This window comes from Ovis canadensis, chromosome 19, assembly GCF_042477335.2.
Source record: "Ovis canadensis isolate MfBH-ARS-UI-01 breed Bighorn chromosome 19, ARS-UI_OviCan_v2, whole genome shotgun sequence".
NCBI classification, from domain to species: Eukaryota; Metazoa; Chordata; class Mammalia; order Artiodactyla; family Bovidae; genus Ovis; species Ovis canadensis.
The window spans coordinates 35,526,912-36,640,816 of NC_091263.1; the positions used below are offsets into that span (position 1 = coordinate 35,526,912).

The following is a 1,113,905-nucleotide window of genomic DNA, read 5'->3' on the forward strand; positions in this document are numbered from 1 at the left end:
GAGTCTACACAGATTCTGAGATGAAACACACACCTTCTGACTCCGGAAATTTGGGTAGGAATCTTCATTTCTAACATAAATGTTCATAAGGCATGCTGGTTTAGAGATCACACTTGAAGAAGCGTTAACTACAACTTTGCAGTAAAAAGCAGGAACTCTATGATGCAGGGAGAGGGGAGAAGTTGAACTTCACCTTTCCCCTCTTTTCTTGTTCTACCATTGCTATCTTTGTTGTTCAGTCACTAAGTCTTATTCAGCTCTCTGTGGCTCCATGGACTGCAGCACACCAGGCTTCCCTGTCTTTCCCCATCTCCAGGAGCTTTCTCAAACTCATGTCCATTAAGTCAGTGATACCATCCAACCATCTCATCCTCTGTCGTCCCCTTCTCCTCCTGCTTTCAATCTTTCCCAGCATCAGGATCTTTTCCAATAAGTAGGCTCTTAGCATCAAGTAGCCAACGTATTGGAGCTTCAGCTTCAGCATCAGTCCTTCCAATGAATATTCAGGACTGATTTCCTTTAGGATTGACTGGTTCAATTTCCTGGCAGTCCAAAGGACTCTCAAGAGTCTTCTCCAACACCACAGTTCAAAAGCATCCATTCTTTGGTGCTCAGCCTTCTTTATGGTCCAACTCTCATATCCATACATGACTACTGGAAAAACTATACCTTTGGCTAGATGGACCTTTGTCGGCAAAGTGACGTCTCTGCTTTTTAATACAGTACCTAGATTTTTATTCCAAGGAGCAAGCATCTTTTAATTTCGTGACTACTGTTACTGTCTACAGTGATTTTGAAGCCCAAGAAAATAAATCTGCCACTGTTTCCACTTTTTCTCTATCTATTTACCATGAAGTGATGGGACAGGATGTAATGACCTTAGTTTTTTGAATGTTGAGTTTGAAGCCAGCTTTTTCACTCTCCTCTTTCACCTTTATCCAGAGGCTTCTTTAGTTCTTCTTTGCTTTCTGCCATTAGTGTGGGATCATCTGCATATCTGAGGTTATTGGTATTTCTCCTGGCAATCTGGATTCCAGCTTGTGCTTCATCCAGTCCAACATTTTGCATGATGTACTCTGCATAGAAGTTAAATGAGCAGGGTGACAATATATAGCCTTGACGTACTCCTTTCCCAATTTTGAACCAGTCTGTTGTTCCATGTCTGGTTCTAACATTGCCACACTTTGAGAAGTGTTAACTAAAACTTCATAATACAAAGAAGAACACTATGATACAGGGAAGGGGGAGAAGTGGAACTTAACTTTCACCTCCATTCTCAGTCTACCATATATACCTCAAATCCAATATATGCCACTTGCTGGATACCTAATTCACATCCTAAAGTGAAGAGAGCAGAGAGTCCCAGTGTAATCTCCTTAAAGGCTGCTTTCTGTAGTCACATTCTCTCCTCTCAAAGAAAGCCTCCCCAGTGGACAGGGAGGGCAGCCCAAAACCACCCAAAGGATCTGACTTTTGGCGGACCTTTATTCAAAATAATAATAATGAAACCATTTGTTGAACATGATGACATGCTGAGCCTTGTATTTGATACCTTAGTTCACACATACCTTCTACAACCTGGACATACATAGAATCCAGCTTTATTTTGCACAGATTTCACTTGCATGAATTCACCTACTTGCTAAAATTTACCTGGAGCTCTAGAATAAATACTCGTGGCACTTTTGTAGTTATTTGCATATATGCACAAAGTGGTAAAAATCTTCAGTTGTTGACACATGTTCCCAGCAGAAGTTAAACAAGGTGAATCTCTGCCTTCTTTCAGCTCTCATGTGTCAACAACTATCCTGTTCACAGTCTATTTAGTACCACATTTCTCACATTTTGTTGGTAACGTCACTGCTTAAAATGGCCCAAGTATAGTGCTGACACGCTATGTAGTGTTCACAAGTGCAAAAGGCTGTAATACACCTTACAGAAACACACGTGTGTTAGACAAGCTTTGTTCCAGCATGAGTTAATGGTGCTGTTGGCCACGAGTTCAATGTCAATGAGTCAACAATATATATTAAATAAGCTGGCCTTAAATAAAAACAGACATAAAACAAGGCTACATACTGATTGGTTGACAATGTTGTGACCAAAAGCTCATAGGAACCTAACCCGGTATTTCCCCCTGGGAGCCATACATTCAGTATTCACTATTTCAGTGTTTGCAGCAACTTTATAGATCATAACTACTGTGAATGGTCCCTGAGTCAGGAAGATACCTGGGTCTGGAAGATCCCCGGGAGAAGGAAATGGCAACCTGCTTCAGTATTCTTGCTGGTGAAAATCCCATGGACAGAGGAGCCTGGCCAGCTATAGTCCATGAGGTTGCAAGAGGTGGACACAGCTGAGCATGCACACACACAGTGAAAGGCAGTAGTGGTTTAGTTACTAAGTCGTGTCCAATTCCTTGTGATCTTGTAGACTGTAGCCTGCCGGTCTCCTCTGTCCATGAGATTCCCCAGGCAAGAATACTGGCTTGGGTTGCCATTTTCTTCTCCAAGGGGTCTTCCTGACCCAGGGATTGAACCGGAACCTCCTGCATTGCAGGTGGATTCTTTATCAACTGAGCCACCAGGGAAGTTGTAATAGTGAATAGTGAGGACGGACTGTCCTGATATCCACACTGGAGGTATGTTTTTTGTTTCTATTTTACAAATGAGATTATAGCTTAAAGATGTTAGAATACATGACAAGGAAGTATCAGACCCTAGAGTCTAACCAACTTCAAAGCCCATGTTCAGCCATGGTAGACCACCACATGCTGGCACAGAAGGAATGCACATCAAGAAGAGACTCTGGGTTCAAATCTGCACTGAGCCCTGACTTGACACTGGGAAGTTATCTCCCTATTCCTGAGTCTCTTTGTCCATAAAGTGGAAATATTCATAATGCATGAATGAGTTAATATGTGCAAGGTACTTAGAGCATAGTCTAAGTTAATTTCAAAACTAATGGTCCATTGGATCGAGATCAGACTTTATCCTATGTTCAGATCTGAGGAAATCAGCCAGGTAGATGAGGAAATATCAGCCCAGCTAACAAACAGGCTGAATGCAGGAGATTTATGCTCTCTGGGTATCGTTTCCCCACACAGACGGAGACCACGATGGAAAGCATATATTTCTTTGCACACAGCAATGTATCATCTCTCAGGCAGTTGCATGGCAGGAAGCACTCCATGCATGGATTAACAAGCTCATTCTCTGTATAATAACCAACCAGACTAGAAATAATGCTATTTGCCAAGTCTTTTAAATATACAGCTTTGTAATGTCCCCAAGAAAATTCAGTTTCCCAATCCCTTCCTAGGTACCAAATAAGGTCTATTTCCATCTTCTGGAAAACCAACCATGTGATAAGGGACTAAGTGCCATGTTATTTGACTCTAAATAATACTGAGAGGAATCCACATAAAAGCAGAAGTTTTCATATTTCTGAAATATAGTAATAGTGTCTTCAGTCTGGTAGGGTTATTTGGCAAATTGAATAAAATGACACATTTAAAGCACTAAGCATAACCGCCTAGCCTGTCTAGACCAAGACATAGTGACATCCTATACAGTCTAGACATTTAGTGTTCCCTTCAAGTAATTTCTGTACATATTTAACAACTATTTAGAAGAGAAGCTGCTTTGAGAGAAGGATAGTGAAGAGGACTCTGCTGACAAATCCCTCCTTTTACAATGAATTCAACTTCAGGCTCAGACTCACTCTAGAGCTGAGTCATCAACAGCAGCACTCATGACACATGGGGTAGGATCCTTATGGCGGGAGACGGCAGTGGGTGTCCTATCCCTTACAGCATGTACAGATGCTCCTGTACCATTAGAGGGCAGTTCCCATGCTAACGGGAACTAGCTTTCCCCCACCAGTTGGAACAACCAATAATGTCGCTAGACATTGCCACAAAGGCCCTGGGTAGATTGGGCACGGGGGGGTTGCAAAACCACCCTCCTGATTGAGAATCACTGCTCTAGAGAATCAAGGAAGGCATTTCTCGAATAAGCACTAAAGGGACCATGCTGATAGTCACTGATAGCTGAATTGTTGAGTTTGTATCCATGCCATACCATCTGTTCAGTATTTCTAGTACCAGCCTTATGAAGCTGAATAAAGCCCTTGGGGTACTAGCTCCCATTATGGGCAAATTATGCATATAATAGAATATATATACATCTATGACCCAACTGATGCAATATATATAACACTCATGGTGGGGGTAGGGGAGGGGAGGAGTAATGTCTGATAAACACGGACTTTCCTGTCATCTCATTTAGAGGGATGTTGCCAAGCCCCTCATGGGCTGACATCTGTGCACAATATATCCCTAAAGCTACTGTGCCCAGCACAGAGCAAGTGTACATGACAGTTCTTATTTTACTATTAACATAAAAATTTATCCTGTAGCTATATATTTTCCAACCTGGTACTTTCAATTCTTGGTGTATTTTTTTTTTAAGTGAAATCCATCCTAATAAAGAGAAGCCAGGGGCTTCCCTAAGGGCTCAGCAGGTAAAGAATACACCTTCAATGAAGGAGACACTGGAGATGCAGGTTTGATCCCTGGGTCAGGAAGATCCCCTGGAGGAGGAAGATGGCAACCCACTCCAGTATTCTTGCCTGAAAAATCCCATGGAGAGAGGAGCCTGGTAGGCTATAGTCCATAGGGTCTGAAAGAGTTGGACACAACTGAGTAACTACACATGCAAAGAGAAGCCAAGAAAATATGATTTTCATTTTCTTTTTAACATATAAGTTCTGGTTGATACCCCTGCAGTCTCTTGAAAACTTGGTAATAATGCTTTGTTTCTAGGTGAGGACTTAAATTTCTTTCCTACTCAGGTGATGCATCTTGATTCAAACGCTGTCCCTGGTGCTGATTCCCCTCATACTATTCACAGACTGGACCTAAGAATATTGGATTAGGACACAAAACTAGAACACGTAGCTTCTCAAAGCACTTTGAAGCATCATTTCAGATGTAGCTGGGTGCTTTGGGGTACTAAAAGCATAAATGCCTTCACCATAAATAACAACAAGCAAGTGCCATATGGCTTAACAGTTGCAGAGTGGTTACATATCACATCATTAGCCCCTGCATTAAACACCCTGATTAACAAGGAAGGGAGCTGTCTCCACTGTGGAACTGTAGCTGAGAGCATCAGCAACTCAGCCTGGAGTTGGGGGCAACACCAGAAATCAAACAAGCCCAACAGTGGCCCCCCATGAAAACAGTTTGATCCTTCAGCACACAAAACTATCATCAGTACTGCTTCCAGCTTCAGCAAATATCCTAAAGAAACTACTGCAATATTACCAACTCATGGTCATTTAGGGCTTCCCTGGCAGCTCAGTGGTAAAGAATCTACCTGCCAGTGCAGGAGATGAGAGTTTAATCTGTGAATCAGGAAGATTCTCTGGAGAAGGAAATGGCAACCCACTCCAGGATTCTTGCCTGGAGAATCCCATGTACAGAGGAGTCTGGCAGGCTAAAGTCCATGGGATTGCAGAGTCAGACACGATTTAGTGACTAAAACAACAACAACAGTACTTATTTATCTCTCGGAAAAAATAAATAAGCCTTCTCAGAAGGGAGGTAACAGCTGTGCTTATTCTTTCCTGAATGAACTTTCTTTTGTTACATTTAGATAGAGTCTTAAATAAAATCACCTTTTCTGGAGAAGGAGAAATAAATCAACTCAAAGATTAAGGTTCAGTCACATGAAAAGAGACAGTTGGCAGAGTGGAAAGCAAAGCCCTGTCTTTATGATAGCTAGCCTTCATAGAGACACTGCTGGCCATAAGCTGGCATATTCTAAGTGTGGTGCATAAACTGATGATTTACTCATCACTTCAATCCAGTAACAGAAGAATCTTGTTAGTATCCTCATTTCACAAACAACAAAACAGAGGCTAGGACAGGTTGAGGAACCTGGTCAGTCACGTGGCAGAACTTGAATTTGAACCAAGGAAATGTGTTCAGTTCAGTCAGTGGGCTTAACTAGTGCCATACACTCCTCTGTGTTTGAGTCCCACCTCAGACACTCAGGGTCAGATGGTAACGAATCTGCCTGCAATGCAAGAGATCCAGGTTTGATCTCTGGATCAGGAAGATCCCCTGGAGAAGGAAATGGCAACCACTCCAGTATTCTTGCCTGGAGAATCCCATGGACACAGGAGCCTGGAGGGCTACAGTCCATGGGGTTACCAAGAGTCAGACATGACTGAGCAACAAACACTTTCACTTCCACTTTCAGACACTCAAGGTTTTTTCATAGTGGACCTTGTCAGTAGCAAGGTTACTGGTTATTTGACCTGGAGAAAGCCTGAAATTTGTTAAATTTCAGTCTCTCAATATTTCAAATGGGTATAATAATAATCCTTACATCCAGGGAAATACATATAAAAATTCTAGAAAAATATAAAAAATTATTAAGTACGCAATTAACACACAGATGTCACAAAACTTGAGCAGGGAAGGCTCACTTTTCTGAACATCAGAGCACATACTAAAGGAGTATTATGTGACGTGAGAGAATGGATATCAACTACTTCAAATAAAAAGAAAACCAAGCACAAAGAAATGCACATACCTTGAAATATGAAAATAGGTACACAGTACATATTTACAATACAATGTACACACAACAGCATATATATACACAAACGTTATATTATGGAACTTTATAAAAATTATATAAAAGTTATATCTTATGTAAATATACAAATATCCAGATGTATATGCACACAAACATATGTGTATTTATGTGCGTAAATATATACCTACTAAATCTATGCTTTTAAAGACTAAGTCATTAAAGACTAGATAAAGAAAAATTAACAATAATTTTCTTGCAAAAGTGCCTTTCCCTTTTACAAGCTTTCTGCAATGAAAAGAGGTTACTTTATAATTAGAAACAAAACCGGAAAGCATTCCTTTGTAATATACAATATATGCAGGCAATGTGAAATGTAAAATCATCTTTTCTTACATCAGAAATTCAAAGTCATACTGAAATCACAGAAACCCTCATTTTAACACAGGTCATGAAAAGTCAGTTTCATGTTCATTTTGTGCTACCTTCTTTCTCAGATTTCCAAGGTGTTATCAAAAACAATGCAGTCTTCCTGGGAGGCGAGGAGAGGGGAATGCACTGAACTAGCAATGCAGTGCAGTGGTCTGCCCTGGGATCCTACTACATCCGAATTGGCCCAGCCCTTGTGAGAACTTGTTCTGTTGCAAGAACCATTTCTGGATCACTATCAGAAAGCAGTCTGCCCCGCACCCCTTTGCAGATGTAGGTCTGAAGTCCCTAAGCATTCTTGCCCATTCATTTTTCTGTGGCTTAAAATAACCAGAATATGATGAAAACCATAACGCGCATTTGCAGCATCCTGTCTTCCCCTACTGCCATCAGCTTCATGTTCCCAGAGTACTGCACAAGTCAGATGACATCCTGCCTCAGCTGCCTTTAATGGCCGCCCTTACCTGCAAATCAGGGCTCTGCCTCCCTCAAGAGCTTCTGCAATCTGGTTTGGGCATCCCCTTCCAGGCTCGTCTCCTACTGCAGCCACATCAATATCCTGTGTGAATTTCTCCCGCTGCTCGCCATGCTCCATCAGCTCTCCACTCCCTGGTCATATTTACTGGAAGTCCGTCCTGCTCAATGTCTTCTTCCTCCACATTTCAGCCCATAAAAATCCTACCCAGCCTCAAAAATCTGGCCACCCTGCGGCCTCATCAATGAAGCATTTTAACTCCTTCCAAAAAGGTCTTTCCCTTCCTTTGATCTTCTTATCGTTATTCATCAGAGGGAAGACAGAATGAAAACCACAATCACAGAAAACTAACCAAACTATTCACATGGATCACAGCTTTGTCTAACTCAATGAAACTATGAGCCATGCCTTGTAGGGCCACCCAAGATGGATGGGTCATGGTGGAGAGTTCTGACAAAATGTGGTCCACTGGAGAAGGGAATGGCAAACCACTTCAGTATTCTTCCCTTGAGAACCCCATGGACAGTACGAAAAGGCAAAAAGGTATGACACTGAAAGATGAACTCCCCAGGTCGGTAGGTGCCCACTATGCTATGGGAAAACAGTGGAGAAATATCTCCAGAAAGAATGAAGAGGCTGAGCCAAAGCAAAAACAACGCCCAGTTGTGGATGCGACTGGTGAAGGAAGTAAATTCTGATGCTGTAAAGAACCATATTGCTAGGTACCTGGATTTTAGGTCCATGAATCAAGGCAAATTGGAAGTGGTCAAACAGGAGATGGCAAGAGTGAACACTGACATTTTAGGGATCAGTGAACTAAAATGAATCGGAATGGGTGAATTTAACAGATGACCATTATATCTACTACTGTGAGAAAGAATCCCTTAGAAGAAATGGAGTAGCCCTCATAGTCAACAAAAGAGTCTGAAATGCAGCACTTGAGTGCAATCTTAAAAAGGACAGAATGATCACTCTTTGTTTCCAAGGCAAACCATTCAACATCAGAGTAATCCAAGTCTATGCCCCAACCACTAATGACAAAGAAGTTGAAGTTGAATGGTTCTATTAGGACCAACAAGACACTCGAGAACTAACACCAAAAAAAAAGATCTCCTTTTCATCACAGGGGAATGGAATGCAACAGTAGGAACTCAAGAGATATGTGGAGTAACAGGCAAGTTTGGCCTTGGGGTACAGAATGAAGCAGGCCAAAGGCTAACAGAGTTTTGGCAAGACAAAGCACTGGCCATAGCAAACACCCTCTTCCAACAATGCAAGAGACAACTCTACAAATGGACATCACCAGATGGTCAGTACTGAAATCAGATTGATTGTAGTCTTTGCAGCTGAAGATGGAGAAGCTCTATACAGTCAGCAAAAACAATACCGGAAGCTGACTGTCACTCAAATCATGAACTCCTTTTTACAAAATTCAGACTTAAATTGAAGAAAGTAGGGAAAACAACTAGACCATTCAGGTATGACCTAAATCAAATCCCTTAAGATTATACAGTGGAAGTGACAAATAGATTCAAGGAATTAGATATGATACAGTGCCTGAAGAACTATGGACAGAGGTTCATGACACTGTACAGGAGACAGTGATCAAGACTATCCCCAAGAAAAAGAAATGCAAAAGGCAAAATGGTTGTCTGAGAAGGCCTTACAAATAGCTGAGAAAAGAAGAGAAGCAAAAGGCAAAGGAGAAAAGGAAAGATATACCCATCTGAATGCAGAGTTCCAAAGAACAGCAAGGAGAGATAAGAAAGCCTTCCTCAATGATCAATGCAAAGAAGTTTAGGAAAACAATAGAATGGGAAAGACTAGAGATCTCCTCAAGAAAATTAGAGATTCCAAGGGAACATTTCATGAAAAGATGGCACAATAAAGGACAGAAAGGTATGGACCTAGCAGAAGCAGAAGATATTAAGAAGAGGTGGCAAGAAAACACAGAGGAACTATACAAAAAAGATCTTAATGACCCAGATAACCATGATGGTGTGATCATTCACCTAGAGCCAGACATCCTGGAGTACAAAGTCAAGTGGGCCTTAGGAAGCATCACTATAAACAAAGCCAGTGGAGGTGACGGAATTTCAGCTGAGCTATTTCAAATCCTAAAAGATGATGCTGAGAAAGTGCTGCCCTCAATATGCCAGCAAATTTGGAAAACTCAGCAGTAACCACAGGACTGGAAAGGATCAGTTTTCATTCCAATACCAAAGAAAGGTAGTGCCAAAGAATGTTCACTACACATGAACTACCACACAATTGCACTCATCTCACATGCTAGCAAAGTAATGCTGAAAATTCTCCAAGCTAGGCTTCAATAGTATGTGAACCGAGAACTTCCAGATGTTCAAACTGGATTTAGAGAAAGCATAGGAACCAGAGATTAATTGCCAACATCCATCAGATCATAGAAAAAGCAAGAGAATTCCAGAAAAACATCTACTTCTGCTTCACTGACTATACTAAAGCCCTTGACTGTGTGGATCACAACAAACTGCCGGAAATTCTTAAAGAAAGGGAAATACCAAACCTCCTTACCTGCCTCCTGAAAAATGTGTATGCAGCTCAAGAAGCAACAGTTAGAACTGGACATGGAACAATGAACTGGTTCCAAATTGGGAAAGGAGTACGACAAGGCTGCATATTGTCACTCTGCTTATTTAACTTATATGCAGAGTAAAAGTGAAGTTGCTCAGTCGTGTCCGACTCTTTGCGACCCTGTGGATGGTAGCCCACCAGGTACATCATGTGAAATGCCAGGCTGGATGAAGCACAAGCTGGAATCAAGATTGGGAGAAATATCAACAACCTCAGATATGCACATGACACTACCCTTATGGCAGAAAGCGAACAGGAATTAAAGGGTCTCTTGATGAAAATGAAAGAAAGGTGTGAAAAAGTTGGCTTAAAATTCAACATTCAGAAAACGAAGATCATGGCATTTGGTCCCATCACTTCATGGCAAATAGATGGGAAAACAATGCAAGCAGTGTCAGACTTTATTTTCCTGGGCTTGAAAATCACTGCAGATGGTGACTCCAGCCATTAAACTAAGCCAACAAATGCCCTTCTAGTCAAAGCTATGATTTTTCCAGTTGTCATGTATGGATGTGAGAGCTGGACCATAAAGAAACTTAAGCACCAAAGAATTGATGCTTTTGAACTGTGGTATTAGAGAAGACTTCTGAGAGTCGCTTGGACAGCAAGGAAATCCAACCAGTCCATCCTAAAGAAAATCAGTCCTGAATATTCATTGGAAGGACTGATGCTGAAGCTGAAACTCCAATACTTTGGGCACCTGATGTGAATAACTGACTCACTGGAAAAGACCTTGATGCTGGGAGAGATCGAGGATGGGAGGAGAAGGCAGTGACAGAGGATGAAATGGTTGGATGGCATCACCAACTCGATGGACATGAGCTTGAGCAAGCTCCGAGAGTTGGTGCTGGACAGGGAAGCTTGGCATGCTGTAGTCCATGGGGTCACAAAGAAAAGTCGGACACAACTGAACAGTTGAACTGATACTGAAATGATATGTCCTTTGATCCACCGACAGCTTCTCTGGTTCTTTTCTTAAAGCAATTATGTCTCTACTTTATTCTGTTGTTTATTCTTTAGTTGCAAAGTCTTGTCTGATTCTTCGAGACCCCATGGACTGTAGCCTCTGTCTGTGACATTCTCCAGGCAAGAATACTAGAGTGGGTTGCCCTTTCCTTCACCAGGGGATCTTCCCCAATCATAGATCAACCCCACGTCTCCTGCATTGGCAGGTTGATTTTGTACAACTGAGCCACCAGGGAAGCCTTTCTTAATACTGTAGAGAGTCATTAGATACCTGGACATACAACTTTTTCTCTTGCACACTTCCTACCATCAGTCCTTCCTTGAAATGAACCAAAGGCAGCCACAAAGTAAACAGGATGAGCTAGCATTTATACCAGATGTTAATAAATGAAGTGTTTTCACCTTCATTATCACAACTCCATGTGACTGACATCATCAACACTATTCTCTCCATTTTGTAAGTGGAGACCCACATTTGGCTTGTTGGGTGACCCAAGAGTTTCCCAAGCACCTCTGCTAACATTTAACTCCAAATTATTCCCTTGTTACTGCTCCTTGGCTGGCTAACCAATCTTAACTGACCTGCTTCTTGGAGAGGCTGGGGCTGTGTTGGTAGAGACAGCAGCTTCCCTTCCTAATGAGTCCCCAAAGTGAGGCCAAATTGACAGAAAAGCCACAGGTCCATAAAGCTGACACCTATTAGAGTGACTCTGAAGCCCCTTGAGCTGGTCTTTCTCTCATTCACACCACACCCCCTTCTCACTTTCAAGCCCCCCTTTCTATGTCCCAGGGGACCCCAGGGGACATCTGTCCAGGAGACTGCCCACAGGGAAAAGGGCTGGTTCAGAGTGCTGAGTGAGCAGGTTGGCTTTAAGGAGACAGAGCTGGCCTGACTGCTCACAGTTGCCCTTGTCTTTTTTCTTAAATACTAGGGAATTTTATTCTTTTTCATTTTTACATTTATTTTTTAACTAATTTTTATTGGAGTATATTTGAGCTACAATGTTGTGTTAGTTTCTGCTGTATATCAAAGTGAGTCAGTTATACATATATCCACTCATTTTATTTTCCCACACAGGTCATTACAAAGTAATGAGTAGAGTTCCCTTGTGCTTTTTAATAGGTTCTTATTAGTTATCTAGTTTACATACAGTTGTGTCCATATGTCCAATCTCCCAATTTACCCCTCCCCTACCTTCTTTCCCCCTGGTAACTGTAAGTTTGTTTTCTATCTGTGACTCTATTTTTGTTTTGTAAGTTCATTTGTACCATTTTTTAAGACTCTACACATAAGAAATATCATATGATATTTGCTTCTCTCTGTGTGATTTACTTTACTCAGTATGACAGTATGACGGTTTCTTTAAAACCCTAAAAAGAAAGCTACCATATGATCCAGCATTCCCACTCCTGGGCATATATCTGGAGAAAAGCATAACTCAAAAAAGGCACATGCACCCCCAATAATCACTGCAGCATTATTTACAATAGCCAGCACATGAAAGCAACCTAAATCCATCAACAGATGATGCATAAAGACGTGGAGCATATGCACAATGGAATAATACTCAACCATTAAAAAGAACAAAATCATGTCATTTCCATCTACATGAATGGACCTAAAGATTGCCTCGTCTTTCTCGTGATCTAGAAATCATCACAATTGCAGTTGTTCCTCTGGATATTCCATCATTCAATAAACATTTATTTAGCCCCTGGTATAAGACAAGGATTATTCTGGACTCAGAAGATTCAGTAAGGAAGCAGACAAGATCAAAACCCTGGAAGAAATCCTCCCTTACACAGGATGACATGTCATTTCAGGCTCCCATAATAAAATATCAGATCATGTGACTTAGGCATAGATATGTATATGTATTTCTAATGGCTCTGGAGGTTTGAAGTTCAAGATCAAGGTGCTGGCAGATTTGATTTTTTATGAGGGCTCTCTTTCTGGTTTCCAAATAGATGACTTCTTGTTATATCTTCACATGGCAGAGAGAGAGACCATCTCTCTCCTACATCTTCTTATAAAGGCACTAATCCCATAATGGGTTCTCATCCCCCTGACTTCATCTAAACCAAATTACATCTCAAAGACCCCCGTCTCCAAATCCACTGACTGGAGTTTAAGGATTCAACACAAGAATTTGGGGGTGATACAAACATCAGTCCTAAGAAAGTGCTAAAACCTTAACATCCTCTCATGAACCTCAATGAACTACTCCTTTATTTACTTATTTATTTATTCAGCAAATATTTACTAAAGATCTACTATGTGCCAGACACTGTCATTTCACCTAATTGTCCTGAAAGAAAAATTGGATAGCCCCGCTCACATGTCATGCTTTCAAATCTCAACTGCCTTTCCTAAAGAGTCTTGGTTTTGCTGTCCTTTTCTAGGCTATAGTGCTGTTTAAAAGCAAAGAAATATAATCTCAGTAGATCATGTTCCAAGGTCAGTGACAGAACCAAATGATCCAGAAATCCACTCATGCATTCCTTCAGTCAACAACATCATTAGCCCTGTATGATGCACTGCAAATTTAAACAGAAATAGGGCCTCATCCTAATGTGGGCCAGGCTGCAGTGAAAGAGATGAAGAGAACTCAGTGGAAGGAAGATCAACTTCAGCATGTATACTTGCTCCCAGTATACATGGGAGACTCTCAACCTTCCTTCCATGGAGATTCCAACTTAGAGAGTCTGAGTCAGGGCTCCAGAATCAGCACAGTTCACATGGTTATAAGGTGATGCTAAACTGGTGGCAGAGGGCTGACAACTTAAGCCAAGGTTAAAAGGAGGAGTGACTTATCAGAAAGAGCACTCCTGGATAAGGAATTAGATATTAAAAAATACAGAGATATTGATATATATGTTGTGTGTGTGTGCATGCTAAGTTGTGTCCAACTCTTCATGACCCCATGGATTGTAGCCCACCAGGCTCCTATGTCCATGGGATACTCCAGGCAAGAATGCTGGAGTGAGTTGTCATGCCCTCCACCAGGGGATCTCTTCGACCCAAGGATCGAACCTGCATCTCCTGTTCTTCTGCACTGGCAGCAGATTCTTTACCACTGCGAGACAGATATACAGACGCAGATGTAAAGATACAAAGATGTGGGTACAGACACGCAGATAGATACATGGGTCTCATCCCTTCTGCCCCTTCGCACTAACTCTATTTGCAAATGGTTTCCTATCACACTGTACGATGCTAAAAGGAATGTATCGTAAAAGTGAAAAGACTTTTGTCAGGAGAAGAGATACTCACTTCAAAAGGTTTATCTTATCTGTCACTGTGTCTTAACTTTACAGCAAATGGGACTCGGGGTGGGGGTCAAAGGCCAGTCTAATTTCACCTCTTCAGTTCCAGCCTCTAAACCTTGAGGCAGAAAAGAGGTGGTCAGAGCAGGTGGGGGGATACACAGCTTGTTGGCAGGCTAATGGTCTGACATCATACGACAGTTCACAGAGGCAACTCAGAGCCCTTAGATAGCAGAACCCAGATACTCTCAGACTGAACTAAATTTAAAATAGTAGCTGGGGGACAAGTCTATACGAGGTCAATAATTCACACTGGACCTCAGAAGTCTGCTGCTAGAATCAGTTATCTGCACAGAAGATGCAAGTTAGAGAGCCAATGCCTGGCCTCAGGCCTGTGTTGACTCAGGCACCAGATCCCTGCACTGGCACTTTGATCCTCAACAGAGATTAATTTGTGCCAGCGAGAACTACCATATCTCACTTTTAAATCATCTGCATTCATAGTTAGTTTTATCTTCTACAAATCTTGAATGATGTGAATTTGTCATTACAAACTACAGAGGTAGCCAATCTTTTAAAAATTTCTACACTGGGTACCCATGAAACAGGAAAATAAATATATTTCAAAATTTCCCCCAGAGAACAAATTTACCATGATCATTTCTAGGATATACCATCTCCCTTCTAATTTATCATTGGATAGTAAGCAATGTAGTCTTCTTTTCAATAGACATTCCCTAAAATAAATTCATTGTTAGAAATAATTAGGAACATCACAGCCTCTTTTAAAATGGCAACCCACTCCAGTATTCTTGCCTGGAGAATCCCAGGGATGGGGGAGCCTGGAGGGCTGCCATCTATGGGGTCGCATAGAGTCGGACACGACTGAAGCGACTTAGCAGCAGCAGCAGCAGGTAGAACTTACAAATACTCTATTGAAATATACTTCTGCAAAGAACACCTGTGTTGTGGATCCAAAAATAATACTAAGAGAAAAGGGACTTTGGGACTTTGCAGCTGTCATTCATATTCTAATGAGAAAGTAACAAAATAGCAAACAACCTATCTTTAACTCTGATCAATTAACCACACTGTATATATGTACAAATTCTTAGGTGAAGGAAGGCAACAAAGCAGGAATTAGAATTCTCTCCACTTAAAAACAAAATCCTAGCCTGCTTCTTTATACATGTGTGCTAATTTCGTTCATTACACACAAAAATCCTGAGTTAACAGACACTCAACAAGTGTTTATATAAAGGAAACTTACACATCCAAATGGCAACCCATTCCAGTATTCTTGTCTAGAAAATCCCATGGACAGGGAAGGCTGGTGGGCTACAGTTCATGGGGTCTCAAAGAGTCAGACACAAAACTGAGCATACACACATCCAAAAAGTGCTGACTGGTTAAAAAAATACTTAATTATAAAATCAGAAGGAGAAGTGTTTTTAAAATGGAGATGCCAGCTGGCTGACCACGGACCAAATCCAGCTACTGACTTTGTTTCTGATGTGGACACCTTGTAGTGGGTATATGAGTCCCTCCTCCTGATGTGGCCCTCAGTGTTTACACTGTGAACACAAACCCCTTATGGCAAAGTAAACGCTCATTCACAAGGGATCCATTCATTCATTCAAATAAGTATTCGAGGTACACCTGTCAAAACACAGACATCATTTTTGAGAGTGAGGATATGTGCTGCGCTATGCTTAGTCACTCAGTCATGTCCAACTCTTTGTGAAGAATATAGTAGGACACAAGTGAAAATTGCCCATTGGAAATGAATTTACTTAAACAAATAACTTCAGGATAATTATAGCAACTTGGTCTGAGCCATGAAGCATACGCCATGGGAGAGAACAGGGCCAACAGAGAGACAAACAGCCTCTCTAAGAAAGGGACAGCTAGGTAGATATGTGAGTGATAAGGAGAAGCCATCCATTAATATTTCGTGGAAGAACATATGCAAAGATCCAGTGGTAGGAACTCGGTAGGTACTTGTGAGAACAGGAAGAAACCAGAGGTTCTCCCTATGAGCAAGTGGGAGTGTGAAGGGGGGGTGACATCAGAGAAGAGGACAGGGGCAGATAGTCTAGGGTCAGCAGGCCATGGCAAGGTGTTCTGATTCTGTTCCAGGTGCAACAGGAAGCCGGTTGGAAGATGCTAAATTGGGTGGGGTGTGGGGAGCTTGACTGATTTCCTACCACGAGAATCCACTGCGGCTGTGTAGACTGTAGGAGCAAAAGTGGCTGCAAGGAAGGCCAGTGTGCTGTGATAACCTAGAAGGGTGGGAGTAGGGGTGGGAGGGAGGTTCAAGAGGGAAAGAATATATGTATACTCATAGCTCATTCACGCTGCTGTATCGCAGAAATCAACACAACACTGTAAAGCAATTATACCCCAACTAGAAATAAATTTTTAAAAAAATAATGGAAAAAATATATTTTTAAATGCATATACATCTATTGCTATAATACATTAATGCATGATATATATTACTGTAATATAATACAATAAAGAAATTAAAACTGAAAGATTTAAAAATGAAAAAAAAGGTCAGTGTGGAGACTCTCACAATGGTAAATACAAATGAGGAATGTCAAGGCCAAGAACTAGGGGGAGTAATGGAACTTGCAGAAGTGGTTGATTCTAGACATATTTGATGGTAGCATCAGCAAGACAAGTGGCTGCATACCATTCAACTTTATCTCCCCCCATCCAGGAACACTGTTAGGTTGACAGAATGGTGATTCCGGGGTCTAGCCAAGGGCACACTCCCTGGGACATACTATTCAGTGTTCTCATGGCTGAACTAGAGCCTGTATGTTGATGTTTAATTACTAACCCATGTCTGACTTTGTGCAACCCCATAGACTGTAGCCCACCAGGCCCTTCTGTCCATGGAACTGTCCAGTCACTGGAGTGGGTTACTATTTCCTCTTCCAAGGAATCTTCCTGACCCAGGGATGGAACCCGAGTCTCTTGCATCTACTGCACTGGCAGGTGGATAGCCAGCAGTTCTATTTTAAAACCTTAGATATATTTGAAGAGCTGGGTGACAGTGTTGGATTTGCAGGTATCTCTCTGTATAAAATCTCAAGACAGAACAATCTTCTCTCTGAGGTTCACATATCTCTTCTGGAAATTGAAGCTATTTAATCTGATAACCCACAGTTTCTGCTAACAACGCTGGCACACCAGGAGTCTTCATCCATCGCAGGCATCTCTTCTTTCCTACTATGAATCCACAACTATCAGTAACAATGAGAGTTTACATTTCTAGGGTACTTGCTATTCTCTGGGAGAAGGAAATGGCAATCCACTCAAGTATTCTTGCCCGGGAAATCCCATGGACAGAGGAGGCCAGTGGGCTACAGTACACAGGGTCACAAAGAGCCGGACACGACTGAGGAACTAAACAACAATACTACGTGTAGGCCCTACTATGTGTAGGGCTTTCATGCATCATCTCCTCTAATTCCCTTTCAGTGCTGTGAAGGAACTAGGACTGTCCCCATTTAAGAGATAAGACAAAAGAGGCAGAGGTAAAATAAGTTGCCCAAGGACAGGAGCTAATAAGGTAAGCTAGGATATCAACCTAGGAAATTTAAATGTAGGACTTGAGTTTATAATCACCTTGATATACCACCTTCAATAAATAGCAAGTCTGTTCCTTCCTCTTCTGACTCTATTTCAGATTCTATCTCTGCACCTCACCTATGTTTTTCCTTCTACAAACAAGCATCTCTTTTTTTCAATCCATTCAAATAAAGAGCTCCTGAACCCCTCTTCCCTCTCTTTGATTTGGCATTTCCTCTCAGAATGTGCCTCCAATGCACTAATGCAGTTCTCTCCATGTGACTAAGATTAATCCCTGAGATTAATCCTTTCCATTGTATAGACATTAATTTCTTAAGACTGTATCAGTAATTCCTTCTACTTGGGTATAAGACAGCACATAGGGAATTTCTGGAGAAAGAACACAGCGTTTCAGATCAGCAGACAGACACCAGAACAAGGAAGTCTGTGTTCAAGTTCCAACTATACTATTTATCAGCAAAGTGGCTATAAGTCCCTTAACCTACCTGAATCTCCTCTCTCCATCTGTGCAAGGAGAATTATAAAATCTACTGTGTGAATTTATTTTGAGAACCAAATAAGATAATTTAGGTACAGGACTTGATACAGTTCCTGAAAGCTAAAAATGTCTAAGTCTTAGCAATTACTATTTTTATGAGGGGAAAAGAAGAAATTGGATGGCATGTGACCCTAAATGCCAGAATATTGCACAGAAAACAATATCACTTAACTTCAGAGATTAGACTGTGAACCTAGACCTACCCTTCACAAACAGCATCCTGATTAAAAATTCAAGCTCATGAAATTAAGAGACGCTTACTCCTTGGAAGGAAAGTAATGACCAACCTAGATGGCATATTCAAAAGCAGAGACATTACTTTGCCAACAAAGGTCTGTCTAGTCAAGGCTATGGTTTTTCCAGTGGTCATGTATGGATGTGAGAGTTAGACTAGAAAGAAAGCTGAGCGCCAAAGAATTGATGCTTTTTAACTGTGGTGTTGGAGAAGACTCTCAAGAGTCCCTTGGACTGCAAGGAGATCCAACAAGTCCATTTTAAAGGAGATCAGTCCTGAGTGTTCATTGAAGGGACTGATGTTGAAGCTGAAACTCCAGTACTTTGGCCACCTGATGCAAAGAGCTGACTCATTGGAAAAGACCCTGATGCTGGGAAAGATTGAGGGCACCAGGAAAGGGGGACAACAGAGGATGAGATGGTTGGATGGCATCACCAACTCAATACACATGGGTTTGGTGAACTCCATGAGTTGGTGATAGACAGGGAGGCCTGGTGTGCTGCGATTCATGGGGTCACAAAAAATCAGACATGACTGAGCAACTGAACTGAACTGAACCGAGTGACCATCTGTGAAACCTCAGGCAACTTACTAGATCTCTCTAAGCTTCACTTCCCTCCAGGGTAAGTGGAAATGGCACAATACTCTACTGGTTGCATGGTCTGAGGAAGATGCAAAGTAATGTAGCACAAATATTTACCACCTTGCCTGGGACAGTATGTGGTGAGGGCTCTATGAGAAGTAGTAATAAGTACAATCTTCCATTTAATCAGCATAGATTTATTAAGCACCTACTGTGTGCTCACAATGCAGGGGGCACAGGTTCGATCTGTGGTTAGGGAAGTTCCACATGCCGAGCAGTGCAGCCAAAAAACAAAACAAAACAAAACAAAATCAGGCAGAGTAAAAGAAGAGGGATAGAACAGTACTTTATACGGGGTAACCAGGGAGATAATCTGTGATTACAGGCAAGAGTCTCTAAACATGTTTTACTCCAGTCCCGTTTTGAAGTCAGGAAGGGAGAAATAAATAGCTCAATTCCTGCACCTTGGCTTGGGTTTTGTTTTTTTTTAATATCCAGAAGTTTGCTTTAGTACAGATTGTTAACAGCCAAAGATATAATTTTCATTTGGCTACACTCTAATGAATAAAACATCACCAGGAAGGGCAAGCAGGATGTGATCTGCTGGAGGCTACACACAGAGCATCAGAAATCAAAGCCTCTGACCCCAGGTAGCCACCACAACGAGATGCAAAGAGTGCCCATGATCCCAGGCACTTAGGAAGAGACAGACGTTAATGGAAGTGAATAACACATCCCTGATCTACTGTTCCATTTCAGAAGCAACTCTGCTTTTATCCAACCAGCCAAAAGTAAAATAAGAGGAAAAGGGACTCCACTGGAACATCTTGAATCAGAAACCTCTTCATACTGAGGTCTTTCATGCCTCTGGCATCAGAAGACTGCGAAAGTGGAGCTATTCTCAATTTGTTTTTTCACTATTTACTCAGACTTAGAAGAGTCTTCTGGGACACCTGGGACATTGGCTTTCAAATCAATCCAGCAGGCATTGATTGATCTCCCAGTGCCCCGCGGAGTACCACAATAGAAGACAATGCATGTCCCGACGAAGCTCACAGGCAAGTGGCAAAGACAGCTAAATAAATGTAAAAGAACCATCAAGCAGGATCAGAGAAATCACGGAAGAACATTTAACGTGGAGGAAGGAAAGAAGGAAGAGCGTCATGGAGTCATGCCTCTCAGGAATGACAAGTGAAAACGGTAAGTAAGCAGATGGGGTGAGAAGATCATTCCAGAGAGATGCAACGGCATGAATGGAAACAGCATTCTGAAACAGGATGGCACCTTCAAAGGAACTGTCAACAGAACTGAGGATCTCAGGGATATAGCATAGAAGGGGACTAAATTCAGAGGACAAGTTCAAAAGTCAGGTAAAGGTCCAAGCTTGAAGAATCAGGTGGTCCTGCTTTTCTTAGTTGACACATGTGAAGAGGGTACTCATGGGCTGTCCATTTAAAAATAGTCATTTTAAAAATTTCATGAGTTAATTCTGTTCCTCTCAGTTATTCACACATTCATCTCCAACTTTAATAACTTGTTATTTGTGGCCTGAGATCTACCCTATCCCCTCGGGAGTCACATGTTAATGTATGAAATTGAATTTATGGCTGCTGAAGGGTGACAGATTAATAGCGTGATAAATTAATCTATTCACCCATATGCTAAGAATAGAAAACCTACGAAGAGGCAGTTCAATCTAATACCATTTATTATTAAGCCTTAAAACGTAAGCCCAGAGAAATGAGATGAAAATTTATAAGCCAAGACCAAAGAGCAGGGGGCCTGCGATGGCTGTGACCACAGGGAATACCATGCAGTATGTTTTCTAAAACCCTCTGAGGAAGACCTTTCCAAACAAGAATTTCCTACATCTACAAAAACTATATTGCATTTATATTGGAGCAAATAACAATGTTCAATTGTTTCATTGATATATAAAAGAAGCCATATGAAAATATGAGTTTTTCGAGTCTATTATCAATAAATAATCAGACAACGGTGGTAGTAAATCAATAAATAATAAGGAACATGAAGTCACTGAGATTTTCTTTCTCCTTTTTGGAAAGAAAAGGAAACAGCTGGGGTGGCAGGGGTACTTTGATAATTCCTCATTGGCATAGCTTGAAAGTATCATGGAATACATAGCCTGTATGCCATGACTCTCCATCCTAAATCAGATGATTGTTGGTGTTGTTTAGTTGGTAAGTCATGTTTAACTCTTTTGCATAGTTGGTTAGTCTGTTGTGATGCCATGGACTAGAGTCCAGAAGACTCCTCTGTCCATGGGATTTCCCAGGTAAGAATACTGGAATTGGGTTGCCATTTCCTTCTGGGGGGGGCGGGGATCTTCCCGACCCAGGGAGTTGAACCCAACTCTGCTGCACCGGCAGGCAGATTCTTTACCACTGAGCTACCTGCTGCTGCCGCTGCTGCTGCTGCGTCGCTTCAGTCGTGTCCGACTCTGTGTGACCCCATAGATGGCAGCCCACCAGGCTCCCCCTGGGAGAATCGGGATTCTCCAGGAAAGAACACTGAAGTGGGTCGCCATTTCCTTCTCCAATGCATGCAAGTGAAAAGTGAAAGTGAAGTCACTGAGTCGTGTCCAACTCTCAGTGACCCCATGGACTACAGCCTACCAGGCTCCTCCGTCCATGGGAGTTTCCAGGCAAGAGTACTGGAGTGGGGTGCCAGTGCCTTCTCTACTGAGCCACCTGAGAAGCCCTCAAATCAGATGTTGTGTGTTGCTAATCCATTGGCATTTTTTCTCACAATCCTCAGCCCAGGAGCCCTGACCCACCACTTTGCAGCTGGCAATCCTCAGACAACCCATCTTTCTGACAAAACCAGGTTCTCTCCATTCATAGCCATCTTCTTTTCTCTCACCAGAGCTGTCTTCCTAACAATCAAAGCTAACCTAGAAGGACTAACCTAGAAGGATAAATACCAATTTCTTGGTCTAGTCAAAACAGTCTTTCACAATCTGGACTCCTATGCCGGCTGTTTCTAGCCTCACCCAAATCCCCTTTCTCTTTTGCACACCCTAATTCAGCCATCTACATCACGCCCCTGACACTCAAAGCTTTTTAGCTGGTAAAAATTCATCCTGCCAAGTGCAAGCCAAGTGTCACCTCCAGGGTGAGTCCTTCGTGTAGGAGACAGCGGCCAGTGTCCACTCCTTCCAGTTCAGGGTGACTCCTTTCCCTACTCTCAGCGCGTACAATTCAAAGGAGGTTATAGGAGAGATTCCATTGAGACAGGCTGGGACCTGAGACCTGGGACTGTTGGCTGCAGTGCTGCCGTGCCTGCTCCGGGACCCGTCTCTCCTCCAGCTAAACGTACAAAGAAACGGTATGCGACTGAAAATAATTGTGTGCATGCGCAGTTGGGGCAAATCCTGGACCCAAAAGATACAGAGACCAAAAAACCCATCCGCCACTTTCTAAGGGCCTGGAGCAGAAGCAAGGTATCAGGAGCCATAGCAGGGTACTGCGCATGGCCCTTGCACTCAACACCACCAAAGTTCAGTTCAGTTGCTCAGTCGTGTCCGACTTTTTGCGACCCCATGAATTGCAGCACGCCAGGCCTCCCTGTCCATCACCATCTTCCAGAGTTCACTCAAACTCAACGTCCATCGAGTCGGTGATGCCATCCAGCCATCTCATCCTCTGTCGTGTCTGACTCTTTGCGACCCCATGAATTGCAGCACGCCAGGCCTCCCTGTCCATCACCATCTCTCAGAGTTCACTCAAACTCAACGTCCATTGAGTCAGTGATGCCATCCAGCCATCTCATCCTCTGTCGTCCCCTTTTCCTCCTGCCCTCAAGCCCTCCCAGCATCAGAGTCTTTTCCTATGAGTCAACTCTTCACATAAGGTGGCCAAAGTACTGGAGTTTCAGCTTTAGCATCATTCCTTCCAAAGAACACCCAGGGCGGATCTCCTTTGAGCCAAACACCTAAGCCACGCCTTCAGCCTGACCCCTAGCTCACCCCACCCCCACCTCCACCCCATATAAGGAACAAGCTTACCCACCTGTCAGAAAGTAAGCAAGCCAGCAAGGGAATCTGTTGTTTGTTCTTGCCCCTCCCTGCTGATGCAGGGGTCCCTGTAAAGCCTTGCCTGAATCCCTTGTCTGGCCTCTAGCTAGTTTCTATTGATTGGGGAAGGCCAATAACCCTGGTCTGTAACAACATGATCTAAGCCTGGCCAGTGAGAATGGCATCGCCCTAGACACAGGAATTGATTCAAACATCAACATGCAACAGCAGCTGGGCCAGTGTACTCCTCCACACTCCAGAATAGAGGCATGAGTGAAGAGTCTCATAAAAATCATCCAACAACTGGAGACGACCACTTTTGCCATATTATGGAGAGAGCTTCTGGAAGAGTTAAACCTTCACCAAGGAAGAAATAGTCAAGGAGAATAAGAGGCATACTTATAATAATAAGTAATAATAATAATAAATAATAAGTAATAAATAAGAGTGACTGTATTTGAGAGCTTGGATTGTTTTTGTTTTGTTCCTAAGGTTATGTTGAATTTTCATTTGTTAAAGAAAAGGATTTAAGTAGTTAGGCTTTCCAGGTGGCCTTAGTGGTAAAGAACTCAAACTTGCCTGCCAATGCTGGAAGCTAAGAGGTGTGGGTGCAATCCCTGGGTCTGGAAGATGCCCTGGAGAAGGGCAGGACAATCCACTCCAGTATTCTTGCCTGGAGAATCCCATGGACAGAGGAGCCTGGCGGGCAATAGTCCATGGAGTCACGAAGAGCTGGACACAACTGAAGCAACTTAGCACGTAGGGACGCATATTACTCTAGTTCCTCCCAGAAAGATAGCGACTACATCCTTTGTGGTCCCACAGATCTCTGTTTAAAATCCCCTTATAAGGGACTTCCCTGGCGGTCCAGTTAAGACTTTGCCTTCCAACACAGGGGGTACAGGTTCAATCCCTGGTCAATGAGCTAAGATCCCCCATGCCTCACAGCCAAAAAACCAAAACAGAAAACAGAAGCAGTGCTGCAAGAAATTCAATAAAGACTTTAAAAATAGTCCACACCAAAAAACAATATATAGGTGTGTATGTGTATGTATATATATCTTTAAAATAATAACGGTAAAACTCCTATAAGAGTAATTACCAAGCGCTACTATTATTTATTTGTTTCCATCCTGTGTCTACTACTAGGATGCGAGTAGTGGCTCTGTCTTACTCTTCTCTGGAACATCAGAACCTGATACATTGTCAGTGGAATGTGTGTTGAGTGAATGAGCCAAAAACTAAAAACCCATCACGCATTTCCAGCTTCCGCCAGCAACGTTAAGGAGCCAAAGGACCCCACATTTTCCCACCTCTTCAATCCACCCCCGTAACTTCCAGTGGAAACAGGTAGTCATAGCTCCATACTAGTGTGCAGGTCTCTCAGATCCAGTAGTTAGGACTCTGTGCTTCCACTGTATGGGGCGAGGGTTTGAGCCATGGTCAGGGGAACTAAGATTCCCACATGCCACACAGTATAGGCAAAAGCAAAAACAAAACTCTACAAACAGAACAATGACAAATAAGTCCAAAAATATTTGCCTCTTTAAAAAAAAATAAAAAGACCACATCAGCCTCCATGAGGCTGGTGTTCCATGAAACATAATATTAAAATGCTATTTATTGTATGTAGGAACTGCAGGAAATTTAATGTTTATAAATATCAACAGTGGAAACTAAAATTCAATCCAATCTTTTGGACAGGTAGGACCAAGAATGTATTGAAAATCTGGGCAGATAAATATGGAAATGTTTAAAGAGTTATCTCAAAATGATAGGACATCAGGTGATTTATATTTTTACTTTCTTCATTTCTCGTGCTTCCCAGGTGGCTCAGCAGTAAAGAATCTGCCTGCCAGTGCAGGAGACACAAGAGACATGGGTTCGATCCCTGGGTCAGGAATATCCCCTGCAATCCACTCCACTATTCTTTCCTGGAAAATTCCATGGACAAAGGAGTCTGGTGGGCTATAGTCCATGGAGTCTGCAAAGAGTTAGACATACCTGAACAGGCACAAAAAGTTTATTTCTTGTTGTATTGCCTTTTTATTTCAGGAGAAGTATAAATTTACATCATAATACGGAAATTAAAAGTAGCTTTCATGTTAACAAATATATCAAAATGTCTCCTTTGGCCCAGAATAGGAGAGAATAGAGAAGTCCCGTATCTTTAAATAAAACAGAGACTCAGCTGCCACTTCAACCTCATGCACCAACCTGTCCTCCTCAGACCCTGACATTTGGGGCAGAATCACCAGTAATTGCTCCTATCTCTTAGCACTTGGTTCTGCAGACACAGTCCTTGATCTCTACACATTAAGAAAACATCCGCCATCCCATCCAGCGACCTCAACAACAGCACCACTAACTGTATCTGTCATCCTAGGATATTCACACCCAGTGGTTCAGAAAGAGTAAATATACATCATGATATAGCCATATGGCAATCAAAAGAAATCATGTTTGCAATTAAAATTTCATGCAGTCACTCAGGGCCTGTCTTGAGGTTTCAGCTAAAAATTAAGACAATAAAAGTCAATCTTTCTCAGTGAACATTCTATTGCAGATACCATCAGCTTCTGGAATTAACTTAGAGACTAAATATCAAGTGTCAGACCCTGAAGAGCAGGTTTGAAAACATGCCAGGTCCCATACATTGCTCACTGCAAGAATATATTGCAGGACTTCCCTGGTGGTCCAGTGGGTAAGAATCCACCTGCTGATGCAGGGCGCAAGGGTCTGATCCCTAATCAGGGAAGACTGCACATGCCACAGGACACCTAAGCCTGAACACCATGAGTACTGAAGTCTGCGTGCCCTAGAGCCTGCACTCTGTAATGAGAGAAGCCACCGCAATGAGAAGCCTGCGCCCTGAAGCAAAGAGTAGCCCCTGCTCACCAAAACTAAAGAAAGCGCCAGCGGAGCCAAAACTAAACGAATAAAGTCTTTTTTCAAAGACATAGAGAAGAGAATTTTGGACACAGTGAGAGAGGGAGAAGGTGAGATGATTTGAGAGAGTCGCACAAAAACATATATATTACCATATGCAAAACAGATAGCAAGTGGGAATTTGCTGCATGACACAGGGAACCCAAAGCCAGTACTCTGTGACAACCTAGAGGGGTGGGATGGGGAGGGAGGAAGATTTAAGAGGGAGGGGACATATGTAAACCTATGGCTGATTCACGCTGAGGTATGGCAGAAATCATCACAATATTGTAAAGTAATTATCCTCAGATTAAAAATACAATTAAAACAAAACTTAAAGGATATGTTTTTTTTTTTTAAAGAATCTATTGTAGGTAAAGTGAGAATAGTTATTTAAGTGGTTGACCATGTGCTCATCCCCCTAGTTGTAATCCTTAACAATCCCAGATCCAATCTCCTTCTGGGCTTCCACAGCCGCCCACCTCATGCTCAGCCTAAATGAAATTTTCCAAAATTCCTATTCCTTTACTTTAGCTGAAATTCATCAAGCGCTATTTTTGTGGCAGGTACAGAAACGACGTGCTTATGAAATGTTCAACAATCTGTTCCAGTTGAGATGGAGCCCTGGTTTGTAGTATTTGGCAGTGTCCATAGGAAATTCCTGTAACTGTGGCCAGTTTCAATCGGCCAGCATGACATCATTAAACATGGAGCTGGCAACGGATGCTCAGTGCTCATCCCTTTATAGTAGGTCGTCGCTATGGACAATGGAGATGTACATAACTTCAACAGCATGACCAACAGCAAAAGGCAGAAAAAGGACTGGGAAGAGGTGAGTCCGTAGTATTTCTTTGTCTTCTGATACAATGTATTTAAAGACAGTTTTATGTCATTCTGTGTCTAGTAATGGCTATCACATACAACCCACTCACAATCTTCCTGAAAATTTAAACTTTGGCACACAAATCATGAGAAACACTGGGCTGGAGAAAGTACAATCTGGAATCACGATTGCCAGGAGAAATATCAATACTTTAGATATGCAGATGACACCACCCTTATGGCAGAAAGTGAAGAGGAACTAAAAAGCCTCTTGATGAAAGTGAAAGAGGAGAGTGAGAAAGTTGGCTTAAAGCTCAACATTCAGAAAATGAAGATCATGGCATCTTAGTCCCATGGGCATCATGGTCCCATCACTTCGTGTCAAACAGATGGGGAAACAGTGGAAACTGGCCGACTTTATTTTGGGGGGCTCCAAAATCACTGCAGATGGTGACTGCAGCCATGAAATTAAAAGACGCTTACTCCTTGGAAGGAAAGTTATGACCAACCTAGATAGCATGTTAAAAAGGAGAGACGTTACTTTGCCAACAAAGGTCCATCTAGTCAAGGCTATGGTTTTTCCAGTGGTCATGTATGGATGTGAGAGTTGGATTATAAAGAAAGCTGAGCACCGAAGAATTGATGCTTTTGAACTGTGGTGTTGAAGAAGACTCTTGAGAGTCCCTTGGACTGAAATGAGGTCCAATCAGTCCATCCTAAAGGAGATCAGTCCTGAGTATTCATTGGAGGGACTGACACTGAAGCTGAAAACTCCAATACTTTGGCCACCTGATGAGAAGATCTGACTCATTGGAAAAGACCCTGATGCTGGGAAGGATTGAGAGCATGAGGAGAAGGGGATGACAGAGGATGAGATGGTTGGATGGCATCACCGACTCATTGGACATGAGTTTGGGTAAACTCTGAGAGTTGGTGATGGACAGAGAAGCCTGGCGTGCTGTGGACCATGGGATCACAAAGAGTCAGACATAACTGATTGTCTGAACTGAACCGAAATGAAATGTAGGGGGAAAAAGCCAGGTATTGTACGTAGATTTCAAGGCATTTGAAGCACAGAGCATGTGGGAAGGAGGAATAAGAAATGGATGCTCAAGTGCTTCTCTGGTGACTCAGGACTAAAGATGCAGGAGATAGGGGTTTGATCCCTCATCAAGGAAGATCCCACAGGCCAAGGAGCAACTAAGCCCAGGCGTCACAACTACTGAGCCTGAGCTCTAGAGCCTGGGAGCCACAACTACTGAGCCCTCTCGCCCTACAGCCTGTGTTCTTCAGTAAGGAAGGTCACCACGATGAGAAGCCCACACACTCCGCAACTAGAGAAAAGCCTGCACGGCAATGAAGACCCAGGACAGCCAAAATTTTTTAAAAAATAAATATTTTGAAAAATTTAGAACAGAATACTCAAGTTCTTCTTCCTTTATGTCAAAAACTCGTGCACATGAGAGTGGTCTTCAGGTACTTGAATCACATGGTTCTTAAATAGATTATTCTATCAACCTCCACCCAGCCTTTTTAGTACATGTGTGTCATTTCCCATTCCATGGGAAACAGGGTGAGCTTCTTAAAAGTTTGCATGAATGAGATACCATACTCCCCACTCCAAACTGCTCACTGGAGCCACAGAAAGCAATAGTAAGAGAAAGACCATCCCTCATTGACTCTTGTACCAAGAGCATAAACATACTGAAGGTCACAGGGGTGTACTGTGTGATATACCTCCCAAAGCACCTTTTAGTTATTAACCCAGATGTTGGAATACCACCTGAATATAGCCCTCAACATTGGTCCTCTTTGAAAATGGCCTCATCTATCATCGCACCCCTAACCAGGGAAGCCTGCATCCAACAGATGGTCCATGAGGGCTACTTGCCTCAACTCAGTACAACTCTGAAGGAAGTTCCCTGATGGAATGGATGGGAATTTCTTGAGAATGAATCCTTTTATCCAGTCTTTCTTTCTTCTCCTACATTCCACAGGAGTTTATCCCATTAGACTTTCTGCATTTTTTTCTCTTTCTCAGAGTCTTTTTCCCAGGAAATCCAACTTGCCACAAAAACTAACCAATGAAGTCTCCATTCCTTCCATCAGTCACTAAATTTTGTAAAGTTCTGACCATGTGCCAGGCTTTCTGCAGGGCACTAAAATTTCAAACATAAACAAAATAAATTAAACCTAAGTACATAATCCTGGTTTCAGTAAGTCTAGTGGAGAAGAATATATACCAAATACTCATACTAATGAAAGTACAGAAGGTACAAATATAAAAATAACTGCTCAGAAGGAAAAGAATAATTTCCAAGATAGCATGTCATAAAGGAGCAAACTGTGCTGGATACTGAGATGAGGGAAAGCAGTGTCAAGAATCAAGAATGGTCTCAACAATCCCACTACTGGGCATATACCTTGAGAAAACCATAACTTCAAAAGACACACATACCCCAGTGTTCATTGCAGCACTATTTACAATAACTAGAAGCAACCTAGATGTTCATCTGCAGATGAATGGATAAAGAAGTTGTGGTACATATATACAATGGAATATTACTCAGCCATAAAAAGGAAAGCATTTGAGTCAGTTCTAATGAGGTAGATGAACCTAGAGCCTATTATACAAAGTGAAGTAAGTTAGAAAGAGGAAAACAAATATCATATATTTACACATATATATATATATAATCTAGAAAGATGGTATTGATGAACCTGTTTATAGGACAGCAATGGAGACACAGACTTAGAGAACAGACTGTAGACACAGTTGGGAAAGGAGAGGGTGGGATGAATTTAGAGGGTGGCATTGAAACGTATATGTTACCATATGTAAAAGAGATAGCCAGTGGGAATTTGCTGTATGACTTGGGGAGCTCCAATACAGAGCTCTGTGACAACCTAGAGGGGTGGGATGGGAAGGGAGGTGGAAGGCAGTTTCCAAAGCCAGGAGGACATACATGTACCTATGGCTGATTTATATTAATGTACAACACATCACTGTAAAGCAATTATCCAATTAAAAATAAATTTTAAAAAATTATGAATGCTCTGTTATTTTTCCCCAGATCTAAATTAACAAAGTCAACCTGCCCCAGTTTTGTGGATGCTGAACGGAAGACACAGGACTCCAAAGTCATGGGCAAAGGACAGCTGATTACTCACAGAAAGAGCAATGGCCAAAGTGTTAGCATTCTTTTTGCACCATTTCCCAAAGCTGCAATGCCAACAGGGTGATGTGAAGAGGGTCTGGTGACACCTGCCGAGGCAGTAGGTTGCACTTTAGGAAAAGAGTACTGAGCTTAGGGAAGCCAGATCTTTTATAGTATGGATAGCAGTGTATGGAGCAGTATGGGTACCTAACCTTTGTTCAAGAGTGGCGGTGGGGAGGGGGTGCATCTAGCTCTATCTTCCAGAGCTGTTCACCATACAAACATCCTTGAAATGTTTATCTGAAACAGTTAAGTTCAAAGGATAGCCCTAGAGAAACATGCAGACACAAGAGAGGCCCATGCAGAATATATCTTAAATGCCCTACATAGGAACCTTCAAGTTGCAAATTTTTCAGGCTCGAATGTGCCCCTCTATGCCAGCTGTTGGACTGTACTCTACTGTACTTCTCAAGGTACTGTACTACTATAAGATTAAAAATATTTTCTTTATATTTTGTCTTTATTTTTTTATCTGCACATTGTTTGTGTTATTATATCTGGAAAATCCCATGGATGGAGAAGCCTGGTAAGCTGCAGTCCATGGGGTCACTAACAGTCTGACACAACTGAGCAATTTCCCTTTCACTTTTCACTTTCATGCATTGGAGAAAGCAATGGCAACTCACTCCAGTGTTCTTGCCTGGAGAATCCCAGGGACGGGGAAGCCTGGTGGGCTGTTGTCTATGGGGTCGTACAGAGTTGGACACAACTGAAGTGACTTAGCAGCAGTAGCAGCAGCATTACATATTATAAAAGCATTATATACCTATTACAGTACAGTACTACATAGCTGATTGTGTTAATTGGGAACCTAGACTAACTTTGTTGGACTTACAGATTGGACTTATGAACAAATTGGACTTATGAACATGCTCTTAGAATGGAACTTGTTCGTGTTTAGGGGACTTACTGTATGAATCTGCCTCTTCATTAGAAGCCTTCACTCTAGGCTCTGTGTTTCTCGAACTCAGGCTTATTAGAGGCATGTTTATGATAGATAGTTGCCTTCTCTAAAATAGGATCTGGAGGTTTTGGAGGTACTGTGTATTTCCTTTCAGTAGTACATTGCTTTGTAGGCTCTTAGGACTTCAAATGTAGGGTATAAGGATTCCCTTTTTTTTCTCTCTTAAAGGAGATGTGTAACTTAGAATTCGACTGGGCAAATGCTGCATATTATGTGATATACAGTATTGTAAAGGTATACTGGACATCTGGAAATTGAAAGCATTCAGTTGCAACAGAAATGTTTACAACTTAATTTCTGGTACTCTCGGTGTAGAAGCCAAGGACCAGAAAATAGACTTATTCACCAAGGGTTATAAGTCTATGTGGGATATGATAGGAGGAGATTGAAAAAGGTCCTCTCATATGGACCCATTGTTACACTGACGTCATTTTCTAAAAGCATTTGTCCTTTGAATTAGGCATTTCAGAGAATATTCCCACTATGTGCATGGACGTGGTGTGGTCATAAAAGCCTCACAAATCACTGAGACAGATAAACCTCTGCTTTCTGTGTATCTACTCTGGGGCCCCATCACTACACATGGAATCAGGGTAGTATCAAATTTGTAGAGGAAACATTTTTAAATTATTCTAGCATATTTCTACTTCCTGTGATGAAACACACTCATGGGTAATCCTTATAAATTTTACCACTTTCCCCTCAGATATTTCCTACAGAATAAAGTACTATGAAATTTAATACAAAATGCTTTAGCACAGTGCTTTTCAAAGTATGTCACCCACCCTTCCACCCCCCAGCTCCACCAGCCATAGAGCAGCCATATCACCTGGGACCTTGTTAGACACCAAGTCTCAGGTCCCACCTTCCACCTGCTCAATCAGAAACTCTGGAGCCCAGTGATCTGTGTTTTAACAAACCCACCAGGGGATTCTAAATATGTTCAGTAGACTACCACCGCTAAAGAATTAACTGAGACTGTTTCAGAAATGAACAGAACTGTTGAATCCAGGGTAAAGAAATACAGCCTGTCAACATTCAGCCTCTTCAACGTTAACTTTAATCTGAACCTTTCTTCCAACAGCCATAAACGAAAATGGTTGACAACTTTTATTTTATTTTGCAATTTAACAGCCTGGGCAATAAACCCAACCGTCTGAATTATCTTTCTTATCCAAACAGAGCAGATTCTGGTCGGCTGTGATATACAGTGGCAACCTCAAGATTCACAGGAAATCAATATGCAAATCAATACATTTAACTTCAAGTCTCGTCTGTCGAGTCTTTCATATAAAAAGTTTCATTAGGAACTGAGTGAAACGCAACAAGAGACTGAACTCCCTATCCCATGCCAAAGCTTTGTCAATAATAGACTTTTCCCAAAAGACGACACAGGGATCAATAGCAAAATCTACTCTGCCTTAGAAAGCCAAAAACTTCATTTGGAGACAATTGGGTAACCCAGCTTAGCACATGTAGGGGCTCACAGATGGATGAAAAATATTACTTCTACTTAGGAAGAATCTTTGTTATCAAAAGCTTGACTAATCCTTAAAAGCTGGTAACTCTTACAATTATGCCATCCAGAGAGAACCACGGCAATGGTTCTCAACACAGGCTGCACAGGAGAACCTTTTTTTTTTCTTTTTTTTGCTTTGGCTCAGTTGCTAAGTTGTGTCTGACTCTTTGTGACCTCATGGTCTGTAGCCCACCAGGGTCCTCTGTCCACAAGATTCTCCAGGCAAGAATACTGGAATGAATTGCCATGCCCTCTCCAGGAAATCTTCCCAATCCAGGGATCGAACACATGACTCTTGTATCTCCTGCACCAGCAGGCAGGTTCTTTACCACTAGGGCCACCTGGGAAGCCCAACTGAAAAGTGTTAAACGGCCCCAGGATCAAGGCATTGACTCAAGTTAAGCAGTTGTTAAATTTTAGCATGCATTGGAATCCATTAGAAGGCATGTTAAAAAAACAAACAAACAAACAAAAAACTGCAGGGTCTTTTCCAATGGGTTGGTTCTTCGCATCAGGTGGCCAAAACATTGGAGTTTCAGCTTCAGCATCAGTTAAATCACCATATTTGGAATTGAGAACCCAACAACGATGTTTTCTAAGTTTCTCAAGATAATTCCAATGTGTGGCCGAGGTGAGAAGCACCAGTCCATGGGCCAAGTCAACCTGCCGATGTGTCCAAGGACGATTCTCCAGCACAGAATATATATGCCAGCAGAACAGAAGCAAAAATAAACAGAAACACCTAGAAAATGTGTTCAGAAGCATGAGATAAGCGAGAGTTTCCCCCAAGTATCCAAAGTTCATTAACTTAAATGACAATGTTATTTAAAATGTTCCCAGCCTCTGGAAACTGGAGAATTGGGGGAGGGGGCAAAAGGTGTGGTGAGGAAGCATCAGCTGACCCTGTTAGTTGCACCATTCAGAAGAGATTATCTCAGCAGGTCTAACTGCATATTGAGTGAGGCCACAGATGGCCCATAAGAGAGGTCATTGCATGGGTGTTGAGCCAGGGTAGCTGAGCAAAATTTTGAGTGTCTGGTGGAGCACTTACTGTGTTAGGAAAAAGAAAGGGGAGACTGTTGTAGCCCAAAGGTAAGAGACAGTGAAGATGCTAAGAAAGCAAAGAAAAGACAAAAATCAGATCTCCTGGGAAGTTTGAGAGCAAAGCTATTGGGTGAATCAGATGAATGTGCATAGCTGGAAAACTGAGTAAGAAAAGTCAAAAATCCATAATTTAATTGGATCAAGGTCTGGGAGCAGTTCTCAGATACAGCAAATAATAGTAATAGTTATTAATATCATCTAAAATTTACTGTACAGATGTGAGAGTTGAACCACAAAGAAGGCTGAGCACTGAAGAACTGATGCTTTTGGATTGGGAAGTGGGAGAAGACTCTTGAGAGTCCCTGGAACTGCAAGGAGATCAAACCAGTCAAGTGTAAAGGAAATCAATCCTGAATATTCATTGGAAGGGCTGATGCTGAAGCTCCAATACTTTGGCCACTTAATGCGAAGAGCTGACTCGTTGGAAAAGACCCTGATGCCAGGAAAGAGTGAAGGCAAAAGGAGAAGAGGGAGACAGAGGATGAGATGGTTGGATGGCATCACCGACTCAGTGGACATGAGTTTGAGCAAACTCTGGGAAATAGCGGAGGACAGAGGATCCTGGCATACTGTAGTGCATGGAGTCACAGAGTAGGACAGGACTTAGCGACTAAACAATACCAACAAAATTTATTGAGCTCTTTTATGGACCAGACACAGTTCTAAACACTTTACATTTACTGACTCACTTAATCTTCCGAATCTGTAGAATGGAGAGTCTGAGCCCAGGGAAATGAAGTAACTTGCCCAAGGCCACAGAGCTATTTAGTCTGGGGCAGGCTGCACAGTGTACTCCTGAACACACCAGCCTCTCTGCCCTGCACAAGAGCACCTGCAGAATCTACCTTCACATCCTTAACACAGCAGGAGTATCCCTCAGTACTATCAAGTTCAAGAGAAGATCTTTTAATTCTAACACCATGATAAATACATACTCTGAAGACATGAGAGCTTCCCTGGTGGCTCAGATGGTAAAGAATCCTTCTGTCAATGCAGGAGACCTGGGCTTGACTCCTGAGTTGGAAAGATCCCCTGGAGAAGGGAATGGCAACTCACTCCAGTATTCTTGCCTGGAGAATCCAGTGGACAGAGGAGCCTGGTGGGTTACAGTCTGTAGGATCACAAAGAGTTGAACACAACTGAGTGACTAACACACACAAGACATGAAGCCCCCAGTGTTTTCAGAAATCTCATTTTCCTTTTCTAACCACATGATGACAAAACTAACGGTGGCAGGAAGGTACTACTGCTCCTTTTCTATTTCTTAGCTTCTTGGAAAGAAATAACAAGGAAGAAAAAGGCACCAAAACACTCAAGAAACATGCCCCTCCCATACAGCATCTATTTGTTTCCCTGAAAACAAAAACATGTGTGGTATATAAATTATGACAGTTACTGAAATGGTAAAAGAATGAAAATACCTCACTAATGTGGATACCTAAGATAAAGGTGCAAATTCTGAAGGGGTTATGCAGAAGAAAAAAAACAATAAACTAGTGAACAAATATACGTAGCCGCAAAATAGAATAAAGTGGCCCAAATTTAGAGTACAGCCAGCCCAGGGCCTTGGGGCTACATGGTGATAGATTTCACCAGGGGCCCCCACCACACTTTCTGCCAAGGTGCACTCCAGGAGCAGCTTAGCAACAGTCCTCTTAGCCTGTTAGATTACGGGGGTCAATTTACATTCGTTTATTGTCAGTCTTCACTGCAGCATTCTCGCCTGGAGAATTCCATGTTCAGAGGAGCCTGGCGGTCTACCGTCCATGGGGTCGCAAAGAGTTGGACGCGACTGAGCAACTAACACTTTCACTTTCCCTCCTAGAATATAAATTCCAGGAAATCAGCTTTGCCTTATTCCTACCTACCCACCTTTTTCAGAATAGGCCGTGGAACATAATAGGTGCTTAGTAAATATTTCTTAAATGAATGGATCAAATTGCAAAAAAAAAAAAAAAAAAAAACTAAGTAATGCTAACATGCACTGCTAAGGCAGATGCAGTTATATTAACCATTCACACTACAGATGGGAGGATACATTGGCAAGAAGTTGGACACTGAATGTGAAGAGCTTTAGGTATTCCCTTCTACTCTTTGCTCCACAACATACTTCTACAACTCTGCTGCTGCTGCTGCTGCTGCGAAGTCGCTTCAGTCGTGTCCGACTCTGTGCAACCCCAGAGACCACAGCCCAGCAGGCTCCCCCGTCCCTGGGATTCTCCAGGCAAGAACACTGGAGTGGGTTGCCATTTCCTTCTCCAACTCTACCTGGGAGAAAATATGAGATGCTATTAAATATTTATTTACAAATAGGTACCCTGCATTATTTACAGGAGCAAAAAATTTAAAACAACCTACATGTCCAAAAAGAACACAGTAGTAAAATAAATTATGGTACATTCACACCATGGAGCTTTTAATGACAGGGAAAAGGCTCAAAATATAAAGTAAAATTTTTTTTTAAGAAGGAACAGAAAATAAAACATCACATACACTACAATGCCAGATACTTAATCACATGCCTAAGTATAGAGAAAAGAGATTGGAAGGAAATATACCATAATGTTCATGGCAGTTTTCTCTAGCTCTGAGATTGTGAATAAATTCTTTCCATCTTTATGCATACTGGCATTGTCCAAGCTTTCTATAATTTATTTTAAGATATTAATTAAGAACAAGGAAAACATAACTATAATTGTATCTTAATTCACTGGCAGCAAATAAATGATTGTAACTAAGGCAAAAGACTAATTCATAAAATTTTCCCTTTCCTTTTCATGGAAAAAAATTCCTATTTCAAATTTATTAATTTTGAGCACACAGAAATAAACACTTGAACCAATGGTTAAACACTCCAATGCTAGCACACTGATGGGTATGATAAGCAGTAGTTTCCAAAGTTGTACTTCTCTGCAGCAGATCTCCTTTCAAATGAAACATTTAATGAAATACCAATATGCCAAAGGGAAACTTAACTGATCTATTCAAAGTTGGGGGTAGCCCCCAGAGTACAGAGACCACCAATCTTCCCTGTCCCCTACAAGCACATCCTCAGGGACCTCTGAGTTCTTGGAAAACAACTCAGCCACTGTACTGAAAGCTCTGAAAAAAAAAAAAAAAACTTTCCACATAGATTCTCAGAAGCTCAAACAAGGCTACTCTCCCTGTCCCACGGCAATGAGTTCTGTATCAGCTCTTTCTGACTGACTGGGTTTGCGCTCATGCATAACAGCTACACAATTTCCTGCTGGGTCTGTGATCATAAGCCTCTTCGAATCTGTCCACTCCAACATTAAAGTTTCATGGCACCTAACCAGCACAAAGATACTCTTCTTCCATAAAGGATACTTTGGCGTTGGTTTAATATTTTGATTTAATACCCTAACTGTTGTGACCACAGCATACGTGAGGGAAGACAGCCCAGGCTGGTTGGATTTTCATTACACAGATGGCTGGTCTTAGGTTAATTGTTCCATGACCCAACTCCTGGGCTTGCTCTCTTCCACCCCAGGGTGTTGGCATTTAAACTGTGTTCCCTAGAATCCACTGTTTCCAGGAGGTGCCTGCAAAAAACTGCAGTGAAATGGAGGAAGGGGGCAAGTAAAAAGATCTCATTGAAATGGAGGAGAGACAGAGCGGACCAGTTCCACTCTTATCTTTCTTACCCATTGGCATTTCACACACTATTTGATTTGAAGAAAGGGCACCACTGATAGAAACTGGAATTTGAAAGTCACTGCCTTAAAATTGTCTGCCTCTAAACACCACAGCCCACCCGATCTTGCCCCTGGAGAGAAACAGAGGTAATTCTACAAGCTGGCAATGACCCCTGCCGACATTTGGGTGTAAAATAGTCAAGATTATTTCCTTTGTATCCTTCTCAAAATATATAAATAGACCTTAAAGACATTATGTTAAGTGAAACGTACCAGACAGAGAAAGACAAATTCGGTATCATCTCGCTTAAACATAGAATTTTCTAACATCAGACTCATCAAAGCAGAGAATAGACTGGGGAATGCCAGGGGGAGGGGGAGGGAAATTGGGAGTTCCTGATCAAAGGGTACAAACTTACAGTTATAAAATGAATAAGTTACAGGTATCTAACGTACACCATGGTGACTGGAGTTAACAATACTGTACTGAATATTGTAAGCTGCTGTGACAGCAGACCTTTCGTATTCGCACCATAACAACAACAAAATGGAAATTATGTGAGAGGAAGGATGTATGAACTGACCTTAATACATATATCAAAATTACATTTTACACCTTAAACATAGGTCTCCTCTCAACTATATCCTAGTAAAGCTGAAAAATAGATGTTTATCTATAATTGTTATAAAAAAATTTTATAAAACTATATTTCAGCTTTGTTTTTTGCTTAATTTATCTTAGGTGTATGTTCATGCCATTGAATATTTATTCTCAATGTACAGAATTTCATTGAAAGAGTCTATCATAAATCTGCCTTCTCTTAAAATAATTTTCTAAACCACTGAACAGGCAGGCAAGCTATTTTGCTGGATCAGGAAGAGAAAGCCCTTCCCAATACGTGGAACCACGGTTTAGAGTTAGTTAGCAGGTCTGATTCCACACCAACCTAGTCTGAGAGCTGAGAGAATGACCAATTCAATACATAGCTTCTGCAGTCCTCATGAACAGCCATTTTTGATCCACAGTCAGTGACAAAGCAACTTAATAATCCCAGTTAAATAGTCAAGTCTTCCACTGTTGCCTGAGGTACAGCTTGTTGGGACTATTCCTGTCAAATCATGTGTTTCATAAAACTGAATGAGCTGCTGGATGGGAATGACTCTAAATGCGCATCAATAGTGTGATGCCTCAACACTCACCTCCTTGAGAATCCGCAGATCTCCCTCCTTGCTGGCAAGTGCTGAAATGTTGCTGCTTCTGCCTGGAGGGGCATCTTGCTACAATGCAGGTACTGAACAGCCCTGGGTAAGGACTGTCTCACCAGTGGCATGTTTTCTGAGTCACAGTTTTTGAAGATCCATTCAAGGTGACAAGGAGCCAAGCCTACTCAAACAGCCACCAGAAAGTCCTTGATTGGAACCTTTTAAGTTCAATGTTTCTGGGAACATGAGACTCAAGTACCTTTGAATGAACTGATTTAACAAATAGTGACTTTTGGTTATTTTAAGTGAAAAGGTACCATAACACAAGGGCTGGAAGGGCTAAACCTCTTCCAGTCCTACAAGTCACTGCAAATTCATTCATCCATTTGTCAAGCAAGTCATGGCCCTCCCTTGCTTACAACCTTCCAATGAAGCCCCAGTGACACACCGACAAAACAGCAAGTGTAGGAGCTATAACACAATAAGCTTTTGGTTCATGAAACAGAAGGAAGACTAGTTTCTCTGACAGAGAGAAAAGGAAAAGGTTTGAGATGAGACTGGGCAACTAGGCAGGAGCCAGATCATATAGGTTACAGAATATGGTCAGGGCATTTTCATTTCATTTCAAGTGATCTGGAAAACCACTGGGGTGTTAAATACAGTGAGGGGCATGATCCAACATTCTCAAAGTCTGACTTTAGCTTCTCTGTAAAGAATGGCTTGGGAGAATGTACCTGTTTCTCATCTTTGGCTCTGCTGATAGACCACAGAACTGAAGGAACACGGGTGGACTTGCCAACCGGGTGGCTTTGTCCCTCTCTTTGCCCTAGAGAAATTCTCTGTTAAATATCCACCATTCATTAGCAAATGAGATGAGTTCCAAAGTGGGATGACATCAGCACAAAATCAGTGCCCATTTCAGAGCACCCATGAATGTTAACAAACCCCAAGAAAAAAAGAACAGCAGATTTCACCACTCATGATCCAAATTATACTTATGAAGCAACTGCTAGGAACCAGGTATTATTATTTAGATGATAAGTAACAGTCGTGCATTTTGATTTGATGTCTTATAGATCTTAGTAAGGACATACCATCTGTTAAAGCCAATATATGATGGTTTCTACTGATGTTCTAGCTCAATGGGTGGAATGAAAGAGATTCTGTATCCTCTCAACTGATCAGCAACACAGCTTTCTCTTCATGCCATCCTCAATTCAGCAAGCTGCAGAGAGGGGATTATACTAGGATGAGTCAGATGGGAAACTGGGAAGAGTCTGGGCAGAAAGGAGTATCACTCCTGCATAGATAAATGCAGCCTGCTCACTGGTGATCAGGGGTTCTCAAGGAGGAAGACAGCTCCAGGTATCCACACTTCCCTGCAGTTTTCTGGTATTAAATTGAGAACATCCGGACTCAGTGGGGTGGGGAGAAGGGCTCTCCACCATAGTCCCATCCTCTTGTTACTTCCTCTTCCCATGTATCTTCTCCAGGAATAGAAAATTTTGCCCCACGAATGGTTCGAACTGAAATGTTTCTGTCTCACCACCTTGTCGGAAGTCTGCTGCAGAAGGCGATTCAGTCCTATGAGTGAGCACACAGACTGCTAGGACATTCTGCGGGTCAAAAGGAAGGAATCGAGTGAGAATGGGGTTATCAAAGAACTCCCTGAATATCTCTCCTCCCACAGTAACATCAAAACCAAGGACAGTGACAAGGAAGAAGGGCCTCTGTAGGCCTCAACTGTTGGTGTTTTTGTATCACAGAAGATCCAGTAGATAGGGATAAGAAAGGACTCTTTCACTGCTTTCCTTGGATGTAATTCAATCCTTATTCTTGACACCTTAAGCTCCTTGACTAAGGCACCAGCCTCCACAGTGCCCTGTGCTGAATACCAGTTTTCACAGTCCACCTTTCAGATACCCACAGTCACCACTCAGAGCACAACATTGCTCTCAGGTCGAAGGAAGGTGTCCGGCCATTTGATCAGAGGGCTGGGGTGCACGGCAGTGCCAAATGAGCATAAATCACATGCTTCAATACTTTTCACTCACCAGCCGGTATGGCAAAGGTGTTTGCAGGACAATACAGAAAGACAGACAAAGCCCCTGCTTTCCACTGGGGAAAACAAACAAAAATTAAATGAAGAGGCCAATGGCCACACATGAAATGAACACAGGGACCTGTGGTTGACAGGAGCATTTCACAGACTTCTGTGAAGACAATAAAACAGAGTAAAGGGATGCCAATACCTGGGAGAGGGGCTTGTGGACGTCACTCCAGGAAGAAGGGTGTTTCCTAGGGTTGCAGTAGTAAAGTGCCCCAAACTGGGGAGTCTAAAACAACACTAATTAGGTATTTCCTAGGTGTTTCCAAAGATTTGTGTCCTAGGGCTGAGGTAGCAAAGTGCCAAAAACTGGGGAGTCTAAAACAACACAAATTAATTCTCTCGCAGTTTTGGAGGAGAGAAACTGAGGTGACTGTAGGGCCACAATCCTTCTACAGCTGCTAGGAGAGGGTCTTTCCTTGCTTCCTCCAACTTCTGGAAGCCAAAGGTGTTACTTTTTTTTTTTTTTTCTCCTGATTGATTGATTTGACTGCACCAAGTCTTAGCTGCAACATGTGGGATCTAGTTCCCTGCTTGTGCTCATGCGCCATTGCTTCAGTCACGTCAGACTCTTTGAGACCCTGTGGACTGTAATCCACCAGGCTCCTTTGGCTATGGGATTTTCCCTGATCAAGGACCAAACCCTAGCCCCTTATTTTGGGAGCATGGACTCTTAGCCAGTGGATCACCAGGGTGGTCTCCAAAGGTGTTCCTGAGCTTGGGCTCTCTACAACAAAGTAACCCCAACCTTTGCCTCCATCTACACGTGGCCATCTTCCCTCTGTGTGTCTCTGTGCCCGATTTTCCCTTATGAGGACACGAGTCACTGGATTAAAACCAGTCCTAAAGGGCTCATCTGAACTTGATTACATCTGCACGGACTACATAGGCATTCCTTGTTTTACTCTGCTTCTTCATATCATGCTTTGCAAACACTGCCTTTTTCATTTTTAACAATTGGAAGTTTTGTGGCAACCCAGAAGATGGCTTGCACTTCTCAGCAATAAAAAATTTAACTCAGAAATGTATATTTTTTCAGTCATAGCACTATTGCCCACTAGACTACAGTATACTGTGAACATAACTTTTATATGCACTGGAAAACCAAAATAATTGTTTGACTTCCTTTACTGTTAAGTTAGCTTTATTTTGATGGTCTGGAACCAAGCCTGCTATATTGCTGAGGTTTCGCCAATATTTTCAAATGAAGTCACAATCAAAGGTACTAGAGGTGAGGACTTCTATCTTCCATTGCAGGGAGGGATCAGGGAGCAGGGACACAATTCAACCCATAAGAAGCAGTGACATCTGAGCCCAGCTTCTCAGTAATGGGCAGCCGCTGGCCAGGTGACAGTTTAGGTGAGGAAGTTGCTTAGATAAGTTCTCCAGAATGAAAAACACATGTGATGATGTCACAAGCCATCTGAAGCAAGACGCCAAACTGATAAAAAATAATCGCGAACACGAGGAAAGCTGTCTTCACAACCCCCTGTGGTAGCATTACTTGTAGTGACGAAATAGAAATTCACATGAGTAACAACCAAGAAAGGGTACAGGGATCTGACACTTCAATTCTGCAATCAGCCAAGCTGACATTTGTGAAAAAAAAAATACTCAGAATAATGAGAAAATACATATAATATGTTAAAAACTGGGACACATTTTATGTATTTTAATTAAATGATGCCAATATGCACATACATATCAGACTATCAGAATTACCATCACCTGACATCATCATGGTTGTAAAGTTGTTGAGAGTAGGAATTTCATTCTTTAATTTCTGGATATTTGGGTTAGCTTTTTTTTATGATGAAAATTTCATAGGAAAAAAATGTGCAATTTCAAACAAACTGTTATGACATATTTAAAAATAACAGTCATGTGTGTGCTATAAAATCTACCTAATCCCAGCATCTTGTTACATGTGCTTCAGATTTATTTTCCAAGAAACAAAGCATTACAGTTATCACTGAAGCCCCCTGTGGAAAGATGATGTTTTCAAATCAAGCATTCAAGGCAAAGAAAAATTTCTCACAATATTCTTAAAGCAACGTGGCTTTGTGAAATGAATGCAGTTGTCATCAGCTTTATGAAACAGAGAAGGGAAGCTTCCACTGTAGTTGAAATTATTTCTTGAACAGAAAAACTATTGTTTCCCAGAACAAAATGGCTTTTACTCTACCGTAAGAAAACTTATATACTATTCAATTTCCTACATTTTAGGAGAAATATTTTGAGGCCATACCATGCAGCAGGATTTTAATAATAGTTGCCCGACCAGGGGTCAAACCTGTGCCCACTGCATCAGGAGCATGGAGTCTTAACCACTGAACCACCAGGGAAGTCCCATCTCCTACATTTTAAAATGCAGTGCTTGTCCACATAATGACTGGATTGTGTCCATGTTTTTAGAAAAAAGAGTAGAGGTTAATGAAAAGGGGTGGGGTGAGGCTGAAAAGATTTCCAAGCTCACAATCACTTGTTGATCAATGTTCTCACCAACTGAAACATACAATTTGTGTCCAGGGGTAATTTTCTTTGTATTTGGACAAAACTGTGTGTCAAATAAATATCATTTTAAAATATCTCATTCTCTAAATAGATCCATCAAACATTTCAATAAAAAAATAAATAAATTACTCTCATCTGATGATACAATGAAATGTATCTAACCTAGAGAGGAAGTGAATTTAAGAATCAATTCTAAAGACTATGCATGCTCAATTTAAAATGAGAAAGGTGAAGTGGGTACTCTTTCTGTGTTATCAGACCCAAGTACTTGTATTCTGATGAAGTTAGCCCTCAAGCAAAGCAAACACACCCATTGCTTTTACCTACGTATTTCTCTAAATATGGTCCAGGTAAGATTTTATGTTATTTTGTGTCTTTTAAAGCCAGTTTTATAAAACCAGTAAATCAAAACAGTCAGATGTTTCAAAATATATTAGAGAAGTACATTGCAAACTTCTTTTAGTGACCCTGGTTGGTTGGTATGCAGTGCTCCAGGTGAATAAGTATTTAGTTGACTGACCTTTAGCGAGTCACAGGCTCTTTCTACCTCAGTTTATTTCATCTGAAAATTAGAGATCAACACACCTACCGAGGGTGTGGGGAGGATCAAGTAGTGTAGAGAACACGAAATGTCTTTGTAAACTGCTCAGTGTTGCAGGAATACAAGTAATTTCTAAAGGTGGCGATGAGTATCAGGCAATGGAAAAACCCTACCTAGCAATCTCCAAGATTTTAAACTTTATTATAAGCCATCATACCCTGAAAATGATATTGCTGCTCACTCCTTAAGTTTTTGTTTCCAAGAAAATAATGGTCTTACCATCACTTTATTATGTAGAATTAAACATCAAATAGTAGGAATTTAAATATCTGTTCTTGACAGTCTCACGTGGCAGTATTCTAATTTTCTCATTTAACCTTCTGGAAACCAGAAATTACTGATAAAGACATTCTCTATTCAGCTGTCAACAGAGTTTCCCTACAGGCATTTTTAGCCCAAAAACCAGAGAGTTTTACTTTGAGAGGCAAACTGTATGAAAGTTGAACCAAGAAACATATCTTTAAAATTGAATGTTTTTCCACCAACCTCATGCATGATTTAAAACTGTGAAGATATACATTCAAAAGAAGCCTTCTTCCAAAACAGCCACCTTGTGTGGCTTCCCATTTGTTCCAATGTGATTTCTTCTGCTTGGTGCAATTTTGGAGTTTTCTCATTCTGAACTCAGTCATTTTTAAATTTATGGAACCTTAGGCTCTTTAGTGTCCCATCAAGTAAACTCATTCTTTATACTCAACAACTTGGTCAGGAGTGACTTGTGACTATGTCCAATAATCTAACTCACCTGCAAAGGATGACAATTTGCCACACTTGACAGTGTGCAAAAGCATATGCTGCAAGATCTAGACATAATGCCCTAAGGGAAACTGCAGAAATATATTGCTCAACATCAGCATCTTTAGAAAAAGTGATTACCTGCTGCCAACATTGAAGAGAAGCCCACAATTGGATATATAAGATCTAAATGTGTTTATTAAATATTGATCAGAGCAACCATTCTAAAATCACCTTTGCAAATAATGTATAAGAAAATGCTTACGATACAATAGTACCTGAAAAGAAAAACAGAATAGAAGCTGTGTATTTGTTCTTTCAGATAACCATTATTTATTGAACCCTTGTGTGAAAGACCTCCCTGGTGGCTCAGACAGTAAAGAATCTGCTACCGTGCAGAAGACCTGAGCTTGATCCCTGGGTCGGGAAGATCCCCTGGAGAAGGGAGTGGCTACCCACTCCAATATTCTTGCCTGTGAAATCCAATGGACAGAGAAGCCTGGCGGGCTACAGTCCATGGGATCACAAAGAGTCAGACGTAACTGAGTGACTAACACTTTCACTACCACTGTGTGCCAGGCACTGCTGTAGGTGCTGAGGACCCATGCCAACATGTTTAGGGTCATATACCAATTTTGCTTAAAAGTAGACTGATAAACAGTTCACGCTTGACACAATATTCCAGGCTCTGTGTTAATAAGCATGGAAGTAATTTATCATTCAATCTGTGTTACAACAATACAAGAAAGTACTATTACACCAATTTTACAGATAAGTAAATTGAGGCACAGATCAATTAAGTAACTAGACCAACATAAAGAGACACAAGGGTAGAGCCAGTCCTGGAATCTAGGTCTTTTCCCTGTTACCTAACTCTCTGTTTCATTCGTTGTACCCGCATGACACTATTTCCCTATATCAAGTATAATCTCCTTCACCCATTTTCCACAAATGTAAAACAACCCAGAAGATTTTTCTACCTGAGCAAAACTGTGACACATTTGAGAACAGCAAGCTCCAAACTCAATTCCTATAAACCACATCAGTGTTTAATCCTTTATGCCTTTCTTTGATAAAACTTTACCAGATCATCCCAGTAACTCTGGCACCTAGTCAAAATTTTATCTTGTTTAATTTCTTACACTGTACTTTTCTTTGCCTACCAATTTCCCAATACAGCCCCAAAGCCCCAGTGATCTAAGATTCACTCAGGTATCCCTCATTAGCATGTTAAGTAAGGATCAGATTTTCTCTAACTTCAGATAAATCATCATGCAGAGAACAGGAGATTAAAACCTGGGATTAAAGATGCAGATCTGGTAACATTTTGTATTAACTGAGGTAATGTGAGCTGCCATAGCAGATAAACCCTGAAATCTCAATGATGGACTAGAACAGAAATTTATTTCCTTCTGATGGATAGCCCGTTGTTGGTGTATCTGATAGCCTTCAATATGGTCCTCCATGCAGCAGGACCACTTCATTTTTATTTGTGGCCCCATCTTCCTCTAGTCTTTCAAGGCTTTCATATTGAGATAGCAAGGAAAGACCATGGAGAAAGCAAGCTTGCTTCTTAATCTCTTTAGAAAAGATACACACCACTTCTACTCATATTTCATTGACTAGAACTAGTCTTACAGTCCCGCCTGATGCACAGGATGCTGGGAAATGTAATCCTGGCTAGAAAACGTGAATCTTTTGAGGTCAAGTTATATGTTTGCCACACATCCTAATCAGATGGTACAGAAAATTACAGCAGAAAGATATACAAATAAAATCAACATGTAAGAGAGAGTAAAAATGAACTATCAAATAAAGGCTGGAAAAACTAGGATCTGTAAGTAATATAAGTTATTGGAATGGGCAAGAAAGAACATCTGGGCCTCCTAGAAAGGTAACATTAAAAGAAAGTGAAAATAGAACTATCATATGATTCACCCTTGGGCTTATACTTGGAGAATATCATAATTCCAAAAGATACATGCACCTCAGGGTTCACTGCAGCACTATTTATAACAGCCAGGACATGGAAGCAACCTACATGTTCATCAGCAGAAGAATGGAGAAACAAGATGTGGTGCTTCAGACATTAAAAGGAAAGGAATGAAATTGTGCCATTTGCAGAGACACGGATGGACCTAGAGACTGTTTTACAGAGTGAAGTAAGTCAGAAAAACAAATATATATTAATGCATATATGTGGAATCTAGAGAAATAGTACTGAAGAACCTATTTGCAAAGCATAGAGACACAGATGTACAGAACAAACATACATACACCAAGGGGGGAAAAGGAGGGTGGGATGAATGGGGAGGTTGGGACTAACATGTATACACTACTGTATATAAAATAGACAACTAATGAGAACCTACTGTATACCACAGGGAACTTTACTCAGTCCTCTGTGGTGGCTAAATGGGAAGGAAATCCAAAAAGAAGGGATATATGTGTGTGCACACACACAAATACAGATAGCTCATTCACTTTTCTGTACAGCAGAAAATAATACAACACTGTAAAGCAACTATACGCCAATAAAAAATTTTGTAAATAAATAAAACTAAGACCTACATTCAGTTCACCTTTAAAAAAAAAACAAAGTGAAAAAAAAGATTCTTAAGTGAAACTGTTTGAAAAGAGGGAAGAGCTGAGATCATAACTGATTCAATCAATAATATGACAAAGGAGACTAAGTCCATTTAAAGCAACATCCTGTTTCCAGAAACTGCTCACCACTTTACATGCTGAGATGTGGAATACATTTAATTGCTGGTTTGTCAGAAGCACTAATTCTCTTGATTGTGTTGTGAAAACAAAACTACTGAAGAAAATCTTTTTGAAAAGCCCTCAAAGAAAAATTAATATTCATACACAGCTGTCCATCTGAAAGCACGCAAGGTTGAAGTCAATAATTAGCATGGCCAGAAGAGTTCCAGTAAGTGGCCTTATTTTGAGAATTATTTTCATACAAGGCTTTCTCTCTTGAATAAACCTACTGGGCACATAGAAGATAAAAACAGTGAAGTAACTTAGCAAATCCTATTCTCATGTAAGGAGTTAATCACTCTGGGGACACCAACCATCTGAACTTGGGTTTTACCCAATTAAATAAGCAGAAAGTGAAAGTGTTAGTAGCTCAGTCTTGTCCGACTATTTGCAACCCTATGGACAATAGCCTGTAAGGCTCCTCTGTCTGTGAAATTCTCCAGGCAAGAATACTGGAGTGGGCAGCCATTCCCTTCTCCAGAAATAAGCAGAAGTTAAGCTATTAAGCTGTCCTTTATTGAGCCCATCTTTGCATGAAATGTTTCCTTGGTATCTCTAATTTTCTTGAAGAGATCTCTAGTCTTTCCCATTCTGTTCTTTTCCTCTATTTCTTTGCATTGATCGCTGAAGAAGGCTTTCTTATCTCTTCTTGCTATTCTTTGGAACTCTGCATTCAGATGCTTATATCTTTCCTTTTCTCCTTTTTTGCCTCTCTTCTTTTCACAGCTATTTGTAAGGCCTCCCCAGACAGCCATTTTGCTTTTTTGATGCTTTTGAACTGTGGTGTTGGAGAAGACTCTCGAGAGTCCCTTGGACTGCAAGGAGATCCAATCAATCCATTCTGAAGGAGATCAGCCCTGCGATTTCTTTGGAAGGAATGATGCTGAAGCTGAAACTCTAACACTTTGGCCACCTCACGTGAAGAGTTGACTCATTGGAAAAGACTCTGATGCTGGGAGGGATTGGGGGTAGGAGGAGAAGGGGACGACGAGGATGAGATGGCTGGATGACATCATGGACTCGATGGACATGAGTTTGAGTGAACTCCGGGAGTTGGTGATGGACAGGGAGGCCTGGCGTGCTGTGATTCATGGGGTCGCAAAGAGTCGGACACGACTGAGCAACTGAACTGAACTGAACCTATTAAGCTATTTTTAAACTTCCTATTACTTAGAGCCAAACTGGGTACGGTTCTGTGAGTCACAAATCTCAGACTTTTAGGGATGAAGAAAAAGATGAAGGACGACTTGGCCTAATTTCGCCTGATTCTCTATTTTCCAGATGAGGAATGGAGGCTTCGAGATAATACATGACTTGATCAAAGTACAAAAATAATTATTGGTGAAACTAGGTCTGCAACTTAGGTCTGTTGACCAAGGACTGTCCATTAAATCACCACCTATACTACTTGTGTGTGTGCTGAGTCATGCCCAACTCTGTGACCCCATGGACTGTAGCCAGCTGGACTCCTCTGTCCATGGGATTTCCCCAGCAAGGATACTGGAGTGAGTTGCCACTTCCTGTTCCAGGGGATCTTTCCAACCCAGAGATCGAACCTGCATCTCCTACATCAGCAGGCAGATTCTCTTCCACTGAGTCACTTGGGAAGCCCACGCGTACGTGTTAGCCTTGACCTAAGACCACTCCAACAAAAAGCTCCATGCCTAGCAACATCAGCTATTCCTAAAATGATGGGAAAACCAGATTGAATACAGGTCCTTAGTACAACCTCGAGATACACGGATTTCAACAATCAACAGGCCAATGAAAATGGTGACAAATATCAGACAACGGGCCAGAATGTGGACGAGAAGCCTAGGAGGCAGCTTATGCCAGAGAAAATGGGGGACTTTAGGAGAACACACAGACCTAGAGATGGCAAGCCTCAGGTAACTTGCGATGTGCACTGATTATAGTGTCTGGTCTAACTTTGTTCCTGCACTAAATGCACACAGATTCTGCTCTACAGCCTGGGATTCCTCCAGTTATTACTGTTTGGGGAAGCTACCTCACTGTTTATAATCTGTGGTGTTCCTGTATTCAACCATCTGTTCCACAGAGCTTTTCTGAATGTCCACTGGGAGCCAGTGGTCAGGTATAAAAAAAGCAAATAATGAACACAAACTCTGATTCTAAGATGCTCACAGTAGACTAGGGATAGGCAGTACAGAAAAATAACTTCATATTATCTGATTTTCCTATGTGCTCTTAAGTAGTATAGGGCTTGACCAAAGTGCTCAAGAGAAAGGCAATATTCAACATCCAGGATTCCCTGGGCAAACTACTCATCTACTAAGAACTTAAGACTTCAAGACAGGAAACTGCATGGTTTCTAAAGTTACCCACTCAAAGAGTGGTCTGCACCCCAGCAGCACATGCAACATCTCAAAGCTTGTTTAAAAGGTCAGAATCTCCAGCCCAGCTCCAGATATAATGAATCAGCATCTACATTCTAACATGATCTCCAAGGGATGTGCATATGTGTTCAAGTGTGATATGCTCCATGCTATATTGGAGGACTGTACTGGAGTACTATTGTTGCAAATGACTATGTCTAAGAGGTGATTTGTCAGCCAGGATTTTTTTAAGCTATGTTTATGGAGGAATTTTCAGAGAGTAAAATCCATCCTTTTCAGATATGTAAGTAGATGATTTCTACAAACATACACAGTCATATAACCTCTGAAGTGAAGTGAAGTTGCTCAGTTGTGTCTGACTCTTTGTGACCCCATGGACTGTAGCCTACTGGGCTTCTGCTTCCATGGGATTTTCCAGGCAAGAATACTGGAGTGGGTTGCCATTTCCTTCTCCAGAGAAACTTCCCAACCCAACTTCCCGCATTGTAGGCAGACGCTTTACCATCTGAGCCACAAGGGAAGCCCTGTCATATAACCTTTACCACCATCAAAATATAAGATAACTGTCCTCTTGAAATGCGTCTTTGTGCCTTTTTGCTGTCTATTCCTTCCCCCTAACCCCAGTCACTAAAAATCACTAATCTGGGTTCCACGTCTCGAGTTTTGCCTTTTTAGGAATGTCATATATACGGAGTAAGAGAATATATAGTCTTTTGTGTCTAGTTTCTGTGACATTACATAGTGCCTCTGAAATCCATCCATTTTGTTAGAAACATCAGTAGTTTGTTCTTCTAATTGCCAAAGAAATAAAGACAGTGCTATGTCATGTCTGATTCTTGCGATCCCATGAACTGTAGCCTGCCTGGCTCCTCTGTCCATGGGATTCTCCAGGCAAGAATACTGGAGTGGGTTGCCATTTCCTTCTCCATAGGAATTTCTCGACCCAGGAATGGAACCCAGGTCCCCCACATTGTGGGCAGATGCTCTATGGACTGAGCTACATGAGAAGCCCATCTAATTGCCAAGTGGTATTCAATTGTAGGAATGTAAACCATTTGTTTAGCCATGCCCCAGATGATGAACTGAGAAGGCAATGGCACCCACTCCAGTACTCTCGCCTGGAAAATCCCATGGACAGAGAAGCCTGGTAGGCTGCAGTCCATGGGGTCTCTAAGAGTCGGACACGACTGAGCAACTTCACTTTCACTTTTCCTTTCATGCATTGGAGAAGGAAATGGCAGCCCACTCCAGTGTCCTTGCCTGGAGGATCCCAGGGACAGGGAGCCTGGTGGGCTGCGGTCTCTGGGGTCACACAGGGTCGGACACGACTGAAGCAACTCAGCAGCAGCAGCAGCTGATGCTGAACATCTGGAATGCCTCCAGTTGAGGGCATCATGAGTGGGAGTACAGGTCTTTGTGTGGTGCATGTCTTTATCTTAGGTAAATAACTAGGAGTGGAATTCCCGAGACATTTGGAAAGTGTAAGCTTAACTTTATGAGAAATTGCCACAAGAGTTCAAGAGGTGGCAGAGAAAGATCCTGAATTCAAGACCTCCCGGAGACACAACAAAGCTACAACTACCTTACATAAGAATTACCTCTGGATGAAAACTGGATGAACACAGCCTCTACAAAAAGGGTGAAGAGACAGAATCAAGATGGGTAGGAGACGCAGAAAATGGTCTCATCAAAGGGAAAACCACACCCCAATAGTACTGATCCACAATCGAAAGTGATCACATAGATATGACTCTTTGCTGAGAAGCCAGGTCTGGGAGCTACACATCAGGAATGCTGACTCCTAGATGCTGCAGAGGAGGGATGAGCCCCCAGAATACTTGGAACTGAACATCAATTTGGCTTTTAAAATCAATGGGTAATATGCTCAGGGAAACTAAAAAACTGCAGGGAACAACAACAGAACACCTCTCAAAGGGTCTGCATGCAGATGCATTTGACCTGAAAATCAGTGTAAAAATACCCCATTTAAAAGTGCACAAATCAGGGACTCCCCTGGTGATCCAGTGGTTAAGAATCTGCACTTCCATTACAGGAGACATGGGTTCAATCCCTGGTCAGGGAATTAAGAATCCACAGGCTGTGTGACCCAGCCAAAATAAATAAATAAAACTCTTAATGCTAACTTTAAAAAAAAGCACACGGACCATAGGTGAAGGGGGCCCACTACTAATCTATTCTTCACAAATTCTTTCAAAAAATTGATGATGAAGGAAGCCTTCCAAACACATTTTAGGAAGCCAGCATTACCCAGATAACACAGCCAGGCAAAGACATTACACACAAAAAATTATCAGCTAGTATCTTTAATGAACATAGATATAAAAGTCCCCCCAAAATACAATTGACTCTTGAACAATACAGGTTTCAACTTCATGAGTCCTCTTATACACAGATTTTTCAAAAGTAAGTACTACAGGACTACAAAATTCAAAGTTGGTTGAATTCATGCATACATAATTATAGTTATGGAAGGCTACCTGTAATTTATACACAAAGTTTTGACTGTGCTGAGGGTCAGTACTTCTAATTCTGCATTATTCAAGAGACAACTATATCAGCAAACTAAATTCAACAATAAAATTCAGTATTAAAATGATCATCCCACAGACAAGTGTGATTTATTCCCAGGATGCAAACATGTTTCAACATTTATACATCAATGTGATATACCATGCTAACAAAAGGAAAGATAAAAATTGCAAAATCTTCTCAATAGGTGTAGGGAAAAAAGCACCCAGCCTTTTGAAGTCAAAGCCACAACAATCAGGCAAGAGAAAAGACATCAAAAATGTGAAAGAAGAAATAAAACCGGCAGTATAGCAGAGCACATGATACTACACAGAGAGAATCCTAAAGACCACACACACACACACAAACACACACACATACACACTCACACACAAACACACACACACAGGGAACTAATAAATAAATTCTTCTAAAAATTAAGACTAGACCTACCGTATGACCCAGCCAATCCACTTCTGGGTATTTTCCAAAGAAAACAAAAACAATAATTTGAAAAGGTATATGCAGGAAGTCAAGAATCACCTGAGTAACAGGCAGATTTGGCCTTGGAATGCAGAATGAAGCAGGGCAAAGGCTAATAGAGTTTTCCCAAGAGAATGCACTGGTCATAGCAAACACCCTCTTCCAACAACACAAGAGAAGACTCTACACGTGGACATCACCAGATGGCCAACACCAAAATCAGACTGATTATATTCTTTGCAGCCAAAGATGGAGAGGCTCTATACAGTCAGCAAAAACAAGACCAAGAGCTGACTGTGGCTCAGATCATGAACTCCTTATTGCCAAATTCAGACTTAAATTGAAGAAAATGGGGAAAACCGCTAGACCATTCGGGTATGACCTAAATCAAATCCCTTACAAGTATACAGTGAAAGTGACGAATAGATTCAAGGGATTAGATCTGATAGGCAGAGTTTGAAGAACTATGGGCAGAGTTTCATGACATTGTACAGGAGGCAGGGATCAAGACCATACGCAATAAAAAGAAATGCAAAAAGGCAAAATGGCTGTCTGAAGAGGCCTTGCAAATAGCTGAGAAAAGGAGAGAAGCTAAAGGCAAAGGAGAAAAGGAAGGATATATCTATTTGAATGAAGAATTCCAAAGAATAGCAAGGAAAGATAAGAAAGCCTTCCTCAGTGATTGATGTGAAGAAATAGAGGAAAGCAATAGAATGGGAAAGACTAGAGATTTCTTCAAGAAAATTAGAGATGCCACGGGAACATTTCATGCAAAGATGGGCTCGATAAAGGACAGAAATGGTATGGACCTAACAGAGGCAGAAGATATTAAGAAGAGGTGGCAAGAATACACAGAAGAATGATCCAAAAAGTTCTTCATGACCCAGATCATTACAATGGTGTGATCTTTCACCTAGAGCCAGACATCCTGGAATGCAAAGTCAAGTGGGCCTTAGGAAGCAGCACTATGAACAAAGGTAGTGGAGGTGATGGAATTCCAGTTGAACTATTTCAAATCCTAAAAGATGCTTTTCAAGTGCTGTACTCAATTTGCCAGCAAATTGGGAAAACTCAGCAGTGGCCACAGGACTGGAAAAGGTCAGTTTTCATTCCAATCCCAAAGAGAAGCAATGCCAAAAAATGCTCACACTACTGCACAATTGCACTCATCTCACATGCTAGCAAAGTAATGCTCAAGATTCTCCAAGCCAGGCTTCAACAGTAGATGAACCGTGAATTTACAGATGTTCAAGCTGAATTTAGAAAAGGCAGAGGAACCAGAGATCAAATTGCCAACATCTACTAGATCATCGAAAAAGCAAGAGAATTCCAGAAAAACATCTACTTCTGCTTCATTGACTATGCCAAAGCCTTTGACTGTGTGGATCACAACAATCTGTGAAAAACTGTAAAAGAGATGGGAATACCAGATCACCTGACCTGCCTCCTGAGAAATCTGTACGCAGGTCAATCAAGAAGCAACAGTCAGAACTGGACACAGAACAACAGACTGGTTCAAAATTGGGAAAGGAGTACTTCAAGGCTGTATATTGTCACCCTGCTTATTTAACTTATATGCAGAGTACATCATGAGAAATGCCAGACTGGATGAAGCACAAGCTGGAATCACGAATGCAGGGAGAAATATCAATAACCTCAGATATGCAGATGACACAACCCTTATGGCAGAAAGCGAAGAACTAAAGAGTCTCTTGATGAAAGTGAAAGAGGAGAATGAAACGGTTGGCTTAAAACTCAACATTCAGAAAACTAAGATCATGGCGTCTGGTCCCATCACTTCATGGCAAATAGAAGGGGAAATAATGGAAACAGTGGCAGACTTTATTTTGGGGGGCTCCAAAATCACTGCAGATGGTGACTGCAGCCATGAAATTAAAAGAGGCTTGCTCCTTGGAAGAAAAACTATGACCAACGTAGATAGCATATTCAAAAGCAGAGACATTACTTTGCCAACAAAGTTCCATCTAGTCAAAGTTATGGTTTTACTAGTTGTCATGTATGGATATGAGAGTTGGACTATAAAGAAAGCTGAGTGTTGACGAATTGATGCTTTTGAACTGGAGAAACTCGTGAGAAAACTCTTGAGAGTTTCTTGGACAGCAAGGAGATCAAACCAGTCAATCCTAAAGGCAATCAGTCCTGAATGTTCTTTGGAAGGACTGATGCTGAAGCTGAAACTTCAATACTTTGGCCACCTGATGTGAAGAACTGACTCATTTGAAAAGACCCTGATGCTGGGAAAGATTGAAGGTGGGAGGAGAAATGGTCAACAGAGGATGAGATGGTTGGATGGCATCATCAACTCAATGAAAATGAGTTTGAGTAAACTCTGGGAGTTGGTGATGGACAGAGAGGCCTGGTTTGCTGCAAATCATGGGGTTGAAAAGAATCAGACATGACTGAGTGACTGAACTGAACTGATATGTACCTCTAAGTTCACTACAGCATTATTTATAATAGCTAAGAAATGAAAACAGCCTAGTGATTGTTGTATCAAGTATTCAGTGATTGATGAATGAATAAAGAAGATGCGGTATTGTATTCACAAGGGAATAGTACTCAGCCACACAGGAGAATGAGATCCTGACATCTGCAACAACATGGATGGGCCTTGAGAGTACTACGTTAAAAGAAGTCAGATGGAAAGATAGAAATGCCATATGATTTCACTGATACCTGAAATCTAAAAAACAACAAATAAATAAGTAAACAACCAAAATCAAACAAAAACGAACTCATTGATGAAGAGGTGAGATTAGTGATTACCAGAGGGGAATAGAATTGGGGGATGAGCAAAATGGGTGCAGAAGGTCAACATGATGGTGATGGATGGTAATTAGACTACAGTGCAATCACTCCAAAATGTACAGATGTCAAATTACAACACTATACATTTGACATTTTTTAAAAAGCAATTTTCTCCAATTAAAGAATAAATTTTAAAAATAAAACAACAAAAATAGCAGAAGAAAGAAAACAAATTGCCACAGTCTTCCAAATTAGCTGTAGAAGGGTTGCAGTTGATGAGGTAGGATTTTAAAGGATGAAAATTTTATCAGCTAAACATGGAGATGTGAAAGAACATGATAGACCCAAGGAATGAGAACTATTTCAGCAGGGAAAAACTGCAGCCTGGCTGTGGAGGAATAGCTGGAAATAACACAAGCAAAACACATTGTATGGACATCTCTAAACTGCTCTCAACTCCACGTCATCAAGAGTTCAGGATGCTCAGTTTTGTGGATTATAAAGATCACCTGATTGTTTTTTTTTTTTAATCTTCCATATTTTTCCCATCACATAAACAGGTAAACACCAATTCTCCAGAAGTGAGGCAAAGGGTTTACTACACACTCTAAAACCAGGCTGCTTAGCTAAAATAATGAAGCATGGACATGCACGTTGTTTATAAGGCGGCCCTCTACCCTCAAAGGTTTAGCCAGGAGGAGCAGGGACCCATCGTGACCCACCTACTGATAAGCTCAAAACTGCTCCCTATTCTGGCTCATCTGCCTTGCCTCTGGGAATATGGTTTAAAAATAGAAAAAAGTCAAAATCTTTCTCTTCCTCAGAAAGTATTTCCTAGGGCTCCTCAGCCTATATAAGCTCAGCTTCTAGAAAATCAAATGTTCTCAAGCAGCAAAGGAAACACTGGTCTCCAAGTAGGCTGCAGTCCATGGGGTCGCTAAGAGCTGGACACGACTGAGTGACTTCACTTTCACTTTCACGCATTGGAGAAGGAAATGGCAACCCACTCCAGTGTTCTTGCCTGGAGAATCCCAGGGATGGGGGAGCCTGGTGGGCTGCCGTCTATGGGGTCGCACAGAGCCGGACAGGACTGAAGCGACTTAGCAGCAGCAGCAGTAGCAGCAGCAAGCTGTTTAGTAGGCTGGGCTCATGCTGCTATATGTTAGCCTCTTTTTTCATTCTTTTCTTGGTTGAGCATCTTTTAGACTGTGTTGACTCAAGCAGGACAGCAATGCTCCACAGGATCTGATAGAACCTCCACCTTTCTCTCTAGATTCTTTCTTATAAATATCAACACCACATGCTGAGTTCCGGACTTTCATCCAGAGTTTGCTCCCTGTACTTTATCTTATAGGCAGGGATGTCAGACAGTTGTGGAGCCTTGGCATTCATCACGCAGCCACTTCTACTGGAGCTCGTCTGTGATGGGACTGAACCTAAAATAATGAATTCAGGAAGATTCTTATTGGAGACCCAGTATCTCACTAGGGACAGGTGAGAACCAACCCCACCTAGAGCTTCCCAGGTCACACTAGTGGTAAAGAATCCGCCTGACAATGCAGGAGACATAAGAGACTCAGGTTCGATTCCTGGGTCATGAACATCCCTTGGGCATGCCATCCCACTCTGATATACTTACATGGAGAATCCCATGGACAGAGGAGCCTGGCAGGCTACAGCCCATAGGATTGCAAAGAGTTAGACAGGACTGAAGCGACTTAGCACAGCGCAGCACAAACCTGTCCATCTTCAGATACCCTCTAAGGAGTTCTCAGTTCCTAAGAATGAGCTGCTTCCTTCAGTGCTCATGAAATGGCAAACCCAATCATGTTCTGGTTATATCCTGTGGTTTTCCTACAGGCTCTCAAGCAGTACAGATCTTGATCAAGTTCATCAAGATAAAGGCAACAGTTAACATCTGGGGACTATATGGGATCCCCAAATGCTTTCCAAGACATAGGGCTTCCCTGGTGGCTCAGACAGTAAAGAATCTGCCTGCAATGCGGGAGACCTGGGTTCGATCCCTGGGTTGGGAAGATCCCCTGGAGAAGGGCATGGCAACACACTCCAGTATTCTTGCCTGGAGAATCTCCATGGACAGAGGAGCCTGGCGGGCTACAGTCCACGGGGTCACAAAGAGTCGGACACGACTGAAGAGCCATCACTGTCACTGCCAATGTCTTCCAAGACGTAAGTTTCCAAACTAAGTAAACGCATGATGTGGTATGAGGCTGTTTGCTCAATGGCTGCAGCTCAAGCATTACACGGAAACTTGTTGAAAGAACAAAATGTCCATTTCTATTCCAGATTTCTCTCTCCATTGTAACAAGATCTCTCTCCATTGTAACAAGTTTCTAAGTGGTGTATGTGGAGATTCAAGTTTGGTACATCACCTCAAGTCTAACAGCCATCTCAGATGCTGACAAATTTCACAGTTATATACCCCAACTTGGCAACTATAGGACTGCTCTTCTAACCTGTCAAATGGGAATAATTATCCCTATATCAGGACTCTTGTGGAAATTAAATGAGATGTCTAAAGTGAATGTGTAGCCTACGTGACCAGGGGCATGAAATTATTGAATAGGAATGATGCTCTGGGTCTATGTGGATTTGTGCTAAGTGCATGCTAAGTTGCTTCAGTCACATCCAACTATTTGCCACCCTATGGACTGTAACCTACCAGGCTCCTCTGTCCATGGGATTCTCCAGGCAATACTGGAGTGGGCTGTCATGCCCTCCTCCAGGGATCTTCCCAACCCACAGATTGAACCCGCGTCTCTTATATCTCCTGCATCGGCAGGCAGGTTCTTTACCACCAGCGCCACCTGGCATGTGGCTTTCAGGGGATATTAACGGCCTTACACAGGAAGTGTCATGGCACTTTGCCATGAGATCCATTTTTCAGTCCCACCTCCAAACAGGAAGTGACTCTTCCTGCCCAGAAGAGAGTCTGAAAAGAAATGGGAATTCTGAACAGAAATGAGAAGTGGAATAACAAGGCAAACAAAAGAAAGGACAGGAGGGTAATAAGAGACAAGACTGAGGAGAAAAGAAGAATATAGAAAGAAAGGGGAAGCAGGAATAAATAAATCTTGGCCCTCTACGTCCCAGGATTGTACTTTCTCACTCTTTTCCGATGACTTTTGATTCATTGACTGAATTGATTTTTTTTCCCTAGATGTTGAGAGGACCTACTGACCCCTAACATTCTCTTTAGACCATTTCTCTCTTGCTAGTGATAGTCATACAGATTTCCAGCAAAGATATTGTCCTTATTAGTTCTGTTCAAGGAGGTCTTCAGCATAGTCCATTCACAAGAACACTTTGGAAATTGTCCAGAATGATAAGGGTATTTTATCATGAACACTGGTTCCAAGACCACTGGCAGAAAATTCTAGAAGTATGTTGGGAGACACACCAGAGTCACTGGAAAAAAATTCCAGAAGCACATTAGGCAAAAACAGTTCAGCCTGAAACACTATTTTCTCTGTTATAGACTGGTGTGAACACTGGAGACTGGGGTGACCTCTCCAAATCCTAGCCTCCCAGTCTGTGAAACGAGCCGAGTGAGCTACGTGTTGTCTTCTGCTCTTTCCTTGCTTCAGGATTATATAATTTTAACTGTGACACACACCTGGCGATTTCCTAAGACTGTGTAGAGACTAGCATGCTGCTATCCAAACAGAAAGGACCTCTGGAAAAAAATAAAGAAACAAGCATCGTTGAGAATAGGTGGGGGGGCGGAGGTGGGGGGCGGTGCCGTGGAAGGGAAGAGGTCAGAGAGAGGTACAGGAGGATGGAGCTGACTGGTGTCCAGGAGGGTACTGAGTTATCCAAACAGATGGGCATGAATATTACCAGCTAGGAACAATTCCTATCGCATCCCACGTGATGAGCGAGGGTTGGTGCCCCAGCTGTGCCGGCAGCTGTCTGCCATGAGGCTATACACCCAGCTAAATGGGAAATCTTTCCTGAAATTGATGAGCCATCCTCAGGCAGCAGCCAGAGCTCTGAAGCTCCCCATCAATCACTTGGCCTCTACCACATTTCTTTTCCTGAATTAAACAAACAAATGCAAAAGGATCTGAACTTCACCAAGTCCTTTCCCCTCCAATTTGTGTGCCAGCCACACTACCTCTCAATCAAAATACTTTTCCTCTCTGTGAGATATGCAATTTCCAGTTGACATGTGTGGTATCTGAAATGAGGCAGTGTAGTAAACACAGTTAAATCAGATTTCATGGAATGACCTTAATCTCCGAGTAAGAAAAGCACACCAGCAAACTAGTAATCTAGATTCAGAGAATTTCAACATGGGAAGACCCCTGTGGATGCTCAGCTTCAAGCCTCATCACTTTACAAATGAAGAAAGAGGGATCAAGGTCACGCCATGTTCTGGCCGAAGGACTGACCTTGGAATTCAAGCGACATTACCAACACTTTAGGTCTGCTTCTACCACTCTCTTATTAAAGGGCATGATGTTAACAGGCTGCGTGTAAATTTTGGAGACTAATCCCCTGCTGGTCACATCATTTGCAAATATTTCCTCCCATTCTGTGGGCTGTCTTTGTCATGCTTAGTGAAGTAAGTCAGACAGAGAAAGAAGAATATCGAATATGCAGAATCTAAAAGAAAATGACACACAAAACTTATTTACAAAACAGACTCACAGACAGAGAATGAACTTATGGTTACCAGGGGAGGAAGGGATATGTGGGAGAGACGTGTACACACTGCTATATTTAAAATGGATAATCAATAAAGACATACTGTATAGCACGGGGAACGCTGCTCAATAATATGCAACAACCTAAATGGGAAAAGAATTTGAAAAAGAGTAGATACATGTGTATGTGTGTATATGTGTGTGTGTGTGTGTGTGTATCACTCTGTTGTACACTTAAAAGTATCACAACATTGTGAATCAACTATACTCCAATATAAAATAGAAGTTTTAAACAGTGCATTTCACCTTCTCTTTGAAGCCTATGTTGGTATATTCATGGTGCTATGCGGCCTTTTGTGTCCTCATCTAAGCAGATTTATGATATTTCATTGAGTGGCTTACACTATAATTGGAAGCACTTTTACCCTTCTGTTAGATGGTTTACCATTTTTTGCCTTTGGAATTTACCTACAACAAACTTTTTATGTACCCTTGTATCAACTGATTTTGTGCACATTTTGAGTCGGTTCCTCACTCTAAATTTCCAAAACTAACCACTTTTTTTTATTATAAAGAACTCTCTGAAATTATATTTATTGTAAGGACTGCTTACGTTATTGCAGTCATATACACAGAGCTGGGTTTATCAGACTCAGAATTCTTCCACACAAACACAAAAATACATATATGTGCTCAAAAGAAATAAAATGCAAAATTGTCTCTTTTGGAGACCATAACTGAACATATTTTGATCAAAACTCTTTTCAGAGGCATATTTGAGCACAAGGGAAGAAGAGGGCCTGTAAGGAATTTGATAGCTTTGGGTTAAAGGAAAGAATGGTGCAGACAAATGCAATATGGCTCAGAAAAGGAACAAAATGTCTGAGGATCAGATTTACAGGGAAAGATCTAAAAGTGATACATATGTATAGCTTGACTTCGTTACGAAAAGGAAACTCAAACAGCCTCTAAGCTTGAAGTAAACAACAGAGCAGCAAAGAGACACTCTATTTTGCATTTCATCCACTTGCTTAAAAATTAAAAGAAGTTTCTAGAACACATTTCCCTCTACTCCCCTGAGCTCGCTCCTTTAATAGTAAACTTAATTATTTGGCTTAAATAAGAAAGGAGGATGAGCAAGAGTCATTTTCTCACTCATGAATGAATCATATTAATATCTGCTCTTTTCAGTCTCTTTCCCTTTTCCCCTGCCCAGCTATCACCTGAGAGAACAACACACAGTTATCACTTCACTACAGAGTTTCACAGTCTAACAAATATGGGATTCCTATTTCTTCCTTTTCTTTCCAATTCTCCTTATGGCCCATGTGCAGATGGTGGGACAGGCTGGCCTGCTTCATATTCAGCAGAAGAGGCAAGGTGAATGCGCTTGCCTCCTGGATTATATGACATCTGAGAAGCCTATCGATAGACATGTCATCATTCCATTCTAATCAGCTACATAATCGGTGTGTAGGGATTCATGACACCAGTCAGTGACAATTTTTAAAAAGTGAGATTCAACAATGCCGTTTGACTTGTGTAATTCAGAGAAAGATTATAAAAGAGCGACCCAAAACATTTCCATAGAAAGCACATCGAGTAGCACCATTTGTAAGCAAAATCATAAAAGAAAGAAACAGTTTAAGAGAGCAACCATGAAAAATAAAAAAAAAAATAGAGACACAAATGTATTTGAAAAGGGCCCTACTCAAATCTGTTTCATTATTTATGAAGTAGTTAAAGAAATGAGAAATGAAGTATGACTTAGTACCCTGAGGCCATAATATTAAACTTTCTGTAACCCCAGAATCATTTTTCCAAACAAAATCTTACTTAGATGCTGAATATATAAAGAGAGTCAGAAAGGCAGAGTGAAAGTCAGCGTATGTCTCATTTGTCAACCTTAAAAAAAAAAAAAAATCCTCTGAAATAAATGCACTGCTCCTTCCAAACTCCAAGTTCAAGGCAAGGCCTTCCAAACAATGAGACAAACATACCCTGGGATCCATTAAGGATCTAATGTTGAAACTGTTAGCCCTACATACCAGAAGCACCTGGAACCACTAGTGATAACACTCAGCAGTACACGCAGGGCCCTTCACAATCAGCTCCACAGGGTAGGAGTTTTGAAAAGCCCCACATCCCACCTGGGCTTCCCAGATGGCTCGGTGGTAAAGAATCTGCCTGCCAGGGCAGCAGACACAGGTTTGATCCCTGGGTTGGGAGATCCCCTGGAGGAAGACATGGCAACCCACTCCAGTATCCTTGCTGGGAAATCCCATGGACAGAGGAGCCTGACAGGCTACAGTTCATGGGATCACCAAGAGTCAGACATGACTGAGCATGCACGCATCCCACCTGCTCAGTCTCATGGCCCACATGCCTGTGAGCCAGCCACATCCAACATTTGAGAGCTCTAATTCTCTTTGCCTAAAACATCCGCCCCACACCTTTTATTCCATTTGATATACAATCAAATTTCAAAAATCAAATCCTCAGAGATGACAGCACATTTTGTCCCATTTGTCTCTACTACAGGGATTAGCATAATATTAGATAATCATTTAGGGAGTTTTCCCTCTTGTCATTAGACTGGAAATTCTACAAATACAGAGACTGTATTTTATTCTTGATATCGACACAGTGTCTGGCACGTGTGTATAAGTGTGTGGGTGTGTGGGTGTGTGGGTGTGTGTGTGTCTGTGCTCAGTCATGTCTGACTCTTTGAGACCCCATGGACTGTAGCCTCCCAGGCTCCTCTGTCTGTGGGATTTCCCAAGAAAGAATACTGGAGTGGGTTGCCATTCCTTTCTTCAGGGGATCTTCCCGAGCCAGGGATCGAACCTGCATCTCCTTGCATTGGCAGGTGGATTCTTTACCACTGAGCCATCTAGGAAGCCCCAGCTGGTGATGATAGCGGTCATGAAAACTCTTGAAGAGTAATAAAAAACCAGCGTCTACTTAGAGTTCATTATGTGTCAGTCTCTGTGCTTAAGTACTTTACATCCATTATCTCATTTTATCCTCACAACAAAAGATTTCTTCTTTTCATTGCCATTTTGCAGATATGCAAACTTTAACACAGAATTATTAAATGTCTTGACCAGTTACATGGATTCACCATGCTGGGACTCAGTTCACCAGAGTCTGAGCAGGTAACCACTAAGATGAATGAACAAGAAGCCAGAAAGCAAATCAATATAAGACAAGACAAGACAATGCTGGGCAATTTTAAGTACACATTAAACCCATACATTCTAAGTTCAGCACAATGTTAAAAGTCTCCCTTTAAATCTTACAGCACTTCTGTTCTTTCTCTTCCTGTCTAACCATCCTTTCTACCACTGACTGGACTTATTTTGATGCCTTAAGAAATTTTGAAACAAACCTAATGCCTCTTCTCAACTCAAGAGTTTCAGTATGTAAGCCCTGTAGGTTACTCTGCATCTATTTAACCCATGGATGGATGGATAGATAGGTATGTGGACAGACAGTGGATCAGTAGATGAATGGATGGATGGATAGATGGACAGAGAGATAGATGAGTGATCCCATCTCTGCCACTCCTCAAAATAAAAGGCCCAAGTTTTGGTAGAGCAAATGATGTAAAAAAGAACAAATACTGGCCTTTGATTCCCAGACCCAAAAAGCAATAACCTCTCTAAATATTATTTTCACTCTAGCCATTCTGAGTTCAAAGCCCCAAACTGTGTATATTCATAGGTAAGTTATTGAGTTCACAATCTGATGTGAGTCACACTGTCTTAAGTGAAATGCTTGCTCTGGTCCCTTCTGAAATTATGGCGAAAGGTAAGACTTACTTGCAAGGATATCTATCTATTCAGCAACTCTGTGGAACCTGCCCAAATGTTTACAATCAACATAAACATAAATTTCCTCTTTTCTGATTCAAAAAAAAAAAGAAAAGGATGATTGTATGGTAACAAAAGCACAGAATAATGGATATCACATGCCCTTTAGGAAAGGCACTCTTATATGGAACAAGTGTCAATTTTCAAGTACTAATGTTCTTGGCTGTCCTTGTCAATAGCTTCTAAGGATCTTACTTTCTGGGCATTTAAAAGAAAGAAAGCAGCATACACACAAAAAATAATTATTGAGCTTCTATTATCTGCTGTGCTCTGGGCTTTTGACGATATTGCGTTCTATGAGGGAAGCACAGTGTCCGCTGTTATGGATCTGTATATGCTGTCATGGAGACTGTACAGGAAGTCCCCTACATACGAACCCTCATGTTGCAGACTTTCAAAGATGAGAACACATGCCTGTGTGCTAGCTGTACTGTACCCCTGTGTATAGTACTTTTCAAGGTATTATACTGTCAGAGTAAAAACATTTTCTTTACTTCTGTGTGTGTGTGTTTATGTATGTATTATTTGCATGAAAAGTATTAGAAACTTATTACAGAATGGACATGAATTTGAGCAAACTCTGGGAGGTAGTGAAGGACAGAGAAGTCGAGCGTGCTGTAGTCCATGGGGTCGAAGAGAGTCAGACACGACTGAGCCACTGAACAACAGTCATAGAACAGTACTACATAGCCCACTGTGTTAGTTGAGTAGCTAAGCTAACTTTGTTGGGCTTACTGACAAATTGGACTGAAGAACACACTCTCAGAATAGAACTTGTTTGCACATAGTTGCATGAGAGATCAGCTCTAAACAGTCAGCATCATGATGGTGCTCTAGTGAAGACTTACACTAGCGGTTGATGTAACATTATGTAACAAAAGATCCCACAATAGGGCTGGGAAAGTCCCCCACTGGGGAAGTGACCCTTGGGTCCAGGATAAATAGGTATCTCCTGGGCAGAGAATGGAAGAGAACAGGATTCCAGGGAAAGGTTACAGAATGGGCAAAAGTGCTGAAGCTGGAATAAACAGGGAGTGTCTAGGACTCTGAAGGCATTTCCGTGAGGTGGAAGCACAGAGAAAGTGGAAGAGAGGCAGGGAATTAGGTATCAGAGAAGGTTCATTATTTATCAGCTCATCAGTGTGAATGCATTCAGCTCCTCCCATGTACAAATTCCTGTGCTGAATCTTGGCAGAGAGTTAGCAAAACTTGAAGCAATGTGTTCATTCAGTGTGGCTTTGGGCTTTCTTCCTTCCTTCCTTATCTCCATGATCAATCTTCCATTGACTCTGACTCAGTGTATTTGGGGCTTATGTATGAACACTGTTCCTTTCCCCAAAAGCTTTGATATCCTGGGATAAAAGGGGTCAATTCTTGGGGCTTTCCGGGTGTTCAGTGCTAAAGAATCCACCTGCCCATGCAGGAGACAGGGGTTTGACCCCTGATCCGGGAAGATCCCACATGCCTCAGACCAGCTAAGCCTGGGTTCCACAAGTATTGAGCCTGTGATCTAGAGGCCGGGAGTTGCAACTTCTGAGCCCACATGCCACGACTACTGAAGCCTGCCTGCCCTAGAGCCCGTGCTCCACAACCAGAGAAGCCACAGCAATGAGGAGCCCACGCCCCACAGCTAGAGGGGAGGCCCCGCTCGCCGCAATCTGAGAAAAGTCCATGCAGCAGCAAGGACCCAGCACAGCCAGAAATAAATGAATAAAAACAGTTTTTAAAAACGAATCAGTTCTCTATGGAAATCAGACTTCTCTGTGCTGTCACAATTTTTATAGAAGCAGTATGATTTCATAAAAGCAAACAACAAAAGAAAAACCTTGAGGCATATCACCTACATATATGGTATGATTATTAATACCATATTTTTCTCTATTTACCCTCATTGTTAGTCTTGAGGTGATAAAAACATCTTATGTATAGAGTGGTTTATGTCGCATTTTGTACAATATTTTTTTGACTTGAACCAGACAGTCAACTTGGGGAGGCATTATTATAGGTGGGGAAACAAATTTAACAAGCTCATATATTTTCCCCAAAGACGGTGTTAGTATGAAAAAAAGAAAAAAAAAAGAAAAACAAGATTAGAATCTTCTTTCAGCCCCCTAGTCTTTCTTTTTATAAAAGCGTTAACTCAAAAAGGTGACCCACACAGCATCTGGTTAAAATACAGATTCCAGAGTCTTGTCCCAGAGCTGCTACTTCAAAAATCTCCAGAGCCCTTTAGGTTACCAAAGTGGAAATACGGAGGGGAAGGGAATAAATTAGGGGCTTGGGATTAACATAGAGCTTCCCTGATAGCTCAGTTGGTAAAGAACTGCCTGCAGTGTGGCTCAGACAGTAAAGCATCTGCCTACAATGCGGGAGACCCGGGGCCAATCCCTGGGTCAGGAAGATCCCCTGGAGAAGGAAATGGCTACCCTCTCCAGTACTCTTGCCTGGAAAATCCCATGGACGGAGGAGCCTGGTAGGCAACAGTCCATGGGGTCACAGAGTCAGACACGACTGAGCGACTTCACTTTCTTTGCAGTGCAGGAAGATACCAGTTCAATTCTTGGGTCCGGAAGATCTGCTGGACAAGGGATAAGCTACCCACTTCCATATACTTGGGCTTCCCTTGTGGCTCAGCTGGTAAGGAATTTGCCTGCAATTCAGGAGACCTGGGTTCGATCCCTGGGTTGGGACAATCCCCTGAAGAACGGATTAATATACTCACGGTACTATATACAAAATAGATAACCAACAAGGACCTACTGTAGAGCACAGGGAACTCTACACAGTATTCTGTAATAACCTACCTGGGCAAAGAATCTCAAAAAGAATGAATATATGTTTAACTGAAATGCTATGCTGTCCACCTAAAACTAATGCAATATTATCCAGTCTAAATATTTTTTTTTTAGTTTTTTATTTTTAAAATTTTAAAATCTTTAATTCTTACCTGCGTTCCCAAACATTAACCCCCGTCCCCCCTCCCTCCCCATAACATCTCTCTGGGTCATCCCCATGCACCAGCCCCAAGCAAGCTGTATCCTGCGTCAGACATAGACTGGCGATTCAATTCTTACATGATAGTATCCATGTTAGAATGCCATTCTCCCAAATCATCCCACCCTCTCCCTCTCCCTCTGAGTCCAAAAGTCCGTTATACACATCTGTGTCTTTTTTCCTGTCTTGCATACAGGGTTGTCATTGCCATCTTCCTAAATTCCATATATATGTGTTAGTATACTGTATTGGTGTTTTTCTTTCTGGCTTACTTCACTCTGTATAATCGGCTCCAGTTTCATCCATCTCATCAGAACTGATTCAAATGTATTCTTTTTAACGGCTGAGTAATACTCCATTGTGTATATGTACCACAGCTTTCTTATCCATTCATCTGCTGATGGACATCTAGTTTGTTTCCATGTCCTGGTTATTATAAACAGTGCTGTGATGAACATTGGGGTACATGTGTCTCTTTCAATTCTGGTTTCCTTGGTGTGTATGCCCAGCGTGGGATTGCTGGGTCATAAGGTAGTTCTATTTGCAATTTTTTAAGGAATCTCCACACTGTTCTCCATAGTGGCTGTACTAGTTTGCATTCCCACCAACAGTGTAGGAGGGTTCCCTTTTCTCCACACCCTCTCCAGCATTTATTGCTTGCAGATTTTTGGATTGCAGACATTCTGACTGGTGTGAAGTGGTACCTCATTGTGGTTTTGATTTGCATTTCTCTAATAATGAGTGATGTTGAGTCTAAATATTTTTTAATGTAATAAATACTATTCTTAACTTTGAAGACAAAAACTAGAAATAAGTTTACAACAGGAAGTGAGCTTGCCTCCTTCAAGATGATCCCCACCTATAAGCCCAGCACCACTGGTCCAGAATATGCCAAACATCCATCCTCCTGACAGGGCTGTCTCTGTTCATTACAGGACAAGTCTCACCCTCTTCTTAGCAATCGTCTCTTTATACTGTATTTTATGTATTGGGTTTTCTGGTTATAAGAGTAAAATCTGGTCACTGAAAAACACATGTAGAAATTACAGCCAAGCATCAAGAGCTGAAGTGCTATACAAACAGCGCTGCTGCTGCTGCTGCTGCTGCTGCTGCTGCTGCTGCTGCTGCTGCTGCTGCTAAGCCGATTCAGTCGTGTCCGACTGTGTGCGACCCCATAGATGGCAGCCCACCAGGCTTCCCTGTCCCTGGGATTCTCCAGGCAAGAACACTGGAGTGGGTTGCCATTTCCTTCTCCAATGGATGAAAGTGAAAATAGAAAGTGAAGTCACTCGGTCGTGCCCGACTCTTAGCGGCCCCTTGGACTGCAGCCTACCAGGCTCCTCCGTCCATGGGATTTTCCAGGCAAAAGTACTGGAGTGGGGTGCCATTGCCTTCTCCGACAAACAGCTCTACCACTCCCAAAATAATAATTGTACCTGGTGTTGGTTTATTTTCTTTCACACTCTTTCATCCTGTGCATACAAATGCATTTTTACACCATTAGGATGGACTTACTGATCACTTGATATCCTAATTTTTTCACTCATTATGATATTGTGAGTATTTTCCAACTCATCACACATACTTAAAATTATTATTTGGAGGGCTCATTATTTACCAACTCATACAAAGAGTCTACTGAACTCCCATCATGTGTAAACCCTTGAGAGTTAAAGACATAGGAAATTCAGATCATAATTTATAAAAATTTTTAAAGGATTAGGTTAAAAAAAATCCCTTAATCTCCCAGAACCTATTTCCTAATATCTATAAAATAATACCATCTCAACAGGGTGTGAGAGAATTGAGACAATTCTCTCATACATGTGAAATGCTTAGCATTTAGTATGTAAAAAGTAAGTAGTAGTTTTCTTAAAGTAGTACACATGTGGAAAAATCATGAATACTAGGAAATAGACATTAAAATGGACATTTACCAGGACAGGAGAGAATGTGAGAAGGGAGAGTTTACTACAGACTGGAAGCTTGCTACTCCAAGTGTGGTTCATGGTCTGGCAGCATCCTCATCACCTGGAAGCTTGTTAGACATGCAGGACTTCCACCCCTGCCTCAGACTAAGTCAGAATTTATATTTTAACAATATTGCTGGGTGATATGTATGCTGATTAACATTTGAGGGGCACTGAAGCTAGACAGATTCTTGGTGATTGGCAGAAATGAGACACGCTGGGAGAAGATCAGGGCAAAGGGCATTCCATGGTCTCTGCTCTTGGGAAGAGCAGAGAAAAGGAGGCTCAAAGCCTCCTTTACTCCTTTACTCCTCAAAATACTGAAGTGTTCTTAGCAGGTACTTTACTTAAAGCAATGGGTTGTTCAGGAGTGCAGTGAAAGATGAAGCTGAACTACTTATAAACCAGGGTCATATTACCCATGGTCTCAGATTCTAGAGGTTTTGCCCTTCTCTCTCCTCTGGTCTCATACCTTCACAACTCTCCCTCACAAGTTCCTTTTTTCAGTATAGCTACGATCCTATAAACATACAAATTTTAAAGTGTGAGAAGCTGACCAGCTGGAACGGAAACGGAAAATGTATATTCCAGGCTCCACTCCCCAACCTCTTTAAGGATAAATGAGTGAGTGAAAGTCGCTCAGTTGTGTCAGACTCTTTGTGACCCTATGGGCTATATCCCAACAGGCTCCTCTGTCTACAGAATTCTTCAGGCAACAATACTGGAGTGGGTTGCCATTTCCTCCTCCAGAAGATCTTTCTGACCCAGGGATCAAACCCAGGTCTCCTGCATTATAGGCAAGCTCTTTACCATCTCCAAGGATGGGGACCTAAAACTGAAAGTTTGAGGACCACTATTATTATCCACCATCTATCATAAGGACATTCTTTACATGGTAGCCACAATTGAAAAAAGCCTGTTACACAAAGTGAAGTCAGAAAGAGATAAACAAACATCATATATTAACACATATATATGGAATCTAGAAAAATGGTATTGATGAACCTATTTTCAGGGCAGGAATAGAGATGCAAACATAGAAAGAGACTTTGAACACAGCAGGGGAAGGAGAGGGTAGGATGAATTGAGAGAGTACCACTGAAACATATACATCACCGCATGCAAAATAGATAGCTAATGGGAACTTGCTGTTTCACACAGGGAGTTCAGTGAGGTACTCTGCGACAACCTAGAGGGATGGGATAGGGTAAGGGGTAGGTTCAAGAGGGAGGGGATATATGTATGCTTATGGCTGATTCACACTGTTGTATGGCAGAAGCCAACAAAATATTGTAAAGCAATTATCCTCCAATTAAAAATAAGTTTAAAAACACAAAGAATCTCTTTGGAATTCCATTCCCTAACTTTAAAAGAAGCACTAGGAATTCCATCCCTATGCATTCCTTAAAAATAAAGATCATTATCTATTTTCTCTGTATCCCTAATACCAAAGGCAGAGACTGGGTGTTCAACAAGCTTTTGTCGAATGGATAAATACATGAATGAACCAATGACTAAGGTGATAATTTCAGAGAGAACTGAAGAAAACAATGATGCATGTAAATTGCAGTTACATCTTCATAATAAAAGTAACGAGCAATAAAGTTAACTGTACTCATGTTCACAAAGAATAAAACTCAAAATTACCTACCACTAACTTCTCTTGAAAAAAAAAGACTGACTTAAAACTGACAAATATCCAACCAATAAAGGCTTCTTAGAAAATGAAACCTTTCCACTATGGATGAAAAAAATATTGTTTTGTAAACAGTAGTTTACAAAAGATTCATAGCTTGCGGAATGCTGGAAATTCCTCTGTAAAGTATGGCATGCATCTAAATGAGATATTAACCAAGTTTAGAGTTGGGGCTCAGTGCAGAACTGTCGGAGTTCATCAACATGCTGTTCTGCCTACCATTCAAGGAAAAAGAAAAGGATTACTGATGTTATTGGGAGCTTTCTCAAATAATCATCTCAGAAATTAACAAATATGCAGCAGGTGAAAATTCAAAGAAGTTTGTATGTGTTAGAGTAATGAGCAGGCTTCCCTAGTGGCTCAGACAGTAAAGAATCAGCCTGCAATGTGGGAGACCCGGGTTCGGTTCCTGAGTTGGGAAGATCCCCTGGAGGAGGGCATGGCAACCCACTCCAGGATTCTTGCCCGGAGAATCCCCATGGACAGAGGAGCCTGACAGGCTATATAGTCCATGGGGTCACAAAGAGTCAGACACAAGTGAGCAGCTAAGCACAGCAGAGTGCAGAGTAATGGACAAGATAAGGGAGGAAATATTTCTTTACATTAGCAATGATGAATCGTATAGAACAAAAGGGAACTCAAGTCACCATGTTGAAGTAGCTGACTTCAAGTGTTGATGATGGTGATTAAGCAGTGTCAACACCCCATTTAAGCAAATGGGAGCCTACGTGAGACCAGGCTCTGGCCATAGGTGTCAGGATGCTTAGCTTTGCCAAGTCAAGAAAGATGCAGCTCAAGCAAAACCCAAAATGAAACCAGGAAAATAACTGACATTTCTGAAAATTGCAGGTTTTTCCTCTTTATGCAAACCTTTTTTTTTTTTTTCAAGTAATGGTAAAACATTTCTTTTTTCCTTTGACTGTGCTGGGTCTTAGTTGCGGCATGTGGGATCTAGTTCCCCTACCAGACATCAAGCCTGGGCCCCCCTGCATTGAAAGCATGGAGTCCCAGCCACTAGACCACAAGGGAAGTCCCTTCTGGCTCTATACAAACCTTGGCTCAAGCACCAGACAATGTCCTCAAACCACGGTTCCAGTTCCTGTCCCATGACTGCTCTCCATCTTGGCTTAACTCTCAGGCTCCACGTGCTACTGAGATGACTGCCAATAGCTGAAACTTGCCAAAGTGTTCAAGGTTCAAATCCAGCAAGAAATGAGCTTTTCTGTCCAGTAACACCTGAATTAGACAACATTGCCCATCATGAACTATTACCTGGGTGAGAGTAGGGTGAAACGGCACTGTGTCCTGTGCTCACATCCTGGATGAAGCACTGTCGCCACAGAGATTCAGTCCTCTCAGACAGCAGGCTCACAGCTTCTACCTCTGGCATCCGGAGTAGAGCCCACCTGAAAGTCAAGGACCAAACACAGGGATGAAAAGAGCTTCCCAAAGAAAACTCTAGGCTTCATCATCAAGGAGGAGGAAATGGATTCTGGGCAGCTGAAGAGAGCAAATTGCAAACTGCTGCTGCTCCATTGCAAAGTCATGCCTGACGCTTTGGGACCCCGTGGACTGTAGCCCGCCAGGCTCCTCTGTCCATGGAATTTCCCAGGCGAGAATACCGAAGTGGGTTGCCAGTTACTCCTTCAGGGGTGTCTTCCCAAACCAGGAATCAAACCCTTGACTCCTGCATCGGCAAGCAGATTCTTTATCACTGAGCCATGTGGGAAGCCTGAGCAACTACAAACTAAAATGGTATTCAGGTGACAGCTTTATAGGCCATATTTGACAAGAGTTACCCCAAGGCTTTATATTTGGTGTTGGTGTTTGGAGGATGAGACAAAAAGTGGTTGTCGTTTGTGGAATTATAGAGCATCATTCTCTACTGAGAAATCTGTATGCAGGTCAAGAAGCAACAGAACTGTGTATGTAACAACAGACTGGTTCCAAATTAAGAAAGGACTACATCAAGGCTGTATATTGTCACCCTGCTCATTTAATCTATACGCAGAGTACATCATGTGAAATTTTGAGCTGGATGAAGCACAAGTTGGAATCAAGATTGCCAGGAGAAATATCAATAACCTCAGATACACAGATGATACCACCCTTATGGCAGAAAGTGAAGAGGAACTAAAAGTCTTTTGATGAAAGTGAAAGAGGAGAGTGAAAAAGTTGGCTTAAAACTCAACATTAAGAAAACTAAGATCATGACATTCAGTCCCATCAATTCATGGCAAATAGACGGGGAAACATTGTAAACAGTGACAGAGTTTATTTGGGGGGCTCCAAAATCACTGCAGATGATGACTGCAGTCATGAAATTAAGAGACGCTTGCTCCTTGGAAGAAAAGCTATGACCAACCTAGACAGCATATTCAAAAGCAGAAACATTACTTTGCCAACAAAGGTCCATCTAGTCAAAGATACAGTTTTTCCAGTAGTCATGTATGGATATGAGAGTTGGACTAGAAAGAAATCTGAGCACTGAATAATTGATGCTTTTGAACTGTGGTGTTGGAGAAGACTCTTGAGAGTCCCTTGGACTGCAAGGAGATCCAACCAGTCCATCCTAAAGGAAATCAGTCCTGAATATTCATTGGAAGGACTGATGCTGAATCTGAAATTTCAATACTTTGGGCCCTGATGCAAAGAACTGACTCATTTGAAAAGACCCTGATGCTGGGTAAGATTGAAGGCAGGAGGAGAAAGGGATGACAGAGGATGAGATGGTTGAATGGCATCACTGACTTGATGGACATGAGTTTGAGTAAGCTCCAGGAGTTGGTGATAAACAGGGAAGCCTGGCATGCTGCAGTCCATGGGGTTGCAAAGAGCTGGACACAACTGACGGACTGAACTGAACTGAAGTGAACTGATTCTGTACTGCTTAAAATTCCTGAATAGTCAGGAATAGTCATCTCACAAACTTCAAGACTTGGCCTCAGTTTCTCTCATTGTTCTCCAAATTCCTACTCTACAGTCTGCAACATTCAACTTGCTCTTCCTTGAAAGCATTCCCATCTCTCCTGTTCTTGTGCAAATACTGATTTTTGCCTGACTTGCCTCGCTCAGCTGGTCTGCCTGCTCCAAACCCCTCATACACTCCACCCATCTGCTGGGATAAATCTCAACCATCACTCGGCCCTCCCTACTCAAGAAAGCCTAAACTGAAGGGTGAATGGGATGGATTGGGAGATTGGGACTGATACATATACACTCTCGACACCTTGTATAAGATAGATAACTAATGAGAGCATATGGTGTAGCACAGGAAACTCGGTGCTTGGTGGCGATCTGCATGGGAAGGAAATCCAAAAAAACAAGGGGATATACGTATATGGATAGCTGATGCACTTTGCTTACAGCAGAAACTAACAACACTGTATGTAAAGCAACTATAGTCCAATCACAATTAACTTTTAAAAAAGGAAGCCTAAGTTTATGATCACCTCTGCTATTTTCTCCCATAATGTCTAGTGCTTCACATTTAATACCTCTGATCCGAAAGTAAAATAAAGCTCCAAGGGAAAGAATTAAGTGGTCAGGAAATATTCATAGATGGATGGATGGGTAGATGGATAGATGCAGGGATCAAAGTTTTAAAAAAAAAAAAGGAAATATTCTAGCTCTACTAACTTATACATGCATCTATAATATTTATATGTAAGTTATATGTTTTCTGCATTCAGTATTTATTCAAGGTCAATTCTGCACCTGCTATGGTCTGAGGCACTGGAGATACATCAGGGAAAGCAGATAAAAACAGTGTAAGAACAGAATAGTCATAAATAAGCAAAGGATCTAACGTGTTGGAAGGTAGTAAGTTCTTTAGGAAACATCCAGCAACTTAAAGAAGTTGAGAAATGCTAGGATGGCAGAATAGTTTTTAACAGAATGGGCACAGCAGATGTTCACTGAGGAGGTGACATCTGGGCAAAGATACCAGGGAGGGGAGAGCAGAGCTGTGCAAATATCTATCAGGAGGGCTGCAGGCAGAGGCACAGCCAGAGCAAGGGCCCTGAGGTGAGCACAAGCCTGGCTCAACACAGGCTGGCGTTGACCTGAATCACAACCATTTTACCACTATGAAGAGCAAAAACTACTTTCACCTAATTGCCAAAAGATCATTTTTTTCAGTGTTTTTTTTTTAAGATTTCTTTGATGTGGACCATTTTTAGTCTTTACTGAATTTGCAACAATATTGCTTCTGCTTTATATATTTGGTTTCTTGGTTTCAAGCCATGTGGGATCTTAGCTCCCCAACCAGGGATCGAACGGACGGACACCCCCTGCATTGGAAGGCAAAGTCTTAACCACTGGACCACCAGGAATTATTCATTTTTACCTATTTTTAATTATTTAATTTGGAAATATCACGGGTATTTTTTACCACAGTAGGCAGACTTTATAACTCAAGAACTTTTTTTGATCAGCCAAAAACTTAAGAAAACAGGAAAAAGAAAAAAAAGAAAAACATTTTTACCCAGTGTGTACTGACCTAAAAATGTTCACTTGCATTAACTTTATTCATGTGATAATTTAAAGGGCAGCCCTTCATCATTCAAAGAGGAAAATGCCTACTGCAATGTAGGAAAATCATGTAACAGCTATGAAAGTTTCTTTCTATTACTGTTTTAATAACTGTAAACTTCAACAGGTACCAACAATTATATTAATATTACTATTAATGCCTATTTTTTTCATTAGGAGTTGAGAAACAGCTAAACAGCTACCTTGAATATTTTGTTTTATCCCTGGTAATGATAAGCTTTCATATTTGCCTTCTTACCATCTGGTTTGCTTCAAAAGAATTAAAAAGAAAAGAGTATAACAAATTTAATTAAATGAGCCATGTTTCTAAGACTGATACCCTGTTAATGGGAATGCATTCAGGCTCCTCATATTCCCAAACTTGCTTAACAGTTGTTTACAAAATAAGCCTCTTCCTGTGTTCTAAACTTCCTGCAATGGGTCCACTGATTCTGAGCAAAGCCATCCCTTGGGCTTCCCTGATGTCTCAGCACTAAAGAATCCACCTGAAATGCAGGAGATGTAGGTTCCATCCCTGGGTTGGGAAGATTCCCTGGAGGAGGGCATGGCAATGCACTCCAGTATTCTTGACTGGAGAATTCCACGGAGAGAGGAGACTGGCAGGCTACAGTACATGGGGTTGCAGAGTGGGACACGACTGAAGCGACTTAGCACATGTGCACAAAACCATCTTATAAAGACTGAAAGAACATGTCGAACAGCAACAACAGTAATAATAAGCTTGCATGTAGTGATGCTTACCCTGTGCTAGGCACTGTCAGTTATTTCATCTAATCATCACAACATTCCTGATAAAGGATGTACCGTTTTTATTCTCACTAGACAGATACATAATCCCCAGAAGTTACTCTCTAGATGGCAGGAGCCCTGTGGCACCAAGGGATCTCACTCTCTTGACCATTATGGATTAAATTTGGCTAAGTATGCAATCAAAGCAGGATTGGCCAGACTGTCCCTCCTAGGAGAGATGATGGAATTAGTGTCTGCATTTGCCTGGAACCTCCTATAACCTGGAGACAGAGAAGGAGGGGAGGACTCTTGCTAAGAGAATAAAATGAAGCAGAGATGGGAGAGCATGCAAGAGAAAGGGGCTTCCCTGGTGGTGCTAGTGGTAAAGAATCCATCCAACAATGCAGGAGACTTAAGAGATGCCAGTTCGATCCTTGGGTTGGGAAGATCCCCTGGAGGAGGGCATGGCAACACACTCCAGTATTCTTGCCTGGAGAATCCCATGGACAGAGGAGCCTGGAGGGCTACAGTCCATAGGATTGCAAAGAGTCAGACATGACTGAAGTGACCATCAATCAAGTATGCAGAGAGAAAAGAGAAATACTTGCTTCGGTTGTTGATGCCTTTCTGGTACCTGTTTCCATTCTCTCCTGAGGCCTGACCACCACTCCTGGGCTCAGGATCTGTACACATGGATTGAGCCAGTGGTCCCCAAAGTTTTGGGCACCAGGGACTGGTTTCAAGAAGACAATTTTTCCAAGGACCAGGGTTGGGGAAGGGATGGTTTCAGGATGATTCAGAGGCATTGTGTTTATTGTGCACTTTATTTCTATTATTATTATGTCAGCTCTGCCTCAGATCATCAGGCATTAGATCCTGGACATGATCTCTCATATCCAAGTCATTACTCAGCATGAACTCTGCACCCAATAGGGTACATCAACACAGCGCTCTAAGTAATAATAATCCCCTTCAAATCTGATTGTTCTTGTTCAGTTGCTAAGTTGTATCTGACCGCAACCCCATTGGCCTGGCTTCCCTATCCTCCACCATCTCCCAGAGTTTTCTCAAACTCGTATCCACTGAAACAGCGGTGCCATCCAACCATCTCATTCTCTGTCACCCTCTCCTGCCCTCAGTCTTTCTCAGCATAGGGGTCTTTTCCAGTGAGTTGACTCTTCCCATCAGGTGGCCAGTTTTAGAACTTCAGCTTCAGCATCAGTCCTTCCAATGAATATCCAGGGTTGATTTCCTTTAGGCTTGACTGATTTGATCTCCTTGCTGTCCAAGGGACTATCAAGAGTCTGCTCTAACACCACAAGTCAAAAGCATCAATTCTTCAGCACTCAGCCTTCTTTACGGTCCACTCTCACATCTGTACATGACTACTGGAAAAACCATAGCTCTGACTATATTGAACTTTGTCTGCAAAGTGATGTCGCTGCTTTTTAGTACGATGTCTAGGTTTGTCAAATCTGACACTCAAGGCATTATGTTCTTTCAACACCTTTTCCAAAATCTAATACCAAAAACAGTTTTCTCACCTTCCATACATAAATGCTTCTTTAGTCCTTACCATCCACAGACACATTTCATTACTTTTGCTTTCACTGCCTGCTGTAGCTTCCTCGGTAACATGTATCACAACTATAATAAAGTAATTGTATACAATTCATTTATTTCTCATCTGTCTCCCCTGCTAGACTATTAATTCCATGAGGGTAGATTGAGTATGTCTAAAGCAATAACTGGCATAGAAATTTTTAATCAGATAATTAATCCTCTTTCCCTTCCCTTTATCCCCATTTACAGGAGCTCAGAGAGAGCAAGAAAGCTGCAAGTGCTCACGCAACTAGGACAGAGCAAAACAATGTAGAAATCCAGCTCTTTCTGAAGTGTTTTATTTTTCCATCGCTTTCAGTATCCCCCCAGAAATGTCCACGTGGCTGTTAAATTACGTAAACTTCCCCTTGCCAACAGCTGTAATATTTCAGTAGCCATTTAAGGATGTTAAACTTAACATAATATTTTTGGCAATAAAAGCAGCATTGCAAAATAATTACATTTATTTTCACATCCAAAATAAAATCCCACTATGTTAATATCTAAAGATACAGAGCAAGAATTAGGTATTTTACGAACCACCTCCAGGGCACAGGTTATCCTGAAGCATCTTTGAAAATCTTCTCTTAAAATTGGAATAGTTAAGGACATATTCAAACTAGTTTCTAAATATGCCTGAAAGAAAGACCAACAGGTGGCCTCCCTGTGGCTCAGTCTAAAGAATCTGCCCGCAATGTGGGAGACCTGGGTTTAATCCCTGATTGGGAAGATACCCAGGAGAAGGACATGGCAACCCACTCTTCTTGCATGGAGAATTCTGTAACAGAGGAGCCTGATGGGTTATAGTCCATGGAGTTGCAAAGAGTCAGGTACAACTGAGCAACTAACATTCACTGATTCAAGGCCAACAGGGTATTTTCCTTAAAATCCCATGTTGTTAAGACATTCAACCTCTTCTCTCAACTTCTAGTATTTTAGGTTGTTTTTGGAGCCCAAGGTGTTAAATAAAGGAAATGAGGGAAATTGAAAGGACTTGGATGGAGTAAATGGTAGGAATTTTTTAAATAAAGAAAACATCCTAAAAGATCTTGCCTGACCTGCCAGTGTTCCAAAACTGGCAACCTATGAGACAGACAGAAACAGGATTTGGGCTAGTACCTTGTCTTAAAAATAAAATATATACCTAATATTTACACAGAGTGGATTTGAAATAAAAGTTTTGATTTCTTGCTCCATTTGAAAGAAGTCTGAGTTCTCTTTAGATGGGACTCTTGCCCTCAAACTTGCTTGATTCTTTTCCAGACTTCACTCACTTATAAAATCAGCTGGATGACATATAATTTGATTTTGATCCCTCCAGTCTGAACTGACAACTCTCTTCCCATATTCACAAACTCCAGGCACACTGGCTTCCTTTCATTTCCATTAACTCATGAAGCTTCTTCAAATATGTATCCACCGACGTTTTGTGAGAAAACAGAAGTCGTTCTAAATATGCAAAGCATAAAAGTATTTAACACAAGGAATTAGAATCAAACTTTGAAAAGGCTTGAGAGCAAAGATTAGGGAAATGGCTACCAACATTTAAGAAATCAGGAAGTGAAAGAATCATTATGAAACCATCCACCATGGTATCAGTCAAAAAACCAGTGATTCTCGGGACAGGATTTGAAATCTGCTGGTCCAGCTCTCATCTGTAGTCTGATGAGACTTACAGGCAATACACAGTGACTGCCAGGGAATAAGGGCTTCTCCTTCTCGTCTGTATTTCAGATCTCTCACAGCACCTCTCGTTGTTGAAACCTATATATAATATATATTTGGCTGTACCAGGTCTTATTTGTGGTACACAGGATCTTTCAGTTTCCCATGTAAACTCTTAGTTGTGGCAGGTGGGATCTAGTTCCCCAGCCAGGGATTGAGCCCAGGGCCCCTGCTCTGGGAGCGTGGAGTCTTAGCCACCAGACCACCAGGGAAGTCCCTCATTGTTGAAATCTACCTGGGAATCCTGCTGGCAAAGAAGTCTGGGGGGAAAAGTGTCCAGACTTCTGGTCTTTGTTCTTCAAAAGAACACCAAGTCCAGCAGGGACAAAATGGAATATGAAAAAGAATTCCCAGCACACTGTCACCAGTCCTTTGCTGGTAGAATGCTCTCCCCACCTCATCTTCAAATCAGGTCAATCAACTTCATAAGAAAGAATTGGGATGGCTGAGGAAGGACCTCAAAAACTCTACTCCTCGGTAAAATCAATGACAACAGTTGGGAAAATGATCAAAACCAATAGTTTCAGACTCTAGAAATTAACCAAAGTCTGTTAAAAATCCAAGGTAAATTTATACTCCCCAAAAGTAGCTGAATCTCAGTTTTTTAAAAAATGTGAACTTTGAGGTTTCATAATTTGCTCTTCGCCCATGCCCTACATTTTCATCTCAGCATTGAAAACTAACAGCATCACAGTTATGGCCACCATGAAAACCAGCAGCCAAGTAGTCACTGAAAGAGGAAAAAACAGGTTTGAAGTTTCCTTAAAAGTCTGATTCCTGGAAAACTGTCATTATTTGACTTACCTACCAACTCCTTGTAAATCCTCACTAACAGCACTTGTTTTAATTGACCAAAAACTCAGAGCTTGCCCCAGTACAAATAGCCTCATCTCTATATTTGACAAAAAAAAAAAACCAGCAATTATTTAACATAGCATCTGCCTGATGAGGTAATAATAGTTGGGGAAGGGAAATAAGATTGACTGAAAAGTGTAAAAGAGAAACATAGGCAACTGGATGTCCATGAAAGGCTTTGAAAAGCTCTACGAAGACCAATGGACAGAGATTTGTGATATTGTACAAGAGGCAGTGATCAAGACCATCCCCAAGAAAAAGAAATGCAAAAAGACAAAACAGTTGTCTGAGGAGGACTACAAATAGCTGAGAAAAGGTGAGAAGCAAAAGGCAAAGGAGAAAAGGAAGGATAAACCCATTTGAACGCAGAGGTCCAAAGAATAGCAAGGAGAGATAAGAAAGCCTTCCTCAGTGATCAGTGCAAAGAAACAGAGGAAAATTAGAGATACCAAGGGAACATTTCCTGCAAAGATGGACTATCAATAAAGGACAGAAATGGTATGGACCTAACAGAAGCAGAAGATATTAAGAAGAGGTGGCAAGAATACACAGAAGAACCATACAGAATAGGTCTTCATGATCCAGATAACCATGATGGTGTGATCACTCACCTAGAGCCAGACATCCTGGAATGCAGAGTCAAGTGGGCCTTAGGAGGCATCACTACGAACAAAGCTAGTGGAGGTGATAGAATTGCAGTTGAGCTATTTCAAATCCTAAAAGATGATGCTTTTTAAGTGCTGCACTCAATATGCCAGCAAATTGGGAAAACTCAGCAGTAGCCACAGGACCAGAAAAGGTCAGTTTTTCATTCCAATCCCAAAGAAAGGCAATGCCAAAGAATGCTCAAATTACCACACAATTGTACCCATCTCACATGCTAGCAAAGTAATGCTCAATAGTCTCCAAGCCAGGCTTCAACGGCACATGAACTGTGAACCTCCAGATGTTTAAACTTGATTTAGAAAATGCAGAAGAACCAGAGATCAAATTGCCAACATCCACTGGATCATCGATAAAGCAAGAGAATACCATAAAAACATCTACTTCTGTTTTACTAACTATGCTAAATCCTTTAACTATGTAGATCACAACAAACAGTGGAAAATTCTTCAAGAGATGGGAATACCAGACAACCTTACCTGTCTCCTGAGAAATCTGTATGCAGGTCAAGAAGTAAGAGTCAGAACCAGACTTGGAACAACAGATTGGTTCCAAATTGGGAAAGGAGTACGTCAAGGCTGTATATTGTCACGCTGTTCATTTAACTTACGTACGGAGTACATCATGCGAAATGCTGGGCTGGATGAAGCACAAGCTGGAATCAAGATTGCAGGGAGAAATATCAATAACCTCAGATACACAGATGACACCACCCTTATGGCAGAAAGTGAAGAAGAACTAAAGAACCTCTTAATAAAAGTGAAAGAGGAGAATAAAAAAGCTGGCTTAAAACTCAACATTCAAAAAATGAAGATCATGGCATCCAGTCCTATCAATTCATGGCAAATAGACAGGGAAACAATGGAAACAGTGACAGACTTTTTTTGGGGGGGTGGGGGGGGTGGTTCCCAAATCACTGCAGATGGTGACTACAGCCGTGAAATTAAAAGATGCTTGCTCCTTGGAAGAAAAGCTATGACAAACCTAGACAGCATCAAAAGCAGAGACATCACTTTGCCAACAAAGGTCTGCCTAGTCAAAGCTATGGTTTTACCAGTAGTCATGTATGGATGTGAGAGTCGGACTAAAAAGAAATCTGAGCACCAAAGAACTGATGCTTTTGAACTGGTGTTGGAGAAATGCTTGAGAGTCCCTTGGACTTCAGGGAGATCAAACCAGTCCATCCTAAATGAAATCAACTCCGAATATTCATTGGAAGGATTGATACTGAAGCTCCAAAACTTTGGCCACCTGATGCAAAGAACCAACTCATTGGAAAAACCTGATACTGGGAAAGATGGAAAGCGAGACAAGAAGAGAACAGCAGAGGATGAAATTGTTAGATAGTATCACTGACTCAAAGGACATGAGTTTGAACAAACTGTAGGAGATAGTGAAGAACAGGGAAGTCAGGCGCTGTAATTCATGGGCTCACAAAGAGTGGAACACTATTTACTGACTCAACAACAAGAACAACAAGCACGATGAGAAAGTTCTAGAGTTCTGCTGTAGAAAATCATACTTGTAATCCAGACTCTAATGTATACTTAAACATTTATTGAGGGTAGATCTCATGTTAAGAGTTCTTACCACACATGCAAAAAAAAATTAACTTACATGAATAGATAACCAACCTGATCAATTTTGCCCTTCTTTTGATGGACCAAGAAGAAAAACATTACTAGGTAAATCTCAAGGAAGTCTTCAGTTGGAGGATAAAAGGAGAAAGTAACATGACCTGGGGGATTAACAGAAGTGACCAGGACCAAAATATGCTTAATAAGTAGTCCAAGTCTTAAAGAAATTATTTAAGCCTACTCACATGAGCTCTCAGTTTTTAAAATATCTAATGATTACAAATAGGCAATTCACTAAACGTCACATTGAGAGGTAGAAAAATATTCATCATACAACAGTCTCGTTACTCATATAAAGGTTTAGTAACTCAAATTTCACAGACTTCTGCAGCTCTCACCAAGCTCTAGCTTGCTGCAGGAAGTCTGTACTTTGTCCTTTTTGCTGCCAGTCAATCCTAAAGGAAATCAACCCTGAATATTCATCGGAAGGATGGATGCTGAAGCTCCAATTCTTTGGCCACCTGATGCGAAGAGTCAACTCACTGGAAAAGACCTTGATGCTGGGAAAGATTGAAAGCAGGAGGAGAAGGGGACAACAGAGGATTAGATGGTTGGATGGCATCACTGACTCGATGGACATGAGTTTGAGCAAGCCCCAGGTGTTGGTGAAGTAGGACAGGGAAGCCTGGCATGCTGCAGTCCCTGGGGTCACAAAGAGTCAGACAAAACTTAATGACTGAACAGCAACAATCATATTAGAATAGATCTGTTAAGTAAACAAACATGTGGAGTTTTAGGCTCACTTACAGTCCTGGGAAGCAGGAGCTCTGGCGCATGTTGTGTTAAGGTATAAGCCACAGAATTAACAGCTGAAGGCAAAGTCTATGCATCCTCCGGTATGCCACAGCATACAAAAGCCAGGCATTTCAGGCTTTGCGGTGCGCAGTGTGTGATGCTGAGGAATCTGTCAGGGGCCATTTGCAGTAACAAAGAACAGAACTGTGTGGACAAGCTCCCTGAAAGAGCTGATCCAGGAACTTTTCCTCCTGTCCCTTTTGTTCTTGTCAATTACCGTGATGGTGGAGAAACCAAGCACTGGAGAGGAACCAGAGAAAGTTTTCTTAGAACATCCTTAAGGATGCTTCTCTTTCTGCATCAGGAATGGACCAGAGCATTAATTCCTTGATTTCTATGGTGTCTCCTTATCAATAAAATCTAAGAGACTCTGTCTCATAGGCTCTCTGTCATATTTTAAGTTGCCCTCGGGACCCTAAATCTTTCAAAGGTCATCACTACTGCAGCAATGGTCTGAGTATGAAGCTATATAACACTGGATGCCGTAATTATCTTCCTGAAGATCTTGGTGGCATCATGAGCTGAAGGGATTACTTGCTACTCAAGACAATCTTACTATAAACTCACAGAATTTTATTGTGATACTAAAAAATACATATATGGGTCTTGATATCCAGAAATTATTAAAGCATGTATACTTTCTTGCCAATTTTTTGTTTTTTAAACAGGAGAAAAAGGTTTCCCAGCTACACTGTTCCTGGTTTGGAATTTCACAGCTCAGAATGCAAGCTTTTTCCTAAGGATTTCTGCATACCACTGGAAGTATTGTTGTCAGCTCAGCAGGCACACGTGCGCACACACATACAAATTCACACACAAATTCACATCGGGAGAGAGAAAAGTAATCAAAATGATTTACTTTTATTTTACTTTGAATTGCTGTAATTACATTTACCCTGGTTGTTGTTGTTGTTCAGTTACTAAGTCACGTCCAAATCTTCACGACCTCATGGGCTGCAGCATTCCAGGCTTCCCTGTCCTTCACTATCTCCTGGTGTTTGCTCAAACTCATGTCCAATGAGTCAATGATGTCATCCAACCATCTCATCCTCTATCATTTCCTTCTCCTCCTGCCTTCAATCTTTCCTAGCATCAGAGTCTTTTCCAGCAAGTTGGCTCTTCACATCAGGTGGCCAAAGTATTGGAGCTTCAGCTTCAGCATCAGTCCTTCCAATAAATATTCAGGGTTGATTCCCTTTAGGATTTTAGGTTTCATCTCCTTGCAGTCCAAGGGACTCTCAAGAGTCTTCTCCAGCATCATAATACCAGAAGTCAAAGATAATGTAAATCCCAGATCCATTATACACAAATCAGCATCACATGATCTCTAATAAGGTATAAAACATTTAACAGCTCAATGTTTACTAATATATTCTGAGCATCTGTTTAAAAACAGTAGAGTGTTACTCCCTGTAGGGCAACAACACTGAACTACTGGCGTCTCATCACTCTAGGGGCTCCCCAATGGCAGCTGAGTGGGGGACAAAAGGGGGTTGTCACACCTGCCAAAGTACATTTGATGCAAAGCATGATATGACAGTTCTCATATTTGAAGAATCACACTGCCATGTGATTCTGTTGAGAGTTCATTCACATCAAAGTTAGCAATGTTCATTTGAGACAAAACAAACCATACCACGTTAAACAAATCTGGACTTGAATTTAGAAGTAAAGGACCTGCCCCTCCCCTTGAATGTTCACCATCTCAAGAAATGACACCTATCACCCAGTTGCCGAACCTCCCAAAACAAGAATCATTCTTATTTTCTCTTTTTCTTCAACTCTCACATCTGGTCCGTCATCAAACCCTCATCACTCCCCTCCAAACTACACCCAGGTCTACTATCATAGTTTCCTTACGAGTCTCATACTTCCATCCTTTTCTCCCGCTAATCTCCCCACAGGAGCCAACTTGGCCCTTTAACACCTGAGCCAGCCACCTGGTTCTATAAACAATTTGGAACATAGCCATTTGTTTAAGTATTGTTCATGGCTATTTCCATGGCACAGCAGCAGAACTGACTAGTTATAACCAAGACAGTACAGCCTACACAGAGATTAAAACACTAACTATCCAATACTTAAGAGTTTACTAATATGTTTTTTAAAAAATAAATCAGATCAGGCCATCTCCCTTTCTGAAAAAGCTCAAGAGTTCCTCTTTACACTTGGAAGAAAATCCAAATGTCTTACTTTAGTCCATGAGGCAGAAAGCGAAGAACTAAAGAACCTCTAGATGAAAGTGAAAGAGGAGAGTGAAAAATCTGGCTTAGAACTCAACATTCAAAAAACAAAGATCATGGCATCTGGTCCCAACACTTCATGGCAAACAGATGACGAAACAATGAAAACAGTGGCAGACTTTATTTTGGGGGGCTCCAAAATCACTGCAAGATGGTGACTGCAGCCATGAAATTAAAAGACACTTGCTTCTTGGAAGAAAAGTTATGACCAAACTAGACAGCATATTCGAAAGAAGAGACATTACTTTGCCAACAAAGGTCCTTCTAGTCAAAGTTATGATTTTTCCAGTTGTCATGTATGGATGTGAGAGTTGGACTATAAAAAAAGCTGAGCACTGAAGAATAGATGCTTTTGAACTGTGGTGTTGGAGAAGACTCTTGAGAGTCCCTTGGACTGCAAGGAGATCCAACCAGTCAATCGTAAAGGAACTCAGTCCTGAATATTCATTGAAGGACTGATGCTGAAGCTGAAACTCCAGTATTTTTGCCACTTAATGCAAAGAACTGACTCCTTGGAAAAGACCTTGATGAAGATTGAAGGCAGGAGGAGAAGGGGACGACAGAGGATGAGATGGTTGGATGGCATCAGCGACTGGTTAGACTGAGTTTGAGCAAGCTCTGGAAGTTGGTGATGGACAGGGAAGTCTGGCGTCCTGCAGTCCATGGGGTCACTAAGAGTCAGACATGACTGAGCAACTGAACTGAAAGTTGCACTCGTTCGTTCATCCACCTTGGTCTCTTTGCTATGCCAAGCGTGCCACATTCAAACAGTGAGGATGATGTATCTAAAAACTCATTATTCACATTTTAGAATAACTGCTCAGGGCTTCCCTGGTGGCTTGGTGGTAAAGATTCCACCTGCCAATGCAGGAGACATGCATTCAACCCTGATCTGGGAAGATCCCACATGCTGCTGAGCAACTAAGCCCCTGCATCACAACTACTGAGCCTGCGCTTTAGATCCCAGGAACTGCAACCACTGAGCCTATGTGCCACAACTACTGAAACCTGCATGCCCTGGGGCCCATCCATGCTCTGCAGCAAGAGACGCCACTGCCGTGAGAAGCCTACCTGCCCTGGGGCCCATGCTCTGCAACAAGAGATGCCACAGCAATGAGAAGCCCGTTCACCGCCACTAGAGAGTATCTCCTGCTCGCCACAACGAGAGAATAGCCAGAGGAGCAACGAAGACCCAGCACAGCCAAAGTAAATAAATAAACAAATAAAATTATGTATAAAAAAAAGAAAACTGTTTAGATGAGGCAGACATACCACAGACCTCAGAATCAGGATCACACAGACTAGGGTCTCTTGTTAGGCTTCAAAACTTGCTCTCTCTGGGTTCCTTTTCCTATTTGACAAATCGGAAGATTGCTATTTATCTGAGGGAGTGTTAAAGGGAATTAAAGGAGAATATGTAAACTCTAGTATGTAAACACTAAGGATTTTACAAGGCTTAGTCATATCCTTTCCCAGACCAAAATCAACACTCTTCATGTTTTAACCTCTCCTCATTTGGGCCCTGGATATTAAAAATCTACATCCTGAAGCAAGAAAAATACATAAAAAATAAACTGCCTTAAAATTCTTTATGTCTTAGATGTGAATTTTATTTTTTAATCTTTTTTTAAGCTGAACCACTTTCTTCTTCTGGAACTTACATCCTTTATGGAAATCAAATACACGTTCCTCTTTGCCAACCAGCCAAGATGTAGTTACACATGAATATTTTCACTTCTGGAATCTTTTTTATAATCAAAGAAAGCTTGGAAAACACAGTAATAAAGCCAACAGAGGCTCTACTATTGCTTCAAATCCAAGCAAATACCTTTTGATGACATCTGTGTGACCTTATGAGGCATGGAAACAGGATTGTTCTTGCAATACTCCATCTAGGGATGCATACTAGTTTAGCTCAGGCTGAGCCATTAGAAAAGGAATCTGGAAGGAAATATTTCAAGACTGTGAACTTGGTGCTGGTTCAGGTTATTTTAAGACACAATTTCAGAAAGACCAGTCAGTCCTCTCTGGCTTAGCCACTGAATCACAAAGTGCCGCCTCTTCGTAAGACCTTGTGATGGGGTTTAGGTTCAAGGAGCTTATTTGGGACAGAATCCTAGCAAACACCAGTCAGGGGGAGAGACACCAGGACAGGTAAACAAAAACAGAGGATGAAGGGCATGTGACTGTGTAGAGTAATTGGAATTTAATGTCTCCAGGAACCTCTGGAGCCAGAATATCTCCGAGTTATACATATGAGGGGTGAAGGAGCCAAGATACTCACAGACTAACTCCAGTAAGTCACTGGTTGAAGGCTGCACTCGGGGCCAAGGGCAAAGTGCACTCCAACTATCCAAGAAGCCTGCAGGCAAATACAAGCAGAGGCTGCCAACTGGTCCATATGAATGACAGTGGAGGCTCAATGAGGCTGAAGTACGGTGCTGACAGCATTTGCCATGCAGGCAATCTGAGTCTCCAGACCTGGCTGGGTCCTGCAACCCTACTCCAATTTAATACTGAGGCCAAGATGCAGAAGGAGATAAGAGACAATGTCAGGCCTAGGAATATTGATTCACTAATCAAATGTTTATCGGCAGCCTACTGCAAGACAGAGGAGCTAGTCGTGGGCCAAACGCTGGCTTTTCTTTCCCACCCCACGCCCTCTGCACAGCCTAACCTCAGCAAGTCACACCTCTTCATGGGCCTGTGCACCCTCACTGGTTCTGGGGTTGACTTCCTCTCTGAATGATCCGCTTTCCTTCTAGTCTCAGCTCAGCACTGGGCAGTCTCAGCTCCTGTAACGTTATGTATCCTTCTCTAGTAGACTTTCTCAGGGTGTATCATCTTCAGTTCTTTCATGTCTGTCCACCCCTACCAGGCTCTGGGCACCAGCGCAGAACAGATGCTCAAGGAATGTTTCGTTGAATTGAACAAAAGCAAAGTGCAAGCAACAGAAGAAACCAAATCTGGATGCTGACATTTTCAACAGGGTAGAACATATTTAGAAACATGGAAATATGCTCATACAACAGTATCTTAAATATACACATATACACAGAAGAAGCCTGGACAGATAATACACATATTTTATATTTTAATAGTGAACTGTATCTTTGGTTTACCTATATTTTCTAATTTTACTACCATGAAGGCATAGTAACTGTATCTTTGAAAAGTTAAATTGACCTTTAAAACAACGAAAGGCTTATTGATGGAAACTCAGGGTCAGGCCAGTTGTAGGTCACAGATTTTAAGGCCAGTCAGGGAAGCCAATGAGTAACTAAACAGGCAGGATCCAGGCAGAGGAAGACTTTGAAATTGAAGCAGCTTCTCCCTCTGAAGGGAACCTTCACCCAGAACATGTCCTCATAGTAGGACCACTTGGGTCTGAATGGGGGCTGGCATATCAGGTTACGGATGTTGTGCAAGGACCAAGCCAGAGGGGCTGGGGGGACTGGAGGTAAAAGCATAGATCCTCACTCCTGACCTCATGGACTATTCATCTTCCTTCTTGTAAGCAGCCTCGGCTTTACCAACTGAGTGATTATCTGCAGAGCATCAAACAAAGCATGGGAGCCAAACTCATCCAACCTCTGATGATACATTCCTCTGTTTCTTTAAATACCAAGTTATCAAATTAGAAAGCCTTGAAAGTGATCGCCCTTCAGACTCATTTTCCAGATGGGAATATCAAACATCGAAGAGGAAGAAGATTTTAAACCAGAAGCCATTATATCATTGAACATGCTGACGCACAGAGATTGGAGGTAGGTGCTAGGAAGGCTGTTTGAGGACTCTGAGGTCAGGCTTGATGACAGAGCTATGTGTGGTTGATTAGTAATGTCTGCATGGCAATGGCTAGGGAAACAGTGACCCACATCCCACTCTCTCCTTAGCCCTGAGCAGCAGCGGGATAACGAGCATTTATGAGAGAAGCCCCATGGAGAGAAGATGATATGGCACCAAAGACATTTCTAATTTTATAATACAAGGAAACACACTTAGACAAAGTCATTATATCTTTCAACGTAACTGAAAAAAAAAAAAGTACATAATAGAATGAGGATTCAGATTCCTATCTGTCCAACCCCAAAACCCATGCTCTTGACAGCTATCCTTCAGGGTCTTCCTGGGTGGCTGCCTCTTTTCCATAATCCCCCAGTACCACCCCCCTCACTCAGCTCTGACAGCTCAGCTCCTAAAGTAGCCTCAGGATTCACCCGCTTCTAATTTCAATAGCTCGCGCCCTTTGCCTTGGACACAAAGACACAATGTCCCAGGTCCTCTTTTTCAGGTCCCAAGTTGTCACTCTCTGCACTTTACCACTGAATGTGTCATGTGGCTTCAGCCCTTCCTTTCAACCTGCTTAATTTATTCAAGTGCGTGAAAATGACTCACAAGTTACACGAAGACAAACCCAGCTGTGTGCCAGAGATAATTATTTCCAAGTAATTAAAATGAGCTATGGGCTGCCAAATTAAACACCAAAACATGATTCTGCACTTTTTCTCTTATCTGCCTCGTCCGGTCTCCGGCAGTCAAAGGAAACTGCTTGCTAAGGCAGGGGCTCCCCAGCTCTAATACATTAAGCATCGCTGTTCAGCAGCTTTTTTAAAGGATCATCTCTGCATGAAAGACTTTCTGCAGCTCAAGAGAAAACCTCTGGTCTGCAGGGAGAGGGCTCCAAGGCGACCACTTATGCCACTTGCCGTTCGTAAGCTCCCCCCAAAATCTGTCCGACACATCTAGAATCAACATAGATGTCACATAACAATAGGGACAGTGAGGAAGGAGGCAGCAGAGATGGAGGGAAGGGAGAAGCCGCGCACCCCACCCCACCCCCCAATTGTATCTATCACATTCACTCTGAACCTTCTGGAGAGCTGTGTCAAATTCCTCTCTAACTCAGGTCCCAAACGTGAACAGACTTAGATGCTCGGGGACTTCCCAGGTGGCGTTAGTGGCAAATAACCTGCCTGCCAATGAGGAGACATGAGAGACTCTGGTTCGATCCCTGGGTCAGGAAGATCCCTGAAGAAGGAAATGGTACCCACTCCAATATTCTTGCCTGGAGAATCCCAGGGACAGAGGAAGCTGGAGACGGAAGTGACTTAGCACACAAACACGAACAAACTCAGATGCAGGGACTCTCATTCAAGTTCTTTACTGAGAGAACACTCTCAGGAGAGACCCATAAGGGTGTGAGGGAGGTGGGCAGGGCAGGGGCCAAAGCTAGGCAAAAAATGTGCTTCCATAAAAAGTCTTGGTCTGATCCCATGAGGAGCTCCGAAGCATAACCTGTATCACAGTGTCTAAACCATCCAGAGGCAAGGCAACTAGGATATTCTATGCCTCCATCATTCAGTCATCGCGGAGGGCTACCCTTTGCGGCAATGACTTGGGGGTATGGAGCATGCAACTCAAGGACAATCGCAGATGAGAAGTGCATGGATAAGCCATCAGCAGCCTGTACCCACAGCAGCTGGGAGAGGGGTGCCCCAGTGAGGTAACAAAGACCTAGATGGGGTGCTGACAGCACCTGCTCCCCTCTTATACATGGTCTCATGGTGTTTAGACAGAGAATATCCAACCTGGAAGTGATCTCAAAGTGGGGTCCTAAGCCTGAGGTTTATGTCCTCCACAAGACACATGCTTGACCTTGGGGATTATGTGATCCCACTGAAAACTGTCTGCAAAATGTTCACGTGTGAAACTGACAGAGAACAAAGACCATAGGTCTCATCTGGATCTCTGTAGCAGGAATCCCCAGCCCCCAGGCCGCATATGGGTACCGATCCCTGGCCTGATGGGAACAGGAGCACTTAGCAGGAGGTGAGCAGTGGGCTGGCAAGCAAAGCTTCATCTGTGTTTACGGCCGCTCCCCATCACTTCATTATTGCCTGAGCTCTGCTTCCTGTGAGAGGCGGCATAACAAATATAATACATTTGAATCATCCCATAACCATTTCCCACCCCTAGTCTGTGGAAAACCTGTCTTCCACAAAATTGGTCCTTGGTGCCAAAAAGATTGGGGACCGCTACTGTAGAGTCCATGACCCTCTTGGGTTCAGAAGTTCACCTCCAAACTTTCTCAGGGCACAGGCAGCTGTAATTCAGCCTTTTCCATGAGGCTTTCCTAAACTCATCCCTATTTGCTGCCTACTTCAGGGGCATAGTTGGGGGCCTGGGGAGGGGCCAAGATGTCATCATACCTCTTCTAAACATGGTAAGTGTGTTAATGATTTTGAAGATGGCGATGAGGACAATGAAAGCTACAGTTTATCTGAAAGCTAAAGCTTAGCATATGCTTAATACCTGCCAGTTGTTGTCCTAAACTTGGGTTAGCTCACTTAGTTTTCAAAACTATTCTTTGAAAGGGGACCTATTAATACATCCCACTTTATCCTGTTTAAAAAAAAAAAAAAACTAAAATACTGAGAAATTAAATAACTTACCCAACTTCTGATAGTTAAGAAGTAGGAGAGTCAGGATTTGAACCTAGGCAGTCAGACTCCAGAACTGCAAGAATGCTGAAGGAAGCCACGTAAAATATGTGGTTGAAGCATCAGGATTCAGACCATAAAGCCACAAAGATACACAAAGGCAGCGACTTTTCAATTCTCTAGTCTCTCCATTACCAAGGCCATGGGGCCATGCCCTCCCCACCCCTCTAGGATATAGCAAGGGCTCCAGAAACACTAGTTATACACGTGACTAAATTAAATGGTTAAATAAGATAAAGTGAGCGTAAAAGTGCCTAACTCAGTCCCTAGACTTAATGGGTACACAAGCAATGATAATTTCCTCTTGATGAAAAGAAGGTTATTTGTCCATTCCATTCCCCCAGATACCCCACCATGCCTCAGAAAATAGTGACAAGTACAAAATTTACTGAACTGAACTGAATGGGTAACAGGAAGGGTACTCATTTGGAAAGACCCTGATGCTGGGAAAGATTGAAGGCAGGAGGAGAAGGGGAAGACAGAGGATGAGATGGTTGGATGGCATCACGGACTCAATGGACATGTTCCGTGAGCAAGCTCCAGGAGTTGGTGATAAACAGGGAAGCCTGGTGTGCTGCAGTCCATGAGGTCGCAAAGTCAGACATGACTGAGACTGAACGACTGAACTGAAGACTGAAACAGTGGTGTGAGGGACATCCCTGCTGGTGCAGTGGATAGGATCTGTGCTCCCATGCAGGGGATCTGGGTTCGATCTCTGGTCAGGGAACTAAAATCCCACATACCACAACTCAGCCCTCTCAAAGCCAGGAGGAGCCCATGCGCCACAATGAAGACCCAGAACAGCTAAAAAAATAATAAAATTTAAAACAAAAAAGCAAAATGAGAAAGTAGGAGAGTAGTAAGGAGGGGAAAAAAAAAAAACCAAGAGAGGGAAATGAAGCAGCCCACCTTCTACTGCTAGACAGATACCCAGCACACACAGTCAGTAGGCTGCTGCCTGGCATGTGTGCGATTTGATTTGCAAGAGCCCAACATAGTCTGGGTCTGTAATCGCATATGCCTGTGCAACCCCCAGCTCTGCAATGGAAAAAGGCTCACCTGCATTGGAGAGAGACTGAATGAGGATACAAATTCATCTGACCCTTCTTTCAGCCAGTCCACTCCAACCAACGCCCCCCTCCTCCAGTTTCTCCATCACATTTTTTCTTCCTCCATAACACTTTTTCTTCCTCTCCTTTAATCATCTTTTAACACCACAGCACCACCTACTGTCTCTGGACGCCGAGAGGTGAGGAGCACTCGGCTTGGATCTGAAGGAGATTTTAACATCACTGGCAAGCGTGCTACCAAGGACCATTCATCAGCTCTGTGACAAGCCTGGCCGAGGTGAAATTGCCACTCAGCATTTCAGAGTGCAGGCTCTCCCCTCGCCCCTGTTCACTGCCAGGCTCTTCCTCCCCACTGAAGCATTTGCTCACAAAACTAAATGGATAATTTAAAGAGAAGGAAAGTCTCCCAGGAAATGAGGCACAGTGCGGGGCCAGCCATGGAGTTTCTTCCACTTATACCAGGATGACTACCTGTAGCTAACAGGAAAAATGGCTCAATAGAGCTAATTAGTCTGGGAAGTGACCCAGCACGCTGATGTGCCTCTTGGTTTAAGACCACATAGAGCCTCCAGCGCAGAAAGAACACACTTGACGGAAAGCTCTAAAATCAGACCAACTGTAACAAAAGTGGAGGCACAGAGCAGAGGAAGAAAAGTCAATCTGTCCTCGGCTTCCCCAGTTGGGTTCATTCTCCTCATGGGCAGCTGCCTGTGTCCACCAACACGGCACACGTGCACCCCCGTGTCCCCCTGGACCTCCACGCTGGCCAGAGAAATAGCACTTGTGCCTGTCATTGGCCCATTTCTCTCAGCCCGGGCCCACCCTCTCTATCCTGCTATGCCATGGCCTTTGTGCTGAGTCACTCAGTTGTGTCCCACTCTTTGTGACCCCATGGACTGTAGCCCTCCAGGCTCCTCTGTCCATGAGATTCTCCAGGCAAGAATACAGGAGTGGGTTGCCGTGCCCTCCTCCAGAGGATCTTCCGGACCCAGGGATCGAACCCAGGTCTCCCACACTGCAGGCAGATTCTTTACCATCTGAGCCACCAGGGAAGCCGTGGGTGTCTGCAAACTGGCTCCAGGGTGTCCCTGCTCCTTAGCTTCCACTTAGGGTCTGCAGTGAGGCTATGGAGCAGGAAAGCCACTCCTGTCTGTGTTCAGTTCACGTTGGTCTTATTCCAACAGCATCAGATAGCTTCTGTGCTTCTCAGGATTCAGGGCACCAGCCCCACGGCGTCCCCTCTGAATAAGCCGAATATCGGACATCAGCAAGCCCCGAGTGTGGGCACCCAGCGCTGCGGGACCCTCTCCCCTACAAGTCCCTAGAGCTCCGTAGCAGCATTTGTTCCTTAGTGATGACTGTTTCCTGTAGTTAATGCTTCCACACTACGTCAGTGTCTGTTTTTGCTTTCAGCCTTCCCTACCATGTAACCAGTCCCCTGAGTTACATCCCCTTAATCTGAAATACCTGAGGTGATTCTGGTTTCTTGTCTAATACAGTCAATGCCATGCCAGGGGGATGAAAAGGTAAAACGGTTTTTGCGAGATTTAAGCCTTCACAGGGGGCTAAGCGGAAAAGAACATGCCTGCTAAGCAACAGACGTGGGTTTGATCCCTGAGTCAAGAAGATCCCCTAGAGAAGGGGATGGCAACCTGCTCTGATATTCTTGCCTAGAGAATTCCATGGACAGAGGAGTCTGGCAGGCTACAGTCCATGGGGTCTCAAAGAATCAGATATGACTTAGCAACTGACAGACAAGAACTGGTTTATAAGTCCTGCCCACTTTTTCAGGAATAGTATCAACAGCAGTCAACAGACACTGGGGAGTCAGACAGACAGGTTTACGTTCTGGCTCTGCCACTATCTGTAGAACATGAGACAAGGTACTTTAAACACTCTGGCCTTGGTTTTCTCACTTATATGAATGGAAGTCATGACACCTCATTCACAGAGTCTTAGAGAGATTAAAGAATGTCTGAGTCACACTCAAAGTGCTTCATGAAGAGTCTGGCACATAATTAGCCTTCTCTAAAGTTTTTTTTTTTTTTCTTTTTTTACTATCATCATTAGGTTCCCTAATCAGGAAGCATTTGCAAAAGGAATTTCCAAGTTCTGGTTTGATTCAGGAAAAGCTACTATTCCAAACACTCTATGAACCCCTGAGCTGACAGCAGAGAGATGAAATTTTGGCCAAAGGATGTCCTGGCCAGGAGAGCTGTAAGGGATATGATCAGTAGTAACAGCTACGTTTAGTCACTGGCTGATCTGTGCTACATGCTGTGCCTGCATTTTCTCAGTTGATCCAGAAAACCATCACGTAAGGTGGAGATTATCATCTTCATTACACAGATAAGAAAAGTCCGTTTCAGGGGGCTTCCCTGGTGGCTCAGCGGCAAAGAATCTGCCTGCCAAGCAGGAGATGCACGTTCGATCCCTAGTCAAGAAAGATCCCACATGCCACAGGGCAACTAAGCCTGAGCCCACAGCTACTGAGCCTGTGCTCTAGAGTCGGGAGCCACAGCTACAGAGCCCAGAAGCTGCAACTGCTGAAGCCTGCACGCCCTAGAGCCATGCTCTATAACAAGAGAAACCACTGCAATGAGAATGAAGGCCTCGCACTTCAACTAGAGAGTAGTCTCCACTCACTGCAACTAGAAAAAAGCCCGCACAGCAATAAAGACCCAGCACAACCAAAAACAGATTTTGCTTTCATTTTTTAAAAAAAGAAAACTCAGTTTCAGGTTTTTAAAAAAGAAAACCTTGCCCCAAAATATGCCACAGCAGTGGGGCTGAGCCTTGACTCTCTGAGTAGTTCTAGAAACCAAGCTCTTAACTGTTAAGCTGCCTGGTAGACGGGCAAAGAAAGTCACAAACTAGGAGAGATCACAGATAAAGCAGAAAGGGGAGACTTACCTGGTAGTCCAAAGATTAAGAATCCACCTTGCAATATAAGGGACACAGATTCAATCCCTGGTCAGGGAGCTAAGATCCCACGTGCCACAGGTGCAACTAAGCCCATGCAGCCAAATAAATATTATTTTAAAAAAGCAGAAAGGAATGCACAGAAGCACCATTCAGGAAAAAATGACAGCAACATGGAACACACTTGGTAACTCTGTTTTTGTACATGTCAGGACAGAGGTGGCACACTGGTGAAGAATTTGCATACCAAGGTCAGAGACACAAAAGACCCGGGTTTGATCCCTGGGTCAGAACAATCCCCTGGAGAAGATCCAGTATTCTTGCCAGGGAAAGCCCATGAACAGTGTCACAAAGAGTCTGCCATGATTTAACGACTAAACAACAGGACAGAGGAGGTAGGGTGACTGCATCATATGAGGCCTCGCAGCAGTGATGTCTCTGCCAGTAACAAAGGGCTTACCTGTTATACACTCAAAAGACCTTCACTCCCCAGGGTACCCTGAGACTCAAACTTTAACGAATTCAATTCAAGGAAGCCCACTGAGACTGTCAGCTCCCAGGAGACACTCCCCCAGGCACCCAATAGTCAATTCCACATAGACTCCCAACCACCAACTGCAGCACTCTAAGCAGGTGCTGGGTTCCTTGCCCAGAGAAAACTGCAGCCTCCTGCCATCTGCATGAGGCAATATGTCAATCCCTGGGCTAAGTGCATGCACACTGGATACACGCTTAGTCTATAACTAAAGAAAATCACTGATCACCACTAATAAAATAAGTAAGTACTTTCCATGTCATAGGGGACTCAGCCAAGGCTCAGTTCAGGGGGGCCCATCAGCAGCTTTGTAATGAGAATGACTAGTCAGAGAGGCCTTTGGAACAAAAGAGCAGCTGGGAAGAGGTCCCACCAAACTTGGGCTATGCCAGAAATCCTGGCACAGTGACATGGGGAAGTAGAGGGGAGGGGGGTTCAAAGATAATCTAAAAAATGATTGATTATTTGCATTTGCTGGAAGGGATGGTTTTACAAAAATACTCAGTGTGAAATCAGTATGAAAGAAGTTTTCCACTCTCGATCTCCCACCAGCTGGAAGAACTTCAAGGCCTCAGGGTATAACAGGACAATGATGGGGAAGCAGCCCAATCTCTGAATTCAGGCGCAAAAGCTGGCCCCCACCAGAAGCACCTGAAAGGGCTTTCATATTATAGAAATTAGCATGACTAACTGTAACTACCAGGCTTCCCAGCGGTGCTAGTGATAAAGAACCCACCTGCCAATGCATGAGACATAAGAGACGTGGGTTCAATTCCTAGGTCAGGACAATCCCCTGGAGGCGGGCATGGAAACCCATTCTAGTATTCTTGCCTAGAGAATCCCCATGGACAGAGGAGCCTGGCGGGCTACAGTCCTGCTACTGCTGCTGCTGCTGCTGCTAAGTTGCTTCAGTCGTGTCCGACTCTGTGCGACCCCAGAGACGGCAGCCCACTAGGCTCCTCTGTCCCTGGGATTCTCCAGGCAAGAATACTGGAGTGGGTTGCCATTTCCTTCTCCAATGCATGAAAGTGAAAAGTGAAGGTGAAGTCGCTCAGTCGTGCCTGACTCTTCGCGACCCCATGGACTGCAGCCTACCAGGCTCCTCCGTCCATGGGATTTTCCAGGCAAGAGTACTGGAGTGGGTTGCCATTGCCTTCTCTGAGGCTACAGTCCACGGGGTGGCAAAGAGTTGGACACCACTGAAGTGACTTAGCATGCACCCATGCACAACCTAACTACTAAGTCACAGATTTCACATGGAGAAATTCCCTTCCCTTAATTCTTTCCCAAAGGTACTTTTCTGAAAGTCACAAAAAGGACAGAAAAGAAACAGCAGGGCAGGTCTAGAAGCCTCCTTGTAGAGGTTCCCCTGGGTGAGCGTGTTGGATCGTAAAGTGATGACCCCAGCCTGGCAAAGGACGACACAAGCGTTTTGGAATGAGAGAGAGCTGGACCCTTTCAATTAAATAGCTGGCCACTCTGAAAGCACGCCAAGCAGTAACATGCCTCGCTTGACCTGTCAGTCACTCCCTTTTATTAATAATAGAGTGTTCATGCTTTGACTGCTGTCCTCCCGAGAATCAGATGGAACGCTGACATGATTTGGTAGCATTTCAAGGTCAGCGATGTCTCAACAGCAGGTGACAAACATTAAAACTGAAAAAAAAAAAAGAATATTCCAGTCGACTGGCAGTGAGAGCCTCAGAACAAGAAAGGAAATATTGCTCACATGACATTTTATCTGTCTACCCAAGCACCATAAGAATATTTCTCGACTCCCTTATCAGGGGTGGCACCCAAGACAGAAGCGGGTATAAAAGTGATTTTCTTTTCTTTAATAAGTATTGATTTTTGTAGCTACCTTACTGTAAGCCTGCTACATTGGTGATGCTAGCTGCTGTTACAAATGAGCTTCAAGCTGCCAGTAGCCTGCATACAACTGAAGTTCACAGCTGGCTTCAGTAACAGCGTGTGGAGGAGGCTCCTGTTAGTCAGTGACCTGCTTCTGTATACCTGGTGGATAGGACAGCTTACTTCTGTCTGTGGCCTTGTCATCCCCTAAGTTTTGGGGGTTTCTTCAAGCCCAACTAGAAAAAGAGTAAGAAGGTATATAATATACACATAGTTGTTATAATTCTGCGGGCTCAGAAGTGACACCTCACTTCCACTCACACATCGTTGGTGTGATCCAGTCACTGGGCCACATCTGGAAAGAAAGGAGGCTGGGATATATGGTCCCCGCTTGAGGAATTCCCTCAAAACAATTCTACACCATAGGAAAACAGACCTAAACATCAGGGGACAGCTAGCTGTCTCCAGGACAAAGAGTGGGCCTGGATTTCCGCTTTTGTAACTATAAAATAAATTTACATTTAGGCAAAATATAAATTGTTAATCAGTGCAAAGGAATAGGTTATATAAATAACAGTACAGATGGGCTGTGACCGGCCACAATTTTGAGTGAAAGAAATTCAGAAAACAATACGCAGACTTATTACAAACATGAACCTTCTTGTGTTGGTGGCACAGTTTGCCTTCAAGTCTTCTACCCCTTTAATAACAATGCTATATTAAGGAGAACAGCATTTCATAAGTTAATGGATGAGCAGTTAGCACTGGTCCCTCTTAGCAACAGATAGAGGTGATATTCCCTCCCAAGCACAGTATTTCCTTGGCTATTCAGGCTGGTGAAGAGAAAACATTGGCACAGATAACCTTACAATATGCCAAGCCCAGACCCAGGGACACACGTTTAAAAAGTCTTACTTATGACTTCCAACTTTCTAACAAATGCTCATTTATCCAGTGAGAAACTATTATTGGTTTCCTCTTTCTCAAGTACATTCTCTATCATTTTTGTTGACAGGCTTCAGTTCCTGCTTTCTTTCTATTCCTGTGAAAATTGGCAGTTTCTTTCAGGGCTCTTTCTTTTACTTTTACTCTCAATATCTTGCAGAGAAACTGACTTTTCTGGACAACTGTACGTACTCAGTGTATCTGTCAGGTTTGTTGCAATGTAGCTGGGTAATAAAAAAGACCTTAAGTGTACCAGCTCTCAAAAATAAGCATTTATTTCTCACTTACGGGTCTGCAGGCAGGCTGTGACTCAACTGACCTTGCCTGGGCTTGGCTCCAGGCTGCAGAATACATTCTAATCAGTTCCACGTGTCCCTTTATTCTCTTTGAACCAGCCTCCTGGAACATGTTTGTCTAATGCAAGAGGTCAAACTAAACCACACAAGCACCTAAAAGGCTGTGCTTATGTCACATTCTGCTGACCAAACCAAGTCACATGGCCAGACTCAGTGGGGAAGTATTTTTCACTAAGGAAGCACCAAACTCAAATGGCAAACAATGTAGAAAGAGCTCTCATTCTCTTACTGGGAGCCAGTAAAAAGCTGGGGAGAAAAATAACCCCATCTATCTCTCAGATAAACTTGTATTACCTAAGTGCCCTGAGAAAACCCTGCATACAGGCAGCCACCTTAACTCAGGGCACAATGGAGTGGGAAGAAATGAAGACTTTTAAGAATTTGCTACAAAGCCAACATGTGACCTCACCTGGAAACAGCCCAGATATATTTAACTTTTCATCGAATATCTCCTTTTATATTTCATAAAGCTCTTGATATCAGATCTTTAAACTGAAGATGACAGAAATGTTCATTTATCCCCATCCACTCATATTTTATGGATGAGATCTCGCCACTTGGCTGTGTTGAGAAGGGAGCTTGGAAAGAGGGCTCCTTGAGGCACTGTAATAAAGAGGATCCTGAGGTTACATCTGGGTCCATCCTCTGAGCTTCCACAATGAATAAATACCTGAGGTTGTGAGGAGTAATAGCAACATATGAATGTATTACTCAACTTAAAGAAAATATCTTTATGTAAGTTATAGTATAGGTAGGTGGCTCATGACTGTAGCTAAAATCTAAAGGATAACTAAAATTTAGAAAACTCTAAAGCAGAATGCTTCAAATATTGGAACCAATCCTTCTGTTAAAGCATGAGATTTTGTATACATGAAAATATTTAGGGCTTTCCTTGTGGTCCAGTGTTAAAGAATCTGCCTGCGAAAGCATGGGACACAGGTTCAATCCCTGGTCCGGGAAGATCCGGGAAGATACCACGGAGCAGTTAGGCCCATGCGCCTCAACTACTGAGCCTAAGCACGACACTGAAGTCTGCGTGCCTAGAGCCCATGGTCTGCAGTAAGAGAGGCCACGGCAAGGAGAAGCCTGCACACTGCAATTAGAGAAAGTCCACAGACAACAACAAAGACCCAGAAAAGCCGAAAAGAAATAAATCTTACAAAAGAAAAACAAGAAAGAAAATGCTTAGACCCCAAGCCTAGTTGCTAAATCTCAGGAAGCTAACCCAATGATAACAACCCAAAGGAGATGCTTTATAGTAAAGATACAAAGTACAGCTAAGGAAGGAATCCAAAATTCACACTGTATTCATAGAACTCTAGACTTGAGGCTATCATAGGCAAGTGTTCCACTAATAAGGATGTATCTGGAAAATTAAGTCTAACTGGAACGCAACATTTTAAAAGTTCATGAGTGATAAGTACAGGGGTCTAAACACTAAGAATTCTACTATTCTAATCAATAACCTCTTTTAATTATAGTTTTTATATTCTTATCTAGGTTTATATTTAGAGGACGTAAGAGATTCAGGTTCAATCCCTGGGTCAGGAAGATCTCCTGGAGGGCATGGCAACCCACTCCAGTATTCTTGCCTGGAGAATCCCATGGACAGAGGAGCCTGGTGGGCTATAGTCCATAGGGTCACTAAAAGTTGGACACTACTAAAGTGACTTAGCAGCAAGTTTGTATTTAACAGTTACATCAACAGAATCAATCTAATTTTATCTTCGGCTTATTCATTTGGTAAGACTTTCACATATTTTCCCCATGTCGTTACATTTTTCCCACATTATAAATTTTTGCATTTGCTTAATAACCAATCAAGGTATTCTTTGATATGCCATAATAGCACTTCCATGTGTTAAATATTTAAATCAGTCCCATTTCTTCACATTATTTAAAAATGGTTCAATTCATTGATTAAATTTTTGTTACAAATTAAACTGAGATCTAGGTTTTTTCCAATCAACCAATCCAGACTTCCATGCCTAAGATGTGCTATTAATATTTGCCCTTTCCTTAGAGTCCTGATTCACAAAAGATAAACATTTAGGTTGGAGTGCTTTGGGCACTTGATTGCATCAATGTGGTCAAAGCATTCCTCTTTAGAGAAATGAAAATAAATTCTGAAATGGAATAGATATTGATATCATATACACTTGAACCCGTGACACTATCTGGCTTCCCTGGTGGCTCAGTGGTAAAGAGTCCACTTGCCAATGCAGGAGATATGGGTTTGATCCCTGGGTTGGGAAGATCCCCTAGAGGAGGAAATGGTAACCCAGTTCTAGTATTCTTGCCTGGGAAATCCCATGGACAGAGGAGCCTAGTAGGTTACAGTCCACAGGGTCTAAAGGAGTAGGACATGACTTCATGACTAAACACCAACATGACGTTATCTTCCACCAGAAAATTATCTGGCTGGTGACCACAGTAGGACCGCTTGAGTGTCCTGATGACATGGCAGTGGGCTTCCCTTAGAGGGAGTCATCCAACAGAGAACAAGGACATCACACTACCTTTTACGACCTAAACTCCCACGCTGCACGCTCTCCTTGTGCCTCCTTTTCCCTATTCACCAGAAGCACATCACTAAGCCCAACCCACTCTTCCAGCATCCATGTCATATCTCAGGGAACATTCTAGTTAACCCTCCTTCATCACTGCTGTATTCAAAACTCTCCATGCTTTACCTTCACAGTTCCAATCAATGTCTTCTCCATAGACTGTCAAGTGAAAGTGAAAGTCGCTCAGTTGTGTCCAACTCTTTGCAACCCCATGGACTGTGTCCATGGAATTCTCCAGGCCAGAATACTGGAGCGGGTAGCCTTTCCCTTCTCCAGGGGATCTTCCCAATAGACTATCAGCTTCTGTATAATTTGCCCCCTGCCTACCTCTCTTCCTCATTCCCTATCACTTCGCCCACTTATTTGCCCTCCGTACTACAGCCTCAAGGCTTTTGCACCCACAGTTCCCTCTACACCAAAAACACTTTTCTCTAAGATATTGATATGACTTATTCTGTCACTTCATTCAGAGCAAATATCACTTCAACCTAAAGGTCTTCCACGAACCCCATTTCTAAAATTGCTATTCACCATCCCTACCTTCAGTCACTCTTCAATCCTCTCACACATTTTTAAGTAAAACCACTGTGTGTTCTGTGCGCTCAATACTGTCCAACTCTTTGTGACCCCTGGCTCTAGCCCACGAGGCTCCTCTGTCCATGGAATCTCCTAGGCAAGAATCCTGGAGTGGGTTGTCATGCCCTCCTCTAGGAGATCTTCCTGACCCAGGGATCAAACCCACGTCTCCTGCATCTCCTGCATTGCAGCTGGATTATTTACTGTTGAGCCACCTGGGAAGCCATTACCTGAAATCATTACCTAAAACCATTCAGTTCAGTTCAGTTCAGTCGCTCAGTCATGTCCGACTCTTTGCAACCCCATGAATCGCAGCACGCCAGGCCTCCCTGTCCATCACCGTTACCTGACATTTCATTTTATTTCTGTTTACAGGTTTGTTTGATGCCTTCCTCACCTAGAATGTTAATTCTCTAAGCTCAAAGTCCCTATTTTGCTTACTGTTTTATCCACAACAAAATCCAGCATTTAACACACAGAAGGTGGTCAGTCGATACTGTTGCATGAATGAATGAAAATGCTTATCCACAAACCAAATCACTATGACTGGAGAAGGGGGTATTCTGATGAAAAAGAATGACATGTCCTTCCCAGGGGGATCAAGACTGAGACTACAACCACAACACCATGGGGTTGTCAGTGGTTTTCCAAAAGAAAAGCAGGGTACAATTTACCAAAAGCAACCAGAAGGAATGCATGGCAGGCAGAAACCCTAGCTATCACCAGATGAGATTTATCCCAATCCCACATGAAACCCTGCAAATAAATGTGAAAGGAGAGGTCACAGAAAGATAGAGTAGATGTTAAAGCTATTACATACATACTATCCAAGGCACACTGCCAAAAGCCACTGTGAAGTTCATGCCAATTTCATAGACAAACACACATAACCCAGAAAAACCCAAGTACAAAATTTATCACAATGCCTGATAAAAACTCCAAGAAGCCCAACCACTCTGAATTAATGATCATCAATGAGGGACCCCGCATTAGAAAAGTGAAAGGTGTTTTGTGCAAAAGCAGGCAATGAGAGAGAGGCATTAAATCAAACCGCAGTACCATGAAAAGGCAAAGTCTAGGTGGAAAGGATCATTTCTCATAAAGTAACTTTCTGACTCTGAGAATGGATTGATAGTACTATCCGTTCTTTATAGGAAAGTTCCCAACAATGAATTTCCCTGTCATCATGATCTAATATTGGTTACCAGCTATTACACTCATTCATCATGTTCTACATCCGCGCCGTAGTATAAACAATATCAGGGATTTCTTCCCTCGTATTTCACAGCATCTCTTGGAAGAAAGGGGTGGATTTTGTATTCAAGTGCAAACCAAAGTGTTCCAAATCTATCTCGGCTCATAAAAACTATAAATGACCTGGTTTGTGGCACACAGATGCCCAGCAGAGCTGTAAAATGTAAGGCTGGTTTGCTCTATGCCTCCCTTGCTTTTGAAAATTTACTTCTCCTTACAATCAGATTTAAATTAGGCTGCTCCACATAAAATCAGATTGCTTCTACTCGCAGACTAGGCTGTTCATTCACGCTCCAAGACAACTTGGCTCTCATTTCTCTCCTTCTTTGATTTCTATAAATTGTAGCTACCTTTTATGGATGGCCTGATATTTCCTGCTAAACTTCACACAATGTCTCAAACCATCAGGACAGCCCCTCAAGACAGACAATATCATCTCCATTTGAGAGACAAATCATGGTTCACTGCTGCTGAGTTGCAGCCAGATATACTACAAACAGTATGTGGCAGAATCAATCTTTCAATGATGATCTGATTCAAAAGCCCGCACTCTCAGTGTTCTCACGTGCCATCCACTGCCAGTTTCTGCAGTTACACATTTCTTGGATGGACTATTCCGACTTCCCTGTTCTAATTCCAACCTTCTTCATCTCTTTATGCTTGTGCTGTGCTTGGTCGCTCAGTTGTGTCCAACTCTTTTGTTACCCCATGGACTGTGGCCCACCAGCCTCCTCTGTCCATGGGTTTCTCCAGGCAAGAATACTGGATGGGTTCCCATGCCCTCCTCCAGGGGATCTTCCCAACCCAGGGATTTATGCCAAGTCTCCCACATTGCAGGCAGATTCTTTACCATGTGAGCCACGAGGGAAGCCTAAGAATACTGGGGTGAGTAGCCTATTCCTTCTCCAGGAGAACTTCCCAACCCAGGAATCGAACCAGAGTATCCTGCATTGCATGCATATTCTTTACAAGCTGAGCTACCAGGGCAAGCCCACCTTGTGTTTAGATCACTACAGTCACATCCTGATTCACCCCCATAATCCCAATCTCTTTCAACTCAAAGACCTCCCAAAATAGTATTAACGTCCTATCAAGAAACGTGTTATGTCCCCAGTGATGTCAGATGGAGTGTAGACATTTCTGCCGCAGTCTACTGTTGAGACTGTGTCCCTCCTCCACTGCCCTGCAGGCCAAGGTCTCTGTGACCTGCCCCAGTCCACTCCAAACTGTCTCTACCACATTGGAGTCCCGTCCCACATCCTCAGAGCCAGAGAAAGAGACACAGTGAGGGAGAGAGAAATGGACACAGAGAGGCAGAGGAACACGGACACACAAACAGACAGAAAGAGGGACTTTGAGACAAAGAGACATGGATGCGAAGAGAAACACAGAAAGACTGGACCTGACGCAAGCTGGATTCCAGAATCTGGGAGCTTTCTAGGTAGAACCTCCTTACCCATAGGGGGGTGTCCACAGATAGTACTGAACCTTCTTTAGAATAGGGTTTTTTCTTTACATACATACCTGTGATAAAGTTTACCTTGTAAATTTGGCACAGCAAGAGATTAACAGCTATAATTAATAAAAGATACCATTCATTGACAATATACTATAGTAAAAGTTGTGCAAATGTGGTCTCTCCCCAAAAAAAGACAGAGACTTTGCAATAACATAAAAACAGATGCAGACAGAGAGAGACACAGAGAAACAATGAGATAGACAGGGAGGATAGAGACAGAGAAACATAGAAACCAAGAGGACACATACAGACTCAGAGATAAGCAGAGCTTTAGATCAAGACCCATTCACTCTCCACCTGGCTGCTGTGGATTACTGAGCTCTCACTATTTTCAGAAGTCTTACATATTCTCAGTGTAACCTTCTCCATCATCTTAGGAGACATGTACTACTATTTTCCCCATCTTATAAATGAGACAGGGACTTTACTGGGTTAGGAATCCCCACTTCCACCACAGGGGTCAGGGCTTCAATCCCTGGTCAAGGAGCTAAGATCTCCCACGCTGCACAGCAGCGCAACAACAGCAACAACAAAATAAAATAAAATGAAACACATTTTTTTTTAAATGGGACACTAAGGGTCTTAAATGTTGACTTACCTCATACATGACAGAAAAATATTTTCACCCAGGTGTGCACAACTCTCAAGGCCAAGATGGCAGACATCAGTTCTCAACTGGTGATGATTTTTCTCCCCAGAAACACCTGGCAATGTTTGGAGATGGTTTTGATTATCACATGAGGAGGGGAGGATGCTACAGGAAACCAGTGAGTAGAGGCCAAGGATGCTGCTAAACATTCTGCAATGCACAGGCCAGGCCCCACAGCAAAGACATTGCTGGACCAAAATGGCCAAAGTGCAGAAGTTGAGAAACCTCAGTATAAACACATAACCTGATTCTAATGCTCAGTTTTCCCTCATCTAACCTGCACCATTCCTCTCCCCTAGACATCTGAATCACCTAATGTATTTATTCATTAATCCAGCAAACAATGCTGAGAGCCTAATTAACAGGCATTGAGAGAGGAAAAAATGATGAGGACTTCGTTGCTTACAGTCTATGATAAAAAGAGACAAGCAGTATGTGAGCATAGAGACCGAAGTCAATGGGTCAAGGGCCATGATAAAGATGTGTGTGAATGACCATGGGAACACAAACAAGAGGCATTTAACTCAAGAAACACGGGGTCAAAATTCTTAATTCTCAGTCCTGAAAACTGAAAAGATTTCTGCCTAGCAGAGCAAACATCCCACAAAATACAATGACAGTATATGAACTGGAGGAAGATATTTGCAAACTATAAATCTGGTAAGAGTAACACTCAAATAGACAAAGAACTCATAAAGAACTCAATAGTAAACAATAACCTGGGTCTTTAAATGGGCCAAGAACCTGAATAGAAATTCCGCCCCCCCAAAAAAATACAAATATCCAACAGGTATATGAAAAGATACTCAATGTCAGGATCACAGAAATGTAAATTGAAGTACAATGAGGCATCACCTCACACATGCTCAAATGGCTATTATCCAAAAGACAAGAGATAAGCAGTGCTGACGGTATTAAGGGAATCCTTTGTGCACTCTTGATGGGAATATAAGTTGGTGCAGCCACTATGAAAAACAGTATGCAGTTTCCTCCAAAAATTTTAAATAGAACTACCATATGATCCAGCAATTCCACCTCTCTGTATCTGCTGCTGCTGCTGCTGCTAAGTTGCTTCAGTCATGTCCGACTCTGTGCGACCCCATAGATGGCAGCCCACCAGACTCCCCCATCCATGGAATTCTCCAAGCAAGAATACTGGAATGGGTTGCCATGTCCTTCTCCAGTGCATGAAAGTGAAAAGTGAAAGTGAAGTTGCTCAGTCGTGTCTGACTCTTCGAGACCCCATGGACTGCAGCCTACCAGGCTCCTCCATCCATGGGATTTTCCAGGCAAGAGTACTGGAGTGGGGTGCCATTGCCTTCTCCGTCTCTGTATCTACCCAACAGAAATAAAGTCAATATCTCAAAGAGACATCTATACTGCCATGTTCAGTGCACTATGAATAACCAAGACATGGGAATAGCCTAAGTGTTAACAGACAAATTTTTAACTGTGATGTGATACCGGTCTTTTATTGTACTATATGTGTGATATATATGATAGAATATTATTCAGCCATGAAAAAGGATTTCCTGCCAATTACGCTAAGTAAAATAAGCCAGACACAGAAAAACCAATATGACACGATGATTTCATATGCGGGATCTAAAACAGCTGAACTCATTGAACCAGGAAGTAGCAGCAAGTTGCCAAGGGCTGGGGGTTGAGGAAAATGGGGAGATGATGGTCAAAGGGTACAAACTGTCAGCTACGAGTGAGTCTGGGGGCTCTAATGTACAGTGTGGTAACTAGTTAATATACCATCTGGTATGCTCAAGACCTGCTGTTAGCATTTCAAGTGCTCTCACTGCAGACACGCACAAAATCAGTAGCCATGTGAGGTAAAGGATGTGCTCATTTAACTTGATTCTGGTAGTTGCACAGTGTGCACTTCATGGTAATACATAATATATATCAAATTGTTACTTTGTATACCTCAAGTGTAATATAATTTTTATTTGTCAGAAATGGCAACCCACTCCAGTGTTCTTGCCTGGAGAATCCCAGGGACGGGGGAACCTGGTGGGCTGCCGTCTGTGGGGTCGCACAGAGTCAAACACGACTGAAGTGACTTAGCAGCAGCAGCAGCATACCTCAGGGAAGCTAGGTGATGGTTTCATCACTAAGTCACATCTGACTCTTTGCAACCCCATGGGCTGTAGCCCACCAGGCTCCTCTGTCCACTGGGGATTCTCCAGGCAAGAATACTGGAGGGGATTGCCATTTCCTTCTCCAGGGGATTTTCCCAACGCAGGAAGCAAAGCCACGTCTCTTGCATTGCAGGCAGACTTCTGCACTGCAGATGGATTCTTTACCAATTGAGTTATGAGGGAAATACCAGTAAAGCTAGAGAAAGCTGAAATTAAATGCTTTCAAAGCTCAAAGATTTTTTGACCTTAAATTTAGCGCCAAAATCTTCCATGGCAAAATCCACCTCCACCTAAATTTCAGTTCTGTACCAGGGACCCTGCCAGTCCTTTGCTGTCTGTGCCATTTTGTAATTTTTGGCATAGCTACATCTTGAAATTCTCAAAAAGAACTAAATATATGCCAGTGAAGAGCAATGGCAAGAACAGCAAATACCATAACCAATACCACACAAAGCAGAGTCATTGCAAAAGGATGGACCTAGAGATTATCAAACTAAGTGAAGTAAATCAAAGACAAGTATCATATGTTATCCCTTATATGTGGAATCTGAAAACCTGATACAAATGAACTTATTTACAAGACAGAAATAGACTCACAGACATAGTAAACAAACTTACAACTGTGTGTGAAAGTGCACCCTTCCATAGCTCAGTTGGTAGAGAGGAGGACTGTAAACATACAATTACCAAAGGGCAACAGGGGTGAGGAGGGATAAATTAGGAATTTGGAGTTAGTAGATACACACTAATATATCTATGTAATTGATAAATGACAAGAACCTACCGTATAGCACAAGGAGCCGTATTCAACAACTTATAATAACTATAATGGAAAAGAATCTGAAAAGGAATATATATAACTGAATCACTTTTTGTACAGTTGAAACTAGCACAATGCTGTGAATCAACTATACCTCAATAAACAAAAGGGAAAAGAGAAAAAAAAAGGTTTAATTAAGGTCTATCTGTGAGACATCTACTGAAAATGTGGTGAAAAATCTATAGGACTAAAAAAAAAAAGACTACGTGACTTTAGCAGTGATGATGACAACTAAGCACTAACGGCAACTGGGAAAGCATCGCAGACCTGAAAAGAACGAAGATCTGGACAATGCATTGAATGGCTTTCTGTTGACCAAAGAATGGGTTATATGCCATCAACTACTCATTTGGTTTTGCAGCATGCTAGGATATACTGTGAAGAACTGAACATCAACAGTAAGTGTGAATATTCTAAGCATCAGCTGCAGAAAAAGGACGTGTGCCTAGCATTAAAATATAGTAATCAGAGGGATATATGTTCTGCTGATTGTGAGAGTTACACTGACAAATTTGCAAAGATAATATCTGATGAAAACCTTAGCCCTGAACAAATTTACAAAACTAGTAGATCAGCTCCGAACCAGCACTGCTTTCCCAGAAAAACATTAACAACGGAGAGCATGAAGAGGTCTTAACAAGGTCAACAAACACACTGACTTTCCTTATACATGCCAGTGCCTCAGACAGCTGTAAGGAAAAAATGGCAATAAATGAAAAAGTCACCAATCATGACACGATAGCCTGCATATCATGAGAAAATGTTTTGCTAAGTTGAGATTGTTTTTTAGTTACTATGTCATGTCTGACTCTTGTGAGCCACGCACTGAAGCCCACCAGGCTGCTCTGTCTGTGGGATTTTCCAGGCAAGACAAGAATTCTGCCACTGTGCCATGGAGCAGGCAGCCACCTCCTCCTTCAGCCGAGTAAAGAAGCCAGTCATAAAATGACACGTATCACGTGATGGCATTTATATAACATATCCAGAATAGGCCAATCTAGAGATACTGAAAGTAGAGTTGTGGTTGCCAGGGACTAGAGGAGATGGAGTCAGGAGTGACTCCTATTGGGTACATGGTTTCATTCTGGGATAATGAAAATGTTCTGAAATTAAATACCACTAATGGTTGCACGACTCCATCAATACACTAAAAACCACTGAACAATTTCAACTGGTTTTGTATTGTATATGGATTATCTCTCATTAAAGTTGTTAAGAGACAAAAACATGGAGTAATCATAAATTCTTTTTCTGACAGGTTAAATAGTTATACACCAAAGGCATAAGGTAGACTGGAAAAAAATTTTTGTTTGCAGGTCTCTGTCCCAAACTTCCTATGAAAAATAAAGCCATTGATGCTTACTTCCCCACACTGTGACATCTATAATAAATTCCATGACCAAGGAATCTTATGGTCTTTAAAGACTCAGGTACAAATACTCTTTTAAAAATTCTATGCTTGCTATACTGAACAAGGAATTAAGAAAGTCAAGATTTCCTTAAATAGTTCAGTCTTTTTTTTTTAATTGAATATAAGAATTTTATTCCATTTACTCATTTCTGCTTCTTCTGCTACTATTGTCAGTGTGTTGTTGTTTACTGTGGTGAACTACACTTAACACAAAATTTGCCATTTTAATTATCTTAAATATACATTTCAGTGGCATCAACTAATTTCACATTGTTATACCATCATCGCCATCCATCTCCACGTGGATCTTACATCCATCATCTTTTTCATCCTACAAAACTGAAACTCTGTATCCATCAAACAATACTCCCAATCCCCTGGCAGTCACATTCTACTTTCTAAGTTTCACTATATTAGATACTCCATATAAATGCAATTATCCAGTGTTCATCCTTTTGTGACTAATTTCACTTAGCATCCTGTCCTCAAAGTTCATCCACGTTGTAGAATGTGCCAGCATTTCTCTCATTTTTAATGCTAAATAATATCCCATAGTATGCACTTATGGTATTTTGTTTATCCATTCATCCACTGATGGACATTTAGATTACATCTACCTTTTGGCTATTGCAAATAATATTGCAGTGGACATAGGTATACAAATGTCCATTCAAGACCCTGCCTTCAATTCTTTTGGATATATACATCCAGTTCAGTTCAGTTCAATCACTCAGTCATGTGTGAAATTATTAAATTGGATGGTAATTCTGTGTTTAAATCTTTCAGGAACTGTCATGTGGTTTTCCACAGAGGCCATGCTGGTTCACGCTCCCACCAAGAGTGTCCTGGGGTTCTAATCTCTCCACATCCTTACCTACACTTGTCATTTTGTTTTTGTTAGTAGCCATCGTTTTGAGTGTGAAGTCTTATTTCATTATGGTTTTTATTTGCATTTCCCTAATGATTAGTGGTATTGAGCACCTTTTCATGTGCTTATTGGCCATTTGCATATCTTCTTTGGAAAAGTTCGAGTCCTTTCGTCCACATTTTAATCAGCTGTTTTTTAGTTACTGTGTTGTAGGAGGGTTTTTTCATACATCCTGAATACGACCTCTTAGCAGGTATACAATTTCCCATTCCATAAGCAGCCTTTTCACTGTGTCGATTCTTTCCTTTGATGCACAGAATTTTTAATTTTATGTATTCCAATTTATTTTTTCTTTTGCCTCCGATAGCTTTTTTTTTTTAAAGGCTTAAAATGTATTTTAATAAGTTCATGTTGTATTATTTCATTTCTCAGAAAAACTTCAAAGGTATTAGGGACAAATCAAACACGGTACACCAATAAAAAATGCACAGCATAACTACCTAAGATAGGCAAAGCTAAGAGCTACCGTCTGACATTCAGCATGCAGCAACCCTGTTCTCAAGATTGTACCAGGCCTATCAAGAAAAGCTGTGAATGGCAACATCACAGACACAAAAGGGCCATTTCTGGGTTGTCCTTACCCAAGAAAAAGATGGAGGCAAGTTTAACACAAGATTTTTTAAAGATACACTAAATGAAAATCTCTAAGAGAAAATGTCTTCCTTGGGACATGAAAGGGTAATATATGGGACATAACAGAACCGTATGTATGTTGTCTGTGACCTCTGTGGACATGTGCCTGAATTCCCGCCTGGGAGTGATTGGAACAGTGGGGCCAAGGTCACTGGAGGATGTTTGGTTTTTGTGGTATATGTGGCAGGATCTCTGGGGTGAGACAGTGCACTAAGTCATGTCCAACTCTTGTGACCCCATGGACTGTAGCCTGCCAGGCTCCTCTGTCTACGGGATTCTGCAGGCAAGAATACTGGAGTGGGTTGCCATTTCCTTCTCCTAATAGTTCAGTCTTGAAAATACAATTTACATGCTTGTTAATGTCAGAAAAATGTTGATCAAAGCATTAATAAATGCTTGACATGGATATTGAAATGAAGTTTTGAAAATGAGCTTGCATATGAAGATCTGAAGAAGGACTCAATGCACATAATGAAAAAGATAAACAACATTGCTTATCAGAAAAACGAAAACAGAAAGGAGTTTGTCAACGAAGAAATGTTGAGCTTTAACCATAACACACCAGATATACTTTTCTTCGGTGACAGGGAAATGGTGGAGTTAAATATAAGTAACAATAAGAACACGAGAAATGACGATTATGATTATGAATCTAGGTGAAAAAAATCCATAGAGGTGAATATGATAAACAAGTATCATGATACAACAGTTAGCCTTGAACAATGTGTATTTGTCAGTAAACAAGAGATATAGGCACTTCACTTAATTAACAAGCTACTTTCTGGACAAAAGCTTCTAATGAAACTGACGATTCTGGGAATCAGTATTATAACCGATACTGGGAAAAATGACTGTTTTAAGACCATCGATTATAGCCAGAATTTATCACATAAGAGTCCTGTTTGTATTACCAGAGGTCCAACCAAGGCAAAATGTATCTTCCTCAAAGAAGTAGATTTAAGAATATTTACTCAACACATAGGGCTTCCCAGGTGGCTCAGTGGGTAAAGAATCCACCTGCAATGCAGGAGATCCTAGAGACAGGGGTTCGATCCCTGGATCAGGAAGATTCCCTGGAGGAAGGCACGGCAATCCACTTCAGGATGCTCTCCTGGAGAATCCCATGGACAGAGAAGCCTGGCGGGCTATAGTCCATAGGGACGCAAAGAGACGGACACAACTGTAGTGACTTAGCACGCATGCACCCCATATATAATAAATATGGGTAATTTTTTGCTTAGTTTGAACCCATACAAATGTGAAGTTTAACTGAAAAGTTCTCTTTAAAACATGGTCCATATTTATCAAAGTGCTGATTTTTTTCCATTTTTTCACCCCTTTCTAATTGGCAAGCCTTACTGTTTATTTCCATGCCACTAATAGTTTCCTTCCTGAAGGGGAGGCAGAGAGATGCAGATGTCGAGAAGGGACTTGTGGACATGGGGGGAAAGGAGAGGGTGTGATGAAGTGAGGGGTGAGCTTTGACATATATACACTATCATGTGTAAAATCGATAGCTAATGGGAAGCTGCTGTATATCACGGAGAGCTCAGCTTGCTGATCTGTGATGACCCCAAGGGGTGAGATGGACCGGAGGCAGGGAGGTTCAAGAGGGAGGGGATATCTGTATACACAGAGCTGATTCACTTAGTTCTACAGCAGAAACGGACACAACACTGCAAAGCAATTATACTCCAATTAAAAACAGAACAACACACACACACACAAAATTGTTCCCTTCTCTAGCATAAATACATTTCAAAAGCATGGCAGAATTCTAGGAAGAGGAAATATTTAATGTATTTTCAAGTTGATTTTTAAGTTAGTAAAGGTTGATTATTGCTGTAAAAATACAATTCACCTCTACCATATCCTGAAAACCAGCAGTAAAAATGGTGACAATTCATTTTATATATTCTTGATCTCTCTCAACTGGCTATATTCCAGCCTCCACTGTTCCATGATTTAATGGGAAACTTGAGAAAGTTACTTGAATTTGATGTATCTAAATTTCCCCCAATGTAATGGTTGTGTTAATACCTAATGTACCTTGTGCCAAGGTTATGAGAATTAAATGACACAGTGGCTATAAAAACTTGTTACTAAAGATAAAGCTCTACATATAATGAAACCTAACTTCTACTTAACCCAAGACACATTCCTCAGAACAGTAGTCTCACAAGATAACTTGAGGCGAAAAAAATGGTTTCTGAAAATATGCTTGGAAAATCGTGTCTAAGATACCTTTCCTTTAGAGATTCCAACGGTGTGCGTGTATGTTAGATGCTCACTCATGTCTGACTCTTTGCGACCCCATGAACTGTAGCTTACCAGGCTCCTCTGTCCGTGGGATTCTCCATGCAAGAATACGGGAGAGGGTAGCCATTCCCTTCTCCAGGGGATCTTTCCAACCCAGGGATTGAACCTGGGTCTCCTGCATGCAGGCAGATGCTTTACCATCTGAGCTATCAGGGAAGCCCCTTATAATTATATATAAAAGTATAAAAACCTTTAGGGTTTGAAGGTATAAGAAAAGAGTCTTGTGATCAGAGCTTGGTACTGGGCTCAAACAGACGTCAGCGCAATTCTGAGCTCTCCTATTTACTGACTGAACTTTGAGAAGGTTGTTTAACCTCTCTGAGCCTCAATTTTCACACCTACAAAAGTGTATACATGTATAAGCATGGCTTAGTCCTTTGCTCTGCACCTGAAACTAACACAGGTGATAGTTAATTGGCTATATATCCAATACAAAATAAAAACATTGTAAAAATGGAAATGAAATAATTCCTCCCCTATAAAACTGTGGAGAAAATTCAAAGAAGTGATATGTATAAAGCCCTTCACAGAATGCCTAGCACCTGGCATTGGCTATCCGACTGACGGCAGCCACAATTCACTTTACCTCATTCTTATGAAATTTTGCCTGACTCAGCTTTTTCCATAGGTTTTGGCCACAGAATTTTGTTTTTCCTTGTTCTATAGGAATGTAGATACTTTGGCACATCTTTGGGAAGGCCTTGTCGTAGGAAACTAAGGTAACACATTCTCTATTTCTCCTTTCTTCACTTTGTAAAAATTTCTTTTAATTGGAGGGTAATTGCTTTACCAGGTTATGTTGATTTCTGCCATATAATATGAATCAACCATAATTATACATATATATCCCCTTTATAAATTTTTGCCATTGTTGGTCATAAGCCAACTGTGAGAGCTCTCAGAACGCAATTGCTCCTTTGTCTCAGGAAATGAGAGGGTTCTTCATGGAAATAATAAACATTCTGTACACCAAGACAGTATGTGATTAAATGCAGACAAGCGTTATTCTCATAACAACACTGTAAGAGTTTAGAGGTGGGAATGATGTCAGAAAGATGAATATCCCAGGTGTCCTGGGGCATGGGAGATTTGGGAGAGTCTTGAGGTGGAGTAGGGCTTGGGAATTTGAGAAAGATATGTGGCTAAGTATAGGAAATTAAATTTTAGGACTGTATATAAGGCATTTCAATACATATTTTTGCCTCATAACACTAGAAAACTTAAAGCTTAAAATGTTTTCCATATGTTAGTTACTTGACTTGGTTGACTGTCCCTAATATTTGTTTCCCTTCCCTTAAATCAACAGGAGTTATTTCCTTTGTCATCTCTGTGTGGGTTTCCCTCCCCAAAAAAGCTCTGGGGACACCCACCCAATGGACCTATTCCTGCAATAGGCTTCTCTCCTAAGCCCATCTGCTTTCCCATCTTCAGCAACTGGGGAGGGGGAGGAAGGAGGTGGAAGTCTCATAATTTAGAATCCCATAAGTACAGTCCATATTCAACCTTTTTTTTTTCTTTTCCAGAATTCTAGGACAAGAAAAGTAAAAAATCATTTTCAGACAAGTGCCAATTCATGATCAATTTTTAGTGGCTACTCAAAGCTTTGTGTTGAGAAGGACACCAAGGCTGCACCTGAGCCCACAGGAAGAATTTTGTGGTCAATTTAGTGCTGAGAACACAGGAGTGGTGACAGTCAAGAATGCCACATGGCTGTTACTCACATAGGAACAAGCAAGCCCTCATTTTCCTTTCCTCTGAGCAGTACCGTGGATGCCCAGAGCCAAGGACCCAGATAGCCTGAGAGTGTACATCTTCCTCCTCCCCTGTGACAGCTATATGAATTCTGCCTGATGTTCAGTCATACTCATTATCCCAGAAAACATTAAAATATTGGTGGGGTTATATGTTTTCATCTCATCTCTCCGTGAATGGTGCTCTCCAGGGCAAGAACTGTTTCATTTCTGATTCCTCCTGAGCTTAAACCTTGAGTCTGGCACAAGATAGAGCTCAATATATGTATATAAAGGGATTGAGTGAAACCAACAAAAAGTCAACTCATGATAGTCAAGAGCAGGAACAGAAAACTCCTCCTAGTGGAAAAGTCTTCTGTACTCTATTTTTGAGTAGAGGAATCTTTTGGTTCTTGAATTTATGAGAATCTACCATTTTATTCTTGTTGAGTGATGGAGAAGTGGATGAAAGATACATGGGAAAATAAGAAGGTGCCCAGAAAAGGGATACAGAACTAAAGAAAAAAAGCATGGTAATACTTTCCTGAGTCACACTGCCAAGGCATGATGCAGTTCTCATGATGCTGAGAAATATAAATGATCTAATAACAAAGGCCTAGACTAAAAAGTGGTCTGCATATTTAGAAATGCATGTTATGGCTTAGGAATTGTTAATTTAACCCATAAACCTGCCGTTGTTTTATCTAAAATCATAAATCCTTAGAGATGTTTTGGCATCGCCATTTGTTGTAAAATTTAGAAGACACAAAAGGCTTTTATAAAAATGATATATGCCATTTGTAAAAGACCATGCAGATGGCTTCAGATGGGGTAGTGGAACAACCAAATGGAACAGCAACTTATTTGAAATGGAAATTCATTTACCGGATATTGTCTCTAGTATAAGAAACATCCATGTCTTCCAAAGTTATGAATATTTGAACATCCTGTAAACATCCATCTCATGCTTATTGTTTTCAGATTTCTGCGAAATCTGTTTTTGAGAAGTTAGTTTTCTGCTAGTATAGTTATGACATACAATCAATTCAATAACATAGCACTGAATTTTAAAGTAAAGTTAATGTGCTTGGATATTCAAAGCGTCAACCTGATTCTTTTTCTTATCCTGAACACTCGCCTTTCAGATGAGATTTATTTTTCCTGTGCCAAGTATGGATTTTAAAATCAAAGTAATTGAAGCCATTCCATGAAGAAAAATACTTCAGGGACCCTTATAACATTTTTGTAAATGCATTCTGAAGTATGAAGCCCAAGTTCAGTATAATCTTGAATGTGAATGCCTCCAATGAACTTGTATGGATTTCTGCAGGATTAGAATGGCCATTGGCCAGTCTCCTTTTACAGAGGGAGTAGTTCAAGAAAAAATGGCTCAAGGAAGTTAAGAAATAGTGAAGTTAAAAAATAGTCAAGAAATAGAGCCAAACTTCCCTCTTAGTCCAGACCTTTGGCTCTATAGTGTACTGGTTACACTTTACCAACAAGGAACCCTCTCAATATTTCTAGCCAGCTATTAAAAGGAGGTTTACATGAGCTGTTACTTGTTGTTTTTGCTAATGATAACCAACTGCAACATACTCTATGACAGCAAAAACATGCATCTGGTTTGCTCACTAGTAACTCCAGCCACAAAATAGTGCCTGGCAGATGGCAGGTACTCAGTAAACTGAGGGTGTTTTGGCACTAAGCACTTGCTATGTGTTAGACACTTCACATATAGTTCCTCCTTCATTTAATCCTGAAAATACACTTATGGGTTCAACTGTGCCCTCAAAATTCATATGTTAATATTCTAACCTCCAACATTACTCTGTGTGGAGATGGGGCCTTTCAGGAGATAATTATGGTTAAATGAGATTATAAGGGTGGGGCCCTAATCTAATAGGACTGGTGTCCTTACAGGGAGAGCAGAGACAACAGGAAGGCATGCATACAGGAAAAGGTCATCAGCAAGCAGGAAGTCTACAACCCAAGGAAACAGGTCTCAGGAGAAATAAATCCTGCAAGTACCTTGATCTTAGATTTCTAACCTCTAGAATTATTAGAAAATAAGTTCTATTGTTTAAACCACCCAGTCTGCAATATTCTCTTATAGCACCCCTAATACATACTCCCTCAGAGCAATAAGATTCGTTCCACTTTTTAGATATAAAGAATCTGAGAGATTAAGCAGTTTCACAAATACTATCATTGTTGGGCTCAGGTTTTCCAGACTGTTGGTGGTTAAGACAATGGGCATCAAAAGCAAAGAAAGGTAGACTTGTCAATAGATTGCAGTGTACAGTAAACTCTTGTAAGTCTTACTTAATAAGTACAAAAAAGGGGGAGGACTACTCCTGTTAAGAATAAAGCAGTTGTTCTAACATATCCACCAGCAATCCACCCCTGGGCACAAATCCAGAGAAAAACATGCCTCAAAAGGAAACAGCCACCCCAGTGTTCACTGCAGCACTGTTCACAACAGCAAAGATGTAGAAGCTAAATAAAAGTCCATCGACAGATGAATGGATAAAGAAGATGTGGTATATCCATACAACGGAGTATTACCCAGCCAAGAAAAAGGATGAAATAATATTTGCAGCAACATGAATGGACCTAGAAATTATCATACTAAAGGAAATAAGTCAAAGAAATAAAAACATATGATACAGCTTATATGCAGAATCTAAAAAAAAACAGCATGAACTAATTTACAAAATGGAAACAGATTCACTGACTTATAGAATATACTTATGGTTACCAGAGGGGAAGGGATAGATTGGAAGTTTGGGATTGACATGTACATACTGTTGTATTTAAAATAGATAACCAACAAGGACATATTGCATAGCACAGGGAAGTCCGCTTGATACTCTGTAATAACCTAAATGGGGGAAAAATTGGAAAAAAAAAATAGAAACATGTATATGTGTATATATATGTATATATACGTGTGTGTGCTTTGTGTGCTTAGTTGCTCTGTCATGCCTGACTCTTTACAACCCCATGGAATATATAGCCCACCAGGCTACTCTCTCCATGGGGATTCTCCAGGCAAGAATACAGAAGTGGGTTGCCATCCTCTCCTCCAGGGGATTTTCCCAACCCAGGGATCAAACCCAGGTTATTACAGGCAGATTCGTTACTATCTGAGCCACCAGAGAAACCCGTGTGTGTGTATGTGTGTATATATATATATGTGTGTGTGTGTGTATATACATATGTGTGTATATATATATGCTTATATATGAATCATTTAGCTGTACACCTGAAATTAACATTGTTAATCAACTATACTCCAATATAAAATTTTTAAAAGAAGACTTTTTAATATAAATTTATTTTAATTGAAGTCTTTACTTGACAATATTGTATTGGTTTTGTCATACATCAACATGAATTCTCCATGGGTGTACACATGTTCCCCATCCTGAACCCCCCTCCCACCTCCCTTCCCATCCCATCCCTCTAGGTCATCCCAGTGCACCAGCCCCGAGCACCCTGTATCATGCATTGAACCTGGACTGGCGATTTGTTTCACATATGATATTATATATGGTTCAATGCCATTCTCCCAAATCATCCCACCCTCGCCCTCTCCCACAGAGTCCAAAAGACTGGTCTATACATCTGTGTCTCTTTTGCTGTCTCGCATACAGGGTTATCGTTACCATCTTCCTAAATTCCATATATATGTGTTAGTATACTGTATTGGTGTTTGTCTTTCTGGCTTACTTCACTCTGTATAATCGGCTCCAGTTTCATTCACCTCATTAGAACTGATTCAAATGTATTCTTTTTAATGGCTGAGTAATACTCCATTGTGTATATGTACCACAGCTTTCTTATCCATTCGTCTGCTGATGGACATCTAGGTTGCTTCCATGTCCTGGCTATTATAAAGAGTGCTGCGATGAACATTGGGGTACACGTGTCTCTTTCAATTCTGGTTTCCTAGGTGTGTATGCCCAGAAGTGGGATTGCTGGGTCATAAGGCAGTTCTATTTCCAGTTTTTTAAGGAATCTCCACACTGTTCTCCATAGTGGCTGTACTAGTTTGCATTCCCACCAACAGTTTAAGAGGGTTCCCTTTTCTCCACACCCTCTCCAGCATTTATTGCTTGTAGACTTTTGGATCGCAGCCATTCTGACTGGCGTGAAATGGTACCTCATTGTGGTTTTGATTTGCATTTCTCTGATAATGAGTGATGTTGAGCATCTTTTCATGTGTTTGTTAGCCATCTGTATGTCTTCTTTGGAGAAATGTCTGTTTAGTTCTTTGGCCCATTGTTTGATTGGGTCGTTTATTTTTCTGGAATTGAGCTGCAGGGGTTGCTTGTATATTTTTGAGATTAGTTCTTTGTCAGTTTGTTCATTTGCTATTATTTTCTCCCATTCTGAAGGCTGTCTTTTCACCTTGCTTATAGTTTCTAAAAGAAGACACTTAAGAAAAAAAAGAATAAAGTAGCTCTTGGTTTCCCAATTTTACTATTGTCGCCAAATTTTAGGTTCAACACTACCATGAACTCTTTTCCGAAATGGCAATGCTATGTTTAGGAATAGCACTCTCTGTGTGGCCTTCTGACTGAAGACAGGATTAACGTGGACAGCCCAGAAGGGTCCTACATAATTAGCACTACTCAGAGAACAGCAGACTGTTTTCTGGGCCTCCCCTTTGGATCAGCAGTCAGGAAAGAACACTATTCTCCACCTGAATCTACCAAAACTAAAGCAAACTGCTTCAGGTCAAGTAAGGCTCTTTTCTCCTTGAAGTTCCCTAGTACAAAACATTGGAAATTCTTTTTTACCCTGGAAATTCTTATTTACCCTGAAAAACCTTACATATTCATGTAAGTCAAGTTAACTGGAAACAAAGCATCCATTGCAAGATTTCTGAATAATGCCTTACTACCAATAAAAAAAAAAAAAACTCTAGTTTTAGGCACTGAACAAAATGAAAATGCTTCATACCTTCATTCATTCAGATGAGTCTGCATATTCAGAGGAATCTCCCACGTTCGGGAGGGAGATGCACAAAGTGGACAAACCCAGAGGCAAAAAACAGCCATGTTACCCGAGCACAGTTCACTTCAGTCAACAAGCTGATGCTTCCCATTAGTGATGGTCCAGGAAACAAACAAAAATGTAGGCTACAAAGTGACTGTAATCTTTCTTGGAAAAAGAGAAAGATGATTTCTCAGGAAGTATTTTTGAAGCTTCCCAAGGGTAGGAAGCCAGCATACTGCACCCACAAATTGGCTCCACTGTAACTCTGCTATAAAGCAACACCAAAACCATCATACACCCCAACTGCATAGTCTGAAGAGCTTGGGAATGGGGAAAGCTGGAGGAGGAACCAAAACTTAGAGAAACCAGTCCTGCACTCTCCATGTTTCTCAAGTCCAATATTCTGCATGATAACCTTGTGATATTTAGGAGAACGCAGACCTCTCACATTACTATAGGCTTAAAATTCTTACGCATGCAGAGGGCACAGCTTAATATCACCTTGCAAAACAACTCACAAACAGCCTTTTTAATGGCCCTCCCAGCCTCTCTCTTCAAGAAAAAGCTTCTGCCTCCCAGAGACCTAATATTATGAGTCAATAATTCATTTTAGCTAACTGCCTCTTTAAGGAAATGCAAGATCACTATCCTCATAGCCGAAGAATTATACGCCAGCTCCCTCTAATAGCAATGAGATTCTCTATTTTCATCTGAAATCAGGAAATAAATATCTTTCCAGTTTAACATTATCCCAGATCCTGTATCACAAAGCAATGTAATTGGCATCCTGGCTTCAGCAATACCGTGCTCAGGGAAAGAAGACATCCATCTTTTCAGTGTATTTTGTAGCCCATTTGAAAGTGGAGAACTGAGCTGAAGAGGCACTTAAGGAGAAATCTGAGAAGGGATGGAACTTGTTGCCATGATTATGCTGTCTTTCCAAGCTGCAGACTTGTCAAATGGAATCTTCAAAGGAGAACTGAGGCCCCAACGGACACACACATTGTAATCTAAATCTCTCAGGATACTGAGGCATACTGGTACCAAGTAGAGGTATAGAGTCCTGAATTTATACTGGCTTATTTTCCCCTGCTAAAATTTAAGCTAACCTAACAAAGAACTTAAAATATTAGGCTTGTATTAAATTTCGTTAACAAATGTATTTATTAAAAAGAAATCAAAATGTTACATGAGTCCTGTATCTCTCCTCTTTAAGCTAGCTATTCCACTAGAAACCATAGCAATTTTTTGTTAATGGCAGATGGCAGAGTAGTTGGCTTAAGAACATGGGCTCTGGGACTTCCCTGGTGGTCCAGCGGTTAAGACTTTGTCTTCTAGCGCAGGGAGTGTGGGTTCAATCCCTGGTCGAGGAGTTAAGATCCCACTTGTCTCATGGCCAAAAAACCAGAACATGAAGAACAGAAGCAATACTGTAACAAATTCAATAAAGACTTTAAACCACATCAAAAAAATTTTTTAATAATAAAATAAAGACCATGGGCTCAGGAGTTATAATGTGTAGGTTCAAATCTGCCCAACAAAACTTTATGGAATAATAGAAGGGTTCTATATCTGCATTATCAAAGACAGTGGCCACCAGCCTGATGCAAGTATTGGGCAGGTTTAAATCTGCCCAACAAAATTTTATGGAATAAAAGAAATGTTCTGTATCTGTGTTATCAAAGATGATAGCCACCAGCCCGATGTTGGTATCAGGCTTTTGAAATGTGGTGCAGGCATCTGAAAAGCTGATTTTTAAATATTTAATTCTAACTAAATTAACACAGGCTCAGGGGTCTAGTGGCTACCACACTGAACAGCATCATCCTATACCCTCTACTCACTGGTTTCTGGTCATGCAACGTTTATGTTAGTTTCCTCACCCTTAAAAATAATACCTCACAGAGCAGTTAAGGGGATGCTGCTGCTAAGTCGCTTCAGTCATGTCTGACTCTGTGCGACCCCATATATGGCAGCCCACCAGGCTCCCCTGTCCCTGGGATTCCCCAGGCAAGAACACTGGAGTAGGTTGCCATTTCCTTCTCCAACGCATGAAAGTGAAAAATGAAAGTTGACGCTCAGTCGTGTCCAACTCTTAGCAACACCATGGACTGCAGCCTATGAGGCTCCTCCGTTCATGGGATTTTCCAGGCAAGAGTACTGGAGTGGGGTGCCATTGCCTTCTCTGGTTAAGGGGATAGAACAAGGTAAACCACAGAAAGGTCTTGGCTCAGTACCAGAGACTTGGGATATTCTTCTGCAGTATCTTTTCACTCCTTCATCTCCTATGTTCCCACAACAGTCACCTTTGTCAGATTCTTAATATGATCACAGTATCCAAAAAAAAAAAAAAACTCTCTTAGCATCTTACTCCTTCTAGTGAGCTCAATCCCCAACCCTCCCAAGAAAATAAATCAATCTCTCTAAAATACAACTCTTTGCAGATTATTCTTCTGTTATCAAAATCTTATATAGATTCCTATGATCTTCAACAGAGTATACAGTCTGGCTTTTAAGCATCTTTCTAATCTGACCCCAAGCTGATGTTTCATACCACCTGCCCCTGCTCCTTAGACACAGCCTCCAGGGTCGATCAGATGTCCCTTCTCAGACTGAAACTGAGCAAGACGCCCTTCTTCTCTCATCTCCAATCATGTCCTCCACCTGCCTTTTGTCAAAGGAAAGGAAAACGGTCAAACAGGATGAAACAGTAATACTTTAGCCATCAAGCAAATCAAGGACCTTTAGTTCCTCCTCAACGAGTACAGATAATATTCTGAGCCATATCCTTTCAGCTGTCTTATAATTACTGAAAGCCCCACCAGGTAGAGAAGTTAACTATATGACGACCAGACTGTAGCCGTGACACAAACTGCCGCAACTCCAAGAACTGGCCTCAAAGAAATGGGAACAAACTCACCCTGGAACTGAAGATTAACTGTACTTCAAATAATCAAGATGACTGATCAGACCACCCATGACCAATTTCAAGATGACTCTCAGAGATGACTGTGCTTTTTCTACATGTAGCCCCCTTCCTCCACCTGGGATAGCTCTTGCCCACTCATTATCAGGGGGGGAGTTGACCTTTGGACAGGAGTCCACCTTCCCTATCCCCAACCCCCTCATATCCCCACCCCCAGTTGCCAGTCCCAGAAATAAAACAAACTTTCCCTTCCATCAACCTTGCCTCTTTATTGGCTTTAGAGCAGAAAACATCTGGGTGGCAGTTTCTAAACACAATCATGGACCTTTTTACCCAACACCCGGTTGACAATATGCCCATCTAAAATGCTGGTTTTCTTCTCCCTTATTTCATGATATTCATCCTTTGAGCTCTATCCCAAGACACATCATTCAAGAAGCCAAAACCTGTGAGCTCCTTATGAGAAAAATGAGACATGAACAATCACGTACTTTATCAGAACTTCATTTCTCATGTCTACTTTGCTCTTTTCTGGTCTCTCCATTTTTCTTAATACTGAACAGTATTCTTTATAAAGTTGTAACATGACTTCAAGAGCAGAAGTAAGGAACATTATTGATAAACTTCAGGGTGTGAAAATATCACTTTTAAGGATGGCTAGTGCAGGCTGTTTTAAACACAAGTATTTTTTTAAAGCTTAAGCTTCCAGTGTCATCAATTTTGTTCCATGTCAGGATTACAGTAAAGGCCATGAAGCTTTTTGATTTTCCAAGGGTGGTTTACTGTAGCCTGAATTCCACCATCCAGGAGCCATGCTTCCTGAACTTGAGTGGGCTTCCCCGCTGGAGAGCATGTTACACAGCCCACTGGCCCCAACCCAGCCTGTGAGTCAGGGGTCTGGGGTAGGGCCTGTCATGAGTACCTTTCTTGATAGCTCTCCAATGATGCAAGCTCCTCAAAGATAAGGAGTTATGCCTCTGTGTCCCCTTAACAGTGCCAACCACAGTATGTGTATCAGTTAAGAGGTTAATCACATACATGATCAAGAAATATGGTTAAGCATGGACACAGATGCTATTCAACTAGAAATCACTGTCATTTAAACCACTAAAGGTATTTGAAATGCCTTCCTCAAAATAACTTCCCAGTTTGAACAAACAACTGTGGAAAGAAAATTGGGGCAAATATTTATCCATGATTAAACCAACGTATGAGGCACAGTGGTAAAGAATCTGCCTGCCAATTCAGGAGACACAAGAGACACAGGTTCAGTCCCTGGGTAAGGAAGATCCCCTGGAGTGGGAAATAGTAATCCACTCTAGTATTCTTGCCTGGAAAATACCATGGACAGAAGATCCTTGCAGGCTTACAGTCCATGGGGTCCCAAAGTGTCGGACACGACTGAGCACACACGTATAAGCCAATGTATGCTTGAAATAAAGTCCTCAGTAAGCCCCTGCTGTCCTTCTGAATCCTCTTGGAGAAACATCCCAAGGATGATTTCAACTTGTCCTTCCGTTGCTTTCAGCACTGTTTTGTTTACAGACTAAACTGCCTTTTCATCTGTCCCTGAACTACACCTTCCCTTCCACTCATGACTTTCCTAAGCCTAACTTCCCTACCCTGGATTCCCCCACTGTTCTCAAAGTCAGCCCCACCACTAGAGAACTTCCTCAAACTTTTTCAGTCATCTCATGAAGATGAGATGCAAAGCATCTGTAAAACCCCATCCCCATATATTTTCTCCCTGTTCAATGAGCAGACCCTGTCAAACCTCCCTTAGGTAACAGATGGTTGAAAAAAGGCACAGATGAACATAATCAGAGAGAAAATGTCTTGAAACCTCTCTAGGGTCAGAGCTTTACTCTTGTTTTCTGGCACAGAAGAAAGATCTTTGATCTCTAGGAAAGTACTCTACAAAATAACACTCCAGAAAGCTTTCTGCAATTTGTCTTCTCTTTATAGTCAATCTTAAAAGAAATCAACCCTGAGTATTCACTGGAAGGACTGATGCTGAAGCTGAAGCTCCAGTACTTTGGCCACCTGATACAAAGAGCCAACTCACTGGAAAAGACTCTGACGCTGGGAAAGATTGAAGGCAGGAGAAGCGGGTGACAGGGATGAGATGGTTAGATAGCATCACTGACTCAGTGGACAAGAATCTGAGCAAACTCCCGGAGACAGTGAAGAACAGGGAAGCCTGGCATGCTGCATGCAGTTCATGGGGTTGCAAAGAGTCGGACACTACTTAGCAACTGAACACCACCACCACCCCTCTCATTAATGCTCCAGTGTTGTGGTTCTCGAACTCTGGTGTGCATTAGAATCATCAGGAGTACTTGATGGAAGGCTGATTCCTGGGTTTGCTGCTAAGGGATCAAAGTCCATGTGTCTCAGGCTAACCCAGGAACCTGCATTTTAATAAATACCCAATTCCTTCTCTTACAAGGTCCAGATCACACTGACCCACACTGCAGATGCCTCTACTTTCTAAGTTGGTCTTCTGTGCCCTCCCTGTATACCAAGAGAACCAGAAAAATTCACCACAAAAAAGACTTACATATCCTGGAAAAAATAAACTCTTCCCAATGAGGGTAATTTGATGGACAAGTTGGGGCAGAACAAGGTCATCAGGCAAAAAAAGATAAAGATTAAAAGGCTTACAGTAACCAGAGGTCAAAGAGCAAATTACAAGTCCCAAGAGACACCCTGGGCAATTCAGTGCAGGCAGAAGGGCAAACACTTTTCAACTGCTATCATAAAATCTTACCACATGTAGGGAGCGTCCCAAGGTGGCTCAGTGGTAAAGAATCCACCTGCCAACATGGATTTGATCCCTGCATCGGAAGATCCCCTGGAGGAGGAAAGGGCAACCCCCTCCAGTATTCTTGCCTGGGAAATCCCATGGACAGAGGAGCCTGGGGTCTACAGTCCATGGGGTCGCAAAGAGTCAGACACAACTGAGCGACTAAACAACAGTGGGGGTATATCAGAGGCGCATAGAAATCAACTGCAAGAGCTTCCAGTGGTCAAAGCCCAAGCAATCTGAGTAACAAAATAAATACTGGATTATAACCCCAAGTATAAAATAAATACCTAGGAGTCCATAGTGATATCAATGTTTGATTGATTGAGTAAATAAATAGGGGAGGGAGAAGAGAAAACTCATGTGCAGAAGTTCAAATGACTTGTGGAAATATTCCAATCTAAGGGAAGAAGAGCCTAACTTCCCATTCCTTAAGTGTGGGCCACCAATGGGGACTTCCTCCCAAAGGAACTGGGCAAGAGGTGGGGGGATTAACTTTACAGTGAAGTTACCTGACAAACACAACCTCAACCAGGTAGATGGTACACACCCTTGATTTGGTGTGATGAGAGCTGGGCTTTACCTCTATTATACCTCCCCAAGACCCGCAAGACCAGTCTAATCATAAGAAAAATATCAGGCAAATCTCAGTTGAGGAGCATTCTACAAAATTCCTGACCAGTACTTCCCAAAACATCGAAGAAAGTCTAGCGAACTGTCACAGCCAAGAGGAGCCTATGGAGATATAACAACTAAGTGTAAGGTGGGATCCTGGGACAGCAAAAAAAAAGAAAAAAGAAAGAAAAGAAAAACATTATACAAATAAAAAAAGGAGTTTAGTTAAGAATACTTACAAAATGTGCTTGATTGTGACACCATATTAATTTAAGAGGTTAAAACTTGTATGGGGTGGTGGGGCGGTGGGAGCGTCCCTGGTGGTCCAGTGTTTAAGACTTTGCCTTCCAACACAAGGGTTGCAGCTTTGATCCCTAGTTGGGGAGTTATGATCCCACACAACTCATGGACCAAACAAAAACAAAATATAAAGCAGAAGCAATATTGTAACAAATTCAATAAAGACTTTAAAAATAGTCCACATCCCAGAAACATTCTTTTAAAAAACCCACAAAAACTGGTTTAGGGTATATGGAAAGTGTTTCTACTTCCTGCATGGTTTATCTGTAAATCTAAATCTATGCTAAAATTAAGTTTATCTTAAAAAAAAATTAAGGACAAAAAATATAGCACCACTTTTCCAAATTTAAACTTGCAGGAGGATCTGATTTGGGAGAGATTTCCTTTCCCTGCATGTATTACACACTGTAATTCTCATTTTGTCTGAAAGGTGCAAAAGACAGATTTTTAAATTAGCCTCACATAAATAACTCAGGTTGTGATTAGTGCCAAAATAGAATAAAGTTGGTGTAGATTACCAAATTACTCCGAGAAAAATTCTGAGTAAGAAAAACTACACTTGGGATCAAGGAAACACTGCTTGATCAAATCCTAGATGCAACTCAGGCATCAACAGCATAACTGACCATGTCTACTTGGCTTGACTTTTGTACAAACACAAATAGTGGTAGTACCCCCCCTTGTTTGAAAATTGATCCTCCTCCTCAGAGAGGAAGATTCTCGGGAAAGAATACATCCAGCTTCAAACCTCCACAGCCTACTCTCTTCTCGGTGCTCCCTTGTCTATAGATTTCTCTGCAGATCTCTGGCCAGGAGTGGATAACACACTACACTAAGGAAATCCTTGTTGTTGTTTAGTTGCTAAGTCATGTCCAGCTCTTTTGCAACCCCATGGACTGTACCCCACCAGGCTTCTTTGTCCATTGGATTTCCCAGACAAGAATACTGGAGAGAGTTGCCATGCCCTCCTGCAGGGGCTCTTGCCTACCCAAGGATCAAAATGCATTTTCTGCACTGCCGGTAGATTCTTTACCACTGAGCCACCAGGAAATCTGTGACCTAGCCCATCTCCTCCAACCACACTGAATTTCCCTCTGTGGCATAATTAGGCTAAATTATCATAACATACTCTTCTGATCTTTGCTATATCACTTAATAAAATCGTAACAAACTATTTGTGTACTTCCTCATTGAATATTCACCTGCCACATTAAACTGAGAGCCTTGTGAGGACGACTTCTATTTAGTTTGCTGCTATATGCCTAGGATTCTATGTATCCAAGTCCTGGTAAATAGGAAGGACTCAATAAATATTTGTGGAATGAATGAAGGGATTTATTAATCACAGGTTAGCAGAGTTTAGCTCGTCTGCAGATGACCCCAAATAACTTCAAAGCCATGCACAGTTCATTTATAGATCCGCCTTGAGAAACATCACAATCCTGCTTTTGGCTCATTAGCTGTATTTGTGTTAAGTCAGTGTTTTAGGCTCAAACAACTCAGTCATGGAAGATAAGGGTGATTAGCATCATGTTCATGTGCAAAGTGTCAGAGAAAAAATATAGAAAGCAGAAAGCTGTCTATGAGCTTCCAATTGTGTGATCGATTTCTACTTAACAACCTTACTTGTTCAGAGGCTAATTTCTCCTGGGTCCAGGCTCACTTTTTTCAGACTATGTTGCTGCAAGTTTAAGCGAATTCACATAGCTGTTTAAACTATGATCTTATGCTTTAAATATCTACCCTCCCAAGTAACACTCCATCAAGCCTAGAATATTTAGAATTTGTAGAAAACTTAGATTCAGCATGTTGTCATGGAAAGAGTACACACAACCTTATCTCTGAAGGCCTAATTCTACTCTTGATTCATCCACTAGCCATTCATACAATGTTCACTGTATACCTTTTTAAAAATATATATATTTATTTGGTTGCACCAGGTCTTAGTTGCCAATATGGGGGATCCAATTCCTTTACCAGGGATAAAATCTGGGCCCCATGTATTGGGAGCACAGTCTTATCCACTGGACCACCAGGGACATCCCCACTGAATGCCTTTAAAAGACACAATGCAATTAAAGCCAAAATCACTGAAGCAATCTCAACCTCATCTCTCAATTTAGATGGAAAGATTAGATCAAGTGCAGAATGAAGACTTGCTTGGTTGTCCAGTGGTTAAGGCTCAGCACTTCCATTGCAGGGGACTCAGGCTTGATCCACGGTCGGGGAACGAAGTTATCTCACGTATCAAAACACAGTCAAAAAAAAAAAAAAAAGTAGAATAAGCTTATGCAATCACCATTCTGCCTGCTTGAAATTCCATGAAATAACCTAAAAGTTTCTGAAAAATGAAATAAACCTGCATTATTGTTTGTTGTTTGGGTACTATTTGCCAGATGAAAAATTATGCATTTTAAGTGTTGGTGGGCCAGAAACACTAGGACTTCTTAAACATAGAAAGCATACTGGTACAAATCGAAGGAGATATAAAGCCAGAGAGGGGAGAAATAGACAACAATGTGTCGTGAAGACAACTGACAAGGAAATACATGTGGTTCAGAAGTCTAAATCCAAGGGTAATTAATATACAGAACATGGGTGAGAAATGAATCAGAGTGGTAAACAGATACGGTCATATTTTACTCTGCATACTTAGATAGTTCTTAACTTGATTACATGGAGAATATATTTGAGTTATTTTTGCCTGTAAACAACACTGAAATGAACATATTAATAGAATTGAAGGATGGCTCATCCCAACTCTTTCTTTTCTACTAAAGGTGGAGTCATAAGAAAAGCAGGAGTGAATTTCCCAGCACTCTTCAACTCATCACCTAGAAAAGAGGCAGCAGATGTAGTGCCAGGATGCAGGAAGGTTATACATTACCACATTTTATAATCAGAATAAGAGACTCCGTGTCTCAAATTCAACACACATCTCTGTTGCTGCTTCTTTGAAAGAGCCCCTTTACAATCTGGGCAGACTATGTAGACTTGTCTCTCTTGCTCTGAGTTTAATTAACATCAGCAACGAAAGACTCTCGAGAGTCCCTTGGACAGCAAGGAGATCAAACTGGTCCATCTGAAAGGAAACTAACCCTGAGATGATGGCACCCCACTCCAGTACTCTTGCCTGGAAAACCCCATGGACGGAGGAGCCTGGTAGGCTGCAGTCCATGGGGTCGCGAAGAGTCGGACACGACAGAGTGACTTCACTTTCACTTTTCACTTTCATGCATTGGAGAAGGAAATGGCAACCCACTCCAGTGTTCTTGCTTGGAGAATCCCAGGGACGGGGGACCCACCTGGTGAGCTGCCGTCTATGGGGTTGCACAGAGTCGGACACAACGGAAGTTACTTAGCAGCAGCAGCAGCATTCATTGGAAGGACTAATGGTGAAGCTGAAGCTCCAATACTTTGGCCACCTGATGCAAGAGAGCCAACTCATTGGAAAAGACCCTGATGCTGGGGAAGATTGAGGGCAGGAGGAGGGGGAGACAGAGGATGAGATGGTTGAATGGCATCATCGACTCAATGGACTTGAGTCTGAGCAACCTCCAGGAGATAGAGAAGGACAGGGAAGCCTGGTGTGTTGCAGTCCCTAGGGTCACAAACAGTTGGACACAACTTAGCAACTTAACTTCAACAACAGGGGTCATGGGACTTTTCCCTAGGAGAGAGTTGGTATGAGGCAAAGCAATAAAACATTTCTTGGTCTTCCTCCACTTGAGAACATGGCTTTCCAAAGGCTGGCTACCCTTAGCTCAGGCAAGCCTCATTTCAATTAACCTCTCTGATTATAGGTCATTCTTCTCTGTGGCTCCCACATAGCCTAAAAGAGGCACACCAGAGCAAGAAAGCTCGTATGCATAGGGTTAGAAATATGAACATCACAGAGAGGGCAGGTGGCAGAGTAGACCCCACAGTATGGATTTATTTGCTGAATAACAAAACGTCACTTTTCCTAATCTAAGTGCCCCAGAGTGTCCCATCCACTACCGAGCCATTTCAAATTCACCCCCTAAAATAAACCAGAACAAGGCTGAACTTAAACTGCAACCTGAATGCCTTTAGTCTTTTATTAAAGAGTAAGAAAATCAAGAGTTAAGGCTGGGGACATTGGTATCTTGTCCCTTTTACTGAATACCTTCCACATCATGGCTGTGGCTGTATTTCAACAATGTGGTGAGTCTCCTGGGAAATCAAAAATAAAACAGAGGGTTTCAAATATAAAATATGTCTCCATGCTAGAGTGATCGACCAGGGAGGCAGGCAGGAAATGATGTTGGGACATTTGTGTCCCAAAGGCAGGATGGTGAAAGTTGAAAATCAAGGAAGGTAAAGAAAAGGGCTGGAAAGGGGCAGAGAGAAAGGAGCTTATTGCAACTTCACCAGCTTGCTATTGGGGAAGGGGAGACACAAAGTCCCCCCACCCCCAAAAAAAAACCCTCTTTAATGATGCTGCACACTCAGAGCAGCAGAGGCAGTTAACAAAAAGATGAGGTCTCTGACTCGTCCCTCCTGAGTAAGACAGTCCCTTTACCAGTAAGACTTAGGATCTATTTTATCCTACCTTAAATTGACCATATACATGTGCTTCTCCATAGAAGTATCTCCTCTGTGCTCACTTTCTCCAAATAAATCCAGAATTCTAAGCCCAGGAATCCTGTTTCCCACAAAGCAACTACCAAAGACTTTGGCGCACAATATGTATATGTATATTGCGTAGACATAGTTGCGTATATATGCCTATGCAACAAAATTATGATTATTGGTCCCCTGTTCTTTTCCTCTCAGTATGCCCATCCTTCCTGGGCAAAGGTAAGGGGAAAAGCACTATAGAGCAATCTTTTGAGATTGCTCTGAACCCCACTAACCTCCCCAAAGCACCAGAAGAAACCTTTTCTCACTCTGCATTTCCTTAATAGCAACAACGGTCAATAAGTAGAAGAGGAAGACACAGACAGTTTCGTGATTTATTACCTGCGCTGGCTCTAGTAGAGTTAGCAAGTCAAGGAAAAAGTTAGTTGTATCAAGCGGTTTAAACACACAATGTTTTTGTTTATAACTCCAAAGACTTCCTGCAAGAGCTCATTCATGGTTTAGCCTTACATCAGCCCTCCATAACAGCAAATCTGGAACCTGCAAATACCAAGAGCCAACCCAAAGATGCCATCATATAAGGGATGTGAGCATCCTTAGAATATGGTATCCACTGGGGTCTTAGAACCAATTCCTTGTGGATACCAAGGGAAAATTGCACTTATTCCACCCCAGACGATTCCCACAAGGTGGAGCCAATTCAGCCACGCTTAGTTCCTTCTGTCATTTTGATTTCCTCTATCAGTCATCTTTTTTTTTTTTTTTTTTTTTTGAGTGAGTGAGTGAAGTTACTCAGTCATGTCTGACTCTTTGCGGCTCCATAGGCTGTAGCCCACCAGGCTCCCCAGTCCATGGAATTTTCCAGGCAAGAGTACTGGAGTGGGCTGCCATTTCCTTCTCCAATTTTTTTTTTTTATTAGAAGGAAAATGACAATATTGTGTTGGTTTCTGCCGCACATCAAAACACGGATCAGCCATAGGTATACATGTGTCCGCTTCCTCTTGATCCTCCCCACTACCCCATTCCACCGCTCTAGGTCATCGTTTTACTTATTGTAACATCATCATCATAAGTTGGGGCTCCTGCTGACAGGGCAGCCAGCAGTTAAACACTGTCCCAGGGCACCCATGACAAAAACCTCTGACTCTGCTTTGTCGCATTCCTGCTATACCCTTATTCCTCTCATACTCCAACCTTGTGGTTGGTTCTGTGGTTGAGTATGATCTCTCCTTGCCTTGCCCCTGGTTCTCTGCTCAGTGTGGCTGGTCCATAAATGGCTCTTGAACTTACTAATTCATGTTCATTTTTACTTCTACCATGTCACTTTGATTCTTTCCCTCCCAGGCATACATGATTCCCCCTCTAAGCAACATTTTCCATTAAGTCATAATAATATGTATTAAAATTACTGTACCTTTAGAATAACTAAAGTTTATTAAGCAATTCCTTTGTGCCTGGCTCAATGCTAAATGGTTTATATTCCTTCCTGATGCTATTTAACCTTCATAGTCAAATAAGAACAGTCCCATTATTGTTGCCATTTGACACAAGAGAAAACTGAAGCTCAGAACAATCAGTTTCCCGCCATTTGTCTGACTCCAAGAGCAGAAATATTAACCAACACTGAACAATCCATAGCAACCATAAGCTGAGAATTTTATTGCTTTGTTTTTTTTGTTTCAACAAAAGCATTTCATCAAATATTTGTTATGAACTGCATATTTGAGTTCCCCCCAAATTCTTATATTGAAACTCTAACCCTCAGTGACACACTATTTAGAGATGGACCCTAGAAGATAAGTCAGTCATGAGGGTGGGGCTCTCATGATGGGATTGCTGCTGCTAAGTCGCTTCAGTTGTGTCTGACTCTGTGCGACCCCATAGACGGCAGCCCACCAGCTTCCCCCGTCCCTGGGATTCTCCAGGCAAAAACACTGGAGTGGGCTGCCATTTCCTTCTCCAATGCATGAAAGTGAAAGTGAAGTCGCTCACTCGTGTCCGACTCTTAGCGACCCCATGGACTGCAGCCTACCAGGCTCCTCCATCCATAGGATTTTCCAGGCAAGGGTACTGGAGTGGGGTGTCATTGCCTTCTCCCATGATGGGATTAGTGCCCCTTTAAGAAGAGACCAGAGACTGCTTCCTTCCTCTGTCTGCTCCTCCAAGTGAAGGCACAGCTAAAGGTGGCCATCTTCCGACTAGGAAGAAGGTTCTCACCAGGAATCTAACATCAGAACCTGACCTTCACGTTCTCAGCCTCCAAAACTTGAAAATGAATGTCTGCTGGTTAAGCACCCAGTTTATGTTATTTTTGTTAAAGTAGTAAGAACTAAGGCAATATATACAGAAGGTGATTAAACTTTAATGTCCTTGGGACATAAATGTCCTTGTTCATATAAACATACACAAATCTGAAAATAATTTTTAAAAAACATATCCTGACTTAGTTTTAAAATTTCAGTCACCATAGACTAAGATGTGCAGGAAAATTGTGGTATTTAAGAGGACCTCAAGAATTATTTATTCATTTATGTATAACTTCAACCTGCAGTGGCTCATGTTCTACAATTTCTAGGATTTGAACTATATTTTTTTTCTTACCAATAGGCTTTATTTATGGGCACATACTACTTACTAGTTGGAGAAGGAAATGGCAACCCACTCCACTATTCTTGCCTGGAAAATCCCATGGATAGAGGAGCCCGGCAGGCTACAGTCCATGGGGTCGCACAGAGTCAGACATGACAGAAGCAATTTAGCACCACTTACTAGTATTCAGAGAATAGGTACAGGAAGGCTTCCAACCTACAAACACCAAAATCCTCCCCATTTTAACACCTAAAATGTTACCACTGGCAGTTAATTTTTGGGGGCTAAGCTACATCATTTTTCTAGATAGTCTTTTAAAATATAAATTTATTCACTGGAAAAAGTAGCACTAAGACATTGACAGCTCAATGTGAGTAAATGTCCCAAATGTTTCCTGACAAAAGGAACCAGCAAAGGTAATTCTTTGGAAGGAGAGCGAGAGCCCTGAAATGGAAGAGGTTTCCCAGGGAGGATGCCTGATCAGCCAAGACAAACTTTTCCCCAATATGCTGGGCTGGATCAGTCCTTCATTCCTGCATCAAAAAGCTCAGTCATGCTGTGTAAGAAGAGTTTCATTTACTGCAAGAAAACTGGTCATAATCCTAGCCACTGGGAACTATTTGGCCACACTGTAATAAATCCAAAAACTAAGCTGAAAGATTGTATGGAAAAATGCTGTGTGAGAGCACTTTCAGCTGGCCAAGTGAGGGCCCCAACTCTAATAAACTCAATTTAAAAGGAAGAAGCATCCAAGTATCACTTGGGTTGAATCAAAGGGATGAGCTTTTTTTTCTTAATTGAAATTATACATCCTTTTTTATTCATGAAACTTCAGTAATAATTTAAATTGCCCAAGTCTTTAATCATGAAATTCTTTGCCTTTCAGAATGGACAAGTAGACAGTTCTATTTAAAATGCCACCTCTTTCAACCATCTAAGTTGAGTGCTACTCATTTAACCTAAATCTTCTACTGCCACATTTTACTAAATTACTTCTGACTGCAATGTTCAAAATATTGGATACCCAAAGGGCTCAGAAAATGAAATGTGTTCTTTCCTGTTCTAAAGCTAAAAATTCACCCACACCAATGGCAGATTCAGCTCCTGGAGAAGCCCAGTTCCTGGTCCGTAAGACAACCATCCTCTCACTGTGTCCTCTCATGACTGAAGTGGCATGGGGGGGCCTCTGGGATCTTTTATAAGGACATTAATCCCATTTGTTATGGCTGTGCCTTCATGACATAAAGACCTCCTGAAGGCCCACCTCCTAATACCTCCTAATCATATACTCAAGATAATGTTTGTAGAATAGACTGGAATAGAAGTGGAATGCAATGTAGAGCAAGGCATGGAAGTCATGGAGTAGAGAGGACTATAGTCCCAAAGATACTTCTTGTAGCAATATTACTCCCCAGATCTGAATATCTTTACCTATGAAGTCATACTTGCGCAAATAAGGAGTTGTATCAGAATCAGCAAACAAAAGTTAAGAAGTCTGATTGCATTAGACTTGGAGAGATGATGTGACCAACAATGCAATATGGAAAATAAACAAGAACAATATTGCTCTTGCCAGAGATAGTAGGCTGTGGGCATGAGTACGATAGCAAGCAATAGAGTAGTTCCTTTGCCTTACTCAAGTAATCAGGCATTCAGTCCCTTCACATTGAAAGCACTTCTCTGGGACTTCCCTGGCAGTCCAGCAGTTAAGACCCTGAGCTTCCAATGCAGGGAGCATGACTTCGATCCCCAGTCAGGGAACTAAGATCCCACATGTTTCAGGACACAGACCAAAAAAAACAAAAACAAAACCAGAAAGCAAGCATTCCTCATGGACCCTCTTACTGTCTACACATATTTTCCAAGTACATACCACATAGCCCCCTCATGCATTCACCACCTTCCCCAAAGTCTATCAGCCAGTCACACCACCTATACAGAGAATCACTCATGCATTCTACAGTTATTGAGTTTGTAGGATGTTAAAGGTCCCTTGCTATTGGGAGACAACACTACTTAGAACAAAGACTTGAATGACAGAGAAATGGATCTGAATTCTGGCTCCAGCCCTAACTAGCTCAGTGTCCCTAAGGCAATTTTGAATCTTTTTGTATCTCAGTTTTCCCATCTATCAAGTGAGATTGAAAACCACCTACCTCATGGACAAGCCACAGTATGTATTATCGGGCATATTACACAGCCCTCTTCATAGAGGTATAGGGAGGAACACATGAAAGATCAGGTTCCTGACTCCAGGTTAGCTATGCCAACTGTTAAATGATGGCATCATTCCAAGATGAGTCAGCTGTGGACCTGCCCTCCAGGAGCTTACAGTCAAGAAAGGGAAATGGTACATCAGTAGACAGAAAATAAACCACATATGACAATTGTCAGCGTAGATAAATGATTACTGAACCTGGGAAGGAGGGAATTCTTCTAGCTCAGAAGACCATGTTGCAGCTTCTTATTTACCATTGAAACATTTCTGAGGCATGAGGGATTCAGAGCAGCTACATACCAGCCTGGGGGCTGCCAAAATCCAAGGGGAAAAATTTAAGAGGCTGAAATCAATCATTGCGGATCTCTACATTCAGCACAAAGTTGCTCACAACGCAGATGCGTGAGCACTCCGTCATGTTCTGATGCCCATCACACGGGGACACATGCAGCAACCTGGTCTGAACACACTTTGGTTACAACTTAATTTATTCCTAGAGACTCACAGATACAGAAAGCAAGTTTATGGTTACCAAAAAGGGAAGGGGGATTAGGAGAGGGGTAAGGTAGGAGGTTTGGATTAACATATACACATTACTATATACCAAATAGATAACCAACAAGGACCTACTACATAGCATGGGGAACACTACTGGTATTTTTTAATAACCTATAAGGGGAAAGAATCTGAAAAATAGATATAGATACATGTGTAAACAAATTGCTGTGCTGTATATGTAAAACTAATATGATATTATCAATCAACTGTTTCAACTGAAGAAAAAAAGTCTAAGAGAAAAAAAACTTAAAAACAAAACTTACTTTATTCTTATTAAGGACCCATCACATGCCTGACTTTGTATGTAAACTCTCTGCCCATCAGAATGAGGACTCTCCTAATGAAACTTTTCCTCAGTAGAGGGACCAGATAGGTCAGGATGGTCAACTTAGAAACGTAGTTGCCTAATCCCGCTTCGGGGTGACAATCTCAGCCCTCCTTGAAGGAAGAGTTCTGAGGAATGACAACAGGACACACGGGAAAACTCAGAGACAAAGCATGGCTTTAAACTCTAGTCCATGGAATTAGGCTCCTTTGACTCTTAATAGACTGGCTTAAGATTTATTTCAGCAGAATATGGAAGGATATTGCTCTATTTTCATTCTCCTCAATATGGAACTTCTTATGCATTACTAAAATACAAGTAAGAAATCTAATTGCATGACAAAAATATTTCACACAGCAACTGCCCTTAATAATAATATGCTTACAGTAAGCCATTTCATTACCTGATAATTACCAGATCATTAGAGCAAATAATATATCCTTGTGGGATAAACTTATGGCAATAATTTCACAGAAAAGAATTTTAAAAGCTCCCTGAAAGTTACCAGTAGGCCAGGTGTAAAATTAGCTCTCAGAGGAAATGAATATAAATGTACTTTCAAAATGTAAACATGAATGCAGTGACATGTATAACTAAATCTGGATCATGAAATCAGAAAGAAAAGGGCTGGAAGGATCTGGTGCAACCTCCTCATTTTACAAGTAAGGACAATGAGACCTGGATAGGCCCTACAGCTCAACAGAGAGAATTAATTAATTTACAAAGGATTTTTCATCCCTTATCACAAAGCTCTTCCTTTTTACTATTGAATCTTCTCAGTGCAACATAAGAGTTGATTTTCAAAAACTTTATTAACTGAACTATTGAGGAAATGCAGAGAACTGGTTAATTAGACTCTCGAACTCACGCTGGATTTGGACCAAAAACTAATTTTTCTTTGGTGGCCACACCACCCAGCACGTGGAGCTTCTCCAACCAGGGATTGAGCCCGTGCTCTCCGTGCAGTGGAAGTGCAAGATCATAGCCTCTGGACCCCCGGGAAAGTCTCTGAAACTAATTTTCCTGACTCACAATTTTATATCCTGTCTGGTCTGTGTTCACCTGATTCTAAGCACTGCGTCAGCCCAGAACACATTGCCAGCAGCTCCACGGGGTCTCTCATCTTTCTGATGGCAATTTAAACATTCCTTCCTGCGGGACTTCCCCTGTGTCCACTGTGTCCAGCAACACTGGACTCTGTGGGTCCAGTGGCTAAGCTTCCCCACTCCCAATGCAGGTGGCCCAGGTTTGATCCCTGGTCAGGGAATTAGATCCCACAGCTAAAGATCTTATAGGCTGCAATGAAGATCAAAGACCCAGCACAGCCAAATAAACAAATTTTTTAAAAATTAAAAACACCCCTTCCTCAAACAGGCCTTTCCTACACTCCAAGTCATGCAAGCTTCCCTAACTTCCTGGAGCTCTGACTCCCTGGTGAAATACCATGTCTGTAATTATTCATTTAGTATTTGTTTTTTCCCCACTAGACACTGGTCTTCAAACTCAACCATCCCTCCAAATACCCTGGAGAGCTAGCTCAAATACGTGTTGCTGGACTCCACCTCCTCTAAGTTCTGAATCCAATATGGGCTGGGGCCTGAAAAACGAGGTCCCACATGATGCTGATGGTCTGAAGACCCCTTTAAAAACCATGAAGCTATAATTCGTTATCCCTTTCATGTTAAGCTTGTATACAGTGTTTGTTGGCATTTGCAGATTTTTTCCAAAGTACTTGTTTTTATAGCTCTAGCCAACTGCTTCACTTTCACTTTCCACCTTCATGCATTGGAGGAGGAAATGGCAACCCACTCCAGTGTTCTTGCCTGGAGAATCCCATAGACAGCAGCCCTGGTCTATGGGGTCGCACAGAGTCAGACACGACTGAAGCGACTTAGCAGCAGCAGCCAACTACTTTGTCTCCCATTTTGTATAAAGCCTTCGCTATACATACATACATACATACCATTAAGCTAGACTTTCAGACCCCATGGAGGGGCCAGGGCTGTCTCATTCATTGTTGTATTCCTAGTGCCTGACACATAGCAGATTCACAGAAAAGAAGTGATAAGCAAACAATTTTCCTCTTTGGGGCAAAAATGTTATGACTCCATAAGTCTAGATTATAGTATGAGCGGTAGCTTAGTCAGGTCTATAGGAGCTTTAATATCACTGCAATTTTTCTGTAGGTCTAAAATTATCCCAGAATAAAACATTGTGTTTATACACACATTCACCAAGGATCAACAATAATTCTAGGGTGAATCAGGCAGGATCTTAAGACATAAGCTGGATATATCTCTTTTCATTCAGTTTCCGATAGAAATTGATTAGAAACTGATGGCTTCTCCCAGGTTCTCTTCTTGCTGGAGAAAACAGGCTGCAGTCAAGTGCTGAATAATTATACATTCAGGGTTGGCTGGCTTTGGGTAAATAGCTGTGTCATCATTTACCTGTAAATGTGGCCGACTCCTCTGATTTCCACTCCCCAGGACCACATAAAGAATGGATATGCACCTAGATGCAGCTTTCTGTTTTTTAATGGAAGTATTCTAATCACCAGCAAATGACTTCCCCAGTGCCCTTTGAGAGCATGCAGGGCCTGGCAAATGCAGAAGCTGAGACAGCAACCACCTGTTAGATGATGTATAGCAGCAGTGCCCAACATCTGGGATTTAATGGTTGATGATCTGAGGTGGAGCTGATGTGGTAATAATAAAAATAAAGTGCACAATAAATGTAATGTGCTTGAATCATCCTGAAAGCATCCCAGTCCATAGTAAAATTGTCTTCCGCGAAACCAGTCCCTGGTGCCAAAAAGGTTGAAGACCACTGATTTAAAGGCTCTAGGAAGGCCCCTTGGCTTCCAAATATCTCAACCCTAACCTGCCACAAAGGTGGGATTTCCTCCAGGAAAGAAATGATCCTTGGCTTTTCAGCCTTGCCTCTCCCCAAGACCTCTGGGAAAAAGCCATCATTGCAGCACTTCCAAACATGATTTATCATCCTGGCCCCAATTAGAATTTATAGACTCCTTTCTAGCATGACAGCCAGCGTTAGGAGCCATGACAAAGCTGTGTTTGGAAACGGGGACTGCAACCGGCAGCCTCAGGGCAGGGGATACCTATGGGAACTGGGTTGCTGGGGAAGAGGCCTGTATAAGGTCCTGCAAAGGAGGAACCAGCTACATGATGCATATCTGATTTTGAGGCAGCCTGGGGACCCACCATGTACTTTCAGTGGATCTCCTCTACAGAAAAGATATGAGCCTTGCTCTCTTGGGCTTTGCTGGTGGCCCAGATGGTGACAAATCTGCCTGCAATTCAGGAGACACAGGTTCAGTCCCTAGGTCAGGAAGATCCTCTGGAGGAGGGCATGGCAACCCACTCCAGTATCCTCGCCTGGAGAATCCCACGGACAGAGGAGCCTGATGGGCTACAGTCCATAGGATCGCAAAGAGTTGGACACGACCGAGTGACAAACACACTTTTCTTTTCACTTGCTCTCTTGGTCCTTTTCAGACTACTTTAACAAAATACCAGAGATTGGGTAATTCAGAAGTAACAGAAACTAGTTTCTCACAGTTCTGGAGGCTTGAAGTCTGAGGTCAGGTTGCTAGCATGGTCAGGTTCTCTGTATTTTGAGGGTCTGCTTCCCCATTCACAAATAACCTCTCTCTGTGTCTTCACCTGGAAGAAAATGCTCCCCCATTTTTATAAATGCACTAATCCCATTCATGAGGGTTCTACCTACTTGCGTGACCTAATTGTCTCCCAAAGGCTCCATCTCCAAATATTATCACCTTGAGGGTTAAGTTTCAATATATGAATTGTGGGTAGACAGACATTTAGACAATAGCATTAGCCTTCAACTCAGACAGAAGGCGAAGCACAGAAATATTCTTAATTATAGTCAAAGAGGGCCTGACGCTATGCTAGGCATAGTATTAACACATCCATGCCTTTACCACTGTGCATATGGTCATGCGATCATCTTAACACCCCTATGAGGCAGCAGTTACAAGGGAGCTGAGAAACCAGGGCTTAATGAAGTGATTTGGTCAAGCTCCTCCATGTGGTAGGAGGTGTAACTGGAATCTAAGCCTGGGGCAATAACCATGCACTGTGTTTTTTCCTTTGCTACTCTAGCCTCAAGGAGGGGAAGCCAGAAAAGGAAAATGAGGAGGAATGTCTCAAAATATGTGGCGTAGCAGAGGCTGAGAAAAGAATGATTCGAGAGGAGAGATAAACAATGCGGAGAAGTCACCAAACAAGACAGAAAAGGGCCACTAGGCCTGGCCCCGTTGAGGCTGTGGAAGGCAAGTCCAGTTTTCTTGGCTGTGTTAACACTGAAGCCCAGCTGGAGGTGTTAAAAGAAAAGGTGGAGGTAAATCCAGGGTGTATGACTCTCAAGATGTTTGCAATCAAGTGAGTAAGATGCATAAGGCGGTGGCTGAGGCCGCCTTGGCATCAGAAGAAGGCTGTTTATTTTTTAAATGTGTGATAGCTAGAGTTCATTCATAAGCTGCAGTCAACAAGCCAGTAACAGAGGAAAACGATGCAGAAGATGGAAGAGAGATGCAGGAGAAAGTACCCCAATGGTGAAAGGGGCTGGACCCTAAAGCATCCAGGGAGAGGTCAGCCTTTCATAGAAGCAGGGACACTCCTTCCAGGGGAGCACAGTAAGACAAGGCGGGTGGGTAGGAACGCAGGTAGGTTTGAGGGCTGGGTAATAAATGGGACCATCAAGCCTTCGATGACTTTTTTAAAGTCATCTTTGTTCTGGTGTCCCGAGATGTGATGACTGTATAAACAGTGAAGTGAAGTCACAGTCGTGTCCGACTCTTTGTGACCCCATAGAATGCAGCCTGCCAGGCTCCTCTGTCCATGGGATTTTCCAGGCAATAGTACTGGAGTGGATTGCCATTTCCTTCTCCAGGGTATCTTTGAGCCCAACCCAGGGCTCAAACCTGGATCTCCCGCATTGTAGACAGACGGTTTACCGTCTGAGCTACCAGGGAACTTATATAAACAGTAGAACCAAAAAACACAGAAAGGATTATTTTTCTATCTAGAAAACACATTAAATCTCAAATGGTCCAAAGCGCTCCTTTCACAGAAGAGGTCTAAAGGAGCCGATTTGCTCACAGCACAAAGAGTAACGGTGACGACGTTAGAAATCAGGGTATCAGGATATTAATCTTTTTGTAAAACAACAAGCTGTTCCACTCCCTGCCTTCGATTTTCATAGCTGAAAAGTTCTCTTAGTACATTTTAAACAGATAACATATCAACTTATAGTCCTCAATTCTTATCCCCACATTCTCGCTGTAGATCAAGTAATGGGGAATTAACCTCTGTACATAAGTGCACCAAACTACGCAGCTATGATGGGAGAAGGCGGAGACACAAAAGAAGGCAATCTGAAGAATATCTCAATTAAAGCTCACAACAAAGGGTAACTAGGTGTTGGTGGAGCTGTCTGAATGAAAATATTGCCAACACAGATTTTTTTCGCACTCTCCCCACAGACTCCTTAATAGCGATGCTGTGAATATTTGACTTAAGAAACAATACGGGCCTGAAATACAAGCCAATATAAAAAAAAAAAAAGGCAAAATTGGCCACCAGAGAAATGATCCCTCGATTTTTCTGAAAGCTGAAGCTATCTGCCCCCCAGTAACACAGCAGCCAGCGACTTCACTAGCTGAAGCTAAAGTGAGGGGTTTGACCTATCCATACCCACTGCTTCTGGCAGGGCACCTGGCATATAGACGTGCTCAGAAAGTGTTCGCTATTGTGCTGAGTGAAAAAGAAAAGGGAAAAACAGTTTCAAAAGGTTCTGCACAGCACGGTTCCATTTATATAACATTCTCAAAATTATAGAGATGGAGAAGAGATTAGTGGTATCCAGGGCTTAGGGATGGGGGTGGGATGTATTATGAAAGTGCAGCCTGAGGGAGTTACCGGGTCAGGAGGGGAGCGCTCTGTACCTTGATTGGGGTGGTTGTCCAAATCTCAACAGATGATAAACTTGCATACATACACACACACACCAAGGCATGTAAAACCTGATGAAATGTGAATAAATCCTGAAGATTCTACCCAGGTCACTTCCTTGGTTTGGATGTTCTGCTGCTGCTGGGGCTGCTAAGTGACTTCAATCCTGTCTGACTCTGTGCAAGCCCATAGAGGGCAGCGCATCAGGCTCCCCTGTCCCTGGGATTCTCCAGGCAAGAACACTGGAGTGGGTTGCCATTTCCTTCTCCATATCTTACAGTTATGTAATTTGTTCTCACTGGAGCTGAAGGTACACAGGTCCTCAATGTACTTTTTTTTTTTTCAACTTCCTGTGGGTCTGTAACTAGTTAGTGATGAAGAGTTGTAAAGAATAACTGATTTTCATTCTCTACATGTGTTGCCTGAATTCTTTTAACTGCAATGCTCATAAAAATTCCGTGACAGGTATTTTAAGCCAGCTCACTCAACACTTAAGGAAACTGAGAAATATTTCATAGTGGTTAAGAGAAGAATCTCTGGAATCTAACAACCTGGATTCTCTCTAGCTCCACAACCACTTATTAGCTATTTAACTCTGGGCAAGTGACTTACTCCTTCTGAGCCTTGGTTTCCTTGTCTAGAAAACAATGACAATTACATATTCAGCTCAAGGTGCAAAGCCAAGGATATGATAGTTCATCAACAAATGTTAGAGGCTATCATTCACTTTGCTGCACTGCAGAAACACAACATTGTAAATCAGCTATACTCCAACAAAATTTTTTTAAGTCACCTGCATGGATGTAGTAGAGTTGAAAATCAAGTGTAGCTCTGATTCCTAAGCCTGGATCTTAATTACCATGCAGTACTGCCTCCTGCTTAAATGGCAAATGAAGAAATGAATGAATGTGGTGGTTATCCAATATTTCAAACCCTCTTCCCCCGATACGCATGCATCTATTTGCTCTCTGTGAGTCACAAACACCTCTGTATTCATTTCCTGGGGTTGTCACAACAAAGTACGGCAGACTTGGTGGCTTCAAACGTAAGTTGATTCTCTCCCAACTCTGGAGGCTAGAAGTCTGAAATCAAGGTGTTGGCAGGGTCATCCACCCTCCAAGACCCATGGGAGAATCCTTCCTTGATTGTTCTAGCTCTGGTGGCGGCCATCCATCATTGGGCCTCCTTAGCTGTCAGCTGCACCGCTCCAGCCTCTGCCTCGCTCACCTTCCATGGCCATCTTCCCTCCATTCCTCTTCTGCTTTTCCCATAAGGACACAGTCAGACTGGATTAAGGGCCCACTCGACTCAAATTAAGCTACATCGTAGTTACATCAGTGAAGACCCTACTTCCAGGGACTTCCCTGGTGCTCCAGTGGCTAAGACTCTGCACTCCCAATGCAACAGGCCCAGGCTTGATCCCTGGTCAGGAAACTAACATACATGTTGCCGCAACTAATAGTTTGCATGCCGCAACTTAAGATCTTGCATGCTACAACAAAAATCAAAGATCCCACATGCCACAAGTAAGACCCAGTGCAGCAAAATAAATAAATAATTTTTAAAAAGATTATATTCCCAACTAAGATCACAGATACCAAGAGTTAGGACTCCATCATATCTTTCAGGAGGGGAAACCATTCAATCCACAAAAGCCTCCAAGATGGTTTCAAAGCAATTTCAGACTCCAACTGCCCCCTTCTCCATCCAGCATTTGAAACTTCAGCACCCTACTCTGATCAAGCCAAGCTTTCTGCAGTCCACTGCTTATTAAAACATTGAGAGTGTTCATGAAAGTTTTCAGCACAGATGGGCACTTCTCTTCTAGAGCAGGTTCAGCTTTCTAGCACAAATCCCACAGGCATGAGGCAGGGGGAGTGAGGGGAGGGCATTGTGACCCGTTGTCATTTCAAACCACTTAAGTGATTATTTATGGCAGGACATAAAAATTATCACTGTTTTGAAAGACACTAAGCTGGTATTCCAGGTAATGATACCTCCAGGCTAACTCATTCTTTTTCAGGAGTTTTAATTATCAGGATGGGCACACCGGTGTTTATTCAATTCTCTGTATACTAGAGATGGGGTCTGGGAAAGATGAATGCCACCTCCTTTTCAGCTATGTTCAGCTGAATGGATTGTTCTCATTTTCCCTCTTCCTTCATCAGTTGATAAAATCAAGAGCAGGATCCAAAACAATATGTACAGGACAATGTATTCTGGTGCCTGTGAGCAGGAACAGGGGCCCCAGTTTCAGAACCCAGGTTCCAAGCCAGCCTCCATCCCATTCAGCACATTGTGCCACTACTTCTGGGATTCTGGTGTCCCACGGAGGTGACAATAATAACTGTCTCCTTGGGGATTGTCTGCAGGTGATGTGGCATAAGGACTGATGTTAAGATCTCAAGTTCAAAGACATTTAAAGAGAAAAAGGGGATGTAGCCTCAGAGAGCTGATTCGTTTCTCCCAACACTTGTAGACAAGCCATTCCCAGTCTACTTCTGTTCAGAAACAAAAGCAAACTCCTCATGTCAAGGTGGCCGGATCACTGCCCTAGGGAGAAAAAAAATGGTATTTCTATAACCTACTTCAACTTAGCAAACACTTTCATGTCTTTGGAGGGGCCCAACCACCTGGGAAGCAAGTATTACTGTTCCTCCCTCAGGGACTTAAGAGTTCAGTCTCATGTTCAAGACTGATCTTGCTTTCCCTCATCCATTCTCAGTATCTAGCACCATGCCTAGCATCCAACAGATGGTTTACAAACGGTAGCTCAGTTGGTAAAGAATGTGCCTGCAGTGGAGACCTGGGTTCGATCCCTGGGTCAGGAAGATCCCCTGGAAAAGGAAATGGCAATCCACTCCAGTAATCTTGCCTGGAGAATATTATGGACAGAGGAGCCTGACAGGTTACAGTCCATGGGGTCACAAGAGTCGGACATAACTTAGCGACTAAACCACCACCACCCAAATAATTGTGCAAAAAATACATGAAAACCGGAAGCCCTATTTTACACAGCAAGACATAAACTACAATGGCTACCATCATTAAGCACTTGCCACATGTCAGACACCACACCAAGTGCTTTTCTTGTGAAGTCTTGTAATCTTCATGTCAAATCTCAGATCCAGGCATGATTATCCTATTTTGGACAGGAGAAAACTGAAGTTGAAAAGTTAGAAGATTCCACCAAGTGACATAAGTGACATGTAATAAATCGCTTAAGTTCAATCCTTGGTTTGCTTACGCAAATCCTCCATGCATACTTACTCTCTACTCAGGAGTTAAACATTTTCAAAAAGACAGACGCTTCTATGTTTCCCTGTGATTATGTGCTTCAAGGGGCTTCCCTGGTGGCCCAGATGGCAAAAAACCTGCATTCTGCATTCATTTTACTCTTGTGTCCCCTGATAAAAGAACCTAGGCTCAACTGTTGCATGAAAATCCGTTCAGTTTACCTCAAAGCTCCAGGTTTGCCTGGATCCACACTCTGCGAACCTTGCAATTAGCAAAGTAAAACAAACAAAACAGTCTCATCACCATTCGTCTTTTCAAATGACCAGATGCAGAGTGACAACTGTCTGGTTTGCCTTTTGCTGCAGTGAGTCAGGTACCAGTAGAGGGATTGACTAACTACCCACACTAGCTGGCCTATTCTTGGATAGATTTTTTTATAATAGTTATTGACTTAGGGCAACCTAACAGTGGATATCTGGCATTTTCGAAATCAAATTGGGCATTTATTCTGATCATTAATATGAGGTCTCTTTTATTTTTTTGCACATGGATTTAACACAAATCTTTCCTGTAGATGGATGGGTCTATTGTATGTTTCTTCTAGGATTTTCTCATCCCCACCTACTCCTCCAACCTCAGCCCCTTGCTCACTGGAACTCTGCCTGCTGCTACCTCCACCTCATTTTGTCCACTGCCTCCTATTTCAGTGTCCCCCAGATGGAAAAAGACCAAAGTCTTGAGTCACTCTTAGAAGAACTTCCCCAAGGAGAACTATGTACCTACTATTAAACTATAATGTGGTTACCTTGTTTTTGCAGCATAACACACAGTCGCTTAAGTCCACGATCACTTCGCTTTCCTAAGAGCCAGAGAAAGGCAGTCTCTATGATGTCAGCTATCCTCTGAAATAAACTGGAATATGCTGTATCACACTGAGTAATCATCCCCTGAGGTAACAGTATCTTGCATGCAAACAGTTGCACTATCTCCTGGAAATATTAACCTGTCCTCTTAATGGCAACATCACCCCTTCAATTAGCCTGAGTTTTTAGCCTCTTTCCAACCAGTGTGGGGTTTTTTCCCTCAAAACAGGACATGTTGCCTCCTACTATTTTAAATGACCTCAACAACTCAGATTCTACATCACAAAGACAAAACGCTGTGGAAGGGGACCCAGTTCCCATCGTTAGTAGTGCTCACCTCAGGTCTCAGCCTGTAGCATTCTTGGTGGACAGGAACGTCCAGTCTCCTGGCCATTCAGGAAATGCCTTATAACAGAATTCTTTGAGAGCACATTTTCTGATATTATGTGGCCTTCAGCAGGGCAGCAGCACCCTGAGGAGAAGCTATTCCTCAGAAGCAGCAGGTGCATAATCAACAGCACTTCATTTTCTGTTTTGAGGGTTTTCTCAACAAGTCTCCATTTCCGTAATGAACTGCCTGATCCTGACCATTTTCCCCACAGAGCAGTGATTAAGTCTGTCCCCCTTATTATTGTAGGAGGGGTGTCTTGTTCCCATTAAAATGACCTCATTGCTGCGCCTCACAGGCCACTGCAATTACATGCTGAGTCTTTGTGAGTTGAAAAGCCAAGTGAAGATAACTTCAGCTTTCTTTTCTACTTGTGAGTAAATGCAGAAGTTTCCGGAGAAGGCAATGGCACCCCACTCCAGTACTCTTACCTGGAAAATCCCATGGATGGAGGAGCCTGGTAGGCTGCGGTCCATGGGGTTGCTAAGAGTCGGACACGACTGAAGTGCCTTAGCAGCAGCAGCAGCAGTTTCTGGCCAAGTTCAAGAGTCATTGGTCTTTCTGGAGCTCAGCACTGATGTGTTGGTGTGGGAGGAGGTGAGAGTGTATGGAATTATCAGCACCAACTCTAGTTTTAATGAGAAAACTCTTTGCACGCCTGTAACTTCTCAAGCTCAGCCAACCAGCTACAGAGAGCACAGGAGGGTCATTATATTTTTCTAATGTGAGTATTCAAGGTGACCCTGAGATGGCTTCTATAGTTCTAACTAGATAATTAAAACAAAAACATTGATTAATTTGCAAGTATAGGGACATGCCTGACCAGTACCATCTGAGTAACACTGAGAATTACCATCAATTCATGGCTGCTGGGCCAGCCCATATTGGAGAGCCATATGGATGACATTACAAGCACTAGCACTCATAGACAGTTTAACTTTTGATAAAACTATCCTCTTAAAAAAATTGGGGAGGGGTGTTTAATGATCTTATTATCTGGAAATACTTCAGCTAACTTAATCCTGCCACATACAGAATGGAGGGTTCAGAGGGAAAAGACCAACAGGATGAGCATGATCCTACCAGCCAGAAGAGACAGCCGAGAACCCAAGTCACATGAGCTACACCTCCTTGACAGCTTTGGATTATTAAGAAAACAATTGCCAAGACAGAAACTAGTAGGCCAGACAATGCACTGTCTTTCCAGTGGTTACAGTGTCCCATGAAAAGCCCTCTTGACAGGCCACTCTCTTCCAGTGCTGATTTACAGAGCACCATTCCCAGAGGGAAAAGCAGTTAAGTTTAATTTATAGTAACTGAGGGCTAACCAAGGAACAGGAGTCAGCAGCTAGCTGGCACCACAGTGAAAGATGCACTCAGCTATTCATGTAAATCTTTCCATTTTATTAACCACCAAACATCAAAGACAACCAGCTGCCCAGCAGATTATTACTACTTTGCCATCCTATCAAAATGACATAGCCATTCAAATCCCCCATGATCAAATGTCTCCTGTCCTTGCTGAAAGTGACTCAGAAGTCACCTAGCTCCTTCCTGTGGGTTCACACATAGGAAAAATGATGTTCCCAATTATCCAAGATCAACAGGCTAGTTTGCAGTGAAGTACTATTAGAACTTGGGGCCCTAGCTTTAGCTTAGGTCTCTTTTCCACCACTTTCAAAGGCCAAGAACTCTGAATTTGAGGAGGTTACTACTGACCACACCAGCCAGAATTTATGCCTGCAAATTGTGGTGCTGGAGTAGACTCTTGAGAGCCCTTTGTACTTTAAGGAGATCAAACCAGTCAATCCTAAAGGAAATCAACCTGAATATCATTGGAAGGACTGATCCTGAAGCTGAAACTCCAATACTTTGGCCACCTGATGGGAAGAATTGACTCATTGGAAGAGACCCTGATGCTGGGAAAGATTGAAGGCAGGAGGAGAAGGGGATGACAGAGGATGAGATGCTTGGATGGCATCACTGACTCAAAGGACACGAGTTTGAGTGGATTCGGGGAAATGATGAAGGACAGGGAAGCCTGGCATGCTGCAGTCCATGGGGTTGCAAAGAGTTGGACATGACTGAGCAACTGAACACCACCACCACCACCACCCAGGGTCATCAGTAACATCTAATGAGCCAGATCTCAAGCCACATCTTGTGGATAAATTAGGAACATCCAGAGGCTTCATTAATAACACTCAGATCAGGGTGCTCCTGGGTACACTGAAGAAGTAACTTAATAAGCAAAGTCACTGTGAAATAAACATCCATTGATCTTTTTCTCATCATTGTGGTAATATACAAGGCTACTGAGGGAGACTCTGGCTGCCTTCCAGGAGAAAATAAGTCTTGGACTTTACCTGTTTGTGAACAGAGGCAGGGCCCAAGTGATCTCCAGACATCTCTCCTGGTTCTAAAGTTCTCTAAATAGAATTTATATATTTCAAGGCTGAATCAGAGTAGCATTCTTGTAATATAACTTCATAAAAATTTTACCTTCTATCTCTCTAGCTTTTCACTGGTTACAAAATATGTTCACTTATATAAAGTCTTTACGTTCTAGTAACTCTTTGAGGGTACAAAGGCAGGAATAAAATATTTTGAACAACCCTAGGAGGGAGAAATCAGAGAAGGCAATGGCACCCCACTCCAGTACTCTTGCCTGGAAAATCCCATGGATGGAGGAGCCTGGTAGGCTGCAGTCCATGGGGTTGCTAAGTCGGACACGACTGAGCACTTCACTTTTCACTTTCATGCATTGGAGAAGGAAATAGCACCCACTCCAGTGTTCTTGCCTGGAGAATCCCAGGGACAGGGGAGCCTGGTGGGCTGCCGTCTATGGGGTCGCACACAGTCGGACACGACTGAAGCGACTTAGCAGCAGCAGCAGCAGGAGGGAGAAATATACACAGGTGAAGAATGCCAACTCAGCCAAAGGTTTACTTTTCAAATGCAAACTAGCCGGGTCAGCACCCATACCCCCAACCACCATAAGGGCGTGTGGGACTCTCACTTCAGGTCACTAGCCGACTTCTCTGATCACCCCCGGCTCAGGTACCAGGGAACAGAAGACAGCCCTGATGCCCCAGAGCCCCTGAAAATTATTGAAATTGGCCGCCTCTAAGCCTGCCTACCCTGCCTCACCTGTTCCTTTTCCCAGAAACCACAGTCAAAGTGTCAAAGTTTTCACAATAGTCCCTTCCTTTCCTTCTGCCCCGACTGACCCTGGTGCTTCCCTGTGTTCCCCACACACACACCATGGCAGGACCGGCCCCTCCTCTTAGGGGTAATATCACTAATAAACTATTTTTTCAGTGGCAATCCTCTCTCGGTCTGTTGGCTTCACTCTACCTCAAAATTTTCTATTCCTAATTCATAATTTAGGGCACCTCCACCACCTTTTACCCACCCCAGCACCAGCAAAGGTGAGGTCACACAGCAGATGCTCAGTAAGCAGCTATCATAGTATAGACTATGTGTCAACCTGGTTAGACCACAGTGCTCAGATATTTGATCAAGTGTTATTCCAGATGCTTCTATAGAGGTTTTGATTACCATTTAAATCAACCAACTTGGAGTCAAAGCAGATTTCTCTCCATAATAGGGGCGGGCCTTGTCCAGTCAGTTGAAAGCCTTAGGAAAATAAAGACTGACCTTTCCAAAGGAAAAATAAACTCTACCATCAGACCATTTTTGGTTTCAAACCCCCAACTCTTCCACTGGTCTCCAGCCTGCTGAACTCCCCTGCAGATTTTGGACTTGCCAGCCTCCACAAGCACAGAAGCCAATTCTTCAAAAGAAATACACACATACCTTTTTTTTTTTTTTTCCCCAAATTTCAAGACAGGCCAACTTTACTGATTATAAGCTTACAATTAGTATTACATAGAAGCACTTTGGGGCTTCCCCTCGTGTCTCAGATGGTAAAGAATCCACCTGCAATGCAGAGGACCTGGGTTCAATCCCTGGGTTGGGAAGATCCCCTGGAAGAGGGCATGGCAACCCACTCCAGGATTCTTGCCTGGAGAATTACCATGGATGGAGGAGCCTGGCGAGCTGCAGTCATGAGGTCACAAAGTGTCAGACATAACTGAGCAGCTAAGCACAACACAGCACAGAATCACTTTTATATTGGTGTTTTTAAACTTTTTATTTTGTATTAGAGTATAGCCTATTAACAATGTTGTTATAGTTTCAGGTGGACAGCAAAGGGACTCAGCCGTACCCCACATATCCTTCTGATTCTCTGGACAACTCTTAATACAATAATGGTGAGATTTAATGAACAAGATGATGTCTGCTGTGAATAAGAATGCTCATAGCAGCACTTCTTATGATCAGTAACAAAGACCCAAATGGTCATTCATGGTGGTTTAGATAAATAAATACTGCAGCTCTCATCACATGGAATATCAGATAGTGAAGAAAATAAATGAGCCACTGCTACAATCAACATAAACACATCTTTTTTTTTTTTTTTACTTTATTTTACTTTACAATACTGTATTGGTTTTGCCATACATTGACATGAATCCACCATGGGTGTACATGTGTTCTCAAACATGAACCCCCCTCCCACCTCCCTCCCCATAACATCTCTCTGGGTCATCCCCGTGCACCAGCCCCAAGCATGCTGTATCCTGCGTCGGACATAGACTGGCAATTCGATTCTTACATGATAGTATACATGTTACAATGCCATTCTCCCAAATCATCCCACCCTCTCCCTCTCCCTCTGAGTCCAAAAGTCCGTTACACAAATCTGTCTTTTTTGCTGTCTTGCATACAGGGTCGTCATTGCCATCTTTCTAAATTCCATATATATGTGTTAGTATACTGTAAAAAAAAAAATGGACGTCTTGGTACTCCATGACAACCCAGTGGGGTGGGATGGGGTGGGAGGGAGGTTTAAGAGGGAGGGAACATATGTATACCTATGGCTGATCCATGTTAATGTATGGCAGAAAGCAACACAATATTGTAATTATCCTCCAATTAAAAATAATTTTTAAAAAAATTAAATCACAAGCAAAAAATAATGGACATCTTGCAAGTATATTACTGACCAAGTCAATACGAATCTACAGTGCTACAAGTCAGGACCTGATCACTCTAGGACGCTGTCTAGGAAGAGTTGGGGGCCCCGGGTTCTTTTGGAGTGCTCCCTGCAATATTGTTTCTTGATCTGGGGGTTGGGAGTCAGCGACACTTGAGAACCAACCAGTGAAAATTTTTATTGAGCTGCGTATTGACGATGTGTGCCCTTTCCTGTATATACACGACCTTCACAAAAGGTTGCAAAGAAAGAATAATAAATTAAAATGATTTTTTAACATTATTCCACTCTGCGACCGAGATCCAAGATACAGTAGGCATTTGTATATTAGAAACTCAGCAGTGTAGACAATAAATGTTAAGCATGAAAATAACCTTATATAACTGAATATGTTAGATGTTTTGTAAATCAAATTTTGGAAAATATGTAGTAGCATCTAGCTCATGTCTCTGGAAGTACTGAGAGAGCTCAGACTCTTGAGCCTCTAGAATCATCCCACCAGGTAAATGACATGCTCTCCCCACCCACCCACCCGCAGGGCACAGAGTCCCACAGACAACTGGCAGAATCACCCTCTTAGCATTTAGGTTTTCTCAGGAAATGGAATTCCCCACTGTAATTATCTCAAGTGTCTCTGGGTGAGTTGAATAAATTAGACATGCAATCTGTACCTCACACTTCAAGAGCTGTGAGTTATTCCACAAATTTAAAAAAAAAGAAAGAAAAAAAATAATGCAAAGAAAAGAAAACTAGAAAATCACTGTGTTGCCCAAGACAGTGGCAGCAAACCTGCTTGGATTTGGGGCTTGGAGGCAGCGGAAGTGGTTTGTGTGTTCTCTTTTTTAGCAGCTGCATGTTGAGAGTGGGTTCACTCAAGGGGGGCGTTGTTACTGTTCAGTCACTCAGTGGTGTCTGACTCTTTGCAACCCCATGGACTGCAGCACACCAGGCTTCCCTGTCCTTCACCATCTACCTGCATTTGCTCAAAACTTATGTCCACTGAGTCAGTGATGTTATCCAATCATCTCATCCTTGTCACCCCTTTCTCCTCCTGGTGGTTGGGTTGAAAATGCATCCTTCAGTTATCCCGTGGAAAAAAGGAACTGTGAGCCAGATGTGTGAGTACCAGTGAGCCCTTTCTTCAGACCCTGGGCTCTGTGGGGTGTGGGGATGCCTAGCACCTAGACCTGGAAACGCTAGCACGTGGCTGGCCAAGTCTCTTAGGATCAAGTCTACCTGGCTTCAGCTGCCCCTGCTCAGCCTGGTCCAGCTCCCTCTTCTCCTCTGGGAGACATGGTGTGCACCTCAGGGAGCTATAGGGAGAACCGGGAGTCCTGACCTTCCCACGTAGGGGCACCCTGTCTTCACCTGGAAGGCTGCTGCTGCTGCTGCTGCTAAGTCGCTTCAGTCGTGTCCGACTCTGTGCAGCCTCATAGACAGCAGCCCACCAGGCTCCCCCATCCCTGGGATTCTCCAGGCAAGAACACTGGAGTGGGTTGCCATTTCCTTCTCCAATGCATGAAAGTGAAAATTGAAAGTTAAGTCGTTCAGTCAGTCTGACTCTTCGAGGCCCTATGGACTGCAGCCCACCAGGCTCCTTCGTCCATGGGATTTTCCAGGCAAGAGTACTGGAGTGGGTTGCCATTGCCTTCTCTGACCTGGAAGGCTAGAACATGGCAAACTCCTGCTCAAGACTCAGTTCTCCAGGAGGTGTTTCCAACCCTCCCCAGCCTCCACCACCCCAACTCCCTGCTCCGAGACTTCCAGATCTGGATCCCCCATCCCCTTTGTCTGCCTCTCTCTTGCGGGGGGGGGGGGGAGGTGTGGGGTGTGTGGGGGGTGTGGGGTGTGTGTGTGTACATGACCCCCATCGGTGTGTGTTTCCTCCCCTTCCTGGTTCCCTCTAACTTTGCCTCCCCGTCCCCCTCCCTCTGCCCTTCTCTGTCTCTCTCCTTCCCTCTTTCTGTCCCTAGGTCTCTCCCTCCCACTCAGTACCCCGGCCCATTAGATTCTCTCTCTCCCTTCCCTCATGTGTCCCTCTCTCTGTCCCTGCCTCCCTGCCCCCATCCCTCCTCTGACCTTGGATGTGTCAGAGTCGTGGCTGCCCCTTCCTCAGTTTCCACATTTATTCATTGAACATTCTGTTCCCATAACAGCTGCAAGCCATGGAACAATTTCCACCTAAGAATGCTCTGTTAAGTCCTATGAGCTCCCCGGCTGAAACACAATCACTCAAATTGTACCTCCCTCCCATACCTGCATCTCCACCTACACCCTCCATCTGCCTCTCCGTCACCCCACATCTGTCTGTCTCCCCAGCCCATCTCCCTCGCCCCCTTCTACTCTTCTCCCGTATCTCTCTCCTCTTCTCCTAGGCTCCTCTTTCCCTGCTCATGTCAACTCCCCGCCATGTACCCCCACTCTGCCTGCCCCCTCCAAGGCTATGATCACCTCCTTCTGTCCTTCTCCATTTGTCAGCTTCGATCTCTCAGAATTCACTCTTCCTACAGCAAGAAACACAGATCTGTAGTCGGCCTTATAACCTTTACCAGCCAGGAGAGTCTCCCTCTCTTGAATTCAGTAAGAAAAAAACCTAGCAGAGAATTAGGACTGCTTCAACCAACCCAAAGTCCTTTCCTTTAGGCCAGTTACTGTGGCTGGAGAGGGGAGATTCCCCATACCCCTATTTAAATTTTAAAATGTGTTCAGATTAAATACAAATAATCTCAAGATGACTTGGCATTGTTATTAAATTTCAGAGCTACCTTATATAGAACAAGCTCCAGATGGAGTTTATTTACCCTCATCTGTGTGTCTTGCAAAGACGCGGTTCAGAAACCTATCCATCTATTGGACTGTAGAGCCCATAATACAGGGCTGTGCCTATCCGCTTCCCTGCTGTATCACCAGCACACAGCCCAGGGATGCTTACGACACACATCTGAATAAAGAAATAAATACATGACAAATGATGGAGTAGATAGATGATCAATGATAATTTCTTAAGACAATTGAGAATGCCTCTTCACTAAAAACAGACTTCCTTCTCTCCTCAGAGGTACATCCCCATACTTCACCCAACCCAAGGGAATTGGAACTTAGCACTTCTCCATTTTTCTGTCAACCACCACTCCCAGACTCAGCGCATTCTGGGGACCTCCCATGGCATGCTAAGCCACAGGGAACCTTGCCCTCCCTCCCATACCTGCAGCCCTTTCTTCTGATTCTTTTTAGGACCCGTTTCTACAAGAAATCCCAAGGGTCGGACCTAGAAGCTCCATGAATGAAGGAACCAGCCCTGGTTTCCACCTACCCACCCTGACCCAGCTGAAGAAGGCTGAAGCTCACAACAAATGAAGCATCTCCCATCTGATGGCTTCCTCACTGCCTGTCTGACCCAGGCTCAGGAAGCAGATGAAAGTGAGGACAGGATCATTAGGAATCAAATCTGTACAAATGAGGTTGCTTACAGCAGATTAAAAAAAGCAACTCAGGGTCCTTTTTCTGGGTATTGCATCATTTCTCACAAGGCGCCTTTGCAAACAGCCCCTAATGATAGAGCGGGCCTCAGAAGGACCACATGAAACTGAATAAAACATCAGTGCTGGGCCAACAGGGTTGATCATGCATTTTAAAAACCCCAGTGTGCAGAGAACAGAGAATTGGCTCTGATCAGCCAGACACATACAGCCCCCCCACTTTTTTTTTTAAGCTAGATGAGACCTTCATCTTTCAACTCACCTCGGGGATTTTGTATTTAAAAACCAGGCAGGAACACAACGAAAATACAATTTGTGCTCCAACACCACATCTTTTTGATGCCCCAGCCAGTCCTGACCTTGGACGTGTCAGAGTCGTGGCTACCCCTTCCTCAATTTCTACATTTATTCACTGGAACATTCTGTTCCCATAACACCCACGAGCCATGGAACAATTTCCACCCAAGAATGATCTGTTAAGTACTATGAGCTCCTCGGTTAAAACACAGTCACTCAAATCATGCTCTTGAACGAGTCATCAAACATTGCGAAGCCTCAGTCTTCCTGTCTATGAAATGGGAATAATACCTCCTACATCGCATGGTGGCTCATTTTCATTCAATGAAAACAAATGGGTGAACCACCTCACCCAGGGCAGTGCATCGCTAATGCCATGTATTTAAATAATATTAGTTCCCTGTGTATCCTAATCAAAACAGAGAGAACCAGAACTCCCTATTTTGTGACTGCCTTTCAACACAAATGCACACACTGCAAGCCCTAGGAGACAGCCCCCCTAGCTGGAGAGATGGACCTGCAATACAAACCCTGTACATGGGATTTCATTCCCCACACCAGCTGCATAGTGATTATAGCCAGAACGCATGTACCAGGAACTCCATTATTCAAAGTTATGGGGCATATTGATAAGGTGGTCAAAGTAGAGTGAAGAAGTAACAGAAAATGGCAACCAAGACAATGGATGAAAGAGCCAGGTCATTTTTTTATTTTGAAAAAAAAAAAAATGTCCAAACAGGCAAAGAAAACAGGAGGAAGAAAAAGGACAGGGTACAGGGACATAATTCTCCGTGTGTTAGTCCAGGTCCTCAGAAAGGCAGCGCCAGGATGGGAATAAGCACCAAGATTTCTACGAGGGGACAGGACTTATGTGAGAAAACAGGGAGAGGGGCTAGAGAAGATGGAGGAATTGCCAGACTGCATCACAGAGAAGGAGACAGGGCAGGAGGGTTGGTGCACCACGTCTTAGCCTCTCAGGGAGATTCAGCAAGGTCAGAGGTCACTCTACAAGAAGTGGGGGAAACATCCTCACTTCCATCAGTCAGCATTTTGGACCAATAATAGATAACAGCGTCTCCCTCCCTTGCACACTGGCCTGTCTCTACAGTGCAGGTCACACTCTGAACAAAAAGACACGAAATAGAAATGTACCACAAAGGGACTGGGAAAGCTTGTAAGCCAGGTTAGAAACCCATGATGCTGGTTCCAAAGGAATGGTGCGGGGAGGTCCAGGGATACTAGAGAGGCCTGGGGAAAGAGGCAAAGGGGCCAGGGTGTGCTTCTGTCTTGATCTGGGCCTCTCGGAGCCCGAGACAAGGATTGGTTGGCAGTTGATTTATTTGGAAGATGAACCAAGGAAGTTGGCAGGAAGGTGGGAGGGGATGAAGATAGGAAAATAGGAAAGGAGACACGAATGTAAGGGTGCGCTATTGAGGTTGCTAGAGGCAATGGAATCTCAACTCCCCCAGGACCTGAGTACCCCAAAAGTGTCTCCTAAAGAACCAGAGTCTAACGCATCTACCCACGGGCTCTCTTCTCACTGTTTGAGAGCTGTCTTGCGGAGTTACTCCTCCAGTCTTCCAGGCTGGAAAAAACCCTAGACAGAAAGCCGACTCTTAAGCAAAGACAGTGCCAGGGGTTTGCAAGCCTGAGAGTGCCTGAGACCGCACATCACAGCTTCAGGGCAAACCAGAGATGGGCCCAGAGGTGAAACCCAAAGGCTACAGCTCCCAAGGCTGTCCCACCAGTGTCAATCCTACAATGTCACATTTAACCCTTTAATTATCTGTGCCCTCCCACCCTGATGCCCCAAAGCATTTCGATTCTGCCCAATTTCAAGGCCCATCAACCCAGAACTCAGAGTAGGGTGAAGGAAGTAGAACAAAGCCAGGCCTTTCCATCTCCCAAATTCTCCCGCTCCCAGTAATGCCCTCCAGAAGCAAACTTACGCTGCTCCAGGAAGGATGACTCTCAGAGACGTGGACCTTCAGGTGAAACAGGCTCACAAGTCCTGGCTGACACCACAGGGACCTCTCTGCTGCAGGTAGGGTCAGCTGTTGTCGCAACTCAGCAGCTCAGGTCACTGGCCAAAAAACCTACATCCACGTTCCAGCTTCACGCCTGTCTCGCAGCCATAACTTTCAGACTAGTAGAGTCTGCCTCCATCTGATGCAAATATCTAGTAATTAAGCCAGCAGTCTTCAGCCCAAGGTGTGTATCAGAATCACCTGGCGGGCCTAGAAAGCATCCAGAGACCTCTGCTTGCTGAAATAGGAAAAGGAGGACCTGAGTCCTGATTGGTCCCCTCAGGAGATTCTGAGGCCCATTGAAGTGTAAGAACCACTGATTTCAGCCTGGACCACAGGGTCTCAGCTGTTTCTGTGCATTCGACTCCCCTGGGGATCCTGTTCAACTGCTTCAGCAGCCTTGCTGTGAAGGGCGGCTCTTCACCAGGTAGGTCTGTGGCTCCGATGGGCGTCCAGGTGAAACCAATACAACCGGTCCACGGGACAGCTTTGAGGAGTCACAGCTGCGATGCAGAACTTGCTGATCTCAAGATGGCTTCACAGAGGATCTGCAGGAGCGGTTCTCCTGGGTCCTGTTTTTCCCAGTCTCATGGTTCCCCACAGAAACCAATCCATGCAAGCATCAGTGACTTTTTGGCTATCGGTAGAAAAAAGAAAAACATCTTGCTGTGCTGCTGCCATTTTTGGAAATTGAATAAGCTACAGTATTTAAGCTAACATATCCCAAATATTATTGTTTTAGCAACTAATCAATATAAAAACTATTATTGATATATTAAATTCCTTCTTGTTTGGTTTTCATATTCATGCTCAGTCGCTAAATTGTGTCTGACTCTTTGCCACCCTATGAAAATAATAGCCTGCCAGACTCCTCTGTCCATGGGATTTTCCAGGCAAGAATACTGGAGTGGGTTGCCATGCTCTCCTCCAGGGGGTCTTCCCAACCCAGGGATCAAACCGGGGTCTCCTGCATTGGCAGGTGGATTCTTTACCACTGAGCCACCTGGGAAGCCCTTTTTGGTATTATTAGTACATCTTAGAAATCCAGGGTATAGTTTGTAATTACAACCTGTCACATTCCAAGTAATAGGCACATGTGGCTGGTGGCCACGATATTGTATAAGGCAGTACCCTCTTACTCTCTGGCTTATATCACAATCGAGAAGTTCCTGTTCAATCAACCTATGTGCTTCTTTTCAAGCATCACACAGTCCTGGTCCTTAAGCCAAATCTCAGCTAAAGAGAGAACAAGAGCTCCAGATCTCTGAAGACATGTTCTTTTTCTGCATCTGGCTTTTCAGTGGCTACCAAGGAATTCCAGGGTGACCAACCAGCCCAGTTTGCCTGGGACTGCCCCGATCTTTATGCTCAAACAGCTAAATCCCAGAAATACCCTTAGTTCAGATAAACCAGAAGAACGGGTAATCCTTAAATTCTGTTTCTGCACAGATCACCCTCTAACCTTAGAGGACTTTTTTCTGTAGGAACTGCCTGGTTCAGCTGTTAAGAGCTTAACATGTACATATAAGATCTGCAGTCTCTGCTGCTGCTGCTAAGTCGTTTCAGTCGTGTCCGACTCTGTGCGACCCCATAGGCAGCAGCTCACCAGGCTCCCCTGTCCCTGGGATTCTCCAGGCAAGAACACTGGAGTGGGTTGCCATTTCCTTTTCCAATGCATGAAAGTGAAAAGTGAGAGTGAAGTTGCTCAGTCATGTCCGACTCTTTGCAACCCCATGGACACAACCTTCCAGGCTCCTCTGTCCATGGGATTTTTCAGGCAAGAGTACTGGAGTGGGGTGCCATCACCTTCTCTGCTGCAGTCTCTGAGTCCCTGACAACTAACAGTTTCTTTCCATTCCCATCTCTCTGATTCTAATATTGACTCTGAACCTCGATGTATCTCACCATGTTTCAGGGATATTGTAAGAATGAGAAAGCACCTTGAAAAGTGAGAAATTAAGTACATGTGTCTACTATAATGCTTTTTGAGCAAGGATTATATGCCAAGCCCTGAGCTAGAGCTTTACCTTCATTGTGGGCTTTACAATAACCCCATGGAGGTAGGCAGGTACCATTATTGTCTTCATCACACCTCTGAGCCAGCTGAAGCTCCAAGAGGCTAAGCAACTCGCCTACAGTCACATCATTCATTAAATCTCAGAGGTGTGCCTTGATCCTAGGGCTTGAGGCCAAAGTTCACTAAAATAACAAAATAGAAGAGAAATAACTGAGAGAGGGGAGATCCCAAATGGCAAAACTGATCTCCATGCTACAAGAAAAATGCTCGAAACCATAGGCCCTTGACAAAAAACAACAACAAAAATTTCCAGGGATATTTGAGATAAGATCATACGATATATCTTCAAACACATTTAAAGAAAGGATTTATGGAAACTTGTGAGTCCTGGTCACCCCTCTACATCCAGCTCTTAGGAGGAACACTTGCTATTCCCTTGACCTGGGACACCATGGCCCCTGCTGGAGCTCTGATCACCCAGGTCTCAGCAGCTTCCTCCACAAGGGCTCCACTTACTAACTTATCTAAACTTCCACCTCTCGTCTCACTCACATGTCACCTTAGCCCATAACCCTGGCTTTATTTGGACTGTAACACTCCCTGGGGATCTGCCATTAGCAATACCTTATGTTTGTATGTATCAGCTTTGTGTGTTAATTTCTCCCTTCCCATATAAGCTCCATGGGCCAGGGACCTCATTAACCTTGTTTATCCCCAAGTCACTGGGCCTTGAGAGCAGAGTCCAGTACATGGCAGGCCCTCAAATTTCTGTGATTATTAAACAAATACAAGACCTGAAAAGTTATGGAATATATTGCCATATGGGGAAAATAAACTATGTGATTGTTTTTTAAATGGTCTGCAATCAACAAGCAAAACAAGACTTGGTCAAAGGACTTGTCTTCTTAGGATTGACTCATCGCCATTGGCAAAGTGACCAAACCACAAAAGCTATATTGAAATCTTCTCTTGCTGCAATGAGTTCTCACTCTCTGCTTAAAGACTGCAATCTACTGATTACAATTACCCAAAGTGTCACCACAAGTGACACCCACTCAAATTCCCTGACTCTGGCAAAGTCAAACCCAAGTTGGCCAAGCCAGAAACACCTTCACCAATCTGGTTGTGTTCTGAATCATTTCTGTAGAAACTGGACGAATTCCCAGCAGACACTTCCAAACTTCCAGCAATTATCCTAAGGTCTGATTAGCATTTTAAATGTCACCTGTATAAATTAAAACTGTTTACAGCTCACAATGTCATTATTTTGTGATTCACGATTTCGCCGCCGCTAGCCAAAGTGCACTTTTTTGAAAATCACATCCTAAATGTTACCGGCTGGATTAGGCCTGGCAAAACAAAACAAAAACAAAAACAAAAAAAAAATCTTTCTGTTGGTTCAAGTACCTAGCTTCTCTTTTTCTTCTTCACTTTGGTAATCTCAGCTTCCTTCCTTGGAACATTTCAAGGATTGAGAGTGTCAAATTTGCCAGAGAGACTATTTGAAAACAGTTCTTTTGGTGATGTAAGTTATTCAACACCACTGACTGCTGACTTGAAGAATACAAATGAGGATTTCTGAATATATCCCACATCAATCAAGCATCATTCATCATCATCTATCTTGTTGGTGTTCACATTACTTTCCCATAGATTGGAGGATGGGATAATGATGTTTGGAGGTCATCTCTACTCCTGGCAAAATTCTTTTAACCAAACGTAATATTTTTTAAAATTCCCTTTTGTATACACTTTCTGTATGCCACCAGCATTTCACTGATTTACTGCATTTTGTTCGAGAATTATAGAGGACAGTGGCATTTTGTTTCTATGATCATAGGCAGCTGGGCTATGAAATCAGTTGGATGGAAATTCCAAGCTCTTCCTTCAAGCCTAGGACCTGAAACAAGTCCCGTAGCCTCTGTTTGCCTGAGTTTTCTTCTGGCCCAGCCCTGCATGGGGAACAGAATAGAGCACAGGTCTTCAGTCTAGCTGGACACTCAGACCAACACAGGGGACAGCTAGAGGGTCAGCCACAAATACTCCACCTGGGGCCATGGTGACCTTCCTAAACTTCTACTCCCCTGCTTTCAAACTTCTAAGCAAAGGTCAGAAAACTTTTTTGTAAAGGGCCATATAACAAACAATTTTGATTTGCCAGGCTATATTGGGTTGGCCAAAAAGTTCATTGGGGTTTTCCTTGTTCAGGTTTTTCTATAACACAGAAAACCCAAATGAGCTTTTTGGCCAACCCAATATGTTACTCAGCTTAGCCCTAGTATCATCCACGTAACTATAGACAATATGAAAACACATGGCCAGAGCTGCATTCTGGAATGACCGCTCACCTCTCCAGCCCCACTGCCTACTAATATGCCCCTCCCCCATCACACTTCAGCCACACAGACCCCTTCTTTCAGTTTCTGGAGAATTCCAAGATTATTCCCTTAGGGCCTTTGCACTAGCTATACTTTTCTGGGATCAGTTCTGCTCCTGTTATTAGCACATGCTTGGTTTCTCCCTGACATGTATCTGTCCACTTATTGTCATCAATTTGGAGAGGTTTCTAAGACCACCACCTCTTCTTATTAATATCTTCTGCTTCTGTTAGGTCCATACCATTTCTATCCTTTATTGTGCCCATCTTTGCACGAAATGCTCCCTTGGTATCTCTAATTTTCTTGAAGAGATATCTAGTCTTTCCTATTTTATTATTTTCATCTATTTCTTTGCACTGATCACTGAGGAAGGCTTTCTTATCTCACCTTGCTATTCTTTGGAACTCTGCATTCAAATGGGTATATCTTTCCTTTTCTCCTTTACCTTTCCCTTTTCTTCTTTTCTCAACTATTTGTAAGGGCTCCTCAGACAATCATTTTCCTTTTTGCACTTCTTTTTCTTGGGGATGGTCTTGATCACTGCCTCCAGTACAATGTCACAAACCTCTGTCCATAGTTCTTTGGGCACACTATCAGAGCCAATTATTAAGAACAGGTGGCAAGAATACACAGAAGAACTATACGAAAAAGATATTCATAACCCAAGTATCCATGATGGTGTGATTACTCACCTAGAGCCAGACATCCGGGAATGCAAAGTCAAGTGGACTTTAGGAAGCCTTACTATGAACAAAGCTAGTGGAGGTGATGGAATTCCAGTTGAGCTATTTCAAATCCTACAAGATGATGCTATGAAAGTGCTGCACGCAATCTGCCTGCAAATTTGGAAAACTCAGCAGTGGCCACAGGACTAGAAAAGGTCAGTTTTCATTCCAATCTCAAAGAAGGGCAATGCCAAAAAATGTTCAAACTACTGCACAATTGCACTCATTTCACATGCTAGCAAAGTAATGCTCAAAATCCTCCAATCCAGGCTTCAAAAGTACGTGAACTGTGAAATTCCAGATGTTCAAGCTGGTTTTAGAAAAGGCAGAGGAACCAGAGATCAAATTGCCAACATGTGTTGAATCATTGAAAAAGCAAGAGGGTTCCAGAAAAACATCTATTTTTGCTTTATTGACTATGCCAAATCCTTTGACTGTGTGGGACACAACAGACTGTGGAAAATTCTTCAAAAGACGGGAATACCAGACCACCTGACCTACCTCCTGAGAAATCTGTATGCAGGTCAGGAAGCAACAGTTAGAACTGGACAGGGGAAAACAGACTGGTTCCAAATAGGGAAAGGAATTCATCAAGGCTGTATACTGTCACCCTGCTTATTTAACTTACATGCAGAGTACATCATGAGAAATGCCAGGCTGGATGAAACACAAGCTGGAATCAAGATTGCCAGGAGAAATATCAATAACCTCAGATATGCAGATGACACCACCCTTATGGCAGAAAGAGAAGAACTAAAGAGCCTCTTGATGAAAGTGAAAGAGGAGAGTGAAAAGATTGGCTTAAAACTCAACATTCAGAAAAGTAAGATCATGGCATCTGGTCCCACCATTTCATGGCAAATAGAAGGGGAAACAATGGAAACAGTGAAAGACTGTATATTCTTGGACTCCAAAATCACTGCAGATGGTAACTGCAACCATGAAATTGAAAGACACTCGCTCCTTGGAAGAAAAGCTATGACCAACCTAGACAGCATATTAAAAAGGAAAGACATTCCTTTGCCAACAAAAGTCTGTCTAGTCAAAGCTGTGGTTTTTCCAGTAGCCATGTATAGATGTGAGAGTTGGACTATAAAGAAAGTTGAGCACTGAATAACTAATGCTTTTGAACTGTGGTATTGGAGAAAACTCTTGTGAGTACCTTGGACTGCAAGGAGATCCAACCAGTCCATCCTAAAGGAAATCAACCTTGAATATTCATTGGAAGGACTGATGCTAAAGCTGAAAACTCCAATACTCTGGCCACCTGATGTGAAGAACTGACTCATTGGCAAAGATCCTGATGCTGGGAAATATTGATGGCAGGAGGAGAAGTGGACGACAGAGGATGAGATGGTTGGATGGCATCACCGACTTGATGGACATAAGTTTGAGTAAGCTCCGAGAGTTGGTGATGGACAGGGAAGCCTGTTGTGCTGCAGTCCATGAGGTCACAAAGAATCAGACATGACTGAGCAACTGAACTGAACAAGGACCACCAGTCAGTGCATCTCTTTTTAGCAGATGCCCCTGCTTTATTTTTGCAAGGCACACAGCACTCTCTGATAAGTGATACAAAGACATCAGTTTCCCCAGTAATGGTTTTGGAAATAGACTACTGATATTTTCTCAATCTTATATGGAATGTTTTGCAAACATTTTCTCTTATCCATTTATTTGTTTTTTAAGTATTATTTTTAACTGTGGTAAAATTCACATAAGGTTTACCATCTTAACCACTTCTAAATTTTTTTAATTGCAGTATAGTTTACTTACAATGCTGTGTTAATTTCTGCCATACAGCAAAGTGATTCAGACTTTATATATATTCAGACTTGATATATATATATATATTCTTTCTCATATTCATTTCCATTATGGTTTATCACAGCATATTGAATACAGTTCTCTGTGCTATACAGTAGAACCGTGTTGTTTATCCATGGCTTCTGATCTTAGCCATTTCTAAGTATACACTTCAGCGGCAGGAAGTATATTCACATGGTTGTACAACCATCACCACCCTCCATCTCCACATTAATCTTGCAAAACTAATACTCTGGACTCCTGATTCCTCCCTCTCCCCAGGTCCTGGCAACATCTTATCATTTTTTAACATTAAACCTGACCAGGTGAAATCAAATTAAGGAAATGTCAATGCCTTATAAACAATTTTACCATCAAATTTCCACCACTGAGCCCTTAGATGTAGAGATTCTGGAACCATCTTTGAGATCTGATGTTTTCTAGTCTACTTTTTATTTGTTCTTCTCTCCCCTACTACAGTGTAAGTTCAATGAGAACAGGAACCTCATCCTTGTCCTCAGTGAATGGCAAACACCTAACACATACAGGTGCTCAGCAAAGCTTAATTAAATAAAGGACCAAAGATGTGAACAATTGCTTCCATGGTTGGGTTAAACCAGTGGTCCCCAACCTTTTTGGCATCAGGGACTTGTTTTATGGAAGACAGTTCTTCCATGGACTGGGGCAGGGGGATGGTTTCAGGATGATTTCATCCCATTACATTTATTATGCACTTTATTTCTATTATTATTACATCAGCTTCACCTCAGATCATCAGGCCTCAGATCCTGAAGGTTGGACCTTGAGCTGGATTCTCCAAAGGCTTTGGATGTGTACAGAAGAGAGGGGATGTCAGCTCAGGGTAACAGTGGGAAAGCTTAGCTCCTGGAGGCCTGGGTAGTATCTAGGTTGCATCACCAGGGCCACGTAACAGCAGGCAAAGGGAAAAAAGGAGAGAGGACAGGAGGAGGGAGGCAGATATGTATGCAGGAAAAAAAGGAGAATGAGAAAGCTCTAGAATTACTGCAGAGAGTATGCATTTAAGAGCCTTGCAAAAAGGAGGCTGAGGAATCACAGAATTAGACCATTCAGGAAATGCGGTCCAGTGAGCCTCTGGTCCTTGATCAGGAAATGTCATGATGCCAGCTGATGTATAAGGAAAATGTCCCCTGCAGCCTGATGAATATCAAGGTGAGGGGTTGTGTCCAATTGTCATGTCCCAGGCAAAACCTTTATTTCCAAAACATCAGCAACATCTGGAGGCAAATGTTAACATTTCCAGGGCAGAAGCCTCATCAAAACTAATCTCAGAAAGGGGAGGGAGGCAAAGGGTAGACCTGCCAGAAATACAGAGTGACTGATCTTTCCTACTACCCAAGAAGAAGGGAAGAAGAGCTTGTCCATGGGGCCAGCAACTGGTCAATACCATTCTGACCTCTGTTCTGACCTCCAGACACACAATCCCTGTGACCCATGGTCTTGATGAGACAGTTGAGATGCTGATCAACAGTGCGTGGGCTGAGGGCTGTATTATTTCCCTGCCTGTGAGTGATCATTCACAAAGGATGTGATTCAGCAAGCATCTCTGATCGTGATTTCGTGCATCAGCCCTCCGGGAACCCTGACTCATTCACGAGCCAGGAAGACAGTGTTTCAAAGTGGTTGAAATCACACAACAAATTTATACAAACAGAAGCGGATTGGGCGTGGGATGTACTGATGTAAATTGGACTTACTCATGGATTCAGATAGTGTATGCCATAATTGCCCCAAACATGTAATATCTACCTGGAGGCACTGTTCCTGCTGGGGTTAATGATAACCTTGGTGGAAACTTACTATGTGTATCTGATCCTACAAGGCAGCTGTGTTGGATGACTATTCATCTAAGCTGAAAGTTCTTGAGGAATTCACAAGGTCAGAGGGGAAATTTTAGCTCTATTCAACTGGAATTTATCAGAATGGTGTTGGCAAAGAATGTAGACTTGGATCCCAACTATTTATTTTTGCAAACAAGGAAACTGACTGGCTGAGATCAGTTAAAGGAAACTGGCACACAATTGTATTATTTGATTCACGGGACTGGTGTCTTTGAACACTGGTTATTATTGAATTGTATTCTAGAGAAGGAGGGATTGGATGAAACAGAGGTCCCTGCCTTCACTGAGGTTAAAGAACTTTCAAAGAGGTTGGACAGACACACAAGATTGTTAGCACAAGAAGTGAGTGATGTGGGTGGTAAGTGGAGAGTATGGAAAAAAGGGTACCAGAGGAGGGTCGGAATATTCAGGGAGGACTTCCTGGAGGAGGTGATGTTTGGTCTGGGTCTTGAAGGAAAGGCAAGATTTGAGAGAAAGGAATGAAATATGACAGCAGAAAAATGGCAGAGAGCTGCATAGAAGAAATCTGAAGCCAGAGAGCAAGAGCTAAGAGCTAACCAAAGCATACCCACTTCAAAAGAGTATGATCCATTTAGACCACCAGCTTTGAGCAACCCTGGGCACCTTGCTGTGCTGATAAATGGTTAACAAGCAGCTCTTGGTGACAGGAGCCCTGGACTGTAGCCTCTGCCAACTGTCATGATATAAATACTCCCTCCACAGCTAATTTCAAAGATGGCTATGTTTAACAACAGGTTTATGAATGTTCTGAGAGTTTAACTCTCAGTTACTGTGGGCAACTCCAGCACACCTCTGTTTGGGACTGTCTTTGTTTACAAGGATTCTTCTCTTCTAGGCATTTCACAATGGCTGCCCCCTTACTGAGCACTTACTAACATAACTAACATGCATTATCACTTTAATTCCTTACAAGAATTCTATGGGGTCATTTTTAACAATTAATATTGCCATTGAATCAATGAGGGAAAATGATATTTAGGAATATTAGTAAGCTTGTCAAACTAAAACTTATACTTTTTCTGGCTGCACAGTGAGACATGCAGGATATTAGTTCCCTGACCAGGCATTGAACCTACATGCCTAGCAGTATAAACAGGGAGTCTTAACCACTGGACCACGAGGGAAGTCCCTACAACTTATACTCTTGACTTTTATACCATACTCTTCACCTTCCTCTGGCCACAACTAATATTAACATTCTCTTTATCATCACTCTTGGATTGTTCCTTTAATTCCTTTAATTCAGAATTCATTCTTCCAGGAAAACAGAACTCTGCTGGGAAAACAAACCAGAAAAATGATTGGTCACTGGAACCATGGGCCACTTTCAGATACAAAAAACTATGAAGAAAGTTGCCTAACTTTGTGAGTACATTTTACTGCTTAGATATTCAAAGTTATATTTTAATAAAAGGGTTAATGAAGCAAAACCATTCCTCATCAAGAAAACATCAACATGTGACTAGATAAAATAGAAAAAAGAAAACTTTGACTTTACTTAAATTTTACATTTCATAAAGTTTTCAGTGACAAGTTAGTTGACATACTTGACTGCTGAATTTTTTTTCCTCTCAACTCTCAAAGTTATTCTAAGACAATGTCTTTGGCAAGGTTCCTTGGAAACGAGCCTAAAATGGGGATTCTTGCACAAATGATTTTTTTTTTGACAGAAAAACCTGTAAGGAAGTGAGGGAATGGGGAGACAGGGCAGAACAAAGAAGTGGTTTCAGATGCAGTTTAGCCCCAGCCTGATCCCACAGGGAGCTCTGGAGTGTGTACAGCATCGTAGCCCTGTCTTTCCTTAAGGCAGAAACACCAGGCTTTGTATCATATCATTGGCTGTGGGACCATAACCTCCCAAGGATTTCCCACTGAAGTGACCCTTGTGGACCAAAGCAAATTCTTTAGAGCCATTTACAGCCAACATTCACAACGGGTGATTTTACTATACCAGCCTGTAAATGGAAACCAAGTAAGGCATTGATAATGTCTATTTCATACAGGTAACCACACTATACTTCTTAATCAAAACAACTTCATTTCTTAAGTCATACAGCAGAAAGCAAATATCACTTATATGTGGAATCTTAAAGAAAATGATACAAATGAACTTACTTACAAAATAGACACAGAATTGCAGACAGAGAAAACAAATTTATGGTTACCAAAGGGGACAGGGGAAGATAAATTAGGAGGTTGGGATTAACATATACACACTATTATATATATATATATATATATATATATATATATATATATATAAAATAGATAAACAACAAGGACATAATATATAGCACAGGGAACTATACTCAGCATCTTATAATAACCTATGAAAGGGAAAGTGTCCATTGTTCAGTCATGTCCAGCTCTTCCAACACTATGGACTATAGCCCACCAGGCTCCTCTGTCCATGGAATTCTCCAGGCAAGAATACTGGAGTAGGTTGCCCTTTCCTCCTCCAGGGCATCTTCCAGACCCAGGGATCAAACCTGCATCTCTCACCTCTCCTGCACTGACAGACAGTTTCTTCACCACTAGCAGCAACTGGGAAGCACTATAATAACTTATAGTGGAAAATAATTTGAAAAAGAGTATATGTGTATAATTGAATCACTTTGCTGTACACTGGAAACTAATACAACATTGTAAATTATGCTTCAATTTTAAAAAAGGAAAAAATACTCTTAAAAAAAAAGACTTTATTTCTGCCTAATCAACCAATCACAGTAGTTGTTCAGCATCCCTAGATCCATGAGAAACCTTACAACCCCATTTCCTGCTTTGAGATTTCACATCAGCCAAAACTCAAATGTTTTGAGTGAAACTGCTCATAGAGCCACAGAACTTCTTATGAGGGATTGAATTTCTCTTCATGACTCTAGGATCTTCGTGGGAAAAGACAACATCTTAGTCATTTATGGAGACTTAGTCTTCGAGTCTTGGAGAAGGCAATGGCACCCCACTCCAGCACTCTTGCCTGGAAAATCCTATGGACGGAGGAGCCTGGTAGGCTGCGGTCCATGGGGTCGCTAAGAGTCGGACACGACTGAGAGACTTCGCTTTCACTTTTCACTTTCATGCATTGGAGAAGGAAATGGCAACCCACTCCAGTGTTCTTGCCTGGAGAATCCCAGGGACAGGAGAGCCTGGTGGGCTGCCATCTATGGGGTCGCACAGCGTCGGACACGACTGAAGTGACTTAGCAGCAGCAGCAGTCTTAGAGTCTAAGACAATACTGGGCATATAGTAGGTTCTTGATCAATGCATTGATATACTGGACACTTAATACCTCAAGTAAGATGAACAATTCCTCCCAGTCTGCCTAGAACCATGCAGCTGTATCTGTCTGTTTGTTCAGTTCTGGCTAAGCTGGGTCTTCAATGCATCCCGCGGGCTTCTCTAGCTGCAGCACTTGGGCCTCATTGCCCCAAGGCATGTGGGATCTTACTTCCCAGACCAGGGATTGAACTCACATATCCTGCATTGCAGAGTAGATTCTTAACCACCGGACCACCAGCGAAGTCCCCCAGAACTGTCCAGTTTTAAAACTAAAAGTCACACATCCTGGGTACCCTCTCAGTGCCAGCCTAAATGGGACAACTGGCCACCCTATCCTTAACATCTTTCTCTTTCTGCATTATGGGTACATTCAAGTCAATCCAGTCTCTTCATTTTTCCTAAACGTCTCCCAACAGAGAAACTTTTGAAATTCCATGGGTAATACATTCATAGAAGCTTCTTTGAAATATCTAATGTAAATGTTCCTGCTGTATCATTTTCACTTTTCTTGTTTCCAATAGAAACATTACCACAACTACTTACAAAACTTTGACATAGGAAATATTAGCTTATACAGTCCTGCCATTCCACTTTCCACCTCAACCACTAGGGTAGTCAATATTCTTGGGTTGAACTCTGGGTACTTAAAGCTTGAAAAAGGCTGACTACACCTACAGCTCTAGAATATTTTCTTCTACATCCTCTGTATCAAAACTTACCTGTCCTGTGTCATAGGGCCCTATTTAGATGGTGATGATTTGGTCCTCAAACTCACAAAATCATTATCTTAAGTATAACAGTAGAAGTGTAAGCAGTGGGGCAGTTTTTGTCCCCATTTGACCCTGAAACTCTGCCCAACTCACAGGGACTCTTGGCGTGTATAACAATACTTTGTTGTTGTTCAATTGATAAACCATCTCTGATTCTTTGCAACCCCATGGACTATAGCATACCAGGCACCTCTGTCCTCTACTCTCCTGGAGTTTGCTCAAATTCACATCCATTGAGTCAGTAATTCTATCTAACCACCTCATCCTCTGCTGTCCCCTTCTCTTTTTTCCTTCAATCTTTCTCAGCACCAGGATCTTTTCTAATGAGTTGACTTTTTGCATCAGGTTGCCAAAGTAACAATATTAACGCAGTACAAACAATGTTAAGGAAAAAATGAATTGATATGGTGATGAGGTGGGGATTCTTGGTTCAGATAACCCAAGAAATTGGGCTTTCCTCTGCTTTGCCATCTTTTAGTTCCAAATAAACACTCTTTTGGGAAGTGGAAATACACAACAGGTGGGTCATCATCCTTGCTGCCCACAGACACAAGAATAGAGACTCCTTCATCCCAGAATCCATACATCAAACGTCTCACAAGGACTTGGGGTATCCCCCCTGGGTGTGTGCTGCCCTGAACCAGTCATTCTGATTGAAGATAGCACAATCGTCTAATAGTCACTTGCCCTCCCAGGTGTGAGAAAGAGGAAAGGAGAGAAAGAGGGAAGGATTAGGTATGGCGCTGGTAAAGACTAAAGCTGTGAAAACCACAGCCATCCAGTTCCGCACTTGACGCACCAACAGGGCTTGGCCTGGTCATCATCCTTATTCCATCATAAAATAATCTGGGCTAAGGTGCTGGAGCCCAATTTAGAATCTACTGGGGGATGGGATAAAATGTGCTATTAAAAATCATAGTAACTATCTGTGAAGAATTTTGAAAGTCAAATAAATACAACTGTTCAGGTAATATGCCCTGAACAGGGGCAACGTTTCACTTAAAAGTGGGAGGTTTTGCTGAAGCAGCCCAGGGAAGTTTACAGGTGGTTTGGCACAGCTTTCCCCGGTTGATGCCAGAAAGACCTGCGTCCACCCAGCTGCGTTCCCCGTTTATTCAGAGCCCTCAGTAGCAACTCACTCTCTAACTGCCTGTAGTTAGTCATTACGTCTCAGCTGCAAGACTGGGGGATGCCAAGAAGCTAGCTCTCCCAGAGGCCTTTTGTGTTTTTAACGTTTGGACCAAAAAAAGAAATTTGCTAAGGAAAGTTACCACTTCAACTTATACTGGCTAAGGGGCTCTGATTGGAAACATTTCCAGGCAATCCAACTTTGAAATCCCTGAGGTTCAGAGAAGAAACGTAGAGCGGCAGTGTGCACAGAAATGAGAGGTAACCATCCTTTGCACTATGCTTGTGCATGGCACAGACCACAGAGTAAGTTGGTCAGCCAGTTAGGGGGATTCGATCCTATGAACGATAATTGAGCTCTGTTGCGGTTTTCTAACAGCTGAAAGAGCCAAGTAAAACTGGCTTTAAATAATAGGAATTAATCACCTCACATAACAAGAAGTTTGAGAGATGCAGGTCCAGAAGTTGGTTAATCTAGCAGTTAAACAATGCCAGAAATATGGGTTAGATTTTTTTGAGACTCACATAGAAATATAGGCATGATTTCAAGATGGCTACCACAGCTTCAAACAACATCCTCATATAACAGCATCCAAAGGCAGGAAAGAAGGTGGGATTTCTCCAAGAGCATCTCTTCGTCTCTTTCTAGAATAGGAAATACGTTCCACAATTCCTCACAACACTTTGTCTTACAAATCTCTGGGGGAGAATTGGATCATATGACCATTCCTAATTCAGTAAACCAGGAAAAAGGGATATGAGGGCCACTGATGCTTTAGATAAATCATGATCTGTTTCCTACTTTTAAGCCTTGCCTCCTAAACAAACTGAGGGATTTGTTGGTAAGGAGAAAAGGGTGAAACAGTGGCTGTTAAAAAGGCAACAGTGTTTGCACCCAAGAATCTACCTCTAGGGCTCTGCACTGGTTGTACAAAGATGAATAAATCTTAATTCATCTTCTCAAGGCGCCCACAGGTACATAAGAATCCATTCAACAAATTTTATATCACCCTGCTTGATTCTAAAATGGATTTGCAGTGATAACTTGCCATATCAAATGTTTTCTCAAAATTTCCACAACAATATATCCCATCCCATATGTTTTCCTTACAGTGTGGCTTTAACATGGCTCCTTCAAGAGGCGGGGTCTATATTCTCTCCATTTGAATCGAGGTAAACTTGTGACTTGAGCCAGAGTGACACCACTGGACTTGTATGGCTAAATCTTGACTCAATATTGGCTGGGGATTTTGCAGAAACTAACATCTGTGGCCAGTGATTTTCATTTTGGCTAACCAAAAATTAATTCTGTTATTTCCCTAATACTTTACTGCTTGTTACATTCAGTAGGTATACCTGACACACCTCTAAAGTCTTCCAATTTTCATGAAATGTTGTCTGCAATCCACTCTTTTGTGGAAGCAAACGAGCATCCTCCAGCACTGTGAGTTTCCTTTTTACTTTCCATGTCAGAATCAGTCACCAAGGTATTTTGTCTTTTAGTTGGTCTATTACTCACACTGTCTGAATCAGAACTACACTCTGCAGAACTATCATCTTCTGAGACACTAGTATGTCTGTGACTCGGACAATTAGAGAAACTATCTGCATGATATTCACTGGAAAACTCTTCTTCACTTAAACTATTATGATGCATCAATTTTTAAAAAATTAATGTTTGTAATATCCACAATGGAATAAAAACCTAATGGAACACAATGTGAATGATAATGACAATTATAAGTTGTATGATGAATCCTTGATCAGTTATAAACTCAAACAACTCTGAATGGTGATGTTAATTGTAACACTGTCTAAAAATGTGTTGATAACATCTCTGGTCAGTAACATTCAGGTAATAAAAGGTCTATCAATAGGTCTGCAGTCAATAATGAGTTAAAAATCAACATGACTGTCACCTGACTCTGTCTGGATGCTCCCTTCTTTAACCCAGCCACCATGCTGTGAAGAAGCCAAAACTGCCCTGGGGAGAAGCCCAGCTCTCACCTGCTAGCACGTGAGTGAACCATTAGATCCATCTGGACCCCACTGACCCACTGGAGCTGATATCTCATGGAAGAGACACAGCCTGCCCCCTTGACCCCTGGCCACATCACAAACATAGGGGAGCAGGATAAATGATTACAAATATATATGTGAGTAATATAAATGATCATTGTTTTCATAGGTCACTGGGCTTGGGGGTTGGTTCACTGAGCACAATAGATAACTAGCGCTGTGCTAACTTCAGAACCAGAAATACATTTTTAAGCTGCCATAAATCACCTGCTGTTGGAACACAGAGGAAGGAAAAATAAGTATTTGCTGGGAAGATGAGAAAGGGCAATTACAGAGGAATCAGATATAGAGGAAAGGTCTTTGGGGCAAGGTCTCAGAGGATGAGTAGATTACCGAAGATGAATGACTGGAGTATAAGAAAAGTAAACAGATGATGTGATGTTGGAAAACACGGCATATACGGTGGATATCTGTTCGGTTTGACTCCTGGGGTAGACTGTACAAATGCTCACCAGGATTTCTGGTTCTCCTCTCCCTCCAGACACACAACTTCTTCAACATAGTTGGGACCAGCTAACATCATAGGAAGTATCATGGGTCTCTTTTGATGAAGCATTTAAGAGCCAGTACAGCATTCTCTTGACAATAACCAGCCCTGAGGCACCACGTTGAAATGGTAGAATTTCTGGCAGCCTGACTCTCTGACTATAATATCATTTGTTTGCTTGGATGACCCAGGCCCTAGCCAAAGGCCAGTCAATTCCCCTTCTGGAACAGCCTACTAGGTCCACACCCCTAATGACCTCCCTTATTGGGCCCTCACACTCCAAGCCACCACGGACCCACCCCAATGCATCTGGGGCCCAGTCCCAGACAATGAAGGAGAGCCCTGTGCTGCAGAACCCACCTAAAGTATTCCAATTAGCCAGTCCTGAAACCCCTCAGCGTGCCTCCTCCTGTCCGGCACACAGAAACCACAAGGAGGGTTTGTCCTCTGTCCCCTCCCCTCTCTCTACCCATGACCCACCCCGGTGCTTCTGGAGTCTAGCCCTGCATGGGGCTCTCTGTTCTCCCTCAAGGAGCAGTGAGGATAACAAGACAGAAAAGTCTTTCCCCTCCCTCTCTCCTGGCCTCCACATGTCTAAGGTCCAGGTAGTATGGGTAACATGCCAAATTGCTATCACAAGCACAGAGTCCCTAGTAACCTGCACTGGACATGCAGCTGGCGCAAAAAGTACAACTCCATGGCATTAAACTACTCAGGTTTTGAGGCTGATTTTTACTATAACAGAATCTGGTCTGTCCATCTTGACTGAGAAGTGCCCGATCACTATTCCCTTCCTCTTGTGGGAGTACCTCAAGTTTTCATTAAGAAAACATTTCTCTGACTTCCATGCTGCTGAGATATATTGACTCCACTTTCCTGGCTCCAGAAGAAAACAGACAAACAAACAAACATGCCTTCCAAAGAATGGATACATTTATAATATGTATGGCCTGGTAGCTCAGATGGTAAAGAATCTGCCTGCAATGCAGGAGAGCTGGGTTTGATCCTTGAGATGGGAAGATGCCCTGGAGAAGGGAATGGCAACCCACTCCAGTATTCTTGGACTTCCCTGGTGGCTCAGATGGTAAAGAATCTGCCTGCAATTCAGGAAAGCTGGGTTTGATCCTTGAGTCAGGAAGATGCCCCGGAGAAGGGAATGGCAACCCACTCCAGTATTCTTGCCTGGAGAATCCCCAGTGGACAGAGGAGCCTGGTGGGCTACAGTCTATGGTGTCGCAAAGAGTCGGACATGACTGAGGGACTAACTTTTCCACATATCTGGCCGACTCCCTTCGCTGTTCACCTGAAACTATCACAACATTATTAGTGGGCTATACCCCAATACAAAATCAAAAGCAAAAACAAAAAGTTTCTCAAGAGTGGTTAATCAGTATAACTCATTTTGTCTTCAAAAGATACCTAAAATCTGGCCACTTCTCTTTCCGCCTTCGCCATCCTGATCTGGGTCAACATCATTTCATCACTGGGTGAATATATTTGCCTTTCCCGTAACTTTCCTAGTCTCCTCTGTCATCTATTCTCAAGAGGAGTCAGAGGAATAACTTTGAAACCTAATTCACATCATGTCATTCCTTTGCTCAAAACCCTCCCCAAACTACCCATCTCATGTGTAAAAGCCAAAGTCCTCTCAATGGCCAGTGAAGTTCTACCTGACATGCCTTCTCCTAAGCCTTTGACCTCTCCTCCTATTTCTTTCCCCCCAGCTCACTCTTTTTCAGTCACACTGGCCTCCTCGCTTTTCCACAGAAATGCCAGGCTTGCTCCTGCCTGGAAGCTTTGTACTGGTCATTCACTCTTTCTAGAGCACTTTCCCCCATATCTGCATGGCTCGCTCCTTCATCTTCAAATCTTTGTTCAGACGGCAACTTCACAGCAAAGCCTTCTGTAACAGTCAAAAATTCCAAGACTTCCCTGGCCGTCCAATGGTTAAGAATCTGCACTCCCACCACAGAGGGTTTTGGTTCAATCCCTGGTCGGGGAACTAAGATCCCCAGATGTCACATGGTATGGTAAAAAAAAAAAAAAAGCAACTCCCCAGTATTCTCTACCCTCCTTCTTACTTTACTGTTTATCATAGCACCATCTAAAATGTTTCAGGAGTTGAGGATGGACAGGAAAGCCTGGCGTGCTGCAGTCCACGGGGTCACAAAGAGTCAGACACGACTGAGCGACTAAACTTTTAAATTGTTTATCTGGCATCACTAGAAAATATATGGACTGTGATCTGTTTTCCCAGAGTTGAGAATCATGTTTGGCACATAATAGCTGTCATAACTATTTATTGAATGAAAGACAGAATGGATGAATGAATTTCATCTCCTTAGACATTGTTATTAATTCAAGATAAGGATATGACCCAAACCCATCTAAGACTTAATTTCAGAGAATTTGGAAGTTCCTGAAAAATTAAAAACAGAAGTGCCATATGATCCTGCCATTCTACCTCTGGGTATATATCCAAAGGAAATGAAATCAGGATCTGGAAAAGGTATCTCTACTCCCATGCTTATTGCAGCAGTATTCACAACAGTCAAAATGTAAAAACAACCTAAATGTCTGCTGACAGAGGAATAGATGAAAATGTGATATATATATATGTATATGTTCTTCATCCAGTCATCTATCAGAAAATGTGATATATATACATATATATATATGTATATATATAGGAGAAGGCAATGGCACCCCACTCCAGTACTCTTGCCTGGAAAATCCCACGGATGGAGGAGCCTGGTGGGCTGCAGTCCACGGGGTTGCACAGAGTCGGACACGACTGAAGCGACTTAGCAGCATATATGTATATATTATATATATGAACATTATTCAGTCATTAAAAAATAAAATTCTGTTTGCAGATGAGTGGAACTGAATGACATCATGCTAAGCTAACTCAGACACGGAAAGACAAAGTACTGTTTGATCTTACTTATATGTGGAATCTAAGAAAGCTAAACTCACAGATGTAGAAAGTAGAATGGAATGGGGAATAGGGAGCTCTTGGTCAAAGGGTAAAGACTTCCAGTTATAAGATGAGTAAGTCCTGAGGATCTAATGCACAGTATGATAACTATAGTCAGTAACACTGTATCGTTTATTTGAAACTTGCAAAGAGTGAATCTCAAGTGTTCTCACCAAAGGGAAAAGCAAAGACACTGTGAGGTGATAGATACATTAGTTAAGTTCACAAGGTATACAAATGTTAAATCATCAAGCGGTACACTTTAAGAAATCACATCATACCACCTTTCTACTATGTGGAACTGATTCTAGGAAGCAGTTAGTCAGTGACTATATTTTTCATCTTTTTTGTGCCCACATTTAGTCATGGGGCCAATTCTTGCTGCAAGAAGGTGAGAAGATGCAGAGTACACATTCTTTAAGTATTAATGAGGTTTCTCCACATTTTCTTTACCCTCTTGCTGGCTAAATGAAGAGGACTGTGAGCCCTAAAGGATGGTGAAGAAACCCCTCACTCCATGGAGAAAAGCCACTCACCCATTAGGAACACCAGCATCAGACTGTCATGTGAGAGAAAAATAAATTCTTACATGCAAGACAACTAATTGTTGGGGGTTGTTTGTTATAGCAGCTTACGTGATGCTAGCTAATCCAAATGCAACAGCTTTGACTGTGTTTGCTGAGAGGTTGGGTTGCAAGGCGAGATGCCGGGAGCCAGCGTGAGGAACTCCGCCCATGGCAAGGGTCATGAGGAAGGAGGCTTGGCATACGCAAAGGCGTGATCAAGCCTCAGGAAACCCCTGTTCCCCAGCATCTAACCCCAAAACCAGAGTCTGTTTTATGCTCTCACCTACACCTCTGACTTTACGGGGGGCTCTCCCCCATAACCGTTTCTCTTGGAGAAGGAGTAAACGTGCAGCTCCAAGGCAATAAAAATTCCTGGGCGTGACAAGAGTGTTTCAGCTTACGGACTGCTCTGAAGGTTATCTAGCCCGCCTGTATAGGTTCATCCGGCCACATGTGATTGTTTACAGCCTCCCAATCTGAGAGGCACAAGATGTTTTAGACTTACTAAAGGCAAATTCTTTTGGGGAGTTAGAAATTATTAGTATAGTGGGTTGGTTAGGAATTATATTGGTGAAGGGTTTTTCATTTGTTGTGTCAATAATTGCTGCTAATTCCCTGCTCTGGGTGGGACAAGGATGTTTCAGGTCAAACCTCTCTGCTGACAGACTAGCTTGTGTGACAGGATTATACATATTCCTGCCACATGATTGTTTACTACCTCTCAACCATAAACAGCACAGAGAGTTTTGGAGTATTTTGAGAGTCTTAATTAGCATAGGGCTTTTTCTTCTGGTGGAGTCAATGATTGCCGCCAGGCCTGCATATCCTTAGGCACCTGGGAATATATTAATCAATGTATTTGGACTATAGAAAAGGAAATACAGTAGTTTTTAAGGTTAGCAATACTAGACTTTTTGAGTTAATGGATTTTCTCTTTTGTAATAGATCACTGTACTTTGTTATAAATCACTGTGTCCTTGTTATGTAAAAATGTAACTTTATCGCTATCTTAAGACTAAATAGATCTTAAGGGGAGCATTGATGAAAGGATTTTCATTTGTTGGGCTGATGTTTGCTGCTAAATCTCCATGTTCCCTACCCTTATAATGAATATAACTAGCATATAGGAAGAAATAAGTATTAACCTTTAAGCATATAGGAGAAATAAGTATTAACCTTTAAGATTTATCCTGTTAACCTTGGGTTAAATAAATTCTTTTCTTGATTGTAACTCACTACACCCTCACCCTATAGGAATGTAACTTTACTTGGAGGGTGGTGCCTGGTTTAAGAAAAAACACCCTTGGAAGAAATAAGTTTTCTGGTTATCAGAAAGAAAGGATCATAAAATGTCAGCAGGTCTCACTCATGGCCAGAAGATGATGTACCTTTTTTATACATTTATGTGAAGCACCTGATTTTGATAAAGGTCAGGACTGCTGACTCCCGCGTGACTCTATAGTCATCCCTATGTGTAACAAAAGGTATATAAGCAAACCCAAAAATAAAGAAATCGGATCAGTTTCCGGAAAGACTGATTCCCCCATGTCACTTCTTTCTTGCTCCCGTTTTTCTGGCTGAATTCCCATCTGGAGCATGGATGCTATTCCACGTAATCCAAGTTATTCAGACTCTTTTTCTCCACTAATCTTCCTACTACACTATCCATTTCTAATCTCTCTATATCTGTGATTAAATATGTATTTTTCCAAAGACGCTGACTCTGTCCCCACCTTCGAATCACCCTGGATCCACTGGGGCTGGACCCTGGCAGCTAGAGGCAGTCAGGGCTACTGCATGGGAGGGGCCTGCCTGAACTAACTGCTTACTGAGAAAACCAGATCTGGAGAAGCACCAGATTCACGACATCACTGGAGCCCCTGGGCAAAGTCCATCCTCCCAGTGAACTTTTCCCACCATTGCCACCAACACTTTCTCTTTTGTTCAAGCAGGTTTGACTTGGTTTTACTGTTACTCAGAAAATTCCAGAGCCAGAACATCCTGAGTGATAACAGATGAGTGGAGGAATATGGGGAAAGGAGGAATCAAAAGGAGTATGAGGGAGTTCCCTGGTGGTCCAGTGGTTAAGATTTCACCTTCCAGTGCATGGGGTGTGTGTTCGATTCCTGGTCAGGGAGCTGAGATCCCACATGCCACACAGCGCCCCCCCCCCAAAAAAAAAAACCAAACAAACAAAAAAGGAAATGTCAAACAGAAACAATATTGCAACAAATTCAATAAAGACTTTAAAAATGGTCCACATCCAAATACAAATCTTAAAAAAAAAAAAAGGAGTTTGAGATAAGATGACAAGATGACAAGATGGTGCCAGCCTCCACCACCCAGGGACCTTGGTACTTAGAACTACTCACATTGGTCAAGAGGGCACCAGATCAGGGTCTGAGACTCTGCAACATCATGTTACATCACCAACCAAAGCTCTCTTCCAACAGGGTAATCCACACCACAGTCCCCACTGCTTTCTCACCTACTAGAAAGAATGTTTTCTCTCTTCATGTACCTTTCTGGACATATCCTGCAAATCTATGACAGTATACCTCTACAGCTTTCCTTTGTGACTGGAAATCTCTAAACTTTGAAGGATGAAGAGAATACTGACCTCTAATTTTCTTCACACAGTAGGGATCCTGTGTATTTTTACTGTGTCATTGAAGAGAACGTACTCTCCCATCAGCCCCAAGTCAGTTACCTTCCTGACATCTGTGAGTCACTATGTTGTGTACCTGTAACTTATGTAATACTGTATATCAACTCTACTTCCATTTAAAAAATGGGGGGGAAAGTTTTTAGTGTTGTTTTTACTTTGACTCAAACATAGCAATTAAAGTAGGGATAGGCATAATGTTTTTCAGATCTTAAGAGCTTCAACAGTCTTAAAGACCCAACACAGCAGAGAGAGGGAGAGAATCTACTTTTAATAAGAGATAGTCCAGATTATTTTACTGTCATAAAAAAAAAATGCTTGAAAAAAAAAGAGAAAGAATTGTTTGAAATAACTGGTTACCTAATGGATGTTTGGAAATTTTAATAAACATGGGTTTCTAGTCTAGTGGTACATTCATCTGGAAGCTGCCTACCTTCTTCAGCAGACAAGAAAAAAGCTAAGGGGCACTTCATAGGACCTGTTTGTGTCTTTAAGGCTCTACATACACAAGAACATCACCACCTTAGTGGACATGAGTTTGAGCAAACTCCAGGAGATGGTAAAGGAGAGGGAAGCCTGCTGTGCTGCACTCAATGGGGTCACAAAGAGTCAGACACAACTGAACAACAGCAACAACAAATACAGGAGTGAGTGTTTATTCTTTGGTAAATTTGATGCACATTACTTAACAGGAAAGATTATGAAAGCAGACTAGATGAGGGGACTAAGGGAAAAAACACTTCCCCCAAAATTGCTTCACATTTTATATCATTAGACTGAAGGAAAGCAACACTGATATTTTCAGTTTCATAGGGGACAATCCAATTCATCTAATTATCATTAAGGTTTAACTGGAAATTCAATGCATTGTGCAAATGAGCTCCTTTACACACTGTCCTATCAAGCAGGTACCGAAGCATAGCTGTTGTTATATGGAGTAGATGATATCCTGGTTCTCTTCCAGAGACATTTCAAAAGTGATCCACAAATCTCGCCAGTCTAAGCACAAGTGAATAAATCTCACTAGAGCTATCATATCGTTACCATGATGGCTTTCTCTTGGGGATAAAGTGGTGCAGAAGAGAGAATCTCAGCCCTCCTCAATCTAAGAAAATTGAGCAATGGATTACTGGCTGCTTCCAAAGAGTAACATGGAACTTCGCTGGTGGTCCACTGGCTAAGACTCCATGCTCCCAATGCAGGGGGCCCAGGTTCAATCCCTGGTCAGGGAACTAGACCCCATATGCCACAATTAAGAGTTTGCATGCCAGAACTACAGATACCACATGCTGCAACTAAGACCCGGTGCAGCCAAATACATAAATAAATAAATATTTTTAAAAAAGAAGAAGAAAGAGTACTTATACACAATGGAATATTACTAAGTCAGGGAAAAGAATGACTTAGCAATTCTTTTTATTAAGGGGTGGGAGGGAGGCTTAAGAGGGATAGGATGTATGTATACTTACGGCTAATTCACATTGTTCTATAAACCAACACAATTTTGTACAGTAATTATACTTTGCTGCTGTTTAGTTGCTGAGTCAGGTCTGATTCTTTTGCAACCCCATGGCTGTAACCTGCCAGGCTCCTCTGTCCATGAATTTCCCAGGCAAGAATATTGGAGTGGGTTGCCATTTCTTTCTTCAGGGGATCTTCCTGACCCAGGGATTGAACCCATGTCTCCTGCTTGGCAGGCAGATATTTTACTGCTGAGCCACCTGGGAAACCAATAAAACACACAAACAGCAACATGCCTTTTTGTGTCGCTTGTCCGGAACAAGTGAGTAAGGAGCACTTTCCACTCTCACTGCAGGATAAAGAAACAAGAACTTGCCAGAGAGGACTGAGGCCAGGGTACAGCTAAGGACTCTAGACATAAGACAGACTTTAGAGACAGACTGTAAAACAGATGATATCCACGTATCCCACTCCTGTAATGGCCCCCCTCCCCCCACACACTCACACACAACCCAGACTGCAGGAGCTCTGCACCCAACAGGCCAGGCTGTTCCCACCACTTGCAATGAACTTCCGTTTTCTCTCCTTGCAAACTCCAAACTCCTCACTGTGGGAACCTGGGGGAGTCATTTAACCCCCAGTAAGAGTGGTATAATTACTACTTGACTGGCTTAAATGTTGTATTTATGTGTCTAGTACATTGGCCAGAGCACAACCATAAACAATAAATGTTTATATTAATAACAGCAAAAATTAATTAAAACTTAGAGAGCTTGGACCTCCCAATAACTCAGCAGGTAAAGAACCCATCTGTGAGTACAGCAGACACAAGAGACGTGGGTTTGGTCCCTGAATCAGTACAATGCCCTGGAAAGGGCAACCCACTCCAGTATTCTTGCCTGAAAGATCCCATGGACAGAGGAGCCTGATGGGCTACAGTCCAAAGGGTTGCAAAGAGTCAGACACAACTGAGCAACTATGCAGAGAGCTTCCTATATGCCAGGTACTGTTCAAAAGGCTTTACATTACTAATTTATTTAATTTCAAATCATTAATCATCAAGGAAATGTAAATCAAAACTACCGCATACCTGTCGGGATGTCTATTATCAATCAAAAAGAAATAGGGAAACTTTCTAAGCAGAGAGAAGTCCTGTGCAAATGGCCTGTGGTAGGCCAAGTCAGCTTGTGTACAAAGAACCGAAAAGGGCTGGTAGGGCTGGAATGTAGAGACATGGAAGAGTCTGCAGAACATGGGTCCTGGAGAGTAAAAGTAGGGACCGCACATGTAGAGCTCTGCAAGCTGTGGCGAGGAGCTCTATTTAGTCTTGGTTTCCAGTGGCTGGTCATTTACACTCAGCCCACTTTATTTTTGTTAGAAAATTCTCCTGCACATTGGATTGGAATCACTTTTCCTTGAGCTTCCAGTTCTAGACTCCATTCCCTGGAGCCCTGCAGAGAAAACCTATTGCTTATTCTACTTGTGGAGCCCTATACCAAGGTCACAGGTGCAGAGCGCCACACCAAGGTCACTTCCAGAGCTGACTGAGCCCCAGAGCAACTGTTGCCCTGAGCACCCCTGCTCTAAAGCGACCAGCTCCCCGACCCCACAGTAGGTAGAGATACACACCCTAACCAGTTACCTAACGCCACCCTTCCAGCAGGAAATGTCTCTGTCTTGAGGCTGTAACAGTCGGTTACTAACCCGCAGAAGGGCTCAGCTCTCCCTTTCTGCCAGGAGATTGGCCCGCTGCACTTTCAGTGCCCTCATAATCTCTGCTCTTTCTTCCTAGTAAACTCACTCCTTTCTGAAATACTCTGTATTTGGAAATTCTTTTTGAATTCACACTCAGACCACAACTCTACTGTCTCTCCTGATCAGTAGTAAGAAACTTTTCTGGGATTTCCCTAGCAGTCCAGTGGTCAGAACTCCTCGCTTCCACGGCAGGGAGCATCTGTTTGATCCCTTAGTTCTTGGTTGGAACTAGGATCCTGCATGCTGAGGGGCCTTCCCCCCCAAAAAAATTCCATCACTATTGCCTTCTTTGAGATACATATTACTTTGTCAGTCAGTCAGTTCAGTCACTCACTCGTGTCTGACTCTTTCAACCACATGGACTGCAGCACGCCAAGCTTCCCTGTTCAGCACCAACTCCCAGAGCTTGCTCAAACTCATGTCCATCAAGTCGGTGATGCCATCCAACTATATCTCATCCACTGTCGTCCCCTTCTCTTCCTGCCTTCAATCTTTCCCAGCATCAGGGTCTTTTCCAATGAGCCAGTTCTTCGAATCTGGTGGCCAAAATATTGGAGTTTCAGCTTCAGTGTTAGTCCCCCCAATGAATATTCAGGGTTGATTTCCTTTAGGATTGATTGGTTGGACCTGCTTGCAGTCCAAAGGACTCTCAAGAGTCTTCTCCAACACCACAGTTCAAAACCATCAAATTTTCGGCACTCATCTTTCTTTATAGTCCAACTCTCACATCCATATGGGACTACTGGAAAAACCATAGCTTTGGCTAGATGGACCCTTGTTGCCAAAGTCTCTGCTTTTTAATATTGTATCAGTACCTTTCCTCAAATGCAATGCTCAGAACCAAACACTGAGGGTGGACCAAGTAGACTTTTACCTCCCTTGTTTAGGACACTTAGCTTCTACTGATGCGGCTTTAAGATGAAGTCCTTTTTTGAAAGCCACCTCACACTGCTGATTCATAATAAGCTTGCAGTCAACTAAAACCTTTAAATCTGTTTCTTATAAGCTGCTATTAAACCAGGTGTTTCTCATCCAATATGTATGCAGGCATTTATTTTTAATTTATACCTTGTTTACTTCTAAAAATGACTCAGCCTAGAAACAGAACACAAGCATACATCTACACAGTTAAAAGAAAGCTCTAAGGGAGAGCAAAATTTTACATTTTTCACAGTAACAGTGAAAAATGAGTTTAAGTGCAGGTATCTATATACAGTCAGCCATCCTCACAGTCAAAAATCTGCATATAATCTATAGTCCCTTCTTATCTGAGGTTCAGTATCTGCAAATTCAACCAACCACAATTCTGATCACAGAGGATCAGAGTATTTACTATTGAAAGAAAAACAATCCATGGGTAAGTGTATCCAAGAAGCTCAAACTCATGTTGTGCAACAGTCCGATGTATAACCTTATTTAATTTTCTCCTCTTGATTGGGGATGTTGGGCACTATTTTTTCAAATCTCTTTCTCTTCTAGGCAATGTAAGCCACTCTCAGCCACAGATAATCCACCCATTTGCTGTTGTTCTCCATTCCACATGGTTCCCTCTTTCATCTCTGTTCCATCACTTGCTAGCTGTGTGACCTTGGCCTGGTTCATTAACCTCTCTGTTACCCCACTTTCCTCATTTGCATAATAGTACCCCCTTCACAGAGGTGTGGTGAGGGTTAAAGAAAGAAACTGATGGGGTTTCTCCATACTTTTCCCACTTGCTGGCTACCTGACAAGCTCGCTGAGTTCCAAGGGTAGGTGGCGTTGAACCACTTTCTGGAGAAAACCACTCTCCAATCAGCAATACCCACATCAGACTGCCATGTGAGACACAAGGCACCATTGTCTTATTACACCAAGACAATTAACTGTAGGGAGGGGTTGCTTTCGCCCACTGTCTATTCTCCCCCAACCCTAAACGGCACTCCCTGCTTTCTAAATTCAGAAGAAGGCACCGCTAGGGCCCATCCTGAATCTGTTGGCCCCCAGGTCTACCCCTCCCCATCCCTTGCTCTGCTCTACAACACAGCAAAGTCTACAAAGTGGGGGGCACTTTGGCTTGATTCTTGTGACTTCACTGGCAAGAGACTAAAAGGCAGGAAGAGATAGCAAGCAGCAGGGGTTTCTCCCAAGCATCTCTGGCAATGCATTCAAGCCTTTCATTCATTCCAGAGAAGCCCACCATGCATCCAAGCTTCCTCAGGGGTCCACACCATGGGCTCCAGCTAAGCCACCTCCTCCCTTGGTCCCCCCAGCCTGGGAGCACTAGGGGCTTCCTAGACTCTAGTTTCTGGTTGCCTGACTGCCCCTGCTTCACATGCTGCCACTACCTACGTATCCAGCTGCATCAATGAAAAACCTTCTGTATTAATTATTCAAGCAATTTCTGTTTCCTGGCTAAATGGATACCTAGGAAAAGGAATCATCACTCTTCACATCCCAATTAAGGAGACATTTGCTAATAATGAGCTTGATAGCTTATGTTTCATCTCGGATTCAGTACATGGAATATGCATCTCCAACAGCCAACACCCTAGGTTGCTATGACTTCCAGATGGAGTTGGGGGGGGGGGTGTTTGGGGCTTGAATTTAGGCAGACACCAAGAGGCAATGTTTTACATTTCCTTTGCCTCCCTGATCCAAATATAACTTTTTTAATATTTATTTTTATTGATTTATTTGGCTGTATGGTCTTAGTTGGGGCACATCAGATCCTTGTTTTGGTTTGCAAATCTTTTAGCTGCAGCATGTGGTATCTAGTTTCCTGACCAAGAATCGAACGCCAGCCCCCCGCTTTGGGAGCATGGAGTCTTAACTGCTGGACCACCAGGGAAGTCCCCAAATGTAATTTTGAGCCACTTTTAGGAGCCTCGTAACTCATCTCACAGGTCCTACTTTGGACTCCCTAATGATCTATTTTTGAGAAACAGCCAAAACGGTGCCTTTTGAGATGGAAATTTGATCACCTCACCCCATTTTTATGCCTGCTAATGGCTGCCCCCTGTGCTCAGAATGAAATCCAAACATCTCAGGACAGACTACACGGCCCTGTGTCATTTGCTGCTCGCCAGTCTCTCCATCCAAACTTGCCACCTCCACCCCACCCTGACCCCTCTGCTTTAGTCACACTGCTTCTTCCTGCTCATCACAGTCCCAGCTTCCTCGTGTTCGCAGGTTCCTGCTGCCCCTGGGAATTTAGCCTGGCTCTCTCCTATTATTCAAATCCAATCTAAATTACATCCCTATCCTTTCAGTCATTTTCTGTATTTTCAACTTGTTTTGTTTTTTTCCTGGTACCACTAGTTACCAAAATCAGCTGGTTCATTCATTTGCTTGCTTAAATGAGCACATGACCACACTGTCTTACTCCCCTAATAAGACATTTAGGCATACCTCAAGCATTTAGAAATTCAAGGCACAGAGACATTTGTTGAATAAACAGCCCAATCTTCATTTCTCAGATGAGGACTGAAGCCCATTAATGTTAAGTGACATGTGTACAAACACCCAGTCCAAGATCTGATGCCGTATCTTCTCGGCCCTTCTGCCATGCTGGCCCAGATACACCCACCTTCTCTTCCAGAACTTCCATGTCTGTACAGCCAAGAATTTAGAGATTGGACGAGAGCTTGCCCCACACTCAGATGCTCCTTGGTTTAATAACACATAGCCTCTTGGCATTGTACAGCTCAGGGAGTTTGGCCTTTATGAAAACCACATAAACAAGCACTACTGATTCCGCATCGGTTTTCCTTATGAATATATTCATTGCTGAGATATGTCTTTTCCTGCTTTTAGATCCTCATATAATGAACGCATGTTTCTATCTATAAATGTTTAAATAATACCTCCTTCTCCCACTCTCTTCCACTTGTCCTTGGAAACTGGCTCTTGAACTTTTACCTGGCTCAAAGGTTCACCCCAGTCCTCTATTCTGTTCAAAAATATTTCCCTAGAGGCGCTGTGGAGGTTCTTGTTATAATTCGACATTAATAATAAATAGCAAAGCATCCCTCAGCCAGCCCCAGGATCCTACCCACCTCAGCTGGGCTCTAAGCTCACACCAAGAATCTAAAACGTCTGAAAGAGCTCTCAGCCTATTTTTTTAGGGAGCGGGGGGAAAAACTAAAGGAAGTATATCCTACACATGCCGGCAGCCAGACTAACAGAGAGCGGGGCTGTCGCATTTCATCTGCCAAAGGCGGAGAGAAAGACCTGAGCGTGAACTTCAAGATCAAGTGCGACTTGTGGGACTGAACTCTGAAGACATTCCTGGAGGCACCTGTGGGGAAAATGTCTAAGGGAATCATATTTTTCCAGGCTGAAAATTAGGACACACAAGCATGTGACAGAATTTTTCTCTCTTCATTGTCATTGTTTTGCTTGTTTCGGTGAGTCCATAGGGGTGTGTGTGCGTGTGTGTGTGTGTGTGTGTGTGTGCGCTGATTCTGTATGTACACAAAAGTCAATAAAATTTAGAATTAGCCTCCAAATATTGGATTTTCCAGGATCCTGAGATGAACTGGTTTAAGGATGATAACTAGCAAACATTTTACAGCAGGAGTATTTTTTTAAAATGCTACATATATACTGATGTATCTACCTTTATTCAGTCAGTTCCTAAAAGGGACAAATTTAAAAGTTCATGTTTCTTCTTACAAAAATAAAATATATATCTAAAGCTCTCTGTGGTTCATCTTGCCTACAAACTACATTGGAAAATCCTTAGGCCAAAACTCAGACTTCTCTTTTCCATATATCTAATTTTATCTCCTTTTATAAACTGTAAAGTTTATATAGCCTAGCCTATGCTGAGGTAAGAAATAGCCCCCAAATCACAGCTTCTTAACTTGGCAGAGGGATCCTTCTTGTTAAGGTACATATCCTTCATGATCTCCAGGAGACTCTGCTCCACAAAGTGGCTCAGGGTCTCAGGCCAACAAAGGCTCCATGATCTTGCAAGAGTATACCTAGAACATAAACCTGCCATCTGTATCACCGCTGAAGTGAGGGGAGAGACTGGAGGACTGGAGATTTTCAATGTCTAAGTCCACTCCACTGCACAGAGGGGAATAGCCAGAGCAAATGCCATGTTGCGTGAGCACAACTGGCTCGGCCACCCAATTCCTCCAGCCCTCAAGAGAAATTGACCGCTTACTTAAAAGCCACTTAGAGGGACTTCCCTGGTAGTCCGGTGGCTAAGAATCCACACCCCCAATGCAGGGGGCCCAGGTTCAGTTCCTGGTCAGGGAACTAGATAATGCATGCTCCAACTAAGATTCGGTGCAGCCAAATACACGAATAAATAAAAAGTATATATACAAAAAACAGCCACTTAGAATCTCAGACAGAACTAGGTTCATGTCCTTTACTTGCATGACGTGTACAAGATCTGTTTTACCTCTCTAAGTCACAGTTTCTTCTTGCATAAAATGGGAAGAATACATATGTCATCAGCTTTTTGCTGGAATTAAGTGAGCAGATTCACATCAACTACTTATAACAGTGTCTAACACATAAGTCCTCAAACACATTAAGGTATTTATGATGAGGGTGAACATGATTCTTCATTCTTCAAGTGCCTTTAAGAATTCATTGCTCTAGGTCTTTCTCGTCTCCGTATCCCCAGGGCTAATATAGTTACTCTGACCTACACTGGATGGATCAGAAATTCTAAAAAATGTTGACTTAGGCAGCTGCCATCTCAAAACTTTTTTATTAGCTGTCACTATTGCTGTCTCTTCAACCAGAATGCCCTGCTTACACCCATCTGCCTTTTCATCCTTCAGGTCCACCTCGGTCAGGTCCCTCCTGTCCTATATGCATCCATTTCTCTTATCTCAAAATTTCTTTTACTTATTGAAAAAAAAAAAAAAACCCACCACAGTGATTATTTGGCTATTTCACATTCAACACCTTGATTTTCCAACAAGACGGTCCATCTCATGAGTAGGGACCGGGTATTTTGTATTCCCGGCAACAATTCATAGCAATAGTTATAACAATAATTGTTAGAACAATTCATAACAGCAATATAACAAAAACAAAAGTGCTTTTACTTTGAGCATCAATAAGCTAATAATTGGGCTTCCCTGGTGGCTCAGTGGTAAAGAATCCTCCTGCCAAGGCAGGAGACTCGGATTCAATCCCTGGGTCGGGAAGAGCTCCTGGAGAAGAAAAAGGTGAATCACTCCAGTATTCTTGCCTTTTAAATCCCATGGACAGAGTAACCTGGTGGGCTACAGTCCATGGGGTCTCAAAGAGTCGAACTTGACTTGGCAAATTAACAACAAAGTGAATTATTATACCATAGTACTTCTCAAACTTTAGCATGCCTCAGGGCCACCTGGAGGGCCTGTTAAAAGACAGATCACTGGGTCCCACTCCCAGAGTCTCTGATTCAGTGTTTCTGGAATTGGACCTGAGAATTTGCGTTTCTATCAGGTTACCAGGTGATGCAGACGTTGCTGACATAGGGACCTCACTTTGACAGCCATTGTTACATAAGATGTTTTACGTTTGTCCTTATACTCAGTCCTTACAACAGTCCTTTAAGATAGGTATTGCTGCTTCATGTTTATATAAATATACCAACGACACTGAGGCACACACGGCTGAAATGACTTGCCCAAGTTTACCTACTGGTAAGTAGCAGAGGCAAGAAAAGTGTCTCAGCACCAGTAAACCTTTTCTCTCCACCACATGGATAACTGAGGCTATGTTACATCCTGATAGACAACAGTGCATTACTTGTTGAAATAAAAAGGCCCACTTTCCATTTCCATTCAACTTTGAATCACTCTAAAACTCAGAGTCCAGGCAAGTAGAGTGTTTGTTGCATAAGGAAGTTGGCTCCAGCTCAGTATGAGTCTTTACTAGTAAGTAAAGCCCTAAATCAGAAGCATTATATTGCAACAGCAAGGGGTACAAAGCAACAACGATGGCACAGGCGCTGCAGCCACCACCCAGGGCAGCTGACGCCAGCCCTTCTCTTCTTTGAGGCACTGCTGAGTCTTTCTTCTGGGAGCTGCACCTTTCCTCAGGGCTTGCCTTTATGCTCCAGCTGACATTTTGACTATTTCCTAAGGCACTCAGTGAAGAAAATTAAAATAAACTAAAAGAGTACAGCACTTCCCCAGAGCAGCAGCTGGGTAGGCCTCATGCCCAAGAAGTCCTGAGAAATCAGACTGAAGTCTTTCCCTGTGACCACGATGCCCTCTAGAGGCCACTGGATTCCAGGCAGAGGGACAGCACCATACTTTCCCTACGTTTTGAGGTCCAAACACCAGACCACCCCAAGGATCAAGGTGGGATTTTAAAAGATCTGTACCTTGAGGGACCTCCCTGATGGTCCAGGAGTTAAGACTTCACCTTCCAGTGCAGGGGTGAGGGTTTGACCCCTAGTTGGGGAGCTAAGATCCCTCCTGTCTCTCAGCCAGAAAAAAAATGTACAAACAGAAACAATATTATAACTAATTCAATAAAGACTTTAAAAATGGCCCACATCAATAAAATCTGTAAAAAGTAAAATAAAAAGATTTGTACATTGAAAATGTGGAGAGAGAGACTGGTCATGACCTATGTGACCCTCCCCAGTTCCATACTCCTCTTTCCACAAAAAAACCTAGAGTTCCGGTGTGGCTACTATCCTAGTATAGTCTATCAGGCCACACCCAGAACTGTGTGCTCAAGTACAAATGAGACAAAAGCAAATATAAATGCATGGGACATGTGAAAAAAAAATGATCGTGATGGTGTAAGAGGCTCAAAACCATGCAACATAGTTAAAGGAATGACATTTCAATGGAAAAAGACTCATGACACTGCAAAGCCTCACCTAATATGTCAAAGGCTGGCAGAATTTCCAAAACAGTGCCCTGCAAGATGGAAAAGGGTTTTCCCTGGAAATTCCCTGGTGGTCTAGTGTCTGAGACTCCATGCTCTCACTGCCGAGGGCCTGAGTTCAATCCCTGGTCAGGGAACTAAGATCCCACAACCTGTATGCATGGCAAAAAAAAAAACAAAGGACAGGCAAAGAAGGTTGCCTTCCCCAAAGAAGGTTCTGGGGGCAAACACACATGAGGAACTTGGGTAAAACAAAGTTCAGCAGATTTCTTTAAGTCAGGACTTCTCAGAACCTTTAACATAGTGTAGGCCTTGTGAATGGGCTTTCCAGGTGGCATTAGTGGTAAGGAACCCACCTCCCAGTGCACGAGACTTAAGAGACATGGGTTCAATCCCTAGGTCAAGAAGATCCCCTGGAGGAGGGCATGGCAACTGTCTGCAGTATTCTTGCCTGAAGAATGCCATGGAGAGAGGAGCCTGGCAGGCTACAGTCCATAGCATCACAAAGAGATGGACACAAATGAAGCAACTTAGCACACACGCAGGCCTTGTAGATGGCTAAGAGGACAGTGTGTTTGCCAAACTTATTTAGTGAGAAGATGTTTTCCCCTTGCAATACCTTTCACCTCTTCACAGGATATTGCATGTACCTAGAACACACATTAGGACTCACAGATAATTACAGGATACGAGTTTTCCTATGCCCAGATTTGGACAAACTGGAGGATAACTGTGTTGGAGGGCTAAGGTTTGCTCTGCATAGCCCATGGGTCAATAAAAATAAGATAAATTACAAGAGAATTTTACAGTTTACCAAGCACCTCTTACCACTCTTTCATTAAATCCTCATAGCAATCCTGTGAAGTGTGCCAATCAGCAAGCCTGTTATTAACAATTAACAGACCTGAGGCTGGAAGGAAAGTCATCTCGCTCCCAGCTTACTGGTGTTTTTCTGAACTGAAGGGAGGATGAAGCTAGCAAAGTCTCCACCCCTTCCAAATAGTCAGGCAAAATCTGAAGTCTACCTAATAGTCATAACTGCTGGTTTCTATTACATCGTAACTTCCCAAGCTAAGCTCATCTCATCAACTCTCACAAAAGGGCATCCTATGAGGGGTAAATTAGCATTTATGCTTTGATCCCTGGGTTGGGAATATCCCCTGGAGGAGGGCATGGCAACCCATTCTAGGCAACCAGTCTTGCCTAGAGAATCCCATAGACAGAGGAGGCTGGCAGGCTACAATCCACAGAGCCACACAGAGTCGGACAGGACTGAAGCAGCTTAGCACACATACTTGCCTCTTCCAAATGAGGAAACCGATGCTTAGAAAGGTTAAGTGACCCACCCTGGGTCATCCAGTAAGATTTGCTTGGATCCAGACCCATGTGTCTAAGCACGTGAACTGTTCAAGGAAGCTGTAAGTATTAAAAGGGGACAGGTGTCATATAAGATGGGACACTGTCTGAGAGTCTACAGGTTTTCCTTGCCTGGACCCCTGCCTATTCCCTTCCCTCCTTCTTTCCCCCTCTTCCAGTCTTAAAAGCAAGCTCATTCGTTCCAGCAAAAGAACTCTCAGAAACAAGAAAGTCTCTATCTATCCTGAGGTGGTTTGCAAAGAGTGTGGTCCGCTGTCTAAGTCCTCATGTTTTGTGTAACTGATGATAAGCAAGTTAAATTTCCTTTGGGGGGCTGAATATAGAATGAAGCATCTGCTTCTTCTAGGGACACACACAAAAAATTTTTAAACCCTTCCTAGTCACAGGGTTTTTTTCAAAGAGACATTCTGTCAATCCCTTCTAATTATAATCTGAGTGAAACTCTTTGCGACCCCATGGACTGTAGCCTACCAGGCTCCTCCCTCCATGGGATTCTCCAGGCAAGAGTACTGGAGTGGGTTGCCATTTCCTTCTCCAGGGTATCTTCCCGACCCAGGGGTCGAACCCGGGTCTCCTGCATTCCAGGCAGACGCTTTAACCTCTGAGCCACCAGGGAAGTTCATTAATTTTATAGTTTTGTTGTTACCTGTACTTCTGTCTTGTTCATCTGCTTTGTGACGAGCCAGAAACCGCAACTTCAATCAGCGGTTCTGCTTTACCTGCCTCGTAGACTGCACTTCTCTGTACATTCTCTGAGGTTTCTACACCTAAAAAGCTTTGAAAACCAACTCATGACTCAAAGGCTGATTCCACCGTTAGTACCCATGTTTGATGACTCTCTCCGGATACCAGGAGTCCCGGTAGATGGTGTCATTCCCCACAGCCTCTCCGGGTTCAAGGTCAGAGATGGTGCTTCCCACCCGCTAGGCTGCACTTTCTCAACGATGGTTGACCTGAGCATACGTAGGGAGTAAGAAAGCATGTCATGTGGCCCAGGGACTTGGGTGAGGAGGGAATGTCACTCGCCTGTCTAAGAAAATTACATTCCATTTGTTCTCTTAGGCTTTTCAAGCAGCCTAGAATCCCCTCTGCATTAAACCTTCTAAATTTATCTCTCTTCTTCCCCATTCAGAGCTGCCTGACACTTGGCGCTGTCACAGCCTCTCTGAATTGAGGAATCCCACATTGCTCTGTATTTTTAGCCTTCCTTGCTTACGTTTTCATTTCAGACTCAAGCTGGGAGTTTCTCTCCTTCACAGTCTTAAATTGGTAAGAAGATCTGGATCTTCAGGCATGAGGTTTTAAGCCTGACAGTCTCTCTGAGTGAGACCTCTGCAGGGGAGCATGATAACCCTGCCATGTAGCTCAGGAAGCATGTGTTAGGCACCTACTGTTTACTCTGTGCAAGTCTCTGTTCTGGAACTCCAGAGGTCTCAAGAATGAATCTGAGGGACTTCCCTGGTGATCCAGTGGTTAAAAATCTGCCTTGCAGTGCAGGGGGCTCAGGTTTGAATCCCTGGTGGAGGAAACTAAGATCTCACATGCCTCGGAATAGCTAAGCCCATGTGCCCCAACTACTAAAGCCTGAGCACCAAAACCAGAGAGTCCAGGCACCTTAACGAAGGTCCCACATGATGCAACTAAGACCTGATGCAGCCAAACAAGTGATAAATACAAATTTTAAAAGATAATGAGTCTGATATGAATCTTAAGTCTTTTCTAAAAACCTAAGGGCAAAGACAGAGGTGGAAGGAGTGATGAGGTAACCCAAGGACTTCACAACAATGAAGTTGGAAATTTCCCCCTACAGCCAACAGGAATGTAATTAGTGAGAGACAAGCTTCCTAGAGGATCATCAGTGACATTAAACGCAAAACCATGGCATTTGGTTCTGACCTCACCAGGAGGCACAACACAGAAATTATCTCAAGGCATTTTTTGCAGACTCTTCACCTCTGCAAAACTCTCCCTCATGCTCAGAGGAGCAGGGAGGGCATTCATTCAAGTTTCTGATAGAATTATGCCTTACGTCACTTTGCAGAAGAGAGTTGAACACAGTGGGCCTGGGACTGCTATCCTCAGAAAGACCTGCTGGCCAAGGTGGCCCTCAGTTAGCATCTGGGAACATGGATTTCATCCCTACCTGATGGGAGTGGCTCACTGCATCTCAAGAATTCGTACAGACAATGTGATTTATGCCAAATGCTTGCTTCCGTTCTGGGAGCCTGGGATTTTGGCACGTTCAGGCCATACCACGTGACCAGCCCTAGTGAAAACCCTGGGCACTGAGTGTCTAATGAGTATCTCTGGTCGACAACATCCACGCACCGGTAGCAACTCGATGCTGGAGAAATTAAGCCTGTCCTGGGTGACTTCACAAGGAGAGCACTCTGAGAAGCCTATGCTTGGTTTCCTCCAGACTCTCTGCCACGTGCCTCTTGCTTTGGTGGATTTTCCTTTGTCTCCTTTCCCTGTACTGAATCTTACCTGTAAATACGACTTTACACTGAGTCCTGAGAAGTCTAAGAGTGAATCAGTGAAACCTGGGGACCCATAACAGTGACCCTATCTAGAACCCCAAAACTTACTGACTGCTCTGAACATCTGTCCTGAAATATTGCCTGGAAATGCACGCCACCCGCCATGCACACGCATTTGCACACATTCTCTTTGGCAGCAGAGTCAGGGCCTGTCTGTATCGCACACTTTCCCATGGCTGGGGCCGCTTGTGCACCACCAGAAGGCTCAGGCTGCTCCCAGATCTAAAACCACTTCTTTCCCTGTCCAGGGCAATTGTTAAGTCTCTGGCCCAACCAGTCACAAGATTCAGCTGGAAGCTCTACTTGCCAATAATCATACTCTGACTTTACACGCCGGTCTACTCCAAAGACCAAAGCTCTACCCTGTCACTTTGACTTGTCACTGAAACTCTGCTTGATATAATAACATCCCCAGTCCATCTGGGATGCCGCTTTGATTGTTCTACTGAACAGCACCATGTCGCTCTAACTGTGCCTCTTACAACTCCACACTGTTTAAGCATTCCAACAGATTTGGAAGCCAAAAAACAGAAAAACAACCAAACAGAAATACATGAAAACAAACCAAAGAGTTATGTCCACACTGGCCTTAAATTATTGATTTGCTTCAATTACTACTCATACGTTTTAGCTTCAGTGGTTGCAATGTTGTCACTGACTTCTGTGGAACAGAAGAGCCCTGTGGATTTAAAGCACTCTGCCCTGCAATACCACAGTCTTTAAAATGACTACTTAGAGGTTAGCAAGCAATAACCTGATCATCTGGAATTATCGGGATGTGAGATGCAGAAAAGAACATAGCCTTTGGTCTTCTGTACTCCCTTTATTCTGTATGATATCGGAACTGTCCATCATCCATGAACAAAAGAAACCACCCAGATTTAGCTAGGACTGAACCAAAAATTGCTAAAATTATATTTTCTTTATGCACTGTGATAGATGAGGTAGTGAATCAAGGGTGAAAGGAATGAGCAAAGATAGAAGAAAGGGATAGAAGTGGTGACATTGGCCAGATTGTGACCATCACTAAGTACACATGTACTGAAAGATCTCGAGAATGACAATAATAGATGATAAATGGCAAGAAAACAGAGATCATTTCCTTTGTGGATTATCACTACCTGGATTTCTATATCCTTACTATGATTATTCAATCCTAGTAATTAAGTTAGTTTTTTTTTCTTCTAAATAATCCTAACTTTTAAATATTCTGCTAGGCCATTTATTAGAAACAGGCAATAGTTCTCAGTTCTTATTTAGAATATGGGATTACAGTCATGGTGCTTTGTTAAGTCCACCTATTTTGACAATGAAATTAAATATGTATATATGTATTCATATATATATATATATATATATCTATATGTATATATATATACATACATATATTCCCAGATAGTTTAGTTGGTAAAGAATCCACCTGCAAAGCAGGAGACCCCAGTTCAATTTCTGGGTCAAGAAGATCCCCTGGATAAGGGAAAGTCCAGCCTTTGACTGTGTATATCACAATAAATTGTGGAAAATTCTGAAAGAGATGGGAATACCAGACCACCTAACCTGCCTCTTGAGAAATCTGTATGCAGGTCAGGAAGCAACAGTTAGAACTGGACATGGAACAACAGACTGGTTCCAAATAGGAAAAGGAGTACATCAAGGCTGTATATTGTCACCCTGCTTTTTTAACTTATATGCAGAGTACATCATGATAAATGCTGGGCTGGAGGAACAGGCTGGAATCAAGATTGCCAGGAGAAATATCAATACCTTCAGATATGCAGATGACACTACCCTTAAGGCAGAAAGTGAAGAAGAACTAAAGAGCTGCTTGATGAAAGTGAAAGAGGAGAATGAAAAAGTTGGCTAAAAGCTCAATATTCAGAAAACTAAGATCATGGCATCTGGTCCCATCACTTCATGGGAAATAGATGGGGAAACAGTGGAAACAATGGCTGACTTTATTTTCTGGGCTCCAAAATCTCTGCAGATTGTGACTGCAGCCATGAGATTAAAAGACACTTACTCCTTGGAAGAAAAGTTATGACCAACCTAGACAGCATATTCAAAAGCAGAGACATTACTTTGCCAATAAAGTTCTATCTAGTCAAGGCTATGGTTTTTCCAGTAGTCATGTATGGATGTGAGAGTTGGACTATAAAGAAAACTGAGCACTGAAGAATTGATGCTTTTGAACTGTGGTGTTAGAGAAGACTCTTGAGGGTCCCTTGGACTGCAAGGAGGTCCAACCAGTCCATCCTAAAGGAGATCAGTCCTGGGTGTTCTTTGGAAGGACTGATGTTGAAGCTGAAACTCCAATACTTTGGCAACCTGATGCAAAGAGCTGACTCATTTGAAAAGACCCTAATGCTGGGAAAGATCAAGGGCAGGAGGAAAAGGGGATAACAGAGGATGAAATGGTTGGATGGCGTCACTGACTCGATGGACATGGATTTGCGTAAACTCCAAGAGTTGGTGATGGACAGGGAGGCCTGGTGTGCTGCAGTTCATGGGGTCACAAGGAGTCGGACATGACTGAGTGACTGAACTGACTGACTGACTGACCCACTCCAGTATTCTGGCCTGGAGAATTCCATGGACTGTATAGACCATGGGGTCACAAAGAGCTGGACACAACTGAGCAACTTTCACTTCACTTCACATATATTATATAAATCAATGTATATTCAAATATATATCCAAAAAGTTTTTCACAAATCAAATCTTGATTAAGCACATATTAAATCACTATTTCAGAAGCAACTCTAAAGTTGGCAGACTCTAAAATAAAAATTAGTAACTTTCTTTCGTGCACTTATTCTGACTAAAATATTTCTTTTTAACTTATTCTTACCCAAAGCTCAAAGTTATAACTGCAGACCCTACACATCACTTAGGGATTAAAGGTAACTTAGTTTCAAGAACTCCAGAGTGCCTTCTCTTTGCTGCTGGCCAGGTCTCATTTATGGATGAACGCTCTACCTTTCTAAACAGTCTGAGTTCATCAAAGGAGCATCCTTGCATTGTGATTCCAGCACATATTCGATCAGCAGCCTTAAAGTTTTTCCCTTTCCCTCCAGCTCACTCCTAGAATCCACTACCTAGTTTTTCTCTTTGGAGCAGAAAAATAAACAAAATCTCTCTCTCATTAGGTCAGGCCTTCTTTATCCATATCAGGAGGCGGTACTTCCCCTTCTTATTATTTGCTTAGGAGCTCACTCTAATTTCAATCCTAGCATCTTCCCCAATTCCTGTCTTTAAAAAATGATTAAATCTGAACATAACTCTGGGGTGGTACATTAGCTCATGACCTCAGGTCTTACTTAAAATCGGTTTCAAATATAAAATATTTCAATTAGGGATGAAGAATTCCTTTTATAAGAATAGGCTATTTTTCATGAAAATACTTTTAATGAATCAAATTTTGGTTGAACTTGTACTTCAGATTCTATAGAGTTAGACTGGACTATAAATATTCCTCACTAGCTCTGGGACCTTATCATTAAAATTAAACTCACCTCTCTTAGCGTTTGCCTCAATTATCTACAAAATAAGAAGGATAATATTGACCTTAAAGTGTTTTAAGAAGACATGAAACAAGTATTTAGCGCAAGACTGAACACACAGTGAGCACAGAAAAACTGATAGCTGCAAATAACATAGTTCTACACTGTCTAAGGCATCTGAACTTTGGGTAAAAGGAAACGGCTCTGTTTAAGAACATTCAGGTTCCAATTTTGCCCCTACACCAAGCACCAAATACCGGTCTTCCAAGTAAAGCTAGGGGGATCATTCATCTCCATTTGCTAGAAAGAGCCTGTCTGATACCTGTTGTCTGGGAGTAATTAATATTTTAATATTTATTTATTTGGCTATGCTGGGTCTTAGCTGCTGTATGCAAGATCTTTAGTTGCAGAACATGAGATGTAGTTCCCTGACCAAGGTCAAACCTGGGCCCCTTATATTGGGAGTGCAGAGTCTTAGCCACTGGATCACCAGGGAAGTCCCCAGGTGCAATCATTAACAGTACCATCTTTCACTCTCAAAAGATCCAGTTTTGGAGAATAAACTATATAGGCATACTAGTTAAATACATCTAAGTTGTTAATTGGGCAATTATTTATGGCTTTGTGCTTCAATTTTCTGTAAAACTGAGGAAATATTTGTCTAACACAGCTCATTGATTTATGATCCTACAGATCTTAGAAGTATTTTTATCATGAGGGCTACCAAGGAAAATTCATATTTTATGATAACAAATGAGGATTTGCTCTGTCACATAAAAGGATATAAGATTCTTATTTTCCAATCACTTCTTATAAATTTCTCCTCCTCCTAGCCAGAGCCTTCACACATTTTATGATGAACACAAGTGAAAGCCAAAACCAGCAAAATACTGTGGTCCTTCTCTTGAAAACCAGCTATGAAGGATGACAGAATCTTCACACTCTTTTAGCTCATAGCATACTCACCAACACCTCCTGTCTGTGCCTAAGGCAGACATCATTAATCAATCACAGAATTTAGTGCACAGCTCAAAGCTGAATGCAAGCTGTGGGCAATTAAAGAAACTGCTATCACAGAACTAGTGTTGGTGTGTAAAACAAATGTTCTCCCTCCTGTTTTACCTCAATACCTTAATTTTATGGTGAAGGACACTAAAACACTAAGAGAAATGACTCAGTTGGGGGTGAATCTAAGAATTGTACCCAGGCATTTGGCCACCGATGTGAAGAATTGACTCATTGGAAAAGACCCTGATGCTGGGAGAGATTGAAGGTAGGAGGAGAAGGGAACGACAGAGGATGAGATGGTTGGATGGCATCACCAACTCAATGGACATGAGTTTGAGTAAGCTCCGGGAGTTAGTGATGGACAGGGAAGCCTGGCCTGCTGCAGTCCATGTAGTCACAAAGAGTCAGACACAATTGAGCAACTGAACTAACTGATACTGACAGATGACTGGCCTTAACACGGAGGTCCTTACAGATGGAATTAAAGCAGACAAAAGTAAATTTTGAGGCAAACAGCCTACTAAGAGTTTTGGTATCACCCCTAAATATGCTCATAAAACAAATGAGTCTCCTTTCCATATTTATTATTCAATGTTAAAACTAAGGTATCAGAGGGAGGAGATATAGGTATACATATAGCTGATTCACTTTGTACAGGAGAAAACAACATTCTACGGCAATTATACTCAAATTAAAAAATGCATGGGCATGTTGGGAGTATTTAGTGGTTATATCTGGATAGAAATATCTGGGTATCCACTGATACTTGGGCATATATTCTATTTCTCTTATTTTTTTCTCAAGAGAGAAACAGTGCTTAAAATTATTACTATAGCAATTATAAACACTGTTAAATTGACCAAAAAAATTTAAACAAACAAAAAACCCACTAGGACATTTACAGTCCAGCCACTCTGGCCTCCTTAAGGTCTTCCTCACATGTGCACAGCACACCCTCACCTCAGGGCCTTTGCACTAGCTGTTCCCGCTGTCCAGAATGTTCTTCCCCAGATATCCATGTGTGTGTCCCAGCGTGTGTTCTCTATTACATTCGCAGCATCTAAGTGGTACTGGGCATACTGCTGGCTCTCAATACACGTTGAATTTCATATTTACAAGACAGCAAGAGGGACCCGTAGAGACATGGAAGATACATATGTTTGTGATGGTTTAGTAACACAAACCATTAAACAACTGTCTAGTGTATCTGTCTGAGGAAGGTCCAGAATTCTACAGCACTGGCTCTAAAGACGGTCAGTCCTGCATCAGCAGAAAGGAAGTCTGAATGTCTTTGCCTAAGAAATGAAGGCTTTTCATGTAGTAATTAGGAACAAGCTGAAAGATACACACGTCTTTGCAGTCTCACAAAGTCAACGGTAAAAACTATCCTACCAACAGAAGCTCTAAGTACTCTATACTCTGTGAATTTAAGAAAGACAAAAAACTGACTGGTTGGCTGCTTGGAGGGAAATTATGTCAAGAATGCAGTTGCATCTACATTGGGTTTTCTTAAAGGTGATTGTAGTCACTTCAGAAAATACATTGTCATCCTTCAGATCAGTTCAGTTCAGTTCAGTCGCTCAGTCATGTCCGACTCTTTGCCACCCCATGAATCACAGCACGCCAGGCCTCCCTGTCCATCACCATCTCTCGGAGTTCACTCAGACTCACGTCCATCGAGTCCGTGATGCCATTCAGCCATCTCATCCTCTGTCGTCCCCTTCTCCTCCTGCCCCCAACCCCTCCCAGCATCAGAGTCTTTTCCAGTGAGTCAACTCTTCCCATGAGGTGGCCAAAGTACTGGCGCTTCAGCTTTAGCATCATTCCTTCCAAAGAAATCCCAGGGCTGATCTCCTTCAGAATGGACTGGTTGGATCTCCTTGCAGTCCAAGGGACTCTCAAGAGTCTTCTCTAACACCACAGTTCAAAAGCCTCAATTCTTCGGTGCTCAGCCTTCTTCACAGTCCAACTCTCACATCCACACATGACCACAGGAAAAACCATAGCCTCGACTAGACAGACCTTAGTCGGCAAAGTAATGTCTCTGATTTTTAATATGCTGTCTGAGTTGGTCATAACTTTTCTTCCAAGGAGTAAGCGTCTTTTAATTTCATGGCTACAGTCACCATCTGCAGTGATTTTGGAGCCCAAGAAAATAAAGTCTGACACTGTTTCCACTGTTTCCCCATCTATTTCCCATAAAGTGATGGGACTGGATGCCATGATCTTCGTTTTCTGAATGTTGAGCTTTAAGCCAACTTTTTTACTCTCTACTTTCTCTTTCATCAAGAGGCTTTTTAGTTCCTCTTCACTTTCTGCCATAAGGGTGGTGTCATCTGCATATCTGAGGTTATTGATATTTCTCCCAGCAATCTTGATTCCAGCTTGTGTTTCTTCCAGTCCAGCGTTTCTCATGATGTACTCTGCATAGAAGTTAAATAAGCAGGGTGACAATATACAGCCTTGACGTACTCCTTTTCCTATTTGGAACCAGTCTGTTGTTCCATGTCCAGTTCTAACTGCTGCTTCCTGACCTGCATACAGATTTCTCAAAAGGCAGGTTAGGTGGTCTGGTATTCCCATCTCTTTCAGAATTTTCCACAGTTTATTGTGATCCACACAGTCAAAGGCTTTGGCATAGTCAATAAAGCAGAAATAGACATTTTTCTGGAACTCTCTTGCTTTTTCCACCATCCAGCGGATGTTGGTAATTTGATCTCTAGTAACTGTATTCAAGTACTCCGAATGCCTGAAGAACTAGCTTGCAAGCATCCATACAGTCTAGCACTTGACTTTAATATTGGTTTATAGAGAGCAACTTGGGGCTTCCCTTGTAGCTCAGCTGATAAAAGAATCCACCCACAACACGGGAGAACTGGGTTCGACTCCTAGGTTGGGAAGATCCCCAGGAGAAGGAAAATGCTACCCACTCCAGTATTCTGGCCTGGAGAATTCCATGGACTGTATAGTCCATGGGGTCACAAATTGTCAGACACAATTGAGCAATTATAGTCACTTCAGAAAATCCACTGTCATCCTTAACTGTCTTCAACTCTAAATATCTGAAGAACTAGCTTTCATGTATCCATGTATCCACACAACTTAGCACTTGACCTTAATCTTGTTTTATAGATAGCAACTTATTTTTATGTGTAGATTGCCACTTTTCAACTAAATTCTAAGGAACTTAAGGGTAGGAACTGCATCTGTTCTTTGCTTTGTGTCCTCCTGGTTGGTCTCAGCCCCACATTCAGTTCAGTTCAGTCTCTCAGTCGTGTCCAACTCTTTGCCACCCCATGAATCGCAGCACGCCAGGCCTCCCTGTCCATCACCATCTCCCGGAGTTCACTCAAACTCATGTCCATCGAGTCAGTGATGCCATCCAGCCATCTCATCCTCTGTCGTCCCCTTCTCCTCCTGCCCTCAATCCCTCCCAGTATCAGAGTCTTTTCCAATGAGTCAACTCTTCTCATGAGGTGGCCAAAGTACTGGAGTTTTAGCTTCAGCATCATTCCTTCCAAAGAAATCCCAGGGCTGATCTCCTTTAGAATGGACTGGTTGGATCTCCTTGCAGTTCAAGGGACTCTCAAGAGTCTCCTTCAACAGCACAGTTCAAAAGCATCAATTCTTCAGTGTTCAGCCTTCTTCACAGTCCAATTCTCATATCCATACGTGACTACTGGAAAAACCATAGCCTTGACTAGATGGACCTTAGTCAGCAAAGTAATGTCTCTGTTTTGAATATGCTATCTAGGTTGGTCATAACTTTTCTTCCCAGGAGTAAGCGTCTTTTAATTTCATGGCTGCAGTCACCATCTGCAGTGATTTTGGAGCCCAAGAAAATAAAGTCTGACACTGTTTCCACTGCTTCCCCATCTATTTCCCATGAAGTGATGGGACCAGTTTAGATGCCCCCAAATCTTTAACACTCCATTTGTGGAAGGGTTGTTTCTTCCTTGATCATGTACCTAAGAATGGCAAATATCTCTGAAGGACATTCTTTCTCAGCCAGCATGGATAAAGGGGTGTGGTAAGGAAGACACAAAAGAAAAAGATAAGATCCATCCCAGAGAAGGTCAGGATGAAGCTGGAAAGACAGATGTGAGAGCACATAAATATTCTAGAGCATGACAGTAGAGAAATAATCTAGAGGAAACTTAACTGGCCTAGGAATTGGGTTACAGATGTTAAGACTAAACTGGGTAACATTCTTCTCTGGATTTTTTTTTTTCATTTTTAAAAATTTTATTTTTTGGCAAAATAGCACAGCTTTCAGGGTCTTAGTTGCCCAACCAGGTATCGAACCCTTGCCCCTGGCAGTGGAAGCATAGAGCCCTAACCACTGGAACCCCCAAGGAAGTGCCCAGATTATTTCTCACTTCTGATCCATCATATGTGTTTAAGTGTATAAGCGTTAGTCCCTCAGCCATGTCCAGCTCTTTGTGACCCATGGATTGTAGCCCAGCAGGCTTCTCTGTCCATGGAATTCTCCAGGTGGAAATACTGGAATGGGTTGCCATTTCCATCTCCAGGGCATCTTCCTGACCCAGGGATCAAACCCAGGTCTCCTGCATCACAGGCAGATTCTTTACCATGTGAGCCACCAGGGAAGCACCCAGCTTATGCTTGGCCATTTCCAACTGGATCATGGAGAAAATGAACAGACTGAACTTCACCACAAAAGAACCTCGCTGTACAGGTTGACACCTCCCCTCAGAAAAAATGAGAACTTTCTGGGCCACCAGAGCCCAGGAATTTCACCAGGAATTCTCAGCAGCCATAACAGACAGGAACTGATGGGTCCAAATGAAAATAAGAAGACACCAAGTCCTCCTTTTTTCTCCTACATGTATCATACTCAGTCATTTACCCCATTATTAAGCTAACAAATAATTAAGCAGCTACTATGTGCCAACAGGAGAAGACGGGTCAATAGACCAACAGGATCCTTGAGTTCACAGAGCTTTCACAGAGCAGTCACTTCTACAATGCCAGAAATTAGCCGGGAACTGGTTCTTACAGCCTGTAAAAAGACTTGTATTATTAAGAGATGGGAATGTACTGCCTGGAAAATTCCATCCACCTAAGTAGATGGATTTGAAGCTCACCACTCCATTCACCCAGGCCTTCAAGTGTCACAAACAGTAAGAGAATGTTCCACATACACTGGACAGAGGATATCCCACCTGACACCTAGTACAAAGCCACCTTGGTAACGTCAAAAATCAGCCCCTATCTTCTCCTCTCAGTTTAAACATGTGTCCGATGCAATAGGCACTGTTTTAGATGACCACCAGACAGGGCACCTAACTATCCACGGCCCTAGAAAGAAACAGGCAGGAAGGAGTTCAGAAATCATCCAGCCCATGCCTTCATTTCCCAGATGAGAGCTGACCTGAACAAAGAAACTGGGTAAGAAACAGCTTAGACTGAACCTCAGCTCTCCCCACTCCATCCTCACTACCACTTTGCCCTCCCTGGGGCTCCAATCTAACCTCAATCCTATTTTTAAAGTTGTCTAACAACCTGGAGCTACAGTCGATATTCCTACTGAAGTCTGAGACAGAATAATTATTTCTAGCTTTGGAGGATGGTTTGCTATCCTCTCTGCAGCAGAGGAAATTGCATTTTACCAGGCAAACCTTCTGCAGCAGCCCCCCAAAAGGTGAGGGTCAGCAACCTGCAGCCAGCCAGTGCCCGCAACAAGTCCCCCTGGCAAAGCCTCACATGCGCATCATGCCTTTGGAGAGAGCAAATTCAGAATCAAGGTAGCAAACTGAGCCTGCTGCTGACGTCGACTCAACATCCTTGCGCTTTATCACCTTGTAATTGCATCTCAGGCGGCTTTTCCTCAGCACTGCTGGTTTCAAAATAAAAATTTTAATTTCAAGGTAGCACTGTAATTTATCACGCCTGTTCCTTTTGTAGAGTAAAAAGCAGTGTAATCTCTCTTCAGGCAAACAAGCTCTTGTTGCTGTGATCAGCAGTGCCCTCCATCCTGGGGACATGCTCTACCTTAATCAGGTTATAATTAGAAGGTGACGAGAATGGTGGTGTTTACAAATAGGATTTGAAATGGAGGATGAGGCAGCCACCGTGAGATCTGTCTGGAACTTGCAGCATCTGGCTTCATTCATCCTTCAGAAACAGAAAGGCACTATGTTACCCATGCCTGTGGCACAGAAGACCCTTCCCTTTAGATCATGACGTGGGGAGGTTGGATGCTAGATGCTGCTAGGTGTGCAGTGTAAGGTGTGTAGCGATAACTAATCACAGAGGCTGAAGGAGGTGAAGAGTGCTGCTAATACAATCACTCTTTCAGGGGAGAAAGGTCCCAGAGAGGTGATGGATAGAGGTGGGTTAGTGCCATGAATTTTCAAGCTCTGTTCCAGTCCTGCCCCCATCAGGTAAACTCCTAGATAAGGCAGAAGTTCCTGCTGCACACAACACAAGCAAGATTATTTACTGGGGGACTTTCGCAGTGGCCCGGTGCCTAAGATTCTGAACTCCCAATGCAGGAGGCCTGGGTTCCATCTGTGGTCAGGGAACTAGATCCCACACACTGCAACTAAAGATCCTACATGCCACAGTGGAGATCGAAGATCCAGTGTGCCACAACTAAGACCTGGAGCAGCCAAATACATAAATATTTTTTTAAGATTATTTATTGGACCTCTTCATATATTTGGAACTGTGCTAGGCAGTGTAATATTACAAGTAAAGACAATAGACAAAACCCCTGCCCTCATTAAGTCAGCATTCTGTGAGGCTTAATGAACAAGAAGGCAAGTCAATCAAATGAGAATTACAGATTGTGGTTAGGGCTCCCTGGGAAAGACTGAAGATGATGCAGTAGAGAATAACTGGGCAGAGAGTGAAGGGAAGCCATCCTCAATCACGGACGACTTCTTGGAGGAGATGACATCTGAACTGAGACCTGAATGGTGAGGTCAAGCCATGTGAGAAGAGCCACCAGCACCATTCCTGTGTTAAAGGGGGCAATGTGCTTATTAAGTGCCTAGGACTATACCCAGTTTCAGCTATGCCACAGTCCCCAAAAACTCTCCACCAGAGACTCTCTGATTCATGTTTTCTCTCTTTTAATTCTGATGATAACTCCAAGAGGAAGGTATAGGTCAGCACCCCCACTTTATAGAAGAGTAACTGAGGCACCAAGAGTCTAACTGACTTTCCCATAACCAAACAGCTGGTAAATGGGGAAGCTGGAACTTGATGGACTCACTGCTGAAATCTGCATTCCTATCTGGCATGATGCTACCTCTCAGGGATGGGTCTCAATACAATATAAAAGCCACAAGATTCAGGGTTAGACAGATACTTCTTAAAAGTGAGCAGTGAAATCTTAGTCATTCAGTCCATCTCAAACTTAGATTTCTCAACTGTGAAGTAACCATAGCAGAAACCAGGTCCTGGTGTCTCTCACAGAGTGTGCAAGCTCCTTGAGAGAAAGGAATCTCTTCAATTGTAAGGTGGTACCACTGTGAAGAGTCAGAGGAAGATAGCAATCCTCCAGAAGAGCCACTGCTTCATTTGCCATCGCTACTGGTGGGCTACAGTCCATGGGGTCGCAAACAGTTGGACGCAACTGAGCGCGTGTACACACACACACACACACACACACACACACACAGTTAATATACTTATTTTGATGCCCGAGATGTATGTAGAAACAGATGGAATACCATCCGCTTGGGTTTTCTCAGTTGGCCTTTCAAACTTTTGATTAGAAGGAGACCTCAAAAATCTGCCCATCTTTAAGCCTTGTCTACCCTATGGAACCAGGAACCCCAGACTTGCTCACTTCTGACCCCACCCAGGTCTTTATGTCCAGGTAGCTCCTTGCAAATTACTGAACTGTAGCCAATTATATGAAAACTGTGAAAAGATGAGGGGTTTGGGGTTTGTTGTTGTTGTTGTTTTTTATCTTTCCTTCTTCCTGTCAGTACCCATGTGTTTTCTCCTTTGTTTCCTGTCTGTTTCTCCTTCCTTAACATCCTGTATGCTGTCTGCCCTGTAACAAAGATTTCATGCATTTGTCCCCTCTCCATCAAAACTCATTTTTAGGGACTTTCCTGGTGGTCCAGTGGATAAGACTCTGTGTTCTCAATGCAGGGGGCCTGGGTCTGGTCCCTGGTCAAGGAACTAGATCCCACAGGCCACAACTAAGAGGTTGCATGCTGCAAAAGACTGGATGCAGCCAAATATTTAATTAATTTAAAACAAAACAAACTCGTTTTTCCTGCGTCCAGTGATTCAAGCAAGCTCTACCCAAGTCAGGGGTCGTTAACCTCCAGGATCTAATGCCTGATGATCTGAGATAGAACTGACATAATAATAGAAATAAAGTACACAATATAAGTAATGTGCTTAAATCGTCCCCAAGCCATCCCCCTCTCTCTGGTTAGTGGAAAGACTGTCTTCCATGAAACCTGTTCTTGGTACCAGAAAGGTTGGGGGCTGCTGGCCTAAGTGACTGTCAGGTTTCTCTAATGAGAAGATACCATCATCTTCCATCCATCCGCACAGCCCTTTAAAGTCTACACAGTTCTGTACACGAGCAATCTAAGACAGCACAGCAGTCTTCTGTGTTAGCTAGTCATCCCATTGCACAGCTGCAGAAATCGAGGTTATGTATTTCAAACCATTTGCTCAACATGACTCAGCTAGTTTGAGACAGTCTTGAAGTTGAACCAGATCTTGGGATTCCAAGAACAGAGTTCTTTCCACTCTATCATACCGCCCACCAACCAAGTATCAATAAATGAGCTTTCCCCTACACAGGAATTTTCAAGATGGCATTCACAAATGTCTCAAATCATAGCAAAATGTTAAGTGTATGATTTTTAAACAGACCTTTGGGGACAGAAAGTGTCCTTCACTTTAATGTTCATCTGATTATGAAAGACATCAAGACTCAAAATTGTTTAAAAAAAACTGCTGTGAATCTAAGTGATGAGGTATTTGCTCCTATTTGTCCAGCCCAGGAAGGTAATGAGTCTTATTAATATTCCAGGGAGGTTGACATCCTCTGTTCACCCTTAGCTGGGCTCTGTTATACAATTGCATCCTTAGATTAAAATTGAAAGCTAGGAATAAAATTACTTCTACTCCTATTTAAAAAACTAATTTCCACTTTTTAATCATCACTCTTTAATGTATTTTAAGGCTAGGAAAAGGGAAGGGATCAGAGAGCACAGATCTAAGAGGGGTACTAGAGCCTCATATACAAGTCCAGTGAATCGTCCTTCCTTCCTTTCCCCAATGCTCTCTCAAGGACTTAACAGTTTTCAGAGTTAGCTCTAAGGAATATAAGGATGGTACCCACTGTTGGAGTATAGTGGCGTGAGCAGGGTGGGGAAGGAATAAAGGATGCTTTAGTCTGGGTTCTCCCAGAGACAGAACCAATAGAACTGACACACAAATACATACACACATACCCCCACACACATATACATACACACACACATTATAGTGTATGCACACACAATAAGATATATATAGAGAGAGGAATTTTAAGAAATTTGCTCACACAATAATTATGGAGGCTGATAAGTCCAAACCCCGCAGGGTGGGCTATCAGGCTGGAGACTCAGAAGAGCTGATGCTGCAGTTCCTATATGAAGGCTCTCTGCTACAGAACTCCTCCTTGCTTGAGGGAAGTCAGTCTTTTTGTTCCTTTAGAGCCTTCAGCTGACCAGATGGAGCCCACCACATCATGGAGGGCAGTCTGCTTTACTCAAAGTCCACTTAATTAAAAGTTAATCCCTCCCAGAAATACCCAGAATAATGTCTGACTATCTGGGCACTCTAACTTAGCATATAAAATTAACCATCATAGTCAGACTTTGTCTACCATCTTCCCATCCCCACCTGAGCAAGGGCACGTCAATATTGTTTTCTTTTGAAGCTTAATATTTCGTTTGAAAGTTGATTTTGCTACACAATAGTAAGAATAGTCATTTTTAAAGGTTTGATCTAGTGTTTGAAAGGTTGTTGCTGAATCACAAAAGATGCTAGGATTTTTGGCCTCCAGAGAAGAATTCAATCTGGGGCCAGAGACGAGGCTTGATCACTCAGAGCATTTGTGTAATAAAGTTTTATTAAAGTATAAGAGAGATAGAGAAAGCTTCTGACATAGACATCAGAATGGGGATGGAGAGTGCCCCCTTGCTAGTGTTACCAACGGAGTTACATACCTTTTAATTAATTATTACAGTGAATCAAAAGAATGTCTGGAGGTTGTAAAGATCTTACTAGACCCACTCCCATAATTTACATTTTAAAATAACAGGATTAGCCAGAGGTTTTCAGGAAGGAGAAACTGTCCTCAAGCAGGATACATTGTTGTATAATCCCTAGTACAGAGTTTAAACTGAGTTGTGCAATTGACTAAGACTAAGGAACGTAGACCAAAAAAGTTTGTCCTTTCCTTCTCCTTGAGAATTGCAGACCCCTCTCTCCTTGGGGACTCCCGGACTTCTTATCAGCCTTCCTAGGAACTGACTCTTTCATGTTTTAATCCAAAGTAGCAGTGAACATAGAAGTCTGGCTCTGCACATGAGCGTTACTGGGATCCTGACACCTTCAGGTATGAAGTAGCCTTTCTAACTAGCTGGCCCACACATGCTCTTAACTCCCTCCAATCAGATCTCCAGAGAAGAAATGGGAAATCTTTCTAAACACAAATCTGATAGTGTCAGTCCTCCATGATTTTCTCATTGATCTAAGGGTAGCATTTAAAAATCATGCCTCTCACCGAAAAAGCACGAATGACTTCTACCTGTTCCCAAAACCATATATCGTGCTTCTTATCCTGCTACTGTTTTCATCCCCACCACATCGGGTTTCTCTCCATACCTTGTTTGCCCCTAGCTCCCTGACACCACAGAAACTTTGAACATGCTATTTCCTCTGCTGTGAGTATTTCCCTTCCCTTCGTCAAGTGCTTGACTCCTACTCAAATACCTTAAGCACCACCTGCTCAGGAAAGCCCTTCTTGATCTCCCTGGCTAGATCAAATTCCCCTATTAGACGCTTTTATAGTACCATGTGGCTCAGCTTTTATAGTACTGGTGGCTCAGAGGGTAAAGCGTCTGCCTACAATGCGGGAGACTGGGGTTCAGTCCGTGGGTCAGGAAGATCCCCTGGAGAAGGAAATAGCAACCCACTCCAGTACTCTTGCCTGGAAAATTCCATGGACTTAGAAGCCTGGTAGGCTGCAGTCCATGGGGTCGCAAAGAGTCGGACAGGACTGAGCAACTTCACTTCACTATAGTACAATGCATCTCTTATCTATAGTACTTAGAATACTAGCAAATCCACATTTGTTGCCATAATACATTTACAATGGCAAACACATTCTGCACTCTATTACAGGTGACTGCCATAGTATTTATACTCAACAAATATTTGCTGGGTAAATAAAGCACACTGCTTCATGATCAATATGCTGCTAAGTCGCTTCAGTCGTGTCCAACTCTGTGCGACCCCATAGATGGCAGCCCACTAGGCTCCTCTGTCCCTGGGATTCTCCAGGCAAGAATACTAGAGTGGGTTGCCATTTCCTTCTCCAATGCATGAAAGTGAAAAGTGAAAGTGAAGTCGCTCAGTCGTGCCCGACTCTTAGGGACCCCATGGACTGCAGCCTACCAGGCTCCTCCATCCATGGGATTTTCCAGGCAGGAGTACTGGAGTGGGGTGCCATTGCCTTATAGTTGCAGGTAATTCTGCAGAAGAATACTTCCAAAAAATTTCCCTTCTCAGTTTGATCATTCTAAGTCCAGATTGTCCTAAAAGAAAGACCTTGTTAAGGAATTCCTCATCTGTTCTTTTCTGCCACTTACAAAGCAAAGCTTAGGAAGCAATGCCCCATTGCAAACCATCTTCAGATGCCATGTCCTGACTTCCAGAGGTGCTTTGCTCTACTAACATGTGGAGCAGATTCCAGATTGTGACAGAAGCAAAAGAAATCTTTTGTTCTCACTCTAGGAAATGATCTCATTAATGAAATCTGTAGGCCTGAATTATGCACAAGCATCTGATTTCAATGCATACAGCATACTGGCTCTCAGGTTTAAAACACTTCCACTTTAGTAGTAATGTTTTTTGCTCTTTTCAAAAGGGGAAAGATTTGTCTCTAAAATTCAGTCCAAGCACTGACTCAACTGAAGGCTTTCTTTGTGATCGTGCCCCGACATGGCACCCATCTCCTTGTCAAACAAAAGCCAAACCACTAAGCTCAGAAGTCAAGGCCCTAGGATTAGGCACCAACCTGCGTTGACATCCTCCCTTCCTTGCTGTTACCCTGGTGGCTCAGATGGCAAAGAATCTACCTGCAATGTAGACCCGGGTTCTATCCCTGGGTTGAAAAGAGCCCCTGGAGAAGGAAATGGCATAGACAGAGGAGCCTGGTGGGCTGCAGTCCATAGGGTTGCAAAGGGTTGGACACAACTGAGCAACCATTTGCGCTTCCCAGATGACACTAGTGGAAAAGAACCCACTAGTCAATGCAACAGATTTAGAGATGCAAGTTCAATCCCTGGGTCAGGAAGATCCCCTGGAGAAGGCCATAGCAACCCAATCCAGTATTCTGGCCTGGAGAATCCCAAGGACAGAGGAGCCTGGCAGGCTACAGTCCATGGGGTTGCAAAGAGTCAGACACGACTGGAGGGACTTAGTGCAAGCATGCTCTTCCTTGGTAGGATGTGCCCAGTGGGCAACAATACAGAGAAAGCGGTCCCTTGACATTCTCTCAACAAGTCCTCTGCTTTTCCACATTCTCTGAAGTACTAAATTGATTTTTGGAAATAATTTTTATAAAATGTATACAATTTTTTTTCAATAGATTTCGACTAGTAAACCTCATCAAGTTCTCCCCAGCACATTATTAACTTATTAACTCTACAAACATTATTAACTCTGCTCAGTTACATAAGGATTCTGTTTTCCTAGACCATTTTATTCCATGCAGGAGGTAAGCAAGACCTCTTGCCTTGGTGAAGCTGCTCATTATGGTGAGCCCCGTTTTCCCAAGGGCTCATCAAGCAATGATGATGGGCTTTGGCCACTGCCCCTTTTGATTTCAGGGAGAAAATATTCTGGACAGTATGAGGGCTTCTCTAGATCCTTGGTAATTACCATGCTATCCTGTATCTATTTCAGCATTTTAGTACCTGTAAAATCAGGTAACTTTTCTGATCTCTAGTGACCCAAGCCACCATCATGTAAGCCTGTCCCTTAGGAAAACATCAAAACTTGCAGAAGTGAATGGAGACATGGAAGAAATCCCGGAAACAACAGTTGAGAGCTCTTTTAATCACACCCTCCCAAACCAAATATTTGGGAATTTAGCAACATTCCTAAAGCTGAAGTTCACAGTCACCTTTGTAACTGGAGATCTGACTTAAAAGTCCATCACTAAAGGCTTGGATTTCTTTTATGGATACTTTCATGAAATGCTTTATCGTGCACACACTTCAAGGCACAGAGAACAATGCTGGATGGAAAAACACAGACAATGAGACTTCTCTGGTGGTTCAGTGGTAAGACTTATGATCCCAATGCAGAAGGCCTGAGTTCAATTTCTGGCCAGGAAACTAGATCCTACATGCCTCAAAGAAGATCAAAGATCCTGGGTTCCACAACTAAGACCCACACAGCCAAATAAATAAATAAAAATAAAAAGCTGTATTAAAAAAAAAAAAACCACACTGACAACCATGACTCGGGGTCAAAACTTTATTCTAAACGTTCAGACTCTGAGTGAGAAGTTCAAAGAAAACCTAAAGTATTTCATTTCACCTTTCCTTTTATATATGCACAAGATCAATTTTTTAGAAAAGTCTACATCTAATTATAAATGAAATCTTTCAATAAGCAAAAAATAGAAACTCCATGAGATTTCTTTTTAAACCATGAAGTACTAGTTTAACTGGCAGTCATGATATTGTGATCTATAATAAGAAATATATATTTGCTCTCCATCCACTGTTCCCAGCTCAGAGCTCCAAAAACCCTTGGAATTTCCCAAGTGAGGAGAGAGATAAAGGTGTCTTTTGTTATGTTAATGAGGTGGCTTTTGGAAAGCACCTAAGGGTGAGGGCTGGTTGCCAGGAGAGCCAACCTGGCGATTATTGCTCTTATGTAGTCACTCAGTCCTGTCCTACTCTTGAGGCCCCATGGACTCTAACCCATCAGGCTCCTCTGTCCACGGGATTCTAAAGGCAACAGTACTGGAGTGGGTTGCCATTTCCCCCTCCAGGGATCAAATCCACATCTGCTGCATTGGCAGGCAGAATCTTTACCATCTGAGACACTGGGGAAGCCCCAACCAGGTAATGAGAGGATTGGAAATTTCATTTCCATCCCCCTGACCTCAGAAGAGAAAAGAGAGCCTGGAAGTTGAATCAATCACCAATAGCCAATGGTGTAATCAGTCATGCCTATGTAATGAAGTCTCCATAAAAACCCAAAATTATGAGTTTCCCAAAGCTTCTGGGTTGCTGGTTGAACAAGTGGAGATTTGGGGAGAGGGCACACTTTGAGAGGACATGGAAGCTCTACGCCCTTATTCCATACCTTGCCTTAGGAATCTCTTTCAACTGGCTGTTTATGAGTTATATATTCTTTTAGAATAAACCAATGCTCTAGTAAGTAAAATGTCTCCCTACGTTTTGTGAGTGGTTCTAGCGAATGAATCAAGCTGAAGGAGGTTATCACTGGAACCTCCAATCTATAGCCAGTGGATCAGAAGCACAGATGACAACTTGTACTTGTGATTGGACTGAGGTAGGGGAGAGGGCCAGCCATGGGGTCGCACAGAGTCGGACACGACTGAAGCGACGCAGCAGCAGCAGCAGCAGAGGAGAGGGCCAGCCATGTAGAACTGAGCCCTTAACCTGCAGGATCCGAAGCTGTCTCCAGGTAGACAGTGTCAAACTGAATTGAATTCTAGGACATCCAGCTGATGTCAGAGAATTGCTTGGTGTTGTGGAGAACTTCCACAACACACACACATACACACACACACACACACACACACACTGCAATTGGTATGTACTACCTATTCAGTACTACCTATACTAACTATATACTAACTATACTAACTATAGGGTAGTATGTAAAATAATAGTACTCCTTCATGGTGGATTTTTTTTTTAGATGTGATGAAATGTAACTTGTTTCTCATTTCAAAGTACTGCAATGATTTTCCAAGTTAACTATTATCTGGGTTTACTGAGTTGGTTAACCAGTGCAGGCCCCCTGACTCAGTCCAAGCATAAAAAGAAAATAGATAGTATAGAGTTTCGGGAAGTGCGAACATTAGGACTCACTTTCGGGGTGTGTCAACTAATTGGAGGGTTCACATCTTGTGAGAATCTCTCTCTAAATGAGACTCGTCTCACTTTGGCTGATGTCTAAGCTGTGTCCAGGGACTCCTTGAAATTGAACGCTCTTGTATATTCATTTATCTCTCTCTCAAAATGCCTAACACAAAGCTCTACACACCTTGCACGTTCAATCAATGAGTGTGTACTGAGTTGATGATGCCCTCCATCGAAACTTCTTTTCCCCTCAGTCCATTCATCAAGCCCTGCTCAAAGCATAAGATGCCTAATCTTCCTTAAATTCTCAAGCCTCTGTTCAGATATCTGCCTGGGGTTCCTGTTAGCACCACACGTCTGCTGTTGCTGGTCTCTTTCTCTCACAACTGAGAAAACCTACACTGGTTCTACCAAGTGAACGGGATTTATCTTTCCTGCACAGTATCAGTTTAATCATAGCCAGGATCTCTAAGGAGACCACATGTGTGTCACCTCTGGTCAGTGGATAGTAGCTCTCTAGAAAGCCACAAGGATTCTGCAACTGGCTCAACAGGGAAAAGAGCTGTGATTGATTATTGATGTCTGCCATGGGACATGCAGGGACCACCCTGCGTTTGCCACACTTAAGCAATAAAGTCACGCCGTGACATGAGTTTCCCTCACAGTCTCCCACAATGTAAGCCTTAAAATAACTTCTGTAAATATGCCTTGGTGTTTAAAAGTTGTTTTTCATAGATGTCTACACTGTTTTCTCCGTACAAAAATGTGTGTGGTTGTATGTGTATGTGTTTGCCTTTGTTACATAATAAACTATGAATTTTTCTTTACTGTTTCTGACATATTCATTTTCATCATAAAAATTAACCTATTCCAGTATTACAGAAGTTTACATCCATCATTTTAAGGAGTATTTTTAAGGTTATTTTTATATTAAAATTGGAGATCTACCTGGGATTTATTTTGGTGTAAAAAGTGAAATAGGGAAACACTTTATTTTTTTCCCATGTAAAAAAGCATCTTTGCATAAATTATCAATTCATTTAGGTGGCCTTTTAAATCGAATATCGAATTCCATTACATCTCACTGTTTACCCTGCCTGTTTCTATACTATTAGCATAATAGTTCAATTACCGCATTTTTATAATACATTTTAATGACTTATAGAACATGTTTTCTCTGTATTCCTCTCATTTTCAGCAATTAAGGATGATCTTACATGTTTATTCTTTCCAAGAGACTTTGGAACCATTTGTTAAAACTGGAGTCTTAGGGGAAAGATTTCATATGTTTATAAATTACATTAAGGATAATTTAGTTCTTTATAAAATTAAATCTTCTTACCCCCACCCGAATAATTATCTTTTACTATTCCAAGGTGTCTTTTGTTATCACTCAGCAAAGTTTTATTCTTATTTTTATTAATACTCAGAGCATTTCTTCTGAAGTTTATACCTACATAACTTATGCTTTCAACATGACTGGGGAAAAATAATCTCTTATCCAATACCTTCTCTAGCTGATTTCTGTTGATGTTTAAAAGAAAGTTATTTTTTGGACATTATTTTGGTCATTGTACACATTGCTAAATTTACCGTGTCTGGAGTTGTTAGCAGATTTTCATTATTGTTGTTTTATATTAAAAGATCATATGATCATATAATTTCCCTTTATTTTCCAAAACCAATTCCTCTTACTTATTTCTCTTTTGTAAACACATGGGCTATCACTGTCAGAATAATGTTCAAAAGCAGGGGAAAGAGTGAACATCTGGTCTCACTTCTGAGATAAAGGAAACTTTCTAGTGTTTAAAAGAAAAACCTAGACTCATTGTCTGTTATCTACAAGAAATCTACTATAAACACAAAGACTTTAAAAGTTTAACCATAAAAGGATGGAGAAAGATATGCCATGCTAATTCTAATCAAAAGAAAGCTGGAGTAACTATATTAACTTTAAGCAAAGTAGACTTTAGATTAAGAAAAATTATATACAGGATAAAAAATAACATTATACATGATGTAAAAGGTCAATTTCCCAAAAAGACATAAAAATCCTCGATACACCTAACAACAGACCATTAAAATACATGAGAAAAAAAAATTTAGAACTGAAAGAAACAAATCTAATAATATACTTGAAGATTTCAACATCCTTCTTTCAGTAATTAAGAGATCCAGCAGGCAGTAAAGTCAGTAAAGATATAGTAACATACAGTAAACATACTCAAAAATAGACCACATTCTAGGCCATAATACACATCTTACCATATTTAAGAGAATAGAAATCATACAAAGTATGTTCCCAGACCCTGTGGAATTAAACTAGAAATCAATAATACATAGCTGAAAAATCTCCAAATACTTGGAGATTAAACAAAACACCTCTCTCTCTCTTTTTTTTTTTTTTTGAACCACAAAACACTTCTGAGTGACAAACGAATCAAAGAATTCAAGAGAAATTAACAATTATTTGAACTGAATGAAAATGAAACTGCAACTTACCAAAATCTGAGATGTAGTGAAAGCAATACTTAGAAGGAAATTTATAGCATTAAAAGCATATGTTACAAAAGGAGAAAACTGTAAAATCAATTATTTAAGCTTTTGCTGTAGGAAACTAGAGAAAATTTAAGCCTAAAGCAAGTAGAATAAACAGTAAAAATTAGAATGGAAATCAATGAATTTGAAAATAGAAATATAATAAAGAAAATCAACAAAACTAGAAGTTAGTCTTTTTAAAAGATCAGTAACATTTATAAATCCCAGCCAGGCTAACCAAGAAAAATGAGACAAAAAATGTATAAATATCAGAAATCAAAGAGGAGTTATCCTTAATGAGCTTATGGAAATTTAAAGGGAAAAAAAGGAGTATTACAAAAATCCTATGCCCAAAAGTTGATAATTTAGATGAAATGGACAAATGCCTTGAAAGGCACATGGTACCAAATTTCACACAAAGCGAAATACATAGTTGAAATAGGCCTACATCTACTAAAGGAATTGAATAATCAATAGCTTTCTAGACAACAAAGTACCAGGCCCAGAACAAATCACTTGTGAATACCAAATATTTAAGGAAGAAAGAATACCAGTTTTCTTTAGTCACTCCCAAAAAAGAAGAACACAAAATACTTCCAAACTCATTCTATGAGGCCAGAATTACCCTGATACTGAAACTGGGTAAAAACATTTTAAGAAAGGAAAACCACAGGTCAATCTCTCTCATGAACATAGACACAAAAATCCTCAAAAAAATTTTTTGGCAAATTCAACTCAGCAATGCGTAAAAAAGATTATGTATGCAGGATGGTCTGATATTGGAAAAAAAAGAAAAAAAAAGTAAGCCACTTTATCAACAAGTAAAGAAAAAACTATTTAATTCTATCTATTGACATGCAAAAAAAAAAAAAGACAAAATCTAATACCCATTCATGTTTAAAAGAAAAATAAAATAGAAACTCTCAGGAAACTAGGAGTAAAGAGGAACTTCCCCAGCCTAATGATGAATATCTACAAAAAGCTATACCTAATGGTGTAAGGGGGCTTCCCAGGTGGTGCTAGTGATAAAGAATCCACCTACCAATGCAGGAGGCAAGGGTTTGATCCCGGTCGGGAAGATCTCCTAGAGGAGGGCATAGCAACCCGCTCCAGTATGCTTGCCTGGAGAATCCCATGGACAGAGGAGTCTGTTGGGCTACCATCCATAGTGTTGCAAAGAGTCAGACATGACTGAAGTGACTTTGCACACATGCATGAATATTGTAAAACTGAATGCTTTCTTCCCCCAAATCAGAAACAAAGCAAGGCTCTCCTCTTTCACAAATCCTATCGATTATCATACTGTAAGTTCTAGCTAATATAATAAGACTAGAAAAAAAATAAAGTGTACACAAATTGAGAAAGAATAAACACTATGTTCATAGATGACATAATGGTATATGTAGAAAATCTCAAGGAATCAATAAAATATTCTCCAAACTAGTAAGCAAGTACAAAAAAGTCACAGAATACAAGGTTAATATAGAAGTCAGTTGCTGTCCTATATATCAAGAATGAACAAGCAGAATTCAAAAAAAAAATGTTAAATATCACTCACAATGGCACTCCAAAAGATGAAATAGTTAGGTCTAAATCTAATTGAATATGTATGGGATCTATAAAATGAAAACTACAAAGTTCTGATGGAAGATGTCAAGGAAGATCTAAGGAAATAGAGAAATATTTCATGTGCATAGAATGGAAGATTCAATATTGTTAAAATATCAGTTCTTCCCAACTTGGCCTATATATACAGCACAACAAACTAATTCTAAAGCCATCAACAAACTGATACTATAGTGTACACAAAAAGGAGAAAGATCTAGAATAGCCAACATAGTACTGAACAAAGTTGGAGGCCTGATACTATATGATTTCAAGATGTGCTAATACAGCTAAGGTAATCAAGACAGCATGTTACTGAGGAAAGAATAGACATATAAATCAGTGTAATAAAACAGAAAGCCCAGAAAACATGTGTAGTCAATTGATGTTTGATAAATGAGCAAATGCAAATAGAGAAAGAATAGTCTTTCCAACAAACACTGCTGAAACAATTGGATATCCATAAGCAAAAAGGAATGAACCTACACTTAGACCATATATCTGCCACAAAAATTAACTCTGACACAAAACTATACAACTGCTAGAACATAGGAAGCAATCTAGTTAACCTCTAGTTTGGTAGAGAGTTTTTAAATAGAATGGACTTCCCTAATGGCTCAAACATAAATGAAAAAGTTGACTTAAAGCTCAACATTCAGAAAACTAAGATCATGGCATCTGATCCCATCACTTCATAAAAAATAGATGGGGAAACAGTGGAAACAGTGTCAGACTTTATTTTGGGGGGCTCCAAAATCACTGCAGATGGTGATTACAGCCATGAAATTAAAAGACACTTACTCCGTGGAAAGAAAGTTATGACCAACCTAGATAGCATATTCAAAAGCAGAGACATTACTTTGCCAACAAAGATCCATCTAGTCGAGGCTATGGTCTTTCCTGTGGTCATGTATGTATGTGAGAGTTGGACTGTGAAGAAGCCTGAGCACTGAAGAACTGATGCTTTTGAACTGTGGTGTTGGAGAAGACTCTTGAGAGTCCCTTGGACTCCAAGGAGATCCAACCAGTCCATTCTAAAGGAGATAAGTCCTGGGTGTTCATTGGAAGGACTGATGCTGAAGCTGAAACGCCAATACTTTGGCCACCTCATGGGAAGAGCTGAGTCATTGGAAAAGACTCTGATGCTGGGAGGGATTGGGGGCAGGAGGAGAAGGGGGCGACAGAGGATGAGATGGCTGGATGGCATCATCAACTCAATGGACATGAGTTTGAGTAAACCCTGGGAGTTGGTGATGGACAGGGAGGCCTGGCGTGCTACGATTCATGGGGTCGCAAAAAGTTGGACACGACTGAGCGAGAGAACTGAATGGCTCAAACAGTAAAGCTTCTGCCTACAATGTGGAAGACCTGGGTTCAATCCTTGGGTCAGAAAGATCTCCTGGAAAAGGAAATGGCAATTCACTGCAATATTCTTGCCTGGAAAATCCCATGGACAGAGGCACCCGGTAGGTTACGGTCCATGGGGTCGCAGAGTCGGACATGACTGAGCAACTTCACATCACTTCCCTTTTAGATAGAATACAAAAGCATGATACACCAAAGCATGATACAGCAAAGAAAAAAATTGATAAATTGGACTTGATTAAAACTTTAAAACTTCTCTACAAAAGAAACTCTTGAGAGCATCAAAAGATAAGCATCAATCTAGGAAAGCATAATGGCAAAGCAAAAGCATGGTGAAGGTATAGCATTCAAAATGTACAAAGCAATCTTACAACTCTACAATATGAAAACAAATGATCCAGTCAACAAATCAGCAGAAGATCCGGGCAATTTTCAAAAGAATATATGTGCTACTAACAAATAAGCATATAAAGGATGTTCAATGTCATTTCATTAGCAAATTGAAAATTAAAATAATGATATACCACTGTATGCCTACTGTTGCTGTTGTTGAGTTGCTAAGTCATGTATAACTCTTTGGGATCCCTTGGACTGTAGACCTGCAGGCTTCTCTGTCCATGGGATTCTCCGGGCAAGAATACTGCGGTAGGTTGCCATTTCCTTCTCCAGGGGATCATCCCAACATAGGGATCAAACCTTTGTCTCCTGCATTGGCAGGTGGATCCTTTACAACTGAGACACCAGGGAAGCCCACATGCCTTTTAGAATGGTTTAAATCCAGAACACTGATAGCACCAAAAGCTGATAAGGATGCCAAGCCATAGGAGTTCTCTTTCATTGTTAGTGGAAAAGCAAAAATAGAGTGTCTATCTTGGAAGAAAATTTGGCAGATTCTTAACAAAGCTAAACCTGGTCTAATCATACAACCTGAGAATCAACCCCTTAAGTATTTGAAAATGTACATCCACACAAAAGCCTGTACATTAATGCCTAGAGCATCTTTAGTCATAACCACCCAAAACTGGAGGCAACCAACATGTCCTTCAATAGATGAATAGGTTAACAAACTATGGTACATTCAACCAGTGGAATACTACTAATCTCCAAAAAGGAATGAGCTAACAAGTCAAGGAAAGATATGGACAAGTCTTAAAAGCATATTGCTGAGTGAAGAAGTCAGTCTTAAAAGGTCACACCTTATGTGATTCCAGTTATACAATATTATGGGAAAGACTACAGGGATGATAAGAAAAAAAATGGTGGTAGCGGGGGCTCCAGGGAAGCTGTAGAAAGCAAAAAAAAAAAAAAAAAAAAAAACACCAACACAAAACTGTATAGTGGGGGGATTTTTTAGGGTGGTGAAAGTATTCCCAGTGATATGGTAAAGGTGGACACATGACATTATGCATTTGTCAAAACCACGCATTTGGGGTTTTATAGCAAAAGGAGCCTGATTGTATGAAAATTCTTTTAAAAAAATAATTTAGGAAGTCAGGGGATCCCAGGATGGACTGCAGAATGTCACAAAAGAATCTAACTATATTGCAAATGTATGAAACAATTTCACTGAAAGCAATAAGTTAGGCGCTGACCTAAGTAGTGTTGGAAAAAACTTGTCTGTAACACTAAAGGTGAAAAGAACTTTATAGAAACACTGTACTTAATTTTCTAATGAAGGTATGGGCTAATAATTCTGATACTGCTATATGCATATGCTGGAGATGATCTGTTAAACAAATGAATGTCAAATGGTGAAAAACAAATTTTTCACTCTTAGAGTAAGAGGTTACAGGTGAGCAAGCAACAGAATCCACATGTATTATCTTAAACAAAGAAAGCTTATTAGAATTGTATACTAGTTTACAGAATCAAAAGAAAAATCTGAAAATTAAAGGTTCAGAAACATAGCAATAGGGAAACTATAGGGATCTAGGCAGCAGAAACTAAGGGTTAGTCTCTTTAGACCCAGGCCACCCAAACAAGAGAGCACTTTCATTTCTTCCTCTTATATCACTAAATTCTAAATTCAAAGTCCCTCAAGAAAGATCACAACTAGTTTGGTTTAGGTCAATGTTTCCTCCAATGCTAGGATCAGAGAACCAGAATAAGGGGGAAAATGTATTTCTGGACTAAATTCTGTCTGATCATGGTATATTATTATCTTAATATCCTGCAGAAATCTATTATTAGCTAGTATTTTATTTAGAACTGTTTATATACTTTAATATCCTGAGGAACTCTATTAGCTATTATTTTATTCGGAACTGTTTATGCACACATACAGGGCTTTCCGGGAGGCTCTAGTGGTAAAGAATCCACCTGCCAATGCAGGAGACAACAGAGATGCTGGTTGGATCCCTGGGTCAGGAAGACTACCTGGAGAATGGAATGGCAACCCACTCCAGTATTCTTGCCTGGAGAATTCCATGGACAGAGGAGCCTGGCAGGTTACAGTCCATGGAATCGCCTACACTTTTCACTTTCAATTAAAAACAGTTGGGAGGCCAGAAGAGGGAGCTTTCATGCCCCCGTGTTAATAGCAGAGCCCAACGAGGATTCTTTCATGAACTCAGTCAATGAAAACCATGCACTCTGCAGTCACCCTCCCAACTTCCTCTCCTTTGCTGTGAAAGTGTCCTTCCCTTGCCCTAACATGGCTCTCCATGATTGCAAACTCTGAACTCTGAATCCAGCAATTCTCTGATGATCTGGAATAAACCCATCTTTGCTGGAGAAATATATGTGGCTGTCTGTTTATTTCAGGTCAACAGGAGTAAGAAGTTTCAGACATATCCTGCAGAAATCTATTATTAGCTATTATTTTATTGAGAACTGTTTATATACTTTAATATCCTGAAGAACTGGATATTATGATATCTGGATCCAAACTCCCACTTCTACCACAAGCCAGCTGTGTGATCTTGGGTAAGCCTCTCTGAACTCCAGCTTCTTCACCTCTCCTTAAAGAGACTGAAGCACTTGTCTTCACAAATCTAGGTCTCTTAACTAAACCTAGAGTTTTCAAAGGACTTCAGGAAGCAGAAGGTCCAACCCTATTGTGCCAAATGACATGTTACAAGTACACGATCCATGGCGTCCTAACTAACTGTAAAATTTCACAATTGGAACAAATCAGTTACCCATGGCCCTTGCTTTTTAACTGCCTGAACAACTGTGCTAGATTAAAAGGAATCCACATAGTACAAAATAGAGGATAAAGAATTAGATTCAAGTTCTAGCACTATATTAACCAGCTCTATCGCCATAGATATTTCTATTAAATGTTCAACTACTCTGACCCTCACTCACCTCATCTATAAAATAGTCATAACATCACAGATCTCACCAAGCTTAGATAAAATAATAAGTAAAAAGTGCTTTATAAATTGTGAAGTGCTATAAAGCATTAGTTCCTATTATTAAATACTCATGCAGCATTGATGCAGCCAATGTCTTGTGTGTTTTATAAGGTGTTAAATTTAATGGAATTGTTAAACTTACTGCCTTTCATTAAACAGGCAGTTACAGGCAGGTCTAAATAGAGAAAGCAAGAGAATAGGTATTTTGCCTGAATCACCTAGGTAATTTCAGCTAAATGACTTTGATGAGTTAAGAAGAGTAAAAATTAAGAGTTTCTCGCAGCTGGGGAAGGACTTAATAACCTGACTACATCTCCTTCCGAACCATTATTTCATAAAATTGAGGCTGAGAGCTACATTACACTTCACACTGAAAAGGAAATAAAGCCATGGATTGACACCTGACTAGCACATTAGCACGAGACAAAGTCATTCCTGACAACTAGTGTGTCCAGTGAGTTTTCACATACGGTGCTAATCATCCATTTTTAAAGGAAGACGGTAATAAAGCAACATTCTGCTGTTTTCTCCCAATCCTAAGACTGTATAAGGAGCCATTATGTAATTCCCAGCCCACTGACACTAGTGGATACAACTAGTCTATAATCCTATTTCCCCAGACATAGGCTCGAGAAGATAGATTTGAAAGATTTCTTCCTCCAGCAAAGAATGGTCTACTGATTATCTGAGCAAGCCTGTGAGCTTACTGTCCTCTTCACCTCCTGGGGAAAACATTCATGATCAACAGTGATAGCAGTTATAAACTGACTGTCCTACCGACACCTGAGATGTTCAAAGTCATGCTTCCTGGAGCCGGCCTCTTTAAACAAAATCCAACCAACTTTCCTAGAGAGGCCAACTGGACTGCCATTCACTCACTCACATGTTAACCCAGGTGAATTGCTGTCATGGTATATTCCAAGGGGAAACAGAAGTCTTCCTTATACAGTCCATTTTTTTTTCTTTTTTTTTATGTTTTCCACTAGCCACATTTTTTAAAAATTGGAGGACAAGTGTTTTATAATATTGTATTACTTTGTGCTGTACAACAATGTGAATCAGCTATGACTATGTGTGTGTGTATATATATATATATATATATATATATATCCTCCCTCTTGAGCCTCCTTCCCACCCCCTCAATCCCATGCCTTTAGGTCGCCACAGAGCCCCAGGCTGAGCTCCCTGTTCTATGTGGCAGCTTCCCACTAGCTAGCTATTTCACACATGGTAGTGTATATATGTCAGTACTACTCTGTTTGTCCCATGTTCTTCCTGCGCACTGTCCAGAAGTCCATTCTCTAATCTTTGTCTCTGTTCCTGCCCTGAAAATAGGTTCATCAGTCTCATTCTTCTAGATTTCATATATGTGTTAATATACAATATTTGCTTCTCTCTGACTTACTTCACTCTGTATGCCAACTGAAGTTTCATTCACATCACTACAAATGACCCAATTTCATTCCTTTTTGGCTGAATAATATTCTATTGTAAATATGCTCTGCAAGACTATCCATTCATCTGTTGGGCATCTAGTTTGCTTCCATGTCCTGGCTATTGTAAACAGTGCTGCAGTGAACATTGGTGTTTTACAAAGAGCAAAAGATGATGCTAAAGAGCCAATATCGTGATTCAATCTGTGTCCAGGCCATTTAGTTTTATCTTGGTCCAAAAGAATGATCTGTTTACCTGTATCCTTGGTTACAAAAGCATGTATCTGTGAAATGGGGGTAGTATAATATACTGGCCACCTGCTTGTGGGTTGAATGGTGACATCCCCCCCACCAAAGAAATGTCTACATCTTAACCCCTATAACCTAGGAATATGACTTTAATTGAGAATAAAGTCTTTGCAGATGTCATTAATGATCTCAAGATGAAGTCATCCTTGATTGGCTGAGTAAACCCTAAACCCAATGACAAATGTCCTTATATTAATCGTAAGAGAAGACAGATATAGGGAGGAGAAGGCCCTCTAAAGACAAAGAGGAGATTGTAGATACCCAGTGGCAAACCAAGGAAAGCCTAGCTCCTGCTGAAGCTGAAGAGAGGAGGGGTTTTCCCCTGGAAACCTCACAGCGAGCCTGACTCTGCCCACAGGATGAGTTTGGACTTCTGGCCTCTTGGACTGTAAGAGGATAAATGTTCTTTGTTTTAAACCACCAAGTTTATTTTTTTTAATTTTAATACTTGCTTTTAAAAAACTTTTTATTTTGTTTTGGAGTGCAGACAATTAACAATGTTCTGATAGTTTAAAGTGAACAGCAAAGGGACTCAGCCATACATATACATGTATCCATTCTCCCCCAAACCCCCCTCCCATCCAGGCTGCCACATTACACTGAGCAGAGTTCCCTGTGCTGTACAGTCGGTGCTTGCTGGTTGTCCATTTTAAGTATAACAGTGTGTGCATGTCCATCCCAAACTCCCTAGCTATCCCTTTCCCCATTCTTCCCCCTCCCCCAGCACCAGTAAGCTCTCAGCTACCAAGCTTGTGGTCATTTGTTATGGTATCAACAGGGAACTAACACACTGCCTTAATAGGTTTGTTGCTAGCTGTGGATGAAGAGTTTGTGTCAGTTCTGAACTGAGGTAAACTGCCTGGGGAAATCAATCCAAGTTTGAGTTCCTTGGAAACTATTTAGAGTTGAGATAAATGTGAAATAAATATATAGCGGGCTTCTTTGCTCTGAAAGCCTGGTCTGCAGAGCTGTGGGATGGCAGGCAGACCACTGGCTTGTGCAGCTGGAAATGCATAAAAGGCTGGTGGCAAACAGAGGGAGCAACTGCTCTTGGTCAATGACCCACACAAACAAGGTTCTTGAGGGGCGGTCCTAAAATGGCAGAGGAATAGTATGGGGAGACCACTTTCTCTCCAACAAATTCATCGAAAGAACATTTGAATGCTGAGCAAAATCCACAAAACGACTTCTGAATGCTGGCAGAGGACATCAGGCACCCAGAAAGCAGCCCATTGTCTTCAAAAGGAGGTAGGAAAAAATAGAAAAGATAAAGAGAGACAGAAGAGAGAGGGACGGAGATGCATCCTAGGAAGGGAGTCTTAAAAAAAGAGAGAAGTTTCCAAACACCAGGAAACATTTTTACCGGCGAATTGGTGGTGAACCTTGGAACCTCAGAGGGCAACATAACTGGGAGGGAAAATAAATAAGTAATTAAAACCCACAGATTACATGCCTAAGGCAACTCCTAGCAGAGAAGCAGTGCAGACACTTGCATCCGCCGCTAGCAAGTGGGGACTGGACAGGGAGACGTGGGCTGCATTGCTTAGTGTAAGGACCGGGCCTGAATGCCCCGAGGGCAATCTGAGGGAACTAACTAGAGATAGCAACCCAGACTGTGGGATAGCTATCCCAGGGAAAGTCCTAACCTAAAACTCTGCCAGGCCCGCTCACAGAACAAAGGACTGAGCAGAGCTAGCCAGCTGCAGACAGGCCCATCCCCCGCTAGAGACAGGCAGGGATGGGCAGCCAGAGCCGGAAGGAGGCAATCGCAGCCCCAGAGAGGCATCATCTACCAAACTACAAGCAGGCTTGTTTGCTAACCAAGACTCCTCGGGATTTTGGCCAGTCAACACCACCAGGAGGGTCGCAGCCAGAGATCAGCTCCCCAGAGGAGACACATGGCACACCTTAGAAGGTGCGCCCATTGTTCACCCAGAAAACCGAGCAGCTGGGACGGGAGAGGCGATAAGTCACAGCTCGCCAAGCACCTGGTCACCTGAGCTGCTCGGACCGGGGAAGGGCACAAAACACAGGCCCAATCAAGTCTGCGGCTTTGTGGAGTACCCAAGAACCTGAACCTGAGCGGTTAGACCTGGGAAGTGCACTCAACCCAGGGCTGGCCTCAGACAGCTCCTGGCAGAGCAACCTAGAGCCTGAGCCATGTAGACTGGGAAACCACACACGCCATGAGCGGGGGCAAACCCAGTGTGGCTGAGACACCGGGAGCACTCCCCACAGACGCCTGTGATATTTGTTTGCAGTGTTCATCCCTCCCCACAGCACCACTGAACAGGTGAGCCTAAAAAAAGTGACCACCACCGCCCCCTTGTGTCAGGGTGGAAATTAGACACTGAAGAGGCCAGCAGAGGCTAAAATAAACAGAGGGAACTGCTTTGGAAGTGACAGTTGCAATAGATTAAAACCCTGCAGTTAGCACCGACTACATAGGAATGGACCTATAGATCTTGAGAAGTGTAAGCCAGATCAAGGAACTATCTGAAAATGAGCTGACCCTACACTGTCCACAACAACACCAGAGAAAGTCCTAGATATATTTTTACTATTAATATTTTTTTTAATTTTTTAAGTCCTCTATTACTCCTTTAATTTTCATTTTTATAACCTACTATTACTTTGCAAAAAAAAGACCCTATTTTTTAAGCAAACTTCATATGTATATATATTTTATAATTTTTGTTACTTTGTTTTTTTCTTTAATATTGTATTTTTGAGAGTCTAACCTCTACTCTAGATTTTTAATCTTTGCTTTTTGGTATTTGTTATCAATTTTAGTACCTTTAAGAACCCAATCGTCAGTACCCATTTTTACTTGGGAGCGAGGTTACTGGCTGGATTGCTCTCTCCCCCTTTGGACTCTCCTTTTTCTCCACCAGGTCGCCTCTATCCCCTCCTCCCCCTTCTCTTCTCTGCTCAACTCTGTGAATATCTTTGTGTGTTCTGGGCTGTGGAGAACACTTAGAGAACTGATTACTGGCTGGATCTGTCTCTCTCCTTTTGACTCCCTCCCCCCTCTTTATCCTCCTGGCCACCTCTGTCTCCTTCCTCCCTCTTCTCTTCTCTGTATAACTCTGTGAACATCTCTGAGGGGTCCAGACTGTGGAGAGCACATAGGGAAGTGATTACTGGCTAGCTTGCTCTCGCCTCTCTTGATTCCCCCTCTTCTCCTCCTCCTGGTCACCTCTATCTCCCTCCTCCCTCTTCTCTTCTCCATGTAACTCTGTGTACCTCTCCAGGTGTCCCTCACTGTGGAGAAATTTTACATCATTAACCTAGATGTTTTATCATCTGTGCTGTATAGATGGAGAAATCTTGAGGCTACTGTAAGAATATGACTGAAAACCAGAGGCAGGAGGCTTAAGTCCAAACCCTGAGAACACCAGAAACCTCCTGACTCCAGGGAACATTAATCGACAGGAGCTCATCAAACGCCTCCATGCCTATACCAAAACCAAGCACCCCCAAGGGCCAACAAGTTCAAGAGAAAGATATACCACACAAATTCTCCAGCAACACAGGAACATAGCCCTGAGCTTCAATATACAGACTGCCCAAAGTCACACCAAACCCACTGACATCTCATAACCCATTACTGGACACTTCAGTACACTCCACAGAGAAGAAATCCAGCTCCACCCACCAGAACACTGACACAAGCTTCCCTAGCCAGGAAACCTTGACAAGCCACCCATACAACCCTACCCACAGTGAGGAAACTCCACAATAAAGAGAACTCCACAAACTGCCAGAATACAGAAAGGCCACCCCAAACACAGAAATATAAACAAGATGAAGACACAGAGGAATAGCCAGCAGGTAAAGGAACAGGATAAATGCCCACCAAACCAAACAAAAGAGGAGAGATAGGGAATCTACCTGATAAAGAATTCCAAATAATGATGGTGAAAATGATCCAAAATCTTGAAAACAAAATGGAGTTACAGATAAATAGCCTGGAGACAAAGATCAAGAAGATGCAAGAAATGTTTAACAAGGACCTAGAAAATAAAAAAGAGTCAATATATAATGAATAATGTAATAAATGAGGTCAAAAAGACTCTGGAGGGAACCAACAATAGAATAATGGAGGCAGAAGACAGGATTAGTGAGGTAGAAGATAGAATGGTAGAAATAAATGAATCAGAGAGGGAAAAAGAAAAACTAATTAAAGGAAATGAGGACAACCTCAGAGATCTCTGGGACAATGTTAAAAACCCCAACATTCAAATCATAGGAGTCCCAGAAGACAAAAAGAAAGGCCATGAGAAAATCCTTGAGGAGATAATAGTCGAAAATTTCCCTAAAATTGGGGAAGGAAATAATCACCCAAGTCCAAGAAACCCAGAGAAACAGGATAAACCCAAGGCGAAATACACCAAGACACATATTAATCAAATTAACAAAGATCAAACACAAAGAACAAATATTAAAAGCAGCAAGGGAAAAACAACAAATAACACACAAGGGGATTCCCATAAGGATAACAGCTGATCTTTCAATAGAAACTCTTCAGGCCAGAAGGGAATGGCAAGACATACTTAAAGTGAGGAAAGAAAATAACCTACAGCCCATGTTACTGTACCCAGCAAGGATCTCATTCAAATATGAAGGAGAAATCAAAAGCTTTACAGACAAGCAAAAGCTGAGAGAATTCAGCACCACCAAACTAGCTCTCCAACAAATGCTAAAGCATCTTCTCTAGACAGGAAACACAGAAAGCGTGTATAAACTCAAACCCAAAACAACAAAGTAAATGGCAACAGGATCATATTTATCAATAATTACCTTAAACGTAAATGGGTTGAATGCCTCAACCAAAAGACAAAGACTGGCTGAATGGATACAAAAACAAGACCCCTATATATGTTGTCTACAAGAGACCCACCTCAAAACAAGGGACATATACAGACTGAAAGTGAAGACCTGGAAAAAGATAGTTCACACAAATAGAGACCAAAAGAAAGCAGGAGTAGCAATACTCATATCCGATAAAAATAGACTTTAAAACAAAGGCTGTGAAAAAAGACAAACAAGGCCACTACATAATGATCAAAGGATCAATCCAAGAAGAAGATATAACAGTTATAAATATATATGCACCCAACATAGGAGTACCACAATATGTAAGACAAATGCTAACAAGTATGAAAGGGGAAATTAATAATAACACAATAATAGTGGGAGACTTTAATACCCCTCTCCCTGGATAGATCAACTAAACAGAATTAACAAGGAAACACAAACTTTAAATGATACAATGGACCAGTTACACCTAATTGATATCTTTAGGACATTTCACCCCAAAACAATGAATTTCACCTTTTTCTCTAGTGCACATGGAACCTTCTCCAGGACAGATCACATCCTGGGCCATAAATCCAGCCTTGATAAGTTCAAAAACATTGAAATCATTCCAAGCATCTTTTCTGACCACAATGCAGTAAGATTAGATATCAATTACAGGAGAAAAACTATTAAAAATTCCAACATATGGAGGCTGAAAAACACGCTGCTGAATAACCAACAAATCACAGAAGAAATAAAAATATGCATAGAAACGAATGAAAATGAAAACACAGCAACCCAAAACCTATGGGACACTGTAAAAGCAGTGCTAAGGAGAAGGTTCATAGCAATACAGGCTTACCTCAAGAAACAAGAAAAAAAAGTCAAATAAATAACCTAACTCTACACCTAAAGCAACTAGAAAAGAAGAAATGAAGAAGCCCAGGGTTAGTAGAAGGAAAGAAATTTTAAAAATTAGGGCAGAAATAAATGCAAAAGAAACAAAAGAGACCATAGCAAAAATCAACAAAGCCAAAAGCAGGCTCTTTGAGAAGTTAACTAAAATTGCAAACCATTAACCAGACTCATCAAGAAACAAAGGGAGAAAAATCAAATCAACAAAATTAGAAATGAAAATGGAAAAATCACAACAGACAACACAGAAATACAAAGGATCATAAGAAATTATTATCAGCAACCATATGCCAATAAAATGGACAACTTGGAAAAAATGGATGAATTCTTAGAAAAGTACAATTTTCCAAAACTGAACCAGGAAGAAATGGAAAATCTTAACAGACCCATCACAAGCATGGAAATTGAAACTGTAATCAGAAATTTTCAGCAAACAAAAGCCCAGGACCAGATGGCTTCACAGCTGAATTCTACCAAAAATTTAGAGAAGAGCTAACACCTATCCTACTCAAACTCTTCCAGAAAATTTTAGAGGAAGGTAAACTTCCAAACTCATTCTATGAGGCCACCATCACCTTAATACCACAACCAGACAAAGATGCCACAAAAAAAGAAAACTATAGGCCAATATCACTGATGAATATAGATGCAAAAATCCTTAACAAAATTCTAGCAAACAGAATCCAACAACATATTTAAAAGATCATACATCATGACCAAGTGGGCTTTATCCCAGGGATGCAAGGATTCTTCAATATCCGCAAATCAATCAATGTAATACACCATATTAACAAATTGAAAAATAAAAACCGTATGATTATCTCAATAGATGCTGAGAAAGCCTTTGAGGAAATTCAACATCCATTTATGATAATAAAAAAAAAACCTCCAGAAAGCAGGAATAGAAGAAACGTACCTCAACATAATAAAATCTATATATGACAAACCCACAGCAAACATTATCCTCAATGGAGAAAAATTGAAAGCATTTCCCCTAAAATCAAGAACAAGATAAGGGTGCCCACTCTCACCACTACTATTCAAAACAGTTTTGGAAGTTCTGGCCACAGCAATCAGAGCAGAAAAAGAAATAAAATGAATCCAAATTGGAAAAGAAGAAGTAAAACTCTCTGTTTGCAGATGACATGATCTTCTACATAGAAAACCCTAAAGACTCCACCAGAAAATTACTAGAGCTAATCAATGAATATAGTAAAGTTGCAGGATATAAAATTAACACACAGAAATCCCTTGCACTCCTATACACTAATAATTAGAAAATAGAAAGAGAAATTAAGGAAACAATTCCATTCACCATTGCAATGAAAAGAATAAAATACTTAGGAATATATCTACCTAAAGAAACTAAAGACCTATATATAGAAAACTATAAAACACTGATGAAAGAAATCAAAGAGGACACAAATAGATGGAGAAATACACCATGTTCATGGATCGTAAGAATCAATATAGTGAAAATGAGTATACTACACCAAAGCAATCTATAGATTCAATGCAATCCCTATCAAACTACCAACAGTATTTTTCGCAAAACTAGAACAAATAATTCCACAATTTGTATGGAAATATAAAAAACCTCGAATAGCCAAAGCAATCTTGATAAAAAAGAATGGAACTGGAGAAATCAACCTGCCTGACTTCAGGCTCTACTACAAAGCCACCGTCATCAAGACAGTATGGTACTGGCACAAAGACAGAAATATAGATCAATGGAACAAAATAGAAAGCCCAGAGATAAATCCATGCACCTATGGATACCTTATCTTTGACAAAGGAGGCAAGAATATACAATGGAGAAAAGACAATCTCTTTAACAAGTGGTGCTGGGAAAACTGGTCAACCACTTATAAAAGAAAAACTAGAACACTTTCTAACACTATACACAAAAATAAACTCAATATGGATTAAAGATCTAAACATAAGACCAGAAATTATAAAACTTCTAGAGGAGAACATAGGCAAAACACTCTCCAACATACATCACAGCAGGATCCTCTATGACCCACCCCCCATAATATTGGAAATAAAAGCAGAAATAAGCAAATGGGACCTAATTAAAATTAAAAAGCTTCTGTACAACAAAGGAAACTATAAGTAGGGTGAAAAGACAGCCTTCAGAATGGGAGAAAATAATAGCAAATGATGCAACCAACAAAGAATTAATCTCAAAAATATACAAGCAACTTATGCAGCTCAATTCCAGAAAAATAAACGACCCAATCAAAAAATGGGCCAAAGAACTAAACAGACATTTCTTCAAAGAAGACATACAGATGGCTAACAAACACATGAAAAGATGCTCAATATCACTCATTATTAGAGAAATGCAAATCAAAACCACAATGAGGTACCACTTCACACCAGTCAGAATGGCTGTGATCCAAAAGTCTACAAGCAATAAATGCTGGAGAGGGTGTGGAGAAAAGGGAACCCTCTTACACTGTTAGTGGGATTGCAAACTAGTACAGCCACTATGGAGAACAGTATGGAGATTCCTTAAAAAACTGGAAATAGAACTGCCTTATGACCCAGCAATCCCACTTCTGGGCATACACACTGAGGAAACCAGAATTGAAAGAGACACGTGTACCCCAATGTTCATGGCAGCACTCTTTATAATAGCCAGGACACGGAAGTAACCTAGATGTCCATCAGCAGACAAATGGATAAGAAAGCTGTGGTACATACACACAATGGAATATTACTCAGGCATTAAAATGAATACATTTAAATCAGTTCTAATGAGGTGGATGAATCTGGAGCTTATTATACAGAGTGAAGTAAGCCAGAAAGAAAAACACCAATACAGTATACTAACACATATATATGGAATTTAGAAAGATGGTAACAGTAACCCTGTATGTGAAACAGCAAAAGAGACACAGATGTATAGACCAGTATTTTGGACTCTGTGGGAGAGGGAGAGGGTGGGATGATTTGGGATAATGGCATTGAAACATGTATATTATCATATGTGAGACAGATTTCCAGTCCAGGTTCAATGCATGATACAGGATGCTCAGGGCTGGTGCACTGGGATGACCCAGAGGGATGGGATGAGGAGGGAGGTGGAGGGGGGTTCAGGATGGAGAACAAATGTACACCCATGATGGATTCATGTCATTTCAGTCACTCAGTCGTGTCCAACTCTTTGCGACCCCATGAATCGCAGCACACCAGGCCTCCCTGTCCAACACTAACTCCCGGAGTTCACTCAGACCCACATCCATTGACTCAGTGATGCCATCCAGCCATCTCATCCTCTGTCATCCCCTTTTCCTCCTGCCCCCAATCCCTCCCAGCATCAGAGTCTTCCATTGAGTCAACTCTGCATAAATTGACCAAAGCACTGGAGTTTCAGCTTCAGCATCATTCCCTCCAAAGAAATCCCAGGGCTGATCTCCTTCAGAATGGACTGGTTGGATCTCCTTGCAGTCCAAGGGACTCTCAAGAGTCTTCTCCAACACTACAGTTCAAAAACATCAATTCTTCAGCGCTCAGCTTTCTTCACAGTCCAGTCCAACTCTCATATCCATACATGACCACTAGAAAAACCATAGCCTTGACTAGACGGATATTTGCGAACAAAGTAATGTCCCTGCTTTTTAATATGCTATCTAGGTTGGTCATAACTTTTCTTCCAAGGAGTAAGCGTCTTTTAATTTCATGGCTACAGTCACCATCTGCAGTGACTCAAGCCCAAAAAAATAAAGTCTGACACTGTTTCCACTGTTTCCCCATCTATTTCCCATAAAGTGATGGGACCAGATGTCACGATATTCGTTTTCTGAATGTTGAGCTTTAAGCCAACTTTTTCACTCTCCTCTTTCACTTTCATCAAGAGGCTCTTTAGTTCCTCTTCACTTTCTGCCATAAGGGTGATGTCCTCTGCAGATCTGAGGTTATTGATATTTCTCCCGGCAATCTTGATTCCAGCTTGTGTTTCTTCCAGTCTAGCGTTTCTCATGATGTTCTCTGCATAGAAGTTAAATAAGCAGGGTGACAATATACAGCCTTGACGTACTCCTTTTCCTATTTGGAACCAGTCTGTTGTTCCATGTCCAGTTCTAACTGTTGCTTCCTGACCTGCATATAGGTTTCTCAAGAGGCAGGTTAGGTGGTCTGGTATTCCCATCTTTTTCAGAATTTTCCACAGTTTAGTGTGATCCACACAGTCAAAGGCTTTGGCATAGTCAATAAAGCAGAAATAGATGTTTTTCTGGAACTCTCTTGCTTTTTCCATGATCCAGCAAATGTTGGCAATTTGATCTCTGGTTCCTCTGCCTTTTCTAAAACCAGCTTGAACATCTGGGAGTTCACGGTTCACATATTGCTGAAGCCTGGCTTGGAGAATTATGAGCATTACTATACTAGCATGTGAGATGAGTGCAATTGTGCTGTAGTTTGAGCATTCAAGGGGCTTCTCTGGTGGCTCAGAGGTTAAAGTGTCTGCCTGCAATGTGGGAGACCTGGGTTCAATCCCTGGGTTGGGAAGATCCCCTGGAGAAGGAAATGGCAACCCACTCCAGTATTCTTGCCTGAAAAATCCCATGGACAGAGGAGCCTGGTAGGCTACAGTCCATGGGGTCATAAAGATTCGGACACAACTAAGCGACTTCACTTTCACTTTGAGCATTCTTTGGCATTGCCTTTCTTTGGAATTGGAATGACAACTGACCTTCTCCAGTCATGTGGCCACTGCTGAGTTTTCCAAATTTGCTGGCATATTGAGTGTAGCACTTTCATAGCATCATCTTTCAGGATTTGAAATAGCTCAACTGGAATTCCATCACCCCACTAGCATTGTTCGCAGTGATGCTTTCTAAGGCCCACTTGACTGCACATTCCAGGATGTCTGGCTCTAGATGAGTGATCACACCATCATGATTATCTGGGTCATGAAGATATTTTTTGTACAGTTCTTCTGTGTATTCTTGCCACCTCTTCTTAATATCTTCTGCTTCTGTTAGGTCCATACCATTTCTGTCCTTTATCGAGCCCATCTTGGCATGAAATGTTCCCTTGGTGTCTCTAATTTTCTTGACGAGATCTCTAGTCTTTTCCATTCTGTTCTTTTCCTCTATTTCTTTGCATTGATTGCTGAGGAAGGCTTTCTTATCTCTTCTTGCTATTCTTTGGAACTCTGTATTCACATGCTTATATCTTTCCTTTTCTCCTTTGCTTTTCGCTTCTCTTCATTTCACAGCTATTTGTAATGCCTCCTCACACAGCCATTTTGCTGTTTTGCATTTCTTTTCCATGGGGATGGTCTTGACCCCTGTCTCCTGTACAATGTCATGAACCTCCGTCCATAGTTCATCAGGCACTCTATCTATCAGATCTAGTCCCTTAAATCTATTTCTCACTTCCACTGTATAATCATAAGGGATTTGATTTACATCACACCTAGATGGTCTAGTGGTTTTCCCTACTTTCTTCAATTTAAGTCTGAATTTGGCAATAAGGAGTTCATGATCTGAGCCACAGTCAGCTCCTGGTCTTGTTTTTGTTGACTGTATAGAGCTTCTCCATCTTTGGCTGCAAAGAATATAATCAGAATATAATCTGATATTGATGTTGACCATCTGGTGATCTGCATGTGTAGAGTCTTCTCTTGTGTTGTTGGAAGAGGGTGTCTGCTATGACTAATGCATTTTTTTGGCAAAACTATTAGTCTTTGCCATGCTTCATTCTGCATTCCAAGGCCAAATTTGCCTGTTACTCCAGGTGTTTCTTGACTTCCTACTTTTGCATTCCAGTCCCCTATAATGAAAAGGACATCTTTTTTGGGTGTTAGTTCTAAAAGGTCTTGTAGGTCTTTTAGAAGAACCATTCAACTTCAGCTTCTTCAGCGTTACTGATTAGGGCATAGACTTGGATTACTGTGATATTGAATGGTTTGCCTTGGAGACGAACAGAGATCATTCTGTCGTTTTTGAGATTGCATCCAAGTACTGCATTTCAGACTCTTTTGTTGGCCATGATGGCTACTCCATTTCTTCTGAGGGATTCTTACCCACAGTAGTAGATATAATGGTCATCTGAGTTAAATTCACCCATTCCAGTCCATTTTAGTTTGCTGATTCCTAGGATGTCGACATTCACCCTTGCCATCTCTTGTCTGACCACTTCCAATTTACCTTGGTTCATGGACCTGACATTCCAGGTTCCTATGCAGTATTGCTCTTTACAGCATTGGACCTTGCTTCTATCACTAGTCACATCCACAGCTGGGTATTGTTTTTGCTTTGGCTCCATCCCTTCATTCTTTCTGGAGTTATCTCTCCACTGATCTCCAGTAGCATATTGGGCACCTACTGACCTGGGGAGTTCCTCTTTCAGTATCCTATCATTTTGCTTTTTCATTCTGTTCATGGGGTTCTCAAGGCAAGAATACTGAAGTGGCTTGCCATTCCCTTCTCCAGTGGACCACATTGTGTCAGACCTCTCCATGGATTCATGTCAATGTATGGCAAAACCAATACAATATTGTAAAGTAATTAGCCTCCAAAAAATAAATTAATTAATTAATTTTTTTAAAAGTTCTTGTTATGCATAAGCTTACATGGTCTTGCAGGTGAGAAGCACAAGATGCTGTGTTCTTGGGTAGTTTCTGGGCCTCCTGATGAGATAAAGATGTGGGGCCTCTACTTCCTATCCTATGTCTCTCTGTACAGTTGAATATAATAGTATTTACTGCATTTTGTAAATGTGACAGTGAATTCAGACCTGTACTCAGCACTGTACTGTACTGCTAAAATTAAAAACAGTTATAATATGTAAAATAAACAAGAACTGACTGTATAGTCCAGGAAACTATATGTAATATTTTCTAATAACCTAGATGGGAAAAGAATCTTAAAAACAATAAATATGTATATTCAATTAATCCTCACATTGTTGTGAAATTGGAATGACTAGCCCTATTTTAGAGATGAAATTTAACACTTAATAGTCATCCAGTAGTAATTACAAACTGGCTTTTTAATTATAAACCTTATGCCATGTTTCTCCCTAATGACAAGGTTTAGTAAGTTTAGGTTATCTTATTTTTTTAAAAAAAATCACAAACTAATATCTGTCAGTTTAATGTATGTTTCCCAGATCTGTTCTGTTTGTATTTATAAACTGCATTAGCTGTCAATTGTCTAAAATTGGGGAATTCCACTTTAAAAATATGAATTTCTAGCTCATAGTGAATAATCACATCTTGCAACCCAGAGCTCAACATCTTAGAATGCACTGGACCTGAGTAGCAATCGTTTCTTTTAGACAAAACCCTTAAATACACCACAGCCCTCATCATTTGAAAGTAGCAATTACCACCCATCATTTTATACCTAGCCCAAGTAAGACTCAGGTACCCATCATATTTCTTCTTGGCCACTGTAGACTATGAACTGATACGATAACCCTGAGATATTATTTTTTGGGTTTCTGCTATAACAGATTACCATAATTTCAGTGGCTTAAAACAATATCTGTTATTTATCTCACAGTTAGAAATCTGGATACAGCATGGCTTATCCTGGTTCTCTGCTCCAGGTTTGCTGCTGCTGCTCCAGGTTCAACAAGGACAAAATCATCATGTAGCAGGGCTGAGTGACTCTTTGGAGGCTCTGGAGATAGATCTGCATCCAGCTCAAATTGTTGGCAGAATTCAGTTCCCTATGGTTTTAGCACTGAGATCCTTATTTCCTTGCTAGCTGTAAGTTACAGGCATTTCTCAGCTCCTAGAGGTACTCACATGGCCTGACTCATGGCTCTCCACCTGTGCCTGAAAACTAACAGTGGCCGGTCCAGTTCTTCTCAAACCTAACATGTCTCTGACCTCCCTTTCTGCCTCATCTCTCTTCTGCCTTCCTCTTTTTATTTTAAGGGATCCTGTGGAAGTGACTGAAGTGACCTAGCATGCACACATGATTACACTGGGTCCATAGATAATCCAAGAAAACCTTTGTATTTTAAACTCAACTGATTAGTAACTTTGATCTACAAAGTCCATTCACAGCAGTATGTGGATTCATATTTGATTTAATAGCCAGGGGATAGGAATCTTGGGGAAATATCTTTAGAGGTCTACCTACCACACCTGATCTAGTCTAACTTTTTCATTTTAAATGAGAAAGCTAAGACCCAGAAAGGTGAAGCCAACAGATTCAAGGTTGCATGGGTGAGCACTGAAGAACCAAAACTCCAGGGCAGCTCCTGAATTCCTAATCTAGATATGTCATTCAGATAGCTTGTCAGAGTTTATAAACAACAACAACAAAAAACATCCAAACAAACCTCGATAACATTACTTTACTTGTATAAATGAAAAATAAAGTATGTAGTATTGTCAAGTACCAGTACTCTGAGACCAGCTTTAATGAACAGAACAGCTTATATTGGACCCAATAATTACTTACATGCAAATAATTCTTAGCAGAACAGCTTTAAAAAATCTTAGGCAAAGTTTTTAAATGTTTAAAAATGTGTCTATAATAGTAAAATGGAAATATTATATACTTCATATGGATACAGGAAGGATTAATTGAGATAATGCAAAAAGTATTAGCAAAGCAACTGGTCATAGATACTTGTTGTGTTTGCCTCCCAAGAACATACTCCCTATTCTCAGGGTAACAGAGACCCTGTTGTACCCCATGAATCTTGTACCCTTCAGCCCCTTCTACATAGTCTTACAAAGATTGTCAGTCAAGATCCTTGGCCCATTTGTAAAGAATGAGTGGGCATATTACCAAACCCATGAATCAGAAATCCTCCAAGGAATCTGAATCATGAGTAGAATAACCCAAAGATTACACTGGAGACTAAACATATTGCCAAAAATGACACAAACAGTGTGACACACACAAAATAAATTTTTAAAAATATGCTCAAGACCTCTATAATGAAAATCAAAAATATCTGCTGGGAGAAATTAAAGGAGACCCAAATTAATGGATAAACATATTATATTCATGGATTAGAAAACTCAATATTTATAGGATTCCAAATCTCTTCAAATCTACTGAAGACTCATTGACATCTTACAAAAATTCCAACAGCCTTTGTATAAATTTACAAGCCAAGTCGCAAACGGATTCAAAAGGAACTAGAATACCCAAAGCAACCTTGAAAGAGTGTTGGAGGATCAATTTCAAGGAAAACTTGATCTACAAAATTATAGTACACTTCGAGATAAATAAATGTATGGTGACAGATAGTCACTAGATTTGTGGTAATCACTCTCAGTGCATACAGGTGTTGAACCATAATGTTATATACCTGAAACTTACACAATAGTTTTAAAAATATAGAAATAGACTAATGGAACATAATGTAGAAGTCATAAATGGAGTTACACTTAATCAATTGATTTCAGTAAGACTGAATCTATGAAGTCAGAATAAATCAAGTGTGTTCTGCAGATGCCATTTATATAAAATTCAAGAACAGGAAAAACTAATCTCTGATGATAAAAATCAGCAGGTGGTTGCATCTGGGTAGGGAGATTGCTTGGAAGGAAGCAAGAGCCAATATTCTGCAGTGTCGAAAATATTTTCTTTCTTGATTGGAGCCATGGTTACCTGAGCAAACTGATTTTCAAAACTCCTCAAACTGTATACTTAAGATCTGTACATTTTACTGTATGTAAATCAAGTTATGATAAATAACCATATATTTCTTTTTTAAAGGATGCAAAGAAGAAACCAATGTCATTTAAAAATTATAATAATTTCTATCACAGTGTTCCTTTATAGCAAACATTTTTAAACTTAAGGCTTAATGACTCTTTCTTAAACACCATTTTTAGCTTTACATTACTCCCCCACTTCATTGATGCCATTTGATTTTTTTTCCTTTTCGTGCTAAACAGCTCTCTAGCTCAGCATCGTCTTCTATGACATGCATTATTCAGGCACTGCACCAAATTAGAGAAAGTGGATATTCCTAAACCTGATTACACGGTGTAAAAATAAAGGCCTTACTATTGACTCTGGGAACTATGTGAACAAATTAAACATGGATTAGTAGAGCAGGGGGGAATGGTAGCCACAGTTAGGGCTTAATAAGGTGATGCATGGAGTTCATTAGCATGGAATGGAATTTATCAGAAGAAGTTCTCAGAACATTATTAATTAAACCCCCATCAAATAGATGCATTCGATTAATAGTATCCCATTCTGAGTTTAAACATCAACATTAATTAACCCCATAATTGATACATTTCCCAGCCATGTGAGAACATTAGTCACATTAATCAAAAAAGATCACAATATTAATAAAAATAAATTGAGTAGCAAATGGGAAAGAGACAATGTCATCCTTCAGCCCATCCTATTTTAATTCATTTTTGTAAATGGCATTGGGAAAAAATGCTGGGTAATACTATATTACAGAGGAAACCTTTTTTCAATTGATAAATACATGTGTTGTTTTTTTTTTCTGTTTTGCCACTAGTATAATGCATTTCAGCAAGGTACTATAGCTCTCTGCACCTGTTTCTATATCTCTAAAATAATCATACTTGAAAGATCATTGCTAGTTTCTCTTACATCTCTGAATTCTAACTAAGCACTACCCCGCTCATGTTTCACTTATATATACATACCTATGCATATGTATTTTTGCATATGTATGTGATGGTTTTGTAGATTTATACAGGAGTCAGCCAACTTTTCCTGTAAAGGACCAGATAGTAAATATCTGAGACTTTTTAGGTCATATAATCTCTGTTGCAAGTACAGAGGTACTGTAGCATGAAAGTAGCCAAAGATAACATGTAAATGAAGGAGCTTACCTATGTTCAAAGAAAACTTAATTTATGCACACAGAAATCTGAATTTTATATAATTTTCATGTGTTATAAAATATTCTTCTGTTTTTCAACCATTTGAAAGTGTATATATCTTCTATTAATGCATATATATGGAATCTAGAAAGATTGTATAGATGATCTTATTTGCAAAACAGAAATAGAGAGATGTAGAAAATAAATACATGGACATCAATGAAGGAAAGGAGGGTGGGAGGAACTGGGAGATTGGGTTTGATATATATATATATATACTATTGATACTATATATACAATAGATAACTAATGAGAAATTGCTGTTTACTGACATAAAGAGGTTCACAAATCTAGCCTACCATGTGCTTTTGTAGAATTTGCAAACTAAGAGTGGTTCGTACATTTTTTTTAAACTTTTAATTAAACATCTTTTATTGGCATATAGTTGCTTTACAGTGTTGTAAGCTTCTACTATACAGCAAAGTGAATCAGCTATACATATACATATATTCCCTCTTTTCGTATTTCCTTCCCATTTAGATCACCACAGAGCACTGAGTAGGGTTCCCTTCCCTGGTGGCTCACACAGTAAAGAATCTGCCTGCAGTGCAGGAGACCTGGGGTCGATCCCTGGGTCGGGAAGATCCCCTGGAGAAGGAAATGGCAATCCACTCCAGTATTCTTGCTTGGGAAATCCTGTGGACAGAGGAGCCTGGCAGACTACAGTCCATGGGATAGCAAAGAGCCAAACACAGCTGAGTGATTAACATTTTCATTTCACTTTATGCCAGCAGTATAAGCAGCACATACACATGAACACACTTATCTGTTCAAGTAGATAATTCTGTATCAAGTAATTCATGCAGCCGCAACAAGGTCACTTGCAATGTGTAGATGAGACACAAGACCACTTCCACAAAAATAATAACTAACTCTTTGTGTTTTCACACTGTTGTAAATTGAATGGCTGGATCCAATTCTTCACCCTCCACATAGACTCACGCTGTGTGTTTCTATCCCTATAGCCGGGGTGTATTTTTCTTACCCTTTGACTTTCGGCTCAGCCCTGTGTCTTGCTTTAGGCGACAAGACATCTGTAAATGTGATGGAAATAGAGACTTGAAATGCACATGTGTAGTTCAGCTTGATCTCTTATGCTAGCATGTTCTCTTCCCATCAGTATGGAAAGAAAATTCCCCAGCTGGCCCACATTCCCCAAAGAGGATGACACGCAGGAACAGATCAAATCCTGCAGCCTTCTATGTGAAGCAAAGCATCCAACCCCACCCAACCACAGATCTGTGAAAACAAGTTACTTGTGGAGGACAGACTCTAAAAATGAGCTTCAATATAAGGAAGGAGGGAAGGGAAAATGACCAATGTTACCTCTTTCTTGGATAATCAGCATTCTCTCCTCAGGCAATTAACTTCTGTACTAGAGATCATCTGACTGCTCAATGTATCTCAAGAAGACAGAACTCACACACTGTGGGGCCATGTCTCCTTCAACCTCAGGAGTGGAAAAGAGGAGCTGGAAAATTAAGTGTGTGTGGCAAATAGGCCTGACTGTGTAGAGGAAACCAGAGAGGAGAACCCAGAACTCCCAGGTAAGTGACATCTTGTCCCAGAAAGATGTCTCAGAAGCTGGCTTAGACCAATAAACCCACCATAGTTTCCATCTCCATCAATGCCTGTCAACTCAAACCTCAGATATGTCCACAGTTGGACTTAAAAACCCTCAAAGCTGACATCTGCAGTACCCAACGTGGACAGGTCTTTAATAAATACACAATCTTACCTATGAATTTGCCTATGAATTTGGTCCTGGCTTTTAGACTTTTTAAGAGAGAGAGAAAGGGAAAGAGAGAAAGAGCAAGAGGAAGAAATGAGGAGGGAGGGAGGGGGAAAAAGAGAGACAGGGAGAAAGAGGAAAGGTGGGAGGGAGGGAGAAGGAGACTAGTCAACAGATCAGATGTATGTTCTGCAAAGCCTGAAATACGTATTATCTGGTGCTTTACACAGTCTTCTGACCACTGGCCTAGTCCATGAACAGTCCACACCTTTGTAGACCTAGATAATCCCTAAAGGATTTGCTAGACAATGTTTGTGAAAGAAAGCCATTTTCCTTGTGGTGGATTTTCAAGTTTTGGATAATTTTCTTGACACTATCGTCCATGCTGTCCTACCGGAACAGCTGTGAGTGTCAGTTTGGCCAATAATGCAGTTAGTAACCTCTAGAAGCCCATGCATGTATAAAGTGGTGTCGTGCCTTCAGTGAAAGGTTGATGGTTTTCAGAAGTAATACTTCAGGGTCTGACAAGGTTGCCCAAGATTGACTCTTCAAAGATAACTAGAATCTGGAAGCAAGATGTGTTCGCCTCCACGTGAAGTTTCAATCCCATTCTCATAAATGAAAAAAACTACACTTCCGTCCTTCAGGACTGGCTCATAAATCATTAAGAATACTGGATCTTTGACTGAATTTTAACTTTTTTTGCAACTATTCAACTGCTTTCAACACAACAGCACTGTCTTCCCTCCCCCACAGCCCAATTACGATGCATCATAACCACCCTGGTATATTAAACTTTTTTCATGCAGACCAAGACTTCCTGAAGCTATTAATATGTTTTCTAAAAAATGAGGGTGATTAATAAAATTAAGCAACTCTTTCTGGTTGCCCGCTCCAAAAGAAAACTCCTACTGATAATATATGAAAATCCATTCCAGCTTTCTGAAATACACTATTTATCTCCATTAGTTCATTTACTGGTATCTATTGACCTCCCACTGGGTATGAAACATCCTGCCACATATTTTAGCAGATGGAAAAGTAAAAAGATTTCATCCGTGTCCCTGAGAAGATTAAAATCTGTTTAGAGAAATGCAGAGCATATAGCCACAAGGGCAAACCCAAGAAATGCAAAATCCAAAGGATGGTAGCATCCACGGCGACATGTCCTCGTGTTTGGACTCAGAATAGCGTAAGTGTAAAATTTCAGGAAGTAGTCAGAGAGGTTGCCCATTTCATAAGTATCTTCACGAACATTTGGTACTATTATGATACATCCAAATGTTTCACATAAAAGAGAGATGGCATGGGTTTTCTTGGAAAGGTCTGATGCATTGGCAGACCTCAATCCTCATTGTCATGTGGCAACAATCAACGTGATAGATTCTTCCTTTTCAGAGGGTGAATGAGAAGAACAGAAACATGGGAGCTTGTTAGAAACAGGAAATCTCAGCCCTCTACCCCCATCCCAAAACTACAGCCCCAGAGACAACTATACCCCCAAGCACAGGAAAGTGTTAAGAAACACTGAGCTATAGCAGCATTATTTACAACAGCCAGGACAAGGAAGCAATGTAAATATCCCTTAACAGAGGAATGGATAAAGAAGATGTGATACATATATACAATGGGATAAATAAATATATACTCAGCTATAAAAAAAAAAGAATGAAATAATGGCATCTGCAGCAAGATGAAGGGGCCTAGAGATTGTCATACCCAGTAAAGTCAGTCAGTAAGAGAAAGATAAATACCATATGACATTGTTTATTTGTGGACTCAAAAAAAGAGGTATAAACTTATCTACAAAATAGAAGTAGAGTCACAAATGTAGAAAACAAACTTATGGTTACCAGGGGGAAAGAGTGGAAGGGATAAATTGGGATATTGGGATTAATATATATACTACTATGTATAAAATAGATAACTAATAAGAAGCTGCTGTATAGCACAGGGAACTCTACTCAATACTCTAATAGCCTATGTGAGAAAAGAATCTAAAAAAGAGTGGGTATGTGAATATGTATAATTGACTCACTTTGCTATACAGCAGAAATTACAACATTGTAAATCAACTCTACTCCAATAATAATTTTTAAAAAAAAAAGTGGAAGCACTGAGCTAGACCTGGGCAAGGTCAGTAGATAGATGTGCTTTCTAGCTGCTATGGTCTTCACCCCTCTATTTTCCCTCACATCTGGTCTTCACTTATTTACATTACCTGCTTAGCCCAGATAAATATTCCAGTTTTCATCCCTAATCCATACCCCTTGGTCTATCAAGCAAAGTCATCCAGAACTGTATTTCAAAACCTGCCCTCACGGCTTCCTAGCCCAAAACCTTCTTTTCCACTCACTCTCTGATACATCTGTCTTCCTGTCGCTTTGCCCATCATTTCTTTCACCTGGAACACCCTCCTCTGAGGGCACCAGGCCTGACACAGAGCAGGAATTTGGTAAGTGGTTGTTTTGTTCATCCATTTACTTATTCACATTTGAAGGCATATTCATAGACACAGTTCTCATTCCTAATTCATGAGATTCTTCTAATGTCAATTTTGCTCACATCTGTGGGCTTCCCTGTGGCTCAGATGGTAAAGAATCTGCCTGCAATGCAGGAGACCGGGCTTTGATCCCTGGGTTGGGAAGATACCCTCGAGAAGGGAATGGCAACCCACACTAGCATTTGTACCCCTAGCCCCCAGAACAGAGCCACGCATATAGTAGGCATTCAGTGATGAAATTACAAATGTAGAAACAAATACACCAGTAAGCGGAGGAATGTCCTATTAAAGGCAGAACTTTGGGCCACAAATATTTATTATCCATCAGGTACTGTGCTAGATCCTGAGGGTGCGAGGTAAATAAGATACTGTCCCTATTCTCGGTGAGTTCTCAGTACATCTGAAGAGCCTAACAAATAAAACATAATTGCAACCACAAGGGAATCTGAGCAGTAAGAGAAGAGTAGCTCTAATCTATTGCTTTAATAATGCTGGATAACAAACAACCACAAAAGCTCAGTGGCATGTTACAATTATTACCTATTGTTCATGAATCCAAGGTGGTCAGCTAGGCAGCTTTTTTATTCTTGGCTGGGCTTGATTATAGACTGAATTGACTGGAGGTCAGATGCTTTTGGCTAAAACGACTGGCTCATAAAACCATTCTCCCAGGAAAAGAATCTAGTGTTGCACCAAAGAAACTACATCTGTCTTGGGTCATGACCTTGTTTCACAATACATGAACTATCACCCCTGCCATGTATGTTCACCTGGCAATACTTCTTGGGGATGCCCTTGGCTTTGAACCCTAAAACAAGCTGCAGAGATGGTTCAAAAGATGTGGTTCAGTGCTGTGGGAGCTGACCTTCGAAGGAATCCTAGTAGGAATGTGGTGAATACTTTTCATTTCTTTGTGGAATGACTCGAAACTAACAGAAACACTCAATAGCTTTATCAAGTCTTTCTTTGTACTATGTCTGCTAATAGATCACTGGCCAAAGAAAGTCACATGATAAATCCAGAAGCAAAGGATAAGCAAATAGAGCTCCTTTGTGATGAGAGTGATAGAGGTAGAGTAGGATAATTAAATAGTTTAAAAATCCCACTAGGGGATTAAAGAGAGAAGGGGGATTTTAAGGGAGTTTGAGAGACTGTTGTAAGCTAAAGACCACTCAAGGAAAGAATCTAGTAACCTAGCAACAACTTACAACACCTTGAAGGAAGACCAGGTGCATTCAAGTGCCAGGCACACTGAACCATATGCCTTGATAGTTAAAACGCAAGACAACAGATAAGAATCTTGTTACATGAGGTTAATGGTCCTTGAAGAGTAGCAATTTTGCATGTAGCCAAGACAGCAATATAGGTGAAAGGGGAAAGGAACTAGGGGAAAGGGGAAAGGAATAGGTAAAAGGGGGCATTATACCGAAACCTGAGACGAATTACCATATTTCAGTATATGTTACTATCATTTTCCTAATGTACATATGATTCAAATAGCACCATGACAGTCCCATTAGACCATATAACGTAAAAGGAGGCACTAATGATGGAAGCCTTGACATCTGTCCAAAAGTGAGGAAGAAGGTGGTTTACCCTCCTCACTTTTTCTTGGATTATAAAAAAGTAGCCCTCGTTGTTCTCAGGGCTGTGTTCCCTTGCCTGCCTGCTTGGGTCTCTCATAAGCCTCCTATGCTAACTCACTCTTGGTCTATCACTTTGTCTCACTCTGAGTTATTTCTGCATAAAGGAAAAAGAACCTGAGCTTCAGTAAGTCCTGATGCCCAAGAGAGTGGGTTGGAGTCTCCTATTAAGTCAGGGTTTGTGGATTCAAGACCCTACCACAGTCCCATCCAAGGAGGATGGTGACTTCAGGAGGAGCTTTGAAGTCGCATGGCAAAGGCCATGAATACCAAGGGGAGGAAGAATTGGTCCGTTTTTGTTACTGACTACAGGGAGCGTGAAAAAGTGCTATAGGCAGGAGCTTAAAATCTAAACACAGGAGAGTGATTTTGGAAGCTTTTCCATGCCACAATCCCAAGATCATTTTTTTTTCCTAAATACTGTCTAAACCAGAAAGAACACTGCCATTCAAAGGCATAAAAAATAAAAAAATCATTGTGCCTTTTCAGTGTCACAGGGTCTGTGCTGGGCATGCCCTCACTCAGCTCTCCTTCTAACAACTCTAATCTGAGTATGACTACTCCAGTTATAGAAGAAGAAACTGAGGGTCAGAGAAGTTCCATAGCCTGCTCAAGCTTGCACAGCCAAGACTCAAGCCAGGATTCCAGCACTCTAGAGCCTTTGCTCCCCTCAGCTACATCACAGAGGAGATTATGGAAGAGACTGTATCATGGCTTTCACCTATAGAACATTTCTGGCCAAACGTAGAGTGCCAAAAATTAAAATTTCAGTGAAGGAACCACCAGGGGTAAATTACAGCACAGGCCAGCCATGAAATTGCAGTTGTATATTTCTAGCGCCATTGTATACTAACAGACAAGGCCTATTGGTTTTCCTTTCCCTGCATTATTGAATTTTGAAGTTGCTTCCTTGGTTCAAAAAGTTCTGATGCCTTTTGTGTTGTGTCAGTCACAAAACAAATTCAAGTAATCCCAAAGATGCTAATAATCAAACATCAACCAAAGAAAAGGGCTGTGTGTTTTCATTCTGCGAGGAACGCATTTTTAATGAAACCGTTTCACGTCTCAAGTATGAAATCTACAGCCTGAGTATTCCTTTCTATCACTCTGTTCTGGTGGTTCATTGTCAGCCTTTGCTCAAGATACAGAAAAGGAAGAAACCAAGTACATCAACTGGAGCTTTTAAGGTGCCTTGATGCTTACTTGTCATCAGAGAAAACATTCTTCCCCTAAAAGACTGAATTCTCACATGGTACAATCCATTTACTCTCTCTCTTGAAATATGCAATTTTCCATCTGTTCCAGGAATTGGCACCCATCCATGTCTGGCATGGAGTAAAAAGCTCAAACCATCAAATAAAGACTTGCCTCAGCAATTCTTTCAAATTCCCCAGTGGAACTTCTAAAACAGCCCACTTTTCAAAGTGGCACAACAAGCAATGAGCCATTTAGTGATTCAGCTGGAAATACAAAGCCCGGGCTATTTATCCTCAAGAATTTCCAGAAGGTTAAAAACAAAAACAAACAAAAAATCCCAGTAAGGAGGGAAGAAAAAGATAATCTTTTCTAATGATCTACACAAGGATGGCAAAAGGCTTCACCTCACGTGACAACTCCAGTCAAATAGGAGTTCTGCCTGAACTGCTGGATTGAGAGAAATGTTAAAATCAGACCTGGCCATAATGGGCAATGTGCCATGATCAGTTAGTAATGTTTGCACAAATAATGGTGAGTGGAAGCCTATATGACATCCTGCATTCCTCCTTCCAAAAATCAGAGTTGTTCAGAAGTTCATTCATCTGGAGTTATCTAGTATGTTTTATTGTATGTGGACAATTGAAAAGTGTCTTTTAATGCCCAGCATAACTGGGGCTTCTCTGCTGGCTCAGTGGTAAAGAGTTCGCCTGCAATGCAGGAGACATGGGTTTGATCCCTGGGTCAGGAAGATCCCCTGGAGAAGGAAACAGCAACCCACTGCAGTATTCTTGCCTGGGAAATCCCATAGAGAGAGGAGCCTGGTGGGCTACAGTCCATAGGGTCACAAGAGTCAGACACGACTTAGCAACTACCCCACCACCACAGCTGATGGCATTAAAGAAATTACAGTATGTATCAGCAGTTTTCCACAATGGGCCCTACTCAGCAAAGTGATTGAGGATTTTCTCTAGACAGCTATGTAAGAAACCTATAACATGCTCACATCCTTATTGCTCACATCCAAGCTCCATAAAATTGGCTTCACCCAATTGGATTTCTCTTTAAAAACAAATAGTTCTTTCCTATTCGCACCCCACAGTTTAGAAATTGAGTGCCATAAAATGACTGTGTAATCATGTCTTTCTGAAGCCCCAGAATCCAATCAGTGGCTTTTTGCTAGACACGTGGTCAGACAATACTGACAGCCTTGTTCAATAAAAAGAATACACCACAGCTTATGTCTCTAAGAACAGCATCAGATCATTAGGTAGAAATTAACTGCCTTTCTTGTCTGGTACCTCATTAAAGCTCAAAAATAATAGTTGTTCTGACTAGTTAGCACTATTGTACATCTCTGAGTATCACCTGGAGTGGCTTCATAAGAGAAACAACCTTAATGATTGATACCAGCAGACCTGGGAACAAATGATGCTTTGTTCATTAAAGAAATGTTGGAGTGCATGGTGACATGCCTGCTGTTGGTGGAACCAGACAGTTCTTGCCTTAATCGACATCTACGTAAGATGTGCTGAGAAGCCTCTAAAGTCTCTCTTCTCTCCTTTCTTCCTTTCCGTGTTCTTTCCTTCCCTTTTTACTTTACTCAACTTTTTTTTTTCACCCTTCGTCTTTTCCTTCCTTTTTTAAAAAAAACTTTTTTGCTTTATTTCCTTCCTCTCATCTTTCTACACCAATTAACCTATTTCCAACCACTGAGACTATGAGTTTTGAGTTCAACATGTATCAGGAGTGCCCCTTGGAACTTCTCTGATGATCCAGTGGTTAAAATTCTACACTTCCACTGGAGGGGGTGTGGGTTTGATCGCTGGTCAGGGAAGTAAGATCCCACATGCTGTGCGGCATGACCGAAAAATAAAAATTTGCTGCATGACACAGGGAACTCAAACCTGGGCTCTGTAACAACCTGGAGGGGCGGGATGGGGAGGGAGATGGGAGGGAGGTTCAAGAGAGAGGGGATATATGTATACCTATGGCTGATTCATGTTGATGTTTGGCAGAAACCAACACAATATAGTAAAGCAATTATCCTTCAATTAAAAATAAATTAATTAAAAAATTTTTATAACAGTGAAGCTGATCAACAAGACAGCTCTCAGATCCTTTTCAGAGAAGGGCTCTGCCACTGGCTGGGGAGAGATATGGAGCAAGAGGAGCCAGAGTGGGCCATCCAGGCTCCTCCTAGCTGGTGGTGCTTCCATTGCTGAAACAGAATATGAGAAAATTCTGGCTTCCACAGTCTTAAAGCTTCACCCCAAATTAAGTGATAAACTGTGGCTCAAGGAAGATTCAGAAGGAAAGTAACTTTCATCCACATTCTATTTCTTTTTTAAAAAAAATTATTTTAATAGGATGTGGAGGAAATCTCATGCCACCCCTTGGTTGCACTCATATCAGCCTCTTGCCAGCTTGCAGAGTGCCATGGGCTGCCCACTCAGTAAACAAACCCATACAGAGGGGGCTAAGGGTCTCCTTCAACCTGCAGTTTAGACCAGTAGGTGAGGAATATCCTAAGTGGTCTAGTGGTTAAGACTCTGTGCCTCCAGTGCAGGGGGTGTGGGTTCAATCCCTACTCATGGAACTAGAATTTCACACACTAAGCGGCATGGCCAAAATATTTTTTTAATTAAAATAAAAACACAATAAACTGGCGGTAGGTCATGGCTGAGTCTCACAGCAGAAGAGTCACTGGAGTCCACAAAGCATGTCAGCCCCTCCCTCTGACGGAGCCCCTGTCTTGTGTTCTCGCTGGATTCTAGTCCCTGTAAGCCTGGCCGGACTTCCCGAGAGAAAGATTCAGGCTCGAAACCTGGATCTGTGCCTAAGTTATTCTTAAAAGATCACCTTTATCAAGGACTTATACACACCAACATTGTTGCAAAAATGAATCCTTTTTAATTTTTCACAGCAAACTTCTAAGGTGAGAACTGTTGCTGTTGCAGTGTAACAGGTGTGGAAACTGTGGCCTCTATGTATGTTTGTTTGCCTGAGGTCACACAACCAGAAGTGAGGTCACACAACTTCAAGCAAAGCATCCAGCTCCATTGCCCTTGTTCTTGGTCCATATACGTCACTGACTTCCTTAAAAAGCTTACAAAACGAGTCTGAACAAAGACTAACCAGTACCCATCCTCCCAGGCACAGCTCAAGCTTCCTTTTCTCTGTGATGTCTTTTCTTTTTTTTTTTTTTTTAATTTTTATTTTTGCTTTATTTTACTTTACAATACTGTATGGGTTTTGCCATATGTTGACATGAATCCACCACGGGTGTACATGCGTTCCCAAACATGAACCCCTCTCCCACCTCCCTCCCCATAACATCTCTCTATTGACCCACCTGTGTGACTCCCCACAGAATATGGATTAGCAGGGATTTCTACTTGTACTGAATTTTCACTTTCTAACCATCTTCTCTGTCTCCCAACTAAACTGTGAACCTTTTGACATTGAGGCTCAAAACATTTCCCTGCACTTCATATATTTGTCCAAAAAGCATAGAATTTCTCCAGCCTGGCATCTCAGAGTCACACAGGGGCCTCGTTCAAATACAGACAGCTGACCCCTGTCCCTGGACTGCTGCAACGTTCTCTCCAGGAAGGGTCCCAGCATCTATGCAAGTTCTTCTGAGGCAAAGCCAGGCATGGAAACCACTTAACTACAGTATCTGAAACAGGTTTGCAGATTACAGTTTTCTCAGGGTATATGCCCAGGAGTGGGATGGCTGGGTCATATGGTAGCTCTATTTTTAGTTTTTTAAGGAATCTCCATATTGCCATACTGTTCTCCATAGTGGCTGTGTCAATTTACATTCCCAACAGTGTGTATGTGGAATGTAAAGAAAATAAAAGCACAGATGAACCTATTTGCAGGGCAGAAATAGAGAACTGACATAGAGAATGGACTTGTGAGCACAGGAGGGGAAGGAGAGGGTGGGATGAACTGGGAGACTGGGATTGACATATATACCCTGCCATGTGCCAAACAGATGGCTAGTGAGAGCCTGCTGTGTAGCACTTGGGGCTCAGCCTGATGCTCTGTGATGACCTAGAGGAGTGGGACGGGGGTGGGAGGGGGGCCCAGGAGGGGAGGGATATATGTCTACACATAGCTGATTCACTTCCTTGTGCAGTAGAAACAAAACATTGTAAAGCAAATATCCTCCAATAAAGTAAATAAATAAGAAAATTAAAACAAAAGGGGTTTAAGGAACTCTCTTCTTAAACTGGCAAAGGAATCTAGCCAAAGACATTTTTCATGACCATGCTACCAATTCTTCCTACCTCCCAGATCCCCTGCTTAGAGGAGAGGTCTGAGTGGCCCCTTTGTGCCCTCAAGTGACCCAGACCCAGGACAGTACTAGCCCTTGAGCTAAGAGGCAGAGCTTGGCCTGATAGAAGGTCAGACTCACACACACATCTCAGGCAAAGTTAAACTGTGCTGAGTGCTGTCACAGAACTGTGTGCACGATGCTTCTCTAAAGAAGAGGAAATTGGGAAGGCTGCTCCAAGGAGGTTACCCTGGTGGAAGGATGAATACCTGTTAAATGAATGGGAATGGGGATGGGTTTGAGAAAAAAAACCCAAGAATATGTATGAAAACAAGAAGAGGCAGTCAGAAATATCTGGGATTAAAAAAAAAAAACAAATAACCTTTAAATACCATTCACAGGGAACTAGTTATAAATGATAAAATAAGCTACACAGTGGAATACTACACAGATACAAGAAATGAATGCAATAGAATTAGATATGCTAATATAAGATAATCTCCAAGATACAGTATTTAAAAAAAAAAAAGCAAAGTACAGAGCCCTGTGAATTGTATAATCCCACTAGTGCTAAAGAAAAATACAGGGCATGGGAGGTGAGAAGACTGTGCCTACACACACATTCATAAAACCTTCGCCTAAGTAAGAATACTTCTGGAAATAAAAATGAAATACACTGGAAAGAGTGATTGAGGATACGAGGCAAGAGAAAGAATATCTTACAACGTGTTTTTCATATTGAGATGCTAATGCGTGCATATTGATTCTTTGTTTAAAAATGGATTAAGTATTTTTAATTAATTTTTATTGGAGTATAGTTGATTTACAATGTTGTGTTAGTTTCTGTTGTACAACAAAGTAAATCAGCTGTACATACACACACGCCCACTCTTTTTTAGATTCTTTCCCCATATAGCTCATTACAGAGTACTGAGTAGAGTCCCCTGTGCTATACAGTACGATCTTATTAATTATCTATTTTATATATAGCAGTGAGTATATATCAATCCCAAGCTGCCAATTTATCCCTCCTGTCTTCTTCCCTCTTGGCAACCATAAATTTGTTTTCTACATCTGTGACTCGATTTCAAAGTATTTTAAATGTATGCTGTTAGAGATCAAATAAAGGGAAAATAAATGCCATGTAACAAATTGTTCCTCCCTCTTAGAAACTGTCCCATCACTAGGGGGCCCAAATAGAACCTTGACTACTGCCAGGCCAGATGATGCAGACAGGGAATGAGGTGGATTCAAGCATTGATATTAGCTGGATGAGATGCCCTTCTTGGTACCAAAGCGCCAGGAGGCTCTCAGACTCTACATGTGAACATCTATAGGCAGAGCTTGCATCACCGAATTCAATGAAAGGAGCCCATCATCAGTACTCCATGAAGTCACTGAGTCCATAACTTATTAGAATGTCACCTTCTGAAAGTCTGCAAATAAATAATAAAGCCACACTTAACCAAGATTTAAATAAATTTGTGTCAACAAACACACTATGGGTCAGAATCACTACTTTCAACACTGTCAGGCAGCATCTACTATAAATATTTTTTCTCGCGTAGGCTACTCCGTTCTGTTGAAAATGGCTTGCCCATTGCCCCTGACCACCTCCCTCCAGCCCAGGGAGCAGGCATCTTCTCCTTATGCTCACCAGGGCGGCACAGCCTTTGTGATATGATCATTTAGCTTTCTCGGGAAATTTCCTTCGAGCTCCTCATTGTTGGAAAAGAAATTTTCTCCACTGCCTGAAACCCACTGGTGGGTGTAATTCAAGGCATTATGCCTCAGGGAAGAACATTAATAAAATTTGGAAACAATGAAGAAACTGTGGGTTCTGAGTGAATCAGTATGTGATTAGCAGCCCACATTGAAGTGAAGTCGCTCAGTCGTGTCCGACTCTTTGGGACCCCATGGACTATATATAGCCTACCAGGCTCCTCCGTCCATGGGATTTTCCAGGCAAGAGTACTGGAGTGGGGTGCCATTTCCTTCTCCAGGGGATCTTCCCAACCCAGGGATCGAACGCGGGTCTCCTGAATTGTAGGCAGACTCTTTACCATCAGAGACACCAGGGAAGCCCCAGCAGCCCACATTATCAGATTTAAAATATGAACACGAGAGCGCCCTGTGGCTAACCTGCAAGGTTAAAGTACCAATCCCAGCACCCCGTCCCCTGCCCTGGGCTGTGGCAGCAAATACTATCTCCAAAGGCCTTATGTCAGTGTCATTAATTTACTGGTTGTATTTCCTGTCTATCGGGAACTTCAGTTTTTCAGAAAACTATAAATTGATGAATGTGAGATCACTGACTCAATGGACATGAATTTGAGCAAACTCCAGGAGATAGTGAAGGACAGGGAAGCCTGGTGTGCTACAGTTCATGGAGTCACAAAAAGTCAGAAGCGATTTAGCAGCTGAACAGCAACGATGTGGTAAAGTCCCTAAAGCGACACCAAAGGCATGGGGGTTTCATGAGTACATTTCATGATCGATGAAATGTTTCTTGAGCAACTACCATATACAGCAGACATTCAGGGACACGTAGTTGATGTTTCATCAAAATAAGTCATTGTTCTATGCGATATTTCTCCAACTATGGGCTTCTCACACTTTCTACCCTAGTGGAAATAGTCTCCTATCTTTCAAGATTCTACTCCTCCTTCAAGGAATCCTGCCTCTTTCAACAGTATCCCTGATTCCCTGATATCTTTCTCCTTTGAGACCCCATAGTGCTTTGTATGCTCTTGAGAGTATATTCCATGAATGTCACGATATAATAGTTCCCTGTATTTATTCCTTATTCTCCTTCCCAGAGGGGAGGATCCTGATTGCTTGATCAGGATCTCTGCCCATGCAGTGCCCAGCACAGAGCCTTAGAAACAGCAAGCTCTCAAAATTTTTCAAGTAAAGAAGAGAAATTATCGGACTTCCTTTGTAGTCCAGTGGTTAAGAATCCATCCATCAACGTGGGGGACAAAGGTTTGACCCCTGGCCCAGGAAGATCCCACATGCTGCGGGGCAACTAAGCCCATGTGTTACAACTCCTGAGCCTGAGCTCTACAGCCCGTGCTCTGCAACAATGGAAGCCACTCCTGTGAGACGCCCACGCACCACAATAACGAGTAGCCCCTGCTCACCTCCCCACTAGACAAAGCCCTTCCACAGCAACAAAAATAAATAGATAAATACAAAAAAAAAAAATTAACTGTCAGAAAACTAAAAAAAAAAGAAAGAAATTACCATGAGATGTTTGTAGAGAACTGAATAGTGGCCCCCAAAATATATGTCTGCCTAGAACCTGGGAATATGCTTATTTGGGAGAAGGGTCTTTGCAAGTAAGTGAAGGGTCTCAAGACAAAATCACCCTGCATTAACCACATGAGCCCTAATCCAGCGACACAAATTCTTCTAACAAACAGAAATGAAGGCTGAGATGCAGAAGAGGAGGAGGCCCTGCGGAGGCCCCATGAGCACACAGGCAGGAGCCAGAGTGACACTCAGACAAACCAAAGAATGCTTGGAGCCACCAAAGCTGAACCAGAACTGTTTGGAGAGAATGTGACCCTGCCAACACCTTGATCTCTAACTTCTATCTTAAAAAACTGAGAGAACCCATTTCTTTTGTTTTAAGACTCCAAGTTTCTGGTAATTCGCTACAACAGTAATAGGAAGTGAATAGAGATAGAGTTTCTGGCTTTAAAGCAAATAGTTGGAGGGAAAACACTGGCAGACTTTATAGAAGGATATCCACACATAAAAAGACAACAGTAAAATCCAAGGTTACTAGGTGCTACATAAATTACACAGATTTCAGATACAGGTATTCATTCATTCTGTAAAAATCAGTTAATCACCTGTTAGGCTCCAGGATCTGAGAACACAGCAGTGAGCAAGGCGGGACTGCTCCCAGCCTCAGAGAGACTGGGAAGAAACTGCAAAACCCAACAGCCCCACCAAGCCCAGGTGGGTGATAGAAGGCAATAACATAGTGTGACTGGATCTCTCATTCAGTTTACCACTTATGATAAAACAGGGGAAAAAAAAATAGCAGCACAACCGTGATGATAAATTATAGCAACACTCGGGTTTCATTTGGTGATACAGCAGGGGGAAATGGGGACAGTGGCAAACTAGAGACACACCCCCGCTAAAGGACAACTTCCTCTCCAGTCCCAACTACTGTCATACAGAAATGGCAGCTCAGTGTTAGGATGCCTATTTTTAAGAGAAATCAGAAATCTAGGTTTTTGACTGCCTTGTCCTTTGAATGAAGGCTCAAACATTTAAAAACTGACAAACTGGAAAAGAGACTAGTGCACAGAATCAAGCCATTATGCCTCTAGCACCTTTGGCTCAGATATTAAATGAGTTCAAAAGAAGACTAGCTCTCTCTGAATTGTACCAATCAAAGAATGCACAGAACCTGGAAGACCTGAGATGAACCCTGAGAAGTAGGAATGTTCTTCACAAACAGGGAAAATACTCCAGTCTAGGGGAGTTTCTCATTGAATGTGAAGCTATAATCAAAGATCATCAAGGTATTTCCAACCCCCAGCTGGGTCATAAAGATGGGGATGCATGGGAATGTTGCCAGATAAAGAAGACACAGATGTATAAAAGGTTTTTTAAAAAAAGCTAATAAAGAGAAATAAAAGAGCCTTCCTTTTAAACTCTATGCTTATGTAGATCACGTGGAAGAGAAGAGGTTCCTGAATCTTTTCAAGCTCACACATATTCAGAGGGAAAAAAAAAAACTCCTGATGATCATTTTATAGGAATTCTAAAATTCAGAGACATCTTGGAGAGAGAAGGAAAAAGAGGAGAGTGGTTGACAAAGCTAAAGATCATGTGTACATTCATTTATTTATAGTGTGGAGCATCCGCTAAGAGCCAGGAGTTATTTTAGGAGCTGAGGATGGAGCCCTGAATAAAGTAGGCAAACCCACATCTTAAGGGAGACTCTGTCCCAGTGAAGGAAGACAGGTATCAAATAAACATGTAAATACATAATGTGTCACTTGTGCCAGCCATGGGACTCTCTGGGGAAGAGTTTCAGACAGAGGGAACAGTGAGTGCAAAGGTCCTGGGGCGAGATTGACAGCCGCATGTTTGAGGAATCATGTAGGAGGCAGAATTCTCCTCCCTTCCCTGATTACTCCCATGACTATGCATTGGGTTGGCCGAAAAGTTCATTTGGGTTTCTCCATAACATCTTACTAAAAAAGCCAAATTAATTTATGGCCAGCCCAGTATGTTAAAGTAATTCTGCCACTGACATTAAGATTACTGATCAAAAACATTACTAATCATTTGGCCTTCACTGAGGATTATCCAAGTGGACCTAACCTAATCTTATGAATATTCCAGAAGCAGAGAGTTTTCTCTGGCTGGATGCAGGAGGGGGAGTCAGACAGATTCAACGCATGACAAGAATCCAAGGTACCCTTGCTGGCTTGGAGATGGAGGAAATCATGGGGCAAGGAATCTGGGTGGCCTCCAGGAGCTAAGAGCGCCTCTTCCTTGACAGCCAGCAAGGAAGCTGGGACCTCAGTCCTACAACCACAAGGAATGGAATTCTGCCAGTAAGTGGAATGAATTGTGGAGTAAACTTTTCCCCAGAGCCCCCAGACAGAAATCCAGCACACAAGCTGATTTTAGCCTAAGCTGCAAATGTGGTTGAGCCCACTTGTACTTCTAATCTACAAAAATGTTAACAATGCATGGCATGGGTGTTGGGGGTTTGAGGTGCTACCATTGTAGTAACTGATGATGCTGCAACAGAAATCCAACAGAAACAACAAGGGCAGGAGCAGAGTTAGCAAACAGTACTGCTGAGAAGATGAAATCTGAGAGCCAGAGGCTAGAAAATCCAAAGCTTTGTGCGCGTTGGTTAGTCCACTACATTTCAGGCAAAGAAGAGGCACAGGTTGGAGGGTTTAAAGAGAGGAAACGTGACCTTGACTTGATCCTGAGAGTTCAGTACTGCTTGATGAACTGATACCCAGAGAAAGAACTCCACTGATAGAGTTCCCGAGGAGCTCCAGAGGCACTGGTACATCCTGGATTATAAAATATTCAGAAGAAGCCAGCGAAACAAATGGAGAACAAGCAGAGAGTTTGGGAGATGGAGCATATCAAAAACAGCATTTAAGATATGCCAGCAACTGAGAAGAGTGAATCCATCAAGAGAGATATATGAGGCAGCCTGAAACGCAACCACGCTTCCCACTTTGCTCAGTTCCCACGTGCACTGGAGAAAATGCTTTTGGTCCACACATTTCTCGAACAGACATATCTGTGCTGTATAGATTCAGCCTCAGGAATATCTCAAGCTTTCCCCTATGCCACTCTGGTAAAACATTAATGTATGATTAAACCTGATGATTAGCCATGGCCAGGAATTTGATAGCTAATAGTCAGAGCTTTGGGGGAGGGCACCTTTTATTAGCAGTCGAGTGCCTTGCAGCAACTGCCTGCCAGAGGGAACTGGGGGATTGGAAAGATGACTAAGGAGCCCCATGGTGGGAAAAATTAAACCATAGACCCATGAGATAATAACAGCAATAGAGAGACAGGCAAAGCTTCCCACGCACACTCACCAAGTCAGAAATACCTCAGGTATAATTAAACCCTTCTCCAGAATTTAGCACCTTTTTGTTAGAAGAATCTTTACTTGCAGTTTTCAGCATTCTGTTGCCTTGGCAGAAACCCTATCTCTTGACATTTGAGAGGTTTCTGTACCCTTTTTCAAAGAACAGCACTGGCGAGGATGCTTTTGAAATTATGGTTTGTAGCCATGGATGACTTTACCATTGAGTGTGTATACTCCCATCCCACCTGACCCCAGGCACAATCTGTTCATTCCCTCTATCTGCCTTCTCTGCTTTTGCACCCGCATTTCACCACAATCCTGGACTGACCAGGCCTTCGGGACCTGATTGTAGCAGGGTGCCGTGAGATCTTCATGTCTCATGGAGCTTGGGATGAATGCCTTTGTGCGTCCACTGTCAGGACTGGCGACTTGTCCTTAACCCTGACTCCTGGGAGGCGTGGTTTCCTAAAGCAGGCTGAGCTTCCTCAATCTGGGGATGGCGACTTATGCTGTCTTGACTCGTGTCTGATCAGTTTTACTCCCACTGCCAATTTACCCTGCATTTCTATTCTTGGCTATATTTGCTTTCTCCTGGCTACCTGCTCTCCCTGTTTAAGATCCATGTGTCAGCTACAAACTGGCTCTTGCCAAGAGCATTTGCCAGCAACTGAGCAACAACAATGGCATTTGCCATCTGCCTCTGAGGAAACTGAACCCTGGGCTGCTGCAGCTGCTGACCTTCAACCCCACTGAGGGGAATTCAGGGTAGAGAGTGAGGCAACTCTGCTCCAGGGAAACTGGTGGAAGAGGTCTAGACAGACTTATATGTTTCCAGGAACTGATTTCATGGTCCCAATCCTTGCATCTCTTCATAACTAGAAAAGCACTAAATCCCTTTCTGGTAACATCAGCTCCCCATGACTAGCAGAAAAACTTTTGTAAAGTAAACGCTTGATTGCATTGAACACCACCCTCACCAAATTCTATTTTTCTTTTAATTGAAGGATAATTGCTTTATAGTATCTTATGGTTGTCTGTCAGACATCAACAAGAATCAGCCATAGGTGAATCCATGTCCCCTCCCTCTTGAACCTCCCTCCCATCTCCCACCCCATCCCACCCTTCTAGATAGTCACAGAGCCCCTGTTTGAGTTCCCTGAGTCATACAGTAAATTCCCATATACTGACCTTTGCCACTACCTCTTTGGGGCAGTTTATCGGAGCTATCTGAGGTGCTGTCTCCCTGGCTGCAGTGTTCATTTAGCCCTAAATAAAACTGAACTCGCAACTCTTACACTGTGCATCTTTTTAGTTGACATACATTGGGTCAGAGCCTAATGCTATTGAAATCAACTGTAACTGGGAATTCTCTAAATTATGAAAACTCACCTTTCAATCACAAAGGGGGGTTGTGATGATTTGGAAGATAACACCTATAAAGCATCATGCAGGCGGTTGGCACATGATATTAGCTGAACAAACCTGAGTTGTGTTTAGCAGGAAGGCTGGTAAAAGGGTGAGAAACATAAGGATGAAACTCAGAGACAGTGTTCCGGGAGGAGAGGAACCTTAAGCTGTGCAAACAGAATCTCAGAATCCTGCTTACATGCATGGGGCTGTCCTGGTGGCTCATTGGTAAAGAATCTGCCTGCAGTGCAGAAAATGCAGGTTCAGTCCCTGGGTTGGGATGATCCCCTGGAGGAGGACGTGGCAACCCACTCCAGTATTCTTGCCTGGAAAATCCCATGGACAGAGGAGTCTGGTGGGCTACCGTCCATTGGGTCACTAAAGAGTTGGACAAGACTTAATGACTAAACAATTTACATGCAGAAGGCCATGTGTAGTAGACCCAGTCTCGTGAGCATGGGTTCAGTCCTATAGCCACAGAAACAGAGATTGTGGCCCTTGGGAGTTTACTTAGAGCCGTACGAGGGTGAGCACTCTGTGTTTGAAAATTCTAGGGATGGAAAACTCACTTGAACCCTGTTTTAGCGTTCTGTGTGACAGTGATGACAATTACAACGTCTTTATTCAGTGACTGTGTATTGAGTGTGCCCATGTGATAGATGCAGAAGGCAATAGGGAGATAAGCAGTCACTATGCACCCACCATAAAGAAGCCACTACAGCCAAAAGGGTGGTGTGAGTAGCCGGAAGGTGTCTTTCAGATACAGTGATCCCAGGAGGTCTTCTTGAGAAGGCAACATGTGAATGGAGATTTGAGGCAGATGAGAATTTATCAAGCAACAACACGACTTCCCTGGTGGTCCAGCGGCTAAGACTCCGCACTGCCAATGAAGGGGAGTCAGGTTTGATCCCTGGTCAGGAAACTAGACCCCATATGCCACGAGTAAAGATCCCACATGCTGCCACAAAGATTGAAGGTCCCACATGGCACAATTAAGACCCAGTACAGTCAAATAAATATTTGTTTAAAAAAAAAAAAAGCAAAGGATGGGAGTAAGGGAGAAGGAGGATCTCAGATGGGAAAATGGCAGTAATCTTTTACTGGGTTCTGAGTTGCTATACGCCAGCCCCAGACATGTCACTGCGTGTGACCCCGAAACTCTGAAAGAAAGGCGCATTTTTCTCTCAAGGAGATAACTGAGGCTCCAAGAGCGCAAGTCCATCACCCAAGGCAAGTGGCAGCACTGACTGCTACTGCATCACGTCAGCATCTAGCTCTGATGCACAGCCTGGTTTTGGAAACCCTGGTCCAGAGCAAGGCATGGACCAGACTACTAAGAACAGAAAGATGAGGCTTCTGGGCCAGGGGAAAGGCCAGAGGCCACCATGATTGATTTCAAATAATTTTCTTAGAGAGAAGTAATGATAGACATCATGTTCCAAGTGATGCCTTTGTGCCAGATACCACGCTAAGCCTTCCACAAACACCATTCATGGTCTCCTCCCAACACCCCCTAAAAGGAAGCCCTGTACTCTCTGCTATGTGGATGAACAAAGGGAGGTGACACCCCCCTCCCTAACTTCTCCCCTTCTCCCTCTGCACCATGTCCCACACAGACCCAAGCAGAAGCCAAGATTTCAACCTGGAAATAGGGACTGCCGAGGTGAGGGATATGGTGGAACTTTCAATCATGTCATATGAACACTGAATTAAAACTAGGTTAACCTGGAGAAGTTGTTTTTCTGAAATTCTCTCACTTTTTTAATGATCTAACAGATGTTGGCAATTTGATCTGTGGTTCTTCTGCCTTTTCTAAATCCAGCTTGAACATCTGGAAGTTCATGGTTACGTACTATTGAAGCCTGGCTTAGAGAATTTTGAACATTACTTTGCTAGCATGTGAGGTGAGTGCAATCGTGTGGTAGTTTGAACATTCTTTGGCATTGCCTTTCTTTGGAATTGGAATGAAAACTGACCTTCTCCAGTCCTGTGGCCACTTCTGAGTTTTCCAAACTTGCTGGAATATTGAATGCAGCACTTTTAACAGCATCCTCTTTTAGGATTTGAAAGAGCTCAACTGGAATTCCACCACTTCCACTATCTTTGTTTATAGTGATGCTTCCTAAAGCCCATTTGACTTCACATTCCAGGATGTCTGGCTCTAGTTAAGTGATCACACCACTGTGGTTATCTAGGTCATGAAGATCTTTTTTGTATAGTTCTTCTGTGTATTCTTGCCACCTCTTCTTAATGTCTTCTGCCAAAGCCTTTGACTGTGTGGATCACAACAAACTGTGGAAAATTCTGAAAGAGATGGGAATATAGACCACATGACCTGCCTCCTGAGAAATCTGTATGCAGGTCAAGAAGCAACAGTTAGAACTGGACATGGAACAACAGACTGATTCCAAATCGGAAAAGGGGTACATGAAGGCTGCATATTGTCACCCTGCTTATTTAACTTCTATGCAGAGTACATCATGAGAAATGCTGGGCTAGAAGAAGCACAAGCTGGAATCAAGATTGCCAGGAGAAATATCAATGACCTCAGATAGGCAGATGACACCACCCTTATGGCAGAAAGCAAAGAAGTACTAAAGAGCCTCTTGATGAAAGTGAAAGAGGGGAGCGAAAAAGTTGGCTTAAAGCTCAACATTCAGAAAACTAAGATCATGGCATCCAGTCCCATCACTTCATGGGAAATAGATGGGGAAACAGTGGAAACAGTGTCAGACTTTATTTTTCTGGGCTCCAAAATCACTGCAGATGGTGACTGCAGCCATGAAATTAAAAGACTCTTACTCCTTGGAAGGAAAGTTATGATCAACTTAGATAGCATATTCGAAAGCAGAGACATTACTTTGCCGACTAAAGTCCGTCTAGTCAAGGCTATGGTTTTTCCTGTGGTCATGTATGGATGTGAGAGTTGAACTGTGAAGAAGGCTAAGCACCGAAGAATTGATGCTTTTAAAGTGCGGTGTTGGAGAAGACTCTTGAGAGTCCCTTGGACTGCAAGGAGATCCAACCAGTCCATTCTGAAGGAGATCAACCCTGGGATTTCTTTGGAAGGAATGATGCTAAAGTTGAAGCTCCAGTACTTTGGCCACCTCATGCAAAGAGCTGACTCATTGGAAAAGACTCTGATGCTGGGAGGGATTGGGGGCAGGAGGAGAAGGGGATGACTGAGGATGAGATGGCTGGATGGTATCACTGACTCAATGGACGTGAACCTGAGCGAACTCCGGGAGATGGTGATGGACAGGGAGGCCTGGCGTGCTGCGATTCATGGGGTCGCAAAGAGTCGGACACGACTGAGCGACTGAACTGAACTGAACTGACTGAACAGTGTAAAAGACTGCAACTTAGAGATGAACAGATGCCCTAATATCCTGATTTTCTCCAGCAGATAGACACAAAACCCAAAAAAAGGACACACCAAACAGCACCTGGGAAATAAAGGATCTGGAGTTTCTCCCTGTTGGTAATATTTTTACATCCCTGAGGCTTTCCTTCACTTGGATAATTTACAGGTCAATGGTTTCCTTTCTCTTCACACACCTCATGTTTGACTCCTCACTTTAATCAGGGAAAGATGGAGGCAAAAGCAAAGATGTCTGGCTACAGCAAAAAGCAGTGGTGAAAAGCACTAGACCAAGATCAAATATTTATGGTGTGGCAAACTAACTAACTGATTGTGATATCAAAGGATAATAAATCATTTTTTAAAAAGGAGAAAAATCAATCAATTGAACAGTATAATTTGCCTTTCATCAGGTGCTGATTTCTTTTTTCTGGTGTTCATCTAACAATGATCGTTTCTGACTTTCTTTTGTCTCGTTTAAAAATACATTTCATGTCCCTCCCCCAAGGCAGTCAGATGTGCAGTGTTTTAAACGAGGTTTTGTGAAGGCGACATCGAATTTTATATTTTGTACCCCTGTGAAAAGGAACACATGTAGTTCTCTGTAGCCCCTGTCTCTTTTTCAGTGGTTCCTGCTGCTGTTACATGATTGAGAAATTGATTGAACTTGGAGACCAGAGCACTTCAAAGAACAGCCATGTTCAAATTACAGATTTCAGCAAATGAGACTTATGCAAAATTAACAGTAGTCAAATAGCCAGTATTTCTCATCTGTAGCTCCCACTACCCCCTCTACCAAGCCCAAGTGGGCAGCAGGTAATAAATGTAGGTAACAAAAGAAATGTAGAGAATAGGTAATATAGATAACAAAAGAAAAATGATAATGAATAATCTGACATCTCTGCCATCAATGTTTTCTAAAAATCTGCTCTTTCAGTATTTTAAACAGTACCACCACCTCGTTACATTTTTTAAAAATTTTATCACTTCAATTATAAATTCTTCAACAAGGTCATACTTAGAAAATAAATTGCCTGAAGGGTTATCATAAGACTGTTAATTTCCAGTGAAAATAACCTGATTCTTACAGAAAGCTTAGTACATGTGGAATTTGTTTTTCTGATTTTTAAAAATGTATTTATAAAAGCTGTGCTGCTGCTCCTAAGTCACTTCAGTCATGTCCGACTCTGTGCGACCCCATAGACAGCAGCCCACCAGGCTCTGCTGTCCCTGGGATTCTCCAGGCAAGAACACTGAAGTGGGTCGCCATTTCCCTCTCCAATGCATGAAAGTGAAAAGTGAAAGTGAAGTCACTCAGTCATGTCTGACTCTTTGCGACCCCATGGACGGCAGCCCACCAGACTCCTCCATCCATGGGATTTTCCAGGCAAGAGTACTGGACTGGGGTGCCATTGCCTTCTCCATATAAAAGCTTTATCAAGATTTAATTCACATACCACACAATTCATCCATTTTAAGTATACGATTCAATGATTTTTATTAATATCAGAGTTGATTTTTTTTTAAGTAACCTGTCTTGAGTATTTCTGTTGTTTTTTAATTGATCTTTTTAGAGAGACTACCCTAAAGAATTTTTAACCTCATGAACTCTGAACTCAAAGAATCTACTGTTTTTCTCCCACCTTGTGGCTTCTTTGTAAATTTTTCTTATTACTTTTGGGAGAATTCTGAAGCCCTCTATGCCTAATGTCAGTACAGAAGTAGTTTAATTAGATTATGAAGAAAAGAAGTCATCTTCACTCTGAAAAGCATAGCTGGGCTTTGCTACCAGAAAATAAAATTTTTGTTTCCCTCAGTTTCCCTTACAGACATTTCTGAGCTCAGCTCATTGCAGGCTGATCTCTGTGACTTCGCATTTGCTCAAGGCAGGTGATTTACTAGCAGTAGCACCAACATAAATTAATAAAGGAAAAATCTTTATAAAATATCAATGAACCAAGGTTCACTTTACACACAGTGCTGCCTATTATGTGTGTGTGTGTGTGTGATTTACATACACGTATCACACACACGTTCAGTCATTCAGAGCGTGGCTCATAAGTCTGATTGTGTTATGGTTTCCTTTTATAAGAGAGAATTAAACATGAACACTCACTGTTCATTCAATTCCTATACATCATTCCTTCTCACTCTAGGCTTCATGCACCTCTTAGAGGGGTGGTATCTATGAACCTGTGTTTTAAACAAACTTTCCAGGTGACTCTGATGGCCCAGCATTGGGAAATCAAGGATCCTCTGCCACATACTGAAGACAAGATAGTCATAGCAAGCAGTGAATGGCTTCATGGCTGATACTCAGGGAGATTGATACACTGGAGTTGAATCCCAAACTGCTATTGTCTGAAAGTTTGTTTCCTACCAAAACTCATATGTTGAAATCCTAACTCTGAAGGCAATGGTATTAGGAGGTGGAGTCTTTGGTTGTCAGTTAGGACATGAGGGTGGAGCCCTCGTGAATGGGATTAGTGCCCTTATAAGAGAACCCAGAGAGGCCCCTCACTGCTTCCACCATGTGTGAATGCAGTGAGAAGACACCACCTATGGACCAGGAAGAGAACTCCCACCAGAACCCAACCACGCTGGTACCTGATCTCAGATTTCCAGCTGCCAGACCTGTGAGAAATAAGTTTCTGTTGTTTATGTGCCATCCAACTGTGGTAGTTTGTGACAGCCACCCCCAAAGACTAAGACACCAACACAACTTCAGGAAATTGAGAGCACCAACAGGTAACATGGACACCTGTCCAATTCACACTGGAAGCTGTCACCCCTCTTTTAGCCTGGCCCTCTGCCACTGGACTTCTAAGAAAGATGAAGAAGTGAATTTGTCAAAGAAAACCTGTGACTCTCCAACCTGGAAACCAGGCAGGCTTCCAGGTTCTTCAACCACAGAGCGGAATTGATGCTGATGGCTCTGGAGGCTGGGTCATCACAGGTGAGGGTGCCCCTGCCCCAGGTCTACCTACCCTGAGGCTCCCATGCTCTGAGGAAGCCACACCAGTTCCAGGCACCACACATGTGCAGGAATAAGCATTCAGCAGAGTCCAGGCCCTGCAGTTCCATCACCACCAAACTTTGATTTTTCCCAACTGAGATTCCAACATCCTGGAACACCAATGTGCCATAGAAACGGGACTATACCTTGTCTGCTTTCCTGACACACAGAATCCATGGGTATAAATCACTATGTGTAACAGCAATTTATTACACATCAGAGGGCCTGGAGCAAGGGAACAGAATACCAAGTGACCTATGAACATGATGAGAGCCAACAAATTCTATCAAAGCCTGGAGAACAGGGTGTTGTCAGCCAGGTCAAGCACATTGTCCTAAAATCACCAGATTTGGGCTGCTTTCCTCTCTGGTCTAAACAGTACTTCAAGCCCATGAGATCACTCCCAGACAGAACTGCAGGACAAAAAGAATCGGCAAGCAGCAATAATGGCTTTGCTCTCTCGTGTTGGCTGCCAGAAGCCCTGTGAAGGTATATCTGGATATGCCCTGCTGCCGGGAGCCAGCGTGAGGAACTCCACCCATGGCAAAGGTCATGAGGAAGGAGGCTTGGCATACGCAAAGGTGTGATCAAGCCTCAGGAAACCCCCTGTTCCCCAGCATCTAACCCCAAAACCAGAGTCTGTTTTATGCTCTCACCTACACCTCTGACTTTACGGGGGGCTCTCCCCCATAACCGTTTCTCTTGGAGAAGGAGTAAACGTGCAGCTCCAAGGCAATAAAAATTCTTGGGCGTGACAAGAGTGTTTCAGCTTACGGACTCCTCTGAAGGTTATCTAGCCCACCTGTATAGGTTCGTCCGGCCACATGTGATTGTTTACAGCCTCCCAACCTGAGAGGCATGAGATGTTTTAGACTTACTAAAGGCAAATTCTTTTGGGGAGTTAGAAATTATTAGTATAGTGAGTTGGTTAGGAATTATATTGGTGAAGGGTTTTTCATTTGTTGTGTCAATAATTGCTACTAATACCCTGCTCTGGGTGGGACAAGGATGTCTCAGGTCAAACCTCTCTGCTGACAGACTAGCTTGTGTGACAGGATTATCCATACTCCTGCCACATGATCATTTACTACCTCTCAACCATAAACAGCACAGAGAGTTTTGGAGTATTTTGAGAGTCTTAATTAGCATAGGGCTTTTTCTTCTTGTTGAGTCAATGATTGCCGCCAGGCCTCCATATCCTTAGGCACCTGGGAATATATTAATCAATGTATTTGGAATATAGCAAAGGAAATATAGTAGTTTTTGATGTTAGCAATACTAGACTTTTTGAGTTAATGGATTTTCTCTTTTGTAATAAATCACTGTACTTTGTTATAAATCACTGTGTCTTTGCTATGTAAAAATGTAACTTTATCGCTATCTTAAGACTAAATAGATCTTAAGGGGAGCATTGATGAAAGGATTTTCATTTGTTGGGCTGATGTTTGCTGCTAAATCTCCACGTTCCCTACCCTTATAATGAATATAACTAACATATAGGAAAAATAAGTATTAAACTTAAAGCATATAGGAGAAATAAGTATTAACCTTTAAGACTAATCATGTTAACCTTGGGTTAAATAAATTCTTTTCTTGATTGTAACTCACTACACCCTCACCCTATAGGAATGTAACTTTATTTGGAGGGTGGTGCCTTGTTTAAGAAAAAACACCCTTGGAAGAAATAAGTTTTTTGGTTATCAGAAAGAAAGGATCATAAAATGTCAGCAGGTCTCACTCACGGCCAGAAGATGATGTACCTTTTTTATACCTTTATGTGAAGCACCTGATTTTGATAAAGGTCAGGACTGCTGACTCCCGCGTGACTCTATATTCATCCCTATGTGTAACAAAAGGTATATAAGCAAACCCAAAAATAAAGAAATCGGATCAGTTTCCGGAAAGACTGATTCCCCCATGTCACTTCTTTCTTGCTACCGTTTTTCTGGCTGAATTCCCATCTGGAGCATGGATGCTATTCCACGTAATCCAAGTTATTCAGCCTCTTTTTCTCCTCTAATCTTCCTACTACACTATCCATTTCTAATCTCTCTATATCTGTGATTAAATATGTATTTTTCCAAAGACGCCGACTCCGTCCCCACCTTCAAATCACCCTGGATCCACCGGGGCTGGACCCCGGCACCCTGCTCCATGGGGAGAGTATGGTTTCCTCAATGGTCTGAACATCAACAGACCTCAGGGCTTGCTGACCCAGCACAGCAAGGAGTGGGACAGGAATTCTTGCAGGCACAAAGGGTAACCTGATGCCTTTTACTGTTTTCTCCTGGGAAGAAATTGTGAGGCTGTGGAGCTACCCAGGCACTGCTCTCTGGGGCCTTTTTTGAGGATATAAAGCACAAGCTTTATATGTATAGTAACACACTACCAATAGTCCTACCAATGAATATTCAAGGTTGCCATCATTTAACCCCTGCCAGATGGACTGGGATAAACCATTCCTCCTTAACAGCCCCCAAAGTAGCAAGACTGTTCCCCACTTTCACAGAAGTAAACAGCTCTAAACAATTTTCTACCACTGTTCTGAGAACTGAATATTGATCTTCCTCCCTCTCAGATAAAATACCTGTCCCGAATCTTCCCTGGTGGCTCAGTGCTAAAGAATCAGCCTGCTGATGCAAGAGACTCAAGTTTGATCCCTGGGTTGGGAAGATCTCCAGAAGGAAATGGCAACCCACTCCAGTATTCTTCCCAGGAAGACCCCATGGACATAGGAGCCCGGTGAGCTGTCGTCCATAGGGTTGCAAAGGGGTCGGACACAATTTAGCGACTAACCAACAGCAACAATCTAAGGACAGCAATTACGTTTTTTGAGTTTCTGATCTATTCTCTCCCCTGCTCGTTCTGTTGAAATCACAGGGAAAGAATTCTGGGGTAGATTAATGATGTCTGAAAGGGATGGGAGAACAAAGACATAGACCATTGATTTGCTATCCTGCATCTATTTTAAAACAGGATTACTACAAAAATCACCACAAAAGTCAGTCATAAATGAGAAGGGAAAATGTAACAAATGCTTAATTGTTTTAAAATATTGTTCTTTTTACATCACCAACACTCAAGGAAAGAAAAAAATGTGCAAACTGAGTCCATTTTAGTACACTCCCAGATCCTGCTACTGATTCTAATGGGATTAGAGTTAATAAACCTGAGATGGAAGATTGAGTTGAAGTTGCTGGCAATCCCACTTCATTTCATTACAGATAATATGTACTCACCAAAAGTAACTTTATTATTCTTCTGACATCTTTTGTCTAATTCAGAAATGGGCAGTTCTAGCCATGAGACATGTATGCTGCATGCCAATATATTCAGAAGCCGGGCAAACCCCTCAGTGCTGGTTGTGCATGAAATAGGATGTGTGCTTGGCTCTGCTCTGTTTTAGGGGCACCTGCAGGTCAAGAACAGCCTAGAATTGCGGACCTCAGCCCCTGAGCACTCGGTCTCCAGAATGAGCAACAGACTGGCCGTGCTCTAGGCAAGGAACTTCAGGAGCCCTGGATGCTGTGCCTGTGTGCTTCCTCACTCGTGCGTGTGTGCAGTTGTGTCCAACTCTTTGTGACCCACGGACTGTAGCCCACCAGGTCCCTCTGTACATGGGATTCTCCAGGCAAGAGTACTGGAGTGGGTTGCCATTTCCCCCTCCAAGAGATCTTCCTGACCCAGGGATCGAACCTGGGTCTCTTGCACTGCCAGCAGATTCTTTACCACCTGAGCTACCAGGGAAGCTCTTGACCTGGATGCTAGATGAGTGCTTTCCAGCAACACTTTCTGTGGCAATGATGTTCTATAATCTGCCTATCAAATAAGATACCCCCATGTGCTTATGGAGCACTCATTGTGTGGCTAACGCCACTAAGAAATATTAATACATTAAAATTTTTAATATAAATTTAAGTAGCCACAGTGTGAGTTTGATCTAGTCATTTAATTTCTCCAGCCCTCAGTTTTACAGATCTCCCAAATCCATCTACTTCTCTCCATCTCTCTGCCAGCCCTCTCCTCCTCTAATGCAAACTATTCTGGCTGTTCCTACCCAGGATAGACACTACGGCCTTTTTACCAAGTTCAAGCTCGCTCTGCTTGCTGTACAACAGGCCAGTGACTCTTAGAGAAGAGGTGTTGAGGCAAGGAAAGTGACTTTATTCGGAAAGCCAGCTGACCAAGATGACAGGCTGGTGTCTGAAAATAATCATTGGAATCTGGATGCCAGATTCTTTTACAGATCAGAGGTGGGGGAGGGATGGGGGATGGAGAGAAAGCTGGGTAAAAAGGCCATCAGTCCGGTAAACATCTCCTAGAATGGCAAGCCTCAGGCAGGAGATGTGTTAATTTCTTCCTTCCAGCCAACCGCAGGTGGACAGAATTCTGAACAAAGGCATTTGAGTTTAACAGTCAGGCGAAGGGGCAGGATTCTCTAAGGCAAACCATTCTGTATGATTATAATAACAAAAGCAATGAAAAGCAAGTCAAAGAAACTGTTCAGAATTGGTTTCCCAGCAGCGTAATTAATCTCCTTGCTGACTGCGGATGGTGAGCACTAATAAAAATAAAAATTGAAATAAAAAATATCTGTCAATGGCTTCTCAATGTTTTCCAAATGAGGTACAATCATCAAATTGGCCAGCTGATAAAGTCCTGTGTGGTTTGCTCTGTCCTGCTTTCCCAGCCAAAATCTCACGTTGAGGCCCTTTTCACCTGGGTTTCAGCCAATCTGACCTGTCTTTGTCCCTTAAAACTCTATGCTCCTGCCTGCCCCAGAGCTTTTGTGCATTCTTCCTTTCCCATTCCTTGCCCTCCCTCACCTTCCCCCTCGCTCTCTGCCATATTCACCCTTGTGCATCCTTTAAAACTCAATTCAAGCAGTACTTCTCCAGGAAAGCCTCCAAGACTTTGGTTTCAGCCATGCCCAGACGTCTGGGACCTTAGTTCCTCTACGAGGGATCGAAGCCAGGCTCTTGGCAGCGACAGTGCAGTCCCAACCACTAGACCACCAGGAAGATCCCCAGGAAGGACTTTTTTAAACTTCTGAAAAGGACCCAAGCAACACAGACTCAGCAAGGTGATAGCAAGAGGCACTGCGGCATCCGCCCAGCCCAGCTCTCCCCTCCCTGGGAGGGGCCCCCTTCCCTGCCGCCCTGCCCCTCCCCACCACCTCACCCCTGAGAGTGTTGGCTGCTAGAGGCGCACAGCTGCCCTTTTTCCGATAATTGCCCTCAGGTGGTAGGAATTAGCTAATAGAAGGAGGCCCTCAGAAAAGAGGCTGCTATCTACATAATAAGCACTAGATATCATGAATACTTCATGGAAACAAAACCACCAACAGGGCAAAATGGTTCCTGGAGGCAAAAAAAAAAAAATCTTATTTTTATGCATAAAACACAACTATATCTACAGTACATAAACAGGTATCTAGTCTATCTGTGGCATTAAAATTTCATTGTGAGGGGTTGGAGAGGATTAGGGGAAAATGTCTAAGAAGCACCTTGTGTGCATGCTCAGTCCTGTCTTACTCTTTGTGACCCTATGGACTGTAGCCGGGCCAGGCTTCTCTGTCCATGGGATTCTCCTTGGAGGGTAGGGGGTGGTGTGGGAGGAAGAGGCGGGGGGGGGGGGGGGGGGGGGGGAGGAAGAGGCGAGGGGGGCGGGGGCAATAATGCAAAAAAAAAAAAGTTGAAGAATGCTGCCCTAGATGGATGCTAACTATGGTGGTGATGATGTTTACTTGCTAATTCATGTCTGACTGCAACCCCATGGACTGCAGACCTCTAGGCTTCTGTCCATGGGATTTCCCAGGCAAGAATACTGGAGTGGGTTGCCATTTCCTTTTCCAGGGGATCTTCCTGACCCAGGGATTGAACCTGCATTTTCTACATTGCAGGTGGATTCTTTACCACTGAGCTACCTGGGAAGCCAGCTATGGTACCTGTGGGTTCCAAATGGCCTCTTCTGTAGCTCTGGCAGATTCCAGTCTAAGGACTGGTCAGTCCAGACTGCTCTTCCAGCACCCCCACAGCGGAAGGCAATGCTTCCAGCCTCCTCTTGTTAGCAGCTCATTTACACTTGGACAAGTCTGGTGATTCTTCTCCCCTACCTCCCTCACCCATGCTTTGCATATTATTAAAATCAAATCATCTTGATGTCTGGGCTGAGAGACTTTTACTTCTTTCCTCATTGAAATCTATTTTGAAACTGATGGATGTGTGAAGAACATATGCAATGTAGATTAGCCTCAGAATGACTGATTTTTTCATAATTCTGAGAAAAAGAGAAATTATTGCCCTTAGAAGGTGTCATCTATCTGCATACAATTTGGGTTAGAAAGAAAACGTCCGTCCTTATCAGGACGTTATTATATAGCTCTCAACCCAGCACCAGGAAACAGTGTAATTTGAGACAATGAATATCATCAATGCCATGAATTCCACGTAATTGTATTTCATTGAGAAAAAGAAGAATGTGTCTCCTTGCGCGTCTTCGGGTGGGGAGAGGCGGGGAAGAGAGAAGGACCGCACTGTACCATCTGGACTGTCAGAATAGAGATGAAAAATAGCATAGCCACTCACCCGGCCACGGGGAATGCAGTCACATGTTCAGAAATGCAAAATATGAACACAATTAAGCTAAGGTAAGAAGAAATCAGCCTGACAGCTAATTATTCTCTGCAACCCAGCCTGCCCTGACTGAGCTCCTACTATGGGCCAAGGGCTGTGGCAGCTGCCGGGTAATTTCACTGCCCTGGTTGAATTCCTTCCAGTCCTTGTAAACAGAAGAAGTCGAGACTCAACCAGCCTGCAAGTAAGTGACAGAGCCAGGATTTGAACCCTGTCTCCCAAGTTTGATATTATGGCTCAAGGGACTGGAAGAGGCTCTAGCTAAATAAGTAAAGAACTGGCTCGTCAAGCTGAAAAGTCTAGGGGTAAATGCTTCGGGCATGGCGGGATCTAACCACAGTGATCAGGCTCAAACGACACGATCAGGATACTCGCTGCCTCTCAGCTCCACTTTCTCTGTGTGGGCTTTTTTTCTCAGGACAGTTCATCCTGTGTGGCAGCCTCTATAAACCCCAAGCCTAGAATCCTCACAGCTCAGTAATTTCAGTCGTTATTAAAAGTGGTTTTTACATTTCTTTCTCTCTGCGCTAGTTTCTAGGAAAAGCCTCAAGACCCAGTCTCCTTAGGGCCTCTTGGAACCCGCTGCTGAAGCCATCACTGTGGGTGGGGGCAGGACAGCAAGATGAATGCTCTGACTGGCCAGACTTTGGTCACGTGCCCACCCAACCCCCAAACTGTTATGCCCGAAGTCCGAGTCCCCAAAACTGAGAGAACTAAGACGTCCACGGCAATGCAAAAGCATAAAGGGGTTTATTGCTAGCTCGAGCTAGGGCTCCCACCGACGCAGCGGCTATAGGGAGGGAGCCCCGAGTCTTGGGCTGCACTGCTTTTATAGGGAATTTATTCAGGTAAAAGGGTACAAAAGGGGGTGTTAAGGCAAGAGGACAACTGATTGGCCACTTTAGGGGGTGTTTAAGTTGACAGATAACTGGTTGGTCACTTCCATCCACAGGACTTGTGCGTAGATTCTTGATTGGTTTTTACTTCCAAGGTAAATCACAAGCTCCTGAACGTAAAGTCAGAAGGTTTAGCCTAGCGGCCAATTGGCTTGTGTACAGTGGGGCTAGGTTAGGTAATCTGAGGGTTGATTGGCTATGGGTAGTGGGCTCAGGTTGGGTAACGTCCAAAGTTCTTTTGCCCGGGACCTTGCGGGATGGAATTCTTTTACAAGATGGAGGAGCTCAGGCCCTTCATCTTAGGGTGAGTGGGACCCTCCTAGGGGGTAGTCTCCCGGAATCATGACCCAGGTTTACAGGAACTCAAAAGCTAGGCCTAGTGCAACCTGTTGAGCCTGCCATGGCTCCGGTCTGGTTCCCCAACACAAACTGTGGGTGAATCTTTTAAAAAGTGTAACAATGAAGATCAAGGTGTCCTTCCTAGAACAAGGATTAAGAGGGCAGCAACGCACAGTCCTCACCCCCCCCCCCACTCAAAATTCTATCCTCTTAGCCTATCCTTAAAACTCCTGCCATGTGCTAACACTATAGTGTAAATTGGCTTATTTCTGCAAAGGCACATTCTTATCAGCATACCCTGGGTACCCAGAAGAGCACCTGGTACATAAGAGCTGTGGAATATTTGCTCAGGAAAAGCATGAATCAATCAAAAACACCAAATCTGCCTCTCAACTAAAGGGTTTATGTGATGGGGCCTCTTCAACGGGAGACTAAATGATCAGCACCCCCACCAAGTGCTTAACAAATGCTCAGCACCTGTGCATCCAGGCAAGCAGAGAACAAGCCCCCACTCCCATGCCTCCAGCAGCCAGCAGAGGGATGGGAACACCTGCCCCAGAGGGTTGGGTGGAAGCCCCACTGGCCACCCCATCCCCCCCTGGAGGGGGACCTGCCACTCACTAAACAATCCCTGAGGCTTCATCATTGACCGGAGACATATTGTTACTTGAACATTTTTGACCAGAGATGGATCAATATGTTCTTAGAGAATGATATAATTAACATCACTCTGCAAAGTTGTTAGACCTTAAAACTGATCAAGCCTTTATTATATGAAACTTTCCATTGTCACTATCATTCACATTTTGCTCTGTTATGCTTTTGTTACAACCTTGTATATATTATACACGTTTATTACCACAGAATTTTCAAAAATGACACATCACAAAATTTCTCATTTCTAAAGGAGCCCCTCCCCCCAACACGAAGATCCATCCACTTTGTCAACTGCCAGGTAAAATAAATGAAAATATTCTAGAGGAAATAATAAATACCCACAGAACTTTAGAAAAAAGTGCTGCCCGTAAGTGTAGCCTGCTCTTCCACAGACTGGGAAAGCACAGTGAAACATGGTTTATTTGTAATAGCCTGCTCTGCAGACAGTTGCCTGCTATACAGCCTGCTGCTACGTCACTTCAGTCGTGTCCGACTCTGTGCAACCCCATAGACGGCAGCCCACCAGGCTCCCTTGTCCCTGGGATTCTCCAGGCAAGAATACTGGAGTGGGCTGCCATTTCCCTCTCCAATGCATGGAAGTGAAAAGTGAAAGCGAAGTCGCCCAGTCGTGTCTGACTCTCAGTGACCCCATGGACTGCAACCTACCAGGCTCCTCCATCCATGGGATTCTCCAGGCAAGAGTACTGGAGTGGGGTGCCATTTACAGCCTATCACCCTCTAACAAAACACTGGATGCTTTAGTAAGACATACAGCGACTGAAACGCATTAGGTGCAAAAAAGTTGTTGATATTTATTCAAACGTGATATCTCCATATCCACTGACATAACAAACCGCCAGCCACAGGCATGGTGGTGCCTGTGTTAGTTTTGATAAAAAATAAAAAATCCCCTGGTCAGCAATATGTAAAAGCACAGACTGCAGAATCCACCCCCAGGAGATCCTATTCCGTAAATCCTCGGGGAGGCCCAAGAATTGGCACTCTGTGTAAGTTCCCAGGTGCTGCTGCTTCTTCAGGAACCAGTTCGAGAACCGAGCTTTTCTGCAGTGAAATTTTAATGCTAATAGTATTTCCAGTGTTTGGTCAGCAGCTACTGAGTGCCCCAGGGGTTTATGGGGCGGTACAGCAGGGAGTTGGCTAGAAAAAACAAATTTGCTCATTTTAATCAGTCCCTAAAAGGAAGCCTAAGATGCAGGAGAAGCTCGCTCTCCTGCAGAGATGCCCACCCCCCCCAGCTGACTTCTAGACTCATTCTCAAACTGTGGTCCTCTGACCACTGACCTCATGACCCCCTGAAGATGACTGTCTAAAAGTAGCTTCCGAGTCAGGAATATGTTTAGGAATCATACCAGGAGATATTTTTTAAGGTGCACAGAAAGAGATTTACTGTGAGGGATTGGCCTCACCTGGTTATGGAAGCTGAAACATCACAGGACCTGTCAGCCACAAGACAGGGGTGCGGGAGGCCGGTGGGGTAGCTCCAGTCCAAGTTCTAAGGCCCGAGAACCAGGGCAGCCAGTGGTGTACGTCCCTGAAGATGACTTATAAAACCCAAGAAACAGCAGCACTAAGGCCCAAGGCAGAGAAAGATGGATGACTTTACCCTGCAGACAGCGAATTTTGTTTCTCTGCCCTTTTATGCTAATCGGGCCTGCTGTGGACTGGATGACACCTGCCCATATTCGTGAGGGTGACCTGGATGGCTCAGCCAGGTACCAGGGCTGGAGGTGACAAGAGGACCCATGGTCCAGCCATGCTTTCCTGAGGGCCATCTCCACCGAGGCCTGGCCCAGCATCTCCAAATTCAACAGGTTCTTATTTAAATAGGAGACCCACTGCATCAAGGACTGCTGGGTGGTACTTGAATGTAACTAGTCAGTAATAAGAATTCCCTGAGTTCTCTTAGAATCAGGCCCTACAACCACAGAAACAGCTGATACACGAAAGAGCGGAAGAAAGGAAAGGACTTGTTAAGCAGAGGCATCCACAGCATGCCAGGCCCTTTACACACACAATTGCTTGAATCCCTGCCAGACCCTATGAGATGGGTATAATTAGCCCCCTTTTACAGATCTGAAGATACTAAGGGTCAGAGACGTTTGCTAACAATAGCTAGCCCAGATAAGAAGCAGCCAGAATCAAACCCACTGTATTGATTCCAATACTGCCCTCTGTCTGCCAAGTAGGATAATGGAAACAAGGCAGGCAGTAACAAGCAGGAGGCTCAAGGACTCAGAAGCTTCTAGCATCCAGAGTGAAGACTGTTGAGAGACTGTGAAGGGAGACAGACGGAGGAAGTGGCAGTCTGGGAAACTCCCTAGACACTGAGACCCACCCCCATCCCAAGCTTCCCGCAGAACATACCTGCCCAATTTCATATCAAGCTGAAAGCAACTTCCCGAGATGAAAGTCAAACCACCCATCTGAACCCTGAGGAAGGCCTGGGGTGGAAGTTTCCACAGTTCCGCGGTTCTTACTTCCCCTTGTTCTGAAGTGTCATCCCCTGACTCTGACTCATGGTGTTTCCCCAGTTTCACTGTCTGGAAAACAGCAACCCCAAGACACGTAGTCCTGTGAGTCTTAACTGAATGATATATATGAAAAAGCTTGATCCTGAGAGGAAGTCCTACAGAGATGCCCAGTGTCATCATTGTCATTCATATGTCAATGAGCAGCGCATGCCAAGAATTTGATATAAGCTTCTCAAGGACCATGAAATTACATTTTTGCACACTGTGTTTAAAACATGCCACTTTTTTTTTTTTCCTGTACCACTGGTGGCTAAGACTGTATATTTTTAAGACACCATAAGGAAAAGTGAAGCAAGAGTGGTCTCTTGTGGAAGTAAACAGTATGTACAACAATTTATAGAATGTGAATCACAGGGGGTGGTGTTTCAGAAGCGAATTGGTGGGAAATGGCCAATTTTCAGAGCGGGTGGTTTTTGAAGGTGTAGACCTGAAATCTGAGCCTACTTGGGATTCTTTCCTTGAGGCCATGAAAATTTGGCTCCTCCTGTTGGCCGCCAGCCTTCCCCCTCCACACCCCTCCATCAGCCAGGTGAGTCTGAAGCAGGTATTCCAGAGATATGCTCTGAGATTCAGCCTTCCAGTGAGTTTCACTGGCTTTGCGTGGGGCATGCAACTGCATTTTCTTCAAACATTACTGTCGAGGTGGGGCCACGCTACTAAAGGCTTTCCTTCCTGGATACCCACTCAAAACGGGGCTGCACAACAAGGATGGACCTAGAAATCGTCTTACTGAGTGACGTAAGTCAGACAGAGGAAGTGAAATATTATATGATACCACTTGTATACAGAATCTGAAAAAAAAATGATACAAATGAACTTATAAAAGACAGGCAAAAAATAAACCTATGATTACTAGGGAGAAGGGTGGAGCCGGGAGAGAGACTTTGGGATTGTCATGTACACACTAGTGTTTTTTACATGGACAGGAACCTGCTGCACAGCGCAGGGAGCTCGGCTCCCTGCTCTGTGACGACCTAGATGTATGGGATGTGGGGAGAGAGGTTCAAGAGGGAGGGAATATGTGTATATGGAAAGCTGATTCATTTCATTGTACTGCAGAAACTAACAACATTGTAAAGCAACTAGCTCCAATTAAAAAAAAAAGAAAACATACATACCTCATAGTTTGTTTTTGTTTTTTTTAAGGACCTACTGTATAGCACAGGGAACTTTGTTCAATGTTATGTACAACCTAACTGGGAAAAGAATTTGAAAAAGAATGGCTACCCGTATAACTGAATTACTTTGCTGTACACCTGAAACGGACACAACATTGTAAATCAGCTATATTCTAATATAAAATCAAAAGATTTTTTTTTAAAAACCTGGGCTGCAAGCCATCGGCAGCCCCTCGTCTTGTGTCCAGGAAAGACAAGGAAGGACTAAGGCTGGCGCAGGAGGAACAAAAGTCAGAGGCTGGGAGGAGCCTCCAAACGCTTGGGAGATTTCTCAACAAAGGATGCACGTTGTTTTATGGCCCCCTATTTTGATGAACATTTTGCCACTTTTTTTAGGCTGTGCCAGAACTGGATGATGACTTGTGTTTCAAGATTTGGGAAGCCAATTTCACATACAATGAATTTATCTATTATGAAATTCAACATAAACAGAGATCATTTAAATATGCCAACCATACAAAGAATAAAAGGTAGGCATTCGTGCAGCTTAAGAACGAGCCCAAACATTGCCAGGATGCCCATGTGCCTCTCCAAGCACACCCACTCCAGGGATGAGCCCCAGGCTAACTTTTATGACAATCATCTTACTTTTCTTTGTAGCTCTCACATGTGTTTGTATTTCTAAGCCTACATTTATCTTGAGTTGCCCTTGAACTGCATATAAATGGACCTGTTGTGACTCGCTTCTCTGCTCTGTAATATTCCATTGTACAAATCGACTCCTTTTGATGAACATTTGGGTTGTTTTCCATGTTTTCCATTTTAGCACACAAAACTGCTGAGAACAGTCTCACTGTTGTTGTTTAGTCACCAAGTCTTATCTGACTCTTTTATGACCCCATGGACTATAGCCCACCAGGCTCCTCTGTCCATGGGGTTTCCCAGGAAAGATACTGGAGTGGGTTGCCATTTCTTTCTCTGGGGATCTTCCCAACCCAGTGATGGAACTCGCATCTCCTGCACTGGCAGGCAGGTTCTTTACCACTGAGCCAGCAGGGAAGCCCCCAAGAGTGTCATACCATTGCCTGATTCCCTCCAGACTGGAAGTTGGGCGCACATTTTCTGTAAATGGGAAGATAGTAAATATATGGAATTTTACAAGCCAGACAGTCCCTGTCTCTCCCAGCTGTCCAACTCTGCCATTGTATCATAAAAGCAACCATGACCAGATGTCAACAAATAACATGACTGTGCTGTAAAACTTGAAACAGCAGCAGATGGCAGGCTGGATTTGGGCTATAGTCCCATAGTTTGCTGACTTCTGCTAAAGATGGCCTGCTGAGGAGTGGAAACGCTGGGGCCGCCCCATTGCACAGCTCCATGGCAACCAGAGTGCGCACTGCACATCCTGCTGCAGCCCAGGCTGCTGAGCCAAGGGCATGTGCACCCGACAGCCGCGTGAGGCCAAACTCTTCCCCGAAGTGGTTTTGCAAGTTTGCATTCCCACCAGTGGAGAAAGATGCCCCCTTCACTCACATTCCCACCATCCTTGGTATCAGTCATTTTTGGTGAATTACAGGTAATACAGTAGCTTGGGTTTGCATTTCACTAGTAAGTGGCTGAGTCCTAATTTCATGCATTTCTCACAGCCACCTTACCCTTCTGTAAACTGAAGATGAGTCCTTTTTCCTTGGGCACTTGAGTGGCAGAAGTCCTGAGCTGCTGTATCTCCCTCTCGTCCCTGTGCCCAAACCAGGCTTACACACTGCAGAGGCAATGATGTTGATACTTCAAATGATGTCTTAGATGTTTAAAGCTTTCCTACTGAGGAGAGACAGGTGACCAAGACTGGAGGTTGAGGAACTTCCCTGGTGGTTCAGCGGCTAAGACTCTCGGCTCCCAGTGCAGGGGGCTTGGCTTTGCTTTCTGGTCAGAGAACCAGATCCTGCATGCTGCAACTAAGACCTGGCACAGCCAAAAAAACAAACAAACAAAAATACTGGTGGTTGAGGCTGAGGCCATTTGGTGGGGGAAAGGGACCAAGATAGATCATATTAGAACCCTGAGCCCTATGAAGAAGACAGCATAAGCAGCTGTCTAGTGGTTTCCAGGGGACCCTGGATCTTATAAAACTGGCTTGGCTGTAGGATGTGGAAAGTTACGATGTATGTGCAAGTGGAGAGTCCCTATTACCACGCCTCCTTCACCAAAGCTTCAAGTTCTGGGTTGTCTGTCTTTATGCAGGTTCATCTATATCACATACTATTTTAAAAGAATTCATAAGCTCATGTAAAAGACTTTAGACCATTATTCAATATTCGTCAACTTACAGAAAGCCAATCTGAGAAACATCCCCCCAATGGATACACAGTCATCCCTTGGTATCTGCAGATTGGTTATGCAAAACCGAAGGATGCTCAAGTCCCTTCTGTAACTATTCATATTGAAGTTGTCCCTCCGTATCTGTGGATGCAGAACACCAACTGGTATGATATAGCTAGGGTTTGAGATCTGGGTGCCGAGACCACCTGCTGGCTGGGTGACCTTGGGCTGATGTTCCACTTCTCTGGAACTATTTCCTAATGTGAAGAATGGGAGTAACGATGGGCCTTCTCTCATTGGCTTAGTATCGGTGTTAAATGAGATAATACATGGGAAAAGCCAGCTACGTTTCAGGGAAACAGCAAAAGCAGTAAAGGCAGGTTGGTGCTGTCTTAGTATTTTCTTTTTTTAATGCAATCAGAAATATAGTGGACTATCCCTTAAATAAATCCATGCAAACTCTTCTGCTTCAGGACCACTTGTCTTCTATTGAAGAAGTAGACTTGGTTTGACTAGGTAAGGAGAGGCCAAGAGCCCAGCGACTTTCCCTTGGCTCTGGCTGCCAGGAAGCTGAGAGTCCATGACCAGAGGGTAGAGGGGATGTGTTAGGAAAGGGGTACGTGAATGTGAGCCACAAAATGTGCACACTAAAGTGAAAGTCATTCAGTCACGTCCGACTCTTTGAGACCCTATGGACTATACAGTCCATGGAATTCTCCAGGTCAGAATACTGGAGTGGGTAGCCATTCCCTTCTCTAGCAGATCTTCCCGACCTAGGAATCGAACTGGGGTCTTCTACGTTGCAGGTGGATTCTTTAACAGCTGAGCTACAAGGAAGCCCCATGCACATACATATTAATGTAAGTGTAAATACAGACAGCAGTCAAAGAATATATAACCAAAATATGTATGAATGAAAGAGATCAATCAGGTGACTTTAATTAAAACATACTTTATGAATTTTATTTATTCGTTTTTAATAGTTGTGATTTGCTGTGATGTCTTTTCTCATCCTAAATACATGCTCACTTTTAGATTCACTTTTATAATTTTATGTTTTTCTTCTTAAAGGGGTGCCTCTAGAACTCGGGTCAACCCCGGCAAGACAAGGAAAAGTTGAGTGTCCTTCCTACTAGAAGATTTTCCAAGGGATAAGGCTGCAGGGAAAGCTCTCAAGCTGTGGTCCTTACATTGGCAGCATCAGTCTTACCTGGAAACTTGTCAGCAATGCAGATTCTCAGGTCTCACCCCAGGCCTACTGAATTCTACACTGTGAGGTGCAGCCCAGTGACCTGTGTTTTCATACACTCCAGGTGAACTGGAGGCACTCTGAAGCCTGCAACCCATTGACTCCAAGGGAATCAATTTCCAGATCCTCAAGGTAAAAACACACATTTGTACTTTTACCTAAAATGGACCAGCTTGAGACCTGATATATGATCTACCATCTCTCAACACCCACAGTTCCGTCTTCTACCTTATCAGAGGGCAGGCCTCTCACAAACCCAGAATCCACTACTCTGGGTGCACAGCCATGGTGTGTTTTTATTCTGGGGCAACAAAGCGTCCCTTTCTGTTGGGCTTCCCTGATAGCTCAGTTGGTAAAGAATCTGCCTGCAATGCAGGAGATCCCGGTTTGATTCCTGGGTCAGGAAGCTCTGCTGGTGAAGGGACAGACTACCCACTCCAGTATTCCTGGGCTTCCCTGATGGCTCACCTGGGAAAGAATCTGCCTGCCATGCAGGAGACCTGGGTTCGATCCCTGGGTTGGGAAGATCCCCTGGAGAAAGGAACGGCTACCCAACCCACTTCCCGAATTCCATGGACTGTATAGCCCATGGGGTCGCAAAGAGTCGGACATGACTGAGTGACTTTCACTTCAAAGGGTCCAGGTAAAATATTTTTCATGTAGCAACCTGACTTTTCCCTTCCTCCTTGTTGGCAAACAATGCCTTGCTCCAGAGGTTGTCTCCATACATTTCATTCCTGCAGCAAACTAGAGCACAATCTCCTGCCAGCATCTCTCCACCTTAGGACCCGGAGGGCAGATGACTATTACTGGACATGCATTACCACATCTATTAGGACTGAAAAATAAAGCCAGACTTTTCTGGTGAGCAAATAAGCCACAGTGCCAATTAGCTTGAAAACAAGGATCAACTTAGCCAACTAGATTAAATGATGCATATATTTTTCTAAATTGGATGTGTTAAGCCTGCAGCTTCAAGGTTCTGATGAAAACATATTTAAGGGAGGTCATAAGATAAAGGCACTTATTCTTAAAAATGTATTACCAGATATATGTTGCATTGAATATTATTTCTAAATTTCCCAGCACTCTTGAGTATTTCAGGTTATACAGAGTACCTCTAAATTGAAAAATAACAGATACAAAGAATAATCATTTGATAAATTTTAGAAGGCCTTTCTGAAATACATACCACAAAGTGCAAAAATAAATGACTCTTAATAACTGAACAAAGCTTTTTGCAAGTCAGTGGTTTCCAATTCTCTGCTTGCAACAAAACTGAAAGAAAGCCCAATTAATTTGTCCACAAATGAATTCTTAAAGATAAGTCCTCATCATAAAGTATTGGGTAATTTTTTGGCAATATTGCTAAGTTCAAATAATTAAGATATCTATATCCACAGATATTTATATGTAATAGCTATAAAAATTATTTGTATTCCTATCTACTTATTTCTGTGAAGGAAGTTACATCTATGAAAATAAGAAAAAAGATGATAATTGATACTGAAATTCATCTCATTCTGTGGTGATGTTCCAATGGTGTTCATCCAGATACATGCAATTCAACTAGAAAAGGGAAAAAAAAAAACCTGTTATGTAGTCAAAGGAAATTTTTTTCAACGAAATACTACCTTTTCAATAATTTTCAAAATACATATTTATCCCATTCATATAGTAATTGTAATGTTAGCTCAATCCTGAAAAAAATGTTTTTAATACTTAGAGCTTTATGATCATAGATGTTTTAAACTTCCTATTTAGCAAACTATAATATATTTTGTGGCACACTTTGTGTGCACAGCAAAACTTTTAAAGGATTGAAATATGTTCAATCAGTATAAAATTCTGTGGTGGAAAAGGAATAAAGAAGAACGTGTTTGAATGTACTTTTATTTTTATTTATTTTCAAATATCTTGGCCACGCAGGACAGTATGTGGGATCTTTGTTCTCTGACCAGGGATTGAACCTGCATCCCCTGTAGTAGAATGGTAGGTAACAAACTTCAATGGTTTTTAGATTTAAATAAATATATTTACAAGAGTAACTTTCAGTGTTGTTTTAAAACATCCCTAAAAAATCACTTTACGGTGGCTCAGATAGGCTTTCCAAGGACAGAAGCCAGATCTTGGCTTCCATTCGGTCTTCTCGCTAAACAGGTGTCAAGCTTTGCAAACAAGCGGGAAATTTCCTTCAAGAATTTGACCAGCCTGCCATGGAAGCTGCCCTTGGCCCTGCTCCACTCAGAGCAGGGTTTCCTCAGTGTTTCCCATGATGCAAGAAACCCTGGCCTTGGAAAAGTGGACACTTAAGGAAGACCAAGCTCTTCCAGGAGGGCATTTCTGTCATGTGGAGGCAGTACAGACCCCAAAGCGGCCACATCGCCTCCTCACACATCCCCTGCTCAGGCACAGAGGTTATTCTGAGCTGTGGGGCAAGACTCTGGGCCAGGCCTCTCCAGAGGAAAATGAGGAAAACATATTCCTCCCTGGGATCCCTATTTAAAGGCTGTAGGACTGGTCCTTGGTACCAAATCTGATTTGGTCATGATTATACTAAACATGCACACAGAGCCTGTCACGTGCTAACCCACTCAGTCCACCCTATGCATATGGATTATTATCATCATCCGTGTCATGGATGGGAAAACTGAAAACAAGATGATGTAACTTGCATAACTTGGCACAAAGCTCATCGTGGTAGAGCTAGGATTTACCTCAAATGGTGTGGATCTGAGGTCCAAACCTCACCTTGATGCTCTGCAGTGGCATCCACACAGGACGCTCTAGTCCACTCGCTCCATGGCAGGCCGAGGACTCAGGCTCCCAGGGCTCAGCCTCTTGGAGAGGGAAGGCAGGGCCGAGGTGGGATCCATGGTTCTTCGGCTGTCCGCAGGTGCACTGCGCCGGCCTCAGCTTGTTAGGCAGACTAACCCATGGGACTTCATAAACATCTACCCTTCCTTACAGGGGCATGCGTTCTGGTATCAGCAGGCACTTTCCATCTCGAGACTACCCTTTACCCTGTAGCAATTCATGATTTTTACAAAGGCCCATCAAAATTGCCACGACACAGAACTGGCATGGCAGGATCTCACAGGGGCCAAATAAGCAACCTCTTCTAGACACTGTCATGACTCAGGCAGCAGTAGGCACAGGGGCCACCCCTCCAAAACCCTCCTGGCTCGTGCTTCCTCTGGACCGTGAATCCCATCTTAACCTGTAAGAAGTTGGGAGAAAGGAACTGTCGTGCTTAAGGTAACAGAGAGAACTGCTTCCAGGCTCTAGAAAGACTTGGATGAATGACAGCAAGAACTGCAAGTGAGTCAGTGCCTGGGAGAAAGAGGCCAAGTAAAGAGGGTAGAGACAGAACAAAGGTCACCAAAAGTGGCTCTGACCCACATGTGAAGGACGGTTAAATCATGGCGTGGCAGACAAACTGGAGTGGTGTTAGTCAGGGCTGAGCTGTAAAAAAACAAAATAAAGTTTTTATTCATCCAGTTTTATGTTTCCTTTAAAGACTTAGCTCCCCATGTTAGCCTTCTATATAATGTGCATATGTAAGTACATAAAAGAGAAACGAAATGACAACTCAAAAAAAAAAAAAAGAATTCTTTTAATAAAAATTACTCATAAAAATCCTAATAAATTTCCAAGAGCAAGATATTTCTTAGTACATTTATAAAAGAACATTTGGTCCTTTTACAAAAAGCTCCCTTTTAATTTAAATACATTTCTTATTTACAGATTACACATAAAATATCATCTTTAGTTGCAAAGCATATTGCACATTACAGACAGAAGCATTTGTGAATTTCAATAGGTTTTCCCAGAGATTCCAACTCTATATTTTTGTCCTTTTGTAAAAACAGATTTACCTTTCTTGGGCATAATAAATAAAATATACAGCTTGTGTTTTGCTATTTAAAACTAAAAATACCTTTCAAAATATTATTTCTCTGCCTCTCAGAAAGAAGGAAGGGGGTAATGAATCGGGAAGGTCCACAGGTACTTGACATTCTCGCCAGATTCACATCCAGATTCAAGTTGGGAACACAACCCTGAGCCCTGTAAAACCTGGAGACACAGCCCAGACACCCCCCTCTTCTCACTTTCACAAGAGTCCCTGCCCTGCAGGAACAGGCACTAGAGAAGGAGCTGGATGTCTGGGAATGCAAAAGGAAAGAAAGATAAAGATTTTTTTTTCCCTAAAGTTCCTGCTCAGCCACTGTAGGGCTAGGGCAATCATCCAGCCCGACCTGTTAACCAGCATTAAATTTGAAATCAGCAAAAGAGAAAGACCTCTGGAAAAAGGAATGTCTGATATTGCGTCTGTGAAACCCAAAGCAAAGGATGACAGTTTGCAATCATTCAATCAAGTGAACTAAGAAAATGGCTGAGGGGTGTTTTTCTTTGGTGGGGGACATGGCAAGGAGGTAAGAGAGGAATTCAGCTGAGACCCTCAGATTGCACCCTGGCACTTATCCAGCCAGAGAGCTAGAGACTAACTTCCACCTGAACAGACACCATCCTGGAGCATAACTACCTAGAAAACTACTGAAGTGTGTGTTCTTGCCCTGTGACCCAGGACAGCCTCAGAACCTGGGGATGCAGAAGCTCTGAAGGACAGACTTGAACATGGAAGCTGATTTTCACCCTGGCCAGAACAATCAGAGAGCTAGCAAACACTTCCCTCATCACCTCCTCCTCCTCCAGGAAACAGAATCCCTCAGTTATACCATCTCAACCCACGAAGCCTGCCCTGGAATGATTTAGAACTCTGGGAGGATAGATTTCAACTCAACCCACAAAGGTAGCTGTAAGGTAGCTTCTCACAAAGGTTTGGCAAAACCATTTTCACTGAGTCAACTAAAGCGGAGTCTTTAGACACTAGCTGCACATGGGAATACAAGGATGGTGCGGGCTGTTCCAAAGTATGGAACGCTTGGGATCAGGGTGTTCCCGGGGCAAGTCACAGAGCAAGGGACTTCCCCTGACACTCCTCTCCTCAGCCCTCCCCTCCCTGATCTCTTCCAACACAGAATAGAAGGAACAGCAAAAACCCTGCAGGACACATCACAGTTGTCGACATCCTGATCTTCAAAAAGAAAGCAAGATTTGAATGTGGCTCAGAGAACCTTCTCTTGTAACTAGCAAGAAATGGCATTCTGGCATCTATTCACTGAGGGCAACCTGAAAGCTTGGCAACCAGGGTGAGAATGAGCCCCTCACCCTCGGACTCACAACTGGTACAAGTCCAGGGCCTGGAAACTGAGAGGGAACATGTCTTCTGTCAACCTGTGGCCCTGAGATGCTTCTGAAACACTCAGGCCCTGGCCCCCGGTCCAGAGTGGGAGGGGCGATGGGATGCCTGAGCCCACAGGAGGGGGTTGTGGGTGTGTGATCACATCACCACGTGATCACAGAGGGCCCACTTTCTCCTCTGAGGTGTCCCATTCTCCCAAGAGGCTCACTGATAGTCCCACCTTGGCTTACCTGGAGAAAAGGCACAGGGCCCCTTGTGCATGTGTGTGTATTTAAATGGATATTGCGGTTTCAATGAAGCAATGAAAACATTGAAAATATATAGGATATTCTCAAAGAAAATTTTCTATTCAGTAGGTGAGACACTGTGATAAACAGAATGCTTCTAAAATGAACAAAAAATGTAGAATAAGAAGCATTTGATGTGGGTTTTTTTTTCCTTTAAACAATTTGCACAGTAAATGTTAAAAAGACAGGCATTGATGACTGTGACATTACTGAAAATCCCTTTTCTAGAAATCTCAAAGAATTGAATTATATATCCATTTTAAAAACAGTAAAACAAGTTTTCAAGAAGAATAAAACTCTTCTCTTTTGAAAGGAAATGCAATGGCTTACACAGCCCTCTCTTCTAGCTTTAAAAAGACTAAAATAAAATCATTTGAAGTGTGCCAGCAGTAACGAGGGCACCACACAGGACAGGTGAAGTTGGAGGTTTTGAAGAGACTTCCTACCCTCTCTGCGAAGATTCGTTTCAACCTCTGACGCTACAGGGAAGCCAAGTTCAGGGTTCAAGCCCACCTCTGCTTTCTCTGAGCACTCTGCACAAGTTCAAAGAGACATAGTCCATTCTCGCTAAGGAAATAATGACAACAAAGAAAAGAGGTGCTTTAGCACGACTTCCTTCGTATATATGCTTGCTTAAAATAGCAGGCTGAAAGGTAAGAATGGGCCAAGAAGTTTTCAGAATTTACCTACCTGATACCCTGTCCCATCCCCCTTTCACTGTGGTCTCACCATGGCAATACGAAACAAGCCTGCTAAAACCATAGCAGCAGCTGTGACATCCAGTGGCCCAAACAAAAATATAAGGCACTAATCGAAAGCCTATATTACACAGAGAAACGGCTCAAAGACACCAGGAAGTCATCTGGTCGTTTCTTTCTCCCTGACTTGGCTAATTGGCACTAGACACAGGAAACAAAAACAAAACAATCCCAACCCAAACACAGTCAAAACTGAGAATCCTTGGTTGGCAGATATAAGACTCAGATGATCACAGGTATTTTTCTCTCCCTAAAAGGCACCTGGTTCTGAAACCGTGGGAGATTCTCAGGTAAGCTCATGGGAAACAGAGACCACTACCTGGAAGACCTACTTGTCAGGCTCTTGAACGGTGATGTGACAACCTAAGAGACTGCCTGTTAGAATTCGGCTCCCTTTGTGAGCAGATAATCTTGTCACTGTGACAATCACACGGGGCACAGACGTATAACTGGATTTTTCCCCAAGTGACTGACAGTCACAGGGAGGAGACCTGGGAAGGAGCCCAGTGATCCGGAGAGAGGATAACTAAACAGAATAAACAGAGCGGTCAGGGGAGCCGCAGGGCCTGTTGCACAGAAATTCATTCACAGTCCTCCGGTGGAGAGGTAGTCAGGCTGCAGTCACACGAGCGCGGGCAGAGGAGACTCGACTTGACAGACCCCGAAGCAGGAAGCTCTGAGGATCCAGCCAAAGACACCCTGTCCATGGTGCACATCGTGAGAGGCCAACTTCTACGTACCTTTCCACTTCAAAGTATATCCTTAAGACAAACAGGGCACTTTACTGAACAGAAGAGAAACACTAAAGTGTGCAAGGATCTACCAGATGTGCGCGGGGAGCTGGAAAGAAATTCCTACACCATCGTGGATGGCCAGACTTCCATCCTCCTCCACTTCAGGGTGGGTCTCGGCCTGGCCCGGGGTTCAGCTGTTTGGGGTCCAGTTTCAGATGGAGACCACACGGGGGAGGGCAGATCAAATCAAGCCCACCATCTGGTCAATCTGCCGCATGTAGATGCTCTTTAGGGGCAGGGCGTATCGCCTCTCATCAGGGACCCGATTGCACTGGAAAGAAAATCAATGCAGTACCATTTGAATGAGTTAGAACCCTGTGTGTTAATCCCTCAGAAGGGGTGACCAGATGACCTCCCCTGGGGTTTCTCATCCTGGCACTGTGGACTCTTTGGGCTTATCCTGGGCACTGCAGGATGGTTAACAGCATCCCTGGGCCTCTGCGCCTATATGCCCCTCACTCCTAACCCCCAGGTGTGACAACCAATGTCCCCCGACACTGCCCGATGTCCTTTGAGGAGCACAGGTACCTCCAGTTTAGGACCACTGATGTAATTTACAGATGAAGATGCGGAGACCAGGGAAACTAAAGACATGCACCCAGGGACTTCCCTGGAGGTTAGGACTCCATGCTTCCACTGTAGGGGGCAAAGGTTCGATCCCTGCTCGGGAAACTAAGATCCCACATGCGGCAAGGTGTGGTCAAAAAAATAAAGACATACACGCGTGCAAGCACAGATGGTTCGGACTAAAAGCTGCATCCCTTGGGTGTTCAATCGATCCAGAATTGCAAAAAGACAAAAAACTTTGGCTATTTGAAACCTGTTGCTTTTCTGAGTTTACATGATTAAGAGTGCCAAGCTTTCTTCTTCCTCTCTCTCAGAGGGGACCTAAGTTTGCGAGCCAAATGTGCTGTGTGGAAGCAGTTTCCACATACATTCATGCCCCTCCTCAGAAAAACACTTCCCTGCTGCTCTTACTGGAACTCGCTTGCCCAGGGCCTCATCTCTGCAAGATCCAGACTGACAGGTCCTTCAGGTGGTCCCCACGCTCCCTCCCAGCTCCTGCTTTTTGTAGGAGCTGTGCCTTCTGCCTGTCCCTCTGAAACCTCCCCCTCATCATTCCAGTAGCGACTGAGAATCAAGCTCCCGAGTGAAGCCCTCCTTGGCTTGCCAGCAGGCTAATTCCTCCGTCTTCCATGTCCCAACAGCACTTCACACAGCCTCCTACTGACGAGCACTCGGCGGGGGCAGATCTCCGTCTGCACCAGACCCTGAGCCCAACCGGCACTAGGACCACAATGACTGGCCCACATCCCCGGCGCCTGGCACAACGGGATCTGGTCTGTGAAGCGAGCATCTCCTTCAGTCCAAGTCTGGGTTCCACCATGTGCTCTGCCGTGTGACCTGAACCTTTCAGTGCCTCGCTGCTTCCATCAGCAGACACATTGACTACCTACCCCTCCCAGGGCTGCTATGAGAATTTCTCATACTTAATTTCAGCACTTTGATTGGTGCTCAGCACATGCGAACTCTATAAATGCTAACTCTGATGGTTACTTTTCTTTCTGCCCTTCCCTTTCCTTCTCAGTTATATTTTATTCATTTAACCTACACTCCATGGCCTAATGGAAATTTCAAGGACTTTGCTCTGCTCCGGCCTGTTGATTTAGTTCAGAGACTGATAATAAAGACTTTCAATGAGTCACGAAAGGAAAAAGTACAGTCTGGGATGAGAGGGCATGCCCTAACCCAGGTAGCCTGGGGGGAGGTGGCAGGACTCTTGGCAACTGAGGCTCTTCCTGTGGAGGAAGCTGGCATACAATGCATTGTGAGATCATGAGGTTTGTTCTATCACCGGATGCAGCGCCCACATCCAGACCATCCTGCTGGGCTCAAATCAACACAACTACCTTTGGCTAAAAGGAAAGACTTGAGGATTTGTTTCCAAACCTTCCTCACTGCTCTCGGGGATAGTCCAAGCGTGCCCAGTTGAGCAGTGCCCCCCAACCTTTAAGTGAGGCCAGATACGTCTTGCACTTTAAGAATTTTTTGGCTCCACCACATGGCATGTGGGATCTTAGTTCCCTGACAGCTGGTCAACCATGCACCCTGCATTGGGGGAGCAGAGTCATAACCACTGGACCTCCAGGGACGTCCTGACCCAAGGGACGCTGTGCACAGGCTCCCTGGCCCTCAGGCTCCTGGTGGGGCTGGCCCACAAGAAGCTCCAGCGGATCAGAAGCGCTGTGTTCACTTTGCCAGCCCCCTCCCCACGCAGTCACAGAAGCCCCCCCAGAGCAGTGGCTCCTGCCCAGAGGCCGCCCTGGGCACAGGCTTCTCTGCATCAGGGTTCCCATGACCACCCTGTCTGCCAGCACCTCAGCCCGGGGCACTGGCGGGCGGCTGCCCCCACGGTGTCCTTACACCCTGACGGCACCTACAGAAACGGCCCCCTGCTGAAACTTCTCAAATTACCCAAGCTGCGGGTGCCAGGAATATTCTGTCAGGACCCCTGAATGACAACATGATGAGGAGTGTTTTCTCTTCCTCCACAGACAAATCACCCCCGGAGACAGCAACTTACATTGGAGCTGGAGTTGATGACGTTCAGCTCCTGAGGTTTAGGCCTGTGCCCAGACTTTCCCACTTGGTCCGGCCCTCCCTCTTCAGAGAAGAACTCCTTCCACGGTGACTCCCGGAGATGTTCATCAACAGATATAATGTGTCCCTCAGTGGTAAACATGTATCTGGTTCCAGATTTGTGTACTGGGTTCTCCTCATCAAAGAGCTAGTGGGGGGGGGGGGGCGGAAAAACAGATACAATCGTAGCATGTTTGGAATTAATTCATAGGGGTGAGTCCAGACTACTTAGAGATAAGAATTTGCTAAGCTCTCAGACCAACCCAGGCTGTGAAGTGTGCATGCTAAGTGGCTTCAGTCAGTGTGACTCTTTGTGACCCTATGACTGGAAGCCAGCCCCGCTCCTCTGTCCATGGAATTTTCCAGCCAAGAATACTGGAGTAGATTGCCATGCCCTCCTCCAGGAGATCTTCCTGACTCAGGGATCAAACCCGCGTCTTATGTCTCCTGCACTGGCAGGCAGATTGTTTACCACTAGCAGCACCTGGGAAGCCCGTGGGGCAGAATCACCAGTTATGTTTAAGTTCAGATGCCTGAACTTCCCTGACCCCATCTAGGCCTAAAGGTTAGAAAGCCCAGGGCTAAGGCCCCAGTGACACTAGTCTATATAGGCCCCAGATAATGCTCCTCACCCTGCTCCCCTGAGAGTTCAAGTGCTGGGACTCAGGAACTGGCCCCCACCTCAGCCCTAACCTGTAAAAACTCCATAGAGAAGGAGGTACATGGCTGATTCTTCACTGGATCCCCAGGGTCTGGCCCTGACACCCATTCCTACATGGGCTCTGTGGGAACAGGGCACCCAAGGCAGCCCCTTCCTTCAGCAATGGGCATGGGGGTGAAGAAGGGTGCAGCAAGGGCATCTAGAAAGAAGACCTAGCCTAGTAGGGACAGGTCAGAGTGGGAAAACGCAGGTGTGCAAAAAATGACAAACGAGACAAAATGTAGGACAGATCTCTTCAAGATGGGAAAAAACCTTACAGGCATCTCAAGTATTGTACAAATGAGAAAAAAGCACTCAGCAGGAGCGAAGGAGAAGAACAGGGCCAGCCCAGGTTCTCCCCCTCCCCCCATGACCAGACCGAGTTCTTTCCCTTCAAACGCCCTGGGGGTCTCCTTCATTCATTCACTCCAGGATTTGCCCCGTGAACATCCTAGACGCTAAGGGTGCAGGACGGGATGTCTGGAAGAACCATCTGAGCCACTTGGCAGAATGACAGACTCCTGGGCCTGCTTCTGAAGCTTCCAACTCAACATAGCTCTAATCTTAACAGGGTGACTCCAACCCAGCTGCCCCTGGGCTTGGAAACCACTGAACTAGATATGGGAAACCTATCACCACTGATGGCTATCCCCATGCTGTTTCCCCACCAGGACGTCCCGACCTTTGGAGCCTGGAGAGCAAGAAAGCAGCCTCACGCCCTGGTGCAAATGCCTCACACGTCCACGGCTGAGTAGCCAAGTGGAAAAGAGCACTGGACAAGGACTCAGGATTGGTTGTTCAAGCCTCGGCTCTGCCACGTCACCACCCCCAGAACCTAAGCAAGACCCCTGACCTCCCTCCGGAGATGGCAGATCCCAAGGGGAAGAATGAACACCGACCAGATGATCCCAAAGGTTTCTTCCAGATCCAGAAGTTCAGTTCTACCCAGACAGGTGAGCATGTGTGTCTGGACAGAGAGCTGGCTGGGCTGTGGGTCTCACGGGAACACACATGTCAGGGAAAATGAGATCTGAGACCCTGCTCTTTTCCTCAGAGGAGCCTTCCAACCCCCAGGCTCACAAGGGTCCTCTAAGAACTGCTGTCTGCACTCCACATGCTGCGTGATGCTAGGTCTCCGTGTGTGTGTGTGTGTGTTCTGGGCAGTACTTCCTCCATGAGGCCAGGAACCACAGAGGACACATCAATGTGCTTTTTTTCTGACAGGGTGGCACCCCTGGGCCAGCGAGATGCCCAGCACGGAGCAGTGCCTGCTCATGTATGTTAGATGGAAGGCAAACGGCATGCCTGTTTGCTGTATAGCACAGGGATATTCTCTGTGATGACCTACAGGGTGGGATCGGGGTGGGGAGGTGGTAGATTCCAGAGGGAGGGGACATACGTATACTTATGGCTGATTCATGTTGTTGTACAGCAGAAACCAACACAACATTGTAAAGCAATTATCCTCCCATTAAAAAAAAAAAGAAGGCATGCCTGCTTTCAGCAGAATGAAACACTCTGGGTCAATCTCACAGCACACGTACCAGATACAAGTATTTACAGGTCTCGCTGAGGAAGAAGCTCTCCATCCGGTCCTCCTTGGACTTGTCGATGACATGATGCAGCGTAGCGTAGCCACACCTACGAAACAATCGTCCCGTCAGTCCCACAGTGCTCCCTCCCACCTGCTTGTTCATTTAAGAGGCAGAAGCCATCTATTAACAGAATAACCAAATGATCAACTGCCACAGGGGAAAATAAAATACGGTGGGTTTAAAGGCTACCTTTTTTGTAGCCTCAACTGACTGAAAATTCGTTAAAAAATGGTCTGGCAGCCAAATCATCAGGTGAATGGTGGGGAAAGGGGTACAAGGGTGGTGGAGAGTGTTTGACAAAAGCATGACAAGACACCAAGAAAACTGATTGGCAACAAATTCCAAAGGACTGATTTACATTTCCTGTCCCAAGATTTATAGACTGACTTCTCATTCGGATGGTTTAAAACAGTATTTTCTAAGAAAATATTTATTTTCTAGGTTTATTTATTTATTACTAGGTTAAGAAAAGCAGGTCACAAAATTTAGTTTTCATACACATATACACACATTACAGACATATATAAATGTATAAAAAAGAGTGTAGGACTCTATACTTAAATGCTAATAGTAGTTATCTCTGCACATGGAGATCACAGTGATAATCTACTTCTATATTTTCTATACTCCCTTAACTTTTTAGTATATGTATTTTTTGTATAACAAGGAAATAAGTTTCTTAAAAAGAGCCCATAGAGTCCTCTGGAACTCTACAGGAACAAAGGCGAAAAACAATTTTTTGTGAATTAAAAGAATTTTTTAAATTCACACTATAATGGGCAGGTTCTACTACACAAAAAGTAAGGAATCTCCCTGCAAAATTAACATTAAAGGTCTGTTCTAAAAAGCGAAAACACAAAATAGAATATTATTACCCCAGAACGACTCAAAATAAAAGTGGTCAACAGGAAGAGGAAGGAACTTAGGAAACTAACTTGACTTTTGTGTACTTTTCCAGACTCTGCAGAATGTCCATTCCTACATGGAGGTAGAAGGGATTCTTGGTTGCCTAGAGAGAACATGAGAGAATGTGATCCAGCGGGGCCTGGGACACGCCATCCACACACACGGTGCTGCCTGCAGGGCTTCCCCGAGGAGGCGGGGTCACTTTATCCTGCAGGGTCTCGCACGTTTAAAGGACTAAGGTATACTGTGAATTCTGGTCAAAGTGCACCTCCAACCTGCTTAACTTGAATGTCAGACTGGAGATGGCAAGAAGGCCTGCTTCCAGGGCAGATCAACCCCCTGCCTTCGGCTCTCCTGATCCCCACCATGACAGTCCTGCATCTAAGGACAAATCCAGTTTCTGTGTTGTCTCAGAACTCTTCAGAAACATCAGCCGCGAGCACAGGAAAACAGGACTTTGCCTCCATTCCACACGCAGCGCTGGGAAGAACTGCTGGACAAGACTTTTGAAGCATCTGCAGGGGCCTCCACGCTCTCTGTTCTCTAATCGCCCCCAGGACGCAGACCCGGGGCGGCTGCCTCTTCTGTCACAGGCTCACAGATGGTTTTGTGAGGGGAAGAAGAACTCTCTGGGAGGACTAGACCTTCCTCCCGAAACTACTTTAAAAGTTGGGGGAAACCTACAGTCCATTCCCAGTGCCAACCCCGCAGCAGCAGCAGAAGCAAATGACCACAAAGTCCCTGTCTCTGGATTAGGAGAGTGCAGGGAGAGGGCAAGGCGGTAAAGCCGAAGATTTCTTTGGCTTCTAAGAAAATAGGCAATGTGAGGAAGAAGCTGCAAGAGGAAAGAAACAGTGACAGAAGCCAAGAGCCTAAACCCAAGGGCAACAGACCTCAACTTACGGGGAGGCCTCAGACAGTGCCGAGTCACCCCTGCAGCGTGAGTGGCCTGACTCGGCCCTGAGTCCAGGGAGGCTGAGTCATAGGCTGGCTCCTCCTCTGACAGGTTACCTACAACTCACGAGGTCTCTCTATCCCCATGAGGTCAATTACCAGCTGCACAGGATTTCTCCCTCTTGTAGAAGCAAATGGCAAGGATTTGGTGTTTTAAAAAAAAAAAAAATTATTGAATAAATCTAAACTACAACACTGGGAATTCTTCAGTGGTCCAGTGGTTAAGAATCCACCTTCCAATGCAGGGACATGGGTCTGATCCTGGGTCAGGGAACTAAGATCCCACATGCCACGGGGTAACTAAGTCCATGTGCCACAAGCACTGAGCCTGCACACTCTGGAGTCCATGCTCTGCAACGAGAGAAGCCCACGCAGCACAAGGAAGACCCAGTGCAGTCAAAATGAAAAAATAAAAATAAACTACAACACTAATCCTGCTAGCAGAGCTCGTAAGATCTCCTTGCAAGGGCCTGCCCACTACGCACATCATTATACGGCTGCTGAACACACGGAGGGCCAGCCTCTCAGAAAGTGAGCAGCTCTGGGGCTATATTTGCAAATGGCTGACAGCTCTCAGTGTATACATATGCACTGCGTGCACAGAGGTATAAATATCTGCCTTAAACTGTGGGGGAGAAGATTCTTCAGTTAAAGTGACATTTCCTCTGGCATTCAAGTAATTTCACAAAAGAGAAAGACTGTTTTTTGTTTTTTTTTTTTTTTAAGGATTAAACAAAAATAGGTATTCAGATGAATCCCAGGTGATTCCCTTTCCAGCTAAGAAACAGACTTCGTTCATCTGAATAATTTACACAGCCCAGGGTTCCACAGTACATGAGGACAAAAATGCATCACCCCAGAAGAGTTCTTTGGTCCAATATATTTGGAAAACAGTGAGTACTAAATCTGCCTCTTGGCTGTTTTAAGGATGGGAGAAACAAGTCCTGGAGTGAAGACAGGAGCCAGCTTTGCAGAATGTGGGTCACACGTGTATGTGACCATGGATGCCTTCCCTGTCCTGTGGAACCACAGTTTACACTCCGCGCTCACAGGCTCTGGGCTGGCGGTCACCCCAACAGTCACTGTGAAGTAACTTGGTTCTCCACCTGCCAGCAAGCACTCCCTGTGAACCAACTGCTCCAGGTCTTCCCAGCAGTACCTGGTAGAGGAGATACGTGGACTCCACCAGTTCGGGCCTCAGCGGGTAGAAGAGCACGTCGGGGGCCTGAAGCTGCCAGTTGTACCTCTCGGGGAGGGCCCCGTAGCGCTTCCAGATGGCGTAGTAGAAGGCATGCAGGCAGATGGCGTCTTCCACATCTCCTATCAGAACCTGCGGGAGAGACGCAGGGCCCCAGGCTAGGGTGGGGCTCTCACAGTGGCAGGATGTGACACATGGGCCCTGGGCTCCCCCTTCACCCACTGGCTATCTGATCCACAAACACAGCTGGAGACAAACCCGACCCAAAAGCTGCCTGTGGGGCAGACGCCACCCCCCATCTGGCCATCAGCACACATCCCTGAGGCCTGCAGAGGACAAGAGGCCAACTCCTCATGAGCAAAGCATCGACAACTGAGAGATGGACCGTCCAGAAATTTTACACCCTTTACTCTTCAGGCATGGCTTTGTGCTGGTTCAGTGTGGAGTAATTTTCAAAGAGAATAATGGACACATACTGTGCCATGAACTGCCCAAATCTGAAGGAGCCAGAGAACATTCTGGAACCATAAAAAGAAAAGAGGGGGCGGAACCCTTTCCAATGACTTCTTTCACTGAGCAAATAGAATTGTGAAATACCTGCAGTCCAGGGAAGAAGGCCTGCAGAGAGTCGATCCACGTGTTCATGAGCTGCCCACTGAACATGTTCACGTTGACATAGAGGGGCGGGTCCCCTTCTCCCTCGTTACAGGCTTCCCGACTGAGGAGCCAAGCAGAATGGTCAGAGAAAAGGAAGAGACACAGCTCTAGCCCTGTTCCTCCATTAGCCCCCAGCAGCTTCACTTCAGCGGAATCAACATCAACCTTTGCTCCCAATACATTCTTTAAACCTTTGGAGATGGAACCCCTCTCCCTGTCAATACAGTCCTCTAGCACGAGATGACACCTACTATAAGACAAAAGTTCTGAACTTGGCCATCGTAACACACTGACTTGTCACTGCACTTAGCAGAAAGCACTTTGACATGCAGGTTTGACTAATATTTCCATGTAATTTGGCATATTTTCCAGCCAATGCAAAAGCATTTCTGTACAGGGCTTCCCTCATAGTTCAGATGGTAATGAATCTGCCTACAATGCAGGAGACCCCTGTTCGATTCCTCGGGTGTGAAGATCCACTGGAGAAAGGATTAGGCTACCCACTCCAGTATTCTTGGGCTTCCCTTGTGGCTCAACTGGTAAAGAATCCGCCTGCAATGTGGGAGACCTGGGTTCAGTCCCTGGGTTGGGAAGATCCCCTGAAGAAGGGAAAGGCTACCCACTCCAGTATTGTGGCCTGGAGAACTCCCTGGATTGTATAGTCCATGGGAACGAAAGTCGGACATGACTGAGCAACTTTCACTTTCACTTTCCATTTGGTATATACAGTGAGTCAGTTTTGACCTGAGTGGGGAAGCCTAGTTCTTTCTGCACAAGAGTCTCGTCTCTAATAGAATCCTACACCATGGGGCCTGGGCCTGGAGGAGCACATCAGAGCAAGGAGCTGAGGGACTACCACTCGATTTAGTAAATGCAGGGGCTTTAAAAAGCGAAAAGGACTGAACTCTGGCCAAACAGCCTCTTACCTAAACACAGCACTCACATGTTCGTACAACAGCTAGGGTGGAAATGTGTCTGAGAAAATCCTACCAAGCAGGCAACTCAGTAGCTGTCACTTGCACTGGCCACTTCATAGATGCCAAGTGCACAGGGGAAGACCCAGGAAGAGAGAGGAGGCAAAGGGCAGAAGCTGCTGCAGCTTCAAATGGCACTTCTCTGCCATCCTGAATGCACAACCGACAAGCAGCAAGCAGTATTGTTTTCAACAAACACGCCATTTCGCTGTATACAGCGAAATAAAAACTAATGCCACACTGTAAACCAACTATACCCCAATAAAAATTAATTTAAAAAGATAAAAAATAATTACTAAGAAAACAAACATAGAGGAGAAAAAAAAATGTGGTACCTGTCCTCCCTCTCATCAAGTATAAAGACGGAACCTAACTTCTCTGGAGAGTGAACCAAAACAACTGTGCTACAAGACAGCTCTACGTACAGTTAAAGCCTGAGAAACCCAGGGAAGTGTCACTCCTTGCGGCAGCCCCCAGTGACCCCTGCCTCTGGGCTGTCACACCTTTGTGCCGTCCCTCACACACTGCATCAGCCTTGGTCTGTGTGACCAACAGTCCAGCAGAAGTGCTGGTTGTCATTCCCAGGTTAGGGCGTGAAAGCACAGGGCGGTTTCTGGAGGGTCTCTTTCTGTCTCTCTCAGACCTCTCGTTCTGGGGCAGCCAGCTGCCATGAGCCGCCTATGGAGAGGTCCATGTGGCAAGGAACTGAGACCTCCGGCCACAGCCAGGGAGCAACCGAAGCTTGGCAGGGAGCCCTCCAGCCTGGCCTGAGCCATGACATGGCTGCAGCCCCTGCCCAGAGCTTGTGGGCGACCTCGTGAGAATCGGCGAGAGAACATTCGCTGTTTAAGCCACTAGGCTTCAGGGTAATTTGTTACACAGCCGTAAAGAGCCAATACACCACTTCATCCCCAAATGACCAGCTAACAAGTAGGAGGCAGTAAAATGAGGCCAGAGACCAGAGCCCGTGAACTGAATACCTCAAGACACATTCTACTTGCTCAACGGAACAAGGAGACAGGCGGTGAGGAGACATACCCTCTTCTTAAGTAGTTCTGAATACTCTGATATGCAGCATTAAACATTTCTAGGTCTTCTTTTTCTCCAAAGAGAATGTAAGATTTCAAGAGGTATTCATAGAAGGAGTCCAGTCCGGCACCCAAGCCACTCTGCTTGCCGACCCAGTGGCCTGTCTGAATATTTACAACATTGCCTGTGAAAATAAGTGGAGCTCATCAGAACCCAGGGCTGAGGGGCAGGAGGCCTCCTACTTCAGCCCCATGGCTCCTCAGTACCTTCACCCCGCACAGGGAAGAGGAGGCAAGGGTACAAGGCCTCTTGCATGATTTGACACATGGAAGGAAGACTGAAAATATCTATATTAGGATTTAAAAGTGCTGTATACAAAAGTTTCATGTGACAGGCTGCAAGGGCTTATGGAAAATTTTAAAGTTGACAGTTTGGGGTGACACTGGGTGACAAATGGGGCGACTATTTCATTTTTCGTGTTGTTAAAAAATTTGTGAGAAACGAAGGAATAATCGAAAATCACTTTTAAATGGCGGTACTTTTGCAATGACACTCTAGGCTCCAGGACCCCCAATCCAGTTCCCTCCCAGTGACAAGAAAATATTTCTCAAAATAAGACGGTTATAAGAGGCAACAACCTATTTTAAGATAACATCTTGAGCTAGTAAAATACTAATAATTATTGAAGATAAATAATGAGTACATAGGGGCTCTTTATTCATGACCCTTTTTCCTACTTCAGTAGGAAATTGAATTTTTCAGTATGTTTGAAATAATTTTTTAATAATGTCTTGACCAAAATTCTGGAGGAAAAACAGAAAAATCTAATACTGGTTTAATCTGGCTTTCAACATACTATCACACAGTGAGATTTCTGTAAAGGAGAAAGTCACTTTACCAGTTAACTCTAAATTCCTATATTTGGAACCTCATACTGAAGCAACATCATTTGCCTCTGAGGCAGCTCTTTTTATAGCATTCCCATTAACAATTATTTTCAAGTGGAATATGCCAAGGGATTCAAATCGGAAGGGAGCCCTCAGATAGGAAAAGCATGATTCCACGCCATCAAACCTTCCAGCCTCCCTCTAAGAGAAAAGTTACATGGAGAAACACTGAGGGGACCCCACTCTGAGCTGCCAATTTTCAGGTTCCATGGCACAAGGAAAAAGGAGTGGAGAGGAGGAAGGGCCCCAGAGAAGAGGAAAGGAAAGGGGGCGATGCTCTCGGCACCAGGACCTGACAGCGTCCCCGCACCTAACAATCCCGTGTCGCTGCTCCGCAAGCTCCAAAGGGCTTTCACTGCACGCCTGGCCACCCACTCAAACGTGGAATCCCCCAGCAGTCGGCTTAGAATCCCAAATTCCACCAGGAGGGAGCCGGCACCGGCCGTGCACGTCTCATTATTGCTATCGGGAGGAACGCCTGTCTTTAGATTCACCTGGGGACAGAAAGAGACAAAGGATTTGTGGCAACAGTCAAGGAACTCACGTGGCTAGGAGGCCAAGTCACAGTGACCACACTCCACTAAGGAACCAAGCTTACTGCAGGCTGAGTCAGCCCCTGCCTCCTGCTCTACACCCGGGACAAACATGGGAACGAGTTTAAGACACACAAACAAGATGATACGAACACCAGAGCCCCGTGTTATTCATAAGAGCCAGTCTTGGGGGAATCACATAACACTATTCACTAATATGCCTCTTATCAGCAGATTTCCAGGTTCTCTTCATGGTTATGCAGCACCAGGCTTTGGCATGGGGGACAAAGGCAATCTGTGGAATCATGTAGAAATTGTAAGTGAGCTGCTATGAAGCCAGTCCTGCTCAGCAAACATGAACAAATCTCAGGCTGGCAGAGAAAGGGCACCCAGCGAGAGCGAGACAGCCTGTTCCATCATGGAGGCTCCTGAGGTCTGGCAGTTCTCCACTGGTTACCCAGAGCCTGACTCAATTCCCAGAGGAGCTCTGGGCTCAGCAAATCAGACACCACAAAGATAGAATCTTCTTCCAGATCTTGCATTTAAATCAGCAGCTAACTTACTGGTCTGTACAGGCTTTATTTGAAAGGTCCCGGTGAAACAACATACACTGAACTCCTATGGTATAGGTGTGAGGGTGTCTGGGGAAATGGACCCAGGTCAGAAATGAAGCCAAATTCCCCTCACTGTTTTGTTGTAGCACAGGATACAAACCCCACCTGTAAAGGGGGCTAAGAAGACTGAGCAGAAGAACATACCTTCCTTAAGAGCAAGGATAAGTCAGATATGTCCTATGCCCAGCACACAATAGGTGTTCCGTAAAGGCTGAATGAGTTAAAACCGATGTATATCGTATTTAGGGCTAAATTCTCTCAAGGACATGGATTTCCTCTCCCACATCAGCCCCACTCCTTCCCACAAATAAATTCATCAACAAAGAGTGTTCATTCAGTCAGGGGGTGAGTTATGGAAACCGTCCACCTACCCGAGGGTAGGGGATGCCAGTCTTGGTGTTTTCAAAGGCAGGGAGGAGCCTCACGGCCAGGTCATGAGCCATGTGCAACAGCTCGTTGTCATAATCCTTAATCGTCATGTCGCCAAAGGGCTGCTTGGAGTCGGTTATTATTCTGTGGGCAGAAAGAAGGCTCCCCAGGACCCTAATGACAGGAAGAACAAAAGAATAATAATCATGTTGGCTGTCCAATCTGGTTCAGAATGACGGCAGCAGGCTCGAATCCCCTATGGACTTAGCACTGCCTGAATCAGAGGGCCTGAACTTACTGACCCCCCGACATTCTTTCTGGCCCTTTACAGGGGACAATCAATTGCTAGCAAAGCACACTACTGAAAGGGAGAAGGTGATCCGTTCATCTGAGTCTACTGAGAATATCCACTTCTAGTGATAATCTTGGTTGGTCATCGTCATGATCTCATCACAAGGGAGCGGCCTCATCAGTCCCAGCATAAATATCACTTTTTAGTACTAATAAACTACTCTTGGTTTCTCTCACTTGGGGGAGAAAACTCAGCCAAACAAGAAAAGAGAAAAGAGCAAGATAACAAATACCAAGTAACTCTTGTAGCTCTGGCTGCCAAACAACATGAAATTCTCCAACTTCTGGTGCAGAGGCAAGGAGAGGAAGAGGAAGAGAAGAGGAGAGAATGGCCCACTGAGAGGTGGAGGCCACCAGCTTACATCCCCAGCCCTCAGGGGCCATGAGTTCATGTCCCCTCCAATGAGCTGAAGTAGACTGTGACATTTTTCAGAACTTTAAATAAACGCTACATCTGGAATGTTATGCAGTGATACAATTTTCAAAGTTTCAGTGGAAGAGGAAAGCCGTCACAGTCTATCAAACTAAAAAGGTGAGATATAAAGGATGAGTCAATACATTAGAGGGAGAGATGGAGGAAGTTAGGGGGGTAGGGGGGGGAAGGAAGGAGAGAGAAAGACACACAGGGAGCAAAGTGACCCACATGGTCAGCAGTGGTTTTCTGCAGGTGGTAGGTGAGATGAGAAACTGATTTCTTCAGAAATACACAGGGGTTTTCCTAGGACACAGTGAAGGAAATGAGACCACACGTAAAGTGAAATCATGAAAAACTCTTTTAAAGGGACACCTATCTTAAATACACATTAAAGTGTCTTTCTATTCAGCCCCAAATGGAATTACTTTGAAATGGCCAATTGTTTCAATTTTGATCCATCCAAAAGAGATGAGAAGGGGACACTGAGCCCATGAGGTCTACATGGACTCCCCAGCTGGACCCTGTGGCCCATGAACCCTCACAGGGATATTCCCCTCACTCACACACACGAGACCGGCTTTCAGTCTGTTTGACAATCCTTTTACCTTATGGTGGCCTCGAAGACCTGGACGGTGGAATCTTTGTCAAAGGAAACTGTGTTGATCACTAACTTGACTGCTTTCTGGAACTCGGATGAATTTCCCATTATCTTTAAAAAGAGGAACACAAGCCATTATGAAATGACACTGAGGTTACATGATCGCAGGAGCTGGGCCACATCATCTGAATATGTGTACGTGCTGTGGTTTTGCCACTCATGGGAGAGAAACACAAAAAAGGCCCGTTATCTCTTAGAATACATTCTGGGACAGATGGCAAGCCCATTTCCACCAAACTGAAGAACTATATCTGCAGACGGCAAAACTTTGACAATAACGCCTCATAAAATCATTAGCAGCCGTCACCACCCCTCCTCATCCTCCCTCAGCTTCACTCTGATTATTTAGCAAAGCAGGCATTACAGTTCCTGAAGTTCCTGAAATGAGTTAAAACCAATCCCCAAATAAAAGAAACAAAAAACACGATATTCCCTCTGTTCCTCAAAGAATTCAACAGCTTGGGCGCTTGGCTCCCAGGAGACTAAAACATCTGGGAAACTGACTCTTTGCTTGTTACCCAGATGTCTGAACACATTGAGAAATAGTGGTATTATCTTTGGGAGGACAGCATAAGGCCAATGCCATTCAAAACCAACACAACACGCAAGTAACCAGCCTTATGTCCTCTGTGAAAAATATTCTAGAATTATGATTCCTATTTTTGGGTGTGTGGATATGGTATCATTCCAAGCTTCTCTCTCTTATGTGAAGTGCAAATTGAGCATAAAATTTGATAAATTAACCAGAACTGAAATGTTTTCATGCTGTTCAAAATTTTATGACCACCCTGGGACTATAATGACAGCATAAGGACACATCCAAAAAAAAGAAAGAAAAAACAAATGATGCCATTCAGATACTACTTTTTCAAGTGTTTCTTATCTCCTAGTATTTATTGATCTAGTGCATCTTTTTGTCTTTTTCTCCCCCTCTTATTTTGCTGTTCCATGCAGAGAAAGTACAGTTTCTCTTCTGGCTTTTAATTTTGTTTTTTAACAAGATTATGCAATCCTGCTGCAAGTTGCATAAAGTAGTCAAGGGACTGCTATTGTCTGAGTGTTTCCCAAATACACCTGTTACAGTTTGTTTAAAATGTCAGCAAAAGCAAAGGGAAACCTCAACAGAAGTAACATCTGAAAAAGAAGGCTGCAGTGTACATCAAAGACCAGATATTTCTACTGTGAAAACCACAGAAATGGGTCTGTTTCCCTACAGATGTTCACCAGCAGCAGAATCTGTTAGCAGCTGCAGATGCTGATATGAGCTCAGAGCACATGCAAGACAGAGGAGGAAGGTTTCAGGGACACCTTGTAATTTACCGTTTTAGAAGCTACAGAACAGAGTAATGATGCTCTGAAATCATTTACTCAGGCTTAAGAAGAGCTGGGTTGGACAGAAGCATTACTTCTTTACTGCAGAACTTCTCACAGCCTTGAAAAGGCTGGTGTCCACAGTGGCTTTCTAAGAGTGGGCAGACTGGGAGGATTTCTCAAGTTCATTTGAGAACAGAATTCTCCTTTGCAGGAGCACACCCTTGGAATCTGTGTTGGGAAATGTCAGATGCGTCAAAATTCATTTTCTTAACACCTATTTGTACTCCCACCATGTATCGGACACCATGAGGTGTGGACAGAGTGCAGTGATGAACAGGGGCAAGGTCTCTGTACTTCACAAGCACGGCAGAGAGATATAAAGATACAATGGGACCAAATGAGAGGGCTCAGGGAGGAAAGGTGGCCTTTCATAAGCTAGATATATATATATGTCTTAGGATTTTTTTTTTTTTAAGCAACATTTGTAGGCTGAGTTAGCCTCTGGTATCTTCAACGAGTTAATTCTAATTAGGATGAACATGCTAGTCCGGGTGGCTTTCCTGGTAGGTTTAGCAGGAAAGAATCTGCTTGCCAATGCAGGAGACACCTGGTTTGATCCCTGGGTTGGGAACATCCCCTGGAGAAGGAAATGGTAACCCACTCCAGTATTCTGGCCTGGAGAACCCAAGGACAGAGGAGCCTGGCGCGCTATAGTCCACAGGGCCGCAAAGAGCTGGATACAACTGCGTGACCAAACAACAACACTAGTCTGGGCCCATTCTGATTGATGACGGTGGATACTGACAGGCAGCAGCCATCTCTTGAGAAGGAGAAATTAAACAGAAGGGAAACTAAACTGCTGTGCAACTACAGCCTGGCAGCATGCAACCCTGGACTTCCTGCAGACCGTGAGCCCAGGAGAACACACAAAGACCACCCAAGCTCTCCCCAGGTTCTGGTAATTTTGCTGCTGGCCAAAATCTAGGACAGCCGTCATGCAAACTTAGCTGGAATTACCCAATTCTAACTCCTGACAGTTTTAAACTCTTTTAAGGACAGTTAAAATGCAGGATTGGGAATTGGCTAGAGTAAAAATTTTCTAATGGTGAAAGTGTGCTGAAACAATGAAGAAGAGCCAAGAGGCAGTAAAATTAGGTTTATAAGGAAACTTTAACATTCCACTGGAACTACAAGCCCTGGCCATGATGCAGAGCACGTGCACAGGGCAGCCTGGTAATAAGAACCGTGCAGGGGCCGGCCTGTTTTCCACGTGCAAATGTGTCCCGAGGTCTCCAGCTGAGGGAAACCGATAAGGCCTGAGGAGGTAAAGGCAGTCTCCGAGTTGGCAGCCCAAGTCTGGAGTGGGCAGTGTCCACATGAAACTCAGAAAGCAAAGAACACAAGAGTGTTCACACAGAGGGTCTCTTGCAGAGGCTGGGACCAGGGCTTGGACCTGCTCTCAGGGAGTCAGGAGCTGTGGGACCTTTCAGGGGATCTTCTCTCCTGGAGATCTTGACTTTCACTTTGAAATCTTAACTCCAGTAACTGTAAACTGGTTCCTTTAAGGAATAAAATAGTGGGAAACTGGGACAAAAATAGGTTTCCCCAAAATAATCACACTGCCTTCTCCACATTTTTAGGGGGATCACATTTCCCCTCATTTCACCTTCAGTGTTTATCTTGCTCTCCGTGTTAAGCTCATTAAACAACAGCTATGAATACATTCTGAGTATCACATTTCCTGGAATTCTCATCCCTGGGGGGAAGCAACGGTATTAACTCCAAAATATCTTAATTAACTTCAAAAAATAAATAAATAAATAAGGCCGAACACTTACTGCAAGGGTATCCAACGCATCAACCAGAGTAAGGGAATAATTCCCTAGCACATCATTGATGTTCAGATTTGAGCTGAAAAAGAAATGAAAATTACACAAAGGTACTTTAAAAGAGGGGGGAAAAAAGACAATAAAACTAAACACTCATTAGAAACTAAAATTGCTGGAAGCCTTTATTTATTCAGGGACTCCTGTGGACGGATCAGTTGGGCAATGGTCCTTCTGCCACACAAGGGACAGCCTCTACGGAGTCGCAGGAGAGCAGAGACGCATGCATTTATACTATGGTATAAAAAAAGAGCATGGAACAGGAAGCAAGGAGATGGAAAGCAAGAGTCGTTGCTCTGTCTGAGACCCAGTTGTATCGCCATAGATGATCTCTCTGTCTAGCTTCAAAAAGCTCTGATTTCGAAATCATTAGGAATGAAAAAGGAGAGGCCCTGTCACATGACCTGTCTGTAACTAAAACTTGAATACAGAAATCAGACACTGTGTCAGATTACACACACAAAGCAGCAAATAAATACCTCAACTACCGTCCCCATCTCACTTATCTGCCCTTTGGGCGGGGGTGGGGGGGGTGGGGGGGGGAATAAATTAACTGCTTTCTACATTGTTTCACTAACATCTCACCCAAAGAATCCCCCCAACCCCCACTCCCACCCCAACCCCACAGCTCCATGAATCTTGAGGAGTTTTAACAGGATGGAATTTTAACAGAAACAAAGGCAGGGCTTCTCTTATCGAGAGCTGTCTTAATGCTTCTGCCACACACCTCCTGCCCCACAATCAACACCCATCGCCCATTCTGAAATCATCTTCAGACGCCAACTTCAGGACCGCAGCGAGGTTAACTGACAAGTTGTTTGTAACACTAAAAAAAAAACCCACCAAGACGACAATAACATATCTGGGAAAGGTGGGGATGGAGAAAGACTGAAAGTCATCAAGTCGGTTTGACAAATTCTAGGGGGCTCAGTTATTCCCATCCCATTCCTGCAGACCCAGGAAGTACTAATACCTGCAGAAGCTTGAAATGATTTGAAACTGAGGAGAGAAATGAAAAAGACGTACGTAAGGAGGGAAACAGGATGACTGTTTAAAGGTTATGCATATCAAAGACCGAAGTGAAAAAGCCCTCGTTTTATTTTCAGCAACTGATGCTCCGATATTATGATATCTTCCACCCAATCCCCAGACCACGTTACCTACTCCTTGGGTGTCTCTAAAGGGTCCTGTCCCACACTCCTGGGGACAGCAAGCATCTCTGTGCTCCTAACGCGTTCTCTGCTCTCTCAGAGGCCTCTTATCTGCCTTAGCTGGGGCCCACATGGCGTAGGCGCAAACAGCTCCAACACTTCACATCTTCTCTTGCCTGAACCTTAGTTTTATGTTGCTTATGCCACTTAGTCTAGGGCAAAGAAGGTATAGCAAAACTTTACCTACATTTTGTGCAGCAGGCTATCTAGAAGGGGCTGTCTAGGAACCAGAGCAAACCAGTGTCTCACAGCCATGAAGCCAGCACACAGCACGGCTGAAGAACTGCACCTGCTGCTTCTAGCTGTTGATTCTTTCTAAACACACGTACACGATTGTAAAAGGTCCTCTCAAGACAAGAGATGCGGGTTCAAATCTGCACTTCAAGGACGGTGCCAGCCAGAAAGGGTATAGGAAGTGTCAAAAGCTGGAGAAGGGCAAACAGACAGAGAGATCCTCAGTTCAACCAACTCCAGATCATTCTCCTGGACTTAAATATTTACCTCCCTTGCTCTGCTGTTCAGAAACAAAGAGCTGGCTCCAACCACCCATCTCAGCAGAAAACGGGGCCCCTCATCACTCAGCCTCCAGGTTAGATGTTGGGTGAAGCGCGTGTGACCACCTTCCCGAGCAATACCCTCTTCTGCGGCATCTGTCACCCTCTCCACCTGCCCCAGCCCCTGGAAGGAGTGACTGGACTGGAGCCCTGTACTCCGTCCCATGTTTTACTGTGCTTTTCCTTTTAGGACATAGCTAAAAGGGACTCAGGTTTAAAATACTTCTCAATAGAACACCCTTGCAGTTGCTGACAAAGAACCAGTACAAGAGCTGTCACAGGAAAAACTGTATTTGTGATAACTGGCACTTCCTTCTCTCCATTCAGTCAGACAAATCCACTCAAAAGATCTAAGGCATTCATTAAAACACCTTTAAATTATTTTCTACCATATCAGGGCTTCCCTGGTGGCTCAGCAGGTAAAGAATCCCCCTGCAATGCGGGAGACCTGGGTTCGATCCCTGGGTTGGGAAGATCCCCTGGAGAAGGGAAAGGCTACCCACTCCAGTATTCTGGCCTGGAGAATTCCATGGACTGTACAGCCTATGGGTTCGCAAAGAGCAACTGGGCAACTTTCACTTTCACTTTCTTTTCACCAGATCACTGATACACACTCTTTTCAAATGTGCCAAGAGAGAAGAAAAGAAAAATGGAGAGAGGAAGGAAGGAAAAAATAAACATCACAAAAGCCTCTTGGCCTAACACCACCAAACGATCAAGATTCCATTCAGGTTCTGTAGAGACCTTCTTGATCACCATTCAGCCTGGAACTCAAACTTCTGGTACAGGGAAGGGTATTTAAGAATCGGTAACAGGTTGGGCTCAGAAGTGCTCATCTTTCCACATAAGCGGCTGCCAAATCACAACGGCACTCCACTTAATTCATCATGTATGGCTATATTCATGACCCTCATCCCACTTTGAACTTTTAAGGTTCTTCTCAACCCAGAACAGAGAAGATGGAGAGAACTTTGGCCTTTTATAAAAAAACTTCTGGTGATGCTGCTAACAATGCTCACATAGTGTGTTCAAAATTAAAGGTATGTGTTAAAAAAAAAAAAAATCCCCCCACATATACTTAACCTGCTCAGAAATCTACCTGGTGCTGGGTAGGCACACAGGTAATATAACAAATAGTCCCTGTGTTCCAGGGATTTGATAATCTGGGGAGACAAGACACAGGGAAAGGAAGGTGAACTCACAACACTATTCAACTGTCATGCGATATTAAAACGTGGAACAGCAGCTTCAAGGAAAGGACCCAAAAGGAGAACTGAGTAGATCAAGGACAGTCATCTTCAAACAGTTCAATGACGTCATGGAAAAAAAGACTTGAGCCTGATTCTGGACAGGCCAGGATTTCAGGAAGGAAGAGGAATGTGGAGGAGCCATCCTAAACGAGAGGTGCCTAGGAACCAGTCCATGTGGGAGCCAGTATAGGTTTGGTTTGATTTGCTTTCTTGTTTGAACTGCAATAGCGTTGGGCAGAAAGCAAAGAAGGGTCACATACCCAAGGTCTGAAATAACATTGTTGGTTCATGAGACTGCAAATTTTTAATGTCCAGATTTACTTGAAGGGACCTGAATTTGGATCCTCCAGCCCAAACTGGGGATGTGAGAGGAATTGAGTTTGCATAGTGATCTGTAGCTGGACAGAAACAGTTGCTATTTTTAAACAGTGTTCCGGTTTTATTTATTTCATGTCAATACTTCTCACCCTATCTCCAGTCAAACAAGACAGGCAAGTTAAGCCTTAAGTAAATGTGACTAAAAAGAAAAGACACGTATGTTTAGCACTCGCATTTCATTTCTGTACTTTTTACACATTATTCAAATTGTTATTTTATTTTTTACATGAATCATGAGAATTCACTTGACAACAATTATAAGAATACATCTGCTTAAAATAATTATCTGGAATATATTTATTACGGGCTATTTATTTCAGAGATGTAAATGTGGCCTACTGTTCCCTCAAATATACTAAAGTGTGAGAGCAGCTATGTTAAAGGAAAAGGAGGAAGAAAAATCAACTTTTCACTTTACAAATAGCCAGGGTCTACTCAAGGCCGCCATAATCCCAGAGCTCTTTCATCTCCTCAAAGACACCAAGGCTGACTAACCAAAACGTTTATTATTAACCTATGGGCACAACTTCTCATACAGTATCCCTTCGATATTTCTAACTCCGTCTTTCCAATAGCAACGTATCTATCTGTCTCAAAGCGACCTGACTCCAACTTATCCAGACTGTCACTGAACAGTCAAACCAAATCAATCATCAGCATATGTCATCAGGAAGCAAAGAAAGTCAGTTAAGCAAAACAACTCAATTTCCTCCAATCTGGAAGAGTCCAGTAATATTTTTTAAATTTTTGAATTAAAAATTTTCTCCCCAAAAAAATTGAGATAGAAAATACACTTCTGTGTATAAAGCCTGATACAGTGAAACATGAAAAAATAACTTATCAGTTTCCTACAATTCTAGAAAGGCCCAGTCCTTCTAAGTTAACCCGGGATGTGCCCATGGCTTCATGAAAAATCATTCTCTCCAAATGCAATTTAAAACAAGAATTTGTAGATAATCAAACCATTTTTAAAACTCTTCAATCCCCTTTAGCGTATGGGTTCCTTTTTAGGACCTAAGGACTGAACTTGGCTGCTTCTCATCAGGTGAAGGAAATCACAAGCCTCAAATGTCCAAAGAGCCCAGCAGGCCAACTCCTCCAGTCCCACCCGAGGGGAGCGACCCACAGAAACACAGTCACCTATCCAGTCTAACAGGGTCAGTGTCTGTCAAGGCACACTGGTTCCCTCCAGCTAAGAGGTCCTCAGCTGGGAGTACTGTTCTCTTGGACTCTGAGGTCAACAGCGGTGACCCTTGAGCTCAGCCTCTGCAAACACGGTTGACAGAACGGGAGGACTGGCAGACCTTTCCTCACAGCTCTGCCACGAGAGTGAGGGGGATTATGGGACAGACCCTACAGGGCAAGGAAGGTCACGCTGAGTATCAGGACCCTAAATCTGGACCACTCAGTCTCTCTCTCCCCCTCCCACCTAACCATCCTCAGCCTAAGGAGCAGTCCCTGTAATAAAGGAGAAAGACTGTAGCCCTGTTCTGCCTACAACTCACTGCATGGCTTTAAAAGTCTCTTCTCAGGATCAACTCCTGAATTTTTATATTTTTATACAGTTAAGTGGAAGTTGGCTAGAAGTGGGGAGATAAGAGCTCGTCTTGAAGGTGCATTTCAGTTTGATTTGACGTTCACCTGGAGAAAGGGTTGGAGATGGATGTCTAAGCGTCCCCCTCCATCCCCGGCCCCAAGCCCAAGCCAGTCCTCGGTAAGTGCCACTGTCCCTTCAGATCTCTGGGCCTCAGTTTCCCCATCTGTAAAAGGGCTCAGGTGTCCAGTAACTCAGAGATTCCAGGGGAATCAAGACAGAAGACAGCCACCGGCCCATCCACGCAGCCCCCTGGCCCAGGGCGACCTCAAAGTAGGTGAGCCGAGACGCCAGGTGCTGCCCCCGGTAAACTAAACACCCGGGCAGCGCCGGAGGAACCCGGAGGACCCAAGGCGGCACCCGCCCGGACGACGGAAGGAAGCGCGTGCGGCGCGCGCTCCGGGGCGTCTCGCCGGCGCGGGCTACTCACGGGTCCCCGCGGTCGGGTCCTCGCCCGCGGCAGTGGATGGGGTTGAGCTCGTCCTGAGGAAAGGCGTGCGCCATGTAGTTGTCGTAGCCGAACACGAACATGCCCCGCGCCAGGTCGCGCATCTGGGCGCGCAGCTGCGGTGGGAAGGCGCTGCTGTAGCGCTTCTCATACTCGTCCCGGCCGCGGCCCCGGCCGCCCAGCACGTAGCCCCAGTGGGCCGGGCCGCACACGCCCTGCCCGGGCCGCCGCGGAGCCCGCCGCCGCCTCCCCTCTGCCGCCCCGGGGGCCGGTGGCTGCAGCCACGACGGCCCCGACAGCCCCCCGGGCCGGTCCGCCGGCCCCGAGGCGGGAGATGCGGGGCCGTCGGGACCCCTCAGGCGCTGGAAGCCGAAGCTGAGCGGGAAGCGCTGGTAGAAGCCCATGCTGGGCCCCAGCCCGAAGACGAGCCACAGCACTCCGTGGAGGCCAAGCCGAAGGAGTACCAGCCCCAGGACGAGCGCTCGCCATTGCATGGTCGCGAGGGCGCCGCGGGCATTATTTTGAAACGCGGGGGGCCTTCCCCGCCGACCACCGCACCCCACGCCCGCCCCGCAGCTCCGCTCACTTCCCCTTTAAGGAACTCCCTCGTGACGCACCAGGAACTGGCCCATTGTCCCCCCACCCCTAGCACCTCGAGCCCGGCAGGCCAGTCCCCGCATTCGCCCGCCCAGTCGCCCGGATTGGCCCGGCCCCGACCCGGCCTCGCAGGGAGCGGCCCGGGACTCCCCACCGCGCCATAGGCCGCCCGGACGTCCTCAGAGCCGCGAGGCCCCGCCCCTCCCTTCCGCCCCGCCCCCGGCCCGGCGTCCGGCCCCGCCCCCTGGGCTGTCGGAGTCGGACCGGCTGGCGTGGCGAGTAGGGGCCGCTCCGGCTCGGGACAAGGCAACTTCCAGCCAATGGGAGCGCGGCACGGGAGCAGCCAGCTGCCGGACAAGGACGTGGCCACGGGCCCGCCCGGTTCCGTGTAGAGCCTGTTTCCCGCGGACCTGGGGAGGAAGAAAACCACTCCAGCTCTATGTTAGGGATGGTGACAGATAAAAGACGTAAGGAACGAGGAGGAACAAGGACATTTCTGTAGGGCAGGGTTTTTCATTTGTCTGTTACCTGGTGGGGGTGATGATCCTACCGTTTAGCTTAAGACTGCACAAAACCGTGTCCTGATTTCTTTTTGTTAATACATCCTATTTTGTACCTTTAACACTTTATTAAAACACCCTAACTTGTAAGAATCTCTCACAGAGATTGTTATTCCCAGCTCCTGTCCACCGAGGTCCAAAGGAACGTCCCGAGAATGTATGTATAACGAGCGCTCTTGAGCAATTTTTAGCAACCGTCAATCTCAGGAAATACTGAGGTAGGTTATATTGCCTTTGTCAAGGAAAGAATCTTTTTTAAAAGGATCAGGATTTGGGGGGAGGAGTCAAAACTGCCGCTGCCACTACCGAAGTATTTTTACCGTATCTATTTGTGGCTCAGCTTGTAAAGAATAGGCCTGAAATGCAGGAGACCTAGGTTCGATCCCTGGGTTGGGAAGATCTCCTGGAGAAGGGAAAGACTACCCACTCCAGTATTCTGGCCTGGAGAATCCCATGGACTGTATAGAGGGGTCGCAAACAGTCGGACACGACTGAACGACTTTCACTTTTCACTTTTTCATTTAACCATGTCGCTTCTTGCCCCTCCCACTGCTACCATCTCTCCTGTACACTGTGGTCATGACCTAACCTTTGGGGTGTGGGAAAGATTCCTGGTCAAATCTTTTACCCCTCTGAATCTGCTTCCCATGGGCTTCTGCGGTGGATCAGCGTTAAAAAAGACTGCAATGCAGGAGATACAGGTTTGATCCCTGGGTGGGGAAGTTACCCTGGAGAATAAAATGGCAACCCTCTGCAGTATTCTTGCATTGGAGAATCCCATAGACAGAGAAGCCTGGTGGACTACAGTCCATGTGATCACAGAGTTGGACATGACTGAGCAACTAAACCACCACCACCATCTTTCCATAATTAGTAAGGTGGCAAATGTCAGCTCCAAAGGATTATTGCTTTCATGGGATGACAACAGTATGAGGGTTTTATTTTCTTTTGTTTGCTGAATTGGAAATGTCTGCTAAGTTTTGCCCTCCATAAGTTTAAACCATATGCCTGTTATACTGAGGTTCCTGAAAAGCTTGAGAAGCAAGGCCTGATGGTTAGCTCAAATCAGACTGGCTGAGGGACCAGGGGAGTGATTAAGAGGATGATGAAGCTGTCATGTGGCCTACTCATCACATCCTCAGGGTCAGGGGATTTTTAGGAACACAGAGGAGGTATAATGGGGACTAAGAAGGAACGCAAAGAAACATCTGATTATAATACAAGGTAGCTGGCACATAGTAAGGCCCTTTTTGTTGACTGAGTCTTATTCTTGTCCAAAATCCTGCCTGCCCAAGCGTTGAAAAGAATGTAAAAAGAGTTGTAGCCTGGATCTTTTGCCTACAGATTCCTCTCTGGGAAAGGCACCTAGGGACTCTGCTGAAAGTCCAACTTCAGGTCTTGATCCTTAGCTTTCAGGTCTGCCTCCTCCAGAACTTGCAAAGTAAATAAGAATATTAAGGACCATGTCGTATGTTTCCTAACTTATATTGCAAATTTGAACTCATCACAGTCACCTGCAGACCACATTGGTAATAACTCCTATCTTCACATTAGTTACAAGCTCTAACAAAAGACCAGGACCCCCCTGGTGGCACAGACAGTAAAGAATCTGCCTGCAATGCAGGAGACCCAGGTTCGATCTCTGGGCCAGGGAAGGTTCCCTGCAGAAGCAAATGACTACCTACTCTAGTATTCTTGCCCAGAGAACTCCATTCTTGCCTGGAAAATTCTGATGGGTTCATGGGGTCACAAAGAGTCAGACACAACTGAGCAACTAACAAAAACAAATCTTTTTTCATAACCAGAGAAAAACCATTTGACTTTTGAGAGGTGCTTTTCATGGTCAAACTGACAACAGTTGCCAGTTGTATATGTTGAGCGAGTTTCAAAATAATTTCACGTGTTCTCATTTAATCTTTGCAGAAAAGCTTGTAAGCTCTGTTCCATAAGCCATAAAGGGAAGAAGTCAGGTTGAGGGGGGCTCAAGTTCTCCAAGCTAGTTGGCTCCAGGCAGAAAGAATTATTGCCCTGGTTTCTCACACTTTAGTCCCAGAAACTCACTGTAACTAGCTGGCCCTCAAAGGAAAAAAAAATTGGTGCTTCCCTACTCTTCCCAAACCAACAATGCTGACGCTAGTGTCCTGCACAGCCTAAGATTTAGGGGTCAGACTCACAGTGTTTCCTTTTCCAATTAAACTGAACAGTAACAACAAAAATCTCATGCTAGCCCTTTTGACTAGGTTCCCCTCAAGGTAAATGTAGCTAAGATTGGAACAACACCCAGCTCACACAAGAAAACCCAATCTTAAAAATCATCTCCTTAAGTAACTGTCTTGTGATAGATGTTCCCATACATAATCTCACAAAAGCATCAGGGGACTAATTAAAGGGAACACTGAAATGCACTATGGGAAAAATGGGTAACACCAGAGATAACAGCTAAGAACCTAGACTCAGAAGTCGAACTGCCAGGTCTTCAGGGCAGATTATAGCACTGCCCTCTGAGTAACCTTGGGAAGTTGTATTTCAGGACCTGTTCTCTCATCTGTAAAATGAGGGTGATAAGATAGTACTTACACATACGGTTTTGAGAATTAAGTTTATTTGTATATAGTATACCTACAATAGTGCTGCATACGTGGTGAGCCCTATCTAGTTACTAAGTCATGTCAGAATCTTTTGTGACCCCATGGACTGTAGGCAGGCTCCTCTGTCCGTGGAATTTCCCAGGCAAGAATACTGGAGTGGGTAGCCATTTCTTTCTCTAGATCGTCCCAACCCAGGGATCAGACCTGCATGTCCTGAGTGCAGGCGGATTCTTTACCAATGATCCACCTAGGAAGCTTGAGCTGTATTATTATGACACATGAACTCTGGGTTAAGACCTGCATCTAATATAAGTACCCAGAACATAAACAGCTGAGTTCTGTTGGATGAATAACTAAGCCCCTATTATCAAAGCAGTATTTTAGGAGGAAACCAAGTATAAAATAGGACAAGGGCTAAAACTCACCATAGTCTAAGAACAGTTGAAAAAGCTTTGAATCAAGTCTAATTCCAGCTCTATTTAACTCAACCTGTTCAGCTTCCACACATCAGGGTCCATTCAATCTCTGTCTGACTTTGATAGTTGAAGATGACTGCTTACATCTATTTCAGTTCCTTCAAAGATATCCTCCATTGTAAACACACATTACAGTTTTGAGGATCAGTTTGGTAAGGCTGCATGGGTGAATCAATACACTAGCCTCCTGAAACTGCAAAGCCAGAAAAAACTCTGGCCTTTTGATGACCCTAAAGAGCAGTCTCAGAGCTTGCTATGTGAAATATCAGGACTAGAATAGTCTATTAAAAGAAGGATTTAAAAAAATAATAATAATAATAAAAGGAAGGATTTTTCCCCTCTAAGAAGTTATAAGTGATTACCCCAAACAATAATGTAAAAAAAAAGATGATTTTCACAATTCTGACTACTGCTTCTTTCTGAAGCAATATATACTTGCTTTATAAAGGTGGAGTAAGGGAGAATAAACAAACAATAAAGAGTGGGGGGAATAACTGTAACCCCATGATTGATTTGGTAAAGATCCAACTCCATAATTCAGTAATATTGTTTCCTTAGCTAGGTAAGAAAAGCTAAATTTTACATTTGTTTTAAAACTGGACAGTAGAGAATTATCATCTGTACCTCTTGTAAGGGCATTAGTCTCAAAGTCTGTCAACAGACTAGGTTGGCAAGACACAGGGACAGAGACTAGTGGAAATAAAAACTAGTCCATCCCCTGAGGGGGCCAAAGTGGCAATTCCCAGAGAAAGTGCAAAGGCATTTACCCTTTGACCCAGTCATGTTTCTGTGCATTGCTGCACATGGACATAATGATCCATTGGAGTAATGTTTATAAAAGCAAAAAGTTTATCTTTTTTCAATAAGAAAACACCATAAAAGATAAATTGATATTAAGAGGGATGGTAGTGGAAGAGCGGTAACTCAGTCATAGGTGAATAATGGGGCTTACATATGAAAAAAATCAAATTATTGGGAAAATAAAGAACTTAGAAAAAACATGGTGAGCTTCCTTGCCCACATGTTCTAACTGCTAAATCAAACACAGCATGTTTCCAACAAGAAATGATTTTCATCACCACCATTCATATGCCACATCCCAGCCCTTTTATTGATGCATCCAGAAGAAGTAGCAATGATACAAATTTGTAACTCTTAAGGGTGAAGAGAGCTAGCAATTTCACAAAGTGGCTACTGGTTAAGATGATTTCTTTTTCCTTAGGGGATTATACAAGTAGAAAAAGAAGTCATCTAACTCATGTATTGGGTAATAGTAGAAAAGATGGACTCTCTTAATGTAGAAACAAGATAGTACATTATGTAATACAGACTGTACAAAACAGAAGGCTGTAGATTATGTAAGAGCTGGTTGGAGACATACTATAATTAGCAATCTGTTGATGTTCTACTCCCCCAGCTCAAAGGGAGCATAATTTTTGTTGGGGGATTTCCCCCTCCCTTACTATTTTAAAGGAAGTATTTTCTAACTGCCCCAGGTTTCTCCAAGCTTTAGAAAAATTGCAGCAGAACCCTAGTAACATAGCAGTTATAAAGTATTAAACATTCACTCTAAATATGTGCCCCCAAATTGGTAGTATATATGTGGTTTATATTTTTCCACATTGTATACCAGAATATATTTTTTTGCAGTCTGGGAGAAATGATTTAACATTTTTAATGGCTTTCAAAGCCCATGTGGCTACAACATTTCCTTCAGACAAAATGTAAGTTGTTATGTCATTCTGTAAAATGTCTGTGATCTCTAGCCCTTAACTACGTTAAAGTTATGAAATTTAAGCCTTTCTGTGGTTTCAGGACTGTTTTAGGAGGAACACACAACACTAACAATCACTGGGATACCAGGACCAGTGGGCATTTTCATCTCTTCCGTGCCTTCTGTTTCACCACCATCCAGATCCCTAGGCTGCTAGAACCAGAGCTCGTTAGTGGAAGAAAGGATAGTAGAAACCCTCTACTATTCATAAGGGAAAACTGCAGAGCCAAAAGGGGTTCAGCAATTCACCAGTCACACAATCATTAACAGCAAAGAAAAGAACTCATTCTCTTAAACACCCATCCAGCACATGGAACCAAGCTAAGGAAGCATTTTAAGGTGACAATTTTTTCACACCACAATCCTTTGATGAATACAAGACCTCCAAGTCCCAGTAAAATGAGGTTAAGGTATCCCCTCCTTCTTAATTTCTGCCAGGAAATCTACATTACCTACATCACCGGCTACCTTGGGATTTTAAAATAGAATTACCTTACCGGAGAGAGCTTGTTAATGAAATGGAATAATGAATGACTTTGGCTGTTGTTCAGATTAAGGAACTTTCCATTGAGTCTGTCTGGGACGTCAGTGACTCGTTTTCCTAAGAACATTCAAGAGGCAGCCATTACAAAAGTACCTATTTTTATTAATAGCTGAATTTTAAACAGAAATTGTGTGGAAAATATTTACTAATCAACAGGAAGCACCTGCCATGGGTTGCATTATTTGTAAAACTGCAAACTGAAGGGAAATCAGGCAAGCCTAGTGTTTGCTTTTGGAGAAGGAAATGGCACCCCACTCCAGTGTTCTTGCCTGGAGAATCCCAGGGACGGGGGAGCCTGGTGGGCTGCCATCTATGGGGTCGCAGAGTCGGACATAACTGAAGCAACTTAGCAGCAGCAGCAGCGTTTGCTTTGTCTTCAAGTATGTTCACTGATGTACATGTTGCTGACAGTACCACCTTTAAAGTTTGGAACAAAATGAAAATATTTCACATACTGATATAGTGGTTCGCCCAATGACACATTTCTAGAGAAAAGCATTCAGCCAATTGGGCTTCCCAGGTAGCACTGGTGGTAAAGAACCCACCTGCCAATGCAGGTAGACCCCACAGATGTGGATCTTCTGGATCCGGAAGATCCCCTGGAGGAGGGCAAGACAACCCACTGCAGTATTCTTGCGTGGAGAATCCCAGGGACAGAGGAGCCTGGTGGGCTACAGTATAGGATAACACAGAGTCGGACACAACTGAAGCGACTTAGCACACATGCACACACATTCAGCCAACTGGATGTTACAGCTATGGTTCCAGCTACAGTAGAATTAATGCTCCAGTTCTCAATCCTCCAGTCCCTGAAAAGGCTGAATTATACCAAAGCAACATTTCAGTGTAACTGGATCCTACAGGAGAATACACAAGGCAATTAGTTCCTTAGTCAAAAACAATAAACACAAAAGCAGACACAGTCCAATTCATCCCATTTACTTGACAAAATCAAAGGGACTAATTTTAGAAGTCTCAACTTTTGAAAGTAAATATAGACTTAGAACTGAGGGCAAAGTAAGCTAAATTTATACCCTCTCCCCACCCTGCTCCTAAAACACTCCTCCTTTAAAATACCACTTTAGTAGGAAGCTGCTGAGGACCAAATTGATAGCTTGACTATATGGCTCCACCAATTCAATAAAAAACTTAAACCTGATACCCAGTTACTTCTATCCTAGAAATGTAAAAACACACACGTCACTGACCAACACTGTATGGTTGTACAGAGTGACAATGTGGATATGGAAGAAAAGCCACGTGGAACTCCTCTGAAAAAATACAGAAAATGATTTCCCCAATAGCTTTGATGGAATAAATGTTCATGTTCACAGTGTGAAACATACTAAACAAAACAGATCAAATGTTTTACTTTAGAAGTGTGCGTCTTTGGGAAAACCACCATGTTTGATACTTTAAATCTTTTCACTCTAGAACTGAAGTCAGTAAGGAGACATGTCTTGCAATTTCAGTTTATTAATAGTTTTGTTATGATTTTAAAAACTGGATTACAAAATGCTTAACTAGCTCTTGCCACTTATTTTCAAAAAGTCCTAAATTTGGTGTATTATGACAGTTTACAAGATCTTCTTGACTTAGGGATTAAACCTAAGTCTCCACATTGGGAGTGGATTCTTTACCACTGAGCCACGAGGGAAGCCCATTACAGGTAATATCATTGCCTCCATCCCACCCCACAAATCGCAGTGTCAGTCCTATGAATATTCAAGTGCTTATTTCAATTTTAACTGGCCCACAGACCCACTTCTTTGAAAGCTGAGCTTATTTCCTTCTAGCACATGGTCTATAGACTGTGTTCATGGTATCTTTCCAACTCCTTTCCAATGTGTCAGCACCTTCCATGATGATGCATATTTTAAGTTCAAACTGTCAATACAACCCTCAAAATGCAAGTTTATTGAATAAAGCTGAGAAGAGCAGTAAACAGACAAAAAAATGCATCCACCTAAATTAAAAAAATTCACGTATTTACAAAGTTCGATAACTGTTAGGTTTCACATGCAGAAGTTAATGCACAGGAAAATGTTGGTAGTAGTGTCTGGCTGTCTTGAAATGCTGGAAGCAATGAAGAGACACACAAACACATTACGGTTTAGCTGTAGGTCAATTAAACGAACCTATGCGGTCCCCGCAAAGTCACACATTCTAGTTCTGGTTCCTCCTTTTAGGCACAAGCAAGTTGCCACATTCTTTGTAATGGTTCACAGTGACCATTAATGGCGTTGATATACAGTAGCAAGTTTACATATCCCTTTGTTTACAGAACCATCTGTCCCATCAGGGAAGTATGCAACATGCATCAAAGAGTAAGAACAGAATTTTAAAAGCTGAGGTTCTACTCATAAAAATGTGAGTGGAGGAAAGCAAGTAGTGTCTGTGCAACACGGTGCAGAATATTTTTGTACAGAATATTTTTAAGGCCATGGCAGTCTATAAATTAAAACTGGTATCATTAAAAGAACTTACAGTTGACTGCACTTTGAGTGCTCAACACGTTTGGAAATGCACTGTCTACATGAGTGCTGCTTAACAAAAGAAACAGAATCACACACAGTGTGAGGCAACACATAAGCAGGTGTACCACAGACTTTGAGCTACTACAGTGGGCTATGTAAGTAACGATTCACAAGTGATCCAGTTTTCATATGTCCCTTTATGTGTATGGAGATCACTAAGCTACAAAACATGTTCATGGAAGTCTGTACACATCTCCGTAGCACAGAAGCGAACAACAGACAGCATTGGTTCCTCCGCTCTCTGTGTGATTATTCAACAACCTGCAGACACTGGGCATGATTACATCAGAGAAAGCAGGCAGGTCTAGAGTTGTCACAATCATCAGGATGTCCAATGGCACCAGACAAAACAGTGCCAAAACTTGTATCAGTAAGAGAGAAAAATAAGACTTTTTGTCTCTAAGTATCTATTGTGCTGAAAGTCAACTTTACGACTGGATATAAAAAGTCAAGAATTAAGAGTGTCATGCAGCAACACTGGTTTAATAACTGGACAGAGAAAGAACAAACAGGTGTGTGAACAGTCTGACATTCTTAACACGTTTTATTATATTGGCTGGAATGCTCTAAATTCATGAAAGCTTTTGAGAAAATCTTCAATTCCCAACCCCTTAAAAAAGTGTGTTGAACCAGGAGAGAAAAAAGGAGAAAAAATATAGAAGTAATGATCTGGACAGATACAAAACAGTATGCCTCAGTTCCTCCTGTACCCCCAACTGCTTTCTGGAGATGAAGAATTCTCACAGAGCAGAATGTGTTTAAAATTCATTGCCTAAGATCTTCCCAGTGTAAAGAACCAATAACAACATTGATCTGGTGCCTCTGCTCACTCTTTGCAGACCATTTTTTAAAATTCCTAAGGTGTAATTATACATTTCACATGCATGTGTGAGATATATAAACATTATGTTTCTATCCCACATGAGTCAGGCTAAAGGTTTGCTAAATACTGTGTGTGGCACTAGAAACTTCATGCTGTATCAAGTCAGTATCAGTATTAAGCTACTGGACTCTATAATGAAATATCATAGATAGACATTTACCGAAAACCAATAGAAAAACCTGGCCCAGAAAGACCAGAACAGAAGTATGCAATTTTTCTTGATTTAAGATGGTCAAAGTGTGTTTTGTTTTGTTTAAAAAAAAAAAGCTCTACACACTGTTAAAGACAAGTATGTATAAGAAGTCTTTTTGTGTGTGTTGACTTTATCATGACAACTCTAGCTGATTCTTTATGAAGGATTAGGGATATACATCTTCAGCAATGCACATGAGAAATAAACTCTGAAAAAGGCAATTTCTTGGGTTTAGGAAGGACCGTATTCTGGGAAGTACTTCAGAGGAACGGACAATAATTCTAGGATTAGAGCCAGGAAGGACTGGAAGACTTCAGGAGATGCTTCAGCTTCTTCTAGATTTTGAATGTTGAATAAGCCACTGAAGTGTGATATCTAAAGATGGAAGGAAAAAAAGTGAAGATGTTAAGACATCAAAGTGAAGAAACGAGATATCAGAGATAATATTTAAAACGCGGCTATTTCAAAGCATACGTCAGGCCTGCCCTCTTCTTTTCTGCCTCTTTACTACTGTAATACATAGGTATCTGTATCTGTACTACTCTTCTTCATGACCTGACCTTTGAGAGGTTAATCTGGAAACACGAGGAACTGAACAGTCTCCAATTTAAAAGTTAAATTGTGTACAGAACAGCATGTGCCTTTCTTTATTCATTCAAAAGTTTAATGATTGCCTGTGAGATCAGGTATTGTATGTGAAGTCCCAGGAAGGCAAAGAGATGGGGGAACCCCTCTCTACTTTCCAAGTATCATTTGGGTTTAGAGGATGGCCCTCACAGAATTCCAGGCACAAGAAAGCGCAAAAGAATAAACAAAGGCAGGAAACTGTGTTGAGCTCTGTATGGATTACAAGTGATAAGAGGTGGCTAAAGTACAGGGATGGGGAAGGGATGCCGCTCACTGCTGAGGCTAGAGCAGGGGTTCTCAAGCTCACCCTGACATTGGGGGCTGGATATTCTTTGGTAGGAAGGTGGAGGGGAGAGTCTTTCCTATGTATAGTAGAATATTTTGCAACATCTATAACCCTGACCACAGGATGCCATTATTACCACTCCCACCCTCAGCTGTGAAAACAAGTCATGTCTCCAGGGAACTCCAAACAGCCCCTGTGGAGCACAGCTGTCTTCAGTTGAGCACCACAGGCCTAGAGAGAGCCAGATACCCTTATGTGCCATTCTAAGAGGCTCGGAAGTTGGGATTTTATTCTCAAATCAATAGGAAGTCATTGGAGAATTTTAAGCAGGGAAGCTATACTGTTTATTGTAAACTGTAAGTTCACTGTAGCAAGTTCAACGATGGCAATGGAGGAGGGCACCTGGGAGGGCTGCCGGTATAGAGACTGATCATTCACAACACAAACAGCAGAGGGACGAAGGCCTGAACCAAATCGGGTGTTTTAAGAACAGAGGAATAAAATGGGAAGCATATTTAAAATACAGAACTAATAGGACTGACCAAATGCAGTGGGTGAGAAAGAATCTCTTCACCTGAATAAGTGTGTGTTTATCACGCAGCTGCTGACTAACCCAGTGGCTAAAGGAAGAAGAGATGTGGAAAAGAAAAAAACTAAGAATTCGGCAGTGAGCACATCAGGTTTGAGGTACAGAAGGTTAACACATGGAGACGTTCAGCAGGTAGTTTCAGCTATACAGATCTGAGGAAGAAATGGAGATACCACTGTGGAGGTGGCAACTGAAGCTACAGTGGCTGAGAATAGCCAGGAAAAGCACTTTTGACAGAAGAAGGCAGCTAAATCAAAACACTGAATTACTATCCCTTGAGTTCTTTAAAATGTGTTACCCGAATAAAGGATACGTGAGCACCTACTAAAAGCAGCACTCTCTTCTCCAAGCCTGGAGAATGTTCAACCTCCCAATTTTCCAGCTAACATTCATTACAGAAACTGTAAGCCAAACACTGTATATAAAGAAGAGCCTAGAGCTGAGATGTGAACAGACACAACCTGTTCAGAGCTGGGGAAACAATGTTGAAGCAGGTCATTTGCACTTCAAAAGGAGGACAGCAGTGTGTAATATGAGCAAAGCCACAATCACTAGGACTGAAAGGAGGCAAAGGGAAATTTGAAAGTGAAATGACTAAGTTTAAGTATTTAAGAAACACACGGTAAAAGCAAACCAACCAACCTATGGACACTGGACTTAAGTAATACCCTAAAGACAGATGAATCCTTAAGACCAGACTAAAAGGCAGGAAGTAAGATATTCAGATGAAACAGTAGTTACCCCTATGATAAAAAAGGCCACAAGTATCAACCATCTTCAAAAAGACCATCTTCCCTGAAATAATCTACCCTATGCGTAGGGCTTCCCTGGTGGCTCAGAGGTTAAAGCATCTGCCTGCAATGCGGGAGACCTGGGTTCAATCCCTGGTTGCGGAAGATCCCCTGGAGAAGGAAATGGCAACCCACTCCAGTACTCTTGCCTGGAGAATCCCATGGAGGGAGGAGCCTGGTAGGCTACAGTCCATGGGGTCACAAAGAATCAGACACGACTGAGCGACTTCACTTCATGCATAGTTTGAGGACATATTACTAATTAAACTAAGGGACCTCATGCTCCCATTAGAAACCTGCAAATATAACATACAACCCAACCCATGTGCAATGAATACTTTAGGGAGCAATTTAGAAAATTCGTAAATTTGGTACTAAAATATATTACAAAAGCTGAAATTAAAGAGAGTATTCTGAGATTTTTTACTCAAGAAGCTTGACTTGACTGTTGCACTTCTCGCTCCAAATAAACAGGCTTTACAAACTAATTTTGAATCTAGTTAAACAGTGGATCCATTTCCTTGAGCTTGATAATAATATGAAGTGAACCAGGAGTTCTACGATCACAAACCTGGTGACCATGGAGCTCTGAAGTAAACTGTGAAGATTGGGCTTAAAGAGCATTAAGAAGGTCTCACCAGTTCTCCTGCATTTCCTTCATAAATGAGCAAAGTATCTGACTAGTTTGTCACAGCAGAAAATAAGGGTTTTAAGGGAGTAACGGATTTACAGAAGCGCACAATGTACCAAAAAGCATGGTTAGTATAGAACAGGGTCTCTCAATCTTGCCACTACTGACATTTTAGGCCGAACCATTCTCAGCTCTGGAGGCGATAGGATGTTTAAGACCACTATGGTCTCCACCCACTAGATGCCAGCATCATTCTCCTCATAAGACAACTGAAAGAGTTTCCAGGGGGAAAAAATGCCAAATGTCTCTGGGAGAAAAATAATCCCTCTGTGAAAACCTCTGCTGTGTAAGTAAATGGTCTCTTGGGGGCACAGCTTAAAACTTAACAAGAGTTCCCCTCAACATAGGAAAAACATTTTAAATAAACTTGAAGTAACCCTAAGTACTGGAATAGTCTGTTCTCAAATGAGCTAGATGATCCCAAAATAACAAGTCACTTATTCTATCTAATTAACAGAGGAGAGTTTGTGTCCATCAGCAATGTAGTGGGCTCAGACTGCTCTGGGTGGTCTTTAAAGGAAACTCAGAATCAGTGAGAAACACCATCAGTACTATAAGCAAATTAGAGCAGGTCTGAGGGGAAAAGGGCAGGAGCTGAGATACAGACTGGAAATGACTGGGAAAAAAAGTTAAGTACAGTAAGAAACAATACATATTGCACAAAGGCTAAAGAAAAAGTGTCAAAAAACCTTTTAAACACACTGTTTTGGCACTACTGATTTATTACATTGTATTCTGGTATACTTTTTTAATTGATGAATTGTCTATGGAAGAATGGTGAGCGAGAGAGAATTTGAAGATGGGGAAGGAGCCATGAGCCAAGAGAGCAGGCACTCTCTAGAGGCGGAAAAGGGCCAAGAAACAGATTCTCCCCTCTACAGCCTCCAGAAGGAGCGCGCCTGTAATGTTAGTCCTAGACTTTAGCTCAGTGAGGTCAGTGACAGGCTTCTGACTGACAGCATCAAGAGAAAACAAATATACTCCTGTGAGGTCCCCCACAAGCTAAACACTGCAATTCATTTTTTTACTTACTCTTGTAAGAGAGTTTTGAAGTTGCTGCCACCATCCCCATTTTACAGATGAGTACAACGCAAAAATCTAGGAGTTTAAGTGCTCTGTCCAAGGCCAATGAGAAAGTAACTTAGGACCAGGTGTTCCACGCTGAGGCTGCCTTACGCCAAAGCCCACGCTATTTCTAGCCACTACGCAGCCCTGATGGAGAGCCTCTTTTTTCTATAGTGACCCACTGAGAGAAAATTTTTCACCAGTGACCACCAACTGGGAGAAGTGAAGGAGCCATGAAAATCCCTAGGTTCCTACCCATCTGCTTCAAGGCACACGCATCAAACTCTCCTTTCAGACTTCAGTGGAGTCTGTCATGTCAGATAAGACGGCTTCAGAAGCTTTTGTCACAAAGTTATCTTTTACTAGGGAGTATTTTTTATTGCACTGTTACTGGTCTTTTCACTTGAGCAGCCAACACTGAAAAGCCTTTCATCTTGTCAAACATTTCTCTTTCTTTTCTTTTTCTAACTTTCTAATCGTCTCCATGCCAATATACTTGAATTAAATAATCCCTCACCAAATTAACAGACTGAAGTTGAGTCAGACATATTTATTCTTTACGGATACTGTACTGGATCGAATGGTGACCACTAAAAATTCACATCCACCTGGAACCTCAGAATTTATTTGGAAATTGGGTCTTTGCAGACATAGGATGAGGTAATTCTGGATTAGGGCTGGCCCTAGTCCAGTAACGTGTCCTTGTAAGAAGAGAAAATAGACCCTCAGACATACACGCAGAGGAGAAAGCCATGTTGAAGCCAGAGGAAGAGGGTGGAGATACAAAGCTACAATCAAGGAGAGCCAAAGACTGCTGGCAGCCCCACGCCAGGAAAAGGCAGGGAAAGATCCTCCCCTAGAGCCATCAGAGAGAGCACAGCCCTGCTGACAGTGATACCAAACTTCTACCCTCCTCAACCTGAGAGAATGAATTTCTGCTGTTTCTAAGCCACCCCGTTTGTGGTACTTTGCAGTCCTAGGAAATTAATACAGAACATTAAGTAGGTAAAGGGTTATTTTTGGCTTATATGTGAGTGCTAACATACTGCAGTAATATACTGGTTTGATAAATGAAAAATCCTTATAGTGCCTGTAAACCAACTTCTGTTAAGTCTTATTTCAAGAACATCATTCTGTTATAAAGCACAGTTAGACAATTAATCTCATGTCTTTATTGCATTTACTTCTTTAAATAGCACAGAGCAGATTCAGGATACTGTATTTGTTGCTGAAAGGTATAATGTCTACTCTTTTTCCTGAGGCAAAAGCAATAGTACTTTATAGGAGAAATCAAGTAAACAGAAATAAAGGTAATGAACAGTAAAAAGAATGAGACATCCCTTCTATTGATATCAACTTCTCCACAAATATCAGTCATTTCTTACCTATATTATCCTTTTCTTTGCAAGAAATTGAATAGCAGCAAATTTCTCTATCCTGAATAGCAGACAGATTCCTGTAAGAAGCAGAATTAGGAAAGTAAGTCTGGGCTTTTAAAACAATTGTCATCTTATCACTCTATGCTTAATATTACTTGTTCTTTTAAATTCTTATACTGAAGAAATTGTTATTACTAATAAAATTTTACAGGTTACTTCTCTAGTATGTCAAGTTTATCTACCCCAAAACAGGGCTATGATCATTACTAAATAATGGAGCAAAGCTAAACAAAACCAAAAAACAGTATATTTTGTGGGCAAAATAGAACCAGTTTTTTTAAAAAAACCCATCATTCATTCTTAAGACATACATTTTTTCAATTAGCTGTTTCTCATCCAAGGCATTAGGAAGATCTCTCTTGTTTCCAAGTACTAGCACCTTTAAAAAGAAAAGTCACTGAGTAAATTTTATGTAAGAAAATGTCACAGAAGCATATTCACATGTGTTCACAGTAAAATTAGGAGGTTACCATAGTATTAAAAGCATATTTACATGACCAGTGGCCTATCTCATTCACTTCATAATTCAAATAAGCATTTACTCTAACTTCTATTAATGCCACGCAGATGTCTAATTCAATATGTGGCTACCAACTTCTATTTAACATATTCTAAGTCTATGGTATGCATCCTGTTATTTCTTAACAAATCTTTACCAAAATATGAATATGATCTTAACTGCCAAGGGTGGAGGCATGATTTTCAACCACTGTTACCTGTTAGGCATTAATCTAACAGGTAACATGTAAATAAGACTTTAAAATTCTATATCCATCCTATAAAATATCATGTATACATATTAAGACAGTGGGTAAGTTTGGGAATCAGGATTAATACAGCAGCCATCAACTCTGAGAACAAACGTGTCCTGTGATTTCTAGATGTGCTTTGCAAAAAGAGCAAAGTGGAGAGGGGCATCCCAAAACCATTCTGTCTTTCCCAGGTATCTCCTTTCTGCCTTACAAAAAGCAAAAACTACAAGTACACATAATGTATTTGATAACATCCTTACTCTGAGTCAATGTTCTCCGAGAACTTGTATCTTTGACCAAGCCTAAGAAAGTGCACACCATGTCTACCTGTCACCTCGTCAAATACGTGTCAAACCTATGTCTTTCACTTGAATACAAGTCCCACCCCCACCCTCAACTCCAGACACTGTGACTGATTCTACTCACAGGCCCTAGACTCTTATTCTCACAAAGAAGAAAGAGCCAAGAAAAGATGCAGAGTGCAAGGAGCACCAAGAGCTCTCGAAAGAATGCTGAAATCATAGGGGTCAGAGAGCCAAAAGCCAAATCTCAGCACCCTTGGGCAGCCTGTCCTCTATTCTCCCATTCTTACCCCTTTCCAAACTCTGGCAGCTCAGAAGGTAAAGAATCCATCTGCAATGCAAGTACCAGGTTTTGATCCCTGTGGTGGGAAGATCCACTGGAGAAGGGAATGGCAACCCACTCCAGTATTCTGGTCTGGAGAATCCTGGGGACAGAGGAGCCTCACGGCTACAGTTCATGTGGTCACAAAGAATCAGATAGGACTGAGTGACTAACCCTTTCACTAGTCTTACTAAGTCACCCCAGGTTCTCAACTTGGATCTATGTGAGTTTAAAAAAAAATACATCCCGGTCACTTGTGATCAGTTCTCAGTTTTGGGATTGCCTGGCATCTTAGTCCTCTTCCTACATTTAAGAAGTCTTTCAAAAAAAAAAAAAAAACCAAAGAAATCTTCCACCTTATGACTCTGCCTCCCAATAAAGCTACTTGCTTCTGTAGATAATTTCTTTTCCAGCCTTCTTTTCTGCTAGAGAATGGACATATAATTTACGAACCAAAACTCTGAATGCAGAGCCAGTTTTACAAGAAAGCAGGAATATTGAACCCATTCTGCTACAGAAGGAGCATCAACTAAATGACCTTCCAACTGGAGCAATTGTGTCTGGTGTTCACAAACTGCGTGGGGTCACCAGACTTATTGTATGATGTCAATCTGGATGTGGTCCTAGCAGCTGCTCAGCTGTCCCAGTATATTTTCTCAACACCGGTTATGGGAAGCCTTCTCAAGACTCTGTAAACTACCCAATATTGTTTCAATGAATTCCTCTCTACTTAAACAGCTTTCTACTGTTTGCTACTAAGAACTCTCAGAGGGAACAAGATTTTTTTCTTTTTTAACTTATGGTATGCAATATTTTGGTCATCTGATGCTAACAGCTGACTCACTGGAAAAGTCCCTGATGCTGGGAAAGATTGAGGGCAGGAGGAGAAGGGGACAGCGGAGGGTGTCAGAGGATGAGATGGCTGGATGGCATCACCAATGCAAAGAACATGAATTTGAGCAAACTTCAGGAGCTGGTGAGGGACAGAGAGGCCTGGCATGCTGCAGTCCATGGGGTCACAAAGAGTCGGACATGACTAGGCAACTGAACAACGACATGCAGAACTACTTAATATAGAAGAAAAAGGATAGGCCTTGAAGTCAGAAATAAACAGATTCAAAACCTGGCTGTGTAATACACTGGTCGCCATGTGATCCTGTGCAAATAACAACTGTTACCAGGAGGAATCACACCATCAACCTCAGTACACTGTGATTAACTGAGATAACATACTTCAGAGATCTGACCCTCATGGCCTTGTCATGAGGGTAAAGCCTGGGCCTTTTCCAGCATTCTTTCACTCAACAAATGGCACCACCTTCCATCTAACCATATTAGCCAGGAACTAGGAATTACCCTGTTTATCTTCCCTGCTAAGTCTGGTGGACTATCTTCCTAAATAGCCTCCACATCTATTTCCTTCTCACAACCTTGTCTATGACCACCCCAATCCATGGTACTCTATTTTGCCAAGACAAGCTCAAAACTGTCTTGAACTTGAAAACTGTTTCAATAGCTTCCTAAAACTGTCCTCCTTATGCTAAGCTGCTTCAGTTGTCTCTGACTCTTTTCCACTCCATGGACTGTAGTCCGCCAAGCTCCTCTGTCCAAGGGATTCTCCAGGCAAGAATACTGGAGTGGGTAGCCATGCCCTTCTCCAGGGGATCTTCTCAACCCAAGGATCGAACCCACGTGTCTCCTACGTCTTCTGCACTGGCAGGTGGGTTCTTTACCACTAGCGCCCCCTGGGAATAGTCCCCGTACAATCCATTTTTAAACTGAAACAAGAATGATTTAGATAAGCCTGAGCATTTAAAACAGCCAGTCCCACCCAGCACAGCCTCCTGAAGTACCCTTGCTATCACAGGCTCACAATGCTCTACCTGCCCACTCTGCTCAGTGCTCTAGGGACACCAGCCTCCTCGCAAATCCCACTTCCTCCTGCCTAAGAGCCTCTGCCTGCAACTCTCTTTTCCTCCAATTTTCACATCCCTCACATGCCTACACATCCCTCACATCTCAGCTCAAGTAGCACTTCTTGGGGAATCTTTCCTTCTTCTCTCAAACTATATCAAATCTCTCCTTCATAGCACTTATCAGAGCTGCATTATTCAAGCCATTTTCGTATCATCTACCTAGCTTCCTATTAAACCATAAACCCCATGATGGCAGGAAGCATGTTTCTATCTACTTCTGTTCACTACTATTTCCCCAGGACTAAGCACTGCTTCTACTACATACAGTTCACTAAACAGCTTAAGAAATGACTAAATAGCACACTGCCCAGCATATGATGGATACTCAGTAAATATAAGCTGTCCAGACTTTAAAACAAGACACTCTACTAATTTCAAACATAATTAACTAAAATGCATAAACTTTTAATAATATAACTACAAATATTATAATCATATAATGTGAAATTAACCATACTTACTGGAATTCCTTGTAATTGCGGTTTATCTAGAAGATTATGTAGTTCATTTCGAGAGGCTTCTATCTTTTCACGATCTGCAGCATCTATCATGTAACTTAAAAAAAAAAGTGATCTCAAAATGCCTCCACCATATTCTTTGATGATCACAATGAACAAACTTTTAATTTTCTTAATTTATACTACTAAAACTGTTGATCAAAATTAAGTCCTAGATTTTGAAAGGCTGTCACCCGAAAATACTTTTTAACAGACTGTCCTACAGATACAAACTACTATATACAGAATTAGATAAGCTTCAAGGATATATTATATAGTACAGGAAATTATACCCATTATCTTTCAATAACCCATAATGAAATATAACCTGCAAAAATACTTAATCACTATGCTGTACACCTGAAACTAATACTGTTAAGCAACTATACATCAATAAAATAAGCAGAGAAATAGACTGTTCTTTAGGGGGCTAAGACATGACAGTAAAACATGTATATCCATCCATTAGCTCTTAGCAACATAGAGAAAAAAAAACACTCATTTGATGATTTCTTTTTTTAAAGTCTGATGTTAATGGGAAATTATACTAAGAAAATACCTAAAAATGACTTTACTGCCAGAAATAAAACTTAAGCCTTTAAAAGTCTGAAAAATGACTTATTCCCTTGAAACCTAAACTGACTATAAGGGGGGATGGGGGACAGGGCGTGGGGGTGGAAGGGAGGCAGCTTACACAATAGCATTGACTCCTCTGCAGTACCGTTCCCACATGCTCCGGAAGCGGGGTTGTCCTCCTATGTCCCAAATCTTCAAATCAAGATAGACACATCTTAATAACAATGTTTCAAATAACACAGTGACGAAAAAAGTGGCAGACAGAAGGGGAAAAATGAAGCAGATATGCTCAGCTCCACAATGTTAGAGCCAAACTGCTTTGGAAAAATTTGAGCTCAAACAAGCTCTTGACCTGGAAGTTCCTGGGGACATTTCTGAACTTGAAGTTCGTATTTAATATGTTTACATTAGATCTAATAGGTGCTGCCTGAGCAAAGATTTCATTTTGGGGCAATACTTTCTTTGCCTGTTAACCAATAGATTTCCAATACTGAAAACCAATTTTTAAAAAAATAGTACTCTTAGAATCTGCATGATCACACATCATCCACATTTGAAGTCCAAGAGAAAAAAAAAAAAAACCTCTTCATTCAGAATCTATTAAAGTTTAATTGTCTGATGGGGTATATATGTTAGAATGTAATCATTTTAAATTATTCTGTATGTAACAGAAAATATTCCTACCTAGGTGCTTTTCTTATATAAAATTATTTTATCCATATGAAAACCACCAACTACAGTCATTTCACTATTATGGCTACTCTGTAGGGCTATGTAAAGGTCTTAAGTCATGATGTTTATCTTCAAAAGGCTTCCAATTTAGCTACAGACACTGGATGCATCCATAGGGTTCAGGCTATAGAAGCAAAACTCCCCACATGAACAAAGGAGTCAAAAATAATAAAAATAAATTAAAAACCGGTCCAACAGTCCACAACACAAACCTATCACACTTATTCTAGAAACAAAATGATGTTAAACTAATTAACTTTTTACTGTTTTAAAGTTTCAATTTTGGGGCTTAGTAGTAAAGAAAGGAAAACTAGGTTACCTTATTTGCTACCATAAATACAATACTAAATTACCAATATTATAAACAGTTCCTCTCTTTCAACATCAATTATTCATGAAATATATGCAATATTACATTCCAAACACTCTGAAGATGGGATTTTTCTTTCCTAGGAACATCTAAATCCCAAATATTACTTTTGCCAACCCATATGCAAAGTTTTTCATGAGACTGAACATTTCAACACTTAAACATCAGAAAAAGAAGGAAAAAAATTAATTTACACTCTTTTGGAACATGCCCAATTAAGAATTGCCAATACTCATGTAAAAACCAAAGAAACAGAAAAACTCCTAATTTGTATGTGCTATTAACAATTTACATCAAGTACAGCAAGCAGCTGACTTACCTTTATTGTGACGTTACCTTTAGTTACTTTTCTCATGTTGAAGCCCACTGTAGGTATCATATCTTCACTGAACTGACCTGACTGAATGAAAGAAAACATTTGAAGTTAGACTAATTGTTACTTATTAAAACTGCAACACTGTATAACCTTTCACATCAACTTTACTTCTGTACCCATATTCAGTTCAGTTGCTCAGTCGTGTCCAACTCCTTGTGACCCCATGAATCGCAGCACACCGGGCCTCCCTGTCCACCATCATCTCCCGAAGTTCACTCAGACCCACGTCCATTGAGTCGGTGATGCCATCCAGCCATCCCATCCTCTGTCATCCCCTTCTCCTCCTGGCCCCAATCCCTCCCAGCATCAGAGTCTTTTCCAATGAGTCAACTCTTCGCATGAGGTGGCCAAAGTACTGGAGTTTCAGCTGTAGCATCATTCCTTCCAAAGAACACCCAGGGCTGATCTCCTTTAGAATGGACTGGATGGATCTCCTTGCAGTCCAAGGGACTCTCAAGAGTCTTCTCAACACCAGAGTTCAAAAGCATCAGTTCTTCAGTGCTAAGCAAGTAACTATTTTTCAGTGATGGTAACCTTAAGAAGATATTCCTGATAGCCATAGATTCTGAAGAGATGCATTTTTTTTTCATTCACATTCTCCTTTTAAAGATATTTTTGAAACTCATGCAAATTTTACATATTTTTAAGTTTAAGAAAAATACTGTACAACTACTTAAGAAATCTGTTGTGTAAATTTCCTCCACCTATACATACATTTTTTTATATAAGGTAGAAGTAAATCAGAAGCAAACAGTCAAAGTTTTCTATCTGTAGCACTGAAATTATACTGACAATACTGTTAAAATTCACTGTTGCTCTTCTGAGTCAGCTTTTTAATAATGCTTACAAAATGTTTTTTCATAAAGATGATCCTCCTTTTATGTAGGATTCTATTCAATTCCATTCTCTTTTTGGTTTATGACCTTCTTGTCAGAGACCAAAATTAAGTCTCTTCTAATACTATTTATATTTTTAAATGTTTATCCATCTGGAATTTGATTACACAGTGTAACAAAGGTCCATTTTACAAGTGGATCTATAAATCCACACTTTCCTGACTAGATTGATGTGAAATGGCAAATTTCATATAGTGGCAGTTCTATAACTGAGTCCTCAATTCTTTTCCATTAGTCTTTTTTTTTCCAATTGGAAATAAATTAGGATTACACAAATTACTGTAGCTTATCTATATATTATTCTAAATAGCAGATCAAGAATTCGGAATGTTTAGAAATGTGGTTCATTGCTCACATTTGAAATAGACTTTAGAAAGTAATTATTTCTGTTACAATACTGGCTGCCTTTTATCAACTCTTGATATTGAACCAAGTCTCTCCACCCAAGCACATATGTCTTTCCACTCAAACCATTCTTTATACCCTCCAGTGAAGTATACCTAATGAGTCACATTAATACTGATTTTATATATTATGTATTTTGCGAAATATTTCTCAAATGATCTGACTTGGGAATATAAACTGTATCAACACAGGGCTTGTTAAACAAATGGGACTATTTGAAAGTCCCTAACGTCGGCCAATTGTTAGCCACACATTCATTTCAAAATGTCTACAAGTACTGAGCACAATGAATTCCAATTTCACAAGCTAATTTCTTCTACATAACCCCCAAAATGTTCTACTTCTTTTTCTTTTCCCCTACTGTTCAGTGGCATTTGGGCTAATTTCAGAAAAAATGTTAACACAACCATAATCACTATTTTATTTACACCTGTGAAGCAGTATAATTTTCAGAACTTTCACATATATGATTTATATGTGAAGATTTAGTTGTGATATCAAAACCACAAATATCAAAACTAGCCATGACAAAACCTGATTAAAACATGGGCAAGTGAAGTGAAGTCACTCAGTTGTGTCCAACTCTTTGCGACCCCGTGGATGGTAGCCCACCAGGCTCTTCTGTCCATGGGATTCTCCAGGCAAGAATACTGGAGCGGGTTGCCATTTCCTTCTCCAGGGGATCTTCCCAACCCAGGGATCGAACCCAGGTCTCCCACATTGCAGGCAGACGCTTTAACCTCTGAGCCACCAGGGAAAACATGGGCAAAGCTAACATCAAAGGCATGCTCTATAAAGGAAATAAGCTAATAACTTCATTAACACTTCTGTTCTGCAAGACACAATGTCAAAGAGACTCAAAACAAGCCACAGAGCAGAGGAGAAATATTTGCAAAAGACATCTGATAAAGATTATTACTGGAAATATACAATAGAACTGTTAAAACTCAACAATATGAAAACAATCCAACTAAAATATGAGCCAAAGATCTCACCAAAGGAGATACACAGATGGCAAAGAAGCACACGAAAAGGCGTGCCACATCATACGTCACCAAGAAAATGCAATTCAGAATAACGGGATACCACTGCAAACCATTTAGAGTGGCCCAAATCTGGTATTTCTTGATAACACCAAACGCAGATGAGGATGTGGAGCAAGAGGAACTCTCAGTCACTGCTGATAGGTTTGCAGAATGGTGTGGCCACTTTAGCAGACAGCTGACAGTATTTTACAAAACCAAACATACTCTTACCATACAACCCAGCAATCACACTCCTTGGTATTTACCAAAAGGGCTTGAATACTTAAGTCCACACAAAAATCCACACATTAAATGATTACAGCATCATTGTTTATAATTGCTAAAACCTAAAACAACCAAAATGCCCTTCAGTAAGTGAACAGATAAGACCAGCACATCCAGACAATATAGTATTATTCAATACTAAAAAGAAATGAGCAACTAAGTCACAAAGAACATGGAGGAACCTTAAATGCATATTTAATGAAAGACCCAATGTGGCAAGACTACATACTGCATGATTCCAACAATACGATATTATGAAAAAGAGAAAACAGTAAATAAAAATATCAGTAGTTGTCAGGGGTGGGAGAATGAAAACAATATGGCAGTTCCTCAAAAAACTAAAAACAGAATTGCCACATGATCCAACAATTCCAGTTCTGAGTATACACCCAAAACAACTGAAAGTAGGAATTTGAGATATTTATACAACCATGCTCACAGCATTATTCACAACAGCCAAAATGCGGAAGCTACCTGAGAGTCCATCTGATGATGCACAGAGAAACAAAGTGTGGTCTACTCCTACAATGTAACACTGTTCAGCCTTAAAACCTTATTCATCCTACACCATGGAGGAACCTTGAGGACACTGTGCCAAGTGAAGCAAGCCAGGCACAAAAAAGACAAAAACTTCATGATTCTCTTTCTATGAGAAACCTACAGTAGTTAAATTCATAAAGACAGAAAGTAGAATGGTAGTTGCCAAAGGCTAGAGCGGTGGAAACGGAGTTAATGCTTAGCGGGTATGGGATTTCAGGTTGGGTAGATAAAAAGTCCTACAGATGGAGAGTGGTGATGGCTACACAGAAATGTGAATGTACTTATTAGTACTGAATTATACACTTAATAGTTAAGATGGTAAATCTTATATCTTGTGGATTTTACAATTATAAAAAGATTGTGTGATGCAAATGAAGGCAATCATTATCATTTTATGGAACAGGAAATAAATTACCAAGGTCACACTGCTCAACAGTGGTTGATTACTTTTCTTAAAGTTCCCCATTGTGAATTATAATAGGCCTTAATTAATGAATATCTGAGGAGAGGTCTGAGATAATGCCTCATTTATTAGGTATCATTAAGAAAAGAAGCTATACCTAATGAGGCAGGCAGAAATCGGTGCTGAAGTTTTTAGGTACCAAAACTTCTAAAACAGCTTGCACACAAAGCTTTCTAAAGTGCAGTACATACTTGGCTAACTTTTCACAATCCTTGGAATATGACTGAATGTGTTCTTGGTGTTTCAGGGTAATTTTACCAATTGTAAAACAAGAAAACTAAACTCCATAATCCTCAAGGGCCCTTCTGGCAGTAAAACTGTACGATTAACGATCATGATGTAGGGGCTGCAGTGTACTGAGCTGACCCTGAGCTGTCTTAGTTGCTCATCTCTTTCTTCACCATTACTTCTCACTGCTGGCAGATGTTAACCATAGTTTCCCTTACTCACCTGCCACTGATAACCTGCAAAGGCTGAAAATTAGGTAATCACATCTTTGGGTTTTTAATTCCAAATGTCCTGAGTACAGCACAATGTTCAAAAAACATTTGTTGGCTTTGATGAATGGATTTTGTGGAATAACAACTTATAGATTTGGAAGCATTTTCTACTTCTTTCTTAGTGTCAAATCTTAATTGTCACTTTTCAAAGCTTGTGTTGAATGACTAAGCCACTCAGTCGGCAGCTGTGCTCTAAATAACAGAATTTATTTCTATGCTGTCAAAACACCACTAAACTGAGACTAGCAATGTAGGAAACAAGTAGATGTTTTAAAAATACTACTTAATTGTGTATCATGCTCTTTATTTCAAAAAATACTTAAATAGCATGAAGCACTGTTCTAAATACTCAGTAAATATTAATCAATATTAACTTACTTAATCCTTATAACAATCCTATGAAATATTTAGCAATATCCTCATTTTTCAGATGAGAAAACCAAGGCAATGACAGGTTAAGCCATTTGCTCAAAGTCACATTATTTTTAAGATCTGTAAAGAGAAATAAAAAGATGCTTTCATACCTGTCGTCTTAAATAGCATATCAAATATAAACTGATCTTCACTTAACACAAATTCAAGATCATGAATGGCACTCACAGTGATTCTGGGACAATGGATGAAACTGCAGCTACTATGCACACCTAGAGTCACAAGGTTGTATCTCTGGAATTTGTTTGGCTGGGACGAAATAAATTTGAAGCAAAATAAGATGGTAAAATACCAGTTACACTAATTACTAACCACATACAAGTCATCTTACCTGAAGGATTAAGCTATCTTACCAGAAGAAAAGGAAATTGGAAGACTATCTCCAAAATCACTTACAGCTCTAGCATTTATGGTTTTATGTTTATTCATCAGTTCAATTCAGTTCAGTTGCTCAGTTGTGTCTAACTCTTCAAGACCCCACGGCCTGCAGCACGCCAGGCTGCCCTGACCATCACCAACTCCCAGAGCTTGCTCAAACTCATATCCATCGAGTCGGTGACGTCATCCAACCATGTGATCCTCTGTCATCCCTTTCTCCTTCCGCTTTCAGTCTTTCCCAGCATCAGTCTTTTTCATGAATCAGTTATTTGTATCACGTGGCCAAAGTACTGGAGCTTCAGCTTAAGCATCAGTCCCTCCAATTAATATATAGGGTTGATGACCTTGAGGATTGACTGGTTTGATCTCCTTTCAGTCTAAGGGACTCTCAAGAGTCTTCTCCAACACCACAGTTCTAAAGTATCAGTTCTTTGGCGCTCAGCCTTCTTTATGGTCCAACTCTCACATCAATACATGACTACTGGAAAAACCATAGCCTTGACTAGACGGACCTTTGTTGGCAAAGTAATGTCTTTGCTTTTTATTTTATGCTTCTTCACAGGCCTCTCATTTAAAATATACTGCTATATTTAAAATGGATAGCCAACAAAGACCTAATGTATAGCACAAGGATCTCTCCTCAGTGTTATGTAACTGAGGATTGGAGGGGTTTTGGAGGAGAATGGATACATGTACATGGATAGTTAAGTCCCTTCGCTGTTCAAGTGAAACTACCTCAACACTGTGAACCAGCTATAACCCAATATAAAATGTTCTTGGTGTTAAAAAAATTAAAATTGAATAAAATATAGTTAAGTGATGAATGCCTTCAAGAGTAGGAAAAATGTGACTTTTTCTCCCCACAAAACCATTAGTATACCAAAGGCTAAAAGCAGACATTGTCCCATAAAGTTCATTCGTGTCAACTCCAGTACACAGAGCTTACCTCAATTTATTACTGTGCATCGCAGGAGTAAGGCAAAAAGAAAAGGAAAGAGAGGAACCAAGGTAATAGTTAACTCCAGGAAGGCAGAAACATGAGGCAGAGGACCTGTACTAGTGAAAGGACACTTCACTGACAGTAAGAATGGGGAAGATGTTTATTCTCTGTATCCAGATTAAGGTAGAAATGCACCATGCAAGCACTGGCTGCTCATATACCACGGTATCTGACACTTGTGAGAACACAGTGAAATACCCAGACTTCAGTGCTTTAAAATAGAGATTCCCAATGCAACAGATTCGGTTTTACAGTTGCTCTCAGAAATGGACAAATGCAGAAATCAAGCTGGGAACAACATGGGAGAAGTTTCGCTCCACTTGATCTGTTTCTCTGTAGTAGCAGTCTGATCCAATTCAATAAACTTTAAACACAAGTGGAAAAATATCTGCTTTGACAAATCTCTCACAGGTTTTTCTCTAAGAATCTTCTTATTTTTTAAGGCTTTAGTTATCAAGATACTTTGTAGAGACAGAGTGAAATAAGGAGCAAAAACAAGAGACCCAGACTACATTTCTCCTCTCAGCGAGAAGAAATTACTTTCACATGCTAAGCAGAGCAGTCTTCTCTCTTTTTAAACATTAACTATGACGCAAATCGTTTAAATTGCCAAAATTTACACATTTGACAAATGAGAAGATAAAGCAAATAAATATACAAGTAATTCACTTTTCTTTCCAAGAACGTTTAATTGGAAAATTCTTATTATTAATACCCATTTTCCTAGTTTGTATCATTATTATGGTTCTTATATTTCACTAATTAGTGAAATTACTGCTAATAATATTACTCTTACATTTCAAACTACAATAGTTAAAAAAAAAGAATGGCAACCCACTTCTGCCGGAATTATTTAAAATGAAAGGTAGATCTAGGAGAACATTTTGATGAGGAATAAGGTATTTCCATTCCTTAAATGGTCTTAAAGTATACCTCACAAACCACTTATCAGCTGCAGAGGGAAAAACAAGAAATTATACAATGAAGAAATCAAGACAAAATCTTGACTTCACATGGACTTCTCAAATGGGCTTCATGTGCCCACAGAAGTATTACCATGAAGACACAACATCCCTCCATGTATTTCAACTGAGAAGGCACAAACTAAATCTAATCATGAAGAAACATCAGACTGACCCCAAACAGAGGAACATTCTATTTAAAAGGCAGGGGGAGAGGAGGAGTTTCAAAGATGCCAATGTCATAAAAGATCAAAACTCTAAAATGTTTCAGGCTAGACAGAAGGTGCTAAAGAGACATGATGTCTAAATGCAGTACCTGACCCTAGCCGGGATCCTCTACTGGGGAGCAAAAAACACTATCAACAACATTACTGGCTCAACTGACAAAATAGTGATAGATAACATCTATGAGACATCAATTTTTTTAAAACATAATAAAGTTGGCAACTAAATTAGTCATGTAAGAGAATATTCCTAAACTCAGAAAATACAAATGTCAACATTTCAGAACAACGGGCATGGCATACAGGTCTTACTCCTATAGGGTGACATGCACAGCACGCGAATGCTACAACGAATGAGGGGGATGTCTGGCCTCAACAAAGGGCATATAAATGCTTCTTGGAGTACTTTGATTCCCGCAAATTTTCTGTATATTTGAAATTGTTTCCAAAGAAAGATTTCTTAAACAGGATAATCAAATATCACCTTCTTGTGTATCATATCTAGGACACATCTAGAATTAAAAAAATAAATTTCCTACTATTATATTAGTGAAACTCATGAACAGATTCAACCTTAAGAAATTATGACAACTAGTTCAGGAACAAATCATTGCTTATCTAGTTCTGTCCTTCAATGTTCTAAAAGGATACTGACTTACAAATGTCTTCTAATAGAAAAATCCATATTTAATCATTTCTATATAAAGGAAAAGCCTCTAGGCTTTGAAATTGGCATTTTAAAATCTACTCTGATTTTCTATATTTTAATATTTATGTATAAGCTGGGAAATGAATTAAACACAATGTGCTCTCCCAAGTCTAAGTTCCTCTTAGTCTGGGTGAAAACTATCTCACTTTATACATACCCTTCTTCTCTTCTTTCTCAGCACTTCATAGATTCTACTGTGAGCACATATGTCATATCTGAGGCTATCTTTTTTTAAGGGGCTAGAAAAAGTAACAATCATTCACTATAGCTGTATTTCAAGGATCATATCATGTTCATTTTCTTTTTAGAAATCTTTGGACAATTTTCCTTAATTTCCAAAAAACTGTAATTTGTTTTCAGTTTTAACTGCAAACCCAGAATTACTTCCAACTACAGACATAATTCCTTCCCACAGGACATCAGTTTAAAAGGACATATTTAAGCTTCATTTGAGAGTTAAATCTTACTGACCAAAGAATAATATCTCTCAAAATCCCAGTTGGTTCTGACTTCAGTTTGTTTTAAGATGGAGGGATTCCCTTCAGTCCTTACCAAACAAAATTAAGTAGCACGCAAAATTTTCAGATTTCAGGTTTCTTAGGGGCCTGGTCAATTAAGGCCTCTCATCTTCAAATGGCACAAATTCTGAAAAAGAGCTATCACTCCAAATAAACTAAACTCCTAAGTTATTTTTCTGAAGCAAATCAAGTAATAAAAACCTTCAGCAAAGTCATAAATTTATAATGTCATCCTTCAAAAAAGAACAAAATTTTCAACAATAGTCAAAAAAGCTTCTCACTCTTCAAAAACACTAGCCAAAAAGATAAAAGCATCCTTAGGATCTGGCATCGGCAAGCCCCCTGTGTAGACTCTGCTCTAGATGTCAATATTTTCCATCTGCTCTGCCAACTCCAACTGACTGGCAGCGGCTTCCACCTGGGCACAGTGAGTGTTGTGCTCTTCTTCCTTCATCTGTCTTATCCACATAAATGAGGTATTTATGAACTCTGGTCTGGATGTTCTGATGGAGGCAAGCCAGTTCCAAAACTCTGCTGCATAGATGATCCAATCAGCAGCAGTGGACACAGATAATGGATCTGGGCTCTCCTGATTCACAAACACCTATGACTGTTCACTCCCTTCTTTATGGTCCAAACGAGCCGCTGCTGTTGTTTAGCTGCTCAGTCATGACCAATTCTTTGTGACCTTATGGACTGTAACCCACCAGGATTTTCTGTCCAGGGGATTTCCCAGGCAAGAATACTGGAGTGGGTTGCCATGCCCTCCTGCAGGGGATCTTCCCAACTCATGGATTAAACCCATGTCTCATTATGATTCCTGCATCGGCAGGCGGGTCCTTTACCACTAGCACTGCTAATACCAAGACAGTACTCTGCAGCAATCTCCTTTACAAAGACAATTCCTGAGGATTAAAATGTCCTCAAACTCACAACTTCTATTAGGAGCCTGAAAACCTTCATTCCTGAAAACCGCTATTCCTGAAGAAAATTCACTTCAAAAAGTCTCTAACTACTATTTCGTATATCCATCATAATTTTCATCATAACTTGCATTAACAGCACATTAGTAATGGTTTTACACATCTACTGCGTTGGTCAAAAAGTTCGTTCAGGGTCTTGTACTATTACCATCTTACGGAAAAACTTACAAGAACTTTTGTGCCAACCCAGTATCTCCAAAGAACTGCTGAAGAAAACTCAACTTGTTTGTAGAACAATTTGACAGTGAGCATCCTAGTCAACCACTGGGCAACCCCACGTCACAGTGCAGCATTTTTCACTCAGTCAGAAATTCTGCTGATATAACAACAATGTGAAAAAAGGGCTCCCAAAGAAATCTGTGCTGGAGAGCTTAAGCATATACACAATTTGCTAACTTGTCAAGTCATTAATGTCTGGATGTATTTCTCCCATGAACATCAAGAGTCCACTATACATACATCTGTAAAATACACCTGTATCTTTACATAAAAAAAAAGATTATCCTACATAATCTACACATGTGGGATCAAGCAGATTCTAAAGTCAGAAGCGTGAGGGTCGGGGGTTGGGGGGGGGGATTAGCATCAGTTCGGTTCACTTCAGTCACATCCATCTCTTTGTGACCCCATGGACTGCACCACACCAGGGCTCCCTGTCCATCAACCAATTCCGGAGCTGGCTCAAATTCATGTCCATCAAGTCAGTGATGCCATCCAACCTTCTCATCCTCTGTCGTCCCGTTCTCCTTCTGCCTTCAATCCTCCCCAGCATCAGGGTCTTTGCCAATGCATCAGCTCTCAGAATCAGGCGGCCAAAGTACTGGAGCTTCAGTTTCAGGATCAGTCCTTCCAATGAATATTCTGGACTGATTTCCTTTAGGATGGACTGGTTGGATCTCCTTGCAGTCCAAGGGACTCTCAAGCATCTTCTCCAACAGTACAGCTCAAAAGCATCAGTTCTCTGGTGCTCAGCTTTCTTTATGGTCCAACTCTCACATCCATACATGACTACTGAAAAAACTATAGCTTTGACTAGACGAACCTTTGTTGGCAAAGTAATGTCTCTGTTTTTTAATATGCTGTTTAGGTTGGTCATAGCTTTTCTTCCAAGGAGCAAGTGTCTTTTAACTTCATGGCTGCAGTCACTATCTGAGGTAATTTTGTAACCCAAGAAACTAAAGTCCGTCACTGTTTCCATTGTTTCCCCATCTATCTGCTGTGAAGTGATGGGACCAGATGCCATGATCGTCATTTTTTTTGAAGCCAGCTTTTTCACTCTCCTGTTTCATTTTCAATAGGCTCTTCAGTTCCTCTTCACTTTCTGCCATAAGGGTGGTGTCATCTGCATACCTGAGGCTATTGATATTTCTCCCTGCAATCTTGATTCTAGCCTGTGCTTCATCCAACCCAGCATTTCACATGATGTACTCTGTATGTAAGTTAAATAAGCAGGGTGACAATACACAGCCTTTATGTACTCCTTTCCCAATTTGGAAGCAGTCTGTCGTTCCATGTTCAGTTCTAACTGTTGCTCCTTGACCTGCATAAGGACTTCTCAGAGACAGGTAAGGTGGTCTGGTATTCCCATCTCTTGAAGAATTTTCCAAAGTTTGTTGTGTTCCACACAGTCAAAGGCTTTGGCGTAGTCAGTGAAGCAGAAGTAGATGTTTTTTTTGGAACTCTCTTGCTTTTTCTATGATCCAACGGATGTTGGCAATTTGATCTCTGGTTCCTCTGCCTTTTCTAAATCCAGCTTGAACGTTTGGAAGTTCTCAGTTCACATACTATTGAAACCTAGCTTGGAGAATTAGTTTGCTAGCGTGTGAGATGAGTGTAACTGTGTGGCAGTTTGAGCATTCTTTGGCATTGCCTTTCTTTTTAGATTGGAATGAAAACTGACCTTTTCCAGTCCTGTGGCCACTGCTGAGTTTTCCATATTTGCTGGCATATTGAGTGCAGCATTTTCACTGAATCATCTTTCAGGATTTGAAATAGATCAGCTGCAATTCCACATTTCAGGCCTTCATACTATCATACTGGTTAAGTCTCTAGACAATTCACCTACTTTTTTCATTTTTACTTTCCTTTTTAACAAATACCTTTTCATTAAGAAAGTGACAAGAAAAAAGAAATAGAAGGAATCCAAATTGGAAAGTAAAATTGTCATTGTTTCATACAACATGGTACTATATATAAAACAATCCTCAGTTCAGTTGCTCAGTCGTGTCTGACTCTTTGCGACCCCATGAATCGCAGCACGCCAGGCCTCCCTGTCCAGCACCAACTCCCGGAGTTCACTCAAACTCATGTCCATCAAGTCAGTGATGCCATCCAGCCATCCAGCCATCTCATCCTCTGTCATCCCCTTCTCCTCCTGCCCCCAATCCCTCCCAGCATCAGAGTCTTTTCCAATGAGTCAGCTCTTCGCATGAGGTGGCCAAAGTAGACACCACCAAAAAACTCATCAAGAATTCAGTAAAGGTGAAGGATACAAAGTTAATATACGTACATCTTTAGTGTTTTTACACACTAACAATGAACTATAAGAAAGAAAGCAAGGAAAAAGAAAATCCCATTTACAACTGCATCAAAAAGAACAAACTATCTAGGAATAAGTCTGCCTAAGGAGGTAAAAGACCTTTACTCATAAAACTATTAGACACTGATTAAAGAAATGGAATATTTGCTGTCCACCTAAAACTATCACAACAGTGTTAACTGTCTACACCCCAATACAAAATTAAAAACTTAAAGAAAAAAATTGAAGATGACACAAGATGAAGAGGACATATCGTGGTTGTGGATTGGAAGAGTAAATGTTAAAATAACTATACTACCCAAGATTATCTACATATTCAATGCAATCTCTATCAAAATATCAATGACATTTTTCACAGAATTAGAACAAATAATTCTAACATCTATATGAAAACACAAAAGACCCCAAGTAGCCAAAACAATCTTGAAATGAAGAACAAACTTGAGATGTCACACTATCTGATTTCAAGCTACTCTACAAAGCTACAGTAACCAAAACACCATGGTGCTGGCAGAAACATAGGCACATATATCAATGGACAGAACAGAGCGCCCAGAAATGAACCCACACTTGCAACCAAGTCTCCCTAAAACCAAGTTCCCTTACCAAGCTTATCATTACTCTCTCTATCCAAAACCTTATTCCCTTTCATGTAATCTCTGGCCTCAATTCTGTGCTAACTGAACACTAATCAACCAGAGTTGGATGACTAAAACTGCTATTGTTATCATTAATGTCCTAAAACTACTATCACACATATCATCACTAACATACAAACTCAGGTTGTTCTCCAGGGCAAGATGAGCTAACAGGCCCCCAAGCCATGGACCATTTGGCCAGATAACCATAAACCAGACTCCCAAATCTACAATTAAGGAATGCCACAGAAATGTCACATGACAATGATTAATCTCAGCCTCTTTGTTCTTCCTTCCTTTAGAAATCAAAAAATAAAACCTAACTCAATACTGAGTAGAGTGGCTCTGAGGCCTGCCTCCTACTCCCTTGCTTGGCATCCTGTAACATATCCTGACTTTGCTGCAAACTACCACTGTCAAGAGTCTGACTTTCTGCACCACGGGTACATGTGCCCTAGGCAAGTAAGTAATTTCCTGTATTTAAAAGTTTCTTTCCGTCTTTTGGTGAAGAATTGGGTATTTAGGCAACTAAAATGAGAGACTTATTTTCCACTGTATGCCCTTCTGTGTGCACACATAGAGCCTATTTCAAAAAAAAAAAAAAGGTATAAAAACAAAAGTTTTTCCTTCAAATCCTGAAATAGACGTCCATGATTAAACTTAAAAGAAAGATTTCTAGAACCAACCAAAAGCTACAAAATCAATGAGTTATGTAGGTAACAAGAGTCCCTAATCTTAAGGAAAACACTGGTGGAAATCACAACAAATATGCAATCCACAAATGGTAAAATGAATTTTGAACTCTTTAAAACAAAATAAGAAAGTCAAGTCTTTACTGATCTACCGAAGATCTATTAGAGTAAGCCAGAATCAAAATAATTTAAAAAAAGAATACTTTGAATGTAATTAAAAAGGCCCATCATAGAAAAGTAAAGCCAGATAACTGATTAATAATCGTTTGAGTATAGTTTAAATTATCCCAGTGGCTGTAGATTTACTATAAGAAGTCTTGCTCATTTCCTCAGGTAATGGATGTTTATGTCAGTCTTCTGGTTATGCCTGTGACTCTGGAGAGAATCATACTGGGTTATTACCCAGGTCCTACCACTTGCCTAGCTGTAGGTCCTTCTTAAATGTTCCTTACCTTTGCAATGTCCCTCTTTCTCCAAATGTAAAATGAAGATAACAAGTCTCGATCTCAAGTTAAATAAATTAAAATATATACACCATTTAGAACGCCTGCTTCAGGCACTGGTTACAGGTACAGTGGAAGCATTGAATATTTGTTACCATCAGCAAACATCACACAAGGTCCATGAAATGTGATGTTAGAAAGTAGTTCACAGTGTTCTGGTTAGGTTTAGGTAAACACACTCCACCCTAGCTCTTTCTGTGAATGTAACTGAAAACCATGGACTGAACACATGCAGCAGCTAACTGAGAACTCTGAAAGGAGGTGTAGCAGATAGATCAGACAAGGAAATCAGAACTCAAAACACAAGCAATCTGATGCTATTTCCTAGCTGCTTTTTCCTTCCCTCTCAATCTCCCAGAGCCTGGATCAAAGGCAGCCCAATTGTCAGAAATGTGTACCAAGCATGGACAGAGAAAGCTCAAGGAGGAGGCTTCTGATTTTGGTGTGAGGACTGTATGGGCACTTGTGCATGCGTGTGCGTGTTTCTGGGTGGGGGAGGGGGGAGAGGGTGGATAACAGGACAGACAAAGTGGAAATCCTCTGGGTTTTTTTCTGTCTCCTGCCATAGTCCCCAAACAAATCAAGTCTGGAAGCCATGAGCACCTAACAACAGCTATGCCCAGGCAAGTACCTTGAGAGAAGGGAATCTTCTCTAACCAAAGGAACTGTGGTCCAAATAGTACTTGGGAGTGGGATGGACAGGGAGGTGGTAGGAGAAACAGAAGGAGAAATCCCTGTTGAGGTTTTCAGGCAGGGTCTTCATTCTCTCTTCTACCACTTAGTCCTTGAGACAGATTCAGTTGAGGGAAGGACATAACAAAGCAGGGAGACTGAACCCATCTACCCATCCATCCCCCCAACTTTCTGGCAGCGGCGGGTGGGGAGGGGGAGGGGTGAGGGGGGTGGGGATGCGGGTGGAGTCAGGACAGTATCAGAGATTCATAAAGGAAAGGACTAGGTAAATGGACCCCACAAAGTTGTATACGAACTCCTGAGCTCATCCTCACACTGTGATATGTGACTCTGACCCTGAACAACTTATCAAAAGCCTTGAGAGCTAAACTATGATGTAGACCACTAGCCAGATTTCCAGTTAATCCCCTCAGCAGTGTAAGGCAGGAATGATCCCAAAAGTACTACTGCAAACTGGACTGACATTAGAACCAAAGCCCACAGAAAAAGGCAAATTGGAGCCTGTGGCCTGAGTCTGGGTCAACTGCCTGCTAAAACAAAATAACAAAAAACATTCTCCAAAGAATTTTAAAAAATCCCAGAGTCTCATTTCTAAGTACCTAGAATAAGTAAGTATGTGAAGAATCAAGAAAAATTTCAACAAGCAAGGGAAAAAGACAATGAATAGATGCAAACATCAAGATGACCAATATATTGGAAATAACAGTAGCTATCACACCCATACTCCAAGAAGGGTACATACTCTTGAAATGAATGGAACAGAAAGCTCCAGGAGGTAAACAAAAGCCATAATATAGAACCAAATGGAAATCTTAGAAATGAAAAATACAATGACCAAAATTTTTAAAAAAACTACCTCACTGGATGCGCCAATAAAAGAATAGAGGTAAAAAAGAAAACTCAATGAAGTTGAATATAGATTAAGAGAAATTAGCTGAACTAAGAAAAGATGGGGGGGTAGGAGTCAACAGAGTCTCAAGGATCTTTAAGATAATATAAAAATGTCTAACATTCATGTCACTGAAATCCCAGGATAAGAGAAAAAGAATGGTACCACACGAGACTTCAAATAGCCAAAATCATCTTGAGAAAAAAGAACAAACCATCATGCTTCCTGATTTCTAACTCTATTACAAACCTGCAGTAATCAAAACAGAATGGTATGCACATAAAAAGCCACAAAGATCAATGGAACAGAATAGACAACTATGAGATAAACCCATGCATATACACTCAACAACTATTTACAACAAAGGAGCTAAGGATATACAATAAGAAAGACAGTCACTCCAATCAATGGCACTGGGAAAACTGGACAACCATAAAACTGGACAGTGGTCCCGTCTCACTGACCAAAGAATGAAAGTGGACCACCATCTTACATCATACTGAAAACATTAATTCAAAGTGGATTAAGGACTTTAACGTAAGACCTAAAACTGCAGCACTCCTGGAAGACACAGGCAGTAAACTCACTGAAAGGTCTTGCTGACAATTTTTTAAAATTTAACCTGAAAAGCAACAAATGCAAAAATAAACAAGTGTGAACTATATCAAACTAAAAAGCTTTTGCAAAGCGAAAGAAACCATCAACAAAATGAAAAAGCAATGTAGCAAATAGGAGAAAATATGTACATATCATGTAACTGGTAAGGGGTTAATACTCAAAATATAAGAACTCATACAACTCAACAGCTAGCAAAAAAGCAACTGGTTAAAAAATGGACGGAAGATCTGAAGACATTTTTCCAAAGACATACAGACAGCCAATGGGCAGATGAAAAAGTGCTCAGTATCAGTAATCACCAAGGAAATGCAAATCAAAACTACACTAAGAAATCACCTCACACTTGTTAGAATGGCTCTTATCGAAAAGACAACAAACAGCAAGTGTTGGCAAGGATCTGGAGAAAAGGAAACTCTGCTTTTGGTGGTAATATAAATCCGCACTATTGGCCACTTTGAAAAATGATATGGCGTTCCCTCAAAAAATTAAAAACAGAACTACCATATGACCCAGCAATTCCACTTCTGGGTACTTATCTGAAGAAAATGAAGACTTTAACTCAAGAAGATATATGCATCCCCATGTTCAGTGCAACATTATTTATAAAAGCCACGATATGGAAACAACCTTAAGTATCCAGCGACAAATGAGAAGATTTTTAAAATGTGAGACAGTTATATGCACATGTGTTGTGCGCGCACACACACACACACACACACACACACACGCACACAATGGAACATTACTCACTCTTTAAAAAGAATGAGATCCTGCCATTTGGAACAGCACAGGTGGACCGCAAGAGTAACGCTAATTGAAAAAAGCCAGACAGAGACAAATGCTACATGATCTCACTTATACGTGGACTCTAAAAACAAAACAGCAAAAAACATAAGCTTACAGATACAGAAGACAGACAAGTGGTGGCCAGAAATGGGTGAAAGGGTCAAAAGTCACAGAATTCCAATTATAAAATAAGTCATAGGGATATAATGTACAGCATGGTGACAAAAGTTAATAGTACTGTATTAAATACTTGAAAGTTGCCCAGAGTACACCTTCAAGGTTCTCATCACAAGAAAAAAAGTTTCTTGGCAACTATGAAAGGTGACAGAGGTTAACTACACTTATTATGGTTATCATTTTGCAAGGCATATGGATATTTAATCATTTTGCTTCAGATCATACAACTAACCATTGTATGCCAACTACAAAATAAAGAAAAAAGAGAAGAATGGCTGAAAATGTTCAAAATTTGGTGAAAGACAAACAGAGATTCAAGAAGTGCAACCAACCCAAAACAGGGTAAGCTCGAAGAAATCCATACCCAGGGACATCATAACCGAACTGCTGAAATCAGCCAAAAAAATCTTGAAAGCAGCCCCAGAGAGAAATGATACATGAAAATAGCAATTAGAATGTCTATGAGTAACAATTTGAATGATTATGAATTTCTCATCACAAGTAATAAAAGTCTATTCAAAAGCCCTGGGGAGGGGGGGGAACTGTCAACCTAGAACTCTATATTCAGGGAAAATGCCCTTCAGGAATGAAGATAATAAGGACATTCTCAAAGGAAGGGAAACAAAAAGAATTTGCACCTGGCACACATGCTCTAAAAGAAATACTAAAGGAAATTCTTCAGCTATAATAGAAACTAACAGAGGAAACCTAGAGTTTAGTAATTAAAAGAAAGCAACAGAAATGGTAATATTTGGATAAATGTAATAAACTATTCACTTTCTCTTTACTATAAAATATTTGATAGCTGAAAGAAAAAACTGAAACTTTGGTATGGTTCTCAATGCATACAGATACAATATGACACATATAACACACAGGGAAGAAAGTAAACAGATCTATATGGTGGTAAGTTTCTACTTTCCACATGAAATGATAATTTTTAGTAAATTAGGTGTATTTTAATCCCAAGGATACCACTAAAGGAGCTATACAAAGAGAACAGTCAAAACCTCAAGAAATTAAAATTCTAAAAAAGTCCAAACGAACAGAAAACAGGGAAGAGGAAAAAAGAACAAAAAACGGAGACAAACAAAACAAACAAAATGGTAGAAGTAAACTCAAGCATACCAAAAATGAGAGTAAAAGTAGTTTAACACACCAACCAAACAACAGATTGTCAGAATATATGTATTTTTAAGAAGATTCAACCATATGCTATCTTCAAGAAATCCACTTCAAATAAAATGACAGAGGTAGGTTAAAAGAAAAAGGACAGAAAGAGTATCACCATGCAACCATGAACCAGAAGAAAGCTGGAGTAAATATATTAATATCAAAATAGACTTCAGACTAAGAAAAATTATCAAAGATAAAGAAGAACACTAAGTAATGATAAAAGAATCAATTCACCAAGAGCATGTAAGTCCTCCATGTGTAAGCACCTAACAAAGCTTCAAAATACATAAATTTAAAACTAATGAAACGAAAAGGAGAAATAAACCCACAATTACAGTGACTTTGGAATTACTCTCATGCTAATTGAAAGAACAAATAGCAAGAAAACCAGCAAGGATGCAGTTAAATAACCATCAACAAACGAGGTGTAACTGACATTTATAGAACACTCAAGAAGAGCAGAATACACATTCTTTTTAAGTAAACATAGAGCATTCAAGATAAACCAAATACTGGCCATCAAACAATACTGGAGAAATGTTAAAAGGTTCAAGTCACAGAAACTATGTTCTCTGACTACAATAGAATTAAACTAGAAATAATCAATACAAAAGTATCAGGAATAACCAAATATAGTCTATCGGGCAAGGAGGAAGTCTCAAGGAAAATTACAAAATATTTTAAACTAAATAAAAAACTTATCCAAAGTTGTGGGATGCAGCTAAAGCAATGCTTAGAAGGAAGACTCAAATGTTTATATTATTCTCTAATAAGAAGAGCCTCAAATTAACAAGGTGAGAAATTTTTAAAAAAAGAACAAATATGTACAACACGGTGACTATAGTTAACACTGCTGTATGGTATATTTGAAAGCTGTTAAGAAAGTAAAATCCTAAGAGTTAATCACCACAAGAAAAAAAATTTTTTCCCTCTTTTTTTTGTATCTAACTGAGATGATGGGTCTTAACTAAAGTTGTGATAATCATTTCACAATATATGAAAGTTAAGCCATTATGCTGTATACCTGAAATGTACCCAGTGCTTATGTCAATTATACCTCAATAAAACTAGGAAGGCAGAGTGGAAGAGGAAAAAAATATCCAAAACAGGAGAAGGAAACAATAAGAGCAGTAGTTAATAACACTGATCGGAAAATCCTCTGATGTAAGTCAAAGGAACCAAGGGCTGATTCTCTGAAGATAAATAAAATTGATGAACAACTGACCAATAAAAAAAGAGGGGATAAAAATTACAAACAGCAACAATGGAGATATTACTAAACTCAACAGGTAGTAAAGGGATAATAAGGAAACACTATGAACTCTATGCACACAAATGTAACAACTCCAGTGAAATGGACCAACTCCTTAAAAGTCACAATCTACCAAAACTTACCCAGGAAGAAAAACTTTTTAACAGTCCTCTACTTACTAAAGAGGGCTTCCCTGGTGGCTCAGTGGTAAAGAACTCACCTGCAAATGCAGGAGACATGGGGTTCGACCTCTGGGTAGGGACGATCCCCTGGAGAAGGAAATGGCAACCCACTCCAGTACTCTTGCCTGGAGAATTCTATGGACAGAAGAGCCTGGCGGGCTACAGCCCACAGGGTCGCAAAACAGTCGGACACGACTTAGCGACTAAACAACAGCGACAATTTATTAAAGAAATGGAATTAGTAATTTTAAATCTTCTTAAAAAGAAATCTCTGAACCCAGATATTTTCACTGGGGAACACTACCAAAACAATACCAACTCTACAAACTCTTGCCTAAAAACAAAAGAGGGAGGAATATTTCCCAGCTCATTTTATAAGTTCAGCATTACCCTGATATCAAAAAATAGTTTACAACATAAATAAAAGTTGATACTCTGTCCGAAAATAAATATAAATTCTAATTTTCAAAATACAGCAAATCACAGTTCCACATATAGAGCTGTTTCTCTGAGAGTGTGTTTTCTCTTTTGACTGTACCCATGCTTCAGTTTTAGGCAGTGTTAAAATCTGTTCCAACATTCACTACATAGAGAATTAAAGACAAGATTACTCTGTGTTGGAACTTATCCGTGAGGCTTAGTTCCTGAAGCACCATGAGAGCATTATTTTTAAAACTGCCACACATGTCCCCAAAGTGAAGAAAACAACTAATCACATCCCATATTGGAAGATGATGCCATGACCCCCTCCACCTCTGAAAGAACATGACTAGGAAGGTCACTGGGAGCCCCACGAGCTCTGTGTCGCAAACTCCCCTAATTTCTCTTAGACAAAACACCCATGAAGAATTGAACTGACTCATTCAGAACTCCCAGGTCCAATAATATCCATTAACTACTTTTGCTTCCTGTTCATCTCCATTTCTTGAAGGGAAGTTATACGGGGGTTTTTCTGGGCCATGTAACTGTTGACAACATTTAACACAATTTTCTGAGTCTGCCTCATTCTATTTCCAGGGAAACAAATTTCACTGTTCACTGAAACTGTTAATATCTATCAGCGGCTTTTTAGATCTACAATTAAACAAATGCCAATTACTGAGAAATTACCAAGAAACTGTCTCCTAGTTTAGAATTTAACGCGTGACTCTTACTGCTACTTGGAACCCTTAAATGTTAGAATGAAAAGTTCTCTAAATATAACCAAGGATTACAGCATATCATGCCAGATGACAGCACATGCATGATCTCTTATCAGTTTCCTTTTCCATCTGGAAGGTATAAATGAAGCTACTGAAACCCTGCTCCACAGGTTTTTATTTCATAAAACGGGCAAGCCTCCCTTATCTTTTAAGGACTAGCCAAGGCATTCTTGACAGCAGTAGTGGAGGCAAGAAAATGTCTCTAAACATAATTGTGATGTCAGACTCTGAGAAAACAAACTGTGAGACCTATCCTTAGGATACATTAAAACATGAATTTTAATTTACCAGCCCTTTATTATTGCCTACTTATAAAATCTTCCAGCCTTGTGGATTTACAACCTTATCTCACCCACTAATAACATCATGTGGCTTGCTTTGTCTTCCCCCACTGTAAAATGTTTTGCAGCACTGTTTACCTTTTAAAAACTTAAAGTCAGTAATTCTGCCTCAACATTTTAAACTAGAGTATATCAATTCTTTTAGCTATCTGTTTATCTGCGTATCAGTAGAGACATCTCTGATTCAATATTTATCAGTTTGGCAGTATATATGGCTGCACAAAATGCCATGGTCTGAATACATTCTCTCTCAGTGGTTATTTTTTACCCTCTGGCTCGCTGGGTGTCCCCAAAGAAACATTACGCACTGTGAAGTTATTCCATTAGCCCAGTCAGTATTATCAGGATTGCTTCATACTAAAATGCAGCTCTTAAATGGTGGCCAGGCATGAACACTACATCACTGCACACTGCTCAGTTCCAAACCGCAGTGCCTTCTAAGAGGCTAACATCGTATTTATTCAGTATCTGTCTGCAGCCCCGCTTACTACCATCTGGGTGGGGAGTTTGGCAGGGAATGGAAAGTGCAAAAAGAGACTGAAGTAACAAGAATATTCTCCAGCGATATGTGTTTACTGCATCAAGAACATATTACTTATTAGCTAGGATAAGTAGCTAATGCTACCTGCTGTTGGCTTACCTGATTAATAACAAAAAAGATAACAATAGTGGCAGATCTTTCATTTTACTGGCCTCATTTTACAGAAAAGGAAATCAGAAGTCAAGGTCTCAAGATCACATACTCAGCTAAATAGTGGCAAAATTGGAATCTGAACCCAGATCTAAATTTCAAAGCCATAATGTTACTCTCTACCCAAATATAATACTTTGAGTGCAGCAATTCCACTCCAGCTAAAAAAAAAATACTTCAGGCATTTGAGGGTTATTTGACAGGCAAGGGTCATTATTTGTACAGAAGCTTGAACCAATGTTAGGATGTTCAACAACAGCAACAACAAAAAACACACTTAATGATCAACTGAGAGTTTGTAAATAGCAATGGATACTATGTTAGTAATCTACTAGCACTTGCAATAAAATAGCAACTTAGAGCTATCAGAATCTCTTCCACCAAGCCAAAACTAGTGACCACAGAGTTACAAACAGGAAGACAAGCCAAACAGACTAGCAAATTTTTCAAAGGGTTACTCCAAACACCTTAGTACATCTATAGTGGATTATGGCAACGGATAGTCTAGTATTTTAGTTTCTCTCTCACAATAATGGAAAACACATCAACATTCAGAAACTGGTCCTCTGAGCCCACAACACCTCTACCCTAAAACTCAGAAGTCACTGAAACAGGATCCCTGCTCAGTGCTCACTAAGGAGTGAGGGCTTTCCATTTCACCTACCATTTAGCTGGAGCACACGCCCCTGTCTGAATCCCCAAATGTAATCCCCAAATGTCACATCAACCACAATGATAATTACCAACCCTGGAGCACTCTACCCCAGGGACTGTGCTGATTATCTTACCTCATACCGTGAGTGCATGGGATACCTAGGGTCACTCCCAAATTGCCAATGAGCAAACTGAAGCTTTGAGGGGGTCACAGAACTTGGGCAGATCAAGAATTCAAATTGAGGCAGGTCTGATCCAACACACTTAAACATGACCCAACACTGCCTCACTCTGTTAAGTCAATAATTAGGAAGCAGCTACTGAGTCAGGCCCAGAGCTACACAATAATAAGGAAGCTTACAGTCTGGAAGCAGACATAGAAGAACAGATAAGGCACAAATACAATTCTGAACAAAGTACTGTGAAAACAGAGCAATTAACTTTCCCTGGGAGAAGAGCTGGGGCAAGGGTTCACAGATGTTAGCCCTAAACAATATATAAGACAGAGTCATCTAAGGGAAAAGGAACACTGGGAGCTAGAAACTATAATGTAGGCCAATAAAGAGAGGTGTAGGCCAAAAAAGAATGGATGTCTCATTCTCCTTCATTACCAGAGTCTAACATGTACTCCAAAGGCCTGATGCCTCCATCCTTCTCCCCATGTCCACATTGCTGATTTTCACTGGCAAATTTAAGACCTCCTCCGAAGTGTCACAAAAGCACAACACTAAGATTTAGAAATGCTCTAAGGAACAACAAAATAGGGACTAGTAAAGCAGACAGGTTAAAGCGTCTGCCTCCAATGCGGGAGACCCAGGTTCGATCCCTGGGTCGGGAAGATCCCCTGGAGAAGGAAATGGCAACCCACTCCAGTATTGTTGCCTGGAGAATCCCATGGACTGAGGTGCCTGGTGGGCTGCAGTCCACGGGGTCACAAAGAGTCGGACACGACTGAGTGACTTTACTTACTTACTTAAAGCAGACTTAAAGCATACAGCGCCAAACAGCCAAAGAAAGCTGAAACTACAAATGGACCACCGCAAGACCCCAGGTAATTTCCAAACTAGTCTCAGTCGCAGGACTTGGAAGAGCAGTACTCACCAGGTGGCAAAGCAAGCCTCAAGGATTTGTCTGTAAACATGGACTCATCGCACCTCACCATTCTTATGGAACAGAACAGTCAACCTAAGAGTTGAAGTTGAATTCCAGCTTTATCTAAAACCTGTGTTATTACACCTTTCTTTACCTTATATAATTAATATACACTCAACAAATGAGCCAATAAAAAAGTACAGCGCTTTGTGTATGAAAGCACTTCTTAAAACAGTTTAACTAAATAAATGAAATGAAAAGATTTCTATTGAATGTCCTCTGTAATGGAAATAAAGGAAAAGGATGATAAAGAAATAGTAGGATGTTTAGGAACACTCTTCATGTTAACCACCGTTGAGAACGACATGGTGTTGTTGGCACAGCCACCTCCTGTCTTGTTTTACGGTAATGTCCAAATGTTCCAAAATGAACTGGTGTCTGTGAGCACTGCGAGCACCATAAATCCACGACAGACCACACACACCAAGTGAGTTTCTAGGCAGACATCAAACAGCCTGACATATGAGAGAAAAAATGATATTCTGAGCCTAATGTTATCCACAAGCTTACCCAACACATAAGAAAAATCCCAACTTAAATCCCAAAAGAGCAGATACCCATGTTTGTTGTTGTCGTCCAGTTGCTCGGTCACGTCCAACTCGTGCAACCCCACGGACTGCAGCACCCCAGGCTTCGCTCTCCTTCACCATCACCCGGAGCTTGCTCACACTCATGTCCGCCGAATTAGAGAAGCCATCCAACCACTATATCCTCTGCCATCCCCTTCTCCTTCTGCCTTCAACCTTTCCCAGCATCAGGGTCTTTCCCAGTGAGTTGGCTTTCCACATCAGCTGGCCAAAGTACTGGAGCTTCAGTTTCAGCATCAGTCCTTCTAATATATATTTGGGCTTCCCTGGTGGCTGAGGGTAAAGCATCTGCCCACAACGCGGGAGTCCTGGGTTTGATCCCTGGGTCGGGAAGATTCCCTGGAGAAGGACATGGCAACCCGCTCCAGTATTCCTGCCTGGAGAATCCCATGGATGGAGGAGCCTGGTGGGCTACATATATAGTCCATGGGGTCACAGAGAGTCAGACATGATATATTCAGAGTTGATCTCCTTTAGGATGGACTGGGTGGATCTCCTTGCAGTCCAAAGGGCTCTCAAGAGTCTTCTCCAACACCACAGTTCAAAAACAACAATTCTTCAACATTCAGCCCTCTTTATGGTCCAACTCTCACATCCATTTCTCTGGTGGCTCAGACGGTGAAAGCATCTGCCTGCAATGTGGGAGACCCGGGTTCGATCCCTGGGTCGGGCAGATCTCCTGACAAAGGAAATGGCAACCCACTCCAGTACTCTTGCCTGGAAAATTCCATAGATGGAGGAACCTGGTAGTCCATGGGGCCACAAAGAGTCGGAAACAACTGAGTGACTTCACCTTCACTTCTCCCTTTCTCACATCCACACATGACTACTGGAAAAAGCATAGCTTTGACTAGACAAAGCTTTGCCAGCAAAGTAATGTCTCTGCTTTTTAATATGCTGTCTAGGTTGGTCACAGCTTTTCTTCCAAGGAGTAAGCGTCTTTTAATTTCATGGCTGCAGTCACCGTCTGCAGTGATTTTGGAGCCCCCCAAAATAAAGTCTGTCACCGTTTCCATTGTTTCCCTATCTAGTTGCCATGAAGTGATGGGACCAGAGGCCATGATCTTTGTTTTCTGAATGTTGAGTTTTAAACCAGCTTCATCACTCTCCTCTTTCACTTTCATCAAGAGTCTCTTTAGTTCCTCTTTGCTTTCTGCCGTAAGAGTGGTGTTATCTGAATGTCTGAGGTTATTGCTATTTCTCCTGGCAATCTTGATTCTAGCTTGTGCTTCCATCCAGCCCTGCATGTTGAAAGCACACAAAAAACACATACCAACTTTTCTCTCCAGAAGAAAGACACTAAACCAGGTATGTTCCAGGGACAGAAATATCCCCTTCAAATTAAGCAGCAAAAGCTTCGAAGACTGTAAGAGTCTGAGTCACTGAATGCAGCTATCTAAAGGACCTGTTATGGACGGCCTGCATTCTGGGCACAGATTAACGTCCCTAAACGCCAAAAATAAGTCAAGATAGTCCAACTGCAATTCAAAGTAGTGGAGATACCCTGCTTGGCCCTTGTGTACAAAAGACTGGCAAGACATGGAATGAAATTTCAAAACTCAGTTTTAGTTCCACTGTACTTAAACATAGCACTAATTTCCAAACATCGTTCCCTTTATATCATTAATTATATAATACATTTTATAGTCAATGCATCCCCTTCTCTTCACCATACCCTCTCTTCTCTTTGTATATACAAATGTATATAACCCCATATGGGCTACTTGTTCATCACACAAGCACATTTCCCACCATTCACTTAAATCCTTAAAAAGGTCTCTGACTACGAATTTGCCTTGGCTTGACCCATCTGATTCAACTGCTCAACTGTACTCACTCCACTTTCATAATAATGCTTACTACGTTCCCTGACTCCCTATCCCCACTTCATTCTCTCTCAACTAGATCCTCGTAATAAGCTGGTAACTTTTTGATGGTCTCTACACTGCTACTAAGTTAATCCTTGGGAAACACAGTTCTTCATTCCCTTGAACAAGAATCTTGAATGCCTCCCCATGCCTACAGATTCAAACTTAGTCAAGGCTTTTTGTGAACTAGATCAGCCTATTTTTCCAGTCTTCTGTTTCTTTCCTTCATGCAGGCAGACTACAGTCCTATGTGGTCGCCAAGAATTAGACACAACTGAGCATGCACTCACACGGGTTATAATTAACCTGACAAAAGTTTTTGCCCTCAAACCTGTCTCTGCTTCTCCTTTGCTTCTCCTACTGTTCCTTCACGGCACTGGACGCTCCAGGAAGGGAAGGAAACATGTCTGTTTTGTTCTTCGTTATACATATGCTGCCTAGAACAATGCCTCAAATAACTACTGAACGAATGAAAACTACTCTAATCAAAGCTTAGCTTGACAGCCATTCTCAGCATGGTCCCACCAAAAGCCAGCAAACTGCCTTTCTAGAACTCCTCTGATGTCTTCCGTGAGGGTAGGGAGATTTCCAGAGCGTTATGAGAAAATTCTAAGACAGTTAATATTTGTAACCTATACATGACTACGATAAGGCACATATTCTACTCTAAATAACCTTGCCCCGTACATTTATAAATCATCTCCTACCACAATGCCCTGCACACAGTTTAAGTGTGACAGAACAGACTCACCAGTTTACTGTTGAATTCATTCATTCATTTACTCAGCATTTAGAGAGCTTGTTATGTGCCAGGACTGTTCTTTGCATTGGGATGCAGCATTGGAAAAAGCAAAAAGCCCCTATGGAACTTATATACAGAAAACAGATGAAGACAAAAAGCAAGATAACTTTTGATGGTGGTATAAGTGTGGTGAAAATTATGATGGAGGTAATATGAGCAATCCTGACTGGGGAAGATATCCATCCTTGGTTTCAGAGAGGAAGAGATCAAGAGTTCTGCCTTAACCTGACTGAACCTGAATCAGCTATCACCACGACAGAAGGTAAATCAAACAGCCTAGACTACACGAGGTCACTCAGTCTGCACAGCATGATCCATCACTGTCATCAGGAAAGCATGTGCTGGACGTCATGCTAAGTGAAATAAGTCTCCCAGAGGAAGACGCATATAGGCATCTAAAACAAAGAGCAAAACAAGCCAGACTTGCAGGCACAAAACAGATGGGATTAGGAACAGACGAAAGGAGGTCAAAAGATACAAACTTCCAATGACAAAATACGTAAATCATGAGGTGCCATGTACAGAAAGGTGACTATAGTTAAGAACACTGTACTGTATATTTGCAGTTGCTGAGTTAATCATCATAAGAAAAAAAAACTGTAACGATGTAAGGCTAGTGATGTTAGTGATGTGAACTGGATTTGCTGTGGTGATTATTACACAATATGTATAAACACAGAATCACTGTTACACACCCAAAGTTCATGTTACACATGAACAACATCAATTTTTAAAAGTATACATTTGTATATACAAAGGGATGGGGAAAATGTGATGGATATCCAGCTTAATATTAACACTAATTAAACCTTAATGGTGTTATTATTATTATTTCCTATTTGTATCAGCACTAAACAATATGGATTTAGGGTATTTTTAAAAAAAAAAAAAAACATTCTAAGGTTTCTTGGTTTTTCAAATTTTTGACTGGAGATTAACTGTTTTACAATGTTGAATTGGTTTCTGTTGTATAACAATGTGAATCAGCTGTAAGTACACATAAATCCCCTCCTCCTTGAGTCTCCCTCCCACTCTTCCCCATTGTTTTAACGTTTTTAATTCAGCCATTGAATAAAGAAATAAAATCAAAATAAGGAAACCAACAGCTAGTGGAGTGAAACAGGTAGATTTTGGAAGGGGAAAAAAAGTGAATTTCCTCCCCTCAATTTCCTTCTATTCAGAAATGACCAAATCTATACATTTGCTAAACCATTCTCCTGACAAAATGACCTTTCATGAAAAAAGTAAAGAAAAAGTAGGCCTAGTGATGAGTGTCTAGCCCAGACCTTAAGGCACCTTCAGAGAGGAAACACTGCCCAAAGCCCTTTCTGGCCCAGTCTGCATGCAGTCTACACAGCCCACTTCTCATCTAGGGGAACAGACACTGTCTGTTGGGACTTGCAAATTTACAGCGGTCAACGGTGATTTAAACCCACTTGACCCTTAAATCCCGGCTTAAAAATTACACATGCAAGAAACAATACTATGGTCTTGTCCAAAATTAAAATTGTTTTCTGTGCATACACTTGGTACAGAATACCTATATCCTAGAGGGCAGGTATGACTCAAAAGGGCCATTCTTTTCTCCCTATTAGGTTCAATCTACCTTTCCACCTTTTACATCTCAATTTTTCTTCTGGGAAGAGGCTGAGATCTTACAACTAGCTTATATTGGAGCCTTTTACTTTCATTTTATCCTCTGGTCTCTGAGTAAAAGGTCCAATTCTGGGTATAAGAAAACACCACTACACTCTCAAATAGTAAGGTTCTCAGTGCTTATTCGCTCTTTAGAAGCCTCACAACTGAAGAACAGAGAAGTTAAATGAGTTGGCCACAGTCCTGCTATTAGTCAGGGTAGGATAAACAAAAGAACAACTCATATTTCCAATTCCCAGTTCAAACTGTTTTCACAACAAAAACTGCAATTACCTACACACACACACACACACACACACACACACACACAGAATTATACAAGTAGATCCATCAAAAATTACTAGCCTATCCAGGAGGCTAAAACATTTTCCTACCAGCCCACTTCAGCTATCAAAAAAATTCAACATGATAAAATATAACATGTTCAAGATTTTTCGAACAATTAAACAAAACAAAAGCTTACTTCCTAAACAAAAGCTACAGTTAAATATAATCAACAGAAATATAAACAGTAACTCAACATAAAGCTGATGATTATACCCAACATTACTCCCAACACACAGCAGTCACCGTTTTTTTTTTAGTTACCATTTCCTGAGTGCTCTCTATGTACAAGGCACAGTGCTAAGCACAAGGCTAAGCACTTCACAAACATTCATTTAATTCTGAAAGCCACTCCAGGAGGCAGGTCTTTGACTACTGCTTTTTACAGAGGAGGGAAAATGAACCACAGGTGCTAACAAAAGTGATGTATAGCTAAGTCAGTATTCAAACCCAAATCTGTCAGACTCCAGCACTCATTTCTAACTACACTACACTTCGCACACTGAAATATGAATATGGGTTCATAAAGACATTTGTTCTTAATTTTGTATTTTAAATGCAATGTTTGTCTACTGATAAATACATCTGAGTACCGAGCATGTGCCAGGCAGTGTTTAAGGCACTTTTATACTTGAGAGAACAAATAAAGAGAATTTCCAGGGAGATCACATTATATAAACAGAAACCTAGCAGCTAACACATGCCTTATTCTGATCACTGTTTAAAGTGTTTTCCAAGTACTGAAAGTGAAAGTGAAGTCGCTCAGTCGTGTCTCTTTGCGACCCCATGGACTGTAGCCTATTAGGCTCCTCCATCCATGGGATTTTCCAGGCAAGAATGCTGGAGTGGATTGCCATTTCCTTCTCCAGGGGATCTTCCTGACCCAGGAATCGAACCCGGGCCTCCCGCATTGCAGGCAGACGCTTTACCGTCTGAGCCACCAGGGAAGTATTAACCCACAAGTATTAACCCACAGTAACCCTAAGAAATGACTATTACTCCCATTTTACAAATAAGGAAGCAGATACTGAGTTGAATAACTTACCAAAAATAACACAAGAGTCAGGATGTGAACCTAGATCATCTGGCTTTCAACTCCTAACCTCCCTGCCATTTTAACTCAAGTAGCCACTTAAACATATTCTAAATAAACTCAACTATACCACATTCATATGCCAAAAAATTTAGGCTCAAAATATATTCTTACAGTAATACTATTCTGGAGGATGCTTAAGTAATTCCTATCAAGTAAATTGGTACAAAGGACATTTTTAGAATCAGTTTGCCAATCATCATTCAATTTTTCCTTCTTAACAACAATTACTTTTCTAACCCCAGTCTAGAAGAAAAGGCCTCAATTTTCAAGATAGGTGTCACTACTTAAGATACCTGAATCCTAAAATTATTTTGCCAGCATTACAATTTTTTAAAATTACAGTATTCTTGGACATCATTTCTAAGTGAACCCTAAAGCTTTACTACTATTTTAAATTTTTTAAAGTTCCTGTCAGGATATGAAATAAGAATGTTCCTCTATTAGATAAAACTGGGCAAACTATGAAATCAGATCCAATGTCTAATTTAAGAAACAGTGTAACCTTAAAAAAAAAAGGCACAATAGAATATAAGACCTGTGGTTTTGACTTTGAAGAAAGAAATGAACTGAAATTACTCCATTACAGATTTTGTCCCCTCTCAGAAAACTAAAATCCTTAAATTATCATTTGATTTTGACCTATTCAGCAAACAGGTTAATAGTTTTTCCTTTTTTTTTTTCATACAAGAGCTCAGAAGACATGAATCAACTTTTACAAGTATAAATGATACTCAAGCTATAAGTTTAAAAATTTAATATGCTTTTGTTTCAAAAAGTGATCTACCTAGCAAACTTCTTTAGACTCTGGTTTAGAAAAAAAATATTTCTAACACCTCTCCCTTCAAAAAGCAGCATCCCACTATAGCAGGGCAAGATTAGTTAAGGACTCCATGGAAATACATCATAATTCTGGAATACTAACTCCTAATGCAATCCACCAGTAAGTTTAAAACTAAACTGTAATAGCTAAAGGGAATGAGCTGTATTTTTATGGGTTGTCTAAAAGTTCAATTAAAAAAAGAAAATTGAAGAAGGAATTATGTTTTCTACAGTCTTAGTCTTAGCAGTTGCTGAAGCATAAATGGTACTTCTTAAAACATGAAAACAGAGCAATTATCTGATAGGATAGTTTAAAAATACTGCTGGTTAACTTTATAACAAAACTAAGTATGCCCTAAAAATACCATAGGACAGAGTGCTTAAATGAAGCCCAAGTTTACGTAGTATATAAAATCTGTTCAGAAGACCTTCTAAGTAGCAGTACATACTTTCTGGAAAACAATTTTGGCCATTTGACATGAAATATGTTCATGCCCTTGATTCAGTGATGCCAACTCTGGAATCCATCCCCAGGAAAGGCAGATCAAATTGATGTACAACAGCAAAACCCTGGAAACTACTCAAATGTCCAATAATGAGGAAATGATCGAATACATTATGGTATATCCACAAGATATGCTATAACAATAAATTATGAAGGCATTAAAGATGGTTTCAGAACAGAAGAATGCGCACACGATAATTAAAACAAACCAGGATACAAACATTATAAATAGTATATCAAAACTTAAAAAAAATTAGTGTTTGGATATACACATTATTTTTTAAAAAAAGATGAAAAGGAAATACTTTGATATGCTGACAGTAGTTAACCCTGGATGGTGGGGATAACAAGTGGTTTCTATGTTATAGTATTCTGTCCAAATTTCTACTAATGACTTTGTGATAGTTTGATAATTAGGAAAAAATCTTCTAAAAATAGTAACTATTTTTTATAGTACAATGAATTTTGTATGCATGTTCAGTGACATTCTTTATCTTAAAAGCAACTTAATATTTGAGGAACTTAGTAAGTGCTTTAAGTTGTGAAATATCCTCTAAGGTAGTAATTTAAAATGCCTTAATGCACTCTTAACAGCTTCTTAACAAGAACATTTTGCTCTGGGATTCTAAGCCTGCACTGGAAAAAATAATGACTGAGGGGAAGAGGATAAAGAAGTTTGAAGAAACGCTCCTTAGCAAGTTGCTTCCTGTTCCACAATTCCGAATCTCTATCTGAAGGCAACCCAGAAGGCCAGCTCCGACAGTCACAGTTCAGATTTGCTACTTTACTGACCTCTCTCCCCTTCCCTCTCTCCTTCCTCTCCTTGACCCTTCCTATCCTTCCCTGTTTTTCTAGTCCCCCGGTCCTGAACGCAGGAATCTGGTCGATGGGCCCTCAGCCTGAGCTGAGGATTGGAGACTGACCCGAATTCTGGTTCTGATTTCTGGCAGGGCCGAGTTCCAGTCCTCCCTTCTCTGGAGGCCCAGCGAAAAGTCTCATAACGCCTGGGCATCTGTAGGTGGCAGGAGACATCTGTAAGGCCACCCCTTTCGCCCCCCTTCTCCCGCCTCCTCCCCCTTCTTCTTTCAATCTGGCTTCCTTTCCTCCCTTGAAATCTTTGATGTTAGTACTTGGATCTGATTTAAGGGCTTCCCCGGTGGTGCAGAGGTTAAAGCGTCTGCCTGCAACGTGGGAGACCTGGGTTCGATCCCTGGGTCGGGAAGACCCCCCTGTAGAAGGAAATGGCAACCCACTCCAGTATTTTTGCCTGGAAAATCCCATGGACTGAGGAGCCTGGTGGGCTACAGTCCATGGAGTTAGAGAGTCTGAGAGGACTTGGCAACTAAACAATAACAACAAACATAGTTCAATAACCAGTTATTTAAATGTTCGAATGTTATTTAGTTCAAACGCCTGTTAGCCAGTTATTTAAATGTTCGAACGTAATAATCTTCCACTGTGCTGTGTGCCTCAGTTCAGTTCAGTCGCTCAGTCGTGTCTGATTCTGCAACCCCATGAATCGCAGCACGCCAGGCCTCCCTGTCCAGCACCAACTCCCGGAGTTCACTCAAACCCACGTCCATTGCGTTGGTGTTGCCATCCAGCCATCTCATCCTCTGTCGTCCCCTTCTCCTCCTGCCCCCAATCCCTCCCAGCATCAGAGTCTTTTCCAATGAGTCAACTCTTCGCATGAGGTGGCCAAAGTATTGGAGTTTCAGCCTCAGTATCAGTCCTTCCAATGAACTCCCAGGACTGATCTCCTTTAGGATGGACTGGTTGGACCTTCTTGCAGTCCAAGGGACTCTCAAGAGTCTTCTCCAACACCACAGTTCAAAAGCATCAGTTCTTCAGCGCTCAGCTTTCTTCACAGTCCAACTCTCACATCCATACATGACCACTGGAAAATCCAAAGCCTCGACTAGACAGACCTTTGTTCGCAAGGTAATATCTCTGCTTTTGAATATGCTATCTAGGTTGGTCATAACCTTCCTTCCAAGGAGTAAGCGTCTTTTAATTTCATGGTTGCAATCACCATCTGCAGTGATTTTGGAGCCCAAAAAAATAAAGCCTGACACTGTTTCCACTGTTTCCCCATCTACTGCCATGAAGTGATGGGACCAGATGCCATGATCTTCGTTTTCTGAATGTTGAGCTTCAGGCCAACTTTTTCACTCTCCTCTTTCACCTTCATCAAGAGGCTTTTTAGTTCCTCTTCACTTTCTGCCATAAGGGTGGTGTCATCTGCATATCCGAGGTTATTGATCTTTCTCCCGGCAATCTTGATTCCAGCTTGTGCTTCTTCCAGCCCAGCATTTCTCATGATGTACTCTGCACAGAAGTTAAATAAGCAGGGTGACAATATGCAGCCTTGACATACTCCTTTTGTTGTTCCATGTCCAGTTCTAACTGTTGCTTCCTGACCTGCATATAGGTTTCTCAAGAGGCAGGTCAGGTACTCTGGTATTCCCATCTCTCAGAATTTTCCACAGCTGATTGTGATCCACACAGTCAAAGGCTTTGGCATAGTCAATAAAGCAGAAATAGATGTTTTTCTGGAACTCTTCCTTTTTCCATGATCCAGCGGATTGGCAATTTGCTCTCTGGTTCATTTGCCTTTTCTAAAACCAGCTGGAACATCTGGAAGTTCACGGTTCACGTACTGCTGAAGCCTGGCTTTGAGAATTTTGAGCATTCCTTTACTAGCGTGTGAGATGAGTGCAATCGTGCAGTAGTTTGAGCATTCTCTGGCATTGCCTTTCTTTGGTATTGCAATGAAAACTGACCTTTTCCAGTCCTGTTGTTACTGCTGAATTGCTGTGTGCCTAATTCATGGGCAGATCATTCTTTCCCCTAATTCATGTCTCAAATACACACATACACACACACAGACTGTATATGTGTGTGTGCGTGCATGTGTAGTCCCCAAATGGTAGTCAATACGCTTGACACTGGATTTAAAATGCTGTTCATAGTCACAAGAGGAGTATGCTTAGATTCAAAATAAATATTTAAGGAATTAAGATCTCCTGATTCACAGCTCTATGATTCTAATCTCAGGTAGATCTACAGAGGTAGGTAAGGAGAAAATGCACTAGCCCTGGGTTCTAATTTTATCTCTGCTACTAATTAGCCTTAAGAATTTCACTAAACATTTCTGGATCTCCTGGCTACATCTATAAAACGAGGATAAAAGTAGACCACTTAATTTTTTTTTAACAAACTTAAAAAAATTATTCTAGGTCCAAACTTCTACAATCTTTCCAAGTATCTCCTTTTCGTAATTCTCAGAAGTAATAAACTTTTCCTTTGATTAACCTTTGAGCTATCAACACTTCACTAAAATGTAGAGAAATTTTTACAATAGTACTACTTTCAAAAATACACAATGTCTATAAAACTTATCTTATCCATTTTGGTAAATCCTACCAAACATTTCTTCATAACTATCCTATAACCCATCTAAGAGTCTCAGTTAAGAGTAGAGGTTACTTAACATAAATTACACATACAAGACACATGATTTATTATGCAATAACTGCCATAACATTTAGCAATGAGCAGTATTTCATTTTCTAACATTAATCAAAAAATTAAAGACTTGGAGGTGTTTTTTTTTTAAGGTTCAAAACAAAGATAACACAATATATACTAAATGTCTCTATATAAAATCAGATTACATGAAGTATCACTTGGAGTTTGAAACCATAAGAAGATGAATTTGAGGACTAAGACTCTCTGTAAGCAAACTGCCTCATTTCAAAGTAGACCAAATCCTACATGTAAGTTATTCAGCTTCACAAACCTCTACAATAAGTTAAATAACATCTCTCAGTCTTCTTAACTTTTAAGGCAGTAAATACAGCCACATTTTAATGTGATGTTTACAAAAAGTTGATGTTTATCTAAGAAAACCAGTTTCACCTGAAGCTTTTCATACCTGGAAAATTACTTTGAATTTGAGAAGTAAATGGCCATCTTTCTAAAGTGACACATAGTGTTCAACACGTCTGAATCTCTGAGTCTATAAATCAAACATTTCATACATAGAATAATGCAGTTGATTTTTTTTTAAATAAAGCTAAATTTACTATTTTAGACATGCTGTTTCTATCTAAAACTCTGTAAATTCACTATAGATTACTAACTTTTTCCTCACCCTCAATATATACGAACCACAAATTAGGTTAAAGCCTGAGGTTTAAAGAAAAATTTACTGAGGTCTCTTTTTTCCAGGCTTCCCTGGTGGCTCAGCAGTAAGGAACCCACATGCGAACACAGGAGACGGGAGTTTGATCTCTGGGTCAGGAAGATCCCCTGGGGAAGGAGACAGCAACCCACTCCAGTATTCTTGCCTGGGAAACCCCACTGAGAGAGGAGCCTGGTGGGCGTCCATGGGGTCGCAAAAGAGTCGGACAGGACTTAGTAACTGACAACTTTTTTGCAGCATCTTAAAGGCCACAGGCAATCACAGTCATGATTTTTTTCTAACAGAACCCAGTCACGTTATGGTCTTTTCCTGGTGGCTCAGATGGTAAAGAATCAGTCTGCAGTGTGGGAGACCAGGGTTTGATCCCTGGGTTGGGAAGATCCCCTGGAGAAGGGAATGGCTACCACTCCAGTATTCTTGCCTGGAGAATTCCATGGAAAGAGGAACCTGGCAGGCTACAGCCCATGGGATCGCAGAGAGTCAGACACGACTGAGTGACTAAGACTGCATCTGCAACCCACATTGTATCATTCAGAAAGAAGAGTCTAGGTAATTCCCAGGCAGTCCAGTGGTTAGGATGCAGAGCTCTCACTGCCAAGGGTCAGGGTTCAATCCCTGGTCAGGGAACTAAGATCCTCCAAGCTGCACAGCTTGCCCAGAACGAAACAAAAATAGGAGTCTAACGTTAAAATAATAGTTCACTTTGAATTCAACAGCTTTCCAGATGTTAACAGATGGGGGGAGAGGGAGGACATGCTGTGATTACTTGTCATGATCTATGAATCCACTACAGCAGTCCATATTTGAATACCTACACAAATGCAAAGGAATGACCCCAGCTAATTCCCTTCTAAATATTTTTCAAAATACCATTTCTGCATTAAATGACTGTACCCACTACAAATAATACAACACTTACCATTTATCTAGCCCCTTCTATGGGCAGGCATGATGCTAATCACTTAACATCTGTCATTTCATGCACTCGCAGCAACTCTGTAAGAAACCTATTATTAACTCCTCTTAATAGATGGGAAAGCAAGGACTGAAAGAGGATACAAGGCTGCTAAGTGGCAGAGCCAGATTGCAAATCCAGGGCTGTTTGACTTCAAAGTTCATGTTCATTATGTCAAGCTAAACTGTCTACTAAACACACAAGCATGAAAATCGAGCTTATGGTTCCAGGAGTTCCTCAAGATTTACTAAAATCTTTTTAGGTTTCCCAACCATAACTACTTCTCTGTAACAAATACAATTGATTGTAGTAATAGACCTACAAAACACTATAATTAAGTCTTCTCAAAAAGAGAGGATTTAGGAAGAGACACCAATTCTTATCCCAAAACAGTATCAGAAAATTTACAATTAAATGATCTCAGCTTATCTTTTCCACATCATACAAGGAGTTCAAATATGAATACTCAGCCAAAGCCTGAAGTTTTTTCTTACTAATTTTAGTGGTATTAGATATCCATTCCATCCTTTTAGGCCTGTTGAAAAGTCATCTCAAGCCTCCGGCCCAATAACATTACAAGAGCCAAACAAGCAGGCAAGTTTTCCTTATGCTTATATGCAATATTCCTCAAAGGAAGTTTGGATGTCTGCTCATCTCTACTTCTCCTTCCTGTTGCTCTATCACTGCAAGGACTAACAGTCACAAGTTACACAAGTTGTGTTCTCCAACAAGACAGGCGTGTTTGAATCATTCCAGTAACCAAACCAGTTGGACAGCGAGTCGCCAATAAAATAGGATTTCACCCATCATCTAAACGGTGGAGAAACTGCTGCCATCTCTCTCAAATAGCTCAAAAGTTCATCCCTGACAAGCTCAAGACTGAGTCACAGCAACTCCTGGGCTCTAAATGAAGACTGACGAGAATCGTTCACTCTTATTCCCTCCCCTGCCAACCAAACGAGCAAAATTTAATTATCCTCCTTCCCTCAATCACCGATGAATAAACACCACACTCTATATAGGTTCCCAGGGCAATTTCTTTCCCTCCCAGAAACTCATTCCTTGGGCGTGGAATGAGCTACGTTTCTACCCAGTCCCTTCCTTTCTCTGTCTGTAAGAAAAACCATTACATTAGACCAACACCTCTTTTCCAACTTTATGCTCACTGCAAATCTTATCCCCTAGACGAGGGCTCTAGAAATTGAGACCCCACCCACCCAACTTCTTGGCTTAGTAAAAGCTGTGCACTTGTAAATCAACTATACTTCAAATAAACAAATTAATTTAAAAAATAAAAGCCGTGCACTATTATGGACTGGCAGGAAATGCCTGTCTTTAGCTTTACCGGCGATCGCAGCACCGTCTATTCGGCCCCTCGGGGAACGGGTGAGAAAACCGATTAACTGGATTACACGGGACAAGCTGCCCACAGAATTGAGGGATGAGCCCACACTGGCCCCTGCTTTCCTCACAACGGTGCTCTCCATCCCGAGTGGCCAGTTGAGACAATCTCAATTATTTTAGGCTTTCTCACGGGACACACGGACTCGCCAAATTCCACCCCTCGGGAAACTGACAAGCTAAAGTTAACCCCTGCGCGGCCAGCAAAGATCAAACCCGAAGGAAATCCCAGACCCCCACCACCACCACCACCACCAAGAGCCTTAAAAATGTGACAAGGCCAATTACACCCTTTCCAAACCCCGGCTGCGACGAGGACACGGGGACACGGCGCTTGGAAGAAGACGACTAAATGGAAATAACCCTTCAACTACCGACCGCGCCGATACACCAGCCACCAACACGAGGGAAACTCCAGGTCCTGACGCCCGGGTAGGCGACCAGCACGGCTGCCCCCTCCCCCGACACGCACACTCCCAAGAGCCCCGCCGCGCCGAGGGGACCCCCCACCCCCACCCCGCCACCACCAGCCTGGCCTTCGAGCAGAGGCCGGGCCGGACTCGCGGGCTGCGGCGCCCCGGGAGGGTAATCGGGAGGGCACTCACCGCGATGACATTGACGAAGGTGGTCTTGCCCGAGTACTGCAGCCCCACGAGCGTCAGCTCCATCTCCTCCTTCCAGAAGAGCGAGCGGAACCAGTCCAGCAGGCGGGAGATGAGCGCCAGCATGATGGCGGCCGGGAGGGAGGACGGACGGACGGGCGAGCGAGCGGGCAGCGGCGGCGGCGACGACCTCCACACGAGCGGGCCTCGGCCCGGACCCCCCCAACGGCTCCTCGGGGCCCCGGCGCGACACAGGCGGACACAGGCGGGCGACGGCGGCCGGAGCCAGGAAGCCGAGCGGGTCATATGACTCGCCCTACCCCCCACGCTCGTCCCCGCGCCGCCGCCGGCGCCCACGGCAAGAGCGGCAAGGCCTGTCCGGCCAGGCGCGCCCGCCGCCTGCAGCGCCACCTGGTGGAGCCTCCGTGCAGCACCGTGCACCGGCGTGCCGCCCTTGGGCTCCTTTCCTACTATAGTCCTTGGCTCATTCCTGTTGATCCATTCATCATTCATTTTCTCTACAATTGTTTACTGACTGTCGGCTCAGTGCAGAAAGACTTCAAAACTCTGGGGGTTTCATCATGAAAATCCCTGTCCTACGTAACAAAAGATGGAAGCCACACGGGCTTATCAGTAGGGGAGTGATTAAACTTTAGCAGATTCCCAAAACTGAATACTGTTTTTCAAAAGATGAGAAAGTTTTCTGTAAACTGATATGTAATGATGTCCAGGAAGTATTTTCAAGGTACATAAACTAAGGCACCAACTATGCATTATATGATATTTTCGGTATAATATGGGAAAACAAGAATACATATGTACATATATAAAACACATATTATGGTTGCATAAAGAAATACTGGAAGACTAATAAAAACAGTTTTCTATTGGGATGAGGTAAACTGGACGGTCAAAGGCAGAAATGGGAATGAGACTTCACTGAATATCTTTTTATATCATTTTCACTTAAATCATCCAAGTGAGTCGCCCGTTGAAAAGTTTAATTTAATTAAAAGGTACGGTTTTCCGATTTTAGAAAACCCTCCCTCTGAGGAGCTTACCTTCCACAGAGGGAGAAGAACAGGGAGTGGCGCCTGTTCTAGTCAGACTAGACCTCTCGGAGGAGGCGGCCCTGGCTGTGATGACCTAGAGGCCATGAGAAGGAGGGCCAGGCACTCGTCCGGAGGAAGCGCGTTCCAGACAGAAGGAACAGCAGACTCTGCAGCGGAAAGGTGTTCAGAATGCTCTAGGAACAGAATTCAGCGCTGTCACCTCAGATTAATAAGACAGGGAGTGGGAAGAGAGATGGATGGAGGCAGAGGCTGGGATCAGACGAAGGAAGGCATGGGGGCTCTAGTTCGATCTCGGTGTAATAGGGAACTGGGAAGGTGAACCAATTTATATTTTTAAAAGTTTGCTCTGGCAGTTCCAGGCAGCAATGATGGTAGGAAGGCGTTACGGATTGAATTGTGCCCCTGCAGAAGATATGTTGGAGTCCTGACCTTCCAGTACCTCAGAATGTGACCTTTGCAAACGGGGACCAAGGCCGATATAATCAGTTAAGACGGTCTTAGTGGAGTACTGCTGCTGCTGCTGCTAAGTCACTTCAGTCGTGTCCGACTCCGTGCGACCCCATAGACGGCAGCCCACGAGGCTCCCCCGTCCCTGGGATTCTCCAGTAGGCGCTTAATCGAAAACGACTGGTGTCCTTATAAAAAGAGAAGACACACGGGCACAGAAGGGGAGAAAACCACGGGATGACAGCGGCAGAGACAGCAGTGTCGCAGCTGCAAGCCAGGGAACACGAGAAATGGCCAAGAGACCACCACCTTTCCACTTAATAGAAAAGTCACTTCTTACTTCCTGATTCTAGTTTCATATTAAAAGGAAGAAAAAGCTTTATATCGGGACTTCCCTGGGTGTCCTGTGGTTAGGACTTGGCGTTTCCACTGCTGCGACCCAGGTTCAGTCCCTGGTGGGGAACTGAGATCCCGCAAGCTGTGTGGTGGGAGCAAAACCAAAAGAAAACCAAAAAACTAAAACTAAAAACTTTATAATGTTTTGTCATAAAAGCACAGTATGCTGGTTGTACAACAATCAGCAAGTACAGAGGCATAATAAGAAAAAGGTAATCTATTAGTCTCTGGGCATCCTCACTTCCCCATCTCTGATGTAACCCATTTGAAGAGTTTACTTTTTTATTGATCAAATAAACATTTATGGGCTTCCCTGGTGACTCAGACAGTAAAGAATCCACCTGCAATGCAGGAGACCTGGGTTCAATCCTTGGGTTGGGAAGATCCCTTGGAGGAGGGCATAGCAACCCACTCCAGTATTCTGGCCTGGAGAATCCCATGGACAGAAGATCCTGGTGGGCTGCAGTCCATGAGGTTGCAAGAGTCGGACACGACTGAGTAACTAAGCACCCAGCACCAGCAAACGTTTATACACATATATGGGGTAGAGAATTTTCTCTTAAGCACAAAAATGGCAACATGTTGTAGGTATTATTCTGAGCTTCCTTTGTTCACCTGCAGTTAAATACATTTCATTAAAAATAAAACCATAAATATTCAAATATTCAAAACATCATTTCCTAATTATTTTAATACTGTTTACTATTAGCTATAATTCTTGAAGCTATGTACATATCCACAGAATGGAAATACCATATAATGGAGAACATTTCTTTTCAAAAGTCTGGGTTCATCGATGTCTCATTAGTAGCTTGAGATTAACCACTGGGGATATTTGCACCACTGAAATTGGCAAACACTACAAATTAGACTCCTCCCTTCCCCAGTGAGCCAGTTATTAGACATTTATTAGCGCACCACTGAAAGTAAGTACATAATTCATAGTATTCAAATGAGAATGAAATAAAATAATTGCAAATTAGATGCAGTAAGGTAATGAATGGCAAGCTGATATATTTACAGCGTTTACAGAAGAAGGAACCTTGTGGTATGACCCCATCCACCTATCAGCGGTGTGAACTGTGCAAGTCGCTTAACCTCTCTGTGCCTCTGTTCACTGTAAAGTGAGAGAATTGTTACCAGCCTCAAAAGGTTATTGTGAGGAGCAAGTGAATGAGTCCACATGAAGCTCTTCATATAGTGCCTGGCACAGCATTCACATTCACAAAATGCTAGTTATTATTTCTGGAACATAGTGACTCCGGACATTTAGTTAACAATATAGGGGCTCATTTTCTCATTTGAAAAACAGGGGTAAAGATACCACCTTTGTCTGCTTTTTTAACCAATATCGTGTACAAAGTCCTATATGTGTACTCCTCCCTTTGAACTTTATTTAGAATTAACTTTTAAAAATGGGAATGCCAGATCATGTGCTCATATACATTCCCAGGTCACATGTAAAGGTCAGGAATCCCAGTGTCCTAAGAATGTGGATGAAGAGAACAAAGCAAGTCAGAATAACGCATGTGCTTGCTATATGACTGTTGTATAAGAAAAGGAAAATTCTATGGCATCAGAGCTAGAGGCATCCTTGAAAACCACTCTAGTTTTAGATATCAGAAAAAGAATTTGAAAAAGAAGATACATGTATATGTACAAGTAAATCACTTTACTATACCCCTGAAACTAACACAACATTGTTAATCCACTCTACTCCAATATAAAATAAAAAGTTAAAAGTAAAAACAGAATGACTCGTTCTTACCAGGTGTGTGAGAAGTTGATCTGGTCCAGCTTCTCCATTCTTTGGCCACTGAACAAAGCTTGCACTGTGTCGATCTCAAAAATAAATAATCAATAAGAAAAGAAAAAGGCAAAAAAAGAAAAAGAAAACAAAACAAAACGGAGACACAGAGGAGGAAATATCACAGCTAGGGACATGATTTTAAGTTGTAATCCCCTTAAGAACAAGGACCATTTTGATCTAAACCAATAAAGTCATTCTGAGAAAATGAGTGGTTAGTGCCTCATCTCTTAGCTGTCTGTTTCACGAGCCTCACATGTGTCTAATGGGATAATAGTTTTGGACAAAGAAGAAGATGGGTGTGACACATTCCATATGTTCCCACTGGCCTGACTATCAGCCTCACAGTGTCTTAAAATGACAGCACCTGAGCCTTCTCCGCAGGACACGGTTGCATCTTGGCCAAGTCAGTCAAGGAGCCAGAATCTTTTCTTAGCCATGGACGTCAGCCCAGGTTATAGAGAGAGTCCTTCGAAATTGACAAGGGGAAGAATGTCAGCTTTGTCTTTTAAAAGGAGGGTAGGCCTCAGAAACAGGGAAGCAAGAAACAATTAGGGTGTTCTATTTATTTATTTTTCTTTATTTGGCTGCATCAGGTCTTAGATGGATCACACAGGATCTCTCATCACAGCATATGGACTTTCTAGTGGCGGCACAAGGGTTTCGTTGCTTCCTAGCATGTGGGATCTTAGGTTCCCCACTAGGGTCTGAACCTGCGTGCCCTGCATTGGCAGGCAGATTCTTAACCACTGAAGCACCAGGGAAGTCCCAGGAAGTTCTTTCTCTTTAGATGGAACACTCATCATTACTCTAAAACGCAGCTAGTTAACCCCATTGTAAGAAAAGTCAATCATTAGAGAATTCCAAGGCTACTCAACACTGGGTGATGAAAAGAGCATTCTGCTGACAGGAAAAAGCCTTAAATTAAAAGTTCTTCTTCTGGCTGAAACTAAATAATGACCTTGGACAAATCATGTCCCCTCTCTGGGCTTTAGTTTCCAGTATCTCTGAAAGGTACAAAGGGAGGTAAGGAAATGAAATAAAATGCAACAAAGTAGAATAAAATAGAAAAAGAAAAGAACACAGGTACAAAATAGAAGCATTAACTTTTTTGAAATGGATCTATCCTTCATCCAGGTCATCACTGCTTTTTGGTGGAGTTGATTACCAGTCAGTGTTATGGTTTGGGGGATAAAAGTCTAACCAGATAAGAAAGGGGAGGGGTCCTGGAGAAAGAGAACCAGTAAGGCTTTCTTGATGTTCAGTTCAGTTCAGTTGCTCAGTCATGTCTGACACTTTCAACCCCATGGACTGCAGCATGCCAAGCTTCCCTGTCCATTACCAACTCCTGGAGCTTGCTCAAACTCATGTCCATCAAGTCAGTGATGCCATCTCATCCTCTGTCATCCCCTTCTTCTCCTGCCTTCAGTCTTTCCCAGCATCAGGATCTTTGCCACTGGGTCAGTTCTTTCATCAGGTGGCCAAAGTAATGGAGCTTCAGCTTTAGCATCAGTCCTCCCAATGAATATTCAGGATTGATTTCCTTTAGGATGGACTGGTTGGATCTCCTTGCAGTCCAAGGGACTCTCAAGAGTCTTCTCCAACACCACAGCTCAAAAGCATCAATTCTTTGCCGCTCAGCTTTCTTTATGGTCCAACTCTCACATCCATACATGACTACTGGAAAAACCATAGCCTTGACTAGACCAACTTTGTGAGCAAAGTAATGTCTCTGCTTTTTAATATGCCATCTAGGTCTGTCATAGCTTTTCTTTGAAGGAGAAAGCTTCTTTTAATTTCATGGCTGCAGTCACCATCAGCAGTGATTTTGGAGCCCCAAAAATAAAGTCTTTGCTGTTTCCATTGTTTCCCCATTTATTGTCATGAAGTGGTGGGACTAGATGCCATGATCTTCGTGTTTTGAATGCTGAGTTTAAACCAGCTTTTTCATTCTCCTCCTTCACTTTCATCGAGAGGCTCTTTAGTTCCTCTTTGCTTTCTGCCATAAGGGTGGTGTCATCTGCATATCTGAGGTTGGTGATATTTCTCCTGGCAATCTTGATTCAAACTTGTGCTTCATCCCGGCATTTCACATGATGTACACTTCCTGTAAGTTAAATAAGCAGGGTGACAATATACAGCCTTGACGTACTCCTTTCCCAATTTTGAAATAGTCTATTCTCTTTCTTGTGCAAGAGAAGCCATTCTTTGGCGTAAGTCATTTTGTGATCTAAGCCTGGCCACAATGTTTGTTTTTGAGCAAGTCTCAGTAATTAATGATCTTAAGGAAACAAGGGAAAAGCAGTCAAGAAACAACAGTTCAGGAACAAAACAGAGTCCAGTTTCTCTTCCAGAGCTATACATAACAATCTGACACAAATCTCTGAGTTCTGCAGGAATTAAGGTCCCCACATGCTGAGACCCCAGACTGGGGGGAACCTAAAGAATGATGATGTTGACCTCTTCTGACTCTCGTGACTTTAATCAACCAAAACGTGGATCCTGGCAAACCTTTGCCCCAATTCTAGGCTGAATTCTCTTCTGCTCAAGCCCTTTAATGAATATGCACACACTGTCCAAGCCCCTTGATGAATATGCATGTCCTCAACTAAAGTTTTGCTGTTCAAGGAGGCACCGCTTTGGGAAAGATCCCAGTGTTCTCCTTACGTGCTGCAAGTAATAAAACCTCTTTTCTCCGGCTCTTTGGCTTAGTTGTATCTTTGGGCTCAATGCTCACCAAGCGGCAAATCCATTTGTAAGGTAAGAAAACACACATTCTGGAGTCAAGGAGTGGGTTTGCATTCCAGTTTTCTCCCTTCTGACTTTTGGCAAATTACTACACCTCTCTGAGCCTAAATGGAAATAATATCTACCTGTCAGGGCTTTGGACTTCCTTGGTGGCTCAGCAGAAACGAATCCCCTGCCAATGCAGGAGACAAAATTTCGATCCCTGGGTTGGGAAGATCCCTTGGAGGGGGAAATGGCAACCCACTCCAGTATACTTGCCTGGGGAATTCCACGGGCAGAGCAGCCTGGCAGGCTACAGTGCATAGGGTTGCAAAAGAGTTGGACACAACTTAGAGACTAAACAACAACTTAGGGTTGTCACAAGAGTCAAATGAAACAATGCAACATTGCCTCTCAGCACAGAGCTCTGTGCACAGAAGGCGCTCCTTAAATGCCACTACTGATGCTTCTCACATCCGAGATCCCAATGCCTCACATGGAAGTTCCGTGTTGTGTGTTCCTGTGACAGGCACACTACCCAGCGAGTGACCAACACAGTCCCCTCCTAAGGCTTCCCATTCTACAGTCACATGCCCTGGGGGTCCTGTCTGTTTCCAGGGGCACTTTGGAAGCACTTAGGATACATCCTGTGGTTTCAGTGAAGCCAGAGCTTCTCAACCTCAGCACTATGGGCGTTTGGGGTCACAGAATTCCAACTGTGGGCAGCTGTTCTGTGTGCTATAGAATCTCTAAAAGTATCCCTGGCCTCCATCTACTAGGCCCTGGTAGCACACCTTTTCCCCAGTTAGGACAATCAAAAGTAGCTCCAGACATCCCTTAGGGGCAAGGCTGCCCCCAGCTGAAAAACTGCTGGAGTCAACGTTACTCTTTTGTGTTTGTTTTTTCCTATTTGCTTGCCACCGTCCTGTCTTTCAAATCCAACCTGGGCCAATGATGTACCAGAGGTGGGAGCAGCGGCAGTGGCACCCAGGTAGGAGGCCTATTTTATCATGAACCTCGCTCAATACTGCAGCGCAGAAATACTAACTAACAAACAGCTTATTGCTTACAGGTTTGCTATTGGGTTTATCTTCTCTAGACAGCTAGCTCCTTTCTGGGGACACCCAGCAGCCCTTGCTGCTGTGCCATTGCTCTGGTGCAGTTAAGGTTAGGCTTCTCCCCCTGCACCCATATTCTTACACCATCAAAGATAACCTGCACATACTTCAGGTTCAGTAACAAATATATGGAGTGTGAAGAAAACTGAAAACAACAAATTATTTTAGGCAAATTTCTCCTGCTGCCTAGGTTGAGCTGCAGATTGGACCTTTGGGAAGGGGACAGAGGATAAGACTGGCAGCTTATGTTTCCTAGTGTTTTCATCTCCCAAGGCTGCTATAAAGAAGGACAGCAGATTGGGAGTTTAGACTCCAGAGATGCTTTGTTTTACAGTCTGATGGGTAGAAGTCTCAGACCGAGCTGTCGCAGGATTGTTCCTTCTGAGAGATGTAAGGGAGCATGGTCCAGGCCTCTCCCGCAGGAGAGGTAGATTGCTGGTAGATTCTGGTAGATTCCTGGCACCGCCTGGCATTCCTTGGCTTGTACAGGCACCACTCCCCCTCTGCCTTCATCCTCATATGGCGTCTTCCCTGGTGCAGGCCTGACTCTGTGTCCAAATTCCCTCCTTTTATAAGGACACCAGTCATAGAGGGCCACCTTAATAACCTTATCTTAACTTGATTACCTCATTTCCAAATAAGGTTACAGTCTGAGGCACTGGAGGTTAGTCCTGCCTAAGGGGCTACCTCCCATCAGTAGGACGAACATGAAATTTCTCATCCAAAGGGGACCCTTTTGAGAGTGAAAGGGGGTGCTGTTAATAATTATGCCAGAACTTTGAAAGTCAATCAGAACCACCCTGGTCAAACTGGGGTCTATGGTCACCCTACCCATGAAGCACAGACGCAGTGGAGGCAGGGAGCCAGGCGTGGGGACCAGAAAGTGCCGGCTGGACTGGCACGGCCGTGGAAGAGACTGGCCTTCTCCGGGCGAGGCAGGTCTTTCAGGCTGGTGGTGTCCCTCGTGGTACCCTGGAAGTACCTTACTTGTAGTTCACTGGATTCAGGCAAATGCATCTCTGTGTTAGCAGGTGCCTTAAGGGTTCTTTCCTTTAGAATCAGAGCACTTAGGAGTCTTATCTTTTTCGTTTTTGCTGAGATCTCCTCACTCCACCAGGAGGTCCCAACGGACAAGACCTAAGGCAGCTCCACCTCAGTTCTCTCCCCTGGAGACCCACATCCTCTCCCTTGGGAACACTCACTGTACTTTGTCTTCACAAATTTTGGGGGTAAGCTCACCCCCAGCGTGGTAACACCTTTTCCTCTTCAATCAGAACAACTAGTCACCCCAGGGCCACATGTTTTAGATTTCCCAGGTGGCCTCTCTAAATGGTCCCTTTAAAGCCCGTTCCCCTCAGTTTTAAGTTAAGAGAGCTAGCCTCACATGCCCCCTCCCTGGCTGTAAGGTTGGGGGGAGACTTAACTCATCAACAGCTCTCTTCAAATACTTTTTCCTTCAATTTCCCTCTCTAGGTCCCTTTCCTACCCTCAGTGGGGGTGAAGTGTTCAGCGCCTCCAAGCCATCTCTCTTTGCAGTTCTGCAAGGCAATCTCACGTATCTCACTGATACGTGACATGAATTTTGTTTTTGGTGCTTCAGCCAAAAGCCGAACCAAACGGTTTCATCCAAACCGTTTTTTACCCTATTATTATTAACCGGACTGAGGCCCTCTGTCTGGGAAAGCGGGTTGGCCTTACTTGGCATTCCCAGCCCCTGGCTGCAGGTCAGACACCTGGTGGGTGGTTTAGTGGCAAAGTCGTGCCTGACTCTTTGTGACTGCATGGACTGTAGCCTGCCAGGCTCCCCTGTCCATGGGATTTTCCAGGCAAGAATACTGGAGTGGTTTGCCATTTCCTCTGTCCAGCGGACCTTCCCAACCCAGGGATCGAACCGGGGTTTCTGGCACTGAGGCAGATTCTTTGCCGATTGAGCTCCCAGGGAAGATCCAATCTTCCCTGAGACCTAGCAGGGGAAGCTGTAAATGTTTGCCAGTAAATGGAGTAATGGCCAGTTTCCAGTCCTCTCCACATTCGGATCTCTCTCCTTTGACATCGTTTCAGTTTGGTCGTATTAAACCCCTAAGGCAACCTGTGATAATGCAATAGACAGACGTAGAACAGGGAGATGTAAGTGAACTTCCGTCCAGCTTTGGAAAGGATGCCCTTGGTTCCCGCAGGCGGGGTGCGCGCAGGAAGCTGGGCGGCGGGAGCGGAGGCGCCCCCACCGCGAGGCTCCCTGCGGTCTCCGAGCCGCGCCGCTGCCTTTGAGCTCCAGCTGGCGGCTGCCGGGCGCACTGCAGGGCTCCTTCTGGCAGCTAGAGAGAGGAACACGGTTCCCAAGCGCCGCGGGATCGTCTGGGATGCTCCGGGAGAGTTTCATGGGCTGTCAAGCCAACTTCAAAGGCGGCCTGGAAGCTTTCAGAATAGATGCGTCAGCCCAAAACACCCCCGGCGTTGACCAGACTCAGGCAGGTGGCCTGCCCTGCGGATGTACTGGGGGAAGACTGATTCTAGGCAGCCAAAGAAAACTTTGTTAATGACATGGGGTTCCACATACTGCTCTGCGCCAAAAATATGCTGTGGAACAGAAACACTTAAATAGACCTTTCAGAGTTTATTTTTTAAGAGTTCATTATTATTGTACTGGATGTTTGTGAGGGACGATAAAAGCGCTTGGGGAAATAAATTTTGACATGAGCGGTACTTTTTAGAAAATAATTTACATTATATATACTGTAAATTATACAGGACTTGCCTGGTAGCTCAGTTGGTAAAGAATCCTCCTACAATGCAGGAGACCCCGGTTCCATTCCTGAGTTGGGAAGGCCCCCTGGAAAAGGAATAGGCTACCCACTCCAGTACTCTGACCTGGAGAATTCCATGGACAGAGGAGCCTGGCCGGGTTGCCATCCATGGGGTCGCAAAGAGTTGGACACAACTGAGCGGCTAACACACACACACACACACATGCATATAATAGAAGTAGCCTCTGATAGGTATGTGAATCACCTTCACCTCCTTGGACCCTCAGGTTCACTCCCTCTCAACAGTGGTAATCACTATTGACAGTTCGTTGAGTTTCACTGGCTCCATGGACATGAGTCTGAGTAAACTCCAGGAGTTGGCGATAGACAGGGAGGCCAGGAGTGCTGCAGTCCGTGAGTCGCAAAGAGTCGGACATGACTGAGCGACTGAACTGACCTGAGTTTTCTTTAGTAATAGTAGTGATAGTAAAAATAATAATGGCAAAAACAGATCAAGGACTCACTTATGTGTCAGGCACTGTGTTAAATGCTTTATATAGACTGCTTCATTTAATCAGTATGTCCTTTCCATGTGATGGATACTTTTACTACACCTGCTTTACAGATGTAAAAACCAAGACATAGAGAAGATGGGTAATTTGTGTTAAGTTTGGGCAACTTTCTGCTGATTTTTCTCATGCGTTTATGAAGATATGTGAGTGCATGTGTATGTGTTTACGTACAATTTCTATTAATGAAATTAAGTATAATATGCTTCTGTGAAATCTGCCTTTTTTCACTAAACACGTTAGTGTAAGTGTTAGTCGCTCAGTCGTGCCCGACTCTTTGCGACCCCATGGACTGCAGTCCACCAGGCTCCTCTGTCCATGAGATTTTCCAGGCAAGGATACTGGAGTGGGTTGCCATTTCCTTCTCCAGGGGATCTTCCCAACCCAGGGTCTCCTGCACTGCAGGCAGATTCTTTACTGACTGAGCTACAAGGGAAGCCCCAAACACATTAGAGGCACCTTTAAACCAGAAGTAGCCTTCTAATTTGGCTACTTTCACAAAAGCATATTACACTCAAAGCCTATAAGTAGCCTTCTAATTTGGCTTCATTTCACTGAACAAGATAATCTCCCTAAACCTCAGTTTCCATGTTTTCACCAACATGACAGTTCGCTTATGAATGTGAAATACCTGCCTGGTACATAGTAAGTACTCAAGAAATCACAACTGTTAATATCCTGATTAGCATTCCTAGTTAATGGTCAGGTGTACCACTGTTAGAGAAGCGTGTGTGTATGTGTGTGTTTATTTGTTTCCATTTAATGCAATCATCCTAATGCAATTAAAATCTATTGAATTTAAATGGCTTGCCAGTTCTCTCTGGGTATTTTGCTTTGAGGGTTTGATTTTGTGGGCTCAATAAGAGGAGGGAAATAATAGATAGCTGCTAATTAATGTTTAAGCTACTTTCTAATGAGGCTCAGAGAAGCAAACAGAAAATGCAAAACCGGTGAAATGCCAAGAAGAAATCCAACAACAGGAGATCAAGTCCAAAGCCTTTCACCTCAGGGACTTCCTTCATGGTTCAGTGGCTAAGATTCCACGTTTACAATGCAGAGGGCCCAGGTTTGATTCCTGGTCAGGGAACTATATTCCACATGCCTCAACTAAAAGATCTCATGTGGTGAAACTCAGATCCAGAGAAGTCAAGTAATAAAATTAATAAAATTAAGAAAAAAAAAACCTGTCACCTCATCCCCAAACAGAAACAGACCTATAGACATAGAAAACAAACTTGTGGTTACCAAAGAGGGGAGGGGAGAGGGATGAATTAGGAGGATGGGCTTAACCCACACACTACTGTATATAAAACAGACAACCAACAGAGACCTGTTGTAGAGCGTGGGGAACTATACTCAGTATTTTGTGATAAACTATAAAAGAAAAGATGGAGAAGGCAATGGCACCCCACTCCACCACTCTTGCCTGGAAAATCCCATGGATGGAGGAGCCTGGTAGGCTGCAGTCCATGGGGTCGCTAAGAGTCGGACACAACTGAGCAACTTCACTTTCACTTTTCACTTTCATGCATTGGAGAAGGAAATGGCAGCCCACTCCAGTGTTCTTGCCTGGAGAATCCCAGGGACGGGGGAGCCTGATGGGCTGCCATCTATGGGGTCGCGCAGAGTCGGACACAACTGAAACGACTTAGCAGCAGCAGCAGCAGCATAAGGGAAAAGAATCTGAAAAAGGATATATATGTGTGTGCGTGTGTGCATGTCTGTGTGTATAAAACTTTGCTGTATACCTGAAACTAACAACATTGTCAATCAACTATAGTTTAAAAAATAATTTAAAATAAATAAAAAATTTAAAGTCTATGTACCTATAGCTGACTCATGTTGATGTTTGACAGAAAACAACTAAATCCTGTAAAGCAATTATCCTTCAATTAAAAAATAAATTAATTTAAAAAATAATCTTTCATCTCATCCATCAATCCCTCTGGCCTCTCGAACTCGGTTCCTGAGTCTAGATCTGCCCAGAGCCTGTCACTGAATGAGCCTTTACTGAGAGCCTCTTTCACAGAGCTCAAGTGCAAATCTGGATTAATGAGGACATCCCTATTTGGTTTTTGTTTTTGCCAAATCTTTAGAGTACTACAGGATTTCCCAGGTGGCCAGGTGGTAAAGAATCCACCTGCCAATGCAGGAGACACAAGAGAAACGGGTTTGATCCCTGGATTGGGAAGATTCCCCTGGAGAAGGAAATGGCAACCCACTCCAGTATTCTTGCCGGGGAAATCCCATGGACAGAGAAGCATGGTGGGCTACAGTCCATGGGGTCACAAAGAGTCTGACACGCCTGAGCAATTGAGCATGCATATAGAGTACCACCCTACATAGTAAATTGCAATTGGCCTCAAAAGCAGAGGTTGCCAGTTGAAGCCATGGATATTTAAGTTCTAATAGAGGATCCCACAGTTGCGGTGGTAGGGATTCTAAATTCTCAAGTTTCCAAGTAGAAAATGGATTTGTTATCTCCTGCTTATTTCTTCTTACCTTTGCTGAAGCAAAACAACAAACTGAGTATCCTTTGAAATTGTGATATCATTCAAAAAACATTTGATGGGCGCCTATTATGTGTCAGGCACTGTCCTAGTCCCTAGGCAACGGGATCTCAGTGAACAAAACAGAAAAAAGAAAAACCCCTTGGAATTTTTGTTCTGCCGGCCTGAACTTCCAATGCGCCATGAAAACCACAGGCCGTGATGATCTATTTTCAGTAACCTTTCTGTGACACACATGGTAATGTAATAAAAATAATAATTCCTTATGCTTATTTAACCTGTATGAATTGCTTCCTGACCCCGGGGTTTGCAGTGACTCTATGTCCTTATTTTTAAAATAGAATTAGGAGCTGTTCACAGGCCTATATATCAAGTCTAGAAGGGAGTCTGGTATCTGTCTGTTGGGGGTGTTCTCTTGGCCTTGGCATAGAAAATTATAGAGGGGACCTTAGAATCCAAGAAGGGGGTCTGCTCAACAGGAGGCATCCTCACTTCAGAGTTGACCAGAGGTACTAATGTTCCAAGCTATCACTTGATGTCATTGTCAGAAATGAATCACCCACTACAACTGTGACCCAAAATAATGAACTATCTGTGTTGCAAGGCACCAACCCATCAGAAGATAAGCAAGCTGCAGTGCCAGGGAGGGTGCTGGGACCCCCATCATTCCTGAATTTAACCTTTGTTCATTAGATCATAGATACTGGAGATGAGGGGGCAAGCAAGGGTAGAGTTGTCAGGAGAGAACACTGGAGGGGACAGGGGATTGAGGCAGTGGCTACGGGAACCACCATTACGAAAGTACTTCAATATGTCAACCACCTATGCAGTCACTGGCCCCACTGATGGCCTGTCTGTCAAGTGGGGCTGGAGACTGTGGGAGTGGATTCTTGCTTGCCCCACTTCATGCCCTAGAGAGCACTTCCCTTGAAGAAACGTAGATTATGTTTGTTCCTTTCCTTGACCCAAGGAGCCCTTCACTGCACTCTACAATATTTGAACACAGTTCTTACAGACATCCTCCCATGAGATCACCTTTCCCCAAAGGGGCTGCCTCTGTGAGGGCTCTGCAGTCTGGTGGAAATGACATCGCTTGCTTCCTTCTTATTCCCGAAGGGAACTTCTCAGAGAGTCATTTGAACTTTTGGTCAACCCAATAAAATGCTAATTTCACCCTCTTTTCTAGGCAAGGACATTGGTCCCACCTTTTCTAAGAATGGCCACCACAAAACCCTTGACACACAGGTTGTGCATATACCCTCCCCCCCCCGACACACACACACCCTTGAAGAAAGCTACCTGTATTTTGTGCTTAGTCGCTCAGCATGTCTGACTCTGCGAATCCATGGACTATATCTCACCAGCCTCCTGTGTCATGGAATTTTCAGGCAAGAATACTGGAGTGGTTGCCATTTCCTATCCCAGGGGATCTTTCTGACCCAGGGACTGAACCCATGAATAGAAGGAATATCCCAGGAAGCTGAAAATGCAGATTTCCTGGGCTCCATCCTTCTTCCCACACCTCCCAGAGTCTAGTTAATCAGGCATCCACTGATACACAGATTTTTGTATTTTAAACAAAATACTTCCCCGTAAATAGCTCTGAGGAAGATGATCACATGGAAACAAAACCCCGATTGGTCCTCAGCAAGGACGTCGGCTCCACTTTGTGTTTCGGAAAGCAACGTCAGGTGTGTTGCCCTCTCCCAAGCCCTAAGGCTGAACCTAGAAGTAAATGCTAAGCTCTAGCTTTGGTTGTCACACTCACCCTATTAGTCTATTTCCTGTAACTTGTCCTTGGCAAACATGCCCAGAGATTCCTTTGGAGATTGGAGGGTTTGGTGTTTCTTTTTTTTTTTGGCTGTGCCCTGCAGCATGTAGGGTCTTAGTTCCCTGACTAGAAATGAAATCCATGCCCCTTGCATTGAAAGCACAGAGTTTTAACCACTGGACCACCAGAGAAGTCCCAAGATGGGATGTTATTATTGCGCTAGCATGGTCCCTTTCTCCAGCCAAGCAATCTCTATAGCTCCAACTGCTTCTTCGATCAATGAGGCACAGGAGTCAGCCCAAGTCAAGTATCCATCTTTATGTTTGTTCATTTAGAATACATATTTCCCACAGAGATTGGACAGCTCTTCACCATGCAGAGTGGAATGAAGAATTTCATGCCCCACACAGCCTTAGAGGGTGGAGTTTCTCATGTTCAGAGAGTTTTGGTGCCATTTCTGATCCAGTGAGCCACGGCCTGAGATGTGAGTTCATTTTTCAGATTGTATGACAAGTCTTGGAAGAAAGCCCCTCATAGGAATATTTTCCTCAGAGGAGATAAAGGCAAGCAGGCTCTTGAAGTTTTGTGGAAAACTCTCAACTTCTCCATGTGTTCTGGCCCTGGGGTTCTCCGTGGGTTCTGACTGGGGTCGTATGGTACACACACACAATGGAAAATTATTCAGCCTTTAAAAAGAAAAAAATTATGCTGTGTGTGCCAACACAGCGGGCCTGGAGGATATTATACCAAGTGAAAGAGCCCGTCACAGAAGGACAAGTATCGCATGATTACACTTCTGTGAGGCTTCTAAAAGAGTCAGCTTCTTAAAATCCATGACTGAAACAGCAGTTACCAAGGGCCAGGAGGAGGGAGACATGGGGAGGCATAAAGTTTCAGTTAGGTAAGAAGGATCAGTTAAGTAAGAAGAGATCTGTACTGCAACATTGTTCCGACAGTCAAGAGTAATGTACTGCACACTTAGAATTTGTTAAGAGGATAGATCATGTGCTGTGTTCTTACCAAAATAAAGGAGGTTTTTCATACCATAACTTTGCTTTCCATCATGTTGAACGTTCACTTCTCCAGAACTTAAAAATTCATTGTGTGACTGACCAAATGTTTTTCTTTGTCAAATTATTTCTGCTCAGAATTTTTGTTCCATTTTGAAAATGTGTCTGTGTGTGTATGTGTGTGTGTGTGCGCGCATTACTTTTTCAAGGCTTCTGGTCAGCTGAGGACAGAATTTAGCCTCCCAAGGCCTGCTGAGAAGATAAAGGAGTTATTTTTATACATGCTACTGAAACCATAACTATGAAGAAAAACAAAGTAGAAGAACCAGGACCAGAGCTAAAACTGGGGGAGGGAGGCATTCTAAAAGGTAGAAGCAAATGGAATTTGGTAAAGGGAGAAAAGGGAAGAGAGAAAGCACTCAGATAAAGAGCAATCCTTCCCAAGGACAAGAGAAGCTTGAAGATGGGAATCCACAGGGTAGGGCAGCTGGGAGGCCATCACGGGGTTAAGAGCAGCGTTGCAGTCATCTATCGTCGGGCTGCAAGTGGCGAAAAACTTAAAACAATAACAACAATCATTTTGCTTACAAATCTGCAATTGAGGCAGACAATTCAGTGGGGACAGCTGTGTCTGCTCCTCACTGCACTGGAGCAGTTCAAATGCTGGACCTGGACCACAGGGGCTGCTTGCTACCTCTGTGTGGTGTCTACAGATGTGACTTCTGGGCAGCTCAGCTTCTTACATGGCAGCTCAGGGCTCCAAAGGGACATGTCTTAAGAAAGAGCCAGGCAGATACTGAAGTGACCCTGTGGCTTAGCTCTGGAAGTCATATAGCATCACATCCACTGCAGACAGACCATCTCCAACTCAAAGGAAAGAATGCACACTTCGCTTCTTGGTGGAACAGTGTCAGCATCACATTTTAAGAAGTATATATGAGATGGAATATTTTTGCATACTTATCTTTGAAAAATATAAGCTGCCACAAATTGTGTTTAGACTACACCAAATGATTAAGGAAAACAAAAAATAGTGAAGAGAAGGATTAAGAGGTACAAAGATAACTGACCCAAGAGGGAAGAAAAAAAAATTCAGCGAAAAAAGATTTAATTTTTAAATAAGAACTAATTAAGACCATCAAAATTATTCGAGAATATTTTACATCCATAAAATAATATAGGCTGATATGAGAAAGACAGAAGCAGAATAAAAGGATCTGATCAAAATTAATTATTGAATGGACTGACTGAATAATAGAACAGATAAAGTGAGGCCTAAGACAGCAACCTAGAGGATAATCTTGAAAAAAATCCCCTACAATGTAGAGCAAAAGCAAAGAGGTGGAAAATCTTTTTTAAAAAAGATTGTATCTACTCAAAGGAGTTGAAAACTTGTGTCTACACAATAGCTTCCATACAGATGTATATAGGAGCTTTATTCACAATTGCCAAAATTTAGAAGCAACCAAGATGTCCTTCAGTAAGTGAATGGATAAATAGACAGTGATATATCAAAACAATGGATTATTATTCAGCACTAAAAACAAATGAGCTGTCAAGCCATGAAAAGACATGGAGAAAACTTAAATGCATATTCCTAAATGAAAAAAAGGCAATCTGAAAAGGTTACATACTGTGTGATTTCAACCATATGACATTCTGCAGAGAGCGACACTGTGGAGACAGTAAAAAGATCAGTGGTCACCAGGGGCTGAGGGAAGGGAGGGAAGGATGAATAAACAGAGCACAGAGGATTTTTAGAGCAATGAAAATAACTCTGCATGATGTTGTAATGATGGACACATATCTTCATCCGTTTGTTCAAGCCCACAGAATATGTAACACCAGGAGTGAACAATGATGTAAACTAGGAACTGTGGGTGACTACGATGCGTAAGTGCATGGTCTGATTTTTTTTTTAATTATCATTCTGGTTAGTGATGTTGATAATGGAGGAGGTTATGTAAAAGATTAAAATGTTGAAGAACATAGAAGATAAGTCCGGTAGGTCACAACTGTTATGTACTAGGACTATCAGAAAGAGATGCAGCCACAACAAAGAGGAGAAAGTAATCTCCCTAAATAGAGGAAAATGTCACGATAAAAAAAGATGGGGCCATCTGGGAATCTAAAAGGTCCCTGAGTGCTAAATGGATTAAATAAAAAGTTCATGAATAGAAACACACAATTGAAACTTCAGATTTCTAAGATAAAAGGAAAAAAATCCTTCAAGAAATACTCATATTCTTTGCACCAGTACTGTTTATCTGCAAAGCAGAGACCCATCACTGTCACTGAACTTCTCCTCAGCAAACATGATTCGAAAAGTCAGTGACATCATGTTTTCTAGTTTTAAATGGATTTTTTTTGATCCTAGATTTCTATACACAGCCAACACGAATCACATGGAAACATATTCATACATGCTAGGATACATATACTCTCAATTGAAAAATAAAATTCTAAAATAAATATTTAACTACTATGAGATACTACTATACATACACCAGAGAGGCTAAAATTAAAAAAAAAAAAAACTGTCAAGTATTGGTGCAGATGTGGAGCAACTAGGAACACATACACTGTTGGTGAGAGTATAAAATGCTGCCACCACTATGGGAGAACAATATGGCACCTTTCTGTAAAGCTCACATGTATTTATTTACTCTATAACCTAGCAAAAGGCATTCCTAGGTGTGTAAATGAGAGAAATAAAAGCATAAGCACACGTCAAGACTTATATACCACTGCTCATAGTAGCTTTTTTCCAAAGGAAAAAACTAAGGAAAAATCAACAGAAGAATGGAAAAAAAATATTTTTGGTATATTCATAAAATGAAATTCATCTGTAGAAAAGAACCAACTACAGATACCCACAACAACATGGATAAATCTCAAAAACATTATGTTGAGCAAAAGAAATCAAACACAAAGGACTCCAAAGGTCTAGTTGCATTTAAGTTCATTCTAGAAGAGGTCAAAATAAACGATGGTGCTAGAAGTCAGAATAGGGGTTACCTCGGAGGAGAGGGAATAACTATCTAAAGAAGAGCGTAAGAGAACTTTCCAGAGTAATAGGAATGTTGTTTGTCCTGAGATTTGTACACTTAAGATTTGGGCATTTTCCTCTACATAAACTATGCCTCCATAAAGGTATCTACAAGGGAAAAAAAATATCAAGAGATAAAATTCACCAGTTTTAATGATCGGGTGTAAAAAGAGGAAGAGATGGGAGGGCTGACACACAAATATGATTCTCAGGAATCTTCAATGCTATCAGCCGAGCCTGAGAATAAAAGGGTCATGAACAAAAGTGTCAAAGCTGGAGTTCTCAGCCAATAGTACATGATGACAGGATGGACTTTGTTGTAAGTAACTCCGTACCATCAGTAGCTACCAAAGTTGCCAATTGTCTGTTTTAATATTTTTAAATCAATAAGTGAGGTTTTCGATGATAGCCATAAGGAGGGCATTCTAACAAACTCATATTCCAATCTGCAGTCTCTGATGGACAATTACAAGGTAAAAATTCAGCCACCAAAATAGGAATGTGCATCACCTACAGTTTACCCAAGCCATAGTGACCTCCTGGAGAAATGAAAGCACTCATCTGCTTACAGGACACGTCTATGATTATCCTGCAATAACATAAACAGAAGTCCAGAACAAGATAGAAATTAAAAAGGAGACAGTTTAGCAAAATGAGAAAAAAAAAATTCAAGCAAGAACGTAGAGTAAGACAAAAAAAAGCAGCAGTGTGGTTAAGTATGATCCAGAAGAAGAGAGGAAAATACAAAAGCAAAGAAGGGAGGTACCCTTGAACACTGAGGGTCAAGGCATTTCCTGCCAGGTAGCTGAAGTTTAAGGGCACAAGATTATGTTCTCTTCTCTATGGATTCAATTAGATTAATTTAGCTCTTCGGGCTTCCGTGGTGGCTGAGATGGTAAAGAATCTGCCTGCAGTGCAGGAGACCTGGGTTCTATCCCTGGCTTAGGAAGATCCCCTGGAAGAGGGCATGATAACCCACTCCAGTATTCTTGCCTGGAGAATCCCCATGGACAAGAGACGCCTGGCAGGCTACAGGCCATGGGGTCACAAAGAGTCGGACTTGACTGAGCAACTAAGCACAGCACAACTAGTGATTACTTAATGAAAATATTATAATAGTTGTATTAAATTTGAAATTTAGACTCAGTCTTGAAATGGATAAGAAAAGAATTATCGTCTTGCCAGTAGAAAAGAAGAAAAATAAAAATTTGAAAGTGTGCGGAGGTGAGAGCTCGATGGAGATGTTCATGAGTTGATTTCCATTTCCATCACTGGGGAGTGTCAATAGACAAATGTCTACATTTCAAAAATAAACTGAGGTTTGATAATATTATTTTAGGTCATGAAGATCACCATTATAAAAATTAAAGATAACACCTAGGGGGGGAGGAAGAGTTGTGGGTACAAAGGTAGTAGAGAAAATGCGCTGTGTTCTTCATAACTCATGGCCTGAAAGCAACAGATACCATCTACAGTCAATAAGATATGAATATGCAATAGTGTTTGAAATAAATATTAACTGCCTGTGAAAAAAAAGTGAAAATGAAAGTGCTAGTCACTCAGTCACGTCCAACTCTTTGCCACCCTTTAGACTGTAGCCCACCAGGCCCCTCAGTCCATGGGATTTTCCAGGTAAGCATATTGGAGTGGGTTGCCATGCCCTCCTCCAGGGGGGTCTTTCTGACCTAGGGGTCAAACCCACATCTCCTATGTCTCCTGCTTTGGCAGGGGGGTTTTTTCACCCACTGAGCCATCAGGTAAGACTCTACCTGTAGAACTTAAAAATAATGAAAAATTGTCATCTCTGAGAGTGAGTGATGGATTCAAGACAAGGATGGAAGTTTTAAAATGTTAACTTTTTAGTTCCTTTAGATGGCTAAAATAGGGACCATGGTGGAGCAGATATTAAATTTACTTATTAGTTTTTTCTTTGAACCAATTTGCAGGGCAGCAATGAAGATGCAGACGTAGAGAACAGACTGATGGACCAGGGAGGAAGGAGTGGGTGAAATGAATGGATAGAGCAGCATGGAAGCATATACTCTACCATATGTAAAGCAGATAGCCAATAGAAATTTGCTGTCTGGTTCAGGGGACGTACTTGCTTTTATTTTTTGTTTGTTTAGGGTGGCTCTGGCGGGAGAGGCAAAAGCCTCCCCATTCCTCCCCAAGCTTTCCCTTGGTATCTTCCATGCTTGCCCTCTTCTTCTGCTTTAGCTTTGTAGGATTTTTTGGTCAGAAGTCAAGCCACCAAGGTATCCCATATGACGATTCCTGAGATCACATGTGGAAACTACCAACTGGAGGGGTGAGAAGCCACTGAAGCAAATCTGAAGGCTGGCTGCCTCACTGTGCTGCGTTGAACATTTCTTGGGGACCCCAGGTAAGGCCAGAATGACACCAACTTGCTCACTATCATTCTAAGGGATTAGTTTAAAAATTTATAGCTGATATAAAGTAAATGACAACAAAGGCATTAACATAAACAAGAAGCCTGACCCCTCTCACTCACTCCCCTTCACGGTCATACATAGGCCTCCTGGGTCCATGGAGGAACTTCCTCTCAAGCAAGGTTCTCAACTCTGTGAGGTAAAGAGGTGCATCTAGAAATACGTGGGCAGCATTTTGACTGTTAAATAGTTGAATAACAAGTCAAGGATGCTAAGGATGGTACAACGTGTAGGACCTTTCAACCAGAAACTGCCCTACCCAACACAGCGATGGTAACCATTCAGTAACACCCCACTAGGGTAATACTCGGGCCTCTCTGCCCACCTCCTTCCCTGCGCCGGGGGAGCAGTGACCTCTCTTAACTGGTGGCTCTGGGAGCAGGAATGAGGAGGGTAGCTCAGGCCATGGTGGAATCAGGCCTTGGGATCTGCCAGCCTGAAAATGTTGTATGGGGGCAGCCTACACTTCACTGGGCAGTGGATTGCGCAGCAGGCTCTGTTCTTATGGGAAGACCTGGAGTCCTTCTATATCACAGCCTAGGTGGGAAAATCTGTTAATTCCAGTGGAGTGTTAGCAAGCCCTTTGGGACACCGATCTGAAGCCATGGTCTACAATCACTTTTGTCAATAATAGAGATAATATCTTTATCTCCATTTGTCTCTCTGCTGTGTCTTATTTTCCAACTGTTTTGAACTGGGAAAGGAATCAAGGAATGTTATTTATTGGCATCAAGGTTAAAAAAAATGTTTGAGAGATTTAGAATAGTGCAGGATATAAGTGTTCATAATCTAGTTTTTTTTAGTGATCTTAAATGTTAAAATACCCATCATTTGGAATGATTTATTTACATCATATGAATCTCAGGATATTGAAATGGTGTTTTTACTTTTTAAATTGCACCTAGCCTGGGCCTGCCTGGTGACCCAGAGGTAAAGAATCCGCCTGTCAGTGCAGGAGATTCGGGCTCAGTCCCTGGTCTGGGAAGATCCCAAATGCTGCAGAGCAACTAAGCTCTGCACCACAACTATTGAGCCTCTGCTCTGCAGCCTAGGACCCGCAGCTATTGAGCCCACGTGCCACAACTACTGAAGCGCATGCGCCCTGGAGCCCACGCTCTGCAACAAGAGAAGACACTGCAATAAGACGGCACACCACAGCTACAGAGTAGCCCTGCTTGCCACAACTAGAGAAAGCCCATGCTTAGCAACCAAGGCTCAGCACAGTCAAAAATAAATAAATAAATAAATAATTTTAAAAATAGAATTGCACCTAGTGTAACTCTAAACATACTTGAGGCTGCTTTGGAAAAAAAAAATGCATACAATTGTGCAAGATTTTCTTTCTTGCTTTAAGAAACAATATTAAAAATGAAGGCCCAAGAACAAGATAAAGCATGCTCTATGGTCTTGTCCAATTTTTAAAAGTAGGCAGCAAATTAAATACTAAACTTTCAGGTGGCCAAAGCAGAAAGAAAACAGTTTCAATACTGATTTTGATCACTGAATATAAGATTTAAATAAATTTTGATTGATTTTATACACAAACACACACCCTAGTCAGTGTACCCGTTGTTCTGGAAAAACTAGCATTGATGCCTGAGCATCGATTTCTTCAGAAGTCTTCATAAAGGGCATATTGGCTGATGTAACGGCTATTCCTCCAACATTACCTCTAGAGCAAGTATAGAGTGAATTACTTTCAGCTGTTTCATATGATATTCTTCAACACAAGCCATGAGTATGATGCCAAAGCATAAATTTAATAAAATATCTCCTTCAAAGACCAAGGCAATTCAAGAAAGTCACCCTCTAATAGTCTGGCTCAATGCCCAAACTTACAAGGATAGATCGTCTCACCACTTATAAACATCTTCGAATAGCAGCTATTATCTTGTATATACGATAAAGGTTCAAATTCTATACTGTCAATACTCTGTCATCCACTCTAGGACATAAATTATTCCAAATCTTGGACATTTTTTAATTAAAAAGGACTGGGATGTAATGCATGTAAGAATTAAAGATTTTAAAATTAAAAAAAAATAAAATAAAATAAAGATTAAAAATTAAAAAAAAAAGGACTGGGAAATCTAAATGCTTTTTGGCTTTGGATTGTACTGCTTGGATATTTTTTTCAATAGTAACAAATTTACTTCCTCTAGTCTCTTTTTCTTGGTTGTCTATATCCTCTGATCAACATGTGAACTCACTCACAGAGTATAGGATGGAAGAATTTTTGTACACTAAGGTAAGACAATAAGTCATTACAACTTTCACTTATATTCAGGTTTAAAAAAAGAAAGAAAAGGAAGGAAGGGGGAGGGAGGGAAGGGAGAAAAGAGATGGAGGGAGGGAGGGAGGGAGGGAAGAAGGAAGGAAGAAATAAAGCTTTTCCTTCACTCAGCATCCAAATGACCATTTGGCAGTACAGTATTGGAGGCACTTCGAGAGAGTTCCACAATGATTGCTGATTATAAATGCACTCTTTTTGGGTTTTTCTGCTGCATGGGAGACCTCTTCTGTATCACTTCAAAAGCTTCTGACATGGCCAACACTGTGGCTCTCTCTCCCAACTCCTTGGGATCCTCCTCTGCATAATCCAGAAAAAAAAAGGGGGGTCTGTGCCCAGAAAGCCACCTTTCATCAGTTCAGGAGAGGAGGTGATGGCTAAAGGCTTCTGGTTTTAAATGAAGTCCATAATGCTCCCCACAAGGTTGCAATGAGTTGAAGCACCAACCTGCCTTACTCAGGGCAGTCGGAGAGAGAGCTTGACAAGACATTCTTGTGCCGGTTTCCCTACTGTTTCGCTCCCTTTTCCTGCAACACTGTTCTCTGGGACTACATTCCCAAGTAAACCAGCTGCAAATAAGACTTTGTACCAGGCTCTACTTTGGGGAGAACCTGGCTAAGACATCTGTCTCTAGCATATTTTACTATGTTCCCACTTATATGGATTTACAGATTTTTCTCCTTCAATTTTAATAAAATTAACCTTCACATAAAAATATTTTTAATAGATTCATGCAGCAAATCTACTGATTGAAGACAAACTGAAAATATAAGCACAAGATGATAAGAAACAGAGAAGGTGATTCTTTTCTTATACTCCAGATGAATACATCAGCTACAGAGGAGAAGAAATAGTTTTTGTTAATAATAAATTAAATAAAATACTTTTATCCTTGTTTAATTCTTTTAAAATTCCATTTTAGATATGTTTTATGAGGTATTTGTATGAGTAGAGTAGCCTATATATAATTTATAAATAAATATATGTACATACATATATTGGGAGCATGCACTCAAAGTTTTCTGCTGATAAAGTAGGAGATGAAAAAAAGTTTGGAGAGTGCTGGTCTAAATAAATTCAAATGAGTTGGCCCTTCTATTTCCCTTATCAACCTTGGCTGAGGATGAGAAGATATAAACAGAACTGAGTTGTCTAGAAAAGTTGCCCTCATAATCCACACTGCTGATCAGAACAAATTCACTGATGGACAAATAATTTCTTTTTTTAAAAATTTCTCTTTTTTCAAAATAAAATTTTTACTTTTCAAGAGTAGTTTTAAGTCCACAGCAAAACTAAGAGAAAGGCACAGAGGTTCCCCAGATGCCCTCTGTCCCCACACTTGCATGATCTCCCGATTTATCAGCATCTCCCTGCTCCAGAGTGGCACACTTGTTCCAAAAGATGAACTGACACAGACACATAATCACCCAAATAGACTTTAGGTTCACTTTTCATGTCACACATTTTATGGGTTGGGACAAATGTACAATGATAGACGCCCATCATGATGGCTTCAGTATTCACTGCTCTAAAAACCTTCTGTGATATGATTTTCTCTTTTTACATCTTGGAAAAGTTTTTTCTTTTAATTTAAACTCAAACACATGCAACATTCCTCTATCTTAATCCCTTTTTTAAAAAAAAAAAAAGCAAAAAATATACTATCCTTGAAATTTCTTCATTGATTTTATTCAGAATAAGTACTATGCTCCAAATAAGATCAGTTAGTCAGTTCATTCGCTCAGTCGTGTCAGACTCTTTGCGACCCCGTGAACCGCACCACGCCACACCTCCACGTCCATCACCAACTCCCGGAGTTTACCCAAACTCATGTCCACTGAGTTGGTGATACCACCCAACCATCTCATCCTCTGTCGTCCCCTTCTCCACCCACCCTCAATCTTTCCCAGCATCTTTTCAAATGAGTCATCTCTTCACATCAGGTGGCCAAAGTATTGGAGTTTCAACTTCAACATCAGTCCTTCCAAAGAACACCCAGGACTGATCTCCTTTAGGAGGGACTGGTTGGATCTCCTTGCAGTCCAAGGGACTCTCAAGAGTCTTCTCCAAACCACAGTTCAAAAGCATTGATTCTTCAGCACTCAGCTTTCTTTATAGTCCAACTCTCATATCCATACATGACTACTGGAAAAACCATAGCCTTGACTAGACAGACCTTTGTTGACAAAGTAATGTCTCTGCGTTAATATGTTGTCTAGGTTGGTCATAACTTTCCTTCCAAGGAGCAAGAGTCTTTTAATTTCATGGCTGCAATCACTATCTGCAGTGATTTTGGAGCCCAAAAAATAAAGTCAGCCACTGTTTCCACTGTTTCCCCATCTATTTCCCATGAAGTGATAGTACTGGATGCCATGATCTTAGTTTTCTGAATGTTGAGCTTTAAGCCAACGTTTTCACTCTCCTCTTTCACTTTCATCAAGAGGCTCTTTAGTTCTTTGCTTTCTGCCATAAGGGTGGTGTCATCTGCATATCTGAGGTTATTGATATTTCTCCCAGTAATCTTAATTCCAGCTTGTGCCTCATCCAGCCTGGCATTTCTCATGATGTACTCTGCATAGAAGTTAAATAAGCAGGGTGACAATATACGGCCTTGATGTACTCCTTTTCCTATTTGGAACCAGTCTGTTTTTCCATGTTGCTTCCTGACCTGCATATAGGTTTCTCAAGAGGCAGGTCAGGTGGTCTGGTATTCCCATCTCTTTCAGAATTTTCCACAATTTATTGTGATCCACACAGCCGAAGGCTTTGGCATGACAATAAAGCAGAAATAAATGTTTCTCTGGAACTCTCTTGCTTTTTAATGATCTAGCAGATGTTGGCAATTTGATCTCTGGTTCCTCTGCCCTTTCTAAAACCAGCTTGAACATCTGGAAATTCACGGTTCATGTATTGCTGAAGCCTGGCTTGGAGAATTTTGAGCATTACTTTACTAGAGTGTGAGATGACTGTAGTCGTGTGGTAGTTTGAGCATTCTTTGGCATTGCCTTTCTTTGGGATTGGAATGAAAACTGACCTTTTCCAGTCCCATGGCCACTGCTGAGTTTTCCAAATTTGCTGGCATTTTGAGTGCAGCACTTTCACAGCATCATCTTTTAGGATCTGAAATAGCTCGACTGGAATTCCATCACCTCCACTAGCTTTATTCATAGGGGATGCTTTCTAAGGCCCACTTGACTTCACATTCCAGGATGCCTGGCTCTAAGTGAGTGATCACACCATCATGATTATCTGGGTCGTGAAGATCTTTTTTGTACAGTTCTCCTGTGTATTCTTGCTACCTCTTCTTAATATATTCTGCTTCTGTTAGGTCCATACCATTTCTGTCCTTTATTGAGCTCATCTTTGCATGAAATGTTCCCTTGGCATCTCTAATTTTCTTGAAGAGATCTCTAGTCTTTCCCATTGTAATGTTTTCTTCTATTTCTTTGCATTGATCACTGATGAAGGCTTTCTTATCTCTCCTTGCTATTCTTTGGAACTCTGCATTCAGATGGGTATATCTTTCCTTTTATCCTTTTCCTTTTGCTTCTCTTCTATTCACAGCTATTTGTAAGCCCTCCTCAGACAGCCATTTTGCTTTTTTGCATTTCTTTTTCTTGGGGATGATCTTGATCCCTGTCTCCTATACAATGTCATGAACCTCTTTCCATAGTTCATCAGGCACTCTGTCTATCAGATCTAGTCCCTTGAATCTATTTTTCACTTTCACTGTATAGCCATAAGGGATTTGATTTAGGTCAAATCCTGAATGGTGTAGTGGTTTTCCCCACTTTCTTCAATTTAAGTGTGAATTCGGCAATAAGTTCAGGATCTGAGCCACAGTCATCTCCCAGTCTTGTTTTTGCTGACTGTATAGAGCTTCTCCATCGTTGGCTGCAAAGCATATAATCAATCTGATTTTGGTGTTGACCATCTGGTGATGTCCATGTGTAGAGTCTTTTGTGTGGTTGGAAGAGGGTGTTTGCTATGACCAGTGCATTCTCTTGGCAAAACTCTCTTAGCCTTTGCCCTGCTTCATTCTGTACTCCAAGGCCAAATAAAGATGATTGGCATCAAACATTGATTTTAAAATATAGTCACTGTTTTTTTAGTCCTCTCTGCTTTTCTTTTCACCAATGTTCTGCATAATTGGAAGTTGTTAATCATTGGAAATGGTATTGGCCTGGACTAGATCTGAGCCAAAATTAAATATAATGGAAATCATGCCGAAACTTAATGCTAAGATTAATGGAGACGTGATTTTCAGCTGTCAATAAGAAACTAAATCAATTGTCTTCTGGACTCAACAAAAGCTAAAGCTTGTTGCTTTACACAGTAATTCAACATCTTCCAAATTCAAGTATCATCTTCATGATTTTTGTCAGCTATCGTCTGTTCCACTAATATTTTCATTCTCACTTTTTTGACTTTAATAAGTTTATTTGAAAAAGAAACTTGTGGAAAGTCCCTGGCGTTCCTAAGGTCCAGTGGTTAGTATACCACACTTTCACTGCTGAGGGCCCAGTTTCAATCCCTGGTTGGGGAACTAAGATCCCACGACCTGCAGGGTATGGACCATAAGAGAGAGAAAAAAAGAAAGAAACCTGTATGTTGACTCTAAATGGAAAACAAGTATAAGTTGTCATAAAATGAAAACCATAAAAAAAAATTTAAAGCAGTACAACTAAATTTTTAAAATATTTGTCCATGTACCTTTAACATGACCTGTGATAAATCAAAGATAAAATCATAAAGCTTTTAGTGGAAAATACAGTTAGGGATACCTTTAGGACTTGAGGATAGGCAAAGGTTTCTTAGGCCACAGAAAGTGAAATCACAAAAGAAAATTTGATAAAGTTGGATTCCCTTAGAATCTCAAACTTCTTATCAAAGACATAAGCAAGCTACAGATTAGGAGAAAATATTGGCAGAACATCTAACTGACAACAGATTTCCATCTAGGGTATGCAAAGGAACCCTACAATTCAGTAACAGAAAACAACTACATCAGTTTTTTTTTTTAAGTAATACTTCATAAAAGAAGATATCAGTCAGTTCAGTTCAGTTGTTCACTTGTGTCCGACTCTTTGTGACCCCATGGACCACAGCACACCAGGCCTCCCTGTCCATCACCAACTCCCAGAGCTTACCCAAACTCATGTCTATTGAGTCAGTGATGCCATCCAACCATCTCATCCTCTGTTGTCCCCTTCTCCTTCTGCCTTCAGTCTTTCCCAGCATCAGGGTCTTTTCAGATGAGTCAGCTCTTCTCATCAGGTGGCCAAAGTATTGGAGTTTCAGCTTGACATCATTCCTTCCAATGAACACCCAGGACTGATCTCCTTCAGGATGGACTGGTTGGATCTCCTTGCAGTCCAAGGGACTCTCAAGAGTCTTCTCCAATACCACAGTTCAAAAGCATCAATTCTTCTGCATCCCTAATAAATACTTTGCTGCTCAAACTCCATCTCAATGTCTGCTCCAAGAGAACCTGACCAACAAGCAACAGATGTTTGTAGAATGAATGAATGATCAAAAAAAAAAAAGAATTTATAAATAGATTAGGCCTTCCTTGGTGGCTCAGCAATAAAGAATATGCCTGCAATGCAGGAGAGACGTGTATATTTATTTATTTATTATATATGTTTATTATTTATTTTATTATTATTTATTATAATGAATATTTATAAAGCTTTTTTGTGCCACTAGAAGTAAGAGCCCTTCATGCCTGCCATAAGCATGTATTCAGCATTTCCTGAGCACATTATCTAAATGCAAAATAACTATGCTCTAAGTCAAGTAAGGAAATTAAATATTCATATATTTATGATTGCATTTGTATGGCATTCAAGAACAGCAAAAACCTATGGATTAGAAATAAGAATAGTTGTCATTTTTGGCATAATTTTGACTGGGATAGGGCTCAGGGGAAAATTTTTTCATGCTGAAATTTTTTCTAAAATATCTTGATTTAGGCGATTGTTTTTGTTTAGTTGCTAAATGGTGTCCCATTCTACAACACCATGGACTGTAGCCCACCAGGCTCCTCTGTCCATGGGATTCTCCAGGCAAGAACACAGGAGTGGGGTGCCATTTCCTTCTCCAGGGGATCTTCCCGACCCAGGGGTTGAACCCATGTCTCCTGCACTGGCAGGTGGATGCTTTGCCATGGAGCCATCAGGGAAGCCCAGTATCCTGGCCTGGAGAATTCCGTGGACTGTATGGGTCATAAAGAGTTGAACACGACTGAGTGACTTTCACTTCAGTTTACTTCTACTTGGTAGTAAGGTTCTGTTGAACCCTTGTTCTGCTACATGGCAGGAAATAAAACCTCAGCTCCTGGTTTTCTTAGTAATTTCAGGTTTAGGCTTAGTTCTGCTTCCCAGATGGGGAGGTGGGTTAGGTGGTACAGTGAGGAAGTGACCAGGCCGAGCGCATCCAGGGGATCTACCTTGTCTCACCAGCATTCCATCCTGAAGGGCCTGGTGATGTCATCCCTCATACTGGCATTCACTGCTCAACCCCCAGCTCCAGTATCCACCACACTGAAAGAGGCAGACATGTTTTAGCTTGGCAGGAGCTAAATGCTCTTCTCATTTAAAATAGACAATAGATTTTTTTAAAAATTTTAATTGGAGGCTACTTACTTTACAATATTGTGGTGGTTTTTGCCATACATTCACATGAATCAGCCATGGGTGTACATGTGTTCCCCATCCTGACCCTCCCTCCTACCTCCCTCCCCATCCCATCCCTCAGGGTCATCCCAGTGCACCAGCCCTGAGCACCCTGCCTCCTGCATCGAAACTGGACTGGTGATCTATAAAATAGACAATAGATATTTTAAAATAACTTTAGGGAAATGCTAGGTCCTGCAAAACTGCTAACCAAGTGTTCACCAATGTGGGACACTTGCCAGATCTAAGTCCTCAATTGCTATTTGACCATCTTCCTTCTGCCACTAATCTTCCTTTGGTTGCCCAAAGATTCTCTTCCTCCAAAACTAACTACCAAGAGAGTTGGAATACAATAAAATCAAAAGCTAGATTAGCACATCATAAAGGACTTCATTTCCCACATAACAGAATCAAAAGAAGGAGTGGGGCAAGGCAGATGTGGGGAAATATGACAGAGGTTGACAATGACAATAGCAATAAAAGCTACGTTTATTATACACTAGCTGCTCTCTGGAGAATCCCCACGGACAGAGAAGCCTGGCAGCCTACAATCCATAGGATCGCAAAGAGCTGGACATGACTGAAGCGACTTAGCACAGCACTGTGCCAAGACTATTTTTAATCATGGGAAAGTTTTTTACTTTTGGTACTGTTTCATATAATTGTTTTTTCTTTAATGGGAAACAACAGCAAATGGGGAAGGAAATATTCTACTTCTCTTACTAGCAATCAACCCTGTGCTGCTCAGTTCAAAGCAGGACTTCCCCCTTGGTCATGAAGTTCATGAAGTTCATACATTAGCTCCACGAATCCTCATAACAACTCAGGGAGGCAGCCCACCATCACCTCCATTCAAACCTCCATTTGAAAGACGAGTGCATAGAGTTTTACGTGAGACATATACACGGCTCTTGTTGAAGCCACCATTGTTTGGGGTCTCCGCACTGCACTCAAATCTCCTACAGTCTGGGACAGTCATTGGCTGTCTTGTTTTTGCTGCCCAGGTCTCTCTCCTCCTCTACGGCCATCATTCTTATGATGCCACTGTTACTCAGTGTAGACACAAAAAGCCATACAATAGTCATGGGAAGGGTATGTACAGCTAGGAATTTAATTAATTGATTTTTTCTTTACAACACAGCAAAATTGAGGAGAAGGTACAAATTTCGCATATACCCACTGTCCCCATTCTTACAACCTCCCCCATGAACATCCCCCCAACCAGACTGTTACATTTGATGAACCTACATTAATTATGACATACCCAAAGTCCATAGTTTATGTTAGGGTTCACTGTGTGTATTGTTCATTCTATAGGTTTGAACAAATGTATAGGGACACATGGGCTTCCCTAGTGGCTCAGTGGTAACAGATCTGCCTGCCAATGCAGGAGATGCAGTTTCGATCCCTGGGTGGGGAAGATTCCCTGGAGAAGGAAATGGCAACCCACTCCAGAATTCTTGCCTGGAAAATACCATGGACAGAGGAGACTGGTGGGATGCAGCCCATAGGGTCACAAAGAGTTGGACGTGACTTAGCAACTAAACAGCAACAACGTGGTAACACATACCCATTATTATAATATCATGCACAGTATAGTCACTGCCCTGAAAATCCTCTGTGCTCTTGCTTTTTCAACCATCTCTCTGCCCCTAACCCCTGCCCATCACCGATCTTTTTACTGTCTCCATAGATTTGCTCTTTCTAAAATGTCATATAGCTGGAATAACCAGCTGGTATTTTTAAAAAGACTTTGAGCAACTACTTACAGAGGTGGCCAGGGTTCAAGGAAGTAACAGGGATGTCAAGGTACCCAGGGACTAGCAACTTGAGAAGCCATTACCACCTGCAGGCTTGAAGATGTTACCAGGACTTCCCTGGTGGTCCACTGGTTAAGAACCTGCCTGCCAGTGCAGGGGACATGGGTTCACTCCCGGGTCTGGAAGACCCCATATGCCACAGGGCAACTAAACCTGTTCACCACATCAACTGAAGCCCAGGCACACTCCAGAGCCTGTGCTCTGCAACAGGAGAAGCCATTGCAAAGAGAAGACCTCACACGGCAACTAGAGTAGCACCTACTCGCTGCAACTAGAGAAAGCCTGCATGTAGCAACGAAGACCCAACACAGTCACAAACGAAAAATGATGTTACCAGATGGTTCAGAGTTAGCACCATGCAGAGGGGCTGTTTGAGGGAGGTTGGAGTCACAAAGGGATACAGATGCAGCCCTAATCAGGCCAAGTCATGAAAAAGCAGGAGGAATAAATATCCAGACCTTTCTCTCTCTTCCACACTCAAATCTCCAGCTGGCGCCTCCTACTGGACAACTAGAAGTCAGGGGGCAAGAGGACTTGGGTGACAAACTTGGTTCATAGGGATCAGCTTTCCAGGGTTCAGAGCGGAGTCTAGAAATGTGGAGAAAAGATCTAGGGGCAAATGGAGAATTACCCACCCAATGAACATCCTGAATTCACTATCTGTTAAGCTTTAAACAATCTGTTCACCACGAAAATTTTAATTCACTTTGTGAGTACAACTGGCAAAGAGGGGGCGCATTTCTATAAAGAAACCATGTCCATTTTTAGATATTTTCTAACATGTAGATGCTTTATACTCAATTTTTATTTTTCAACTGGACAATTTTTACGTTGAAAGCACAAGCTGGTGAACCCTTTCTCTCCCTCAGTGAATCAAGAGCTAAGTGTGCCTTGGTTTGAAGACAAACTGCAGTCCTTCAGACTCTTCTGCCAGTTCTCATATCTTCTTCTAAATGAACCAAATGAAATTAGCAAAAAACAAGGATTGAGGAACTATACAACAAACGCCTTTTTTTTTTTTTGCTTGCTTTTTTTCCTCTTTTTGACCAGAAGTGACAACTGAGGAGTAAAAAGGGGGAAATTTTCTGTCACAGGACATATCTGTTATATTGTTGGACCACAGACTCTTAACCACGAAAAAAACCTTAAACATCATCTAGTCTTGTGTCTTTAAGCCCTTTTACTTGGGAGGCCCCTTGTTCACACACCTATGTGAAAAACCATTCTGTGAAAGAATTTTAATAATAGTTCATAGGGCCTATTACCATGCTTTGCACTTTGCCAGAATTATCTCATTTCATCCTGTCTAAAACCTTAAAAGTGACGTTTGTTTTTTTCCCCTTATCTTCCAATTGGAAAAGGGAAATACCAAGGGTCAGAGAGATGGCCGAGGTCATGTTGCCAGCGGTTGCAGCAAGTGATATTCAAAGTCAGGGCTCCTGACTCCACGGCCTGTGTCTCTACTTTCAGGCAGAAGCAGAGTGTTTTAGTTAAAGCAGAGTGTGGATTTCATTGGCTCATTCTCCCCTTAACCCTGCCTTTACCCTTGGCTACCTGGAGCATTGTTTAAAAAACACCCATCCAAGCGTAACACTTGATAACTTAATCTGTTAGACTATCATTGACATCACTCTATGGAAAAACAGTCCTATGCTTCTCAAATACGACCTCACTCATTTTCTCTCCTCTGCAAAGTACTTAGATGTAATTCCCCTGTCATCAATATGCACATGCAATTTCATCTTTGGCTTCTTTTAACCTAAATATATTTTCTATAAAAATTCTCACATATAAATTCAGACATTGGACTAACCAAGTTTAACAGCTGTTTACCATTTTTATAGAATATTTCTTAACAGAACTTCCTATTCTGTATTCCATGGAAGCCTGGTTCCTGGTGATATTAATAGGTATCTGCAATAAAAAGACCAGTTTTCATATTTATATTACATGTAAAATAAGACAGTGATGGACATGATAAGGCTTAGCAACCTGATTTAACCATAGAATCCTTTTGTATTCTACTGATCCCTTATGTATTGTCCCCTTTGGAGCAGATCCACTGCTCTACAGACCCAGCAGATAGAACCCCACTCTAAACCAGGTAAGCTTGGTCCTTTATCAGTGAGTGTGGGGCCCTTTCTTCAAAGATGAGGAAGCGAACATTCGAGTCACACGGTTGGCTGGCAACACCAGTTAGGATCATAGCTCAGGTCCCCTGATAACTTTTATAGAAATCCTTGTGATAAAATTGGCTGTTATATACAGGTACATATTCTGATATTTCCCAGATGATGAAGAGCATGTCAGCACAATGCCCATCCTTATGGTCACCTGGTAGCCTGATGGCCCCAAGCTTCTTTAAAAGCAACTGAATGAGCTGCAGCGGATGGAGCAAATTTGCCTTCAAATCCTAAGGTGCTCTGCTAGGAAGCACCTGTAGGAGGCGCACCAGTGGCTCAGAACAGCATCCCTCTGCCAAGCAGGCATGCAAGCACCACCCAGTCAGCAGCCTGATTCTACCATAGTCTTCTGGTGTTCTAGGCCCTGAAGAAAACTGATGGCTTTTGGGGTTTCACAGTCAGAGGGTTACAAGTCAAGGTGACACAGACCTTTGGCCAATGCTTGCTAAGGGCAAAGGGAATGTGTGGTGGGTGAAGGAATATGGCGGTTATAAATATCAGCTAAGATCACAGACCGGCCACAGAAACCAGGACTGTAATTAATAGTTGTGAGCCTTCTTCCTTTTTTGACATGAATATATGGGCTTATATACCAACCAGTTTTCCCCCTCTTTCGTTGCTTTAGCCTTTAACATATGATGAATTAATAGTGAAAGTTAGTCACTCAATTGTGTCCAACTCTTTGGGACTCCATGCACTGGAGTCCCCCAGGCTCCTCTGTCTGCGGAATTCTCCAGGCAAGGAGAATACTGGAATGGGTGGCCTTCCCTTCTCCAGGGACTCTTCCTGACCCAGGGATTGAACCTGGGTCTCCTGCATTGCAGGCAGATTCTTTACCATCTGACTATAGGAGTTAATCTCATATTTCATTATTTAAATTACAGGATATCCAAGGGACATTGACTCACCTAGAAAAGAAACCACCCAAAAATGGACTGTGGAGGATTTGGCATCTTTCTAGATGTATGAGACAAATTGTATTATGTTTCTCATTGTTTAAGCTGCCGCCTATCGAAGAAACACTAGGTATGAGATGGGAAAGAGATGAAAAAGAGTTTGATTCAGCAAGCATTCATATGAGCTTAGAAATAATACTGCCTTTGTCCATGCAACATGATTCAGCATCCATGAAAAGTAAGTGTGCCAATAAGTTTCAAGGAAATTGATGCCTGCGCCCTGGAGGATTAATAACCAAGTGTCACCTGGTGGGGATGGGGGGTGGGGGACTCATATTTTTTCAGGCTTCTTAGAACTTACAAGCAGCAGAGACTTGTTGTTGATACCAGGAGATGGTGGGGGAGGTTCTGAGCAGAATGATTTCTGGTGCCAGGTGACTCATTTTTAAGCAACTTCCACATTTTGGCAGATGGTGATAATGCCAGCGCTTAACGATAGAGCTGAGCAAATCAGGACGGCATGTTTCCACACTTCTCAGATGCTTATTTCTAAACAGTATGTTAAAACCACGTCTCTGGGTACCTCTCTCTGCAGTGAGTCATGGAGCCTAAATGAGGCTGCTGCCTCTGGAGTCCATGCTGGCAATGGAGTCCTACAGTGAACCACACTGAACAGACTACAGAAAAGATCCAGACACTCATTTTTCAGATGCTGAAAACCTCAGGCCATAGAGAACATTTACTACAGACACTTTCTGTCTTGGCCATTTCTCACATGAATACTGCCCTATTGAAAGGACCTTTACCCTCATCAAATTCTCATGTATTTCAGACAAATAACATCATGTAACCATAGAACCTATGGGATAGAAGGAATTTATGGTCATTGAGATCAGGGCAGAAATAACTTTTTGCTGACTATTTTGTGCTCCCTGTCCCATGCTGCAGAGCTGATGCTGGAACATGTCTGCCCAGAGAGTCAACATATTTCCTAAGGCCTCTTCATTTGTGCAAAGATATGTGACTAGTGTTGGCCAATAGAAAGTGAGCAGAAGTAACATGTGTCATTTCCGGCCAAAGCAGTTAAGAACAGGCTATGTTATTTCTTCTCCTCTCCACTTCGTCCTGGATACAGAGGTGGTTAATCCTTTAAGGGATGGCAAAGCCAGGAGATAAGACATGCCTGGGTCACTTAGAGACTGTCATACTGAGTGAAGTAAGGCTCAGACAGAGAAGAAGTATCACATATGTGGAATCTAAAAAGAAATGATACAAATGAACTTACTTACAAAACAGAAAGAGACTCGCAGACTTATAAAATGAACTTATGGTTTTTGGGGGGAAGGGATAGTTAGAGAGTTTGGGATGGTCATGTATACACTGCTGTATTTAAGATGGATAACCAAGAAGGACCTATTATGCAGCATATGGAACTCTGCTCAGTGCTATGCGGCAGTCTGGATGGGAGGAGGGGGGTCTGGAGGAAAATGGATACATATACGTGTATGGCTGAGTCCTTTCACTGTTCACCTGAAACTACCACAACATTGTTAATCGGCTATACCCCAATACAAAATAAAAAGTTAAAAAGAAAAAAAAAGAAAAAACAGAGAGAGAGAGACAGGCTTGGGTCCCTGAATCAACACATAGATGAAAGCCACTAGAAACAATCTTCATCAGATTGTTACATAAGTAGCAAATACATTTTTACTGTGTTAAGCCACTGAAATTGGTGGTTTAATAACTACTGTAGTTAGCACTTCCCTAATCAACACAGAGACCAACTTCCATCTTCCTCTCTCCATTTAGTTTTAATTCTCTTTAAAACTCCTCTCAGGGATATTAGTAGGAATAACCAGGAGCAGTTGGTATGATGGCTGAGAATATGGACACTGGTGTCAGGCAGAGTAGGCCTTGAATTTAATTTTGTTAATATTTTTGTTGTTGTTCTCAGGTATGCAACAATGTTTATTCATTTTTCTACATACTTCATGGTTTCATTTATTTTAAAATCTAGAACAAGCAAAAATAGACTATGATCAAACCCAGAAATATATAGCTGCAAACCTACTTTTTTTAAAATTCCATTTTCAATACTAAACTAGCTATGTGTTCTTGGCCGAGCCAATTAATTTATCTGAGCCTTTGTTTCTTCATCTGTAAAATGGACATAACAGTAGTACTTAGGTCATAATGTTGTTGAGAGAAGTCAAGGACCTCATTCACATAGTTCAATTCAGTTCAGTTCAGTTGCTCAGCTGTGTCTGAATCTTTGCAACCCTATGGACTGCAGCACGCCAGGCCTCCCTATCCATCACCAACTCCTGGATTTTGCTAAAACTTATGTCCACTGAGTCAGTGATGCCATTCAACAATCTCATCCTCTGTCATCCCCTTCTCCTTCAGCCTTCAATCTTTTCCAGCATCAGGGTCTTTTCAAATGAGTCAGTAATTCACATCAGGTAGCCAAAGTATTGGAATTTCAGCTTCAGTGTCACTCCTTCCAATGAATATTCAGGACTGATGTCCTTTAGGATGGACTGGTCGGATCTCCTTGCTGTCCAAGGGACTCTCAAGAGTCTTCTCCAACACCACAGTTCAAAAGCATCAATTCTTCGGTGCTCAGCTTTCTTTATAGTCCAACTCTCACATCCATACATGACTACTAGGAAAACCAAAGCTTTGACTAGACGGACCTTTGTTGGCAAAGTAACGTCTCTGCCTTTTAATATGCTGTCTAGGTTGGTCATAACTTTTCTTCCAAGGAACAAGCATCTTTTAACTTCATGGCTGCATTCACTATCTGCAGTGATTTTGGAGCCCCCCAAAATAAAGTCTCTCGCTGTTTCCTCATCTATTTGCTATGAAGTAATGGGACCAGATGCCATGATCTTAGTTTTCTGAATGTTGAGTTTTAAGCCAACCTTTTCACTCTCCTCTTTCACTTTCATCAAGAGGCTCTTTAGTTCTTTACTTTCTGCCATAATTGTGGTGTCATGTGCTGGTCTGAAGTTATTGATATTTCTCCTGGCAATCTTGATTTCAGCTTGTGCTTCATCCAGTCCAGCATCTCTCATGATGTACTCTGCATATAAGTTAAATAAGCAGGGTGACAATATACAGCCTTGATGTACTCCTTTCCTGATGTGGAACCAGTCAGTTGTTCCATGTCCAGTTCTAACTGTTGCTTCTTGACCTGCATACAGATTTGACCTGCATACAAAAGGCACTAAGTATTTAAGAAATGAAGGATTTTGTTCTTACTGGCATTATACTGGTGATCATATAACACACTCTGGTGATAATACTAAATAGATTGATAGGCAGGTTTTTGTTGTATTGTCACTTTCCAGAGGGTCAGAGGAACGGAGGCATAGACGCAGCTTCCCTGTTTAGATGTCAGGACTTAGAAAACTGAGTAGGGTGGTTGGAATAGCAGCATAGGTCCTAGGAGACTGGGATACCAGGAACCCAGAAGGAATTAGCATCAAAATCTCTGGGCACAAACACATCTTACCAACACTCAGGGGCCCTCAGCAGAGATGAGATAGGAGCTATCATTTCCACAATGCACGGATGAGGTCACGTGAGACATTAGAGGATGGAGCGCTCCCAGGGTAGGTCCATCTCTGACGGAGCCTCAGGAAATGGAGCCCTCCCCCATGGTCTCTAAGACAATCCCAGAGATGCTCTCAGGTAACTCAGAGAAGCGAAGGCTTGGGAGGAATGCAGCTGGGAACTTGGGAGGGAGATGGAGCAGAGCAAGGGATGACAGGGCAGTTGAGAAGCCTGTGCTCCCCAGGAGAGTCAGCAGTTTCTTCCGTTGGTTCCTACACCTGCTCCACTGACTGCACTCGGGGCCAGGGGACCCTCTCCCATTGTCTTTCTAGCAGAAGCACAGCGTCCACACAGACTTCCTGCTGACCCCTCTGTCACCCTCTGCCCCAGGGCAGTCCTCCTTTGGCCTCAGGAGTCTGAAAGGAGACTCGCCCTTTCCTTCCTTTGCCCAGACTCTAAGGGCTGGAAAACAAATGCAGACGTTTGGCCCCAAACCACGCCAGAGAGAGATGAGAACAGCCTGATCCGTGCCAGTGCAGGATGCCTCCAGCCAAGCTACTGAAGAGCCTTCACGACACTGGATCCACCAGCTACTTCTGACGCCCTCTCTGAGAGAATCGGGGACAGAAAAGGAAAAGCAGAAACAGAGGCTCCTGTCTAGCACCCTGGTGTCTGTCCAAGTGACACCACTTTTTTGCCTGGCTGTCCTTTGGTCGTGCATTTGTATTGCTGCTGCAGTTTTCAAGTATTCTGGATCTGAACAGATGAGGGAAGGGTTTCCACCATGGGAGGGAAAATCAAGAAAATTTCAAATATAAGGCATTTTCCAGATTCTTCTCTTTATGCCAAAATAAAGTATCAATATTCACCACGGCAAGCAAAAAAGGAGGGAGGGGGGAAGGGAGTTGGAAGGAGGGAAGGAAAGAGAAGGAGCTTTTCAGAGTAAAGAGTAAATCATCTTGTGCTTACCCCAAACTCTGGTTTTCAGCACTTTCCAGACTCATGACCTGGAAGAAAATGACTTCATGCATTAGTGCATAGTTGACCTGTCCCCCAACTCAAACACACACCTGAAGGAACCCATTCCAGCTTTGGATGATGAGATTGAACGTTTTCTTTTATACTGAGACAAAATCCAGCTGCCTCTATTTCTCATCTTTGGCTCTCTTTCCTGTCTTGGGTCCATGTGGAGCACGTCTCATCTTTCACGTGTGAAAGTCCACAGTGAAAGTCTGTCCATGAGAGAGCAGAGGAGAGGGTAAACCTCATAAGGATTATTTCTCCATGGGCAGCTTTCTCCTTTGCAGCAATAACAGGCAATGTCTGTCATGGCTGGTGTTCTGTTTTGCGGGATGCTAAAGAACTCTAAATCCCGAATCTTCCTTCCAAACTCTAGTCTTGACCTAACACTTTACTGTTACCTCTTCTGCCTCAGGGTCCCCTAATGTGGAGCAGAGGCTACAGGCAACATGACTCAGGATAGGTAAGTCTGGTGATCAGAGCATGAGGTGTGATCCAGTTTGTCTTGGGAAGCAGAAAGAGAGCCCCCAAATGCTGAAGATGTTATATCCAGTCCACACAGGCCACAGCTACCCTTTTTCCATCATCATCAAGGCCTCATGGGTCAAACAGGAACAGGAAACCAGCCATACCTCCCTCCACCAATCCTGTCGCAACACGTGACACTCAACCCAGCCTTCCCTAACCTCTTCACCTCTACTGAATTCTTCTTAGAGAAAACTTACTTTTCTCATTTTCTAGGCCTTCCACCCCAATCTTCCCAAGATGACAGATGTTGCTTGCCCACATGAAATCCTTTTACCTTTTCCTTGGTAAAAGCTTCTGAGTTTCCTCTGATGAGCTACCCTCCTTGTTCCAGATGGTTCACTGAACACTGACCACATTCGACTCCTCATCACAGAGATGAATGGAAGATTAAGACCTGAACCAGCAGAGTCATGGGGATTGGCCCAGGGATGAAAATGGAAAGAGGGTCTACACTGCGGATTTTGCTAGAACTACTGGAATGGATATGCTATGGTTGCTAAGCTAATAGGACCTAAACCTGTAGCAGCAGACAATCATTATTACCTGCTTTTAGAGGAAAGCCTGCCCAACATGAAGCCAATAATAGGGGGTAAGGGACCAAGAGGTGGAGACAGGCTTTGGCTTATGGCTGTTTGAGTTGAGTCTGTCTCTTGCATACAAAATTACTCAGAGTTCTTTTTTTTTTTTTTTTGACACTGCTATCTTTTTCTCTTTCTTTTTTTAATTTTTAAATTATGAAAGCATGATAACACATTTACAGGAGAATTGGAAAATGCCGAACAAGGTTACATATAGTTCTGCTATATATTATAGCTATTTTTTAAGTAGATAAATTAAGATTTTTAGTTGGAGTTTCAAAATCAAGCTCTCAAAAATTAATAGAATGACTATACAGAGAAGTAGAAGGCTATAGGAGACCTGAAAAGCAGTATGAACCAATTCAAGTGTATCCATAATAATGATGTATACAATTTTCACACAACAGTAGGATAAAAATTCTATTCAAATTCCCATAGATTATAAACTAGAAGACACTGAAACATACCCAGGGACATAAAACAAGATGCAAAAGTTTCATGGTCTAAAGGTATTGAAGTCATACAAAGTCCTGTTCTCTTATCACTATACGTTATGTTAGAAATTATGTTAGAAATCAATATCAAAATATATTTGAAAATAACCTATGTATTTTCAAGTGCTATGTGACATCTACCAAGAGAGATCTTTGACTTAGCCACTGAAAGCCTCAATAAAGTTAAAAGACTGAAAAAACACTGAGGGTGATAACAGAAAAGAAAGCATTTAAATGAGAAATTAGTATCCAATGAGAAATTAGTATTAAAGATACTTTTAAAAATCCCATGTATCTGGAAATTGAATGTCCGCTTTTAAATGATGGGTGTTTCTAAGAAGCCATAACAATTAGAAAATATTAGATTAGAATAGAAGATTAGAAAATATTTGTAGCAGAATAAAAATGGAAAGAGAATTTACCAGAATTTGTTGCAAGCAGCTGAATCTGCTCAATGCACTTGAATACAATCTGAAGTCTTGAATAAGGTATGAAAATAAATACTGGACACTAGCATAAAATTTTGTGAAATTTGAAAATCTGTACTTTAGTTAATAATATTGTATCACATATTAATTTCCCCTTGTTTTTAAAGCAACATAGTGTTTCTTTATATTCTCAGAATTGGATTAGAAGTTTCAAACCTCATTCAATTTTTAAAAGTCATTTTAAGATAATAAATTTTCTAGACTTTTAGCAGTAATACTAGATGCCAAAATACATGGAACTATATCAAAGTTTTGAAAAATTACTCAGAATTCTGGGTAATACTTGACCCCCATAATTCTCAAACTTTTTGGTCTCATGACATCTTTGCACTTCAAAGAGCTTTTGTTCGTGTGAATTATTTTTATAGATATTTACATATTAGAAATTAAAATTAAAAAATGTTGTAGTGTCACTTAACAAAACTAACAACAAATTCATTAGGTGTTAATACAAATAACATTTTTATGAAAAATAACTTTATTTTTCCAAAACAATATATTTAGTGAGAAGTATTCCTCTGTGTTATGTTTTTTCAATGTTCTTGCAATGTCTGGCTTAATAGAACATAGCTGAATTCTCATGTATGTTTTTTCATCATGACATTGCCATATGTTGTTTTGGTTCAAGTATATGAAGAAAACCTGGCCTCACAGAGATATGTATTGTTTAAAAAGACAGGGAGATTTTAGTAGACTTTTTAGAGAGTTGCGGGTTTTCTTTTTTGGCATTTTTCCCAAAACTTGACAAGTGGTAGTTTCTTAAAGATTTGTTACAATGTGGAATGTGAAACTATAAAAGGAACTTTACATATTCTATGCAATATATATTCATGAGAGAATGAGCGTGATAAAAGGGAAAGTAATATCTTAGATTTAAGAGGAAAATAGTTTTGACCTTGTAGACCTCCTGAAAGGTGGTCTTTATAAAGGGGAGGAAGGGGTCCCTGGACCACTCTTTGAGAACTATTGATCCACCCCAAACCTCATCAACTCTGTGTGTGTTTTTCTTTTCTTTTTTCTTACTGGAGTATAGTTGCTTTACAATGTTGTATCGGTTTCTGCTTTTACAGAAGTGAAACAGCTATATGTATACATCTATCTCCTCTTTTTTGAACTTCCTTCCCATTTAGGTCACACAGAGCACTGCGTAGAGTTCCCTGGGCTATATAGCTGAGTCTCATTATTCCTGTGCTATTTAATAGATTCTCATATCTATTTTGGAGAAGGCAATGGCAACCCACTCCAGTGTTCTTGCCTGGAGAAACCCAGGGCCAGAGGAGCCTGTTGGGCTGCCATCTGTGGGGTCGCACAGAGTCGGACACGACTGATGTGACTTAGCGGCAGCAGCAGCATATCTATTTCATACATAGTAGTGTATATAACTCAGTTTCAATTGCCCAATCAATCCCACCTTATTTTTCTGATTTAAACTTTTCTTTAAGATGGATTATGCCTCATGGATTGCAGGATCTCAGTTCCCTGTTCAATTCAGTTCAGTTGCTCAGTTGTGTCCGACCCTTTGCGACTCCATGGACTGCAACACACCAGGCTTCCCTGTCCATCACCAACTCTCAGAGTTTACTCAGACTCATGTCCACTGAGTCGATGATGCCATCCAACCATCTTATCGTCCCCTTCTTTTCCCGCCTTCAATCTTTCCCAGCATCAGGGTCTTTTCAAATGAGTCAGTTCTTCACATCAGGTGGCCAAAGTATTGGAGTTTCAGCTTCAGCATCAGTCCTTGCAAAGAATATTCAGGACTGATGTCCTTTAGGATGGACTGGTTGGATCTCCTTGCAGTCCAAGGGACTCTCAAGAGTCTTCTCCAACACCACAGTTCAAAAGCATTGATTCTTCAGCGTTCAGCTTTCTTTATAATTCAATTCTCACATCTATACATGACTGCTGGAAAAACCATACCTTTGACTAGATGGACCTTTGTTGGCAAAGTAATGTCTCTGCATTTGAATATGTTGTCTAGGTTGGTCATAACTTTTCTTCCAAGGAGCAATCGTCTTTTAATTTCATGGCTGCTGTCATCATCTGCAGTGATTTTGGAGCCCCCAAAAATAAAGTCTGACACTGTTTCCACTGTTTCCCCATCTATTTTCCATGAAGTGATGGGACCAGATGCCGTGATCTTAGTTTTCTGAATGTTGAGTTTTAAGCCAGCTTTTTCACTCTCCTCTTTCACTTTCATCAAGAGACCCTTTAGTTCTTCTTTGCTTTCTGCCATAAGGGTGGTGTTATCTGCATATCTGAGGTTATTGATATTTCTCCCGGCAATGTTGATTCCAGCTTGTGTTTCTTCCAGCCCAGCGTTTCTCATGATGTACTCTGCGGTACAAATTAAATAAGCAGGGTGACAATATACAGCCTAGACATATTCCTTTCCCAGTTTTTAACCAATCTGTTGTTCCATGGCCGTTCTAACTGTTGCTTCTTGACCTGCATACAGATTTCTCAAGAGGCATATAAGGTGGTCTGATGTTCCCATCTCTCGAAGAATTTTCCACAGTTGGTTGTGGTCCCCATAGTCAAAGGTTTTAGCATAGTCAATGAAACAGAAGTAGATGTTTTTCTGGAACTCTCTTGCTTTTTCAATGATCCAGTGGATGTTGGCAATTTGATCCCTGGTTCCTCTGTCTTTTCCAAATCCAGCTTGAACATCTGGAAGTTTACGGTTCACGTACTGTTGAAGCCTGGCTTGGAGAATGTTGAACATTACTTTACTAGCGTGTGAGATGAGGGCAACTGTGCGGTAGTTTGAGCATTCTTTGGCATTGCCTTTCTTTGGGATTGGAATAAAAACTGACCTTTTCCAGTCCTGTGGCCACTGCTGAGGTTTCCAAACTTGCTGGCATACTGAGTGGAGCACTTTGAACAACATCCTCTTCTAGGATTTGAAATAGCTCAACTGGAGCTCCATCACCTCTACTAACTTTATTCTTAGGGATGCTTCCTAAGGCCCAATTGACTTCACATTCTAGGATGTCTGTCTCTAGGTGAGTGATCACACCATCGTGATTATCTGGGTCATGAAGATCTTTTTTGTATAGTTCTTTTGTATATTCTGTGTATTCTTGCCACTTCTTCTTAATATCTTCTGCTTCTGTTAGGTCCATACCATTTTTGGCCTTTATTGTGCCCACCTTTGCATGAAAATTTCCCTTGGTATCTCTAATTTTCTTGAAGAGATCTCTAGTCTTTCCCATTCTGTTGTTTTCCTCTATTTCTTCGCATTGATCACTGACAAAGGCCTTCATATCTCTCCTTGCTATTCTTTGGAACTCTATATTCAAATAAGTATATCTTTCCTTTTCTCCTTTGCCTTTTGCTTCCCTTCTTTTCACAGCTATTTGTAAGGACTCCTCAGACAGCCCTTTGGCCTTTTTGCATTTCTTTTCCTTGGGAATGGCCTTGATCCCTGCCTCCTGTACAGTGTCATGAACCTCTGTCCATAGTTCTTCAGGCACTCTGTCTATCAGATCTAGTCCCTTGAATCTATTTGTCACTTCCACTGTATAATCTTAAGGGATTTGATTTAGTTCATACCTGAGTGGCCTAGTGGTTTTCCCTACTTTCTTCAATTTAAGTCTGAATTTGGCAATAAGGAGTTCATGAGCTGAGCCACAGTCAGCTCCCAGTACTGTTTTTCTCCATCATTGGCTGCAAAGAATATAGTCAATCTGATTTCAGTATTGACCATCTGGTGATGTCCATGGTCAGTTCCCTGACGAGGGATTAAACCCAGGCCTTAACAGTGAGAGCACCAAGTCCTACCCACTGGAGCACCAGGGAAGTATCTAAATTAACTTGTGATCTGCAGAAGAGGGAACTGATTTGGCTCATTCAGTCACCCTTCAAGAAGAAAACTCACATGTACCCCATTGTTCATTGCAGCACTGTTTACAATAGCCAGGACATGGAAGTAACCTAGATGTACATCAACAGACAAATGGATAAGAAAGCTATGGTACATATACACGATGGAGTATTGCTCAGCCATTAAAAAGAATACATTTGAATCAGTTCTAATGAGGTGGGTGAAACTGGAGCCTATTATACAGAGTGAAGTAAGCCAGAAAGAAAAACACCAATACAGTATACTAACACATAGATATGGAATTTAGAAAGATGGTAATGATAACCCTGTATGTGAGACAGCAAAAGAGACACAGATGTATAGAACAGTCTTTTGGACTCTGTGAGAGAGGGAAAGAGTGGGATGATTTGGGATAATGGCATTGAAACATTTATAATATCATATATGAAACAGATCACCAGTCCTGGTTCGATGCATGATACAGGATGCTTGGGGCTGGTGCTCTGGGATGACCCAGATGGATGGTATGGGGAGGGAGGTGGGAAAGGGGTTCAGGATGGGAAACACGTGTACACCCGTGGCAGATTCATGTTGATGTATGGCAAAACCAATACAGTATTGTAAAATAATTAGCCTCCAATTAAAATAAATAAATTTATATTAAAAAATAAATTTAAAACAGAAGAAGAAAATTCACATTAGTTATTCAGATAATAGTGCTGGGTCTCCTTGTGTTCTGGGCACCATGGTGGAGCTGGGAGTACAGTAGTGAGCAGCGGACTCTACCCTCAAGTTGCTGGCAGCCAAGTGCGGCTTACAGACATTCATTAATCCTAATATCAGTTTACAAACTGAGGTCCTTATGTGAAGGAAACAACAAAAAGTTCGGAAGTGGTAAGGGACTGGTTCCTTAAAGAAGCAACTTTTAGGCAATAACGGGATAAGGAGTCATTCTATGAAAGCATGTAGAGGAGGGAAAGCCTCATGCTCTAGGCAGAGGCCATGGCATGTGAGATGTCTTAGCCAAGGAGAAGAGGCAGGAAGTCAGCCTCCACAGAAAGCGAAGGTAGAGACCATGGTGTGGAACAGTCTGGAGAGGTAGATGGGAGTCATCTGTTAGACCCGATGCTTGCAAAGCGCCATCTCATTGGCTGCTGGCCCACCTACAAAAGACTGCCTTTGGGTCTGACACCTAGTCCAAGCAGCTGGATCCAGGTGCAAAGTCATGAGGTGGCCTACACATAAAGGACTCCTGGGAAGGGACTGGGAGTACTGCAAGCACTTCTGGAGGAGCTATGATCTCCTCTAAATACAAATTCTGGGGACTTCCCTGGTGGGCCAGTGGTTAAGAATCCTCGCTACTACTTCAGGGGGCATAGTGTCAATCCCTGGTAGAGAAACTAAGATCCCATATGCCAAAAGGCCAAAAATATAAATAAATAAATATAATATTTTTCCCTTTTCTTTGCAGGAAAGCTATGACAAACATAGACAGTGTGTTAAAAAGTAAAGATGTCATTTTGTCGGCAAAGGTCCGTATAGTCTTTCCAATAGTCATGTACAGTTGTGAGAGCTGGACCATAAAGAAGAAAGCCTTGAATATCTGCACTTGGTGGTCATCTATGCTTGATTTTCAATAGGAACACTGTCACAGATGAGACTCCCAAGAGGCAGATTCTGGGATGAAGACTGGTAGCCGCATGACTATTAGGTCTTGGAGACAAGACTTGTGAAAGGGAAGGGACAGAAGCAGGGTTGGACAGAGGGAAAAGCTGACCCATGAAGTGGGCTTAGAGGTCTCAGTTAATCTCATGGGCAGCTCTGAAGCTGTGCTGGCCCTCCAGAATTGTCTTGATTTGCATCAAGAGGGTCAGCTTTAAACCCTCACACTTCCTAGTCACTGGATGTGCATTGCCTCCCCGTGACCTTGAAAGGAAGGGAGACCAGGCAAGGCAGTTTTCTTCAATTAATATGATCCCCAAAGCGGGATGACAACAGATGGCTGTCTTTCAGCATCATTCCCATCTCCTGGAGCATGAGGAGGATCTGAGTAGTGCATCCCAGCACACTCAACCCTCAACAAGAATCACAGTGGTGTTTGTAAGAACAGCAGTGGCTGGACTGAGTTCCAGTGCTGGCTTTTTATAAACAAAGCACACATAAAAACTTGCAGTTGATGAGCTGGGTGCACACTTCCTGTCAACACATGTAAAAACTTGTAGTTGATGAACTGGGCGCATACTTCCTGTCCCCTCAACCTTATTTCATAGCTGTTCTCCCTCACCCACCTAACTCCTTAACGCAGGTCTGATTAATGAATGATCTCATCTGTGTGCTCGACTAGAAGATCTGTTTCGTGAGCATAGAAACTGTATTGTTCATCTTTGTATATTCAGAGCCTAAACACAATAGGCCTAAAAATATTTGCTGGAAACAGTGAATGCTTAAGGACCAGGGAGAGAGCATACCCTGGTTTGCCAAGGCTGTTGTAACTACCTACCACAAACAGGGTGGCTTAAACTAGGGAAATATATTTTCTCACAGTTCTAAAGGCTACAAGTCTGTCAGCAGGGTTGGTTTCTCCTAAAACATCTCTTCTCGGTTTGCAGATGGCTGTCTTCTCCCTGTCTTCACGTGGTCTTTCCTCGGTGCACGTGTGTGTCCAAATTTCTTCATCTTAAAAGGACACCAGTCTTACTGGATGAAGGCCCACCCTAATGACCTCGTTTTACCTTCATCACCTCTTTAAAGAGCCTGTCTCCAAATAGAGTCACATTCTGAATTGCTGGGGGTTAGGACTTCAGCAATTTTGACAAATTTGGAGGGAAATGATGCAACCCATACAAACATAACAGCCCATAACAATGCGGAAACACAGAAAGGCTACACTGTGAGTTTCTTCTCAGAAGCATCACTGTATCACCCTAAAGAAGAGGTAACCTAAAACCAACCAGCATGCTTTTAGTCTCTACCACATACCAGGCATTATGCTGATGCTTCACATGCAACATCTTATTTCTCTTTGTCTGTTGAGGCAAGTGGCATTATGCCCATTTTACTGACAAGAAGACAGAGGCTCTGAGACCTTAATGAGTTACTCAAGGTCACCCAGTGACCAAGGGGAGAAGCTAGTAGTTGAATCCAGATCTCCTGACTCTAAGTCCACACAGGTAACCATTTCTAGAAAGTGTCACTTGTTTATCTTCACAGCTTCCTCACTCCATGACTTAAAATGCGAACATCCTGCCTCGACAGAGCCATAATTAGTTTAATTACATGGTATTCCGTGAAGTTCTCTCTAAGTCACCTGTAGCCCTCTCCAAGGAGAAGGGAACCATCTGGGGAAATAACAGAAACCCAGATGTTGCTCACATCCAGGGTAAAGAAGCCTGAACAAACACTTATTTTTGCTCTCAGCACTGTTACGTCCAATGCCATAGTCCCCTCCCTGAAACTTAAAACCAGAATCAGAACTTACTTCATTCTCTGTTTCATTAGCTTGGCATAAGTCCAGCTTAAGGTTAACCAGTTGAAGACTCTGAGAAAACTGCAACCAATTACCCTGAAAAATATGCTAAGCCTGAGCAGATTTATTCAACGTTGCTTAGTGGGTGGCTTCACAGGATGGAGGCCAAGATTTATCATCTGCTTGGCTTTGCCTCTGATTATTCATTGACTGGGATGACTCTTTTACCATAAGCTGATATAGTCTCCCATCTCAGAGAGAGGGTGAAAAAAATACAAAACACCACATTGACTGATTCATTCCAAACAGATTTTTTTAAGAGAGACAGACCTGTGGTGCTAATGAATATTCCCTGTTTTTCCTTTTGAATTCACAGCAGGAGATTAATGAAAAATTTAGCAATGGGTGTGCAGGTGGAATGTTCCACAGATTCCAGTGGGTGTATATCCAAACACACATTATAACTGCCTGTTATAAGCCATGCATCTTACTAGAAGTTCTCTCAAATAATTTCCTTTAACTTGCATAAGATCCCATGGATATGTGTTATCATCCCCCTTGCACAGGTGAAGAAATTAAGCCTTTAAAATTGTTATTCAAGAGACTTCTCTGGTGATCAGCTGGTTAACACTCTGTGTCCAATGCAGGGGTCATCAGTTTGATCCCTGGTCAGGGGACTAAGATCCCACATCCCTTGTGGTATAGCCAAAAAAATCCAAACAAAGAACTCTGCTTTTCAATGCAGCAGTCACTAACTACAGGTGGATATTCAAACTTATAAGAACTATAGTATGATATCCCTTATATGTGGAATCTTAAAAAAAATGATACAAATGAACTTACTTACAAAACAGAAAGAGACTCACAGACATAAAATGAGCTTGTGGTTTCTGGGGGTAAGGGATAGTTGGGGAGTCTGGGAAGGTCATGTACACACTGGTGTATTTAAAATGGATAACCAACAAGGACCTATTGTATAGCATATGGAACTCTGCTCGGTGTTATGTGCCAGCCTGGATGGGAAGGGGGTTTGGAGGAGAATGGATACATGTATATGGATGGCTGAGTCCATTCTCTGTTCACCTGAAACTACCACAACATTGTTAATTGGCTATGCCCCAATACAAAATTGGTAAAGAATCTGCCTATGATGCAGAAGAACAGGGTTTGATCCCTGGGTTGGGAGGATCCTCTGGAGAAGGGAATGGCAGTCCAGTCCAGTATTCTTGCCTGGAGAATCCCATGAGCATAGAAGTCTGGCAGACTACAGTCCATGGGATCGCAAAGAGTTGGACATGACTGAACAACTAACACACAATACAAAATTAAAAGTTTCTAAAGTTTGAAAAAAATAAAGTCATTAGAATTTTAAAAGTCAGATTCTCAGTTCCACCAGCCACCTTTCAAGGGCTCGATTGTCAGGGGTGGCTAGTGGCACCACACTGAACAGAAGAGACAGAACATTTCCAGCAACACAGGAAGTTTTTTTGGACGTGCTACTCTAGACTCTAGGGGCAAGAGCCTTGCCATCTACTTAAGCAAAGGTGAGATTCCAAACCAGCTCTCTCTGCTCCAAACCCACTATGCCACCACACCCGTGGCATCTGTGGTCTCCTGCTTAGCTATGGAGGGCAGCAACCTTGACCTGATTTCTTCTGTACTCTCCTGCCAGCTTACACTAGAAACAACTTATTCTGGCCTGAAGGGTGTGTTGGAAAATGCCCAGAAATGACCAGCAGGTGGTGTACATGTCCCATGTGTCATAAGAGTGTGCCATCCTCAGAGGCATTTGCATTAGCCAAATGCTTGTTCTGTGGCAAGACATGGGCTATAGATGAAATTGGAATTGTTCTCTCTCTTCCCCTTGATTTAATTTCTTTTTCTTATTACTCAGAAACTTTGTGATAAAGATGTTTAGAAAGTGGAAAATACAGCCACCTTCCAATGTCAGCTCCCTTGGCTTTAAATAATATCTAAATGTGGATACCCACCATCCCTGAATCTCTTAATGTGTTTATCCAACTGCCTACTTGGCACCTCAAGTGGGTGTCAAAAATGCATTTTGAAATGAAATTTGACCAAAAAGGAACTCTCACTTCCCTGACCCCTCTGTGTCCCAAACTTGCTCTTCTCTCATCTTCCCTATTTCTAGAAATAGTACCGCCATGCCCAAAGTTGCTCAAAGCTGTCCAAATCTTAGCCAGTGTGCAAAAGAGCACACACACACACACACACACATACACACACACTACATCATCTCATAAGCAAACCCTGGTGGCTCCACCTTAGGAGATCTTGAATCCATTTACTTCTCTCTGTGTTCACAACATCTTCCTCCACCAAGCTGTCATCCTCTCTTGCCCAAATAACTACACGGCTCCTAACTGGTCCCCATGCTTTGACCATTGTCCTTCTCCAAAGACATCATTCATTCAACAAAGAAGATATCCTTTAAAACCACATCGGAGCATGTCACCCCCTTTAGAATAAAATCCAAGCTCTTATCAGGAAGTTTAAGACCTTTCAAGGCCAGGCTCCTGCCTCCCAGGGCTTTTTTGGTTGGTCACTAGTCTCTCACACTTCCTGTGGCTCCTCAAGCACACCAAAGCTCTCTTTGACCTCAGGCCATTGCATGATTGCTCATCTCCTTTTAGGGGAGATGAGGGTCTCCAAGAAGCCTTTCCTGATTACTCTATCTAAAGTGGTCTCTTCTCGTGTCTAGACCATCACACTATTTTATCCTTCAGAATGCTGACCCTGATTGTAAATCAGGTGATGGTGTTTCCTTATTTGTTCATGCTAGAATATAAATTTTTGTTCTCCTCTGTAACTTGAACTCAAAGCTAGCAACTTCAAAGTTTCAATGTGTTTCAAAAGAGGCAAGATGGCATTCATAAGAACTCATATACCAGAAGGCGTGAAAGAAAGTATTAGTCGCTCAGTTATGTCCAACTCTTTGCAACACCAAGGACTGTAGCCGGCCAGGCTCCTCTGTCCATGGAATTCTCCAGGCAAGAATACTGGAATGGGTTACCATTCCCTTCTCCAGGGGATCTTCCTGACCCAGGGATAGAAACAGCGTCTCCTGCATTGCAGGCGGATTCTTTACCATCTGAGCCAGTAGCTGAAGTCATATTTTCCATTAAAATCGTCCTCCTGTCTTCCTTCCTTCAGAACATCTCTGGCATTCCTGCACTGGAATTTCCTTCAGAGCCAGGCTAGCGAAAACATTTGACTGCAACAGGGTTCTGTAACATCCGCAGGGCAGGCTTGAGCTCTGCGATCCTCGCTCAGCTATTGATCAGGCCACCGTGGGCCCCTCCCCCAAGCAAGCAACCTTTAGCAAAAGCAACTGCCAACCAGCGACCGTTAGCGGCCCCACTCAGTCATTGGTCAGCGCCACAGCGGGCCCCTCCCCCTTCCGTGTATAAAAGGAGCCCCGAATTAGGGCTGAGAGGGGATATTTTTTGGGGACCCTAGTCTGCCATCTTCTGGGTCTGCTAGCTTTTCAATTACAATCGTTATTCCTTGTTCAAATATCGTCTCCCAATTTCCTGACCTGTCGTGAGGTGACTGGAACAAGCTTGGGCTCAATAACAATTCTAAGTGGACTGTGATACAAAAAGCAGAGTGCATTTTAGAACAGTATTGTGATATCATCTCATTTTTCAAGCTGAAGAAACACATGAAACTTTCCGTTTCCCTGAGCCTACCTCCCTCACACACATCTTCTATGGAAACGTGGTTGTCCCTTGGTATCCATGGGGTATTGATTCCAGGACCTGGACAGCGAGGTCCATGGATTCTCATGTCCCTTCTATAAAAGGAGACAGTTGGCTCCATATCCACGGACTCCTCACACACCGTTAGACTTGCTCTCTGGTTGGCTGAACGCCCGAATGTGCCTGGAGGATGTGGAGTTGTTGTTGCTTAGTTGCTCAGTCCTGACTCTTTGAGACCCCATGCCTACCAGGCTCCTCTGTCCATGGGATTTCACAGGCAAGAATACTGGAGTGGGTTGTCGTTTCCTTCTCCAGGGAATCTTCCCAGCTCAGGAATCAAACTTGCTTCTCCTGCATTGGCAGATGGATCTTTACCACTGAGGGACTAGGGAACCCGTATGTATTTTGAGTACGGAAGGAGACTCACTAAATTGTTATCAGTGTTTACTGTAAGGAGATAAGAACTTTCAAAATCTGCCATTACTCCTCTGAAAGTAGGATTCCCAAGGGAATGGATAGAGTGCAGAAGGACTAATTTTTAATTGAAATGCATCATCCTGGGCTGATCCACTAGTCACAGCCCCCAGTCCCCTCTTATTGGAGTGGGTGGTGGCATAGCATCTTTTAAATGTGTTCACTGACATCCAGAGGAGCAAGTTCCATTTTCTGGTCCAGTACACACTGGTATATTATTTAAATACAGTATGATAACGTGGATTGATCTAGTTCATATCACATGTTTGCCAAATTCGGTTCATCTTAATACTGACCATCTACTATTGTTGTGTACTAAGTGCTGGAGTGAAGAGGCAAAGATAGGTCAAACACAATCTCTGCCCCCAAATCTTACAGCCCGTGACCAAGAATATCATCCCCTAGCTTGATCACCCAGCTTGGCTATGACAATTTGGCCTGAAAAACCATTGGCTCTTTTCAAATAACAAAATCGTCCTTAATAAGCAAAGCCCTAGAAACTTCTCAAGGTGGGGTGGGGGGCAGGGCATGGGCAGAGTGCAAATAAAATCCTGCCTTGTTTCTGAAGATACTTCCAAGAGAAGAATAGGAAAGTCTTCAGAGAAAAAATATCCAATAAAGTAAATCCTTGATTACTGAGGAAGCATGGATGGGACAATTATTTATTTTCTCTATAAATTCTTGTGCCAAAATTAGGAAATAGATCTCATTTTCTTAAAACTATAGTTCAAAATTCCATCATAACCCCTTTTTCTTAAAACAATGTTTTTGTAACATTATCCTTACTTTCCTGAATTGCAACTCACAGCTGGTATAATCTACCTACAAACAATTTCTAAAAATCAACGTACTGTTTTGTCACATAAGGGAGATACAAAAAATATAGTTTACAGTATAATAAGTATTTTATAACATGAAAATGCTCAGATGATTCAAGAATAGGTGAGTAATCAATGTTTGGACCTATTTTTAAGGATTACATCTGGATTTCAGAGGAATTAGACCACATTTGACTGAATGTTGTTGACCCTTTTGCTTTATATTGCTATTTCCAAATAAGGGCTAGAGAGGCATACACAGACTCTCCATGAATGAAATAACTATAAATGAAAACTGATGTAACTATGTGGCCCTAGTGACTCAGATTCCGAACGTGATACTGCCGTTCACGTCATTTTCAAAATGGCTCTTGGTAAAGTGCTAGAGCCTTTCTTCCATTTATACAGAAGTAGCATTCCTAGGTGGAGAAAGAAATGGCAACCCACTCCAATGTTCTTGCCTAGAGAATCCCGTGGACAGAGGAGCCTGATGGTCTGCTGTCCATAGGGTCGCACAGAGTCGGACACAACTGAAGTGACTTAGCAGCAGCATTAGCAGCATTCCTAGGAAGCATGCTGCTAAGTCACTTCAGTCGTGTCCGACTCTATGCAGCCCCATAGACGGCAGCCACCAGGATCCCCCGTCCCTGGGATTCTCCAAGCAAGAACACTGGAGTGGGTTGCCATTTCCTTCTCCAATGCGTGAAAGTAAAAAGTGAAAGTGAAGTCTCTCAGTCGTGTCCAACTCTTTGCGACCCCATGGACTGCAGCCTTCCAGGCTCCTCCATCCATGGGATTGTCCAGGCAAGAGTACTAGAGTGGGGTGCCATTGCCTTCTCCTCCTAGGAAGCATGGTACCTATTAAAACCCATGCTGGTGTTTGTGTTTATATGAAAAAAAAAGAAAAAGTTAAGATCTGTGCTCAAATAATAAAAAAAATAAGTTCTTAAACTATATCATTGTTGGGACGTTTCAAATCTTGAGGGGACACAAGACAGCTCTTTGCCCTACAGTTCTGTCTCATACTGGTCCTCAAAGCCAGGAGGATGTGAGACTTCCTCATCTCCATCCCCACAGCACTGCAATCCTTGTGAAAACTAAAAGCACTGTCACCAGGAAACACCCTCTGAGGATGATGCCATCCGCTTTGAGAAACACTTCCTTGAAGTCACAACTCTTAGGAGAACTTCAGGCCTTCAGGTCATTCTTTGGGTTCCTACAGTGCCTACTGTGTCCCCTGTCACCCAGTTGGGAGTCAGTGTCAGCAGCAGGCCAGTGGAGGGAACTGGGCCAGCAGATGGCAGGGACCGAGAGAAGCCCTGCCTGTGAGAACAGGAAGGTGAGCTGCAGCCACAGGAAAGCATGGAGTGTGGAGGACCCACAAGACATCCATAAGACAGGGCCCCAGCTGTAGAAGAATCACAGTCTGAGGACACTTCCAAAACTTCAGAGAGAAAGAGGAATGGAAGGCGCTGGTTAGAAACCTGGGCCTTGGGATCAGACAGATTCAAATCCCAGCCTTGCTACCACTGCCAAGTGTTACTTTGGGCCCGTTGCTTAGCTCCTCTTTGACTCAGTCTTCTCATCTCTAAAATGGGCACCAATGGCAGTCCCTACGGCACGGGGCTCTTCTGGGGATGAGATAGGATCAGAGCGACGAGGCTGAGCATAGTGCCTGATGGCCTGCAAGCTGCTCCAGAGCAGGACTCTGTCTAGGTCTGCTCCCCTTTGTATCCAGAGAACTTGACCCAGAGAAACCACAGTTCAGCCCCGGTCCAGTGAACCAGCTCTGAACCAGCCGTGTGAAAGGTAACCATTCCCACTGTTCTGAAGGGACCAGTACTGGGGGCTGGGGTAGGAAGTGGGGACTTGGTTCTTTACTGGGACATCAGATCACAGGCAATGCAAGAGGAAGGCAGATCACCTGGGTAACACTACACCAGGGCTCCCAAAATCTCTGAGTGAGGACCGCTGTGGTCTCAGTGCTCAGGGGGCCACTGAGCTCCCAGGAAAATGGCGGGCAAACCTACCACAGGCAAAGGAGGGCAGCAGGGCCAGACAGCCACAGGGAGGAGGCCTGAGCCAGAGCCAGAGGAGCGCACTGGCCTGCAGACCCGCAACCCCATGACTGTTCCCCTCTGGGAACTGTACATGTCAGAGCTAAAAGGGGCCATGCAAAGTGAGAGGAAAGCAGGCCAGCCTTGTCTCCTCTCTGCTCCACCCCCACCACCCCGCCCCGCACCAGCTCCAGGCCACGTCACCCTTCCCTCTGCGTGCTGGCCTCCAGCCATGCTGGTCATTTCCTCGTTTCTTGAAAACGCTAAGCTCCTCTACCCACATCCCCGCCAGACACTCTTTGCTTGACTGACTTCTGCTCACCCTCCATTTCTCAGTTCAAACATCACTTCCTGGGAGAGGCTTTCCCTGAACTCCCCGACAAGGTGCAATGGCCCTCTTCCTCACTCTTATCCTTACTGCCTCTAGCCTTTTCCTTCCTAGTATCTATTGCAATGACAATTTTGGTGGTAAAAAAAAATCTGCTCAATGTCTATCTCTCCAACTAGATTGGGCACTTCTGAGAGCAAACACTCCATCAAGTCCATGACCCCATATCCTGTGGTATGTAACTTGGCCCCGGTACATGGTTAGTGCTCAGTAGATATTAGGGGAAAGGAGAGAGGACCTTGAAACTCAGAGCAGGGTCACTGGGTTTCTCCTGAAAAATAATCAGATCCACAGACACACTCAACTACTGACATTCCCCAATTGAATATTCATTTGCAGCAATTTCTCACTCTATTTCAAAGCTTACCCCACAGCAAAAATGAATAGCATCCTCTCCCCTCAAACACAAGTGACTGTGGTAGCAAGTACTTGGATCTGTGTCCCCTCCTCCCTGCTGTCTGGCAAGATGCCATGAGTGATGTTAGGTGAACCCTCCCTTTGATCTTGCTAGTGAGAAAATACGTTCAGGACTACATCCCAGGCAGAAATGAAAGTTGGAGGTATATTCCATATCCTGTGATAAATCATAATGGAAAAGAATATGAAAACAAATGTATTAATATATAATGTGTAACTGAGTCATTTTGTTGTACAACAGTAATTAACATTTCCTTCAATAAAAAAGAAAAAAAGCTGGAAAAACAGACTTTTTTCTTGTGCACTCCACCATCCTGCCACCTGCTGAAATCTGACGAGCAAGACACCTGAGCAGCTTTTCTGACCCGTGGTCAAGAAATCGTAGTTTGTTTCTAGAGGTCACTTCGTTCTTCGCTCTTTGTTTTTCTTTCTGTATCATCACTCATGGGAAGCTCGGATCCTTTTAGGGGCTTACGGAGTTCAGGCAGAGAACAGCTGGCCCTAGAAGGCCAGCTCATTCTGAAGGAAGAAAAATGGCAATTTCCCAGCATTTCACTTCTAATAGTTCATTAGTGAAATGAAGTCGCTCAGTTGTGTCCGACTCTTTGCGACCCCATGGACTATAGCCCACCAGGGTCTTCCATCCATGGAATTTTCTAGGCACGAGTACTGAAGTGAGTTGCCGTTTCCTTCTCCAGGGGATCTTCCCAACCCAGGGATCAAACCCTGGTCTCCAGCATCGCAGGCAGAGGCTTTACTGTCTCCTCCCAAATCTCTGAATCCTCATTCTGAACCAACAAGTATGTTGTTAATTGCTTTACATAAATGATTCTATTTAATCCTCCCAGCCCCTCCAGGGAATGCTAATATCCTCTTCATTTTACAGATGAGGAAAACTGATGCCTAGAAATTTGAAGTGACTTTCAGACTCACCCAACCTGCAAGAGGTGGCTGTGGCATCAAACCTCCATGTCTTTGCCCTCACAGCCTGAACTCTTAAGTGCTGCACTTTGTTGCAAGAATAATTGCAGCTTACAAGGTACTTTGATTGTTCAGTCAATTAATGAAGTAATAACACTAGTGAGAATAATCATAGCTAAGTGTTCAATGCAGGTTCCCTGCTATTGTTGTTGCTGTCATTATAATATGACTCATGATTTAGAAATAATGTTTTGAAGGGAGGTATAGGCCATCCCTCTGAAGATTCTTTCCTTTGTGTCCTCTGCCCGGGGGCTGGCCACAGAGGCAGCTGTGTGTGTAGGACCTGAGCATTCATCAGCTGAGGTGGCCGTTGCCCAATTGCTCAGTTCCCCTTGGGTCAAGGGTGCAGCATCATATGGGCCCCAGACAAGCACCCAAGTGGGATTGGAGATGCACCCGTGAAGGTGACAAACCCCGGCTTCTATTACTAGTTCCTAGAACTAGGCTGTTTCCCCACAAACAGTTCTGTTATGATTCATGCAAAGTGAGAGCTGAGCGACAAATTCAAGTCTTTCTTTCTTTAAATATGCCAAACTGAAGGGGCCTTGGGAAAATGGACGGGGCATTTTTACCAGCAGAAGACCCTTTAGAAAACTTGCAGCTATTTCCAAGAGGGGGAAATTTATACACACATATATCTCAAAAGCAGCTTGTGATGTCAAGCAGAATCCTTTTTCTCATGATTTTAAAAATATGGCAATGCTCTGTTATGAGAAGAGGTGGAAGGTCACTCAGAAGTGGGCGAAGCTGGAATCAGCAGCTCATATACCAAGGGAGGCGGTTCATGGATGGAAGGACCCCTGGGTGTGGGGCCGTTTGACCCTGGATTCAAATTCTGGCTCCACCATTCAACTAACTGTGCAACCTGGGGCAAGTTTTGTGTAACTTCTCCAAACCAATATGAGAGTCATATCCATATCTACCTGGTCAACTTTTCAAGGGGATTTTAAAATAAAATCCAGCTCTTCAGTGAGCAGAAGTAGGGTACAGTTGTTCAGAGCATTAAGGCTGCAACCCAGACCTGAGACAGAAGTCCAGCTTGGCCACTACTTTGTGACTTTGGAACAGCCACTAAGCTTCCTTGAGCTTCTGTTTACTCATCCCTGGGGAAGCCACCCACCTCAGAGGGTTTGGAGTAGGAATTATGTGTGTTGATACAAGATGTGTGCTTACCTCAGCGCCTGGGGCTTAGGAGAGTGTCCGTCAAGGGTGGTGGTGGTGGTTTATTCACTCAGTTGTATCTGACTCTTTGTGAGCCCGTGGACTGTAGCCTGCCAGGATCCTTTGTCCTTGGGATTTAGAAAGCAAGAATACTGGGGTAGGTTGCCATTTCCTTCTCCAGAGGATCTTCCCGACCCAGGGATCAAACCCGGGTCTCCCACACTGCAGGAAGATCCTTTACTGACTGAGCTGCCAGGGAAGCCCCCGTGAAGGGTAGTGCTGTCTATCAGCCATAGGCAGGACTAGAGCCTGGACTTCTCTATGATCTGGCCAGAAGTGTGAAGTCAAGTGTCCAGGCTGAAGTTGGGCAGCAAGCAATTCAGCGTGGGCTGTGGGGTCCCTGGCCTGTTCTTTCCGTGCTAAGAGCTGCCTGCCCTGCTTTTCCGCTCATTCAGCTGGATTCTTAAGTTTGGGCCCTTGGAACATTCACCACTTAGTCATAGCTAAGGCTGAGGGCAGAGCTGAATTTTAAATTGATGTCTTTTTTTTTTTTTTTTAATGGCCAGGAAGCTAATACAAATTTTGCTGAGGAGAGAGACATAAAACATTTTGCCTCAACCCTGGAATAATGGAGAGTCGCTTCAAAGATAACTTGGCCACATTCCTCTTCTAAATTTAGCCCTGGATAAAGTTGCAGATTAACACACCTGCTCTTTTTTCCTTGCCATGAAGTAAGCACTGTCCCTGGTTAAAAAAGGGATCTTGGGTTGACATCTTTAGTAAGAGTTCACCAGTAGCCAGTTTGATCATGGATATCCTCTTTGTACCGGGGCTCATCTTTGATTAACTGAAAGCAGGGATTCACTTCATCCTCCTCTGCTTTCCTCAAAGGACTTAAAAAAAAAAAATTAATTTGACCTTCTGCTCTGTAATCGTACTTGGTGGATAAATGGCCAGGCCAAGGGGAATAAGTAGGACTTTGGAGTCAGATAAACCCATGTGTCTCTAATGCTGCATTTCTTATCTGTGAGATGGGGTGAGAAAATCTGCGATATAAATTTAGTGGGAAGATTCAGTGAGATCAGACACAGAAGGGTTTGCCCTCTCACCTCTCGCTTCCTGGAGCCTGTGGCAGCAGACACTGTTAGTTTTCTATCCAGGGGTAATTCCATACCCCTTTTGTCTTAGAAACAGGATCCCAGCTGAATCTATTCCTGTTTGAGTGGCCGTGTCCTTTATTTTGGGGAGTAGGAGTACTGGCTTCCCCAGGCAGCCGTAGGAAATAAATCTTGTTTCATTTAAGCCAGCCCTGGCGGTCTCAGGCCTCCTGCCAAAGTGGGTGGTTTAAACAAGAACATATGATACACCTTTGGCCAAAGAGATAGGGAAAATCTGCCGGGGAGTCTCTGGAGAGGTTTGAGCTGTTTTGAAAAAAAGGAGACGAGACAGATGCATTCCCTTTTCTGCCTCTGGGTGCTGTCATCTGTGTGCTATAGCTGAGAGAAGGCAGCCATCTTTGGACCATGAAGAGAGCAAGCCTGTGACGTTAGGGCAGCAGACTGAGAATGACAGGGCAGAGACCAGAGGAGTCTGGGTGCTGGGTGATGGCACTGGCCAGCGGATGAACCAAGCCAGGGACTCTCTGGTATAAGGGCCCTTTGCCATAAAGAAGTCTCTCGCTTCGGAATTGTAATCAAGCAGGACCCTGTGGGGCCTTCCTCAGGACAGGTTTCCTCTGTATCCTCTGCTTTAGCTCCTTTCTGAAGTTCCCAGATAGTGTTATTTGATGCAAATTTCTGGAGTTGTTTTGCAGATGTGAACCACCCCTCCCTCTCCCCACCAATGGAAAAACTAATCTCTGACCTGAGCACATAGCCCCAGGTCTCTTGGAGTTTCAGTTCAGTTCAGTTCAGTTCATTTCAGTCGCTCAGTCGTGTCCGACTCTTTGCGACCCCATGAATCGCAGCACGCCAGGCCTCCCTGTCCATCACCATCTCCCGGAGTTCACTCAGACTCATGTCCATCGAGTTAGTGATGCCATCCAGCCATCTCATCCTCTGTCGTCCCCGTCTCCTCCTGCCCCCAATCCCTCCCAGCATCAGAGTCTTTCCCAGTGACTCAACTCTTCTCATGAGGTGGTCAAAGTACTGGAGTTTCAGCTTTAGCATCATTCCTTCCAAAGAAATCTCAGGGCTGATCTTCAGAATGGACTGGTTGGATCTCCTTGCAGTCCAAGGGACTCTCAAGAGTCTTCTCCAACACGACAGTTGAAAAGCATCAGTTCTTCGGCGCTCAGCTTTCTTCACAGACCAACTCTCACATCCATACATGACCACAGGAAAGACCATAGCCTTGACTAGACGGACCTTTGCTGGCAAAGTAATGTCTCTGCTTTTGAATATGCTATCTAGGTTGGTCATAACTTTCCTTCCAAGGAGTAAGCATCTTTTGATTTCGTGGCTACAATCATCATCTGCAGTGATTTTGGAGCCAAAAAAATAAAGTCTGACACTGTTTCCACTGTTTCCCCATCTATTTCCTATGAAGTGATGGGACCAGATGCCATGATCTTCGTTTTCTGAATGTTGAGCTATAAGCCAACTTTTTCACTCTCCTCTTTCACTTTCATCAAGAGGCTTTTCAGTTCCTCTTCACTTTCTGCCATAAGGGAGGTGTCATCTGCGTATCTGAGGTTATTGATATTTCTCCCAGCAATCTTGATTCCAGCTTGTGCTTCTTCCAGCCCAGCGTTTCTCATGATGTACTCTGCAAATAAGTTAAATAAGCCAAAGAATGCTCAAACTACCACACAATTGTACTCATCTCACATGCTAGTAAAGTAATGCTCAAAATTCTCCAAGCCAGGCTCCAGCAATACATGAACCCTGAACTTCCAGATATTCAAGCTGGTTTTAGAAAAGGCAGAGGATCGAATCAGAGATCAAATTGCCAATATCTGCTGGATCATTGAAAAAGCAAGAGAGTTCCAGAAAAACATCTATTTCTGCTTTATTGGCTATGCCAAAGCCTTTGACTGTGTGGATCGCAATAAACTGTGGAAAATTCTGAAAGAGATGGGAATACCAGACCACCTGACCTGCCTCTTGAGAAACCTATATGCAGGTCAGGAAGCAACAGTTAGAACTGGACATTAAACAGACTGGTTCCAAATAGGAAAAGGAGTACGTCAAGTGTGTATATTTAACTCCTAGAGTTTAGGGGCTGATAATATTAACCTCTGTGATACCACCCTGCTGCCTCACCATCAGCCAGTCTGAGAACTGTACAACTGATTCTGCACTCTGCAGACCACTCCCACCCTCCAAAACTGCCCTTTAAAAATGCTTTGCCAAAACCCTTCAGGAAGCTCAGGGTTTTTCAAGGCATAAGCCTACTTGTCCCTAGTCGCCTCACAATAAACCTTTCTCTGCTTCAAAATCCAAATAAATAAATCTCCCCCTGGTTTTAGCCACTTCTGGCAGGTGTCTTGTTACACACAGTCAAAAGTATGCCCATGTGGACCCCCTGATAACTCAAGGTGGTTATCAAGGCTGTTTGCAATTGTTTGTATTCTCTCTCTCTCTGGGCACATGATAAAGTCACATTTCTCTACCTCCTTTGACATAGGGAGTAAATATTTTGCTTGCTTCATCCAATGATATGTGAGCGGAAGTACTGTGTGTCATTTCCAAGTAAAGGTTTGTATGTGCCAGGATGATTCTCCACATCCTCTTTCTCTGCCTGAGCCATCAAGGAAATAGAGCCTCCATCAGCTTGAAATCCCCAGTGACTATGATAAACAGTGTACATGTGACATGAGTAAGAAATAAACTTGGTTGTGTTAAACCAGTGAGATTGGGTTGGGTGTTGGTTACTGCAGCACAACCTAGCCTTTCCTAATTTAAGCGCATCCAATTGATGCATTTAGATAATAGGACAGGAACTCTGGCAGGGGGAGGTATAAGGGATTTCCTAATGGATGTGATATTCCCAGGTGGTGCTAGTAGTAAAGAATCCACCTGCCAATGCAGGAGACATAAGAGATGCGAGTTCCTTCCCTGGGTAGGAAGATCCCCCGGAGGCGGGCATGGCAAACCACTCCAGTATTCTTGCCTGGGGAAACCCATGGACAGAGGAGCTGGCAGGCTATGGCCTACAGGGTCACAGTCAGACATTACTGAAGTGATTCAGCATGCATGTGATGTGAAAAATCTGCTTCCTTTTTAGATAACTCACTCTAAGGCCAGACTACTGTAAAGAATTCTTATCCCCTGCCCACATTGCCTTTAAGATTCACGCTCCATTCATCAGTAGAACTAGACAGAGAAGCCACACTAGAGATTCAGTGAAAGAAAAGACCAGACTTTCAATGGAAGGAAGGGACTAAAGAGACTGAATGAACCCAGGGAGCCTGGAAGAGGCAGAGGGGTAAAGAGAAGCTCAGGTGACAGGAACGGAAGTCACACTGCCCTCCTGGAGTGTTGAGACTCAGGTCTTGCACCTGCTCAAGTAGCTGGAAGTGGATTGGCTAGAGGAGAGAGGTTGTTCCTGGGTTCCTCTGTCCTGATTTAGAACTAGGCCCTCAAATCTGGAGTAAAACAAGTCTTCTAGTTATGAGGTATGTAGTTTGGGTAAGAGGAGATCCATGTACTTATGAGTGGTGTGTCAATTTCCTAGGGCTGGTGGCTGAAAGACAAAAAACCCAGCATTTTCATTTCTCTGAGTCCTGGAGGTTGGAAGTCCAAGATCAACCTGTCCAGCAGGGTTGGCTTCTTCTGAGGCCTCTCTGCTTGGCTTGCAGGCAGCCACTTTCTCTCTTCAGGGCTTTGGTCTGCCCTCTGTGTGTGAGTCTGGGTGCTAATCCCCTCTTCTTCTAAGGACATCAGTCATTTTGCATTGGGCCCCACCCAAATGACCTCATTTTACCTTACTCACCTCTTTCAAGGTCACTGTCCAAATGCTGACACATTCTAAGGTACTGGGGTTTGGGACTTCACCTTATGAATTTGGGAAGTGGGGGCAGGGAAGGTGGGACACAATTTAGCCCATAAGAGATGGTAACATCCTTCCTGTTCACAATGGGGGTGGCAGTGCCAAGAGTACACAGGTAAAGTGCCTGGCTTTCAGTTGTTCCAGCGAAAGGTAATTATTCATTCTGTCGGGTTGTTTGACCTTTTGCAGGTTCATAAATTCTCCAAGGTTAAGCACTATGTTCTTGTGCTTCTTTGTACCCTGCACAGCCCAAAGCTGCATCATATACACAGCAGTCAGAGATTATCATGGTGGTTAAGAGCATGGGATTCAAAGCCAAATACACTTGAGCTCAAATTCTGACTCTGCCATTTAGTGGCTGGGTAGCCTTGGGCAAGTCACTGAAATATTCTTTGACTGTGTCCTCCTCAGTTTATTAGGTTTGTTTGCACCTACCTGTGGGCTTCCCTGGTGGCTCAGAGGTTAAAGCGTCTGCCTCCAATGTGGGAGACCCGGGTTCGATCCCTGGGTCGGGAAGATCCCCTGGAGAAGGAAATGGCAACTCACTCCAGTATTCTTGCCTGGAGAATCCCATGGACTGAGGAGCCTGGTGGGCTGCAGTCCACGGTGTCACAAAGAGTCGGACATGACTGAGTGACTTTACTTACGCACCTACTTGTATTCATCTCCCAGGGCTGCTGCAACAGATTACCACAAGTGAGGGGTTTAAAACAACACAAATGATATTACCTTATAGTGGTAAAGGTCAGATGTCCAAAATCAGTCTCGCTGGGCTAAAATCTGGGTGTCTGCAGGGCTGTGCTCCCTCTGGGGGTTTGTGGAGAGAATCCATTTCTTGTCTAGAGGCTACCTGCATTCCTTGGTTTATGACCCTGTTATGTCTTTCAGTCCAGCGATTGTGTCACTCCAATCTTTGCTTCTGTTATCACATCTTCTCCTCTGATTCTGACTCTTCCATCTCACTCATTGACGTATAAAGGCCTTTGTGATTACTGTGGGATAACTCAAGATAAATTCTGAAGATCAGCTGATTAGCAATCTTAATTCCACTTGCAACCTGAATACGTCTTCACTGTGTAACCTAACATATACAGAGGTTCCAGGGAGTAGGAAGTGGACAACATTGGGAGGCCATTATTTTGCCTACCTCTAAGAATTATTGTGAAAGCCAAATGAAGTAATCTACGGAAAGGGTTTGGTACAGTGGGTAATCAATAAACAATATTCAGGACTTCTCTGGAGGTCCAGTGGTTAAGACTCTGTGCTTCCACTGCGGGGTACACGGGTTCGATCCCTGGTCAGGAAACTGAGATACCATAATGACGTACAATGCAGTCAAAACAAGCAAACAAAATCTTGGCCCACTTAACATATACCTGTATAACTCAGAAGGAAAAAAAACAAAAATAGAAAAATAAAATACTTTAAAAGATAAACAATGTTCTTTGTTTCCTAAGAACTCATTCTATAAAACTCTTCACTGAAGATCAATATTTTGGAAACTATGGGCCTGTGCAAATGAAAGTTACTTTGAAATTCTGGCAGAATTTGTTTAGGTGTAGAGGTGTCCAAGATCATAGCATCTTTGAGCAGAAAGAGATGCTATAAGTCATCAAAGCCAGTTCTCTAATTTTACCAAAAAGTTAACTGGGGCCTGAAAATTATAAGTGGCAGAACGAGAAGTCACAGCTAGACTTACTGTATGATGCACAAATTTAATGTCTTATCACTAGGCAATATTTCAATAGTCATCTTCTGCTTCTTTTCTCTTCATAATCCAGGAAGACTGAAACCTGGATGGCAGTTTAGATCTGTCAGCAAAATTGTAATTTCTTGCATTTATGTAGCATTATTCTCCCAGTGAAGTCAAAGAATTTTATATAGAACCTTCCTCTATGAAGGGCTTCCCTGGTGGATCAGACAGTAAAGAATCTGTCCACAATGCAGGAGACCCAGGTTCAATCCCCGGGTTGGGAAGGTCCCCTGGAGAAGGAAATGGCTATCCACTTCAGTATTCTTTCCTGGAGAATCCCATTGACAGAGGATCCTGGTGGGCTACAGTCCATGGGGTTGCAAAGAGTCAGACCTGACTGAATGACTAATACTTTCCTCTATGAATAAGGGACCTGGCTGTTCATGAATAATGACTATTTGTTGTTTTTGGTCTGATTAGACGTTTTTGCTTTGGGTTCCATTCTTCATTCTATTCCATGATAAACGCACTCAGTTCATTGCCTTCAACCTCCTCCCAAGGGTGCCCCCATGACCAGACCTAACCAGTCAGAAGCTTGCTTGGGATTCTTGCCAGAGCCATTGGGAAAAGATCTCTTTCTTTCAGATTGCAAGCTTGGGGCCATTGGCAGTCATCGCATTTACCATGTATAAAGAGAGCATGATGAAATCATCTGGGCCCCTCAAAAACCCAAAAGACTCTTATTTATGAGTTAAAACAAATCTTATTTTTCTTAAACCAGTTTCACTTGAATATCTGCACCTTGGTTCTAAACGAGTCCTCACCAATACAACTGGTAACAATATAAAACCTTATCATTTTCTTTGAATCATTAATAGAAATGGCTTATAAATTTGAGAGTTTCAGTTCTTAGTCAGTGATTTATGAAACAATACCAAAAGAATTGAGGGAAAACCATTTATTTTTAAAACTTGAAGTGTGATAATCCTTGGTAAATCCAAGAACTATATTTTTTTCTCTAATTTTCATTATGAGAAATTTCAAATATACACAAAAATATAATTGTATCATGAAAACTCATGTTCCCCACACTCAGTGAGCCTCAGCATCTGGCCAATCTTGTCGCATCTATGTCCTACATTTTTTCCCCACCTTGTTGAAGTATTTGAAGAGTAAGGAACTGTATTTTGATGTGAATAAAGTCTCTGAAACTGTATAACCTGGGCATATAAATGTCCACTCAATTATTCTAAAAATATTTACTATGCACTTACATTTTGCACAGGGTCACCATAAAGGCCCATTTCCTTTCTTGTTTGTAATTTATGTTCACTGTGGCAATTTAGAATATACAGGAAGGCAGAAAGTAAACTAAAATCATTTATAATTCAATCACCTAGAGAGAGTTATTATTACTATTTTGATGTATACAAATCCAGACTCTTTTCTCTGCACATAAAATAATAATAGCTATTATTTATTGAGAGCCTCATCCATGCTAAGAAATAGGCTCAATACTTTATGTGGGTTATTATTTCTTTTATCCTCACAATAATTCAATTCAATATCCTGATTTTATAGTTTGGGAAACTGAGACACAGCTCAGTTTAGGTTAGGAAACTTGTACAAGATTACCCAGCTGATAAATGGTGGGGCTAGAATTGAATGAAAGTAGTCTTTTTTATTATTTGAATACAAAAAAATTGGATCATACTTGTTTTGTATCTTGCTTTCTTTGCTCAAAGATATATCTTGAAGATCTTTCCACATAATAAAACTATCACTTCATTTTAAAGCACTGCAGTGCATTCTAAGACATGAGTGAACTCCCAGTCATTCGACCAATTTTAAGTCTCTCATTATTCAAATTCCAGAAATTCTCAATCCTCAAATGTCACCTGACCCTTTTCCTGATTCCTTGCTGGGTGGCTTGCCACTTAGGGCACCAACAATGTATGAGAGAGGCCATATCACTGCTACGCCTGGCACATTCGTTACCTGTGTTTCTAAGACACAAAGCATTTATTTTCTGTTTTTGGCCTTGTCATGTGACTTATGGGATTTTAGTTTCCAGGCCAGGGATCAAACCCTGGCCCTTTGAAGTGAAGCATGGAGTCCTAACCGCTGGACTGCCAGGGAATTTTCATTTCTTATTTATCTTGGAAACCCCAGTACCCAGCCCTGTGCCTAGTACCTGGCTCAGCAATTGTAAGCTGAATTAAAGAAAATTGAAGTATTAATAACAACAGCAATAGTGATAGCTACTTTCTGTTCAGCATCTGCTCTATTCCAGGTACTGCGGCTAACTGCCTTATGTATATGTTAGCTAAGACACATCTGTGTAAGACAGTACTATTACTGTCTCCTTTTCTGGATGAGGAAACTGGACCTCTGAGAGGTCAATTAACTCACCTAAGGTTGGCCAACTGATAGAGAAAAGAACTAGGATTTGAGTTTAGTCTGGCTAGAAAACCCAAGCCCTGGTCACATTGTAATCTTTTCACAACACTATGAGCTGTATCCATTCTTCGAACAAATATTTACTGAGTACCAGTTGAGTTAGTCCTGGATATAAAGCAACACACACACAAGCATCAGACTCACCTGGTGGGCATGTTGAAAATGCTGATTTCCTGGCTCTGGAAATTCTGATTCAACCTGTCTGGAGTTGGGCCCAGAATCTGCATTTTCATACGACCCCAGGCAGGGCTGACATTCCGCCAGTAGGCACTGATGTGGCCCCACTGGTTGTTAAAACACTGATGTATTTCTAAACTAGTTGGTCAACAGACATTGCCCCCAAAGGACCTGAGTGTAGGTGACCAACTGTCCTAGGTTTTCATGGGAATGTCCTAGTTTCAACAAGGAAAATGCCACATCCTGGGAAAAGCAGGAGGGTCATCAACCACATCGATGGAGTAGAGTGTCCCCTGCCACCCCAGTTACCCTGATCTTTCCCAAATCGGCATGAGTCAGTGGGTCCAAGATGCCTGACATAGGATGGGCCTCTCTGATCATAACTACTCTCAGTTCTGACCTGTAGAGGTCCTCACCTTTTCTATGGTTAAACATTTTGAACATCACCTCTGGCTCCAGTGTGGGCCTCTGATGCAGGTGGCCCACAGGCCATTCTTTGAGAAACACTAGCCCAGTGGTCTGACACCACATGAAGCATTGGGAAGATTTTCAAAACATAATATGAGAAACATTTATGGGCTAGGAGAATTTTATGCAAATGAACTTGTTTAATCCTCAAGATAATACTAATGGGGATGCTATCACTACCCCCATTTCACAGATGAGGAAACTTAGGCCCAAAGAGGTTGAACAACTTGTCCATGATTGCATAGCTAGTGAGGGGGTAGGGGGTGGGATTTGAACTTAGCTTAGCTCCAGAGTCTGTGCACCTGGGAAGCCAAGACAAATGTTTCCATGCAGCAGACCCCGACTATTTGTAAAGGCCAAAGCCTCAGAAGACCCCATTCCTCTGCACAGAACAGGCCCCACTGTCTTGCTCTGAGCCCCCAGGGTCCAGAGTTGAACCACTGCCACACTATGCAAAGGGGTCGGGCCTGAAGGCGACACGAAGTCCTTCCTTCCACTAATTGTCCTCCCAGAAGCCATTTTCACTTCTCACAGCAGCTCTCCTCACATGGCAGCAAACTCTGAATACCGACCACAATTTAGGAGTGAGGGCTTGAAGCATATGTCAAAGCAGAGAGAGAAACCAAGCGACAGCCTTTCTTCCGGGAAGGAGTGTGAGGTTTTTTTTTACAGGCAGAGCTGCTTCCTCAGTGAACTTCTCCTCTTCATTTCTGAGTCCACCTGTTACCAAGGCAGATGGCCCCAGCTAGCCTTTTCTCTCATAGGCTTCAAATAAACTGCAGCACCCTGTGAGATGTAAGTGAATTCCACCCACTGACACGAGCTCCCTCTCTGCCCAGGTGCGCTGGAAGTCTTGGAATTTGACACCTACACAATCTGACATTTACGACTTGGAAGAGGAGGCCTGGAGTGGGTGCTCTGACTTCCAATGAGCCTTTCAATAAATCTTGAGTGGGCTCTTACCATGTACCAAGCATCGTGCTAGGTTTGCGGATACACATGGACGAGACGGCAGTGGCAGCCACCCCTCCATGGAGCTTGCAGTCCAGGGACCAGCCAGAGGAGGATCATTCATTGCCATTGAGAGAGGTGCCCTCAGTGTAAGTGTTCAGGAGTTAAGTGTAAGCAAGCAAATAGCGATGATCATACTAAGTGAAGTAAGTCAGGAAGAAAAAGACAAATACCATATGATATCACTTGTGAAAGTGAAAGTCGCTCAGTTGTGTCTGACTCTTTGTGACCCCATAGACTATGCAGTCCATGGAATTCTCCAGGCCAGAATACTGGAGTGGATAGCCCTTTCCTTCTCCAGGGGATCTTCCCAACGCACGGATCGAACCCAGGTCTCTCGCGTCGCAGGCAGATTCTTACCTGCTGAGCCACAAGGGAAGCGCCTAAGAATACTGGAGAGGCTAGCCAACCCTTCTCTAGTGGATCTTCCCGACCCAGGAATAGAACCAGGGTCTCCTGCATTGCAGGCAGATTCTTTACTAACTTCAAGGGAAGCCCTGTTATCACTTGTATGTGGAATCTAAAATATGACACAAATGAATCTATCTATGAAACAGAAACAGAATCACAGGCATAGAGAACAGACCTGTGGTTGCCAAGGGGTGGGGGATGAGAGAGGGGTGGAGTTGGAGATTGGGGTTAGCAGGTGTGGGTTTTTATATGTGGATTGGATAAGGAGCAAGGCCTTACTGTATGGCACAGAGAACCATATTCAGTATGCTATGATAAAGCATAATGGAAAATTATTAAAAAATAATGTATATAAACATGAATAACTGAATCACTCTGCTATTTAGCAGTAAATAAACTGTGGTGTTGGAGAAGACTCTTGAGAGTCCCTTGGACTACAAGGAGATCCAACCAGTCCATCCTAAAGGACATCAGTCCTGGGTGTTCATTGGAAGGGCTGATGTTAAAGCTGAAACTCCAATATTTTGGCCACCTGATGCGAAGAGCTGACTCATTTGGAAAGACCTTGATGCTGGGAAAGATTGACGGCAGGCGGAGAAGGGAATGACAGAGGATGAGATGGTTGGATGGCATCACCGACTCGATGCACCTGGGTTTGGGTGGACTCTGGGAGTTGGTGTGGACAGGGAGGCCTGGCATGCTGCAGTTCATGGGGTCGCAAAGAGGCGGACACGACTGAGTGACTGAACTGACTGAACTGAAGCCCAACATTGTAAAGCAACTATCCTTCAATTTAAGAAATTTTTAAATACATTAAAAAAAAATAAAGAGGGATTTCCCTAGTGGTCCAGTGGTTAAAACTCTGTGCTCCTAATGCAGGGGGCACAGGTTCTATCTTTGGTCTGGGAACTAAGATCCCACATTCCTTCCAGTGTGACCAGAAAGAAAGAAAGAAAAGAAGTATAAGCAGTAAGCTGGGTGTTTATCAGAGGACTGTGACCTACTGGCAAGCAGGGAGGCCTCTATCCAAGAGGTGATGTGTGAAACCTGCAACCAGAAGAAAAAAACCGGTGCTGCTTCAGAATGCAGGCAGGGAAGAGATATTACAAGCACAGGGGATGCATTTACAACAACAACACAAAAAAAAACCCGTCAGACCTGTAAGAAACTGTCAGAGTCATGAGGGCGCAGAGGTGCAGAGCTGCTCCAGGGGGAGGCAGACACGCCGGAGCTTGTCGGCCTTAGTGAAAGATTCGGGTGTTCTCTGGAGAACAGGGAAGCATTTTAAGCAGCAGAATGACACAGTTGGAACTGCCTTTTGAAAGGATTCTTCCAGCTCCAGCTAATCAGGAGCAGAGTCAGAGTTGGGCCTCGATTTCAGGTCGCTTGTCTTTTTTTTTCTTTGTCTGTTTCTTCTTCGTCAGTCTCAGCACGTGAGCCCTGCTCTCAGCATTTGTGTTTAAGGAATCCTGTTCCATGTGTGTCCAAACCCAGTTACCCAATTCCTCATCTTCCGAATCATTTGAGGTGAAAAAGAGCTCAAAATGCAGGCCCACGGGATAGCCTGAGCCAGTCCCCAGCTCCTACTTCTAGCTTCTTACTTCTTACTTTCTCTTCTGAAAGCTGATAAACATCTCTGGGCATCAGTTTTTCATCAGTAAAACGATAATAAAAGTCTACCTCAAGACGAATGGAGAGAGCGGCATGGAAGCATAAACATTACCATATGTAAAACAGATAACCAATGGAAATTTGCTGTATGACTCAGGGAACTCAAACTGGGGCTCTGCAACAACCTAGAGGGGTGGGAAGGAGTGGGAGGTGGGAGGGAGGTTCAAGAGGAAGGGAACCTATGGCTGATTCATGTTGATGTATGGCAGAAACCAACACAATATTGTAAAGCAGTTATCCTTCTATTAAAAATAAGTAAATGGCAAGAACTAATACATAAAAAAGTCCATCTCAGATCAAGGTTGTCACAGATTTAAAAGATAATGTATGTAATGCATTATATTGCCTGCAATGCATTGTGTATGACCTATGACCTAAAACCAATACCCAGTAAATAGGAACTCTTTTCATTGGAATTCTCCTCTCCAAGGGGTTGCCAAAGAGTTTTGCTGAAGTCTTCCATACATGGTTTTTTGTGGGGTTTTTTTTTTTTTTTTTTGGTACACATTTTCTTAAGGTTTTCCAAGATGGAAGGAGCCACTGCTTTCTGTACTTTCAGTCTGGTAAGGCTGGTCCTTGCCCTGGCTATAGAAAGGGCCAGGTGACCCAGGCCTGGCCAATCCTAGCTCTCCATCCCCATCAAGGGGTGGGCTATTGATTTTAAGGGACGATTCATAATCCTTGCCTGAGATCAATACAAAGATGCTGTGAGCAAGGCGTTTTCTCTCTCTCCCATGGCTCACGCTACTGCCAGCCATGCTCACGGAGGAGGCTGGCACTCAGGAAGCAATGAGACCTGAGAGTCAGATGAACTTGCCAGCATTTGGGCAGCAAAGAGTGGCAGGTCCCGGTCCCTGAGGCCATGGTTGTCCACAGTTGCCTTTATTTTTTACAATTCTGCGAAATACCTCCACTGCCCTGCAACAAATTTCTCTAGTCACTCATTCCCCAACTCGCTTTAGCCAAGTTGAGAGGAGTTTTGACACTTGCAACCAAGAGTTCTGACAAATTATATAGCTGTCAGTGTTACAGGCAGTTCTGAATCAACATCTTAGAGCCCTGAAATTCAAAGAGGCCTCAAAGGTCATCCAAGACAGTGGCTTAAAAAAAAGGCAACAATAAGAAATTTTGAAGAAGCCAAAGCATTCTTTTCACATCTTCAGAAACCCAAACATATAACACAGACAAAAGAGGAAGTGCCCTTGTTGCTGTGAAAGTGTGGGAGACCTTCCACCCTGCCCACCCCCTCCTGATTCTATCTACCTCCCCGGCATCCATCCCAAAGTCAGTGTCTGGTCCAGCTTCCTACATCAGAAATCACCTTGATCACATCTCTGATACTTGATCATCGAGCCTCAGACACATTTACAACAGGCAGCTGATGGAGACACGAGGCAGTCCACTTCCTTTTGCAGACTCTTCTGATACCAACATAGTTCCTCATGGTAACACCCACACCCACCCACGAGTCCGAGTCCCCAGGGGTGAAACAGAGCTAAATAAATACACCTTTCTGATGGGCAGCCCTTCCTGAAGACAATTTTCCTGTCCCACTTAACTTCCCTTCTAAAGCATCCTCAGTTTCTTCCTCGTGGGACCTCATGTCCAGCTGATGAGATGCCTAAAGTAGGCAGACTTCTGTACAAGGTGTGATTTAAGCTGGGACAGAAAGACAGAAGGCTTACAGTTAAAGAAGGTATTTATTTTATTCTTTAAAAAAAATGAGGAGAAGAAAAGGAAAGAAAAACAAACACACAGAGGTTTCTGACAGCCCCATTACTTCCCATTGGTACCATTTTTCCCCAGGTCAGGGCATTGTGCTTGGGCCTATACACACCCCTTCTTCTTTCCCCTTTGGCCCTTACAACCCACACATGAATTTAGGGATAATTTGTACCCCCATTTAAAAGATGAAGACCAGAGGAATTAAAATAACTGGCTCAAACTCAAGAGCTAATATTTGGTAGGACTGGGATTTGAACTCAGCTCTCAACTTGACTCTAAAGTTGGGCCTTTTAGGTATATTTCTAGTAGGATACATAGCCCTCTTTGCTACTGACCAGCAAGTTCTGGAAGATGATATGATGTAGCACTGGAAGGAATACATCAGTGTATTTTTTTTTTCTTTTCTTTTTTTCTTTGGCCATGCAACAGGTGGGATCTGTTTCCTGATCAGGGGTGGAACCTGCACCCTCTGTGTGGAAGGGTGGAGTCTTAACCACTGGACCACCAGGCAAATCCTGATGTAGATAATTTTTTGCAGACTTTATATCACTGTGGTCAGGACACATGGCAGACACTTCTTTGGAGGCAAGCCTTAGAGAAACCTCTTTTTAAGTATAACACTCTCATTGTGAGTTGGAGATGATTTAATCTGTTTTTTAGAGCAAGCCACCAAGGAGGACGTGGGTCTCTGGGGCTGGGATGATGAAGCATAACTGTCTGTGTGACCAAATTGATGACAGTTAACCCAGCTTCCCTTTTCTCTTGCCCATCGAGTCCCTTTAAGCTCTTTCCCATTTTGGGTCACTGTGGACTCAAGGGAGAGGGTCCGGGGAGCAAAGAGGTGCAGGCATGGGCTTGGTCCGCCCTGGAGCGTGTGGTGTCACCACAGAGGGCACTTGGCCTCCGTTTCCTGCTTCTAGCTTCAGTGTCGGTGTTCCACAGCTGCACCTGATGCTTTCTTAAACTGTGCCAGCTGTGAGCTTAACAGTGGTAACATCCCTGACAACTTTCATGGAGCAATTGCTAGACACAGGCACACAGAGCATCTCCTTCAACACCCACAGCGTGCCTACCAAGCAGCCACTACAGTGATCTCAGTTTACAGATGTGGTCACTGGGGTCTGAGGGGTACCATACTGAGGTTTATTTGTAAATGGCACGGTTGATATTTGAACTCTGGCAATCTGACCTAGAGCCAGCTGTCCTAATATATTAAGTGATAAAGGCAGATCTGAAAACAGTATAGGATACTATTTAGCAATGAAAAGGAACCAAGTTATGTGGATGAATCTTGTGATAATAATGTGAGTAAACTAAATCAGATAAAAGTATATATGCTGTATGATTTCATTGATGTGATACCTGGAGTTGATTAAATTCTAGAAAATACAAACTGACAGTAACAGAAAGCAGGTCAGCGGTCGTGAGTGGCAGGAGGGAGGGATTATAAGGGCATGAGGACCCGGGAGGATGATAGAATTCAGTCTCTTGATTCTGGTGATGGTTTTCTAGGTGTATATGAATGTGAAAAACTCATCAAGCTATATACTTTAAATGTGTGTAGTCTATTGTGCATCAGTTATATCTTAATAAAGCCTAAAAGCAGGATTGGGCATGATTCTGGTCTGGTTTCTAAGGAAAACATTTTAAACACACACACACATATATACGTAATCAGATACATGGGGCTTCCCTCGTGGCTCAGACAGTAAATTGCTCTCCTGCGGGAGAGCTGGGTTTGATTACTTTGTCAGGAAGATCCTCTGGAAAAGGGAATGGCTACTCTCACTTCAGTATTCTTGCTTTGAGAATCCATGGACAGAGGAGCCTGGCAGGCTACAGTCTGTGGGGTCGCAAAGAGTCAGACATGATTGAGCAACTAACACTTTAGCAAACAGATATATGCATGACAACGTGACTCACAAGGTCCTGTGTGATCTGATCCATGACCTTCTGCCCAGCATCATTTCTCACCACCCACCCTTTATCCTCCCGGTTGGGCACAGAGTGTCACTACTCTCGTTTCCTCCCTGGCCTCATGCGTCTCTCACCCCTTGGCTTTCTCACTTGCTGTGTTTCCTCCACCTGGAGGAAAGCTGTCTCGCCCTTCACCTTCTCTTCCGGTCTGACTCCTCTTGATTCTTTTGGCTAAGATGTCCCCTCCTTCCTCAAACCAAGGGGTTTCCCGTTGGCACCCGGTATTGTAATTGTTTAATACGTTTTCTCTACTCTTACCTTGTAAATTTCATGAAGGCAAGAGGCCCTATGTCTTCTACAGCTGATGGTAGTCCTAATCTGGAGTCCCAAGTCTGGCACATGGTAGGTATTCACTAGATATGAGTTTGAATGAAGGACCAAAATGATATTTTAAAAGCTACTGAACAAGCACTACTTCTATACTAATACTTTATTAAGGAAAAAACTCCACACATAGTTAATATTTTCCAATATACAGGCAACAATAATGTTAAGAGTGATTATTAAAATAGCATGTCACATAAGCGGTTAAGGATATAATATTTACAGCCATTCTGACCTGGTTCTACCAGTTGCCAGCTAAGTAACCTAGGGCAGGTTATGTTATCTCTCTGAACCTCCGTTTTCTTCTCCCTATAATGGAGGTGATGGTATTGGGTCATTGTTATGAAGTGTCAATCAGATAAAGCATGGGGTGTGCTCAGTATGGAACCAGCGCACAGCAGGTGTGTCACTATTATTATCAGCTTTATTATTATTATTAGACTGGCATTGTCATTCAGATTGGTTGAATATCAACTATCAGCCAAAACCTCACATTTATCTGGTTCTCCTCTTCTTGCCAAGCATCGCTCATATAATAAGTACCTTAGCGGCTCTTTGCAGGAACCATGCGGGAAGTGAAACGGATATTATTATTACCCGTTTTAAAAGGAAGCTGAGGTCCAGAGAAGCTAAATGATCTCACCCAAATTGCAGAGAAGGCGAACAGTGGCACCAGGGGTCAAACCTGAAACGGTTCAGCACCCTACAAAGGGTACTTGCTAGGGTCTTGCCTGCTCCTTGGACATGAAAGTGACTGAAGGCTCCTGCCAGGTGGAACCCAGCCTCCTCTCAGGTTCCCATCCCTGGCACCCCCAGTCAAATCTCCTGCACCTAACAGAGGTACGATCCTCCCCTCTCCCCTCACCCCTGCATGTGCACACACCCACACACACAACTGCACCCTTTTTCTCTCCCTCACACTTTCTGCTCCTCTATTTCCCAAGATGCCCCTCCCTCTGAGCTGATCCTTTCCCACAAAAATACTGAAATATCATTTGATTAAGCAAAGTACTTGACCCTCCACCACCTCCACCCTGCTCAATAGGACCTAGAGACCGGTGCTCAAGATAAAGACCCCCCTAACCTGTCTCTCGCCTCATTTATCTCAGAGCTGGGAAGATTTGCTGTGTTTGCCCAGCACAAAAATGGGTTCAGTGGTGTGCTTAATTTTATTTTCTTCCTTAAATTCAAATAAAAAATAAATTTCACTAAAACCCTGGTTTCTGGGTTCTCTCAGAAAAAAAAAAAATGGGGAAGATAGGGCAACAAAGGCTCCTGGGTCAAACACAGCAGCAAGAAGCCCAAGTAGAGACACGGCTGCCCGGTAGCCAGCTCAGACTGTTACTCTGCGCCAGAATCCACCAGGCTCCCAAGTTTGCGTGACTTGTCTGCCCTCTGGAAGGATTTGAGGTTGTAATCCCTGCTCTGGCCATGTAACCCAACTGGCAGAGGTTTTACGTCAGTCTTCTTTCTTCCCTTCTCTAAGTGGAAAGACCCAGTTTTAGAGATTCATTTTCCACTGATGTAAATTATACAACCACCCCAAATTAGATAGCAGAAGCAGTTACATGCAGTTTGGTTTTCAACATATTTTCCACCCCAATGCAAAAATGTTATATGGCATATTTAGAATCTTTCCCCATCTCACAGTAAAGGTCTTTTCTCATGACAACTGAAATTCCCATTATTCGACTACCTACCATGTGCTTAAAGATTTGGAGGTGATTCTAGCTGATTCCAGAACTGGAACTGAAGAAGCCTAACTTTCAGCAATGTAGCTCCTGGTGTCATCGGATTTAATGCTCATTAGTTGAATTGCTCTTTAGTTTATTGTTTGAAGTTCAATGCATACTTTCAAAGGCAGTTAAGTTCCTCTTAAACTCTTTCTGCCTCCCCCACTTTGCAAATTAGATGACCCTCACTTTCTTCCAAGGGCCCCAGCACCAAGCAAACAGCGGGTGGTCCTCACTGTGTAAACTTTCTCTCTCACTGCGCAGGGACCAGCCACCTGATCTGTTTTCACTTAAGGAGTCCCCAACAAGCACCATCTGAAAGAACAGAGCAAACCCTAGTGAAGTGTGGCTCAAAGTGTGGTCCCTGGGCCAGTAGCATCAGCTAGCATCACACATGTGGGAGCTTGTTAGAAATGCATACTCTGGACCCCAGCCTAGACCTATGGAATCCCAATCTGCATTTGAATAAAATCTCCAGTTGACTCACTGATAAATATTGGGTTGGCCAAAAAAATTTTTTTGGTTGTTCCATAAGGTAGAATATTTTGGCCAACCCAATAAAACCAGGCAAAAAGGACTTGGTTCTTTAGTGAAAAGGACCTTGAAGAGAGAGTGATATGAGAGTGACTGGGAATAGACTACAAAGATCAGTTCTCAAATCTTTTGGTATCAGGATTCACCTACACTCTTAAAGAGTGCTGAGTTTTTTTGTTTTGTTTTGTTTTATGTGGGTTATGTGCATGTGTGCTCAGATACCAAGGCATGTCCGACTCTTCGCGACACCACGGACTGTAGCCTGCTAGGCTCCACTGTCCATGGGATTTCCCAGGCAAGAATACTGGAGTGGGTTGCCATTTCCTCCTCCAGGAGATCTTCTCAACCCAGGGATGGAGCCCACGTCTCTTGCATTGCAGGTGGATTCTCTACCATTGAGCCACCAGGGAAGTCTTAATGTGGGTTATATCTGTTAGTATTTGCCATATTAGACACTAAAACTAAAACTATTTTTAAATATTGTAATTGATTTTAAAACAGTAGACATTACCTATTAACATGTATTTTATTAAAGTAGCTATATTTCCTAAAACCAAATGAATTAATGAGTGGCATAGTTTCACATGTTTGCTGATCTCTTTAAATATTTGCCTTAAGAGAAGATGTCTGGATTTCATATCTGCTTCTACATTCAGTCTTTTGCAACATCACATGTCATGTGGACTTTGGAAAACTCCACCGCATATATGGGAAAGAAATAGTGAAAAAGACAAATACCCCCCACCTATTAACATAGTTTTGACTTTGCCTATCGCCAGCCCCGCCCCACCCCCAACACACACAGAGGGTCCGACGCAGACCACACTTAGAACTGGAGATGCAAAGTGATCTAGCAGTGGAGAAAGGTCTCCCAGTGGGGTGGCGTTTAAAAGGGTGCTCTGAATGAAAGAATCCTTATGGGAAGACTTCTCACTTTCAACAGCATAGAAATCGTGCAGTGAGATCTCTATGCTGGTCTATCTCTATTCTGGTCCTGACCTGGTCCTAGAGTAGCTGCAAAAGTAATGACAGTTCCCTTATCCTCTCTGAGCCTCAGTTTCCTGGTCTGTTGTATGAGGAGGGTGATCTCATACAACTGTATGGGATCTGAGGGACTGTATGTTACAGTCCCCACCCCACCCTCCAAGCATCTAGGAGGTCCCAGCGGGAACATTAGAGCATGGCTCAGGCGGTAAAGCATCTGCCTACAGTGCAGGAGACCTGGGTTCGATCCCTGCGTCAGGAAGATCCTCTGGAGAAGGAAATGGCAACTCACTCCAGTACTCTTGCCTGGAAAATCCCATGGACGGAGGAGCGTAGTAGGCTATAGTCCATGGGGTCCCAAAGAGTCGGACACGACTGAGCGACTTCACTTCACTCATTTGCCCAGCAGAGGGCGATGGAGACCATCCCTGGCTGGATCACCTCCACCCCGGAGGCCCTTCACTGCCTTCACCACCCAGACAGAAGGTTCCCTCGTGATCCGGGCGATTTCCTTGGCACCAGCTGGCACCAGGTATCTCGGGCAACCTGGGCTGTCCCCGGGGGATGACTGCGAGCCGCTAGAGCCCTTCACATTGCTCCAAACGTGGCCAGGTTGGGATGCTCGGATTCTCCCTAGAAGTATGTCTGGGAAGAGCAGAGGGAAAGAGCTGGTTTGGGCAAAGACACATTCCCCACCCCACCCCCCTACTGGGCTGGTCGATGAGGAACCACCCAGGAGCTGTTGACTCCTCGCTGGGAAAACCGGGCGGGGTGGCCGGAAGGGAACAAGACGGAGCACCGAGCCAGCTCTCCCCCGGGGCTGCCTGCCTGCAGGCGCGGGGCGCGCTTGCATCAGCGCTGCCAGGACCCGGGCAGGGGCCGCCCGCGATGTCAGCCGCCTTCCCAGAAGAATTCCACCGCCTGTGGCCAGGGGCCAGGCCTCTGTGGGGGCGGGGGCTTTTGGTTTCAGAGGATGACACCACTCTCTCGCTGCGTCTCCTCGCCCGCACTTTGTTGTCATGGAGATGACGGCATCCTGGTAGCCTTGGCAAGGCCAACCCGACCTCGAGAAGTGACCCGGAGCTCGGCCCACTCAGGAAACCACTGGCTCGAGGATGCCCGCCCTAGGACATGGGGCTGCGCGTCCCGGATTCTCCCCTGGGGGTGCCCTGTTGGGCCACCTTCCTAATTCCACAGGATTATCAAGATCTCAAAGCACTCTCGCCAAGGGTCTTAGAAACAACCCTAAAAAAAAAAAAAAAAAAAAAAAAAATCGAAGCCCAAAGAAGAGCCCTAAAACAGCACATACCAGACAGACCTTAGAATGAATCCTCTAAGATTTTGCTTTTTCCTTACCTTTCTTTCCAGAGAGCATTTTCTTATGATTCTCTTCAAAAGATTCTCTGGCTACAGCTTCACTTTGAGTGAAGCAATGTTTGTTTTAATTCGTTTTGGCAAGCTTGTGCCACTTAGAATGTGCCAGGCAGAGAGAATAGGGGGTGATTCTCCAAATAGTACTAGCCAGCATGCCTTTAACGCTTTCAACCACGCAGAGAGGTAAACTCACTTAACCTTCCCTACAAGCATAGGAGGTAGGTCTTGTCCAGTTCTAGAAAAGGGAACTCAGATTATCCAATGAATCGGAGGCTAGCTTGGAAGCCAAATCAGATCTGAATCCTAAACCAAGGATCTTAACCATTACCAAGCAGCCTCTCAAAGCATCAGTTAAAATGGTGGCTGTGACCTTTAATCTCTGGAATTAATGCATTTTTACTGCACTGAGACCATGCATTTAATTTTTGTGTGTAAATATATAACAACTGGGAAGGTCAGGACAAAAATAAACCTAAAGAATGAATAAGAATTCTATAATCATAATATAAATGCAGTTGCTACTGCTGCTAAGTCGCTTCAGGCGTGTCCGACTCTGTGCAACCCCATAGACGGCAGCCCACCAGGCTCCTCCGTCCCTGGGATTCTCCAGGCAAGAACACTGGAGTGGGTTGCCATTTCCTTCTCCAATAAATGCAGCTAACACTGGCTGAATACCCATTATGCCAGGAACTCTCTACAGTCATTACCACATTTGATAGAACTCTTTAAAGTCAGTTCTGTTACTTGGGTCCCCACTTTGCAGACAAGGAAACTGAGTCACAAAGGAACAAAGTGACTTGTCCTTGTACATCTGGTAGATTAATATTAATTAACAGAATCGTGTGCTGATCTAAGGTAGGCATTCGGTAAAATCACACTCTGCTTAGGAGAGAATGGAGGACAGAAAACACAAACACCTCAAGGAAACCTCATTCATTCAGACCATTTCCATCTAAGATATATTAAATTTGAAAGCAGGCCAGGGTAGGGGTCCTTTTATTCCCCTGGGGGGAAAAAGCATTGCTAAGCAAGTAATATAAACATGCTGAGAATATTTCTGTGGGACATTTTAGAATTTAGAATGCACTTTGTACCCAGGATCTAACTTCATCTTTACCACACTCCTGAGAAGTAGTCAGAACCAGTCACTTTAGTCCCAGGTTACAGGTGAACTGCAAGAGGCTTTGCAGAGAAAACTTTTTAACTGTTAAAGAAAACAAGTAATCTTTAAGGTTGCAAAAGTAAACCACCCACAAGAGATAAAAAGTGGAAGCAATCCAAATGTCCATTAACAAATAGATGGATAGATAAGATGTAGTGTATACATACGATGGACTTATTTAATCTTAAATAGGAATGAATGTCTGACAGGCTGTATTATGGGTGAACCCTGAGGACATTATGCTAAGTGATATAAACCAATCACAAAGGACAAATTGTGTGTGATTCCACTTAAATGATGTATGGTAGACAAACTAATAGAGATACAAAGATATAGAGGTTATCAGGGGCTGAGTGGAGGAGGAAAAAGGGAGTTACTATTTCATGGGTACAGAGCTTTTGTTTGAAAGAGTGAACAAGCTCTAGAAATGGATGATGATGATAATGGTACATCACTGTGAATATACTTACTGCCCTTGAACTGTATGCTTAAAAATGATAAAAATGGTCAACTTTGTATGTTTTATCACAATGAAAAAATGTTTAAAAAGAGGAAACTGCCTTAGCACTCCCCATTCTTATGTGACCTTTTCTTTTCAGAAGGGAATTCTCACGTGCTTATTAAAGCAGAAGTGGCTTAAACCCAGACCCGTGTCTTAGCTTCACAGGGACTGTTGCCACCGCTTGAAAGTAAGAAAACATCACACCTTTAAAAATAGCTCACAATCGTGCGTTTTTGCTAACTACAGGAGCCCGGTATTCCCCTCAGGTATTCCACATGAGCAAGATCTGTCCGGGAGGGGGCTGAAGCGGCAGTGAGTCACTGGTTTGGCAGGTGAGGTCATCGTGGGGTGACCGTCTGCGTCAGGCGGGCTCCTCACCTCCCACTTCTCCCATCTTCTCCCCTCAGGGGCGGCCAGGTCACCAGCCAGCTTAGCTGGAAGTCGAGCTGCTCCAGTGTGATGTGCACCGGGAGACATTCCTCTTTATGACTCAGTGATTCAACTCCCCGGCAGATGGGCTCATAAAGCCTCCGGTAACCAAAGCCAGCTCCGAGGTCAAGACCCCAGACTGCCAAGTCACACTCTATAAGTAAAAGAGGCCAGACGTACATCCTTGGGAAGGGAGAGGAAAGAGCTTATTTTCTGTTTGGTGGAATGCTAACTATCTAAGAAATGTTGGAATGGTTCTACTTATCTTGATTATCCTGATTAAGACAACTTAGGAAAGTGGCGCAGGGAAAGGGACAGTAAATATTTGCTGAATGATTCTTACTTTGGAGGAGTTCAACTGCAAAGACAATCCCAAACTACAAGTAGAAAAATAGATATTCTTTTAATACTTACTTTCCACCAACCTTGATTTTCTCACAGGGGGACCCAGAATGGAGGCTTGATATATTTTCCTGCCAGTGACAGAGGTTTCATGCAGACAACTATGGTATTAAGACAAAAAATCATAATATTTAGGCAGGTAACTAGGTTAAGAGGTGGTAATAAGAAGGGACTTTCTTGGACATATTTGTACACTCATCTAGCAACCATTAGCAGAGGTGCCATGTATGTATTTAAGGTGAAAGAGAGTGAGAAAGAGAAAGTTTTTGATTTATTTATTTTGCCTTTTTTCTCTTTCGTCTGTGTGCTGTTGAGTCAATCCAGGATGGTTGAAGGCACATGGGTGTTAGCATCAGACAAGCCCCGTATTAGTCAGTCAGAGACTCTTGGTTGAACTAGGTTCAAATCAGCTGGAAGGGGAGAAATTCAGGGGGTGACTCCGGCACAGCTGTATCCCAGAGCCCAGATGGTAATGTTAGGGATCTGTTATTCCATCTCTCTCAGCTCTGCCTTCATGGGCCTGTGAGGTACCCAAGAATCTTCCCAGGAGCTCTGGGCTTATATTTGCCTAGTATATCTTCTCTCCTATCATAAATGTCTCACAGGCTGAGAACCTTACAGTCTGAGAAAAAGGTGGAAGCTGTTTCCATAATCAAAGGGAACGGTTGCTGGGCAGGCAAAAACAATAGGTGTGCACTCCCTATGTGTAAATGCCTGCCTGTGGGAGAGAGGGGTTGCAGTGCAGGTGCTGCTTTCCTGGGCTTGCCCGTGAGTCAGCCCTGGGTGGCGAAATGTGTGTGCTCTGGACTCAGCGGACCGGAGTCGAAACTGGCTCTTCACTCGCTGTGTGGTCTCCAGCAACTCACTTTGCAGTAATCATGCTAATAACTACCATGTTTTAAAGGTGAGACATATGCTAGGCATTCGGTCTATTAGCTCAGCGACTCCGCAGAGGAGTTAACATTGCCCCATCTTACAGATGAGGAAGCTGAGGGCCAGAGGCAAGACGTGGTCTACCTGTGGTCACTAAGCTGGTAGTGGGCACTACAACCAAGGGCACTCTGATTCCACATGGTCTTTCTGGGCTTGAGATGGAGGAAGAGAAGGAGGTGGAAGAAAAAGAGGAGTCAGAATAATAAAATGCCAACAACATTTTACATATGCAGTGAATCTAGTTCTCTGCAGCTGTCCCCCACCGCCTCTATCTTTTCCTTACTTCCTTTCTCTTTTTCTTTTTTTTGATCCCGTATTAGGGTCCTGGATTTCCCCTGCCACAAACACATTTTTCCTTCCTTCTTTGACTCTCTCCCTTCCTTCCATCCATTTTTCTTGTTAACTTTAAAGTCTTCACCTGGTCCACGGTGGCATTTCTGCATCACCAGGGGGTGCAGGATAGACACTGGGGCCTTCTTCATTTTTGCAGCACTCACCAGCCTACCTGTGTCCCCACCCCTAGCAGAACCCACACCCATCAACTCCAGTGTAGCACCGGGGCCTGGCCAAGATCATGTTCTAATTTCACTCAGGACGCAGAAATCAAGGCAAATGGGATTCTTTCAATCCCCCACCTCAAGCCCGCGTGCTCACATGCTCACTGATCTCTGCTTGAAAGCCCTACTGATTTGTTTAAGCTGAATCTCCCCTCTGGCCAAGGTGGCACAGGTGCAGGGCATCTTCTCTCCCCAGGACCCTTGCCTGACCTCCTCGTCACCCCCTCCTGCTTGCCTGGGGAGCCTGCTCAGAGGCTTGATGAAAGAGAAAGGAAGTGAGCACCAGGCAAGACAGCCTTAGGGTTTTGCGATAAGCTCCTTTAATTTGGACTTGTCGTAACTAGAAATCAGGAGGAGTTGACACTCAGAACGGGGAGCTGGGCTCTACTCTGATCCCAGGCTGGGGAGGGGGTGGGGCTGCCCCCCACGCCCCACCCTCCTGGGCAGACTCAGGGTTGAGATCTGGAAGACTGCTTTCTTGAGGAAGGGGGCTTGGAAAACACTGAACCTTTAGGTCCTGTAATGTTCTGACCTCAGAGATAGGAAGTCTGCATAGGCGACCGAGCTGAGAGGGTTTTGTCCCCCTCTTTGCAAGCCCCACACTCCCTCCTGAAGGCTCACTGGATGTGTCTGAGAGCGTCTGAGTCATTCTGCATGCGCCCGTGTGTGCTGTTTGAGGGCCTCACCCCCGCCCGAGCAGGGGGGTTCCGCCCTGTGGGCCCGCAGTAGGACTGAGGGCCTCTGTTTAGGTGCAGCATTCTGGCAGCACTAGCTCACCTAGAAGGGAGGCTCTGAAGAGCAGAGGAGTGACGTGGGCAGCAAAGGGGCAAGCGTGGCAAAGCTCCTGCTCACTGAGTACCAGCCTGACCCCTAGAGACAGAGTACTCATCAACCCCCGTTTTGTAGATTGGGAAACTGGGAGTCCGGGAAGGAACCCGCTCCCTTAGTGGTTTCATTTCATGGGCTTCAGTCACCCTGACAGGACCAGGCACCTGGGCACCCTGAGTTCCTCACTCTGGGCTTCTCACCCTTGAATGTGCTTACGCGTCACCTGGGGGAGCTTGTTAAGATGCAGATTCTGATCCAGCATCTGAGAGCTTCATTTCTAACCTGCTCGCAGGTTTAGGGCCACGTGAAGAGCGAGGCCTCAGTTTCAGGCAGTCTTTCCGCGGAGCTCCCAGCAGGGTGAGCTTCAACTCACAGCTCCAGCGGCATGGAGAGGAGGCCAGCTTGAGATATGCTGCGAGTATAAAATAGCCACCCGGTTTTGCAGACGTAGAGTAAAATGATGTGCAACATCTCTTGAATAAAAAGAGATCTCTTCATTGCATGTCAAAATGATACAATGCTAGCTATCCTGGGTAAAAGGAAAGCTATTTTAAAATTTATTTCACCTGCACCTCTTTACTTTTTTAGTATGAGTACTAGAAAATTTTACATTATGCACAGGGATTGTGTTATATTTTCACCAAAGAGCTCCTCTCTAGATCTCTCAACCAGGCAGGGGTGATTTTGCCTGCCTTCTCAGCAAATGCTCCCTCCCCAGGGAATATTTGGCAATGTCTGGAGATAGGTTTGGTTGTCATACCTGGAGGGTGGAAGGGATGGGGAGGCAGGGGTGGCTGCTAGCATCCGATGAGCAGAGGCCAGGGATGTTGCTGCATATCCCGCAGTGCACAGTTCAGCCCCTTACAACCAAGACTTGTCCAGCCCCAAATGTCCATAGTGCCAAGACTGGGAAATCTGGTTTCAAGTCCTCCCTGGTATCTCCGAAATGATTTATTTTATGACTTATGCATCGCTTTTTTCCCCTCTACCAGTGTATGAGTCTCATGAAATTAGGGACGTTGCCTGCCTGAGTCTCTGGGACCAGCGCCTGGCATGAGGTACGAATGGTATCCTGTAATCCTCGTTCATATTAATACAGTGTATTAATAACACAGCGTCTCTCTAAGCACCTGAGCCAAACAAGTGGTTTGAATTCATCCATGGAAGTGAACACAGGCCCACAAGCCAGGGATGGGCCTCAGAGGGCAGTGAGACCACTCTGCCCTGAAATCACGCTAGGAAGTGCACATTCTAAATGTCTCGGCTGGTTGGCACTGTTACTTGACTGTGTGCATAGTCATCAATCGATCGGTGGCAGGTACTAACCCTGGGAGCAGAGGTAGGAATTGTCTGTGCAAGGCTGCCGCCCCACCCTGACAGGCCTTTCACAGCACAGGCTGCTTTGGTTTCCAGTGACTTTATTTACTACCCAGTGGTTTCAAAGGCCTGACTCAGGCCATCTGATTGGTTGCCTTTTCTTAGTTGCCAAGGCTGTGGAAGCCCAGACCCAGGATTTTTGAGGAAGAGTCATCTCCCAGCTGTCTCCCTTCGCAAGAGGCTGGCGGGTGGGGAGGGTGAGGCAAAAAAAAGCAACTCGGGTCCACCCAGGGCGTGCAAGGGAACAGAATCGGGACAGATTAATTTCTCTTGTTCAGATAACTCTTTAATCTTTGATGTAAAGTCTTGCAAGCTGGTTCTGGGCCTTCTCCCTTTCTCACTTGTCACTCCCTAGGGTGGGGCCCAGTCCTGGTAGAAGCCTGGAGTCCAGGCTTGGCCCCAGAGGTAGGCTGTGTGATCCTGGGGAAGTGAGGCCAGTGTCCTGGGCCTCTCTTTTCTCCCCTCTAAGAGGGCGGAGGGGAGAGAGGAGAGAGGAGTGTGAGTCGTGTGGTCTTTAGATCTTTTGATGCTTCCCCATAGTCTGCAAGAAAAAGCCCCAGCTCCTAAGCATAGCCTGGCTTTACTGTCACCTTCCTGCCTCTTGACCTGCAGTCCAATTTCTTGCCTCATGTGGTGGGAAATAACATCCCAAGCTTCGGCCTAGGTGACCTGCCTTTGGCTTTGTTAGTGCTCCTTGCTATTTCTTGTTTTCTGGTCTCGGCACATGTCGTCCTGCCCTTCTGTGGAGTATTCTAGTGTAGAGCTTAAAAGCATGCTTGGTGGATCCCATGGCACAGGCTGTGTGCCCTTGGAGAAGTTTGTCACCCTCTCTGTGCCTCTTTCTCCTCTTGGCCAGTGACGATAACACTGGCACCTGATTTCTAAGGTCATTGTGCCCGTTAAATGAGCTAATGCTTGTTAACAACACTGCCCCAGACCTAGAAAGCAACAAAGAAAACAGTTCCTGCTGCCATTTGTATCATGTCTAGAACCCGTTCTCACTCATGTCTCTGGAATCAGCTCATTTGTCACCCTCTTCAGGGAGCCTTCCTTGATTGCCCACCTGTCAGCTGAGGCAGCTGCCCTTCCTAGGTGTTGTGACTCACCCTGACCTCAGCAGTGCCACCACCCTATCACCTGGGTGGTAACTCCTATTTGTTTGGCTTGCTCCCCTCCACACACTGTTACTTCCTCGCATTGAGAGGTTGGAAACAGATCACCTGCTGCTCTAAAACACAGGTGTGCATGAGCTGGTGTAGAGGGGACTCTGGAAACATTGTCACACGATGCTAAACTCTGAAAAGAGGGATGATTCTCTAAAAAATTACATCTAGGAGCATCTAAGAAAGCTTTAAAAAAATAAAAACGATTTTCTCAGAAAAACCTGGATTGCCTTTGGACAGTCAGAAGCGCTGCTGACGCAGTCACCGGCATTGCCTCCACCTGCAGGAATGTCATTTTCAGGCAGGCACCTGCAGGCCTGACCCACCCTGATCAGCTCACACACTCTGCCCCAGAAATAAGGTGGTGATACAGGCCTATCGTCTAAATTAGGAAACTTTGGGGAGTGAACGGGGGTGCTATTTTTAACCACAAATGAGGTAGACAGCCCAGGGGCAATAAGCGGCACACACCCCTTCACTGTAAGGGAGGGGTCCTGGCACCTTCGCCTCTCACATCACACATTTCCTGCCATAGAAATGCCCAATAAGTGACGGTACACACAACTAGCATTTCTGGAGGGGTTGTTTCACATGTTCACTCACGCAGGCCTCCTAAGAACCATCTGAGGTGGGGACGCTGAGGCAGGATGTATTAGCCTGTCTCCCCTACACAGGTGGGAAGCGGAACCCAGGCAGTCTGAGTCTAGAAACCTACGTGTTGGCTAAATCAACAGTCTCCTCTCAAGAGTCGTCCCAGCTCCGAAAATCTGTGGTTCTTTTCTATTCTTTTTAATTATCTTGATGGATTTGTTTGGCTGTGACAGATTCAGTTGCAGATCTTTGGTCTTGGCTGTGGCAGGCGGCATCTTTAGTGGTCTCATGTGGGATCCCCGACCAGGGATCAAACCTGGGCCCCCAGCATTGGGAATGCTTATTTAAAAAAATCGGCGGTTCTTTTCCTTTCCTTTCCCCTCCCTTTGTCTTCTCCTTCCTCTCCCAAGTCTCTCCCTCCTCTTCTCTTGTTCTTCTTTCTCTGACTAGTGTTTCCTTCTCTCTCTCTCCCTTCTGACTCCCACCCACCCCTCACTGCCTGTCGCACTACCTCTTGCTGGTTCTCCATCTTTGTGTATCTCCATGGCTTGCTTTTGAACTGTCTCTGTCTTTTTCTCAGTCTTGCTAGACTCTCTCATTGTGGACAGAGGTACAGAGGCACCCACCATGAGATCAGAATCCAGCGGTTGGGCCGCCCCCTTCACACCCCAGCTGCAGCCTCTGTTGTGGTACAGACAACCGGCTGGACCATTTGATGGTTTTCAGTGGACATGCCTGTAATAGGGAAGCTGGGCTGGGCTCACCCTTCCATTACAGGAGATGGACAATAGGGAAGGTTAATGGTACATCTTTGTGTTTGGCCAGAGGATGGTAACGAGCACAGTGGTCACAATAAGTCATGCCTCTAATTGGGTGATGATCACCCCACATGAAATGAGTGTCTTCTGAATGGAGAAGGCAGTCTGGGAATATTGTTTTGAAGGCAAGGAAGAGGGCAACTGTTTCTTAAGAGGATGGGAGAGAGTGATGTTCCTCTCAAGCAAAGTGGGTGAACTGTGGGAAAAGCACAGCAGAAGGGGAGGGAGAGGAGAAGGGAAACTGAACAGGGGCCTTGGCAGCCGCAGGAGGATGTGCTGAGAAAGGGACCAAGAAGCCAAGGGGTGACAGATTTTTCAAAATTCCCAGTGAGACTTCAGCAGCGTCAGGCTTAGGCAGCCACCTGGTTGGCTGTGCTCAAAGGATTGTGCCTTTATTGAGGAGAGCAGGAGGGGGCGACCTGGAGAGAATTGCAGATGCCAGGCTCAAATCCCAGCCTGGGCCGCACCCTCTTTTCACCTTGGTTTCCAAGTGGGTGTTCGGCCACTGGAGGGGAAGTGTTCAGACAGAGTTGGCTGGTGGCGGTGAGTCAGGGCCCCACCCAGGGCCCGGGCAGCCCCAGGGGGGGCCTCTCGCCTACAGGCCTGGCAGCAGCTGCTGGGTGTTATCAGGAGCAACGGGGCAGCAGGAGCCTGACAGGCCATTCAGATTCCCTCCAGATGACCTGTGGCCGTGGAGTCTAGCTCCAGAGCCCTGTGGTTCTGCTGGCTCCATTTGATCTGAGCATCTGCTAAGTGTTTGCAATTTCAAGGTCAACAGTGCAAGGGAGAAAGCCTTGTAGGGTGATCGGCCTAGCTGGAAAGGACTGTCACCTAACAGTTTATTACCGAGCTCCCTTCAGTTGTAAGCCCTGAGAGGGCGGGAGTCCTGTTGTGGACCCCACTGCATCTGCAGCACTTGACACGAAGTCTGGGATCCAGTAGATGCTCCATAATGGAATGAATCAGCTGTGCCTTCAGATCTCCCAGCTGCCCCTGACTGACTGTGTGACCCTGCCCAAGTCCCTTAACCTGTCTGAGCTGCCCTTCCATCAGTACAATGGGAGAAAGCCAGTAAAAGTATAAACTCCGGACACCATCGCCCTCCTGCCATGAACTAGGATAGCTGTCTGAGGGTGGAGGTGGGGGGCATCCAGTCTGTAGCTGTCACTCAAATATGGGGGGAAGTGCACACGGAGGAGATGCTTTCATGTTCGGAAAGTCTGCAGCTTCTGTGGCGGGTAGTTCCAGGTGCGTCGTACAGATGTTACTTTTTAGGAAGACGGTGTGGTTATGTGGTTAAGGGTGCTTGTTCTGGAGGCGCCATACCTGGGTTCAAATCCTGCCTCCACCCCTTACTTCCTGTGTGGTTCTGGGCAAGTTACTTGGCCTCTCTGAGCCTGTTTTTCTGTGTGTAAAATAGAGTGATATCATGAGGTTCCAAGGAGACCCATCCCAGGCTGACCCTGGCACAGAGGAAACCCTCAATGTATGTAAACTGTGATCACTAGTTTCCATCCCTCAACCCCTTGAAGCAGACAGGACTCTCCCCAGGGTGCAAAAGAGGAAACCAGAGCCGGCCAGGTGGGGAGGCGCGCCTGTCGGCAGAACCCTAACTAGATACCCCCCTGCTCCCGAGGCCCACCACAGTTGCCAGAAATAAGGTGAAGTATGGCCACCCCTGCCTCCACCCGCTGCCCTGGGGGAGAAGTGAAACACGAACCCACCAGGGTAAGAAAGAGGAGAAGGAACCAGCTGAGGTGAGGACTGGCCAGTGGCCCCGAATCCTGTCAGAAGGACAGTCTGGGGCAAGGTCAGGTCCAGGTCGGTGAGAGGGTGGAGGCAGTGGGAGGATTGTGTGACAAGAGGGGTCTGGTGGCTGAGCTGGCCGTCAGCGAGGGGTGAAGTGCTGGTCCCAAGAATGCGGAAGGAAGCCCTTTTATCAGCATTCACAAGAACAGAGAGGGAAGTTGTTTGCATCTGGCCAGATACCTCAGCTGTGACCTCCTGTCTTTAAAGAGAGGGTCCCTGCAAGCTCCGCTTTCAAAACTCTCTTGGGAGAAAACTCATGGCCCCGATTCTTAGAAATTGCCCTCATCCCAACGCAATAAACAACTTAGCAGCTTTCTGACCAGCACCCAGGGCTTGACCTTCCGCCTGGTAGACCTTCAGCCTCTGAGAGTTGGCATGCCTATGCTTTCACTTTACCCATTTTACAGACAAGAAAACTAAGGTTTAAACCTGGCCTCAGGTCCTAGCACTGCCATTACTATCTTTTGGGTCCCAGTGGCTCACAGCCGGACCTGGTTTCCCATTCGTAAAAGGCAGAGGTGTTTAGGCCTTATCTTCCTTTCTGTCCTTCCATCCCTCCTGAGCAAAGGGTGTGGAATTCTAAGGAGAAAAGTCACCTAACCAAGTGGTGTGGATTAGCCAACAACCCAGCCCTGAGGTCAGCCTCTGGAAGCAATTTAAGATGGCCCAGGGATCTGAGACTCCACACCCCCACAAGCAAGCAGAAGTATTCCCTCCCACACGAGGCTGCCTCCCTTCCTGAGCAATTCTGCTCTGATTTCGTGGGTGAAGCAGCTGTGCTTTCTGCAGTGCTCCAATGCCAAGCTCATAGCACGTCTTAGACCAGGCAGGATCCTCCGTCAGGGATTACTGTCCCAGCCTGTAATAAGTACCTTCCATGGGCCAGGCTGCACTCAACAGTAACCACCTCTCCCCCCATGCAACAGCCCTCAACGAGGCAAACAGTTCTTATACCCATACTACACCCATGGAAAGCTGGGGCTCAGAGAGTCACCTTGTCCAGGGTCATTCAAAAGCAGAGATCCCAACCCACTCTAAATGACTCCTCTGGATAGAGCTGCTCCATTTAAATCAACACCCGAGTAAATGGATTAAGTGTCATTTTCTTTCTTTTTTAATTAAAAACATTTTTCCCCTGTAATGAATATGGATTGCTTGGCGTTTTGAAAGGGAGTAGCCAATGGAAGCATTTACAGATAATTTGCTGTGTCATCTAGAATTTGATTTAAACTAATCCAGTTTGGGGAGGGCTATAAATAAAATTGTCTATGAACTGATTGTTCTAGAAGCTGAGTTGAGGTTCTCTAGACTTTCTCTCCCATTGTGAACGTGTTTGAAAATGTCCGTGATCAGGTAAAAATCTAGTTTAAATTTAATGCTTGCAAAGTAGTGAATTCAGGATAAATGAACTGGCCTGGGACAGGCTGTGTGCTCAGAGGCACAGGGGCACGTTGCCTGCCCCACAGCTGAAAGCATTTTAAGGTCACTTGGAGAAGGCATTCATTACAGCCTCCTGGGTCTGCTCTCCCTGGACCACAAGGTCCCTGTTTGCATCCAAGAGAACAGTCTGCCCCCAAATGGGCAGCCAAGTGAAGATGGCATGTCGGGGTTCCCGCAGCCACACTGCGGTTTTATGATGAAATCTGGCACTGAATATGGTTCACGTTCAGCCAGTCAGGAGATTTGAGGAATCTTTTATAAATGTTACCAGCAAAGGCACAGTGGCTGCCTGTGTCCGGGGCCACCCAGAAAATTGGAAAAGATGAGACCTCTGACATTCACTTGATGGCCACATGTTTGGAAGTAGCCCCTCTCCGCATGTCCCTGGGGGCCCAGTGCTCCCACCTTTGTCCAGTGTGCCCTGGGAGCTCCACTTTCCTACTAGATTCCCCCTGAAACAAGGAGACCTTCTCTGTTGACACCCTTTTGTGTTTGTAACTGTTCCTTTCTCAGACAAGTGGCACCAGCTCTCCATTGGCCTTCATTATATTGAGCAAATGTCACTTATTTATTCAATAGTGATTTATTGAACACCAACTGTATGTACTGGGGTTACAGCATAGAGCAAACAGATAGCGTGACGGGCATGTGCTGCCTATAACACCCATGGTACCCATGCTCCAAGAGCTTCTAGTTTCGCAGGGGGAAAAAGGCAGTCATTTGCTGTTAATACTACTAATCATTTAATTGCAATTCTGACAAGTGTTGTGGAGAAGCTTTGGGGCTTTGAGGGCAGATGAGAAAGAACATGATTTGATGAAGTGGGAGCACTCAGGATTCAAAGAAGGCTGTTTGGAGAGAATCATGTCTAAACTGAGATCTAGAGATTGGAGGTATTTGAGGTCCAAACAGGGAAAGGGAATTATTCCAGACAGAGGGAACAGTGTGTTCAAAGGCCAGGCAGGCATGACTTGTTGAAGGAAATGGAGGGACAGTGTTCTGTCTGTGGAGTATGTGAGTATGAGGGGGAAGGAGATGGTGGTAGATTATGAAGGGTAAGTCAAGGATGATGAAGAACTCATAAGAATGTGTCTCTGAGCAGGGGAGGTGATGTTGTCCTTTTGAACCTAAAATGATCACTCTGGTTACTGTGGGGCGCTGAGTAGATCAGAGCAGGGGAAATGCAAAAGCTGCAGGCCTGGGCCAGCTCATGTGTCACATTTGTGAGAATTAGGAGAAAATATCCACCCCCACCCCCACAAGAAAGACACAGGTCTACAGATACATGCTTACAGAATGGAACCTGGTCTGAATTTTGGTGCCCACTAACTCTGAGTCAGAACCCTTGTGCAGTGAACCACTTGTACACATGTATACAATGGCCATGGATAGACTCTGAGAACAGAGAAATCAGAAGACGGTAGAACATTTGCTGACAAATCTGCCTCGTCCTCTTCAAGCACCTGGAATTCTGAGTTCTTGAGCTCAGAATTCATGTTTGTAACCCCAGTGCACGTAGGAGATGCTCCAAATGTTTGCTAAATGAATTCTTCTTTGGCCTTCTTTTTTTTTTTTTTTCCTTTAGACTTTCTGTCGTCTTGTTCTCTTCTTCTAAATTCATAGTGGCTTCCTGTTCACACACACCTGCTGGGTGTTAGGAGGCACTGTTAGGCACTTGACCTTTTTAGTCCTTTAAACATCTTATCCTCTGTCCATTTGACAGAGACCAGGCCAGGGTCACATGGCTAGGGAAGGTGAACAGGGGTATTTCTAAGTCCTTGACAGGCTCGTTGTGCTGTGTATGCATCTATCAAGTCTTGGGGGCAGGTGGGAACAGGGCGTGGTGGCATGCCTTCTGATAAGGAGTCTACGGTTGAATCTCTAAACCTTGAATCTTAGAATGTCAGAGTTGAAAGGGAGCCCTTGGGGCCTCGTGTTACAGATGGGCCCCTGATCCCCCAGAGAAGGGCTGGAAATTGTTCAAATGTCATTGAGTTAAGTCAGAGCCAGAGCAGAACTAGGAACCAGGTCCCTTAACAGGTTTGGAAGAAAAAGATAGATATCAGAAGCGGAGATTAGAAGAGAGAGACCAAGGGAGTGATCACTCTCTAGGGATGGTATCTGACTGCGATGGGTATCAGTGAGGCGGCCCAGGGTTAGCTCAGGACAACAGAGTCGTAGGTGACTGTGTGAAAGGGAAGAGCAGGCAGAGGAAACGGAACTTCTTCAAGGACTTAAGCAGGTCTCTAAACTGGAATTCATTTGGATCCAGCCTGGCCATAGACTTTCTTTTAAAGTTTTTTTCTTTGAATTTTTTCTAAATTGAAGAATAATTGCTTTAATGTTGTGTTTGTTTCTGCTGTACGGCAATGTGAATCAGCCGTAAGTATACATATATCCAGTGTTCTTGCCTAGAGAATCCCAGGGACAGAGGAGCCTGGTGGGCTGCCGTCTATGGGGTCGCACAGAGTCAGACACGACTGAAGGGACTTAGCAGCAGCGTACATATATCTCCTCCCTCTACAGCCTCCCTCCCACCCCCCACATCCCACCCCTCTAGGTCATCACAGAGGACCGAGCTGAAATGTTTTATTGTAGTATATAGTTGCTTTATGATGTTGTGCACAGCAAAGTGAATCATTTATGGGGGGGGGGGGTAGTAGGAATTGGGTGACTGGGGTTGACATATATACACTACTAAACACAAAACAGATAACTAGTGAGAACCTACTGGCCATAGACTTTTCAGACGCGAAGTCGACTTTCTTGTTCCAGGCCGATGGCCAGGACAGTGTTCACTGTCACCAAGCCGCTGTGAATGGCCACCAGGCAAGGTCAGAGAGAAGGCCTGGTTCCTCTCCCTGGGGCTTTCGGCCCAGGTGCCCTCTGAGGGCCCCACTCCAGTTCCCAGTTGGTGCCGGCTTGGGTTTTTCCTGCCTCTGGGTCTGCCTCGCAACGCCTCTTAGGTCACGTTGCTTCAGGTCCCACTAAGCATTGTTCTGAGCTGGAAAATCCCTTGGAGCCCGCCTGGCAGCCCATGATCGTAGCAGCAGGAAACTGGTAGCCAGGCTCCCAGGGTATGAGGTTTCTTCTTGGTGGGTGTTTGGGAGGGTGGGGCGGTGTCGGGGTGGAGTGGCAAGGAATGGTCAGGAGAGAGCAGCGGAATTCCAAAAGAAGGAACCCCTCAGACGGTTTCCGGCCAGTTTTCTTTTCTGAAGTGGCCTTTGCTTCCAGCCCCAGGTCTGTTTCCCTGCATTGGGTCTTCATGGAGCCTCTTGGGGAACATCTCAGGATTCAGAGTCCAGCCCCTCAGTTCAGGGACTGCAACTTCTGTGGTTGAGTAGTAGTAGCAATGGTAAGAATGTAAGTAAGAGTTGTCATTAATCAAGTCTTTTGTAGATGGCAAATTCTGTATGCAGTAGAGGACCCAGCACACAGTAAGCCCTCAATTGATCGCAACTTTATTTTTTGTTTTTACAATTTTTATTTCATGTTGGAGTATAGCTGGCAACCCTCTCCAGTATTCTTGCCTGGAGAATCCACACAGACAAAGGAGCCTGGCAGGCTATAGCCCATGGGGTTGCAAAGAGTCAGACATGACTGAGCGACTAAGCACACACACATAGCTGATGAACTGTATTGGAATATAGTTGATTAACAATATGTTAGTTTCAGGTGTACACCAAAGTGATTCAGCTATACATATACCTGTATCTGTTCTTTTTCAAATTCTTTTCCCGCTTAGGTTATTACAGAAAATTGAGTAGAGTTCCCTGCACTATACAGTAGATCCTTCTTGGTTATCTATTTTAAACATAGCAGTGTGTATACATTCATCCCAAACTCCCAATCTATCCCTTCCCACAAGTGGCAGCTTTATTCTAACACATCCACCTGAAGAAGCAGGTATTAGTCTCATTTTACAGATGGGAAAACTGAGGCTCGAGACCACGAGTCACTTTCCCAGAGTCGCTGAGTTACTTGTTCATCCACTTACTCAACAGTTATTTACTGGGTCCCCGCTGTGTAGCTGCCACTGTCCTGGATGGGGCAGAGGGAGCTCAGAGCGCAGTCCCTGCCTCCCATTCACAGGTAGACCTTCTTGTGGAGGAGTCCCGCTGTGAGCACATAAGTGCGTCAGCAAGGACTGTGCCTGCAGGTTGGGGTTGGGAGCACACAGGCAAGGAGATGCAGCGTCGGGGGGGGAACAGTGGTGTTTCCTGGCTGTGCCACATGGCTTCAGTGTATTAGTTCCCTCATCAGGGATGGGACACAGGGCCCCACAGTGAAAGCGCTGAGTCCTAATCGTTAGAAAGCCAAGGAAGGGGTGTTTTAGAAAAGATGCTGAGGGGATGCTTTTCTTCACGATGATGTTTGAGCTGGGGTTGAATGGGTGAGAAGGAGCCAGACCAAAGGCCCTGGGGTGGGAAAGGCCTGGTGAGTTGACCAGAGCTCCGAGGACGGGGAGAAGTGAGCAGTGAGGAGCGTGGGAGGGGGTGCGCTGGGAAAGCAGGCGGGCCTGGGTCACAGCAGGTTTCTAGACCCCAGGGAAGAAATGGAGGCATGAGGGTCTCAGTGGAAAAGGCAGGATTTAAATCTGTAAATTCAGCCTGGGCTCTCCCCTCTTCGCCTCAGCCTTGATTCTGAGCTAGACTTGGCGGGAAGAGAGGCTGGCCGGGACCCCTCTATGCTCAGGGTGTGTCGTAGGATAGGCAGAGCTCATTTTCCAGCTCCACAGCCTATCGGCCTGTGGGTTCCCCAGTGAACCTGGGGGATCAGACAATCAGCCCTGAGGAAGGAGCCCCATTTTAGCCCAGGACTCAAACCTGTCTGCTCGCCTCAGGCTGTGAGTGAACATTAAACCTGATGGGATGCTGTTAATGAACTCGGCCTGCTCTGGGCCGAGGGTGCACTCAGGGCTTTCTGTGCAGGAGTTGACCTTACTGTCATGTGAACGATATGGAGCAGTGATGGTTATCAGGCCAGCTTTGAGAGCACATGGCCCATGAAGTCATGCAGAGCCACCACGCGCTTCCAAGGGCCCCACACTTGGTTTTATACTCAGTCATTGCTGTCTGGAAATTCCTGATACTTTTTCAGCATGGGGCCCTGCATTTTCGTTTTGCTGGGGCTCTACAAATGATGCAACTGGTCTTGATTATTATATATTCATTCATACATTCAAGATAGATTTATGGAGCCAGGCATGGCATATGGTCCTAGAGAGAGAAGAGTGACCAAAGCAGAATTCCTCACCTCCATGGAATTCACTTTGCATTACTTGGTTCAAAGAGGGTAAATTATTTGCTCAATGTCACACAGTGAATAAAGGGATGCCCAAGATCCAAATCAGAGCTCTTAACCACGGTACCATCTCCTTTTCAGCCTAAAGCTGGAAAGTGTTTAACAGGACACCAACCCCAGAAATAGCCATATGGTTCTAAGTGCTTTAGGTGTGTTAATGCATTACAGCAGCTTGTTTTAGGGTCAAGAAAATGGAGATCAGAGAGGTTAGGTAACTGGCTTAGTCACACCGCTGGTAAGGCGCAGAGCCAAGACAAGGAGCCCAAACAGACTGGCTGAGAGCCGTCCTCTGAGCCACTCTAGCATACTGCTTTTTGAAGTCATCACTCAGGAAACGGTGGCTTGTTATAATTATTTTAATCACCACCATTTTCGTTTTCATCTTCAGAGACCCCATGCAAGTGTGAGGCCTGACCCACATCACTTTGTGCGAAATGAGAGGATTAACAAATGAGTGAGCAGATTGCTTTTACCCATGGGGAAACATCGACTGCTGCCCACCTCCATTCACGCAGCTCCCACATGGCTTCTCACCAGGACCCTGACATCCAGCCTTCGGGGCCTTGCCTTCAGCCAGTGATGAAAGCTCTCCATGTCCAGGATGTAGAAAATAGGGTCGCGCCTTCCAGTAAACAGGCTGGGCTGAAGGGAGGGGATGCTGTGGGGAGCAGTGGTTCACAGTGATGGTTATCGCTGAGTACAAGCTTTCCTTTTCCTTCCTACGTGAAAATAGGGCTCATCCTAGGGGTTCCCTCCCCTCAAGACTGCCACTGTTTAGAGGGTCTCATCCCGCACCAGGATTTGAGGAATTGATCCATCTGGCAGGCCTTGAGCACGGGGTGGTTTCTGAGACTCTGTGCAGACTTGCCACTGTTCCTCACTGACGTGTGACGGGCACAGTCATTCATTCATTACTCAACAAGTACTTACTGAGTACCTACTATGTGTCAGGTACTCTTGTAAGAACTGGGGATACAGCAGAGAATAAAGCAGACAAAAACCCCTGCCCTAAGGGAGCTTACATTCTAGTCCAAGATATTTCTAGCTGGGACTTCTTTGGATTGTATGGCAGACATCAGGAATTTTTCCTTCTTGGGCACTGGAATTTTTTCAATCTCATGAATATTATCAGATTTTACCTAAGGACACAGTTAGTGTGCTTTTAATTTCAGGTGGGAGAGGAAATCTGGCACCTCTTACTCCCTTTGGGCCAGAATCAGTTTTTCTTTACAAGAAAACCTATAGGCCTGGGAGGAGCAAGACTTTAAAAGTTCATTTGTTATTTATACCTTCATGTGAATGAGTTTATGGGATCCTTTCTGAAGCATTATGGTTACGGGAAGTGAAGAACTGAAAGACTGAAGTAGAATATAGGACTTAGAAGATAAATCCAGAAGTGCTCGTAGAGTCATTATTTCATTTGAATTCATCACATCTTACAAATCTGCCAGCAAGTCAGGAGCTTCTGTTTTCACTTTACAATGAGGAAGGTGGAGCTGGGAAAGCTGAAATGACTAGCTCAGTCACACAGCTAGTTAAGACTCAGAGCTATTGACTTCTGCCCTCAAGCTCCTCTTAACACCTTGTGGGTCAGGGGTCACTGTGTGTTGTGGAGGAGAGGGCAGAGGACATCTATGATCCCTTAAACTTGTGCTGATTTGGTTGGTTCTCACAACTTCAGCCTCAGCTTCCCTGGGGCTCAAGTCAGCACCGCTTATGTTCCTTGAGCAGTAGCTACAGCTTAGAAAGAACAGTGGAACAGAATGTCAATTCCAAGAGGGCAGGGGCCGCATCTGTTTGGGTTACCCCTGAGGTCCCTGTGCCTGGAACAGCACCTGACCCCTAGTATGTTTTCAACAACTATTTGTCCAATAACAGAACATGGAGGAGTGGATCTGCGGAGTAAACAGACAGTAATATCTCAACTGCATTACCAGTGATAATGAAGACTAATTTCTGCCTTTTGATGCTGTTTTGATTTTGTGATGCATTGTACACTTCCTGAGAGCAGGGTTTGTTTTTTTTTTCCTATTTCACTTATGCACTATGATGTCCCCAGCATCTATTAAAACAGTGCCTGTCTGAGAGTAGGGGCTTAAGAAATATTTGCTGGGTGAACAGATGAGAGTCAAACATCTAGTTTTCTGTGAATGTGTAGCATCGGGGTGAAAAGCAAGGGATTTGAAGCCAGAGCTGAGTTGGACATCTGGCTCTGCCACTTCTATGACCTGGAGGATGTCACTGAGCCTCAGTTTCCCCAGTACTTACACTAAGGGATGTCGTTGTTTCTGCATCCAGATGTCCTGAGGATTAAGTGAGGTTGTGCAAACAAAGTTCTTGGAATAGCTCCAGGAACAAAGAAAAGGCTCCAGAGTTTTAAAAGTTCTTGTGTTTCTAAGAGTGTGAAGTGAAGTGTTACTTGCTCAATTGTGTCTGATTCTTTGTGACCCCATGAACTGTAGCCCATCAGGCTCCTCTATCCATGGGGATTCTCCAGACAAGAATACTGGAGTGTTGCCATTCCCTTCTCCAGGAGATCTTTCCAACCCAGGGGTCTAACCCAGGTCTCCAGCACTGCAGGCAGATTCTTTAGTCTGATTCTTTACTGTCTGAGCCACCAGGGAAACCTAAGAGTGATGGTGCATTAAAAAAAAAAATACTTTAAAATTCTTCAAAATCGAAATATTGTTGACATATAATCATTTGCTAGTTTCATGTGTTTTATATAAAGATTTGACATTCACATTCTTTCTGAAATGATCGTGATGAGTCTAGTAACTGTCTGTCCTCATGCAAAGTTATTACAACATCATTGACCATATTTCTTATGTTGCATATTAAATCTCTATGATTTATTTTAAACTTTATTTTATATTGGAATATAACCAGTTAACAATGTTGTAACCATTTCAGGTGGACAGCAAAGGGACTTAGCCATACATATACACGTGTCCACTCTCCCCCAAAACTCCCCTCCCACCCAGACTGCTTCGTAACATTCAGCAGAGTTCCCTGTGCTATATAGTAGGTCCTTGTTGGTTATCCATTTAAAATATAGCAGTGTGTACATGTCCATCCCAAACTTCCCAACTATCCCTTCCTTCCATCCTTCCCCTCTGGCAATCATAAGTTCATTTTCTAAGTCTGTGAGTCTGTTTCTGTTTTGTGGACAAGTTCACTTGTATTGTTTCTTTTTAGATTCCACCTATAAGGACTGCACATGACTTACTTATTGTGTAACTGGAGGTTTGTAGCTCTGTAATCCCCTTCACCTATTTCCCCTACCCCCACCCCTCCCTCCAGGCAACCACTTGTTTGTTCTCTGTATCTATGGGTCTATTTTTGGGGGGTGCAGTTTTTTAAGGCCGTTTTTCTCCAAAGGACTTTTATTCCTGGTGGTTTAGTCACTAAGTTGTGTCCGACTCTTGTGATCCCATGAACTGTACCCTGACAGGCTCCTCTGTCCATGGGATTTTCCCAGCAAGAATACTGGAGTAGGTTGCCATTTCCTTCTCCAGGGGATCTTCCCAAACCAGGAATCGAACCCGGGTCTCCTGTACTGCAGGCAGATTCTTTACCAACTGAACTACAAGGGAAGCCCTTGTTTAGCCCTGGGAATCCCCCAAAAGAACCTCGAAGTTGTTCTCCTGAAAGGTGAGGCTGCGTGGAAAATAAATTCCTATCAAATCTCCATGGACAATGCCAGGACTCCTGAAGCCTTCAGGGCAACTCCCTGTCACCGGCTGTCCTGTGCTGGCTGGATCCTGATGCAGCTGGATCCACTGCAGGGTCACTGGGCTCTGCTGGGCCGCCCTAGTCATCTGCAGCCCTTTGAAGTTAGGCTGTGTCTTTTCTTGTCTCATGGTTGATGGGGCCTCAGAGTGCACAGCAGGCCATTCTGCACCAGGGCGCAGTGGGTGCTTGCGAGATCTCCAGCAGAGATAGGGAGTGAAATCTAGTTCTCCAGAAAAGGCAGCTGCAGATAAAGTGCACCCTGGGCTCTGCCATCGTCACTGAGGCCCTTTCACCCTCATCAGTGGATCTAGTCCACATTTGGGTCTTGACCCACACAGAGTCTTTCTGGCCTTAACTCTTCGGGCCTGTAGATGCTGTAAGTGTAGGTCAGTTGTTGCTTTAGCAACAAGTGGTCATCATCAACTTTGGTTTTGAAAAGAATGACCAATAAGACTGATCTTTCTTTGAACTGCAAGGGTGAGGGAGCAGTACAGAAGGGTGATGAGGGAGGCTTCTGACATAAAGGGGCTGGGAAGATACAGAAGATGAAGTAGGTAGGGTGCAGGGCACAGAGAAAGCTCTCAACTCATTAAGGCAATTATTACGTGGACTGGAAAATAAGGAGATTCCAGACCTAAGTGTCCATATCTTTCTTTTGACATTCAAGTCCTACCCATGGTTTTTTTTGAATTTTTATTCTTAAAATTTTATTTATTTACTTTTTAATATTTATTTTAAACTTTTAATTGGAGGCTAATTACTTTACAATATTGTGGTGGTTTTGCCATACATTCACATGAATCAGCCATGGGTGTTCATGTGTTCCCCATCCTGATCCTCCCTCCCCATCCCATCCCTCTGGGTCATCCCAGTGCACCAGCCCTGCCTCATACATCGAACCTGGACTGGCAATCTATATCACATATGATAATATACATGTTTCAATACTGTTCTCTCAAATCATCCCACCCTTGCCTTCTGCCACAGAGTCCAATAGTCTGTTCTTTACATCTGTGTCTCTTTTGCTGTCTCGCATACAGGGTCATCGTTACCATCTTTCTAGATTCCATATATATGTGTTAATATACTGTATTGGTGTTTTTCTTTCTGACTTACTTCACTCTATATAATAGGCTCCAGTTTCATCCACCTCATTAGAACTGATTCAAATGCATTCTTTTTAATGGCTGAGTAATATTCCATTGTGTATATGTACCACAACTTTCTTATCCATTCATCTGCCAATGGACATCTAGGTTGCTTCCATGTCCTGGCTATTGTAAACAGTGCTGCAGTGAACATTGGGGTGCACGTTTCTCTTTCGTTTCTGGTTTCCTCAGTGTGTATGCCCAGCAGTGGGGTTTCTGGGTCATATGGCAGTTCCCTAACCCTAACCCTACCCATGTTTAAGGTTCCTTCACAGTCCACTTATTTGGAGACTTTTCTGGAGTTTAAGTTTCTCCCAGCTTCACTACTGCATGGCTCTCCTCCCTATCTGCTCTGTTCCACTGCAAGCTCTCCTTAAACACATGTGTATGTGTGTGTCTGAAAGTAGCTTGTGTGCTTCCATTCATTCATTCAGGAATAGGCAGGATATCCCAGTGGTTAAGAGTGCATATGGCAGCCAGGTAGCTGGAGGTCACTCTGACAATCACCACCTGTGCGAGTTCAGTAAGTGACCCACTTTTTCTCTTTACCTCAGCCTTCTCATCTAGAAAATGGGCACAATAATGCCAACCTCATCAGGCTTGGTGATGGTTAGCTGAATGACTACCCATAAGCACTCAGAACAGTGCCTAGCATACAGTACGTGCTCAATAAATAATATATCATTCTTTTTTCAGCAAACATATATTAAACATCTCACAATGCTATGTGTAGAACTGTTACTAAGCTCATGGAGATAAAAGATACCACTTGCCTTCCTGAACTCACACTTTATACCCCACACCAACCTTTGGTCATTTCCCTTCTTTATCTGCAGGAAAATGTTTACTGATAAATTCATCAAAGGAGGACAATTATTCCTTCCCTGATGAGAGCTTGAACTGCCCAGGGTTACTTTTGTTTCGTGTGCATTGTATTAAGCACTAGAGGGCTTACAAAGGGCTCTACCACTTACATACAAAGTTATTTCTCTTCCCTTGTGCCTCAGTTTCCTCAACAGTAAAAGGGAAGGCAGGTGGCCACTTCTGCCTTTTAGAGTTTGCAGAGCAAAACAAATGAGGCAAGGCTCATGGAGGCATTGTGGAGCCCCTAATGCCTTGCATAGGATAAAGGTGAGGGTGGCCTCTCTCTATCCCACTGAGAGTTTCCTTGGAAGGCAGGGCAAGCAGCTTGGTCTCTGACAGGATAGCACACACTGGGGCCATGTGCAGGGTCTCTGTTACTTCCTTAACAAACACTCCACACAGTACTCAGTGAGACTCAGAACTTCCAAACTGCAGAAACTCCTCTCCAACAGCCTACACGAAAATAGAAATGTGAGATGATGACTCTGGGGGTAACTGGTGCACACAGGAAAAGCCTAAGTGTGGCCAAGGCCTCAGGACAGCTAAGGGACTCACTAATGCACTCTCTTGCTCTGTTTCTATTGTCTTATCTCCTTTTTTGCCTGTCAGCTCCATTCCCTCAAACCAGCTCCCTCTTGGTGGCAGGAAACATGGCCACCAACAGCATCCTGTTTCCTTAGAGAGGAGACTGAATTTTCTTCCCCAGATCAAAAAAAAAAAATCTCAGGGAAAGATTCTGATTGGCTTAGCTTGGGTCATATGTTAATTCCCAGGATCAATCAGCTATGGGGGGGTGGAGGGCAGCAGGGGGAGATGGAGTTCCAGAGCACAGACACAGCCACTAGGGGGCCTATGCAGCCACCAAGGCCCTGGAGGGGAGTGTCCACTTCAGCCTGCGAGAATGTCTGAGGCTGCCCTCTTACCACACTTGATATTTTTCCTGTGCCCTGGCTCGAATGTTTGTCATTTCTCCATGTAGATGATAAGCTCCAAAGAACAAAAAAGGGACACTGGATACTCCTTTCATTTTCTCTTCTCCTTCACCCTGCCCATCACACACAGGATGGCAAACTTGAGCACACTGCTAGTTACGTGGTCATGGAACTAAGGCACAGAGATGGAAAGCAATTGCCCAAGGTCACTCAGCTCACACCAGATACCAGGTCACCTGCCCTGCAATTTCTCTTAGGGTTAAAGGCTACAATCCTCATTCTCACAAGGAAGCCTCTGTGTAGCCCAGTCACTTCCTGCCTCCCCAGGCTTATCTTATGCACTCTATACATCTTCAAGGTGGTTATTATATTTATTGCTATTCCTATCGTCGCTGGAGGCACCCGCACTGATCCACTTCCCTCTCATTAGAGATAAAGGAGTTTTTGACTCTGCATTCTGACCAGGGTGCACTTCTTTCTCAAATCTGGCCCCTACCCCTATCTTCAAGGCTTCTGCACTTGGAATTTCCTCTGCCTGGAACATAGTATTACTTTCCCATGGCTGTTGTAACAAAGGACCACAAACTGGGTGACTGAAACAACAGAAATTTATGGTCTCAATTTCTGGAGGCTGGAAGTCTGAGATCAAGGTGTCTCAGGGTTGGTTCTGTCCGTCCCAGGCCTCTCCCCGATTTGGGTGGTTTGCCAGCGATTTCTGATTCCTTGGCGTGTGGCTGCACCCCTCCAGTCTCTGCCATTACCCTCACGTGGCATCCTCCCTGTGCCATGTCTGTCTCCTTGTCCAAATGTCCCCTTTTTATAAGGACACCAGGCACAAGGGCTCACCCTCATGACCTCATATTAACTTGATTACTTCTGTGAAGACCCCCTGATTGCAAATAAGGTCACAAGATCTCTTTGTGGAGGACACAATTCAGCTCATGTGCTCCGTCGCTCAGTCATGTGTTTGACTCTTTACGACCTCATAGACTGTAGACTGCCAGGCTCCTCTGTCCATGGGATTTTCCAGGCAAGAGTACTGGAGTGGATTGCCATTTCCTTCTCCAAATTCCACCCAAACACCATTTCTCACCCCCTGCTGCACCCTAAGAGACATCCTCCTTATCCATCCCAGCTCAGGTGAGCCTTCTCTGAACATCCCAAACCACACCCAGCCCTGCTGTCTGCCCTCGAGTGCTCTTCCCTCATATCTGTTGTGGATAGCTGGTATCTGCTGTGTCAGGATCTGGTCAGTGCCTGTGTCCCCTTCAGAGACTCCCCTTCATAAGGGCAGAAGCGTGACTGTTCTCTCTGCAACCCCAAAGCCCCAAACCCTGGACTATTGACAAAGAGTATCATGCCTGTGGCCTGAATGAATGAAGGATTGAGAGGTTAATCTTCATGTGCGAGAAATACGTGCTCAGTCATGTCTGACTCTTTGTAACCCCATGGACTATAGCCCACCAGGCTCCTCTGTCCATGGGATTTCCCAGGCAAGAATACTGGAGTGGGTTGCCATTTCCTTCTCTGGGGGATCGTCAAGACCCAAGGATCAAACGCGCATCTCCTGCACTGGCAGATGGGTTCTTTTACCACTGAGCCACCTGGAAAGGACAGATTAATCTTCATTAATCGCAAAAGTGAAGAGACAATTCTAAGCAAGGGTCTCAGAGGCAGAAAGATTAGTATTCCTTCTGGAGAGAAAGGATTTGCTCCAGCATCCACCAAGGGCCCAACCCCTGCCCTCACACACCCCTGACTCCTTGACTAATGGTCACGGCTTTCCCTTCCACCCTGTCACACAGGGAGAATCTGCTCAGTGTAGCTTTGTAGGGAAGGCCTCAGGAACCTTGGGGAAGCTGGAGGTGCGTCAGAAAGGCCGGTGAGTTGACCAGCTCTGAAACCTGACACTTGGCATTGAGCTGAGGGGTGGCGGGTTTGCAGAAGGTAACAGTGTTTGCTTTAAAATTCAGGGGGCCCAAGGGAGCATCATCTTGCAGAAAACTGCTCTGGTTGGTGAGGAGCCAAGTGTGGTCCAGGCTCCAGGTACCTGGGTTTGCTGTCCCACCTCGGCCTGTGAAGGTGACAGCATGGACATCGTCAGGTCTACCCTTCCCCCATAGCCGTCCTGCACTCACCTGTGTAGGAAATGCAGCTTTACCCTTTGTAGCCTCTATTCTGTGTGTGGGTAGGGAGACCAGGTAGCTACATCGAGAGACCTTCATCTGTCTCAGTTGGACCACTCAACCTACCCACCCACAAAGCAATTCCAGCCCCCAGGGTTCCCAGGACCCCTGGGGAACACCTCATAGCCAGTAGAATCCCAAAGGGAAAAAGGAAGGCATCCCCAGACCCAGCCCAGGACAAGGGCCAAGTTGGAAAAAGTGACTTGCAGGCCAGTCACCATGTTTTTCCCCAGTGAAAGGCTGACTCATTGCAACAGGCCTGGGCTGGCTGGGACTCGAGTCAGTGGCTTGGAACATGCCTGGACAGTCAGTGCCTTGTCTGAAAGGCTGGTCTGTGAGAAGCCACGGGTCAGGGGAGCTGAGGCCACAGCTCTGGGGAGCACTCACGTACAACCCCGGGAGCCAGAGGGAAGTAGAGGGTGGGGGTCCCTATCTTTCCTTCCTCCTTGGGGGCTTGGCCTAGCACGAGCTGGGTAAGGTCTGCAGGGGCCCTACCACCCAGGGGAAATTAAGTCCTAATGTCCTGAGACATACGTATTATGGTTCGTCCTCCTCACAGGACATGCAAACAAAAGAACAACATGTTCACCAAACAAATCAGGTCTTATTTTCTTCATGAGGTTATCTCAATACTTCCCTTTGAAATATCAAAGTCGAATTGTTTTCCAGTCTGGGGCAAGAGGGAGGGGAGTTGGGACCACTTTCCTAGTGTGCCGAGAATGTGTCTGTGGATGGGGTAATTCCGAACCATGCAGAGTGCAAAGTCTGGCTGTGAAGGATCCCCACTCCCCATCCCCAGACTGTCTTCCCTACTCATGCCTTTGTCCATGTTGACATTCAGGGCTCCTTGGCAAGGACTTTTGGAATCATATTTGGCTTAAATCCTGGCTATGCTACCTGCTTGCTGTGTGACCTTAGGTAAGTCACTTGATCTCAAGTGACTAAATTTCTGTATGTGTCACATGAAAAGTACACAAGATAAATGCACGCAAAGTGCCTAGAGCAGCACTCAGCACCTAGTCTGGCTGACATACTAGATCTCTTCTGGCTTCTCCCTTCATTGCCCTACAAAGCTGCTTTTTAGGAAAGAATACTGTCAGTCATTTACACTTTCGTGTGAATAAGCTCCTGTACCTACTCTGTACAGATTTTTCTTTCTCACCTCATAACAGTTTCTGCAAGATCATTAATATCCTCATTTGGTGATAGAGGAAACTGAGACTCAGGGAGGTGAAAGAACTCTCCCAAGGTCACATAGCAGAACCTCGTTCATTCAGGAAACACTGATCAAACTTCTGCCCTGCCTCAGGATGGGGACTAGGAGCGCAGTAATCAGTGAGTCAGACCCCTCATCTTAAGACCCTCATGGGTAACTGGCTGTATTTGAATGTTTCTGTCATCATTCTAATTGTTCAGGTCCCTGTAAACCTTGTGCATATAGGCAGGGAGAGCCTTCACCTTCCCTCCAATTGCCTGTTCCAAAGAGTCATTTTCTTCCTAGTGTGCAGGATCGGCCCTGCCTGAGGCTGATCTACCAGATCAAAAAAGCCTCCTGCCTTTTCTTTCCACATCACCTCCTGGGGCTCTGCTGAGTACAGATTTCCAAGTCTACATCAGAATTCCATTCTTGTCCCTTCTTTTGTGCTTCATGATATAACATATATTACAGAAACACATGTCTCATTGTAAAAGAGAGACAGAAGACAAGAGAGAAGAGCAAAATTTTCGGAGTAACAGTAACTCCAGGTCTTGCTAAGATGGTTAAAATTTTGTTGTATTGTCTGCCAGAACTTTCTCTTATGCAATTAGAATATAATTGTGATAATAATAATACTACTCTACCACTTATTTTAACTACCCCTGACTTGGAGCTTCCTCTGTACCAGATACTGTTCTAAGCACGTTAGATAATTTTACTCATTTATTCCTCACGGCAGCTCAGTGAGCTGATTATTACTGCCCTCATTTTACAGGTGTGGAAACTGAGGCAGAGAGAGAGAGTATTTAAAAGTATACGCATTATGCTTTAAAAATGGGATCATTCTGTTTTGTGACCTACTTTCTCCCCCTTAACAATAACAATTTTCAGTGTCCTTTTTCATGACTCTTTGGCATTCCAAACTTTATACATACCATAAATTACTCAACCAGTATCCTGTAGCCCATTTTTCTGACTTTCAAGTGTGTTTTTTTTAACTATGAATGACTTGAAGATGTCCATCCTTGTAGCATAATCTTTGAAAATCGGACAAAGTACTCCCTTGTGATAACTCTTTGAAGTGGACTCAAGATGTACATGCACCAAAGCTTCTGGCATCACTTGCAAATTGCCTCCCAGAGGGACAACCTTCATGGGATGCTAAAGGAATGTGAACTACCACAGTCCCACGGAGGACAATATGGTAATATCCATCAGAATGACAGAGACTCATGGTGCGATCCAGTTCTGGGGTGGGGGCAGCGGCTATCCCATAAATAATGTTATACACATGCAAAATGATGTATGATTAGTAATTGCAGCCCTGTTGGTAATAGTGAAAGGTCAGCAATAACCCCAGTGTCCATAATAAGGAACTGATCAAATAACGGTATATCTGTACAGTGAAATAATATACAGTTGTGAAAAGAATTAAAAGCTTTTCTATGTATTCATGGGACTAGCTTTCCAAGATACAGCAAGTTAAGAACATTGTGAAGTTGAAACTATGACAACGTTGTTAATTGGCTATACTTCAGTATAAAATTAAAAATAAAGGCTTCTCTGTCTTTATCACCAAAAAAAATAAGTGCAAAAAATAAGTGCAGGGAGGGACAAATTACAGGTACAGGATTATCAGGCGCAAACTACTATGTATAAAATAGATAAGCAACAAGGATATATTGAATAGCACAGGGCATTACAGTTATTACCTTGTAATAAATATGGAGTATAATCTGCAAAAATACTGAATCATTGTGCCGTACACATGAAACTAATAGAATATTATAAATCAACTATACTTCAATAAAAAATATGTGCAGAATTATGTAAGTAGCTATTTTTATATGAAAAAGGGAGGCAAATGGTAACCCTCATTTGTAGTTGCACACATAAACACAGATAAGCTCTAAGAAAAGTTCTAACAGTACCTACCTGCCTGCTTACAGGAGATTTTGCCTGGACCAAAGGGATCAGGATTAAAGAGTATGAATTAAGACGAAGTAATTTTTTTCACTGATCACTTTTTGTGCTTTTAGATTCTGAAACGATGCTGTGCTTCTATTCAGAAAATTAACCTTTAAACATTCTTCCGGTGTTCAATTTTTTTAGGTGTGATAATGCTATTAATTTTTTTATAGAATACTTATTTTTGAGAGAGAGTGAAATATTTACAAATGAAATTGTATAATGTCCAAATTCGCTTCAGAGTAATATATAAATAGCAGAAACAGAATGGTATATAAATTACAGATGAAAGTGATTAGATATGAATTGATGACTGTTAAAGCTGGAAAGCTGATAGTTAGAGGATTCATGATGCCCTTCTGTCAACTTGAATAATTTACGGAGGTGAAATTCACATAAAATCAAGCACTTTAAAGTGAACAATTCAGTGGCTTTTAGTATATTTATAGCGTTGTACCACCACCACCTCTAATTCTAAAACATTTCCATCACTTCAAATTAAAACCCTGTACCTATTAAGCAATTTTCCTTCATTTCCTCCTCCTTCAAGCCCTGGCAACCATCCATCTGTGTTCTGTCACTATGGGTTTATCTATTCTTTATACTCCATATCAGTAGAATCATACTATTTGTGACTTCCTGTGTCTGGCTTCTTTTACTGAGCATAATGTTTTGGAGGCTCATCCATGTTATTGCATGTATTATTCTACGTACACATACTGTAGCATAGAGCATGCACTGCATTTTTCTTTTTAGTCCATTGTGTTTATATACCATATTATGTTTATCCATTCATCTGTTGACATACATTTGGTCTGTTTCCACTTTTGGCTATTGTAAATAGTGCTGATAGGAGCGTGCTTGTACGTGTCCTTGTTGGAGTACCTGTTCTCAGTATTTTGGAGGTATATTCCTAGGAGTGCAATGGCAGAGTTAGATGGTAGTTCTATGTTTAACTTTTTGAGACATCACTAAACTGTCTTCACAGCAGCTGAACTGTTTTACATTCCCACTAGCAATGTAGGAAGGTTCCAATTTCTCCACATCCTCGACAACACTTGTTATTTTCTGTTTTGTTTTTTCTTTATTGCAGCCATCCTAGTGGGTGTGAAGTGGCATCTCATTGTGGTTTTGATTTGCATTTCCCTGATGACTAATGATGTTGAGTATCTTTTCATGTGCTTCTTGGCCATCTGTACATCTTCTTGGAGAAATGGCTGTTCAAGTCCTCTGCCCATTTAAAAAATTGGGTCATTTTTCTTTTTGTTTCTACTTTCATAGATGTTTCAAATTCTCCTTAGTAAAAACAAAAGGTACCCAAATATTAGATATTTTATTAAAAACTTTGAGAAACACACATTTTTTTTCCCCTGGAAGGGGAGTGGTATTCTCTCATTTTTAAGGAAATGGCAATCCACTCCAGTATATTGCCTGGAAAATCCCATGGACAGAGGAGCCTGGAAGGCTACAGTCCATGGGGTCGCAAAGAGTCGGACACAACTGAGCGACTTCACTTCACTTAATTCCTCAAAGATCTCTGCATAATCTCAACCTTCATCTACTATCCATAATGGGGTTTCCAAGAAAACCATATTAGCTCTTCAAACAAATAAATAAACACAAGTTTCTTCCTTTTCACTCTTACAGGTGGGTGTAGGGCGGGACAGCAGGGCTCCTAGGATTAACCAAGGCCGGCTGTCCCTAACACTCAGGCCACAGCCTGAGGCCATCTGCCACCCCCCACCGCCCCCCCCCATCGCCCCCCCCACCCCCCCGCCACCCCCTACCTAGCAGCCTGGTGACTCATTCCCTGCTGCCCTACCTCAGTGTCTTTGCTAAGATTCCTCCAGGAAGGGAGGGCCCCGACTATAGCGGAAGAAACCTTCCGGGCCCCAGTCCAGGCACATCACAAGACTGGATGGCCCAGTGTGTCGGTGGCTGCCATAGCCAATGGGAGAGGCTTCACCCAGCTCATGTTCTGCTGTGTTAGTCGGGCCAAACAGATGGCCTGGGATAAACAGGGGGTGTTGGCCTGTTGGTGGGGGTGGGCTTTGAGTGGCCCCAGCCTCCTCCTGGATCCTGGAGCAGGAAGTGGGTGCAGTGAAGGCCATGCCGAGAAAGGGGCTGTAGTTGGGTACCTTCCAAACAGTCTGTGATATTTTTTTTAGCAGTGGAATTCTCGTTCGAACAAACCTTTACGGTATTTAGGACAGAGAAAAAGGAAGCTGCTCCAGCTAAAGACGGGGTGAGAAGGCCAGAGGTTTCCCTCCCTCCATGCCACGTGGCCCTTGGGGAGTTCTGGGTCTCTGGGGAACACACCAATCCCGTTAACAGAGAGTCTTTACATGAAACCACTTGGAAGCTCTGCTCAGTCCGTCTCATGGCGCCTCCAAGGGTCTCCAAGGCCTGAGGAGAAACCTGGCAGCATGGGAAGCTGAGATGCTGGCCCCCTTCTACAGAGACAGGTGGCCTCTTGCTTACCCCTCCTTAGCCCAGCCACACACTGGGGAGCTGACCACGGGCCACAGAGATCAGCCAGGGGGTGGGGGCACAGCTGTCCTTCCAGCAAGAGAGCTGGGAACACGGCCTCCCTCCCTCCTTCCAGTCTCACCCCAAGTGGTCTGCAGGTAGCTACTGCCCCAGGCCCTTCAATCTGGCCCTCTCCTAACCTTAAAAGAGATGTGAAAAAAAGAATGCCCCCTCCTCCCACTCCAGAAAACTTAACATAGAATTTCCTCAAACCCAAATTCTAGTTCTCAGCACAGTTAACTGATAAGTGCCCCCACCCATCCACCCTACCTGTCTCACCATGCCCCAGTTTGCCTGTGGGGCTAGTTATTTTTTTAAAAATATATTTATTTATTTGGCTGCATGCAGTCTTAGTTGCGGTGTACAGGATCTTTGGTTGCAGCATATGGGATCTAATTCCCTGACTAGGGATCCAACCCAGGCCCCCTGCATTGGGAGAATAGCGTCTTAGCCACTGGAGCACCAGGGAAGTATCAGAGATGGTACGTGGGCACATTTGTAATGATGCAAATAAAAAGTCAGGTGAATAACTTCACCCTGAGCCTGTTATCTCCTCCACGCACTAAGGATCCTAGTACCTATTCCCTGGGACTATTCTGAAGATTAAATGGGATATTGCATGTCCAAGCCCATGTCACAGAGCTCAGTTTAGAAGTAGTTCTATACCAGAGAAAGGGCATTGCTCTGTCCTTTACACATTGTGTCACCTCTGAGGAGGCTCAAATTTCTCCTCTCTTAGCTCCAGTTTTTCACTTCTTCTTAATACCTACCCCTCATAGTTGTTATAGGAAGTAGAGATAATTCACATAAAGTGCTTAATATATTGCCTGGCATAGGCGCAGTACTCAAAATCTGGTAAGAACTGTGACAGTTATCACTACTTCTACTATTATTATTATGGCTGGTATTGCTATTATTTAAAGGGAAGAGCAATGGGGTTGAGTAGTTAAGCACACAGACTTTGGAGACAAATTGCCTAGCTTTAAATTTCAGTTCACCTCTGGAGCTGTGTGACTTTATGCAAGTTACTCAGCCTCTCTGTTTTTCTCTACCATATAAGGAAGATAGTAATTAAACCTACCTCATGGAGTTGCCCTGATAATCAAGTTTTTCTGTAGGGAGTGATTTGAAGAGTGGGAGATAATAAGTGCTACAAAGTGTTTGCTGTTAGTAATAGCAGTATTGGTATTATTACTAGTGTTTACAACCAGACTCTGAAAGCCTTTCCTTTGGCTCCGATTAAGAGCCACAAACCAACACAGTCACCATTCCAATAATGGTTTAGTGACTCGGAAGCTGTGTGACTGTCGGCAAGTTAACTCCCCTCTCTGATCCCGTTTCTACTTCTCTCTAAAATGTAAAGTATAATAGCACCCATAATGGTACTTCTCGGTTGTTAGGCTTCATTAATGAGCGATGACCCGTGGGAAGCTTCGAGCTTCCAGATAATTAGGCTCCTGTTCCAACGCCCTGCTTAAATCCAGCTCCGTACCCCACCCAGCCCTCCCTTCCCCCCGCGGAGAGCGCTCGGATTCCCTCCCGCGGGGCCTGAGGGGGTTGCTGCCCAGCGCCCGCTGCCAGGCCCTATTCTGGGGGCCGAGCGAGCCCGCGGCCGTGCCAAGCTTCCCCGGGGATCAGGTTTCTGCTGACGCGGTGCCAGGCACGTCTGCTTCCAGGAACCGGCAGCCGCATTTAGCCGCGGGCCGCACATGAAAGGGCTGCAGTCGGAAACGTGACGTTGTGTCAACAGGCGAGGCAGGTCAGCGCTGGGTGAGACCATCCCGGCAGCCCGGAGGAGGCTCACGCCCTGTCTGAAGGCGGCCAGATCCCCAGTGTCCGCTCCCCGGCCCCAGAGACCGAGCTGCACCCCCTCACCCGCGTGCACACCCCTGTTTCACAGAGGTCCTCTTTGTCCTGAAGGGGCCAGAGACGGAGTGCGAACCCCTCCTTCCGCATCGCTCTCCGAACCGCTTGGAACCTGCTGGCACCGGCCTAGAAAGAAGGTCAAGGGCAAGCTAGAAGCAGAGAAGAAGGCAGAGGGAGGGCTGCCCCTCTGAGGGGTGTTTGATAGACTCCAGTCCGGGGATTCTGGGTTGATGCTGTGTGGAACTCTCAAACCCTTTTTAATTCAGGGTGCCGCAACCACTTCCCTCTGCCCCCACAGCTATTCCCTTGAGTCACCAACTGGGGAGGAGAGGGGGACAAGCAAAAAGAGTCTGGCCTTGATTTCAAGCCCCTGCTCCATTCCCAAGATAAACTTCTTTTGTTTAGGTTTTTACCCCAAACGTCTAGCCAGAAGAGCTTAGCAACTCACGCGGCAATTCAGAGCTTAATAAGCAGGAGAATGGGAGGGCCAGTCCCTAAGTTGCTGGGAGAAATAGGCCGGTACAGAATTTGCTGTTTCCTTGCTATAGGATGTGTCAGACAGGGCTCAGAGTCCTTTTTTAGTGAATCAAAGACAGAAGTGAGGTGGGGGAGATGCCAGAAATGCCAGTTCATTGATCAGACCACCAGCTCATCTCCTGACTCCTCCCAAGACACATGCTGCCTGGGGACATCTCAAGCCAGGCAATGCTCACTCTCCCCTGCTGGCTCATCAGCAGACAGGGAAGGTGACTTTTGAAGCAAACAGACACCAAGGGCAGGTGGCGTCTCTGCCTGGTTGAGAACTCCCGGGGGCAGGTTCCCTGCATGGGCTCCAGACAGCCAGAGGGTTCTGGAAGATGCTTGGGGATCTGAAGTGTGGTGAGCTAGGCACTGGCCATCAGGAAACATCAGGACACCTCTGAGAGGGAGAAAGCAGCAGGCAGAAACAACCTGGTCATTTCCCACTTCTTTTCCCATGGAATTTTTTCTTTTTTTCTTTTTCATAAGAGCACTTGACTAAGGAACACCAATATTCATTCACACACAAACACACCCAGTGAGAGGAAGTCCAGGAAGGATGTAGAGAATAATCATGGAATGTTGCCTTCAGCAGCAATAGGACAGGATATGGCAAATCCATTAGACCTTGCTAAACTTGAAAAAGTGAGACCTCCTTGGCAGAGGTGCTATCCCTAGCAGTAATTATTATTGCATAATAATCCATTAAATCTTCTTTCAAAGCGCCTGCCTACCCTCCAGCAAGCTCCCCAGACATTGAGGCCCATGATTTCAGAAGTTTATTTTCTGTCAAGTTCCAAGGACCACGACAAAAGCAGACTGGGGGAAACACAGGCTTTTTGCTGAACTTTGGAAAGAGGTGTAGGGTGATTGTGAACATCTGGCAGAGGTTAGTTTAAGAAAACAATGAAACAAATATTTACCTACTAAATCGACTAAGCTTATTCTGTCTGAGTTACAGGAAAAGCTGAAATTACACCAAGATTAACTAGTTGCTGCCTTCAGTCAAGAGGGGAGAGCAAGAGATAGCCATATCACACCCTTAAGAGTTATTTTAAACATGCAGGAGACCATTTTTCTCTTCCACAGGAAAAGGATTATTTTATTAAGTATTTTAAAACAACTACTTAACATTGACTCATAGATAAAAATATTTACAATTTCACACCTTCAGGAAGGCTCCAAAATATAAACACTGTACCTCTCCCTGGAGAAAAAAAAAAATTTATTCTTCTCTTCAAAAACAGGAATACATTCATTTTTTCTCACTTTTGTAGATCAAGTAATTATACAAATAAACATCTGAAACATTTTCCTTTTTAATATATTTATATAATATATATTTATAACAGTTTTACAAATAAAGGCAATGACCTTATACCAAAATAAAAACAGGAAAAGAAAAAGTTAAAACACAATCAGCGATTAAGCATAGTGCATTTCGAAAAGCTGGTGCAGGGCTAGCTGGACAAGTCAGAAAAGTACTCTAGACCAAAAATAAAACATCTTTTCAAGGAGACAGAATCCTTTTATCAGGAAGGACACTCCATGTGCTATTGGGCGAGGGGAATTAGCCTGCAGAAAGGGTCTTGCTGTGCCAAGGGCTGGTTAGGTTTTTAAGAAGCTAAGCTTGGTTAAAAGGAGTTTTAGGTTAGAGCTGATAACCGAGTCTGGCTTTGCTTGCTGAAATGCATTAGTGCACTTCAGGGTGCTTGGCAAGCAGGTGCCTGCATCTCTCAGACCCTGGTTTGGTTCCCTGGACAGCGAGGCTTGTTTCCAGGTGAGACTAGAAGCAGGTGCCAGAGTCCCAGGGGATTCCTCCCTCCTCCCCTGGCAGCTAGACTTGTACCAGGGGGCCCTTTTCAGTTCCTTAGGAAGCAAATCACTAGGAAAGCCTGAGTAGGGAACTACATTCTCTTTATTCATCTGAGGCAGGGGTGGGGAGCAGACCTGAGGAAACCTCCCCAGACCACTACCGTGCTATGCCAGTGTCTGCTACCTCACCACTTTGGAGAAAGTTCAGTCTGGCTGCCCTCTGCCCATACAGTGAGTCACGGCGACAACAGAAGGGAGAAGGGTGGGGTCATCAGAGCTGGCTGGGAACTGCACTCTGGAAAGCCCTCTTTTGAAAGTACCTTTTTCTCAAAGCCACAGACCCAGCTCCCAAAGTGGAGACTGACTCACAGACCAAGACTTTGCAGCTTTTGGAAATTCAGCTGCTTTATATCAGAAGGGGCTACTCTCTGGGAGGGAAAGGCCCAGAGGTCTGAGACAATCCCCCCTAAGTCTCCTGATGTCAGGCAATCCTTCACAAGTTCCCTACGCCCAAAGGAGCTTTAACGTCCCATACCAACACACAATGCATAGTCAGGCACGCGCGCGCACACGCGCACGCACACACACACACACATACACACACACACCTGAATCTTCTCTCCCTGCCTCAGATGATCTTGGCATACACACTGAAACAATCTCGCTGCACTCACAAACACATTTTTTGTTTTTTGTTTTTGGAAGTAGGGAGGAAGGAAAGTGAAGCAGCAGGATCCCCTAAATAGTTTAGTCTTTGGTTTCTAAGTTTAAAGGGGGGATCTGCTTCAGAGCTTGGAGCAGGGCAGAAGAGTCGATGGCAGGATGGGAGGGCAGGGGAGAAGGGAGTCTCTGGGGCATAAGCAAGGGGGCCGAGATCTTGTCTGGGTTCATGAAGCTGCTGAGGGCTGCGGCAGAGGCGTTGAGGCCCGGGTATAACACTGGGACAGACGTGGGGTACCAGCACTTCTCCAGCATGGGCAAGTAGGCAGTTGCTGATGGTGGGATCAGGTAGAAGGGCAGGCAGAACGGAGGCTGGTGCGGGTGTGGGCCCAGGAACGGGGAGCTGATCAGGTCAGTGCTAGTGAAAGGGCCTTCATCATCAGAGAGCTGCATTCTGCTCTTTTTCATGGGGGGTTCTTCGGATTCTTGCTTAATAGCACTGATCCTTTCTCCCATGGTGAATCTGCGTCCATGATCGCTTTTGAAGTACGGCTGCTCAACACGCAGCTCACTCTTCTCCGATTCTCCTCCGTAGCCGCTGTCTGTGTCCGTATCACTGCCACTCTGCTCGCCGCTCGAGTGGGCGAAAGTTCGCTGGATGACTGGCACACAGTTTTTGCCTGGGCCTTCGGAGCCTTTGGCCAGGGAGCTGGGTTTCTCCTTGAAGTCCATTGCTTTGGGGGCTGGGTCTGACGGCTTCCTGGAAGTACCGCCCTGTAGAAGCTCGGAGACCACACGGTGGAGGTGGGTGACAAGCTGTGAAGATTTCAGGTCCCGAGTATTCTCATGCTTGGCCAGGTACTGAAGCACCTCCCGGGCACATGTCTGGAAACCTGAGCAGAACATCTCTTGGCCTGCCTCCACATTTCTTCCCGACAGATCACCTGGATCAACACAGATGCAAAGAGAGACATTTCAGAAGGTGCTGTGGTTCACATGGATACCTAGGTTCCAAAGACCCCGGGGCTTTCCTTTTTGTTAATAGCATTTGCTGATTGTATTTCTAACTCCAAGAGTAATATGATCAGGGGAAATCTGAATTACACTGAAAAGTATAAAGATTAAACTAAAAATCATCCATAATTCTACCTCTCAGAGATAAAATATGATTTGTAATGGCTGTGTAATATCATAGGCATAGACCACATTTGACAGAGACAGACGGTTTCCCCTCTTGTTGCATTTCTAAGGAATTCTTGAGTTTTCGTTATAAGTAACACAGCCATAATCATCCTAGTGTGCTCATAACCAGAGTCAATTTACAGAACATCATCTTACCATAGTGAGATGGACAGTGACCAGTCAAAAAATGAGAATGAAGGAACCACGTCACCTAAAGTACGCTTATTTTCAATGGCTTATACAAGTTGCAGTCATGCTGCTATATTTAAAGGCTATTTCTAGGTTTTTCTCATATAGTGTATCCATGATCCCCAGGAAGTTAGGTATGACCATCTTTCTGTTTTCAATGAGGCAACTGGCAGAACGACTTCCTCATTGTCCTGGTTTGGAGAGGAGAGGAGAGAAGAACGAGGGAGTGGGTAGAGGAATTTCTCCCTCGTTTGTACAGTATTATTTGGAATGGGTGAGACCAGACAGTTAGATGACTGTGATTCTCTGGAAGTCCGTAGAAATGGGTGATGAAACTTCAGTGGTTTCGTTAGATTGTGTAATTCACCGAGATACCTAGTGGCTATTCAGGGAACCACATGAAATGCAGGAAAAACTACTGCTGTCATCTTGCCAGGCTCATACCACACACCGAGGGATAAGGAAGTGGAGAAACATTAAAACACTGGGGCATACCCATGATTTATTCTCCAATGAAACAGGGCTAAGGAAAACAACTGTAAAACACCCACGATGCAAATTATAGGTGCCTTGGCATTTTCAAAGTGGGGGGGACTCCCAGAACCCCAGAAACTCTTAAGCCAAAATGCCACAGAAATATTTTACCATTTGACTAATATGTATTCATGCCAGGTGGCACACAGCAGCATTCCAAATGAAAAGTCTGACCTTTTAGGAAAGATAAAACAGCATCTCCCCCAACTAACATGCATAAGCAATTTGTTGCGGGAATGTTTCTTACACCAGATGTTGAGCTTACAGGCTCTCTATTTGTGCTAGAACTCTAAGGAGATGATAGCCAAACATGGTACTCACCAGCTTGCAGACCGCTCTGCAGGGCAATGATTTTCTGCTGTTGTTGATCAATTAGGTTTGTTAATGCTTTCACATGCTTCAAGGTAAGTTCAAGAACCACTGCTTTTTCCAAGTGACCCAAAGTCTGGAATAAAAAGAGCCTCCGTCAGCAGTGAGCTCAGAGAAGTCCCACCTCTGGGATACTAATTAGCCATGAGATTCATCAGTCGCCTGGGCTACACTCCATGGGGTCGCAAGAGTCGGACACCACTAAGCGACTAAACCACCACCACCGAATGTCTCTAAAGGGGGATAAAAAGGTCTGTTCCTGGTTGGCTAAATTAAGTTTTAAGTTTATAGATGATGTTTAAAAATATGTATATATGCATATATTTTTGATTAGAGGACAGCAAACAAGTGTACCCCATCTTTGGAGGCATTTTGGAAGCAGCAGCTAGCTCAGGAGAAAGCTTTGACAGATAAATTTTTCCAGCAGCCGTTGCTGACCTTAACTCAGGGGAATCCAGAGATAACATTTCTCTGCAGTGGTGTCAACCCTAGTAGAGACTTCTACTGTGTCTGGCAGCCAAGAGGCTTTCCCTAGTTTCTTTCCTGACACCCTGTCATAACTTCTAGCTCATCTACGCTTTTTTGTTCCTTCCTAAATACTATTTTCTCCTAAATACTATTTTTTTCTTCTTTCCCCAACCAAAGGTTGCCAATCTAGTAAGCTATTGACAATCGCCAAGAAAGGACAGGACGTAAAAAAAAAAAAATGACACATCAAAACAAGTCCTCTTATTTTAAAAAGGGATGTGGGGAAGGGGGTAAAAAAAAAAAGTGGGTTGCTGGATTTGCTCAATGTGAGAAAAGGAGAACCCGGAGAATCACCTTAAACTCTAGCAAAGGAAGGCCGGCTGGTGTTGGTGCCAAGCTGGACAAGTACAAATGATTCTTATCTTATTTGCACGAGGTTGCCAGAAAATTCTGAGACTGGAGAAGGGTACCCCCAAACAGAGCCAGCCACTAGCTAGGATCCAGCCATCTGGTCCGCAGTTCCTGGCGGAGCCTGCAGGCGGCGGGTGACCCTCGCCCGCCCTCTGGGCAGAGGAGCTGGTTTGGAGAGGGGCCAGCTTCTCACTTACTGTAAGTTTGAGATGTTCGGGGAGGAGATCCTTCAGCTGGGCGATGCACTCGTTAATCCGGTCACGTCTCTTTTTCTCGATGAGCCGGTGCGGCAGTTTGTAGGTTTCCTGCAAAGCGCACGGAGAGATGGTGGGCGCGGGAGGAAGGAGGTGAGAAGCGCTTCTCCTTTCCCACCCCGCGGCAGAAGAGTCTCGGCAGTGGAGCAGAGTCACACCCAGAACCCTATCTGCCCCTTCTTCTCCAAGCCACTCAGTAGAGGCACAGGGCCCACACCTTGCATACCTCCCTCCAACGTTAAAGTGAGAAAACTTTTATTGGAAACTCAGCGCGTGCGAGGGCCTGGGGTCCACAGGGGCGCGGTGCTCTTACCTTGCTGTCCTCGCTCCGCTTTATTCCCCGCCTCGACTTGTACACTTGGTACATATGGGCAAAATCCATCCTGCAGGGAGAGGGACGAGGAAGGGTCATGACTTGCGCATCGGTTGCAGGAGCCCTGACTGGCAAGAACCCCCGGATGCACCCAGAACTACTTGGAGTTGAAAGCCGCGCAGAAGGCAGGACTGGAGTTGAGGCTTGAAGGGGCCAGGGGTGCCAACTTACCCTGGTAGGTCTCCGGGCTCCAGTCCTGGCGCTTTGGGCAGGCAAGTGGGGGGCGGTTGCGCGCTGGGGATCCGCTCCATTGCGCTGCGAGCCGGGGCCACTCTGCGCTCCTGTCTGCAGTGGCGGAGCGTCGGGTGAGGACTGTCGTGGAGGAGGTTTCGGGGGTCTCTCCGCAGGGCTTCCACTGAGTCAGAGCTCTCTGAAATCCGCTGGGCTGCGAAGAGCTGCGGCTTTGAGGTGCTGCTTCAGTTGGGGGCGTGCATGGTGTACCCGCGGCCTCTGGCTCCGGCTCTGCGCACAGACTGGCGGTGTGTGCTCCCAGTGCCGTCTGCACGGTGCGAGCCAAGTGAATGAGAAGTGGGGCGGGCGGGGAGGCGGGAGGGAGGGGGGGTGCGGTTAGGGCGGAGTGGGGGGGGGATGGTGGGGGAGAGCCGAGGAGTAATGGAGAGGCTGCGGGCTGGGTTAAATGGGAGCGAGTGGGTGGGTTGGAGCTACGTGTTCTACCCTGTGACTCCAGGCACGTCTGGCCGCTGCCGGGGAGGGAAGGAGCGACCTGCCCGCCCTCCCCCGGCTTCATCACATGAGTCTCACGTGTTGGACAACGCTCCCGCGGCTGCGAGGGAGCCCCCACCCCCCAGCCCCGGCCCCCAGGTGTCTGCGGCTGCCTTTCCCCGAAGAGGGGGTTGGCAGGGCAGTCTGGGTCCTGCCTAGCTGGGCGAGGGGCGCGGAAGCTGGAAGGGGCTAGGGAGCCGGGGAGGTGGTGGGGGGAGGTTGGTAACGTGGGCGAACCTGCCCCAGGGAAATGAAGTAAGTTCCCGTCTCCTGGGAGGGAACGGGGGAGGACGGATCCGCCCGCGTCTGACTCAAGCCGGGAGAGGAATATCCCCTCGCTCGCTCCAGCCCAACCCTCTTCCTCCTCCTCCCCCCGCGCGCCCGCTCGGAGGAACCAGCGCGCAGCAGAGGGAGTCGCCCGGCCCCCCTGCCTTCCCCAGAGGCTGGGGTTTCTTTCCGCGCCGGCTTCCCTGCCCCCACCCCTCGGCCCGGAGTCCAGGAATCGCCCGCCGTGGGGAGGGGCCGAGGAGGGCGGGGCGGATGTCACCCCATGGGAAGCGGGCTGGCAGCCAAGCGCAGGGGCAGGCGAGGCCGCCGCGGAGCACGCTGCGCGCACCTGACCCGCTAGGCTGTGCGCCGCGGTCCCTGGCTCCTTTGGAGCTGTGCTCCCGGGGCGCAGTCTGCGTGCCGGCGGACACTCACTTGCGCACCCCCCAGGGTGCCCCAGTGCCCCCACCCCCCTCCCTGGCCCACACTTAGGCTGATCAAGCACAGAAAGAGACCGGGCGCGGTGCCCTGCGTTTCCTCCCTCCTCTGCCCCCACTGGAGCAGAGGCGCCCGGGTCCCCTCCCCTTGGGCTGCAACGTTACACAACCGCGGCAGCGGCGCTTGCCCTGCGGCAGCGCGGGGCGTGACGCTTCACCTGGCCTGGGCTTGGGCCGCAGAGCTCCTGACAGAGCGCCCTTCTGCCCTGGCCGGGGACCAAGACCCCCCGAGCACAGGAGCTCCCGGGGGTCGGGGTCGTCCATCTCCCCCTGCCGGGGACTTCTGCGGCGCAGTGTGCGGTCTGCAGCCGGGGCAGGATGGAAAAAAGAGACTTGGAAAAACTGCCCATCACGCTGACGTCTTAGCGTTCATTCACTCGACAAGTGTTGGTTGAGCCCCCTACCCTGTGCCCGGCGTTGTGCTTAGATACGCTGCCAGATACACTGTAGGTGAATGGAACACAGATGCTGCTCTTGAATTCACAGGAACCTCTGAGGAGGGCTTACCCTGGGAAATGAGGGGAAGGCAGTACTGGGAAAATTGTATCGGTGCTGCTGGTGAAGAGAAGGGAGAAGATAAGATAGAAAGTGTGGGCTTAAAAAAATTTTTTTGGTATTAAAAAAATTATTTTTAAAAATTTAATGTGAACCACAATATCTGGGCAGAGGAGGAGAGGGGAGACATTAACCCATCGCCCGGAGCCTGGGGCAGAAGGGCCTCCTCCAAGCGGCTCCAGATCTCTGCAATCTCTCTGAGGCCGCCCGAGGCCCCCACCCACTCCCCCGGAAAAGTCCGGCCTCTGTGACCTTCTAACTCTGCCTGGAGCAGGGAAAACAGCTGAAACTCCAAGCCCGCTCTGTGAGCAGCGCTGATGCTGTCAGAGGAGGGAGCCAGTGGAAATTCATGACTAAAATAAGGCCTGGCTGGGGATTTCACTGACCTCTGTGCTGCCCTGCCCTGTAAGTTCGGGGAGTTGAGAGATGACTGTGAGCCTTTCCCACCGCGCCTCGGGTCAGTCACCCCGCTGCCGAGTGACCTGGCTGTGGGAAGGATTGAAAAAAACTACAACAACAAAACGGGGTCAGTGCTGAAACCTGGTGAAGATCAGCCTGGGTGCAGTTGAGGGGGCGGGTAGGGGTGGGCTCAGTCTTAATTGGCAGTGTCCTTGACAACCTAGAGATCTGGGATTCACACGTTGACCAAACTGGGAGTGGATTTCCTTCAGGTCGCTTTGGAGAGCTCCCACTTCCTGTTTATGTTTCACAAGCGTCAAACTCATTAGCAAGTGTGAGAAGTGCCTCCTTTTCTAAGTGCCGACTAGCCTGGCCTCGCCTGGGGGCTCAGCATCGCTCGGTCCTGGAATGTACTTTTGCTGGCTTGTGTTACCAGCCTTCTCTCTGGAGGTGCTACGGCTTCCTGCCAGAAGGGGGGCAAGCAGGACCACAGGCAGGAGGGGACAGGAGTCAGTGCTGGGTTTGTGCTTTCAGTCAAGGGTGACCTGCTCCATTGTGAGAATTTAATAGGGATGAATGAAGAGTTGTCATGACTGCGTCTGAGCCACAGTTGCACCAGGAAATAAGTACTGGGGAAGGATGGAACACATGTCCCTCCATGGGTCACTCTCCCCCAGCATAGACACCCCCCCCCCCCCCCCCCCCCCGCCGCCACCAGGAGTGAACCCAAACAGTTCAGATTCCATGGCTCAGAGCTCAGTATCATTCCTAGAATGCTTTGAAGTTATCTATACTTTTTGCCCTTACCTGACCTACAATGGGAAATACCAAAATGGATTGTTTCCTACATTTTGTTTGTTCCAAATGTACTTTCAAGCATCAAGGATTATCCCCACCTTACCAAAGTGTTACTGTACCAGGTTATATTACTTTTAATGTTTCTCTTCTCTCAAAGCTTATGATTATTTTTTATTGAACTAAACAAAATAGTTCCTTCTCCTCATGCATCTTTTCATCCTGAAGAATCTTAATGTTTCAGTTTGTCATCTTTTGTAGATAGTTGGTTTAGTGCTTACTGTGTGCTAGTTTTTAGACTGAATGCAAACACGTTGTACACGTTCATTTACCTCTCACCACCACCTTACTGGGCAGTCATTAGCTCATTTTTATGTTTATTTAACACATTTAATGAGAACAACAATGTGCTGGGCACTGAACAATGCCCAGGAATATATCATGTGCCCCTTGGAAATTGAGGCTCAGGGAGGTTAAATTACCTGCCTCGGTTTGTATAGCCTGAGATTAGATCTGGAATTGAACCCCAGGTTTGTTGGACTCCAAAGCTTGAGCTCTTAATCACCATACTTGAGGCTGCCTGGTAGGGCTCTTTGGGTAGTGCGCTGCTCAACTCCAGGGGGAGCCATTCACATTGCAGTCTGTGTGAAAGCATCCTCTAAAGTGTTGCAAGGCAGCACCGGGCAGCTGCCCTGGGTAATCCTGATAGTTTGTAGCCCTCGCCTCTGTTTTGTTTCTTCTCAGTGTGCAGAGACCATATTTTTGGACAAGTAAGGAGAAGATTTTCCTTTACTAGTGAGGCTCAGCATTTTGGTGGTCTGATGCTGTGTGTTGGAAATAGTTAGGCAGGCCCCTCCTAGCAGGAAACTAGAACCCACAGACCCCTGCATATATCCACATGTACATATATCATCACTTTTTGCAAGTTGATGAAGTCTCACAATTTTTTTCTACCACAGTTCACAGTAAGAAATACATTTTACATCATGACTCAACATGTACAAACACACTCCCAGAAGTATATTGAAACACAGGGCAGTCAAGGCTTGGTTGGGATCACTGCCAATATTTGTGGCCACTATTCTCTTTCCCCTACTCTGAGCAGCCATTGCTTGCTGAAAGAAAAATTTAAACCATTTAGGAAAAAGCCAGCCTAATGGATTTCAGACAAAAAATTTCCAAAATAATTTCTCTTTGATATATTCATTCTAACATTTTCTAGTCTTGTCTAGTATATTTTAAAGAATATTTTGGTCTTTACTTACTAAATTGAGTTTTTGATCCATCAGTACTTCCTGATCAACAATTTGGAAACATGCTCTGCAGTAGAGAGAGTGCTGACATGTTGGCTTGTCCCCACCAGAAAGACATCAATGGCATCTACACACTTGCAGATCTTCCAGATCACTTATAGAAATGTTAAATAAAGCTGCTGGTCCTGGATGAGTTCAGTGGTGTTTTCAAATGAATGAGTTCAAATGGTGTCTCCTTTCAGGACATCCCTGCTTTATGTTCAGTTGTAGGAGTAAAATATTCAGAGTTTTGTTGATATGCATCATGTTATGTGTTGGTGAGCTGTAGTTCCTTCATCCAGTTGAGGAAGTTTTCTGCTATTGTTAGTTTGCTCACAGAGTTTATCATAAAAGGATGTGGAATTTGTCAGATACGTTTTCTGCATCCAACAAAACAGTCATGTGGCTTTTGTCTTTCATTCTGTTAATATCATGAATTACAATTTTAGTGTTCAGTCAACCTTGAATTCCTGAGGTAAGCCTATCGTGATCAATGTGTTATCCTTATTTTTATTGTTAGATTTAATTAGCTAATAATATATATTAAGGATTTTCATGTCTATGATTGTGAAGGGTGAAAAACTTATCAATTAATTATATTAATTTTTGCAATTATCCAATTTTGAATTTATTGATTTACTCTGCTGTCTATCTTGTATTTTATCAATTTCCTCTTATTTTTATTATTCCTTTTCTTTTGGTTATTTTATATTTAACTTGTTCTACTTTTTCTCGTTTCTTTAGATGTAAAATATTATCATTGATCTTAAACCTGTCTTTTTATAAATATCCAAAGCTAGAAAAACCTGTAGTTTTTCTTTTTTTTTTGTAATCTTTGTCAGGTTTTAGCATCAAAATAATGCTAGCCTCATAAAACAATTTGGGAAATATCCTATCTCTTCTGAAAGATGTTAAGTGGGATTGGTACTATTTCTTTCTTAAATAGTAGGAGAAGCTCATTGGGCCTAGAGGTTTGTTGTGGGGGGAATGCTTTTACCATGAATACATTTTAATAGATTCCAGGCTATTTAACATTTTTATTTCTTCTTTTATCAGCTTTGGTAATTTTTTTTCATGAAATTTGTCTATTATCTTTAAAGTTGTCAGTATATTGGATAGTGTTATCCTTTTAATGTTTATGTAATCTGCAAGGAGATCCAACCAGTCCATTCTGAAGGAGATCAGCCCTGGGTGTTCTGTGGAGGGAATGATGCTAAAGCTGAAGCTCCAGTACTTTGGCCACCTCGTGCGAAGAATTGACTCATTGGAAAAGACTGATGCTGGGAGGGATTGGGAGCAGAAAGAAAAGGGGACGACAGAGGATGAGATGGCTGGATGGCATCACCAACTCGATGGACGTGAGTTTGAGTGAACTCTGGGAGTTGGTGATGGACAGGGAGGCCTGGCGTGCTGCAATTCATGGGGTCTCAAAGAGTCAGATACGACTGAGCAACTGAACTGAACTGAATCTATAGTGACAAATCTTTTTTACTTCTTTTAAAATGTTTGTTTTTCTTTTTTTATTTATCATCTTACCAAGAGACTTGTTAATTAATTATATTAATTTTTGCAATTATCCAATTTTGAATTTATTGATTTACTCTGCTGTCTAATATTTTATCAATTTCCTCTTATTTTTATTATTCCTTTTCTTTTGGTTGTTTTATATTTAACTTGTTCTACTTTTTCTAGTTTCTTTAGATGTAAAATATTATCATTGATCTTAAACCTGTCTTCTTATTATAAATATCCAAAGCTAGAAAATTTCCTCTAAGCCCTGCTTTCCCAGCATTCCACAGTATTTAGTATTTGTATTTGCCTTATCATTCAGGTCAAAATATGTTGTATTAGTCTTTGTGACTTTTATTTGATTCACAGGTTATTTAGAAGGGTATTGTTTAATTCCCAAATATTTGTAAATTTTCCAGATAACTTTTTCCTTTTTCTTTTAAAATAATTAGAGAGCCACAGGAAGTTATGAAAATAATATAGAGAAGTTGCATGTCTCCTTCACCCAGTTTCCCCCAGTGGTAACATCTTACATGACTATAACACAATATTCAAACAAGGAAATTAGCATACATAAAACTACAGAGAGTTTTCAGTTTTTACCCGTTTTCCATGCATTCACTTTTGTGTGTGTGTATAGAGTTCTATGCAATTTTATCACACGCATCGATTACTATATAACCACCTCATCAAGATGCAAAACTGTCATATCACTACAAAGTCCCCAGCTGTTGCCTCTTTGTTATCAGACCTGTTCCCTTCTCTTCTCCCATTCCTAATGTCTGGCAACCACTAGAGTGTTCTCTATTTGTAATATCATGTTAAGAATGTTATAAAAATGGAATCCTGTGGTATGTAACTGTTTGAGGCTGAATTTTTTTCTGCTCACTGTAAGCCTCTTGAGATCCATCCAAGAGGTAGTGTGTATCAATATTAAGTCTCTCTTTTTTTTTTAAATATTTTTTTGTCATTTCCTTTTTTGGCTTTGCCAAGTCTTAGTTGTGGCATGTGGGATCTTTTTGTTACAGCACATGGACTCTAGTTCCTTGACCAGGAATGGAACACGGGAATTGGGAGCCCAGAGTCTTAGGTACTGGACCACCAAGAAAGTCCCACTAGTAAGTTCCCTTGTTATTGATGAGTGATATTCCATGCTGTAGATGTGACACAATTTATTTAATTATTCATCCGTTCAAGGACATTTGAGCTCCATTTCTTTCTGCTATTAGAAATAAACCTGCTGTGAACCTTTTTCTACATGCTTTTGGGTAGGCACAAAAAGCTTTCTTCTCTGGGATAAATGCCCAGGGGTATAATTCCTCATATAGTAATGTGCATTTGGTTTTCAAGAAAATGACAAACTACTAGCCAGAGTAGCTGTACCATTTTACATTCCCAGTTGCAATGTTTGAGAGATCTAGTTTCTCTGTGTCCCAACTAGTATTTGGTCTAGTCACAATTGTGTTTTTTTAAACTTGTTCAGTCACCCAGTCATCTCCAACTCTTTGCGACCCCATGAACTGCCGCGCGCCAAGCTTCTGGGTCCTTCACTATCTCCCAGAGTTTGCTCAAACTCAAATGTCCATTGAGTTGATGATGCCATCCAACCATCTCATCCTCCATTGCCCCCTTCTCCTCCTGCCCTCAGTTTTTCCCACCATCAGGGTCTTTTCCTGTGAGCTGGCTCTTCATTTCAGCTTCAAAATCAGTCCTTCCAATGGTAAAGAATCTGCCTGCAATGTAGGAGACCAGGTTCCATCCCTGGGTTGGTAAGATCCCCTGGAGAAGGGAATGGCAACCCACTCCAGGATCCTTGCCTGGAGAATCCCATGGACAGTAAAGCCTGGTGGGCTACAGTCCATGAGGTTGCAGAGTCAGACACAACTGAGCAACTAACGTTTTAAACCTTAGCTTGTCCAAATAGGTGTGTAATGCCAGGTATCTCTCTATATTGGTTTCTAATTTATTAGTTTTGAGTCAGAAGGTATACTCAATCTGATTTTAATTCTTTGACATTTATTAAACCATCTTTCATTGCTGAGCATATAGTCTAGCTTGATGAATGTTTCCTATGGGTTTGGAAAAAATATGTATGCTGTAGTTCTGTTGGGGGCAATATTTTATCAAGTCCTTTGGGTCAAGTTGGTTGATAGTGCTGTTCAAATAAGGGTTTCCCTGGTGGCTCAGATGGTAAAGAGTCAGCCTGCAATGCAGGAGACCTGGGTTTGATCGCTGGGGTGGGAAGATCCCCTGGAAAAGGAAATGGCAACCCACTCCAGTATTCTTGCCTGGAAAATCCCATGGACTGAGGAGCCTGGCGGGCTACAGTCCATGAAGTTGCAAAGATATCTCTATGCTGATTTTTTTTTGTCCAAAATAGAAGTGTTAAAATCTCTCCAACTATAATTGTAGATTTGTCCATTTCTGTCAACTTCCGCTTTATACATCTTGGAACTTTCTTCATAGTTGCCTGCACATTTTGGATTGATAGGTCTTCTTGATAATTTTATTCTCTCATTAAAAGTTTCCCTCTTTCTCTTCAGTAATACTCTTTTAAAAATATTTATTCATGGCCACCTTGGGTCTTAGTTGCAGCATATGAGATTTTTAAATTGTGGTGCGTGGCCTTCTCTCTAATTGTGGTACTTGGGTTCAGTAGTTGCAGCTCTCAAGCTTAGTTGCTCTCTAGCATGTGGGATCTTAGTTCTTAGTCAAGGATGAAACTCACATCCGCTGCTTTCCAAGGTGGATTCTTAACTGTTGGACCACCAGGGAAGTCCCTTCAGTAATATCCTTGTCCTGAAGTATGCTTTTTCTGATATTAATATAGCTTTACATGTTTTTTATATTTAGTGTTGGCATAATGTATGTTCTTTATCCCCTTACACTTTCAACTGGTGTCTTTTAAAAAAAAAAAAAACCACCACATCATTTAATTTTGGCTGCTTCGGGTCTTTGTTGCTGCGTGCTCGGTTTCTCTCATTGCAGGGAAAGGGGCTACTCTTTTTTTGCTTGTGCACAGGCTTCTCACTGTGGTGGCTTCTCATGTTGTGGAGCACCGGTTGCAGGCACGTGGGCTTCAGTAGTTGCAGCACGGGGGCTCAGTAGTTGTGGTGTTTGGGCTTTAGTTCCCCACAGCATGTGAAATCTTCCTGGACCAGGGTTCGAACCCATGTCCCCTGCATTGGCAGGCAGAGTCTTCTCCACTGCACCACCAGGGAAGTTCAACCTATGTCTTAAATTCTATGTTTGTAAATAGCCTGTTGTTGGATTTTGCTTTTATATTGATTTAACAATCTGCCTTTTGATTGGAATGTTTAATATATATTTATATTTGAGATAATTATTAATATGGTTGGGTTTAAATCCCCCATCTTGGTACTTGTTTTCTGCTTATCTCGTTTATGCTTTGTTTCTATTCTGATTTTCCTGCCTCCTTTGGATATGTTGAATTTTTTTAATCATTCCATCTTGTCTCCTGTGTTTAAGTACACTTCCTTATGGTATATTCTAGTGGCTATTGTTGAGTAGTAGTTCTTAAATTTTACCTGTGTTAGAAACAGCTGGAGGTCTTATTAAAACACAGATTTCTGGGCCATACCCACAGTTTCTTATTCAGTAGGTCTGTGATTGAGCTCAAAAGTTTGCATGTCTGATAAGTTTTCAGATGCTGAAGATAGAAATTTCAGCTCTAAAGGTTATGCTCTGTATCTTTAAGTTATCACAGCCTACCTTCAAATAATACACTACAAAGTGCTTCTATACAACTTGATGGTTGTGTAAAAACCTTACAACAGTTCAATTCTTTTTATTCTTCCTTTTGACCCTTATGCTATTGTTATTTTACATTTTACCTGTAATATGCTATAAATTTAAAAATGTTGGTGTTTGTTTGATTTTTGGCCATGCTTGTGGTATGTGGGCTCTTAGTTCTCCGACCAGGGATCGAACCTGTGCCCCCAACAATAGAGGCACAGTCTTAACCACTGAATCGCCAGGGAAGTCCCTACTGTTACTTGCTTTAAACAGTCAGTCAGTCGTGTCCAACTGTTTTTGACCTCATGGACTGTAGCCCACCAGGCTCTTTAGGCAAGAATATTGGAGTGGGTAGCTGTTCCCTTCTCCAGAGGATCTTCCTGACCCAGGGATCAAACTTGGGTCTCCCTCACTGCAGGCAGGTTCTTTTACCATCAGAGCCACCAGGGAAGCCCCAAACAGTCAGTAGTGGTCTAAAATATTCTTCATACACAGATAGATAGACAAAGATGAAAACATAGTACTTTGAAAAGGTCTTTGACATTAACCCATATACTTATCCTTTTTGATACTCTTCACTTCTTCCTGCAGATATGTTTCCTTCTGGTTTCCTTTCTGTTCATTCTGAAAAACAAATGTTAGCTTTTCTTGTAGTGTTGGTCTGCTGGAGATGAATTCTCCCAAATTTTCTGTCTGATAATGACTTTATTTCATTTTTGAAGTGTATTTGAAATATATTTTCACTGGATGTGGAATTTGACAGTGTTATTCTTTTAGCACTTTAAAGAGGTTCTATTTTCTTCTGGCTGCGATTGATTCTACTCAAGAGTCACCTGTTATTTATATCTTTAGCCTAAAATTTATGTCTTCTGTTCCCCTCTGGCTGCTTTTCAGGTTTCACTTGCTGTTGCTTTTCAACAGTCTGGCTAGATTTATTTAGGTGTGGTTTTCTCTATATTTGTTCTACTTGGGGTGTGCTGAGTTTCTTGGTTCTGTCACTTGATATTTTTCACCAGTTTGGGTGAGTGTTAGCCAATAAAGTTTCAATGATTTCTTCTGCCATGTTGTCCTTCTTCTCTTATTTCTTTTCACTATTTACATGTATGTTGAATTGTTGGAAAGTAGCCCAAACGTTATCAGATGCTCAGTTTCCTCTGCTGTTGAGTCAGCAACTAAGCTTATATAATGAATTTATTTGTGATACTATGTCTCTTTCATTTCTAGCATTTCCATATGGTTGTTTTTTTTCTGGTTTCCATTACTCTGATGACATTCGCCATCTCTTCATGCACGTTGCCTTCCTTTCCATGGAACTTTTGATAGTTTTATATCATAGGAATTTTGTGCTATAATACTAGTTTGATCATTTCAACCTCTGAGCTGTCTCTGGTTCTGTTTCTATTGTTTCTCTTCTATATTAACCATGAGACGCATTTTCTTATTTTCCCATAGATCTTGAATTTCTTATTGCATGTTGAATATTTATAGAAAAAAAAAAGTACAGAGTAGGTAAAGTGAGTGTGTGTGCATGCGTGCTGAATCGTGTTCAACTCTGTGACCCCATGGATTGTCACCCACCAGGCTCCTCTGTCCATGTAATTCTCCAGGCAAGAATACTGGAGCAAGTTGCCATTTCTTTCTCCAGGGGATCTTCCTGACCCAGGGATTGAACCTGCATCTCTGGGATCTCTTTCATTGGCAGGCAGATTCTGCACCACCTGGGAAACCTCAAAGTAAGTAATAGTAACCTCCCAAAACAATTCTTTTCTAATATGAGAGGCTGAGTCAGTGTGACTTATACTTGATCAGGATCTGGGCTTAATTGTAGCTTTACTTTGATTCACTTCACTACCACTTTCAAGTGTTTTGAGGGTGAGATAGGACTTTCCCTTCATCAGGGCCTGGGATCTGAGCACTGACAAGATTCTGGAGACCTGCCTATTCTTCAAAACCAAGCTGGGAGATTTCAGACTTGTGGGAAGCCGCTCCTTGCTTTACTGCCCAACTGCTAGCTTTTTTATTTCTCTTTGACTTTTGCCTCCTGCTTTCTGCACCCCCAAAGTCTTCCAGAGTTTTTGTTCCCTGTAGGTCTTAGCAGCTCCCTAGTCTCTGTGAAAGCCCCAAATGCCTCAGGGATTCCTTCTCAGCCCTTCTTCCCTGCCACCAGCTTCAGTGAACTACTTCTATCCCCGTGTGATGTCTCCTGGGACAGGTTAGATAGGTAGGTGTAGATTAGCTTTGTGGCTACAGCTTCTCAGTCCATGGGCAGCTGTGACCAGTTTGGTGAAACTTCCGCTGAATTCTCCTTATCTCCACCAATCACAAACTCTTTTTCCTTCTGCCATTTCACCAGAGGCGAAAATGGCTCTGGGTCTCTTCTCTCCAGTGTAGAGCTTGTCATTTTGAGTTTAGTTCATTTAGGTTAATTGGTGGCCTCAATTTCTCTGATGGGTTTTAAAAATTGATGATTATTTTGGGCTTTCCTGGTTTGTTTTGATTGTTAGGATGAGAACGAGAGTCTCTTGTAACCCTTTACATCGGATCTGTAAGCAGAAATCCCCCAGATAACTGCCTCTTTTTTTCCCCCTCAACATGAGAGGGTTTTTTATTTTATTTGTGTAGTTATTTCCCTGCACGGAGTCTCAGCTGTGACATGCAGGATCTCCACTGTGTCCTGCGGAATCTTTTCTTGCAGCACACAGCCTCTCTCTGTGTGGCGCACAAGCTCAGTAGTTGTGGTGCTCGTGCTTAGTTGCTCTGTGCGTGTGGGATCTTAGTTCCCCAGCCAGGGATTGAATCCACATCCCCTGCATAGCAAGGCAGATTCTTAACCACTGGACTACCAAGGAAATCCTGATAACTGCCTCTTACTAGAGGTGAAAAGGTGTGTAGGGATCAGAAGGAAGAAACCAACTGGTAGTAACCAAAGATTTGAAAGACGAAGCCAGTACCGGGAATTGACAAAATAAAGGACAGTAAAGGTTTGGACTCTAGTCTCAAATAGGTGCTAGTGTGCTAATCACACACACACAGAGAAAGAGAGTCGAAGAAGAGGTGCTTTGGGCACCCAGCAAGTAACATTTATTTTGGAGAAAGGACTTGCACCAAAGTGTGCTGCTTTCTTCTTTTAGAGAATATCCCCCTCCCTCATATATCACGTAGGGCAGTGATTTTCACGTTTTACTCTACATACAGATCTCCTGGACATCTTGTTACAATTGAGATTCTCTCTTACTGGGTCAGGGGTTAGGCTTGAGATTCTGCATTTCTAATGAAGCTCCTAGATCATACTCATGATATGTGAGTAGCAAGGTCTTCCTGGTAGTTCAGGAGTAAGGATCTGCCTGCTAATGCTGGAGATGTGGGTTTGATCCCTGAGTTGGGAAGGTCCTCTGGAAAAGGGAATGACAACCCACATCAGCATTCTTGCCTGGGAAATCCCATGGACAGAGAAGCCTGGTGAGCCGCAGTCCATGGGGTCGCAAAAGAGTCGGACACGACTTCGTGACTAAACGAGAAGAGAACGTGCACCTTCATTTTTGGTTTGGTGATAAAAATGGAATGTAGAGTCATGCAAGGTATAGAGAAAACTGTTATTTTAGTATTCAGGAAATGTGTGAGAGGCAGCTTGTAATTCATCAAAGTGGCTTCTTTGGTGGAGGTTTAAGTTTTCCTTGAAGTGGGCAGCTGCCATGCTGGAAGCTAGGGTCAGAGGCAGTTCATTGCCATTAGGAACCACACTTTTTACAGCCCTGCTCTCAGACCTGCTTAAGTCCCTGGAGCACCCGCTCCACAGCAAGGGAAGGATGGGGAAAGTATGTGGGGAGAGGGTTTGGGTAGCATTAGGGAGCCCAGCCAAGTTTGGCTATCTGAGTAGTTCCAGCAATGACAGTTGCAGACAGTGGTTATAAATTAGCATCTGAATCCCACCACCCTTTCCAAAGACCAGGTTTGTTTGTTTCCACCAGAGGAGACTTACCAACTGAAATTTTATAGCTCTGATTTTAGCTATCCATCCTACATTATATACAGAGCACATTCATGCATCAACAGGAGAGAGACATTTTCCTCTCATTTTCTGTGTTTAGCAGTACAGCACTGATATCAAACAAAGATGATTAGGGTCTAGACCATCTTGTTAGTAAGAAAACATGGAGAAATCTAGAAAATAATTGCAAACCAGCTGAAGAAAAAGATTTAATTAATAAAACTTCACCTCTCATAGACATACATAGAGGGAGGTAATTTGAGGGGTGTGTGTGTGTGTGTGTGTTAGTTGCTTAGTCATGTCTGACTCTTTGTGACCCCATGAACTCCTCTGTCCATGGGATTTCCCAGGCAAGAATACTGGAGTGGGTAGACATTCCCTCCTCCAGGCGATCTTCCTGACCCAGGGATCAAGCCTAGGTCTCCTGCATGGCAGGGAGATGCTTTACCACCTAAGACACCAGGTAAGCCACTGCTTAAAGGACATTTAAGGGACTGCAGTATTTATTTAACAAAAACATTTGCAGTCAGCTCTGTATCTGTGGGTTCCACATCTGCAGGTTCAACACATCCCTCAAAATTCCAGAAAGTTCCAAAAAGCAAAACTTGAATCTCCCTCTAACTGGCAACTATTTACGTAGCATTCACATTGTGTTTGGTGTCGTAAGTAATCTGCAGATGATTTAAAATTGACAAGACGAGGTGCTTAGGTTATATGCAAATTGTGGCTCAGCTGGTAAAGAATCCACCTGCAATGCAGGAGACCTGGGTTCTATCCCTGGGTTGTGAAGATACCATCGAGAAGGGAAGGGCTACCCACTCCAGTATTCTGGCCTGGGGAACTCCTTGGGGTTGCAGAGTTGGACACGACTGAACGACTTTTACTTTCACTCCCACTATTTTGTATAAGGGACTTGAAGTTGCTCAGATTTTGGTATTCGTGTGGGTGGGAGGTGTCCTAGAGCAAGTCCCTTGTGGATTTTGAAGGAAGATTGTACTGAGAGTTTTCCATGTACCAGACACATGTGAACAAAACCATCATGACTGGATTCAAGAAGCTTACAGTTCTCATGGTTGATTTTATTCCTTTGAAGGATATAAGAAACTTGAACTAGGTCAGGTGAATATTGCATGCATTTCCTTTGGACAACTGTTCAGTGAGTAGACGGAATTATTTGAAATGATCATTTTTTTTTTTCCCTACAAACAAGTGCATTTGAAGTGGAAAATAATTTGTTGTCTTAAGTACTTAAACCAAGTTTCTTCAGACCTCATTCATACTGTTTGTTTTCTTGAGTAGTACCCTTTCTTTTCTACCACGACAGGGACAGGTTTGTGACTGACCAGTGCTCTCAAAGAGTAAGGCTTTCATTAAACAGGAGTTGATAAATAACGTTATGAGGGCCAAGAAAACTGGGTAGTATTGTTAGAGGTTAGCCAGTCCTTTGGTGCAATGGGACTGACATGGATGTGAGAGACTTGTGCGACTTACTTAAGTTTCAGTTTGCTCATCTGTAAAGTGGAGTCATGATAATAGCTACCTCAGAGTCATTCCGAGGATCAGACTAGATAATGTGTTTAAAATACTGATGACAGTGCCTGGCACATGGTAATGATTCTATTAATATTTGCTGATACTGTGTATTTTTCTTGGTAGAGTGCCAGTAGGTGGTTCAGTGGTAAAGAATCTGCCTGCCAGTTCAGGGGACACAGGAGATGTGGATTTGATTCCTGGGTTGGTAAGATCTCTAGAGGAGGAACTCTAATCCCATTCCTGGGTATTCCCCAAGGAATACCCCAAGGTATTCCTGCCTGGAGAATTCCATGGACAGGGGAGCCTGGTGGGCTACAGTCCATGGGGTTGCGAAGAGTTGGACGTGATTGAGCACACATGCACGATTGCATAGCATATCTAAGCGTTTTGTCACATAGATGTAGTTTGGACATTAGTAGTACAGTCATTTTCTCTGAAAAATGTACTGAAGGTGACCTCAGATTCTAAGATTGGGTGGATGTTCTATATAGACTTTTGGTTGTTCTTTGGACCAGCAAGCAGGGAAGCAATTTTAGAGCCCTTAGTTTTCACCCAGAAAATAGTTAATGTTGACCTATGTCACCCTTCCCCAGTATGGTGATGTTGTCTAGAATAACCCAACAGATGTTTTTTGTTTTTTAGAATAAGTAGATAAAATCTTAAGTTTTAGCTTTTAAAGTATATTAAAAGATAAGTAGATTCTGAGGAATATGAATTCATGTTTATAAGAATTGTGATGACTAGAAAAAAAGGAGACTCATTTTAAATTACCTTCCTTTAGAATCTAAGAAAAGTTATAGAAGTTTTTAGAATTAACCTGCATAAATTCATCACACAAAGAATCATGCAGTTCTGTGGAGGTGTTCAGAGTTTTGTGGTTTTTGTCTACATGGTGCTGAAACTTTTGAACAATTCAAACAATTGGCCAGTATTTTTTTTCAATAAAATAGAAGTTTTTAGATAAGCCTGGTTAGTTTAGACATCTGATCTGGTGGCCAGCTGTGCAAATGGACTTTGCCTGAAAATATCTTTCAATAAAATTTAGCAGTAATAGGAACTTGTGATAACAGGGACAAAGAAAAGTAGACAAGCATGTTTAACAAAGTTCCACATCAAAATGGCCTAAAAAATAAGAGTATGAAACCCTAGCCAACTGACACTTTAAAAATCATCCCAGAACTATTCAGATTATAAAATGTAGTTATCTCTTGATTACATACAGGAGATCATATATTCATTCATTCAACAAAGATTTATTGAATGCTGTATTGGTCTGCTTGGGCTGCCATGATATAATGCTATAGATTGGGTGACTTATACAAGAGAAATTTATTTTGGAGGTTGGAAGTCCAAGATCAGGGACCCCTCATGAATTCCCTTCCTGGCTTTGGGCTAGGTGCCTTCTTAATGTGTCCTCACAGGGCAGAGAGAGAAGGAGAAAGAGTCTGTCAGTTCTCTGATATCTCTTTTTATAAGGGCACTAATCCCATCATGAGGGCCCCACCCTCATGACATCATCTGAACACTACCTTCCGAAGTCCCATCTCTAAATACTGGCTGCTGCTGCTGCTGCTAAGTCACTTCAGTCGTGTCCGACTCTATGTGACCCCATAGACAGAAGCCCACCAGGCTCCCCTGTCCCTAGGATTCTCCAGGCGAGAACACTGGAGTGGGTTGCCATTTCCTTCTCCAATGCATGAAAGTGAAAAGTGAAAGTGAAGTCGCTCAGTTGATGGACTACAGCCCACCAGGCCCCTCTATCCATGGGATTTTCCAGGCAAGAGTACTGGAGTGGGGTGCCATTGCCCTCTCCAAAATAGTATCTAAATACTACCTAAATACCTTGAGGGTGCAGCATCAACATATGAATTTGGGAGAGACACAGTTTAGCCCATAGCAAGTGCTTTCCTGTGTTTTGTACTAGAAATATAAATATAATCTCTATCCTTCTGGAGGGAGGATATAGACTATAAATGAGTAAACAGAGTCAATTAATTTCTGAATGTGGTGACTGCCATGAAGGAATTGGACAAGGTACCTAGAAAAATAATGAGGCAAGAGATGAGGAGGCCACCTGGCTCTTCTCAAGATGGAATGTTCTGGCTGACACCTGAGGAGTGAGAGGGAGCCACCATCAGCGACAAGCCAGGAGAAGGCCAGACAGAAGGGGCTGCAAGGACCTGAGATGAGAAGGGGCTTGCCATGTTCTAGGGCCAGTTACACAACCACTGTGATTTGACGGTCATGATAGAAGGGTGAGCGACATAGGAAGAGGTTGAACTGGCAGCCAAGGGCTGGATTTTCTGCACTTTATTTAATGTTAGTACCTAGGTGTTTTTGGTACCTTGGCACTTGTTATGAGTTAAACTCAACAGTATACAGTTTTGTAGAATATTTGTTGATAAATCAGCTCACTTCATTCACTTTACCTAGAAGGATACCCTTTGAAATCAAACCAAACACTAGTTCCTGAAAAACATGCAAAGATAAAATGCAAAAACAGCATATAAAGTTGATAGCTTCTGATCTCTATTGTTTGAAGTGTGGAGGGTTAGATGTAGTGGGTTGGGTATGTTGCCTTTTTCCTCAACAATTCAACCAGGTGATTATGAAAGTATTGAATGTGTTACTAGCATCTTAAGTGCTAGTTGAAAAGTTTAGTCACCAAGGGAAAATGTGTATTATTAATTGAAAGAATCTGGTCTCATAAAAGGCAAATACTGAAAAGAGAAGGAATGTATGAGGGGCATGATCATTTCATGAGGCAACACAGGCCTAGCACCCGTTAACACCAATGAGTCAGATTAAGTCATTAGAAACACAGTGATTCTTTCCATTTACTAGACCTGGAGTGTGAAACTCCTAAAGGGACTTTCAGCAAACCTGAATTCTTGCCCAGGGAATACAGAGATATTTAATGAATACACTGTTCTAATTTTGCAAATATGCCCTTTCTGATTTTTAATTTTTCTATGAACTGGACTATAATGTACAACTATTCAATGTCAATTGCTTGTTCAGTTCAGTTGCTCAGTCGTGTCTGACTCTTTGCGACCCCGTGAATTGCAGCACACCTGTCCATCACCAACTCCCAGAGTTGACCCGAGCTCATGTCCATCGAGTCGGTGATGCCATCCAGCCATCTCATCCTCTGTTGTCCCCTTCTCCTCCTGCCCCCAATCCCTCCCAGCATCAGAGTCTTTTCCAATGAGTCAACTCTTCGCATGAATTGGCCAAAGTACTGGAGTTTCAGCTTCAGCATCATTCCCTCCAAAGAAATCCCAGGGCTGATCTCCTTCAGAATGGACTGGTTGGATCTCCTTGCAGTCCAAGGGACTCTCAAGAGTCTTCTCCAACACCACAATTCAGAAGCATCAATTCTTCTTTGCTCAGCTTTCTTCACAGTCCAACTCTCACATCCATACATGACCACTGGAAAAACCATAGCCTTGACTAGATGGACCTTTGCTGGCAAAGTAATGTCTCTGCTTTTGAATATGCTGTCTACGTTGGTCATAACTTTCCTTCCAAGGAGTAAGCGTCTTTTAATTTCATGGCTGCAGTCACCATCTGCAGTGATTTTGGAGCCCCCCAAAGTAAATTCTGACACTGTTTCCACTGTTTCCCCATCTATTTCCCATGAAGTGATGGGACCAGATGCCATGATCTTCGTTTTCTGAACGTTGAGCTTTAAGCCAACTTTTTCACTCTCCTCTTTCACTTTCATCAAGAGGCTTTTTAGTTCCTCTTCACTTTCTGCCATAAGGGTGGTGTCATCTGCATATCTGAGATTACTGATATTTCTCCTGGCAATCCTGATTCCAGCTTGTGCTTCTTCCAGCCCAGCGTTTCTCAAGATTAGATTGATAAGTAAGCAAAGCTTTGTTTATTATCTGATACTTCAGAATGCCATCTTAAAAGTCATATATTTTACTACATTTATTTGGATTGAGTTTACCCCAGAGTCTTTTTTTTTTTTCTTAAATCAAGAAAAGGAGTAAGAGTTACAGTAACATGAGTATATTAAGTGTATCTGAATGTACGTCACTATGAACCTTTAAAGATGATTGTTTTCATGGATTTAAAGGAAAAGGAAGAGGGACTTCCTGGCAGTCCAGTGGTTAAGACTCTGCATTTCCACTGCAGGGGACACAGGTTCAATCTCTGGTTGGGGAACTAAGATCCGCATGCTGGGTGGTGTGTCAAAAAAAAAAAAAAAAAAAAAAAAAAAAGCCAGGAAGAAAATGGGAAAGAAGTTTGTAGAATGTACATGCTTTCTTGAAGAGACAATTTGTTCTTAGGCTCTCTGCCCCACCCAGATTTAGACATTAGCTCTAATATCAAACAGGGCTTTACATTGAGAAGGAAATTGAAGAAAGTGTACAAATGGAGAACAGCAAAAGATCTAAGCAGAACATCTGGCTCAGATGAGAGACTAAAGAGAAGGCAGGGACCTTTGTCTGACTCATAAGTTCATTCATTCACTGTTCATTCATTCATTCCATTTATGAGTGCCAGACATTGGCCTAGTCATTAGATAATCTTTTATTGACTTTCGCTTCATCTCTGCTGTTTTTAAGAATGAAAGAAACAGAGCAATCAGTGACTTCTGGTGTGTCGAACAGACCAGTTCCACTTGGACTTCCTCTCCCTGGACCAGTTCAAAGGGGCAGCCTGGCTCTGCTCAGAACACCAGCTGGGTTCTGGTGCCCTTGGCCTGACCTCTGTGGAAGTCTCTGCCTCCAGGGAAGGGCTGGGAAAAGAGTCCACAACCCCTAAGCTGAGCCAGAATTGCTATAAAATGTGTCGAAGAAGGTGTAGAAATGTTTATGTCATTTTCAAAATGATCATGATGATCCCTGACTAGACACTGCAGATGAGGGATAGACAGAGAACATTTCTCTAACTGTGTTTATGGCAGAGTTCTTTCAGTGGTTGTATCAGGCATCTTTCTGATTAGGGCTTGGGTGATGCAGTAAGGCACCTAGGACATGAAACTGAAGGAGGAGCTCACTCTCAGGTTGTGGAAGTGCTTTTGTGTAGGTGGGGGCTTTCTTTCTTTTTTAAAATTTATTTATTTTTTTATTGGAGGATAATTGCTTTACAGTATTGTATTGGTTTCTGTCATATATCCACATGAGTCACACACTCAGTATACATCTGTCTCCTCCCTCTTTCTTTCTTTTTAAATTAGAGTATAGTTGATGTACCATGTTGTACCAATCTCTGCTGTACAGCAAAGTGACTCAGTTATACACATCTACACATTCTTTTCTTTTAAATATTCTTTCCTATTATGGGTTATCCCAGGATATTGGATTTAGTTCCCTGTGCTATACAGTAGGATCATGTTGTTTATCCATTCTAAATATAATAGTTTTCATCTACCAACCCCCAATTCCCAGTCCATCCCTCTCCCTCCTCCCTCTTGGCAACTACAAATCTGTTCTTGATATCTGTGAGTCTGTATCTGTTTTCTAGATAGGTTCTTTTGTGCCATATTTTAGATTTTACATGTAAGTGACATCATATGATGCTTGTATTTATTTTTCTGGCCTGCTTGGCTTAGTATGATAATCTCGGATCGCATCTATATTGCTGCAAATGTCATTATTTCATTCTTTTGTGTGGCTGAGTAATATTCCATTGTATATATGTATCACATCTTCTTTATTCATTCTTCTTTTGATGAATATTCAGATTGTTTCCATGTCTTGGCACTGTGAATAGTGCTGCTATGAACATAGGGGACACATGAACATAGTGATCCTTTCCAAATTACTGTTTCGTCCAGGTATATACCCAGGAGTGGGATTGCTGAATAATATAGGAGTTCTAGTTTTCTAAGGAACTTCCACATTGTTTCCCACTGGGGATGCACCAACTTACATTCCAGGTGAGGGCTTTTTAAAATGTCGTGCCCTAGGTATCTCACTCACTTATCTTAGTTCCAGCCCTGCAGTTAATTCTCTCTTTTTTTTAAAATCTCTCCTCACTCTGCTGTCAATGAAATTTGGAAAATATTGCTGATCATACACCGTATATTATTCAATATCCCATCTACATCTTTTGGTTTATACACAGTGTGCAGTAGTCTGTTACGGGCTCTGATTATTCCTGTAGAAAAGAAATCCTATAATCCTATTTAGCTCTGCATTTCCCAAAAGTATTTGACTGTGGAATTATTTTTTCTTTTTAAAGAAAAACTTATTAGCATCTCATGGGACATTTAGGCAAGTTGGTTAAAAACTACCTCAGAATGGTTGCATATGGAATATGCTCATTATTTTGAAAACTTTTTTTTGCTGAATAATAGCTGTGTTCTATTCTGAGTCTGGGTTAATTTGCAAGTTGCATGAAACCCTTGAGCCTCTGAATAAGGAAAGGATTAGAATGTTTATTCATGCCTTCCAACCCCCAGATTAACAGTTTATTGATTCAGCCAACACGATTAGGTACCTACTATGTGCTAGGAATACCAAAGTGAGTGAAGTGGTGTTCCTTATGCCTGGAGGCTAAGGAGAAGTGACTTACACAAATACAGTCTAAGTATAATCTCTGTAAAAGTGCAACACAAATAAGGAAAACAGCTCATATTTTTTATCCTTTTATGATTTTACCTCCAGACCAGATGAACTGCTTGTTAAGGAAAAGAGCTATTTATGATATTTTTCAGTCTTTCCTATAATATCTAGCAGGGACTATGTACATAAGGGGTATTCAATATGTATGTATAATAAATAATAGTTGAGGAAAAATCTTGCAACTTAATTGGGCATGTTGTTTATTGTTAGATTATAGTATCTATTAAGGATCACTTTCCCTGGAGGAAGGCATGACAGCCCATTCCAGTATTCTTGCCTGGAGAATGCCATGGATAAAGGAGCCTGGCGGGCTACAGTCCATAGGGCCGCAAAGAGTTGGACACAACTGAAGCAACTTAATACACACAAGGAGCACTTACAAACATACTTCTTTATAACTTCGAAAGGTTGTACTAACCCTCCTAAGCTTCATTTCTTCATCTATCAAGTAAGGGTAATAGTACTAATTTCAAGGGGTTCTTGAGAGGATTAAATGAGAATTACAAAAAAACAGCTCTTATGTTCCCTGGCATGTAATGATTGGCCAATAAACTACAGTTATTTTGACTACAATATGCTGTGATTTTTATCCAGAAAGTTACCATAAATGGCACACTTTGATTTGGCAAAAAGCTCACTTAGAGCTTTATACGGCCACATCACCATTGTCCCCTTGCTGAGGACTTGTTTTTGAAAGGTTGTTGTGAACACATGTAGGTCAAGAGCCCCAAGTAAGGCTGTACACACACACACACACACAACAACAACAACAACAACAACAACACATTCACCACACACACACTCCTATCCCCCACCCACCCACCTCCACCGAAAGGTGCCAGCAGCCGCTCCCTAAATGGCCTGATTTCTCCAGTCTCTAGAGTGAAGTTGTGAGATAGTTTGGCTGAGTCCTTCCTCCAAAGACATTGCTTTGAGACAAAACAGACAAGATAACTAGAAGAGAAAACCCATGAGCACCTATCAGCAAGACCCGGTGGCACCTTCCTTCCATTTAGCTTTAGATTCCTCAGCTGACTCTACAGTGTTCACTTTGGACACCTCACTGATGACTGCTGCAACAGAAAGCTAGCTGAATTGCCTTTGTCCCCACTTATCTAGTTGCTCCCCGAGAAAAAGCGCTGAGCCATTTTCAGCTGGATGTCCCTGTCTCCCCTGCCTGCCCCCACTGCAGTGTTTTCTACATGGGAATAGGGATTCTAATTACTTGGATGACTTGTTAAGTACACAGAGTCTCTTCAAAATCTCTAGGCATGGGACCCACCGAGCTATGCTGATTAGCCTTTTTGGGGGGTTTTAGGCAATCAAGATGGTGTTTGGAAGGCACCATCCCGTAGCGCTATGCTCCATGTCCGCTCATGGTTAATCTTCCACGTTTATTGAATGAGCGAATGACCTTTAAGAGGGTAAAGTAGTGAAAGTGTTAGTCTCTTAGTCGTGCCTGACTCTTCGTGACCCTATGGGCTAGACTGCCAGGCTCCTCTGTCCATGGAATTGTCAAGACAGGAATACTGGAGTGGGTTGTCATTTCCTCCAGGGGATTTTCCCAACCCAGGGATCAAACTTGAATCTCCTGCGTCTTCTGCATTGACAGGCGGATTCTTTACCATTTGAGCCACCAGGAAAGCCCTATGAGAGGATAGGGACTCAGCAAATAAGAAGGCATTTTCCGGAAAAGTGTGTGTGCACATAAGCACCCACATGCTTATGAGCCATGTGATCTACACAGTGGTCCCTGATCTCTTTGGCACAGGGACCAGTTTCATGGAAGACCATTTTTCCATGGACTGGGGTGGAGGCAAGATGGTTTCAGGATGATTCAAGTGTATTACATTCATTGTGCATTTTGTTTCTCTTATTGTTATATCAGCCCCACCTCAGATAATAAAATATGAGACCCTGGAGTTTGGGGACACCTTATCTACGAAGTAGAGCTCAATCTGTGGCATAAGATGCTGCCTGTATAGTAATCTCCCCTTGTCCTTAGGGGATATATCCCATGACTCCCAATGGAGATCAGAAACTACACATATATTGGTACCAAACCCTATGTAAATGTTTTTTCCCTGGACATGCATACCTGTGACAAGGTTTAATTTATAAATTGAACACAGTAAGTGGTTGATAACAATAACTAAAAACAAAACAAAATTATAACAATATGTTGTAATAAACATGATGTGACGGTGGTTTCTTCTCTCTCTCACAATATCTTATTAGAAAATTTTAAAGCCTTTTCCATCTTAACTAAACAGTTAGCACACACTGTGGCTGTAACTTTTATAGTTTGAGGTTTGACAGCCACACTAGGCACGAATTTCTTTTTGCTTCTTCACAGTTTCACCCATGGAAGTCATTCTAAGCGTAGATCTTAGCAACATCAGCAGATGATTTCTGTTCTTTTCCTTATTAAGTGGGGGAACTTCCACCTTTTCACTTAAAGAAAGAACTTTGTGGCTTCTCTCTGGCTTTATCTGAATTGCCAACATCATTAGTCCTGTGCTTTGCAGCCATTATTAAGTAAGATAAGGGTCAATTGAACATGAGTACTATCAACAGTAGATTTGATAACCAACATGCCTACTCAGTGGCTGACGGGTGAGATACCCTAGACAAAGAGATGGTTCACATTCTGGGAGAGACATCACGAGATGGTACAAGATGGCGTGAGATTTCATCATACTACCAAGAACAGCATGTGACCGAAAACTTACAATTTTATTTTTTTCTGGAATTTTCCACTTAGTATTTTCAGGTCACAGTTGACTGTGGGTAACTAAGGTGGTGGAAGGCCAGATGACTATAATTCAAGACTGCATGATGCAGGAGCCACAAGGTCCGTGAGGGAACTGTAATCACAGAGCTACAGTGACTTGAAGGACCCCAAAGCAAAGCTGACTATTTGCAGTTTGCCAGCAGCTTATCCAATAGATGGTAAAAGCTCTGCCAGTAATACGGCAGATTCCTTCCCTGGGGCAGGAAGATCCTCTGGAGAAGGAAATGGCAACCCATTCCATATTCTTGCCTGGGGAATCCCATGGATGGAGAAGCCTAGTGGGCTACAGTCCATGGGGTCGCAAAGAGTCAGACACAACTGAGCAACTAACACACTGTCCTAACAACACAGCTACTAAGTGTCATAGTCTGGATTTCTTTTTTTTAATTTTTATTCTTTTTGTTACTGGCTACAGATAACTCCAGATTTATAATATGTCCAAAGAACCCAGAGTAAGATGAGCATCCATTAATAAAACATCAGGATAAGAGCCGGTGGACCCTTCTTTGGGGTCCACATACCCTTCCTTGGGCTAGGCTGGGTCCACAAGGCTGTTATCCTGATGTTGGGGTCTGGATTGGCTGTTCCTGGATTATTTATTCATCCTTTGCCCCGGGAACAAGGGCCTGTGATTGAGATCTGCAATAGAAGCATGTAGTTTGGGAATTGGCAGTTCCTCAAAGGGATGGTAGCTACTGCCAGGAGAACTGGAAGGGATGCCATAGAGAGGAAACTCAGGTCCACTCCCAGCCATGACCTTGACCTTGACCAGTTCTAATGAACTGAGGCATCCAAACAGCCCCAAAGGGATGCATCCTATCCCCTTGACCAAGATCCTTAAAGCCCTGCCCCCACCATTGAAGGACCTTTCACCTTGAAGTGACCTTGAAGATAGTTTTTATTTTCTGGGTGCCTAGAGTTATACCTCAAAGCAAGCATGGTCAGTCTAAACATCTTTTGGAAGTCTCCTGTTTAAAATGAAAAAAATTTCGTGAATTGTATCTAATCCATTTGTTTTCCCAAATTTTTGTTTTGAACCTACAGGAAAGTTGGAAAAAAAAAGTACAGTCAACACCTATTTTCTTTCAGATTTATTGTTAACAATTTACCACATCCATTTTACTTCTCTTTTCTTCACAGATATGTATGGAAAGATATACATGAAGAAAAAAAAACTTAGGTATTTCCTTCCCCTCCACCCTGCACCCAAACCAGTTAAGAGTTAGTTGCAAGTATGATGACAATTCATCCCCAAGTACTTAAGGTTGTACCTCCAAAGAACAAAAAATTTCTCCTACATAACCACAATTTAATTATTATAGTCAAGAAATTTGACACTGATGCTATGATATAAGCTAACATATAGCCCATATTCAGAGTTCCCCAAGTATCTCAATACCGCTGTTCTTTAAAGTGTTTGTGTCTTTCCTCCCCTGCTCTGGGATCCAGTGAATGATGACACATTACATTTGGTTGTCTCATTTCTTTAGTCTCCTCTTTTTCTCTTTCATGCCACTGATATTTTTGGAGCCCAAGCTCCAGTTGCCAAACATCCCTTAATTTGGAACTCTCTAATTCCTTCCTTATGATGAGATTCAAGATTTTTGGATGGAATTCTATGTACTTCTCAGTGCATTCCTCAGAGACAAATGATATCAGTGTGCGCAATTATGGGCAGTGTTTACTTTCATCACTTGGTTAATATGGTGCTGCTGAGTCCACCATTATAACTGTCCATTTCCCTTGTGTAATTAATAAGGAATTCACGTGAGTTCATGTGAATGTCCTGCCTTCCAGCAGTGTTTACACCATGGTGACTTTTGCCCAAATCAGTTATTCCCCAAGTGATTATAAAATGGTGATTTTTCTATTTCCATCATTTGTTCTTATATATATTTATTTGATTGTGTTATGTCTTGGTTGCAGCATACAGGGCCTTCTAAGTGCAGCATAGAAACCCATTAGTTGCAGCCTGTGGGATCTAGTTCCCTTACAAGGGATCTAACACAGGCCCCCTGCATTGGGAGTGTGGAATCTTAGCCATCAGACCACCAGGGAAGTCCCTCTTCTTACATTTTTGAGTTGATATTATTCTCTCTTTTAAAAAATCTTTTCCTCTACCCAACATTAGTTTTTCTTTTTTTTAATTTTTAGTAACAATAGGGACTTGTGGATTTTTAAAAATGTGTTATAATCCTTTCTCATATTTATGCATTTTGATGCTCATATTATCTAAAATTGGCCAGTGAAAGTTCCTTCACACCACCTCCTCTGTCCTTTTGAGACAGTAACATTGGTTTTGAGAGTATTCTTACTATCTGGCAGAATATGTTCCAGACTAACATTATACTTCTCTGTCTCAACCCTGGAATCAGCCACTTCTAAAGAGTGCTGATTCTTTTTCAGAAAGGATGATATTTAGAAACCAAGGTATAGAGGGTGGGTGTACTCATTACTTTTGGAAAGACACTGTTCCCGTGCTGTCAAAGCCAGGGAATACATGTATATGTGCACACACACACGTATATCTACACATTTATTGTTGTTGTTCAGTCACTAAGTCACGTCTGACTCTTTGTGACCCTATGGACTGCAGCTCACCAGGCTTCTCTGTCCTTCACTATCTCCTGGGGTTTTTCAAATTTATGTGCATTGAGTCAGTGATGCTATCTAACAATCTCACCCTCTGCTGCCCACTTCTCCTTTGCCTTCAGTCTTTCCCAGCATCAGGGTCTTTTCCAGTGAGTTGGTGCTTCACCTCAAGTGGCCAAAGTTTTGGAGCTTCAGCTTCAGCATCAGTTCTTCCAATGAATATTCAGGGTTGATTTTCTTTACGTTTGACTGATTTGATCTCCTTGCAGTCCAAAGGACTCTCAAGTCTTTTCCAGCACCAAAATTCAAAAACATCAATTCACATTAAATATGACCACCGGGAAAACCATAACTTTAACTATACATATGGACCTTTATCAGCAAAGTGATGTCTTTACTTTTTATTTTTTTTAATTTTTATTATTTATTTACTTATTTTTGTCTTTACTTTTTAATATACTATCTAGGTTTATCCTAGCTTTCCTTCCAAGGAGCAAGTGTCTTTTAATTTCATGGCTACAGTCACAGTGATTTTGGAGCCCAAGAAAATAAAATCTGTCACTGCTCCCACTTTTTCCCTTTCTATTTGCCATGAAGTGATGGGACCAGATGCCATAATCTTAGTTTTTAAATGTTGAGTTTTAAGCCAGCTTTTTCACTCTCCTCTTTCATCCTCATCAAGACGTGCTTCAGTTCCTCTTCACTTTTTTGCCATTAGAGTGGTATCACTTGCAGATCTGAAGCTCTTGATATTTCTCCTGTCAGTCTTGATTCCAGCTTGTGAGTCATCCAGCTCAGCATTCAGCACTGCCTTCTGTACAATGTTATGAACCTCTGTCCATAGTTCTTCAGGTACTCTGTCTATCAGATCTAATACCTTGGATCTGTTCATTACCTCTACTGTATAAACATAAGGAGTTTTATTTAGATCATACCTGAATGACCTAGTAGTTTTTCCTACTTTCTTCAATTTCAGCCTGAATTTTGCAATAAGGAGTTCATGGTCTGAGCCACAGTCAGATCCTGATCTTGTTTTTGCTGACTGTTTAGAGCTTCTCCATCTTTGGTTTCAAAGAACACAATCAGTCTGATTTCTGGTGATGTCCATGTGTAGAGTTGTCTCCTGTGTTTTTGGAAGAGGGTGTTTGCTATGACCAGTGTGTTCTCCTGGGAAACTCTGTTAGTCTTTGCCCTGCTTCATTTTATACTCCAAAGCCAAACTTGCCCATTACTCTAGGTACCTCTAGATTTCTCATTTTTGCATTCCATGCAAATCTATTCCATTCAACAATCTATGATGAAAAGGACATCTCTTTTTGGTGCTAGTTCTAGTAGGTGTTATATATGTTTTCGTAGAACCTGTCAACTTCAGCTTCTTCAGCATCAGTGGTTGGGGCATAGACTTGTCTTACTGTGATGCTGAATCATTTGCCTTGGAAAGGAACCAAGATTATTCTGTCTTTTTTGATGTTGCACCCAAGTACTGCATTTCAGACTCCTTTGACTATGAAGGTTACTCCATTTCTGCTAAGGGATTCTTTCCCACAGTAGTAGATATAATACTCATCTGAATTAAATTCATCCATTTTACTTAATTGATTCCTAAGATGTCAGTGTTCAATCTCACCATCTCCTCCTTGACCATGTCCAATATAGCTTGAATAATGGAGCTAACATCCCAGGTTCCTACATAATATTGTTCTTCACAGCATCAAACTTTACTTTCACTATCAGACACATCCACAACTGAGGGTCCTTTCTGCTTTGGCCCAGCCACTTGATTCTTTCTGGAGCTATTAGTAATTGCCCTCTCAACTTCCCCAGGAGCTTATTGGACACCTTCTGACCTGGGGCGGGGTGGGGGTGGGTGGTGGCAGCGCTCCTCTTCCAGTGCCATATCTTTTTGCATGAATATGAATCCTAGGGTGGGTTGCCATTTCCTCCTCCGGTGGACCTCTTTTTTGTCAGAACTCTTCCCTGTGACCTGTCTATCTTGGGTGGCTCTACATGGCATGACTTGTAGCTTTATTGGGTTATGCAGGCCCCTTTACCACAAAAAGGATCGCCCCTTCACCACAAAAAGGATCACCCCTTCACTGTGATCCATGAAGGGGACACCTACACACACCTGAAGTCATTTCTACATCTAGCTGTACATATTAAGAGCTGTAGGTTCATACCAATAGCTCCAATTCCAATCAAATATGGCAGGATTCATTCTGATCTTCCCCCTTTCCATATTTGCAACTCTGTTCTTCAACAGTGAGAAACAATATGGAAGACAAAATTTAATTTTTCAAATGTTGTATTATATCCATAGAATGGAATCCTACTCAATAATAACTGGAAATGAACTAATGCTCAACATGAATTAATGGATGGATTAAAAAATGAAAAATGAAGTTGAGCACAATACTTAAGAGACACACACTTAGTAGATGTATATATTGTATGTTCCATTTATACAAAGGCAAAGAACAAACAAAACTAATCTATGGTGAGAAAGCAGAGAGTGGTTGCTTCTGGAGGGAGTAGGAGGACTGACTGGAAAGTAACTCAAGGGGACTTTCTGGGGTGACGGAAATGTTCTAGATCTTGCTCTGAGTGATGGCTACAGAGGTATATTCAATTGTCAAAATTCATTGAACTGAACACTTTAGATCTGTACATTTTGTTGTATATAAATTGCACCTTCATAAAAAGGGTGATATAAAAATATACAAAATACTCTTGAATAAATGAAAAGATATTAAATTTCACTCATAATAAGAGAGAAAAAATTAAAACTGCACTGAGATGCCACTTTCATTTCATGTCAATGGCAAAAATTCAAAAGTTTGACAAGACTCACTGCTGGTGAACCTGTGAGGAAAAAGGGCAATAATAATCTAAAAATAGTTATGTTTCCCCTTTGCCTCATCAGTATCACTTCTGGGTATTTATCCTGAATATATAGTCTAACACTAAATTTCCATATATTCTTGGGTCTATTTCTGGACTTCCTATTTTTCTGCTAGTCTATTTTATGCTCCAGTACCACACAGTTTTAATTATAGAGATTTTATGGTATGTTTTAATATCTATTGAAGTTAGTCTTCCTTCCTCCTTTTTTGAGTTTTTCTACCTATTCTGGTGAACTCTAGTTTTAAAAATACATATGAAGTTTAGAATCAACTTGCCTAGCTCCAGAAACAATAACTTATTGGTATTTCTATTATAATGTTTATAATTTAGGGATAGGTGACATCTTTATGATGGAGTATGCTTTCCAAGAATAAGGACTATTTTTCCATGAAGTATACTTATACATATTTCAGGAATGCTTATATGACATTTCCTCATATGACTTACACATTTCTTGTTAATTATTACCTAAATCTGGTCCCGTCACTTCATGGCAAATAGATGGGGAAACAATAGAAACAGTGGTTGATTTTGTTTTGGGGGGCTCCACTGCAGATGGTGACTGCAGCCATGAAATTAAAAGGTGCTTACTCCTTGGAAGGAAAGTTATAACCAACCTAGAAAACATATTAAAAAGCAGAGACATTACTTTGCCAACAAAGGTCTGTCTAGTCAAGGCTATGGTTTTTCCAGTAGTCATGTATGGATGTGAGAGTTGGACTATAAAGAAAGCTGAGTGCCGAAGAATTGATGCTTTTGAACTGTGGTGTTGGAGAAGACTCTTGAGAGTCCCTTGGACTGCAAGGAGATCCAACCAGTCCATCCTAAAGGAGATCAGTCCTAAGTGTTCATTGGAAGGACTGATGTTGAAGCTGAAACTCCAGTACTTTGGCCACCTGATGTGAAGAGCTAACTCCTTTGAAAAGACCCTGATGCTGGGAGGGATTGGGGGCAGGAGGAGAAGGGGACAACAGGATGAGATGGCTGAATGGCATCACCAATTCAATGGACATGAGTTTGGGTAAACTCTGGGAGTTGGTGATTGACGGGGAGGCCTGGTGTGCTGTGGTCCATGGGGCTGTAAAGAGTTGGGCATGACTGAGCAACTGAACTGAATACCTAAATATTTTATCTTTTGTTGTTGTGGCTGTTGTAAATGGCTTTTTGTTTTTATTGTGCCTTTTAACTGGTCATTGTTTGTATATATGAGCCTATTGATTTCTGTAAACTACTTTTATATCCTGCTATATTATTGAATTATTTTATTGTTTAAATTAGTTTTATTGTTGAATCAGTTGGCTTTTGCAGGTATACCATTATATCATCTGCAAGTATAGTTTTACTTCTTGTTTTCCAGTTCTTATGACTCAAATTGCTTCCTCCTGTCTGATTGCATTGGCTGATACCCCCAACAAGGTGTTCAATATGTAGTAGTAGAGACAGTGGGCATCCTTGCTGTATACTTCACTTTAGCAGGAATGTCTTTAATGTTTCCCAGTTAAATAAAAAGCTGGCTTTGGGACTTAAGTATTTTTTACTGTGTTAAGTTTAATTGGTTATGGTGCCTCATAGCTTAAGTACAGTATGTTGGAAATTGCATTTTCAAGGGTGGGTGTCAGAAGGCCTAGAGATTCTGAGGCTAATGGGAAGGAAGTAATTTTTCAAACTGTCTTTTTAAAATTTATTTTTGGCTGCAGTAGATCTTCATTGCTGCACACAGCCTTTCTGTGATTGTGTGGATTGGGAGCTACTTTCTGTGGAGGTACTTGGGCTCCTCGCTGAGGTGGCTTTTCTTGTTGTGGAGCACAGGTCCTAGGCACTCGGGCCTCAGTAGTCGTAGCACGCAGGCTCAGTAGTTGTGGTTGTGAGCTTTAGATCACTGACTCCGTAGTTGTGCTGCATGGGCTTAGTCGGTCTGCGGCATGTGGGATCTTCCCAGCTCGGAGATCAAACACGTTTCTTGCATTAGTAGGCAAATGCTTGACCACTAGACCGCCAGAGAAGGCCCTGTGAAGCTGACTTAAAATAATAAGTCATACATACTTTCAATTGATACGTAAAAGAAAAGCCCTTGGAAGAATTGATGCTGGAAAAGATGGCTTCATAAGTCACTGTCTTTTCCTTTGATGAGGGTCTCTGGACAGAATGTGGAAGGGAGCACCACTGTAATAAAGAAAACTCTGAGAGTTGTGTGGTTGTCTGTTACATGTGGTAGCCTCCAGGGAACCATGCCTCCCGAGTTACACCTTGGAAGCGTTGTCAACATCTGCTTTTTCTTTTTAACTGACTTTGCTGTGCTGGGTCTTACTAGCAGCATGTGAGATCTTCCATCTCTGTGCAGAACCTTTAGTTGTGACATGTGAGATCTTTTTAGTTGCTGCATCCCAACTCTCAGTTGCAGCATGTGAGAGTTAGTTCCCTGACTGGGCATTGAACCTGGGCCTCCTGCATTGGGAGTGCAGAATCTTAGTCACTGGACTACCAGGGAAGTCCCTTTCCACTGAAGTTTTAGTAAACTCTTTTGAAATTCTTCTGATGTGTCTTAGCCACATGTGACTGAAACGTCTCTCTCCAAGGTCCATGCACTCTTTGTTACTAATTCCACTTAGATGTCTTTTAGTCATCATCTCATTTGGCCCTTGGGCAACATTAGACACACTTGACCACTTCATTTTTGAAAGTTTTTCTCCTTTTTATTCATTTAAATCATAATCTCCAAATTTTCTTTTGTCTTTCAGAAAGCTTTTTATCAATTTCTTTAGGAGTAATCTGATCTTCTGCCTATCATTTAATGTTCAAATTCCATAGGATTCTCTCTAGATTTCATTTGACATTTAATTAATGTATATTGAGCTTACTATATGCCTGTCACTGTTCTAAGTACCTGGGATACATTACCAAACAAAGCAAATAAAACTTCTTCTCTTAGAGACATTTTTAAGTGTCCACACAATAAAACAAATCATTATGAAACTAGATGTTAATAAGTGCTTTAGAAAAGAAAGTAAGCTGAGCCGGGAGGGTAGGGAGTATGGGGAAGGGGTGGTGGGAATTTAAAGGAAGAACAGGTCAGTGTAGGCCTTTCTGAGATATTTGAGCAAAGCCTTAAAAAAAGGTAGAGAAAGTGACATGTGGGTTCCTAGCAAAGCATCTCTGACAAAGGCCCAAAGGCAAGGAGCCAGCCTGGGGTGTTTGAGGACAGGAGAATGCCCCCTGTGGTGGTTTGCAGTGTACCCTGGGATATGAGGTCAGAAAAACAACGGGCCCCAGGTCCTGCGGTCCTCGAAAGCCATTGCCGTGACTTGGCCTTTTCTCAGGGAGATGGGTGTAGTCTCCGCGGAGTTTTGAGGAGAAGAATCGGTCATCAAAAGGACCGCTCCAGCAGTCAGAAAGGTTGGAGGTGGCAGGAATGGCAGCAGGCTCTGAGAGCAAGGCTGGCCAAAGGGTGCCGGTAGAGACCAAGGGGAGCTCTTCTCAGTCGAGACACTTGGACGATGTGAGGTGCTCCTGCTGCCGTGGTCCTGGAGATCATTCACGGGCTGATGCTCTCAAGTCTAGTTTTCCCAGCCCAGATCCACCTCTTGGGTCTCAGTCTCACATATCCGAAGATCTACTGGTCATCTCCTCTTTCAGTGTGCTGAGGGTGCCTCAGGCTGCCCTTTATCATCTAAGATGTGCGTCTCCTCCTGCACTTCATGTATTTCACTACTGAAGTCATGAGGCCACACCTCTTATTAAAGGCCACTGCTAACTTGTGTTAGTGGACAATCTGTGCTGGCCCTCAAAATGCTTTGGGTTCCATAAATACATCGTTACGGTTTTGTTGATCAGATTCTCTGCCTGTAATGCTGGCTTGAAGGATTGAACAGAGCATAGGTGGGTTTAGCTGGGACAGGATGATGGGGTGATGCTTTAGAAGACAGTTCAGGACAGGCTGCCATAGAGGTCAGGTTTTGAATACTCAGAGGACAGAGTTTCAGAATTAGAGTGGATTCTTTATATTTTGCAGTTTGGACCGATAGGGGCTTTGACATTGGATAGATAATTCTGACTTTGTCACTTTTGTTACAAATAGTAAAATTACCATGTAGCCAGTACACAGGAGTTAAGGCTCCATAAACATTACAGAATTTTAAAATGTGAATTCAGTTTTCCTTCATCTCTCTCGGGAATTTTATTTGTCCACTCCCTATTATAATTTTAGAATTTAGCATTCATTCTTTTGACTTTAAGCAAAGGAGTTAATTTTGCTCTGGAAAATATTCAGTTAGAAGGGTGTAAGATTCCCTTGTCTGTGATCTTTTTCAAAAATATGTAATTTGTGTGTAAAGGAACTTAAGAAATATCTCCATCTTTTTTTTTTTTTTGTCTCTTATAAATGGTTTTTAAAAAGTGATCATTGAGGGACTCCCCTCATGGCCCAGTGACTAAGATTCCACACTCCAATGCAGGGGCCCAGGTTTGATCCCTGGCCAGGGAACTAGATCCCACATGCTGCAACTAAGCAACCAAATGAATAAAATAAGAAACGTTTAAAAGACAAAACAAAAAAGTGATCTTTGATGTGAGGGAAACAAGTCTTCCCAGATTATTTTTTTCCATATCACACTTCCATGTGGGAAAGAGTCTTGTAAAAATCATTAGTATGAAACTAGGCCAATGAGGGCTATTATTTTTTATTAGAAAACCAACTGCAAAATGAATGTTTAAATGCAAGCTTAATGTAGTCAAAATTGCAATTAAGGCTCACTCCTTGACACTTGAGAGAGCTCTATTTATTTATTATATTCAATAAATATTTTTCAAAGGCTTGCTCTGTACCAGGTAGCATACCTGTGTTTAGGCATAGAGGGGAAACGAAACAGAGAAGGAGCTCGCCACCTTGGAGCTTACTTCTACTGGGGGAGGCAGGCAGTAAAAGAGTAAAAGAGGATTACTGCTTGTAGTAAGCACTGGGAAGGAAATAAACAGAGCGTGGAGGAAGGAGACATAGACAGACTTGGGGAGGCTACTTAAGGAGTGTTTCCCTGAGAAGAAGGGTTTCCCTGGTGTCTCAGCAGTAAGGAATGTGCCTGCCAAGCAAGGGACATGGGTTCAAACCCTGGGTCGGGAAGATCCCCTGGAGAAGGGAATGGCTACCCACTTCAGTATTCTTGCCTGGGAAACCCCATGGGCAGAGGAGCCTGGCAGTCTATAGTCCATGGGGTTGCAAAGAGTCAGACATGACTGAGCAACCAAACAGCAACAACTCTGAGAAGATAAATTTGAGTTGAGGCTTGGAGGACGAGATTGGGTCCAGCAGGAGAACTGGGGAAAGCCTCTTAGCTCAAGGTTTAAGAAGGAAAAAGGAGGCCAAAGTGACAAAGAGTGGCAGAGGCACAAGACAGGGGGAAGAGGGGTGAGAGCTCGATTGTGCAGCGTGTTATAAGCCTTGGTAAGAAATTTACATTTTATTCTGAGTGATGGGAGGACAGTGAGTAGTTTATGCACAGGAATGATGTGACCCAATGCTTTTCTTAGCTTGTTTTTAAAAAATGTGATCCAATAGATGTAACATAAAAGTTAACCTGTAGCTGTTAGAAAAAGAATGATTTCACTTATTTATTTATTTTTGGCTGTGCTGAGCCTCCACTGCCACGTGAGCTCTTTTCCAGTTGCAAGTGAGCAGCGGCTACTCTCTAGCTGTGACGCGCGGGCTTCCCATTACGCTGGCTCCTCTTGCTGTGAACCGCGGGATGTCGGGCATGCAGGCTTCAGTGGTTGCAGCACTTGGGCTCAGTAGCTGTGGCTCCTGGGCTCTAGAGCACAGGCTCAGTAGTTGTGGTGCACGGGCTTAGTTGTTCTAAAGCATGTGGGATCTTCCTGGATCAGGGATCAGACTCATCGTCTCCTGTGTTTGTTTATCACTGAGCCACAGAGGGAGCCCCATTGTATCCATTGGTAAGTGTACAGTTCAGCAGCGTTAAGTATTTAAGTATATTTGTGATGTTGTGCAACCATCACCATTATCCATTTCCAGAGCTTTTGCATCATCCCAGACAAAAGCTCTGTATCCAGTAAATAGTTACTGCAGGCTGTTTTATATGAGAATCATTTTCTGTTCCTTTAGATTTTGCATACCCATTATGACTTTTCTTAGAAAGTCTCCCTAGAGAGGTCTTTCTACCCAGAGAAATCTACCATGCTGATTCTAGCAGTTCTGTCCCTAAACCTTATCCTCACATGTGTGAGTTAGAGAGCAGCTCACTGAAGAACAGCCTTGCGAATTTGATTGGGGTCGAGTAGAGATAGCAGTTGGGTTTTACACCAGTTCTGAGCAAATGGTCTTTCTCATCTCACAACTCAGTCATACCTCTTTGGAAAATAGAAATTTTTTCAAAAAAGTCAAACATTAAACTACTCTGTGATCAGCAATTCTATTCCTAGGTTTCTGCCCAAGAGAAATGGAAGCATGTGTCCACACATAGAATCCCACCCTAGTGCTCAGAGAACCTGTACTCATAATAGTCCCAAACTAGAAACGACCTAATTGTCCATCAACTGATGAATGGACAGGCACAGTGTGGCAGGTACATGCAATGGAATACTTTACAGCTCCAGAAAGGAGCAAACTACGGATACGTGTTATGTCAGAACCTCAGAAACATGATGCTAAGTGAAAGAAGCCACACACAAGCAGCCATATATTGTATGTACATGAAATAGTCAGAAAAGGCAAATTTACAGACAGAAACTAGGTGAGCTGTCTGAAGTTACGACCAAGAACAGCGATCACTTGCAAGAGAGATCTCCTTGGGGGAGATAAAACTATATTTAAACTGATTTATGATGATAATTGTACCAATTGGTAAAGTTACTAAAGTGAAAGTGAAGTGAAAGTCGCTCAGTTGTGTCCGACTCTTTGCGACCCCATGGATTATACAGTCCATGGAATTCTCCAGGCCAGAATACTGGAGTGGGTAGACTTGCCCTTCTCCAGGGGATTGTCCCAACACAGGATTTGAACCAGGGTCTCCTGCATTGCAGGCAGATTCTTTACCAACTGAGCTATGAGGGAAGCCCAAGTCATTGAATTATACACTTGATACAAATGAGCTTTATACTGTGTGAAACACGTGATCAGCAGCTTGGATAGAGGCTTTGATACTTAATGCTCACTGGAAGAAAGAAGTTTCAGGTGGATCAATATTAAAACCTTTTAATGGAGCAGAATGAGAAGGAAAATCTGTTCTAATATTGCTGATATGTCTTGCTTAATATGTGACAATTACATTTTGAAAGGCTCTCAGTCCTTCTATTTTAAAGGGAATTAAAGTCTCTAAAGTCATTTTTTAAACAACCATAATTACCTAAGTTTTTCCTAGTAACTGTACAATTCATATTTCCTTTAGCTTTTCCTCCTAGGACTTAAGATGTGAAGTAATTTCTCTTCCCTTGAGTGTTATGTCTGTCCCCACATAAACTGGTTATCTCAGAGTACTGCTGAATATTTCATCTTTGGTGGCATAAAGTGTTTGGCGAACTTGGTTTTTAAACTCTCAGAGAAGCTTAAAAGTTTCTGATTCATATGATGAGAACGAAATCTCCTTAAGACAGCTTGGCTGGTGTTTGCTAAAATCCTGTGGTTGGTCATTTCTGAAAGTATCTTCAAATTAATTTGAGTTTATAGGGTATGTAACTATGTTACAAAAGTCCTTTTGAAACGTAACAGTTTAGGAAAACCTAGGAATTAAGACCCTGAGTGATTCTAACTACCTCTATTTTCCCTCTTATCTATACCCTGGGGACAGTATTTACCTTAAAAACAGCAACATATTATATAAAAGCACCCAGTAACAGCCTACTAGGCAGTTCTCCATAGGTGTTTTCATTATTCTCATGGAAAATGCCTGTTGGTAGCAGTTTGGAAGTGTTGATTTCTGTCTTTCTCTTTCTTTTTTTCTTTCTCTCTCTTTTATTTCTCTGTCTTTTTTGGTAAGGATTTTATGTTTTGCCTTGACAAATGTTCAGATAATATATCTTTTGTTATCATTGCTAAGTGGCTCAGTCATGTCTGACTCTTTTGTGACTCCTTGGCCTACAGCCCGTCCAGGGGATCTTCTCAATCCAGAGATCAGACCTGAGCTTCCTGCATTGGCAGGTGGAGTCTTTACCACTGAGCCACCAGGGAAGCCCTTAATATATTCTTACTGTTCAACAAATACGTTTTTGGTTGTGCTAGGTCTTCGTTGACGTGCAAGGGCTTTCTCTAGTTGTGGAGCGTGGGGCCTCCTTTCTAGTACAATGTGCAGGCTTCTCGATGCAGTGGCTTCTCTTGTGGCAGAGCACAGATTCATGCGCCCGGGCTTTAGTAGCTGCAGCTCTGGGGCTCAGAAGTTGGGCACACAGGCTTAGCTGCTCAGTGGCATCCTCCCCGACCAGGGATTGAACCCATGTTCGCTGCATTGGCAGATGGATTCTTAACCACTTAACCACAAGGGGAGTCCAACAAATACTTTTCTTGACCACGTGGTATGCAGGATCTTAGTTCTCCAACCAAGGATTAAACCCAGGGAGTATTGATTTCTTTGGCTATTTTTTCTCTTTCCATAGTCATTTCTTTTTAAGAAGCAAAATAAAAACCATTTTATATCTTGGTGTTTGAAATAACAAAGCCATGGCTACCATCCTTGTTATCATCAACAACAAACACCTCTAAATGCAGAGGGGGTGGTGTAATGGTTAAAGGAGTGGAAGCTGGGTCAGCCTCCCTGGGTGTGAATGCTGGCTTTGCCTTTACTGGCTCAAGTGACCTTGAACAACTCTCTTAGCTTCCCTCAGCCTTGTTCTCACTGATAAATTGAGACCCATCATGGTACCTTTGTCATAGGGCAGAGGTTAAAAGATAGAATCTGTGAAAAGCAAAACACTGTAAAAAATGGAGCCAAAATGATGACTAGGAAGTGCAGGTGCTTAGACTATATGAGAGACCATCACCATTCTTAACCAATTAGCAATCTCTCTTGGCACTTGAATTCTAAATGGTATATGACTTAATCAGTTAGCAGTTGATAGAAATTCAAATTTCCTTATTAGTAACTGGAAACTGCTTTTGTAAATTTAATGAAAGGCGGAATGTGTTGTCTGTCTCTTCCCTCCTATGCATTTAAGGAGGTTTGTCCAGTTGGCCAGTCCAAGGAAAACGATTGAATTAGGCAGTATTCACCTTCATGTCTTTGAACCTCTTTGTAATCTTTTCTTGCTTCCCTTTTCATCTTTGAAATCTCTTCTCTGGATGTCTAGGGTCTTCATGCTGCCTTCTATTGTGGATTGAAAAGCATGGCAGAGATATTTGACAGCTACCCTTCAAAAGGTCTGGTTTCCCTGGTGGCTCAGACGGTAAAGAATCTGCCTGCAACGTGGGAGACCCAGGTTTGATTCCCAGAATGGGAAGATTCCCTGGAGAAGGGAATGGCAACCCATTCCAGTATTCTTGCCTGGAGAATCCCATGGACAGAGGAGCCTGGCAAGTTACAGTCCATGGAGTTGCAAAGAGTCGGACACAACTGAGCGATTAACACACACACACATCAAAAGGTAGAGACCGTTTGCCCACTCCTGGAGACTGGGCTCATCTAGGCACTTTTACTGACCAACAGAAGGTACCAGAAGTGATGTAAGTATGTAAGTTCAGGAGCCTCAAGTGCTTTTTCAGCTTCTAGTTTTGTCTCTTGGAACAATGCCCTACAACCACCAGACTAGGAAGAATCCCAGAGTGAAAGGCTTAGTGACACCAGCATGACACACAGACTTGAGAGAAATGCTAAACCATTGTTCTAGGCCACCAGTTCAGGGTGGCTTGTTACACACAGAGTGTATAAGTAATATTCCTTCAGACTCCCAAGATGGCACCTCTATCCCATTCCACACATCACATGCACACTCTTAGGCATCTCTCTGGCTTTTGGGGCTGGATCAGTGATGCTGCGACTTCCCTAGCAGTCCAGTGTTTAAGACTCTGCCTTCCAGTGCAGGGGATGCAGGTTTGACCCCTGGTCAGGCAGCTAAGGTCCCACATGCCACAGGGTGCAGCCAAATATTTAAAAAACAAAAACAAAAAAAAACAGAAAACAGTGCTGCTCTGCTGATCTCATCACTGTCTTAACCTCACATTAAAACTTACCTCTATTGTGGCCTGGCCTTTATGAGCGTTACAGTCAGTTAATGGATATGGAAAGCAAACTCATACTTTAATTCATACCGAGACCTTGTTGTTGATGTTGTTCAGTCATATCAGACTCTTTGTGACCCCATGGACTGCAGCACACCAGGCTTTCCTGTCCTTCACCATCTGCCAGAGCTTACTCAAACTCACATCCATTGAGTTGGTGATGCCATCTGACCATCTCTTCCTCGGTCGTCCCCTTCTCCTCTTGCCTTCGGTCTTTCCCAGCATCAGAGTCTTTTCTAATGATTCAGCTCTTCACATCAGGTGGCCAAAGTATTGGAGCTTCAACTTCAGCATCAATCCTTCCAGTGAATATTTAGTACTGACTTCCTTGACTGGTTTGATTTCCTTGCAGTCCAAGGGATTCTCAAGAGTCTTCTCCACCAGCACAGTTCAGTCACTTGGCACTCAGCCTTCTTTGTGGTCCAACTCTCACATCCATACATTACTACTGGAAAAACCATAGCTTTGACTATATGGACCTTTGTTAGCAAAGTAATATCTCTGCTTTTTAACATGCTCTCTAGGTTTGTCATAGCTTTTCTTCCAAGGAGCAAGTATATTTTAATTTCATGGCTGCAGTTCCCATCTGCAGTGATTTTAGAGCCCTAGAAAATAAAGTCTGTCACTGTTTTCCAGTTGTGATCCACAGAGTCAAAGACTTTAGTGTAGTCAATGAAGCAGAGATGTTTTTCTGCATTTCTCTTGCTTTTTCTATGATCCAGTGGATGTTGACAATCTGATCTCTGGTTCCTCTGCCTTTTCTAAATATAGCTTGTACATCTGGAAGTTCTTGGTCCATGTGCTATTGAAGCCTAGCTTGGAGAATTTTAAGCACTACCTTCCTACAGTGTGAAGTGAAGTGAAGTGAAAGTCGCTCATGTCTGACTCTTTGCAACCCCAAAGACGCATGGACTGTAGATTATACACTCCATGAAATTCTCCAGGCCAGAATACTGGAGTGGATAGCCTTTCCCTTCTCCAGGAGATCTTTCCAACCCAGGGACTGAACCCAGGTTTCCTGCATTGCAGGCAGATTCTTTACCAGCTGAGCCACAAGGGAAGTCCTACTAGTATATGAAATGAGTGCAATTGTGCAGTAGTTTGAGCATTCTTTGGCATTGCCCTTCTTTGGGATTGAAATGAAAATTGACCTTTTCCAGTCCAGACCTTTTCCTGGGATTAGAAAACTCCACTTCTGAGTTTTCCAAATTTGCTGACATATTGAGTGAAGCACATTCACAGCATCATCTTTTAGGGTTTGAAATAGCTCAGCTGGAATTCCATCACCTCCACCAGCTTTGTTCGTAGTGATGCTTCCTATGGCCCACTTGACTTCACACTCTAGGATGTCTGGCTCTAGGTGAGTGATCACACCATCGTGGTTATCTGGGTCATGAAGATTTTTTTTGTATAGTTCTTCTGTGTATTCTTGCCACCTCTTCTTAATATCTTCTGCTTGTTAGGTCCATACCAATTCTGTCCTTTATTATGCCATCTTTGCATGAAATGTTCCCTTGGTATCTCTAATTTTCTTGAAGAGAGCTCTAGTCTTTCCCATTCTATTGTTTTCCTCTATTTCTTTGCACTGATCACTTAGGAAGGCTTTCTTATCTCTCTCTTTGGACCTCTGCATTCAGATGGGTATATCTTTCCTTTTCTCCTTTGCCTTTTGCTTCTGTTCTTTTCTCAGCTATTTGTAAGTCCTCCTCAGACAACCAGTTTGCTTTTTTTGGATTTCTTTTTCTTGGGGATGGTTTTGATCACTGCTTCCTGTACAATGTTACGAACCTCCATCCATAGTTCTTCAGGCACTCTGTCTATCAATTCTAACCCCTGGAATCTATTTGTCATTTCCACTGTATAATCATAAGGGATTTGATTTAGGTTATACCTGAATGGCCTAGTGGTTTTCCCTACGTTCTTCAATTTAAGTCTGAATTTGGCAGTAAAGAGTTCATGATCTGATCGACAGTCAGCTCCTGGTCTGAGACCTTAGTAACTGATATTTTCTTAATGGTTTACTTTGCTTTAACTCAAAGGAGTAGCGCCCTCCAATGAAAAAATTTAAGCCCCAAGGCAGATATGGTTCTGGGAAAGACCCCCTGGTAAATGGCTGACTCCTTGTCCTAGAGGAAGAAACCTAACGTCTATAGATACTAAGTAAGGCACTTCCCAACTCTGAACCCCTTTCACCTGCTTATAATATTGCACCTCTTTTGACTACAGCAGTGGTTTAAAATACCCATTCTTGGGTCCTGCCCTCATGGATCCTGAGATTCTGATTCAGTGGGTTTAGGGGTGGTCTAGGGCTCCGTATTTTCATCAAAAGTCTTAGTGACTTTGAAAATCTTTCTCTCTCACACACGCACACACACCCATACCCACCCACCCCATATACGCAATCCAGTCCAGTTAAGCTGAGGAATGAATGGGTGCTGGTGGAAGCAGCCTGGTATTTACATCACATAGCAACATAGCACAGATAAATGGGTTTAACTTTATAATGTGTAACTATCTTTTGTTGTCAATTGAGGAAGGGAATTATACCACCAATCTCATCACTCAGAAGTATTGATTTTCTAGAATCTAGAATGGAAGGAGGCTTTAAGAGATGATCTGACCCACAGGCAAAGACAATCATGTCTGCCTAAACATAGGAGAAGCTATCCTACTTCTTCCTTTTTTAAAAAAATTCATTTTTATTTATTTGACTGTGCTGGGTCTTAGCTGTGGCATGTAGAATCTTGAGTTGTAACATGTGAACTCTTAGTTGCAGCAAGTGGGATCTAGTTCCCTGGCTAGGGATTGAACCTGGGCCTCCTGCATTAGGAACATGGGGTTGTAGCCACTGAACCACAGGGAAGTCTCTGTCCTATTTCTAAAGGCTCTAAAAGCTGGCAATTTAAAAATCTGGTTTAACCATCCATTAATCTCCAAATTTGGAATTTACTACCTTTGTGAGTAAAAATCGAAGCCCAGCAATTTATGTTCCTGATTTTCACATTTTTTGTGTGTTTTACAAATTCACATCATCTAAAATTAAAAAGGGACAGAAAGTACAAAGTGAATATTTCCCTCCTTTTCCTGCCTTAATTTAGTTCACTTCCCTGGGGCCCAATGTTTTAAAAAAATTTTTTTAAATTGAAGTAAAGCATATTTACATAAAACAGAAAATTCATTGTTTTAACCATTTTTAAGTGTATAATTCAGTGATTTTTAGTATATTCAGTGTTTTGTAAACATCAATCCTAATTTCAGAATGTCCCATCATGTCAAAATGAAACTTCATACACCTCCCAGTTCCCACTCCCCTAACTCCCTGGCAACCATTGCAGTGGACATTTAATATAAGTAGGATTATATAAGATGCTCTCATTTAGCATAATGTTTCTAAGATTCATCCATGTTGTAGGGCATATCAGACCTTGATTCCTTTTTATGACACAATAGTATTCCATTGCATAGATACACCACATTTTGTTTATCCGTTCATCAATTGCTGAATGTTTCAGTTGTTTCCTTCTTTCCACTATTATAAATACTGCTGCTGTGAATACTCATGTGCAAGTTTGTGTGTGGATGAATAGAATTGCTGGGTCAATGAAATGTCTATGTTTAACTTTTTGAGGAACTGCTGATGTATTCCACAGTGACTGTATCATTTCCTATGATACTAGCGGTGTTTGAAGGTTCTAATTTCTCTGTATCCTCACCAACACGCATTACTTTCTGTTTTTGTTTTTTGATTGCTTTGCTAACGGGTGTTCATTGCTAGTATATGGAAGAACAACTGATTTTTATATTAATATATTGATCTTGTATTCTGTAACTTTGCTGAATTTTTTTATGTCTCATAGGTTTTTGGTGGATTTTTCTTAGTGGTTTCAATATATAAAATCATGTTTTCTGTGAATGGATATAGTTTTATTTCTTGTTTTCTAGTCTGAATGTCTTTTATTTCTTTTTTGTACCTAATTGCAAGTAGTTAGAATTTCCAGCATAGTGTTGAATAGAAATGGTGACCCTTTTCTTTTTCCTGATCTTAGGGGGAAATCTTTCATTGAATATGGTGTTAGCTGTGGGTTTTTCATAGATACAGCAGAAACACTTGTGTGTATTCTTTTAGGGATAGTATATTCGTATATGAGAAAATATATTAACATAACTATTAACCTATATACACTGGCCTGTACTTTGCATTATTTAGCTAACAATATACCTTGGAGATCTTTCCAAATTAGTACTTAAAGAATTTCTTAATTAAAAAAAAAAAGATGGTTGCTTGACCATTTGCAATAGCCAAACATGGAAGTAACCTAAATACCTATTGACAGAAGATTGGATAAAGAAGGTGTGGTACATATTTACAGAGGAAAATTATGCAGCCATTATAAAGAATGAAATCATGCCATTTGCAGCAACATGAATGGGCCTAGAGATCGTCAGCAACATGAATGGGGCTCAGGGATGAGAGTGCCTGTGTGTACACATATGTGTGCCCAGGGCTGCAAAGGGTGACAGAAGTAAGTCAGAGGAGGAGAAATATCACATGACATCCTTTAGAAGTGAAATGTAAAAAGAAATGATGCAAATGAGCTTACTTACAAAACAGAAAGAGACTCACAAACTTAGGAAAGATGGGGAAAAGCGATAGTTAGGGAGTTTGGGATGGAAATGTTCACACTGCTCTATTTAAAATGGATAACCAACAAGGACCTACTGTATAGCACAGAGAACTCTGCTGAATATTATGTGGCAGCCTGGATGGGAGAGGGGTTTGGGGTAGAATCAATACATGTATATGTATGGCTGAGTCCCTTCATTGTTCACTTGCAACTATCATAACATTGTTAATTGGCTATGCTCCAATACAAAATAAAGGGTTTAATCATGTTTGTTTAGTTTTTTCATTGTAAGGATATATCATTATTTATTTAATCAGCCCTCTGCTGAAGGATAATCCAACTCTCAGCAGTATTGGTCATACAGAATTCGAAATCAGCAATCCTTTATTTAACCCCTTCTATTGTGTGAAAGTGAAGTGAAAGTGAAAGTCATTCAGTCGTGTCCAACTCTTTGAGACTGTAAGGACTATACAGTCTGTGGAATTCTCTAGGTCAGAATACTGGAGTGAGTAGCCTTTCCCTTCTCCAGGGGATCTTCCCAACCCAGGGATCGAACCCAGGTCTCCCACATTGTGGGAAGATTCTTTACCAGCTGAGCCACAAGGGAAGCCCAAGAATACTGGAGTGGGTAGCCTTTCCCTTCTCCTGTGGGTCTTCCCTACCCAGGAATCTAACCAGGCTCTCCTGCATTGCAGGAGGATTCTTTACCAACTGAGCTATCAGGGAAATTCTAGTTGCCCAGTTGTGTCCGACTCTGCACCTCATGGACTATACAGACTATGGAATTCTCCAGGCAGAATGCTGGAGTGGGTAGCCATTCCCTTCTGCAGGGGATCTTGCCAACCCAGGGTTCAAACCCCGGTCTCCCGCATTGCGGGTGGATTCTTTACCAGCTGAGCCACATTGTGTAGGGCATGACAAAAATTATTGAAGAAAATAGGATCTTTCATTCACCTCATTTTCTTACCTCTGTTGTATAAATACTTGAGCAAAAGAAAAAAAGTATACAAAAAACTCCTGACTCTATTTCTTCCAACTTTTTAAATTTCAAACACATGCAAGAATTGAAAGAATTGTACAAGGTAACCTAAATAATAATTGCCTAGATTAACCACTTGTTAACATTTTGCCATCTTTATCTATGATCATATGTTTGTTTGCTCTGTTTGCTGAATCATGTGAAAGCAAATTGTGGATTTCCAGACATTTCAGCCCTAAAAATAAGAATGTTCTCCTACTTAACCACAATATTATATCACATAGAAACTTAACTGTTTATTCCTAAATATCATCAAACAGTTGATCCATATGCAGGTTTTAAAATTTGTCCCCAGAACGTCTTTTCACATTTTTTTCATTTTTCCCTTAGCTAAGATTCAATCAGAGTCTACGTATTGCATTTTGGTTGTTGTCTCTCTCCAGTCCCTGTTATTTAGAATAGTTCCTGCATCTTTTTTTTTTTTTTTAAATAATGACTTTTTGAAGAGGCTACACTAGTTGACGAATGTCCCACATTCTGACTTTGTCTGATTTTTTGTCATGGTATCATTTACTCTGTTCGTTTATTCCCAATATTTTCTATAAATTTAGAGGCTAATCCTGAAGATACAAGTTATCTTTGGACAGCGTTTAATGAGTGAATCTATATACTGTGTCATCCTATCAGGAGGCATATGACATCATTATTCTGCTATTAATGATGCTTAGTTTTATCACTTTTTAAAAGTAATGTCCTTTAGAATTCTCCGTTGAAAAGGTACAATTTCCCCCTTTAAACTCTGAAAGTTACTCCTTTAATCATTAGAGGATGTCAAAGACATGGGTTTGGAGGAGAGGGGGTGGAAATCTATTTGCTTCTTTTCTTTTTTATATATCTCAGTTCTAAACAGTGGTTTAGATAGCTTTTAGTTACGAATAGAAATCTAGAGGCAAGCATGCAATAGATCAGGTAACATTCTATAATCTGGACTAGTAGGGCATGATTAGCCCCTTACTCTGGGATCAGTGGAAAGTTCATTGCATTTGAAATCAAAACTAGGGGTCAAAAGTTAAATAAAGTAAAAAAAAAAAATTAAAAACTAGGGGTCACAGCTTGAGTTTCTAATCTGCCACGAACTAACCACATGACCTTAAATCATTTATATTCTCTGGGCTCGAGTTCATTCATCCCTGGCTCCAGATGGTTTCTAGAGTTCCCTGTGGCTCTGATGATTCTATGGTTTTACTCCATTTCACTTAGTGAAAAATAGTAGATCACATTCACTAGATGAGGGAACTTTTATTTCTCCCCAAAATTGAAAAACTTGGGAATTTCAATTGATCCCACGATGAGGGAATAACTATTCCATGTAGCTATTCAGTAAGTGATCTTGTGAATCAGGATAGTAGTTTTGATGTGTGGAGTTTTGTTTTTATTATAATATTTGATTTTTGTTTGCATTTCTTCTCCATAACCCAAGAAAACTGTTGAGCAGTTACATTACTTTTTCTTTGTCCTATTGGTTGAATTGTGACCCTCCAGTTCCTCAGAATGTGAACTTATTTGAAAACAGCGTTGTTGTAGATGTTATTAGTCAAGTTAAAATGAGGATAGTAGAGTGGGCTTTAATCCAGTGTGACTGGTGTTCTCATAAAAAGGGAAAATATGGACAGCACACACACACAGGAAGAATGCCACGTGAAACTGAAGGCAGAGATTGAGCGATCAGTCTATAAGCCAAGCACTACCACAGATTGCAGGAAGAGCCCCAGAAGCCGAAAGAGACCTGGAACAAACTCTCCTTCACAGTTTTCAGAGGGACCAGTCCCTGCTGACACCTTAATCTTGGGTTTGTAGCCTCCAAATTATAAGAGTAAATGTCTGTGCTTTAAACAAATGGATACATGTGGTATCCCTGATCTGGCAATCAATTCCTTGAGGAATTATAGCCTATAGGAAAAGTAAGGAAATCACAAACTTTTCTCTTTTTAAAAAAAATTATTGAAAAAAATTGAAGTATAGGGCTTCCATGGTGGCTCAGTGATGGAGCCCCTGCCAGTGCTGGAGACACAGGTTCAAGCCCTGATCTGGGGGACCCCGGCATGCTGCAGGGTGACTAAGCTCATGCACCACGGCTGTTGAGCCTCTGTGCCATGACTACTGAAGTCTGTGCACCCTAGAGCCCGTACTCCGCATCAAGAGAAGCCTCCACAAGGAGAAACCCATGCACTGCACCCAAAGAGTAGCCTCTGCTTGCCACAACTAGAGAAGCACCTGTACAGCAACAAGACCCAGAACAGCCAGAAGTAAATAAATAAAATAAAAAATCTCTTTAAAAAGTTGAAGTATAGTTAATTTACAATGTGTTAGTTTTAACTATGCAGCAAGGCGATTCATACATATATGAATGTTCTTTTTCAGATTATTTTGCATTATAGATTAGAATAAGATATGGACTATAGTTCTCTGTGCCATACAGTAGGTCGTTGTTTAAGTATTTTATTGATTGTAGTGTGTATATGTTAATCCTAAACTCCTAAGTTATCTCTCGCCCTCTCCCGCCTCCCGCAGGCTTTTCTCTTGTGCAAATGTCAGAACTCTTAACCAGGCTGGAAAGATATGTATGTATTCATGCAAATTCTGTCTCAGACCAGATAACATTTTCTGAACCATTCATGGGGTACTTCACTGCTATTGAGTCTCTAGTAGATTTTGTGCGTCTGTACATATGCACGTGTGTGTACTCTCAGGCATGTGTATAGAAATGTCAGCTTTATCCTTTCAATAGATTCTGACTCTTGATACCAAGGAGACAGACTGGAACTCATTATTCTCTAACTGAATTTAAATATCCTAGTTGTTTCAGGCTACATATGGTCACGTCCCAATAAAAAAATTATAATCAGACTTTTGAGTAAAAATCTTAATAATTGCTCACACTTCCCATATATAGCAAGATACCAGCCATGGAAAGATACAGGATAAAGGAACCTGGTTAAGTAGAAAATTTGTATGCAGAATACAGATGATCTCCTAAAATTTTCCATTCATCTTCGAGTTTTGCCATAATCTTAGAATGTGCAGCTCTTGAGACATGTTATACTTCAATGGATAGTTTTAAAAGCTCACAAAAGTAGAAAATGCTTTTGTTTGGTTCAGATGAGTGGCTTCAGAAAACTTTATGGGTCTAGTGGTTTTATGATCATTTCTTCATCTATTCCAACAATATGATGTGTTTGTTCTGCTTTGGAGGAATTTCCTTACCTATGCCCTGATATCACTCTGGTTCTTCTGTTTATAAAATGCTATCAATCTAACATAAATAATAGCAGGAGTACTTAGTGCTAGCATGAATTTTTCAAACATGACCTTTCAAGGTTGACAATCTGACATAAGCCTTCACCAGTGATTGCTATTTAATAACAAAATCATCTTGCAAATGAAACAAATCTGACTTTTGTTATAAAAAAATATTTAACTGTCCATGTCTTAGATTATATACTGTGATAAGAACAGAAGACTTAACCAGAGAGTTGATGGATATGAATTAAAAAGGGGCAATAATGGGATTTTTAATTTCACTGATGAGTAGAAGTTCAAGTATATCTGCATGTCTACAATTAATGCCCTTGTATATGTAAGCAGGATGCACTTATCTACCTGAAAAGAAGCCCATCATGCAAAAATAAAGCTTTGGAGATAGTTCTGTTTTATAAAAAAAAAATAAAGTGACTAGTAATAAATGAGGAACGTGTGTTCATCCTAAAAACCATTGGTGTCAGTCAAGTCCAGCAGCCGAAGGGTCACTACCAAACTCTTACGCTCATGGTTAGAGTGGTTTACTTAGGCACACAGTTGGAACTGAAAAATCATCATGCAGATATTATACACATGTCTCAGCTTCTGTGGTGGTGTAGCAAGAACAGAGATTTCAGAATCTCACCCTCAGACTCACAGTGTTAAAAAGACAAACTAATGGAAACCAAAATGAAATTCTACGAGCCCAAAGAACATAACATTGACATTATCAACCTAAAATACTGCCTTTACCCAGTCTCATGGAAGCTCTAATACACGCTGGAGGAAGCGCTCATCCAGGGGTAAAATGTATTCTATAAGAACGGTCCTTTCTTTCGAGATGCTTCTGGTGTGATCAGTTCTTATCTCACAAAAGTTTCCAAAAATGACTCCATAGTCCAGGATTTGTATTTTCAAGTATGCATCCTAAGAGCCCAACTCTGCAGCTCCATGTTCAAACCCCACGGAGATAGAAGTAGGACTGTGAATGTTACCAACCTGATAATAACCAGTAATCAAATTTAATCTATTTCTAAATTTCCGAGTAATGATACAATATTACAATGTTTTGCTTCAAAAATGACATAAATAACACATTTTTAAAATGCCAGTTTTTTTATGATCTCTTTTCATATATGTCAGTTCAGATTATTCAAGACATCTATCAGTGTATATCAGACATTGTCCCACTTACTTGATTTTGCTTAGAGCCAAGTGCTCCTATGAAAACCTATGCTGAGTTGGGTTCTTAAATTGTGATAGTGAGTTTCTCAAGTTCATATGTCTGGGAAGCAACTATTTTGGTATTTATTAATCCATCTCTTTTTAAAAAAAATATTTGTTGGAGTATAGTTGTTTTACAATACTGTGTTGGTTTCTACTGTACAGCAAATTGAATCAGTTATATGTATTATCTCCTTTTTTGGATTTCCTTCCCATTTAGGTCACCACAGAGTACTGGGTAGAGTTCCCTGTGTTGTACAGTAGGTTCTTGTTAGTTTCTATTTTATGCACAGTAGTGTGTATATGTCAGTTCCAATATCCCAATTCATCCCACCCCCTTCCCCCCTCGGTATCCATACATTTGTTCTCTACATCTGTGTCTCTATTTCTGCTTTGTAAATAAGACTGTATATACCATTTTTTTTCAGATTCCACATATATAAATTAATATACAATATTTGTTTATCTCTTTCTGACTTACTCTGTATAACAGTCTCTAGGACTAATCCATTTCTTTCATTATTTTATGACTAGTGTGGGCTGCCAAATACAAACTCAATGAAACTTTATGAAGATGGGGAAAGATTGACTATTTAACATAATGAATTATTCCTGCTTTGTTCACAGTGGCAATCTGTGTTAAGACACCCTAAGACGTACCCTGGGTTTAGACTTTTTCCCTCTAAACTCTAGCGTTAGCAGATGTGCAGAGACTCAAGAAGACAATGTCGGTGAAGTATCAGCTAGTTACCCAAAGACCCCAGACTTGTATGCATTCCAGCAACCCAGAACCACATCCTTCTGACCCAGCAATAGGAGAGGCCAAAGGTGGGAGGGTTCCTTTTCCATCTACTTACTGGAAGATGTGTGTTCCCATATCTCTTTAAGGGTTAGGTGGATGTTTACAGTATGTGTAAGCATGCACCCTGCTGAAACTGGTGTGAGCGACTCGTCCAGATAATCTCCCATTCCTTCCTTCAAACTTCAGCTTGAATATCCCTTCTGGAAAGCCTTTTCTATCAGCCTAAGATGGGATGTGGGCCCAGGCTTCCATATTGCATAACTGCATTCTTTTCCCTTTCAGGTTATTACAAAATCTTGAGTATAGTTCCCTGCGCTATACAGCAGATCCTTGTTTATCTATTTTATAGATAGTAGTGTATGTATATTACTCACCAATTCCTAGTTTATTTCTCCCCTCACCTTTCCCTTTTGGTAGCCACAAGTTTGTTTTTTATATCTGAGTCTTTTTCTGTGTTGTAAATAAGTTCATTTGTTTCATTTTTTTTTTCAGATTCCACATATAAGTGATACATGTGGTATTTGTCTTTCTCTGACTTATTTCACTTGCTATGATAATCTTTAGGTCAATCTATGTTTCTACAAATGGCATAATTTCATTTCATTGTATGGCTGAGTAATATTCCATTGTGTGTGTGTGTGTGTGTGTGTGTGTGTGTGTGTGTAAAGATCACATCTTCTTTACCCATTCCACTGTTGATGGACATTCAGGTTGCTTCCCTGTCTTGGCTATTGTAAATAGTGCTGCAACGAACATGGAGGCAAATGTATTTTTTCAAATTATGGTTTTCTTTGGATGTATGACCAGGAGTTGGATTGCAGGACACACATGCCCTTATGTGTTAGAGCTTTCACTGATTCTGCCCTGCTGAACTGTAACTGTTTTCTTGTCTACCTTCCCTCCTCAAGAACAGGGACCTACTGTTTATAACAGCCAGGACGTGGAAGCAACCTAGGTGTCCATCAGCAGATGAATGGATAAGAAAGCTGCGGTACATATACACAATGGAGTATTACTCAGCCACTAAAAAGAATACATTTGAATCAGTTCTAATGAGGTGGATAAAACTGGAGCCTATTATACAGAGTGAAGCCAGAAAGAAAAACACCAATACAGTATACTAACACATATATATGGAATTTAGAAAGATGGTAATGATAACCCTGTATGCGAGATAGAAAAAGAGACACAGATGTATAGAACAGTCTTTTGGACTCTGTGAGAGAGGGAGAGGATGGGATGATTTGGGAGAATGGCATTGAAACATGTATAATATCATGTAAGAAATGAATTGCCAGTCTAGGTTCGATGCGTGATACAGGATGCTTGGGGCTGGTGCACTGGGATGACCCAGAGAGATGGTATGGGGAGGGAGGACGGAGGGGGGTTCAGGATTGGGAACATGTGTACACCCATGGCAGATTCATGTTGATGTATGGCAAAAACCAATACAGTATTGTAAAGTAAAAAAAAGTGAAAAAAAAACAGGGACCTGTGATGTTGAACCTGATAGAGTATGTGCTTAGCAAAGGATAAACAGAGTTGTGTTCCATACCTCTAGATGGAGTATCCCCTGATTTACAGACCTGAGCAAGCAGTTGTTATAGTCTTATTTTGGGAGAGGGGCACTACCTGCATTAGGGGTCTCCCTATTCCTTGTCATTTTGAGTGACAGACCTTGTCATTTTGAGTGACAGGGGTCTACCTCCTGCCAGACCCCTGTACCCTGTGAGTCTTTTGAGAGAATTGGGCTTCCAGAGGGACTGGAATGGGAGAGAGGGGCTGAATAAACCCCAGTTCTCCAGCCTTGGTTGGATGCCTAGATTTTTATAAAAGCATGTCCAGTCCCTTCCACACCCTTTCTCTTTTCTGAAGAGTCAGTCCTGAAGTTCAGTTATTAACGGCAGAGGATTATGTAATCAGTAAGGTCTGATTTGTTATTTATTTGTTTAATATTTTCTGAGTACACACACACACATACATGTATCAAAATCAGTGAAATAAAAAAGCTGGTTCTGCTTTGTGGAAAACCAGTCTTTCTGATGTAGTACATTTTTCTATTAAAAAGAAAGAAAAAAACTGATTTTCAGAGTCCTGCCAACAACACTCTAAACACTCTAAATCTAAGTGCTAGATTTGCAAATAGGCTTATATTCATATTTAGAGAATATGCATATTCAGAGACATTATTCAGGAAATATTTGGTTATCTTCAGACTTAGTAAAACTTATGGCTAAAAATAAGAGGGGTAACATATAAATAGTGGGGAAAGTTAGGGAAGATGAAGCAGTCATTACAAAAATAGAAAAGAGAGGAAGAGGTAAGGGGAACTGTGTGTTATTTTCTGTTTTGGTTCATGTCTTCACCAATACTTGAAATTAAATTCAGTGTAACAGATATTAACTGGATGCCCAGCACCCAAGGGTCAAAAGATATATCAGCCTCCACATTTTTGGAGTTGAATAGACCAGATACAATGACAGATTGCCCAGCATTCTTCCCTCCAGGATATTAAGTCATGATGTCGTCTAGGGTTTGGACTTAGTTCCAGGGGTGGCTTCTGATTGGTCTAAGCCTGTCATGGTAGCTCCGCCTCCTCCCAAGGAATTCCTCAGGCCACAGTGGCTGATTCAGGAATGATTTTGTGACCCAGTTTAGTCCAAGAGACACAAAAACCAGTGTTCTGAAGGCCCTGGGGAGAGTTTCCTGATTCCTCAGACAGAGAATAGACTGTAGGGTGTTCTTCCTAGGGCCCCAGCTGAGTACGGGTAGGAGACCCACAAGCCCTGCAGCTGCTTGCTGTTTTTCTTAGAATGAAAGTGATGAGCAAAGATCAGCAGAGTCAATAAAAATCTCTGAGAAATGGAAAGAGAACTCTGATCAGGCCTTGCCTCAATTTACACTCATACTTAATTTTATTTTATGAATCAACAGATCTTTTTTTATTGTCTAGGGTAGCTTGCAGAGAAGGCAATGGGAACCCACTCCACTCTTGTCTGGAAAATCCCGTGGACGGAGGAGCCTGGTAGGCTGCGATCCATGGGGTCACGAAGAGTCGGACACCACTGAAGCGATTTAGCAGACTTAGCAGGGTAGCTTGAATTGACTTTTTTTTTTTCCTTCTAACAGATGCAGTTGTTAAGGACACTGATACTTACAACACTTATCAGAATATGATAAATAATATAAAGTTTATGCTGAAGAACAAAACAGAATCTGTCAGGGAGGGGATCCTGTTACTTGCAATTGTGGAGTGCAATTTTAGGGATATTATGAATTTGAGATTAAACTAGGCTTATAAGAAGGAATTAATACCCGATGGAACAAATAGCAAAAATTAAATAAGAAAAACCTAGGTTAAAAATGAATCATAGAATTCGAGAGTTAGAAGAGATCTCAAAGCTTAGATAGGAAACCCCCTAGATTTCCTGAGCCCAAATAGGTCCGGAGAGGCTGAGTGACTTGCCTCAGGTCATAGAACTGAGTTGAGCAAGTTGGGAACCCAGTTTTCTTGAATTCCAAATGGGGTTCTTTCTGATGCATTACACATAATTTCCTCTCTAAAGATAGGAAAAGAAATAGGAAAATGGTATTTTGAAATGTCAGCCTAGGAAGAAGAGTGAGGAAAAGGCTGCATTTTCATTGAACAGGGCTTTAAAAAGCTCATAATAGACATTTTGGATGTTTTGTTTTTAAATAAGACTGTGGCCTTTACCAAAAGGTTGAGCATATGCTGCAGTGTAGAACCACCTGGATGTAGCATCTTTGCGGAGTGTTCTACCTAAAGTAAAGCAGTGTTGGTTGAGTGCTTTCTCGCCCCAAACCTGTGACAGTCCCCGCCACTCCCAGCTGTCAATCATCTGGCTCTCACTAGAGTTAGAGTATGCATTCTTCAAAAACGAGTCCAAAGAGGTCAGAGCAATAGTGTGTTTAGCCTGGTGTCTGCAGTGAGTTACTTTTTTCTCTCTTCTTCCCACGTATTAAGGTAGGTAGGAGATTGTAATAGAACTGGAAATGCTGAAACTACAATACAGTGAATCTCTGGAGTTAGAACTGTGTTCTGGTCTCAGGTGTTCTATTTTAATTGCTAGAAGATCTTAAACACTTTGTTTAATCTCTGAGTTTCTATTTCCTTGTCTGTTAAACTAACAACTGCCTTGCCTACCTTTCGGGGTTGTTATGAAGATCAAAAGAGCTCATGATTGTGAAACGCAGAGGGTGATTTCTACAGCCCTTCATGCTCCTCAATTTAAAGATTAGGGAGCTGGGTATATTCCCAGGTAGACCAGCCCCTGTCTGAGAATGGTGAGGTTTGACCTCCAGGATAGACACTCAGAATTACACTCAAAACAGCCACCAGATTTGCTAGATTTATTCAACAACTACTTAATGAAGCGTAATGAATATTGGATTCTAGCATCCCTCTTAAACATTATATAAAATGCCAAGAGAGATCAGTATGAACAATCTAAAAGACTGAAGCCCATTTTAAAATCGGTTTCCAAGCACTGTTTGGCTTTTTAGCTAAAGGAAAGAGAAACACTCAAAGAATGACTAGGAAGTTCAGTGAAGGAAATGAAAATGATTTCTTGTGGACTTGCATTAATAGTACAGAACCTCAACACATCATCCTCTTCTTCAGACCTCTCCCCAGTTCTCCTTTTCCGAGTGTGTGAACCTTGCAACTTGAACACTTGAGGTTTTCACTCACACTTAGCTGGTCTCCTGGGTTAATGATTTAAACGATGTGTTTCCTCAGCCAGAAGGACTATGGTACCTTGTGATCCACCATATTGACATTCTATCTATGTGTTTGTCTGTTTGCCACTTTCACAGAAGGATTTGAAGCAATTTATACAAATATATGCTCTGTCCAAGAATAAAACAAAGTGGAGTGAGTTAGGGGAAAGGAAAAAAAAATGGATAAGGAAATGTGATAAACTGCCATATATATATATATATACACCCAATAGCCCAACTCAGTTGCTAGCAGTGAGGGAAAAAAGGAAATAAATAAATAAAGACTCTAAGCTTTCTAGAAGCCAGAGCAAAGACAAGTCTTCACTACCTGGTGATTGCCATTCGATTTATACTGAGCAGCCTGTGCTGGGCCGAAGCGAAGAGGCAGAAGGCAAGCTTGGCTTACAGCCAGTGGAGCATACTCTTAGGGAGCCGTACTAGTGAAAGCATTAAATTGCACCCTGAACTCTAAATATTCACTTTTAAAAACATCCATCTGTCTACCACCCACGAGCCCAGTGGAATGATTGCTTAACTTCTCCAGTGAATACCCGATCCACACCCTCTCCTACCCCAAGCAAAGTGGGTTACATCCAAATTCAAAGGCTGCCTTTGCTCCCACGGAAGCCACTTGAACGTCTGCTGCCCTTGGTAATTCACTACCCTAGGCAACTGCTTGTTCCATCTTTGTTCTTTTCCCAGCCAGAGGCATTGTTCCAACTTATTTCTGTGAGTTAAATCTTCTCAGATACACAGGAGCCTATTCCCAGAGTTCACTCATTAGTCAAGTCTGTTTTTTCACTAACAAATGACATTCTTTTGTAAACTAGCTAAAGAAGTGTGAGCTTAGCTAATTTGAAAAAATAAGTCTTGAAATCATAGTAATAGTATGTTTTCATAGAAAGTGCTTCTCTAGAGTTGAGGGTTGGGGTGTATATATGTGAATAATGCAAATGGCGATGGAGTTTTAGGAATGTGTATTTATCCTTGTGTCCATCTCCCTAGGTTTTCTCTTCTCTTCCAGTATATCATTAAAAATTTTTTTAAAATTAATTTTTATTGGAATTTAGTTACTTTACAATGTTGTGTTAGTTTCTGCTGTACAGCAAAGTGAATCAGCCATATGTGCACATAAATCCCCTCTTTTATAGATTTCCTTCCAATTTAGGTCACCACAGAGCCCTGAGTAAACTTTCCTGTGCTATATGGTAGGTTCTCATTAGTTACCTATTTTATAGATAGTACCCCAATCTCAACCCCAATGTCAACCCCAATCTCCCAGTTCACGTCCCCACCTGGTGTCCATACATTTGTTCTCTATGTCTTGTCTCTATCTTATGCAAATAAAATCATCTATATCATTTTTCTAGATTCCACATATATGCATTAATATACAGTGTATCTTTAAAAAGTGTTTTTATATTGGAGTATAGCTGATTAATCAGCAAAACAATGTTGTTTTAGTTTCAGGTGTACAGCAAAGGGATTCAGTTGTACACATACATGTATCTAGTATTTTTCAAATTCTTTTCCCATTTAGGTTATTACAGAATATTGAGCCGAGTTCCTATACTATAAGGCAGGTCCTTATTGGTTACCTAGTTTAAATACAGCAGTGTATACATGCCAATCCCAAACTCCCAATATTTCCCTCCCTGCCACCCTTTCCCCCTGATAACCTTAAATTTCCAGTGCACCTGTTTGTCAGCTGAGCTATATCAACAACCTTGTTCCTAGCTGAAAGATCTGTGAAATGTCAGGGCCATGGGTGGCCATGGGAGGTAAGACTGAGACATGGGAAGTAGACCAAGAGTGGGTGACACCATTTGGGCAGCTAGACTTAGCTGTGTCTGTAATCATTACTTTGTGATCATTTTTTATCACCATCTGCCTTATTAATAGTGTTTTTAAAACTTGGGTCTTAACTCAGCCCCTACAGAGTGTTTGTTTTAAACTATTTGGTCTATCTAACACGGGTGAGAAATTATCAGAACCTTGCAGAGAAAATTCTGTAATTCATTTACATAGACTTGAATGTTTCCTTTGCATGAACATATTATCACTTTTATTTTAGTCACAGTTTTCTTCTCTTGTTTTGATCTGCTGTTTGACTTTTTGCCTTGCCAACCCAGATTCAACTGTCTTCAGAGATATCTTTAGCGATCATTTAAAAAAATCAGCTCTCTTTTCTTTGGATAATTCTGCAGCCTGGAGAATTAAAACAGCATTGTCTTGTTGGGCTGTTGACTCTTGTGCAGTCTTCAGAAAGGTAAATCATTTTCCCTTGGCTGATTAGGGTTTATAGCAAGGTTTCCATGAACATATCCTCTTGGAAGAGTAGCAGTAATACCGTCTCTTTTTCTTTCCTATTCTCTGTAGTCCAGAATGTGGAGGATGTATAGGGGCTTTAAATGACTGAAATGCTCTATACCTTTAAAAATGCATTTCTGATTCAAAAGACTTTTTGTTATTTTTGATAAACAGCACGGTTTAAGAAAAACTATTTTTTAAATCTATGAAACGGATATGTTTTATAGATTTTGTTTTTTCTGGAGTCAAATGTTTTTCTTGTCCATCTGTTGTCACAAACTTACAAATGAGAAATAACAATTATTATCAAAGCAGAATAACCAGAATAATAATCTCTAGTTTTGGAATAGGTTGTGCTACTTTGCATTTGTCTTCATCTGAGAATGTCAGATATCAGTGGAAATCTTAATGCTTCTCTGAGGCCTTATGTTGTTTTATAGATTTTATGTTAAAATCTATAAGGTTATAGATAAGGTTAATGATGTCCTAAGCAATTGATTAAGTCCTGGTGTCATATTTTCATACCACAAAGGAAGATTTTAAAGCTCAAATTTAAGGATCAGAAGCATGATTTGTTACCAGACCACATCGGAAAAAGTTCCCTGATTTTGACACTAAGGCTGTGTTTATTTAACATAAGAATATGCTGGTTGACTGGTTAGCTTTTTCTCCACCTCTCAGGTCCTTTCTCCACATAATCAAATACTATGTAGGCTGGAAAACAAGAGCTGTGATGTTCTCCCCAAAGTTTTATCTTTAAAAAACAGGGATTATAATATTAATACTTATCGAGTTGTTTTGAGGAGGACATGAGAAAATGTATAGGCTTTATGATAGACACTGGCACTTAGAAGATATTCAATAAATGTTAGTAACTGTTATCATTATGATCTGCTCATAGAGGAAAGAAAAGGAGGACTTCAAAATCCCTGACTTGGAGCAGGTTAAAAGAATGCTTGTAATAGGAGGTTTACTTTGAAAAAGAGGAAGTTCCTATTGTTTCTTCCAGGTGACTGGAAGAGCCAAAACACTCTTCTGCAGATACACAATGCTTAGAACCAGAAACTCTGTCATATATTATTTCCTACCTATTATCAATTCTTGTCATTTATCTATATATCTACTTTCTATCCTTATCTATTTTCTGTTGGTTACCTTTTATCTGTTATCATCTTTCATACTATCTATTACACAATAATAAATTTTTATTCTATAATTCTCCCTTTTGACAAGGGTCAAAAAAAATCTCCCAATTTTCAAGGGTCAAAGACAGTATCACAGGGATAATAAAAGAGAAATATTGGGTTGGCCAGAAAGTTTGTTTGGGTTTTTCTGTAACATCTTACAGAACTTACGAACTTTTTGGCCAACCCAATAGCAAACTGGTAGCCAGCAACCTCTTATGAAATTACCAATACTTGATGATTTATTTTTACCTAAGTGGCAATTTCATATGATTCAACCTCAAAGACTATGAATCCAGACACATCCAGGCCAGGAATGGAAACCAAAGAGACTATATTTTCTATTGCTTCTTCCGACCTACTTCCAAAACATATGAAACATATAGCAAAAAATTAGAGTAGAATAGAAATAGTGATTCACCAGGCTTGTTCAAAGTTTAGAGAGTACAATGAATCAAGCAGAATTTTGGTTTGTTGCATTTTCCATCTTCAAAAGCCTAAATTATAAAACACAAGTAAACATTTTTAAAAAGTATGGCTTTTTAAGGCAATGGCACCCCACTCCAGTACTCTTCCCTGGAAAGTCCCATGGATGGAGGAGTCTGGTAGGCTGCAGTCCATGGGGTCGCTAAGAGTCTGACTGAGCGACTTCACTTTCACTTTCATACATTGGAGAAGGGAATGGCAACCCACTCCAGTGTTCTTGTCCCTGGAGAATCCCAGGGACAGCGAAGCCTGGTGGGCTACCGTCTATGGGGTCGCACAGAGTCGGACACGACTTAAGCGACTTAGCAGCAGCAGCCGCTAGCGTGAAAGCCCACTGTCTTTTTAATGAGACACAGATAACTTAAGTTTACCAAAGGTCAGCTTCACTTTTACAGGACAGCGTTATTTTTAAAATTCTCTACTACCTTAGACCATATATTCTTATTATGTGTTAAGTAGCTCTAATATCGAAAAGTATTTTTACAAGATAATTTTATAACTTTCTTCTTGCTATTTCCTGCTTCCTTAATTGATAACCTAGCTAACGGAATTCTTTCTTTGAAGCATTACGGCTTCCCTGTCAAAAGGGAGAGGTCAACAGGCTATAATTAATGCTGTCTTCATGGCCGGGATTATTATGCTTCCGTCCATCTTTCTTTCCTATAAGCAGAGCAACCCTCTATTATAGGGCATACATGCCCTCCCAGGACAGACTGACCTTCAGCATGCTAATGAAATCAAGACATGCCCTTCAACACACAATTAAATTTCAGTGAAGTTCAGAGGTTTTTCAGAAGTGACATCTTGAAGACAATTTCATCTGCAGAAGTTTCACAAATCACACACTGGCAAATTATCAGCCATACAGAGTCAACACTGTTCTCAGCTGGATCTTCTCAGGAAAACAAGCTGAAGTATTAACAGGAGGCTTTCCAAAAGGCTCCCTATGGCACCTTTGTTGAAAAGATATTAAACCAAACAGCTGCTGATATGGAAACCGGCTGTTTGAACTCTAACTCAGTTAGATATGTTAATAGGGGAACCGATGATGTCTGACAAACGTGATGCAGGAAATGACTAAACATTTAATGCTTATTATTCTGCAGTATTCCTGGGGCCAGTGAGGTGGCGGGGATGGTGTTGTGTGGGCACTAAACTGGGACCCAGGTCAGTGAGACTTGAAAGGGACCATTCCTTTGTCCTCTTTTCTAGAGTTTAAGGCATTATAAATATTAACTTGTCCAAGATTCTGCTTCAGAGCAATCATTGACAGGACAAATGAAACATTTTGCAACACCATAAAAAAAAAAATCCTTTCAGCGCGGCAGAGCTAGTTTTATTATCCCACTTCCTAAAAAAGCCAAGAGGCCCCAGTAGCTCTGGCAGAACCTTTGTGAAGGTGATGGAATTTGGCCCTTTAATGTCACAAAAAGATGCACACATGGATTTTGTAGGTTTATACTTCCACATAGATAAATGCAGAGCTTCACCCATATTTGAACTGTTTGACTTTTAAAATAAATACAGATACTACTGTATGGAATTTCTTTTAAAAGTACAAAAAGTTAAGAATATAAAAGTGTATTTGGGTTATGTGGTACAGTTAATCTTTCACAATATTAGAAAAATGAAAGAAAACATTCGCATTACAAATACTATCATTTTAAACCAGTACGAAAGCCATCAGTTGTGTTAAAATTTCAATAAATACAAAATAAGTGCATTCCAACATAATTCAGGACCATGGATGACTATCCAAGACATACTGCCCTTACTAAGCCCGGGGTCAGGCAGACCATGGCCAGAGTGTCAAATCCAGACCCCTAGCTGATCTGGGAGCTAAGGATGATTTTTATACTTTTTAAGAGTTAAAGGAAATAAAAAATATAAAATTTTTAAACAAAGAATTGTAACAAAGAAAACAAAGTAGAATCAATAACGACTCTTCATGGCTGGCAAAGCATAACATATTTAACCAAACTTCAGCAGAAATACTTTGCCCACCCCTGGAGTAAGCAGTTTACTGTGCTGTGAGCAGAGCTGTGTTTTCCAGCAGACCACGCAAGGATGAGTAAAAATCTCCCTGCCCCTCAGTACTTTATAATCTACTCTCAAGGGGCATAAGGCCAGTAAGCTTGATTTTAAAGAAGATGGCATCAGATAAGGGCTTCAAAGGAAGAGACACCAGGTTTGGTGGGAGTGGCTTCTTGGGAGGTGATTCAGATGAATCTTGATAAGAGATTTTGGGTGGGTGAAGTGAAGAGGGGGTCAGACAGACCGAAATGCAAGGGGTGTTCTGGAAGTAGTGGGTGACTTACTTTAAGAGGCACCCAAGTGGCTGGAGGGTGGTCTCTCAGATGGGAAACTGAGGCAAGGGTGTAGCATAGTCCAGGGTAAGGAGTTGGTAGAAATCTAGAGATTCATTCTCTTAGAAGCCTGAAGGACAACAATTCATGCTTTTCTGTGGGTGTCTGATGTAACTGCATTCTCCTGTCTTTCCAGGGAAGTATTGGATTGTAATCAGTGACAAATGAGGGAACTAGCTCTCTTAGTCTGAGGATCCAGTAAATGAATGGCTTTTGGCTGGAAGTCAATGAATAATGTTAATATATGCAGTCACCAAGTCACCATTAACAAAGCACTGCAGTTTCAATCTTCTCATCAGAATTCCTGAAAGTCTTATTTTTAAGGCAGTTCAAACAGAGGCGAGGCAGCTAGGCTGCCAGGGACACAGAGTCCTGCCTCTGAGGGCGCCCCTGACTCGGTGCGTGACCTTTGGCAAAGCGCTGCTCTCTATCTCAGCTGCCTTGGTAATAAAATGGGGATAACAGACCTTCGCCACCTCACAGGAGTGGGACGGAGCACAATAAATGTCCGCCAAAAGCTTTCAAGATAAGTGCTCCTGGAAAATGAGTTGGGAAGAGTTCTCTTTCAAGTGTTCAAGAGGGGGAAAAAAAGATTTGAAAGTCAAAATAGGTCACTGTTTACAGCTTCTAAGAGTCAAAAGTTTTTCAACACAGAAAGAATCACTGACGGATGAAACAGAGGCTGCAGATGGCTAGGGATGCCCCTAAACCAGCAGGAGGGTTCTGTGATAGTTTCTCTCACTTAATATGAGGGCAGAAATTGTTTGGGTTTAGGGTGGGACAGGATACTAAAAAGCAGACAGCACCGCCCTACATGAGAGGGCTGCACGTGGCTACAGTATCTACTTTCAGAGCTCGGAATATTCAGCCCAGTTCTCCTGTGCCTTATTCAATTGTGAAGGTACATTTTCTTTTCTCTTCAGACGTTCATAATCTGTCCTAGAGAGAGACTGTGGTCGGGTCTAGGGGCATAAGAGCTGCCTCAGAGCTGGCATCCTATCACCCTGCACATGGAGGGAGATGCTATCAAGTTGAAAATACTGAAGTTTCTAAAGACAGTGGAAGGACCCACCCCAAGGTACGCCCGTGCCACACCTGGAGCAGACCGCTGGGGACAGAAGACTAGAGCTGCTCTTTTCTGGGAAGTTCGTGGCAAAACATTTCTAGGAGTCTGCAGAGAATGCTCACCCTTTTTGTCCTCTCATCCTTTTCCTTCGCTCCCTCATCCTTCTCCTTCCCCTCACTGTCTGCCCCCACCCCTCCTCTCATTTCCTTTGTTGCTTAAAGAAATCGGTACCTTAGAGTTGGCAAAACAGGACAAAGAGGCCAAGAGAGTTCAACTTGCACTTTGCTGTCTTGTTGAGAGGACATCAGCTCAAAACCACAAAGCCCTGAGTTTGACCCTAGTACTCTGTGGCTACAGATGACTCATCTAGATAATTATCAGATTGAATCTTCTCTATTGGTTTGATAACACCTAATGAGTGGAAAAAACTTCAATCAAATGAGTACCCCTAATAATCACTCTCCTTATTGCCTTTTTAGACTCTTTCTTGGTTCTCTTAATTTTCCTGGTATATGTAAGACAGTAAGCTATCCATCACTTCATGGCAAATAGATGGGGAAACAGTGAAAACAGTGGCTGACTTTATTTTTTGGGGCTCCAAAATCACTCCAGATGGTGATTGTAGCCATGAAATTAAAAGATGCATACTCCTTGGAAGGAAAGTTATGACCAACCTAGATAGTGGGCTGCCGTCTATGGGGTTGCACAGAGTCGGACATGACTAAAGTGACTTAGCAGAAGCAGACAGCATATTAAAAAGCAGAGACTCTACTTTGTCAACAAAGTTCCATCTAGTCAGGCTATGGTTTTTCCAGTGGTCATGTATGCATGTGAGAGTTGGGCTATAAAGAAAGCTGAGCACCAAAGAATCGATGCTTTTGAACTGTGGTGTTGGAGAAGACTCTTGAGAATCTGTAGGACTGCAAGGAGATCCAACCAGTCCATCCTAAAGGAGATCAGTCCTGGGTGTTCATTGGAAGGACTGATGTTAAAGCTGAAACTCCAATACTTTGGCTACCTTATGGGAGGAGTTGCCTCATTGGAAAAGACCCTGATGCAGGGAGGGATTGGGGGCAGGAAGAGAAGGGGATGACAGAGGATGAGATGAGATGGTTGGATGGCGTCATCGACTCAATGGGCATGAGTTTGGGTAAACTCCAGGAGTTGGTGATGGACAAGGAGGCCTGGTGTGCTGCAGTTCATGGGGTTGCAAAGAGTTGGACACAGAGACTGAACTGAACTGAACTGAAACTATCCATGCAATTCTTGGGTGCTGCTTAAAAAAAAAAAAAAAGATACACTGTTTTCAAACCGCTGGAGAATATTGCCTGAGTGAGGAAGGGAACAGCGAGGCAGAAGTGCCAGTCAGGGGTGGCTGGAATAGGAGGAAGCACCCTTTAATGAAACCTTGATTTTCTGTGGCTTTTTCCTAAGTAGGAAAATCACTGGAAATTGTAGCAATTTTGCCCCCTCTTTTTTTTGGAGCTCTCAGTCTACTGAGGCTCCTTGCCACCTCATCCATCTATAACTTTTCATCACTTTTTCCTCAAAGTAAGGAATATGTCCCAGAAAACGCACCTCTGTGACTTAGCGAAGTGCCAAAGTCATCTGAGCCTTCCCAGTGTTCCAAAGGAAGCAATGATTTGAATTCAGCTGCTCAAACAATTAACCTCTAAGCAGGCAGCTTGAAACATCCTTAAAGTAACAGAACAGTGCAGGTTTTGGAGGGGAAATCAGCTTGTTGGTAATAGTTTTAATTTTTCAGTTAATTGATTATACATCTGGTTGTATATGGTCTTTTGAACCTGATACTCTGCTAAATTAACCTTGATGTTATAGTGAAATTGAAGCAGAATCAATTTCTGTTCAATGAAACTGTGTGTTTTTGACATTGGATCTTATTTGCAGATACATGGTAATAACCATGTTTGTATGACCCCCAGTTTTACTCTAACAGGGTGTCTGTTATACACACACATATGTGTGTGACATATACATATATAATTTATAGATTTAGCATAGACATGTGTGTGGCAATGGCACCCCACTCCAGCACTCTTGCTTGGAAAATCCCACGGATGGAGGAGCCTGGAAGGCTGCTGTCCATGGGGTCGCTGAGGGTCGGACACGACTGAGCGACTTCACTTTCACTTTTCACTTTCATGCATTGGAGAAGGAAATGGCAACCCACTCCAGTGTTCTTGCCTGGAGAATCCCAGGGACAGGGGAGCCTGGTGGGCTGCCGTCTATGGGGTTGCACAGAGTCGGACACGACTGAAGCAACTTAGCAGCAGCAGCAACATATTTAGGTGAGTATATATGCACTCCACAATTACAATATCCACAATAGTACTATTCATTATTGTTATAAGTTGGAAACAACTCAAATGTCCATCAACTGTGGAATGAAGAAATAAGTTGTGACATACCATGGAGTACTACATAACAATGAGAATGGCTGAACTACTGCTGCAAGAACATAGATGAATTTCACAAACAAAACCCTGAGCAAAAGAAGTCAGACACAAAAGGACACGTACTATAAATGCATTTATATGCAGCTTATAAACAGTCAAAGCTAGTCTCTGGAAATCTATTCTGATAGAAATCTGAACAAGAGGTGTCTTTGAGTGGAGACGAGAGATTCTGGGGTTTGGTAATGGTTGAAAGTCACTCAGTTGTGCCTGACTCTTTGTGAACCCATGGACCATACAGTCCATGGAATTTTCCAGGCCAGGATATTGGAGTGGGTGGCTGTTCCCTTCTCCAGCAGATCTCACAACCCAGGAATTGAACTCAGGTCTCCTGCATTGCAGGTGGATTCTTTACTAGCTAAGCTACCAGGGTAGCTCCTGGTAATGGTTATGTAAATATATTTGCTTTGTGAAACTCATTAAGTGGTACAATAATGATTTGTAAACTTGTATGTATGCATGTTCTTTTTTTTTTAATTTTCATTTTTACTTTATTTTACTTTACAATACTGTATTGGTTTTGCCATACGTTGACATGAATCCACCACGGGTGTACATGCGATCCCAAACATGAACATGTATGCATGTTCTATGTCCATAGAAATTTACTTAAAAACCTGCATAGTCATTATTATCCATTATAGTTTAGTGTTATTTCACTTTTCATCAGAATGAAAGAAACCAAAATTGTGAATGCTTTCAGGCTGCAAATAATAGGCACCTCAACTCTAAATGGTTTAAACAGGGATTGGCAAACTTTTTCTGTATAATAAAGGGACAAATAGTAAAGGTTGCAGGTTTTTTCACACTATGTGGCTTTTTGTCAAGACTACTCAACTCTACGGCTAGCCACAGACAGTATGTGACCACATAGGCATGACTATGGTCTAACAAAACTTTTGTGAATGTGGGGCCATCTCAGCATTCTGTCTGCCAACAGCTCTAACATGAAAAATTAAGTCAGGTAATAGAAATAGAATCAGGTAGTAGAAAGTTACACATTCAGAAAAAATGGGCTTTCTTTGGCACTCTCCTCACTTGAAGAACTATTTAAAACCTAACTCCATAAAAATAAAGATAACATAAAAGTCCTAAAAGATCTTTAGCTATTTACTGTAGCAAGATTGTCAAAATACCAAAGGAAACACTGAAATGTTGACTTAAAAGCAATCAAAATGGCAAAGGTTTTTGTTTAAAATTTTATCTATTTATTTCTGAACTAAGTTTTATGTGCACAGGGTTTGTATTTCCAAAGATAAAGGGATGTGTGGTGAAAATCTTTCCTACCTGTATCTTTTCTGGGGATAATTGATGACTTCAGGTCCTTGTTTAGTTTTTGTGATTTACTTATTTGGCTGTGCCAGGTCTTAGTTGGGGCATTCAGACTCTTAGTTGTGGCATGTGGGATCTAATTCCCTGACCAGGAATCGAAACTGGGTCCCCTGTGTTGGGAGTTTGGAGTGTTAGTCTTAGCTGCTGGACCACTAAGGAAGATACCCTCATTTACTTTTTACTGTGTAATAGACCATGGAAGTAATTTTACATCGGTACATGAAATACCTCCCCATCCCTTTTAACAGCTGTATAATATTCCGTTATATAGATGTAGCAACGATTTACTTAACAATTTCTTACTGGTATGCATTTAGATTGTTCCTCATTTTTTACAATTACAGAAAAGTATGAGTTAAATAACTTAGTATCCAGATTATTTCACACATACTTGAGCAATGGCAAGATAAATCTTTGCAAGTGAAATTGCTTGATCAAAGTATATGTCCACTTATGATTTATATATATATTGCCAAATCACCCATGATAGTGCTGCAGCAGTTTAAACTTTGAGCAGTAAAACTGAAGCACCTGTTTAACCATGCTATGCTGCTGCTGCTGCTAACCATGCTATATCCAACAGCAAATCACCCTCAATCTTTCCCAATCTGTTATGTGAAAAAGATACATTATTATAAGTGAACTGGAGATTTCCCCCATTTATTTCTTTTTCTGAAAACTGTCTTTTTTGATGGAAGCATTCATCTTTTTCTTATTAATTTGTAGGAATCCTTAATCTGTTATAAGAAATGCAGTTTTCTGAGGTTTGCTGTCTTTCAACTATGCCATGTTTCTTGGTGTTTTGCCATAGAGAAGTGTTTGACTGTAGTGTATAAATCAATTTTTTATGGCTGCTGGCTTTTATTCTGTATTTCAAAGGGCCTATGGTATTCCAAGATTATGTGGAAAAGTATCTAACAATTTATTCTGCATGCTCAGGATTTTATTTCTAAAAATGTTAATCCGTCTGGAATATCATGGTGTAAGATTTGGATCCAACTTTAATACCCCCTCCACCCCCAAGGACTGCTTTAGTTCCTTACACACCATTCATTATGGATCATCTTTCTCCACTGATAAGAGGTGTCATTTTATCTCATACTAAATATCTTTTTGTATCTGAGTCCATTTCTGTTCCATTGAGCTGTCTGTCTGTTCAGGTACCATGCCTTTTTAATTACGATAGCTTCACATTTTAGTATCTAACACAGCTAGACAACTCTTACTTTCCTTTTTTAGAATTTTCATTCATACACTTGATTATTTTTCCATGTTAATATTTTAGTCAATTTGTGATACTTAAAAAAACCTTTTTTAAATGAAGTTTTTTACATATATAGGTAATTTAGGGAGAGTCTCATTTTTATAAAGCCTTTTTATCTAATATCATAGATATCTTTCCATTTGTTCAAGTCTTTTTTATTTTTAACCTCAGCGGCTTTAAAAGTCTTTTTCATATAACTCTTCACTTCTTGCATGAAGAACAAACTTCCTCGGAATTTAATCTTTTAGTTGCTAATACAAATGGGGTCCTTTCTGCCATTATATTGTCTAACTGTTGTTTCAAGGACTTTTAAAAGCCAAAGAGAAACTTATTCTTATCTCAATAAGTAGAATTTTCTAAACCATAATAAGTAACCATAGCACTTATAATTCAATCCTGTTCAAAATAGTTCAAAAGAGAAAAAAAAATTCCCAAATTCATACAAGTCAAAGGATATTAGGAACAGACTAAAATATTTCTTCAAAACTGTTTATTGCTTCACATATAAAATGAATAAATAGAATCCACATAATTTTCTTATTCTCACAGATCACTCCCTGTTCATCTTTTGCCTAGGAGGATACACAGATTGTTTTTCTCAGTGATGCTCAGGGAGCTCTGCTAATTACTTACCTCTCCCCAGGGGTGGCCTGGCAGCTCAGCTATTCTGGTTCTTTCTCACCTCGATCTTAAGAGACAAACACTGCTGGAGACAAGTGCTCAAAACTCAAGCAGTGGAGATGGAGGATGGCTCCCTGCTTTCCCCACCTGCCAGTGTGCCTCAGCATGCCCTGGGGAAGTAATACGTATCCAGGAAATCATAGCTTTACCCAAATCTGAGAACATTTTCAAGATTAGCTGGAAAGAAGACAGAGGGGAGTCCTTTTAGGGGACCTCCAGATTGGTACCCTGGAAGATGCAGGATGGGGGAGCAAGTTGTTCTGGCAGGGGAGCCTGGAGCTTAAGGGTTTCTAGGTTGTGTGGCCTTTGTTCAGTTGCTAAGTCATGTCTGACTCTTTGCAACCCCATGGACTACAGCACACCAGGCTTCCCAGTCCTTCACCATCCCCCAGAGTTTGCTCAAATTCATATCCATTGAATCAGTGATGCCATCCAACCATCTCATCCTGTGTCACCCCCTTCTCCTCCTGCCTTTCCCAGTGTCAGGGTCTTTTCCAGTGAGTCATCTCTTCAGGTGATCAGAGTACTGGAGCTTCAGCTTCAGCATCAGTCCTTCCAATGAACATTCAGGACTGATTTCCTTTAGGATGGACTGGTTTGATTTCCTTGAAGTCCATGGGATTCTCAAGAGTCTTCAGCAGCACTGCAGTTCAAAAGCATCAATTCTTTGCTGTTCAGCCTTCTTTATGGTCCAACTCTCGAATCCATACATAACTACTGGAAGAACCATAGCTTTGACTATTTGACTTTTACTGGCCTTAGGATGGAGTTTTTCTTTAGTGAGTGACTGCATTTGAATCTTGAGTCTCATTCTTAGAACTGAGTTGGTTGGCTCTCTGGCTTTGGAATGATCACTAATTGGGCCTTGAAAGAAAAGAGGAGGGTGACTTCTCATCTCTCCTTCCAGGCAGGAGAGGAAGTAGAAGCCACAATCTCTTCTTCCTGACACCTGAACAACATCCTGTCAGGCAGAAATCCTACTGATACCATTGCTTGGGTTAACTCTCTGTCTCTACACTTATTGAAAGGTGATCAAGAGCCTTTTGCATAATAACACTAATAAGGAGCAGAAAAGTTATGAAGTGCTTACCCCTGTCTCTGTCCTTTACGTGGATTCCTATATTTTATTTTATTTGTTTTTTAAATTAATTTTTATTGGAATATAGTTGATTTACAGTGTTGTATTTGTTTCTGCTGTACAATAAAATGAATTAGTTTTACATATACATATATCCCCTCTTTTTTAGATTCTTTTTCCAGAGTATTGAGTAGAGTTCCCTGTGTTATACAGTAGGTCCTTATTAGTTTTCTGTCAATCCCAATCATCTAATTTATCACTGCCCCCCCGATTCCCTTATTGTAATTCTCATAGCAGCCCTATAAGGTAAATCTTGCTGTTATTTTCAACTCATAGATGAGGAAAGTCAGGTCCAGGGGGATTAAATAAAATGGCAGAAGACAGAGCCAGGATTTGAAATCAAGTGTCTGCCTTTGATGATCATGCTTTGTACCGCTACACCCGGCTCTTATGAAAATGAAGGGCACACCTCATTATTTTGAAACAAGGATGAGCAAAGAAGTTAAAGTTGTTTCTGTATATTGAATACTTCTTCCTGTAATTTTACATATTAACATGTTTAAAATGTGAAGTTTACTTTTATTGACAGGGCTCACTTCAGTGAGGGTCATTGTAAACTCCACTCACAGGCATACAATAGTTTTTCCTTTAAGTGATAGATATGCTCACAAAGACATTTAAGCGTAAGTAATGGATCACCTGGACTTCCCTGGTGTCTCAGATTGTAAAGAATTCACCTGCATTGTGGGAGACCGGGGTTCAAACCCTGGGTTGGGAAAATCCCCTGGAGGAGGGCGTGCCAACCCACTCGAGTATTCTTGCCTGGAGAATCCCCATGGACAGAGGAGCCTGGTGGGCTACAGTCCATGCGGTGGCAGAGTCAGACTGAGTGACTAAGCACGCAGTCACCTAGCATGTTTACCTTACAATGCTCTGAAGACTGTTCTAATTGTGACTGTAATTCTGTTCTTATAGTTTATAACATTCTTCAGAGCCATCAGATACATGTGTATGTATGAGTATGTGTGTTTATGAATAATATGATTTCCTTGTGGGTGTAAATCTCACCCTTTCTGTGATTCCTATGCCCTCACCATATTGCTAGGCAACACCAAGCAACACACAGCCCACATTCTCCTAATTCCTTTTGATGTTCTGCAAATGGACTTTTGCTTTTCTGGGCAAGCAGAGTCACACCAGTGGGTTTCACAATTTTAGATTTTTAAGTTATGAGGTGTCCCCTCAGATCTAGGTCAAGTGACCATAACTATCAGAAACTGGCACAAGAGAGGAAGAGCTAGCATAAGGGAAATGCACATATTTAGGTCTTTGGCTGAAATGCATTAGGGAAATGAAATGTGGTTCCTGTAGGTGACATCAAGGAAAGAGAGGGCACTGGCTTCCTTTCCAAATGCTCCTGGGTCTTGAAGGATCATTGTGTGTGGAATATGCTTTCTGATGACTGGTGATGTCACACGTACACGGTTCACCAGATGAGAATCGGGTTGTCCAGCTCTTGCTCAACACAGAGATCAATATTTTCAGGTCTGGCTTTAGGGTTTAGCAGAGCACAGTGGGCGGATCCTGCGTCACAAGCTAAAGTCACATATAACCCTCCTGCCTTCTGTTTCTAGGGAAGATCAGAGAGAGGTTTCATTAGGCTGGAAAATGCCAGCACTGGGCCTACCGTGGACAAATGCATAGGTCTTCATTAGCACAAAACAGATCCCCAACATTCTGATTAAATCACAGATGATACCCAGATTGGGGAACTACTAGATTAGATGATCTCCAAGGTCAAGTGCAACCTTAATCCTGTTCCCCAAACTTTCCTCAACATTTACTTGGTGTTTCCTGGGAAGTTTGTTCAAAATACAGATTTCCAGGCTCCTCTTCTATCTCTATGAAATAGATCCCTCTCCTGCGAGGGACCTGAAAAACCTGTATTTCTGCTTAACTTTGAAAATTTTTGACCAGGTCACATACTGAACATGATTAGAAATTCCAAAATATGAGAAAGAATATCATCAAGAAATCTCTTTTCCAACCTCGTCCTCCCAACATCCCAATTCACCTTCCTGGAGGAGGTGATCAATGTTACTGTTTTTTTTGTGTTTTTTTAGTATGTGTATATTCTTCCAGGAATATGTGAATATGTAAAACATATAAGATAAATATATTTACTTTATGTGTGTGTGTGTTTTAAAGAAAAATCCAAAGGGTATACAGTGAAAATCCAGTTCATTCGTGGTCCTGATCTCCACTTCTCTTCTTCAGATTCAGTCAGATTCCAGCACTTTTACCAGTTTCTTGTGTGTCTCTTTCAGAGATAGGTCTCTGTCCTTTTAACAAGTGACTCAGGTCATTCTTGAGTGTGTTTGGGACACCCAGGTCTATCATAGTTGAAACAGCTAGAGAACTTCACTTGGTTAACTTGAGTTGTATGAAATGCATTTAGTTGGATTCTATCCTGGATGTTACACTTGAAAAGTATTAATTGCCTAGTCGTGTCCTACTCTCTGCGACCCCATAGACTGTAGCCTGCCAGACTCCTCTGTCCATGGGATTCTCCAGGCAAGAATATTGGAGTGGGTTGCCACTCCCTTCTGCAGGGGATCTCCCCAACCCAGGGATCAAACACAGGTCTCCTGCATTGCAAGGAGATTCTTTACTGTCTAGTGTGTTCATTTAGCCATTATTTTAAGAGGCCTACTATGTGTGGAGCCTAGACGGTGGTGAACAATGAAGGTATTCACAGGTATCACAATCTGATGGAGGAGACAGCCTGAAGGTGTGCATAGGGGTCACAGCAACTTCCTGGCTCTGGAGGTGAGAGTGAGGGGGCCTTCCTGAAGGAAGGGCTTTCCATCCTGAGGCAGAGGGCATGATGAGGTGGTACTGACCAGGCAAATGGAGATGGAAAGTATTCCTGGCAGAGAGAAAAGGAAAAATGCAAAGGTTTTAAGTTTTGATCTAGCATGCTGCTCTTGGTAACCAAAAAGTAAAGTGTTTTAGTGTTTGTATGCAGCGAAAGCTCAAGATAAAATGAGGGAGGTATACTAGGGTTAAAATAAGATGGAAAAGTATGACAGCGCTTAAGTCAGATATTCAGCTTGGGAATGATGAAACCAGTGGGTTTTTTTTTTTTTCTTTTAATGAGTCTAGCTTGGTGCTCTGTGATGACCTAGATGGGTGGAATGAGGGAGTCCAAGAAGGGGATGTATATACGTATATGTACAGCTGATTCATGTTGGTATACAGCAGAAACTAACACAACATTGTAAAGCATTTATACTGCAATAAAAAATAAGACAACATATATTTAAACAGGGAATCAAAAGAGGGTGCGAGTAGAGGCAAGGAGACAGTTTTGGAGGCTGTCAAAAGAAATGGGAATGGCCTGAATTAGATGGCCATGGTAGGGAGGGAAAAAAGAAACAGGAGATATTTTGAAGTTAGTTAGTGATTAAAATTCCCTGGTTTGGGCTTCCCTAGTGGCTCAGAAGGTAAAGAATCTGCCTGCAATGTGGGAGACCTGAGTTTGATCCCTGGGTTGCAAAGATCCTCTGACGGAGAGCATGGCACCCCACTCCAGTGTTCTTGCCTGGAGTATCCCCATGGACAGAGGAGCCTGGTGGGCTGTACTCCATGGAGTTACAAAGAGTCAGACATGACTGAGCAACTAGGCACACACAGCAGAGACTGAACAGGGGCTTCCCTGGTGGCTCAGATGGTAAAGAATCCACCTGCAATGCAGGAGAGCAGGGTTCCATCCCTGGGTTGGAAAGATCCCCTGGAGAAGGGAATGGCTGTCCACTGCAGTATTCTTGCCTGGGAAATTCTATAGACAGAGGAGCCTGATGGGCTACAGTCTATGGGATCACAAATAGTTGGACACAGCCTAGCGACTAAGCACACACACATGGAGTACATAGAGTGACTGGCTAAACGACAGCAAAAGGACTGATGATTGACGGAAAGGGGCGGCATCTGGGACACGCCCAGATTTCTAGAATGGGTAATTAGCTGTTTTCACTTCCATCAGGGACACAGGTGGGGAAGCGCTCTGAGAAAAGAGATTTGGGAGAAAGAAGGAAAGAGTTTGACATTTTGAGTTTGAGGAAGTCCAAGAAGAGCTAAATTAAAGTCTAGAGTCCAGCGGAGAAGCAAGTCGTTTGGTGGTCAGTGGCCGGCCAGGCATTTCCTAATTTCTCTGTAAACCTTACTTAGTTTGCATGTCAGCCTCTACCCCTGCTTTTTCCCTGCCTGCCACAGTCCCTCCACCCCTCCTAAAGCACGCTAATCATCAATCTTTTCCTCCTTTCTGCATCCTTCAGAGTAGAGGGGTTGGAAGGATGGTCCTGTTTTATAAGCTGCTATGTTTTCAAAATTCCCAAGCTGGTAGGTTAGGTTCTGTAAAAAGACAATCCTCTTAAGGTGGTTATAAACCATTCCCTAATGACCCTATGTTTACCAGAAGAGTATACGAAACAGATTCTGACTCTCTGTGGCTTTTCATTTACTCTGGGTACTAATGATACCTCTTTAGTATTGCACTGACAACTGGTTGCGTTGTGGACCTATCTGTAATAAGGCAACCCTGCAGCCCTAGCATCCTTTGCCATTTGCAGTTTTTAATTCCTTTTGCTGGACTTAACAGAGCTGAAGCAAGTTAGATATTTGGAAACATGCACCTTTGTTTTGTGCTGTGAACAACCAGCCACAGGCATTTTAAATTGTGAGGGTGACTAGGAAAATAAGATTTTTGCTGTTGTGCCAAGAAATCTGAAGAATTTTATGCATCCTTCAGTTGTTTCTAAATAGTTCATTGTCTCCTATCTGTATGGTACGGCTCTCGGACAGATTTCTCTCTGAACTTCACAGCATGGGTGGAAGAGAGTAATTTGGCCTTTAGTTTTTCCTGGCAGTCGGTGCCAGTCCATTTATATGGTATGTTCACAGGAGAGCTGACAAGTGTTGAAAGGTTTTATTCGATATGCACTTTTTTTTAAAGTAGAGAAAATCCGCAAAAATAGGTACTTTTTAGTTAGTTCTCCTAGTTATTCTCAAGATCATAACTAGTTCTGTTTCATTAAGGATTTCCACTTCAAATAGACTAACTGGCTATGTTAACCAGTCTGGGCTGTGTTTAATATTCACGATAAGTCATATACTGTATGGACAGTTTTTTAATGATACAAATGCAAAAATCACATTATTTTTCTGTGTAACTTGTAAAAGCCATTCCTTCTAAAATGGGGCTGCTTATGCTAATTTGTTATAGTTAGTGAGTTGCAGGCAGCTCTGTGAATTTACTTTTCTTGGCAGTTCTAGAATATCCTGCCATAACACATACTGAAAAACTGTTTGATGGGTTATGAAAATCTGGATGTACTAAAGGTACATCTTGTGCAAACCATAAAATAAATACATGATTACATTTAAAAAATCTGTTATCAGGTTAAGGAAATTGTCATTATAACAACCCAGGGAAAATTAAACCATTTTCAATGGAAGATATGCTTTCCATTTGTACACAATGTAAATATATTTTTAACATTTATTTTTATTTATTTGGTTATACTGGGTTTTAGTTACAGTATGTGGGATCTAGTTCCCTGACCAGGGATCGAACCCTGCACCCCTTTCATTGTGAATGCAGAGTCTTAGCCACTGGACCAACAGAGACATTCCATTCTGTAAATATTTTTAATGTCCAGTGCTGGCTCAATGTTGCTGGTCTTTCTGGGAAAAAAGAAAGAACCTGCCTGCTGGAGGTAAAGTGGATTCCATCTAGAACCTACCTTGAAGTCACACCTCATGGCTTGAGTTAATATTCTGAGTAAAGTGTAAGCAATACAGTTGTCAGGATTATTGGTGCAAAATATATTTTGAAAGTTTTAGGATTATTTCTAAGCAAGTCAGCCAAGTTCTATTATTTCAAGGATGTTGAGTTTGAGTCTGTCAATATTAATGTTGCCACTGATACACAGTTGCTTCATGAGTAATAAATGAATAAGGTATGTAATTTGGTTGGTGCTGTACTCACCAACTCCTCTGAGACAGTCTTCAGCCTCTAGGAGCTTAGATTTCTAACAGATGAAAAGATTTGGGGAAGAAACAAAGCCCATTTCACTTGTTCACTTATTCAGCAAATGTATATTAAGAATCTCCTGTGTACAAGGCCCCTGGTTACACTGTCTTTGGGAAATATACTGTGGCAAATAGCAGAGATTTGGTTTATATCCTTGTATTCTATCAGGGAGATAAATCATGAAACAATAAATCATACAATTAATTATTTAACAAAATGTGTTTCAGAAGATACCTGTGGGGTGGGTTGAGGGCAGATATCTGGAGTTGGATGGAGGAACAAGCTTCATTTTAAGTGAGTTCTTAAAGTTTAAATTGTGTTTGCAATGAACTAGGATAAAGTCTTAGTTGTGTCAAGTTGGGAAAAAAAAAAAGAATTCTTGTATTTAAAGATGAAGAGTCAAAAGATCTCTAAGAGAAAGATGGTGTAATTTGGTGATAATCTTTTTTTAAAAAATCTGTTGGTTTATTTAGTTTTGATTGTGCTGGGTCTTCATTGCAGTGCATAGGCTTCTCATTGAGGCTGCTAAGAGCACAGCTTTCGGCTTGCAGGGCTTCAGTGATTGAGGCACGTGGGCTCAGTAGTTGCAGCTTGCGGGCTTAGTTGCTCCAGGGCATGTGAGATCTTCCAGGACCAAGGATCCTGCATTGGCAGGCAGATTCCTGTCCACTGTACTATCAGGGAAGTCCCGGTAATAGTCTTACATAGGATGGAAAATATCCTTACACGTGCTGAAGACAATTTCTTAGCATGTGAAGGAATGATTTTTAGTCTTAGGGTAGAAGTAAGCTATTATATTCCACTTACAAAGGAGGAAAAATGAATACGAAATGCAGATGGCCAATTAACTTCTTCAGTCAAACCTCATGCACATGATTAAAAATATGTAAAATTTAACATTGAAAAAACACTTTAACTTGCTTGTATGTTTATAAAAACTTCAAATTGATTAAAATTCTTCAGTGACAAGGTTATACTCCTTGATCAGTGACTGTTCTCACATATTTCTAAGCAAAATGCAATGATTATATTTGAAGTTGAGACATAAGGACAGAGTTGTACAAAGAAAGCCTGAATTGACTAAGAAAAGTCAAATATATAATTTAAATGATTTTTGCGATTTACTCTTTCAATAATAAATTTCAACCAAACCTAATTAATTTTCAGTTTCTAGCACAACATGCGGTTTTAGAAAACATGTCAATAAACAGATATAAAGCCAGAAGTAGAGTAAATGAAATCATCTACTAGACTTAGATTGGGTACAAAGATTAAGTTACATTTACTATTTGAATAGTTAATATGTACCTTATTGGAAAAAAATGAAGAAACTCCAAAATTAAATATCTCTCTTCCCATACTGATCTCCATCCACCTGGTTCTCACCCATTATAGGCTACTCACAGGCAGCACACCTTGGAAGTAATTATTACTTGTGTGTGTATACACAAGTTCTTTGCACCTATCAGCAAAGCTCCACATGGGCTTGTTTCTTTTCACACAAAAGGTAAAGTCCCCAGCACACGGTCGAGCCTTCACTTTTTTCTCCCTTGTTTCTTGGAGATCCTTTTTGTATCAGTATGCAAATCCTTTCACTTTTGTTTTTCTTCTCTGAAACAGCTGTCATATTACATTATATGGATATACCATAATTTATTTGACATTGGGTTGTTTTTAATAAACAGTTCTGCAGTGAACAGCCTTGTGAGTGGTTACTTCACAAGTATACCCAGAAAGATAGAATGGTTAGTCAAAGATACAGTCATTAGCCATTTTGGTAGCTATTGCAAAACTGCCCTATGTTTGCACTAATTTAAAGATTGTACTAATTTATGCATCTATCAGCAATATATGAGAATGTATATTTTCCATTTGGTGTTATCGATCTTTGAGGTTTTTTTTTTTTTTTGGTGCATGACTGGGAAAAAATGGTATCTCATTTTTTCGTTGTTTATCTCTAAGATTTTTTATTGGACTGTCCTTTTTTCTCCCTCACTGGAAAAAGCTCTTTTATATTAGGAAGGTAAGATCTTCATTAGATATATGAGTTGCAAATATTTTTTATCTCACCTTCCCATCTTTTTTTTTTTTTTAGTTATTGCTGGGGATGACTTTGGCCCAAAAGTTTAATTTTTATCTAATTGAGTTTATCAATATATTCTTTTATGGCATTTGGGTTTCACTCATTGCTGAAAAGGGTAACTACACTCCAAGATCATTAAGAGTGCATCCTGTTTTCCTTCTTGGGCTTGAATACTTTTCATTGTTTGTCTTCAAATTTTTTTTATCTATTTGAAATTTTTCCTGGCATAGGATATGAGTTTCCCCCTAAAATGCTACCCAGTTAAATCAGTATCCTATCCACACTGTTTTATGATGTCATTTTAATCTTATATCTATTTGGATCAATTTTTGAACTTTAAAAACTATACATATTTTTACACATTTCAACCCCTAAAAATGTTCCCATGCTGTGTCTGTGTTGAAGCTCATTTTAGGTAACTTAAATGTTTATTCTTTTTTATTTTAAATATGCTTTTTTCTCTTAACAAAGCTTGTATTAGTTGCTTCCTTGAGCAATATCTTTAGAAAGTTATAGAGAATGAAAAATGTGTTTGAAATTACGTGAAAATATTATTTGCATCAGAACAAATTCTGCAAAAGCTGAAATCCCATGAAAAAGAAAAATCTATTTCAAGTGAAATTTTCTCTGTCCCAGGGAACCTCCATAAACTCAGATCAGAAATTTATTATGTATAAATCTTTACTATGTATGTACTTATTAAGTATAAATCTTTATTATAAATATAAAGATCTTTATTGTGTATATTTTAAAGATGGATCTACTGGGCAAAGAGTTAGAAGAAAGTATTTTAGACCTATCTCAGAATCCCTCAGTGAGGTTACTTAGAGACTTATCCTTAAATCACATTTATTGCAGGCTGGTTTTGTCACTTTTTAAAAATATTTTTAAATTGGAAACAACAGTGGGCTGGTTATATAATACTTGTAATGGCAGGATTTGGGGGAAAATATCAGGCCTGCAGGCTTTAGATAATCACATGCAAAGTCATGTGTGAGTGGAAAGGGGGGAAGAGCTGAGCTATGTCTGCTTATTTACCTTCTGGGGGTACATACAGATTATTTCTGGGTTAATCTGGAAGATTATACAGCTGAGAATAGAGATCCCATAGACATTCCACAGACACCAGAATCTCATCAGTTGGCTTTATACCCGAGGCACAGAGGTTGCATTAGACTCTGGACCACCCGCACATGTCCTATTCCTGACTCGACTGAATCAAATAAGGTCTGTTTGAAAAGCTTGAAATTAGTATTCATATAAACAGGGAAATGCTGAAACCAGCTGGCATTCCGTAAATGAAATCACTAGAACAGGAACTTGGCATACTTTTCCTTCTTGATTATTTTGCTAAGTCGTCACCATAAATGGTCCTAACTTGGGTCAACCCTCTGACTCTTCCTGAGGAAGATATCCACCTAAGAATTTCACAGTGTTTTAAAAAAAATTTCAAAAGATAACTTGGGTTTAATATAGACGTGGCTATTTATAAAAATGTCTATTTGGCAATCAGGAAAGAATGACATGGTATGCTAGAAAAAAAGAGAAAGCAGTTTCATTCCTATCAAATGTGGAGAACTTAGTCTCAGCTTGATCTCTTTTAAGACATGGAAATAAAAAAAAAAGAAATCCTGACTATGCTGTACCTCTGACACTAACACAACATTGTAAATTAGCTGTACTTCTATATAAAAAATAGTAAATAAATAAAAGCAGAAAGAAAAAGAAATCCAAGTTACTTCGTAAATTTGTGTCAGAATATATCTTTTCTTCTACAGAATATTCATCCTGAAATTTAAATCAATACATCAAAAATGCAAATCCAATCTCCTCACTGGAAACTTAATAAAATCACTTGGGAAACATGTCTCATTAACGGTACACTGAATAGTTTTTGCCCATAATGAACAGAAATGGAAACATAAATATAGGAAGTCATTGCCCATAACTAACAACATATGTAAACATAAATAAAGGAAGTCAGAATTAATTTTAAACATAATAAATGGACAGCTCTCTGTTCTTCATAAAGGGAGAAAATATTCAAATTTCTTCTAAAGAAATTGTATTGAATATGAGTGCTGAACCTTCTTATGTGAAATGATTGACCAATGTGTGAATTTTTTTTCTGAGAGTATATAGGCATATCAAAATTGGGATTAGCAGACTGGATAATTTAAATGCTCTGTGTAACTAAATGAACTTCTCTGCTTAACAATAGCAGAGACTGTTGGACTGACTGAACTTACTGAGTTTTGCCAAGAGAACGCACTGGTCATAGTAAACACCCTCTTCCAACAACACAAGAGAAGATTCTACACATGGACATCACCAGATGGTCAGTACCAAAATGAGATTGATCATATTCTTTGCAGCCAAAGATTAAGAAGTTCTATACAGTCAGCAAAACAAGACCAGGAGCTGACTGTGGCACAGACCATGAACTCCTTATTGCCAAATTCAGACTTAAATTGAAGAAAGTTGGGAAAACCACTAGACCATTCAGGTATGACCTAAGTCAGATCCCTTACAATTATACAGTGGAAGTGATAAATTGATTTAAGGGTTAGATCTGACAGACAGAGTGCCTGAAGAGCTATGGTTGGAAGTTCGTGACACTGTACAGGAGGCAGGGATCAAGACCAACCCCAAAGAAAAGAAATGCAAAATGGCCAAATGGTTGTCTGAGGAGGTCTTACAAATAGCTGTGAATAGAAGTGAAAGGCAAAGGAGAAAAGCAAAGATATACCCATTTGATTGCAGAGTTCCAAAGAATAGCAAGGAGAGATAAGAAAGTCTTCCTCAGTGATCAATGCAAGAAAATAGAGGAAAACAATAGAATGGCAAAGACTAGAGATCTCTTCAAGAAAATTAGAGATACCAAGGGAACATTTCATGCAAAAATGGGCTCAATAAAGGACAGAAATGGTATGGACCTAACAGAAGCAGAAGATATTAAGAAGAGGTGGCAAGAATACACAGAAGAACTATATAGAAGAGATCTTCACGACCCAGATAATCACTATGGTGTGACCACCAACCTAGAGCCAGACATCCTGGAATGTGAAGTCAAGTGGGCCTTAGGAAGCATCACTGTGAACAAAACTAGTGGAGGCAATGGAATTCCAGTTGAGCTATTTCAGATCCTAAGAGATGATGCTGTTAAAGAGCTGCACTCAATATGCCAGCAAATTTGGAAAATTCAGCAGTGGCCACAGGACTGGAATTTTTATTCCAATCCCAAAGAAAGGCAATGCCAAAGAATGCTCAAACTACTGAACAATTGCCCTCATCTTACATGCTAGTAAAGTAATGCTCAAAATTCTCCAAGCCAGGCTTCAACAGTATGTGAACCTTGAACTTCCAGATGTTCAAGCTGGTTTTAGAAAAGGCAGAGGAACCAGAGATCAAATTGCCAACATTCATGGATCATCAAAAAAAACAAGAGAATTCCAGGAAAATATCCATTTCTGCTTTATTGATTATGCCAACGCCTTTGATTGTGTGGACCACAACGAACTCTGGAAAATTCTTCAAGAGATGGGAATACCAGACCATCTGACCTGCCTTTTGAGAAATCTGTATGCAGGTCAGGAAGCAACAGTTAGAACTGGACATGGAACAGACTGGTTCCAAATAGGAAAAGAAGTACGTCAAAGCTGTATATTATCACCCTGCTTATTTAACGTATATGCAGAGTACATAATGAGAAACGCTGGGTTGGCTGAAGCACAAGCTGGAACCAGGATTGCCGGGAGAAATATCAATAACCTCAGATATGCAGATGACACCATCCTTATGGCAGAAAGTGAAGAAGAACTAAAGAACCTCTTGATGAAAGTGAAAGAGGAGACTGAAAAAGTTGGCTTAAAACTCAACATTCAGAAAACTAAGATCATGGCATCTGGTCCCATCACTTCATGGCAAACAAATGAGGAAAGAGTGGAAACAGTGACAGACTTTATTGTTTTGGGCTCCAAAGTCCCTGTAGATGGTGACTGCAGCCATGAAATTAAAAGACGCTTACTCCTTAGAAGGAAAGTCATGACCAACCTAGACAGCATATTAAAAAGCAGAGACATTACTTTTCCAACAAAGGTCCATCTAGTCAAAGCTATGGTTTTTCCAGTAGTCATGTATGGATGTGAGAATTGGACTATAAAGAAAGCTGAGCCCTGAAGAATTGATACTTTTGAACTGTGGTGTTGGAGAAGACTCTTGAAAGTCCCTTGGACTGCATGGACATCCAACCAGTCCATCCTAAAGGAAATCAGTCCTGAATATTCATTGGAAGGACTGATGCTGAAGCTGAAACTCCAATAGTTAGGCCACCTGATGCGAAGAACTGACTCATTTGCAAAGACCCTGATGCTGGGAAAGATTGAAGGCAGGAGTAAAAGGGGACAACAGAGGATGAGATGGTTGGATGACATCATCGATTCAATGAACATGAGTTTGAGTAAAGTCCGGGAGTTGGTGATGGACAGAGAGGCCTGGCGTGCTGCAGTCCATGGGGTCGCAAAGAGTCGGACACGACTGAACGACTGAACTGAACTGACTAAACTGATCTGGACTTGCTGACACAACCGTGAAACAACCTATAGGAGAGGTTACTTGTGATAATGCTATGGTCACTATGCAGTTCCTAAGAAGGAAATAGGTAGTCACCATTGATAAATAAAGAAATTATTGGAATAAGAGGGAAGCAGAGAGCACCTGTCAGCTTGCCAGCATGAGGCAAAGAATGAATGAAGCTGTGGAGAACAGTGATTATTTGGTGGGAAAGTGCTGAAGGCAAGGATTACAGCTTTTATTTCTTTTTATAGCCTTGAGTACCTGGTATGGCTTCCATTGTTTACTTGGGTAGCATGAATCTTCCTGTTTGATTCCTTTTTAGTGGTTCTGTATTCAAACTGCCTATGAGATATGGAAATTGCAAAGGCTTTTTTTTTTTTTTCTTAAGGAAAGGAAGACTGGTGTAAGGTCAAATTACTGTTTGGTTGAGGTATAGTAGAAAACAATTTCATTAATTGAAAACTTCCTTTCCTGATATTCCAGACATGCCAGGGTTTATTTATTTATTTTTAATTAATGGATATATTAAGCACATTCTATGCCTAAGGGGATAAGACTTGGTGCCTATTCTTTGGGCAAGTTATTTCCTTTGAGTGACAGTTTATGCTCCCTTGTATGTAATATTAATAGCTAAGTCTATTATTGCTGTTGTTCAGTTGCTAAGTCATATCCAACTCTTTTTGATCCCATGGACTGCAGCTTGCCGGGCTCTTCTGTCCTCCACTGTCTTCTGGCGTTTGCTCAAATTTGTGTCTATTGAATTATTGTTCAGTCGCTAAGTCTTGTCTGACTCCTTGCAACCCCATGGACTGCAGCACTCCAGGCTTCCCAGTCCGTCACTATCTCCTGGAGTTTGTTCAAACTCATATCTATTGAGTCTGTGATGCTATCCAACCATCTCATCCTCTGCCGCCTCCTCCTCCTGCCCTCAATCTTTCCTAGCATCAGGGTCTTTTCCAGTGGGTTGGCTTTTCCCATCAGGTGGCCAAACTTTGGAGCTTCAGCTTTAGCATTAGTCCTTCCAGTGAGTATTCAGGGTTGATTTCCTTTAGGATTGACTGGTTTGATCTCCTTGCTGTTCAAGGGACTCTCAAGAGTCTTCTTCAGGACCACAGTAGGGAAGCATCAATTTTTCAGGGCTCAACCTTCTTTATGGTCCAACTCTCATATCCATACATGACTACTGGAAAAAGCATAGCTTTGACTAGATGAATCTTTGTTGGCAAAGCAATGTCTCTGCTTTTTAATAACACTGTCTAGGTTGGTCATAGCTTTTCTTCCAAGGAGCAAGTGTCTTTTAATTTCATGGGTGCAGTCACCATCTGCAGGGTCTTTGGAGCCCAAAACAATAAAATCTGTCACTGTTTCCATTTTTTCCCCACCTATTTGCCATGAGGTGATGGAACTAGATGGCATGACCTTTGATTTTTGAATGTTTTAAGCCAGCTTTTTCACTCTCCTCTTTCACCCTTCGGAAAAGGCAATGGCAACCCACTCCAGTACTCTTGCCTGGAAGAGTCCATGGGGTTGCTAGGAGTCAGACACGACTGAGTGACTTCACTTTCATTTTTCACTTTCATGCATTGGAGAAGGAAATGGCAACCCACTCCAGTATTCTTGCCTGGAGAATCCCAGGGATGGGGGAGCCTGGTGGGCTGCTGTCTATGGGGTCACACAGAGTTGGACTCAACTGAAATAACTTAGCAGCAGCATCAGCAGCAGCTTTCACCCTTATCAAGAGACTCTTTAGTTCCTCTTCACTTTCTGCCATTAGAGTAGAATCATCTGCATATCTGAGGTTATTGATATTTTCCCCAGGAATCTTGATTCCAGCTTGTGAGTCATCCAGCCCAGCATCTTACATGATGTACTCTCCATATAAGTTAAATAAGAAGTGTGACAATAAACAGCCTTGTCTTACTCCTTTCCCAGTGTTGAACCAGTCCATTATTCCATGTCTGACTCTAACTGTTGCATCTTATCCTGAATTCAAGTTTCTCAGGAGGCAAGTAAGGTGGTCTGGTATTTCCAGCACTTTAAGAGTTTCCACAGTTTGTTGTGATCCACAGAGTCAAAGGCTTTAGTTTAGTCAATGAGCAGAAGCAGATGTTTTCCTGGAATTCCCTTGCTTTTTCTGTGATCCATTGGATGTTGGCAATTTGATCTCTGATTTCTCTGCCTTTTCTAAATCCAGCTTGTACATCTGGAAGTTCTTGTTTCAGGTATTGCTGAGGCCTGGCTGGAAGGATTTTGAACATTACCTTGCTAGTGAAATGAGTGTGATTGTACAGTAGTTCAAACATTCTTTGGCATTGCCATAAAAAGTGACCTTTCCCAGGCCTGTGGCCACTGCTGAGTTTTTCAAATTTGCTGACATATTGCGTGCAGCACTTTAACAGCATCATCTTTTAGGATTTGAAATCACTCAGCTGGAATTCCATCTCCTCCACTAGCTTTGTTCGTAGTGATGCTTCCTACAGCCCACTTGACTTCACACTCCAGGATATCTGACTCTAGGTGAGTGATCACACTGTTGTGATTATCTGGGTCATTAAGACTTTTTCTGTATTGTTCTTCTATGCCACCTCTTCTTAATCTCCTCTGCTTCTGTTAGGTTCCTGCCATTTCTGTCCTTTATTGTGCCCATCTTTGCATGAAATGTTTCCTTGGTATCTCCACTTTTCTCCGTGAGATCTCTAGTCTTTCCCATTCTGTTGTTTTCTTCTATTTCTTTGTATTGTGCACTTGAGTCTTTCTTATCTCTCCTTGCTATTCTCTGAAACTGTGCATTCAGATGGGTATATCTTTCCTTTTCTCCTTTGCCTTTTGCTTCTCTTCTTTTCCCAGCTATTTTTAAGGCCTCCTCAGACAACCAGTTTGCCTATTGAGTGGGTGATGCTATCTAACCATCTCATCTTCTGCCACCCCCATCTCTTTTTTGCCTTCAATCTTTCCCAGCAGCAGGGTCTTTTCCAATGAGTTTGTTCTTCCCATCAGATGGCCAAACTTTGGAGCTTCAGCATCAGTCCTTCCAGTGAATATTCAGGGTTGAGTTCCTTTAGAATTGACTAGTTTGATCTCCTTACAATCCAAGGGACTCTCAAGAGTCCTCCAGCACCAGAATTTGGAAGCTTCAGTTCTTCGGTGCTCAGCCTGCCTTCTTTATCATCCAGCTCACATCCATGCTTGATTATTAGAAAAACCATAGCTTTGACTATTTGGGCCTTTGTTGGCAAAATAATGTTAAATCTATACTGTCTTTTTTTCTTTTTCTTTTTTTTGAGTATAATTGCTTTACAGTATTGTGTTAATTTTTTTCTGTACAACAAAGTGGATCAGCCATATGTATACCCATATCCCCTCCCACACCCCCCACAGCCCAACTTTCCACTCGTCTAGGCTACCAGTGAGTATGGAGCTGAGCTCCCTGCACTATACAGCGGTTCCCACTAGCTAGCTGTTTACACAGGGAAGTGTGTATGTCAGGGCTCCTCTCTCAATCCGTTGCCCCCTCCCCGTCTCTCCCTGCCTCGTGTCCACGTGTCTGTCTCTTCATCTGGGTCTCTATTCCTGCCCTGCAAATGGGTTCATCAGTGCCATTTTTCTAGATTCCATGTATATGCGTTAATATCTGTCTTTCTCTTTCTGACTTAGTTCACTCCATATGACAGACTCTAGGTCTATCCACATCCCTACAGATGACCTGATTCTATTTCTTTTTTTGACTGAATAATATTCCATTGTATAAATGCACTGCATCTTCTTTATCCATTCATCTGTCACTGAACATTGTCTAAGATGATTCAGGTCACAGAATTTCAGAAAGAATACTCCATGAACTATTAATATCAGGAAAGTTTTCCTGAAAGAGATTAAGATCAGTTCTTTGTCTCCTTCCACATGTGGCCTATAATTGGCCAGGAATCAGAGAACTGGATTGCTCATGCTTACAAAAGAACAAAGAGCAGGGCTAATGAGATGTAGGAACTTTGTGCAGACTCTTCCGGAAAGTGTTTAATGTGTCACTGGGGGAGCTTTGAGGGTGTAAGGTGTCTGTGTGTGTTCCCCACCATGATCGTTTTTTCCCTGGAACTTTCTGTTTCCTGAGTTAGTAGCTAGAATTAGGTTTGAATGAAAAAGTGGTGGTTTTGAAGGGTTCCTTGCAGCTTGTGAACCTGGGGAAAGGCCTTGTAGATGACAACCTGGCCAGGGACATCATATGAAAATGTCATCCCTCTCAGTGTGGGTGAGGTTGACATTAGAGGGGGATTCACAATAGCTCAGGGAAAGACAAAGTGCCTCCGGTTTTGATAGGAATGGAGATAGGGAATGAAATGACCTCTCACGTTTGTCATGATGATGAGATTCTTCTGCCTCTGAACACGTTCTCCGCAGGCTCCCCTGAAGCCTTTCCAGCCCTGTGGCATCTTCCAGTTCCTGTCTTAGGTCTCTTCTTTCCCGTAATTACCTAAAAGCACAGTCATACATTCCTGACTGTTCATTTCTGGTAATAATCTCCTCCTTTGCAAGAGCCCCTCATGGTCAGAGTCCAGTCTCCTGCTTCCAACCCACACGGTTACCTCAAATGTCCCTCTAACGTCCAAGGTACAGCTCTAAATTCTAGGAATTCTCTGACCTTTTGCTCTGGTCCCAGAGAGAACACTGTGTTTTTCAATGCCCAGGTCATTCTTTCAAATAATTACATTCTCTGTCACCCTGCGCAGACTGCTGTACTGCCAAAACCATTCTTTTAGACTGGGAATTTCTAGAAATGAATGTTTCTTTCAGGGATCTCAGGTGCAATCTCCAGGTGTCTGCTAAATCCTACCTCTGTTGAATCACTTTGTTTGCTTAGTGAGCAATTCTTTTGATTTGTCTGATCTAAGTATAGCTGAAAACCTATGATAACTTGCTATGGACAGTATGTCTTCATGTCTCTCGCTTAATAAATATCAGAGCTTTAACTTCGTGCTGGTACTGAAATGCTCTCTTCTTCCTTTGAGAAAAGCTCTCTAATGGCCTTACTTCTTTTTTGGGAAATGAGACTTGTTGTTCTTCTAATACACTTCTATATGTGACTTGCTATCACATTTGTACTTCTTGAGACTTTTCTTCATTTTCCAGTATTTCTACAATGACCATAGATTGCGGCCCTCTAAAAAGTCATCTGAATAGAAACAACATTCCACCCCCAAATTGACAAAGATAGTGTTGTAGCCATGCGTTCCAGGAAACAAACTCACTCAGAAGGACAGTGCAGATGGTGGAGTGCAGTTTATTACACCGGTGGGCCCAAGGCAGAGTCTCCTCTTAGCCAAGAACCCCAACCAGCATTTGTGAAAATCTTTTATACCCCATGTGTACGTGTCTGAACCCACCACTCCAAATTCCTTGAGACTTACATAAACCAAGGAAAATACAATCCCAATAACCCCATGATTCATGTGCTATGTGCTCATGTCCTCAGTCAAACAATTAGCCAATAACCAATAAACCTGAGGTTACACTCCGATTGATATGGAAAAATTTATGGCCTGTCTGGAGGAAGGGGTGATTAGTGTATGTTTTCTCTTAGGCGATGAGTAACCTAGATACGATCTTCAAGGTTTCCCTGTCTGGAGGGGGTCTTATCCTTCAGTTGTTGTTTTCCTAGGCAATAAACACAGAGTTCAGAGTCCATTGGAAAGGTGGCCGAGCATGGTCAGCATGAACAGGCCTAAGATGAATTCTTCTTCATTCCCCCCTCTTGATGCTCTTAACTCATATTATGAGCATCATTCATAGGGATATATTGCACCCTGGCTCTCCGACCGCCAGTTTGGGAGAATGACATCAACCTTCAGGTTACAGAGTTTATAATACATTGTAAAATTTAGGGTCCACAAAGCAGAACTATACTTTAAAAGATAGAATAGGGAGATGTGCACACACGCACACATACATATATTTAACTTTTAAAGAAATGTTCACAACTGGGAGTTTTGATAATAGTAATCTTTGACGTTGACCTATTGTTTTATCATTGAATAGTTGTTTGTATTGCAGGCGGACTAGCTTAGTAGTTAAAAAGTTAGTTCACATCTTGACATGGTGTGGTCTGGGTGTCGAACTTCTCTAAGCCTCAGTCTCATCTCTGGACCTATCTCATACTGTCATTGTGAGGATTTGGTGGAACAATGCTTAGGACACATGAAAAGGGTCTAGATCATGGGAAATGTTCAATTCATGTTACTTATTATCTGATTAACAAACTCTTGTGAAAAAGAAGTAGGGTGTGGGGCTTCCCTGGTGGCTTAGTGGTAGAGAATCTACCTGCCAATGCAGGAGACACAGGTTCGATCCCTGACTGGGAAGATCCCACGTGCCGAAGAGCAACTAAGCTGTGAGCCGCAGCAACTGAGTCTGTGCTCTGTAGCCCAGGAGCCACAACTGCTGAAACGTGGGTGCCTAGAGCCCATGCTCTGCAACAAGAGAAGCCACCACAATAAGAAGCCTGCTCATCACAATTACAGAAAAGACCATGCAGCAACAAAGACCCAGCAAAGCCAAAAATAAATTAATTAACTTAGTTAAATAAATAAAATAGAAGCTACCCCCCAAAAGTGAGTTTAAAAAGTAGGGCATGGAGGATTATCTTCATTTTACTGAAGAGGAAAATGGTGCTCAGAGAGATTAGCTAAAATGACAAGCAATTCTTTAGTTTTTAAACTGAGTTTCAATTGCAGTCTTAATGCCAGGACTGGAAACGGGCCATCAAGTGAGTTCACTGGGACCTTTCTCTAGGGTGGAGCCAACACACAGGGAACCTGAAATACCTGTTGAACCACTCTTGTGGGGTTAAGAGAACCCCTACAGATCTGACCCTGTCAGATGTCTGTAGAGTCACAGAGCTAATGACCCAAGTTCAATTTAAGCCAAGTGTTAAGAAGGCAGATTCAGATCATTCTTCACTCTTTTGGGGGCAGCAGGGTTGAGGATTGAGGGGAGATGAGAGGAATGAGTTATATTAGTTTCAGTATAATTAGTTTCATTATATTAGTTTCACTTCTAAATGAAACTTACTTGCCTGAGAATTTCTGTGAGTGTGTAGCTAGTTTCAAAACTCAGCTGCCTTGGTTACTGTGGCTTTGCGAAAGGGGCACATAGAGGCTTGGAACCAGCCATGGGATGCTGACTGGCCCTTGCCTTATTTGGGCAGCTGTGTTCATCCAGTGACTTTATGTGAGACAGGGCTCCTCTTTTTAAGCTACTTGAAAAGTAATGAATCTCCTGAGCTTGTGACAAAGATGCATTCTGTGATTTCTTCTTAGCAGTTTCCTTTCTTTTACAAGATTAAAGTTACTTCCTCACAGCACTCTTTTACCATTCTTGGGTAAGTAACCCAATTTTCTTTTTCCTAAAATATAGTTTTAAAAACAAATTCATTTCTTTTAAAATGAACTGAAATGTTAAGATATTTTGGCTAGGAACAGTCTCACCCCTCATTCTATTGTGCTTCTTGCAAAAATACTCTTGGTCTGCTCAGCTTTAAGAGAGATAAACTATGTCAGTGAAGAATTCCCAAGAAGTAATTCAAGGGTAATAATTTACATTGTTAAAGATATTTTGTTCCCTGTTAGTGGTAACTTTAATTTATAGGAGTGACATGTTACTAGTCAGTGGACCAGCAAAATCTCCGAAATTACCTTTTCAAAAAGACAATTTAAAGGGCAAACATTTGATATGTACCAAAATTTTGGTAATGCAGATATTCAGTAAACCTTGAGGTGGAATCAGCAGAGATAGACTGAAAAGCTAACATTAGAAACTTCATAAAATCATATCTTTGAATTATAATGAAAACATAGTTTAGAATAAGAAGCTGGGAAAACTAGGTTTAGAGGTCAGACCACAGATAGAAAAGTATTTAATATAGGCAGAATAATCTGCAAAGAATATATAGATAATTTCTACTGAATATTGATTTTTACTTCTAACAATTTCCAAAGAACTATAAAATGCCATAGAAATATAACAGTTCTTCTTTGATTGGTATATGTCCTCGGGCATGTTTTGGCAATAATAGAAATGTTAGTTTTGCTGTTCACACAAAAACCTCAATTTGGCTAATTAAATCTTAGGCACAGTATGATTCCTACCAGAATTACAGTAAGAAACTGCACACACTGCTTTCTGTCCTGAGCATTTAAGTGTTGCTAGGCAACAGTTTAAAAGGTACCACATTCCTTTGGTGTGGCATTCCCAGGTTTTTTTTTTTGTTTTTTTTTAAGACACCTGGTAAGCTGAGCTGAGAAGCTAGAAATCCATTAGGAATAAAAGATACTGAATGACTGTGGTTTGTGTGCCTGTGTGCATGTGATGTGGATGGAGAAATTTAAGTTATTAGTCTTCATCCACAACTTGCTACAGAGCATAGAACACGAATTTTCTTTAAAAGATGTGGTTGCCAGAACCAGATTAAATTCATAATGTCTCAACCTTGCCATGAATATCCTACTTGTTTCAACTGTAAGCAGTATACCGATTTTTTTAAGAGGTGAGAGGTTTACAAAACAGCCATAATAGTAGATTATTCATACTGCCCTCTCCCCAGTTTTACTCCAAAAAACCTGGGAAAGAAGGAGAATAAACTAGAGCCTCCAAACCAAGACATTTGGAAGAAAAGTGAATTAACTTTCATTGGTGTTGGAAATAGAAATAACTTTTTAAAGTTAAAGCTCCTGGAGTTGGTTTTCTATCAAGCTTTTATCCTTAGGGTGAAATTCAAATGCAGAGTTAGAAGCTGAGTGAGGAGGAGTTGTGTTTTCCAAACACATGCCTGTCCAACAGTGTGACGATGGCGTTCCTCCGTCAACAGGTGGGGCCTCTCTGTCCCATTTCCTGGAATATGGATGGGTCAATAGCAGGGCAGAAGGGGTGTCACCTGACTTTGAAAGCCAAGTCTTACAAAATGACAAAGCTCCTGTTGGGATTCCTTTCTTGGAAGGAAAGCTAGTTCTCTGTGTCTGGAGGTTGGTGTGGGAAGAAGGCTTGACCAGCTGCACTATCGCTATGGAACTTTACGTGTGGTCTCTCCAGCAAGGTGGCTGGAGAGTACCAGTGAGCCTGAAGCCACCTTGCTGGAGAGACCACATGTAAAGTTCCATAGCAATAGTGCAGCTGGTCAAGCCTTCTTCCCACACCAACCTCCAGACACAGAGAACTAGCTTTCAAATCATCCCTAGCTGATGCTGAGTGAAGCAGAGGCAACTGGAGCTACTGAGCCCTGCCCAATTGCAAAGTACTGAGCAAAGCAGTGTTACTTTAAAAAAAAAAATTAATTTTATCTGTTCGGCCGTGCTGGGTCTTAGTTGCCAGATCTTAAGTTGTGGCATGTGAACTCTTAGTTGTGGCATCTACTAGGATCTAGTTCCCTCACCAGGGATTGAATCCAGGCCCCCTGCATTGGGAGCACAGAGTCTGAACCACTGGACCACCAGGGAAATTCCCCAAAGTAGTGTTATCTTACGGTACTAAGTTTTCTGGTGGTCTGCGATACATCATTAGAGAACCAGAACATTAGGACTTGGAGAAAATTTTCTTAGAGTTAAATGCTAACTAAAAGTTAATATACGTATAGCAAGGTTGGTTGACCAGCAAATTAATAAATTGTAATTTACAGTGTTAGTATCTGGGTCGAAGCAGAAAACCACTTTGTTTTGGTAAAGAGCTATTGACAAACATACAAGTGTTTGCTGCTGCTAAGTCACTTCAGTCGTGTCTGACTCTGTGTGACCCCATAGACAGCAGCCCACCAGGCTCCCCCGTCCCTGGGATTCTCCAGGCAAGAACACCGGAGTCGGTTGCCATTTCCTTCTCTAATGCATGAAAGTGAAAAGTGAAAGTGAAGTCACTCAGTCGTGTCCAACTCTTGGCGACCCCATGGACTGCAGCCTACCAAGCTCCTTCATCCATGGGATTTTCCAGGCAAGAGTACTGGAGTGTTTGGTTGACCAGTTTCCCTGAAATTCTTAAGCCTAACCATAAGTCTAATGTCCTGATTTCTTAAATATGATACTTCAGTGACTAGAGTAAGGCAAAGGATGGAGGGGTCTTTTAGTTGTCTGCTTCTCATGATCTTCTGGGTAAGGTAAGGGATAGAGTTCAGCCACCGTAGGTCTTCTGCTCCATGTGATTTTGTGGGGGTTGCTCAGTTGCCGTCAGCTTGTGGCTGGATTGGGTTGGAATGTCCAAGAAGGCCTCCCTCACATGTCTGATGCGCTTCCACATGGCCTTGCCACTGTGTGCTGTGTCTCGTCACTCAGTCATGGAACCCCAGCTTGGAGGCTACCTTCCCGCTCCAGCAGCCAAGTCAAGGGGAAAAAGACTCTACCTATGGACAAATGGTGTGTTGTGCACATACAGGGTGGGAAAATAATGCTGGCCATTTTGGAGACAAACAGGAAGAGTAATGGGCTCCAAAGAGGGAGAGAGTGGTTCTGATCCTCGCTCTGCCAACTAGCTAGCTGTGTGTGGTTTTGGCCAAGTCACCTGTTAATGCTTAACTTGTTGGCTCACATACCAGATAAGGAGAATGAGCTCCAAGATCCTGGCTAGTTCCAGAAATTGGCCCCTAATCAGGATAGAACAGTAGCCTAGAAACTGAGGGTGAAAGGGTATATAAATAGAAACACAATTAGTGAATTATCCGATTGTTCTCTTCTGGGCTGTTTTTCAGTTCAGTTCAGTCGCTCAGTTGTGTCCGACTCTTTACGACCGCGTGAATCACAGCACGCCAGGCCTTCCTGTCCATCACCAACTCCCAGAGTTTACCCAAACTCATGTCCATCGAGTCGGTATGCCGTCCAGCCATCTCATCCTCTGTTGTCCCCTTCTCCTCCTGCCCCCAATCCCTCCCAGCATCAGGGTCTTTTCCAATGAGTCAACTCTTTGCACAAGGTGGCCAAAGTATTGGAGTTTCAGCTTCAGCATCAGTCCTTCCAATGAACACCCAGGACTGATGTCCTTTAGGATGAACTGGTTGGATCTTCTTGCAGTCCAAGGGACTCTCAAGAGTCTTCTCCAACACCACAGTTCAAAAGCATCAATTCTTTGGTACTCAGCTAGCCTGTGCTTAACCTTGAGCTCTGCACAGGCTAACTAGACTGTGACATCCCCTTATTAATCATCCTAGAATCTCAGTTTTGAAGACTTATTCTTCTACCTTCAGTACTTGGCTCCTGTTACAACCTACCTTCCCCTTCCACCTCTTCCTCCTTTTCAGCCTCACAGGGTGGAAAACGAAAACGCTTTTCAGTTTTACAGTGAATTTTTTATGTTTCACAGGTAGTGGGAAGCATTAGGGCTCTGAAGGGAACTGGAATAGGGATCTTGGAACTAGGATTTGACAAAATAATGTATCCAATGGAATACCTCTCTCAGAATACCTCTCTGTGTTGAACAGTCTGTACCTATTGCAAGAGGAGACTCTCCACCCCACCCCAGAGTGAACTAAAAACAAGTTTTTTTGTGTGTTTTTGAAAACCTTCAACCATGGGCTTTATACTTCAGAAATATACAATTCCTTCAGCAAGTAGTCTCAAAAACTTGAGATTTTAGGAGAACTACAGGTTGCCACAAGGACCCCCCCAAACTAGATCTTTGATCCTTATTTGGGAGGTTCAGGATGGATAAGATGTAAAGTGGGTACACAGGGTCTTTACCTTGAGGATCTCATCATTCAGGAAGTTACTGAGTGCCTTGCAATTTGCAGACCTAATTAGACACAGCAGCTGAGTCCTTCCTGGCTGTGGAAGTCCTTCCTTCCTGCTGCAGGAATTTCCAGAACAGCATCCAGGTACAGGCAGAGTCCTGCATACCTTACGCAGGTACCCCTTCCCCATAGTCTTTGATTTTTCAAGTTGGGGGTAGGGTGCAGACATTAAAACAATGTGCACTTAGGTCTACTGGATCCGATGATCTCTGTGGCTCAACTCTCGCCCCCTCCCTACATCTCTTCTACTTTATTGCCGGAACTCTCAGACTCCTCAAATGACAAAATAGTAATGTTTTCTTGGTCACCTCAAGCAGTGTAAGATCCTCATGCTCAAGAATGCAGCTTATCATTACTATCAGAATCATCTGTGAGATCTACCACCCAGTGCATTTTTTTTTTTTGTCTTCATCCTTTCTCTAAGCTCTTCCTGTTATTTCCACTAACCAGGATCTTCTTATCCTTGTTTCCTTAATAGGCCACCCTGTCTCCCCCGACAATCTATTCCAGTGCTTCCATCCTGTCAAAACTTTAGTTTCAGCCATTGTAAATCCAAATGTAGGAAAGACATCCTTTCAACTGTTAGGAAGAAAGATGTGCTTAAAAATCAATCCATGAACAGTCATTGAATTCTAAAAGATTTGAGGGGGAGATTGTGGCAAAGAGGAACCAGAAAGTTAAGACCTGAAAGCAGTAACGCTTTTTGTTATGTGTTCAATTTCTCAGTGTTCCTTAATCCTTTTGCCATTCTAGATTAACAAGAAAATGAAATTTGGGGATACAGCCATTTTCCCATAGTATTGGCACTCAGGTATCAACTGTCTCAGTTCAATTCAGTCGCTCAGTTGTGTCCAACACTTTGCGACCCCATGAATCGCAGCACGCCAGGCCTTCCTGTCCATCACCAACTCCCAGAGTTCACCCAAACTCATGTGCATCGAGTCGGTGATGCTATCCAGTCATCTCATCCTCTGTCGTCCCCTTCTCCTCCTGCCCCCAATCCCTCCCAGCATCAGGGTCTTTTCCAATGAGTCAACTCTTTGCACAAGGTGGCCAAAGTATTGGAGTTTCAGCTTCAGCATCAGTCCTTCCAGTGGACACCCAGGACTGATCTTCTTTAAGATGGACTGGTTGGATCTCCTTGCAGTCCAAGAGACTCTCAAGAGTCTTCTCCAACACCACAGTTCAAAAGCATCAATTCTTTGGCGCTCAGCCTTCTTCACAGTCCAACTGTCACATCCATACATGACCACTGGAAAAACCGTAGCCTTGACTAGATAGGCCTTTGTTGGCAAAGTAGTATCTCTGCTTCTTAATATGCTGTCTAGGTCGATCATAACTTTCCTTCCAAGGAGTAATCTCATGGCTACCAGATTGCCTAATCAAGCACAACTGTCTGCTGCTAAGTATGGGGGACATACGTTTCCCTAAGTCCTGTATCAGAAACGCTCCATCTTACTGAAGTCCACATTAACAAACACAAAAAGCTAGTTCTCAGCGGACATGTGCTTAACTGAGGGACCTATGGCGTTGTTGTTGTTCTGTTGCTCAGTCGTGTCTGATGTAAAAATATACAAAACTGATATAAGGCACATATTTCAGGTTTTGAGTATAACACCGTGGTCTTCATACAGCCTTATACTTCCCTTCATAAAACCATACACAAGAGAACTGCACAACAATACCTGTGATATTACATTAATAGATGACGTTAAAGTGTCACTCGAGTTGTAAGCGTGCCCTGGACTAGCCTCTAAGGCAGGAGGGTAGCCAGATGGGTGCCCTCGGACACACGAGAGCATCTCAAAGAGCCTGGCACTCCCACTGGAAGACAGCTGGCCCCCAGTGTGCATGTGCTGCTCTGAAGGAACTGCTGAGGTTTGTGGTAACATGAAGGAGTTAGTGAAGGTTCCAGAGATTAGCCATGTAGACATTAAATGGGCAAATTTGGAGCATTTCTTTCTGACTTCATTCTTACAGTCCCCAAGTGTGCAGACCGTGACACTCACTTCCTTCCTTTTCCGAGGAAACGCTCCCTCCTCCATCCAGGCCTCCCTGGACAACACTCCTTACCTCCACCCACCCCTCCCACCCCCACATAGCGTGTGGCAAAGCAGTAAGGATGGGCAGCAGCGGGAGATGCAAACCCTGGATCCACTGCTCCCTCAGGAGGCGTGGCACAGAGGGGGCGTGGCGAGGCCCCGCCTTGCCATTGGCCGCAGCCTGCCCAGGTGGAGGCCCACGTGAGCAGCCGGCCCAGGGGCCCAGGGGTGGGTGGTGCAGGCGCACGGCCCAGGTGGGGTGAGGGCGGAGGTGGCAAAGGGGTGACCGCGGAGGAGGGAGTGCCTGGGAACAGGCAACATGTGCCTGGCGTGATGCCCTGCAGCTGGCGGCGGGTGGGGCTGCCGCTTTCCTCTGTAGACCAAGGCTGCTGACGGGAAAAATCATCCGGGAGGGAGAGCCCCCGCCCAGATTCCCTCCACCCTGAAAGTCTGCGGGGTTTCAGGGCCGAGTAAACCAAGCAGAAGCTCAGGGCCGTGTTATAGACCCACGCTGAGATTTTCAGATTGGCCTTCGAGGCTCCTGTCTGCCAACTACCAGCTCTGTGACCGTAGGCTTAACCTGGCCTGTTTCCCCACTCTTTGAGAGGCTTGTGGCCTGCGAGTAGCCACGAAGAAAAGAGTTCACGTCCCAATCACTACCTGCCTAGTGAGTATTCTGAGCGCCCAAATCATGCCCTTGCCCTCAGGGAGCAAGTGCCCGCGCTGAGCAAGATGAAAGTTACACGGTGGGTTAATACCGGGGGCTCTGTGTGAGCTTGGACCTCAGTTTCCTCGTAAGCGCACAGAATATGCTTCGAAGGTAACAAGAAGGAAGTGTGGAGCCACGTTCATAACACGAGTCCCAGGTGTGGGCAGTGCAAAAGGCGTCTGTGTAAAGTTCGTTTCTGAGTAGCCAGGATGGGGCGGGGATGGAGCCGGGGAGGGGGTGGTGGTGGTGCAGACAAACAGGCGAGCCAGGTTGCAAACCTGCAGATAGAGGTCGATTAACACTCTATCCGCTAGCCAGGGAGAGGGGATGCACTTACCAGTTTATTACGCACGCTTCTGGTTATCCCTGCCTTGAAAGTCTTCCTGGATGTGATTTTCCCGATCTCTAGCTGGTAGTGTTTTGGAAACCACTGGTTCTGCATTGATGCTTACCCTTAGTCTTGTTGCAATGATGATGGTGATGAAGCAAATGTGGTTGATCTGTATTTGAAGCCCTTATGAGTGTACTGGATTAATTCGGGGTAAAATTGTCAGTACTCAGCAGGAGAGCTGGTAAAACCAGATGTTCAACAGTTACTAGGGCTTCATGTTGAAAGCTTGAAAAATATTCATGTTCTGTGCTGATCTTCTTGGTCTCAGTAATGCCCCTGCCTCCATCGTCTCTAGGGTGGTCCTTAAAAGCTTTTCTGAATTTTTTTTGGACATTTTGACCTTAATCTCACCTTTTCCTACCAGTAACTACTTTAAGATCCTGTTGCTGCAAGAGTTCAGGGAAAATCTGTTTGTAATATTATTTAGAGGAGGATGACCACACCCTGACTTCTGCTGAGTGTTGAGTAAATCAAACTACTGTTCTTTCTGGAAAAAACCTGCAGCTCAAAGTGGGATTAGGGATAAAGAAACCCAGCTGGATTTTGCCCCTGAATGCCTGTGGCAGTTTCTGTTTGTGGTGTGTTTATCATAAAACCTGCCTTGTGAGAATGTGACTAGTTTTCTGTAAGCCTACCAGTGGCTACACATGCTCTCTGATGCCTTGCTAGGAAAGGAAAAGGAAAGTGAAGTCGCTCAGTCGTGTCCTACTTTTTGTGACCCCATGGACTGTAGCCTACCAGGCTCCTCTGTCCATGGGATTTTCCAGGCAGTAGTACTGGAGTGGATTGCCATTTCCTAAGATATGCAAATAACAGATATACAAATAACTGATGGATCCTAACCCCCTTAAATGACTGACAAATGTTTGCGAAAGTCAATGGCCTGCTTACACAGTGGCTCCTTGAAAAGTTTGACTTTTTCATTTATTTTCATTTTTGTTTCAATATTTTAAGCAGTTGTTGTAGAAATTACTTGCTGATGGTTCAGTTTCTTGAATTTGGCTTCAACAAGCTAGTTGTCCTTGGCCTCATTTTTCCAGTCCAACATATATTATTTAACTGAGAGTACAGTATGAAGTGCAACAATCATAAGAAATAGTCATTGAAAATGTACCATTTCCATTTAAAATTTATATTTATCATTTATATCCATTTTATTTCACCATTTTGGATACTGGGGAGTAATACAGTGTTTATGTTCTTTCATCTTAGGAGATTTACGGCTTGTTTCCTCTATTTTTCTTAAGAGAAAAAAGTCTTTCTGAAAAGTGAAGCCTTTTAATTGTGGTAGAAATCCTGACTATTTATAATGTTGCATTGAGAAACCGTAGTCTCCTTTAACATTTTTGTTGTTTTTTTCTTTGTTTCAAATGAAATGATCAGCTCTTGCAATGTTAGTGTGGCCCTTAGCCAAAGCCATTTATTTCTTACTTTAATAAAGAGGTCAAGAATTTTAATTGAATGCATAGCAAGCACTTCAGAATCTGCTCATAAAATTGATATTGGATGATAAGGGTTGTAGACTTCAGAAAAGGAAAGGTAAATTTGTGTCTGCCCTGTGCTCTATTAAAATAAAAGTTAAAAATATAGGGAATTAGTAGTAGTAGAAAGCACTGATGGATGAAAATAAGCCCTTAGACTTTGAGCAACATAGGTGAATTAATGATACATATATGTATATGATATTTATATGTGTATGTACTATTGTTTGATTTACAAAATGCTTTCACTTATCTCCTCTCACCATTTCTTCTATATCATTTTCATATAGGTCTTGCTTAATATCATTTTGATATCGGTCTTGCTTAATATCATTTTGATATAGGTCTTGCTTAATATCATTTTGATATAGGTCTTGCGTAATATCATTTTGATATAGATCTTGCTTAATATTTTGATATTTGTCTGGCTTAAGCCATTGAAGATAAGAAAAAAATCTCAAAAAAAGAAAAAAATCAGAGAAGGCAAAAGGAAATTACCCAGGGTCTTCTGAGTCCACGTCCTATAATATGCAATATAAAAAGACATGGTGGGCAATGAGTATTTTTGATTGAGCCCATTGTCAGTGCAGTCAGTATAGCTGAATTACACTTCTTCCTGTGTGATTGACTCCTCTATTCTGATTTATTAAAATAAAAGTTAAAAATGTAGGGAATTAGTAGTAGTAGAAAGCACTGATGGATAAAAATAAGCCCTTAGGCTTTGAGCAACGTAGGTTAATTAATGATACATATATGTATATGATATTTATATGTGTATGTACTATTGTTTGATTTACAAAATGCTTTCACTTTATCTCCTCTCACCATTTCTTCTATATCATTTTGATATAGGTCTTGCTTAATATTTTGATATAGGTCTTGCTTAAGATCATTTTGATATAGGTCTGTTTCTATTATTAAAATAAGGATTTCTGAATTTAACAGTAACAGGAATAGAGCAGTGAAAAAGATGTAAAGCAGCCCCAGCTCTCATGGGAATTACAATTTAGATGGAGTAGCAGAGAGCAAAATAACTGCACTGTGGTAAGGGATAAACAGCACACAGCCCAGCTTAGAGTGTCATGGAAAGATTCTCAGGAAAAGAATACCTTAGTTGAGGTCTGAAGGATAAGTAAAAGTCAAGTGAAGGCAGGAGGAGATGGACATTCTCAGTAAAGGAGCAGCAGGTGAGAAGAGGATGCAAAGAGCGCATTCATTGTTCTAGTACCTGGAGGATAGGGTGTTCATCATTATAGAAGTATGGGTATGTTGGAGGCAGTGGCTTTGGTGAAGGGAGAAAATGTGAAAGATGAGGATAGATAAGGAAGAGGAATCAAAGGGCTTTGAATCTGTGAGTCAAGATTTTGGAAAGTAGGGAAGAAGAATGCTGGGCACTTCAAGAGTGTAAGTAGGAGGAACAGTCATTAAGAGACCATTGCTGAAGTCCAGGTAAGACATGGTGGTTTTCAGTACCTGCAAAGGGTACTGACATTGCAGATAAACAGGATGGAAAGGGGGAAATAATTGAAGAAATATGAGTAGAATCTTTTTCTTTAAAAAACAGTTTATTATTCTAGAACATAATTGGTAAAAACTCAAGTAGCATGTTGCAGACCTTGAATCTTGAGAGAGAGTTTTTTCATTGCATTTTTTAAATTTTATTTTTTAATTGAAGGATAATTGCTTTACAGAATTTTATTGTTTTCTGTCAAACCTCAACGTGAATCAGCCATAGGTATACATATATCCTCTTCCTTGTGAAACTCTCTCCCATCTCTCTCCCCATCTCACCCTTCTAGGTTGATACAGAGCCCCTGTTTGAGTTTCCTGAGCCATACAGCAAATTCCCATTGGCTCTCTATTTTACATATGGTAATGTAAGTTTCCTGGTTACTCTTTCCATACGTCTCACCTTCTCCTCCCCTCACCCCATGTCCATAAGTCTATTCTCTATGTCTGTTTCTCCACTGCTGCCCTGGAAATAAGTTCTTCAGTATATTCTTATAGATTCTATATATATGTGTTAGAATACGGTATTTCTCTTTCTCTTTCTGACTGACTTCACTCTGGATAATAGGCTCTAGGTTCATCCACCCCATTAGAACTGACTCAGATGCGTTCCTGTTTATGGTTGAGTAATATTCCACTGTGTATGTTGTATAACACAACGTCTTCATTCATTCGTCTGTCGATGAACATCTAGGTTGCTTCCATGTTCTCGCTATTGTAAATAGTGCTGCAATGAACAATGGAATACATGTCTGTTTCAGTTTTGGTTTCAGGGTATATGCCTAGGAGTGGGATTGCTGGGTCATATGGTGGTTTTATTCCTAGTGTTTTAAGAAATCTTCATAGAGTCTTCCATAGTGGCTGTATCAATTTACATTTCCGCCAACAGCAGACCTTGAATCTTTAACATGAAAGTTTGTCGATTTACAATATTATATTACTTTCAGTTACACAGCATGGTGATTCAATATTTTTTAAGATTATACTCCATTTAAAGTTGTTATAAAATATTGACTGTATTCCCCATGATGTACAATATATCCTTCTAGCTATTTTATTTTTTATTGGCGTGTAATTGCTTTACAATGCAGTGTTAGTTTCTGCTGCACAACAAAGTGAATGAGCTATGTGTGTGTATATATCCCTGCCCTCTTGGACTGCCTTCCCCGCTCCGCCTCCATTCTGTACCTGTCTCATCCCGCCTGGCTAGGCCAGCATAGAGCACTGAGCTAACTCCCTGGGCTATACTGCAGGTTCCCACTAGCTATTTGTTTTACACTTGGGAGTGTATGTATGTCAGTCCTAACCTCCCAGTTCATCCCACCCTCCTCGCCCCATGCCGTGTGCACACATCCATTCTCCATCTCTGTGTCTCTATTCCTGCCCTGGAACTAGGTCCATCTGTACCGTTTTTCTGGATTCCACATACATGTGTTAATATGCGATTAATTAGTTTTGTTTTTCTCCTACTGGCTTACTTCACTTTGTATGACAGTCTCTAGATCTATCCACATCTCTACAAATCGCCCAATTTTGTTTCTTTTTGTGGCTGAGTAATATTTCATTGTATATATGTACCACATATTCATCTGTTGATGGACACTTAGGTTGCTTCCAGGTCCTAGCTGTTGTCACTAGTGCTGCAGTGAACATTGGGGCACATGTGTCTTTTTGAATTAGAGTTTTCTCAGACTATATAGCTCAGTTGGTGAAGAATACGCCTGCAATGCATGAGACCCTGGTTCGATTCCTGGGTCAGGAGGATCTGCTGGAGAAGGAATAGGCTACCCACTCCAATATTCTTGGGCTTCCCTTGTGGCTCAGTTGGTAAAGAATTTGTCTGCAATGCGGGAGACCTAGGTTCGATCCCTGGGTTGGGAAAAGCCCCTGGAGAAGAGAATGGCTACCCAACCCACTCCAGTGTTCTGGCCTGGAGAATTCCATGGGCTATACAGTCCATGGGGTCACAAAAAGTTGGACTCAACTGAGTGACTTTCACTTTGACTTCTGGGTGATGGATGGGTCATTAGTAGTTCTATATTTTTTAATTTTTTAAGGAACCTCCATATTGTTCTCCATGGTGGCTGTATCAATTTACATTCCGACCTACAGTGCAGGTGGGTTCCCTTTTCTCCACACTCTCTCCAGCATTTATTGTTTGTTGATTTTTTGATTATGGCCATTCTGCATAGCATGAGATGATACCTCATTGTATTTTTATTTTTTATTTTTTCTCAGTGTAGTTTTGATTTGAATTTCTCTAATACTTAACCCCAGGTGAGTTTGGTTCCGGGGCTTGTGCAGACTTCATGGTGGGAGGGAGGCACTGGTGCCTGCCCACTGGTGAGTGGAGCTGGATTTTGTCACTCTGGTGGGCAGGGCTGTGTCAAGGGACATGTCTCGAGGTGGCTGTGGGCTCAGGATGACTTGAGGCAGCCTGTCTGTTGATGAATGGGGCTGTGTTTCCACCCTGTTGGTTGTTTGGCCTGAGGTGTCCCAGCACTGGAGCCTGCAGGCTATTGAATGGGGCCAGGTCTTGGTGCCAAGACAGGACTTCCAGGAAAGCTCCCTCCAGAAGCATTCCCTAGGGGCCTCTACCACTAGTGTTCTTGCCCCTGCAGTGGGCCATAGCCAACCCCTGCCTTGCCAGGATACTCTCCAAGTCCTGCAGGTACATCTGGCCTGGACTCCTGGGGCATGCATGCTCAGTTGCACAGTCGTGTCCGACTCTTTGCAACCCCACAGGCTGTAACCCGCCAGGCTCCTCTGTCCATGGAATTTTCTGGGTAAGAAAACTGGAGTGGGTTGTCATTCCTCTTCCAGGGGATCTTCCCTAGCCAGGGATTGAACCCATGTCTCCTCTGTCTCCTGCATCGCAGGCAGATTTGTTACCACTGAGCCACCAGGGAAGCCCTGGGGAATCACTGCTTTGCCCTGGTTCCCACTGTGTGTGAAACTGTGTGTTCACCTTTCAAGAGTGGAGTCTCTATTTCCCCTAATTCTGTGGAGCTCCTACACTCAAGCCCTGCTGGCCTTCAAAGCCAAATGGGGTTCTGCCTCCTGATACCAGACCCCCAGACTGGGGAGCCTGATGTGGGGCTCAGAACTTTCACTCCTGCAGGAGACCCTCTGCGATATAATTATTATCCAGTTTGTGGATTGCCCACACAGTAGGTGAGCTTCCCAGGTGGCGCTAATGGTAAAGAACCTGCCTGCCCGTGCAGGTAGACATGAGAGACGCGGCTTCGATACCTGGGTCAGAAAGATCCCCTGGAGGAGGGCGTGGCAACCCACTCCAGTGTTCTTGCCTGGAGAATCCCATGGACAGAGGAGCCTGACAGGCTGCAGACCGTAGGGCTGCACAGAGTTGGACACCACTGAAGGGACTCAGCAGCACGCACACACAGGTAGGTAGGGATTGGCTTGTGTTGTGGAGGTGCCCCTCCTATTGTCTTGTTGTGGCTTCTTCTCTGTCTTTGGATGTAGAATATCCCTTATTGGTAGGTTGCAGTCTCCTTTTTGTTGATAGTTGTTCAGCAGTTAGTTGTGATTTTCATCTTTTCATGAGAGGAGGTAAGCTCAAGTCCTTCTGCTCCTCTATCTTGTCTGTAGTCCCGCTGTTATCTCAGTCGCTATTGCTTTTATTAAACAGGCTCTTTCCAGTATTTTCCAAACCCTGTGGTGGCTCATGATGAGGTTTTCCAGGTTCTCTTTAAAGATGAATGTCCACTGTGGTCACTCAGAGCAACCTTGAGGTTCTTGTATACTGGAAAGCTGGAGATCTGGGGTGTGCTGAGCATCAGGAATGGCCCAGAGTGAAGATTCCAGTAGGCTCTTGTGGATTTCTTAATATTTTTAGTGGACTCCATAATTTGGCTTCTGTATCCATCACCCTAACCCAAGAGAAACTGCCTGAAATTCACTGCACAAGCACTGCAGAAAAGTGCAATGTCTCTACCCTTTGGTGAGCTGAGGCAAAAGCTGCCACCAGCAAAATCAAACCTTTTGGGCTGCTGTCTTTTTCTTTTTTGTCCTTCAACTTAAAAAAATTATTTATTTATCTATTTTTAATACCAAAAGCATCTTGTATTGGGATATAGTGGGTTAACAGTGTTGTGGGAGTTTCTGGTGAACAGCAAAGGGACTCAGCCAGACTACATATACATGTAACTTTATTTTGTACTGTGTGTTAGCTGCTCAGTCATGTCCAACTCTTTGCAACCCTATGGACTTTAACCTGCCAGGCTCCCCTGTCCATGGAATTTTTCAGGCAAGAACTTTCTTTAGGGGATCTTCCGGACCCACGGATCAAACCTACTAGGGTCTCCTGCATTGGCAGGTGAATTCTTTACCACTGCACCACCTGGGAAGCCCACATTTTGTATTGGAGTATAGCCAGTTAACAATGTTGTGTAGTTTCAGGTCAATAGCAAAGGGGCCTAAACTCCCCTCCCATCCATTCTGCCCCATAACATTTTGCAAAACTCTGTGCTGTACAGTAGGTCCTTGTTGGTTATCCATTTTAAATATAGCAGCGTGTACATCTATCCCAAACTCCCTAACTATCCCTTTCCCCCATCCTGTTTTTTTCTAAATTGTAGTAAGAACATACAACACGTAAGATGAGACCTATTCTCATAATAGATTAGTGTGCAGTGTTAACTACAAGCACACTGATATGTAGCAGATCTCTGGAACTTTTTGATCTTGCACGACTGGGAATGTATACCCATTTAATAACAACTCCCCATTTCCTCTTTTCCTTCAGTCTCTGGCTGCCACCATACTCCATCAGCTTAGTTAACGTTAGATAACTCATACAAGTGGAAAATGCAGTATTTGTTCTGGCTGGCTTTTTCACTTCGTATAATGCCCTCCCATTTCATCCATTTTGTAGCATACAAAAGGATATCCTTCTCTTTATGGCTGAGTAATATTTCACTGTCTATGTATGCCATATTTTCTTTATCCATTCATCTGTTGACTAATAGTTGTTTCCACCTTTTACTGCTTGTGACCAGTGCTTCATTGAACAGGGGAGTACATATAGCTCTTAGAGATCTTGATTTCATTTCTCTTGGATAAATACCAAGAGATTGGTATTGCTGGATCGTATGGTAGTTCTATTTTTGGTTTTTGAGCAACCTCTATACCATTTTGCATAGTGGCTGTGCCATCCAACAGTCTCACCATCAGTGCACTAGGGTTCCAGTTTCTCTACATCCTCACCAACACGTGTTATTTTGTTTTCTTGATAATGGCCATCCTGAGAGGTGTAAGGTGATATCTCATTGTGGTTTTGATTTGCACTTTCCTGATGATAAGCATCTTGTCATATACCGGTTGGCTGTTTGCAGATCTTCTTTGGAGAAATGTCTTCCCAAATCTTTTGTCCATTTTGATGAGGCTATTCGTTCTTTTTTGCTATTGAATTGTACTAGTTCCTTATATATTTTGAATATCAATCTCTTATCAGTTTTCAGATACTTTCTACCTTTTCATAGGTTGCCTTTTGACTCTTGATTGTTTACTTTGCTGTGCAGAAACTTTTTAGTTTGATGTAGCCCCCACTCGTCTATTTTGCTTTTCTTGCCTGTCCTTTTTGGCATTCAAATTAGTGCCAAGACCAGTGTCGTGAAGCTTTTCCTCTATGTTTTCCTTTTGGAGTTTTACAGTTTCAGGTCTTATATATAAATTTTTAATACATTTTAAGTTGATGTTTGTGTATAGTCCAGTTTCATTCTTTTGCCTGTGGATATCCACGTTTCCCAGCCTCTTTTGTTGGAGACTATCCTTTCAAAAATAAGCAGGACTGGGAAATAGACCCTTGAAGGGCACAAACAGAACCTTGTACACACTAGGACCCAGGAGAAAGGACCAGTGACCCTGCAAGAGATGGACCCACTCTTGCCTGGGAGTGTCCAGGAGTCTCCAGCAGAGGCATGGGTTGGTGGTGGCCTGCTGCAGGGTTGGGGGCACTGACTGTAGCAGTACATGCATGGGACCTTTTGAAGGAGGTCACATTATCTTCATTACCTCCACCATAGTTTCAGTTTGGTTCAGTTGCTCAGAATCGCAGCACGCCAGACTTCCCTGTCCATCACCAACTCCTGGAGTTCACCCAAACTCATGTCCATCGAGTCAGTGATGCTGTCTAGCCATCTTATCCTCTGTCATCCCCTTCTCTTCCTGCCCCCAATCCCTCCCAGCATCAGGGTCTTTTCCAATGAGTCAAGCTTCTCATGAGGTGGCCAAAGTATTGGAGTTTCAGCATCAGCATCAGTCCTTCCAATGAACATCCAGGACTGGTCTCCTTTAGGATGGACTGGTTGGATTACCTTGCAGACCAATGGACTCTCAAGAGTCTTCTCTAACACCACAGTTCAAAAGCATCAATTCTTTGGTGCTCAGCTTTCTTCACAGTCCAACTCACATATCCATACACGACCAATGGAAAAACCATAGCCTTGGCTGGATGGACCTTTGTTGGCAAAGTAATGTCTCTGCTTTTTAATATGCTGTCTAAGATGGTCATAACTTTCCTTCCAAGGAGTAAGCGTCTTTTAATTTCATGGCTGCAATCACCATCTGCAGTGATTTTGCAGCCCCCCAAAATAAAATCTGACACTGTTTCCACTGTTCCCCCATCTATTTGCCATGAAGTGATGGGACCAGATGCCATGATCTTAGTTTTCTGAATGTTGAGCTTTAGGCCAACTTTTTCACTCTCCTCTTTCACTTTCATCAAGAGGCTTTTTAGTTCCTCTTCACTTTCTGTCATAAGGGTGGTGTCATCTGCATATCTGAGGTTATTGATATTTCTCCCGGCAATCTTGATTCCAGCTTGTGTTTCTTACAGCCCAGCTTTTCTCATGATATTCTCTGCATAAAGTTAAATAAGCAGGGTGACAATATACAGCCTTGACATACTCCTTTTCCTATTTGGAACCAGTCTGTTGTTCCTCCAGTTCTAACTGTTGCTTCCTGACCTGCATATAGGTTTCTCAAGAGGGGACATCCCGGGGACGACGCTCTCGAACGAGGCGGCCCGGACCGTGACCGCAAGCCACCACCAGCTGCGGCTCAGGGGGCGAGGGCGGGCATGACGGGCTCCCCCTCACCACCAGCTGCGGGGCCGGGGAAGCCGAGGCCGACCGGGCGTCGCGCCCCGACACAGCCCCCCTTCCCCCAGGGCTCACACCACGGGGGCTCACATGCACAGGTTCCCATCTCTTTCAGAGCCCCCACCATAGTTTGTGAGTGAAGTCGCTCAGTCATGTCCGACTCTTTATTACCCCATGGAGTGTAGCCTACCAGGCTCCTCCGTCCATGGGATTTTCCAAGCAAGAATACTGGAGTGGATTACCATTTCCTTCTCCAGGTGATCTTCCCGACCCAGGGATTGAACCGAGGTCTCCCGCATTGTAAGCAGACGCTTTACCGTCTGAGCCAACAAGGAAGTCCCCACCATAGTTTCAGTTCAATTCAGTCGCTCAGTCATGTCCGACTCTGCAACCCCATGAATCGCAGCATGCCAGGCCTCCCTGTCCATCACCATCTCCCGGAGTTCACTCAGACTCACGTCCAACGAGTCCATGATGCCATCCAGCCATCTCATCCCATGTCATCCCCTTCTCTTCCTGCCCCCAGTCCCTCCCAGCATCAAAGTCTTTCCCAATGAGTCAACTCTTTGCATGAGGTGGCCAAAGTATTGGAGCTTCCTTCCAAAGAAATCCCAGGGTTGATCTCCTTCAGAATGGACTGGTTGGATCTCCTTGCAGTCCAAGGGACTCTCAAGAGTCTTCTCCAACACCACAATTCAAAAGCATCAATTCTTCGGCGCTCAGCCTTCTTCACAGTCCAACTCACATATCCATACACGACCAATGGAAAAACCATAGCCTTGACTAGATGGACCTTAGTCGGCAAAGTAATGTCTCTGCTTTTGAATACACTATATAGGTTGGTCATAACTTTTCTTCCAAGGAGTAAGCGTCTTTTAATTTCATGGCTGCAGTCACCATCTGCAGTGATTTTGGAGCCCCAAAAATAAAGTCTGACACTGTTTCCACTGTTTCCCCATCTATTTCCCATGAAGTGATGGGACCGGATGCCATGATCTTCGTTTTCTGAATGTTGAGCTTTAAGCCAACTTTTTCACTCTCTTCTTTCACTTTCATCAAGAGGCTTTTTAGTTCCTCTTCACTTTCTGCCATAAGGGTGGTGTCGTCTGCAGATCTGAGGTTATTGATATTTCTCCTGGCAGTCTTGATTCCAGCTTGTGTTTCTTCCAGTCTAGCGTTTCTCATGATGTTCTCTGCATAGAAGTTAAATAAGCAGGGTGACAATATACAGCCTTGATGTACTCCTTTTCCTATTTGGAACCAGTCTGTTGTTCCATGGCCAATTCTAACTGTTGCTTCCTGATCTGCATACAGATTTCTCAAGAGGCAGGTCAGGTGGTCTGGTATTCCCATCTCTTGAAGAATTTTCCACAGCTGATTGTGATCCACACAGTCAAAGGCTTTGGCATAGTCAATAAAGCAGAAATAGATGTTTTTCTGGAACTCTCTTGCTTTTCCATGATCCAGCGGATGTTGGCAATTTAATCTCTCGTTCCTCTGCCTTTTCTAAAGCCAGCTTGAACATCAGGGAGTTCACAGTTCACGTATTGCTGAAGCCTGGCTTGGAGAATTTTGAGCATTACTTTACTAGCATGTGAGATGAGTGCAATTGTGCGGTAGTTTGAGCATTCTTTGGCATTGCCTTTTTTTGGAATTGGAATGAAAACTGACCTTTTCCAGTCCTGTGGCCACTGCTGAGTTTTCCACATTTGCTGGCATGTTGAGTGCAGCACTTTCACAGCATCATCTTTCAGGATTTGAAACAGCTCAACTGGAATTCCATCACCTCCACTAGCTTTGTTCATAGTGATGCTTTCTAAGGCCCACTTGACTTCACATTCCAAGATGTCTGGCTCTAGGTTAGTGATCACATCATCATGATTATCTGGGTCATGAAGATCTTTTTTGTACAGTTCTTCCGTGTATTCTTGCCACCTCTTCTTAATATCTTCTGCTTCTGTTAGGTCCAGACCATTTCTGTCCTTTATCAAGCCCATCTTTGCATGAAATGTTCCCTTGGTATCTCTGATTTTCTTGAAGAGATCTCTAGTCTTTCCCATTCTGTTGTTTTCCTCTATTTCTTTGCACTGATTGCTGAAGAAGACTTTCTTATCTCTTCTTGCTATTCTTTGGAACTCTTCATTCAGATGCTTATATCTTTCCTTTTCTCCTTTGCTTTTTGCATCTCTTCTTTTCACATCTATTTGTAAGGCCTCCCCAGACAGCCATTTTGCTTTTTTACATTTCTTTTCCATGGGGATGGTCTTGATCCCTGTCTCCTGTACAATGTCACAAACCTCATTCCGTAGTTCATCAGGCCCTCTGTCTATCAGATCTAGGCCCTTAAATCTATTTCTCACTTCCTCTGTATAATCATAAGGGATTTGATTTAGGTCATACCTGAATGGTCTAGCGGTTTCCCTAGGTAAATAACAGGGAGGGAACACAGCTCCACCCATCAGCAGAAAATTGGATTAAAGATTTACTAGCATGGCCCTGCCCATCAGAACAAGACCCAGTTTCCCCCTAGTCAGTCTCTCCCATCGGGAAGCTTCCATAAGCCTCTAATCCTTCTCCATCAGAGGGCAAAGTCAAGTGAAGTCTCTCAGTCATGTCAGACTCTTTGTGACCCCATGGACTGTAACCTACCAGGCTCCTCAATCCATGGAATTCTCCAGGCAAGAATACTGTAGTGGGTTGCCATTTCCTTCTCCAGGGGATCTTCCTGACCCAGGGATTGAACCTGGGTCTCCTTCATTACAGCCAGACGCTTTACTGTCTGAGCCACCATAGACTGAAAACCACAAGCACAGAAAACTAACCAATCTGATCACATGGACCACAGCCTTGTCTAACTCAATGAAACTATGAGCCATGCCATGTAGGGCCACCCAAGACGGATGGGTCATGGTTGAGAGTTGTGATAAAATGTGGTCCACTGGAGAAGGGAATGGCAAACCACTTCAGTATTCTTGCCTTGAGAACCCCTTGAACAGTATGTCATGTGAAAAGGTCAGACACTGAAAGATGAACTCCCCAGGTTGGCAGATGCCAAATATGCTACTGGAGATCAGTGAAGAAATAACTTCAGAAAGAATGAAGAGATGGAGCCGAAGCAAAAACAACACCGAACTTGTGGATGTGACTGGTGATAGTAGCAAAGTGTGATGCTGTAAAAAGCAATACTGCATAGGAACCTAGAATGTTAGGTCCATGAATCAAGGCAAATTGAAAGTGGTCAAACAGGAGATGACAAGAATGAATATCGACATTTTAGGAATCAGTGAACTAAAAGAGACTGGCATGGGTGAATTTAAGTCAGATGACCATTATATCTACTACTGTGGGCAGGAATCCCTTAGAAGAAATGGAGTAGCCATCATAGTCAACAAAAGAGTCTGAAATGCAGTACTTGGATGCAATCTCAAAAGCGACAGAAGGATCTCTGTTTGTTTCCAAGGCAAACCATTCAATATCATGGTAATCCAAGTCTATATATCCTGACCAATAATGCTGAAGAAGCTGAACTTCAACAGTTCTATGAAGACCTACAGACTTTCTAGAACTAACACCCAAAAAAGATGTTATTTTCATTATACGGGACTGGAATACACATGTAGGAAATCAAGAATCACCTGGAGTAATAGGCAGATTTGGCCTTGGAGTACAGAATGAAGCAGGGCAAGGCTAATAGAGTTTCTCCAAGAGAACGCTCTGGTCATAGCAAACACCCTCTTCCAATAACACACGAGAAGACTCTATACATGGACATCACCAGATGGTCAATACCAAAATCAGATTGATTATATGCTTTGCAGCCAAAGATGAAGGAGCTCTATACAGTCAGCAAAAACAAGACCAGGAGCTGACTGTGGCTCAGATCATGAACTCCTTATTGCCAAATTCAGATTTAAGTTGAAGAAAGTAGGTAAAACCACTAGACCATTCAGGTATGACCTAAATCAAATCCCTTATGATTATACAGTGGAAGTGACAAATAGGTTCAAGGGATTAGAACCAATAGACAAATTGCCTGAAGAACAATGGATGGAGTTTCCTGACATTGTACAGGAGACAGGGATCAAGACCATCCCCAAGAAAAAGAAATGCGAAAAAGCAAAACGGCTGTCTGAGGAGATCTTACAAATAGCTGTGAAAAGAAGAGAAGTAAAAACTAAAGCAGAAAAGATACACCCATTTGAATGCAGAGTTCCAAAGAATACCAAAGAGAGATAAGAAAGCCTTCCTCCGTGATCAGTGCGGGGGTGGGGGTGGGGGGCGGGAGGAAAACAGTAGAATGGCAAAGTCTAGAGATCTCTTCAAGAAAATTGGAGATACCAAGGGAACATTTCATGCAAAGATGGCACAATAAAGGACAGAAATGGTATGGACCTAACAGAAGCAGAAGATATTAAGAAGAGGTGGCAGGAATACACAGAAGAACTATACAAAAAAGATCTTCATGACCCAGATAACCACGATGGTGTGATCACTCACCTAGAGCCAGAAATCCTGAGATGCGAAGACAAGTGGACCTTAGGAAGCATCCCTATGAACAAAGCTAGTGGAGGTGATGGAATTCCAGTTGAGCTGTTTCAAATCCTAAATGATGATGCTGTGAAAGAAAGTGCTACACTCAATATGCCAGCAAATTTGGAAAACTCAGCAGTGGCCACAGGACTGGAAAAGATGTTTGCATTCCAATCCCAAAGAAAGGCAGTGCCAAAGAATGCTCAAACTACTGCACAATTGCACTCATCTCACACGCTAGCCAAGTAATGCTCAAAATTCTCCAAGCCAGGCTTCAGCAATACGTGAAACGTGAACTTCCAGATGTTCAAGCTGGTTTTAGAAAAGGCAGAGGAACCAGAGATCAAATTGCCAACATCTGTTGGGTCATCAGAAAAGCAAGAGAGTTCCAGAAAAATACCCGCTTCTGCTTTATTGACCATGCCAAACCCGTTGATTGTGTGGACCACAGCAAACTGTGGGAAATTCTTCAAGAGATGGGAATACCAGACTACCTGACCTGCCTCCTGAGAAATATGTATGCAGGTCAGGAGGCAACAGTTAGAACTGGACATGGAACAACAGACTGTTTCCAAATAGGGAAAGGAGTATGTCAAGGCTATATGTTGTCACCCTACTTATTTAACTTATATACAGAGTACATCATGAGAAACGCTCGGCTGGAAGAAGCACAAGCTGGAATCAGGATTGCAGGGGGAAATATGAATACCTTCAGACATGCCAATGACACCACCCTTATGGTAGAAAGCGAAGAAGAACTAATGAGCCTCTTGATGAAAGTGAAAGAGGAGAGTGAAAAAGTTGGCTTAAAACTCAGCATTCAGAAAACTAAGATCATGGCATCTGGCCCCATCTCTTCATGGCAGATAGATGGGGAAACAGCAGAAATAGTGTCAGACTTTATTTTTTTGGGCTCCAGAATCACTGCAGATGGTGACTGCAGCCATGAAATTAAAAGATGCTTACTCCTTAGAAGAAAAGTTGTGACGAACGTAGACAGCATATTAAAAAGCAGAGATATTACTTTGTCAACAAAGGTCTGTCTAGTCAAGGCTATGATTTTTCCAGTGGTCATGTATGGATGTGAGAATTGGACTATAAAGAAAGCTGAGTCCTGAAGAATGGATACTTTTGAACGGTGGTGTTGGAGAAGTCTCTTGAGAGTCCCTTGGACTGCACGGAAATCCAACCAGTCCATCCTAAAGGACATCAGTCCTGAATATACATTGGAAGGACTGATGCTGAAGCTGAAACTGCAATACCTTGGCCACCTGATGCAAAGAACTGACTCTTTTGAAAAGACCCTGATGCTGGGAAAGATTGAAGGTGGGAGGACAAGGGGTCGACAGAGGATGAGATGGTTGGATGACATCACCAACTCAATGGACATGAGTTTGAGTAAACTCTGGGAGTTGGCTTGGACAGGGAAGCCTGGCATGCTGCAGTCCGTGGGGTTGCAAAGAGTCTGAAATGACTGAACAACTTAACTGAACTGATCCTTTCTCCATTAGGTATTTTTGTTATGTTTGTTGAAGATCAATTGACCAAATATGAAGACAATGTGATATTGGTGAGAGGAAAGACACATAGGCTAGTGGAATGGAATAAGAAGTCCATAAATAGACTGCACAAACGTTGTCAATTGATTTTGGACAAAGATGCCAAGATAACTCACTGGGGGTAAAGATAGTCTTTTTAAAAACTTGGTGCTAGAAAAATTTACATCTACATTTTAAAGAAAGAACCTTGACTCATACCTTGTACATATACAAAAAGTAACCAAAAACGTATCCTAGACCAAAATGTAAAATTTAAAACTATAAGCTCTTCTAGAGCTTCCTGTCCTATATGTTAGCCACATGTGCTTATTTTAAATTAAAAAAATTAAAGCTAAATACATTTTAACAATTGAGCTTCTTAGTTGTTCCAGCCACGTGTCAAGTCCTCAGTAGCCATGTGTGGCTAACTAAAGTTGTTGTATTGATTAGCTCATATTTCAGCATATTTCTATCACCACAGAATACACTCTTGTACACTCCTGTTGTAGAAGAAAACATAGGAGGAAATCTTTGGGATTGTAGTTAGGCAAAGTTTTCTTAGGTTACAAAAAAATGTGACCATAAAAGAAAAAAATGGATAAATTAGTTTTCATCAAAATTAAAAATTTATGATTGTTGAAAAGCTCTGCTAAGAAAATGAAAAGCCACAGACAAGGAAAGAAATATTTTCAAAACACATATTTGCTAAAGAATTGACAACCAGAATATTGTCTAAGGAGGCCTTACAAATAACTGTGAATAGAAGAGAAGTGAAAACCAAAGCAGAAAAGATACCCCCATTTGAATGCAGAGTTCCAAAGAATACCAAAGAGAGATAAGAAATCCTTCATCAGTGATTAGTGCAAAAAAATGGAGGAAAACAATAAAATGGGAAAGTCTAGAGATCTCCTCAAGAAAATTAGAGATACCAAGGGAACATTTCATGCAAAGATGGCACAATAAAGGACCTAACAGAAGCAGAAGATACTAAGGAGAGGTGGCAAGGATACACAGAAGAATTGTATGAAAAAAATCTTTATGACCCAGATAATCACAATGGTGTGATCACTCACCTAGGGCCAGACATTCTGGAATGCGAAGGCAAGTGGGCCTTAGGAAGCATCACTACAAACAAAGCTAGTGGAGGTGATGGAATTCCAGTTGAGCTATTGCAAATCCTAAATGATGATGCTGTGAAAGTGCTGCGCTCAATATGCCAGCAAATTTGGAAAACTCGGCAGTGGGCACAGGACCGGAAAAGGTCAGTTTTCACTCCAATCCCAAAGGCAATGCCAAAGAATGCACAAACTAACACACAATTGCCCTCATCTCACATGCTAGTAATGTAATGCTCAAAATTCTCCAAGTGAGGCTTCAACAGTACATGAACCATGAACTTCCAGATATTCAAGCTGGATACAGAAAAGGCGGAGGAACCAGAGATCAAACTGCCAACATCCGTTGGGTCATCAAAAAAGCAAGAGAGTTCCTGAAAAATATCTGCTTCTGCTTTATTGAATATGCCAAACCTTTGATTGTGTGTATCACAACAAACTGTGCAAAATTCTTCAAGAGATGGGAATACCAGACCACCTGACCTGCCTCTTGAGAAATTTGTATGCAGGTCAGGAAGCAACAGTTAGAATTGGACATGGAACAACTGACTGGTTGCAAATAGGAAAAGGAGTACATCAAGGCTGCATATTGTCACCCTGCTTATTTAACTTATATGCAGAGAACATCATGAGAAATGCTGGACTGGATGAAGCACAAGCTGGAATTAAGATTGCCGGGAGAAATATCAATAACCTCAGATCTGCAGATGACACCACCCTTATGGCAGAAAGCGAAGAAGAACTAATGAGCCTCTTGATGAAAGTGAAAGAGGAGAGTGAAAAAGTTGGCTTAAAACTCAGCATTCAGAAACCTAAGTTCATGGCATCTGGTCCCATCACTTCATGGCAAATAGATAGGGAAACAGTGGAAACAGTGTCAGACTTTATTTTTTGGGGCTCCAAAATCACTGCAGATGATGACTGCAGCCATGAAATTAAAAGACACTTGCTCCTTGGAAGAAAAGCCATGACCAACGTAGACAGCATATTAAAAAGCAGAGACGATTACTTTGCCAACAAAGGTCTGTGTAGTCAAAGCTATGGTTTTTCAAGTATGGATGTGAGAGTTGGACTATAAAGAAAGCTGAGCCCTGAAGAATTGATGCTTTTGAACTGTGGTGTTGGAGAAGACTCTTGAGAGTCCCTTGGACTGCATGGAGATCCAACCAGTCCATCTTAAAGAACATTAGTCCTGAATATTGATTGGAAGCACTGAAGCTGAAACTGCAATACCTTGGCCACCTGATGCAAAGAACTGACTCTTTTGAAAAGACCCTGATGCTGGGAAAGATTGAAGGCGGGAGGACAAGGGGTCAACAGAGGATGGGATGGTTGGATGGCATCACTGACTCAATGGACATGAGTTTGAGTAAAGTCTGGGAGTTGGTGATGGACAGAGAGGCCTGGCGTGCTGCAGTCCATGGGGTTGCAAAGAGTTGGACACGACTGAGTGATTGAACTGAACTGACCACCAGAATATTAAAAAATTTTTTCAAAATTAAGTAATATCAAAGAAATTTTAAGATGAGCAATAAGTTTGAAAAAATGGTTCACTGAAGAAGATATGAATGGCATATTATTTAAATGCTCTAATCTTATACATCTTTTGTTGTGTGCTTGTTTAATCAACAAGGGTTATCTAGGTGGGAAGTTTTTGGCCCACTCTTGTTTTCTTTGTACCTTAATGAATTTTAACTTGTTTTTGAAATGTTAATTCTTACAGGTAAAACCCTCGTCAATAAAAACTCTAATAAGGTGTGTGTGTGTTCAAAAGTAAACATATTTTAATAGTTTTTCCTGGTTCTCCAGGAATAGCAGTAGTGAAAGTAAAAGGAAGTCACAGACTGTCTTGGGCAATTATATGTAGTAACTTCATCATTGTACATGGTCATGCTGATTAACTGACTTGTTCAGCCTGTTTGGACCAGAAGAAAATATGACTTTCCCAGTTGTATTCAAATCCATCAGGCATGAAAACAGATTGGTGATTTGTTCTTCTTGTCTTGTCTTAAACATGAGCAACTGCCTGGTTTCTGCTTAGGCAAATGTGGTGGGTGGAATAATGGGCCCCTCAAGGATGTTCATGTCCTAATGCCTAGGTCTTATGAATATATTACCTTCCATGGCAAAAGGGATTTGGCAGATGTGGTTGTGTTGAGGATGTTGAGATAGGGAGACTTCCTGGATTAGTCACATGGGACCAGTGTTATCACAAGAGTCCTAGTAAGTAAAAGAGGAAGGCATAGCATCACAGTCAGTGTGGTACAGACTGTGAGGGATTTGATCAGCCATTTCTAGCTTTGCAGGTGGGAGCAGGCAACGAGCCAAGGAACGCAGGCAGCTTTAGAAAGTTGAAAAAGAGAAGGAAATGAATCTCCCCTAGGGCCTCCCGAAGGCTTTAACCCTGTCAACTCATTTAAGACTTTGATAACCAGAAGCTTAAGATAGTTTTTAAGTTTTGGAAAACTTGTTAGTAGTAGCAAGAGAAAACAAATGCAGTGTATTTATAGGATTGTTATGTTTGTAAGTTCTAAAACACAGACATTTCTTTAAAAGTAGAAAAAACCCTTTTTTTTTTGAGTCTCACTGCCAGCTCTCCTAGACTCCCCAGTGGGCACATTTCTGACTCAGATCCTCCTAATCACTGTGAAATGATACTCAGCTCAAAAAATAAGCACAGTGCCTGTGCTAAGGACAAAGGCATTGTGACACAACCCAGACGTTAGCAGTTCTCAGAATATGGGCCGGGGACAGCCTGCATCAGAGTTCCTGGGGAGCAGGTTACTTCAGGCCTGGGTCTTTACCCCTTTCTACTAGTTTTTTTCATGTCAAGTTTACTGAGGTATAATTTGGATATAGCAAAATATACCCTTCTTAGGTTACGGTACTATGAATTTTGAAAGGTTTGTATAATCAAGTAGCCGCCGATACTCTGAGGTCATTTCCATCCCCCAGAATGTTTCGCTTGTGTCCCTTTGTAATAAATTTCCTCTCCGTACCGCCTGTCTCTGGCAACCACTGACCTGATTTCCGTTCCTGTAGGTTTTTTCAAGAATATCATATCCATGGAATGACACAGCATGTAGCCTTTTGAGTCTGATTTAGTTTAACATAATCCTTTTGAGATTCATCCACGTTGTGTGTATACTCATATATAAAGAAACCATACTTCTGTGTTACCCAAAATGGCCATAATTTTTTTGTTTTTAAGTATTGATTTGGCTGTGCTGATTTTTAGCTGTGGCATGCAGGATCTTCAGTTGTGGCATGTGGGAGCTAATTCTCTGACCAGGGATTAAACCCACATCTCCTGTATTAGGAGCCTGGAATCTTAGCCACTGGACCACCAGGGAAGTCCCGGCCATAATTTCTTAATGTGTTTTGTCTCTTTTGGTATGCTCTGAGAGGTGTCATAATCGTCTCTGGATGGTTGAGGGATTGTCTTTTAGTCTTGTTGGGTGAGGGAGTCAGGTGGAGAGAAGGGTATGGAGGTGCAGGTGGGTCCAGAGGACACATGCATGGAGAGAACACAGTTATAGGTTTATCTCTTACAAGAATTGAAAGAAGGGGGAAGATCACGGTTGCCTAATTATGGCTCAGACAGTAAAGAATCTGCCTACAATGCAAGAGGACCCAGGTTCGATTCCTGGGTCAGGAAGATCCCCTGGAGAAGGGAATGGCAACCCACTCCAGTACTCTTGCGTGAAGAACTCCATGGACAGAGGAGCCTGGAGGGCTACAGTCCATGGGGTCGCAAAGAGTCAAACACAACTGAGCGACTAACACACACAGAAAGAGGGAAAAGTAGGGGATGGTTTTGAGTTGTGGAGCAGGAGTCTTGAAGCTTGAGGCACCGAGTATCGGTTAGTTATAAGATTCAGTGGTCTGCAGCAAAAGGAGTAGTGACTGCCTGATCTTTTATTGTCTGTGCAACTTCTTTTGGGCCACTGCTAAACTATTATTGTTCAGCTGGTCAGGGGTGTCTGACTCTTTGCGACCCCATGGATTGCAGCACGCCGGGCTTCCCTGTCTTTCACTATCTCCCAGAGCTTGCTCAGACTCATGTCCATTGAGTCAGTGATGCCATCCAACCATCTTGTCCTATGTCATCCCCTTGTCCTCCTGCCTTAGATTTTTTCCAGCATCAGGGTCTTTTCTAGTGAGCTGGCTTTTCACATCAGGTGGCCAAAGTATTGGAGCTTCAATTTCAGCATCAGTCTTTCTAATGAATATTCAGTATTGATTTCTTTTAAGATTGACTGGTTTTATCTCCTTGCCATCCAAGAGACTCTCAAGAGTCTTCTCCAACACCACAGTTCAAGAGCATCAGTTCTTTGGCCTTCAGCCTTCTTTATGGTCCACCTTTCACATCCATACATGACTACTGGAAAAACCATAGCATTGACTAGGCAGACCTCTGTTAGCAAAGTAATGTCGCTGCTTTCTGATACGTTGTTTAGGTTGGTCACAGCTTTTCTTCCAAGGAGCAAGTGTCTTTTAATTTCATGGCTGCAGTCACCATCTGCAGTGATTTTGGAGCCCAAAAATATGAAGTCTGACACTGTTTCCACTGTTTCCCCATCTATTTCCCATGAAGTGATGGGACCAGATGCCATGATCTTCGTTTTCTGAATGTTGAGCTTTAAGCCAACTTTTTCACTCTCCTCTTTCACTTTCATCAAGAGGCTTTTTAGTTCTTCTTCACTTTCTGTCATAAGAGTGGTGTCATCTGCATATCTGAGGTTATTGATATTTTTCCCGACAATCTTGATTCCAGCTTGTGCCTCATCCAGCCCAGCCTTGATGTACGCTGTGTATAAGTTAAATAAGCAGGGTGACAATATACAGCCTAGATGTATTCCTTTCCCAGTTTTTAACCAATCTGTTGATCCATGGCCATTCTAACTGTTGCTTCTTGATCTGCATACAGATTTCTCAGGAGGCAAATAAGGTGGTTTGGTATTCCCATCTCTTGAAGAATTTTCCACAGTTTGTTGTGGTCCATATAGTCAAAGGCTTTAGTGTAGTCAGTGAAGCAGAAGTAGATGTTTTTCTGGAACTCTCTTGCTCTTTCTGTGATCCATTGGATGTTGGCCATTTGATTTGTGGTTCCTCTGCTTTTTCTAAATCTAGCTTGAACATCTGGAAGTTCATAGTTCATGTACTGTTGAAGCCTGGCTTGGAGAATTTTGAGCATTACTTTGCTAGCATATGAAATGAGTGCAACTGTGCAGTAGTTTGAACATTTCTTTTGCATTGCTCTTCTTTGGGTTTGGAATGAAAATTGACCTTTTCCAGTCCTGTGGCCACTGCTGAGTTTTCCAAATTTGCTGGCATATTGAGTGCAGCACTTTTAAAAGCATCATGTTTTAGGATTTGAAATAGCTCAGCTGGAATTTCATCACTTCCACTAGCTTTGTTCACAGTGATACTTCCTAAGGCCCACTTGACTTTGCACTCTAGGATGTCTGGTTCCAAGTGAATGATCACACCATCGTGGTTATTTACATCGTTAAGATCTTTTTTGTAGAGGTCTGCTAAGGACTGCTAAATAGTCCTTCCTGAATGAAAGACTCTTACCTGGCCCTGGCTCCAAAATCCCCAAGGACCTAAGTGAAGGCTCACAATCTTTCCCCGCCTCAAATGTCTTGAGCCCCTTTATTGGCAGAAATTGTGCTGCGTACTGAATGAAATGGACTAGTTACAGTCCTTACCCTTAAGAACTCTTACTTGGCCTCTCTTAGAACTCTGGCCTGGTATTTACCAGATCTTCCCCAAACAGGTGGACAGTTGGAGGCCCCAGCACCTTATTGGCAGGATCACCCCTGGTGTAGTGAAGCACGGGCCTAGAGAGGAAGATGTGCGCTACAGTCAGTCCTCCAATCCATGGATATAGATCCTGTGGATTTGTAACCCATGGCAGCAGAGGGCTGACTGTACTCCTCACCTAAGGGGTTTGAGTGTCCTCAAGTTTTACTACCCATGGGTTCCTCATGAATCCTAAAGAATGAGTGTATATTATCACATGATCTGCCTTTAAATCTCAGGTCTGATGTTCTAGTTTAGTCAAATCACTTGACCTTTCCAAACTGATTTCTTCTCTAAGATAAGGAGGTATCCGGAAGTGGGGGAAAAGAGCTATTTAAAAGCTAGTTGCTCTTTGAGTTGAAAGCTAAACAGATGAATTATGGTCTTTTTCGTTTGGTCAAGGTAAAGGGCTAATCTCAGTGGGAGGGTTGGGTCCAGGGGGCTAAAATTGTTCTGCATAAAAAAGAAGTACAAATTTTTCATGTTTTTTTTAAATATTTATTTTAATTATTTGGCTTGTCAGGTTGTGGCATGGGGGATCTAGTTAGCTGACCAAAGATGGAACCCAGGCCCCCTGCATTGAGAGCGCAGAGCCTTAGACACTGGACCATCAGGGAAATCCTAAATTTCAGCTTTTAGTTGAAGCTGGAGGAAACTTTTTTCTTAATTTTGTTTTTATTTTGCCTTTATTTGTGCAGGGGTGATGAAAGGAAGTGGGTCCTAGTATTACACTCTATAGAGGCCCGCTCTTCACAACACCTGGGTGCTCATGTGTTTTAGAGCCAGAGGGTAGAGCCAGCTGTGTCTACACTAGGGTTGGGTGGAATAGAGACAGGGGAGGTGATGAGAATTAGGTTACAATCAAGACTTAGGATCAAAAAGTGACAAGGAATCATTACCAAGTTGTAAGCACTCACCTTAGAATCCTTGAAATTGTTAAGGAAAGTCATGGGCTTCACACAGTTATATGAGATACGATCTAAAACCTGCATTTGAATGTGAAAGATGGTACAATATAGGACCGTGCGCATGTCAGGGGTAATATCTATGTAACAGGGTTGGGAGGTTTAAATGAAAATGTAGATAAAAGTACTTCATAAACTAAAGGAATGCATCATCCTTTATCCTTTATCCCTAGATAAAATGTCTTTCTCTGAAGGTTTTATAAAAAGGAAGTCAGACTTAAATTCAACACTGATCACAAATATGAGAATAATTATCCAGGAGTTGTGAGCTCTATAATAGTTTAAGTTATGAATTCAGTTCAAATGGATAGTACACACGGTTTGGATGTTAAAGATACAGTTTTAAAAAATGACTCGATATGACCCAAACATGTCACGTCAAGACTTGGGGATTTAGCCCACATTAGCAGTCATTCCCCATTTCTTTCTGACACCCCACCCCCGTTAGCCTGGGGCAACCAGTCATTTATTTTCTGTCTTTTGTAGACCTGACTTGCCTCTTCTGAACATTTCATGTACATGAAATCATACTATATGTGGTCTTTTATGACTGGCTTCTTTCATGGCATAAAATTCTCAAGGGTCATAAATGTTGCATGTGTCAATAGTTTATCCAACCTTTTTTTTTTTTCTTGAAAAAAATGTTTAGTTAACTTTTTTTTTTAAAAAACACTTCCGGATTCACAGCAAAATTGAATAGATAGTGCAGAGAATGCCCATGTACCTCTCCTGCTCCTTCACTGCCGGCATCCCTCAGCACTGTGGTTATGGCTGAGGGAACCTACACTGACATGATCACCCATGGCTTACATTCGGGTTCACTCTCTTTATACATCCTTTGGGTTTTGGAAATGTATATAACATCTGTCCACCTTTACAGTCTCATCACCCTAAATCCCCTGTGTTCTCTGTCTGTTCATCCATGCCCCATTCCTACCCCTGACAGCCATTACTCTTTTTATTGTCTCCATAGTGTTACTTTTCCCTGAATGTCATTTACTTGGATTTATATAGTATGTGGCCTTTTTAGATTGTCTTCTTCCACTTATTAATACGCATTTTAGGTTCCTCCAAGTCTTATCTTGGTTTGCTAGCTCACTCTTTAAAAGTGGTGAATAATATGCCATTGTCTAGGTGTGCTACAATTCCTTTTTTTTTTTGGCCGCGCTATGTGGCATGCAGGATCTTGGTTCCCTGACCAGGGATCGAACCCCTGCCCCCTGCATTGGGAGTGTGGAGTCTTAACCACTGGATCACCAGGGAAGTCCCTCTGTTCACCTATTGCAGGACATTTTGGTTGCTAACAAGTTTTGGAATTATGGATAAATCTGCTGTAAACAAAGGAAGACTTGGGGATTTAGGATCCTACCATTAATAACTTCAGGCCCATTTAGTAGGAACAGACGCTTTGGTCTCAGTATTTTGCTGAGATTGTGGAAATGATGATGACATTGCAAAGGAATGGGAAATATCATGTATTGGGTATATACTAGACACTTGACATATATTGTCTTTTTTTTTTTTTTTTTGATGTGCTGAGTACCATGTAAGAACTTAGTTCCTGGACCAAGGATCGAGCCCATGCCTCTGCAGTGGCGGCGCGAAGTCTTAACCGCTGGAGCACCAGAGCAGTCCCCTATATTGTCTTTCTTAAAGCATATTGCTGTCCGAAGAAGTAGTAGTGCCTCCACTCTTTAAATGGTGGAGTGGGGCAGGGTGTGTGTGTGTACATGTGTGTGTGAAAATTACAATGATTAAAAAGCTTGCTTTAACTCATAGCTTTGAAGTGGTAGAGCTGGTATGAAGACTCTCATCAGCCTCAAGGTCGTTTTCCTCCTATCCTGCTGCCAGGGGGGCTCTGAAGTAAACTAACATTTTTAGCGCTCAGGCCTTGTATGGTTTTGCTTCCTAGTCTCATATGACGTCTTAATTATTTTTCTTGTGCTACAGAGCTTTCTGACAAGTCTTCATGAGATGGTATAGGTGACAGGTATGTCAAAAAGATTAAATCACTAGCTTAATTCAGTTCTGAAATGGACAGGTTGAATTCCTGGATTGTCTACAGTTTCATTTACACAGGAGCAGTCATCTTTCGTGAGGTCATTACAGAAATGCTGGCGAACTCTTTCCATTAGCACTTCTTGCATACAGTATGCACTTCTTGTGTTGTGGGACTCTTTTTTTTGTTGTTGTTCAGAATTCACCTTAGGGGTTTTCTCAGACTCGGCATTCTTAATCGATCGTGGTTTTTAGCTTTCTTTTTTCTTTCCAGGCTGGGTGGATGATGCAGTTTCACTTCTAGGTGTTAGGATTCTCTTTCACACTAGTTTGTCATGACCTTAAAATATTTTAAGTTTCTCCTTGGGTTCATTCTTTTTTCTTTCTTTTTTAGTGTAGTACCCCAGTGGGCTAGAGATTTGTTTTACCAAATGAGTCTAAACCACCAGCTTATGCAGAGTTCACAGCCCATGAGCATTGTCAAACTTAACCCGGTGTAAAAACCTGCCAGTGGTCTTTTTATTGTCTTCCACTGGGTAGGTTTTGAGATCAGCCTTGACGGTGTGAGTTGCCTAAGGTGGCATAGGATACCAAAGACGGAGAGATGTTTGCTACGAAGATCAGAATCATCTTAGTTTGTAATAGCCATCCTCGTTGTTGCCTGGGGATTACTGACGAGGCCCAAGAGTCGCTCTGAGCTGTAACCACCCACAAAAACCACACGCATGGCATTTTACTCAAAACTCTACCTTAACCACTACTTTGTGATGCAAAACTGGTGGAATTTTGGGTACTTTCTGTAAAATCGAAATCTTTATGGGGGTTTTCCAACATTCTAGTTGATTGTGAACAAGTGATCAGTATAACGAAAGGAGAGCGGAGTTGGCCAATCAGCACCGACTTCTGTGGTACAAAGGGTACCAGCCTGTGTGGAATATTTCATGTGGAGAAAGCCACCTTGTCTGAGAAAAGAGATTCTCCTGTTGAAAAATGCAGTTAAATAAGAGGTATTGACATGAGATCGGTAGTTGTAAAAGATAGAGATTTTAGAAGCTTCTTATCTTTGCCACAAAGTTTTCACTCTTGACAAAGTAATCACCTTCAGCACTTTCTAGCGTGTAGATCCTCTTATGGAAGAGGCTTGAAAAGGAAGTCCATTTGTGTTGGACAAAATACAGTTCTGCATGCGGACTTCCTGTAAAGGAAGAACCATTATGGGAAACTGCTACTCACAAGATATGATAGCCCTTTTATGGAGGGAAGATGGTGGGTATGAGAGCTCTCTCCTGTTTGGCTGAGTCGGGGGCCTTCGTTTATTCTGGACTTAGGTCCTTGGGCAAGTTCCTTTACCACTCTAAGGCTCAGTTTCTTACCTTTACAATGAAAAATTTCTTTTCATGGTTAATATTCCGTTGTATATATGTACCGCAGCTTCTTTATCCATTCATCTGTCCATGGACATCTAGATTGCTTTCATGCCCTGGATATTGAAAACAGCGCTGCTATGAGCATTGGGGTGCATGTGTCTTTTTGAATTATGGTTTTCTTTGGGTATATGCCCAGTAGTGGGATTGTTGGGTCATAGGGTAGCTTTATTCCTAGATTTTTAAGGAATCTCCATACTGTTTTTCCATACTGGCTGTATCAATTTACACTTCCAGTATTACTCCACCATAAAAAAGGAACGCATTTGAGTCAGTTGTAGTGAGGTGGAAGAACCTAGAGCCTGTTAGAGTGAAATAAGTCAGAAAGAGGAAAACACATACTGTATATTCAAGCGTATATACGGAACCTAAAGAAGTAGTACTGATGAACTTATTTGCAGGGCAGGAAGAGAGACACAGAGAGAGAGCAGACTTATGGACACAATAAGGGAATGAGAGGGTGGGACGAATTGAGAGTACACTGACTTACATACACCATGTGTGAAATAGGTAGCCGGTGGCGAGCTCAGCCCTGTGCTCTAATGATGGAGAAGTGGGATGGGGGGTGGGAGGGAGGCTCAAGAGGAAGGGAGGCTCAAGAGGAAGGGAATATATGTGCACTTATAGCTGACTTACATTGTCATCTAGCAGAGATCAATACAACATTGTACAGCAATTATTCTCCAATTAAAAATGAAAAGTTTCACTCCTGCTCTGTGGCAGATAGGAACACATTGTCTCAAGAGCCTTCAGTAGGAGTCCTTTGTTATGACATCCTGTCTTGTGTAAACGTGCGTTTTATTGTCATATAAGTTAAGCCTGCTATCAAGCACATTTTGTTTTTTAAAATCTGTGAAAACATTATTTTGGCAAAACCCAACTCTGCTTGTGTAAGTACATAGTTATTCTCCTTTCGTAATTAATAGTCTTAAAAGACTAAATTTCCATCTGTGTTGCCCAGGAAGCTCTCGTGATTAGCCTTAAAACAACTAGCAGAAACTTTCAGGCTGTCTCTCATTAGCACATTACCCAAACCAACCATGGGAGGAAGACACAGAAATCAGTAACTGAGATTTTAATGTGATAATTCCTTAGTTTACCGTGAAGAACTTGGTCATTTCCCATTAGCACATTAAGTAACACTGTGCTTAGGTTGCTACTGCAAAGACAGTGTTGCTGCTTAGCTCCCACAAATCAAGTTTGTTTGCTTTATAATTTACGTTAGGGAATGTTTAAACAGGGTGAAAGAGCAGTTTTTACAAGCACAAAATCAAGCAATTCGTTTTCAGAAAGTAGAACCAAATGAAACCAATTGAAGAAAAACAGGTAAATTGAATCGTATTTTTTAAAAACAAAATAAAGAGTTGTATTTTGTATGTGTGTGTGAGTAGAGGCACACAGTTCTAAGAACAGTTGTACTGGGTGGAATATCAAGTAAAGCTTTAGGACTCAGAAGAATGGAAGCTTTATATGTAGGAGGAAACAAGGTTTATCACTACAGAATTTTAGGGACATAAGTAGAAATGGGAAAGATAATATAAACATTAGAAAAGTGGAATGGAGCTTCCCAGACCCTTTGACATAACAAATGGTTTAATTAAGGAAATTGGCAAAATCTTCAAATCTTAGTTGGTGCTACAGCAAACTTTTTTAAAATTAAATTATCAGAGCCAAAAAGACTGTCCTGCTTGTAAGCATTGTGCTAAAACATTTGTTAGTCCAGTAGCACTGATTCTTCACCTGAGTAACTTTTTTTTTAATTGAAGAATAATTGCTTTACAGAATTTTGTTGTTTTCTGTCAAACCTCAACATGCATCAGCCATACGTATACATATATCCTCTCCCATTTGAAACTCCCTCCCATCTCCCTCTCCATCCCACTCCTCTAGATGTCACAGAGCCCCTGTTTGATTTTCCCGCATCATACAGCAAATTCCCATTGGCTGTTTTACATATGGCAATGTAAGTTTCCATGCTACTGAGTAACTTTAAAGGCAACTTGGACCTTGAAATGAAAGTGTTGAAAAAGCCAAGTCTGGAGAAAGGTGAAATCACAATTATCCATCAAAGGCCACAGGAGCTATAATTTCAAATTTTGTTTCAGTTGTACCAGCTTTGTGTTCACACCCAAACTCCACTGGTAGAATCTGCTGCATGTGGGGTGGAGAAGAATTCCGTTTATTTTCTGCTGAAGCTGGTGAACCGAATGAAGATCTGTATCTTAAGTGACAGGAATCAAATGAAACAGGACAAACCTGTAAAGGCCCCACCTGAACATGTCAAAGCAGACTTGGCAGTGAGTGAGGTGGGAGACAAACCACACACACCGCCTCGCCGGGCTGGGCAGCTCGGGAGAGCAAAGGGAAAGACGAGGGGAGCAAGTCTTCGTGGGCTGGGGCTCATGTGGCAGGGTTTGGCATGGAGGGCTGGTGGCTTGTTCATAGATACAAGTACGTATCTATCTTCGATTGGTTTTATTATGGAAAAATTCTATGGAGATATGCTGTATTGACTGGAGAATGATTCACTTGTTTTTAAAGTTACCAAATTTATAACGCAGAAGCACTGGTTCTGAAACTAGTCATTTAAGTGGAGTTCAATCCCAACCTAGTTTCTGACATTGGATGGTAATTATTCTTATTTGGCAAAGCACAGAGAAAATCAACGTTACAAGAGCAACCAGGGCAGGCAGTGCTCTAAGGAGGGCACAGCTTTCCCTGCCTTTGGATAGATGAGTTAGATTTGTCAAACATTTCCAGCTGGCATGAAGGCCTCTGACCATTGAAGGAAAGTCGACTTCACCACTCGGTGCTTCTTTGCATTGCAGATGACAAGTTCCAGGTCCCCCAGGGAAAGTGCAGGAGCGAGAGCCTGAACCGGCATTCTGGACTCGACCGTGTGTGCCCACGTTACCCCGACAGTCTGCTTGGCAGTCACCCATCGAGAAGAACCACTGGCCACTGGACTAAACCCTCCCCTGTATTTTGTTCAGGAGCTCTCAGAGTTCTCATTCCTCAGGTAAGCACTTTCAGAATCAACCTGGTAAGTAAACCATTTATACTTTTAAGTTGGTCCTAAAGAAAATGTATAACTGGAACAGCTGTGATGACGGAAAGAAACGTCTAAATGAAAGCCATCACTCAGTCACAGTATTTTATTCTGCATCATTTATTAAATATTTTTATATATGCATTTACAAACTTTACTCATTTCAGAACTCTGCTTTCAATACATTTTTAAACTTTTTTTGGTAGAGTCTCTTGTAAAATGAGATCCATGTACAAAACTAGGCAATAGATATAAAAGTTTCCTCTCATACTTTTCATCCATCAAGCAAAGAAATCATGTGACAAAGAAAAAAACTCAAATGTGGCTCGTTCACAAGAATAACATGTCAGTGTTCAAACTATGAGTTCTAATGGGATAGATCATATTTCATCTCTATCTGGATGGCTATAGTTTAATACGTCTTAGCTACTGTAGCATGTTGGTTCCGATGGAAAAAATCAACTCTGTTTGGACTAGATCTAGAGACCATCAATTATCCATTTCTTTATAAAGTGACATCAAAATTCACCTTGGAGATGACATTGATGGGCTAGCATAATGCATTTACCCCAAACGTGAGCTTAGAAATTTCCCTTTAAAAAATTCACTAACTTGGCAAACTAAAGTCTGAGCCTCTAATTTACCGCTCTTACTTAAAAGACATAGATAGTTTAAATGATCAATTCAGAAGCCTAAAAGTATCTTTGAAACTAAAGTTGCTTTTCTTAAAATGAATGCTGACCTGACAGTTCCGAGTCTCGGAGCACTGTCACTAGGAGACAGAGGCACTGGTGCCACTAGCAACGAGAAGTACTATCACCACAGGGTAATTATAAGGTACAAAACGCCTGGGGGCCTGAAACTCACTAGTAATATGATTTTGGCAGCAGCATCATTTAACCATTTGTTACATACTATTAACACACCAGCTTCAAAGATGTGCACTCCCCTTAGGATACACAGGAGTTATAGATTTATGGTGATTGCATAATTGGTATTGCACAGTTTTATAAAAAACATAAATACTGGTTATTCTAGATTTAAATACAAAATACATGTCATATACTTTTAAATCTATCATGTGGTTCAAGTGCAAGTCAGGTGCTTTCTTTAGTCCTTCCCAAAAAGGCATTTTAAATACTTTTTTTGGCACAAATGAAATTTCACCCTGCCAACAATTCTAATTACAATACATATATCCAAACCTGGAGAGTAGCAATCATATACATACAGTATAAAACTGAGTATTTACAAATATACTAAGCATAAATGTAACCTCTCTGGGTGAATCAGAACTAATTAGCCAGACCCACACTAAAAATAATTTAAAAAGGTAAATACGACGCCTTTAGTTCATTTGCTTATGCTGGTTGCTGTGGGTTGACATTCATGTGAGGAGGATGTCCTAGAAGACCAATTCTTTGTTTCTGCTTCCTTTGTTCTGTCATCTGGAAAGTTAAAAAGTTTCATCATTAGACCCAGACACTTCCTGTACGTCAAATCGTATACTCAACCATAGACTTACCTCTGTGGTTATGGTTTATACTGAAACCCACTTTCTACAAATAGCATACCAATTAGTATATCAAACACACAACTTCAAAAAGGACATCTACCTGAGCAGAATGGGGAATTCTGTGCCCTAGTCATGCAATGTGACATTCAGAAATTCTGCTTGCTACTTGTTTCATAAAGGAACAAAAAGCAGTTAAAGCACAAGATTCTTGTTTCCCAAATCTATGTCCAAATAATAGCTTTGTACAAGAGTTGCAACACACTAAACACTCAAACTGTCTAATGTGTTTAGAACTCTAAGTTTGAGAGAGATTAAGTCCATTGTCTTCCGGGTGTCTCGGTTATTCTCCAGTTGTTCTTGGATAGTTTTGAGAGAGAGAGAAAAAAGAATCACACAGCATTTCTAGGGAGATGAGAATGTCCTTAACAGCTCAGGTCCAGGGTGACTGAATGACATAAATCATGGCCTGGCACTCAGTGGTGACCAGTCCTCACCCCCTACACACACTAAGGTCAGGAAAGAACGCTTCTTAAGGCTGCTCAAATGAAACTGTGTTTTCAAAACTGCAAACAGGAAGTTAGGACCTTTTATTTGGCTGCTGAACTAAACCAGTTCTCATATTGACAGGTATCTAGCTCAGTTCTGCCTATTTCAGGGCATAATTAACTCCCTGTATTTCCATTTTTCTTAACCCAGTTATCCCAACTCTGGATTTGATGCTGGGCATTTAGGTCAGTTAAGGTAAAAAAGCTATATGAAATATCTGATAAAATTGTTATCTCTATCTAAGTGGGCTTAGATCCTGCTTCTACATTTTTGGCTTCCTAAAGTCAGAGAGGAATTAGGGTTTAGTAGTATTAATATAAAGAATGTGGGCACTGGAATCAGACCTATTTCCATAAGGTTTTATGTTGTAACTTTTCAAAGTCTGTTTCTTCATTCACATAATGAGGGTAATAATTCTGACCTCGTAGAGAGGATGTATGTAAATTTTCTAATAGTGTCTGTCACTTTGTAGATGCTTAAATCTCAGTTTTCACCTGGACTAATTTTTGGTACAAAATACCCCAAGAGAAAGTAAAACGAGAATAAGTTACCTCAGTTCAATTTAAAGTAGTTATTTTGCCTTATTTGAAACAGCAGTTTTCCTTTCATATCAAAATACTATGTTGAGACTTTTATGAAATGCCTTCAGTTGTATTTCAGGAGAGAAGATTTACAAGGAGTATTTCCAAAAGGTAACTCTTTACAAAGCCCCTTATGAAGAGTTGAACTAGGGGTATTCTGCTAGCCTCGAAAGTCTCCTTAGATGAGCAACAAATCTTCACAGGAGGTGTCACAATCCTCTACTATACTTCACAGATTCAGCTGCAGGAGAACCTCCTGTGACTCGTGGAATAAACTGACAACTAGATGGTGATGCAGTCGGTCACGTCACTGACTGATACTTCACATACTCAGCCCAGACTCTCACCCCCAAACTAGTCCCTTGGCAGGTAGCCTTGAGAAGGACTCCAATAGAACTCACTACATTTAAGAAACTCTGCATTCTCAATGATTTAGGAATCTTGGTGGGCTCAGCTTGTACTGATGGGTACTCATAGCTTCCATTTAAAGATGCTGAGATTTTTCCATGGTTGAAGTTGGCCACTGAAGTTTTTCCTGAAAGTCTTCTATAAATTTCTACTTACATTTGAGATGATCTTCTCTGTATGTTGTGTAGCCTCATGCCTGTGTGTCCAATCAGCTTCCTGTGACTTTCCAATCTATTGGCTATTCAGTCATTCTCTTGAAAGCTTCTAAATCTGCGTTTGTTATAGCAAATGAGCCAACCAATGGCACATCTTCCCTCCCTCTTCTATAGGTAGCACGTGATACCTCAGTGGTGGTCCGACTCTAATTCTCCAGGTTTGTCTTCCTAAAATAACGATCACATCACCATCCCTCAGTCCCTGATCTTGAAGCTCCCTACTGAGGTGAGCAGCCAAAATCTTTGTTCAAGCAGAGGTTGTGCCTGGTAGTTTTAAGAACCTAGCACATACTTCCCTGGGGCTTCTTCCTTGGTGGTTCAGACAGTAAAGAATTTGCCTGCAATGCAGGAGACCGAGGTTCCATCCCTGGGTCGGAAAGATCCCCTGGAGAAGGAAATGGCAACCCACTCCAGTACCCTTGCCTGGAGAATTCCATGCGCAGAGGAGCCTGACGGGCTACAGTCCGGGGGATGGCAAAGAGTCAGACATGACGGGGCGACTAACACTTTCACTTTCAGCACATACTTAATTTTGTTTCCTATTTCCCTAGAATAATAGTTCTTAAACTTTGGCATGTGCCAGAAGCACCTCGAAGGCTTGTTACAACACAGATCAAAGGGCCCACAGAGTTTCCATCGAGGAGGCTCAGGGTAAGGTTGGTGAATCTGCATTGCTAACAGGTTCCAAGGTAGTGTTAATGCTGTGAATCTAGATCCACACTGCTGCTCTAGAAGAGCATTTCTCTGTCTCAGAAATAGGCCAAGATCCTTAGAAAAATTACATTTTCATATACTTGAATACTTAAAAAGTACTTTGGGTACATTTTCTCAGGAATGATTCTCTGCAGTTGAGTACATGGTCGGCACACAAATCTGACTGCCTGAATTCCGTTTTGATCAACCATGGCCTTGTAGACAGAATGGCTGTCATCTAAGTGAGTAATCAATGTTAAAGTACCAGGGGCAGCTGCTTAAGTATCTGGCCCTTTGGACACAGTCCTCATCCAGTGATAATTATATGGGAACAGTAACGAAAGAAAACAAAGTAGTTCATATGCTTGGATTTTTTTTTTTCTTCAAAGCATTCAAGTATATGAAAATGTAACTCTCCTGTTGATCTTGGCCTATTTCTGAGATAGTCAGTGAAACAGACCCCACCCTGGAACTAAATTTGGCCTATAAGAAACCAAGTTCAACACTGCTGACCAGGTGAGTTTCCCTGGTCCCTTTACACATTCTCACATAATTCCTGGCTTTATTAGCTCAATTCAACCTGCTTACCTGTCTGTCTACATAGATTCACATACACTCTATATATCTTATTTAAGGCATCATTATCATCTGTTACTATTACCCATATCAAAACAAAGTCTACCCTTAGCACATTCTCTCTGGACATTTGAAACAAAACTGACTAGATAAAAATATCCATCAGATTGAGATCTAAGGTAACAACTCAACATGTTCATACTGAAAAATCAATCTTGATTAGTACAACATGTCCCATTTGTAGTAGATACATTGAAAACCCCTCAAAATCCACATTTTGCTAAGGATGAACATTTGAAGCAATGTTCTTCATAAACTATATAGAGACTACCTTCAATTTCTGTATGCCTTCTTTTTGACTCAGTCTAAACAGAAAGCAAATGATATGGTAGCTTTACAGGTCAGAAGCAACCAAATGTCTATAAGATTTTTCATGAAAATAGTGTCAACTGCAAATGGGCAAAACCTGCTGTACCAGCGTAAATGATTAAGGGCTCGCACTGCAGAGAAAGTTCATCCACAGCACACGGAAGCTGCAGCCTGCTTTCCTGTCACAGTAAGGCCATGGCTACTCTGATTCTCAGCAGCCTGGCAACTCCAGTCACCACAACTGATCTCTCAGTTCAGTGGCTCAGTCGTGTCTGACTCTGCAACCCCATGGACCGCAGCATGCCAGCCCTCCCTGTCCATCACCAGCTCCCGGAGTTTACCCAAACTCATGTCCATCCAACCATCTCTTCCTCTGTCATTCCCTTCTCCTCCTGCCTTCAATCTTTCCCAGCATCAGGGCCTTATTGAATGAGTCAGCTCTTTGCATCAGGTGGCCAAAGTACTGGAGTTTCAGCTTCAACATCAGTCCTTCCAATGAACACCCAGGACTGATCTCCTTTAGGATGGACTGGTTGGATCTCCTTGAGTCCAAGGGACTCTCAAGAGTCTTCTCTAACACCACAGTTTAAAAGCGTCGATTTTTTGGCACTCAGCTTTCTTTATAGTCCAACTCTCACATCCATACATGAGTACTGGAAAAACCATAGACTAGACGGACCTTTGTTGACAAAGTAATGTCTCTACTTTTTAATATGCTGTCTAGGTTGGTCATGACTTTCCTTCAAAGGAGTAGCATCTTTTAATTTCATGGCTGCAGTCATTTTGGAGCCCCTAAAAATAATGTCTGCCACTGTTTCTCCACTATTTTCCATGAAGAGATGGGACCAGATGCCATGATCTTAGTTTTCTGAATGTTGAACTTTAAGCCAACTTTTTCACTCTCTTCTTTCACTTTCATCAAGAGGCTCTTTAGTTCTTCGTCACTTTCTGCCATAAGGGTGGTGTCATCTGCATATCTGAGGTTATTGATATTTCTCCTGGCAGTCTTGATTCCAGCTTGTGCTTCTTCCAGCCCAGCGTTTCTCATGATGTACTCTGCATAGAAGTTAAATAAACAGGGTGACAATATACAGCCTTGATGTACTCCTTTCCTGATTTGGAACCAGTCTGTTGTTCCATGTCCAGTTCTATCTGTTGCTTCCTGACCTGCATACAGACTTCTCAGGAGGCCGGTTAGGTGGTCTGGTATTCCCATCTCTAAGAATTTTCTGCAGTTTGTCATGGTCCACACAGTCAAAGGCTTTGGCATAGTCAATAAAGCAGAAGTAGATATTTTTCTGGAACTCTCTTGCTTTTTTGATGATCCAGCAGATGTTGGGAATTTGATCTCTGGTTCCTCTGCCTTTTCTAAAACCAGCTTGAACATCAGGAAGTTCACGGTTCACGTATTGCTGAAGCCTGGCTTGGAGAACTTTGAGCATTACTCTACTAGCATGTGAGATGAGAGCAATTGTTCGGTACTTTGAGCATTCTTTGGCATTGCCTTTCTTTGGGATTGGAATGAAAACCTTTTCCAGTTTTCCAAATTTTCTGGCATACTGAGTGCAGCACTTTCACAGCATCATCTTTTAGGATTTGAAATAGCTCACTTGGAATTCCATCACCTCCACTAGCCTTGATCTAACTGATATTTACAGTCCTATACAATCAGTCATGCTGCTAAGGACGAGCCTAAAATACTGAAAAGTACAGCTGAAGCCTCTCTGAAAAGCAGGTATACTGACTCACTATAAACATACAGACAGTCACACTCTTGGTCCCCAGTGCAGTGGTCCTCTTGAGCTCCCCTGATAGACCCTCTCGCACGCTTCTGCATCACCATTCCTGAGGCTTCCGTGGCAGTGACTGAGATCCTCTCCCTCAGGTCAGGCAGAATGAAGTGCTGCCTTTTTCTTTACTCCCTGAGCCAACTACTTATCACATTGAATTCTAATTTGTCTACCTATTTGTCTCCCACTCCAGACTCTTAGTTCCTTGAAGGAGAATAGGTTCCGCTCAGCGTTGTAACCCCAGGCCCTAGGGCTGCACCCCACAGGTGCTTAGTAAATGGTGGCTAGAAGAAGTGGTGAAAGGCCCGGTGCACAGTGCCTTTGCTGGAACATGCCATGCACTTTCATGCCGTTGCTCATGCTGACGCCCCTCCAGGGCTGCCCCCCTGCTGCGCCTCCTTGTTAGCTCAGAAGTTACCTCCTTGTCAAGCTGTAGGCGACTTCACCTTCACTTTTCACTTTCCTGCATTGGAGAAGGAAATGGCAACCCACTCCAGTGTTCTTGCCTGGAGAATCCCTGGGACGGCGGAGCCTGGTGGGCTGCCGTCTATGGGGTCGCACAGAGTTGGACACGACTGAAGTGACGCAGCAGCAGCAGCAGCAGCTGTAGGAGCTCAACTCCTCTGACACCCCAGGTCCCGCTTGCCCCCTGAGACGGGCTTCATTCTGGCAGATGGGCCCTAGTACTTTTCCTGCTGTATCCTATTGTTAGAGGTCTGCTTCTTTCTGGATAGAGCAAAGTATCCTAGAGGGCAGGTGTTACCTACGGCCTCTTCTATGATTCCAACACAGGCTAAGGAACACAGACCTTCAGGTGAGGTTTAATATCCCATTTTCCAACTGTGAGGAATTATTCTGATCATGTTATTCCTTCCTTCCTTTATGTAGTTAACAAGATAATAATCCTCTTGCATGAAAAACACCGAGCAATATACCATGTTAATATGGTAAGAATTTCAAGCACTACTATTATTCCTAACAACTACTGGATTGGCCAGAAAGTTCTTTGGGGGTTTTCCATAACATTTTAGAATCACATTTGTATTCAGAATCTCTTGGGAGGGGAAACTTGAAGATGAGCAGCATCATGAATTAACACTTAGAACAGTGATTTTAGTTAACTGTTCTTGGCAGTAATGGAAAAGCCACTAACCAGGGTTTTACTAGTATCCTTGATAAGAACTTTTTCGTCTCAAACTGTTATTTGAAGACCACCACCACCAGAGAGGTCAATAACAATAAAGATCAAAGCCAAAGACATTCAACTATCTTTGCTCCATTATGCTGCTTTTCTGGACCAAAAGATCTGAAAAAATATCTAAGTGATGAAGCAATTTTTGTATTTTCCAGCACTGTTACTACTGAATGGTATTCTTTCATAGCTGGTTTAAAAAATATCTTATCACAGAGTTTCTTGTTCATTAATCATCTGTGGGCTTTTAATTTTTTAATTCAAAACTTTTTTCCCTTTGGAGAGCAAGAATTCTCACAATTACCATTTAAGAACCAGTAGTTCGCTGCCTATCTGCATGACTTTTTATGCAGAAAAGGTTAAGAAATCTTTAGGATTGTTACACACCAAATTAACAAAATGTGAATCTTTTCACCAAGTTGATTCTCCAAAAAATGCTTTAAAGCTTTGCTACAAAGTCAAAAGAAACTGTTGGCTAATTCCTTCTGTAAGAACCAAGTTTCCTCCAGTAAAAGCAGCAATGCTGAGCTTTTCCTGTAATTCTGGACACCTTAAAACCTGAGCAGATCAATCCTGGTAAAAGGTACTTTAGAATAAGTTACTGGTTTCCTATTTCTTTTTAGCCTATAACATCTTCAAGGAAAAAATAGTTCAATTTCAAATTCATTCATAAGGGTAAGGTTTTCTGAAGGGTGGTTCCAACGGCTCACTTTAAAACAAAAACGTAAAAAGAGCTGAAACCAAGCAGTTTAAACCACACTGGTTTTGCTGTCACTTAATGAACCTTAGCTCATACGTAATCATAGTTTTACATAGTTTGTTCAAGCCAAATTCTGGCTTCATAGAAACAATCCTGATGCCAAGTCTCTACGATCAGTTACGTAACATGGCAATGAATGTATCCTTCATAATGTTTAAATATTGATATATGATGTGACTTCTGAAACTCTAACTCTTAAAAAAATGAGTAAGAATTGAAACAGTCAACCATGAAAGGCAAACAGGGTACAATGAGGAAACAAAATAAGGGAAACTCAAGCCCAGCCTGTAAGATCAAGAGCTCCTGCCTGCTGTTTTCAGGTAAAGTTGGGTAAATTTCCCAACAGCCTGCTGTGTATCTTAGTATCTCAACAACAAAACGAAATGATGGAATGGGGTCCAATGCCCTCCAGGGTCTTGGGTACCTCGTACACCTATGATTCTGGGTGAATTCCTCAGCTCCACTCACTCCTTAGGCCAAGTTCACTGCTTTGTGAAGTGTCCATCACTGAAGCAGCTTCAGAACCACCTTCAGGGAGCAATTCAACACCCCAGATTCTTAGTGTTGAGAGGACAGGACAGGCCTACTTGTGTAGCATTTACTACCACAGACTACCCAATAATAGCTCCAGATGTGTTTACAGATGGCACTGTATAGAAAGCTAATTGCTTCCTTTATTTAGGTCTATATTAGATCAATTTCTCTTATGACTTTTTGGCATCTAATTTAAAGTACCTGATTTAATGGCGATTCTTACAGCCACAGCTCTAAGGGAGGGGAAGGGAGCTCAAGCATCGCTCCATGCATTAAAGAGCTCGCCTCACTCGCAGGGGGTGGGGGGGGTGGTGCGTAACACAAGCAGCCGTAGCAGACAGACTCGTGCATCACTGTAGTTCTGGGGACCATTTGTCAAGTGTTTCACAGCAGGGTTAAAGACTCAATAAAACAATTAGCAAAGGAAACTAGTTATATCTCTATAAGTTTTACTTATGCAGGTTATTACTCATTTTAGGGGGCTTCCCAGCTCAGCACCACAGATAGCCTTCATAAATAAAGCTTTCTCCTCTCATTAGTCTTTTTATTTGCACCTTAATACAAGTGAAAGAAATGAATTTGAGGCCAGAGAGTATCTTGGGGCTCAGTTTGGAATAATTTAGTTGGCAAAGAAACATAATGCAAAGTAGGACTGCTTAAAGTGCCATGGAAACCACCTCCAAGAAGAGTTTACCCTAGGTGGAGCTTCACTAGTTATTATACTAGTTATTATGTTCTCCAGAGTAATCAAGTAGCTGTGGGTCTACCTTACCACTTATCTCCGGGCCAGCCTGGCCTGGTAACTGCTGCTGTGTAAAATGTATAATCTCACGTATGGAACTGATTAAAAAGCTTTCAGCACGGTGTGCAGGGTGATCCCAATCAATGCGGCTGAGCACAGGTTCTCCCAGCACAGAGGTCATCACCTGGTGACTGTGAGTGCTTGTTTTAAGGGGGCCAGGAGAGGGCACAAAGAATGCCCCCTTGCCCCAGCTTAGTTACAGGGGCAAGGCGTTTATCTTAGGGACGGGGGCAGGACGCGGCAGCACGTGTGTGGACGGCTAAGCCCGGGGAGGGCAGGGGTGCGTTCAGAGTGCTCCCTGTCCCACTCCTGGCAAGCTGCCTCACTGCCTGGACGACGGCAGCCAGTCAGTGAGGACAGGGCTCTTCCTGGACTAGGGTTTATCCCCTGGACGCTGAATGCAAGTACCTGGGGAGAGGAGCCTATAGTTCTGAGGGCTGAAAAGAAAAGCCAGAAACAGCTTGCCATCTTCCGTCAGAGAAGAAGACGGGACAGTTTTACAGCGTGTTTTTCTGGACAGCGCTTCACTGAAGTAGTTTGCATTTTCTCATTTTCTGGTTTTGTTTGTCACATTAAAACCTCGTCCTGAACAGCACTGAAAGTAGTGTCACAGGCTTATCCTGTCAAAGGGGCAGTGAGGGAGGAACGGAGGGGAAACTGATGGACCGAATGAGCTTCTCACCCATTTCCTTTTTTGTCCAGATGACAAACTTCAGCATTGTAACATGAGCACTACTGTTTTTTTCCCCCTCACCAAATCTGGTGTGTATCGTAGTGGTGTGTGTGTGTGTGTGTAGGCAGGTAGGGTTCTTTTCTTTACCTGATCCTTTAATTCTGACAGCTGTCCAGAGAGGTTGGTGACAAGCTTCATGGTGGACTCCAGCTTCTCCTGCAGGTTCCTCAGCTCATTCTGTTCTCCTTCTGAATCGCTGCTGACCAGGGACATGGCTCTCATCCTAGGAAACCAGTCTAGGTTTCTTTCCTAGAACCCAGACGGAAAAAAGAGGGCGTCACTTCTACCAGCAAAGACCACAGAGGCACTCTTCCCATGCCATCCTGTCTTGGCAGCATCGCTCGTTGGGCTGTCTCTGCCTGCTACAGAACTCATGTACTGCACTGTGTATTAAAAAAAAAAATTCAGTAAATATCTTTGTAATTGAGTATAAGTAAACTCTCTTAATTCCTAGAAGAAATCACTGTAAAATTACACATGGGTCAAAGTGGGTTTCCAAAGTTCCTCTACTCCGAATACGAACGCTGCCGTTCCATCTGTGATCTCTGCAAATTACAGAGCCAATGAGATCTGAGTCTTAGAACTGTGGTCCCGTATACACAATACAACTTACCATGGTAGTCACTTTGAGGTGTACAGTTCAGTGCATTAAGAGCATCCACTCTGCTGTTCGACCCTCACCACCATCCATCCTCAGGGATTCTGTACATCTTCCCCAACTTAAACTCCAAAATCATTTGCAAACAAACACTCTAGAAGCAAATGGATTTTAAGATCTGAGTGTTGTGGGATTTACCAGCAACGTGTATGGGTGTGCTTTTGGTAGACAACTGTCGAGAGGCTGCAAACGGAGAGTGGGTTCAGTTGCCCTCTTTGTGAACTTAACGACCACCTCCCCTCACCTCTTGCCTCCTGCTCCTCCACGCCTGAAATGGCTGGCCTGTGCTGTTGGCTGGTGTAAGAAAGACCCATTCAGTCTCCTCCCCTCATCATCGCCACTTTTTTTTTTTTTCATTTCCCACATTTTATTTCTATCCATGCTCTTGAGGTTGTTCACCTCTATCATGTCTGCATGATGGAAACACTGTAGTAGTGTCCAACTGCATAACTCTTTACAACTCTGCTTTCAGTAACATCACACTTGTCACCTGAAATGGCCATGGTGTTAGTATTCAAAGTGGCAAACACAACAAGTCAGTTCCCCCTCTTATCCCAAACATTTACCAGCACAAAATTGGACCCTTAATCTAAGTGAGATTTTGGTCCCTTCATCAATATTACCCGAAGGTAGGGCAGGCAGATTCAATGCTTGGTGACAGCAATCCAATTACAAACTTGAAAGAGAAACAGATGTCCCCTTTAATGCTCCCGTGTCTGAAGAGAACTGGACTTTTAGGACTAAAACACATATGTACTCTGAAGAGAGCCAAAGGATACTCTTAGGGGGTTACGTGAAATTTGTGATGATGAACATGTGTTCAACTCAACTATACAGAGCAGCTTAGAATTCATAACAAATACTTCAAGAATATTGGTTCTGCATGAACACATTAAGGAGAAGATTTATATTTGTTATTTTAATGTGACAAAGACATTATTGCAAGTAAGTCAGAAGTCTGCCCTTTCTTTTAATACCTATTGCTCATACCTGTCAACACCATTTCTCACTGCTGGTTAACAGAATGGACAAGACTCTTCCTTCCACCTCACTTCTTTCTGCCCACATCTGCTTTTCTCCCACTTCTCCTAAAAAGTAAACATTATAGACGAGTGCTGTACAGAAAGGTAGGAATGAACCACAGAGAAGCTCCATCAGCCGGAGGTAAGGGGAGGAAAATCTACTCCTTCCACATCCACGTGCTACCACGTTTCTTCTGGGCCATTCTGATCTCATCGGGATAAATTCTAATAAACATTCTAACACAAATCATGACCACCCCTACACCCCCCACCCCACACATGCAGAATTTGCTATTGGTGCTTTGTGTACACCAGAGGTCAGCAGACTTTTTCCGGGTAGTATTTTCTGATAGGATCTTTGGCTTTCTGGACCATATGGACTCTGTCACAATGAATCCACCATGTAGCCCCCAAACAGCCATAGACACAAGTGAATGGGGTAGCTGTTTCCCAAGAAGACTTCACAAATGCTGGCAGAGGGCCCACTTTGACCTACAGGCCGGAGTTTGCCAACCTGTCATACACAATACAAGGCATCAACATACTCGAAATCAAGAACAAAATCCCACAAGACATGTCTAAATATTAAAAAGCGAGACGACCATGTCTTGACCTAATGAGATCTAGCAATACAGACGCCAAACAAGAACTAGTTGATAGTTTCACAAAGAAGGCACCACACTGGCACAGGTGTCCCGTCTGCTTCCAAGCATTTGCTTAAGACATGGGGGGATTCTCTAGCCTGCCTGCATCCTGAGACCAGGAGCCACCTGAGTACAGAGACTAAAACACAGAAGACCCTGGATAAATACTCATGGATGCAAGGAATGGTCAATCCACTGCTTCCTGGGTGGCCTGGTAACTAATGCTTACACGGTGAATCTCAAGTGTTTAGAATGCCCGTGGGAGGAGGAATATGACACTGTCTCCCTGCCTGTGCCACACGCCCTGACCAACATTCCCTTCACATGTGCCCTGACAGTAGCCTCCACTAGCTCTCATCAGCGTCCCTCCACAGACAGAGCAGTAGGCAAAAGAGCATTTGACAAATACACTCCATCTTGAGGATGACCAGCCTAGAACTCTGGACTGTTGCCATGGCTGCATCGGTTCCCTGCTGTGTGTCTGCAGCGAAGAAGAGGAGAGCAGACATCTGAAAATGCTTAAGCACAGTAGTGATGCTGAAAGGCATATGGTCAGCTGTCACTGATGACACTCACCACCCCGAGTCATCAGCACACCTTCCCCCTCTGTCCCTCTCAGGGAGGAATGGCCTGACTGATCAGGAGACGGCGCATGGAGGGGACAGGGGCCTGGGCATTACTGATGCTCATAGACGGCTCAAGCCCCGTGACAGGAGGAGAGATGGGTGGGCCAGGCTGGTGGACCATAAGCACAACTGCCGGGGAGCGGCCAAGCACCCAAGGCCGGACTTCCAAAGGGATGACTCCACGTGTCTGCACACTGACTCCCGAGGAAGCAAGGTAAAGAGGAAAGACACAAAGTCCCACTGAAACCGTCAGACTCTGAAGAGCACATAGACACACCATCCATGGGGATACCACAGACATCCTGTTGGGAGGGTGTTGCAAGATGGTAGCGCAGAACGAGCCCCAGAAGAGAGGGTGACTGGTAGAGGGTGGGGAAGAAGGAAATCCCTGTATTTCACAGGAGACCCTGAGAATGACCTGGTGTTTACAAACTGTAAGCTGCTATTGCTGAGTATATCTGGAAGGAAATATTTGCTAGTTCTTTGGATTCAACTCAAAAGCATAAGCACTCTCGGAAGAAAACATTTTAAGAAATACAACTGCTTCAGGAGTCTTTACATACTTGGTGTTGGCGACCCAGTAGTGAAGCCCGCGCACTTGGTCCCTACCTCCTAGATGTCGTTAAGGTGGTCATGGCTTTGAAACCTAAGTATGAGCCAGGGTTCCGCCCATCAGAGTGCTTGCAGTTTAGTTAAGGAGAGTGGCTGTTTCTGTTAAAAAGCAGAACTGAAGAAAGCAGCTAGGCTGTGTCAACGAAGCGAGAGTCAGGTCAACATCGGACGTGACTGCGGGGGCTGTGAGTGGCTGGTGTCCTCTTCCTGGAAGGCCTGGGTCTCGGGGAAGGTTTGTACTTGGCCACACAAGGGGTCACCACGAGGGCTACTCAGCAGGCGGTTGCGCACAGCCTGGAAAACCAGAGTGGTCTGAGCTGGGGAGGAGAGCAGACAGACTTTGGTGGGCCCGTGTGTGATGCTGGCTGGACAGCTGGACTGGTAAGGCAGGGAGGCAGCAGGGACAGCAGGTGGTGAGGAAGGGCAGAAAGTGACCTGGAGCCCCTGCCTGGTGAGGCGCTGGGGCGAAGGTGAGCAGTCACTAGTGCCTGACATACAGAGGAACTGCTGAAAATGGCCAGAGGATTCACCTCAAACCTGGCTCTCAGATCTTTCATATGTGCATTGGCTTAGTGAATCCTCCACAAAAATAGAAAACAGCTTTCCAAACAAAATCCACATTAAACAGGTCTTCAAAAGAATACAGAAAATTGATGCAAAGTCTGCACGTACCTTAAAGAACAGTTTCTTCTTAAAGAGCAAGTGACCCAACAACTATAGATGGAAAAGAGACTTTGTTCACAGTGGATTCATACCTTCTTCCGTGGGGTGTATGATGTGATCCCATGACTCCTAAGCAACGGTTTCAGAAAGGCCTCTGACAAATGCAAAATACACAGTCCCCATCCAACAACTGATTACTGAAAAGACCGTTGATAATTTCTGTGCCTGGCACAGGGCTGAGTGCTGAGGGTCTAGAGACAGGATGGCAAGGTCCCTATATCCCCAAGGGGCGGTAGTGCCAGGAACGAGGCTGCAGGGCATGGCTCCGCACTTCCACGGACCCCACTGCAGTCTCAGCTCCAAGTGCTCAGTGCCCAGTGTCTGCTGGACCGGTGATCGGGCTCCACTGGCCCTAAGGTGGCTGCTGCTGGCATCTGTGCTCCTCCCCTCAAGGGTCAAGAGATGCACTCTGATGCTGTTTGCTTTCGCTTTCTCTGTGCTTCTGTACATTGGTTCCCTGTACTCCTGGGGATGAAGACCCCGTCTGAGGGCTACACAAAGCCATGGACAGAAAAAACGCATCTCATTTGAATGTCCATCTTAGTCAACAGTTAACGATTGAAAATATATTGGCCTCACAATATGCCCTGGAGCAGAACATGAATCAGATTTAAAGGTAAAATCCCATGATTTTATAGAAACGTCATCCTTTCTACAGGTCTCTTTGGACCCTGTGCCTGGATCCTAGTGATAAGTCTTCATTCTCCATCTCATGAGAGTCTTCAGTGCAAACGGAGGGACAGGATTTCCTGGTCTAGATACTTCCCGGTGACCACCTTCAAGTTTCTCCCTTGTAGCCCTCCTCTAACATTTACATCTAACAGTAAGAAGCAGAGTTGGGGGCCCCACCAAAACCCCAAACAAGGGAACCTGAGTGCTCTGGCCAGTGGGTGCCATTAGCTCTTTTGCCCTGACATGGGTGTGTACCAAAAATTTGAGATCCTCGGTGTAGCCAGTATTTTACTTAAATAATCATCCTGGCTGTTAAGTCAAATTTCAAATTACCAACGAGTTAAAATTAGCTATTCTGGCCAAACTGTGCTCTCCATTTCCACTGGGTTTTACATCCTGCGCGGTAGGATAAATTCCAGTGCAGTGTGAAGGCTCCTCACCAGCACGACCTGGCCACACTGAGATCCGAATCTACAGGAAAAATCCTAAGACTGTTCCAGCCTTAGCAGAGGAGCAGAGAGAGAAGTGACTTCACTCTAGCTCAGCCTTTCACACCAAACGCCGAGCTGGTTAGAGCACTCTGACTCCTGTGAAGTGCGCACCCCTGCCTCTCTAGCCAGCCAGACTCTGAAGGTCTCTGAACGCTTGCAAAAATCCCACCTTCACGTCTATTCCAGGTTAAAAACATGTCTCAGGGGCCCAGCTTCTACTGAACTTTTGAGAAAGTCATCTCCAGCGAAGACATGTTGTTTATACATGAACTCATCTTGGCGGGTGTGTGTGGTCAGGAGGGTGGGGCTGGGCGAGGGCTGGTGGCTGCACCGCCCTGGGTCTGGGAGCCCCTCTGTGCTTCGCTCGCCCTCCTTGCTGCTGGCACCTCACATACCAATGTCCTTAGGCACTGTCTGCCCCAGTCCTACAATCCAGCCAGTGCGGTTCCCGTCACAGCAAGCACTTCCTCTGTCAGAGCAGACAAACCGACTCAAGCCACAGCCGGAAGCAGGCTGACCACAAGTGCTAAGGTTCTGGTTAGTTCTTTTCTAGGTAAAGTTGGAAAAGTCCCTGCAAAGCAAACACTGAAGTTTTAGACACGGGGGCGGCACTGACCTCTTGAAACGTTCTTGACTGGAAAGAGGGAGGGTATGTGTGTGTGTGAGAGAGAAAGAGAGAGAGAGAGAAAGGAGGAGAGGAAGTTGGATTGTATGATGCAAATGCTAATCATTCTGAGAAGTGGTTTTTTTTTTTTCTCCCTCTTCCCAGGTTCAACTGAAGATGCAGTTCTAAGAAAGACAGCTGAGATCATCAGTCACCTCCTCAGAGAAAGCCCACTGATGGTAGAGTTTGTTTACCATGTAAACAACATAGCATTTATGGCTAAATCCCTTATTCTTTCACAGCCAGACTAGAGAATTGCAAGGTGTTTTTTTTTTGGTGGGGTCATGAGGATAAAAGACAGGATCACTGGCCAGAAGATGGGTCCCAGGAAAATGGACCTGTAAGCCACAGAGTCCCCTCCACCCTTCAGAATCCCCTTGGGGAAGATTCAGGAGAGCAGAGATGGTCCTTTCAAAGCAAATGTCAGAGGCACTGCACCTTATCTTACCAAGCAAGATCAAAGACTGGATTTCCCAGAGTGCCTGGGGATGGCTGGAGTGAACCAAAGCGGGGGAGGGGCAGCCTGGAAACAGACTCCTGGCTTCATGTATCCAAACCCCCAGAAAATGCCTGGAAGAGGGTGGAGGAGGAAGACTGAAGATAACCCTTAACTTTCCTACAGCAGGAATGTATTACACTCAATAAACCTTAAACATTCGCCTCTCTTGTGAGGGAAGGTGATCGTGTGCGCGCGCACTCGGTGTGTCCTATTCTTTGCGACCCCCACGGACTGCAGCCCACAAAGCTCCTCTGTCCATGGGATTCCCCAGGCAGGAATGCTACAGTGGGTTGCCATTCCCGTCTCCAGGGGATCTTCCTGACCAAGGGATAGAACCTGAGTCTCCTGCATTGGCAGGTGAATTCTTTACCACTGCACAGCCTAGGCGGAGAAGGCAATGGCACCCCACTCCAGTACTCTTGCCTGGAGAACCCCATGGATGGAGCAGCCTGGTGGGCTACAGTCCACGGGGTCGCTGAGAGTTGGACACGACTAAGTGACTTCACTTTCATGCAGTGGAGAAGGAAATGGCAACCCACTCCAGTATTCTTGCCTGGAGAATTCCAGGGACAGAGGAGCCTGTTGGGCTGCCATCTATGGGGTCGCACAGAGTCGGACACGACTGACGCGACTTAGCAGCAGCAGCAGCAGCAGCAGCAGCAGCAGCACAACCTAGGAAGCCCAAGTTAAGGTGATTATTTGCATTAAAGAGGAAGAAAATAATCTTCAGAGCTCTTTCCTAAGAGAAAACAAACAAAACCCAGAATTTGTTACTTTGGGTGAAAAACAATGATAATGATCGCTATGCTCAATGATTCCAAAATTGCCACTTATAGTATCTATATACATTTAAAAAGACAAAAAAAAAAAAAAAAAAAAAGCCCAACCCTAAAACAGTGAATTCCAAAGGTAAAAAAAAAAATCAGCGGTTGGGGGTGGTAGTGATGAATAGACAGAGCACAATACAAGCACAAACCCTGGTGTAAAATACCGTCTTTAGTAATAATTACTGTATATTAGCTTACCAATTGTAACTACACCATAGTAAACAAAAGTTACTAAGAGGGGAACTGGCAGGCAAGGTAGGGAGAAGGGGGCACATGAGAACTCAGGACTTTTTGTTCAGCAGTTCTGTAAACCTAAAACTTCTGTAAAAAAGTAAAATCTCTTAAATTAGAAAAAAAAAAAGGATCCCACACCTGGAATTTGTTGGTGGTGGTTTAGTCGCTAAGTCGTGTCCAACTGTTGGGACCCCATGGACTGTAGCCTGCCAGGCTCCTCTATCCCTGGGTTTCTGTAGGCAAGAATACTGGAGTGGGTTGCTATTTCCTCCTCCAGGGGATCTTCCCAACCTAGGAATCGAACCCAGGTCTCCTGCATTGCAGGCAGGTTCTTTACCAACTGAGCTATGAGGGATGCCAGACCCTAGTTCAAGGATCCAGGTCCCGGTATGTCAGAGGTTGGTTTCTGCAGCAGCCCCAAGCTGTCAGTGTGTCAATGGGCAGGAGCCGTGCCCTGGAGTCAGGAACTGAAGCCCAGATGCCCAGAGTATTCACAGGGCAGCGAGCGGGGCGAGTCAGCCAACCAACCCGGGTCTCTGCTTCCCTTTTTTTGAAAGCTGCTTCACAGGGTTAATACGAGAATCAAATGGCTGTGAGAATGTGTCTGTCAACTGGAAAGTACGATGCAAAAGTATCATAGGTCAGTGTCAGCAGCCCAAGGTCACAGAGCTGGTCTGTCGTCTGAGATGCTGACTCCAGGTGTAGCACTCGATCCCACGTGAGTGAGTTCTTCCTTTCCCAGATTTCAGACGCCGGGATTTCTCTCTTCCTGGTGGAGCTACGTGAAGAGTGCCCAGGCCGGCCCCGAGTACAGGCATGAGCCCGGTCTGCTCTCGTCTCAGCCGACATCACCCAGACGGGCCCTGTTATATAATCTTCAGCTGGGCTGGAATGACCACTCACCCTTCCCAGACTTGGTTAATAGTTGTTCTTGGATGATACAGTGTAACAGAGCCGGGCCCTCGCCAGAGCGAGGACCGCACCCATTTCTGATGAAATCCCTAGGCAAGGCCAGCTGCAGAGCCACCGTTCTGTGTCACTGCGGACCCTCAGGTGAAGGGATGCTGGGTCTGCACTGGGGCCTTGAGATGGCAGGGCCCATCAGTCAGAGAGGCACCGCTGGGCCCTGGGAACCCAGGCTGCTGGGTGGAGGAGGCCCAGGATTACGGAGGAGGGGAGAAAGGTCAGGGCGGGGGTGAGGGAGGCGTCGCTGTGCCGAGCAGGGCAGGGCAGGCTGGCTGGAGATTCCTCAGGAAGAACCTCCAGGCGAGCCCGCCCTCCTCCCCAGCTGGCTCAGGACATTCTGCTCAGGCAGCCTCCCGGGCACGTCCAGTTAGCTAAGCAATCCACCAGAAGGTTCCTTGCGGTCACGCACAGGGTTTTGGCAATTTTTCTTGGTCTTTCTTCTGTTCTCTTTTGGATTCCACGAGTTTAAACTTTGGTCTCTTAATACCTTTATACCAGTTTTGTTTGTTTTTGTTATTGTTGTTGGTTTGTTTTTAGCCTACTTAACAGGCTTTCCAAAGTTTCAGGGCAAAATACTTGGTGTTTGTCTTTGAACATATGCCCTATGCACACCCACGAGCCTCCCTGCGCCACTGTTTCACCTGTAGCTATGTCCCTGTCAACACCATGTGCTGGGCGGCTCCTCTGGACCGAAGGCCAGCTTGGCCTGGACCCCCTGAGGATCAAGTGATGGGAAGATGACCGTATGGCTTCAGTGAAAGCTCAGGGCGGGCCGCCAGCATCACCCTGACCTGAGAGGGGTTTGGAAGGAAGGTGCCCAAAGCCTGAACACGTCTGGGAGGAAGAGAGGATCTGCCAAGCATAGATTCTCCAAATTCCTCACTCCTTTCCAGCCACCCCATGTTACCAACCTGCCCCCCTTGCACTCTTACCCCAAAGTTCACTGCCGTGTCCATGTGGGTCTCCCGTCTCCCTCCTGACACCCACATCCACTCCTGACACAGACCCTAGGAGTTGTTTGAGAGTGGAATTATGGAGCTAAAGATGGCCCAAGAAACCCTCCGATTCAGCCTCCTCATTTTCTAGGTGGTAACACTGGGGTTCTGCAGAAAAGCAGGTTTGTGAAAGGACAAGCCAAGAGCTTGGTTCACGGCATAATTGTTAACTATGAATGGCTGTACCTAACTGCTAGGATCTTTTCCTCATTCTCATATGAGGAACAGTCTAGTAGCTACTAGACTTTCTTGAGAAGAGATACATGTTAAAGAATCCTGAATACTTGTACCTGATAAAAATAAACTCAGAACATCTTCGTAAAGGCCAGGGGGTCACACGCCTCTTGGCTGTGTCCAGCTCTGTCAGACACTGTCCGTGTTCAGAGCAGAGGAGAGATGGAAGAGTGAAGGCTGGGGAGTCACCGGGGTGAACATGGAGCCTGGGGCTGAGGGGTAAGCAGGGTGGCCCAGTGGGGGCTGCAGTGGGCAAAGGCGCAGGAGGTGAGTCCAAGGTACGGAAGGGAGAAAAATGCATTCTTGGAGTTTAAAACATCTGCTGAATTGGGGGAAATGAGGGTGTAAACAAACACCTTATATACACACACAAACCTGTATAAACATGCAAATCCCCGCATTCGCCCCTGGACTAATGAACCAAGGGGGAGACTTGATTATAGGTGGCTGGACCCACCAGGAGCACCCTCAGGGGGACCCGAGTCCTGGGGACCCGCCTTAGCAGGTGAGTTCCTTTGGAGCTTTGCTCTCCAAACGATGACACACAGTGCTGAGCACTCCTCGGCAGAGGTGAGAGCATGGAGAACTCCCAGCAGAGAGCTGGGAGGTCCCTGTAGACCCGTCTTCCAGAGCCTGAGTGCCTCCAAAGAGAAGGAAGCTGCCTGTGCAGTGCACTCAGGCGAGGGTGGCTTCATACCCTCCAGATCATCGGAGAGCAGGACAGAGGGCAGGACGGGGCGTGAGCCTGGGTGTGGAAACTTAAGCTGAGCAACTGCTCTATGCAGCTGCCACGGACGCGAACCCGAGCTCTGGTGCCGAGGGTGGGGGTGCGAGCACGCCTGGCCGGCGGGAGGTGCATCCCTGATGCTGACAGGCTGTTTCCAGCCACCCCGAGGCAAGTGCCAAATCACTGTGTGCGTCTCCCTCACTCCGGCATGCTTGAACTCGGCCACGGTGTCAGCTAACTGCGGAGAGCTTTCTGAGTTGGATCAGAGGCCAGCACTGGTTGTATCCTCATCCGCCCGACGCTGAGGGCTTACGGAGCCCAGGCAGCATCTTAACCAAGGCCACGGCCTCCCAGAGTGAGGAGGAGATGGTGCAGTGCTCTTTCTCATAAGAGGGCAGAGTGCATTCCCAGAAAATGCCCTGGGAAAGAAAAGCTGAGACACTGGAATATCTCTATCTCGGGGACTTACCACCCCACCCCCACACCGCGCTTGCCCTTTCTCCCAGCATCCTCTCTGGAATCCTAGCTCAAAGTCCAAACCCATTGCTTCACATCTGCGTGGAGGCAGAGGGTTTCCACGCCACTTCCGCAGTGGACACAGCCTGCCTGACAGACCCATCTACATGACACAGAGAGGGGGCAGAAGGGGAGGTCGGGGGGCATTATTAGGGGCACACTCCTCCGTCTGCACCCTAAGTCCTATCTGTGAGGGACTTCCTCGAACTAAGTCCCCTCGTGATGACCGTGTCAATTTCTATGTTCCTTCTCTGCTCACGGCGCCACTGTCACCTCCCTTTCCCTGTAGCTACTTTTTGTTGTTGTTGTTCAGCTGCTGTGTGTGTGTGCGCGCGCTCAGGTCGCTCAGTCGCATCTGACTGTGATCTGACTGTGATCCACACGCAATTCTCACCTCCACTTCCATCCTGAGTTACACCCCCGCCCCCACCTCCCTGATTCCCTGGACTACCTGGGGCGGGAAGCTGCAGTGCTCCTTTGGGGAGCACCCATGGGTAGGTTCTATAGCACCAGGCTGTGTCTTGGGTCAGGAAAGGAGCAAGACTCCAGTTGATGTCCCTTTTAAGCAGAAGGCAGTGACAGGTACTCAGTTCCCATCTTGATCTTTAGCCCCTAACACACTGCTTTCTGTCTGTGCTTGCTTCCTGTCTTTCCTTATCAAATACAGATAAGCACGAATGCTAAAGCCAGACGTCCTCCTGCGTGTGACTCTTCTTAGTGTGTTTCCTCATAGTAGATGTTTAGTGGCGCTTACTTTGCTAATAGAACTTATCTGCTTAGAAAGTTTACCCAGGAGCTTATTTTCAGGCAAAAAAAAAAAAAAAAAAGGCTTTCCCTTGTGTGACTTTTTTGCATGCAAATTTCTAAGGGCTTTCACCAGAGCATTTTCTGGGAATCCACTCTCCCTTCCTGGGCAAAACCACACATTGCCACCATGATACTACTTTTAACTTGGAAAATCACTTGTTTTTATGTCCCTGTACTGTGAGTCTCCGAGGAGGTCAAGTGAACTAATAAAAGATGGAACAAGCTGGAAAATGTCCAGTGGATTAGTGTGTGTGTTGGCGGGGGTGAAGGGGGGTGGGTGGGCAGTGGGAGAAGGCTGTCTACTCTGGCTGTGAGAAAAAGTCAGCACCAGGCTTAAGGGATGATGGATCAGACGCTCCAGTGTTTAATTATCAGGGAGTTATAACCATTCGGATGAGTCACCTGGGTGTGGGAGCCCAGGCCTGACTGCGGCTCTGGCGAACTGGCCTTCCCCTTTAACTTACCACTCTCTCTCCCCAAATATGGTCACCAAAGGAAATTTCATCCCCCATTCCTAGCTGAGGGCAATGAAGTTTATCAGATTATCGCACATCTAAATCAACATCTACTTCGGATACTCCCTTTGCCGGAGCTGTTCTCTGCCATTCCCTCCCCTGCGACGGCAGCTCGGGGAATTAACCCCACTGGTGCTGTTCTCTAGAGGATCTTCTTTCCTGCTCCTCCTCCTATTCCTTTCTCTGGGCTTTGCCTCCTCTGAAGGCAGTTAATTCAGCACCACTGAGGGGAGGAGGGAGATGAGCCAGTCCTCCTCAGGAAAACCCCCTGCAGCCAAGCCGGACCGCGGCTGGGTTCTCGACACACGGACACTGAGGCACGTGTGCAAGCACAGAAGGAGCCACTGCACGTGCAAGACACCTCCAGGGTGGCCGCTCGGTGGCGGACCTGCATGTGAAGCCTGGCTCAGGCACTTGCCAGCCCTGTGACCCTGGAGGAGCGGCTCAGCCTTTCGGGGCTTTATTTAGGTTCCTGCCTGGGAGATGGTGACAGGGCCACCCGCAAAGCGGCTACGGAGACCAAACAAGATCATGCACGTGAAGCATTTATTTCCGTACCTCCTCAATAAAACAAGACCTGTGCCGAGGGTATGACCCAGTCTGCCCGGGTCAGGGCAGAGTGCAACGCAGCCTGCTTCCTCTGCAGCGGGATCAGAATGGCATGGAAGGAGGTTTTCCATTCTGTCTCCTTGTCAATTCACACAACTGTCCCAGCAGAAAGGAGGGGCCAGAGCAGCCCCTGGGAACGGGGGTGAGCAGCACTCCACCTGAAATCACTGTCTTTAACTGCAATGAACTCAAAACACACCTCTGAAAACACACCTTATGTTGACAAGGTAGAATTCCAAGCTTCAGAAGAGGAATCTCCATTTCATTAGCAAAAGACATACAGGCCTTCTATTTCAGTTAGCATCTGGTCTTCTTTACCAACCTTCCCTCTTAAGGCTTTCTGAGTTTCTAACTTGAAAAGAGTTAACTTAAGTCAGCTTACCAAGGACTGAGCTTTTCTCCTGAGCTTCACTGTCACGGAAAACTGGGCTCCTGGGTCCTGGGTCCTTGAGGGGAATCACGCATTTGATCTTAGACCTACAATGCATCCACTGTGCAGTATTTAAATTCCTTCAGGCAAAGATACACACAACTAACTTCCTACTTATTCTGGTTAAATACATCGGACTGCGTGGCCAATCAAATCATCATATACAGACTCACACACATTCTCATATCAGCTGGCACCAGAGAAGAGCCAACATTTCTCAAACAAGGGCATGTGGTATGTAAAGTCTCGTGAAAACTGAAGTGTAGCGCAGGGTTAAAAACAGTCTGCTTGTTACAAGGGCTATCACCAAAACTCTACGTGGTAGCACCAAACTTCCAAGTTCATACAAGGAGAAGGGAACTCGGGGTTTTCTCTCCTGCCTTGAACTGCCAGGGCTAAGTGAGGTCACCCTGTAGTCACATTTCTTTGAAAGTTCAGCCCTGTCTGGGGCCTGAGTCAACGAATCTGAGATCAAATCTGCACTACACCGGGTGGCGCTGGGAGTCACAGCCGAGGCTGAGCGCCCTGTGGTCACCAGCTCCTGGCACCGCCGCCCATCATGTATGCAGAGCCGACACACAAACCCACAGCGAACCCAGTATACATACAGGTGACAGACAGACTCTCACACACAGGATGCAGGGGCCACGCCCCACGGCGCCGGAGGGCCTGGTCCCGGGCAGTGAGCCTGAGTGGAGGATAGCCCTAAATACACAGAGAGCAGTCACAAGTACCCATGACGCCTCCACGGACACACAGTAACATGCCAATCTTGTCCTGTCTCAATGTTTAAGGGTTTTCCTGGTGACTCAGATGGTAAAGAATCTGCCTGCAATGCAAGAGACCCAGGTTCGATCCCTGGGTTGGGAAGACACGCTGGAGAAGGGAATGGCAACCCACTCCAGTATCCTTGCCTGGAGAATCCCATGGACAGAGGAACCTGGTGGGCTACAGTCCATGGGGTCACAAAGAGTCGGACATGTCTGAAGGACTAACACTTTCTTCTCACTTTCAACAGCTTTAAATTTAAAAGAGAGAAGCCACAGGAATTTCCCACGGGAGGAGGTTCTCAGAGTCAAGATGCCCATTCTGACTTTCCTCAGCAACAGTGTGCCAACAGCCAGCGGACCTTGTGCTTTCCGGGCACCCAGGAGACGCGCTCGCGGCGGCTGTCAGCACTGCAGGCCCCTGTTTACCACCTGGTCATGGCTCCATGTCTGCTCCTCTGGCCCTTCCATCACTCACCGCCTCCCTCCCCCAGCACTTACCACCCCACCCCAGGGCCCACATATTCCCCCCTCCACCACCCCAAGGACACAGGAATGGGTATTCACCCCGATCCACAGCTGAGAACTCTGCTCAGGGACATTCTGTGACTTGCCTGGGGTTGCCTGGCTTGGATGGGCCAGAGCCAAAACTCACACCTTTGCTTCTCTGCCTGCGGATCCCATTCTTGGGTATGACAGCTTCACGGGGGGCAGCAGCCTGACCCTGGCTTTGCAAGGAATGTTTCATCTCCAGTGAAAGGAAAGGGGATGATTAGGAGGAGAGGGAAATGGTGTCCTGTTATGTTTAGATGAGAATTAATTTGTGGGTGAATATTTGGCTGCTAAGTTCCCAAATATGTGGCAAAGCATCTGATGTGCCTTCTTTCCTTCTGGACGTATCTGTTTCTAGAGAGAAGACATCCTGGCTCCCTGACCGCTGGCTGGCTGGTTCTCGCGGGAACTGCAGCCTCAGGAGTCACCCTTTCAAAGTCAGCTTGTCTCCTTAGAACCCTTCTCCCATCAGAGCCCCTGGTGGGTTCCACGAAGCACTTGTTGGTTTTTGAGGTAAAAACCTATTTGCCATCCCTGATACTCTACTTGCAAAGTGGCTGTTTTCAGGGTGTCTGGGAAGCTCCCCTACCTTGCAAGTGACCCCGGGGGGACCTTTCCCACTTGGTTCTGCCAGGTGGTCCTTTGGCAGCTGTGATGCCCCAGTTCTTTAGAAGTCGCTGGGATCTTAATCAACGGGCTAAGGAGAACTGAGGAAGTCAACACCCCCCAGCCTCCAGCCATGAAGCAAGAGGTGGTTTTCCTGAGAAGTCCTGGGACCCAACGGGAGCCAAAGGGCCCCCTGGATGACTTCTCCTTCCATCTCTGACACTGCTCATCCACTGCCCTTCTCCCTCCTCAAGGCTGGAGTCCTCTCAGCTTCCCAGCGTTGGCCTCCTTGAGAGGTCTCCTGACTTCTCCTCCTCCCCCGAGACAGACACTCACCTCCTGAGAAAGGATGCTGGGAGGACCGCCACCCCTTCCCCAACTGGCTGGGGTGCCTCTGCAGCCTCTCAGTAGGTTCACAATGGGGGCTGGTTGCCTGCTCCACTGCAGTTTGAGTTCCCACACACAGGTTAGTGGTCTCCCACTGAGTGACTCGGCTGGGCACCCCCAGTTTCCAGCCTGCGGGGACTGGCACTCTCCAGGGAGCCCCCAGCAGGTATTCACATGGCTTTAGAGCCAGACTGCCAGGAATGGTGTTGGCAAAAAGGCACTGCCTTGTGGCTGGTGGATCTAATACTTCCTGGGCCCTCTCCTAGCACATGAGACAGACATCTGGTTTCTCAGCAACTCGGACACTGAGGTAAGAATTTCTCGATGCAAAGATTTGTAGGAGGTGTGACAAGAAGTTCTCCCACCAAGAATGGCATGGCTGGGAAAGCTCAGTGAATGCAGGGGCTCTGGGCAGGCAGGGTAGCTGGCTGGGGGTGACTTCTGGCCCTTAATCCTTGTCAGCTGACTGCTCACAAGGCTCCTGATAAGTCTTTATGATCAAGACAGAATCTCAAAAGCACTGTGGAGTTTTCTGTGACTTTCAAGTAAGGTGATTAACAGAAAACTTCAAAACTGGCCCCCAAAAGATTTAAAGATGGGGCACATTCAAATAGAAAGAAGCAGACAAAGTGGGGTGGGGGAGAAAAGGAAGGTGTGACTAGGGTGAAAACTACAAGCCACCTCTTCTAAACTTGAAAGAATTGAATGAGAATGCAGGCTGTTGCTGCTAAGTCGCTTCAGTCGTGTCCGACTCTGTGCGACCCCATAGATGGCAGCCCAACAGGCTCCGCCTCCCTGGGATTCTCAAGGCAAGAACACTGGAGTGGGTTGCCATTTCCTTCTCCAATGCATGCAAGTGAAAAGTGAAAGTGAAGTTGCTCAGTCATGTCTGACTCTTAGCAACCCCATGGACAGCCTACCAGGCTCCTCCATCCATGGGATTTTCCAGGCAAGAGAACTGGAGTGGGTTGCCATTGCCTTCTCCGGTGAATGCAGGCTGCTATACACAATACAGATAGGTTTGTGTTAGCATGAATGTTCAAACATGGTTTAATTCAGTACTATCAACACCAGGAGGCAAAGAAAGGACCTGAAGACCTTTCAGTTCATGTGTGAGCCTGGAAACCTGACCTATGAACATCTGTACCAGCAACCACCACAAGGTCCAGTCTCTGTAAGAACAGACCCTGCTTCCGCCCGGCCCAGAGCTGCTAGCACCCTTGCCGTGTTCACCCAACGTGGAGGTTATGGAGTACAGTCCATTAAACCTGGGCCTGCATCCCAGCTCAGCTGCTGAGCGCTGCCTGGGCAACTGACTTAACCCTAAGCCCAACTTTCATCTGCAGAAGAGGACACCCACCACCCTGTGTCTTTTTATCCTCCTTCTCTGAGTTAACTTTTTCTCCTTCCCTTTTTGCACTCTAATCACTCCGTCTCTTTACCTCCTCCCTCTCTTTCTTTCATTTGGTTGTGATGGGTGGCTTGCGGGATCTCAGCTCCCTGACCAGGGATCAAACCCGCACTCAAAGCAGTGGAAGCACGGAGTCCTAATCACCGGACCACCAGGGAAGTTCCATACCTTTCTTTCAAAACCTTAAGACAGTCATCTCTGGGGCAAAACCCCACCTATTTCTCCCCATCCCCAGAGTTCACCCTTCCTGGCTCCCCACTTTGGTAGTTTTCTTTATTAAATGCGTAAAAGATATGGGAGAGGTTCACAGACTGCAGATGGCCCAACCCATAGGAGGAGGAATACTTCTCAGCACTCACGGAACCAGTGTGGAGGATGATTTCTTACAACAGAGTCTATTTTGTCTCTTCTGTTGAACTCTTACTATTCAGAGTGTGGTTCATGGACCAGCAGCTCTGGCATCCCCTGGACGCTGGTTGGAAATGCAGAATCTCAAGTTCTGCTAGTGCCCACTGAATCAGAAGCTGAATTCTTACCAGCTCTCAGTATGACTCATGTGTACTCTGAACTATGAGACGCACACAGTTAGACTTCAGGGCCTCCTCGGGACGGCATCCCCAGGAAGCCCCCTAGAACTTGGGTGCTGAAGAACTAGGGCCATTTGAGTGCTGGCCTGCCCACACCCACTGCCAGTGAGCAATCCTCAGCTGGGGTTTCTTTACATACAGAGCGTTATGACTGCATCTGCATAAGAAACGCACAAAGGCTCAAAAGAATTCACCTACAAATGCAAGACATGTGGGTTCATCTCTGGGTAGGGAGGGAAGATCCCCTGGAGGAGGGCATGGCAACCCACTCCTGTATTCTTGCCTGGAGAATCCCATGGACAGAGGAGCCTGGTGGGCTACAGTCCACAGGGTCGCAAAGAGCACAGCTCAGTGCTGTACACAGAATGGGGCAGAGGGCTCCAGACCTTGGCAGCAGGAAGGGCATCACTGAGTTGCATGGTCTCCATTCACAGCTGATGGCTCTCCTCTGCAGAGGGAGTGGTGTAAATCACAGAGCCTCTAAACTTCACACTGCATGCCTCCTTTGCTTGGCCATACACACCCGAATATTTTAATGAAGTTCAGAACCACAGGTACGAAAGGACAGCTGGCCTGGGAGCCTCAGAGCATGTGTTTGGCGCCTCCACAGTCCCCGGCCTGGGAACAGTGCTCTGCACACCTGCTTGACTTCCCCCTTCCTGGGACCCAGGACTCATCAGCAAGAAGATTAATTTGGGATTAATTTAGGACTCAAATTCCTCCATCACATGATCCCTCCCTGATGATTAGCAGAGCGTCTCCCAGAAAGGTGAGGCTGAGGCCAAATGGACCAACCAGGCTGAACGCCATAGAGTGATCATTTTAAAAACATACCATTTCTCTAAGTGAGAAGTGGTGTGTTTTATTTCAGTGGTATGTCTTATTTAAGGAGAAAAAAACAGACAAGGATCCATTATCATGAGAAGAGGCCAAGTGGGCTTCCTTGCTGGTCCAGTGGTTAAGAATACACCTGCCAATACAGGGGACACGGATTCAATCCCTGGTCAAGGGAAGAACCAACACGCCGAGGGGCAATGAAGCCTGGGAGCCACAACTACTGAGCCCACGTGCCTAGAGCCTGTGCTCCACAGCAAGAGAAGCCGCTGCAATGCGAAGCCCGAGCACCGCAACAGGAGCGGCATCTGCTTGCCCCAACTAGAGAAAAACCCAAGCAGCAACGAAGGCTCAGTACAGTGAAAAATAAATAAAAATCAAAATTAAAGGGAAAAAAAGGCCGAGTACATAGACATGGAAGGCCGGCTACTGCGTGAGATACAAGGTGAAACCCCAGTCCTATTAAGTAGCCATGTGCTCATCTCTCTGAACCTCAGAATTTCCTCCTTTAAAATGGAGATGACATTCCACCTGGGGCTTCTTAAATGTGAAGACACATGGAGTTCTAGAGCCTGATGTCTGGCCCATGATAAAGGATGGGCAGACATCGCTGTCATCGTCCTTGCTAGCTCCCAGCACTGCGCTCCAAGCTGGGAAGCCAGGCCTGAAGCCTGGGCTTCTAGAGGAGCCCTGCCCACTCACCTTGATCATCTCCGCCACATAACTCTCGGGCCCTGTGTACTCCGTGGAGTCCTTCACTTTCACCAGGACGATGAAGCACAGGTAATGCCACATGTTGTGTTCTTCCTTGATGTGCTCTTCAAATGTGACGGTCTTGTTGTCAAACTTGTCTCTTTCCAACCCTAAAAAAAAAGAGACAGAGAGCCCCGAGTGAGCAGCCATGGTGCAGAAAAACCCATGAAAGAACTGCCAGAACAGAGGAGGTCGTGGGTTCACTCCTGCCTTTACAAAGAGTTGGGTCCTGTGGGCCTTATAAACGCATGCACTTTTGTATCCTAGCAGGAAAACACAGGCCATGAGTCAGATGGACTTGGGCTTGATTTCCATCTTTGTCACTCACCAGTCATCGTTTGGTCTCCAGTGTGCCTTAGCTACCTTTGCAGGGGACGGGAAGGCACCGTCTAGGTTCCAAGAGCATGCGGGGGTTAATCGAGCATGGGTGTGACAGGCTCATGCACAGCAGGCAACCAGTGAATGGGAGTCCCTTCTCCCAGGTAAATGCCAAAATGTAGACATGTTAAAAGGTTTCTGAGGAGGCAGAGTAAGGACAGAAGGAACTTTACGTACATTTTGAACTCCAGCTGCTAAGTTTATATTTTGCAGAGGTCTGGGTGAGTAATTCTGAAACAAGTTTCTGTGTATTCTTAGGTTGAGCACATAGACAAATATACGGTGACACTGGGAGCCAGATATCTAACTGTTAGAGAAATATGGAGCACCAATATGGAAAGGGGGAAAGAACAAACTCTGTAATGGTGAACTGGAGTTAGAGGTCTGAGGATGACCTCATCCTTTTTCGTATGTTTACAAAAATAGACACAAAACTGTGTGGATCCATGTATCCTTTAGATTTATGCCCTAATTAGCCGTGGCAGCAGTGGCACACCAACAGGAATGAGCACATCCAGTGACCAGATCTTGGATTCTAAATATCATTCTCCACTGAACAGAACTAGGGCTCTGTGGAGAAATCACTGATACCAGGGCTGGGTGAGAGAAGGTACAAGGTGAGCTGGAGCCTGTAATACCTCACAGTGCTAAAAACACTAAGAAAGTCTGTAATAAATGATGGTGATGTGGCAAAGTACAGAAAGCAGCTTTGAAGGAGCTCTCAAATTTGGGGCAGTTTGAGCATCAAGATAAATTATGACAGTAAAGGATTATAATCCACTGAATTAAAAAAAACCACAAGAATCCATGTTGTTACAAAGTTCAAATATACATGGAGAAGAGAGAAAGCTATTTCTTAAAAAGCCAGTAAACAAATGTAGAAACAATAATAAACTAAATAAAAATCACCATTTGGCAACCATCACAATCACAGACTCAGGCAAAAACTGGATGTAGACACTGATGAGTTAACATTTGAGAATTAATGCAATATTTATGTCATCTCGAAGGATCTCCCTATAAAATGGTTCTCAATGGCACAAACAGAAGAAAAGTAGCTTCCGCGGAGAAACAGGGCCATTACCATCTTAACCAAGTGATCAACGTTAATATGACCAGTTACTAGATGAACTGGCATCATGTACCTCCTGATATTCTGGAGAAGGAAATGGCAACCCAGTCCAGTATTCTTGCCTGGAGAATCCCACGGACAGAGAGCCTGGCAGGCTACAGTCCATAGGGTTGTAAAAAGTTGGACATGACTAAATGACTAACACCTGATATTATGCACTGAGGAGAATACACTCTTTCTTTGATGTTCCTATAAGAAATCCATAACATTAATCTCATACCACTGGAGAAGGCGATGGCACCCCACTCCAGTACTCTTGCCTGGAAAATCCCATGGATGGAGGGCCTGGTAGGCTGCAGTCCATGGGGTCGCTAAGAGTCAGACACGACTGAGTGACTTCACTTTCACTTTTCACTTTCCTGCCTTGGAGAAGGAAATGGCAACCCACACCAGTGTTCTTGCCTGGAGAATCCCAGGAACGGCGGAGCCTGGTAGGCTGCAGTCTATGGGGTCGCACAGAATCGGACACGACTGAAGCGACTTAGCAGCAATAGCAGTAGCATGGGAAAACATCAGACAGTCCCAAACCAAGGGACATTGGATAAGATAACTGACTTTTAAATTCTTCAAAAATGTCAATGAACTCAACACATGACCTGGGACTTACCTTTGCTATAAAGGACATTATTAGGGTAAAGTGTGAACTTTGAATAGAATATGTAGATTAAGTAAGAGTATGACATCCTTGTTATTTTCCCAGTTTTCATAATTATATTGCATGTGTAAGAGAAGGTGCCTATCTTTAGGACATATATAGTATTGAAATAAAGATAAAGGGGCACCGTGTCAATCACTCTCAAACCGCTCAGAGAAACAGTGTGTGTGTTAATAAAGAAAATGATAATAAACATATTAAAGTGTTACTTCAATATGTGGGGAATCGGGATAAAGAGTCCATAAAAATTCTTTGTACTATTCTTGTGACTTTTCTGAAACTCTGGAACTGTCAAAATGAAAAGGTTTAAATGGTTTTAAGGGGGCAAAAAGCTATGATCCTAATTTTAAAAATGGAAACGTGATTACTTTGAGTATACATACTGGTGAGAAATTTATGTATTTAGTAACCATTGATATATTAGGAACAATCCTGAAATGATTACTTAGCTCCCAAATTCCTACAAGATTACTTTGCATTTTACAGGTATTTCCTTGGAGTTAGACTGACAATGATTTCTTTGGTACCCCATGCACCTCTCTTGCATAGCAGTTTACTACTTATTAGTAGGTGTCTGCACTGTGCAGGCTCTATGCTAGGACTGTTTCATAAACTACCTCAACTAAGTCCCAAGATAATGCAGAGAAGTACATTATTGTATCCATTTTACAGATGAGCAATAAAGGTTCAAAGAAGTGAAGTGACTGTACCATGGTTACATGGATCATAAGTGTCAGAGTCTTAATCAGAACACAGGTCTGACTTCCAAGCTCTGAGCATTTCCACCATATGCTCTAAGAGGGCTGTATTTCCACTGAAAACCTGATATCATCTGCAGTGAAGACATCCACAGGCTGGAGTTGAGTGAAAGAGCTCCATTCTAATTAATCAGAATGGGAACAAGAGATAGTCTGGCAGCCCAACAACCAAAAGGCCCGAAGACACATACATTTCAAATAACGTGTAACGATGTTTCTGCTAGCCCAAACTTCATTTCTTAAAACAAACCAGCAACTGCGGCACTAACTCACGGCACTCCAGATATTTCCCAGGAGAACAGAGCAGAGGCCCACAGAGAGTCAAGGACAGGGACGCAGGGGAAGGCAGCAGCAGCCCCTCCCACTGAGGGCCAGAGCACCCCATCCCAAAGCCCCAGCAGGAGCCGGGTGCACCACTCACCGCAGATAAAGCATGTGGTCTTTAAGATCTCCTCTTTCTTCTGTTTTTCACTCCTCAGGTCAGCAAAGGTGTCAATGATGACCCCAAAAATCAGATTAAGGACAATGATGATGACCATGAAGAAGAACAAGAGGTCATAGATCACTCGAGCAGCAAAGAGGGGCTCCTGGAAAAGAGGAGTGGGGGTAGGGGGCAGGGATGGTGGGGGTGCAGGTGGTGTAACCTGTCAGCAGGTACCCCCCTACCCAACCCCTGGGTCTGCAGACCTCAGGGCAGAGGAGTGGGACTGAATGCACGCAAATCAGATGTCCCAAGCCCCCTGGCTCACCCCACCCCCATCAGCACATTGGGCATCAAGCTGTAAAAGCCACAACCTCATCTCTTTTCACACCCCCTGGGTACACTGTGAGTTCTCCAAGTGTCATGTGGCACCTGCCCACTTCCTGGGATCTAAAGGGTTTGCAAATATGTTCAGGAAGGCCAGACGGGCCTGAAGGAAAGAATCATTTTAGCAGACAGAGTGGAGGGCGGAAGCTGCCCCTTTCCATGGCGGCGGGGGGGGCTTCCGCCCAGCATCACAATTTGATGAGAACCAGAGTGAAAAGGAGCCCTAAGCAGCTGGCTCTGCGCGTCTATCCATCAGGCTCTCGGTGCTGCCCCCGCGTCTGCAGTTTACACTGGAGCCCACTGCGCTGCGCTCTCCCCGCCCCCCCCCCCCCCTCGCCTCCCCACCTTCCTTCCCCTGGGGCGCAGCTACCTCTTTGGATGGCTTCCTGAGCACATCGCCCACTCCGCCCCCGCTCCGCAGCCCGTGACTCAGCACCGTGACGATGCACATCAGCAGCGTCTCGCACGTGTGCTCTTTATCTTGCTCTGTCTCTTCTGCAAGGACCAGCTCTGCGAACACGGCAAGTCAGGGGGAATTTAGAACGTGAGCGGCAAGACAGACCAGGATTTGCAGATCATGCTTCCTGAATGCCATCTCACCAGCGGACAGAAAGGACCCAGAATCAAGCGTCAAAGGCTTTCTTTGTCACCACTCTGTTCATTACTAAACCCTGTTCATTTCTCAAGCCCAGAATTGCCCTTACCTCTATTAAATCTAAAATACTGTGCCCTTTTCAGATTTTCAACTCCAGTCCCAGCACTGAACAGACATTTCAACTTAGATAGCTGCTTATGAGTTTCACTAGTGATTCAGTGGTAAAGAAGGTGCCTGCCAATGCAGCAGGAGACACGGGTTCTATCCTTGGGTTGGTAAGATCCACTGGAGGAGGAAATGGGAAACCCCTCCAGTATTCTTGTCTGGGAAGTCCATGGACAGAGGAGCCTGGTGGGTTACAGTCCATGGGGTCGCAAAGAGTCTCACAGAAGAATCTGAGCAACTATATAACCATAAAAACAACAGCAACCTTTTACAATTGGCCCTCTGAACAAATCGTTTTACACCTTAAATTGGAGACTGGTGTTCAGGGGGGGAAATTTTTTGACTGCCTTGTTCTTTTCTCCAGCGGCAGCCAGAAGGGTCTTGCTAAAACACCAGTCTCATATCACTCCCCTCTCAACAACTTGCATCAACCTTTGAGTTAGCTTTAACCTCCTTATCCTGACCTGCAGACCCTTCATAATCTGGTCCTTTGTGGACCTCTCTGGCTTCATTTCTTCCTACTCTTCCTCCTCATGATCATTTCCCTAGTCATGCTGTATTCTACCTCCAAGGCAGCATCAGACACGACTTAGAGGCTAAACAACAACAACAGAATACAACACAGTCCCAGGCAAATAGTGGGCACTCTGTAAATACTGGCTGAATCAATTAAGCCGCTCTTTTGTTCCCATATAGACCGCCCCCTCTCTTCATTCCCCTCCTCTCTCCCTGCCTTTCCTCCTTGCTACTGGCCTTCTGAGCTGTGAGTCTGCCTTCATCTGCTTCCAATGTCACCTGCACCCTGAGCCTTGTGGGGAGGCTGCACTAACATGGGGCTTAAGGCTGCGAGGTCCTACCTTCTTTGGGTGCCGGAGAGGAGCAGTTCTCCCCAGTCTCCACCCTACACACGTCAGAGTACAGGAACTCGCTTGCCAAACTCTCGCTGGCTTCTGGGAGAGAGAAGGCAATTTTATGATGAACAATCTGGCAGCATATGGTTAAAATGTTTGAAGTCCCAAATTCACGGCTGATTAAACAATTCTTTACATAAATAACACCCTCCAATCCTGCCTATAAATCCGAAGCAGAGATGCAATTTACACTTTCGTTGGGTGATCTGGATGGGAGAAAAGCCAGAAATGTCAATTCCTGTAAGCTTACTAGAAATATCGCACTTAAATAGCACCTCTCCAACTTTAAAGACAAACAGCTGAAACTCCCTGACAGATACTACTGAACACACAGACTCCGGCAAGATTTAGACCAAGTCTGTGTGAGAAGCAGGAATGGCATCAGATCAGTTTAGTTCAGAACCCTAAGATGGTTGGCAGTGAATGTCAACTTGGAGGCTGGGGTTACATGCCAAGAACGCAGCCTTTGGGAGGGAGAAAAAGGCTTGTCTGGCTTAGTCACAATTCTAGTTTGCTCCTTGGACTCAGGGTGCCTGGCTATCTGACGAAAAATCAGTAATATTTCACTTACTAGTGTCAAGTATTTTAATTGAGGGAAACTAGCACTTGGGGATCACTCAAGTGTATGATCACTGTCTCTCTCTCTCGTAACAGGAAATCTCTTCTGGTTTTGCTATAAATTAAAATCATATGAGCTCAGTGTAAAACCTGCACATTGTAAAAAGGTCCAAGAGACAGCCACTACGTGCAGTTTGGGTGTATATTCTTCCATATTTTAAAAGATATATATGAGATTTTTAGGGGCTTCCCAGGCGGCATAGCGGTAAAGTATCTGCCTGCCAATGTAGGAGATGCAATGGGTTCAATCCCTGGGTCGGGAAGATCCCCTGGAGAAAGAAATGGCAATCCACTCCAGTATTCTTGCCTGGCAAATCCCATGGACAGAGGAGCCTGGCTACAGTCCATGGGGTCACAAAAGAGTCGAACATGACAGCAACTGAGCACAGATGTGAGATTTTTCATTAAAAAAAACTATCTACACAGATCCTATTGTAGTTATTCTTCTCCAGTTTCCCACCATATCTTGGGTACTTTTCCATGAAGGTTTATAAAGACAAACCATATCCACAGGGTTCACCACCCCATGGATGAACCATACTCTAATGAAACACTCCCTTATGTTGAGATTGCTTCCAATTTCACACTGCAATGAACATCTGCTTCTACAGTTCTATTTTTAAAGGATAAATTGCTAGAAATAGACTTACCAAGCCAAGGGATGCCTACTCCCATACTCTCAATATACACTGGTCAAACTTTTAAGAAAACGTTGCACAAGTTTAAAATAGAAATTCAATACATAAATTAAATGTAGCATTTGGACACTCACACTTAGCATCTGACGTATCATATCACCCTTTGAATGCAGTGAAAACTAAGTCCTGTATTCAATTCACACTCTTGAGTGTTAGGGAAATACCTACACTGCCAAAGTCGTCATTGTTCGTTCGGTTGTAATCAGGAAACATTCTTTTAACATTAAAAAAAGATCAGAAGGTCCAAACCTACCTGGAAGAGAGGTTTCATTGGGCAGCCTATCTACTTCCAAAATGAAGTCATCTTTGAAGAAAAGGTAGCCCACGATGGAGAACAGGTAAACCAGGATCAAAGCCAGAACTGCCGTCAAGATGATGGACCGGCCGTTGCGAGTGACACTTTTAATGACATTGAGCAGAGTCTCTTCTCTGTACACTAAATCAAAAAGCTTTAAAAACAAACAAAAAAAAGGATGTCAAGGGGACAATGTTAAGAAGCATCTCTATTAGACGGACATCGATGTCCCCAAGGATAACTTCATTTATAAAGAATTTACCGTTTGGCTAACTCAAAAGCATTCTACTCTAGGGAAGTTCAAGAGGGAGGGGACACATGTATACCTACGGCTTACTCATGTTGATGTATGGCAGAAACCAACACAGCATTGTAAAGCAATTATCTTTCAATTAAAAATAAAAATTTTAAAAAGCATTATACTCTTTTCTCAATATGCTACACTTGCCCGTCTTAATGGTGAAAACCAAGATGGTAAAAATAAGGAAAAACAAATATCAAAGAGGAGGGTGGAAACCAATAGTGATTTCAAGTTGTCTACATACAGTTTCGAGGTCCTGGGACAAAACCCAGGCCTGTACCAGGGAGCTGCATGGGACGGGGGAGAGGAAGGGGAGGAGGGGCCTGGTGTGTGTTCACTTAGGGGCCATTTGATGGAGCTTCTGTTAAGGGTCAGCACTCTGGATACGGGACTGGCCAAGTCCTGGGCCCTGACCGCACGTTCTGCTAAGGGCCAGGCCGGGGGGCAGGGTCTCTGGAGTTGGACAGAGGTTCAAACCCCAGTTCAGCCACTTGCTGTCACCAGGACCAGCTACCAACCTCTTCCTCTGCGAGCCTCAGTCTTGCTATTTGCAGAGTGGAAGAGACAGAGTTACCATGAAGAATAAAGAGACAATATATATACGGTGCTTAGCATACACTCATATATATGTGCTAAGTGCACAGCCAATGGTAATTATCATTACTTTCCTGATGAAGAGCCTGGGCCAAGGCCACCCTGACAGAACGTGGCAGGGACGCTGGTGGTGGTAACACACCAGGAAGCCTCACCGCCTCTCATCCCACTGGGAGGGGCTGAGACAACCTGCTGTTCAGGACGCGCTCGTAATCTCGGCTTGACCTCTGCCAAGGGGCCTGGGCGTGGCAAGAAGTTGGCTTCATGAGAAATGGAGGCCCAGCGTAGGTACTCAGAGGTATAGGAGACCAGTGGCTGGTTATCTAAGAAGTATAATCTCAGATATTTGGCTGGAGAAATGGTGGGGAGCCACTAGAGAAGGGCTGAATGGGGTTATTTTGGAGCTGGGAGCTAGTTTTAATATGGTCCTGCTCATGCCATCTGATCTCTTCCTGAGAATCCTGCCTCTACCACGGCTCCAGGGAGTGTCTGCAGAGCCCACGGAGTCCAGGGACAGGCATGTGAACCCTGTCTCCGCTTTTAATTTGTTGCAAGATGTTGATCGGGCTATGAAACCTCCCTGGACCTCAGTTTCCACATCTGTGAAATCAGTGGACTGAACTAGCTGATCTCAAAGTCCCTTTCAATGCAGAATTTAACTTCGGAGTTCATTTTCTGCTCAATTAGCCCTCTGCCTCCAGAAGGCCAGTCTGTGTCCTGAGGCCAGTTAAGGGCATCGGGTAAAGGAGGACACTTAAAGGAAGCAGAGAAGAGGCCTTAATTCAGATCTAAGAGTACAAAAGGCTAATGCTGCTGTTAATGCTGGTTAAATATTTTCTAGCAAGCCACTATGAAGCAGCAAGAAAGAGCAACTTCAGACAACAAATGACACTTGTTTTTTGCGAGTAAAAATTGTAGAGATTATACAACCCCCAAATCACTGTAATAGCAAGTGATTTTTTTTCTTTTCACTTATCTATAATTTCTGATTTTAAAATAATGGCCATGCATTACTTTGTAATAAGGAAAAGCTTTCTTCTAACTAGAAAATTAGACGAGTTCAATGGAGGAGACTTTTGAAAGCACAAAGGAAAAAGAAAAACAAAAAATGCTAATTATTCCAATATCCATAGATATTTATTCAATAAGTTCTTTCCTTCTGGCCTTATTACAATTGAAAAAAATGTAACTTATGCATATATATTTTTATAAAAGTATTATACCATAATCTGGCATATAGTTGGCTTGCCTTCTAAGAGAATCATGAACATTTTCAGGTAAAATAAAAGATCACGTATTTAAAGTACCTGCCCAGGTTACAACTTGATTGAGAGACTCAATATCTCTGGAAGAGTGTGATCCAAATAGGAAGCCCAAGAATACTGGAGTGGGTAGCCTATCCCTTCTCCAGCGGATCTTCCCAAACCAGGAATTGAACCAGGGTCTCCTGCATTGCAGGCAGATTCTTTACCAGCTAAGCTACAAGGGAAGTCCCTAAAATAGTATCCTTTTTCCAAATCTAAATGAATAAGTATCAACACAACTCTGGTTAACAATAAGCAGTGTTCTAATTTTCTGGAAATACCTTTTATCTCTTCCTTCTGGTACATTCATTTATTTTATATTAGACATTATTTTAATATCATCCTGAGATATTTATACTCTCTTGAATTTGGGCAACAGAGTTGCTATCTATGTCAATATTCAATAAAAAGAACAATTAGATCTATTTGGATTTTGGAGAGCTTCTTCATTTTATGCACATGGATCTTTACTAAGGCAAGTTTTACTTCATGATGTTTTTGTGAACAAAGCTTCACAAGCTTTGTTTCTGTTATAATTATTCTGATTTTGACCTAAGGAAGAAAATCATAAAGTTCATGTTGGTTTCAAAAACAAAAATGTTCACCTAGTATTCCAGCGTATTGAAAAACTGCTGTCTACTCAATCCTCATATTTTTCTTTTTTAAACGGTCAATATAGTTTCAATTCTATATCATTAAGAGTGATGCTGTGATCAACACCTCTGTGTGTACATGCCTCTATACTCACCTATCCAGTCATTTCTTTCCGTCACGTTTCTAAAAATGGAATTGTTCGGTCAAATGTTGTATCACACACACGTTTTGCTCCACTGCCTTCCAGAAAGGCTATGCCAATTTATCCCAACCACTTAGAAAATGATGCTCTTTTTGGCTTACTCTCAGTAAAACTGGGCATGTTCACACCTTTGAACCTTTCCTTACATCATGGGTCCAACAACGGGATCATATTTTAATTAGCATGTCACTGTTTGACATTAGAATACCTGCACATTTACTGACTATCTGCATTTCTCCTTCTGTTACCTGCCTGTGAATGAACTCTGCACACTTTCATCTCGGGATGTTAATAGTTTTCTAAGGACGCGGCTTGAATGCGGATGGGGACCGGGTTCAGCCAGTTTTGGGGTGAACTTACATTAGACCACAGTCACCGGCCCTGCCTTTTTGCCCTGCTGGCATGGAGCATTCACAAGCTGGTGACATGTGGCTTTTTCCTGCTCCCAGTCTCCCTCCAGTTCCTTTCTGTCACAGGCTTTCCTCATTTGTGGAATAAAGTGAAGTTTCAGTATTTTGCCTGCAGTTCTCAACAGACACATCAAATGCTGCTTTGACCCCAAAAGGAACACCTCACTTGATGTCCCAGAAAGTCAAGGCCCAGATGGTTTAGAAACCCCTCAGCAGCACTGAGGAGAGGCATCCAACCACGGTCTCGCTTGATCCTGCAGGTCCTTCTCAAAGTGTACCGAGCCCAGCTAACATCGCAGCGAGCTCTGAGCATCTCTGATCTTCCTGCGACAGCTGAGAGCCGGGAGAGCGGGCCTGCAGATGGCGCCGTGAAATACTGCCTTCACTGAGGCAACAACTTCAGGCTCGAATGAAAGGTAGCTCAGGGCCGGACTCCAACCCTCAGACCCCGGAGTCAGCGTGTCGTGTCTCTGCCCCTGACTCGTGTGGGACTCCGGGCAGGTGACCTGACTCACCAGGCCCAGCCTCGCCGGGGATCACATGCAGAGATCGCCCACCACCGAGGCAGACCCACCCGTGAGAGGGGACGGAAGGAGCCCATGGGGCACGTCAGTAACTCACAGTAACGGCTCTTTTCTACTCTGTGAAGCCCGGGAGGGCTGGGACGACGCTGCCCAGACTCACTGTGACACCCCCTGGCTTCTGACACCAGGCAGCACTGCCAGTGGACTAAAGAGGAGGACTTTTCCATGAACACAGCGGAAGCGGGCCCCAACCCTAATAATAATTTTCCATCAACCAACAAATTTTAATGTTAGTTATTAATTTTACCTACAAACAGTAGACAGTAGGAAGAGTCACCCTCTCCCTGGGCGAGATGGCATTTCTGTGCCAATCTCACAAGTGAGACCCCCCCTCAGCAGGGATGGCAGAGCCCCCCGACTCAACTTTGCTTCCTTTTCTCAGAGAGACCAGGAATTTATTGGCCTAAGAAAGAGAGGCCAACAAGCTAGAACCCCCTCCACAGATTACTGTGTGAGACAAAAAGGCTCAGAAATATATACAGAACTCGAAAGGTCTCTGATAGACAGTGACCAAAATAGGGCACCTAATGGCATCACAGGTGGATCTAGAGACCTCTTTGCCTAAAACCTCAAAGTCTGGTCAGACCTATTTTTAAAATGAAGGGGAAGAATCCATATCTCTGCTAGCATGCACCGCTAATGGAAGGGGCAAGTCCTGGCGTTCTTTACGGTGTTTGGATGGGAGAAGGGCTGACAGAGACAGTAGTAATAGCCCTCGCGCAGCATTTCTGCTGTGGGGCTAGTCTCAGACTGACATGCGCAGTAGTGGAGAATCCCCGTGATGGCCCTGTGGGGAAATGGACTGCTCTCCCCATTTTGTAGATGTGAGCAGCACACAGCAGTTAAGCCACCAGCCTGGAGACCACATGGACTGCACCTCCTGAAAGTGCTTTCCTTGCTCTGCCTTTTTTTGCAAATAAGTCCCTCATCGTTTTTTTTTTTGTCTCACCATGGCTTGCAAGATCTTAGCTCCCCGACCAGGGATCAAACCTGCACCCCTGGAAGTGAAAGCACAGAGCCCTAACCACTGGACTGCCAGGGAATTCCCAAGTCCCTCATCTTTAGTCAACACCTAGACTTTGAATATTTTTTATCCTCAGCAACATTTTAATATACTTCTTCTATTTCCTTTATGGATGGTTTTGCTGGCAGAAAGGTCAATTTTATGCTTCCTATCATTTGATGTAGGTACAAGGAAATGGTTTTTTACCTACAACTCCACAGTTCAAGATTCCCTGTAATGACAAGAGAATAAGCAGACAGTGGTCTGTCACTTAAAAGCTTGCTCAGGAGGAAGATAATAGGATCAAGACATTTAACCACTCAGCTCGGACTAGAGCATGACAGCTTCCGCTGAAAAGGTCTCCTGGATCCATAAATGATCTATCAAGTTCATTGCCATGGGGTCTTGGGTCTTTGAAAACAGCTCCTGCTCTTGTTACTACATGTTTTCACTGGAAGATGGATCCCATGAGAACTGTCAGAAGGGGAGAGTCATACAGACATTCTTTTGGTAAGTGCTGGCTGAGCCCAAGAAATACAGAAAAACAAAGGGGGCGGGGACGGTGTGTGGAGGCAACATTTCCTGATCCAGGCTGCGGGCATCGTCTATCACTGTAAAGTAACAGGCTGAGCGTGCATGCAGGCAGTGTGATCACACACCCCCAGGGCTCCTTCTAGTCAGACCTTTTCTCGGGAGTAGCTTTCCTTTCCTGATGCCCCAAACACTGCATCCAGGGGCCTACTGCCTCTTTAGACCAAGCACCCTGGTCACCGTGAAAAGGAGCGATCTGTGATGAGAAGGAAGGACAGAGCATGCTCTCCTAGTTTCCAGCATGTAAAATCTTTCAACACCAGCGACTCACCAGCAAACTGTAGAAGAACTCATGGACGAAGAGCCCCATGGCGCAGATCAGCAGGTACAGCAGATGATAAAGGAACTCAACATCCAGAACCATGGCCCTGTAGCCTCTGGTGAACGTCCCGCAGTTGCCCACAAAGCTCATCAGAAAAATGATTTTGTTGCAGACCTGAGAACAATGACAGCCACAGTGAGAGAAGCACGGGCCAAGCCAAACTTGAGACTCTTGGTGAGAACTGAGGGCAACCTGCCCTCAAGTGTCTTTCGGCGCCTCTGCCCCAAACAGAAGCTTCCTTTTGCACCAAGTGCCCACCAGACGCACCAAGAACTGTTCTGTGGATCTCAGTCATTTCATTACTTTGCTTTTCAGGCATTATTACAAGTTAATGTGACAGTCAAACAACCTCATGCACAACGCTAATCAAGTGGCATTTGTATATGACAGAAACAAAATTCGCACATACTGAAATTATGATTTTCAAGATGAGATATGAATCATTTCTAACATTCTTACATGAGTTAGTCAAACACAGAAGTCACCTCAATCCACTAACCCTGTGATAAGCATGATTAAAAGTGTTTTCTGAATTTCTGTTACGTTCTAGGCATTAGAGTTTTGCAATCTAATGAGAAGCAGCCAGCTCTTGTTTTCCACTGCTCCTAATTCTACACGGAAAAATAATTTTCTTGGGGTGGTAGGGGAAGAAAGGGACTTCAGGATGAGTTCTAGTCCCTTGCCCCTCTTTCCGGAAATAACTTCTATTTTATCGCTGGGGCTCCATCCCTTCCTTTATATTGGTCCTTGAGGTCTGGGTGGGGCTCCATCCTGGCCAATCAGAATACTGTATTCCCCTGGCAACAATGATTCGTTCAGAGATAGGCATGTGACCAAATGGAATCAATGACACCCCCTGAGATCTCTGCTGGGACTGCAGCTAAGACAATTTTATTCTTTATCCTTGACCTTGAACCTGAGAGAAAGTGAGCTCTGAGGTTGCTGGCATCCATCCTGCATTATCACAGAGCCTGAGGGTACCAGCAGTGCAGAAGCAAACAAGAGGAAATGAGCCCTTATGCTATCGTCTGGGCTCCTGGATTCAGCTACACCTGAAGCCAGCCTCCTGATTCTCAGTCACATTTTCTTCTTTGCTTATTAGCATGGAGTAGGTTTTCTGACCCCTGAAACTGAAGGCTGACTTACTGTGTAAGATAGTCCTACCTTTGATAGAAATCCCAAGCTTGCAAGTCTGCCTTTAGCAACATGTTGCTAGAAAAACCTAACTCAGGAGAAAGCCAGAGAGAATGCGCTTTGGCTGCACTTTGTAAAACCATGTCCTGCCACCCGAGCTAGCTTGGCCACAGGTGCTGGGGGAATGCTGCCAGTTAATCTGGTGGGTCAGTGCAAGTGAGCTTCTCAGCAATCAGATAAGGGAGGAAGCCAACACCCACGGAGAAGGTTAGGTTTTCTCAGACAGGCTCCACTTTCAATCCACCAGGTCTTTTTTTCCTTAATATTTTAAACTTTGCCAGTGTCAGATCTTTTTTAGGGTGAGAAAACATCATCGATTCTGAATGAACTGTGCTGAGGTTTCCAAGAGAGGGAAAAAAGGCCATGCTCTGGTTGGCATTCCTGGACCTCCAACGTGTCATGCCCTACAATCTTAACAATGGAGCAATCTGCTTTACCTGAATCTGCTCTCCTCTTTAACTTCTGCCCTAGTTTTCTCACGGCTACTTTCCTTCTCCCATTGCTCCATGTAAGTGTTCTTTTTTATTAATCCTCTCTAAATAACTGTTCATTGTTTTAGTTTTCCCATCTCTCCCTCCCTCCCCCGGCTAATGTTATTATGAATGGCCACCAATTATCCACATAGGGTCTTTTCCCCAACTGATTGATGTTACAGAAGAGAAAACTCTGGAATGACATAAGAGCAGAGAAACAAAAGAATTAACTCATAGAAGGCAACCTCTGAGATAGTGCTTTTTCCTTCTATTTGTGTCTTCTGTATTTCTTTCTTAAAATACTTCCACTCACTGCAGGTGAAGCCTGCATTGCCTCCTTCAGTGCTCATGTCTCTTTTACTCTGGTCATACATTTCTAAATGCCAGGCCTAACACAAATAGCTAGTCCTGTCACCTCAAGTCAAGTAACTCAATAACTCAGGTCTATCTGCACCCCGAAAACCAGGTCTTGCCTGACTTCAGTGTAGCTGGCTGCATTATTCCTCTCCCAGTCTTACGTGACTGAAAATTTGGAATTATTCTTGCCTGCTTCACCACCCAGTAAAGATAGGAATACCTTCGCTGCCTAGAGAAAAGGACCAAGCCACGCACCGTTTTCAGGCATAAGGCTCAGACCCTATGCCCACCATGTGTCACCATTTCCTCCAAAGCTCTGACATCTGTATCTTCATTCTCCACTATGACCAAGAGGCAGGCTTGTCTCATGTAAGGGGGACATGACTCTGTAAGGGGTTCCCCTGCCTCCAGTTCACCTACCCCCAATTCAAATCCATATATATATATATTCATGCCTCTACTGAGGGAGTTTTCTCAACGATACTTTACTTCTACCAATTCTCTGCTCAAAAACCCTGAGTCAGGGACCTTCCTGGTGGTCCAGTGGTCAGGACTTCACCTTCCAATGCAGGGGGTGCGGGTATGAACCCTGGCCAGGGAGCTAAGATCCTACATGTCTCTTGGCCAAAAGACCAAAATATAAAACAGAAACTGTGTCGTGGTAAACTTTGCAGATGGTCCACAGAAAAAAATCTCTAGAACAAAACCAAAAAGCCCTGAGTCACTTACCAGTATTGGGAATAGAATTTCCCAACCTATATTCCATATAACACTAATTTCAAGTTACACTTTACAAAACATGTGGGCAAATAAGTTTGGGAAATATGAAGACCCAGTGTTCCCTTCTTAGAGATTCATCATGCGTTAAAGTGAAAGTTGCTCAGTCGTGTCTGACTCTTTGCAACCCCATGGACTATACGGCCCATGGAATTCTCCAGGCCAGAATACTGGAGTGGGTAGCCTTTCCCTTCTCCAGGAGATCTTCCCAACCCAGGGATCGAACCCAGGTCTCCCACGTTGCAGGTGGATTCTTTACCAGCCAAGCCACAAGGGAAGCCCAAGAATACTGGAGTGGGTAGCCTATCCCTTTTCCAGGGGATCTTCCTGACCCAGGAATTGAACTGGGGTCTCCAGCATTGCAGGCGGATTCTTTACCAACTGAGATATGAGGGAAGCCCTCATGTGTTATCAGTAGGTTAAAGTCTCAGAAATCTTTCAGTAAAAAACCTTGCATTTTCCTTGACCCACCATTTCCCACATTAATTTGACTAAGGAAGTCCCTTTTCACCCAAGATTTATCAAATTGGGACAGGCCCACCTGGAGGACGGAGCCCCAGTGGGTTTTCCTAAAGTTTGGGGCCCAGGTTCCTTGTCCAGAATCAGGCCCTATATTTCAGTACATGAACCACTGAGGAGGTGAAACTTAACTGTTGGCTGTCCCTTAAGAAGGTCTGGGCTTGCCTCGCTGCTTCCACCAGTTGAGAGAATGCTTCTCCCAGTTCCTGCCTCCTGGCCTGATGGCTTCCATTCTTTGAGACAAAACTTCCTCTCCTTAAGCGTGTCAGCTTGAAGTGGTCTCTTGTCCTCTCACACCCTTACTGCCTCTGCCATCTGAACACCCATTTGGGGACATTTATCATTGCCCTAAATTACAGCATTAACCTATTTTGCAATATCACTTCCATTTTTATGCAGTGACTTCAGCTTCCTTATATGCTCAGGGCAGAAACCTCTGGAAGGTGGTTTTAGATGCCCACAGATCCCAACTTGTTCCTTTTTGGCAGGAAACCTCTCCAATTTATGGCTTGGTATCAGTCATGACCATTTCCTAAGGATTCCACAGAGGGAGTCGACGTCCACCCTTGCACACGGGAAGCTTTGGACACACTGAAACGGCACTTCCAAACGTCACTACTGACTTTGCGGTAACCCATCTTCTGACGCCTGGCTTCTCGTCTGACCTCTCTACCTGCTCCCTCTCTGAACAGTCCCTCTTGCCTCTCTGCTCTGTTCTCTGCGGTCCTCACCAGAAACGAGGGCTGTGTTCAATGCAGTCATTGGACTTCCTGACTACAATCTCTTGTCCTAGCACACCTATGACCTGATGGGCACGATGAACCCAAATCTCAACATCTCTCTCCCTTTGCTTAATTCTGAGAGAAATATCCCGACAATGAGACTGCCAGTGTCCAGAGAGCACATGAAGGGGTCCACTGTCCCGTGAAAAGGGAAGAGGGAGATGCCCACCTGCAGCTCTCCTCTGCTATTTTAACAGCTCACCCAAAGGATATATTTTTCTGCACTGCAGGCACAGGCCAAAATTCCAGGGAGACTGGAAGGCATTCCTACTCAGATGGAAATAAACAAACAAAAAAAGGCAGTGGAGGGATTCATACTTACGTTGAAAGCTCCCAGAAGAAACAGTGTGGGTTGTAGCCCGACGGAAAATATCAACCGGAGAATCGTGGAAGCGATTAAGGCCCGGATGCCATGGGGCTTGGGGAGGGCGATGACGATGGCCAGAGAGATGAGCATGGCCGTCCACAGCAGCCCCGACCAGTGCGGTTCCAGGGTCCCTGCAACCAGGAGGCAGGGCTCTCAGAGATCAGGGCTTTCCCCTCACAGAGGGGACACACCTGAGCGGGTTCAGTGACAATTTCTTCAAGCACCTCTCTGGCCTGCCTTGGCCCAACCCTGACCTCCAGTTTTCTGCCCCCGACATGACCAGTCACATGCATGCTGTCTAACCTCTAAGCCTTCGACGTCTTCCTTCTACCTGGGAAATTCTCTCCCTTTCCTATTCACCTGAGGTCTTAGCTTAGATGTCACCCCTTCCAGGGGGCTTCCCAGGTGGCATGAGTGGTAAAGAACCCACCTGCCAATGCAGGGGACATAAAGAGACGTGGGTTCGATCCCTGTGTTGGGAAGATCCCCTGGAGAAGGACAACCCTTTCCAGTATTCTTGACTGTAGAATCTCCACAGACAGAGGAGCCTGTCAGGCTACAGTCCATGGGGTAGTGAAGAGCTGGACATGACTGAAGTGACTTAGCATGCACGTACGCATGCACCTCTGACAGGAAGCCTCCCCCATCCCCTTTCTCCTCACAAAATAGGCTAGGTGCTCCTTCTGTCTCTGACCCTCGGTATCCCTGCTCAGCCCTGTGGGATACTGGTTTTCTAGCAGTCAGTGCCCCCCCTTCCAAGCTCCATCCCCCCTGGACTCCAGTCTCCTGAAGGGAAGCGCTAAGTACCCAGCAGGCATCCATCAGATGGGTCTGTTCCACAAGCAAAACTCATCCATGTGTCACACTTCACTCTTCAGGGAGGCGAACTGGGAGAACAGACTTCTAATTTCTATTAAAAGTATGCAAAGGAAAATCGCAGGTCCCCTGCCCGCATCAGATTTCTTCAAGGGAAGGAGGAAAGCAACTTCCGTATCATTAGCATCATCCTACAATTAGATTATCCTTGTAGTCAAAGAGCTTATACCAGTTTCTGTCATCTCTTGCTATTGCAAGTTCTATTTAGAGTGTCCCACGAGACGGCTCAGTTATATAACATGAGCCAACAGGGCTAAAAATAAGGTTCTGTAAAACACTCATTAAAAAAAAAACACCCCTATTTCAAATGCTGTCACATTTTGAGTTTCCTTCAGATGTAAACAAGCAGCACTACATGATTAAGGCTGCTTATATAAAGGAGTTTCACTTCTCCAGAGCTGCCTGGACGGCAGCGCCGCCTGGGAAAGCAACGTCCTTGCAGGTCCCAGGCTCTCCCACCAGCCTGTGGGTTGCCCTAGTTCCTTTTGTCCACACCTGCCAAGACTCACCTTCTCTCTCAGAACTGTCCCCAGACCCCAGCCACCTGCCTCTTCCGTTTTGATATCTTCCGGAAGGAGAATCTGATCAGGGATGGGCACTGAAAGGCAGAAGATTTCCAGAAACGCAGGAAGAAGTGGGTCCTAGGGTCAGGTGTGTCCCTTCCTGTCCTTTTAACAATTGTTAGATATGGTATCAAGCCCTTCATTTGGATGATCACTTAGTTTCTCCTCTTGGCACTCTATGAGGGTACTATGCTGCTGTTGCTAAGTTGCTTCAGTCGTGTCCGACTCTGCGTGACCCCATAGACGGCAGCCCACCAGGCTCCTCTGTCCCGGGGGTTCTCCAGGCAAGATTACCAGAGTGGGTCACTAGTGCCTTCTCCAGAGGGTACTATGATCACCACCAATTTACCACAGAGAAAATGGAGTTTTGGGTTATGTATCTCACCTAAGATGAAACAGAATCTACCACAAATATACATGCTACCAGAGTTGATGGTCCCTAACCATCATTAAAAAAAAAAAATCCATCCATTTTAAGTGCATGACTGTGGGCAGTTTATACAGTCATCTAACCACATGTAACTGCTAACACAATTGAGACATAAACATCGTATCACACTAAGAGGTTTCCTTGCGCCCTTGGCAGCTGACGCCTTGCCCCATCTCCACTCCTAGGCAACTCCTGATTTGCTTTCTACCACTGTAGCTTTGCATTTTCCAGAACTGCATAAAAACTGGAAAAATAATATTGTAGGCAGTTTTTAAAAATTCTTTCACTTAGCAAAATTTTTAAGGTTCATTCATGTTATTGTGTATATTAATAGCTTCTTCTTTCTATTGCTGAGTAGTGGTCCATAACAGGGCTGTGTCATCATTTATTTATGCACTCAACAATTAATGGATACTGGGGTTGTTTCCAGATTATGACGAAAGATGCTACTGGGAAACTTCAAGTACAAGTTCTGGGGTGGGGATATGTTTTCATTTCTCTTGGACAAAAACATGGAAATAGATCTGAGAACCCTAAGGATACATTTAACTTCAGAAGACCTAACCATACTATTTTCCAAACTGATGCTACCATTTCCCCTTCTCATCACTAAGAGTGGGAGCTGCACTGTTTCAGATCATCACCAATGCTTGGTATTGTTGGTCATTCTAATTTTAGCCATTCTAGTAGGTTTCTCATAACATATCTAGGTGGTTTTCATTTGCATTTTTCTAATAACTACTGATGTTGAATATCTTTTTATGTTCTTATTGACTATTCATATATCCTTTTTGTGTGTGTGAAATATCTGATCAAATCTTTTACCCATTATTTTAAATGGGTAGTCTTTTTATTATTGGGTTATAAGAGTTTTTCCTATAGGCTAGATATAAGCCTTTTGTCTGACATGTTTTTTAAGTGTTTTTGCCCAGCTTGTGGCTTACCTTTCATTTTCTTAAGCATAATCATCATCTTAAACTGCCTCTTAACATCTCAGTATAATAAATGTGACCAGTACAACACATGTACCCAAATCCTGAAAGAGACAATATAAAAAATCTGCGGTCTTCCCACTCAAAAAGCAGAGTTAAAAATTAATGCTAGATATGTAAAATAAATAGCTAGTGGGAAGCTGCTGTATAATACAGGGAGTTTGGTGCTCTGTGATGACCTAGGCATGGGTAATGGAATTGGGGAAGTAGGAGGGAGGCTCAAGAGGAAGGGGATTTATTTACATATAGCTGATTCACGATGTTGTACAGCAGAAATTAACACAACATTGTAAAGCAGTTATACGCCAATTTAAAAATTATTAGAAAAAAATTAATGTTAGATTCCAAAGAAACAATTATAGAAAGATTTCTTTGAGACAGTTGGAAAAACACGAATAGGGATAGGCATGCACTGGAGAAGGGAAATGGCAACCCACTCCAGCGTTCTTGCCTGGAAAATCCCAGGGACGGGGGAGCCTGGTGGGCTGCTGTCTATGGGCTCGCACAGAGTCAGACATGACTGAAGCGACTTAGCAGCAGCAGCAGCAGCATTACATGATTTATTGTTAGTTCTTTTTAGATATGAGAATGCTATGGTGATTATACACATTTAAAAATATTCTCTGAAGTTAAGAGATGCACAGTGAAACAAGATGTCTAGACTTCTTTAAAATCTTGTAGAAAATACAGTAGGAGTATAAATGAAACAAAACAGGCAAAATGTTGTTAAAGATGGGCTGATGGGTATGTGGCAGTTTATTATACTCTTCTTTCCACTTGTGTACAGATTTGAAAATTTCAACAGTAAGAAAGTTTAAAAAGTAGTACTTTATGGGCTTTAATCACCATGGCATGCTTACAAATTCAGTAAGAATTCTGAAGCTGCCAAATTTTCATGCTTTTTAAAGACTGTGTGACTCTCAGTTCTCAACCAAAGGGGGAAAAAAACTTTTGAAAAGGAGCTTTTAAGGCCACAGTGTCCTCGGCAGCCACAAGCCTTTCAAGCCAGAGAGCCACACTGGCATAAAGGTCAGTAAACTCCTGCAGGAGGGACATTTTGGAAACCCTAGTTTCAGGATTCAACAAGAACAAATATTTCTCTTAAAAAAATACTTTCAGGTAACCAATCAGATTTTGTTTCTAGATAGGGCTGAAACAACCTTCTTCCTGAAGATGGTCAACACTGAGTATAGATGTCCCCAGAATATGTTTAAAAGGAAAAAAAATTCCTCTGAGTGAGTTGATGTGTTTGAGGGGGATTTCTGTCACTGTATAATGGAAAGGACTTCCTGACGTCAGATCAATCTCCTTCTCTCAAAGGACATCTGATTATATTTTCTGTTGAGTGCATTGGCACAAAGTTCTAAAGCCCACACTGCCAAAACAGGAAGCCTAGATTTCTACAGATCCAGGGTCAATGCCACCTTGAGTGCTACACTGTAAAGCCAGAAGGACCTTTAATAATCATCCAGTAGGTCTTGAACTTGCACGGGCAAGAAACAGGATGCTCCAGAGATCCCGACTGGGTCAGCAATTATTTTCTCCTGACCACTACAGGGATTTCCAAATCCACACCTCAGTGTCACAACTACTGGCTCAACCTGAGCACTGCTTAATAGGGAGGATAAGGAGGACGAACTGAAATGGTTTGCCCAGAGTCATGTGGCAGGTGAGCGTTTGGGCCAGGCCTGGACACCAAGTCCAGACTCTGTAGGTCTAGCTGTTGCATTGAATGAGGCTTATCACAGAAGACGAGGGAGCTATCAATGAACTGTCCCCAGACAGCGGCCTCAAAACTGCCATAAGTGACCAGTGATGAAAATGGCCAAGGTACAGAATAACAATCAGTTTTAAATAGTTTTTAAAAAAGTGGAGGGGGGAAATGAAGACACACCCAAAGTACTAGTTGAAGAATCTGCTGTGATGTGATAGCCCCTGGAGGTGAGAAGAGGGCTCCATCCCCTCCACCTGAGCTCTTGGCTGAACACTTCACACTCTCACCTCTGCTAACTGGCAGCCCAGCACAGGCAGACACCCCCCAGGAGAACACCCTGCAGCGCTGTGGACCTGCCCAACTTTTCCAACAGGGACACCATGAATCCTGACATAATCCATTTTAAAGGAAAATACCCCTTGGGCTTGTGTTTAAGTACTGCCTTGCAGGGAAAACATCACTCCAGTGAAGTCTTCCACATGGCTTCAGGCTCAACTGAAAAGGTAATGCCTCAAATGAGTAAGTTGGACATACCACAGAACACACGGTTACTTTTAAATTGGACCTTAAATTTACTTCAGTCATGCACACATCTGCATTATTAAACTCCAGAGCAGAGCCTGCTCTGGATTTACCTCTGTGCTGTTTTTTTTTTTGTTTGTTTTTATTCTCTTACTTTTTGGGCTCTTCATCCCATTGTTTTATAGAAGGTAGCTACTGCCAGGTTGCAACATACATGGTGGAGGTGATCTGCCAAAAAGCTCTGATGAAAAATTGAGCTGAAAAGTCAGCCTCCCAGGAGGCTGTCGCAGGTGTCAGAAAAGGGGGTCATGAAAGTTTAAAAGAAGGGGAGCCCCCAGAACTCCACAGTTGTCAATGTCTCCAGAAGGCTGTGAAGCAAACTGAGGAGCCCCAAACAGAAAAATGCTATTTCTGAGTGGTTTGCCTTTCCTCAGTAGAATGTGTAGAATGTGTACACAGATGACCAGAAGGAGATGGGGGAAGGAAATCTATGCAGTCCATGGACAGCATATCTCATTATGTGAATAACAACACGCAGCTCTTAATCGACTGAAAAGGCAAGGATGTCTGGTCTAAAGTCATTCATGCCCTGCCTCCCATTACCTCTTGCCAGAAAAAAAAAGAAAACAATTAAATTCCAGAGATTATTTTTTTACAAATTCTATAGTCTGAAATCAATGCCACAAGTACAGCATAGGAAAAAAATCTACTGGACTGAGCATCAAAGTTATCTATATTCATTCTAGGATTAGCTCAGCTGCTAAGGGGCTGTGTGTCTTCGGCTAAATCTCTCAGCTTCCCTGATACATAGTTTCCTGACATACAAAACAAGGAGGTTAAGATGATCTCTTACTGTTTTTAATATATTGCTTCTCCTCTGTCTTTCCTGAGAAATAAATATGGATAAACAGTTTATATGATTTCAAACTAAATTGAAAAATAAACTCACAGTGTATTACCTCACACCAGTCAGAATAGCCATCACCAAAAAATCTACAAACAGTAAGTACTGTAGAGGATGTGGAGAAAAGGGAACCCTCCTACACTGCTGGTGGCAATGTAAACTGACACAGCCCTTATGGAGAACAGCATGGAGATTTCTTAAGAAGACTAGAAATACATCTACCATATGACCCAGCAACCCCTACTGGGCATATGCCCCGAGAAAGCCATAATTGAAAAAGACACATGTACCCCAATGTTTGCAGCAGCACTATTTACAATAGCCAGGGCATATAATCAACCTAGATGTTCATCGACAGATGAATGGATAAAGATGTTGTGGTATATATACACAATGGAATATTACTTAGCCATACAAAAGAACGAATCTGAGTCAGTTCTAGTGAGGTGGATGAACCCAGAGCCTGTTATACAAAGTGAAGTAAGTCAGAGAAAAACAGATACAGTGTACTAATGCATATGTAGGGAATCTAGAAAAACAGAATTATTGATGAACCTAGTTGCAGGAAAGGAATGGAGTTGAAGATGTAGAGAAGGGCATCGTGGCCACAGTGGCGGAAGGAGTCAGTGGGATGAATGGAGAAAGCAGCATCAACCTATATACATTATCAAGTGTAAGATGGATAGCTGCTGAGGGGTTGCTGGGTAGCACACAGAGCCGAGTCTGGTTCTCTGTGACGACCTGAAGGGATGACAATGCAGAGGGAAGGAAGGTGCCAGAGGGAGAGGATGTATGTCTAATTATGGCTGATTCACGTTGCTTGCGGCAGAAACCAACACAACATTGCAAAAGTTAAAACACAAAAAACAAGCAAAAAATAAACCCGGGGTAAAAGATACTCTCTCATCGTGTCTGAAAACAGGGAACTAGGATTCCATCAATTGCACCAGTACTACCAGGGATCCCATTTAAGACGCAAGTCATAGCCATCCTGCTGTTTCTAGAAGTTTCCTTGAAATTAAAGACATGGGCAGTACCTCCTCGGACTCCTTTAAATGGGTAGAAAAACGCCACAAGCAGGTTCATCAGGACGGCCAGGTTGAATGAAATGCTACTCCAGAAAGACATGTTGCGGGCGCACCAGTACAGGACAGGCTGGGCTGTGAAAACAAAGACAGAACCCCATGAGGTTCAAGACTGTGAGCCAGAACGCTGGGAATTCCACAGGCCCCTCCTCCTGCTCTGCCCCTACAAGCCCACTTTTGTTCCCAGTTTTCACCAAACATTAAAAATGGTCACTTGTTTTCAAGCTGACTCATAAGCACAGAACGACATCAGATGGGTTTGTTTCTGTTGGGAGTCCTTACTGGAACAGAAGATGAATTGGGGGATGAGGAAGAGAAGAAAGGGGAAAAGCTGGAGCATCTAAAAACCCCACATGCCCCCATCAGCACCACAGTTATGGAATCTGGGGGGTTATCCAGGGTTCATGTGCCAAGTCCTCAGTTCCCCCTGGGGCCCTGGGACTGGAGGAGATGCCCAAGGAGACTGGAGAATTCAATGAGCCTTTGAAAAGTGGGGGGGTACTGGTGGGGGGGAACACAGCATTCAGAGTCAGCCCAGCTGGGCCCCAGGCTAGGAACGTTACCACTTCTACACTCCTTCCCTGCTTGAAATTCTTCACCAACTCACTGATGCCTGAAAGCAAGACAACAGCCCCTTTCCCATCACCAAGTCATCTGCCATCTTCCTGAAGAAGAACCAGAAATAGGAGCTCTCCCTGGATGGTCAGCAGCCAAGCTCCATTTCTAAAGGCTACAGTAGAGAAAGGGGCAGGAGACCCTTGAGGCAGTTATTGTTCAGTTGCTCAGTCATGTCCAACTCCTTGCGACCCCATGGATGGCAGCATGCCAGGCCTCCGTGTGGCTCACTATTTCCCAAAGTTTGCCCAAACTCATTGAGTCAGTGATGTCATCCAACCATCTCATCCTCTGTTGTCCCCTTCTCCTCTTGCCCTCAATCTTTTCCAGCATCAGGCTCTTTTCCAGGGAGTTGATTCTTTGCATCAGGTGGCCAAAGTATCGGAGCTTCAGCATCAGTCCTTCCAATGAATATTCAGGGCTGATTTCCTTTAGGATTGACTGGGTTGATCTCCTTGCCATCCAAGGGACTCTAGAGTCTTCTCTAGCACCACAATTTGAAAGCATCAGGTCTCACGTGGTGCTGCTATCTTATCCCATTATTACTGACAGCTGACACCACACTTGGCTGCATCTCAGCTGCAGACAAGCTGGTGGCCACACTGTGTGTACGGGTGCTTCCTTTTCCTCTGAATTCTTTGGTGGCGCCTTACACTTAGGATGATGCTTAAGAATAGATATGGGGGGAATAATTTCCATCTCTATGCCAGAGGCAAAGTTTCCAGAAGATAGGCTCATTCAACATAATTCTCCTCTAAAGGGAAGCGTGGAATAGGTGAAAATGGATGTCTAGCGTGTTATTTCTTTTTCCCAATAAAGTCACCGTTTCACTCTAGGACAGCAGCTAGTGACAAATCCGATGACTCTATAACGATGCCTATAGCAGTAACCAAGCCTTCATAAACTTCTAGCCAAAATAAAGTTATGGCACAATCACACAGAGCCCTGGATAATTTAATAACTGCTCATTTACATGCTCGTACTTGGTAAGAGGCCATGTTTCCAAACCATTGAGTTTTGGAGCCATAAGTAGCATCTGGTTTAACATCTCTCATTTGATAAATGAGGGAAACTGAGGCCCAGCCGAGGATGGAAGCTGTGGCAATCTCATCCCCTCAGCTCAGAGACCCTTGGGCTCAGTGACAAGGACAGAGTTAAGGGGCTCATGTCACCATTTAGTAGAGGAGCCAACCAGTAATCAGTCAACCCCATTTCCCGGAGTTTGTTTTATTTTATAAGCTATTAATAATTGCTGAAGCAAATTTAAGATGAGAAACCACTTGCTCTGGAGACAATAACTGTTGGTGTTTTTTCTGGGACTGAAGCCCATTCCTGATCTGAATATGAAAACTCTGAACAGCACAGAAGAAACAATGGCAAGGATGGCCAAGGGCTGACTGATGGGAACACGGGAATTTATAACATCCTCTCCCCATCAGTGTATGGGTAACAGACTAATAAGAAGTGAAAAGACAAAAAGGCAGGAAACGGCAGAGATCAGTGAGGGTTAAGCCAGGATTCTCTTTAGGGGGAGCTCTCAACCTGAACCAAGTCTAAGAATAGCCACTGTTTGATGCTTTAACATGACTGTAATAAATGCTCCTCAACTCTGGCATATAGTTTTCACAAGTCTGACTTTTACAAGGCTAACACCGTACTTTAATTGTGGTGTCACTCTGAATATGAACAAATATTCGACCCTTCAAGTCAACTGGGAATCTACCCAGGTGCAAGAAGACAGGGTCCCATGATCCTAGAAGGGCAGGCGATCCAAGCAACTGCACCCAGGGCATCTCCTGCTAACCCTCTTATCCTAGCTTGTCTTCTTTTTAAGGAACTGGGCTTGCTGAGGACACAGACTCCATGTGCATATACAGCAATGGAATTTCCCACTCTATTCCAGTGAATGTAAAAACCATGAGGGTGGAAGACAGGGAAGCCTGGTGCGTTGCCGTCCATGGGGTGGCAAAGAGTCAGACAGGACCGAGTGCCTGAACGGCAAGACACCACGTAACACCGAGTAACAAAGTGCTGGCCTTTGCAGCTCTGCCTCAATTTCCTTTCACTACCTTCTAGCTTTCTTAGCCCAGAGTTTTCTCATCCCTGGGGCCAGGAGAAGATATCAGAGAGGCACAGTGGATGGAGGATGTGAATGCACACGAGAGAGAGAGAGAGAGAGAGAGAGAGAGAGAGAGAGAGAGAGTGTGTGTGTGTGTGTGTGTGTGTGTGTGTGTGTGTGTGTCTTTTGAGTAAAGCAGGGAAGGTTTCAAGAGAGTATAGGAACTAAGTGTCTTAATACTTGCAGAAGAAAAGATGAAGCAACACGTGTCTCAGACACACCTCCCTGTGTATCTGAGCCCCAGCTACAGATTCTCCAAGGCATAGATGATTCCCAGAGACACTTTCAGGAAAAGGTAAAGCAGCTTCATAGACAAGCCAGAGAACTCTTTTCTGTAGACACATCAGAAGAGAAATAAGCTACTTAGAGGGGAAAATGTATTTCATTTTAATTGCATTTCTAATGAGTACATTTCTCCTCTTCCTAAATATGCAAATCATGTTTAATTCAGTTATTACTTTCAATTTTTCTCTTACCAGCAGAGCTATGAGGCCAATTAAAATCTCTCAGTTGACAACTATAGCTGTGTTTAAGCTTCACTGAAACAAAAACTGCTTTTGAAACAAAGACAGACCAAATAAAAGAAGGTATTAGCTACAAAGCAATAGAAATCTTGGAATGATGAGCTGGCCATTTCTTGACCAATCAATCCGTTGGGCAGTCTTAATTCCCCACTTTATAGGGGAGGGCCTAGAAGAGGTTCAGTCACCTGCCCAGGTCACAAAGCCAGTGGGTGATGGAAGGAGAATGAATTCAGAGATCCCATCTCTTGCAGCTGAGGTCTTCCTACTCTGCCAGGCTGAAGACAACATCTCAGAAAGAGGCATGACAAGGTCTCTCACTTCATCATAAAAGGTGAAAATCTTTCTTTCAATTCTTAAGCCCCCTGGAGAGCCTATTTTCTATACCTATTGGATAACACAATTCAGAGAGAATGAGTGTATCTGACCAGTCTTAGTATCAGTACTTAGTAGACCTATATATTGGGCTTCCCTTGTGGCTCACAGGTTAACGGGTCTGCCTGCACTTAGTAGACCTATATATTTGGAGAAGGCGATGGCACCCCACTCCAGTACTCTTGCCTGGAAAATCCCATGGATGGAGGAGCCTGGCGGGCTGCAGTCCATGGGGTCGTGAAGAGTTAGAAAGGGTAAAATCATTTTTTAAAATTCACGTGTTTATGGTTGTGCTGAGTCTTCGTTGCTGCACGTGGGCTTTCTCTACTTGCGGCCAGTGGGGGCTACTCTTTGTGGTGGCTTCTCTTGTTGCAGGTTTCAGAAGCTTGCGACTGAACAGTATCTGGCTGTTTTAGCAGCAGGTCACAGGCTCTGGGCACTCACGTTTCAGCACTTGTGGCACGTGGGCTCGGAAATTGCGGCCTGCAGGCTCTAGAGCGTGGACTCAGTAGCTGTGGCACGTGGGCGTAGATGCTCCGCACATGTGGAATCTTCCCAGACCAGGGATCCACCCATGTCCCCTGCATTGCCAGATAGATTCCTATCCAACACACCACCAGGGAAGTCCAAAACCACCGTTTCAATAACTATCATGGAGGTCTGGATGAACCAAACCATGAATTTGGGATCATCACCTAAAATTGGAATCATGGACTATTTCAGTGAAGAGCAAAATCAACAAATAAGAGGAAGTTCCCTTCTATTGAACACCATAGCTGAGAAGACAAGCATACACATAGGGTCTCTGTCAACCTTTTTTGGGTATCTTTCTTATATGACTGCATGAGCATGGTGCTGCGAGGATGTTCAACACGACTCACGATGCTTGAGCCATAGGAGCTTGGATGGAGCCCACGGTGGCTACAAGAACACACTGATAGTGGGGCCACCTGTCCACGAAGCCTTATGAGGTCCACACCATGGAGGACACGCATGCTGCTCTGTTAAAGGTAAGCTAGACACCTTGCGTGGGGCTGGGTGACAAATGGGTTGGTTCAGCAAAACATATGACCGTGCTTTAAAGTGCTGGTCAATGAGGTGTCCCTTAGATGAGAGAGAATGGAGTAGGGGTGGGGTGAGACCAGCGCCTGGCGGGCAGCCTGCTTGCACAACGCCTTCTGCCACTAACCGATTCCAGGGAGACAGGGAGTGGAGCGGAGCAGAGCAGGGGCGGCAGCAAAGGAGGCAGGTCTGTGCTGGCTCGGGCCAGTGAGGGAGGACGAGGAGAGCACCCAGAACCTGACCTCCAGCCCCGTGTCCCCTCCCGCAGCCCTGCCCCTCAGCAGGAGCTGGAGTGATCACAGGGGCAGCTGGAATCCAGGGTTTCAAATACAAACCCTAGCTCCTGACTAATGACAGGAATGAAGCAGCATCCTTTCTAAGCTGGTCACAACAGCTGGTGCCCAGCGTACTGTCAGCAGTGAAGGATCACACTAAAACTCTAATGAAAACTGGCCGCAGAGAAGCCGGCCAGGGCAGCCCTGTTTAGACGAAGAAATGTAGCCAGCCTGGCTGGGCCCCGCAATGGGACTCGCTGGTGAGCAATGACTCATCTTCTGTGGCCAGTGATTCCACTGCCTATAAAATGACGCTAGGGTGTACAATCCGAACTGCCCTATAAAAGGGGGAAGACCTGTGTCTTCCGAGCACGTGGGCTGGTCAACGAGCTCTCAGGTAGGCTCAACCTCCTGCTCAAATGTGTCATCCTGTGGGCAGCAGGCCTGTCTGTTCTCCATCCCTTTAATTTTCTCTATCAAAATAGGAGCATTTTAAGTCCTTCTGGGAGCTCTCCAGTCAAATCAGGTCAAAGGCAGCTGGAAGGAGGCCTTTTTAGCACCTCTCAGAGGCTGGAGCCCACTTACTAGCTTCCAGGGTGCCTGGGTAGTCCTGGTGTTGAGAGGGGGACAGAATCCTGAGCCCCACCAGCTCTGCTCCTACAAGGAGGTCCACGCACTCACCATCGAACCCCAGTGTGCAAGACCTGCAGAACCACACAATTCCACAGCACCTGGAGGCGCTGACCCACCTCTGAGCTTCTTCTGCCAGTTCATCTCATTGAAGAGGTCCTCGGACCGCAGGAAGAAGTCGTTGATCTTGCTGCCCTGCTCGTCCCTCTCTGTGGTGTAGTATATCCGTAGTTTTGACTCTTTGGTTAGGAATTCACATATACTGGGCACGGGGAAGACAATCTGCTCCATGGTTCGGTCTAATCTGACAATCTAGGGTGAAAAAACGGAGGTTAAAATTATCAAAAAGCCTTTCCTGAGCACTTGGCACAGGCACAGGCTCAGTATTCAGCCTAGATTTTTTTCTTTTTTCTTTTTTATCCATACCACATGGCATGTGGGATCTCAGTTCCTTGACCAGGGATTGAAACCACGCCCCCTGCATCGGAAGACTGGACTCTTAACCACTGGACCACCAGGAAGTCCCGTCTCAGAATTAAAGATCAAGCATAACACAGACCTGACCCGGAGTCTTCTTGGATTCTATAACTCCCGGACTAGGTTGTATCTCTTAGATTTATGCATAAAACCGTTTTGGAAAGTCAAAATATTTTTCTAACCTCAGACCCATGAATTGTACTGTGATGAAGTTTAATCTGGAACAATTTAAAGTGTGTTCTGTGTACAGATTCATAGGAGGCTTGGGGCTGCAGATGTCCAACAGAACTTTCTGGAATGAGGAAAACGGGAATGATGAAACGATGCCACAACTGTGTGTCTGCCCCTTGAAAGCAGAGTCCCTACTCACATACGGGCGCTGAGGACCAGCACATGTGGCTGCCACAACTGAGGACTGGAGCTTAGTATTTAATTTTATTCAATTTTAATGTAAACAGCCAAACACAGCTAGTGGTGATCCCACTGTACCATGCAGTGCTAGGTCATGGGACCAATCTCACCTAAGAGCCTTTCTCAGATTGCAAAGGTGGGTTCTCTTCCCTAGATAGGAACTCAAAAAGGAGATCTTCGGTTTTCACAGAGGCAGTGACCTCTGAGCATCTAACATGTGTGATGCCTAAAACGAGACTCTTTTCATATTGATATCACACTCATTGTTCTTTTACCTAGCTTTGCGGATTCCTGGGGTGGACGCTTCACAGATATTCCCCATGCTCTTCCTAGACAGGTTTAGTCCCCAGAGAGTTTGTCTGGGGGAGACTGTTCAAATTTTTCAACATTGCGTTGAGTCGTAGTCCCAGGGGGCCAGAGATTTCAAAGGGGTTCAGGCTGTAGTACTAGAGGGGCAGGGCCTCCCTGTGTCCTTCCTCCCCAGGGGCTGGACAAGTCAGGTGAGGCCCAGAGCCATACCCTCTCTGAGAAGTTCTGGTTCCCAGTCTCCCAGTGATTTTTTTCCCAGCACAGCAGGAGAGATGACTCAGGTCAAGCTGCAGTGGGAAACTCCGAAAGGAGGCAGGTTCCCACAGCCCGGCCTCCCTGAATCCTCGGAGATGTCGTCTGGAGACCAGTGGTTTCCAAATCAAACTGGAGATCATGTTACCAAGTCTGGTGCATAAGCCAACCTCGTTAACTGGGATTGGGGGGGCGGGTGTTGGTAAAGTGGGTGGATACAGTCTGCAGTCCCCCACGGCCCTCCTGCTTTATATCATCAGGGGGGCTCTGGATCAGCCCCCTTACACGGAAGGAACATGATCTGAGACGAGACAATGGAGGAACAGGTGGTCTCCTGGCAAGAACAGATGCTCAGATTTCAGGGCGACCTGCATGGTGTGACCGGAGTGCTGGGATGCGGGTCTGCGGAAGCCTGGGAATGACAGCACTCTCTGTGTCCTGTGAGACTGGACGGTATGAGCAGCTGCCCAGGAACAGGATTTCAAGAGCTCAGGCCGCCCTGCCTGGCCATTTCTCTCCATTATTCAAGATCGATTCATGCCTCTCTTTCACTCAATGTACAGCTGGGAATCAAAACCCATCCCAGCCCTTCTCCCCCTCTAGCAGAGTGGGGGACCTTGTTAACACCTCTGCACCTGATCAAATGTCAGTTTGATGGTGAACCAAGGAGCTCAGCCAGACCATTTCCAAGGTTCCTTCCCCTCTGATATTCCACACTGTAAATACCTGAAGCTTGTCTTCTAAGGGCTCCAGAGAACAAACTTCTGGTCATGAACAATCAATTGGGATGACGTGCTCATACACACTGTCATGGTCAAAGATGGGTGAAATGACGCATTTTATGAGGACAGCTGCGAGACCCCAGACCGTGGGTATGATTATCCTCTGACATGTCTCTATCCTGCAAGTCTCACATGGCCCAAAGGAGCCTGCTAGTCTTTCAAAATCCTTGCTCTGACACTGATACTTTATGTGTGCATCTCCTCATTAGCTGATCAGGACACACCATCCCTTACTGCCTGAATCCTGCGGGTGCAGGTCTGGGCCCTCTCAGCCCCCAGGAGACAACGCAAGGAACATTAAAAACACCCATGGGTTCTGGGTCAGCCAGACGTGGATGAAAATGTCAGCCCTGACACTGAGAACTGGACCTCTCGCTGAGTGACACAACCTCTGAGTCCCTTCTCAGTGTTGTCCCATCTGCAAAATGGAGATGATTTCTTTCTTGCGGGTGTGTGTATGTGTTTTCAAGTGCAGATCTGGTCGTATTACTCCTCGGTGGAGTTCTGAGGGTAAAGTCCAGACTCCTCCAGCCAACACCAGACGCGGTCCTGCAGGACCTGGGGCTGTCTCTTTCCTCTCTGATCCAGTGTTTTCTCACTCCCGCTCCCTAAGCCCCACATCTTCACCTTCACCTCCCACCTCGGGGCCTGCCAAACTCTAGCCTCCTGGCTGTGCCCCTTCATTCCCATCCTTTGGAAGGTCTGCGCTGGGTAACACTCTTCAGAAGAGGCCGCCAGCAGGTCCTTCTGCGGTACCATCTCATGATACCTTCTGGTCGTCCTCACGCCCTTTTCCAAATTCACAGCGCATCTCCTTGTGTGGCCTTGCTCGGTGTCTACTCCCCCACTACCTTGGCTGTCCCAGGCTTTGAGCATTGAGTGCGGGTCCTGGTGCACCGTAGCTTCTCACCACCTGTTTACCACTCAGACCAGTGACCGCACGCCAGCCCCAGCCCAGGGCACCCACTGTGGAGGCCCTCGACATGAGCCTGGGTCCCAAGTGTACCCGGCCTTTACCTCTATCTGGGCCGTGTGCTTGGCATAAAACTCCAGAGCTTCGTCTCCATCCACCTGGCCGCCGGGTTTCAGCATGGTCTGAAGCTCTTTGTTATGTCGAGCCAACTAGAACACAAGTGCAGACAGGGGAGTCAGTTCTGTTTGCAACAGCAACACACAGCTGCCTTCTAGCTCTGGGGAGAAAAGATGCATGGGAATAAGCAGCAAGCTGGAGGGCGAAAGCAGGGCCCCATGTACCCCACTGAGGCTCGCTCTGCACGGTAGCTATTTTGGGAGCCTGGCAGAGTAGCGTGGAGAGCTCATGTCCACTCAAGGGCCCACTTTGCCCTGGTTTCCTTGGCCAGGCAGGAGGAAGGTGGGGTTTTCTATCCCACCCTACAGAGCCTCCTTAAGGAACACCCTGAAACCTCACAGGGGCTACATTACCATTTTTTTTTTAGCTTAAATCATTTCATTATCAATATGTACTTGCTCATTAAAACTGAGTAAGCTGATTTGGGCATATAATTTTTTTTTAAACTTTCAACTTTTTATTTTGCATTGGGTTATAGCCAGTTAACAATACTGTGATAGTTTCAGGTGAATGGCGAAGGGACTCAGCCATATATATACATGTATCCATTCTTCCCTAAATCCCCCACCCATCCAGGCTGCCACATAACACCGAGCAGAGTTCCAAGTACTATACAGTAGGTACTTGTTGGTTATCCATTTTAAACATAGCAGTGTGCATGTAACCTTCCCAAACTCCCAAGGGCTAAATTAAATGCTAGGAATGGAGGAGACAAGAAGCAAGGACTTATCAACCTCCAGCCCAATCCCATCACTGTTTTCTATCAAACGCCTCCACCTAAGAGAGGTGGAGGGGACCAGAAGCACCAGCCTGCAGCCGAGTTCCTGGCTGCCCACACACCTCAGCCCGCTCCAAGCACGTCAACCTCCAGAAAGAGGAAGTGTCTTCAGAAGCCCAGCCACTTGGGAAGCGAGTTACGAAACAGGGCATTCTGGTGCCAGGGTAGGAAGTATTACTCCATCCCCCGAAAGGCAAACAAAGACAAGGCAGAGTGACAAGTTCCCAAAGATTTCCAAGTGCGATAGGCCAGGCAGCTGAGGTTTCTTTCTTGAGACGGTTAAGACAGACTCATCAATATTTATGAAAAGACTAAGACTCCTTTCAAGTGTCTGGAGACACAGTCATAAACTATCCAAGTGTCACGGCTCAGTGGGAACGCTTTTAAGAAATGCGGGGGTTTCCGAGGACATGACCCTGCGAGAATGGAACACTGGAAGCAGCCTGGACCTCGCACTCGGGGTCAGGTGGCTGGCGGTACCCGTGAGCCACGTTACCACATGCCCAAACAACCTCAGGCTGAATCCTTACAGGAAAAGCAAGTTTAAGGGCGCATGCATGGAATGCTGGCACTGACTGTTGGGCAGGGGGGCTGGGGAAGGGTCGCACCTGATGAGCTAGGATGTAGATGTTGTGCCCCACGTTTCTGGGGGAGGCGGCTCCGTCCTCACCATTCTCACCATCCTCGAACTCCACTTCACCTTGCATGTAGGCTTTCTTGATCACTTCCACCTGCAAGAAGGGCCATGGCACAGAGCCCCTGTCTCAGGAAGACCCATACAGAACGGACAGTGACAGCACACGCATGGAGTCTCCCCTCCAGGGACAGACACTGCCCACCAGGCTCAGTACACTTTTCCTCCAGGTGTGGACACAGCCTCAGAATCCTTCTTAAGACAATCACAGGCAGCCACTGCCAACCAGCCTCCACTGACAGGAGAGGGAAACCCATTCATTCTCCCTAAACCAACACCCTGTGGCTGATCTATGACTGTCTACCTTTTTTTTCTCCTAACTTTTAATTTTATATTGGGGCATAGCCAATAAACGGGCTTCTCTGATAGCTCAGTTGGTAAAGAATCCTCCTGCAGTAGTGCAGAAGACCCCAGTTCGATTCCTGGGTCGGGAAGATCCACTGGAGAAGGGATAGGCTACCCACTCCAGTATTCTTGGGTTTCCCTTGTGGCTCAACTGGTAAAGAATCCACCTGCAATGTGGAAGACCTGGATTGGATCCCTGGGTTGGGAAGATCCTCTGGAGAAGGGAAAGGCTACCCACCCCAGTATTCTGGCCCGGAAAATTCCATGGACTGTATAGTCCATGGGGTCGCAAAGAGTCGGACACGACTGAGCGACTTTCACTTTTTTTTCATAGTTAATAAACAATGTTGTGATAGTTTCAGGTGGACAGAGAAGGGATTCAGCCATATATATACATGTATCCATCCTCTCCCAAACTCCCTTCCTTTCCAGGCTGCCCCACAACATTGAACAGAGTTCCCTGTTATGACCTTCTACTTTAGAACGGGACGGTGGCTAAAAAAAAAATGCACCCGAACAATAACATGATACAAATGAAGGGTACAAGCCAGTCCTGCCCTATCTCTTCATCTCCTCCTGTCATCTCTCCCCATCCCATACCTTTGCCATTTCAGGAAAAGCAGAAAAGAAAACCATTCGCCTTTAGGAATAGCTGATGAAACTGTTTTCTGGCTTCAGATATTTCCCTGTCCCTCGCAGCCTACACCACATGAAGAAAAGATCTTTAACAGATGACATCTACCAGCACTTTCTATGCCCGAGCACTATTCTTTCAGAAACATGAAGGCTCATCAACGCTTTATGAGGTGTCAAAGATTCCCCTTGATTATGGATGGGGAAGCAGACTCAGAGAGGCAAAGGGGCGTGACAAAATTCACACGAGCAAGCTGAGCTTTAACCTTGATCTTCTCACGCCCAGAGCATGCTTCCCAGGGCATCTGGGTGCTGGCCTTCCTGCTCCCATCTGCTGGCCTCAGCTTCCTGTGAGGGGGTAGGGTTGGTTCTGCCCCTTTCTCAGTTCCTCCCAGGAACCCAGCACAATGCCCTGGACAAAACAGGGCCCAGTCAACGTTTATCAGAGGAACCTATCAAGAATCAATCATTCAGAGAAAAAGAACACAACGCCTTCAACACTTAATTCGCACTAAAAATTGATCACTTTCTCTAATGACTCAGAGGCATTTCCGCCTCCTGCATCACCGTGAGGACAATACTGTGAATTACTTCTGTGTCCGAGACCAAGCACGCAGAGGGCCACACATTGCTGCGCTGACACCAGGTCAGGCCCTGGAAAAAACTGTAGAGACAACACCCTCACTCTCCGAGACTGTCTTCCTGTCAGTTCTTTAAAAACACACTGAACAGACAACGTGTCGCACAGGACGTGGGAGCCTGAACGCACAACACGTATGTGAGCACACACACATGTGCACACATGCTCCCGACATTAGGGTATCTCTGCTGCACTCCTCAGAACCGCGTTTGTTCCAGGAAGCCTTTGACTCCGCCCTGCAATTCAGGAATGAAGCTGTTCAGCCACAAGGGGGCAACCTGGAAGCTGGTGGTACCCAGGGGGCTGCCATGTCCCTCATCCAGGATGGGGTGTGTTCTTGACTGATGGGAACTGCAGTGGGGTCCCTGCTCAGTCATCCGTGCCCAGTCAGGAGTGACAGATCCCAGTCTCCCCAACCCCCCAGCCCCAGTTACATAAGCCCTTACGTAAACTGGGAGAGGACTTCCGTCTCAGGCTGAGAACTCACTCCTGGCCTCAGAGATCAAAGTGCTGGGCTCGCTGTGAACTTTATTTAAAGGGACACATAAAGGGACTTCAGCCGGCCCCAAGCACACACTGGGTCACCGGGCGGCAGGACAGTTTTAGTGCCCTCATTTAGGTCTGTCAGTTACAGTTTATTTGCGTGGGAAAAAGTCTAAATAGAGAAGTCCGTCCTCAGTTCGGTTCAGCATCTCTGCCAGTTGCTGTCTCGCAGTCTACAGCCCTGACTCCCGGCCTGGAAGTCACAGCCAGCTGTTAACATCACCCCCCAAAATAAAGAAGTGTGTTTTCTTTTTTAAAAGACCCAAAATATCAGCACCGCCCTCCTGCCCCCCCACACCAGGAAAAAAAAAAACAACCCACTATTCTGTTGCCCAGATTCTCGATACCAAGAAGGGATGTGAATTCTTGATCCCTGGACAAAGCCACAGCAAAGAGCAGCCATGAATGAGCGCGTTCCGGAAGAGTTTACCACGCACGGGCACTGCGCACAGGGCTCTGCAGGAATCATCTGCTTAGTCTCCCTAGCAACTGTCTGGACTAGCTGATACCATCCTCTTCCTTTCAGGGAAGTGGAGCTCAGAGAGTCACCAAGGTGTCCCAGAAAAGGGCAGAGCTGTGGATGTGAACTCCAGGCTCCCACACCCCTCCTGGTGCCGCCTTCCCTGAGGAAAACAGCCTGGGGAGGCTTTCCCTGGGGGCTGTGCTGAAGGCAGAGGCCACCTATTCCATACAGGGGTCACCTCCCTGCCCTGGTCAGTGGCCCCAGTCAAATGTTCTCTTTGTACTTCTGATTGCGGGCATCATAAAGAAAGCTCAAGGAAGTAGATACTCTGCTCCGGCCCCCACGAAGCTCTGATGCTGCTCAGCGCCATGGCCAGGGGCTTAGCCGTCCGACTCACCAGTTCCTTGGGCCTCATGTTATAGAGGATCCTCTCGGCATTCTCACTGTCATGCCTGCTTTCCATGATGGCCAGGAGCAACTTGGACGCATTGTTCTAATTGGAGACACAAGGGAGGAGGAAATGAGGAGGAACTGCCAGGGGGTGGCTGGCCTGAACTATGGGGGATCAGGGGCTGCATCCTGACAAATGTTCCGCTCCATGGGAGGGCGTGGGTCCAGCGTTGGGTTGGCCCAAAAGTTCGTTAGGGGTTTTCCATAAGAGTGTACAGACAAAATAGAACAAACTTTTTGGCCAACCCGATATATCCAAAACCACCTGCACCAGACTGAGAAGGTGCCACTTACGACCCCAAAAACACGTCCACAGGAGCAGATGATGGTCAAAGAGGCATCCATCTGTTTCGCTGCAGTTTACCCTTAGAGTCACTCAGTCCAACTCCTAGTGGACACGGGACAGTTAAACAAGGGAGCTTGGTGGATCCACTGGGACCCTGACGATGAGAGTGGTCAGGAAGCCCCTGAGACACAGATCCAGATGCCTTCAGGGGCAGAGGTTGGTTATCAACACTGTGATTCAGCCTTGCAGGTTAGAGAAGGCTGACAATTCAGGTAATTCCTCCCTTCCCTAAAGGACTTCCTGGTGGCTCAGATGGTAAAGCGTCTGCCTACAATGCCGGAGACCTGGACATGACTGAGCGACTTTACTTTTTTCCTTTCCCTGACCTAAGGGAGAAGGAAACGGCAACCCACTCCAGTATTCTTGCCTGGAGAATTCCACGGACAGAGGTGCCTGATGGGCTACGGTCCATGGGATCACAAAGAATCGAACATGACTGAGTGACTAATACTTATACTTCCCTGACCTAAAATAGCACTATCAGCTCTTATAGCCCCTAATATTATCATGAGAGTACAGCCAATGCCAGTTAACAAAAGGGACCCAAGGGATCACTGTATGCATATTAAACCATCATTTCCCACTATGTTCAAAGTTTCTTACATAACCACTCCCTGCACCTCTCAGCTTTTGGTCTCCAGGACTATGATAATCCACATGCTTCTTCATGTATTGGACTCGAAGGCTGTTGTTTTGGTGAGAGGGGGCAGTATTTTTTTTTTCCCTCCACAAGCACAGATCACAGCAGTTCTATAGGGTTGTTATGCCATCAAAAGATGGCTTTTCACAGGGAAGAAATGTCTAATAACCTTCAGGTTACTGGACTAGCTGAAAATGCCACTGAAATGCTGATGAGGAGCACCTGAAGGTCTCAGTTTATTTCATGTTCTCCTCTTATATATCCTGATAAATGGTAGCCAAGGATATGAGCCTGAATGAGGTGATCCTTCGACAAGAGGATTTGTCACAGGAGTTAAAAATAGCCCAAAGAAACAAATTCATTTAAATGATAGACCCAAACTATCTATTAGCATGGACTCTCGGTTAGAAACATTAAAATAAAATAAAAATAGCTGGGTGATTCCCGTGGGCTTCTGTGTTACCACCTTCCCTAACGACCTTTCCTCTGGCACCACTGATGCCATAGATACAGACTGGCTTTTTGTAGGTCCAGGCTCTCCCATGACAGTGACAAAGTGCCCGGTGCTCCATGCGGGGGTGAGATGGAGGGCAGATCTCAACCTGCCCCAACACGGGAACAGATAAAAAGGACATGTGCTCAGGGAGGCTAACATTTCAAAACACACTGCAGACACCAGGCTGGGTTGCAAGTCCAATTCTTTAAAGTAAAACTTTGGACTCAGGGAATCTTCGGAACCCCTAAGACAGGAGTGAGGGTTTTTTGTTCTTTTTTTTTACTTTATTTTTAATTTTCTTGTACATTCAAGAAATCAACTCAGGAGTAGTCCATCAGCTTCTAAAATATTCAACAAGCTGGCTTGTAAACCCAGTGGCTTAAGCATCTTGAAGCAACTGCTTTCACCCCATAAAACTATTTTGGTATCAGAGGGAGTGAGCATGTCAAAGGTGCTTCTACATCAGTCATCTGTTTGTACAGGATGCAAAGAAACTCATCAGATGCCAGGAGGCACAATACTGGCCAGTTTAACTTTCCTTATGTTAACCCAGCATCAATGAACCTCCCTTCTGCTAAATAAATCACGAAACAGAAAAAGGTGTTCCCTGATACTATTAACATACAATTTTTTTTTTGGTCCTCGATAGTTTTAGTGGTACTATTCTTCAACTGGCCCTTTTCCTCAATGGGGGGAGGGGAAATGAGAGACCACAGAGGGAATGGAGTTTCCACTGTTTCTCTGTCTTCATCTTTCAGAATCAGGTTGTTCTCGGAGTCTATTTGAATTTGCTTCTTAGTTTTGGGTGTGAGTTCCCATTCCATGTGACCTGTGAGTGGAAAAACTGATATCCTCTCCCAAGACCTTATTTGGAAGGGAAAAACCGAAGTTCTGCGTTTTACTCAGAACTTGCAATGTGGATCATTCATTGAGTTTAAAACAACTGTCTTCAGGATTTAGTTTCACAGCAGTGACCTCGTCACGTGCACAGGCAACACACAACAGAGTTTCCAAATGCTACTGTTTTTCTGCTTTCAATTCCTACTTGCCTTCAGCTCTAACACAAGGTCCATCCTCTTCTTTCCCAGAGGGTTGATGTCATTGAGGATCAGGGCTGTGATGATGTCGATGCCATTGGACTCATGGGTGGCTATGCAGTTCTGAGAAAAGAGGCACACGCAGACATTGGCATAAGGCTGGTCATACATCAGACGTCAAAGGCCAACAGGCTGAACTGCTATTTCAACACAAGGCTTGCCACTCCCAGTCATGTCTCTAGGGGAGGGCAGCAAGTTTTCCGTGAGAAAGTGGTAAAAATAAAAGACAGATGAAAATCTCTAGTTTCAGAATTAACAGTAAACAGTAGGAAAGTCCCCATGCGCTGTAACTGATAAATTGGCCGCATCTAATCCAAACAGCGCAGTGGGCTTTTGTTCTTAAGGGAAAATATGGTGTGTGACTGATTCTGGGTTCTGAGCACCGGTTTCCCCTTGAAAGGTGTGTTCCATTCTCTCTACATCACTCGGTTTTCATATCGCACACTTTTGCTTCAGGCTTGAGCTTGGAAAGCAAGTTTTAATTCACGTAATATCAGAATTAATCACCTTCCCCCAGGTAAGATCCCCATTTGCAGCAGAATTCATACCAGTATGGTCCTTTGCACAGACCTCAGTTTGGCAGAAAAGCCAACTTGAGGTTATAAGGAAATTCACTTAGATGTCAGATAAAACCTCTCCCCCCAAGCCTGTTATAATTTTTTGTTTGTTTGTTTCTTTTCACTTTAACTCAGACTATACCATCTGTCTCATCAGGAAACCTGGAAAGGAAGGTGGATCTAACCAAATGCCAGCCTCAAAGTCATGGACAACTATGACAGATTCTCAATATACAGCGAGTGGTCCCTCTCGTAAGCCAGGCTTCTCTTCTGAGCCAAGGTTCTGGCCTTGGTTCCCAAGTAACACGGCATGTCATACCTGCCCTGGCCACTGCGTTTATCATGGGCTATTTTAAGCACTGGCCTATCCCCTCCAACTAGGACACAGCTAGAATTTGAGTTAAAAACCATACTCATTCTAGCGTCAGTGCAAAACCTCACAGAATCTATATGATGTCATGGATAAGCAATGACTCTACTGGGTTCCACTCCAAAAATATACATCTTGAGAGGCACCAGTGGGTCCTGGGCTTCCCTGGTGGCTCAGTGGTAAAGAATCCACCTGCCAATGCAGGAGACATGGGTTCAATCCCTGATCCAGGAAGATCCCACATGCTGCAGGGCAACTGGGCCCATGTGCCACAACTGCTGAGCCTGCGCTCTAGAGCCTGGGAGTTGCAACTACTAAGCCTGCACACCTAGGGCCTGTGCTCCGCACCAAGGGAGGCCACCGCCATGACAAGCCTGCCCACTGCACCTGGAGCGCAGCCTGCCTCGCAGCACCCAGAGAAAGCCCTTGCAGCAGTGAAGACCCAGCACAACCAAAGGTAAATAAGGAAACAAATTATTTTTAAAAAACGCTAACGGGTCTTTCTCGTCTCTGAACGTCAATCGTATGTTTTCCTCATATTATTTTCAAATGGTCTCATGTCCAGGAAGGCTCTTCTTTCTAGTTAAAACCTCCTTCTGTGAGGTGGTCCCTTTATGTGTCTTCGCTAATATCTGAAATAGAGCCCAGTCTTCTGGTCTTACTCATTTACCTCCAACTTTACCATGTAATCCCAGCAAAGTTAAGAGCTGGGCCATTCAAACCAAATCAAGTTGTGCCTAGACCAGGATTCCCGCTGATGCCTGGGATCAGGTCACATCCTGAAACATAATAAAGTCCAGTGGCTCCTTCCTCGCTGCTGGACAGAGGCCTCTGGTTCTCCTGACTCCCAAGGTCTACAGCCAGACGCTATATGACTTCTCAACTAGTCCATGTCATCAAGGCTTCAAAATGGTACACCTTTTTTTCTTTTCCCCCACCTCCTCAAAGAAAAATGGGATTACCTGATTCTCATGGCAAGGTCCTTGACAGTATTCGGTCAAACTTTCCAGGGTTTGGTTGATGAGGGCCACGTTCTTTTCGTTAATATAGAGTCCCAGAAGACCAAGACCCCCGGTGGTGCTTCCACAAATACAGTCCAGAAACTGCAGTGTCTCGCACACCAAATTGTAGTTGGTCTTGTTGTTTTGGCAACGAAGGAAGTTCTGCAATTGGGGAGTCCCCAGGTTTGGGGAGCAGAGGCAAAGAGAGGGAAACGGTCACTCAGCCTGCCATTTGGATCATGTGCAGTCGCTTGGTGCACAGGATTGCGTTGGTTAGAACAGAAGAGTCAGCCCCCACGATGGGCAGCCATGGATGCAGCCCTGGCAACAGCTACGAACGCTTGGCTTTTGTATGGGGTGCAGTGGAGCAGAGCTGCTCTTTGACAACCCGCTTCAGCCTCCAAGACCCTTGTTTCTCATTTCTCTCTTTCCCGCTCCAGCCCACCTCCCTGCCCACCACATGTTAAGTTCAGAGTCTTCTGACATTTCCAAGGACAGTGGTTTTATTGAAAAGATGATGGTGTGGTCTGGATGCTGAATGCAGAGTGTAGTCCTGAGGGTAAATCATCACAGCATAAAGTGTCACAGGAGGGCTTACGCCCACGGCCATGGTGGGGATCTGGATTACCTCGCTGGGTCACTTCCATTATTAAAGGAAGGAACAAAAGTGAATAAATGTGTGTATGCTTGTGTGCATGTGCCCGAGTATGTATCCTCAAGGTAAACTTACAATGTTAAAAGACTTAAGAGCAGATACTTTCTCAATGAAGTAAACCAAGGCAATTTCAACCACCTCATAATACACTGTCTATTTTCATACAGAGATCTTTTTTTTTTTGTCATAGACTCCAGTAATCTCTTCTTAAAAAGAGGCAAAGATTAACTACAAATACTTGTGGGCATAGTTAAAAAAGTTACATATGTTTGCTGTAGAAAGTCAGAAAATTATCTTTTTGGATTATCTTTCTAAAAAGATGATTAAAAGATAAAGCGAATGTAACTTTTGATCTGGTAATTCCACCTCTATTATTGTTCGCAAAGTACATATTGGATGTTCGCAACAGCACTGTTTGAGACAGAGAAGAACTGGAAGCAGGCTAAAGGCTCATCAGCTGGGACACAAACAAATGATAGTTCATCAACATTCTTTAATATTGCAAGTTGCAAACACAGAAGCAGGTCCGTATGTATCAATATGGAAAGATCTCTAGGATATACTGTTGAGTTAAGGAAACAAAAAGGGCAAATAGCAGATTAATAGGGATCCAAAGCTCCCATCTAAATATACAGGAAAAGTTCAGAACAACATGGGAAAGCGAAGAGGGACCTTTTTTCTTTTTTTTTTAAACCAAACACTTATTTTCATTAAAGCCTTCATAGAAAGAATATATTCATTGTATAATTCATTCATTATGTACAAAGAATATATTCACTGTACAAAGAATATATTCCTTGTATAATTAAAACATTTATAAATGCACAGATTAAAAGCTGGTAATCAAGTTTAATGCTTGACTTGTCAACAAACTAACCACCCGTCACTGTCACCCCCAACCCCAAGTTAAGCTCAGTCCCTTATGCTGAAGCCTTTCTGACGAGTCTAAAAATTGAGTCATCATTCAGGTCCAGGTGGGAGGTGGGGGAAGGACAGATGTTTGAGAACCACGTGCACTTCATGTGACTACATTTCTAAGGACCACAGGTAGCCAGAGGAGGGTTCCACAGCCATTTCTTGCTCCAGTCCCTCAAAGAAGATTCTACCTGTTAACAGCCTGGCTGAACCCCATGCCATGCAACGGTGGGGTGGAGGAATATTCAGGGAGAGGACAGGGGAGAACCAGACTGTCCTAGGCTCAAATGCACAGCATGGCTCTCGAGGTCCAATTTCCTCCCCAACTCCTGCGTCATCATTCCTGCCATGCCCCACCTCTGCTCAGGGACATCCTCTCTCCCGCCACGCTCTTCTCTGTCTGGCAGCAACGAACTTCTTTCTGCTCTTCAAGCACCCTTCATTCTCTCATCGCTGGGGCTTCAGCCACACCGTTCCCTCTGTCTGTCACTCTCTCCCTGTCTCCACTCTGATTAACTTCTCTTCCTTCAGGATGGGGTGTCAAGTTACTTCTTTCAGGAAGCCCTCCATCCTGACTCCAAAGAGATCTGAGCACCAGCGCTGGCAACAGACAACTGGCACAGGGACTGTCTCGGGCCAGGGGCTTCACAAACACTGCCTGAATATCCGAATTAAGTTGAATGAATGGGAGAAAGAGGGCTTGGGGAGTCATCAAGGCTGACATGCTTCAGACTCCCCAGGAAGGACAGTGAGCAGCCCTTTCTTGAAAGCCTCTCCCATTTCTCATGATCTTTATAGCATGTCCACCCAGAATTTCTCCCTCCTAATTCACATCCACTTTCTCTACAAAAACAGAGGTTTTTTGCTGTGCCACTTACTCAAGGCCCATGGGAACTCCTTTCATGCTTAAGGAATACAATTTACCCTTAGCACATACCACTCACCCCACCTTGCCTAGGCTAGAAAAATCCTATTATTTTTGTGGTCTTCCTTGGAGTGCCAGGGACCAAGTCAGGATGGGAAGATGAAGGAAATCAAAGAATTTAAGTCTGGGCTTAAACAGACCTCAATGGACAGAAATCAGGATCTGCATTCCTTAACCCAGATCAAAGGCAAAGCCAGCCTCTCAGGGGAAGGTTCAAAAGCAATGGAAAAATGGTTCAAAAACAGTCCTTCCCATCAAGGTTCTTGCTACAGTGAACAAAGCTTGCTTAAGGTAGCAACTGCCCGTTTGGCAAAGTCAAGTTTGGTGGCTTTATCTCTACTGAACACTTATCAACAGGAGAGTTAAGGTTATAAACATGACAAGAAACTCTGGGTAACTTCAAAAGGCCAGAATCCCTCCCTCTCTGGGCTTATCTGCACTTCCTTCTACCAGGGAGCTGGTCCCTCTTTCCTTGTGAAAATGTCTTCTCCCTCAGATCCAAGAGGAAACCCTGACCCAGAGATTCACCATCGGATCCAGAAAGCTGCCAAGATGGCATTCAGAGCTGCCGAATCCCGCTTAAAACTACCATTTTGAGAGCCAGACTCCTACAAGCATCTTCTTGTCAGAGCGATTTTATTAACTAGCTCAGGCTGTCTGACTTAGTGGGAGTCTGTAAAGATGAGTGCAACCTTCATCCTTCTAAACCCTTGGTCCAGACTGCTGGTTTGCCAGCTGGGCCCTGCAAAACCCTGGGGGACCCCGGGGATGCCCCATGTCTCAGGGCTCTTATAGATGAGAAAGCAAAGTTCGAGCACTCTGTAGTTTCAATTATGAACAAAGCAGCCTTGCTTTCATATGCTTTACTTTGTACCTTCTGAGCTGTTCAAACAAAGAATTCTGCAGCCTTAAACAGTTTAAAATTACTGGTGTTATGGTACCCTCAAAGGTTAAATTGCTAAGTTGTTTTTTTTTTTTTTAATATATTATACTGTACACTCCTTCTTCCCACAATACCACTGTTTCTGGCAGACCAGTATATTGGAGAATGGGAGTTTTGGAAGGACTCATGAAAAGGTGCTTCTGCTCATGGGGGTCTTGGAGAATTTATTCAGAGTTTTGCTAAGAGCTAAAGACAGCTGAGCATCGAAGAATTGATGCTCTTGAACTGTGGTGCTGGAGAAGACTCTTGAGAGTCCCTTGGACAGCAAGGAGATCAAACCAGTCAATGCTAAAGGAAATCAACTCTGAATATTCACTGGAAGGACTGATGCTGAGGCTGAAGCTCCAAAACTTTGGCCGCCTGATGCAAAGAACCGACTCAATGGAAAAGACCCGAATGCTGGGAATGATTAAGGGCAGAAGGAAAAGGGGGCGACAGAAGATGAGATGGTTGGATGGCATCATTGACTCAATGGATATGAGTTTGAGCAAACTCTGGGAGATGGAGGAGGACAGGGAAGCCTGGCATGCTGCAGGCTCAGTCATGTCGGCCACGACTGAACAACGATATGGTACAAAACAACAACTGTGAGGACTTTCCCACCAGAAAGGGTGAACTCATACAATGAGGGCCTCCCTCTGCTTCCCCAGTGAAGATGGGAACTCCAGGGGGTGGAGGGGAGGAAGAACAGATCCATGAAACCAGAGCTACACTCGGGAAACAAGCACCCTGGGACCGCCCCTCCAACGTTCATGGACGGGACTCTACTCAAGGGGGGTTTAGTGTTTGGTTAGTTCAGAACTCAGCAGACATCAGCTTCTCTGAGAAGCTTTCCTGGACCTGGCTCACTGTGTTTGTTCTCCTGCTCTGAATACACAAAACCCCTAAGGTGGCACAACAACAGCCCTTGGCATGCTGTGTGGTCGTCTCCCTCTCACCAGGGGCTCCTGCTTTGTGGGGGTGGGGGATCTCCATCGCCCTGGCTCAGGGCACAGAGCAGGTCCTCGCTGAGGTGAGGAAATCAACACACATGCAAAGTCTTAATCTACTTTTCCTTCGGAGCCTGAGGTTGGTGGAGACCAGTGACTCTAGTACAGGCTAACAGTACAGGGCAATAGCCACAAAGTTCAGCCTAGAAATCACCCCGGCAGCAGGGCGGGGCCCCCATCCACAAACACGCCACAGTCGAGCTGAAGGCTTTGTTTTCCTACTGGTGGGACAGCCGGGTTTCCCACGGTGTCGCTCACACTCCCTTGGCCTGTCTCCTCCATGATGGATGGTGTAGATACGGAAGGTGGAACGAATACAGTCTGCCTTCAAACAGAGAAATGCCAGCCAAGGAGACAGTCACCAGACCCTGACCTTTGGGTCATGAGAGCTCTGTCCGCCCACTGAGCTCAGCTTGCAGGCGTCAGGCCAGTGCGTCGAGGGTTGACGTGTTCCATGTCCAAAGTAGGAATGTCTGAGCAACAAGCAAGAAAAAGAAGACTGACAGCCAAGATCTCACACTCAGCTGTGGACAGGGATGAAGCTGGGAATGTCAGTGGAGGAGATGAGCGGGTGTCAAAGTCGAGAATGAGCCTGAAGTCACTGCCTGGCTGACAGAAACCCCTTCGTTTTGAAGTACGGGCCAGACTTGGCTGGCTGATGACCTTGGATCTGAATGCTTTTTCAAAGCCCAGGCTCTTCAGACTCATTGGATCGAAAAATCAGTACAGATGGTATTAATACTGCAAACTTCATCCAGTACCATCTCACTGTTCTTACTGTTTAACAATTAAATTCATTACTCAGCTTACCTAGGTAGAGAGTCTGCAGCAGGTTTTAAGGACAAGCCATTTCTAGCTGTGGCACCAAATGGTCTGTCCACAGCCAACATGTGAAAAGTCATCAAACCACCCGGAGGGTCAAGTCAACAATGCAACATTTCAAGGCTGCACCTTCCCCTTGCTGTGTTTGGACTACAATTATTACTTTTATTTTTTTGATGTGGACCATTTTGTTACTGAATTTGTTACACTACTGCTTCTGTTTTATGTTTGGTTTTCTGGCCAGGAGGCATGTGGGATCTTAACTTCCTGACCAGGGATCAAACATGTGCCCCCTGCAATGAAGTGAAGTCTTAACCACTGGACCACCACTGAAGTGCCTAGAATTATTTTCTTTTCAAACCATCACGATTCAAATAAAACTACCACTGCTAATCTATTTACTTTAGGAGGAAACATTCTATCTTAGAGGAGCTCAGGCACACTCTTTTGGTTCAGCTTCATCCCTTTTAGGCAGAGAGGAGTATTTTCCCTAACAGTCAGCAGCAGAACCAGATAATGGCCAAGGAGCCAGGCTCCAGCACGCTTCTGGGGAGCGACGGCTTCTACAGATCTGTGTCCACTCAGAACAAAGAGTGTATCTCTGGAACCCATCCTTGGCCCTTCCTGAAAAGCCTGTGCTGTTGCAGAAACTCTGCAAGGAAGAAAACAGCCTCTATCTTAATGTGGTGGTGGACAGCACAAACTCTACCCACCAGACTGCCTGGGCTCAAATGTGAGCTCTGCATACCCTAAATGAGTCCTGTGCACCTCAATTTCTTCATCTATAATACAAGTGTAATAATACAGGAGACACTTAGCATCCAGAATCATCTACATGCCCAATAAGCCTTGGCCACAACAACAAAAAGTGAACAAAGCATTTCTGGAATCATCCATTCAACAAATATTTGTGAACATTTATGGGAGTCCCTGGGACAGCAAGGAGATCAAACCAGTCACCCCTAAAGAAAATCAACCCTGAATATTCACTGGAAGGACTGATGCTGAAGCTCCTAAACTTGGCCACCTAAGGCAAACAGCTGACTCATTGGAAAATACCCTGATGCTGGGAAAGATTGAGGGCAAGAGGAGAAGGAGGTGACAGAGGATGAGATAGTTGGATGGCATCACAGATTCGATGGACATGAGCTTGAGCAAGCTCCAGGAGGTAGTGGAGGACAGGGATGCCTGGGGCGCTGCAGTCCATGGGGTCGCAAAGAGTCGGAGACAACTCAGCAACTGAACAACAAATGTAAAATATCAGAAGACCACTTCATTCATTCAACCAAAACATATTGATTAGAACTTTCCATGTACCAGATTCTGTAAGTCTAGTATATTTAATCACGCAAGCCACCACCAAGTCAAGATTCACCTGTGCACCTAAACATCAGAAAGTGGCAGGCTACCGGACAGACACAGGAGTGCGCGCACACACACATCACAAATATATATGTGGAGCAGGGGCGACAACACAGATGAGCGTGAGATTTTACCCCTGAGGAGACGGTGGGGAAGATGAGACAGAGAAACGCTTCGGAGGTCAGGAACAGTCTGGGCCCTCAGTTGGAGGAGGCTGGCTGAAGGGAGAGGAGCCCACCAGTCACAGAGAAGCTGGGTGGAGCTGTGAGGAGCTTGGACGCCCCGCCCCCATTTCACGTCCGCCCCGCCCCCGCCCCGCCCTCACCTGGAGATCCCGGTTGTGGTTTTCGCACAGCAGCTGCAGGAAGCGGAGGATGGGCTGCATAATGGTGATGACCGCGCTCATTTCCAGGTCGTCCTTGCTCTTGTCCGCCGCGGCCTGGGCGCCCTCTCCGGACTGGTAGTGGTCGTCGGGGTCAGCCTCCCTCCTGAAGGTGGTGAAGGCTTTGCGGGTGGCGGCAGAGGCCTCCAGGAGCTGATCCCGCACCTCTTCCGTAATCTGTGTCGCAGGCTCTTTGGCTAGAACGCAAACGTGAGATGATCAATGCTGCCGAATCCTCGGGAACGCTATTCACCATGCCAGAGACGATGTTCAGAGAGACCTAAGTTCTGCGATCACTAGAGAGCGCCTCAAGGTTGGCAAAACGCTCCAAGATGCCACCATCTTCTCTCAGCCCTTAGAATTAAAACTGAGTCGGGCTCTGCCAGCTCACTCGTGGCTCTAAGGCGTCACCTGGGCTTGCTCTCATTTAGAGGAAAAGTAGTAGAGATTGTGCCAGCTTCACACACCTATGACTCTGGGCCTCAGCTTCCTCATCTGTAAAATGGGGAGAACATCACTGAAGTCCTTCTCTGAGAGGGTTCCCAAGAGGGTCAACATAAGCTAAGCAAATGGTAATTACTGTTACTGTATGACAATTGATGGAACCCTTTACAGAGCCCCGGGGCACCGTCATCAAGCACTTGATGCGTATTAATCACCTCGCTGAATTCTCACACTAACCCTGTAAGGTAACCAGGCACCAGAGTTAGGGGCTTTAGACTCTGTTGCCAGACTGCCTGGGTTCAGATTCTGACTCGTATACTAACTAGTTCCATGTTCTTAACAAGTTAATTACCATTCTGATGCCTCAGTTTCCTGGTCTGTAAAATGGATGTAAAATAATTTATTTTACAGTGTTGACTTGAGTTCTAAAGGAAGCAACACATGTAAAGGACTTTGGACAGTGCTTGGTTCGTAGGAAGTACTCAGTAAATGTAAGCCTTCCTTCTTTTTCTTCTGTTTATCCCCATGCTACACCAGTGGTTACCAACTAGGGGTGATTTTGACCCCATTTCCACCCAGAGGATGACAGGAAATATCTGGAGAGATTTCAAGTTGGAGATGGGCTACTGGTACCTACAGGCCTCCCAGGTGGTGCTAGTGGTAAAGAACCCACCTGCCAAAGCAGGAGACATAAGAGATGCCAGTTCGATCTTTGGGTCAGGAAGATCCCCTGGAGGAGGGCATGGCAACCCACTCCAGGATTCTTGCCTGGAGAATCTCATGGACAGAGGTGCCTGGCGAGCTATAATCCATGGAGTCACAAAAGAGTTGGACATGATGGAAGCGACTTAGCATACACGCAGTGGCATCTACTGGGCTGAGGCCATATATGCTGGTACCCAGCCCGCAACGCACAGGACAGCCCTGACAGCAATGGATTGTCCAGATGTGCCACGTGCTGTGGCCGGGAAACTCAGCTCTAAACTTAAATAAGGCTCAGATCTGCTCAAGGCCATCTGACTCTAGCATTTCTGAGTCTACCCACTCCCCAGTACTACTTCTCTCCAAGGAAGGTAATGGATAAAAAGCTTCATGAACTTTCGAATATTTTAGAGAATAAGGGAGGATCAGACAATGCCTTAGGAGAAGGCAATGGCACCCCACTCCAGTACTCTTGCCTGGAAAATTGCATGGACGGAGAAGCCTGGTGGGCTGCAGTCCATGGGGTCGCTAGGAGTCGGACGCGACTGAGCGACTTCACTTTCACTTTTCACTTTCATGCATTGGAGAAGGAAATGGCAACCCACTCCAGTGTTCTTGCCTGGAGAATCCTAGGGACGGGGGAGCCTGGTGGGTTGCCGTCTCTGGGGTCGCACAGAGTCGGACACGACTGAAGCGACTTAGCAGCAGCAGCAGTAGACAATGCCTTTTGTTTTAAAGTGTGTATCTTCCTCAACTTTCTTGGACATTAAATGAAAATTACAGGAAGAGATTATCAGTGGATTTCCTGCCAATAAAACCCTGAGTTTGACCAAGAAAGTATTAGTTTATTAAACATTAGGAGTTTCCCAAGCAGCAGGAATGCAGTTCAGGTTACATGCTGTTGCTGTTGTTTAGTCACTAAGTCACGTCCGACGTAGCCTGCCAGGCTCTTCTGTCCATGGGATTTCCCAGGCAAGAATACTGGAGTGGGTTGCCATGCCCTCCTCCAGGGGATCTTCCCGACACAGGGATCAAAACTGAGTCTCCTGCATTGCAGGCAGATTCTTTTACCACTGAGCCACTCTTCCAGGTTACATAGGAAGAGTTTTATCATAATCAGACTGGTTTTATTCTTTTGAGAGCCCCAGTTAGAATCCATCTGGAAGTCTAGAAGTCCTGTAAAAATTAAAGCAAAACCAGCGGTCCTCCCATGTTCACAATCCAGCTGAGCCCAGAGCAGCAAGCAGGGGAGTGTTCACCTTTTTTCCGTGACGGGGCATCCCTGTCCACCTCGTCATCCTTCTTTTTATTTCCCAAGTCACTGGTGTTCACGGTCACTGTTGCCTTGATTTCCTGCTGGGCCACCTTCATTCGGTCATAGAAAACCTTGAAGAACTTCTCCGACTTCTTGTCTTCTGTCAACCGGCAGAAAAAGGAGTGCTGCCAGGGAAAAACCATGGTTTTTTTTCAACACTGTGACACACCAGTTACTGAATCCCACTCAGGACACCAAAACCTCACGAGGATCAGAGCCAGACACAAAACCTGAAAACCCATCTCAGTTTGGACCAAGGTTCAACACTGTTTCTTGCACCGTCATTCACTCGATTCGACAGCCTGAATTTGTCTACAAGGAGCTTTGAGAGCAAACTGTCACGTCTTGGCTGAAGAAGTCATACCGGCCTGGAAAGCCTGCTAGGGGGTGGTGGGCAGATTTTAGCTAACTAAGCACAACTCCCAACACACACAGATATCAACTCCAGTAACAATGAAAGCAGAATGTATTTTTGGTAATTGTTGTACGGCCAGTTGTGTTTAAGGACATCTATGAACCCTCCTCTTTGCAAACCCCTGTGAATATATACAGATAAGGAAGACATGCGACCCGCCCCTCTAGGGCTCCACACCAGATTATGATGACATGCCTGTAAGGAATGCTGAAATGTGTAAAAAGTGTTCCAGAAGCTACAAAGACAATTATATTATAGACGTTCAGAGCTGGCAAGGATGACATAGGTCTGGAGTGATCCCAAGATCTCCATAGAAAAGGTGGTTTTCAAATGAGGTCTTAAAGGGCAGGCAGAGATGAACAAGCTTACAGTTAACAGGTAGTTCGCCTCTTGGATACGCACTTGTTTTCTTGGACCCACTGCAAGCAATAGTATACATTGTTGATGTGAAAACACAATATGGTGTCTCAACTTCGTTTATGAGCATTCTCTTTTCACCCCTTTGCAAATACCACGCTGTTGTGGATTATTTACATAAAAATACAATACGGTCAATTTCCAGAGGAATAAAACAAAGCTCCAAACAATGTATTTGCTTCTCCGGGTTGGAGCTTTCTGCCAATTTCACTTCCTCCCCCATTTGGAGAGATGGCACTTCCCTACAGAAGGTAACCCTAAGCTTGCAATCCCAGAAAAAACCAAACTCTTACCAGCCTCACAAAGCCCCTCGACTCCTCCACTTCTCACCCCCGCACACCCTGAGCCTGACTGAGCAGCCCGCCGCCCCCCGCCCCGAAAGCTGCTGCGTGTCCATCTGCCGACACGCAGCTGCAGCCACTGTGGCCCCTCTTCCAGCCACCGGTCCGCATGCTACACTGACAGACGTCCGTGCCACTTGCCCACAGAGCTCTGCTCACTCCTGCCCTTTCCTCTCCCTTCCCTGTTCTTCACCTCGGGCTGTTTCTTGTGAACAACACAGGATACAGCGCTCCTACCTGTGCTCCCTGGTCTTACCCTTTTCTCTTCAGCCACTCCCAAATGCCAGTTTCCAACTCCCTGCCTGCCTCCTGCCTGGCCTTATCATTCTGAGTGTCACCCTCTATCACTCCCACTCTTTGAGCCAAGCTCCAGGCTTTCACGTGCTCCACTGCCCCGCGCGCGTGTGTGTGTGTGTGTGTGTGTGTGTGCGCCCCTGTGTGCTTAATCGCTTAGTCGTGTCTGACTCTTTGTGACCCCATGGACTGTAACCCACCGGGCTCCTCTGTCCATGGGGATTCTCCAGACAAGAATACTGGAATGGGTTGCCATGCCCTCCTCCAGGGAATCTTCCCAACCCAGGGATTGAACCCAGGTCTTCCACATTGCAGGTGGATTCTTTACCAACTGAGCCACCAGGGAAGCCCATGAATACTGGAGTGGATAGCCTATCCCTTCTCCAGGGGATCACTCCCACCCAGGAATCGAACTGGGGTCTTTCGCATTGCAGATGGATTCTAAACCAGCTGAGCTACCAGGGAAGCCCTTCACTGCCCTTTATTTTCTTTTAAGTTTCTCTTTTGCCCATCCATCCAACCAGTATTCCATCCATTCATCCATCCATCCATCCGCCACCCACTATTTACTGCACACCTGTCATGAGTTGGGCATTATGCCTGTTAGAGGAGAAACAACAATGAACAAAAGGGAGTATGTGCCCCATGAAACTTGGTAAGGAAAACATACGTTCACTCTGGAAAACTGCTTACTCATGAAAAAGCAAGTTCTACTTGTTCACTTCTTTGAGAGCCGATGTGTCTGCAGACAAACAAAAGGAGATGTGCGGGGGACTAAGACCTCAACCGACAGCCACCCAAACACAGGGATGACATTTTCCTCCCAGAGACATCACACAACATCTCAGCCACAGGGGTCACAGGGAGACTCTACGGGAAGGTGGCTGCTTGGGGCAATGAAGTTCAGTTGCTGCCCCATTTGTCTTCCCATGGTATGAAGGCAACTTAAAAAACATCTGTGGGCAATCTGGTCATGCAGGAAAACAAATGAATCAGTGAATAGCCAAAGCCCCACCATCTGTCATCTGTAAGTATAACAGTGCATACCCAATACCTGCTACAAACACAGTGCTTCACATCCAGCCAGATGTCACTGGCTCAGGGTCAGTGCAAGGAGGCCTCTGGTGAAATGAGAGGAGGGCAAGGTACGGAGGATTACACGCTTCTGTATGTTTCTGCAATGGCCAGTGTATTTATTTTGTGTTATTTATAACAGTCCGCAGTCCCTTAAGGATTTGATGCTGCTTTGTAAACAAAATGTGGTCAGTGAAATGGTAAAGTGGACAGTGGAGTACGGTGACACGAGTAAGCACAGAAAAGTGATATTAAACAAGGATGGTGCTAGAAGATGCGAAAGGAGACCCAGCTGATTCCTGGCCACTGGACATCAAAAAACTGAAAAGACAGGCAAACCCCATCATGCCTCGCAGCAAGAACTGAGAGGAGAGAGGTCACACCAGTGCCTCAAAGGAAGGAAACATATCTTAACAGAGGGTTAGTAGAGCAGGCTTTCCAGCTGAACCTCCTGGGTTTGAGGCTGGGGTCCCTTACCCACCAGCTCTGGGACCCTGAGCAAGGTACCCAACCTCTCTGAACCCACACGGAAAGGCTGCTGAGGTGCACACCAAGAACTTAGCACAGTGCCCACAGAATGAGTTGGTTCTGCACCACCGTTAACCAACTATCACAAGAAAAAGCCACAGCAAAGCCATCACCTGAGGGGCTCAGTGGTGAGAACAACCTCCAGAGTTAGAGAGAGCAGGCCTTGGCTCCATCACTCACGAGCCGGTGTCACCTTAGAAAGTGACGACATCTCTGAAACGCAAATCTTCTCACCTACCAAATGGGCATCATAACAGGGTGTGCCCTTCATGAATGGTTATGAAGATCCAACGAGCTAATCACAGTGACACTCCTGATGGCTGACCTGACGAGGTGCTGGGAGCATGGGTGAATCTCCGTGCCTGTCACCTAACACCCCCCAACAGCCTGCTCTGATGAAGAAGCTGTTACTATTACTCCTTTTGGAAATCAGGAGACGTTCTTGGCTCTTTGAGAGAACGTGCCTCCTGTGGGGAGCACCCCTGAGATGCTGGCTCTGTGACAAACAGCATCTTCCCAGAACGCCGGGGCCCCAGGGGCGGCAGAGCAGCAAGGGGAGGACAGCGGAGAACTTTCAGGTCTCTTGAGTGGGAAGCTCAGCGACATGCTGGAAGGAGAGGACCTTGTACAGGAGAAGTGAAAACCACGGCATGCAGAAGAGCTAAGACCTTCACCCCTCGCCTCCCTGGGGTAGGCTGTGTCTGGTGTGACCCAGAGGCGGTGAGCTCAGCTCCTGCACACCATTCACAGACCTGCTCCTTCCACCTCCTTCTGTCTCAAGGGCCTCACAGGGCCTGGGAGGGGAAGGGGGCGCCCTCCTCTGGACCATTTTTCCAGAAGCAGGTGGGACCTTGGACCAGAGCCGGCAGGGACTGGCTCCCACCCCCTCAGGCTCTTCATGGCTACCTGCCCACTGCCCTCCTCGAATGTGTTTCAATGAATTGCTCTCCCCTCCCCCACTGTTCCCCAAACCTAGAACCAAGAGTCACGGAGAGACTGTTTCACTTCTCCAAACCTCACTGCACTCCACCCAGCAGGGCTGAGGTAACCCTTAAATGGCACCCCACTCCAGTACTCTTGCCTGGAAAATCCCATGGACAGAGGAGCATGGTAGGCTCCAGTCCATGGAGTCGCAAAGAGTTGGACACGACTGAGCGACTTCACTTCCAGATAAAACCAGTGTAGTGCATGAGTCGTCAGTAACAGCAAAACTGGCTGCCTCTGGGCAGGGGGGTGGGTGGTGAGTGAGAAGTGACCAAAAAGGAAACGAGAACTTTCCGGAGTGAAGACAATGTCTCGATTGGGATGGAGGCTGCACAGGTGAGGCAGATAGAAGAGTGGCCCCCAGCCCTGCAAAGACGTCCAGACTCTCATCTGTGGGTCTCCTAAATGTGCCAGCTTACATGGCAAAGGGGAAGGAAGTCGTAGATGGAATTAAGGTTCTTAGTCAGTTGACCTTAAAACTGGGAGGCGATTCTGAATTAGTCAAAGGGCTTGTGTCATCACCAGGGTGCTTCAAAGTAGAAGAGGAGGGGTACGACTCCTTTGGTGGTAGAGTGGTTAAAGACTCTGCACTTCCCAATGCAGCGGGCATGGGTTTGATCCCTGGTTGGAGAACTAAGATGCCATAAGCCACGTGGTGCAGCCAAAACAGAAAAAAAAAAGTAGAGGAGGAGGGTGGAGGGACGCAATATGAGAAGGACTCCACTCAGCGTGGCTGGTTTTGAAATTTGAAGACTGCGGGGGGCTTCTAGGAACTGGGAAAGGCAGGAAAACAAATTCCCTCCCCCCAGACCCCCTCCCCCTCTGAATCTGGATTTAGTCTGGTTAAGACTCATGTCGAACTTGTAAGATAAAATATCTGGCTGTCTAAAGCCACTATGATTTTAGTAATTTATTATTCTTAGTAATTTATTGCTGAAAGTAATTTTAGTAATTTGTAAGATTTAGTGATTTTAGCAATTTAGTAAGATTTTAGTAATTTGTTGTTTTTAGTAATTTGTTAGAGCAGCCACACAAAACAAATATGACCAAATCTGATGGTATTTGTCAGATCTGATCAAACTCTACACTTAAAATCTATACATATGATTGTATGTAAGTCATATCACAATGAAAAGAGAGACGGAAAAAGCAACTGCTTTGCTTCCAGAAGGCTACAGAACTTGGCCAAGGTGATCCACTCTTGGATCATTTTCCCCTTGGAAAATGGTCAAGGGGCCACCCTCAGAGGCTACCTTCCCCAGCAGAGGGATCTGAGTCTGACACCCTCACAGGCCATCTCTCTTCACCACCACCCTCCCCTCCCCACTTATCTCCAAATCACATTAGATTCCAAAGCCTTTTTCACATAAGCTGTCTTATCAGCATCTTAGGAGATTGTCAAGATAGATACCATCATTCATAAATCCATCATTCATAATCACTTTAGAGGCAGGAGAGCTGGGGTGGAGAGGTCAGCTGACAGGTGGCAGAGCCTCGCTGGCTCCCTGCCCCTGTGCTCAAGGCTATCTCCACTACCTACCTTCTTAATGATCACACAGAACACCACCCCAGGGGTCGGCAGGAAACTCCACAAAAGCAAAGACTGGTTTGGGGGTAGACCCAGCACCAGTGCCAACATCACAGACAATGGGTACATGTTTGGAGGGGCTTGAGGGTTGGACCAGGTGAGAAAGTGACCACCTACATGGGAATTCTGGAGGACAGAGGAGGGGAGGGGATCTAGGTGTGGCCATTGTAAGCCAGGTTTAAAAACCACCACCACAAAAAAGAAGCCACAGATCAGAGACTGTTAAAGTTGGAAGCACCCTATGTCAGCCACTTCCAGATGCTTTTCCCACCAAGGAAACTCGCTCCTCCTCCCTCCCCTAACACTGGGGTAAGGACCAGGTATTAGAGAGATACAGGCACAACTGCTCAGCCTGAGATAGAGTAGGGAGGACCCCCTCTCACCACTGGAATTCTCCTTGCAGCTCCAGGGTTCCACAGAACACTGTTAGGAAACTACCCATTTAGTCTAGCCCTCCATCTTTTACAGAGGAGGAAACTGAGGCCCAGAGCGGAAAATGAACACAGAGAACCAGGCCTCCTGAGTTCAAGTCAGTCCCCTTGACCAGGATTGGGGGTGGGCGAATGAAACCTGACCTGAGTTTCATTCCCACTCTGGGATAAATGTCAAGTGGACACAGTTTGCCCTCCTCGGGCTGCCCGAGCTGTACGGGACTCAGTAATGAGCTATTAAGCTGAAAATAATAAGGAAACCGCCCTTTCAGATCACTCTTGAAAATAGTAAGACATCTCTTAATGAGCCTGGCAGCTACCTACTATGCCTGGCCAAGTTCTTGTAAAGAAACAGAGTGTGATTTATGACAAGCCCTCCCAGTTTATGAAACCAGAAGCCACCCAAAGTTAGGGACCAGCAGAGGACTGGCAGCTCTGCTAGACAATAGGCCGGAAGTGTGCAGGAGAGGGTGGGGGCATGCCTTTCTTGAGATGCTGGAGGTCATGGCCCGGTCACATTGTGCAGGATGGGGTCTGGGGAGAAGACGGGAGACACGGGCCTTCCCCAGGTGCTGGACACACGCCAGGGAAGGTGAGTGACTGAGCACCTTACTGAAAAGTCATCTTCCCCAGAGTTCAGAGACTTGGGGTGGGGTGGGGGTAGGCGGGGGAGACAGTCTTCGTACCCTGGAACCCAGAGCCAGCCAGCCTGCATTTGGGGGACATGTGTATGTGCTCAGCTGTGTCTGACTCTTTGGGACCCCGTGGACTGTAGCCTGCCAGACTCCTCCAGGGAAGAATACTGGAGTGGGTTGCCATTTCCTCCTCCAGAGGATCTTCCCAACCCAAGGACTGAACCCATCTCCTGTATTGACAGGCAGATTCTTTACCACTGAGCCACCTGTGAAGTTCTCAGGGACACGGGAGGAGCCCTTTATGAGCATCTCAGATAAAGGAAGGGAAAGGTGGATGTGATTTAGGCCCGGCCTGGGGGAAGGTCGAGGGAGCAGTCCCCGTGCTCCTGGGACAGCTTAAGACTCCTTCCCCAAAAGAAAGCATTTCACCCTGCAGTCATTCACCGTCCAGAAACTCTCCCACTGAGCTTTCCGAGGTTCCAGAGAACAAGCTTTTCTATCTGACTGCCTGGGCCATTTCCCTGAGTGACACAGCCTATGACTTTCACTCTGGGTGCTCATTTATCTGCTGCAGAATGAATTAAGTTCTCAGGCTAAGGGCAAAAATTTGAAAAATGTGACCTGCTGAACAGTGCTGAATCCCTGCGCTTCCCAGGGATGCTGGAAATTCCTCCCTGGATTTCTCTCATCCATGTGCTTCCAGCACATGCATACCTCAGTCTTGGCCCTGGGGTCTGTTTACCTTGTGGGGTTCTCCTCCAAGCCCCATGGTTGTCTGAGATTTCATCATTTCCTGGGGACCCTGATTTGTAAATTACAGTGAGTGGTAACTTAAGGCTTATGGTTTGCCTGGCACTGCCTAAGTGCTTCGGACACAGTATCTCATTTAACCCTTACAACTACCCCAGGAGGTAGGCGTTATCACTCTTCCCACTTTACAGATGAGGAAACTGAGGCTCAAAGAGGCTAAATAACTTGCCAAGTCCTACAGCTGGGAAGTGGTGGTGGTACCCAGGACTCAAAGCCCCATTGGTGTGATGCCTCAGCCCATGCTCTCAGCTCCCCTGCTTCATTCAGCACCTCTACCCTGAGCAGGAGTGTGTCAAACTCCAAACACCTTTTGGCTTTTTATAATCTATTTCCCCACCTACCACCCTAAGTCTCTCAGCTGCACAGACACAGACTCCTCTCACAGTAAAGAACAGCCGTGGTAGGAACACGTGTGAATGCCTGTGTTTCCTGCGAGGCCTGATGCACTTGTGAAGATGGGCTTCGAAACAAGCCCCTTCTGCTAGATGAAGCTTTGCCAGGGCTGGGCGTTATAGACTATTCACCTAACTGTTGTCATCACTCTAGGTCTTGAATCCCTTTCTTAGAAACCCTTGACAACAATCAAAACCCACAGATCATGCACCAGGAACTAGGTGATAAAACACATGTGCTTCAGGCAGAGGAGCCCAGAGAACTGCAAGTCTGGAAACCTAAATTTTAGCCAGTGCTCCCTGATAACCAGCCAGGTGAACTTGGGCAATTTGCTTACCTGCAATTGTGCCCTGGATTTCTTATCTGAAAAGCACGACTTACCACCGGCCTTGTGTGTGTCACGTGGCTGGGGTCCATCGAGGTTGCAGTTATGAAACATAACGTTAAACACAGTTCGATTACTATGGGAAACTATTCCAGTATGCGGCATAGAATCTATCAATACCACTTCCCAAGGAGAGAAGTTAGCAGGTAAGACAGGTGGACTGACTCATGTGCTGGGTGTTATGTGATGACCAAAGTCTAGTGTCCCCAAAACATCCAAAGATAAACGATCCCAGCTGGGACTGGTAGGTCAAGACGGCCTGCAGAATAACAGCAAAAACACACTGAAGAGCATTTCCCAATAACCATCACAATGAAGGAAGTGAAAAAATCAAAATCCAGCTGGAATCTCACTAGTTCTAGAAGCCACTCAGCTTCTGTTAGGCATAGAGATAAATGTTTTAGCTTCCACTTCCCCAAGTTTAGTACACCCAAATGCAGAATACAAACTTGGTGTCAAACACCGCCCCCTACCCCCCTAGAAAGGCCCAAGTCTTTCAACATGAATGGTGTTTCTAGTATTTTCAACTATGCTTGACACTTCAGGAAAAGTATGATGTTTGCAAAGAATCTAACAATGAGTGAAGTGGACATTAAGAATCAAACGTACCCCTGGTATAAATGACTACTCACTCTAAGGTGGATGTTTTTTAGCAAGGGGGTTGATGGGTTTAAACCAGTAAACATCTACAAGTTTCAGCTCACCAGCATCTCTGAGGATGCTGCCAGCATTCATGAATGCAGGAATAATATAAACTTTAAAACAATAAAGAAGGAAGCGAAGAAGTGAACTAAGTATGGGTTGGAAAGACATCCACACTTCATTTTTCTGAAAAAAGTTGCTCCCTCATCCAAACTGTAGAGCCATCTCTTGATAACTCAGAGATAAACAGCATGTTTCAACTCCTCTGACCTGCCAAGGCTGGACAGAGGCCATCTTCTGCTCATGGCTGATGTTCAAGGTCTAAGAGAGGGGTTGGAGGACAGGGAGGGCCTCACTCAAATGTATCTGGCCACTGGGCTTCAGGGAAGGGCCTGGGCTCCAAAGCCAACACCAAAGCACTGGATCTTCATCATGTTTTCAAGGTGAATGGTTTTAGCAAGCAACAAAGTCCAACCTTTTTCCTTAAAAACCACTTTTCTTTTGAAACCTATGAGCTTAACATCTCTCCTTTCCTGTCCTCCAGGGCCCATGGAAAAAGCACTGGCCAGGAAAATCTGCCTGATCTGCTAAGCGGTCTGGTCCCTCATCCCCACCCCATGGTGACTGCACCTCACATATTCCTCCATGTCACCTCAACCAACAAACTGCACTTCCTAAACAAAATTTTGAAGATATTATCTTACCAAGCCCCTGCATGTGTAGGTAAACTGTCAGCAGTAATATCTCTAGCAACAGTGAAGAGTAAAATCTCAGAGATGCCAAGGAGGCAGGACAGCCCTCGTCCTAGAAGTCCCAGGGACAAGCAGTAAGAGGACTCCAGATTTTCTCTGTGTTCCATTCTCAAACCTGCTGACAGAAGCTGGAGGCTGGCTTCTTTTGTGGAGTGCGCTGGTACAGCTGTCTGTATCTTCCAGCAAAAGACAAGGGGGAGAAAAGAGCCTCCAGAGAAAAACCACGATGACAACAAACAACAGCGGGATAGGAGACAGATGCAACCCCAAGCTGCCTGAAGTGACAGGACACTGTGGCAGGGACCTCCTTGGGAATCTTCCAGAGCAAGGCAGTGTTTCGATTACTCTTCAAGTCAATGTGTGGCTTATACAAAAGGAAGCCACTGAAGCAAACAAGAGTCTGGTGAGACCCCAGGAAGGACTCTTGTGAAAGCACTCAGAGACGTTCTAGAATCTCGTTCCATGCATCTCTACTCAACTAGAGATGAAGAAAATCCATCTCCAGTGTGTGTCTGGGGCCAGGGTCCCCTCCAGGGGTGACTCTATGATTCAACCAAAGGGCCCTGTGGGGGTTCGGGTGACATCCTCGGGTCCTGTGCCAGCTTGCCTACAGCCTTACCGTGGGGTCTGTGACTAGGGGATGGAGGCCTTCTCAGTGAGCCTCCAATGTGTACTGTGAGACCCGAAAAGAATGATGTAAGAGGTCCTGGAGAGACTCTATCACCAAGAAACACGCCCTGGGCGTCAGCCAAGGAGGGCTCAGGTGGGCCCCCCGCCCAGAGCCTGGTGGCCATTCAGCTACTATGCCTTCCCACTTCAGCTGGGGGTTCCATCTGTGTTAGCAAGGAAGAACTCAGTGGCAAGCTACTGCACAGCACGCGGAGCTCAGCTTGGTGCTCTGTGATGACGTAGAAGGATGGGACGGTGAGGCGTTGGGAGGGAGGTCTAAGACAGAGGGGATATACGTGTGTATACATATATATGGCTGATTCGCATCACTGTACATCAGAAATGAACACAACACTGTAAAGCAATTGTACTCCAATTAAGAAAAGAAAGAATTGACATACGGGTCACAGAGTAGGACCTGTGGTCTGACTTCCATCCTGGGTATCTGCGGGCCAATGCATCAACACTGACTGACTTTTCCTGCCCTGAAAGCACCAAGGTTCCCCCAGGGTGTCCAACTTGAGCCTTACGTTGATGTCAAGAAGCATCTTTTGCACACCCATTCTCTGTGTTTGTATGGAGAGCAGCAGGGACTCAGACAAAGGACTTCATGCCCTGTACACTCAGGTCCAAACAGATGGATGAGGCTGGTGGAGGAACTGGGTGGGTGTGGACACGGCATTTATTAACCTGCAGCCTCCGTTTCCTCATCTGTAACCAAGGAAGGAGAAGGGGAAGTGCCACCGAGAGGCCAGAAGGAGGGAGTTAGGAGGTACCATGGTGGAAGCCCAGCACAGGGCCTGCACCTGGTAGGTATTCTAACCAGACATGTTCCCTTCCCTGCTCTAAAGAAACCCAATTGTGACACACCCACCGGACCACAAAATCCAAAAAGAAGTAAATACACCTGGCCCACCGGAGGCAAGGATGATGGCTGGCAAATAGCAAAACATCCAGCCAAGCACGCGCATTCCTGATGGAGGGCCGATCGTCACCTGCTGTCCTCCGCTCCATCCAATGACCTCTCTGGTCACAACCCCGAAGCATACGCTCCAGGGCTTCCCTTCCTCCCAAACCTGCAGGCCCATTTCACTGGGGACTAGCCCATCAGGGAGCTTCCATATGGCAGCAGAGAACATCCTTGGGATCCACGAGTTAAATGTACAGAGGGCCAGATGGATGGGGATGGCGGGACAAGAATGCCCAGCGCTCATCTGCACTAAGTGCTGCTTCACAGATCATGGCTCTGGCATCACTGACATGTATCCAAGCAGGTCACAGCCAAGCCAAATTGGAGCCTTTAGAAGCACTGACAAGGCTTGGCGGGGGCCGCTGAGACCACCCGATCGAGCCGCTCACCAGATGACAAGTGCGGTTCCTGGGTCAAGCAGAGGTCTCCTGCCCTGCGCGCACCCCCACTCCCTCCCCAGCACATGCTCCAAAGACACTGGCCTCCTTCAGTTCCTGCAATATGCCAAGCCCATGCCAACCTGTCTGTCTGAACATTTCTGCCCTCTGCTCCTCACACCCCTAAGTCTCTTCTCGACCTCTAGGGTCTGGGCATCAATGCAACTCCCTACCAAAACCTCCCCTGACCACCCTAAATGGCTTTCCTGTGATGCTCTGCATCCTGGCCGCTTCCCTCTTTGCAAGTTTCTCAATTCACATATTTCATTGTTAACGGCCTTACAATCCTTCTCCCCTGCTAGACTGGAACCTCCTTGAGGGCAGGCCCCACGTAACCTCTGTCTGGACTGTCTCACAGCCACTTCATCCTCCATCAAGACCTGCTATCTTAGTGAACGCCCAAGAGTTCCGAGGGAGGGGCAGTCCTGAGAGACTGAAATCGAGTTGAGCTGTGCAGCTACGGCAGCTGAAGTTTAACTCAATAACCAGAAGGTCCCTGTCCGTGAAAGCTCAAAGTCCTGCCACGCGGGGAAAACGCCGAATGCCAAAGACCAGCGGAAGGAGGCTGATGTGGCATTCCAGCCTCTGAGAGGCTTATCAGGTTTGTGCCCAGGCCTCTGTGATGGGCTCGGGCTGCTGCTGACCCTAATCCATCTAGTTAACTGTTAACTGCTCTGCCCCGCTGACACTTGCATTATTAACTGTGGGGTCGGAAGGACAATCCTTTGTGGACCTGCCATCTCATAACCTGGCTCCCGCCCCTGACTTCACAGCTACGAGCCCAGGGCTGAACAGTCTGCAGGCTTGTGTTGCAAGGCGGGCTAATGAAAACACATTTCTCAAATGCCGTATGGTGAGGGCAACTGAAGCACCAGCTTCCTCCAACAGCAATTAAAAAACAAAAAAATTGTTAAGTCCTGGATTCAAAGGGAAACAAGTGGCTTGAAGACGTCAGATGGTTTACAGAACTCTCCCCACTTCGGCATCTGGGACATCTTGATGACAAGTGTAAAACCCAGACAAAGGAAACTGGGAGAGCCATCAGGGAGGCTCTGACACTTTCACAAAGGAACTCAGAGGACGCAGGAAGCGCATGTGGGCACAGATCACTCAGGGAGCAGGAGGGTCGTGCCCAAGGGTCGCAGCCAGCTACGGATGTCATGGAGGTTGTTCTCAGAGGCTCTGGGTCCGGGTTTGCATGTGATGTGTCTGTAATGCCTCCATGTCAGGACTCTAGCCACTGGAGTCCTAGTTTCTAATGAGAAAATATTCTCAACCATGAAGTTAGCTCTGCTGGAAGCCTTCCAAAGGGAAAGTCCCTCCAGTTACTCAGAGGGGGAAAAAAAAGTTACCTTCTTTGTCTGGAATCCGGGGATATTTTATGCAGATGTCTCTAACAGAAGTTACTAAGGGGAAGTCAGCTCGCCTTTGATTATTCAAACAGGCTACTGCTATTAAGGATTGCACAACTCTTGGGCAAGGCAGGGGTGGGTTTTGGCTTTTCAGTTTCTTTCTTTTTTTTTTTTAATTTGTTTGTTTAAGCCTGTCCTCATGGGAACTACTTATTCTTTTCTAAGAACAATTTCATTATAACCTCCCGAAAGCACATCTTTTAAATACCTAGGTTCCGGTGAGAATGTGACCCACAGGCAAAGCCATCAGAGCGGCTGGGTGCAGGTGGGCACCCCTGGGGCTTCTAAGAAGGCCAGTCCTGCTTCCCTGCTGAGAACTGGACAGAGCAGCCACTTCTTCATTTCTTTCTTTTTTTTTTTTAATTTTAGTTTTTTATTTTTTAAATTTTAAAATCTTTAATTCTTACATGCATTCCCAAACATGAACCCCCCTCCCACCTCCCTCCCCATAACATCTTTCTGGGTCATCCCCATGCACCAGCCCCAAGCATGCTGCATCCTGCGTCAGACATAGACTGGCGATTCAATTCACATGATAGTATACATGTTAGAATGTGATTCTCCCAAATCATCCCACTTAAAGGCAGGCTGAGTAATTGCAACCCTCAGGTAACAGCTGTTGCCCGAGCTCCAAGAATTATCAACCATGGGACAAACACATTCTCTTGTTTTCATGCGGTTCCATTTAATAATGTGCTAGATGAGACAGGAGACGTCACCCTACCCAGGCCAAGAGCACAAAGGGGGTGATGGAAATGCCAACCGCCCTCCTTCTCTGGGGTAACTGGCAATGGAATCCACCAAGTCCATGGGCAACCCGATAGCTACAAGAAAGCTCCTTTCTGTTTGAGCTTGAAGACTCCTAGGATAGGTGCCTACAATGAAGGGGCTGGTGATAAAAAAAATATCCTAGGAAGAGAAATAGGTGAGGGTGGAGGGGAAAGACACCTTAGACAAAACCTTTCCGATGTCTTAGAGCCACACAATGGCGAATGCTTAGGGGAAAAGGAAAATATTCTTTCTGGGGACAGCTCCAAGAATCCTGAGTTAGGTGTGAGAAACAAGCAAGCTTATAGACGGGTAGGGGGGAGGGGACAGAAAGAAAGAAAAGAAAAGGAGGGAGAGGAAGGAGTCAGGGAAGGGGGGAGTGAGATGGCTGAGAGACAGGGGAATTAAAGAACACCATGGCAACAAGTCTGTCCACCTACCCCGGCCGCCCACCCACAGGCAGATTCTTTGCTGACGCACTTGAGAACAAGCTGGTTCCTACCAGCTCAGGAAGGTGAGCAAACCCAGAGAGCTCATTAAATCCCTTCTCAGCGACTCTTGTCTGCCTGCAGATAGTGAGCAAGGAGGATATAAATAGAAGTTACATAACATCTCTATGTTGATTCCTGTGCTTACCAAAAAAATGCAGCATGACCTTGTTTTTCTTTTTTTTTTTTTTCTGCAACGTTTTCCTCCGCTGTGGGTTGAGGACTTTAAGCCAGTTAGGGATCATCTTAAAGTTTAAACAGTAGGATATAGATTTCCACGTTAAGGACACTCAGGATGATTGTCCAAGTTCAGACCTCAGGGATCAAGTTCTCCCCAGGTATTAAAAAAAAAAAATCCACTTGCTATAGAATAAAACTGTAAGGAATCTTGTGGCTTCCTCTCAGGCCATTTCCTGATGATACTAGGAATGACATTAACACCCAAGAGCAAAGAACCATGTGAAACCAAATAAACAGCTTGAGTTTTCTAAACAAGGTTGGAACACTCAAAATACATATACTGAGAGCTAACTGATGGGGACTTCCTTGTGGTCCAATGATTAAGACTCTGAACTTACAATGCCCGGGGTGTAAGTTTGACCCCTAGGAGGGTAACCAAGATCCATGTGCTGCAGGGCACAGCCAAAAGAAATAATAAAGCTAACCGATGGTTTCTAAATACTTCCAGGAGGACTCAGCTGTCGTCTTCTTTCTCAACCGGCAAGACAGTAAGAGTCAAGTGGACTGCAAAGCCCTCCTCATTAGGGAGGCCAACAGAGGGCAGAAGTGCAGAGGGAAACACCGGTGGGAAGCCCTGGGATCCACTCAACCCGGTGAGTGCTGTGAGCCTTGCGGACAGACTCTGGCTCTGGCATCACCAGGAGGGAGACTTAAAGGAGTGTGTGCAGATGGGCTATGCTGCCGGGTCCCACCATTCTGCTATCTTGTCTAACCTATGGAGGCCACAAGACTCTTCCAAAAACTGTTACCATGGGAACTTTTCCCTCTGAAGCATTTCTCAAGCAATGTTACAGGTGCTGGAGAATTCACTGTCCTTGGTCTCAGCAAGCATTTCCTGAGTCTTGGAACATGCAGCTTCAACCTAGAGGACTTTCAAACCTGGCTGCAAGGGTTTTGAATACAAGTATCTTTTGGGGATGCAGGTTAATGACACAGGGCATAGGTGGGGGGTGGGATGCTACGATGCCCTGAGGCCCCACTCAGCATGCAAATCCCATGCCACACTGCTTTCCATGCCATTGATCTGCTCAACAGAAGACCCTGAAGCAGCTCGAAAGGGGATATCATGTCTGTCATTCCTATATTGGGAATTGCCTTTGTCATCAAAACTGAGAAGTGGTCAAGGACACAGTTAAGTCATCGCTCCAAGCAGGATAAGAGCCATCCTCCCACTGGAGCCCTGCTCTTGGGTCAGCCACAGAAACATCTCCACCTCGTGAGCCCGAGCCTTTCAACTGAGCCCTGTGAGCTGAGCCTTCTCCTCTTCTATATTCCCGTGAGGAAGACACCACCTACCTTCTGCAATATAAACAGTGTGGATCTGGTAGGAAGCCATACATCTTCCTGTCCCGACGTGGCAAGGTTGCCAGGTAACAAATGTAGAAATACACTCGGAAAACTGTATGTGGCAATATACAACCTCCGCTCTGCAGCTGATAACTGAGGGAGTGTTAGAACACTATGTTCTCTTAACACTTGGGCTCTCAGTGTGAAAATAAAATTAAACGGGATATTTCCTCTTGTAAATAGAAGACAAGCATACAACTCACACATGCATCCGCTAATTGGAAATAGTAGAGGGGCTTGCAACAGTCATGTGCAGCGCAACCAGGCTTCACTCTCCTGCCCCTCTGCTTCCCCAACATAGATTCCAGAAAACTCACAGAAACGCAACTGAGCCAGAACCTCTGCTATGTGAGAGGCAAGTTCCCCTCTGACCAGAGAAAGGACACAGGTAGAAACTACAGAAGAGTTCAGACGTTGTTATAAGGCCTAACGTACTTTCACTGTGTGGCTCCTAAGTCGACTTTGAGAAATCACTGCATAACCAAGCAGTGACCACTTGCTTCTCTGACCAAATAACCAGCACTGCCTACCTTGCCTCCATCAATGACAAGGCAGATGCTATTCTGGAAGATGCAAAACAACACCATGATAAATAAATAAGAAAAACACCACCGTGGCTGTGGGGTCCTCGTTAGCTCCCTGGTGTTGGACCCATGCAACTGCAAGGCTATCCAGTGTGGTAGAAAGTTAAGAGGTTTTTGAGAGAGACATACCTGGGTACCACGTCTCAGCTCTGCTAACTAGGTGACTGTGGGGAAGACCCCCTGAATCTTTCGGGACTCAGTTTCCCTATCTGTAATTAGGGCTGCCCCCCTGCCCAGCCCAGATCAAGTACACAGAGGCACCACGCACTGTACCTGCCCTAGAAGGCACTTGAATGGAGGCAACCAATCACTTCCTTTTCCCTCTGCAAAAACATAAATATCCTTCAACCTACCCAGGACTCAAATAGGGGGAGGATCCAGGGCATGCAAAATGGGCAAGAATTCTAATAAGCCTCACCTTACACCAAACTACATATGCTCCTTGAGAGGCAAGCAAAACCCCCAAACTGTAGTAACATGATCTACCTCTTCTTAGGAGCCCCGTTAAATGAGCTGCCCTCTGTCTCCAGAGAGAGGAAGTTACACAAGAGACTTTCCTTCCCATTAACTTGCAGAGACCTGAGACCCCGGCGGCCACCAGAGGGGAAGCAGCATGCATGATGTGTGTAATTTTTATTTGGCAAATGAGATGCCCAGCCTGAAAGTCAAGTCCTTCATGGTTCTCTCCTCCGTCATTCACAGGCTGGTGACACAACCAAACCAAAGACACACAAGCCATCTTGGGGCTTCTCCGAAGGCAAACTGCCCTCCAAAATGAGTACACTAGCAAAAAGAAGAACAAAGAGGAGCCACAATTCTAATGTGCCTGAAGACAGAAGCAGGGTCTGCTGGGGGCGGGCCTTGGCCCATCTCCCTGGTCTCCAGGGAGGGGCCATGCCAGGGAGGCTGCTGGAGGCTTCTCATCCAGGAGGCAGCCCTGCAGAGGGGCTGAGAACTCAGGCTCTGACAGAAAACAAAGCCTGACCCAGATACCAGCGAGCACCGTGACCCTAAGCCAGTACCCTGACGTCTCAGATCCTCTTATCTCCCACCGAGCAAAAACGGATGGAGGCAGGACCTGCCCACCCATGACCATGCATAGAGAGCATCGAGCCTCGCTCCTGGCACGTGAGTGCTCAGACTTTAGCATCCATGATGATCACCATCGGGGTTCCCAGGTGGCTCAGTGATAAATAACCCTTCTGCTAATGCAGGTAGACGTAAGAGACATGGGTTCGATCCCTGGATTGGGAAGATCCCCTGAAGGAGGGCATGGCTATTCACGCCAGTATTCTTGCCTGGAGGATCCCCATGGACAGAGGAGCTTGGTGGGCTATAGTCCGTGGGGTTGCAGAGCCGGACACAACTGAATGTGTGCGCATACACGCACACAGATGATTACCACCATCTATAGTTACTACAAGGAAGGAAAGACCCAACAAGTGTCTGTTCTCACAAGGAGAGTTCTCCACACTGACATCATGTGTTTTCTTTGGGTTCAAATAAACTTCACTGCCTCCCATATTTAAAGAAGGTACTTCTCTAAAATGATGATAACTGTCAACAACACATCTTCACATTTCACATCCTCAGGTTGATATTCAGGAAAGAACACGTAAACGAACATTAACATGGTGGCCACATAGAGGCCAGGCTGTTGATTCACTCAGGGAACATTCACGGAGCTCTGACCATGGTCCAAGTGCTGCAGAGTAAGACCAAAGTCTGATCTTGGGAGAAATTACCACTCTTGAGGGGAGGGGAGGAGAGGGAAGACAGATAACCAAAAAAATAACCATGAGCAAGGAGTGTGTATTAGGCAGCATTCTGAGCTGAGGGCTTTCTGTATATTTTCTCTTTTTTTTTTCCCATATATTTTCTCATATAATCCCCAGAATATGCCTAGAGAGCAGGGTTCTCTGCATTTATTCATTATGAGCAGTTCAAATTCCTTTCGGCCGACACATGCAGAGACTTCCCTAGGGAACTTGGGGGTGAAGGCTGACTTGATCTCTGCCTCCCGCTGTCTCACAACGAGCCTCCATGTCAAGTGTGCTGACTGTTAAGTAAATGAACTGCCCACACAAAGAGACCACTGCCTCTGCCTCAGGAGATTAAGATGCTTCCAGACCAGGAGGCAGTTCAAACAGGGCCCGGGGAGCATGCCAGGCAGAGGGGAACTGGGCATGTCCCACACGGAGCACAGGCATCTCAGTACAGGCCCAGGGCTGGCAAATCAGCAGGTGTGCCGCGGGACAATGAGCTCGGAGGTGAACGTGAGAACCAGAGGGGGCCGGGCACTCAGGCTCCGGCGGATCACCCCAGCAGCCCGTGGATTCCATCCTCCGTGGCAGGGAACCAGGTGGTCCAGGCGTGGCTGACTGCAGTGTGGCAGGCAGAAATGTCCTGAAGCAGGGAGACTGTGAAGAGCGCATCTCAGGCTCAGAACTCAGATGGCCCTGAGCCAGCAGGGGGTGTAGGATGTTGGTCAGGGACAGGAGTTCTGAAGCTAGAGCGTTTTGCTTCCAACCCCAGCTCCCCCGGCCCTGGCTGGGCCACTTGGGGCGTGTCGCGCGTACCTTCGGGTGTCGACTGGCTTGTGACAAGTCCTAACGACGTTCCGACTGTGAGAACACTGGGAGGCAGAGTGGGTGCGGAGTGAGTTCCTGATGGAAATCAGGAGGGAGGAGACGGATTATGTCACTGTTTCCAGCTCGGGTGAGTGATTACAGGGTGGCAGTGGGGAGTCCGGTGACCTCGATACAGGACACAAGAAGGCAGCGGGTGGAGGACCAGAGGGATGGACGGGCTTGGGGTTACGTGAACTGAGAGCTAGCAGATGTGGAGATGCCCAGCAGGGGTGTGTGCTGAAATCTAGAGACGGGCAGGGAGGTGGGGCCTGGAGCTGTTGGCACAGACAGTAGATGGGAGCCACAGAGATGGAGGAGGTCATCCAGGGAACTTGAAGGAAAAAAGATGACAAAGAGGCTGTAGACTGGGTGCCGGCATCTCACATATTTTAGGGTTAACTGTAGGTGTCTCAAGGAGTCCCTGTGCTCACCACAAGGAAAACCTCTGCAGGAGACACAAACTGCACAGCATCAGGCCACCAGGGAGCGACTGACGTGAAATGTGGGGCCCTGGGGTGGATGGTCAGAGAGGGCTTTCAGATGAAAACTCAGGACTCCTGAGCCACGCACGTACCACTGGGGAAGGAGCTGCCCGAGCCTGTCCTGCACATCTGCGTTGAAAGGCGGTAAGCAGGATGATGGAGAGAATAGACGCCTTTATTGGTAAGGAAGGGAATGGGGGATTCCCCACTGATTAAAACAGGAAAGAAAAAGGAGAGGCCTCTCTTTCCCTGAATTTCCATTTATTAGTTGAGTAAATGGGCAAATTCTCTGGGTACTTAGGATATTCATCACCTGGCTAATATTTACTGCAAACCACTGATCTACCAAGGAGTGAAGAACCTAGAACAAAACAGTTAAGACACGGTTCTTGGGTTTCCCTGTTACTCCAGTGGCAAAGAATCCACTTGCCAAGGCAGGAGACACGGGTTTGATCCCTAGTCTGGGGAGATCCCACATGCCTCAGAGCAACTAAGCCCATGCAGCGCAAGGACTGAAGTCCGCTCACCCTAAATCCTGTGCTCTGCAACCAAGAGAAGCCGCCACAGTGAGAAGGCTGCACACTGCAAGTAGAGAGTAGCCCCTGTTCCCTGCAACTAGAGAAACCCTGGGCACAGCAACGAAGACCCAGGACAGCCAAAAAAAAAAAAACCAAAAAAAAAACAGGACATGGTTCTTTTCCTTAGGCGGCTTCCTATCTAGTCAGCAAAGATGAAAAAAACACAAGGGTTGGCAGAGGCTTTCTGCAAAAGGCCAAATGGTAAATATGCTAGGATTTGCTGCCATCCTGTCTCTGGCGCAACCCCTCAGCTCTGCTCTGGCAGCAGGAGAGTGGCCAGACACGACCCTAAAGGTTACTGGAGTGCTGGCTGAGCTCCGGTAAAACTATTTACAAAAGCAGGCACCCGGCTGGATTCGACCCGGTGACCACAGTTTGCCAAGCCCGGGACTAAGGCATCATGAGCCAGCAGAGCAGAAACTGGTGTGGGCTTAGAAGTTTGTAAGAGGAACTCCATCCTTGGGAGGCGCTAGGGAAAGTCAGGAAGAACCTCTTGCTAGAGCTGAAGGAAGAGAAAGAAGGACGGACAGTTGAGACTTCTCATGGATTTAACAGGAGACAGTGATGGGACAACCATTTTCAAATTTTCTGACATTTTTTCTTCTTAGTCAAAGTTTGGAGACCGTGGAAAACCCAAAGGGTCTCCTGAAGACATCTCCTCTTAGAAACTAATACTGGCTTGTGGATTTTGTAGGAAAGAAGGAGATTAACACCTTGTATCCAAAATGGGTGCATGTGTGCTGCGTCACTTTAGTCGTGTCTGACTCTGTACAATCCCGTGGACTGTAGCCTGCCAGGCTCCTCTGTCCATGGGATTCTCCAAGCAAGAATGCTGGAGTGGGTTGCCACGCTCTTCTCTAGGGGATCTTCCCGACCCAGGGATCGAACCTGGGTCTCTTGTCTCCTGTACTGGCAGGTGGGTTCTTTACCACTAGCGCCACCAGGGAAGCCTGACCAAAGATCTCTCCCCACTCCCCGTCAATTGCAGTCCCCTCCCTTAGGGAAGGCCAGGTGAACAGCTGTGTGGAACTGTCCACTTCTGCCTACACTGCTGGCTCTGCTACTCAGGAAAGAAGAAAAATAACATTCGATCTCTAGTTCCTCCACCAGCACAAGCCAGCATGCATATCCTACCCTTGAACGGAGCTGTTCCAACCCAAGGGAAAAGGCGCACGCTGATGCTCTGTGCAGCAATGTCTTGCTCTGGAGGTCCCTACGGCATCCAGTCCCCATCACTTGGACAGCTGGGTAGGGCGGGGAGTGTTCATTCAAGTCTTATATTCCCAGCAATGGGAACTATTTGTGATCCTGAGTCTTCACCTCAAAACATGTATCTAAACCAATAATCCCGAAAGACTCTCGTGCAGTGACACGTCAGTTTCATGGGAATGTAGAGGAAGGGCCCATGTCCAAGGATGATTAGGACCAAAAAGTAGTAACGATAATAATAATAAAACAGAGAAGGAAAAAAGTCCCAGGTCAGGGTGCAGGTAACTGGACTGGCTTTCTATTTCACCCAGAGCAAGAAACTAGTACCCAAGGCAAAGAAGCCTCCCACCCTCCTGGATCTCTAAAATCATCTCGAGTACAGACACGGTGAGGGGGACTTAAGTGAACTGTATGGGAGAAGAACACAGAACAGCGCACTCTCCCAGGGCCACTGGGTCATCAACCACTAGACAGAAGTTGGATTTCTGATAGAAAACAAACTGAACAAAACAAAGCGCATTTTAAATAATAAAGACTGCATTCATATAAATAATCACCACCTCCTTGTGAGGTCCTTCTATGGCCTGGGCCTTGACTGAGGCACTTTCAGTGAATCACCCTCTCCAACCGTCGCAGAAGCCCTGTGAGGTGGGGATGGATCCTGTCCTCCTTCCTGTGCAGGAGCTGGGCGGGGAGGTCTAGGACTTTGCCCTGAGCCATGCAGAGGGAGGTGATGAGACGGGGTAGACTGGACTTCCTCCACCAAACCAGCGCTGGGCAGTCCTATTCCTGCAACTCAACTGGGATGCACACTCTTAGCCCTATGTGACCATTAAATCGTCTCAACAATTGTGTAAGGAAAGGACTCAGTTCTTCTAACTCCCAGATGAGAGAACTGAGTTTCTGAGCATCCTGAGAAAGTCCAAGGTCACCCCATTGGCGAGAGTAGGGCTGGGACTCTGGCCCAGGTGTTTCCACCACGGAGGCCAAGCTCCCTTCTCTGACTGCCCTTCTGGGCGAGGTCCCTCAAATTTCCTGACCTCATAACCACCCACTCTCCAAGCATGGCCGACTGGCAGTGCCTGCAGCCTCTCCCTGAACCAGGCTGGGAAGCCTCGCCATCCAGACCTTGCATGGCTTCAGCCGAAGGGCAGAGGGGACTGAGCCACCTGCCTTCCTCTTATTGTCATGGCAACGACTCTCACACCCGCCTCCTCAGGCCGGGGAGACAGCAGTCTCCCGACTCCACTGCTGGCCAAGCACTCCTCCCACGTGGATAAAACCCGAGGTCAGAAAACACCGCTCACCAGTGACTCATTTCTCACTCCCCTGCCAAATACAACACCCTTTTACGTAACTCTCGCTCGCACACCAATCTCCTCCTCCTCCTCCTGGGGTGGTGCTCTGTCAAACTGAGGCTGATCTTCCCTACCAGCTGGCCCTCCATCTCCCGCAAAGGCTAAGAAAACGGCCCTCCCCACCCTCCTCTCCACTCGCTGGGGTCAGGGCGGGCCTCCAGATCACGTGCTCCGCCGCCCCCGCCAGTGCCTTCTTGTGGTGACTTCTTCTGGAGGCAATGGGAGATTTCCTATCTTAAACTGGCTCCTGGGATGACGTCTTAAGCCAATTTCAAAAAATAAAAAAATAAAAAATAAATCAGTGTGCGGTGACGGAAAAGCCACTGGACGAGGGAGCTCTCTCAGCTGAACCCACAGCCAGGTTCCCGACAGCGCTTCTCACATTTTCCAACTCAGGCTGCATACGTGCGGAAAAGAAAATCCTTTTTGGGTGTGTCTGTAGGCTAGACTTGGCATAGGAAGAGCCGTGGGCAGCCATTTGATACATACAACTCACTGTGCTTCTGCAACCGGAAGCAATTAAGCAAAAAAAAACCAACATTTTTTTTGATCTGTCCTGTTTATTTGCTTTGGGGTTTTCTATGATCATGTTAGCACATAGATCCCCGAACATCTGCATGTGCTTAAAAAAAAGAAACCCAAACACTGGGTGTGCGCAAAGATTCCTCCTCCTGCTCCCCAGGTGAGGCCAGCGACCGCTCTCCCTCAGGGAAGAGGAAGTGGGGGAGCACCCTCTGCGTGCTGGTGGGAACATCTCAGGAGGAAGGAACACAGACACTGGCAAGGACTCGAAGGACGGATATGCGGGTGCCATGAGACTTGCTGAGTCCCGCGTGTGCCAAAAATTAATTCATAAGCAAATGCTTATTTCATAGTTTCCCACTCGCTTACAAAACACCAAGCAGGAAGGATTTCTTCTGGGGGCTGGCAGGAAGCAAGGTGCACGAGTGAGGGCCGGAAGACAGAAGAAGTTTCTCTTAAAGAGAAGCTTGATCCCAGGGCTCCCCAGTGTCACCCATCCCTGGAGAACCCCAGGGCAGGGCACCACTGCCTGTGAGCAGACGGTTTGCTGTGAAGCTTGAGCCACTCTGATGGCACCCAGGTAGAAGTTTCGGAGATGTTATCTTCAGACATTACTACCATCAGAGAAGCCAGGGCAGGGACAGAAGCTATTGGAAGACTCGGAGCCCATTGTGCCAGGCCAGGAACTACCCTCTATTCAGCTTTGGGGCATTTCAGGGCTTAAATGATGATTACAAGGTTTCAGAACAAGAGAGCAAATTCTCCCTGGCAGGGTTCCCAGCAGGCAGCTAGGCCCTTAGTTTTGAATTACTATAAACTGAATTCACTGAGGTCTGGACAATGACGTTTAGAGCTTCTGAAGAACTCTGGTCCCCCGTGACCCATCCTCAGTACAAGGGTGAATTTCATACACCATCAAAAGGGGAAGGTCAGGAGTCGACACTTCTGCAGAAATGGGACTGAACTTCTAGGGAGAACAGAGCTCCTCCACTGCAGAGACAATGGTGCCTCTCTCTTCTGTAGCTGCAGTATCCCACTCAGGGGCTCGACTGGCCCAGGGCAGGTGGTCAACCGATGACGGCAGGGTGTTGGGGGCCAGTAGCCCAAGGTGGCCCTCCACAACGCCCTCTCTTGGTGCATGTGGTCAACTCACAGCAAGAGGTGCAACCCTTTTTCCTTCTCTGTGGAGCTGGGCTGGTCTCATGGCTGGTTTGAACCAGTAGAACATGGCAGTACCAAGCATTCCAAGTGCAGGCCCTAAAAGTGACTTGATGCCAGTCTTGGCTCTGCTACTTACTGCTTGTCTGAGGGGCAAGTTTTTAACCCTCCAGGCCTTTAGTTTCCTCATCTGAAAAAAGAGAGATAATCAGGCACCTACCTCCTAGGGAGACTGTGAGGATTAAATGGGATGGTAGATGAGAAAACACTTAAGCATAGTTCATGGTCCACAGGAAACCCTTAATAAATGTTGGTCACTGTCAGCATTATGGTTTTTACTTCAATTGTTTTTTAATGATCACGCTGACTCTTTTGGTGTGCAGTTCTACACATTTTCAAACATGTATAGATCTGTGTCCAAAGCAGGACACACAACAGTGGCATCACCAGAAAGTTCCTTTGAGCTGTTCCCTTAAAGTCAGTCTCCGCTCCGCCCTTTGCTGGCAAGCACTGCCCTATTCCCCCGCACCACAGCCTTGTCCTTTGAGAATATCATGTACATAGAACCATCCAGGGCGCCACCTCTGACACTGGCTTCTTTCACTTAGCACAAGGCCTTTGAGGTATACCCATGTAATCCCATTTATCAACAGTTCACTCCCTTTTATTGCTGAGTAGGAATCTGTTGCAAGGACGTACCACGGTTGGTCCAATCACCATACTTTAAATCATTATTTTCACAAGTCAGGGAAGAAAAGAGTTCAGAAATGGAGCCAGCCAGTCATCATTGCTGGATTTTAAGAAAATATCTAAATTGCTTTAAAAAAAAATCCTGATCCAAAGCAGTAAGGAAGCCAGGAGTCCACCGGCATATGTGTCTCATGCTTGACAGACAGAGGACACAAGCCCCGGGATGACCGTCCTAACCCCACACGAACTAGACTTTCGGAGAGTGGGTCTCCCTCCCCTTCTCCATGTGAAGCTTGCTTCACATCCTGGGAAGAGACGCTGGTCAAGGTAAGAGCTCTTCTGCAGCCGTCTTCTTGGACAGCCCTGCACACCCCCCTGTGACTGCCCTGTCCACCACCTGTCACTGAGAAGCATGCATCCAGGGGAGCCCACCTGACCACAGCCTGACACCAGCACAGTGGATAGGAAGAGCCGTGGGGCAGTGAGCTCCAGCTGGAAGCCGCCTGCCGGTCATGGCCGACAGCCTCAGCAATCATTAACAGTCACCGCTGCAGCCCGCGCCCCCCTCACACAAATTTCCCAGCTGCTCACTGACTACTCTGAACCAGCTTCTCCAAAGCAAGACGGAACTGAAGTCACTCCCCCCGGGGGCTTCAGGGTGTCTGTCCTCAGCTGGCCCCGGACAATCTGAATTCCAGATTATTCTCTCCAGAGAAAGAGAAGCTCGGGGCTCACAGGGGGGCCTCACAAGTCAGTTCCAGGCTAGAATCAGTTTTCCCGGAGCCCCAGATTTCTCATGAGGCAGGGAGTGAGATTTTCCCAGCAACCCGTGAGACTGCAGAAGGAGAGGGAGATGGGATCGGGGAGAACCAGCGTATGCTGAGCACTGTGCCCTGCCTCCTGGCGGGGGGCTCGCAGGCAACCCAATCCAGGCCCACCCGCCCATGAGCACACTGGCAGCTTCTCCAAGAGACAGTGGCCCGACTCCCTCAAAGGCTGGTCCTGGAACTCCACCGTGGCATTTCATCTGGAGCCTGAGCATATGAGTAATGAATGTGTGAAAACATGAAACTAATATTCATAATTACTTTACAAGATAAAGAACTTGAAGGAGAAACAGCTTCTGTGAGCCTTGCCGTCACCATCAGGGGTACACTGTCAAAAACACAGCAGCTCGCCAGTAACTCCAGACTTTGCCATGCCAGCCAGGCTCAGCCCCCTCGAGCCCTCCCCAGGCTTCCTTATTCCTTCCTTGATGGTGTCTTGTCTTCTAGACTCAGTAAAAAAACCTCCAGAGACAATGGGGACAGAGAGACCCTCTGATCTTCTCACTTCTAGCATCCCCTCAGCGACACATCGGCCAACAGGCATTAGCTATACATGAGTCCAAGGTGCCAGGTGTGAGGCGGGAAGGTGCAGAGTCTCCATTCATGACATCCTGTCCTCACCAGGCTGCGGGTACTTTTTCTCCCCATTTTTTTCTTTTCTACTGAGGTAGAACTTTGCTCTAGAAAGCATACCAGTTCTGTTAGAATAGGCTTATACCCACATAACCAGCACAGGTAAACCACACCGGAGAACATCTCCAACACCCCGAAATATCCCCTTATGCACCTCCTAAAACATATCCTCTCTTGCGATATGACCAAGGCTACCACACATTCATTTTGAATTTAGGCTTTCATTAGCTCTCTCCAAATAACTTCTGATTAACTTTTAAATTATTGGACTGTGCTTCTTTTAAATTACTGGATTCCTTCTAGACTCTGCTTCGCTCAATTTATCTGTCAGATCTATAGTTCTCTGTTACAGCTCTGAGACCTCTTGAGGGGCTGCCTGCCCCCAATATATCCCCAGCCCTGTCTCCTCCTTGTCCCGTGAGTGCACTGACGCCACACCCCACACCCCAGCTCCTGGCGCAATTTCCAACTTTCAGACCCACAGCCGTCCAACAGAGCCCACGTCATCCAAAAGCCTTTCATCAACCCCTTACACAGCTGTAGCTACTTCTTTCTGGGGGGGTCTGTAGTATCCTTCCCGCCTCCTGGATGGCACTGCACGCCATTCTTCCTATGTGCAAGGATACTAAGTCTTACACCCTTGCAAGATTTCAACTGCTTGAAGACTGAGCTTCCAGGATTAGTAAATTAGCACAGGTTTTTTTTGTTTTTTTTTTTTTGTTTTTTTTTCGCTTTTTAGGAGAGGATGGAATAACCTAGGGTTTCCAACTTCTGATGTAGCCAGTAGAGAAAAACCACCACTATCAACACCACTTCAACCGAGGAAAGACACCAGAGCTTAAAATAAATTGGACAGGATATAACCTCAGAATAAACTGGTCAGATGGTCCTTCAAACTCATACATTTGATTTATGAAACTGACCACTCTGCCCTCGTTTCCACACTTGCCTGTGCCTGGAGAAAATCCTCAGAGACTGACTGGCCCCAGTGTCTGGAAACCATGGCCTGGGAGTCGCTAGAGGAGCTCCGTGCACACAGCAAGTGCTCAGTAAATGTCTAGTTTGACTGCTCCAGTCCCTGGGAATGACATGGTTCAGAGACCAGGAGTGTACCAGCCCTGCTCCCACGCCAGCACAAGCACCCAGATAGCAGGAGCCGCTCGGAGGTGCACAGCCAGACTCACGTGGGACAGAATCAAACGGCAACCCCATAGGTCACAGGTGCCCATGCAGTGGACTCTCCCACGGTACAAACCTCAACCAAGAGCAGCCCACATAATGAACTTCCCAAGTGTGTGCTGGGCAAGGTGGGGCTGGAGGGTGAGGAGATGGGGCGGCCACAGCCACCGTGCGGGCACAGGGGGCCGGGCTGAGACCCAGGCACCCTTTCTCAGGCCCACGAGAAGAAAAGTGCTTGATACATTTGCACAAAGGACCAAAACTTCATTAATCCAGATTCTGGATTTAAATTCGAGACCAAAAGTATAAGGCTGAGTTAAATATATACATAAGGGGGAATTTTGTGGATATACACATTATATCTCAATCAAAAGCTATTACCAAAATATGTGTGTCTGTGTATGTATGTACACACACACACACAGAGCTAAGTAAACCCTTATTCAGAGCCAACAAAGAATGAAGAATGTATGAAGCAGGGAGTATTACAAATATTTTAAAATATTTAAAAGAATCATCTTCACTGCCATGTCTATATGAAAATTATGTATTATTAAAATTGCTTCTTTAAGGACTTCGTCTAAGAATTCTACTCATTATTATTTTAAAATATGTATCATCATCAGCCAACAAAAAGCCATCCACTTATGTCTGACTAACCTAGCCTGGCTTTCCCCTCTTTGCACGTATTAGTTCAAATTGGTTCAGTTTTATAGAGCTTTCCATTTACAAGATAAATACACAGTTAGCAAGAGCTGCAAGATTCATGGATATAATAAGTCTGATTAGCACATGTAGTTCAGGCTCCTTCTGGTCATCTGGTGATGGGATCCTCTATGATCTTTGATTACAAACTAAATATAATGCATTCAATCATTCATTGAGCACACATTTATGGATTACCCATGATGCACCAAATCCCAGGCCAATTTTCTTTGCACATCCTCAGCATTTTAGCCCCTTTGTAATGTAACCCATCTATTAGAAGCAAGTCTGAATAATGACTGAAGGACCATAGCAAGGGAGCAACAGAATTCGCTTATTCAGAACAATAGAAGTTTGTGCCCTAAGAAGGAGCTCTCTGGTCCACCAGTCTCAGCGCCACCCATCTCTGGCTCCTGGAACAGAGCCTCCAGGGACGCTCCCCGGCAGCCAGGCCGCCTCCTACCTGTATGGTGGTGTTGCCTCCTTCCAGCAGGGCGATGGCCAGAAGGATGCTTTCATGGAACACTCGGTCACTGGATGCGTTCATTATGAGGTCGATGACCAGGTTGGAGGCCCCCTCCTTGTCAAGGTGGCACTGAACCTCGGCCAGGCTCATCTCACCCCTGCTCATGGGGCTGGATCCAGAACCTCCCCCTGGAAAAGACGCAACACTGCCCTTATCAACCTCACTCAGAGCAGCTAACATTTATTGCATACTTACTGCATACCAGCATTTCATGCACTCAACGGTTTAATGATACTATCTCTCTGGACCTTTTTAACAAGCCCACAAGGCAGGTACTCATTACTAGCACCAAGATGAAGTCACTTGTACAACACCACCCAGCGCAGCTGGTAAGTAATGGAGATGGAACTTGAATGCAAACAGACTGGATGAAGGAAGAGTGATACATTTTGAGCAAAAGACCTAAAGCCATCCAGCCAAGACTCTCCCTTACATCAAAATACAATGACCTGGGCCAGAATTAAGAACCAATCCAATTTTAAGAGACAAACTAAACTTAAGCACTCTTAAGAAGCATAGCCTATACTGATCACTTTAGCCCTCTTTTTAAGAAACCCGCCCTGGCCCCAAACTCATCCTTTCACATAATTTGCATCTGTTCACTCATTCATTCATTCACTATTGACTCAGAGCTTGGCATGGAGTCAAGAGCTGGGGATAGGGGAAGGAACCAAAAAAAGTTCACTTCATTGAGCTTCAGATGAGTCTACTTAGGAAGAGATGGCCTGTGCCACTTAGCGGAACAGATTCCAACTGGATTTAGAAAGCTTGAGAACTTCACATTATTATTCGCAAAAATTGAAATATTAATGGACATGGAGAAATGGGGCAGTCAGTTTATGAAAAACAGAAAACCATCAGTCCTTCCCTGCAGGGGTCAACTCAAACGCCACCTCCTTTACATTGCTTGTCCTTGACTGCCTAGAATCTATTGCATTTGTCATCCAAGGTGGACACCGGGTGTCACGTCTTTTCTCTGACACCTTCTTAAAGACAAATAGCTTTGAGACATTGTGGGGGAAACAGCTGCTCGACAATCACTGGGAACTTCTGGATGAGAAGCTAAGATCTGTTTCTGGGGTTCTCTGGGAGCAGATCTGCTCCACATTTTCATTTGATGAGAAGCCCAAGATTCCTCCCCAGAGGTTGCCGGGATTAGTTTATTAAGCACCAAGTGTTTCTGTGCTATGAGCAGAACCAAGCAAGGACCGGACGTTCTCAAGAGTCATCACCACAGACTAGGAATCATGCAACTCACATTTGTGCTTTGAGCATGGAGCTACCAGCCCCCTTAAAACCAATGCCATCGCCCACAGTTAATTCAATGTTTCTGCAGCTTTTACCTGTCACTGTGCTTACCATGTTTTGGGACACCTTTCAGGATGTGTTTTAAAACAATCCCATACAGGGACGCACCTGATGAAGAGAGCTGACTCACTGGAAAAGACCCTGATGCTGGGAAAGATCGAGGGCAGGAGGAGAAGGGAGCGACAGAGGATGAGATGGTTGGATGGCATCACTGACTTGACAGACATGAGTTTGAGAAAACTCTGGGAGACAGTGAGGGACAGGGAAGCCTGGTGTGCTGCATGTAGTCCACAGGGTTGCAAAGAGTTGGATATGAGTTCGCAACTGAACAAAAATAATACAGGGGTGTGTGTGTGTAAAGTCCCCTAAGGTTTGGGGAGGCACAAAGCATGACACTAGGATTAGACACACCTGCCTTAAGTTACTGCCCAGGCACCAGCAAGCTCCCTTTCCTCTGTTCAATGCCGGATAGTGGGTAACGTATAGGAGAAAAGGAGATGAAGGAGGTAAGGTGCTTGGGAAAGCCCTCGCCTTGGTACACGTGTTATAAAAGACAGCTTCCACCCTCCTCACTGCCAACAGCATCCTCATCTTATGGGGAAACATGAGTCTGAATGACCACGAGAAAATGTGCGATCAAGTTAAATTCACGGAGTCCTTCAAGTATCCCCAAGAAATTCAATGCATGGGAAAGAGGGGGAAAGCCTTAGCCAATATCACATTGCAGGGGGACATTTTTAGATACCAATTTGATGGTAGACCAAAGACAAAACAAGTTGCTAAAATAACACACTAGCAACCCAAATGCATCTGTTAGAGTCTCAACCTGCTAAGCAGAAACACGCAGCTTTGGAGTGGCACACTCAGTTCACACGTGCAGCTCATTAGCACACCATGGGGCCTACCTCCTCCCCCAGGCTTGCTGGGTCCTCCTGGCGACAGCGGGCCATTGCCAAAGCTCGTGAGGCTCTCTCTTCTTCCCGAAGGTCTGATGTTTCCATAGTAACGGTTGACCAAAATCTGCCTGAGGGCCTCACCCTTAATTCAAACAGGATAATGAAATCAGGTTCTGAATTTAATGCACAACTGAGTGACTCACATTAAAAAAAAAAAGACAGGGGTATCCAGTTATAATTGGCTCAGTCTCAACTCCATGAAAAAATAAATTATTAATAAGAGCACTTGGAAACTTCTAAAGTTAACTTCTTCAATGTTTTCTCAGGAAATCAGATCATAAAAAAGCATCAATCTAAAATATTAAATATCTGAAAGTACTCTCTCACACTGATAAGGATAGAACATGAATCTGGAAGGATAACTAGGATTAACAAAACAAAACAAATAAAAAAGTCCCTTTGAGGTAAGTCAGTAGGATTCAGACAAATTAAAAAATTTACAGGTCAACTTCCACACAGCAATATGAAAATGTTACTCTAACCACAGGATTTATTTCCAACCGTTCTAAGTTCTTATGATATCAAGAGCAATAAATAAAATCATAAGCTGAAAGTAAGCCTTTCTTATAGAAATAGTCAATGAGCCAAATGGTAAAGAAAATAAATGCAACAGAAAATAAATTATTGGCAGATATCAGACATGTCAATCAACAAACAAGCAGCATGGATGAAAATGACATTTGAGGTTTTCTTTTAAAGAATATGGGAGGAAGGGCCTAGTTGGATATAAATGTGGGCATGAGCTGATAGTCATGGAATCTGAGTTATGAATGAGGGTTCTCAAAACTCTTCAAAACATGTATTTTGGGGATTTTTTTTTAACATTTCCATGACAAAAAACTTAAAAAATATATAAATATTAAAAGAATCCTGGGCAGGGGATAAAACAACTCTTTCCACAATTCCAACTAAAACAGAGCAAAGAAACCACTCTGATCTATTCCCAAATACTTCGCACACTGGCAAAGCAGCAGGATTCACCCTCAGCTCTAATCCATGGCAGTCTCGCTCGCTGAGGGACCACCCCACTAACTCCCAACCCGCCAGTCTGGAACTTTTTACCAGTTAAAGGCTGTACAGATTCCCCTGGACTGTTTCTGAGGGACAAAGTAGTAAGTCCTGGAGTTCCTCTGGCACATCCCAGAGAGAGGTTAAGTGAGAAGTTAGCAGAGGGAAGATGCGTTGCAATGCAGCTGGTCTCTGAAATAGATTCCAGAGTTCTATCGAAGAGACCTGCGACTATACTGAGAATCAGGAAAACTTAAAAGCGATTTGTTAAGAAGCTTCAAGAACAAGTCTGGAGATTTTGAGGAAGGTGTTTGCAAGACAAGATGGGAGGGAGCAGCATGTCCTGCGGATGGTGGAGGCCAGGGGTGCCCTGGAGGAGGCAGGACTGGGGAAGAAGGACAAAGCAGAAAGCTCAATCTGTCAAAATGATACGAGGTCCCAAGGTGAGCCAGCGGGCTTTTCTCCTTGGTTAAATTCATGCTGCTGGTCAAAGACTCCAGGGATAAGTGGGGAGATGGGGTAAACAGGAAAAGTGAGAGAAGCAGGGAGGCAAGCCTGATTTTTCAATGAAAAAGTTCAGAAATGAAAAAAATCTCATCTTTCTTCTCTCCATTCTCTCCACAAATATGCATCTCACTGTAGTTAAACAAAGAAGAATTCTTGTTAGGATAAGAAAATCACTTCGTACCTTGACCATTAGTAAATTCAAAATTCCGAGAGAACTTTCAATGAGGAAGCTATTTGTGATCCTTAAAAATACCTCCAAAATAAACTATTTTCAGTATAATGTCCTTTAATGGCTTAGGAAACCACATTTTGGTATAAGGACATAACTTTGCACCAGTACAAACATATCAACACTCTCCAAAACAGTCATCGAGAGCGGTGATTTAAAAAGGCTGACTTCACAGAAGAAACACAGATGTCAAAGGTATGGTCAAGAAAAGGAGGAATGACAAGATCACCTGCACATAGAAGATAACATTAAATACCATGTCGCTCTGTCAACTCAACGATGCATCTATTGGAGTTTCTTTCAGAAGATACAGACTTTTGAGTTCTCCCAAGAGGGATGGCTGGTAGGAAACCATCCCAGTTTTCTATGGGATCCTCTGGAGCACCACAAGAACACTGTCTGAGAGGTAAATGACGGCTGAGACCAGCGAGCTGCAGCCACAGAGAACAGCCCAGGTCTCCATCACGACAAGACTCTGGAAGATCACAGGGCTGAATGGTCAACAGCTGAGTGACCGTCACCAGCCGACAGACATGTACTTGGCAAGGAAGACGCAACCAGAGCCCTCACCCTAGGATTCTACCTAGGACCGGACTGGCTCAGATTTTTTGCTTCTCCAGGTTTTGAGGGTCTGCAATCAAGGTGAATCTGCAATCAAGGAGGCAGGAGGTAGGGAAGGAAGCACATGCCTTCCAGGGACACGTGGACTTCAGGAACAGGAACTTCACATTTGTGTAGCCTGGATGCCGAACTGAAGTTACCAAGGGATCTCACATTACCATTTTGCCTCTCTTTGCACAGACAAACTCTAGCGGTTACCATAGCAACCAATGCATCAAATGGTACATTTTCCCCCATAAGAGAGTATCATAAAATGTGCTCATTATGGAAACATACACACACACACATACATGCTCCACCCCACAAACTTTTAATTCTTCCCCCTTAATTATAAGGTTTTCAGCACATAAGTACCTCACCTTCTCTCCAAAAGTAAATAAATTTTAAGGCAAGGGGGGAAAAGAGAACATGTGGGGTTTGCTTTTTTTTTTTTTTTAAAAAAAAGGAACAAGATGAGAATTGTTTCTTTTCTGAAAGAATAAAGACTGAAAATTTTAGCTTAAGAAAAAGGGAGACAGACAGTAAATGGATAAGCATCATTAAAAGTGATGTGAATCCTAGAGTGAAAACTTAGGTTCAAGGCAAATTCTGTTTTTCTGAGCTCGTGGTTTAATTTGGTAAAAATCAAAATCTACGGACAAAAGCATTTCTAATCATCTTAATATAAATTACTCAACAGCACTAAGCTGTTCACAGAGTACCAGGTTCAGAGAGCTGACTGTAGAGAAGCAAAAAATGTCACTTCCCAAACAACACCACTTCTCCGGCTTTCACATTTGGCCATGCAGCCCTTTTTTTTTTTTTTTTTTCAAAAAGAAGACTAGTTTTCTTCCCCAGCAGTTTACACCTACAGTATGCAAACAGATATCAGATGTCTGTGACATGGTAAGAAACTCCACACGCATGATTACCCAAGACTGAGAAAAGAAAGGCAAAATTTCATTTGCAGTGAAGTTTCAGCGGAAAATGGTGAAAATGGCAGGTCAGTGATGTGGAGGCAAGAAACCAGGTTCCTGCCTCACAAGTCACGCGTTTCATTCTGTCCATTCAACTAATGACTAATACACTGTGTGGAGATATACAGCCCAGCATTGAACAGGGCACCAAGAGTTAAGATCGCAAAGGAGAAAAGTGACCTTTGGGCTCCAAGGTTCCAGCCACTTAAAAGTCAGGTGCTTCAGGAAAGATCAGCCTCTCACAGGAGCAGTGAGCCTCTCACACCTTAGTCAGCACTAGGGCAGTGCCTCGATTTAAAAATACCTTCCTCTTCCTGCTCCTGTTTTCTGTCAAATCACGGCCGAATCTCAGGCTGCAAGGTGACCACTGGGGTCATTCACATCCCTTCTCAGAGTCCAGCCACCCTGCTAAGTGCCTCAAGTGCATGGTTCTGGAGAAGAGTCCAGAGAGCAGGAAAGGGCGGAGACTCCTGTCCCCATTTTACAGCAGGAGGAACTGAGTTAAAAGTCCCCCAAATCACACAGTGAGCACCTGGCAAAAGCAGGCTTGACCCAGTTTCTAATTCCAGGGCTCCTGCCCTGGGGCAACATCCAACTTAGGGCAAAGGGACAGCTATGTGCCTTTACTGGCCACTGCTAAGACCCAGGACAACTCTTGAGGAACAGGCAGGGGTGGAAAAAGGCAAGGTGCTCCTGATCAATGAATGGCAGGAGGCACTGCGAGCTGGAGGGGGGAGGGCTGACTATCAAGTTCCTAGAAGCACATCTTTGGTTATCATTTGAGAAAGAACCATCGCAAGAAAAAGGAAAGGATCCAAGAAACGATGGGACTCTGCAGGTACTGAAAGCTTGTGAGCTTAGCAAAGGTGGCCCAGGCGAGCAGTCTCCAGGATGCTGATGACCACAATTTCACAGCAGCCCTTGTCACAACTGCTCACTTCCTAACCCCATGACTTGGCTAAGGTACGCAAGCTCGCTGGGTTTCAGTCTCCTCATCTGTGAAGTGGGGCTGCATGCTGTGTCACTGGGTCACCGTCAGCATTTATAAACATTTACGCTGTGAACGTGTGTAAAAGTCAGCATAGTGACTGGCACACGATAGACACCCAGAGAACCAGGATATCTGGTATTTTCCATTGACTACACGCAATCAGGAGTCAGCATGTGGATGGTATATGTAGCCTTCTGGGAAATGGTTTAGCACTATAAGACAGTATTGACCCTTTAGCCTAGAAATCCCCCTTTTATGCCTATCCACTTGTGTACACACTTGTTCATTCCCTCGAAGGAAAATATTACAAAAGACTTGTTAATCAGCGGGAACTTTAGGCAGCTGTTAACTCTCCAGGAAGAAAATACTCAGATACGTGACAAAACCCAGGAACAAACATTGTACACTTGGAAGAACCCCAGTGACAATGTAAGTATGTGTGTGTGTTGGCACATATTCTCACGTGTGCAAAAAAGAGGGTAGAAGGAAACAGTAAATCTTTAACAGCTTTATAGCCAGGTAGTGTAATTATGAACAGTTTTACCATTATACTTTTTTGTTTACTATACATTATCCATAATGATCACCAGTTACTCACAAAAAAAGGGTTTTTTTAAGGCTACACATAAGGAAAATCTAACCCAGCAGAAGAGAGGATGTGACAAGTGACTGGGTTGTTATTTGGGACTGGCTGGAAGCAGTGTGTGAAGCGGTAGATTATATGTAGAACCATCAGTTAGCTTCATTTATACAAAAGGCTGGGACTGGTTCTGAGCCAATTAATGCTGTAACAATGACAACCACGACAAAAACTGTGTGTACGTCAGAGCGTACGGCTGAGGGCGGAGCTGCGGTCGCCACTCCCAGCTCCCACGACTACGTACCCTTTTATGATCCTCCAGCTGCCTCAGCGGTGGACTCGGTTCGAGCTCCTGCTAAGCAGGCAGAAATTCCATTTAAGTATGAGACTAAGACACCCTCAACTTCAGGATCGGTCACAAATGAAATACACAGAGAGCACGTACGCAGAGAGGACTGACACAGAAGGAGCGCAGGCCTGAGTGTGGCTTTCCCCAGACAGACACCAGTGCTCATGACCTTGGCTACTACTGAACAACTGGCCCATCCCCAGCCCCAGAGCACCGTATGAAACGTGCAGTCACATGACCAATAATGTCTGGTTAATATTTTTCGCAAACATTAAGAAAACGAAGTTCAATGTTATGTACATTTACATAAACCCAAAAAGGGGGGGTAATGCAAGATGCAACCGGGGGTCCTTGTACAACTCATCCACGGATTACTGCTCAGCACATGCATGAGGACGTCAACGCGCACACTCCCAACACATACGAGAGACCTACGCTTTGCCCCAGCCCACAGCATTCTAATCAAGGCTACCAGTGCTGAAGAGCTCTGATTAGAATATTAGAGGACTGATCATTACAAAGCATGCCCACTGGAACTCAGCTCTTTGATCATCAGTTTCATTTCTAAGATCTCCTTTCAGATTGAGCACACGTTTTAGCTCTGACTCCTGTGATTCTAGAACAGTTTCAGAGAGTAAATTTTGATCCTTGGAAGGATGCCTCCCACAAAAAGCTTCTCGGTAACTTTAGACGCCTTAATGAATTCTAGTCCCGCATTTAGCAAGCTGAGCTAGCGACAGGAAGAACAGAGACAGTTTGCTGTGAAACTACTCCTTCATCAACAACATCACCCAAACGGTAACACAGATACCCTGAACCTGAACTCTGCTTCACCTCTGCACGGGACCCAAAGTTCTGTTTTGTGTAACAGCAGAAAGGTCTGGACCGTCCAGAGTTTCTCGGCCAAACGTTTCAAGGTGGAGATGAAGGGTTTTGTGCAAAAACCTTCAGAGAGTCATGAGCCTTCACCGGCAGGACACTGTGGCTTGAGTTCCTCAGAACTTTCTACACCAAGGGCCACCCAATTATAGCAATGATCAGATCCCAGCCAGGCTAGACATGTCCCTCCTGCACCGTCCCAAGAGACAGACACTTCACCATGACAGTTCACACCCGACCGGCAACACTGACAAGCGCCTGTATTTGCTGGGATCGCAAATACGGGTGAGTGACACACACCTCGGTGGAGTTCTCAGAATCCGGAGCTTGGGGAAGCTAGTTGGGAGTAAAAGAAGCAGGTTAGTTACAGCACATGCATCTGGTGACCACAAAGATGTCCAGAGACCAACACTTGGGGACAAAATTGACGATGAGGTAACCGGGTTGTCACACCCACTGAAGGGGGTTTCAGCTGTGGATGGCAGGGGACACCCTCACTTCTAAAATGAACTTAATGTGGTTGCGCTGGGAGAGACGACTGGCCTGAGATGGGGAAACACATCTAAATGAAAGAAAGAGAAAGCCTAGCACTGATCAAGAAGGAACTATGTCTAAATAATGAAAGATGTCAAAGGCAGAGGTATTGCACGTCTATGTTCTGTTTGTCCACAGAGGAAAAGTGATCCAGCACATGCCCCCAGGGGCTCAGAGAATGGAGGGTGGGTGGATGATGACCACAGGGGCCTCTGGTGCAGTCCCCTTCCTGGGGGCTGGAAGCCCCTGCAAGGTCTGCACCACTGCCTGCCCGTGATGAGCTTCTCCAGTGGGCATGTGCATCCTCCCAGCCTCTCCTTTCCCCATATCCTGGCCCTGCATCAGAGGGTGACACCCCATGCTCTGGCTTAGGGACAGAAAGAATCTCTCCCCTCCTGTGGCTCTGGAAGGAGAAAGGAAGGCTCCTGGCTGCAGTTTTCTTGGCTGGTTTCTCCTCCCTCCACACACTTCCCTTGAGGCTCCAGGGATACTAGGTTCCCCAGTCTGGCCCTGCCATACCACGCGGACACCCCACACCTCTGATGACTCCTGAATTTCATTATGTCCAGCCCATAAATGAGAGACAAGATGACGGCCCTGAGGGAAAGGACTGGCCATGGAGAGGATGCGTGTAGTGGCTGAAAAGTCCACAGCTCCACGTGACGGCAGCGCCACGAATCTGGCTGCCGAAGGGCACGTGCTCAGGGCAGAGACGGATGTCGGATGGAACTGCCGGACCCGCCCTGGGCCGCGGTCACACACCAGGCATGGCTGGCGGGTTCAAGGTGCGGTCTGGGGCCATGGAGTGAAGCCAAGGCTCACACTGCCACTGAGTGACCTTGGCCTCCCTCGGCGGGGCTCCAGCAACACAGCAGACCTCTCCCGAGGCCAGAGTGCGGCTGTCGGCGGTGAGCTGGAGCAGGTGCTAAAAGCGTGGGGTGGGGGTGGGAGCTGGGAAATGCTCTGGGTTCACAACCCAGCTCAACACTTGATACCCCTTTCATGGTGTGACCCTCAAGATGGAAAAAATGCTCTTAATACAAGACTGTTATTTTGTAACCTAATAATTTCTTTTTTTTTCTATTTGCCAACAGGTAAAATGAAGTAAAGATATAAGAGGTCTCTTTAACCACAAAGATTATTTTATGAAGGACAAAGAGGCAGATGTGGAGAGTTGCTCACTCAGTTCTGGACAGAAGAGCCCTCAGACATGGTGCAACTCCACTTGCCTCAAGGAGCAACTTTCTCTCTGATGTGTTTAGCTTTCTGTTGGGGTCAGGAAGCAGAGGGTGTTAAGAGAGAACTTGAGTGTGGTGAGGGAAACAAAACCAGAGCTCAGGGGAATGCGTTCTGCAGATAATATAAATGATATCATGATCCAAGACTGCGTTTTAACTCCACCCCTGCGTTCTGTAGGCTTTAGGCTGAAGAAGTAAAGTTGCACACACATGCGCCATCTGCCCTTAGTGCAAAAAGGACACACGAGGAAAAGAAGAATGAAGGCAAGTTCCCATGCGCTTTGGAGCAGTCGGAGACACAGATGGAGAAAAGCACTATCATTCACAGTCAGCTTTGGCCACATTCCACCAACATATCCTTCATACCGATTCTATACGATCAGAACAAAAGGATTACAGGCATGGATTTACTACAGGAAGCCACACAGCTACCATCTTACTGCCTTGCCAATCAAAATAATAGTTAAAGAAAAGATGGAGTGGAACTCGTGTGTCTTCTTAAAATTCTCTTGTTTGATATCCCTTATGTCCAAAGAAGCATCTTGAATTCTTTCCGAATGTTCACAGAGTTGTTTTTAAGCACTCAAGAGATCAGTGGTTTCTGGTATGTTTAATGATTGGACTGGTACTCAACTGCCTCCCTAAACTGCTGTCATATTGGTGTTTAATTTTTGAAATGAAAATTAAGATTAATGACCTTTTCTCCTAGAATGTTACAGAAAGACCTCTGAGACAATAGAAAATGTTTGCTTCTTCAAGAACCACTATTTATTCAGGAGGACAATTTTTTAATGTTATCCACTCATAAAAAAGAATGGAAAAACCAAAAACAATGGACGGGTATTGCCTGACAGCGGCTCATGCAGGGACTGGTGCTGTATGACCTTCAGCCGGTCACTGAACCTCTCTGGGCTTCCACCGCCTGGCCTGTAGTTCAAGGAGACTGGAGCAGGTAATACAAGGATTCCTTCCAGCTAAAACATTAAGTTATGCTTGGTATATTTTCAGTAAACTTTATTCCGTAACATCAAACAGCTAAGTTCCCTAAATAACACAACCCAATAGAACACAGAATGATTTCAGGCATGGAGAAGGCCAAACCAAGCTTGGCATATGATTTGGCAAAATAACCAATGGTCTCTATTAGCACTTCCTCCTAAGAGGATTTCAGCTGTATTTCTGGGAGGATTGGCTCTTTTATGGCAGTCAGCCACAATATGGAAAAGATAAGCATATTAATTAATAAGCCATATACGTTCAAATCATAACTACATAAGCTACATAAATACATATACATACTACCCAAAGCAAAGGATAGTTCTGGTAAATGAATGAACTGACTTTCTCGGCACATTTTTATTATCAAAGTAACTTTCTTTTTAACATAAAAGATCATGCTCAGTGACCATACAGTAATGGAGACTATTCTAAGAAAAAGAGTTTGCCTGTGTTTTCCACGTCTTGTCTTTTACCACCTCACCCCACAATCAGTCAGTATATTGAGATGCTGACACCTCCAGTCAAGGTGAGGTCTCTCCAAACCAACAGCTGACTGGCAGTGATCTGACGCTATCTGGTTTTGAACTTGAAACTGACTATTGCCTTCCGTTGCCTCTTCACATTTTTCTAGGATCTTAAGTCTTCCCAGAGCTTTTAGACAAGGTTAGCAAGATCAACCTTCATAGAAAAAAAGATTTCAAATGACTGGCCTTGAAGCAGAAAGCCAGAGAATCCCAAGTCAGAGAATCCCAACTGGTTATCCTAACTACAGCACTAAAGTAGCAAGTAGACTCACGCAGGAGACGTGGAAACGCTCACTTTCTGTACATGATGTACCTACCATTTTACCCAGGGATAAATGTCTACCACAAATGAAGGGAAATTATACTTTGTCATTCTTAAAAAAGAGAAAGCCCGCAGGCTTCCCAGGGTTCCTATCTGTGGTGTGTGTACAACAGCACCCACTCGCGTGCATGCATAGCGGATACACACACGCAGGCATCTGTGTGGGCCCGACACAGGCCAGCACACGACACAGCCACTGAGACTGTTTCCTGACGTCATCAACAAGAATCCTCCCCTAGGCTTCTAGAATCTTCCTTTGAAATAAGATGTCTTCCTTTCATGGACCACCCCTAGCAGACATTGAAGACAGTTCGAGAAATGAGACTGAACATCAAATAAACAACCCAACCTTATACCTAAAGCAACAAGAAAAAGAGCAACAACAACAACAACAAAAAACAAGACTGTATTGTGGACCGAATTCTCAGCACAGCAAAGAGAATTTATCAACTCTAACGCCATGAATCAGTCCTTAGTTCCTTTTCACCCACTCCATCTCAGAGGAGGGGGAAAAAATAAACAAACTGCGAATGGGTCTGCAAATATGTTTGCTGGGTCCTGGCTTTCCAAGCCTTTGTAAACCACATCAAGAGAACAGAACATCCGAAAGAAAGCTGAGCAAAGAGAGAAGTTACCTAGCATTTTAGCAGGACAACTCTGAATCTTCACGTCAGCTAGCATAATACCCTTTACTAATGGCACTGGCTTTTTGAAACAAGAAATAGACATTATTTGGCTCTGATGATGCAGTTTCACCTATATTTTACAGAACAAGTTCATCAGAACTGAACCCAAAAGTGAAAATCATTTTTTAAAAAATGCATTCTGACTTGACTGAATTATCCAGCTTTTATCATTATGGAATCATCTCAGCATTAAAAAGAAAAAGAAAGGAAAAAACAAAAAACCCTCCCGAGATTCGGCAATAGCTTCTCTATGCTCTGAGTTGAGCTCGCTTGCTCCAGGGTTGCCAGTGTCTAACAGTAAACAGCCCCGCTGCATTTATTGGCAATTACTGTTGAAGGTCACACATCAGCAGCGAGCCTAAATTCCAGGAAAAAAAGAAGCTCTTATGTAACTGCTGCCTGAATGTTGGCAGATGCCCAACCCAGCAGTTCACAGCGATGTAAAAAAGTAGGACACCTCCACTCTGGCTTGGACGTCATGAGAACGCCCCCTGAAGGTGAAATTGAATAATTCTTGTGTTTCTCTTTTCTCTCTCCCCCTTGCCCCCCTGCTGAATTTTATTATTGACAGGGGGCTCCCTTGCTTGCAGAAGCAGCTCTTGGTGGCACGGTGGCAGAAGCCGAGGACTTAATACTGGCAGACAGAGGCGGGCTGCAGCCACCTTAAGGAGTGGGAGCACCAATCTCACTTTTCCGTTGCAGTGAGTCACTAACAGGCTCACCTGCCAGTGGTCCTCGCCTGCTGCGAACTGACCTCCTTGCTCAGGTCCAAGTCCCTAAACTACATATTCTTGCGACCCCATGTTCTCATGATCCAAATCCTAAAGGAAATCAACTCTGAATATTCACTGGAAGGACTGATGCTGAAGCTCCAAAACTTTGGCCACTTCAAGTGAAGAGCCAACTCATTAGAAAAGACCCTGATGCTAGGAAAGATTGAAGGCAGGAGGAAAAGGCGGGGGCAGAGGATGAGATGGTTAGAGATAGCATCACTGACTCAATGGACATGAATCTGAGCAGCTTCAGGAGCCAGTGAAGGACAGGGAAGCCTGGCATGCTGCAGTCCATGGGGTCACAGAGTCAGCCTTGACCTAGTGACTGAACAACAACATGATTCCCTATACTTTACCTTCCTACATGCCTCAGTTAACATTGGCCTGTAATATTGTCTGTTGCCGTGGCAAAACCATAAACTCCAGAAGGGCAGACACTGTGCCTATTTCGGGCACTGCTGGATCCAAAACCTCTAGCAAAGCACCTAGAATGGAACAGGCACTCAAGTGTTAGATAAACAAATGCTTTGAGCAGTCACTGGTGTCTGTTTAAAGCCAAGAATGGGTGGTGGGGTGTTTTCTTTCTAGGGGTGACAGAAACATTCTATACCTCTCCCCTCATCTGTCCTCTTCCTGAACCCCAAGAAAAAGGTAAAATCAGGTGGTAATGATGGAGACCTTGCCTCTTGATTTGCAACACCAACAAAAAAATCATGATCATCATAATAAAAAAAACAAAAAAGGAAACCCTCCTCTTCCTGGTTTCAAATGAAATTTCACTCCAGGAGATAGCCGAGAAGGCCTCCATCATGCACTCTTCCTACAGGCCTCTGACTCTGTCCTCACTTCACCCTCCTTTCTCAGAGCACACACAGAGACTCAGAAGATGCTGCACTGTTTTTCCAAGCAGTTCACTGTGCCTCTTCTCTCACAACGCCCGAGAGCCCTTTATCATTGAAGAGTAGTGGTCCCTCCCCATCCCGGGGATCACGGCTCTTCCAGATATGTCATAATCCTGGCTCTCGGGCTATTCCTCAGCAGGTTTGCAGTTTTTAGGTGGGAGGCCTTGCCTGTAACGTGGGCCAGTTTCGCATTAAGTTTCTTAATGGAGTTGCCGCAGAACTCCAGCTGTGGGCTGCCGGTTTCCACCCGCACACATGGACAGCAGGCTTGGCAGGGGAAACTCAGGAGCTGTACTCATTTCCAGAACAGCCATGGATGATAAAAGGCGATCAGGCATCTCTGCTTAGAAGGCCAGATCCAAAAGCCCGAGGGCCTGGGGACAGTGTTGGTGTCCCAGGGCACTGATGGTTGCCAAGGGTAACAACAGAGCGGGGATCCACAGTTGCTTCCTCAGGGAATTTTCAAAGAATCCAAGGGGCTGCCAGAACATTCTTCTTTTATAAACAGACAGTATTCTATTTCCTAGCGTATAATTATAAACACACCTGCTCCAACTGTGGAATCTTTCCGTAAGCGAGCAATAAACTCCCAGCCAGGAGACCCAAGTTCTATCTTGAGCGAGCAAACACATCAAATGATTACTATGGCGCAAAACAGAGTATTAATAACACTGCAGACTCCGATAAGGGAAGGCTTTCCTTTCCTGACTTCATCTGTATTTAAACAAATAGGAACTCAACCTCAATACTCTAGAGGGAAAATTCAAATCTGGGAAGCATTTACAACTCTAGGTAGAAAGAAGAAGAGGCGAAGGCTGCCAACATGAAGATTCAGCCTTAGATGTTTTGCTGGCAAACAAATAACCCGGAAGAGAGAGGACTAAACAGGAAGCAGCAAGAATCACTGTAGTTAAAGGGGCGAACCCCCTGGACAGCGTGCCGTTTTCCTTGCTTCCTATTCGCCCCAGAGAAGCATGGCCTCCTCAGCTGTTCATGCTGAAAGGTTTAAGGGAAAGCCTGAGCTTGCAGGATCTACTGTGGTTGAGCAGTAAGCCCTCCAAGGCCGGCAGCTGGGCCCAGCGCTAGTTCTGCCTCCCCCGCTATCTAGCCGTGCGAACTAAGGCCACTCATGCTACCCCTCTGAGCGCCCCCATTCCTGAGGGACCTGACCAAATTCATAACCATGCATGGCACTTTCAGCTTTAAAAAGTCTGTGATTCAAATTCTCCTTAGGGGTATCTGAACCATCTCTTAATATTTCTGAAATTCTGGTGGTAGCTATTAGAGCAGGGCTTATATTCTATTTGGTACTCTATTCCATCAAAAGAAGGTATCTATTGGTCTAAAAGAGCGAACGGATATCTAAAGAAGTAGATCAGAAAATTAATTTTTTAAAGTCAGATAAAAATTTTTCCATGTGCCTCCCTTTCCTAGGCAAGTAGACTCCCTCAACTACATATATTAATTCCCCCAATTAATCCTTTCTATTATCAATTACCAAACATGTATCACATACTATAGATGTGGCAAGAAATCTTGAAAAATGTTTACAAGAGAGAAAATATTTAGGAGGCCCTCAAATCCCAAACAAGAGGGCCACTCGTGAGTCTGCAGGCTAATTCTGAGTAAACGAAACTAATTTGATACCTAAGTATAGAAACCATGAGATGACATTTCAGTTTCTCAATCTCTAGGTGGTTTTCCTAGAATTGAGAAGCCAAGGATATAGTATGTTCTGAATTCCACTGCAAGCCAGCAGCTGAGAAGTCTCGAGATCGCTGTAGAATTCACTCTGCACTTCGACCAAATTTTCTATGACCCCCTCACACTTAACACTTTCCAACATGTGGACCAAGAGAGCAGTGGTTTGTTTTTTTCTTTCACTTCTTGCAAACTGTACCCATACAGTTATTTCTTTTTGCACGAGTGCTTCACATACAGAGAGAGAAGCATCAACAATGAATTTCAGAGAACTGTAATAGCCAGCGCCAACCACAAATTCAGTTGAGCTTCTAGACAGTGAATGATGGAAATTTTATCACAGTTTAGAAAATCTTTATCTAGACTCAGATGGGCTCCAAGGACAAATGGCAAACAAACTCATGGGAAACGCTAACACAGACACAAAGGACTTGACTCACTCCCAGAGGCATGCTACACAAAGTCAGATACTAGATGCCGCACAGACTAGGGGAGAGGTCAAGAGTTCGCTGGGAGAGGGTCATGGTAACATCACCATGGGACACTTAAAAAAAATGAAATTAGGACCTCAGCATTATCCAATTCATCAATGGAGATGAGCTGGAAAAGAAAAAGGGGGGAGAAAAAGAAGGCAATGTTAGAGCAGGAAATACAAGTGAGCTACGTGTTAGAAGCGTCATCACTGTACTTCTCATCACTAGAATGCAACCGTCTCGAGAGGTGTGGGCACTCTGGACACCACCGCACCCTGACATCTCGGGCAGGATGCTGCCACACTTCGTATACATGCCAGGTATCAAACCTCGCAGGTTCAGACTCCCTGGTGGCCCAGTGGTTGAGCCCCCATGTTCCTAATACAAGGGGAGTGGGTTCGAACCCTGGTTGGGGATCTAGGAAAGAGAAAACTGGAACTGGGCTGTGAACGAGGGCAAGATCCCCGGTTAAGAACCATGTCCTTTCAGAAAAGGATGGGACAGAGTCGGGTTAAAAGCTAAACTCCTATCAACTCAGCTTAGGAGAAAATTCTCTCCTTGGACTCATTATACCACTGAATGGGGGCGGGGGCTCTTGAGTCCAAACTACCGCTGAGATAAATCAGACCTAGCTTCAATTTAAGCAAGCAATAAGACCAACATGTTCCCCAGCCCAGATATTCTAAGTCCTGATACTATTGATTAAAGAGACTAGATTCCTCCAAGGTGATTAGTGCCTACCTGAGTGATATTAGGAACAATGAAATGATTTATTAGCACCAAGTTCAAAAGAAAAAACAAGAGGATTAATGACAATTATGCATGTTTAATGATAAATGGAGGATCCTTGATTTTTTTTATTATGTTTCATTAATATTTAGTTCATTTTGCTAATTTAAACTCCTACTAGAAACACTGGTAGCTGGAAATGTTAATAGTTTATTTGCCTAGAGAAAAGAAGCACTAGTAATTAAAAGGGGATTGACAATTCATAAGAAATGAAAATCCTGATGTTACTTGAGGTCAAAAACTCTCTAGTAGTGTAACAGGTACCGTTATTCAGAAGAAAAATGGATTTTAAATAAATTTAGATCTTCTTTCACCTTAACTGTTGGCCTTTGAATTTCTTTCCAAAACTCTGACTCTTAAAACAAAAATATCTTAATAAAAATTGTACAGTAGGTAATAAAGCAGCCAATATATAAAATAACTATGCTTTCTCTTCAAGCAGGGCCTAGGGGCATGAATATATGCTATGAATTATAGAGAGATTTAGGGTAAATCTTAGAGATGTTTAGCAATGGGAGGTAACTATTTTTTTAAACATGGTTAAATCTGTAGATTAAAAGCAGAGTTGGCTAGGCCTTGCACACACAGAATGGTTGCAAAGCCCTGATTTTACAGTTTATTAACTTTGAATACATCGGTGAGAAAGACACAAGAATCACATGAAAATGTATCCTATCATTATTCTGGTGATCCTTTTTAATATTCCACTATATTATACTATCCTGTATTATATATTAATACCACTCTCTGGTAAATACTGCTGGCCCATTTGGAGACACCACAGTAAAAGGTAATTTAATTTCTAAATGATCATGATTTAAATTTTGTCACCATCCTCTTTGCCCAGCCCCACATTTCCAGCACATGTCACAGTCCTTGGAAGGGCACATCTTAGGCAATGGACCGGGACAAGTGCGCTGACCACTGGCTTCTCCCAGGTATGACTCTTAGGCCTGATCCAAAGCTCAGGTGATGTGAGGGCCCGCAGACCAGGACAGAGGACTGTGAGGACTCAGGGGAGGGCAGGGAGGCAGAACAACCCTGGCCATCCCAGCAGGGTGTTAGTCATGGGACAAGCTCCACTCAAGAGGCAACGAACAGGAAAACTAGGCCAAGACGACAGACACGGCACTCACACTTGCCTTTGTGTCCTGAGAACCCAGGTCAAAGGCCACTTCACTTACTTGATCAACTAATACCCACTGTGAGGGACAGGGAAGCCTGGCATGCTGCAGTCCATGGGGTCGCAGAATCAGACGTGACTTGGCGACTGAACAACATCCCCCACTGGTTTGCCTAAGAAAGGTTAGTTCTTTGGGTCTGAGTTCTTCCCACCTTTGAAAGAGCTGGCTTGTCCCGCGTGTTGTGCCTCTTTACTCAAACAGCGGCAGCCAGTAACCCATCAAAGGCATTTTCCAAAAGTCTTAGTGAAACAGGACAGAGTGCAAACTAACAACGAAACTGGAAGAAACACAAATCATTTAACGCCCCCCTGCCCCCTTTAAAGTGAAGAGTTAAGCAGCCTTTTCCCGCAGTCCGAGCGTGGGGCCAGAAACACGGCATGTCTGTGCGGTCGTTGCGGAGCTGCTGACTAGCACAGGTTTCTAGAATGTCTCCCTCGGTGGCAGAGCATTTCCCATACTTACTTCTAGTATTTTCACTTTGACCAGGGGGATGACAGCTCCAACCCGACGGGAAGGAACTGTCATCCTGCCTCCAAGCCCCTCTCTGCTAGGGTGTGACTAATTTCTTCACCAGATGAAGAGGGATTGGGCTGCAACCTCAGGAGCTCCTCTCAACTCTCGTAACTCTTTCACAACGACCTGCATCATCTACTGGCCTCTCGAAGCCCTGGCTCTATCGCTCTCCACAAGCTTTCTCACAGGCAAGGTGACAGCATCTTGGATCATGTCCCCAGAGGCCAAGACAGTGTTCTCCCTGTTGGCCCCCCATGGGGAGGGAAAGGCGGCAGGAAGCATACCTTCCACACGGCCCCGAAGACCCCCACGCACTTTTCTGCCCAGCAACAGACTCTCAACCAACTCCTTGTACTTATACTTCCCTGTTCTAAAAAGAAAACTTACTTCAAAGTATAAGCACAACTTACAAAGTTCACTGGAGTAGAGACGCAAAGCTTACCTGAAGTGCCTTGGCTACAGAAAGAAGCAGACATTCTCAAGAGGAGAAAACTGTGGTCCCCACAGTTTAAAATCGTGTTTTCTGCCCCAAAGGTACAAATAAATTCACAGCTGGTTAAGGTCCCTTTGGTAGAGTTTATCTTATTAGGGCAAGTGAATGAGTCATTTTTTAAAAAAACACGAGTTTTTAAAACTAGAGTCAATTTTTTAAAAACACTTAAGTTCACTTGAAGAAAAACAAACATCCTGTGGAATAAATGGCTATTATTTACTTATCTGATAAGTGTATCTCTTTTACTGTCCTCCTCACCTTATCAAGGGCAAGACCTACCTGGGTATCTACAAAGTGCAGACTGGTCATCTCATTACTTCCCATTTGTACCAGTGCTTTTATATTATTTAAACTCTATTCTGGCATATTTCCACCACTAAACTCCTCCTGAGTTCTAAACACTTATTTTCTAAGTAACATTTATTCAAGATTGAATTTGTACACTTTACAAGTTTAGATTGATGTTTAAAAGCATTGTGGTTTGGGGCCAGTGGAGGAATGTAAACTGAAAAAAGGACTGTGTACCTGTTTTATCTGCTCTTATCCAAAGATCCTCACATGTTGAACTGCTCTAATATTAAGGACAGACACTACTTAGGTTAGAAAGCAAGATTCCGACAGTGTTTTAGACTTGCAAGAATCTAGTTGTCACCATCTCTTTTGACAGGGGAGGCTGTGATTTAATTATCAAGCATTCTTCACAGAGATGAACAACAGTTATTTACTGTGTATTTGATAAGTCAATGATATCAGCATATTTACCTACTGGGAAAATGCTGATAAAAGTGGCTTCAAGATAGTAAATGAATATTATTGCCTTCAAAGTAGACTGGTGAGACTTAAATTCAGGCCCTGTTTTTCGCTGGGGGCAGAAAGGAAGAGCAATGGGGCTGTTTTTATCCCACCTGGACCAAAATCGGGGGTGTGCGGGCTGTTTTCTGTACATCATGGCTCACTGCATGTGCTGAGAAGTCTCAGCTCCCAGGCATGGTCCATTTCCCAGTCTCAGTGAGAAAAGGTGACATGTCTGCCTGTCTTCATTCCAGTTAGAACTGGAGGCAGTTTCTTCATACACTGGGAGGATTGTGTAACGTTTCACCAGAAAGAAGCAAGTAAACCCACAGCTATGCTCAGCTGGAACCCAAAACTCAGGAACACACACACCTTGGTACACAAGAGGCATTTGCATTCTCACTGGGAATTTAACAGACGGAAAATCTTGTTGTCCCTATTTTTCCGAATATAGATTGTATGGCAAGCAGCCTAAAAGAGACACCTAAGTGTGAATAAGTGTTTGGTTTTTTTTTTTAAGTTATCCCTCCAGTCAATATGCCTGAACTAAGGTGGATTTCTAAGCGCCCCCACTCTGCTGCTATCTGATAGCAACGCCTGGTTTTCACATGAAAATAGAAGGCAGTACCTTTTCTCCATAGCCTCTGTCTTTGGTCATCATTTCTCTGAGGGTCTGAAGGACCTTTATGCAGAGTTTCTCCTCATTCTCCTCCAGCAGCTGTTTAGTGTGTTTGATTAACCTGAATGGAGGGGAAAACCACGAATTACATCCCTGAAACAACCTTTACATTAAAAAAAAAAAAAAGAAAGAAAAAGAAACTTATTGTAACTAGTCTGTTAGTGAACTAATGTTTACCAAAGGCTCCCAGGCTTAAACAGACTTCCGGGCAGTCCCTTCACTAACAGCCGGTCGGTGTCTCAATAGCGACACCTGCTGGTCAGCAGCAGCAAACAGGTCCGAAGGGAGACAGAAGCCCACTCAAAACTGCTGTTTATGGAGTGCAGTTATTTACCCACTGAGGATTGTCAGTAATGTGGCCAAAATATGTCAGCAGTGTTAAAAAAAAAAAAAAGAACCTCAAGAGTATGATGGCTGGGATAAACACATCCCAACCATCGCTTTGTTTATCCAGTCTTATCCTTTGACGGGCCCAGAAAATAAAGCAGCAGCAGAATTCATGCTCAAGCTAAGCAACCAACCAACCTTAGGGTGAAAATCAGACAGCGATCTCGGGTCATGGGACCAGTTGCTTCTTCTAAATGACGCCCCACAGCATAAAACGAGAAGCTACAAAGCTGCTGGGAAAAGACTGTGAGGCCCTGGTAGGTTTGAGCTTTCTGAGCATTCCAGGGCCGTGGCTTTTGGAGTCTGTATGTCAGTCCATGGTGGGCATCCTGCCTGCATGTGGTGAGTGGAAGATGAATGACCAGGCGTGTGGTTCTCAAAGAAGTTGTCACCCAACAACAGTGTTGCTAAGTAGGACTGCACCTGCACACTTCCTTTAGAACAGTCGGAACAGACCCCCCGTGCTAGACCTTGCTGTTTTCATCAAACACCAGGCCAGCCCCGCCTTCCCTGGGAGCCAGCGCTACGTCTGGTCATTGGGGTTTTGCCCCAGCGAGCACCGTGGCGGGAGGGGCTGCTTACTTGCAGATGAAGCCCCCGCTTTCACACTTCCTCCTGGCATCCGTGTTCTCTGGGAACAGCAGCTCGGGCCGGTGGAGGACATCCACCAGCACAGATAACTCGGCCTGCACCAGGGGCCGGAGACGGTCCTCCAGGGCCGAGACGATGTCCTGGAACGGAAGCACAGCCCAGGTGAGCAGCTTGGGCCGAGGCGACCGCGGAGGGTGGGAACATTCATTTCTGACCTGAGGCATGACCACAGACTAGGCTGGGTTACAGTAACCTCAGCACCGTCTGGTATGTGCCTCAAGTTACTAGACATTGCCCAACGGTTACCTGAAGCATTAGACCCTGATGCAGAAAACAGAGAAATAACAAAGACGTAACATCCTTCCCACCCGCTCTGTGAGATGGTCCTTATGCTACCCAAGGCATCATTCCGTATGTTTAAAAATAGGATGCAAAAAGTACATTCGACAACATGGAAAGGTGTCTACATTACAAGTGTAAAAAAAATGGCCAAACAATAGTATGGACTCTACGATCCACTTTTTTATCAGCAACATTAATGTCTAAAGGATATGCAGCCAACATTGAAACATCATTAGTGGTTTTCTCTGAGAGGTGGGATTACAGGTGATTCCAGTTTTCTTCTATTTAGTGGTACTTGTGAGTATTGTCAAATTATTTCCAATGAGCATGAATTATTCATATAATAAAATATCATATAAAAATGAGAACACAAAGGAATGAACATGCTGTATCAACATGCTAAATACATGTACCCTGATAGCATGATGGTCTTCAAATGCAAAACACATAGCTGTAGGAAAGGAAAACAGAGAGAAGTTGAAAGAGCAGCAAAACCAACACAACAAACACCATATAAAGGCAAATGGCAGGAAACAGATGAGAGATCATCTCCAAAAGATGCTCGAGTCTGCCGTCTGGCTGGCTAACTGAGAACCAAGCTACCGGCAAGCTGGCTAAGAAGGGCAGAACACGACACGCTGGGGAAGATCAGGTACTTCACCAGGAAGCTTTGCATGGACAAAGCCCACTGTAATTGCACTCATCTCAATTAGGGACCCAAGTTTCATAGGCCTCAAATTCACAAAGAATTGAGTGATCTTTTATCTAGGAACCAAAGCTTATGAATACAATTCTACTTCATCTTACATTTAACAAAATTTGTCATCACTCAGTCTTATTTAGGATGCATTCAAGGAATGCATGACTAAATCAAACTGCTTTGGGCGGGGGGGCGATATTCCCAACAATATTATGAGTACCCTGCAACATCCCTTAGTTTGGATTGACTTTCACACCACAGTCAGAAAGAGGGTTGCTTTGGCAAAATTCTTTGAGAATTTTGTCAGTTTCCCTAACAGTTCTCTCTGGGAAAGCACCCAATTTCCTCTTCTTCAACAGTGACTGGCCCTCACTCTGGCAATTCGTTATCTGTCTCCAGCTTTTGTACAAGATTGAAACAGTTCTTCGGCATCGTGTTCATGAAATCTTGCATCTTTTGCCAGGTTGGAACTTCACATTGCAATTGATTTGCATTGTATTGTCAAATGTAGAACATTCGGCAATCGGGGAGAGACCAACAGACAAGGATGGCGAAGCAATGGGCAGGGGGAGATGCCAGTGTTAAGTGAGGGGGATGTCTGAATGGGGGTTAATTATATAAGCACTTCATTTGCAAGTTAATGTTCTCACATTATGACAACTTTTGCCGTTCTGAGCAATCTCGTAACTGCAGGGACTCAGACAATAACTCATTAGATAAATGAGGATTGCTTTGGCTACTGGCCAAGTCTTTAAAACAAGCACTGCCTAAACTTATGTATTTTATTCTGTTACCCAAGAATATGCATAATGATCTAAGGAGAGCACTGGTTTCTAAGCCACAGAAAATTCAGTCTGAGCAGGAGAAAATGCTGTGTGTTCATCCAGTTATGAGTCTACAATGACCTTCCTCCTTCTAAACCATAGTGGAGATCAGGAAACACCTCATGGGGAATCAGGCTACCTTTGTTTAAGAAGTAGCGCTGTCATGACAAGGCTCAAATTCCTTCCTTAACCGGCAAGAGCCCCGCCCATCCACCCAGCTCTGCGGGCTCCAGCCAAGCCAACCTTCCTGAGGTCTCTGCGCCGTATTCTCCCCTGTGCAATGGCCTCCTCACAAGCTCTTCCCTTCCCTTTCCTTATTTAAGTCAGTCCCCCCATCCCCTGGTCTTGGTTCCAATGTTCCTTCCCCAGCAGGGCCTTTGTTGACCACCACCCCCAGCTCCAGGCAAGGTGGGCTTTCTCATCAGTATTTTTCACAGCACTGCTCACTCCTCCGCAGTGTCTGTCTCTCTTACCATTTTACTTTTATCTGTGTGATCTGCTCATTGTTTCTCTCCCTTCCAACACTGGAGACTCTATGAAGGTCAAGACTATCTCTGGCTTTGGTTGCTGTATCCCCTGTGCCTAGTGTGGGGCTGATGAACGCATCAATGAACTCTTTTTTCTTTAGGTGACTTGTGTCACCCTTAGAGATCCATTTACTTCCCTTGTTACTGATAATTATTATGGTCATAAGGATAATGACCATAATAATATTGACAAGAGCAGGTCACGGATCAAGCGACCTGGCTCACTACCAGCCAGGTTCTGCTCTTTGCGCTTTAAGCGTATTGCATTTTCCACTGCCGTACACACACTGCAGTATAAGCGATTTTGCAAGCTCTTCTTCTTCAAATGGTGGTCTATGTCCTCCCCCCTTGAACCTAAGTAGACATACATCGCTATCTTGACCCAAAGAATATGACAGAAAGGATGCCATGTGATTTCTGAAGCCAGGTCACTAGAGCAATATAGCTTTTACTTAACTATCTCTCCAGACTTATCTTGGGGCCTGGCTGCCATGCTGTGAGGAAGTCCATCCTCTATGGGGAGGCTCCGTGTAGATATTTCAGGCAAGAGCTGAGGTCCCAGCCAACAATCAGTATCAACTGCCAAACGTGTGAATGAGTGCGATTTCAAGGTGAGTCCAAACACCACCACCACTGGACTGCAACTGCATGAATGAACTTGAGCAAGAAACACCTTGCTGAGCCCAGTAACCTCCAGAAGAGTCAACGAATAAAATAATCGCTGCTGTCATTTCTTAGGCAGGCACAAGCGACTGGGACGCCTTAAGTCTCTTAATCTTCGTATCAACCCTATGACGTAGGTGTTACTATTAAATGCTTTTACAAGTTAGGAAGTTGGAGAAATTAAGTAACTTCCCTAAGGTTATGCATTTCTAAGCAGCAGAGCCACGATCGGGCACTGGCTTGAGATCACACTCTGCACCACGGCACCAAGCTCATCTAAAGGATCGATGATTCTCTAACCATGGTCCATGTGTCATCTGTGAGGAAATCACCTGAGGTGCTTGTTCAAAGGAAGATGTTAATATTGTGGAGTACGTTTAAACGTTTCACATCATCTAATCCTCACTATTCTCCCTCTAAACAAAAGAAGACCACGTCTCTTTGTAGGCACTAAGTAAACAGACTAGAATCTAGCTAGAATTTAGTAACACTTTTATTTTCATTTGGCTCATTTGATAGACAACTCCTCTCTCAGTTATGACTACACTTGTTTACCTACTGATTCAAGAGGCCAAAATCCCAAGATGATGGGGAAAAAATAGGAGCTGTTACACTCTTATTCTAAGCATCCTCTTCTAACACTGATTTATTCCTTCCTAGTAAGTGACAAGGGACTTCTTGAAAAAGAGATTTGTAAATCCATGAACAATCTCTGAAGATTATGACTTTGTTGGGAGTTTTTTTGGGTCCCGAGGAGCTTTGCTCTCCTGGCCCAACACACATATCTGCATTTGACTACCTACTCATCACAGTGATATCCCCCTGGGGCCAATCCTGGATTTTCCCTGGCTCAAGGAAGCCCTTCAATGTGGGGAGCCGCCTCGGGCTGGGTTACGGGTTGCTTCCATCAGCGCTGGGCATTACCTGCAGTCTCTCAATGATGTTCCGGTAGTCCCTGGAAGCGGCCAGGACAGAGTCTCTGCGGGCAGCGTTGCGGGCCGTCAGCCGCCAGTTCATGGCAGTTTTCTGCACGAGGTTGTGGGACTTAAGGAAGAGGTTGTTGACCTGACTGTCCAAGTCCACGGGAATGGCAATGGCCCGGCTCTTGGCTGCATAGGAGAGATGGGGCTCGTAAGCCCACAGCTCTGATGAGAGACCCCCCGAAACACAAACTACCCCCATCATCCCACAGGCAGGTGTGTCCATGCCTACAACGTTAGCATGGATACGCAGTTCAGCTGAACCTCACTCTCTGTTAGGCTGGGTTTTCTAATGTGAATTCTGAGGCCAGCAGCTGTGAGAAAAGTTACATGCTCCGAGGTCATACGGTTCAGGCAAGTCCAAAGGGCTTCTTCAATGAATGGCTTCTTAGGGGCTCAGATATATCCATACATTTAAGAATTACCGAGACAGGGAACTCATCTAACCAGTAAACTGCTTTTTGAAAAATTCTCTGGTTTTGTATTCTTTCAACCATCTAAAAAATGCTGTTTTAAGCCAGACATAGTACAAAAGACAACATCTACTATGACATAAGCTATTCTGTCCAGATAAGCTGTTGTCTCCCTTTTAACCTCCTTCAAAAAAAGGGCAACTCTGGTCTCATCATGAGAAAACCAGTTAAATCCACAAAGGGGGACTTGACTACAGATACTTGACTAGGACATCAGAGGATGGTCAAGGCCACAGAAAATAAGGAAGGTCTGGACCCACTCCAGTACTCTCGCCTGGAGAATCCCATGGACAGGGGAGCCTGGCTACAGCCCATGGGGTTGCAGAGTTGGACACGACCGAGCATGCAGACACGAGAAATTGTCACAGACCAGAGACAACTAAACGTAATGTGGTGACCTGCATGGCTGTGAACAGAAAAAGGGCATCAGTGGGACAAGGGCTGAAAACCAAGTCTGGAAGTTTAGTTCACAGCAATAGGCCCATCTCAGTTTCTTAGTCTTGACGAACATAGCTGGTAATGTAAGATGCAGACATCGGGGGAAACTGGCTGAAGGCTATATGGGAACTCTGTGTTATCCTGGCAATGTTCTTAAAAGTCTAAACTTATTGCTAAATAAAAAGTTAATTTAAAAATTAAGTTAGATAACCAGATGAACAATCCTGCTTTCTATCTGGGAGATCCAACAACATTCAAAAAAAAAAGTAAGACAACTCTCGCCTGTCTTCAAAGCTCCATGCCAGCAGAAGCACAAAAGTGCTGGGGTTCATGGGCTGTGCAGTCTTCATGGTCCACTGTCTAACAAACACCAACGCTCCTTGCCTTTTCTCATCACTGCTAAGACTGTTAAAACATTTCTTCTCTCTGATGATCACTGAGCTAGCCAACTCAGCAACTTGCCCCACTTTTAACCAATAGCCTCAAGAGGCACCATCACATAAGGGCAGAATTCAGGGTGATCAGAGCCCTATTTTGTCATATCATGAACCTATAATAACATATACCCTTTCAAAAGCTTAATCTCTTATTGTGAAATTGTGCCACGTAAATAAGAAGACACGAGAGCTTGCCATACGCATATAAAGGGAATTAGGCAGGGAAGACTGCGATCGGGCAACCAGCCCAATGGAACACAACTGCTCAACAGCGCTAAGAGCCCTACTCATCTCTGGTGTCTCCAGGGAGCTAAAAAGCTACTAGAGGCGGATAACCCTTCTCAATTTAGGAAGGAAGGCTTTCCCTTTTCATAGTATTTATGGGAAGGGGGTGGAACAGGGCAACAGAACAGAGACCGACAAAATCAGGGTGAAGTAATGGTCATAACTTCCTTTCAAAGCTGCCGACAAGGGGCGATGGGGAGCAGGAGGGGAGAGGGCAGGGGATGGAGGAGTTTTATCACCGAGAGGCAGGAGGAAGCAGATCGCCATCTCTGACAAAGGATGTTCCCCGGGGGTGGGCGTGCGCTTTGCACGAAAAGAAAGTTCCCATATGGTCAACTATGTTTACCGGATTCAACGGATGACTTTCTTGAACAAGGGGCTTCCCAGGCCCCTGAATGCACCTGAGCACACTGGAACTCGCCAAGACCTGCCTAACATTTAACCATGCAATCTGGCTTTTCAAAGCCTACCTTTCTTTGGGACTTGCTGGCTCTGAACTTTGGGAGGTGCTGGCTTGGAGAGATGAAAGGGAGGTTTAAGAATCAAGAAGATTGGGGTTCCAGCCCTGAGTCTGCGGCCTCTGGTGTGAGGGAGCTCTGCAGAGCTGCGGAGCTGGTGCTCTGTCCAGGGTGGCCTTGATCGCTGCTGGGTGGCCTGTTTCCACCATGTGAAATCCAGGCCGAGGCGGAGTCTTACCTACATCAGAGAGCACCCGGATGCAGCTCTCCACCGAGGCCTTCTGGCTTGGCACGAGCCAGTTGCAGTGGTAAACCCGGAACACACCTTGCAGCAGCTGCACAAAGACAGGCTGGCGAGTCTGCAAGAAAGAGGACAAGGAGGAGGCCGCGTGAAGACATCTACTTGTAAGTGACCGAGACAGTGGTCAGAAGCAGACACTGCCCTGAACCACAGGTTCACAGACCCTTAGGCAAGAGTGGGAGGGGGTGGCTGGTGATGAACAGGGTTCCAGAAGTGGCCGAGCCAACGGAGACCAAGTCAGAAGCATTTTACGGCAATGCACAAACTTGATGCTAAGTCTGACCACTGGACGAAGCGGTGGAATCACAGCCTCAGCGCTGGTATTCTGACTGTGTGACTGTAGGCAAGTCACTTTACTTCTCCGACCTTTAACTTCTTGCAAGATATAAAATACAAAGATTAGGCTGACAAACTCCCAGAGCTCTTTTCAGATGTTATGTGAGTAGAACCCATATTTTTTAATTAGCCTTGATAAACTGGTAAGTGGATCTCACCTAGAATACTCCTTGTCTATTTCACACAGTGTCTCCAATGGTAAAAGGAGAATACGGTTCTCATGGTGACTATGCAAAAGTGTTCATCTGCCACAGGTGAGTGCTTGCAAGTGAACTGCAGAGGAAGACCTATGATAGTATACATCTGTACTCATTTTAAAAGAAGTCAAACGACTTCAGCAATCTGACACTGACTTCCTGAAGGCATGTGCAAACTGTAATTTTGGCCTTCATCTGAAGTTATCTGCATCAGGGTAGCTTTAGACCTGCATGGTAAAGGTCACCATGGACGGTACACTACTCCACTGGTCTGCAATTTTTAGGAGGATGTACTTGCATATCCCCTCTGAAACATAGGAGGACTTAATATAGCAAAGAAAAAAAGTACTCAAAATATACTACAGAAGTTTCTTAGATGAAAGGATAACAAATGTAAAGTGCTAGGGGCAAAGGAGGATTACTGTAAGAAATTAAAATGGGTTATGAGATCGTGTATATGTGGAATCTAAAAAAAAGATACAACTGAATTTATTTATAAAACATAAGTAGACTCACAGACATAGAAAACGCACTTGCAGTTACCAAAGGGGAGAGGGATAAATTAGGAGTTTGGGATTAAAATATGCATGCTACTATTATAAAATAGATAACCAGCAAGGACTTAGTGTAGAGCCCAGGGAAATATACTCAATATCTTATATAACCTACAATGGAAAAGAACCTGGAAAAGAATAGACAGTGTATATGGATAACTGAATCACTTTGCTGTCCATCTGAAACAAATGATCAAATATACTCCAATATAAAATAAAAGTGAAAAAAAAAAAAAAACAGAAGCGGCAAACAAATGCCTCCTCTGCTGAGGGGATAGCACAATATTCCTGAGGGGATGTCAGGTCTTGGTGACCCAGGCTGGTGGCACATCCTTGGAGCCTGGGCAGCCTTGGGTCTCGAGGCTGGACTGTCCTGGGGCTGAGGAAGCTGGGAGGAAGTGGCGGTAAGTGAACCCACCCCTCAAGACCAGTAGTGGTGCCCGGCTCCCCCCATTTCCAGGTCCAGGTAGGCCCACCCATAGCCAAACAAAGCCCAGTGTACCCAAAGGAAGTCGGAGCCCTTGGACTGGACGAGTCCGGAACAGTCCCCCAGTCTCCAGGGCGGGTTGTCACCTCCAGACTCCCATCCTTAGAGTCACCCTACCCACGGAAGACAGAACCCTCAGGAGAGCGGTGTCGCAAGAGCTGGGATTTGTCTGGGAGGCGAAACATACAGGGAAAGAAGTAAGGAGACACAGGCTCCTGTGTCTAATTTACAAGCCACAAACCTAACTTGCTAAAGCTCTGCTTGCCCAAGGAAGCCCAGTTGGGCATGAGGAAATGCTGCCGCCTTGTGGCCATTTCTCATAACAACAACTTTTACACGTGTGCTGATGGGCACGAATAGACACACAAGGCCTGTTGGGCACGAAGAAATGCTGCCGCCTTGTGGCCATTTCTCGTAACAACTTTAAAAGCAGTGCGGATGAGCATCGACTTATTCAAGCCCTGCGGAGCTATAAATGACATCTGACCTCAAGAAATACCTTGGTGTAGGTCATCGAAAAATAATGAAAAAAACGACAGATTTTCCAGAACCTTATTTCAAAAGGTAAATGTTCCACTGTTTAAAGAAAAGTAAAAACACATGAAAAGATGCTCAACTTCGCTAATTATTAAGAGAAATGCAAATCAAATCACAGTGAGGTACCACCCCACACCACTCAGAATGGTCATCCTCAAAAAGTCTTCAAAGAATAAATGCTGGACAAGGCATGGAGAAAATGATGCCCTCCTATGCTGTTCGACAGAACAGAAATTGATATGGCTACCACAAAGAACAACATGGAGAATCCTAAAAAAACAGAGCTACCAAATGATCCAGAAATCCCACTATTAGGCATGTTTCCAAAGAAAACCTTAACTCAAAAAGACACAAGCACCCCAAATTTCACTACAATCCTACTTACAATAGTCAGGACAAGGACGCCACCAAAATATCCAGGGACAGGTGAACAGACACAGGAGGTGTGTCCATATGGACAATGGAATATGACTCAGGCATTAAAAACACACACACACACACAATGAAATAATGCCATCTGCAGCAACATGGATGATCCCAGAGATGATAATACTAAGAGAGAAAGACAAATATCATAAAATATCACTTAGAGACAGAATCTAAAAATTGACTCATGAACCACTTGATAAAACAAACAGATTCGAAGACTTTTAAAAAATCTGATAGTTACCAGAGATAAAGGGAGGAGGTGAGGGACAAATCAGAAGGTTGGCATGTTAATATGCCATGCCAGATACACAGTAATATAAACACACTTTAATAAAATAGACATCAACAAGGACCTATCACAGAGAACTCTACTCCACTTAGCACTCTAACATAATAGTCTAAAAAGCAGATATGTGGATGTATACAAGTGAATCAAATTCAACAAACACAAATGCAACAATGTATATACACTATCCTCGCGGGGATCTTCCCAGCCCAGGGACTGAACCCATCTCTCATGTCTCCAGTATTTGCAGGTTCTTTACCACTAGTGCCACCTGGGAAGCCTATAAAAACTACACAGCAAAAAAAAATTGAAAGAAAGAAACAAACAAAAAAGAAAGGCAGGCCTATCCCATCCCTGGAAAGAAAGAAATGGTGGAACATCCATGGAGCCTGGGCAGGCCAGGGTCACAAGGCTGGACTGTGCTGGGGCTGAGGGTGATGGGGAGGATGTACCAGCCAAGAGACTCCCTTGGACCTGTAGTGCCTGGGCCCCCAGGATGGAACCACCATCCCCAGATCCAGGCTGGCCCTCTTAGACCTAAGTCAAACCCAGTGCCTGCAAAGGATGGTGGACCTGCTGGGAAGAAAGACCTCTGCAAACTCACCTGGTCTCCAGGATCCTGGTGATGGGGTTCCTGCTTCCAGCCTTCTTCCTTTGGGCCACCCCATCTACCTGCAATCTATCTACAGCACCCTCAGCATAGCACTTCTGCAGGGCTTGGGATTTGTTTGGGAGTGGTGGGCAAGGGTAAGTGGGGAAAGGTAATGAGATACAAGCCTTTGGGTGTCTGTTCAGGCAATTTCCACTCTAATTTACAACCCAGAAACATGACTTTCTCTAAGGCTTTGGTTACCCAAGTTACATCAGTGGGGAATGAAGAAGTGCTGCCGCCTTGTGGACGCTTCCCCCAACTACAACTTGAAAACCCTTCAATTTGGGCACTTTTAAGAACCCTGCCCTCAAGAAATGCTCTGTGGGAAGTGACTGAAGATGAATTCAAAACAGGGCTGACTCTCAGAAGCCAATTTCAAGCGCTAAATTATCCTCAAATTCTTTAAAAAGAAAACTCCTATGAAAACACGCTCAGCATCCCTAATGATTCAGTTCAGTTCAGTCACTCAGTCGTATCTGACTCTTTGTGACCCCATGAATCGCAGCACGCCAGGCCTCCCTGTCCATCACCATCTCCCGGAGTTCACTCAAACTCATGTGCATCGAGTCGGTGATGCCATCCAGCCATCTCATCCTCTGTCGTCCCCTTCTCCTCCTGCCCCCAATCCCTCCAATGAGGGTCTTTTCCAATGAGTCAACTCTTTGCATGAGGTGGCCAAAGTATTGGGAGTTTCAATGGTTTCCAATTACTTTGACTAGCTGATATTGACATTTGCTTTTGATCACAGTCTCTAGGAGAATGGGAACTGCCTCATAGCAATGGTCACTTTTAATTACAAGAGAAGCAAGTTCATCCTGATTAACCAAAGCATTTGGCTCTGAGTAGAATGGCTCTTGGTAAGGCGCACATTTTGGCCTCTAGACAACTCACGAGCTTGGGATCTAACAAGTTCTTATTCCCCAATGACACAAAAACCATGCACAGACATTCTAAAGGTGATATTCTTACTTTATGATACTTTAGAGATAACCAAAGGCTAGCAGAGAAGCTAAATTAAATAGAAGGTTACCAACAGTTCCTAAGAAAACATCTCTCACTAAAAATTCCAGAATTCAAGTTTGAGAGTCACACAGATCTGGGTTGAAATCATGGTTCTGCAATTAGCAGTGGTGACCATGGTTGAGGATGGTAATTTAATCCCCTGAGCCTCAATTTGTTCACCTGCAAAATGGGGATATACCATGAGTACTAAGTTAATATGAACTCCTCTGCATGAGTAACAGAATAGCAGTATCTAATAAATGTACCAGTGATATCATACTGACCGTGTATCACTCTTCTCTTGGAGAATTTACCTTAATTAAGATTATCTGTCTACAATTCAACGAGCCTGGGCCTGCATCAGCCCCAGGACACCTCCATCTACATGCAAGACAAGGATGGTTACTACTGCTCTTCTGGGCACCGGAGACCAAGTCCCATTTTCATCCTGCAGGCTGTGTCCATGGACCCGCAGTAAGACTCCCATAGCCAGTGACCCAGACCTCAGTTATATAAAGAAAAGTGACTTTCCCAAGAATAATAAAAATATCTCCCAGGTCCAGGGATTCACATTTTTGAAACTCTTAAGTACGCTGACAAACAGGCTGCAGGGCTGCTGCACAACTCCAGGAGGCGCCAGTGGTCAGCACATGCCGGGGCTGGTGGAATGTGGTAGCCGCAGTATCAAGGCTCAAGGACGTCTCATTCCTGCTGGCCATGTAACCCCTTCTGATGAATTGTAGGTACACATTTGGGGTTATAATGGAGATTCCCAGACATGTTTTATTAAGTGTTGGGCTTTCCTAGTGGTCCAGTGGTGAAGAATCTGCCTGCCGATGCAGGGGATATGGGTTCCCTCCCGGGTCTGCAAAGATGCCACAGAGTCACTAAGCCTGTGCACCCAACTACTGAGCCTGTGCTCTCGAGCCCGGGAGCCGCACCCACTGAGCCCACGCATGCACCTGCTGAAGCCCCCTCACGATGAGAAGCCTGAGCACAACAACTAAAGAAAGCCCACGTGTAACAACAAAGACCCAGTGTGGTCAAAAATGAAAAAAGACATCATTTTTTTAAAAACTGTTAACACACTACCACTCATTTGAAAGCTGCTTGTCTTTCTAAGGTTGGAGGTAAGGAATCAACAAGATTAAAGAGGGAGAAAAAAAGAAGTCATTTTCAGGAAAAAAATCAACAGCCATAGAACCACCTGATACAGAAAACCATTCTCAGGTACTTCATTATCCATGCAATTCCTGTAAAAACCATTCTCCACGAAGAGGAGAGCATCTGTCATCAATGCTTCGCGGAGGGCTGGCTTGTCCACAGCCACTCACTCCAGAATCGGCACCAAGTCCGTCTGCCGAGGATCTCCTGGGAATTACCTGCATCTCTGTTCGTATTTCTTACCTGCAATGTTGTACTCTGGTCTGAGAAGGGAGAGCTGAAGAACGTGGTGACGATGCTCATGACAATTTCGGTGACATACTTCTCCAGAACTGAGTCTGCGTGTTTCCTGTCGCTTGTGTTGTTACAGGCCTGGAGGACAAGTCAGTGCTTTAGACCTTGTACCAAAACCTGCAAGTTCCTTGTAAAATTAAGAACTCTATGACTATTTCTGCTAATTACCCTTAACAAAGGAAAGGCAAAAGCCTGCAAGTCAGTATTTCTCCTCTTAAGAGGAGGAGAACAATTAGGGACTTCCCTGGTGGCCCAGGGGTTAAGACTCCATGGTTCCAATGCAGGGAGCATGGGTTTTATCCCTGGTCAAGGAACTAAGATTCCGCATGCCATGTGTGGTGCAACCAAAAAATAAAAATAAATGAATAAATAAAAGAGAACAATGATAAAAAAAAAAAACGAATCATGGTAAAAGAGAAACAGATCAGCTTGGATATCATGGTGAAGAATTATAAAACATTCAAGTTGGCATGGGACCTACAAGGCCATCACTTCCTAATTCCTACCAACTTGTGGCCAATCTAAAGCCCCCAAAGGCACTAACAGGCTTAATCCCTACAGTTGCCTCTAGGTACCCTAAAAGGAAACTGCTTAAGTCATTCACCCTCTCTAGGTCATAGGTAACTAATGCATATCATCAAGATACTTAATCAAGTATTACCACTGAGGTCCACTGGGCATGATATTCTCCAAACCTCCAACACTCCTTTCCATTCAGTGAAAACTCTACTGAGCCACAGTACTGCTGAAAATAGTGGGCTGTGACTCAATAACTGTATGTGTAAGTTTAGGGGTGAAGGGAGACTTCAGGTTTCACCTGGACTTTAGATAATTTTGCTGCTTAGAATCCGATTACACATTTAGAAGAACAGGTTTAAGAAATTCATTTCTTTTTTTTTTTTTTTGACCACAACACGCAGCTTGTGGGATTTCAGTTCCCCAACCAAGGACCGAACTGGGCCCTTGGCAGCGACAGCAAGAGCTCTAACCACTGGACTTCTGAGGAATTCTCCCCAAATATTTAACATCTATTTTATTACCAAACTCACTAGCCCTCTAATTTGAGATATAAAATCATATATATAATTTTAAAAATTACGAAGGGTAAAACCAGCAAATTTTATAAACTGTCATGTTCTGAGTCTACTGATGAGCAGTTGGTAGACACATCCAGAAGTGAAGTTAGCAATGAATTTTAAAGCATTTTTAAACAACTTAAGGCAGGGATGAGCCAAGTTAAGGGCTGGTGGCTGTTTTTATAAATGAAGTTTTACTGGAACCCAGCCAAGTCCATCTGTTTACATGCCACTGCGGTCACTCTCACACTACCAGAGCAGAGTTGAGTAGCTGTGACAGGGACCGCACGGCCCGCAAAGCCAACCACGTTTACTATCTGGGTCTTCACAGAAAACTTTGTTGAGTCCTGATTTAAACAAGCAAAGCAGGATTTCCATTTCAAGCCAAACCTCCAGATTTATGGGATTAAAAGACTAGGAAGAGCTTGAGATTAAAATTAAAATATATACATATTTAAATTATATATATATCAACCCTGAATACTCGTTGGAAGGACTGATGCAGAAGCTGAAGCTCCAGTATTTTGGTCACTTGATGCGATCTGCCAACTCACTGGAAAAGTCCCTGATGCTGGGAAAGATCAACGGCAGAAGGAGAAGAGGGTGTCAGAGGATGAGATGCCTGGATGGCATCACTGATGCAATGGATATGAACGTGGGCAAATTTCGGGAGGTGGTGAGGGACAGGGAGGCCTGGCGTGCTGCAGTCCATGAGGTCGCAAACAGTCGGACATGATTGGCTGCTGAACAACAATATATGTCTGTGATGCCAACACTAGGGTGTTATTAAACACAGGTCTTGATCAGAAGAAAATTAAGTTCTTGTAGGTTCCTTGTATTTATACTGGTAACTGTACAGTCAAGAGAAAATGCCACATTCTATGATTCTACAATGCACACATACCCCTTCCCCTGTCTCCTTAGTTCCAGAAGCCTTACCCTGCAGATGTCGACAAGGAAATTCTCAAACAATTTCCACATGTGATTACTGGTATAAATCTCCTTCATTTCCACTTCCGTATCCACATAGCAGTGATTCAGGAAGTTAATGTAGGCAATTTTAACCTGAAAAAGAGAAACAGATTTTTCTGTAAGAATCAACTTATTCATAGTACGTGACTATTCCCTCAAATTAACAATGACAAAGACAGACCAATATGGCCATTCCATTTTCTCTTAACCACTGAATTTCTATGGCTTTTTGATGGTCAAAATTCACCAAGATGAAATTTGAAAACAAAGCTTTTGGAAGAGAAAATGTTCATGACTTCCAGGTAAAGAATGGAACAAAACACTGGGACCACAAAAGATGGACAGGTTTGACGACATTAAAGTTAAGAATTTCTACTCATAAAATGGCTGTTACAAGAGTTAAATGACACAGTTTGAGAGAAACTGTTTGCAATGCATATCTCCACAAGGAATTCTTACAGATCTCTGCATGTAAGATGGACATGCCAAGGAAAAAAGGGGCAAAAAATGTGATCTGATATTTACTTAAAGGAATAGTAAATGTCAAAAACAATATATGGAAAGGAGCTGAATCTCATTTAGTAATCAAGAAGACAGAAATTAAAACCACTCTGAGATATCATTATACACCCATCAGACTGAAAAATAATAATAATAATAAAGGGTGTGACAACAATAAAAGCGGGCAGGATTTGGAGTGATAAGAGCTCTGTGGTGAGGGGCCGCTGAGGTCAAACTGCTGGAAGGCACTACACACTGTCAAGTCAAAAGAAAGAAATGCACCTTGGATGACACAGCACTTCTAAGTGTTCACCCTGCAAAAATCCAGTAACTTTTCCAAAAAGTAGTCTAAAAACAGTATATATTTAATATATACTACATAATCTATGCTGTGCTGTGCTCAATCGTGTCTGACTTGTTGCAACCCCATGGACTGTAGCCATCAGGCTCCTCTGTCCATGGGGTTCTCCAGGCAAGAATACTGGAGTGGCTTGCCATGCCATTCTCCAGGAGACCTTCCCAAACCCAGAGATTGGACCCAGGTCTCCTGCATTGCAGGTGGATTTCTTACTGTCTGAGCTACCAGGGAAGCCCAAGACCACTGGAGTGGGGAGCCTCTCCCTTCTCCAGGGGATCTTCCCAAGCCAGGAATCAAACCGCGGTCTCCTGCATTGCAGGCAGGTTCTTTATACCAGCTGAGCTAGCAAGGAAGCCCACATATGTGCACGCTCTCTCTCTCTATACACACACGCATATATAAAAATGCATATGTATATATACTAGTAATATAAACTAATATATTTTAAAACCTGAAGAAAAAATATATATTGCACGATCCATTTTTTTTTTGTTACTAGTTAATGTATATGAATAGAGAAAACAAAAGCTGAAAGGATTTACTTCAAAAACCTAACAGGTATTTATTACGGGTGGTAAAATTGAAGATTACTTTCCATTTCTTACTGGTTACCTGCAGTTCCTGAATATTTTACAGCTGTCATTCATGATTTTTGCATCGCAAGTTTTTGTTTTAAAGAATAAACCTATTATGTTTTACACTGGTGTGAACTGTCTCTTTAGCCACCCTTCATCTCATTTCTGAGAAGTCTGTTCAGCTCAATGCTCCTGTTTCAACAGGTGAAATGATTGGTTCCAGAGCTGAAACCCTGCAGCAGTTTCCTGTTCTTTCTCAAGGAGACAAGAAGAAAGATTTACTTCCCCTGTCATTCCTCTCACACAAAATCAAGGCTCAAGAGGATGCTGTTTTGGCCACTGGAAGTCTCACAGCTAAGCGAGCCGTGGGAGTCAAGGCTGTGAGGTCCTACCTGGGTCAGCTCCATCCAGCCGCGCCCCCCGCCACTCACACACCATGTGGAGGGTCACGAGCAGAGCCCACCCACCCTGGAGACACAGCCGCTCACCTCGGGGATGCAGTCCTCGTGGGTCACCACGCGGACAATGTCATCCAGCGGGAGCAGGGAGTTGCATTTGATCTCCGTGTAAACGTTCTTGCCCTCTGTGCACACGGCCAAGAGCTCCACCAGATGGATGTGGTACATGAGGGGGCTGTTCTCGTCCATCCGGTCCCGCTCAGATCTCATCATCTGAATCAGGGTCTGGAAAGAGGCTCTGTCGTTGTAGAACACGAGGACATCCTCTCCTGAGTTAACCAGCTGTGATCAGTAAGAGAGCAAGGCTTGTTTATAGCACAAGCTTGCTGGGATGGGTGAAGCATTAAAAAAGAAATCTATTCACACAGAGAGATGTTCTGTCAGCATTTACCTTCCAAATCCAGTTGCATTTATATTACTGAACTCATCCACACTTCATTCATTTTTATTACTAAACAACTAAAAAATTCAGCAGCAGCATTTTCATTTAGATGTAAAAATATCACAGCAGTCCTAAACACTATTAGGGGAAGACAAAGTCTACATACCAGCATTAATGTATCAAGCAAAAATGTAGATTTCAAGCCTGCCCTTGTATTTCCCCTAATAATTGGGCTATGATTTTTTTCTCTTTAAAAATGTTTCCATCTCCTTTTCACACTTTGTATTTTTCTTACAGCTCTTTCATACACTGCCTTATTTCTTCACAATCACAAATAATCCAATTCTAATTAAAATACACCTTCCTTTCAGCACTCAAAGAGTCAAGGCATTCCTATTCATAACTTGTCTGCTGGGGACTGGAGGGTTCTTATTAATCTACTTGAGAATTAAGTGTTAAAATTGTTCAGCACTGCATGAAATATGAAAGATCCGAAAAGGGCTGACACGGAAGTCAAAATAAATACGGTCAATATTATTCACTTAATAACAGCTAACCTTTATGAACTCTGAGAATGTTCCCACAATAGCTTACAATACCAACTCGAACAGCAACTGCAATAAACGGTAGCTCTCACTGTCATCTTTATCTCATTTAACTAGCCTGTAAGTTTCTCAATCCTGAATCACACAGCCTGGGACATGGAACAGAAGACATTCGTATCCCAGGTCAAGCCAACACTTCTAACGCCACTATATCATCTTCCACTGAAATCATATGTGTAGATAAGACCATAACTCCAAGTGTTAGCTGGATTTACTTGAGATTCCATTTATTTTTTAAAGATGGAAAGATGACAGCAAGCACCTACAGAAGCTGAAGTCCCGAGGGTGGCAGAGGACTCTCCTGGGACAGACGGCATCCATGGGCACTGACGTCTGGCAGAGACCCAAGGGGGACTTTGCCCCGATTCTACTGACCAGCTTCTCGTGAAGCATCAAACAACAATATTCCCAGCTAGTTAATTAGGTGTATAATTTTCTTTTTTAAGTTACAGAATTCACAAGAAGAACTTCTTTGGCTCAAAGGATTCTATCCACAATTAACCTCAATTCAGTGTATTTTGGTTCAATTTTCTTGGGCTGTTTTACTCTCTCAGAAGAATCCTAGCCAATGATCCTCAAAATAGATTTATTGCTATGAAAAAGTAAATTGGATTCTTGGCTGTTTCTACAGTTTAAGCTCACACACGCAAGATCACACACACTTGCACATGCACACACATACATTACTTTTTTTTTAATGGCCCCTGGACACGGTGCCAGGTTATACAAATAAAATTAAATAATTTGTAAGTCCCTGAGAACACCAGATGAAGGTATTCAGAAATACGTAGCTGTCACCTCGGCCATGACCATGTCTTGGCACTTCTTGATGAATTTCCCTTCAGCCTTGACAATCGTCTGCAGGAACTTGATGTACTGGACATTTCGACCGTGAGTCTCGATGCAGTGAACAAAGTGCTGGACGACCCGCTCGTTGATCTCGCTGCACAGCTGGAAGTTGTTCATGAAGATGTGTTGCATCGTGACGGCTTCCAGGATCTGATGCGAGAGCAAGGGCACAGAGACAGGGTCAAAGGGAGGGCAGGGCGAGAAAGAGTCTACCCCAACACAGGCAGGGGCACTCAGCCCCGCGAGAGCATCCTTCTCCATCCTCGCTTCTCGATGGTGTTCCTGTTAACTCAACTTTTTCAATCATGTGTAATCAAACCACTGGGCAGTAAACAAACCATTAGTTTTCCGCTGAATGAATTTCAGGGGGAAGCTCAGCACCCAGCTCAAGAAACAAAATAGACCGCTTATGGCCCACTCTCTCCAAGTTTACCAATTATTTTGACTTCCACAACCACAGATTAGTTTTGCCCAGTCTTGAACCTCAAGCATCCTCTTCTACCTGCCTTTTGTTCAAACTGCAACAGAATCATCCGTGTTGTTGTGTGTGTTACTAGCTTGTTTGCTGTCACCACTACGCACATTCCATCGCATGAACATACCACGTGCATTCATCTGTTCTGCTGTTGATGGGCATTTGGGGAGTGACTTAGCAACTAAATCACCACCACCACCACCAGTCTTGAGAGTAAGTAGCGACACAAGTCTTATGACATATGTGATGAACAGTGTCACTCTGAATATTCTTCCAAATGTCTTCTGATAAATGAAATGTATCCATTTCTGTTGCCTTTATACCCAGGAATAGAATCGTTGGGTTGCAGAGTTCAAATACATTTGGCTTTAGAAGATACTCCCAGACAGCTTTGAAACCGATTAACAATTTACATTCTACATTACAGCGACTCCATAGTCTTGCCAACACTTAGTGGTGTCAGTCTTTCAATTTCATATTTTGTTGTAAGTATCTTCCTTGATTTGCATTTCTCTGATGAGGAACCATATTGAGGGCTTTGTGATGTTTGTTGGCCATTTGGATAATCTCAGAGCATCCCATTTTAAAGTTTTTAGCTCATTTGAAAAAGTGGGCTGTGATTTTCCTCATGGACCTTCTGGAGTTTGTTACTTCTACTGGGTGTGAAGTTGTTCCTGGACTTGAACACTGAATGTTCTCTCTCACTCTGTGGCTTGTCTTTGCTTACTCTTTACAGTGTCATTTGATGAATAGAAGTTCTCAATTGTTTTTTAAAGATTTTTTATCTTGGGCCATTTTTAAAGTCTGTATTGAATTTGTTACAATATGGCTTCTGTTGTTCATGTATATTGGTTTTTTGGCCAAGAGGCATGTGGATGGGATCATAGCTTCCTGACCAGGGGCCAAACCCACACCCCCTGCACTGGAAGGCGAAGGCTTAACCACTGGGCCACCAACGAAGTTCCGCATTAATTTTTTAAAAAAAGTCTGATTTACTGATATTTTCCTGCATGACTAGTGGTCTTTGCATTCAGTGTGAGAAACGTTCCTTTCCATAAGGTCATGAGGGTATTTTCATGTTTTCCTTCAGAAGCTTCATTTTCTACTTTTTATCTAGACTTAACAGAGTTATTAGGTTTAATGACTGGTGTGAGGTAAGGGGCTTTAAACTTTTCATCTTTTGCCTTTTCGTTAACGTGACAAAGATGGAATATGACTCTACAATGCAGCAGTTGTTTTTCTGGAAAGCTCCAGCAGTATGGACGAGTATTTATGTGTGTGTGTGTGTGTGCATGTGAGCAGGTGTTAATGCACAAGGCTGTCCTTTGCAGTATTGCTCATGAGCCAAAAATCAGACACTGCCAAACTGTCCATTAATAAGGAAATGGTTTCAGAAAAGTTACAGCCATTCTGTCCATGCGTGCTCAGTTGCTTCAGTCGTGTCCAACTCTTTGTGACCCTATGGACTTTAGCCCACCAGGCTCCTCTGTCCATGGGATTCTCCAGGCAAGAATACCGGAGTGGGTTACCATTTCCTCCTTTAGGGGCTCTTCCCAACACAGGGATCAAACCTGTGTCTCCTGCGCTGCAGGCAGATTCTTTTACTGCAGAGCCACCAGGGAAGTATTTAGTCATGAAAATCAATGAGAAAAATTTGTATCTCTCTGACTTACAAAGATAGCCAAGATGTGTAAGTGAAAAAAGCAAAATACAAAAACAATGTGTACAGTGTACCATCATTTTCCTATTAAAAAAAGCATGACACATATGTAACATATGAAAAACATATGTAATTAAAATGTAACACAATTATGTTTTACACGGATGCATTATGTTTTGTGTAAACATGGAGAACTTGATGCACGACCCCAGGAGGATGTGGCTGGACAGTGAGAAGTGGTACTTTGCTGCAGCTGGAGTTTGATGTAATGAGGAATGCTACTAAGAGAAAACACATTTATCTTGCCTCTACCACCTCTTCCTCACTCCTTCTACCTTTTTTCCCATAAAGTATTTACGTCCTCCTGAGAGCCGATCAAAATGTTCCCCGTTGGAATGAAGGTTGCATCATAACAAGTCCCAGCGGCCACGACAGCAAGAGAACAAGCTGCTCCCCTCTCTTCCCGCTTGCACCCCCCGCGGTCCTCCTCTCTTCCCGCTTGCACCCCCCGCGGTCCTCCTCCCTGCACAGAGTCCCAGACAGGCCTCCAGTCTTACCCCTGGGTTTAGAAACAGGTTTATGTGTTTGTGGAGCAGAGCCTGATTCTGCTGGTTGCCGGCGCAGAAATTCTGGAGAAACTCATGAGCCAGCCTCATTATCTCCTGCATTTTGGTGTCTTCAGCCTGTGAGGGAGAAGACAGACGAAAAACAGGTTGAAGACCCAGCTATGCCTTTGGCAAGAGAAGGTCAGCTGGAGAAAGCAGCGCTCTCTAGGCCAGGAGGCCAGGTTCCATGATGCCCCCATCCCCTCGACTCATGTGGGGCTCTGGGGGTGTTTCAAGGGGCTGGCTGCATAAAAACACTGGGGGGTGCTGCACCGCTGACTCTTGCAGAGAAGTCAGAAATTTGTCTATGCTTCATGGAGGAAAATGAATTCTCTCCCACTAGCCTTGGGCAGTCAAATGAAATGATTTTATCATGGAAAAAGGACATAGAGAATGAAAGCTAAGAGGAAGTCTCTGAGATCCCACTGTCTAGCAATTGCTGAAATTTCTAAACCCCTTACTTCTGAAAATACGGATGGACAGCAGAGCAGGGGCCAACTTCATCACTGGCTATAAGCACATCTCCCAGCTCTCAGGCACACATTTTCAAGTTGCCTTAACCTATGAACACCCTAAATCCTGGCAGCAGTTATCACAGCAAAGTGCAACTCTAGATTCTAAGTTGGGGCAAATGTACCTGTCTTGACTCCTTTCCCCATCACCTGACACATGATTTAACCTAAGACTTAGCTTTCCTACTTACACAATCAGGATAATGTGTGTCTCAGGCATTTCACATGGCTGATTACAAGATTCTCAGGTCAGGTATCAAAAATACATACTCAGCGAGCAACTAGGATACACTTTACAGCACAGGTAAGTATAGCTATCATCTTGCAATAACTTTTAATGGAATATAATCTGTAAATATACCAAATCCTTTTGCTATACCCCTGAAACTAATACTGTAAATCAACTACACTTCAAAAAAATACACTCAATATTTGTAAAGAGTTAGATGCCTACGTTAATCCTAAAGGAAATCAACCCTGAATACTCATTGGAAGGACTGATGCTGAAACTGAAGCTCCAATACTTTGGCCACTTGATGCGAAGAACTGACTCATTGGAAAAGATCCTGATGCTGGGAAAGACTGAAGGCACGAGGAGACAGAGAACCAGATGATTGGATGGCATCACTGACTCAATAGACATGAGTCTGAGCAAACTCTGGGAAACGGTGATGGACAGGGAAGCCTGGTGTGCTGCAGTTCATGGAGTTGCAAAGAGTCAGACATGACTGAGCAACTGAACAACAGCAACAACAAAGAGGCCTATGACAAGACAATTATATAGAACTTCTTGGGACTTTCCTGGTGGTCCAATAGCTAAAACTCCAAGCTTCCAATGCAGGAGGCCCAGGTGTGACCCTGGTCAGGGAACTAGATCCCACATGCAGCAACTAAAGAACCCACATGCTGCCATGAAGACTGAAGATCCCACGTGCTGTACTTAAGACCCAGTGCAACCAAATAAATAGACATTTAAAAACAAAGAAACCTCTTGCTACTTTCAGTTCAGTTGCTCAGTCATGTCAGACTCTCTGTGACCCCATGGCCTGCAGCACGCCAGGCCTCTCTGTCCATCACTCCTGGAGTTTACCCAAACTCTTGTCCATTGAGTCGGTGATGCCATCCAACCATCTCATTCTCTGTTGTCCCCTTCTCCTTCCACCCTCAATCTTTCCCAGCATCAGGGTCTTTTCAAATGAGTCAGCTGTTCGCATCAGGTGGCCAAAGTACTGGAGTTTCAGCTTCAACATCAGTCCTTCCAATGAACACCCAGGACTGATCTCCTTTAGGATGGACTGGTTGGATCTCCTTGCAGTCAAGAGTCTTCTCCAACACCACAGTTCAAAAGCATCAGTTCTTCGGCACTCAGCTTTCTTTATGGTCCAACTCTCACATCTACACATGACTGCTGGAAAAACCATAGCCTTGACTAGATGGACCTTTGTTGGCAAAGTAATGTCTCTGCTTTTCAATATGCTGTCTAGGTTGGTCATAACTTTCCTTCCAAGGAGTAAGTGTACTACTTGCTACTTTAGCCAGTTCTAAACAACCCATTACTTAAAAGAGTAAAAACAAAATGAGAAGCTTCCTCAAATGGAAATCACCCCTCATATTTGTAAACCCCACTTCATCTTCCTCAGTCACCTCACATACATCCCCCCTCATTTTAGGGACAGAGTGCTGCAGTTGGGAATGCAGGCCCTGACACCAGGCTGCATGGCCCTTAGGCCAAACGAACAACTTCTGAGCTGTGTGACCTTGGGCAAGGGACTTAACCTTTCGGTTTCCTCATCTGTAACAAGGAGCTGATAAAGGACACACTTCCTATTGTGGTTATGAAGATTAAATGAGAAAATTCATGTTAAGTGCTTAGACCATAACGACTCATTAAATGTTAGCTGCTGTTACTGGTCTAGACTAAGGGTCAGCAAACTTTTTTCTTAGAGGTCCAGATATATACTTCAGGGCTTTATGGGTCAAAAAGCAAAACAGAGGACATTATGCACAAACCTATATAACCCCTAAAAATTTAACTATTCAAAAACGTACATGTGTGTACCTATGGATGATTCATGTTGATGTTTGGCAGAAAACAACACAATACTGTAAAGCAATTGTCCTTCAATTAAAAATAAATAAAGCTAAAATTGAAAGCAAAACAAAACGTAGCAACCATTCTTGTCTCCAGCACTATATAAAAACAGGCGGTAGGCTGGAGGTGATCCATGTCTGCAGTTTGCCCACTCTGATTTAGACCACAGCCTTGTGAGAAAGTAGAACACTTCTGCCAGGAACACTGATGGAAGGAACCCAGACTCTCAGGGTGACAACTGAACAAAGCAGAAGATTGAAAGAGGACGCTGACAGCCAGTCTCAGAACAACAGAGCAGGCATTACATTTGTCTCTCATTTACAGAGAGAGGGGCAAAGTTTCTAAGCTCTAAGAAATCAGAGGGTCTGGGACAGAGACACACCACAGCAGCCTTGAACCACTGTGCATTCTTCCCTTTCTTCACCTACTAAAGGAATCTGCTGGCAGACAAGCTAACTAAAAGCTTGTGCCATTCAAAGCAGATTTTTACAGGGCAAGGACCTCACAAAGACATAACACGAACTTACCTGTTAGTAAGAGTCCCTCCGCTGTTCTTACACAATGGGGTGGCTGTATCCATCCAAAACCCAGACAAAGTATACACACACACACACACAATGTTCTGCCTTTGAGTCACCAATTCCAGCTGAATCTGGTTCCTATAGATCCCTCCAACACTTCTCTGAGAATGAATGTCTCTCATTAAGGAAACAGGTTACTGGGAGGCAAAGCCAAGGCCAGCAACCTTTCTCCTGACATTCTCCACATAGAGGGAGAAATATCCACTTGCTGGTTCGAGTCCAAATATCGCCAAGTTTGGATGACACCCACATCCATCTATATCAATTCCAGGTTACTGAAGCACCTGACCTATCGAAGGGATTAAACTTGTACTTTTATTTGTGGCTGGTGAAAAGCCTGACCCATCAGACTCACATGGGCCCTGTGACTAAGGATATGGCCTCGGGAGGGAACTTCCTAAGGTGCAGGGTAGGGAGTAAAGGTGAGGAGCAGGTGGGGCGGAAGGTGAGCCATCCAAGGCCCAGGCTCCCACAGATGAGCTGAGCAGGCTCTGCCATGTGCAGCTGGGCCTTCCAGACAAGTTTCTAAACCTTTCTGGCTCCAGTCCTCTCATCTAAAATGGGGCACCTACCTCCTCTGGATGTTCTGAGGATTAAATGAGAGAATAATGTAAAAGCCTCAGCATAGGGCCTGGTACCTGGCAAGCAATGGGCAGGAAACCTCCCTCAGGTGACTTCACTAGGGAGCCTCTGGGAGTCACTGGGCAATTCAACAGCCCAGCACCTAAGTCTCAACTCTAAACCTCCCCAGCCTCAGTCCCCTCATCCATCAAGTGGCAACACCATGAGCGCCACACTGGGTTTTAGAAGCTTGAATGAATGCTTTCATTTCATTCTACTGGACACTGTTATTCTTTGTATTTATTTATTATTATTTTTTAGCCATACTACACTGCATGTAGGATCTTAATTTCCCAGCTAGAGACTGAACCGATGCTCCCTAGAGTGAAAGAACAGAGGCCCCCTAACCACTGGGCCACCAAGGAAGCCCTGAATGGATGCCTCTGTCAGGTCGATGCTCTCCTGCTTCCCTCCATCCCATCACTGCTGCTGCTGCTGCTGCTAAGTCGCGTCAGTCGTGTCCGACTCCGTGCGACCCCATAGACGGCAGCCCACCAGGTTCCCCCGTCCCTGGGATTCTCCAGGCAAGAACACCAGAGTGGGTGGCCATTTCCTTCTCCCATGCATGAAAGTGAAAAGTGAAAGTGAGGTCTCTCAGTCATGTCTGACTTTTAGCCACCCCATGGACAGCAGCCTACCAGGCTCCTCAGTCCATGGGATTCTCCAGGCAAGAGTACTGGAGTGGGGTGCCATTGCCTTCTCCCATCCCATCACTAGCAATGCCAAATACTAACACGAAAAATGAGAGACGCAGCTTAGTTTCTATCAACAGAAAATAAGACTTAGACTGAGCAGAATCCAACAGATCGAACCTAACCAGCTGTCAGCACACAGCGAGGACTTCGAGTGGGCAAGTCCTATGTCTCCACATGCATTTATAGCTTGCAGTGCTTCCAAGGCTGACTAACAAGGCAGACGAAACTATACAGCATGTATTTATTAAGCTTTGGTGATCCAGTATCTCTGATGTGGGAGGACAGCTTTCTCTGGCTCTCCTGAACTCACCAGTTCATACCCCTGCTCTGAAAGTAGAAAACTGCAGTCCCTGTGATTGTGGGGGGTTCATAATTTATCACTTACGCTAATTTGATTTCATAATCATGCATGTGACCTGGGGGAGTTATTGATGGCCATGTCACAAGCTCTTCTAAAACACACTGGATTCAAAACAACAAACAGCTTTTACAACTCTTTAAAAAAAAAGAAAACAAGTATACAGTACAGAGTCCACATGCAGGGACAGCTCTGTCCACCGGACCTTTGTACTCAGACCAAGCTGCCCCCCTCCGGCCTGGCAGGGGAGTGAGGAGAGAACAGACAGACTCCTCCTTCTTTATAGAGTTCTAGAAGCAGAGGGAGCTTATGGGGGGTTTCACTGTATTGCTACCATGCTCTGTTTGTTTCATGTCAATTACCTAAGACTGCTTCACAGTTGACAGTCATCACACATCAGCTTCATTTCTTCACCAACCGTTCCCAAGTGTGAAGGGTATAGGGAAACCCAGGAACCCGCCCCCTTGGAGCAGCAGCCGTGGGGTCAGGCTGCAGGGAGGGGGCGATGCCCACCTTCTCGTAGGGGATCTGCAGCAGCTCCAGCACCACGGCGTGGGCGCCCATGTTCCGGAGCAAGCGCTGTTGCTGCTTCCTGCTCTTCCGCACGGATGCGCTCTCTTGAACACAGAGTTTGCTGAGTCGGATCAAAATCTGGCAGGAAGAAAGATCAAAGTTTCTCCTCAATCCACATCTCTGTTCTGAGGATCTAACCTACAGCCTGGCCACGATAGTTCCTGATATCTCACTGTGTACATGGAATTTGCAAAGAGAAGAGATCTCAAGCATTCTTACCTCCCCCTACCATCCTCCAAAAGTTACTTCTGTGAGTGATGGATGTGTTAATTAACTTGATTGTGGTAATGATTTCACTATGTATATATCAAATTATCACATTGTCAAGTATATTATAATTTTGTCACTTATACCTCAAAGTTTGAAAAAAAAGTTGTAAGAAACAAAAATCAATCTCAGAAAAGTAGGAAGCATAGTTGGAAGAAAGATTGCCTGGGGATGGTGTTGGCAGGAAGGTAAAAGGGACCACGATCCATTAAGAATGTAATAAGAGGGAAAGTTCTCTAACTTTAATCCACATATGGCTAAGAACAAGTCTTCCAGATTAACGACTGGATTACGGCTCCATTAGCAAGTGGGATGTTTCAGGTATCCTAAAATGGTATGGGGGCTTCCCTGTTGGTTCAGTGGTAAAGAATCTGCCTGCCGATGTAGGAGACGCAGATTCAGTACCTGGTCCGGGAAGATCCCCTGGAGAAGGAAATGGCAACCCACTCCAGTGTTCTTGCCTGGAAAATCCCATGGACAGAGGAGCCTGGTGGGCTACAGACCATGGGATTGCAAAAGAGCTGGACATGACTTAGCCACTAACCAACAACAAAAAAGGTATGACTCAGCACCACTGCCAAAAACTTGGGAAGAATTTGTTCTGGGGTAAAAAAAACACCAAACTTCCAACCTCTCAACTTCGAAGCATCCTATGCAAAGATTTCTAAAAAACTACGGTTCTCATTGGTGATACTACATGTCAGCAATCAAGATAAATCATTGATAATTTTACCACTTCACTCTTCTTCAATTGTAAGCCTTCAGAAGTATAGGTGCTGGCAGCCCCCATACAAGGTGAGGAAACAGAGCAGACACACACGATGCGGACTGAGGCCTGACACTGAGACCTATGCACTTGGCCTCAGAGGTCCTCTTTCCCTCTGTTAAACTTCGCACCACGGGAAAGGCTCAGGGGAGGGCACATACCTCTTTGACCACCCTGTAGTTGTAGCTGCTGGTGCTCTCATGCTGCTGTGACTTGTTATTCCCCTCCTAGGAACCAAAACGAACGTGACTGGGGTTTGCACAACTCTTGGGTTCCTGTCCATTTGTTAGGGTTAGATCACAATCTTGGAAGGAATAGGAATTTTTTCAGTGTTTTCCAGCCACCGTGGGGCTTCCCAGGTGGCGCTAGTGGTAAAGAATCCTACCAATTCAGGAAACACAAGAAATGTGGGTTTGATCCCTGGGTGCGGAAGATCTCTTGGAGGAGGGCATGGCAACCAACTCCAGTATTCTTGCCTGGAGAATCCCATGGATAGAGAAGCCTGGTGGGCAGCAGTCCACAAGGTCACAAAGAGTACACAACTGAGTGGCTGAGAACTAGCACTAGCTAGCTGTCCTGCTAGGTTTATGCCCGAGTCAATCCCTTGCTCACACTCAGCTCCCCGTGACGGATGTTATTTCACTGATTGGGAAAGGATGCTGGGCCAGGCATAGCTGGAGAACAGGTCCATTCTTCAAGGGGCACCTGGTGCCCAGGAGAGTCTGCAAGGGGCACCTGGTGCTATACTTCCTGGGAGAATGGCTATCACCCTGGTAACACGCAGACCTCTTGAGATCCCAGCCCATCCTAGCATCTACATTTTTACCTAAAACCAGAGGAGGACGTTCACTTGTTCCAGGAGCCCACGCATCTCCTCCGGCAACCTAACTTGCGTGTCACCCACCTCTGTCTTCTTATGTTCGTTTTCCCCAGATGCGCCATCCATGGCCTCGTCGGGGCCCTGCCCTTTGTACACCCAGAGCTCTGACTTCTCCACGATGGATCTCAACTGGTCCAGGTCTTGTTTGATCTGCTTGTAGTTATCGACATCTTGGCTGGTAACGAGCAGCTGAACCTGAACGAATGCAATCGACCAGGGGCACTCAATACCCTCTCAGACAGATGACGACCCCACCACCAATAACCCACACACACACACACGTGTGCACACACGGCCACCCAAGCTACCTGTTTGAAGGCCTGGAGGACCTCCTGTCTCTGACTGAAGTGCCGAAAGAGAAGCTGCAGGGCCCCCGACACCAGGGGTGGGTAGTCGTGCATCGTCAGGTGGAGCAGGACTCGGAGGAATGTTCTGCCGCCGTGGTCATCCAGGTCCAGCGGGGTGTTCTCCTCACTGAGGGGAGAGGTAACGTGAGCCACAGACGCCCCCACCCGCAGCCGTGGGCCCAGACACACCTCACTTGGCGAGATCCCCCACTCTATGGCCGATCTCAGCAGACCTGGCTATTAAATAACTCCTTTAACAATACCATCTTGTTTCATCTTCAACTGTATTCCGAGGGGAGGGGACAGTTATGGTGTCACAGCTGCCAAATGTTTAACCAAAGTCCCCGCCTTCCCACAGTGACAGGCCTGGCTTTGCAAACTCTCCCACCAGATGTTCTGCTGCTGGGCACCCCCATGGTTTCAGAGCCGTGCACAGTTGTGTTTCTCCAGAGTTACTAGTTTGTTTTTTATTTAAGATGCTAGTGCCAAGAAACCATCTGTGGTGGAGGGACAGGTTTTCAAGGTCTAGCCTGTACCATATCCCCAATCGTGCACTTGGATGGGGTCACAGGGGCCAACAAATGTGTGCGCTCAGTCGTGTCCAACTCTTTGCGACCCCATGGACTGTAACCTGCCAGGCTTCTCTGTCCATGGGATTCTCCAAGCAAGAATACTGGAGTGGGTGGCCGTTCCCTTCTCCAGGGGGTCTTCACCACCCCCAGGGATCGAACCTGCCTTGTGCATCTCCTGCATTGACAGGCAAATTCTTTACCACTGCACCACCTGGAAAAAGGGGAAATCACTAGACCATTCAGGTATGGTGGTGGTTTAATCGCTAAGTCGTATTTGACTCTTGTGACCCCATGGACTGCAGGCCGCCAGGCTCCTCTGTCCATCGGATTCTCCAGGCAAGAATGCTGGAGTGGGTTGCTCGTTCCTTCTCCAGGAGATCTTCCCGACACAGGAATCGAACCCAGGTCTCCTGCACTGCAGGCAGATCCTTTACCGACTGAGCTATGACAGAAGCCCACCTGCACCATCTGAGAAGCCCCCCAGTTGCCATGAAGGTGCCCAAAGATTCACTTATCTTGTCTCAAGCTGGCAGCAAGTAGTTTGGTCCCACAGGCCCCACTTTGAGAAGTGTTGCCTTGAGTCATCCCCACTCAGTGCTTTTCTAGCTTCCTAGCTGGGGTAAATCAGTATATTACCAAGGCTTCTCCCAATATCTACGCTACGTTGATTGTGTGCTACTTACACAACCAAAAATTTAATAAGCAAGTCCTGGTGCTAAGGGCAGGCCACCGTGAACCTGAGCACTGTCACTGAGGGTCTGGGCCTGTATTGTGTTTACAATCAAATGAAGGTCAAATGCTGAGACCTTCATAGCTGCAGACCAGCAAGGGAGGCCTAGATAGGACTTAGTACATAAATCCTCTGTTTGCACTATGCGCTCCAGAAAGGTGTAAAGAAGCTTTCATAGCCCTTCAACACCAGAAAAGCAGTAGAGAGCCAAGACACCGCCCAGCAGATTGAAGTGGCACCAGGCTGAACTCAAAACTCCCTGAGTTTCGGAACAGCAATCTTTTCCATAGAGTAAGTAATGCTGCTGACTCAAATTTCACAATGACATTCAGCACTAAGACAGTGAACATCAGTTCACCCTCTCTGGTCTAAACACCCTTATGTAGGTTCCTCCCACACTGACACTGGGCTTAGCCAGGTGATCTGCTTGGACCAATAGGACATTAGCAACATGATGCAAGCAGATGCTTGCTTAGTGCTTGTGCATTGTTGGTCTAGCCTCTTGGGGCCTTCGCACATAGAGCCAGTTACCAAGCTATGCAGAAGCCCAAAATATCCACGTGCAAAGACAGAGAAGTCCCAGCCTTAAAGGCATCGCCTCCAAGGAGCCAGAAATGCAAAGAAAGCAACATGGATGTGCCAACCCCAATCACTAGCTACTGTGGTTGCATGACAGACCCAACAGTGATCAGCAGAAGAACCATCTAGCTGAGCCCCAGTCAACCACAGGGTTGTGAGAGGCAATAAAATGACAGTTTTAATCCATTTTTCTTTAGCTGTCCTGGGTCTTTGTTACCATGTGCGAGCATGGGCTCAGTAGCTGTGACTCTCACGCTCCAGAGAGTGGACTTCAGTAGCTGCAGCACATGGGGCTTAGATGCCCCATGAGATGTGGAATCTTCTCCGAACAGGTATTGAACCTGCATCCCCTGCACTGACAGATGGATTCTTAACCACTGGACCACCAGGGAAGTCCTTAATCCATTAAGTTTTGATTGTCAAAAGCAATACTTAACTGAAGCAAATGTGCATATACCAAGAGTTATACATACAGGGTGTTTATACCAAGTTTGCAGGTGTTTGAGTCGTATAGGGATTTGAGTCTCATAATGATGTTTACAGTCAACAGTGAGCAATCTCATCTTTTAGGAAAGGGTTCACACATCAATTTCAGGCTACAGACAATGAAAGAACTGCATGCCTGTTTTTATTCTTGCTGCTGCTTGGCTTCTAAAGAGCTTGGGGGTGCCTGCAGCCCAGTAGCACCCATGAGCATGCTTTCTGCACTCTGTTTTGAGCCCCCTCTTTCTTTCAACATTATTTCCTCACTGTTTAAGAAAGTCTTGTAATGTGTATACTTTGGGAAACCTTCTTCAATTCTTTCTGCTGTAGGCAGGAAACACATATACGAAGCCAACTAAGATCACTCTGACCTGAGTTCTAGAAGTTATAAAGTGAGCAGGCAAACAACCTAAACCCAAGGACTAAACCTTTCTGAGTCCAAGGAGAAGTCTTTGAGAGCTAATAGAGAGGAGCCTCCTCCATCTCAGAACCACCTACAGAACAGCAACTGAAAATATACTTTCCTTCCTCCGAAGATGCCCTCAGCTTGTTCTTCAATGTGTTCAAAGTCAAGAGCACCTGAAGAGTTAGAGAGAAGAGAACTTCAGATGCAGGAAGGAATGAAAACGTGCTGCCTGTGAACTTCCCTCCCAAACACCCTTGCCTCTGCTCATGGATTAACCTCAAGTTTTCCAGCTTCTTTTACTGAAAAGCTCTGAAGCCAGGTCAACCTGGATCACACTGTCCACTGGCTCCAGGTTTCGACTCAGTGCATGACCCCTTGTGAGAGGCACTACCTCCTTCCAAGGAGCCTCAGACCTTGCTAGGTGGGCTTATTTCTACTACTATCTTTCTCTTATCCATCACCACTATATCCTGGGCAGGGAAAAACTTCTACCCAGAGTAAAAGCTGCTAGCGGACAGTCAATTTTCTCGGAGAATTTTGTTTTGGGTGTTTTTTTTTTTCCAGTCTTTCACACAACCGTAACATTAGAACCCTCAGCTGTCTTACGACTAAGACACTCAAAGATGGAAGAAATAAGATCTACTCCAGAAGGAATCTGGGCTCTTGCAATTATTTGTTTGCCCCAAATGGGTAACTCCCAGGATGTTTTCTAAAATATAGTCACCTTCAAATATATTCACATTTTATCCTTGTTCTAGAACGTACTCTCTGGACTTTCAGCTTTCAGTAGACCCGGGTCCCATTTCACGGCAGAAATCCCATCCTGGCATCGCTCACCTGGCACGTTACTTGGTCCTTCTTGGCTGCTGTTTCCGGAGGATGTTTCTGAAGTCTGGGAATTGCTTTCATCAAACTCCCGCTTAAATATACACAGGAGGCAGGAGATCCTATAATCCAACCTCACATTCAAAATAAACTAGAGATTCAAGTGGAAATGGAAACAGATTGGTTACATTAGCATACCACCTGGAACACCCCGCCAAACCGCTGCACTCTGGCTGGGCCTGGTATCTGCTGCACCAATTACCTTAAACACTAAGTGAGCCAAATATTTGGCTTAAGATTTCAACAGTCTTCAAAGACTTGCATGGGATATATCAATTCTGCCCACAGCACCTTAAGCTTCTAGTAAAAACTTCAGCATCCCGGCAATTAATTTAATAATCAGAACAATAAATCACTCACTTCCCACTCCATCCTCTATAAAACATTACTTTATTTCAGCAAGTATCGAATGCCGACGCTGAGTCTTAACAAGGGCGGAGTTGGCTGCTTTTAAGTGAACTGACAGAGAAAAATGCGTTTTCCGTACTGAGAATTAGCTTGGCTCTTTATTCTCTATGAATGACTGTTTTCTTTGATGTAGATACAAACTCTTGGGCTCCCTCTTCTTTCACTCCCTGTGCTCCCTCCCCATCCGCTCCAACACAAGGATGCTTTTTCCATGATTGTGGCTGGAGCCAAAAAACAAAGATCAGTCAACGACTCGAAACTGTAAAAGGACCTTACCGACCGTCTCTTCTCTCTCATCTCTGCCCCACCCTCCTGGCGAGTTTACCCAATCCCAGGACTGTGGTCACCTCTTCGAGACTGCAACAGGTTCTTGGTTTATCTTCCAAGTTTTTGTTCCCCGCTGCACCATGAAGTTTGTTGGATTCTAGTTCCCTGACCAAGGATTGAGCCCAGGCCCTCAGCAGTGAAAGCACGGGGTATTAACCATTGGACCATGAGGGAAGTCCCTATCTTTTAAACTCTTGGTCTACACTTCCTGACTGACTACTGGGCATCCCCTTCAGGGTCCTCCCGGTGTCTCAAACTCAGGACTGTACCAAACGAACTGTCCATTCTGCCTGGCTTCTCTTGCCCCCAGTCAGTCTCGGGACCTTCCACGCACGCGCGCGCGCGCACACACACATCTCAATGACGAAGCCCTGCTGGCTCTGTCTCTGCCACTCCTCAGGACCTCTCCCCTGCTGCATTTCACCCTGCTCACAGCCGCTCCCTCCCACCTCCGTCATTACACTACCAAATTACCAGGTCTACCTCCCAAAGGTGTTTCTTCTTAGGTTAGCTCCCCGCTTGAGAACAGTCAAAGGCTCCCCCAGAATCAAGTCCTAACACTTCAGGCACCCAAAATTTTCCAGAGTCTGCCTTTCCAACCTCATTTCTGATAACTTCCTTTCAGCACACGCCACGCCCCTGCCCAAGGAGAAGGGCTTACTGACTCAACCTACTCCACCCGTCTGAAAACAGCCCCTTGTTTCTATACAACACCTGTCCATGGCTAAAGGCTCAGATAAAATCTTACCTCCTCTTTAAAATCTCCTTTGGTCCTTACTAAACGGGATCACCAGACCCACCAGTATATCAGAATGTTTTTCTCATGGCTTTATTTCCATGTACACACAGCTTCATCATACCTCCTTTTCCTATTAGACTTTAAACACCCTGGAGACAGAGGCCCTGTCCAAACTGTCTGTGCTTTCCTCATACAGCCCCTCATCTAGCCAGGCAAAGTGCCTGCATGTTGTAGATCAGTAAGTATTTGCTGAAAGAATCCATCAATTAAATGTTCTCAGATTATTACAGTAATCACTACAGTGAGTAGACCTCAAGATGTAACCAATTTTCACATCACATCAATTCTGATAAACACACATGACATCCACATACTTGGGACCTGTACGCCACGGCCTGAAATCTTTGAAATCTTTCCCTACTTTTGCTCAGACATAAATTCAATGAGTTCCCTGTACTTAAATCGTTCTTTATTGGCTTCAGTAATTATTTTGAGGAGTTCCACTGTTGCTTTCAAACCATCAGTTAACTGTGATTTTAGAATTTTAAAAAATCCTTCCATCTGTAAATATGCATATTTCTCCCCTCCATCTCAGCTCCTCATCTCCTCCATCCTTTCTGGGGTTGAGATCAGGCAGTGTGGGATAAAAGAGAAAGGTGACTACAGCATTCTTTTCATTAAGGAGCAGCTAATTTTGTTAATGAATTAAAAACTCCCAGGGAGCAGAAAGAGGAAAACATAATTTGTTGGAAGGCTGGAAGGTTCGCATAGGAAGCAGAGAGCTTCCATCCCCTCTTCCCTAGGCCAGGACTTTGCTTCTACAATTATCCTCTCTCCTCTTTTTCAGTAAGTCCCCCCTCTCAACATGATCACTTCCATTCAGCATACAATCTTGCTGATATCCCTTAACTTAAATATGACCAACAATCACCTTGCAGCCCCTACCACCGACTTTTCTCTGTGCATCTTTACAGCAAATCCACTCAGGACAATTTTATGCCCTGACTTCCCACTTCATCTTCTCCCGTTCCTTCTTGACCTTGACCTGTTTCCAGACTTGCCAACTGTGCTTCCACCTCGGGTCTCTGCATTTATTATTCCCTCTCGGGGTCTCAGAGACTCTTTCCCTAAATATGAGTTCCCTCACTGCTCTCTGAATGGGAAGACCTTCTCTGACAATTTCATCAAAACATGTACCCACAAGGGCCTCCAAACAGTCTTGGCTCTCTTTTATACTTTAACATCCTTGGTACATACACTGTTATATGCCTATGTGTTTTTGTGTGCTAAGTTGCTTCAGTCATGTCTGAGTCTTTGTGACTGTTTGGACTATAACCCACCAGGTGTCTCTGTCCATGGGATTCTCCAGGCAAGACTACTGGAGTGAGCTGCCATGCCCGCCTCCAGGGGACCTTCCCGACCCAGGATCGAACCCCCATCTCTCTTGTCTCCTGCTTTGGCAGGCAAGGATTCTTTACCACTGGTGCAACCTGGGAAGCCCTTATGCGCTTATGCCCCCTATCAAAATGTAAGCGGGAATGACTCTATTCATTGCTGGATTTTCAGTGCTTAAAAGTACTTGGCATGGAATCAGTATCAAGAAGTATTCGTTGAATATAGTAATGGATGAAGAAGGGAGAAAGGGAAGGCTTGAGGGAGGAGTTACAAACTTTATGGAACTTTGAACTGAGTTATGAACAAAAAGCAGGGATCTCAGCTACGGACAGAGTGTGAGTGAATTCTGAGCAAACGGACAGTATGGCTGACAGCAGAGACCAACGATGAGGGAAAGCGAGGGTAGCTGCTGGCCGTCTGGCATGGCTGGCAGGACAGGGCGTGTGGGGGACGGACAGGAGATGACAAGCAGTAAGAGGGCCAGTTCAGAAATGGCACCCGAGGATCTACCTCCACTCTCTTCCCAAAAGCCTGGGGCTCCATCAAAGCACGGCCACTGCACACAGATGCCCCCCTGTGAAGCACACTCCTGCCCCTACTTCTGGCCCATGATTACCTGGAGTATTTCAATGATCTTCAGCTTGGTGTCCATCACCATGATGTCCTCCTTCTCCGGCTCGGCCTGTTTCACGTTGCCCTCAGGGGCGGTGGCCGTGGGTGTCATGGGCAGGAAGCCTCCTCCCCGGAGCACCACCTGGGTCATCAGCTCTCCGACCCCATGGATGGACCGCATCACGTTACTGCCTAGGAAGGGCCAGGACAGACCCTGGTCACGACAGACCCCGGTCACGACAGACCCCTGGAGCACACTCTGGGGCACACCTGGCCAGGGACAGAGGCTCTTCAGGACAAGTCATTTCACATGTCTCTGTCCCAATACATTCTATGACCCTGGGAACCTGATGGGTTAATACCTATCAAAACTTCAGGGCTTACCATGGAAGACAGTATGGAGATTTCTTAAAAAACTAGGAATAAAAGCACCATATGACCCAGCAATCCCACTCCTAGGCATATACCCTGAGGAAACCAAAATTGAAAAAGACACATGTACCCCAATGTTCACTGTAGCACTATTTACAATAGCTAGGACATGGAGGCAACCTAGATGTCCATTGACAGATGAATGGATAAAGAAGCTGTGGTACATATACACAATGGGAATATTACTCAGTCATAAACATGAATGCTTTTGAGTCAGTTTTAAAGAGGTGGACAAACCTAGAGCCTATTATACAGAGTGAAGTAACTCAAAAGGAGAAATATAAATATCATATACTGACACATATGTATGGAATCTAGAATGATGGTACTGATGAATTTATTTGCAGGGCAGCAATGGAGAAACCAGAGAAGGCAATGGCACCCCACTCCAGTACTCTTGCCTGGAAAATCCCATGGACGGAGGAGCCTGGAAGGCTGCAATCCATGGGGTCGCTGAGGGTTGGACACAACTGAGTGACTTCACCTTCACTTTTCACTTTCATGTATTGGAGAAGGAAATGGAAACCCACTCCAGTGTTTTTGCCTGGAGAATCCCAGGGACGGGGGAGCCTGGTGGGCTGCTGTCTATGGGGTCGCACAGAGTCGGACACGACTGAAGTGATTCAGCATAGCAATGGAGAAACAGACATAGAGAACAGACTTGTGGACACAGGGAGGGGGAGGAGAGGGTGAGATGTATGGAGAGAGTAACATGGAAACTTGCATTGCTGCTAAGTCGCTTCAGTCGTGTCCAACTCTGTGCTACCCCGTAGATGGCAGCCCACCAGGCTCCTCCATCCCTGGGATTCTCCAGACAAGAATATTGGAGTGGGTTGCCATTTCCTTCTCCCATGCATGAAAGTGAAAGTGAAGTCGCTCAGTCATGTCCGACTCTTAGAGACTCCATGGACTGCAGCCCACCAGGCTCCTCCATCCATGGGATTTTCCAAGCAAGAGTATTGGAGTGGGGTGCCATTGCCTTTTCCTGGAAACTTACATTACCATATGTAAAATAGATAGCCAATAGGAATTGGAAGTATGACTCAGGGAACTCAAACAGGGGCTCTGCGACAATCTAGAAGGGTGGGATGGGGAGGGAGATGGGAGGGATGTTCGGGAGGGAGGGGACATGGGTGTACCTATGGCTGATTCTTATTGATGTTTGATGTAAAAACCACAAAATTCTGTAAAGCAATTATCCTTCAATAAAAAAATAAAGTGGCAAAAAAAAAAAATTCAGGGTTTAAGGAAGTAGGTGAAAGAGCGTGGGCTTTGAAACTGCCCTAAGGAGCAATTTTATGTGTTAAATCACCCGCCCAATTGTATGGCCACCCACTGCATGCCTGCTGCTGTGCACAGAACTAGAAACACAGGAGTTAACAAGACGTACATCCTGTGCTGCACCAACAGCCACCTGATCTTGAGGGCACTGTGCCACCCGTGAGGGTCAGTTTATTCCACTATAGAAGGAGAAAACCCAGCTCAACTGACAGGATCACGTGGCGAATGACTGAGCACAGGCCCTAACAGGCAGTAGGATGCAAGTAGACGTACTTTTTCTATTCCAGCTGGAGAGACTAGCTGAACAATAATCCACATGTGAGTACCTAGTATGTGTCCACTACGACACTAAAACAGAGGAGAAAAACAAACACATCAAGGCAGATTTTCCTACTCACAAATTGGAAACAGGCTACCCAGACACAGTCTGGATTTCATTTACTCACATACGAACATAAGCACAGATCATCACGGCACATCAAGAACAGTGAAAGCACATAAGCTTCCAGCTGTGAGGCAACTTTCAAATGGTGCAGTGGAATATGCAACTTCATTTACAAATGTAAAAACTACAGCAAAGTGTTAATAATCATTGACTCTGAGTCATGGGTCCATAGGTGTCCACTCTACTCTTCTTTCCACTTTTATTTATATCTGAAAATGTTCGTAAAGTCAAGAAAAGGACGAAGAAAGGATGTGACATCACGTGGTAATGCGACATCACGTGGTAAGCATGGCAGAGACAGGAGGAGGGGCAAGTGCGTCCCCACGTGTGGGCACCATCAGAGCCCCCCTCCTCAGCTTCTCCACACTGTTCTCACCTTTATTCTCCTCTCCCTTCGCCATCTTGCTGATGGGGAAGATTGTGGTCACGTGCACACAGTCCAATATGGCCAGGAGGATTTTGGTTAATCGGAGAAGGTCAGAGAAGTTGTAGAAACCAAAGTATATGAGATTCCTAGCTAGGTTGACAACCTATTGTATTTAAAAGAGAGAGGAGGGAGATGGATTAATTAAACAGTATCCTTCAGTTCCATTTCAGGTGGACTATTTTATAAATGACTGATTCTGACCTTCTTTACCATAAGAGAAGTCATTTAATTTACTTGCAGTTTCTGATCAAATTTAATTTAGTTTCATAAGGAGAAAAAATAAGAAATGGAAACCTGCAAAGCTGCTGATCTGTTCTGATGACTGGTGAATAAAAAACCAACCTCATCACTAGGTCTGTGTAGCTTCCCAAAGATAATAGAGGGCAAGCCAAGGTACACCCAACAAGGACAGATAACATTGCAATGCTTGGAAATCTAACTCCTAAAAAGGCAAAGTGGTTGCAAAGAAAAATATTCAACTCAAAGGTAATAAGGATTTGTGTCCCTCAAACGATTAATCTATGACAGATCCTAAGCACAGTCTGGTTTCTTTCCTGTCACTTTTAATACAACGTACAGAGCATACATAATGTTCTATCATTTTACACGATTTAATTCACCACATGTATGTTTCTTACAAAACATACAGATCACTTCACCATGAGTTACCTCAAACGTAAGTTTATTTTTCTCCTTATCAGAGAAAGGGAACCTCTGACACACCACATCTCTTAAATATTCCTCCACAAATTCCATGGTCTGAGCGAACCTTTCCTTAATTTCATCTTTGGAGGCTCCACTACTATCGTAGCTGAAAGGAAAGGAGAAAGAAAAGGCAATCAAAGGTCAAGTTCCTCCCAGTGAGGCTTTCCCTGTTTGCTTAGCCCCTAAAGCCAGAACCACCCACCCCAACACTTCCCACCATCTTGTCCCTATTTACTTTCCCTGCTCAGCAACGACCACTAACGTATATATTTTAGTCCTTTATCTTAGTTATTGTCTGTCTTTCCCCACTAGTGTAAACATAGTTTTCTTTTTTTTTTTTCTTTTCTGGCCACGTCACACAGCATGTGGGAGCCTAGTTGCCCGACCAGGAATTAAACTCACACCCCCACAGTTGGAAGTGCAGAGTCTTAACCAGCAAACCACTAAGTCCAATATGCTTTTCTTGTTTATTCCCAGATAGATTCTTTAAGCCTGGCAGGCAGGAGACACTTTAAGTATTTGCTGAATAAAACAGACAAACAAGGTATAAAAGGGCAATCATACCATCTTTTACCTTCTTGAGGGAAGAAATAATGCTTGCTATCCTTAATTACATTTTCATTAAAAAAAAAAAAAGACAGTCTTTCTTCTCTGATTGAACTAGACTTAACCTGACCATAAGGCCTTTGTCTTCTGCTACACAGAACACTTCAGCTAAGACATTTTAAAGCAATATGAAGTCTTAACAGGGCAAAGAAGCCAGGCTCACTCATCAATGGCAATCTCGGAGGGGATCTCAGACCAGAGGCGGGCGTATTTCACGGGGGTGACCTGCTCCTGAGGGTCTCGGTCCACGTGCATGTGGAGCATGAGACGGCAGAAGGACGCCCGCAGGTCGTAGGGCAGGTTCTCGTCGGACATGCAGCGGAGAATGAGATCCACGTCCAGCTGGCCCGAGATCTCGTTGATGGCAAGGTACTGGCGGTCCAGGCACATCCTCGCAAAGAGGTTCAGCTGGTACCTGAGAAAAGGAAAGTTGCAGAGAGCTCACACTTCCAGAAACACACAGCAGGAGTCAGAGGAGGGGCCCAGATCTCATAGGACTGGTATATGGCCACGTGAACTTGTACATCAACACTCTTCACCTGGTTGTGTACACCCAAGTCTGGCTTCTGTATCCGGCAGAAAAAAGAACAGTTCAAGCTATGCCAACAGTCACACATGTCTATCCCATGTGGGAGTACCTACATGGCTAGTTGATTCCATTTTGCCCATATTTTATAAGATGGGGGAGAAAAAATGAAAAATCATTTTCATTAGGGTGAAAACGATTATCTATTTCCTTAGTTATGCCTTTTAAAAAATATTTATTTGGCTGTGCCTGGTCTTAGTTGGGGCACAAAGGATTCTCAGTCTTCACTGTGGCATGCAAACTCTTAGTTGTGGCATGTGGGATCTAGTTCCCTGATCAAGGATCAAACCCAGGCCTCCACCATTGGGAGCTCAGAGTCTTAGCCACTGGACCAGCAAGGAAGCCCTACTTTAGTTTGGCTTTTATACAGCACATTAAAGACCACAAAGGAAATGGTAAAGGTTTCAGACCTTCACTGAGTCTACTTAGAAATTTTATGACACTTTCGGGGTCTTATCTCATACAGCTCTGCTCTTTGACTTCACACACATGTGAAAAACATAGTGGAAAAAGTAGGGGACTCCTCAAAATGTCTTAAGGTTTCCTCCTCACCCAATTACATGTGATCTCTGTGAAGTTCCAAACTTGGTCTAATTACATACTCATAACATCAACAAAAATTAAAGAGTGTCACAATATTCAGAGAGCGCAAAGACAAGCAAAAGCTCTCATTTACAACTGGTGAGAGTGTGCACCAAAGTATCCAATCTAGGATTGCTTAATGAGTTTAAAATACGCATATGCCCCAATCTCATAATTTCCTGGTATGGAATGGAAATTCCTACACATGCGCAGCACCAATCTGAACAATGATGTTCCCTGACACGAAGAACTAAATTGTGGCACACAATGAATTCAAAGAGAAAAGAAAATGTTGGCACAGTAATAAATGGAATAACATTCAGCAGTCAAAATTAAAGAAACGGACCTACCACCATTAGCGTGAATCCATTTCAGACTCAATGTTGAATTAAAAGGGCAGGTTTCAGAGAAAAACTCAGAGTATGGAACCATTTATATAAAATTTTAAGGCTGAATAAAATACTATGTGTTATTTATGAATGCACAGAAATGTAAAATATAAACATACATAGAGCGTGGAAGGTCACCCACCATCTGCGTGAATGGAGAGAACAAACTACAGGAGGGTCACAAAGGGCACTGCAACTGCCAAGTTTTGCTTTTATTAAAAAATGACGCTGGCACTACTCTATCCATCTCCTGTTTTCTTTTCTTTTTAAAGTGTTTACTGGTTCCCTTCCCTTGAGGTGGCAGAGTCAACAGGTCTTACAGCTGGGACCAAGGAAACACCAGGATGGGGGTGGAAACCAATCAACACGGCAGGTTCTCGCTGTCCGAGGAAGGAGTTGTGGATAGAGAGGGTGAAGATGAGAATAACCCTACGGTGCTGGAGTGGAGCTGAAAGTCGTGATGTGAACTCAGGGTTTTTATCACATTCATATACATTAATACAGAAACAGATGTGTGTGTGTGTATACAGATAGAGACATCAAGAGAGGTGTGTATACACATGCACATTTCTTAACTCTGCCTGTAAAAGTTCTAAGAGGCTGGCACCATTGTCTCTGTCTTGCAGGTAAAGGAACTGGGACATAGAGGTGGATAACTAGACCCAAGTCAAAAAGTTAGTATGTATCATTGCTTTATTTAAAATGGATAACCAACAAGGACCCACTGTATAGCACATGGAACTCTGCTCAAAGTCATGTGGCGGCCTGGATGGGAGGGGAGTTTGGGGGAGAATGGGTACATGTACATGTATGGCTGCGTCCCTGACAGTGATGCAACTATCGTATTATTAGTCAGCTAGACTCTAACATAAAAGTTTTTTAAAGTCAGTATGTAGAGAGGTGACCCCACAGCCTGACTCGTATCTACCACAAACCACATCCACGTGCTACACTGTGTAGAGACCAACAACTCTGAGAAGGAGCTGATGCAACCGCGCAGCTTCCTTGTGACCAAGCCATGCCCAGGTATCACTGCCCTACTATGTAAGTATTACTGACAGCTCACACTCTACAAACTCCTGAAAGACACATTTGTCTTTCTGATGGACTGTCTCATGAGAGGACATCACAGGGCGCCCGTGCACAGGCCTACACACCTGTAGTAGCCAAGGACGTCGCGGTCTTCCTTCTGGCCCTCCTTGGCATCCTGCGCCAGCTCCCGGACGCTCTTACTGCGAACCTCCTTGTTGCTGTCCCTCCAGAAGAGCCATACTTCTTCCTCATCCTCGCCTGCCTCCAGGGCATTCTCTCCAGTAGAAACGCCTTCAAATTCAAAACGGGAGAGCACCAACCTGAAAACGTAGGAGGAGGTGGGAAAACTAATTATGTCTGAAATCCTCGCTTGTCGCTGATCAACTATATTTGTGCTTTGAACTCCAGCTGGGCTTTCAGCACGCATACGCACACGCACACACGCACACATGCACACACACACACACACACACACAGCCACTTCGTTTCTCCCTTTGGCAGAACCTCAGGGAGAGACAAACATCGACTTCTTCATATACTTTAGCTCAGGGGTGCCCCACTAGGGCGGCTGTGTCTCCCCATGGGACGCTTGGCAATGTCTGGAGACATCTTTGGTTGTCCCAACTAAATGGAAGAGGTACTGCTGGCAACCGGTAAGTACACACAGGAAGACTGCTGCACTTCCTGTGAGGCACAGGACAGCACCCACAACACAGAACTGCTGGGCCCCAAATGTCAAAGGCCAAGGTTGAGAAAGTCAGCTTTCAGCCCAAGCTCAAAATTATGTTATGCATGAGACCCCTCCCCTACAAAAATCGCAAGTTCAGGGCATAAGTGTTTTTAAAAAACATTTCTTTTTTAACATTGATATGTTACTGGCAGTATATGCTTCCCTTTCACAAATGAATCAACTACTACTTTCCAAACTTCTGTAGACCAATGAACACTTTGTGAATAGTGGTAATTTCACAAGTGCTTCCCTACAATGCCTTAATGACAATGAATTACCTCCTTTAAAATTTAAACCTGAGGATCCTAACTGGAGAACTTCCACGTCTTAAAATGAAATCAAGGGTGTATAAGATGCTCCCCAGTAGCCCACATCACTTTCGACTCAGTAAGCAAAGTCAGTGACATCACCATACAGAGGAGGCCACCACAGCAGAATCAAGTCCAGTAACTCCTCTAATCAAGATGCTGGCATGAAGTAATCATAGGCCAGCCAACCTGACTTCAGAAGCGAAGGGGCTGGGTTTAACTCCCCATGGCCCAGACAACCACCAAGGCACACGCTCTCCATCTAAATCTCGTTCTCACCTTTATAGTCACTCCCCGACCCCCACTCACTTGGTCTCAATGAGGATGTCGGCATTGGTTGGATTCAGCACGGCTTTACATATCAGTTCCTGAGTCACTGGAATGGATTTGTTCATGGACACGCAGAGGTCAGAGAGGTAATCTAAGAATCTGTGGAGAAACAGGAAACCAAACCAAATGCTTTTTGTAGCCAGAGCAAGGGTTAGGTCTTGAGGACGTGGCTCTCCCCCCAGAGGGTAGACCCAAGCTACTTTACCACAAGTCACAGAGGCTTTGGGTTTCAGTGTGCATGGTATCACCAGTTACCCAGACATGGGAGGGCGGGAAGAGAAAGGAGGGAGGGAGAGAGTGGAGGGAGGCAAGGAAGGAGGGGAAAAAAGAAAGAAAGAAAAGCACAAGAAGAAGGATGCGAGTGACTGCTGTGAGGAAGAGGTGATGAGGTAAAAATGAAAAGAAGAAGCAACCAAGTAAGATCCAAGCAACCCAAGATGATGCTGGGTACCCAGAGAGGGGAGAGGTCTGATGTTTGAGGCCTAAATCAGAATCCTGGTTCTGGTTCTTCTCCGCTACATTCTGACATGTACTGTTATTTGGGGGAAATTATTTAACCTAACCATGTTTCAGTTTTCTCATCGATAAAAATGGATAACCTTTAACCCCAGAGGGCTCGTCTGAGGATTAAATGAACTAATTCATGTAAAGTGCTTACTCAGTTCAGTCCCTGGCACACGAGAGGGTCCATAAGATGTTAGTTGTTTTTAATAGGTGGGAGGAGTCAGTTTCATAATAACACCTTCAGCTCTCTAGCATCACTGTTTCTAATATCCACATTGTAAACTAGTTCCCACATCCCCTGACATGGGGTAGATCTTAATTAAAACAAGAAAAGAGAGAAGAAAGTATACAGGGAGGGTGGGATCTGTAAGAATGCAATAGAATTGACAGAATTCACTACTGTAAATACAAACACTCAGGTAATAACTATGTGTGCAAAAGACTTACTGATATTTGGGGACGTTCTGACTGGTCATAGCAGGGTGCTACAAAGTGAATGAGGGGTCGACAGCTATCACTTACAAAGTGCCAGGCACTTCACATGTATTTATCTTCATTTAATTTTTATAACAGCTTATCTGATAGATGAGATTAAAGCTCCAGGTCACCACCTGGTAAACTGCGGAGCCAGGATTCTACCCTGGTCTCCTTTCCATACCACGCTCTTTTCACGACTCAAAGCTCCTCTCAAGACCTGCTCAATCAAGACCTGGGGCCTAGCAGGCCCAAACAAAGGACATCTAGTTAAAACAGAACAGAACAACCCACCATGACCAGCTCAGAGACTGCATCGTAAACACAGAGGCACCTCCTGCCGATCAACCCCACCTCCGCCTCACCTGGGCTCCCTGTTCTTCCGCACCAGGCTGACGAAGGTGTCAATCTCTGCCGCGGTGATGTGTTTTTCCAGGAGTTTGCGATTATTGTGCAGAAGGGCGGTGATAGTGTCTTCAGCCAGCACGTCATAGCCAATCTGCTTCTGCATGAAGCCGAACTGCTTGGCTATGTACTCCTTCGAAGCGAGGAGAGAGAGGTAAGCAAGGAGGACAGTGTGGTGAGGCGCAGAGTAAGGGAAGGGGCAGCAGCCCCCAGGAGAGCTACTCCCTGTAAGGAAAATCACAGGGGAGTGTCCTTCCCCAACTTCCCAACCCAGGGAGACAGCCGCAAACTCTCTCACATCCTTTAGTTTACTAAACCTGCCACACAGGTATCACTAAGTAACATATCCTGTATTTATAGATGGGCATTTTCTTAAGTCCACAGTATAAATTTTAATGTGGTGACTTATTTTTCTAAAGGTCAAGGGTTGTTTTCCAGCTCTGATTTTATTACTCATTCAAGAGGATTAAACTGTGCCTCACTGCCCTGTGTTGCTGAATAAACATGGTGAAGTCTACCTGGATATTTTGAACAATGTTATTACTCCATTGTGTTTTCCTTATCTGGGATGAAAATTAAAGTCAGTGGGTAGTTGTAAACATGTGAAGAAGTGAAATGAAAGTCACTCAGTTGAGTTGAACTCTTTGTGACTCCTTGGACTATACAGTCCATGGAATTTTCTAGGCCAGGATACTAGAGTGGGTAGCTGTTCCTTCTCCAGGGAAATCTCCCAATTCAGGGATTGAACCCAGGTCTCCCACATTGCAGGGAGATTTTTTACCAGATGAACCACCAGGGAAGCCCAGGAATATGTAAACCAGTCAATTACATTCACAGAACACATGGAAACATCTCTGACTTCTCTTTTGAGATCAGATATGATGTCCCATTGAAATATTTCAGAAGGCCAGGAAGCCTCTTATAAGTACTTTTGTTATTCAAAGATATTTTCCCTGTCCAAGACAGACTGCTTGCTCAAAGCTCAAAAGGCCCTTGAAACTTGGTTTCATTTTAATTCATTAATTTCAAAATCTTAAAAGTGACTAAGGACTAACAGAGTGGACTTGGGCCACTTTTCAGCCCTCACTCAGTAAGGATGCATGTCTGAGAATTCATCAGCCCCCAGGGATATGTCAGTACTACTGCCAAAAGGCACAGGGTCCATAAACAACCAAGCCAAGACACCCATAGCAACAGCAACAAGAAGGACTGGTCTAGTCCTCTGATGTACAAGCAAAAGGTCCCGGCACACATTACAGACTCTGACGCATCCTCATGGGAAGAGAATAAAACCTCTTTAGCACAAGTATGGTGTAAGTATGGTACTCACACACAAGAGGGGTTTAAACCGACCATAGTGCCCGACGGCAACCTATGCTAACGAATGAACACAGCATCACCAGTGTGTGATGTTTTGTATCTAAACAGTAGCTAAAGGCAAAGCGAATGATTTAGAAATACTGGGTTGGCCGAAAGTTTGTTCAGGTTTTTCATAACATCTTGTGGAGAACTCAAACTTTTTGGCCAGCCCAATACTTGCTAATAAAGTTGTATCTAATACTTCAGAGCACTGCTTAGGACCAAAGCTGTGTGATGATACACAAAAAACTTTCACTACAGAGAACAGTTTACATTTAAAGGCCAGATATAGCGGCGGTCAAAGCTTAAAAACAAAATCTTTTGTAACACACTGCAGGGACTGGAGTCCATATTATAAGAAGCATCACTGTGCACTTATAGTAGTTTATGGAACGCAGGGTTTCTTGAACTCAGCAGTACCTACTGACTTCTTGGACCGGATAATTCTTTGTTGGGGGTGGGGGGACTGGGCTGGGCTTGCCCAGATGCTAAATAGCATCCGTGGCCTCCATCCACTTCATGCCAGTAGTATTCCCAAGTTGTGACACTCAATAGCATCTCCAGACATTTCCACACGTCCTCCTGCCCCAGGGCGGGGTGGGGGTGGGTGGTGAAATTGCTCCCAGTTAACAAACACAGTGATTCCTCAGCATCTCCAGTTGTTTGGAACCATCACAGAGGTTTAAATATTTACCTCGTAGAGAGACTATATTGTTTGTGTTTGTGTGTTTACTTGTGATGACAATAGATGATGACTTAGAATGTCTAAATACGAGCCAGAACCAAAACAAAGAGGAAGTTACCAGCAGAGATGGAGGGAATGGATGGGGCAGGAAGAAAAGATTTCATTCCATTTCTCATAAAAGCACATGGAACCATTGCACCCTTACACCTTCCAGAAATGTGCCATAAGAAATACGGTACATGTACACACTGCTATATTTAAAATGGATAGCCAACAAGGATCTACGGTATAACACAGGGAATTCTGCTCAATGTTATGTGGCAGCCTGGATGGGAAGGGAGTTTAGGGGAGAATGTATATATGTCATGTATGGCTGAGTCCCTTTGCTGCCCACCTGAAACTATCCCTACACTGTTAATCAGCTATAATCCAATATAAAATAAAAGTTTTAAAAAATACTATACTTGTACTATCAACATTAAAAAAAAAAATCTCATTCCAAGGACACTATAGGAGAATTTTGATGTATCCTTCTCAACTCACTCATGCATCTTCCCAGGCTTGCAAAAATATCTGTTTCCTTTTGAAGAGCAAATTGAACAATGAACTAGTCTCTAGCCACTAAATAAATATATACATGGGACACTTAAAACTCATGGAGGAAAGTGAACTCGAGGGAGGAAGCTGTCTGGCACTCCCCAGGGTCCTCAGAGCCCACCTGGTTCTTCCTGTAGTCCTGCTGGGAGTGTCTCAGGACCCGGTAGCAAAGGCGGCAGATGTGTCGGAAGGGCGCGTGCCGCTGGTCTCCCAGCTCCTCCAGACGCAGCATTGGGCCATCACCACAGTCTGTGAACGGGGCCTGTAACAGCTTGAAGATCTGTTTGTGAAAAGAATGAAAACTGCCATCACCTACTGTTTCAACGGCTAAGCCTCCCTGTGGAAAGAATAGAACCTCAAGGGTGGGTGGACTACACAGGAAAGTCTCTATCTAAGTGATCTTGAACCTGAAATCTGTGTTCATTGGATCAACTGGGACAGGCTCCTCGGTGAACTCAGCCTTCCTGAACATAACTGGTCCTCAAATACTTGAAAATGTGGTGTTCCCAGCAGTGCCTGGGAGCACAGACTCTGGAATCAGTTGATTCTAGGTCAAAATTATACTTTTTTATTACTTTTCTACAGGTATACATCACGGTCAAGGTAACCTTCAGTTTTCCCAGCAGTAATATGGAGAGAATAATACCTAGCTCACAGGGGTGTTATAATGATGAAAGTAGATGAAAGTATACAGTCAGTTCATGAGCATAGTGCTCACCACAAGTGCTGAATAAAGGCTCCTCCACTGAAATCACAGTTTCAGACCCTATAGGAATCACTATTGCGTAAAACAGCATGAGCACCAGAGGTCTAACTTGGGAGTCATCACATCAAACAGCAGGGCAGAATTCAAGACTTGCAACTCTTGTTGAAACAGGATGCAGTATTAATAAATTTGGTCCAACCATAGTTTAAAAGGAGAAAGAAATCTCAAACCCAAGTTCCTATGGCTAACTCTAGGACTTATAACTAACACGTTTTTCTTTCAGCTCTAGCGGCCAGCAATTTCCAAGCCAAGCTTGCGGCCCCATCTCCAGCAGTTTTAGAGGACTATGTGGTATACATCTCTGCGTGCTTCATCTCCCTCGGACTTGTTACTTTCCTCCCTCTAATTCCCTTATACTCTAGTTTATTTAAATTTGTACCAAATTACACCATGTATGTATTTTCTGTGAGCTAACTTCGTTTTCTACTCATTCTTTATGGAAAGATTTTTTGGTGATTTATAGTGGTCCTTATAAGAGCCTCTAAAGGCCTTCTGAGTTTATCATACACTCCAGATCTCCCAGATATATTAAATAAGCTTAAGGATGCACTGCCCTTCATATTATCTGTGAGGAAAATAAAGCTGTCAACTGCAATTCTGGTTGGAGTTCCCAAAAGGTAAACTTTCACACAGCTGATATTCCATATGTGTGTTAACAATCAAGTGAATGATCAAACTGTGAAAAGATGAAGGAAATTTAGTAAGTGAAAAAAAGTCAATCTGAAAAAGGTACACAGGGTATGATTCTAACTGGTAAACTATGACGTTCTGGAAAAGGCAAAACTGTGGAGATAATAAAAAGATCAATGGTTAGTTGCCAGGGGTTGGGGGAAAGGGAGGGACAAATGGACAAAGCAGACAGGATTTTTAGGGTGATGAAACTAGATGATATGATAACGATGGATCATATTGTAATACATTGGTTCAAACTCACAGCATGTACAACATCAAGAGTGAACCTTAATGGAAACTATACACTTCTAGCAATTGTGGTATGTCAATGCAGTTTTATCAGTTCTAACAAATGTACCCCTCTGGTGGGGATGCTACTAATGGGGGACGCTGTATGTGTGTAGGAGGTATGGGAATTCTTTGTACTTCTTACTCACTTTTGCTGTGAACTTAAAACTGCTCTAAAAAATTGTCTGGTTTTTTTTTTTTTTTTTAATCAACAGATCAAGCCTCCCCAGTAGAAATCATCCACATTCCTCAATAAGACCAGTGACAATATGGATTCTTGCTAGAGCTAACCCAGTATGTCACCTCTCACTGACCTGCTTGAGAATATTCTGTTCTCTCATGAGCTTCTGCCGTTCTCTGTTGGGCTTGGAGAAGACCACTTCAAGAACATCTTGACCGGAATTGGTTCCACCAGTGACAAAGTAAACCAAGTCTTCCAGCAGCTTGGTTACAGATCTTAGGAGGAAAGAAGCAATTAGACACAGGAAGTGTTTGATATTTAACAGAATCAAAACCACCGTGGAAGCTTTCAGGCTTAAGCAACCAGTCACACAGAAGCAAACCCATTCTTCCCAGTTTCCTTGAAATTGTCAACTAAGGTCAATTACCAGTAAGAGTAGAAGAGAGACAATATTTCACTGTCCAAAAAAAAGATTATCACTTTCACAAAATAGTAGACACTACATTTTAATCAGATATTACATTTATCTCGGATAATGCAGGAGACCCCGGTTCAATCTCTGGGTAGAAAAGAACCCCTGCAGAAGCAAATGGCAACCCACTCCAGTACTCTTGCCTGGAGAACCCCATGGACAGAGAAGCCTGGCGGCCTACAGTCCATGGGGTTGCAAAGAGTTGGACATGACTGAGTAGCCAACACACACAGCCTCCACCACTGATATTTAGTAAGGTAGTTCCAAAGACCAAGCCGGAGGTAGGAAAACAGAGAAAGAAGGAGATCTGAACTGTTTAGAGATCTTCAGAATAGTGAGAGCAACTATTGAAAACCACAAGTTGAAGCCACCCGTTAAGTGCTAAGGCCTGGCGCTCTTCCACAAAGCTCTTCAGAGCACTTCTCTCTCTGCCAGGGATTTTAAAACCCACGGTGGGTGAGAACGAGCATATGCGGTTCTTGCAGGGAGCCCTCACCTTCTTTCATTCTGGGTGATGGTGCCCTTCTCCAGCTTTCCCGCTATGGAGCCCAGCACCTTGCTGGCGTCATTGGCAAAGTCCAGATCCCGAACCTCAGCAGGAGAGACTGGCACTATGGCAAAGGCTTCCTTGTCCTCCTTCACGGGAGAGGTACCAATCTGAAATGAAAGATGGGCTTTGTGGGAGAGTCCCACTGCCTGCAATGCAGGAGACTTGTGTTCAATTCCTGGGTCAGGAAGATCTCCTAGAGAAGGGCATGGCAACCCAACTCCAGTATTCTTCCCTGGAGAATCCCATGGACAGAGGGGCCTGGCGGGCTACTGCTCATGGAGTTACAAGGAGTAGGACGTGACCGAGTGACTAACACTTTCACTTTCTACTGGATTGAGAGGGGAAGATATTATTCATATGCTGGATTTATAGAACTCTGGGCAACTGAAAAAACTTGGAGCTCTCTTACTGTTAAAATAAACTGGACACAGAAAAACACCTGGAAAGATGAATCTCAAATCATCAACAGTTGTTACCTCTAGAGGTTGGTAATGTGAAGAAAATTAAGGCAGGAAATGGAGTAGCACTATGATTTTACAGCTTCATTTGTTACATAGAGCATCTGAGATGTTTGTAATTTAAAAACATATATTCATAGGGAAAAAGCAAATATACAGAATGGTAATTATCAATCTTGAGAGTATTCTAAGGGTAGATGCTGTACTGTTCTTTCAAGTTTTTGGTATACATGACAATGTTCATGGAAATCAAAAAAAAAAAAATTCCAATAATCTTCCCCGTCACCAAAAAGTATTATGTAAGAGCATCATTTCATTTTTTAAACAGAAAAACCCTATGTCTGTGAATATATGCTCCATGATCCTAGAGAAGGTCAGAAAGGAGGGGTAGGCTTCAGGGGGAGAGAAATTAGGTTGGAAGAACTTTCAAGAAATAAAAGTACCTATTCAAATACATGAAGAAATAAATAATAAAGACTGGAGGAAACCAACTAGGTACGTGATGCACCTCAAGGCACAAGCAAACATTCCCTCAGCCAAAATTAGCCTCCAGACAGACAAGAAATCCAGACAATTGCTCAACCTTTAGGGCAGAAGCCATGAAATAAAATAAAAGGTTCTAGTTATTTCAAAGCCCTGGCCCTGCTTTAGCCAGGTCTCTTGGAAAGAATTCTTTCATCAAACACAGGTTTGTCCACAACCACACTCTTGCCAAAGCAACAACTATTTCAGGGATCCATACGCCCCCGTCTGCCCTCAAAGGAGCCCTTTCATCAGGAACCAGGAGACCAAGGGAGGCAGCCAAGCTTGTGGACTTACTTTCAGCATCACGGGTTTTTCTTCTTCCTTGTCAATGGGGATGTTTGTGCTGTGAACCCAGGTATTAGTACACAAGTGTCGGAGCCGGACATAGGAGTTTCTAAAGGGAAGAAAAACAGACTTCAGGGACAGGACTACTGAGGTTCTCTATAGCCACTGGCCTAGAATACATCCTGTAAGAATAAAGAAAGGATACCAAAATGGCTTTCTGCTATATACAATGGACAACATAAACTTAAGAGCGAAAGGTTCTGGTCCAATATACATTCGGATGTGTCTGCAATTGCACATTATTCACAACGACTCTCACGTGACTGTGCTGTGCTTATTTCTAAATGCAGGCGTGCTTCACTCTACTGCACCTGGTTTTCTTGCCCTTCATAGATACTGTGTGTGTGTGTGTGTGTGTGTGTGTTTGTGTGTTTTCCTTCCAAATTCAGTTTGTTCATCATGCAAGTCTGTCGGTTCCATTTTGGCAATAAAGTATTTTTCAGTTAAGATACGTACACTGTCTTTTTAAACATAATGCTGCTGCACACGTCATATATGACTGCACAGGAAAACCCAGGAATTTGTGCAACTCACTTTACTGTGATATTCACTTTATTGCGGGGGTCTGGAACTAAATCTACAACATGAGGTATGCTGTGTATAAAATTACATCCCATGAATGACTATCTCAGAACAAACCGCGCACAAGACAGAGTAACAGGAAATAGTTACTGAGTATCTACTAGTGCCTATCATGAGACATAAAGCAGTGAGGGAACTACTCACACGCATCAATAAAGCAAAAAATGGTGTCATAAAATGTGTGAAAGAAAATATAAATACAAATTTAGTAATCTTGTGCGGCAGAAAGTCTTTTGAAGCATGTAAGAAAACAAGATTTCTAACCTCAAAAGTAAAAGATGGATGTATCTTATCACATAGTTTAAATTTTACATCTTCCATACAGCAAAATTTAAATTTTTCAAACCCATCATGAAAAAAATTGAAAGAAAGAAAAATGACCTGGGAAAATAAAAGATTTGTATGTAGAATAACAGAGTTTTCATCCAGATATATAAAGAGATTTTGAAAAACAGTAAGAAAAACAATCATGAATACTGGAAATGAAAATGGAATATGTACACAAACCAGTAATTTAATAAAGAAACTTAAGTGACCAATAAACATCCAAGTACATATTTAACTTTCTCAATTAATACAAATTAACATAATATATCATTTTATTGTATTATATTCCAAAGGTCTTGGAGTTTGGATCTCCCCCAGTGCTTAAAAAGATGAGTTCTACACACTCATGGTAAGAGTGTCAACACCTTAAACTCTGGAAGAGAGTCTGGCACTTTGTATAACGTGAAATGCATCTATCTTTTCACCTAGCAATCTCATTTTTACATTTCTTCTTTTAAGAGATTATAGCACAGGTACTAAATAAACCATAAAGATGTTCAACAAAGCATTATTTATAACAGTAAAATCTTCGCGTCTCCTGCATTGGCAGGTGGATTCTTTACCAGCAGCATCACCTGGGAAGTCCAAAAACCTATGAACTACTCAATGTTTCAGTAATGAAACAGTTAATTATAGTATATAAGACAGAATAGTACACTCTTTAAAATGGTTACAATTGATATTCATTTACTTGGAAATATGAACAGGACATATTGTTCAATGGGAAAAAAAATGCTAAAAATAGGTTATGATTCATTTGTGATAAATAATATACAGGTTATCTGTGTGCCCAGAGACCTGTCTGAAACTACAGAGAAACAAAATATTTCTTGTAGTTATCTCTGAATGGTTAAATTTTATGTGAGTTTTTTTTACTTCCCAGTTGGTTCTCCATGAGATTTTGAAATATTTAAAAAAATATTTTAAAATATTTTTAGTTATTTCTTATATGGTATTTTGTAAATTAATTTTTATTGGTATATAGTTACTTTACAATGTTTTGTTAGTTTCTGCTGTACAGCAAAGTGAATCAGCCATATACTCGCACACGCACACACACAAACATGTATCTCCTCTTATTTAGATTTCCTTTCCATAAGGTCATGACAGACAACTGAGTAGAGTTCCCTGTGTTATATAGTAAGTTCTCATTACTGACCTATTTTATATAGAGTAGTGTGCTGTTTCTTTTTACAGTGAGCATGAACCATTTTACAGTGTTTTTAAAACTTGCTTCTCTTTTAAAGCAGTAATCATGCACTTAAGGAATCCACAGTAGCATTAGTGAGATGAGATGGATGCACACGAAGTAAATGTGAGTAACAGGAGATGTACAATGAAAAGCATTAAAATGGGAAACAGTCAAGGTAAGCACTGAAGGAGTTTTAAAGGAAGACATTAAGGAGGCTTTAGCGAGTCATGGAATATATAGTTTCTTTTAATAGGAAACTTAAGTTGGAACTTAAAATACTGGAGGGACCAGGGCGGACAGGGGAGCATGAAAGTGATTGGTATTAAAAAGAATTCTAAACAACAGCATCCCAAGTTCCTGGGAAAGAGGCAAGGGGAAGGGCATGTCGAAGCAGTCACATCTTTTTAGTAGACCCTCTGCCTTTCTTCACGTTAACTATCTTGAACATTACAAGTAATACTGACTTTGAATAGCATGAATATAAATTAAACAACATGCAGAAGAAACTTGACAGAGATTTGCATTTTTTCTTCTGAGGAATTCAGATGCATTTTCTTATTCTCAAAGTTTAAGCAAAGCTTGGGTTTAATTGGATGACTGATTACATTCTAGAGTTGTACACTGAAGTTCATGTAAAATACCAAGGACAGTCTATCCATTTAAAGTCTCATCCCTAATCATTAGTTCAAAAGCCAGGACAATTTCAAAAAAAGCCACAAAGCTGGATGCTCTTCTGATGTTTACTTAATTCATTTCATTTGTGTATACTGCAATTTTATTATCTTGTTTATTACATCCAGGATTTGCCACTATCCCTTTTATTTTGGTTGGAAGGATTCTTTTTGACGGTCCTAGAAAGTTCTTTACTGGTAATATTTCAGGTACTTTCATGTATCTATCCACAGACTTTCTGATCTTCAAAAAATAAAATAAAATTTAGCACTACTTTAAGATGGTGGGAAATGAGTGTGTACTCCTACAAACAGTTTTTTATGACTGCCTTGAATCAGCGAATAGGAGGCCCTGTTCACTTTTGGCTCTGAGGTTGGTGGCCAAGGGCAAGAACAGATAAAAATTTGGAAAGCTAAGACCAAGTGCAAGATCAAAACTACTAATGAACACACTGGTAGACCATGCCAGATACTTTTTCCAGGGGGAACACAAGGCTTCCCTTGCTTAAGAGTTTACAATCAGTCTGTCTATGGACAACTGCCCACAAAGAATGTTTTCCAACAGAGAAACAGTAATGAATCAAGGGGACAGAGAAGCAGGGGTCTAGAGCCAACCAAAGCTGTTTGGCAAGCTGACTTGTTGACCAAGTTCAAATTTCCCCTTCCCATGGGGTCATGGGGATTTCCAACCCATCGGGGAATGTGGCCAACTGGCACCTGATTCCGATTAACCAAGGAAATGTCATGAAATATTTGATAGCTATTTTATATCACGTGTTTCTGTTCTTTGCTATCCCTTACAAAATAAAATACATAGCAAATAAAATAAAAGTCATTCCCTGTCTTTCAGGTGCCTAAAAAAATCCACTCAAGAACTTCTGGAATAGAGAATACAACATACAGAGAGGTACTTAACAGAAATGCAATGGGATTCTACAGTCCCTATCTTTATCTAGGTAGTCAGTGAGAAAGGACACTTTATAAAAGTTATCTATCCTACTCCAAACCATATTTTTTTAGTGACCTCAAAATCAATCAAAGACCTAAATGAAAAACAGCACAAGCTATAAAACTCTCAGAAGAAAACATCAGCATCAATCTTTGTGACCTTGTATTAAGCAACAGTTTAAGAAACCAAAATCATTAGCAAGCAAAGGAAAAAGTGTACAAACTAGACTTCAGCTAAAAATTAAAAGCTTCTGTGGTTCACAAGACACCATCAAGAAAATGAAGAAATCTGCAAATACCTGCAAATCATATCTGATAAGGTGTTTGGAATAAAGAACACTAACACAATAATGAAAAGAGACATAATCCATTTTTAAGCGCAAAAAATAATGGGCAAAGGATCTTAATAGATATGTCTCCAAAAATGACATATCAATACAAATGGTCAATAAACACAAGAATTAATGAAAAGACTATCTCAACATCATTAGCCATTAGGGAGACTCAAGTCAAAACCACAATGAGATACCACTGCACACTGACTAGGATGGCTCAAATATTCAAAGAAAGAAAAAAAAAAGACAAATAAACAAGTATTGGAGAGAAACAGAGAAACTGGAACCTTCAGACATGGCTGGTGAAAATATAACACCCTAAAGGTAAAACTGGAAGTTCCTCAAAAGTTTAGACATGCAATTACCACATGACCCGGTAATTCCACTCCTAGGTTATAGACTCTTGAGAAAAGAAAATGTATTCACACAACAGCCAGAAAAAGGCAAATAACCCAAACAGCCAACAATTAATAAGTCAATCAATAAAATGTGCCATAACCATATAACAGAATATTACTCAAGAATAAAATGAAATGAATACATGCTACAAAATGGATGAATCTTAAAGAAAAAAAATAAAACACTAAGTGAAAGAGGTCAGTCACAAAATGCCACATGTGATTCCATTATATGAAATGTCCAGAACAGGTAGATCAATAGAGACAAAATGTAGCTTAGTCTAAGGCAGGGGAATGGATGATGGGGAAATGAAAGTGATGGCTAACAGGTACAGGGCTTCTTCTTGCAGTGATGAGATTTTTCTTAAAATCTATTCTGACGATGGCTGCCCAATTCTGCTAATCTAATAAAAATCAATGAATTGAGCACTTTAAGCAGGTGAGTTGTATGATACATGAATTGTATCTCAGTATATCTGTTACATTTCCTTAGAAGCAGTCTACATCGGGACAAACTTGGGAGTACGTGAAGCTGTGCACATATTTGGCATCTCATAGGAGGACATCTTCAGTTTTCCCCAGATTCTCAAGGCATTCATGACCCAGCAGAGGGCAGGAACCAGTGATCATTGTACTGAATGGTAATCAATGGCCTCCCTGTGAGGTTCTCTTCTGTGTGGACACTGTTTCAGTGTATCACTCTGAGAGGGACAGGAAGAGGACCCAGTACAAGAGAAGCCTCTCCTCCACTTCTGACAGCACCCAAGCTGCAGTTAACACTTTCACAGCCCAACTCTGGCTGAGCAGTTAAATGCTAATGACACACAGGAATAATGAAACATACAGGAATCCTCAGAGAGACAGGCCTTGTGTACACCCTACCACTGGCCGTGAGACCTCCACTACCTAAGAATGTGTTGAAGAGTTAGAATTGCCAGAACAGACTTGTCTGTCTTAAATGTTTAAGATTCTGATTTCTGCGATGGGGCTCACTTACTTGTGATAAGTTGTTTCAATTCTCTGAGCCTCTGTCTTCACCCTCTAAGAAGGGGCAAATAATACTACTTATCTCACAGGAGTTTTGATGAAGATGAAATTATATATATAACATGAGCATTTAGCATTATAAATGGCATGAAGTCACCACTCAAGTGTTAGTCACTATTAATACTTTTGTTGATTTTGTTAAGAGTGAGTTTTTTGTTTCATTTATGGTCCGCTTATTTCCCCCTAGAATGCATTTTTACGCAACAAAACTAAAAGTTAATTAAAATAACTGAAGAAGACTGATCTGATCTCTCAATATCGCTAATAAAATTTACTACGGACTGAGTGCATTTCAAATGTTCCATTTTCCAGAATTTTTTTTCAAGTGTTTATTCAATTCACCAGGAGATCTCTCACGTTTTGGAAAAGGAGCGAGAGAGTAAAGAAAACTAGAAATATTGAGCTACCTGAGCTTAAGGGTTTGGCTTGTTCACCTAAACACAGCACATCTCAGGCAACTACTGAGAACTTACAACCGATGAGCCGTTTTCAAAATAAAAATTAGGTATCGTTTCAATGGGCAACCAGAACAAATCCTATACCAAATCCTACATGAAAGCTCCAAGAAAGAAGATGATATTCTGGACTCCAAGAAACCGAGTCAGGCAACACAAACTCACTTGTGGTAAGCCTCTTTGGACTCCTACCTCGGGACGAGGCTGTCGCCTCCACGGAGCGTCGTGGGGTCCAGCTCAAAAATGGAGGAGATGTCATTGCCCTCGGGCACAGAGACCAGGGAGTACACCATCTTCTCTTGGGCATTTCGCAACCTGCTTCGGGAGGCATCCTGATCAGGGTCCACCTGGGGAGGAAAAGTCATCAGGTCAAGGATTCTGCACGCCACACCCTTGCCTCACTACAATCACTGCTCTGTCCACAGGAACGGGGAAGAAGCAATCGTGAACATCAGCAGTCGTCAGGAGAAGTACCACAGCTTCACAGCGGTCACCAAAGATGAGAGCTGGCCACCCATGCCAAGAATGTTCACACCCTGCCTCACTGTGTTGCAACAAAAACGCTCAAGCAACATGGTGCTGCAATGCTATATAACTGTCCATGGGCAGAGTGCTCTATGTGGTACATCCTTGGGCAGTGGGTGGGAGAGAGGAGAAACACTTTGAGAAAACTTAGCCTGTGGGTATGGTTTATGGGTGGTGGTGTTAGCCTCCAGTGAAACTGTCTACAAGAAGATGACACAGTTATTTCCCAGGGAAAAAAGATCCAATGAAATAAACCTGAATCCAAGTGTTTGTAAGCAGTTATCCCCATGTGGCCAAGAAGAATATTTGAGACGTCAGCCTAGCCCTGAAAAAGTGTTCCTAATCAATCAATTGCCAAGGACCATTCAGGGGGAAAAGGGGCCTCTCCTGCTACATGCAGGATATGGTAGAGACTGAAGACAATCTCTGACAATGAAGGCTGATGAACAACAATGAAAGCTTCCCACTAAACTAAAGATGCAACCAGTCTCCGAAGCCCATCTGCCGAAGAAGACTGGAGCAGTGTGCCGAGCCTGGTGTCTGCTCTGACAGGCTGCACAAGGTCGCGCTCTGCCCTGGGACTCTGCACCAGGTTATTTTTGAAGTTTAACATCCTCGCAAGATGACAGTATCCACCTGCATCTACCAGGAAAACCACATTTCCCTTGTCTCCGTCTTGCTTTGCTTGGGCTGAGGCCCTGCTTCCTCTCCAAACGGAATGGAGAAAAGAAAAGCAAATCTAACAGGCAAAGGAGAGAGCGTGAGAGAATTTCATTCCATGGGGCCCGAGTTCTAGGATTCTGGGCAAGTCTGCTTTTTAAGTCCATCAGAGGCATCAACCTTTGCCTGTTTAAAAAAAGGAAGGAAAGAAAGGAGGGAAGGAGGGATACAGGAATGAATTAAGGAAGAAAGGAGAGAAAGAGAAGAAAATGCAAACAGCTCTTCTAATATCCCACATCTCTGTCTCTCCCTGCTCACACTCCCGCCTCTCACACCCTATTGTTGTTGTTGAGTCGCTCAGTCATGTCTGATTCTTCATGACCCCATGGATTGTATCCCACCAGGCTCCTCTGGCCATGGAATTCTCCAGGCAAGAATACTGGAGTGGGTTGTCATTTCCTTCTCCAGGGGCTTTTCCAGACTGAGGAGTTGAACTTGAGTCTCCAGCACTGGCAGGTGGATTCTTTACCACTGAGACATCTAGGAAGCCCTCACGCCCTCTACCTCTATCTGAACAACACCCACCCCCAGTGGTTCTTCTATCTACACCCACACAAACATCGGCTGGAGGACATCAGAGCATCTCCCCAAGCTCCACTCATGAGAAATCACTTTGAATGGAATCTGTCCTCTTCGAACCAGTGCTACACACACCACTCTCAGAAAAAACCCTGACCTGGTTCCGGTGTGAGACATGGGGCTCAGCTACAGGCTGGCAGTTACTCTCCAGACCGGTCACACATCCAGAGAAAAAGGACAGCTGTGCTGAGTCCACGGTCCGTGGCCTGTGACTCAGTCAAGCGTCCTGTGCTTGCTGTGTGCAGTCGGCGTGTGCCACCTAGTGGGAGCAGAGGTGCATGGGCACCAGGCCATCAGCCCACAGCTATACTCGAGTTCTTTCTGTCCCTGCAGCATCAAGCCCATGGCTCAAAGGCCACTGGATTCAGAAAGAAGAGAACGACAAAGCTGAGTGCAGTCTCAGGTAAGACCAGAGGTTTGGGGTGCCAGTCTCAGGAAATACACACTCAATAAGCAGAATGAGAAGCCTCTTCTTCCCAACTGCCAAGGGTCCCAGCCAAGAAGAGGGTGAAGGGTGAAGGACCCTCCCAACGTGGACACCTTCCCCTCCAGAGGCAGGAGCTCGTAGGTGCACCGTGAGCTTCCCAGCACCCCACCTCCACGTGAGGACCCCCACTCATGCAATAACCTGAGCAGCTGGAGCAATGCAGTCCAGATCTGCAGCCAGGCCCGCTGCCTGATCACGCTGCCGTGGCACAGAGAAACAAGAAAGAGGAGACAGCCGACTGCACTCCCAAAGACCCAAGGCATGTGGCCAGTGAGGACCACTTCCTGCTTCCTCACGCATCAAGTGAAGACAGAAGGACCTGCTCTAACTCCTTTGTGGAGCTGCTGGGCAGCCCGGACAGACCAGTGGGGAAAAGGCACTGAAAACAGTTATTATCCTCTGCAACTCACAAATATGCCAAGTGTTTACTAGGGGCTAGGTACTTCATCTGCACAGCATCTCACTCCATCCTTACAACAAGCGTATTGTCCACACATACAGGTAAGGGAAGTCGGTCTCAAAGAGGGAACAGAACTTGTCCAGAACCATACAGCGCACAAGCAGTGCCTCTTGGAGTGGGAAATGGCAATCCACGCCGGTATTCCTGTCTGGAAAACTCGAGGCGCCTGGAGGGCTACAGCCCAAGAGGTTGCAAAGAGTTGGACATGACTGAGCATGCACACTGCTATTTAAACCCAAGTCTGGGACTTTCCTGATGGTCCAATGGTTAAGAATCCACCTGCCAATGCAGGGGACATGGGCTCCATCCCAGGTGTGGGAAGATCCCACATGCTGTGGAGTAACTAAACCTGTGCACCACAACTGCTGAGCCTGTGCTCTAGAGCCCAGGAACTGAAACTACTGAAGTCTGCACACCTTAGAGCCCGTGCTGCACAAGAGGCGGCATTGCAATGAGAAATCTGCACACCACATCAGAGAAAACCCACGCGCAGCAACAAAGACCCGGTAGAGCCAAACAAATAAAATAAAAATGAATAAACCCAAGGCTGTCTCTCTCTTCACCCTACTTTCGATCACTCTGCTCTTCCTCCTACGCTACACACATGCCTGTCTTTCCCTCACACAGGAAAGGCTGGGAGAGCAGGTGCACCTGCTGGAAAGGCTGGGAGAGCAGGTGCACCTGCTGGAAAGGCTGGGAGAGCAGTCCTGTTCCCCACAGCACTCAAGGTTCACTCAGACAGCAGCTCACACTTAAAGAAGCCACAGGTCCCCCTCAAAGTCACCTCCAAAGGGAGTCTTACTCTGTGCAGCCTCAGATAGCGGCACCAAGACCCAGGGAAGCAAGTGACCCAAAGACCATCTTGACTCTCAAAATAAGAAAGGTGCCAGGATGAATTATCTTCTGAAAACTGAGGCCCCTTCCAGTCCCAGTGTTGGAACAATGATCAGTGAGGACAATGTGGGGATGATGTGCAGAGACTGCCCTGCACGGGGGTGGAGAGCACAACTGGGTCAGTGTTTTATTTCAGCTCACGGCAGTTGTGGAAGGTCAGCTTTCCAAATGGGCTTCAGCAGTGAGGGTGAAGGCCATGAACGGAAAGAACAAGGCCCTCCGGTGCTCCCACAAGGAGTGGAAAGAGAAGATGAACTCCGTCAGCAAGTCCAGGAACTAAGGGCAGGAATTCTCACTGAGAACTCCTCTGCATTCTTAAAAGCTAACCTCTGCTCAAATCTACCTAGAAAGTTCATGGCTTCCTGCAGAATTCACAATGCTTTCGAAGACAACTACACTGTGTGTTATCTCCACCTCAACTCCCTTCATTAATGTACAATGTTGACATCCAATTTTTTCAAAATTGTACTAAAAGATAATACCCTTAATACCACCTACCATATTCATCATCAAGATGATCACATGGCCACACAATGTCGAACAGAGCAGCAACTATTTGGTTTTGGTTCTGTTTTGTTCATCTTAGACCAGAATGAAGCACTCCACAAGAGAACTCCATGACTAATACCCATCATTTCCCTGTAACACAACCACTGCCCTCTTCACACTGTCAACACCAAAACCCCCAAGTCCCTCCATATCAGGATTAACTGGCAATAAGGCCTCCAAAGAAAGATCCAGCTTAAAGATCCAGCATTAAAATTCTAAATCACATAACAAGATCTATTTCTGACTTTGCACAGAGGACAGATAGTTAGACCACTAAGTGCCTAACCAGAGGTAAAGCCTCACGTGTTACCTCCACGGTCTAAACAACAGTGTCCACCCTACATGCTCATTCCTTGAAGAAATCTTGGTGAGTCATAGCTCCAGGTCAACAGCAACAGAACATTCATGTACAAAACGCTGGCTCTACAGAGACCATCACTGTGTCCAACCTAGCAGTATTCCAAGAGATACCCTGAACTTCTGCAACTTAAGAGATGGAAACCCCCTGACTAAGCACACAGAAAGAGTATGATGACCAACAGTCTCTTGGACCAATCAGGACACAAGGGGACATGACTGCCCTCAAGGGAAGCACAGAACAAGACCCTCTTTTAGGGCAGTGTAGGTCTCCCCTTCCCCAACACTTAGTGACCACAGGGGCAGTTTCTTACATGGGGTTCCAGATCATACGGCCTCACCCTACCAGACGAAGACAAGAAGGCTCTTGCCCATACTTACTGAGGGCTGAAACTCCAGGCATTCTTCCTCAAAGTCAGGGTCTACCTGATGAAAAAGAATCATTAGGAAATTAAAACATCCATTGCTTTCTCAAGGACTCGGCCCTGCTTGCAGGAGACATCAAGGCCTGTGAACATCTTTGGACAGCTAAGAACTTGTCCCTTCCCTCTGTTCACGAAACCAGCATGCCACAACAACAACACACGTCACATAAGTACAACACACATGGAACAATCTACCAGTAACCGACAGATGGCTCTCAAGTGTAGACAGAGGAACACAAAGAATCCACTAGCAAAGCAACAGTTAAAAGCCTGAAATAAATAAAAGATCAGTATCCAGTCATTGATAACACTGCTTATTTTGAGTCAGAAATTAAAAAAAATGGTCTGGCTTTCAGCAAAAGTTACATTCACCCCAGAACATAACAGATAATGCAACAACCATTGACCTCTGGCAAACCATGTCATCAACATTTCTCAGAGCTGGTTAGCTGGGTCCATTTCTATGGCTCCATTATAAATTTCAACTTAGTCTTGATCTTCGGCTCTTCAGTATTTCAAAAATCATCAGTTCACACAAGTGTCAGGCATCCCAGAGGGGCTGGCACATTTAGATTGAGGTCAGCTGCCACAGTCTGATACCCACACATCACCTTGCAAATCTCTGAGCAGTCTCACCAGTGGTACCAGCCAACAGCAGGTGTCTTTTGATGTACGGCTAGAATCTGGTATGAATATGCATCGTACATCTTCCAGCAGATCAGAGTAAAGTGCAACAGCTGTCACACAGTAAGATGGCTCCTTAATACAAAAGTTAAAAGGAAATTTCCTCCCATGCTTCAGCGCTGAGTCTTGCCTTTCCTCAAATACCCTTCATGGGCATTTAAAACACACTTCCTTGATGTTTTACATTCCTGTAAGTAAAGGATCTTGTCGAATCCACTGATCCTGTGAGTAAGCAAGCTCTATAAAATCACCTAATTCTATATGTGTTTTAATGCTTCTAGCTTTACATATCATGTTTCACTACGGCCGAGGCTTGGTCATTTACCTTAGGATTGGGGTTGGTAAACAATAAGATGTGGGGAGAGTAGTAGGCAAGAGCAAAATGGAAAGATAATCCTAAAGCCAGGATTAGTGTGAATTTTTTTTTTTTTAAGATCTATTCTCTTAGCCACCTTCAAATACATCTCACCCTTGAATAAGGCTGAAGTTACTGGGTATATAATTTATAGTTGGCCCTCCAAATTTGGTAGTTCAGGTAATAAAGAATCTGCATGCAATGCAGGAGCCCCGGCTTTAATCCCTGGGTCAGGCAGATCCCCTGGAGATGAGAATGGCAACCCACTCCAGTATTCTTGCCTGGAGATTTCCATCAACACACCATGGTGTTGCAAAGAATTGGATTCAACTGAATGACTAACATTTTCACTTTCTCCAAATTTGCGACTCCTCCACATCTGCAGTTCCTCTGCATTCTCAAATTCTACCAGCCACAGACTGTTCAGTTATGCAGCACTTACTATGCAGCATGTGCTCAGCCACTCAGTCATGTCCGACTCTTTGTGACTCCACGGACCATAGCCCACCAGGCTCCTCTGTCCATGGAATTTTCCAGGCAAGAGTACTGGAATGGGCTGCCATAACCACAGGTAACTGGACCTGTGCAGTTCAAATCCACATCATTCAAGAGCCAAATATATACAGTACAGTATTATTAACTATAGTCACCATGCTGGACATGACATTCTCATGACAGCATTGTTTCCTAACTGACTTCCTCCCCACATCTTGATCAGAATCCCCATCAAATGTTAAAATATGTTCATTATTTTTGCTTCTTGTCCATAAGTAGGGAAACAAGGTGGAAGGAAACAGAAGGAAGAGCTAGGTAACAGAGCAGCACCCTAAGCCTCCAACTACCCAACAGCTACAGGTAAGTGAGGAAAGAGAAGTGCATTACCATGGAAAGAGAAAAACCACAGGGCTGCCACTTACCTCTGCTGCTAAATAATGCCCTGTAGCAAGATGCTTGAAACGGAAGAGGCTGTTCCAGTACCCTGCTCCTCCTCGACACGGGTCATGTTGGACCACCTGCAAGAAGAGAAATGATTACCAGGAGCAGAAGAAATGTCAACCCATATAAGGATGACACCGAATCTGAGATATCACATAGAAGTCATAGTTCAGGAGTGATGTTTACTAGCTGAAAAACAATTATTATCTTCCAATAAAACTCCTCCAAGTATCTCATGTAATTTTAAGTAATGTTTCTCAAAAGGAGAAGTAGAGTCCCCTAATTAACATGAAATGGTTGTAAAACAAAGTTCAATTGGTTTTCAGATTATCTGCCTTAATCATAAGGAAGAAGCTAAGATTCTGGACTTCATCCACATAAGGTAAAACAAACAAAAATGAGTCTCATGAAAACCGGTAACGGCAACCTATCTATGCCCTCATGCCCTGTGACACGTGCCCAAGCCTGTGGTCTGAAGCCAGACGCTCCCAGTGCCTGGAACAACTTACTATAACAATAAATGTAACTAGCATCTGCTCAGGATGGATACTGGCAATGGTAGTTGGTGCCGTAATTAGACACCACACACAGTACAGGGAATTGCCACAGACAATGAGAAAACTGCATTAAATAGACAAAACAACTGGGTTCTGATGCTGGATGACGCCGAGTTCACAACTGTGCTCTCAGAGGAAAAGGAAAGAAGGAGACCTTCATGACCGCTCCAGTTTCTGGCTGGGAGGTCCTCTTCGGATGGAAGCATCAGGAAAGAGAACTCACACAGAGCATTCCAGTCTCAATGAGTTGAGTAGATACGTCAGAATTCAAGAGGACTGAGGGGAAAATACAGAGCTCCCCAGAAAGAAACTCCAGAAATCTGCACGGGGCCTCCTACAGTCTTTGGTTGAACATCAAGCTACATGTGTACATAGCAAGACTCTTCCCCTCCCCGCCCAAGGCCTAATATAAAATGAGAGGGAAGTTGTAAGCTCAACAATCTGGGAGATCACATACACCTAGAAGGTTTCTGACCTACCCAGCTAGAGGAGTGACTAGTTGAACACCTGGGGCATTCAGTATAGACAATGAAAGGGTCATATCTTAGGAGCTGGGCTAGCACAGTACCCAAAAACAAATGCTACAGTACACGTGACCTAATGAAGCTTTGCAACAAACCTCCAAAGGATCAAAGCAATCCAGAACGTTCTTTGTCTGACAAAACAAAAGTCAATACTCTTTAAAGGAAGGCAATAGAATCTGGATACTCAACAGTGACATCACAATGTATGGCATATTGTCATAAAGCAGTGGACAGGCAAGAATCAGAAAAATGTGACCTGTCAGACAGTATCGAAGGATCCAGTTTGTCCATAGGGGTTAGTGGGGGCTGGAAAAATACCTGAGAAATAGTAACCCTCAAATTTCCCATTTTGATATATATGCACAGACCTTAAGAAACTCAGACTTCAAAGTAGCATAAATACATACACACTCACACAATCATCAAGACACAAAATAATAAGATAAATATAAAACAGAAATAAAAAGAATTTTTTTTAAGTAGCTAGGGGAAAAAAACTAGGGCTTTTTTTTTTTTAAGTAGCTAAGGGGCAAAAAGCTAGTGCTTCCCTGATAGCTCAGTTGGTAAAGAATCCCCCTGCAATGCGGGAGACCTGCAATGCAACACATTGTGATGTCACTGTGTTGAGTATCCAGATTCTACTACCTTCCTTTAAAGAGGATTGACTTTTGTTTTGTCAGACAAAGAACGTTCTGGATTGCTTTGATCCTTTGGAGGTTTGTTGCAAAGCTTCATTAGGTCACATGTACTGTAGCATTTCTTGGGTTGGGAAGATCCCCTGTAGAAGGGAAAGGCTACCCACTCCAGTATTCTGGCCTGGAGAATTCCATGGACTGTACAGTCCATGGGGTCACAAAGAATCAGACATGACTGAGCAACTTTCACTTTCAGGAGAAAAAAAAAAGACAAAAAAGGGAACAAAGAAGAAAAGAAAACCAGTGAATTCACAACAGGAAGTAATGCATGCAAGACAACAATGGGTTAGCATCTTCAAGCATGAAAAGAAAAAACTGTTTACATAAAATTTCATGGTCAACAAAAATACCTTTTGGGAATGAAGGCTGTATGAAGAAATCAGAATCTTTAATACACTGCAGTTTGGAACATAAAATAGTGTCAACAAGATAGTGCAGCCTTTCCTCAAAAGGTTAAACGAAGTTACCATATGCCCCACAATTCCACCCGAGAGAGAACCGAAACTCCTCACAGAAGCTTGTACATGAATGTTCACAGCAGCAGTATTCACAACAACCCCAAAGAAGAAACAATCCAAATGCCAATGAAAAATAAAATATGGTAAATATGGTGTATCCATTCAATGGAATATTATTTGACATAAAAGGAAATGAAATGTGGATATGCACGGCAATATGGATGAACTCTGAAAACTATATGCTAGATAGAAAAAGTCAGATACAAAGGACCGCATATTATAGGATACCATGTATATGAAATGTTCAACACGGGAAAATCTATAGAGATAGAAAGTGGAGCACTGGTTACCAGAGGTGGGGAGGGGGCAAGTCTGAAGAGAAATGAGGTGTGATTGCTAGGAGTCCAGGGCTTTTTTTGGATCTACTAAAACCATGGATAACTATACACTTTAAATTTGTGAATTGTGTGACGTATGAATTGTATCTCCATACAGCTTTTATTTCAAAAATGGAAAAATATATTTTTTTTAATTAAGGTGAAATAAAGGTGTCTTCACAGACAAATATAAAGCTATTTTCTTGTTTTCAAATGAGAGCTGAGAGAATTGGCCAGTGGCGGACCTGCCCTACAAGAAATGATAAAGAAGTTCTTTAGGCTGAAGGAAAATGATTCCAGGTGAAAACTCAATTTACACCAAGGAATGAAGTGCTGGAGATGATAACTATGTGGATGAAAGTCGCTCAGTCATGTCTGACTCTTTGCGACCCCAGGGACGATACAGTCCATGGAATTCTCTAGGCCAGAATACCGGAGTGGGTAGCCTTTCCTTTCTCCAGGGCATCTTCCCAACCCAGGGATTGAACCCAGGTCTCCCTTATTGCAGGCGGATTCATTACTGGCTGAGCCACAAGGGAAGTCCAACTATGTAGAGAAAAGACTCCTAATCTCTCATTTTCTCATGTTTTTAGCATACAAATGACTCCTTAAACAAGGCAAAGTAAGTAAAAATGCACTGTTGAGTTTATAGCAAACACAAGAGAATAATACCAAAAGGACAGGAAGGGAGAAAGAGAAGTAGGGTTGACCCTTTAACAATACTGGTTTGAATTGCATGGGTACGCTTACACATGGATTTTTCAATATTAAATATTGCAGTTCTACATGGTTGGATGAATTCAAGATGCAAAGGAACCATGAACACAGAGGGCCAACTATCAGTTATACATAGATTTTCTTTTTTGTGTGTTTTTTTGGTTTTTTTTTAATATACATAGATTTTCAACCATGCAGAGGGCAAGTGTCCGTAACTCCCACATTGTTCAAGATTCAGCTGTATACTATTGTAAAGTTCTTATATCACACGGGAAAAGATTAACACTATGTAAAACTGACAGGGAATATGCTGAAGATGTATAATGAAAATCCTAAATCATGATGAGAAATATAAAATACATGGTGTTGTCTTCCTTCTTTTATTTTGAAGGGGCACTTAGGTTTCTAAAATCTTCAAGAAAACAATAAAAAAGGAATAAATTCAGTGTTTCCCTAGGCTATTCAGAGGGAAAATTGGCAGTAAAAGGTTTGTGGGGGGAGTAAAAATTAAGACAGCTGTTTTCTCTCAGAAGAAAAAATATAGATGTTCTGAAGTAGACTTGTAAGTACCCAAAGTTTTCAAAGTCTATACTGCAGAAACTCTCCTCCAAAGGTTGCATGTTTCATTCATTTCAACCAATTTGCAAGTGAAGAAGACGCAGTACTTTAAGTTTCTAAAGTCAGTCACAGTGACTTCTGTAGGGTTCTGATATTCTTAATAGTTTCTTGATTGATGAATCGAGTCCCAAGTTCCTACAGCCTGGATATATTGCCCTTCAGTTTCTGTTTTGTTTCGCAGGATGATCCTCTGCTCCTCCTCAAATGAGGTTACTGAGTTCTAACCCAAGGCTGCCTGCTATTTCCAAGTCCACATCAGTATCTTACAAGAAGTGACCTACTCCGTTCATCTCTTCTGAAATATGGGTCATCCTGTTAGTAGCAGCTCAGATGCTAGCACCTTCAGGAAGTCTTTCTTAAACCCTTGCCCAACCTCAAACTCCTTCATCACCTCCAGAGGACAAGGAATGTGCCTCCCATCACGTTCACCATCCAGTTATCAGTTGGGCATCTTTTCATCCTGTCACCAATATGCACTCACCTACCATCATGCTGGTTAGGCACTTGATCACTTGTTGTTTTGATAGGTAACTGAGCAAGGGAAAGAAAAATACAGAAGCAAGAGATGATCAGATGGCCCGGAGAAAGGAAACTGGAAATTTTCAGTTGGGAGTTGGCCTACCCTGCATCCTTCTGATAAGGCGTGATGTGTGTGTTTCTCTTAGTTATTCCAAGTCATCCCTTGTCCTTGGAACAAGGTAGTTGAAGTACCTGGATCTGACTCTATTCCTATAAACCCACGAGTCCTTTCTCCCTGCCTGCCCTGCACCAACCCTTACCTCCACCTCCCACAGGGCTTTTGAACTGGTGGCAGACGTGGCAGACTGCCGGCCGGTGGTTCTCAGGAAGACGTGCTGCTTCTTCCTGTGCTCGTCACAGGTGAGAAACTTCTCCTGCTCGGCATGGAACAGCCTCACCACGTCACCCTGAGAGTCGACACACAGAGGGGTTAAGGAGAGTGCATTTTAAGAGAGAACTGAAGACGAGCCACGCGCTGCCCAGCCAGTCATGTATCCAACTTACCCCCTTTAATATGTCATCCTTGTTGTCACTCCATTTCATGAAAAGGACTATTTTCCAGCTTGTATTGCAATTGACGGAATTGACCTGGAAAGCAAATTTAAGAGTTATTTTTTCACATATTCCTCAACAACAATGTCTTCCTGCCCCAAAGGGCCTCACCTCTGTCTAAGAAACAAGACTGTGCTTCGGTCCTCCAAGCCTAAAGACTGGCATCACTAAGACCACAGAACCTGCACATTCAATTGACCTGTTAGAAGTCTCTGGTAATAAATGGATAATTTCTACCAATCACTATGTATATTCCAGCTGTGGCTAAGGGAAGTAAATTTCTCACCCTTCTGGAATGACATCTTCTTTGCAGCCACTGTTTGTACACTAAAGACATTCTATGCACTGGGCCAATATTTACTAATATATTTAATCCTTAGCAACACCCTAAAAGGGCTTCCCTGGTGGCTCAGTGGTAAAGAATCTGCCTTCCAGTGCAGGAGATGCAGGGTGGATCCATGGGTCAGGAAGATCTCCTGGAGGAGGGCATGGCAATTCACTCCAGTACTCTTGCCTGGGAAATCCCATGGGCAGAGGAGCCGGTGGGCTATAGTCCATGGGGCCACAAAACGGACAGTGACTTGGTGACTAAACAACAACCATCACCACCCTGAAAAATAGTAATAACCATCATGTCCATTTCAGAGGTAGGAAAACTGATGCCTGCCCAGGGAGACTGGGTAATGAATCTACAGTCACAGAGGTAGAGAAGGGCAGATTCGGGATCTGAATCCACAGTATCTGACTCCAGACCTTGTGCCCTCCACCATTAGGCAAATATTCATGTCACAATCAAGCTACTGTCCTTGTGTCCTGTAATTGCCAATTACTTTAAGTAGATGTATTGCCAAAAGCAAGATGTCAGTCTTGCAGGGGTGTTCATAGCTGCCAATGCAGGGGAATTAGGCTCTCTCTTTAGGGGACCAATTAGAAAAGGGTGCTCCTCTGGCCAAAAAGCATTGGTACAAGGGAGCCTCCTCTGGTTTAAGAAATTAGAAAATGGTCTTCCAGTGATACAAAGCTTAGCAAACTGAGGCCTGAAGTGACTATCACCTCCCACCGACTGAACAGGCTTATACAGCCTCGTGTGACAGGTCTTGGTTTCCTCGCCTGCAAAATGGGTACACTGTCCTGAGTCAGGACTCAAGTCACTGTCACCACACCCATGCTCTGGTCCCAGGAAGGCTGAGGGCTCCCGTAGCATATGCTGCTCACAAGTCGTAACTGGATTTCTCTTACCTCGTTGCAGCCTGGGTTATCCACCAGCTGATGGCTGCTGGCATGTAAGGGCTGGCCAGCATTCACGGGGTTCAGAACAACCTTGTCACCTATGACCACCTGAAAAGGAAAGAATCCACAGAGCATTTCACCAAAAAAGTGCAGAATGAGCAGTGGTTAGTTTTGGGAGAAGCCGAGTCCACATAGAAGGCCCTAAAGGTAAATTTTTGCCTACAGTTGTCATTGATTACCTAAAGATGCTTTCAAAGTTAGGCTAAGCAGGAAGAAAAAAGTCCTACCTCTGTTAGATTCAGTTAAGGCACTTGCATAAGTAAGTTTTAGGGGTAGAAGCAGAATATTGTCTGAAGTAAGTCTTTACCTTTGAGAGAATAAAGTTATACATTTATAAAGCAATGACTTTTATACTTTTTTGAAAAGTCATATTAAGAAATATGTTTTCTATTATGACCTGGTCATACATACATATGTAGATATATGTGTATACATACATATATGCATGTATGCACAGATATACGTATCTATTTATCTAAGACAAAAGTTACCCACGCCAAACAATCTTATCCCCATTATGTTCAACACAGCTTGATACTATCTATTCTATTTCACTTTCTAAAATAATAGTCACAAATTACTAAATTGATATCTTAGCCTATGTGCAGATAGATACCCTGTCCTTTGAAAAACACTGTTCTACAAGTATTCAAAAAAACACTATTCTACAAGGGTAAGAATCCAAAACCATCTAATTTTCTCAACCAAGGCACCGATAAAAAGATAACCTTAAAGGACAGGACATGGAACAACAGACTGGTTCCAAATAGGAAAAGGAGTACATTAAGGCTGTATATTGTCACCCTGCTTATTTAACTTCTATGCAGAGTACATCATGAGAAACGCTGGACTGGAAGAAACACAAGCTGGAATCAAGATTGCCAGGAGAAATATCAATAACCTCAGATATGCAGATGACACCACCCTTATGGCAGAAAGTGAAGAGGAGCTAAAAAGCCTCTTGACGAAAGTGAAAGAGGAGAGTGACAAAGTTGGCTTAAAGCTCAACATTCAGAAAACGAAGATCATGGCATCCGGTCCCATCACTTCATGGGAAATAGATGGGGAAACAGTAGAATCAGTGTCAGACTTTATTTTTGGGGGCTCCAAAATCACTGCAGATGGTGACTGCAGCCATGAAATTAAAAGACGCATACTCCTTGGAAGAGAAGTTATGACCAACCTAGATAGCATATTCAAAAGCAGAGACATTACTTTGCCGACTAAGGTCCGTCTAGTCAAGGCTATGGTTTTTCCTGTGGTCATGTATGGATGTGAGAGTTGGACTGTGAAGAAGGCTGAGCACCAAAGAATTGATGCTTTTGAACTGCGGTGTTGGAGAAGACTCTTGAGGGTCCCTTGGACTGCAAGGAGATCCAGCCAGCCCATTCTGAAGGAGATCAACCCTGGGATTTCTTTGGAAGGAATGATGCTAAAGCTGAAGCTCCAGTACTTTGGACACCTCGTGTGAAGAGTTGACTCATTGGAAAAGACTCTGATGCTGGGAGAGATTGGGGGCAGGAGGAGAAGGGGGCGACCCAGGATGAGATGGCTGGATGGCATCACGGACTCGATGGACGTGAGTCTGAGTGAACTCCGGGAGATGGTGATAGACAGGGAGGCCTGGCGTGCTGTGATTCATGGGGTCGCAAAGAGTCGGACACGACTGAGTGACTGAACTGAACTGAACTGAAAGGACAGGAAAGCAAAGGACATGCTAGAAATTAAGTTCAGAACAAAGCACCCTTCCTTGTCTTCTATTATGGAAGCGGAAGGAAAAAGAATGGAAAGGATGCTTTCCTAAGATGTAAAACCCATCTCTTCTCAGTTTGATACATTTGGGGAAGGCATACTATCAAATTTTCTCTAACTCCAAATGAATATAATTATGTCAAATACATTAAAAAAAATCCAAACCTTTGGCTGAAATGTAAGCTTTTCTGGAGTAGTTCTCTTATACTCAGCTGATGATGACTACTGTATACCAGCTGCCCAGGGTCGGGGTGGGTGGTGGGTCCTGGCATTAGATGCTTCAGGTATATTGTATATACTTTAATAGACACACATATAAACTAAAACATTTTGAAACTACCCAGAGTTTGTATACTTAAATATTAAAAAATGGCAAAATTCAGTTTCAGGTGGAGGCTAGTTGAGCATTTTGGTAAGAATTTCACACTGTTTAAACACATATCTCTTTTGGTAGAAACAACTATTTTAGAATCTTAACAAGGTTGGAAATGTTGCTGATAGCATTTATACATAGTGATAGGTAAGTATACGACCACATAAGCACACAGTAAGGTAGATAGTAAGTATCAGGATGGTTCTAAGTGGCCCTGGAAAGGATGACTTATAACTTTCTGGGGCTTTATAACTTAACGACCTCCCCTACCCAGAAAAGCGCAGCTCACAACCAACCACAGGCACCGAAATGGAATGAAGAACCCGCAAAGTTACTGACAAAGACCAACTGAGGCTAATCCTAAAATCCACTCTCCTCTATCAATCTACTTATTTCCCATCCTCTGTTCTAACTTTATTTCCCAAATAGCAAAGCATTTCTACTCTACCACTGATACAGAAGGGGGGGATAGTCCTCAGGACAGTAACACACGACAGCGGCTTTCGTGGTAAAGTTACTGAGGTAATGGGCTCCTCGTATGAATTTTTTCAGAAGCCCAGTAGGAAAAATAGAGCTACTGTATGTAGGTCACACTTCACTCCAGATTTCCCTGTTTCCCAAACACTGGTTTCCATAGTGAGTCCCTCCTCCTCCTACAGGATAAGCCTCTGGCTCCAGCTTCAAATCTCTCCTAGCTGACCCAAGCATGCAGTCATGGTTGGAGGCCCGGCATGGAGCACTCGCTGGGCTGGGAACATGCACTTACGCTGTCTCCGATGGATCGCAGCTTGTAGAAAGGTTGAATGTAAAACCAGGACCCTTCGTTTCCGGCCTCATCCAACGTTACTCGCATGGCATTCTTCTCCAGCAGGGCCGGAAGCCTCTTATTCACAGTCAGGTATTTATTGCTTTTCAGATGCAGTAGCTGAAACCACCGAGAGAATAAGGTGCCTGTCAGCATGTCTCCGAATCTTTATCATTTCTCTTTCAGCCATATTAAATATGTATCAAACACTCCTCCCACCACTGAGCTGCCTGTGAAGTTAGAGAGCCACACAAGTGCCTAGGGCAAGGGGATGATTAGAAAAGGGGAAAGAGCAAAGGGGGTGCAAGCAGAAGGAAGAGGAGAAGAAAATTATTTCCCCCCCAAAACAGCCTTGGATGAGATGGATGTCACTCAGGTAAAGGGTGCTGTCCGATAGAACAGCACTCCTGCCATTGGTTACCAGGAAGGGGTCTAACCCCACGTAAAGGGTCTAAAGAACTGCAGTCTGAATATGCCCTGACACAAGGGTGGAGCTAAGGAAGGGCACTTCTGAACAAGAGACACAGTTCAATTTAATAGAGGACCCCATTAGGGGGATTCTCAATTCATTTGAGAAAACATGACTGCTATGGATTTCTACCTTGAATTTCTAAGCACTCTATTCTTAATACTTGGCAAGTGGGTACATGAAAGGGATGGAAAGACTGAAGATCTGGATGGGAAACGTCCCATAGTAAGTCTAGACCAGGAAGAGTTGACCAAAGCTTCCCAACTCAACAGGCTGTAAGAGAAGATGGAAGGGAATATGGAAGCTTGTCCAATCTCTGGAGACATGATAGACGAGCATGAGATGCCACTGCCAATATCCCTCTTTCCAGGGTCACAGATAGTTTCTAGAACACTCCCAGGAGGTTTACAAACTGCCAGGGTTACTGGAAGTAGAGGAATAACTTGTCTGATCCATGAGTCTCTGACATCCCCTAGCCATGATACACAAAGGGAAGTTAACGCTTTCCCAAGCCCTCGTTCTTACTCTGATGAGTAGCCCTGATCCTCCATGCACCTGTTGAGGTGTTGGGTTTGGGTGGTGTGTAACCTGATATTACCTATTGGTAGATGTCAAGATCTAGGGGAAATAAGAAATATTAGGTAATATGTGTTCAGAGGATACTCTGTGACAGGTCCCTGTCAATCATCATAGGCAGCAGACACCATTATTATTACCATTTTGCTAGTGAGACAACTGAGGCATGTCAAGAATTCTTGCTCTAAATCTCAGAGGAGAAAAATTGGGAAGGAACTCCTCTGTCAGTTGTAAATTTAATAATAGCATTAGTAAAGAGAGGCAAAGTAGGAGTTTGGGCTTAACACAGACACACTACAATATATAAAATAGATAAACAACAAAGACTTCCTGTACAGTACAAGAAACTATATTCAATATCTTGTAATAACCTTTGATGGGAAAGAGTCTGATAAAAGAATGGATATATATATACATGTATGTGTATAACCGAACCCCTTTGCTATATACCCGAAACTAACGCAACATCATAAACTAACTATACTTCAATTTTTTTAATGGTTTTTTAAAAGCCATATTTGGCACTGGACTTCCTCACAGACTGTTTTCTGCAAGGACAGACCCAGGTGGACTTTTTCTTTCCAGCAAAACCTGTGGTAGCTATTTCTTAAATTGTGTTTAATCCTTTCCAATTTAAAGGTACCAGAAATAAACAAGTAAACCTCATAACCCATTAGTTAAGACCTGAGACTCATCATCAAATATTCTACCTGAAGATACAGAATTGCTCTTATTACTTCTGGCGACCAGCCCTTCCATCAGTTTTTACCAAATATGAGGAACTTTCAAGGAATGCAAGTTAGGCAAGACCTCAACCGTCAGGCTCCTCTTTAGTTAGAAGCTTCCCATCTAAAAAATGTGGACAGTCTAAATTAACAGCTTCCAAGGACAGAAGTGGACTCTCACATTGAAAGAGTCCAGCCTAATCAGAAGAAATGCCAGAACTTTTCCAATAAGCTGGCTGTCTGCATGGGAGTTTTATGGGTCCAAATAGGGTTTACTCTGCTTGCTTTTCATTTCACTCTTTGTAATGTTTCAGCTCCATGACACAAGTGTGGTTCTGACCTACCTGGATTACATTGCCATACTGGATCACGGTACCCAGCAATTTCCTGTTTTCAGTCTCATTCTGCTTCTTTTCCAAGTCTGCAGCATGCTGTTTATGGAGAAGGAAGAGTGTCACAAAGAGGCAACAATGTGTTTCACTTCTCTGCTGTGATGCAGAACCAACACAGCCAGTTCATACAGGACCACAGAAATAAGAAAATATTAATACCTAAGTACACCCAGAGGCTAAGCAAGGAGCAAGGGGTTTAGCAATCCAACCCACTATGCCTTTGCTTGTTGGCCTTTTGACTTTTCAAAAATGTGTTTTTTCTTTTAAGGACTTCACGGATATCTGCTTAGCGTTAAGACTAAGTCAAAAGCTTATATGTTTTTAAAGAAAACAGGGTAAGGTTGGAAGGGAAATTGCACAGCCCTTTTATGATTTGCACAGGTTGTCTTTATAGCTCTGGAGTAAAATAAAACAGGATTTAAATACTGGTTTTGTGACCTGGATGTGTTATTTAACATCTGTGAGCCTCAGTTACCTCTTCTGTAAAATGAAAATAAAAACAGTACTCTCACCTCATAGGAATCACTTAGCACGGTTTCTCATCACAGAAGGATTCATGGAGTGTTAATTTTTATTGTTATATACCAATTATAATTTATGTAATTTTCATGGTAATTCCCTGAGGAGAAGATGATTATTCTAATTTAATAAAGAAGAAACAGACTCAGAGAGATGAAAAAGTTTGGTTGACAATGCATAGTTAGTTGAATGATGACTACAAAAGGAGTTTATATTGTTTTCTCTACTACTATGTATATTTGAAATTTTGCTTAATACTGTCATTTAAAAAAATTACACAGCTACTAAGTAAGTAAGAGACAATCTCACACCCACATTTGGGTAAACTCCAGATTGATACAGTCACAAATGATGCTAGAGATGTTACTAGCCTAGGGAACATGATACAGCTGAATAGAGGGTTTCCAAAACAGTCAGCTGAGCGACTGAACTGAACTGCAGGCCTCCAACCCACACAGTCCTTTTTCTTCATTTCCCTGTAGAACTCAGTAAGGACTGTTAACATATGATAACCATGCTCAAGGAGAATTAGTTTCATCCTAGGCAATTAAACTGCTGTTCCAACCCCTGACTCCTAAACCCAGACTAAGTAAAACCAAAGTAAAATAACAGGGATTTCTTCTAATCTGATGGGTGATAAATGCATGATGATGACCAGTAGTATCTTTCAGAACCGTTTCCAGTGTTCTCCTCCTTGAGTCTCCCCTGGCCTTCAGACAAGATGCCAGCAGATGCCACGGGGTAATGGGCTTCCTTCCCAGGTCCCCATTTCCACAGGACACTTTAGACCTGATCTTGGTTCCACCACAAACCAACTTTACCATCTTGGCCAAGTTATTTAATCTCACTGAGCCTCACTCAGCATTCTCATCCACAAAACGAGGACAAAAATAAGCTTTCCCCCCCCCCTCCCATCATGGAGATTAGAGAAAATGCATACTAGACACCAAATAGGCATTCAACACATTTTAACCGTGATTGTTATGCATAAGTCTCTGTAACTAGGAAATGTCCTAATGATGAGAATTTCGGAAAGTGGACTACGTTGGCTGGATGAAGAATCTTCCCATTTCCTAAGCTCAGCATCCACACTGCCTCTACCGCGAAGATAGGTATTTTTAGGAAGGCGTATCTTTTGAGAAAAATAAGCTGCAGGCAGCAATCCTAAACCGGAAACAAACCACATTAAAGGAAGGTAAGGGTCTGCCTGTGTTCATATAGATGGCTGCAAGTTTACCCTATGTATCTCAACCCTTTAAAACAATGGTCTATTCAGAGGCTTCCCTCTTGCTGTTTTGGAATTAGTTACAGTCTGCTGTTCTCAGGTACAAAAAGATAATATTCACTGGTTTCAAGACACATCCAGAAACAATAGCAGTGCAGACACCATAGCCATCCTTGGCATGCAACTGCCCTGGGCAGGGTTCTCCCCCACTCCCTCCTCCTCTTCACAAACACCTTCCCTTCACTTCCTCCCACCTCCCTTCTCCCTGTTTTCATGCCCGAGCTGCACCCTCTCCAGAGAGCTCTCCAGTAACCACAGGTACTTTCCAAAGGAAAAAACACCACTGGACTGAATCTACTTAGAAGGCAGGTTTATACTTTGGAGAAAGCCATTTATTCTTTCTGCCAAGCAGTTCTCAGCTAATAAGAAAAGGAAATTGGAGAAAGAAAAAAAAATCAAAGGGTAGAAAAATCAATGAATTAAGGAAAATAAAACAACATTTTCCCAACAAACAGGCTTTTTTTTTTTTTTTAATTTCTGCTCAACATGTCACACTGAAAGGATTCACCTTTAGAAAATCTTAAAATAGTGTTTCTTGGACTTAAATTAATATAAGGGCTCCTGGATAAAAGGGAAAATTCTCATGGATATTCCTCTCTCAATGATTTCCAGTGACTTCAATCTAAGAAATATTAATCTAAAATATTAAGTTCATGCCTATGCTCAGATTAAGGATAAAAGTGGTCATCCATTGGTCACTGGCATATCTAAAAGAAAATGTCAGATTAATCACCAAGAAGGCCCAAATTTCATTTTTAAGACTAATTAAACACCAGTAGCTCTAAAGATTAAATGGTATTTCCCTAAAAACATGCAAAAGGTAAAATCAGAAGTGAAAATATACAACTGGAAAATAAATATCTAAGAATATCAAATATCATCTCTGAAACTCCATTAAAAGATTTAATGATGACTAAGCCCACACATAAGTACTAAGTAAACATTCCATGAATTAAGTTTATGAACCATTCTAAGAATTCAGTTTTGCTATAAGGGCTCTTTAAGGAGAAAACTCTCCCATTCATGTCATCTTTTGCTAAGTGCATAAATGCTGTATATGTGTTGAGTTCACAAGTCAGTCTTTAGGTAACTCCCTCCATGAAATAAATTAGTTCCCTTCCCTCAGTTTTACTGATATAACTGACATATAATTTGGCTTTCAGAAAAAAAAAATCCATCATGATTTTTAGTTCAACACGTAAAGCAAAAGGTTGATAAAAAAGAAGGTACAACCTATACCCAGGCCCACTGATCAAGGTTGCTTTAACCTTGGAAAAAACATATTAACTCTCTCAAGTGTATTCTAAAGATGAGTCCACACTTTAAGACAGTGGATTTGTACTACTCTTCTGAAGGATAATCTGGCAATATCCACCAAAAAGTTGGTCAATGGATATAACTTTGACTTAGCCATCCTTTTCCCAGGAATTTCTTCTAAGAAGTAAACAGGCATGCACACGAGGCCATAACCACGTTCCCCCCCCCCCCAGAATGGAAAAAAATTGCCAGGATCCTAAGTATTTCTGAACTCCATAGGGATTGTCTATCTAAAATTACAGTACTGCTATACCATGGAGTTATCGAGTAGCCATGAAAAATACAGAGCTACTTGTTTATTCATGACATAGTAAGTGGGGAAATAAGCAGGTGAAAGAAAGAGAAGTGAGATGGCATGTCCCCATTAATACTTTATACAGAGATACAGGAATAATAGGAGGTTGGAGACTGGGACACACACCAAATACAAAACCAAGATTATCTTTGAGGTGTAAGATTTAGAGAGCATACCATTTTTTTTCCCTTTCTTACTCATGTGTTTTTGAAATTCACTTCTTACAATACTCACATGTCATTTTTTCAGAAGCATCTTCATCCTATCTCCATGGCAAGAAGCCTGGGTTTTTAGAAAGCTTTATGAGCAAAACAGAGACACAGACGTAGAGAACAAATGTATGGACACTAAGGGTGGGGAGGCAGAGTGGGATGAATTGGGAGGGTGGGCCTGACATACATACACTGCTGAGTGTAAAATAGGTAACTAATGAGAACCTGCTGCACAGCACAGGGATCTCTACTCAGTGCTCTGTGGTGACCTAAATGGGAAGGAAATCCAGAAAAGAGGGGATATACGAAAACCTATAGCTGATTCACCTTGCTGTACAGTAGCAACTATCACAACATCGTAAAGCAACTATACTCCAGTAAAAATTAATTTACAAATAAGAGTAAACAAAAAGCCACCTTAAATGTGTTACCTTTTCAATATTTAAGAATCCTAATAAATCCAGTACTTGTTGCTCTTTTCCTTACACAATGACTTGAGGACAGTTCCGAATTTCTAAGGAAGAAATGGCACTCTATGCTATGCTCTCTACCACCATTATTCACCATGGACATTACTCTGTTTCCCTAAGCAACATCAAGGCCAATCCCATCACAGTCACCTGTTACTTTATTTCAGAAATAGAGAAACCATTATTACATTACCACAGAGAGGTCACTGGAGCAGTGGGGAAAGGTTATTTAAGGTCAAAAAAACCCTCTGAATTACATAACATGATATTGAATTAAGGCTTCTGAAAATAAGCAATGCAGGACCCAGGCTTCAAAAGACAATAAAGACTCATCACTCCTCTGGTTGTTCCCAGCTTAAAGTAACAGATCATTTCTCAGAACCAAAACAATGTAGGTGCTATTTCAAGGTAACAGACAGAAACGCTGTCAGGAAATGTAGTCAAGGCCCGAAGAACAAATTACATGATTTGCTAAGGGTAGGGGAACCTCATTCTGCCAAGAGTCTTGGGAAATCATGACCAGGGGGGTTAGCATCCAGTTCTCTATGGAAGAACAGACACACACAGCGACCAGCCACTAGATGTCATTGTCCTTCAGAGAGCTGGTGGCATGTTGCATAGCCTAGGCAAAAGGAAGTCAAAGTGGTCTAGACAACTAATTCCTTAAATGGCATTAATTTAAAATAATCTGACCTTTGATTGGGGTGCTCCACAGTAGTTGACAAAAATAAAAATGAAAACCCCCTGGAGACCAGCCATCCACCCCCAAAGGCAAGCAGCTTCCCAAAATACAGCATTTTAATGACGACACTAGAACATGTGAATGGTTTTCAGACACGAGGGGGAAAAAATGTCCAACTAAGCAAGGAAAGTAGGAACTGCACAGAGTAACTAAGACCCAAAAGTCACGTCAGTAATCCTAAATCAGGGGACAGCACTGGTTTCCTTTTAAAATTTATTTAAAGCAAGAACACAGCATGAAAGAGAACATTTGTTGTTTGTTTTAGTAAGGAGTTCAAAGTTCTCGGTCACTTTTAGGATTGCAGTTTTCAACTCTGTGGTTTTTGCAATGTCTTTTTATTTATTTACTTATCTTTTTAAGTTTTTGGCTGCCCAATATGGCATGTGGGGGGTCTTAGTTCCCTGACCAGGGATCAAACGTGCACCCCCCCAGCATTGGAAGGCAGAGTCTTAACCACTGGGCAACCAGGGAAGTCCCGGCTACCTGCCATTTCTGAGCCAAGTCCCTAACTCCACTTTACACATTCCCACAAAGCACAGTTTTACATGGTTTAATTAATGTTATTATTAACAATTTCCCAAAAATGGGAGTGTTCTTTAATAAAGAGTGTGCTATGCATTCTTCGTAATATTATGAAGAAATGCTAACCATTTTGAAAAATCACCTTATAGAAAACATGCTTTTTGGGCCACTGGAACTAGAGACCTACATCAGCCACGGTCTTTAGCTTCCTTATTCATGGGGTTTATACAAACAGGTACAAGCATTTATTTTCTTATGTCCTCTAGAATGATGGTGCCTGAGCAGTAGCTTAATAAAATACCTTTCCTTTTATTTTACCTTTATGATTCATTTTCAAACTTTGGTATCTTGGGAGGCTATATTATTTATAACTTTTATTTCCAGTTCATACAGGCACATATTAATAATATTTGCTATTCAGAGGGAGAACTGGGCCTGCTGAGGCTGAGAATATCTGCCCTAAAACTGTTAAAACAACGATGCAGTCCTGGAAGCCTCCAAAGTGATCTCTTTCTTTCTGCTTTTTTTCCTTCTCCTACCCTCTCACTGCCAAAGATGCCTCACTGTGAGGCTTGTCACCTCCTCTTCCTCCAGGAAGTCCTCCCTGACTACCATGTCACTCATCCTTATTCACACGAGAAGATTTGGGAGCTCCTTCTGAGTGCTCAATCGCCTCAGTCATTTATGACTCTTTGCAACCTGATGGACTCCAGGCTCCTCTGTCTCCAGGCAAGAATACTGGAGTGAGTTGCCATGCCCTCCTCCAGGGGATCTTCCCAAACCAGGGATCGAACGTGCGTCTCCTGCATTGCAGGTGCATCGTTTATCACTGAGCCACCAGTGAAGCTCTTTCTAGGAGCTCACAAAGCTTTGGTGGTTTGCCCTATAATAGTATTTGCCACAGCTGTGTCACTACCTCTATTTCTTAGTCAGCTATTAAGCTCCCAGAAGGTAAGTCACTGCCAGAGCTTTACCACTGTCACTGAGCAGAGTGTTTTATTTTCATCCGTTCATGAAATATTTCTTGAGCACTTACTATGTGCCAAATGCTATTACAAGGCACTGAGGATAGAGTGGTAAACCAGACAGACATTGCTCCTCATCTTGAGGGGCTGTCATTCTACTGAGTGACAGATGGTAATTAAGGGGACCATTTAATATAATTGCAGACTGCGATCAGTCCTGAGAAAGATATAAACAGGGTGCATGATGCAGGGAAGCAAGACGAGGGTTAGATAAGGAGCTGCGGAGAGACTTTGCTGAGATAACTTGCACTGAGAGACGAAGGAGGCAGAGATCTTAACTGAGGCAAAGTCAGGAGAAGGATGTTCTCAGTAGAATAAGCTGTAAGCGCTAATGTCTTGAGACTGTTAAGAGTCTGTGGTGCTCCAAAACAAATGAAAGCAAAGGAAGTAGAGTGAGTCTGGCCAGAGCATAGTGAGGACAGTTCCGACGCCTCAGAGGGTGTAGCAGGCACAAGGCATGCATTTCATTTCAAAGGCAATGTGTGTGTGCATCCTCACACTAGAGGCTCAGCTCAGGGAGATCAGGGACCTGGTCTTCTCATCATGCCCGGAGCCCTCAGCCCCATCTAACACAGCATGTGCCGAGTAAAGGAGTCCCCTCCGTGAGTCCCACCTTACCCAGTGCAGCTGGCTGTGACTTTGCCACTTACTGGTCACAAACCGGGCAGGCATGAGCCCCACATGCTCACAGATACTGTACATCCTTGAAGATCATCGTCCGAGAAAGATTTTTAAAAATCCAGTTAGTAAATATTTGAGTGCCCCACATGTTGTAGGCAAGAGGGAGAGGGATACAGTAAAGCAGACACAGATTTCTGTCCTTGTGTAGTTTACGTTCTAATCACTGTAGACAGCTAATAAATAAATTGGAAAGATGATGGGAAGTGACAAGCAGAAAAATAAAGCAGAATAGGGGGGTGTGGAATGGACTGAAATTTCAATAATACCACATTGGATATATGTCATAACTTTCTTCTCCACATTGCAAAGAAGTTCCACAGAGATAAATAAGCCTCACAGAAGAATTAGGTCATCTAGACACTAGAAGAATTATGTCATCATTTGACAGATGGACAAACAGGCTCAGAGAGGCTCAAAAATTTGCTTATGGTCACACAGCACAGTGGAATGAGCATCTCTTTGATATGCCAACCAACAGACAAGATAAATACAATGATAGCAGCTAAAATCTACTGAGTACCTCTCATATGGAACGCACTGTCGACATGAACCTTTCATGGTTCATTTCATGTAATCCTCACAACAAACTCTTGATGTGGATATTATTATCATTCCCATTTTACAGATGAGGTAACAGAGGCACAAAACAGCCAAGTAACTCAGACAAGATGACCAACTGGTGAGGGGTGGAGCTGGCATTCCAATCTAGGCAGTTTGCTTGCTGAGCTTGTGCTCATAACCAGTACTCTACTTAAAGCCATTCTGAAAAGGAAATGGCTGAGGAAAAAAAAAAAAAAGAAATGATCGAGAAAACTCTCAAGACATCTCAGGATGACCAAGACCCACCTTTCCTTAGGATCACAGAGAATCTCTTTTATCCCTTCATCAAAAAACATATGAAAGTCACTATCCAGAGCTGAAGGTCTGCAAAACTCATCTTTTCAACCCATTCCACCCAGACACAACCATATGGCGGCTCATGAGACCTCGCCATGGAGTCCCCCCCAGTACGTACGTGCAGTTTGTTGAGCAGCACTGCGTCTGTCGTGCTGTTGGCTCCTGGCTTAGCAGCTTTCCAGAACTGCTTCTGGGCAGAGTAGCGATTCATGGGACATAGTTTAAAGAGGCAATCTAGAAGTGAAACAAATAAGCAAAAATTGTCACTGAGGATGTGTGTGTATACACTCAACCTATGGAAAAAACTTTCTCTATTTCATTAAAGCATTATAAATGAAATGCAAATATAAGTGACAAGTTACAAAGCCCTTTTACAAACCTCTCCTTGGATGGTTAATTCTCATCACCACATGTGAGAATAGGAAAATGAAACTTTTAGAAAGTCAAATGTTTGTTGTCACACAGCCAGTCAGTAGCATAGCTGGGACTCAGAGTCCAAATCCAGAACTCTTGATGCTGCCCTAGAGTTATCTTGTTTCCCTTATAATGAACAAATTTAAGGGCAATATTCTCACTAGATGCAACAACAGCTGTCGTTGTTCAGTCACTAAGTTGTGTCCGATTCTTTGCGACCCCATAAACTGCAGCACGCCAGGCTTCCCTGTCCTTCACTATCTCCCAGAGTTGCTCAAACTCATGTCCATTGAGTTGGTGATGCCATCCAACCATCTCATCCTCTGTCACCCCCTTCTTCTTGTGCCCTCAATCTTTCCCAGAATCGGGGTCTTTCCCAATAAGTCAGCTCTTTGCATCATATGCAATAACAATATATACAAGCATTTCTGGATATAAATCCAACTCTCCTCAATTCAACAAAATTTTTAGAAAAACAGAAGTTTATTGGGAGGCACTTCCCTGGGCAATGGTTTCTTGAGTGTTGTTTTAATTCTCTGGAGAGTAGGAAGAAAATAGACGAACCTGCCCTCAGACATTCTGTTTCTTGTCCCTCTCTCAATGCATGGTGATATGCTTCCGTTTAGGGTTGCCTGGGCTTGTGACTTTTTACACTGTTTTATGTAGTAGAAGATGGAGCTAGTGGTAAAGAGCCCCACTGCCAATGCAGGAGACATGAGTTGTGGGTTCAACTCCTGGGTCGGGAAGATCCCTGGAGAAGGAAATGGCAACCCACTCCAGTGTTTTTGCCTGGACAATCCTATGGACAGAGGAGCCTGGTAGGGTACAGTCCATGGGGTCGCAAAGAGTCAGACACCACTGAAGCAACTTGGCACATACAGTAGAACTCACTCACAAAATGGACTAGTGGCTTTAAAAGATGCCTGCAATGAAATGAAAACATCAAAGACAGCAGTAATGCAGACCCCACAAACCAGAAGAAGGAAAAAAATGATGATCTAAGAAGGTCTGAAAAAAGACACCCAGATATTAAAAATTGTTTTAAAATGCTTAACATGTTGCCTCTAATGATAAACTTTACGCAAAGCATTCAACCTGATAGTGTGCTAATCATGATTAAGAGGACACTGCATTATTTTGTTTAATCATAACCTTTTTTGTCTATTTTCCTGCTTGTTTTTATAAAGTATACATTATTACAGTAACACATGTATATAACTTTTAAACACACATACATACATAAAGTTTAGGGATATTTTCATGTAACATTTTTCACAGTGATACACTGTCAAAAACGTTTAGAAATAACTTCTAAAAAACTAATCTTAAAATTTATACTCACTCCCTAAAAATTCTACCATTTGATATAAAGGATTTTCAAATGGTATTTATAGAGTAAATTAATAATAAATTTGGAATTAACACCCAGATCTGAAAAAACTGTACTCAGAAAGTAGATCAGACCAAGCCTTTAAAGAAATTCAGTCTCCTAACTATACACTCATTCTTATCTGTCCACAGAAACATTTTTTTGACAGGACAAGTAAATACCTAGTTACTATCTTAGCCAAACAATGATCTCAGAGTGAGAAATACTCATTTGCTCTCAAGTACATAGATGATAAGTGCCTGTGCTCAGTCATGTCTAACTCTTTGTGATGCCATGGACTGGAGCACATCAGGCTCCTCTGTTCATGTAGAATTTCCCAGACAAGAACACTGGAGTGGGTTCCTTTTCCAGGGGATATTCCTGGACTGAGGAGCGAACCCATGTCTCTTGTGTCTCCTTCACTGGCAAGTGGATTCTTTACCATTGCGCCACCTGGGAAGCCTGTAGACACTAAGACTTTCCTCTAATTCAGACCACCCTTTCTTCTAGTTGGAATCAATGAACTTTCACTAAGTCCAGTACAAACACTTGACATCATTCAGAAAAAAATTGGAATCATGTAACTGTAGAAATAGAAGGTACTTTCCTATTTCTACAAATTTCCTTCTTCACTACATATTTCTATGCAGTCACAAGCAGTTATAAGGTAAATATAAAAGCCATCTTTATCATGACTACAATTCATCTATTCAAAGTAATTGTTAGTGCACATGAAAGACTCTATCCAGATCTATACAGAACAAAGAGCAGGGCAGGAAACTGGTTTAAAAGATAGGACTGCTCTCTCCATCTCCAGTGAAAGTCACAGTTCATTGTTATTTACTCCATCAATGGCAACTTCACAGCATCACTGAAAGACACAGTTTTTCTACCAGTTTGAACCATGTAAACTCTCCACTGGCCCTGAGAACAATCACACACAACCATGAGACCACTGGCCAGCATTAAACGTCTTATCTTTGACACAGCATAGAGGGCGGCATATGTACTGGGCCACGGTGACTTCCTTGATAAGCGTATGACATCACACAAAAAAATTCAAAACATTTAAGTCACCAGTATTCATATTTGAGATATGATTTACTTTATGGGTCAATTGAGGTTAATAATTTCAATTTTCATCAGTAAGAAGATACTGAGAAAATTGTCCGTTTTTTTCCCTCTAAAACAATTCATATGATGATAGCTAAACGATATGCATTACCACCCCCTCAATAATTTGACTTAAGCTGATTTGAGGATCAACCGGATCTATAATTTCAAGGGATTAACATGCAATGGATAGCATCCTTTTACAATTGTTCATAGTACAGCCAAGTCAAGCACCCCACTTAACAAACCAATGGAGCACTGACAGGCTCAAAATTTCAGATAATTTCTATTTACCTAAGATGAGGGCATGAACTGAAGCACTGTCAATCCATTTAAAGTCTTGCTGTAACTTCCACAGCAACTGTTTTTCTTGGATAAACAGAGCACTGTATTGGGTTAAGCATTTTTACAACTAACCATCTATGTAAATATAAGCAATGCTAACACACTAGTAACAGAACCAAATTAGCCTTGCTGATTTTGTCCTGCCTTCCCAGTTGCTTAGCAACTGATTCTAAGTGAAAATTAAATTAAGCAATTCAAATGGGATGTTAAAGTAACCTTCTGAAATTCTGCACTTCAGCGGCTCTGTATTGCCCTTTGCTATTTGGACGGCACAACAGGACAAAATTAAAGTTCTGCTGGATCTTAATAGTGTGCTAAGTATAGAAATGCACAAATATAGGAAATCCAGGGCACAAGTTTTACCTGTGTGGGGGAAGCAAATATGCATGTGTATCTATACATGTGCGTGTACACACACATGCACACACTGCGCTTTGATTTCGCCCCAAAGAAATGTCACAAAGATCTTTTATGTGACAAGTGTTTTTTTCAGGTCTTTGAAGAATAAACTAAACTCAGCTCTCAAAAAATTATTTTGGAACATTCCTAAGCTTTAGCAGATGCCACACTGGGCCGGCAAAGGAGAAGTTAGCTGAATAGAGGGGCTGGGTAAGCGTTAAAGGGCGCGTGGCCTGAAAAAGGGACCAGAGGTGGTCCTCCACGGTTTAGACAGCATTCTAGAACTCTGCTGGAGGGAGAACTCTCAACTGCTTCGCAGATGTGTTAACCGTGGCCTGAGGCCCGTGGTGCTCTGCTGAGGAAGACAGGAGCAACAGGAGCCACGCGTGTGCTTGGAGCCCACCTTAACGTAAGGGGTCCTGGGGTGGGGTGGGAAGGCAAAGCAGCCAGCCTCGGAGGGAACACACGTCCGAGACTTAGTGAGAAAATAGAGTCTGCCGGAAGAACAGCTGAAAGCCAGTTCCTCGCTGTCCTCCACAACCGTGAACTCTAGAATGGGAGGTCCCTGACAGCAGATACTTGCATCTGTTCTGTAGGTGGGCCGCAGGGAGGCAATGCCTGTCCTACAAAAGCAGTCGGAAAGTAGCAAAGGACTTTAAGCAAAGAAGAACTTGGCTTATGTTTCTATGGGAGCTTTCTTCTTGATCGTGGTGCCTACTAAGAAAGGGAAGGCTGGGAGGGGATGGATTTAGAGGAGAACAGAAGTCAAGAATCTTCTTTTGCCTATGCTTGGTTTGAGACGCATATGAGACAGCCAAGATGAAACGTTCAGAGGGCTGTCCGTCAACTGAAAACACAGGACAGCCAGTAATTTAAGGGGATGGGGGCCGAAGAGAAGGAAGGATGGAGTGCCAGAGAGAGGAGAGGAGAGTCGAGGAAATCAATACGACAAATACGATGCAGTGACTCACCCTGGCTCGGGAGAGGTAACTAAACCTAGAGAATATGTTAACTGAGGCTTACAAAGGCTTGAACTTGATTCGAAGTTAGTTTTCAGAGGACAGAATAAAGACATCCCCTCTCCTTTTCCCCTTCCCTCAACAAAACCCCAAAACAATGAAAATTAAAAACAAAAAAATGCAAGTTCATCTCCTGAGAATCTTAGATACATCTTCCCAAGTTGGAATAAATGAACATGGAAAGAAGATGGATGGGTGGAATTGATCAATGGAGGGATTCTCTTTCCATCTTTGTTTATATAGTTAATACCTTTTAATAACCTATAATGGAGAAGAATCTAAAAAAGAATGGGTATGTGTGTGTGTGTGTATCTCTGAATCACTTTGTCATATACTTGAAACTAACAAAACATTGTATATCAACCATACTTCAATATTTTTTTTAAAAATCTAGTATGTCTTTAGCTCAACAGTGAACAACACTTATAGTCATAAGTAGCTAACACTAGATATAAATTTAGCCAAAAGATGTGATATAAGTTAACCTAGGGGATGGAGGGTGCACAGGGAGGTGTCAGAAGCCACCCTCATCTATAATAACAGGGCGTGAACAGGTGATATTTAAAAGAGATTAATCTACAGACATTAAGAGACACATATCATCCAGAAATACAGTGGTAAATACCAAAAGAAAATGTCAACATGTTTTAAGTTGTTGCCTCTACAAAGTGGGAAGGCGTGAGGTGCCAGACATAGGAGTATTATTTTTATTCTGCACTTTATCAATATTTGACTTTTTTGGCTCAATTCACATAAAATTAACTGGCTTCAAGTGAATAATTCTGCGGCATTCCATGCATTCCCAATGTTGTACAATCACCACTTCTAAGTTCTGAGACATTTTAATCACTCCCAAGAGGAAAACCTGTATCTATGAAGCAATTCCTCCTCCAACCCATGTACCCATGTAAGTCTTTAACTTTTATAAATGACCTTTTAATACTAAAGCACTGTTCAATATCATACTGAGATATCATTTTACACTACAGGGTGACAAAAGGCAACATATAATCTAATATATAATCCAGCAACTCTCTGCCAGACATAACATTTCTGAGAAATCTCTCCTAGGCCACCAAATCGCGCACTTCGGTATGTGGAAGGATTCTCTAGGAAAAAGAGCCATGAGAAGGCACATCTTCTCTTGAGCTCATTGGCCTGAAAGAAATATTAAACTCGTGCTCACAGGTCATCAGTGATAACCAATCACACGGCCCTCCCACTCTGCCGCGATGTCAGGAACTAAGAAATGCACTTCAGTGGAATGCTCAGGAAGAAATGAGTTTGCTAAAGACCAAACCAACACGTGCTGCTGTCTGTCCTCCAGTTTGCCAAGCATCCATTTCTCTGTCTCTCACCCTACCCCCTGGCTGATGTGGTGGCAGTTAACTAGGCAAACATAGGCCCTTATTGCAAAGAATCTGAGCTCTTGTAACCTACCTCACTGATCAAAGAGACAGTCAAGAAGTTATTTTTTTAAAAAACTCTTCATTCAGCCAGCATACATAAATGTAATTTTATATAGGGAGAAATCAAGGGTAAATTTACATGAACTCAAATAAGAAAAATTTTAGTGTTGATCATACGTATCTTCTTTTGAAAAAGGTTAAGAGGCAATAGAATAAACATTTCAGAAGGCACTGACGATGTGATCAACAAAGAGAAAGCGGAATGTTAATTTCCCATCACGGGAGTTAAGAGTCCAAAGAAGCAATGAAAGGGGAAAGCAAATTTGTTGGGTGTTAAGGACTTTCCCAACTCGACTTACAAGACCAACAGTTTCACAACAGTAGACCTTATCTGACTTCTGTATCATCCTGTCTGAAGTGTACTCAGTAAATTCAGGATCAATGAATGAATGAGTGGACACTCAAGGTGGAAGGACAGTCTTCAGTGGCAGCTCACAAAAGGAAAACCTCTTACTTCCAACAAAAGCCTTCCACAAACAAGTAATTAAGTCCACTTCACGTAAAGAGGAAACCAGCACAGCACATTGTTGTGTCTGTTGCATGCGAACCACATTTCCCAAGCCAGGACAGAAGAAGCTCTTTGAAGTCTGGTGACATTTTCCAAATAGAACTGCCAAATCAACCTTCCATTACTTGTCTGCAGAAAACAGACACTGTTCCTGAGGGACAAAGGACAGCAAGGTAATTTTTTCCCACGTAAGTGACCAGATGCTTTTTTAGACTGAGGACACCCACGGTTGCTATCCTGTAAACTTTATCATCTTTCCTGGTTGCAGAACCATCATTCACAAACACATTAAAAAACCAGAAATGTAGGGAGACACGGAAGTGTCTCTTTTTGACCTCTTTGGCTTGGCCAATTTAATTTTTTTTTTTTAATTGGAGTATAACTGCTTTACAATGTTGTGTTGGTTTCTGAACAATGGAGTGAATCAGTCATGTGTATACATATATCACCTCCCTACCATACCACCCATCTAGGTCATCATTGAACTTGGCCAATTCAATTTTGATTTACCTTTTTTCAAGGACTATTGAATATAGATCAACTTTAACCCAGAGAAGAAAAGTAAAAAATTGATGAGGAAGGCAAGGCCTCTTCCCGTTGTGGCTGACAGAAGGGACCAGCAATCCCTTCCAAGGAACACAGGAAGCTGTCTTCAATTAGACAGCTAGAGCCTCTGTCCTGGCTTCTGCACCTGGACAGACGGATACGAAGTCCCGGTGCAAGTTAAAAACTGCTTGTGGGAGCAGGGCCGGATGTCTGGGGAAGTGTCAAGAGCCTGCTTCTCTCAGCACCTCAGTCTGGTTCTCTGTTGCCCTGTTGACTCTGCGAGTGATCAATATTCTCCCAATAACTTCCTCTTTGGCTTAGGTTAGTCAGTTTCTGTTGTTTGCAACCAAAAGTGTGAGCTTACCCATTGAGTGATAAAACATATTGCACTCTGCTGGTGATGGAAATAAACAAATGCCAACAAAAATAAGAGACAAGGAACCTGGGAACCAGGATTCCAACCCTGGCTCCAGCACTCACTAGCTGAGCAGCCACGGCCAGGCTACTGAAGCTCTGTGTCCACAGGTCTTCCTCTAGAAAACAGATCATCCCAAGGACCACAGAGCCCAAAGACCTGCTCTAGTCTCTGGAAGCTTACAGATCACGTCAGACAAGACACAGAAAGCCCAATATGGAAGCACTGAGCTGTGCATTGGTCTGGAAACTGGACGACTTGGTTTAAACAGCTCTATTATATGTTAGTTATATGACCCTGGGGGAAATTAGCTCATCTCTTGCCTACAAAAGGGCAATAATCACAATGGCTAACCTAAAAGATTAACTATTTCACTTAAAGCACTTAGTAGAGATTATGGCACAGAGTAAACAAATATTAGCCGCTAAGACAGAATGGATAAACACATCACGTCTTCACACAAAACTGCAATGCTGGATGGTTATACTGCAGTAGAAACAAGCTATTGTTACACGGAACAACAGGGATGTACTTCACAAACATTATTTGGAGTGAAAAAACCAAGGCAAAAAGAATCCATTTATACTGAATGAATCCATTCATGTGATGTTCAAGAAGAGGCAAAATTTACCAACAGCTAGACAGACTACCAGTCGCCTTTGGAGGGGGGTATTTCTAGGGTGCCCTTTGGAGAAGGGCACTTTCTGGGGTGCTGGAGATGTTCTACCTCAATCTGGACGAGGGTCATGGGGGTTGGATTTAAAAATTGAGCAGCGCTCAGATTTAAGATTTGGGCATCTTTGTGTGCGCATGTGTGTGTGTATAATACCTTAAGGGAAGAAAAAAAAAAAGAAGCAGTAGTTGTTCTCACAATAAGGAGGATGGTCTTGCTGATAATAGAAAACCAAACTTTCCCTTCATGTAAAAGGTTAACAATAGTGTCTGACTTCCGTGGCTGCGAAAACATGCTTTGTTTTGCCAGGGTTGGGGCTGGGTGTTTGCTGGTACATAATGGAGAGGAGGAAGGGCGGAAGAGAGATGACATCACTGGTTCCCCAAAGGGCCTCCGTTATTTGTTCACTGCAGGACACTTGGGCACTGAAGGCAGTGAGCATTCCCTGGCCCCAAGCCTGATGCCCAGGGGGACTCGGACCGAGGAGGGCTTTTCCCCACTGATACTGTGCTCTATTCATATGGTTTTAAACCATTAATAGGAAGCAGTTGAAAAATGTAATCTGTAACGAAGGGCCATGAAGACACTTGTTTCAAAATAATTGGGGAAAGGGAGCTGGGAGGAGAGAGATGACACAAGATGAACCATGAATTGTTAACAGTAAAGGTGCGTAGAGGGTACATGGAGGTTCATCATACTATTATTCTCTCAATTTGTATACGTACTTTACATTTTTATAATAAAAGATATTTTTGTATATTCAAAATCATCTATGAAATTTATTTTCAAGTGTGAACCTCCTACAAAAATCCATCAAACACTCACCAAGTTCAAAACAAGGCTACTTTTAAGAAGAGAGAAGAAACAGAGGAAAAAAAGAAGAAAGGGAAAGAGGGAGGGACAGAGAGAAAGAGGAAAAAAAAAAGAAAGGAAGGGGGAAGGAGAAAAGCCTGTTATATGGAATCTGTTATATGTATAATTTGTGAACATATCTGAAAACAAGTATATTTTGGAAATGAGTAAACAGCTGGAGGGACTTGTCAAAAAGTTAAGAAATGCACAAACAGGACACCCAGCTCTATGTTAGATATACGAATAAACAAAACGGAGAACTTTGGGTTAAAAATCTTGCTGTGTAGAACTCTACATGCTCAGTCTCTCTCAAGGAAAATGCAATTTCACAGCACACAGCCCTGGCTATTTCAAAAAGTATAGTATGTGCGAACCTCTGAGGATATGTTACATCTCCAAAAGCACATTCGGGTCTTAAACATCTGGCCTGAAAAGATTTACATAAGCTATTGGGTTGGTCATTCCAAGACCCTCCTGGAAAAAGACTTTTGCTATCAGAAATTACCTTAACACGAAGACAGTGTACACTGTTTCTCCTGAGTTTGATTTCTACTTCACTCAACAAACATTTCTTAAGCCTCTGTGTGCTGGAAAACCTAGTCCCCGAGGGTCCGCAGGAAGACAGACGAGCCAGCAGGTAACTGCAGGGTGTTTGAAGCATCTACTGCTCGGGCCAGTGGGCAAGGCAGGAAAAGGGATGGATGATGTAGGAAGACTGAGAAGCCAGAGAAATCTGTAACGTATAATCACATCACCCCCAGAATTAACCTGCTTTTCTGCGAAGTGGGTCAGACTTCCTGATCAGGTCCATGGTCTAGAAGAGAAAGGTTAATTCCGCCAGCCTGCCAGCCCTCCTCCTGCCCCCACCTGGGGAAGAAGGCCATCACCCTTTGACCTCACGTGCGCCCTTCCCTCCCATGCTCTCCATGTGGTGTTCAAGGCACCCTCAGCCGACTGAGCAAACCTGTCACTGCTGGCTTGCATTCATTTCTTCACAGAGAGGCAAGAAGGCAAGTGGACACCAACAACCAATAGCAGACAGAGCCCCACTTGCTTACTCTGTTCCTTTATTGTCCTGGTCTCCACTGCAGACCTAGTGACCCAACTCTGGGTCCCTCTGTGCTTCCAACCCAGGGTTCCCCAACCAGCTCCTTCCTTGCAACAGATGGACCACTCCCTACAAACATATATTAAAAAATTTTTTTTTCTATGTACTTAAAATTTTTTATGTACATAAAAGTTTTTTTATGTACTAAAGCATACCCACAGTGAAGAGACTGCTTCCAAAGGGAGCCTTTCACTGACGCTTATTCAGTGAAAAGGAACTAAATAAACAAGAGTCACTCAAAGATGTCATATATTTAACCTAGATACAGGGGAAAAAAAACCTGTCTTCATTTATATCATGACTTATGTTTTCTTTACTTACATTTTTAATCCTAGCAAATACAGCCTACCATCAAACAGCCTTTTAAGTCAAAGTATCTCAAAAAAAAAAAAAAAAGACTGTTGAGCTTTTCTCTCCTCCAGAACACCTGCCTGAAAGACACAACACATTTCCATGCAAAACAGTGACTTATTAGAGCAGCGATTCTAGCGATTCTCCAGGGAGTCACCTCAAGAATGACCTCACCCCTCAAAATGATCACACCAGGGTTTCTCAGCACCAGTCTTGACACTCTGGGCATCATCTAATTCTCTGTGGGGAGAACCCTGGCAGCATCTGTGGTCTCTATATTCCAGGTATCGTAGCACACCATCTTCCAGGTCTTACAGTCAAGAATGCTCCCCCACCACCACACCTCAAGAACCACAGGATTAAACCTTCCTCTCCCTTACTCTTAAGAATCAATGTGCTCAATTGACCCAAATTGACAAAATGAACAAAGTAGGTGGTGGGGAGGGAAGCATTCCAGACTCTTATCACGTCATGAAACCACCTTCTTTGTTTGCTGTATATGAAACTCTACTTGATGGCTAGAGCTCTCTTTCTAAAACTGACCTGGAGGGGGAGGCATTAGAATTGACATATATACACTACTGATCCTTGGAAGGAAAGTTATGACCAACCTAGACAGCATATTAAAAAGCAGAGGCATTAGTTTGTCAACAAAGGTCCATCTAGTCAAGGCTATGGTTTTTCCTATAGTCATGTATGGATGTGAAAGTTGGACTATAAAGAAAGCTGAGCATGGAAGAATTGATGCTTCTGAACTGTAGTGTTGGAGACGACTCTTGACAGTCCCTTGGACTGCAAGGAGATCCAACCAGTTCATCCTAAAGGAGATCAGTCCTGGGTGTTCATTGGAAGGACTGATATTGAAGCTAAAACTCCAATACTTTGGCCACCTGATGCAAAGAGATGACTCATTTGAAAAGACCCTGATGCTGGGAAAGATTGAGGGCAGGAGAAGAAGGGGAGGACAGAGGATGAGTGGTTGGATGGCATCACCGACTCAAAGGACAGGAGTTTGGGTGGACTCCGGGAATTGGTGATGGACACGGAGGCCTGGCATGTTGTGGTTCATTGGCTTGCAGAGTTGGACATGACTGAGCGACTGAACTGAACACTGATGGTAGTGGTTTAATTGCCAAGTTGTGTCCGACTACTGCGACCTTGTGGACTGTCTTCTGTCCATGGGATTTCTCCAGGCAGAATACTAGAATGGGTTGCCATTTCCTTCTCCAGGGATTCTTCCCAACCCAAGGACCAAACCCAGGTCTCCTGCATTGCAGGTGGATTTTTTACCGACTGAGCCAGGAGGGAATTCTCCATACACTACTGATACTATGTATAAAATAGATAACTAATGAGAATCTACTCATTATAGCTCAGGGAGTAGATAGCTCAGGGAAGTCTATTCAGTGCTCTGTGGTGACCTAAATGGGAAGGAAATCCAAAAATGGGGGATATATATACACATATGGCTGATTCACTTTGCTGTACAGTAGAAATAATACAACATTGTAGGTCTGGATCCTAGGAATTCCTATTTTGAAAAATGTGATTCCTCTCCAAGTGATTCTTTTTTTTTTTTTCTTATTGCAGTATAGGTTATTTACAATGTTGTGTTAATTTCAAGTGTACAGCATAGTGATTCAGTTATACATATATATATATATATATATATATAAATAACACATGTGTATCTTTTCCAGATTCTTTTCCCTTATAGGTTAAGATGTTCCCTGTGCTATACAGTTGGTCCTTGACTTTTATTTTATATATAGCAATATGTATCTGCTAATCCCAAAGTCCTACTTTATCCCTCCTCCTCCTTTCCCCTTTGGTAATTATAAATTTGTGTTCCATGTCTGTGAGTGTATTTCTGTTTTGTAAATAAGTTCACTTGCATCATTTTTTAGGCTTCACATATAAATGATACCATAGTAATATTTGCCTTTGCCTGACTTACTTCCATAGTAAAGAATGAAATAATGCCATTTGCAACAATATGGACAGACCAAGAGATTATCCCACTATGTGAAATCAGTCAGGTGATTCTAATGTGATTTGTCCCCAGCTGTACCCTGGGAAACACGAACGCACAGAATAAATTAATTCTTAAAGCAGCATTTTTCAGACTTTAATATGGAGACCAATCATCTGTTGTTGACATGCAGGCACTGACTGAGTGGATGCAGGGAGGGCTCTGAGAAGCTCCTGGCCTGGGGACTGCTCTGAGTGGCAACATTCTAAGAGACTGAAGTCACTGCCAGCCGCTTGGAATCCCCAGTCCTGCCAGTACAGCCTTCAAGGTGTTTGGCAAGCAAAGCGTTCAGATGCCTCAGATGTCAGTGTGGTAGAAAGGACATCAGCTGAGGATGGGTGGTCCTTCGCTGGGCCCATCCACCTCTCCAGTTTCATTTCTTTAAAATGCTCCTCCACCAACACCCAGCTCTCACCATTCCAAAACACAGTTCTCACAAACATGCACCATATGCCACTCTTCTGTATTTTTACCAAGTTGTTCTCTCTGCCTGAAATTGTATTCCCAGGTCACCAACTGCGTCAGCACCGTGGCCATTTTCTGACTAGCCTACTCTTCATCCCTCATGCTTTCAGCTCACCTCAAAGCGCCCAAGTCCCTAGAGAAGGCTTCCCTGTTCCTTCTCCTATCCCCACATTGCTCCTTCCTCCAGGATCCCAAACAATGTTTTCTCCCTTCAGTTCAGTTGCTCAGTCATGTCCAACTCTTTGTGACCCCACTGACTACAGCACGCTAGGCTTCTCTGTCCATCACCCATTCCCGAAGCCTATTCAAATTCATGTCCATCGTGTTGGTGATGCCTTCCAACCATCTCATTCTCTGTCATCCCCTTCTCCTCCCCTTATGACCTGTGTAACAGGTGCATGGAACATTAAAGACTCATCTATTTAGTGGGAAAAATTATTCCCTCTGTCCCTAGATATCAAAAAAAAAAAAAAAAGGACTTCCCTGGTTGTCCAGTGCAGGGGACCTGGGTTCAATCCCTGGTCCAGGAAGATTCCACATGCTGCGGGGCGACTAAGCCCATGTGCCCCAACTACAGATCCAGTATGCTCTAGAGCCTTTGTTCTGCAACAAGAGAAGCCATCACAGTGAGAAGCCTGTGTACTGCAATTAGAGAGTAGCCCCCACTGACCGCAACTAGAGAAAGCCCATGCACAGCAATGAAGACCCAGTGCAGCCAAAAGTGATAAACGAATTACACTTTAAACAACAGCAAGGCATCGACAATTACCAGTTGCCAACAGCACCAATTCAGAAATTCAAAGTATCTAAACACTTACAACGATCAAAGCGGCCAGTATTATTTCAAGCCAGGTTTTTCACAGACACCCCCATCCTTCCCACTGTATCCCCATCATGCCCACCTCACTTTCTGGTCCCCCTGTCGTAGATGCAGGGGATTTGGAGAGAGACGAAGGAGAGCAGAAGAGTCCCTCCTTGGCTGGAAGAATCAAGCTGGCTTCACACTCCAGCCCTGCATGATCGACAGATATGTAGAGCTGGTTCTTCCATGAGCACTTTCTCTTAGATTTTTATTTGTAAATAATTGCAAGCTTACATAGAAGTTGCAAGAGTAATAACACACAGACTACTCTTTACCCAAAGTCACCTACTGTTAACATTTCGTCCATGTGCTTTATCACTCATGTTCTCTCTGTATGTACACATATAATATATAATATTTCATATGTATCATATATATTGTACCTGTGACATACTTTCCTGCACTACTTGGAAGTTACATATATTATTGCCCTTTAAAATTTATTTCAGTGTCCATTTCCTAAGAATAAGGATATTTTCTAACATGATTATAGCTCAATTATCAACTGTAGTAAATGTAACATTGATCCTGTACTTTCATCTCATCTATGGTCCACACTTCCATTTTGTCATCTGGCCCAATAACGTCCTGTTCAGCACTTCCTGACCCAGTCCAGGGTCCAGTTTAGGACCAGGGATTGCCTTTAGTTGTGATGTGACTACAGCTCTGTTCTTCACTCTCTATGATCATGACATTTTTCAAAAACACAGTTCCCCACTTTAAAAAATAGAGTATTCCTCAATAGGTGTTTGTCCGACATTTCTTCAAGATTCAACTCTAGCTGGAGTTCTGCATAAGGGATGCTGTGGGCTTCTTAAGGCGACATTTGGTGACACATGGCATCCATCTGCTCTGGTTGGCACTTTAATAGGAACCTTGAAGATGAACCTGCCACTGCTTGACATCCCTCCTCTGTATTCCCTCTTCAGGGGGAAAAGCCTCTCCTCAGGCAGTCACAACCCCTTTCCAGCCACTGAAAACCCAACCCATCAACCCTCCTTTCTCCTCCACGGAGCCCCCTTTCTAGCTCAGACAACCCCACATCAGCTCCCCCCAACACACACACACACACACGTCGCCCTTATGAGCCCAATGGAAAAATCACAGCTTCTTTGCCCAGGGAAATGGATGCCGATGTAGCAGAAATGCTCTTTTACTGTACTGTCAACAGAGCTAGACAGCCTCTTTCATCCCTATATATATATAAATTATGACGAACCTAGACAGCATATTCAAAAGCAGAGACATTACTTTGCCGACTAAGGTCCATCTAGTCAAGGCTATGGTTTTTCCAGCAGTCATGTACGGATGTGAGAGTTGGACTGTGAAGAAGGCTGAGCGCTGAAGAATTGATGCTTTTGAACTGTGGTGTTGGAGAAGACTCTTGAGAGTCCCTTGGACTGCAAGGAGATCCAACCAGTCCATTCTGAAGGAGATCAGCCCTGGGATTTCTTTGGAAGAAACGATGCTAAAGCTGAAACTCCAGTACTTTGGCCGTCTCATGCAAAGAGTTGACTCATTGGAAAAGACTCTGATGCTGGGAGGGATTGGGGGCAGGAGGAGAAGGGGACGACCCAGGATGAGATGGCTGGATGGCATCACGGACTCGACGGACGTGAGTCTGAGTGAACTCCGGGAGATGGTGATGGACAGGGAGGCCTGGCGTGCTGCGATTCATGGGGTCGCAAAGAGTCGGACACGACTGAGCGACTGAACTGAACTGACTGACATATATATACATTCCCTGGCTGGAATCAGCCACCCCGACCCTCTCCCCAAGCAGAGGAGACACACATCCAACTCTCCAAGTAATCCAGTTGTAACTTTTTTCAGCTAATGCTTTTACAAAGGCTCTGACCCCTCAACAGGGATGTACCATCCTTTGTGTCCCAGTGCCTCAGCAGAGTTCTGACGTACCTATCTCCCTGACCTGCCTCCCATCTCCCACCTCCATAACTCTGCAAATGCCTGCAAACAAAGGTCCAGGGGCTTATTTATCACTGTGTTCCAAAAGGCCTGGCAGACACATATGCTTTCCACAACCATTGTTAAGTTACAATGAACCTCCCATCTAGAACACACCTTCAAACACATTTGAAAACCGTCATCTGAAAAGTAGGTTTTGCCTTATTTCCATCTCCTTTCCTTTTTTTTCATTTGCTTAGTCAACACGTGATACTTTATTTAGTATTTCTATTTTCTTTTCATATGTTTTATTACCAGAAAGCTCAAATGTTTTATACCAATATGTACCCATTTAAAAAAATCAAGATATCATTCATAGCCAACAAAATTTATACCTTCAAAGTTCATGTGTGCTGTGCTAAGTCGCTTCAGTCATGTCTGACTCTGTGCGACCCCATGAACTGTAGCCAAGCTCTTCTGTCCAAGGGATTCTCCAGGCAAGAATACTAGACTGGGTTGCCATGCCCTCCCTTCCAGGGGATCTTCCCGACCCAGGGATCGAACCCACATCTCTTTACCTCTCCCGCATTGGCAGGCATGTTCTTTACCACTAGTGCCACCTGGGAAGCCCCTTTAAAGTAAACAGTTTAATCGTTGCTTTTTACCTAATTCAGAGTTGGTATAACCATCATCCCTGCCTAATTCCAGAAACCTATTAGCAGTCATTGTCCATTCTCCTCCCCCCTCAGACCTAGCAGCTACTGGTCTACCTTCTGTCTCTATGAATTTTGGACATTTCACATAAATGGAATCATAAAATACATGACCTTTTGTGATTAGCTTCTTTCACTTAGCATAATGTTTAGAAGGTTCATCCACATTGTGGCATCTATTAGTACTTCATTCCTTTTTCAGTTCAGTTCAGTTCAGTTCCTCAGTCGTGTCTGACTCTTTGTGACCCCATGGACTGCAGCACTCCAGGCCTCCCTGTCCATCACCAACTCCCGGAGCCTACTCAAACTCACGTCCATCGTGTTGGTGATGCCATCCAACCATCTCCTCCTCTGAAGGCAGGAGGAGAAGGGGATGACAATCTTTCCCAGCATCAGGGTATCTTCCAGTGAGTCGGTTCTTTGCATCAGATGGCCAAAGTTTGGAGTTTCAGCTTTAGTATCAGTCCTTCCAATGAATATTCAGGACTGATTTCCTTAGGATGGATTGGTTGCATCTCCTTGCAGTCCAAGGGACTCTTAAGAGTCTTCCCCAACACTACAGTTCAAAAGCATCAATTCTTTGGTGCTCAGCTTTCTTTATAGTCCAACTCTCACATCTGTACATGACAACTGGAAAAACCATAGCTTTGACTAGACAGGCCTTTGCTGGTAAAGTCAACCTTTTTATGGTTGAATAATAGACCACTGTGTGAATATATCACATGTTGTTTATCCATTCAGTTGATGGACATTTGAGCATTGCTACTTTTTAGCTATTATGAATAATGTTGCTAGAAACATTCAGGTATAAGTTTTTATGCACATATTTTTTTTACTTCTCTTGGGCATGTACTTAGGAGTGGAACTGCTGGCTATTAAGGTAACTATATTCAACCTTTTGAGGAACTGCCAAACTATTTCACAAAAATGGTTGTGTGATTTTACAGTCTCAGCTGTATGAGGGTCCCAGTTTCTCCTCATCCTCCCCAATACTTATTACTGTCCACCTCTTTTACTTTAGTCATACTAGTGGTTTCCATTTGCACTTCTCTAATGACCAATGATATGAGCATCTTTCCATGCTCATTTGTATATTTGTATATTTCTATGCCATTTGTATGTTTTCTTTAGAGAAATTTCTGTTAAAATCCTTTGCCCATTTTCAAACTGGATTTGTTGCTATGTAGTACTAAGAGTTTTTTTTTTTTTAATTGTGGAATTTTAAGAGTTCCCAGATACTAGTCCTTAAAAGAAAAATGATTTGCAAACATTCTCTCCCTTTTTGTGAGATGTCTGTTCACTTTCTTCATAATTTCCTTTGAAAGTTTTAAGTTTGATGACATCCAGTTTACCTATTCTTCATTTTGCTGCTTATACTTTTGGTATTGCATCAAGTAACTTCTGCCTAATCCAAGTTTGTGAAGATTTACACCTATGTTTTCTTCTAGGAGGTTCACAGCTCTTTTATTTAGATCTTTGATTCATTTTGTATTAACTTTTGTGTATGGTGTGAGGTAAGGGTCCAATTTCATTCCTGTGTATCTGGGAATCCAGTTGTTCCATTACTACTTGCTGAAAAGATCATTTACCCCTTTTGTCTTGGTAACTATACTGAAAATCAACTGACTTACCAATCATGGGTTTCCTTCTCCTTTACTTCTAACAGGCAATTAATGTCCACCTAACACTTCCCACACTCAACTACCATCAATAAAAGGGAAGAAAAATATATTTATTTAAAAAAAAAGTTCTAGAAACACCAAGAAAGTCTACAAATACAATTAAAGACATTTGAAAATCTAAAATTAGCATCATTTCTCTGAAAGTTAAACAAACACACACACATATAGGTTATATGTGTGTGTCTATATGTATATCTATACATATAGATTGATGTAGGTTCAATCCCTGGGTCAGAAAAAGCCCCTAGAGTAGGAAATGGCAACCCACTGCAGCCTGGAAAATTCCATGGACAGAGGAGTCCGTTGGGTCACAAAGAGTTGGACATGACTGAGTACACACACACACACACACACAGCAGCTATACTGCACTTTAGTATGTAAGAATGTGAGCTGAAATACTAGGTCTGAAAAGCCAACTTTACAAATACAAGGAGAAGAAGGAAGGTCTTTGGAATGGGTCTTGCTGACATATAAGGCAGTGTGAGATTATATTCCCAGGCTACTTTTCTTCATTGTCAATAACTTTTTAAACAATGGATATGACAACATACTTGGCGAAGTTAGCTTTGATGAAGTTCTCTTCCAGGAATAAATGCAACTTGTAACACTGAATGAATTTCTCCAAAGGCCACAAAATTATGATGTGGTTTCATGAGCTGTACTATCCAACCAAGAAGTTAAGTGAGACTCTCATTTTTATTTCTCCAGTCCTTTGTTGTGATGGCTACTGAGGTTCTGTTGAACTCATCTTTGGGGAGCAAAACAGTCTTAGGGTGACAGACATAGAAGCTAGCTATTTTGATATTAGCTTGACCTTTTTCTGAGGAATGTGTCTACCACCATTAACTTTATATGCCCAGAATACCAACTTTCACACCATAATCGCCACACTACAATTTTCAAACAGCCACAGACTATCATTTTACACAGGCAACATATAGTTGACAAATGCCAGGAAAAGTGTCCTCAATTTAGAAGCCAAAAATTGAAGCTATTTCAACCCTTCTCAAAAAAAAAAAAAAAAAACCACAAAATAGGAAGGTGGGTAGAGAAGGCGTTCTTTCTGAGCTCCAGCCTGTCGACCTTCAAAGAGCCCACCTGCATATTCCCCCAACAAGACCACCCATAGGACCAAGGCTGGCTTCTCCTTAGAATCATAGAATTATGTAAGACCTAAGAAATCCTGGATGCCAATCCCAATCTATGAGGGAGCACGATGAGTGGCCAGAAACTGGGGCCATGATGTCCAAAAATCTGCTTTAAATGGATAAACTGAGGTATGCAATGGGACTGTGCTCAGCAGTGGAAAAAAAAAAAAAAAAGAGACCAGACTTCTGATAGAACCACAACATGAATGAATCTTAAGATAGGTACGGCTCATGAAAAGAAGTTGGACAAGAGTACATGGTGTATGTCATTTAAACATAAAATTCTTGGAAATACACACTAATCTACAGTGATGAAGCAGAGTTCCCTCAGGTAGGAGTTAGGGTGGGGTAAAGGAGGAGGGAATAGGGATTAAAAAGGGACAGGATGAGACTTTTAGGGGTGGTTAATATCTTAATTGAGTGATAGTTTCATGGGTATACACATGTGTCCAAACTTATCAAATTATACACTTTTTAAATGTGGAGTTTATTTTCTGGCAATTATGCCTCAATAAAGCTATTTAAAACTACAGTAACACAAAAACTATATCCACTAGCTCACAATAGTGCATGCTGACATGCCAATCTGACACTGTCAAGCCCAAGATCAGTTCAGGGCAGAGGATATCTGATTCATGCCAGTACCAGGGAAGTAACGCCACGGCTCTGAGGGCTTGCAATTGTAAAAAAAAAAAAGTTGTATTGTAAAATACTCTTTTGTACTGCCACCACTGTCTGGGTGGGTGAGGGCTTCAGTCAATTATTTTCATTTCCATTTCATTTTCAACTTACAATTGAAAATTTTCATTACTTTTCTTGACCCCAGAAGTATGGCATCACAACCCCAACAGCCTGCAACAACCACTTAAGAATTTTAAGAAGGTGAGGACCACAGGAAAAGAAGGTATGTTAGTAAACTGTGGAGTGCTTTTCCCCTCACAAAAAAAACTGTCAGTTTCTGACCATTTTGCCACCTGAGAATACTCATTAAAACAGGCTGGATCTTCTGAATTTTCCCCCTAAGCCAGAATTTTGTGTTTTTATATAAAGCATGCAATTTTCTTTCACGGTGAAACAACTAATTCATTTTTTTCCTTCCCTAAAATTTATTTTATTGAAGTATAGCTGATTTACAATGTTGTGTTAATTTCTACTGTACAACAAAGTAATTCAGATATATATATATACACACACACATTTTTCATATTCTTTTCCATTATGGTTTATCATAGGGTATTGAATATAGTCCCTGTGCTAACAGTAGGATCTTGTTGCTTATCCACTCTATATATAATAGTTTGCATCTATGAACCCCAAACTCAATTTTTAAAACATCATGCAGGTTAAACAAAAACTAGTGAGAACAGAAATCAGCCCATAGGTTGCTGCTTTGCAAATGTGGACAGAGAGGCTGTGAAGACAGACTTTGGGTTCAGCACCAGCTCTAAATCCTCCTTGCTCTGGGACTTCAGGTGACTTACTTGACCCAAGAGCCCATATCCCCACCTGTAAAATGGGGCTAATCATCAAAGATCCACATCTGAGTGGTGCAGTCAAGATGAAATGTTTACACCTAGAAAATTCCCCATACACATCACCAGTATTATTCTCCAAATGAGAGCATGCGTCACTTCAACAGACTTCTCCAAAAATAGATTTCTCCTTTGTACTGAAGCTGTAGATGACATGAGGCTTGGAGTGATCTTAAGAACACTGGTGAAAACAAACAAGCTTCAACAGGCCAGAGAAAGAGACAAAACAAACCTCATCACACCTCAACACGGATTCAGGTATAAAGCTGTGTGTGTTGGGGAACAAACCCTAATTCACTAAGATACCAGCAATATAGGGATATGAGCTGAATGCATCAGCATTATATAACACCAAAACATGGTGGCTGGGGGGAGAAACTCATTACTAATGATCCTGTGCACTGATTAGATGACATCTGAAAAGTACCTTTAGTTTTGGAAGCCACTCTGTAGGACACAGTGAAAGAGATACAGCCAGGAGGGTACCAGGACACTCGGCTACTTGACAATGTTTCCCGAGGAAAGTGAGGTTCAGGGAAGTTAAGGACCTTATGTGAGATCACTCCTGAACTGATACACTCCAAATCCAGAACTGGACTCTAGACATTCTTTTGGAAAACTTCATTTGGACAAAGTTAACACTATTTCTTTCTTTATTTTATTTTATTTTTTTCCTTATTGTTACCAAATTTTATTTTCTGTTTCCTTTTTGCTGTTTTTTTTATTTTTATTTTTACTTTATTTTACTTTACAATACTGTATTGGTTTTGCCATACATTGACATGAATCCACCACGGGTGTACATGCATTCCCAAACATGAACCTCCCTCCCACCTCCCTCCCCATAACATCCCTCTGGTCAACCACTTGTACAAGAATGAAACTAGATCACTTTCTAACACCGCACACGAAAATAAACTCAAAATGGATTAAAGATCTAAATGTAAGACCAGAAACTATAAAACTCCTAGAGGAGAACATAGGCAAAACACTCTCCGACATACATCACAGCAGGATCCTCTATGATCCACCTCCCAGAATTCTGGAAATAAAAGCAAAAATAAACAAATGGGATCTAATTAAAATTAAAAGCTTCTGCACAACAAAGGAAAATATAAGCAAGGTGAAAAGACAGCCTCCAGAATGGGAGAAAATAATAGCAAATGAAACAACTGACAAATAACTAATCTCAAAAATATACAAGCAACTTATACAGCTCAATTCCAGAAAAATAAACAACCCAATCAAAAAATGGGCCAAAGAACTAAATAGACATTTCTCCAAAGAAGACATACGGATGGCTAACAAACATGAAAAGATGCTCAACATCACTCATTATTAGAGAAATGCAAATCAAAACCACAATGAGGTACCACTTCACACCAGTCAGAATATCTGCGATCCAAAAATCTGCAAGCAATAAATGCTGGAGGGTGTGGAGAAAAGGGAACCCTCCTACACTTTTGGTGGGAATGCAAACTAGTACAGCCACTATGGAGAACAGTGTGGAGATTCCTTTAAAAATTGCAAATAGAACTGCCTTATGACCCAGCAATCCCACTGCTGGGCATACACACTGAGGAAACCAGAATTGAAAGAGACACATGTACCCCAATGTTCATCGCAGCATTGTTTATAATAGCCAGGACATGGAAACAACCTAGATGTCCATCAGCAGATGAATGGATAAGAAAGCAGTGGTACATATACACAATGGAGTATTACTCAGCCATTAAAAAGAATACATTTGAATCAGTTCTGATGAGATGGATGAAATTGGAACCGATTATACAGAGTGAAGTAAGCCAGAAAGAAAAACACCAGTACAGTATACTAACACATATATATGGAATTTAGAAAGATGGTGGTGATGACCCTGTATGCAAGACAGCAAAAAAGACACAGATGTGTTTAGCGGACTTTTGGACTCAGAGGGAGAGGGGGAGGGTGGGATGATTTGGGAGAATGGCACTGAAACATGTATACTATCATGTAAGAATCAAATTGCCATTCTATGTCCGATGCAGGATGCAGCATGCTTGGGGCTGGTGCACAGGGAAAACTATTTTTTTATTAAGACATGACAGAGCCTTCACTCTACTCCCATGTTTTGTGAACATGTTGAAAGGTAGACCACAACTGTGTTTCCTAAAACTTTTCCACCTTCATTTTTTTAAATCCTCTGGTCCAACTGAATTTTCCTGAAACAGACCCACAGAACCAAGTAGGGAGAAAACCTCCCTGCTGCCCTCAAGAATCACACGACCTTTTTAGGAGGATTTAACACCCGTAGGAAGTGTGCAGAATAAGGGCCACGACAGGTGGTAGTCGAAAGCGTTTGCTTCCCTGCAACCAGGGATGAGAAAAAAGGGACACCTCTGAAGCAGGAGGAGAATTTAAGCTTATCACTCCTTGCTGTCCAGGGCTGTGCACAGTCATGTAGACCTAGGACAGGTGCTGAAAGGTCTTGCTATTTGCCAAATAAAAAGATTCCCAATGTTCACTAGCTAAGACATGGAGGCAACCTAAATGTACATCAAGAAAGGAATGGATAAAGATGTGGTACATATATACGATGCAATATTCCTCAGCCATTAGAAAGAATGAAACAATGCCATTTGCAGCAACATGGATGGACATAGAGAGTGTCATGTTGAGTGAAGTAAGTCAGAGAAGGAGAAGTATCATATGACGTCCCTTATATGCGGAATCTAAAAAGAAATGATACAAATGAACTTACAAAACAAAACAGACTCACAGACTTAGACAACGAACTTACATTTGCAGGCGGGAAGGATGAGGGGAAGGGTTACTTAGAGAATTTGGGACAGACATGTACAGGGTGCTGTATCTAAAATGGACAACTGACAAGGTCCTACTGTACAGCACAGGGAACTCTGCTCAATGTTATATGGCAGCCTGGATGGGAGGGGCGTTTGGGGGAGAATGGATACATGTATGTATGTATGTATGTATGTATGTATACATGGCTTCGTTGCTTCCTTATTCACTTGAAACTATTACAACATGGCTAATCAGTTATACTCCAATATAAACTACAAAGTTTAAAAATAAATACAAGTGATTTTTATATAAATAAAAGTATAAGAAGATTCAGCGGGAATCAGTCACAGAAACATATGACCGGCAAGCTCCAAGATGGTTTATGGAGACTGTGCTTTCAATCTGAAAGTCAACTAACACCATTAGCCTCCCAATGCGTGGGTCTCTGCAGATGTTTGCAAAACCAAACACAGGGATTAACACAAGGGAGATGATCACTGTGACTCTGCGTACTTTGGAGTCTAACCACACAGCAAGGAATGGGCCACTGAGCAGGGAGGAGCAGCCTGCAATGAGCACAGTTAAGCAGGATTCCGTATCACAACACATCAGAACCCCTAGGTAAAAATTAATCATGAATTTGCCTCTAGCCAAACCTGGTTATAGACCTGAATACAGCTTGGTCTCAGGTCCGCCACTTTCCTTGTGCTCCTCAGTAGCTAGAACAGCTCCTGGGTCCATCCCGACAGAACTCAAATGCCCCCTTTCCTTGGTGATGCCGGCCGGAAGTCATCTCGCCAACCTAGAAATCCTGCGACACACCTGCCCACTCTCTCACGACGCTTCTCAGGTACAACCCTGGATTATTGCTTCACTCGTCTACTGCACTGTGAGCTCAACAGGGGTCAAGTGACATCTCACCACCTACACACCCCCGACTCCCCACCCTAGAAAACCCTGCTCACTGCTCTGACCTAGGAACGCATCTGCTGAACCAATAGTAGCTTCACTTAAGAGCATTATCCTAAGCCAAAGTTGCCAGCTGGTAGACTTCAGGCCAAATCCGGCTAACGGATCATGTTTTCTCTGGCTAGCTCAGTGTTTCAAACACTCCTATTTTTAAAAGGAGGTAATTTCACATAAAAATCCTCCTCTCCAGCTTTTTATTAAAAGACAAACAAAAACAAGAATTGGCAACGTGGGCAACAAGTGGCTGGAGGTGAGTGAGAAGACCCCTTCAGACAGGACATACTCCTACTTCCTCATCTGCCCTCATCGTCTCTGAGCTCATTTACTCACAGATTGCTCCACAGGCATACTCAGGCTTACTAACTATAATAAATTAAGTGCAAACCCCTGATGACGCATCAGCACACCGAGAATACCAACCTCTAAAAGTGACATGCTTTTCACTGACCTAGAGAAACACTGTGAAGTCAAGTTGCTTTAATGTGAATTTCAACCACATTCCCATTTCCCCACAGAGTGACTTCTGTCTTGTCCTGTGTAACAAGCATGGAGTAGTTGCTGGGTTTAAACCCTGACAAGGTACGCAAATGAAAGGTGACTGTAGAAAGACCCAGCAGCTAATGAGGAGTTCTGATCATAAAAAGCTAAAACTGTAACGAGGAAAGAGATCTCCATTTTTCAAAATTAAAAGGATTCTAGCAAAGAGGCAGTCATTCAACCCACAGAACCCCAAACCGGAAAGGCGACACTTCACACCTTCATTAGGGTAACGGGCTGCTTTGGAGAACTGAAAACCCATCTGTGACCAGAGACTAAACTGCCCTGAACATAAACAAACCCCATGTTCCATCTCTGCCACCTATGAAAACAAGATCAGCAGAGTACAAACACCACTTAACACGAATAAGAGAGTATCATTTCACTTGATACTAAGTCTGAGATTTGTAATCAAAGATGATGACATATAGGACAGTTATAAACATTATTAAAAGCAATACTTTAAAAGCAGGAATGAAAACTCACACAAAGATTTTATCTATTTGTTTATGAACCTGGTTTTCAACCACAAAGGTAGACTCTGCACAAGAAACCCTAAAGAACATTGTTCTCATCTCTAGGCTTATAAAGGAGTTTTACTGTTGAGACTTACCTACAAGCAAGATATAGATACCAATGCCAATTTAAGTGATTAAACTGGCATGCTAGCGAGGCTCTCTTAAGCAGGGAATCTGGATTTAATTTCTGGTTTCAATGTAATCACGGGGGTGGGGGGATGGCAGGGCAGGACGTGCTTAAGCAAAATCCAAGGAAAAACACACGCTGACCATTGACGAAATGAGGGTCATACCTGCCCTTCTATTTCAAAAGAACATTTTGCCCCAGCCACGTTTCTAAAATTTTCCCAAAGATCATCAATGACCTAGAGGCTAAAATCAACTGACTTTTCAGATCTCATCCTCCCCAGTCTAGGCATCATCTGACACCTTCCCTCATCCTCCCCTGGAAGTGTTTACTCCCTTGCCATTTCCAAGCCCCCTCTCTCTGTCTCACTGCTGCTCTTTAGGCCTCTTCACTACCACCCCCTTCTTCCCTCTTAAAAACATTTCTAAGTTGAGGCCCCTGCTTCCCACATATGCTGGCCCCAAATAACTAATACATACCAGGTACTATGTGAAACAATTCTTATACAGTATCTACTTTAAGAAAATCTCACAACCCTCTTTTTAGCAAGACTGTATTATTATCACCATCCTCATTTTTTCAGAAGAGTAAACTGAGGCTTAGCAACTGACTCAAGTTCTATATCATGTAACCATGAGAGCAGGGGAGGGGTCTAACAACCAGGTCTAAATCCAAAGAGCCCAAATACTTAACCTCTCTGTACACTAAGCCTCCTCACCTAGGAAATACTGTCTATAAGCTCAGTTTTTAATTTAATTTCTGCAGCAGAAACTGTTTGCTGCTTACTCAGTAACCACTCTCCCTCCTTCTCACTAACAGAATGCTTTATCATTGGGATGGCAATAGACCCAGATTCAAACACACAAAGCCATACCCAGACATTTCCCAGCCTTCCAGTGAGATGGTCTTGGGGAGGGGTGTTTGGCTGAGGTCTTTAAACAAGGCTCAATTAGCGGGTAGGTGTATCCTTTTGCCCTTTCCTATCTCCCATTTCCTGGAATGTCAATGTGATGGCTGGAGCAAGAGTAGCCACCTTATGATAAAGTGATAATCTGAGGACAGGCACACACTAGGGATGGGAGAGTAAAAAGACACAAGTGGCCTGGTTCTCATTAACCACATGACTACCACATCAGACCTGGAACATCTTTATCTGGACTTCATTTACCTGAAATAAAGATGAAACCCTACTGAGTTTGGGGGAGAATGGATACGTGTATTGGACAAGGCAACGGTACCCCACTCCAGTACTCTTGCCTGGAAAATCCCATGGACGGAGGAGCCTGATAGGTTACAGTCCATGGGATCACTAAGAGTTGGACACAACTGAGTGACTTCACTTTCACTTTTCCCTTTCATGCATTGGAGAAGGAAATGGCAACCCACTGCAGTGTTCTTGCCTGGAGAATCCCGGGGATGGGGGAGCCTGGTGGGCTGCCATCTATGGGGTTGCATAGAGTCGGACACAACTGAAGTGACTTAGCAGCAGCAGCAGGATAAATGTATATGTATTGCTGAGACCCTTTGCTGTTCACCTAAAACTATTACAACATTGCTAATCGGCTATAACCCAATACAAATTAAAAAGTTTAAAAAAAAAAAAAAAGATGGGCCCTGACTGGGTCCCTGAGAAGAAGATACTGGGACAAGAATTCATATACAAATGATTTATTAAGGGAATGCTCCCAAAATAAACCCATAATGAAGTGGGGGATGTAAGATGGGAAAGAGAGGAAAGCATGAGTGGACTCTTAAGCCCAGTTCTACAGAGGATGACTTCACCCAGATCCTATGAGGAACCCTGGGGTATGAACAATACCTCCTGTTTTCCTGTCCTGAGGCTGGGTTGCTAGATCTTCATTCTTCTGTGTCAGTCAGTCCCTGGTGAGGGTGGGGAACTGCAGAGACTCTCAGATACTCTGAGCTCTCCATGTCTTACAGCAAAGTGGCTCCTGCAGCCTTAAGGCAGTCCTCCCATGATAAACTGGGGGCTTGAGCAGTAGAAGGCAAATGCCCACAAAACCGCGGAAGAGCACATGGGGACCCCAGGGGACGCAGGCCAAGCACGGACAGCTACCACCACAGCATCCATCTGTGACTTGTATTTCTGCTCTGTAACAGCCAGCCCTAATCCTGAGCGGTGCAGAGTCTTGGCTGAAGACATCCACACTTTCATCTCCAGCTCAAACAGCTCTCCTGAACTTCAGAGCAAAATGCATGTGTCTGGTATTTTTCTCCACCTTTGCTCCCACCTCATCTGGCTCCTTCAAGGATATGGGCAGCTGACATCAGCCTCATGGCCACGGTGACATAAACCAGTGTGAAAGCCCACTCCCTACCCCTCTCACCACCCAAAATCTGTTTCTTCTCCGCACCATCTGCCTTCATTCACGGCACCACCACCTTCTCCTGGTCAATCAGGAAAGAATACTTAAATGATTTTAACATCTCTCTCTCCCCCTCACATCTCCCAAAGCCAGGAAGGAGGTCCCAGTGCATGTACATTCCACCTTCGGACACCCCACCTTCAGGGCTTTTTCTGCCTTGGTTTTCAGTCCCATCTTCCGCACAGGGACTCTCCTGGTGGCCACTGTTGCTCCAGCCTCCACCACACCCTGCAGCACGGCCTTCTGAAACACTTGCTGACCATAGCTCTTTCTACCAGCAATTTTCAGAGACCAAGAGCAAATATCTGAATGTCTGACACCAGCACCCACAGTGATGGGGCCTCAAGCCACATTTCCAGTTTCACCTCCCACCTCATCCTGTGTATCTTTAATAACACATCTCACATGTGCTGTTGCTCTGGGCTCCCCTGGTATAATTTCTAAATTCATTTAGAGCTGATTTACAATGCTGTGTTAGTTTCTGCTGTACAGCAAAGTGAATCAAGTTATACATATGTCCACTCTCTTAGATTCTATTCCCATATAGGTCACGATGAGTATTAAGTAGAGTTCCCTGTGCTATACAGCAGGTCCTTATTAGTTATCTATTTTATATACAGTAGTGTGGATATTGGAGAAGGCAATGGCACCCCACTCTAGTACTTTTGCCTGGAAAATCCCATGGACGGAGGAGCCTGGTGGGCTGCAGTCCATGGGGTCGCTAGGAGTCAGACAGGACTGAGCGACTTCACTTTCACTTTTCACTTTTATGCATTGGAGAAGGAAATGGCAACCCACTCCAGTGTTCTCGCCTGGAGAATCCCAGCGATGGGGGAGCCTGGTGGGCTGGCATCTATGGTGTCACACAGAGTCGGACACGACTGAAGCGACTTAGTAAGTGTGTATATGTCAGTCCCAAGCTCCCAATTTATCCCTCCCCATACTTCTGAAATATTACACAAGCCTGTTTGTCTAAACACAAAGGTGTATTTATTTTCTCACGCTTTATAATAGAACTGTGATAGAAGAGTCGCCCTCTCTCTCCTACAGTATTCTCTTCACCTGAACAGAGGGAAGCATGGCCATCGTACTCACTTTTATATTCCTCCACGGAAGTAGCATCAGAACTTTAAACAGAATTTTTCGATTTATGATGCTGAATCCAATTCAAGGCTATTAGGCAAAAAAAAACTGTCATCATTCGCCTCACTGCTGTGTTCACTTCTTTCTAATCTCAGCTCTTAGATCAAGATCAAGTATGAAATGTAAACCAGACTCTGCCACTGGCTTGGGCCACTCACCCGGACTCTCACATTCCTCCTCTGAAAACGGAGGGAGGAGCCTAAATGACGTAAAGCTTGAGAGTGAAGAGTGACCTTATTTCAGCCTCCCATTTATAAATAAGAGCAACACTTATTCCGAGAAGGGACATGATACGTCTCAGTTCACAAACATGTAAACAAAATCCACCTGCGGAGGCTACAGCTAAAGCATCAATGACATATACTGTCAGACGGGTACCAAGTGCCAGAGCAAGGGTCACAAGAGGCGAGGTCTCCTGGCTTTGAGCGAGCTCTCACCCCAGCACACACAGCATGTCCTACGCTATCAGACCATGGGTCACTTTCCAACGATGACACCAGAGAAGTCAGTGGTTCACAGCAGGCACAGCTAAGCCTGTTCCCTAAGTCTTCTGACAATGTGATTCATTTCCAGGGGGAACCAGCCCCCAGACACACCAGAGTCCAGTGCTTGGATGGCACTCACTCAATCTCTCTGATCTGAAGATGGGACTCTGGCCAAAGAGGGGATGGTCTACCCTGGTCATAGGGCCAGAAGCCCGGGCCTCTGAGTGGGCGGGATTTAACTAGCTGGAGAAAATGGGAGATATCTTCCTTCCCCAGGCCCAGCTGAGACAAGCCTGAAAATCCAGAGCTGCACACCATAGTTTGGACACCACAAAGGAAAAGGCTGCCTGAGCCTGGGGCCAAGCCACCAGGAAGCAGAGACAAACCATGGTGAAAGCAGAGAGTACAGCACCATTTCAGCCTCTGGGCTCCAGCTGGTTTACATCAGCCAACAAATTCCTACACAAGTGGGACTTCCGGTTGTCCTGACCCTAAAGGATTATGATACATATAAAGGCCACGAAGGGAAAGCAAGAGTCACTAGTCACTACTTCTCTTAAATCGCCAGAAACGCATCTCACTGTAGACAGAAGGCTTTATGTTTTATACGTAGTGAACAAAATTTGATGCAAACACTTAAGGTACAATGAATTACCAATGTGTTGAGACGAAAACACAAAATGCATAAAAGAGACCAATGATGATTAAATATGTAACATAAAGACAAGAGAGTCAACCTAAGTACACAGACTGACTCCTACACCTGACCGTCATTCCCAGGTATGACAGGGAGGCACCAGCCACGTTTACCTAAGAATGATACAGTCCCCTGACCTCAACTCAAATTTTGTCATTATTACACAAAGACATGATCCTCACTGTGTTCTGTTTTTAGCTGAAAAACTCTTTAGAGCCCCAGCTCTGAATTAACCTACTGAAGGAGGGATCAAGAGTAAGACATCAAAAGCAGGAAGACCAATCCTCAAAGCATGTAACATAAAAGAAGTTCTAAACCTTAACTGCAATGCCTTTTCAATTTGCATCTTTAAAAAGTCTGATTATGTAACAGAGTTATGTCAGATCTATTAAACTGACACTGTTCCACATGAGGACTTTAAAAACTCAAGTCGAAAAGACCATCATTTAAATAAATACCTCACCACCAAACCCAAGCCAGAGTAAGTGCTGTAGGTTTCTGTTATTCCATCATAAGCTTTTCTTAAAAAAAAAAAAAAAAATTTTTTTTTTTTTAAATTAAATGCTCAGATTGAATGTTCTTCCAAACACTCCCCTCAAAAGCAAAACCAATTCAAGGCAAAGATCTGCTGATTTGAACATAGTCAAGTCACTTGAGGGAAATAATTAGCTTATGCTGCCATTCATTCTTTTTCTTATTTACACTTCTTAGAATCAAAGAAACACCATCCTGAATCAAAATACATGGAGAGTCAACTGATCGATGTGGTGATGCTGGGGGGAGCGGGGGGACACATGGAGAGGACCAAAGTCACAAGAGAGGCACTCTTTTTGCTTCACTGTCTTAAGGGAAGATTCAGTGGTGAAAAGCCAGAAAAACCATGACACCATCATCCACTTCCTCTTCTCTTTCATTCACAAACATTGATTCAGCATCTCCTTTGGGCCAGACACTGTTCTAGGGACTAGAGACACAGTGATGACCATGGCAGATTAAGGTGTCTCTCCTCACAGAGCTTAAATTTTAGAGAGGGAAAAGAGTGAACAAAGAAAACAATGGCAAACATAGTATTAGGAATAATAACTGCTATGAAGAAGAATAAAGCACGGAGAGAGGGGAAGCAGATAAACGGATCAAGGTCATCAGACAGGAAGGTCAGGGTAGGTCTCTCTGGGGTAGTGACATCTATGCATGAGGGACACAGGAGGGGAGGGAGTGTGAGTCCTGGAGGACAGAGAAGAGAGACAAATTCCGGGCAGGACAAAGGCTGTGGGGCAGAAACTAGCTCACTGCGTGCACAGAAATGTAAAGCAGCCAGTATGGTTAGAGCTGAGTGAGCTGGGGAGCCGCACGCAGGCAGGAACTGGATCCCGTCAAATAGAGTTCTCAGTCCTGGTTACACATGCAGATACTCTGGTCCAGCTCTTCTGTGATGCTTCCTGGGCACCAAGGGGTTTTTGTTGTCCTTTTTTGATCTCTCCAGGCTATCTCTTATTGTGCAGCCAGCCAAGGCTGAGAACCTGGCTTGATGGAGCATCCTGTAGGATTCTATTTTAAGTGAGCTGAGAAACCCGGTAAGCAGGGGCAATACTTGACCCCAAAGAGTTTTCTAATGACCACTCCAGCCCCATGCTCTGTGGAGAGGATGGCACGGGGCATGTCTTGGAAGAAAGAGAGCTACTGGAAGACCAGAGCAGTCGTCCATACTGTAGCATTCGAACTTCAAGAACTGGTGAGTCACCTCGGATCCCCTTCGATGCAGAGTATGACCCAGCGGGCCTGCAGAGGGGCTGAAATGGTTATTACTGAAGAGCTCCTGGCAAGGAGCTACAAGGTCGCTGGCTCTGCACATCACCTCCAACCAAAGGATCCCGACTAGTGTTTTTCAAACTGTGGGTCATAACTGAAACTTGGTCATGAAATCATATCAGTGGGTCTCAATTACCTTATTTTTCATAAAAGAAAAGAAAAGGAATTATCAGGGTACACTGCAAACAGTAAATTTAAGTGCTATGGTGTGAACTTTTTGTTCCAGTCAGACATACAGACATATATGAATATGTCTCCTAGGTTACAAGAGAAAATGTATTTCTTGCTATTAACATCATGGAAAAGTCTGAGAAACACCAATGCAAGTAACAGATGACGGAAGCTGTAGGCTACGTGGCGGGAAGCAGGCAGAAGTGGAATATGAGTGACAGCAGAGCAAGGTCTCAGCTGCTAAGATGTGATGTGGGAGGGATAGAGAGGAATCAGGCAGCATGAGGATGTGGTCTGAGCAAAGTCACCAATACACAGAGCTGGGGAACACCAGGGTTGGGGCAGGTTTGGGGCAGGAAGAACCTGCTGTTTGAGACAGATTCAAAGTTTAAGATGCTTCTGAGAGCCAATTAAATAGAATAGTCACCAAGAAAGTTGGAGGTATATGTTCAGCCCTTGGGAGGTACATAGGGGCTGGAGAAACATTTTATTAGCGGTCAGCCTATTTAACCTCGCAGAACTGGGTGAGATCATTGAGAGAATGAACATAGGGAGAGAAGAGATGAGGGCCAAGAACAAAGGCCTGGACCAGACTAAGATGATAAGAAAGGAGGAGGAGAGATAGGGAGACCCGGAAGGTATAGCCAGGCAAATAATTCCTACCGATTCTTGATTTTTTTTTTCCGTAAGAGGTTGGATGAGGCATCTAGCTACACTTTCCCACTCGGATCTCTTGAACAGCAGCCATCAAGTGAATAATAGCTGGAGAACAGGGTATGTGCAAAGCCAGGTGAAAAAGGGACGTCATTATTGCTCTGAATGGAGATTAAAAAACCCACTGTAGGGACTTCCCTGGTAGTTCAGTGGAGAAGACTCCATGGTTCCAATGCAAGGGTGGGGGTTCAATCCCTGCACTAAGATCTGACTAAAATCTGACATGCTATGCAAGCTGGCCAAAACAGAAAGAAAAACCCATTTTAATATTAAAATACACACTCAATAATAGACTTAAGAAAGATACACACATATGTGAGAAAACGCAGAGAAAAAATCTGTACCATTCGATAAGAGCTAGGGTCAGGAAGGGAATAAATAGGAGAAAAGCCTTTGCATCAATATCTTAGGTGTTTATAGAGCAACTGCAGTAATCTATTCCATATAGGATGGAAAGCTCTTAAATAATTCTGCTGGCAGTCAGGGCTAGGGATCACTAGATGGGGATGCTCAACAGGAGTCAACATTAGATATCAGACTGAACCAAATGTCTTGGAGGGCTTTGAGATATGACTGATTTCATATCAAGGGGAAAAAAAGTCAATACAGAGCATGCCTGGCTGCTGAGGTATGCTTAGGGAGCTTCTCCCTACACAGCTTCTATTTTGGATCCCAGCAGGCTATTTAACAGAGTTAGATGAGAGGTGTTAAAAACCTCTGAAGCTAGAAACTGTCTTCAAGAAGACTCCAGGCAGCTTGATGTGCAGGCTTCAGTGACAAAGATTAGATACTAAGCTACTAATTAAGAATACCTGCCCTTTTATCGAGTTCTTTCCCAACTAAGGCAGTTTCTCTTTCAATACCCTTCCCTTTGGCTCCCTTTTTTCTCAGACTTATCCCAGGAGCAATTACCTCCAGTAGGCTGTTGGATGCCACATATTTTGGCCACAATGAGATACAATTCAATTAATCTGAAAAGGAAAAGAAGCAGAGTCAAGATGCACTGGTCTCCGCACCGCTTACTCAAAACAAAGACTGTGAACCAGTAGCTTCAGCATCATCTTGGCTCTTGTTGGAAACGCAGGATCGGAGCTTCTCTGGTGGCTCAGTGGTAAATAATAAGCCTGCCAATGCAGGAGACGTGGGTTTCATCGCTGGTCCGGAAAGATCCCACACGCCATAGAGAAACTAAGCCCATGTGCCCCGACTATTTACTCTCTGCTCCAGAGCACACATCCTACAACTACTGAAGCCCGCACGCCCTAGAGCCCACACTCTGCAAAAAAAGAAGCCACCACAAAGAGCCGACCCTTTGGAAAAGCCCGTGATGCTGGCAAAGACTGAGGGCAGGAGGAAAAGGGGGCGACAGAGACGGTTAGATGGCATCACCGACTCAATGGACATGAGTTTGAGGAAACTCCAGGAGACAGTGCAGGACAGGGAAGCCTGGAGTGCTGCAGTCCACGGGGTTGCAAAGAGTCGGACATGACTAAACGACAGAACAAAAACCACAAATATCCATGCACCACAATTAGAGAAAGTCCACAAATATCAAGGAAGACCCAGCACAGTCAAAGATTAATAAATAACAAAACAAGTGTCCGGTCAAAGAAAAGCCCAGAATTCATCTGTGTGGAGGGTGAGGGATACCTGTGTACCTCTAACTTGTTTGGGTAGGTGAGCAATACTCTGACCGAGGTCAGGTCAGTTTTAATTCTGGTATTTAACATTCAGAGGGTGCCCTTATTGTTTCCCTCCTTCTGGCTTTCTGTCCCAATAAAGGTCTAAATGGCACATATGTGCTTCTCCACTAGCCTTCTAGGATGCTCTGGGCTGTGAGTATCCCTTACTTTCACACATGCCCCTCAAATTATTTGCAGGCTAACGAAGAAGAGGAGTCTGCCTTTCTGCAGCAAAGATGAAAAAATGCTGCCCCAACAGGTTCTTGAAAATGAAAGTGAGCTCAGTTCGGGAGTTTTGCTGCTTCTCCCACTAAGGGGCAGCCTCCGCATTCTAGGAGGTTAAAAAAAATTTTTCCTTTGCCCCCTCCCTCCAAACTCTTAATGAATTCGGCTTCCTTCTATTTAAAAAAAAAAAAAAAAACCTCAGTAACAAAAACCAAGGGTTCTTTTGGTAAAGAGCAAAGGATTAAGCTTACAGCAACCTTACTTCCTTTCCTGCCCCCTCCATCCTCATCTTTTATCAGAAACATTGTAACTATCATTCAGAGGACTAGGGGTCGGCAAACTTCCTTTTTAGGCTAAAACATAAAACAAACTTAAGCTCCAAGAACCAAGCCACACTTTCGCACCTCTCTAAAAGTTAGGTTAATTACTTTTAAAAACAATACTACTTAGAAACAAGAGAAAAATGTGTTGTCAGAAAGAAGGTGTTGGGGTAGGGGGTGCTAAGAATGTGACTTCATACACCACAAACATAAGAGTAAGTTTCCCTTTAAATAACATGAAAAGAGGTACTTAGAGAATATTAAGCCATGAGCTTTATTAAAACCTGGGATGTGGCACTCTCGGGTGAGCAACATTATCTATTCCTTAAAAGGGATAGGAAAAAGCCCCAAAAGCGCTGGAAAAAAGCAGAACCGGAAATAAGAATTAGGGGAAAGGTCATCTAGATGACAAGATACAGGGGAAAACGAGAAGGGCATGCCCATCCCAGGCTCTGCACAAAGCTAAAAAGCCAGCATCTTTCCAGAGTTCCACTTTCAAAGGGAAGTTTACGCTGCACTATATACATTACGTACAAACATCTCACTAGTGAGGGATGTATCACCACCAGCCCTGTATACCCTGAGGATTCTTAAGGACACAACAACCTTGCATTTGCCCCAGCTCTGAACAGACACCCCAGAGTGGCAGGCAAGCTCTGCTTCCCAGCTCTGAACTAGATGCAAGTGGGAAATGGTCCTGGAAACTGGTGAAACAGCCCTTTCCAGGAACAACGAAGCCCACAGCTTTACCAAATAAGGCAAGTGAAAGCGAAAAGCCAAGGAAGTGCAGTGTAAAGCTGTATCTTTCCTCAGACTAGCCAGTTGGATGACAGAAATGTGAGGATCCCATCCTACAGCACGGATTGCAAATGCAGAGAGAAAATGTGAAGAAACCACAGAGGGAGGAATCCTTTGCCAAGAAGAGGCCCGTAAATGCACTGATCCCAGCCTCTGCCACTTTCAGAAGTTTCAAACTTGCTGAGCGGCTGAACGTTCTCTTGTGAAACTAGTAACTCAAACCGAACAAGTCTTTGGTATAATTCAAATCCTAACTTTTTGTTCTATGTCATATGTGAACAGCTTTATCACAAAATTTGACATAATTAGACATTATTGTAGATAAGGGTATCCAGTGGATTTTCTTTCCATCCCCCACCCAGTGAAAATATTTATGAGACTACCTGTGTTTAAACATTTATTTAACTGCATTTTCTCTGCTTCCAAAGAAGTTCCAAATCCAATTTCCTGTCTTAGAACAGGAGAAATGGCTTGATTTTTATAAAATCTTTTCTTTCCCCCCTTATGCCTTGAGTCTTTTATATGCTAAAGATGAATTTTAAATAAATACTGGAGACAGAGTTTGCTCAAATAAGGGCTGGAGGTAAAAACAATTCTCCGTAGGGCTGTGATTTACACTTTGCCAATGTCTTCTGCAGCTTTTCAGGTGACCAGCCCGAAGTTCACGGACGGACTTCTTAACAGTGGAGGAGACAGCCGGCCTAAAGCATGCACATCACAGGGAGAAGGAGGACACATTTCATAAATTTTTCCAGAATGTCTAATATTGCTTTCACTTTCCATGAGTCCTTTATGTTTCTGAAAGCTCATCATCTCACATAAAAATTCAACAGATGGTAAGGAACTTTCATAGTCATGAAAAGGTTAAGAGACTCAGAGAAAATGCCATGTCCAATATAGTCCCTTGAAATCCAGAATGTGAGTCCTCTGTGGTCACTTCCTTCTAATGCAACTGGACCAATCACTTATCAACTTGGATCTTTTTTTTCCTTGAGGTTTGGAGATAACACAAATCACCATGCTACCGGGTGGCAGTGGGGGGGCGGGGGGGTGGGGAACGGATTGGGTGGGGAACTGACATATACACACTACTATATATAAAATAAGTAACTAGTAAGGATGTACTGTATAGCACAGGGAACTCTACTCAATACTCTATAACGGCCTATATGGGAAAAGAATCGTAGAAAAAAAAAAAAAGAGTGGATATATGTATATGTATTACTAATTTACTTTGCTATATACCTGAAACTAATACAACACTGTAATTCAACTATATTTCAATTTGAAAAACAATGCTATAGAGAGGCGCCCAAGTCTCCATCCATCTTTAAAGGCACCTCTGGGGCAGGTGGGACATGGAGTTGGCAAGTAGCCATTTTCCACAGCACCCAGAGAAGTGGGTCATCTTGGCTCCCCCTGGAAATACTCAGACTGTGGCAGTGGGGTTCGAGGGGGGAGTAGAGAATTGTGCTATAGATGGGGCAGGAACAGCCTTGAGGCGTTAAAATAACCAGCTGTTCCTTTGGCTCGCTCCAACTTCTCTAGATCTAAAAGCTTGCCTATTTGCTAGGGGGAGAGGGAACTTGCCTTCTTGATGAAAAATCAGAAGCGTATATCCTCTGTGTGCAAAGCTTGATTTCTGATGCTGGTTTGAGAACACTGGCAAACACACTCCTTGGGGATTCGACTCAGCCCAGAAAGAGCGCACTGGAGTCTGCAAGCCTCGCGTGTGGCAGAGCTTAAGAAACGGCATCGTCTACACCTGTAACTCCACTGAAACTAGCACAACACTGTAAATCCGCTGTAGTCCAATAAAAATTAAAAAAAGAAACAGTGTCAGCTTTAGGAAATGTGGTGAAGATCAGAAAAGGCATTAACAACCCTGCCCTTGATTACGCTAACCTGTGGTCTGTTTATTTCCATTTCTCTTTAAGTCCTTAAAAAAACTAAAAAAAAATCTTCAAGACTCAAACACTAAATTATTTCTTTTTGGCAATCAAAAAAAAAAAAAAAAAAGCCTGCCTGTCTAAATTATTTTCAGCTTCCCTAACAGTTTATGTGGGCAAGATGACATTTCAGGTCCACAGGGAAAACTGTAGGTCCCTCCACCACCAGGAAAAAAACCTCAGAATGACCTAGCAAAACTGGTTGTAGGGCACAATTTCTGACCTATACTAGTCAGGCATAACCAGGGCAGCGGGCAACATGGTTCCCCCTACAGTCATTTTTGCATCACAAATCGTTTCTGAGCATTTAGTTATTTTCAGCCCTTCATACAGTGGAGTCTGCACAAAGCAAAAATAGATGTTTGCTTCATAAAAAGTCTTGTAATGGGGTGGGTGTTGCCTGTTGTCCTAGACTCATTTAATACTGAGGAGGGACAGTTCCCAATATAGACTACCATAACCAAGCTAAATTTTCCTAAAAGCGGTTTATATAGACTATGGCAAGCAATCTAAAATTATGTAAAAATGACCAACATAATACAACACCAGTCTGGGAACAACAAAGAAGGCTTTCCTCGGGGTTTTGAGCCTTCCAACCAGACTAACCTTGGGACATGAGCACAGAGTGCCACTGTAGATGTGTTTCGTCCATATAGGTGGCCCCTTGGACAAGAATCTCATGACCTCTCCAGAGCTCAAGAAGGACTGTCAGCTGACATTCCTCCTCCCACCTCACTGATGCTGCCTCAACAAAAACACTCTTTCAGATGACTGGGCTATCAGAACAGGTCTGGGTCGCTTCTACACATTTCTTGGGGGAATTACTTTGAATTTTTACCAGTACCTGAAACAGGGAGTATTTGAAGTTTCTGAAATGTTTCAGTTTGGTCTGTGGGGGAGAGGGGACTGGTTTATATTCCAGGATCAACACATTTGAATCTTAAGGGTTACAGAGTCCAGAGGTACCGAGTTTAATGAACTGCTCTGGCATCTAACATACTGCTTAGTATTTAGAGAAGCAATAAATATTTGCTGGACAAGGTGGGAACCTTCATTCTTCTTGCCTGATGTTTCCCTCTGTAGGGGAGTCTTCCCAAGGGTGACACTCGTAGCCTCTCTCTGTCCCCCTTGATTTCTCTTCTTGGCAGGAGGAAGTCCCACTCAGGGATGAGAGGACTGGGAGAAGCTGAGCATGCTCAGTTCAGCCCCTGTGGCTTGTCCACAGAGAGAATCTGTTCTCATTAGTTCAGTCAGCAAAACTCTGTCCCTGCAAGGGGCTGGGGATAGACGGTTGTGGGGGATTATTAACAAGTCAGTGGGATAGAAAGGTGAAAGCCACCTCCTTCACTCACCACATCAGTGAGCTGTAGAACGCCAGAGCAGTAAGCTCTCCATTCTCTCGTCTATAACCTCCCTGTGGCACTTAGTCTTGCAGCCACGAACATCAGATTAGATAAGTAGGCTTGGTAGCTTTTATAAGGAAAAATGTGGGGAACTTGTGAGGTTCTCTTGTTCTGACTTCCCTTTGAAAATGTGACATGGGCCTTAAGGAACAACTGCATGAGTAAATTTGAAAACCAGTTCTCTGAACCATCAACCAACCTATTTCTATTTAACTGACTTGAACCTTAACCCTTCCTCTTCGCTAACGTATATTACCCTTAAGATTCACCATCAAGAGGTCTTGCAACATATCATATGGCTTCAAAAAAAAAAAAACTTGATTCAACATTCCAAATGCAGTTATACCTAATTACCCAATCCAGACAAAATATTCTTGTAATCTGCAGAAGGTAGGAGGTACTTTAAAGACAAAGCAATGAAGGCAAATAATCCCACTTTAAGGTCTATGTCAAACCTCATTTCACGTAACACTGGAAAGAACCCACTGTACCTTCTGAGAATGCCACTTTTCAATTCTCTTATCATTAAAATAAATATTCAAGCTCAATGTCACTGTCTAAAGTGAACTTTCCTACAGAAAGGAACTCAGATCAGTAATAGATTTTCTATTAAAGGGAAAACACCAAAGAAGGATGTACTCAGTCAGTGACTGACCAGTATTTCCTCTCTCTAAGCACCTTCAAGCCAACATCCAACCACCCCCAATCATTCATCCTTAAAAGGAGGAAAGTTTTCCATGAAGACTGCTCTGGTCAAGTTACAGGATCTACTTGATCTAATAGATGTGAACCTATTATTCTAAACATTAAAGCTACATAATATGTAACATTTATTTTATATACTATATAAAACAAGTATTTAGAAATAGTTATTGATATTAACAAGGTATTATATTATGTGAAAAAAGAGTATTAACAGAGCTCAACAAATGCTCAGTAGCACTACTATTAAGTGCTTTACAATGTTATATGTACTATGTAAGGACTTCACAACATCATCTCATTTCATCCCCAGAGGGACACATCTTTTAGAAAAAACCAAGGCTGGGAGGGGTTAAGTAACCTCAATATTAAACAGCTGATGCTGTTGGGCTAGAAATCAAACCCAGGCAATTTGAACCCTGGCAGGAACTTCATGGGCTTCCCTGGTGGCTCAGATGGTAAAAAGAACCTGCTTGCCATACGGGAGACCTGGGTTCAATCCCTTGGTTGGGAACATCCCCTGGAGGAGGGCATGGCATCCACTCCAGTATTCCTGCCTGGAGAATCCCATGGACAGAGGAGCCTGGCAGGCTATAGTCCTTGGGGTTGAAAAGAGTTGGACACGACTGAGTGGCTAACCACAGCACAGTCATTTCCTAGTCACTGCACAAATGGAGCTTCTTAGCATCAAAATGTACAGGTCCTAACAGCCATGGAATAATATAAAATTGGGTAGAACCAAATGAAATACTTTTATACGTCAAAACCAGCAGTGTCACATGAGTCAAATTATTGTTACAGTCAGAAGGATAGAAGCCTCAATACTACAAGCTAAACAAAAGATACCTTGACTCCTTGAGTCCTATCCTCTCAATGACAATGGCAAGTTCACTGTCATCTACCTCATCTGATCTGTCTCTGCATAGATCAGTAATAAGGACTCCACGCGTACACAAAAAAAATGTAAATGGCACTCCTCCCAAAAAAGTCTACAATAAGAAAAACCTTTTGAGATGTAGCCATTTTCTAATTCTTCTGTTGTTCCTTGGAAATACTACATATTTCATTACGGTCTTTAGGAGGGGCCATAAAAGCAAGAGACATTACTTTGCCAACAAAGGTCCATGTAGTCAAGGCTATGGTTTTTCCAGTGGTCATGTATGGATGTGAGAGTTGGACTGTGAAGAAAGCTGAGTGCCGAAGAACTGATGCTTTTGAACTGTGGTGATGGAGAAGACTCTTGAGAGTCCCTTGGACTGCAAGGAGATCCAACCAGTCCATCCTAAAGGAGATCAGTCCTGGGTGTTCATTGGAAGGCCTGATGCTAAAGCTGAAACTTCAGTACCTTGGCCACCTCATGCGAAGAGTTGACTCATTGGAAAAGACTCTGATGCTGGGAGGGATCGGGGGCAGGAGGAGAAGGGGATGACAGAGGATGAGATGGCTAGATGGCACCACCGACTCGATGGACATGAGTTTGGGTAAACTCTGGGAGTTGGTGATGGACAGGGAGGCCTGGCGTGTTGTGATTCATGGGGTTGTAAAGAGTCAGACACAACGGAGTGACTGAACTGAACTGATATGGTCAAATCTCACATACAGATGTTGACTGGAAGATTACTGAACACAGACATCCTTAAGGAAGTGGGATTCAAATGTCAGTCACTCCACAGCTGAGCCCACCACAGAATGCTGAACCATTGGGCCACGTTAAGTACCAAGGTCCTTTCTCATTATAAAGATATCACCAAGTTCTGCAATTTTAAGTGTCAAAGGAATCTGGAATAACAACAGCATTAATGCCCCTGTAATCAGCCATGGAAATTTCTAATTTGAACATGGAGGCCAACACACAATGGAAGGAAATTAATCAAGAAGGTTGAACAGAAAATCTCCCTACGATTTTTTGTATTCTTCAATACTACTGCTCAAAAGATGAGAAAATCACTCTTAAAAAGATTCCAGAGAGAATCTGTTTTCTATAGAATCTTCTGCAATTAAGTTTTTACCCTCATATCAAACAACTTAAAAAAAGAAACACGCCTACACAAAAGCTCAATTTATTCACTTACATCCTTTAAAAAAGCCTGATAGTGTCAAGCATGATTTCTCCTTCTGCTTGTTATAAACAAACTATGAGCCGGAAGTGAAAGGGCTAATATTCCAAAATGTGTACGGAATGTGTGGTTTCACTGGCTTTGGCTATTGGAAGAGGTTCAGGTAATAATGCTATTCTGCTTCAAGACTTTCTACATCAGGATGTGCTAACTTATGTACTAATATAGGATTGAGATGGGGAGCAGAAAAAGAAACCAGTGTGGCTTCTATCCAAACGCACACATACAGAGCACCCCAATATAGATATTCCCAGGGTTCTTCCAATTTACTTTATAACATTTGTCACACTTGTAATTACAGTCTGTGCTGCTATAATGTGATAGTTGGTGAATTCAAGAAATCTGGTTTTCTCCAAAATGAGGTTGTATTTTTCAATGAAAATGCATTAGAAAGGACTTGCAATCATAAAATTGTTTTTCTGGATGAATTTCAACAGCAAAGGTATTTTTGTAGTTACAATGGACCTATTTATAATTACAAGCTGAAAAAAAAAAATCAGTTGATCCAAACTAACAAAAATCCAACTACTTACATTGGAGGAGCTCTTCAGTGACTGAGAAGAGCCTCTAAATATCTCCAAGTTTCTAGATTCTTGCTATTCAGCGTGGTCCACCTACTGCCAGCATCAGCACCCTTAGGCAGTCTGCTGAAAATGCAGGACGTTAGCCCTCACTCTCAACACACAGAACCTGCATTTTTAACAAGACACCTAGGTGATAGCCTTGCACAGTACATTTCAAGTAGCAGAGCCATACAATACCCCACTAAATCACAGAAGCTTGCATTAAGTCAAAAATCTCAGGGCCAAGCAGCAACCTGCCATTCAAAGAGTGCAGCTGTTGAGAGGGCTGTATGGCTCATCTTGTACCCAGGTCCTCATTCAATAATACGGTAATCAGTACAAGGCTGCATCATGCAAAGCTTATTTCCTAATAAAACAACCTTGTTATATTTAACTGTCATCATGGGAGACAGAACCACAGTAGGAGAAATTCCTGTGCTTGTTCTACAACTGACTTGCTTGTTAGACTACAAACTCTTTGAGGGCAAAGACTATCAGTTTTTTCTTTTACAGCTCAATCTCAGGGCCCTGCCCAGGAGATTGAGCATGTAGTCGGTGCTCATTAAGTGTCTGATTAGTGAACAAGTAAGTGGAATGGTTCCTCATCAAGCTATTTCTGAATTTCAGTCGAAGTTCTGCTGACCTCTCCACCAAGTTACTTCCCTGGCTCTGGGGCTCCCAGTCTTTTCCTCCTTCCAATGATAGGTTTGAATAAGAAGCTACTCTGAGATTAGTTTCAGGTGTGATGTCTTAAGGCACACATTCCCCTAGAGTGGTATTTTCATTTAAATATTAACCTCACTCTTAAGCCACCTTCCAATAAAGTCAACAATTACAGATCATAGCATCCTATGGTTGACAGGTTCCATTGCTATTATCTGTTCCAGCATCAGTCCCTCCAATGTCAGAGACTCTACACCACATTTACTTCTCAGAAACAGTCTCTGTTTCTATCTTGGGAATCAGCCTGCCTCCTCACTGACTGCTGTTTTTTTCTTCCTTCTTCCAAGCACTTGCCTTCCACCAATCCTCCTCTCACCCCCTACCTTCACTTCCTGTCATCACTTCTCACAGAGCCCTCTGTGAACCACCCACACATTCTCAATGCTGGGCTTCCTTTCCGAGACCCACAGAACCTGGGGGCAGAACCTTGGAATCTACTTTAAAATTAACAAGGTATTTCTTCTGCACCCACATGTCTGGAGCCCACTGTTCAAGACCAATTTGGGTGCTATCTAGTCTAAGGATTTCACCTGTCCAACAGTTCCAATCTCTGCCTGTCAGTTCCTACTATGAGCTCAAAGCACTTACACTTGAGAAATCAGCTTAATATCACCTTGGAAGGCTGGCTAATTATTGCCTATTACAATTCTGTCCAATCATAATGATGAAAAGGAACAATAAAAACATTCTTTCTTATCAGACTCTTTCACAGTCAATAGTACTCAAAAAGGGCTTCCCTGGTGGCTCAGTAATAAATAATCTGCCTGCCAATGCAGGAGATGTGGGTTCGATCCCTGAATTGGGAAGATTCCCTGGAGAGGGAAATGGCAACTCACTCCAGTATTCTTTCCTGAAAATTTTTTATGGACAGAGGAATCTGACAGGCTACAGTCCATGGGGTTGCAAAGAGTTGGACATATAAATGACTAAACAACAAAAACATTACTACCCCTAACACACACAACACTAACACCACTCTCCTCTAACACAGGGTCACTGCTAGTCATTAATACCAACTATTTCACAGTAACAAAAGACACCAATGGACAACCAACCCCCAGTCATGTGTTTCAACATTCACCCATCTATGCCAAAATGAAGCAGGACTGGGGAGACAATTATCAACAAGTTCCCTGAAGGAAATGATATTTTTAGCACAATTTTTGCTTTTTTAAGCAACATTTTATCTTCTAGGCATGCTACCACAGCACTAGAATCTAACTGACTTATCCTTGTTTCTCTATATGAATCTTATCGTGTATGGAGGAAGCCAAGAAAAGGTAATGGATAAATTCCACTAAAATCTTCTCTCGGATTTTCCTCCATCCCATTAAAAGATGAGGATGAACCCTTGTATTTGTGCTCCTATAATAGGCTTTCTTTAATCCCAGCACTAATCTGAGTATGCGATCTTCTATTTGAATATCTCCACCAAGAGGAGATGTTCTTGCAGATAGGAAATATGGTTGGTTTGTTTTCTTAAGAGACTCTTTTTATTGAAGTATAAAACACAGAAAAGTACACAACTTGTAAGGAGAAGAGCTGAATTTTCACAAAGTGAACCTGCTGTGTAAGCAGCGCCCAAAGTGAGAAACAACGGTGTTTGCAGTCATCTTTCAGTCTTTCACAACTGACAGACCCCTGGTTACCCATCCAAAGACCCCAGGAGCCTACAGACCATGTTTAACTATCAGTGTCTCTAACAGACTCGTAAGGCTGAAGGAGACTTCTCAAAACCATGAGGAGGCGTGAAGAGGCAAAGATCATGTTCCAACCCTATGACATGATCACTACAACGATGCACTGGAAGCTCTCTTCCACAGCATGGAAGACCATTTAAGGTAGAAGCACTCAGCTCAGCGAGCATGTGCACCTCCTTTAGAATCAACTGAGCGCTTCCATCAGAATAACTTCATCACAAACCCAGCTGGGGGAAAACAAAGCTACCACACATAATTCTAATCCCAGAGCCCCTCTAGGACAGGATGGCAGCTAGAAGTGCCAGGAGTATCCCAAACAACCTGGGAAGAAAGGCTCATTGTTTTTGACAGTTTGATATATTTTATAAAGAAAGTAAGAGGAGATTCCATTATGTAATTCAAAGACTTGTCAAACTACCATCTCCCATGCAGAGGAATTTCTGGCTTTGCTTTCTGTTTTAAAACCCATTTTCGGCATTCACTGTGCAAAGGAGGCATTACCCCCACATTACAGCAGGAAATGTGATTGCAGGTAATAAAGAGCAGCTAAAACTCAACTTAGGAAAGGTGACTTGGGGCCAAGAGGACAGCAGCAAACAATTCCCACCAATTCTTGAATTTTTTTTTCCGTAGGGGTTAGATGAGGCATTTATCTATACTTTCCCACTCAGATCTCTTGAGCAACAGTCATCAAGTGGATAACAGCTGGTGAAATCAACTGGAGGAGGAAGAAAAACTACAGGCATTCTCCTTAGAAGCCCCCAACTAGGACACCAGGTATACACTAGGTATCTCTGTCACCACGACCAAAGCTGTTTAGATACAAGGGTACAGAGTGTTCTCTTACTCATTCATCCAACAAATATTTATTGAGCATCTCTGAAGTGCCAGATACTCTTGCAGATGCCCAGAGAGAATTCATAGTGTTCAAATTCTCCTGGAGGAGAAAACTAATAATACTGTCACAAATAAGTACAGTATGATGTCAGAGGGGCTTCCCAGGTGGTACAAACGCAGGAGATGCAGGTTCAGTCGCTGGGTTGGGGAGGTCATCTGGAGTAGGAAATGGCAACCCACTCCAGTATTCTTGCCTGGAAAATTCCATGGAGAGAAGAGCCTGGCGGGCTACAGTCCATCGTGAGTACACAGCACACACGATGTCAGAGTGGTAAGTGCTTGGTGAAGGTGAACAACGAGTGCCTTTTCTGATCGGGTAGATCAGAAAACGATCGCCTTTCCTCCTCTTTGAAGAGGTCACAATTGAGCAGAAAACTGAATTAAGGAAGAAGTGAATCAAGTAATTGTGAGTAAAGCCACCCAGGATGAGAGTACAACAGAGGCAAAAGCCCTGAGGCAGAAACACTCTTAGTGTGTTGTAAGGCACAGTAAGAGGTCAGTGTGTCCGAAGCCATGTAAGTAAGGGGATGAGCATTTTTATGACATTATACACTAAGGAAGAGACTTTGGATTTTATCCAAAGTCTGATAGGAACCATGCAAATGTTATGAGAAGAAGGGTGATAAAAACCTGGCTTATATTTTAAAATTACCATTCTGGGGACTTTCTTGGGGCTCCAGTGTCTAAGACTCCGAGCTCCCAAGGCAGGAGGTCCGGGTTCCATCCTTGGCCAGGGAACTAGAAGCTTACTACAGTGGTCCACACAAGAGCCAATGGTGACTAAAGAAAAAGTGACAGTGATGGACAAGCTGAGAAGTAGTTGGACGGGGGGTATATTTTGAACATAAATCAGGAGGATTAGCTGATAGATATCATTACCCATCTAACACAGATTAAGATGGGAACAGTTACAAAGACTCCAATTATTGGATATAAGAGAAATTGGAACCCTAGTGTATTGTTGGTAGAACTGTAAAATGGGGTGACTGTTGTGGAAAATGGTACAGAGGTGCTTCAAAAAAAGAATCACTATATGATCCCAAAATCCCACGTCTGGGTATATATGCCCAAAAGAATTGAAATAGATATTTGCACACCCATGTTCATAGCCCTGTTCACAATATGCAAGAGGTGGAAGCAACTGTAAAGAGACTTTTCCCAAGGGTCGCAAAGAGTCAGACACGACTGAGCAACTTCACTTTCGCCTCACTTTCATTTAAGGCAGTGTGATATTCCAGTGTAGAACAGATCACACTTTGTTCATTCATCCATGAGTGTACAGTTGCTTGGGGATTCTTTGCGACCCCCTCCTCCTTCCATGGGATTCTCCAGGCAAGAGTACTGGAGTGGGTTGCCATTTCCTTCTCCAGGGGATTTTCCTGACCCAGGGATCGAACCCAGGTCTCCCGCATTGCAGGCAGATGCTTTAACCTCTGAGCCACCAGGGAAGCCCAAGGAAGGAATTGCTGCCACATGCTCCAACATGAATGAACTTTGAGCACATTATGTCAAGAAGCCAGTCACAAAAAAACATGTTTCCACTTCTATGAGGCATCTAAAGTAGTCAAATTCATAGAAACAGAAAGTAGAGTGGTTCTTACCAGAGGCTGGAGGAACTAAAAAAGGGGAGTCGTTGTTTAATGGATACAGTTTCAGAATTATTACCCATAAAAATGGTTAAGAGGGTAAAGTTTACATTAAGTGTAAACTACCACAAAATGAAAAATGAAACTCAAGTTTAAGGCACATAAAAGGAGTACGTCAAGGCTATATATTGTCACCCTGCTTATTTAACTTCTATGCAGAGTACATCATGAGAAACACTGGGCTGGAAGAAGCACAAGCTGGAATCAAGATTGCTGGGAAAATATCAATAACCTCAGATATGCAGATGACACCATCCTTAAGGGTGAAGAGGAACTAAAAAGCCTCTTGATAAAAGTGAAAGAAGAGAGTGAAAAAGCTGGCTTAAAGCTCAACATTCAGAAAACTAAGATCACGGCATCTGGTCCCATCACTTCATGGCAAATAGATAGGGAAACAGTGTCAGACTTTTTTGGGGGGCGGGGGCTCCAAAATCACTGCAGATGGTGACTGCAGCCATGAAATTAAAAGATGCTTACTCCTTGGAAGGAAAGTTATGACCAACCTGGATAGCATATTAAAAAGCAGAGACATTACTTTGCCAACAAAGGTCCGTCTCATCAAGGCTATGGTTTCTCCAGTGGTCATGTACGGATGTGAGAGTTGGACTGTGAAGAAAGCTGAGCGCCAAAGAATTGATGCTTTTGAACTGTGGTGTTGGAGAAGACTCTTGAGAGTCCCTTGGACTGCAAGGAGATCCAACCAGTCCATCCTAAAGGAGATCAGTCCTGGGTGTTCATTGGAAGGACTGATGCTGAAACTCCAATACTTAGGCCACTTCATGTGAAGATTTGACTCATTGGAAAAGACCCTGATGCTGGGAGGGACTGGGAGCAGGAGGAGAAAGGGAACAACAAAGGATGAGATGGCTGGATGGCATCACCATCTCGATGGACATGAGTCTGAGTAAACTCTGGGAGTTGGTGATGGACAGGGAGGCCTGGCGTGCTGTGATTCATGGGGTCACAAAGAGTTGGACACGACTGAGCAACGGAACTGAACTGAAGCATATATTGTGTTTAAGATAGCCATAAATGAAATTATGAAGCATCCTAAAGAACAAGACTACAGATTTCATCTGTATCATATTAAGTTTGCAATTTTGCTTCCTCTTATAATATAGATACTATATACATATTAGAACTGTAGTATATGCATATAAAAACAATTACATGACCAAACATTAAAAAAAATTCCAAGAAAAAGTCTTAAACAAATGGGAAACTGGAATTACCATTTACTGATAAAGTCTGAGAAGTGAAGGTTTATAAGGAGGAAATCAAGTGGACTAAGTCTGAGATGCCTGTAAGATATATCCAAGTGGAAATGTGGAATAAGATACAGTCTATGTGAGTCTGGAGTTCAAGGGAGAAGTCTAGGCTGGCGACAGAAATGTATTAGTCATCAGCATTGTCACAGTGTTTAAAATCATGGGATTAGACCAACTCAGTAGGTGAAGGAATAAAGACAGAGATAAAAATCTGAGAACTCAGCCCTAGGAGATAGAAAGAGTAGATCCAAGAATGACCAGTCCATGAGCAGGAGGCCGGAAGAGGAATTTGAGACTGGCAGATTCAGACAGAGATATGATGGGTGCTTGAACTGAAAGGCCACGCAGAATTGGCATTGAAGAGTCCATGATGGGTGATGAGCAAGAGAGAAGAAATAGAAGCAGAGAGAAGAGAAGCTATTCAGACTCTCACAGACAAAATGGCCTCAAATTCTTTAGCAGTCACAGTACCCCCGAGAACAGCTTGTTCTTGGTTTTCTACTTTTCTGTGTCTGTGAGCTTGCCTGTTCTGTTTGCAGTAACCTTCAAGGCAACTTGAATGAGTTTCTGTTCTTTACCACCAAATAATCCCTGATGTAATCCTAAAGGAAGGGGACTTCCTGGCTGTCTGGTGGTCAAGAATTCGCCTTGCAATGAATGGGATGTGGATTCAATCTCTGGTCGGGAAATTAAGAGCCCTGCTGTGGAGCAAGAGAGTCTGCACGGCCCAAGAAAAGATTGCAACAAAGACCCAACACAGCCAAATAAATATGTCTTTAAAAAATGCTAAAGCAAGCAGACAATATATGTGATGGGGAGAAGGCAATGGCACCCCACTCCAGTACTTTTGCCTGGAAAATCCCATGGGCAGAGGAGCCTGGTAGGCTGCAGTCCATGGGGTCGCTAAGAGTCGGAAACGACTGAGCGACTTCACTTTCACTTTTCATTTTCATGCATTGGAGGGAAATGGCAACCGACTCCAGTGTTCTTGCCTGGAGAATCCCAGGGACGGGGGAGTCTGTGGGCTGCCGTCTATGGGGTCGCACGGAGTTGGACACGACTGAAGTGACTTAGCAGCAGCAAGCAGTAAAACCAATTGGTCTCAATCAAAAATTCTATACTTTACATGACGGATTGCAACATTTGGCCTCAGTTCTTCACTTCTCCCTGGAGCCATGCCCTCTGCCTAGTAACCTTGCAGTGCACATCTTCCATGGGTGGGCTGGCCCCTGGGCTGCCTCTTGACTTTGGGCTCAGCCCAGAGTGATGTGCTTTGGTCAGCAGACATGATGTAAGCAGAGGCTTTACGGATCTGTATGCTGGGGCTGGTTCTCTAGACCCACTGTTACTGCCAAGACTGATGGAGAAGGAGAGATGGGTGTGGTGGAGCGAAGTCACCTCACCTCATCCTGCAGCCAGCCAACCCTAGGCACACAGGCAACTCACCCGATCAGCAAGCCCTCAGGGACACCAGACACACGAGCAGTAAACACTGACTGTTGTGTTGCCATTTCCTTCTCCAGGGGATCTTCCCAACCCAGAAACTGAAGCTGCATCACCGGCACTGGCGGGCGGATTCTTTACCACCTTGCCACCTGGGAAGCCCTGTGTGCCCGTAAGGTTTTTTAATTGCTATGGAGCAAGTCACTATGTAGTAAAGATAACTGATACATCATAGACAATAGCGCTTCCCTGATGGCTCAGACAATAAACAATCTGCCTGCAATGTTGGAGATCCAGGTTCAACCCCTGGGTCGGGAAGATCCCCTGGAGGAGGAAATGGCAACCCATTCTAGTATTCTTGCCTGGAGGATCTCAAAGACAGAGGAGCCTACATGGGCTCAGTCCGTGGAATTGCAAAGAGTAGGACACCACTGAGCAACTAACACTTTCAGACAATAATGCTAATTGGACTTGACTGACTTATTTTCTATTCACAATTATCACCACTGACAAATGAGGACAAACTTGGCCCCCAAAATGGCCAAACATGGACAAAAAGTAATTGACAGAACAAAAAAGGACCTTTGAAAATATCTAGGGGGTTCATGATCTGACTGATCATGAACCCCCACTACTGTAGAACTACCTACAATTTTACAGTTCATGGCAAAATAAATGACATATAAATAAAGAGAGAAACAAAATAAAAGACTGTGAGGTATTCACTAGCTGTCCATCAACAGGTAAATGGATAAATAAGATGCAATGGAGTATTACTCAGCCATAAAAAGGAATGAATTTGAGTCGGTTGTAGTGAGGTAGGTGAACCTAGAGCCTGCTGTCTAGAATGAAATAAGTCAGAAATAGAAAAATATTGTATAGTAATGCATATATATGGGATCTAGAAAAATAGTACTAATGAATCAATTTGCACGGAAGGAATGGAGACACAGATGTAGAGAATGGACTTGTGGCCGCAGCAGGGGAAGAAAGGAGAAAGTAATATTGACATATATACACTGTTAACTGTAACACAGATAGATAATGGGAAATCGCTGTATTACACAGGGAGCCCGCCTGGCACTCTGCAATGACCTAGAGGGGTGGGACAGGAGAAAGGAGGGACACTCACAAGGGAGGGGATATATATATATATAAAATTATGACTGATTTGTATTGTTGTACAGCAGAAACCAACAGAACTTTGTAAAGCAATTATCCTCCAATGAAAAATTTTCTTAAAAAATGAAAAAAAAGGAACAGAAAAGCTCTATTAAATAAATATAATAGAAAAAAAAAGACTGAGGTATTTAGATTCTTCAGCTCATGATTTGCTATACACGTGGCGGAAAACCAAGAAACAGTCTTATTCTTTCCGCATAAAAACATCATTAATCTTCAGTGAGTGGTTACACGGTCTATTTGTACTGTTACGTCAAACTGTACATTGATTCCAAAAACATTAGAGAATGATTTTAGGAAACTCAAGTTAGTACAGCTCTCATAAATAATATTCACAGACTGTAAGAAATTATGAACATAGAGTGGTGAACATAAAATATGTAAACCTATTTTGTAAGGAGTACAAAAATTCTCAGTAAATTGAAATGAATATTTCAACAGTCCATACTTTTATTCTGATAACATCATGAGGCTCAGGAACTTATGATGACTGAAAGAAGGTCACCTAACAACTTATTTGCCTCAGATCAAGTTTGAAATTTTGTCATTTTCCCTCAGTGACTATTTGTATTGTACATTGAAATAGCAAGCCTCAAAGCTGAAGTATGAAAATATGCAATGTTTCAAATTGAAGGGTAGCTCAACTGTAGAGCTGTGAGAAGAGAAAAAATAAATAGCAACACGACCCTTAGCTATGATCCTTGGGACTCCTGGAGTCAAGAATACCAGTAAATACTAGTCCATGGTCAGCCCACAGTTTAAAAATATTAAATTCCTATAGGTGGTCCTTTCCTTGAACCTGAGTCTGATTGTCTTAAGGTCTTTAATAGCCATTCAGAAAACTTAAATATGCCTGAATGCAGTCAGCAGCTGGGCTTCAAAAACCACAGTATTCTAGAGTTTAATGTGAGCAAAGTTTAAGGTTAAAAACTGGTTTCCAAAACTATGTGACTCCCATGACAAGCTCAAAGACCTGTTCCTTAAATACCAAAACATTCATGCAACCTTTGAAAGGCATCCATAATACAGCTTTGTTACCTATGCTGGCAAACACATGGAATAATAGGTTTCCAGTTTAGGGATCATGAGTTCTAGAATTTCTCATAATACACAGAGAGAAAGGTAAACATTTTTAAAAGACATCAGAGATCTGAGATTAGGATCTTTTAGCTTATAGTTCTCACACACAAAGTTTTGTCCTCTGACACTCATATTCATTTTTCTATAGAAAAAGTGGTCACAAAAATGACTTCACTTATAGAAACCTAGAATATCATCTGTTTAAATATGTGTAAAAGCATTGCTATAATGTTATAATGTCACACTGTGAGAAATACATTTTATAGACATGTATACGTGTGTGTGTGTGTGTGTGAGTTGCTCAGTTGCATTTGACTCTTTGCAACCCCATGGACTGTAGCCCACAAGGCTCCTCTGTCCATGGGATTATCCCAGCAAGAATACTGGAGTGGGGTGCCATTTCCTTCTTTAATGCATATACATATATACTATCATAATGCTTGAAACAAAACATTTTTAAAATCAAATTTTAAATTTTATATGAAAGACTGGATGTAAGAAAACACTTCTTCCACATTATCACCTGAATTAACTTTCTTTAAGCCAAACTGTAATGATTTTTAAGACTTTTTCTGACTAAACAATTTCACGTTTTTAAGGATTCTTCTAAAGTCCATGTCTTGAAAAGAGCATAAAAGAACCTGTCCCATACAGCCCTCATCAGCATTTCCGGCCTCATCTGTAACAACTCCTGACATCGAGAGCCAAGCACCCTCTACTCCAGCCACACAACTCCACATTCTTCACTCAAGCTCTGGCCTCTTGCATCTTCTCGATGTGGCAGGCTCTACTGGCTTTGCTGAAGTGCTCTGGTTACCATCTACCCATGTTGCAAGACCTACCCCAACTGAAGCCATCCCCACCCTTCTTAGCCCAAGACACACTCCATCGCCATTAATGCATACCACTATCTTCACCCTCAGAGGAGAGGACCTCCAGAGAAGGGCTATTGTCTCCACTCAGCTTGGCAGCCCCCAGTACTTAGCATATAACCAGTATTCAACAAAGCTCTGTGGACCGGGAGGGAGGAAAAGGAAAAGAAGAGAAACCAACATAAAAGCATGTGCAGGTCCTGAAGAACAGTCCGGACCTCAGGAGCAGAGGACGGCTAGTTTTCACTGTGTCTCAGTTCACAAAGCTTATGATGCTTTTTTGTCTTCTGTGTTTCTCTAAAACGTCACTTGCACCCAAAAGTTTTCACATAAAACTCTGGGGTAAGGACCAGCATGTTCATGGTCCAATTTTGTAAAAAGAATGTCCTGCTCTTCCCACTCCATGCCCCGCTGTGGCTTTGCCACAGACTCCCAGTGACCACACATCTGGCTAGATCCAATGGGAGGCTCTCACTTCAACGTATTTGGTGTGGGGGGGTGATGATGATGTTGAACCTTCATTACTGAACCTCTGATCCCTCCTGGCACCCAGGATCTCATCCTCTCCCAGATGCTCTGCATTTTCCCCCACTGCATCTGCCCCTGGGTTCCCCTCAACCTTCTCTTTACTTCCTTCAGATATTGCTATTTCTTGAATTTCCAGGTTTTATTCTTCTGCCTTTCTTTTATCAATGCCATCTCATCTATCCCCCAAATTTTTAAGTATCATCTGCTACTGACTTCTGAACGTGTGCCTGAATTCAGTCCCATCTCACACCCAAGCTCCCTTTCCCTGCTATTGGCTGCAGAATACAACCCTAAACAGAGTCAACACAGCCTCATCCTCTCCTCCCATGCTCCCTCTGGTGTGAACTGCATACCACTCCATCAAGCTGCCGGGGCAGAAACTCAGGAAATGTTTCCAGAGGCTCCCTCTCCATCAGCACTCGTACCCATCAGATACTGAGTCCTGTGTCAAAGTATTTCTTTGATTTCTCTCCTCTCCACAGGAGAGGACCAGCCCAGGTCCCTCACCATCTCTCATCCATACTGTCCAGCACGGTTACAGTCATTGGCTTTCTAAATCATTCCTCCCCCACACATCTTATGCATAATGCTAGTATGGCTGCCCACCTAAAATGCAAATATAAATGCACACTCACTCCTCTGCCAAAGCCGTTTAACTGCAACCCTGACTAAAGGCAAAGGCCAAGCTGCTTCCCTGCCCGCAACACTCTCCATGATCTGGGTGTCTGGTTGCCCAACCTCACCTTCCCTGGAGCATGACCCCACAACCGTCCCTCCAGCCACATACATCACTGTTGCTCTTATACAGTCTTCCCAATGCTATTTGTATGTCCACTGTCTTACTTGTGAGGTTCCTTCCTCCTGGAATTCCTCCTATGTTGTATGACTAGAAAATGCCTCTTCATCCTTTAACAACTAGCTGGAGGGCTTCCCTGGTGACTCAGTGGTGAGGAGTCCGCCTGCCAGTTCGGGGGACGTGGACTTGATCTCTGATCTGGGAAGATTCCACATGCCTCGAAGCAACTACGCCCATGCACCACAACTCTCGAACCTGGAGCTGCAAGTACTGAACCCACATGCCACAACCACTGAAGCCTGAGTGCCCTAGAGCCCACGCTTCACATGAGAAGCCACTGCAGTGAAAAGCCCATGCGCTGCCAACAGAGAAAACCCATGCAGCACAGAAGACCCAGTGCAGCCTGACATAAATACATATTTTTAAAAAGAACTAGCTCAAGTGTCACATCCTCAGTGAAGCCCTCCACGATCAACCCTTGCTCCCAAATCTACTCCAGACAGTTCAACATTGTCTTCCTTTATTCTGCCTCTAATCTCAGTTTGTTCTTGGGGTCCAGCACTTTCTACACTACACTGTAATCCTTTCTTGGCATATCTCTTTTCCTGATACACTAAGCTACAAGAAAAGGGAATTTATCTTATTGTGTTTTAAGGAACTGATCTATCAGCAATGAGGACTTTTCTTCTTATCACCAGTGGTACGGGAACAAATAAAAAAGGAAGAGCTAAAGCTCAGTTGGTAAAGAATCTGCCTGCAATGCAGGAGACCCACCTTCAGTCCCTGGATGGGGAAGATCCCCTGGAGAAGGAAATGGAAACCCACTTCAGTATTCTTGCCTGGAGAATTCCATAGACAGAGGAGCTGGCAGGCTACAGTTCATGGGGTCGCAAAGAGTGGCACATGACTTAATGACTAAACCACCACAAAGAAAAATAGATAGTGACTGTCCAATGTTACCCAGGTAAGAATTGAAGGAAATAAACAGGACAATATACCCTCTCTTCAGTTAACACTAACTGAATATATTACAGGCCATACCCTAAGAGTTGAACACATTATCTCATCTAATCCTGTAATCAAATAGGTATTATTAATACCCCCATTTTACGGATGAGGAAACTGAGACAGAGAGGCTAAATAGCTTCCCCAAAGTCTACCTACATGTTCTAGGTGGAAGAGCCAGGATTCAAACTCAGGTAATCTGTACCTATCCTGAATTACCTCCAAAAATACACATCTAGGAGAAAGAGAGCTGAACTGGGAACAGAGGGAAGACAGGATAAGAAGGCAATCTAATGAGCATGCACGTCTCCTGAGGAGAAATTAAGGGAAGAAAAATGTCTCAACCTGCTGTGGGTGCCCAGAGAGTATCTGTTATTGCTGTTGTCCAGTTTCTCAGTCACGTCCAATGCTTTGTGAGCCCACAGATTGCAGCATTCCAGGTCTCCGCGTCCTCCACTATTTCCCGGGGTCTGCACAGATTCTTGTCCATTGAGTCAGTGATGCTATCTAACCATCTCATCTTCTGACACTCCCTTTTCCTCTTGTCCTCCTGATTGCCCTCAATCTTTCCCAGCACCAAGGACTTTTCCAATGACTCAGCGTCAAGCAGCCGAAGTATTGGAACTTCAGCTTCAGCAACAGTCCTTCCCATGAATATTCAGGACTGATTTCCTTTAGGATGGACTGGCTGGATCTCCTTGCTATCGAAGGGACTCTCAAGAGTCTTTTCCAGCACCACAGTTCAAAGGCATTACTGCGCCACCAGGGAAACCCATGGAGAGTATCTAGCAGTGGCCAAACCCAGGGCAGGTTGGTAACTGTCCAGAGTCACATGGGTTAGACAGGCGGAAAAATGCAGGCGGGAGTGAACAGGAGCCACTCTTACTGGGTTCAGAGGTTAAGAACCTGGGAAATAGCTCTACCTGTGCAGTCAGTATGTGCTTGGGTATGTGTCTGTCTCTTGACCCAAATACCACTGGCTATTTCTCTCCACTCCCAACTCTGACCTTATCCAGTCTCATTCTTGGTGGAACTGAGTCACTGATTCCTCACCTTACCTATTTATTCATTCAAAGCTGAGGTTCTAGGAGCTGAATTCAACAGACAGAGGCTTGCTCATAGAGAATACTGGAATAAAGGTCAATATATTCTTGGAAAACAGATCCTTTGCAAAAAAAAAAAAAAGATAAAAAGATTGTTGATAAATAGTCAGGGTTCATTCAATACACTGTCCTTTGGAAAAGCAATTGTTAAATACCTAAGTTGAGGGCAGTGCTCAGAAGATCTATCCAACAGGAGAAGGAAAGAATAGTCATTAGAAGTCCAAGATTCAGTTTCCAATTTGGCTCCTAATGTCATTTCTTTCAGTTACCTGAATAGATGCTGGCTCAATATCTCCTGCCTGTGGACATATAAAAAATGTCATGCAGAATCATCTCCAAGCAGGGGGAGAGTTAAAAGAACACTGCAAATGAAATTAACAATAGAGAAAAATCCCAATATATCTGACTACAGGAAAATATTAAAGCCCCTATGCTTTTGAACTGTGGTATTGGAGAAGACTCTTTGAGAGTGCTTTGGACTGCAAGAAGATCCAACCAGTCCATCCTAAAGGAAATCAGTCCTGGGTGTTTATTGGAAGGACTGATGCTGAAGCTGAAACTCCAATACTTCGGCTATCTCATGGGAAGAGTTGACTCACTGGAAAAGACCCTGATGCTGGGAGGCATTGGGGGCAAGAGGAGAAGGGGACAACAGAGGATGAGATGGCTGGATGGCATCACCAACTCAATGGACATGAGTTTGGGCAAATTCTGGGAGCTGGTGATGGACAGGGAGGGCTGGCATGCTGCGATTCATGGAGTTGCAAAGAGTCAGACATGACTGAGCAACTGAACTGAACTGAACTATGGCTTATAAATTCTTACAAGTCATGCCTTTTTATAGTTATTTGTTCTGTGAATTTATTTTCTCCTCCATCGTCAAACACTCTTTGCCAAAGTTCATTTGAGGATATGTTACAGCTTGTTGTATAGGATTTTGGCTACCAGGAAGGACAACAGGCAAGGCAGGGCCAACACCGAGCCACTCAAATCATTAAGAGTGAGACTTTGGAACTTTCTGGCACACACCTTGGGCAAAAATTGTAACAAACGAAAAGGAGAAAGAAACAACGGCAACCTCAATTCTGAATTGTGTCACTTCCAGCCTTAATATACTTAATCACTCTTCACGCTACTTGGACATTCATCTCTGAATTTCTGGGGTTGCACTCAATTTAACTCCCTTAAATTTTTAAAACTTAAAACCTGTTTCCATATCAATCACCTTTTTTATTTTCCAGAGAGGCAACTGTTCAATAGCCTGCAGAATCCAATCTGGGTTCAAAGGGAATCAGGGTACCATTCAGACCTCCTCCAGGTGGGGAGTGGTAATCAATACAGGCTGTTCAATGTTTGGACAGGCTCTCCTGCATCTTAAGGTGACCTCTTGACCCCAAGCAGGCAAGAAAGAACTGTTTATTTCTTGGCACTAAGAGACCAAATTTAATTCCACTTAGCGTTCATGAGCTTTTCATCTCCAAAGTGCTTCACAAATATTAACTAATTAATCTTCACAGCCCTGATGCCCAATGACAGAAGATCTTTCAAGTATAAAGCCCAAGAGAGGTATGGAACAGCTGCGGAATAGAACGAGGAAGACAAGAAACTCCTTTCACCTAGAGGTGTTGTTAGCGCTCTTGGTGGCTCCCAGTACTCCACCAAGGCTAGCAGTTTAAGGTTGTGTATGAAAGGACTTCCCTGGTGGTTCAGTGGTTAAGAATCTGCCTGCCGATGCAGGGGTCGTGGGTTTGATCCCTGGTCCAGGGAGATCCCACATGCCTCAAGAAAACTAAGTTCATGTGCTGCAACTAAGCCCGCATGCCTAGAGCCCATGCTCCACAACAAGAGAAGCCGCCACAGTGAGGAGACCAAGTACTGCAACTGAAGACTAGCTCCTGCTCATTATGACTAGAGAAAGCCCATGCGCAGCAATGGAGACCCAGCACAGCCAGCAAGATCCCATGCAGCCAAAAATAAATACATTTTAACAGGTGAATATGAAAAATAGTGTTGAAACAAGAGCTGCTGTGGCGACAGAGCCCAAGATTCCTTTCACAACTAAGCCTCAGATCCCTCCAGGGAAAGTGAGGTTGATTGTAGAATAATCTCCAGACAGTGCGTACAAGGGTTCACAAGGCAACACACATCAAGATCTTAGTGCAAAGGACCCTGGTGAGTGCTCAATAAACACTAAGCTGTTATTAATCAAAAAGGAGCCATGGCTTCCCAGTGCCTGAACTGAAAAATGGGTTAAACAGCTTCAAGAAATCTGCAGACATTGTTCATTTTTCCATTTGTGAGAGACAATGAATTCAGTCAAACTATACACAATCCTGTTAAGGACTGAATTGTGTCCCCTGTCCCAGATTCCTACGTTGAAGGTCTAACCCCCAGCACCCCTGAATGTGACCTTTTTGGGAAACTGGATTACTGCAGAGATGAGGTCAGACTGGTGCAGGGTAGGCCCTAATTCAGTATGATTGGGGTTTCATAAAAAAGGGATATTTGGGGACGCAGACACACAGACAGAGGAAGAATGCCATGCGATGAAGGAATGGATCAGGGTGATACAACAGAAGCCAAGGAATACCAAAGAGCAAACCACCAGAAGCCAGGAGAAAAAGACAAAGCGAACAGATTCCGTCCTCCCCAGCTTTCAGAATGCTGCCAACACCTTGATTTAAGCGAGACAATAGACTTCTATTGTTTAAGCAATATGTTTTGTGGTGCTTTGGTACAACATCGCTAGCAAACTAACATACTCTCTTTAAAAACTCTAATTTGTTAACAAACAAACAAACAACCATGAACCCCACCAAATTCTGAAAGCAAGTATGTTGGTCTGTCGGTTCACAGTTACCCAAAACACGATGAATGAGCAAATCTGGTGCAGTTTCCTCCCCTCACCAAAGAAACAGTGAGCAAAACGGGGTGCTGGAAATCCACAGGACTTGGGGGATGGGGGCAAAAGCTCCTACAATTAGGTAGGAAATCAAACTTGAGTCATCTGAACTTTTGCAAGGCTTAGCAAAACTCCATGTACGTAATATTGGGCTGGCCAAAAAGTTCATTCAGGTTTGTCCATACCATCTTACGAAAAACCTCAGCTAACTTTTTGGCCAACCCAATACTTCTCAACATCTGAATAAGGACCAAATTGCTTCTTGCAGGGTCTTGTGCAGGATCCCCTGGTGGCTCAGTGGTAAAGAATCTGCCTATCAATGCAGGAGAATGGGTTTGATTCTTGGCTTGGGAAGATTCCCTGGAGAAGGAAAGGACTACTCTAGTAGTCTTGCCTGGGAAATCCCATGGACAGAGGAGCCTGGTGGGCTGCAGTCCACAGGGTCTCAAAAGAGTTGGACATGATTGAGCAACTAAACACAGCAACAAGAAGGGTCCTGCACACTCCCATTAGTGGGAATCGGTTAGGACACGGTGATGGGCTCCCTGACAACTAGCTTTCTAACTGTTTCTCCAATATTCTTAGCACCTAACTCATGGCTTTCACCCTGAGTGTTCTTGGTATCGGCACACCATCTCTCATTAGCTCACATGGCTGGTCCGTCTTAGACTTTGATATCAATCCAAACATTACCTTCTCTAGAAGATTCCCTCACCACTCTACTCAGGGCTGGCCACACCACTCCATCCCGGCCACAGTGCATTCTACCATCTTAATTTATACTCTTCACGGCATTCAGCACTCTCCTGTGTACCTGGTTTATTACTTATTGTTTACTTGCTGGTGTTAATCTCATCCCACTAGAATTTAAGTTCTATGAGGGCAGAGACTTGTCTCATTCAATATTACATCCCCAGTGATAAACACAGCACATAGTCCTTGGCAGGCACTTAATGATTTTTTTGAAAGAATAATTGAGTATTGCCTTCAAAGGTGAGTTATTTTCACTGAGGTGCAAAGTCCTGCAGTTTATTCAAGGGAGAACCACTAGCTGGTACAATGATAAGATTCTGTTAAGTCTCAACATCTATAGAGTTGGCAAACCTAAAAGCTAAGATATTGGAAATGTATATTTAAATGATCCTCCTATAAACAATTTGCTCAGGGTAATATAAACACATCACATATCCTAAGTAATCTCAGCTTAAATAATTAGTCTAACTGCTTCACCCACTCAGCATTTTTCACACACCATCAAGTAAAAAAAAAAAAAAAAATGGTTACCACAGGGCTTCCCCGATAGCTCAGTTGGTCAAGAATTTGTCTGCAATGCAGGAGACCCCGGTTTAATTCCTGGGTAGGGAAGATCTGCTGGAGAAGGGTTACCCATTCCAGTATTCTTGGGCTTCCCTTGTTGCTCAGCTGGTAAAGAATCCACCTGCAATGCTGGAGACCTGGGTTCAATCCCTGGGTTGGGAAGATCCCCTGGAGAAGGGAAAGGCTACCCACTCCAGTATTCTGGCCTAGAGAATTCCATGGACTGTATAGTCCATGGGGTCGCAAAGAGGCAGATACAACTGAGCCACTTTCACTTCACTATTACCACAAAGCAAGGTTTTAATAAAATTGGGCATTATCATAACTCAAAAAGCAAAGCTACTTGTTGAAACTTAGTATTTCAATCTAATAGTTTTTCTTATAAAAACCCAATTAAAGAAATATAGAACATCAAGACATCTTGAAAAGATGTACCTAAATTCCAATGTTTTATATAATCAGAAAGTATATAATAAGCATTAAAATCAAAGTTGAATAAATGTCAGTGACCTAGGAGCTATCCACTTCAACTTGCTAAATAATTGTCCTAAGAAAAATAGCCATCCTCAGAGTCACAAGCTCTGAATCCTGAATGTGACCTTTATAGAAAAACAATTATCTGTTTGTGTTTTAAAATAATTATGGCAAATCTATTACTCATGTCTTTTAAAGCTACAGTCAAAAAAATTAATAAACCTTTAAGTCATTTAAACCATAAATATTACAAACCAGTGCCATAAATAAAAGAAACCCTTAGGCAAGTGCGTGTACTCAGTCACTCAGTCGTGTCCAACTCTTTGCGACCCCATGGACTGTAGGCTGCCAGGCTCCTCTGTCCATGGAATTTTCCAGGCAACGATACTGGAGTGGGCTGCCATGTCCTTCTCCAGGGGATCTTTCCAACCCAGGGATTGAATCGACACCCTGCCATCTCCTGCTTGGCAGGTGGATTCTTTGCCACTGGCCACCTGGCAAATATAACACTGTCCAAAATTCACACCAAATCAAAAAATCAGAGATAAAGTTAATATGCATTCTTATTATTTTCTTTTTTTCCTGTTTTGGTCAGTTTATCACACTAGACTCAAAAATATTAGTAAGTATGAAGCTATACATGTATCTTGATAAGCACACAAATGCTAAATAATTATGTACTAGTAAGGGTCGAGAAGTCAGAAAAGAAGTCAAATCAAGGGAAGATTTCTGGAGCCATCATTAACCACTGAGTCACAGGAGCATTACGGTCACAGGAACTGGTCACATGCCATTTGGAGAATAAAGGTGGACAATGGGAAATTCCACACTGTCCTTCCCAATGAGGTGACTTTCTTCTGCTGCAAGATAGAATTTCACTCACATCATTACCAATTTCAGGAACAATCAGCTGCTGCTGCTGCTGCTAAGTCGCTTCAATCGTGTCCGATTCTGTGCAAACCCATAGACAGCAGCCCACCAGGCTCCCCCGTCCCTGGGATTCTCCAGGCAAGAACACTGGAGTGGGCTGCCATTTCCTTCTCCAATGAAAGTGAAAAGTGAAAGTGAAGTCGCTCAGCCGAATCCGACTCCTAGCGACCCCACGGACTGCAGCCTACCAGGCTCCTCCGCCCACGGGATTTGCCAGGCGAGAGTGCTGGAGTGGGGTGCCATGAACAATCAGCTGCTAGACCAAGGAGATCACCTCCCTCCATCTGACACTATGTATCCAAAAGACACTTGGTGTTTACTAACACCTATTGGAGAGGAAATGTCAACCCACTCCAGTATTCTTGCCTGGAGAATTCCTCGGACAGAGGACCCTGGTGGGCTGCTGTCCATGGAGTTGCACAGAGTCAGACACGACTGAAGCGACTTAGCATGCATGTCTGCATTGGAGAAGGAAATGGCAACCCACTCCAGTATTATTGCCTGGAGAATCCCAGGGATGGAGGAGCCTGGTGGGCTGCTGTCTATGGGGTCGCACAGAGTTGGACACGACTGAAACGAGTTAGCAGCAGCAACACCTATTACACAACAGTAATCAGGACATCACAACCAACCAGGTCAGCTGCTGGAAATGGATCAGGAGGCATTAAACACCAGACTCTCCACCTTGTTCTGTGTGCATTTCCAGCAGAATCCATCGATGACTAAAGTCCCATCAGCCTACATCTGTGACACAGCAAGTGCCATCTTAGAAACAATTCACTGGTCTCCATATTGCTCCAGTCTTCCAGATTATAAACAACTGCGTTTTGGCCAAGTTCAACAGGTTAAAAAAAATCAGTCAAACCAAGTAAGGAGTTCTGGAGCCATCCTTAACTGCTTAGTCACAATATAATCCGCTGTCACCTCTACTTCTCTTCATGAGACTTTGGGGACAGATTACGTGACAGAGAGCTAAACAGCTGCATCTACTCTCCAGACACTACAGCTTATCTGTGCCTCCAGAGCCTTTGCAATTTCAGCTCTGTAACGTAACTAAGATTTTTCTCTTTATGTTTGACAAGAAAATCTAAACCCCATTCTCTCTTCTTCCACCAAAAGCTTAATGTAATAGCTGCCTTTTATGCTTCCTGATAATTCAAATGATTTGAAAAAAGAAGACAAAAACAAAACGAAAAGGAATGGTTAGAAAAACTGACACGAACATTAAGCATCAAGAAATCTACCAACAAAATATTATGATTCTAACAGAGAAGCTCATTACATTAAGAGATTCCTTCCCTGATAAGGTAACTGTAAGAAGACACTGCCCACTACTTGCTTCTCCGTTTTCTTATTTGTCCTCCACCACCCACCCCTCCATTCACACGCTAAGTCAAGCACAGTGTTTCCAGCTGCAGTCATTTGATTTTTTGCTTTATGGATGTGACACATGCTATTCCTTTTTTTTTTACTAATAAGAAGTCATTAAATCTCATAATGGCCTATGGAGCAGGATTATAATCCCCATTTCACAGATGGAGAAACTGAGACACAGATTATGTAACTCACTCAAGGTCACAAAGCTATTATGTACCAGAGCCAAGATGGAAACCAAGCAGTCTAGCTCCAAAACCCATACTTGAACCAATATATGATGCTGTCTGTTAGAAGAGGTGACTAGGACATCAAAACTAAGAGGCCCTGTATGGTGTAATGATTAAGAGCTCAGGGCCCAGCATCAGAAAGACTTTGTTCACATACAGGCTGAGTCACAAACTAACCTAGATGACCCCATACAAAGCTACCCTTGGGTCTCAAGTCCATTGTCTGTACACTGGGGGTTCTCCCAAAGGGTACAGTAAAGATTAAATAAAATAATATATTTAAAGCACTTAGTGGCTGGCACCTAGTAAGGAGTCCATTAGCTAAAAAAACTAATTACAATTCCATATGGCAAAATGCCTCAGCAGGGATGTCCACATACTGCCCTCAATGACTAATCTGAAAATCCTTGAGGAAAAAAATTATTTTTATTCACTTTTGTAAGCAAAATTTCTGCCAAAATAGTTGATAAACGCACGCTCCTGCATTAGAGATGTTTAAGGAATTTTTACTAAAGGAATTTTTACTAAAATATACTCAAAGTTAAGGAGAACATATTAAGCCTTTTAAGTATACAAAGCTTTAAAGTTTTTAATCAAATTAATGCAAGCACATATTTTTAATGTCAAATATTGTTCATTGAATCAATCTCATGTTGCTGCCGTTCTGTTGCTAAGGTATGTCCAACTCTTTGCAGACTCCATGGACTGCAGAACACCAGGCTCCCCTGTCCTCCACTGTTTCTCTGAGTTTGCTCAATTTCATGTCCATTGAGGCAGTGATGCTACCTAACCATATCCTCCTCTGCCGTCCCCTTCTCCTTTGCCTTCAATCTTTCCCATCATCAAGGTCTTTTCCAATGACTTGGCTCTTCGGATCAGGTAGCCAAAGTACTAGAAGTGCTTCAGACACATATATTTAATATTGAATATTGTTCATTAAGTCAACTGCATAGTAAAAAAAAAAAAAAAAACTAGTCTGAAGAGACTGGAAAGAGATTGAAGAGATATTTGCCCACGTACAAGAGGGGGCCTTGTTTAGAACCTCATTCAAACATTGTAACTATTAAAACATTTTTTAGAAAATCAGAAAATTAAGTAAGGTAATAATAGAAATCGTTAGTTGTATCAGGTGTGGTAATAATACCATGCTGATATGCAGATGACACCACCCTTAAAGAGGAGAGTGAAAAAGTTGGCTTAAAGCTCACCATTCAGAAAATGAAGATCATGGCATCTGGTCCCATCACTTCATGGGAAATAGATGGGGAAACAGTGGAAATAGTGTCAGACTTTATTTCTGGGGGCTCCAAAATCACTACAGATGGTGACTGCAGCCATGAAATTAAAAGACACTTACTCCTTGGAAGAAAAGTTATGACCAACCTAGATAGCATATTCAAAAGCAGAGACATTACTTTGCCAACAAAAGTCTGTCTAGTCAAGGCTATGGTTTTTCCAGTGGTCATGTATGGATGTGAGAGTTGGACTGTGAAGAAAGCTGAGCACCGAAGAATTGATGCTTTTGAAGTGTGGTGTTGGAGAAGACTCTTGAGAGATCCAACCAGTCCATCCTAAAGGAGATCAGCGCTGGGTGTTCTTTGGAAGGAATGATGCTAAAGCTGATACTCCAGTACTTTGGCCACCTCATGCAATGAGTTGACTCACTGGAAAAGACTGATGCTGGGAGGGATTGGGGGCAGGAGGAGAAGGGGATGACAGAGGATGAGATGGCTGGATGGCATCATCAACTTGATGGATGTGAGTTTGAGTGAACTCCTGGAGATGGTGATGCACAGGGAGGCCTGACGTGCTGTGATTCATGGGGTCGCAGAGAGTCGGACATGACTGAGCAAATGAACTGAACTAATCTGATCAAAGATATCATTTTTATTTTGAGATACAACTGTTTTACAGGTGAAACAGTCTGACTTTTTCTTTAAGTATCCTAGCCAAAAAGAAAAAAAAAGATAAATGAAACAAAAATGGTAAAACATGGGAGTGTTCAATCTGGCAGACAGGTTCAGAGGATTTACTGTATCTATTTTGGAGGGATTTGGAAATTTCCACCAGAAAAAAAGTTTTAAAAATCATAACAAAAAACAAAAATTCCTCATCCTGCATCAGAAGCCACCTTCCCTAAACATCTCTCGGACAGGAGGCATTCTTTAATTCTTTTGTTTATTATTTATTAGTTTTTCTTTCTTAAAAAGACTATTTTAGTATTTCCTTGCCTATGGATGTTTACCTTATTTTTAAAATGTAGCCCCTTTTAACTGCTGCTCCACCTCCTTTAGTAGCTCTTAACTGTCTGCTGTGAGATTACTGTGCTCCTCCTTCACTTCGTGTCTTTCCATCTCTTATCATCTACCTGATATAATGTTTGAGTGAGTAAAGGATGAAGTTGCTCAGTCATGTCCGACTCTTTGCGACCCCATGGACTGCAGCCTACCAGGCCTCTCCCTCCATGGGATTCTCCAGGCAAGAGTACTGGAGTGGGTTGCCATTTCCTTCTCCAGGGGATCTTCCCAACCCAGGGATCGAACCCGGGTCTCCCGCATTCCAGGCAGACGCTTTAACCTCTGAGCCACCATCATCAAGATTAATTAGTGATAATGTTTTTAAACCATGAGCTTTCTACTTTGTCTACAGATTGATTCTGTGTTATTACTATGATCATATAATATTGTTCAAAGCGTATCAGATAAAGTAGTATGAATATATCTCATATTCAGTTCAGTTTTAGTTTTTCCTGGGAGTTTCTAATTGCTTTTCTTTTTTTCTCACACTATTTGCCTTTAGCATATCCTTCACTTTCTTCAAACCCTTATCATATCAAGCATTTAACAGGATGGCTTTAATTCCAATTAAGATGTTTTTCTTCCTATGTCTTATACATACTAAATCTGTCACATGAAAGAAGAAATTCTCACTCAGAAAATAGATTCCAAAGCCTATTTTCCCTATTTTTAAACTGAACTGAGAAGTTCATTTGCTTGAGGACTTTCAAATGTATCTATAAACTTGTTCAGAGTGGGCAGAAAATGTTCTTATAGGAGAGGAGGTGGGGAGCAACGGGAGAAGCTTACGCAGTTCTAGCAAAGCTTATGTTAAAACTCAGTGGATTCACACCATGCATTTATGAACATCAGTGAATTTACAATGAATGTTGAAACCACTGCATTTTTAGAGACGTGAAATATACATCCACATGAATTTCCTGATCCATGTTTACATTTAGAATAACAGAGAACAACCCTACCCTCATCCAAACTTATGAGTCGTAACCATGCACTATAACTTTGATAGAGGGGGAAAATACTGAATCTGCAAAAATAATCTATAGGAAATAGAAATCTCAAACATAATCACTTCATAAGGGAGGGTGTGCATGTTCAGTTGTGTCTGACTCTTTGCAATCCCAAGGACTGTATCCCGCCAGGCCTTCCTGTCCATTTAATTTTCCAGGCAAGAGTACTGGAGTGGGTTGCCATTTCCTACTTCATAAGCTTAATTTCAAATGCTAAAGAAAAAAAATCAAGCTAAAAAGGCATAGATGACTATTTAAAAGTCAAATCAAAGCTTTAGCCAAAATATTTCATCATATGGAGGCCCAAATGACTACAGTCAAAAGGAAATTAAACAGTATTAAGACATGAGGCTCTGGAGTTGGCGGAACCTGGGTTCAAGCCACCATCTGCCACTCACTAAATGGGTGATCTCAGTTGGTGAGAATATAAACTGAGATAGCCATTACAGGAAACAGGACGGGGATTCTTCAAAAAATTTAAAATGACTACACAATCCAGCAGCCCTACTTCTGGGTATATATGCAAAGGAATCAAAATCACTATCTTTAAGAGTTATCTTTATTCCCTCATTCACTGCAGCATTACTCACAATAGCTAACAAAGAGAAACAATCGAAGAGTCCATCAACCTATGAATGGATAAAAATGATGTAGTGTGTGTGTATGTCTCTGTGTACACACACACACACACACACACACACACACACACACAATGGAGTACTATTCTGCCATGAAAAAGGAGGGCATACTGATCAGGGACAAGATGGATGAATCTTGAGCGCATTACATTAAATGAAGTAAATCAGAAGAAGACAAACACTGTATGACGTCACTTATGTGTAGAAACTAAAAAGTCTGAATTCATAGAAACTGACACCAAAATAGTGGTTACTTGGACTAAGGGATGGAGGAAAAGGGGGGATGTTGGTCAAAGGGTACAAACTTTCAGTTGTAAGATGAGTAAGTTGTGGGGATGTAATGTACAGCAGGGTGATAACAGTTAACAATACTATATTATATAATGGACCATTGCTAGGCAGTAAGATCCTAAATGTTCTCACTACAAAAAAACAAACAGTGATCATGCAACATGATGTAGGTGTTAGCTATGGTGGTAACATTTTGTAAAATATAAATCTATCAAGCCAACAGGTTGTATGCCTTAAACTTACACACCTTAAACTTACACAATGTTTTATGTTAATTATAGGTCAACAAAGTTGAAAAAATAAGAGTGACTGAGTGATCTGAGGCCATCTGAGGCCACTACCACCACATTGTAGTTTTCTTAAAGTAATAGATTCTGTCTGACTAGGTGCTGTGGGGACTAAGAGTGGTAAGCCATAAAAAGCATTTAGTTCCAGTGGTTAAGAATCCATTGCATGTGGCACAGGTTCAATCCCTGATGGGGGAACTAAGATCCCATGTCCTGCATGACACAGCCAAAAAATTCAAAAAACAATAGTTTTAAAAAATACCACAGGGTGGGAGAGAAACTCTAAAGGGGGAGGGGGGGGAATTCATGTATAAGCTTAGCTGATTCACTTCTTTGTACAGCAGAAACACAACATTGTAAAGCAATTATACTCCAATTAAAAAAAAACTCAGAAGCCATCTTGTGTCTGAATGTTTGGTCATTTCTTCATTAAAAAGTTGCTTTGATAATTCCTTTTCTATGCTACTCATGCACAAAAGTAGTTGTATATGTAAACACAGAGCAATGTAAGGTAAAACACAGCACAGTGCAGTGGTTAAGAACACAGGCTTTGGAGCCGAACTGCCTGCATTCAAACCCTGGCTTCAAGCCATGAGTGCTAAGCTAATTATTAATTTCTTATCTATTTTAGTTTCCTCATCTGTAAAACAGATCAGCTTCATGAGGCACTTAAAAGATTAAATTAGTTAATTTTAGTACAGCATCTGACACAAAGTAGGGGGTGGGCTGTATAAATTTTTGAGACATAAATTTCAGTACTGTTCATATAGATCCAGATATATCATTCAGCAAATGCTTAGTCATGCTCTGACATATCCATACTGTGGAATAATCCTCAACAGTTGAAAATAAATAGGCACTGACTTTTTAAAAATACAGGTTAAAGAAATACTTCCAGGTGAGAAAATCAAGTTGCAGAAGAATAATTACAACTTGAAGACAACTCACAAAAATGTACAAGTTTATATACTCGTATATGTTTTTCAAAGAACAGGAAACATTCTGGAAGGATAGACACTAAACTGCTGAAGAGTGATCCATTACCTGTGAGGACCTAGGTTCTGGTCTAGGTGCTGTAATAATTAGCTGTACAATCTTGGCTATACCACCTAACCTTAGTAAACACACAAAAATAGCTTCCTTAACTTAAAAGACAGGGAGAATTAGGGATGACTGGATTCAGCTATCTCTGCAATCAATTCCAAGCCCTCAAATCCCCTGATTTTTGACTATGGGACTCTGGTGCTTTCTATAAATAATAACACTGAATTCTCTAATACTCCACTCTGCTCAGTATTTATCAAAAACCCTATGGAAACAGAGCACACTGTTTCAAAAGCACAGCCCCTGCCAGATGGAAACACACACTGTGTGGGTTCAGTTCCATCAGTAGATCATGCTCTTGGTAATAAAATCTTTCTTCACTCCCAACCCCCACACCAGCGCCATGTGTTCTTAGAGAGAGTTGCTCTATCAATTGATACACGAGCAACAGTTCTTTTATTGCCATCTTTGCTTTTTCTGTGGATTGTAATCAGAAATATATTTACACCATCATTTACAGACACATGTGATCCAATTAATCTATCCACAAACAAGAAGACACAACATTGCCCTTGCAAATCAGGGACATGTTTCCATCATCCTCCCAATGACCAATGAGAGAAACGCTCTGTCACTGACACTAGTCATGATTCATGGTCACTGTTGAGTGAACCAGAACCTCAGTCCTCAGTCTCCTTTACTCTCCATATATCTTGCTGATGAGACCTGCAATCTCACCCTCATACCTTCCCATCTAGCTTCCTTACCTCCCTACTGCCCTCTGTCTCCCCAGCCCAATCCACTGATGAGCTCACCACTCTACCTCCCCAGCTCCTACCATGATGCCTAACACAGCAGGCATCAAAAACATTAATTCAATTGATTCATGCTATGCACACACAAAAAAATCTATTAACTCGGTCAATACCTAGTATTACCGGATTAATGTTTCTAAAGGAAAGTATTGATTATATAACTGGACAAAAATGTATTCTCTCGAACCCTGGAAAATGTGTAATGTGTCAAACATTGTACTCTTCTGATTATAGGAAGAATGCTGTATTGCTCCCATCCTTATTGAGAAATGTCAGATTCATGGACAACAGTGAGTCTCTGTACCTACCAAAGAGAATAGAATTTATCTGCTTTTCAGACTACTGTGGTCTCAAAGTTTGTGTCACCTGAAAACTGTATGTTGAAACCTAATAGCCAGTGTTGAGAGACTGGCAGAGCGACTGGGTCATGAGGCCGAGCCCTTGTGAATGGGATCAGCGCCCTTATGAGAGAGAGCTGAGGCCTCTCCCCTCGATCTACTGTAACCCCTGTCATTCATCTCTGACTCCCATCCATCCTTCATCATCTAGCTTAGTATGTCTTCTCCCAAAGTCTTCCTCCTTTTGTGAATAACCCTTTCCCCAACAGACTTCATCTATGCTCCCATGGCACTTGATATGTCAATAAAACAGCACCTCCTCTACGTTCTTTACAGATCTCAATAAGATTTTCTTGAGACCTGTTCTGTACTTCATTTCGAGTTGGGAATCCTCAGGTCAACAAGAAAGATCAACCTCTGCCCATGGTGTAGCCACAGAGGGTACACATAGAATAAACTGCTACTCAAACTATTTTTTCATTAAAATTGTGATAAGTACCCTTTAAAAACAGATAAAAAGTACAAAGAGGATGGCTGCTGCTATACTGAGATCCAGATTAACAGTCAATCTGTTACAACACGGTACCTCCAGAATGTACTTCATAAACATTCATGGGAGTCCACCCAATTATCTTTTCTCTTAAAAGTTAAGTTGACTGAGAGTAGGGAACATGTCTCAGACAGAAGAGAAAAAGAACAGGATAGCTGCAACTATAACTCTGATTTACCACTGATATAACCTCGACCTGACCTCTCTGATTTTCCAATTCCTCATTCGTGTAAGAGAGTAAGTCTTTAGAAACTATTAAAAGCACTGCACATGGAGTATTATCTTTTTATCTACCCCACTTCAATTAGCATATATTATTAATATGTCAAGAACTGGGGAAGTATTTATTGCATTGGTGCTAAATCACCGGCCAAGGCTGGGGCTAGCTCTCTCATGACCTTTTATCAAGGGCAAGGACCAGTGTCAATTGTGCAACGTCTACTCAATCCTTTATAATTGAGATGTGGAATAAACTCTCTAGATAAGAAGCGTAAGCATTTCTTGGCAGTGCTTGAGAGATCAGAAAGCTCTGTTCTCACAAACGCCCTGTACACTGAAGCGATGAGAAGATGGTGTTTCTCTAAGGAGACGTTTCTGAATCGTCCCATGATTTCACATCTCTCAATCTCAGCAACAGGGAGGGGCAAGTAAGAGATTCGTCCCCGAAACACAACGACACTGGCTGATTCTAACACTCTCCCCCCAGGCCCACTATTCCCTTCTAGACTCCAGCAGCTGGTCTGTCTTTTTTCTTTTCTTTCTTTGTGCAGACCAAGGCCAGAACAAAACCAAAAAAAAACACACTCTGTGGCGGAGGGACTTCCCTGGAGTCCCATCCTTAGCCTCCAAACCTCTGCTGTGAGACGCCACAGCTGGCATCTTCTCTGCCAAGTTGCCACCCCCTTACATACATACACACAAGCACTTCAGCTCTGTCTGCTCGACACAGTGGGGAAAGCGCTCCGTGTAAGATGTAAACACAAGGCCAGACAGCCCTGTTCTGGTCTTGGTCCTTCTCTTTTTCTCCAGCCATTTTGGCTTCCAAGGGAGTCATCTCAAACTTCCACAAATCAACGTTTCAAATATACTTCAAGCCCATGTTGGCAAAGCATGTCACTTGTCTTAATATCATGGATAAAATCTAACTTAAAGATACTTGGTCTGATAATGTACTCAGGTTTTCTATTTTGCTTTTGAACAGCTTAGGAACATTATGTGCCAGACACAAGAAACCCAATAGTTTCAATTATTTATTATGTACCAGGCACTAAATCATTTATCTGAAACGGCCAAGAAAATCATCATTACAACCCTGTGAGGTAGGAGCCAGCGTGTCAGTGGGTTAAATGGTTACTCTGCACTCAGGTGGCAGATATATCAGTGTCTTTATGCTGTCACTGGGGCTTGAGGCATCTATACTTAATGGGTTCCAACTGTATAGAAGGAGCTGTCTGTGGCCCTTTGGAGCAGGGTCTAAATATTAATAACACAAGTAGCAGAAATCTCCAAGGTGGCCCTATTCAGAGAATGATGATGTCTTGGGGAATTTTTAATAGCCAGAAATCAACCCACTCCCCAAGAACAATTTTCTATCTGATATGTGCCAAGCTGTTAGCTGATTCAATGACAGGTGAATGTTATAACTATAAAGAGAGAGATGGAAAGCACAGGAAATGCTGCAGACACTGATTTCATCAGCAAGAAAAAACGGCCTTGCAAAGAAAACACAGGCATCGAAGGGATGTCTCAAGAAGAAAATCTTGTTTTTTTTCCTTGGGGGCAGGGAAAAAACCACCACCGTTGGCTTTTCAGTTAGTAGAAAACAGCCACCTCCTTTCCCTTCTCCCATTTCCTTCCTCTGAATGCCCACATGGTGCAGAGCATTGACTAGACCAGATTCAACTCCACAAGAGAAAATGCAGAGAAATGGTCCAGGGAAAGAAACCAATAGTTAACACTGACAATTTGCTACATCTCGGCAATCCAAGTTAGAGTCTGGAGAAAAAAAAAAAGTCATAATGTTTCAGGTTAAAAAAAAAAAATCTCTCCAACTTCAATAGAGATGTTTGTGAGAAATGAACAAAGCACTTAAATCCTTCCTTCACCATGGAACTGTCAGGATTTTAGAAACTTGTAAGTTTTTCCTTTTTTTTTTTTTTGCAAGAGAAAAATTATTTTGAGCACCTCTGCTTTAAACAGCCCTGATGAGTCTTTATGTGTGACTTTAATTTTAAAAACCACTGGGATAAAACAGAAAGATTAGTATATAGCCATGTCAGTGCATTCGTCAATCATGAAAAAGCAAACCACCGTATTCATCTAAACATTTACTATAGAGAAAGTCAGTATTTGAAAACTTAAAATATATATATTTTTTTTCATGCTATAATTCTCTTTTAAAGCAGTGATTTCTAAAAATCAGAAAATCCAGAGAAACTAAGAATTTTTCTCTGCTAAATGGACAACCAAGGGTGTTTTGTGTTACTTGCCCTCTGTGATCAAAAAGAAAAACAAGCCATGTGCTCCTGAAAAGTGATTCCTTAGAAACACGAAGACTTTTTTTTTTTTTTTGGCTGAGAAAAGCGAGTTAGCAACCTAAATTTTCTTAATAGGGTTTACAGATTAGGTGAGAACTGGAGCAGTTTTACACCAAGTGGTAAAAACCAAACACTTCCTTGAAACTTGTCCCTCTGACTTACAGAGAATGTGGGGTCCTGGGAAGTTTTGTTTTGTTTTTAATTGAAGGATGACTGTTTTACAATGTTGTGTTGGTTTCTGTCACAGAACAATGAGCCATAAGTATACATTAATGTCTCCTCCCTCATGAACCTCCCTCCCACTTCCCACCCCATCCCAAGCCCTCTAGGTCATGACACTGGGTTGTGCTCCGTGGGAAGTTCTTTAAGATGAAAAGATATCTTAATCATTAGTCCCCAAATTTACCCCCCAGATGAAATTTATGACTGGAGCAAGACACTCTTCCTCCCCTAATAACGTCTTTTGTGTCACCTTGAAAGAATGGAAGTAACCAGTATAAAGGTGAGTAGCACAACTCCAATCAACAGGACAAAGGCTTCCTTCATCGCTACCTGTACATTTCCAGAGAAGAAATACGGGCTTCAGGAAAAGGTGCTGAGATTTATTTTCTGCATGAGGGAAATCAAACAGCCGCAAAACTTCATGAACTATATTAAACTGACGTGCCATCCGAGAAATGAGAAGTAAAGTACTGAGTGTTTACTAGAAAGATGAGAATACCCTAGTTTCACTCACAGGCATACCCCTCTTTTACTTCAAATTCTTGACTCATGTGGCTAGAACATGTCATGGAAAAGGAATTTCAAACTTGGCTTTAGAAAGCAGCACAATCAAGAGGCAGAAAACCGATGATGAACACTGACTGAGACATAATTCTCAATTAATTAAGCAAATTCAATTCCACTGGTTTTAATTCAACTGCAATTGAATCTTGGCAGTGTCTGCCATTTACAGGCAGATGAAGGTCTTATTAACTTTATCTACTACTGAAGATAAACCTAGGCAGGACAGGGGACAGATTTCATTTAAAGGAATAAAAACTGAAAGGTGGCTAACAACCCCTGGACCAGTACTCATGCAATCACCCTGCATAACCCTGACCAGCGCATGAAGTTAAGAGAGGGTCTGGTTATTAATTCAACATGGGAAATAAGAAGTAGGATGCCTTTGTCACAGGCAGTCCCCAGACCGAGCCAGGCTTGTATGTGTATCAGAAGTGAGTACAGAAGAAAATGTGACTTTAACAGAGTGAAGTAAAATTACCTAAATGATATCTCAGGCTCTCCTGCCAAGAAATGGTCTGGTAACCTGTTTCATATGCCACCCACCACACTACAACTCTAAATCTTTGCAGGGTAGGAAGGAGGAAAATGACTCTGGTACATTTGGAAGTTAAACCCCATGGATTTGGAAGTGACCTATATCCCAATGTGATTGGGTAGGAAGGGGGGTTGAAGGAGATCAAACAAGTCAGTCCTAAAGGAAATCAGTCCTGAATATTCACTGAAAGGACTGATGCTGAAGCTCCAATACTTTGGCCACCTGATTCGAAGAGCTGAATCATCAGAAGAGACTCTCATGCTGGGAAAGATTGAGGGCAGGATGAGAAGGGGGCAACAGAGGATGAGATGGTTGGATGGCATCACTGACTCAATGAACATGAATTTGAGTAAACTCTGGGAGAGAGAGAAGGACAAGGAAGCCTGGCATACTGCAGTTCATGGGGTCACAAAGAGTCAGACATGACTGAGCGACTGAACTGAACTGAAAGGTGACTAACACTTGATCTTAGTTTTCTGAAAGGTGAAACAGGAAAAAAATCTCATGAGCTAATTGGGAGGACTAAATTGTATAGAAAATACTTACCACAGTGCTCAGCATATAATATGTGCTCAATAAATGAAGGTTTTCATGAGGGTTTTTATGAGCTATATTTTATAGCTTAAGTAACTGAGTCCTGAGATACCAGCACATAGTAAATGGAAAAACCAATATTTGAACCCAGGTTCGACTGTAAAATCTCTGTTATCGCCACCATGCCACCATGCACCAACATGGCCAAGTCCTCTGAAGCCATATTGGACCAGGGCACAAGTAAGAGAGTTAAATCCATGTCACCAATGGCAACACAGAGGTAGGGAGCCCAGAAGCATAATACAAGGAAATCAGGTTTTCACTGCTTCTGTTCGTTAAGGCTTTCCATTCTGGGTAAGTTTAGACACTGCTATAACTTCTTAGCCAAGTGTTTTTTTTTAACTGCATATATGGGGTTTATCCACATTAAAAAATCATAGGCGATAAACTGGAGGGATTGGTATGTGCTTCTTTCAACCGGGATACAAGAACAAAATGTTAGGCCTAATCTTTCATCAATTAGAGATTAAAAGCAATCAGAGACATAGAGGGGACCTGAGTGATTTAAGAGGTTGTAAATATAATTGTAATACAAACTGTGCCTAACTCAGGCCTTGCATGGGATTGGCAGTCAATAGAATTTTGTCACGTTTCGTTCTCCTGGCCAGCATTCTCACGTCACAGATGAAGAGGCAAAGGCCCAAACCAGTCAAGAGCATTGTCTGAGGCCACGCTGATAGTCAGGGACAAAGCAAAGGCCAGGACTCAGGTCCTTTGACTCGTAATTCCAGGCTGCTTTCTGGACACTCCCAGTCAGCCCCCTCACTCCCTGAATTATTTGTCCCATCTTCAGACATGCAATCCTTTTGTGGAGATTAAGGCTAAGAGGAAACAACCAAAAATATTATACATTGTGCAGACTCGTGGGCTGAAGGCCAAACACATATTTGCTACTGAATGGACAGAAGAACTCACTTCAAGTGAGACCCAGAGTTAAGGCAGAGCCCTGAGGCAAGAACTTCTGAGCAGAGGAAAGGTCCAGGCGTTCCCTCTTAGCAGCGAGACTTGCTATTTGTATCATTTGCTAAAATTCTGAGTTTGGGCAAGTTTCATAGCCTATATGGGCATCTTCCCTCAACTAGAAAATGATTATAATGTACCATCTTCGCCAAGTTGAGATGATGATCAGAATATACAAAGGTGAATGGAAGGTTTGCGTATATGCACACTCAGACATGAGAAATTCTAATGTCTTCTTATGGTGACTTCAGAAGGTGTCTTCTGCTCCCCAACTCTATTTTCCCCCCAAAATGGAGAATTCCTGTCCCAGCCCAGAAGCAAAACTCAAAAATAAGGAAAAAAAAAACCTTATCATCATCATGATAATAATGTTGAGTGCTAGGTACCCCACTTACAGTGACCTTGGCTTTGCTCTCACAGTGTTTCTTATACCCTTGAGTCTCCTAAACCCTCTAAAGTTGTTATCATTTTACTCATGAGCAAACCAAGACAGAAAAATTAAATACTTTGCCCAAGATCACACACTCATCAGGATTTGAACCCAATAATGATGCTTCTAGAGCCAAGTTCTTTTCTATACCATATGCAGCCTCCATACATAAGCACTAGAAATGAGAAAGGAAAGATTTCCCTACCACTTTCCAAGAAAAATTACTTCCTCCTCAAGTTGAAAAAGGAAAAAAAACATTGAACTTGAAATAGATCATCTAATTTATTTTAGGTTTTTCTCTCCAGCTTAATCTTTTTGAGGATCCGAGAGCAAACTGTTTTGGATACTGTAAGTAAGCTTTTGGTCCCTATGAACCTGTTCCAGTGAAAGCAAACCAAAGGGCAAGCTCACAGAATGACCCTCCAACATCGCCATCATGTAAGAGGGATGACAGATGACGATAAGATCTATGACTATCCATTTCCCTTTGCAAACTGGCAGTGTCATTTCAAAATAACTGAGATAGATGTCCCCCAGACTTGATCAGTGGAAACCCAGTCATGTGTTTGAAAAGCTTGTCTTCACCTAGTCCCACTCACTTGGCCAAACAAAGGAATTATGAACAAAAAGAAAAAAAAAATTCACTTGGGGCATACCTCTCATATGGCAGCCAAAAAATAAAAAAATCAAATGGCTATCACTCATTAAGTTATCTGCTCTCATTAATAACCACAGTATTAAAGGTGGATACTGGCATCTGGTGAACACACTTGGTTGCCTGCTTCCGTTTAAGATGGCTATACAAGGTTAACTTGAACTGGGAAAAAACTTTGTTCTTACACATAGATACATTGAAGTATTTACTCTTGACAAAAGTCAGTATTCTTTAACCACTGAAAACACTACAAATCAGATAAAGGAAAACCATGGGGAGCCCTCTGTTGCAATCAGCATATCACATTATGGAAGTCTTGTTGTCTACCCTACCTATTTCTAACATCTCTTTCCCTGGCTGCTTCCCCCAAATTCCTTGCAGCTGGAAATAGTATAGAACCCAGTACTGACCAATGAGATGAAACCTGGGATGCTGAGGAAGAAACAGAAGCAATAGTCAAAATCACAAAACATATAGGGAAATAAGATATCAGTTTTACAACCAGCCTCTATGGAAAATAGATTAAGACTTGTAGAGAATTCACCTCTTACAATTTTTAGACAGAATATTTTAAAACTATGACTTGGGCTTCCTTGTTGGCTCAGTGGTAGAGAATCTGCTTGCCAATGCAAGGAACATGGGTTGGATCCCTGATCTGGAAGGATCCCATATGCCACAGAGCAACTAAGCCCATGTGCCACAACTACTGAGCCTGTGCTCCAGAGCCCAGGAGCTACGGTTACTGAGCCCACACACTGCAACTACTGAAGTCCACCCACCCTGGAGACCACGCTCTGCAACAAGCCATCCCGAAGAGAAGCAAGCACACTGCTGCTATAGACTCTGCTCTCTGCAACTAGAGGGGGGGAAAAAAAGCCTGTGCAGCAACAAACACCCAGCACAGCCAAAAAGAAACAAATAAATTAAATAAAATTATTTTTAAAATTTAGCATTGTCTTTACAAAACAACCTATTCTGTCTTTTATGCAACGGATATAAAATAGAGGCTGGAAAGCATGGCAGAATATGAAGGAATGATTAAACATTTTTAGAGGATACAAAGAGAGCTTTCAGAAATGAAAAATATTGACAGAACTGAAATCAAACTCTCAAAGAACAACAACAACAAAAAACCAGATTAGAATAAAACAGAATTAGCAAAGATAGAGCAGAAAGAAACCATTCAGAGTACAAGCTAGAAAGCAAAGATGGAAAGATGAAGAGATTAAGAAACATAATCCAACTAAAGTTCCAAAAGACAACAGACAGTGGGAAAGCAAGTATTCCAATAGATAATGGCTCAAAATTTTCAATGATTATTATAAAAAAAAAACAACCTCAATCTAGGAATCTAACAAGTATTATGCAGGATAAAAAAAATCAACACCTGGAATCAAACCAATAAAAAACTTCAAAAAGCAAAGACAGAACAGATCCTAAAGTCAATCAGAGAGAAAAATTCTAAGTTTCTGCCAATTGCTTTTAACAGTAAAAATGGAAACCTCTTCAAAAAAAACCAATGCTAAGACAAAGTACTCACCCACTTACAGTTTTATACCAAGAAAAACTATCACTTGAGAATAAAAGCCAAGTTTTCAGACAAACAAACAAACAAAAAATGAGTATATTCAAAGAAAATAAGAGATTTTACCATTAACAAACACTCTAAATTCTATAGAATGTTTCTGAAGTAGAGAGACAATTACCCCAGATATACAGTTTGATGAATTCTAAAATATGTCCATGTGAAAAAGACTTATAAGTCAATATAAAAAAACATATTTAATATGCAAGCTTACATACAATATAAGGTACTAGAAAGAGCATACTCAGAGAGGGTGATGGAAATCAAAATGTTCTAAAATCTAAGGTCTTGTTCTAAAATCTACAAGACAATCTACATTGTCTTGTAGCAGAAAATAGCAATAGTTATTAACATTAGGCTTAATTAGATACATACATTGAACTATCTTGAGTAACTGCTATAATAAACAAAGTATAACCCTCAACCTGGTAGAAGGGGAAAAAATGGAATGGACAACAACAACATAAAAAGCCTTCCACGAAATTTAGAGAAGGCAAGAGAGGGGAAAGAAAATGAGGTAAGAAAGAAAAACAAAAGCTAAGTTTGTAAATCCAAAACCATCAGTAATTACAACAAATGTATATGGACAAAGATAATCAGAATAGTTTTAAAAATCCAGTTATGTGCAGCTTATGAGAGACATCTCCAAAGCATAATGATATAATTTAAAATTTTATACCAAATAAATACTAAAACAACTCTGGTGTAGGTTTATTAGTAACAGACAACAACAGACCTCATGACATAAAACAGATAAAAATGTTCCCTGTGTAATGATAAAACACTTAGCTCACCAGGAAGTTATAACAATTTTACAAGTGTTAGTCTTTACTGACATAATGTCACTAAACTAAAAACTAAAAAATCTTGCCAAGAGAACTTAAAAATTACAATACAATGCAAAATTACAAATCCATGGTAATAGTGGGCAATTTTTAAACCTTTCGAAATTTTTACATGCAGTAAAATTCATTTTTTTGGTATATATTTCTACAAGCTTCAACACATACATATATTATATAATCACCAACATAAATAGGATGCAGAATAGTTCTATAACCCCAGAAAATTAACAGTGGGACATTTTAACAACTGTCTTAAAAGATGCAACAGACAAAAAGCAACAATCAAAAAAAACCCCAAAAAACTAATGAATTCATATAATAGATACTGCACTCTAGGCTGGAAAAAGCATATTCTTTCCAGCACACTGGAATAAGCATAAAAATAGGTCACAAGCTAAGCCATAAAGCAAGGCTCTCCAGTTTTAAAGAACTGATAGCATACAGATCATATTGTCTGACCAACATATAACTAAGTCATAAAACATTTTTTTAAACAGACAGAACTAGAAATCCCCCATACAACTGAAAATGTGAAATACTTCTAAACAACTCATAGATGTAAGAAATGATAGTAGATACAAGAAAGTATTTCAAATTCAATAAAAATAAAAAATGCTACATGTCAAAACATGTAGGATACAGCTAAAATAATCTTAAAGGAAATTTACAGCTTTAGATCTTGAATTACAATGTGAGAAGGGCTCGAGATTTGGAGTTACTTATCCAACCTAAGAGAGTAGTAAAGGGAAGAAGGGTACCCCCAAGTCGATGCTCTGGGACAACTCAGAGGGACAGGGTAGGGAGGGAAGTGGGAAGCAGGGGACACATGTATACCTGTGGCCAATTCATGTTGATGTATGGCAAAAAAAAAAAAATCACAATATTGTAATTATTCTTCAATTAAAATAAATTTTTAAAAAAGAGAGCAGTAAGGGAAGGGCAGAATAAATCCAAACATGGTAGAAAGAAGATAATAAGGGATAGAAATGAACTTCAAGGCCAACACATTTTAGAATCAGTAAGGCCAAACTTTTTTTTTTTTTTTTTTGACGACTAAGAAAGCGCAAGTTGTTAGTCACTCAGTCGTGTCCAACTCTTTGGAGCCCATGGATTGGAGCCTGACAGGTTCCTCTGTCCACGAGATTTCCCAGGCAAGACTACTGGAGTGGGTTGCCATTCCCTTCTCCAGGGGATCTGCCCAACTCAGGGATCAAACCCAGGTCTCCTGAATTGCAGGCTGACTCGTCACCATCTGAGCCACCAGGGACGCCCTTTTGATGACTGACACAAGAGTAAAACATGCCCATGGTGGTGGTGTAGTCGCTAAGTCATGTCCGACTCTTGTGACCCCATGGACTATAGCCTCCCAGGCTCCTCTGCCCATGGGGTTTTTCAGGCAAGAATACTGGAGTGGATTGCATTTCCTTCTCCAGGGGATCTTCCTGACCCAGGGATCGAACCCGGGTCTCCCGCATTCCAAGCAGATTCTTTGCCAACTGAGCTATGAGGGAAGCCCAAACATGGCCATACTTATCCAGAAAAGAGAGCAAACAAATATATAATATTGGAATATTATAGTAAACCTGTTGATACTGTAACAAACTACCAAAATTTAGTTGCTTAGAGTAATACACATCTAATGCTCTCAATATCATGAAACTTAAAAGTAAACAGACATAGCGAACAAACTTATGGAAATGGGGAGAGGGGAGGAGTGGGTGAGATGTATGGAGACAGTAACATGGAAATTTGCATTACCATATCTAAAACAGACAGCAAATGGGAATTTGCCCTATGACTCAGGGAACTCAAACAGGGGCTCTGTATCAACCTAAAAGGGTGCGACGGGGAGGGAGACGGGAGGAAGCTCAAGAGGGAGGAGACCTATGTATATCTATGACTGAGTCATGTTGAGATTTGACAGAAAACAACAAAATTCAGTAAAGCAATTATCCTTCAATTAAAAATAAATTATAAACATAAAAAAAAATAAAAGTAAACCATCAGCAGGGCTGCATCCCTTCCAGAGACTTCAAGGAAGAATCCATGTCCTTGCCTTTTCCAGCTTCCTGCACTCCCTGGCTCATAGTTAGTCAAGCTCCTGCTGACTCCATGCTCACATCATCTACTACTCACCCCAACCCCCCGCTTCCCTCCTATAAGGACCCTTGTGATTACATCAGGATAATCGTCCCATCTCAAGATCCTTAATGTAATCATGTCTGTGAAGTTCCGTTTACCAAATAAGGTAATATATTCACAGGTTCTGGGGATTACAAAGTGGACATTACAAGAGAGAGGGAGATGGTTAAACCTACCACAGGGACCAAACCAGACACTTCTGAGAAGAACAAGATAATAAAAGGATATTACAGGTTTGAAAATTGAGAGGGCATGTCTACGTTCTTAGAAACAGACAACTTGTAAAACTGATCCAAGGAGAAACAGCCCTTTAGGGACATAAAGAAATGGTCTACTGGTAAGTTGTTTATCTTGCCATAAAGAAAACATAAAGATTTTTATAGTTTCCAGGAAGAGGTAATTCCAATGCTACACAAACTCTCCCAAAGAATTGATAAACAGTTCCAGGGAACACTGCACAAGGTGTTATAGTAGCACAGCACAATCCTGACACCAAAACTAGATGAGGACAAGGAAGAGCACAAAGTAACTGATGTGCAGAGAGAGCAGAGCCAAGGAGCAGGCTGCTGGAGGTGCTCAGTGCCTGAATGGGGCTAATCCTAAGCCCCCTGCACCCCTGCTCTTCATGCAATGAAGGAGCTATCTGAGCCAGTAAAAAGTCCCTTTGTTTTGTTGTCTAGTGGATAAGTTGTGTCCGACTCTTTGCGACCCCATGGACTGTAGCCCACCACGCTCCCATGTCACTGGGATTTCCCAGGCAAGAATACTGGAATGGGCTGCCATTTCCTTCTCCAAGGGATCTTCCCTACCCAGGACTCTTATGTCTCCTACATTGGCAGGCAGGTTCTTTACCACTAATGCCGCCTGGGAAGTCCCTTTATGTTGAGATAATTCAAGCTGGCTATATTATTCACAACCAAGAGTCCTAACTAGTTCACCATTCCACCAGCCGAACAGACACTCAACCTCTTCAATGGCATTTGCTAACTATAATCAATTCAGTTATCTGCATTAACGCCAAGGCCTAAGAACACATGGATAGTGAAAGCTAGGTCAATTGGAAGTACTTTAAAACCTATGCTGTCACTTTTCAGAAAGCTCTCTAACTGCAATTTTTCTTAAGCTATTATTAAGATGAATTCAAATGATGTGGGCATACTGATCTGATGGAAACAATGAACATCACGGGAATAAAAACCGTATCTAGGATTCAACATTCTCCAAGAATAATCCCTAAAGTATTCCTCACTCATCTCTCCTAAGATTGCAAATTCCTTAAGGGCACGGACCATTTCTTTTGTTCAGGTAGATGACCTCGTAAATAGTCAAGAAGCTTGCACAATCCAATGACCTTTGAGACCACGTTTCTGAGTCTTGCCAAGGACATATTTTCCATTGTAATAGTTAAGACACCAATACAGAAACATGCAAAATGGTGAAAATAAATCAAATGGAAACAGTTCATATTTAATAGCCCCTTAAATATGGCCTACACTTCAAATTCTATGACAGGATTTTTTTTTCAAGTAGAAAAGGCTGAAATCATAAAAATGAAACTAATAGAGAACAATCATCACAATGCTATCGATAAGAAGATGCAACAATGGAAGTTCCAGAAAACCCTGAACCATGTTTTCAACCAGTAATAAACCTGGCAAAGAGAGGAACTCAATTGCACCTCTGCAGTATCCACAGCAGGCAGTGGAAAAATTAGACAAGAATGTCAACTAGGGATCTAAATGTTACTGCTGTCATTTAGTCACTAAGTCGTGTCTGACTCTTTTTCGATTCCTTGGACTGTAGCCCTCCAGGGTTCTCAGTCCATGGGATTTTCCAGAGAAGAAAACTGGTGTGGCTTGCCATTTCCTTCTCCAGGGAATCTTCCTGACCCAGGGATCAAACCCGTATCTCCTGCACTGGCCAGCGGATTCTTCACCACTGAGTAGATTCTTTACCACTTTACAGGGATGCCCCAGGACATCTGAATAAATGTCCTGAAACTACAGAGCCTGAAACCTACTTCACTCCAGCAATATTAACAGTTTTCTGGATTGACACAATATCAGTAACATTTTCAGCCATCACCAAAAGACCAGCTAAGGCAGGGGGTCTTAATAGGTGGGTGACGAGAAATGCCAAATTTTGCATAATCTACATACAGATCATTCTGGGGGTGCTCAATCAGCACTCACGGAGAAGGCAATGGCACCCCACTCGTGCTCTTGCCTGGAGAATCCCAGGGATGGGGGAGCCTGGTGGGCTGCCATCGATGGGGTTGCACAGAGTCGGACATGACTGAAGTGACTTAGCAGCAGCAGCAATCAGCACTCAAAGCCTAACTAATTGTGGGGTAGAGGGAACAAAGGGTGTTGGTCCCCTAATCACACACTCAGCACTCAAAGGAACTAAAGTCTAGAACCTAGTGGCTAAGATTTCAGACAGTAAATAAACTTTGACATGCCTCTCCTTTCCAAGCTGACTATGAGACCACCAAGTGTCCTTGAGAGAATAATGGCCCAACATCCTTTTCAGCTCTTGCCTTGCGAGTCTGCACCCCGCAAGGGACAACTGGAAATAATGTTGAATGTTCTGCTTCATTCTCTCAGCTTTATATATTCATTCCTGACAGATCTGAAAATAGTCAATGCTACCATTAAAAAGAAAAAAAGTTCTTCTAGCTTGCAAGAGACCAGTAAAGGTCGATTATGGGTTTCCTTCCTCTCTCTGCCCCAATCAAGTGACTGCATTCCCCTGGGCTTTTATATCCTTGTATAATATTTAATTAAATACTCTGTTCTTACTGGTTTATATACTAGAGAACACTAATTTTAGAAAACCGATTAGCTAGTTCTTTCTAACTGTATGTTATTGTAGCTAAGGTCAAATTTTTCACTGAAACTATGGCAACAAAACCCCAGTATTCTTTGTCGACAAGACAGAAGCAAAGTTCTCAAGAGCAGGCCTCTTACTTGATGGCTAAACTAGGCTGGATTATTCTGTTTTTTACCTTTACCTGAAAATGCCATGTTTCTGAAAATGGCTATGGGGAGCGGTGACCTCAGTCTACGAAACTTGCTAGCAGAAGTCCAAGTGAGCTTATACATAAGTGTAATCGCTGATAACATTTTTAGACACATGTAATTTTAGCAGCACAAAATATTCAGACATTTCAGAAGCACCCAAATTGGAACTCAAATGTACCCGGAAAAATACCAGACCAAAAAAAAAAAAAAAAAAGAAAGAACTTCTAAATGTCAATAAGAGAAATAATTGCCCAACTTATTTTCTCAATTATTACAACTGCTCTTATTAGAGTTTTTCTGCACTGACCTCCAGCTATGGCTTTGTCAGGGGGATAAACATGGGACTCTTTGAAGGGACATATTCTTCTCCCGACACCTGTGGCCACTCTCCACTTTGCTCCCCAAATCAGAGGACACAAGCACAATTTCTGCCTTCTGTGGGAGCCACGCTGGCCCCTGCCTCGACCAATAGTACTGAGAAAGTAACCACTGGACATCCTTTCTCCAGGGAGCTCAACTGTGCTCAGAGCCAGGTAAAGAATGTCTTCCAGCAGGCCAAGTGGCAGGCACCCCTCTGAACTCACAAAGAACACACAGCGGGGTGGGTAGTTTCAGGAAAAGAGGAGATTGGCAATATCTGCCTCCTGTCTGTCAAGAGTGGCCGGAATGCCTGCTGCTTGCGTGAAGATAAACACAACTTCCTCTCTTGGTTGGGTCTGTAATTTTATACATAAGATGGGTCTGCCATCTCCAGCAAAGGCCCCATCAGTAACTGAGGCTGCGATCGAGGCTTGTGCAAGCAGAGACGGGCCTGATGGCTCCTTTTCAAAAGGCTACAGCTCTTGAGCTCCTCTTGATCATAAGCTTGCTCAATAAAGTATAAGAAATTCAAAAAGGTTAAAGTGTGTCTGGCAGTGGATACCTCTGAACAGTCCACATCCTGAAGCTTTTTTAGAGATATATCAACGTCTGAAGGGCAGTGTTTGATCCTCCTAAGAGATGTTCTGAAAGTTGGCAATTGCAAATTTAGCCACACCAGCTACGCAGCTACTAGGTGCTTAGGTCGTGCAAGGCAGGCAGCCAACTGTGTTCCCTACATGACTCACCTCACCCTAAAATAATGCCATCAGTTCCGTACTATTATGAACCATAGTTACCAGTCAGGGAAACTAAGGTATAGTGAGGTTAAGTGATGTGCCCACGGTCACACAGCTCATGACAGGTGGGTCAGAGGGACCTGAACCCAAGTCTGACCCCAGAGCCAGAACTTCTTAAGCATACAGTCACCCACCGCCCCCCCCCAATACATCTTACCTATTTATTTAAACCAGATTAGGGATTATTTTGATTCAGATAGGTAAATTTCTTTATATTTGCTCACCTTTTCAAATATTCAATAATTCCATCTTTCCACTATGACCAATGGTCTTCAACAAAATGAAATTAACACAGTTCTCTGAGAGCTTCTCACTTGGACAGCATGTCTGTACTCTCCCCAGCTGTTTGCTGACCCAATGTCCCCAAACACAGTGCTTCCACGGGAAGCAGAAAGAGAAGAAACAGCTGGGTCCTTCGATGGGAAAACACAGACAGATGGGATCATCTACCTAACCTCTGTCCCACGGTAGAAATTGTCTCCAACATCTCTGACAAATGCTTAGTCTCCTGTGAATGAGGGGAAACCCGTCCTTTGAAGCGGGCCTCTTCCTTGAGCAATCGCTCAGCACTGATGACAGTCGGAAGCATGTTCCTAAAATCTGAAACTCTGCCTCTGGTCACTGGACTCTGCCGGCCTTAATTCTCTGTTGTTAAGAGCTTTGAACATCCCTCATCCACATGACAGCCTTAAAGCGAGAGAAGACAACTGGCTGTTGTCCCTTAGGGCCTTGCATCAGCACAGCAGCTTGTCAGAAATGCAGAATCTCAGGCTTCACCCAGACCTACTGAATTAGAACCTGAGTTTTACAAAGATCCCTGGATGCACATTCTTTTCCTCATTCATTCTACAAATATGGAAGAGCCTGCCTGTGCAAAGCCTTAGAGGAGACAGGCATGGTATCTGAGCTCACAATGAATGGGGTGGGTAAGAGCGAAGGCAAAACCCAGCCATGACAGCCAACTGTTTAGAGCATTTAATATGGGCCACGCACTGCTTAAGTGTTTCACATGAACAGGCTCTTTTGGTTCTCATCAAAACACCATGAGGCACATACAATAATCTTATCATTTTCCAGATGAGAAAATGGAGAGACTGAGAGGCTGAAGGTGACATGACCAGCAAAACCAGAGATGAGGGTCAAACCCAAGCAGTCCGGCTCCAGGTGCTGCGGACGATGAGGGGTCCCAAGAGGCATGATGGAGATGGGGAGATCATTTCAGAGAGAAGATAAAGGACAAGAAACGCCCAGAGTGCAGAGGAAGTTCCCCAACAGCCAGGACGAAATGACTCAGTGTGGCTGGGGCAGAGATCATGGAGTGGGGACTGCAGGTAAGGCTGGGAGGTAAGTGGGGTGACTCATGCAGGACCCTGTGGACCCTGAAAGCATGTCCTTTATCCTAAGCTCAAGTGGGGAATCACTGAGGGTGCCAAGCAACCAGGTAACATCATGAGACCTGTACTGATTCCTCTGGCCATGGGGAACAGATGGGACGGGCTCCACGCTCAGACACAAAGGATCAAGAGGCAAGTGCAGAAACCAGCAAGGAGGGCACGGCAGCAACTTAGGTGAGAAATATTGTCACCCAACTAGTCTACAATGCCTCATGGTCTCTCCCGTCTTTCGCAGTTCAGCACGAACATCATTGCTTCGAGACCTATCCTATTCTCCTGGTTATTGCTCCTTTAGATTTATCCCCACAGAGCAGTATGACTTAAATGTAGAACCCCAGGAGGTGCTAAGAGGCCCCAGACATTTCTGGAGAAGCACAACTCTATTAATTCACTCAAGTGGTTGAGTAGAGATACTGTCAAGAACCCTCCAGGTATGGGTTCAAATCCCAGCTTAGTCCAGATTAGTTACTAATGCTCTTTGGGCTCAGGGTACCCAGTGTAAAATGGGGATGATACACCACCACACCACAGGAATGCTCCAACAGTCAAGAGCAAAGGCAAACCATGACTCTGCCAGAAGGCCAAGCACAGAGAAGGAAGGGAATTGTTGTTTTTCATGATCACGTATTGAATGAAGTCAGGTAATCTCAAAACTATAGGCACAAGAGAGAAAAAAGATCCAACACAGGGCAGGGGCGGGGGGCAGGCATCAAGGAGAAGATACCCTCAGAGGATGAAGTCAGTCCACATTCCTGGGAGAAGACAAGTCAACTATAACAAATCTGTTTTCAGAAAGCTTTCTGGACTCAGGTAGTTTGGGGAGAGATAGGATGGCATCAGGCATCCTTGTTTAAAAAAAAAAAAAAAAATCAGCCTTCAGCTAACCTAAAATGTCCTCAGCAAAAACACTGCAAGAGCTGGGAACAGTGAAAACCATTTTAGAACAAGCATGAAATTCTTTTCAACCAGCTTTTAACTAAAGACCAGCATTATGCTGGGCACTGGGCCAGGAGGGCAGGGAAAAAGATTTGGTCCCTCCAGGTGCTCCAAAATCTAGCTGCAGAGACAAAAACAGAAGACAGCTGTGATAAACACTATGCTCAAGACTGTTAAGTAGGCAGTTAGCATGTACCTCTCGTACGCAGACATTTGCTCCTGGGTAGCACATCTCAGAATGTCATGTTTCAGGGCAGTAGGAAGAACAAGTCGAGTTGGTAGTAGCTGACTCACTGGAAAAGACTCTGACGCTGGGAAATACTTTCGTCAAGAAGGAGAGGAGGATGGCAGAGGATAAGAAGGTTAGACGGCATCACTGACTCAATGGAGGGGAATTTGAGCAAACTCTAGGAGGCAGTGAAGGACAGAGAGGCCTTGGCATACTGCAGTCCATGGGGGCGTAAAGAGTTGGACATGACTGAGTGAACAACAAAGAGGAAGAAACCAATTAAGAAGGAATTCAGTAATTTTGCAAAGGAAAACTCGAAGGCCCATCTCCTTCTAAAGATAGTTTGGAGTAGGTATTAAAAGAAGGTTTCTGATGTCACATTGTCTGGGTTCAAATCCTGGCTCTGCCACTTTGCGCTACGTAACTTGGACCACCACTCAACCTATCGTATATCAGTTCTTCATCTATAAAAGGAGGGGAAGACTTCATTGCTCTGTAGCTGCCTTACGGGGTGGTGATGAGGGCTAAATAACGAAAGTAAAGGAAACTATCAAAATTAAATAGATAAAATTTCGTTAATGTATGTAATCACTATATCAATACATGGTATTCACTATTATTTGCACTTACGGAAACTAGATTATCATTATTTACCCAAGATGACAAAACAAAAAAGATAATGTGGGAGGAGATCCAAGGTGTGTCCCAATCCCAATTTTGACATGGAATTGCTTTTTTGATCCCAGGAGACTTCCTAAATCTCCCTCATTTCCTCAAATGTAAAAAAAAAAAAAAAAGGAAGGAAGGGAAAATGTTACCAGAAACTCAAGTGATTCACTGCACATCTTCATCAATGCTCTGAAGACAGGATTATAGAAGCCTTTGCCAAAAGAAAGTCCTTCATCAACCACTAGGTTGTGCTTTCAGGAGAACTGTAGAGCAGTATGAAAACATGACCCAATTACACGTGCTCTCTGTCCACTTTAATTTTGCCCTCAATGGAGGAAGCCACAACAGCAGACCCGAGATTCAATTAGATGACAAAGAAAACAGATCCCTCACTCTGGAAGCACTCTATGCATGCAGAGCTGAAATGTGCTCTCCATTAGCAAATAGATTATTGTGAGTCAACGAATATACAACAGGGGTCTAAGGTCTACTTTCCAGGGGTGACTCAGCTATTCAAAAACAAAGCCATCCAAGGCAATGGAGCAAAAAGCTTTCCTATGCCCATGCGCAGGATACCCACCACCTTCAGACAAGCATCTCAAAGCTTTGAGCAAGTAGGCAGGAATCCAGCAAGGGCCACGTGCAGTGTGTGGGACTCTGGTATAATCAAGTGGCAGGCATCACACCAGTGACTGTGTGACATGCTGGGAGCCTTCTATGTTGCCCGGGGAATTGATTTAAATTACAGTGTTGTTCCCTTTAGATGGAGTCTGTTGGTGCAAGATTGGGATAAGCGGGTAAATCTGAAATGAAGATTATAAAAAACCTACTAATCTTTTTATTAAATTTGAGTTGATTTTGTGAATATGGAATAAGTTGCCAGAGACTTTTCCCACAAAGCAGCTGTGCGCACACACAAAACCTTGAATGTGCCTCAAGGCATATACTTGACAAGCACCTTAAATAGACTGATTTCTTTGCCTTATTTAACACGACAGGCAGAAACAGAGTCCCACTGCGAAAGGCCCATCATGAATTACAATCAAAAGAACAAACAAAATTTAAGGGCGGCCCTCCCCTTGGCATGTGGGTATTTAAAAACTAAATAAGATACCGGTTCATGCCTTCAAGGCCTTGTCAAAAGAAAAGGGGGGGGGGGGCAGAAATAATGTTGCTTGGCAACAATTAGACAAGGGGCAGCAAAGGACAGCGGGTGTGAAAGAAAGTTGAGTGCGGAGTTTGTTACCACCACTCTAGTCCAGGTGACCCCGTGACCCAAGATCCTGGCCGTGTCCCCACCTGGCCTTAGAATAAGACTTGGCTGTTTCCATCCACTTGTCTTATCTTGACAAAGAAGACCTATAATCCCAAAGAAACAGAAACCTACTTCTGGACAGCACGAGGCTCCTGGACACCAGCGCTGCCTTGGGAAATGGTAACCAGCCTGCTTCTGGTGCTGATCACGGCTTCAAGCTAAAGCCCACTGAACAGACGGGAAAACCGAAGCCTGGAGAAAATGCAGTGATTTCCCCCACAGTGTCACAGTGGCTGATGGCCTGGGCCAGATGCTAGCTCTCAGGTTAGGTGGGCTCTTTACTCCAGTGCTAGTGGTTCTCCTACGTCTTCCCTACAAGAGCCGCTCCCCACCTCAGACTAAATCTCGGGTCAAATTATTATCAGATAAGTAGTTGCTGGTGTGCAAATACTTCTCATCACTTGATCATGAAAAATGCCATTCTTATTTGAGGCCCCCCCTTCAAAGCTGCTAGGAGGGAGGGGCTTCCCTGGTGGATCAGTGATAAAGAATCTGCCTGCCAATGGAGGAGACATGAATTCAATTTCTGGTCCGGGAAGATTCCATATGTCCTGAAGCAACTAAGCCTGTGTTGAGCCTGTACTCTGAAGCCCACGAGCCACAACTGCTGAAGCCCATGTGCCCTACAGCCCATGCTCCGCAACAAGAGAAGCCACTGAAATGAGAAGTCCACGCGTTGCAACTAGAGAAGTGGCCCCTGTTCTCCGTAACTGGAGAAAAGCCTAGGCCGCAAGGAAGACCCAGCACAGCCAAAAATAGATAAATAAATCCACAAGCCCTCTAAAAGGTAGGCTGACAGTACAAGCGTTCTGGGACTACAGAAGAGTCCAGTGAAAATGAAAAGACCAGAAGTCTGATCCTGAAGTTCACAGCCATGCTGTGATCCAGAGTGGTTTACCATAGCCAACCAACACACTCTTCTTCATCCCAGTATCATCTGAGACCATGATTCCTACGCTCTCATAGTTTTAAAGTGAACACATGCTGAGCTATCAAGAGTCTTCAGCCAACATTTCACTCAGGAGACAGCCGCTCATTTGCACTACAAATAGAATTCAAAGACTGCTGCAGGTCACAGATTGCATACCCCACAGCTTGCCCCACTGACAGGTAAAAAGTTAAAAATGCATGAAGTCAAAGGGTCCAAGCCTTCTATCTTCCTCATTCATAAGCTTGGATAGACAGCAGAGAAGTAATAACCTAGTCTATTCTCATTTAGAGATGGCAGGTAACAGGACCATGCTTGAAGGAACCCTCATGCTTTGGGAAGGTTCCGCCGGGGAGAGCGAGAGCAAAGCACTGGGTTCAGGCCTTTGCAAGGGAGTTCTGGTCTGACTCTGACACTCACAAGCCACGCGATGCTGGGCTAGGTCCTCCACCTTGTCAGCCCAAAAGGCATCAGGCATAAAACAGACACACCCTGGGCTGAGGAGGTGTTGCGAAGCTCAGGAGAGAATGCACATCAAATGGCATTATCTACTTTGCCCCAGTGAACTACTAGATAACAAGGGTGACTTTCGTACTTTATAGAAGGATATTTCACCAGCTGGGCCTCTGTTCCCTTACAAACAGCTGTCATGTGGACAACAAATCACTCTCATCATGTTTCTTAAAGATTTTAACTGTGAACTGGCACTGACTTCCTTGAGAATGTATCTTTCTTTCCTGGAGTATAAACGGCTGGTGCATAGGAAGCATTCAATAAATGTCTGTGGAATGAATAACAACCACTCTAAGAAGGGATATTTAACTGACCATGTTCCTCAGGGCTTCCATTTCCTCATCTATATAATGGGAACACCAATATCTGTGCCTCACAGGAAGGTTACAAAGGTTAAAGAGAGAATCCACAATCCACACTGTGCCTTGCACAATGTAACTGTAAATGCTCTATCAATGTAGTGCACAATGTAAACGCTCTATCAGTGTTAACGTGACATGTATACTCAGTCATGTCCGACTCTCGGTGAGCCCAGGGACTGCAGCCCACCAGGCTCCTCTGTCCATGGGATTTTCCAAGCAAGAATACTGGAGTGGGTTCTCATTTCCTTCTCTAGGGGATCCTCCCAACCCAAGGAATCAAACCGTGTCTCTTGCATCTCCTGCATTGGCAGGTGGATTCCTCACCAATGCATCACCTGGGAAGCCCCTAGTAGTCGGTACTGTTATTCGTAATGTGGGTCTATTTCTCTGCGACACTTGTTAAGACTCTTGAAAGCCAGGGAGACTATATTCAAGTCATCTCACCTCTCTTCATCAAGGCCAGCAGCTAGAACACAGAAGGACCTTAATGCTTGACTCATTTTCACAGTACGTTAACATAGTGGCTTACTGCACTTGAAACCAACTTTGGTTAGGAAAGAGGAAACACAGAGGACAAGGAGATGCTGATCTGGAATGTGCACACTTTCAGCCTGATCTCTGGGCTCTTCCCCAGTTCCTATGAACCACCAAAGATATCAGAATGCTTCCTTTCTCCTCACCTTTCCCTGCCCAAGCTCCTCCCCACAGCTTTAATTCTGAGCTACCATTCTAAACAGCTTCTCTTCTAAAACTAAAGGTTTAACTACAAGATTAAAACTCTCTCACACCTTGGGAACACTGATAGCGTAGTATCCGTACAAGATCAAGAATGTGAGGTCAAAGGTAGCCTCTTGACCTAAATGGAGAAGATCAAGTTTTGAGGGCAAGAACTGGACAATTTCCCCGATCTGAAAAAAGGGATCACACAAATAAATGTCATCATTATCACCAAAGCTGATCTTGTTTCCCAGAAGCCGCAGTTACTTCTACTCCAGCAATACTGGAGGTTCAACTTAAAACAGCAGACCTTCTAGGATGGAAATGGACAATGGTTTTTAGCTTCCATCTTCTCCTTGTAGAATATGCCAGTGTATTTAGGACAGGGAAGGGATGGGTGGGAATGAAAAGGAAAAGACAATCCAGAGAAAGGAAATCACTAACCACAGAGTTTCTATTCCCAGTTTCAATCTGATGTTTGCCTTCTCTATTTTCAAACTACAGGCAAAATGACACCCATGAGGAAGAAAAGAGATTCTACCGTACCTTCTACTGACATGGGCACTTTAAAATGGTACCACATTAACAAAAGGACTAAAGTAATTGAATGATTCTACACCTCAGCTCTCATCACCGAGAGGACAAGGATATGGTCCAAAATTCATTCAGATAATGAAAATGCCTTGGCTTCCATGAAACAGAACTGCAGCCAATCTCTTCTTCCTACCCACAACAACGTCAGGGGCAGGAGATACATTCAAAGGAATCGCAAAGAAAGCAGTTCACTTGGAAGTGTACTTTTGCTCATCAGAAAGAAGCAAGTGTGTTCAACAGTTTAATTCATCAGCATCTACCGTGAAAAAATAACAGCTTCCAGTCACTTGAGCAAGCCTCGTGTACCCAAGTACTCTGTTTGGCTCCTTAGCCATATTACCTTCCTCCCTATATCTTTATGAGGAAGGAATTATTTTCCCTCCATTTCATAAGCAAAGAAATAAGCTCAGAGATTTAAGTAATCTATCAGGGTCACTCAGCTTGTATATGGGAACACTGAGCCTCGAATCCAAGCCCATGTGGTCCAGGTACACACTGCTACCCACAAAGCATTTAAAGACAAAAGGAGGAACCATCTATAATTATTCTCGTATCATTACAGTTTCTGTCCCCTCTGCCACCACCTATGAGGATCAGGCTCTGTACTGAGAACTTGGAATGGAAAGACAGGAGTAACTAAGGCTTCCCAAGCCCTTAACTAAGGACCATCAGTACTAAATTTGGAACATGCATTTAATCCTCACAATAACCTTTTGAGCAAGGGACTAATATCATTGTGCATTTCACAGATGAGAAAACCAAGGTTCACAGAGGTTACGCCATTTGTCCAGGGTCACAGAACTAAGAATTAGCAGAATTTGGATTTGAACCCTGGAAGCCCAATCCTCCAGCCTATGTTACTAACTGCTAGGTTGGCAGATTTCAAGAGGAGCTCCCAGAATTAAAACCCCAAGTCAGAAGCCACAGGGAGTATTACATCAATCGGCCTTTGGTTTCCATTTACTTAAGAACAAGTTATGATGGTTCTCAATATAGGAAGTAGCTTGGGAAGGAAGCAACAGCAAACCCAAATGACTACGTGTAGCTTGGCTGATCACTAAGGTAAAGACTCCATCATTTCAACCAGCCGCTCACCAGCATCTCACTTTTCCATATGTGTCTGGTAAATTTCAGGATGCATTGGCACAGCAAGGAAATGGACAAGAAATGCCACCCAATTGCCCAATGCACCATTTCTAAACATCACAATGACTTCAACCTTCAAAACAGATCTGTATTTGGAAAGGCAGTAATCCCTTTCAGAAGAAACACCTTTCTCCCTGTTTTAGAGAAAAATGTTTTAAACACCACACTACAATTGAAGGGCTGCTTTTTGGAAAACATCACCCGCGTTCCAGGGTGCAAGAAACCTTCCAGTGGTTGCAACGAGAGATGGGTCAGGGCCCCTCACCTGTGTGCAGACAGCCTCCCACTCACCACGAGGAATTGAGGCAGCCATGACCTACATTCACAAAGCCTGCTGCAAAGCATGTTTTGAACCAGATTTCCGACAAGTACAAAGAACCTCACAACCTAGAACACTTTATTTTTAATTGATGGGGAAAGACAGTCAACAAATCAAGTCACTGTCACGTGACCACCGGTGGACCCAAGCCAGGCCATAAAAGAGTTTGAGTAAGTGAAAGTCACTCAGTCATGTCAGACTCTTTGCGAGCCCAAGACTGTAGCCTGCGAGGCTCCTCTGTCCATGGAATTCTCCAGGCAAGAATACTGGTGTGGGTTGCCAGTTTGGTTCTTTCCAAATAGCTTCTATAGGAATTGTCACTTTTATCTCAAAAAAAATCTCTTTCAATCAGCCACCAGATATACATCTAAGCACCAGGCACTTTTATCCTAGTGCCAGGAAAACATACATCTCTTCTGACTTCCCCTGGCTATGATCTTGTTTATTTCAATATTCTAAATGGCACCCCACTCCAGTACTCTTGCCTGGAAAATCCCATGGACAGAGGAGTCTGGTAGGCTGCAGTCTATGGGGTCGCTAAGAGTTGGACATGATTGAGCGACTTCACTTTCACTTTTCACTTTCATGCCTTGGAGAAGGAAATGGCAAACCACTCTAGTGTTCTTGCCTGGAGAATCCCAGGGATGGGGGAGCCTGGTGGGCTGCAGTCTATGGGGTTGCACAGAGTCAGACATGACTGAAGCAACTTAGCAGCAGCAGCAAACTTATATTCAGACAGCCACTGGTTAACTCTAAACAGTTTGCTAACATCTTTCTCAGCTTCCTTTCCCAGCTCCCAGAGCCCGGGTGCAGAATAGGATAGGAGCTCATGTTGGACCCAAGCAATAGGCTCCACATCCCTTCCACTTAGTCCCAACTGTAAAAGCACTGTGGACCAGCTTCCTGCTACATAATAAAGCCATGAGTTTATAGCTCAGGCCCTAAGAGCAGTGGTTCATAACCTAGGCTGCATGGGAGACTCAAACCAGGGAATTTTCAAAATATCTCAAATACCCTGTTAAATGAGAATCTCTGGAGGTGGAACTCAAAAGTGGGTGTTTTTGAACATCCCCTGGGTGATTTCTCAGCCCAAGTTGAGAATCCCAGCTCCTACTCCATCCATCAACAACTCTATGATTCCAGACAAGCTACTAAACCTCCACCTTCCAGGGCTTCAATCCCCTCCTAGGGAGAGCAGACCCCCTCCATCAGCTAGAAATGCTGGCAGAGCCCTTAGCACAGTATGAGTGTGGCCACGCTCAATGTTGGCACGGAGTCCCTCACGCTTGGCTCTTTTAAATGGTAAAACCGCAGCACATTATGTAATTTGAAGGAAGGGCTTAATTCTGAGTGAGTGATGGGATTATGATCATTGGATCAAATCTTTCTGTTGCATTCAGGATTCTGTTTTGGAAGGTGACATGGAGCAGGAACTGAGAAGAAAAAGGCAACAGAGGTGTATAGGCTTATGCCAATGATTTTTTTTTTAAACGGACTCCCACCAGCCCCCTCCCCAGGTGAAAACATGCTCCTGGCAGCCTCACGCCAACTGGATGCAGTGCAACACCGAACACCTTCCAAATGGCTTCTCTCCATCTGAACAACTGCCTATTTTATTCTAATTTCTGGAGATTTTATTCAAAAACCGCAAACAGTTTCTAAATCACATAAGAACAAAAAGAAGTCATAACTTGAAAGATATAATCTGCAAACAGCAAGGTTGAAACTCTCTGGGACAGAGGTCATCAGTCAAATAGTTAACCCGCTGGGTTCTCAGCCCTGGCTGTAAATAAAAATCACTGCCCTAAAAATGCCAGTGCCTAGCCCCCAACCATGAGAGATTCTTTAACTGGTCTGGAGAGGGGCCCTGGGCAGCCATGTAATTTAATATCTCTACCAAATAATTCTACTATGCAGCCAGAGCTGAGAAGCGCTAACCACAACAGCAGCAAAAAATAACAACAAAACGTTTCTCATTTTAAGATACCAACTATATTTTAGACACCTCCTGCAATACACTAATCTACCTTCCGTGGAAGACATAAAACACAAGAGGTCCACAAAGCCAAAAGTGCAAGGCCACCAGTAGGAAGACTGTCCCTCCTATGCCTTTTAACTCAAAAAGGTAAGTGTAATAATAAGAACTCCTCACTCCGAGGTGAAGTATGTAAGTACAGCGAAGCTCCCAATGGAACAGCAAGTTCCGCTGAAATGACACATGTTCCTTGCGATTCAATCCATAAATCCTACTTGTTCGAACACAAGTGTAAGACTTTAAACTGAATTCGTGCTTACCAGCATGTATTCAAGTGAAAAAAAATGAAGGTCCTAATACAAGCCTTCCTGATCTTGACACTGAACTTATTTATGCCTTTGAAGAGTTCAGAAAGCCTGAAACTGGCCTCATACATCTTAAAAACATGTAGGCAAATAAACCTATATGTAGGCAAATAAACCTATGACTGACTAAAAAAACAAACAAACAACTATATCTACACACAGCAACAGACTTTGTGAATTTTCAAATGAGGCAAGGGACCCCCCTTGGAATGGTCCCCAACTTACCTCTGAATTTCTTGGGTGGATTGTTAAGGTCCCCGGTTTCTGGCTGTACAACACAACGGTCATCAACCAGGCTGCAAAGAGAAGAAAGTAAATGTTGCATCAAACCAAGTCTAAGAAAATAAAATCCTAAGCACTAGGCAAAACTCATACTCAGGGCTGTTCCTATGCAAAACAGGCTACCCTAGTCTCCAGCCAGGGAATGAAACCTCCTTCAAGAGCCCAAGACTGCTTCTGCAATGGACACATTAAGGTGCTGTTTTCTGTGGCTCTTTTCACTTAACCACATCCAGAAGAGACCTGAGCGTGTGCGAAACAGCGTGTGTGTTCTTAGTTGCGTCTGACTCTTTACAACCCCATGGACTGTAGCCCACCAGGCTCCTCCATCCATGGGCTTCTCCAGGCAAGAATACTGGAGTGGGTTGTCATGCCCTCCTCCAGGGGATCTTCCCTGCCCAGCGATCAAACCTGCATCTCCAGCATTGGCAGGTGATTTCTTTATCACTGGGGCACCTGGAAAGCCCCATTGTGAGCACAGCATGCACTAAAGCTTAGGTCAGGGGCACAGCAAAAGGTCCTTGCACCCAACCAATGGTAGCCAAGGGGCCCACTCCATGCCAGGCACTGAGCTAGGCCCTGGGATGTGAACATGGGTGGGAGGCAGGCCCCTGCCCTTCGGGAGCCCAAGGCTGATTCATGCAGGAACCAGAAAGACAAACTGACAAGGAGCATATCACCTGCAGGCTGTAAGAGAAGAGGATGAAATACAGCCAGAAACTCACTATGCCTGAAGCTACCTGAGAAGCTGCCGGTGGAAGAGGCCAAACTGGGAACTGTTGGAGACGGAAACAGAGGCGGAGGATGAAAAAGAAGGGAGCATTTTCAAGGGGAAAGAACCCTATGTACACAAGCATGGGAGTAAGAGAAGACTCTGGAGCTTCAAAAAGACTAGTGGGGAAAGAGCACAAAATTACAGATAAATAACCAGCCTCTATCTATATATAAAGACCCCATGTTTAAAATTCCAACTGACAGATATGACTTGTACAATGCTTTTGTACAACTGATTTGTTAAAAAAAAAAAAAATTTCTTTTTTTTTTTTGAACAGACGAGGAAAATTGAAGCTCTGAGTTTACATGACTTTTCCAAGTTCCTAGAACTGGTATTGGCAGGACTGGCTCACTTCCAAGGGGCCAGAAAACTTGCTCCCAGCTAATATGGTTTTCCAGGGATCCTTCCACTAAGCTATGTCTTATCCCAAAGGCAAATTACCATTAAATAACTAGCCTTAACTCTTACTGTTTCTTTTCCAAAATCTGCCGACACATCCTAAAATTCTTTCACGCATCTTTCAAGATCCTAAATCAGAACTCCCATCTTCTCATGAAGACCCTAAGTCTTTCCTGCCCCAGGCTCCCTCTGCCTGGCCTCTGTCTCTCCCCACTACCCTCCATCTCACCGGGCTGAAACACAAATGATACACTAGGCAAGAAGATCCCCAGGACAGAAAGCGTGCCTGCTTTGTGACCCAGAAGGTTCTACCCTTCACCCAGGGCCAGCACACTTCCTAACCAGGCTAGTACTCAGTATCTATTTAGTCGATGAATCGAAGTGTCTAGAACAGTCCACCAGCAACTTGCCTCCTTCGGCTCTAAGACATAGGCTCTTTTCATTAACAAGAGGGACCGTGTGGTCACAGTCTCAACATTCATGCACAAATAAAGAGCAGAAAATGTATACATAAACCCCTGCGCCCACTGTGAGCCCCTCCAAGTATAAACAAGGAAACGCCACCAGATCTAATATGTGTAGGCAGGAGCTGGGGACAGGGGTGGGGAGTGGGGTGGCGTGCCTTGGAATTCAACGCAGGGCTTGGTAAATTAATCAAGTTCTCAGACAAGGAGGTATGCGTAGGAGAAAGAGTCCCATTCTAGGTTAGAAGAAAATTTATTGTAGATGGCCTTCAGCTACCTGCTAGCAGCATGACACAGACTGTATCACTTCACTCCCCCTAGTCTCAGTTTCCTCACTGTAAAATCGAAGAGTTGGTCTCAAGGATTCCCAAGTAGGGAGATGTTCATGAGACTTTTTGTTTCTTAAATATAGTGATACCAAGTGCCCATCCTCCCCAGGCCTACTAAAGCCGTGTTGCAGGACAGGATCCAAGAATCTTTCTTTTTCACAAGTTTTGCACATGATTGAGAAGCACTTCTCTTGACACTACATGTCACACACTTGGGCTTTCCAAGGCCCTAGGTGAGTTTAAAGTTCAGTGAGTCAATAAAGCCATTTGGAGGTAACTTCCATCTATATAAATGGAACTGGGTTACATAAATAGCGCTGGATGCTGATTCCACAAAAATTGGCAGTCACTCATCGTCATCCACGAGTAGCGCTCCATAAATGTAAAAAATATGAGAAGGAAAAAGAGGTCAAATTTTATTTTCCAAATCCATTTTTACACCAGTTATCCTCAAATATGTGCAGAGAACCAAGGGAATAAAACATTCATCTAAAGGAAAGACTAGAGCCCTAAATTTAACATTAAAAAAGAGGGGTCATTCTCATGTTAAAGGGGGAGACCTTATTATTAATTTGTTCACAATACTTATGAAAACTCTTATAAAGCTCTGTACCTCATAGGAAATCTAAAAGGAGATGCTCTGGAAGAAAAAGAGGTACTAAGATTTTAGGGGCTGGCCCAGTGGATTCAGCAAGTGATAGAAAGTGAGCCTAGGTGACTGGAAAGGCAGTGGCACCATTAGAAGAAATTAGGGCCACAGACCAGAGATGGAGCATAAGGTGGGCCTGAGCCTTAACAAGGCATTCAGATAAGAGTTGTGGGCAGACCATGAGGATAGGGGTGAGCAAATTCAGCCAGAGAGGCGCAGTCAGATGAGCTGGGAAGGGGAAGTTGGCCCCACCAAGGGCAACTGTTAGAAGCGCTAGTCTGGAAGTTCTCAGTCTTTGTAGCTGTGAAACCCTGGGCAGGGGACTTCACCTCTCTGATGCTCAGAGATTTTTGCCCCCATAAATAGCAATAATAATGCTCACTGTAAAAAGCTGTTTGGGGATTAAAGGGATGGTGGCTGTAGAGTACATAGCACAGAGCTGTAAACACTGATAGGATTCATACAGGCAGTTACCGCTGCTACTTATTATTGCAGAAAAATAAGAGGATGCAAGATTCAACTAGAGATGGAAAAAGCAAGAAATTAGCCAAGAAGGAAAAAAGGACAACAGAGAGGCACAAGCAGCAGGATTCTGCCAAAGCTACAGAAGGTATCTTGGGCAAACTCCAGGAGATGGTGCGGGACAGAGAAGCCTGGTGTGCTGCAGTCCATGGGTCTCCAAGAGTCAGACACGACTTGGTGACTGAACAACAGAAGGTATATTGTGAAGGGTGGGTCTTTAGTATAAAGAGTTTTAAAAAAGGCTTCAGAAAAAATTTTAAAAAGCCACTTGACTGGTGATCAAGCAGTCATGGATCACTCATTTTTACTGGATAACTTTTGAAAAAAATCTTTATTTGGAGAGATCCAGCTGAGCTATAGAATTCTTTATCTGAAATAACTTGCTCCTTGAGGCTGGAGTAACTGAATGAGAGCCTGGGAATACACTTACTTTACAAACTACCAGAGAATCAGCATACTTTAAATAGGAAGTCTGATTAAAAAGGATGGTTCTGGCTGCTGTGACAATGAGGTTCTTAGAGAAATTGTTGCCTTCCTCCCCCGCCCCCACATTTGAGACCAGCTCTTGCCAAACACCACAATGCCACCCACCACTCCTTTTCATGCAAAGACATTACAGACCATGTACAACTTTTACAGAGATAACCACCTTCACTCCCCATTCTGCTTGTGCCTGCCCTTCGGGACTAATTCACCTCTCATTTCCTCTTCCAGACAATAGAAGAAGGAGGAGAAGGCAAAAGATAATCAAATGAATACATTAGGGAATGTATTTATACGGGCTTGGGGAGGAAAAAACAACTGAAGAAAGAACAGAACACCAGAAATCTGATTTAAAGAACTTGGTGCCATTTGTAACTTTCAGATGCACACAGTGATCTGAGGCAGAAAACGTTCTGCCTCAAAGGAGAGAGAGAAGCACCTGAGTAGTTCTGGTCTCTACTTGTACAACGAACAAGTCACCACTTAAAAATAAGAGCTTTTACAAAGCGAAAGCACTTCCCTGGGGTCTGTAAATACTAATCTGAACATTCATCCCATACACTTAGCACTTTCCCTCTGACATACGAAAGAAGAGGCTATTACAATAATTCTGAATTAACAGTACTAACTGATGAGACTTCATTCTTGCAGAACTGATGGGCAAATGGCATTTCTGTGTAAGAGGTTAAACCTGGCTAATAAGAGATCTGATATTTGTGATTCCAACCATCGCTGGAAAAATCAAATAAAATGGGAACATTCATGTCCTAGAAAAATCACAGTGTTGAAGCTGATGTTCTAATGTCTTAAATAAACCCTGCCATACAAGAAACCAGGTGCTCTTACCCCAAGGTGCTAATAAATCCATTTGTCGATCCTTCGGCGTACAGAGAACAAATGTCTCCGATGTGTAGGAAACTAGACATCTTGTCAGACATGTCTTTCTTGAGAATCCTAGACAAAGTAAAATATGCAACATTATTAGAAGGAAAGAAATGCTCGGGGCGGGACGGGGGGTGGAATAGTCACTGAGAATTGGCTTAGCTCAATTTTCCAAAGCGTTCTACTTAAAAGTCAAATTTAAATCAGTGTGTGACAGGCAGGCAATTCGCTGAGCCAAGCAGGACATATGCAGCCACATTTTCCCCCATCTATCCTTTCATTTCAGGGTATTCCAACCACAGTAAGGCTTGTTTCTAACAAAACCATGACCGAATCCAATTCTCCAAGTTGAAGACCCTCGATAATAAATAGTGAATATAAAGACTACAGGGAAGTCTGCCAAGAACTCTGCAATGATTAGGAGCTGGAAAGTCTGACTTAGGAAATATTAACATGCTCAATCTGCCTCAGGGAATGTTCAGGCAGAAGGAAACACCTGGTATAAAACTTGGGTCTGGCCGGGCCTGGGGCTGAGGCACCAAAGGAACAGAATTAATATGAGGAAACCTAGTAATAAATACCACAAAGCTCTAGAGGCCTTTTAAGAATTCAACAACCTATACACTTCACGCAAATGCTATTCCATTGTCTTTCCTTCTCTTCCTTCACCATGAAACCCATGCAGAGGGAGAAAGACTCAGCACCTAGTCCAACTCATTCCAACGCAACTAAAGAGTGAGGCTGCAGTCCCTTAAGAAACTTGGTCAGGAACACACACAGTGAACGGCAGTTCTAGAACATGTTCATAAATTCAGTAAATCTCTGCACAGCTCAGTAATCACCCCACACACAAACAACACACACACACACAAATTATCAACAAAAATATTGACATGACTCATAGAAAGAGCTTTCATCAGGGCCATAAACATTGAGGAGCGGGAGTCAATTATTTAAAGAAAAAAAATCTAAACTGAAATTTACAACACAAGCTAAAGGACCTCCCTAGCGGTCCAGTGGTTAAGATTCGGTGCTTCCACTGTAGGGAGCAAGGGTTCAATCCCTGGTTGGGGAAGTTCAGAGCCCACATGCCACACAGCATAGTTAAAAAGTAAAAATAAAAATAAAAAACAAGCTCAGTTCTGTGCAAAGAGTGTGTGCTGGCGTAGACTGCAGTAGCTCCTCATCATTTCCTCAGGAACCTGGTGTATAGATGTTTAGGGTAACCTTGGTCTTTCCTAGACCTCTCCTCCAAACCCAGACCCCCTTAAACATCCTTGCCCATCTCTTTACTCCAGTTTCCCTGCCAGAAAGCATTCACCCCACCACGCCACAAGACCAGGAATGGCGTGGAGAAGTATTCTCTCCTGAAATTGCTTTCCAGGTGCCAAGTTTTCTTTTCAGAAGAATTATGCCTCAGTGATCAGCGGGAAACCTCAAGAAGCATTTCTCCTCCCTTAGTAGGAGTGGCAGGTACTGAAAACAAACCATGAAAGAACCTCAGTTCACTGCTTGTGAGAAACAGCGAGGAAAAACTCATTTGCCCTTCCAGCAGCCAAGATGTTGCAAAAGATAAAGAGCACTGCCTTGAACATGAACTTACGTAGAGAGATTGCGCGCAACTGAGAACACACTCTCAAAACGAAAGAGCCAGCATCTCTAGACCTTGGGGAGAGATACACAAACAACGGGCAGAGACTCAGCTCGCCACATCCCACTCTCTGAAATCGAACCTATCATCCTGTCATTTCTTCTTAACTGTATTTTACACCTATAGGCAAACCGATGTTTTAAAACAGCGGTCCTCAACCTTTTTGGCACCAGGGATTGGTTTTCCGGAAGGCAATTTTTCCACGGACCAGGGAAGGGAGAGGAGGGAATGGTTTGGGGGTGATTCAAGCACATAACATTTATTGGGGACTTTATTTCTACTGCTATTACATCAGTCATCAGGCATTAGATCCCAGAGGTTGGGAACCCCTGTTTTAAACAACATCCCAAAAAGACACCCAAAACAAAACCACGCACGGGCATTGGTATTTCCCTTCTGCACGTACACTTAAAAGTCTTATAAAGGGTAAGGAAGTCAGTGTACTTCTGGGACTGATTACTGGGAAACAAGTTCTGTTTGAATTTTGAGTCAGACCGAATCTGTGTCTTCACACTAGAAACTTCCAGAAGGATCCAGGGACAGTGATGAATGCAGGCGAGCAGATACGTGCTCGGGAGGAGGGCAAGGGACGTGTCTACTGTGACTGAGTCTCTCCCGTCCCTCTTGGCCCCAGTGGAGACCAGGCTGAGAAACAGCAGCATGCCTACTAGTCTCTGAACTTTGATCACAACCTGGTCACCTTACTAGAAGCTTCAGGTCCTGAATGGGAAGCACTGGACACTATTCAGTGTCCTGGAATGACAAAGCATGACATACTCAGTTTTGCTTGCATTGATAATCTCAACAGAAGTCTGGGTGCCAGGCCCATGCAGTAGGTTCTGCATTGCCACCATTTCTAATAATAATGGCTAGCATTTGGCAAGCATTATCATGCCCACCACCGGGCTGAGACCTTTACAAATCTTCTCAAATCCTCAGGACCACAGCATGAGGCAGGAACTACCATTATTACCATTTTGCTGTTGGGAAACTGAGCTGCCAAAAGGCTAAGATGTCCAACTGCTAAGTCACTTCAGTCGTGTCCGAATCTGTGCGACCCCAAAGATGGCAGCCCACCAGGCTCCCCCGTCCCTGGAATTCTCCAGGCAAGAACACTGGAGTGGGTTGCCATTTCCTTCTCCAGTAAATGAAAGGGAAAGGTGAAAGTGAAGTCGCTCAGTCGTGTCAGACTCTTAGCGACCCCATGGACTGCAGCCCACCAGACTCCTCTGTCCACAGGATTTTCCAGGCAAGAGTACTGGAGTGGGGTGCCATTGCCTTCTCCAAAGATGCCCAAGACATATATAATTAACAAGTAGGAAGGCCAGAATTATAACTCTGGTCCACATGACTGGTAAACAGAGCTGTTCATCAATGGCAATGCCTGGAACATGGATTAATATGTTAACCTCTTATTCTCGGTGACAATATTAAGAACTGATTTTCTTTTATGTGCACAATTCCATTTGATAATTTTTCTTTGGTATTTCCTAACTTTTCTGTCGCTGCCACATAATACTTTGATAATTTAGGGGGGGACATTAAGTTTCTTCTTCCTAATAAACATTCTTATTAAGTAGATAGTTGAACAAATAAACTTCAGGCATACTTTATATTTCCTCCTGAAAACATGGGCTAATGCATCCACCATAGTTCATGGTCCTCAACTGAGCAATCTGCCAGGCATCTCAGTTAAAAAAGAGGGGGGTGGGGGCAGGGACAGATTCTTCCCCAGGGTCCCAAACAATGGGTACCCTCACAAAGGACCAGGCAGACCCTCTCTGGTCTGGTGGGAAACCTTTGGATGCTTCCCCTCACCTACCATTAGCCAAGTGGAGGAAGAGGAAAAGGATGAGGAGGGAGTAAAGGGGAGGAAGGAGGGGCACAACCATCAGTGATGTCCTGGAAGTAAACACCAGGATAGTCAACAGAACAGGCCTCTGGGGTCCAGAGGGGAGGAGGTAGAAAGTCATCCTGGGAGCCATCCTCTGGAAGACTTCCTGTTGTTCAGAAGTAGGATGAGAGAGCCTGCCCATGGGTCTGATCCTGGACCACTTGTGCCTTTGAACTCCTCATCTCTGTACCCAGGGCTCCTGTGTCACTCACACAGTGGCTGGGGATCACCTAACGGAAGAACAGCTGGTGCCACCCTGCCACTGAGCTGCAGGACCCTGGTACATCTGACACCTAGGGCTCGCTGCTAAGAAACTCTGAGTTGGTCAGCAGATATCTATGAGAACAAGCCCAGGTGGTCAGCTCCAGAGCTCCAACCATCTCTCTGGCCATTAGCTGTTATTTCTAGCTGATTATAGGGCTTCAGATTTCTTTCAAAATTGTGAATCACTATGTGATACAAGTGAAACTTATATAATACTGCAAATTAACTGCATTTCAATTTTTAAAAGTAAAAAAAAATTCTTTATATTAAACTTCCCCATTTAAGAAAATAACTTCTGGGTATGCAATGTACAACGTGACAAGTATAGGCCATAGTACTGTATCGTATATTTGAAAGTTATCCAGAGTAGATCTTAAAGGTTCCCTTCACAAGGAAAAAAAAATTATAACTGGTGCAGATGTTAACTAAATTTACTGTGGCAATCATTTGTAATACATACATACATCACATCATTATGGTGTACACCTTAAACTTATACAATGTTGCATCTCAAATATCAATAAAACTGGAAAAAATTAATAAGTTTAAAAAATCAAATTCAGTAAAGGAAAGGATCTCCTGCATAATAAGTCAGCTGGGTATCACACAAATGGACTCTTTTGTGTCCTATGACGACATATTTTTACTTTAAGGGAGGTAATTATCCTGCCTAATTCACCCCTTGAGAAAAAGCTGAACAATGTAGAATTATACTGAAACTCCCAACCACAGAGCATTCTGAACTTTCCAAATATACAAAGTCATAGAATAAAGGTCGGAAGCAACCCTGTAAACCCTGTAATTCCACGTCTCGCCCAATAATAGAACTACCCCCACCCCTACCCTCACCATGTCGCTTAAGGGATGGTCTTGTCTTCCATGCGGACTGGCAATGAGGCCTACTCTAGGTTCAAACAGCTTGTTTGGCAAACACTCCTGTTCCCCACCCCTCCCACGCAACGACAAGCGCCTCCCAGAATTTCTGCTGCTGATCTGTCCTCTGATGCTCCAAGACCTCTGAACACATGAACACTCTCATTTCTCCTTGAGACTTGGCTTGTCAGCATCCTCCCCAGTTCCTGACACCTCCTGGCTTCAGAAGCCAGGGTTCCAACATGGCTCTGTCATCTCTTCTCTGTAGGGCTTCAGGCCAGATCCACCCTTTCCCTAAGCCTTACTTTTCCCATCTGTAAAAGGGGGACAAATAGAGTGCTTCCCTCAGCAGGTGGTCATAAGGCTCCGTGAGGTTGTCTTTATAACGCATCTGCTGATGTACTGAGTTGGCCAAAAAGTTCATGTGGCTTTTCCCGTGAGTGCTTATGGAAAAACCCAAGTGAATTTTTTGGCCAATCTGATACCTGGCAGGAAGTTAAATCATGCCATCTATGAAAATTATCAGTATTTCTATACCACCTCCACCTGCCACTGCTCTGATCAGTTAATGCACCTCCTAAAATAGGCTTCTCACAGAGAGGCTTGACTGGGGTGGAGAAAGGTGGATCACTCCGGCCTCTGTGTCGTCCGCAGGCAGATGGAGCTGTGGCAGGTTTGCTGAGTCTCACATCGCCCACTGGCTCAGCTTCAATTCACTGTCCCCTGAAACTGCTCCCTGAGCAGAGTGGAAAGAAACAGCTGGATTCTATTTGTTAAGAAAGGTGAGGATAAAAATGTACCAATTCAGAGCTCCCCTTAGAGAAGAGAAACTCGGGGTGGTGGTCCTCCGATTCTGAGGCCACACAGCCTGTGTTGCTCTCAGCCTTTTCTACACCTCCTCGGTCTTCTTGTCCACTCTGCTGCCTCCAGCGGCTTCTATACCACGAAGAGCCACAGGTCTGTATCTCCTGGCCAAGAGCTACTGGGGTTCAGCTCCAAAATGCCCACAGCATCTCAATGGACCAAAAAGAACTCACCCGTCTGCCCAATCTGCTTCTCCTCCTCCACACTCACATCACCGACCTCCACAAGTCTGGGGGCACCTCCCGTCCTCTCTCACCTTATCCCTGTCACAGGACTTCTGCCTGTGCTGGTCCCTCAGATCCAGAATACACTCATTCCTATTCCATCTCTTGCCCTAATACAAGCCCAAATCTGTCTGGGATCTGTTTGGCATACCACTGCATTCCTATCACCAGTGCTGACCACGTGGTAGGTGCTTAGTAAATATGTCAAACATATGAATGATGATATTTAAATGAACATCAAATCTTACTGATTATAAGTTTGAAAACATTTCTTAAAGCCTCTACTGTTTTTTAACTCCTCTGCCCACCTCACAAATCTCAGGCAAAATCATTTTTCAACTGGGCTTCATTCTGGTCCTTGATTTTTTTTTGTTGTTTCATTTTTAAAAAATTTTTATTATAGTTGCTGTAAAGCAATGTTGTGTTAGTTTCTACTACATAGCAAAATGAATCAGTTATATGTATACATACAACCCCTCCCGTTGGGACTTCCTTCCCATTCAGGCCACCACAGTACCATAAGTAGTCCGCCCAGTGCTACACATTGCGAATCTGTTCTCACGAGTTATCTACTTTATATATAGTATCAAAAACATATATACATCAATCCCAATCTCTCAGTTCCTCCCATCTCAGCTTTTCCCCCTTGACAGCCGTAGATTTGTTCTCCATATCTCTGTCTCTACTTCTGCTTTGCAAATAAGATCATCTATCCTATTCACCTCTCTCACCTCCATTATTCTACATGTACAGCCAGCATGACCTTTTAGAAGCCTAAGGCAGACCATGTATTCCTCTGCTTAAAACCTCCCCAAGTCTCTTCAGGGCTCTCCATAATCCGGTCCCTATCTATCTCTTCCTCATCTCTCTGGACTCTCCCCCCTGCTTTTACCCTCAAGCACTGATGCATTTTTCCAGATTCCCCCAACATACTGTGTACACTTTCTGTCCCCCAGGTGTTGGCATCTGCTGCTCCAGCAGCCTGACACTCCCTGTGCCCCCCACCTGTGGCTAACTCCCAGTCAGCTTTACAGTCCCAGTTTGATGTCACTGCCTCCTGGAAGCCTTCTCTGACACCCCAAACCTGAGTTCTATGTTGGCAACACATTTCTCTATATAGCACCCCAATTACACTATCTGGTCCACTCTCACTGTCCGAAAATCCCATATTCACTTGTTTGCTAGTTTACGTGTCTTCACCACTAGACCATGAGTCCATGAGGGTAGGGCTTCTCTGGTGGCTCAGTTGGTAAAGAATCTGCCTGCAATGCAGGAGAACTGGGTCCGATCCCTGGGTCAGGAAGATCCCCTGGAGGAGAGCATGGCAACCCACTCCAGTATTCTTGCCTGGAGAAGGCCCACGGACAGAGCCTGGCGGGCTACAGTCCATGGGGTCACAAAGAGTCAGACACGACTGAGTAACTAAGCACAGCACAGCCATGAGGGCGAGGACAGCAGGAGGATTCACTCCCACTGCTTCCCAGCCCCCAGCACACTGCCCAGACATGCAAGCAGTCAAACTTGGGTTCAATGTACTACAGCGTCAGCTTATCGTCTGCCTAAAAGAAATTACACTGTTTCTTAGGGGATTGTTTTTCTGAAACTAATTAAAGCCAAGTTTATGTTGTTGGATCAAAAAATAAAGAAAGGCCTCTTGGCCTTTTTCAATGGACTTTTGAGACACTGGGAGCCAGAAACAAAACATCTAACATCTATCCCTGGAAAGAAGTACCTGTCTCCCACTGACCATCCCTTGGTATGTTCAAAAAGGCTAGCAACATCAACCTAGAACACCTGCATTCAAATTCCCTCTTCATCAGTTACCTGCTGTGTGTGCTTAAGCAACTTACATAACTTCTGAATTTCAACTCCCTTGTGCGTATTTTAAAAAATAAAGTGTGTGTGGGGGGTGGGGGGGCGGCTACCATTCCTATCTCTCATCAGGACCCTGCCTCCCATCAGGGTCATCATGAGGGACAAACCAAAAAACCCCACACAAAGTGCTCAGCCCAATACCCGGCGCTTACTAAGGGCTCACTTTTTTATTTCCAAGTGAGACTAAAATGAGAACATGCACTTCACTTCCTTCGAAGTCTTCCCTCCCTACTGCCTGTAACTTGTGCTTCTCCTACTTGATAGACCCTATTCACTCTGTCAGCACTGCTGGAAACATACCCAAATAAACACAGGTCCCAGAAGTGTTTCAGTCCTCTGCAGGCCCATCAGGTGGCTGACACTCAGGTCATCCAAGGTCCTGCTTCTCGGCCCCCAGATTCAAAATCCCCGAGACAGCCAGACCTCAACTCCGCTTCCCCTTCTTCTAACATCAAACCAGGCCCCTGCTGGAAGAGGGGTGGGGGTGGAAATCTCTTCAAAGGAATGATAATTCAATATTTAGAACTTTCCTCCACTTTGGTGTTGAGACAGGCTAAAGCACAGCCTCATCCAAAAAGAAGTATGTTCATTTCATTTTAAGCAGTTCAAGATAGATTTGGATTTCTCTTTCTTTCTTTTGCTAAAAGCATTGTGGTAAAAACTCACTTATTGTCATTTCTTCCATCTATTTCTACTGTATACACTTAACTAATGCCTTATATTCATTTCTCTAAAAAAAAATAATAATCTCAACTTTCGCCTACTCACGACTCAAGACTTTAAAACTTAGCAACTTCTGAAATAAGACCAAATTAGAACACTTTCATTAACTAAGAAGTGAACTAAGGTTATCACTTAAACCTCAAGAGTGGATGGACAAAGGAGGAAATCAGAATCGTGACCTCACAGCAGTGAACAGACCCCAAAGCCACAGATTCCCACATTTTTACTGACTGCAGAAGCAAGCCTTTTGTATTTCATTAAGATGAAGCCACCTGATCTTTGGGACTGAACAGCCTTTCAGTCATCAGGGGATAAAAAGAAACCCATTGATACTGTCCTTAATTTCAGCCTTTCCAAGAGAGGAGGGATAAGTTAGGAGTTTGGGATTAACATATGCACACGACTATATACAAAACAGTTAATCAAGAAGGACCTACTATATATCACAGGGAATTCTACTCAATACTCTGTGATAGCCTACATGGGAAAAGAATCTTTAAAAAAAAACACATGGATATATATGTATAAGTGATTCACTTTGCTATACACCTGAACTAACACAATACTGTAAATCAACTATACTCAATTATAATTTTAAAATAAATTAAAGTTTGGCCCTTCCAAGCTCTGGTGTCAGGTAGAAAACCCCCTCATACTGCCTGCCCTCGCCCTCGCCCTCTCCCTTCCATCACTCGCTTCCTGATGACCAGCTGTTCCATGTGTTGTTCTGCCCACTTGCCTTAACTGTGACAATCGTGTGCACATCACCCAAGACACAGGCAAACTACTCCCTAGAGCCTGCACTTGCACTCACCTAGGGCTTCCCTGGTGGCTCAGCTGGTAATGAACCCGCCTGCAATGCAAGAGACCTGGGTTCAATCCTTGGGTTGGGAAGATCCCCTGGAGAAGGCAAAGGCTACCCACTCCAGTATTCTGGCCTGGAGAATTCCAGGGGACAATATAGTCCATGGGGTCACAAAGAGTCGGACACAACTGAGCAACTTTCACTTCACTACCCTTCTTAAACACTGAAATTGGCTAGCATGGAGTATCTCATGTACTTCTAACAGCTTCACCCTGACACTTTTAAAACCATTTGTGAGAGAACCCATGGGCAATAAAACTCAAAGACAATCTAACTTCTATCCTACAAAACAACTTCATCTGAATCCAGAAGCTTCAACCACCACCAAGTAAGGGGTTGTAGAGTAACAGCCACTAAGGAAGTTGCATTTGAAGCAACTGTTTTCAGACAGAGGAACCCACGCTTTCTCATTATTTAATGACCCCTCCCACTACAGAACTTCTGGACTGGTTGGTGTAATCTTGCTCATCTAAAAATAATGAACACAAGCACCACTGCCTTCCAAGTTCACAATGTTCCTTTGCAATGCAGGAAGAGCTTTAGCTGGGAAGCAACTTTGGTTTTGCAAGAACAGCTTAAATGCATTCCCGTGCATTTATGTCTGAATAGAAAGCTCTGATACAATACCCAGACTTAGGGACATTCAATTGCATCCTGCCACTTAAGCCTTCAGCTTCCCCTCTCAAATGTTCCATGCCACCACCCAACCTTCTGAAAAACCTACCTATTCTACCAGTGGTTACCTATTCTACCAGTGGCTTTTACTGGTGCCCCAGGGCCTCCTAAGAGCTCCCAAGACCCTTTCAGAGGATCTTCAAAGTCAAAACTATTTTTGTAAGAACACCAAGGTGTTACTGCCTTTTCTCATGCACAGTGGAATTCTCCAGAAGCTGCAAGACATGTGATGTCACAACAGATTGGAGGCAAGGGCAGGTCTGAGTCCAGTTACCTTCTATTAAGCTAGCTCTAAAAGCAATTTGGGCTTCCCTCGTAGCTCAGTGGTAAAGAATCTGCCTGCCAATGCAGGAAACCCGGGTTTGATCCCTGGGTTCGGAAGATCACCTAGAGGAAGGTATGGCAACCCACTCCAGTTTTCTTGCCTGGGAAATCCCACAGACAGAGGAGCCTGGCAGGCTATACAGTCCATAGGGTCACAAAACAATTGGACATAGCCAAAACAACGACTAAACAACAACAAAAGCATTTTACAAAAAAAATGTAAAATAATGACACTCTTCTCGCTGGATTTTTGTTTTGGAAAATATAATTACTGCCCATAAAAAAATATGTTACTGTATTAATGTGCAATAGGTCTACCTTTCATATTTTCTATGTGAATTTTCTAAGTGTTAATTTTGAATATTATAAACACAGATTAGTATAACTGATGTCAATAGAAGTTCTTTGTGGTCCTCATCTATTTTTTTCTTAAATTATGAAAGTATGAAAACACATTTACAGGAGACTTGGAAAATACAGAACAAGGTTACACACAGTTCCACTATATACTATAATTATTTTTAAGTAGATAATATCTTTAGTTGGAGTTTCAGTATCAAACTCTCAAAAAATAACATAATGAATATACAGAGAGGTAGGATATAGGAGACCTGAAAACGAATTCAACATATCCTCAGTTAATTTTTAAGCATCAAAACCTGAAAGTCTGAAAAAAACGCTTCAACAAATTTTTAAGATTTACTCTGGCACTGGCTGGCTGTGCAGTGAGGAGTCATACAGTATAAATATGAAAAACTGGATCGAACAGGATTAAAATGCAAAATATACAACTTAACAGCCAGGGCTTTAGACAGGATTCCTTGATTTGAAACCTAAATCCTTTTTATTCAACACATTGAATACCTACTACATATTAGCCCTACTCTAGTGCTAAGGATGTAGGTCAAATAAGACAGTCAAGGTCCCTGGCTTTCATGACACGCATATTTTAGTGAAGACAGTAAACAAACAAAAAATAAAACAATCAAGTCAAACAGTGGTAAGTACTACGAAGAGAATTAAAACTGTCACCCAATTATGGTTAGTCAGAGAACAAGTTGAGACATGTAAGTAAGACCTGAAAGTCAAGACAGAGGCAGTCATGCAAAAAAAAAAAAAAAAAAAACAGGCAGAAGAGCATTTCAGGCAGAGAAAATAGCTCTGTACGGTACAAAGGCCCAATAGCAGAGCAGTGTTTGATACGTTCATGAAACAGACAACCAGCCACAAAGTTGAAAGCATTAATGGGGAAAGGAAGGAAAGTACTGGGTAAGGCTACGGAAAAAAAGAAGCCAGTTCCAGTGGGACTTGACCAGGGTAAAACGTGTGACTTTACTACAGCTGTGATGGGATGTTCGTAACCTTGACCAAAGTATAATACTTACTCTTATACTTACTCGTAACCTTGACCAAAGTATTATACTTACTCTAGTTCCTCATCTACAGAATGGGGACTGTAAAACTGTGTTGAGGATTAAATAAGAAGAAGGAAATCAATGGACTAAGCACACAGGAAGCAAAACACAGGAAACATTTCTGCTTGCTGTCATGCTACTTAATATTTTCTGATCTGTTCTCTTTTCTACTCTTATAAACCACTCATATTAAACTTTTTAGGGCTCATGATCAGTTGACAATCAGCCTATCAACCAGCAAGTCCAAATGAACGTAGATAAGGGGACACATCATGACATGGCGTTTATCTGAATATGCCCATGCCAATGACAATTCCAGCAAAAGGGTCTCCAGCTATTTCAAGTAAGACCGGAACCACCCAAGCACCACCAGGTGAAGAACGGGTGACTACAAGACACCCACGCAGCCCTTCTCCGTCCACCCTGGCATCACCAAGTTTTGTCACTCGGCCCCAAAGCACCATACTCTTGGAAAGTCATTCTTCTGCTGAAAAAATGCAAATGGAAATCCACCAGCCCTTCCTGCCCCTTCTTGGCATATCCCCATCACCTCCATCCCCTAAACAACAAAGGGCTCTTGCCTAAGTCTTTCAGGGCTGATTTCTTTGCTGCTTGCTTTAAAAATGATCGCTTAAAAAGAATAAAGGCATAAAGCTTCCTTTAAAGCAGATTCTTTACCGTCTGAGCCACCAGGGAAGCCCCCTTTAAAGTTAGGCTGTGAGGAAGAGGGCTCATGTACAAAGACTGACAAGTGCCTGGAGATCTAAAAGGTCACAGGCAGCTGGCCCCATGGAAACGTGAGGGACCACAGTCACCAACACAAAAAGGCATCACTACACTTTTAGGTCAAGCAGCCCCTCCCGTGGGCAAAGCTGGGCAAACCAGAAGGGCTTTCAGAAGAAAAGCAAGAGTATGCCCAGAAAAAGGAAGAGTGGCCAGCATTTGATCAATCTCCTGGCTAGTGGCCAAGGACGCTCCCTCCAGAGAGGCACAAGTCATGGTGAGACACCCTTGCCCAGGCACATATATGGTAATACGGCTGTAAATCCAGGAAGCGGGTAAGGGACAGAAAACCCATCCTGTTCACTATGGACTCCTGCAAAAGGAGGAGAAGAGGTTCTCTTTACAATCACTTCTGCGTCTGTTACTGGGGACTCTCACAGTTAATTTTGGAACTTCCTTTGAGCAAAGCTATCTCGCCAATATCATCTTTATTGTGAAACGAGGATGAGCAGCACCCCGTTTTTCAGTTGGACAGATGCCCCCACCACCAACCACATTTCCATGCAGCCCCCTCCTTGCCTTCTTGTCCCCTTAGCGGCTAATCAGACTGTCCCTCAGACATGCAGCACGTCCCCATCAAGAGATAATTTATTCTATCGCACAAAGCACTTCTCCCCAGACCACAGAAAATCGCCTTGTGCTTTCATTTTCAGCTAGTCCCAAAGGAAATCACCGACTCAGAGATGTCGACTTTCAGCAAGGCCCTCTGTGACAATCTCAGAAGTAGCAGTCGTAAATTTGAAGTTCAAGAGCCATTCTCTAGTTTAAATATTGCTCTTTCAGATGTCTGACACATACATACAGATAAACCTACCTGCTTTTTCACAGACATGTCCACTAAATAAACTCTTCCTGAAGACGGTAACTGATCTACAGAGTTATTTTTCAGAAAAGATGTCAGTGCTGACATATGCCTCCATACCTATTCCTAAAGGCCAATGTAACAGAAGCCCATTGAGAGCTCAAAGTTGGCAGTCAGAGCACTTTACACTTGGTGTGGAGAGGTCACTTAGCCAAAATTCCTCATTTTATAGGTGGAAACAAACACCTTTTGAGTGATTTCATGGAGGTCACATACCCAATTAGCAGCCAAAGCCTGCAGACCACAGGGCTCTGGGAACCAAGGCCAGTGCTTCGGAGGGAGGGATGAGGAGTGTGTTTATTTGGTTAAAAAGTTAAAGTCAGTCCTGGCCTGAGAAGACCCCACTCTGCCCACAGCCTGAACCACAAACAAAAAAAAAAATGAAAAGAAAGAAAAAAGCAAGTTAGGTTAATATCCTTAGGGTGAGATAAAAAGTCTCACTAAGTCTGGGAAAAATCACTCCAGGACAAGCTTTCTCAGTCTCAAGGCTATTGTCATGGGCCGGGTGGTGGGGGGCGGGGCGGGGGGCGGTTGTAGAAAATTTCTCTGTTGTGGGGGACCCATCCTGTGCACTACAGGATGTAGGATGTGAAGGGACATCCTTGGCCTCAACTCACTAGATGCCATTAGCAGCCTCTCCCCCTCAGCGGTGACAACAAAAAAAGTCCCTAGACATTGCCTAATGTCCCCTGGGGGCCGAACCACTCTGCTGGAAAGGTTTGGTTTTGTTCTGATCTCTGAGATCATGTGCAGCCATCTATTATTCTACAACTTGGCAGCAATGCCCCAAAGCAGGTATTTTTACACCTATGCTACAGAAGAGGAAACAGATGCACAGATGTCACATGTTTTGCTTCTACCGAACAGGCAGGCGACACCCAGTCCCCGGGAGTCCCCATCCCTCAGTTGAGCAAGGCAGCACCATTTCACCCTGAGACCAGCCATTCACTGCCTCGTTCCTACTTCCACTCCCCGTCAGTAACCACCACCAATTTCCCAAGCCGAACGCCCTCCAGGGAGCTGTGCTGAGCAGTCTTCAAAGCGACCACAAGGAAATGCTGAAGACCTTTCTACCCTGTCCTTAACTTTACTCTTCATGGCAGACGGGGCTTTTCAAAGCAACAGGCCAACTCAGGAGATAGGTCATCAAGTGTCTGCTTAGTCGCTCAGTCATGTCTGACTCTGCAACTCCAGGGACTGTAGCCCATGAGGCACCCCTGCGCATGGGGATTCTCCAGGCAAGAATACTGGAGAGGGTTGCCATGCCCATCTCCAGGGGATCTTCCCAACCCAAGGAGCAAACCCAGGTCTCCCACACTGCAGGCAGATTCTTTACCCTGTGAACCACCAGGGAAGCCCATGAATACTGGAATGGGTAGCCTATCCCTTCTCCAGAGGATCTTCCTGACCCAGGAATTGAACTGGGGTCTCCTGCATTGCAGGGGGATTCTTTACCAGCAGAGCCACCTGGGAAACCCTTACATCATCAAGAGAGGGGTACAAAAAGTTAGATTAAGTAGTAGCCTACAGGGCTTCCCTGGTGGCTGAGTGGTAAAGAATTCGCCTACCAGTGGAAGAGACACAGGTTTGCTCCCTGTTCCAGAAAGATCCCACATGCTGCAGAGGAACTAAGTCCATGTGCCACAGCTACCGAGCCTGTGCTCTAAAAGCCCAGGAACTGCAACCATGGGGCCCATGTGTCACAACTACTGAATCCTGAGTGCCCTAGAGCCTGCGCTCTGCAGCAAGAGAAGCCACCCCAGTGAGAAGCCTGAGCATCGTCACTAGAGAGTAGCCCCTGCTCGCCTCAACTAGAAAAAAGCCCTTGGAGCAACAAAGACCCAGCACAGCCCAAAATAAAAAAATAACATAATTTTTTAAAATACTTATTTTTATTTATTTGGCTGCTCTGGGTCTTAATTGCAGCACATGGGATTTTTAGTTGTTGCATGTGGGACCTAGTTCTCTGACCAGGGATCAAACCCAGGCCCCCTGCATTGGGAGCTCTGAGTCTTAACCACTGGATTGCCAAGGAAGTCCCACAAATGACAAAGACTTTTAAGTTTCAAGGAAGGTTTCCCAGAAGAGGAAGAGCTGGCTGAGAAGAGAAGCATCTGGTAAGGTGGACAGAGGGGCCAGGGACAGGGTCAGCTGCGGAAAGTCCATGGGCAAAGGCACAGAGACAGGATGTGATTGTACACATGGCAGGCAAATATAGGTGAATGTCCCCAAGTCTGGGTGTTGAATTAGCTTTTTCTGTTCAGAAATATGTGCAAGTGAAGGGGTTATGGGGAGTTTTTTAAGCTGTTTTTGCAAAACAAAATCACTTCCCAGATAAAACTGCTCCTGAAATGCAAATAAACACTGAAGAATTTGGAGGCTAGTAATATTTTTTTCATCTGTTCATCTTTTTCTGACGAGCAACACTATACCAGTCTAGAAGTTCTGCTGACTCAAAGGGTCATGCTGCTGCTGCTAAGTCGCTTCAGTCGTGTCCGAATCTGTGCGACCCCATAGACAGAAGCCCACCAGGCTCCGCCGTCCCCGGGATTCTCCAGGCAAGAACACTGGAGTGGGTTGCCATTTCCTTCTCCAATGCATGAAAGTGAAAAGTGAAAGGGAAGTCGCTCAGTCGTGTCCGACGCCTGGCGACCCCATGGACTGCAGCCCGCCAGGCTCCTCCATCCATGGGATTTTCCAGGCAAGAGTACTGGAGTGGGGTGCCATTGCCTCCTTCACAAAGGGTCATAGAACATTATAAACTGAAAGTTCTTGAAAGTTTGCAACGACCGGTTACAATACAACTTTCTTTATATCTGCGGCTTCACAATCCTAAGTAGCTTTTATATGAAGCTTTTGGTCTCCACCTCTGTCTGAACAGCCAACTGAAAAACTGTCTCAATGTAGCACCGAAAGCTCCCATTTTTATCATTGAGAATCCTGCCAGGCTTTCATACACTCACCTAAGTTGGTCATTTTATCTACTTTTCCTCTTAACTGCACATGAGAAGGCTGTGAGGGAAAAGTACAAAGATCAGTTTCAACAGGTGAAAGCTAGCCATGCAAAAGCAAAGTAATTATAAAAATAAATTCTGAAAAAGCACGGGGCCGCCAAGCACCATCCGGCACAGATCTTTTCATATTTTCACATGCGTTAAGAATCCCCCGGGGATCTTGCTGAAGTGCAGTTTCAGATTCAGTGGATCTGGGGTGGGGCCTCGGAGTCTGCATTTCTAACAAGTTCTCAGTCTGAAGCCAGTGATGCAGATCTGGTGGCCACAGATGAAGCCATAATGTCGTAGGACAATGGACAGTGTTTCTCAGACTTTTGGCAGCGACTCACAATAAGAAATACGTTGAACTTAACAACCCAACGTTTATTCTGTGTGTGTATGGGGTGTGTGTGTGTGTGTGTGTGTGTGTGTGTGAAAAAGAGAAACAGAGAATGAGAAATCTGTTGTGACACACACACACACAGAGTTCTTTTAAGTACCCATACTTTGATGTTTTCTATCCTGATCTACTTTATCAAAGAAACCGTCTATTAAGGTCCACCAGAGAGATGTCACAACTTCTTAATGGGCTGCCACAGTGTGAAAAAACGTGGATGTGAAACAAGAGTAACATTCCTGCTTGTCCGGGGAGAAATGAATCTCAGCCTCAGCATACTAAAACTGAGACCACTTTGAAAAGAGTATGTTTAGAGTCTTTTTTCCCCCAAAGGTAAGGATGTATCAATTACACTTTGGAAAAACTTTCATTAAAAACATTCCGGTTTTAGAGGGGTGGGATGGGGAAGGAGGCGGGAGGGAGGTTCAAGAGTGAGGGGACATGTGTATACCTATGGCTGATTTATGTTGAAGTCTGGCAGAAACCAACACAATACTATACAGCAATTATCTTTCAATTAAAAATAAATTCTAAAAAATAAAAATCTTCAGGTTTTACAGTGCTCAATCACAATCTGGAGGGGTAGGATGGGATGGGAGATGGCAGGGAGGTTCAAGAGTGAGGGACGTATGTACACCTGTGGCTGATTCAGGTTGCTGTCTGGCAGAAACCAGCAAAATACTATAAAGCAATTATCCCCCAATAAAATATTAAAAAATGATGATTAGATCTAAAAAAGCAAAAGTTCAGGTTTTAAGTTTCCTTCATTTTATTTTCTGAGAAGAGGACTCAAAAGAACTAGGGCTTCTTGGATAAACGACTCATGACACGTCTGCATCAAGGAATATAGAGAACGAGCCTAGAATATCTCGTCATACAAGCAGCATTAAGTCTAAGACCACTGGGGTGGTGTCCTTTGAATCGACTTGAGTAGCCTCTCTCTTACTGAGCAGAGATGGATAATCTGACTATCAGTAAGGATAACTATACAAAATGAAGCATAGGAAACATGTTTAAATCCATGAGTTCACTATGATACTAAACAAAACACACCAATCGGTCCACCTGGTATAGACATTCTCAACAGAGGCACTGCTGATACTTTGGAATGGATCCTTCTGTTCCTCAGGGCTGTGAGACGGAATGATGGCAACTGAGTGGCATCCCTGGCCGCTAAGCACTGGATGCCAGTAGCACCCTCTCCCCAGTTAAGACACCGAAAAAGGCCCCAGATATTGCCTCACGTCCCCCACTAGAGAACCACTGCCATGGGTCATGCTAGGGAATCAACTCGTAACCTTTGAAAACTAAAACACACAGGGAGATGGAAGCACCGATCTTGTCTTTTATTTATATACTTTAACTATACCCTAGGGAGGGCTGCCCTGGTGGCTCAGTGGTAAAGAATCCACTTGCCAATGCAGGAAACTCAGCTTTGATCCTTGGGTCAGGAAAATTCTCTGGAAAAGGAAATGGCAACCCACTCCAGGATTCTTTCCTGGGAATTCCCATGGTGTGCTACAAAGAGTCGGACACAACTAAGTGACTTAAACAACAATATGCCCTGCTGCTGCTAAGTCACTTCAGTCGTGTCTGACTCTGTGCGACCCCATAGACGGAAGCCCACCAGGCTCCTCCGTCCCCGGGATTCTCCAGGCAAAAACACTGGAGTGGGTTGCCATTTCCTTCTCCAATGCATGAAAGTGAAAAGTGAAAGTGAAGTCGCTCAGTCGTGTCTGACTCCTAGCGACCCCATGGACCACAGCCCACCAGGCTCCTCCATCCATGGGATTTTTCCAGGCAAGAGTACTGGAGTGGGGTGCCATTGCCTTCTTCGACAACATGCCCTAGGGAAGTAAATATTAAGTTGGCCACAAAGTTTGTTTGGGTTTTTCCATATCATATAGAAAAACCCAAGTAAACTTTTTGGCCAATGTACTAAGTAGAGAAAGGTTCATTTCACAAAATATTCCAGCTAATAAATACAGAAAAATAAAAGCTTTACAGTTCAATTGAACTAACACATTTAAGCAGTAAGCATCACTTAATGTTAATCACAAGAAGGCATATCCATACATATCACACACTCCTCTGAGTGAGCTCACAAAACAGACGTGGTGGGGGCAAGTGACTCTGATCAAGCCCCTACTTCCAACTATAAAATTAAACATAACAAATACAGAGGAGAGAGGAACATCTTCAACTACATCACATTGATGCAGTCGGCAAAATCCAGCCTATAAGAAAAGGTATTGTGCTGTGAAAGTGCTGCACTCAATATGTCAGCAAATTTGGAAAATGCAGCAGTGGCCACAGGACTGGAAAAGGTCAGTTTTCATCCCAATCAAAAAGAAAGGCAATGCCAAAGAATGTTCAAACTACTGCACAATTGCACTCATTTCACACGCCACCAAAGTAATGCTCAAAATTCTCCAAGCCAGGCTTCAGCAATACATGAACCGTGAACTTCCAGATGTTCAAACTGATTTTAGAAAAGGCAGAGGATCCAGAGATCGAATTGCCAACATGTGCTGGATCATCGAAAAAGCAAGAGAGTTCTAGAAAAACAACTATTTCTGCTTTATTGACTACACCAAAGCCTTTGACTGTGTGGATCACAATAAACTGTGGAAAATTCTAAGAGAGATGGGAATACCAGACCACCTGACCTGCCTCTTGAGAAATCTGTATGCAGGTCAGGAAGCAACAGTTAGAACTGGACATGGAACAACAGACTGGTTCCAAATTGGGAAAGGAGTATGTCAAGGCTGTATATTGTCACCCTGCTTATTTAACGTCTATGCAGAGTACATCATGAGAAACGCTGGGCTGGAAGAAGCACAAGCTGGAATCAAGATTGGCGGGAGAAATATCAATAACCTCAGATATGCAGATGACACCACCCTTATGGCAGAAAGTGAAGAGGAACTCAAAAGCCTCTTGATGAAAGTGAAACAGGAGAGTGAAAAAAATGGCTTAAAGCTCAACATTCAGAAAACAAAGATCATGGCATCTGGTGCCATCACTTCATGGGAAATAGATGGGGAAACAGTGGAAACAGTATCAGAGTTTGTATTTTGGGGCTCAAAAATCACTGCAGATGATGATTGCAGCCATGAAATTAAAAGACGCTTACTCCTTGGAAGGAAAATTATGAACAACCTAGATAGCATATTCAAAAGCAGAGACATTACTTTGCCAACTAAAGTCCATCTAGTCAAGGCTATGGTTTTTCCAGTGGTCATGTATGGATGTGAGAGTTGGACTGTGAAGAAAGCTGAGTGCTGAAGATTTGATACTTTTGAACTGTGGTGTTGGAGAAGACTCTTGAGAGTCCCTTGGACTGCAAGGAGATCCAACCAGTCCATCTTAAAGGAGATCAGTCCTGGGTGTTCTTTGGAAGGACTGATGCGGAAACTGAAACTCCAGTACTTTGGCCACCTCATGCGAAGAGTTGACTCATTGGAAAAGACCCTGATGCTGGGAGGGATTGGGGGCAGGAGGAGAAGGGGACAACAGAGGATGAAATGGCTGGATGGCATCACTGACTTGATGGACATGAGTTTGGGTAAACTCAGGGAGTTGGTGATGGACAGGGAGGCCTGGCGTGCTGCGATTCATGGGGTTACAAAGAGTCGGACACGACTGAGCGACTGAAATGAGTTTCTTTAGTAACAACCAAAAAATCCATGGTGGGGGGAAAGCAGTAACAAGGAAATACACAAATTAAAAGACATCAATAATTTGTAATATATTGACCTTATTTGGTTCCTTATTCAAACTGTTAAAAGTATGCATATGTGTTATCGTTATATATGTTGAAATAATAAGTTTATTTAAATCAAGGAGATGAGAACACAGACTAGTTTTTAAAATTTGCTTTTCCCCTCCTTGAGATGGATAATAGTATTGTGATTATGCCAGCAATATATACTACAATATAGATGAACTAGTGTATCTGAGATTTCCTTCAATGTCATCGAAGAAGAGACCGGAGGGTGTTTGAGAATGCAGCTAAAAGAAGATGGGTGATGAACTGATAAACTATGGCGGGTGGGTGAAGAGTAAAGAGGGGTTCATAACACTAAGACTGCTACGACTACATGTGTTTCTAATTTTCTACGGTATAGTTTTCCTTTTAAGAGCCAACAAACAAAAGAGTGCCTGGAGGACTTCCCTGGTGGACCAGTGGTTAAGAATCTGCCTTGCGATGCAGGGAGCGCAGGTTCCATTCCTGGTCAGAAAACTGAGATCCCACATGTTATGGAGCAACTAAGCCCATATACCATAACTACTGAGCTTGAGTGCTCTGGAGCCCCAGGGCCACCAGTAGACAGTCCAAGTGTTGCAACAAAAGGTCCCACACGATCCACAAAGATCACCTGTGCTGAAACTCAGATCCAATGGAGCCAAATAAATAAATATTAAAAAAAAAAAACAGTGCCTGGCCCTAACAGGGTTTGGTGACTTTGCAGAGCAAATGAAAAATTCTTTATTTAAATGAATGACTACTAGCCTTTACCTCCATAATAAGATAACTGACATCTGAATAGTGTAATATGATAACTGGCATTTGAATAGTGCCCTACCACCCATTTAGTTTTCTTTTTAAATTCTTTTCTATTTTTTAAAAATTTGTATTGGAGTATAATTGATTTATTATGTTGTGTTTCAGGTGTACAGCAAAGTGAATCAGTTATAAAAACAGTACAAAATGAATGAGAAAACCTGGACTCTATGATGGTGATGGAACCTGAACAATACACTTTTTCTACCCTAATGATTCCATATCTGTCCTCATTCCAATGACACCCCATCAAAAATACCTTTAGATAAATGACTTAGACATCTATTTCTTAACAAGAAAAGATGTTCACAATACAGAGCGCAAAAGGTAAGGTACCAAACAGGAGGGATGACACCCTTTTCATGAAATTTAAAATTTATGTCTGTACTTAGAAGGAAAGTCTGAAATTCTCATCTTAGCTGGTGGGCCTAGGAGTGACTGGGTTTTTTGTATTTGTCTTTGTTTATATACCCTAATGTTTTACAACTGAATACATACATCTTTTGCAAAAACTAACGACATATATCCTTGTTACAAGTTTGTACACATGGAGGGGTCGACATCACTCATCAAGGAGAATCACTTACATGGGACTTCATATTCCCCAAGGATGAAATTAGATAGCAGAGCATGAATCCTCTTCCTGTAATTCCTTAATATGAAACTAGACACACTGTAGGGTGGCCACGGGGCAAAAAAAGATTCATAATGCAGATAAATCCCCAGGAATATCATTAGGTTCTTAGAACATTTTTGTTATCTAAGCCAACTGTAACTTCACCTATTTTATCAAAGATGCCTTTCATCCTGAAGTGAATTACAGTCCCACACATATCAGGTGATTAACTAGACAGTCTAGAAATCTTGGTTTTACTCACCACCACCCCCATCAAGTTCCAGGTGATCCTGACAGCCTCCCAAAGTCTCTCTGGAGAGGACAAGGCGGTTCAGTGATGCTGAGAACCACTGAGAATTCTGCTCGAGTTTAGAACAAATTGGCTAACTGGCAAAAACCTGGTCCCTGCATATTCTGTCCCTGATTCCCTTGGCGGGAACGCACGCACTCTCCCTCAGTTGCAGCCACTCTGGCCTCCTCACCCTTCCTCTAACATGCTCCACCTGCTCCCACCCTAGGGCCCTGCCACTTGCCGCTTGGCCCTTTGGAACAACCATCCTCCACTGGACACCTACCTGGCTCACCCACTCACTTCCTTCAGATCTCTACTAATGAGCCCTTTCCTGATTCCCACCCCCTACCACAGTGCTCCCTGATACCCTTTACCCTGTTCTGTTGCTGATACCCTTCCTTTTTATTGTGGTAAAATATACATGCATAACATAAAATTTACCATTTTAGCCATTTTTAACTGTATGATTCAGAGGCATTAAGTACAGTCAACTTTGTTCTGCAACCATCACCACAATCCATTTCCAGTACCTTTTCATCTTCCCCAAAAGGAAACTCTGTGCCCATTAAACTCCTCATTCCCCAGCACCCCCACCCAGGGCAGCCACTATTCTGCTTTCTGCCTCTGTGAATGTGATTGCTCTAGGGACCTCTTCAAAGTGGAACCATACACTATTTGCTATTTTGCATCTGGCTTCCCTGGTGGCTCAGACAGTAAAGAATGTGCCTGCAAAGTAGGAGAGTCGGGTTCGATCACTGGGTTGGGAAGATCCCCTGGAGAAGCAAAGGACCACCTACTCCAGTATTCTTGCCTGGAGAATTCTACAGACAGGGGAGTCTCGTGGGCTACAGCCCATGGGGTCACAGAGAGTCGGACATGACTGAGTGATGACTAACACTTTTCACTTTCTATTTCACTTAACAGAATGTTTTCAAGGTTCATCTCTGTTGCAGCAGGTATCAGAATTTCATTTCTTTTTAAGGCCTAGTAATATTCCACTGTGCAGATATACTACATCTTATTTATCCACTCATCCTTCTGTGAACATCTGGGTTATTTCCATCTTTTGGCTATCATGAATAATGCTGCTGTGAACATGGCCGTACCAATACGTTTGAGTTCCTGCTTTCAATTCCTTGGGGTATATACTCAAAAGCGGAACTGCTGGATTATCTGGTAATTTCTATGCTTAATTTTTTGAGGGACAGCCACACTGTCTTCCACAGCAGCAGCAACATTGCACGTTCCCACCAACAGCACACAAGGGTCCCAACTTATCCACTTCTTCACCAACACTGTTGCTTTCTCTTAGTCCTTACTCCATTTTTCCTCAAATCATTTACTACCTGTCATACTATAATACTTGCTTTTTATATTGGCTGCCTCCCCTGAACTAGCATTTAAGACCTCTTAGGAATAGGGCGCTTGAGGACTTTCCTGGTGGTCCAGTGATTAAGAATTTGCCCCTCCTTCCAGAGGATATGAGGGTTCGATCCTTTGGCAGGGAACTAAGATTGCACTTACAACTTGGCCTACATGCTGCAACTAGAGAAAGTTCGTTTATCACAACAAGACCCAAAGCAGCCAAAATTTAAAAAATAAAAGGTATAGGACTTCTACTGCTGTAACCTCAGCATCTGGAACACACCCTGGCACATAGCAGGTACTCCAAAGATTTGAATGAAGGAATAAAATAGTTTAACCATAATTTTAGTCAGCATTAGAATTGCTAGGATAGATTTATCACACCAGGTGCCTTAAACTATGTCCAGTTTAGGGAAGAATCCAGACAAAGTTCAATACAAGGAATAGTTCAGTGGATGGTGGTTCCAGCTCATCCTCATTAGCAATAGCCTCAGAACCACAAACACTATGACAACTGGTAGGAATCAAGGAAATTATGTCATTCACGTCACTGACTTCAAGCCTTAGTTGATTTCATCAAAAGAGTCAGGAAAAAATTAAAACAGGCTAAGTGAACTAAAAAAAAAAAACTATGTATTAATACTTACAATTAATAAACAGCCTGTGAAAGCAATGTGTTTTATTTTAAAAGATCAAACCAACAGCAAAGAAAACCGACACTGGCCTTGGGCAGGTTTTTAATCAGATGTATGCAAGTACAGCTTGACCTGAAAACTTAACTACAGGCCTAATTTTAATATTTTGAGTTTTTTCTGTTGTTCAAATTTGGTGTCTGTTGTTTCACTTTGGTTTAAGAGTTGCTCATAAATAAATCAGATTTTCCATTCAATCATTACAAATGAACTAAAAAGCCATTTGATTTTTTTGCTGTGCAAGTCGGTTGGTTGCACACCATTGTATTAGAAGTTTCTTTCTCTCTTTAAGACCATGGTCTTCCTCAGTTGAAAATACTTTGATATATAAAGCAATGGATCTGATTTCAGTTCACCTATCTCTTCTCTAAGCAAAGTTTCCACGTCTTCTTCCTAAACATGCTTATTCTCTCCAGAAGGCAACCACTTTGTTTAAATAGGTAACACCATTGTCAACCCCAAAGAACTTCCATGAGTCTCAAACAGGAGACCAGGAGTAATTCATTTCGAGCATGAAGAACTTTGCCTGCCTGATAAGAAGGAAATCTTGGTAGGATATTGTTTCAATTTGAATTATTCAAAAAGCAGATTATACTTTCAACACATACACACACGCAAGTGAAAGTAAGAAACGAAAAAGAAAAGTGATCTTGCACAACTGGCCACAAAGCAAACTAAGAGTATATGAAAAGACAGTCAACATTTCACAGTTCAGATTCACTGCAATTTAAACTTACAAATTATTCCAATAGAGCAACACCTGATTCTTGTAACCTACTCAGATGCCTTGATGTAGCTGATCAAGATGCATTTCAGGTGTGAAATAAACCCAATGTTGAATCCAGACAGTGTTACTTGTAGTTTGGATTCTTTTACTCTCCTCATGTAGGCTTTCAGCAGTTAGTTTTCTAAAATGAACTCAGTACAATACCTAAGACCTCCTCAAAAACCAAGAGTCTTTCTACGGCTACATTGTTTTTTTCCTATATCAAGGTCACTTTGTTCCTTTATCATTGGTAGGACACAATGAAGAGTTATTTCTTCAACAGCAATACATGTACCATTTTTCCTAGTTACCCTCATATTCCCCCTCCACTGAGACGCATTTGTGGGAAACAGCAAAATCCCAAAGCCTGGGGTTACAGCTTGCATCCACTGGACAAGTGATCTCACTCTGCACCTCAGCTTCTTTGCCCGTACCTGACTCACAGGGTTCCTGTGATGTATAGCTGTGGACCTGGCTTACAAGTACTTCATGTGTATTATTCTCATTTTTAGCAACCAGTCAGAGAAGATTTTGTGGACCACTTTCTCCTTGCCTGCAGCTTCCTCTGAAGAGGGGAACTGAACCCAATCCTTGGCCTTATGAATGCCCACGTAGCTATGGGAGTCAAGAGAACTCCAAAAAGGAAGTGGACCTCACACATCCAAATACTTCCCACTCCACCAGCACTCCGGAGGATCTTATCAACAGGAAACAAAAGCACAGTACTACTATAATGAAGTGTCTGACTTCTTTTCTAATTAGAAAAGCCCAAAGATTGTAGCCCAGGGAACAGCTAAATATTTAGAATGTTAAATAAGTTATGAAGACCCAGGCCCCACCCACCTTTATTACCCTGTTGTTTATCCTATCCCTAACCATTTCAGAAGAAAAAGCTTGTGATGCTCAAATCTGCAGCAATGGGCATTTGTGCACCTGGTAAAACCTCCCTCTCTTGAAGTGCAGTCTGAACATTTGCAGGAGAAAACATAAGAGCTGCTTGCGTTTACAGATAAATGATGCTCTCAGCTCATATCCCATGACAGGCACCTAAACCAGAGGAATCCACCAGATTCCTTGATGCTCAGGTGGCATCAAGGATTGGATGTTACTTTCTTATGCTTCAAGAACTTCCCTTTTTCAAGTTCAATTTGCCAGCAACCCACTTTAATCTCTTGCCACACAACCTACTCTGATTAAACACATATTCACAGTATAAGGGGGAAAAAAAAGGAAAGTGACTATTTTTGAAAGAGGGAAGCAGATAAATTTTGCTTATGTATCTTGGCAGATGAAATGCACTGCATCTTTCAAAATTTAAATAATCAGCACACCTCCTGGCAAGTTCAATTCTCAGATCACCAGTGGGCATCCCTTTTACTGCCCCATCTATTTCTTTTTTCCCCCTGCTCCCATAAACCTTCAGGCTGCTTCACTTCTGAGTCAGGGCCAAAAGTACTAGACAGGACTGCCCCCTGGATCTCATACATTCCCTAAAGCCCTTACTACAGGCAGTGACAAATTTCAGAGAATTTGCCATGGAGTTTCCTGTCTCTTCCTACTCCCCATCTCCATGACTCCTTAGCGAGAACTTAAAATAGGCTTAGGACCAAAACTCATTATTAACTACAGCTTTCAGGCTTCCGCACTCACCTGACCCAGGTCAGGCACTCTGTTGCCAAAACACGCCCAGCCAGGGGTGTGAGTTCTGCTCCCTGGCGGTCAGCTCCTAAGTAATTGAGAAAGAAAGAAAGCTGAATGCGAGATTGGACAGAAGTGGGTCCCTAATAGAAATTTTCAAATTCTACATTTCCACTTTCAGTTAACCTCCTTCCTGGAGAGACAACCCTCCTCCCTCCCCCAAAACACACACATACACACGCAGGACCGCCACCACCACCAGATTTGACAGGTAGGTTGGTGGGTTCACTTAGGTAAAGATTACTGGTCATTTCATCTGTTTCCAATATACAACTGACAAGTGAGACTAAGTACGCACAAACTTCGAACGCGCCGTGGGGCTGAAACTAAGAGAAGTGTTTGGCTGATCCCAAAGCACTTGTTTCCAGGAGCGGAGGCCAAGTATCCAAAGCCCGCATCCCCATCAGGCGTGAGCTCCGTCCACACTTCATCCGTCACCGCTCCCCGGGTTCTCTTCCGTTTTTCTAAAACCTCCCCACTGGGGCCCCCACATATGCATTCCTCTCCCTTGCAGCACAACGGAAGGCTGCATTTTAAGAAAGATTGTTTCCTTTAGCCTACTCACATAGGACATCTCCACGACCTCCCTCCCTGCCCCCCCGCCACCAAAACCCACTATTTTCTGCAGCTGCTGCTAGTTTCCAACTTGGGGGAATGCCTTTACAACCCAGAATGAGTAGCCTCAAAGCCAGTCGATGGAATCGAGAATTTTTTTTAACCTTAAATGAACACCCCCAAAATGCCCTCAGGAAAAGAACCCCCAAAATGCATGCAAGTGCATGAAAATCCACCAAGAACGAGAAGAGAGCGAGGCAAAAACTTCTGCTCCTGGGGACAGTACCAACTCCCCGCGCCCTCTACCCGGCCCCCAGCCGCTACCTTAGTGCCCGGGGAGCCACGCCACTTTGGCGGAGCAGGGCGAGGAGAGGGGGTTAGCAGCCGCTGGGTAATCCCATGTCCGCGAAGAGGGAGCTCGTTCCGTTAGGATGGAAGCGGAACACCCACACCTCCTCTCGGCGTGCGATTTCTCTCTCTCCACCCTCTGCCTCCTCCTCCACCACCACCACCTCCTCCTCCTTCTCTCCTCCCACCCCAGCGAGCTAGAGGAAACGCTTCAGCAGCACATCCACATGGTTACTGCACTTCGAAGCAGCTCCTGGCAGCTTATATAGGCCGGGACGCTCCCTGGGCAATGTAGTCCGAGTCCGGGGTCGTGGCAGCGCCTGGGGCTGCGAGGATGAACTACAAGTCCCAGAATCCCATGGGTTCCCAGGCTGGGCTCTAAATAGACGCGCACGGGGACAGGGAGGGGCGTCCTGCGGGGAGTCCGGGCTTCAAACCCGGCTCTGCGCGGAGAACCCGTTGACTTAGGAACCCGCGACTCAAAACCACCCGTGGGGGGCGCCCCCAGCCCTTGGGGACGCTCCTCCGTCGGCTGCCCCATTTCTCTAGAATCCAGGTGTCATTGGGAGCAGGGGGCGGGGAAGAGCTCGGATTTCTGCTTTGGGAAGTTTTTACAAGCTGTTACCCACCCTTCCCCCGCTTTGAGTACCCAGCCAAGAATTTCAGAAATCCAGGGCACAAAAACTCCAGTGTTTGCGGTCAAGGATTAAAGGCGTGAGGTTGTCTTTATTTAAGCTGTTCCGCTTTCTTCGGGTTTGCACAGAAATCTAAGTCTGGGAGCAACGCAAGTGGGAACACAGGCAAGAGGCTTGAGAGCACTTTCCTGAACCCGAACTGCGCTTGTCTTTCCTTGCCCCTCAGGAGGTAAAGAAACGCAAGCGTCTCCGTGCACATGTAAAGGAGCCTGGTTGTGACTTGCCGGTGCTGAGATTGAGAGGCAGAAAATAAATACGAATCACGACCTCGGTGCTGACCCTGCTACAAGCAGCCCCTCTCCTCCCGGGAGTTGCAAATGCTTAAGTAAATAAACCGCAAACCAGAAAAATAAGGGCTTTGGAGCGAGCCGCTCACAAGAAGATGCGCGTCCAGGCGGGGCGCCCTCCAGCAGGTCCTACAGGGGCTTCCGGGACATAAAGTGGATTCAGCTCACTGCTAAGTGATGCCTGGACATCCCGGGCTATCTGCTCAGGCTCCCGCTTTGGGAAGGTGGGCAAGTCGAGCCTCAGATGTGCGTTCATTCTCCCGACGTTTCCTGAGAGTGTACTGGGTGCCAGGCACTGGGGCATGGTGTTGAGTGTTCCACTGTGTTCCGGATAGGCACTGCCTACCGCCGCAAAAGATCTGCTACAACAGCAACAGCAATAATAATAATTGAGGAGTTTGACTCTTTTGAGCCCAGCCCACATGCGCTTTTCATGAGTTTTAACAACCCTTGACTTATTTATTGTCCCTATTTGACAGAGGCACAACTGAGAGCTCAAAGAAATCAGATGAATTCTCAAGATGACACCATCAGTTAAGTAGTGCAGCCCGGATTCCAATTCCAGCCTATAAGTATACTAAGTCCTTGTCTCCGGGGAAATCCGTCAGCACTACTTTAAATGGCCTCCCTCCCCATTTTGGGAGCAGCCTCTGAGCCCTTGGGCAAGTCATTTTTTATCTCTTTGCCCTAGTTTTGCCATCGGAGAGGGAGAAAAATCATTAGAATTTGCCAATCTTTTGTCAGGATTGCTTGATACAGAGTCCACAGTCTTGTGGACTTCAGCAACAAATTAGGGAAGCACCATAGCTAATAATTATTACTGACATAATAATGCCCAAAGTAATAATAATTATTGGCTAATAATAATTTAGATAATAATTATTGGATTCATGCCATGTGCCAGGCATTATTCTAAACTCTTCATGTACATTCTCTCATCAAGTCCTATTAATGAACTTTTTTTTTTTAACTTATGAGAAAGTTGAGGCATAGAGAAGTTAAATAACTCCCAAAGTCACACAGCGGGGTAGGCTGTCTTGACTCCCAAACCTTGGTTCTTCTTTTTTTTTTTTTCTTGGCTGCCTTAGGTTTTAGTTGCAGCATGTGGGATCTTAGTTTCCCAACCAGGGATCGAACCTATGTCCCTTGGGATTCTTAACCACTGGACCACCAGGGAAGTCTCCCAATCCTTAGTTCTTAACCACTGCCATCCACAGCTTCCCCAATGTAAAAATATACATTGTATTTGTCTGCTCATATAAGCATTTAATCAGCAAGAATGGTTATCACTTTCACTCTTGTCTCCTCTTTTTCAACATCATCCTCTGGTTGTTGGACACCACAGCCTTGTGCCTAAAGCCTCAAGCTACCAGTCCCATCAGCAAGACGCTCCCCTGACCTGTCACAAAAAATGAATCCACACCTTACATATCTGTCCCCTTTCTTCTTTTCCTTCATGAAAACAATCTGTTCCATTTCTAAATGGTTTGTGGCTCTATGTTTTAAATTCAACAAATCATTCTATGCTAACATAACTGGTAAACATTAAAGGGTGATTATTTCCTGTGCTTCTAACTCAGAGAAACAGTGGGATTTTAAAGTGGGTTTTCTTAAGAAAACTTGGTCATGTCTGAGGGCTGGAGTTGGGTAATATTCATCCTCACCATACTGTAGACGCCTGACCTTTAACTGTTATCTCCACTGTCTTCTCATCGAGAAGACAAGTTTCATTAAAGGCAGGGGCCATCTTTTATTCATGGTTGTATTCCCTACCATTCCTAACTCAGAAAGCCTTAGTCCTTTGTCTGTGTATTTTTTTACATATGCCAAAAAAAAAAAAAGTTCATTCTAAAAAGGTGTTTTGACAGGAGGTGTGGCAGGCATGTGGCAAGCTAGATGAACATATTTTCTGGGCACACACCTTGTAGCCCATTTGCGTCACAGACTGTTTCCTCTACCTGTATGTATGAATAGTCCTTTTCAACATTATGCAACTAACCTCAAGTTCTGGAAGCTACTGGGTCACCAGAAGGTAGTTGTAATAAATTTGCAATGATGCTCAGAAGTTCTCTGCGATGGTGTATGACTGGTGATTGATATCACAATAAAAGGGCCACTGCCCGACTCACCCTCCATTATCTATAGAGGTAAGGGGGCTTATTTGTCTTAGTTGTATTTTTCCCTAGAAAAATTTTCTAGATCTGTGCTCTCTAATACAGTAGCTACAAGACATTTGGGCACTTAAGATGTAGCTATTTGTAACTGAGATGTGAAGAAAGTGTAGAATACACACTAAACTTCAAACACTTATGACAGGAAAGTTAAAATATCTCATCAATATTTTTATATTGATCACATGGTAAAATGATAATATTCGGATATGAGTTAAACAAAGTAACTATTAAAACTAATGTCACCTCACATTGTATACCTTAATGTTACACAATATATAAATTATATTTCATTTAAAAAAATTATGTTAGATATTTAATTCTATTTAAACTAATACATTTACTAAAGCATTATTTGGAATAAAAAATGAATGTCATCTGTTTCCTTTTAAACTTTTTTACTATATCACTACAATATTCAAAATTATGCACAAGGCTTATATCATACACAACTGGACAGTGCTGGTCTAGAGCACCGAGAGTCTGATTCTCAAGATCCAATTTGAGATGACGACCAGCCCTGAAAGCTGCCATTTATGACTCTGCCCTTGAAAATGCCCTATGCGGGGAAGTAGAAGGGCTCTGCAGTCAGGACGCTTTAACAGACTGAGCAGACATCTGAAGAACATCCAAAACTAGCACACCAGCTACCCCAGGGAAACCCTGCAAATAGAAACAGGTTCTCATCAGTGGCATTTAGCTAAAAATTGCAACTGAATTAATCTTCCTAGAAGCCCACCCACAAATGCTACCCTGATTAAGACAGCAAGATATGCTGGAGAAAGCAAAGATCGGGAAAAAAACAAAGGGTGTGGCCCCTAGCTGCACCCTTAATATCCATGTAACTGTGGCCAGTCACAGTGATTTTGATAGAGTGAAGCCAATGGTCTTTGTTCTGCCAACCTCACCAGATCACACACGTCATTGGACATGAGTGGCTTTGCAAGCTCACCCTAGTGTACCAAGACAACACTGTCAACAAGCATGAGAAAATGTTGATTGTGATGAAAGAAGACTCACCTCCAAACCAAACATCAGATTAATAGGGCAATATTAGTCCCCATTTTCGTCCAGGTAAAAGATTCTATTGCACTGGCCAAAAAGTTCATTTGGGTTTTATCAAAACATCTTACTTTATTTTTGTGGTGGAAGGATGTACTCACAGCCCTTTTGAGAATCTCAGAACCCACAGACATTTGCCCCAACACAACACAAATGTTCACAATTTTAGCATTAGTTCTTGGAATTCCTCATACCAACACCAACACCACCCCTCCACTCATTCATAGATACTCCTGCAAGACTAGATTGGCTTTTAGCTCCATCTTTCTGTGACATTGTCTCTCCCACCAGATAAACTCTTTGAAGATAGAGACCAGATCCCTATATTTGTATAGCATCTACCTCAGCTTTGCATACAGAGTAGGTGCTCAGCATTTACTGGCTAATTCACTATTGAAACCATAAGGATGACCAGAAGAAATGACTCAGAAACACACAGCAGCCCTGTCTGAGATGGGAAAAGTACAGTTGGCATTTGGACAAGAGCAAGAGAGAGAACAATTAGATACAGAGCTAGGAAAAGAGTGTTGGTAGCTCAGTTGTGTCCATTCTTTGCAACCCTGTAGCCCACCAGGCTCCTCTGACCATGGGATTCTTCAGGCAAGAATACTGGAGTGGGTAGCCCTTCCCTTCTCCAGGGAATCTTCCTGACCCAGAGATCGAACCAGGGTCTCCTGCATTGCAAGCAGATTCGTTTGCCGTCTGAGCCACAAGGAAAGCGTGGAGCTATAGGAAAAGCAAAATGTTTTCTCTGAGCTGAGGCTCTGGGCATTCTCTGAGACTAAGAAAAGGGATGAACCAGAAGAGGCCCTATAGTTGCTGTCCTATCTCTGGAGTGTTGGGGACTTCCCTGCTGATCCAGGGGTTGAGAGTCCATCTTGCAGTGTAAGGAACACGGGTTTGATCCCTGGTCAGAGAACTAAGATCTAAGATTCCATATACCATGGAGCAACTAGGCCTGTGCACAACTACTGAGCCCACGCACAACTTCAGTCTGTGTGCCACAACAAAAGATCCTACATGATGCAAGCAAGGTCACGTGGGCAGCAGCTAAGACCCAAGGCAAATAAATAAATAAATACATAGATTTACTATTTGTCAGTAACCTTGCGTGTGGAGGGAATATGGGCAAATTGTCAATGATATAAAATCCAGGAGGCAACATTATAGCTATAGAACACAAAAATGAAGTACTTACTACAAAGTTAAGCTATATGAAAGTGATACCATCTCTGATTATTGCTGCCAATATTATCAAGAATCTCATGAGCAAATCAAAGGCATTATTGCTTTCTTACCCATTATCTTCCTGTGACACATGCAGAACAAAGGCTTTATTATCAACTCAGACATTTCCCTCCCTTTCCCGCCTCCCATCTGTAAGACTATTATCCTAAACTACTCTGGTAGCCAAGTTAGATCTCTGGACTTGAAGAAACCTTAGAAAAGGCCTCATTATCTTATCCTAGTGTTTGAACTGAAAGGAAATCTGTTTGCCAAAAGAAAAACAGAAAGCTCTTCCTTATAGAAGTAGCCAGCTAATACATGTAGAATGAATAATAAAATTAGAAAATCACCATTTTGCAGCTTCTGCAGTAAACATTTGTTTAGACAGTATCAATAAATACCAAACTTCCTGGGTAAAATGTTGATGGGGAAAAATAAATTCATATGGTCTGTAAAACTCAGCCTCCTCACCATCCAGGAATTATGAAGGGGCTTCCCAGGTGGTACTAGTGGTAAAGAACTCCCCTGCCAATGCAGGAGACATGAGACGTAGGTTCAGTCCCTGGTGGGGAAGATCCCCTGGAAGAGGGCATGGCAACCCACTCTAGTATTCTTACCTGGAGAATCTCATGGACAGAGGAGATGGCAGGCTACAGTCCATAGGGCTGCAAAGAGTCAAACATGACTGAAGCTACTGAACACACATGTGTGTAAGTGGACCTTTATAGTGAAGAGATATGGCAATCGCCCAACATTAACCAGGTAATAAAATTTACTATCAAAAATACTGGGACAAGCAAACACTATTTACATCCTGATATGATTCTTCTATAAGAAGTCTGTGATATCACACGTGAAACATTCTTGCCCAAAATATTTCACCATACAGTCAAACTAACCCAGGATATGGGCATTCCACAAGACCATTGGTATAAACTCTTCAAATAAATCCATGTCACGGGGAAAAAAAAAATAGCAGGAGGACTATCTGGATTTTAAAAGACTAAAACAAATATAGCAACTAAATACTACAACTAAATACAACATGTCACCAGTGACTGGATCCTGAATTGTAAGAAACAAAAAAATCTTTGGAAGATATTTTTCAGCAACTAGAAAAATTTGAATCTAGGTTGTATATTAAAGAATGTTGTGAAATTATTGAGGTGGGCCTGGCAGCCCACTTCAGTATTCTGGTCTGGAGGATCCCATGGACAGAGGAGCCTGGAGTCACAGAGTCAGATATGACTGAAATGACTGAGCATGTGGAATTACTAATTTTCTTGGGTGTGATAATGGTATTGTGGTTATAGAGGAGAATGCCCTTGTCCTTAGGAGATGTACCCTAGAGTATTTAAAAGTGGCATCTTGTGGTCTCTGAAACTTACTCGCAAAACATGCATATGTATGCAATCTTAAAAAAATCATGTTTATGTATTTGTGCTTGTCTATGTACTCAAAAAATGATCTAAAATCTTGCCAAATTTTAGATATTTCTATGACCATTTTCCGATCATTTCACAGTTATGCTGGAAAACTATTTCATACCTTTGAAGGTGATAGTTAAGTGCAACAAATTATTTTAAACTTTCCATTTAGCTTTTTAAGTAAAATGTAAAACAACTTAGTTACTATAACTAGGCAAATTGGTGTCAAAGGTGTCCAAATTATGAGTAATTCATCGCAATATATTCTTTTTAGGGTTTTTCAAGTCAACCAGGAAAGCAAAGCAAATGATGCATAAGAAAAGAGAAGTGGAAAACTTAAGAATTTTTATGGGCTTCATTTTCCCCTAGTCCTGGGAAAGTTATTTAATGATCAATAGACCTGGTCACTAAAGCAAGTACTGAAATCTACTTAATTCAGTTACCAGTCAAGCAGAACCTGCAGCTTTTGCACTTCCTGTGTTGCATCAGCATATCCAGACTCAAGAGAGTAAACTGCTTCCTTTTGTTCCCACTTAATTTTGTTCCCAGATTTAAAGTAGTATTTTCCTCTAATTGTAGTTTTAGGATATGGGTAATCTGCATCATGAGTTCAACCCAGATGGAGAGTCTGAGGTTAATCCTTTATGAAACAGATCAGTGAGGTGGGGGGTCAGCCAAGGGAAGTGGGATTGGAGGCGTGGGGGGTCAAGTAGAGGAATTATACAGGAACATTTTATTGGCTGCTTAAGTAGCTGGCCGGAGAAGGTAATGGCAACCCACTCCAGTACTCTTGCCTGGAAATTCCCATGTACGGAGGAGCCTGGTAGGCTGCAGTCCATGGGGTGGCACAGAGTTGGACACGACTGAAGCAACTTAGCAGCAGCAGCAGCAAGTAGCTGGCGGTCAGTACTGAACTAATATTAAGGGGTACCTACGTACTCTAGGACACGACTGAGCGACTTCATTTTCACTTTCATGCATTGGAGAAGGAAATGGCAACCCACTCCAGTACTATTGCCCGGAAAATCCCATGGACAGAGGAGCCTGGTAGGCTATAGTCCATGGGGTTGCAAAGAGTAGACACGACTGAGAGACTTCACTTTCACTTTCACGTACTCTAGGACCGGCCTCCCTGATGGCTCAGTGGTAAAGAACAGGCTTGCCATTGCAGGAGACATGGGTTCAGTCCCTGGGTCAGGAAGATCCCCTGGAGGAGGAAATGGCAATCCACTCCAGTACTATTGCCCAGAAAATCCCATGGACAGAGGAGCCTGGTAGGCTATAGTCCATGGGGTTGCAAAGAGTGGACACAACTGAGAGACTTCACTTTCACTTTCACGTACTCTAGGACCAGCCTCCCTGGTGGCTCAGTGGTAAAGAACAGGCTTGCCGTTGCAGGAGACATGGGTTCAGTCCCTGGGTCAGGAAGATCCCCTGGAGGAGGAAGTGACAACCCACTCCAGTATTCTTGCCTGGAGAATCCCATGGACAAAGAAGCCTGGCGGGCTGAAGTCCATGAGGTTGCAAAAGAGTGGGACATAACTGAGCGACTGAGCACACACATAATCTGTGTACTGGGTTCTATACCAGGCATTAAGAAAAGAGAAAAAAACTGAGTAGAATACAAAGTGTTTTGCTGTCTACTTTTCTTCTTTTTTAATATTTATTTACTTATTTATTTATTTGGGGGCTTCCCTGATAGCTCAGTTGGTAAAGAATCTGCCTGCAATGTAATTCAATTCCTGGGTTGGCAAGATCCCCTGGGGAAAGGCTAGGCTACCCACTCCAGTATTCTTGGACTTCCCTTGTGGCTCAGCTGGTAAAAAAAAAATCCGCCTGCAATGTGAGAGACCTGGGTTTCATCCCTGGGTTAGGAAGATCCCCTGGAGAAGGGAAAGGCTACCCACTCCAGTATGCTGGCCTGGAGAATTTCATGGACTACAGTCCACGAAATCGCTCAGAGTCGCTAAGAGTCAGACACGACTGAGCAACCTTCACTTTCACTTTCAGGTGGTACTAGTAGTAAAGAACCTGCCTGCCAGTGCAGGAGACATAAGAGATGAGGGTTCGATCCCTCAGTCGAGAAGATCTCCTGGAGGAGGGCATGGCAACCCACTCTTGCCTGGAGAATCCCACGGACAGAGGAGCCTGGTGGGCTACAGTCCCATGGGGTTGCAAAGAATTAGACACAACTGAAGTCACTTAGCAGCATTTATTTATTTAGCTTTGTCAGGTCTTAGCTGCAGCATGTGGGATCTAGTGCCCAGACCAGGGACCAAACCCGGGCCCCTGCATTGGGAGTGTGGAGTCTAAGCTTCTGGACCACCAGGGAAGTCCCTGGTTTTTCCTTTATCATTACGTTCCTTCCAAAGGAATTTCAGACTTTTAAAGGCAGAATTTGAGGGTAACAAATAGGAAGTCTGGCTGCTTTTTAACCATAGTTGTAGCCCTCAGATGGCCTTTCATCCCATTCCTTTCGTTGTTCTTCAGTACAGTAATATTTTGCAGACCTAGCAATTGAGACCGAGATCGGCTTATGCTGTCCATGTCCTCTGGCCTTCTTTAATTACTTTACTACTGTTGAGGGTGGTGAACTGATTAAAGAAGGGAATATTTCTCCCTTGATAAAGATGCACATTATAAAGATGATCCTTTGTCATGGAAACACTTATATTGAATATAATATAGCAAGTGAAGGAGAGGAATAGCTTCTTGTGAGTAGTTTCTCTATTCAACTCTCCCTCAAACAAACTCTTTAAATTACACTTATCTGTTCTACTTAGGGGTATAAGGAGGAAGCAGTACATTTATTTTACAGGGAGTCAAAGTCTCACTCAATACCTTAGGTACTTTGAGAAATATTAATAGATGAAACTGACAATCTTTGATGCCAATGAGCAATTCTATACAGATAGGTGTTCTCTTATCTTATAAGAACAAACAATTCAACAAGCATATAGTACTCCCATCATCAAAAATAAATAAGGATTTGTAAAAGAGAAACATTATTGTTTCCAAAAGAATACCATTCATAGGAAAAGCAAGGCCATTCTGAGTTTCCAGATGTACTGTTTTCTATCTGAATGAAAAAAGAACAGCATATATTATGGCTCCATGAAAATAATTCCATATAACAACAAGTAATAGATCTGATCTTTCCAAAAAATGATCCCAGTAAGGATTTACTGATGTTTTTTCTTTTAAAAAAATTATTTATTTATTAGGCTGTACTGGGTCTCTTAGTTGCAGCCTGTGAACTCTTAGTTGTGGCATGTGGGATCTATTTTCCCAACCAGAGATCGAACCTGGGCCCCAGATTGGGAGTGCAGAATCTTAGCCACTGGACCACCAGAGAGGTCCCTACCAATTATTTTTAACTTGTACATAAACTGAATGATCATTTGACCTTCTGAAAGACCAAAATGTCTGAGTTCACCCGGTTTTGAAAAAGTTCACTTGGCTTGAGAAGTAGGGTGAAAAGTTGCTATTATAAAGATATTATGTCTGTTGCCCTTGATTTTTTTTTTAAAAAAAGAAGTGTACATTCTGACCTCAAATCAGTATTAGAAATTAGGTTCTCAGATTAAATTAGCCTTTATTTCTTTTCCACTTAATTTATTTTCAGAACATGATCACAAGGGAAGAGGCACCAATATTAAAAGAGAAAAGAAAAAAAAAGACTTCTTATAATGCTAACCTATTTTGGAGCCATGTTTTGAAGCCATAAAGTGGTACTTGGTGACATGTCAACCCACATTCAAAATAAAAGAGGGAAAATACTGTCATGTGTCAGATGGAATAGTTCTTAATCAGCAAGTAATTAAATTTCGATAATTTAATTAAATCATAATTTTAAATTATAATTTAATTATAATCTTATAATTATATATTATTAAATTATAATATAATCTTATATTATAATTTTAAAATATATAATATAATTTAATTTAAATTATAATCTCTTTTTGTTACTATCTCATTTAACAAAATTTATCTCATTTGTTACTATATCATTCTGTAGTGAAAGCAGAAAAATCTTGGGGAAATGAGGGAACAATAGAGTTTGCCTTAAAAGTCTATGTGCAGGGGGCAAGGGAGGGGAATGAGGTCATAGGTTCCCATCATTTTCCCGTAGAGAATAAGCCTGTTGGAAGTTTGGGAAATTTTTCCCTCATAGGATGCAACACCTTGCTAGAAACATGTGCTTCCTTCTCAAAATTGCTTTGGCTATTCAGGGTCTTCTGTGGTTCCATACAAATTTAAGAATTATTTGTTCCAGTTTTCTGAAAAAATGTCATTGGCATTTTGATAGAAGTACATTGACTCTGTAGGTTGCCTTGGAGTGTGGTCATTTTAACACTGTTAATTCTTCCAATTCATGAGCACGACAGATCTTTCCTGTATTTGGATTGTTTTCAGTTTCTTTCATCACTGTCTTATAGTTTTCCAAGAACAGGTCTTTACCTCCTTAGATGAATCTATTCCTAGGCATTTTATTCTTTTTGATACTATTAAATATGTTCTTGTCTTATCAATTTCTTTTTCTGACAGTTGTTAGTATATGGAAACAGCAGAAATTTCTGAATATTAATTTTGTATCCTGTATCTTTACCAACACTGATGTTCTTTAGATTTAAATAAAGAAAGAGAGAGATTTCAGTAAATGACTGTGAGGCCTAAATTTTCAAGGTCACAGGGGTTGGATAAGCACTGTGTAAATCAAAGTGATGAGGTTTGCAAAAATAAGTAAGAGAGAACAGAGGGGAACACAGAGGAGATGCTCAACAGAAAGTAAGATACTGGGAGTGAAGTCGAGGATGGCCAATATCTAGAACTGTCTACAGTCCTGATCATTTCCTTGTCTAATCCCAAGCCATTTGTGGCCACGTAACGTGCCACCACCACTGTGTGAGGCAGTGTAACCAAGTAGCAAATAGCGGCGGTGCTACCATCACACTGCAGAAATCCAAGTCCCACTTTCCAATCCCAGTATTCCACTTACGAGCCCCATGACTCTGGGCAAGACCTATATTGGCCCCTTTCCAGATAAGTAATTTACCCAAACTCTCTGAGCCTCAATTTCCTCATTGGTCCAATTTGTATCATTATAGAACTTCCCTCATTGCCTTGAAAGTGAAAGTAAAAGTCGCTCAGTTGTGTCCAACTCTATACAGTCCATGGAATTCTCCAGACTAGAATATTGGAGTGGGTAGCCATTTCCTTCTCCTGGGGATCTTTCCAACCGAGGGATTGAACCCAGGTCTGCTGCATTGTAGGCGGATTCTTTACCAGCTGAGCCACAAGGGAAGCCCAAGAATACTGGAGTAGGTAGCCTATCCCTTCTCCAGTGGATCTTCCTGACCCAGGAATCAACTGGGGTCTCCAGCATTGCAGGCGGATTCTTTACCAACTGAGCTATCAGGAAAGCCCTATCTAAGTGCTCAGCACATAGTAAATACTCAAGAGATTATTAGTTAATGCTCCAGTTTATTATTATCATTATTAATGCAACTTTACTCCTTGCACACAAAGGCATTTAATCAAATAGCTGGTATGCAAAGCTATGTACACAGTGAAGTCCTTTAGTTGAAAAGTAGTTTCTATAAAAGGATACTTGACAATGGAATTTTTTTTTTTCTTTTTGGCCACTAGGCTTGTGGGATCTTAGCTCCCCAACCAGGGATTGGATCCAGGCCCTCAGCACTGAGAGCATGAAGTCTTAACCCCTGGACCATCAGGGAATTCCCAATAGTGGAAATTTTATAAAGGATTGGTCTACTCACTCTTTTCTTTTGCAGATGAGGGAACAGACATCTAAAGATTCAGTGACCCTTCCAGTTCACAGAGATACACAGAGGCCACGCGGGGTTGAGAAGCCATGCTTCATGACCCTATGCAGGACCTCAGTCCACTGACTCAGATATCTAAGACTGAAACTGCTAAATTAATATAGCAAAACTGCTATCTATTCTCTTAATCAGCTCTTTATTGTTAGCTTTAAAACAGAAGCCAAGATTACAATTCTAATGCTATTTACTTCTGTCATTTTATTCTATATATTATATTAAATCCACTATTTATTTTATTTAGGTTTTATTCCATTGAGCTTTTGGCTTGTCCATTAACAGGGCCAAATTCCAACAGGAAAGAGACACTTTTCCATGGTGAAATCACAAGAATGTCCTGAATTCCCAACTGTTTTTTCTGTTGCTATGACCCAGAGAAAAAATTCCTCAAAGAACAACAGTGGAGTCATTCCATGAGTGACTTTTTTTTTCCCACAATTAAAAAAAAATAACAACAATAATAAAAATTATCCTAGAAATGGGAGGAGAAAAAATCCAGAATGCTTACTTTTTTGGTCATATTTCCCAGGGGAGCAAGTATGACACAGTTCCTTTTTCTTTTCTGCAATTATTTTCTAATTAATTTGCTCCTGGTCCAGTTTAATTTTATTCATTTCTATGGCCATTGCATCATACCCAAATGAGCTTCCTCTTTCTATTGTTAGACAAACTTTCTCAAAATATTTTAAAATTTGCTACTTCCTCTCTGTTCTGTTTTGTGGGTGAAGCATTTTGTTCAGACACTTCCCTCTGAGTCCTCTTGAGATATGAAGTTTCAGGATAATTCGTGGGTGGGAGACTTGGAGAAAGTTTTGACAGTTGTAGGAGGACCGTTCGTGAGATGACATTTATTGTGCGCTACTGGCTTATCTACGGATGTGCCTCTGGTGTCTGCTATGCTAGACTTAGTAAGTTGTCATTAACAATAATGATGATGATGATAGACCCATTGTAATAGAGACCATTTACAGAGCCCTTTTAAAAAGTTTTATTTATTTTTGGCTGTGCTGCCTCTTCGTTGCTGTTCAGGCTTTTCTCTAGTTGCAGCAAGTAGGGGCTACTCTCTAGTTGCGGGGCATGGGTTTCTCATTGCGGTGGCTTCTCTTGTTGCTGAGCACAGGTTCTAGGGCTTGGACTTCAGTAGTTGTGCTTCTCAGGCTCTAGAGCACAGGCTCAGTAGCTCTGGTGCAAGGGATTAGTTGCTCTCAGCATGTGGGATCTTCCTGGACCAGGGATGGAATCTGCTACCTCTTGCACTGGTTTACCACTGAACCACTAGGGAAGCTCCTATTATATGTTAAGTGCTTTACCTAGATCATCCTATTTAGTCCTGATCGAAGTCCTAAAGTGTGGATTTTCTAACTCTATTTCATAGATGAATCCCAAAACTTAATTAAGTTGCCCAAGATCCTCTAACTTGTAAGCAGCAAGGGCTGTCTGAGTCCTAAGCTCTTACTCATTACGTCCATATTTCTCCAACTGTAGTTCTGAGAACAGCAGTAAGAGCAGTACTGGGGCAATTGTTAGAAGAGATCTGGCACATTCAGGGTGGTACGCCAGCCATAGACTGGGGAAATTGTTAGAAATGCAAATTCTCCTGCTGCATCCCAGATCTGCTGAATCAGAAATGCAGGGAGTGGGGCCCAGTAGTCTGTGTTTTAAGCAGCTCTCTGAGTGATTCTGGTGGATGCTGAAGGTAGAGAGCATCAGCTGCAGCATTGTACGTTTCATAGCAGCAGTCCCCAACCTTTCTGGCACCAGGGAGAAGTTTTGGGGAACACAATTTTTCCACACACCATGGCAGAGGGGTTGGTTCGGGGAGGATTCAAGCACATTACATTCACTGTGCACTTTATTTCTATTATTACATCGGCTCCACCTCAGATCATCCTCTGTTAGATTCCAGAGATTGGGGACGCCTGCTTTTTAGGCAGAAAGGCATCACACCCATGAAGAGGGAATTGGGAGGTTTTCTGGAAAGTGACTCCAGGAACTCTGGGTTGGTTGCCTGGTCAGGAGCTGGCTCAGACCTGTGGGTTCCTGTCTCTCACAGGGATGTCTTGGACTTTTCCTGATTCTAGAGGCCCCCAGATCTCCAGGGGCTGGGTGGTTGGTCTTTCTTTGAATTCCTCTCAAAAGTCAGCCTTTAAGCTCAAACTGCCTGTGCCTGAACCCTAAGTGGTTATCATCAACCTCCAGTTCCTGCCCTGATCCCATGCAAAACCACTCTCACACTTTTCTAGTGACAAGTTCAGTTCAGTTCAGTCACTTAGTCGTGTCCGACTCTTTGCGACCCCATGAATCGCAGCGTGCCAGGCATCCCTGTCCATTACCAACTCCCGGTGTTCACTCAGACTCATGTCCATCGAGTCAGTGATGCCATCCAGCCATTTCATCCTCTGTCGTCCCCTTCTCCTCCTGCCCCCAATCCCTCCCAGCATCAGAGTCTTTTCCAATGAGTCAACTCATCGCATGAGGTGGCCAAAGTACTGGAGTTTCAGCTTTAGCATCATTCCTTCCAAAGAAATCCCAGGGCTGATCTCCTTTAGAATGGACTGGTTGGATCTCCTTGCAGTCCAAGGGACTCTCAAGAGTCTTCTCCAACAACACAGTTCAAAAGCGTCAATTCTTCGGCACTCAGCCTTCTTCACAGTCCAACTCTCACGTCCATACATGACCACAAGAAAAACCATAGCCTTGACTAGACGGACCTTAGTCGGCAAAGTAATGTCTCTGCTTTTGAATGTACTATCTAGGTAGCTCATAACTTTTCTTCCAAGAAGTAAGCGTCTTTTAATTTCATGGCTGCAGTCACCATCTGCAATGATTTTGGAGCCCCCAAAAATAAAGTCTGACACTGTTTCCACTGTTTCCCCATCTATTTGCCATGAAGTGATGGGACTGGATGCCATGATCTTTGTTTTCTGAATGTTGAGCTTTAGGCCAACTTTGTCACTCTCCACTTTCACTTTCATCAAGAGGCTTTTGAGTTCCTCTTCACTTTCTGCCATAAGGGTGGTGTCATCTGCATATCTGAGGTTATTGATATTTCTCCTGGCAATCTTGATTCTAGCTTGTGCTTCATCTAGCCCAGCATTTCTCACAATGTACTCTGCATATAAGTTAAATAAGCAGGGTGACAATATAGAGCCTTGACGTACTCCTTTTCCTATTTGGAACCAGTCTGTTGTTCCATGTCCAGTTCTAACTGTTGCTTCCTGACCTGCATACAGATTTCTCAAGAGGCAGGTTAGGTGGTCTGGTATTCCCATCTGTCTCAGAATTTTCCACAGTTTATTGTGATCCACACAGTCAAAGGCGTTGGCATAGTCAATAAAGCAGAAATTGATGTTTTTCTGGAACTCTCTTGCTTTTTCGATGATCCAGTGGATGTTGGCAATTTGATCTCTGGTTCCTCTGCCTTTTCTAAAACCAGCTTAAACATCAGGAAGTTCACGGTTCACGTACTGCTTGGAGAATTTTGAGCATTACTTTACTAGCGTGTGAGATGAGTGAAATCGTGCAGTAGTTTGAGCATTCTTTGGCATTGCCTTTCTTTGGAATTGGAATGAAAACTGACCTTTTCCAGCTGGCATATTGAGTGCAGCACTTTCACAGCATCATCTTTCAGGATTTGAAACAGCTGAACTGGAATTCCATCATCTCCACTAGCTTTGTTCATATGATGCTTTCCAAGGCCCACTTGACTTCACATTCCAGGATATCTGGCTCTAGATGAGTGATCACACCATCATGATTATCTGGGTCATGAAGATCTTTTTTGTACAGTTCTTCTGTGTATTCTTGCCACCTCTTCTTAATATCTTCTGCTTCTGTTAGGTCCAGACCATTTCTGTCCTTTAGCGAGCCCATCTTTGCATGAAATGTTCCCTTGGTATCTCTAATTTTCTTGAAGAGATCTCTAGTCTTTCCCATTCTGTTGTTTTGCTCTATTTCTTTGCATTGATCACTGAAGAAGGCTTTCTTATCTCTTCTTGCTATTCTTTGAAATTCTGCATTCAGATGCTCATATCTTTCCTTTTCTCCTTTGCTTTTCACTTCTCTTCTTTTCACAGCTATTTGTAAGGCCTCCCCAGACAGCCACTTTGCTTTTTTGCATTTCTTTTCCATGGGGATGGTCTTGATCCCTGTCTCCTGTACAATGTCATGAACCTCATTCCATAGTTCATCAGGCACTCTATCTATCAGATCTAGGCCCTTAAATCTATTTCTCACTTCCACTGTATAATCATAAGGGATATAATTTAGGTCATACCTGAATGGTCTAGCGGTTTTCCCTACTTTCTTCAATTTGAGTCTGAATTTGGCAATAAGGAGTTCATGGTCTGAGCCACAGTCAGCTCCTGGTCTTGTTTTTGTTGACTGTATAGAGCTTCTCCATCTTTGGCTGCAAAGAATATAATCAATCTGATTTTGGTGTTGACCATCTGGTGATGTCCATGTGTAGAGTCTTCTCTTGTGTTGTTGGAAGAGGGTGTTTGCTATGACCAGTGCATTTTCTTGGCAAAACTCTATTAGTCTTTGCCCTGCTTCATTCCGCATTCCTAGGCCAAATGTGCCTGTTACTCCAGGTGTTTCTTGACTTCCTACTTTTGCATTCCAGTCCCCTATAATGAAGAGGACATCTTTTTTGGGTGTTAGTTCTAAAAGGTCTTGTAGGTTTTCATAGAACCGTTCAACATCAGCTTCTTCAGCGTTACTGGTTGGGGCATAGACTTGGATAACTGTGATATTGAATGCTTTGCCTTAGAGACGAACAGAGATCATTCTGTAGTTTTTGAGATTGCATCCAAGTACTGCATTTTGTACTCTTGTTGACCATGATGGCTACTCCATTTCTTCTGAGGAATTCCTGCCCCCAGTGGTAGATATAATGGTTATCTGAGTCAAATTCACCCATTCCAGTCCATTTTAGTTTGCTCATTCCTAGAATGTCGACGTTCACTCTTGCCATCTCTTGTTTGACCACTTCCAATTTGCTTTGATTCATGGACCTGACATTCCAGGTTCCTATGCAATCTTGTTCTTTACAGCATTGGACCTTGCTTCTATCACCAGTCACATCCACAGCTGGATATTGTTTTTGCTTTGGCTTCATCCCTTCATTCTTTCTGGAGTTATCTCTCCACTGATCTCCAGTAGCATATTGGGCACCTACTGACCTGGGGAGTTCCTCTTTCGGTATCCTATCATTTTGCCTTTTCATACTGTTCATGGGGTTCTCAAGGCAAGAATACTGAAGTGGTTTGCCATTCCCTTCTCCAGTGGACCACATTCTGCCCGCTCTCTCCACCGTGATCTGCCCGTCTTTGGTTGTCCCGCGGGCATGGCTTGGTTTCATTGAGTTAGACAAGGCTGTGTTCCTAGTGTGATTAGGTTGATTAGTTTTCTGTGACTGTGGTTTCCGTGTGTCTGCCCTCTAGTGACAAGGGAGAGGAGTAAGTATGAATGTTGAGGGGTAGACCTCTGCTAGTGCTCAGACTCACCATGTCCAGCTGTGTCCCCAGCCAAAGCACATGGTCCTACTCTTCAGAGGATGCCCTGTGCACCTGCTGACCTTCTGCTGCAATCCCAGTTGCATCCAGGGATAATGCCAGAACTGAAATATGTTAGCTTCCTATTGCTGCCATAAACAATGATTACAAACTTAGTGACTTAACCAACACAGATTCATTATCTTAGGGTTTCACAGGTCAGAAGATCAATAAGGGTCTCACTGAGCCAAAAACAATGTCCCTTCCTTTCTTTCTGGGGTCTCTACAGGAAAATCTGTTCCCTTTTGCTCTCTGCAGGAAAAATCTGTTCTCTTCCAGTGGCTGCCCACTGGAAGACAGTCTGTTTCTTCACCTTGAACATCAATAACATTGCATCTCTCTTGATCTTTCTTCCCTAGTCACAGCTTCCTCTGACCATAGACAAGAAGAGTTCTGCTCACCTAATGTGATCAGACTGAGCAGGACTATCTCCCCATCTCAAGAACCTTAACTTTATCACATCTGCAAAATCCCCTTTGCCACATAAAGTAACATATTTATAGATTCTGAGATTAGGATGTGGACATCTCTGGGGCCATTATTCTGCCTACCAGAGTTTCCTCTTGTAGCACAGGGCACAATATTCTTTTTTAGAGACTACAGTTGCAAATTGCAAGAAATAAGAACATGGTGAGAAAATGAATTCATATATCATTTAGAGGACTAAACAAGTCATGTTTCCTTGATTCCAAGACCATTTACTGAAATATATATCCCTGCTTTGAAAATCTTTTTTTGAGGGAAAAGGAAGCTCAACCATATTATAGGTATCCCTAGCTCACAAGCAATATCCAGAATTCAGAAACAATACAGTGGGATGGAAATGTGTCTCAAAATCAAAGGATACAATAATATTATCAATCAGTGTCTACTTCCCTTTCTATACCTGCATATTTGGTCTCAATAAGATATAATTATTAAGTAGGCAAGGTAGGAGATTAAGGCACATAGATGCTTAATGACTAAACTTTAAGTTTCCTAAACAAATGCTGGGACCCAAAGCCAATCTTTGGGTCTGATGCCGGGACAATCTCTATTTTGGGAGGCACGTCTTTACAGAGAGATATTATTTCCTCAGTGATCAACGAGCTTTGGGTCACAGACCCCTAGGTAACCAGTAATTAAAAGTATTGGGAGTTCATGCAGATGTTAAGCATTGCCTGAAGCCTGAAAAGGTAATGTACTTCTGAACCTTTCAAATATATACAGGAACTGGTATGATTGAATATGCAGTTCCTTTGCTAATGTACTGCCTTCAGAGAAGCATCCTGACGTTTCATTTTCCAAATTAAGTGGGGTACTAAAAGTAAAATTTCCATTGTATGAGCATCTGAAATAGAAATATATGTTTACTTTTTTTCTTGAAAAAGTTGGGAATCATTTTTCTTCATCATTTCTTTTAACTTTCCATCTTTACAGATAGGAGGGTCAACCAGATGGATGTACCAGTACCTCCATTCAATAGTTATGTGACAATCCATTTTAATTCATCCAGTAAGAATTTCTTGTATATCCACTAGGTGTCAAGCACAATTCCAGGCACTGAGGCTATAGCAGAAAAGAAAACACGAAAATTCTTGCCCTTGTGGAATTGACATTAAAACCCTTAAAACATGTGAAATACTTAGAACATTGCTTGGTTCTGAGGAATAGCTGGAGAATTATTAGTTTTCATGATTATTATAATTATCAAGTTATGTAATATCTAAAATGAGCATTCTAAAGTTTGTTTGTTTTTTTTTTAAATAGGACACATTCCTCTTTATATTTAGAGAGGAGAAATGTGAAGTCCAAAGAGGCAGAAACATTTTGCCGTGGGGTTCTTTCATTAAGCATTCTTTAGCATCATCATGTGGTGAAACCACTGATTTGGAAAGCCTGTTAACTGAGGCTTATTTATTTATTTGTGACTGTGCTGCACAGCTTGCAGGTTGTTAGTTCCCCAACCAGGGATTGAACCCCAGGCCCCTACAAGTGGAAACACTGAGTCTGAACCACTGGACCACCAGGGAAGTCCCTAACTGAGGCTTAAAACGTTTTGCTAGTTTGTGCCGCGGCCAATGAGAAAAATTTATACAGAGAGAACTTTATGTGGTTCGCTTTTTTCTTTTTTTTTCTTGTTCAAGTTGTTTCATCTCGCTTCGCTCACTCCTTCAGAGCTGATGCACACTAGTGATGAGGACACGGACACCAGCCTGCTCAGGACTCTCGGCATCCTCATCACTGAGACTCGGCCTCATCCAGCTCTGACTGCGGCTAACACTCAGGGTGTCTGTATTTCCCCTTCAGCCGTCACAAAGAGGAAGCCTGGTTTGCCCAGCTGCTTTCTCCGCCCACAGCTCCACTGCAGGCTCACAGGAGTCTATGGTTTAGCTGTACTTAAGTCACGTTGCCATCCCAAGTCAGATCAGCTGTAACTGGAAGTTCAGGCAAAAGTGTCATGGGCACCAGTAACACTTACAGCAATGGTTGGTGGGCCACCCTCAGGCTCAGGAGGTCTTTAGGTGGGGCCCAGGAATTTGCATTGCTAATAAGTTCCCTCCAAATGCTATTGACTCTGTTGGTGAATCTTGTGTGTCTGTGAGTAGCAGATATATATATATATATATCTTCTTTATCCATTGCAGATATTCACTAAGGTTGCTTCTATATCTCAGCCATTGTAAATAATGCCACTATGAACACTGGAGTGTATGCATCTATTCTCAGCAGTATTTTTTATTTTTTCAGCTGTATACCCAGGAGTAGAATTGCTGGACCATAGGATAATTCAACTGTTAGATTTTGAGAATTTTCCATACTACTTTCCACAGTGGCTGCACCAATTGACATTCCCACCAACAGTGTTTAAAGGTGAACTTTTCTCCATATCCTTGCCAACATTCCTATCTGTGTTCTCTTTGATGATAGCCATTCTGATGAGATCAGACCAGTTAATCCTAAAGGAAATCAATCCTGAACATTCATTGAAAGGACTGATGCTGAAGCTGAAACTCCAATACTTCTAGGAGTTTTATGGCTTCCAGTCTTAGTTTTAGGTCTTCAATGCATTTTGAGTTTATTTTTGTATATGATGTTAAAGAAGATTTTAATTTCATTCAGACTGGAAAAACCAAGGGCCAAAAACATGGGGCAGGGGCATCTAGGTGGAAACCCTTGAGAAATGTGGCTTTGCAGACTTCCCTGAGCTTCAGAGCCCGCTGAGAACTAGTATTGAGTGTGGAGAAACAGCAGTTCCCTGATGTGGGAAGACCCTGAAGGACTCCATGCCCCAGGCACTGGCCCCACCCTCTTGCCTGCCAGGCATTATGCTGGTTAAGTCTCACTAGGGCCAAAGTGAAGAAAAGCTGGGTCTCAGAAGAAAAGAGATTTAACTCTAAAGGAGATGCAAGAATTAACTAGCAAGGTAGAGAAGTTAGAATCCCTCAGGCATTGTCAGTGGGAATGTAAACTGGTATAGACACTTAGGAAAACAATTTGTCAGCTTCCTCAAAAGGTCAGACACAGAATTACCATATAACCAAACAATCTCACTTCTCATATATATCTAAGAGAAATGAAACATATGTCCACACAAAACTTATATACAAATGTTCATAGGCTATTCAAAGCAGCATTATTCATAACAGCAAAAAAGTGGAAACAATCCAAATGTCCATCATCTGATGAATGGATAAATTAAATTTGGTATTTTGGCCATAAAAAGGAAAGAAGTGCTGATATGTGTTACAACATGGAGGAAACTTAGAAATATTTTTCTAAGTGAAAGGAAACAGGCACAAAAAGCCGTATATTTTATGATTTCATTCACAAGAAATCTCCAGAATAGGCAAGTCTATGGAGACAAAAAGTCAACTGTGTGTTACCCAGGCCTGGGTTGGGGGATGAGGAAATAAAATGACAATTATTGAGGCTTGGAGTTTCTTTGGGGAGGGTGATAAAAATGTTCCAAACTTCAATTGTGGTGACAGTCATATAATAATTTGAATATATGAAAAATCACTGAATTACATACTTTATAAAAGGGTAAATTGTATGATGTATGAAGTATAATTCAATAAAGCTGTTTTAAAATGAATTAACTAGCACATACGAACCATACCCAGGGGAGTAAAACCCTGGGTCCGAATCATGTGGGCATCTGATTAATGGCCTGAAATATAAGAATGGATAGGCAAGAATGTACTGACCTGGAAGGACTGACTTTGGACTTGGCATTTCATACCTCAGCAAGGACCCCAGGGATAGGGACAGAGTCACTGCTGGCATGGATCTAGAAGCTGTGAGAACTCTGTGGCTAATCTAAATGAAGGTGAAATGCATGGGTTGCTGAGTCACATGGAAGAAAGGACTTCAAAGTTCAGGGAAGTAGAAATGCTGTTTGGGTTTATTCTGAGAGGCTAGAAGACCCACCGAGCACCATACTCTATGGGAAGGTCCTGAGGACATGCTACCTGCCAAGCCATGCATGGAGCAGGGGGCGCCAGCATCACTCAGCAGTTCAACAGGAGAGGCTCACATTGTCCTGGTCCCAAAGGGAGGATACTCTTTCTGTGCCCAGGAAAGTTTCCAATGGACTACAAGCCATGACTGCCATCAGGGCACTTTGGACTGTTTGTATTCAGGGGTCACCAGAAAAGACAGGGAGTCTCTAACTTGGCAGCGAAAATGACCCTGATTAACAGGAAAAGTGTGAGAACAAAAGTTATGAACAAAGCTAGTGGAGGTGATGGAATTCCAGTTGAGCTGTTTCAAATCCTGAAAGATGATGCTGGGAAAGTGCTGCACTCAATATGCCAGCCAATTTGGAAAACTCAGCAGTGGCCACAAGACTGGAAAAGGTCAATCCCAAAGAAAGGCAATGCCAAAGAATGTTCAAACTACTGCACAATTGCACTCATCTCATACGCTACCAAAGTAATGCTCCAAACTCTCCAAGCCAGGCTTCAACAGTACATGAACCGTGAACTTCCAGATGTTCAAGCTGGATTTAGAAAAGGCAGAGGAACCAGAGATCAAATTGCCAACATCCGCTGGATCATCAAAAAAGCAAGAGAGCTCCAGAAAAAAACATCTACTTTTGCTTTATTGACTATGCCAAAGACTTTGGCTGTGTGGATCACAGCAAACTGTGGAAAATTCTTCAAGAGACGGGAATACCAGACCACCTGACCTGCCTCCTGAGAAATCTGTATGCAGGTCAAGAAGCAACAGTTAGAACTGGACGTGGAAAAACAGGCTGGTTCCAAATCAGGAAAGGAGTACGTCAAGGCTGTATATTGTCACCCTGCTTATTTAACTTATATGCAGAGTACACCGTGAGAAATGCCAGGCTGGATGAAGCACAAGCTGGACTCAAGATTGCTGGGAGAAATGTCAGTAACCTCAGATATACAGATGACACCACCCTCATGGAAGAAAGCAAAGAAGAACTAAAGAGGCTCTTAAGAAAGTGAAAGAGGAGAGTGAAAAAGTTGGCTTAAAACTCGACATTCAGAAAACTAAGATCATGGCATCTGGTCCCATCACTTCATGGGAAATAGATGGCGAAACAGTGGAAACAGTGACAGACATTATTTTGGGGGGCTCCAAAATCACTGCAGATGGTGATTGCAGCCATGAAATTAAAAGACGCTTGCTCCTTGGAAGAAAAGTTATGACCAACCTAGACAGCATAAACAGAGACATAAAGCAGAGACATTACTTTGCCAACAAATGTCCGTCTACTCAAAGCTTTGGTTTTTCCAGTAGTCATGTATGGATGTGAGGGTTGGACTAGAAAGAAAGCTGAGCACTGAGGAATTGGTGTTTTTGAACTGTGGTGTTGGAGAAGACTGAGAGTCCCTTGGACAGTAAGGAGATCCAACAGTCCATCTTAAAGGAAATCAGTCTTGAATATTCATTGGAAGGACTGATGTTCAAGCTGAAACTCCAATTCTTTGGCCATCTGATGCAAAGAACTGACTCATTTGAAAAGACCCTGATTGTGGGAAAGATTGAAGGTGGGAGGAGAAGGGGATGACAGAGGATAAGATGGTTGGATGGCATCACTGACTTGATGGACATGAGTTTGAGTAGGCTCTGGGAGTTGGTGATGGACAGGGAGGCTTGGCATGCTGCAGTCCATGGGGTTGCAAAGAGTCGGACATGACTGAGCGACTGAACTGAACTGAAGTGAATCAATGAATAAGTGGAAAAAATTGAAAAGAGATCCCTAGGTGAAAAGGTTGATTTAGGAATTAGAGTTAAAAGTACAGCTCAGCAATCAAGTCTGCACCACCTAGGACAATTTATCTAGAATTTTGCTCACCCTCCAGGCATGAGCAAATTCCCTGGTGGCTCAGACAGTAAAGAATTTGTCTGCAGTGTGGAATATCTTTGTTCTATCCGTGGGTTGGGAAGATCCCCTGGAGTAGAGCATGGTAGCCCTCTTTGAAATTCTTTCCTGGAGAATCCCTATAGACAGACAAGCCTGGCAGGCTACAGTCCATTTCCAACTCCCACCTAAGGTCCTACTGCTGCCTACTCAAACTCATGTCCATTGACTCAGTGATGTTGTCCAACCATCTCATACTTGGTCATCCCCTTCTCCTCCCACCTCTAATCTTTCCCACCATCAGGGTCTTTTCAAATGAGTCAGTTCTTTGCATCAGGTGGCCAAAGGACTGGAATTTCAGCTTGAACATCAGTCCTTTCAGTGAATATTCAGAACTGATTTCCTTTAAGATGGACTGTTGGATCTCCTTACTGTCCAAGGGACTCTCAAGAGTCTTCTCCAACACCAGTTCAAAAGCATCAATTCCTCAGTGCTCAGCTTTCTTTCTAGTCCAACCCTCACATCCATACATGACTACTGGAAAAACCAAAGCTTTGAGTAGACGGACATTTGTTGGCAAAGTAATGTCTCTGCTTTATGTCTCTGTTTATGCTGTCTAGGTTGGTCATAACTTTTCTTCCAAGGAGCAAGCGTCTTTTAATTTCATGGCTGCAATCACCATCTGCAGTGATTTTGGAGCCCCCCAAAATAATGTCTGTCACTGTTTCCACTGTTTCGCCATCTATTTCCCATGAAGTGATGGGACCAGATGCCATGATCTTAGTTTTCTGAATGTCGAGTTTTAAGCCAACTTTTTCACTCTCCTCTTTCACTTTCTTAAGAGCCTCTTTAGTTCTTCTTTGCTTTCTTCCATGAGGGTGGTGTCATCTGTATATCTGAGGTTACTGACATTTCTCCCAGCAATCTTGAGTCCAGCTTGTGCTTCATCCAGCCTGGCATTTCTCACGGTGTACTCTGCATATAAGTTAAATAAGCAGGGTGACAATATACAGCCTTGACGTACTCCTTTCCTGATTTGGAACCAGCCTGTTTTTCCACGTCCAGTTCTAACTGTTGCTTCTTGACCTGCATACAGATTTCTCAGGAGGCAGGTCAGGTGGTCTGGTATTCCCGTCTCTTGAAGAATTTTCCACAGTTTGCTGTGATCCACACAGCCAAAGTCTTTGGCATAGTCAATAAAGCAAAAGTAGATGTTTTTTTCTGGAGCTCTCTTGCTTTTTTGATGATCCAGCGGATGTTGGCAATTTGATCTCTGGTTCCTCTGCCTTTTTTAAATCCAGCTTGAACATCTGGAAGTTCACGGTTCATGTACTGTTGAAGCCTGGCTTGGAGAGTTTGGAGCATTACTTTGGTAGCGTATGAGATGAGTGCAATTGTGCAGTAGTTTGAACATTCTTTGGCATTGCCTTTCTTTGGGATTGACCTTTTCCAGTCTTGTGGCCACTGCTGAGTTTTCCAAATTGGCTGGCATATTGAATGCAGCACTTTCCCAGCATCATCTTTCAGGATTTGAAACAGCTCAACTGGAATTCCATCACCTCCACTAGCTTTGTTCGTAGTGCTGCTTCCTAAGGCCCACTTGACTTCGCACTCCAGGATGTCTGGCTCTAGGTGAGTGATCAATCCTTCGTGGTTATCTGGCTCATGAAGATGTTTTTTGGATAGTTCTTCTGTGTATTTTTGCTACCTCTTCTTAACATCTTCTGCTTCTGTTAGGTCCATACCGTTTCTGCCCTTTATTGTGCTCATCTTTGCATGAAATGTTCCCTTGGCATCTCTAATTTTCTTGAAGAGTTCTTTAGTTTTTCCCATTCTATTGTTTCCCTCCATTTCTTTGCATTGATCGCTGTGGAAGATATTCTTATCTCTCCTTGCTATCCTTTGGGACTCTGCATTCAGAGTTCATTTCTTTTTCTCCTTTGCTTTTAGCTTCTCTTCCCTTCTTTTCTCAGCTATTTGTAAGGCCTCCTGGAATTGAGAGAGGAAGTTGATACTTCTGGAGAATCAACAAAGTTTCCATCTTTGATAATGATGATTAATAATAGCAAACACTTAACAGATATTTATTTTTATTTATTTATTTGGCTGCACTGGGGTCTTAGTTGTCATGTGGGATCTAGTTCCGTGATGTGGGATCGAACCCAGACCCCCTGCAGTGGGAGCTTGGAGTCTTAGCCACTGGACCACCAGGAAAGTTCCCATAGCAATTTTTTTTTGAGGTACTGTGGAATGCTAAGCCTTGTACATCTTTATCTCATTTAATCTTTATAAAATATGTAATAAGGTACTGTTATTATTCCCATTTCTCAGGTGAAGAAATAGTGGCTTAAAAGGTGAATACCTCTTATAAGTGGCTAGCTTTTAACACAACTCTTTCTGAGTCTAAAATCTGTATTGTTTTCTCAACAATTTGCTTCTCTTTGTGAGAAAAGTGGTCATAATTATTGGCATTCACTTTTCCATTAATTAAATAAATGTTCAATAAATGTTTGTTAAATGCCAGGTCTTGGCACTTTTGCTAATATAATGGTGAACAAATAAGCAGGATACTTGCCTTTATGAAGCTAATTGCCTAATAGTGGGGCAGGACCATGAATCAAAGGAATTCAGGGCTCGATAGGGCAACAGGCTTGTGTTGAGACCGATGAAGATAATCTCTGACCTGGAATCTATATTTATGCACAGTTAATATGTAAAACCTTTGTTAAAGCATTGACCTTTTAGCCTCATCAACTGTTAAACGGGTATAGTAATAGTAGGTTTCTTGCCGAGTGGTTGTGATTTCAAATGAGGAAATGTCTGAAAGCTCATGGCAAACTGCAAAATAGTCAGCAAGTATGAAAGGACTTAAAACACTTTTTTCACCTTTTTTCCCCCCAAATGAGATACAACTAACATATGACATTAGTTTCAGGTACAACAGAATGATTCCGTATTTGTACATATTGCAAAATGGTCACCAAAGAACTTCCCTTTATATTAAAAAAATTCACACATAAACTAGAAAGAATAGGACAATAAACACTCAAAGAAAACCCCATAAACCAGCTTTAACAATGACCAAGTCATGGCTAACTGTGCTTCATCTCTAGCCATCCCCCTATTTACTGGATTTTGAGAAGTAACACCTTGGCAACAGCATGTCTTTTTATCTATCTATTATCTATTTAAATATATATATATATATATATCTCAAAGGAAGAGATTATCAAAAAAAAAAAACAAACAACATGCTGACAGGGACTTCCCTGGTAGTTCAGTGGTTAAGAATTTGCTTTCCAATGTAGGGGACAGGGGATCCATCCCTGATTCAGGAAGATCACACATGTTATGGGGCAACTAAGCCCATGAGCCAGAACTGTTGAGCCTGTGCTCCAGAGCTGGTGCTCTGCAATACCAGAGAGGTCACCGCAATGAGAAGACCATGCACTGCGACTAGACAAAGTGTTCATTCAGCAGTGAAGACCCAGTGTGGCCAAAAATAAAAATAAACAAACAGGTAAACAATTTAAAAATAAACATACCCACCAGGGCTTCCCTGGTGGTCCAGTGGTTAAGAATCCACCTTGTAATGTAGGAGACACTGAGTTCCATCCTTGATCCAGGAAGATCCCAAATGCCACGGGGCAACTGAGCTGGTGCATCATAACTACTGAGCCCATGCGACTAGAGTCCATGCTCCTCAACAAGACAAGCTACCAAAATGAGAAGCCTGCACACTGCACCTGGAGAGTAAACCTTACTCTCCACAAGTATAGAAAGCCAACATGTAGCAACGAAAATACAGCACAACGAAAATAATTATAGTAATTAAAAAAACCCACAAATATCAATATCACTCTTAAAGAACTAAAAACAAAATTGACAGTATTTCGTAATTTTACAAGATATCATAATTTGATTTAATGGCTATATTTCCCTGATTATCCTAAAAAATTTGAGATCAATAGGTTTGAATTCATATTTAGACAAGATTCATATATATTGCAATTGGTTGAGATTTCATTTTTAACCTATAGGTCCCCCCTTTTAGGTTTTCGTTTTGCCTTTTTCCTCCCCCCCGAAGAAATTGGGTCCTATAAAACAGTGATTCTCAAACTTTAGTGTGCACCAGTGTGCTTTAAAATCATCTGGAGAACTTGTTAAAAGCACAGATTACTGCGTCTGGTCTCCAGACATCCTGATTGAGTACTGAATCTCTAACAAGTTCCTAGGTGATGCTGATGCTGCTGGTCTGGGACAACACTTTGAGAACCACAGCCTGGATTTCTCTAACTGTATCCCTGGAGAAGGAAATGGCAACCCATGCCAGTATTCTTGCTTGGGAAATCCCATGGACAGAAAAGCCTGGCCGGGGCTACAGTCCTTGGGGTGGCAAAAGTGTCGGACCCCACGCAGTGACTAAACTAGGGCAACAACAACAACAATCCCTTGGACAGGGTTCCTTCAACACCTTCATCTTCCATTTTCCTGTTAAGTGAAGCTTATTGAGATGCCTACATAACAGCATAATGGTTTAAAACTGAGGGTTTGGGACTTCCCTGGTTGTCCAGGGGTTAAGAATCCACGTTCCCATGCAGGTAACACTGGTTCCATCCCTGGTCGGGTAACTAAGATACTCCATGGCAAAGAGCAACAAGGCCCAGCGCCACAGCTACTGAGCTCTTGCACCGCAAGTGAAGCCGCTGCCTGAGGTAACTAGAGAAACCTAAGTGCCCAAGAGCCACAACAAAGTGCCAGCACAGCCAAAATTATGTAGACAAACAAACAAAACCCCTCAAGGTTTTAAGATATGTGTTAGAGACCTAGTGTGGCTGCGTTTAAATCTCTTCAAACATTTATCTGCCTTGTAACGGTGGGCAGATCACTTAATTGTTCTGTGAACTCAATATTCAGGGTCCCCCTGAGGAGTAAATGAAATTTCAAAAAGTAAAATGTTCACCTAGCCTATTGCCTGGCACGTAGTAGTGAAAGTCACTTAGTCGTGTCCAACTCTTGCGACCCCATGGACTGTAGCCTGCCAGGTTCCTCTGTCCATGGGATTCTCCAGGCAAGAATACTGGAGTGGGTTGTCATTTCCTTCTCCAGGGGAGCTTCCTGGCCCAGGAATTGAACACATGTCTCCTGCATTGCAGGCAGATACTTTACCGACTGAGCTAGGAGGGAAGCCTGGCACATAACAAATGCTCAATAAACTTGACTATAATTTTTTCAACCAAAAAATAATAATGGGGCGTACAGGCTGCAGAAGCTCATGACTTCTGGGCTTTTGTTGTTTTTACGTAAGCAGAGCCAAGGAGGAAGGCTCTAAAGGAGATCTACCTGGAGAGAAGTGGAGACAGGACAACAATCAAGGCCACTTCTCAAGTCAGCCTGGGGCTTGGCCCCTTTAAGGTGGGCGGGGACACGTGACCTACAGGGTCACATGGCTCGCGGGACAACATGGCTGCGCCCGCGCTAGGGCCAGCTCGAGGAAGCGGCGCCGGGCTCACTCTCGTCCTCTTGTTGTCGCTGTTCTTGCTGCTAGGCTGGGCGGCTGGGGGCGAAGAGGCTGGGCCTGAGGCAGGCGCGCCGTCCCTCGCGGGCTCCTGCGGTTGTGGCAATCCCCAGCGCCCAGGGGCCCAGGGAAGCTCGGCAGCCGCGCACCGATACTCGCGGGAGGCGAACGCCCCGGGCTCGGTCCCCGGAGGGCGGCCATCCCCGCCCACCAAGGTGCTCTCTCGGTTCCCTGATGATGGGTGGGGGTCGCCAGGTTCCTCGACAGGGCTGGGATGGGTAAACCAAGTGGTTGGAGGAGGGCAAGTAAAGATTATAATCACGTCGCCAAGTCGCGCACTGGCCGATCTAGTTTGATGAGAAGTTCCTCCGCCCTCCAAAACAGCTGGGTCTTGGGGCTCTGCCTAATTCTGAGCATTAGGTAGTTTGGTTTGAGGACAGTTGTCTCTCATTTTCTTGTCTTTTATTTCCTACTTCCTTTTCTTTCAACCCTATCTTCTTGATGAGGTTCTCCGAATTTTAAGTTATACAGATGTAGGTTTAGACTTTCCAGGTGGTGCCAGGGTAAAGAATCCATCTGCCAGTCAGAGATTGGGGTTTGATCCCTGGGTTGGGAAGATCCAGTGTAGTAGGACATGGCAACCCATTCCAGTATTCTTGCCTGGAAAATTCCATGGACAGAGGAGTCCTAGGTTCTTCTCATTAATTGTGAAGGAATCAGGACACTGGGTGTCAGTATCTGTAACATTGTTGTATACATACCGGTAGTCTCTTATTGTAGATTATGCTTCTTGAGGACTTGTCCTGTTTATTCTGCTGTCCTTAGCACTTTAGTTCATGTGAAGAACTAAGGAAAACAGTAGTAGTAGTTGCTGTTGAGCTGCTAAGTCGTGTCCAACTCTTGTAACCCTGTGAACTGTAGCTTGCCAGACTTCTCTGTGGGACTTCCCAGGCAAGAATACTAGAGTGGGTTTCCAGTTCCTTCTCCAGGGGATCTTCCCAACTCGGATGGGAACCGGGTCTCCTTCATTGGCAGGCAGACTCTACCGCTGAGCCTCCTGGGAAGTCTCCTGCAGACCTTACCTAATCTCTTTCCTTTCTGCGCCTTCAGTATTTCCATATGCTGACACAGTAGTATCTGTTTACTCTGATATAACGATTACTAAAGATAATTGTCTGCTGGTATCTCTCCCCAACAAGGTTGTGAGAGTGATGGGGGTCAGCACCATAATCTCGTGACTCCGTATAGAGTGTTAGGAGGTTGGTAGCTGGACTTCTTTTTGTTTCTCCATCCTGTATTGTAATTATTGGCATTTAAATTTTTGTTGTTCCTCAAAGGATGCCCTGAATTATTAGCATTTATCTTTTGTGTGGTAAGGAGCATTGGTTACAGTTGCGGTGTGTGGCCATATTCCTCTAACTTGAATGGTAATTGATAGTCTGTCTCTCCTTCTGTGAGAAAGCCATCTGTTGCTCTGTTTGTAACACGGTTGCAGTCTTATCTGCATGTACACTGATCTGTGTCAAACTTTTACCAAGGACCTTCTGGCCAGTACTGAACATTCCTCATTTTAAAAGGTCCAATGTCTGATTGATCCCAGAATCGGATATAGGTATCTTTTGAATCACATTTTTAAGATACGTTTTTTTTTTTTGTTTGTTTCAGCCCTTTAGTGTGGTTTCATGTCCAGATTGATTATTGTATGGGTCATCTTTGGCCATATCTTGCATTCACTTTAAACATTAGTTAAATTAATTATATTTTGTTTACATGCATTTATTTTATGTTCATTTTCACTTCTGTTCAGTTTCTATAATGTTTGGCAGCATCTCTGCTGCTGCTGCTGCTGCTAAGTCGCTTCAGTTGTGTCCGACTCTGTGCAACCCCATAGACGGCAGCCCATCAGGCTCCCTGTCCCTGGGATTCTCCACGGCAAGAATACTGGAGTGGGTAGCCACTTCCTTCTCCAATGCATGAAAATGAAAAGTGAAAGTGAAGTCGCTCAGTCGTGCCCGACTCTTAGCTACCCCATGGATTGCAGCCTACCAGGCTCCTCCATCCATGGGATTTTCCAGGCAAGAGTACTGGAGTGGAGTGCCATTGGCAGCGTCTCAAGTTGTTAGTAAATTAACAATGGTTGAGAACACAGCTCACAAGCCTTGAAGGACTCCTAAACTTAATTCTTGAACATGAAATGGACTTCTTATCAAGACAAAGGACTTCTTAGGAGGCTATTCATTGTCTATTTTCCTTGGTTTCCAATGTTTTAGTTTATGTGCAAATGACTTTAGTCTCATTCTGACACTTACCAATTTATTCTGAATTTTGGAAGTCCAATACTATGGGAAAGATACATGGTCCTAGTGATAACTCTTATTCCTCTTAATTTTCTTTCTTCTTTTAGAAAAAGGATTTTTCTTTTTGAGTAGTTTTAGGTTCAGAACAAAATTGAGAGGAAGGTAAAGAGTCAGTCAGTTCAGTCGCTCAGTCATGTCCGACTCTTTGTGACCTCATGAATTGCAGCATGCCAGGCCTCCCTGTCCATCACCAACTCCCGGAGTTCACTCAAACTCACGTCCATCGAGTCGGTGATGCCATCTAGCCATCTCATCCTCTGTCGTCCCCTTCTCCTCTTGCCCCCAATCCCTCCCAGCATCAGAGTCTTTTCCAATGAGTCAACTCGTCGCATGAGGTGGCCAAAGTATTGGAGTTTCAGCTTTAGCATCATTCCTTCCAAAGAAATCCCAGGACTGATCTCCTTTAGAATGGACTGGTTGGATCTCCTTGCAGTCCAAGGGTCTTCTCCAACACCACAGTTCAAAAGCATCAATTCTTCAGCGTTCAGCCTTCTTCACAGTCCAACTCTCACATCTATACATGACCACTGGAAAAACCATAGCCTTGACTAGATGGACCTTTGTTGGCAAAGTAATGTCTCTGCTTTTGAATATGCTGTCTAGGTTAGTCATAACTTTCCTTCCAAGGTGTAAGCGTCTTTTAATTTCATGGCTGCAATCACCATCTGCAGTGATTTTGGAGCCCCAAAATACAAACTCTGATACTGTTTCCCCATCTATTTCCCATGAAGTGATGGGACCAGATGCCATGATCTTAGTTTTCTGAATGTTGAGTTTTAAGCCAACTTTTTCACTCTCCTCTTTCACTTTCATCAAGAGGCTTTTTAGTTCCTCTTCACTTTCTGCCATAAGGGTGGTGTCATCTGTATATCTGAGGTTATTGATATTTCTCCCAGCAATCTTGATTCCAGCTTGTGCTTCTTCCAGCCTGGCATTTCTCACGATGTACTCTGAATATAAGTTAAATAAGCAGGGTGATAATATAGAGCCTTGACGTACTCCTTTTCCTATTTGGAACCAGTCTGTTGTTCCATGTCCAGTTCTAACTGTTGCTTCCTGACCTGCATGCAGATTTCTCAAGAGGCAGGTTAGGTAGTCTGGTATTCCCATCTGTCTCAGAATTTTCCACAGTTTATCGTGATCCACATAGTCAAAGGCTTTGGCATAGTCAATAAAGCAGAAATCGATGTTTTTCTGGAACTCTCTTGCTTTTTTGATGATCCAGCGGATGTTGGCAATTTGATCTCTGGTTCCTCTGCCTTTTCTAAAACCAGCTTGAACATCAGGGAGTTCATGGTTCAAGTATTGCTGAAGCCTGACTTGGAGAATTTTGAGCATTACTTTGGTAGTGTGTGAGATGAGTGCAGTTGTGCGGTAGTTTGAGCATTCTTTGGCATTGCCTTTCTTTGGGATTGGAATGAAAACTGACCTTTTCCAGTCCTGTGACCACTGCTGAGATTTCCAAATTTGCTGGCATATTGAGTGCAGTACTTTCACAGCATCATCTTTCAGGATTTGAAATAGCTCAGCTGGAATGCCATCACCTCCACTAGCTTTGTTCATAGTGATGCTTTCCAAGGCTCACTTGACTTCACATTCCAGGATGTCTGGCTCTAGGTGAGTGATCACACCATCGTGAATAACTTGGTCATGAAGATCTTTTTGTACAATTTTTCCGTGTATTCTTGCCACCTCTTCTTAATATCTTCTGCTTCTGTTAGGTCCATACCATTTCTGTCCTTTAGCGAGCCCATCTTTGCATGAAATGTTCCCCTGGTATCTCCAATTTTCTTGAAGAGATCTCTAGTCTTTTCCATTCTGTTCTTTTCCTCTATTTCTTTGCATTGATCGCTGAAGAAGGCTTTCTTATCTCTTCTTGCTATTCTTTGAAATTCTGCATTCAGATGCTCATATCTTTCCTTTTCTCCTTTGCTTTTCACTTCTCTTCTTTTCACAGCTATTTGTAAGGCCTCCCCAGACAGCCACTTTGCTTTTTTGCATTTCTTTTCCCTGGGGATGGTCTTGATCCCTGTCTCCTGTACAATGTCATGAACCTCATTCCATAGTTCATCAGGCACTCTATCTATCAGATCTAGGCCCTTAAATCTATTTCTCACTTCCACTGTATAATCATAAGGGATATAATTTAGGTCATACCTGAATGGTCTAGCGGTTTTCCCTACTTTCTTCAATTTGAGTCTGAATTTGGCAATAAGGAGTTCATGGTCTGAGCCACAGTCAGCTCCTGGTCTTGTTTTTGTTGACTGTATAGAGCTTCTCCATCTTTGGCTGCAAAGAATATAATCAATCTGATTTTGGTGTTGACCATCTGGTGATGTCCATGTGTAGAGTCTTCTCTTGTGTTGTTGGAAGAGGGTGTTTGCTATGACCAGTGCATTTTCTTGGCAAAACTCTAGTAGTGTTTGCCCTGCTTCATTCCGCATTCCAAGGCCAAATGTGCCTGTTACTCCAGGTGTTTCTTGACTTCCTACTTTTGCATTCCAGTCCCTATAATGAAGAGGACATCTTTTTTGGGTGTTAGTTCTAAAAGGTCTTGTAGGTCTTCATAGAACCGTTCAACTTCAGCTTCTTCAGCATTACTGATTGGGGCATAGACTTGTATTACTGTGATATTGAATAAGTCAGGAGGTGCTCAAACAAAAAGATGCAGTAAGCTAGGCTTTGGAGGAAACATTTTCAGCAGTTGGGGATGGCGAGGCAGCTTGAAGGACCTTGCAAGAAGGAGAATAGCATGGGTATAGACAAACCATTGTACAAATGCATTGGTGTATTCTAGGAAATGTAAGTAATTTAAGATTTCTGGCCATCACATTTTCACCCTATTTCATGTAACACCTTTTAGGTATGAGGTGTTTTTTTAAAAAATATATTTTAATTTAATGAGCACTTGGCAAGATGAGGTACACAAAGAAGTAAATAGCCCTGGGCGTTACTCTCAAGGAATTTAGTTTCACTAGAAAGTTAACGCAGTAAGAATTGTCTGGGAAACAATAAAGATACTTTCAAATTTTACGTAAGTTCCCTCCAGTTAACAAAATATATAGTGCTCTTTGAGAAAGCTTTTCTAACAGTATTCTACACTGCTGATTATTTTATAAAAAGGTATCAAAATATTTTAATTTCCATGTATCATTTACAGTAGTTGTTTGATGTGGCATTGAGGATAATGAGATGATAAAACTGTGTGTGCCATCTCTGTTTGTATAGGTGAAGTCAGTTGATTTCCTGTCTGAGAATGGTTTGCTAGGGTAATGCTGACCCAGGTGTCAAAGTGTGATTGAATGCCCTCTCCTCTCTGACCCCTTTCCTCCAGGAAGAAGTAGTGTTTTTATCCTCCGTGTTCTCAGGTATTTTGTCGTTGTTTGAGGGAAATGTGTATATATTTTTTTAAGTAGTGTTATTTGTGTAATTGTTTGATGTCTCATTCTGCATGGGAAGCAATTTTTTAGTCCTGCTTTAACCTCTGTATCCTCTGAGTGCTTTACATATTTAAGCATGGTATAACAATTTCTGGAATGATCTTACCTTTTTTGTTGTTACTGGCTTCAATGTTGAGAAACTGCCAAGGGAATAAAGGGTATCAGATCCTTTTAAAAGAAACCTTTGGCAAATAGTCTTTTTGCTGTATCTCATCCTCCCAAGGATCCTATGAGATATTATCCCCCAGTTTACAGACGTAACAACTGAGGCCGAATATAATCATAAACTCACAGGGCTTGAAGGGACTTCACTGTCATTCCGTCTGCAATTAGTGGCAGTAGAGTGAGAGGATGATGGAGGTAGATAAGTCCTACATAGATAGTTAAGGCAGCACTTTGTGGGCAGAACCAAGGAGCTTGGTTTTCTTGTCCACTCAGCTTCCTCCAGAGCTTTTAGCTTTTTGCTTAGGTTTGAGGAGAGGAAAGAGGGAAAAAGGAGAGTGCTACACAAAAGAATTACATATAAGTTAATTTTGCTTTTGTGTATAAAACAAAAACCCAAACTTTGTACTGCGGTTATGGGAACATTGGTTTCCAGGTTACTTTAACTGAAATTTGCTGCTGACATGTTGAGTTTGTTCTTTAACAAATAATCTCAATTATTTGATTTACCTCATTTCAGAAGACCAGACCTAGTGAATGTATTGATGAAAATGCATCTATTTCAGAGCTGACTTTAAAAGTTTAGGTTTTTTACTTTATAAGCTGTGAATATCAGCATGCCAGCAGCATACGAGGTAACTGTTATAATATTTAAATATATCTCCCTTTCTCTGTTAAAAAAAGAAAAAAAAACAACCCACAGAGGCAAGTGAAAGAAAAGATTCTTAAAGCTAGCTTCTTGTTATTGTTGTTCAGTCGCTAAGTCGTGTCTAATTCTGTGACCCCATGAACTGCAGCATGCCAGGCTTCCCTGTCCTTCACTATCTCCCGGAGTTTGCTCAAACTCATGTCCATTGAATCGGTGATGCCATCCAACCATCTCATCCTCTGACACTCCCTTCTGCCCTCAGTGTTTCCCAGCATCAGTGTCTTTTCCAGTGAGTCTGCTCTTTGCTTCAGGTGACCAAAATATTGGGAGCTTCATCTTTAGCATCAGTCCTTCCAATGAATATTCAGGATTGATTCCTATTAGACTTGGCTGGTTTGATCTCCTTGCTGTCCAGGGGACTCCCAAGAGTGATAAAAAAAACTGGGGGACGGGCTGTCGTGACTGGGAAGTTCAAGTACAGCTGTGGCCCCAGACATGGCTGGATCCAGGACCTCAGGCAGCATCTTCAGGTCTCTCCTTCTGGCTCTCTCTTGACAGCTCTTCTTTCTTCTGTGTAGGCTTCACGTTAGGGTAGTATCACGTTCGGGTAGTATCACGTTCGGGTAGTATCCCTTCTTAGTTCAGTCGCTCAGTCCTGTCCAACTCTTTGTGACCCCATGGACCCCAGGGTTTACTCAAACTCATATCCATTGAGTTGGTGATGCCATCCAACTGTCTCATCCTCTGTTGTCCCCTTCTCCTCCTGCCTTCAATCTTTCCCACCATCAGGGTCATTTCAAATGAGTCAGTTTTTCGCATCTGGTGGCCAAAGTATTGGAGTTTCAGCTTCAGCATCCTTTCTACTGATAAAAAAACTGGAAGAAAGGTTTTTTTCCCTCGTAGCACCAGCAGAAGTTCTGAGATTAACTGTGATTAGGTCGTGTGTCTGTCTCTAATTGTATCCCTATGGTCAAAAGAATGTGGTGATGAAAATCATCAGACCTGAATCATGGGAGGTGGAGCAGTTATCCAGCTCCCCCCACCACCACACCCGGCGTCATGCTCTCAGCTGAAGAACTGGTTTTCAGAGAGATGTCACTTGCTCTTAGAAGAACAGGAAGGAATGGGTGCCAGGTGAGCAAAAATAATAGATGTTCCCTGCACCTGGGCGGAGTGTGTAGCCCGAATACAGTCCTAATGGTAAGACGGTCACTTTGACTTCACGTGTGCTTTTGGCTTGGTAGTAGCAGAAACTGGTGGCAGCAGGGTTTGAGCTGACTGCCGGGGAAGAATGGACTGTTTGAACCTGGACCTTTATGAAGACGTGGTGAAAGTGGTTCTTTGAATTTGGCTTACGACTGTGAGACCTGATGCTCCGGGTTTCAATGGAACAGCACTTCACATTTGCAGGACCGAGATTTCACTTCATTAGTATAATTTGGGAATTATGATCCAGTCAGAGTTTTGTGGTCTATTTTTGTCTATCGCCTCCAGAGTGGAAACTTGGCTTCTTCAGTGTGGGTTATCTCTGACAGTCAATGAAAAAGAGGGGGAAAAAAAAAGCAACCAGGCCAGGAGTCCGCAGTGGAAGTTGTGATTGTGTTGGCATTGTTGGTACTCACCTGGAGGGATAGTGGGATGAGAAACTGAGATAATAGTAAAACTTCATACGATACAATGAGGCCCATAGCTTCCTATGGACCTTGTGTTTGTAGGAAGGTATGAACAACTGTTCTTAGAAAAGGACCTCCTTGTCTGCTGCTGGAAAGCTTTTATTTTTTTCCTTCAAGTCCCTTATGAGACATGAAACCTTCTATTAGAACATTTTAATAATCATTTTAAGCTTTTATCTGCAGGCTTCTATTTTTCTGCTTCTTTGCAGAGCTGCTTAACATTCTGACTTCTCATCTTAGGACTAAGGGATCTTGTGTCCCAGACGCTTGACAAATGATGAGAATAATGTGTGAACCTAGTTCAGTCTCTGAGCAGAGTCTGTTCAGCAGGTTTCACTGTGATGCAGACACGCTATCCATGTCTGGGATGGTGTTATAGAAGAAGGAGAATTTTTTTAAAATTTAAATTTATTTATTTTAATTGGAGGCTAATTACTTTACAATATTGTATTGGTTCTGTCACACACCAACATGAATCCACCACGGGGTACACGTGTTCCCCATCCTGAACCCCCCTCCCACCTCCTTCCCCGAGAATTTTTATAATTAGGAGTAATTAAAATGATAGATTTTTCATTGTATTTGTGAAATCATCTGTTCAGTCAATGAGGTTTCTTCCTTCCCTTCTTCCTTCCTCCCTTCCATCCTTCCTTCCTTCCTTGAATTATGCACTGTACTAGGAGCTGGGGATAGAGACATGACAAGTTTAGTTCTGGTCCCCAAGGAGCCTGGGATCAAGGGCAGGTGTTGGGATAAAACGGTGTTTACCAAAGGACCCTAATGAGGGATGTATGCCGAGCCAGCAGAGGGAAATGCAGGCCGGAAAGGCTTTCTGTAGGAGGTGATCCTTGAACACAGATGTCGTTAATGGAGAGATGAAGTACAGATGGAGTCCAGGGTGAGAGAGATGGGCTCTGATGCTTTGATAGTTTATTATACTCTGAAAGGTGGTGGAGAACCCTAAAGAATTTAAGTAGGAAAATGGCATAATCAATAGTACAGTACATGGTTTTAAAATTAAAAAATAATTGTCTAGAAGGGTGTATGGTGAAAAATTTTCCACTTACATAATAACCTTACCCTCTGACAACCACTGCATGAGTTTCTTGAATACCTTCCCAGAGTGGTATTCTGCAAATGTAAGCAAATACAAAAAGAAGATGTGAATCTATATTTTCCCTCTCACCTCCTTTCTCCAGAAATGATAACATACCATGCTTTCTTTTAAAAAAATTTATTTATTTTTATTGGAGGAATTACTTTTCAATATTGTGATGGTTTTTGCCATACATCAGTATGAATTGGCCATGAATTGGCATTGTCTTCTCCATTCCTTATCCCTTTATCCTGGTGAGATCCCTCCATATCTATATATTAAAACTGTCTTATTTTCTCCCTCAATTTTCCTTCTTTTTCTTTTCTTGTGGCTGCTTAATTTTCCATTTTATGGGTGGCCCGCAACTTAGTTAATCATTCCAATACTGAAGAATATTTCGTTTGTTTCCAACCTTTTTCTGTTCCAAGCAGAGCTTCAGGAAATTGTGTTGGATATAGAAGACATATTTTGGAAGGTTCAGTAGGGGCTTGGGTATTTGTTGTATGAATGATTTGAGTGGAGGGTTGCTGGCTTAGAGAGGAGCTAGGAGAAATGTGAAAGTATGAAGCTGGAGGCAGAGGAGCCAATTGTGAGGCTACTGCATTTATTGAGAAACAGAAAAGGGGAAAGATGAGAGGGATATACATTTAGGAGACCCAGTAAAACTGGGTGCTTGCCAAACTGTTGGGATTAGCAGATGGGCGAGGTTGGGATGACTTCTTAATAATAATACATTGGACATTAAAACATTTATTACATATGTCATGATGAAAGCAGCTCCATTTTCATTGAGAAATACATGCACAAAATTGAAAGCAACCACCAGTAAAGAGAGTGGAAATAGAGAGTAGGAAACCATGATTACTGATCATTACTTTCTGTTACTTCTGAACTCGTTTTTTGAACTTTTCTGCTCTTATTGCTAAGCCATGTTTTCTGTTTTTGTTCCTACTAGCTATTACTCTTTAGTTTCCTTTTTTCTTTTCCTCAAGTCGAACTTTTGTTTTCTAGATCAGAGATCTGATAAATCCTAATCTGCTGAGAAGTGAGTGAATTGCTTTTTCACTCAAATGATTAGCATGTAAGACACTGTGTCTGCAGAGTATATTTCTGATAGATGGTATGATTGTGTTGCTGTTTAGAAATTGAGATACAAATGACATGTCATAAAATTCGCCCTTTGAAAGTTTACAATTCAGTGTTTGTTTTAGTATAGACACAAGATTTCAACAAGCATCGTCACTAATTCTAGGACATTTCATCACTCTGAAAAGAAACCCCATACTCATTAGCACTTATTCCCTCTGCCCACCTCCCTGCAGGCTCTGGCAATCACTGATCTACTTCCTGTCTCTTTGGCTTCAGCTCTGGGCATTTTGTATAAATGGAATCATACAATATACAGCTTTTTGTGAGTAGATTCTTTCATTTAGCATCATGTTCTCAAGGTTCACCCGTGTGGTACTTTGTTTCTTTTTATTTCTATTTTGTGGATGTGTGACATGTTATTTGTTCATCAGTGGACAAATGAATATTTGGGTTGTTTCCACTTTTGGGGTATTATGAATAATGCTGCTATGAACATTACTGTACAGGTTTTTTCATGGACATATGGATTCATTTATCTTGGGTATAATCCTAGAAGTGGAACTACATGATCATGTGTTAACTCTTTATGTAGCTTTTTGAAGAACTGACATTGTTTTCTAAAGCAGCAGTGTTACTTTACATTTCTACCAGCAACGTAAAGAGTTGCAATTTTCCTCCATCCTTGTCGACACTTGTTCTTATCTATGTTTCTGATTACAGCTGTGCTGGTGGGTGTGAAGTGGAATCTCATTGTAGATTTCATCTGTATTTCCCCAATAATGCTGACCTTGGACCTGTGTTTATTAACTGAAAATTTTAGGTGTGATCCTCATATCTTATGTTTAGTGCTAGGACAACATGTGAACAAGGTAGCCTCAGTTGCTGCCCTCTTGGTGTTTAGAATTTATATAAAACAGTTGTTGTTCAGTCACTAAGTCATGTCTGACTCTTTGCGACCCCATGGACTGCAGCATGCCAGGCTTCCCTGTCCATCACCAACTCCCGGATCTTGCTCAAACTCATGTTCATTGAGTCAGTGATGCCATCCAGCCATCTCATCTTCTGTTTCCCCCTTCTCCTCCTGCCTTCAATCTTTCCCAGCAGGTTCTTTTCCAGTGAATCAACTCTTCACATCAGGTGGCCAAAATATTAGAGCTTCAGCTTCAGCTTCAGCGTCAGTTCTTCCAATGAATATTGAGGACTGATATCCTTTAGGATGGACTGGTTTGATCTTCTTACAGTCCAAGGGACTCTCAAGAGTCTTCTCCAGCACCCCAGTTCAAAAGCATCATTTCTTTGGTGCTCAGCCTTCTTTACGGTCCAGCTCTCACATCCATACGCAACTACTGGAAAAACCATAGCTTTGACTGTATGGATCTTTGTCATCAAAGTGATGTCTCTGCTTGTTAATATGCTGTCTTATAGATAGAAACAAAGTAACTGCAGCTGGAGTTTAGATAAGGTGTTAAAAAAGGACAAGGCAGAGTCCTTTAGTAAATGTTTTAGATTTTCCATTTGAGTGATTTAGGTCTTTTCCATTATCATTGGCAACTTTGATTGACTGAGTAGGTTTTAAAAGAATTATATGTGGCATTTTTATATTTGCTGTTTAAAATAGTTTAAAAGGGATAAGAACATAGTAAAGGAGGAAAATGCGCCGATGTATAAAGTGAAGTGAAGTGAAGTCACTCCGTCGTGTCCGACTCTTTGCAACCCCATGGACTGCAGCCTTCCAGGCTCCTCTGTCCTTGGGATTTTCCAGGCAAGAGTATTGGAGTGGGTTGCCATTTCCTTCAGATGTATAAAGAAGTGGAATATTCTCCCTGCCTCTGACCTCCAGTCATTAGGAGCTTGGTGACTCTTGCTCTAAACCTGCTTCCATGGTGTGTGCAGATATTTTTTTTTAAAAATTTTTATTTATTTATTTGGCTGTGCCACTTCCTAGTTGCAGTATGTGGGATCTAGTTCCCTGGCCAGGAATTGAACCCTGCCCCTCCCTCAATTGGGAGCACAGAGTGTTAGCCACTGGACCACCAGGGAAGCCCTTTTTATTTTTCATTTATTTATTTGTGTGTGTGTGTGTGCAGATATGTATTATGAAGAGTTTTTTTCTAGATATATCACTGTCCTAAAGACTCTTCTCTTCCTTTTGTGACTAGCCGTTCGCTGGAGTGTGGGGTCACCTTCCTCATCTCTCAGTGGCTTTTGTGGCGGGGGTTCGCTCTGCGTCTGGTGCTCACCGCATGCTGGCACTTTACACTTGACCCGGGTTCACTCTGGCTCCTGTGTTTCCCCTTTTGCTGCAGATGGTCCCCATCCCTGCCGGCGTGTTTACAATGGGCACAGATGATCCTCAGATAAAGCAGGATGGGGAAGCACCTGCGAGGAGAGTTGCTATTGATGCCTTTTACATGGATGCCTATGAAGTCAGTAATGCTGAATTTGAGAAGTTTGTGAACTCAACTGGCTATCTGACAGAGGTAACGGGATTGGGATGGGGAGGAACGACTTCATCAGTTGACCGCTTTTCACTGCGTTCCCAGTGCTGTGCCAAGCACTTATTATGTTTCATCTAACTGTTGTTTCCTTTTTTTAATATAAATTTATTTATTTTAATTGGAGGCTAATTACTTTACAGTATTGTATTGGTTTTGCCATACATCAACATGTATCCGCCACAGGTATACACATGTTCCCCATCCTGAACCCCCCTCCCTCCTCCCTCCCCGTACCATCCCTCTGGGTCGTCCCAGTGCACCAGCCCCAAGCATCCAGTATCATGCATTGAACCTGGACTGGCAACTCGTTTCGTATATGATATTATACATGTTTCAATGCCATTCTCCCAAATCATCCCACCCTCGCCCTCTCCCACAGAGTCCAAAAGACTGTTCTATACATCTGTGTCTCTTTTGCTGTCTCATATACAGGGTTATTGTTACCATCTTTCTAAATTCCATATATATGCATTAGTATACTGTATTGGTATTTTTCTTTCTGGCTTACTTCACTCTGTATAATAGGTTCCAGTTTCATCCACCTCATTAGAACTGATTCAAATGTGTTCTTTTTAATGGCTGAGTAATACTCCATTGTGTATATGTACCACAGCTTTCGTATCCATTCATCTGCTGATGGACACTGCTGGGCATACACACCAAGGAAACCAGAATTGAAAGAGACACGTGTACCCCAATGTTCATCACAGCACTGTTTATAGTTGTTGTTTTCATAGAAACCCAGTGAGACAGGTTACTTTTCAGGTGGTAAACGGGGGATTATCAAAGCATCTTGCCCTGAGTCCCATAGCTGGTTAGTGGTGAAGCTGAGGTTCAGGCCTTGCCAGTGTGACCCCAGCACCCGTCTTTTAACCTTGATGCTCAGGTGTGTCAGTGCTGCAGTATGCCAAAGAGTGCCACTGTCCACTCAGGCTTTTTGAGATAACATCATGTAAAGTAAGGCCACTCTTCCCTCTCAAAAAATTATAGTTCGTGTGTTTTGGAAGCATGGCATAGTTCATAAGTGATAGATGAAGAAGTGCAGCTTTTCATTTTTGTGGTTTTATTCCAGTGCCTGAAGACACACAAGGTTTCCTTCAGCAATTCCAGTGTTTGCTGTGGTTGCTGAATCACAGAGCAGTGTTCTGAAAGTGGATGTTTGTATTCAGTGGTACTGGGAAGAGGGAGCCTTTCTAGATGGCAGAAGCTTCTGAGTGGCTCAAATATCCTTGTCATATATTTATGGGTTTCCCATTTTTCTTACCAAAAGATTCTTCCCTCGCCTTCAGTTTGTGGAGTCCCTGCCTTGTTTTTTGTTTCAGGGTAGAACATCTTTTTTATTAAAAAAAAAAAAATTCAGAGTGAATGCTGAAAGCAAGACAACTTCCAAATTTGGTTTCGCATTTCTTTGGCATTTCTGAAAATATACAGAATGGTTGCCTCTTTGTTTCCATTCCTAGTGAGAAGTTTCTGTTCTTTTTGTTTCATGAGAGTACTCTCAGATCAAGTTCCTCAATAGTCTGCTGAAGTTAGAAGATGGCTTTTAAGGCAGGAAGTTTCCCATGGACTAGGGTTCTCCATCGAGATTAGACAGAATGAGTAGAATTTAGGGCGTCTGGGAGCATGGATGATGGGATACTACGTCTGGATTTCTGTTACCCTCTAACTGAAATTGAGCATGTCCTTTAATTAGGCAGTAGACAGTGTGGTACAGAAATGGCAGCAATGCCTGTGACTTTGTCCTCAGCAGAAATCACAGACACTTTGTGCCACATTATTCTTTTCACAGAGATCTTAACCTTAAAATTACTTGTATTCATCCCCACCTTAGAAATGATGAGACCTGCCACTAGATCTTATTTAATATATTAAAAAATAAAAAAGGCAGACATATACATATAGACACACACCTGTATGTGTTACTATAGCACACATTTGTTTTACAAATATTTTGCTATAACTCGCTTTCTTTGTAATTGTGTTGATTTTGTTTTATACACTTCACCCGACTGCCAAAAGGGCCTAGGGAACAAAGAGGGTTAAAGCCCCTGCTTTGGATAAGATACTTCATATTTTTATCGTACTTTACAGTTGTTTTTTTGTTTTTGTCTTTTTCCATTTCTCCAGCTTCATTTTACATCACACTTCCATTGCTCATCACATTCTGATCCTACTGTTCTTGTTTCTGTTCTTTGCAAACTGGACACTCTTTGCCATCTTTGGGGCACAGCCCACACTCTCCCCCGCTTAGAATTTCCTGCCTGTCCCCCTTTTGCATGGCCGGCTCCTTCTCATTCTCAAGTCATCTCATCTTAATTATCCTTCTCAGGGAGGCTTCCTCTGCCCACTCTCTCAAAAGGAGACTTTTCTCAATACTCTCCCCCTTACAGTGTCAAATAAAGTTGTACTTATTCTCTTCCATTCTTTTTTCAACTTGACTCTTGTTCTAAGTGCTCCATGTATAAGTGCTCTAAGGTCAGAATCCATGCCTATGTAATATTGACCTTGTATCTCTATCATGTAGCCCAAAGGCGGGCATCTGGTAGGTCTTTGATCAATGTTGTTGAATGAGGGACTGGTCCGAGTTTTTAGACATGGTGATGCCACAAGGGAATACAGGAAGAAGAGCTGGGATGCATAAAAGTTGATGAGCTTGAATCAGGAAAAAGAATTTGAGGTGTTCATAAGGCCTGAAATCCAGGGGTGTAGTAGGCAGTTTTGCTCATCTAGTGAGGAGAGGATATGTATGCAGGTAGAGATCTGAGCATCATTTGAAGTGCTGGCAATGGTTAAAATGATGAGATCGCCGAGTTTGTCCAGCAGCAGGTCTGTGTCTCTCAAGTGCCTATATTAGAGTCACCAGCTTAGCTGTTCATATGTGCAGGTTCCTTTGCCTCACCCCAGACCTCCAGAATCAGAAGCTCTGAGCTTGGGGAGCAGTAATGTGTAGTGGCAACAAGTTTGCCAGCTGATCTCAACTGCACAGAGCCCAAGAGCCGCTGGAATAGAGTAAGAAGAGCAGAGAAGCAGGGCAGAACACCAGGGAGCAACAGTGTTTTAGGGGCTAGAAAGAGAGCCCACGTATTTTAGGAGCTGAGTAGGAAGAATCCAAAAGGAGGAAGAAAACTGGAAGAGTAGAACCATGGAAACCAAGAGGCTACTTTGCACATTTGCTGACTGGGGCCACATGCAGCAAGGAAAACCAAGTAGATACAGACTTGCAACAGTAACGTTAAATAAAAATGATTAAAATACAGATTTCCGCCTGGTGTTCAAGTTGGCCACTTGAGATTTATCAGCACAGTGGACACCTTAGTGGAGCTAGAGTGTGTCAGAATATCAGCAAACAGTGCCATTTGCTTCTTTTAGCTAGATTCCAGGAGTAGAACAAAGGAAAAGCTTGATATGTGATCTGATATGTAAAGAATCCTGTTATTTTCCAAAGTCATTTGTAATACTTGGGGAGATGTGTTTCCATCAACAGAAACAATCACAGGCTCAAAAGCTAATCTCTTCCCGTCTGTATCCTTATCAGCTACATGAGCCTAAAATGAAAATGGGCTCTGTAAGTGACACTAACCTGTTTTAATAGGAAGCCAGATGCTTTAATGTCATTTCTGAATCCTTTGGGAGGTCATATGACAAAATTAAGTTCATTTGGACAAGAAGAACCACTCAAGTAGTGTACACAGAAAATGGCACTTATGAAATGTGTTACTGCAAACTTTTTTGGATTTTTATTTCCTTTCTTTCCTTCAGGCTGAGAAGTTTGGTGACTCCTTTGTTTTTGAAGGCATGTTGAGTGAGCAGGTGAAGTCTGACATCCAGCAGGCAGTAAGTAATGTTTTAACAGGCTCATATTTCTTTACTGCTCATTAGAAATGGCTTGGATGAAAAATCCAAACTACAAGTCCTTCCCCTCCCCCCGGTAACTCACCATTTTCCTGCTATAGATTTTCCCCCAGGACAGGCCTATGGACAAGGACACCATGTCTTGAAGAAAATAACACAAACCTGGGATAGTGTCTAACGTGTTGAATCTGACTTGAGCTACTGTCTCGTGTACCTAAGTATAAGTGAAGCTTACCCGGGCTTTAAACACTTCTGGGTTTCTTTTACTTACAGTCATTTTTAGAATGGAGGGTTAAATGTGTATTTTTTTTTTTTTCTAATTTACTTCTATTCTTAAAGTCTTGGTCTCATCAGGTGTTGGTATGGAGAGACAGTGTCCTTTTAAAGGATTCGTGAATTCACATGATCAGAGTAGCATTTATGAAAGGGGCCCTTTGCTCTGGATGATCACAGGAAATTGAGGCCAGAACCTGGTTCTTGCCATCTGGGGTGAACCCTCTCTTAGAGGGGACCCAGGGGAGTCGTGGAAGCCGTGGATGAGGCCTCTAGAAGCACCTGCGTGGTGAGGGGAGCTCAGGGTTTCTGTTGCAGACATTTTAGTAGGTTTGTGTATATTTGAAGTGAAAGTGAAAAGTGAAAGTGTTAGTCACTCAGTCGTGTCTGACTCTTTGCTACCCCATGAACTGTAGCCCATCAGGCTCCTCTGTCCACGGGATTCTCCAGGCAAGAATACTCGAGGGGGTTGTCATGCCCTCCTCCAGGAGATCTATCCAAGCCAGGGGTTGAACCCAGGTCTCCTGCTTTGCAGGCGTATTCTTTACCGTCTGTGTATATTTGAGTATATATTTACTCATCTGCCTCATGAGATGGCAGAAAATGTACAAGGGAAGGAGGGGAGGGGAGGTAAGCTGGAAAGCGGAGGGTTCACAAAACAGGGCTGAGGTTGCAGAAGCAGCAGAAGGTGGTGCGAAAGAAAGGAAACGGGGTCAACTGACCCCAGGGAGACTGAATAAGACCCCGACTTGGAAGACAGGACTTCAGCACTAATCTTCCTTTCTTATACAGGTTCCCTTTCAACTCCTGCCTGAATCTCATCTTTATGTGTTGGCGTCACCGTTCTCTCTTGTGAGCTAACCGTCCTCGCTTGGCTCATGTAGAAAACCTGGGGGAGTGAGGGGGAAAGATGAGGTAAAACCAAACTTGCTCTCAAGCCATTTTATAGGAGAATCAGGTTTCCTTTATGTGTGTATTTCATATTACTCTGTTTTATTTTATTTTTTGTCCTGCTGCCTTGCAGTATTTGGGATCTTAGTTCCCTAACTAGGGATCTAACCCATGCCCCCTGCATTGAGAGCCGAGCCTTAACCAGGGGACCACCAGGGAAGTCCCAATGTTTTAAAAAACATGGCCAAGTTCCATCTGAATCTCAGTTTTCCTCACAAGTTTACATTGCAAGTCTGTTATGTTATCTGATATACCCTGCCTCCCCCCCCCCCCCCCCCTTAAAGGGGTTTGAGGTCAGATTGGCTTAGTGTTGATGAGTGAACAGCTCAGGCTCTGAGGTCTTGTTTTGTGATAGGGAGTTCCGATGGGGGAGGGCACTTAGTTTTGTATTTTGCACTTTCAGATACAAGGCGTCTTGTCAGTGGAGAAGCTCTGAGCACTTTAGGCATAGAGGCTGATCATTACTAGGCTCTGCCGGTGCCCTGTTAAATCCACAGTGAAGGGTGTGTGCGAGTAACCAGGACGAGCAGAAGCAGCTGTTACCCGGCCATAGTGTTGGGCACTCACTTAAGTGCTCTTAATGGAAAAGTAAACCTTTTAAGCATGATTAGAAAGGGCTGGAATGAGTGAAATGAACCTGTCAGTGATTTGAGGGAGCTAAGTTTTTGTTTTTTCTGTCTCCTCTTAGGTCTTGGCATACCCTCATGCACTAGACCTATTTTTAACCTGGTGTTTCCAAGAGTGTAGGAGAGAAGATGGGCCACTAGGTGACTACGTGAAGCAGATGAATCAAGGTGGCACATGGCCAAACATAAGATCATGTAGTCTCAGGCTCAGGGCTCTTGTAAGGCCTGATTGAGAAGAAAGTCTCATCTGAGTGTTTTCTTGTTATGAAAACTCAATGAAAGTGAAAGTTGCTCAGTCGTGTCCAACTCTTTTCGACCCCATGGACAATACAGTCCATGGAATTATCTAGGCCAGAATTCTGGAGTGTATTCTTAGTTCCCTTCTTCAGGGGATCTTTCCAACCCAGGAATCAAACTCAGGTCTCCCACATTGCAGGCAGATTCTTTACCAGCTGAGCCACCAGGGAAGCCCCTAAAACCCAGTAGCACTTGTTAATCTCCTTTTTAACATAAAAAATAGGCCTCAGAACCTTCCCCAGGTTTCACTGGCTGGCTGGAATTTATTAATGTGGTTTACTCTTATGTATATTTTAAATTAATTATTTTATAGGATTATTTACTTTCATGCAGTTGTTTTAGATATTTATGATCATGTGATTATTTTATGTTTCATATAATTCTTTAAAATAATGTAATGAAATTAATTATTTTAAATGTCATAAATGCTCTCTCATGATAGGAAACACTAGGGCTATAACTTTTCATTTTCAGAAAAAGCCTTTTCATTGTAAAAGAAAAATCCAATACGGATCACACAGATCAAGCGTGTCATTTTATTATGTCACTCTAAAATGAACATCACTGTAACCTTGTCTTAAGTCAGGAATTAGAATTTCGCCACCTGCCCTAGCAACCCCAACCATGTGCCACATCCTGAACACCACCTACTCTGTGCCTGAAGTAGCCACTATCTTGCTTTTTTTTAAAATAGTTTTTTTTTGTTGTTGTTTGGCAGTACCATGCAGTAGGTGGGATCTTAGTTCCATGACTAGGGATCGAACATGTGCCCCCTGCATTGGAGTATTGACCACTGCACCACCAAGGAAGTCCCTATCTTGCTTTTTAAGATACTTCTTGATACTTTAAGATACTTTTTAGATACTTCTCTGCATTTCTTTAGAGTATTATCAGCAGGCATGTATCCTCAAGACTGCCAATATTTAGTCCTGCCCACTTAAAGCAAATTTGTGTCTTTTAAGATTTTTTTTTTGACTTAGTTAAGACTGTTATAATCTATGGATTTCTCTTCCATTATCCTGCTCCTCCCCAGCCCCTGGCCCTGTCTGCTGCTCCCTCCCCACCCCACCCCCCAACAATTTGTCTGTGAAAGAATCCAGGGTTTTTTCCTGGATTGCCCTCTCATGTTGCACCTAAGCTCGTCTCTCTGTCCTGTGCATTCCTTGCCAGTGGTGTCTGGATCCATAGACCTAACCAGGCTCACGTTTGGACCCCACTGCAAGACCTCAGATAGTGACACGTTCTTACTCCACAAGGCCCATAATATCTTCCTCTCTCTCTTTTTATAATGTTACCTGCTGTTAATGCTGTTAATGTTAGTGTCTAGATCCATGAGTTCATTGGGGTTAGTTCACTGAAAGATGTTGAGAATATAATCGTTTCTTTTAAATTAATTGAGACTTTATAAAGAGGTGGTTCCCTCATCTGCTATTTTCTTAACCATTGATACTGTTCATACAAGATAGAGTAAATGCTTGATTCTTCACTAGGTTTTAAAATAAAGAAGTGATCCCTTAGTACTCTCTAGAAATAACCGATTCGATTTCTTTTTTTTTAATTAAACATTTAAAGAATATTGTAAATTTACATGCGGTTGTAAGAAGTACAGATATCCCATACACCCTTCCCCTGGATTCCTCCAGTGCTAGCATCTTACATAACCATAGAACAGTTTCACAAGCAGGAAGTTGACAATTGACACAACCCACTTACCTTCATCTGGTTTTACTAGTTTTATATGTACTCATTGGTATGTGTGTATTTAGTTCTATCTCATTTTATCACAAATGTAGATTTGTATACTCACAGATTTTTTTTTTTTAATGTCATGAACCTATGTATTTAAACATTCTTAAACATTCTTTGTTTTCTTCTTTAGGAACTCTTAATATATCTGTTTGTAAGATTCATTTTCAGAGTTTATCACTTCTTTTGAATCGTTTCTATCTTTTTTTTTAATTAATTTTTTTCTTCCTTTACATCTTCTTTGTCTCTTAGGTATTCTTGTGTTCATTTCTGAAGTGGCCTTTTCTTTTGATTTAGTTATTTCTTGATTTATCTACTCATCTGAGTTTGCTGATGCCATTTTATTTTATTCTCTCATGAGTCATTTTCTTAATGCCCTTGACCTCATTTTGACATGGCGTTTTGAGCATCACGTACCCTTTAGAAGGAGGCGTGGTCCAGGGTAGCTTCTGTCACTTGAAGAACTCTTATCTTCAGTTATGCTCACATGGGCCTCAAAAATATGACCTCCTGTTTCCTCAGAATTTCCTGTACCTCTTCCCTTCCACTCCTTCTCTTCCTTTTCTCTCTTGTCCCTTGTTTCCTAGAGTTTGGTTTTATTCTCTCAACTTTTCTCCTTGGTGAGGGACTCTGTTCTGGAAGGGAACCCTAGCAGATCAGTGTCAAGAATTCTCGGGGCAAGACTGTTCAGTGGCCTTTGTACTTTCTCACCATGGGTCCCTAACACGCACTTACACCACAGTGGGCAGAATCCATTCCCGTTTTCATAATTCTCTGCTTTCCACTGATGCCCACTGGCTGCTTTGGGATTTTCCTCATCACAGCTCTGATGACTTGTTGCTTTCTTCTGTTTTCTCCGGTCCAGCTGTAACAACCGTGCAGGTTGTGTGGCTGTTGGCAGTCTTCCTTTGCCTGTTTGTATTCTGGTTTGGTAAAGGTACCTTGTCACATAGATTGGCTGTGCCTGTTGTGCTTAGGATTTTGGTGTTTTACTAGTGGTTATCTAATTGCTGTGCCTGGTTCTACGCATCGACTTGGAGAGATTCACAATCTGTGCTGATGCCGCTGTCCTCTTGGGTTTGTTTTTTAATGTGTAACATTTAGAGGCAAAGCATCCATCTAGCTCTCAGGGTTTTCTTGTAGAGATAAATGGTAAATTTAACGGTGAGAAACAGAGTATATGTGTGTGTAGAAATTTACCTACTTGTGGTTATTACTTGGATGTTTCATTTAAAACAGTGTCTTAAAAACTATAGATATCAAATCCTAGAAGGGATTAAGGCTAGCTTTTGTTGTTGTTTTTGTTTTTTTACTCTATATAACTTAAAATACCTTAAAAGGATGGTATTTAAAATATATACTTTCTAAAGAGTATGTTTCATTTTTATACTTGGGTCACTAATATAGTGGAATAGCAGTGAGATGGGAAAAAACAATTCCTCTTGGTGGGAACCTGAGAAATAACGATCATCTATTTGTTTGTGGTTTAATACTTTCAAAATTGTTAACAGTTTCAGGAAACAAATTGCTGAGTAAGTGTCCTTGAAAAAGGAGGATGAGAAGCTATTTTGAGACTGTCTTTTCAACTGAAAGCCAATTTCATTAAGGATTCAGAATTACGAAGACTGCTTTTCCTTTTTCTTCTTTTTTCAAATTAAAAAAAAGTCTCTTCTGCTGAAAGGAGATCTTTTGGTAAATATTTTTTAAATTAATTGTGTTCAAATATATTTTGTTTCATTACTGAAAGATGGAAATGGCAACCCACTCCAGTATCCTTGCCTGGAAAATATCATGGACAGAGGAGCCTGGTGGCTGCAGTCCATGAGGTCACAAAGAGTCGGGCACGACTGAGCGACTAACACTTACACTGAAAGATAGTTGAACTAAGTAAAAATTTCCAGTTGGCAGTTATTTCCTCCCAGTACAGTGTAGGGTTTAATTCACTGTCTTCTCATTTTTGTCATTGCTGTTAAAACATCAGCCACCAGGAACTTCTATGGCTGTTCTTCTGAGGTCATTGAGTTTGGTCCACTTTTAAAACAATCTCCTGTCTTTGCTATTCTACAGTTTCACTGTGATATGCCTAGGTGTTGCTGCTTCTGCTGCTGCTAAGTTGCTTCAGTCGTGTCCGATTCTGTGTGACCCCATAGATGGCAGCCCACTAGGCTTACCCATCTCTGGGATTCTCCAGGCAAGAACACTGGAGTGGGTTGCCACTTCCTTCTCCAATGTATGAAAGTGAAAAGTGAAAGGGAAGTCGCTCAGTCGTGTTCGACTCTTAGTGACCCCACGGACTGCAACCTACTAGGCTCCTCCATCCATGGGATTTGCCAGGCAAGAGTGCTGGAGTGGGTTGCCAATGCCTTCTCCATTGGTTTCTTTCAATTTTTCTACTTCAGTTTCATTGAGTTTCCTGAATCTGAGGACAAGTGTTTTTAAATCATATCTGAATTATTCTTAACCATGATCTTTTTGAATATTGCCTTTTTTCCCATTCTTTCCTATGGGACTCCCGTTAGATGCTGGTTAGACTTTGTCACTCAGTCTTCCATGTCTCTTAACTTCACTTTTGAGTAAATGTATGTATGTGTGTATATTTATACTATATATACTTAATGTAGTTATTTTAAAATATATGTATATATTTTATGCTGTATACATTAGTATGTGTATTTCATTTTAATTTCTGTTAGCTTTTGGCTGTATCTTTGGTGTTACTTTTTTTAGTCTTCAAATATATTTTGCTTCATTACTGAAAGATAATTTAAGTATCTTTATGGCTGGATGGCATCACTGATTCGATGGACGTGAATCTGAGTGAACTCTGGGAGTTGGTGATGGACCGGGAGGCCTGGCTTGCTGTGATTCATGGGGTCACAAAGAATTGGACACGACTGAGAGACTGAACTGAACTGAAGTGTAAAATTAAAGTTTAATTTTTTAAGTATGAAATTAAAGTTGCTCTAAGAATTAGAATATACGCACCTAACTCCTCACAGTTTACTACAGAGTTAACATTTAAGACCTACTATAGAAGCCTTATTACCATGTAGGTTCCTTTACCTGACTCCCTATATTATAGTTATATATAGTAAGTACATCTTCATAAATGGGAAAGAAACCCCAGAATTTTGCTTGTAACACTCATACATATTTTTTTATAATTTAAAGGAGAAAATAATCTATTCTATTTACCCAAACTATTTTGTTGTTCTTCCTTTATTCCTAAATTCCATATTTCCCTTCAGCTGAAAAAACTTCCTTTAGCATTTCTTTTAGAGCAAGTCTTATGGTGATGAATTCTCTTACTTTTTGTTCATCTGCAATGTGTTTATTTTACCTTTATTCTTGAAGGATGTTTTCACTGGATACAAAGTCCTGGGTTGACACTTCTTTGCTTTCGTGACTTTAAAATATTGTCTCACTCTTTTCTGTTCATGCGGTTCTAATAATAGACATTTGAACCACTAATCTCTCATATGTATTATGGCATTTGTTTTACTGACTTCTTTCAAGGTATTTAAAAAATCTTTTATCTTTAGCAGTTTGATTATAATGCTTTTGGACATTGTTTTCTTAGAGATTATCCTGTTTGGGGTTTGTTGGGATTCTTGTGTCTGTAAATTTATGTCTTTAACCATATTTTGTGGAGTGTCCAGCCGTTATTCCAAATATTTTTTCAACACCAATTTCTCCGCTCATTTTGGGATACTGGCGCTTTAGTGTTAGACTTTTTATTATTGAAGAGGTTCCATAGACTTTGTTTACTAAAAAAAATTTTTTTTCTGTTTTTAGATAGTATAATAGTGATACAATCTAGTATTCTAGTGATATGTCTTCAAGCTTCCTGTTTTCTCTGTCATTTTCATTCTGCTCTTGAGCCTACCCAGTGAATTTCAGATACTGTATTTTGCCCATTCTAAAGTTTCCTTTTAAAAAAATAGGTCCTGTTTCTCTGCTGAGAAGGAATGCCTAGCTTTTTATTCATTTTAAGAGCATTCACCTTTACATCATAGCTGATAGTTATAATAGCTGTTTTGTTCTTTGTCCAATAATTCCAACATCTGGGTCATCTTGGGGTTTGCACCTGTTCTTTTCCTTTCACTTTTGGGTCTCTGGATCCTGTTATAATACTCTGGAGGATGTTGACTCTTTTTTTTCTGAGGCAGTTAACCTAGTAACCTGGTTAAGTACAAATCAGCAGTTTTGCCTTGTCTAGTGGTAGTAGTGATTTTGTAGCTCTGTTTGTTCATCCTTTTCATGCTAGCGTAGCATCTTAATTATTTTTTCTTCATCCTAACTATAATTTTACCTTTTTAAAAATTATAGTTATTTACAATCTTGTGTTAATTTCTGCTGTAAATTGATTCAGATATGTGTATACAATATTTTTTAAAATATCCTTTTTCAGTATGGTTTATCTCATTTTACTTGTTTAATCAACTTCTTATAGGGATATTAATGCCTACCTAGTTGTTGTTATCAGTCGCTAAGTCATGTCTGACTCTTTGTGAGCCCATAGACTGCAGCATGCCAGGCTTCCCTGTCCTTCACTAAACTCATGTCCATTGAGCCTACCTCGTAGATTATTGTAAAGATCAAATGAAATAATGTTCATAGAACCACATAGTAGTATAATGTCTGGCACATAAAGAGCCTTTTAGTAAATGTTGCTCTGGTTTCTTCAGGTAGACTGTCTCTTTGCCTGGCCTAATTGAAAATTTAGTTAAATTTCCTTTGCTTTACTTTGGCCCATTCTTAAGAATTGGCATTTCCATATATAGCATTGTACCAAATTACAGTGATATTTTCAAAGGATTTGCTGTCATGGGATAAATCTTCTTGGATTATCTTGGAGTCCTTGGCTAGAGGAATATACAAGTGGTACATCTTTTTCAGTAGGAAAGTGAGATAAAATATACATAACATAAAATTTACCATTTAAACTATTTTTAAAGGGATAATTCATTAAAGTTATGTACATTCCCAATGTTGTACAACCCTTATCACCACTATGCACTTAAAGGGCTTGTTTGCCATCCCAAACAGAAACTCTGTACCATTAAACAATCATTTCCTGTTTCCCCTTCCCTAGCCCCTGGTAAACCTTGATTCTACTTCGTGTCTGCATCAATTAGTCTGTTCTAAGTGCCTCATAGAAGGAATCTTACGATATTTGTCCTTCTATGACTGGCTTATTTCACTTAGCATGACGTGTTCAAGATTCATTCATGTTGTACCACGTATCAGAATTTCAATCCTGGATAAACAACAAAGGCCTTCTGTATAGCACAGGGAACTATATTCAGTATTCTGGGATAAACCATAATAGAAAAGAGTATTTTTAAAAAATGTATTTATATGTACAACTAAATCAGTTTGTTGTACAGCAGAAATTAATACAACATTGTAAATCAGTGAAAAAAGAATTCTATTCCCTTTTTAAAACTGACTAATAGTCCACTGTTTCCGTATACCACATTTTATTTTATCTGTCAGTCGACATTTGGTTTGTTTTCAGCTTTTGGCTATTATGAATAATGCTGCCATGGAACGTTGGTGTACAAGTGTCTGACTTCGTCTGTGCTTTCAGTTCTTTTGGGTGTATATAGTGACATTTATTTGAATTCATGCCTCCTTGATTGTCTGCCATCCATCAGTGGGGTCTGTTTTTTGACTTATAGAAGAAATGAGCTTAGCTCCCTCTGTTTGAAGATTTCCTTTCTGGATTTAAATGTAGCCTGTTTGTTTAGCAAGCCATCAGAAATGTCCTGCTGTCTCCTAGGTAGTGTACTCTTCCTGGGAATACTAGGATGAAAGATACCTTCCCTGTCTTTTAACTACTCAAAGTCTAAGGAATGCAGTAACATTGAATTCAAACCAATATTAGGTGGGTTTTTTTTTCTGAATTATGATTTTTTAAAAACAAGAATGAAAACACATATATCATCTGTTTAAACTTTATCAAAAGGAGTAAGAGTATATGAAGTCCATCCCATCCTGAAGTGGCAGTACCTCAGCAGTGCTGTGATGAAGAGAAGTGGTGAGGAGTGGGGAGAGATGCCTGCAAAGTTGAATTTGTTAGGTTGATCAGGGAATGCCTGTGTGAGGAAAAGGCATTTTAGGGAAGCCTTTCAGGTGAGGAAGAACTCATCTTGGGATCAACTAGGACAAAGCTCTGGTGGAGTGCCTACCATGTCCTGCTGCTTTGATTATCCATATCCAGCTTTGCATGGTCAGGTTTCAGCTATGCTTACTCTGGGCAGTCCATTTGAAATGCCCGTCTGTTGTCCAACATTCCAGATTGAGATGCTTCCATTTATTTGTTCTTACGGCTTCTTATGCCTTCCTTTCACATTATTTATCTCACTCGTCATTATTTGTGTAGGTATTTGTTGAATGCCCTTTTCTTTACCTGAATCATCCTGTAATGGTGGGTGAAGCTGTTTCCGTATTATTCACCATCCCCCGAGCATAATACCTGTCACTTAATAAGGACTTAATAACTATTTGCCAAAAACTGAAAGAATGCCGTTTGAGTATCCTCTACAGGAGCATTCATTTTTGAGAGCTGTGGGGCTCAGACCTGGTATGACCTGTCTCATGTTGGAAAGGCAGGTTTTTCTTGGCAGGAGAATGCTGATTCGATAAACAGGGTGAAGGTGAGTTCACAGAAACTGAGTTTTTCAGGAAGTGCGATTCAGGGTTGGCTGATTGGATAAGAAGAGAACATGGTCAGACAACTGTGTTCTATGTCTGGTTTTGAAAAGGCTGGTTGTCTGCCTGTCCTGGGAGTCAGTATGTGGTGTAGACTCAGGAAGCAATCGATAACCCTGGAAGGTGAGAATCCAATAAAGTAGGATAACAGGGCACAGTATTTTATTCCAACCAGCTCTAAAACAAGGCCCCTGATCAGAATGAGTGTTAGTGAGGCATGGTGGGCTCCCAAAGGCTCAGATTTCAAATATCTGTTTAAGAGGTTCTTAAATGTCTTTTCAAGTCATGGGTCTTTTGAGGTCTGACTTGGATTAGGAAATAAAGATGATTCCCTCATCTCCTACCTCCCAGGTGTTGGCATTTGTGCTGTAAACCTCTGCAGTGAGACAAATATAAAGACTGTCAAGTAGGGAGTTCTGCCCAGGGGGTATGCAGCTTTAGGAAACACTTATGCAAAAAAAGAGGATTTAGAATGGATGAAACTTTCAGAATCATCTGGTGAAAAACTTTCCTCTTATAGATGAGGCAACCATTGCCCAGGAGGGGAAATAGCTTGTCTCAGTTCTTGGAAATGTTTAAGGGGGGCACCTAAGTGTACCTATGTGTGTGTTCAGTTGTGTCTGACTCTTTGCGACTCCCCAGACTTAGCCCACCAGGCTCCTCTGTCCATGGAATTTTGCAGGCAAGAATACTGGAGTGGGTTGCCATTTCCTGTTCCGGGGGATCTTCCTGATGCAGGGATTGAACCCACATCTCCTGTGTCTCCTGCATTGGCAGGTGGGTCCTTTACCACTAGCGCCACCTGACCACCAGCCTAGTACCTTTCCTGTCAGAGACCCTTTTGCAAAACCCCTAAGACAAGGGCTGATTCCCCCTCTCTATAAAAGTATGTCCTGTTGAAACACTTAATTTTTAATCGGTATTTATCCAGAAGAGGGTCACCTGTGGTGGGGAGGGGTTTGGAAACCATGGAAGCCTCAGGAACAGATGAACTTATTTGTTAAATAAATGTTTATCCCATTTATACTATGTACCAGGCAGTGTTCCAAGTACTGTGGATGTAAGTCCTCACTCTCCTGGGAGTTACAGCTCCAGGGAGAAACACACTCTACACAAGTGAGCTTGTAACTGACTATGCTAATGGCCTGTGAATAAAATAAAACAGAGTAATGGGGGAGAGAGTGGTCGCATATTGTACGATTAGGCTTCTTGGGCTCTTTATGTGTGGGGTGTGGGATGGCCTCGCTAAGGAACTGACACCTGAGCTGAAACCTAGCTGGTGAGTAGGACCCAGCATGACCAGTAATGAGGGAGTGATGAACAGGGGAAACTGGGATAGGAGCTAGACTTAGGTTGGAGAAGTAGCAGCAGGTGGATGACCTAGACTTTGTGAGCCTCAGAGAAGTTTGGGTTTCTTCTTTAATACAGCTGGAAGCCACTGGATCTAGTTAACATCTTTTAAAATTTTATTTTATTTTGCCCATGCTGGGTATTTGTTGTAGCACATGGGCTTTCTGTAGTTGCCCTGCGGCATGTAGGATCTTCGTTCCCCAATCAGGGATCAAACCCGTGTCCCTTGAAGCGGAAGGTGGATTATTAACCACCAGACCACTGAGGAAGTCCCCTCTAGTTAACATTTTAGAGAGAGCACTTTGGCCTCTGCATGTTTTGTCGTAGGCCAGGTGTGACATGATGAGGCTGTGGAGCAGACTGGCAGGAGGAGAGATGCTGAGAAGGGTCTGGTGTTGGACATCTGAGAGAAGAGGGCGCAAAGGGGAGTGAAGAATCAAGCAGGACTCCTGGGTACTGGCCTGAGCAACTAGGGAGGCTGTGATTCCCTTCACTTGAGATCATAGAGCCGGGGGAAGGGTGAATACGCGATTGAACCTAGAGAAGACTAAGAGGTGAAAGAATTATGATTATTCTACACATGTCTGCAAGGTGATCCAAAGGGAATTTAACTTGCTCCACGTGATCCTTGGAGCCTGATCAGTGCCAGCAGATGGAAGGGCTCTGGGAGGCATTTCTCTTGCACTGTTGATGAAGAGCTCTGTCTGTTAGAATGATCTGAGCTTGAGTGTGTACCTGCAGGGAGGTGATGTCTGTCCCTTAAATTGTTGAAGCTAAGATGGGGGATCATCTATGAGTAGAGTGACCATTGTAATTTAAGGTCCACATTGGGATATTTTTGAGAATAAAATGGGTTGCTTTTAAGTATGCCAGAATAACAAGTATATGTCTGGACTGTCCTGGTTAAATGAGGACTGTTGTTCATCCTGTCTTACATATTCATCCTAGGGACACTGTAGAGAGGATGTCTTTAGTTGGGCATGGGTTGAAAGCAGGTGTCCTCTGGGCTTCTTTCCAAGTCTAAGGTTCTGAATATCTTTGGTGTATTTTATTTCACAGAGAAAGTTGATGTTCAGCTTTTCTGGATTAAGTGAAGTACTCTTACAGTATAGGGAGATCAAGTGAAGTGGACATGTAATAAGGGCAGCCTGTCCTGTGGAACATCCTTCTCACACCCATCCTGCCTCACTTGCTCCTCCTTCTCCCCTCCTGTGGGACGCATTTGCAGAGTGACACCCCCTGACTTTAGTCAGGTGCCCATCCTTGGGCTCCCATGGCTCATCAAGCCCCTCTTGGCCACAGCACTTAGTACAGCCTTGAATTAATCTGCTTATTTGTCTGTCTTCACCCCTAGACTGTGCTTGACTTCTCCACCCCTCAGGCCTCTCATAGGGCTGCATAGGGCAGGTACTCATCAAATGTTTCCTGAATGTATAAATGAATGAATGAATGAATAGCATTGTGAAAGAGTTCTTCAGCTCTCTTGTACCAACGCTTATACATGCTTGTTTTCTGAATGCTTATGCTAAATCTGCACTTTAGTAAGCCTGTTAGATACGTTCTCTTACTAGGCTGATTTTGCTGATTGAGAAAACCAAACTCAGAAAGGTTTAGTACCTTGCCCACTGTCACAGAGCTAATAAGTAGTCAGTAGTCAGGATTGGAACCTACCAAGCCCTTGGCTCAAAGACCATCTCCCGTTACTCAGAACTTAACCGTGACTGTTATGTAAGCAGTTTAAAGGGTAGGTGGACTGCTTTGATTGTGGAACTTCCTTCCACCCGCCCCCTGCCGCCCCGCCCCCTTCTCCCCCCCATAGCTATTAACATCTTGTGGAAGACTCTGGAAACAGCTTTTGGAAAAGCCTGGGTAGTAGAACAGACTTATAAATTGAATATCTGTGGCTGTGGCTTCTTTCCCTAGCTCTGCCACTACCTGCCACATTTCAGGGCTTATTTTTCCATCCTTAAAATGAGGGAATTTAAACAGTTAGCCTCCCTATCCTTTCACCTTTAAAACCTGGCGGCATTGTAAGCCTGCCTGTGTTAAGCATGCGGCCAGGCTGGGAGAGCTTCTTAGGTGCCTTTTCTGTTTTTTGTCTTCTGTTTGACCTTTTTTCTCAGAAGCCTCAGAACTTGTAAGCCATGAAAACAAAGTACAGAACCAATCAAATGTCATTCAGATGTTCTGTAATTTCCCTGTTTTAGACATTGAGAAAGGCTTGTAGGTAAGCCAGTAGCAATTTAAGGAGCTTAAATGGAGCCTTTTTGTAAAGAGTTGTAATAAAAGCTTCTTTGCCTAAAGAAATAAAAACTTACTTAAAAAAATAAAAAAATTATTTCTCTTGTTTTCAGAATTCTTTTTTAAAAAAAGCCTCAGATCCCAGACCTAGAGAGTTAAATAAGTCAGAGAAAGACAAATACTCTATGTTATCACTTATATGTAGAATCTAAAAAATAAAACAGATACATATAACAAAACAGAAACAAACTCACCTATGTAGAGAACAATCTGGTGATTACCAGTGGAGAGAGAAAAGGGAGGAGAGGTGAGATAGGGGTAGGGGATTAAAAGATACAAACTCCTGGAAACTAAATAGATAAGGAACAAGGATATGGCGTATGGCACAGTGAAATATAGCCATTGTTCTGTAGTAATCTTCAGTGGAGTATATATTATACACCTGAAATGAATACAATATTGTAAATAAACTATACTTCAATAAACAATTTTTAATAAAAAGCCCCAAATCTACTTTCCCCATATTTCTTCAGGTCTCAATGGAGAATGAGTCAACTACCTCACTTTTAAAGGGTTCTTGGATGCTAACGATACTTTATGCATTTTTTATACATTATCTTTAACAAGTGACTCTCTAGGATTTCTGCTGCTCTCTTAAGGACGTGTAAAAAATGTTCAGAGTGTATAAACCGATACTTCAGGAAGGCAGTGAATTCTATAATGAGGAATTTCACTAAGAACTGGAGCAAAAATGTTGAACATTTTCAGATCGGCCTTAAGTTTCATAAACATTTGTGCTCTGTGAAAAAGCATGCATTTTTCTCTCTCACATATTCTATTAAGTAGTCAAGGTACCTGATTTAGGATTTAATTTGAAATAAGTTGTCAGATCTGACTCCCTATCTATTTTCATGATGAATTTGTTTTTACTCTTTATTCAAGCCTACTTCTCAATTCTCTACATTTGTATTGGGTGCTGAAGAAAGAGATTTTACTCATTGTGTGCTTCCTATTCCACTTGATTCCTTCAGTTGCATTTGATTCTCATCCAGTTTTATTTATACTTCATGAATTCAAACAGATCTGCGATTTCTTATTGTTCGCTGGTGCCCGTTGAAAAATTCTCCCAGGCTGTTTTTATAGGGGTAACTGTCATGTTTATACTACGTTTCAAAAAAATCCATCTTTTTAATTTGCTTGTCTAAATGCATTGAATTTTTAAGAGAACAGTTGTAAAGTTGTGAACTTGACATTTTTGCACTTGAATGTGCGTGTTAACACAGTGCATTGTCTTTTTCTTGTGCCTACTTTATTCTGGGCTGTGTGTGTATAAGAAGCATAATTTACCACTTCTGGCAAAAATAAAGGCACCTTCGCTGTCTTCCCCCTTTTCTTTTCTTTAAGCTGTTACTACAAGTCTGGCTATGTCCCTAGGGAGAGGTGGGAAAAGATGTCTTTGCCCTCTGAAGTCCATGTCTCAAGGGGATGTCAGTACTCACACGGATCCTATTTACATTGTAATTGGTTGCTGGCTGTCTGGTACAGCTGTTTCAACTTAAACCCAAGACAGTTGCTATGGAGATGGTGTGACTAGAAATAGGTCAAGTAAAGTCCTTTTCTCCCTGGATGTAAGGGAGTGCTGTAACTCAACTAGAAGTGTCTCAGTTGAACAGAAAATACATAGATGGGCAACCGCATCCACCGCCCCCTATAGTTTCTCTTTTTAGGGTGAGGCTTATCACAGATGCCAAACCATTCATGTTGTTGCTGTGACTCTGGAAAGGATGCATGTGAAGACTCTTTCTGTTAAAAGGAATCATAGATGTTATAATTTGCAGTGTAGCCTTGTTTAACTGGCTTATGTATGACTCTGAAAAGTTGCTTATTTCATAAATTACTTAACATAGTAGAACAGCATTTATTTTGAAGACATGACCAGAAGTTCAAGAACAAATCTTAAAATATGGAGTTAACAGTGATATTTGAAAGAAGTTATCTGGTGACATTGGATGGGATTTGTTGTATGTTTGTCTAGAAAAGATGGCTTTCCCAGTACAACTTGGCTGAGAAGAATGATGCTCTGCCCGTAAGCTAAGTCCTCTGTTGTGGGTGACTCTGATTGCCTGTCTTTCCTTCTTCATATGTCTGGTGCGGAAGTGGTTCCTGACTCTGCATCTGACCATTGTGATATAGAGTTACAGTCTTTCTCATAGGCGCAGGTGTCGTATGGTCCTTTCATAGGCCCCCAAGCTTTGTCTAGTTTGGGGCTTCATGAATGTGGAGACCATTTTTTTATTTGTTTTATCTCTTTTAAAAATTTATTTGTTTTTCAATTGGAGGGTAATTGCTTTATGATATTGTGTTGGTTTCTGTCATACATCAACATGACTCAGCCATACATACATATGGCCCCTCCCTCTTGAAACTCCCTCCCACCTCCCACTCCATCCCATCCCTCTAGTTGTCTCAGAGCACCGGGTTTGAGCTCCCTGAGTCCTACAGCAAATTCCCACTGGCTGTCTGTTTTACATATGGTAATGTATATGTTTCAATGCCACTCTCTCTACTCATCCGACTCTCTCTTTCCCCCTACTGTGTCTACAGTCTCTTCTCTATGTCTGTATCTCTATTGCTGCCCTGTAAATAGGTTCATAAGTACCATCCTTTAGATTCCATATATATGTGTTAATATACTGTTTGTTTTTCTCTTTCTGACTTACTTCACTCTGTATAACAGGCTCTAGGTTCATCCTCCTCATTAGAAGTGACTCAAAATGTGTTTTATGGCTGAGTCGTAATTTAGTTCTCACAGTTGGATGGGGAGTAGGATGCTATTGGCATCTAGTGGGGAGAGGTCTGGGATGCTGCAGGGCATCCTACAGTGTATGGAACAGCCCCCTCCATCAAGGAATTGTGTGGCCCAAAAAGTCAGCAGTGCTGAGATGGTCTGTATTGGATGGGTTATTAAGAAATGTAAAAGCTTTCAGGAAAGAATGACAGTAAGAGAACTGGAAAGTAGATATGTAAAATGAGAAAGTGTGTGTATATAATGGGAAAGAAATTGAGTAGGAACTATAGCACTGATGTGTGTGCCTGGACCCACCAATTTGAGTTTTACAGATATTTTTGGAAGAAGATAAAGTGAGTAGTTAACCAGGTAAGATAAGTATTAATATGTACAATGAATAATTGAGAAACTCTCAATATACCAACTGTCTTAAGTCATACTCTCAGGATTCTGGGAGTTGAAGATTTCCTTTAGGAATGAGGTTCCTAAAAAGGGAACCTGGCAGACAGTAGGCGCTCAATAAATATGTGCGACCAGAGTGAGTTGAGGGGAAGCAGAGAGGAAAAGGGAATGGATTCAGAGGCCACAGGGGCAGTTGCCCCGGGAAGACCCCCCACAAGCCAACTCCGTGGAATTTTCCTATTGAAGAAGGTCGGGAACCTTGGAGGACTTCTGCCATTAAGGCTTGTGTTTGGTTGTCTTAACTAACGCCATGCGTGTATGTACCCTGGGATCCAGCCATTCCACTCCACAGCCTGCACTCAGCAGGAATGCTTCTGCATATTTCCTGAGTCAGGAAATGTTCCTAGAAGTAGCACATACCAAGAATGTTCCCAGAAGTAGCACCATTCACAGTAGCTCAAACTGGAAACCGCCCAAATGCCCATCAGGAGTAGAAGAGATAAGTTAATCCATTTAAAAAGTTACTAATGAATTCTTTTTAACGGCTGAGTAATACTCCATTGTGTATATGTACCACAACTTTCTTATCCATTCATCTGCTGATGGACATCTAGGTTGTTTCCATGTCCTGGCTATTATAAACAGTGCTGTGATGAACATTGGGGTAAATGTGTCTCTTTCAATTCTGGTTTCCTCGGTGTGTATGCCCAGCAGTGGTTTGAATCAGTTCTGATGAGATGGATGAAACTGGAGCCGATTATACAGAGTGAAGTAAGCCAGAAAGAAAAACACCAATACAGTATACTAACACATATATATATGGAATTTAGAAAGATGGCAATGACGACCCTGTATGCAAGACAGCAAAAAAGACACAGATGTGTATAACGGACTTTTGGACTCAGAGGGAGACGGAGAGGGTGGGATGATTTGGGAGAATGGCATTCTAACATGTATACTATCATGTAAGAATCGAATCGCCAGTCTATGTCTGACGCAGGATACAGCATGCTTGGGGCTGGTGCATGGGGATGACCCAGAGAGATGTTATGGGGAGGGAGGTGGGAGGGGAGTTCATGTTTGGGAACGCATGTAAGAATTAAAGATTTTAAAATTTAAAAAAAAAAGTTACTAATGATGAACTATTTCAAAACATAATAGGTTATAAGAAAAATAGGCATTCTAGTTTCCACCACCCAGATTTAACAAAGGCTAACATTTGCCATCAGTTCAGTTCAGTCGCTCAATCGTGTCTGACTCTTTGTGACCCCATGAATCACAGCACACCAGGCCTCCCTGTCCATCACCAACTCCCGGAGTTCACTCAGACTCATGTCCATTGAGTCAGTGATGCCATCCAGCCATCTCATCTTCGGTTGTCCCCTTCTCCTCCTGCCCCCAATCCCTCCCAGCATCAAAGTCTTTTGCAATGAGTCAACTCTTTGCATGAGGTGGCCAAAGTACTGGAGTTTCAGCTTTAGCATCATTCCTTCCAAAGAAACCCCAGGGCTGATCTCCTTTAGAATGGACTGGTTGGATCTCCTTGCAGTCCAAGGGACTCTCAAGAATCTTCTCCAACACCACAGTTCAAACGCATCAATTCCTTGGCGCTCAGCCTTCTTCACAGTCCAACTCTCACATCCATACATGACCACAGGAAAAACCATAGCCTTGACTAGAGGGACCTTAGTCAGCAAAGTAATGTCTCTGCTTTTGAATATGCTATCTAGGTTGGTCATAACTTTTCTTCCAAGGATTAAGTGTCTTTTAATTTCATGGCTGCAATCACCATCTGCAGTGATTTTGGAGCCCCCAAAAATAAAGTCTGACACTGTTTCCACTATTTCTCCATCTGTTTCCCATGGAGTCATATTTGCCTTTAAAAAATTTTTTTTTTTTTTTTACTTTGAGAAATAGAACCTTCTGGTGACCTTAGTGTTGGGAATGGGGTAGAACTGGGTGAGTGATCTGAAGATCTTGAAATGTTAAGAGTGGGATGACCTGGGCTTTCTCTGCATGTCTTCCCTTGACGTGGAATGAATTACCTGTCACTGGCACTTAAACAGGCTTCCCTGGTGGCAAATATCAAGCAGTGTAGTCAGCAGGAACAACACCCCCCCCCACCCCCCCGGCCACCCCTCGCCCTGATTAAAGATTCCACAGTGCCACAGAAGAAAGAGGAAGAAGCCCTGCCTTTTACCTCTCCTGCTCTCTGAAAGAGAAAACACTCTGCAGTTGTGTCCTCAAAGGACATAATGCCTCTTTCATTGAGATATAAAAGAATTTGGCTTTTCCCATCAAATTGTGATTGGAATACCATGAATGTTTTGATTGTGCTGATGTGAGAAAAAGAACAAGAACAGAGTTTGGTGTTCTCGGTGATTGCTGTAATTGTTAGCCGGGAACACATCCCCCATCTCTTCCACTCAGTCTGGCTCATCAGGATGCAGAGGACTGAGAACAGCATTGTCTTGGGGATAACTTGAGTCCGTTCCGGTTTACAGCAGAAGAATCATTTGCAAACTTCTCTTCTTTACTTAGTATTAGCATCACTGATGACGGTAATTTTTTTTGGTAACTCTCTTTGATTGTCATGAGGTCCATGGTTGACTGCTTCCCTTTACTGAGTGCTTGCTAAGTGCTCGGCATAGTCCTAAGCCCTGGACGTATGTTTGGTTTCCTCGTAATAATCTCTGAGATAGGCATTGTTACTGTCTTCATCTTACAGTTGAGAAAACAGATGTAGGGAGGTTCAGTAGGGAGGTTGCCAAGGGTTACCCTCTGCATGGCAGAGTCATAATTCAAATCTCATTTTGACTGACTCCAAAATCAAGTTTTTAACCAATCTCTGAACAATCCCAGGTGGTGCAATGGTAAAGAATCTGCCTGCCCATGCAGGAGATGCAAGAGATGTGGGTTTGATCCCTGGGTTGGGAGGAGGAAATAGCAACCCACACCAGTATTCTTGCCTGGAAAATTCCATGGACAGAGGGGCCTGGCGGGCTACAGTCCATGGGATTGCAAAGAGTCAGACACAACAGAGAAAGCACAAATGAATGAAAATGACCAAAACAAGGGCCACTTGATATTGGTATATGGGTTGACAGAGCTGTAAAGTAGGAGGTAAGGTCCTGGGAACAGGATGTGGGCTGAGCACTTCCCAGTCCTTTTAGATTCCCCCTGCTCTGAGTCTGAGGTGGGGGACTGGGAGGCTGCTCTCATTTCACAGATGAGGACTTTGGGGCCAGACAAGCAGTGAATTTACCCAGAGCCACACAGCTCATGTTGGGCTGGATATTAACCAGGGTCTTCTGTGAACACACTGCAGCTCTGTATTCGGTGCTTCAGCTTGGTCTCCCACCACCTTGGTTGACCTTCAGCCTGGCACCAAGTTGTAAGATTAATGCTGTTTCCTCATCTTTTACATCAGAGTGGTACCAGCTGACCCAGTTGTTAGAGATTATAGAGGATTAGCTAGCACTGTGTTTTTTCAAGATTCTTGGAAAGATACACCATTTATATACATATTTATTTAATCACTGTGGTGCTTTATGATGCGAGATAATACCTTTTTAAAACTTTTTATGTTGTATTGGGGTATAGCCGATTAACAATGTTGTAGTATTTTAAAGTGAACAGCGAAGGGACTCAACCTTACATATACATGTGTGCATTCTCCCCCGAAGCCCCTGCCCCTCTAACCTGCCACATTACACTGTGCCTTTTTGTTTGTTTTGGGTGCATGTGTGGCTTGCTGGATCTTAGTTCCCCAACTGAGGATTGAACCTGGAGCACAGCAGTGAAACAAGTCCTCACTGCTGGACCACCAGGGAATTCACGAGATAATGCTTTTTTTTTTTTTTTTAAGATTTAGTTACATATAAATATTTTTGATATTCTGAAAAAAATGATTTGGTAATTCCATGGAAGTTGAAGACCTTAAGTGAGATTTTTTTTTTTTTTTTTTTTTCTGCATGGATTGAGTCAGTGTTTTTTTAGAGCTAACCTCAGCTTATCCTGTGTTGCTCTGAGGTTGCAGCTGCTCCGTGGTGGTTACCTGTGAAAGGTGCTAACTGGAGACACCCAGAAGGGCCCGACTCTACTGTCCTACACAGGTGAGACTGGTGGGTCTTAGCCTAGATGATATTTTCATTTCACAATCAGTTCCTATGATGTTGAAGAGAAACTCAATGTCCATTGTCTATAAAAGAGTATGACAAACTCTAATCAGTTGGAAGGGAAATAGGATGGCTAGAAAGAATCAATGTACAGACCCAAACATTGTGCCTAGGTCATGGAACACTCTGTTAAAGATTTTTTTTTTTTTTTGATGTGGACCATTTTTAAAGTCTTTATTGAATTTGTCACACTATTGCTTCTGTTTTACGTTGTGGTCTTTTGGCTGCCAGGCATGTGGATCTTAGCTCCCTGACCAGGGATTGAACCCACACCTCCTGTATTGGAAGGAGAAGTCTTAACCACTGGACCACCAGGGAAGTCTCTGGAAGGCTCATAATAAGTGGCCTCTTGCCATCCTCATTTGGCCTTTTAGAGGGTTCCCTCCTGTCATTCTTTCCCCATTTGACAGACCTATTACAAATCTCATGACATGTAACCTTTACAGATTGTTTGTTCTTCCTCATGAGTAGGCTGTTATGAGGACGGAGACTGCCTCACAGAGAAGTGGTGGTGTCTTGCCAATTGGCCACTGTAACAGCTAGGCCTTGGGTCCAGGACTCGTGTTCTCTGCAGTCCTGGACTGACATACTTTGAAGCCACCATCTGACTGAAAAACCACAGAGCTGCAAGTCGGTCAGCAAGTCTCCAGGGTGGCAAAGAAATAATTATCTCAAGCAAAAATAGAGTAGCATTTTAAGCCCTGGAGGTGGAGAAAGGTTTGGGTCAGGACTCAGCGTCTCAACAGCCCAAGAAAACTGTTCTCCTAACCCAGTTTTTCAGATGGGATTCTCGAGTCTCTGTTTTCCTGCTTACTGCCCTCAGTGAGGGAGCCAGAAGTACATGAAGTTCAGCTCTAGGGATACAGCTCCTTGATCAATATCATTCTTTCAAACTCTTGAGTTGGTAGGCCGTGGGGTAGAAATAGACTTTGTGGTAGAAAGTTGTAGGATTCTCAGATACCTCAGGTTGATGACCTCTTGCTGCTGCTGCTGCTGCTGCTAAGTCGCTTTAGTCGTGTCCAACTCTGTGCGACCCCATAGATGGCAGCCCACCAGGCTCCTCTGTCCCTGGGATTCTCCAGGCAAGAACACTGGAGTGGATTGCCATTTCCTTCTCCAATGCATGAAAGTGAAAAGTGAAAGTGAAAGTGAAGTCGTGTCCAACTCTGTGCGACCCCATGGACTGCAGCCCACCAGGCTCCTCCCTCCATGGGATTTTCACTTCTTTCTGAACTATCATAGTAGAAGAAAAAGCTGAGGACAGAAGGAAGACCCAGAATGAAATGTGTTTTATCCACTGAGTCCTTTTGAAAAAAGTGCATATCTTAAAACATCAATGCTGAAAACAGTGACTGGCATGTAAAGGTACTCAATAGACACTTTGGAAAGAATAAGTGAAAGTCATGGTGTAATTATGATAGGGAATTCAAAGATGCTTAAGAGGGACTTCCCTGGTGGTGCAATGGTTAAGAATCTGCCTGCCAGTGCAGGGGATGTGGATTTGATCCCTGATCCCGGAACTAGGATCCCACATGCCACAGAGCAACTAGGGTCTCATGCCACATCTACTGAAGCCCATGCACCCTAGAGACCATGCTTCACAACAAGAGAAGCTACCACAATGATAAGCCCATGCACCACCACAACTAGAGAAAGCAAAAGAGTTCTTGCATGGCAACAAAGACCAGGGCCACAAAAAAAAAATTTTTTTTTTTCTAAGAAATGGGCCAGGAATGTAGAGTCCACTGGAGAAAGAGTGAGCAGGAATTAAAGTTATTGGTGCTGAATAAATATGTTTATCCCCTTATTCTCAAACTTCCCCCTAATCTTCCCTGCCCCGCTATACTGTTAGAAAAAATAGAGGCTTACTTGGAAATATGCTGGAGTGAGGCAAATTGAGCAGACTCATCTACAGCAGAAAGACAAGAGTTTATTTTTATTTATTTATTTATTTATTTTAAAGACAAGAGTTTAAAGCCAAGTATCACAGATTGGATTCTTCGGAAACAGATGCTGAGACAGAGCTTGGTGTGCAGACTATTTATTAAGGATCCACACCTGTGGGAGGGACGGGGAGGAAGCAGGATTGGGCAGAGGGAGAAGCCAAGACTGCAAGGCAGGTCCAGGAAGTCCCAGCCAGTCCCTCGGGGGTGGGATGGGGTTGGGGCTCTGGGGTATAAATGACCCATAGGATTGAGCTATGGGTGAACCCACATGGCTGTGCCTTTATGCTCCTGCTGTGGTTGGTCGTTGGTGACTGTGAGGTGGTTCTTTGCAACTCTCCTGAAGGAGCTGAGCGCTGGAAGCTTCTGCTCATACCATGTCCAGCAGCTGCAAAATCGTTCTTTCCTCACAGAAGAAAGCAATGGTTGGTGCAGCTGGCTGGTGCTTCTCCATACCCTTCTGCACCAAGTGAGATTCTCTGGGGGTTCAGGCCTGCCAGCAAACTGGAGTAATGTTTCGAGTCTTGTGCCAGGAGGGATCATAACCTATTTGGGAGCCTGGGATGTCAGAAACCCCTGGTGGAGGCTGATACAAGTGCAGTGGGGCAGGGTGGGGGGTGTTGACCTGGACACCAGGCCCACCTCCCAGTCAGGGATTGAGGTGAAGGCGAAGATGGGCGGTTGGCTGGAGCCGGTCCCTGTTTCCAGTTCTGGTTCTGCCCTCCTCACTCTGCACTCTCTGTTCCCCAGGCCGGACCACCCGGTTCTCCACGTCTCCTGGAATGACGCCGTCGCCTACTGCACGTGGGCGGGAAAGCGTTTGCCCACGGAGGCCGAGTGGGAGTACAGCTGTCGAGGAGGCCTGCAAAATAGGTACTTGAAGGGTGTCCCCTTGCTTAATAGTATGTGGAGCCTCTTTCTAAATCCACTGGAACTTACTCTGGACAGCTGATTAAAAACCACAACCACCAGGGCAGTTCTTTCCTACTGGGCTTTCCTCACGTTGGTGAAGTTCCTTAGGAAACACCCAGGCAGAGGCGGGCGCATGGCTGGTGGGGTGGGCGCCAGCCACGCAGCCCCATGCCCGTGCCACGTGGTCCTCCTTCGAGCCCCTCTGGCAGGCTGCCTTCTCTTTTAGGGGTTTCGTATTTTAGGCGTCTCCTCTGTTTCCAGAGCCATGAGACAGAAAACTCACGATTGGGCCTCAGCTACTAAAAAGGCTCCTTAAAATAGTGAAGGCTTTATTAAAAAGTGCGGTGTGATGGTGCCCCTTTATGCTTCCGTTTAAGTCCAGAATGATGGCTGCTCTCCCAGCCTCCTATAAGCCCCTCTTTTAGTGAGGTGATTTATATCAGGCCTCCTGAGTCCTTGGGAGAGACTGATGTTGTTGTGAGCTTGACATGATCTCGTTGTGTGGAAGTTAAAAAAAATTCCTGATTAAAAGCTTTATGTATTAAAAAAAATAAAATAACTCACTTTGAACAAGTGAGCAGTGTGCTCTCTCCCTTTCACTGCCTTCCTTTTCTTGACTTGTGTCCAGAAGCCTGTGCATGTTTGACAGGCTAATGCCTGTGTCTCTTCTGACAGACTTTTCCCCTGGGGCAACAAACTGCAGCCGAAAGGCCAACATTATGCCAACATCTGGCAAGGCGAGTTTCCTGTGACCAACACCGGGGAGGACGGCTTCCGAGGGACCGCGCCTGTGAGTAGCAAGGTTCAGAGGGCTGCAGCCACTGCGCACGGAGAAACCACTAGAAACCGCTAGACATGAGGGAGAGTGTTGCTCACTCTCCGCTTTACGTCTTGTACCCTTTCTGCCTTCATCCACTACCGCACGAGGCAAATACTAATACTTAGACGTTCTTTTTCGTGACACTGTTTTCTTTCCAATTCTATAATACTATAGAAACTTTGAAAAAAAACCAGAAGAGTTGCAAAGGAGAAAATTGAAAGAACCTGGAGGAATCTTAAGATAGATAACCCCTATTAGCATTTTGGTGCAATTCTTCCCATTCATTTTTGGTGTTAATGGTACTAATAATTGCTAGGAGTTAATACTTGAAGTGTGCCAGGCATGATACTGAGGTATTTGCATGAATTATCTCAGTTAATGTTCCACTCTGTAAGGTAGGTACAGTTATCCCCATTTTTTCAGGTGAGCATTCTGAGGCAGAGAGAGGTTAACTAACTTGCCCAGGGTTACACAGCTGGAAAGCCACACATCTGGGATTTGAACCAGGTTGGTTTGTTTCAAAAGCCCATGCTCTTAACTACCATAGGTGCCATGTAAATGTTTCTTGTGTTTGTGTGCCTATATATTTTTTACATGTTGCTTTGGGGTCATAGTATTATATTTAAAATCCTACTCTCCTTTCCCTGTGTAATATCAGGAACATTTTGTCTGGCATTAGCAGTTCTTCACAAATACATGTCTTTTAGCAGCTGGATAGCTTGTCATTTAAATTAACCCTAATTTATTTGCTCCTTATTTTTGCAAAGTTACATCTGTTTTTTTGCTGAATAACAACATCTTGTGCATAAATATTAAATTGTATCTCTGATGATTTAAAAATAGTTTTTTTTGAGGTATAGTTGATTTACAATGTTGTGTTAGTTTCTGCTATCCAGCGAAGTGAATCAGCTACACATATGCATATATCTGCTCTGTTTTTAGATTCTTTTCCCATACAGATCAATTCTGAGTATTGAGTAGAGTTCCCTGTGCAATACAGTAGATCCTTAATAGTGCGGTGGTTTTTTAAAAGGTAGATTCCTAGCAGTGAAATTAATGAGTCAAAGACTAGAAAACTTTCTTGGTAAGAGTTTCACGTACATAACCAAACTGTTTTCTGGAACGCATGTAGCATGTTTCCCTCCATGAGTATTCCTTTCTGTTTTTTTTTTTTTTTTTGTCAGCAGAACCACACACTAATGAAGCAATGATAAAAGCATTTTGTTTTCTCTTGACACATTGAGCAAAGATGTCTTGTGGTGGGAAAATAGCACTTTACTGGATTTGTTGTTACAGAAGATAATATTCTTTCAACAATCTTTCAAACAGTTGTCATTTAAAAAAATATTTGTGTTTTTAATATTTGTTCACACAAAAATAATTCTTCCAAAATTTATTTATAAATGTAACACACATATGTTATTTGGAGCATGACCAAGTGATTCCGGAATTTCAACTGAAATAATAAAAAAGTGAAAAAGACAATTTTTGGAAGAGATGAGGGATGAGAAGACACTTGACTTTTCTGAACTTCAAACATACTTTGAGCCATATAGTTAAAGCATTACAGTTGTTTTTGCAGGGGTGCAGAAGTAATGTTAAAAAAAAGGTACATGAGAATATGTTGCCTTTAAATAGGCATAGGAACTCACATGTGTGTGCTTCTAAAATTTCATATGTATGAGTTAGGTATATGATAAAAGCACCAACACAAATCAGTGGGAATTGGATGTATTTTTCAACAAAGGCAAAATTTATTTTCTACTATACAGCAAAGTGAAGTTGGTTCTTTTCAGGTTTCCTTCTGGATAGCTTGTGCTCTCAGGTGCACATAGTTTTATTCCATAAAATGAGTTATTTGAGACCTTGGGGTCTAAGAGATCTCAGCTTTTTCTCAAATTGTACATGGGTAAGAAGGCCAGCTATTGTCTCATGGGCCACTGTTGGCAGAACCTGCGCTGCAGGATGAACACAATAAGGAGCCTGATGAAGATGCTTAGGAGACCCCAGGAAGGGTGACACGTGATGTAGAAGCAGGACACTTAGCACATATAGTAGAAGCATATATAGTATAGGCTTCTGATAGACCAGGCAAATTACATAAGCACCTGTCAGTCAAAAGACCATGAGAATCGGTACTGGACAGTTACAAATATTTTACAGCACTTAATGGCTACAGAATTTCACATCACTATTTAGACAGGTGAACCTCCAAGGAAAAGTCATTTATTCTCAAGTCAGTGCATCTTCTCAGAAAATAACAAGTTCCGTATGAAATAAGGATACTTTACAGATATTAAGAGTGGAGAAGGCAATGGCATCCCACTCCAGTACTCTTGCCTGGAAAATCCCATGGATGGAGGAGCCTGGTAGGCTGCAGTCCATGGGGTCGCTAAGATTTGGACACGACTGAGCGACTTCACTTTCACTTTTCACTTTCATGCCTTGGAGAAGGAAATGGCAACCCACTCCAGTGTTCTTGCCTGGAGAATCCCAGGGATGGGGGAGCCTGGTGGGCTTCCGTCTATGGGGTCGCACAGAGTCGGACACGACTGAAGTGACTTAGCAGTAGCAGTAGCAGCAGAGTTAGAACATTTAACTGGGGATGTTCAGAAGATGTCTGCCTTGGAGGAGATTCAACAGAACTCACCTGAAGAAGTTGCCATGGAAGTTCCTAAGACAAAATTAGAACATTTACCGGGAGCCGACATGAGAAATACAACCTGAAGAGGAAAAAAACCAACACGTTGTAGAGAGGTCACTTCCACCTTTGTTTGGAATGAGACTTGACAGAAGATTTGTACCTTTAAAGTGGGACTGTTTATCTCAGGTCCTCCTTAGCTTCCTTGTTGTGTTCACAGGCCTTGGTCCCTTGAGAGCAGGAATCAAACTTCCAGTGATGGGATGGACTACAGTGAAATAGCTCCCTCGCCTGCTGTTTTATTAGTTTCACTCTGGTTTTAAATTGAGTGAACTATTCTGACCACAGTGAACCTAAATAATTGGTTTTCTGTTTTACTGGGCCTCTGTTGTAAGTTATTAGTAGTTTTACTTTTCTTGCATATCTGCTCATTCACCTGAAAATAAACATGTCGGAAGTATTTCTTCTGAGCTTTCTGGAAGGAAGTTTTGGTTGGTGTGATTAACTGAACAAAGAGCAGTTAAAATTTTTATACTCTCATGTGGCAATTTTGGGAGTGGTGACCTCCAGATTTTACCTCACTTAAACATCCAGTTATTTACAGAAGGAAGACCCCTCAAACCTTTCAGTAGATGCTGTTATTGATGTTTCCTCATCTTAGGGTTTAACAGCACCACATAGGCTAACTTGCTTGCCCAGCGTTTGTTGTGTGTTGTCATGTAAGGAAGACCTTAGGCTGGCTGACCTCCGTTAGTCTGCTCTCTAAGCCTGAGAAATGGTTCCTCCCTCCACTTCTCCACTATCGTTCATTCCATCTTTCAGTTGCTCTCATGCCCCTTGCTCCTTCCCATCTTTTTGCTTAAACAAATTATTTTCTTCTTTTCCTTCCAACTATTTTTCTGTCTTATTCTTCTTCATTATCTCCAAATTTTTGAAAGAACAGTTTATGCCTTTGACCCCTTCTCCTTCACTGTCTCTCTGACCTTTGACCTCCGACTTTGAGTCCCATAAGATGCTTCTACCTTTGTGGAGGAGGGTTCATCTTCAGCTCGAAATCTCTCCCTCTAGGGAGTTTCTGCATATTTTCTTTCATTCTCCTACCCTACTAATCCCACCCTGCTTTTCTAGATTGGATGTTTTTAATTTTTGGCATCATCATTTTTTCTCCCTCATTAAAACTCTTTCACGTCTATGTCATCAAACCCTTTCTGCCTTCAGTCGACATGCATGGAGTTACTGAATGAAGCAGTGAATAGGTACTGCTGTTTCCATAATGAATGCTGAGTTTGGAAGCAGAATGGTAAAAATTTTCAGCTTTCCTCATCATCTGGATTAATTTTTTTTCTGAGTAGCGTCATAACTTTATTGAAGTGCCCTGGATTGCCCACATATCAGATGGTTCCATATTTATGTGTAAATCTAAAACCTTCTGAAGCCAAATAGAAAATTAATTTTATTCCTTTTAGTTCTACTTCATTAATTGAGAAAAAACATGAACTTACAAAAAGATTTTTTAAAAAGAATCTCAATGATAATATTTTTTTCACTTAAAAATAAAAGTTTCCTTCATGTATCACCATTTCTCATAAAATATGTTAGCAAAAAGTTTTGAGTCCCTAAAGTAGCAAAACTTGTTCTGTATGCATTTACTATTCAGTCAAAGGTTTTTCTCTGGTCCTCCTCCCCACCTTCCTTTGTACACAAGCTTTGCACTTTGGTACCATGTCTGTGACATAATTATGTGGCAGACTGTCTGATCTACCTTTGAAATGTGATGTAATTGCTGGCTGAAGAGCCTGTGCAGCTTGCCACATACTTCCAGGTCCCAGGGACTGCAAACTTTCTTTGTTTTATAGATAGCACTTGATAATGAATTTGCAGTTTCTCTATAATAATCAGTGTTTTGATAATAATGACTCAGGCTTAAAGATAAGCTGGTGAGTTGGAGGGGGCTGGTGGAGAGGACAGAATTGGCTTGAGGTCTTTCCGTGCCTAAAGATGTTGTGGCCAACAGAGCTCAGCTGTGATGACAAGACTGATACTGGATATAATGCCGTTTCTCTTACACTTCTGAAGGTCTACAGATAATTTACCTGCCACTTCTCAATGAGATACAGATTTGACTTGTGATCAATACTAGTCTCTCTATTAAGAATTATTTCATTGACTTTCTTACCATGTAACATAAACTCTTCTTAGGTTTCTGAACTCCCTTTGAGAACTCAAAGCTGAAAAATATCTTCTTCTGTTTTTATATTGGCCAGATTGTATTTTCACTGTTGGAATGAAAATTCATATTCATACTTTGAAGTACAAGGTCTTTGTGCATTTTTATACTAAAGAGGCTTTCTAGACAAGGTGAGTAGATTGACAACATTTCCCCCTTTTTTTAATTTTTAGGTTGACGCCTTTCCTCCCAATGGTTATGGCTTATACAATATAGTAGGGAACGCCTGGGAGTGGACTTCAGACTGGTGGACTGTTCACCATTCTGTTGAAGAAACGATTAACCCAGTGAGTATCAGTCTCAGAATATGTATTATGAAAAGGTTACACCCATCCTTTGGGCAGATTATGGTAGGAATTTCGTGTGTTTTGGCTATTTATGTACTATTGAAATTAATCTTGGAATTTCCCCAAGGAATATTAAGCACATCTTTTTTTTTTTTTTTTCCAACCTTAAGGCATTGTGTAGAAATGTCTGTGGACTTTTTATATGCTGCTGGATCGTTTCGGTGATAATGATTTGAGGAAATCTGCCTATAACTTTAGAAATTATATTCAGCCTCATAAATGTGATCAAAGTGATGAGATATATAAATAACTAGCAAAATTCATTAACGTTTGTTAATAGCTAGTGAGATCTGGTAGGTGGTATTTATCATGCTGCTAATTGCCTGAGTTTTCATTGGCTGAAATTTTGATTGAAGAACATTGTTTGAAGAAAATGAGAAGGATGTTTTCTGGGTGAATGCTGAATCAGGAAGTTGAGTCATTTGGTGATTATTTCCTGAACTCTACAGTATGTCAGTTCATAAACCTTGGGAATGTAGCAAAGCTAAGTTAAATTTTACCTTCTCTGCCATGGGAGGACTATTGACTGCAGTTCGTGGGCTACTCTGCCTCTAAAGCCAAGCTCTCTCAGCATATATAATAATTTAGACACTAAAAGAATTAGGTGTGCGGGTGGGAAGTATTTCCTTTAAAAAGAACATGTCTGAGTATTTCTTGTGTGAACAGATTGGGGGGGAAATGCCATTTAGAAATCCTATCTCTAGCAAACTAGACATTCATAAGTCAGATCCAGGAATATATATTTATACCCAAACTAGCTAGACTGGGAACTTAATATGCTTAATTTTAAACCTTAACCTCTTGAAAACTTACAAAAGGTAATGATAAAGACAATTAATTCTTTGATCTCTTCTCAGTGGAAGGTTAAACAGCTCAGAGTAGTTGAAGACATTGTCAGACTCTGTGCCTCGGGCCATTTTTTTTTTTTCAGGATTTAGGCATAAATTTGTGTGATATGCTTGATTTTTCTTCACAGAATAACACATGAGTTGCTCATGAATAATCTATAGACAGAAATCTCCTTTCTTGGGGGCAGATGAAAAAGCTGAATTCTTCAGAAATGGTCATTTCCTCTTTGTTTTCCTTGGCAGGGCTGGTGGAATTAGTGGTCAAAGGCAACCCATCTCTCCAACATGAGAATAAGGTTGTGAAATTTTCGGTGGGTTTGAGGTTGGGAGATGCCATTCTCTACTGGCACAATGTGACTTGGCGTTTGCTGTCAGAAGCAGAAATAGAATTTTTTTCCTCCCCTTAGATGAAAGCATCTGCATGTTTGGAAAGGGTGCACAAGGCTTCAAAATTCTGGCAAGTTGTGAATGTATTTCTGTGACCATCTGTTGTCGAGCTGAGTGCTTATTAGCTTTCAGTTTTATAATTGCTTGTGTTGCTTCTAAGGATTTACAGAAAAATCCATATATTCTTGTTTTCACAGTCCCAGGCTCTGATCTGGGATGTTGTCTTTGCTCTATAAATCATTAGCCTTGTAGGTTTCTGTCACAAAGGCCTCAGTTGCTTCCTGATTTGACTGGGATTAAATTCATCAGTTTGGAGGACTGAACCCCAATTCCCTTGCAAACTCAGACTCTATCATTCAAATCTTTACAACCAGCGCCGCTGTGTCTCTCATCTGTATTACCACATCAGCCTCCCAGTTGAGCTCCCTGGCTTCATTCTTTCTGTTCTGTTGCAGCTGGAATGATCTTTATAGAGAATATGTTTTACGCTCTCACTCCTCTGTTTCAAGAATAAATGAAGTACAGACTCTTGAACATGACTTCTGAAGGCTAAAATAATTTAGCCGTTTCTGATCGCTCAATGACCACAGCTTTTTCTTCCTTTCAACATTTCATTTTGAAACGTTACAAAAGTTCAGAAAATAGCGTAACAGAGACCTGTGTATCTGCCATTACGATTTAACATATACTGACAGCTTATTGTATTTACTGTATTTCTTTTAACCAAAGAGAAAGAACAAAAACTACTCTATCAACACTTGATATTTGTCAGTATTTTTAATTTAAGCTGTTCTAGTCTGTGTATATTGCTATCTCACTATGGTTTTTTAGTCATTAGGTATATATATATATATTTTTATTTTATTGAAGTAGAATTGATTTATAATATATTAATTTCTGCTGTACAGCCTAGTGATTCAGTTTATGTGTATATATATATATATATACACACACATATTCTTTTTCATATATATGTATATATGCATGTTGCTGCTGCTGCTGCTAAGTCACTGCAGTCGTGTCCAACTCTGTGCGACACCAGAGACGGCAGCCCACCAGGCTCCCCCGTCCCTGGGATTCTCTAGGCAAGAGCACTGGAGTGGGTTGCCATTTCCTTCTCCAGTGCATGAGAGTGAAAAGTGAAAGTGAAGTCGCTCAGTCATGTCTGACTCCTAGCGACCCCATGGACTGCAGGCTACCAGGCTCCTCCTTCCATGAGATTTTCCAGGCAAGAGTACTGGAGTGGGGTGCCATTGCCTTCTCCAGTATATATGCATACTTTATATATATTCATATACACACATTCTTTTTCATATTCTTTTCCGTTATGGTTATCACAGGATAGTGAATACAGTTCCGTGTGCTATATTGTTGTTTATCCATTCTTCATATATTGAAGTCTGTATCTGATAACTCTCATAGCTGTTGACCAGCTTCTGTTGTGTGTCGTTCTTGGGTTTTGGGTACATCTTATTTTCTTATATGCTTCAGTATTTTTGATTGAGTACCAGACATTGTGTGAGGTAAACTGTAGAGACTGTTTGAGATCTGGAGAGTGGAATCTTTCTCTGGAGCAGGCTTATCTTTGCTTCTGGAAACTTACATATCATCTTAGCTATTCTAGCCAGTAATTGAGATGATTTGAAGCTCAGCTTCAGTCCCTGTGAGGGCTAGATGTGTATAGCTCTTCAGGGTGCCAGCCAGCAGGCTAGGGGGTTTCCATGACTCTTCTTCCTTGGAGGGCCCTGTGAAAGTTGCTCAGTTGTGTCCGATTCTTTGTGACCCCATGGACTGTATAGTCCATGAAATTCTCCAGGCCAGAATACTGGAGTGGGTAGCCTTTCCCTTCTCCAGGGGATCGTCCCAATCCAGGGATCAAACCCAGGTCTCCGGCATTGCACGCAGATTCTTTGCCAGCTGAGCCGCCATGGAAGCCCTAAGCTCCAGTTGTTTCCTTGGGGCCCATGAGTCTCTGCAAAGTTCTGTTCAGCTTCTCAGTATTATGCTTGCTGCAGCTGGAATCAGCTGACCTCTGAGAAAACAAGCTCACCTCTTTGGCCTTGTCTTCAGTCTGGGATTTGAGCTCAGCAGTTCTTCACAGCTCTTGATAGTTCTCACCTGAGCTGGTTTAAATTCCCATTTCTCTTCGAGGTCTTAATTTATATGCCTTTTTTCCCTACGGGCTGTGTGTCTCCAGCACCTAGCAAAGAACCTGGTCCTGTAATAAAGCCAGTTCCAGATACCTAGAATCAAAGAGAGTTTGATCACTGTTCATACTGGAGGTGTTTCAAAAGGAAAAGCTAGTTAAAAACATAATATTTTCAGGGTAAGTTTTGAACCAAAGTAAACATTTCAACCCAGGAACGGACCTCTTCAGTGTCATGTGTATATTTTAGCTCCAAGACTAACTCATAATGGCAAATACTTTTCAAGCTTCTTTGGAGAACTTGGGAACAGTCAGTGCTCTGTAGGCAGAGGCTATTCAGGGAATACCTTTTTCTTGTTCAGTGACTTCCAGGGAGCAAAAGTTAATCATTAGTGTTTATTTTATTGGCTAGTAACACCTTGTATGCTTTGTACACAAAATCCTGGGAGAGGCGGAGGTATTTGGCCATATGGAGTGAGGGTCAGTTTGGTCTTGCCTGGTAGAAGGTTCTGGGAGTGTGCATGCATGCGTGTGTGTAATTTTTGAAACTGCTTAGGTTGATAGCCTGTCTTTCTACACAGGTGCAATCCAGAGTGTGGCTGCTGATGCTACTTTTTTAACCCAATTAAGAAGTAATTTGTGTGTGTGTGTGTGTGTGTGTGTATGCATGTGTGTGTGTTTTATTTTGCAGTTACTTTACCTGCTGCTGCTACTGCTGCTAAGTCACTTCAGTCGTGTCCGACTCTGTGCGACTCCATAGACGGCAGCCTACCAGGCTCCCCCGTCCCTGGGATTCTCCAGGCAAGAACACTGGAGTGGGTTGCCATTTTCTTCTCCAGTGCATGAAAGTGAAAAGTGAAAGTGAAGTTGCTCAGTTGTGTTTGACTCCTAGCGACCCCATGGACTGCAGACTACCAGGCTCCTCCATCCATGGGATTTTCCAGGCAAGAGTACTGGAGTGGGTTGCCATTACCTTCTCCTACTTTACCTAGAAACCCATATTAATCTCTGGAAGTGTGTGGTGGTGCTTGTATGCTTAGTCACTCAGTCATGTCTGACTCTTTGTGACCCCATGGACTGTAGCCCTCCACACTCCTCTGTCTGTGGGCAAGAATAGTGGAATGGGTTGCCATTTTCTCCTCCAGAGGATCTTCCTGACCCAGAGGTCGAACTCACACATCTTGCATTGGCAAGCAAATTCTTTAACACTGAGCCACATGGGAATTGCCCAGAAGTGTGCGATACTTTCAGTCAAAGACTATATAGAACTTATCTAGCATCCTAATTTCCCACACATACATCCTTTCTTCACTACCCTAGTAACATACCCAGGGTACCATGGTACCCTGGTTTACTGGTGATGTAAAAGGATGGAGTAATCTGTAATATATTTGCCACTCTCACTTAAGGTACGCAGTTTCATTTGGGCAGCTTTTTTTTTTATCCTAAGGGAAAGAAATATAGCCTTAGAATTAGTCAAAGTAATGTGGATTTTAGCTCTACCACTTGATATTAAAGGAATCTCTTTAAGCTTAGGACATACCTTAAGTTTCCTTATATACAATTGGGAATAATTATATACCTATCTCATGAAATTTTTGGCAAGTTAGATCTGATAATGTTGCATGTAAAAATATAACTTTAGACCCCCAAAGTACTATTGTGCTAGTGACTTACTTTTTTTTCTTAATTATTTTTTGCTACATAATTGGAAGATTATATCCTTCTTTTTGGGCTTCCTAGGTGGCTCAGTGGTAAAGAATCCAGCTGCCAGTGCAAAAGACGTGGGTTCTATCTCAGCGTCAAAAGACGTTGGGCATATCCCCTAGAGGAGGAAATGGCAACCCACTCCAGTATTCTTGCCTGGAAAGTCCCGTTGACAGAGGAGCCTGGTGGGCTACAGTCCATGGGGTTGCAAAAGAGTTGAACATGACTAAACAACTGTGCACACACAAATACATGCTTCATTCAGCAGAATTAACAAGAAATGTTGGCCTTTGGGAGCAGAGGAGGAGAAAATGATGTTTATAAATAATGAATGCCTAATATTCTTCCTATCCTTACCTTTTGTTTACATATCACATAGTCATCCTTACAATGAAAATCTCGCTTTGTGGCTCATTAGAGCCCATTGGGAATAAAGTTTCCCGAAAAGTATTCCTCCTCTGAATGAATCCCTGATGCTTGTCAGACGCTATTAGCCAAAGATTCTGTTTGTTCTGCTTTTGTCAATGTGGAGTTTGACTGTTCAGTTAGATCATATAGCTCTAGACATTTTGGGAAATGTGTTCTGTTTTGCAAGGCTGCGGTGTTGTGGTGTGGAACTGACCAGAGAAAACATAAGCCCTCCTGTTGTGCTGGCTGTGGTTTGGAGTTTGCACTCTGCTTGTTTTGAAGAACACACCTCTGACCCTTGCCTGTCACACAGGACACTTGTCAACCTCTGACCCGAGGTCAAAATGGACCACATATTGCCTCATGGTCAGTCCTGTTTTTGCCATGGGGTGATTGGACTTAGTACTTGGACTTGCATTTGTCCATCCTCTAAATTCTGCATTTATCTGTTCCTCGTCCTAATAATGCCTCCTCTGGCCACATACCACTATATGAATCAATGAATTTTGTGCATCAGAAATGTTAGACTCCTGCTTAGCCTGTTTGCCAGACCTCCTCTGTCTATGGCATGAGACTGGCCTTGTCTCATCCTGGCAAGAGACAGTAAATATCACATCTTCCTGAGTTGAGACTGTCTCACCCATCAACTGCCCCCTTGGCAGCCAAGTCATTGCAGCTCACATTCCTAGAATACCACTTCTAGGTAGTAGTTTATGGAGACGTTGATTAAGGATTTTTATCTCACATAGGATCCTTTATTCACATATTTTCAATGAGGACAGTTTAGAATAAATCAGTTTGATGGAAAAGTAACCCAGTGTTCAGAATGAAAAAGACCTGAAAATATTAAGGAAGTTTAAACTTGATAATAAATTACTATGGTTGTAAATTATACTTAAAAATTCCCAAAGGGAAAGCAGAATGGTCAAAAAACATCAATCCCTTGAGGCCATGTTTATGAAAAGAATTTCATCTTCTTCTCCCTAGTGGAAGATGGAAATTGTTCCATAGGAACAGCTGATGTTGATCTATAGCCACTTTTCTTTGTGGTTGTGGAGCGAGGTTGGTCATTCAACAACCACAAAAAACTGTTGAGAAATAGAGGAGATAAGCTTGAGTATATATGGCTCAGATATTTAGATCCTGTAAACGCATTTTCAAACACAGTATCTGGACACACGCTTCTTGCTGGAAAAGAGTGAATGCTAATTCCAGTTGCTATTTCGAAGGTGGTAAAAATGCTGTTTGTTCATAATATTACCTCCAGAGTCTCATGTTATAGCTCTTGACTCTTCCTGAGCAGACAGAGCGGGACACCCAGATATATCATGGGCCCCTCTCTTAGTTTGGAGGACCAGTGGATCTTGGTGGGAAATGAAAAGCTCCAGCCTCTACCACTGTAGGACCCCTGTTTTGATCCCGGTGACACCTTGGTCCTGCATCCTTGAGCTTCAAACGTCATGGGCCCGAGAACTTTCTGCTACCTAGGCCATCTAGTTGTGTCATCAGATGTGCCCACTGTTTGATGTTCTTCCATGGCCAGCCGAATATTTTCACCCCCAGAGCTTTAGCTCACTGGTCGTCATTGTACAGTTGGTGAGAACACAGAACATGGCTTCTGTCTTGTGCATGCAAGCTTTTCAGACCCCCCAAAACAGTCACAGCCTGTGCCCCCTCATCTTTCTCTTTCTAGATGAACATCCCCATTCTTTCAATTGCACCTGGAATAACTTGGATTCTAATCCAGGGCAACTGGGGTTACAGTCCTCTGTATAATGTGAGTGGGAAAAAAGTCCCCCTTTCTAAACGAGCATCCAGAAATGTACACAGTGTTCTATCTGTATTTTCCCTGATAGATGCAAATAATAGTGCAGCGATCCTTTTCCCTCCTTCTCTGTCATCGGGTCTCAGACTGTGGTAGCCATTAAGGGCTGTGCCAGTGGAATCCAGACAAGGGTTTTTGAATTTTGTTGCTGTCACTGTGGTTAATGTGTGACCCTGGGAAAATCACTTAGCTACTCCGGGACTCAGGTTTGCTTCTTTCATCAGTGGGGACATAGATTCCCACCTCACAGAGTTGCTCTGATTGAGAGAGTGTTGGTAGCTACTTAGACCAACATTTGGCAAAGAGCAAGCATATGGTATATGGAAGCTTCAGTTTTCAACATTGCTGGTTCTATCCCCCTTCTGCCATGTGGCCTCTTACTATCATGTGCAGTTGCAGCAGCGACAGGAAGAGCAGCATCTCACCGTTGGCCTCTCATAACCTTGCAGTAGCCAAAGAGTACTTCCTCTTTTCCTCCTGGCTTCCCTGGTAGCTCAGACAGTAAAGAATCCTCCTGCAGTGTGGGAAACCCCAATTCAATTCCTGGGTTGGGAAAACCCCATGGAGAAGGGATAGGCTACCCACTCCAGTATTCTTGGGCTTTCCTGGTAGCTCAGGTGGTAAAGAATCTGCCTGCAATGGGGGAGTCCTGGATTCAGTCCCAGGGGTGGGAAGATCCCCTGGAGGAGGTCATGGCAACCCACTCTAGTATTCTTGCCTGGAGAATTCATGGGACAGAGGAGCCTAGTGGGCTGTAGTCCATAGGGTCACAAAAGTCGGACATGCCCGAGCGACTAAGCACACACACTTTGCCCCCCACTGCCATGTCTATTGACTTTAGGCTGAGTCTCTTTAAATATTGTTATTATACAGCTGTGTTTTATTCATTTATTTATAGGTAGTTTTTAAACTGTTTTGAATCTTATCTTAGTGGCCCTATTTTGAAATGTAATGAAGAGCCTATCTCTTCTTTCCATCAAATTCCTTTTTTTTAAAATCGGTTTCAGCCTTGAGAGACAGCTTACAGACTTCATTGTGACTGTCAGCCCTGCCATTTATGGTAGTGGTTTTCCCTTCCAACTTATTAGAATCAACCAGTTCAGATGTTTTTTTTTTTTTTCTTTTGTCATCGATAGCTGCATAAATGAGACAAGACTGATGGCAGAGCCCTACAGCCATGGGTTCAGCCCACATTTCCTGTGAACTTACTGTGCTGTGGGGCTGTTTGGCTCTCAGGGATGCAAAGATGCACAAGATAGCCTCCCTGTTAGGGAGTGTCTAGTCTAGGGAGAGGTGGCGATCAGGTAAATCAAGATGTGCTGTGGTCAGAGTTGCTGCTGGGACTTCCTGGTGGTCCAGTGGTTAAAAATCTGTCTTGCAGTGTATGAGACCCCCATTTGATCTCGGGTCAAGGAAGATCCCACATACCGCAGAGCTACTAACCCTACGCGCCACCATCACTGTGCCTATGCTCTACAGCAGCTGCTGAAGCCCGGGTGCCCTAGAGCCTGCGCCCTACAACCAGAGAAGCCACTGCAGTGAGGGGTCCATGTATCACAACTAGAGAGTAGCCCCCCACCCACTCGGTGCAACTAGAGAAAGACCCTCACAGCAAGAAAAACCCAGCACAGTCAAAAATAAATAAATCAATCTTCAGAAAGAGTTGCTGCTGCTGTGGTTGTTATGGGGCCTCGTTGAGCTCTGTTCTCTGCTGGTTGGAGCCGAGAAGGCTTTTCTTAGGAGGTGGCCTTAGGAAGGGTGGCAGCAGCTGTGTGCCAGGTCCTTGGCATCCAAACGCAGGAAGGCCAGGGTGTGGCCTCGTGAAGAATTCATGGTCAGCAGAGAAAGGATTTTCATCCTTTACTCTGCTGCTTTCAGATCCCTTGGAGAAGGGAATGGCAACCCACTCCAGTATTCTTGTCTGGGAAATCCCATGGACAGAGGAGCCTGGCAGGCTACAGTCCATGGGGTCACAAAGAGTCAGACATGACTTAGCAACTAAACAACAGCTTCAGTTTCTTGAAGTAAAGCCCCAGAGCCATAGCTGCCCTCTGCCCTTCAGTCCCTAAGCGTCTTGCCTTTTCATACCCATAGTAAAAGCAGTGAGAGGGGTGTGTTTCTTTCTTCTGACTTTGCTGCGGTGTGTTTTTCCCATCCTTATGGGCATGACTGAACTTTGTAAAGAATCTCCGTTAGCTGACCAGCTAGGGGCTTAGGGGAGTGACTGGTGAATCGTCTTCCTTCATGTGGCATGCTCAGTGAAAGGGCTTTATGAACTCTGTTTCGCAATATAGAGCACTTCTGGGAGGGGAGAGACATCTGCTCTAAGATAGGGGTAACAGAAGGTCAGCATCGCCGGCTGGGGTTATAACGGAAACATTACAGGCGGAGAGTTTGCTAATGTGCTTATTTGCCATCCTCTGTCAAGTTCTTCCGGCTGCGCTGAAGGACAGAACCATGGCTTGGTGATGAAAGCAGAGGTTAGTAGCCTGGAATTTCACCTGAGATTTAGCTTGAAAATGTTCAGGGGCCTTGGGTGAGTCATCTTGCCCTTGTCTGGCTTCCTGCTTCATCTGTAAATGTTGCTAGGGATGTAGCAAGTCATTCCCAGGACACAGTCAGTCTGGACAACAGCCCTGGGGTCTGGTGCTGGCTTGGGAGGTAGGATGAAGTAGGATGAAGTAGTAAGATGAAGAAGCTGTTGTAATGTGCTTAAGAGGACAGATTTTAAAATGATTCACACTCCGTTGTTCCACATTCTAGTTCTGCCCCTTGATGGCATGGTGGCCTTCAGAGAAACAGGTGACATCTTTTGATTTTGTTTCTTTGTCTATAAAGTGGGAGTAACAGGAAAATTTAAGGACGTTGGGTTGTTCTGAGGATTCACAAGAGATTCAAGCACGTGACCCTGTATCTGCCACACAGTAAAAGAGAGCTAATTTCTTTCCAAGCATCTCTCAGTCAGAACATCCTTTTTGAAAATCCTTTCCTCTTTAGCATGTCCTTTTACTTGTTAGACCAAATTGTGTTCTTTTCTTCCACTTTATTTGTTAATAAGCATTTACTGAGCACTTGCTCTGTGCTAGGGGCAGATAATAAACATCACACTATCCTTGTCTACAAAGAGTTTGATTTTCAGAATCCCTAATTATATTTCCTTCCACGGTGTGTGCATGCTAAGTCACTTCAGTTGTGTCTGACTCTCTGCAGCCCCATGGACTGTAGCCTGCCAGGCTCCTCTTTCCATGGGAGTCTCCAGGCAAGAATACTGAAGTTGGTTGCCATGCCCTCCTCCAGGGGATCTTTCCAACCGAGGGATCAAACCCACGTCTCCTACATTGCAGGTGGACTCTTTACTGCTGAGCCACCAGGGAAGCCCTCCTTCCATGGTACTAGGAAGCTTTTGCCTCACTGATGTTTAGGAAATCAGAACCAGAACCCAGGTTTTTTTGGCTTCCCTTCAAATTTGTTTATTCCTTCCCTGCACCTCTGTTTAACTGGAAGGGAACAGAGGGAAGGGAGGGTGGAGAGCTGACAGGGTCTCTGTCACTTGGTTCCCTTATTTATTTGGGTCTACAGCTGACAGACCAGGTCTGAGCAGCATTTCTGGTCAGAGGGGTTACTCACCAGATTTTAGGTGTTAGGAGGCCTCCATTACGGGTCAGTTGCCTAAGGTTTTTCTTCTCTGTTCCTGGTGTGGTTTGAAGTGTGAATCAACAGCCAGAAGCTTAGGTGCTGTATCCAGAGCCAGATCCTCTCCATCGGGCTTGGCATCCCATCTTCCACCTCCGTGACCCTCCCTTCCTATCTTCTTCCTACTCTAGCCTCCCTGGACAGATTGTTTTTTTATGTGAATCCTCCAGCACTCCCCCAGTATTGCAGCCCCTAATTTATTCTTAACATTTTCAGCTAAGGCCTCTGTCTCATCATGCTTGACAGTCAGCAAAGGTTAATGTATGTGTATATTCTGGTACACAGAATAATTCTCTTCTTTACAATTTCTCATATACAGTAGCTTATAGTCATAAATACTTTGACCACAGCACTCCTAAACCAGAGGTGGAATCATTACACATTGGGAAGAAAATGTGTGTTCCCTGTCAATCTGGAGCCGGTCCCCCAAGCCCTTCCCTCCACTGGCTTTCTAGAGCCTTACATGTTTGGATTACAGAAGAACATATGTTCCTCAGACCCTTGTCCACAGCATGACTTGTTTCCAAGGCCACCTAGTGCTTGTGTGAGGAGCCAAGTCAAAGTCCTTATTCTTTACGTTTATATATATATTTTTTTCTCCTCAAAGAGCTCAGAGTGCTCTGCCTCTCTCCGTCTTTCTCAGAGACTCTTCTGTATTTCTCATACCCGCAGAATATTCCTGACTGTGCAAAAGGAGGCAGTGGTCTTAGTGTCATTTCTTATGATAATTCATAGAGTGGAGAGAGGTTCTGACTTTGCCCCAGATTTTGAATTTGGTTTGCAGAGTCAAGATGAAATCCCAGGTCTTCTGATCTTGAAGCTCATACAGTCTTGGCTGGTGTCCAGATGTTATTTGAGATGCAGGACTTGAAAGGCTGCTTACTTCCTTGTAGTATTTTACCACAGACTGCACCCGTTAAGTCAGGAATTTCAGGAAGTGTGGTAACTCTGAAAGATAATTTAAAGAGATATGAATTGCTGAGTCATACTTGTTTCATACTTGAGTCATACTTGGCTTCTTCCAAAAACAAGTGAGAGGCAGTATGGTTTTTTATATGCCTATGGTTTTTTTTATATCTTGAGATTTTAAATCAGTTTCCTGCCCTTTTTACCTTCTTAATCTCTTATTTCCTTCCACTAAATTGTTCTTAAAAATTATTGATTTGGCAAGTCAGTTTTTGCACTGAACATTTAGCCTGTTAATGAATTGTGAAATAATTTGGTATTTATTGTGAATAATTGTGAATAATTTGGTCTATAGCTTCACCTTTCGTGTCTTCCCCTATGCTGTAGTGTGACTCATTTGTTCTTTCCCTAAGGATCTGGAAATTAAAGCATGTTATTGAGAAGAGAAGAAATAGAACAGTCTGATTATCTTTTACATCAGGTTATTCTGGGGAGGATTTTCATGTGGATATGTGAACATATTTATAATATAGGTATATTCCTATCCATATGTGTGATTTTTATATAAATATATGCTTTTATTCATTTAGCAAAGTTTATTGGCAGTCTACTGAATGCCAGACTTATGAGCTGGGTTCTGGGACTCGCACAGACATGATCCCTTTGCCCTCTGGAGCCTGCAGATGTGAAGGAGTGAAGCAAACGCATGTAATTGCATATATGTGGTCATGTCTTTAATTATATGTGAGGAGGAAGTTTAACATGATGGTTAAACTCAGGCAGTTGGGAGTTGGACCTGGATTCCTATCTTAGTCACCTACCAGCTGATTAAGCTGGAGCAAGTCACTTAAATCCTCATTCAGCTTCCCCATCTTTAAGTGAGAAATAACAGTACCCCTTGTGGAGAGACTGAGAGATTTCAATGAGATACCACAAAGAAATTGTTTAGTGTAGTGAGTGGTTATGTAGTAAACACTTGATAGATCTTAATCATGACTAGTTTTTAATATGCAATGAAAATTTCAGTGAGCTATGAAATGACAGCTCACTCTGAAATCTAATTCATGAAAGATACTTATTCTGGACCTTTTTAGGGATGTGGAAACAAGATAGGACATCCGGTAGCATGCAGCTGTACACTTCTTTCTGTGGACAGTCTCTGCTTTATACACACTAAAAAAAGTAGACACTGCTTCTAACGAAGTGACAGAACTTACAGAACTGGGCACTTAGCACTTGTCTACTTTCACAGTATACAAAGTAAAATCATGGAAGTAATCAAGTATTCTTTGCAGAAAATGTTTAACTAAAAATATGATTTAGTTTGCTTTTGAACTGTGGTGTTGGAGAAGATTCTTGAGAGTCCCTTGGACTGCAAGGAGATCCAACCAGTCCATTCTGAAGGAGATCAGCCCTGGGATTTCTTTGGAGGGACTGATGCTGAAGCTGAAACTCCGGTACTTTGGCCACCTCATGTGAAGAGTTGACTCATTGGAAAAGACTCTGATGCTGGGAGGGATTGGGGGCAGGAGGAGAAGGGGACGACAGAGGATGAGATGGCTGGATGGCATCATTGACTTGATGGACGTGAGTTTGAGTGAACTCCGGGAGTTGGTGATGGACAGGGAGGCCTGGTGTGCTGCGATTCATGGGGTTGCAAGAGTTGGACATGACTGAGTGACTGAACTGAACTGAACTGAATCACTTATACTCTCTCATAACTTGCTAATGAGTTGTCACTGAAGAACACAGAAGATTGTGAGTATAAGAGAATGTGATAAACGAAATCCTTACAAAGACTATAAACTAGTTTTCTCACTTCTCAAAAGCTTTAGAGCCATATCTGTTTTCAAGCAGGACTGAACAGTTTCACAGAATCGTTCGGAGAGAAGCAAGTGAGTGAATGTGGAGTAGACCTTTCAGCAGATGTAGTCTGTACCCTGTGATCTTGGGTACACTTTCACTGACCCAGAAGTCACCTTTCTTTAGGATGTGCTACTGTGTATCATAAGGGCTTCCCAAGTAACTCAGGGGTAAAGAATCTACCTGCCAGTGTAGGAGACATGGGTTAAATTCCTTAGTGAAGAAGATCCTCTGGAGGAGAAAATGGCAACCTGCCCCAGTATTCGTGCCTGGGAAATCCCATGGACAGAGGAGACTGGTGGGCTACAGTGTATAAGATCACAAAGGGTCGGACACAACTTAGCGACTTAACAACAGCTATATACTATACCTTGTTTAGGATGAAAAAAACTGATTTCCTTGTTCTTCAGAACCAACCTCTCCAGGATTGGATAGACTGTGAATGCTCTTTTGTGTAGTATGTTAGCATATTCTGGTAAATCACTTCAGTCTATCCGACTCTGTGCAACCCCATAGACGGCAGCCCATCAGGCTCCCCCGTCCCTGGGATTCTCCAGGGAAGAACACTGGAGTGGGTTGCCATTGCCTTCTCCAATGCATGAAAGTGAAATATGAAAGTGAAGTCGCTCAGTCGTGTCCGACTCTTAGCGACCCCATGGACTGCAGTCTACCAGGCTCCTTCATCCATGGGATTTTCCAGGCAAGAGTACTGGAGTGGGGTGCCACATATTAAGCTTTCTGAAATTAAAGAACTACCTGCATTATTAGATGACAAATTCTGTTTAGCAATGTATACTATCAGCAGATGATGAGAAAGTTAGTTCTTGGTTGTGGATATCTAGTGTGTTACTTATTTTCTCTTAATAGTTGCTTCCTCTGTGTTTAGGTTGATGGGTTTTTAGCATTTAGTTATTTCATGGCCTGTGTTGAAAAACTGCCATGGGTTTTCACAATTATTATGATCCGTATCTCAAATAAAACATATGTATCTACCATAATATAAGTCATAATGTTAACCATTTTCTTGGGACTTTGCTGCTTTTTTGCCTCTCTTTCCTTCCTCCCGAGAAGTTGGATAGAATGACTATAGAAGCTGAAGTCTTTGGCCACCTCTTACCCACAAGGATGACTGCTGTTAAAAAAAGTGATGCAACTTCTTAGAAAAACAACATAGTGGTTCTTCAGAATGTTAAAAATAGAACTCTGTGATCCTACAATGCTACTTCTGGATATATGCCCCACAGAATTTTTTAACAGGTATTTCATTTTAGTTTTTAAAATGGAAATATTGATTTATAATATTGTGTTAGTTTCATGTGTATAGCAAACTGATTGTTACATATATATATATATATATATATATATATATATATATATTCTTTTTCAGATTCTTTCCCCTTATATAATTATTGTGAAATATTGAGTATAGTTCTCTGTGCTATATAGAAGGTCCCTGTTGATCTTCTGTTTTACATATAGTACTGTGTCTGTGTTACCCACTCCAGTGTTCTTGCCTGGAGAACCCCAGGGATGGGGGAGCCTGGTGGGCTGCCGTCTATGGGGTTGCACAGAGTCGGACACGACGAAGCGACTTAGCAGCAGCAGCAGCAGCAGTGTATCTGTGTTAGTTGCAAACTCTTCATTTATTCCTCCTCCTGTTTTCCACTTTGGTAACCATAAATTTGTTTTCTATGTCTATGAGTCTGTTACTGTTTTGTATATAAGTTCATTTGTATCTTTTTTTTTTTTTTTAAGATTCCACACAGAAATGGTATCATTTGTCTTTCTCTGTTTGACTTACTTCACTTAGTATGATAATGTCTGCTGTTGCTGCTAAGTCACTTCAGTTGTGTCTGACTCTGTGTGACCCCATAGACAGCAGCCCACCAGGCTCCCCCATCCCTGGGATTCTCCAGGCAAGAACACTGGAGTGGGTTGCCATTTCCTTCTCCAGTGCATGAAAGTGAAAAGTGAAAGGGAAGTCGCTCAGTTGATAATGTCTAGGTCTATTCATTTCGCTGCAAATGGCATTGTTTAACTCTTTCTTATGGCTAAGTAATACGTGTGTATGTATCACATCTTCTTTATCCATTCATCTGTTGATAGACTTTTAAATTCATTCCATATCTTGACTGTTGGAAATAGTGCTGTTATGAACATTGGGGTGTAATTTTTTTTTTCTTTTAAAAAAGTCTTCTGTAAATCCTGAAATCTATAACTTGGCTTTATTTATTTATTTGCCATGCAGTTTGTGGGATCTTAGTTCCCTACCAGGAATTGAACCCAGGCCCACAACAGTGAAAGCACAGAGTCCTAACCACTAGACCACCAGGGAATTTCCTGAGTGTATTTTTTCAAATTATAGTTTTCTCCAGATACATACCAGTGAGTATGTGTTGGATCATTGAGACTGGTGGATCATATGATGGCTCTGTTTTTAGTTTTTTAAGGAACCTCCACACTGTTCTCTGTAGTGGCTTCACCAATTTACATTTCCACTAACAATGTCGGAGGGTTCATTTTTCTCCACACCCTCTCCAGCATTTATTATTTGCAAGCTTTTTGATGATGGCCATTCTGGATGGTGTGAGGCCATTCTACTGCATCATAGCTTTGGTTTGCATTTCTCTAATAATTAATGATATTGAACATCTTTTCATGGGTCTTTTACCATATATATATAAATCTCCTTTGGAGAAATATCTGTTTAGATCTACCCACTTTTTGATTGTGTTCTTTTTTCTTTAAATATACTGAGCTGTATGAACAATTTGTATATTTTGGCGATTAATCCCTTGTCAGTCACATCATTTGCATTCTTTTACACGTAGCTGTCCACCACTTATTGAAGGGATTGTCTTTTGTTCAGTGTATTCTTGCCTTTGTCATAGATCAATTGCCTATGTAAGTGTGGTTGTATTTCTGGGTTCTCTGTCTTGTTCCATTGAACTGTGTGTTTGTTTTTGTACCAGCGCCATACTGTTCTGATTACTGTAGCCTTGAGGTATAATCTAAAGTCAGAGAGCATGATTCCTCCAGCTCCCTGCTTCCTTTTCTAGATTGTTTTGGCTGTTCAGAGCCTTTTGTGTTTCTTTACAAATTAAATTTAAAAAAAAATTTAGTTCTGTGAAAAATGCCACAACACTTCTGACACCAGATGTGTAACTTTTTTCCATGCCAACTCCTTGGACACCATCTGAATATCTTTTGTTCAGTTCAGTCTGATGATAACCACCTGGAGTCAGCACAGACTCCAAGGTTTAAGGGCTAAGTCCCACAAGTCTGCCCCCATTTCAGATGCCAGTCCAAGTATTGGGTGCTCTGGGTGCCTGCACTTTTATCTGAGGTAGCTGCTAAGTCAGAAGTTCCCACAGTGCCCCCCTTTCAGATTTGATAATGTGCTAGAACAGTCCACAGATCCTTTTACTTACTATCACTGGTTTATAATAAAGGATACCAATGAACAGCTGGATGAAGAGATACACAGTGTGGGGTCCAGGAGAGTCCTACGCACAGGAACTTCTATCCCTGTAAATGTGGGGTGTACCATCCTCTGAGCACATAAATGTGTCCACCAACTCAGGCTCTTCAGATCCCATTGTTTGGTTGTTTTATGGAGGTCTTGTTACATAGGTGTAATAGATTAAACCCTTGGCCATTGGTGGTTAGGTCCAATCACCAGAACCCCTGCCCTCCCTGGAGATCTGTGAAAGAAAGTGAAAGTTGCTCAGTCGTGTCTGACTGTTTGTGACCCCATGGACTATACAGTCCTTGAAATTCTCCAGGCCAGAATATGGGAGTGGGTAGCCTTTCCCTTCTCCGGGGGATCTTCCTGACTCAGAGATCGAACCCAGGTCTCCCACATTGCAGGCGGATTCTTTACCAGCTGAGACACAAGGGAAGCCCCCAGAGATCAAGGGGTGGAGCTAAATGTTCCAACTTGATAATCGTACCTAGGTCTCTCTGCCTGACCAGGGCCCATCCAGAATTTACCTAGGGCCCCTCAGCTACCAGTCATCTCATCAGCACACAGAAGACACAAGTCACTCTGGAGAATCAGTACAAAGACCAAATATATAATTTCCCATTGTACCACAGGGGTCTCTACCATCTTACTTTTCATTCTAACCTTTCCCTCTTTTTTTGTTGAATCTCACCTTTTTGACCAAGAGCAATTATATAGAAACTTAAGTGCAAGGCATATATCCACTGGTTCAAATAATATTGACATCTGTAGTCTCAGCCTCTGTTTAAGGTTCAAATGATAAAGCAGGGAATAGAGCAAAGTCTGTGGTGTCAAGGTGCCTGCCCTATTAGGAGAAGGAAAGCAATTTGTAATTTGTCACCAGTAGTAAGTGTTAGTGTATTTCATTTTTTCTTGTACCGTTCTGACACCACATGTGTGTGTGTTTTACCTGATACCAAATATGTAATTTATCTCTAACATGAGCTGGGTGTTCAGAAATTCAGTCCAGTTCTGATGCTTACTCCTAGAGTTATCACAGATACCACAGATTATGAATGTAATCCTACAAGTCTTCTAATACTTCCTATGCCAGGTGAAAATGGGATACCCAGGCTCCCCACACTTCTGCCTGGCAGAATGTGAATTTTGGGGTTCAGATGATCCCTGCACTCAGGCTTGGTAATTTACTAGGACAACTCACAAAACTCGGAAACCACTTTACTTATGATCCAGTTCAGTTCAGTTCAGTCGCTCAGTCATGTCAGACTCTTTTTTGACCCCATGACTCACAGCACGCCAGGCCTCTCTGTCCATCACCATCTCCTGGAGTTCACTCAAACTCACGTCCATCGAGTCAGTGATGCCATCCAGCCATCTCATCCTCTGTCATCCCCTTTTCCCCCTGCCCCCAATCCCTCCCAGCATCAGAGTCTTTTCCAATGAGTCAACTCTTCACATGAGGTGGCCAAAGTACTATGATTGCTGGGCTTAATTTAAAGTATACAACTCCCTGGTGGCTCAGAGGTTAAAGCATCTGCCTCCAATGCGGGAGACCCGGGTTCGATCCCTGGGTTGGGAAGATCCCCTGGAGAAGGAAATGGCAACCCACTCCAGTACTTTTGCCTGGAGAATCCCATGGATGGAGGAGCCTGATAGGACTACAGTCCACGGGGTCGCAAAGAGTCGGGCATGACTGAGCAACTTCATACAACTCAGAAGAGGCAACAAAAGAGAGATTCTCATCTTTTTTCTTCCAAGGATCTCAGGAGCTCTGAGCCAGGAACTGGGGACAAATATTGGCGTTTTGATACCACAGCAAGGAAGAAGGGGGACATATAGGGTAGGAGGAAAAGGAGTGATGGAAGGTGGAGGAGGGGGTGTGATCTTTCAGGCTGTCTGGGGGCTTGTCATTTGACAGAGACACTAAATGGAGTGTGAAGGCTGAGGGAAGAGGCAGAAAGAACTGTAAGTGCAATGGACAATGATGTCATGAGGGGCTCAAGAAAAGGGATAATGGGAAATAGACCAACATCATTTTGCCTTGGGATGCAAGACCAGGGGACTTGCCTGCTGGTCCAGTGGCTAACACTCTGCAGCCCCAGTGCAGGGGGCGTGAGTTTGATCCCTGGTTAGGGAACTAGCTCCCACTTGCCACAGCTAAGAGTTCGCATGTCACAACAAAAAGATCCTACATGCCCCAACTACCAAGATTCAGCATGCTGCAACTAAGGCCCAGTGCAGCCAAATAAATAAATAAATGACAAAATATTAGAAAAAAAAATCAACACGCTATTGTGTGTGTACATAGAGACACTTTCTATGCACCTGACATTGTGACTTACTGAGATCTCATTGCACCTGTCATTTAGTCTGTAATGAAAGGAAGATGTTAGATTTCCTTGTTATCACTTTATTTCTGAGGCATGCCTTTCCCTTGGAGGTATTTGAAAATCTTTCCAGTAATACACAAGGGAAGATGAGACCTTACAAAGTAGGTCTATGAAATGGAACAGGTTTTTCCATGGTATGAGGTTGAGATTGAAATCCCCAAACCCCAGGGGATTTGAGCCAGAGAAACTACTGAAGGCATCCTCTGTATGTGGATGTCTGTTTAGGTGGTAAGTATTGCTACTTTAAATGTCTATTTATTCTTTTTAAATATAAATTTATTTATTTTAATTGGATGTTAATTACAATATTGTATTGGTTTTGCCGTACATTAACATGAATCTGACACAGGTATACATGTGTTCCCCATCCTGAACCCCCTCCCTCCTTCCTCCCCGTACCATCCCTCTGGGTCGTCCCAGCGCACCAGCCCCAAGCATCCAGTATCATGCATTGAACCTGGACTGGCGATTCATTTCATGTTTCAATGCCATTCTCCCAAATCATCCCACCCTCTCCCTCTCCCACAGAGTCCAAAATACTGTTCTATACATCTGTGTCTCTTTTGCTGTCTCACATACAGGGTTATCATTACCATCTTTCTAAATTCCATATATATGCGTTAGTATACTGTATTGGTGTTTTTCTTTCTGGCTTACTTCACTCTGTATAATTGGCTCCAGTTTCATCCACCTCATTAGAATTGATTCAAATGTATTCTTTTTAATGGCTGAGTAATACTCCACTGTGTATATGTACCACAGCTTTCTTATCCATTCATCTGCTGATGGACACCTAGGTTGCTTCCATGTCCTGGCTATTATAAACAGTGCTGTGATGAACATTGGGGTACATGTGTGTTTTTCAATTCTGGTTTCCTAGGTGTGTATGCCCAGCAGTGGGATTGCTGGGTCATAAGGCAGTTCTGTTTCCAGTTTTGTAAGGAATCTCTACACTGTTCTCCATAGTGGCTGTGCTAGTTTGCGTTCCCACCAACAGTGTCAGAGGGTTCCCTTTTCTCCACACTCTCTCCAGCATTTATTGCTTGTAGACTTTTGGATAGCAGCCATTCTGACTGGTGTGAAATGGTACCTCATTGTGGTTTTGATTTGCATTTCTCTGATAATGAGTGATGTTGAGCATCTTTTCATGTGTTTGTTAGCCATCTGTATGTCTTCTTTGGAGAAATGTCTGTTTAGTTCTTTGGCCCATTTTTTGATTGGGTCATTTATTTTTCTGGAATTGAGCTACAGGAATTGCTTGTATATTTTTGAGATTAGTTGTTTGTCATTTGCTTCATTTGCTATTATTTTCTCCCATTCTGAAGGCTGTCTTTTCACCTTGCTTATAGTTTCCTTTGTTGTGCAGAAGCTTTTAAGTTTAATTAGGTCCCATTTGTTTATTTTTGCTTTTATTTCCAGTATTCTGGGAGGTAGGTCATAGAGGATCCTGCTGTGATGTATGTCTGAGAGAGTTTTGCCTATGTTCTTCTCTAGGAGTTTTATAGTTTCTGGTCTTACATTTAGATCTTTAATCCATTTTGAGTTTATTTTTTAGTATGGTGTTAGAAAGTGTTCTAGTTTCATTCTTTTACAAGTGTTTGACCAGTTTCCCCAGCACCACTTGTTAAAGAGATTGTCATCTCTCCATTGTATATTCTTGCCTCCTTTGTCAAAGAGAAGGTGACCATAGGTGCATGGATTTATCTCTGGGCTTTCTATTTTGTTCCATTGATTTATATTTCTGTCTTTGTGCCAGTACCATACTGTCTTGATGACTGTGGCTTTGTAGTAGAGCCTGAAGTCAGGCAGGTTGATTCCTCCAGTTCCATTCTTCCTTCTCAAGATTGCTTTGGCTGTTGAAGATTTTTTGTATTTCCATACAAATGGTGAAGTTATTTGTTCTAGCTCTGTGAAAAATACCATTGGTAGCTTGATAGGGATTGCATTGAATGTATAAATTGCTTTGGGTAGTATGCTCATTTTCACTATATTGATTCTTCTGATCCATGAACATGGTATATTTCTCCATTGATTAGTGTCCTCTTTGATTTCTTTCACCAGTGTTTTATAGTTTTCTATATATAGGTCTTTAGTTTCTTTAGGTAGATATATTCCTAAGTATTTTTCTCTTTTTTTTTTGCAATGGTGAATGCGAATTGTTTCCTTGATTTCTCTTTCTATTTTGTCATTATTAGTGTATAGGAATGCAAGGGATTTCTGTGTGTTGATTTTACATCCTGCAACTTTATTATATTCATTGATTAGCTCTAGTAATTTTCTGGTGGAGTCTTCAGGGTTTTCTATGTAGAGGATCATGTCATCTGCAAACAGTGAGAGTTTTACTTCTTCTTTTCCAATTTGGATTCCTTTTATTTCTTTTTCTGCTCTGATTGCTGTGGCCTAAACTTCCAAAACTATGTTGAATAGTAGTGGTGAGAGTGGGCACCCTTGTCTTGTTCCTAACTTTAGGGGAAATGCTTTCAATTTTTCACCATTGAGGATAATGTTTGCTGTGGGTTTATCATATATCGCTTTTATTATGCTGAGGTATGTTCCTTCTGGTCCTGCTTTCTGGAGAGTTTTTATCTTAAATGGATGTTGAATTTTGTCAAAGGCTTTCTCTGCATCTATTGAGATAATCATATGGCTTTTATTTTTCAATTTGTTAATGTGGTGTATTACATTGATTTGTGGATATTGAAGAATCCTTGCATCCCTGGGATAAAGCCCACTTGGTCATGGTGTATGATCTTTTTAATGTGTTGTTAGATTCTGATTGCTAGAATTTTGTTAAGGATTTTTGCATCTATGTTCATCAATGATATTGGCCTGTAGTTTTCTTTTTTTGTGGCATCTTTGTCAGGTTTTGGTATTAGGGTGATGGTGGCCTCATAGAGTGAGTTTGGGAGTTTACCTTCCTCTGCAATTTTCTGGAAGAGTTTGAGTAGGATAGGTGTTAGCTCTTCTCTAAATTTTTGGTAGAATTCATCTGTGAAGCCGTCTGGACCTGGGCTTTTGTTTGCTGAAGATTTCTGATTACAGTTTCAATTTCTGTGCTTGTGGTGGGTCTGTTAAGATTTTCTATTTCTTCCTGGTTCAGTTTTGGAAAGTTTTACTTTTCTAGGAATTTGTCCATTTCTTCCACGTTGTCCATTTTATTGGCATATAATTGCTGATAGTAGTCTCTTATGATCATTTGTATTTTTGTGTTGTCTGTTGTGATCGCTCCATTTTCATTTCTAATTTTATTGATTTGATTTTTCTCCCTTTGTTTCTTGATGAGTCTGGCTAATGGTTTGTCAGTTTTATTTATCCTTTCAAAGAACCAGCTATTGGCCTTGTTGATTTTTGCTATGGTCTCTTTTGTTTCTTTTGCATTTATTTCTGCCCTAATTTTTAAGATTTCTTTCCTTCTACTAACCCTGGGGCTCTTCTTCCTTTTCTAGTTGCTTTATGTGTAGAGTTAGGTTATATATTGACTTTTTCTTGTTTCTTGAGGTATGCCTGTATTGCTATGAACTTTCCCCTTAGCACTGCTTTTACAGTGTCCCACAGGTTTTGGGTTGTTGTGTTTTCATTTTCATTAGTTTCTATGCATATTTTGATTTCTTTTTTGATTTCTTCTGTGATTTGTTGGTTATTCAGAAGTGTGTTGTTCAGCCTCCATTTGTTGGAATTTTTCATAGTTCGTCTCCTGTTTATTCTTAAGTGAAAAAAGCAGATGCCCTATGCTGAGAGAAGCACGTTTGGAGAAACACATCTAACAAGCGGTGTTATTTCAGCTCTATCCCGAAGCTGATGAATCTTTATTTTTTAAAAATATGAACTCTCAACTCAGTTTCCCTTGGGCCTAGCCATTTTCTTGCAGTGAACTTGTGAAATATGGAAGGGCTTGTGCTGTTCAAAGTGGAACAGTGGAATGATTTCTTTAAAAATATGATACCATATCAGCTCATAAGGGGCACATGGCTGAGTGGCTGAGTGGGAGCCTGGAACCAGATGGCCTGGATTTGAACCCTGGTTCCTCTCATTACTAGCTGTGTTACACAGGGCAGGCAATTTAACCTTTCTGTTCTTTGAGTCTTCATCTGTAAGATGGCCCTGATGATGGGGTGTCCAACATCCCTAGCCTGTGCTCATGCCTGGCACAGTTGTTAATAGCTGCCCTATTCACTCCCCAAGGTATCCTTATTTGGACAATTGATTATATAGTTGCCCTCCCAATAATAGAACCTACATCAGAATATCATTTTAAAAATTCAAAACATTACAACAATACCTGATTCTAATATGTGCTCAGTAAATATTAGCTGCTATTATTAGCTGTTACAGTTGGAATCAGTGTTTTAAGTGACCAGTTTTATGTATTATCTCCCAAAGCAAGAACTGTTTCTGTAGTCCTTGGGCTATGAAAGGGACATATTTTTTTTGAAGATGGAGGACCATGGACACTGTGAGCAAGTTAACATCGTGTTGAGAATTCTCTTCCTTTTTAGCCGGGCGTGGGCGAAACAAGTAGCATGGAGGAAATGACTGTTTTCATTCATTTCTCTAACAGGGTAATCACCATACAGTGCATGCTGGTTTTACAGAGAAAATACTGCGGGGGTTGTTAATTTGGACTGTGTGTTTAATGTGCTATTCTTTCCAATCTGATCTCTAGTTTCCTTTCTTTGACCTTTCTCTGGGTGTCACCCTCTTTTTCCTCTCCTCATGCAACATCTAAAGCTAATTGCAGTCCCTTATGTTGGTCCTTGTGCTGGGGGTTGAATAAAATTACACATAACTGAAACAGCTTTATTTGAAGTACTGGTTTCAGCCACCCACTCTTAAAATCCCTGGTCACATTTGACATCAGGTAACTGAAGTGAATTTTTTTTTTTTTACTTTGTTTTTCACAAATGTGCCTTGGTTAGAGGTGCAGCTAGTCTGGAAGAGTCAAACTGGACAAGCAGAGGGGTGGGATGAACCTTGACTTCTGGGTTGGTCACTTGCTATCTGTGTGACCTGGATCTGTCCATTTATTCCATCTTTCTGAGCTTCACTATTCTTCATCCCTGAGGTGGGGATCATGATCCTTTCTGCTTCCCAAAGCTTTTCTGAGGATCAAATGAGGGAAGAGATATTATGGTAGTATGCTCTAAGCAAATGTAGGCAGAGTTCCTTTTTAAAAAGTATTTGTGTATTTGACTGCATCAGGTCTTAGATGAAGCCTGTGGGATCTTCATTGCATCCTGCAGGCTCTTTAGTTGGTGTATACAGGCTCTCTAGTTGCTGCACGTGGGCTTAGTTGTCCTGCAGCTTGTGAGATCTTAGTTCCCCAACCAGGGATGGAGCCCACGTCCCCTGCACTGCAAGGCTATTCTTACCTGCTGGACCACTAGGGAAATCCCAGAGTTCCTTTCTTGAAAAACAGTTGAGGTGATTGGAAAGAAATTCATTTTAGGAGACACACAAGCAGACACTAGAAGAAAAGGGTTAAAAAAACTGCTCCTGTTGGTGTGTTTCTGAGCTGCCTATTGCTGTAGTACTGGCTGATTTAACAAGGGCATTGCTTTAACATGCATGAAGTACTTCAGATCGGCAATAAGATCATTTTTCTTTAATCCTGAACTTGAGAATGCCAAAATTAAGCCTATGGAAACCTGGATGATAAGATAGCTTAAAGGCTTGATGAGAAGTCAGGTGTTCAGAGAGCCTAGCTTTTAGCCAGTCAGGGCGAGGATGACTTAGCTCTCAAGGGAAGATGCATGCTTCTCAGGATCAGGAGGTGGAGAATGAAACTTGTCCTTTTAAACTTGAAACCCCGTATAAATAAACTTCCTAGGAAGCTTTTGACTCCTAACATTTGGGGGCTCTGAAAGTTTTTTCTTCTTTTAGCTTATTCTGGTGTGTGCTTTCTCTCATTTAACTTAAAAATTGTTCCTACTATAGAAAATATCAAACATGCAGAAGTTGAGAGAGTGGTGTATTAAATCTCCATGTCCTTCCTACCCAGACTTAATAATTATCAGCGTCGGGAAGATCCCCTAGAGAAGGAAATGGCAATCCACTCCAGTATTCTTGCCTGGAGAATCCCGTGGACAGAGAAGCCTAGTAGGTTACAGTCCACGGGGTCGCAAAGAGTTGGACACGACTGAGCAACTTCACCTTCACATGGCTAATTTAGTTTCATCTGTATTTCCATCCACTCATCTCTGCTGTCCTTCTCCCCTGGATTGTTTGAAGTTGATTCCATATCTCATAGTTTATTTAAAATACCATCATTTAAAAATTTGTTTATTTTCATTAAAATAGCTTTAATGTGGTATAATTTGCATAAATTGTACATTTTTAATGTGTACAATTTGACCAGTTTATATATATAAATAATTATGTGTGTGTGTGCTGTGCACAGTCATGTCTGACTCTTTGCAGTCCCATGAACTATAGCCTGCCAGGTTCCTCTGTCCATGGAATTTTCCAGGCATGAATACTGGAATGGGTTGCCATGTCCTTCTCCAGGGGATCTTCTTGACCCAAGGATCAAACCTTTATCTCTTGTAGCTCCTGCATTGGCAGGCGGATTCTTTACTGCTCTACCAACTGAGTATAACTGTATATATTGATCAAAAAATAAATATATATACACACGTATCCATGAAACCACCATAGTATAGGTAGTGAACATAACCATCACCCCAAAATTTCCTTATGCCCTTGGTAATGGCTCCACTTTGTCCTTTCTGCCTCTAATCCTTGAGCAATTGCTAGTCTGCTTTCTGTCATAGTAGATTAATTTGTATTTTGTATGTTTTAGAGTTCTAGATGAATGGAATGTACAGTGTGTACCTATTTTTTTTTCTAGCTTCTCTCACAATGGCATAGTTTCTATTTATTTAACAAATATCGTTGTGCTCCTATTGGGTACCATTTTGGAAGTTGCAGGACCTCTTAGGAGACAGTTGTAATAGTCCAGGTGGAACATGGAGCAGGTGGTTTGGAGCAGGGTGGTTACTATGGAGATGATAGCTGCCATCCATTTGAGATCTGCTTTGGAGGTAGAGCTCATCAGACCAGCTGGATGTGGGGGTGAGGGAGAGGGAGGAATCAAGAATTTCTCCTCAGGATTCTTGCTTGAGCAGATGGGTAGGATGTAGTGAAATGGAGGAAGACTCTGAGAAATAGGCCTGACTTTGTCCTAATTTCATCCTTTACTGGTTGTCCATTGCTTTTTCAAAGTTATTATTATCATTGGTTGATCTGAGGCAGTATCAAATCTGCAGATGAAAACAGTATTTAGTGTTTAAGGTATTCACCAAATTGCTAGGTCTTCTCACAAATGTTTTTAAATACAGGCCAGCTGCCATTGTCAAATTGAAGATAGTGAATTTCAGTTTTCTCCTCGGGCATTTGTGATGTCATTTGTACCAGGAAAGGGGAACAGAGAGTAGTGCAAAGTCAAATAATATTTTCAGTATGTATGTGTATATGTATATAAGTAATTGAAATGTTTAGTTTTCACCTAAAAAGCAATAAGTATGCAAACAGGAAACTGATCAATACCAGGGAAAAAGATTAAGTAGAAACTGAGTAAGCACAGATATTGGATTTAACAAAGACTTAAAAGCAGCTATTATATTTAAAGGACTAAGAGAAAATATATTCAAGAATTGGTAGAAAATACTGTGTGAATCAACAGATAGAGACTCACAACAGACAAATAGAAAAGATAAAAGAACCATGTGAAATTTCTAGAATTGAAAATATAATAACTGAAATGAAGAGTTAACATGATAGCAGGTTAGAAATGGTAGGATGCCTGAATCAGTGACCTTGAAGGTAAGTCAAAAGAAAATTTCTAAACCAAACAACGGAGAGGGGGAAAAAAAAATTGAGACTGATCAACAGAGGCCTGTGTGATGGTATCAAACATTTGAACATGATTTTAATACATGCATAATAGGAGTCCCAGGTGGAGAAGGGAGCAAGAAAGGGACAAATCATTTTTACAAAATTATCTAAATACCAAACTTGATGAAAATTATCTACAGATCCAAGAACTTTAGTGAACTTCAACCAGGATAAACACAAATGAGAAGTATACCTAGACATGTCATAGTCACAGTGCTGAAAGACAAAATATTGAAGACAGCAAGATAGAAGTACCTTATCCCATACAAGCCAACAATAGTGTGATTAGTGACTGTTTTCTCATCGGAAACCATGGAATTCAGAAAATGGTAGAGTGATATAGTCAAGAGGCTGGGGGAAAAAGAAACAAACTAAGACTTCTATATCTAGCAAAACTATCCTTTCAAAAATGAATGTGAAGGAAGTCTGACTTTGGTTCTAGGAAAGTGGAGTAGACATCGATTTCCTGTTCTTCCTACTAAATATGATTAAAACTCTGGACCCTATCTAGAAAAGGAGCATAAAAAGTCCCTGAAAGGTGTAAAGATGGCAGAGTAACTGCAGACCTTGGACCCTAGGAATGACATGGTGGTGAATTCCATAGATTTTTCTTTTTGCCCCATATATCCCAAACTTGGAGCTGAAGAAACCACCAACCTCCAGATGCCAAGAGGTGTAAACAAAGTCTCAAGAAAAGCCTACTCTCTCCAGTCAAAGGAGCAAGTAGGAAACAGTCTAAAAACACAGTACACTTCTAGTCAAAGACTTACTAAACCACCCTGCTCCATGTAGGCACCATAGAAAAACAACTGTTCTTCTGTGCCTGCACAGGCCAAGAGGGACCTCATGCACCCTCATCAGGCTGGTTGAGGTGCCATAATCCACCTGCCAGGATGGTGTCAGAGAAGGCCAGGTGGGGTGCCAGGGCTTTCATCATTGGCTGGCAGTAATGAGGCTGACCCTCCCCATGGTGCAAGTGGATGTTGTATGGGGGCCAAACTCTCACCTCCTCCAGCAGTAAGTGAAGAGTGTCCCTCCTGAGGTGACAATGGAGACCAAGTGGGGATCCTGGCCTTCTGCTTCCACCTGGTGGTAACAAGATGGCTCTCTCCCTTTTCCTGTCAATGTGGTGCCAGAGAAAGCCAACTGAAACAGAATGTTTAAGTAAGAGCCAGAGGGACTTCCCTGGTGGCACAGTGGATACGAATCCTCTTGCCAGTGCAGAGGACATGTATTTGATCTCTGGTCCGGGAGAATCCCACATGCCACAAAGCAACTAAACCTGCATGCCACAACCACTGAACCCACGCTCTAGAGCCTGCAAGCCACAACTGCAGAAACCTGTGCACCTAGAGCCCAGTGCTCCACAAGAGAAGCCACCGCAATGAGTGGAAGCCCATACAAAGCAATGAAGACCCAGCACAGCCAAAAACAAATAAATAATTTAAAACATTAAAATGAAGCTTAGTAGTACAATAATTTTGAAAAAAAGAGCCAGAGTCATGTAACATATAAACATTATCCAGGTTTCAAGTGAAAAATGAATTGTCATACCAAGAACAGGGGAGACACCAAACTAGATCAAAGAAAGACAGTCAGTAGATACTAACATGTTTGAAACAAATGAAAAAAGAGAATAGAAACTCTAGAAAGGAAATAGAAAATATAAATGGGAACTAAAAGCAAATTTTAGAACTGAAAAACAGAATAACCAAAATAAAAGCTTGGTGAATGGGTTCAGCAGCAGAATGAAAGGGACAGAGCTGGGGAAAAATTAGTGAACTGGAAACAAAAACAAATTATTCAGTATAAATATTGGAGAGAAAATACAAAATGAATAAATGGTGTCTCAGGGAACTCTGTGATTGTTAAAAATGATCATCTAAACTTTTGTCTTGGGAATCCCAGAAGAGAGGGGAAAGAGCATGGGGTGAAAGGTTACCCAAAGAAATAATGGCTGAAAACGTCAAAAATTTGAGAGGAGACTTAAAGCTATAATCAAGAGGCTAAGTGAACATTAAATAGGATCATTGAAAAAGCAAGAGAGTTCCAGAAAAACATCTATTTCTGCTTTGTTGATTATGCCAAAGCCTTTGACTGTGTGGATCACAATAAACTGTGGGAAATTCTGAGAGAGATGGGAATACCAGACCACCTGACCAGCCTCTTGAGAACCTGTATGCAGATCAGGAAGCAACAGTTAGAACTGGACATGAAACAACAGACTGGTTCCAAATAGGAAAAGGAGTAGATAAAGGCTGTATATTGTCACCCTGGTTATTTAACTTCTATGCAGAGTACATAATGAGGAATGCTGGGCTGGAGGAAGCACAAGCTGGAATCAAGATTGCCGGGAGAAATATCAATAACCTCAGATATGCAGATGACACCACCCTTATGGCAGAAAGCAAAGAAGAACTAAAGAGCCTCAAGATGAAAGTGAAAGAGGAGAGTGAAAAAGTTGGCTTAAAGCTCAACGTTCAGAAAACTAAGATCATGGCATCTGGTCCCATCACTTCATGGGGAACAGATGGGGAAACAGTGGAAACAGACTTGCAGATGGTGATTGCAGCCATGAAATTAAAAGACACTTACTCCTTGGAGGGAAAGTTATAACCAACCTAGACAGCATTATAAAAAGCAGAGACATTACTTTGCCAACAAAGGTCCGTCTAGTCAAGGCTATGGTTTTTCCAGTGGTCATGTAAGGATGTGAGAGTTGGACTGTGAAGAAAGCTGAGCGCCAAAGAATTGATGCTTTTGAACTGTGGTGTTGAAGAAGACTCTTAAGAGTCCCTTGGACTGCAAGGAGGTCCAACCAGTCCATCCTAAAGGAGATCAGTCCTGGGATTTCTTTGGAAGGAATGATGCTAAAGCTGAAACTACAGTACTTTGGCCACCTCATGCAAAGAGTTGACTCATTGGAAAAGACTCTGATGCTGGGAGGGATTTGGGCCAGGAGGAGAAGGGGACGACAGAGGATGAGATGGCTGGATGGCATCACCGACTCAATGGACATGAGTTTGCGTGAACTCCAGGAGTTGGTGATGGACAGGGAGGCCTGGCGTGCTGCAGTTCATGGGATCGCAAAGAGTCGGAAATGACTGAGCGACTGAACTGAACTGAACAGAAAAAATCCATACCAAGACATATAATAATTAAACTTCTGAAAACCAGAGACAGAAAATCTTAAGAAAGCCAAAGAAAATCAACACAACCTGTAGGGGATAAGCCAGTGTGAATGACACTGTGTGGGTTTCTCATCAGAGATCCTACCAAAGGGCAGAAGAAGTGACGCAATACTTTCCTGCTATATTCCTTATGGTACATGCTAAGTTGCTTCATCCTGTCTGACTCTTTGCGATGCTCTGGACTGCAACCAACCAGTCTTCTCTGTCCATGGGATTCTCCTGGCAAGAATACTGGAGTGGGTTGCCACGCCCTGCTCCAAGGGATCTTCATGACCCAAGAATTGAACTCAGGTCTCCTGTATTGCAGGTCAATTCTTTACCCCAGAGACACTGGGAAAGCCCCATATTCCTTATGGACATGATATTTTTTTATGTGTTGAAAACTGCCAACCCAGAATCCTTTATCTAGTGAAATGTCTTTTAGGAATAAGAAAAAAATCAAGACATTTTCAATTGAAGGAAAACTACAGAATCTGTCATCAGCAGACCTATCCTAAATGAATGTCTAAAGGAAGTTCCCCAAACAGAAAGGAAATAATTCAAGAAAGAACCTTTGAACATCAGGATGGGAGAAAGAACATAGTAAGAAAAGTATGGATACATATAGTAGGCTGTCCTCTCAAGATTTCCAAGGTTTGTTTGATGGTTGAAGTAGAAACTATGATGTTGATGTGTTTCTAAATATGTTTGGAAGAAATATTTAATGCAGTTATAAACAGGGGAAGCTAAAAAGACATAAAGGGAGGTAAATTTTCTGTACTTCACTGGAATTGGTAAAATAATACCAGTAGACTAATATTTTATATCTTATCACAGTTTTATATGTATAAAGTAAGTATTATATATATTTAATACTTGTACAGTAATGTATACTATATAATATATATTTAAGTTATATGTTTAATTAATATACATATATTAAATATATATGTAAAACTGTAATTAAGCATTGTAAGTGAATGCTTTTGAACTGTGGTGTTGGAGAAGACTCTTGAGAGTCCCTTGGACTGCAAGGAGATCCAACCAGTCCCTTCTGAAGGAGATCAGCCCTGGGATTTCTTTGGCGGGAATGATGCTAAAGCTGAAGCTCCAGTACTTTGGCCACCTCATGCGAAGAGTTGACTCATTGGAAAAGACTCTGATGCTGGGAGGGATTGAGGGCAGGAGGAGAAGGGGACGACTGAGAATGAGATGGCTGTATGGCATCACTGACTCGATGAATGTGGGTCTGAGTGAACTCTGGGAGTTGGTGATGGACAGGGAGGCCTGGCGTGCTGCGATTCATGGAGTCGCAAAGAGTCGGACATGACTGAGTGACTGAACTGAACTGAACTGAACTGAAATGAATAAGAATGAATTTCTTTAGAGAAATCTTTCTGCCACAGGAAGGCAGAAAAAAGAAAACAAAAAGTAGAGAACAGACAAAAGCAACAACAAAATAGCAGTCTTAAGTCCTAAAATATCAGTAATTTCATTGAAAGCACAATGGTCTAAATATTAAAAGGCACATTGGCAATGTGGATTAAAAAACATAACCTAACTAGATACAGTTCTACAAAAAACTCACTTCAAACATAATGGTATAATAGATTGAAAACAAAATGATGGGAAAAGATGTTTTATGTAAACATTAATCAGAAAACAGCAAGAATGGCTATTTTAATGTTGTATAAAGTAGACTTCAAAGCAAAATCACCAGAGTCAGGGAAGGGCATTGTTTGATGATAAAACAATCAATGTACCAAGAGGATGTAATAATGCTAAATATGCATGCCTCAGAAAAGAGCTGAAACCTATGAAGCAAGAACTGATTAAACTGAAAGGAAAATAGTCTAACCTGCAGTTTTAAGTGGAGATGATTATGCTCATTTTTCAGCAATTGGTAGTATAACTAGATAGAAAATCAGCAAAGATATAGAAGAACTCAACACCGTCATCAGCTTTCACATGGGTTCTTATCTGTTTCTGAGCAGTATCTCTGTATTCAGTGTGTATTTTTACTTTGATTCTTGAATACTAGTGGTGGAGGTCATTCGGGCACGGCAGCCTCTCTTCTTACCAGGTATTAGGCAGAAAGGTGAGGTATTCAGACACTACAGTCTGTAGCTCCTTTAAGTTTTAACCTGCTTCCCTGGTGACTCAGTGGTAAGAAATCCACCTTCAATGCAGGAGACCCAGGTTCGATCTCTGGTCTGGGACAATCCCCTGGAGAAGGAAATGACAGCCCACTCCAGTATTCTCTCCTGGAGAATTCCATGGACAGGGGAGCCTGGCGGTCTACAGTCCAGGGGTTGAGAAGGAATCAGATACTACTTGGCAACTAAACAAAAACAGACTTGACTGTGAGAGATGATGTTAATTTGATTTATTGATCCTTTCTTCAGCAAAAAGAAATGGAGGCATTTCCCGTTTATGTTAGTTTCCTAGGGCTGCTGTAACAAATTACCACAAACTTGGTGGCCGGAATAAACAAATTTTATTCTCTCAAAATTTTGGTGGCTAGAAGTCTGAGACCAAGGTCCTGGCAGGGCCATATTCCCTTCAGAGTCTCTAGAATCCTCCCTTGTCTCTTCCTAGCTTCTGGCAGTTCCCCGGAACCCTTGGCATTCTTTGGCTTGTAGCTATATCAGCCCAGTCTCTGCCTCCATCTTCACATGACCTTCTCTGTGTCCTTTCCTCCTGTTACAAGGACACCAGTCACTGGATTCAGAGCTCACCATAATCCAATATGACTTTGTCTTAACTAACACAAAATTTACAAATGTGCATGCTCCCTATTTCCAAATTTGGTCATGTGCTGAGGCTTTGGGTGACCATGAACTTGAGGGAGGAGTCACTATTCAACTCGTTATACACTGCTAGTAATTTTTCTGTTTTTTTGTTTATTTTGCAAAGTGGTAAGCATTTCAAACAGATGTAGCTAATCCTATAATCCTGCATCATGTTTTCTGGCAAAAATAGTTTTATTTATAAGGATCGGCTGAGCAGTTACCTAGAGGACTGTATTAACTGCTGTGGTCTTATCAGCCTGGGGTGACTCTCATTAGGACTTGTGTGTCACTTTGTTGAATGTCATTTTTATTGATTGAAGATTTGGTTCATATGAGATGGTGATGAAAGGGAACTATTTTGTTCTCACTCCTTCCTGTTAGCAAATCAGCTCCTTCTTGTTCTTGGATCTAACTTGAGAAAAGAATTGAATCTTGCATGCCAGCATATACTGTGAGCAACTTTAATCAGAATTTAGATCGTCATTTGGTACATTATAACCCAGCATGCAGAGAACCACCCGAAGCAGTGCAATGCAAGAATCCCCAAGAAAGAAATTTAATGTAGGAGAGAGTGGCCATTCTGTCGGATAACAACACAGTTATAAATGCTTTCATCTCTGCTTTGGTGAATTCTGGGTGATTATGCTACTTCTATACAATAATAAACTCACCAAGCAGATTCTGTTGTAATGGCTGTCGGATTCCAGATATTCCTGGAAAGGATGCTGTGGTGTGAAGTCATTATTTTCAGCTGTAGTTCTTCTCATTTATAGCTTGCCCATTTGTAATCAATAAAAGTTTAACAGTGTAACATAAAGCAGTTAAGGGCATGGAAATAACTTTGGCCTTGCAATGGAATGAAGGATAGCCAGTGACTTGGTCTTTGACAATTTTTAAGTACATGAAAATGCTTTGAAAAAAACATGAAGTTCTGCTCACAAGTTGTTTTCTTGGAAAACAATAACGTACTGTTTTCCGATCAGCGTATTAACTATGCTTGGAGAAAACATGGTTCTTTTAGGTTCTGCCACTTAGATCTGGGCCTTTGACAGGGAAAAGGAGAACTGAGATTTCATGTTGGCTCACACAGTAAAGAATCTGCCTGCAATGCAGGAGACCTGGTTTTGATCCCTGGGTCAAGAAGATCCCCTGGAGAAGGGAATGGCATACCCACTCCTGTATTCTTGACTGGAGAATCCCATGGGCAGAGGAGCCTGGTGGGCTACAGTCCATGAGAATGAGAAGAGTTGAACACGACTAAGCAACTCACACTTTGAAAGAAAAAAGAAAACTGAAATAAGAAGCACTGTTCAGTTCAGTTCAGTGCAGTTCAGTCGCTCAGTCGTGTCCCGACTCTTTGTGACCCCATGAATCGCAGCACGCCAGGCCTCCCTGTCCATCACCAACTCCTGGAGTTTATTCAAACTCATGTCCATCGAGTTGGTGATGCCATCCAGCCATCTCATCCTCTGTCGTCCCCTTCTCCTCCTGCCCCTGATCCCTCCCAGCATCAGGTTCTTTTCCAATGAGTCAACTCTTTGCATGAGGTGGCCAAAGTACTGAAGTTTCAGCTTTAGCATCAGGCCTTCCAATGAACACCCAAGACTGATCTCCTTTAGGATGGACTGGTTGGACCTCCTTGCAGTCCAAGGGACTCTCAAGAGTCTTCTTCAACACCGCAGTTCAAAAGCATCAATTCTTCGGCGCTCAGCTTTCTTCACAGTCCAACTCTCACATCCATACATGACCACTGGAAAAACCATAGCCTTGACTAGACGGACCTTTGTTGGCAAAGTAATGTCTCTGCTTTTTATTATGCTGTCTAGGTTGGTTATAACTTTCCCTCCAAGGAGTAAGTGTCTTTTAATTTCATGGCTGCAATCACCATCTGCAGTGATTTTGGAGCCCAAGGAAATAAAGTCTGACACTGTTTCCACTGTTTCCCCATCTATTTCCCATGAAGTGATGGGACCTGATGCCATGATCTTCATTTTCTGAATGTTGAGCTTTAGGCCAACTTTTTCACTCTCCTCTTTTACTTTCATCAAGAGGCTTTTTAGTTCCTCTTCACCTTCTGCATAAGGGTGGTATCATCTGCATATCTGAGGTTATTAATATTTCTCATGTCAATCTTGATTCCAGCTTGTGCTTTCTCCAGCCCAGCGTTTCTCATGATGTACTCTGCATATAAGTTAAATAAGCAGGGTGACAATATATAGCCTTGACATACTCGTTTTCCTATTTGGAACCAATCTGTTGTTTCATGTCTTTTGTTCTAGCTGTTGCTTCCTGACCTGCGTATAGGTTTCTCAAGAGGCAAGTCAGGTGGTCTGGTATTCCCATCTCTTTAAGAATTTTCCACATCTGTATCATTGGTTGTTTTTGTATAACAAAGGAAAAGCACAAAACTCTTATCCCTCTCAGACTTCCCAGATGTGGTTCTGGTTTGTAGGAGTTTACTGGTAGCTCCCAGATGCTCTTTGCATGGCCAACCTAATCATGAGGCTTTTGACCCTGGCAACAAAAACTTTACAGCGTTCATTTCTATTGTAGTTTTTCCAAAGCCCTCTTTAGAAGAAATAGTCTTACATCTCGGCTTGCTCTTTCTGGTTTCAGTTCTCATTATAGTGGAAGCCACCATTCAGTTTCCTATACTCTTGGTCTCTAAGCTCTGGAACCAGGCTGTCTCAGGGTGAATCCTCATTCTGACACTTGCTTAATATCAGAAGTTGTTACAGAAGTCACGTAAGTTAATACTTGCAAAATACTTAGAGCCCTACTTGGTTCATAATAAGCACTATATAAATGTTTTTGAAAAAGATAAACTACATTCTTTGTCTTGATTGTGATGGTGGGTATATGATTATACATTTGTCAAAACTCATTAGAAGTGTACATTTAAGCATTGTAGAAGTTTATATAAATTATACCTCAGTAAACCTGACCTAAAATTTTTCTGGAGAGAAAAATTATATCTATTTATTCAGCTAGGAAAGGGTTTATAAGATGTTGCAGAGTAGGATTTTAAAAACATAACTCAAAGAGGCTTGCCACTCTAGGTCTGCAGGCCAGTTATAATGCAGGATAAAGTTGCCAGTCAGCATGAGAAGCTGATGTAAGAGATGTTGCCAGGCAGCCAATTAGTCATCTAGGAAGGAAACCCTGTAGGGGTTTGGGTTGCTTAAGGTAGTCACAGAGTTTATCAAAGAGTGGGAACTTGAGCTGGACCTCAGAGGATATAGGATTTGGAAGGCATTTGAGAAGGTGCATGGGTGCAGATGCAAGACTGAGGGACAGAAAAGCATGTGCCCCATTTAGGAAACCATGAGAGAGCTGGCTGGATTAAAATAAATGCTCTAAGGATGGAGAAGGAAATGACTACCCATACCAGCATTTTTGCCTGGAGAATTCTCATGGACAGAGGATCCTGGTGGACTACAGTCTGTGGTGTTGCAAAAAGTCATACACAATTGAGTGATTAACACACACTCTCTCTCTGTCCTTGGAGGGGCAGCTGTACTATCTGAGCTAATGAGTTCTTTTGTTTTCATCCACAGAAAGGCCCCCCTTCTGGGAAAGACCGGGTGAAGAAAGGTGGATCCTACATGTGCCATAAAGTAAGTTGAGTCACTAACCTCTGCTTTGGTGTTAAAACAGCAGGTTTATGGGTCCATTGTAATCATTAACCCCCAAATGTCCCATCCATGTCTATTAATACATCTCCATCAAAGCAAGAAAAACAAATAAGTTTGGGCACAGGCATGGCAATAAGTGATGCAAGAAGCAGAGATTATAAACGGTCTGTTGTCAACCATATTCCATCTGTTGTATTGTGACCCTTTGAGAGATCTTTGTTGTCCCACGAATCTGGGTGGACTGTATACCTTTTCCATCATGGAAGTCTGGAACCACACCCTTAATTTATTTGAGGCTCCAGATATTTTTTTGGCTTCTCTATTGCTATTAAGGTAAGAATTATAGATGGAGGGTAGATTGTGGTATATTGAAATGGAAACATCCCAGATGTTCTTGGTATATAGAATGTGCTTTGTAGAATAAACATTAATCTCAGAGAATGCTTTTTCTCTTTGGGCTGTAATGTTAGTGTCAGAGACAGTTGTCCTTGGCTAGTAGAAGTGACTCAGTGTTTCATGAGTAGCCTTTTTTAAGGAGTTCAGAAATTGAATAGCACGCCTCTCCCTTTTTTTCTTTAAGTCATGTATTTTTAGTGTCTCCAGCACTTCAACTTCTGTCTTTCTATCCCTATGCAAAGATGGCATTTCGCAGATTGTTCCTCCATGAAGCATCCTATGATAATTCAGTCAGTCTAGGCAGTTAGAGACTTAAAATACCCTGTAATGGCTCCAAATTAAGTTATTAATTTGATAATCGAGGCATTGTCAAACTTTGCCTTAAAATAATGGTTCTCAAACTTTATTGCACATTAGAATCATCTGGGATCTATAAAAAGTACTGACGCCTGTTTGCTCACTCACCTTATCCTGATTTAATTTTTCTGTATTATGACCTGGGCATCAGGATTTTAAAGCTGTCAGGGTGATCATAACATACATCAAAGTTTGGGAACCACTGGCCTAGAAAGAGTCTCTTTAAATTATGTGTATGAGAGAGTTCATAGGTGTGTGTGTCTTCTTCATTTCTTAGAATTTTTAATATAATCATTTAGATGGAATTTCAGAGTTGATTCAAACTATGCTTTATACCTATCTTTATAACAAGATGTAGACAAATTTATCTTTAAAATTCTAATTTTAAATTAAAAGCATTGCCCTAGGCCATTCAAGTAGTTTAAAATGTTCATGTACCCATCTGTCTGTAGTCCCAGATTTTTTTTCTCTGATTCAAGCTGTTACTGCAGGTGTATCTGAATCCTCTTGCTGGGGAACCAGACTTCCATGAAAAACAGGTGAATCTCTTTTTGCACAGCAGTAGTTCAAAACTCTAGTTGCCACCAGTTATGTCTCTGACATATGGCACTTTTCTAAATTGATAATCCATTTACTCTATAAGAACTGAGGACCAAAAGATTTTTTCTTCACAGATAAGTGGAGTAAATGAAACTTGTAAAAAACATTTCAAGTATGAATACCAGAATATTCCAGTGCCATACATATGAATATGTCTACTTTACCATTTCATTTTGCTTGCTTATTTTAAATGTTTTAAATTTTTATAAGCTTCTTAGTTTATGCTTTTAAAATATCTTTTATCCCAATACATGTTTTTAATAAATACAGTTACATGGCAGAGTTGATTTTTGTACATTTGTGTTGTGTAACCTTGTTAAACTCATCTGTATTAGTAATGTTTTTGTAGATTCTATTGTATTTTCTACATAAGTGGTTATACCAACTGGGAGCATAGACAGTTTTACTTCTTCCTTTTTAATTTGGATATCTTTTATTACTTTCTCTTGCTGTATTTCTCTCTGGCTAGAACCTCCAGTATATTGTTGAATAGGAGTGATAAGTACAACAGTCTTACCTAATTTTTGATCTTAGAAGAAAGACATTCAGCTTTTCAAAATTAGCTATGATATAAGCTATAGTGTTTTCAAAGCTGCCCTTTACCAGCTTGAGCAACTTTCCTTCTAGTCTTAGATTTTTGAGAGTTTTTATCAGAAACGGATGTGGATTTTGCCAGATGTTTCTTTGAAGCTATTGAGATGTTTATGTGGTTTTTCTTTTTTAGTCTGTTAATATGATAAATTTATTTGTTTGTTGTTGATTAATCTTTGGGAGTTTGTGTCTTTCAAGGAATGCATCCATTTCATCTGAGTTAATGAATTTATTCACATAATCTTTGCATTTTCACTTGCTGTTTAGACCATTTACATTTAACATGATTATTGTTATGGTTGGGTTTAAATTTGCCGCCTTGAGATTTGTTTTTCTCTTTGTCTCATCTGTTCTTTTCCATTTGCTCTCTCTCTTGTTTTTTAAACTTTTTTGGATTAAGTTGTTTTAATCACTTCATTGTCTCTTCTTTGGCTTATTAGCTTTAACTCTTTGTTTTAAAATTTTTGTAGTTGATTTAGAGTTTATATTACACATCTGTAACTATTCTTAGTCACTTTTAAGGATAAGTTTTAATTTAGTCAGGATCAGAGGGATGGAGAGAGTGTTCCAGAATAGAGAATAGCAGAGTGGGGAAAACTGAGTGGGAACTGCAAGATTTTCCAGAGAGAAGTGGCAACTCTAGGATCTCAGTCAAATTAATCGTAAATGATGTAGGTATGTAACCTCAGTCTGGTTATTTTGGCGAGGTCAAGGAAATAGCACAGTGTTGATTGTGAATTACTTTCAGAGTGCTTATTCTTTCCACTAGATTAAGAGTGACAGCTTTAACTGCCACTAGGTATAGTGAGTGCATTAAACTGTGGAGTCTAGAATTAGATCTGGGTTGGAATTCTGTTAACTTCTCTTTGCTAGTTTTTGCCTGAAACTTTAGACAAATTACTTAATCTTTCTAAGTCTCAGTTTTCACATATGTAAAATGTGCATCATAATTGCAGCTACTGTAAGGTTTTTATGAGGAACAAATGTACCAAGCAAATGTCTGTGCACACATGCCTAGCTCATGGTAAAGACTCAGTAAGTTAGTTGCTGCTAATGCCATCATTCTTTGTGTTTTTTTTTTTTTTTTAAAACAATAAAAATTTATGTTCTCACAGTTCTGGAGGCTAGAAGTCCAAGATTCAGGTGTTACCAGTCTGTTTTCTTGAGGTCTCTGCTTGGTTTAAAGATGACAGCCTTCTGTCTGTGTTCTTGTAAGGTCTCTCCTCCATGCATGCAGGGGTCTTCATGTCCTAATCTCCTCTTCTTACAAGAATGCCACTCAGATTGAATGAAGGACCATCCTAACAGCTTACTTTTAATGTAATTATCACCTTAAAATCCTACTTCCAAACAGTCACATTCTGAGGTACCAGGGGTTAGGGCTTCAAACATAAGAACTTGGAGGACATAATTCTTTCCAAACAGTGCCATCATTCTTAATAATCATCTTTATTAAGATTGTCTCCCCTTCATCTTCTCTTCTGAATAAAGAACCAGCAAGTGAACTACTAACTAGATAGGCAGAATCCTAGAAATAATTCTTATGGCAAAGGTGAAAATCAGTAAAAGAAAGAAAACCAATAAAAAGAGTAGTTAATTCATTTTGAAAAAAAAATCACCTTAATTAGAAGGTGACTTATTTTTGATCATTATCAGGGGCAGTCTGCATGACTAAAGTAAGCACTGATGATTATTTCTGACTTTTTGAGAGTCCGTCCAAAATATGCCTTCAGTAAGGATAAGAGCACAGAAAGAACAACTGTGAGTCAACATGGTGTTAAGAGCACAGATTCTAGAATGGAATTGAAAAAACTCTAATCCTAGATTCATGGCTATAAGCCATGTGGTCTTAGGAACACCATTACCATACTTGTGCCTCATTTTTTTTCTTGTATACATGATGCACATATAATAATACCTACCTCAGGGTTATTAGAAGGATTAAGTCACTTAATACATGTGAAGATTTTAGAACAGTTCACATAGTAAGTACTCAAGAACTATAGTTGTTTTTGAAGTTGTTAGATTAATTCCCGTGACATCTTTAGAGCCTAACTCACAACACTGAGGAAATTCTACTTGCTGCCCCCACAACCCCACCATTTTACACCAAGATTACTAGCAAAAGGAGTTGATCAAGTGTACTGACAAGGGCAGTGGATGGGAAATTGAGAGACCTGGGTTCTACTGTGTCATTTTTCTGCAATCATTTTGTTCTTAATGAGCTACAGATGCCTCAGAACTATTCTTTATACCTAAACCTCTTCCTCTCATGAAAGCCATATTGCCATCCCACTTGACTCCAGTGCCCCAAGGCTAGTAAGCCATTATCTTAAATGGATTGTTCTTGAATCCAGGCTCACGTGCTGAGTGCAGCTATCCAGATCAATTCCACACAGTAATTAGCTATTTTGATGAAATGGGGCTAAAACAGGTCCTCACCACTACCTCTGTTCTTAATTAATAAAATGACCTATATTTTAGCCACTCAAAGTCCTAACATCATTAATAACCATTTTTGATGCTAAAAGTAGAGTTGGAAAAAAAGAAAGAGCAATGAGGACATATAAAATCAGGCCATTTTCCTCTTTGATTATGTATTTCATTAGTTGTCCATTACTGGAATTTACAATGAAGTCTTATATTAATAAGTGTTTGCTGAGTGAATGAGTACATTTAAAATGCAATGATAATGTGAACTGAGTGTTTTCTCATGTGATCGTCCTGACCTTTTCAATAGTAACTTGTAGTGAGACTTGCTTTTTAGGGTTTACTTCGTTATCATTTAGGTAAATGGAAGAGTTTAGGTATTGCTGTGATCCAGTGGAAGAGTAGCTCTTTCTATCACTTATTTTAAGCTTTTTTTGTTATATAAGCAAAACATTTTCATTCTATAAAAATTAGAAAATAAATAATAAACATAAAAATGAAAAAATAATCTACCTTGCTTTCTAAAGAATGTATTGATAGTATTCTACTCAACTTTTTGGTGCAGTTTTAATTTTTCTTCCCCAAATGGAATTATGCTGTATGTACCAAGGTCTTCAAGTATGGCTATAAGCAAAATCTCTTATACACCATAAGTGTCTTTTCCGACCACAGTCTTCCAGGCAGGCACATTTTGTTAAAGTTGCTACAGCCTGTATTTTGTGGCATATGAACACCTAATTTTAAAATAATTTGTTATATAATCTGAGAGATAAGTTGCATATAGAACTGTGCCATTCAACAAAGACCTAATCCTAACCCTAACCTTAACGCTTGTCACCAGAGATAGTGCCTCACCTTTCCCATTTATATAGCAAATAATTTTCCTATTTATGTAGCAAATGCATGCATGCTAAGCTGTTGCAGTCATGTCCAGTTCTTTGCAACCCTGTGGACTATAGCTCACTAGGCTCCTTGGTCCAGGGGATTCTCCAGGCAAGAATACTGGTGTGGATTGCCATGCCCTTCTCCAGGGCATCTTCCCAACCCAGGGATTTAACCCATGTCTCCTGTGCCTCCTGCATTGCAGGTGGATTCTTGACTGCTGAGTCACTGGAGGAGCCCAAAAAGTAAAGTAGAAGTCGCTCAATCCTACTCCTTGTGACCCCATGGACTGTAGCCTGCCAGTTCCTCTGTCCATGGAATTTTCCAAGCAAGAATGCTGGAGTGCGTTGCCATTCCCGTCTCCAGGGGATCTCCCCGACCCAGGAGTTGAATCTGGGTCTCTTGCATTGCAGGCAGATTCTTTACCATTTGAGCCACCAGGGAAGCCCAGCAAATGCATAACTGTTCAGATGTTGGCAAGAGAATTATCATCTTTACAACATAAGATATCTAAGGCCTACAGGAAAGCTAATGAGTGCTTTTGTTTTAGTTAGGAAGTGGGTTAACCCAAAGAAGTCAGATAAGACAGGCAAAGTGAGTTCCTTTAATTAAGAGCATTGGGTTCATTATAAAGTAACAGTTAAAATAATCTCCACGTCTACCATTTAACTTTTTCATGTAAAGATAAGATGAAGCATTTTGACATTATCCCATGTAGACCCATTTTGTAGTAGACCCATTTTGGAGAAGGCAGTGGCACCCCACTCTAGTACTCTTGCCTGGAAAATCTCATGGACAGAGGAGCCTGGTAGGCTGCAGTCCACGGGGTCGCTAAGAGTTGGACACAACTGAGCGACTTCACTTTCACTTTTTACTTTCATGCATTGGAGAAGGAAATGGCAGCCCACTCTAGTGTTCTTGCCTGGAGAATCCCAGGGACGGGGGAGCCTGATGGGCTTCCGTCTGTGGGGTCGCACAGAGTTGGACACGACTGGAGCGACTTAGCAGCAGCAGCAGCAGACCCATTTTATCAGTGGAGCAGATTTAGAAAAGCATGTCCGACTCTTTGCAACCCCATGGACTGTAGCCTACCAGGCTCCTCTGTCCATAGGATTCTCCAGGCAATAGTACTGGAGTGGATTGCCATTTCCTTCTCCAAGGGATCTTCCCGACCCAGGGATCGAACCCAGGTCTCCCGAATTGTAGACAGATGCTTTACCACCTGAGCCACCAGGGAAGTCCAAGTTTAAATAGCTAATGAGTCTTGAATTTTGCCTTTTTGGGCGAGTTTATCAGCAAAATGTTTGTCACAGTTCCCATCTGTGTCAAGCCCAACCTCCTCTTTCTGGTGAGAAGACTGCCTTTAAAGTAACTCCATCCTATTTATCCACCCATGCTTCCTGCTTTTTATCATTTTTCCTTTCTGTACCAGTCATTGGAATTCTCATTCTGTAAATCTCTAGGCAGCTCAGCTCCCATTGCGCCTCCTCAGAGGGACCTTCTCAGGCCACCTTATATAAGTAGCACCCAGTCATGCCTGGTCCTCTTTCCCTATTTAACTTTCTTCCAAGCTGACCGCTGCCAGAAACACTCTTGAATTTATCGTTTTATGAATTTATTAGTCAGCTTCATGATAACAGGTATATTATCAACAGAAAATTGGATTAAAGATTTACTGAGCATGGCCCTGCCCATCAAAACAAGACCCAATATCCCCCTCAGTCAGTCTATCCCATCAGGAAGCTTCCATAATAAGCCTCTATCCTTCTCCATCAGAGGGCAGACAGACTGAAAACCATAGTCACAGAAAACAAACCAATCTAATCACATGGACCACAACCTTGTCTAACTCAGTGAAACTATGGGCCGTGCCATGTAGGGCCGCCCAAGACGGACGGGTCATGATGGAGAGTTCTGACAAATGTGGTCTACTGTAGAAGGAAATTGCAAACCACTTTAGTATTCCTGCCTTGAGAACTCCATGAAAAGTATGAAAAGGCAAAAAGATAGGACACTGAAAGATAAACTCCCCAGGTCGGGAGGTGCCCAGTATGTTACTGGAGATCAGTGGAAAAATAACTCCAGAAAGAATGAAGAGACGGAGCCAAAGCAAAAACAACACCCAGGTGTGGATGTAACTGGTGATGGAAGCAAGGTCTGATGCTGTAAAGAGCAATACTGCGTAGGAACCTGGAATGCTAGGTCCATGAATCAAGGCAAATTGGAAGTGATCAAACAGGAGGTGGCAAGAGTGAACATGGACATTCTAGGAATCAGCAAACTAAAATGGACTGGAATGGGTGAATTTAACGCAGATGACCATTATGTCTACTACTGTGGGCAAGAATTCCTTAGAAGAAATGGAGTAGCCCTCACAGTAAACAAAAGAGTCTGAAATGCAATACTTGGATACAGTCTCAAAAATGACAGAATGATCTCTGATTGTTTCCAAGGACAACCATTTAATATTAATGGTAATCCAAGACTGTGCCCCGACCAGTAATGCTGAAGAAGCTGAAGTTGAACGGTTCTAATGAAGACCCACAAGACCTTCTAGAATTAACATCCCCAAAAGATGTCCTTTTCATTATAGGGGACTGGAATGCAAAAGTAGGAAGTCAAGACCTACCTGGAGTAACAGGCAAATTTGGCCTTGGAGTACAGAATGAAGCAGGGAAAAGGCTAACAGAGTTCTGCCAAGAGAATGCAATGGTCATAGCAAACACTGTCTTCCAACAACACAAGAGAAGACTCTACACCAGGTGGTCAATACCAAAATCAGATTGATTATATTCTTTGCATCCAAAGATGGAGAGGCTCTCTACAGTCAGCAAAAAGAAGACTGGGAGCTGACTGTGGCTCAGATCGTGAACTCCTTATTGCCAAATTCAGACTTAAATTGAAGAAAGTAGGGAAAACCACTAGACCATTCAGGTATGACCTAAATCAAATCCCTAACAATTATACAGTGGAAGTGAGAAATTGATTCAAGGGACTAAATCTGATAGACAGAGTGTCTGAAGAATTATGGACAGAGGTTTGTGACATTGTACAGGAGACAGGAAGCAAGACTATCCCCAAGAAAAAGAAATGCAAAAAAGCAAAATGGCTGTCTGAGGAGGCCTTACAAATAGCTGTGAAAAGAAGAGAAGCCAAAGCAAAGGAGAAAAGGAAAGATATACCCATTTGAATGCAGAGTTCCAGAGAATAGCAAGGAGAGATAGGAAAGCCTTCCTTGGTGATCAACGCAAAGAAATAGAGGAAAACAATAGAATGGGAAACAATAGAATGAGATCTCTTCAAGAAAATTAGAGATACTAGGGGAACATTTCATGCAAAGGTGGGCTCAATAAAGACAGAAATGGTAGGGACCTAACAGAAGCAGAAGATATTAAGAAGAGGTGGCAAGAATACACAGAAGAACTATACATAAAAGATCTTCATAACCCAGATAACCACGATGTTGTGGTCATTCACCTAGAGCCAGACATCCTGGAATGTGAAGTCAAGTGGTCCTTAGCATCACTATGAACAAAGCTAGTGGAGGTGATGGAATTCCAGTTGAGCTAGTTCAGATCCTAAACGATGATGCTGTGAAAGTACTGCCCTCAGTATGTCAGCAAATCTGGAAAACTCAGCATGGCCACAGGACTGGAAAAGGTCAGTTTCCATTCCAGTCCCTAAGAAAGGCAATGCCAAAGAATGCTCAAACTACCACACAATTGCACTCATCTCCCATGCTGGCAAAGTAATGCTCAAAATTCTCCAAGCCAGGCTTCAACAGTACACGAACCATGAACTTCCAGATGTCCAAACTGGATTTAGAAAAAGCAGAAGACCCAGAGATCAAATTGTTAACATCTGCTGGATCATCAAAAAAGCAGGGGAGTTCCAGAAAAGCATCTATTTCTGCTTTATTGACTATGCCAAAGCCTTTGACTGTGTGGATCACAATAAACTGGAAAATTCTAAAAGAGATGGGAATACCAGACCACCTGACCTGCCTCTTGAGAAATCTGTATTCAGGTCAGGAAGCAACAGTTATGACTGGACATGGAACAACAGACTGGTTCCAAATAGGAAAAGGAGTATGTCAAGGCTGTTTATTGTCACCATGCTTATTTAACGTATATGCAGAGTACATCATGAGGAATGCTGGGCTGAATGAAGCACAAGCCGTAATCAAGATTTCTGGGAGAAATATCAATAACCTCAGATATGCAGATGACACCACCCTTATGGCAGAAAGTGAAGAAGAACTAAAGAGCCTCTTGATGAAAGTGAAAGAGGAGAGTGAAAAAGTTTGCTTAACCTCAACATTCATTCAGAAAACTAAGATCATGGCATCCGGTCCCATCACTTCATGGCAAATAGATGGGGAAACAGTGACAGACTTTTTGGGGGGCACCAAAATCACCACAGATGGTGAGTGCAGCCATGAAATTAAAAGACGCTTACTCCCTGAAAAGAAAGTTGTGACCATCCTAGACAGCATGTTAAAAAGCAGAGACATTACTTTGCCAACAAAGGTCCGCCTACTCAAGGCTATGGTTTTTCCAGTAGTCATGTTTGATTGTGAGAGCTGAACTGTGCAGAAAGCTGAGCGCCGAAGAATTGATGCTTTTGAACTGTGGTGTTGGAGAATACTCTTGAGAGTGCCTTGGAATGCAAGAAGATCCAGCCAGTCCATCCTAAAAGAGATCAGTCCTGAGTGTTCATTGGAAAGACTGATGTTGAAGCTGAAACTCCAATACTTTGGCCACCTGATGCAAAGAGCTAACTCATTTGAAAAGACCCTGATGCTGGGATGGATTGGGGGCAGGAGGGGAAAGGGACAACAGAGGATGAGATGGTTGGATGGCATCACCAACTCGATGGACATGAGTTTGAGTAAACTCCAGGAGTTGGTGATGAATAGGGATGCCTAGCGTGCTGTAGTCTATGAGGTTGCAAAGAGTCAGACATGACTGAGCGATTGAACTGAACTGAGCTGAACTGTCTTGTTCTGCATTGTATCCCTCTTGCCTAGAATAGCAGCATCTAGCGTGTGGTAAACTGTCAAATATTTAATGAATAAATAAACTGTGCTTTGATGCCATCAGCCTATGGCTTTGCTGTTCTCTTCACTTACCTGAATTTTTCCATTTTCATGCCTCTGACATCATTGTTTTCTCCACTTAACACACCTTCTTTCCTCCTTTCTAAGTCCTGTAAATCAGTGCTACTTAATCTGTAGCTCATGGGCCAATAGCATGAGCAGCACCTACAGGCTGGTTAGAAATGCAGATTCTTGGACCCCAGACCAGTCTTACTGAATCAGAATCTCTGTTTTTGTGATCTGGAAAAAGATATTTAAGTCAGTTCTCCAGGTATTCTCTGTATCCTCATGTCAGAAGTTATTATTTAGTCGCTAAGTCATGGCGACTCATGGACTATAGCCTGCCAGGCTCCTCTGTCCATGGGATTTACAAGGCAAGAATACTCGAGTGAATTGCCATTTCCTTCTCCAAGGGATCTTCCTGACTCAGGGATCGAACCTGCCTCTCCTATGTTGGCAGGCAGGTCCTTTATCACTGAGCCACTTGGGAAGCCCCAGTCAGAAGACCTTAGATAAGTCCCACTCTGACCAAGTTCTGCCTTCCAAAAATCATTCCTAAAAATGTAGACATCCACAAGCCACCGTTTCTTCCCCGAATTAGCAATAGCCCCAGATTCTTTTAACCCCAGGCTGTTTTGCCTTTTTGACGTGTAATCATTGTTTCCTCAACCAGCCTGTGAGCTCCGGCCAGACAGTGTACGCTGAAGGCAGTCAGGAAACACTTGACTGTTTTTTTTTTTTTGTCATGTGTGGTACAGTTTTGGAACATGACTGTCCCTACTTGACTGCCTGCCTCCCCCTGAACTGCATTCTTGCTTCAGTATGGAAGCCACCACGGACAGTGGTAGCATGGGGCCCTGCATTGTCCACAGAATCTTGACTCTAGGAATGCCAAAGCACTTTGCTTCACAGCAGCCGGAAGAGTAAGGCCTGCATATAGCAGAGCTTCTGCTGCGTCTTCCTGCATGGTCACCTCTAGCCAGTTTGGAGCCGCCATTGCATCCCAGTCACAGGTCGTAGCAGATGCCATCAACTTTTTCATTATTTCAAGCATACTTTTTATTCATTGTCCCTCTGCCTGCCTGAATATTGGTAATAGTGTTATATTCCTCTCTGGTGGTGGGGAAAATGAGAAAATTGGTTCCTATTGTTTCACTATCTGTAAAAGAAAAGCATGTCTTTTGTTTTTTTCTTTCTATGGTAGAAGTGCTCCAGAGAAGGGTTCCAATTTCTTTGTCAGCTTTTAGAGATAATTTTTATGAAGATTAGAAACATTCTACTTTTGTGAAAGGAGAATAATAAGAATTAAGCGAGGGGGGGGGACCACTTTTATCATGCTGACCTATTTTCCCCTCCACAAATTATCTCTCCTTCATGAATTCCAGAGTATACACTAAATGATTCTTTGCTCAGTTTCTTTAACCAGCGGCAGAGACTTTAATTTCACAGGGTTCACTCAGAGTTGATGCTTTTCAAACATTGGGTACCTAGTTTATTTTCGTTCTCTGTTATTTTGGATTAAAGCATAATCTTAGGACCTAAGAGTTCCTTGCATGGTTATTTTTGGAATATGGAAGCTTTTGAAGTGTTTAAATCAACTCATCTTGTGGTTATTCACTGAATATCTACTAGGTGGCCAGGAATATGTTAGACTCTCTTATTTGTGAGTATCTGTGCACATGCAGGAGAATTTATCAGGGGTGGGAAAGAAGCATGAGATGTGATATACCTTTTCATCTTGCTAGGGAAGCAAGCACGCCACAGTTAGATCTGGGTTTGAATTCTACTTCTTTGAACAAATGTGTCATCTAGGGTAACTCATTTAGTTCCTCTGTGCTATTATAATCAAATGTGAATAAAAATATGTGATGAAGGTGACTTGAACTTTGGAGAACTTGATGTCTGTATGTGTTTGTATATATATATCATAGTCTGCACTTATAAAACAATACAAAACAAATCCCTCACACAAAAATATATAGCTTTATGAGTTATTGTGATTTAAACACTAAAAGCAATGCATTAAGAAAAAAGTGTTTTTCACAGCATTTCCTACTCTTGATGTTCTTGGGTTTGCAACTTAATTTTTGCCAACTTGCTGTATATTAAGTTGTATCTTAATGTTGTTCTTAATTAATATTGTCTCAATTGCCATTTAGCTTTATTACTTGGTTTCATGGCAAATACTATTCTAAATGTAAACATAACTTTTCAAATTATTAAAGTAGTACTTATTATCAGAAATTTGAAACTCCGCTGCCTGAGGGTTTCCCTCATAGCTTAGTCAGTAAAGAACCTGCCTGCAAGACAGGAGACCCAGGTTCGATTCCTGGGTTGAGAAGAACCCTTGGAGAAGGAAATGATAACCCACTCCAGTGTTCTTACCTAGAGAATCCCATGGACAGAGAAGCCTGGCAGGCTACAGTCCATGGAGTCTCAAAAGAGTCGGACACGACTGAGTGACTCACACAGACACCATTCAGATTCTGGTGCATTTTGAATCTTTCAATCTGTTTTTCTTTGGCATACATGATGATCTAGGTTGAGATCACACTACATATATGGTTTCGTATCCTAACTTTTTCATTTAACATTGTATCCTGAGACATTCCTGTGTCATTAAATGTTCCATGAAAACATGCCTTGAGTGCCTACTTACTAGTCCAACTTCTGGATGTGCCCCAACTTAAGTAACCAGTACTTGTTTCATGGTTTTTGACTATTCTAAGTAATGTTGACAGCAACATCTTTGTATTATATCTGTGTCAAGTTTATAATGTAAAGGACATTGGTGAGATCTAAATGTGGTACCTTTTTTGAAACCTACATATTCCATATGCACGGGGTGGGTGCCTATAGGGGAGGCACTGTTTATAAGTTGGCATAACTCTCCGTAGCTGGTAGTTGGTTACCACATGAATCTGACAGTTGAGAGCCTTCAATCGAGAGTCCAAGAGCACTCACCTGTCTGGTTCTCTCTGCAAAGTCTTACTGCTACAGGTATCGCTGTGCTGCTCGAAGCCAAAACACACCCGACAGCTCCGCTTCGAATCTGGGATTCCGTTGTGCAGCTGACCACCTGCCCACCATGGGCTAAGAGCCAAAAAGAGCCTTCCCGAATCCGAGCAGTCGTGTCTACTCTGCACGTGGCTTCCCTCAGGAGGCTGAACAACCTGGTGTGAAGAATTCCCACCCCAAGGTGGGTTATATGCCTGCCCAGTGGCCAAAGGAACCGAATGGCGAGACCAAATCGTTGACCTGCATCGGCACGTGCGCTTTATTGTGTGATGTGTTTCATGTGTTACTTTTGAGAGTGTTTTAAAGAGGAAGGATGTTGAGGGCATCCTGAGCTAGGCTTCAGGAGGCCTGTGTTCTACCCAGGGTCTGCCCATGGGGATAGACCCCGGGGTCCCACTGTTGACCTTCCAGGGCCTCAGTGAGTTCATCTGTCCAGTGAGTTCATCTGCACAGCGTGATGTCTGAGGCTCACTGCCAACTTGCAGATCCTCTGGATATATCAGATTCTATTGTGATTTCATAGTGAGAATTTATGACAGATGATTTTTTAGCTATTTTTTCCCCATGTGTGAACCTCGGGTGATACTAATCATGTAAAATAGTTGTTCTCTTATGTATTATTTTCAGAAAAGAATGGGGTGGGGTGGTGGGGATAAGTCTTTATATTCATACCGCACTTTGCTTTTTCAAGGAAATCAGTGTCTTTACATTGTTATGACGAATCCCACTTGGGCCAGCGATGGCGCGCTCAAGTTCAGCCATCGGAACATGCAGGAATGTCTGTGGGGTGACTCTACTGTGCTTTATCTTTTAACATTAAGTGCCTTTGGTTTGGGGGGCAGCTGTAAGCCCTATTTTCCCCCTCTCCCCAAAGCCTTCGGTGAATGTGAACTGTGTGTTACACAGAGAAACCTGTTTAATTCTAGATGTAGGAGAAAAGGAGCAGGAACCTTGAATCAACTATATTCAAGGTATCCAGTATTTTGTAATAGGGATGTAGGAAATCCTGTTGTCTGTGGAGTATCCCATGCTTTGGATCATGCACTATGTCGAATAAACTGGTATCTGCTAAATCAGCCTTCCCTCTCATTGGTTCCTTTTCTATTTCACTCTATTAATGTCTTCTTTTTAAAAAATGACTTTGTGCGATGTGAGATGTACGTGTTTTTTTATGTAAAAAGTTTTTTAGATATGCATGTGTTTTGTTTGCTAGAAAACTTTCACATCAATTAGCTGCTTAATAACTTTGATATGGGAATAATTTGTGGGAGTGTTTATTCCAAAACACAAAGCTATTCTGCCAGGAACCTCATTATGACCTTGCTTCTTCATCCTTAGTAGATGAGACAAAGTCAAGTGACTTTGACTCCAAAGTACAGTGACTCCATCCTGTAAAAACTGACAGGTGCTTCACAGGCAGGGAAAGCACCTTATTTCACAGCGATGGCTTCAACCAGAGATCTCTGTCATCAGGATCCCAGCCTGATTCCCCATTCTTTGAAGACCTCAAATTCATTTTTAGTCCATCGTTTGAAAGGAAAGGCTCATCTTGAGGTTGGTTATTCAAAAACTAAGTCAAATAATATTCTGAAGGGTTCAGCCAACTCCTGACTGCAACTTTTGTGCCTAGCCTCTTAATGTTAAAATGTTTATCTTGAAAAATAGTCATGTTGCTGGGGTGTTTGTCCACATTTGTTAATCTGTCGCTTTGTGGATATAAAATGTTTCTTTACAGACTTTCATCAAGTGATGATTAATTCAGGCAAAACAAACAAAAAGCATTTGCTTCATCAAAAAAGCTAATAGAGGAAATAAGGTATTTTATTCTTGAAGTCACCACTAGTCAAGCACAGTTTTTGTTTTTACTTATTACCTCCCACCTGCTTGGATTTTTCACATGGTTATACTTTTAGTGTGTATATTTTAGATTCTTCTCTTGGTAATTAATGTTATATGGCATAAATATTTTGAGGTGTATTTTGGCTTAGTCTTTAGAATTGCATTTTTAGCAGTAGCAGAATGTTAGAAAGCATTAAAACAAAATCCTAACAAATCCTTCATTTAAGAACCACACTTCCAAGTTACTAAGGCTTCCCTGATAGCTCAGTTGGTAAAGAATTCACCTGCAATGCAGGAGACCCCGGTTTGATTCCTGGGTCGGGAAGATCCCCTTGAGAAGGGACAGGCTATCCACTTCCATATTCTGACTTTCACTCACCACTCCAAGTTACCAGCTACAGAGTGCACCAGACTCCAGACAGCCATGGCCACGATGCATTATAAAATTGCATGTTGATTTATAAACAGACCAAGATTGTAGTATAATAACTGCAGCTTTTATTCCATATATGTGTTCCTAAAATGCCTCACCTTCTGCAAAATCGCACGTGAAAAATAGGGAGTGAAAGGGAAAAATAAAGGTGGGGCAGACAACTCTAATCTTAAGGAACCTTGTAACCAGAGCACTAATAGAAATAGTAACTATCCTGTAACTATCAGTTAAACTTGCACTCACATCTGTAGCAGCATCACAACCCATCAGTCCTTTGCGGCCTTAAGCTGTGGGGTTCCGCCATCTTTCTTCTCCAAGATGTAAATTTTTAATCACATTTACTTTGAAAAATTATTATCATTTATTTTTATTTTTTACTGCACTGGGTCTTCATTGCTGTACTCGGTCTTTCTCTAGCTGCGGTGAGTGGAGCCTCCTCTTTGTTGTGGTAGGCGGGGCTTCTCATTGCAGTGGCTTCTCTCATTGCTAGGGCACAGGCTCTAGGGCGTGCCAGTTCAGTAGTTGCGGCTCATGGACTCAGTAGTTGTGGTGAACTGGCTCAGTTGCCCCTTGGCATATGGACTCCAGCACTGGCAGGTGGACTCTCAACCACTGGACGACCAGGGATGTCTGGCATTTGCTCTTTTAACAGACCACTTCTGTCAGAAGTAAAGATCTGATTGTGGTTTACACTTCTCCATCAGTCTTTTTAAGATTGGTGGGGGTGGGGGAAGCAGTATTTTTGTAGAAACTTCTTTTGAACTGTCAGATTTTCAGAGTTGAATTAACATAGGGCAAATTTTAGCAATTTTGAAGCCACTAAATAAACCACTACTTGTGCTTCCATTGGATTAAAAAATTATTTTTTTGAGATCTTCATATACTGCTTTAGTTTTCTATTAAATTGCAAGAAAGTTTATCTCAGTTGTTTCAAAACACATTTCAAATAACACACACCCCAACATGACTTTTACAGTCTACCATCTTCCAATTTCTGTTTATTAATCACTGAAGAGTTATTTCTGCTTCTAAGAAATATTCAAGGTTGCAGAGCAGACTGCTTGGCTAACGTGTCAATACCAGTATTGAAAATTCTGCTTTTGTTTTTTGTTTTTTTTTTCCCCTCAGTTCAGTTCAGTTCAGTCGCTCAGTTGTGTCCGACTCTGCGACCCCATGAATCGCAGCACACCAGGCCTCCCTGTCCATCACCAACTCCTGGAGTTCACTCAGACTCACGTCTGTCGAGTCAGTGATGCCATCCAGCCATCTCATCCTCGGTCATCCCCTTCTCCTCCTGCCCCCAATCCCTCCCAGCATCAGAGTCTTTTCCAATGAGTCAACTCTTCGCATGAGGTGGCCAAAGTACTGGAGCTTCAGCTTCAGCATCATTCCCTCCAAAGAAACCCCAGGGCTGATCTCCTTCAGAATGGACTGGTTAGATCTCCTTGTAGTCCAAGGGACTCTCAAGAGTCTTCTCCAACACCACAGTTTAAAAGCATCAATTCTTCGGCACTCAGCCTTCTTCACAGTCCAACTCTCACATCCATACATGACTACTGGAAAAATGATAGCCTTGACTAGACGGACCTTTGTTGGCAAAGTAATGTCTCTGCTTTTGAATATGCTATCTAGGTTGCTCATAACTTTTCTTCCAAGGAGTAAGTGTCTTTTAATTTCATGGCTCCAATCACCATCTGCAGTGATTTTCGAGCCCTAAAAAATAAAGTCTGACACTGTTTCCACTGTTTCCCCATCTATTTCCCATGGAGTGATGGGACTGGATGCCATGATCTTCATTTTCTTAATGTTGAGCTTTAAGCCAACTTTTTAACTCTTCTCTTTTACTTTCTTTTTTTGTTTTTAAATTTAAATTTTTATTTTTACTTTATTTTACTTTACAATACTGTATTGGTTTTGACATACATTGACATGAATCCGCCATGGGTGTACATGAGTTCCCAAACATGAACCCCCCGTCCCACCTCCCACCCCATATCATCTCTCTGGATCATCCCTGTGCACCAGCCCCAAGCATCCTGTATCCTGCATCGAACATAGACTGGCAATTCGTTTCTTACGTGATAGTATACATGTTTCAATGCCATTCTCCTAAATCATCCCGCCCTCTCCCTCTCCCTCAGAGTCTAAAAGTCCGGTCTACACATCTGAGTCTCTTTTGCTGTCTCGCATACAGGTTCATCATTACCATCTTTCTAAATTCCATATATATGTGTTAGTATACTGTATTGGTGTTTTTCTTTCTGGCTTACTTCACTTTGTATAATCGGCTCCAGTTTCATCCATCTCATTAGAACTGATTCAAATGTATTCTTTTTAATGGCTGAGTAATACTCCATTGTGTATATGTACCACAGCTTTCTTATCCTTTCATCTGCTGATGGACATCTAGGTTGTTTCCATGTCCTGGCTATTATAAACAGTGCTGTGATGAACATTGGGGTACATGTGTCTCTTTCAATTCTGGTTTCCTCAGTGTGTATGCCCAGAAGTGGGATTGCTGGGTCATAAGGCAGTTCTATTTGCAATTTTTAAAGGAATCTCCACACTGCTCTCCATAGTGGCTGTACTAGTTTGCATTCCCATCAACAGTGTAAGACGGTTCCCTTTTCTCCACAACCTCTCCAGCATTTATTGCTTGCAGATTTTTGGATCGCAGACATTCTGACTGGTGTGAAGTGGTACCTCATTGTGGTCTTGATTTGCATTTCTCTAATAATGAATGACGTTGAGCATCTTTTCATGTGTTTGTTAGCCATCCGTTCCTCTTTTACTTTTCAAGAGGCTTTTTAGTTCCTCTTCACTTTCTGCCATAAGGGTGGTATCATCTGCATATCTGAGGTTATTGATATTTCTCCCGGCAATCTTGATTCCAGCTTGTGTTTCTTCCATTCCAGTGTTTCTCATGTTGTACTCTGCATAGAAGTTAAATAAGCAGGGTGACAATATACAGCCTTGATCTACTCCTTTTCCTATTTGGAACCAGTCTGTTGTTCCATGTCTAGTTCTAACTGCTGCTTCCTGACCTGCATACAGATTTCTCAAGAGGCAGGTCAGGTGGTCTGGTATTCCCATGTCTTTTGGAATTTTCCACAGTTTATTGTGATCCACACAGTCAAAGGCTTTGGCATAGTCAGTAAAGCAGAAATAGATGTTTTTCTGGAACTCTCTTGCTTTTTCCATGATCCAGCAGATGTTGGCAATTTGATCTCTGGTTCCTCTGCCTTTTCTAAAACCTCAGGAGTTCATATATTGGGTCTGTGTTTCTAGTTCAGTTTTTTGCTCATTTGAAGCATAGGGCAATTTTAAGATTTGTTCTCAAATCTGCTTTGGTCCTGAATTCTGGACAACCTTAATTGGTTTTCAGGGATATACATGAGGGATTGAGTTAGGAGCAAGTCTTACCTTCTTTTTAAAACTTTGTAAAATGGTTAGAAAGTGGTAGGTGAAGGGGAGCTATGGTTGTAGTGATCAAGAGTGGCATTTCTTTATTTCAGTTCAGTTCAGTTGCTCATTTGTGTCCAACTCTTTGCGACCCTATGAATCGCAGCACGCCAGGCCTCCCTGTCCATCACCAACTCCCGGAGTTCACTCAAACTCACGTCCGTCAAGTCGGTGATGCCATCCAGCCATCTCATTCTCTGTCGTCCCCTTCTCCTCCTGCCCCCAATCCCTCCCAGCATCAGAGTCTTTTCCAGTGAGTCAACTCTTCGCATGAGGTGGCCAAAGTACTGGAGTTTCAGCTTTTCTTTATTGGAAAACATCAAATTGCATAGAGGCCTCAAACTCTGTGTGGTTTTGCCTACAACTTAAAGTGAAATACAGACCTGCATCAATGCAGACACTGTTTTCTTCATTTGCCCCTCCCTCCCCACCTTTTTTTTTTGTTTTGACAAAGTATCCCTATTGTCCGTATGACCCTTTAGGAAAAGAAGAAATGAAAGATTCAGAGATGCTATATGCTTTAGTAAGTGTTGATTTGGGCTGGGATGGTGTGGGGTAGTAGCTCTAAGCTAATGTGTTGGTTAATTCTGTCTTCCACTGGATTCTAGGCCTGTTGCTGATCACCTTTTCAAAACAGATCATGTTGTCAAGCTACAGATAGAATTGTTGTATGTGGTAAAATCTGTAGTTGACTTAAAGGAGTATTTTGGGGGGAGAAGAAAACATGGAAATATGATGTTTTCTGTTCTGAGACTTCAGGGATTTCATACAAGAGACTTAGGATGGGATTTATTTTTTCTTTATAAAATGATATTTTGCTTGCATTTCTTCCTCCTCCTCTCTAACAAATACTTAACTACTGTTGGCAGTATTTCTCATCAGGGAGTTAACTTTCAGGCTGGCTATTAGGCAGTCACAGGAGGTGCAGAGCCTGGCTCTTGTGGGAACAGGGGCCAGGTGAGAAGCAGGCCGAGCGGTGCCCATTCTTAATGTGCTGTCACTGCTCTGCCCTCCTGTGACTGCCATACAGAAACGTGAGCCCAACTTGCTGGATCGTCCAGTTTCTGAGGGTACCTGACTATGTGCGTTTTCATGTGAAGTCTGAGTTTTTAACATTGGCAACTAATTCAGAGTTTTAAAAAAACAAATACTGTAGGACCTAATAAATTACTTCTGTGCCCAGATTCAGCCTGTGGGGTGCCACTTGTCAACTGAAATTATGAAAAGTTGATTCATTTCACACAGCACAAAAATCTCATATATTTCTTTCTGAAAAAAGACTGATGCAGCAAGTAAGTAACATACCAGTTAGAAATGTCCAAGTGTGAGAAAGGGCAGTGGTTTGCCCCAGGTCATCATCTTATCTAGAAATGTCTTAGGACAGTGGTCCCAAACCTTTTTGGCAACAGGGACCGGTTTTGAGGAAGACAGTTTTTCCCCAGATGGAAGTGAGGGGCCAGAGATGGTTTGGGAATGATTTAAACACATTGCATTTATTATGCTGCTGCTGATCTGACAGGAGGTGGAGCTCAGGCGGTAATGCAAACGATGGGGAACAGCTGTAAATAGAGATGAAGCTTCGCTCACTCAACCGCTGATCACCTCCTGCTGTGTGGCCCAGTTCCTAACAGATCTGCGGCCCTAAGGTTGGGGACCCCTGCCTTAGGAAACCCCTCCCCTCCATCCCCACCCCACCCCAACTAAAATCATCTAACTGCCACAGACAGTCTCAGCAGTGCTATCAACAATTCATTTTCATTAACTTTGGCACTTATTAATAAGTGTTCAGACTAATATCAGAGAATATAAGAAATGTCAGTTTCTTAACTATTGGTTTCATTTATTAAAATTTGTCTGTAAAGCAAACTACCCCAGAGTAGGCCTTGTTTTTATAGTTTTTGCCAGAATCAGTCATACTATTAGTGAAAAGCTGGCCTTGGTTGTTTCATGTGCTTGAAACACCGTGGAAATTATTAACTCCAGGAGCCTCAGATGGAGCACTGGCCACAGGCCAGAACTCCTTCCTTCCTCTGACTCTTGTGTTTAGACCATTAAAGCAGGAGTTTAATTAATTTTTTGATTAAGTAGAATCATTACAGATAATATTCAGGTAGACTGTAAAATGAGAAAGGCCCTTTTCTGAAGCTTGCCCTATTTAGGATTGGAAAGTTGGAGGGATTAGCACCAACGGGGTGGAATTTTTCAGCTTCAGATCAGATTCTAATCTGCCCCCAAATGGTAATTGACCCCGAAGTCACCATTATGAGAAAGCTGGTTGGACCTTTGGAATTAGTCACCATTGTCAGAAAAAAAGGTGATTCCATTTCAGGGTCATTGAAGGTCAGGTAGGGTTCTGTCCCACGCCTGGGTCTGGGCCATGCTTGACAAATTCCTTGTTTTCTTTGCTGAGGAAATAGAAGGCCGATCATAGTAACCCTTTTCTAGCATGTCAGTGTGGCACCTCATCGGGGTAACATTAGTAGCTCTGAATCAACAGTTACGGGGAAAGTGAAACCAGCTGACAATCAATCAGGGGACCAGAGATAAGCTTTCCTTGTCAGGTGGTGCTGCTCAGAGGTTCACCTGCGTTTAGTCTGGTGCCTGTAAAGAGGGGCCTTTTGTGATTTGCTTTTCTGAAGGCCACAGTTTTTCTCTGCTCCAGACAGAGAACTTGTCAAATGAAATTTAATTTATTTACTTTTAAATGACATGGAAGGATGCCCTTTTCCTCTCCTCCATTATCATCTTTAAAAGGCAATTTAGGGACCACCCTGGCAGTCCAGTGGTTAAGACTTCACCTTCCAATACAGGGGCTGCAGGTTCGGTCCCTGGCTGGGGAGCTCATGGCCAAAAACACCCACAAAAATCAGAAACAATATTGTAACAAATTCAATAAATACTTTAAAATGGTCCACATCAAAGTAAGTCTTAAGATAATAAAAATAAAAAGCCCTTAGCATTGTGTGAAGAGAGCACTAAAATCAGATTATCTGGGATCGTTTCCTTGCCCCTCCACCTACTCACCTTGCGACCTTCAGGCAGGAAGCATCTTCTCAGGTAAAATGGGAATGGTAATAGCACCTACCTCTTGGGGTTGTGAGGAGAGATGAAATAATGCAAAAATAAAGTGTTTAGTAGAAATTACTTGGGTAAATGCTTGCTGGGTACTTGTTTCTTTTTTCAAACCTTAAACTTTTAATTTTGTATTGGAGTATAGCCCAATAACAATGCTTTGGTAGTTTCAGGTGAACGGTGAAGGGCCGTACATATACACGTATCCGTTCTCCTTCAAACACCCCTCCCACCCAGGCTGACACATAACACTGAGTAAAGTTCCCTCTGCTATACAGTAAGTCCTTGTTGGATATCCATTTGGAATATAGCCGTGTGTACATGTCCATCCCAAACTCCCTGACTACTGGTACTTGTTTCTAGTGAGTATGATTGTTAGGATCAGAGGAGCAGGAAGGTACCGCCAGACTGTCCTGGTTAATCCTGGGTTTCAGCTTAGAACAGAGAGCAAAACAGAGGGCCAAGAAGGAGAAAACAAAGAGGCTGAATTTAAAAGCAGAACTTGACCTCTATCTCAAATATTAAAACACAGGGAAAAAACTGACATGAATGACCTCCAAACTTCTGTTAATCCTAGGTTGGCCAAAAAAAGTTTGTTGAGGTTTTTCAGTATGATATTATGGAAACACTGGAATGAAGTTTTTGGCCAACCCAATACTTGAATTTGAAAATATTCTGATAGTGTGTGGTCCATCTGTTCCCCAAATTTCTCTTTAAAGGAAAAATATTAGATCTGCTTATTGCTACATAGATTGTATAATTCTGAAGCTTTTCCTCTTCAAGCTACCTCACGAAGAACCTCTGGCAGGTTTAATACCAATGAAAATGTCATTTGTTAGCATAGCAATAATTAGAAAGAAAACAGAAAAGGGAGGGCGGTCTCTTGGCTCATAATAATCTGGTCAGCCTGTTAATGTTTGCTGTGGTGTCTTTAATGTTAATTTACATGCCAGTTTTAGAGAATAGTTGTTTAGGTAATTCTACTGAGTCATTTAAATTATTTCTTCTTGCTTAATTCTTCTTTGAAATTATTGGTCCAGGATGTAGATTCTAACTTTATAAGTTTTCAGTTATAACTTATAAGTTTATAAGTTTTAACTTTATAAGTTTTTTTAAAACTCAAAACCACGCTCAAAGAACAGTTTAGGGTTTCACAGTGTTTATAGGGATCGGTGTTACAGGTTTTGAGAACAGCAACTCTTGAAACACAGCCTCTGGACCCGTTTCAGGGAGTTGAATCAAATCTATCTTCATAATAATACTAAGATGTGATTTGCCTTTTTTAATCTCATTGTCTAATGAGTGTACAGGGGGCTTTTCCAGAGACTTAAGGATGTACAGCCTAATGGCTCATAGAATATGAGCTTGTGTAGTTTTATGTTTAAAAATGTTTCCAGTCTTAATTTTTAATGTACTAAATGTTATCTCTGACCCAAATAGCAAAAACTCTTTGCAGTCTTCAGTCATAGGCATGTGAGGGATCCTGGGGCTTCCCGGGTAGTGCTAGTGGTAAAGAACCCACCTGCCAATGTGGAAACATGAGATGCAAGTTCCATCCCTGGGTCAGGAAGATCCTCTGGAGGAGGGCATGGCAACCCACTCCAGTATGCTTGCCTGGAGAATCCCCATCGACAGAGGAGCCTGGTGAGCTATGTTCCATAGGGTCACAAAGAGTGGGACATGACTCAAGTGACTTTGCACACGAAGGGGTCCTGAGAGCAAAAAATATAAAGGCTACTGATCCAGGAGAAAAGTGAGGTCTGATGGTGATCGAGTCTGTCTTGGGAATAATGAGCAGCCCTTCTCTATCTCTTCAGAGGACAGTCCAGATGAACTGAGTGTAAATGGCCGCAGGAGAAAGTAAAACAATCTGTTAAGAAGCGCTTCCTTCCTCTTCATTCCGGGATACCTAGTAAATGCAGAGGAGAATTTGCTCCCCTGGCTCTATGAAGATCCACCAGTGATTTAGTTGAAGCAGCCCCCTGGAAGGGTCAGAAGGAGGCGGCTTTGAGGAGGAGCACAGGCAGGTAGCCCCACCACGGGTTGTCACATTTCCACAGAGATGCTGATAATGGAGTTGGCTCCTGAGAGGCAGTTCTGCGTGGATGGCCCTGTACCACCCCTGTGGTCAGAATCACTCTGATATATCAATAGAACTCCCCAGACAGGCTTTGGAATATCAGGTACACACAGTGTAAGCTCCCCCACTGTTGCAGCCTCTGCCCAAGGTGATGTGGTCTTGGGACCCTGCCTGCCAACTGCCTGCCGCCTCCGATGGTGGTGGTTTCATAAGCAATTGAGGAAGGTCTCAGTGTTCCTTTCGTGAAATAGCTGACTTTCTCCTGGTGGAATTCATCTTCGTTGTGCTGTAGATTGTGGCGGTTCTACCTTCTTGCCTGGTTTGTTTTCCAGTCAATAGTTTTAGGCACTCCTTAGCCAGATACTATGCCAGTTGTTTTATGTATATGGTCTAATTTGATCTGCAGATGATCTTGGGAAGAAGCAATTATTTTGGTTATTTTTGGTTAGTATTCCCACTGTGCACTTAGGAAGCTAGGACTCGGTGTTTGCGAGGCATTCAGGTGACATAGCTGAACGAAGCAGGACCAGGACTCACACCGTTTTTGTGACTTCAGTTCTCTCTACCACATCACTAGATCTGTGGTTTTAAATTAAGTTTGGGGTGGGGAGGGGTGGATTGAGGAGGGGAGATTACTGGGGTGAAAGGTAGCCTCAAGGAGAAAAAAGGCAAAGATAGAGGAGGTGGAATGGCTTAGTAGTTACAAATGACAGTAGTTAAGAATGACCCTGGAGCCAGACTGTCTCCGTTTAAATTGTTCTCCTACTGGTTGCTTGATATGTGACTTTAGGCAAGTTCCTTAACCAGTTTGTTTTTCAGATTTTCAAGATTAAATGGAAATACTTTTAGAAAAGGTAGAATTAAGGCAGGAGTGTTAAAAACATCAGTATAGGGTGCTATGCTGTGCTTAGTCACGTCGGACTCTGCAACCCCATAGACTGTAGCCTGCCAGGCT

At 43.0% G+C, this 1,113,905-nt stretch overlaps 5 protein-coding genes, 1 long non-coding RNA gene and 1 other non-coding gene across 14 annotated transcripts; 2 read left to right on the forward strand and 5 right to left on the reverse strand.

Moving 5' to 3' along the window:
- Positions 1 to 195,421: 195,421 nt before the first annotated feature.
- Positions 195,422 to 195,493, reverse strand: TRNAS-GGA (transfer RNA serine (anticodon GGA)). Its single transcript has one exon. It is a non-coding gene; the product is annotated as a tRNA-Ser (tRNA).
- A 94,067-nt stretch (positions 195,494 to 289,560) lies between these two features.
- EDEM1 (ER degradation enhancing alpha-mannosidase like protein 1) lies at positions 289,561 to 316,897 on the reverse strand. Of its 2 annotated transcripts, XM_069561817.1 has the most exons (12): positions 316,227 to 316,897; positions 310,762 to 310,834; positions 307,557 to 307,660; positions 306,188 to 306,359; positions 304,980 to 305,163; positions 303,732 to 303,906; positions 301,660 to 301,780; positions 301,024 to 301,194; positions 298,940 to 299,013; positions 297,954 to 298,050; positions 295,654 to 295,857; positions 289,561 to 293,340 (listed from the first exon to the last, which is right to left on the reverse strand). In XM_069561817.1, the coding sequence occupies exons 1-12, from the start codon at positions 316,736 to 316,738 to the stop codon at positions 293,251 to 293,253; spliced, it is 1,977 nt and encodes a 658-aa protein (XP_069417918.1). In that variant the 5' UTR covers positions 316,739 to 316,897; the 3' UTR covers positions 289,561 to 293,250. The 2 variants fall into 2 exon arrangements, 1 of the variants encoding a protein (XP_069417918.1); XR_011250884.1 differs by lacking the exon at positions 298,940 to 299,013.
- An 8,949-nt stretch (positions 316,898 to 325,846) lies between these two features.
- Positions 325,847 to 376,710, reverse strand: ARL8B (ARF like GTPase 8B). Its single transcript, XM_069561821.1, has 7 exons — positions 376,118 to 376,710; positions 337,731 to 337,811; positions 336,428 to 336,501; positions 335,698 to 335,791; positions 332,196 to 332,263; positions 331,831 to 331,901; positions 325,847 to 326,771 (listed from the first exon to the last, which is right to left on the reverse strand). The coding sequence occupies exons 1-7, from the start codon at positions 376,625 to 376,627 to the stop codon at positions 326,722 to 326,724; spliced, it is 948 nt and encodes a 315-aa protein (XP_069417922.1). The 5' UTR covers positions 376,628 to 376,710; the 3' UTR covers positions 325,847 to 326,721.
- A 115,784-nt stretch (positions 376,711 to 492,494) lies between these two features.
- BHLHE40 (basic helix-loop-helix family member e40) lies at positions 492,495 to 499,069 on the reverse strand. The gene is made up of 5 exons (XM_069561818.1): positions 497,848 to 499,069; positions 497,617 to 497,686; positions 497,247 to 497,354; positions 496,123 to 496,246; positions 492,495 to 494,840 (listed from the first exon to the last, which is right to left on the reverse strand). The coding sequence occupies exons 1-5, from the start codon at positions 497,925 to 497,927 to the stop codon at positions 493,984 to 493,986; spliced, it is 1,239 nt and encodes a 412-aa protein (XP_069417919.1). The 5' UTR covers positions 497,928 to 499,069; the 3' UTR covers positions 492,495 to 493,983.
- Positions 497,193 to 643,654, forward strand: LOC138929788 (uncharacterized). 4 transcript variants are annotated; one of them, XR_011445976.1, is made up of 4 exons: positions 497,193 to 497,396; positions 497,736 to 497,851; positions 625,949 to 626,139; positions 643,102 to 643,654. It is a non-coding gene; the product is annotated as an uncharacterized lncRNA (long non-coding RNA). The 4 variants fall into 4 exon arrangements; XR_011445979.1 differs by having other exon boundaries at positions 497,204 to 497,546; XR_011445977.1 differs by having other exon boundaries at positions 497,241 to 497,396; positions 497,693 to 497,851.
- ITPR1 (inositol 1,4,5-trisphosphate receptor type 1) lies at positions 626,274 to 974,425 on the reverse strand. 3 transcript variants are annotated; one of them, XM_069561815.1, is made up of 62 exons: positions 974,161 to 974,425; positions 973,234 to 973,309; positions 946,568 to 946,675; positions 942,047 to 942,117; positions 843,468 to 843,583; positions 835,337 to 835,423; positions 833,184 to 833,342; positions 830,242 to 830,340; positions 828,955 to 829,038; positions 828,711 to 828,857; positions 823,967 to 824,062; positions 821,967 to 822,011; positions 817,207 to 817,361; positions 811,009 to 811,108; positions 809,678 to 809,838; positions 808,843 to 808,984; positions 806,924 to 807,082; positions 804,122 to 804,294; positions 802,758 to 802,877; positions 801,536 to 801,730; positions 798,985 to 799,236; positions 798,180 to 798,321; positions 797,460 to 797,613; positions 794,930 to 795,117; positions 791,397 to 791,535; positions 790,678 to 790,732; positions 787,751 to 787,916; positions 787,467 to 787,637; positions 786,724 to 786,789; positions 785,470 to 785,607; positions 780,050 to 780,175; positions 777,307 to 777,507; positions 775,552 to 775,803; positions 773,597 to 773,722; positions 771,531 to 771,659; positions 765,581 to 765,701; positions 763,196 to 763,380; positions 759,207 to 759,355; positions 758,187 to 758,298; positions 753,882 to 753,914; positions 745,936 to 745,971; positions 744,712 to 744,759; positions 739,465 to 739,597; positions 737,189 to 737,379; positions 708,095 to 708,275; positions 705,633 to 705,886; positions 698,658 to 698,858; positions 696,721 to 696,831; positions 694,137 to 694,232; positions 691,030 to 691,152; positions 689,571 to 689,675; positions 686,442 to 686,634; positions 680,678 to 680,800; positions 673,595 to 673,770; positions 669,120 to 669,284; positions 663,224 to 663,419; positions 661,601 to 661,693; positions 660,354 to 660,493; positions 659,597 to 659,762; positions 656,202 to 656,362; positions 636,972 to 637,133; positions 626,274 to 627,617 (listed from the first exon to the last, which is right to left on the reverse strand). In XM_069561815.1, exons 3-62 carry the CDS (start codon positions 946,657 to 946,659, stop codon positions 627,531 to 627,533), a joined length of 8,247 nt encoding a protein of 2,748 aa, XP_069417916.1. In that variant the 5' UTR covers positions 946,660 to 946,675; positions 973,234 to 973,309; positions 974,161 to 974,425; the 3' UTR covers positions 626,274 to 627,530. The 3 variants fall into 3 exon arrangements, with proteins under 3 accessions (XP_069417916.1, XP_069417914.1, XP_069417915.1); XM_069561813.1 differs by lacking the exons at positions 744,712 to 744,759; positions 745,936 to 745,971; positions 753,882 to 753,914; XM_069561814.1 differs by lacking the exons at positions 744,712 to 744,759; positions 745,936 to 745,971; positions 753,882 to 753,914; positions 821,967 to 822,011.
- Positions 974,426 to 1,004,182: 29,757 nt separating this feature from the next.
- SUMF1 (sulfatase modifying factor 1) lies at positions 1,004,183 to 1,103,140 on the forward strand. Of its 2 annotated transcripts, XM_069561819.1 has the most exons (9): positions 1,004,183 to 1,004,503; positions 1,017,061 to 1,017,234; positions 1,021,012 to 1,021,086; positions 1,042,528 to 1,042,610; positions 1,045,367 to 1,045,489; positions 1,046,204 to 1,046,318; positions 1,051,390 to 1,051,503; positions 1,088,615 to 1,088,674; positions 1,102,033 to 1,103,140. In XM_069561819.1, the coding sequence occupies exons 1-9, from the start codon at positions 1,004,234 to 1,004,236 to the stop codon at positions 1,102,141 to 1,102,143; spliced, it is 1,125 nt and encodes a 374-aa protein (XP_069417920.1). In that variant the 5' UTR covers positions 1,004,183 to 1,004,233; the 3' UTR covers positions 1,102,144 to 1,103,140. The 2 variants fall into 2 exon arrangements, with proteins under 2 accessions (XP_069417920.1, XP_069417921.1); XM_069561820.1 differs by lacking the exon at positions 1,051,390 to 1,051,503.
- The last annotated feature ends 10,765 nt before the right edge of the window (positions 1,103,141 to 1,113,905 follow it).

What these genes read in the sequence shown, in the direction of transcription:
- EDEM1 (XM_069561817.1), bottom strand. Translation starts at nt 316,738, where the DNA reads ATGCAATGGCGAGCGCTCGTCCTGGGGCTGGTACTCCTTCGGCTTGGC. An exon ending in CTGGCATCCCCTACCCTCGG is followed by an intron (nt 305,164 to 306,187) that starts GTAGGTGGACGG and finishes TTCTGTCCCCAG; the next exon opens with GTGAATCTAAAGACAGGCGT. An exon ending in CAGAACTACTTAAGAAGAGG is followed by an intron (nt 301,781 to 303,731) that starts GTATGTCTCCTC and finishes TTGGCTCCTCAG; the next exon opens with TCGGGAAGCCTGTAACGAGG.
- ARL8B (XM_069561821.1), bottom strand. Translation starts at nt 376,627, where the DNA reads ATGAATGATGAATGGATCAACAGGAATGAGCCAAGGACTATAGTAGGA. An exon ending in CGCAATTACAAGGAATTCCA is followed by an intron (nt 332,264 to 335,697) that starts GTAAGTATGGTT and finishes TTCTTTTTAAAG; the next exon opens with GTGCTAGTACTTGGAAACAA. An exon ending in CAAAGAAAAGGATAATATAG is followed by an intron (nt 326,772 to 331,830) that starts GTAAGAAATGAC and finishes TTCCATCTTTAG; the next exon opens with ATATCACACTTCAGTGGCTT.
- BHLHE40 (XM_069561818.1), bottom strand. Translation starts at nt 497,927, where the DNA reads ATGGAGCGGATCCCCAGCGCGCAACCGCCCCCCACTTGCCTGCCCAAA. An exon ending in AGCGGAGCGAGGACAGCAAG is followed by an intron (nt 497,355 to 497,616) that starts GTAAGAGCACCG and finishes TGCGCTTTGCAG; the next exon opens with GAAACCTACAAACTGCCGCA. An exon ending in CCGAACATCTCAAACTTACA is followed by an intron (nt 496,247 to 497,246) that starts GTAAGTGAGAAG and finishes TTTTTATTCCAG; the next exon opens with ACTTTGGGTCACTTGGAAAA.
- ITPR1 (XM_069561815.1), bottom strand. Translation starts at nt 946,659, where the DNA reads ATGTCTGACAAGATGTCTAGTTTCCTACACATCGGAGACATTTGTTCT. An exon ending in TGCTGCTCAACAAACTGCAC is followed by an intron (nt 835,424 to 843,467) that starts GTACGTACTGGG and finishes CTCCATAAACAG; the next exon opens with CATGCTGCAGACTTGGAAAA. An exon ending in AAGACATGGTCATGGCCGAG is followed by an intron (nt 775,804 to 777,306) that starts GTGACAGCTACG and finishes TACTGATCACAG; the next exon opens with CTGGTTAACTCAGGAGAGGA.
- SUMF1 (XM_069561819.1), top strand. Translation starts at nt 1,004,234, where the DNA reads ATGGCTGCGCCCGCGCTAGGGCCAGCTCGAGGAAGCGGCGCCGGGCTC. An exon ending in GGCCATCCCCGCCCACCAAG is followed by an intron (nt 1,004,504 to 1,017,060) that starts GTGCTCTCTCGG and finishes CTTTTGCTGCAG; the next exon opens with ATGGTCCCCATCCCTGCCGG. An exon ending in AGTCTGACATCCAGCAGGCA is followed by an intron (nt 1,021,087 to 1,042,527) that starts GTAAGTAATGTT and finishes TGTTGCTCTGAG; the next exon opens with GTTGCAGCTGCTCCGTGGTG.